The sequence below is a fragment of the Artibeus jamaicensis genome, unplaced genomic scaffold (genome assembly GCF_021234435.1).
Source record: "Artibeus jamaicensis isolate MK-2021 breed Jamaican fruit bat unplaced genomic scaffold, CSHL_Jam_final contig_233, whole genome shotgun sequence".
Taxonomy (NCBI): domain Eukaryota; kingdom Metazoa; phylum Chordata; class Mammalia; order Chiroptera; family Phyllostomidae; genus Artibeus; species Artibeus jamaicensis.
The window spans coordinates 62,056,428-63,209,860 of NW_026521486.1; the positions used below are offsets into that span (position 1 = coordinate 62,056,428).

General features: G+C 40.3%; 6 protein-coding genes, 4 long non-coding RNA genes, 2 other non-coding genes and 3 pseudogenes across 24 annotated transcripts; 9 read left to right on the top strand and 6 right to left on the bottom strand.

The window, feature by feature from the left end:
* Positions 1 to 61,474: 61,474 nt before the first annotated feature.
* On the bottom strand, positions 61,475 to 67,760 carry LLPH (LLP homolog, long-term synaptic facilitation factor). Its single transcript, XM_053661443.1, has 3 exons — positions 67,439 to 67,760; positions 66,029 to 66,234; positions 61,475 to 61,841 (listed from the first exon to the last, which is right to left on the bottom strand). The coding sequence occupies exons 2-3, from the start codon at positions 66,225 to 66,227 to the stop codon at positions 61,663 to 61,665; spliced, it is 378 nt and encodes a 125-aa protein (XP_053517418.1). The 5' UTR covers positions 66,228 to 66,234; positions 67,439 to 67,760; the 3' UTR covers positions 61,475 to 61,662.
* Positions 67,761 to 67,868: 108 nt separating this feature from the next.
* LOC119042291 (uncharacterized) lies at positions 67,869 to 70,822 on the top strand. Its single transcript, XR_005081201.2, has 2 exons — positions 67,869 to 68,125; positions 69,565 to 70,822. It is a non-coding gene; the product is annotated as an uncharacterized LOC119042291 (long non-coding RNA).
* An 89-nt stretch (positions 70,823 to 70,911) lies between these two features.
* TMBIM4 (transmembrane BAX inhibitor motif containing 4) lies at positions 70,912 to 97,374 on the bottom strand. 2 transcript variants are annotated; one of them, XM_037136020.2, is made up of 7 exons: positions 97,174 to 97,373; positions 86,252 to 86,360; positions 84,707 to 84,812; positions 82,476 to 82,509; positions 80,202 to 80,319; positions 74,988 to 75,033; positions 70,912 to 74,450 (listed from the first exon to the last, which is right to left on the bottom strand). In XM_037136020.2, the coding sequence occupies exons 1-7, from the start codon at positions 97,268 to 97,270 to the stop codon at positions 74,244 to 74,246; spliced, it is 717 nt and encodes a 238-aa protein (XP_036991915.1). In that variant the 5' UTR covers positions 97,271 to 97,373; the 3' UTR covers positions 70,912 to 74,243. The 2 variants fall into 2 exon arrangements, with proteins under 2 accessions (XP_036991915.1, XP_036991916.1); XM_037136021.2 differs by lacking the exons at positions 70,912 to 74,450; positions 74,988 to 75,033 and adding an exon at positions 76,207 to 76,342 and having other exon boundaries at positions 97,174 to 97,374.
* Positions 97,375 to 108,328: 10,954 nt separating this feature from the next.
* IRAK3 (interleukin 1 receptor associated kinase 3) lies at positions 108,329 to 167,320 on the top strand. The gene is made up of 12 exons (XM_037136019.2): positions 108,329 to 108,663; positions 121,599 to 121,781; positions 131,512 to 131,576; positions 132,211 to 132,265; positions 133,695 to 133,846; positions 137,563 to 137,627; positions 142,388 to 142,502; positions 143,307 to 143,425; positions 158,082 to 158,280; positions 158,556 to 158,618; positions 158,698 to 158,862; positions 160,641 to 167,320. Exons 1-12 carry the CDS (start codon positions 108,516 to 108,518, stop codon positions 161,154 to 161,156), a joined length of 1,845 nt encoding a protein of 614 aa, XP_036991914.2. The 5' UTR covers positions 108,329 to 108,515; the 3' UTR covers positions 161,157 to 167,320.
* Positions 167,321 to 201,153: 33,833 nt separating this feature from the next.
* On the top strand, positions 201,154 to 240,262 carry HELB (DNA helicase B). Of its 5 annotated transcripts, XM_053661609.1 has the most exons (14): positions 201,154 to 201,438; positions 202,810 to 203,220; positions 204,102 to 204,271; positions 206,098 to 206,976; positions 210,056 to 210,230; positions 211,174 to 211,315; positions 213,707 to 213,861; positions 220,579 to 220,660; positions 221,051 to 221,110; positions 222,257 to 222,485; positions 223,492 to 223,635; positions 230,407 to 230,883; positions 233,291 to 233,391; positions 237,343 to 240,262. In XM_053661609.1, exons 1-14 carry the CDS (start codon positions 201,255 to 201,257, stop codon positions 237,386 to 237,388), a joined length of 3,255 nt encoding a protein of 1,084 aa, XP_053517584.1. In that variant the 5' UTR covers positions 201,154 to 201,254; the 3' UTR covers positions 237,389 to 240,262. The 5 variants fall into 5 exon arrangements, with proteins under 5 accessions (XP_053517584.1, XP_053517585.1, XP_053517586.1 ...); XM_053661610.1 differs by lacking the exon at positions 233,291 to 233,391; XM_053661611.1 differs by lacking the exon at positions 221,051 to 221,110.
* LOC119042293 (transcription factor BTF3-like) lies at positions 217,811 to 218,397 on the bottom strand (annotated as a pseudogene).
* On the bottom strand, positions 218,894 to 219,022 carry LOC119042316 (small nucleolar RNA SNORA30/SNORA37 family). The gene has a single exon (XR_005081207.2). It is a non-coding gene; the product is annotated as a small nucleolar RNA SNORA30/SNORA37 family (small nucleolar RNA).
* GRIP1 (glutamate receptor interacting protein 1) lies at positions 240,222 to 902,055 on the bottom strand. 7 transcript variants are annotated; one of them, XM_037136009.2, is made up of 25 exons: positions 638,085 to 638,219; positions 430,558 to 430,638; positions 398,190 to 398,325; positions 395,701 to 395,846; positions 386,227 to 386,310; positions 381,810 to 381,885; positions 379,621 to 379,766; positions 344,933 to 345,080; positions 342,336 to 342,505; positions 335,261 to 335,416; positions 334,448 to 334,603; positions 323,549 to 323,735; positions 322,823 to 322,968; positions 310,424 to 310,504; positions 294,194 to 294,263; positions 293,375 to 293,520; positions 283,597 to 283,741; positions 280,773 to 280,912; positions 280,197 to 280,391; positions 268,014 to 268,170; positions 267,049 to 267,160; positions 266,889 to 266,933; positions 262,299 to 262,532; positions 243,735 to 243,881; positions 240,222 to 241,824 (listed from the first exon to the last, which is right to left on the bottom strand). In XM_037136009.2, the coding sequence occupies exons 1-25, from the start codon at positions 638,215 to 638,217 to the stop codon at positions 241,600 to 241,602; spliced, it is 3,462 nt and encodes a 1,153-aa protein (XP_036991904.2). In that variant the 5' UTR covers positions 638,218 to 638,219; the 3' UTR covers positions 240,222 to 241,599. The 7 variants fall into 7 exon arrangements, with proteins under 7 accessions (XP_036991904.2, XP_036991905.2, XP_036991906.2 ...); XM_037136010.2 differs by lacking the exons at positions 266,889 to 266,933; positions 638,085 to 638,219 and adding an exon at positions 901,889 to 902,055; XM_037136011.2 differs by lacking the exon at positions 335,261 to 335,416.
* Positions 612,713 to 647,314, top strand: LOC128626830 (uncharacterized). 2 transcript variants are annotated; one of them, XR_008390906.1, is made up of 4 exons: positions 612,713 to 612,787; positions 638,178 to 638,362; positions 641,929 to 642,012; positions 647,022 to 647,314. It is a non-coding gene; the product is annotated as an uncharacterized LOC128626830 (long non-coding RNA). The 2 variants fall into 2 exon arrangements; XR_008390907.1 differs by lacking the exon at positions 612,713 to 612,787 and adding an exon at positions 614,732 to 614,814.
* On the top strand, positions 697,971 to 699,366 carry LOC119042308 (E3 ubiquitin-protein ligase makorin-1-like; annotated as a pseudogene).
* A 71,662-nt stretch (positions 902,056 to 973,717) lies between the features above and the next one.
* Positions 973,718 to 973,850, top strand: LOC119042321 (small nucleolar RNA SNORA41). The gene has a single exon (XR_005081210.2). It is a non-coding gene; the product is annotated as a small nucleolar RNA SNORA41 (small nucleolar RNA).
* Positions 973,851 to 1,001,667: 27,817 nt separating this feature from the next.
* On the top strand, positions 1,001,668 to 1,098,681 carry LOC128626827 (uncharacterized). Its single transcript, XR_008390890.1, has 2 exons — positions 1,001,668 to 1,001,768; positions 1,098,525 to 1,098,681. It is a non-coding gene; the product is annotated as an uncharacterized LOC128626827 (long non-coding RNA).
* Positions 1,086,507 to 1,099,982, bottom strand: LOC128626828 (uncharacterized). Its single transcript, XR_008390891.1, has 3 exons — positions 1,099,959 to 1,099,982; positions 1,089,353 to 1,089,457; positions 1,086,507 to 1,086,764 (listed from the first exon to the last, which is right to left on the bottom strand). It is a non-coding gene; the product is annotated as an uncharacterized LOC128626828 (long non-coding RNA).
* Positions 1,099,983 to 1,100,832: 850 nt separating this feature from the next.
* CAND1 (cullin associated and neddylation dissociated 1) lies at positions 1,100,833 to 1,145,872 on the top strand. The gene is made up of 15 exons (XM_037136003.2): positions 1,100,833 to 1,100,915; positions 1,112,389 to 1,112,532; positions 1,122,403 to 1,122,557; positions 1,124,273 to 1,124,396; positions 1,125,887 to 1,126,143; positions 1,126,231 to 1,126,336; positions 1,130,769 to 1,130,914; positions 1,134,699 to 1,134,991; positions 1,136,949 to 1,137,090; positions 1,137,424 to 1,138,917; positions 1,139,880 to 1,139,975; positions 1,142,375 to 1,142,544; positions 1,142,625 to 1,142,789; positions 1,144,431 to 1,144,538; positions 1,145,302 to 1,145,872. The coding sequence occupies exons 1-15, from the start codon at positions 1,100,848 to 1,100,850 to the stop codon at positions 1,145,524 to 1,145,526; spliced, it is 3,693 nt and encodes a 1,230-aa protein (XP_036991898.1). The 5' UTR covers positions 1,100,833 to 1,100,847; the 3' UTR covers positions 1,145,527 to 1,145,872.
* LOC119042317 (uncharacterized) lies at positions 1,115,150 to 1,115,251 on the top strand (annotated as a pseudogene).
* Positions 1,145,873 to 1,153,433: the final 7,561 nt, after the last annotated feature.

Consider the following 1,153,433-nt stretch of genomic DNA (forward strand, 5'->3'; position numbering starts at 1 on the left):
GGGAGAACATGTTTGCCAATGATGTATTTAATAAGGGGTTAATTTCCAAAATGTATGAAGAACTTACAAAACTCACCACCAAAAAAACAAACAATTCAATTAAAAAATGGGCAAGGGACCTGAATAAACACTTCTAGAAGACATACAGATGGCCAACAGACACATGAAAAGATGCTCATTATCACTAATTATCAGAGAAATGCAAATTAAAACCACAACGAGATATCACCTCACATCTGTCAAAATGGCCATCATCCATAACTCAACAAACAACAAGTATTGGCAAGGACACGGAGAAAGGGGAACCCCCAGGCACTGTCGATGGGAACAAGACTGGTGCAACCACCCTGGAAAGCAGTATGGAGTTACCTAAAAAAATTAAAAGTGCAACTGCTTTATGACCCAGGGATGTCACTTCTAGAAATATACCAAAGAACCCCAAAATAGTAATTCAAAAGAATGTGTTCACTGCACATTCTTTCTCTATGTTCACTGCAGCATTATTTACAATAGCTAAGATTTGGAAGCAGCCCAAGTGCCCATCAGTAAATGACTGGATAAAAAAGCTGTGGTACATTTGCACAATGGAATACTACTCAGCAGTAGAACAAAAAGAAATCTTACCTTTTGTGACAGCAAGGATTGACCTGAAGAATATCATGCTAAATGAAATATGTCACTCAGATAAAGCAACATATGATTTCACTTATATATGGAATCTAATGAACAAAACTAACAAAAGAGAAACAGACTCATGGATACAGAGCACAGAATAACAGCTGTCAGAGGAGAGGGAGATTGAGGGGGTTGGTTAAAAACTGAAGAGATTAAGCAAGGAAAGAAAAAAATACTTCATACACAGACAACAGTATGGTGATTACCAGAAAGAAAAGGGGTGGAGAGAGATAGAAGAGGGTAAGGGGGGGAAATTGTGGTGGGAAGAGACTTGACCTGGGGTGGTGAACACACGCTAGTGTACAGATGATGTGTTACGGAATTGTACACCTCACACCTATATAATTTTATTCACCAATGTGACCCCAGTCAGTTCAATTAAAAATGTATGAAATTCGTTTCAAGTTTGCCCTGACCAGTGTGGCTCAGTTGGTCGGGCCTCATCCCACAAGGAAAATGCCGCCAGTTCTATTCCGCGTGAGGGCACACCCCCGTGAGGGGTGCTGGTTCAGTCCCCATTTGGGACACATGAGAGGCAACCGATCAATGTGTCTCTCTCACATTGATGTTTCTCTCTTTCTCCCTCTCTTCACCCCTCTAAAAAACTAAATAATGAAAATCTTTTTTAAAAAATTAAAATACTTTTCAACTAAAAGAAAACTCTTTTCTTGGGAGGTATGGCTTGAAACCTGTTTACAAGAGTCGTGAAAGCACTGTGGTGTGGGGACCAAGATCCCAGGATCTGGAATCAGAGATGCTATTACCACAACTTACTGGAAGGAAGACCCAGTCCAAGTTGTTTAATCTCTCTGAGCCTCAGGAGGCCCACTAATAAAATTAAGATGTGCTAATCTCACTGAATTATTGAGTGGATCAATGAGATCCCCTACTGTTCCTTGTGAAAAGTGCTGAACACAAGAAATAAGCAAAGATTATTATATATATTATTATATAACAATCGAATCATTATTATGATTATTACATCTGGAAAACTGATTCATCCATTGGAGAAACCTCCTGGTTTTCTCTTCTGTTGAACATTAGCACACCCTCCTCATATGGGTTTTGTTGTGCATCTTTTAGCCTGTTAGAAGAGAATTCAAGGCTAAAGAGGAAGTGACCTCTGTTGGTGAAAGAAGAACCTGTGTACTCTATCTTTTCTTCTATGGACTTACATAAATCTTTAAACAAGTAGTATCTTCTAATATGTGTTCTACACTAGGTTTTCAAAGTCTGGTGTGCATAAATGTCACCTGGATTTCTGAGGCTCATACTTAGATATTCTTTCAGCAGACCTGGGAGGGGCCCAGGAATTTGCATATTAATCAGTGCCCAGGTGCATCTGACCTAAGTGGTCTCTGCACCACTCTTTCAGAAACACAGACCCTCTGAGTCTCAGGACTTAAGAGATTATAAAAAGAGCATCTGTTGACACAGAGGAATGTTCACTGATTCAATTTTCTAGGCTGAGCAGATAGTATTTACAGTTGACACTTTCCAAACATTAAAGGAATTTTTTAAGGAATTCTCCAAACATGTGGGTTGCTGGCCTTCATTTCAGTTAGATTGTTTGCATGTTGATAAAAGTCCTAAGCAGAAGTGAGATGCTAATGAAATTGGTTGAGTCAAATCAATGCAAAGTTAAATTTCATAAAAGCAAAAATAAGATTTCTCCAAATGTATAAATGTAAATTTCTCTCATTATGGTTTTCTATTTCTTGAGCATTTTCTCTATTTTTTTGGCATTTTCTGTTCCTCTTATTTCTTCCTAAAATGGGCTTATAAGCACCAGAGCCCAAGACAATTTTGTAGAAAATTTCATCTGTACATATGCACTTAGAGACATCTATTTATATATCTTGAGGTAAGTAGAATGCTTTGTTGGAAAATAATTCTTTCTAACCTTTATGCCCAGTCTTTTTTTCTTGTCATTAGCATCACCTTATTCAGCACACAGTAAATTATGCCCACTTTCTTAAAAGACATATCCCTTAACTAAGTTCAGTTATAGGTCTTTCATGAAAACAATTTGATATTCTTTTTTATTTTATTTTTTACTTTTTAAATTTTATTGATTATGCCATTACAGTTGTTCTATTCCCCCCTTCATTCCCTCCACCCTGCACACCCCTCCCCCACCACTTCCCCCTTTAGTTATGATCACGTGTCACAAGTTCTTTAGAGTCTGCATTTCCCCTACTATTCTTGCCCTCCCCGAATCTATTTTCTACCTACCATCTATGCTACTTATTTTCTGTACCTTCTCCCCCTTCTCCTCCTCCCACTCCCCTGTTGCTAACCCTCCATGAGATCTTCATTTCTATGGTTCTGCTCCTGATCTAGCTGTCCTCTTAGTTTGCTTTTGTTTTAGATGTGGTTGTTAATAACTGTGAGTTTGCTGTCCTTTCACTGTTCATCTTTTTTATCTTCTTTTTCTTAGGTAAGTCCCTTTAACATTTCATATAATAAGGGCTTGGTGATGATGAACTCCTTGAATTTGATCTTATCTGAGAAGCACTTTATCTGTCCTTCCATTCTAAATGAAAGCTTTGCTGGATAGAGCAATCTTGGGTGTAGGTCTTTGGATTTCATGACTTGGAATACCTCTTTCCAGCCTCTTCTTGCCTGTAGGGTCTCTCGAGAAATCAGCTGACAGTCTGATGGGAACTCCTTTGTAGGTGACTGTCCCCTTATCTCTTGCTGCTTCTAGGATTCTCTCCTTCATTTTAATCTTGGCTAATGTAATTATGATGTGCCTTAGTGTGTTCCTTCTTGGGTCCAACTTCTTTGGGACTCTCTGAGCTTCCTGGACTTCCTGGAAGTCTATTTCCTTTGCCAAATTGGGGAAATTCTCCTTTATTATTTGTTCAAAAAGTTTTCCACTCGTGGCTGTTCCTCTTCCCCTTCTGGTACCCCTATAATTCGGTTGTTGGAGTGTTTAAAGATGCCCTGGAAGTTCCTAAGCCTCTCTTTATTTTTTTGAACTCTTGTTTCTTCATTCTTTTCTGTTTGGTCAACTTTTTCTTCTTTCTGGTCCACTCCTTTGATTTGAGTTCCAGTTTCCTTTCCATCACTATTGCTTTCCTGTGCATTTCCCTTCATTTCAATTAGTTTAGCCTTCATATGTTCCTCTAATTTGTGACTAAAATCAACCAGTTCTGTGAGGATCCTGATAACCAGTGTTTTGAACTGTGCATCTGAAAGTTTGGCTATTTCTTTATTGCTTACATTTATCAGCTCTGAGGCTTTGAGTTGTTCTTGCACCATGTTTTGATCTGTTCACGCCGGTCATGTATGAGGATCAGAGCCACGGGTGTTCACCAAGGCGGGGCTGCCCAGGTCGCTGGCTTGTGACGCTGTGTGTGGGGTGGGGTCAGAGAGGGGCAGTAGTGCTTCCCTCTTTGGCTTCCTGTGCTGGGGCCTGCAAGGTCTGTCTCAGTGCTCACTCCTTTGCTGGTTTATCTGCGCGCAAATGTGTGACTGAGGTCAGCCTGCCACCTTGCGCCATCACTGGGTCTGCCCATCACAACCCCATGCCCAGGATCCGCCACCACCTGTGCGCACCTGAGTTGGTCTGACCAAGTTTTTCTGTGCAACCGCACTCCGCCAGTAGCTGGTTCTGCCCCTCTTACCAGTCTGGCAGAAGGGTTCGTTGTTGTCAGTCTTCAGTGTAGTACAATTTTCTGTGTTTTGGCTGCGTTTTTTGTTACTAAAATTTTGTTTTCTTTAAACTTGATTGTGTGAAAAGGCACAGTGTTTCCACCTTGGTGGAAGTCACAATTTGATATTCTTAAGTGAGATTCCAGTTCAGATTATAAGTTTTCTTTAACTGCCCTCAATAAGCATTTATATAGGACCTGCTATGTTCCCATTTCCATTAGGCTGGGCTGATTGTTTTCACAAGTTGACGAGAGAATACTGACCACATTGTAGTGGAACATAACTGGAACAAGGACAAAGCACCAGTTCTCTCCACCAAAGAAGAGCTCACAGCACATCTTAGTAGCAGATAGATCATACAGCCCCAATATGTTTGAATTTACTTTTATGGGATAGATAATTTCCATTTTCCTTCCTAGACATCCCACCTACAAATTCCTGCCCAGAGAGCACAATTGTTGGAAACTCTTCCCTTATATAGTTTTGGTCTGCCCAACCCTGTCCCATGGTCTGACATTGTCAAATTTGCCAGCTTTTCTAAGAGGTCCTGAGCCAATTTGTTTCTAAGAAAGCACCTGCTAAGTGAGAAAAAAGCTTTGGGACTGGATAAAAGTATGCCAATATCAGTGCATGTCTTAAAGAGAAGTAGGGTTAATTAAGAGTGATTTTTTAATATTATCCAAACTTTCCATAATTGAAGTGCTATTTTCATAACTGGGAAAAGTAACTTAGAAAAAGACTAAGAAAACGTACATCTTAAATTGGGGTACCCTACCACCAGAAAATAGGGTATAGAGCCATTGTAATTGATGCTATTATCAGACATTCTTAAATTTAAATGCACACTAAGTTCAAAATGTATAGTTGTTTTGAAAAAGAACTCTTAATAGAATACACAATTGCTTTTTCTTGGATGTCAAGATTTCAGGCATGAGTAAGAAGACCAAAGATGGTTTAGTTTTCTTTTTGCTCCTCAAATTTTCTAAAATAAGCGCAAATAACTTCTATAATCAGAAGCATACCAATTAATATTATTTGGAAGGAGGATTTTAGACTCATGTAAGCCTATAGGTAATTAGGCTTCAATCAAATTTATCTCTGTACTACATGAATTTGCCTAAACATTTTGAGTGTGGTTGTCAATTTCTTCAAATAACATTCACTGAAGTTTATTTGCTTTAATGATTTTAATAATTCAGTATCTTGGAAACATTCTTGATTTCTAAGTCTATCTGGTTTTGGTATAAATTGAATCCAGGAAACTGTACAATTAACAAAATTCCATCTTTTGGGGGTATGGCTTTTTAAATAAGCAAGTTTCGGATTTAAAATGTGGGACTTGTGAAAATGTCTCGTTACCTAGGATTATCATAATCCTGGAAATGACAAACTTAAAAATTTGTAGATTCATTTTAAGACCACAAAGAAGGCTGAAAGAAGGAGTCTATATTTATTGTGACCAGGTGTTCCTGGCCACTATCTTTAATAGCTGAGACCACATTGTTCTATCCCCAGAGCTCTTTTCAGGAAGACATAAAAGGTATGAACGTCTAAGAGGGCCTGGTAAACTCTTCATTCTAACTACTCAAAGTGCACCTCGTTCTTGGGATAGAACTTAGCAGCTTCCAGCTAAAGGTGAGAAGTGCTAAGATTTATGAAAACAGATGCTAAAGTCAGTAAACTCAGTCTGTGTCTAACACACGAACCCACTGGACCAAATAGGAGTATAAGAAATTAAGTTCCTTCCATCAAACAAACATGAGAAGACAAACAAACATGAAAAAACAAATGATACAGTTGGCTAATTCTAGGCTCAGCCTGAATGAACTCATCATAGAAATCATTTTATTCTTATATTTTCTCACTTAATTTTGAAAACAAAATTTAAGACATATAATGCTTTTAAATGATACAATCAGAAAAACTCTAATACACATATCTATATGGTTTAACATGCAAGGTTCATATTTGTAAGCCAAAAAGAGATTACATGTTTATAATATAACTACGGATAATTTTCTTCAATTGAACCATTTCTGAAAAGAAAGCTTTTCTGTTTTGTCTGTTAACAACTTTTGTCATGAAGATTGAATTGATTTTTAAAGTTAGAGTTTTGTACTTTAAGCAACAAAGCAATGAATGACCTCTAGTGAAGGGAATATGAGCAGGTAGCTGTTCAGCACTGAGACTCAGAGGATACTGGTTCCCTTGCATGTTCCTCCAATAACTTGCACAGTCTTTGGGTGTGGGCTAGATAGGCCCTCTCTGTGGTTTACTTTGCATAGACTAGGTTGGAATGACAATGGAGAATAGTAGTTACTGGCTGGAGCTAAACAGCTTGGGTTCAAATTCCAGTTGCCCGACTTTCAGCCCAGATGGAGGCCTATGAGTTGTAGGCTATACTTTGCCAACTCACACAACCAAAAGAAGGACAACAATAAATTTAAAAAAACAAACAACCAGAACTGCCAGAAAATCAAACTGTATGGAAGCCCTACAACCAAGGAGTTAAAGAAACATTCATTCAGGCTGGTAGGAAGTATGGAGCTGAGCAGCTGGGGCAGAGAGGATGTGTGGTAGCTGAAGGACCAGGCAGGCAAGATGGCAGCTGGTGGTCCCACATTTGCATGTGGATAAACTGGGAGGAACAACTGGGGAACAAGACAGAACACACAACCCAGGGTGCCAGTGTGGGGAAATAAAGCCTCAAGACCTCTGGCTGTAAAAACCTGTGGGGGTGTGGTGATGGAAGAAACTCCCAACCTCATAGGAGAGTACATTAGAAAGACCCACAGAGTCCTAGAACGTACACAAACTGACGCACCTGGGAATCAGCACCAATAGGGTCCAATTTGCTTGTGAGTAGTGGGAAAAGTGACTGAAAGCTGATGAGAGCCGAGCAAGCAGCATTGTTCTCCTTTTGACCCTTCCCCCACATACAGTGCCACAACACAGTAACATAGGTTGTTGTTTCCTGGCCATTACCTAAGGTTCCACCCCTTACAATGTAACAGGTGAACCAAGGCAAAGAAATATGACCCAAATGAAAGAATAAACCAAAGCTCCAAAAATATGACTAATCAATGAAGAGATAGCCAACCTATCAGATGCAGAGTTCAAAACACTGGTAATCAGGATGCCCACAGAAATGGTTGATATGGTCACAAAATAGAGGAAAAAGTGAAGGCTATGCAAAATGAAAATATATATAACAGTGAAGGGAAGGAAATCAGGACTCAAACCAATAAGTTGGAACACAAGGAAGAAATAAACATTCGACCAGAAAAGAATGAAGAAACAAGAATTCAAAAAAATGAGGAGAGGCTTAGGAATCTCTAGGACAACTTTAAACATTCCAACATCCAAATCATAGGGGTGCCAGAGGGAGAAGAGGAAGAGCAAGAAATGGAAAACTTATTTGAAAAAATAATGAAGAAGAGCTTCCCCAATCTGACAAAGGAAATAGACTTCTAGGAAGTCCAGGAAGTTCAGAGAGTCCTGAAGAAGTTGGACTCAAGGAAGCAGACACCAAGACACATCATCATCAAGCTACCCAAGATTAAAGATAAATTGTGAATCTCAAAAGCAGCAAGAGAAAAGGAGACAGTTACCTACGAAGGATTTCCCATAAGACTCTCAGCTGATTTCTCAAAAGAAACCTTACAGGCAAGAAGGGACTAGAAAAAAGTATTCAAAGTCATAAAAGGCAAAGACCTACATCCAAGATTACTCTATCCGGCAAAGCTATCATTTAGAATGGGAGGGCAGATAAAGTGCTTCTCAGATAAGGTCAAGTTAAAGGAGTTCATCATCACCAAGCCCTTATTATATGAAATACTAGAGGGACTTCCTTAAGAAAAAGAAGAAGATCAAAACTATGAACACTAAAATGACAACAAATTCACAACTATCAACAACTGAACCTAAAAAAGAAAAATGAAAACAAACTAAGCAAAAAACTAGAACAGGAAGAGAATCACAGAAATGGAGATCACATAGAGGTTTATCAATGGGGAGAGGGAGGAGGGAGAATGGAGAAAAAGGTACAGGAAATAAGAAGCATAATTGGTAGGCACAAAGAAATAGTATAGGAAGCGGAGAAGCTGAAGAGCTTACATGTACAACCCATGGACATGAACTAAGGGGCAAGAAATCCTGGTAGAATGGGGAGTACAGGGCAGAGTGGAATAAAGAGAAGAAAAAATGGGACAACTGTAGTAGCATAATCAATAAAATATACTTAAAAAAGTAAAATGTTCATTAAAAAACACAAATTCCATCTCCCTTATTTACTAGCTTGTGACATTAGGTGATTTATATTAGTTGTTTCTGCTTCTGTTTCCTTGCCTGCAGATAAAGATAATAATACTACTCTATCCTAAGTTTGTTATAAAGTATTAATAAAGTTAACCCAGGCAAAGTTCTTAGAGTAATATCTATACACAGTAGATAGATAGTTTTAACTGTATTCATAAACACAGTGAATGTACAAAGGAAAGAAATCAAAAAGGAAGAAAGAACAATTGCCAGACAGTATTGTGGAAATTGTTTTAGAAAAACTGGAAATCATATGTAATGCATTCATAGTCATAGTTAAGCAATTTTGGAGTTTTCTTTTCTTGCCCTTTTTTTCCTATTATATCTGGGTGAAAGTCTCTAGGAACTTGGAGTGGAGATTTCTATATTGTCATCATAACTTTGCCATAAACATCAACCAATCTCCCACAAGGCTGAGATGGTGTTTTTAAAGAAACAGCAGTAATTTGTGGCACATTTCCACCTATAAAAGTAATGGCCAAAATGTGTTCTCAGTTTCACTTAGAATCCATTGTGTTAAGAAGCAAATCTTTTGGGGACTGGATATCAATCACATTCCTGTGTAAAAAGTATTTTTTAATCACATTCTGCTGGTGGGAAGTGGTACAAAAGAAGAAAGGCTACCTAATGAATGGGAAGCACAATGATGAGTTTAATTCATCAAATTTCTCAACAGATTTCTTAGAGCAGTCAAATGAGGAGGAAGGTAAAGCGAATTATTATCTTTCACTCAACACTTCTCCCTCTGCCAAGAATTTTAAAAATGTCACAAAAACATAATTCACATGCTTCATGGATTGTGAACAATTTTCTCTGAACCTTCCACTATGTATCCAGCAGCACCCAAACTCAGTGTAATCCAAGCAGGACAGCAAATGCCCAGTACACCCTCTGTCCTGCTACTCAAATGCCCCAGGGAGTGGAGGAGAGGACCCCATGCCGCACTCACCCACAGAGAAGGAAAACCAAATGCTGCTGGGAGTGGTGTGCTGTGAACATCCTGCAGCTCTGCCAAAACTTGGGAAAAGCTGGAAGTCATCACACAGAGTAAATGCAATGAGAAGCTCCCACTGATGGTCATTGTACCAACGTGGTTGGTTGCAAAGAGGAAAAGACACTCTCAAGCCCTGCAGTGCCAACCACTTGCAAGCCATGAAAAGGATTGCCTCTTTTCAATCTTTGGATAACCAGAATTTAATGCAGTCCCTGATGCATGAAAACAGTAATTACCACTAACATCGTTGAAAGCTTACTATATGCCAGGCACTGTGCTAAAAACTTGACTACAAATATCTTGTTTAATCCTAAGAACCTTATTTTACATTTAGGGAACCTGAAGCACACAGAGATTAAGTATTTTACCCAATGTCACCCATTGGCAATTGTGACTCACATAATCAGTATTTAATATGTGTTTGAATGAAAAAGTGAAGTGAATGCATTTCAAAGTAGAGTATAGTTTTCTAACACACAAACTCACTAAGTATGCACATATTACTAGCACCGAAGGGAAAAGACACCAAAAAGAGACTGAGTGATTTGAAAATGACTAGACTCAAAGTCTTTACAGTAATTGTATTATGGGAAAAAATCTTTGAGGTAGGTCATTATTGTTAATCTCATGTTTATGTTGTAACCCTGAGATTCAGAACCTTGTATCTGGTTTTGGAAAGGTATTTCTGACAGAAGGAGTTACAGGTAATGATGCTCTCCATGACATGGAAGTATCGAGGCTCTCCAGTGTCAGAAAAACTTATGAGTGTTGTAAGAAGTAAGTAATTTTCCTCCTCTAATTTGAGCAGCTCATGCAAAGAAATACAAATAGCCAATAAACATACAAACATATCTTCAACCTCAACAGCAAAATTCAAATTGCATCAATTAAAAAAAAAATTACCAGGATTGCTTAACAGATGGGAAGCATTGTCGTATACTACAGAAGAATATAGTGATAATCACCCTCCCTCTTCCTCATTATCTCTTTTTTAATTGAATTTTCCATGAGTATTAAGCTTAAACTAGCTTTAAATATTCTGAATAAGCATCATCATTACTGTTGGGTTGGGGGGGCAGTTTGAGCTAACAGTTTATTGGTCTCCAAGAAATAGTAGCAACCCCTTTTTTCTTCTATCTAGTAGTAATCCAAGCACTCATTTGTTCATTTATATTCATCCTACAAATCTTCCCAGAGCATCTATTACATGTCACGCTCTGGGGACACAGTGGCAAACTAGATATAGTCCTACTGTCAGCATCTTACAATCCAGCAGGAAATCTAGTGGTAAACAAGTAATTGCCCAAATAGTTAACAAATCGTAATGACGGGACATGCTACCAGTCAGAGATATACCATGCAGGAGGGAAGCAGCGATGACACGTGCCAGCCTGGAAAAGTCAAGGAAGAGTTCACTGATATGTTTAAGCTGACACCTGAATAGAAAATATGGAAAACAAATGGAAGTTGACTTGGGTGGGGGGTGGGAAGATACTAAGTAAAAAATGTTCCAAACAAAGAACAGCCTGTGACAGCAGGTATAAGGACCATGAGGCAGAAAGAAACTGGATGTGGTATGCGTATTTTTCCAATTATTAAAAATTAACACTCCATTGGTTATCAATAGAGCAGTATTTTCAAGAAACTGTCATGAAACAAAGCCCTAGAAAATAGGATACTACAAGACAGACCAAGAAAAGTATTCAAACCCTAAACAATCACATCATTGACCTTAGTATAAAAAATTGTTAGGAAATATTTGCTCAAGGAGCAACCTCTGGGAAGTTCGTAAGTCTACTAAGATTCTTCTGCCTCTCTGAGGCTCTGAGGCTCTCTTGCTCCACCTCTTACCATGCAGAGAGAGAGAGAAACCTACGCAAGAACCTCTTCCAAAACATTCAGGTCTCCCAGCCAAACAGGGTGGCAGCTAGCTGGCCCCATTGCCTTTTCATTTTGTTCCCCCCACACTTCCTTCCCTGAAGGCCTCCACCTACCTTTAACTTAGACTTATGCATCTGCCAAAGTAAGCAGAGATGCCTTAAAAAAAAAAAAAGAATAAGAAGAGGGAAAAGGGGGAAATGAAGAAAGTAAATCCCCTCAGGACGCCTTGCACTTGGGGATTCACACAGCAAAACTATCTGAATGCCAACCTGACTCCTGTAGCTTTTGAAAACACACAACAACCGGGTCACTCAGCTTAAGTGGCGTAAAAAGCAGACCTACTGACTGATTGCATTCACAGTGTGTGGTCCAGAAAATTAATCCATTTGGAGAACAAAGCCCACACCTCTTCTTTGCAAGTTCATTCAGTTTCCTCACTTATTGTTTCCCCCAGGTAATGCCTGCAACCTAAGTAGGATCAGTAAAGTAAGTAGCTCTTGATAAAGTGCAGGAAACATGGGTGGAGGGGGAGGGGGTGGGCAGGGGGAGGTGTGGAGGTGGGGCAGGAGAGCCTCCATTATCCTGGGACCGGAGGAAACTCTTAAGGTATGGATAGTGTAGTAGAAAGGTCTAAGTTACTAAAATTTTACTTATAAATGAATGTAAAGCTCAACCACAGATTATTCAGCATTTTTCTAATTTGGAATCCCTAGAGGCCACTCTGACTAAAAGAGTCCCAACACGGCATGGATGTAGGGTGCCTCCCAGCTCACCTGGGCTTTTCCACAGTCTCAAACCTTCTGTAAGAGTCCAGACAGGGATTCAGTCTTTCCCACCTCTCCACGTAGTCACTCACAGTTTATAAGAGGCTTTTAAAAGTAAGTGCTGAACACATTGTGTATTATTTAAGTTTATCCTTAGTTCTGTTTAGGTTTGTCCTTAGTTCTGTTTTGAGTCTTAAAGCAGTCTCATTGTTCTAAATAAACAAACAAAACAGTTTTGAATTGAGCACAGTAAATGTTACCTACATATTCTCTCTTCTTTTTTCAGATCGCCTCTCTATCAATAGTTCTTAAAGCAGGAAAAATCAGAACCTCAAGGGCAGTGTTCTCATTTTTATTCTGTCTTCCCCTCGTTTCCACAGGACATATGCTGAGCTCCTATGTTGTCCAACTGCAGGGAGCACCATGTTCTTGCAAACCATATTATGAGTGGTACAAGCTGGAAGAACTGTTTCACATGTATACCAAGGTTAGGGGCTGCAGAAAATTCTAGAACATCAGCCAGATGTACATCAACCCCTACATGTACACAGTGCTTTCCCCAAACACCCTCCAAAATGAGTCTTCCTTCTGTCACAAATGTCCTGTGCAGTGGTGGTGGCACAGAGTTGGGAGGTAAAGAGGACTGTGGAAAACAGGGCCAAGGAAGAAACAAGTTCCTTAGAAACACATTCAGTCATCCTGCTAAGCCACGAAGAAGCCTAAAATCCATTCCTTTTTGTGCATCTTCTTAAAATGAAGTATTTTCAGCGAGTGCTGTATCAGCAGCCCTCCCCGTGAGCATGACGCACAGCTCTCAGAGCGCGTGACCATAGTACAATTCACAGTTGAGCCCTGGAGCTACTCACCACTCTTGGTGTCCTATTTCCCCTAAGTTTTTGCTCTTCTAAGAGGCACGTCTCTGGGCAGAAGCACCAGTTTTACTGATAAAGTTAAATTGACCCCGTCGAAACAGGGCAATTGGAACTAACAGAGAATTCAGACGAAGCAGGATAAGGAACCGTGTTTGGGAACTAATGGCCTGGCGTTTGAATGCTCAGTTCCCAGGCTGTGGTCCAGGGAGTATCAGACTTCGAGGACACTCAATATGCTGTGTCTCAATATGCTGGTGGAGGTACACCGGCTCAGCAATGCGCTGCTTACTGGACAGGGAACCAGAGGGAAACGATTTTCTCCGGAAGCGTTGGGGGATGCACAGATACATTTAATAATAATATTTGATGGGGGTGGAGAGAGAGTTTTTTTCAAGGAGGACTTTCTCCGGCACCACAAAATTAAAGGATTTTCTAACTCGATCTTCTTTTCGTCCTTCCCAGAGGAGGAAATTGTAAAGGCCAGCCCCTGAAAAATAATATAGTAAAACCTAACTTTATTCCCCTAATCTCTTAATAATGCTGCAGCTGGCCATGATCTATTTAGCATAACAAAAAAATAATGTATTTGTACCAAGCAGATTTGAAATGCTTTAAAATAGTGAAAGCTATTTACTTGATTGATTAAGTTAAAGTGTTTACATAAAAGTGTCGTATTTTGACATCAGTCATACAACACCACATCTGGTACTTTTAATTAAATTGTGTGAAAAAGACTACATTTTATATTCAGTCACAACAATATGGCTAACGGGAAGTACAAATGTATTCGTCATGCCCAGGGCCTGGGATCTGCAGTTAAGGCATGTGGCTGCTAAAATCCCCAGACTTGGAGTTTGCCGGGCTTTCATAGCCTCCAACACATGTTTTGCCTGAACAAAGATGAGGAAACTGGGCCCCACCTCTGTGAGTCAATGGTTATTATTTTTCCCATTTTGATTTAAACCTCTCCAAGCGCCATCAGTGAACTAAACTGTAATGAGAATTAGAATAAAGTTATCTTAAGGAATTGGTGCTCAGAGCCCAGGTAAGGCATTTTGTTTTTTTAAACTTTATTCCTGCAGATTAGGAAATAAACTCAAGAAACTTTAATGGAGGAACAGGGGAGTGAAGCCCTATTATTCATTCATAGAAGGAGCTCATTTGTATCTTTGAAGGGTGGAACTCACACATACCTTAAACATGGCCAGCTCCTACTGAGGCTCTTGATTTAAACCACTGGTCTTTTTTTTTTTTTCTTCCAAAATTAAGATGAAATATTTTAAATATAACAAAGGACAAAATGGCTTGGCCTGTTAAGGCATGCTTACTTCACTTTTAATATAGACAAATAATACTTCAAAATCCTCTTTCTGTTTTTTTTTTTTAAGTTAAATTATGTCTACCCCATGTGCAAATTCAATTTACTGACTAAGTACACAACCAAGTCCAGCCTCCCTGGGAACCATCCATTTGCCTAAGAAGGTAGAGGAGACACTGCTATATTTTCTTAAAGAGATTCTTGGCATTTTTTTCCTCCTTCATTTCAACTTAAAGACTACCTTGAGAAATGTTGCCCAGCAGTAAAAGGAAAATGAGTTCAAGCTTCAAAATCAGGAAATTTGGGTAGTAAAAATGTAAGTTATAAAGTCAATGCTGATCGGAAAATAAATTGAGCTCTTTTAAATGGTGGGCTAAGTGTCAGCCCTGAGAAGTAAAGACCATCCAACTTCCTACAGAATTATTCATCCTTCCTCAGGCAAGCGCTGCCTCCGAAAGGCTCTTAAGCTGAAAAAGGATATGTTGGCCCAAGATGGTAAAGTATTTGAAGACACATATGGGGTATGTATGCACTTATTTACCATGTACTATGTTCAACTTAAAGAAAATAAACGTGAAGGCAGGAACCATGAACAAATAGAGGGCACGGGTTTTCATAATTGCAAGGAAGCTTAGGTAATGCTCTATGCGGTGTTTGATTTAAAATGTTAAAATATTAACAGAAGTTTTCTGTAGCAGAGTGTTCCTATCACAGTGAAATGACTCATAAGAATGCTAAATTCAAACCAGATGGGCACAAACATTAACTGAAAAAAAAAATTCAGATTTTAGGGGTCAGCATGGGTCTTCATAAAAATGAAGACCTTGTCTGAGCTAGTGAAAAATGAACTTTCAGTGATAAAAAAAATAAAACAAGAGAAAATATTAGTGACTTTATTTTAATTATACAAGCCACCGTCAATTAGAAGAACTAACATTTACAAAACTTTACATTGCCATTTTAATTTGAAAAAGATGACTATGGTTATCTTGAGACTTCAGATAAATAGGGACTTCAGTGCCTCCTGTGCAGCCCGAGTCAGGGACACATGGGTTCAGCTGCGTGCCATGCTGAGATTCTACAAGAGTCCCTTTGCTTCCCACCGAGCAGTTGCCCGCATTGAAGATCTGTGTGGTACAGAAACCTCCAACCGTCAGCCCGCGGCATCAGGCCAGCCTCTGCTCCTCTTTCAACAGACCACAGAGGAAAATTCTCACTGCTGGGTCAGATACCCAACCAAATCTCCTCTGCTCTCTTGTTAAAAATATGTTCCCTTGCATTTCTTCCTTTTTGGTTTTTCCCTCCAGAACTTTTTACCATTTGCAGATTGTCTACAACATGTGCTGTGTTTAAATGTGTACATACCCTACAAGAAGAAAAATATGTGGGCTCAGAATTAATATTGTTTTTGACTTATAGGGAAATTCCAGTTGTGTTTAACTTGGACTGTGGTATCCAGGAACTTTACAGAGAAGAGAAACGAATGTGTTTTGAGCAAAAATGTGTATGGGGAGTTCCCTACTGTTTTGTTGCTGGAATCTTGGACAACACGAGGGGAAATGACAAGCACATAATTTAGTCTGGCAACCATACCACTTTGTGCTGTGAGCCTGTCAGTTCTTACTAGCTAAGTAAGGGCTGGCCTGCTTTGGTGCGAGGATGAGAGACCTCCCAGGAACAAGTAGGTACTTCAGGAAATGGCGTTTCTCTTTCAGTAGGTGGCCTCTCCTCTTTGGGTCCGTGTGAATCAACACCCCGCGTGGTGTTGGGGGCACTGTGCTGTTTACCTTTTGTATGAAACCTAAAACCACAGACCTAACCATTTGTGGTCACCAGACGTCTTATGGCAGACTTTCTAAGAGCAGTTGTGTTAACTCAGGAATCCTGGCCCAAGTCCAACTAAAGTAATTACATTCTGCCTTCCTAAAATTCCCCCTGCAGTTTCAATTGAATACGATAGTCTCAACCCTCCAACTCACAGCGTTGCTAGGCATGGTGGTTAGCATTCCGTGGAGGTGCAGCCTGTAATTCCATGCTGGAAGAAGTGATTCCCTATTCCTCACCAAGGTGTGGTGATGCTTAATTAATTCGTGTTCGTAAAAGCATGTGGAGAACCTCAGTGTAAAAGTGCTCAGAGTTGGAAAAGGGGCAAGAATGTACACATGTTCATTTGCCCATTAAAGCCAGCGACCAATGTGCTATGTGACTGTTTTAATAGAAGTACAAATTCAGGACAAGAAAGGTAGAGTTAGAGCCCCACTGCCCTCTGACCTGGAAATGTAACAGTTGGGATAGTGTGTTCAATTCTGGAGATGCATTTTTTAAAAGCGTCAGTTAAAACAGCATGTCTTCAGAGGCCACCAGAATGATGAAGGGTCTAGAAATGATGTCATATGAGAGCCATGCTTAAAGGAACTGGGGGTGCTTAACCAAAAAGTAAAGGAAGGAGGAGAGAAAAGAAGGGAAGAAGGAAACTGCAATTTGAAGAGCAAATATACTTTGTAGCCCCACAGAACAGAACCAGGACCAGTGGTTGGAAGTTAAAAGAGGGAAGAGCACTTCTTCCCAGCTTAACCAGGAACAGGCCCTGGGGCTAAAGACTCGGGGAAGAGGGAGGGTTGAAGAAAAGGGAGATTGGTTTCACAGAACTTCAACAAGTCTTCCAGAGGGATATAAAACAAGATCATTACGTTGGAATCGACATTTTTTTTCAAAATAAAAATAAAGAAATAAGGGAAAGTGCCTGTTTTATGGGAAAATAATTAATTTGTTTTTCACATGTTGAGTTTGGGAACCTGTGCGGAATCCAGGTGAAGACTCTAGCATGTGATACTGGTCCCCAGGGTAAAGGACACAGTGATGTACCTACTGCCTCCATTGACATGGGGAGGGGCCAAGGGACAGAGCATATGAGAAAGAAGAATTCTCAAAAAAGGGAGGCAGTCAGCCAGACCCCCTCCTGTGCAGATTGCAGACATGATAAAATGACATATGACTTGATGATTAGGTCACAGGTTACCTTCAAGAGTAGATTTCAGTAGAAAATTGAATGTGCAACATCTAAGAAAGTAGAAATTTGAGCAAACATAAATATTTGAATTCTAAATTTCGAAAACCTGTCATAAAGTACATGATAAGAACAGAATCAACAAGAGATGGATTTTAAAATGTTGAATAATAGGGAATGACTATGGGAAATTATCATAAAGATATTGTGTACACCAAAATAAAATAAAAATACAAGCAATAAACACTGACTTATGGTTTTTCTTAGTAGTACACTGCATCTTGGGAGTGCATTGACCAGACAATACGTAAGGATTGATCTGGACGGGGATTTGATCATTAGAGAAACAGGGAGTACAAGTTGATAGCAAGTGCAATATGAAATGGACTATCTAGGATGGAATTGAATGAGGCTGGAGGTAAGCCTGGTTCATGATCTGATTAAAGTTGACATAAGAAAGCAGGAGTGCCCTGGCTAGTGTGGCCCAGTTGGTTTGAGCATCATCCCTTAAACTGAGGGGTCACAGATTCAATTCCTGGTCAGGACACAAGCCTAGGCTGCCGGTTTGGTCCCTGGTCAGGGCAGGTAAGAGGCAACCAATCAATGTTTTTCTCTCCCTGTTGCATCAATGTTTCTCTGCCTCTCTCTCTCCAAAATCAATAAGCATATCCTTGGATGAGGATGGGAAGGAAGAAGGAAGGAAGGAAGGAAGGAAGGAAGGAAGGAAGGAAGGAAGGAAGGAAGGAAGGAAGGAAGGAAGGAAGAGGGATGGAGAGAGGAAGGAAGGAAAAAAGCAAAAGGAAAGCAGGAGTGGTAGACACATTCCATGACACCTGCCCAGCATCATGGGAGGTGCTAGGGGTGAAGGAGATGCATGTATCTATGAGGGAGTATTTAAAGAGCACAAGTGGGAAACATTTGCATTGATGATGAGGTGCAGGTATGATGATCAAATCCAGCCTACACCACTTCCTAGCTATATTATCCAAAGCAACTACTTAACCTCTAAGCTTCAGTTCCCTAATCTGTAAAACTGGAGTGGCAAACTACCTCACATAGTTGTTATGAGAATTAAATCAAATAACCCATGCACTTGGTTCAAAGTAATGACCTAATGAATTTCCCCAGCTTACCACATATTCTTCAACCTACTCTATTCTATTCCTTTTTCCCTGTTATAGATGATGTCATGTTGTATGACCATTCCTGACCTCCTATGAGTTGCTTGCTGTGATTACTGTCCTGCTACACCTCTCCTTTACCCTGCCCCCACTATCCTGCCACACACACACCCATGACAGACTGTGTAGTATATTCAGGGGTGTAGGTTAAGGGTAATGAGCTCAACCCTACTATATCTTGATGAATTTTCCAGCCCTTTATCTCTCTGTACCCATATCCCACAGCAGAAGCTTAGATTATTAGCCGAGAGACCCAAATAGAAATTGGGTGTGTATTAGGGGAAAATGAATCCTATCTTTAATTGTTGGGCCTGGCTCCAAGATTTCTATTTCTTTAGTGGAGCACCTTAGCTATGAGTCATTCTGCAGAAACATTTCCTCAGGGTATCTGGTGAGGAAAGAACTTGAGTAGCAAGCCCCATAGAGACAGCTATAGCCTAAGAACAAAGAAGAAGGAAGAAAGTATATGGTGGGAGATCCCAACCCCTCCACTCTGTGACTCCTTGGGCTCAGAGATTTTTCCTTTGCAAACAGTGCTGTCTATATATCAGGTGGGCGAGAACTTAGCTCTTTACTGCAATTTGAGGAGACCAGAGTGCATTTTGTCTTAAAATTAGGCCCAACATTTTTACCATCTTCACAGACTTTATAGTTTACTTCCAACACCAAGATTAAAATAAAGAATAAAATATTGTTTTTAATTCTATTTTATTGATTACGCTATTACAGTTGTCCCAATTTTTCTCCCTTTGCCTCTCTCCACCCAGCACCCCCACTCCCTCAGGCAATCTCCACACTATTGTTCATGTCCATGGGTCACGTATAGGTTCTTTGGCTACTCCATTTCCTGTATTATATTTTACATCCCCATGGCTATTCTGTAACTACCTATTTGTACTTCTTAATTCCCTCACCTCTTCACCAATTTCCCCATATCCCCCTCCCCATTTGGCGACCATCCAAATGTTCTCTTCCATGATTCTGTCTCTGTTCTTCTTGTTTGCTTAGTTTATTTTTTAGATTCAATCATTGACAGATATGCATTAGTTTCCATTTAATTGTTTAAAGTTTTTATCTTCGTTTCCTTAAATAATTCCCTTCAAAATTTCATATAATAATGTTTTGGCAATGATAAACCCCTTTATTTTTCTCTTGTCTAGGAAGCTCTTTATATGCCCTTCAATTCTAAATAGTAGTTTGCTGGACAGAGCAATCTTGGCTGTAGGTCTCTGCTTTTCATGACTGAATATTTCTTATCAATCCTTTCTAACCTGCAAAGTTCCTTCTGAGAAATCAGCTGACACTATGGGAATTCCACTGTCAGGAACTAACTGCTTTTCTTTTGTGGTTTTTAAGATTCTCTCTTTATCTTTAACCTTTAGTATTTTAATTATAATGTGTCTCAGAGTGAATCTCTGCATCCATCTTGATTGGAACTCTCTGTACTTCCTGGCCTTGCATGTTTATTTCCTTCACCAAATTAAGGATGTTTTCTTTCAAATAGAGTTCCAATTTCTTGCTCTTTTTTTCTCCTTCTGGCATCCCTATTATGCAAATGTTAGACTTCTTGAAGTTGTCCCAGAGGCTACTTACACTATCCTCATTTTGTTGGATTCCTTTTTCTTCTTGTGGTATGATTGCTTGTTTTTTGCTTCCTTATGTTCCAAATCACTGATTTGATTCTCAGCTTTATCCACTCTACTGTTCTTTCCCTGTAAATTGTTTTTTATTTTAATTAGAGCATCCTTTGTTTCTTACTAAATTTTTAATGTGGCTGAGGTCCTCATTAAGTTTCTTGAGCATTGTTATAACCCGTGTTTTGATTTCTGCATCTGATAGATTGCTTATCATCATTTTATTTAGTTCTGTTATAGGAGTTTTGATCTGTCTTTTCATTTGAGCCATATTTCTTTGTCTTCTCTTTTTGGTAGCCTCCCTGTGTTAGGTTCTATGTATTAGGTAGAGCTGCTATAACTCCTTGTCTTGGTGTCATGGCCTAGTGTAGTAGGTGTCCTGTAGGGTCCAGTGGAACAGCCTCCCCTATCACCCACGCTGGGTACTCGAGGTGTGCCCTCCATGTGAGCTGAGTACATGCTCCTCTTGTGGTTGAGCCTTGGTTACTGTTGGCAGATCAATGGGAGGGATTTACCCAGGCAAGTCAGCTGCAAAGATTGGCTGTGACCATTGACCCCGAACTTCTGCCCTCATGGAGGTTCAGCTGTTCAGGACAGGCTGGCTGTGCTCCAAAGTGGTCTATCGTTGTCCACTGGGTGTGAAGGCCCTGGAGTTTCTTGGGTGGTGCAGGCCAACATCAATCCTCATGTGTGTTTTGCCTGAAGCTGCCCTCCCTGACCTATAAAGCGACCTATAAAGATGGCTGCTACTTGTGCTGGGCTTGGAGATTCCCAACAAAACCAAGCTCTGAATCCAGACTGGTTGCTGCTAGTGCCTGGCCTGGGGCCCCTTAGCAAGAAGTATGAGGGATGTGGCCTCACTGAGGCTAGCTGTTACTTATTTGAGAGGATTTAGGAAGTTATGAAGCATCAGCCAAAAACAGCCATTTATGTGGAAAAGCAGTTTGGGTGGGCCCATAAGTTGGGTGAGACAGAGTCTCTGAGGATCCCCAGGGTGTGGCAAACAGAGTTAGCCAGGTTGATGGAGTCTCGGATATGGCATGAGCCTGCCAGCTCTGTGATTCCACACCGGGGCAGGTTCAGAAAAGTGGCAATTACCTACCTTTCTGTCTGGGAGAAGTCTGTCCCCCAGCTCTCATCTTGATGCCAAACACTTCAGATTCTCCTGGTATGCCAAGGTGCCTTTCAAGCTGTTACCCTGGTACTAGAGTTTAGAGGGAGTGAGTCTGAGTAAGTGAGTCCTTGTGTGGGTTCTTTAAGAGGAACTGCTTGGGACTCCAGTAGTTTCTTTCACTGACTTGATCCCAGCTGGTTTTTGCAGCCAGAAGTTGTGGGGATTTATCTTGTTGGCGCTGGAATCCTGGCTGGGGTGCCTTATGTGGAGCTTGGACTTCTTGCTCCCAAGATAGCCCTCGTGAATGTTTATCCACCACACATGGATGTGAGACTAGCCCATTCTGCATCTCCACCCCTCCTACCAGTGTGGAAGGATGTGTTGTTTTCTTTAATTCCATAATTGTCAGACTTCCATTCAACTCAATTTCTGACCATCCTTAGTGATGGTTGTTTTGTATTTTAGTTGTAATTTTGATGTGGTTGTGTGAGGAGGTGAGCCGTGTTTACCTATGCCTCCATCTTGACTGGAAGTCAAAGGTGTGTTAAAAAATATCATTTTAAATTGAATGAAATTGACGTTTTTCTAATTTTTTTTGGCATAAATTGTGACCTATTCCTTTGGCAACTTACTAGCTCTATGTGCTAGGAATATGTTTTTGCAGCTCCCCTGTTTTCAGATTTTAGATAATCCAAAGATACCCTCTTATAAATGTTTTATTAAGAAAAAAGAGGGTGTGCCATATAGAATATGAGTCCTTCAAATGCAGTGCAAGACCAGGAGAAAAAAATAACTCAAACCTGTGATGCACCTTGTACCAGAATTCACACATGACCTTCAGTAAGGTGCCTCTTAGAGAGTCACAGGTGGGCTACAAGGTCTGCTTATACCAATGCCTTCAATTTACAGATGAGTAACATTAAAACTGTAAGAGAAATTTTCTTAACCCCATCATAAGAAATAAATTATATACAAGACAACTTTTATAGTCCAAAGGGTTGGTTCTTTGAACCTGCTTTTTGATCTACAAACTACAGATTCTAATTCAAAAGGCATCAGTGCATAAAAATCCATTCTTTCAAGGGAACAATGGTAATTAAAAGGAAGATATTAGGATTTATGTATTTCACACTGTCGTTGGTTCGCAGGCCAGCACTCAGTCCACTGAGACACATCAGCCAGGGCTTAATGCACACTGTTTTATCTCATGTCAGGCTCTTAGCATCCTTGTGAGGATGGCATTATCACCTTGCTGTAAGATGAGAAAACCTATTTGCCTAAAATCATACAACTTACAAAATGTGAAAGTGACTGATATTTGGCTTCCAAGCCCAATTGTCTTTGTTGTCTTTAGTTACAACACATTTTTTTCTGTGTTGATTTCCCATCAGTCCTGGGTTTACATGTTAAAATTCCATTTGTAATTCCCTTTTAGAAATAGCACACACCTTGAACCATGTGAGGGTCTTCACACAGTTTATCCTCAAGTAGCCTTAAGAATTACTTTTAATTATTCTTATCTCTTTCCATCTTGGTACCATCTTGGTACCAGTAAACCATCCCCTAAAAACAGAGATCCAACAAGCCAGATCCAGGGATGAGAAAAAGGTGGATAGAAGCAAATCCATTCAATTCCACCTTTCCTACTAAAGTATGACTCTTCCTTCACTTATTAACCATGTCAAAGATTACTTTGCCCTAGTTGAAAATGAAGGTGCAACGACATTTTATTCAGAAAAAGTAACTAGTGCCTCTTCTGGTATATTTGAAAAAGAAGTTCAACTCAAAGTTCTAAAAGTTTTGCTGCACTTGATCATGGCAGAGCTATCTTTCTTTTTAATTGAAGCAATGACAAGAAATATTTTCTGAGAGGTGATACAGATTGTTTTTCATGAAAAGACACATTGCAGTGCACTCTGTAATGAATATATCTATTTATTCTTTTAACAAATACTTTTGAGTACTGATTATGGATTAGACACTATCAAACTTGCAATTTAGCTTCATAATTGAGATTTTAAATAAATAATAGTTTAGAAACCCTAACTAGAAATAGAATCTTAGCATTAAGATTTCTATCTCGTAATACAAGTCATTAGTTAGTCTTTTCATAAAAAAGAAAAAAGGGACAAATTCTATTATGGAAATGACTTGTTGATACTAGTTGCAAGAAAGAACAACACAAAACTTCTGAACTTGATAATAATGCTCCAAGCATTTCTTGCTTCCCACACAAATATGTATCTGGCCACAAACATAAACACAATCCTCCCACATAGTCCTGGCACTGCCAAGAGAAGGAGGCATGAAAGAAGAATTTCTTATCTCATAGCCTCTTTGTTTCCCAGCTAACATATGGCAAGAGGATCCTTTCTGATTTACTTTATTGAAAGCACAATAGACTACTCTTAAATAATATACACTTTTACAATATAATATATGGAAAATATTTTCATAATACTTCAAATTTGGTCCTCTAGAAAGAAAATGGATCTCGATGCTTATACTCTATTGTAATTACCATGTTGGATATAAATAAACTTTTTATTAGAAAAAAATCAAGAGGGTTTCTGACAGAGAAAGTGAAATTCAGATTACTTAATTAATTGATCTCGTCACACTGATGGTTACTGAAGGACAAAAGTAAAAATCATACCCTGTTGTTGGAATAGCTACAACTATTCTGAGACACAGTTTCACTCTCAGGACTCAGGTATGCTCATTCAGTGTGTAGAGTACACATACAAGGGTGTTTATTGGTGTCAGATAAACTAGAAATGAGAAACCGAGTGTCATTCAACAGAGGGTTGAATAAATTACGATGTACCCACAAAATAGACAATCAAAAGTTGTTTAAAAAATGATTTAGGTCAATATGAGCTAGTAAGGAATGACCATAACATATAAGGTCTTTGAACTCCAAGTTCAGTGCTCAGTATACAGTGTTGCCCATTTCAGTCAGGGTTGAATCAGGAAAACAGAAGCCACTCTGTGTATTCTCGGCTGGGAGGGTTGTATTAGAGGGAGGTAGAAGCTTAGGCAACTGTTGGCAGGACTGGGAAACAAAGGTCGAGAAGGGCATCACCGATGATCTCAGTCCGCAGTACTGTGTTGGTGTTTCTCAGGAGCTCCTCCAGAGACCTTCCTGACCACCCAGCCTGCATGCACTAAAGGAAATGACTTTCGCAAAGCCACTGCTAACTACATCCACCATTTAGAGTGATTAACCATTTGACTCAAATACAGGGCAAGTTCCATGAGAACCAAAACTATTAGCAACCTAATAAGCCTTGGTTCCAGGAAAACTTTGAGAGTTCTGAGAGATCTCTCATAGGTTAACAGCTATGCTAAGAATCACTCCAGGTCATTTCAGGTGAGTTTACAATAGACCAGAATGACAGGCTAAGTAAGCCTTAGAAATATCACTTCGGCCCTTGGATGCTAAATACCCTAGTCACAGCATGACCTTCAAACCACTCTAGAATCTGGCCCCAATATCCTATCCCTTTCCAAACTTGTGTTTACCTCCTAACCTCAAACCTAGACTCCACTCTTCTTCACTTCCTCCTCCTGTGTTTCCCTCTTCCTAAAAGGAAATGTGATGAATAACTGCATAAATCTCTTAAATGCAAAAGGCAGAAACTCACTGAAAATAATTTAAGGAAAAGTAAAAACATTTAATTATCTCATGAAAGCGAGATTATTGTATCACCAAACACAGCTGGGTCCAGGAACTCTGATGATACCATTAGGATTTGTTCTATCTTTTGACTCTTATTTTCCTCAGCGTTATCTCCAGTCTCATGCGAACTCTGCCCTCACTGAGAGCAAAACAGCTGCCAGTACTCAAAGCAAATGACCCTTCTTCTCTACAACCTCAGTAAAAAAGATTTTCTCTTAAAGTCGCTTTGGCCAACATTCTGAATTTAGGGGTTACAGATCTAATTGGGTTCTGTATTTCCATCCACAGCATTTACTCTGACCCGAGTTATACAGTGCTCTGGTGGTTAGGCCTGGGCCACTGGGCCATCTCTGGAGCCAGGAGTCGAGTCCACTCCTTACAGTCTGCATGGAGGAAGAATGGAGATAGGAAATCAGGGTTCTGTTATCAGGAAAAAGGAGAATAGATGTTGAATGAAGGAAACAAAAACATGTGTCCACTGCAAAGATGGGATTCTTCTTATTCCAGAAGGCAAAATTCTTTTGAGGGAGATATGCTCATACATGTGAAGAGATAATTGACAATCTTGTGAAATTCTGCAGTTCTTAATATTTCTCAAAGTATATCTGTGCGATAATTGTTACAAAGAGTTTATTTTACTTCACTGCTATTTTTATAAATTATTGCTATTTGAAGCAGGATAACTAAACTTCATTTTCTTTGTGTAGAAATTAATAACAAGAAATTGTTTTAATTTGGGGAAAAATACACATAATCCTATGCCTGAAAACTGTTTTCTTTTTCTGTAACTTTATGTCCTTGTTTGTCTGCATTCATATATTTTCATAGTTAAAATCCTGGTGGTAGCCCTGGCTGATGTGGCTCTGTGGATTGAGTGCCAGCCTGCCAACCAAAGCATCACTGGTTGGATTCCCAGTCAGAGCACATGCCCGTGTTGCGGGGCCAGGTCCCTGGTGGGGGTGGTGTGCAAGAGGCAACCACACATTGATGTTTCTCTCCCTCTTTTTCCTTTCCTTTCTTTCTCTAAAAATAAATAAATAACACCTTAAAAATATCTTGCTGGTAAACAATGTTTTTCATTCAATCATTTAAAAGTTATATGATTATAGACATATTTCTGTATTTTTACATAAAAAACTAATAATCTGGTTCAGTAATTGTATAGTATTCCATTGAACAAATTTCTTACGGTTCCCTTAACCATTCTATTGGTAGAAAAATAGGGGGCTTCCAAATATTTATTATTATACAATCTACTACAATAAACATCTGTGTATACATAATTATTTTTTAAAGACTTTCTTTCTTAGGTTACATTTCCTAGAGCAAAATTACTGGGACACAAAGTTAAAGACACAATCAGGGTTAAAACACAGAATCTGAAATCAGATATCCCTGAGTTCAAATCCCAGCTCTATTACCTAGTATGCAACATGTAACCTGAGACATGTCACCTGGCCTTTCTGAATTTCTGCTCTTTACCTATAAAATGGGGGTGAAGATATCTATTGCTATGGTTGTTGAGAGGATCACATGGAATGATTATATATTTAGCACAGTGTCTGACTCTTAGCAAACATCTCCAAAATTATAATAAATATTGAGATTGTTTTCCTATGGCTTTAATAATATAGTGTCATGCCATTTCCTAAAATGTTACTAATCTGCACAGAAATCTACTTAGTTTTATTACATTTGTAAAAAATTTTTTTCAAATTTTATAGTTTACCAATTTAGAATGATACTACGAGACTATTTAAGCTGGAAGTTTTCTCATTGCTGAAGTAAATAAAACTTTCCTCATGCGTTTTAAGACCAAGCAGTTCTGAACTCAAAGGACATCATCCTCTCAAACCTCAATAAGTGAGTCATTTGGAATCAGTGGTTGCCAAAAGTTTTCTAGCCTAAAATACCTGAGAGATACAATGTACCTGGTTAATAACGGTGACATTTTATGGCAGTTTTTCTGCCTGAAGACCACATCCCTTGGATGTTATACTAGAATTGGGTGATTTACCTCATTCAATTAAGAATTACATATATATGTGTATGTATGTATGTATATATATATGTGTGTGTGTGTAATTCTTAATGTATGTGATATATTTATTATATATAATATATTCATTTATATATTAGTATATTATATATATATATATTTAGTTGTTTTAAAGGTTTAAAATACCAGTACTCACAAATGTGATCAGCCTTGTTTTTCTACATGTGAATGTGAGATCGCATAGTCCATAAGATTGGGGGATGGAGAAACAGACCATAGAGATGGGTATGTGCAGAGCAGATCCCACTCAAATGGGACCTCAACAATATACTTGCTCTACTTATCATTGAGATAGAGGCTTAATTCTACCCCCTACCTGCATCGCTGCAGTGAAAGCCAGCAAGTGATTAGGTACGAGAGTGATGAAGAGGATGGTGAAGTGCAGTAAGAGACAAAAGGCTCATTAACAGTTGGAGACAGAATGAGTTATTTTCCCACCTTTTTCTTGATCCAGTGTAAGAAATGAGCTACAACCACCCAGGACCATGATGGCTTCAACCTCAAAGAGCCTTTCTTCACACAGAGTCAGTGTTTGGGGTCCAGACCAGACACATGGGAGGATTCAGTAAGTAAAAACTCTAGTGGAATGAGCAAGAAATTGGAAAAGAGAATCCCACAGGAAGAGAGATACTGAGGACTTTCAAGCAGAATAAAACAATATAAATTATTAAGGAAAAATACATAGTATTAGCATCTTCTTTGCTCATCACGATCCCAGAATGAGAACTCAACGTTGAGTTTCTAAGTTAATCAGCTGTACTCATAATACTGACCCCCAACACTACAACCAGTAGTCCTCACTCAAGATGGGGAATAAGTCATAGTTTCTGCAGTTTGTGCTCACTGAAGATTAAAGTGCATTGCCCTTGAGCTAAAGATGGTAGAGTTTGAGTTTCGTGAGACTAGGAAATAGATGCAGGACAAGTGGCCAAGGTAGCATCCCTTTACATAGAAGGGTGGCTACAGGAAGCTGAGTCTGTGAGCAAGGGAGGATGACTGGCAGAAGCATCTCTAAGCCTGGTCAGAGCATCACATTGAAGAGACAGAGACTAGTAAAGACAATTGCATTGGGCAACAAACAGTGTGACAGTAAAAGTGACATGCTCACAGATTGAGGTCTGTGCCCATTTTTTGTGTCTACTTAAAACCAAGATTCTTGTCTGATAAGACAACATTAAAAATGAAGCCTCCTAAGTAACTGAATACAAATTTATGGCTGAACATGTTATGAGCTGAAGTAGAATAAACTTCGTCTATAAAAGTAAAGTAGATGTCTGGTTAAGGATGGTAATTCCCTCTGTTGTCTCCCAAAACCAATTTGAAACAATAATAAAGAAAACAATTGTCAAGTATATACCCACAAGTATAAAGGGGATAAGAGACAAAATAACAACCTTTTGGAAGCTAGAAAGCTAATGGAAAAATGGCAATGCATTTAGTAGATTTAAGAGTTAAATTATAAGCTAACAACTAAGAATGCTGATAAGCAACCTGAATTACACTGGGTACCCAGAAAAGGTTCAAACATTAGTGGCATAACATCTATGGAAGCAGGGATGAGGATGGATCTAAAAACAGAAGACTCTGTTGGAGAAGTGTGTTTGAGAATAGACTTCACTCCTCACCAGATCCCTCTACCCCACTCCATGCAGTTGGCCAATTGCCCTTCTTCCCCAAGCAGAAGACAGGAAGCTCAATTTCTATAGAGAGTAAGATGGAGAGTCTAGACTAAAGGCAAAGATATCATGTTGAAAACATAATAATTAAGTGAGAAATGACATTCTTTATGTGGAGACACCCAGCCTTCTTCTTCTGTTGAACTTCCAGAATCCCAATATTCAGGCAGGAGATTGAAAGTCTTCTCTAGATGATGTGATTAGCCCAACATGAGTCTTCAATCAAGTGGCTCAGCCAGCCAGCAGTCTACATACACCAAGCCCCTACCACGTATACAAAGTTCTAATCAGCTTTTTTCAAGGCCCAAATATTAAACATGAGCAGATAATCAAATGAGCAGAAATGTGAAGAAATCCTCTGACAAACCAACCAACCAACAAACAAAAACAATGTAGAGGAAATGACTACGTCAAAAATTGCCACTGAGAGCCTAAGTATGATAAAGCATTTTCAATGTAAGAATAAGAATCTACTTTTTAAAAAGAAGAATGTTCATAGTATTTAAAAGTATGCCTTGTGTATTAATATATAATCAGAAATAAAAACTGAATTGAAAGAATTACATTTTAAAAATTTTTTCAACATTATTAAGATCATATTTGCTATTTGCCATGTCTATTAGGATATGGAATATTTTGAAAATGTTTATTAAATGATTACCTAGCCATGGTCATTTTGAGATATTTATTAGCAAATAAATATCTTTTCTGTATCCACTCCTATTTGCTAATATCAAAGAACTTATGGGAACAAGTTCATTGAATTTCACATTCATTAAAAGCATGGTTTTATATCACCAAATCTGAACCAAATACTTACTAATTTTTCATCATCTGAGATACCTCATAGCATCTGACAGTTAATTGAAACACCCACTTATGGCAGATTATTTTACAGATTCCCTCCCGACTAATGTTGGTGTTGGACATGGGTTTGCTTTTGACAGTGGAATGCAGGCTGAAAAGGACATAAATTTTTAACGTAGGCCTTCAAAGTTATCACCTGTATCCACTCGCCTCTCTGGGAGCTTCTGGCTTCTGCCATGGGGGAAACATGCCCCAGTAAACTGCTGCTCCTCCAGTCTGGATGCCTAGAATAAGAAAGGATGAACGGACCTGAATTCCACTGCACTCAGGTTAACACATAGACACGTGCAAGAGTTACATGCTTATCACTGTAAGCCACTGATGGATTGTGGTTTGTTATTTCACAGCAAAACTAATACACTTAAAAAATGCTTCCATATTCTGTTTTTTTAAAAAAGCCCCTACAATTCCCCACCAATGAGGAGCTAGAAGAAGGGAAAGAATCAGACTTCACACTTCCTGTGGTGACACTCATATTAATCATCCTGTGTATTTAGTTTGGATTTTACAGATACCATTTTCTGAAATGAGCACATATTCACACCCACTTTGGAATCCCACTATTTATAAACCAGAGCATTAGCAATCCTCCAGACATGGCAGAACTAAGCCATTTCAACCAATGTTACCATGAAAGAGAAAGAACAGAAGTAAAATAGTTCTTTACAAAATAGTGAAGGTTCCTGGGCCAAAAATCAGGTGAAGGTCCCATAGAGATAAGCTCAGTATTCAACGCAGCTCTGCCCTAAGGACATTTGCTGATGCATTGGAAATAGTTTTGAAACAAAGCTATGCTTTGAATGGACTTCAAAGGATCAAGAGGATAAAAGTAAATGCCAGGAGTGTGCCAAAGACAAAGACTATAATAAAGTCTCTCTTATTTAATATCAGCATAAGGATGCCTAGAAGCAGCCCAGTCTTCTCATGGCTTTCTGGCTAGCATCTACCTGGGTTGCCTGGGAAACTTGAAGCCTTCAAAGCAGATTATGATGCCCCCAGATTGGGAGTGTTCCCAGGCTCCTGGTTGAAGCACAATAATACGTTCTACAGGAAAAAAGATGTTTAGGCCTCAAAGCAATCCTAAATGTGGTGTCCAGCACATAGACAAAAATAATCAAACACAAAGAAAGCAAGAATTTCAATTGACAACTGGAAGAAACAATAGCTAACAGACCCATAAACATTTGACATATTAAAATTATCAGATAGAGACCATAAAAAATTATGCTTACATTTTACAAAGATATAAAAGCTAAGCCTGGAAATTTTACTGGGAAACAGGAAACCAAAAAATGTGAAATAGCAGATTTGAAAAAGAATCAAATAGAAATTCTACAAACTCACAATGCCAACAGTAAAAATATACCAAATCAAGATTTTATTTTTTAATATATTTTATTGATTATGCTATTACAGTTGTCCCATTTTCTCCCTTCATTCCCTTCCACCCTGTATATCCTCTCCCACCCACATTCCCCCCTTTAGTTCATGTCCAGGTGTCGTAAGTTCTTTAGCTTCTACATTTTCCACACTACTCTTGCCTTCCCCTGTCTATTTTCTACCTACCATTGTGCTGCTTATTTTATGTACCTTTTCCCCTTCTCTCCTCCTCCCACTCCCCTGTTGATAACCCTCCATGTGATCTCCATTTCTGTGGTTCTGTTCCTGTTCTAGTTGTTTGCTTAGTTTGCTTTTGTTTTAGGTGTGATTGTTAATAATTGTGAGTATGCCATCATTTTACTATACATGTTTTTTATCTTCTTTTTCTTAGATAAGTCCCTTTAACTTTTCATATAATAAGGGTTTGGTGATGATGAACTCCTTGAATTTGACCTTATCTGAGAAGCACTTTATCTGCCCTTCCATTCTAAATGAAAGCTTTGCTGGATAGAGCAATCTTGGGTGTAGGTCCTTGCATTTCATGACTTGGAATACTTCTTCCCAACCCCTTTTTGCCTGCAAGGTCTCTTTTGAGAAATCACTGACAGTCTGTTGGGAACTCCTTTATAGGTGACTGTCTCCTTATCTCTTGCTACTTCTAGGATCCTCTCCTTCATTTTAATCTTGGTTAATGTACATATGATGTGCTTTGGTGTATTCCTCCTTGGGTCCAACTTCTTTGGGACTCTCTGAACTTTCTGGACTTCCTAGAAGTCTATTTCCTTTGCTAGATGGGGGAAGTTGTCCTTTATTATTTATTCAAATAAGTTTTCCACTTCTTGTTCTTCCCCTTCCCCTTCTGGTACCCCTATAATTCGGATGTTGGAATTTTTAAAGATGTCCTGGAGGTTCCTAAGCCTCTCCTCATTTTTTTGAATTCTTGTTTGTTCATTCGTTTCTGACTGGTTGTTTCTTTCTTCCTTCTGGTCCACTCCATTGATTTGAGCCCCAGTTTTCTTTCCATCATTATTGGTTCCCTGTGCATTTTCCTTCATTTCACTTAGTGTAGCCTTCATTTTTTCATCTAATGTGTGACCAAGTTCAACCAATTCTGTGAGCATCCTGATCACCAGTGCTTTGAACTGTATATCTGATAGGTTGGCTATCTCTTAGTCACTTGGTTGTATTTGCTCTGGAGCTTTGATCTATTCTTTCGTTGGGCCATTTTTTTCTTGTCACGCCTATTACATACAAGGGGTGAGCCTTAGGTGTTCATCAGCGTGGGGCAACCCAGTTGCTGGGTTGTGATCCTGTATGTGGGAGTGGGGTCCGAGAGGGAACAATGGCGCTTGCTCCACTCTCTGTTGGATTTCAGTCCCTCCCACAACTTTCCCCCAAAAAACTGGGCCTTTCTGATGCTGATTCCATGTGGGTGGGTCTGTGTACATTCTAGAACCCTGTGAGATTCTCCTATGAACTCTCCTGTGAGACTGGGAGTCTCTCCTGCTGCCTCAACCCCCACAGGTGTTTTCAATTGGTGTTTTGAGGCTTTATTTCTCCAGGCTGGGACCTTGGGTTGAGCGGTCTGTTTCATTCACCAGTTTCACCTGGTTTATCAGCACATGAATGTGGTATCCTTGGGTCAGCCAGCCGCCTTGTGCGCTGTGCCCAGCTTCACAGTTGCTGCCTCTGCTGGGTCTGCTTGTTGCCTCCTCGCTCCCAGGGTCTGCCCACTGCCTACTTGGGAGCCCAGGATTTATCAGCTGCTGCCTTGCACACCTGGTGCCACCGCTTTTTTGTGCCTCCACCCCTCTCCACCTGGCCGCCCGACTCTGCCCCTCCTACTGGTCTAAATGAATGTGTCTATTTTAACTCCTTAGTTGTCATACTTCCATACAGTGCAATTTTCTGTCAGTTCTGGCTGTTATTTTGTTTCTAAATTGTTGTTGTCCTTATTTTGGTTGTGTGAGGAGGCACAATGTGTCTACCTATGTCTCCATCTTGGCTGGAAGTCCCAAAATCAAGATTTTAGACAAACATAAGGAACTATCTGTATCAGGTGCAGGACAGACTGTGGCACTACCCTTCCTCCAAGTTCACATATTTCTTCTTTTTAACATTTTTTGTTGTTGTTCAAGTACAGTTTTCTGCCTTTCCCCCCATCCTTCCCCACCACCACAGCCCTCCTGACCTCCCTCCCCTGTTTCCACCCCACCCCTTTTTATTGTCCATGTGTCCTTTATAATTGTTCTTGCAAACCCTTCAACCTTTTCCCCTGTAACCCCTTCACTCTCCCCTCTGGTCACTGTCACCCTGTTCTCAATTTCAGTGTCTTTGGTTACAAGTTCATGTTTCCACAGTAATAACTCTTGCAGTCAAGATAATTCATTTAATTTTTTTAGCTATTACTGCTTGTGCACAGCCTAGGCCAGATGACAGAAATGTGCTATGTTGCATAGTAGCATTTAACTTTACTCTAAATTCTTACTCCCCACCTCCAACTGAATTGTTTCTGTTGATTAGAGTAGAAAGCCAAGTCCATACCATTGATCTATTCTGTAAGTAGAACCTCCAAATACACAGTCATTTTAAGGAGCAGTTCTAATATAAGATGTTGGGATAAAGTCCCCAGTAATTAGTTGTTTCTGTGCAACATTTAATTTCAGAATATAACAGAAGGAGGTACAGGAGAAAATTGAGAAAGAATAACAATAAAAACACACAAGGTAAATCCAACAATCTCTCTCTCTCTCTTTCTCTCTCTCTCTTTAAAATAGTAATAATCCTTTCCTGCCCCATGTTTTCACTGAGGAAAGAATAAGCTCTGTCTTCAGAGGAGCTTGCAAATCAGCTCTTGCACATTAGCTTTCTCAGTTTTGGGGGGAAAACAGCTTCTCCCCCATGAACCAGCATCTAGGGCATAAATAATAATAAAGAAAATTTTCAATTAAAAAAATGTAATTGATGAGCTGTGTTTAGAATATAGTAGGCATTCCATACATATTTTTTCATGAATGGTAATATGCATTCATTTCTAATGTGCTTATATTCAATCTTTGAGGTAGATATTACTGTCAAACAAAAGCTCAGAGAAGTTATGCAATTTGCTGAAAATCACACAGTATGTGTTGAATCATCAACTCAAAACCAGATCTGACACCAAAGCTAGAACCACACAGTGATATTTCATTGCAGAATAAACTTAATAAACTCCCCAATGTCCAAACATCCCTAGCTCCCCGATGAAATGGAGAGAATCAGACTTAGCTTGTTTTTGCCATTTAGAAGCAATTAGGTGTATTTTCTCTCTGCCCTTTCTTCTCTTGAAAGTCTTAAACATTCTCGTGGACACTAAAGCAATATTGTTCTCATGATTAACTGTTTGCTGGAATAACAGTCTAGTCCCTTTTCATGTGTTTCAGGCAATTTAACAGTCTTCATATTATTTTTTTATGGTTTGCCATATGAAATATCTGCTTGGAGGACTAAGAATAAAACTGCTTTTTCCACAGACTAGTTTCTGTTTCCATTTGGTAAACTCTAATATTTCTTTCTCCTTGTATTTCGAATTCGAGTGAAGTCAACATGCCTTTGCTCTTAGCCCCCCTTTTACTATTTTCATTCATGTGCACCAAGGCCTCTGAGCCCATGAAAACATGCCTGCCTCAGGGAAGGGTGGTACAAAGACTCCTAAGGCCAACCACCTTTGAGTCTCTTCCAAATTCCACATGCAAAAGCATTTTTCCCCAATAGACCAGTGCTCCTGGTGACACTTGAGACCTCCATCACTGCTATCACCATGCCGTGGGCATGCGTGCCTTTCACTAGGCCTTCTCTCCTCCAGTCCTGCCTGCCTTCCTCTCCCTCTTCACTTCCTGAGGGATTTCCCCAAACCAACTTCCAAAATGATTGAAATTCCCACTGAAACCCAACACCGGCTCACCCTCTCTGGACATCCCCATGGTTCCTCCTCCCCTTTGAAACTAGGATACCTCAAAAACAGATGATTTTATTTTCTATTAAAAATAACTTTCATCAAAGCTAAAAATTAAATACACTCTGAATTTATTATTTAATCAGTGTTTGTGATTAACAAGAGATCAGCAAATACTTATAAAGAAGGAGGAGGGGGAGGGGGGATGAGAACAAGAAGAACAAGAAGGGCAGAGAGGCATCCTTGAATGTAGATCTTGCATCTCCAAAGGGAATAAAATTACCAGAATGTTCATCCCAGGAAGCTAATCTCATGCCTCTTCTCACAAGTTCTAGTCACAAGTTCTGCGGGCACCTCTGTCTTGAGTCCTGAATGTTCCATGGTTTCTCCTCCTTCATGTGCCTTTGGCACTTTGGTGTCTCTCACGGATACCCTTCTGATAGTTGGCCCCTGACTTTGCTTTTGTTCTAAGTACAGCTTTGGCATTTGGCTTCAGTCTTCAACCCTGCCATCTGCCCTATAGTATTTGTTTGCACTTCACCACATCTTGTTGGACTGCTTACCCGGCAACTAGTAGACCAGCAAAGAGATAGTTGGTTTCGTTCCCACTTCCACCCAAGGTCATGGCTTGTTTAGTTAAGGGATAGCTTCCTTTCCAAATGTTATTGCCACAACCAAATTCTCAAAGTCACATCCTACTCTAACACCTTAAGGTTCGGGGGTGGAGTGAAGTCTGAAATGGGGGTGGGATTCTGATACTAAATTATATCCATATATTCGTTCATCTTGATCAAGAATTGTATGTGCTTGTGTGCATATCTCCATACAGATGTATTAATTAGAATAAAAACATTTATTTATATTGTCTTTTAAAAACACACACACACGATGTGGTGCGCTGCATTTCTGCTTCCTATTATAAGAATGAGTTTCCTTTACAAGGATACTTAGATCAGGAAAAATATTCTCCTGAGTCTCACTGAGCAATAGTATGACACATAACCACTAAATCCCATATTAAGAAAAAAATTAGCTAAATAAGAAATTGAAAATTTTGTTCTTAAATAATACTGTAAAAGTTTACAGTCTGTTCTATCAAGGATACTTTCCATAACTTTAGGGTTTGATAGTAAAATATATACACACACATACGCATGTTTCTCATAACAAAGCACCAAAGTAAAATAAACCTGCTTGTCCAAATACGGTTGCATTTCAGTCAAAGTTTCGCTTAATATTTTGAGAAGAGCTTTGAGAAGATAAATATTCTCAGCCTGGGATCTGACATCAGATGCTTATGGTGCCATCTACCGGCCGTTGTGAGATGAGCCTTGATGGAGAAACACTGATTTGGAAAGTTGTTTCAGTACAAAGCAAACTCCCTGTTGCCAGGAATCCACAGATTGCACAGTGGCCCAATTTTAAGATGCCAGGTAAGTTGATGGGCCATCCAAATTGTTGAGCTCCAGTGAGATTATACATCTCATTTCTGAATAAGGATGTTCGTAATAATACAACGCCTAGGCTACATTCTGCACCAGGAGCCATACATAGACTACTTCCTAACTGTAGTGAGATGCCTTGCTCTGTCTGAGCATCAGAAGAAGGGGAAGCAGACCTGGTCAACAGTGTCTAACACTATCTCCGGAGCACAGAATCATCCCAGTAGAGTTAAGCTGCTGAGGCAGGAGGGAAAGTGTTGAGTGTTGCTGCTAAAACGATCATCTCTCTGTAAAGATAGCAGTTGGCAGGATTCCTGCCACCCCTGCAGAAGTCATGAGCTTAACGAAGGCTGCAGGAGGTGGCTCACCTTCACCGGGGACCTTCTGAGCCAGTTCTCTGTTTTGATCCAGTCTTTGAGAGCGCATCTTTCTTCCTCTGTCATCCCCACACTGAGTGCAAGCTCTTTTCCTGGCATTTTCTACTTTCATTTGTCTTTCAGAAACTAAATTTGTTCTCCCCTTTAAAGTTTTCTTTGTCTCAGGTGCAAGAGAACTTTGTGTGTATTCCACACCTCACTAACGAGTCCATTTATCATCCTGCCTGGCCCCCTGAGGAGCTCCTCTGGGTTTGGAGCTCCCAAGGGCCTGGCCTATTTCGAATGTAAGCCCGCCGCAGCCGCAGCAGGAGGGCTTCAGAGCCGTCCCAGCTGTCGGTTAGGGTGGGACTGAGCAGCTGTGGTCCTCTTTCACAAGGTCTGTGCTCAGATCAACACACTGTTCTGCAGGTCGCTGCGTGGAGACTACCTGGTCACATCAGACTTTGGATCCCTTTTTAATTTAAAAATCAATGAAAAAATTATTTTAAAAAACTACATTAAATTCCAACCCTGATGTATATTTTGAGGCTGGAATCCAAGCTTCTGAGAAGAGCATAGGGGCCCTCCTGAACCAATGTCAATGAAATACTATGACTATCTAAGGTCTCTAAAAGAAATTGTGTGAAAAAATTGGTAGAAATTAAGAATCAAGGACAGTTCTTTCACCTCTTCACATAAACACAGGTCTATTTGTATTAAAATAACAGTATGACTCAGGCAACAGTATGGATGCACTTTGATGATTTTAGCAATCAGTCTCTCCTTCTGAAAAACAAAAAATGGAAACATTGAAAGGATCTAAGTGTTTGTTTACAAGAGCATGCAATATAAAGTCCCAGACCACAACAAGAATTTTAAGCAGCAGGTTCTGTAAGGATGAGTGATTTTAAAAATAAAGGTTGTACCCAAACATTGTTTTACTTTAAAAAGGCTGGTCTCACTTCAGTTAACAAAGAAAAGGGTGCTAGGGGGAAAAGATGGTTATTTCCTGAAAGATCGCACAACCTTAAAGATTCTCTGCTGAAATCCATCTGATGCCCGTGTGTCTGTAGGTAAAAGGAGGATTCACTACCCAAAACAAAACAGTAGTTTTTCTGCCTAGCATGTGCAAGCTATAGAAGAAGCCTTTTAAAATAGGGTAAGTCTTCAATAATTTAAAGAAAAATGAAGAGACGCAAAATAGATTTGCGTGGGACAGGGAAAGAGTTTAAGTTAATACTGACCTCATCGACTCTGCCCATTCAGAGCCCAAATCTAGCTGATAGAATTTGTGAATTTTCAACTTCATATACTAACAGAGGTATAGGTTTTACCGTGGGTTTTCTGAGGATTAGTGTTTGTTTCAAGTTTTTAAAATAAAACTACAGATTTGTAAGTGCTATTTTTACTACAGCAAGGAGCTCAGATTATCCTAGAGGGGCACTCAGAATGTGGCGCCCCCCAAAACGTCATTCCTATTGAATTTGAACCTCAGTGGGATCTGCCATGGCAGCCCTGCACAGAGAAGCTAGGAGAATGTATTTTCAGTGCCCCAACTTCTATCTATTCCAAATGTTCATTTCTCTGTTTTGAAATCAATAGACTACCCAACTGAATGTTCGTTGATCAATCCTTCTGTTCTCTCCATGGATCTGATCTTGTGTAAACAGTGTAGCGAAGGAAAAATAAGGCGTGCAGAGTTCAGTGAAAGAAGGAAAAAGAAGTGGATGGGGAAAAGAGGGAGAGAAGAGAGAAACAACATTAAGAGAGAATAGAGATACAAAAAAGAGTGAGGGAAAGGGAGAGACAGAGAAAAGGGAGGATGAGGGGATGAGGGCAAGTGAGTGAAAGGCGTAAAGAAAGGATATCAGGAAGGAGAAGGAGAGAAGGGAGGGAGGGAGGGAGGGAGGGAGGGAAGAAAACACCAGAAGGGTGAGAAAGGGAAAACGGGGGTGGGGGGAGCCAGACAGAAAAAAAAGTTTTAAAAGACAGAAAGGGAGAGAAAAATGACAAAGGTGAGTGAAAGAGTCAAAGAACAGTAGGGGTGTTGATGGGGGCAGATTTCTGGAGAGACCAAGGAACAGAGATGATAAAATAGCCATTTAGAAATTCAGCAGGTGGAGCCAGAAGGAACAGGATAGAACATCTCCTCCAAGCCTTCAGAGCACAGGTTCAGTAAGAGAGGACTAGTGAAGTGAATAACTAAAGGAGCCTTGACTGGTGGGGCTCCGTGGGTTGGGTGTGGCCAGGTCGATTCCCGGTCAGGGCACTTGCCTGGGTTACAGGCCAGGTCTCCAGCTGGGGGTCTCCAGCTGATCACATCAATCGATGCTCAATCGATGTTTCTCTCCCTCTCTTCCTCTCTCTCTAAAAATAAATACATAAAATCTTAAAAATAAAAACTAAACGAAACTCACCCAGTCAGATATCATTGTTGGAAAAAAGGCATAAGAACAAAACAAACAGGCCCTGAAAGCAGCTTTTCGGTAATGAGATGCTGTACCTTCTCTGAGAAACGGGACCCTCCGTAAGGTAGTCAGAGGCGGTGGGTAACCAGGGACCAGGCAGAAACAATCGGATTCAGCGTCTTCTGATGTCATTCCCCGGCTCGAAGCCAATTCCCAGTGCAGCCGACAGCTCCATAATCAAATAGAAGTATCAAAAACAAAAGAGCAGTAATAACAAAACTCTAATCCCTCTGGTATTTAGAGGCGGATAGAGCTTGCACTCCCGGGTCAGGCTGCCTCCGTGCGAATCCTCCCCGAGCCACTGCCTGCTGACCTTGCTAAAGCCCTTTCTCTACCTGCTTCCCAGTCCGTAAATTGAGATGACAATAGTATTTACCACCCAATATTGTTGTGAAAATTAAATAAAAGAATCCATGTAGTGTGATGACCGCCGTGGCCGGAAACAAGAGGCTCTTGGATCCCTTGCTGGACTATTTGAGCTTCTGCACCACCCGGCTGTGTTGAAAGCACTGGTCTGACTGTATTTCATTTTTGTACAGCACTTGATTATGAAATGCCTTTGGCACTTATTATGAATGAATGAGAAGGGATAGTACTAGGCTGTCGACCACACGGCGAGACTTTCCGATCTCTGTTTAGCTACTTTTCGAGAGCCTTAATGTCTCACGTCACCAGTCTTAGTTATGAAGAACAAACTTATTTTGGCATTTGACTTGCTTGGCTGCAGACCGACTGCGTACTAATTGCTTTGAAACGAAAACGGAAAATTTAAACTAAAGCAGGACTTACAAACTTACAAACAGTAAATGCTGATCCGTTGCTTTTACTATTGAAATAGCTTTGTGTCTACTTCAGCCGAGGTGCTGATCCCTCGTGACCACCTCGGAGCGGTTCACATCACTTCTGAGTGCTCTTTAATTACAGGAAGCGAAGTAAATCAGTGGGGAAGCTGATTAAAATCCCCGTTAGAGGCAAGTGGATAAAAATGAGATTAGGGAATGTGAGTGCATCTCTAAATCACTGCACTTGACCAAACCAATTACATGTAAGTGTGCTTTTGCCTCGGTCCAGGGGAGGAAGAAGTGGTCCAGTGGAAAGGAGGCTCCAACTCGCAGACGGGTAAGCCGTAGTCATTGACGGACGACGCGCGCACACGCACGCACAATTTTTCTCACGCAAAGCGGTAATCTCCCTCCGTAAAACTTCTCCAGATGTCCTTAAGTCTTCTCTGCGATAACAATACTTCTTATTTATGGAGTACATTCTAAGTGCCAGGCATTGGGCTGGGAGTCTTACATACGTAAACTTCATTTAATCTTCACAAATATCTGTCCCTGCATAGTATGGCTCTTACAAGGATGAGGAAATGGAAGGGCAGAGAAAAATAGTTACATTCTTAAATACTAATCTCTGCTACATGGTTTTATATATGCTACTTCATCTAATCTTTTTAATGGTTCTGTGAGATGGATTTGTGTCCCCATTAAAGGTGAGAATAGTGTGGCTCATAATTATTTATAGAGGCTACCATTTATTGCATACTAATTGTGAACCAGGCACTTGTCATATCTCTTAAATACCGCACATTATCTCCTATAATTCTTACGACCTATAAAATAAATCTTAATTCCACTTTACAAGTAAGTAAATGAGAACACAGCGAGACCTACAACTGGCCCAATATCGGTCAACTTAGATAAGACCAAGCCCGGATTTTAGCGAAGACTTTGGTGATTTCAACGCCCGAGTGCTTAACCCATGCCTTGTAAATAGAGATATAATAAAAGAAATGATAGATCTACAAGACATGGATTCAAAACCAATTTGAAGGAGCTCACACTGTCCAAATCTGAAACAATTTGAACATCCAAATAAATAATGCAGTAATGGATTACAATCCATGTGGTGAGAAGAAATTCATAAGCCCACACTGATATGAATAAATGAAAAAAATGAATGAAAAGAAGAAAAAGCTCACCCTTAAAGTAGAAAGCCAGACAGTAAGTACAGAAAAAATAATAGAATTGGGAAGCCACCATAAGGGCCACCACTGTAGTAATAATTAACTCTTGAAAGAAACATCAGTGGATGAATGCGGGGTGAGGAAGGAGATTTTATACAGTCTCAAGGTATCTCTCCACAAAATAGTTATTAACAACAATGAGGAAAATGACTTTGCAGTAGAGAGTTATAAGGCAGACACCACAAACTTAACCAAACTTAACCGAGAGTAATATTACCCAAGAGGCCAACATTAATGCCACCAGTACCAAGACAAATAGACACCGCATGTCTCTCAATAAAATGCAGTGAAAAGAACACAGCATTAAAAAGTGCTCAGGTCTAATCACAAGAAAACATCAGAAAAACACAAATTGAAGGACATCTTACGAAATAGCAGTTGTATGACCTTCAAAGATATCCAGGTCATGAAGTGACCGAGGACCATTCCAGAATGAAGAGATGAGAGACAAGCGATGGAGTGCAATGCGTGTCCTTGAATGAGATTCTTTGCTATGAAGGGCATTACTGAGGAAATCTGCAAAATTGGAATGGGGTCTCCGGGTAAAAAGTATAAATTTGTTCACACCATTCTTGCAATGTTTAAATTTGGAATTTTTCAAATATAAATATTTTTAAAAAGCCAACCGCCTTCTTTCTATGTGACCTTGGGCAAGTCATTGAACCTCCCTGAGTTTGTTTTTTGCTCTGTGAAGGTAGAGAAATAATTCAGTAATTCCACTGGGACAGTAAATGAGATGGGGCATACGAAAACACCTGGCATTTATTAGGTAATAAATAAATACTGGTTTCCTTTTTCTTTTCAACCTGCTTATCTAATACTTTGAACTTGATCTACAGGAGATTGGGAGGAGATGGATAGCATGACTTACACTTGTTTTACAAGGTGCTCAAGTAATGAAACATCCCAGGAACTTCAAGTTCAGTGCTCAGTGCTTCAGCTGGCCTTCTAATCTGCTTAGACACAAACATTCCACGGAGCAGTCCAAAATCAGGGTTCCTAGATGTATTCTGGGAGATCCAGAGAGTTTTCTAGAGCAGTTTTTGTCTTTTCATTTAAATTGAAATAAAATGCATCTTCTTTTATCTGCATGATTGTATTTAATTAAGAAGTAGCTATGTCCATGCTTGCAATTGCTTTTGAAATTTCAGTGCCCGCACTTATAATTGTGTTTAAAATTCTTTGGAAACCAGATAGTCCTACTTTTCTCTTCATGGATAATGAGAAAAATAAATCTGTTCTATCATATAAGTGATTTATATATTTGCACCAAGTGAAGGTTACTGCTAGCAAGTAGAGAACCTTGAATAAATACAAAAACATCCACCTTCCTCAAGACATCTTACCTCCCACCTGTCAAATTGTCATACAATAAACAATAAGCAGAATAAATGAGTAAATTATATGTTGTTAGAAGGTCATAAGAAGTGTTATAGAAAAAGAAAAATTAGAGCAGGTTAAGGGAATCAGAAATGCTGGATCCTGATTTTCCCAAGGTCTCAGGTTCAGTATGAGATAGATTGGCCAGAGTGGGTCCCTTTGAGAAGGTAACACTTGAACTGAGACTAGGTAGAGGAGAGGGAGCTGTCTGGAGCAGATGTCTGAGAGAAGCACATGTGTTGAGGAAGAGGATTTGAGAAGGAGAAAGCCAATTCACTAAGGCACAAGTATACCTGGTATGCTTAAAGAACAGCAAGGAGGCCAGCAAGGCCAGAGCAGATTAAGGGGGGAAGGGAATGCAAGGAGATGACTGTCAGAAAAGTAAGGGTGGGGAATTGGTGATATGCAGTGTTGCAGGACACACTCTGGGCTTTTAGCTCGGGTGAAATGGGGTTTTGAGCAGAAGAGTAGCTCCAGGTAAGTTACAGTTCAAAAGGATCACTCTGAAGTGACTGGATCACTTCTTCAAAAGTAGAAGCCGGGAGACCAGTTAGGAGACTGTCTTAGTGTTCTAGGTGAGAGACGACAACGGCCGAGAAGGTGGTGAGGACTGGTAAGATTCTGGTTCTAGTGTGCAGGTTGAGCCAACTGGATTTGCCTAGAGATCGGATAGGATAAGGGTGTGCAAGGGAAAGCTCAGTAAGGACTCCAAGATTGTTGGCCTGAATAACTGAAGACAGATTTTCCAATGACCGAAAACAGAGAAAGTTAGAGCAGTTTTGGAAGGGACATACTAAGTCTGAGATGTTTATTAGGCATCCAAGAGACCACATGCATCTGGGGCTCAGAACTGGCTGGAGATGGAAATGCGGGTGTCCTTGGTATTTACAGTCACAGACTACAGTGTGGTGACAAGGGGATGCAAGCTGATGGAGAATTTGAAACAATGAGCCTTGGCATCTTCCATGTTGAACGTTTGGAGAGAGAAGGATCCAAAAAAGAAACTTAGAAGAAATAACCAGTGAGGCAGGCAGAAAACAATGAGTAAAACATCTTGGAAGGCAAATCAAGATAAGGCTTTTTGGTCCACTTCTTCGCTCATGTGTAACAGGGCTCTCCATCCACATTAGGTGCCCCGTAACTTTGCAGTGCCCCGCACCCCACACTATTCGTGAGATTGGGCACGTGACCTATGCTGGTGGGTGTGTACGAAGCAGAGGCTTGAAGTGGACTTGCATAGTTTGTTTTGTCTCTTGCATCTCTGTCATTTTCCATAAGAACATGTTCTGGTTTCCTTCAACAAGCTGCTGGTTGATGGAAAATGGAAGACCTGAACCCAACCTGTAGCCTAAGCAGATCTGCCCCATCTACCTCACAGACCAGGCAGCAGAAGCCACAAATTTATTGTTAGAAGCCACTGAGGTGGTGATACGACATCATTGCAGCAATAGCTGGCTATTGTAACCAGGCAAAAGTTTCGGGAACACTTATATGACCCTAAGAGAAGTCCTCTACCTTGATTTCGATAAATGATGTGATGTTTCTTGCACCTACATGATGTGGTGTAAATTCATTCCTGCTAGTGTGTGTGCACGTGTATGTGTTTTAATATTTCTCAGTTGATGTTCATGGCCAGGCTCAGAAACCACTAGATTAGATGGCCCCTGAGGTTTCTTCCCAAACTAAAACTTCACGATTCTATACAACCAGCTCACATGATTTGTTCACCCTGTCACATGTAGCTGCTCTATTCTGGCAGCTTCTGCTTTAAGTCAGGTGGAGGTCACTCTCTCTCTCTATGTGTGTTAGCATCATTACTCTTGAGGTCCTTTGCAACAAGCAAATTCAAGAGGCCCCCACCTTCCCAGAGGCTTATAGCACAGCTTTTTGATAAGGGAGAAGGAGACGAGTGGGAGATGGAGTGGAATGGGACATGGTATGAGTTACTGCGTGGCGTGGGAGGAGCGGGAAGACAGCGGTGGCGCAGGCCAGCCCCTTGCCCCTGGACTTCCGCATCAGACATCTACTGGCAACAGATCAGGAGGGGGTCTGGAAATAGGGCAAAATGTCACTAATAGCACAAATATGGAAGTAAAAGTACCATGCTGGAACTATTGGATAAATGTTAATACTTAATAGATTTGCTATTTGAATAGAAAACCCATGCTAATTAGATAAAAAATAAACCTATGTGAAATATTTGAAAGTCTCATCATTACAGATGTTCCACTGATAACCCTAGAAATTCCCAGACAGGGTCTGACCTTAAATGTAGGTGGATATTGGAAAAAATAACTTCTCTCTGTCTCAACGAGCTCCCTGGAACTTCTGGGGAGCACACAAAGTTAATGGGATATAAATTCCACATTTGGGGGAACTCTGAAAGCTTTTAAAGTTCTAATTTATCTCCATAAGGCATTAACATAGAAAGCAGAGCAGTATTCTCATCAACTCTGAAAGGATTCCTTCTATCCAAAGAGACTGAAGTTTACTGGATTAGAAAGGAATTTCCCTCTTTATCTTTAGAAACTATACACTCCTTCCTTTGTTATTATTTCCTTCTGTTTTCCTCCTGGAAGGCCGATCTAGTCCTATTTTTTTTCTTACTGATCCATCTCATCCTACTTCAAAGAAAGAGAGTTGAGGTTTACACAGACCATAGACTATGTTTCATTGTTTAACCATTATAGCCTGGGCTGTGTAGCTCAGCTGGTTAGAGCATTGTCCTCCTACCCAAGGTTTTAGGTTCAGTCCTTGGTCAGGGCACATATAAGACATAAGCAACGAATGCATAAATAAGTAGAACAATAAGTCTCTCTCCCTTTTATTCTCTAAAATCAATCAATAAATACTTTTTAAAGAAAGGATTATTTTTAATTATAAAAGAGGCATGAGGGTCTTCTATCTATTGCTAAATTTTCTTTAACATCTTTAGACATTGGTATCTTTCTTTAGGAACCTTTAATTTTTAAATGGTGTCTGTGTGAAGGCACACATGTTAGAGGTGATAATATATTTTTAAAGCACAAGACAACTTTCTTCAAAAATGTACCTGTTCTTCAGTCATTCTGGGAGGCTCTGTGCTTATTCCAGTTTTGAGACATCGAGAAGCTTCTAAGGCTGGCTACCCCGACAGGAATATCATTATGTGACAATATAATCTCTACTAAGTTCATCAATCTCAGTTAAATATGCATATCAGTTCAATACATCAATTTCAGCTAAATAAAATTATGGTACATAACATACAATACAAGGTATTCCCAACCCGCAGCTGTTAAAAACAATCACTTAACTCACCTCCAAAATACATTATTAAGTGAAAAAAGACGCAACAGTATGTGTGGTGTGCCATCATTTGCATGATGGAGAGAAAAGAATATGTGTGTACAAATTTATAAAAGCACCACGTATTAATGAAAGTGTATACACAGGAAACATTATCTGTGGTCACCAGTGAGAGTGTGGCAGGGTGGGGAGAAGATGTTGAAGGGCAGAAACCTACTCTGACTTTATATATGAATCTGTCATGCCTGTGTTTTACCTAATCAAAAAATAATAAGGAGAAAGACGTCTCTCCGTCCCATTTTTTTAATTGCCCCGTTGTAGAACACTCTCCTGACATCAGGTTGGGCTTCAGGGTCAGGCAGGTTAAGATCTGAATCCACATGCTAACTGAGAGACTAGCTTTGGGTCCCTTAACTTTCCCGCACATTCATCCTCTTCTATGGAAAGTGGGAGAAATAGTAACGACCTTAAGTGTGCTGCTCGGGGAATTAAGGAACACAATGAGTGGAAAAACAGTAGGCGCGCAGAAAACCGCAGCCCGATTCCCTCCCTGCGTGCAAGAGGGACCTACTTGGGTTATGTGATGTCCTTAATAATTTTTAAACAGTTAATTGATTGCAGCTTGTTCTTTTTCCTCCTCTGTCACCTGTAAAGGTTGTAAACAAACCTTTGAAAAGAAACCTCTCCCTGTGCCACAGGGAGCAGAGCTTGGTGCTTCAAAACCACACTCCTGGTTAAGGCTTTGCCATAGGAAGAGGGCGGGAAGGTGGGTTTAAAGAAAAAAGAGGGAAAGAAAGTTTTACTGCTTGTCTTAGGACATGAAATTATGCCATTAAATTTCTCTCTTTTACATCTTGATGGCTAGTAAATCCCTAGCAGCCTTAGTATAAATGATATTTAAACCTCATCTGCTAACACTTTGCAGGGAATTAGTTTAAGCAATTAAAATCTTTCCCTTCCCTAAACACCACCACCCATAAAACAGAGGACATTGAAAGGGGAGGCCAACCAGTCTCTAGTCCAAATTGCAACTTAATGTGATTTTAGAACTCTCTCCTCAAGACTCTTTACTGCCATCTGCTGGAAAATTACAGGTATCAAGTGCACAGCTCCCCCAGTCCTACAAAACAATGGCACCCTGTAATTGTGCAACGCAAAGCTCACACAACTGTGAGCAGTGTCCCCAAACAAGCTTCCCAGCCTTGCCAAGGACTGGCACTACTCTTGCAGCACAGGCACCACTGACAGGTAGCTGTCACTTTCTGATGTGTGTCCCTCTTGCCTGTTGGCCCGCAGGAGCTTTCCTGGCCCATCCACGGTAATGGACCGAGTGCTTTTTTGCTCCCTTTCCCCAGAGCCGCTAGGACGGAATATCTGCAAGGCCCCTTCAAACTATTTCAAAGACCCCATCAGGGGTTTATGACCTCCCCAGGTGAAATAGTTGTTAAGCAGTGTGAATTCATCTTTCCCCCATTGCCTGAGGCAGCGCCATAGGTTGTGACTGTCGGGGGGAGGTGGGATGATGGAATGCGGCGTTGCAGGCCAGCTCTGCGGCTGGGAAACGGATCCGACGAGATGCCATTGAAACAAGGCAACTGGCCGTCGGAAACGGCTGAGGCCTGGGGTGCTGCTGGGGGGCAGGGAGAGGAGGGGGTGGGGTGGGGCAGTGCAGCTAAGAAGTCCCCAGGGGCTCACGCAGCCAGGCAGCTCCTCATCCCAAAGACAGAAATTAGGTTTGGCCTCATTTTTGTTCAACCCACTGATTGCTTTATTTCAAATTGCCCTAACTACTTAGCATGGTAAATTAAGTTGAAACCTCCAAAAGTTTGTAGAGGATGTCATCTAATCTGATTAAAAGGAATATTCCCGTCGCAAGTGAGGGAGGAAATGGAAATTACTCTGAGTGCACTGCTATTAAATAATTTGCATAGACTTGCATATGCTATACATCAGAAAAGCATGTGCTGTTTAGATTTAATGAAATAATTTCCCTGCACTAAGGACTGCTATAGCCTCTGTCCTCCTCTGTCCTTCTCTTTTCCCATCTGTCTCTTTTGGAATGTTAAAACTATTTGATGGGAAGGGTACACAGCGGTGCACAAGTTACATGAAATATGCTAATAATCCTCCTGCCGGCAGGGCCGGGAGGTCCTCAGACTGCGCCCTGCCCACGTGCCCCCCTGCCTTGTCTGTCTCACATAATTAAAGGCTCCCTTTAACAGCCCTCAGAAGGTTCGACTTGATTCATTTGGGGCTTCCATGGATGGGGGGGAGGGTGGTTTTAACCTTTGGCTCTGCTTCCCAAGTGATGTTTTCCTAACCCTAAGGAACAGCATCTAAATCAAAGTGAAAATGAAAGGACAAATCTCCACCGGGCTCATGTCATCCGTATCGCTGGAGTCCGCGACACCGCCATTGTGCTCGCACGTGCGCACTAATCACCCTTGAAAGATTGTTGTGCCTGCTCCACGTCTCAAGGTTCCAGAACTTGGACAAATGTTGGCTGCTGTGACAGCCTCACCCCCATTTTTATCAATGGAGACAAGGAAGCCCCGATAGATGGACATGATGTGTGAGCGGCAGGGGAGTGGGAGGGGGGATGAAATCTATCTATTTTTGTATTCTCTATGGATAGTCACTAGTTTTGGGTAATATTTTAGCAGATCTCATGTTTAGTTGTAATGTAGCCAACAGAGGAATTCTAGTGAATTCCCCAACAAAATTACATTAGGATCAAATGTGATCGTTATAAACACTAACCAGATGTTGGGGATGGACTGGATATAACTCTTTAAGCCCCAAATTACAGTATAATAAATGCAAGCATGGGGATCTGCCAATGCATCTGAACTTCATGTCGGAAACCAGGTCTGACCTTGATTTAACTCTATAAGGAACCGAGAGTTCCCCCACTTGTACAGTTAGGATGCATCCCCAAGCCCCCAGTGCTATGTTGTCACGAGTTTTATCACTTCCTTGAGAAATGACATTATCAGGTTCTGGAGTAAAGCCAACCTTAATGCAAGCATTTTATTAACACGTTTGAAAGGAAACAGAATCGCAGATACACAGGACTATTGAGTTTATGAAACAAACCTGTGAAATAAAATACAATACAATATGAAGATCACATTTGTCCTGGTAAATCTCAGCGAGCTGAGCTACTATAATCAGCACTAAGAGAGTTTGCTACACAAACCTGCAAACTAGCGCAGGGCCACAGAAGCAGAAGATAGATTCGGCATGGAAAACTTTCAGTCTCTGCCCCTGAAATTTATTTTCTGTCTGCAGGGCTAATATGAACTGAACATTTGTATTACAGCTCCAGATCAGTACTGAATGTATCCTAAGTAGCATGTCTGTGGTTATAAGGGAAGGTGACTATTTCGAACGTCCTATTGTCCAGGAAAAGAAAAGAAAGGAGGTGCTTTGGAAAAGCTGGAATCAATCGACTAAGCAATTTGTTAGGCGGTAAACTATAGCGAGCCTACTATCTGCATGACAGTGTGTTGGATGTTGCTGGATGAAACAGAGTAAAGGGAAACATTTAAAGGAGTGCCAAATATGCATCAAATCCTTTAAGAAATGTATGTTTTTTATCTAGATATACCAAAGCATAGAATGGTCTCCCTGGAGAAATGTAAAATAAAGTGCCAAAGACATGAGCTATAAAAACCCCCCAAATACTAAAGTTAAATCACCAAATAAAATAATAGGTGTCACAAGTCAGCGTAAGTACAGCATTGAGGGGCTCTGTGTATCTCCCACCGCCAACGGTCCAGATAAGAAAAAGTTATTTTTAGCAGGTAAAAAGTATTGGGGGGGAAAACCCACAAGAACTCAGTTAGCAAAAAAATATGAAACCTACAAGATGATTATAAATTGTTAACCAAGACTATTTTTAAAATCATACGTTTGTTGCAAAGAGAATAAAAATCTCACTATCGCATTCATATCTTCTGTGTACTCCCCCTCTGCTCTTTGCCCACCGCTTCCCCAGTGTTTTCCTCACTTAACCTATGACTTCAAGGCAGACAAAGGGCACAGACGAGGGGGTTCCCGGAGGGGAAGGTCATCCGAGGAGGGAGGACTTGGATGAGCCAGCATCGTGGACCTACTCTGGAACAGCCCAAACCGTCCATTGATAGATAAACGAAATGCAATATATCTATACAGTAGAATATTATTCAGCCATCAAAAGGAATAGAGTTCTGACACATGCTACAACATGGAGAAACCTTGAAGAAGAGCTCAGTGAAAGAGGCCAGACGCAGAACCAATACTGTCCGACTCCACCGTCGAGAGGCATGCTTCAACCGGCAAATTCACAGAGAGGGGAAGTAGACCCGTGGCTGCTGGGGGCTGCAGGGAGCAGGGAATGCAGAGTCACTGCTTAGGGGGTACACAGTTCCTGGGCGAAACAGTCGGGAGTGGACAGGGTGGGCGCTGGCAGCACAAGATCGTGAATGCACCTAATCCCACCGAACTGTGCCCGTAACAATGGTTAAGATGTTAAATTTTATGTTATGTGTATTTCACCATAATGAAAAATACCAAAAAGAGAGATTCTTCATATTCTTAGGGGCAAAGTCGGAGGAATCCAAGACCACAGGGGAGAGGTTAGGGAGCGTGGTAGAGCGGGTTTGCTGAAGGCAGATTTTCTTCCGGGGTCAGTCAGGGGACTGCGCATGAAACAATAGGGAGTATGGATTACAGTGAGAACTGAGAAGGCCTGATCCACCTTAAGGCAATAATACCTCAATCAGAGAGCAAAGCAAACACTGTACAAGGTATCTTCAGGGAAAGGGCACCATTTTTTCACTCCTCACAGCAGACATCAAAGCAATGTTACCCGACAACAAAATGCTTATTTGGCGGCTTCTGCTTGTAAGCCTATTTTACCAGAAACTGAAAGTGGAACTTGTAGAGTGGGATAAGATGTGTAACAATGAAACAACCACCCTTTACGGTGAGCTACCATGAGCTAGGTAGGCACTGAAAGTGTTTTACTTGTGCTTTCTTATTTAATCTTCACGACCACCTATGAGGTAACAACTCCAGTCATCCTCATGTTATAGGTGCAGAAACAGTGGTGCAGAGAGGTTAAGTCTCTCCCCGGGAGGTAAGTGGAAGAGCCATCTGGTTCTAGTCTAGAGTCTCTGCCCTCAAGGCATAAGAAAAGGTAAGCACCAATGATCCCCAAACTGGAAACCTTTCAAACACAGAGTGTTAAAGAGACATATTATTTAAAGCCATGAGAGCAAACCACATTGGCAAAGGTAAGCATATACCAAAAGGAGGTAATAACACCCAGTTAGAGGAATTGAAGTTTTCAAGAATTTCGATGACATCGCATGCTACAAAGGACGAACCGAGACTAGGCTCATACCATTGGGTGAGAGTGCAGTAATAAACACCCCCCAAACCTGGTAGCTTTAGAAAAGCAAAGTCTAATCCTTGCTCAACATACGTGTCCCTCCCTGGTTGGTCAGGGATCTTCTCCACACTGATGTTCTTTTTGCAGAATCCTGGCTCACCGAGCAACCCCTGCAGCACCTCCATGGAGGCAGAGAGGATGGGAGAGTGGTTGACTGAGGCCTAGCCCTTAAAAGACATCCTACTTAACTACTCATGTCACCTCGTATCCCATTGGCCAACATCAGTCATGCAGCCACATCCAAATGAAGGGATGGGGACTCAAAATACTCCCAGGAGCCTAAAGGGAATCAAATGCATGATTGGCAGCACTGATAAGAACCACACTTCGAGTAGTTGCAACAGCAATGTACCCCTAATATTTAGACAATGCTCTGCAGATGAAAAACATTTTGACATATATTATCTCACAGGAGCCCCACAAAGCAAGGTCTGTTTTCTCATTTCCTTGTTAAAGCTTTGGAAACAGGCTCAAAGAAATTAAGCTACTTGCCCAAGGTCACATACTACTAAGTGGTGAGGCTGGGATTTGAACTCTGGTCTCATGACACTTATTCCATCCAGGGCTGTTTCTTCGATGCCTCCAGGCAGACAGATGGGGACCGATGCCAGATTGCTGTGGCTGAGGACTCAGTTGGAAGTGAAGCATTGGGAGAGTGTACACTGAGAAGCTTAGACTTGATCTTGCAGCCATGGGAAGTTTCCTAGCTGGAGAGTGACATTTCGGAGGGAATGTTGTAAAAGGCTTAATTTACAGCCCTTCAAGTGGGCCCCAGACAGGCATCAAGGCAGCCACACACTCCTGGAAGGATTAATAGTTTCGGCCTTTGGGGAAAGCGGTTTGGCAATATGGATCAGGAGTGTTTTAAAGAAAAGTTCATACTCTTCTGGAATTCTTCTACAAGAATATAACCAGATAAGGATTTACATGTATGGTCATTAATATCACAAGAAAATATTTTAATAGCAAAAATATTGGGAAAAAGTCTAAATGTCCAAAAATGGGCAAATAAGAAAATTTATAGTTTACGCGCAAGACAGAATAAGAGGGAACTTATCAAACAACACTTTCAAAGAATTTTCAGAGGCATGGGAAAAATCTTCACGATACAAAACTGTGGGGGGAAAAATGATCTAAAATGATACAGTGCTAAGATAATCATGAAAATATACGTATGTGTACATAATCTCTGGTGGTCGGATTAGGAATGATTGCATTCCATTTAAACTTTCCTAGATTTGCTAATTTGCTACTGAACCCATGTGTTACTTTTATAAAAGAAAAAGTCACAAAAATAAAAAAGAAATGGACAACTACACAGGTGAATTAGAGCCCCGACAAGGAAAAAACAATCAGGAAAAGGGGGCTTGTTGTTTTGTTTGAGTTAAAAGATGTCACATCACTTCTGAGGCGAACTACCAGTTCGCCTCAGCTGAGGCACAGCTACCAGTGCAAAATATCTGGCTATTAACCACAGCAGACACAGACCTGGAGAAAAGACCCCCAGTCATACACAATCATTTCATTTAGCAGCCCTTTTGTTAGAGAAAGAAAAAGAATAGAATGAATCCTGACATTTGGCAGAATGTTACTGTTTTGTGTGACTCATTGGGACCGCGTAATGGTTTAGGAAGAGATTGGTCTGAGAGTCGAGACCTGGGCTCCTGGGCTATGTTCTGAACTCCTAATATCTGGCGAAAACTGGGACCTCAATTTCCTCATCTGTTAAAAAACACAGGGTTAAAATAGGTGATCTCTAAAACATGTTTCAGCCTTAAATCCTATACTATTTTTGTCCGTATTAATTTCATGTTAATGAAACCAACCTGTAAGTGTATTTGGGTAAAACATTTTCAGCTAGACCACCCACCAAATCAAACTAAGCTGGAATGCTTTCATACGTGCCAGTATTCTAGGTGCCATATTAAATTAAAACAGAGTCCTTTCCTTAGCATCTAACATTTCCAAAAATGGTTCATAGACTTAAAGGAAAAGTTAGCTATGAGACTTTTGAAAAGCTTTACAATGGAATGATTTTTTGGAGTGGGGGTGGGGGGAGTCCAAGGACTAAAAGAAGCTCATTTAGAGGTGGAAGGTGGGGAACACCTCTACACACACACACACACACACACACACACACACACACACACCTCGAAAACCCTCTCATGTCTCCCACTTTGCTTTGATACTTAGTGAGGATCAAAGGGTGAGTTTGATTATCTTTTTCTTTTGGACACAACTGCTTCCAAGTAAGAAATTTGGGGGCTGGGGGGACTTGCAAATATAAAATGCAACTGAATTTCTTTAACTAAGGATGGGAGCATGAAACAGATCCAACTCACCTGAATTTCCAAATAAGAACAAAAGTATTCATTTTATAAGCACTGTAAATGTTTAAAGCAGGAGGCAGCCAACTTTTTCTTAAAAGGACAGACAGTAAATATTTTAGGCTGTGCAGGCCAGAGAAGGGTCTCTTGTCATAACTACTGTGCCTTCGTAGCACAAAAGCAGCCATGAACAAGCAGGCATGACTCTCTTCCTATAAAACTTTATTTACAAAAACAGATGCTCAGCTCCTCTGCCTGCCCCTATTGCAAAGCATAATTTTTATTCAGGCACCCAGTTAACGTTAGGAGATGAAGGTGAAAAGGAAGAGGAAGAAAAATATAATGAGTGGAAAGACTGAGATAAAAAGGGAAGAGCCAAGTAGGGAAGTGATTTGAGACCAAGAAAAAAAGATTAAAGTAATGCCGACACAGAAGAATGGGGGAGAGAGAGGGAAACAAAGAGGAAGAAAGACAAAGTGATTAAGAGAAACAGCATAGAAGCAAGAAATCTATTTCTACTATTGTCCGTGAGTCACAAAGAAAAATGTGGGTGTGTTTTATAAACAAAATCCACTTACAACTAAACATGGTGGGATTTTTTTCCCCTACAAAGTAAGTTAAAAATGTTTGGCTCATAGTTTTAAGTTTTTACTTAAAAATTTTAAAAGTAATATGCAAGAAAAACAGACTGAAGAAGAAAGACTAAAAGTAAAGGGATACACAGAAAAGGGAGATTCACTAGAGTGTCCCAAATGGGGACCAGGGCAGGGCAGTGACAGGCAGAAGGGAAGAAGAATGTGTCAACCCTCGCTGTCCTTTCAGTGTCCGCCCTCTGGAATTCGAAGTGCCAAGTGTGACCTGCGACCCTGTGTTCTCACCCGAGATTTCCTGGTCAAAATCTTCAGCTGGCACATGCCCAGCAGTAACATGGCCATCCCTGTTCCCTAGCCCTGCAACCCATCCCAAGTCCAAGTGGTCTCAGCCTACACTTGCCTTTCCAGAAACTGCTCAATGTCAAATTCCTCCCTGGCACTGTGAGCTCAGTGTGTACTCTAGTCTTTAATGACAAGGGTGGAAAATTAACCATGGGTCAATTTCCTCATCCATTGGTCACACCTTAGCATTTCCTTTCAATTAAGAGTTACGCCAAAAGGACCTCGAGACCTATGGGGTCCTCTGCCACTTCCGTTCTAACCGCTAAACTATGCTCTTCGGTTCTGACCTTTTAAACCTTGTAACCTGAGATGTGAGTGTGAGAAAAGAGCATAAAGGATTTATAACCGTCAGGCAGAATTAAATTTTAACCATCTTAATTATGTGGGGCTCTCCCCCTCTCCACTCCCTTCCATTTCTTTCTGTTTTTATTTCATCTTTATTGTATTTTTTCCATTACCGTTTAGTACCCTTACACCTCCCTCCCCACAGCAGTCACCACACTGTTGTCCACATCCATGAGTTCTTTTTCACTTTTGCTCAATAGCATTCTGTCTCCTCCAGAGATAATTCAACAGCCTCTTTTCAACCTATACCTGGCTTTAAATAACACTCACATTCAGGAAGTTCTTCTTTACATTTAACCCAAATCCCTTCTGCTACAGTTAAAACCCATTTCCTCAGTGGAGATTTGGAACAGCTGGTTTCCATTCTCTTTATGGCAACTCTTCTTAAAGATTCATAGGCTTAGAAAAGTGGTCCATACCAACTTCACCTATAGCTTCCTTTTCTTAAGCATTTTCCAAGAATATTTTCCTATACATTTATCAATAACCAATTGCCTAGTCTGTGGAGAGTTGACTCATTGAGCAAATTTCTACAGCTGAAGAAAAACAATAGCCCCTATCCAAGTACTCAAGGGATTACCTGAATTATTAAATACCTGTGCTTTTTCTAAAACACTTAGTTGGAAGTTTGGGACAGAACAGAAACTGAAACAAGAGCACAATACTTGCTTATGTCTGAACAGGGAAGCATGTGGGAATGGCCAGTCTTTGGCCAACTGCCTACAGCTCTGCTCAGGCACATCACCTCTCTATGTGAGCAAGGCAAGGCATCTTAGAATTTTGACAAATAGCATCCAATGTTCGTCTCTCACTCAAATTTGTAATGTCTTCTCCCCATCACATATCTCAAACTATTTCTTCTCTAAAGCATTAAAAAAAAAATCCTGGAACAATACAAAAGATCTTCAGCTGACTTTTAGGAGCAAACAACATATGTTCTCGAACATCTGTGCTTTTCCCAAGCTATTTTTTTCCCCATTATTGTCAAGAGAAAAAAAGTTTAGTGGAATGTTTCTCCACAGAGGCACAAGTCTATAATACTCCCTGTTGATTACATATGAGACACAAAATATTAGTTTATTAAAAGCAGCTTCAACCACTGCTGTACAAAGCAGTTCTCTGATGGAATAGATTTATGAAGTAACAGCTGAAAGGTATGCAGATCACAAGATACATGACAAATGTACTTTATTACATGGATCAGAAATACCATATGTACTAGCAGTTACCCAACTAAGACTCTTTAAAGGTTTTGCTGATATTGAAAACTATAAAGACACAATGTGAGAACGCGAAAGTGTTTCATAAGATAGTGCAATGACAAGATAAGTCATCGCTTTAGGAAATTAAATACATTCTGCATATTATAAGCTTAGTGTATTATAAAACTATGCCATTCTTTAAATCAAAATGCAGGGGACTTTACCCCAATCATTGTTTAAAGCAGATGTTTATAACATTTTTCCAAAGTTTAAAGTGGAACTTAGTGGAATGAATGCCAGACTTAACATTCACAAATTTAAGAAGGTTTCAAATTTTGTTATTTCCACAAGAAGATACTAAAGCCTGCAATCATGTAGTGCCAAAAGACTATAGAGAGAGAGAGCAAAGCAAGCACAATACATGTCAGATGTGACAACTTCCTGCAAAGCATTTCTTGACTGGAAAGGACTTCAGCAGCTTTCAACCCAAATTCCATGTACGGTAGTCTCCCCTTATCTGAGGTTTCACTTCTGTAGTTCAGTTACCTGTGGTTGACTGTGGTTTGAAAATATTAAATGGAAAAATCCAGAAATAAACAATTCACGCCGTTCTGAGTCGCGTGATGAAACCTGAGCTGTCCAGCCTCCCTCCTGCCGAAGACAGGAATCTCCCTTCGTCTCATGCATCCACACTGTACACACAGTCCAGGAAGATATTTGAGAGAGACCACATTCACGTAACTTTTATTACAGTGTACACTTGAGCCTTGAACAATGCAGAGGTTAGGGGCACCAAACCCACCTCCCACACAGTTGAAAAATGTTGTATAACTTGGACTCTCCAAAAACTTAAATACAGTTGTTCTTTGGCATCTGAGGGAAATGGTTCCGTGACCCCTCCCCGCCGCTCCCCCCCTCACAAATCTGCTATGCTGAATTCCTGTATATGGAGTAGTGTGGACCAGCACATTCAGTTGGCCTTCTGCATCCCTGGATTGCCCACTGCAGATCAAAACCAGTTTTTTCAATCTGTGGTTGGTTGAATCTGCAAATTCGAAACCCAGGGACAAGGAGGGCTGACTGTGTATTTATTGTAAAGAAAAAAAAAAAACCTGCCTGTAAGTGGACTTTCACAGGTTAGAATCGTGTTGTCCAGGGCCAGCTGTATTGTTACAAAGTTTCTATTTTGTTATTAGTTGTTGTTCATCTCTTACTGTGCTTAATATATAAATTAAGTTTACCATAGTTTCAGTATAGACAGGGAAAAGCATAGTATATACAGGGCTCAATACTCTCTGCAGTTTCAGGTACCCACTGGGGATCTTGGACTGTATCCCCTGCAGGTAAGGGGGGATTGCTATACATCATCTGAATCCATTCTGCTACCTTCCCACCAGGTGGCTCTCCAGCCATAGCTGCACAGGGCAGTCAGTGCTCCTAAGGCTGCCTGTTCCACCGCCCAACATCTTGGTTAAGTTCTTCTTAGGTTCAATCAGTCTGTCTCTGAAGCTTCTTGTCACATGCATTCATTTGGGCTCCATTCTGAAGCAGTCCTGCTCACTAGTTAATGGTGGCATGAACTTGGGCAAGTTTACTCATCTCTTCAAAACTGTTTCCTCATCTGAAAAGAGGAAGAAGAAAAGTATTGATCCCACAGCACTGTTTTAAAGGGTTAAATGAAATAACATAGGTAAAGTGTTTAACACAGGATGCTGTCTCTAAATGTTGGTTATTATTATTAATCTACCAAATGAGTCTTTTTTCTTTTTAATTTATTTTATTGATTATGCCATTACAGTTGTCCCATTTCCCCCCTTCATTCCCCTCCACCCTGCATACCCCCTCCCCCACCATTCCCCCCTCTTTAGTTTATGTCCATGTGTCACAAGTTCTTTAGATTCTATACTTCCCCTACTATTCTTGCCCTCCCCCGTCTATTTTCTACCTACTGTCTATACTCCTTATTCTCTGTACCAAATGAGTCTTATATGTCATCACATTCTGTTTTTCTCCTGCTCTAAAACAGGTGGAGAAGACCCTTGGCATTGAACTGTAGAAAATGTAGGGTTTTCGTAGGCAGGCACAAATATGGCCCCGGCTTTCCTGCTACATTATGGGGTCCTGAGCACAGCAGGGGCCGCTGACCTGGTGTGAGTACTTAACAGCTCCCATTCCCCTCCAAACCCTTCCTTGTAAAATTGGTATGCATCTGTTGCAATGGTATTTCTATATGCTGGCAAATACAGGGCAACAGAATTCCATCTTATGCCTAACACGATGCCAGGTGGCATCAGAAGTCAGTCACTTAAATAGTAAGCTTAGTCAACAGGCCAAACATCTGCATTTCAGTAGAAGTATTTATAAATTTAGCAATTCCTTGAAGCCTCTTTGTACTTCTCCCATTTATCTTATTTTGTGGCTAACACTTCACTGGTCTAAACCACACATCACTACCCCTTCCCATCATTATCCAGTTCATTTCAGATATTTAAATCAAGTCATTATTAGCCAGTTTTTTTATCCTCCAACTCCTAAAAATCATATCCCAGCTAAAATTCAAATTTTGAAAACATCCAAACTCTCTAATAAGTGAATATACTCTGCTACACATTTATGATAGACAGCATGTGAACTAGTAGAGGAAAAGGAACGTACATCAATGTGACATTAGAAAAAAAAAAGAAGGGATCAAAATTGTTATTTTATTCTACCTTAGAGTTTTAACTGCAGTTCCTATTTCTTCTTTGATTAGTAGTAGCTCAAGCACTACTAATCTTGGACTTCATCTTTGGGGTTGGGTCAGCTCATTCTAGGGGAGTGCTACCTGGGGAACTCTGGTCCCGTTTAGGCCCAGAGATTTCAGAAGGGGTCTATAAATCATTTCTCTCCTAAAATGTGCTCTTTGTCTGGTCCTAAGCTTGCATCATGGATTGAATCAATAATAGGTACTCCCTCCTAAAACTACCTTTCTTTCTTAGAAAATCTGCACATTCTTTGTGGGCAAAGTAGCATTGTAAGATTATAGGCTTTGGAGCCTGTCTGTATTTGAGTCCCACCTCTCCCAGTTTTAACTGTGGGGACTGTGTGCCTCAGTTTCCCCATGTGTAATAGAAATAGTATTGGTAGCCAACTCACTGATTGCTGGATAGTTAATAATTTTAATTGAACAGTTTAGGATTAAATAATTTACACTAAGGCCGGACATATGAAGCAACTGATCAAATGAAAGCAATTTTGATTATCCTTAAATATTTTAATTTCTTTAAAAAACAAAAATAAAATGTTACGTCTATTCAGAATGTGATTTAGCACACTCAGTCTAATTCCAAAAATGATTTGGTGCTTCGCTTGAGCTCCACCTGCTGGTTCTACAGCAATTCCCTGGAAACCATGAGTCAAATAGAAAGATGATTAACTGTCAAAAAAAAGAAATTTTACTGCCTTAAAAGATAAAAGGACGTTGCTATATTTCTTCATTTATATCTTTAGGAATAAAGCAGCACCAGTGATCATATGTACCCCTGCACCCAACTTTGAATGCCTGTCTAAACGCCCTCCTTTGGAGGAAAATCTGGCCAGCAGTGCAACCCAACTCGGAGCAAGACAGTTGCCAGAGGCTATAGGACACTTAGAACACATTTCCCAAGTCAGTTTTTTGATAGTGGTGTTCTGATTTTCAATTTTGTCCATTTGAAGTTAAATCCTGACTGGACAAACTTCACAACATTTAAGTGACACATGTGAGATACATTTAAGTGAACATACCTACATCATTAGGAGGCCCTGGATGAAAGCTCAAAGCAACTACCGTTAGAGTCCAGTTAGAGGTTTTCCACAACAGAAAACATGTACATACATATCCTGGGCAGTGACCTCTGACCTTAACTAAGGAAAATACAGTTAAAAATACTGGACAATATTGCCAAAATATAAGTAAGCACTAAGCGTGTAACAGTGCTGATATAGACAATTCCCAATAGGGAAAAAAAAGTAAATAATTTAGTTAGTATACTTAGGCTTAGTCAGTGGCTAAATTAGATAACGTTACCAACTTTACTTCATATTTACTTACTTTTTCCTCACAAACTCCATTTATTGTTCATCAATATACTAAAAGGCAAAAAAGGCCATGAATGACATTTATTTTCCAACTCACACCTTCTATTTACTTGAGAAAACTTACTGTTTAAAAATTATCCACTAACTTTTCAGTGAAGTAACCACTGAGTAAATTGAGAAAAGTCTATTATATAAAATAATTTTTAAGATTTTACTGGCATTAAGTTTTATAGATTCAAAACGCCTAAAAGATTTGAGTCAGGTCCTATTTATCTGTAAATTGTGCCCCAGCCTTGCAGTTTGGCACATTTGTATCCTGACCACTGACTGACTTTACTGTAACAGACCTCACTCTCAACCCCGTTTTCCTCTGATGTCAACAGCCTCTTCTGAGCTGATGCCCGGTGAGGCTCCCTGGGCCCCAGCACCTGGGAAAGTCCCCGGCACACAACAGGACTCAAAGTAAGTATCTGTTGTTCCAATGAATGTAAAGTGATGGTTAATGTGATTACAGTGAAATTTCAGAGGAAATGTGAAGTTCAAAATACTTTACCAACATTTCCAATAGTGTTCTATTCCACTGAATAGTTCTATTCCACTGAATACTAGTTTCAAAGTTAAACAAGTTTCCTTATTGCTAGATCTCTATAATCCAACACTAAGTAAATACTGCTTGTGTATCTTCAAGTATGTAGCATTTTGCCAAAATAATGTGACCATGAGATGTATTTTCTTACCAATCTGGAAAAACTGATTTTGAGAAATCCTGCATTATATTAGGCGACATAATATAAAGACTGATAAACATCAAACCTGGCCCCAAGCTGTCTAATCTCCTTAAAAGATGGATCATACTAACTTGTGAATGTTAATATTCTACCTAAAGATTTAAAAGAACAATCTAGTCATCACTACTATAATACCTTAAGGCCAAATGAAAGAAAAGATATTCAAGATCTAAACAAAATACCTTTTATTATAAATTATACAAAATCAAAACTCAAAGAAGTACTACTTGTAAAATCCACTGATACTGTATTTTTAAATAATGCTATATAGTTTTCTTTAAATCTGGGTTAGTGTATCATTTATCTTTATTAATACCAAAACAGCCACAACTGCATTAGTACTTGGTAGAATTTTGATGTCTGATAATCCTCACATACCAATGGCATACAATTAAAATATCAATATAGATTTCACTCATCAAAGAAAATATTTTATTTATGTCTCCAAAACAAATTTAAGGAGTTATGTTGAGTTTGAACTGAAGAAAAAGGCCCAGTTACAATATGGAAACAACGTTTTCATTTGGTAGAAGCTGAAATCAGTGTACACATTCTAATCAAAGATGCCCCACGTGCCGCGTTTCACTTTTTAAAAGTCTACCAGGCCAACCCCTTAGCCGCCTTCACTGCTTTCGCTTTTCTTTTCCCCTTCCCTTTCTCTCGCTTTGCCTTCAGCCTTTTTCTCTGCCTCTGGTTCATCCATATGGGGTACTGTCCATGCTGGTCTAGAAGACTCTTCTTGTTTCTCTTAACATCAGTCTCCATTTTCATGTCATCTGAATTTTTTAAAAAAAGTAAAAACTATTATTAATACTCCTGAATGAAAAAACCACCCTGTAAAAAAGTATATTAATGCAACAAGAATATCAGAAGTGAAAGCGGCTGGAAACTACAAAAGAAAAACATCTCTTGTTTGTGTATAGCACCTGGACTATACACTGAAAACCCCTTACGACACATTCAATGAAATCACACACATGCCGCGCTGTGTGTGCCTACAACCTGCTATAGCTGTGTCTACAAAAAGTATTTGTGAGAAAAGAGATGCCATATATTTAGCCACTAAGAAACCTGCTAAAGATCCCTGTCACAAGTGTCCTTCTTTGGAATAATAAAGGTTAAATAGGGACCATTTAGGATGTGTGAATTTGAGTTACTGCATTAGGGATAAGTACATAGTTCTGAGCAAATGTGAATTACAATTCTTAAATTAACTGCATTCTTGAGCTACATAAGATAGTTGAGCCAATAAGAAAAGTACCCACATTTCTAATGGACAGGTCTTAGAAGTAAATGAGGTAACCTGGAATGAATGGCCACTTCTAATGACGTGAACTTGGAAGAGGTGGAGTACCAGAAAGTAGAGGCTTTATATGACAGAGATGGACGGAACACAGAGAAGAACTGGATACATCCTACCACATTTTTCTATCCAGATAACACACAGAGATCCAGCTCTCCTAGAGACTCAGCTCTACTAACAAGAGACGTGGCAGGAAGCTCAGAGCAACCATACCACAGCACATCCATCACCAATCTTATTTATGGTGAAGGACATGCCCAGAGTGACCCTCCCTGGGAACTGACCAGGGTACAGAAGGTCTTCCATGATCTCTGCCAACTGACATTATATTAATTCATTTATCTGGTTTATTTCTCTCTGCTCTAAAGCAATGTAAATTCCACTAGAATGAAAGTCATTTCTCTGATGTTCATCACTGCTTCCACAGTACCTGGAATAGTGCCTGGTATATATTAGCTATTTAATAACTCATTACTCAATGATTATTCTGGGTGCTATTCTAGGTTCTAGGGATATAGTGGTCCAAATATCCTCCCTGCTCTCATGAGGTTTACAATAGTCTGTTGAGGAGAATAACAAAGCAAACTTCAGCCTATGGTATGCAGATTTTTAAAGAGTGGTTCTGGCCCTAGCTGGTATGGCTTGGTGGATTGAGTGCCAGCCTGCGAACCAAAGGGTTTCTGGTTTGATTCCCAGTCAGGGCACATGCCTGGGTTGAAGACCAGGTTCCCACTGCGGGGCATGTGAGAGGCAACCACACATTGATATTTCTCTCCCTCTCTTTTCCCCTCCCTTCCCCTCTCTCTAAAAATAAGAAAATAAAATCTTAAAAAAAAAAAAGAAAAAAAGTGGTTCTGTATCTCTCTGCACCAGAATCAGATTAAGTAGGACATGGTAGACTCTGCTAAGCACATGAAAAGACAATGCAGTATTTTAAGCACAATAATGATAAAATTTGATCTAGATTCTAAAAAAGGTCACAATGATTGATAGGCCGAAATGAATCAGAAGAAAACGAGAACTCAGAAGCAAAAAGGCTATCGTAGTTCAGCCAAGAGATAGATGATGATTACAGTGAAAGCATAAATGAGAAAAATGGATAGATTTCAGATGCTTTTTGGAAATACTCAGGATGTGCTAATGGTTTAGATGTCAGAGATAAAGGAAAGAGGAATCAAAGGTAACTACAAGGTCTGTGGCTTAACAAATTAAGTGGGTAGTTGAAAGAGTAGAAGGGGAAACATAAATTTGAGGGCAGAGATGAGGAACCATGTTGAAAACAGGCAGATTACTAAATGCGGAGACCTGCCCCCCAACCTCAGCTCCATCCCATTCAGTGTTTGAAATACTTCAAACTCGAGGGCAGCCAGACATTCCCCCAGGCAGGAGATGACAGAAAAGACCTATAGGTTTTAAAAGAGATCTCCCACAGCGGAACTTTCCAGGGCCAATCCGGTCACTCTGCAAGTCCAGCAGGTGATAAGCCCTACTTCACACCTTGCCCCCTGCCCACAAGTTTCCACCCAACAGACATTTTAGTGTATCACTTTCAGATATAAACAAGTGCTGATCACCAGACATTGGAGAAAAGCCTCCAATAAGAAAGAGACAAGAATAAAGAAATGGAAGGGAGAAGGAGAACCCAAAAGGAAGATAAACAATGCATAGAAAAGATCAAAATTTGTAAAAGAAACCGTAATTAATACCCTCAGTGATATCAGAGAATAGATCTATAAAGAACCTCAGCCTACTAAAAAAAAAACATTTTTAGAAATTAAAAATATACAAAACCAAGTAATTCAACACAAGAACCAGATGATAAAGTTCAAAAAAATTACAAAGTATAACAAAGGAAACAGGAGAGAAAATAAAATTAAAGGATAAATCCAAGAGACTCAGGAGTGAATGGGCAACTAGTATGCAGAATATATAATTTAAACTACATATATATAATATTAAACATGTTTTAATTAACCCACTGCAATAAAATCAATTTGAAACTTGTAAAAAAAAACTACAACTCAACAGCAAAAAGGCAAATAATCCAATTAAAAAAGGGACAAAGAACTTGAATAGAACTGGAACCCTTGTAGATAGCTGGTAGGAATGTAAAATGGTGTGACTGAGAGAAAAAGCAGTAAACCCAGAAGTATCACATGACCCAGCAACTCCACGCATAATTATATATCCCAAAGAACTAAAAACAGGTATACAAACAAAAACTTCTCCAGAAATATTCACAGTAGCACTATACAAAAGAGCCAGAGGTGGAAACAACCTAAATGTCCACGATCAAATGAATGAAAAAATAGAATGTGGTACATACATTAAATGGGCTAAAATTCAGCTTTAAAAAGGATGTACTGATACACAGTAGTATCTGGATGAACCTCAAAGAATTATGCTAGATGAAAAAAGTCAGACATGAAGGGTCACATATCATATGGTACCACTTATATGAAATACCCAGAATAGGTAAATCCAAAGGGACAGGAAGCACATAAGTGTTTGCCACAGGCTGGGAAGACAGAAAATAGAGACAGACTGCTTCATGGGTATAAAGTTTCCTTTTAGGATCATGAAAACATCTTGGAAATAAGGATGATGGTTGAACAACATCATCAATGTACTAAATCCCTCCTTCTCTCTCTCTCGGTGTAACATTCCAGAATACCTTCAAGCTGTTGTGAATAACCTAGCAGAAAAGAGATACTGCTAAGTAGGATGCATGAGCACAGTCCAAGAATGGAGAGGATTCAGAACAAAGGTGGAGATACTGCCTTGAGAGAGTATTAATGAAAGAGGAAAAACAGACCACACATTCAAATTCTTATAGACTTGGACAGTGGGAAGATGAGGGTTTCTCTGTTGAATGTTCCTACTTTTCAAAGTTGAAGTAAAAAGCTTTTTGTAATTTTCATTCATGGGGGTGGGATGTGAAGAAAAAATATGAAACCACCATTGTGAAAAATGGGAAAGGCAATTTCTAAGATTGGAAGGTTAAGGAATGCTACTTTTTCCCTTAATCACTGGATACCACATAAATACACTCGCATTTTAAGACCCTAGGTATTGTGAGTACTTAATTTATTTTGCTGTCAAAGTGGTGTATTAACCATGTTAAAACCAGAGAGTCCTCTCCTGTATTGAAACTATTATATTCAGCCTCCAACTTTAGACTATAATTAAAATATAGAGGTCCCTAAAAGCTGTCAAAATCAAATACAAGGAAATGCTGATTTTCGGGATAACAATATAAAGGCACAGGACTCTTAGAAAGGGAACTATTTTTTTGCAAGGGGTAAAATGAAGAAAGACCTACTTTTATCCTGCCTAGTCTTTGACTGAGTTGTGCACCTTCCAATGATGGCATCCAAGTTTGTGTACTACTGAAGCACTGTCTATTTTTGAGACATTTAGGCTATTGGGTAAGCATCAAAGGCCCACTCTGCTTATGAAATCATACCTGTTGACACAAACTGGCTATAAAATAGTTTAATGTAAAATCTCTAGTAGCACTATAAGCCTTCAAAGAATAATGTGGACATAGCAGGAGGTTTGTAAGGAAGCATGTGTGGGAATGAATCAAAGACAGGGTAAAAGGAAGAAAGAAAAGTCACAAGGAACAATTTTTTTTTTAAAGGAAGCATATAAACTCACCTTTTTCATCTTTCACCACACACTGGACTTCAGAATGTTTGGGCACCACCACAGTTGCTATCTCTTGAACATCTTTCATTAACACATCAGTGTCTACTTTAAGAATACTCTTTAGTCTGCTAAGTTCCTTTGGGGCATTCTTTTTTCTCTTTTCAGCACGCATCTTCCTCTTCCACTTACTCCGTAAGCTTTTAGCCATGTTTTATCTGGAAAGTTAACAAAGATACATATTTAAAAGCAAGTATTTACTATAAAAAAGGGGCAGATGCTTGGAAAACCAGATCAAAAGGTATCTCTACAAAACATGAACAAAGAGAAGGTAAGACTCTTTACTGTTCATGATTTATGATGGCTTACTGTGCAACTCATGTGAGGATCAACATGGCTATACACAGCCATTAAAGAATTAAGAACACCAAATCAAACTACCATTGGTCACTGGCTGTAAGTGAAGCCAATTCTGAAAGTTTCTGGGATTTCCATACAAGGTACGAAAATTTAATTCCCCCCCCCCCCAAATCCTGATTTCACTCTACAGGACACCCACCTAAGTCATCATTATCCACCACCTCAAGTCAATTTAACTATTCTAAACTTGACTGTTTCCACTCTTGCTTTCTCTCCATCCCTTATTCCCAGCCCCAAATACTCCACAAGGTGGTTACTGTGACCTTTTAAAAATTTAGAGCACACAATTGCCTTTCTTTGATGACTTCCCACCTCCTACCAATATGTTCAAGATCTAGTTATTTGTGACCTGACCCCCTACCCTCCTTCAACTATCTCACCTTATGCTCCATTCTCACCCCCAGGAGCCAATTACATCAGAAAAAAGTCCAACTGATGACAATGCTGGGAGAGTGGGGATGTGATGAGGGGTGGGAAGGAAGGGATTACAGGGATTAAACAGAATTTAGAAGGAAACTTTTAAGTGCTTTATAATTTCATCTTGTGTTGATAGATTTATGGTTGTGAAGTGTATTGTGTTAATTATACATCAATAATGACGTTATATATAAATCATTAAGACATGACTGGGAAGGGGTTGGCTGGGGGGGAGGAGTCCAAAGTGTCCACTTCAGTAACTTAAATTTGTTTTCCTGTGCCTGACAACTGATCTTTTCAAGCCTTGCTCCTTTGATAGGTCAGAAAGGCCTTCTCTGACCCTGTAAGCTCCCCTCCTTTTATTCTCCATGCTTTCATCCTCTTCCTTCCTTTTGAATACATGCTACAGTCTGAAATTATTTATTTTCTGTCATCTCCGGTGGAGTGTGAGCTCCATTAGGTCTTTCGCCTTTAGATCTCCCAATACATAACTCTTTGGATATATACAGCAAAAGCTAAATAAAAATCTGTTGAATTAGTGACTATTGAAGTAATATTTCTTTTTGGGCGCCAGCAATAACAAACTGTCTTCTTGTGTACAGCAACTCATGCCCCGTACGCGGCGGGATTAGAAGCGTTTCGTTAAGCAACCTTCAGGGTAGAGGTTAACCTGAGCGAGAAGGAAGACCGAGGTAGAACTTCAGTTCGTAGAGAGCACGGAGAAGCCCAAGGACAGCACCAAGGCCACGAGATACCCTCGCCCTCAAAAGAGGCTTGTCTCTCTGGGCCGGGCTCAAGCTTGTCCCGCGATGGACCAGGTTTCTCCACAAGTTTCTCTCCGAGATGCTACAATCAGCCGCAAGACCCACGTTCCACTGGGTACCAACTCACCTGAACAGGTCCACCACTCACAGTCCACACACTCACGGCGGCCGGAAGTGGCCTCACTTCCGCCTTCCGGCCTTCCCTGCCCACTTGCTCCCGCCCCCCACTCCTGCGCATTGCACGCCGGGACCCAAAAATCCCGGGACGCCTAGGGGTCGGGCTTTCTGGAGTTCCCTGTTGACGCGATTCCTGCCTTTGGAGCGTGTGCAGATTTAGGAGTCTGCCTCTTCCCAAAGGCGTTGCTAAATTGAATTTGAAGAATGCGGAAGAGAATCCCAGCGGAGAATGAGAGCCAACCCGGCGGGCTTCCTGAGCGTGGCCGGGGTAGTCCTGAGATTTTAACTCTAACTCAAGGAGTGACTTTGGCCAGCTGATCCAGCCTGTCAGGTAGGGAGCTGAGAGCCGACCTTCAGCTCTCAGGTTCAGATTTCCTTAGACCGAGAGGCCGAATTGAGATCGTCTTTATTGAATCCCTTAATTACGTTTTCCCATTCTGGGTGATGGTCTCATGGATCTGTGCATCTGTCACAACTTACCAAATTGTACAATTTAAGTATGTGTAATTTATTGTTGTCAGTTATACTTCATAGAAGAGGTATATATAACCAAAACAAAAAAAGGCTTTCCCATCCAAAAGACAAGTTCGAAGGGTAAAATGATAAAACTAATTCGGTTTAACCAATGTTTACCTTGCTAATATGTATGCCAGACAGTGCTAAACTGAGGACAGCTGTCGTAGGTGATGGTCACATCGGTCACACCAGTGCTTTTAATTATTTTACATATGCTCCTAATATGTAACCAGACAGGTCTGTGATGTATTTTTGACTCCAATACTTCCTTGTGATATTAGTGAGTAATTAATGTCTCAGAGCCTGGATAATCCTTGTCCATTGAAAGAAGCTAATACAACCTAATTGATCCCTAGATAGGTGATATGAGCTCAATTTTTGGTAACTCATTCTTTTTACATTACAGTTCAAACAAAGCACAATACTATTTGTCAGTGATGTTTTTTTAGAGACTTAAAACATAAAAAAAAAGTAAATGAATCATCTTTCATGATAGCCTAGTTAATTCCTGCCTGGTTGCTATAGAGTTCTTACTAAGACAATTTGTGGGTACCTTTTTTTCTGTAAATCGGTGTCCTTTTGGAAACCTTGCATCACATGGAAATTAGTAAACTCAATGTACTGAATTTTTCTTGACAGCTGAAAAGAGCTACCAATATGTATATAAAAAAGCATGCCAGAGACACCTACTGTCTTTAAAAAGATTAAATTCTTATAGAGCAAGTGAGTTCCTATTTTAACCTAAGTTAACCATATATTAGTACTTAGCCACTTCTTCCAAAAATAAATGTTCACACTGCATTTTAAATTTGAGCAAGCTCACTTTTAGCTAATCCAAGTCGACTGCACCTTGCTTAATATACCAGGCCAAAGTTTTTGAATAGACATTTGGCACCAGAAAAGAGAAAAAAAGACTTATGATAATGTCTTGGTGTTAAATATATGCCATAATTCAGCATTACTAATGCTTTAAAAAACTGAATTTTAGACTGCATTATTGAAAAAACCATTTTATCCTAAGTTCTTCAGCAGTTTGTATAAAAGCTGTTCTAACAGAATAAATGGCCTTGGTATATTTAAAAATCCTTAATTCATTCCCTGGGTCAAACAGCTGGGTGTGTGCTCTGTGACAGGCACTGTGCTGGGTATACAAAGATGAAGGAAACCAAACCACAGTCTTCAGGAAACTTTAACCCCTAATGGAGGGACAAACTTTAACCCCTAAATTGGACATTGCTTCTTTCTCCCTCACAGAGCTGGATGGAGCCTCAGTTGGGTACCTGACAAGAAATGGGCTGCTTCTCCATTTAAATGGAACACTAACACTATGGACACCAGCCAGTGGGGCCCCTGCAGTCAGGTCTCTTCCATGGAAGCCCTGATCTGCGTAATCACTGAATAAAAACCAGGAAGACTTCCGGGGTTCAGAGGGTGACTCCATGTTACCCAGGCCCTAAATGATGGGATCTTCAAGACAAAGCTCTGCCAAGGGGTGTCCAACTTTTTGGCGTCTCTGGGCCACACTGGAAGAAGTTTTCTTAGGCCGCACATTAATTACATTGCAAAATGTAATCACAAAAACATCTCATGTTTTAAGTAAATTTACAGTTTTGTGTTGGGCTGCATTCACAGCCATCCTGAGCTGCACGCAGCCCGGGGGCCACAGGTTGGACACTCCTGTATGAAGAGAACAAGCCAAAAGAACCTAAGTTCCCAGCTACTCCAAAAGGTCCACAGCTGGCTGTTGACACCACTAATGCCCAATGCATCAAGTGGATCAAGGCCAGGTGTGAGAAGAAACGAAGTCAGGTAGACAGGGTCTGCTGCACCTCTTCCCCCCAATTCCACTCAATGAAAACAGTTCTCTAATACTGCCTTTTCCTAGTTTTCTTCCCATCTCTCTGACTACATTTTGTACCTTGCATCAGAGTTGCCTATCATTCTAAGTCCTAATTCCACTTTTTTTAGTATGTCTGGAGTCTGCATATTTTCACCTTCACTTGATGTAAAAAATTGAAGTTGCACATGCTCTTTTATCCAGTAATTCTGCTTACAGGTATGTTTCTTTCCTGGGCAAACTCTCTCATTTGTGCATACTGGTACACATTACGGGTACGTACGGAGCAGGACTGAGTATGATGGTAAAAGGAGGAACCATATAAAATTCTAAGAACTACTGTTCATTTATAAAATAGAATGCTCTACAGCAGTGTTTTTTTTCTCTTTATTAACTTTATTTAAGTGCCACTAGTGAACAAAGTTATACAGGTTTCAGGTACACAATTGTGCAGTACATCATCTGTACACTGTATTATGTATTCACCATTCCACGTTTATACCAGAAGTTTCCAAACTTCTGGTCTTTTGATCTCTTTGCACTCTTAGAAATTACAGTATTTGTCCTACCAAAAGTTAAAGTAATTTTTTGAAAATTTGTCATTTTAAAAAGATGTAATTACATGTCTACATTTTTATTTTAAAAAAATGTATTTCCCAGCCCTGGCTGGTGTAGCTCAGTGGATTGAGCGCGGGCCTGCAAACCAAGGGATTGCGGTTCAATTCCCAGTCAGGGCACATGCCTGGGTTGCAGGTCAGTTCCTAGCAGGGGATCCATGAGAAGCAACCGTACATTGATATTTCTCTCCCTCTCTCCTTCCCTTCCCCTCTAAAAATAAATAAAAAATTTAAAAAAATGTATTTCCCAAACCAAAAAAAAAAAAAAATGTACTGAGAACAGTGGCACTGTTTTACAATTTTTAAATGTCAAATCTGCTTTTGCTTATTTAATATCTTTACTGCCAATTCAGTACATTCTGCCTTTGAACTGAAAAAAAAATTTTTTTAAAGATTGTATTTATTTATCTTTAGAGGGGAAGGGAAGGAGAGAGGGAGAGAAATATCAATGTGTGGTTGCCCCTCTTGCATCCCCTGCTGGGAACTGGCCTGCAACCCAAGCATGTGCCCTGACTGGGAACCAAACCACGGTTGTCTGGTTTGCAGGTCCGCAGGTCCGCAGGTCCGCACTCAATCCACTGAGCTACACTAGCCAGGGCTGAACTGAAAAAATTATTAATAATAGCAGCTGACATTAACTAAGCTCTTAGTTTATATGCTATAACTATCTCATTTAATTCATGTGTCAGCCACTAAGGTAGGTACTATTACACTCATTATAAAGGTGATGCATAAGACGTAAGTATGGAAAGATAAATAACTTGGCAAAGGCCACATGAGTAAATTGCATAGCAATGATTCTGATCTAGATGCTCTTACCCACTATGCTGTGTTAAACGTAAGTATAGCATTAATACAATTATGTATTCAATGACTAGTTAATTGATAATGATCGTCAAATTTACATCTAAAATTCACTAGAAGCTAATTACACACTACCAAATTTTTTCTAAGTTTTTTTAATCCTCACTGGAGGATATGTTTATTGGTTTTAGAGATAGAGGAAGAGTAGGGGATGGGGAGAGAGAGAGAGAAAAGAAAGAAAAGGAGGAAGGAGAGAATGGAGGCAGGAAAGAAGGATGCAAGGAAGGAGACATTGATTAGAGACATTGATTAGTTGCCTCTGTACATGCCCCAAGTGGGGACTGAACGTGCGACCTTCTGGTGCATGGATGATGCTTCAAGCAACTAAGCCACCCCGCTGGAGCACCATATTACTGATTTATTTCAACTTGACAGCTGGAAAAAAATCACGCTTAGCGAGTATTATGGGCTGAGTTGTGCCCTTCTCCCCCGATTCATAAAATGAAGTCTATCTTAGTCTATTAGGGCTGCCATAACAAAATAGTAGAGACTGGGTAATTATAAATTACCTGTTTATAAAACAACAGGAATTTATTTCTCACAATTCTGGAGGTAGGAAAGATCAAGATCAAGGTGCCAGCAGATTTGATCTCTGGTAACAGCCCTCTTCCTGGTTCAGACACTACAGTCATCCCTCGCTATACCACGGTTCACTTATTGCGGCTTCACTGTATCTCAGGATCCGCTATATACAGTGAAGCCGCAATAAGTGAACTGTGATATAGCGAGGGATGATGACTGTACTTTACTGTAACCTCACACGGGGTAAGGAGTAAGAGATCTCTACAGGGTCTCTTTTTTTACTAATTTCATTCATGAAAGCTCAACTTTCCTGACCTAATCACATCCCAAAGCTGTACCTCCTGAAACCATCACACTGGGCATTAGCGTTCAATATATGAATTTTGTGGGACACAAACATTCAGATCAGACCACTGCAAAGTACTAACCCCTAGTACCTCACAATGTGACTGTATTTGGAGATAGGTTCCTACATCGGTAATTAAGGCAAAATGCGGTCACTAGGGAGCCCTAATCCAATGATGGTGTGTCCCTCTAAGAAGAAATCTGGACACAGACAAGTACAGTGAGAAGACCATGTGAAGGCACAAGGAGAGTATGACTATCTATCTACACACCAAGAGAGAGGCCTCAGAGAAACCAGCCCTGCCAACACTTTGATTTTGGACTTCCAGCCTTCAGAATGGAGAAAATAAATTTCTGATTAAGCCACCCAGTCTGTAGAACTTTGTTGGGGTAGCCCTAACAAACTAATACAGTGAGGGAATTTGCCAAAGTTTCACTGGCCCTTAGTTCACTGCTATAATCTTAAAATGAAACCTGTGCTTAAGAAAATAATGTCAAAATATCTGACTTTCAAGCAGGCTTCTTATTGTTAATACATTTTATAATGAAATATCATTAACATTTTAATATAACTAAATAATTCTCTTGAATTTATCTTTTATAATATTTCTTTTCTAAATAAGATTAAAATCCTGTAAAAGGAGATTTATAATTTATGTTCATAAGGACACAAGTACTTTAAAATCAAAGTCCAATCTACTGTTACTTAAAGGAAAATTTAGATAAAATCATTAGACAAAGATAAATTGATATTTGTAATCTAATCTACTCATGAAATTATTTTTTAATTTCAGATGAACAATCTATGTATGGCAAATTCAGCATTGAAAAATTTATTTAAAGATTTCAGATATCCCTTATACCTGAAATTCTAAATCAAGGATTTAGAAATGAGATGCCATAAAGGATAATAAGATTTATATTACTATTATATAACCTAGTAATTATATATTTAATATTTTATTATATTTTACATGTAATGACTGTCATATAATAGTAATACAGTTGTAATGTTATGTTACATATATTACATTATACATCATATTATATCACATTATATATATTATTATCTACATTATATATTATATATAATTATTCTTATACAGTAAGTCCTCATTTAATGTCATCAATAGGTTCTTGGAAACTGCAACTTTAAGCAAAACAATATATTTAACAAAACCAGTTTTACCATAGGCATAGTTCTGGTCACAAAAGCATACCAAACTTTTTAATAAAGACCCAAAACACTTGTAATATTAAACATTGAAATAAATGTGAGTTACAAATTTAAGAAAGATCAATAAAAACAAGTAAGATCATCCTTTTCCAACCCACTTCTCTAGTTTAGAGTGGCAGGTAGCAGAGCCTCCTCAGCGGCTCAGGAAGCACATTCATACCCCCTCACTCAGACGGGGACGACTGAGATGTGCCAGTTCACCAAACATGTTCATCTTTGGGACATGGAAGGAATCCAGGGTACCCAGAGAAAGCTCATGCAGACATGGGGAGAATTTTCAAACGTCATGCCAACAGTGGCCCTGACTGGGAATCGATTTTTTTCTCATCAATATTGAAATGACATTGAATGAAATGACATTATCCAAGGACCTACTGTATTACAGTAATAGCCCTGAAGTACAGAGCATACAATAAATTAATAAAAGTATTTAATAGTTATGCCTCTAACTTTATCACTGAATCAGTAATAAAGTATTATTAATGAGTCAGTTTCTGTATCCTACTTTCAGTCACTTTTTATTAACTGCTTCCAAAAACTTCAAGAGGTGCAGGAATAGATTGATGATATCCAAGTAAAGGCTGATAGAGGCTAATATATACTCTTCAGGTGACAGCCTATGCATCAGTGAGTGTGTGTCATAGATGATGAATCCGCAGAAAAGAAGGGCTCCTACAGCAGCCACGACCAACTCCACTGTCTCACTATAAAGAAATAACTGTGGGCAAGAGATTAAAATAGTACATTTGTATTAAAGAACCCTATTAAACACTTGTTACTTGCTCTTAAGTTACATATGCTCCACATATATTTAATAATGCCATACAACTTTGAATACAAATGTTAAAAGCAGAGAAAGGCAAAGCAGGTCCACTCTGGCTTCCGTTGGATGAAAGAATGGATGAATCAATGGATAATCCCCTATTAAATTACCCACTTGACTTTGATCAGTAGCATCACAAATATTAAAATTTTTTTTCATAATTACATGTGCCACTTGGAGGTTATCAATTACAAATGAGGGCCTCTTTCTGTGTAATTTAATTCATTTGTTCATCTTTTTTTCCAATCAACGATGTTAACATAAGACCTTAATTTTTCAAAAGATAATTTTATAATCACCCTATATACAAATATTTCAGATAATTACAACCAAGTGTCCTATCATAAGAATATACCTTATATAGCTTTTTGAGTTTATTTATAGTGGCATGGCCAGAATTATATTTTAAGTTTCTATTCTAAAACAACTCACCCTCAAGATTCCTGACAAACAAAGAATCCACAAAACAGCGAACAGTCTATAAAAACAAAATATTAATAATTTAAAATATTGTTCTTTACAAAAAAACTTTGTAAACCCATTCAATATTTTCTCAAGAAATGAATGCATCCTGATATTTGTCAAAGAATAATTTAAATGTAAGAACTCATAAACATATAATGAATACTGTGGAATACCCAGAATTCAAAGAACAGCTGTCTATTCAACATTTGTTTAAATGGTATACAAAACTAGTCAAGAGTGTCAATATTTAAAGGTTTCAAGTGAAATGGAAAGAAAATATTGATTTAAGTAGAAATACACTAGAAGTATTTTAAGTTAACAGAAATCTATACAACTTCTAGAAAATATATACATGAACAAATAAAAAGTAATTGCATTTTAAACCAAATAAATTATACTGTGAATATGCATATCCATTAAAGTTCCCAAATTATTCTCTATTTTATTCTAATGTATTATAGACATTATTAACATAAATTTGCCACTGCTAAAATTGTATGATACCATTTATATATACATACATAAATGTAGACACTAAAAAACAGAAACAAGTTTAGAAGTGACACAAAAATAGAATTAATAGGCAGTGACATTAAAAATATATTCCATATGTTCAAGGACATAGAGAAAAGCATCATCATGAGAGAAATGAAAGAAATACAGTTAAAAAATAGAAATTGAACTGAATTTCCACCGACTAAAAAATACAGTATATCAAATGAGAAATACTCTGACTGGGATTAATAACGGATTAGACACTGAGGAAGAAAAGATTATTGAACTTGATTACAGCTGCAGAAACTAACCAAAATAAATCGCAGAGAGAAAACGACTAGAGAAAAATGAACAAAGCATCAGTGAACTGTGGAACAACCTTAAGAAGTTTAACATATTGTCATTGGAGTCTCAACAGAAAGGAAAAAAAAGGAACATAGAACTATTTGAAGAAATAATGGCCAAAAATGTTCCAAAGTTGATGAAAAGTTTAAACTGATATATCCTAGAAGCAGGAAAAAAATACCAGGAATATCCTAATCAAATTACTGAAAATATTAATCAAATGACTAAGAAAATCTTAAAGGTAGCTAGGAAATGTTTTTTAAAAAACATGTACAAAGGAATAAAGATAAGAAAAATGACAGACTTCTTGTCTGAAACTACACAAGTCAGAATGCAGAGTGGATAAATAAATAAATAACTTTCAAAAACAAAGGTAAAATAAAGATTTTTTCAAACATATAAAAACAGACCAGACCAGCACCGTAAGATGTGTTAAAAGGAAATCCCACAGGCAGAAGGAAAACATCCGATGGAAATTAGGTCTACACAAAGAAATGGAGAACAGCAGTGGTAAATATGTGGATGAACATAAAAGTCATCTATTTTTCATATCTTTTTAAAAGATAATGTTTAAAGCAAAATTAATAACAATGTATTATGAGGTTTATAATATGTAGAACAAAAAGTTATGGTACAAATGTAGGGGAGAACAGCAATAAGTATATTATACATGAAACGGTATGTTGTTTGAAGGTAGACTGTGATAATGTAAACGTGTTCACTATAAAACCTAAAGCAGCTTCTATTTAAAAGAGCTATAGCTATTAACCATAAAGTAGATAAATAGAATCAAACAACCCAAAAGAATAGAAGAAAAGAGGAAAAAAGGATCAAGGAACAGATAGGACAAACAAAAAGATTTACCATGCGAACACAATCAAAAGAAAGCCAGGGTAGCTACATTAACACAGTAAATTTTAGGGCAAGGATATTACCAGAGACAGCCCCTTCATAATGATGAAGGAGTCTTTACAGGAAAAACAAACTGACAGTGGCTGGGGGCAGTGGGGAAGACGAGAGGTGGAAAATGGGGGAAGAGAAGGGGAAGGGTCACGTCAAGAAACATGTATAATAAGGACTCAGGGACAAAGATAAAACTAGGGGGAGGATTAATGTATGAGGGGACAGTGGGCTGGGCAGGGCAGGGGAGAGTAATGAGGGAAAATGGGGACAACTATAATTGAACAATAATAAAAAAATTTTTTAAACTGTGGACTTAGTTAAAATTAAACTTGGCTGATGTTTCTTTGCATTGACACTGTGCAGGGGTTATGCCCATGGGAGCCCAGTGTTAGGTTACTTAATAAGCATTAACATCTGTGAAATGCTAAGACACATATACAAAAAGGACATAACAGTCCTAAATGTTTATGCATCTAAAAAGAGAGAGCATCAAACAACATGAAGTAAAGTCATAGAAAATAACCGGTCCACACCTGCAGGTGGGGAATTCAGTACCACTTTTACATTGATAGAATAAGTGGGCAGAAAATAAGTGAGCATACAGAACACTTGAACAATACTACCAAGCAGTTTGACCTATTTGACATTTTTCAGTCATTCAACAGCAAAATATACGTCTTCTAGTACACAAGAGATATTAACCCAGATACTATAAAATGAGTCTCAGTAAATGCAAAAGGACTAAAATCATATAAAATGTTCTTTAACAACAGAACTAAATAAATTAAATATATGTATTATAATTCAGTGTAGTGAACTGAGGGTATGGTGAGATTCCAGTCCTCAGCTCTCTTGGTGAAATGGCCACAAAACTTGTCAGGATACATCTGGCACACCTAAGTTAGAATGAAGTATCTTACCACCTCATAGCATAGATCCTTCAAGATTGAAAGGGAATCAGGACTTGCTTTTCATACTTAAATCCTGGGGAAACTCCAAAGCTTCTGCACCAAGAAGTATGGGAAAGTGAGATGAAGAACTACTGAGATTTTACCTTAGAAGCTGATGAGTTAGCCTGGCTCAATTTCATGGATGCTAATAGAACACATGAGACTCCTAGGTCTGAAATGAAGGACAGTTTATTATGACAATAAAAGTAGCTGAAGAACAGGCACCATAGAATGGTGTTGTGGAAATAAATGAGAGAGCTAGAAGGATAGAAGGCTGAAGAAAGAAAGTGGGACACTGGCATTTAAGATTTCACCAACGGAACAATCCCTAGTGATGGCAAGGTCCACAAAGTGGTGATGGCAGGGAAATGGAAGTTGCTGCAGTAGAAGAGGTCCAGAGATACTGAGAGGCAAAGCTGATGGATGGGCCTAACATGTAGTTTGATGCTAAGGTCTTTAAAAAAAAAAGGAGGCTTGACCAAAAAGGGGGTCAATGACAGTAATGAAGAAGGGCAGAAAGTGTATCACCAGAAAGCATTAGCCTTAAAGTAATGAATTTCTATTATGCTGAAGGAATAATGAAAAGTGGCACCAGGGACAGAAGCAGTTTTCAACACTAACCCCCATCACCGAGTTAGAGAATGAACAGCTAGAGAATAGTTCTCAGAGAGGAATCAAGTTTCATCTGAGATAAGGAAGAAGAAAGAATATATTATGAAGAGACTGAAATATAGGGGAGATTATTTCTTGGGTTGGCCAAAAAATTCTACCGAACTATGGACTCTCCATCTTACGGAAAAATGTGTTGTTTTTTTTCCCCCATAAGATGGCTGTAGTAATGCTTAGTTGTCTTTAACTTCACTAGAACAATTTTGTTAGATTCTACTGTGACAGCTGTCATATCAGCATGCATTTAAAAAAATATCAAAACTGGTGAATTTTTATGTAGCCATTTTAATATTGAAAATGGGAGAAAATATGTAACTTTTTGGTATATTATGCTTTATTATTTCAATAAAGTTATATTGCATATAACTGAAATGCAAAAAAAGATTTATGCAGTATATGGAAAACATGCTGTGACTGACCAAATGTGTCAAAAGTGGTTTGTGAAGTTTTATACTGGAGATTTTTTGTTGGACAAAGCTCCACGGTGGTTGGTAGACCAGTTGAAGTTGGTAGCAGTCAAATCAAGACATCAGTTGAGAACAATCAACATTATACCTTGTGAGAGATAACTGACATAGTCAAAATATCCAAATCAATGAAGTTATCGGTGAAAATGAAAAATGTCTTTTATTTTTTAATTTTACTTTTTTTATTATTTTTTTATTTTTAAATGTGTCTTTTAATTTATAGAAAAAAAATGGATTTTTTGGCCAACCCAATACCAGAAAGGAGTTCTAGACTATAGTTGAATGGATGGGGAAGAAGCGGGGCAGTTAGAGACTGGGATAGGAAGAAGCAAAGAGCAAATCTTTCATCATATAGAGCCACAAATATGTATGAAACACACCCCCCAAAATAAGAGTTAAAAAATGCTACCTGCCCCTAAATCAAACTCCATTTTAATAAAACTATATGCATCTTGCACAACTATCAATGTTGCCTAATCAACTGTATTTTATCCCAGCAGAGATTTCTGGTAATCTGGATGACCAGGAAAAAAGGGGGAGAAAAGAAAGTTTTGCAAGACTACACTTTTGTAAATTTTTAGTGTTGTAACAGGAAAAAGAAGAGAAAGTGGTTGCCTGATTATGTGTCAACAGGAAGTCAGGGTGAGCTTAAAGAGTATTCATTCTTAACAAGTATGTTTGTTTGTACTTGTTAAGAGGGCAACAAAGTACATTATCGTAATATAAAAAGGATCATTCCATGTATCTATTAGTTCTAAGAAAGATACAGGTTAATCAAATGGATCAAAAGACTTTAAGGTTCGTGAAGACACCTCTAAACTCTTGCTTTTACCACAAAGATGTGGATGGTTTTGGTGACATTTATGTTAAGACAAAGATCTAAATAATATAGGTGAATTCCATACCATTCATAAAGAACACAAGCCTAGACTCTCTGGAAACCTGATTTTTTTTGGGGGGGGGCATTTACTTCCCTTTCAAGATAGAGGGGAAGGAAATGATTCAAAGCCACTTTTCATGTCCTTGGATGTTCTGGGAGAGTAGGGCCAGGTCCTAGAACTCAAAGAGATTACCTTTCATTACGTTCCACTTTAAAAGACAGTATTCAACCCCGTCTGGTGTAGCTCAGTAGATTGAGTGCGGGCCTGCGAACCAAAGGATCATGGTTCGATTCCCAGTCAGGGCACATGCCTGGGTTGCAGGCCAGTTCCCAGCAAGAGACACACAAGAAGCAACCATACATTGACATTAAAGAAAAAAAGACAGTATTCAAAGCTAACAGTATAGCACTTCTCTCAAAACTATCTATAATATTAAAGATATCTTATATCAGCCATGAATATGTAACTTACCCTGCTCCAAATTTGCTGAAATCTTTCTTGGATTGTAGAGTATACATAGTCAAACCAAGAAACACTGCAGTAGTCAGTACAAAACCTTGCAGAACAATATACACATCATACAAAGTAACTGTAAAATTGAAAAATACTGATTAAACATTCATATAAACATAATGTAAAACAGCTTTTTCTGGGACTTAATTAAAATGCTTTTAACTGCACTAGTTGGCAATAAAAACAATTATGAAAAGATTCCTTATTCAGCCTTGAATATTGATTGGCACAGTAAAACCACACCCATAATGCAATAAATAGGCTCCAAAATATTCATTAATACAAAAGAAGGAGGTCACATTATTTTGAAATCAAAGAAATGACCAGAGATTATACAGCTAGCCAGTTAGGAGTTTAGGGATAAGGTGGAATGTATTCTCACCCAATCCCTGTTCCAGCTGCAGTTTATCTGTGGTGATTGTCCATTATGGCTTAGATATCAATAGGGATGATTCTGGGTACTGAGGCTGCCTGGGAGATCCTGGATAGCATACAGCAGTTCTAGCTATCACCTGGTTAATTGCACCAAGTTCATCAGCCCAAATCAAGGAAATTGGGCAAGAAAAATATTGGGGATATTTGGCATTGTCTGCCTTTCACCAACCCTGCAGAGAACAGAACCCAACCACTATTTGCTTTATATCCAAATCTGCAGTATCTCAGAGTACACTGTATACCAAATTTACTTCCATAATTTTAGAATGATCTTCTGGATTTACTGTGGTGAAAGCAATGCAACTGCTTATCATGTTAAGAGAATGATAAATTATAACCTCTTTAAAGGAAGTTAAGTGCTTTGAACCCAAATCATTTAAGTTATTTTTAACTTGTCAGGGATTAATTATCCAAGTTCTTTCTATTCTAAGTGCTACATTATTAGAATTCTTCTAATTATGCCATTACGAAGGTGAATGCAGAAAGATAAAACATGAAATCACTCTTGCTGCTTGTCAGTAATTTCAGTATATGATTATGTGGAAAGATATTATAATAATGAGGAAAATGATGTTCTCAGATTATCCCAACTATGTATTTCTACCCCAGTTCTAATAACCATGAAATAAATATCTTTTCTACATCCCTTACAAATGGTGGGAGCCAGGGAGGGCAGCACTAGGCTTGATAATAACACTAATAATACATAATAGATAATAATGCTAACAATAAGTAAATATTAATAATACTTCCTGTGGTATGAAATTTCAATCCTATTTATTTTAGTAGTTATTATTTTCTTATATTCTGATTCACTTATAAAAAGAGGTGGAACATAAAGATTCAATAAACTGGCATAGATTTAAAAAGTACTGATAAAACAGATACCTATGTTAACCATAAGGATTAACAATTCACTGATAGTAAAAGTTAATGCTGACCCTTTTGATTCTCCAGATTAATCAGCATATTTTAAATTGTTAACAAATCATGAAATATTTCACTTGAGGCATTACATAGGGTACATCAAGTAATTATAACAGACACTTCCTTTCAAACACATATTTAACACCAAATACAAAAAAGAAATTCCTAGCTTTTTGGGTTCTGATAAAATAAGAGGATATAATATAAAGCATACTTTGATGCAGGCAATTTAAGAGTCTGAGCTGTGATGAAAGTACATGACTCAACACATTATCAGCTCCTCTGAGATCCCTTTAAATTAGGGAAAAGATTAGCTATGGGTGTCTTATTTTTATAAATGGATAAACACAATTGAATACTGTTTTCCATTCCTATTGTCTTTCTAATTCTTTTCCACTTCCTATAAGCTTAGCTGAACTATGGAAAGTTTAAACACTTAATTTCTGCTTATATTTTGGAAATTCTTTATTCTATGCCATATTTTTGAAATATAATACTACATAATATTAAGATTTTGCCCCAAATATCTTTTTACCCAAAATATTTATCTACATTAAAAAGTAAGAGTAGCCCTGGTTGGTGTGGCTCAGTGGATTGAGTGCTGGCCTGCAAACCAAAGGGTTGCCAATTCGATTCCCAGTCAGGGCACATGCCTGGGTTGCAGGTCAGTTCCCCAGCAGGGGGTGCAAAAGAGGCAACCACACATTGATGTATCTCTCCCTTTCTTTCTCCCTACCTTCCCCCCTCTCTAAAAATAAATACCATAAATACAGTCTTTAAGAAATAAATTTTAAAAATTAAAAATAAAATAAAGTTCACAAAATTTTTTAAAAAGTAAGTGTAACATACAAAAGCACAATTATGGCTTACCAACAAAGGCCACAGTCAAGGCTTCCAACAGTGTCTAAGAAAAAAAATGAAATTACATCAGTTCATGCAAAATATATACTATGTCATGTACATGGTTCCAATTTATAGTTCAATGTGATTCCATATGCATGATCTCATTTTAGCTTCAGAGCAATCTTTTGAGGTATATGGGACAGATAAGCTCACCATAACGAAAATGAGACCTCAATATATTGAGTAAGAATATTTTAGATTCTAATTGTGATCCCATTATTCCTTAAACTCTAACTAGATTTTTTCATATCTATAAGAGAAGGGTTATAGAAGTAACACAAAAAATTCTATTTTCTCTGTGTAATATAAATAAAAATGAAATTGTAAATTATGTGGACATTTATAAAAACAGTATAAACAGGAGAAAAGGTAAAACTAGGAAGATATACCATCACAAAATAATGCCCCTTTTCAAATGTGCATATACACACATTCATATACACATACACACATACGTGCCTCCTAAGGCAAAGTGAGATCCATCTCCTTCCTATTTTGGTGGAGCAGGACAAAATAACCTAGCATCAGAGGTCTCTGAGTAATCAGAAATGAATTCTACATAGTTCCTTATTTGTTAAACCATTTTTAGCTAGCTGTAGCTAAATGATCAATAGTTGTAGCAGTAAGTGACCATATCTTGCCCATAGCATTTGGCTTATACTTTTCTAGTGGGTCCTCTACCTGCTGGGCAAATGCTGGCCCATACTGTTGTCCCATATAGAAATCAATTAAGAGTCTTTCTGAAAGCAGATTGTCTATATGTAGAGTTGAAGAGGAACTCTACATGATGTTGTTTCTTTTTTTACTTCCTCTTTGTGTTTTAGGACCGCTGACTGGGACAGGCGTTGGCATCTAACCCAGGCGATGTCAATTCATATTAGCTATGACCTGGGCCATTAATTAGCTGTACCAATCAGATTCTTTCTCACTTAGAAATCTAAACTCAGAGAATGGTAGCAGGAACTAAAGCTAAAATGTTCATGAATCATATGAGAGCCACAATAAGCCATATTAAAACCAAAGAGAGCAGACGGGAAAACTGTAAAAACAGCTGCACGATAGAGAAGAAATGTAACGGAAGAAGGGAGAGGAGACCACAAACTCTTGCTGTTGAATATCCTACAACAGCATCATTTCTAGAACCTCCCTTCTAGTTCCTTTTCTCCTTGAGGCCTTATGGGGTGGGTTGGTAGGTTCCCAAGATCTTACTTATATCCTTAAAATCTACTCCCTGCTACTAGCAGTAATGTAAGTTAGAGTATTGATAACTGGCAAACAGAAGAGCCTAAGATTTAAATGAATAACCTTTCTTATAACTGAAATTTCCAAAGCTTTTATTTCATCGTATTAACAAAAAACTGACCAGAATTCATAAACTTTATTTCAAGGCAGTTTAATCTAATAAACAGCATTTTCAATCTTATTTGACAATAAATATTCTTAACATTAGTTTGGAATGTTTTGATGTAAATTTTTAAGTCAGAACCCAAGTCACACTGGATATGAGAATGGGAAAAATAATTTTAAAAATATATAACTTGAGCCTTACCAACTCATTCTGGTCATATTCTAAGGCTGAGTTTTTATAAGTAGTAGTTGGGATTTTAATTTTCACAAGAATCTCAGCAAACATGACTTAAACTTGAGTTCCCCCAACAATGATTTTGAAAAAAGTTAGTAAAACACATCAATTGAATAAAATGGTTCTTTAAAAGAACAGCATAATAAGATAAAAGTAATATTGAAGGAGTTGGGCATAAAGATTTCGATTTAAGGCCTATGAAATGAAAGCCACAATATAATTTTTTTCCAAGAAAATCACAGAATATTAGGAGTAGAAAGTATTACAGGGATAATCTGCTTTAATATTTTCATGTTACATATGAGAAAACTTAGGTACATGCCCTGTCATATGTTACATAACCAGATAGTGGCAAACATTCTAGATATTTGGCCGTCATGATTCCAATTACTTATTTTTTCCACTACACCATAACAGAAAAAACTTTTGAAACTGACAAAGTTTACAAAATTTTACAGACTAAGAGATTACAGGAAATTTCCTAAAATATTCAAATAATTTAAAAACTCATTAATTTTGTTCTGCTACTATTATACGTATACACATTCAATTAAGTACATAAATTTAAAACTCAGTAATAAATGTTAGAATGACAGATAATTGTCAAAGTACTCACAAATCCAAAAAGCAGGTACAGGTTAAGGGGATGTTTATATCTGTTTAAAATCAGTGCAAAAATCAAACCCAAAGATCCAATGGCAAACACCAAAATTAAGGCAGGACTGAAAGACAAAATGAAAAGTAGTTTCAAGTTTAAAAATTAGCATAAATAGTATTATCAAATTTAATAACATATGTCTGTTTTATGTGTTTGTGAAAGTACAAAAAAATCTGGAAGGATCCACATCAAATGGTAAAACAATTATTTTTCCATCTGGAAATTTGAGGCGTATGAGATGGGGAGGAGCAGCCGACAAAGGAAAGAGCCCACAATGCAAAGGGAAAAATTCTCCTCTTTACTTCATGAATTTCTATCATATTTGAATAATTTTTACAACTAGCATACTGTACTTTAACTAAAAGACAAAGAAAAGCTATTAAAGAACAAACATATTTTATACCTAACTACTTTTTTAGGGTATTTGCTATGTAGCTACAATTTAAATTAAAGAATTTTCCCCAAATCACAAACTAACCATTCAAGACTCTCCTGTAGGGGAAGGGAGGATAGAAATTGTGTACTCCTAAGAAAATATTCATTCCTTATTTTACCTCTCCTGTAATAAAGAATCTATTTTAACCTTGAAAATAATTACTTTGGAGGTCAAATCTTAAACAACTTTGGGATAAATCATATGGAGCTCCTTTGAAAACTTTTCAGTGAAATTATCCTAGTAATGGGCCAACACTAAGATAAATTAAATACACATTTATTAAATACTTTTATTTTTCAAGCATTTTATTAGGCTTTGGGGACAAGGCATATGTCTAATAAAAGCACATAAAATTAAGTCTTGAAAACTGCAAACTGTAAAAATTCTGAATACTATTCCAGGAGATAAGGGTTTAACCCTACAAAACCATAAGCTAAAAGTTCAGAAGTAAACACCATGTTGTAGAATAGCCTGGTACTGGTATAAGAACACACAGAGACCAATGGAACAGAATAGAGAGCCCCAAATAAACCCAAGTCTCCATGGTCAATTAATATTCAACAAAGGTGGCAGAAGCATAAAATGGAGTAAAAATATCCTCTTCAACAAATGGTGTTAGGAGAGCTGGACAGCTATATGCAAAAAAATGAAACTCAATCATCAAGTTACACCATGAAATAAATTCAAGGTGGATAAAAGGCTTAAATATAAGTTGTGATACCATAAAAGTCCTAGAGGAGAACATAAGCAGAAAAATCTCAGATATTCTATGCAGCACTATTTTAACTGATACGTCCCCTAGAGCAAGGGACAGAAAGGAAAAAATAAACAAATGGGATCTCATCAAAATAAAAAGCTTCTGCACAGCTAAAGAAAACAGCATTAAAATGAAAAGAGAACTAACCATTTGGGAAAACATATTTGCCAAAACAAAACTAATCTTATTTACAAGAGTCAACAATGAACCTTTTTTACATTCAAACATAAAAAGTTAATAGAAAAAAAGAACTTTGTTTATGCCCTTTTGATCATATGCAGTGGCTGAAAGTGATTTAGAATCATCTTACCTTTCATGTACGAATGTCCGTATAGACTCAAAGTATAAAAATAATGCAGATGTCATGGTAGTTAAGAGAACTTGCAGAGAAAGGATGGTGTACACTTTTCTTAGAAAGGCTAAAAAAAAAATTTACACATGATTATTTTCTTAAGCATTTAGCATAAAATAGCAAGATCAAATTTCTTCTCATACATAGTAAATTTTAATATGTATTCTTTCTTAAGTCTTAATCCAAATAATATAATCTGTAACTAAAACTTAAAAGAAAATGCTTCCAAAGAAAAACAATTTTAATGGTAACTATCCTCTGACAAGCATGAACTTAAAACATTTATGGGCCAGAACATAAGTGTTTTCATCAAAATAAAAAGATAGTACTAAATGCATATTTGTAAACAGCACCATACAACAAAACAAAAGATTAAAAACACAGTATTTTTAAAGGATTCTATCTTGAAACTGAAATGCAGGAGTAGAAAGCATATAGTTACATATAAATTTAAACAGCAATTTTAATTTCCAGGCAGTACAAATGTTTCCCTAAAACGAGACTTCTCCTTAAAAGGCAAATAATATATAATCTTACTTTCACACACTTATTTTTATTTCTCACTTATAGTACCTATGCCTCTAATTTCTATACAATAAGAAATTCTTACTTTCAGAGTACTTTATCAATATCCATGAATGACTCCAAGGCCTAATGATTTAAAAATACTTATTAAAGTCTTCTGCTATAGAGATAGTATAAATAATACACTGAACACCCAAATCACCACCAGCTTCAGAAACAAAATATTAACAGTTCCCACCTCCTCTATGTAAGTATAGTGATAATAACATATTTCTTCCCCTCATTCTCTTAGCTAACTGCTAATCACCTTCCAAGATTCAGCCTGACACATTCCCCCAGTCTAAATTAAATGTTCTTCTTTTTTTTTTTACTTTTATTTTTATTTTATTTATTTATTTATCTTTTAAAGGGGAAAGGAAGGAGAGAGGGAGAGAAATATCAATGTATGGTTGCCTCTCATGCATCCCCTGCTGGGAACTAGCCTGCAACCCAGGCATGTGCCCTGACTGGGAATCGAACCTCGATCGTCTGGTTCGCAGGCCCACGCTCCATCCACTGAGCTACACCAGCCAGGGCTTAAATGTTCTTCTTCATGTTCCCAAGGGACCCTAAACATACTTCTAATCATTTTACTTTATAATTGATAAGTCCTACTTGTCTTTCACTCCCACTAGACTATTAAGACTATAGTCTCCCTAATAATGTGGAGAATGTCTTACTCATATTCATAACACTAGCACTCAGCCAAATAAATTTATGTGGAATTAATGAATGGCTAATATTGACAGGGGAAAGACAATGGAAGAATACACACCAGGGTGTTAATAATAGTTTTCTTTGGGTAGTATGACTAAGGATGATTTTCATGTTCAGTTCTTTGCTAAGCTGTTTTTTACGTATCACTAATAAATGTGTATTACTTTTGTAATTAAAAAACATTTTGCAGAAACCTGTGCTTAGCCAAAATAATCCTTATGTAGATATTCCAGATCACATCTTTTTCTGTACTCTTTAAAAATGGGATCTTGCCTTGACTGCTGTGGTCCAGTTGGTTGGAGTGTGTTCCTATAAACCAAAAGGTCATAAGTTCGATTCCTGGTCAGGCATGGCACATACCTAGGTTGTGAGTTCACTACCCAGGAAGGGTACATAGGGGAGGCAACCTATAGATGTTTCTCTCTCACTTTTGTCTATCTTTCTCTCTCTCTCTCCTTTTCTCTCCCTTCCTTCCTCTCTCTTTGGAATCAATAGGTATATCCCCAGGTGAGGATTAAAAAAAAGGGGGTGGGGGGGAGACCTTAAATCAAATGCAAGGAAAAAGCAACATTTGATATCCATTTTGAATAGTATAAAAAGTGGCAAAGGATATGCACACACAGATCACAAGGAAAAATAAAAGATTCAGTATGAAAAGACAAGCCCAACAGCAATATCTTGTATTTCTATTTTGAGTCCTGATTTCTCTCCTTCTAACATCTCAAACTTAACACAGCCAAAACAATAACTTCATTTCTACTTAATTCTGTCCTTCTCCCAGTCTTCTCTTCAGTGACCAGCACCAACACCCATGAAGAGGAAAATGTAGGGGTCATCTGATTCCCCTCCCTCTTCCCAGCCCATTTCCAACTACTACTGCTTCCAACTGCAATGTAGAACACGTCCACCTCTTGGTTTCTTCTGCTACCTCTCTAGTCAAAGTCTGTATGACCTTGGACTTGGACTAGTGGAGTAGCCCAATCGGTCTCCATGCTTTCACTCTAGTCCCACCTAATTTGTGCTCCACACAGTTGTAAGAGCGATCGTTTTTTGTAAAATAAACCATATCCTGTGATTCCCTGCTTTAATACTTTTAATGGTTTCTCATATACTTACAACAAAATTTAGAAGCTTTTATGGGCACTATAAGGCCAGGTGTGGTATATAGAACCTATCCAACCTCACCTCACACCACTCTTCCTTTTCCTCATATGCTTTACCCCCATTAGCCACCTTTCTATTCCCCAAACAGGCCAAAGTCTTCCTTCTGGGCCTTTGCCCTGGCTGTTTCTTCTGCCTAGAATGCCCTTATCTTCTTGACATGGAATGGTAGTTTAAAATATGTCCACAATTTTTGATATTTGCTTTAAGTGACTCACTTCTAACAAAAAGAATAAGGCAGAAGTAGCAGTTTATGTTTTATCTAATGGAATGAATGTTAATAAGCACAGGATACCTTCAAAGTTTACTGAATAATTTTATTGGCAAAAACTCACCAAACTATGCCTGTCCTAACTTTGGATGCTGGGTATATGGGTACAAATATTGTCTCCTTAATGCCAAACTATTCAAGAGGGTCTTGGCTTGCATGTGGAAGAAATACATAGTTTGTGGCCAGAGGAAAAACTGGTGGTTTCAAGTATTCCTAAAAATTGTTTGACACTACCTTCAAAAGATGAAGCCTAAATCCCCTCCCACTGAGTGCTGACTGAACTTAGTGACCTGCTTCTAATGGATAAAATAATGGAGATGTGACAATGTGCATAATTACCATGACAAGGTCATAAAAAGCTCTACAGCTTCCTCATTACTCTTAAGGATCACCTGCTCTGGGGGAAGCCAGCCACCACCATGTTAAGGACACTCAAGCAGCCCATGGAGTGGGTCAGGCAGCAAGGAAATGAGCTCTTCTGTGAACAGCCACATTATTAGATTTCCAGGTAGCTGATCCTCCAGCTCAGACAAGCCTTTAACCAATGCAGCCCCAGCCTACATCTTGATCAGAATCTCATGAGAGACCCTGAGCCAGACAGACTGTCTAGCCAAATCCGTCACAGATTCCCAATTCTCAGAAGCTGCGTGAGATAATAACTATTTATTGTTTTAAGGTACTACATTTTGAGGTAATAGTCTATAAGGCAATAGATAGCTAATACACCCGACTAGCTCCTTCTCACACAACTGTCACCTCCTTTCCCTGAACATTCTTTAAAAGAGCTGCCACTATAAACCCTGAGGGTCTATTCCATCCCTATTTATTTTCTTCAGAGAACTTATCATAGCTACTGTTCTGTTTAGTTGCTTACCCATCCCCAATCAAATAATACCACTGAAGACTGAAATATTATCTGATCACTGCTATATCCCTAATATCACTACAGAGTCCAATAAAGTTTTATAAATGAAGGAAAATATTCCCCTTCACTCACATGGCTAAATAAATGCAAATTAAAACTAGATAGCATTTTTCCTGCTGCAAGAGTTAGCAAATTATGGCCCACTGACCAAATCCAGCCCACCACTTGATTTTGTAAGTAGTTTTATTGGCTACCACCACATTCACTCATTTACGTTTCCCCCTACAGCTGCTCTTGCACTATAATCACAGAGCTGACTAGTTGCAATAGACACCTTATGGCCCCATAAAGCTGAAAATATTTACTGTTTAGGCCTTTGTGGAAAGTGTTCATCAACTCCTGATCTACCAGATTGGCAAATATTAAAAAGTTTAGATGTAGGCAGTTTAGTGACCATCCTAATTATCAGAGCTCCTAAGTTAATAAAATGCTCTTGCAGAATTTAAATATTCATGAATGAACAAATGTTTATTGAGTTCCTGGTATTTAGTTCAGAATTGTTATAGTGATATGAGACATATAGAAGTAAATCAAGTATAAGGCTAATTTTTTGTTTAAAAATAGTCTACATATGGAGACAGATAGAAAGCATTCATCTAGGGCCAGGGTGTCGAACTCATTTTCACAGGGGGCCACACATCAACCTCACAGTTGCCTTCCAAGGGCTGAATGTAATTTTAGGACTGTGTAAGTGTAACTACTCCTTAACTAGGAGCAAGGAGCTCTACATTTAGCCCTTGGAAGGCAACCTCAAGGCTAATGCGGCCCCCTGTGAAAGTGAGTTTGACACCCCTAATCTAGGGATTATGAAATCTGGTTTCCAGTCCCCTAGCCTCACTGCAAAGAATCATGTTATTTTAGAGAAGTGTTCTGAACCTTAGTTTCCTATAAAGCCTGGGTGTACATTATTTCAGGGATTGTAATTCTAGGCCAAATGACAATACTGTTACTAGGAAATTTTTGAGCATTCACATATCTAAACCCAGCCCTCCAATGGGATTCTACTTCCTTTTGAAGCTTTCCTAGATTATTCCAGTTCACAAGCTTTTCTAATTTTTATTTATTTTTTATTTTTCTATTTTTTTAAAGATTTTATTTATTTATCTTTAGAGGGGAAAGGAAGGAGAGAGGGAGAGGAATATCAATGTATGGTTGCCTCTCATGCGTCCCCTGCTGGGAACTGGCCTGCAACTCAGGCGTGTGTCCTAACTGGGAATCGAACCATGGTGGTTTGGTTCACAGGCCCATGCTCAATCTACTGAGCTACACCAGCAAGGGTACAAGCTTTTCTATTTTTTATTTTTTTGCTTAAAAGTTATTTATTAGGTCACAACCTTTAGGTTAGTTGGGTGGGTCTTCTCTGGGCTGGCCCTACTGGGGCTGGATAGTCAAGGATGGCCTCACTGCCTGGCACGTCAGCTCAATGGCTGAAATAGCTCCCCATACAGTCTTTCTTTGCCAGAGAGTTAGCCTGAGATTACTCACAGTGGGCAGAAAGTTTCCCATAATGGGAAACGGTGAACTCCAAAGTTCAAGTACCTCTCAAGAAGTTCCTTATGTCACATTTTTTTTTCTTTTAAGATTTTATTCACCTATTCTTAGAGAGAAGGGAAGGAGAGGGAGAGAATCATCAGTGTGTGATTGCCTCTGGTGTACCCCGCACTGGGGACCCGGCCCACAACCCAGCCATGTACCCTGGCTGGGAATCAAACCAATGACACCTTGGTTCACAGGCTGATGCTCAATTCACTGAGCCACACCAACCAGGGCTTATGTCACATTTATTAATGACTCATTGACCAAAGCAAGTTACATGGCCAAGCCCATGTTCCAGGGATTGGAAAATAGATTTCACTTCCCAGTGGAAGAACAAGGTTGCACTGTGAAATGGAATGTATATAAGAATAAAAGGGATTATTGCCCTCATTTTGTGAATAATCTACACCTACAAAGTTAGGCTAGCTTTGAGTGTTCAAGTAACACTGTTAGTAATTTCTCTCCATGTTTCAGTGCTCTTAGTTCCTTCCCTAAATTCCATCTGGACTTGGTACTTTAGAATTTAATTAAGTTGCTACTGGCCTACCTAATACCTTTAGGACAGCAACTGTATCTTCCAAACCTTTAACTTCCTTACTGCCTTTACATATAGTAAAAACGGGGCTGCTTATTAAAAATGTAGCTTATTTATTAAATATATACTGATAGTACCTTGACTCAACAAGATCACTCTAACTGAATGCCTTCTATTCACACACAGATTCCACCTCTACAGAAATTTAATTTCATGAAATGGCTTCAATTTTTTATTCCTGTCTTTCTTTGAAGGGACTCATTCTCTTTCTTTATCACTTCTGGAATTAGGATAAACTTTCATTCTGCTGCTGGCATCCATGAGATAGCCAGGAATTCTTATCCACTCCCTGGACTTCCATACCAGTTCTTAATTACTCTAATGTGTCACACTGTCAATGTCAACTTTATGATTGGTTAGCACCTGAGAATGTCTTATTGGTTTAAAAAATATAAACTAAAAAACTGAGTTTTAACACCAATCCTCCTACAACTCTTCCAAAAAAACTGAAGAGGAGGGAACATTTCTGAATTCATTCTGAGACAGCATTACTAATCCCAATACAAAAGCCAAAGACAGTACAGGAAAACTACAGACCAATGTTCTTGATGAATATTTATGAAAAATTCTCATCAAAGTACTAGCAAACAAAATTCACAGCAGATTAAAAGAATTACACACCATGGCCCAGTGGGATTTAATCCTGGAATACAAGGATGGTTCAACATACAGAAACTAATTAACATGATATTCCAAATTAACATAATGGTGAGGGAAAAGCATATGCTCATCTCAATCGATGCAAAAAATTCAATAAACTGAGAATAGAAGGAAACTACCTAAACATAATAAAGGACATACTCAACAGTAAAGAATTGAAAGCTTTTCCTCTAAAATCAGGAACAAGACAAGGACGCCTGCATTTGCCACTTCTATTCAACACAGTACTGTAAGTCCTCGCAAGAGCAATTGGGCAAGAAAAAGAAATGAAATGATCTAAATTGGAAAGAAGCCAATCTGAAAAGGTTACACATACTTCATGATTCCTACTACATGGCATTCTGAAAAAGGCAAAACTATGGAGACAGTAAGAAGATCAGTTGGTTGCTAAGGGTTGGCAGGAAGGAGGGACAAACAGGAACAGCACAGCGGATTTTTAAGAGAGTGGAATTATTTGTATGATACTGTAATGGTGGGTATGTTAACATATATTTGTCAAAACCAAAAAATACCAAGAATGAACCCTAATGTAAACTCAGGACTTCAGATGATAATGATGTGTCAGTGCAGGTTCATGCACTGTAACAAATATACTACTCTGGTGCAGGCTGTTGATAGTGGGGGAGTCTCTGAGTGTGTAGGGTCAGGGGTGTTACAGGGACCCCTGTGGGTTCTATTACTCTATAGTTCTTTTTGCCTGCTGCCAGTGTGACCAACTCCCAATGCCAGAGTCTTATGAAAAAAGAACTATTTATTCAAAAGCTATACAGCTTTGAGTAATGGCAGAATGTCGCCGTTAAATCCCAAAGTCCCTTTAAAATATACACCCGTGCATGCGCGCGCGCGCGCACACACACACACACACACACACACGAGTCCTGCCTCCCCTTGCTAAACTAGGCCAGTCAGGGTAGCGTATCTCAGGAAAAGAAACAGAAGTCGGGAGCTTGGCTAGGCTCCCATTCTTAATTCAAAACTGCATCCTCATGGTGGGCCAGGGAATCCTTCTGCATTCTTCTGAACCATAGGGACAAGACGAGGCACTGCTAATGCATCACGGAGAGGCTTTACCTTCCCCAGCTTCATGGTCAGCAGCGAGTGAGAAAGAGAAAGCCTCACAGTTCTATTCTCCTTCCCCCATGGTGTAGAACTTAAGCATGGCTGCGAGAGAAAGTGCGTGGCTAAATGACAGAGCTTCTTCTCAGCTCCCAAACCGCTTGGTTAAGCCCCAGCGTGCCGTCACGCCTGGGTAAATCCCCAGCTTCAGATCTCCGTCGGTAACCCCTTATCTAACTCTTCCCACACTGGGTGGGTTACACTTGCCAGCACGCTGGTTTCTTCAGCGTTTCTTGTGCTTTTCTCCGTCTGGGCAAGCATGGCTAGGATTCACAGGCACAGGAAGCCCCTCCAGCTACATGCATGCATCTTGGGTTACAGTCACTCCCATCTCCCCTGCTCCAAGCAAACATTGCTTTTAATATTACTAAAACACTGGCCAAGTTCTCCAAATATGCAAAGTAGCTCTCAATGGCCGTGTTCCACTTCCTGAATACCTCAAGTGATAGCTGTGGGGATTTTGGGATTTGGGAGGATCTCTAGCTCAGTACCCCATTATAGGGGTATACAGGAACTCTCTGTACTTTCCACACTTAATTTTTCTGTGAACCTAAAACCACTTTAAAAAATAAAGTCTATAAAAAACAAAATAGGCAAAGGAATTGAAAAACATTTCTTCAAAGATATACAAATGGCCCATACACGTATATGACACCCATACAAGATGGTCAACATCACTAATTATTAGGGAAATGCAAATCAAAACCACAATGAGATATTTCATACCCATTTGGATGGCTACTTGGAAAAAAAGTGTTGGTGAGGATGTGGAAAAATTGGACTCTTGCACAATGTTCGTGAAAATATAAAATGGTGTAGCCACTGTCAAACAGTGTGGTTGTTTCTAGGAAAATTAAAAATAGAATTACCATATTATTAAAAAATGGAAAATATATCTTGGTGTCTGTTGCTGGTTCCTGACACAGAGCTCCTGAAACCCTTATAATTTCCTAAGTGATAAAAGCACTAAATGCATCTTTTGTTCTAATATTTGATTTTTGACCCCTATTCCTAAAACGGCTGGTCCCTTGTAATGTCTTGGGTGATAGGAGTGTCTTTGTTCTATTGAGTGGCTCTTGGTTTGGCTTCTGGATGGCTCCTGGACAAGGGCTGGTCACCAAACAACAAGCCATGATTAGAAGTTGGAATTTTCAGCCCAATCCCCCTTTTTTTTCTTTTTGAGAAGAAAGGATGAAAATAGACTTAAGGTCAATCATGGCTCCATAAAGAAGCCTACATAAAATCCCAACAGTCTAGGGTTAAGAGAGCTTCTTGGTTGGTGAACACATCCAGCACATTGGCAGGATGACACATCCCAACTCCATGGGGACAGAAGCTCCTGCTCTTGGGACCATCCCAAGAGACCTTGACCTATGTATTCTTCATCTAGCTGTTGATCTCTATCCTTTGATAAACTGGAAAATAAAAGGGTTTCCCTGAGTTCTATGAGCCACTCTAGCATATTATCAAATCTGAGGATGGGGTCATGGGAATCTCCAATATATGGCCAAATCAGACAAAAGCAGTGGGTAACCTGGGGACCTACTACTTGTGACTGGCATCTGAAGTGGAGTGGGAGCAGCCTTGTGGAACCGAGCCCTTAACCTGTGGGATTTGATACTGTCTCCTGGTAAGTAGTGTCAGCATTGAGTTAAATTGTAGGACACCTAGATAGTGTCACAAAGAATTGCTTGGTATGGGGAGGAAAAAAAAAAACCCACACATTTAGTGACCAGAAATGTCAGAGGTGTTTTGTGTGAAAAGTAAAGGAGAGATACAGGAAGAAGAAATGGGATTTTCTGATGGAAAAATAAGAGTTTTCTACCAAAACATTTTTGATGTAGCAATTCTACTTTTGAATATATATCCAAAACAATTGAAAGTGGGGTCCCCAAAAGATATTTTTATACCTATATTTATAGCTGTATTATTCATAATGAGGTAGAAGAAACCCAAATGTCCACCAACAGATGAATTTGTTTCATACATAAAATAGAATATTATTCAGCCTTAAAAAGGAAGGAAATTCTGCAACAGGGATGCACTGTGGAAACATGCCAATTTAAACAAGACAGTCACAAAAAGATAAATACTGTATGATTCCACTTATCTGAAGTCTCTAGAATGGTCAAATTCAGAGAAACAAAAGATAGAAAGGTACTTCAAGGGCTAGGAAGGGGGGTAAATGGGCAGTTCTTTGATGAGTGTACAGTTTTGCAAGATGAAAAAGTCCTGGAGGTTGGTTGCACAACAATGTGAATATACTTAACACTACTGAATCTTACTGCCCTTAAAATGGTTAAGACGGTTAGTTTTTAATGTTATTTATATTTTACCACAATTCCAAAAATGTTTAATTAAAAAAAAAACTGAGCTCACTTGCCAAAATAATTCCAAAATTAAATTTCAAAAATATAGGTACTAGAAATCAAGATTTTAGTGCATCAGAGCTTCATAATTAGTTTTCCAGAACAAAGTCCGACTGTTCCCACACGATGAAAATCTGGGGCAGCTCCTGAAATCAGCTGGCTGAAATGCAGCAGGCAATGAATTCCCCTTAAATGAAACTGAGCATTTTAAATTCAGAATAATTTCTGCCCGTTGGATACTGCATATTAACTTAAAACTAGCATGGTATTTTGACTGACTTAGAAAGCATCCATTTCCAACAACTGCCCCAGTAATACTCAACCCTATGTTCAGTTCTAGGTCCTGCAGAGGGAAAATAGTGAACAAAAATAAATAAGATCCCTCACAGATCTTACAATCCAGCAAAGGAGACAAACAGAAAATTAAAATGTATTCACACGCCCTAACACACAAACAGTCCAGCAGTGTCAGTGTGCTTCAAAATGATCACACGATAAACTTATTTTCACCAAAAAAATAACCATAGTTTCTTTTAATTTAAAGATGCCAAGGTAAGGCTACTTAAGTTTTCGTCTGCCCCTTTCTACGCCGAAGAGCACAGGATTCAAGTAGTGGGGTCCAGTTTCGATCCATAGGCACACAGCTAGTTGGCCTGAGGCCCAGGGGCGGGGAGGGCGCTCTCTCCCGGAACCAGAAGGGAGGGGGGGAGACGGGGGAAGGAGAGGGGGAGGGGGCGGGGGAGGAGGCGGGGGGGGGGGGGAGGAGGCGGGGGAGGGGGGGCGGGGGAGGGGGAGGCGGAGGCGGGGTGGAGGCGGAGGCGGAGCGAAGCCCGGGAGACCTGTGCTTTCCTCTGCCTCGGAGACTGGCCGGGGAGGGCGCTGTCCCGAAGGGAAACCGCCTCCTGAGACTGCGTAGCAGGACCGACAAGGCCGAGGGTGGAAGGGCAGAAAGAGGAGAGGACGTACCCATTCGGATGTGCACGCTGGCAGAGGCCACGCAGCTGCCATAGTTGAAGTCGTCCTCTATCGAGGAGCAGGGATAGCGAGGGTCAGAGCTGGCCATATTGGGAGAAGCCCCAGCTACCGTTCGGAACGAGGAAGACGACACAAACCTCTACTGTCGCTGGTCACGTCCGGATGAAGAAACGCAGGCAGAACGAGCCAAACGGCTTCTGCGGAGAGAAACCTTAGCCAATCCTCGCTCTTCTCTCAGAAACCAGTTGAAACAGTGCCTCAGGTTGGCGCTCGAGAGAAGATTCGTCACATTTTCAGCGTCTTCTGAAGTGAAAGCTGTTTTAGATTGGTCTCGACGAGCTTTTTTAAAAAATCTTCTGGTGTAGAGAGTTGCTAAAAGCGTCGGAAGCGAAGTCCTACCAGTCCTTCCGTTCAACAGATACTTGGTGTACTCCTTCAATAATCACACTGGGAATGCATTTTTTTTTAATTTTCAGATTAAAAGTGTACTTGGTTCTTTTTCAAATTTTATTTATTTTTATTTAAAGTGCACATTCTTTTTCACTTTATGTTTCAGGTGTACAGTATAGTGGTTAGGCAATCATCTACTTTATAAAGTGTTCCCCTCATATTTGTAGTACCCACTTGGCACCATACATAGTTATTACAGTATTATTGACTATATTCTCTCTTTTTTAAAAAAATATTTTACTTATTTAGTTTTAGAGGAAGGGAAGAAGAAAGAGAAACAGCAATGTGTGGTTACCTCTTGAGCTCCCCCTCCTGGGGACCTGGCCTGCAACCCAGGCATGTGTCGGGACTGGGAATCAAAATGGTGGCCCTTTCGTTCGCAGGCCTGTGCTCAATCCACTGAGCCATACCAGCCAGGCATTGACTATATTCTCTCTTGTATATTATATCCACATGACTATTTTGTAACCTGTACTTCTTAATCCCTTCACCTTTTTCACTCAGTTCTCCAACTCTCCTCCCTTCTGGAATCATCTGTCTATTCTCTGTGTCTATGAGTCTTTTATTTTGTTTGTTATTTTGTTCATTAGAGTCCATATATAAGTGGAATCATATTGTATTTGTCTTTCTCTGACTGGCTCATTTCAACTACCTTAATAATACCCTGTAGGTCCATCCATGCTGCTGTAAATGTAAGATTTCATTCTTTTTTTATGGCTAACATTCCATTGTATATGTACCACCACTTTATCATCCGTTCATCTATGGATGGACATTTGGGCTGCTTCCATATCTTGTCCATTGTAAATAATGCTGCAATGCAATGTAAGTTGCATTGTAAATGATGCAATAAGGGTACATATAGTCTTTATAATTAATGCTTTGGGTTTCTTTGGATATATAACCAGAAGCAGAATCACTGGTTCATAAGGCAGTTCCATTTTTTAATTTTTTGAGGAACATCCAAGCCATTTTCCATAGTGGCTGCACAAGTTTGCATTCTTAAAAACAGTGCATGAGGGTTCCTTTTTCTCAACATCTTCACCAACACTTCTTTATTGATTTAGTGTTGATAGCCACTTTAATAGTTGTGAGATGATATCGATGTGTAATAGATGTGAGTAATAGATGTGAGGTTATGATTTTAATTTGCACTTCTCTGAAGACAATGAGCATTTTTCATACGTCTATTGGCAATCTGTACATCCCCTTTGGAGAAGTGTCTTATTCATGGGGACACATTTTTAATTATATTATTTTAACAATAATATTAATCTCTAATGAGCACTTCCTATAAATCAGTCTTTTTAAATGAGATAATGCTAAATCCTGGAAGACAAGTAGGTAGATTCTCAAGGGACTGACATCTGCAAAAGAGGAAGAAGGGCAAAGCCCAGTGGGAGTAGGGTACAGAAGGCAAAGAATGGGCTGGATAAACAAAGGCCAGACTGCTGTATGCTATACCAAATGTAGAACACATTGGAGAGTGTCCAGACCAAAACCAGGAAATAAAGTATATTGTATTAATTTAAAAGAAATGATGGTAACAAATTCAGTGAATCAGTGAATATTTGTGCTTTGTTATCATTCCTGTACAAAGATGAGGTGTAGACATACCCAGAATAATGTCATCCCAGGATCCCTGGGAGGTTTTTTGATGAGTTTACATTTTTAAAAAGATTTTATTTATTTTACTTTTAGAGAGAGGGGAAGGGAGGGAGAAACAGAAGCAGAGAAACATCAGTGTGTGCTTGCCTCTTGTGTGCCCGCTACTGGGGGCCTGGCCCACAGCCCATGCATGTGCCCTGACTGGGAATTGAACCAGCGACCATTTGGCTCCAGGCCAGCACTCAGTCCACTGAGCTACACTAGCCAGGGCTGATGAATTTACATTTGCCCAGTCTCTACTCTAACCACCATACTCAAAAGACTTAGTAAGTGGAACTGAGAATAGCTGTGGAACTGTCTATTCTGGAACTAAATTCTTAAACTGTATAATATCAGAAGCTTTTGTCAAAAGCAATAACCTCACTTCCATAAAAGTAAGCCAAGAAACACCTTATATTTTATGACTTTACAGTTTATAAGCATATTACTCATTTTAATATAAAATCATAAAAATAGGATTTATTGTATAAAACAAATTGGAGTTGAACTAGCAATCGATCTTTTTACTGACTAAAAATTTCATTGCATTAGCAAAGTTTGATCCCATACCTCTTACCAATTACAAAAAGTAAATTCCAAATAGATGGTGGATTTAAATGTGAAAGACAAAACAATAAAACTTTTGAGATGATGGTATAGTACCTTGCATGATGATTGGCATAAAGAAGGCTATGACTCCCCACTATGCCCCAACCCTCACAAAGCTTCCAGGGAAATACAACAACAAAGAGTACTGAGCGTTATGGAGCCGAGAAAGAAATTATTAATTTGGCAGATATTATATATAGCTTCGCAAACTATTTTAGTTTGCTGGGGCTGCCATAACAAATTGCTATGAACTGGATGGCCTAAAACAACAGAAATGTCTTCTCTCACAGGTCTGGAGGTCTAAAATCAAGGTGTCGGCAGGGCTAGCTTCTTCTAGAGGCTAGGATAACCTGTTGTATGCCTCTTCTGTAGCTTCTAGAAGTTGCCAGCAATTCTTGAATTTCCTTAACTTGTGGCTGCATCACTCCATGTCTGCCTTTATCATCACTAGGCCTTCTTCCTTTTGTGTCTCTGTGTCCAAATTTTCCCTCTTTTTATACGGACACTAGTCATAGAATTAGGACCCACCGTAATTCATTGTGACCTCATCTTAACTTGATTGCATCTGCAAACTCTTAATATCCAATCTAGGTCACAGAGATTAGGACTTAAACATGTATTTGGGGGTGTATAGAAGTCTACTCATAACACCAGTGATGACTTTTCACTTTTGTCTTAAATGATAATTATAGGTTCACTAGACAGAAGATATTTTAAAAAATACAAACATAAAATAACTAGAAGATAAATTGGAAAAGACCCAGACACATACTCTAAACATTACAGAAGAGTAAGATTTGGCAACTAGCACAATGTCTACCACAGTAGGTGCTCAGTAAATTCTTCTGGGTATATCAGTCAATCAGTCAAAATTACTAAGAGTCCCCTTGGTCTATGTGGCCAGAAACAAGGAATTTGATTTTACAGGCAATGATCATTTTGGGGAATGTTGATTTGAGATGAAAACAAGAAACAGAAATAAAATTCAATAAATCCTGAGCTAGAAGTTAAGAAAAGAATGTATAGGGCAGATTAAGGCGGAGGACACAAATAAGAAAGTGGTCCATGTAGAGATAATAGATGAAAAGTGACATCATTTGAGATCTCCAGGATCTGGAACAAAAAGGTAAAAGAACTCAACGTGTAGGTACATAGTTCAAGTCAGAAGAAGAGTCAGCTAACAAAACACAATAATCAAGAATGTAGGAAGAACATACTAAATATCATCACAGAGGACAAATAAGTAAAATTTCAAGGAAGACTGAGTGATGAGGGACTAATGCTATGGGACTGTCAGGATGATCCCTGAGGAAAGGCTATTTGATCTGAAAAATTACTAATATATTCAGACTCAAATATGCTGAATATTTTCATATGTAAACTTGTTGAATTTACCAACATTAAAATCTGGGCTTTATTTTTTTCTTTCAAGAGTTCAGAACAATGAAATAAATTCAGTACAAGAAGAATGAGAGGAACCATGACCACTACGAAAGGCCAGAAAACATCAATAATTAATTACCAAGTGCTTTTAGGATGTCCACCCTGAAACCAGGAGGTATGACATCATTTCTTGAACTTAGGTACAGAGGGTTTCTTATGATCTGAATGCTTGTTTCCCTCCCCAAATTTGTGTGTTGAAGCTCTAATCTCAGTTTGGCTGTTTTTGGAGAAGGGGCTTCTGAGGAAGGAGTTAAGGTTAAATGAGGTCATAAGGGTAGGGCCCTGATCAGACAGGATTAGTGCCCTTGTTAGAAGAGACACAGGAGTACATTCTCTTTCCTCTTTCTTTCTCTCTCTCTCTCCCTTCCTCTGTTGTGTACCATCCAAGGAAAGGCCATAAGCTAGAGAGCTCGCACCAGAAATTGAGCCCTGCTGGTACTTTGATTTTGGACTTACAGCCTCCAAAACTGTGAAAAAATACATTTCTGTTATTGAAGCCACACAGTCTGTGGTGTTTTATGTCAGCCTGAACCAATTAACAAAGGATTTATTTGGGAGATTTATTTAATAGCAAGGGAAAAAAAGTCAAATCATTGAGAAGGAATATACAAAATTTGTGCTTGTAATATGAGACGACAATGAGATTTGCTTTTGTAAGCACTTTTTAGGTATTTTTTCAACAAACATTGCATCCAGAGTTCTTATGGACATTAACAGTTTTGTCATCCGTAAAATGCAGGAATTGGACTAAGCTCTCTGAGACCTTTCCTCATCTCAAATTGCAGACAATCTCAGTAAATATTTTACTGCAAAGGAAGAAATTTTGCCATATTCTCAGATTCCTTCACATGTTTGGGGTCCTTTTAGGGGTAAATAAATGTTGGCTTCAAAAAATTAAAAGCTTAGGTAATATTGAAATTAGCATGAAAGCCCTTGACTTAAAATGATTTGATTAGAAAAATCAGACTTCAAAAGTCAATGATGAGTAGGGAAAAGTTATTATAGCAACACATTATGACATGCAAAGGGCCATAAAAACGTTTTTAACATTAAAAAATGCCATATTCTTTATTGTTGTTCAATTACAGTTGTCCCCATTTCCCCCCATAACTCTCCCCACCCTACCCACCTCCACCTACCACATTCAACAGCCCCTACCATTGTCTTTGTCCATGGGTTCTTTATACATGTTCCTTGATGACCTTTTCCCATCTTTCCCCCATTATCCCCTCCTCCCTCCTATCTGGTCAGTGTCAGTTTGTTCTTTATTTCCATGTCTCTGGTTCTATTTTTCTCACTTGTTTTGTTGATTAGGTTCCACATATAAGTGAGATCATATGGTATCTCTCACCGCCTAGCTTACTTCACTTAGCATAATGTTCTCCAGATCCATCCATGCTGTCACGAAGAGTAGGAGCTCCTTCTTTCTTTCTGCTGCATAGTATTCCATTGTGTAAATGTACCACAGCTTTTTGATCCACTCCTTTACTGATGGGCACTTAGGCTGTTTCCAGCACTTGGCTATTGTAAATTGCACTGCTATGAACCTTGAGGTACATCCATAAAAATGATTTAAAAAGAAAATAGTCAAATGGGCTCAACCATGAAAGTGTTGGAAGAAATTAGTTTCTATACTTCAGTTTTCTAATCATAGAAACAATACAATTTAACTTGAAAATTTTCAGAAAACACAAGGTAAGAAATAAAGTCACCCATAATCTTTTTCATTAATTCTAAAAGGAAAATTATTAAGATTTTATTATATAACATGTTGTGAAATAATAGATTTTTAGAAAAATGTTTTGATGTCTCAAAGGGGAAATAGTTGAGTTACAAGACAATGGAATCCTAATTAGTTATATATATAGAAATTATATATATAATTAAGGTTAAATGAGGTTTGGGGTATAAATGTATATACATAGAGAGAGAACTGGAGGAATAATTATTACATGTTATTTTCATGAGGTCATTTTGGTGAAAGTCTAAGAAACCATTTAGTTTTACTTTTTAAAGATACCAAGTAATGTGCACTACAGATGTTCTCATCCCATTACTGATTTTTCCCTCTCCCTGAACCCCGAGACACCTATGACCTGCTATGGAAAGGCTCAGGGATTGGCAAGGCTCAAAGATGGGATAGGATGGTGATCTCTGTTTTGAAAATTACGTTCAAAACCAGAAACTCTACATCCCACATGTCTGGGTGTCCTTTGAACATTCGTCCTTAGGAATGCTGGCTAAATAGCTGGCACCAAGATGCTTGTCTAATATATACTAAGAGCTGTTATCTGACTCACCTGTTTTCAGATTTCTGAGGCTTTGATACCTGTGCCTTGCTGGGGCTTGGCCACTAGTAATACTGTACATCTGTGCCATTGTCACCAAGACCTTCAGGGTTTCCTCAGCATCCCCATTTGTTAATATTTGCTGTTCATTACACTCTTCTCTCCAGCTGGGAACTCTTCTTCTAGTATCCAACATTGGGGGCGGGTGCAGTGGGACAGGATTCCATGGCAAAGGGTTAGGTTACATAGTAAAATAGTTTTGAGATTTAAGCATAGACCTTTCCTTGCCAGAAAGCATGCATGCGGGAGGGTGGTACAGTGCAGGGTCTGGGTCTGCATGGATTCTAGTGCAGTCTCCGGTGAACCTAGAACTTCACACTGCTTCTGACCACACTGTCGGAATCATTCTCCACTGACATTTATTCCCTTAGGGTCGCAGTTGCCTCTCGCTGCAATCCAGTTTCCGTGCCTATCTCACATCCCACAGATGTAGTTGTATATGTTTGAACTCTAGTTTTCAACACTTTCACTTCCTTCCCAGAGCTTTTACAGGCCCTCAACAAATCAGGGAGTATTTATTACCAAATGTCTGTTCAGTGTATCAGTTAGGATGTGGTTGGATGAATGTAACAGGATTCCTGGCTTAAAAACTGGCTTAATAAAGTAATTTATGTCATATAAGTCCACCAGCAGGACAGTCTCCAGGCACAGATGAGTGAGCCACTTAATGATGTTATCACAAATCAGGTTTTTTTCTCCCATCAGACTGTCCCCTGGGCTCATTTCATGCTAACACTGATGATCTTCATGTGGTCGTAAAAGGGTTCCAGAGGTGGCCAGAACTTCCACATGCTCCTGTGCAGACCCAGAGAAAGACTGAGAGGTCTGAATGAGACTCCGTCCCCCAAAGCCATATATCATTGCCAACTTCATTCACACGCCAGCCTGAATCTCAGTGCATAGACCACTGCAGTTTTAAAGCTGGAGGTTAGGATAGACCTCTTGTCATGTGGAAAGAGTATACCAGGCAACCTAATAGCATGCAAAAGGCTCTAATGTGGGAATTGACCTGGTGTGTTCAAGGACCAGCAAGGAGACAGTGTGGCTAAAGCAGAATAAGCAAAGAAACAATATCAGAGTAGAGCAGAGGGGGTGGGTCGGAGAGAGAATTCAGACAAAGAGTTTGACTTTTATGGTGACTAAAATTAGAAGCCACTGTTAGCTTTTGAGCAGAGGAGAAACATAATCAAACTTGATTTAAAAGGATGCAGTGAATGCAGTGTTGAGGAAAGCTTCAGGGAGCAATAGTGAAAGCTGCTTTTCGTTAGGGGACAACTGTAGTAATCAGACAAGATGTAATGATGCCTCACACCTGAGGTGGCAGCAGTGGAGGTGGGGAAAAGTGTCAGGTTTTAGACAGAGTCTGAATAGAATGAGTAGGATTTGTTGGTGGGATTGAATGTGGGCTATGAAGAGTGACTACAGTTTTTGGTTTGAGCAACTGGAAGAATGGAGTAATGTAGAGGGGGAAATGTGAGTAAAATTAGATTTGGGAAGCATGATTAAGAGTTCAAGTTTGGACGTGAGTCTGGAGTTCAGAAGAAAGGTCTGGGTTAAGCATACACAGTAGTCCTCAGTAGATAAACATTATTTAAAGCCTCAACACTGGTTGAGATCACCAAGGAAGTGGGCATAAATAGAGAGGAGAACCACGGACTGCAGCACTACAACCTTAAGAGTTAAGGGAGAAGAGGAGGGGCCACAAAGAAAGATGAAGAGTGACTAATGAAGTAAGTGAAAATATTTGAGAATGTGAAAGACAAATGAAGAAAGTGTTTAAGAAGGAGGTCATGATCAATTGTGTCAAAAATTACTGATAAGTCAAGTAAGATGAAGACTAAAAACTATTATATTTAGCAATGATGTGGACATAGATGACCCCGAAGAGAGCAACTTCAGTGGAGTAAGGTGGGCAGGGGGTCTAATTAGAGTGGGTTTAGTCAACATCCATACCACCCTGAACACACCTGATGTCGTCTAATTAGAGTGGGTTTAAGAGAAGAAGAGAAAAATTGGAGATAGCAAAAATATTCAATACTTTACTACAAAAGGGAGCAGAGAAACGGGGTCATTGGTAGAAGAGGAAAGTGGTATCAAAGAAGCATCTCTTTTTCTTAAAGTGAGAAGAAATAACATTATATTTGTATGCTGATGAGATTGATCAGTGAAGAATGAGAAATTGACCATATGGCAGAGAGTGAGAACTGCTGTCCTTGATGTCTTGGAGTAGGACAGAGGAGATAGGACCTAGTGTGCAAGTGAAGGGGTTAGACTTAGATAGGAGCCTAGGGTAATTCAACTGTGGAAAACCCGGGAGGGTGTAAGTTGGTAAAAATGCTGCCAGGTAGGTAGATGTGGTAGTGAGATTCTGTGGAAGTTTTTTCCCGATGCATCAGTATTCTCAAGAAATATTCTCAAGATCATCATTAGCAGAGCATGAAGATTAGGGAGAAGATGATGGTAATTGAGAAAAGAGAAAGCATTAAACAGTTGTGGAGGAGACCAGAAGAGAAAATGGACTAAAGGCACATAGTGTAACTGCCTGGCAGCATAATGACCCACTTGAGAGTCATGGCTTTGATTTTAAACTAAATCCAGTTAACAAGGTCCCCTCTCCTTCCCCACCAGCTACACTTAGGTGCATGCGTGCGAACCCAAATCTTGGAAGAGTAGATTTAATTAGGATGGTGGATTTGCCAAGCGAGTTCAGCAAAGTGACAGAGGAGCAAGAAAATGGAGAGCATATGCAAAGAAGCGATGATAACGAATGAGTGTAAAGTTAGGGATAAGGAGAAAAATGAGGACCTCAAGAGGATGGGACCAGAGTTTGGATTGATATTCATTCTGGTAAGAAGGAAGGGTTGAGGTCAGAGTACTAAAGGGAATGCACTACAAGGCCAGGTGGTGTGGTCAGAGGGTGGATTCATACAGAAAGCATGGATGGGATCAATTACTGATACTGACAAGGGCTAGGGGATGGGTGTTCATACAAGTGGCTGAAATAGGGTGGAGGACAAGATCATTGGAGGAGAGGAGTCAAGGAACTCAGTGCAGGATATTGGAAAGATCATAATCCTACATATATTTTAAATCATCAAGAATTAAGATAGAATTAGTACTGAAGAGAATTACAATAACGAGGAGCTATATAGTCTACAAATGAGGAGACAAAATGAGGTGGGAGCACAGACGATGACAGCAACAGTGAAGAGGAGCGAGTAATACAATCTGATGATACAGAATTCAAAATTCAGAGGCAATTCTAGGGAATGGGGGGAGGGGAGCACAGTCAGTACTAACTATCCACCATGACAATACAAGATTTCACATACATACCCTATATAGATGTCACATATGACTAATCTGGCTTTCCCCTAAAATTCTTTCTTTTTTGTAACTCAGAAAATCTGGCAAAGTAGGCCTTGCTGACTGCTTCTCTAACCCACAGTGACCTCCTGGCTCCTCTGTGTGTCTGGGTGTGGCTGCCCTGTTCTCCCAATTCAAGAGCTACCAAATACATAATGGCACCCTGCCTCCGCTGCTCACCTCATTCATGTAGTCCCTTTGAGAGATGCAGAGGGTTTCTTAAGCATGTACAGATTGGCAATAAAATCTTAGCCATTTGAACAAAGGGCTATAGAAACTCTTGCTCAAACGGTATCGCCTTTACTAATTTTCAAAAAATCTGTTGTGTAATACTTGAGCTGAGAGCAACTTGAAAAATTCAGGAAATACTAAATGATAATGTGTTATCACTGTTGATTTCTAGGGGGCGCCATTCCCGAACGCTGCAAATCTGAAAGGTTTCAAGTAGGTGTTGATATTTTTTCAGTTAATGGTCGTTGTCCACTCTTATGGTCATTATGGCTGGGACTTTTCTCATCACTTTCGAAGCACCTCCTTTATTTGTCAGTAGCATTTGTATCATGCCTGCTGGGGAGTGTTACAGCACAAGCAGTAGAAGATTTCAAAACAATAGTCAATTTTACTTCAACTCCATGTTGAAAACAAAAGGGAGGTACTGTGAAGCGCTTTGAGGAAGGCCAAAGTAGTCAAACGATGTTTCATCAGGAAAGCCCTGAGAGCAGAGAACATAGAAAAAACAAATACAGTATGGAGAAAGGGGCAGCGTCGTGAAGAAAATTACTACAATTTTATTCTACTTTGTTCTCTCGTTTTTCTGTTCTTGGCATTTGTGTACATCTTTTCAAATAATCAGTTCATATACACACACACACTGACCTGTTTAAATTCAGTGAAAGCTGGGAGGAAAAGGTGCCCAAACCTTTAGAGTGATTGTTGGTTACCATCAGCTGAGTAGGGCTATGAGTGGTTATTTTCTTCTTTCCATTTTTTTCTGGGACTTCCAAGTGTTCCGCAATGTATCGGTTTTGTGACAGGATAAAAAGAAATGCACTTTTAAAATAAGTAATGATGGGTCTCAGATCCATCCACGCCAGGCTAGTCCGACCCTCCATTAGTTCTGCAGTTCCGGTCTTCCTCCAGCTTTCACTGTTTGCTTTGTCTCTTCGGCCACGTGCCAATTGCAGAGGGAATGAAAAAAACTACAAACCTTGAACCGACAATAAGGAATCAGCAGAGAGAGGGAGACCCCGCGGCCCAGCCGGGTGTCCCCGGGGACATCTGTGGGGAGCGGCACTTTGCGTCACGTGGGGCCCGCCCCTTCCAGGGCCTGGGCTCGGTATGTTCTGCCGTCTCGGGCGACGTCGTGGAAGCAAGATTTCCGCGGTTGTGTAACGGCACCTCGCGGGCTTGTAGAGAGACCTGAGCTCGGCCGCATCCCTTCTCCTGGCCCCTGGTGTCCGGCAGCCTAACATGGCCTGGGCGGCGGCGCCCGGGGGCTGCGGAGCCCGTGGCGCGCTCTCGGTGCACACGCTCCTGTTTGACCTGCCGCCCACGCTGCTGGGCGAGCTCTGTGCGGTCCTGGACAGCTGCGACGGAGCGATGGGCTGGCGCGGCCTGGGTGAGTGCGGCCTGCGGGGGCAGACGCGGCCGCGGAGGGGCGGCGGGGCCTCTGCGCGCACGCTCAGTCGGACCCGCCGCTCGCACAGCGCACCCGGCTTCTGCAGCCTACGCGTGGTTTTCAAGGTGCTGCTGCACTTTCCTCGTCTCGGAAGGCACACTCCCGAGACACTCCCAAAAGCTTCCCTTTCTCTTTAAAAGAAGCTTTGGATACCGCTGCAAGATTAAATGAGTGGAGGCTTGGGAAAAACAGCTACCCGCGTGAAACCACTTGATGTTATCAACCATTCCTGCCTTAACTTGGTTCAGAATATTATAAATTAGAATGTCTGTGTGATGCCTTCTTATCATTGCTGTTACTCTAGACTGGGGTTTTCAGTGCACTCTTAAGTGACCACCTGTGAGATGCTAAAGTAAAATGCTATTTGTAATTCATGTGGCTCTCTACTTTCCTAATTATCTCATTTACCCAATTTGATGGAATGAAGGTTCATTGCTAGAGAATCAGGGTTTTTTTTTTTTTTTTTTTTTTTTTTATCTAGAAAGTTGGCTTCAAAACTCCATTTTATACAGTCATTGGAAAGTTGAGCAACTGCCTGTTTGGAAGTGTTGAGTGTGCTCGCCAGAAATGATTCAGACAAAGAACTTTGTTTTTTTTAAGCACAGGAATTTTTGGTTAGTTTTAATACTCCATGATGTCGCATTTAATTTTAATTGAAAATAAACACAATTAATTAGCCTTGAGTCTCTGAAATAGCTGTTTTTCTTACCAAGAATAGCAGAAGGCCTATGAGGGAAAAAAATGTTATTGTTGTTGATGAATATAGTCACACTTTCTGGAATGTGGCATTGGGCTTCTAATTATATAAAAATTGTTTATATATTAAAAGTTCTATAATTTTAAATTATGATTTTTAATTCCTCAGAAAATGTTACTTGGGTGTTTGGTTTCTGAAAAGCACAGACCTTTCCAGCATGCATTTGAGGGATGAGATCCCTTCCCCGCAGATCTTTTGAAAATGGATGATAGCATTGGCAGTTTTCGCTCCCGTTGTTTTCCTTGGGTCGTGTACTTTGTGAGAGAAAAATGTTTTCAGTCCAGTCCACAGGTAACATGAGGCCAGGTAGGGATTCATTGGTGGAGGCTTTGAAAATGGGAGAGCGTTTGTCTCATTTAAAAGGGACAGTTAATAACCAGCCTCGGGCCACTGCTGCTTTTCAGTAAGTTCAGCCCAGTGTTTCTGGATCCCTCCTTCTCTCTCTCCACTGAAATGCAGAAACTCAAATTTTACATAGATTGTATCATATAACCTTTACAATTGCCCTGTGAGACAGGTGCGCATGTCAATCACCAATGTTTCAATAGGTGAGGAAACTGTGGTACAAATTAGTTCAGTAACTTGCCAAACTGACCCAGCTAGGAAGTGGTAGAACCAGGACTTGAACCATGGCAGGCCCGTGCCCTTACCCGCAGCCACACTATACTTCCCAACCATGGCGTCCTCAAAGTCATGGTACTACTGTGCTCTCTCTGCTACACCGTACAGCCTCCCTAAGGTGCAGGCACTTCTGCTATGAAAGAACAATTCAGTGAGCCATTTCAAACATGCAGCCCCTTTTTTCTAGTGGCGGGAATAAATGAAGACCACCAAAATGAGAACAGCAAAGGCTGTTTATTCAAAGCAAGGAAACCGGCCACCATTGCTTCATTTGACAGAGACACTGAGGCAGGCAGAGTAGAAAACCTTTATAGAGGAAAAAAGAGAAGCCTTCATGTGTGCCCTGACTGGAGGCTGCTGGCGTAAGGAAGCTGTAGACAAGCTAACTAGCAGTGGGGTGTCCTATATGACTGTTTATGGGGCGCATGCTTGGCTTTCTCTATTTGGCTCTCAGTTGGAAGCAGAGTCAAAAATTAGGAAAGTTGTCAGTGATTAATCAAGTCCTGATCATTTGGGCCCAATTGCTACAGGCGTTATTGTTTGGCTTCCTGGACTAGTGGCTACAGATACCAATTTGACTTCCTAGACTGGTTCCTGTAGATGGTCAATTGACTTCCTAGGCTGGATGACACATGTTGTGAGTCAAGCATCCATTTTTACATATAGTCTGACAATTGTTCCTTTGTATATTTGTTCTGTCATAGGGGAAGGGTCTAAAATGTCTATCTACCTTGATTCTCCAGCTACCGTTCATTGTGCAAGGCAGTTGTGCCTAGTGACAGCCCACACCTCATAGCTCTGAAAAGAGACCTGGAGCGCACCAGCTGGTTTATGAATCGTTGGCTCATTGAGACAGGAAGACTGGCTCACTCAGTTCATGGTAGTTGAGTGCAACTGCCTGTGTTAAATATGATGTTTCTCTATTGGCCACTAAAAGAGAAAGAGGGGAGGAGGAGCAGGGAAGGAAAACTTGACCTTAGAAGGAGAATAAGAGATTTTTGGGGAACTGAATTGAGGAGACAGTTCCTTTTATGCCTAGGACAGCTGACAGCCTGAAAAGACAGTGTCCCGAAATTCCACAGAGAAAACAACTAGAATAGTAACAGGTAAGACAATCTTGAGCCGATAATGACTCTTGGTGGTGGTGAACATCAGGCTGTATTTACAGAGGCAGCTCTGACACTGGTAAATTGTATGGCAGCTTATATGATATGATCAGGGTATACACAATAATACAAATGCCCAAGCTCCAGCCCTAGAGCTGTTGAGAGAATAATAAGTCTGCATAGAGGGTCTGGCATCTTTCTGTTTTTCTTGCCAAGCACTGTAGGTGAGTCTAATGCCCAGCTCGGTTTGGGAGCCACTGCTTAGGCAAAATTCTCTTCTTTAATAGCCTCAAATGTAACAGTTATTTTACCCTTCATTCTTTTTACCTTTAAACAAATTCTACATATTAATCTTCAAATCATTTATATCAAGTATTATTATTTAAAGGAGTGTAATCACAAGGTAATATATTCTCTGGTTAGACATTGAAACAAAGCACAAACTGACAGTAACCAGAGGGGAATGGGGAGGATATATCGGGGGAAAGAAGGGGGTCATCACGGAACATGTATAAAGAACCCATGGACAAAGCCGAGGGGGGTGGGATCAAGGGTGGGAGGTGGGGACGGATGGGGAGGGGTGGAGTGGTGGGGGGAAATTGAGACAACTGTACTTGAACAACAATAAAAAAATAAAAATATATATTCTCTGGTTGATGTTGATGCTTCTATGGCTGTACAATGAAAGTAGAACTCTAATTGGAAAATGTTATTTATCATACACTACCTTAGAGACATGATGACATATGTACAGAGCCTCTGGTGACACCTCATTTCACTCCATTTGCAGCTGAGTGGAATTCGAATTAAATTGTTTGGAGCCCTTCGGTGATGCACTGAGAAGGAAACCTTTTTACATAGACTGGGTTCTATTCAACTTTCTTCCTCTCAAAAAAAGAGATAAATTATAGAAATTATTAACACTTTAAACAAATTAGGTGTAAAATCACATTAAACATGTACCTGAATATTCAGTACAGAGTTTAAATAGTAATGAGAATAATAGCCGCCATCTACTGAGTGTTTACTATTTGCCATACATAGCGTGCTAAGCACTTTATATGGATTATCTCACTTATTTATCACAGAAATTCTATGAGGTTGGTACTCTTCCTGTTTCCATTTTATAGACAGGGTAACTGACTGTCAGAAAATTTAAGTAATTTACCTCAAGCCATAGCCCGGTAAGTCACAGATTAGGATTCTAACTAGATGGTCAGACTCCGTAGGCTATGCTCTTAAAAAAAAGTTTAGACTATCATTTAAAACAGTTTTAAATTTACAGAAAAATTTAGAAGATAGGCTGGAGAATGGACTCTATATCCTTCCCATACACTCTTCACCCGGTTTCCCTTAGTATTAACATCTCACAGCAGTGTGACACATTTGTTACAGTATTGGTACATTATTATTAAAGGCCACACTTTATTCCAGTTTCCTTCATTTTTAGCAGACATCCCCTCTGTCCTCCAGGATCCCATCCAGGACTCCACATTACATTTAGTTGTCATGGACCCTCCAGCTCTTCTTGCTGTGCTAGTTTCTCAGACTTTTCTAGTTTGGGGTAACTTTGACAGTGTTGAGGAGTACCGGTCAGTATTGATCTACTATTTTACACACAAAAATGTCCGATGGCTGAAATTTGTGTGATATTTTCTCCAGATTACACTGAGGCTATGGACTTTGGCGAGGCAGACCACAGAGGTGAGGTACTGCTTTCAGGACATCACATCAGAGGTGCGCAAGTAGCTAGACTTCCCACTGCCAATGTTAACTATGGCTGAGGGCGTGTCTATCAGGTTTCTACACTTTAAATTACTGCTCTCCTCTTCCATATTAGACTCTAGAAGGAAGTCACTATGTGCAGCCCACACTTAAGGAAGAGAGAGTTATGTTTTCCTTCTCTGAGTGGAGAAGAACCTATGTTCTTTCGACCGCCATGTTTTTTCTCCCATCTTAAATGTTCTGTTTAGATCTCATTTCTACTCTAAGTTATGGCCTGCTTTTCTGTTCCCCTTTATGATAAAATTCCTAAAAAGGGCCACTTACACTCTAGTTCCTCCATTCTCCCCTGAATCTGCTCTAGTCAGATTGGCACCCATACTGCTCCATTGAAACTCCTCTATTCCAAGGTCACTGTGGCTAAATCCAGTGGTCAGTTCTTCATCTTATTTGACACAGTGGATCATTTCTTCCTCCTTGAGACATGTTCTTTACCTCTAGAACATTACACTGTACTTATTTTCCTCTTTTTTTTTTACAGGTTCCTCTTTACCTCTCTGATCTCTCAGAGTGCTCTGGGGATCAGTCCATGGACCTCTTCTATTTATCTACTATACCCACTATCTTGTCAATTCCCCTTTTGTGATAATAACTCTCAAAATTTCTAGCTTGGGTCTCTCTCTTGAACATCAGTACCATCCATCTACTTGCCAATTTAACAGACAACTCCTACTTAACAGTCCAGAGATGCTCCCCTCCTCTGAAGTTTTTCCTCCATATCAGTTAATAGGCAATTCCATTCTTCATTTGTTCAAGCCAAAAATATTAGTCTTTTGTGACTTCTTGCTTTCTCTTACAAACCACTTCCTGTCTCTCAGGAAATTCTGTTGGCTGTGCCTTCAGGATCAAGCTAATAATCTGACCACTTCTTACCACTGCCACCCCAGCCACCCTGGCCCAAACAACCGTCAGATCCCACCTGGACAATTTCAGCAGCCTCCTAACTGGGCTTCCTGCTCCTGCCCTTGCCCTCCTTAGTGTCTTTTCAATTGACAGGAACCAGTGAGTAAAGTATACGTGTAAAGTATCTTAGGTCATTATCCTATTCAGAACCTTTCAGCAACTTCCCATCTCTCAGTAAACACCAAAGTCCAACATTGCTTTTCTCACTTCCTTCTTTTTTTTATCAACTCTAGCTTCTTTGGCCTCCTTGAACACGCAGGGAGTATTTTCCCTGTAGGTAACTTAGCTGAGGCTTACCTGCTCACTTCCTTCAGGCTTTTGATTAACTATTGCCTGCCCTGACCACTCTTTCAAAACGGCCACTGCCACATACCCCATATCCCTTTCCTGCTTCATTTTCCCCCAAGTCACTTGTCCTTCTCCACATACTTTATCTGTCTTTGTTTATTTGTTTATTGTCCATTTAAAAATTAAGCTTCATGAAGGCAGGGGATTTTTGTTTGCTTTGTTTTCTGCTTACTCTAGTATCTAAAATTGTACCTGGTACAGAGTAGGCATTAGGTGAATGAATTAATGAACAGATGTCTGTTAAACATCCATAACCTTCTGGATATATATTATACACACACACACATATGGTCTCCAGAGATATTGAAATTAAGAACAAACCAACTGTAACCAGAGGGGTGGTGGGAGGGGATAATTGGAGGGAAGGGGGAAGGGTTGTCAAGGAACATATATAAGGGACACATGGACAAAACCAAAGGGGGTTAAGATCGAGAGCGGGAGGTGGGTATGGCTGGGGTTGGGGGGAGGGGTGGGGGAAAACAGAGACAACTGTACTTGAAAAAAAGAGAATTAGCAGGATAAAAAAATATATTAAAAAATAAAATAAATTTTGTTTGTCATCTTAAAAAAAACTTCTTGGGTGGAATCTTAGACAAAGCATTGTACCACATCATGGTCTCTGCTTCTGAGGATTTTCCAACTTAATGAAGGCAACAGATCTATACAGATGCTATACAAAAGTTAACAAGGGAAGGTAGTGGGGGTACTGATCACTACCTGAGTATGGATTCTGAGTTCCAGACATGGGTGTTGAGGGTGAACTGTTCTTAAATTCTTTCCCAGAGGTAATGTTAGATCCTTACCTGGGTCTTGGATTAAGAGAGCAGGGGCGATGGGGGATACCTGAAAAATCATGTACAGCACTTCCCAGTTACTAAGTTCTGAGTCCTATTCAGGTATTGGGGGAACAAGTACACATAAGCTTAAGTATGGATTAGTAGTAATCTTATGAAATCTCTTAGCTAGTGGGTATTGATGCTATGGTGTGGAAAAAGGAGCTGAATTAACTTACACTTAAAAATTTTTTTTACTCTTTTTGGAATTAAAAATATCTTCGATCTTAAATGTTCTTTAAAAAAACCAGCCTAATTTTCTGTGTGTTTTGTAGGAAGAAGGGAGTCATCTTTTCTTTTTCCCATTATGTTATCTCAAAACAAATTTTGTGAGACTGCAGTCTTTATTTCCTAGGGGTTTTAGCACGTGGTGAAATGCAAATAAAAAAGACCTAAATAGGGGTGTGTTGCGTTATTCTAAAAAACCCCTTCAGACACATATTTGCATATGGGGCGTGATTTCTGCAGCTGAATTCCCCAGCGGTTAGCACCACCTAGACCCTCCTGTCTCTCCCCAAACAGAGCCTTTGAGTACCTTGGAGCACTGAGTGATTATTACGCAACCAGTATCTTCAGATAAATTAATCTCTGAAATTCTCTAGTCAACTTTTGGGCTTAGATTATGGCAAGATGCTTTTCAAACATAAGATTTGCCTTCCAAAATGTGGTTTTAAACAATGTTTCACTACAGCACATTTTTTAAAATTTATCTTTTCGTGTAGAATGCTGTTAATTTTAACAATACAATCATAAAAAAGTTTATTCTTTTTCCTATTAAAATTATTTATTTTTATTACTCAAATTTACTGTATTCTCCCATTACCATTTAGTCCCCTTATATTTTTTATTTGTTTAGTTTTGTGAATAAACAAAGTGCTATGTCCTGGGAGGGGACAAATACCAAAGGATAGGAGGAAAGTAGGAATATTGAGGAATATAATTAAGGTCAAGAATTTGCATCCTTTTGCATCAAACTGAAGGTATTGCTTTAGAGAATTCAACCTAAATGAATTATACATTTTATGGATGCTAATAATGCTCTATAGTGGTGTTTATATTCAGAATACATCATCATTGGACAAAACCTATTAAGGTTGCACTGTAAATCAGTAGTTAGAGGAAGAGAAAGTACATTTCATTTCTAGTCCTGGAAGCAACCCGTGCATGCAGAATCCATCTTGACTGAAAAATAGTTCAGTTTCACACTATCAACTATTCTTATTAGAAAAATGCCTTTGCCTCATCTAGTTTTCTTTAGACTTAGTGCAAACTCAGAACCCTTTGCCCCTGGTCAGTGTTAGGGAACTAAAAACCCCAGCACTTTTGGCATCTGTTCATTTACCCACCAGCTAAATCTCAGAAATGTGCTTAAGGAAGAGCATTTTACATTAGCAGTTTTTCAGCCAAGACACAAGATGGGAGAGCACAGACTCATGGTCTGTTGCACTTCTAAAGGGAAAAATTGGAACTTTTTTTTAAAAAAGGAAAAACGGGGGCATGGAATTAGATGGGAAATCTGACATCCCTGAGACTTCAAAAGTTAACTCCGTTCTTTCCTTCTAAAACATTATACTCTATTTATTTTCTTCTCTTTTCTCTTACTAGTTATAAATCGTTTCTTTCCTCCCATGAGAAAACGTTTACACCTTTTTATGTGCAAATCTTGTATATGAGCCTCCTGTTACTGTTGCTGCCAGATGAACCTTCCAAAAAGTAAAGCTTCATCTCTGCATCAGAAATCTTAGATTGCACCCTGGCTGTTGTGACTCAGTGGATTGAGCACAGGCCTGCAAACCAAAGGATTGCAGTTTGATTCCCAGTCAGGGCACATGCCTGGGTTGCAGGCCAGTTCCCAGCAGGGGATGCATGAGAGGCAACCATACATTGATATTTGTCTCCCTCTCTCCTTCCCTTCCCCTCTAAAGATAAATAAATAAAATCCTTAAAAAAAGAAATTTTAGATTGGCCCATCTACTTTCAGGATAAAGTTTAACTTGTGCTAACACTTAGAGACCCTCTCTGTCATTCAGCAAATATGTATTGAACATCTACTGTGTGCTGAGCACATTCTCACAAAGGTAACTTAGGGACTTCATGAGGTTTGCTCACCTTTTCTTTAACAAAGATCCTCTCCTGTAAGCAGCACTGGTCTCCCCTGCCCTCTCATGACCTCTTCTTCATTTCTGGCACAATTTCCCGTTTGACAGGCTCTTTCCTCACTCAGACTATTTAAACTTTACCCCCAATCCACCCAGTGAAGCAGCTGAGGTCCCATCACCCTCAGCCTCCCTCCCTGACTGGAAGCCCCTGAGGTCATCTTCTTTGTTCACCCCCATTAAATGATGTGCATGCCTTATCCCAAAGATTCAAAGTGTAGAGGGAACTATTTTATCTAAAAAAGAGAGAAAAAGAGTCCTGTTATATGCTATATAAATATTATTAATGTATATGATACATTATGCCTTGTACCCTCTAAATATTACCCAAATAATTACCAATAGAAAAAGCAGAAACCTAAATTTTCCCTGTACTGAAATTTGATATTTAGCATTACCTGGTTGGAATGTTAATTTTGAGACTAGTAAGCATTTTAAAGACTGGGGATATGGGTTTTAACGTCGGTGCTCATGTAATGAGCGGGCCAAGGAAGGGCAGAATAATTTACTGTATATTTTGGGAGGGATCACTTCAAAAGGCGTTTACTAACGAGAAGTTTGAGATTGCTCAGTGAGGCTGTGACTTGTCTGGAATTGCGCAGTAGGTCAATGGCAGAGCCACCACTAAACCAACATGTCCCTACATATTTTCAGGAGGCCGGCAATGCTGTCTTGACTAGCAGCTTTTTCTTTAGAAGATAGTATAGTCCATGAGGCTCAGTTCATTCTTTTGTCTTTTTTCAAGCTGACACTCTAGTGATTTTTTTCCTCCCAGGATAGTGTACCCTATTCAATAATTTCTTTTAAAAATTGGCCTCTCTTTAGAAGTACTCACAGTTTTAAACTAGGCGAAGGCTCTAGAAACCACTCCTCTAGGAAGCCTTCCATGATGCCCCCACCTTTAGTTAGGGACCCCTTTTCTTGCTCCACTCACACTTGGTGCATGCAATTACTACAGTGATTTGCAGTATTTCCTCCAAGAAATTGTAGAAATAGGTAGTGTTTATGAAAAATGTGCCTCAACCAAATAGGTAGATTATGTCATTGAAAAGAAATTCATGAGAGTTACCACATTTTTGCTCTGAAGGCCCCCTTCTATTTTTTAATGATAAGCTAGCTATTAAAATATATATTAGCATTTGGATACTCCTTGCCTCTTCATATAACACATCAACTCTTCAAAGAGATGAAGAATGAATATAGTCTTGCTAGAAGTTAAAATATGGAATAAGGGCACACGCATTCCAACTTAATGATTCACACATTTTATTGTAGCTGTTTCTGCCTCTACAGCTTTAAGCACACTTTCAAACTGAATGTCTCTACTTCATCTTCCCTTGTTTGATATTACTCACAAAAGCTGCCACTCCCTTTCACTCTCTTCTGCTACAAAATGAAGCTGAAATAACAGAAAATTCAAGATAAAATTCATGTGTATTAGTCAGGATAAACTAAGTTATGCTGCAGTAACAAACCCCACAATAATCTCAATGGTTAACATGACAAGGTTTACCTTTCACTCATGGGAAGAGCCCTGAGAGTCCAGGACAGCTGCCCTCCGTGTGGTGATCCAGCATTCCAGGCTGCTTCAGTCTCCCAGCACCCCTGTCTCAACACATGCTTCTACCATGGCTGTGGTGGGGATGGGAGCCCGGAGAACTGTACCTTGGCTTTTCAATGTTCCTGGCTGGACTTCTTGGAAAAGTAATTAATAACAGGGTTGGGGCAGGAGAATACAAAATTGGCCTAGAGCCTCTTATAGGCCAGAAAATAAGGCAGTATTGCAAAAATGACAGGGCTTGTCAAAAGAACACAGGAGCCAACCTGAATGGACAAAGCTGGAACAATTTTAGCAACAAAACAAATAATGATAGCATTGGATTTTGACCTACAGAATAAATATTTGTGCATCCACAATGAAATAAATAAATAAATTAGTTAAACAAGTGGGGGAGAAGAGACAGCACTTTCTTTTTTAATATATTTTATTGATTATGTCATTACAGTTCTATTTCCCCCCTTCATTCCCCTCCACCCTGCACACCCCGCCCCCACCATTCCCCCCTTTAGTTTATGACCACGTGTCTCAAGTTCTTTAGATTCTATATTTCCCATACTATTCTTGCCCTCCCTCCTATCTATTTTCTACCTACCATCTATGCTACTTATTTTCTATACCTTCTCCCTCCTTCTCCTTCTCCCACTCCCCTGTTGCTAACCCTCCATGTGATCTTCATTTCTATGGTTTTGCTCCTGATCTAGCTGTCCTCTTTGTTTTTGTTTTAGGTGTGGTTCTTAGTAACTGTGAGTTTGCTGTCCTTTCACTGTTCATCTTTTTTATCTTCTTTTTCTTAGGTAAGTCCCTTTAACATTTCATATAATAAGGGCTGGGTGATGATGAACTCCTTGAACTTGACCTTATCTGAGAAGCACTTTATCTGTCCTTCCATTCTAAATGAAAGCTTTGCTGGATAGAGCAATCTTGGATGTAGGTCTTTGGATTTCATGACTTGGAATACCTCTTTCCAGCCCCTTCTTGCCTGTAAGGTCTCTTTTGAGAAATCAGCTGACAGTCTGATGGGAACTCCTTTGTAAGTGACTGTCCCCTTATCTCTTGCTGCTTCTAGAATTCTCTCCATTTTAATTTTGGCTAATGTAATGATGATGTGCCTTAGTGTGTTCCTTCTTGGGTCCAACTTCTTTGGGACTCTCTGAGCTTCCTGGATTTCCTGAAAGTCTATTTCCTTTGCCAGATTGGGGAAATTCTCCTTTATTATTTGTTCAAATAAGTTTTCCACTCATGGGTGTTCCTCTTCCCCTTCTGGTACCCCTATAATTCAGATGTTGGAATGTTTAAAGATGTCCTGGAGGTTCCTAAGCCTCTCCTCATTGTTTTGAATTCTTGTTTCTTTATCCTTTTCTATTTGGTCATTTTTTCCCTCTTTCTGGTCCACTCCTTTGATTTGAGTCCCAATTTCATTTTCATGACTATTGGTTTCCTGTGCATTTCCATTCATTTCAATTAGTTTAACCTTCATATGTTCCTCTAATTTGTGACTATAATCAACCAGTTCTGTGAGCATCCTGATCACCAGTGTTTTGAACTGTGCATCTGAAAGTTTGGCTATTTCTTTATCGCTTAGATTTATTGGCTCTGGGGCTCTGAGTTGTTCTTGAGCCATGTTTTGATCTGTTTGTGCTTGTTATGTACAAGGAGGTGTTCACCAGGACAAGGCCACCCAGGTCGCTGGTCTGTGATACTGTATGTGGGGGCGGGGTCAGAGCGCCACTAGGGTCTGCATGGTCTTTCTCACTGCTTCGCTCCTTCACCAGTTTATCTGAGCTCAACTGTGTGACTTTGGTCAGCCCTCAATGAGTCCACTGACTTGCTCCCTCAGTGGGTCCGCCCGCTACTCTACACCTGGGATCCGCCTATAGCTGCCTGTGGGCCTGGGTTGCACACCCCGGTCAGTCTGGTGGATCTTTCCTGCCCGACCCTGCTCTGCTGCTGGCTCTATTCCTCTTACCGGTTTGGCTGAAGGGTTCGTTGTTGTCAGACTTCCGTGTAGTTCAATTTTCTGTTGTTTGGCCGTGTTTTTGTTGCTAAAACTTTATTGTTTTTAAATTTGGTTGTGTGGGAAGGCGCAGTGCTGCCACCTACACCTCCATCTTGGTGGAAGTCCTCGAGACAGCACTTTCTTACAGGAGAATTTCAGTTAAGGTACATGGAAGGAAAAAAGAAAATAAAAAATCACCATTAAGCAAATACCAGAGTAATAATCATGGTAAACAAGATCCACTAATAGATGCAAACATTTATGGGCAAAATCTGAGGAGAAATAGGGTATTTCTATAGACTTGAAGTATTTCTTCCAGCATGGTTATTAATTACAAATGGGAAGATAATTTTACAGTACAGATTCCACTGTACCTGAGTGATCCAGATAAACATCCCCAGTGTATAAGACATCAACATCATGAGCCTCTTGATATTATGCACAAAAAAAGACAGAATTTTCCTGTCCTGAGAGATAAGGAAAACCCAAGAAACATCAGATTGGAAAAGATTAAGAAGTAACAATTAATTGCAATGTGGGGAACTGGATAGGATTTTAGAAGAGAAAAGGGACAGTGGAAAAACTGGTGAAATTAGAATAAGGTCTGTAATTTAGTCATCATTGGTTCTAATCATTAGATTGTGGTTATGTAAGATGTTACCATTAGGGGAAACTGGGTGAGGAATTAAAGTTAGTTCAAAATAAAACAAAAAAAACTATAAAGAGTTGAATAAAACACATAAGGCACACCAAAACAAGTATTCTGATAACGTGAACTATTCTTCGGTTCTTCCTATTGCAATTGCCTGCAGCGGAGAGACTTTCAAGGAGCTGGCTGGATGTTCGTCACATTGAAAAATATGTCGACCAAGGTAAAAGTGGAACGAGAGAACTACTTTGGTCCTGGGCACAGAAAAACAAGACCATTGGTGACCTTCTACAGATTCTTCAGGAGATGGGACATCATCGAGCTATCCATTTAATTGCAAATTATGGTAAACACTGACTTTTATTATATGGCTCTTGGTCCATTTTGTAGGAATTGTACTTTGTAAATGTACATACTGCATTTTATCCAAAACAATGACTGATCATGCTATATGTTACTGATTTCTTACCAGAGGCATTTATCTGAAGTGGGACTTACAGCTTCATAGTTTTTTTAGTGACAGTTCCTCCTCTTACTACCTAATTTATGCAACACATTCCTTTCTACCACTTTGTAGTTTGAGGTTTTTTAAAATTCTTTCTTACTTACAAACTACACTTTTTGAAATGTTATATTCTTAGCAATGCAGATTAACTCTCTGCCCCAAACTCTAAAACTCTTTGAATCATAAACATAATTAGAATTGCGATATGAATACAATATAGATAATGCTAGAATTTGTTTCATCATACAATTAGAAGTTAAAAATATAATTGGGTTTCTACCCCCATATTTTAGTGCAATTGATATACCTCCAGAATATCTCTGGGATTTATTTTATCTGCCCTGTTCTTTTTATGCCATGGCCTCTAACTCCACCTTGACCTTTTTACTGTTCATGTCACAGTAAAAGGTCTTCTTTCTGTCTTGTCTGTTTTCTCATGCTGTGTCACACTTTACATTTAGAGTAACGTGATAGGTAAAGTGCATGTCAATAAAATAATCTCCTAATGTCACCTGCTTTGTTTACTCCACTTCAGATTTATTCACTTCAACAATGATCTTGAGTGATTTGGGGTCTTACAGACTCCTAAGTTGGAAACTTTTGAATCAGTGTTCTTATTATTTGTTTTTTTCATTCAGGAATAATTTTCTTTCCATATATTTGCACATATACTCTTTGATAATATGCTTCATGCACTTGAGCCTCTGTCTTATCACTCAAAGAAATTTTGTGCACACAAAGAGAAAATCCTGAGAGATTTGTACCAGAAAACTGTAGCTTTAGACTGACTTTATGTTGTAGGTTTTCCATGTTGATGGGATATTAGACGGGTCCCAATAGGCTTCCATCATTATATTATCTATATAACTTGGCTAACCCCTGTTTGTCTTTTGTACACTATTTCTTCACTTAGTTTCATAAAGCAGAGTGCTTCACTATGAAGCTGACTGATAAATTAAAATGCAGTGAGTCCCTGCATTTCAAACTTTTGAATTTCAACTGAAATTCAAAGCTGTATCATTATTTGAGCCTTTTCCAGCCAATGAAACCACCCACACAACTTGCTGTTCACAGTATAAACTCATGCCATTTTGATAGGACACTTGGGTATGTTTTATATGTCAGTGTTCTGAAATACATTTCAAGGTATTTTTCACTGTCTATGTTGTTTATTTATGCAGCAGATCATGTTGACTGTGAGTAGACAATAATTTAATATTGTCAGTTGACTCCTAGTCTGTTGCACATGCAATATCTATCGATTTTATTTTTTTAAATGGGAGATTAGCTGATTGGTGGAAAGACAATTATTTACTGTCCTAGTACCAGAAGATAGGTAAATCTGAGGTGAAGTGTAGGATAGCACCTTGCTTGGAGTCCTTTACTGAGGAACATAGGACTAGTTAACTGCAATTTATTGAATAGATTCTTTGAATTATCTTTAAAAACATTAATTGTATATAGTTTGTTAAAAGCAGCAATGCGATGATTCACTGGAAATGTTAAGTGTAGCCTGATGAACAGATGTCTCCTATGATAGCTACTCACCAACCTAGGAATTAAGACCAAAGATTTAGTCTTTCTTTGTTGCTACTATGCACAAAGTTATCAGTTATGCAAATAACTCATTATCCATCTAGATATCCATTTTTGTCTACCTTAAAATTGTTCAGTTTGGTGAGCTGATTTTCATTTTAGAGAAATTTCTTACCTTTTATTTGCTAACCTCCGGACATCACTTTATAGACTTGGATTTTCTTATGAGTTCTACTGAGAAAGGCCTTGTATTTCTTGCTAATCATCATCATTCCTGCAATTCAGCTGGCTCATGGGTGTTTTCTTCACATCCATAAAAAATTCCCTCAAATCTCAGGACATAACCAAGTCATTCAAGAAACTAAAATCTTTACTTGCTGCCATTATATTTCTAGCATGCATGTCTTTACATATCACATTTCACATTTGTATTTCAGTGATCAGCAACTGTGTTTTAGTTTTGACATGAAATCTGCAGCTTTCTGCTGGCTTCATTTCGAGTCTGCCATTTTATATGACAATGAAGTATTCCCTCTCTTTTTTGAGCAACAAAAGAACAAATGACTTTAGTGCCCTTACAACCCTCAAAAACTTCAAATTTTGTTCCACGTAACAAGACTTGTTTAGGATTTTTTTCATGCCTAATTGCACTGATTAGAATCTCTAGTATATTGCTGAATAGAGGTGACAAGACCAGACATCCGTTACTTGTTCTGATCTACAAGGGAAAAATATTCAGTCTTTTACAGTTATGTGTGATGTTATCTCTAGGCTTTTCACAGATGTTCTTTATCAAGTGAAGGAAATTCTCTTTTATTCCTATGGTTTTTATTCTGGTAGGTTATTTGATTTTACAGATTTTGTTTTTTCATTCTATTAATGTGGTATATTTCACTGCTTGATTTTTACATATTAAGTCAATATTGGATTTCTGGGATGAATCCCACTTTGCCGTTGTATATAACCCTTCTTATGTGTTTCTGGATTTAGTTTGCTAATATTTTTAAGGATTTTTGCAATTTTATATATATATATAAAGGATATCGATCTTTAGTTTTCTTGTCATTTTTTTCTGGCATTGGTATTAAAAATATTGGCCTCAGAATGATTTGGGAGTTGTTACCTTTTCTTCTGTATTGGAAGAAGTTGTGAAGGACTGATGTTAAATCTTTTTAAATTATAGGTAGTATTCACTTGTGAATTCATCTGTATCTGGACTTTGTGGGAAGTCTTGAAATATTAATTCAATCTTTCTTTGTTATAGGCTCATTTTTCAGTGTGATATTTATTTCTTCTTGAGTTAGTTTTAGTAATTTGTGTTTTTCTAAAAATCTGTTTCTATCATCTAAGTAATCTAGTTTTTTACATATAGTCCTTTTTAATTGAATTAGTTGGAGTCATACTGGTTAACAAAATATACAGGCTTTGGGTACACAATTCCACAACCCCTCATCTGTACACTATATTATGTGTTCACCAGCCCAAGTCAAGTCTCCTTCCATCAGCATTTACCCCCACTAAAAACTCCTCCATATTCCTCAGTCCCCCACTTCTTAGGAATCACCACACTGTTGTTCATGTCCATGAGTTTTTTTCTCTCTTTTTTTGTTTTTGCTCAGTCTCCCACCCTCCTCCGCCCAGGCCCCTACCCCTACTCCCCAACAGCTGTCAGTCTGCTCTCTATGAGTCTGTCTCTTATTTTGCATGTTAGTTCATGTTATTCATTAGATTCCACATATGAGTGAGATCATACAGTATTTGTTTTTCTCTGACTGGCTTATTTCACTTGGCATAATGCTCTCCAGTTACTTACAGTTGTTCTATATTCCATTATAATTCTTTTTATTTCTGGAAGGTTGGTAGTTAGGGTTCCTTTTTGTTTTTGCTTTGGTTTTGATTTTAGTAATTTTAGTCTTTCCTCTTTCTGGATGAATTAAATAAGGGGTTGCCAATTTTGTGATCTTTTCAAAGAAAATACTTTAGTTTCATTGATTTGTCTTTTTTCTATTCTTTATTTCATTAATTCCACTTTAATCTTAATTCTTTCCTTCTGCTTCCTTCAGTTTAGTTTACTCTTCTTTTTCTCGCTTCTTAAAGTGTAAGTTTTGGTTACGTCAGACATTTCTTCTTTTATTAATGTAGGCATGTACAGCTATAAATTTCACTTTAAGCATAGCTTGCACTAGATTAAGTTTTGATATGTTTTCATTTTCTTTTTTAAAAGAATTTATTTATTTGTTTTTAGAGAGAGGGGAAGGGGAGGAGAAGGAGAGGGAGGAAAACATCCATTGGTTGCCTCATGTGGGTGTCCCCATTTGGGGACCAAACCTACAGCCAGGAATCCAAGTGGTGACCTTGCACGTTTCAGAGCTATGCTCAGCCGTCTGAGATACATCAGTAGGGGTGTTTTCATTTTCATTCATTTTCAAAGTGTCCTCTAATTTCCCTGGGATTTTTTAACTTATTTTTTATTTATGAGTTTGTTTACATGTATTGTCAATATGCTAATTTCCCTAAGTTTTCTTTTATTACTGATTTCTACTTTAATTCCATTGTGGTCAGAGAATAGGCTTTGTATGATTTTAACCCCTCTAAATTTATTGAGGCTCATTTTATTGCCTAACATATGGTCTATTCTGGAGAATATTCAATGTGCACTTGTGAAGTATGTGCATATTCTGTTTGTGGATTTAATGTTCTATAGATGTCTGTTAGGTCTATAATGTTTGGTTTATAGTATTGTTCAAAGACATTTGTTAAAAATTTATTGTGTTTCATTGCCAGTCTTATAAGCAAATAATTTAAGAAACACTATAACACAATCTAAGAAAAATTTGAAGATGGAATTAAAATTTTCTAAAGTCTGAATGAAAATGTGACAAATGACTACAAAATACTGAAGGGTTTTCATCTTTTGTAGCAAGCCATGTAGACTACCTTAGTTCAGCAGAACTGTAATAGAGAGAAGTTAAATTCTAAAATTGGTGAGTGGGAAGGAGAAACAAGGAGCTTCCTGGGCAAGAAAAAGCTAAAAGAATTTGTTAACATCAAACCAATATGGCAGCAAATATGAAAGGGCTTGCTTTAAGAAGAAGAGAAAGAGGAAAAAACCAGAGGAAAACAGTCTAACAATAAAATGGCACTACATATATATCTATCAATAATCACCTCAAATGTAAATGGCTTAAATGCTCCAACCAAAGACATAGGATAGCCAAATGGATAAGAAAACAAGACCCATATATATGCTGCCTTCAAAGAGACCCATCTCAGGTTGAAAGATACACATAGACTAAAAGACTAAAAGGAATGGAAAAAGTCATTTCATGCAAATGTAAAAGAAAAAAGCTGGGATAGCAGAACTTATATCTGACAAAATAGAATTTATTTATTTATTTTATTTTTAAAAAGATTTTATTCATTTATCTTTAGAGGGGAAGGTAAGGAGAGAGGGAGAGAAATATCAATGTATGGTTGCCTGTCATGTGTCCCCTGCTGGGAACTGGCCTGCAACCCAGGCATGTGCCCTGACTGGGAATCTAACCGTATCATCTGGTTCGAAGGCCTGCACTCCATCCACTGAGCTACACGAGCCAGGACAAAACAGATTTTAAAACCAAGGCTATATGTAGTAAAACACAAAGAAGAACTCTACATAATGATAAAGGGAACTATCCAAAAAATATATAACCTTAGTAAACATGTACAGACCCAACATAGGAGCACCTAAATATGTAAAGCAAATCTTGATGGACATAACATGAAGGACTGACAGAAATATACTCATAGTCAAGGGTTTTAACACACCATTGACTTCAATGGATAGATCTTCCAGGCAGAAAATCAACAAGGAGATAGCAACCTTAAATGTCACACTAGATCAAAAAGTTTAGATTAATTGATAGCAACCTTAAATGTCACACTAGAGTAATTGATATCTTCAGAGGATTTCACCCCAAAACAGCAGAATATACATATGTTTCAAGTACACATGGACCATTTTCTAGGATTGACCACATGTTAAAACATAAGTCTCAATAAATTTAAGAAGATTGAAATCATACAAGCATCTTCTCTGATCACAATGCTATGAAACTAGAAATCAATCACAAGAATACTGAAAAACACATAAAGACATGAAAACTAAATAACACATTATTAAACAATAAATGGGTCAACAATGAGGTTAAGAAAGAAATCAAAAGATACATTGAAAGAAATGAAAATGAGGACACAACAATCCAAAATTTGTGGGATGCAATGAGTGAACCCTGAGAGGGAGATTCATAGCATTTGAGGCCTATCTCAAAAAAAAAGAAAGAAAATGGTCAAATAAACAATATAATTTCAAACTTAAAGGAACTTGAAAAAGAAAACAAAGCCCAAAGTAAGTAGAAGAAAGGCAATAATAAAGAGCAGAGTAGAAATGAATGAAATAGAGCCTGAAAAAATAACACAATAGATCAATGAATCCAAGAGCTGGCTCTTTGAAAAGATAGACAAGACTGACAAACCTTTACCCAGACCCATCAAGAAAAAAAGAGAAAGGATCCAAATAAATAAAATCAGAAATGAAAGAGAAAAAATAATAACACCACCAAGGAAATACATAAGATTGTAAGAAAATATTATGAAGAACTATCTACCAACAAACTAAAGATCCTGGATGAAATGGATAAATTCCTAGAAACATTTAATCTTCTAAAACTAAGTCAGGAAGAATCAAAGATTCTGAATAGACAGATTACACCTACAGAAATTGAAGCAGTAATCAAAAAACTCTGAACAAACGAAAGCCCTGGGCCGGATGGCTTTACAGGAGAATTTCATCAAACATTCTGAGAAGAACTAACACCTCTGTTCCTCAAACTATTTCTTAAAATTCAAGAGCAAGGAAGGCCCCCAAGCTTATTTTGTGAGGCCAGAGTTATCCTAATTGTAAAACCAGATAAAGACACTACAAAGAAAGAAAATTATAAACAAATATCCCTGATGAACATAGATGCTAAAATCCTCAACAAAGTATTAGCAAACCAAATACAGCAATGCATCAAAAAGATCACACACCACAATCAAGTGGGATTTATTCCATGGATAGAAGTTTGGTACAACATTTACAAATCAATAAATGTGATTCGCCACATAAAAAAATGAAGGCTAAAAACCACACGATCATATCAATAGAGCAGAACAGGCATTTTGATAAAATCCAGCATCCATTTATGATAAAAACTCTCAGCAAAGTGGGATTATAGGGAACATACCTAAATATAATAAAGGCCACATATGACACACCCACTGCCAGCATCAATGGATAAAAACTACGAGTTTTCCCCTTAAGACTGGGAACAAGACAGAGAATTCCACTTTCACCTCTCTTATGCAACATAGCATTAGAAGTCCTAGCCACAGCAATCAGATAAGAAGGAGAAATAAAAGGCATCCATATTTGAAAGGATGTAGTAAAACTGTCTTTATTTGCAGGTGACATGATTCTGTACATTGAAAACGCCAAGGATTCCACCATGAAACTCCTATAACTGATCATTGAATTCATCAAATTAGCAGGATACAAAATTAATATAGAGAAGTCAGTTGCATGTTTATATGCCAATAATAAACTAATAGAAATGGAAATCAAGAAAACAATCCCCTTCACAATAGCTTCAAAGAGAATAAAATTCCTAGAAATAAACTTAACAAAGAATGTAAAGGACTGGTACTCAGAAAATTATAAGACACTGAAGAAAGAAATTGAACTCAGTCAGGGCACATGCCTGGGTTGCAGGCCAGTTCCCAGCAGGGGACACACGAGAGGCAACCATACACTGATATTTCTCTTCCTCTCTCCTTCCCTTCCCCTCTAAAGATAAATAAATAAAATATTAAAAAAAACAAAAATTGAAGAAGATACAAATAAGTGGAAGGAAGTACATACTGTGCTCCTGGATAAGAAAAATTAACATCTTTAAAATATGCATACTACCCAAAGCGATCTGTAGATTCGATACAATTCCTATGAAGATTCCACTGACATATTTCACAGAACTGGAACAAATATTTCAAAAATTTGTATGGAACCACAAAGGCCCTGCATAGCAACAGCAATCCTGAGAAAGAAGAACATTGTTGAAGGAATCATGCTACCTATTATCAAATTATACTATAAGGCCATAGTATTCAAAACAGTCTGGTACTGGCATAAAAACAGACACATAGATCAATAGAACAGAATAGAGAGCCCAAAAATAAACCCACACCTTCATAGGCAATTAATATTTGACAGAGGAAGCAAGCACATGCAGTGAGCTAAAGATATTTTATTTAATAAATGGTGTTGGGAAAATTGGACAGATGTACATAAAAATGAAACTAGACCACCTTCTTACACCACACACAAGAATAAATTTTAAATGTATCAAATGTTACATTAAATGTTAGACCTGAAACCATAAAAATCCTAGAAGAAAACATAGGCAGCAAAATCTCAGACATTTTTAATGGATATATCTCCCCATGCAAGAGAAACAAAAGAAAAATAAATGGGACTACATCAAACTAAGAAGTACTGTACAGCAAAGGAAATTGTCAAAACAAAATAAAAAGACAACCCACAGAATGGGAGAACATATTTGCTAATACATCTGCTAAGGGGTTAATATCCAAAATTTACAAAGTACTTACAAAACTCAACAGCAAAAAAGCAAACAAACCAATTACAAAATTGGCAAAGCACCTGCATAGACACTTCTCCAAAGAGATCATACAGATGGCTAATAGACATATGAAAAGATACTCAACATTACTAATCATCAAAGAAATGCAAATCAAAACCACAGTGAGATACCATCTCACACCTGTTAGGATGGCCAACATCAATAAATCAACAAACAACAGGTGCTGGTGAGGAGGATGCGTAAAAAAAGGAACCTAGTGCACTGTTGGCGGGAATGCAAACTGGTACAGCCACTGTGGCAAGCAGTACAGAGATACCTCATAAAATTGAAATGGGACTTCATTTGACTCAGCAAAACCACTTCTTGGAATATATCCAAAGGAACCTGAAACACTAATTCAAAATAATATAAGCACCCCTATCTATCTTCATTGCAGTATTATTTACAATCACCAAGAAATGGAAGTAGCCTAAGTGTCCATCAGTAGATGAATGGATAAAACAACAATGGGACATTTACACAATGGAATACTACTCGGCCATGAAGAAGAAGAAACTTTTACTCTTTGCAACAGTATGGATGGACCTGGAGAATATTATGCTAAGTGAAATAAGCCAGTCAGAGAAAGACAAGTACCATGTGATTTCACGCCTATGTGGAATATAGTGAACAAACTGTGCTAACAAGGAAAATGAGGACAGACTCCTAGATGAAGAGCAGATGACAGCTAGCGGGAGGGGTGGGGAAGTTAGTGGATGGAGGGATTTAGCAAAATGGAAAAGGACTCATGGAGATCAACAGCAGTGTGGTTGATTGCTGCTGGTAGGAAGGAGATGTAACAGACAAAAATGTAATGTAAAAAATATACAATAAAGATTAAATTAAAAATAAATAAAATGAAATTGGGCAGTGCTGGTAGATGTTTAGTGGTTAACTTACACACAAATATGCACACACATACACACCTCTAACACCTTGTAGCACAAGGTAGGATATAAAATAAACTAACTCAAGGAAATACAACTCCATTATTGAAAAAAAATTTTAAATATATGCAAAAGATAACAATGTTCCTTTTTCCTTTCAATTTTTTACTTTATACTATAGTATCTTTAATAATGTCTAACAATAAGGTAGATATTTATGTTTTAAGTGAACCAAAGTATGTTTGTATAATATTTGATCATTAGAATGCTATTCAGACACAAATTTGTAAGTATTCAATGGGAATAAAACTGAGCTTTAGAAATGAACATTACTATCAAAGTGTTTATATACACAGTCTAAGAAAGGACCAAAGCCAAGTTTATTAGAAACATAATTTTGTTGTTTTATCTAGCACCCCTTCTTTCTTTCAGGAGCAGTTTTGAATCCCTCAGAACCGAGACATCAGGGAGATGGATTTCCAAACATGTTCTCCAAGGTAGAGTGTGTATGCACAGATAATGGCCCTTGAACTCTGTTGCATATGTAATTGAGCATAGCAATGAAATTATCAGACATAAAAATGCTGGACTTACCAGGTGCTAATTTAAAAACAGAAAAACCTTAGCTCTCTTGCCATCTATTCTTTGCTCATTTGAGGGTTCAGAAAATTAGAGATTCATAAATGTTTGAAGAGTTAAGAGCTTTCTGCTCCCAGTGATCTGTTAGAGATGAGACTTAGAACTAGTAAGGGTACTGTGAGTTATGCATTTGTCTTAACTCAGCTTTTCATTTTCCTGTTCTAACTGGTGTTTTGCATATTGCTGTTAGTTTTTATTAAAGCAAATGAGCAGTGATCATTTTTATAATAAAGAAGTCACTTAAAATTGACTATCACTGACTATAACATTGATACTTGAGCTTTCACAGTTGGCCTGGAAGCCTTAAATATAGATATGGCAATGAATACTGTTGAATAAAGTAAAATAATTTTGCTTCCTATTAGTTTTCCTCTAAGTTAGATTTCACTTTGTTGAACTGTATAGTCCAGGGGGAGCTTTAGATTCTGTTGAGGTTCTATTCTACCTACACTCATGAAACTAAATTTCCGTAACATATATTTTTTCTCTTAGGAAACAGCCAATGTCATGGTGGATAATGTTCTTATTCCTGAAGATAATAACAAAGGTAAAACAAAAAAACCCCAAACACCCCAATGTCTTTCTTTTTCTTTTTAAATATTTTATTTATTTATTTTTAGAGAGAGGGAAGGGAAGGAAAAAGGAGAGAAACATCAATGTATGGTTGCCTCTCGCCCGCTCCTTACCAGGGACCTGGCCTGGATTCCAGGCATGTGCCTGGGAATCAAACCTGCAGCCCAATTTTCAGGCCAGTGCTTAATGCACTGGGCCACACCAGTCAGGGCCCCAATTTCTTTTAAATCATGCTTTCAATTAAGTCAATTGACATGGGGAAATATCTAATAAATATGTTAACTGTTCATTATATAGATTCAGGATAAATTTTTATAGATATCAAAATATTTGTAATTTTGACTGAACCAGTTCTGATGAATGGTATATTATTGTGATATTAAAAATCTATTGTCAGTAAATAAATAAATAAATAAAATAAAAATCTATTGGCCGATTGAGGTCTCAGGGGGATTTCTTATTTTCTGTTAATGAAATTTGCTATTTTCATGTATTACAGGAAAGCATTTTAAAATTATGTTGGGTTTTATATAGTTTTAGAAATTTGCATAGCATTTGCAGAGATTTTTAGAGATGTTCACAGAGCAATTTGGAAAGTCACTATGAAAATCCAGTTATTTTGTACATCAACTTTCCTACTTTATTAGCAAAAAGAATAATTTTGTTCTACCTAGCAATCATTTTGATAAACTTTAATGGCTATCTAAGGCTCCCTTGTCTAAAGTTTGCTATTAGATCTGATGCTTCTTTGGTTCAAAAGAGATTTAGAAAAATTTGGTCCTTTAAGAGTTAGCAATAAGGTCTAAATCAGATACTAAATGTGGAAATAAAGCCAAAATTGGGTTCTGAAGGATTTAGCCAAGCTTTTGCCTTTGAATTTGTATTTGATTATCTTTTCCGTGTTTCCTCCCCATCTCTGCTTTAGTGTCTTCCTAATTTACTCTGAGTAACTTAGGCATTTAGAATATTTGGCTTATGAAATATGTTTCCATCAGTCATTCTTAGAGAATATTGTTCAGTCACACATACCAAGATTTCCACTAATATCGGTGCATGTGTGTGTGTGTGTGTGTGTGTGTGTACTGGTTTTAGGTTTTTAGTTCTAATGACAAAGAAACAGCATCTTGGAAAAGTTCCCCCAGTGATAGTTTTTAGCTGATCTTTTAGGAAAGGTGATAGAATCACTGTGCTGTTATGGAAATATCTAAAAGGCCATTTGCTCTGCAATGTGGGGAGCAGAGAGCACATGGTGGGCCTCAGTTTGGTTCCTGGGCCTCAGCCAGTTGACTCTCCACTCGGCTCTGATGTGTTTCTAGTGTGGAAATCTTGGTTCTTTATAATGGTGGCACTGACTCTCAAGAAAAGAAAAGGTAACTGATCTTCTCCCTACTTTCCTTTCTAAGGAATGTTGCTTAAATCTTCTATCAGCTTTCAAAACATCATAGAAGGAAGCAACAACTTCCACAAAGACTTCCTAATTGGAGAAGGGGAGATTTTTGAGGTGTACAGAGTGGAGATCCAAAACCAAACCTATGCCATTAAGTTATTTAAACAGGTATGGAAAGAATTAATGTCACAAGATATTAATTCTATTTATTTGCTAATATTTCATATTAGAATGTATTATGTTTTCATCAAGATTGAGAATATGTGTGTTTGAAAATGAAATTTGAAATATGTGTGTTCATAAATAAAATAAGATATGTGACCTCTGGTGACTGGAGAAATGACTGAGAAATGAATACCTATCTTGCAGGAATGTGGAAGTTAAATCCTTCCCTTCCCCAGATATACTGCATGAGAAAGACTTTTCTGAAAAGCCTTGCATTGCCTTTGGGACTTTGCTTCAGATGGTCAGATTGTGCCTAACACTCCAGTGTTCACGTTTGTTTTTTTAGAGTCAGAAGTATCTCTTCTGGACAGCCTCACAGGCCAAGCCACAGGCTCACGTCCTGTGTTACCTTATAAATTCTCTTCTATCCCAGTTCAGAAGTGCGGGAAAGGGGAGGCTTCAAGCAGGAGCAGCAAGGCAATGATCAGAGCAGGAGACTGGGAGACAGCTGAGTGATGGCAGCCAGTAGAGCAGAAAGGGTGTGGAGGAATCCAACTCAGGAGCCAGGAAGAGATAAGTACACAGCACACGCCCAAGAGAGCTGTTCTTCCTGTCCTTCGCTGTCGGGCAACAATTAATAAACATTTTCTAAACTCCTGTATGGATTGAGTACTGAGCATGCAGAGATGAATAAGGCAGATCCTCAAGTTGCTCACAGCCTTACAGGTGGAAACAGCTGGATTAAAAAAAATTAAACTGTAGTGTGAGAAGTACTTTAGCAGAGATTTGCCCAAAAGATCCTGGGAGCCCATAAAATATAACCAGAGGGGGGTGCATCCAGCACCCAGAAGAGAGCCTGGCACCGAGTAACCACTCAGTAAACAGTTCTGCAGTTAACAAATGGGAAAGTGGATGAAAGGAAGCAACCTTTCAGCTGGATTTTGAAGGGTGAGTAGGATTTTGGCAGGCAGTGAGGGAGGGGGAGTATTTTTGCAGTGGAATAAATAGCAGGTGCAAAGGCCTGGAGGTGCAGGCATGAAAGCAGACATCTTACTCATGAATAACAGATCCTTCAGTGGAGTAGAGGTTAGTGTGGGGGTGGGAAGGTAGTGGCAGAAGATGATACTGGAAAGACAGGTTAAGTTCATGGATGATTTTTAAGAGGGAGAGTGAAAAGACTGGATTTGAGTTTTTTAAATAGAGCCTGGGTTACAGGTTAGAGGATGAGCTGGAAGTTGGCAGGAGCATTGGAGTAAAGGGGACAAGAGCTTTGACTGGAGGTGCAAAGACCTGGTAGAGGGATATTTCAGATGTGTAAGTTAAGAAATGGATAGGCCTTAAACCAACATTCTCAATCCCAATATTAGAATCACATTGGGAGCTTTTAAAAACTGAGCCCCTGAGTGTCTGGTTAGGTCAGGGAAATGGCAGTGGTGGCAGGCATCAGTATTTTTAAAGAGCTTCACAGGTGGTATATAGGTAGCCCGTGTTCAGAACCCATGCTGTGAGGTGGGGCATGGTGAGGAGAAGGTATATCTGAGAGGTGATATGAAATAGACCCAAAATAGTGATCTGGTAGATAGGGTTGGGGAAAGAAGGGAGAAGGAGGGAGGACCTAAAGTGAATCCTACTTTGCAGCTGAGATTACAGGGACTTAAAAAATATATATTAGCCTGATTTCTCCATTTCCTCAAATTGCATGTTGCTCGCTAATTCTAGACATCTCAAAACATTTGCTAAGATGAAACATCTAATAAAGAAATGGAACCATCTACTGGTAAAACCACTTAACAAAGAGAATGTGTCTACTCCTGAGGTAGCCTAACCAAAGCCTGCTTCTTGGGGCCATTGCATCTCTGGCCCCATTAGTACATTCTCTTTCCGTTGCGCCCCAGGCCACTTCCCCAAAGGCTCCATCCATGACCTTCCTCTTCTGCAGCTGCCACCAACTTACACTTTCTTTGGGGAGTTTTCTTTCCAGGACTCTGGCTTCAGGATGAGATGTCTTTGCCTCTAGACGTCCTTCCCTTCCTGACGCAGAGACAATTATTTCTTTGATTGCCTCTGCTCCCTCCAGTATGGTTTTGCTGACCCTCCTATGTGCAGTCACAGCACCATAGCATTATATCATGGTATTGATTTCCTCATCCTTGTTTCCCAATAGACTAGAGGGTTTTCTTTAAAGGGTTCTTACTTAACTTTGTATCCAGTGCCTCATTACAGAGGCTGATCCGTAGTAATTACTCAGTAAATATTTGTTGAACAATGAAATGAACGACAAACGACTTTTTAATGAATTTAGCTGCTGAGCTCTAGGAGTAAACAGACAGGAGGCGACAGAGGTACCAAGAACCAGAGACTGTGCGGTGTTACACACACTCATACAAACACGCCCCCACACACATTTATCAGAAAGATGAGATAATCCAGTGAAGCTTGAGCCACAGAGCATTTGAGTCTTTTTAAAAAGGAACATGGTTCTGTAAAATTGGACATTAACTTTAATAACCTTTTGTAGAGGGACTGAAGCAGGAAATGTACTAGATGTGTTGTTAAACAGGCTCCTCCAGCACCTGTTTGGTGCATCTGGGTGGGGATCCGAAATCGGGCATTTCTCACCAGCTCTGGGTGAAGCTTACATCCCTCGTGCACACACCACACTTTGAACGGCAGGAATGCCAGCCTAGCATGCACACAGAAATGAACCCCTTCATTTTTCAGATTAAGAAAACTATGACACTGAGGTTAAGGAACAAAAAGTCAACAAATAGTGAGTTGTAGAAGTAGGCCTGGGACCCAAACCACTTGGATCACACCACAATGTTTTTTAATATAAATTCTCATTAAAGTGTCTTTGAATATAATTTGTCAGCCTAGTTTATTGTTTCTGACTTCCTGAATTAACTTGGAAATTAGCTTCCAGAATTATTGGATTTCTCCCTCTATATTCCTGAGGACAGAGAGCTCTGAAAACTCTGCCCTGTCTAGCATTTGCAAATGATAGAAACTTACAGCTGATGGGACCTAGGAGCGCACTTAATTTAACTCTTTTATGTAAAAGTTAGGAACCTGAAATTCAGACATGCAGTGACATGGCTGTATGGTCACTGACAACAGTGTCAGGTACAGAGTATGCTCAGTATAATGTTATTGAATTCATTAATTTATTCAATAAATATTTGCCAGGCACAGGGCTAGCTTCTGAAGCATCTTTGAAATAAGAAGTTATATTTTTATTTGCTTCATAAGTCCATCTCTTCAAAATCAATACTGAGGTAAACTTGAACCATCATAATTCAAACAACCCAAGTCACAAATGCCAAACTAGTGAAATCAGTTCTAAGCAGAATACAGCAATCACAGACTGGGTTCTTTATGAGATCAAGGGGGGAGATTTCTAAATGTCATGAGATTTTCTCTGAATACATGTATTGTTAAATTTATGAAAAAGGTGAAAGAGTTTAAATATAAAATATGGCAACATAATACATTGCATGAAAAACTTTTAATTTAATAGCTTGGTTCTTAATCCATTTGGGGTTCATAGATGTTTGAAAATCTGATTAAATCTAAGGATCCTTTTCTCAGAAAAATGTGCATTTGCATTTATGCCAAAAAGCTCATCTGATTTTAGAAAGACTGTAGGACTTAGGCTAAGAATTCTAGAGCTAGAGATCCTTTCCTTGATTTTTTTTCTTGTTTGTCTGTGTGATATTTAGGAAAAACAAATGCAGTGTAAGAAACAATGGAAGAGGTTTTTATCTGAGCTCGAAGTTCTACTACTGTAAGTATATTTTGCCTGGAATTTTTTCCCTTTGTGCCTGGTCTTCATCTTTTTGTTCATCTTTGATTCTACAGCACAAAGCTTGGCATGGTTGACATTTAATAAATGTGATATTAGAACTTTGGGTAAATATCTGACATTTATTTTAGTATATTTCTTAGAATACATTTTAAAATAGGCCATTTACATAATTCACTTGAATATTTTAACAAGAAACTGTCAAGAGGAAGTAGGTTAAATCATGTGTGACTAACATGGTTGAGTATAAAATAATTCTTAGAACTTTAGAATTGTATATATTTTACCATTTCCTCCTTCCTTAGAGACTTTCCAGTCAAGAAACTGTTTTGTCCACATAACCACCCTCAAGAGAAGAGTTCTAGACAAAGAAATCGAGCGTTTGATGCACATATTGTTTTCTGGGAATTTGTTTGTGAGCCTGAGAGTCCTCGGGGACAAACTAAAACTACTTCATTTTCATACATATTCATATATGCAGCTGTGCAGCCTGCCTCACCCAAGGCCCCTAACCCTAAAGAGTTCACTCATCACCCTTCACAAAGAGAGAATGTTCTTTTCCAATGTTTTCTAAACCAATATGTGACTGGGGGGAGGGGTACCAATCCTTCTGCTTTTATATCCAGGCCCAGAAGTCAAAATGTTAGAGGCTAATTCTAAAAACATAATATATATCATTTAGTCAATGGAAAACTGAAACCAAAATTGCAATAAAGTTTTTATATTTAAGCTGTATTTATTTGCTTATGAATAAGTTGAAACATTTCAGAATTCCAAAAGTGCAAAAGGATAAACAAGAAAATAATTTCTTCCACTATTATCATCCAGCCGCCCAGCTAATTTTCCCAAAGGCAATCGCGTTGTTAGAGTCGCGTACACCTTTCCGGAGAGAGTTTCTGTGTAAGCGTTCGTGTATTTAGTCTTATGTTTTCCCTCTTCTCCCACAAGAGGTCGCACACTTGGCTCATTTTGCTCGTTTTAGTATTCCATTGTGTGCTCCGCTGTAATTTAATTAAACATTCCTTTACTGATAGGGTTTTATTTTATTTTTTATTAAAAAATATGGTGCAACAAAAAACAGCATATGAAATATGCTATTTCATACCTGTTTGAATATATCTAAGATAAATTTACATAAATAAAATTATAGGATCAAATGGTGATATGTATGACATATTACCAAATTGTCCTTCACTAGAAGTTATACCAATTTATACTTATGCCAGTCATATGTAAGAGTGCCTGGTTCCCCATTCTTGCCAACATAGCATTTATTCTCTTTTGAAAATTTTTTTTATTTATTTACTCTTAGAGAGAGGGGAAGGGAGGGAGAAAGAGAGGGAGAGGAATATCAATGTGTAGTTGTCTCCAGTGAGCCCCCCACTGGGGACCTGGCCCACAACCCAGGCATGTGCCCTGACTGGGAATCATACTGGCAACCCTTTGGTTCACAGGCCAGTGCTCAATCCACCAAGCCACACCAGCCAGGGCATAGCATTTATTCTTAACTTCTAATTTTTGCCAGTGTGCTAGGTGGAAATAGTTTCTCAGAGTAGTTTAAATTTCTTTTTATATTATGAGTGAATCTTTTTGTATGTTAAGAGATATGAAATATAATCTTTTTCTCCATTTTTTATTGGACTGTTGTGTACTTTTCTTAATGGTTTATAAGAGCATTTTATATATTAGAGAAAATTACTCCTGTTTTATGTTATGAGATACAAGTAATTTTATGTCATATGTCTTTGCTTATTCTAGTTTTTGCCATGAGGAAATGGTTTTCATGTAGTTCAATTTAATATTTTCGACTATATTTTCTTTTATAAACTCTGGGTTTTATATCAAAGTTTAAAAGGCCTCCCCCACTGATAGTTATAAAATAATATTACCATTTTTTCAAGTACTTTAATGATTTCATTTTTTACATTCATGTATCTGATTCATTTGAATTTATTCTGGTAAGGTATTTATACATTAATTTAGAGAGAATTAACAACTCTATGATGTTGAATATTCCTCATGTGCCATCATTATTATTTATATTGCTAATATTTATTCACCAAGAACTTTACATGAATTAATTCTTTAATCCTATGTGGAAATCATAGGATTACCTATGTGGTAATGAATTTACCTATGAGGTAAGTACTGCTATTATCCCTATTTTACAGATGAAGAAATAGAGATAGATCCTATCTTTTTTTTTTTTTTACAAGATCCAACTTATTTCCTAAATCATCTTCAATCTCTCTGGTCTCGGAGATTTACTTATAAATAAGTCAGATGCAGCTTTCACCTTTCAGAACACAGTATGTGAGATGTTTGGAGTGGGATTAGCAGAGAATCGCATAAATAAATGGGCAGTTTCAGTAAGTGAAGCGCAGAACCCTGAAGAAACAGGAAATGGCACCTTGGGGGTGGGGATGAGCCACAGAGTAAGCTTCTTGGAAAAAGTAACATCTAAACTGAGACCTGAGGATGAGTTTTTTGGTTTTTATTTGTTTAATATCAAGGGAACTGCTTAATCCTTGTGCCTTGAATAGAGTTGGAAGCATCTAAGAATTTGGCTTCTGATTCTTTTTTTCCCTTCTTCTTCAAGAAAAGAGAAAAGACCTAATCATTTCCAAGGATTTGGCTAAAGGTTTAAACTTTAACTTAATTTTTCTAAGAATCTCAGGAAGTAGGTGTTTTACCCACTTCCATAGATTGGCTGGCTTAAACAACAGAAATTTGCTTCTCACAGTTCTGGAGTCTGAGATGGCCAAGATCAAGGCAGATTTGATTCCTGTGAGGACTCTTCCTGGCTTGCAGAGGACTGCCTTCTTGTTTGGTCCTCAAGTGGTGAAGAGAGGGAGCAAACTCTTTGCTGTTTCTCCTCGTAAAGGCACCAATTCCATTATGAAGACTCCGCCCTCATGGCCTCATCTAACCCTAATTACCTCCCAAAGGCCTTATTATGAAACATTATCCCACTGGGGGCTATGCTGTCAACATATGGATGGGGCGGGGCATAATTCAAATCGTAGAGACCAGGTAACTTGTTCAAGTTTACACAGCCGATAAAAGGAAAACCAGAGACTCAGACCCAGGATTGTTTGTTGTTCGAGTCTGTCTGCTCCGTCACAATGTGCCAGGTTGCATCATGTTTTATCTGCAGGGGCACTCAAAAATATTTATTGAATTTATTTCAAAAGGTATCTGACCTGCTCATCTTCAGAGCTATATAATCCAAAATCCCATCAACTTAAAACTTTTTAGTGAAAGGATGGGTGAGATGGATCCACAGAATTCAAAACAGCAATCATTTCCTATAACATTTCCGTGTTCCATGCTTTGATAACTTCCAAAGTAATCATTTTTCTGGTAGATCAGTAATCATTAAAAATAGGCAAATGGTCATTCCTGCTCTGTGAGGGAGAGAGCAGAGCCTTGTCTGTGTCTACACAAGGTCTTCTATCAACTGCTTATCAAAAGATTTCCAGTTCAGTAAATTATTTTAAACTGCCAGAGAATCAGCCAACTAGTGGCATAGATCAGCTGTTTAAGCAGCTAAATATACCCACTGGGGTCCTTTTCAGTCCATTGCTTTGCATTTTATGGATACGGTCAGTATCATAGTAAGTGCAGTGATCTCGTGTCACAGTTTTTCACATATTTAACAATAAAAGTTTCTCTGTGTGTTTGTGTTTGTGTGTATGTTTGCGTTCACATACACACACACACCCTTTCCTGAGGAAGGAGGAATAGGACTACAAGGGAGATTAGATTAGATGATAGATAGATATCTCCCTATAGATAGATATCTATATATGTGTGTGATTTATACCAAAGTTTTGCTATTGAAGAAACAAATAATAGGTCTTTATAAATAGAACCATTTTTTAAAAAACAGCTTTATTTATTTGAATATCTCCAAGCATGCCTACAACACAGTATACATATTCACCAATAACTGATGAATCGAACTGAATTCACAGTATGCGTGAATTTCACATGTTTTGTGTTTCATCATTGTTACCTGGGTTCCATTGGTTTTCACAGTTATGACACATGCATTCAAGAAATACAGCCATTAAGGAAAGGAGCCTGAGGCATGTATGTTACACTGACACAGAATTCCATGATTCGAAAGCCAGTGATACGGTTTTCATCCTCTGACTTTACTAGTCACATGGATTTTAGATAACAATACAATCTTTGTGAAGACTTTGGTTATCTCTTTTACCTGCGTGACCGATGCCTGGTACAGTACCTACATACGAGCTCTCAACAAATGTGAATGAAAACAAGTCTTTTGTATTCTTCTATTTTGGTGACTTACATGTATTTACCTGAAGCAATGACATGGATAGTTTCAGTTACATTATCTTTATTTAATAAATAAGTTATATTAGGTTTATGCTGCTAAAAATAAGTTAATATGGAATATTGTTGTCTATTTGTTGTAAAATTCCCAGCACCCCAAATCTTAAGAACGCTTCACTTTCTTAAATTTTCTCTCCTATATTTGGATATTTTCTATGTATTTGCATGGTCACAGTTAATCACAGAGGGGCCCACATTTGTTAGAACACTTTTGACCAATTTGGAAAGCAAATCTGTGCCATATATTCAATGAAATTATTCTTCCCTTGGCCAAATTTATGTTCTGCTTAGACCTACCCCCCATCCCCAAACCAGAGTGTTGTTTATTTCCTATTTGAATAAGCAATTTGATGGATTTAAATATCTTTTGTTTCAAGATATCAACATCCAAACATCCTGGAATTGGCTGCATATTTTACGGAGAATGAGAAGTTCTGCCTGGTTTATCCATATATGAGAAACGGATCACTTTTTGACAGATTACACTGTGTAGTAAGTAATTTCTATTACTATGCTTGCTACTTTGATTCCTTGAAGCCCGTGGGGAGCTAGCTGCTGAAACCTTCCTTCCGCCAGAGCTGGGAGGTCAGTGTGCGTGTTCAGATGAGGGGACAGCCCACGATGGGTCTCCTGAAGAGGCAGAGGACTTCTCCATGAATTAATTTCTTACTCTTAGAAGGTAGAATAAATACCTGAGTTACTGTGCGTTGTGCAATATGGTGGCCAAAGAATTTATTGGGTCCTTACTCCTTATTGATTCTATATCTCAAATGGATGTACATCAACTACCCTTATTTCTCAGATAATTTTTGTGTCACTACCAAGGTTCCACCCTTCAATACAAAGAATAGACATAAAAATGATACAGACTCCTTAAAGAGAAGGAGGCTGAACAAATGCCACGATTTCTCATATGATGTTTTTGAAATGTAAATTTAAAAATTGTTTCAAATTGGTTAAGTTTCATTTAAGATGTGAATAAAACCAGGTAATTCTCAATTCCCCACACTATTATTATGCCACAAATATTTTATTTAATGAACTTTTAAACATAATTACTTTATTATCCATATTTCAAGTAAGCTAAAATTAACATTATGAGGTATTTTCATTGGTTACAAAGGCCTAGAGCCACCACCGGGAGTGGAGGAAAGACTGTCTTGAATTAAAAATGTGTCATGGTAACCACAGCACCCTTCACCATCAGCTTCTACTCCGACAGACTTCTGTGTAAGGAAATTGCACACAGTTTTTACTCAGAAAATCCAACTAAACCAACCACTGTCATCTTTTTAGGGTAACACAGCCCCACTCTCTTGGCACACTCGAATCAGTGTATTAATAGGAACAGCCAAGGCCATTCAGTACCTGCACAACGCTCACCCGTGCTCGGTCATCTGTGGCAGTGTATCAAGGTAAAGTGCCCGGAGCTTTGGGTTTCACCCGAAAGCCCCTCCCGTCACTGCATGTGGGTCAGACTTCATGCTAGTTTCTGTCTATAGTCCCTGGCATGTATGTGTTTATTAAAAATCCTCATCTAGGTATTTCAAATCTTACCTTTTTATTCATGAAAACGTATCTACCAAATTAAAAGCTACTTTTATGCTGCCTAAGGGAGAGTTTATATTACCTTTGAGAATTATTAATGAAATATGTAAGACAGTTTCATGCACTCTATTAATTATATGGGATAGCAAACTAAGAACTGAACCTGTATTAATCTCACTTTAAAAAATGAGGTCAAAGGAAGGGTTAAGTGACTTACTTATACAGGGACTCCAAGCAAGATGTTAATGACAACTAAAATTCTTTGTGCTTGAGTCTGCTGTGTCTTGCTGATTCCACTGAGCTGGCCACCTCGTAGCTGCATGTATTCATATGTGACAAGCTGAGCAGCAACTCCCGTCTTCTTTTTAAGATGTGAGAAAATTAGGAGCAATACTTTCCATCTTTCTCCTTCTTCAGTGGACATAGGTATCATTCAGAGAGTAGACAGCCTGACCAAAACCTCCTTGGTGAGTTTTTCCTATGTGCCCTTCATCTTGAACTTGTCCAAAATAGCTAAATATGCCACTGCTGGACAGCAGGGAAGACTCCATTTAAAAGGCTGCTCCCTCTTCTGAACCATCTCCTAGTACCTTAAAAAAAAACTTGGCATGCTTTTGAGTTGACAAAAGAGGGATGGATTGCTTACTTCTTTGATTTGCTAGTGAAATGAACTCCATGTGAAAAGACTAGATTTTCATTTAGTCCTAGAGGATTCGGAGTTACCACCCACAGATGTCTGCTCCTGTAGCAACGTGGTAATTCATCCACTGCTAATGACCCCATAAATCAGCCTAAAGTTGGTTGCACCCTCACTGGCACCTGAGACATGGACAGACAGTGGAGGTCTCAGAGGTCGGTGATGTTGGTTATTAGGTTTGGTTCCAAAGGGCTGAGGTGGCCACCCTCAACCTAAAACCACCCTCTTTCTACCCAGGTCTCACCAGCTCTGCCCAGCAGGCGCTCAAATATGTTTAACTGAGTAAATAAGTAAAAAAATTAAATATTTAGAATTTTTCTGTACATATTCTTCCCTTGGCTTCAGCTTAAAGTGAACATGAGTTTATTTTCAATCTCAAGCAGCAATACATGAATTTAATTAATTTTTTTAGCCTAATGTGGCTAAGTTGATCAAATTCTGTCCTGAAAGCACAGCTTGATAGGAAAAACGGGTGAGAAGAAAAATAGTGTCAGAACATCGGAGCGGAGGGATACACATCCAGACTCCTTCCAAGCTACAAGGTTTCCCAACACTGACGCTGAGTGAGGAGACTTGGATGTGCCCCTCCAGCATCTCACTCCTGGTTTAGGTTAGAGCACGGACCGTGGACCCCAATTTCTGCTTTCCCGCTAATGTTTGGTGCCTTCAGGCAGGTTCCCAGGAAACAGGCTCAGAGGCAGAGATTTGCGTGCAGGAGATTTTTTAAGGGTGTGCTCTCAGCAACAGCAAATGTCAGGGAGGAAAGGAGCAAGGCCCAATTGTGCTGTTTGAGAAGCTGGGCTGGGAGACTATCATAGAGGCCTTGGCCGATGCCATGGACCTTCTGTCATTGCGGTGACCCTTGAAAAATATTCTAAAGTGAGGCAAGGCACTCAGGTTTTAGTACCCCTTTATCTGATTGGCCCTGAGAGGGGCTGTAACTTGGCCAAGATGGCTGCCAGGTGAGGGCTTCTCTGTGAGCCATCAGCAGCCCCCATCCCTGATTGGGGAGCGACTGCCTCCCTGGATTTTGAAGGAGGAACCTGGGCCACCCCACTGCAGCCACCAGTTTTGCAGGAAGGATCGACCAGACACTGCTCTGCAAAATGGGACCCAGTGATTCTTTCTCATGCACTTTCCTTCCCGCCTCTTTTCATCTTTCCTGGTAGTTCAGTAGAAGATGACTTTCTGCTTAAAATGCGATTCTGAGCAAAGTGCTTAACTTATCTAAACCTCAGGTTTTTTTCTTCTGCAAAATGCTAATAAGGATAATGGCTTCTATCTTAGGGTAAAATGACAAGGTATGAATGGCACCTGGCAAAGAGTACACACTCATCAAATGGAAGCTCCTGTTACAATTGGTCAAGAAGTGGTAGGAACAGCAGTGGAAGAGGCTGACAGATGTGATAGCTAATCAGCCCTTTTACTTCTCCGTTTTTTACTCACTGGCTTCATTCAGGATTCTATAGCCAAAATACTATAAAGTGGGTGGCTAATAAACAACACGCATTTGTTTCTCACAGTTCTCAAGGCTGGGAGGTCCAGTGTCATGATGCTGGCCTGCTCCTTGTCTGTGAGGTCTCACTTTCTGTTCACAGCCAGCCAGCCATCTTTTCCCTGTGTCTTCACCTGGGTGAAGGGGCAAGGGATCTCTCTGTGGCCTCTTTTTAAGGCACAAATCTCTTCTCCGATGGCTCTACTCTCACAACCTAATCAATTCCCAAAGGCCTGCCTCCTAATTCATACAGTGTCAACATATGAATTTGGGAGACACATCCAGTTCATAGCACTTTCCCTCCATCGTAAATTTATTGTGTTTGAAAGTGAACCCACAAACTAAGATCTATTTTAAGAAAAATCACTTCCATGCTAACTGACATATTGAACATTTTTTAAAAATAGGCATTTTATTTTTAATTTTATTTACTGATTTGAGAAAGAGAGACAATTTGTTGTTCCACTTATTTAGGCATTCATTGGTTGATTCTTGTATGTGCCCTGGCCAGAGATAAAATCCATAACCTTGGGACATCAGGACAACACTCTAACCAACTGAGCTACCCAGTCAAGTCATACATTTATTTCAGCTCACAAATATTTGTGGAATATCTGTTGCATGCAGACCATTGTATTAGATCACAGAGGGGAAGACAGTGATCATAGTCTTGTCTTTGAAGGTTCGACCTGGTGATCAGAGAGATAACACAAACACAATATACAAAATGCAACACTACATCCAATGCCTCATTGGTCTGAAAAGGCTTTTCTTCTTTTTTAAAAAATATATTTTAATGTACATATGATGTGCTTTGGTGTGTTCCTCCTTCGGTCCAACTTCTTTTGTACTCTCTGAGCTTCCTGGACTTCCTGGAAGTCTATTTTCTTTGCTAGATGGGGGAAGTTGTCCTTTATTACTTGTTCAAATAAGTTTTTCACTTGTTGCTCTTCCTCTTCCCCTTCTGGTACCCCTATAATTTGGATGTTGGAACATTTAAAGATGTCCTGGAGGTTCCTAAGTCTCTCCTCATTTTTTTGAATTTTTGTTTCTTCATTTTTTTTCTGTGCGGTTTCTTCATTCTTTTCTTCTGGTCCACTCCATTGATCTGAGTTCCAGTTTCCTTCCCATCCCTATTGGTTCCCTGTGCATTTCTCTTCATTTCACTTAGTGTAGCCTTCATTTTTTCATCTAATTTGCAACCAAAATCAGCCAGTTCTGTGAGCATCCTGATCACCAGTGTTTTGAACTGTGCATCTGATAGGTTGGCTATCTCTTGGTTGCTTAATTGTATTATTTCTGGAGCTTTGATCTGTTCTTCCATTTGGGCCATTTTTTTGTCTTGTTGTGCCTCTTACGTATGAAGGGCGGAGCCTTAGGTGTTCACCAGGGCAGGGCAACCCAGTTGCTGAGCTGTGACATTATATGTGGGGGCAGGGTCTGAGAGGGAACAGTGGCACTTGCTCTGCTCTCTGTAGGATCTCAGTCCCCTCTGCCACTTCCCCCAAGCAAACTGGGCCTTTCTGGGCTGATTCTCATGTGGGTGGGCTTGTATACATTCTAGGACCCTGTGGGTCTCTCCAAATGAACTCTCCTGTGAGGCTGGGAGTTTCTCCCTGCACCTCAACTCCCACAGGTGTTTTCAATCAGCGTTTTAAGGCTTTATTTCCATGTGCTGGGACCCTGGGTTGCATGATCTGTCTCACTCCCCAGTTTCTCCTGGTTTATCTGCACACGAATGTGGGACCGCCCAGTCAGGCACCTTGTGCACAGTGCCTCGCTTTACAATTGCCACCTCACTGGGTCTGCCCATTGCCACCTTGTGCCTGGGGTCTGCCAGCTGCCACCTGCATACCTGGGGTGCCTTTTGCACATGTTACCACTGCTTTTTGTGCTGCAACCCCTCTCTGTCCCGCTGCCCAACTGTGCCCTGCTTCCCAGTCTGGATGAATGTATCTATTTTATCTTCTTGGTTGTCCAACTTCTATACAGTTCAATTTTCTGTGAGTTCTGGTTGTTATTTTGTTTCTAAATTGTTGTTGTCAAAGGGGGGAGAAGGTACAGAAAATAAGTAGCATAGATGGTAGGTAGAAAATAGATAGGGTGGAGGGCAGGAATAGTAGGGGAAATATAGAATCTAAAGAACTTGAGACACGTCGTCATAAACTAAAGGGGGAGAATGGTGGGGGAGGGGGTGTGCAGGGTGGAGGGGAATGAAGGGGGAAATAGAACAACTAAAATATAATCAATAAAATCTATATTTAAAATGCGAAACAAAAGTAAATAAATAAATAAATTGTTGTTGTCCTTATTTTGGTTATGCGAAGAGGCACAGTGTGTCTACCAACACCTCCATCTTGTCCGGAAGTCTCCCAGTAGAGCTACTTTTCTTCTAATTAGGTAGTTGCAAGCCAAGTCTTTGAGGAGATAGGTCATGGCAGTGGATTAATTGAAAGAATGGAAGAGAATATTCCTGATAGAAGTAATATGTTCAAGGGAACAGAGTGAAGAATTGCCAAGCATATAATGATAGCAAGACATATTGATTGACTGGAATGGAAAGGGTAAGTTCGGAATAAAGAAAGATAAGACTAGAGAGAGGAGTAAGAAGTGTGGTCAGGGTTTGGATAGAGGCTTGAGTATTAATGAGGCTGAGGACTTAGATTTGATGAGCACGGCTCTCTCTGAAGGGACTCAGAGGCTTCTCTGAGGTATAGGTGGCAACAGAAAGGCTCTGGAATCTTAGGTGATACCATGATTTTAAAGGAGGACATTTATTCCAGGCCAGTATCCCAGGTACATGATCAGATGTGCTGAACTGCAAGATCATCTGAATAACACTGCTAGATGTGTGCCCAATGGGCAATAGGGGTATCGAGTACCGAAAGACATCTGATCAGATGGGAAATCTCATGGAAGAGGCAGGGTTTAAACTGGAAATGCAGCTGGCAATGTATTTTATTTTCCTAGTTGGTGAAGGGTCTGCCAGTTGTTGCCTTTCTGGGGTTTCCAAAAGGCTCAAAGACTCAACGTAACCATCTACAGACTGTGCCCATCCAGGCATGGGTCAGGGGGTGGAGTTCTGGGGCTGTGGGCATTTATTGAGAATTGTGGCTTCACAAGTGCTCATCGGTGTGTTCCTCTCTGTTCCAGAGCACATCAGTCTCTTTCACAGCCACTGAACTCTTGAACTTTCTGCTGAGCCTGCCAGCAAATATGAGAATTAGTGCCAACTCTAGCAGTATATTTCCACCTTCCTTGGGTGATGGGCACACCTGTTCTCTAGGAACTGGAATGAGACCAACTGATTTCTCTGGGGGCGCTGAGCATCTGTCAGATGGTAATGGCCGAGAGTCTTGGCCAAACGTGAATTGGCTGACCCGGGTACTCTCCTGAATCTCTTTTAAATGAACCCCTCACTTTGCTCTGAATGTGGGCCTCCCTAATTCTTGGTTCCTCTACTCATATGTACAGCCTCGTGTTTTCAGGAAGGCCTGCGATCCTACTCTTCTGCCTTTGTCATATTAATTTTTAATTCTTTGTAAGGAAAGGCAGCTTCTAGGAGATATGGCATTTTATCATACCATGCTGATAACTGACTGGGAAAAAAAGGATATTTTAAAAAGTGTTAAATAGTGATCTTTTGAGGAGCAAGTCAGGTCCCTGTGTTTGTCGGAGTGAGAAATGGGAGCTGTGCTTCCCTTTATTGTCTTCTCTGCATCTGGGCCTCAGGCTGATGAATCACAGAAGAGTTGATTGTACCTCATTTGACATTATTAAATAATGTTTTAATAGCATGAAATAACATGGAACAATGTGCATAAAGTGAGATTAAGTGAAAAAACAAGTTGAAGTAGTATAGAGTACTACACATTTATGATTGACAATAGATTAAAAGTAAAACAGGAACATAAATAAGGCTTTATTGAGACAGAGAAATACAGCTTTTTACTGAATGGCTTAGTTTTTCTTTTCTATTATGTTTTTAAATTTTTTCTGTAAGGATGATGTGCTATTCTTATAATAAAAATAATATTTATTAGAAAAATATAATTTGGCATCAGGCCTTTCGATGTCAAACTGAGGAAGCAGAAGAAATATCAGTGGTGAGTCTCTAGTTACTAAAGGATATCCAAAAGTTTCATTTCATTCATTCTCCATAATTAATTCCATCTGCAGAGAAGCTTGGTAATCTTACACCTTTGTGGTTTGGAAAATAGTTTAAGAAATGAAGATTGTAAGGTCATTACTGAGCAGCCTGGAGCCTGGAGTGTGAGCAACGCCTGTGTTTAAGCACAAGGAAACGGTGTCTGCACTGTCACTGGAGGTGACGGGGACAGAGCACAGGAAATCTGCCTTCAAGCCCAGTCCTGCCTCACACTCTTGGCTCCCGGTTTTCTTCTCATGTTGTACGTCCAGAGCAAGCTGGGTGATCTGAAGTTGGATCTCTTCTTCCTTTCAAATTCTGTGACGTTGCACCTGACTATTTTTGCATCGTACTCTATTTCTAAACGTAAGGACTGTGACAGGAGAAGGATGTGATTCTACACTTTTAAAACCCTAGTCAAGCTTTATCCTTATCAGCTTCGGAGTGAGGATGAGGAGTGCAGCTATGTTCGGGAGGTGCCTCCGGAGACCTGCTCGCCCTTGGCAGGTTAGGCAAAGTCCTGACTTTCCTGTTTCCCAGAAACACCTTCCCCAGAATCTTTTCTCTCTTCTTCCCCCTTTTCAACAACCAACCCAACACAATGACAACCAGTGATGTCATTGCCTCTATCTCTAAGTGTACCTCCTTTGAGTCAGGAAGATCTCAACTCAAATCCCTGCTCTACTACTTTCTAGCAGTGTGACCTTTGGTCTCATCTGGAACTGAGTAGACTCCACTCCTCCCAGATTGTGGGAATGGAGCGAGATAATATGTATAAAGCACCACCCAGAGTTTAGCAATAAGCTGCAATTTCTCCCACCCAATGGAGACTGCCTCTTTCACCTCCCAAGTGACTCACCCAGCAGCCCTGGGCCCGTGCACAGTACGTGGTCAGAGCTCCATTCTGGTGCAGATCTAATGATTAGAGCTTTCTGTATATTGAGCTAAAATCTGTGACTTGTTCAGTCACTGTTTGGCACTGGAATTAACTACGTGCACCTAAAAAAAGAGGGGGGATATTTCACTTAAATTCTGCTTTGTAATCAACAGCTACTTATTTTTTTTATGAGTAGCTGAATAAACAGATTTATTTTCAGTTAACTGTAGTAAATCCAAAGAGCACTGAACACAGGAGAAGGAAGGCTAAGCCTAGGTCCTGGCTCTGCCATTAAAAAGCTGTTTTGCACAGAATAAGTTATTTCAACCACGTAGGCCTCATTCACCTCATCTGAAAAAGAGCAACTTCACTATAGCAGCAATGACAAATCAATTTCATCTCACACTGATTGATTGGCAATGATTTATCATGTGCAGTATTGAAAGAGAATCTGGGTTGTGTACATTTTGCACTCAATTAATGATGTCTGCTGAAAATATGGGAGGATGTTTTGGCAACATTTGGGCCACGTATTTGCCATATAAAGAATGGTCTAACTTATTCATGGGTTTAAGTTCTCTTAATGGACTAACTGATTAGATGAACAAGTGGTTCCTTGCCATCAACTATAGACTCAGCATTATGCTTATGGAAACAAGTGGGAATTGGAGAAAGAAGGAGGAGCACTAGAATTCAGAGAAGTCGAGTGAAAACCTCACGGAGGAAGCGAATCTCAGGCTGCATAGAGGCCTGGATAAAAGTGAGGAAGAAGGAGTCCTATGCAGGTGAGGGGAACAGTGTTAGGAAAGGGGATCAGAAGTATGATGGCAGATGGAAACTGAACTTCTGGTGGTGAGCATGCTACGGTGCATACAGGCATCAAATTACAATGTTGTGCGCCGAAACTTATGTAATGTTAGTTGCCAATGTTACGTCAATAAACAGTTTAAACTTTTAAAGAAAGGACAGAAAGGCTTTAAACGTCAAGCAGAGCAGTCTGCCCTGACTGCATTAGTAAGTGCTGATACCTCAGGGCAGCTCATGGGCTGCAGACAGAGCAGGGAGCTCAGGGGAAGCCGGACGACTTCAGACTTGGCCGAACTGCCCACCGAATCGTTTATCAACCTTGCCAACAACCCTGAGTTTAGGTGTCACTGGTCTTATCTCAATTTGACAGAAGAGAAAGCCCAGACTTCCAAAAATCAGTATGCTGCTTCTGTCACACATCTGTGGATGGGGCAAGGAGGTGGGGTTCCACATTTGTGTGGGGACTCGTGAGAGCACGGTGGCCTCATTAAGCAGAGACAGGGAATTCAGGCCGGGAAGGAGAGCATAATGAATACATGCAAATTTGGAAATGTTGACTCTGGCCTCCTTGTGAGAATGGCAGTGGGGGGAGGCTGAGGTGGCGATTCCGCCTGCAGTGTGCACGCAGAACCTCCGTCCCGTTCGGACAGCGGGCGTGAACGGCCTTCTTAGTGGACACTCTGTCAAGGACACAGTGGCAGGACATGAAGAAAGACGCCAAGTTTTGAAAATACATTTCAAAGGTATTTTCAAGAAGTCTGGCAGTTTAGTTCGTCCAAAAATGTCTTCACAATTTGAACTCTTCAAAGAGAATGTTACAAAAACAAAAATTTATTTCCAGATGGTGGAATCCGAGGAGGAAAAGATTTAAAGAAAACAATCTTAAAGAACCAAAGTCTCTGTTCGTGACCAAAAACCCTCACATTTTTATTTGGGGAACGAAGATGTTTTTGAGTTACAGGATCACATAAAAGCATCTGAAAGCAGTAAACCTTCTTGCTATTTCCATCCTATCCCTTGGTGAGCTTAATTGTTTTCACATTTATGAACGATCTTCAATTCAAATGCATTTTATGCTGGACACCCCCCCCACACACACACACACATTCATCCCCGCTAGTTTCCAAAGCCAGGAGACAATCTGGGTGAACATTTCCAATGTCTCCTACACGCCTCCATTCGCTCATCCCTGCGTATTGCCAGTTGTCTCCTGCGGGTGAGGGAGCCTCTCCTGCATGGGAGGGGCTCTAGGAAAGAAAGAGAAGAAGCCATTGGTTTAAAAACAAGTTTTAAAAATGGACATTGGTCAGAGGTATACGGCTGTAGTAGGTACATAGAGAATTTCCTTGGTGAGGGGCTAGAAAGGCTGAGTGGTTGGAAAGAAGGGCAGGAAGCCACAGATGGGCCCCTTCCCACAGCAGGCCCCCTGCCCGAGGGCCCATGCCCCTCTTCACTCCCAGAGCTGATGGGTGTGGCGGGACTGGGCTCCCACTCAGTGTTCAGTGAGAATGGCAAAGCCTGCGGGAAGTGCAGAACGCCTTTGTTTGACTGACTGTGTCATTAACCAGTCTCCTCTCTCTCCCTCTCCCCCTGTGAAAATCTACATTTGCTTTTCAGAAACATTTTAGATATAAACAACTTCTTTCCCTCAGACTGTCCTATTTTCCCCTCAGCGCCTCTTTTCTTCTAAGATATCGAAATATCTTAGAAGATATCATTTTCCTCCTAAGAGATGCCAAAAGAGTGAAATATTACATAAGTTAAAATTTCCCCTCTTCTATTTACCATTACTGACTCTAAACACCAACACCATTGATACATGAATACACCATGATACATTGATACACCAACATTCATTAATACACCTGGATACATATATGTGTGCACACACATGTACAAACTAATAGCTATATATTTTTACTTTCCATGGTCTTAAAATGCCTGGAAATGTTAATTTAGTCAAGTTCTTCCAGAATTTTTCTGGAACTATTTTGTAACACAGCCACTGCCTTGAAGCTAGTTAACCCAAGGGCCATTTGGAGCTCCAGGGTCAGCCTGCAACACCCTTACCTTTGTTATTTCAAATTGCTGCCCTTGAACTCCTAGTGATAGCCAGCCAAATTCCCTGGGACTTGGAGGTAAGGTGTCCTGTGTGGAACGGACAATGGCTGCATCCTTCAAAGCACATTTCTAGGCCTTCCCTGTATATCAGGCACTCTGCGTATGTTTTCTCACTTAATCCCTGTAACAGCCACGTGAGTTAAGCATTGCCAGTTCCGTTTATTGACAGGGAAACTGAGGCTTAGGGAAGTTGTGCTAGTTTGGTTGGAGATGAAATTTTACAAGTACAGGAGGAGTGCCCTGTACTGACTGGGCCCTGACACAGAGAGCCCAGTACTCATAAGGTAGCCATTAAAGCAAAACAAGCTTTAGTACTGTCTCTGAGTCTTGCCTGGGTGCAATAGGAGAGAGAAAGCTGCACCACCCAAGGCGGGAGTAAGGTTTCTCAGGCTCATACCGTTTTAGACCAGATGCCCACATTCTGCAGTGGGGGAGTGGGTGCCTGTCCTTTCCCAATAATCTGCAGGTTCCCAGAGAAGCTGGGCCTTGCCTCATCTGGTGAGGGGGATCTTGGTGTTGCAACAGCAGTAACACAGGCAGCAAGAAGTCCTGTTGCCTCAGGCTGTCCATAAGAGGCCTCTACAGTCCTATGTATCTCTGGGGCCAGTTGGGTGGAGCCTGGACTTCTCCTGAGAGTTGCCAGGCACTCAGGGCCTGGGCTACTGGGCGCCAATAACTCCCCATAAAACCCTATAAAAATAAACATATCTGCAAAAACCAATCATGCACTTCCATGTCAAACATGGTATGCGCACTTAAGTTTAAGTCCTGCATCATAGTCTAGGTATATCATCTTGCTTTATATTTAAGACCCACAGACTTCAATTCAACTAAATTAGGAGACAAATTGGCAAGCAAAGAAAGCAATTCTTGTAGCCTTTGGGGGATTCAGTTCCCTCAAAAGAATTGTCTTAGGATCCTCACCAAAGGGGAGACTTAACACAATAAATTTTCAGGCAGGATAAGATCACCAGCTTGTGCAGGATCTTCCCTGTCCCATTAGTGACCTGCCACTGATCCTTCTGCTAGAAGAATTATCTAGAGAGGTCTCTCTGCTACAGTAAGTAGTCTTATGGGAAAAACTAGAAAAATAGGGTGTATGCTCTGGTTGGTGTGGCTCAGCAATTGAACTCTGGCTTGCAAGCCAAAAGGTCGCCAGTTCGATTCTCAGGGCACGTGCCTGGGTTGCTGGCCAGGTTTCCGCCAGTGGGCAAGAGACAACCACACACTGATGTTTCTCTCTCTTTCTTCCTCCCTTCCCCTGCCTGAAAATAAATAAAATCTTGCAAAAAATAAAATAAAATTAGAAACATTTTAAAAAAGAAATAGGATGTAGAAACTCTAAATTAGGTGTGTGGGCCATCGGGTCCTTCTCGTCCGTGTCCTTGGTAACCACCATAGCCAGCTAACAAGCCGCCCTCTTATTGCATTATATTGTGACATGATTTTAGCTATCTGTGTTGTGTTCATTTTGGTAATCTGTTTTCAGCCCTATACAATAAACATATTCAGTTCACCTACATGGTAGCTGAACGCACTTTATGTTAGAACGTTCTATTTAAGGTTGAAGCAGGGGGATTATGTTAGAACGTTCTATTTAAGGTTGAAGCAGGGGGAAGAATTAGGACAGAATTGATTGTTGAAGGGCCTTTTGCAATTCCCACTGTCCTGAAACACAACATCCTTCTTCCTTGGCTACCATTAACCTTTATTTCGAACAGAGTAAATCACTGGACTCAAAATTTATGTTACACACTAACATCAGCTGGTAAACAACTTGTCTTTTCACCAAATGTCATTATTCAAAGTGTGAAAGCAGTGCCCTAGAACAATTTCGCATTCTTATTGATGACCTCTCGCGGACCCAAAGTCCTTTGTTGGGTTTTATTGTGTAACACATTGTGGTCACAGCTCAACTCTTGCAGTAATGTGATTCACCAATTGCTGGAAGCTTCCTGCCAGTTTTGCTGAGGGTCAAATAAATAGATTATGGTTGTTGTTGCTGCTGCTTTTTTCCTTTTCTGCTTAGAAAAGACCTATACTTCAGGGAGTCTAAGTATTCCACAGATTCAAGTTTTTGCATTCTCCTCATTCTGGCATTTTAAGTTGGGATTTTTATACCTTCTTTAGAGCTGGGATGGGGGAAGGAGAGGGCCAGATGTTTGACAATGCAAATCTGGCAGTCCTGGCTTTGCTTCCTCCTCCAGGCTGAAGTGCAGTGGGGCAGCGTGCAGGAGAGAGCCAGGCTCTGTGTGGGGCTGAGGCTGGAGGGGCGGAGGGTTGGTCCTGGCAATGAGAGTTCATGAACCTCTCTGCCCACCTCATCTCCTGGCACACCTGGCAAACTTCTGCATTAAATACCCTGGCAGTCAGAAGTGATCAGGGCATCTCCAGAAGCCCTCCTCTTGATCTGAACTAGTGAAGTGTACATGTATGGAAGAATTATGGGCTAAATGTCTGTTCTCACCAAGAGCTAGAGAGAAGGTATGATCTGGCTCTAGTATATTCCTCATCTTCAGAAGCATGTCAGGGCAGTCGATACTGTTTCCAAGTGAGGAAAACAAAGAATGGGTGAGGAGTGACATAGATGTGTGGGACCCAGGCTGGTCTTAGAAGCTGCCAGGTTTGAAGTAATCTGGGGTGAAAAGACAAGGAGAAAAATGAGGACTGTGCTTATGATGCAAGTCTCATCCCTGACTTTCTCCTCATAAATTCAAGGATCACACAACAGGTCAGGGCTTTGGGGCTTGTGCAGAAGATGGGTTCTTTGGATTTTGCGATTCTGCTAGTTTAAGGCATATCTTTCTGATCCTGGAAACCCCATCATTTTGTCTGTTGTCAGCTCAGTCCTGGACAAAGTCTGTATTAGAATTCTTGAGGCCTTAGTTTTACACCCTCTAAAAAGGACCAGGACTCTGGATATTCTGAATCATAATAACGCCTACAATTCATACCTGCAGAGCTGGGGTGTGCCTATCAGTCTACTTACACAGGGACAGAAAGGACTCCTGGAATTTTCATAAGGAATGTTCCTATGAAAACATCCTTATTCTTATTCTTAATGGAATGTTCAGGATTAAGAATCTCTTACTTTCATCCTTCACCTTTTAACACTTTTAATAAGAGCCTGTAGTAGTCCAAATGTCCCATATGGTGTTTTGAGTGGGCAGGTCTTTTATTAGTAGCGTTGGCTGCAGGGGACAAAAAACAAGCTCCAAATAGCCCTAAACAAAGCTGAAAAGTAGGTAACTTTCTTTTAGCCCACCCACCTCTCTTTATCCATATCCATCTTCTCTCTCGTGAGCAATTGCTAACCTTCATCTTAGCTTCCATTTACTGAGCATATGCCAAACAGCAGGCTGTTTATATGCCCCATGTGCCTTCTGTGAGTTTTGCCGTTTTCCTCATTTCACCTGTGAGAAAAGACAATACTGAGGTTTGCAGGGTGAAGTAACCCACCTGCGGTGCCAGAGCCAGGTGTGGGCCAAATGAAACGTGCCTCCCCCTTGGCTTATCTTTCCTATCCTGGCTATGGCAGCCCTTCACCAGTCAAGTAAGCTAATGCTTACTCTCAGCCAAGATGTTAAGTGATTATTAGGGTTTTTATGTGACTGGTGAACAGCTAAAAAATGACTCCTAGCACTTGGCCTTTGCCTCTGCCTCTATAGATGGGTATATTTTAAAATAGGACTCAAACACAAGGCCCTGGCCAGGTAGTTCATTCGGTTAGAATGTCGTCCTGACACGCTAAGGTTGTGGGTCCAATCCCCAGTCAGGGCATATACAAGAAGCAACCAATGATGCATAAATAAGTGGAACAGCATATTGATGTTTCTCTTTTTCTTTTCCTTCCTCTGTCTCTAAAATTAATTTAAAAAAAGACTCAACACAAAAAAAGCCATGGATAATGGGACAATGGATTAGGGTTATCCCTAAGGCAGGAGCTGCTAAAGATTCCTCACACGTCACGGGAGAGTGGCTCCAGGCAGAGCTCCGTGCATGTCACAGACCATTGTTATCTGGTTAAAATCCAGGTAATATTCTCATCACACAAGCAGAGCACAAGGAAAGCTGCTCCGGTTCACTTCAGTGTCTGCTGTTGACAAAGCATCAGCTTTATCCACCAGCTCCACACACGTAGCTATAAATTCATAATGCCCACTGTTCCTAGGTGAGGATTTTGCTTTAGGTTCTATATAACACTTGGATTTCTACTTGAAGAAAATTGAGCACATGTCCTCTATTTCATGGAAAAGTATGGATTGTTTTAATTTGTCCATCTTTGTAATTAACTAGATAAAGGTGAGCTTGTCATGTTATTTTTCACCAAAATGTCTTTTTAATGTCTTTGCCTTGTTTGTCCTTGCTCATAATTTTAGTGCAAACATACTTTTAGACGATCAGTTTCAACCCAGACTGACGGGCTTTGCCATGGCTCACTTCCGGCCCCGCCTGGAGCACCAGAGCGCCGCGACGAGCAGGACCAGCAGCAGCGGCAAACACCTCTGGTACATGCCGGAGGAGTGTATCAGACAAGGCAAACTCTCCACCAAAACCGATGTCTACAGCTTTGGAATCGTGAGTGCCGGGGAGGCTCTGAATTGAGTTGTACCCTTGAAATCCACGTAGTTTTATTAACCAGTGGCCACCCTGACAAATTCAATTTTTGAAAAAGGCATTCACTTTCAGATTTATGATTTCCTGTTACTCCTTGTTTTATACATTCATTTTGTGTAGTCAGTCAGCAATAAAATAAAACTTTATTAATTGGAATGAACACTATACTCATTGCCAAGGTTAATGGTCGTGACTAATTGTGTATATATATTTAACTTTCTGTATATTCTTTGTAGGTGATAATGGAAGTTCTGACAGGTTGTAAAGTGGTGTTAGATGACCCAAAGCATATTCAGCTGGTAAGAATCGTCTTCCTCGCCGCACCTTGGTCTTTTTTCTGATAGAGTTCTAAGTGGGGTTGTCTCCTCCTTTTCCTAGAGGGACCTCCTTATGGAATTGATGGAAAAGAGAGGACTCGATTCGTGCCTCTCACTTCTAGATAAGAAAGTGTTTCCCTGTCCTCGGAACTTTTCTGCCAAGCTCTTCTCTCTGGCAGCCCAGTGCGCTGCAACGCGGGCAAAACTGCGACCATCGATGGACGAGGTACGTACACACACACACGGTTTCATTACAAACTAAGGCCGTGGAACCCTGGAAAGTCTAAATGGGAGAAATTGTGTATCTAAGTTAATTCTTGGTCAATGAGACAAATCTAGCCCTGAAAGAGAATTCTAATTGAGTACATAGCTTTTCCAGGTCAAAGAGTCATATCACTTGGTACTCTGTAGAGGTCGTTATTGGGTGGAACCAGGACCCTGCAAAAATTTTAATTAAAAGACATAGTGAGTACTTTGGAGAGAATATTTTATTTAAACTTTCTTAAGACATCTTCCCATTAAAGATTCAGTATGTATTTTTCTCTTTTTTATGTACTCATCTGCCCAACTGATTTAATTATGCATTCATTTAGTATTTGTTTATAATAAACAATTTATTTGGCACCTAATTTGCATGTGCCAGACTGGGTGCTGGGTGCTGGGGATCCAATAGTGATCAAGCTATGGTTGCTGCCCTCAGGCTCACGGTCCATCAGTAAATGTGGACCTCCAGTACAGAAAGATAAGCGGAATGCTGCATGGGAGAACAGCTGAAATACAGTCTAGCAGAGGGAAGTCAAGGTTGAAGAGGGAGGCTTCTTCATGGAGCTGAGCTATGACCTGAAAAGCAGGGTGGGTTTAGGTAGCCTTCAATGGAAGGACTTCCCCGGCAGAGAGAACACACACCTGCAAAGGCTCAGAGCGGGTGGATTTCATGTTGCTGAGACCACAGGTAGTTCTGGGTAGTTCATGGAAATGGGATGGCAAAGGAAAAGCTGCAGTGGTTATAATTGAAGGTTCCAGGAGGTAGAGGGACATGAACTCTATTCTAGGAGTTCAAGTTTTATCCTGAGTCTATCGTAGAGTAATGGAAGGGTTTAATCAGGGAGCTGACATCATCAGAATATAGAAAGCCCTGGGCTGGGAGTCAGGAGAACTGTATTCTAAGCCTGCCAGCACCAGGAAGGGCTGTGGGACCTGGAGTCTTTGGCCTGAGAAGGAGCTGTGAGGTCTGTAGTGGAGGGAACATGGAATTGGGAGCCAGAGACCTGGGGTCAGGCAGCAGCAGGCCTGCTCCTTTCTGACTAGTGATATTGATTGATTCCCTCTTTTGAGACTCAGCATTGTTATCTATAAAGTGCAAATGATAGGGTTGCTTGTGCAGGTTAAGTGGAATAATGTGTGTAAAGTACTTTGGAAATTGTAAAGCTCTCTATCTATATTTTTTAATTACATATGTGTGAGAAGGTTTGTTGTGTGTTATTTTATATCAGGTCAGTGGTTCTGAATTTGGGCTGCACATCCAAATAAACTGAGAAGCATTAAAAATACAGATTCCTGGGCTCCCATCTCTGAATTTTTTGAATGGCAGCCTTTAGGGCAGGGATAAGGGATCTGTATTTTAAGAATGCTCCTCTAGGTGAGAACTATAGATAGGGTTCACCGTACCCCCAAACCCTTCCAATTCTCCACATATTAAGGTTGAAGTAAAAAAATGCTAAGAAATTCACCCAAGGTCACAAAGTAGTGGTAGCAAATCTAGGCCTTCGGTCAAGTCTCTTGACACTCAATTTACTGCAGGTTTTTTTAAATGCTTTACTTCAAGTCACTTAACTTAGTTATAACAATAAAGGATTTAGCTAATCTCTAATACCTTCTCATTCAAAATTCTATAGTAGAACTGATTTCATGAAAAGAAGCTCACGTTCCTTAATGGGTAGACAGAAAAAAGGTAAAAGGAAAGGTTATTCAACTTAACTGGATGTTTACTTCTTGGCTAATTAGGTTCTAACTACTCTGGAAAGTACTCAAGCCTGCTTATATTTTGCTGAAGATCCTCCCACGTCACTCAAGTCCTTCAGGTGTCCTTCTCCACTCTTCCTGGACAATGTACCAAGTATTCCAGTGGAAGATGATGAAAGACAGAGTCATCATTCACCGCTTCATGACAAACATTTGAGAGAAAAGAGAATGACTCAGAAAATTCCCTTTGAATGCAGCCAGTCTGAGGTTACATATCTGGGCTTTGAGAGAAAGGTGGGGAGTAGGAGAAATGAGGACGCTTGTAATATGCCCAGTTCTTCTTGTGAAGGATGTTGGCTTCCACAGCATGCAGCTCCGCCCCAGGACTCAGAGGCCTCTAGTATGAATGTGGACCTTTCTGCAGAAGCTCCAGGCCACTCTTACAGGAGCAGGCCTATGGAGATCAGCTGTTCCTCTGAATTCCTCTGGGACGAATGTGAACAGCTCCAAAAGGAATCCGTTTTACCAGAAGATAAAGAAGAAGGCAAGTGTGACTGAGGCCTGTGAGTACGGATAGCATCCTGGAAAGACATTGCCTTCCCAAGTCATGCCGAGAGGGTGACTGATGGTGATGTTGGTAATAATACAGACCAACAATCTGGACAGTCCCATTATTACTTCCCAACTTGTAAAACGGTGTGCCTTAAAAATGTGTTTTATAGGGTAATTGCCTCACGAGTAAACTTAGGCTAAATTAGAGCCATTCAAGAATATTTGAGATCATGGGCTCTAACTTCAGACCAACAAAACGACCAAAAGCTACCAAAAAGAGACTGGGTTCCAATGTCTTCTTCATCAGTGTGAGTCTTCAGGACCTTGTCTGCTAGGTTTGTTCCGTTCAGCTGGATTCCATTGTTTAGTTTAGCTTGCGTACAAAGGTTGTAGGAAGTGCCTAATTTGTAAATATTAGTAGATGCCCTTTAAAGAGTTGCCCTTTTGTTTGCTTTTATTGATGCTTTGTTCTTTTTTCTGTTCATCTGGACCCAGCCTGCTGTCTGACAATGAGCCAGGTTCACCCTTGGCTATGACACGTTCGATGCACAGAAGGGGTTCTTGCCCAAGATCCGTATTCTGTATTTAAATTCTTCAGGTAGCTTATCACATATAATATAGTGATTTACTGTTATTATAAGTTTTTTTAAATATATGTACTTAGAGACCTACTATATCCTGAGTAGCATGTGTGAAATTCTAATCAAATAATTTTTATTTCTGGGAAAGTGGCTGGTCACAAGAACTAAGCAGATTTATATTCTGTAGCTCCCAACTCTGCGCCCTGACTCCTGCACTTTCCTGGATCTCTGCCTTTGAATCTTCCCCAATCCTTCAGGGCCCAGCAGAACCACCGTCCTTCTGGCGACCTCCCTAGTCTCTCCAGCCAGAAGTACTTTATCAGCATTTTCATAGCAATTATTTGTGTTTCTCTTTTATGCCAGTCACTTCCTGAGTTGTACCAAAGTTGTTCTGCCATCTTCTCTCTTGGACTAGGCCTGTAAACTCCCTGTAGTAGTTTTCTATTGTTGCTGAAACAAATCATCACAAACTTAGTGGGCTAAAACAACATTAATTATTTTGTGGTTCTGGGAGTCAGAAGTCCTTGACATTCCTTCTGGAGGCTGTAGGAGGAGATTCATTTTCTTACCTCTTCAAGCTTCTAGAGGCCACCTGCCTTCCTTGGCTCGTGGCTTCTTCCTCCATCCTCAAAGCCAGCGATGTAGCACCTTTGACTCTAGATCCCCCTCTTTCTCTCTGACTTCTTTTTTACTGTCTCCTTCTCATACCTTGGCCTTCCTGCCTCTCTCTTACAGCGGTCCCTGTGATTGCATTGGGCCCACATAGGTAACCCAAGAAAATCTCTGTATCCCAAGATCTTTAGTTTAATCACATCTGCAAATATCCCTTTTCACTCGTAAAGTAATATAGTCACAGTTTTCTGGGAATAGGACATGGACATCTTTAGGGGCCGTAACTCTATCACATTTCCCGAGTGTGTAGGGGCCACCTCTTCAAGGCCTAGCATGTTATCCTATACACAGCAAGTGTTTCCTTGTAAGTTGAAGTAAAGTATCTCCATGAAGTCATGTAATCAAAAACTCAGCGACAGTAAACATTGCTGATTAAGTGAACAAAGTGAGAATGATGATTGTGTGTATGATGGTGGTTGAAATACCGTAAGAAAACCATTTCCAGAGGATTTACAGAATATCCCTTTTCAGGGCATTCACAATACAAGGATAGACCTCTAGCTGTCTGCATCAGAGAAATAGACACAAACCGTGTGTGTGTGTGTGTGTGCATGTGAGAGATGGGGTTCATCCTAGTCCCATTGGAGGCTGCATTCAAGGACAACTGATCAAAGAAAGAAGTCATCAGGAATTAGGGTCAGGTTAGCAGACCAAGGTCAGACACATGGAACTATATACAATTCTGGGGGAAAATGACCTCATGGCAGAAAGTGAGGTTCAAAACACAGTAAGCCTTAGTCTGACTGACAGGCCCCAGAAAGGCCCCAGGTAAGCGGTTAGGAGAGGCCACGGCCACAGGCGGGTATGCAGGGGGCCTGGCTGTGGAGTACTGTCTTCCCCACCTGAGCAGGATGGTACGTCTTCACAGTGCTCCCAAATGGCCCCTGTGCTAAGACTAGTAGGGGAAGAGGTCTGGACTTGACTTCATAGGATTTTAATTCTCGTGACCTGTCCTAGTTGGCAACTCTTGATTATTCACGTTAATGAAAGGAAGCAGTAAAAACCTTTGGCATTTGGCTTTATATATTACAAACCATTCTGAGGCTGATTTAGCTTGTTTTATAAGTATTGTCGGGAAGTACCTTCAGTGAGAGGTCACTAACAAAGCTCTGATTAACACCAGGCCTGCACCATCACTGAGCACACGTGCGATCTGTTGATTTGAATTCACTTATTTGACTCAAAGCATTGTTCTTTAAACTTTAATGTGCATCAGAATGAAGTGGAAGTCTTGTTAAAAGCCCAGATTGCTGGGCCCACCCAGCTTCTGATGAAGTAGTTCTGGGGTTAGAAACTGGGCTTTGTAACAAGTTCGCAGGTAATGCTGAGGCCACTCTGAGAACCATTGCCCTAAAGTGTTCTCAGATTGTTCCGGCTCAGAAGATACTACCCTTCTAACTAGGCTGCATATTTTTTGAAAGAAGCATCAGTTCTTTATATTCCAACAATGTGGTTAACCTGTGATCTTTTTTATTAGATCGCCTTGCTGGTGGGTGGGGTGAGTATTTTGGACATCTGAAGAGCCAAATCAGATTAACTGGTAATACGCTGACTAATGATATGGGAAGCAGATGCCACCATGGCTGGAAATTACCAATTTTCTACTGAGTGAGATTGCCAATTTTCTAGTGAGTGATCCAGTCCTCCTGACTAGATTTGCCTTCTAGTGGGTGTATTAAAAAATGTTGATTATGGTTATTATGTCTGGCATTCTGTGATGGGCAGTGAGGGATACCGTACAGCTTCGTGATGTGCAGAATAAGAAACCAAGGATGAGCCTCCAAGTAAGTTTCCCCTCTGATCAGCAAACATGAATTAGTTGTTAAGAATTCCACTCATCTTCATCCTTATAATGCACCGCGAGCAATCCTCCAGGCAGGCTCTGTTAGAGGTTTTGTCACATTTCATGATGCCCCAAAATAGTTCATTGTGTTTGAAAATAGGTATGAGATTTCTGACATAACCAATTTTATTGACTTGTTGAGAACTCTTATAGTGATCCATGACTCGCCGCATGAGTAGTTTAATGCAGTGGTACATCGGCCCGTGTAAAACAACTTTTGCGACCTGACTATGGTGAGTACAGAAGTGAGGGTTGGTTACCCTGAGTAGTATTTACTAAGCATCTGCCAGAACCAAGGCACTGTAGCGATTACCTGGATACCAAGTAAGGGAGAAAAGACATCAACTCCAGTAAATTGTTGGGTGACATCTGTTATTTGAACCATCAACCAATGGGACTTAGGGAGGAGGGCAGAGATTACCTTGCACTTTTGAAAGGCTAAAGGTGGCCTCTTAGAGAAGCTTGCTGGAACACAGACGGGAATAAGAGAAATAGAACTGAGTGCCCAGGAAGCGCTCCAAGAAGGCTCTCCAGAGAATGGGGGGCCCACGGCTCCACAGGGCTGTGCACACCACCACCGCTGGGGTTGGGAGAATGGGGTGAGGACAAAGGGAACTGGGTCCAGAGCTTTGCGTTTTTTCCCTGTTCAACCATCACAACTACCAGAAGGTATGAATCCCATTTTATAGATGACAAAAATGACTCAGGGAGGTTAAGGAACTTACCTGAGGTCCCCCCAGATCTGGAAGATCCAGGAATTGAACCCACAACTGCCTGACTTCAAAGCCCAATGTTCTTTTCCTACGAAAAGGCATGGATGTGAAGTCATTTGCTGACCACACAAATTCTCAGCAAGCCTCGCCATATCTCCTGCCTTTATCACTATCCTGCTTGTCCGCCGCAGTTCCATGCCAATGCAGCCATTTGATGTAAAAAATATGAATTCATCCATCCATTCACTCACTGAGCAAACATTTTCTAACAGCCCCCTTTGCATCAGGCACTGTTCTAGGAGCTGGGGAGATGATGAAGATCAAACCCCACAAAACACCCTGCCCTCATGGCTTGTACACTTGACTGACGGAATGAATGAATGAGTGGGTGAACAGGAAACACTGGGAGAGCTGTAATCACAGTTCTAACTTTAACTGGCAGCTCTCCACGAGCCGCCGTCTCAGAGCGTCATCTGGATGCAGATCCTGGCTCCTCCGCCAGCTCTCATATGGCGGTTCCGGAGGTTTTCTCCTTGTCCTGCTGGGTAGCTGATCTCTCTGTGGCAGCCCTTCACTTTGCTATTTGTGCACAAAGCAGTCTATGACATGCTTTGTGGCAGATATGACAGATCTGTTCTTCCAATGAGCAGTCATTTTTTTCAGAGCATTTGCTTGCTACGGGTGGCATCTTCAGCAGGCTTCTTCTCAGTCATCCAACACACCCGCGCATGCCTCACCTTACTGTCTCCCCATCATGGAGCTGCCGTTCGCTTCTTTCCTCTCCTCCACACTATTGAAGCTTCCCTGGGGACACAGGATGTATCCCGCTCATTTTTGTGTCCCTACTAGCTAATATAGTGCTTGGTGCATAATTGACCCAACAATATTTATAAAATGAATGGATCAAATAGTCCTTTGAAGCATCTTCAAAATCTTTGGTATCTAGTGTATCATTGCTAACTTCTAATTCTACCCAAAGTTTGTCTTCTTGATACCCATGCTATCATCAATCATTTTGCTTAAATAGTTCCCGTTCATCATTCTTGGATAAAAGTTATTAACGTCAAACATTAACATATGAGATATATTTTAAAAGAGGAATTGGGCATTGTGTACATTGCTCGTCAGTGTTTTCATGGTAAGAAATATCCCCACATGGTTTATCAGGTCTAAGCAATGATAAACCAACATTTTGACAGGTGATAAACCAATGTTTGCTGTATTTTGTTTCCATCTATCTGTCCCAAATCATCGATATTTGATGGTCTATTGGATTTGACATGTGAGTATTTTCTTGGGAGGCATTTTCATGTCAAAAGATCAACATTACCTACCAAACCTTAACATATGAGCCTTCCAATTGATGTCATCTGCCTCACTCATGGTCATCTGTATAAACAGCAACACTTCTATAAATATTCTCATCGTTTTTCATTTGCTTAATTTTAAATTTTCTTATAGATCAACATTTGATTGGAATGGGGGTAAGAAGGTAGAAATAGCTTCCCTGCCACATTGGCAGGTGCACGCACGTATTTAAGCTTTAAGTACCTGTTGAGCTGGATGCTGCCACCATAGATCAAGGAAAATGATCTCAAAGAACTTGACTCTTTTCCTGAGTCGCACTGATGCTGGAATGGGCACCACACTGAACACTGGTTATTCCATGGCAGGAAATATCTGCTCTGAAATTTGTAACTTAAAAATTGAAAGTATCTTCTATTTGAAAATTTAAAAATGGCTGATAATATGTGTGTTCATTATTTTATTAATGTTAATTTTACCCTCCCAGATTGGCAGATATTGAAACAGTTGACAAGAATATAGGAAAATAGACATTCTTGTTCACCATGGCTGGTGTCAAAATTGGTACTTTTCTAAGAGAGCAGCATGCATCAAATTCGGCAACATGTATCAAAAATTTAAATGATACACTTTTACCCAGAAATTTGTTTAAGTCTTTATCCTAATAAATAAAAATTACATTCCTGTGTAAACAAGATGGCAAAGATGTACTTTATGATGTTTACAATATTAAAAATTGGAAACAGCCTAAATATCTTTCAACTAAAAATGGGTTACATAAATTATAGTACATATATAACACCGACTTATATGCAACTGTCATGAATGATTATTTAGATCATTATTGCTATGGAAATTTGTCCCTGAAATATTATTGAATGAAAAATCAGATTCCAGAATAGCATGTTTAATATGGGCTCATTTATAACACTGGATACTTTATAATAATATAAGTTTCATAGAACTTTGCCAAAAGGTTAATGATATTTTTTCTGGGCTATGGTATTTGGGTGATCTTTACGTTCCTTAGAATTTTATGTATTTGAAATTATTATAATGAGCATTATCATTTTTATTATCTGAAAATAATAAAGATATTTTTATTTTGGGAAAAATATTTTGTACATGTCTGTATTTGCCTGCCTCTCTGCTTAGTCGTGGCTTTGGTAAGAACTGGCAACTAGTAGCAATACTTCTATCCCACTGCCCCTTGTTCTGTCTGTGCTCAAAGCCAGGTGTCTGAAGCTCCCAGAGACCTGTCTGATGTCCCCTGAGTAATGAGTTTTGAGGGAGCTTATGCAAAAGCCATCCAAAATGCAAAACCAGAAAAATTGCAGTATAAGAATGGACAATGGATTACAATACACACCTGAAACTGCTTTGTAATTAAGTATTAGAATGTAATTATGGTAAATTACCAATTTGCCAATTTACCAATTTCGGTAAAATCTTTTAAAATTGTCCTTAGTAGCTAAACTTACAAATCAGTATTTCAGCAAGTAAACTAGTTAAATGTAAAAACCTTTGGGGAGGTAAAAATTTCATCATAAAATACCCATTCCCCAGACTTGTGGCCCACCATTCTTTTTAGCCTACATAAAAATTATAACTTGCTGAATTTAGTAGACTCTGAGCTGTGGTTAGCAGTTGAAAATAAAACTTGCAATAGTGCAGAGAAATTGTGACTAAATACAGTGGTTTTCTGTAGCAGGTAGCGATGGAGTCGCCGTAACAGCACTAAGGGGATTCACAATGATGCATTAATTATAAAGGAAAACGGCAAACCACACTCCAGGGCAAAATACCAGTTCTAATTAATTCTGTCTGGAGGGACTGTTTTGTGGACATAACTAAGTTACAGAGGGTGTAAATATGATAAGAAACGCTTCCCTAGCCAACCCAGCTAACAGGTAAATTAGTGTTGGCTCCTTCACAGCCTAGTACAGCACAACTTCTGTTCTTCTGGTACCAAATTAATGTGTTGGTGCCGTTCGTGCTTCTGGAAGGGAAATACCAGGTAATACCAAGTGCACTGCCGCTGCAAAGATTTCAGCAAATGAGAAGTCAAGAAAGCTAATAAATAAACAGACTGTAAAACAGTAATTCGGACAGCAACTTGGGGTAGGGTATAAATAGCTCCTTAATCTCCTCAACCTCATTATTCACTAAGGACAGTTCCACAGCATTCTGAAAGGGTATACGCTAATCACACTGCACTGACGGAACCATTAAACTCCGGCCTCGTGATATTTCCTTTTTTTGTGTGTTTGCAGCACAGGGTTTTTTGAAAAGAGCTGCAATGACGTCAGCCAAGGGCAAACGCGGTTTTTATCTGATATGCCTTAGAGAGGAGTGCACGAGTCCAGTGTGCTCACAGAGGCAAACGCGCGTGGTTATACTAACTTGCCGCCCGCAGTTCGAAGGCGATTGCCTGAGACTGGAGGCCGAGCAACCCCTGACGTTTTCATCAAACACGTGTCGGCAGTTAGAAGAAGGGGAAATAATTCATGTCATTACAAGTGCCCTGTCTTAGCCATTAACATGTACTTCTCTAATAAAAATATTACCTTGTTTTAGAAGGCAGCCTGCCGTGTCCTCATCTCCCTCCCTGTCTCATAGCCCGGCTTCGTCGCTCCTTATTTCAAGTCATTTGAGTGAACCCGGTGGCACCATCGCATTCCAGTTAAAGGATCCCGTCAATTCCAAAACGTGTCACTTCCCTTGAGCAGCTGCTTCCAAGTCCATACTCAGGACCCTGAAGTTGTTAACATCAGAAACCATAGCCTGCTGTCCCTGACATCTTGTATGATTTCTCCATTTTGTTTCTGGCCAATCAGTGATTATTTTCTTCCTTCTCCATCCATATGTCTTTTGCACAGGCTGGGCCATGGGTTCTCGGCATCAATGGTTGTCCTCATGGAGAAATAGGACCCCACTAGGTATTTCAAACAGATGGAATTTAATACTGGGAACTGATTACCAAATGCTGGAAAAGAGGGGGAGAAATGAAAATGTGCCCTGGCTGGTGTGGCTCAGTGGATTGAAGGCCGGCCTGCAAATGGAGAGGTCACTGGTTCAGTTCCCAGTCACAGCACATGCCTGGGTTGCAGGCCAGGTCCTAGGTCGGGGGTGTTTGAAAGGCAGCCAATCAATGTATCCCTCACATACCAATGTTTCTCTCTCTTTCTCCCTCCCTTCCCCTCTCTCTAAAAATAAATGAATAAATGAATAAATATTTTTAAGTGAAAATGTAAAGTTAGAGATTAATAACTAAGGAAAGCCATTCTCACTTTTATGGATGAAGGAGCCAAAAGAGGAAAAGTGTAACTGAGAGCCCACGACCCCTGCCCTGCTGAGGCGGCTGAGAAGCTGCAGCTGACGTTCTGCACGGTGCTGCCCAGGAGGCGGCAGCAACGTGGACAGCACCACCTCTGTGGCCACGTCTGTTAGTGCTGGGGCCCAGTGGGAAGCAGAGAAAGATAGAGCTTCTCCAATGCTTCCACACTCCATGGCGAGGAGTTAGCCTCCAGGAACGACTAGGAAACGCAGGGTTCTCAGAATACAGACTAAGGCACAGGAGGGCAAGAAGGGAGCTTACTCTGAGCCAACAGACAAAACCCACTCTTTGTCTATTCAGCATTTATTCTCACCCTGTAGTCTGTATTGAAACTTCCAGACACAGTAACAATATCACACAAATACCCTTTAAATAATTGAAGATGCTGTCACTCTCCCAAAAGAGAGGCGCACGTTCTCATCAATCATCATTTCCGTCTCTAAGTGATCTTAATATTTCTTCCGTTTGAGTTTTCTAAGAATAAAAGTAATCATCACTAGTATTTCTTACATGATATAGGAGAGAAGAGAGGTGAAAATAAATCATTGGTTAATACACACAGATACAAGCAAAGCAGAGAACTATGCATGGCTGCTATAGTCTTTGTTTCTGTAATTTCTCACAAGGCTGCAGTTTATACTCACGTGGTGCTTCTTCCATTCTTTTTCCATGTTCTCTTTGCCCTCGGCCAGCATATGGGTCACACAGGATCCCTACCCTGATGGTGTGCGCCAAATCTTCCCTCCCAGAGCGCGCTAATCCTCAGGGTCCCGCCTTCGTCAGGGTGCTACAATCGCACCAGTGAAACTGCAGCAGTACTGCTGGGGATTCCCTGCTCTGCAACCTGAGACCTTGCTGCCCCCACCGTGCTCCCGGACTTGAGCTCCCCTTGATCATGGCAGTCAGTACCCAGAGCTGCATGACAACTTGCTTCTTTCTTCTTGGTTCAGTGGCCTGAAGAGCCAAAAATGAGTCTTTCGACTTCCAGGTCAGTGGAACCATTGTTGAGTCTGCGTGGGACCATCTCTCACCTGAGAGCCAAGGCCTTTACATTAGCAGAGCTTGAAACTTGAAGGGATGGAAAGCCAAAAAAAAGAAAAGTGTCCTTATCACTGAATAATGGGAAAAATGTTAACTTATCAACAGCGCTCTTAGAATTTATCATACCGAATCAAATGTAATACTTTAAATATGGGAAGTAATAAGAGTATTAGTTTATTCTGTTATTTAATTTGTGTGTTTGTTAACTTAGTCTAAGGTTGTGTTAAGTGCGGCCACGCACACACATGTGTGTGTGTATCTGTGTGTACATAAGTGTATGTGTGGCGTTGTGTGTATGTCTTAAAGTCATCACTTCACACCAGCTCTTACTGAGCTTCTGGACCAAGTCCTTGAGGCCTTTGTTTACATAAACTGCTGATAGCACATTTTTCCTTCATCTTCTCCTGTGTCAACCCTGTTTAACGATAACAAGACTACAACAGCTGAGTGACTAGTCAAGCTCTTCGGAATTATTGGTGGGAGAGGAAGAAACTCAGCACTGGTCCTGATGCTCTAATCTAGTATGCTTTCTCTTGTACTTTGTGAAAATACCTGTAGTCATCCAAGTAGACTGGTTCTTATCCTTTGCTACCTGATAAACTTGTTTTTTCAAAAGGCTTGAAAACATACACAACTTTGAAACATTAATAACATTTCTATGAGTCTATCCTATGGAAATAATCATGGAGGTGCAAACAATTATAGCCAGAGAGATGTCCATTGATACATCATTTATAATAGTAAATAGCTGGAAAGAACCTAACTGTGCAACAATCGGAAATTTGTGAAATAAATTATAACTTGGGGTCGTCATTAACTTAATATTATGCAAGAGTGTTTGTCCTGCATTGTTGAATGGTAAAAGACAGATTACTAAACACTATATAAAGTGGGATCTTATTTTTTTTGCAAAAAGAAAGTATATAAATACACAATTATATAAAAAGGACTAGAAGAAAATAAAAATATCTGAAAGAAACTGGGTGTTACAATTATAGTGATGTGCAGCTTTTTCATTTATCTGTATTTTCAAACTTGTCGTCAATGAATTATGTATCACTTCAATCTTTTAAATGATTGCCATTATTAGAACAGTTACAAATTAATTTTTGTAATAATGTGATGGAATTTGAATACTAAATAAAAATTATATGCAACAATGCATCAGTATTTTCATTACATAGCTTTTTGTGTAAGAAAGCTGCTTTTGCCTTTCCACTTCACGTGTTATTAATTTCTTGTACTGCTATTCCACTATAGCAGCTCTTTAAACGTATTAACTGCCAGCATTTCTATTTGTATAAATGCAGACAGGGCTTTTGTTGTTGTTCTTGGGGAGAGAGAGGCTATTTTATTATAAGATAGAACAGATAACAACCACCAAGCAAATATGCAAGGGACTAAGCTTAATCTGTCCGAGTACTGCAGCGATGCGACAACAAGGATGGATTTGCTCCCAGTGTGGGAGAGCGGGCCGTCCACCGAACCGCAGGGTGTGCGGCCTCACAGCCGCCCTCTGCAAATGTTGAGCTGGGTACCGGGAACCCACCAGAGGACACGGGGCGGTCAGCACGGGATTCCTCCGCCGGTCAGTCAGGAACCCCAGGCTTCTGCGGGCAGTGTGGCAGCAGTTGGATCAAGGAATGTTCATATGCAACTGTACTTCAATTAAAATTTAATTTAATTTCTAAATCCAAGGAGGTTAAAGCCAGCCTCATTAAAAGTAATGACAGTAAAGTCGTCCGGTACATATTCTTTCTCACGTTCTCACCCTCACGCACTCTCTTCCCTCCAGGGCTGGCTCCCTCCCGGCCGACCCCCCCTCCCAGGCGCTGCTGGTCTGCCCGGTGGGATGTTCATTTGCTTGCAAAGAAACTTCTCTTCATTCTTAACCTGCTCAAAGACGTTTTCACCCTCCCCGTTGTCTTAACAAAACTTAGTTCTCATCAGGAACACCACCCTTCTTTCTCCCTTTACAATTTTGTCCAGCGAGGGGTGCTCGTTCTTCCATGAACCTGGCCCCTCTAGGTCTGGGGGGAGGAGGTCTGATTCTTCCAGCTCCACTCTGCGGCGCCTACACCGCTGACCGACCGCCCAGGGCCGGCCTCACGGGCAGGGTCTAGACCTGTGGCACAGGGCCCCACGCACCCAAGTGCCCCAGGCTTGGGGTTTCATGCTCTCGAGTTAATCTTGAAACTCGACAACTGTTATGAGGTGAATTGTGCAACCCCATCTATCTGTTGAACTCCTAACCTTCTGTACCTCAGAATGTGACTGTATTTAATATTTTACTTTAGAGAGAGGGGGGAGGGAAGAAGACACAGTGGAAGAGAAACATCAGTGGCTGTTCCTCCAAAAGCCTCCCGACCTGAAACCCAGGCCTGCGCCCTGACCAGGATTCGAGCCAGCCACCTCTCAGTTTGTGGGACAGGGTCCAACCCACTGAGCCACGCCAGCCAGGGCTGACTGTGTCTGTGTGTAAAAATAGGGTCCTTTAAAGACCCTTTCATTAAGGTGAAACGATATCGTTTGGGCGGGTCCTAATCCAATAGGATTGGTAAGAAGAGGAGATTCCTGAAGTTATAAAATTCCTTACGGGAAAAGGAGGTTAGGACGGAGGCACGAAAGGAAAGTGATGGAAGCACAGAGGGAGAAGGTGCCTTTTCACAAGCAAAGAGAAAGGCCGCTAGACAAACCGAACCTGCCAAAACCTTGATCTCAGACTTCTAACCTTCAGAACTGTGACGACATAAATTTGTTGTTTAAGCCACCCAGGTTCTTTGTTACAGCAGCCCCAGCAAGTTAACGTAACAAATGCACCTAATTTGTGTCTTGAGGGGAATCTGTTGGGACCAGTGGCACATACTCTGGGGTCTGGAGCCTTGGCCGGCGCCCGGTCCCACCTGCTGCTGCCTCCCTGCCTTTCCTGGCCGGGTTCGTGGCCTCCCCACACCCCTTCCCGCCCCCGAAACGCTGGGTCCTGCCCAGCCCGTCTCCTCCCAGGCAGGGACTGGCTCACCTCAGAGAATCAAGCCCACCTGTGCCCCACCATTGCCCTCTGGCTCTGGGCGGGGCGCTGCGGGGGCGGGGGGGGGGCTGGATGCAGGTGCAGGTAGTGCTGAGATGGGGAGACATCACCTCCGGCATCTTCCTCGAGGGCACTGCGGCCCCATCTCTGCTCGAGGCTGGCAGGGCTCAGTCTGCCGGGTGGGCTCTGGGCTGGGGCGAGCCTATCGCCTACTCTGATCCAGGCACCACGTGTGTCCTCCGGGGTATCATTCCTCGGTAGCCACCCTTCCGCTCTGGTCCGCTGCGGCGTGCCGTGGGAAGGGAAGACTGGTTTCCTCACCTTCAGCAGGGGTGCCGCATGTCAGGGGAGCTAGAAATCCAATGCCCGGGGGGCCACCCAAACAACGCCCCCATGGGCACCTGTCGGGGTCTGCACTCCCTCTGCAAGTGTCCCCATGTCCAAGGGACCGCAGCGTGTAATGGTAAATGAAAACCCGACGACAGGTTAAGAGAGAGTGGGTGCAGCATAAAGGAAAGGAATGGCTTTTTTCCTTAAGGTTTTAGTATCTTTAACAGCATTATGTTTGAACAAGGCCCCCACATGTTCATGTTGCACTGGGCTCTACACACTGTACAGCCAGCCGCGCCAACCCCCCATGTAAAATGTCACCACTTCCAGGGCTCAGACGACCCGCCTGCTTCTCCCTCTCTCCCCATACTCTTGCATTCCTACAATTTACTCCCTCGGCCGGTCTCTTTATCCTGGCTCGCAGCCCCTGCTGGTGTGTCAGGCCCAGCGCAGCCCGGCGTCTCTCCCACCGACCTTCAAACCCCGACCTTCAAACCCGGCCTCAGAGCGGCTCAGTCCTGCGGCCCACCCTGCAACGTTAGCCGACTGCTCCCCCTCTCACGCTCAGCGCGGATTTAACGCCCAAGCTTTGGGGCCAATTGACCCGCTGGGAGACACTGCCCGAGTGAGCTCTGGATTGGTGTCCTCACTGGTTGTAAGGTTTAGTAAAAATAATACACGGTTTAGCATGGTGCCTGGAACATATGTTTCCCCTTGGATCACAACTTCCTGCCCCCCTGTCCCTCACCTTGTTTCTCCCACCGAGCTCGTGCCCAACCCCAAGATCTCTGGACTCTCAGCTTCTCTCCCTTCTATCATGACAATCCTACGCCCACCCCTAACCTTCACTTCCTTTTTTTTTAAATTTCAGAAGTATCCTCAGTATTTTTTTCTGCCATATCTAACCTGCAAAATATCTGATCTGCAAAAAATGTTCTGGTTCTCTTCCCTGCAATGTGCTTTCTGTGACGTCGCGAGTACTGAGACGTCACGAGTACTGAGACGTCACTACTATGCTGACTACGACCTGCACATTGTGGTCTCCACTTCCATCCATTCGTCAGGGCTGCTTAGCTGTCCCGCTGGTCTCGTGTCATCCGTTGCCTGCATACCCCACCATAGTCACTAGGTTTCTCCTCAACCCCCTTCCTTTTCTGCGCTCTGACTCTGAGCCCTTGTGTCTGATTTCTACTTCAGAGGGAAAAAAAGCAGATGTTGGGCTTGACTCTCCACTCCCTTCCTGCTTCTGGACAGACCCACCGATCGCCCGGTCTTCCCTCCGGCCCGGTCTTCCCTCCGGCCCGCACCTCCTCCATCCGTCTTGCGGGCCTTTCCCTCTCTGCTCTGGATCCTTCTCCTCTCCTTTACTCAGTTGTCCTTTCTACTTTGTCTTCAACCTCTCATTTCCCACGTCTGCTTCTCCTCAAGATAGAAACCGATTTTTAAAGATTTTATTTTATTTATTTTTAGAGGGTAAGAGAGGGAGAGAAACATCAATGTGTGGTTGCCTCTCACACACCCCCTACTGGGGACCTGGCCCACGACCCAGGCATGTGCCCTGACTGGGAATTGAACCAGTGGACTCTTTGGTTTGCAGGCTGGCACTCTATCCACTGAGCCAGACCAGGCAGGGCACAGCTAGGCTCTTTGATAAAGCAGTTTGTACTGGCTCACATCCTTCTTTCACTTCCCATTTGTTCCTCAGGGTTTGCCCTCCGTCCCACTAAAATTTCTCTCTCTGAGACAATCAGTGGTCTCCTAATAGCAAACCCTAGTGGTCCACATCCATACTTTACCACCCTGGCTTCTCTGCAGCATCTGACACTGCTGACCTCTGCTTTCCATCGTGCCCTTGGGCCCACAGCCCAGCACAGCGCCTGGCACACCACAGACCCTCGGGATTGACTAGATAAATGGAAAACACTGCAGAAATAAGTGCTGCACCGGAATTCCACTAGGGGGCACTTTCTCTACATTTAGGAAGACACTGGGCAGGCAGTTAGGAAATCAATTCTTTATGAAAAATTCAGCTTTGTGTTTAATTTTTAAAGTCATTTGTTGTTTATTTAATGGAAACTGAAATTCTGCCATGTTGTACAAGCCTTGGAGCACTGTACGACTGCCAACTCTTTCTGGTTCTCATGGATAATGTCAATATTCAAGTTTGTGTAAAAACCAAAATTGAACATGGCATTTAATTTTGCATGTTATGAATTCAGATCACTGAATTTATGTGAAAATTTCTTTAGTATTTTTCAGTTAATATCCTTAGATGAGGCTGCTATTGAATTAGTTCATTGCAAATAGGTTTATAGATTATTCCAAAGGCTTGTTTTCTAAACCTTTATTTCTTTATCACACTTTCTCTTATTTAACCGTAACTGCAAAATTAATGCTGTATTCCTACTGATCATCTTGATCTGCCACAGAGATTTTAATAGGGGGAATGAAAAGGGAGAAACTGATTTTACTAGCAATGAATAGCTACTTAAATGCAGTAGAAATGCACTTTGCATAGAGACAACGCTTAACTATTTTGATGACTCCCTTCAGTACAATATTCCTGACTTCTACAAAGCAACTACGGTATCAAGATTCTGTTTTTAAGGGACAACCTTGTTCTCAGCAACACTGAAAGCATAATAGCACAGCTAATGGTCAAACACCAGGATTATACTCGCTGTCAACCTTCTAGGAAACATAGAGACATCAACAAATGACAAAATACAATCAGGTAAGTGCATCAGCAGACCACACAATAAGAGCTCTGGGACCACAAAGGAGGACTTAGTTAAAGGACGATTGCTTGATGGTCCTTGATGGAGCTGCAAGGAATATGTTGTCAGCTTTGGGGAGGGCCATGAACTGTCTTCCCCTCTAAAAACTGCACACGGATGTCGGTTATTTCTCCACAGTGTGTCAGGGAGACGCTATCTATGTTACATAAACATAATGTGTGTGTGTGTGTGTGTGTGTGTGTATAGATTACTTAGAGGTTTTCATAGGAGGGATACCCACACCACTTTGGACCATCCTCAGCATTCACTGAACTGGGAAAAGGCCTTGCTGCATCAGCTTGGCTTTTGCCCACCCCTGAGCCAATTCTGGAAAGCATTTTGGAGTAATTTGGTTTGCACAACCCTTCTCACCAGCTCGACTCTAAATCCTGAAGAAATGTATTTATCATCAAAGATAAAGTGATTTCCATCCTCTGCCTGGAGCATTCTACCTGCCCATGGTGACGTGAACCCTGCTCCATCCTCTCAACATTAATAGAAGGGGATGCCAGGTTTGGCTCAATCCTTTCCTCAGAGACAACTTTCCCTGACCTCATGGATTACCTTGAATGCCCTTTAGAAGTTTTCTTTTAGCTGTAAATATTCCTCTTCTGGAGCACTTCTCACTACTGTGATTTTACATTGCTTTTCTGGTGTTAAAAGGTAAACTGAGGCATGTGTAAAATTTAAGAGTTTATTTGAGCAAAAATCAGTTGGCATCAGGCAGTGCCAAACTGGCAGTGATTAGGAGGGCTTCACTTATACAACCTGGGGAGAGACTTTCATAGAGAAAAACTGGAAGCAAAGCAAGGAAGGTATTCATTGGCTATACCTGAAAGGGTAGATAGCTGTTTGTGATTGCTTGTCCGTAGGTTTCAATTTATAACCTTGGGGAATTTATAGGCTTAGATTCGGGTTTGCTTATGGAGGCTGCCACAGCATTAGCGTCACCTTAGTCTAAAGGCCTCCTGGTTTAATTACTTTAACACTGGTAATTATTTAATTACTACTGACTCCCAGGCTTAGTTGAAAGTTCTGGGAGGCCTCCAGGTATGTCATTTGCTCACCATTACCTAGAGGAATATCTGGCACAAAATAAGCATTCGGTAAGTGTTTGTTGAACACATGAATGCATGATCATTCCAAAGGATGAGTAAATAGTTTTGTTAAACTGTAACACTGATGGGTTGCTCTGGAAAAGAGAATAAATGTACACTGGTTTTTCTCCTCAGAGAGACTTGCGGTGAGGAGATAAGCAAAAGTCCTCTGACTCTGAGTCCTGCTTAGAAAAAAACTCTATCTCCAAAGCTTCTGTCAGTCCTTTTAAAGGCAGAACTCCTGACTTAGAGTTGAGGTCCATCACTTCAGAAACTTTTGGAGATGTCACTAGTTGCATGAACTAGTGAAGAAGCGCCAGGTATGATACACATGACAGGAAGTTTCTCTGGGATCCCAGCAGTTGACGTGTTCACCCATTTCTCTGTGCTCCTTCAGTCTGTCATTCTTCTCTTTCTGTGGGAACACATCTTAGAATCCCGGACTGCGAGGGCTGCACAGGGTTGCACCCATTAGCAGCAACCTCATTTTATGTGAGCCACAGAAGGCACACGATTCTATCTCCAGTCCCTGTGCTGTGTAGCTGCAGGAGCTGCAGTCACCCCCAGCTCTCCGTGGCTGTGCCCAGGAGGATGAGCAGGTGGCCGCTCGCAGCTGCAACCGCCAGTGCCCACCTGCTCCTACACTCCTGCCCGTCAGGAGCACCTGACGTTCCAGCTCTTTCAGAACCACTCCATTCTCATCTGGCCACGCAGCCCCAACCTCACGCGCCCAACGTGGTTGTCTGTAACACGCTTTATAAAAGGCTGGAAGGAAACAGAGTGGAATTGCTGCGTGAAATAAGAAACTTTTGACTCAGGGGTCAGACTTTACCTCACTCCTGCTGGTCTTCCTTGGCCTAGTCAGACGCCGTGTTGCCAGAAGTGCTCTTGTTTACAAAACGTTTCTTCACCTCTCTCCCCTAATTCTCTGTTCTTGACACCACCCTCGCCCAGCGGGCCCAATTCAGTTATCCAAAGAAGGCCACCAAAGACAATGCCCTTTTCGCATTTTTATCTACAACAATTTCCTTTACTTAAGTTTGCTTCTTCTTATTCTTGTCAGACTCTGAGTCTTGGTTTTGCATAGCCAAGAGTTTCTCCAGAGCTGTTATCTCTCCGAAATGGACGTGGCTGCACTTTCAAATAGTTGTTTTCCCCACAGGAGTCCCTAAGTCCTAGTGACTTCAAAGTTGCAGAGCTTGACCGTAATAGACTTTAGGCCAGAACCTTTCTTTCCTGAGACTTCTCATTCCCAATCCAGTACAATTTCTCTATAAATCTCTCTAATCTTCTCGCCTCGGTGCTCCTGGCAGGCATAGAATAGTTATCCAGCTCAGCACAGTGCTTCATCCACATTCCCTCAAACATTCTCCAAGACCCAAGCTCTCAAGCCTTTCCCTCGGGCGCCAGTGACCAACTGTGGCCAGTAGAGGGCAGCAGAGGAGCAAAAGCGCTGGCCCTGGAGGGGATTGGGACTGAGTGTTGCAACCCAGTAAGAGCCAGAAACATGGAAAACAGAAATATCATGGAATGCAAAGTGCAGGGTTGTCAAATTTAGCAGGTAAAAATACAGGACACTCTGGGACATGCTTATATTAAAAGTTATTGGTTGTTTTTCTGAAATCCAAATTAACGAGGCACCCTGTATTTTACCTGGCAACTCTAACACATGCGGTCACACAGGAACCTGAGGCTCAGGAAGTGGCCTTGCTCCTTGTCAGAAACCTGTTGGAAGGGACTGGACAGCAGGGTGCATGGTGAGCTTACCAAAATCGGGTGGTAACCGTTGAAAGGGGATTGAGGCATCTCAATATGTGGGCAGCTCATATCTCCACCAGGGGCCCTCGGCACAGTGGGCAGGGCCAGGCCCGCTGAGAAGGCCACGCTGAGTGCCGACTCAAAGATGGGGAGGGAGTTAGTCACACAGACCCTCGGGCAGGAGGACCACTCCCGACGGAGGGAACGGACAGTGCCAGGGGGTAAAGGGGGCCTGAGGCTGAGGCAGAGTGAGCAAAGGGGAGCGTGCGGGTGGGGTGGGGGGAGTTGGTGAGCCGAGAGAAGAGCAGAGCAGGGAGGCGCCTGAGCGCTTTTGCTTTCACCATAAATGTGATGTGGAGCCATTTCAGGGTTTTGAGCAAAGGAGTAAAACTTGAAGACCTGTTTTATTTTATTTTTAAATTTTAAATTTTTTAAGAATACATTTATTGATTTTAGAAGGAGAGGAAGGGAAAGCTAGAGAAAGAGAGAAAGAGAAAGAGACCCGGACGTGAGAAACATCAGTCAGTTGCCTCCCACATCTGCCGGAGCGGAGAACCTGCACCCCAGGTGTGTGCCCTGCCCGGGACGAACCTGCAGTGTTCTAGTGTATGGGACTAGGACGCTCCAACCAACTGAGCCATGCCAGCCAGGGCCGAAGAACCATTTTTAAAGGATCCCTACGGCTGCTGTGTTGAGGAAAGGCTATCGCGAGAAAAACTGGAGACAGGAGACCCTGTGGTGGGCTGCTGCTCGCAGGAGGAGGAAGGCAGAGCCGAGACCCAGGTGGGAGCGGTGCAGACGGTCAGAGGCGAGGAACTCTGGGTGTATTTCGAAAGTGGAGTCAACAAGATTTGATGCTGGATTGGCTATGGGATCTGGGAGACAGAGAGAAGTCAGGGATGAGTCCAAAGAGTTTGGCAAGAAGGGAGAATTGCTGAGGCGGTGTTCCTGAGTAGATGAGAGGGGACTGGGTGGCTAGACCACATCTAAATGAGGGCTACAACTAAGGCGTTCAGATTTTATAAAACCAACGAGAAGGAACACGGTCCAAAGTAAGACAGTACAATATCGATAATATGTTTGCATTCTGAGGACAATGGATACAAAAGGAGAGCGGACAAGGCCAACCAGGGAGAAGTTAGGCGAGGTGAGTACAGATTGAGGTGTTGGGGTGACTTTCAGACCTGAGTAATCCGGTGTCCTCCTAACAAGGGCCCCAGGCATCAGGGGGTCTCACTCTTGGAAGTGATGTCCTCAATTCGGTGGCCCTCCCCAGTACCTGGGACCAGATGAGATTGGATCGGCCTCCATCTGGGTGGGGCATTCCAAGCTAGGACTGGGGCCCGGTGGGCTCAGTCCCGATTTCTCTGTGTTGGGCTGCTCTCCTACCATCCACCTAATGAGCCCAGTTGACCAGATGTCCTGACTTGCCCCATGATTCATGCCTATTCAGTCAGTCATCTTGGGCTGTGGCCGAGTCCTGGTTCTGGAAGAGTGACATGGAAAGCCAATCACGCCCCTGGGCAAGGCAGTTTGTCTGTTTCTTTAAGAATTGCGTGAGGTGGGGCTGCTAAAACGACCCCGGCATGCCGGTTCCGGATGGCTTAGATTGTTGCCATAGAGTGGGGCCTTGCAAAAGGAAAAACGTGTTTGAGGGGCCCTGCGCACCCTAAGGAGGGCTCTGCGTGTCCCTGCCTTGCAGGGACAAAGAGATACCGTATGTTAAAGGAGAAGGAAGAATAGACACAACTTGGGGGCGGCTACTGGAGGTGATGATATCTGTATGTCATCTTCTTGGGTGAATCCCCCCCTAGAGAAACACCTCCCACCGTGTGCTCACCCACTTCGTTCAGTAATGACATGATTTAGCAAAGAGATACCAGGTGGAGCTTTTTGAAGAGCAGAGTGGGAGCTGTAAGGAAGTAGTTTTTCCTCAAAATATAAAGTCATGGTCAAATATTATGGGCAAGGTGTCAGCCAACAATAATCTCTCCGAAACAGAGCCAGCCAGGAAAGAGGTGAAGAGCGTTCATCTCTCCCACATGCACTGTTAATCTTGGACCCCTCGCGTGTAGAGTTCTTACGGATCGATCCAGCAGCCACATGAAGAATAAGCAACTCCCACGCAGTTTGCGTTATTTATCAGTTATATGTGACACCGTATTGTGGGTACCTCTTAAAGCCACTCTAAGACCTCCAAGACATCTATGTCTGTTTTACAAGTCTCAAGCCAGCGAGAGAGGCAACAACAACTCAGGGGGATTTATTCTGCTACAGAACGAGTCCCCGCACGAGGCGGCGTGTCCCGGGTGCGTGCACGGGAGCTGGGAGTCCGCCGGCTGCGCCAGACAGCGCAGCAGCCGAGGGGCAGGCCTGCCTCCCTGGGGTCCAGCCCCGCGCAGCCCCTTCCAGCCTCCAGTCGTCTGACTTCTCAGCAGCACTTCTGTCGTAAGTAAAACAAACATTTTAATGGTATCTACCGCATGGGTCCGTCGTGAAGAGTAAATGAATTCATTCATAAAAAGACACTTCATGGCTGACTCCCCGCGAACACTCCAAAGGAGCCATTATTACTGTTTATATCTAAGGGAAGGAGATAAAATATACAAATGTTCTATGTCCTGGATGTGAAAATATCTTCCCTGCACGCTGCAAATTCTGTTTACTTCCATCAAAAAAAAAAAAAAGAAAGAAAGAAAAGAAAGAAAGAAAGGAACTTTCCAGATTTTCTATGACTCGTGAAATATGCCATTGGGTAATATGAGTTGTTATCAGTGTTACAGCATTTTTTAAGAAAACTTTTTAAAAAATTACTCACACCTGGGGACGTGCTTATTGATTTTACAGAGCGTGGAAGGAAAGGAGAGGAAGAGGAGAGGCAGCGATCAGTTGCTTCCCTCCCCCATATATAGTGCAGGCCCCAACCTGGGATGGAACCTGTAACCTGGGCATGTGCCCTGACCAGGAACCAAAAAGGCATCCCTCCGGTGCGCAGCCTGGCACCCCAGCCAACTGAGCCCCACGGCCAGGGCCAAACTTCAGATTCTTTTCTCTGCTGTTCTGCACCTGCTTCCTTGCTCCTCAGTGGAATTCTTTCTGCGTGCTACTTCTTGTCTCTCAGTCATCCCTTCTTTTTTTTGCTCATTATCAGTTCAACCTATTCCTTATATTTTCCTTTTGTCCAGTGCTTCATAAGCTAGGTGGGCTATTTCACCCCTTGACCAGAAATAGATGTTATATGTGGAATCTTCCCGCAAGCGAAGGGACCTCTCCAAACATTTGGAACCAATCCAGGAGAACACACCTGCTAATCTGAAGGCAGGTTGATTTCTGTCTGCATCAAGGCTGGTCCTGTGGAAGTCAAATACATTTCTATTGCACAAAGGTTGTCTTCATCTGTGGCTGATTGTGGATTGCACGTGCATCGCCCTTTCCACTTGTTCTCCAATTTGCACTCCTTCTGTTCGGTAATTCACCCCTCAGCCAACAGAGCCCACTGCCTCATCCATGTCAGTGTAGTAATATTTCTGCCTGCTTCTTCTATCGCCATATCGGAAACAGTAAATCTCCAATCCAGTCACTCTCTGTCCCCTTAATTGCTTTCATTTTGGTTCTTAGTTCTTGTTGTCATTTGATATTTATATTTAGTTGCTCTTTGACTGTCTCCTCACTGGAAATTTCAGGGACTTGGATTGTTTTGTTCACTGTTCTCCTGATATGGGAAACTTTGAAAAACCTCTGTTTAACCTTTATTTGCCCAGGCCCCAGGCGCCCTAGAGAGAATGATGGGGCTGTCTAGGATAAGTAAACAACAGTGCATTAGGTGGGACTGAGAGTAACACCCCTGCTGTTAAAAACTGACCTTCGAATTTAGCCTTTGTCCTCTGCTTCTGCCCCGTAGCTAGAACTAACTTCCGCATTCCACTTCTGTATCCCGCTTTGCTACGTAGACAAGAAGACCCCGTAGACTATATAAACCCCAAGAATCCTTTGTTCGGGGCTCAGAATTTGGAAATGACTCCTCTGGGCCCGTGCACGTTAAACAATAAACCTCGTATTCCAGAAACCCTCGGTGTCTGGTCGCTTCATTTTCCTGCAACACTCCAGTACCCAGAACAGTTACTGTCCTTAAAGATATATTGACTAAAAATGAGTTATAATCTTTTGCTGCTTCTTACTAATATTTTCTAAATGTTTGCTGCTGTTTTTCCTTATTGTATAAAATAAGATCAATAATTTTCATAAAATGCCTAAAAATTAAGACCAATATCCCTCTCTGAGGGTGGCAGAGGCAATGTGTTAGGGGTTTGGTGTCGCCTTGGTCACGGCATGTTTGTTAGGAAAGTAGCTTATAGAAACCATGTTTAAGGAGGAGGCAGTAGTTTTTTATCAACATATTCTCCTAGAACTTAAAAAGTCAAACATGTGTGTATATAACAGAAATATAAAGGCATAAATTTAGCCCCACAAATATTTTAGCTTGAGGAAAACGTTAGGTGATAATGTGATGTAGGTACATTGCATTGCAGTCGAGGTGATTGGGGCCATTTCTCTGCAATATTTAGAGACAAGGGCTTAACATCAAGGTCCACAAATTACATTAACATTTTGATTGAAGCACCCAGATAGCAAAGAAGAGGGCATGAAGTTTTATCTTTTACCTTAAAAGTTCGTGTCAAGTTTTAATTCTGTATAATCCTTACTTTTGAAATGTCAGAACAATGTATTAAACATTATGAGTCAACTTAACACTCCAAAGGCCCTTTATCTTGAGTCTGTCTGTCTCTTTCTGGTACTTCACCACCTGGAACAAGATGTCAGCTCTCTGCAGTCAGGCTGGCCACTCCCCTACGTCTCATGGCGCGGCACAGCGCCATCCCAGGGTTCCACCATTCAGAGCTCTTCTGCATCAGGCCCCCAGCTGTCCTGCCCTTGGTCCCGTTGACTCCCAATCTACATACTCTGATTAAATTGTAGAAACATTTTCGGCAAGGGATATTATTGTTTTCTTACATCTCTCACCAAACCCGCCAGATACAACCATCTAGGACATGATCAGCATTGTCAGGAAGGCTACCCTATGCTTTGCTGACAAACACAAAACAACAAAGAAAAAAATCGGCCACTCTACAATCTTAGCGTGGAGTAATAAATCTGAACACAACAAAGATTTATTCTCATTTATTCCAGGTCCACATGACTCTGCAGGACACCTGTGTTACAGAGAGGCCATTGCTGCACCTCACACTCCCACAATCACCACGGAACAGTCAGCGGCGGGGAGTTGAGAGGTGCACTTAAATGTGCCCCCCCAGTGACATGTTGCTCTCATTTTATTGGCCACAGCAAGTCAGAGACCATAACTTCAAATATGTGGCGAATTACAGTCCTATCGTGCACCTAGATGGAGAGGGACACCAGACAAGATGGACAGTAGTACTACCTGTCACATGTCTGTCTGTCTGTAGATCGAACACAATTTAACACATTTTTGTCATTTCTGCTCCATGTACACTTGCTGATCTCTATGGTAATTCTATTATTTAACTCACTTCCTGCTTTAATTCTACCATTCTCCTTTGGATTCTGTTTTAACAAACAAAAAAGAGAAAATGCACATTTAAATATTCATCAAGATAAATTAATTTAAAGTGTTTTCTCATAACTGTGAAACCATCATTATCATAACTCCACCTTAATTGCATGCTTTACCTCATCACATTAACAGGTCACTAAACCTTATTCCCGTCCCACTCACCCAATAACATGTTTAGATTTTGCTAGTGATAACTTCACAGCGCGTTCCTGCCTTGATAACACCCAGGTGCTCTAAAGCAAATGTATTTTAAATATAACCAGAAAACACATTAGAGGTAACTTAGGAAAAACTTCTGTGTGCGAAGCAGTACGAATGATACTAAAATTTTTTGTCTCATAATTCAGGTCAGTTGATTTGTTTAATAAGCATTTCCTAGGAGAGATTTCAAGGGGATATGGAAATGAGAGCTTAGTTTCTGCTGGATGAATAACCTCGTTTTTATGGTTAAGCTTCTGTTTGCAGCCTTTGGTGGCTGCTCACTGACGGTGCTGTGGTCTCCCGAAGTGAGGGAGGTTGCGGCTCCAGCCCCTCGCTCCAGCCTCCTCCCGGGCCCACTCCCCGTCCACTTGACTTCAGCTGCCGGCCTCTCTGTCAGCTCCCAAATCCCTCTCGTTCTTTCCCACCTTTTCCCCCAGGACATTGACTCTTTGGAAAATCCAGGCCAGCTGTCTTGTAGCATGACCACATACTGGATTAGGTATGGGCAATTGTAGCCTGTTTTGTACAGCCCTGGAGGTAGGAACACTTCCACAGTTTTAAAGGGTAGCAATAAAGAAGAGAAAGAAGGAAGAGGATGAGAATTGTGTGAAGACCATATGCACTGCAAAGCCTCAAATATTTACTAACTGGTCCTTTATTAAAAAAGGTTTTTTGATCTTTTTTTTCCAAATCGTTATGTTTCTTTGTGATATTATTTACTTTGTGCCTCAGTTCCTTGGATTTTGGACGAAATAGCAATTGGATCTAGAGCCGTGCTGCCGGTGCAGTAGTCAGACCCACACGCGGCTGCTGGGCCCTCGAAAAGCCGCCAGTTCACTTTAAGGAGGGTGTGAGGGTGCCATGCAACCGGATTTCAAAGACCCAGGACGAAAACAGTGGAAAATATTTTATTAATGATTTTTATATTGATTACCACGTTGGAATACTATTTTGCATATATTAAATTAAATTGATCATTAAAATTAAGGTCACCTATTGCTTTTTTCAATATGGCTACATTATAAACTTTTAAATTATATACATGGTTCACATTTTATTTCCATTGGACAATGTGGATCTGGAGCCATGATCACAACCAGGTTAAATGTTTCCAGCAAGAATATTCCATAGTTGGTCTCATGTACATCACTACTGCATCACGCATGAGACACATTAGTTTGTTCCATTTTCAGTGATAACTTGTTTGTTATCATTAAACTAAGTTTGATAATTTGTTTAAGGAGTGACTGACAGGTGCATATTTCCATTGTACATGCACATTTTCCTCTTCATAATTTGTAACCCAGTGTAGCCATGAGACTATCAATTTCCCACAGATTTTTCACTTCATGCTTTTAGTGTCCTTTGGTGATTCTTGCTTGAATCAGTTATTTCCCTAGAGATTGCAGAATGGTGTTTAATATCTTTAAAATTTCTTTTTGTTGTTGTTGTTTTCTGTATCACAATGGAGACACCAAGTTTTTATTTACTCCATGCATTGCAATCAAGCGCAGTCGTTAATCTTTTTGACACTTAAATCTCCCTAATCTTGCCCACTGGGAGGCCCCTCAGGTTGCTGCCTGCACCCTTTATCACAGCTCTGTCAGTTTCTGAGTGCTTCCTCGCCTACCCCCACAAAAAGACCCGGCCCGCCTTGTACTTTCCCTGTCCCAGAGTGGAACGGTCAATTCCTGTTTAGACATCTCTTAAGGAACTTCCATTCCCAAACCGAACGAGACTGGGCTGGCGGACATGATCGCAGTTACTGGGCGCACTGCCTTCAGTCCTGCCAGTGAACAGAGCTGGAAAATATATTTAAAATGTAAGAAATCAAAAACTCGTATTTATATTTCTAATTCAAGTTTAATATTGTAGTCATTTTTCTTCTTCTATTTTAGGTTCGTATTTTTTATGTACATTAAAAACCTTCACTTAGTAAAACATGAAGACATTTTCTTATTTGCTTTATCCTGTAATATATCATTTCAAAATTATAATAACAATATTAATCAACATTAACCACAGTGTGTGGTGAAATTTAACATTTCCTTGTGGATCTTTTGTCCTCAGAACGTAATCCACTAAGGGGCTACAGTCATGTTACCAAACAGACCTGGGGGTGGATGATAGACTATTACCGAATGGAACCCCCTTCTCCTGGGTACCCCCGTACTAGGTCTGCCTTGTCCACCGCCAGGGAATCGTATATCTCAATGTCAGAGATTGGTGTAAAGGGAAGGAATTATTTATGCAGAAAGTTATACAGACTTCAGAGTAATGACTTAATGTCTTCATTAAGATCCCAATGTCCCTTAAAACACCCATAAACAGGCACAGTCCTTTCTCCTCCCTTTGCCCAGGCAGAGTTACCACATCTCAGGAAAAGAAATAGAAGTCTGTGGCTCAGGCAGCCCCTGTTCTTCCCAGTAACCTGTGCTTGGGTGGCAGGCCTTCCTTGGTTCTTAGCACCACCAGCTGTGTCACTGGGATCTCCAGATTTTAATCCAGACTCACGTGGCACCTTCTCCTGGCCCACCAGCAAGAGTCCTTCCACCCCTTTCCTTCCCGCGGCGCCTCTCCTGCATTCTTCCAAACTGCTAAGAGAGAGCTCTGCATCGCTGCTACATCTTGCTTTCTGGCTTTTTAAGCTGCATGGCAAAGGGAGCCCCCAAGGCCACATGGTTCTCCCTCTCTTGCCAAAGCTGTGTGGTCCTTCTTCTTGCAAAAGCCATGTGGTACCCTCCCTAGCATGGCTGCTGGGCCTCAGTTTAAATCCCAGCACCCAATCTTCCTCTGCAGCTCTATTTCTGACCCCTCCCACAATCAGCAATGTCTGCCAGCATTCCTGTATTTTTCCAGATTTCTGGGGTGCCCTGGAAAGTCTGGGTAGGCGTGGCCCTGGAATGAATCATCTCCAAGCTCTCATGCAGGAGCTGTAACGGGATGGGGGTGGGGGGTTTGCCTCCCAATTACATCCTGGGTGGAAGTGGAAGTCACCCCCTTCTCCCTGGCTCAAAGCATGGCCACAGCTATTTAACATATCTATGAAATCAATTAAAGGTTATAGATATGTTAAATGACCGTTCCAGAGGTTAGCTGCAAAACTGTTGCTGTGCAAAACAGCTCTCAATGGCCCTGCTCTATGTGTCCCATCCCCCAGCTCAGACTGGTGGGGGTGAGGACATTTCGTATTTTTAATATTTCCTGGACACCCTGAGTTCTAGACCCCGTTACAAATCCCTCTTTGGGGGGCTCCCGGCTGCACCCTATTACAGTCAGAGTAACTTAAAACATTTATTCAAAGTACTCCACAGTAACTTGAGGCAATTATTTTCCCTAAGAGGTTATGTTATCCATTTGACAGACAGTTTCATTTATTTCTGTTTGTGTTCACTTTTAGGTTTTGCTTTCTGTTCATTTTTGAATGCATGAAACATTTACATGGCTCAGAAGTCAAAACCACTACAAAAAGTTTAACTCAGAGATCTTTTCCCACTCCTGTCTCTTTTATTATCTTTTTTCCACTCGATCTGTAACTTATCTATTTTCATTAATTTCTGGTTTATCTTGTCTGTATTTCCCCCCAAAAAACAAGCATAACATATACATAAATAAAACTACACGCATTGTTTATATTTCTCTTTTTTATTCAACATCTCAGAAAACATTCCCTATCCAGTTCACAAAGATCTTCCTTATTCTTTTTTTTTAAACAAATTCCTGAAAAGCCACTTCCGGCTAAGATGGAGGTGTAGATAGACCCACTGTGCCTCCTCATACGACCAAAATAAAGACAACAACAATTTAGAAACAAAATAACAACCAGAACTGACAGAACATTGAACTGTATGGAGGTGAGACAGCCAAGCAGCTGAAATAGACACATTCATCCAGACTGGTAGGCAGGGCCCAGTCGGGTAGCAGAGTGGAGACAGGTTGTGGCACAAGAAATGGTGACACTGGGTGTGCAAGACACCCCAGACACATAAGATGGCACCGGGCAGACCCTGGGCACCCAGGTGGCGGCTGGCAGACCCCAGGCATGGGGTGGCAACGGGCAGACCCAGTGAGGTGGCGATTGAGAAGCAGGGCACCGTGTGCAAGGTGGCTGGCTGACCAGGCAGCAGTCCCACATTCGTGCTCAGATAACTGGAGAGTGAAACAGATCGCACAACCCAGGGTCCTAGCACTAGGAAATAAAGCCTCAAACACCGACTGAAAACACCTGTGGAGGTTGAGGCTCAGGGGGAGACTCCCAGTCTCACAGGAGAGTTCATTGGAGAGACCCACAGGGTCCTAGAATGCACACAAGCCCACCCACACAGGAATTAGCACCAGAAGGGCCCAACTTGCTTGGGGGGAGCAGCAGAAGAGACTGAGGTCCAACAGAGAACGGACCAAGCACCATTGTTCCCTCTGGGACCCCGCCCCACATAGAGCATCACAAGCCAGCAACTGAGTTGCCCTGCCCCAGTGAACACGTAAGGCTCTGCCCCTCATATGTAATAGGTGTGACAAGACAAAAAATGGCTGAGAAGGAAGAACAGATCAAAGCTCCAGAAATAATACAAGTAAGAGACCAAGAGATAGCCAACCTATCAGATGCACAGTTCAAAACACTGGTGATCAGAATGCTCATAGAACTGGTTGATTTTGGTCACAAATTACATGAAAAAATGAAGGCTACACTAAGTGAAATGAAGAGAAATGCACAGGGAACCAATAGTGATGGAAAGAAAACTGGGACTCAAATCAATGGAGTGGACCAGAAGGAAGAAAGAAACAACCAAACAGAAACGAATGAAGAAGCAAGAATTCAAAAAAAATGAGGAGAGCCTTAGGAACCTCCAGGACATTTTTAAATATTCCAACATCCAAATTATAGGGGTACCAGAAGGGGAAGGGGAAGAGCAACAAGTGGAAAACTTATGTGAACAAATAATAAAGGAGAACTTCCCCAATTTGACGAAGGAAATAGACTTCCAGGAAGTCTAGGAAGCTCAGAGAGTCCCAAAGAAGTTGGACCCAAGGAGGAACACATCAAGGCACGTCATAATTACATTACCCAAGATTAAAATGAAGGAGAGAATCCTAGAAGCAGCAACAGATAAGGAGATAGTTACCTACAAAGGAGTTCCCACCAGACTGTCAGCTGATTTCTCAAAAGAGACCCTCCGGGCAAGAAGGGGCTGGAAAGAAGTATTCCAAGTCATGAAATCCAAAGACCTACATCCAAGATTGCTCTATCCAGCAAAGCTTTCATTTAGAATGGAAGGGCAGATAAAGCTTTTCTCAGATAAGGTCAAGTTAAAGGAGTTGATCATCACCAAGTGCTTATTATATGAAATGTTAAAGGCACTTATCTAAGAAAAAGATAAAAAGCATGTACAGTACAATGACAGCAAACTCACAATTATTAACAACCACACCTAAATCAAAAGCAAAAGCAAACAACTAGAACAGGAACAGAACCACAGAAATGGAGGTGACATGGAGGGTTAGCAACAAGGGAGTGGGAACAAAAGAGGGGAGAAAGGGTACAGAGAATAAGTAGCATAGATGGTAGGTAGAAAATAGATAGGGGGGAGGGCAAGAGTACTATGGGAAATGTAGAAGCTAAAGAACTTATGACACATGGACATGAACTAAAGGGGGAATGTGGTTGGCAGAGGGTGTGCAGGGTGGAGGGGAATGAAAGGAGAAAAATGGAACAACTGTCATAGCATCAATAAAATATATTTTAAAAAAAGAAAAATCAGGGAAAAAATGCTGAAGAGAACCACACAGTGTAGACACACTAGTTTATCAGGAAGTCTTGTTCTGATGCACATTTCTACTGTTCCCAGTCATCTGCTACAATAAATATTGCACAATGAACAACCTTTGGTCTATGTTGTTTTGTGTTTCTGGAAATGTGCTTCAGAAAAGATCCAGGGATCTCATTTTTAGAAACACCCCGATGTTTTTGATGTTGCTTACTGTGTATGGCAAAAATAGTACCCAGGAACCTAGAATTGTTCACATTTAAAAAAAAATGATGGATTGGGGAAAAATGAGGAAGCAACTGGTAGAGAAGCAAGGTTCTCATCACTTTGAATCCTCACCTACACTATCTGGTAGAATGCCATTGAGTTATTACAATCCTTTTGAAACTGGAAAAGACACCCACATCAGGGCTGCCTGTCACTACCAAACCCAAAAAGCAGAGACAGGGATTGCATCTTTATGGACACTTTATTCGGATGGCTGGTGATCTGAGAAGATGGTGGGTTCATACCCTAACAGGCCTTCTTACATTTTCTTTCCAAGCTAACATTTTTATAACACAAACCAGAGTACAGTGAGGGGGGTTGAAATTCAGGGAAAATTAGATTAAAAACTGCAGTATTCTCGCCCTGGGCAGTTAGTTAGCTGTTCCCCAGGGTGGGTGGTGGTCTGTCTCTCCCTGGAACACAAAGGCCCGGATGCCTCCACCTGTCCCCAGGTGGTCATCTCTAGCAGTGCCCCAGGAGGTCAGCTGTCTCTCCCAAGAGCCAGGATGGGTCTTATCTATAGGATCTGAAACAAAAGCTTTAACATATGCATTACTTTCTAGGCTTATAACTATTTACCTTAAACTAAAATTTCCCACTCTTGAGTCCCCTATCATTCCCCACCATTAGTGTTAAACTATCTCATTTCTATGAGATCAGCTTCATGTGGACGTATTCATTTTGTTGTTGGGCATGTGACTTAGCATTGGACTGTCCATTTAGGGGTTTAGAAATGCCCCTCGTTGCAGACCCACATGAGGAGGCACACTGTGTGCAACAACAAGCTACGATACTGAAGAAAGTGACAAGGATGAAAACAATACACGCCTCTCGGAGACCGGTGATACTTGGCAGCCAGGAGGTCCGTGTAGGCAAGTCAATACCAAAGAAGCCCTCTCTCTGTTTTATACTGGACACCACATCATTTACTTGCTTTACTTTATTCTCTGTGAGCTGTGAACTATCAGTTGAGTTAAAACAGCAGAGTTGTTGAAATTCTTCACATCCATGGTTATGCCTTAAAAGAAGGCAGTCGGTTCCTGCATGATTCTCCAATACTGCTTCGCTGACTCATCCTAGTTCTTGACTAATGGCCCTGATGGCTTGTGAGGCGGCATTCAAAGCTTTTGCCATAGCTCAGGCTAATCTGCTTATTTCTACATTCAAATAGGTTACCATGGCTGGCATTGCAATTACGGGTAAAGACACATACGCAGCAAGGAGTAAAAAAAAGGTGTAAATCACTGTTATAATTGGGTGTAAGGGAGAGATCCCGTGGAGCCTGGGTCAGGTGGGGCTTCTGAGGCATAAACACCGTCGGTCTTCCCAGAGAGCATTGTCCCCCAGGACTGTTCACTGGAACATAGCAATAGACAGTCATCCCACATATCAGAAACCATCCTGTTTGCAGTTTAACATGAGCATAAGCATAAGATATGTCCCTGGTGGTGGTGCAATTCATCTTCACACCTGCTGAGAGCACAAGACAGTCTTCAGTGTAGTTGACAGAATTTGCGCACCCTCTAGCTGGGGCCACATTAGTGACTTTCAATGAAAACATTTCCCTGTCCTTCGGGGTAACTATAAAGGACAGGGAAATTTAAAATATCAGAGTAGGTCCTTTCCTGTTCGATAAGATAAAACACAGTATAATTTCTAAAGCTGTCCAAAGGATTATAAACACCTATAACACATGAAGTGAAAGTTTGTTCAACCTAAGTTCCTCCTGCAAGACAAAAGTCAGAAATATTCAGAACATTTCTTGCTAAATGCACCCCAATATTTTCATCTTGTTTGAAAGGAACATGCTGCCCATAACAAGGGGTTGAACAGGAGGGGAACGAAGACAGCGTGAGTCGCTGCCTTCCAGGTGACTTTCAGGTCTTCCCGAGCTTCAGCGGTCCCTTGTTCCTCCTGTGCTTTCTTTCTCCTGGTGTGATGAACTCAAGGTTTTATTCTTGCCAACTTCTCCACAGTTGGGGGGGTGAGGAGTACGTCCCAAGGTCCAGCCCACTTCTCTTCTGGTTGGCTCTCTGGGGATCTTGTCCTCCAGGTCTTCAGTGGCACCTTATCCCCTGGCTTGAACGAGCGCAGTGAACCTATGAGGGAGAAGTCTCTAATACAGGCAAAGTCATAAGTTACTGCTAAAGTCTGACTTAAATGTTGCACATATTTCTTTACCTTTATTTCTTGATCTATATACATATCTCCCACCCCAATCATGGCTTGAAATGGCCACCTGCACACAATTTCACATGGATTCAGTTGAATCCCCCTTCAGGAGCCACTCTTATCCTGGTCAAGGCAACAGGCAAAGCTTGATGCCAATGGAGATGAGTTCTTGACACGGCTTGGCCATGTTTTTCTTCAAGGTGTGATTCATCTTCTCTACCTTCCCAGAAGCCTGAGGTCTCCATGCCATGTGGAGTCTCCACCGGATTTCTAAAATTTACTAACATTCCGTGTAATTTATGAAACAAAAGCAGGTCCATTATCAATCTGGATGCTTCGTGGAAGGCCAAAGTGAGGGTTATTTCTTTCAGTGAAGCTTTCACTGCCTCCAAGAATTTCTCCATTCTAGTAGGATAAGCTTCTATCCATCCTGAAAAAGGTGTCGACAAAGACTAACAAATATTTCCATTCTCAGACCCTCAGCATCTGAGTAAAGTCTATTTGCCAGCCCTGAAGTGGACAGTGTCCTCGGTATTGCTTTCTTTCTCCCCTTTGTTGGGGATCTGTCTTGGGGTTGTTTTTCTGGCACACAACACATCTAGCAATTACTTTTCTTATGGCTCTAGAAATTCCAGCACCTGTGAGCCACGGTTCAACACAGGTGGTTAATGAGCCTCTTCCATAGTGTGTGGCCTCAGGCAAATGCTTCATGACTGGCTCTACTAAATGTTCAGGAAAACAGTATAGCTCCTTTCTCATTCTTTTTCCATCCGCTATCAGGACCTTCTTCATCAAAACCCCAACCCTGGCCTGGCTGGTGTGGCTCAGTGGACTGAGTGCCGGACTGAAAAGCAGAGGGTTGCTGGTTCGATTCCCAGTCAGGGTGCACGCCTGGTTTGCCCGCCAGGTTCCCAGCAGGTCCATAATAGGCAACCACACACTGATGCTCCTCTCCCTTTCTTTCTCTCTCCCTTCCCCTCTGTCTAAAAATAAATAAATAAAATCTCTTTAAAAATAAATTTAAAAAACCCCAAACCTTAGCTTTCTCTAAGTCTGAAATCTAATATTCAGGAGCAATTTTGACAAGTGCAGAACAGGTACCAAAGGCATTATAAACATTCCTTTAGCAGCCTCTTTTGCTGCCCATTCAGCCAGACTGCTTCCTCTAGCCACTTTAGTGTCCTCTTTCTGATGCCCCGGGCAGGGCATAACTGCTACCTGTAAAGGTACCTGAACAGACTCTAATAGTTTTAAAATTTCTGCTGCATGCTTAACCTCCTTTTTATTCGGGGGGTTAACAGTTCCTTTTCTCCCAGATGAAACCATGTGCATGCAAAATCAGGAAAGCTTCATCGATACACACATTCACTCTCTTTTCATGCAACAATTCCAGTACCCTGGTCAATGCAATCAGTTCAGCTTTCTGAGCAGAGGTTCCTGGCAGCAAGGCCTTGGCCTCCACTACTTCAAGAGTCACAACTGCATACCCAGCCTTTCTGCTTCCTTTGTCCACATAACTGCTTCCATCTGTATCGAGAGTCCAGTCTGCTTCTTCTAAAGGATGGTCCTGTAAGTCGATTCTGCTAGAATACTCTCCACTCTTAAGCAGGCTGGCCGCCACTCTCCAGCAGGCTGGCCACCCCTGGACAGTGTGATCTAATTTCCTTGACAATTATGCAGTGGGCTTCAAATGTCTGTAAGCATCTGGGTGAGGAATTCTAGGGCAATGCTCTCTCACACACATATTATTTTGAAAGGGCTTCAGTAGGTTTGGAAGCCCCAAGGCCAGTGCAGAAGCCAGGTGAGCCTTCAGGGACTCAAAGCCTGGGTGCACTCCTTCGTCCACTCTAAAGGGCTATATTCCAGTCCCTTCAGAGCTGTATGCAGTGGTTAGCAATGAGCCCCAAGTTTGGAATCCAAATGCAGCAGTTGCTTGCCATCCCCAGGAATCTCCTTACCTGTTTCCTGGTGTTGGGAGGGGTCCTCTGTGGACTTTTGTTGCACCACCTGCACCATACTCAGACTTTTCTGCTCAGGGATGCCTTTCCCTCCCTCAAAGAGGCATCTCTTTGAATGCTCTAAGAGAGGAAGGCCCTCCCCATCAGGGTCCCAGTTGGACTTGGTGTTGTCCTGGGAGGGCCCAGAACCCCGTCTGGATTTTCTTGGTGCAACCTCCGATCCTCTTCATTTGCCTTATTCAGTACCAGCCTCTGCTCATCCTCCATAAGCAAGATATTTAATAAGATTTGTATGTCCACCCAGTTGGGGTTGTAACCCCAAAAGACACTGGCATTCCGGCTGCCTGTCACTACCAAACCTAATAAGCAATGGCAATGATTGAATCTTTATCGAAGCTTTATTCAGATGGCTGGCAATCTGAGAAGATGGTGGGTTCATACCTTAGCAGAACACCTCATCTTTTCTTTCCAGGCCAGACCTTTTATAAGAGGCAAGGAGGACAAACAAGGTACGGCGGGGGCTTTGAGATTCAGAAGCTGCAACATTCCTGTCCTGGGAACAGTTAGCTGTTCCCAGAGGAGGGTGGTCCTCTGCTCTCCCTGGAACACAGAGGCCTGGATGCCTCCAGTTTGTCCCCAAGTGGTCGGTCATCTCTACCAGTGCCCCAGGAGGTCAGGAGCCAGGCTTTTTCCAGGAGCCAGGACAGGCCTTATCTGTAGTTTCTGAAACAAAAGCTTTAACATACGTATTACTTGCTAGATGTAACTTTTTACCTTAAGCTAAAATTTTCCAAGTCTTGAGTCCCCTACCAGGATGATGGGTGGCAAAAACTGATGCAACCAAATCAGTCATTTTTAGCAAGATCAACTCTATAAGAAGGGCATGAGCTTTCCCAGTTTAACAGATCTGATGTAGAAAACAGAGTATGTGCCCAGTAATATCCAGCAGGCTGGCCCTCTGGCCCTACTCCCACTGGACGTCTCCACAAAGCATATTGTGCTGCGCCGGTAGGGGCCCTTTCTCCACCGAATTTAGTTCCCTGACCAGTTCAAGACGGTGGTGACAGTTCAGGCCCGCTTTCCCAGTTCGCTCAGCTGAGTAGATTCCTTAGGGCTGTGGGAACTCTGACCAGCTCGCATAGGTAACAATATCTACATCTTCCTGGTCCCTCTCCTAGATCTGAGCTTCTGTCTTTCACATGCAAATTTCCTTTTCTCTGAGCCATTAACTTGGTTTTTCTTTTTTTTAAATTCTGCACCTTTATCATGTAAACTCAAAAAAAAAACCCACACAAACTTCTAGGTAAGGATTTTGTCCCACTTTCCTGATTTTTAATAAAACAACTCTAGTTACAGTATAATACAGTAATTTAAAGACCCAGTCAGTGACCAGCGCTCTCCTGAATCTAAATTACACAATACATAAGCCAAACAGTATTACAATAACACCAGATTTTCCCTAGTTATATGTTTATAAGTCAATGAATTAGACAGAACTCGCCCCAATGGGCTGTTTCCTGGAAGGGAGGTTCCCCCTCCATTCTACCAGATGGAGCTCCAAACAGCAGGTGACCAAACCAGATAAAAAGACATCCTTTTCCAAACAGCTCCTTCAGACGCAGGGTGCCCAAACCAGATCAGATGACATTTTTTCAAACTGAATTCTGTAACCCAGAAAGGTACCTGTACCAGTCAACCTAAGTTGTGACCCCAGATTTTAACCTGAACCAGAAAGCGCAACAATCCAATGTGATAAACAACAAGAGGTACAAGAATGAGGGGGAGAATCCCCAAGTGAAATCACTTGGCAGCTGCTTGTGATTCTCCAAATCCAAACCCCTGGGGGCCTCTCAGCCCAGGCAGCCAATGGGACTCCCCGCCAAATACTCAGACTTACCAGAGAGTACCAAAGTCTGTCCTGGAATGGAGTTGCCAAGATATGAAACTGGAAAAGACACTGGAGTTCAGGCTGCCTGTTACTACCAAACCCAATAAGCAGAGACAGAGATTGAATCTTTATGGACACTTTATTCAGATGGCTGGTGATCTGAGAAGATGGTGGGTTCATACCCTAACAGACCATCTTGCTTTTTCTTTCCAAGCCAGTGTTTTTATAACAGAGAACAAAGTGTGGTGAGGGGGTTTGAAATTCAGGGAAATCGGATTAAAAAACTGCAGTATTCTCACCCTGGGCAGTTAGCTGTTCCCCAGGACTGGTGGTCATCTGTCTCTCCCTGGAACACAAAGGCCTGGATGCCTCCACATGTCCCCAGGCGGTAATCTTTAGTTATACCCCCGGAGGCCGGCTGTTTTCCCCAGAGCCAGGATGTGTATTATCTCTAGGATCTGAAACAAAAGCTTTAACCTATGCATTACTTTCTAGGCTTATAAGTATTGACCTTAAAGTAAAATTATCCAACTCTTAAGTCCCCTATGACTCCTATGATCAGAACCCGAACTTTTGGAGTGCTGTCCCCAAATCATCATGCTGGTAACAAGGATATCCTATGCATACACACATAAGTGACCCAGATTTGGGCAGCGAACAGCTTTTGGTTTGGATGTGGCTAAGGGGCATCCAATAATGGCATCTAATTGGTAGTTGTTTGCACAGGTTTAGAGATCAGATTAGGAGTGTTGGCTGTAAACAAAACTAAGTATTCTCTCACTGAAAAGGATTTATTCAGGAGAAAGAAAGGGTTGTTACCCAGTTTGTGCATACATGGTGAGCCAGAAGCTGAAGAAGATGGAGAAGAAGCATTAAACCCCATTTTACACAGGGGAAGAGCAAGTTAGGGGGAGGGGCTGTTGCAACCACAGAGGTCTGTGGTGAACACAGAGGTCTCCCTGCAGGGCTTTAGTGACGGACACTCATGAGAGCTCCTAACACAGGCCTGCCTCACCCTGCCCCTCAGTAGCACGTAGCTGCCTGAATACGTGAAAGATAATTGAAGGAAGGACTAGAGTGAGAAGGTGCTTAGGATGGAATCCTAGGGGGTCCCAGAACTTCAGAGGCCAGTGGGGGAGCCTCAGGAAAGTATACATAGCCAGAGGCAGGAGGGAGACCTGAGAAGACAAATCATAAAAGCCCAGAGACCTGAGTATTACAAGAAGAAAACTGTTACCTGTGTCAGAAACTGTTGACAGACGGGGTAAGACAATAGCTAAAAAGTAGCCACTGATTTTAGCAACAAAGACACCAGTAGTGTGACTTGTAACCCAGCAGATTCAATGTTGTAGTGGAAACAGTAGCCACTGTGAGTGTTAAGGAAGGGATTCAACCTCATATAGATGATTCTTGGACACCCTGGTGGTTCGTCAGCTGCAGCAGGGCACTTTTCTTCTCAAAGCAACAAATGGGGACATTTATACCTAAAGGACACACACACACAAAAATCCCCCAAAACAATTTTACTAGTATTTTCTCACAAACCTTTTATTTTTCTTAAACCTTTGGAGCTGGCTCTTGTTTATATTAGAATCCATCATAAGATACTTTTAGATTTAGCAAACAGTGTAGGCTTAGTTATTTTAGGTGTATTATTGTTACAGAACAGACGAGGGGGTCAATGTCCCCTCCAACTAGGGTTGCATTGTCCACCACCAGATAGGAAAGACATCTCTCAAGGCCAGAGATTTGTGAAAAGGAAAGGAAATGTTTATTTAATGCTATACAGACTTAAAGTAGTAACCTAATGTCTTCATTAAAGTATCAAAGTCCTTTAGGGTACCCACAGACACCCACAGTCCTTTCTTCTTCCCCTGCCCTAATTTGGGGTATGTTACTTAGGAAAAGAAGTAGGCATCCATGATTCAGGTTGCTGGCAGTATCAGCTGTGTCACTGTCCAGGAAGGATCTCTAATTAATCTAAAGCCATGTGGCACCTTCTCATGGCCTACTGGCAAGAGTTCTTTCACACTTCTTCCAGGCAAAGTCTCTCCTGCTTCCTAGGCCATGTGGCCAAAGGGAGCACCCCAAAGTCGCATGGTCCTCTTCTACCAAAGCCACAGGGGTCCCCACTCTGCCAGAAGCGTGACTCTGCACTGCCACAGCCATGTGGTCCTCTCCCCTACCACAGCTGCCTGAGGCTCTCTCTCTTCTCACATGGCTGTGGGGGTCCCCACTCTGCCAGAAGTGCGTGGCCCTCTCTCACATGGCTGCCGAGACCAGGTTTAAATCCTCACACCAGTTCCCATTTCTGACTCCTCCTACAATCGGCTACACTTGCCAGCACTCTCATACACTGCCAGCTTTACTGGGCTGCCACAGTGGGCCTGGGCAGGCATGGCCCCATGGTGAGGAGCCAGTCATCTCCAAGCTCTCACACAGGCTCCATCACATGGGGGACATGCCCCCCAGTTACATCTTGGGTGGAAAGTCACTTCCATCCCCCTGGCTCAAAGCATGGCCACAGCTATTTAACATATCTATGAAGCCAGTTAAAGGTTATAGATATGTTAAATGACTATGCCAGAGGTTAGCTGCAAAGCTGTTGCTGTACAAAACAGCTTTCAATGGCCCTGATCCATTTGTCCCTTCCCCCAACTCACACCTGTGCACAGAAGGTGTGAGGACATCTTATATGTCTTTCTAATGTTTCCTGTACACCTTGAGTTCTGGACACCATTCCAAACCCCTTTTTGGGGACCCCTCTTCGCTGCACCCTCTTACATTATTGATAGAATAATTTCATAATAAGTAGTATCAAAATAGTAATTGTAGTAATATATCTTAGGTGTTCCTCAAAGAGTATTTTCAAACAATATTCTATCAAGTATGAGAATCATGGCACCAGAATAACTTTCTAAACCACTGTCCTTTCTCTTCTGCTTTGCATCCCCCATCCCCATCTGTACTGTGGGTTAAGAGTGGATGGATTCCCCCACCTCCCCACCCACTGTAAGCAGGTAGCAGCTTAAAGAAATTTGGGAGCTCAAGGTGTACTCACTGAAAAAAAAGATGAAAAGGACTTTGAATGTCACCCAATTCAGTGGCTTCCAAACCTGGCTAAGCATCAAAATAAATAACCTGCGTACCCTTAAAAGATAAAGCCCTGGCTCCCTGCCCTAGATCCAGATACAATGGGTGGAATGAAGACTAGAGATCTGCACTTTGAGTAAGTGGCTTTGAATTGATGTTAGAAATTCAGCTCCTTATGGAAACGGAGGCCCAAAGCAGTCACGACTAGCCAGAAGGGTCTCAGGGCTGGAGATTCGCGGTTCGGTGCTTTGGCTGATGGGCAGCCGGTCTGAAGGGCACCTGGCATTTTGTTTGGGGATTTGGAGGAGGGCTTGGTTTTCCGGACTCTCTATGCTCACTGGACGTGGCCTTTCCCGCAATTCTCTCTCTTTAGGAGACGTTGTAGGCTAGCGGTTCAGCAGGTGCGACACCTGCCGCTGCCCGGGGCTGATTTCGTCCAGGCCTCTGCTGGACACTCAAATTTGGTTACTCCGAGCAGCAGAAGAGCGCCACCCCCTCTCTGCCCGACACGCAGCCCTCCCTGCGCTTGGGGGAGGAGCTTCGCTGCAGCCCCGCCCCTGCACGCACGCGCCGGCGTTCCGGGAACTGGCCGGTCTCGCAGTCGCGGACCTGATTGGCTGATCGTGGCGGTGTGCCAGCCCCGGTTTCCCCGAGTTTGGGTCGACTTTCAGGGAACTGAGTTATGGCCACTTTGATTCCGCAGCTGCGGGAACTCTGCGGACCCCTGCTCCCATCCAAGGCTCAGGTGGAGGAGAGCGATGAGTGCCTGATGGAAGACGTGGAGGACGACGATCCGGCGTTTGTCGACGCCGAGGAGCTCTGCAGTGGGGGCGTAAAGGCAGGCAGCCTCCCCGGGTGCCTGCGAGGTGAGGCAGCGCCCGGCCCTGGAGGATGTAACGGGAGATAAACAAACTGCTTTCGAGTGTGGCCCTGTCCTCAGTGGGGCGCCCCATCGGGGTTAACAGGCTTCCCCTGGGACGGCCTAGGTATTTTGTCCAACTTAGCGTAAAATAATATTAAAGTAATAGCAGTGACTTGAGCAAATACTGTGTGTTAAGCTGGTGCTGACTTGTATTACCTCATTTAAGGTTCACAACCCTTTGAAGTAGTTTTATAATCGAGGATGTTTACAACAGTGGGTGTTGCGCCTGATTCATACCCAGAATCGGGGCCTGAAGTCAAATATGGGATTATTTTTCAGCTGCTTAGAAAACACACACACCGGAGAGACACCTTAAAGGCGTTATTGATTCATTAACCTTGTGTTAATAAAATCGATGTGTTTACCTTGTAATTTCCTGTGCTATAAATTATACTTATGACTGCTATTTAAGAATATTTTAATGTATAGACTAGTGCTGCCCTGTGGAATTTTCTATATAATGGTCTTGTTTTATATTTGCGCTGTCTAGTACAATAGCCACTAGCTACCTGTGGCTGTTGAGATCTTGAAATGCAGCTAGTGCAACAGGGGACGTGAACTTTAAACAGTCACATGTCAGTGGACAACATAGGGTTAGACAGTTTTCAAGTATCTGTGGAGGGTTTAGTCATTTATTGTAAAAGTATTAGTGACTGGCTACCATGTTCCAAGCAAGGTGTTTGCTGCTGGGAGATAAGATGATGAGGTTACTGTCCTAATGGAGCTTACTGTCTAATGAATGAAACAGACATTCTTTAATCACAGAAGTAACTTTAATATTACTCAGTGCTTAGAAGAAATATTAAGGAGTGCTATGAGAGGTTACATTCATGAGATTCAGGGAAGGCTTTCCTGAGGAAGTGACAGTTAAGCCAAGGTGTGTGGTAAACAGGATAAACAGTAAGGAGAAGGACATTTAAGGCGGATGGAACAGCTTCTGCAAAGGTCCTATGGTTGGAGGGGCCATGGCATTTATTTAGAAACTGCAAAAAGGTCAGTATAGGCTGAAGTCAGAGTAGCAGAGAAAGGACTACTTTTAGAAGCTGAACAGCAGAATTTTGCCATGCACCATGCTTACCTCTTGGAGTACAAACACTATGAAGTGTGGTCGTTTTTTAGAGGGCTTCCGGTGCAGTAGAGGGAGAAGATAAACAAGCGAGTGGAATATAGACACTCTAATAGATATCTGTACAGGGTACTGTGCGTGGGTGTGTGTATGGGGGTGTGGAGAGTTAAAGGAAATAGTGGATTTGATGTAAAAAAACATTGGGAGAGAGGTTTTAAAATATACTAAATTAACTTTTTTTTTTTTAAGTTGTAATTGCTGATGAAAACACTCAAGAGCAGTGTGAAGTGTTTGGACGTTTTCCATTAACGGGTCCTTGGTGGCGAGTGAAGGTGCGAGTGAAGCCCGTGGGATCCCAGAACTATCACGTTCAAGGATTTCCGTCGTACTTTTTACAGTCTGATATGTCACCACCAGATCAAAAAAGTATCTGTTCCCTCTTTCTTAAAGACTGTGAGGTCTCCAGTGACACTAGAAATAAATTTTTAGCATGGGTAAATAACACATTAGGCTATAAAAACCTCAACTTTGAAAATCTTAGGGAAACATTAAGAGCGTTCGACAAAGAACGTGGGAGGAATGGTCAAAAACAGTCTACACGGACTGAACAGGAGGAGTCCCCACCAAATCAGGAGAGGCGCCTTGCTGTGGAAAACACAAGTAGGTGTGATTTTTATCATCGAGTTTTAGTGTAATTGCGATACTTAATGACTTATTTATTGTGTTTTAAAATATTGCCACTATGCCATCTTGGCATAGTATTCTTTTTAAATTGGTTTGATGAAAATGTGTTTATATTGCTTTTGGCGTATATTGATATTCCTGGTTCTTCATCTTTGCGGTGAAGAGATTGGATGAGATGGTCTTTAAGCTCCTTTCCATTCCTTTTCAGCTCTAAAACTATGGTTTTCTCTCTCTAACTTTTGTGTACATAAAATTACTTTGGAGCGTTAAGAAAAAGTTAAGTTGTCAATTCTATTTAAGAAGGCAGAAGAGAAAGGCAAGAATATTAGTAATCCATTTTGGAAAAGTTTCAGTCCAAAATGGTTTAAAATAGTTTTTAATATGGTTTGTGATTTGGACATTCATATATATGGAGTATTTCAGTTGTTAGTTATTTCAAATAAATCTGGCAGGACATCATCAGATGACTTTAATGGTGAAAGGATCATGATTACAGTAAAAAAGTGATTAAAAGGTTATTGTGTACATTGTTTTTATGTTTAATTTTGAATTTATCTTTGTATCATTGAATCAAGAATTTTATTCTTATTATTTGCAAGCAAAATGAAGCAAAGGCTAAGAAGTGGTTACCTAGGCATTTAAAACACATAAATTTTGGTGTTAAATACAATGAAAACCGTCTCAGTACTAAAGAAATCGTTGCAATGCCAATTTCCTTGCTAGTTAAAGTAAACTTGTTAATTTATCTTTGATTTGGATATCTCGAACTGGTTGTAGTAAATGAGAAAATCCACCAAACCAGTTATCCTCCTAGCTCATTGGTATGTTTGCATTTGTTCTTTTCTGATACCCTGCAGTTCCATTTGTAAGTGTAATGACAGCATTGCAGTTTCCGAAGACAATGGAATTCCTTCCGGTTCTTCTGCCTCGACACTTTAAACAGCTTGTAAGCTCAGATTCTGAAGATGTGTTGGGAAAGATAGAAGAGATTTTAGGTACGCATCCATGGAAACTCGGATTTGGTAAAGTAAGTAGAACATTTGCTTAGCATTTGGTGATCTTATTATATAAGGCAAGATTTCTCAAACCTCACAATTTCTGCATCTCTTTTCGAGGAAAAAATTTGTGCGCACCTCAGTGTTGATCAATTTTTCTTTGAGTGTTACAACTAAATATAAATTTTTATGCCTCTAGGTGTTATGCAGTAAGTTTATAAAGGAAGACTAAATAACGAAATAAGTGTCATTCAGATTATTAGTAACTTAGTTATATAATATGACAAAAGTTTTTGGTAACTTAATTGCCATTTGCCACTTGAGCATAGATCTCATTGAAGACATGTTCTTATGAATTTGGCAAATTCATTCTGCTCTGCAACTCAGTCCCCCACTTTCCTGTTGGGACTTTTGAAAACTTTCCCTGTTCATGTGGTATAGCATGATATCATTTGATTTTTTAATTTGGTATGATAATATCATTTACGAACATCTCCACTTCTGTCACTGTAGACCAAGTAAAGTGACACTGTGAGGTTCCAATGGCATTGGAAACTAAATGTGGCACTTAAACATGTCATTCAATTTCATTGGGCAGTTTTCCAAATGAAAATACAATTAAAAAATTCTAACGTAATTTTTGTATCTTCCAAAATGTTTACAGACACTGCTCCCCACCTAGTTTGAGAAATACTATAATAATAAATTTGTTCCCTACATCAAATGACTATGATTTCTATTTTCTTTGAAAAATAAGTTGCTGGAACATTGGATTATTTATATATATAATTATTCAGTGGAGAAGAGAGAGCAGTGAGCATTCTGGAACACAAGTGGGAAAAGGGGGCTTGAGGTTCCATTGTTCACCATCCAAAATAAAGACTGTTACTGAGGTATTATATTAATTCACTAGGACCGCTGTAATTAATACAGACTGGGTAGCTTATATAACAGAAATTTATTTTATTACAGTTCTGGAGGCTGCAAGTCCAAAAATCAAGGTGTCAGCAAGGCTGGGTTTTTCAGAGGCCTCTCTCTCCTTGGCTTATAGGCTTCTTGCTGTGTTTTCACGTGCCCATCTCTCTGTCTCTGTTGGCCGGCTTCTAACCTTCTCATAAGTCATATCAGATTAGGGCCCACCCCAGTGACCTCATTTTAACTTAATTACCTCTTTAAAGACCCTGTCTCCAAATATGGTCACATTGTGAGGTTCTAGGGGTTAAGATTTCAATATACAAAATTACGGGGGTTCCGGGGCAGGGGGACACAATTCAACCTATATAAATATGTGTGGAGGACTCCAAGAAGGATGTCTCCATGGAAAAAAAATGGAGCTGGTGGATGACTGCTAGCATTTGGGCAGAATTATTGCACGCATAGACAGCTAAAGAAGCCAAAAAAATGAGGCAGTCACAACACACACACAGTTTAACATACAGTTCATGTAATTATGGTAGATTGTGTTGCTTATCTGAATCCTGTTTATACTGATTTAGTGAAAATCGGTGAACCCAATGTGTACTGTAACTTTTTTTAAAGATGGGAAGGGGAGAAGCATATGTGGAAGTGATGGTATCACAGAGAGAGACCTTCTATAAAGACTTTCCATAGTGGGGATTAATACGGAGGGTGGGGGAGGTAGTGAAAGTAAAGGGGGTGATAAGGAGACTTGACTTCAGCAGGTGAACACACAATACAATATACAGATATATTTTATAGGATTTGATTGCAATACGAGTCCATGTCTTCTAGGACTTAAAAAATCATTAATAACTAACATCGTTTTTACTGTAATTTTAATAATACTCATTAACATTGAAGGTTTTTATAAAGCCGCTTGACCTTTGTTTTCTTAAAGATAACCTACAGAGAATTGAAGCTTTTGCGATGTGAGGCAAGTTGGACAGCGTTTTGTCAGTGCGAGTCCCTTCTCCAGTTGATGACTGATCTAGAGAAGAATGGATTGATAATATATTCTAAACTGAAGCAGATATGTAGAGAGCATGGGCACACATATGTAGAAGAAGCTGACTTGACTTCCCAGTTGTCGAACTGCATGTCTTTTCATGATGTTTGGCAGTCTCTGCAGTTTCTGAAGGATATCGGTGTGGTGACGAATAAGAAGACCTGTATCTTTCCTTATGACCTTTACCGGGCTGAGAGAGACATTGCCTCTTTAATAGGTGACCTGATGACGAGGCCTCCTTGGCGTTTGCACGTCGATGTCAAAAAGGTGCTTGCGTCTCTTCATACCAAAAAACCTGAGGATTCAAGAGGTGATGATGCATTGAACGAAAATAAACCTGATGAAATAAGATTAGAAACTTGGGAGGGCATTCTGAACCCACAGAGCAGTGGTGACGGTATCTGGGATAATGGTGGAAATGAAGAGAATGCAGAAATAAGTCAAGGGCAACTGGACCAGGATCAGGTGACTGCTCTGGAAATGATCTGCTCCAATGCCGTGACAGTCATAAGTGGGAAGGGCGGTTCTGGGAAGACCACAATTGTGAGCCGTCTTTTTAAGCATGTAGAGCTCTTGGAAGAAAGCGAAGTAAAAAAAGCTTGTGAGGACTTTGAACAAGACCAGGATGTCCCGGCAGAGTGGACTACGTTCAGCCAGCTGAGTCTACCGAAGTCAGACAAAGCTATCGAAGTTTTGCTTACTGCACCTACAGGGAAAGCAGCTGGTCTGCTGAGAGAAAAGACTGGTTTTAGTGCGTACACACTGTGTCAGGTAAAGCCTTTTACATTTGCTTCCTCAAGAGAAAAATATTTGCCTTAAAGACAAACTTTACTTAATTATTTTTCATTTCTTCTTGACAGCAGTCAGTAGGTATTTATGGAAAGTCCTTTGGATCCCTGCCTTGTAGTAGCGAATCATTAACGATTGGTGCCTCTCAAAACAACCCATCTGTACATGGTTGCTGGTTGGCAGTGAGGTAGGAGCTAGTGCCAGGAAGTTAGCAGTGTACTGCTTCTTCCCTGGAGAAAGTCTTATGGAAGAATAGGCAGCCGAACTCAAGTGTATGCCCAATGGTGTAGTCTTGTTAAATGCCGGCACAAGCTCTGTTCTCATCTGGGCTGGTTCCGTGCGTGTCGTAGTTCTCAGACCCTGTTTTGAAAAGCACTGGAGTTGGGAAGAAAAGGTTTGTATTTTGTAGAGTTAAAGCTCCATGCAAGTGAGAACTTTGATCATCTGGTTTAGTTTTTCACTTTCATCTCCAGCAGTACCTGGCAAATAGTAGCACATAATACAATTTTCAAGTGAATTAATATGCATGAAAAAAATAGTTGGGGCTGTAATTAAGAGTCATGAAGTTTTAAACTTGTGAAGCATGGTAGAGGTTCCCCCAGCCCCGACCTCCATTCTGCAGATCAGGGAACTTCATCATTGGAAGATGTCTGAAGGAAATAATATGTAGAGGGAAGACCATTCCAAAGGTGTAATGTGCATAGAGGTTTTGAAGTGACTGCATTGATTGGAATGAAGTCTGTGTATTGCAAAATAATGGAAATTAAATTTGGTTTAGACAGGATATTTAAGCTTTAAACTTTGTAAACTATTTTGACATCTCATTAAATCCTTGATAAACCAGTGAGGGGTCAATGGTGCTACCTCCGTTTAACAGAACTGCCTATTGAACTTCAGGGGTGTTACAAGATTCGCTCAAGATCTTCCCCAGGTGCAGAACTAGCACTTGAATTTTGGTTTCTGACTTTCCAGCTTGTTCTTTCCATGGTGACATATTTTTCTCATATATTACAGACCTTGAAACTTCACAAAGAAGCTTGATTGGTCTTGGTTTACAGGGGAGCCATTTAGGTTACTGAGCAAGGGAGTGAAATGAAAGCAGCTTTAAGGAAGATTACGCAGAATTACAGAGCCACACGCCACCTCAGAAATGACTTTGCTCATTACCTTAATTTGCCACATGAGTGAGCACAGACCTGTAGCAGTTCAGTGCAGATCATTGTGGAATGGCCTTCTGATCAGTTTATGATTTTTCTCTATTACACTTTCACATCTGATTAGTGGGAAGGGTTGGATTAGGAAAGGCCAGAGAGGGCTCATTACTGAACTTCATCTTATGTTCCACCTCTGCTCAACTGGTAGTGTCTAAACATCTGCTCGGGACGCCGGGAGAACATTTCTGAAGTCACCTTTAGGCTCAGGAGAGAGTAAGGGCAGGGCTGGCACTTGTGCCGCTGAGTACCGTCCTTGGGCTAGGGTCACCAGACTTAGCACCCAAAAATACAAATAATCTCGAAGTATAAATAACCACCAAACATTGCACTGAACACACTTAACTAAAAGCCATGTGTTATTTATCTGAAGTTCAACTTCAGTAGGGTGGCCTGTGTTTTGTCTGGCAGTCCCGTCTTGTGTTGGCGTGTTGGGGACACGGCTGTAGGTTAGTAGAGGAACCTAGTTGCTTGTAGATGCAGCCCGTGTTGAGTTGGTGGCCCTAGAGATACCAGGGAAATTGTCAACTAGTCATTCTAACTAATACAACATGTAAAATAAAAGAAAGGAAACACTTAGCAGTGATTCAGGTATTCTGTTGTGAGACAGGTTTTTTATTTTTTCCAAGGGAATTGATACATTTGGGTGGGAAATATGAATGCTTTTACTTCATAAACGTGTTAAATCTAGTCACGGTAGAAAACTTAAATAAATTGGTAGTCACAACATAGTCACAGGAATGTAAAATATAGCATCGGGAATGTAGTCAATAATAGTGTAAGAACTGTGTACGGTGCCAGATGGGTACTTGAAATATTGGGACGATCACTTTGTAAAGTACGTGATTGTCTAATCACTATGCTGTGTACCTGAAACTGATACAAAATAATATTGAATGTAAACTGTAATTGAAAAATAAAATTGAAAAAGATATGTTACCATTGAAAAAATATACATATATGCCTATTTATAATAAAGACATATTTCTGGAATGATAGAGATGTAAATATTTAACATGATCTGGCTGTAATTTTACACATTTTTGAAAGATTTTATTTATTTGTTTCTAGAGAGAGGGGAAAGGAAGGAGAATAAGAGGGAGAGAAACATCAATGTATGGTTGCCTCTTGCATGTAACCCAGGCCCCCTGGGGAGCTGGCCCACAACCCAGGCATGTGCCCAGACTGGAATCCAACTGGCCACCCTTGAGTGTGCAGGCGGGCACAGCGCTCAATCCACTGAGGCACACCAGCCAGGGCCCTCATCTATGTTTTTAAAATAGGAAATATTACTTATGTAATATATTCTTTTTGAATTGTTGATGTTGGTGGTAGGTTTTTTAAATACTGGGAAGTTAGGGAGTTTAGACTATTAGAAGAAAAAGATAATACTTTCATAGTCAGGATGGGCAGGCAGCACACTTCAGTTCCAGGGTGGAGAATTATAGTTGGGAAACGAGGGAGGCTTAAGTGGTCGGGCGATAGTTCAGAAGGACAAAGTTTACTTGGGAATGGAGAAGACTAGGAACCGTCTCTGGTCAAAAGTAGTAAGGGAGGGGCTGAAATTTTTGCTGTTAAATAGTGATATTTGCAAAGCTTGTTAAACACACTAAGCAGTCATTAGAAAGTGCTTTTTAATATTTGATTTTTTTGGATGTATTGATCTTTTCTGTATATTCCTCTCTAACATTTGTGTTCTCTTTCTTTAGCCCTTCCCCCACTCTACTTTATACTCCCTTTCTCCAATTTAAGAGTTGTTTTAAAATAACATGTTGTAAATGGTTTGTTTGGGTTTTTTTTTTTGGTAAATTTTATAACCTGAACTTAGAAATGCAATACTTTACTTACAGGTCAATTATAGCTTCTATACATGGAAGAAAAAAATGAACATGAGCAGTCCCTGGAAATTTTCTTCCGTGAGAGTTCTAGTTGTGGATGAAGGGAGTTTGGTATCTGTGGGAATCTTCAAATCCGTTTTAAATTTATTGCTTGAGCACTCCGACCTTTCTAAGCTTATTATTCTCGGTAAGCTAAAATATTGTTGGAATTCTAATTGTTACGTTCAAAGCATTGTGGTTAAGTGACTGTTTATTCAATTTCACTACTTAATACCCACGTTTTACAGGTGGGAAGTCATTTGTCAGAGCCCGAGCTAAGACCACCCTGAGTTCAATTTAACCACTCTCTTGGGCAGTTCCGGTGGTTCTTTGTTTCCACCGGGACGCTGGCAGGCTGGGTGTGAACCGAGTGGTCCCTAGGGGTGACTGCTGACCACCTAAGTGAGGACAATCAAAATGGTAAAAGTGTCACAGATTCAGAGTAAATCAAGATACAGATTAATTTGGAAGTAATAAAATATCTGAATTAGAAACCTCTTTAAAGTATTTTTATGATTTTGAGCTAATAACTCAAATTAGGCCTCACTGGTCTCAAGTCTTTTTCAATTCTTGTGAGATTCAGTTAGATTCTGTTGGGTATACTATTCTGTAGACTATCTGATTTCATGGAGGAAAGAAAATAGAATTGTAGTGTGAGAATCAAATTGTAACATCTTAAGATATTTGAGAATATTTTATAATTAATTGATTCTGGCTTTCTTTCCCTTCAATATGTGGGGAGAGAAACTTCAATATGTGGTTGCCTGTCACACACCCCCTTACTAGGGACCTGGCCCGCAACGCAGGCATGTGCCCTGACTGGGAATCGAACTACTGGCCCTTTGCTTCACAGTCTGGTGCTCAGTCCACTGAGCCACACCAGCCAGGGCTGAATGGTACTTTTTGTTCAATATTTTTAAAGACAATGTTCTCAAGTCATTTTAAACAAAGATTTTTGGGGCCTTTTTTTCCTTAGAGTAAGTAAGTTTTTATAATTATAGCATATATCAGTAGGAAGAAATAAAAATAATTCCTAAATTTTAGGACTCCAGTTACCTAAAACCTGCAGTATCTATTTTTCCCCCTTTCAGGTGATATTAGACAGTTACCCAGCATTGAACCCGGTAACTTGCTGCAAGATCTTTTCGACACTCTTAAGTCAAGAAAGTGTGCTATTGAACTAAAGACCAACCACAGAGCAGAATCTGAGCTAATTGTGGACAATGCTACAAGGTAAAAATATAAAATTGTGTACTTTCTCTCTGTATTAGAAATAAAAGTTTAAAAATACATATCAGTTTTTGAGTCAGGGTGATTGAGTGCGGAACATTTACTATGCCCTTTTAACAAACCTCTTCCATCCTTTAGATACATATACACACACACATTTTGTTCTACAATTAAAAAACTGAAGTTAGTATCTTTTATTACTGTCCCGGTAATGCATTTAAGAATAAATATGTTTTCCTGATTTAAAAAGTGTACGTGTGAATTAAAGTTGCACCAGGCATAGAGACTAAAATAAGCCCAAGGGGGACAGAGACTTAGAAACGAGTTCAGTAGAGTTCAAAGGAGAATTGAGGGAAAAGATTACCTATAATTTTTGTAAGAGAGCCCAAAGCAAAATAAATGAGTATGACATTTTCCTTCTTGATGAATTTTGGTGGCATCCATGACACATTAGTCTCCTTTAAATACTGAAGAGCACTTCTCCCTTAGCCTTTGCCCGAGTCTTCAGAGTGGTCTCTTCTGTAATAGATGCCATGGGATCTGAGAGTGCTAAGAGACTGTTTTATTCATTGAACAAAATTTATCTTTGTGTTTGACTCTCAATTTTACAAGATATTTTTGTTGCTTGAACATTTCCTTGGTTGGATATTGGCAGAAACTAGAACATTAAAACTTGTTTTCTCTATGTCCTTGTCTACCCTGGATAGGACAGGGGTGCTGGAGAAAGAATTGATAGCAATAGGGTAGATGACATAGGTTTATATTAAAACATGGAGAGAAAGAATGCATCTGGATGTATAATGTTCTTTTCCTGTAACACTTCTGCTGATTTTGGAGATGTTGGTAGATGTTTGGTCATTTTCAAGTCTAAAAGTCTTCGGAGAATCTAAAGCACTCTTCAATCTAAAGAGTTCTTACAGCTCAGTTTTATCTGAAATTTAGGAATGCCTTTTAGTAACCTTTTCGATACCATTTGGGCTGAGCTGTGCTCCTTCCATCATTTCTTCTTAATCACCATCACCAAATATTCAATGACAAGAAGGATCCCAGTGATACCAGGGAAAATATGAGATGGAAATATGTTACATGTCCCGGGTCAGAAATAGGCAATTTGTGGTGATTCGCAAAGAAATACAATCGGGGATATTTCCAGCAGGGACAGCCTTCCCTCTCCTTTCCTGCCTTTCACCTGCACCGGGAAGGGTTGCAGACGCAGGGGAGGGAACAACTACCTTTGATATCCAGGCTACTATTTGGTCTCCGGGGAGTCAGTTGTTTCATCCACCAACGCGAGAGACAAATTGTCAGAAACTTTTAGGATTCAGCGATGTTATTTTATTGGCCAAAGTTTTAACCTGCGCAGGGGCGGACCCTCAGAGTGTCCGGAGACATGCTCATAAGAGCTGCAAACAAGAGCCGCCCTAAGCGCTTACAGCTATGTCTTTTTATAGACGCGAGCAAGCAAGCATTGTATAGAAGCAAATGTGGCTGTTAGCTACTGGCTACTCGGGTGGCGCAAGCATGACCTAAGCTTTCTGGGTTTTGAGTAATGGAGAAATTTTAATCTAGACACTTGAACAGGTGGTCCTCTACTTGTTCAGCCCCATTGGTTTTGTAGTTCCGCCTTCTCTCCACTCCCTATGTTCTTTCTTAATTTCCTTGTGGTTTCTGCCTCCAGGCCAAATCTCTTTAAGGCAGTCCCTAATTTATTCTCTATTTTTCTGGTTTCAACATCAGTCATCTTCCAAATAACCAGGGGAGACTCTATTATGTCAAGGCACCTTCCCCTTACTCTGTTTTCTGATATAATTTGTTAATCTTGGGAAATACGAGAACTAATTAAGGATGCGGAAGAAACAGAAGCAATGGAAAGATGTGGGCATTGGTTCAACTGGGAAAATGAGGCCATATGTATGATATACACAGAACAGAGGGGGAAAAGGAAGAGTAAACAAACATATGGATAGGGCTCCAGAGAGTCCAAACTAATTTAAATAGAAAAGGATCTGGAGCCAAATGGGCCCAGATTGATGCCTAGTTCCCCTGCTTCCTACCTCTGTGGCCTTGGGCAACCCACTGCAGTTGACTAAGTCTCATGTTGCTCACTTGTGAAATGAGGTTATTACCTTGTATAGCTCTTTTGTCACTTGGAGAAAAGTAGGTCAGGTTTTCACAATGGTGCTTGCTAAATTCTCTGACAGTTTTTTCTAATGCTTTTAATTTGCTAATTCTGTTTTAAAACTCAGTTTCTACTTATGTGTATATGGGTGGCCTGTTTGCCCTGTTTATCTAATAACAGATATTAATTATTGTAATGATATTATCTTTGATCATATTATGAAGACACATTTTTGGATATTAAGGTTCTTGGTGTCTGATTTTATCTTTTTTAAGAATCTCAAAACGCCAATTTCCAAAATTCGATGCAGAGCTGAATATCTCTGATGACCCAACATTCCCTGTCTCAGTACAAGATAAAACATTTATTTTTGTGAGACTCCCAGAAGAGGATGCTAGTTCTCAGTTGTCAAATAATAATCATCAATCTCGTAAGTATAAACTTCTGTGTTATATAGGGTTAAGTATTTCAGTTTTGTAATATAGTTATTAAATGACTGTTTATACTTTTATTTGATGGTAGAGATATGTATTGCTAGTGAAAAATTAGGCACTGAAAATAATTTATTAATCATCACAAGCACATTACTCTCTAATTTTGTAAAAATTAAGCTCTTGTCACATGCATACTAAAGGCTCAATAAATATTCATAGAGCGAATAAATTAACAGAGATGATTAGTGTAAAATAAAGCAAAGCTCTAGTAATCCCAGTTCATTTAGGGGAATGCATGTCATAATGAAGGTTTTCTTTCATAGAAGTTGGAAAAAGTAAATGCATGTGCTATTTTGAATATATTTGTGAAAGAAAATTAATGGCTGTCACCTGTTGCTCAGTTGAGCCCTAATATTTCCGTCCTATTTCTTATTAAGTGGACAGGCGTCATTTCTAACTAAGGGTGTTAGGGTGACACCATGGCAGGGTTGGGAAACAGCATGGGACAGGAAGTCTTCCCCCTTATGTGTCCAGTCCAGGTCCCATCACTCAACCATCTGTAGAAGGGGGGGTCACGGGGCAGCGCCTCTGGAGCTGTTGTGAGGGTTAAGGGCATTCGTCAGTTTTGAGGAATTATATAAATGTTAGTTTTTGACAAATAATAGATATTAAATTATCTATTGCAAATGAGCCTAAATAGATTGAACCTTTTGATTTTTATTATAAGTGTACTTAGCAAGCATTTAAAAATAGTGTAATGGTTTACTCAGAATGGAATTAGTGGAAATTTGAATGATTGTTACTGAGAATTCATTGCAGTTGCCACAGTTCTTTTTTTTCTATAATTTCTATTGTATTTTATTGATTTTGCTATTACAGTAGTCCTACTTTTTCCCCTTTTACTCCCCTCTACCCAGCAAACCCGACCACGTCCCCCATCCCTCAGGCAGTCTCTCCACCATTGTTCATGTCTGCAAGTCTTGCGTATAAGTTCTTTGGTCACTCCACTTCCTTACTGTACTTTACATCCTCATGGCTATTCTGTAATTTCCAAATTGTACTTTAATCCCCTCACCTCCACCCATTTTCCCTCTCCCCCCTCCCATCCGGAAACCATCAAACACTCTCTGTACCCATGTTTCGGTTTCTGTTCTTCTTGTTTGCTTAGCTTGTTTTTTAGAATCAGTTGTTGACGGGTGTGTATTGCCATTTTATTGTTCATAATTTTGATCTTTTTCTTAAATTTAAGTCCCTTTAACATTTCATATAATAATGGTTTGGTGATGATGAACTCCAGTTTTTTTTTCTGTCTGGGAAATTCTTTATTTGCCCTTTATTCTAAATGATAGCTTTTGCTGGTTAGAGCAATCTTGGCTGTAGGTCCCTGCTTTTTATGACTTTGAATATTTCTTATCAGTCCCTTCTAGCATGCAAAGTTTCTTTTGAGAAATCAGCCGACAGTTTTATGGGAACTCCCCCATATGTAACTAACTGCTTTTCTCTTGCTGCTTTAAAGGTTCTCTCTTTATCTTTAACCTTTGGCATTTTAATTATGATGTGTCTTGGACTGGGCCTCTTTGCATCCAGCTTATATGGGACTCTGTGCTTCCTGGACTTGGCGAGTCCATTTCCTTCACCAAATTAGGGAAGTTGTCTTTCATTATTTTTTCAAGTAGATTTCCAATTTCTTGCTCCTTCTCTTCTCCTTCTGGTACCCCTAAGATGAGAATGTTGGACCTCTTTGAGTTTTCCCAGAGGCTGTTCATACGATCCTCACTTTTTGGATCTTTTTTCTTCTTGTTCTTCTGATTAGTTGTTTTTTGCTTCTTTGTGTTCCAAATCATTAATTTGATTCTTAGCTTCATCCACTCTACTATTTTTTCCATGTAAATTGTTCTTGATTTCAATTAGTGAATCCTTCATTTCTGACTGAATCTTTTTTATGCTGTTGAAGTCCTCACTAAATACCTTGAGCAACCTTTTAACCAGTGTTTTGAACTCTGCATCTGATAGATTGCTTATCTCCATTTTGTTTAGTTCTTTTTCTGAAGTTTTGATCTGTTTTTTCATTTGGGCCACGTTTCTTTGTCTCTTCATTTGGCAGCCTCCTTGTGTTTGTATCTGTATTACGTAGAGCTGCTTTGACTCCCTGTCTTGGTAGCGTGGCCTAACGTCTTAGGTGTCCTGTAGGGTCTCTTGGCATAGTCTCCCTTATCACCCAAGCTGGGTACTTGAGGTGTTCTCTTCATGGGGCCTGAGTAACCCTCCTCTTATAGTTGAGCCTTGGTCGCTGTTGGCATGTCAATGGGAAGGGTTTACCTAGGCCAGTTAGGGGCAAGGATTGGCTGTGACCACTGACCACCAACCTGTGCCATCTGTGGACGATCAGTTGTGCAGGGGCAGGGTGGTGGTGCTCTGACATGGTCACTAGCTGTCCACTGCGTGTGCAGGTCCTGGGGTTTCCCGGGTGGTGCAGACCAAGGTCAGCCCCCACCTGTATTTTTCCCCTGGGCTACCCTGCCTGAGCTATAAAGCAATCTGAGATGGCTGCTACTTGTGCTGGGCTTGTAGATTCCCAGGCAAAGCCAAGTTGTGAAAAAGGCTGGCTACTGAGAGTGCCAAGCCTGGGGCCACTTAGCAAGCGGTATGGGGATTGGGGACTCACTGAGGCCAGTTGTTGCTTGTTTGAAAGGATTTAGGAAGTTGTCAAGCAAGAGCTAAGGCAATTTGTTTTATGGAAAATCTTCTGTTAACAGCTATAAGTTGGGTGGGACATGGCCTCAGGGAATTACCAGGGCAGGGCAAATAGTGTTAGCCAGGTTGATGGAGTTTCAGATATAATACCTGCTTGCCAGCTCTATGGCTCTTCCCGTTTTTCTGTCTGGGAGGAAGCTATCCCTCAGTTCTTGCCTTTATGCCAGAAACTTCATTTCCTTCCTGTGTGCCACTGGTGCCCTCCACACTGTTACCCTGGTGCTGGAGCCCAGAGTGAGTCTGAGTAAGCTCATGTGGAAGTTCTCCAGTGCAGGGATAGCAAACTCATTTTCACTGGGGGCACATCAGCCTCGCAGTTGCCTTCAAAGGGCCAAATGTAATTTTGGGACTGTATAAATGTAACTACTCCTTAACAGTTAAGCGAGAGCTTGGCACTGCCGCTGGGTAGAAACAAGGTGCCGGGCCGGATAAAACAAGGTGGAGGGCTGATTTGGCCCGCGAGCCTTGTGTTTGCCACCTGTGCTCTAATGGGAATGCTTGGGGCTCCAGGTGGTTGGGTTTTTTCCACCAACTCAATCCCTGCTGGGTTTGTAGCCAGAAGGTGTGGGGACTTATCTTCCTGGCACTGGAACCCTGGGCACTGGGTCCTGGTGTGGGGCTGGGACTCTGCTCCTGAGATCTCCCTCCCAAACTTTTGATCCACTACACATGGGTGTGGGACCAACCTGTCTGTGTCACTCCCCCTCCTACCAGTCTGATCGATGTGGTTTCTTTAATTCTGTAGTTGTCAGACTTCCATTCAACCCAATGTTCGTCAGTTCTGAGTGATGGCTGTTTTATATTTTAGTTGTAATTTTGATGTTGTTGTGCAAGGAGGTGAACCATGTCTGCCCATGCTGTCATCTTGACTGGAAGTCCTAGTTGCCACAGGTTTTCAAGGTATATCGTTTCTACTTTGCTTTCACTCTGTGTGTGAAATTTAGTGACATCATTGAACTTTATCTTTAAGCCTTTCTTTTTTCTGTATGTCACTAATCTCAGTTCCCTTGGGTCAGCATTCATCCACATGTTACAATATCCCCCCCCCCCCCCTTTTTTTTTTAAGCCTTGGTTTCAAACTTTATTCTCAGGCTTCTTTAGCTTAATTAGTTGCAGAGAATGATTGGTGTATAAGCAAAAACTGAAAAGAGCTGCAGTGTCCAAGGGGATAGGTTTAAAAATATGAGAGATCTATATTTTATCAGATCCACAAACAAACTTTGAAAAAGCAGTTATAACGTGATAGCAGCTCCCAGTAATGTCTTCAAGTTTATCTTCTTTGGAAGTTGACTCAGTTTGGTTTGCTTCATTCTTGGAAGTCTCATCAAAATTCTCCACAAGATCTGGAACTTCATCATCGTCAGTCTCTTTTGTGGCAAGCGGTGCTTTCCCACCCACAGATTGTTTGGGCAGGGCTTCAGCGAGTCCCCTTAAAGCAGTCAGACTGTCTGCAGCAAGCTGACTCAAGACACTGGGCAGCATTGCTGGCAGCTGCGTTGCCTTGGCCTGGCCTGTGATGGTGAACGTGTTTGCGGCCGGAGGTGCCTGGACTTCAGGGTTGTGAAAGTGGATCACTCTTGTTCCGTGAGCATCTTGACCTCTTCAACACCAGAGATATGTTTGCCCCTAACTTCTTGAAGTAGAACTGAAGTTTTTGTCATCTGCTGTAGCTGTTCTGTGAGCCACCTTCTTCTTGGTATGGGCAGTGCCTTTCCCACCACTGCGCACTTGGCCTGCAGTTTGGCAAGTTCCTCTTGGTTCAAGGTAGTTTCTTTCATCTTGTTGGAGACAGAGCAGGGCTGCGTGGGGGGCTAGGGTTGGCACTCGGGGTCTTCGGCAGACCAGCCGAGAATAAGCATCCCTTTTTCTCTTTAATACATAATCTTCTATAAATGCCTTCTGGTGTTTTTGGTTATAGAAATAACTTATATTCCATAAAAAAGTCAAATGATACAGAAGTGCTTGAAGTAAAAATTAATATTTCCCTGTAATCTTCCTTTTGCCTCTCAAGACAACACTATAAAGGTCAGATACATAGTAAGGGGCTTGGTGTTTTACATGGATTAGATTATAGGCTGCATACTGTTTTGTGATTTTTTAATTAAATACGTTGTAAATAATGAATAGATATTCATTGTCACAGCTTAGTTGATAGTAGGTGCCAGTACAGATGAAGAAAATGAGACTTAGATGGTTAAGGAACTTGGCCTCTTTGCCACTCCATTTAGATTTGCCTAAAATTTTGTTTGTTTATTTCTATTCATTTTTCTCTCCCTCTGTGCCTGTGAGTGACAGCTGCCCTGGCACAGTCCCAGAGCCAGGATGCACCCAAGGGTTTTTCTTTCAGCACCAGCTACCAAAGCCTGGCCCCGCTGCCTGGGGGAGGACCTGTGAAAGTGCTTACTGACACTGTTCTTTACACTGATGCAAATATACTTTAAAATTTTTCTCTTTCAGAATGGTAGCAGAGATTAACTGATGCTGTTTTCCTTTCCTAATTACAAATTTTACCTGGAAAATTAGTCTCTTCTTCAAGAACATGGAATAAATATACATTAGAGAGGCATATAGTAGTTTTCATTAATAATTAATTAAGTTGTTGAGTAAATTATTCCCAGTATTGTGGAATACAAAGACAGGCTTCATAGCTGGGTTAGCATTTTAGAGATGTTAAAACATGAGAAAATTGTGACTCATAGAATTGGTGAAATCCAAGGTCCATGTTGAGGTACTGCACCTACTACCAGTGAGACGCAGAGCCGAGAGAGTGAAAACATCAAGGACCAGAACAGTGGGACCCTGTCCACATGGAAGAAAACAGTCTTCTATGGAACCTTTGGAAATTCCTGTTCCGGAAGACTGGGGTTGCCTGGGGGCGAGCCGAGCATTGGCCATTTTTTAGTGATAATCCCTCTTCATCTGAAAAATGAAGTGCGCAGCTGGCAACAGCTCAGCCTTCCCCAAACAGGGCATCACGGGGCCTGGGCTGTTTCATTCTCCCATGGTTCACCTGCTGGGAGGGAAAGGCACACGAGCCTGGAACGTTCTCACTTTTTATGTCTCCTCTCTTTCCTGAGACATGTTTTCTGTTTTGTAAATTGCTGAGAGAGATGAGAGGAAGCCCACTCCCGTGCTCTGAGAAAGGACGAGCTGTGAGTGGCTGTCAGCACCGTTAGGGATCCGAGCTCTGGAAGAGGAGTCCAGCCTCCCCACTCCATTTGGAAAGTTATTTTTGCTTCCAAAAGCCTCAGTTTTACATTCGTAACAAGGGTGTAGTGGTGACAGTCAAACTATTTACTGGCTGGCAGGGTGTAGTCACTCTGGGGCGGATGTTCCTGCTGCGCCAGGGTCAACCTTTTAGCTCCTGAGTCCTGGAGAGGCCTGTGGGTTCCGAGGGAGGGAAAGACCACTGGAGTGGGAGTGGGCCGCGTGTTTGGGGAGTAACTGTCTTCCAGCTGTTATATAAATATCTCAGTACTTTATTTTATACTGGTGTGCAGCTACTAAATAATTCATGTCTCACATGAGTGTTGTGCAGATGAAATTAAATGAAATAACATAGGCAGAGCAGTTCTCCAATTATAACTCACTACGTCTAGTGTCACCAGAACTTAAAACAGAAAGACGTCTTGCATTAGTAATTCTGTTACGTATTTTAGCCTCTTGTTCATGGTTTAAATTCTGCATTCACAAGCCCTCAGTGAATTTACAGTGACTGTAGTACAAATTAGAAGCTGTCCTGCCTGTGGCTGAACTCTGTTGAGGACGGGGCATCTGGAACTCTTGTCTTCATTTTCTTGTCTGTCTGGCTGATGTAGGGGATGCAGCTGCTGTTCCCGGGGTGAACTTGTATGAGGCGTTTTTCTGCGCCCATCAGTGGGGATGCAGAAGTTTCTCCACAGAAACGGTGTTGTAATTTGATGCTTTTCCATGTTAATTTTTTTCTCTTGAATTGTCAGATTTATATTCTGCTGTGAGCACTTTACTTAAAGAAAAAGACCTACAGTGTGCAGAGACATCACAATTTATTGCATTTAGAAGGTAAAGCATTTGCAATATTTTAATTTTTTTGAACTAGCTTTTAAATCTTATTGCTTATTAATATTGATACCGTCTGAATAAGAGTCTCTTCTAGTTCATCACTGTTAACGTTCTCTCTTATTTTGAGGTATTTCTTTGTTAGACATGCAGAGGGCAATTTCTAAACAGGGCTCTTTGTACAAAACAGTGCATTTGGAATAGTGCGTTTGGAAACTCACAGGAAATCGGAGTGGAACAAACATGTATGTTAAGATCAAATGTACAAAATACTTCTTCCTGGAGAAAGTCCTGGAGACTTTGTATAGAATCCAGTATGTCCTAGTTGTTGATAACAGAAATACACACTGAACAGTCACCATTGTATGACCCTTGCATTTTTCCGTGTTTCAGGCAGGACTGCGATGTCATCAATGTGTGCTGTGGCAAGTACTACACAGGCCACCTGATCAAGTGAGCGCTGGCGAACTGAAACTCTGGGGACGGTCCTTCCTTGATTCACTGTTTTTTGTTTGTTTTGACTTTTATCACTGTAGCCGCATATTTAAAAGTCATTTCTTTCTCATTGGTGAAGATGATCTAGTCAATTAAATATAATATATATTCTTAGGAATCGAATTTTTGGTAAGAAAAATAGGGTTGTGGTTTCCAGGTTGGCAAACTCCAGCTTGTCCAAGATGAGTGTGGGGCATTCGGAAATATTTTCAAATTACGATTTGTGTGTAGTGTGTCCAAGAACCTGAGCAACCGGATGCCCACAGAGAACACCATAGTGAACATCAGTCAGAGAAATACGGGTATAGAAAAGCTCTCTATTTACACATAGGGTAGATTAACTTACATCTGTAGCATTTATCAGCACCTACTATTTATTAAGTGCAGAGAACCCAGAGATATGTTAGTTAAGGGAAGACACAGTCACAGATGTTAGGTAGCCTAACACAGGGTTAAAAAGCACAAGATCGGGGCCATGCAATCTGGGTCTCAGTGCCTATGAACTTGGGCAGGTAATTTTACCTTTCCATGTATGTAAAGGAGGATACTTTTACAGAATTTCCTCATAGAGTTGTAGTTAAGGATGAAATGAAATAATATGCCTCTGTGCTTATTGCAGCAACTGGTATATTGCCAGCATTTATTTAATTTGCTGTTATTTTAATATGTTATAATTATTATAATAGAAATATGTGTAAGTGCTGTAAGACTCAAAATTGGGTAGTGATAGGAGTGATTGGGGAGGAGAGGATAACTTTAAAAGGTAGAATCAGTAGATGCTTGAAATCAGTAGATTCCTAAAAATTATCAAGGTTTTTGGTAATTTTTAGAATGTAGAGGGAAAGAGGTGTCACCATATATGCTGAGACTTCTAATAAACAGTTTGGCTAGGCCATGGTCTTGAGTTTGAGGTGGTGCTGAGTGTGGGGGATTACACCGGTGGGAGCCTGATTTCTTGTGGAAGTTTGGAGAACAAAAAATGGAGCAAAGAAAGTGTAGAAATTATTTTGAGCATTGGATTGGGTCTGAGTGGAAGTTATTGCTTAAACAAAATGAAATTAAGGTTCTCACAACCTAATCATTTATTATCCCTTTTTGACCCAGAGACCATCAGAAGAGACTTATATTTGGAGTTGGTGATAAAATCTGTTGTACCAAGAATGCGTATCTCTCGGATTTACTGCCTGAAAATACCTCCAACAGTCAGCAAAATAATGAACTCGGGGCCAGTGGTGAGGACTTTCACTGGACTCCTCGTGATGTTGCTAAAAATAAACACGACATTGAGAGTGGTATTCGACTCTGCAATGGAGAAATATTTTTCATAACAAATGTGAGTGATAACAGAGAGTGCCTTTTCACCTGTTAGAGAGAGGTTTCCTTTCTAAAAGTTGCCCTAGGCATGATTCAGAATCCAGACACAGCAGAACTGCCATTCATCTTCTGTAATATTTTGCTCAGGACTTTGCATCTGTGTGTGAGGGGTATGTGTCTGCACTTCTCTAGTGATGTCTTGTCTGATTTTGGCGTCAGAGTGGTGCTGGCTTCATAAAATGAGTTTCTAGACGACTTTGTGAAAAAGCATTTTTAAGAAGTTTGAAGTGTGTGAGTAACAAGAACAAGAAACTAGGGGCACATGATATTTTACAAAGCATCATTTCCGTGGTGGCTGCATGCATATAGAAACTGTACAAGTGGTCACCTTGAATTTGTTCTAATTGTGTAAACACCCTCTTAGATTTATAAGCTTATTCTTTAAAAGCAGCGAGGAGAGGTAGTTTTTGCAAAGAGTTATATGCCGACTTACATTGTCAGTACAAGAAATAAAATGTATAGATTTCAAAATAAGAAAGGCAACAATGAACTGTTTTCCAGATAGTCAAATTTGGTTAAGTTTCAAGGACCAAAAACTTCCATTTATGTTTATTAAAATGTTTGTGTGTATGTATATTTGGTTGGTGCTTCAGCATAGATTTTCAGCCTTTTGAAATTCTGAACAATTATAGTGAATATGCATGCTACCATATATTTCAGACCATAAGACGCACCTAGGTTTTAGAGGAGGAACATAGGAAAAAAATTTTTGAAGCAAAAAGTGTAAAATATTTACTATCATAAATAACACAATACTTCACCAATGTAAATGTAAGCAGAACTCAATAGCAGCATTAACAACCATTATTCCTCCCAAATTTGAGGGGGGCGTGGTGTGTCTTAGAGTCCAAAAATACAGTGTTTTATTTACAAGGTACTCCCATTTTATGTTCAGTGCAACTGTAGATGTCTTCACAGTGTGCATTTTTGAAACCATACAGAATAGTTCTTTGTTGTGGTGACAGGATAAAATGGACATAACTGCTGGAAAGAAAAGATCTTTGACCATTAATAATATGGCCGGCTTGGAAGTAACGGTGGATTTTGGGAAACTGATGAAACATTGTCGCATAAGACACGCATGGGCAAGAACTATTCACACTTTTCAGGTGAGCCTAGAGGTTTGTGAAGCTGTTCAGATAGCTGGCCACGCCATAGAGTACCTTGTATTATTTTCTTCCTAATTTTTATTGCTTTTATTATTTATTTTAAATTAGGAAACACACTGCACCAAAGTACAGAAAATTCTGTACAGCCATCAACCCTTTTTTTAAAGTATATTTTTTATTTTATTGATTATGCCATTACAGTTGTTCTATTACCCTCCTCCATTCCCCTCCACCCTGCACACCCCTCCCCCACCATCCCCCCTTTAGTTCATGAACAGGCATCTCAAGTTCTTTAGATTCTATATTTCCCCTACTATTCTTACCCTCCCCCCTATCTATTTTCTATCTACTGTCTTTGCTACTTATTTTCTGTACCTTCTCCCCCCTTCTCCTTCTCCCACTCCCCTGTTGCTCATCCTCCATGTGATCTTCATTTCTATGGTTCACTCCTGATCTAGCTGTCCTCTTAGTTTGCTTTTGTTTTAGGTGTGGTTGTTAATAACTGTGAGTTTGCTGTCCTTTCACTGTTCATCTTTTTTATCTTCTTTTTCTTAGGTAAGTCCCTTTAACATTTCATATAATAAACACTTGGTGATGATGAACTCCTTGAATTTGATCTTATCTGAGAAGCACTTTATCTGTCCTTCCATTCTAAATGAAAACTTTGCTGGATAGAGCAATCTTGGTTGTAGGTCTTTGGTTTTCATGACTTGGAATAGTTCTTCCCAGCCCCTTCTTGTCTGCAAGGTCTCTTTTGAGAAATCAGCTGACAGTGTGATGGGAACTCCTTTGTAGGTGACTGTCCCCTTATCTCTTGCTGCTTCTAGGATTCTCTCCTTCATTTTAATCTTGGCTAATGTAATGATGATGTGCCTTGGTGTGTTTCTTCTTGGGTCCAACTTCTTTGGTACTCTCTGAGCTTCCTGGATTTCCTGGAAGTCTGTTTCCTTTGCCAGATTGGGGAAGTTCTCTTTTATTATTTGTTCAAATAAGGTTTCCACTCGTGACTGTTCCTCTTCCCCTTCTGATACCACTATAATTCGGATGTTGAAGCGTTTAAAGATGTCCTGGAGGTTCCCAAGGTTCCTCATTTTTTTGAATTCTTGCTTCTTCATTCGTTTCTGTTTGGTTGTTTCTTTCTTCCTTCTGGTCCACTCCATTGATTTGAATCCCAGTTTTCTTTCAATCACTATTGGGTCCCTGTGCATTTTCCTTCATTTCACTTAGTGTAGCCTTCATTTTTTCATCTAATTTACAACCAAAATCAACCAGTTCTGTGAGCATCCCGATCACTAGTGTTTTGAACTGTGCATCTGAAAGTTCGGCTATTTCTTCATCGCTTAGATTTATTGGCTCTGGGGCTCTGAGTTGTTCTTAACTCATGTTTTGATCAGTTTTGATCAGGTTTTGATCAGTTTGTGCCTGTTACGTATGAGGAGAGGCGCCTTAGTTGTTCACCAGGGCGGGGCCACCCTGGTCGCTGGTTTGTGACGTTGTATGTGGGGGCGGGGTCAGAGATGAAGCCATGGCGGTCCTCTCCGCTCGCCTGGTTCGCCTCACCACTCGCCCCCGTCTGTTTATCTGAGCGCAAATGAGCAAGCCTGCCACTCTGTGCCTCCGGGGCCTTGTGCGATCTGTCTCAATGCTCGCCTCTTCACTGGTTTATCTGCGTGCAAATGCTCGACTGACCGCAGACAGCCAGCCGCGCCTCTTCCCTGTGTCGGCCCGTGGCTGGCCCGTGGCTAGCCCGCACCTGGGATCCGCGCCCTCAGCCGCCTGAGCACCGCCTCCTCGGGGGATCTTTTTTGCTCGACCCACTCCGCTGCTGGCTTCGCCCCTCTCACCGGTTTAGCTGAGCGGTTGGTTGTTTTTGGACTTCGTATTGTTCGATTTTCTGTGTGGTTTGGTTGCGTTTATTGTTGTTAAAACTTTGTTGTTTTTAGATTTGGCTGTGTGAGGATGCAAAGTGTTTCCACCTACGCCTCCATCTTGGCGGAAATCCCCAGCCATCAACCTTTTACTCTTGTTGACTTTAGAGCCCTCTTTATTCAGGGACTAAGACACCACAGTTAAAGCCTCATTCCTTGGGCTGCACCTCCCACCAGGGAGAGAAGCGTCAGGACCACAGAACAAAGTTTGTCTCTTCCTTCGGTCTCCTGTGTTGCTGGGCTTGGCACTGTTATTGCTCTTGTCTTTATTTAAAATTTTGATATTGTGTTCATCGTGGATCTTTTGGGGTTTAAATTTTGACTTTGAAAACTATTTTATTCAAATATTATTTATCTAGATGGCTGAGTTTCTTGGCATCGTCTTAAATTTTGCATCCTAAGCAAGTGCCCCACTTATCCCGCCCAGGTCTGGTGCCTTCCCACCCTCCTCAGAAGTGGCTTCCGCTCCGCATTTGTCCGTCCACAGGGAAGCAAGGTTACCAAGGTTTACACAAATGGTACTGTGATGCCTGGAGGTTTTTGTGACTCACTTATTTTTTAATTTAATCACCTATTATCGAGGTATAATTTGCATACATATTTTAATTATAAAGCTGCATGAGCTTTGAGAGATGTATCCCCTTTTGCCACCATTGTGAGGCAACCACCTTTTATGTGGGAGTAAATTCAGGTTGACAGAAGAGTCGGGGAGGTGGCACCCAGAGCTCCGTACACCCTTCGCCCAGCTTTCCCTCATGTCAGTGTCTTACATCATTCTGGCACGTGTCAAAAAAGAAGTTGCTCTTGGTACAATGCTATTGAGTAAACTATATACTTTATCTGGATTTCAGCAGTTTTATCACTGTGCCTTTTTGTTGTTGTTTGAGGATCTAATCTTGGACTACAGTGCATTTAGCACAACTTAGTTTTAAGCTCTATTTTAATACTCTTGAATTATCATAAGTTATTTGGGGCTCTGTTACGTATCTCATTGTTTTTGAGCTCCCCTCTCTGATGTTGGAATGTCGTTTTAATGAAGAAGCTGCATCGACCTCCATTTTCATGCACAAAAATTTTGCAGGTTGACCTATGTCCTCTACTAGTAGGTGGACATTAATTAGTGTAGGTTTTTTAATGTTTAAGTGGATGGTGTTGTACTGTCTCGGTTCCAAAAAGCATTTGAAACGGCTACAAAAATGTGCACAATTTAACATGGTTTTTAAACAGATAAAGAAATGATACCAAGTGGGAAATAAAGGTAAGGGTGGTACAGGGTTCCTGCCAGGAGCGGGTTGGCACCGGCCACAGGCACCGGCCTGTGTGCTTGCTGGCGTAGGCAGGCTGCACGTTTGGCTTTACGTTCCGAGAGGAAGAGAGAAACAGTGGGGTAATTGTGTCTGTATGGATAAAAATACAGCAAGATGTGAAGATGTGTGGTATTTCTGGCTGTGAGATCCTAGAGAAATTTCCCTTGTGGTTCCTATAATTCATAGGAACCTGAATTATGAATTCATAGGAACCTCAACTGAATGAAAACTCATATCATTCAGTTCTGGGAAATTTTCTTGAATAATTTCATTAAGACTTCTTGTCCCGAGTGTTCTCTGTTTTGTCTTTCTAGAACCTTTATTAGTTTGAACTTCCAGAAGTGATTATCTCTATTTCTTATCTACCTCTTTTGTTTTCCATCATGTTGTCATTTCACTATATTTTCTGAGAGATTCCCTCAAAATTATAATCCAGTCTTTCATTATAATCCAGGCAAATGAAGAGTGAAGGGGTCTTTGTGATTGCTGGGTTGAGGCTGGAGTAAATATCTCTAAGTGTTCCTTTTACTAAATCTGGTTCTTATTTCATGGCTGAAATAGCATCTTTTACCTCCAAGGACATTCATCATTATCTTATATCAGCATAGTTTGTTTCTTCCAAGTTCAGTTCAGTTCAACAAGTATTTATTCAGTCAAACTCTGTTCTGGGTGCTTGGTATAGGTCAGCCCATGAAGCAAAGGTACCTGCCGCTGTGAGGGTCACGTTTGGTGGAGAAGAGGATAGAGACACACACAACTGTAAACAAATATGTAAACTACACGTGATGTTAGAAGGTGGTAAATGCTAGGGAAAAGAAGTGGGGGCGGGGTGCAGTTGTCATTTTAAATAGATGGTCAGCATAGGTCTCATTGGGAAGGTGGCTTTTGGGCATGGACTTGAAAGAGGTAAAGAAGTTAACCATGTGGGTATCTGGGAGAAAAGCATTCTAGGTAGAGGGAAGAGCCAAAGTCAAGGTTCTTAGGTGGGATCCTGTCTGGCATATTTGAAGAACAGGAACAGCAAGGAGGCCACTGTGGGAGTGACTGTCGAGGAGGTCAAAAAAGTAATGTGGGGTCAGGAGGGCAAGAGGATAGGGGACCAGGTCACCTCCTAGGGTCTTGTGGGACTAACTATTCTCTCGTACAGTAGTCAGATCCGGCTCATCACCTGTTTTTGTAAATGAATTTTATTGGTACAGTCACATTCATTTACATACTGGCCATGACTGCCTTGCACCACACAGAAGGAGGTGGGTAGTAGCTGTAGAGACCACCTGGCCTGCGAAGCCTAAACTTTTATTCGTTGACCCTTTATAGAAAAAAGTTTTGGGACTCTATTCTAAAGTCCATACGGACTTTCAGATTCTTAATCTGTAAAATCATGAAGGGTATTAATCATTTGTGTTTGTTCACCCAAGTTGTAATTTTAGAACAAATTTAGAGAGTAGTTATACAGGCAATCAACGGTAAATGTACAGCCCCGACCAGGTGGCTCAGCTGGGTGGAGCGCCGTCCTGTGCACCAAAAGGTTGCGGGTTTGATCCCTCACGGGGCGCCTGCGGGAGGCAACCAGTCTGTGTTTCTCTCTCACATTGATGTTTCTCTCTCTCTCCCTCCCCCTCACTCTAAAATCAATAAACATACTTTTGGGTGAGGATTTTTAAAAAGAAGTAAATATATAAAATGTGCCTCTTTAAGAAGTTTGATAGTGTTAACGATTGAAGGAAGATTTAAAGAAATGGATACACGGTTTATAGCAGGTCATTGAGGAGAAGTCAGGAGTCTGTGTCCTTCTTTCCACGCATACCTTTGGCACGGTGTTTTACTTTTGATCATCATTCATTCAGCACGACACCGAATAAAAAGCAGTGAACAAAATAGATGTGGTCCTGCCTTCACAGAGCTTACAGTCCATTGAGGAATACAGTCAGGAAGTGACATTCTGGTCTGATAAAAATTCTGTCACGGAGGAAGTGTAGGCTGCTGGAGCACACCGGGTCGGGGGCGTGGCCTAGAAGCCGCCAGGTGGGGGCTGTGGCCTGGGGGGCACTGGCTGGACCACAGGGAGGCTCGCTGTGCTCACGGGGAGGAAAGGGGGGGGGGGCCGGGCTGAGGCTGGCTCCTGCAGGGCCATGTGAGAAGATAGGACCGTGAGAGCCTGGGAGCCATGAAGGGGCTTTAAGCAGAGTCGGGTGTGATCGAATTTACACTTTACAAATGTCACCGTAGTTTACTATGAGGACCGTGGATTGTAGCAAGTGTGAATACAAGGAAACTGATTATGAGGTTATTGAATTTTTCTCAGTGTTACTTAATCGATAAGTAAGAATTCAGTTAACTAAGTTTAGGTAGACGCGTACTTGTTTAGGAACACGCAGTGTAAAGTCCAAGGGAGAAATGGCGCCGTGTTTCTGTTGAACGTATTCCTGTAATCAAGTATCACGTGAGTCAGTTTCTGAGACTCAGCAGTATTGGGAGGAAGTGTCTGTCATCCTTTTACCACCTGAAGAGCTGGGTCAGATCCTCTGTGTTTAGGGAGGTAGACATGCTTGCTGTGTGAAAGGTTGTTGCTTGTTTTAACTGTGGGGCTGTATTTTCTCAGTACCTGTCTTGTCACTTGTCTCCCCACAGTTGTTCTTTCGTCAGGTTAACGTGGAAATCATAGGACAGAGGATGGTTAAAACCACTTCTCAGTTTATGTTGGCACAGAAAAGACAGCAACCAAGGACAGCTATCAAACTCGAAACTTTTCTCACAGTTACGTGGTGACTCTGGGCATTTTTCTTGTCTAGAAAATTCTTGGTTTGCTAAATTTAAAAAGCAAAGGTCCATTGTTCTCCTCTGCTTATCTTGAAAAAGTAATTGGTTTAATAATGGAAAAATACAGAAAAGTAAAGGGGAAAAAAATTATCCATGGGCCCTTCATTTTGGAGACAGTCTAGTTATAATTTTGATATAATTGCCTTCTATTTTGTGATTTATTTTGTTTTGTCATATAGTTATGTTTATTTTGTAGGTACTTTTTGGAACAGAGTGATTTTGTGTTACATAGTTATGATACGCACACACACAGACCCAGTTTTTAAAATTTTGTTATTTTTAAAGCATCTTTGATGTTTGCAAAATAGTATACCAAATATCTGTATGTGGATACTTGATATAAATGTATGCAAATATATATATTCTCCTGTCATTGGATATTTCAGGTGTCTGTTTTTATAATATGAAGTAACAGTGGGATCCTACCTTTACCCACAAAGCACACACAACCATTTTAAATTATTTTATTACTTGGCACTGCGCATAGACTTTACAGTTTGTCTTTGGGTTTTGCAAGCCAGTTGCGGATCTGTGCGGCCTGAGCTCAGCCGCATAATTAGAAAACACTGGAGCATGAGTTCTCAGATGGTGACGAAAATGGGCGCCATGAGTACGAGCGGTCCGGCCAGGGAGTGGGTGCGAGGGAGGCCTTGCCCCTTGTCCGCCTCTGTGGACGAGGCGGTTTTAATTCTCCCCGCTGCCTTCTTCCCTCGCAGGGGTCTGAGGAGCAGACCGTGGTCTACGTGGTCGGGCGGGCGGGCCGCCAGCACTGGCAGCACGTCTACACCGCGGTCACCAGGGGCCGCAGCAGAGTGTACGTCATCGCGGAGGAGTCTCACCTGCGGAACGCGATTTCGAAGAAGAGTGTCCGCAGGAAAACCCGCTTGAAACAGTTTTTGCAAAATGAGCTCTCCATGAGCTGTGCATCTCCAGCAGATGGTGCGTCTCCGTCGCAGAGCTCCAGAACACAGCCCTCGGCGTCGCCGCTCCCGATGGGCACAGCTGACGCTGGGACAAAGGGTGTCCCCAGAAGCCAGGCCTCTGCGGCCGATGACCAGATGCCTGCCTTTGCTGGAAGATGGAAAGTTTCTTCCCCTGATGAAGCAGATACAGACGAAGATCCATCCAAATCTCGAGGGTTCAAAAGAACTTGTGTCATGAATGAAGATGAAAGTCCAAACAAAATTCTTATGGTAGGGGTGACGTTCTTGTGGACTGGAGCTTTATTTAAATATCGCTGGCTTCAGTGTGCTTATCTGTACGAAAGTGCTGCGTGTTTCTATTAGTGCTGCTTTGCGCTGCAGGATGTAAAGACCAGTGTTTTCCTCTCCGCCACACCCAGCTGGTCCTGGTTCTGTTTCTCACTCTGCCAAGGCTGGCACTCCAGGCAGCCGCAGTCGGTGGGCTTGTCAGGGGGAACCTTCTGTCTACGCGTCATTCTTACCAGCCTCACCCTCCCCCCGCCCATTTTTAGGCCCTAATCTCACTTACACCAGAACTCCACTGGTACAAGTGGTAGAAGTGGCTGGTTCCAGTCCTCTTGTCAACCTGAGAGGCCTTTCCTTATGTCTTGTTCTTGACGTTTTCCCCTGACATTCCTAGTAGTTTTAAATGCTGCTACCACTTCAACGTTTCCTTCCTTGATTGCACCAGTACCTTATCGCCCTCCCTCCCACCTCCCGGCCTCATTTCCCCTCATGTCTTCACTCCCCATCTTCCCGTTCTCTGACTGGAGACATTGCCTGGAGGACCCATTCCTCTGTTCTTTGAGGATTGTTTCCCGAAGTTTCAGCTGTCACCTTTGCAATGATGATTTGTTCAACTGGTAGTTTTCAGTTGCCTGCTCTGCTCTGGGAATTCAGCAGTAGGCGCCAGTTCCCACTCTTGCTCTGATGGCCCGTGGAGGGGACAGAAGGAATGCGCAAGTAACTTGGTGCTTCACTAAGTGTTCTGGGCACTAGAGAGGAGATAATGAACCAGCTCCCCAGTCCGCATCTCTGATCCTAGAAATGGACTTGCTGAAACCACAGCCCAATATCTGTTTTTTCTTTTCTTTTTTCCTGATTTCTCCATTTCAGGCAACACTCACCCAGTTATAGAAGCTTAGAATTTTGGAGTCACCTTTGGCTTCCCTCACTTTCACCCTCCACCTCTACTTGCTAGATTTGTCACAAAATGTATCAGGAATTTCTTTTATTCCGTTTAGCCTGGGCAGTTTTAGATCCTCATCTCCTCGGATGACTGGATGACTGGATGACTGGATGACTGCTCACCCGGCTCCCTTCCCCTCGCGCTGCCCTGCACGTCCTCACCAAATTAGCCTGCCTTACGGGCTCTGTTTGCTCCTGTGTTTAAAGGCCTTCAGTGGCTCTCTCGTGCTTACAACATAAACTTAGACTATCCAGCTTGGCATTTGAGACCTTTCGTAGTTTGATCCCAGCATCGTTTTATTTCTGCCTCTTCTTTTTCTGCTTCAGTCAAACTGGTCTCTTCATTCACTAAAATGAGCCACACTTACTCTCCCTTTTTCCCTTTGGCTTTTATTATGCAACTTGGTTTGGATTCCTCATTCTTTCTGCCTCTCCTCATTTAGCATTTTAAAAAATTTAGATCCTCTTGTCACTGGTCTAAATGCTAGAGGGAGGAAAACAGACCAGTCTGGCTTTCTTGACATTACAATCTGCCAAGGGGTCATAGGCAGTAAATACAAGAGAAATAAATGTTCGGGTCAAGATAGATCCTATGACAAAAATAAAGGTAGTGAAGTGGGGGATGGTGGGGATGGGGGAGTGGGCAGGAGGTGCTATGTGGTGGTCAGGTAAGGCCTCCCTGAGGAGATGACCCACAGCTGAACAATGAGCAGCCAGGTGAGGCTCAGAGGACCTGCCTCCCAGGCTGAGGAGCTAGCGATGCAAAGCCTGGAAGGGACTGACTTTATTGGAAGGGGGAGGCAGGTCAGTGTGGCCAGGGAATGAGGAAGAGAGGGTGTGTAGGTGTTGGTGGTGGAGAGAGAGCAGGGCTGTGAGGGGCAGGGGGGCTGGGGTTTCATGCTGTTTGCAGTGGGAATGCTTTGGAGAGCTGTGAGCAGAGGGTGGTATCATCTAAAGTGCAGCTGTCTGAGCCTGACTCAGAATAAGCCCTCAGAGTTCTCCGAATGTTATCTATTGCTTGATCATTTACAATGAGCTTTACCTATACACCCTGTGTTCCTATGCAGATGAACCCAATAAAAGCCCACTGAGGAAAAGGCTTCTGGCCCTTCTCCATTAAGAGATGGGCCACCTTTCCTCCCCAAGCAGATCATGTCTTGGTAGACTTATTCTCATCCATGGGGGACAGGGGAACCTGTGGGTGGAGCCCCCCCCCAAGTGAGATGGGAAAACCCAGGAGTGTAAGTAAAGGTGCTGCCTTTAGGTACACGCGGGGGCAGGGGCTCTGCTTCCACTACAATCAGGTGGGAGCAGGTGCCCTGTGTTGCTGGGTTTAGGGATGGAAGGTGAAGCTGTTCTCAGCTAATTACCTCCTCCCATCTTACCTGTCTTCATAGTAGAATCCAGCTGAGTTTCTGTTTTGTTCATGAAACCCTCCCTGTCTTTGAAGGAACACGTCACTCCCCCACGCAGCACTTGTATCCAGTTTGACTCTGTGCACAAAGCTTCGGGAGGACCGCGTGCTGATTACATAGTAACCAAATATACTCAGTGAGTAAATCATGAGTTGTGAATACGTGGCATTCCATCCTTAAAAACAATTGGACCCTTATTGTCCTTACATGTTGGGTTCAAAGTCATACTTATTTTGTAGTGTCCTTCTTGCTTTGAGAATTCCTATGAAAATCACTTTTAGAGGCATATGAATGTTTATAAGGGAAGCGAACTTCTACTGAGACCTATTTTGGTTTTTAGACATACTCCAAAGTCATTCGTTTCATAGTTTTATGAATTGGATTATCCAACTTGGGTAATATCATTTTGTGATTTTTAAAATTTTAATCTATTTTTATTTTTAACTTATATTTTATTGATTACGCTATTACAGTTGTCATGATTTTTCCCCCTTTGCCCCTCTTCTACCCAGCAGCCCCCAAATCCCTCAGGCAGTCCCTACCCCATTGTTCCTGTCCATGGGCCATGCATGTAAGTTCTTTGTCTACTCCATTTCTTATGCTGTACTTTACATCCCCAGGGCTATTCTGTAACTACCCATTTGTACTTCTTAATTCCCTCACCTCTTCACCCATTTCTCCATACCCCCCTCCCATTTGGAAACCATCAAAACGCTTTGTGTATCGATAATTCTGTCTCTGTTCTTCTTGCTTAGTTTGTTTTTTAGACTCATGTTGACAGGTATGTATTTATTGCCATTTTATTCATCCTTTTGATCTTTTAAAATAAACCCCTTTAACATTTCATATAATAATGGTTTGGTGATGGTGAGCTCCTGTAGTTTCGTCTTGTCTGGGAAGCTCTTTATCTGCCCTTCAATTCTAAGTGACAGCTGTGCTGGGTAGAGCAATCTTGGCTGTGGGTCCCTTTTTTTTATGACTTTGAATATTTCTTACCAATCGCTTCCAGCCTGCAAAGTTTCTTTTGGGAATATATCCGACAGTCTTATGGGGACTTCCTTGTAGGTAACTGCTTTTCTCTTTATCTTTAACCTTCAGCATTTTAATTATGATGTATTTTGGACTGGGCCCTTTGCATCTGTCTTGTTTGGGACCCTCTGTGCCTCCTGGACTTGCATGTCTATTTCCTTCACCAAATTAGGGAAGTTTTCCTTCGTTATTTTTTCAAAGAGATTTCCAATTTCTTGCTCTTTTCTCCTTCTGGCACCCCTATGATGTGGATGTTGGGCATCTTGAAGCTGTCTCAGAGGCTGCTTACACTGTCCTCATTTTTTGGATTCTCTTTCCTTTTTGTTGTTCTGATTGGTTGTTTTTTTTGCTTCCTTATGTTCCAGATCATTAATTTGATCCTTGACTTCATCCATTCTACTGTTTCTCTGTAAATTGTTCTTTATTTCAATGAGTGTATCCTTTGTTTCTGACTGGATCCTTTTTATGTTGTTGAGGTCCTCACTAAGTTTCTTGAGCATTGTGATTTTTGAAAAAACAGGTTGGATTATAAATTATTTCCAAAGGTCCCCCAGAAGCTTAAGAGTTGCTTTACGTGCCGACAGCAGCCTTGTTGCAGTGAGCCTCGGTTTCCCAGACTGTGTAGTAAAGATGAGATGGTGCAGGTCACTGGGGGCCCGTTGGACAAAACCTACCTGTCCCGGGGTTCAGCCCTCAAGGGAGAAATAATGTATATTCTGACCCCAAATGGATGTGAGATGGTTAGGAAGAGCTCTGAGAATGTGCCGACAGTGTGTGAAGTGCTGGCACGTTAGTAGGCCACCAGCAGGGAACAGTGTGGCCCGAGCACAGCGGGCCCGAAGCGGGCTGGGCGGAGGAACCAGGGAAGAGACGGCAGCTCTTCGAAGACACCGTGCTCCTGCAGCTGTGGAGAGCACTAGAAACGTTTAAAGAGCTCTGGGGATTGAAATTTATGAAGGCGACGCTGGCAGGACTTTAACAGATGATGGTTGGGCAGACACGGAGAGGGGGCCCGTGAGTTCCCAAAACAAAGAGATTATTTTCGTAGCTTACTCCGAATGATTATGCTCTGAACTCAGGTAGTAGCATTTGGGGTGGAGAAGAGAGGCGAAGGGGTGTCGTTGGTGGCACGCACTTGTCACTCACTTATACAGGTAGGGTTGGACCTGAAGATGATTCCCAGGCTTCTGGCTTGGGCTTCCAGGGGGGTCCAGGTACCATTCATCCGGATTTGGGAAAAGAGGCCGGGGGACAGGTTTTGTGGGAAAAGTGCTAAAACTGGACATCGTGGGGAAGAAGTTCGTTCTTCCCGGAAGTGCAAGGACCACTGCCGCTTCATTCCGTGCTCTGGCTCAGCTCTAGGGTGATGAATTTGTCTCAGCAAAGCATTTTCTTTTTCTGAAATTAAATGTATTGACTCTTACAAAGACCATGGGATAAATAAGGCTTTGACAGAAAAGTGAGGCAATTCCATAGAAAGAGTCTTTCTAAAAGTTTCTGGCTTTGCATTTCTTACTATTAACGTGGGCTGGGGGTTAGGGTTATGCAGCAGTGTCTGGAGGAAGCAGCACCACCCACCTTCAGGCCTGCGCCTGCCACAACTGTCCCGCTCTGGCTGAGGCCAGCGTCACAGATCTGTGAGCACAGAGTGACTGTGGGGGTGTCCAGTGCCTACCGATGTCACAGTGTAACAGCAGCAGCACGAGCCAAATTCTCTAACTGAAGGGGATACACTTTCTTACAAGGTCTGCTGGAAGTATGTGGCATTTACAAGAATCCCTAGAAATGAGGACCAGAATTCAAAGCTTCAGGGCTGACACATGAAGAACTTCTGTGCTTTCATGATTCTAGACTTTCAGGTGCCTTGAGGTGTGTCATTCTTAAAAGATGAAATTCATTGACAAGGGCTGCCCACGTTCCCCCCTTTTTTATGTTCACACTGACGAAAGCCAAATTGGCTTTTAAGTTCTACAGACACTAAGGCTGGTCTCGTCCAAAATGGCAGCTTTTGCTTTTCCATGGGTTCATAGCTTTGGCTTTGGAAACGTGTTCCAAAAGTAAATATTGGCCTGGTTTTTCTCTTTCCCTGGCCTGCCCCCATCAAAAAAAGAGGGAAAACAAAAATCTCCCTTTAAATAAAAACATGTGTAAACATTCTAAAATTGATCACATAAAGCAGTGATTTCCAGAACTTTTTATGGAAAATGACATTTTAACATAAAAAAATTAGGAAAGACATAATTACATAATCCCTGAAGAGAGTCCTTGTATTAGTCAGGGTTCTCTAGAGAGAGAATCAGTAGGATATGTCTGTCTGTCTGTCAGCCTGCCTGCCCGTCTGTATCTGTCTCTCTGGGTTTATTTGAAGGAATTGGCTCTTGTCCTCGTGGAGGCTGAAAGTCTGAAATCGACCGGTAGGTTGGTGGATCCAGGGGAGAATTCCTCCTTCCTGGGGTGAGGTCGGTCTTCTTTTTAAGGTCTTCAGTCAATGGGAGGCCCGCCTGCATTATGGGGGTTAATCTGCAGTACTACTAGTCTACTGATTTATAGTAGAGGTTAATCTCCTCTAAAGGGTACCTTCACAGAAACATCCAGAACTGTGTTCGACAAATAAATATCTGGGCAGCATGGCTTAGCCAAGTGGACACAAAAGTAACCATCACAGTCACCTAAGTGGAACAGATGTTGCGTTGTGAAACACCGAGTCGTGCCTGTGTTTCTCATCTCCCTGTGGGGGTAGCACTCCCCCATGACCACACCGGTCCACTGGCCTTTGCATGGGAATCACTGCTAGTGTCGAGAAGATGCTGGTGGCCCAGCCGTGTTTTCACCGGACCACACTCGCTGTACTGTTCTGCAGGAGCCGTCTTGAAATTCTTAATTTCTGAACAGAGGGCTTTCATTTTAATTTTGTACTGGGTCACCAAATTATGTAGTGGACCCTGTCCACAACTGTGGGAATTCAATTTATATACCCATTCAGCAAACAGTCACGTCTACAGGGTAGACTGACTACATTGTTACAAAATTAACCACATTTTTATTGTTTTCCTAACAGGTGGAAGAATCATCTCCACAAGTGTCTTCCAAGCTTCAGAACTTGAGACTAAATAGTTTGACCCCCAGGCAACTTTTCAAACCCCCAAGTAATCAAGAAACTTAATTTTCCTTCCGATTATTCAAAATAATTGTCTATTTTTTCATTCAATGATAAGCGAACATCATAACTTCAAAGTATCAGGGTCTAAGAGGATGTCTGTAACTGGAGTTTTATTTTAAGGTGTTTGTATTATGGATGTTTTAAACTCATATGATCAAAGAAAACCTTACGGATTTCAATGTCTGTCATGAGAACAGGTAGCACTGGACATAAATGAGAGAAAAGTGTCATATCTGTACTTTATATCTTTATAAAGTTTTATTTTTAGGGTAATGCCTTATTAACTTCCGTGATCACTGAGTGATCTTCGCCAAAGGGGTGAAGCTATGGCAGTGAGAAACTAACTGCATCTCTTACTGACACCAGTGCTGGGGCGTCATTGTCTTCTGCGAAGGGATCGCCCCCGAGGCTGCCACTGCTCCCTCGATACTGCCAGGCTCTACCTCATCTGGGGCTTTTCCCAGAGACTCCTGAGTCAGGAGCACAGCATTTTCTGTTTTCTGAACTTGAGATGTAATCGACATGTCACATTGTCTGAGTTGCAGGAGTATGAAACTTACATCTCGAATTATGTTACCACTGTCGCATTAGCTTGTTAACACCTCCATCACGTCACATGATTGTCGGGGGGGGGGTGCACAGTGCTTTGAAGATACTCTATTTTGGAAAAGTTTTTTCTCAGAGTGACTTCTATTTTTTTAAAGTTTTACTTACTGTTAAATGGTAGACAAAATAGTTAAGAGGGAAGATTTACCCGATACTCCAATGTTTTAAAAATAGCACTATGGAGAGAGAATTCACATACAATTCACCCATTTACACAGCTGAGTAGTTTTTAGTGTATTCATAGTTGTAATACCAATACCACAATCAATTTTAGAAAATATTTATATGATCGCCCAAAGAACTGTTTCACCTTTCAGCTCTAATACCCTCCTCCCCTCTAGCCCTGGGCAACTGGTAATCTTTGTCTCTGCAATATGCCCTTTATTAGGACGTCTTTGATTTAGCATGATATTTTCAGATTTCATCCATGTTGTAGCGTGTATCTACTAGTGCATCTCTCTTTAAAAAAAAAAAGATTAAAAGCAATCACGTGCAATAGAGCTAGCATTGTTTCTTTTACTGGGTAGATGTCTTGGATAATCCATTCAAGGAAGATCACTCAGTCCACCTTGATGAAGCCGGTGCCCTCTGTGTACTGACGGAAAAACTGGCCGCATAGATTGAGGTGGTATTTCTATATCAGACCGTGTGCGTTTGAGCTGATGTGACAAGATCAGGAACCCGGCTGAGTTTTTGCAGGTGGCCCACCTTGCTTTCAGTGGTTCCTCGAAGCAAAGGGCCTTTATCTATTTTTCTTTCCAAATAATGTTTTGTTGCAAGGATATGGCACATGGAATTTATCCATTCATCAGCTAATGGACATGTGGGGTATTTCCACTTTTTAGATATTACAGCCGATGCTGCTGTGAGCTTCTGCGTGTAAGTTTTTGTGTGAACATTTATTTTCATTTCTTTAAGGTAGAGATAGACCTGGGAGTGGAGTTGCTGGGTCACATTATGACTCTGTTTAAAGCTTCAAGGACCTGACAGGCTGTTTTCCAAGTAGCTGCACCGTTTTATATTTATGCCAGCAGTGTGTGAGGGTTCCCGTTCCTCGTATTTTCTTCGGCACTTGCTGTCGTCTGACCTTCTGATTACAGCCACACAATGGGTATAAATGAAATTTCACTGTGGCTTCCATTTGTATTTGCCTGTGGTAATGATGTGGGCTTTCTTTTCATGTGCTTATCGCCATTCGTGTTCTTTCTCTTAGGAGAAATGTCTATTCAGGTCTTTTGCCAATTTATAAATTGGGTTATTTTTCTTTTTATTATTGAGATAGGAGTTCATATATTCTGCAAAGAAGTCTTTTATTAGAAACACTAGTTGCAAAATTTTGTTTTTGCATTTTGTGGATTTGCAAAATCCACAAATTTTCACTTTCGCAAATTTTTCTATCTTCAACTAGAGAACATTTTACTTCTTCCTTTCATATCTGAGTGCTATTTATTTCCTTTTCTTGCCTTACTGCCCTGGCTAGAACTCTAGAAACTGTTACATAGAAGTGGTGAGGATGGGCATCCTAGTGTTATTCCTGTGAGTTTTCAGGGTCTGCAAGGCCATCTGCAGACACGTGTTGGGACCGCAGGTGCAGTCTGTGCACAGTTTGTGTGAACTTAGTTCCTAGAATACACGTGGTGTTCCCTGAGGGCAGACGTGTCACCTAAAACAAATGTGCCATTAGTCTGGGGTGTGTTCCTGTCTGCAGGCTGTTTCAGCACTTTAACATGTTTCACATCTTGTCCTCACAACAGACCTGGAGTGCGGATGCGACCTTCAGTGTTACAGGTGGGAAACAGACTCCCGGTCAGTCTCATACCACCAGTGAGCTAGAATTCAAACCCAGGTCTGCTTTCGAAACCTATGCTCTTCCCACTCTTCCATGCTGCTTTGCAAGGTTATGGCAAAACCTTCCCCCCTTTAAAAAATTATGTGGCAATTAACATTGTGTAGGGCTCAGTCTCTAGAGCATGTAAATTCATTCAAAGTTTCGAAAAAGTGCATGTCATATTTTTTTGGCTTTTTAAAATCACTGTTTATTCCATTTTGGTAGAGGACTTTTTTTTTTCCATACAAATATTTGCAACAATTTTGAATCCCCCCAAACCATACATAGACGATAAATACCATGCTATTAAAGTATTAAATTTGTACAAAAATACTTTACAGTTTAATACTTGTTTGTTACAAATAAAAATACATATTTAAGTGACTCATGATCTTTTTTTTCTTAACGTGATTCTGCTTTATACTTTCTTGCCCTGGCGATCCTGAAATGTGATTGAAATAATATATTTCTTTGCACACAAAGAAAGGTGAACGTTTTCCTTAAACGAAGGACACAGTGTTCAAGTGCTTCATCTAAGCGGTTGGTTGAGTTCCTGACTGAAATGGAAATGTTTGGAAAATAACTGTTTCAATATGGAGGTTCTATAGTCAATATACAGATCTATTTTTTATATTCACCAAATAACAGTTATTAGTGTAACTATTCAAAATATCTGGACAGATGAAAAACAGTTGCTGACAGACATTAACTGCAGCTGTCACAATTTATTGCTTTGAGGGATGGCGATCATTGGCAACGCATTCTGTGGACAATGTATTTACAGTTACGGGAGTGGCGTGGCTCAGGACTAACCGCGGTCCAGTGTCATGTTCAAGTGCAAGTGCTGTACACCCCTCAGTAGAACCAGTTTTTAAAACATGTCGAGCAAGATGAGTTTGATTTGCCTATCATTAAGATAAACCTTTTAATAGACTTAATTCTTAAATTCTTAGTCCTGAATTTTAAAAATAACTAACTCTCAGTGTTACTAAACACTCTAATTCATTATCAGAGGTTTTCAGCTATTAGAAATGTGTCCTTAAAAAAAAAAAAGCAACAGGTCACAAGACATATCCTGTTTGATAATTTGTTGCATAGGGAATAATAGCATACATCTTAGTTAAAATCATTCCTATACTTGGGCAAAACAGTTACCACCACCTATTAGGATCTCCTGCGTGCATCCTTGCTGAAACATTTTAAGATAATTCTATCCCTGTACCCCTTCCCTAGCAGCAGCCAGTCCCAGCAGTTACCCACCTAGTCCCTCCAGCAGAGCCAGCTTTACGAAAAGCCTTGTTGGTCAAGTTCTTACATTAATGACTTCATAGTAAGAAACTGATTTCAAAGTGAATTAAGGAAACTGTCATAGAGAATATTTTTAAACAGACATTTTTTTTCAAAAAGTGATAGGAAGATGAACTTGTACAAAAGTTCCTCCGATGTTCCTTGTGGAGGGGTGGCCTACCTATTTATTTTTTTCTCTGCCATTGGGCTTGGCAGGGAACCGTCTGCCAGACACCATTGTGGTCACCGAAAAAGTAACCTCTTCTACTGGAAAAGGGAAGTGGACATGAGCCGTGAGAGATTTAAAAGACCCCTGTGCTTGCAGTTAATGCCACATGATTATCTGTGCTTCAAATGTCACAGAAATCTTAAAGGGATTTTTTTTTTAGCACCATGTAGATACTGTCTTTTGTCCTGCTTTATAAAAAGCATTGCTATAAGGTGTTAGTGGGTTCTCGGATCTCCAGATTACTACCATGGCTGGGCTGTTGGAAAAAAGCACTGTTCTGTTCACTCCATTCTCCCGGCAGAGTCTGTTCTATAGACTTCTGTGAAGCCAGTGGGTTTCTGCTAATAACCAGGTCCAGCTTATTACCGGATTCTGCGATGAGGGGCACAACGAGGCAGCAGTCAAAGTCTCTCGTTCGGACGTGATTAACCTACGAGGTCAAGAAGAGCCATTTTGCATTATTGTTCTAGCCATAAAGTAACTCTCCAGACCCAGGCTGCCGGTCAGGCGTAACACATTGCCCTGAGGGGACTGAAACCAGCCCCTCTCCAGGGAGGTCCAGCCTTGTGCTGACCATAATGAGCTCACTGGCTTCACAGTCTCTGCTAATACGTTTTAATGCTCCTGAGTGCAGGGGAGAAGGACACATCCCAGCAGCCCCGTGGCAAACAGATTGCCTCGCTCACAGCAGGGGCTCCAAGAGCTGACTCTTGTTTCCAATGTACAGATGAGGAACGCGAGGTGCAGAGCAGTTAAGAGATTTGCCTTCAAGAAGCAGTTGGTAAGTGGTCAAGCTAAGATGGGATCCCAGGCAGTCTGGTTGATTCCAAAGCCTGTGCTCTTGACCATGATGCTGAACTACCCCTCCCAAGTGGCCCGCCCCGTCTTCAGCGTATACACGCACTCATCTGCTATCATCTCTCCTTATTCACAATCAGAAGTTTTCACAGTCGACATGCTGCTTTCATTCCTTGACGTTCCGTTCTCTCCCCTGCGGACCTGACACTCATGTTGCACAAATGACCCCACCGTCCAATACAGGACTCAGGTTTTGGGCTACGAGACCTTGGGCTACAAGACCTTCCTTTTGGCCTTCAGCTTTGGCTGCTCTTAACTCCTATCCCTCCTTAAAACTCTCTCAGCTCCTAGAACACTACTTCGAATTGATCCTGTTATCATTTTAACAGCTTGCTTTCAGTCCTTTGCTGTCTTTATTTCTTTCTGTCCTTTAAATGTTGGTTTTTTTTAGAATTTTATGCTTGGTTCTCCTCTCTTCATGACCGTCAGTCCACCACGAGCAACTTTACCCAAACCCATGCCTGCAGCACCCTAAACCTTTAGCGTTAGCTCTAACATCTCTCCTGAGCACAAAGCCAAGCCGCCTCTCCGAGGGCTCGGCCAGGATGCACTGAAGGTGCTGAAGACTCCGGTGAGATGCGGCGCCTCACCCGTCCCTGCCTAGGCTCCTGTCCTGTAACCTTCCCCTTCTCTGCGTACCCCAGTGCCTCAGTAGTACCACTGTGTTCTTTCTAGATGATGCATGAAGTCATTCTGCTTAAGAAATGAATATGCCTCCAGAATAAAGTTCAAGAGCCTTATCATGACATTTAAAGTTCTCCACAGTCTGAATCCACTCTACTTTTAAGGGCTCAATTTGCACCTAAGTAGGTATAGCTCCAATATAGGGATTAGAAAGACACTCTCAGAGAGTTAGTAACTTGTCCATAGCTATTCAGCAACTGTAAAAGTATCCATGGAAAATAAAAGTGCCCATACATCTAGGACAAGACCAACTGTTCTACTGCCATGGCAAAACTAACCACCAGAATTGGTTTTAAAACCATCTGGTGGACCACTGACCATTTGCTTTGGTGAGCGCACCTCAGAGCAACCTCACGCTGTGAAGGTCAGCTGTCTGGCGGCAGACTCCCGCCAGTGGAACGCAGGTTTAAGACGGCTGCCAATGCTCTCCTCCTCCTGCAACATGTTCTCTTCCTGAGAACCGTACGAGAACTTGCTCTGCTCAGTGAAACCACACCTGACCACAACAGGACTCCATTCAACAAACACGGTTCAGATCTGTGGTTTCAGATACTGTGTCAGTTACCAAGATACCAAGCACTGTACAACGGCCAATGGGAGAATAAGGTGCTGGCCTCATCCTCAGGGAGTGGGTAATCTGCTGAAGAATACGTACAGGGAAATGGGCAATGTCAATGACCGGTAAATTCTACCAAAGGAAAGCTTCTAATCTAGGTTTGAGACAAAGGAGGATGGATGGGCTTTGGTCAAGGAAGACTTAGAAGAGTTAAATTAATTGAATTCCACCTGCAGTCTTACCTGTAAGAGCCTGTCGTAGGGCTTTAAGCCACCAAGGTCTCCTGGTCCGGCTGGGCGAATATTTTTGACATACACTCCTTTCTCCAGCAGGCCGTCTGCTACACTGAACCCAAAGTCCTCCATGTCCGAGCTTTTGTACAAGGTCACCTGGCAAGTGAGAAGGGGACATTTAGCTAGGTTGGAGACTCTGGCCTCTGAATCTTCTTCACGATCTTCTCGATCTTACTTCAATAACATAATGGACTTGTAATATATTAGGCAGCTCCCTCAGCCCTGCAGCCCCAGCCCCCCAAACCCAAGAATATCCTTGGAATTTATAAACTTCCACCCAGAACAGACAAGTAGGAGGAGAAAAGCTGGAGAGTCCTGGTGGGGTTTTGTTGCTGTTGTTTTTAAACTTCTCAGGCATACGAAAGTGAGGCTTTCACTCACTAGCACAAGCTGACTTCTCTGTCCTCCTGGACATCTCAGTGTTGGGAGCAGCTGGGGCAGCCCCTCCACCTGATGGGCACCAGAACCAAGCCAAGGACCCTTCCTTCCTGCCCACCCCTGCCTGGGGCTGTGCTGGGTGCAGAGCTCGGCATTTCCTCTCCCTCGAAGCCCATGGAGCGCCTCATTTTATTTGCTGTGGTACCCTAGTTGGGACTTCAGTAGCATTGGTTAAAAAGAACCGGAAGGTGCTCCCGTAACAAACGCCTTGCCCTGGGTCTGGCCCCAACAGCGCCCTCAGTTCGTGTCCAGGGTCAAGTTGAGCAGCTCACAGCCTTCGACCTTCTCAGCTCTGGGCCACAGCTGGTTCTCTCAGCACCTACGACCAGCTGCCACCAATTAAAGCTTCCCCCAGCGCTCGTTCCTCCGCCTGCCCATCTGCACGAGTCAGTCTGAGGTCCACTCACTCATCAAATCATTCATGCCTTCAGCCAGTGTGGACTGAGTCCCCACCGTGTTCTACGCACAGTTCTGGGTGCGGGGAAGCAGCAGTGAATGAGAGGAGAGCCCGCCTTCCAGAGGCAAACGCATTAACAATGTGTTACGTTCACCGAGCCCAGTGCCGGACACTGCCAGGTGGCACGTTCGGCACTTCACACTCAGTTTTTAATCCTCACCTGAGGATATGCTTATTTTAGAGGGAAAGAGAGGGAGAAAAACTTCGATGTGAGAGAGAAACATTGATCAGCTGCTTCTTGTATGTGCCCATCACCTAGGCATGTGCCTGGACCAGGAATCAAACCCATGACCTTTCGGTTTACAGATGACACTCCAACCAACGGAGCCATGTGGGCCAGGGTGAGCCACACTCATTTAGGGTGCCCGCTGCTTTTTCTAAGATTTGTCAAATGCCCTCCACAAAACCTTATGCATACTTCAAACAGTGATTGGGGCTTATTTTTTATCCTCTGGATTTAGAAGTATACAGTTTATTCTACTTTTACACAAATAGTACACAGACACATTATTGTAAAAAAAAAAATAAATAGTTTAGGGGACTTCCGCCAAGATGGAGGCCTAGTGGAGACGCCGTACCTTCTCACACAACCAAGTTTAGAGACAACTAAATATTAGCAACAGAAAACACAGCCAGCACACAGAAAATTGAACTTTTCGGAAGTCTGATAACAACAAATTCTTCAGCCTGACCTGTAAGAGGGGTGAAATCAGCAGCTGGCAGAGCGGGGTTGCACAGGAAAACTCGGTCAGACGGACTCAGGCCCGCAGAATCCAGGCGCAAGGTTGGACCTGGTGGGCAACCCAGCCAGCGACCACGGGGAAACAGCGAGGGAGCAGGGCTGCGGGTTGACTGTGGTGCACAGATAGACCAGCGAGGGAGTGGGCGATTGGACCGGGACCCAGCGGGCAGCGGAGGGCGCCGCCATTTCCCCGCTCTGACCCCACCTCCACATGCAGCGTCATAACCCAGCGACTCTGAGTGGCCCGGCCCAGGTGAACCACATAAGGCGCTGCTCCTCACCCAGCTGTGAGAAACAGCAGAGGGGCCGCCATTTCCCCGCTCTGACCACGCCCCCACATACAGCGTCACAGCCCAGCGACCTGGGAGTCCAAGGCGCCGCTCCTCACACTTAACAGGCGCAAACAGACCAAAAATGGCTCAAGAAGAACTCAAAGCCCCAGAGCCTATAAATCTAAGCAATGAAGAAATAGCAAAACTCTCAGATGCACAGTTTAAAACACTGGTGGTCAGGATCCTCACAGAACTGGTTGATTATAGCTACAAATTAGAGAAACATATGAAGGCGAAACTAATTGAAATGAATGGAATTGCACAGGAAACCAATAGCGATGAAAAGGAAACTGGGACTCAAATCAATGGAGCGGACCAGCAGAAAGCAACTAATGGCCAAACAGAAAAGAGTGAAGAAGTAAGAATTCAAAAAAATGAGGAGAGTCTTAGGAACCTCCAGGACATCTTTAAACGCTCCAACATCCAAATTATAGGGGTACCATAAAGGGGAAAGGCACAGCCACCAGTGGAAAACTTATTTGAACAAATAATAAAGGAAAATTTCCCCAACCTGGCAAAGGCAATAAATAGACTTCCAGGAAATCCAGGAAGCTCAGAGAGTCCCAAAGAAGTTGGACCCAAGGAGGAACACACCAAGGCACATCATAATTACATTAGCCAAGATTAAAATGAAGGAGAGAATCCTAGAAGCAGCAAGAGCTAAGGGGACAGTCACCTACAAAGGAGTTCCCATCAGACTGTCAGCAGATTTCTCAAAAGAGACCTTACAGGCAAGAAGGGGCTGGAAAGAGGTATTCCAAGTCATGAAATCTAAAGACCTACAACCAAGATTAGTCTATCCAGCAAAACTTTCATTTAGAATGGAAGGACAGATAAAGTGCTTCTCAGATAAGATCAAATTCAAGGAGTTCATCACCACCAAGCCCTTATTATATGAAATGTTAAAGGGACTTACCTAAGAAAAAGAAGTTAAAAAAACATGAACAGTGAAAGGACAGCAAACTCACAGTTATTAACAACCACACCTAAAACAAAAGCAAACTAAAAGGACAGCTAGATAAGGAGTGGAAACATAGAAATGAAGATGTCAAGGCGGGTTAGCAACAGGGGAGTGGGAGGAGGAGAAGGGGGAGAAGGTACAGAAAATAAGTAGCATAGACAGTAGATAGAAAATAGATGGGGGACAAGAATAGTATGGGAAATATAGAATCTAAAGAACTTGAGACATATGGTCATAAACTAAAGGGAGGGTAATGGTGGGGACGGGGAGTAGGGTAAAGGAGAATGAAGGGGGGAATAGAACAACTGTAATGGCATAATCAATAAAAAATTAAATTAAAAAATAAACAAATAGTTTAGAGCTATGCAGGGCAAAATGTGAAGATGAAAACTTTCAGAGCAGGATAATTCTTTTATACCCAGTTATTTTACTTCAGGGAGGTATGGAATGTGGAAGGAAATGAAAGCTGGTCAGCTTGTGGATTTTTTATTTTACTGGACAGACAGACAGACAGACAGGTACATCACCAGGCTGGCTGGGTCAGCACTGGTCACCCCTGAGGCAGCCCCTGTGGTTGCTGCCCTGCTGGAGGTGGGAAAATCCAGTGTCGGGGGGTTTGATAACCTTCCCAAGATCAGAGAGGTACTGCCGGTGCGTCTGTGTCCGTCTGGCTGCCTGTAACCAATACCGCATGTGTCTCAACGAGCCTTGTTTCACAGACGCTAAGGTACTCTCCATTTTCTGTACTTCAAAATCTCTGAAATCAGACTATGTTTTATAATCAGTGGCACTTTAGCGCCCATGAAATCAGGTGTCACCATACAGCACCCGGCCTGTGAGGGGGGCTCTGACCGCAGCAGGACAGCGCTCTGTGAGGGGCGGAGTCTCAGGCCCTGCCCCAGGCCCGCTGAATGGGCGCCTCAGACGGCCAGCGACCTGGGGGCACACGGAGGCTTTCTCTGCACAAAACACCCCAGCCCTGTGCTGCTACGTGTTCTGACAAAGGAAGCCAGGAAACTAATGTTTACGAGACGCCATTCTTTGCAGGCTCATTCCATGACTGTGTGTGAATGTGTGTGTGTGCACATGCATGTACGCTCATGCACACACTCACACTGGCCCCTGCCATGTGCCAGCACTGGTTTAAGGACTGAAGATATAGCAGTGAGAAAATAAAAGACAGCCGTGAATAAAATACAACCTTCATCAGCTTGGAGTCCTGTGAAGACATCTAATTTAATCTTCCTAACAATCCTGCCAGATGAGCAGGAGTCTTGGTTTTAAGTCAGGTAGTAAAGTTTTCATCTGAATGACCAGATTTCTGTGGGAGGATCGATTTTACAGCATTCAGTTAAACGGAAGAGTAAGCCCCATTCTGCCACGGGAGGCACGAGCGTGCCTATGCTCAGGTGCAGTTTAGAAGGTGCAGGCCCGTGAGGGTCAGGCTGTGTAAATGAGGCAGCCTTCTTCCCGCCCGCACCACCCCCACCCACCCTGCAGGAGAGGAGGAGACGCCTTTCTTGGTAACTTGGGCTCAGGTAAAGCAGGGGAGTATGTGGAAAATGCCCCTCTCCAAATCCCTAATCCGGTGCCTGCCACATAGTAGGGTTATTACTTTTGAGTAAATGAAAAGATTGGTTCTGACATGGGTGAGTTTGGAAGCAGTTAGAACTGGCCACCAGACTTCCGCCAAGATGGAGGCATAGGTGGAGACGCCGTGCCTTCTCACACAACCAAGTTTAGAGACAACTAAATATTAGCAACAGAAAACACAGCCAGCACACAGAAAATTGAACTTTTCGGAAGTCTGATAACAACAAATTCTTCAGCCTGACCTGTAAGAGGGGCGAAATCAGCAGCTGGCAGAGCAGGGTTGCACAGGAAAACTCGGTCAGACGGACTCAGGTGTGTGGAATCCAGGCGCAGGGTTGGACCTGGTGGGCAACCCAGCGAGCGACCACGGGGAACCAGCGAGGGAGCAGGGCCGAGATTTGACTGTGGTCGCACATTCGTGTGCAGATAGACCAGCGAGGGAGTGGGCGGTGAGACAGGACAGAGCGGGTCCCAGCAGCGAGCGGCAGCAGAGGGCACTGCCATTTCCCACTCTGACCCCGCCTCCACATGCAGCGTCATAACCCAGCGACTCTGAGTGGCCCAGCCCAGGTGAACCACATGAGGCTCTGCTCCTCACCCAGCTGTGAGAAACAGCAGACGGGGCCGCCATTTCCCCGCTCTGACCACACCCCCACATACAGCCTCACAACCCAGCGACCTGGGAGTCCAAGGCTCCGCTCCTCACACTTAACGGGTGCAAACAGACCAAAAATGGCTCAAGAAGAACTCAAAGCCCCAGAGCCTATAAATCTAAGCAATGAAGAAATAGCAAAACTCTCAGACGCACAGTTTAAAACATTGGTGATCAAGATCCTCACAGAACTGGTTGATTATAGCCACAAATTAGAGAAACATATGAAGGCGAAACTAATTGAAATGAATGGAATTACACAGGAAACCAATAGCGATGAAAAGGAAACTGGGACTCAAATCAATGGAGAGGACCAGAAGAAAGCAACTAATGGCCAAACAGAAAAGAGTGAAGAAGCAAGAATTCAAAAAAATGAGGAGAGACTTAGGAACCTCCAGGACATCTTTTAATGCTCCAACATCCGAATTATAGGGGTACCAGAAGGGGGAAAGGCACAGCCACCAGTGGAAAACTTATTTGAACAAATAATAAAGGAGAATTTCCCCAATCTGGCAAAGGCAATAAATAGACTTCCAGGAAATCCAGGAAGCTCAGAGTCCCAAAGAAGTTGGACCCAAGAAGGAACACACCAAGGCACATCATAATTACATTAGCCAAGATTAAAATGAAGGAGAGAATCCTAGAAGCAGCAAGAGATAAGCGGACAGTCACCTACAAAGGAGTTCCCATCAGACTGTCAGCTGATTTCTCAAAAGAGACCTTACAGGCAAGAAGGGGCTGGAAAGAGGTATTCCAAGTCATGAAATCTAAAGACCTACAACCAAGATTAGTCTATCCAGCAAAGCTTTCATTTAGAATGGAAGGGCAGATAAAGTGCTTCTCAGATAAGATCAAATTCAAGGAGTTCATCACCACCAAGCCCTTATTATATGAAATGTTAAAGGGACTTACCTAAGAAAAAGAAGTTAAAAAAACATGAACAGTGAAAGGACAGCAAACTCACAGTTATTAACAACCACACCTAAAACAAAAGCAAACTAAGAGGACAGCTAGATCAGGAGCAGAACCATAGAAATGAAGATCTCATGGAGGGTTAGCAACAGGGGAGTGGGAGGAGGAGAAGGGGGGAGAAGGTACAGAAAATAAGTAGCATAGATGGTAGGCAGAAAATAGACGGGGGGAGGGCAAGAATAGTATGGGAAATATAGAGTCTAAAGAACTTGAGACACATGGTCATAAACTAAAGGGGGGGTAATGGTGGGGATGGGGGGTAGGGTGGAGGGGAATGAAGGGGGGGGAATAGAACAACTGTAATGGCATAATCAATAAAAAAATTTTAAAAAAAGAACTGGCCACCATATGTTGTGAATGTGTATAAGAGGGATTTAATTTTGAGGTTCAAGCCATCTGCCCACCCCATTCAACCCTTCCTAGGAAGGGCTGGAAATGAGCAAAGCTGCATCCACACCTGCAGTGGGGTGGGTAGGGCTGGTCCCCATGCAGATCCAGTGGCGACACCTTGTGGCCACAAGAGGTGAGAGCACTTCTGACATTGGAGTCGGGCCTGCCCCACCGAAGTGCAGGAGAGGCCCCCTTTTCCCGAGGACAGGAAGAGAGGTGAGATGGAAGGTCTTCCAGCTCGAGATGTTGGACTTCTTGCTAACATGGTCTGTGGGACTTGAGCGAGCAGATTAAAAAGCAAACAGAATGCCGCTGTCTCTACCAGTTTGGGAAGCAGATCACACAGACAGAGAAATGAAAGCTCAGGGAGGGTTAGAAAGTTGCCAGAGCTACACAGATTACAAGAGACAGAGGTGCTTCTGACTGAGGCCTGCAGATCTTCCCATAGCACACTGCCTTAATAAGTACTCATTTCAAAGGAGGATTTTCCTGTCCCTTCATAGTTACAATTTTGCCATGGGCCACAGGACAGGAGAGTTCTGTCCCTCTTTCCTAAGGTGGGCCTGGGATAACAGGGAGGTTCCTCATCGCTCAGTTGGCCAGTGGATCTCGGGCACCTGCCCCACAGCCAGAGCCCGGGAAGGGCAGACAGATGAGTGGCACCAAGTGATGCCAACACTGGTCAGTGGTTACACATCAGACAAAACATTACTGGTGGGTGGTAAGCAGAGAAAGTTAGCAGATGAAGGTCACGCCTGTTGACCGAAAGCCTTTGTTGTCCTGGGCCTTAGACTTGGTGTACGTCTATGGTAAACTCTTCAGAATCAGAGGCTCATGATTTAAATTCAAAAGTAATCTGTTTCTCTAGAAAGATTTCCTGAGGTTAGAAGAGATTGAATTTTAATAGCCAAGTGTATTGTTCTCCTAGAAACAGCACACAACAACAATGAAATTATTTTTAAATGACACAAAGATAAGATTCCAGAAATCAATAATTCACAAAACTGGGCAGCACAGCTGCCTGCTCTCGAAGCAGCAATAATAAATTGTGCCACATGGCTGCTGCCCTCTTGTTCCACTGGAGATTGGTAGCACTTACTTCTGATTTATTTTCTGTCCAAAAATAATTCTAAGGATTCTGAGGTTTGGATCATATATTTGTTTTAAAAAGCTTCTTCTGCACAGAGGCATCCCTGACCAGGCACTTTCCTACGTGAGATTGCTTTTGGTCTCCCAGCAGCTCTGTGCAGCAGAATCACTCCCTTCCTGCCAAGGGGGATGCTGACTCTCAAAGAAGTGGATGGACAGACTTGTCCAGGTAGAATGTATAAGCTCTAGAACTCACTACCAAAATATCTGACCTTGTTAGCTGTATCTGTCATGATTCTTTTTTCCTGGACACAATCTCCTAGCTGGTCGGGCAGCCTTCACCTGTTTCCAACTGCCCCGTCAACTGAAGATGAAAACTGTTTAGAGACAGCTGCATTTCCTGAGCCCTTCGAGGCTTTTCGCAGACGGCCACCGGCAAGCCTGCTCACGGCCCCCACAGCTCTGCGTGGTCCACCTCAGCCCACCTGAATCAAGACTTTTCTTGTAGGGTTTCTATTCTGTGCAGACCAAAGGATGCTTCCAGGGAACCCGGACTAGATTTTTTTCTGTTCTAAAAGGGCCAATGAACATAACAATTGGAATGTAACACTCTGGGAAAGGATACGGCGTTAAAAAGCTCAGTTCCACTTTAACTGTCAGCACAGGCTGTGGTTGCTTCTAACCCTCCTGAGAGCGGAGCTTTGGCGGGAGGGAGAAGGGTTCACTGTGATTCAAGCTGAGCCTTGCTTTATACTGCTGGGCACATGTCTGAACAATGTGCTTGAGGTAAAGATCAGAAACTTAGTGCTTGCGTTTTCAGCTTTGATATGTGTGGAATGCTGCAGGGCCAGTTCGAGGCAGAGCCAATTTCCTCCCTGGATGTTAAGGGCAGTTGTGCCTGCTACCTTCAGCAACTTACTTGGAGTGACAGCCATCCCCAGAAGCAGTCCCTGTTCAGAGGCAGCCTCCCTGTGGCTCAACCTCGTGTCCAGTGGCCTTAAGGACCAACTGACACCTACTTCAGAGATGGCACTGGTTTTCCCATAAACCACCAGGCATGTGGGTTTATTCTTGCAGACGCTGCTTGGGGTAGCCTCTTTCCTTTAACCCTGACAATGCAGTGATGTCAGTTTCGCGAACAATCCCACACTACCTGTGGGGCTGAAAGGAAAAACGAAGTATGGCCCTCCCAGCTGCGTTCTTCCAACACAGGAGAAGCGATGTCAGTTTATGCCACTCCAGCTCACGGCCTGCAAGACGAGCGGGGTCAGAGGAGGCAGCTGCTGCCCTCCTGTCTGGGGAGTCTCCTTGGCAGGGGAGAAGAAGAGACAGCTGCTTCACACGGTGCCCAGGCGTGACAGAGTCAGTTCAAATATGAGCACGTCAGGGGCTGACTTGGCCCTTGGAGAACGTGTCCCAGCTGAGGGAGCTTCAGGGTTTCTCCATTCCTCCAGAGCATCTTCATGGCTATCATTTCACATCAGATCAAAGAGGAAGGAATGAGGTCATTCTCCCAGGTCTTCAGGCAATCAAACCAAGCCACAGGCAGCTGACAGACACCTAGTGATTGTCAGCTCAGTCCCTGGCCCTTCCCATTTGCCCCGGCCACCATCAAGTCAGGCAGCGGTGGCTGCCTCTGTTCCGGCAGCTTTGCTCAGGACCGCCTGCCCGGTACTTGCAGCAGCTGCCCCCTGGCTTTTGCCTCGGCTCTCCGCTGCCAGGTTGGCCCTGGGCTGGCTCTCCTCCAGCTGTTGACCCTTCCCGATTCCCTCTGCAATGTACTGACCTCCATTCCCTGCCGGTATGTGGGTAAAAATGTCCCAATCACCACTCCAACATGTGTGTGTGTAAGGGCAAGAAACATTTCCCACCACCACCAGCTGGGTGTCCTACACTTCAGCTCGATTCTGGCACGATCGACAGGAAGGCAGTATCGGGTCCCACCGGTTCAGGGCTCAGTCTAACAAGACTGCCCCCAACCCCTTCCGAAGCCAATTGCAGGCCTAGGTTATCACCTAGGCTTCTGACCAACTGGCTTAGATCAGAGGTTCCAGCAACCCCCTCCTTGCCAGAGCAGCTCACAGAACTCAGAAAAGCACTTTACTTACTAAAATGCCAGTTTAAAACAACAGGATATAACTCAGGGACAGCCAGCGGGAAGAGATGAAGAGGGCAAGGTCTGGGGAAGGGCCTGGAGCTCCGAGCCCCTGTGGGGGCACCACTCTCCCCTCGTCCCCACCTGCTCGCCAGCACGGAAGTTCTCCAGACTCTCCTTCCAGGCTTCCGTGGACAATGGGGGCTTCACACTGAGGCTGACTGAGCGAATCCCTGGCCATTTGCGATTGAGCTCAACTTCCAAGCCCTCTCCCCTCCCCCTCAGCCTTCGGGACTGTCTGAAGGTCAGTTGTCAGTCACGTAGTCAGTAATAGCATGACAAAAGACACCATTACCCTCTCAACACTTAGGGAATTCCAGTGGTTTTAGGAGCTCTGTGCCAGCAAGGACGAAGACCAAGCATGTATTTTTCATTATGAATCACAACATCCCCAAGGGCTTCTGTGCTCTAGGGGCCACCTGCACCTCTGGGTGGGAGACCTGCCTTCCACCCACCCTCCGGGCTGGTGGGGATTCAGGGCCCGGACCGCTGCCATTCAGGAAGGATGGCAAGTTACAACTGGCCACATGACCACTGCCCAGAGCACGAACCTCCTGATTTCACTTCCACATTCCAGGGGTAGCTGGGGCCAGACAGAGTTCAAACCAGGGAGGAGCTCTGTACCCCACCCCCCAGGGAAGAAGGAGACACGAGCTGGCTGGACGGGATCGGTGTCCTACCCTAGCTCTGCTGGACGATAGGGCAGGACGACTCAGGGGTCGATGTCCAGCAGGCTGCTCTCCAGGGACCCCACAGGCGGGAGACGGGGTGACCCTCAGGGAGCAGCTTGTAAGTGAACATCTTATGAGTGACAGGATTACAACCTGTAAACATATTCGATCACAACAGAGACACATGAAGACATCACAGACGGATAATGGATCCCCGGGCCAGAGGGAGACTTTAGGGACACGATGAAAGTTTCTGGGGAGGAGGGTGGTGGACCCGTGACAAAGCGATGAGCCATGTGATCCGACGGCAAGGCACAGGCACACTAGAACACCGTTCGACGAGCCTGCCTAGGGGTTGTTGGTGTCTGGGGGCCGCAACTCTGACTTACCTGGCCCATTGGTCAGAGCGGAGCTCAGACTCAAATGATAAGATGCAAATTGACTTCTGGCTGGTCAAAATGCAAATGATTTTTTTGACTTAAAAATATATATATATTTTATTGATTATGCCATTACAGTTGTCCCATTTCCCCCTTCATTTCCCTCCACCCTGCACACCCCCTTCCACTCACATTCCCCCACTTTTAGTTCATGTCCATGTGTCATAAGTTCATTAGCTTCTATATTTCCCATACTATTCTTGCCCTCCCCCTGTCTATTTTCTACCTACCATCTATGCTACTTATTCTCTGTACCTTCTCCCCCTTCTCCTCCTCCCACTCCCCTGTTGCTAACCCTCCATGTGATCTTCATTTCTATGGCTCCGCTCCTGATCTAGCTGTCCAATTAGTTTGCTTGTTTTAGGTGTGGTTGTTAATAACTGTAAGTTTGCTGTCCTTTCACTGTTCATATTTTTTATCTTCTTTTTCTTAGATAAGTCTCTTTGACATTTCATATAATAAGGGCTTGGTGATGATGAACTCCTTGAATTTGATCTTATCTGAGAAGCAGTTTATCTGCCCTTCCATTCTAAATGAAAGTTTTGCTGGATAGAGCAATCTTGGGTGTAGGTCTTTGGATTTCATGACTTGGAATACTTCTTTCCAGCCCCTTCTTGTCTGCAAGGTCTCTTTTGAGAAATCAGCTGACAGTCTGATGGGAACTCCTTTGTAGGTGACTGTCCCCTTATCTCTTGCTGCTTCTAGGATTCTCTCCTTCATTTTAATCTTGGCTAATGTAATTAAGATGTGCCTTGGTGTGTTCCTCCTTGGGTCCAACTTCTTTGGGACTCTCTGAGCTTCCTGGATTTTCTAGAAGTCTATTTCCTTTGCCAGATTGGGGAAGTTCTCTTTTATTATTTGTTCAAATAAGGTTTCCACTCGTGACTGTTCCTCTTCCCCTTCTGGTACCCCTATAATTCGGATGTTGAAGCGTTTAAAGATGTCCTGGAGGTTCCCAAGGTTCCTCATTTTTTTTTTGAATTCTTGCTTCTTCATTTGTTTCTGTTTGGTTGTTTCTTTCTTCCTTCTGGTCCACTCCATTGATTTGAATCCCAGTTTTCTTTCAATCACTATTGGGTCCCTGTGCATTTTCCTTCATTCCGCTTAGTGTAGCCTTCATTTTTTCATCTAATTTACAACCAAAATCAACCAGTTCTGTGAGCATCCTGGTCACCAGTGTTTTGAACTGTGCATCTGATAGGCTGGCTATCTCTTGGTTGCTTAAAAGTATTGGCTCTGGGGCTTTGATCTGTTCTGTTAGGTATGAGGGATGGAGCCCTAGGTGTTCACCAGGGCAGGGCACCCCAGTCAGTGGGTTGTGACACCAAATGTGGGGGGTGGGGTCTGAGAGGGAACAATGGCACTTGCTCCGCTCTCTGTTGGATTTCAGTCCCTTCCATGCTTCCCACAAGCAAATTGGGCCCTTCTGGTGCTGATTCATGTGTGTGTGGTTTGTGTACATTTAGGACCCTGTGTTTCTCTCCAACAAACTCTCCTGTGAGGCTGGGAGTCTCTTCCAGCACCTCAACCCCCACAAGTATTTTCAATTGGTGCTGTTAGGCTTTATTTCCTGTCGCTGGGGCCTTGGTTTGTGCTGCCTGTCTGCCTGGTTTATCTGCGCGCAAATATGTGACCACAGTCAGCGGACTGCCTTGCGTGCCTCACTGGGTCTGCTCGTTTCCTCCCCGAGCCCAGGGCCTGCCTTTTCCTGCCAGGACCCCTCTCCGCCAGCCGCCGACTCCGCCCCTCTTACTGGTCTGGATGAAAGGTTGTCAGACTTCCGCACAGTTCAATTTTCTGTCTGTTCTGGTTGTATTTTTGTTTCTAAATCTTTGTTGTCCTTAATTTTGGTTGTGGGAGGAAGTACAGTGTTTCCACCTACGCCTCCATCTTGGCCAGAAGTTCACATCCAAATGATTTTTTTCTACTGGAAAAGATAACCTCGAAGGCTTTCATTTTATTTCCCTACTGTCATCAAGAAGCTTTATCATAACTAGAAAATCTTACTGTCATTCTTCCTTCTTTATCCATGGACTGAAAAAATTATATATATATACATCCATCCATATATATATATATGTGTGTGTGTGTGTGTATACAAAAAGCCCCAAACTCATTTGCATACAAATTACATTTTTTTACATTTTGTAACATTGTTTTAGCAGTATCAATGACAAGGGGAAGTGATGGAAATGATACATTTTGAGGACTGCCAGGGCGGGATACCATTAGTCATATAAAAGGTACAACTTAAACTCCACCCCCTATTCCACTGTTCTGTGGTCCCTCACCACGTTCGGCCGCCCTGTTTCATGGGGAGAGAACATGCTGCTCCACTGATGCAGTGATGAGTAACCAGACACATACGCGACTGTATTTGTAAATAGATTCTCACTCTGGTTGACACTCTGTCTCTGCAGACTCTGAGGCAGCTGGCTGGGCCTCCTTTTAGTCTGGGCTCCCAAGGAGACCTCATTTTCTGGGTTTCTGACAACATACCGCTTAGGTGAGACTCTGACTGATGGTGACTTCCTCAGGGAAAATGGTGTTTGTGAAGTCTCTTCTCCTGATACTGCTCCTGACCCTTCTTTGCTAAGGGAGCAAACGCAGGTTGTGGGAAGTGACAGGGCTAATGACCGTCATGCTGGGACCCAGCCTTGGCCTGTCGGGCAGTGAAGCCTGTGCTCTCTCTCCCTTACCATTCCTCGCCGGAGAAAGAGAAGCTGGGTCCACACTGGGGGCCAAAGAGCCAGTGCCACTGGAGCTCCGTGACCTGCACAGGGAGATAGCTCCACACTAGCCGTGTGCAGGGGCCAGCTGTGCGGCCGCATTTGGTCTGGAGTAGCAACTCCGAATATCTGGTGAAGAAAGAGGCATGTGCCTGGAAAACATATGCATTTCCATTTTATATTTCCTCCTAGGGCCGAGCCTGTTCCTGAGTCAGGGACAGTATTGGAAAAGAAGCTCCCATTAAACACCCCAAATGGCACCCCTTCCGTGGAATAACCCCCCTTGGACACCATGGGGAGGAGCAAAGGTCCCCTCTCCAGGTGCTCAGACAGACGGCCCGTGCAGAGGGCACCTGGCTGCGTCGGGAACGCCCATGGCAGCAAACGCAGCCCTGGGAAATAAACGGGGCTCTGGGCGACTCCAATGCCACCTGAGTCATAAACAAAAGTAGATGCTGGAAGCATCTACTTTATTTTAAAGACATTTCTGGAAAAAGATAAATAAAAATAGCTGCACATGAATTAGGCATACAATTTACCTGAAAATGCACATAAGAGAGCCCAGGAAATGTCAGTGTGGTTTTTTTTTAAGTCCAAATGCTCTGAATGTGTGGAACTTTCTACTCTGCTAAATTTATTTTCTTTTTTTTTTTCATAAACTCTGCAAAGAAGTGAAGTTAGACTTCATCTCAGAACTAGATGAAGTGGACCCCACAGGACATTTAAGCTTCAGCAGGGAAAGAAAGGCTATCAGGAACCTGTAGCTAAGATCACAGACTCCTTATTTGCAAAGAGAAAGAATTTGTGATAAGTTATAGGACAAACCAGACTTCATTCTAAAGATGAAACTCAGAAGTTCTAGAGCGAAAGATGCTACCTCATTTTTTTTTACCTTGTTCCCAGGCATTGCCTATGAAACAGAATAATCACCTCTAGTTAGCAAAACCTAAGGGAATGATACTTGATCTTTAGGGTGCAAAGGAATCCATTGAATAGGTTGATAAAATGCAGATTGTCAGCCCAAAGTCCCAGAAAATGCTGGCCAGGTAAGTCTGGGTCGGGTTTAGGAACGTGCATTTTAACAAGCACTCCGTGTGATCACGGTCAAGGTCATCAGAGGTTCATATGCCAAACTACTCTGTAAGGCTGCAGGCCACCAGCTTTCGGCTGAGACCCATTAAAAAGCCTTGAAATCAGCTTACTGTAATCATGTGTTAAAAAGAAACCGAAAATAGAAAATCTCAGTGTACAATGTTTGGATTCATTCATATGTGAGTGTGGATGCACGCATGTACCGACATGTGAGATAAGACACATTTCATACTCTGACTCAGCCAGGAAAGTCTGACAAGCAGCGTTTTAAGGGGACATGAGTACCACTTCCCTGTGGCGTTCTCCGTCCCCCACCCCCCCAACTAGGCACTAGACCATCAGTCAGCTCCAGCTTCCTCCCCCATCCACACCGCCAAAAGGGGAAGTGACGCTTCGTTTGTTTGTTCTCAAGGCTCAGGAAGGACAGCCAGCTTTTGGGGGTTCAGGAATGAATATGGACCCTGAAACCACGTGAAGGAAGACCTGCCAGGACCTGGTGGAGCCTGAGGACAACAGATGATGTAACACAAACAGCAACCCCTCAGACTCTGACCTGCGCTCGGGATTCCAAAGGCCTAAAGGAAGGGCAGGAATGGCGAGGAGGACTGGGTGGAAAATGGGGGGCAAACAACGGAGAGTAAGTTGAAACCCAAGAAACTGCAAGATAAGCCCACACTTTATTCTTTCTGTATAAAGATGTTAGTAATCCATCATCAGGAGATGGAGGAGCTGTTGCTTTTTTTCTCTCTCCAGGAATGGAGATGGATGCTAGCTAGCTTCTAGCAATAGTGAGAGATTGTAGGTGCTGGCCTGGACCCGAACAGGTGCGTAGCTTGTTCTCATGGAGACGGCTTTCACCAAGGGGTCGAGGGCGGCCAGAAAGTAGGACTGGAAGAGCATGTTCAGAAGAGCATGCTGTTCACCACACCCAGCCTCTCCACTCCGGACCTTCCAGCCCCTTGGGCATTCGTCCACTGGGTTCATTTAGGAAAGTCCACCCAGGGGACCCAGAGAACTGAAAACCAGCCCCCATTCCATGTGTGACGCTGTGCACACCACCTTGGGGTATTCTTCTGCTAGAGGAAGGGGTGTTTTCTAATTTCCTGGCCTCTTCTCCACACCGCCACACAGAAGAGCACCTTTTCCTCATTCTTACAAAGATTTTGTACAGGTTGGCAATGCCTTGATGGAGGGGTCACTCAAATCTACCAACAGTTAGTCACTGTGCTTGTTCGTGGTGTCAGGTAATGGCCCAGAGTTCAAAACACACCTACAGGCAAAGGTCTTTACTCTGAGCTGAGCGACTTCTCTGAGTAGTGTTTCTCCTCTCAAGCACTTCAGAGTTGAAGAGCATTTTTAGCAACACACATGTGGATGGCCCGTCTGAGTAACCAAAGTTACTTACAAAGAAAAGAAACCTGAGATGTGGGCAACGACCACTCCCAAGAATCCGGTCTCACCAGGCCACGACACCCGGCACCCCATCGACTTAGGAGACTCTTTTTTTTTTGTTTGGGATCAATTCGGAAGGCGGGGCTACATGGGAAAGGCACTGAAGCGAAGGGAACAAGCGGTGTCCCACTGAGTAGGGCCAGTCGGCCCGCCCGTGGCTGTGACCAGGAGGCCTCCCACAGCACACGCGGGCACACGTTCCCAGCCGGTCCGCCCCAGCCACTCACTGAGCTGCTGAGCGGATGATGCATTTTCAACAAATTTTAATGGGATCTATTTTCAGCCCAGGTACTTTTTAAACCTCAGCCATAATAATTTGCACATCCAATTCACCATCATTATCTGCGCTAAATGCTTTCGGTGCAGGAGAGGAGGGGAGACAGCTCTTTTGCATTGCTGGGCTACTGGTAATTTTCCCTGGAAGAGACTGCTTTACTCCAGAAGGAAGAATGACTCTGTTTTAGACGTGCTATTTCCCTGTCCTGCAGGTGGGGTTCGTAAACATCCGCTATGGAGGGCTATCGTGAGGGGGATAAATCGATAAATTATAGCGCACAGTAGGCTCTCCATACATGTTGGTGACTTTCCCTTTGGTGCTGAAGGTGGGAGGGCTATTAAGCACGCTCCTCTTTGCCTGGGACAGTGGAATTTTACAGAATCGGATGAGACAGTGCTCCTACATTCCTGAGGGAATTAGGGAAATGCAGCCCTCTTTCTGGCACAACAGAATTAGCGTGGACTGTGCAGCTTCTGCAACTGAAGACCCAGGTGAGTCCTGCCGACCTCCTCACAGTGTTTGTCAGTTAGCCCGTTAGGTCCTGTGAGAGGGGGTGAAGGCTGGTGTTTGCTAGACATATCAGTTCAGGGTAACTGGGTAAACCACCTAATTTGCAGCATGGGGCTAAATCTGGATCACCACACAAACACGTCGGAAGCTCCTTTGTCTTTATGTAAAGTTCTATAATTCCTCATATTGCACAAGGCTCCAATTCAAGGCTCTGGTCACGTTGGAATATTCCCATTCCCTCAGCACACCACAATTTCTGACATCCCTTTATACACGGCTCATTTTGTGCTTGGCCTGCCTCCCCATTCCCCACCTTCCTGCGGAGCGAACACTTGCTTCTAGGAAGCCCTTTCTGTTCCTGCATAGTGGGCAGGGTCTACCCTCTGTCCCCCAAGGCAGCTTCGTCTTTCCTCTATGGTTATACCTTCTTCCCACTGTTTCCCAGTCTGGCCCCATCAGACCATGGGCTCCCTGGGGCCCCCCACCCACTCTTTCAGTGAAGGAATGCACATACATGTATCAAATGAATGAACGAACGAGTGGTGAGAGAATGAACCCAGAAATAGAATACCAAGTTCAGAACCCAACTTCCCACACTGCCCCTTCTTTCACCATACCCTTTGTCAGCTATAAAATATATTTCTAGTGTTCATAGGTGGTTCGGGAAAGTGAAGTCTTTAGAGGAAGAAAAGGAGTAGCTGGCATGTCACCTCCTTTCAATCTGACACTTATTTGCTCTTCTGGGTGAGACAAACAACGAATTGCCAGTCAATAAATTATGAACTACAGAGCAGTCTTGGCTCTCAGGAAAAATTGAGAGACTGTGAGTATCCTTATGTATTAACAAAAGCGAAGCATTGGGTCTGCAGAAGAAAACCAGAGACGCCTCTGCTGCTGCTGTGCTTGGCCCAGGACTCCACTGTTACACATACACGCCCTGTTTAAACACTGCCAGGAGCTCGGATTCACCCCGGTCGGCCATCGTGGGCTTTCCTCTGTGAAGTAAAGTAGGGCAACTATCGTAGCGGAAATGGAGCATCACCGGGGCTCACCCCGCCCTGACCCAAGACATCTAAATTGTCTTGAGGAGAGCTCCATGTCCCCTGGCTAATGTAATGACCTGCTGGTGTCTGTAATTAAGGATTAAGCCCCCCCATGGCATGCCTGAACCCTCTTTTCAGCGAAGCTATGAGTGTCTACATTCAGGAAAATTGTTTCCCACCTTCCAGTGAAGTTGGACTGACAGACCAATCATCAAAGCTCTACGTGACACTGGAGCCTCAGACTTTTGCAAGAAGATTCTGGCCACAAACACATTTTTTTTGGATTAATTCATTGCTTGAAATCCAATTATCTCTGTTTTACAGAATAATGTCGCAAAGGTCCCATTGGGGGAACAATTGAATTCTCTGCTGATCAGCCAGAGATCTCTGCTGATCTCTGGCTTCCTTCCTTGGCTGAGCCCAAGTACAATGTCATTGTCACACTTGCATCTGGCGCTCAGGCTATGCACAATGGCTAGTAAACGGGACCCTAAGGAAAGAGAAGAGGGTTTCCTGACCTTGTGCAGCTCCACAGGAGTTGGGGACACGACCTCCTTTATTTCTTGTTTCATTTTTCTCAGGGGGACGGACTTCCTGCCCACCTCCGAGGGCAGAGTGTTGCTCCGCGTTGTCTGGCTGTAGTGTGGCCGAGGGCTGCTCCGTTCCTGGAAGCTGGCCTGCCGCCCCAGCTGACTGCGAGGTGTTGGGGCCTCGTGATTCAAACTCATCGTGCTCCCCGACATGATTGTTGCCTGCGGCATTGACAATTTTCAGAAACAATTAAGCCAGGGACAAAGAAAAGGATTGGGTTGCTCAACATTAAGCACATTTCTGCTTCTGCCCAGTCAAAATACAGTCTCTTCAGGGCATAACCAAAGGCTGGAGAATGGATGTACTCATCGAAGTATGAAAGTCCGGAAAAATGCTTTGCAAGTGCCATTTACAATGCGCATCTCAAATCCAATTTAAGTGCTTAAGCTGTGGAGTTTATTTAATCAAATACCACCCCTGGCCATTCAGAGGCAAATTGAAAAGCTCTGATATTTTGCTTACTGTAAACTATGGTTTCAGCATTAACTTTCCACTGAGTCAGCTCTAGAGATGGGGTTCATGAGGCAACCTTCAATCCACCTGACAGAAATGAAGTCAGAACTTCCCAGTAGAGGTCAGGCTGCCTCTACTTGCGATGCCGCCTCCAGTCCCACCTGGAGAAAACAGTGGGCTGACATGCAGCTGTTGACACAGAGACAAGAGCTGCTACCCAAGCCTCCCTGTCTTTGGTCTTTCCTTTGGCCCGTGGCCATGGCCCAGAGGCTTGCAGACCAGTCAGGTCTCTGTGGCATCTGGCATGGCCTTTGTTTAAGAAGGTCCTGAGAGTGGTAAAAGAATCGCCATTTATTATGCTGCTTGGATTCAGCCCTTTGAACAAAAAATGGGGGTACCCATTCCCCAATGAGTGTCTTAGAAGGCAACAAAAGAGCATTTGAAACCAGAGTCGTGTTGGGGGTACCCATTTCTCACGGTGAGAGGATGCGGAAGTCCCGAAACTATGCCTGTGCTCCTCAGTAGGACGGTTCTGTGAAGGGAAACCACCAGCGGTGAATCCGCTGCGGATCCTGGGACCAGAAAACAAGTTCCACACACTGCGTTACCAACCACAAGGTGAAGCGATGGTTTACAGTGATACTGATGCTAAAGGTACTGGCAAGAGAGTGTAATCTGTTAAGTGCTTGGGATATATCCATCCATTTAAGACTCAGAACAACTTTATGAAATAAGCACTATTATTCCTCCCAATTTACAGGTGAGGAAACTGAGGCACAATGAGGCTGACTTACGCAAGCTCACACAGGTAGTGAGCCAAGGGTACTGCCTAAAATTATAGATCAGGAGGAAACACTGCAACGTGAGTGGAATTTTCACTTGTTATCTAAGGTTTTGTAATTCCAACTTCACCTGGTGTACAGCTATAAATATACCAAGAACAAGATCTTTGAGTGACAGGCAAGTTTTAGCACACTTGTACACGTATCTGTATCTCTGTTGACAAAAGAAATAAGGCAAGTAAACTCATTAAGATCCTAACTAGATCGGTTTTTTAATGATAATTTTGAAAAAGTAAATTGTGAATAATATCTTCCTAGTCATTGAGCATTATCAACACACGCTAAGTACCATTTATATGTGTGTGTGTAGAATATCGTTTAACAATGTTGTGTGGGAGGTATTCTAATGATCACATCTCCCCATTTCGGTTAACGTAAGGGATGCCCGAGAAAGTTAAGCAACTCCTCCGAGCGTCTGGGAAGGCAGCCTGAGTGATCCAACTCCAGAACCCTGTATACGAGCAGGCTCTGTGCTTCTCAGTTAAATATTAGGTTAGAACAGATGAAAAGAACTTTGTGGCAGATTAAATCCCTAATATTTAAACCAGTATGAATCATCCATATTTTGGTTTGTGTCAGATACATCCCCTTCTACAAACAAAACCTTTGAATTACTAGGTTTGTTGGTATCACGGGGTGGCACCTAACGCAAGGCACACAGATCGTTTCTGTGCTTACCCTGCGCTGATGGACAGCACCCAGCGACTGCTCTTCTGCTGTGCGACCATCCGACCATCCGCCTACTGCTGTTTCCTGCTTAGACTAGATATTTACTTTGTTAACATCTATTTTGTTTTGTACTCACTTTTCACCGGACTGGCAGGAAACACACTGGAGGTAAAATACTTAATCACTACAACCGGGAGACACTAGTTTGCTTTGGTAAGGCTTAGTCAACACAGAAGGTTCAAAACGAAATGGCCTGGGAAGGGTTGTGAAGGAAGCAACAACATATTGTCCAAAGGCCTCCAGTTCCAGTGCTCAACAGGTGGCTGGACTGTCTTGTTGAAAATGAACTTCAGTTGAATTAGTGACCTCTTATGGAGGCCTATAAAAGTTAAAATGCAAATATGTAAACAATGAAAAGTTAAAAGGTATTTTAAACTATCTAGGATTTGTTTGGGCTCTCAGTTATCTATTTCCTGGTTTTATTTTACATGACTCATAATTTACAGTTATAATTTCCTTTTTCTAAATTATCAGGGCGAGAACTGATATATACAAACGACTTACAAGAGATATGTTCAAGAGTTCTCTCACTGACATTTAAACCTTCTTCCTATATTAAACAAAAAATCGTTCAGGCAGGTTCACTAATCAGACAAATGGCAAAACATAATAATTCATTTCTATTGAACATTTTTTAAGTGCCATATAAACATTAGTTCATTATAAAACTATTTTAAAGAAGGAGATATAGCTGACAAGACATATTAAGTAACTTGTCCAACGTCTTAGTTAGAATGTTTCTCATTTGTTAAAATTATACATTTTTCAGTGCTTAAGTTGAAATTATTGCTAACAATGGGGAAAATGACTAGTATAATTTTCATGTTCATTTCAATTGTAGTCATTTTTATTTTAGTCAATTTTCTACATTTGCTACAGTTACAGTACACTTTAACTTTTAATACTGGGTGTAATTTCATAGGCAGGAATCTAGCTCAAATATATATATACATATATATATATTTTTGCAAGGGATTAGAGTTCACTTAAACTAGTAAATGAATGTATTTTGTGATAAAAGTGTAAATAAGACCCTAATTTATGGTTTGTCAATCATTCTTTCTAGTTGAGGACTTTAATTTCTCTTTGGCTTATACATTCAACCCATTTCCTTTTTGGATTTCTAATTTCAAGGACCACACCTGCCTGAAGCTAGGCTATAGAAGATTTATATATAGGCTGTTGCAACATTTTCACTGAATAACTCAATTTCTGGATGAAAAACACAACCTCATATTATTTTTATATCATCTGCATTTTTACCTGATATAAAACTAGCTATTAGAAGAACAGATGCATGCGTCTTCAAAAAAGCATCAAAATGCAAAATGAAAAAGGCATGTGAGCCAAAACACACTTTCAAAAGCAGGTGTATGTTCAAGGCTTGCGACTTGAGCTCATTACCCAGTTTGGGCCCCTTGGTTGATCACTCTACACACAGGAAGTGGTAAAAGTTTAAATAGGCCCGCTGATGCTTAAGCATCCTATACTTTTTGAAAGTTGGGTTAAAAAGGCATCAATTGCTACCATTTAATGTATGCAAGTTTTACAGGATTATCCATCTCCAGGTCCTTTAGCCACGCTTTGAAGCTAAAATTCATGCCAGGTAATACCATGATGTTTATAAATTCAAATCAATTACTTTTCTCTATAATTCTCTTTGCAGATTCACAAACGTCAAAGTCACACAAAATATTCACACATGCAATTTCGAAGCAAAATAATATAAAGATGAGTAATCATTTTAGAATTGCAAGAGTTCCACCCAGTTATGCCATTCACATTCCTTATGGTGACTTGGGGACCTCGTATGACATCAAAATAAAAATGAAACTTTTGCCACTTTAAATTTTTACAGCTTAGAAAATTTAAAAGAACATAAAAGGAAATAGTCCAGGACTTCCCAGACCAAAGTGTGAATACCGTCAGCAAATTCACGGCTTTGATTAAAGAACTCAGCAGGAGTTCAGCTGTAACACTCTCTCTCACCCAGACTCCTCAAGTTCACACTAAGTTAATATGGAATCAGGATTTGCAATCAACAGCAAAGTACTGTGTAACACTTTGGCTGCTTAAGCCACAGACTGGCCTTTTGCACCAGCTGCACCGTCATCTATTTCAAAGGGCAAAACACAATAAACTAACATTTCCTCTTATGTTCCTCTTCACGATCAAATTAATTTCTATACCAGGTACAAATGAAAACATGCCAAAGAAACCTTTCTAAAGCAACTAAGGGAATGAGATGCGCCACTGCTGGGAGACGGAGCTGGCTCCTTAGCGATTCGGTGGAAGACAGGTACAATCAGGGTTAGCAGGGAGCAATGGCAGAAGCCACAAGTCAGTCAGCTCGGGGTGGGGGTGGGAGGGTATGTGAAAATGGGGAAATAAATACTTTTAACTGCATCGTATCAAATCAAATTGCTGTCCGGAAGGCAAAGGGGCAGGGGAGGCAGCTGCACAAGCAAAAATATAAACATAAAGGGTAGCTACCAAGAGATTCATGTTTCTCAAAGACACACGCCTGTCAGCTTTCTCCTGTGGAAAGGGGTTAAAGCTTTTAAATGAACTGGTGTGATCAATGCAAACTCAAAAGGACCAAAAAAAAAATGAATGTAGAAACAATGGAAGTAAGGAGCAGGACTGGGGCTACCTCGAGCTCTCTCAGAATCCCTGACTGTCCACAGGTCTCCAGATCTTCCAGCGCCTGGGACCAGAAGTTTTCCTCTTGCTCGGCCTCGGCACTGTCGGGCGCCCCTGCAAAACTGTCACCAAAAAGTACGGTTTTAGTTAAGAAGTTGCTGGACACCTTTTTTTGTGTGTGTTGAGAATCTCTTTCCTTCTATCTCACACATGAGATAGAGTGATTTTGGATTTGCCTTTCTTCCAACAGTGGCCTCCAGCTAGGGCCGGCTATGACGTAAGGATGCTTTAGGAACCGTGAAATGTGTGGAAGAACGAAAGGAAGGACTGTGGTCTTACTGACTGCGTTTCAGAGTACTCACGGCTACTGCTGAGCGAGCCGCATTAACATGGAGTGTGTGTGGGAATACCCTTCAGCTACCACAGCTGCAGGGAAAGAGAAATCAGACTTTTCTCTAGCAGAGAAGAATGTGTTTTCCCCACCCTGAGGTAACCATCATTATGGATGGTTATCAGTGCTATCACTTTTTATGAATTTCCTTAATATATTTTGGTAAGGGACAAAATGCTAAAATAGGTCTCTGAGTTAAAAATATGGAACCCTGGATGGACCTTTTCCCCCTCTTTTTTTCATGTAAATTAATGTGAGACTACCTTTTAAATGAAAAATAAATGAGAGGGAATGAGTCACAGGCTGGGGACACAGTTCTCAGAAGTAGATTTTCCCCACAGGCTGCTGCGAGGGCTGTCTTCAGGGCACGCCCAGCTCTCACCCTGCTGCGTGGCGGGGCCCAGGCTCCCACTGCAGGAGGAGGTTCCGGCTCCTGCCGCCCGCGAGGCCAGCATGGATGCCTACGGCAGCAGCCTCAGGAAGCCAGAGCCAGAAATCTGTGCCGCTGGACGCAGAGACACTCACTTCTGGCCCAGGAGAACTCGGAGCAGCCTGGTCAGGGCCACAGTTGACGGGAACCTTACCCGCTGACTGTGGACCGGTCCCAGTCTTCATTACTCAGCCCCACATCTGGGTACGTCTGGCTGCGAGGCTTAGTGACTGGGGACAAGCTACCTCTCGGCTTGGAACTCCTCCAGTCGTAGGTGTTGAAGTTGTATCCGGAGGCCTGGAAGCCAGTGCCTGAAACAATAAAACAGGCGTTTTATTCTGTGTCTGAGAGCCTCAAGGGAAGTGTGTTGACTAACACGGCTTTTTCTGTGTTTTCCATTGGTTTCTTCAAGGGATTGACTTGAATGGAATTTGGAATCACAAAGGCCATCAAGATATCACTGAAATTCTATATTCAAAACACACCCGCACATATTATCCCAATTGATTTTAACAACATCCCAGAGGTGAGACCTTTAGACCCCAGCAGGAGGGGCCATGGAGCTGGGCACGTGCTTTATATGATTCCTGCCCTACGCTGTCTGGGCAAAAAACCGATTGGGCCACAGGATGTGCCCAGCAGATTTCTATCCAACCTTTTTTACAGCAAGTTCCAGAAAGTCAGAATCCTGAATTTTCTACCCAAAAGGCCCTGTGTCCACTTCTGAGCAGTGAGAGGGCTTCTTACCCAAGTGGGACCTTTGGAGAATGGACTTTGCCACCAGGTGTGGCTTCCAGACCCAAGAAGTGGCCAAGGGGCTGCTGGTTGCAGGGGTGTGGACAGAGCCTGGATATCAGGCTGCAGCCCCAAGTGTTAGGGTTGGGCACGGGAATTACTTAATCAGAGGAGATCGGCCGCGTGCAGAGTGGTACAGCCGCAGATGGAATTACTTAATTCAATGAGAAATGACATTGTTAGCAAGTAGAGGGGCCAAATAACAACAGCAGCAATGACAACAGCAAACACATGCTGCCCACTTACTCTGCACCCAGAACTTCATTAAATGCTTTCTTTGAATAGCCTTACATATTCTTCACAACCGTTTTTGAAAGTAGGGACTGTCATTATTTGCATTTTACAGGTGAGGATATTGAAGACTCAGAGCCGTGGTTCAAGTACTAGGGCTACTTGCATACTTTCTTAGGGGATCCAGTCACCAATTTTGGAGACTTAGTTCTCAGGTCCTCAAGTTCCACGGGCACGTCTCCCCAACACAGACCTGGCTGAGCAGCTGCCAGGATGTGAAGTCGGCCAGTTCCCCCCTCACCTCCACTCTTACAACTGTTTTCTGCCTCTTTACCAATGACTGACATTTCTCATCCAACTGAAGCATTTGAAGGAAGGTGGCCGCGGGACATACAGACTCTAAGATGCCAAGTCAAGAGATAATTTGGGAAAGGCCTGCTCCCGAGGGAAGGTCTCGGAGGAGCAGTGCTGTATTTCTACCAGGTACAGACTCTCAGCCCGGCTCCGACCTTCTCCCCGCCACAGATCTCTCTGCACCTCGGAGTTAGAATTCAGAAGTACCGGGAGGTGGGCACCTTATGGTGGTTATTTGAATTGCAAAACTGAAGACTGAACTCCCCTCGACAGGGAGTTAAATCTGATTAGCTTGATGCGTGAGACAGTGGGGGATGTTTTTGACAATCAGCTTATATAATGGATGTTGTCTATGAATTTGAGCTAAACCCTTGGCTCTGTATTTTGACAAAAATACATTTAAAGCATATTTACAACAAATTGGAAACTTTAGTCTTTGCAAGTGTTTAAATTTCAGGAGAAACACCTTTAAATGACAACTGTAAATGTGTGATGGGGTATGCAGTTTTTCGAAATTCTTTTGGGGGCCCAGCAAGAGCGCCAGGGCTTGCTGCAGGCCCGACTCTCGGGCCTGGGCTGCAGCCACCGTCACGGCTCCACCTGCCACTTCAGGGTGTGACCCACTGCGTATATGTGTTTACATGTGTACGCCAGGTTGCAATGTAACCCGTGTTTCTTCCTGTGTTTAAAAACACTTAGTGTAGCAAATAGGCCTGGGCCCCTGTTCTCACACACGATGAAATGACCGGATCATGGGTCTTTCTCATTCATGTTCCTTCCTCTTGTTGGATCCTACAGTGCCATCCTCACTGTTGATTACATGCAGCCCAGAGAAAGCAGGATGTCCTCTGACCAAAAGGACTTGATCTCGAGCATGCAGGAGAATGCCCACCTGGCCACACCATGGGCCTGCTCCACGCACCTTTTGTTTTAGGAGACCAAGGCTTAGAAGTCCTTGGTGCAGAGGAAATACGCACAGTTCAGTATCTCAGTTTCTCTCCCAGATAACCACAGGAATGTGGCCAGCCATGTGGGAAGAAATCTTGCATGACGAATGTGTAGTTTTCCATCCAAAGTGGCGAATGCAGGGCACACAGGTGCCCCCTGTAAGGGAGTGATGGGGTGACCCTCGTCCCTCAGGGCTCCCCTGACAGGGATCCATTTTCTCCTTCGGAACCAAAACAACCACCTAACCACGAGAAGTCACACTTTTCGTGACACAACGAGCCAGGGGGAGCCTGCTCCTCACCTTCCTCAACTGGCCTTACTACGCCTGCCGACAGCCAAATGCTGGTGGTGTCCTCCTGGGGGTAGCCTTTTCTGATAAGCACTAGCCCACGGAACCGTTCAGTTCCCTGGGGAAATTCCAGCCTGTTTGAAACCGGGCCGATTAACGTCCTTGTTTTCCCTCCAGCTGTTGTTCGTAAGTGGTTCTCGGTGACTAGGGCAGGACCAGCCGGAGCAGCTGTGCAGCGTCAGTCACCACTGGGCAAACGCCACCCTTGGTAGGCACATCTATCACTACCAAGACCGCTGTGTCTTAGTCAGGGCTATTAAATGATTATCACAGTACAACAAAGCAGGACATGAAAAGGAAATAAAATTCAAGTATCTTCAGGTCGGGCAGAGGCTCAGAAGACCTGGGCCTGGTTCACACCATGCTGGCATGGAACTGAAGTAAGAAAAGTCCTGGGTTCAAATCCCAGCATTGCCACTTCCTCACCCCGAAGCCTTGACCAATTTGCCTCCGGAACAATGCCACACGCCTCATCAGGCTGGTACCGGAATTCAGAAGAACGCACACGAACACTTATGGAAGTGCCTAGAACACAATGAGGTTTAACGAACATAGATGTCCATTACTTTCACTATTTACTGAGCCATTCAACTTCTCAAGATCTCAGTTTCCTTGTTATAAAATAGGAAGGGGACGACCTCGGCGTTACGCATTCAAGTACATGCTGGATGGCCTCCTAAGTGGCTGGTCCTGTCGGAGGGGCTGAAAGGCAGACAACCGAGAAGCAGCACGGCTCGGGATATGTCTGGGAGCGAGAGAAGGAGAAACTGTCGTGGAAGGGAGGAGTTCCAGTAGCACAGAAGCATACTATCCCTTTAGTCTGAACACAGGGAAATGGAAGTATGGAGAGACCTGTTTGGAGTGGGAACGTGGGCCATGAGAGGCACCATAGGAAGGTGATGTAGCAGCTTGGAGTTGGAGGATACGTTGGCCCTTACGGTGGAGGTACTGGGTCAGAGTGTACGCTTAGCAGGAGGGGCTGGGAGAGCCCGCTTCCCGCTCTCACGTCCCATCAGTGTGTTTCCGCTTTGCTCCTAAGGAGGGAGCAGCACTCCAGGACTATTCCGAGGCTCCCCCTTACCGCCTGTACTTACTCCTCCCCACAGGAGGGGCTGTGATTTACCTAACTGTCGAGTTTTGGAAAAGAGCACTGGGCATGTACACTTGGCCCCTTCATGGCTTTCTCTGGATCTATTCCCTCCATGGCTGCTGCTCTGTGAAAAAAGCAAAACTGGGTCCCCTGTTTGGGCAATGCACACTCAAAGGGGGATGGGAGACCAGGACCCTGCAGTTGGCTGACTGTAGCTCATCAGAACAGCATTTTTTTTCTTTATTCTTAGTACTGGAATACCACTGTTGGGAGTGGACATTACTGCTCAGGATAAGACTACTGCTCCTAGCCTTTCTTAAAGTTGTGTTAACTACATAAAAAGTTCTGGGCAGTGATATTGAAATGGAACTCCTGGAAGCCTCATTACAGCCCTCTTTCCTGCTGCCTAGAACGTAGATGCAATAGGTGAAGCCCTGGTAACCACCTTGGACCCTGTGATGGAAGACACACGCTAAGCACAGTAGAGAATAAATATTCAAGAGCACGGGTCCCTCACGATACTGGGAGTGTTATACCAGCTCTGAAATGCCTACTTCTTTAGCGCTTAAGATGCTAGTATTAGGATTTTAAGTTCTATTCAGCTGCACCAAATTCAGCTGATGTACTGGCTTACAGCTTGCTTTGTGGACCTGACACCCCCTCATTTAAGTCTCAATGTATAGATGTGGGTTGGGGGTAGGGACGTAACAATCTTAACTCTGTACAGTCGATTCAGCTTTCCCAGCAAAAACAAAACACAGAAGTTGTTATTTTAATTTATAGCTGACCCCAATTCCAATTTTTCAACTATTTTAGAATTGATAAAGCAAGAGGTGGGTCGATGTATCAAAACACCTGGCGCTATCAAGGTCCCCAAGCTGCTTGGAGAACAGCGAGGGGCTGGGGAGGTGTGGAGTGGGAGGCTCTGCCGCGGGTGTCAGGAGACAAAGTTGGTAAGTAGTTGAAGAGCCCTGTGCTTTAAACAAAGGACCTTGGACTTCATCCTAAAATAATAAAGAACCATCAGGGGAGTTTTTCTTAAAGGGAATAGCAAAATCAGACTTTGTTTTCTGAGGATCATCAAGGTAAGGAGACGAGTGAGTTAGTAAATATTTCAGGCCTAATGGAGATGTGTAACAAAAGCAGCGGTGATGGAAAGACGTAACTGATGTTACGTTAGTAGGAAGTAGGAAGACGCCTGGGTGCTGAGGATCCCATGGGCCACCTGCCTCCTCCAGGCCCCGACCGCAGAGGGAGGAAAATAACCCTGTGTCTTGCGTGAACACCAATATTTGGGGTTTTTATACATGTAGGTGAATGTGACCCCTAATGGATGCAGGTGGATAATGCTACAGTGATTTAAAATAGGTGGAAATTAAGTTCTGGTACAGGCATGCTGATTGCCGTATTAGGTGAGAAACAGTTACCAGACCCCAAGGAATATCCCCTTACTCCCTTTGAGTAGTAGTTCAACTCAAGAGCCACGGAAGGAATGGAATAGATGAAGCAACCCAGGTGTGAGGCAAGTCAGCTGCCGGAAATATGAACTTTGCTTTTACTAAATTATGGTTTAAGTACATAAAATTCAAATGCAAGTATGATATTGGAAACTAGGGCTTAACTTCAAAACTGATAAAGGCAGCAAATTGAAAGATGAAGTAGTTTCTAAATTTTCATTTCCTAAGTGATTATTCTTTGTATGTAAAACCTCTCTTTATTTTTTCTTTCCTTCCTCTCCTCTTCTTGTTTCCTTTCTCTCCCCTCCCCTCCTCTCCCCTTCCCTTCCTTTCCTTCCTTTCTCCTCTAGATTTCTTATCTGGTCTTCCACTTTGTATCGTAACGTTAGGTGTGCTATGGACTATTGTATCCCCTCTGAAACTCACATGTCGAAGCTCTCACCTCATTGTGACTATACTCAGAGACAAGGCCTTTACAGAGGTCAGTTAGATGAGGACCTGACTGGTGTCCTTACAAGAACGGCAGACAGGCAGGCCCTGCAGCACAGGGATGCAGGCACTCAGAGCAGAGGCCATGAGAGGACCCAATGAGAAGAGGCCATCTGCCACCCAAGAAGAGAGGCTTCAGGAGAAACCGAATCTACTGACATCTTTATCCTGAATGTTTAGCCTCCAGAATGGTGGAAAGAATTTCTGTTGTTTAAAGCCACATGGTCTGTGGTGTTCTGGGATAGCAGCCCAAGCATACTGATACAAGATGAAAGACTCAGCCTGGATTCCTTTCACGGAGAGTAAGGTTAAGTTTTACTCCTTTGCAGAATGGAAAATGGGCCTTCTCCCATGAAGGCCCTTCTGAAAGCTGAAGGAGGCTTGATAATGGTTTTCATTTTTAGGATAACCGCCCCTCAGATATTTGTAAAATTCTGATACTACAATACTATACTATTTGTTTTTCAGTATCACAACATTATGCAGGTTAAGACCTTTTATTTAGCTCTTAATTCACACTCAGTTTTAACCTAGAAAAGTGAACTAAGGGAAGTTTCACATTCATAAGGTTTGAAATCCAAGAATGGCTTTGGAATTCAACTTCAGCTCTATAAGTTTGGGACTTGCTCTCATCTTTGAATGCCAATTTCAGGCTAGAAAAATGAGTCAGATAATTCCCTGCCAGATTTGTTTCCTAAAGACCCAATTTTGTTAAAAGTGAGAAGAATCAAATCATATGTTTGCCTATTTGTAATTGTTCTTGACATGAAACGTCGAAGGTGTTCAGATGAGACTGGTTTGCAAATGGCAGAGTAGTCCTCCCTTCTCTCAGAAATCACCTCAAATCAAAAAGAACGACAAGTAATAAATAGAACGTGAACTCTATCTCTAGCAAAACTAGAATCTCAAAGCATACATACCAGAAAAGCTACCAAATTCTCTGAGAGTCAAACCTGGCATGGGGGGTTCTGCTAAGAAGCCAAGAAGACATACCCACAGCCAAAGCTTTCAGAAAGGGCCCCATCCTCCAAACCAGGAGCTGTGGGGTGAAGCAAGACAATGAAGATTTGTCTGGATCACTATGGAGATCACTGTGTCTGGATCACAGACTGGTGGCGGGAAGTGCCATGAGCTCAGTTCCGAACTAGGGCAAAGGCAGGGAGGTGGGCTGAACGACAGCACCTACAGACGTGCCATGGACTGCAGGCAGCAATCTGTTAGCAAGGCAGGCTGCAGCCCGGGTTTCTGCGTTGCCTGCAGTCTGCAGTTGCTGATCTCTGCTGGCTGAGGGCACTCAATCACGGATACTGGGAACAGGGTAGGGTTGGCTAGCCTGGAACGCAGCCTGGGCTCTTCTGTCTCAGAACCTCTTGCAAACTTCCAAATCGGGAGGAAGTCTTCTCATTCAAAGATGAGTCATAATTTAAGAAACTGGTATACCAACTTAATAGCAGAGAGAGAGAGAGAGAGAGAGAGAGAGAGAGAGAGAGAAGGGGGAAGAAAGAGAGAGAAGAGGAGAGAAAGAGAGGGAAGGGACAAAAATACCAGGGAGCAAATGATAACTATAAGCAAATATTGATACTTTATCTCAAAACTTACACACTGAAACCATCATCTCTATAAGAGATCAAAGAACTCAAGGAAAATTGGGCAAGGCAAGACAATAGAGGAGATGACACCTAAGTGGGTAGAGATCAGAAAAGCACAGGAAAGGGGAACAAAGCCCCCCTGCGTGGGGGGCGTACTGCTGAGCTCTTGCTCAGTGCTGCGCCCTGCTCGCCCACGCTGTTCCCCAACCACAGGGGAGGGCGGTGGGGCTCTCTGGCTGTACTGTCGGTGTCTGTTGTCAGTCATCGCCGTCTTTATAAGGAAGCATAGAAACAAATGATGCATCCTGTTCAAGTCAGAAACAGAGACAAATCTAAGAACAACATAAAGTTAGTCAAATTAAAAGAAAAACTTCATTTTGAAAAGCCAGCGTGGAACTAATAAGTAAACGCTAGAGTCAGTTCTTTGGAAAAAATACTAAGTAAAAAAGAAACCCTTGCCAATATAATCACAGGAAAAAATAAAATCACAAATGCACCAAGTACAGAACAATATTGGGGATATAATTATAGAAATGTAGAAAATAAAAAAACAGGATATTACTTAATTGTAGGCAAATACAAAAGAAAACTTGGATGAAGTAATTTTTTTGCTGAGAGAATACAAATGATAAAAAATGACATGTAGCCCTGGCTGGTGTAGCTCAGTGGATTGAATGTAGGTCTGCAAACCAAAGGGTTGCTGGTTCAATTCCCAGTCTAGGACACATGCCTGAGTCGCAGGCCAGGTCCCCAGTGGGGGGCACGTGAGAGGCAACCACACACTGATGTTTCCCTCCCTCTTTTCATCCTTCCCTTCCCATCTTTCTAAAAATAAATAAATTTTTTAAAAAATGACCTCTAAAAGGATCTAGCAGTCGTACTTCTGAGTATAGATCCGAAAGAAATAAAATTGGTATTTTGAAGAGACGTATTCACTCCTGTGTCACTGTAGCATTGTACCATGTAACAACAGCTAAGATAGGGAAAAACCTAAGTATCAGATGAATGGATAAAAAGTGTGTTTTATATATATATATATATGTATATACATATATCATATTACATATGAAAATTATTTAGCCATAAATAAAAAGGAAGTCCTGCTATTTGCAAGAACATGAATGAAACTAGAGGACATTACACTAAGTAAAAGAAGCCGGAGAGAGAAAGACAAATAATGTCTGAGCTCACTTATATGTGGAACATAGAGGAAGAGAGGGAAGAAGAAGGAAGAAGAAGAAAAAGAAGAAGAACAACAGCAGCAGCAGCATCAAAAAGAACAAGAAAAAGAACCAGAGGAACAAGAACGAGAACGAGGACTCACAGGAACAGAGAGTAGAATGTGGTTGTCGGGAGTGGGGGAAGTAGAAAGATGCTGATCTAGGGAGGCAAACTTTCATTCATAAGATGAATATGTTCTGGGAATCTCATGTGCAGAACAGCAATTATAGTTACTAACACTGTTTCGTATACTTGAAATTTGCTAAGAAAGCAGAACTTGAGTGTTGTCACCACACACACGGTGATGGACATGTCAGCCAACTTCGTAGTGGCAATCATTTCACATATATATGTGTGTGTACAATCATCACATTATGTACTTTAAATGTATACAATTGTATTTGTCAATTATACATCAGTGAAGCTTAATAAAATAAGCTCAAAAGAGAGAAATATCTAAAGATGATGGGATAAGAAGACAGAAATGTAAATACCTGAGTTGAGAGTCGAGAATTATGGACATCACAAGACACTGTCTATGAGAAGGACAGACTCCAGGTACCAACAGTTTGTTCATGTTTTTCCTGTATTAACTGACCTTTGCTAGGTCCAAGGAAAATAATCAGAAGGCTTTCTCAGAGTTAGAAGGAGGAATAAATAAGACAAGGGAGCCCAAAGCATATGATTTTGACAAGGCAGAAGGGCACAAATATAGAGAAAGGGGACAGGAAGAAGCTGACTCGGAGGCAGACTTCCTAGAGCCACAGTCTTGAATTGAGTCATCCCACTGCGAGACTTCTTTGAACACAGTCCTTCTTTCCTACCAGCTGTGATTACCCCACCCCCTTCTCCTTTTCAGTGACGGAGTACTGCTTTGCACCACTGGTTAACTGGCCCTTCAGCAGGGTAACCTCTCTCATGAGAACAGGACCACATCTCTCTGTCCAACATCACGTGCTCATTGTGTGCTAACCTTACCCTGTGCCAGCCACTACTTGTTTGCTGAATGAATGACTGGGCGAGCTTGACATTTTGGACAAGAAGCAGAGAACAATAAGGAACGTGGCTGTGGAGACATCAGTTTCTGGCTCAAGAAGGAATCACAGAGGTGAAACATCCTCTTAAGAATGGGGCAACTACTTTAGACTGAAAGATACAGTGAGAATATGCAGCCTTCCTGGGAAACGGTCGAGTCTGCGGAGAGGCTGGAGGGACAGGTTGGAGAGGCCATCTGCGTTTTACAACGTGATCATTACACACATGAAAGGAAGTATGGTTCTATGCCTTGCTTTTAAAAAGTTGACTTCAGCCTGGCTGGTGTAGCTCAGTGGATTGAGCATGGGCCTGCAAACCAAAGAATCAGGGTTCGATTCCCAGTCAGGGCACATGCCTGGGTTGCAGGCCAGTTCCCAGCAAGGGATGTATGAGAGGCAACCATACATTGATATGTCTCTCTTTCTCTCCTTCCCTTCCTCTCTAAAGATAAATAAATAAAATCTAAAAAAAAGAGTTGACTTTACAAGCACATCTGGGGAGATCTGGATTAACCCAGTATCCCAAGTAAAGAAAAAAAACAACCAGACTTTGAGTTCTTGGTAAACAGTGAGCTCAAGATGAGTGACAGATAAGATGTGACCATCTAAATCGAGGGAGGCTGCATTGGTAAGTTTTATAATCTTCAGTGATGAAGGTGACAGGCTTGAATTGCTCTGGGCTGTCAGACTATTGTGACTTCCATTTCTGAGTACTATACTTTAATAAGTATAGCATTAAATTTGAGCATATTCAGAAGAGAAGCCCCCAGGATGATGAAGATATTGAAGAGCAGGTTAGCAAGGAACAGTTGGAGGAACTGTGGCCATTTTGCTTAGGGAAGGAGACTGAAAAGAGGCATGAGATCTGGCTTGGAGAATCTGAAGGGCTGTCCAGGGGAAGAGCCATTAGTCCTGCACCACTCGACCTGAGGGCGGAACGCACGCTGACAGGCAGGAGCTCCAGGCAGACAGGCTTCTGCTCAGTGCAACCGAGGAGTCGAGACAGAGCTACATTCTTGGAGGAGGGAGAGCTGCCTGAGCAGCTGGGGAGCAACGGTCACGGGGTGTCCAGCCCAGGCAGTGTGACTGTGTGAAGCATGGCTGGACACGGCCCCAAGGGCTACACTGACTTTTAAATTCTCTCCCAGCCCCAAAACCCTGTGATCCACAGGCCTTTTGACTTCTGTGTTCATTGTGAAGATCATTTGAGATTGATTTTGTGAAAGCGCTTTGTAAACACTAGTGTTTTACAAATATGAGATATTGTTACTACCTTCTCATCACCTTGGAAGACCTCTGTTCTGTCCAGATTGCCATTTTCTCTACTTATCTCTAATTTCTCTTCAACTTCATGCAGACTTTTGATTTATAAACACCAAATTTAATAGTATTATGACCACCCCCTATCTAGAATTTCAAATGTCCAAAATGCTTCATAAATAATAAATGGTTCTTCATTTTTCACTAATGAGGCAAAGGGCCTCTATTTGGCATGCTGGTCACGGTTCTGGTTCCATGGCAGAAAGGGACTGGGTGGAGGGGACAGAATGCATCAGGTCAATGGCATCCTCACAAAAATCTGTGCAGCAAAAAGTCTCCACAATAATAAACAAACACATGAATAAATTAACCTCAGAGTCTATGCTGATACAATCTGACTTCTGTATCCAGAGTGACCTCTGGTGGCCCATCACCTCCCAGGCAATGAGAGTATCTATTATTTGATGGCATAGCTTACTTGGTACCAAGTATTACAACCTAGAAAAGTGCCAGATAAATAACGTTCCCATTCTGTTTTCAGGGTGTTCAAAATATTTTCTCCATCAAACCCTAATATCATCTCTAACCAGTAACAGCTTGATACTTTTGAAATGTTTTTCATTTTTCTGCCCCCTTCAGGAGATATAAAAAAAGAGCAAACTGGGTGTAGACTCTCCTAAAAAGCAGTTAACTACTAAGCTACAAACCAACCCTAAAACCCAGGCATGTGTTCTCAAAACTGTTTATTTTATTCTCTGAGTTAAATTCAGGTCAGAAAGGGGATTCGGAGGCTTAAATTTCTCCAAGGCAATAGATGAAAAGGACACCTCAGATAAGGAGAAATACAAAGACTCTTTGGATACACTTCTCTCTTGATGCGACGTGTCGTTAGGAAGGAAACAGTTTTAAAGGAACCTTTTACTTTTCCCTCTGTATTCTAACACATTCTGCGTTTACTTCCTGTTAATGAGGTTTAACTTATAATGCAGGCTATGCTGGTCCCCATGAAGGTGATTGATGTCTGTGAAATCTATCAAATACTTTTATATATTGTGGTTATAATTCTCTAATAATGAGTATTCTGGCAAACCCCCCCCCCCCCACAGGGTTTTAAAAGTAAGGAGGAGGCAGGAATAAATAAATCATTGACTAACCTCTTACGCTTACTGTTGGTATCCCCAATCCATCTTCGCCTGAAAAGGTAAGACAACGGGGCCTGACTTCAGTGGGCCACCTCATCGCATGGTTACCCTCAGATTAATCCGTGCTGGAAGGACAGCTCCAGATTAAACACTTGACCTCTGGTAGGTCTAAGGGGGGCCTATTGGTGTTCGGTAGATGTTCGTGATCTATCAGCATTAGGAAGGGGGAATGCAGAACCACTACAGTAATGCATTTTGTATGTTACATCAACGTGGACACAAGTAAAGTATATTCTTTTCGTGGAGCAGAGGGTGAATCTTTGAGGAACCCGGGCTCCAACAACAACAAATCCGCTGTTCCTTGGGGCTAGGACACACCTTGACTCCCGTAGCTGGCGTCGATCCCAGAGCCGTCCCACGAGTCCACAGCGCTGTCCACACTGGGCACGGTGGAGGGGTACACGTCCGGGAGTTTGCCTGGCTTCTGTGAGGGGGAGGGGTCCTCCTCCGCATCTCCCAGGTCACTCAGGTGGCTGGGGACGGGGAATTTCTTGGGACTTGATGCTGACTGAGCTTTAAAGACAGGAAAGCAGTTTGAGTATCAGAATAAATCCAAATAAAAAAGATATTAACTCTGGCTGGTGTAGCTCAGTGGATTGAGCGAGGGCCTGAGAACCAAAGGATCGAGGTTTGATTCCCAGTCAGGGTACATGCCTGGGTTGCAGGCCAGTTCCCAGCAGGGGATGCACAAGAGGCAGCCATACATGATATTTCTTTCCCTCTGTCCTTCTCTTCCCCTCTAAAGATAAATAAATAAAATCTTTAAAAAAAAAGATATCAAACACTCCCTAGCTAGAGCCATTTTCCTAGAAATACACACACAGACATTTGCACATGCTTTCTGGGACGTAAAAGGCACAGGAAATTCTTAATTGTGGCTCTCGGCCCACTCACCATCTGTCTGTTTCTTAATTTTCAAGGTGACAGTCTCTCCTGCCATCTGTAACAAATGGATGGCTTCGCTCAAAGGCTTCCCTTTCAGGCTGCTGCTGTTGATGGCTAGGATTCGGTCTCCGATGTGGATGGCGCCAGTTCTGAAAGACCAAGCAGGAGTGGGAACAGTAGAAATAGTCCCTGTGTGCTACTGAGTATCAGTTCCCAGCCAGACTTTATATATTCATAATGGTAAAGACTTGGCAAGAGTCTCTAGAAGCCACTCCTAGCTGTCTCCTGGGCAATGTTACAAGACAACTGCATCTGTTGTGAATTACTTTTTAGTTTCAAATAAAAGTAGAAAAATTGTTTTAATTAGTATTTAAAGTGGACTTGCGTGCTTGTTCAATTCCAAGAAAGCTGAGTCATTTGGTAACTCTCTTAAAAATCCCAAGGAAACAAACAATGGTGGACCATAAACGCAGTGATGTTTAGCATGGGGCATTTCTTTCTTGTTCGGGCCTAAACGTTGAGCATAATCATCGTCCCAGCTCACCGGAAGTGATGTTCAGAGACAGGGAGTACCCCAGACCCCGGTGTAGCAGGGCCCCCTGCTGGTGGTTCCAAGGATCAAAAAAGGCTGATCTCGGGAGTCAATGACAGTTATGCACTGCATAACAATGGAAATAGGTTCTGAAAAATGTGTCATTAGGCGATTTCATTGTCTTGTGAACATCATAGACTGCACTTACACAAACCTAGGCGGTATGGTATAGGAGGAGGAAGTGCTCCTAAGCCCGAAGCCTGTACAGCATGTTACTGTACAAAACAACATGAAATCAAACGGAGCACAAGAGAAAGTGTTCACGGAGCATCAAGAGACTCCATGAACTCTCAACGTATGAGGCTGCTGCCAGCATAACACAATGTGGTGTTGTACAGCAAATGTTTTTATAAGTAGAAAGAATACACTCTGAAATAACAATAAAGAGCACAGTATACTAACTACATAAACCAGTAACATAGTCATCAGTGACCAATGATTAGGTACTGTATGTAACTGTATGTATGTGCTGTGCTTTTACATGACAGCAGCACAGGAGGTGTGTTTACACAGCATCACCACACACACGGGACACCACGTTGGGACTGCTGTGAGTCACTAGGTGGCAGGAATTTTTTTATGGAACCACTGTGGTATAGGTGGTGGCCGCTATGTGGCGCATGACTGTAGTGACGGGTTTGAATCCAACTCTGCCACATGCCAGCTGTGGGACCTGGGGACCTTATTTTAACCCCTCAGGGTGTCAGTTTCCTTATCACTACAATGGGGGGTAATCATCTTACAGGGCAGACCTGAAGATTAAATAGGAAAACATATGTAAGGGGGCTGGTAGGTTATTTGACATGTGAAAAATAAATAAATTGACTGATCAATAAACTAATAAACCTTTGGCCGTTCTCCTCCTCTTCCCATCCTCACCCAATTCTGAGCTAGCAGACTGGAATTTATAACTCTGGTGTTCAGCATATGTACCTTAGTTTGGAAGCACTGGGTGTGGCGGGAGTAGATCGCAGCAGCCAATGCAGGGATGGTGAAAGAGTCAGAGCTCTTTCTCTGAAGGCTGCAGAGTGGGAGTCCCATGTGCCAGCCTCCTATGCACTGCTCACTAACTACACGAAGTGAAGGGATCAGCCTAGCCCACAGGGCTGCTTGTGACTGACAGCTGGGGCTGCGGGCAGCTGTGCAGGGCACCAGAAGCAGCTCTGGGTCATGCAGCTTACAAGCAGCTGCTTAACAAGTCCACCAATGCATCAACTCTCAAATAATTTTTTTCCCTGAAAAAAAAAATCACTTCGTTCTCTCACAAACAATCTCCGGTTTATGAAAGACCTATGTTGGAAGCCATACAACACTTGACCAGGTAGCTTGCCAAATCAGATAATATTAATCTTTTCTTGTTTTCTCCCTAAGAGAGATCCCTGGGACAAAAAGATGCCCAAAGAATACCATATGGTAGGTGTCTTTGTTAATATTGCAATATGAAATTCCTACAGGACCACCTCTTTGAGTGGCCTCAGGGCCCTCATCTGGCAGATGAAGATGTCGAATGAGATGATTTCTAAGGCACCTTGCAGCTCCAAACCTCTGCAATGCTACACCTCTATTTTGAAAATGCTGGTCCTCGCATGAGAGCATGAATGACATGTGTGTGTGTTCCTGAGTGAGGTTACTGGAGTGTGGATCTGGCCGCGACGTGTGGAGTACCCGCCCCACACTGTACATCAGGGAGATGCAGTTTAACCCGAGGATGGGGTTGCATGCTAATGAAAACAATCTGCCAAAGGAGTAGGCGGGCATTCCAAACTGCGAGATATCACTAGAGTATTACACTTTGTTTCCCGAAATATTTGAAGATGAAGGCTGTGTCATCCTTTCCTGAAAACACGGCAGCTAAGGCCAGTGCCTGTCAGGCAACAGGCTCAGTAAACATTTGCTGAATTGGAGTGGACAAGCCTGTTAACCTCCCTGAACTTCAGCCTCCTTATTTCAAAGTGGACACAATATAAATCTACCTCCAGTCAATTGTGGTCCGTTTATACATTTCTAGAGACTAATATCAATGCTAAGCCTACAGCACCTGTCACTGCCAGTAAGATGTCCCTCAAAGTCCCGCTGGGGTGATGGCTGAGAGTGCTTAAGCTCTAAAGTCACTCTTTTGTGCAGATTTGAAAAAGTCAACAAATAAACAGAGCAGGAGAGGAGAGCCCGTCTTTATGTGGCTGTGAGGAAGGAAACCCATGTCAGACACAGGTCACTGTAACAGTTCCTTCAAGTTTTTACCTTTCAGCTAATCCCCCTTTAGTGAGGCTTGAAATGATGATAGGATCAAATGGCTCTTCAGTTCCTGAAATGGTGATGCCGAGGGGCCCCCCATAGCGCTTAAGCTCCACAGTGTAAATAATTGCTCCGGAACTTTCTTGTTCGTCTGCAATAAATGCCAAGGAGTCATAATTGGTTTCTTTGGAAAAAACAAAGCAATGAGACGCATATATTCAGACATAAAATAAGAAATTCAGATCATCATCATCAGAGCGTTATGTCTCAGGAAATAACTATTTTGTGAAGTAGCGCTTCCTTAATAGGATATTACATGCTAGCGGGGAGACAGTAGTCGGCTCCCTGCCTAACGACTTACAGTGTAAATCTGAGAGTGGTCTGCCCGGCTGGCACTGCAGGCCCTTTGCACAGTGCCCACGCCCAGCACCGTGCGTGCCCAGCATTTGGTAAGTGTGCCATCAATACCTGTGAAACAAACCCAGGGCCGACAGGGCCATGTGGGGGAGAGAGTCGTGCAGTGATGACGAGGTCGGGCCACACAACTCCTGTTCTCAGGCCTCACGAGGAAGCTTTCAGTACAGAAAAGGGGGTCTTACTCGGGGTCGGAGCACACTCTAACACAGATGTGGTTAAATGGAACGGGGAGGTCGGGCTGGAAATCTGGAACCCCTCACATACCATTCCACCAACTGTGTCTTAGAATGCAAATCCTACTGATGAATGCATGAATGTTAAAACAGAAGGTTGCATGATTCTCTCTTCTATTCCTGAGAGTAAAAGCCCTGTAACTTAGGTTTCTATAGCACATACCAGGCTACCCCACCATCATAACTTAATTTTCGCTAATTTTTTAATTCCTTTTCAACTTTATTTTCATTGTTGACACTATTGCAGGTGTCCCCATTTCCCCCTTTTTGCCACCCAGACCCCACTCCCCCTCTCCTCTGGCCATCACCACACTGTTGTCTGTGTCTGTGGGTTTTTCGGCTAATCTTCATTTTCTTTTTGCTATTTAACATCAGCATGAGGAAGTGTAAGTGCGGTCTGCCCAAAGCATTGGTCTGAGAGATGTCATGCGATGCCTTCAATGAGGGTGGGTGTTTTGACTGTGTCCAGGTTGCAGATATGAGGTCTCAGGGTCTTATTTGCTAATGGCATGCTGAAGGATTTCGGGCATTTCTCGTTTTATTCCTCGGGCCTGGGAGCTACAAATGATTAAGGAGCTTTTTCATTCCCATACCTAAGGATGCAATGAAATGGTCTAGGAGCTACTTTAACAAAAGAGCCAGCATTTACGGTCAGACTGTACCACAGTGAAGCATGAACACAGTCCCATTTCTGCAATCACCCCCCTGCTCATGTGATATGAGATCCTAAAATAAGGATGGGAAAAAACAGCTTGAGTTAACAATTCGAGTATCTGTGTGTGCAGTGAAAAATCACAATGAAAAGGAAACGAGAGGTTTATGGTGACGTTGGAAGGCATGTGTCCTCTCCTACCAGCACTTCACCCCGGCCGCGCGTGGGGGTTCTGACACGCGTGCATCGCCTGCACCTCCTCAGTGCTCTGCTCTCAACAGGCTCCCTACACGCAGAGTTGGAGACCAACCGCCACCCACTGCAGTGTTTAGATCAACATCTAATGTGTAAAAATCTCCCACATTTGACTCAATTTATATTGGCAGTGGAGAATCCTCGCTATCAGCAATTTTCAACCCGTGTGCCTCAGCACGCAGGTGTGCCGCAGGAATTTTAAAAGCATGCGATACCCGACTACTCAGGCAGGGGCACTGACCTCTCTTCCCTTAGACTGTCAAATTAAAAAGTGACAACAGCCCCCACAACAATAGCTGTTTGGTGTGCATGAATCAAAATCATACCTATTTTTTTTGTCATATCGGCAAAAGATAGAACACTTATTGGTGTGCTGCAGAATTTTAGCAATTACTTTGTGTGTGCCATGAGATGAAAAAGGTTGAGAATTGCTGCTCTGTATCAAGCCCCCAACGGCTCTGCGGACCGGTTCACAAGCTCCTCCCAGCTTTCTACCTCCGCTGCCGCCAACAGGACGGGGATGGTTTGCTAAGGAGCTACTGAGACGGATCATAAGTTAACGACTGTTAATGCTAAGTGATGTATGGTGCTTCACTATACCATTTTTCTCTATATTTAAATATTTAAAGTTTTTATAATAACAATGAAAGGTTTTAATAAAATATTATTTTATTAAATAATACTTCATTTAATACATTTACAGTATTTAATTTAGTAAATTTATAATGTCTATGACCATGCATATTTCACTTAATAATATTTAATTTAATAACAACTTTGATTCTTTCAGAAAACTCTATCCTGATGCCTTGGGTAAACGGATATTTGATTAGCCTGGCTTCCTCCTGGTCCTAGACGGCGGTGCTGGCGGCCGCCTGCCTGCACACTGTCTCGCCCAGACCATTTTGTCCATTTGCCACCCAGGCAAGGTCCCAGAGCATCTACCGCCACCTGCTGGGAAGGAGGCCCCATCTCAGCCCTGCCCGGTTTTCTGAACAATGGTTTCTTCCAAATTGTTTTTCCGGGTAGGGATCCAGCCTTTGCCCCTCTCCCTCCCATTCATTTCACCAGTGCTGCCAACATGTAATTCCTTTTCTTTTCTCCCTAGGCCATTTAAAAGGCATAAATCTGAATACGTTACTCTCTTACTCGATGCTCTTCACTGGCCCCCCCAGTTCTTTAAGAATAAAATACAACCCCTTTCTCTGCATCAGTGAAGCTGGGGCCTCTATGGATTCCCGAGGGTCACACCATCTTCCCATTCCAATCCAATCTTCTAAATTCTTCCTCACTGCAGTTTCTTTAAAAGTACTTTCCTGACATCTTTAACCTTGCACAGGTTAGTCCTTGTGCAGAAACATCTTTCTTGCCCCGGAGAATGTCTACTGCAACTTTGAAACATGGCTCAGAGGTCTTGTCTTTCAGGAAGGTCTCCAGCTCCCTGGCCGGAGACAGAGGCCTCTGAGCTCCCAGAGCTCCTACGCATTCTTCTAGAGTTCTCACCTTTTTTTTTCAATTCTTGCTTCTGCCCCAACAAGGAGAAAAAAATAAATTAAATTTCTTCCGGACAATGGGAACGTGAAGGAATAAGATTCACTCAGGTAGGGGTGAGCTTTGGAGGACCACTCACCATTATAATGTAATACCTAAGATTCCTTACTCTCTGAGAACTGGCTTTTGTCCCCATCGAGAAGGCATGTTCTAGCATGTTCTTTTCACTAGATGTTTTAATTATCTCTCTACTTGTCTCCTCCATTAGAATAAGATCACCTGGAAAACAAACATGTTTTTCTTCACATCCCCAGTGCCTGGAACTACGCCTGGCACCAAGGACACTTCCGCAGATAGTGAATAAAGGGCGGATGGTGAATAAAGGGCGGATGGTGAATAAAGGGCGGATGGTGAATAAAGGGCAGATGATAGTGAATAAAGGGCAGAGAGTGAATAAAGGGCGGATAGTGAATAAAGGGCGGATAGTGAATAAAGGGAGGATAGTGAATAAAGGGCGGATAGTGAATAAAGGGCGGATGATAGTGAATAAAGGGCGGATAGTGAATAAAGGGAGGATAGTGAATAAAGGGCGGATAGTGAATAAAGGGCGGATAGTGAATAAAGGGCGCGGGACTGACTGTGGGAGTGGGGCCCCTCAGTCAATGGGGTAGGGGTGGGCAATGGGGAAGAAGGTGGGGCGACTGTAGCTAAACAATAAATTTAAAAAAAACTAACGCTGTCTCTACCTTTGACTGTCTACTAACATTCTCATGGATAGAAATAACTGGAATATTAACTTCCAGTGGATTCTCCATCCTATACTCTACCATGCAACTAAGCCTAAATAAAAGGTTTTACACCAAAAAAATATAAATAAAATAAAAAGGATGCATAAATGTTAATGTTAGCATTCAGTCACTGGTTCTGAGACAGGAGAATTGCCTAGAAAAATTTCTGGGCAACCGAATGGGGAAACCGAGACAAGAAAATTAAACAAGGCCAAACAGTTTGAGCAACTTACAGCCAGCTGGTGAATCACCAGACCTTATCTCCCCTGACCAAGGACACTTGAGAGCAAATGGTTTATACCTCTCCTCCCTAACCAGAGAATGCGTAGCCTGCTGGGCCATAAGCAGCAAGCCTCTGGGGAAGAGAGGAATGCTAATGCAAACGGAGAGAGAACCCCTGAACAATCGTAGTGAGTTTTCGAGGAAGCTACACAGCTCCCCTTCAGGCTCCCTCTCCCCCTAGTCCCAAAGGAAAGGGGAGTCTGAGCTCCCCTAGGACTTTCCCCCTCCCCGACTCCCACGTTTCTGCTATACACACCTGCTTCTGAAGGCCCAAGGGGCAGGTGGATGTTAGGGTTTCTACCCACCACCTTCTCAGAGTGCTGGCCTCTGGTATCAATAAAAGTGTAATCGCAATCCAATCCCCATTTCTGCTCTCTGGCTGAGTGCTGACAGGCAGCACAACAGGAGCTGTGGACTTAACTCGGTGGCCCTCCGGTTTCAGGTCCAAGGGAAGAGCTCTCTGAGAGAGCTTTGTGTCATCCTCCCTGCTATGCCAAGGTCTAGTTATCCTCTCAAAAGTGAGGCAAACCCAATGCGGCTCATTCAAAGATTGAGAATGAGACCTGGGCTGCCACTGTGGGAACCAGCACACATAGAATATCCTCCTTTCCCAGTCCCAAGAGTGGCTGAGCCAGCTTTGGGCTGCACTTCCAGTTCCAGCTGCCTTCTAGGGCTTTAGCTCAACTGGCATGCACACTGAAAGGTCCTGCCGTTCAGCAGCAGGGTGATAACTGCCCATGCGGCCCTGGCGATTTTAGAGGTGGAAGCACTCCAAGACACCCCCTCTCCTTGGGGCTGCTCCAGCTTAGAAAGCAGCAATTGGAATGTTTAACCAGAACAGAAACTTTCTGAAAAGGAAAAATGCAGGATCACCAGTAAGATGCAAAATGAGTCTAACCAGATGGTAATGATATTATAAACAGCTTTTATATTACAACAGAAGGTTTACAACTATTAGTGAACGTCATGAGAGGGGGCCCGCCTACTTGTTTGTTCTGCTTAGCTCTAGTTAAGAAAATGAATGGGACCACGGAACAGATGCAAAATGGCAGCGTTACTTATGGGCAACGTTATTTTCAGGCTTCTTGAGCGCCGCCTGTTTAACAGAATGAGCACTATCTGGCTTGAATCCATAACGGCAGCTGCTTCTGCGGCCGAATAGGAGGCTTGCATTTGCAAGAGAGCCTTCGGAAAGCATAAATGTACAGGTCAATCAAAGTTCATTTCAATGGAAAGTGATGGAATGCATTTCAGAGTATAACTACATTTTGTGCAGGGGGACAGGCCTGCGTAAACACACCGCTTAGAACAGCTTCCTTAACTGTTGTGTGATCTAAGCAGAACCTCAGAAGTTACCAGTATTCGGGATAGATTTGGAAGCCTCCATCTTTCTCTTCCTACAATTCCTCCAAATTCTCTACTGTTTTTGCTTCAGGGTTCATTTTCAGATCTCCAAGCTCTTCCTTCTGCATTTACATTGGACTTAGGTACAATCAAGGCAAAACAACAGATGCTATTTCAAGAGGGTTATTTGATCTTTGCAGGGCTTGGGATTGGGGAATAGCCGTTGTTTTGGAGCCTGGGATCCAGGCAGGAACCCTTTGGCTGTAATTAATTTTTTTGTGGTAATGCAAGATAGAAAATGCAAAGGCTCCTGAAGGCAGCATGGTCTCTTGATTACAGAGGGAGGGAAATCACTACAATCAAGTGTTCCGAAAGATCTGGCCACTGTGAAATACAGCTAAAATTAGCTTTAATAACACCACAATAATGACTACTGATCATTAGTATTCATTGGGCCTTATTAGGTGCCACACATTATTGCTGAGCGCTTCAATTCATTACCTCCTTTGGTCTGAAAACAGCTAGAGAAAGCAGGCATTAAATGGACATTTATACATGAGAAAGCTGATGCTCAGAGAAGTTCATTTTCCTAAGTTTCCCAGCATGTCAGTTGTGAAGCCCGTCTAGCGCTCTTACTCATTTTATTCTCCTGCTTCCCCAGACTGGACTAGAAACAGTGGATTCAGACACTCTCAAATGTCTCATTCAATGCTTTGGTAAATGGTTGCGACCTGTGTTCCCTGACCAGCTACAATGGCCTCACTCGCCTGCTATAAGTCCTCCCCACTGACTTCTAGGGGATAAGTTCAAATGTCTTAACAGTGTTTAGAAGGATCATAATAATCTGGCTTCAGCAGTTCTTTACTCTCCTGCTTTGAGTCCTTACACATAGTTGTTGCTTCAGCTACATCTGCTACTACGATGTGCCATACTCTCTGGCCTCCTGCTTGGTTCACGCCCCTCCTATGACTAATTCCAGCGATACCTCCCAGATAATTTCAAGACCAAGGTTGTTAGAAGTATTCTTTGAGTTCTCCAGGCATCAGTGGTGGCCCCCACATTCTCTTAGCATTTTGTGCATACCCCTAGAACATCCACAGTGCTGCTAAATTATTGACTGTCTTCTGTTTTCTTTATAAAGGTGGTGACTGATTTACGGGCAGGCAGGGACTATGTCCCTTTTAATCTAAGAGCGAGCAGTCCTTAGCACAGTCCCTTGCACCTCACAGACACTAAATGAACACTGACAGCATGAATGAATGAAAAAACAAAGACTAAACAACATCTGAAAACGATGCTTCCACTGCACTTTCTTTTGGGGATTTCTTTCAAAAGTGAGATAAAGCCTCCGGCACCACTCTGGGTTCTGTGCTAGGGAAGAGGCGAAGCCCTGTGGAGACCCCCATTTTGCATGATTTACCAAGCTGAGCAGATCTCAGCTACCTTCCTAGCAGAGTGAGAAGGCCAAGCCAGGGGTGAGGTCCAAGGCAGAGCAATGAAACCAATGATGCTGAACGATATGCTTAATATGCATATTATGATTACCATAATCTTAGACACAGGGATTGTAGGGGAAAGGACTAAATGGGAAAAAGTGAGCCGAAGGAAAGCAACAACTGAAAGTAGGATCTGGCTCTTCCTGTGCTCAGTTGTTACTGAAACTCCTCCCAGTGCGTGTGCTCAGCCTGGCTTTGGAACTGCAGCCACCGCCACCCATGAGCTCCAAACATATTCACCCCTGGCTTGGCTCTTTCACTCTGCAAGGAAGGTAGCTGAGATCTGTTCAGCCCGGCAAATCATGCAAAATGGGGCTCTCCACAGTGCTTTGCCTCTTCCCTAGCACAGAACCCAGAGTGATCCTGGAGACCTTACCCCGCTTTTGAAAGAAACTCCCAAAAGAAAGTGCAGTCGAAGCCTCTGCTTGTACGGAGGGGGATGCAAATGTTGGCAACATAAAGTCAGTTGCTTGGGAAATAACAATGAGTAGAAACCTGTGCATAGTTTAAAATGTTGGTTATATATTTGGACAGAATCATCCTTCCTGGCTGTACAGTTGGATGTAACTATCGATTTGTTTCGACTTTGATTAGGAATCGTGAACACCTTGCCTGACATAACCATGAACTCTAGGTATAGGTAGTTTGATCACAGGTGATTCCAGAACATGGACAATGACTCATTATTGGTTTGCATGAATTATAAACAGCAGAAGCTCTCTAAACCAAGCTCCAGTTCACCAATTCACCAGATTAATTGTGGCTCTCCATCCTCTGTGAATTACATTGGCTGATGACAGGAAATGCTCCAGATTAATCAGTTTCTCTCTAGCACCCCTGTGAATGTCTGCTCTTGCTACCTCTTGAGTTGTAAACATAAAAATTTAGAGTTAATTACATTTATTCCCAAGCCTGTTTTGTCCCAGTTTTACTTGTTATTGTAACTATGTAATTCAATGAATCTTACATAACCTATGAAATATAAGTATAGTGTTTCTATGAAAATAAAATCAAATGCTTGGAAAGATTCAGTAAGTGGGGGGGGGTGGTCATTAAGCAAGCATCTGCTATTAACTATGCAGAGGAAAAACCCAACAGCATTGAAGAAAATAAAAATCTAGATGGGGTAAGCACTCTGATTGCTTTGATTTTTTAAAATTCTCACTATTAAAACAAAGAATAACTCCTACAAATAGAAATCATAAACCGTGTGTTATAGCTATGGTTTAGGCAAACAAGTAAAGAGACTTGTAACTATAATCAGAATATTTTTATGAAAAGCCTTGGCTTCACCCATAAGACTGGCAAAATTTTAAATTAAACATTTATATTGCGGATATAAATATACTTCCTGTAATTCCCCACATCAGCTGACTCTTTCAATCAATGGCCTTTTTCTAATTAGCTCTGGTCTTATCACTGTCAGATAAAAGGGTTTCTACTGCAGGCCCCTCAGAGTGCGGTCCTTGGACCAGAGAAGCATCCATTCTGAGGAAGTCTGTTAGAAATGCAGAATCTCACGCCCCATTTGCAAACAGGACCCAAGAACTGTGTTTTTTTTAAAAAAATAATGTTTAGTGTTTTAATTATAGTTGATGTACAATATTAGATTAGTTTCAGGTGTACAACACAGTGACCAGACATTTATGTACCTTACGAGGCAATCACTCCTATAATTCTAGTACCGTCTGGCACCACACATAGTTGTCACAGTATCACCGATTACATTCCCTGTGCTGTACTTTATATCCCCAAGACTATTTTGTTACTACCAATCTGTATTTCTTTTTAAATATTTTATTTATTTATTTTTAGAGATTGGGGATGGGAAGGAGAAAGTGGGAGAGAAACATCAATGTGTGGTTGCCTCTCTTGTGTCTACTACTGGGGACCTGGCCTGCAACCTGGGCATGTGCCCTGACTGGGAATCGAACCAGTGACCCTTTGCTTCACAGGCCCAATCTGTATTTCTTAATCCTTCCCCCATTTCCCTGCATGCCCCCAACCTCTTTCCCCTCTGCTAACCACCGAAATGTTCTCTGTATTTATGGGTTTGTTTCTGTTTTGTGTGTTCATTTTTTTGTTTGTTTTTTAACAAGCTCTTCGGGACATTTGGAGGACCACTGAAGTCTGAGCAGCACGGCTCCAGTGGATGCCCACGTTGCTGGAAGCACTAAAAATGGATACAGCCCTTTTAGACTGAAACGTGCTACAAGACTCTTCCTGGAGAGATGTCCATTTCAATCTGACCCAGCAAACTTACTTCTAGGAATATTTTCTAATGAAATAATTCAAAAGAGGAAAAGTTGAAGAAAGATATCTATACATGAAGACATCCATGATTGTACTATCCATAAAAATAAATAATTAAAAGTGATTTAAGGAAGAAGAGAAGAATGGTAAATTACAGTCAGTAAGTAAAAATGACATGTATTGAGGGTTATAAAATTGTACTGTGTTTACAAAATTAAGTGAAAATGTAGCATGCACTATGATTATAAATATGTAATATAACCATCAACTTGAAAATGACTCGTTCTGTTGTACTAGGGTGGTACTGGGTGCTAATTTCATTTTCATCTTTAAAAGTTATTTAAATCCCAGTTGTACTAATGGTTATATAATGACCCTGTTTTAATTATATCATTTAAAGGCCCCATTACTTAAATACTACACTTTCAACGCACAGTTTAAAGGCCCTTTTAACTATGTAAAACTCTGCCGCAGTGTCGCCAGCCAGCTGCTGTTGGCAAAACAAGATCTACTATCTTTTGTGACAGATGGGCAGTTAGAGAAATCAGTTTCAACTAAGGAGGCTATGAATACCTGAGTTATCCTCATCTTTGCGGATTTTGAGCTTCACCAAGTCTTCACACTGCTGCAGGATCTGAACCGCATCTTCCATGGAACAGTTGTCCAGCCGAATGTTATCTATTGCAAGTAATTTATCCCCGAGTTCCAGGGTTCCAGTTCTGTTAATAAATGCAAAGCAACACATGAGTAACGATGAGCACTTCACCAGGCCATTGACGAGGCGTTAAGCGTGACGTAGCATTATGGTAGTCTGTAGAGGAAAAGAGGTTCTTCAACTGTTTAAACTGAATTTTATTTGACAACCACCCCCCCTTTTTTCCAGTCTTATTTTGGATGGCTGCCATGACATTAAATTACAGGGCATTAAAAACAGTTTTTTTTTTCCTTGTACTGTCTTCTATTAGAACAGAATAACACTGTAAGTTTCCTAGGAAGGAAGGTAATGTCTCGGGTGTATAGGCAGATCCCTTAAGCTTCCCCACATTGTGTGCTACTCTTTTGATCCTTGGCAGCCTAGATATGAGGAGAGGGTTGAGGGAGTGAGGAAGGCCAAGGTGGGATGCACTTAGTGGAGGTCTGAGATGTGGTGCCTCTGCCGTTCCCACCTGCACGGGGAAACTCAGTGTGGCTGCAGTAGGAAGAAGACCCATCTGGAGTGGGGTGTAGACCACTGCAGGCCTATGGAAGATTTTCCTATCATGAAATGAGAAAAAATACGAATGCATATGTGTTCGTATGTGCATATACTGTATGTGCATTTGCTATATGTGGATTGTGTCTGCTTTAATTTAGAACTGCCTTGGAATGAACCAGAAAATCCATTTTGCTTACCTGTGCGCCACACTGCCTTTTTTGATATCTGAAATGACAAGGGGGTCTCCTGGTTTTCTACTGGACGGTGCTATAAAAATGAAGGTAGAATAGTCACATCCTTATATCCACGATTCACCTACTACTATACATTTCCTGTTTTATAACGACTGTTAATGCAAGCATAGTTTGTATGTAAAGCAGAGATGATCAAGAAATGAGTTAGAAATGTGCCCCATACATCTTCTTGATGTAAAAATACCTTTACATTTTACGTTAAATGTCTTTTGCAATAAGGTAAAAATATCTTAAAGTATTCATAAACTTACAAACTAAAGTCAAGTTATTTTAAGTTTGTAATTGCAAAAAGCAACTGAAGAGTTGCCCATCAGATTTAAATCTATTTTAATCTGTGATGAGAGAGAGAGAGAGAGAGAGAGAGAGAGAGAGAGAGATGAAGGGTGGATGCTGTACTAAGAGAATATTACAAGCCGCTGGGGGCTCCAGTCAGGCTCCATTCCCCCTGCCTCTCTCAGCCCCTTTCAAGGCAGGGAGACACTGTCATTCACGGAAATGCACTGTTTTACTTAAGTGTCCTGGGGTGGGGGGAGTGGATGACAAGCATTGATTTTAAGTTGTTTCTTTTCCCCCAGATGAAAATCTTTTGCTAGATATAGTATAAATCTTTAAAAATCTGTTTAATTTAAAAATCTTTAAATTTGTTTACAAATTCACACCTAGAATGTCCTAAAATGTTTTGGAATATGACTATTTTATTGGATTGACAGTGGTAAATATTTGGTGTTACTTGATCATATTTTATGCATATTCATAAAATAATCATGTACACATAACTTTTCTTGAGTTTACAGATAAAACTATTATCGGGCACAGTGGTCAGTTTTGAACTTCATACATTTTCTTAGAAATATTTCTATTTGATGAGAATGAAAACAAATCAGTAAGGAGTCTACTTGGAACTAATCTGAAAAATGAACTATAGTCCAAGTAAGTATGAAAATATCATCTTAATTTAAGAATTTAAAAATATCATTTAATTTAGGCTGATACTGAAAATGAACCACACCAACATTTGTAAAAAACAATTTGCTTCCAGGAGGAGATGTTTTGCCAACCTAAGTCTGTAGTGATCATTAAGAGGCCCCTAAAGTAAGATTTTCTTATAAACACTCCAATCACCCCATAATAATCATAGAACCATATCATAGCCCATAATCCCATCTGAATCCAGGAAAATGTTTATACACAAGAACAGATGGTTTAATATCTCAACACAACATGGAAAGGAAAAGCAAACACATAGACCAATACCTTACCCACTACGTAAATTAGTCCACAGGAAGTGTTAATGGGGCTTTGTTCAATCGTTATTTTTGGCTTCTAGCAAAGAATGTGAAACATTCTATTCACTACAATTAATTCATAATTTACATCTCTACTCAATGATTTGAAATAATTTCTCTAGAGAAATATAAACATGTAGCATTTTTACTCATGTCATAATTCAGCACAGAGAATTGTTCTGGGCATGGGCACAAAAATAAAAACTTTGTTATTAGCAGCATGTAAGCCTTTCCTAGCATCTGCCAATGAATCTACACATTCACATTTACAAAAATGAACATTTTGCCAAGCAGAAGTAACCATCACAGAACCCTCAATATTTCCCTTGGTTGAAAAGAAAATTCCTGTTCCATCAAAATGGTCTGAAACAAAACAGTAGTAGAGGCAAGAAAATACATTAAACCCATCTGTGTCTTCTTTGCAATAGGAAAAGAGCATGGTGAGTGAGCTCTTGGACAAGCTCACACCAATTTGCAGAAAGGTTCGAAACTTCCTATGGTCTACAGAGCAGTGTGGTGGCCATTCTCACATTTGCTAGATCCTTTTCTTTCTCCTTTAACCAAGTCCACACCTGAGGTTTGAAAGGTTCATCAGGGTAGATGCCCACTGGAGTGACAAAGCTGAACCCATAAGAGGGTCCACATCTCTGTGAGTTCCTGACAGTGTCACCACCGAGCCCACCAGGCACGTTAAATGCAGCGACGCATGCTTTGGGGACTTGGTCATGGTTTGTACACCCTGGGAAGATGTCTCACACCAGCATGCTTTACTTGGATTGTGGTGCTTAAAAAAATGAAATTAGTTGCCAGCATGTCAAAACTGCAGGTTTCATATAAATGTATACCTTCTTTAAAATAAATTGGAGGACAGTGTGGATGGTACAGTGGTTAGTGGGGCTTTGCAGTTGGAATGCTTGGGTTAAAACCCTGGCACCGCTTATGAGCCATGTGTGGCCTGAGCATGCAGTCTTTAGCTCCGCAGTTTCCTTCTCTGCAAAACGCTGAGGAAGACAATAATGGTGCTTATCTCGTGGAGTTTCTGCTGTAAGGTGTTTGTACATGCAAAGCGATTGAACCAGTGCATGCAGAATGCATTATGTAAGTGTTACTGTTTATCCAGCCACCCTGGGCTCACGTTCCCACTTCCCCCTTTGGATGGAGCTTTCTATCTTCCTTTTGTTCTCTTTTTAAAATGATTTTCAAATGTAGTTTACATTCAATATTATTTTGTATTAGTTTCAGGTGTACAGCATAGTGGTTAGACAATCATATATTTTACAAAGTGTTCCATTCAATATTTCCAGTGCCCACCAGGCACCATGCATAGTTATTACAATATTATTGACTGTTTTTCCTATGCTGGACTTTACATTCCTGCGGCTACTTTGTAACTACCAACCTGTACTTCTCAATCTCTTCACTTTTTACCTGGCCCCACAACGCACACCTTCCTCTGGAATCCATCAGTTTGTCACTGTTCTAATCAGAAGGATCTCACGCACTAACTTGTCTCACTCCTGAGGGCTTCTGAGTTTGTATTTGAAATGCTAGCACTCAGTGGTTTGAATTTGATCAGAGTTCTCCACAGAATTATTCCTTTAACATGTAGTTATTGAAAAAGAACTACAACCTAAGCACTTCTGCTTCGGGCACTGGCTATGAAACCCCAGAAAAGTTGGATAAAAAGGAGAGGCTGGGCTGGCTAGGGAAGAAATAGTTTTCTCTCTTCTGAGAAGTGATTCCCACTGGGAAGGCCGTACATACATGCCACATGGGGAGGAGGTTACACTAAATGTGGAAAGAGTGCGGCTTAGAAAAGAAGGGCAATGAAAGGTTGTTAAGTTCTGAAAAAGAACGAAAATACAATCGTAGCCTTTTGAGATCCTGACGTAAGTTGGGTCAACATACAGAATTAAAAGGCTGACAAAAGAGCAAAATCCCATGTTATAGGATATATATAAAATTCAAAATACAGCCTTTTCCCCACTCATAGTTCATTATATAACTCTAATTCAAACTCTTCACTTGTATCACCAATGTCAGTTTCTATCATTACTAGAGATGCATGTTTCAAGTCATCTACATGCTTTTTCAAAGCTCATTGTCATGTCTTTGGCAGCTTGTGTGCTATCCCAGATCACAGCTACCCATTTGTGCAGCACTGTATGTCTCTCATGCTGCCCGTACGTACACTTTCTTGATCCTCACAAGGAAATGGCCTACTATATTATTTTTTTAATTTACTTTTTATTTATATAAAAATTACACATGCATACAATTTAAAGAGTTAAAAGTCTAAAAGAGCAGCCCTTATTTTTTGCTTATCCAGATGCAGTCTTTCTATATGGATACATACCAGATGCTGCTTATGTATTGCTAAATAGCATACAACTACTAACACTTATTTCCAGTGTTTTTACTTTCTTTTATGAAAAACGAGGAGTTAGTTTTCTTCTACCTCTATACCACCATCACATTCACCCATGTTTCTATTTTTATGAAATGTCTTTTGATCTAAAGTGAGTCTCTTGTAGTCAGCAAGTGTAAGGGTCTTGTTTTGTTATCTATTTGGGCTCCATTTGTCTATTAATTGAAACATTTAACCATTTGCATTTAAAATAATTGTTGATAGATATGAATTTATCAGCATTTTATTATGGATTATTTTGATCTTGTTTTCTTTTTCGTAGAGAAGACCCTTTAACGTTTCCTGTAATACTGGTTAGGCGGTGATGAACTCCTGTAGCTTTTTTTTTGTCTGGGAGCCGATCATCTGTCCTTAGATTCTAAATGAGAGCGTTGCTGGATGGAGTAATCTCTGTTGTAGGTCTTTGCTTTTCATCACTTTGAGTATTTCTTGCCAATCCCTTCTGGCCTGCAAAGTTTCTGTTAAGAAATCAGCTGACAGACTTATGGGAGTTCCCATGTAGATAATTCACTGATTTCTCTTGCTGTTTTTAAGGTTCTCTTTTTGTCTTTAACCTCTGGCATTTTAATGATGATGAGTCTAGGCCTCTCTGGGTCCATCTAGTTTGGGATTCTCACCCCCATGATGGAACGTTGGCATGCCTGAAGTTGTCCCAGAGGCTCTTTATATTGAACACTATGCTCACTTTTTGATCCTTTTTTTCTTTTAGCCATTCTGATTAGGTGATTTCTACTTCCTTAACTTTCAAATCTCTGATTTGATCCTCTGCTTCATCTACTCCACTGTTGACGCCCTGTAATGTATTCTTCACTTCAGTTAGTGCATTCTTCCATTGCTTTCTAAATTATGGAGTTGCTGTTGAGAAGTCTGATGCCATTCTGATTATTAAATTACTATTTGTATTCTGGTACATTGTATAAAAAACTCCCTCCTTCCTTCTGCCATTGGAAGTCTGTACATTTGCTTTTTTTGTCTTAGTGTTTTTATTTTTTATTTTGTTTTTATTTATTTTTAATTTAATTATTTTTCAAGTACAGTTTTCTGTCTATGTCTTAGTGTTTTTAAAACTCATGATGATGTGCCTTGTTGTAGGTCTCTTTTTATCCATGGCTCAAAGCACCCATGAATTTGGAAACTGATATCCATTAATTCTAGGAAATTTTCTAAAATTATTTGGTACTTTACTTTCTTCTTTCTTCCTGTAAGGCTATTATTTGGACTCATCTTGTATAATTCCTATCTATTCTAGATTTCTTATTTTTATTCTAGTTTTTTCTAAAAATTTCTAGAAATTTTCCTCAAATTTATTTACTCATATTTTATTGAATTTTTCATTTCTGTCAGATTATTAAGCTTCAAGAGCTCTTTGTTCTTTTCTGTATGTTATTTAGCAATTGTAATCATTTCCTCCCTCCTGTGGGTATAATGTCTTATGTTGCTAATGCTGTTAAAGACAGTTTTTTCCTTTCTTCTTCCTGCATGTGCTGTTTTTATGGTTTTTTTCTCTATTTTTGGTGATAGTCTTGCATGTTAGATTCTTTCTTCAAGTGCCTGCTTTTTTTCTTAGCTCTCTGTTCGCATTAGAGTGTGGCCCTAAAAAGCCAAAACTTTGTGTATCTGAGTGGAGCTTGTGGACTTTGGTCTTCATTGTCTATCTAGTTCAGGCCAGGCTGTTTCTTTGGGTCAGGTGACCCTGATTCTCTTGTTTGGAGAGTAGTAAGCCTGGCCACCTGGATTCTTTGAGCAGTCTCAACATTCATCACGCAAACTTCCACCTACTCTGCTTTTAGAGCAGCCCCGCTGTACTCAGTGGTGCCCTCCCAGTCCAGGGACCTTCTGTGTCATGCTTCCCAGAGAGTAAAGCTAGGCTTCTACCAGGAAGGGAAGGACTGCCTAGCTGTGCTAAGTGGGAGAAGGCATCAGAGGGACTAATTCATTCTTCATAAACTTTCAACCAACCCTCTCGTCTTAGTTCTACCATGACTCTCACTTAGAAGTTCCCGATTTCACCAATTCCTGGGCCTGTTGGGAGTTTAGGATATAAGTCAGGTTCATTGTCAACTTTCCCTCTTTCTCCATCTTCTTTGCCACTTCCAAATTTTGCTGCTGTGTCTATTTTCCCTTTTGTATGTTTCTTTTCCCTTTGAAAAGTCTATACTGTAATTTCAAAATGAGGTGTGGGGTGGGCAACAGAGCTAAATGCATGAGTTCAAGCTATCACCTTTGACTCCTGAAGTTTTAAAAATACTAGTTAGTCCCTTGCTATCAGAAACTTCTCTTAGGTGAATATGGATTCTTTTCCTTTCATATAGTTGTTGGAAGAGGTAGAAAATGACAGTATGTATCCTTTGCTTTAAAAAGTTTGCATTAGAAGACAGGTGAAATCTTCTGAATTTTGTAATGAGTTAAATATGAATCAAAAAGTATTCCAGGAACATTCTATAATATCTAGCCATTCATAGAACATACTCTGCTAGTCAAAGCACTTTGCTCAAAGGGCCTGATAAGTGTCCAAATGTCATTGGAGTAAAACACACACACACACACACACACACACACACACACACACACACACACACAATCATTCAGTTTTACTTTAATTTCAACCATATACATATTACTTGAGAAGTAACACAAGTTATTTGATTTGAAGTGGAGCAGGGAGTAGACTTTATAGCAAAGTTGGCAAAAGACTTTAGGGGAAATGACAGACTCATTGTGCTTGTCATGAATACTGCTTAATGATTTTATGCATTTATAAAAAGCAAGCCTTTGTTCTTGCAAATAATCCAGTCACAACTAAAAAGGAAAGCCAACAAATTAACTGCACTCACAAAATGCTGTCTTACGCTTTTCTACTATAGTATCTGGGAAGGGTCATCAATCAGATACAGAAGGGGATGAGTGGTAACGTGACAGCAAAGCCAATGTTAAGTCAGACAGATGGGTCTGAATCCCTGTTTAGCCTTTATAGCTCTGGGTTTTGGGTGGGTTATCCACTTAGCCTTACTTTCCTCTCTGTAAATGGGCAGAGATGTCACAGAGCCACTGTGAAGATTAAATGGGAAAATACATAAATTGCTTAGAGCCATGCTGGGAACAAAGTAGATACAAATTCATTTGATAAAACCAAAAAAAGAAAACATCAATATCAGAAGGATATTACTGACAACTGCACATGGCAACCAGGATTCTTTGGCCTGAACGTCAGGTGGGCTGCACTCTCTGACCTCTGATTGGGTGGGGGGTCAGAACTTCACGATGCTACTTCCAGTCCCAAACCACGCCCTTCTGCTAGGTCAGTCCCCTTTGGTTGTTATGATAAATTACTCCATATTACAGCAAAAACATCAGTAAAATTAATGCCTGATGCTAATGTGCTGTGAATGTCTTATCAAGAACTTAAGAAAATTAGTCTAAAACTGTCACCACCTCCATATTCAGAGGGACTCATTTCTCAGTCAATTAAGTATAAAGAATGAGTTTTTAGCCAAATGTGAAAGGCTCTGATGGTATCACTCAGAGATGAAGGCCCATCTCTTACCACTCAGAATTTTCACAAGGTGAAGAAGATAAAAGTTTGTATAAGAAGAGTTTGTATAAGGAGAATGAGAAACATCCATGAACCTTGGCCATACCTTGGTTTCACTAAGAGTACCGGTGTATGTTTGAGAAAAGCGTCCCTTGATTTCTTAATTTTAGCATAGTTACATTTGGCACTAAATTTGGTGGGGTAGAGCTTTGCTTTAAATATTTCCCAGGGCTGTATGTTTAAAGTAAATAATAATCATCATAATGACTATCATTTGTTAGGGTTGCAGTTATATATAAATATAAATATAAATATATAGTTATATATTAATTGTATAAGGTATGTGAGGCACTTTACATATACAAACCCTTTTAGTATTCTGGACCATGCTACAAAGAAGCAATAAGCACACCGTTTTATAAACACGAAAACTGATTATAGAGAGATTAAGAGAGTCAGGGAGAGGGGCAGTCAGGGCTCTGAGGCCCCCCTCTCATTCATTTTCCAAGGCAATGCTTCTTCACACGACAGCTTTTACACAAACATCTACATTCGTCATCTTCTTCAGAATCTCATTTCCTAAAGTGCACAATGGTTAGTGGACTCCTTATTCATTCACTCAATAAATACAATTTTTAAAATTTAGTCTTTAATGTATTTTTCCATTACGATTTAGTCCCCTTATACACCCCTTCCTCCAGCAATAACCACACTGTTGTCCAATCCATGAGCCCTTTTTCCTTTTTGCTCAATCCCTCCACTGCTAACCACCCCCCTGCACTAGCTGTCATCCTGTTCTCCATCTCTGAGTCTGTTCCCATTTTCTTTGTTAGATCAGTTTGTTCATTAGATTCCACATCTGAGTGAAATTATATAGTATTTGCCTTTCTCTAACTGGGTTATTTCACTTAGCATAATAATCTCCAGTTCCATCCATACTGTTTCAAAGGGTAAAACTTCCTTCTGTTTTTATGGCTGAGTAGTATTCCATTGTGTAAATGTCACTACTTGTTTTATCCACTCATCTGCTGATGGACACTTGGGCTGCTTCCATGTCTTGGTGATTGTAAATAACACTGCAATGAACATGTGGGTGCTGATGTTCTTTCCAATTAGTGTTTTGGGTTCCTTTGAAGATATTTCCAGGAGTGAGATTGCTGGGTCATAAGGCAGTTCCATTTCAATTTTTTGAGGTACCTCCATACTGCCTTCCACAATAGCTGCATCGATCTGCATTCCCACCAACAGTGCAAAAGGTTCCCCTTTCTCTACATCCTCACCAGCACTTGTTGTTTATTGATTTATTGTTTGTTTGCTGATAGCCATTCTGACAGGTGTGAGATGGTATCTCATTGTGGTTTTAATTTATGCTTCTCTGATGATTAGTGATGTTTAGCATCTTTTCATATGTCTGTTGGCCATCTGTAAGTCCTCCTTAGAGAAGTGTCTCTTCAGGTTCTTTGTCCACTTTTAACTTGGGCTCTTGGTAGTTCTAGTGTTGAGTTTTGTAAGTACTTTATAAATTTTGGATATTAACTCCTTATCAGATGTATTGGTGAACATGTTCTCCCATTCTGTGGGTTATCTTTTTATTTTGTTGATGATTTACTTTGTTGTACAAAACGTTTTTAACTTAATACAATTCCATTTGTTATTTTTTCTTTTATTTCCTTTGCTTGGGAGGGTATATCCTATAAAATACTGCTACAAGCAATGTCCACGATTTTGCTGCCTCTCTTTTCTTCTAGAATTTTTGTGGTTTTGGGTCTAACATTTAAGTCTTTGATCCATCTTCAGTTTATTTTTGTGTGGTGTAAGGTGGTCTGGTTTCACTTTTCTGCTCGGATCTATTTAATTTTTCCAACACCATTCATTGAATAAACTATGTTTAGCTCATTGTATATGCTTGCTTCTTCTGTCAAATAGTAATTGTCAGTAACTAGGGGTTACTGTCCAATAATGGAGGGGAGGGGGGAAGGGTTTTCAGGAACAACTATGAAGGATACATGGACAAAACCAAGGGGCCGGGGCGTGGAAGCAAGGGAGGGAGGCGGGTTTGGCTGGGGTGGGGAGGGAGTGGTGGGGGGTAAACGCAGACAACTGTATGGGCTAACTGAACAACAATAAAATAATTAAAAATGTGTTAATTGACTATAAAGTGTGGGTTTATTTCTGGTGTCTATTCTGTTCCACTGATCTGTGTGTCTATTGTTATACCAGTATCAGGATGTCTTGATCACTACTATAGCCTTATAGAATAATTTTACATTAGATAGTGTGATTCCTCTAACTTTGTTCTTCTTTCTCAGGATTGCCATTGGTTTGCGGGACCTTTTGTGGTTCCACATAAATTTTTGGAACATTTGTCCTAGTTCTGTGAAATATGTCATTGGAATCTTGAGAGGAATTTCTTTGAATCTACAGACTGTTTTGGGTAGTATGCACATTTAATGATGTTAATTCTTCCTATCTATGTATACAGTATGTGTTTCCAATTATTTGTATCTTCTTCAATGTTTTTCTTCAGTGTCTTATAATTTTCTGAATACTGGCCTTTTCTCTCCTTGGTTAGAGTTTTCCTAGGAATTTTATTCTTTTTGAAACTATTGTGAATGGGATTGTTTTCTTTTATTTCCTTTTTTGTTAGTTCATTGCTGGCACATAAAAATGCAACTGATTTCTGGATATTAAATTTGCATCCTGCTACTTTGCTGAATTCATCTACCAGTTCAAGTAGTTTCTTGGTGGAATCTTTGGCATTGGCTAAGTACAGTATCATATTATCTGCAAATAAAGACACTTTTACTTCTTCCTTTCCAATTAGGATGCTTTTTATTTCTTCTTTTTGTCTCATTGCTATGGCTAGGACTTCCAGTACTATGTTGAATAACAGAGGTCAAAGCAGATATCCCTGTCTTGTTCCCAATCTTAAGGGGAATGCTTGTAGCTTTTGCCCATTGAGTATGATGCTGGCAATGGGATTGTCACATATGGCCTTTATTATGTTTAAGTATGATCTCTCCGTTCCTACTTTGCTGAGAGTTTTTATCATAAATGGTGCTGGATTTTATCAAATGTTTTTTCTGCATGTATTGATATGACCATGTGGTTTTTATCCTTGACTTTGTTTATGTGGTGAATCACATTTATTGATTTACAAATGCTGTACCAACCTTGCATTCATGGAGTAAATCCCACTTGATCATGGTGTATGTTTTTTTGGATGAATTGCTGTATTTGGTTTGCTAATGTTTTGTTGAGGATTTTAGCATGTATGTTTATCAGTGATATTGGCCTGTAATTTTTATCTGGTTTTTAGAATAAGGATAATGCTGGCCTCATAAAATGAGTATGGGAGCCTTCCCTCCTCTTGAATTTTATGAAGTAGTTTGAGAAGGGGAGGTGTAAGTTCTTCTTGGAATGTTTGGTAAAATTCACTTATGAAGTGATCGGGTTCAGGGCTTTTGTCTGTTGAGAGGTTCTTGATTACTGCTCTAATTTCACTAGGTGTAATCTGTCTATTCAGATTCTCTGATTCCTCCTTATTTAGTTTTGGAAGACTTTATGTTTCTAGGAAGTTATTCACTTCATCCAGGTTGTCCAAGTTGGTTGGCCTATAGTTGTTCACAATATTTTCTTACAATTTTTATATTTGTTTGGTGTCAGTTGTTATTTTTCCCCTTTAATTTCTGATCTTATTTATTTAGGTTCTTTCTCTTTTTTTCTGATGAGTCTGTTTAAAGGTTTGTCACTTTCATGTATCTTTTCAAAGAACCAGCTCTTGGACTCATTGATCCTTTGTATTATTTCTTTAGACTCTATTTTGTTTATTTGTGCTCTGATCTTTATTATTTCCTTCCATCTACTCACTTTCAGCATTGTTGTTCTTTTTCAAGTACATTGAAGTGTAAAGTTAGATTATTTATTTGAACTTTTCCTTGTTTTTGTGAGATAGGCCTGCAATGCCATGCATTTCCCTCTTAGGATTGCTTCCTGTGTCCCATGAATTTTCTGATTGTGTCCTCATTTTCATGTGTTTCAAGGTATATTTTGATTTCTTCCTTGACCTCGTTGTTGACCCATTAATGCATTGTCTAACAACATGTTATTTGGCTATCATGTCTTTTTGTGTTTTTCAGTATCCTTCTTCTGATTGCTAGTTTCATAGTATTATGGTCAGTGAAAATGCTTAATAATGATTTCAGATGTCTTAAATTTATGAAGACTTGTTTTGTGTCCTAACATGTACTCTATCCTAGAAAACATTCCATGTGCACTTGAAAAGTAGGTATATTCTGCTGTTTTGTGGTGAAACAGTTTGAAGAATCAATTGAGTCCATTTGCTCTAGTGTGTCATTTAAGACTGCTGTTTCCTTGTTGATTTTCTGTCTGGAAGATCTATCCATGGAAGTCAATGGTTTGTTCAAATCCGCAACTATAAATGTATTTCTGTTGGTTTCTCCCCTTGTGTTTATCAAAATATACTTTACATATTTAGTTGCTCCTATGTTGGGTGCATAAATGTTTACTAAGGTTAAATCATCCTGTTGGATATGTCCTTCTATCATTATCTAGTGTCCTTCTGTCTCTTACTATAGTCTTGGTTTTAAAGTCTATTTTGTCAGACATAAGTACTGCTGCCCCAGCTTTATTTTCATTTCTATTTGCAGGAAATATCTTTTTCTATCCCTTTATTTTAATGTGTGCATATCTTTCCATCTGAGATTGGTCTCATGGAGGCATATAAATGGATGGGTCTTGTTTTCTTATCCATTCAGCTACCTATGTCTTTTGGTTGGAGAATTTAAGCCATTTACATCTACGGTGATTGTAGATACACACATAGTGCCACTTTGTTGTTAGACTGTTTTCCTCTGTTTTTCTTCTTTCTCTCCTCCTGCTCCTCCCCCCTCCTTAAAGTGAGCCCTTTAACATTTGTTTAAGTACTGGCTTGCTGTTAACAAACACCTTTATCCTTGGTGTTAACAAACTCCTTCAGCTTTTTCTTGTCTGGGAAGCTCCTTATATCTCCAATTTTAAATGAGAGCCTTGCTAGGTAAAGTAGCCTTGGTTGTAGATCCCTGCTTTTCATCACTTTGAATATTTAACGCCACTCTGTGGAGTAATCAAATGACAGTCTTATGGGCGCTCCATTGTAGGTAAGTACCTGCTTTTCTCTTGCAGCTTTTAGGATTGTTTTTAAGCCTTGTCATTTTAATTATGATAGGTCTCAGTCAGGCCTCTCTGGGTCCAACCTGTTTGGGACTCTCTGAGCCTCCTCAGAGAGTTCCCCCCAAAAAAGACACACAAAGAGGTCTTTTTCCTTCACCAGATCAGGGAAGCTTCCAGTCGTTATTTCTTCAGAGAGAGTCTTGATCCCTTGCTCGTTCTCTTCTATTCTCATGATGCAGATGTTGTTATGCTTCATGTTGTCCAAAATGTTTCTTAAGCCCTCCTCGTTTTGTAATATTCTTTTTTCTTTTTGCTAATTGTTTTTTTTTTAATCTAATCTTCCAAATCACTGATTTGATCCTTGGCTTCATCTAACCTACTGTTTATTTCTTCCAGTGTATTATTTATTTCAGATATTACATTTTTTATATGTGATTGGTCCTTTTTTACGGTTTCCAGGTCTCTTTTTCATGCTGCTAAGTATCCTTATAATCATTACTCTAAACTCTCTATCCAAGAAATTGATTGCCTCCATTTCATGTAGTTCTTCTTCTGGAGAATTCTCTTGTTCTTTCATTTTGGAAGTGTTCTTTGTCTTCACATTTTGGCTGCCTCTTTGTATTTCCTGCCTAGTAGTTAAACTAATCAGTTGGTAAAATGATCTCGGATGTTAAACCTACCTAGCCTGTTATCGGCAGCCTGGCTTAAGCTCCACTGGGTGGAGCAGAGTAATTCTTGTGGGTGGGGCTACTGCTTCCCCTCAGGCTGCAGTCAGGTGGAGAGGAGTCTGCCTGAGAAAGATGGATTCTGCTGGATGGAGAACGACTCAGCACAGGGATCCTGGCCACTGTTCCTTTATTTCTCTTCCCAGAGTCACCACCCCCGGACTCTCCTCCAGCCTCTCTAGTCCATTCTGCCCTCCCTCTGCTGGAGCCCAGGGTAAGTGGCTGCAAATGAAATTTTGTGCATTGGTCCTTTTAGAGGCTCTCAGCCATCTCTCCCTGGCAGACAGAAACCCCACCGCTTTTCACAGCTGGATGTTATCTGGGTTCCTTTCCAACTCTGATGCTGTAGGCTCAGGAGCCCAGGTTGGGGGTTACACTTCTCAGGGGGAACCATCCAGCTGCTGAAATACCCCAGCAGAACTTCAGCTACTGCCCAAGGGAGCCCAGGCACCCCTCTCATACCTCTTCCACACTCCCTACCAGTCTTGTTATGGCGAAGTGGTTTCTTCTGTGTGTCCTTGACTATAAGGCTTCTCTCCAGCTAGTGTTCATTTGGTTATTTAGGATGATTTCGCTACAATTTAGTTGTAATTCCAAATTGGTCTTGGGGGAGGTTCGTGTAACTTCCACTTACTCCTCCACCATCTTGGATGATCCAATAAATACAAATTAAATGAGCACCTTGTATGTGACAGGACCTGTGGTAGGCACCAAAAGTTCACATTTCATAACAATGAAAATGGATTCTGGCTTTTTTTTTTCTTTTAGCAAATTCTGTTTTTGCAACTGGCAAAAATACAGACATTTTCCATAAGGAGATACAAACTCTGTATGGTGATGATTAGTTGTGTAAATGGCACTACAGCTCTAGAAGGGCTGACAAACACGTGAGACAAGCTTCTTTTCTCTTTCCCAGAAGAGCATCGCACCTGTCGCTTCCACGCGTTACTTTAGCTCATTGCTGGCTAAATTAAGGCCATTCTTGTGGTGAGTGGGTTGGGTAGTTTCCATTATTGGTGTTAAAATCAGTTTTAAAAATAATACTTAATGCATATATATATATCACTATTATATGATTTTAAGTAGTTCTTTATGTGAATAAAATATTTCGTAGTACACATAATTATACCTTAAACACACCGAACATACAAATGTCAACTTAAGCAATAATATATGACAGGATTAGCTTTCAAGTGAATATTTTCTTCTCTAGTTAAATTATATTTTAAATACATCCATTTTAAGAATAAAACCACAAAAAGACCTTCTCCCTAATTAAAATTTGAGAGTAAATAACTCGCAAAATGTGTAGCAACAGAAACTTCTGAAGAAGCGTCCCCGGTGTGTGCACCAGCAGGAAGCATTTCCCAGGCAGGCGGGCTGCTCTCCAACACGAGCACAGGGCCTGGGCGTGGTGGGCACTCACAATGTAGTTATTTAATAGAGACAAAAGGAAGAAAGAATGGAGCGGAAGGATGGCAGGGCCTCTACGTGCAGCCAGCAGGAGTGCACTACGCAACTCCAAGAGGTACCAGTATCACAGCCAATTCTGATGAAATAAATGAATAGAATGGAAGAGATAGAATAAATCATAGCAGGCTTAAAGTTACATGGAGGTTGCAGAATCTATCTTTAATTCCAAATATTTTTAAAACAGTAAGTTCTAATGTGTTCTTTCTTAATTTCAGTAACCAACGCTGTTGAGAGAATAATGGCATACCACCTTTGCTTCCTAATGAGCAAATTGAGAGCTTAAGTGAATCAGCCAAAGGCACCAGTGACTTTTGTAGCACCTAGAATATGTCTGGAGTCCCCAAAATCTCATTTCTTCTTCCTACTACTGTATAGAGGTACATCAGACACTTCAGGCACTTCAGACACCCTACTTTCCTCCTGGTAAGTCACCGGGGTTTGGGAGGGAGTGACATACAGGCTTTCTCTCTTACATGTGGCTTCTCGTTCTTAACATTTATTTTGTACTGTAGTTTCACTGCTTTTAGTGTTGTACTAGTGTATGTGATTTATTAGTCCTAAATCAAGTTTCATTTTCAGTGTGAAATTTATATGGTCAGTGTCGAACTGGACAGCCTCTATTTCATACTGCCCAGTTGAGATCTCTTAATTTTTGCCATAACTGCTCTGCAACAGAGTGTAGTGAGGCATGTTTATGGAGCCTCGTCACTCTTTCTGGAAGGGACCACCCCTTGGTTACACGCATTGCCTCCATGCCTGCTCTGGTCTTTAGGCATTAATCATCTGCTTCATTTTCTGGGGGGCATTTACGGGTAAACTTAGGTTATGGATATTAAAAGCAAAAACCCTCAATTTCCATTCTATACAACTCCATTGGGGCTGAAATTTTCAAAGTTCTTTTACCCAGAGCAGTTCTAAATCTAGAGCCTGGTGAAAGGAGTGAATTAAACACATTTATATGTTTTGCTGCTTTTTTTTTTCGGTTTGGTTACCCAGACAAGATGTACCATCAAGGAATTCGGGAAGTTGCTAAAGGACGGACATTGTTTTAGTCTTGCAAGATAGATTTTAGATGCATGGTGGCCAGATGGCAAAATGGTTTTAACTGTAAATAAATATACTTTTTGTTAGTTAAATATATTATTGTGAAAACTTAATCCATAATATGTTGAAATCTACAGAATCTATATGCATTTACGTGCTCATCTAATTATTCACGGAGGGTGGCAAGAGACACATTTATTGAGCACTTACCTATTACTTGCCAAGGAATACGCTAGATATGTAAATATGTTTTTTAATATAACCCTATCTTTTGTAGACATCACTTCCATATTACTAATGAAGAAACATAAGAATAGAGAGCATTTAAGTAACTTACTGCATTCACACAGCTGGTAATTGCTAGAGACGTGATTGGCTTCGCATTCTTTTATCATTACATAGAAATTTGGCAATGACACTGAAAACATTTGCCACACCTGCAAACCGTTTGTCAGTACAATTTTCTCATAGACCTTAAAATACTACATTTTAAAAGAAATCACTTCTACTTACAACTTATGGTTATTCCAAGTTCCACATTGTGCTTTTTAGGGAGCTTTACATGAAATGTTCCACTACTTGGGATGACAGACTCTGTAATTTCAAAACAAAAAAGAACGTGTTCATAGAAGATTAGGAAGAATGGAGCACCCACCCATGACAATGCATCATCTGCAGGTAAAGCTGCAGAACTGAAGTTAGGTGAATGAACACCCGTAAAATCCTGGTAAACCAAGCTCCCGGTGAAAAATACACATCCTATCTACAGCAATTGTGCATAGTTCACGGCCACAGTGGAGTTCACTATTCCTGAAGTGCCATTAGGGGACGTGCACCACATTTACCTGGGATGTAAGTCAAAAATACGGGTTCCTGAATCACCCCAGGTCTATAGGATTGGAATCTCTGAAGATGAAGCCTTGAAATCTGCCTTTGAAACATATTCTTCAGATGATTCTTAGCCACAGTAAAGTTTAGGAATCACAGGCCTGATTTTATTATTTTTCCCCCCAACTATATTTTCTAAGAGTTTGCTTTTGGCACTTCTTTTTTTTTTAATCCTTGTATGAAGGTACTAGGGGGAGTAGATTCTAGGAAAGATTTCAATTTGGTGTAATGGTTGATTTGGGAGGAGAGAGGAGGGAGGTGCCTTCATTTGTAATGTAAACACTGAAAAGTACATTTAAAGAGCAGAAGTAGGAGTGATATTTGAAACATTTTGCAACAACAATGGTACTGCCCGTAACCAGCCAGGTTGGATACTGACCACAGTTGGGAATGCAGGGGCCAGGAGACCCCCAGTGCACCAATGGTGACCCTTTAGTTTCTGGGTCATGGGTGCTACAGATGGTCCCAGAGGGAGGCATAAGGAAAGGTGACACTGGAACAGGAGGATATTGCCCAACTGGTATAGAAGTGAGCTAACACTGTAGTAACACAGACAGAACCAGTATGCAGTGGCTGAATGACAACCTGGGATAAAAGTAAGTTGATTTTAGCAGAGCCTGACTAGTATTTTAGAAAGGAAAAAATTGCTACATATTCTTTTTTTTTCAATTTCCCTTTCTGAGAACATACCCTTTGCCTTTTCTTTTTTAAATTATATTTTATTGATTATGCTGTTATAGTTGTCCTGATTTTTCCCCCTTTGCCCTCCCCCCACCCAGCACCCCACACTCCCTCAGGCCATACTCCCACTGTTGCTCACGTCCTGTCCACGAGCCATGGGTATAAGTTCTTTGGCTACTCCATTTCCTATACAGTACTGCATGTCCCCATGGCTGTTCTGTAACTATCTATTTGTAATTTTTTTAATTTTTATTTTATTGATTATGCCATTACAGTTGTTCTATTCCCCCCTTCATTCCCCTCCACCCTGAACCTTCCCACCCCCACCATTCCCCCCCTTTAGTTTATGACCATGTGTCTCAAGTTCTTTAGATTCTATATTTCCCATACTATTCTTGCCTTCCCCCTATCTATTTCTACCTACCATCTATGCTACTTATTTTCTGTACCTTCTCCCCCCTTCTCCTTCTCCAACTCCCCTGTTGCTAACCCTCCATGAGATCTTCATTTCTATGTTTCCGCTCCTGAATCTCACCTCTTCACCCATCCTCCTCCCCTACAATCTGGCAAACATCAAAATGTTCTCCATATCCATGATTCTACTCTGTTCTTCCTGTTTGCTTAGTTTGTTTTTTAGATTGAATTGTTGATAGATATGTATTTATTTCATACAATAATGGTTTGGTGATGATGAACTCCTTTAGTTTTTTCTTGAATGGGAAGCTCTTTATCTGCCTTTTGATTCTAAATGATAGCTTTGCTGGGTAGAGCAATCTTGGCTGTAGGTCCATGCTTTTCATGACTTTGAGTATTTATCACCAATCCCTTCTAGCCTGCAAAGTTTCTTTGAGAAATAAGCCAGCAGTGTTATAGGAACTCCCCTGTAGGTAACTAACTTCTTTCCTCTTGCTGCTTTTAAGATTCTCTCTTTATCTTTAACCTTTGGCACTTTAATTATGATGTATCTTAGACTGGGCCTCTTTTGTCCATCTTGTTTGGAACTCTCTGTGCTTCCTGGTTTTGCATGTCTATTTCCTTCACCAAATTAGGTAAGTTTTCTTTCACTGTTTTTTTCAAATAGATTTCCAATTTCTTGCTTTTTTCTCTTCTCCTTCTGGCACCCCTATCATGCAAAGGTTGGACCTCTTGAAGTTGTCCCAGAGGCTGCTTATACTATCCTCATTTTTTAAATTATTTTTTCTTCTTGTTCTGATTGGTTATTTTTTGCTTCCTTATGTTCCAAATCATTTATTTAATCTTAGCTTCATCCATTCTACTGTTGTTCCCCTCTAAATTGTTCTTTATTTCCATTAGCATATCCTTCATTTCTGACTGGATCTTTTTTATGCTGTTGATGTCCTCATGAAGTTCCTTGAGCATCCTTATCAGCAGTGTTTTGAACTCTGCATCTGATAGATTGCTTATCTCCATTTTGTTTAGTGCTTACTCTGGAGTTTTGATTTGTTCTTTCATTTGGGCCATGTTTCTTTCTCTCCTCATTCTATCAGTTTCCCTGTGTTTGTTTCTATGATTAGGTAGAGCTGCTTTGGGAGTTCTGTGTCTTTGCAGTAGTGTGGCCTAATGCAGTAGGCATCCTGTTGGACCCAGTGGCACAGCCTCCCTTATCACCCAAGCTGGGTACTCGAGGTACACCCTTCATGTGGCCTGAGTACCTCTTCTTGAAGTTGAGTTGTGGTCGCTGTTGGCAGATCAGTGGGAGGGATTTACCCAGGTCAGTCAGCTGCAAGGATTGGCTGTGACCACTGACTACCAACCTCTGCCCTCTGTGGAAGATCAACTATGCAGGAGCAGCTGGTGGTGCTCCTACATGGGCTCTAGCTGTCCACTGGGTGTGCTGGCCCTGAGGTTTTCTGGGTGGTGCAGGGCAAGGTCAGCCCCCACCTGTTTGCCCAGGGCTCCCTGCCTGAGCTATAAAGCAATCTGAGATGTCTGCTACTCATGCTGGGCTTGGAGATTCCTAGGCAAAACCAAGCTGTGAATCTAAGCTGCTGCTGCTAGTGGCAGGCCTGTGGCTCACTGAGGGCAGCTGTTGCTTGTTTGATAGGATATAAGAAGTCATAATGCAGGAGCCAAGACCAGCCATTCATATGGAAAAGCAGCTTGGATAGGCCCATAAATTGGGTGGGGCAGAGTCTCTGGGGATCTCCAAGGCAGGTCAAACAGTGTTAGCCAGGTTGATGGAGTCTCAGATATGGCACCAGTTTACCAGCTCTGCGGGGGGTGGGGAGGGCTTAGAAAAGGGACTATTGCCTCTGCTCACCTCGATGCCAGACTTCAGTTTCTCCCTGTGTGCCACTGGTGCCTTTCAAGCTGCTACCCTAGTGCTGGAGCCCAGAGGGAGCGAGTCTGAGTAGGTGAGTCCATGTGTGGGTTCTTTAAGGGGAACTGCTTGGGGTTCCAAGTTTCTTCCACTGACTTAATCCCCACTGCTTTTTGAAGCCAGAAGTTGTGGTGACTTATCCTCCTGACACTAGTACCTTGGACAAAGGGCCTGGTGTGGGGCTGGGTCTCCTCACTCTGAGATGTCCCTCCCAAATTTTTATCCACCACATGTGGGTGTGGGACCAACCAGTTCCAAGTCTATGCTCCTCCTACCAGTCTGGATGGATGTGTTTTTTTTTATTCTGTAGTTGTCAGACGTCGATTCCACTAGATTTCTGATGGTTGAGTCATAGTTGTTCTCTATTTTAGTTGTAACTTGGATGTGGTTGTGAAAAGGTGAGCCATATCTGCCTATGCCACCGTCTTGACCAGAAGCCCCCACTATACATTCTTAACTATACTCACTCTTCTTAAGATCCCTTTCAGTCTGCAAAACCTTTAACTAGAGATAAGGTTGAAATAGAAATATCCTTTGAAGAGATAACATCTATTCACCCTAAATTGCTAATCACTATAATTGTTTCTTGAACGTTTTGGGAAGGGTTGGAAAGGAGTTGCCAGAAACAAGAGAAACTTTAGCATAAAGGGGTTATGTAGGATGAGTGAGCTGAACTGGCTTTTACTGTTTGATTTCACTCAAGGCCAGCCCCACAATCTGCCCAAAGGAATTAACAACAGTGGATGATGTGAGGTGAGACCTATTAGGCTCAGTCCTCTGGTCCAACTTGTTAATCACATATTTGCTACTTTGAGTCCCTGCAAAGCAGGGTGAAAGTTGGGATGGCCTCAAAGAAATAGAGTTAGAAAACTCCTTTCCTTGTTCTGCCTTTCCTTGTTCTTCCTGGTCTTTTGCACTTTTCCATGAGAAATTTGGGCAGTAAACCTTTTATAAGACCTGAATCTGATCTTCCAACTCAGAAGATTCTCCACTGACTATTCAACTGGGGGACATGATAAAAGTTTGATTTTGTTGGGCCCTCCACCTGTAACGCTACCTATAAAAAATTCCTAAGACCCCCTAGGCTAGGCTCCACTTCCAGTTTTTACTCTGATGGAGTGAGGGCATCTGTTGCCTTCATCAACTTCCTCCCACTCTTCTGAATTCTCCAGTCCTGGCAGCTGAGGTCCAGTGAGGGTCATAGACAGTGAGATGACAACTTTGGCTTTGCTACTGTCCTCAGCTAACACTCTGATGCGCCAAGAAGGATATTTATTTCTTTGTTCGGTTGTTTATTTCTTTAGAATGTGTACCCTCCTCAATTCCCAATAGGATTTGTGCTAGATAAATTATTTATATCCCCCAGTAGATTTTAAAAAGCCTGGCTAATGTTGATGTATTGGAGTAGGAAGAGAAAAATGAGGCAAGTAAAAAACACAGAGGTGTGCTTTTCTTTCTTAGTTCGGGTGCTGCAAGTATCATAAATATTCACTTCCAAAAGAGTTCTCAATTCCATGCCTTCCCTCCACCTCTTTCCTGAGACCTCTCCATTCCCTATTCCAGGAATGGAAAGTTAACTGTCACCTTCTTCCCACTTTCAAAAGGACAGTTTAAGATTTTTCAATGAGCACGCAGACTGGGGGCAGAGAAGGCATCAGGAAGTGGCCCCATTTTCCCCAATAGCCAGTGTGCACAGAGAGGGGAGAAAGAAACAAGTACAGATGAGGAGAGAGCAGAAGGCGCTGGAGAGAACCTGTACGCAGCTGGACAGTCTCTGAAGTTCTAGCACTTCCTGGGGTTCCCTGCTCGAGTGCTTGAAACACCTGTGTGTTTCTGGTCAAGGCCTCTTTTCCATCTAAACTAGCTTCAGTACATTTCTGTTGCTTGAAATTGAAAGATCTCTGAAGAACCATTAATCAAGTAAAGGAAACAGAATGGGTTAAACAGGTCCCACACAAGTGTTCACGGGCGTAGCAGGAATAAATTACTTGATTACTTGGATAAAGCATGCAAGTGTTTCTAAGTAAATGCATAAGAAGCTACAGAGGACCCAATGGCTTTCCTATTTATGGAGCTCATTTCATGTATGTTAGTTTTACCTGTTTTAAGAAAACGTTCTCTGTGAAAAGGGAGGGGAGCCCACTGTGTGCTGGTGTATGTATATATGTATCCATGTAAGTATATAACATCTTGCTCAAATACTATGCTTATACAAGTGAGGTCCTGAATCCTAAGGGCTAGGAAACACTGATATGGAGTAGTTACTATAGCAACATTTTGCCTTTATAAATTTTTGATGAAAGGAACTTTGACCAAGATTAACATTGTTAATGACACTGGAGGAGATATTATCACTTGCTGGTAAACAGTAATGGATCACTTTTGACTATATAAGATTTGAAATATTCATAATGATGAACAAATATCAACAAATAAATCTCTTTGATCAATCTGTGTGTTCATTTTAATCTTTATATGCCAAAATGATTTATTTTATATTTGGTATTTTTTCTCTACAATTACTTGGTGGTTAAAGGCACATTTAATTTTTTTTTTTTTTTAAGAAATACCAGTAAAGAGAAAAAAGATCCAATATTTGGAGAAACAATAGGTTTAGAATAAGTAAACAGAACATTTATTTCCTTGGATTCCCATGTGATTATTTTGCGCTTCCCTGGCTTTGGTTTATTTTTGCTAATACTATAATTAAAAACACATTCGGGTAACCAAAGATTTCCTTCCTTCCAGTTGGTCTGCTTTTTCTGCCTGAGGCATTCATTGTTGGCATAGTAAAATAATCATAATTCATCAACCTGGATGCCCTTGTGAGATCTGAAAAAAAATAACGATTCTCAGGTGGATGAATGTAAATGCTCAGCTCCCGTCCACTCAGAGGAAAGCACTGGGGACACCAGTCAGGACAGCAAACAGCGTTCAACAGGATGTCTTTGCAGAACAAAGCTATGGTTTTTCCAACAAAATAACTTCGGAGTTAAAGTACAAATGACAAGTATTCACGATATTGTAGATTGGTATTTTATTATATTTTATTTTATTTTTCAACGTGACATAATTTTTTGTCATTCTATATTTTTTTAAAAAATATTTTATTGCTTATACTATTAAGTTGTCCCATTTCCCCCCCTCATTCCCCTCCACCCTACACACCCCCTCCCACCCACATTCCCCCCCTTTAGTTCATGTCCATGTGTCATAAGTTCATTAGCTTCTACATTTCCCACACTATTCTTGCCCTCCCTGTCTATTTTCTACCTACCATCTATGCTACTTATTCTCTGTAGCTTTTCCCCCCTTCTCCTTCTCCCACTTCCCTGTTACTAACCCTCCATGTGATCTCCATTTCTGTGGTTCTGTTCCTGTTCTAGTTGTTTGCTTAGTTTGCTTTTGTTTTAGGTGTGGTTGTTAATAACTGTGAGTTTGCCGTCTTTTTACTGTTTATATTTTTTATCTTCTTTTTCTTAGATAACATTTCTTTATCTAAGAAACACTGTCTTTAACATTTCATATATTAAGCGCTTGGTGATGATAAACTCTTTTAACTTGACCTTATCTGAGAAAAGCTTTATCTGTCCTTCCATTCTAAATGAAAGCTTTGCTGGATAGAGCAGTCTTGGATGTAGGTCCTTGCCTTTCATGACTTGGAACACTTCTTTCCAGCCCCTTCTTGCCTGTAAGGTCTCTTTTGAGAAATCAGCTGACAGTCTGAGTCCCATCAACTCCTTTGTAGGTGACTGTCCCCTTATTTCTTGCTGCTTCTAGGATTTTCTCCTTCATTTTAATCTTGGGTAATGTAATTATGATGTGCCTTGGTGTGTTCCTCCTTGGGTCCAACTTCTTTGGGACTCTCTGAGCTTCCTGGATTTCCTGGAAGTCTATTTCCTTTGTCAAATTGGGAAAGTTCTCCTTCATTATGTTTTCAAATATGTTTTTAATTTGTTTCTTCACCACTTATGAAGAAGGTCAGATTGTGTTGGCCTTTTCACTGTTGGAACATACTAAGTAAACGCTGCTCAGTGTCCTATGGCGCACAGGATAGCTACCTATTGACACTACCTCCCACAGATAGTGTCAATAGGGCAAGATTCAGAAAGCTAGCTGTTTCATGCTGGAAACTCTAACATCTCTGTGAAGAGGCAGTGGAATATGTTATGGAAAAGAGGGTACAATTCAACAGACCTGGGACCTACTACTCACTTTGCTGTATGACCTTGAGTTCCCCCACCTAAACCCCAGTTCCCTCACTCACAAGTCAATGAAGGTACTGGATTATGAGTCCTTTCGCCATTAATGCTCTGTGATTGTTGTGAGGACATTCTGAGGATGGTGGACAGCCTTCTTTGAAAACCATGGCTGCACCACCATTTGACTGATCCTTATAAGGTCCTTCTACTAGATTCTTGCTTGGCCACAGCTAACAAAAAGGTGAGGGTATCAAATCTAAGTGGATCCAATGAGATTCTTTCTCTTGGAAATTAGAAATCAGACCTGGCTGCTGCTCTCTGGATATTTTACCAAAAATGAAACAGTTATGTACAATGAAAAGTCAGAAAGTTTGCACAGAAACAAATGGAGCAGATGAGCAGAAACAAGCCGCACCAAAAGACCAGGAGTCCCAGAGAAACAGTGGATATGCAATTAGTTCTTCATGCAAATTGAAATTCCTGATGTGAATCCTTCAGGAGTGCCAACTGAACATCATTCACTTATTCATTTATTCATGCATGCACACATGCATTCATCAACTACTGGCAGAGAGCCTCTTGTATTCCACATACTATTTTGAAGTACATTCATGAACAAAAGGCATAACGTCCCTGACATCATACATTTTTCTAATGGAGAAGAGAAGACAATAGACAAATAAATGTACCACATAACAGAGCTTCAGAAGGGTTAAGAACCATAAATCTGGGCAAGGGGATAGAGAGTGATAGATGGTTAGGGAAGGTTTCTCTTAGTAAGCCACATTTGAGCAAATCCCTGAATGAAGTGAGCAAGCCATTCGAACATGTTGGGGAAGCGTTCCCCAGGAAGAGGAAACCCCAAATGTGGACATTCTTTGATGGGGTTGTGTTTGGCATGACAAGAGCAGCTAGTTTTTATCCCCTTCCTCATTCCAAGTCCTGCCCTCCTGAGAGATTTCACTGTGTGGATGGGCTTTCCATCACACTGCTTTTCCAATTCCCAGACCTCTGGTTGAATAAGATTTGCTTCAGCAACTCACTACCCTTGCTCGACCTTCTCTGAAATCCTAAACTCTAATACACTACTTTGACCTCAATATCAACTTTCTCTTGCTATACACATTTTTCTTCTTGAAGACTCCCAGTTATGTAAGCACTCTCTTTCCAGTCTAGACTTCTGCAAACACAGGCAGTGTGTGTAGTAGTTAGAGGGTGGTCTTGGAGCCAGACTGCCTGGGTTAAAATCCCAGCCCCACCTTTAACTACATGGCCTCCTGTTTCTGGGGATGTAAGGATAGTATCCTTCTCCATTGTTGTTATAGGGCTTCGCCATTATAGTCCTGTTATAGGACTACGGGAGCTAATGACACACAATACTTAGACATGGCATAGTGTAAGCTATTGGTAAATATTACCAGGATCATTTTGATGCTATTACCACAATTATTCACCTGTTCTTCCTGCAACAATCTGAACCTCTGTGACTTAAGTTCTCCTTCTGTTCAATCTTTTCTGGAAATCTCAATCTTTGTCTCAAACTAATCATCTACCATCTCTGCTTTTATTCCTCAACAACTGAAGTCTCCTGACAAAACAACAACCATCAAACAAAACCCAACTTGACCATGCAGGTTGGAGTTTCTGAACTCTGCTAGGTTAACCCTACAGCTTGAAAAATCCCTCCACATGAGTCTGGTTGGTTTTCTCCCTGATCTCCCCATTAGCTATGCTAAACCATTGCCATTCTTTTCAACTTCCCAACATGATGACCCTCTCACTCTTGCCTGATAGTCCTTACAAGGAGTTCCCAATCACAGCTAAAAATGTGTTTATATTCTCACATTTTTCTCTTCAAATTCATTGGAAGAGGTCTTCTACTTTCTGTCTTAGACTAGTTTTCTACCCATGTTCTACATAACTTACCCTCTCATCCTTTTGGGGACCCAATTTCACCAAATATCTCTCTTTCCCATTCATTTTAAGCCCAAACATGTTCAAATCTCTCCAAACGTAACAAAGCAACAAAACAAATTAACGCCCCTCTGACCTTTGGATCCCCCTCTATCTGTTGTTCCATTTTCTTTCATCTACAGCTAAATTTTTTGACTCTGCCAAATGTGCCCTGTGACAAGCCCGATTCTTGGCTGACAACCACTGATAAAAAGACAAGGCAATAGAAAATGGACCTCTGAGTATGTAACTAAATGCTGTGAAGCTCTAAAACGAGGAGCCTATAGTGTCTTCCAGTCCCTTCTATCCATTCACTGCATTTTTCCTGCCAAACCCTCTTCCTAACACCAGTTCCTTGGCAGACAGCATGCACAGTGTGTCTGTATTCCACTCTTCCCTCAATCACTACAATCTGACATCTGTCCTCCAGTTCTCTGAAACTACTCTATAATGTTGGTTTTCCTAATTGCCAAACCCAGTAGACACTTCCTGCCTTATATTATTTGAATTCTTTACAGCACCTTTACGCTACTGACCATGACTTTTGCCTTGACACTCTTGTTTTGGCTTCCAAAATGCCACCTTCTTTGGTTCTGCTTCCATTTTTTATAGTAGATTTTCATTGTCTCCTTTGTTAGTATCCTTTCCCTTTAAATCTTACTACTCCTTAGGCAGAATCCTTTCTGTCTGAGACTTTCCCTAGTGGTCTCCTTATTACAATGACTTTAACAATCCCTGATTTGGTGGTCCCTCCTCAGTCCTGCTCTCCAGCCCAGGACTGATCCTGGCTCCAGAAGGTACTACCTGCAGTCTCCTGGGAACTTCCTTTTGCATTTCAGTGGCAACACATATTCAGTATGTCTGTTCTTACCTTTCAGTAGTTCTTGCTCTTGTCAATTGACTATGAGGTCCTGGAAGATATTGATCCTTTTTATTTCCTCTTTTAATGGTCCAAATATAGGACAGAGCCTAGCACTTAGTAACCTGTGTTTGATAGTTGTCTTTTGAATTAAGGAATGAGTGTGCTTGTCCTTTTTTCCTAGCCCCAAATTCCCACTCTTCAAGTCTTCCTCTCAGTTTGACATCAGCATTTACTCAGCTGCAGACGCTTATGCCTCACTTCCATGATCTTCCCTCTTCTCATCTCCCCTAATATCTAATAGATGATCAGGTTCTGTTAGCCATGGTCCAATTTTTGCTATTTGTCACCATTTCTAGCATTAATTACCACCTTGTCCAAGCCACCACTATTCCTCACCTGTCCAACTGCCCCCACCTTCTCACTGGCTTTTCTGCTCCTACTCTCTCTTCTCATTCCAGAGGGCTATCTCTAAAACACTAATCAGGCTATCTTGTTCCCCTCCATTAAATGCTCCTTGACTTCACTGCACTTGGAATAGAATCTAAATTCTTCACCAAGGCCCTTCATTACCGAGCCCTTTTCAACCTCTCCCACACCAACTCTACAACCGAATCTGGCTCTCAGCCTCTACTCCCTTATGTCCCTAGCAGGAACCCTTTCTGCTGTTTCTCAAACGCACCAAGCTCATTATTCTGGCTCCCATCTTTTACTCTGGCTGTTCCCTCCACCTGTAATACTCTCCTCCCAGGTTCTCACGTGGCTGGTGACTTCTCAAGCTTCAAATTTCTGCTCAAATGCCACTCCCTTAGAGAACCATCCTATGAAAATAGCTCTCGCACAGTCATTCCTAACCCCCATTCTGCTTTATTTTCTATTATTGTCTTAATTTATATTTGTTAATTTCAAAATTAACTTTCTGTACAGCTATAATATAATCTTTATTATGACAGGAATTTTTTTTCTCTCCCGGCTACTGTTGCACCTCCACTGTATGGAAAAGACATTGGCCCACAGTAATTACTCAGCAAGTACTTGTAGGAATAATGCACTCTCTGTGTCCAAAGGCATATCTGTACTGACTGGTAAAGGTTATTGGCTCTGTGAGGTACTATTTCACTGTGTGAAGACAACTTTCTTAAATGGGAACTGGCACCAACCTTTAAAAGCTGCACAAATGTTAGCTACCAACGAAGACTCCCATCAGGACCAAACTCAGGCTCCTCTGGCCCTCTGCTTGACTAGGACTTGTCCTTGTCCCACTCCTTAGCCTGCTGACCATTCTAGCAAGTCTTGTACTAACTCAATTTATCAAGTATACCTCCATCCTTGAATTAAATTCCTTATTCCCCCTCTGTTGCTATCAAGCTCCTTTTAGTAATTCCCATCCAATAACTCCCTTAGCCTCACCTTGCCTGCTAGCTATAAATTCCTGGCTGTCTTTGCTGTTTTTGGAGTGGATTCAATCTCTTTTCCCTATTTCAAGGCTCGATCTCTCTTGCAATAGTCTTGAATTAAGTTTTCCTTCTTTTTAACAAGTGTCTGGTATATTTTCTCTTTAGTACCAGAGACCAAATAGTTTCCTACTGGGCTTGTATAAATCCACTTAGTGAATTTTCATTGTTACCATCCAAATTCTTTGCAGTGGGAAGGGTTAAAGAGAGGCTTTTCTCTTCTGTATGACTGAAGAATATGGTTTCTCTAGCATATAGGAGAAAGTCAGGAAGAATAAAGGCCACATGATTTTTTAATCAACTTTATAGTGGCTATTACTTACTTATTTTGTCACATTTATTCTCAACTGTTCTTGTGGTGACATTTTAATGAATAATATGACAACAATGCTCACTTCAAAATGACACCCCAAATCTCCTAAACAGAAGCATGTTAGTATATAAAAAATAGCTCCCTCTCTGTCACATAATCCATATAATTCCCATGCAGTCCTCTCCCGACTCTGCAGCTGCCTTGCGATTATATGATCATACCTGCAACATCAAACTCGATTTCCAGTGTGACCTTGCTCGTGATTGAAGAGTCTCGGAGGAGCTGATTGGCTTCCTCGAAGGTGCTGTCTTCAGTTGGGATTCCATTAATGGCCATCACTCTGTCTCCAATCTGCAGTACCCCACATCTGAATTTAGAGACACATGTTCGAGGTTGTAGATCAGGTAAATAATTATTAGCTGAAATTGCCAAATCTGCTTTGTTTGATCCTTGCAAAATGCCATGACCATTGTGTCTTGTTTATTCAATGATGTGGGAATCACGTTAGGTCAACTGGAATGTGTTACACTCTTGTATCTCACAGCTACACATGTGAGCAAGGGAATCTTGAATCATCACAGCAGAGTAATTAATAATTCATGGCATTGTTCTAATCTGATCTGAACCAATATACAGTAATGATGAATGTACATTCCCCCATGGCAGAGAAATTATTAAAGTTCAAATGAAGAGATTTTTTAATAGATTTTTCCCTTTTAATTAATATGGCCTCGAATCCCCAATGGACAAAAATCTGCTAGATAAAGGCATCCATGCTCATTATTCTTCTCAAAACTGATCAAGAACATAAAATTGTATTGTCAGAACAGAGAGTTCATTCCATCTTGCACTTCCTGCATTGAGCACTGTCCCATAATTCATTAGCTGTCCAAAGTAGCCAGCTCAGAAATGCAGAGCAGGAAAAGGTGCGGTGGAAGGTGTCTCACCTCTCTGCTGGGCTGTCGGCTTCAATATAGGATATCAGAGGTGGAGAGGAGAGCGTCTCGGTGGCAAACACGCTGCCCTGCAGTTGGATCCCAAACCCTGTCACAGGGTCTGCTGTCAGCACAACCTCTGTGGTTTCTGTGTGGACCACCTGCCCAGCCAAGCCCACGGTGCTGGAGGCTAAAGACACTAGAGGAACAAACACAGGAAAGAATGACTTCAGGTTGACGCATGCACCAGAAACACCAGCATTTCTGAAACAGATCAAGTCTCTGAAAAACAGCTCACTGGCAGGTTATGTTTTGACCTTTGAGCAAATAGTGTAGCCAGAGCTGAACAAGATGCATGAATCTCCCAGTACTGGTCACATTTCGGTCACAATGCCAGTGTAGCCTCCTCCCCTTACACACCTCCATGTTAGGGACAGTTGTGGGAACTGTAGGAAGAGGACAGCCCCAGGGTTAGGGCCAAGGTACCTGGGTTCTGCTCCTGGCTCTGCCTCTGAGCAACCAGTGGTAGATGAGTCATTTCTCTTCCCTATCTAGAAAAAGGGGGGTTAGGCTAACTGGTCTAATGCCTTTTTCCACTCTAGCCATCTGTGTCTAAGCTTTAAGCTTTTTGCAAATAGTCTGTCCTCCAGCTTTGAAGACATTGTCTAAGTCTGACTCCCAGAGTGACGGGGAAGTGCTGGTCATCGACCCTAACCGAGCATTAGGCTGGCACGATGGAGTGGTTTAAACACGACATTCCTCTTACTCTCAAATTTGGTCTCTTCAGTCCTTGTTTCTTTTCACTGGGTTTCCAACCTACTTTGTAATCTCCCATTTCATTTGTTCCTCTGACAAGCTTCTAAGCCCCCAGGCACACATTCTGTCTCGTTCCCATCCCCAGCCCCCATCATGAGCATGGCTCCACTCCTGAATGCCTTCCTCTCAGTGCAGCCCACTGGGATCTCTGCCTCCTCTGTTCTCTGTGAGCAAGAGCTCTGTCTGCAGGGCTCTCTGCTGGACTGTCACTTCCCCCAGAAAAGGCCTTCTGGCCCTTTAACTGAAACATGATGACACCATGTACCTCAAAACACTCTCCACCCAGAAGGTACATGGGGCAGAGAGAGAAGGGTTTCCAATACTCCTTGCTTTCCACGTGCAGTGCTTTTTTAAAAATCTCAAACCACTCCTATTTATAGCTCCATATTCTGTAGTCGTTTCTGCTCTGTCACGTCTTCAAAACCATTTTTCTACGTTTACAAAGTCACCCCTTCCCCATTTCTTCACTTTCTTCAGTACTTGGCTCTTCATCTCTCTCCTCTGATCTATAGCTTTTCCTTGTCCCAAGCAGCTTTGACACCATGGTCATATCTTCTAATGGGCTGGATTTATGGTTCTCCAGCTCTCCCAATGCTGGCAGGTCCACCCTATGCCAGCTCTCTCCCACCAGAGATTTGTGCTGCACCCCATCTCCCTACAAAACGGGTAGAGCTCCAAGATCTCAATATCTGAATTCTCTTGTTGATCACATAATCTTATTAGCCATCTCTCCCAGGCCCTATGATCTAGTTTTCTGCTCTTTATTACTTCCAGTCCCATTTCCTTTCAACTGTCTCCAAGTATAGTGGTTTGCAAACAGTATTTTTAGCAAGTTTTCCCCTTTTCAAATGAAAGCATATAAGAGATGCCTTTATTGTCCAGATACAAAACAGAGCTAGTGCCCTTGTAGGAATGAGGACCCCTGGGCTTCCTTTTCCCTCATGAGGGAATCTGGAGAATGCAGCTTGAAGGCTGTACAGTCTTTCATCATTGCCTTTTACAGTATCATTTCCCTCCCTACTCCAGCTGGACCCCTAGTGGCCACTTCAATGATGCATCTGCTAGTATCAGAGATTCTGAAACCTCACGTGATTTTTCTATTCTCTGTCCCCTATGGTAGTGCCCAGGTAACTCCACCGCTGTTACTAAGTTGCTTAAGGGTGTGTCACTTGACAGATTCTCATTACCATAGGAGGCCCAGGAATCTCTCACTTTGTGATGTTTTGGCACCTTATTAGATTCCTTACAGGATGTGGCAAACATTTCTACCCTCCCCAGGATCAAACTTGACTCTACTTCATTTCCTACGAGACTAAAAAGATACAGCCATTTGACAGGAGTTCTGTAAACAACATTGTTTCCACCTTAATTTCTCTGTATCAGTGATTTTCACCCTTTTTCATTTCATGGCACACATAAAACAATTACTACAATTCTGTGGCATACCAAAAAGTGTACTAGGATTATTATTTTTTGCTCATCTGACAAAAATAGGTATAATTTTGATTCATTCACACCAGGTAGCTATGGTTGTGCTGGCTGCTGTTATTTTTTTATTTGACAATCTAAGGGAAAACAGGCCAGTGTCCCTGACTCTAGCCAGGTAATACATAGTTTAAAAGTTCTTGTGGGGCAGCAGACGCCACAGCAGTGCCACCGCATGCCATTTGAGAAATGCTGCTCTGTATCATCATCTGTCCTTTCTCCTTCATTTCCCTGCTTCAGGAGGATGCATCGTTCTCTCCATTTCCAGGCTAACGCTTAAGTACTTCTGACACTATTCCTTTCCACTCCTGTGATTCTGTGCCATAAAATCTTTCTTGCTACCTTTTCCAACTTTCCTACTCACCACGCTCACTTTCGACTTCTCTCTCCAATTTGTACGGATGCTAAATGGCTTCAAGTTTGGCTTCTGCCTTCACCCTTTCCTGAAACGACTCTCGCGGATGGCTTCCTAATTGCTGAAATCGATGGCCCCGTCTGCCCCAGCCACTCTGCAGCAGCTGGCTTCGGGAACTGTCATTTTCTTTCTGAAATTGCCCTCTTGTTTTCGATGAAGACTGGTTCTTTGTTCCTTTTTAGAATTTTTTTTTTGAATTTTACACATTTAAGGTTCTTTGTTTTTTATGAAATCATTTTTATTGTTATCCTATGATGGTTATCCCAATTTTCCCCCTTTGCCCTCCTCTGCCATCCACACCCCCACCAGGGTCTTTCCTTTTCTCTCTTTTTTTTTTTTATTGTTGTTCAGGAATAGTGCCACAGCGTGGGTGGAACTGGAGAGCATTGTGCTAAGGGAAATACACCAGGCGGTGAGGCACGAGTACCATAGGATCTCACCTGTAAGCGGAACCCACCCATTCTTTTGGCTTTCTCTGCACTCCAAACACAGCATTGTCTGTGGTTCTGTCCTAAGCCTTTTTAACTCACATTCTTTCCCTTATTTACTTCCAATAAAACGTGACCTCTGCCTGTGTCTTCTCACACTTACCTCTCCAGTAATGAACTTCCTGACTGGATGGATGTCAACCACAATGAGGTCACGTGGATTCCTCAAACTCAACATTTTCAGAATGAAGTTAATCACCTTCTCTTTTTCATGGCCACTAATACATTTATAGTCCTTCAGGCTTGAAATCTGAGTAGCCTTTGACCCACAACTCCCCATTGTTTTCAAACTGAATCAGTTTTGTTTAAGTCTCCTTTTCCCTTCTTACTGTCAATGCCTTAATCCAGGCTTTCGTTCCTTTTTACTTCAATTACTCTAATATACATGTTTCTGGGTTCTCTCATGCCCAATGCTGTCTGCATATTATTGCCAGATTAACCTTCTCTTCATAACAAGGCCCCAGTGCATCTACTTCTCTGCAGGAGCGCCTCAGCAGTGCTCACGTAGAAGACGAGGATTTCAGCAAGTACCCCTGCCTCTCGGCTTAGGCCAACAGCCCACAAATTGCTGCCGAAGTGGCGTTTCTATAAAGGCCACCCCCCAGTTTAGAATCTTTCAGTGTTTCCCTTTTTCTATAGAACAACATATTCAAATTAGAATAGAGCACACAGAACGCTTCCGAGTTCCTTTTTTCCTGCCCATCTTGCCTCATATTCTTCTAAGCTCCTTTCATGTGCCATTTGTCTTCAGCCCTGTGTTCGTACCTCTGTGTCATTATATCCATACTGTGCCCCTGCCCCTGGAGCCCCTACCCTGTATTTTCAATGTCCCTTTCCTAGCCTTATCCAGGCAGAATTAGGTATTTACTTTTCTACATTTCCAGATGCTAATACATTGTCCTGTTTTAGCATTTATCAGGTTTATACTTCCCTGCCTATCTCTCAACTTGACCTTCAGTTCTTTAAAGATTTGGGACCAGATCTTTTCATCTCTGAAGCCCAGTGCCTCTAACATTCAGTGAATGCTAAATAAATAAATAAACAAATAAGGATCACTTTTTGTGACATTTGCATTTTCCACTTTGGAACCAACATGTCATGTAGATTCTGCTGAGAAATTATAGGTCATTCTTTTGGGACCCAAACTTCTCTATGATGTAGATCATTCCAGCACTGCAGCTGATGTGGCAGAGGATGATGAGGCGGATCATTCCAGAAGGAATAAGGAAAACTACTTCTAAAGAAGCACCATCACTGTTCTGTCTCAGCAGGACTAACGTTAATGAGATTAACACAGCCTGCGGTGGGGAGTGAAAGTAGCCTCCAACCCTAAGCTTTTCCAGGTGGTAGCCCACAGTTTCCAATGCTAAATAAATAAGGAATGATTCACATTTTGTGATAGCTGCATTTTCCATCGGACTACCATATATTTTAATTGAATTTATTGGGGTGACATTGGCTAATACAATTATATAGGGTTCAGGGGTACAATTCTATACTACATCATCTGCATAATGTATTGTGTGTTCACCACCGCACATCAAATCTCCTACCGGTCACCATTTACCCGCCCTTTACCCTCTTCCAGCTCCTCCCACCCCTTTCCCCCTGGTAATTGCCACACTGCTGTGTGTCTCTATGAGTTTTGTGGGGATTTTTACTTAATCCCTTCACCTTTTTCACTAAGCCCCCCAGCCTCCCTCCTTTCTGACAGCTGTCAGTCTCTTCTCTGTATCTGTGAGACTGTTTCTGTTTGGTTTGTCAGTGTGTTTTATTCATTAGACTATCTCATTTTCCAGGGTGCCTTTGTTGATGTCAACTGTACTTTTATTTCCATCCAGATCACTCATTGTTGGTTTTTTTTTTTTAATGGTGGCACAAAATCAATAGAAGACACCATTTCCTGTCAGTAAACAGCTGGAAAGTTGCATTTTTTCCAGTCAGTACTCATAGGAAGCAGGAATGTAATATATATTAGAGCATCATCTAATTGGCAGATTACTTCCACTTCTAGGTGAAGCTTCTTTTTTTTTTTAGACTTCATCAGAGATACTTTCTGTAGGTTCACATTAATATTTTTAAGATCTCAATTTGGTATAGATTTTTAGACTACTTAATTGAAGTTAAAAACTGTTTTTGAACTTTTAATTCAACTGATTACCACCTCCAATGAGAAAGAATAAAAAAGAAATGGTTGATTTAATAATAATGAGGGACATTAGGGTAGATGTAATGAGTACCTTTTCAAAGGAGAGACTTGCTATATTTTTTCAAATAGAGAAGATAAAAAATTTCATTCTGTAGAAGGTTTGATCCAGAAATAATACTAATTCATTGTGAGTATCATTACATTTATAAGCACTAGCTAGAGGCAAGCTGAGGTGATAGAAATCATTAGGAACTTTAATTTAGAATTAAAATGTATTAAACATTGGTTTTATAATCATATGAGGATATAATTTATTTAATACATATAGGATTATATTAAATCTAGGAATTTACAATTAACTCTGAAAGCCCTCTGATGCATTGGAATCCATTCTTTGAAACAGTAAAATTTCATTTGAAATTGTGTATATTGATTATTCGTAGGCATTAAAGTCTTAAAAATTACTATCAGATATGAAAAAGATAAATTGTAGATTTAAAGATGATGAGCCAGAGGGAAAAACAATCAATATTACTTGGAAGAGAAAAAGATGAGTTTGATCATCCTGTTTCATTAATGTGGTCAAACCAGCAGAAGAAAATAAAGGTGGCCTATGAATGATTATGCTATAACTTAAAGTTTCGTATGATGAGTTCTCTCTGCAGTAGCAAATGCTGTTACAAGGCAGTAGCTCTGGCCTGAGAAGCGCCCACTTCTGCTTGCAGGTGAAGACGGAAATAACCGCACTGCCGACATGCCGGGTCCCAGTACTGCTAACGGGGCTGTGCCAAGGCTATGGCCAGTCACATGTGCCCTGTCCTGCCCAGTCCACTTTTGGAGGGTTCTGTTCACAACCCTTCATGTTTGTGGCAAATGACCCCATGTTTTGGTCAATTCTTGTCTTTCCTAGTGTAAGGAAGAGAGAAAAACCAAAGACAGCTTTTTAACTCCTAAAGTTTAAAAATCAGCCAACTGTCTCTTTAATTTAGAAGCCTGTGAGGTTTACTGTCAGCTACAAAAAGCATTTTAAAAGTACAGAGAGCAAAGGACCTCAAAGATTTGTTAATAACACAGTGTTTGCCATGATTTGACCCTGTGATTTAAACAGCTCACCTAGGTGTTCCACATTTAGGATGACCTGCTGAGGACACAACACACTGCGTATCCTGTGATCCAGTTACGGAGCGTGGGGGCTGGTGTGGGGGGAGGTCTTAGGCTATCAGCTGCCAGCCTGGGAGCATGGTCACTTATAAAAGCTTACCGTTAGCTGCCTTTGCCTTCCATTCTCTTTTCAAGGGTCGGTGAAAGGGATAAAAGTGGTTGGGTTTTTTCATTCTCTTCCTTTCAGCTCTTTGCCATGCTGCCCTCGTAGTAAGTGATGGTGACAAAAGAAGCAAAGACCATTCTGGGCTTTGTGTTCTCACTTGTACTCTTTGCTGCAACTCAGGCTGACCAGGAACAGGCAGAGTCTCTACATGGGCCCCGTGTAAAGGGGCGGGAGGCAGAAAGCCAGGGAACTAGCCAGGGCTGCCTCTCTGACATGCCACTGTCACAAGTGGGGGATGGGGCTTCTGGAAGGAGCCTTGGCCTCCACAATAGAGAAAGGGGCAGCCCCGGTTGCAGGGGAAAGGTCAGCACCCCTCCAGCAGAGGTGACGAGAGGGTACCCTCTGTGACACGGCTCTGCAACCCTCCCAAGCTTTGTGACACTCCTCAAAGCCTAGTGCTGGGCTGACTCATCACTGTCCCTGTGAGGCAGACACAGAACTTTCCTGTTTTAATCCTTGGAACATGTTGTCACAAATTTCCTGTACTTCCTCCTCTGGTTGATGGTACAGAAAGTTTTAATATGTATGTGAGAGACTATAATTTTCTGGCCACGTCCTTCCTTTGTACTAGAAACAGATGTGACAGTTCTTTTTGTTTTCTAGGTTCTGGCCCCAACTCATCACCAATAGAGCAAAGGGACTTTTTATCCTTTTTGTGACTTTGCTATCATTCACCATTTGTACAAATAGTATGGCTGCTATAGAAAGAAGCATGTGAATGAGAAAGGGGGTGGTCAAAGGTGGCATAGAACAAAGGATTAAATTAAGCAGTGGAAAAAACAATGGTACAGTGACAGTGGAAATAAAACTTTTATTATCAGTTATTTGGAATAACCTTTACATCTGAAGTGATCATTCCAAGCTTAAGAAAAAAAAAAGAATAGAACTTAATCCTCATTTTTGTGTGTGTGATTTTAGAACACTATCTTCTTTCTTTTTTTTTTTAGGTGTTTTTGAGGCTGGAATAAAAATTTATAGCCTTTGCACCTTATGATTTGATTAGAATATAAAACACATGCTCACCTGAGCCACGTTTATCAACACGCTGGTAGGTATCGTACGTGCTGCTATAGTGGCTAATGTCTACAGCAAACACAAACAGCTAGAAATTTCTTCAACCAGTTTTGTGTTTATATATCGACTATGGGAGAATAATGTGCTGATTCAAGAGAATTTATGAGTGGGCTACGGACATCAGAGACAGTGTGGCCTCAGCTTTGTTTTCTGCTACAGAATTCAAGATGTGTAAATACCACCTGAGAGAGCCAAACACATCATCATTCACTTGTAGTCTCTCACGTCCTTGGTCAACACAGTAAGTCTTAACTAACACAAATGTTGAGTCATTGAAGCAGAAGTACAAACATTATGAATTTGTTTAAGTTGCTCTTCCCTGCTGAGGGCTGTTAGCCTGTTTGTATCAGTGAGGAGAGCTGTATGTGAAGCTATCATATGGAAAAATATTCATACACAAATAGCCACTATACCCTAAGGCGGGAGATTCAACACCTATGAGTCTGGCTCTGTGACCACTGTGAAAGATGCACCCATTGAGAGGAATGTCAACAGAGTCTCCCGCATGACAGCTCAGATTCAGGCAGAGCAATGGCTAGCATTTAAACTATTCAAAAAGAACTAACAATTAAGTAGTGCTTACCATTTACCAGGTGTTTTCTAGCATATACATAATTATAGTACTAATTTCATAATCTCGTCTTGAGAGTATATTTCTTGCCTTTCTAGTGATGAGGATATATATACTCACATAATTGTCACAATTACCCAATGAAATCACTACTATAATTATCCCCACTTTGTAGCTAAGGAAAATAAGTCTTGGAAAACTTAAGGCCCTCCAGCCAGAGACTAAGGGTGCTGGGACGGGAGCACAGGCAGCCTAGTTCCCAGGCCTACGCTTGTATCCACTCCCCTAGGCGGTGATCCCTCCCCTATCACGGAGTTACGTTCCAGAGACGCCTGCGATAGGTGAAAATCCGTGAAGTAGCAGCGTTATATTTATTATTTATATATATTTTAAGGCTTTATAAACCCTTCCCACACTCCTATAAACCTTTCCCACTCTCTTATTAACCTTTCCCACACTCTTATAAACACTTCATATGCTCTTAAACACTTTCTACACTCTCAAACCTATAATTAAAAAAAATTTTTAAAGGTTTTATCCATTTATCTTTAGAGGGGAAGGGAAGGAGAGGAGGAGAGAAATATCAATGTATGGTTGCCTCTTGTGAGTCCCCTGCTGGGAACTGGCCTACAACCCAGGCATGTGCCCTGACTGGGAATTGAACTGCAATACTCTGATTCGCAGGCCTGTGCTCAATCCACTGAGCTACCAGCCAGGGCCTCAAACCTATGTAATTTTAACAACATATAAATTCTGTACAGTCGTTCCTTGCTATATCATGGTTCACTTATTGCAACTTTTTAAAAAACCCGAGATACAGTGGAGCTGCAATAAGTGAACCGCAATATAGCGAGGGACAACTGTACTGCTTTCAACTATGTAGTTTCTTCTGCGAGTAAATATTTTACTCAAGTGTCAGGTAAGAAACATGAGATTCTATAAGCTCTTTCTTCTAATTTTGACTAGACTCAGTTTCCTATTTTTCCTGATTTCAAATTTACTTTAGTACATGGACATGTACATGTCCATGTATGAAAGGTGACAAGTCTCATGTATGAAAGGACACGCATGTCAAATCACGAGTGCACCACAGAGGCGGCCCTGTCTTTGGCAGCAGTTTTCTTTGCGCTTCTGTAACGTGAAGAGACCACTGCCTGGGTGGTTGGTGGTTAGTCTCCTACCCTGACGGTGGCTCTGGTGGCACTGGCAGAAGACCCGCCTGCCCAGCTCAATTAATCACTGGCAGATAAGCTGAGGGGCCAAAGGTTCAACCACTCTTCTTACAAAACCATTCTCTCTGCACTACCAGCTTTGCGGTATCTGGGTTTGGCTTTATTCCAGTAGCTTAAAGACGTTCCTTATTTTATCCTCAAGGTAAATGCAGCAAGAGACCCCATCTTCTTTGAGCTCCTTACAGGACTCACAATCATGGCCACGAGAAGAAGGGACGTAACAGGACAGAAAACACACTGCGGACTATGATTAGATTTGGTTGGAAAGACAGGCGTTTCCCTCTAAAACTTAAATGTGCTGATGTCGGGATTATGATCTTCCCCCACAACAACAAAAATCAGGAGCCTTGTGTTTCTTCCCTGTTAATGCATTCATTTACCCCTTTTCTCTTTGCCTGTACAACCAGCTACCCCAAAGCAAGTAGCCAACCACATCTTCCTAGTCTCGCTAGTCTATAGTGTGCTTGGCTGTCCCAGGGGATCATATTTCCAAGAATTATATTTGAAATTCCTAGACTTTAAGTTGCTCATTGTAAAGATGAGCATCCTTCTAATCTTCCTAAGGCTGTAGCAAACAACAGAAATGCATGTATATGTTAGAGAAGTTATTCTCAGTGTGGTAGTTTGAAAAGGCAACTTACTACTTTTTAGAGGGAGAAGGGTCATGAAATATAATTTAATATGAAACTTATAAATAACATTAAAAATGCATGACATTATTATATTTAACAAAAAGAGGACACAGTTTTCAAAAAATTACAGTGATAAGAAACTAAGAACAAAGGTCATCTCCAAAGCTACCCAGAACATAAGGACTTTTAAAGGAAAAAAATCACACCTTTGGTTATTTTATGAGATCAAAGGAGCAAGAAAAAGTTTCAAATAAAAAGTCAGAGGCAGCCCTGGATGGCATAGCTCAGTGGATTGAGCACAGGCTGCGAACCAAAGGGTCCCTGGTTGAATTCCCAGTCAGGGCACATGCCTGGGTTGCGGGCCAGGTCCCCAGTGGGGGGCCATGTGAGAGGCAACCACACATTGATGTTTCTTTCTCTCTTTTCCTCCCTCCCTTCCCATCTCCAAAAATAAAAATAAAAAAAATCTTAAAAAAAAGTCAGGGGCAAAGGTAGCATGAACTGACAAATTCAGTCTGAAATTCTATTCCCTGTAATCATTATCATAGAGGTAATGCCTATCATCTTACTGGTCATTGGCACAGAGCTGGGGCTCCTTGGCATCTATCTACCCGATGGTGTAAGCTCTGTAAACTCTTCCCATAGACTTCTGTGTATCAAAGACTCAAACCTGCCCGCTTGTTTCCTCCAGGCCAGACAACGCTGGCCACCATTCCACTTACGTGAGCTTTTGAAGTCTTTCTTTTTCAGTCTCCTCCGCATCATGGTTCCACGTGGACTAGTGGAGTAGAGGCTGCGAGGTAAAGTCCCCATGTTTAGGGAGCTCAGGCTGTATGCACTCATGGAGGTAGGAGAGAAGGATGAAGACACCAAAGCTGCTGTAAGAGAGTGAAGACTTGGCACACAGCATTCTTGGGCAGGGGGCGGGTGAGCCTACCACACTTGCCAACCAGTAAGTAACATGTCCAGAAAGACAGCCATGGCAAGCCAGCACCTCGACCAGACCGAGCCCAGGTCTCGGGAGCCACCGAGGCAGTGCTCTAGAAGCTGAGTTACAAGAGCCCACAGACACCTGAGGAGCAGTGCGCACAGTGGGACACAGAGCTCTATGAGTGTTGCTTTAGACACCCCCCCAAACATTAAGACAAGTTTCTCCACAAACAACACAATGCACCAGGTACATAATCTCATTTTCATAGCTCCTTTCTGACATGAATTTCCAAGTAAAAAAATTCCACATATACAAAGAAGACCTGCGCACATCGTATGCTATACCATAATCTGAGTTGTCTCCTGACCACATATAAAGCATTCTGAACATTTTCATCCTTTCCTAATGACAGATGCTTTCTGACAGAAAAGAAAAAGACTCAGGAGATGTCAGAAATGATTAAGTTGCTATTACAAAAAAAAAGAAAATGAAAGCACACAACACCCGTGAAGCCAAATACAATATGAATCAGATGAGCAAGGAGGGAGAAGAATACTCATATAATTTAAATGCAAGACCAGGAGGAGAAAGCCTGGAACATTACGAGGGCTGTTTGGAGGAGGCGCTTTCGGGAATGTCAGGGCCGGCACTCGGCAATGGTCGGGGTGGTGCGTGTTATGGTGATGGTTGGTGTGGAGGCTGCAGTGGTTGCTGGCCCAGGAATCCCAGGTGAGTTGCCTGTCGCTCCTCTGAATTTTCACTGCCCACATGAAGTGATGATGGGAAATAAGAAAAACAAACAAAGAACCAAAAAAGAGGAAAAGTAACTGAATTGCACAAATAAAAAGTGTAATAAAAATGAAAGCCTCTTGCTAAAAAACAAAAAAGAAACAAAATGGGTATCTGCTGTCTGTCTACTGGCTTAGCCCTTTCCTTCGTGGTCAGCAAAACAGATGATTAACATCAGTACGGAAACTTTCATCTTCCCAAGAATAATGCATGTCTTACCCGGCCCATTTTTTCCTCTTTTAAAGATGTCTCTTGAATCAATTTCTAATATCCCCCAGCGCTTTACAGCAGAGATTAAAAACATTTTTTAAACTTAAAAGTCAAGCCCATAATGATTTATGGCACATGATTAGTAATTGAAGATTTGCAAATCTTGGCTAGTTAGCAGCACTTGTTTTGAGAAAGAAAAAAGAAGAAACAATAAATCAAATGGACTCATGATTCAAGTGGTTTACTGGTCACATCACAATCTATTGCTCTGGCATTTTAATTTCACTATGATCCATCACTTGGACTTAATTTTTCTAGACAATAAACCATTCTAATCATCTATCAACATCAGAATCGCATCTCTATCCTAATAAGGAGAAGATAAAAGTCTCAACCTATTTAGTCTTTTTTAGTTTTTGAAAGATGACTACATCTGAAAGCAATAATTAATTCTTAAAATAATTCACATGTTCTTATATTTCCTGGAGATGCTATACAATTTTAATAAAGTTTATTTAAAAATTTTGGCATCCTCTTTATTTTAAAAAATGTATATTGTATTTCCATTCTAATTTCAGTATTGCTTAAATTTCATTTTCTATCCATTGTTCTAAAGTATGACCAACATTACGTTTGTTACTACGTCTCATAGGAATTTTTTCATTTAACAATCTTAAAGAATTAAAAATAACATATGAACCTATATCTTCTTTTACTGTCATGATTCTAATGCTAGATGCCTTATGTGTGAATAATTTAACAGTATTTAATCATGCAGAAAGGTCAAATCCTCTGCAAGTATTTCAAGGAGGGTCATTTAGCTAAAAGCTTGTTTTACCATCTGTGGTACCAGCTTCCCCCGACACTCTGTAGGCTTTGCAGAGTGAGGCGGCCTGTGCGATGAAAGCCCAGCAGCATAGACAGATCACTGAGGGCTGAGGCCACCTGCGTTTCCGCTCTGTTCCAGTCCTTCCTCTTTACGTGACCTTGGCCAGAGACCCAGCCTCTCTCAGACTCAGTTTCCTCGTATGGCAAACAGAGATCCTGAAGACATCTACCTCACAGAACTGTGCAAACTATGTATATAGGTACTAACATGGTGCTGGTATACACAAAAACAATTGAGCTGTTATTAATAATATTAATTCTGCCTACTTTCTATTGACTTCCCCCAAAATGAAGTATCTTTTAAAGGAAACAGATGTATCTCTCACTCAACAAATTTCACACACTGAACACTTAAGTTTAGAGAATACCTCTGAAATGTGCAGCCAGCATAATTTTGCAGCTCCAGACCTTCTGGCCCTCACCTTCTACCCCAATGCTCTTTCTGGTTTGGGGTCCATGTCCTTCACCACTATTCTCATTCCAAGCCAACATCTGCTTCACCTAGACCACTGCCCCACTTTCACACTTGACCCGTGATTCATCCCCTACATACCTACCTTCGGGTATCCACCACACAGCGTGATTTTTAACATTCACAGGTTAGATTATGTCACTTCCATTTAATCCACTTCGATGGGTTACAATTACCCAGAGATTCACATGTGACCCCTGCTTGTCTCTCCAGCTTCATGCCCTATCACCGCCCCCATCGCTGACTGTTTCAGCCACACAGGTCTTATGTTTGTTTCTGACACAAGCCAGGCTCCTTGCTGCCTCAGGGCATTTACTATTCTTTCTGTCTCCAATATTCTTGCCCCAGTGGTTTGCATGGCTGGCTCCTTCTCATCATTGAGGTCTCAGCTCAGGTGCCAACCCTCAGAGAAGCTGTGGCTTACCTCCAAGGCGACAGCAGCTGCCCTCTCCCACACTGTTCCCTTAGAGTTTCATAGCACTTACTACTGTCTGCAATAGCTTCACTGATTTAATATATTTTCAGTGTTTGAAACTAGAAGTCCATGAGAATAACACTCTACTTTGCTGTCTTGCTCACTAGATGTATCACAGCAACTTTAACAGTGCTTAGTACATAATGACTGATGAATGAATGGAGTAACCGAATGCATGAGGAATAGGAATATCAGCAAGAGTGTCCATGTCTACACTGCAGCAAAATTTTCCTTGTGATAAAGAGTGTTGCAAGGGAAGGCTCTAAGGGACTCTTCCACCCTTCCTGCTCCCCTGTGTGGTGCACACAAAGCATTTGCATAGCACTGTGCAGTTGTCGCTGGGTGGGGCTGATCAACACCCGCAGGCACCCTGTTTTCTCTGTACCAAGTACTGTCTGAGTTTCGAGTGAAGTACAGTGAGTGGACTTCAGAATCCTAAACTTAATTTTTAATCCAGTTCTTCACGGAGTGCTTTGAAAACGACTGGGCATTTTTGGGTATGGTAAGGCCCAATTAATAAATCGATAAGGAAGGTCATATTAACCACCTATGGTGTGCCTAGCACTGTGCTCGTTATTGCAGGCAGGTTAAATGTAGGTCATCCTCTTTACTTTAACTTTGAAATATCATTGGGGACTAATGCTTCATGCATATGAAATAACTGAGGCAGAAATGATATGAAATAATGCACAACAGTGCATGCCACATATAATGAATACAAAAAGTACTCAACCAATAATGCAGGCCACAGAAGACGGCTACTGCCTATTTTGAATGTTCACAGCAAATTTATTTTCTTTTATGGTGTGTACTTGATAGTCATATATTAGGTAAGTATTTCAGGAGTTTAAAAATAAAATGTTACATTTTTGGCACACTATTTCATTTTGCAAACAAGCATTCTCTCATTTAATGATCCCAATAATAGCAGAAGACTTTACTGAGTACTTGCTATACGAGGAGAGACCCCTGCAAATCTCAGAATTATCTTCTGGAGGGTGGGCCCCTTGTAGTACAGGCTTCCCCCACTAGGTGAGTGTTCTAGGAACCCAGCTGTGTCCAGTGTACCAGCTGGCGTTTTGGTGAGAGGCTGCATTTGGCTTCAGCAAATTTTTTTGAACACTCAGCACGTTTGCCCATTTCACAATGGGTCATTTACAAAAACACCTGCCCACACTGCACTGAATGTTCGGCAGTTTTTGACCCCAAATGGCATAACCCACCTCCCCCTACCTTGTACCCCACCCTCCTCCATATTCACCGGATATTGCCCGGAGTGACTTTTGTTTGTTTGTTTCTCCTGATGTAAAAAGTCCTCAAAAGGAAATGGTTTGCCAATGTGGAAGAGGTGAAACAAAAATCAGCAGAAGCACTAAAAGGCATCAAAATCCACGAGTTCATAAACTGTTTTGAGCAGTGGAAAAAAAGTTTTGCTAAATATATTGCATCAAATGGCAAGTACTTTGAAGGTGTCTGAAGTTTAAACATGCAAGAATCAATACACAATTTTTTATCAGTAAACTCAGGGTTTTGGGGGCCCTTCCTCATATACCAGATACTGGGCTAAGTACTTTCTCATAGATTATCTCATAGTGTTCTCCATGTAACACCCATTTTACAAAGAAAAAACAAGTATAGAAAAGCTGGACAACTTGCTTTAGGTCCCAAATGGTAGGGCCATAAATAACCTTTGAAAGTCTGACTCCACAGTCTCTTCCCCCAAGTACCGCACTGCACTTCTTCACCCTATGGGTGTTCCTAAATCCTTTGTTAGAGATTCGTAAATACTTAAAATACAATGCTCTTCCCAGCATGCTCTGGTGACATCATCACTGAAGTCTTAAGAGGTATCTGGCATGAAGTTGTTTATTTGCCTCTCCAACGGTGCCCTCTTGTGCCCTTGGGACCTTTGAGGGCACAGAGGTCCCTGGGGGCGACCCCGGGAGCTCCCTGATGGACCTTCTCTCAGTACAGAATGTATCAAAGGTCATGACTCTGCTCACATTTTTTTCCCTCAAAGTCTCACTTTCCTTCAATTATGATCATGTCTCCCAAGGACCTGCACTGGGAGCAATTTCTAACCTAACTGCCAGCAAAAAGCACAGTTAATCTCTGATTCTTAGTCGATGCGCCCCATTCTAAATTTCACGAGAACACTGTGCTGAACGCTTTGTTGCTAAGCCAAACCTGGAACATGTGGTGTCCCCATCCATCTACGGGATGAGAGACATGCTACTCTGGCATCAGAGGTCTTGAAAAATAACTAGAACTTTCTTGTGGAAAAAGTCCACTGTATATGAAAACAGAAGTTTGAAAATTATAAATAGCATAGGGATTTTTTGGTATTTTTTCTCTTCACAACTGTGATTTAATTATGTTTAAGAGACAATATTGATTTCCTTTAGGAAGTGCAAGTCTGATTTTAATGTAAAATGTAGGGAGTTGCTTATAGGCCAGATAAGGAAGATGATGAACAGTTTTCAGCAGAAGTGCATGATGTGGTCAGAAATTAGAATTACTTCAATTACCAGTTCCCTGAGTAATTGTAAGTAATATCATGTTTTTTACAGTGAAGAAGAAAAAATTGTTCTTAGTCTCTATACATTTTACTGTATAAATTGATTTTATAAAATTGTCTTGGCAGGTAAAAATATTTACTATTTCACAAATTGGAAACTCTTTGAATTATTTATGATTTGCATACAGGGCAAATAAAAAGGAGAAAAATGAGGTTGCTAAGGACAATGACATTTTGAAAAGAGCCTGTTAAACGATTCTGATTCACTGACGCCTGAATCTACCAAGCAAAGTCTCTTGCTGAGAAAGCACTACATAGCGTGCATTCTTCTACCTGCTGTGCTTCAAATCCAAGGACGACTTCAGATTAATCTGGAAGGAACTTACAGTTCTAGAAGTCTCTCAGCCAGTGTGCAGGCCAGAAGGCCCATGGGGCCTCCCGACAGCACTGTCCTGCATGGGGGGGGGGGGGTGCTGCACCCCCCGGAGTGCCTCCCGATTGCTGTTCAAATAAAGCAGGATTTCTTTGCATAACCTGCCTATGCTGCATCATTTCTCTACTCCAGTGTGTAAAATGAAAATCTGATAAAGGTACTGCTGTACGAGAGATTTTCATTAGCTCCAGGGCCATCTAAGCTTCATTTAATTAAAAAACATTGCATCCAGCTGACTCATTCAGTATGAAAATTATCTGGTCCCTCTTTTTTTCTTTTTTTCCAAACTGTGGAAAGTGCAGTGTGTTCTAGAAGGAGGGAGATAGGTAATACAAATGACCTTATCATGGGCAAAATTACAGTTCCCGAGGAAACTGTTCTCTTTCTCTAAACATACAGAAATGAGTTCTTCACCTCTAGGGCACCCTGAAGACACTAGTGAGTCTTCAAGGATTGATTTCAAAGACTAAAAAGAAGGATACTTGGCTTAAGGACAAGGATGGTGGAGGGGTTGGAACAAAGACCCCACGTGTGAATCTTTCTTCATTTGATTTTGGGTTCAAAGTACTTTCTCACACCGGGTTTTGTTAAAAGACACCTAAGCTGGAGTGGGGCAAAGGTGGGGTTATAACTGTGAGTATGTGGAACACAGAGTTTATTCTTATATTGTTATTTGTTAATTATTGTATTATTTTCTTTTTTTCTTTTTTTAAAGATTTTATTTATTTATCTTTAGAAGGGAAGGGAAGGAGAGAGGGAGAGAAACATCAATTATTCTTTCACACCCCCCAAACAGTATTATTTTCCATAAGAACAACTGTAAACCTACTTTTGTCCCACCCTATAAATACTCAGCAAACATATCTGTGATCTTCAGGATGGTAACAATGTAGATTACAATGTAGATTCCCTCAGCTGACACTTGCTATTGAATAAATGTAGTCAAATATTATGATTCTGCCCTGGCTGGTGTGGTTCAGCTGACTGAATGCTGGCCTGTGAACCAAAGGGTCGCTGGTTTGGTTCCCAGACAGAGCACATGCCTGGGTTGCAGGCCAGGTGAACAGTGGGGGACACAGGAGAGGCAACCACACACTGATGTTTCTCTCCCTCTCTTTCTCCCTCCCTTCCCCTCTGTCTAAAAATAAACAAATAAAATCTTTTTTAAAAACCTAAAATACATGTATAAAGGGCACATGGACAGAGCCAAAGGCAGGGAGGATCGAGGGTGGGAGGTGGGGATGGCTGGGGAGGGTGAGTGGTGGTGGGGGAAATGGAGACAGTTATACTTGAACAACAATAAAAAGAAGAGAGAAAAAAACCCCAACCTAAAATATAAAAAGAAAACACTATGATTCTCTCTGGAAAGATGTTTAGTCAGAAAGGTTGTTCTCTATTCTAAGAAATACACTACTCTGGCAAACAGGCAAAATACATAAAAAGTCAACTATTCATACAACTATTTTCCCCCCAAATGTCTGAAGAGTCTGCTATTAATACCCACTTTATAACTATTTTGAAAACGAGAGTTTTACTGTTTGCCTTCATTATCCTTCAAACAGAGTGGAAATTCAATATAACAGGATGCCAAATTACTTCACTTCTCTCCACACTCAATTTGCACCGAAGGCTTAAAAAAAAATAAAGCAAATATGACTAGCCTGAAAATTCTTTAAAACATTCTTGAACAATGCTTCTTTCCTCCATTTGGGGTTTCTGAGTAAATGCCATGCAGTGTGGCAAAAAAGATTTGGAGGAGAAAGACCAGTAAACAAAGATAATCTATTGTTTTGAAAAGATGTGAGAAATTCAGTATCTCTCTAACTCTGCTGGAGGAAGCAAGCAATAATCACACCTCGAAGATAAAGAGGTTAACCCAGACAGATCCTCTCACCATGGTCAGGTCCCTTCAGAGCCAGGCGGGTCTGATGATGGGGAAGGATCTCCAGCTTGACCTGGTCGGTAGTGTTTGCCAGGAACTGGGTAGCTTCCGCCAGCGTGCAGTACTCCATGCTGGTTCCATCGATGGACAGGATGTGGTCCCCCACGTGCAGTGCACCGCATCTACGGAAGGGAGACATGCTCAGTGCTCTTCCTCTTATAATATGACTTTCGTGTCCTTTGTAGTGAAATCTTCACAGTGTCCCTTTACTCACAGAAAGGAAAGTTGGAGTGTTACAGGAGACACTACCTGTGAGCTGTTAAGTACCTATGAATGGGAATGTAAAACCCTGTAAAAATTCAGAAAAACTCAGGGCAATGTTTTTCTGTTGCCCTTAGAAAGCGATTATTTTGGGGCAATGGTGCCAAAAGTTGACAGGGAGTGAGCAGGAAGAGAGGGGAAGATAGAAAAAAATGTTTCCCTTAACTTTTTCTATGATTTTTTTCTTTCTAGGATTTTCCATTTATAAATAGGAGTTGGTAAATATTCAGAATGTCAAGACATGACTTGCACAGTTGGGACAGGGTTGTTGACAAGTATTTTATGTCTGAAGGGAAAATAATCTGGGGCGAGTTCAGCTAAGGTGTTCTCAGAATCCTTGCACACAAGCTGCCAGAGGACCAGGTGTTTATTATTGTTTTATTTTGTTATTCTAAAGTTACACTTTTATTAGTGCCAAGGTTCTTGAAGACGATGGAAATTAATTCAGGCAGCAACAAAAACAAGCCGGTGTGGCGAGAGAAGGGGAAAGCTGGGGGTGGGGAGGGGCTGGCTGCCGCTACATCTTTTTTTTTTAAAATTATTTACTTATTTTTATTGATTATGCCATTACAGTTGTTCTATTCCCCCCTTCATTCCCCTCCACCCTACCCCCCCATCCCCACCATTCCCCCCCTTCAGTTTATGACCACATATCTCAAGTTCTTTAGATTCTGTATTTCCCATACTATTCTTGCCCCACCATCTATTTTCTATCTACCGTCTATGCTACTTATTTTCTGTACCTTCTCTCCCCTTCTCCTCCTCCCACTCCCCTGTTGCTAACCCTCCTTGAGATCTTCATTTCTATGTTTCCACTCCTGATCTAGCTGTCCTTTTAGTTTGCTTTTGTTTTAGGTGTAGTTGTTAATAACTGTGAGTTTGCTGTCCTTTCACTGTTCATGTTTTTTTAACTTCTTTTTCTTAGATAAGTCCCTTTAGCATTTCATATAATAAGGGCTTGGTGATGATGAACTCCTTGAATTTGATCTTATCTGAGAAGCACTTTATCTGTCCTTCCATTCTAAATGAAAGTTACATCTTGCTGAACTCAAGAGACTGGCTGCTGGATAAGTAGAGAAAAGCAAACAGCAGTCAGCATCCCAATGTGCCAGTCAAGTAGACAGCTCCTTGCAGTGGTTACCACTGTGGAGTGGGAGAAAACAGAGGGAGAAAATGAAAGCATCCTGCACCACTGAACCGGAGGACACCCCTGGATCAATCGCTGTCAGAGTTAAAGGACTGAATGTCGGGTAAGACCTCTGCGACCTGCAGACTGACCACCACAGGGGTTGCTGCAGGTCACGGTTTCACCGTCATAGCTCCACCGGGCATGCCCACGGCATATGGGGAAGGGGGCTGAAGACATGCACGGGAGACTGGGCATCTGAGGATATCTAAACATCGCCACAGGGAGAATAGTCTACTTCTGAAGACAAAAGCCTTTCAAGTCACCCCTTCTGTCTAAAAGTAGAATTCCACATGGATGTACCTGGAGCACCTCACCTATGGGAGGTGCGGTTTTTCTTACCAGGAGCTGTGAAATAATTTATTAGGTGGTAAAGTCATCCTTTTTATCCATCTTCTAACATGTAAGTCTAAAATATTAATTAGAAAAATGAATTCAGGAAAAAGAACTTCCTATTTTTACTGTCGTAGGAATGAATGATGTTTTCAGGGAACCTCGAAGATTGTGAAACTTTAAGATTGACATACTGTAACGGTTGGTCCTTTCTTTAAAGACTGTAATTAAAAAAATCATTTCATTTATTTAAGAAAAAAGGAATAAGATTTTATGGTGGCAGGATCTAACTGATAACAATTCAGGATAAGCCGTGGCTTTTATGTGTGGGGCGTAATTAAGTTCTGCTTAGCTCCCCTCTAGGACACAGTAGGAAAACTCACTCAGCTGCTTATCTTTTTTCTTTTCCATTTTTAAAGGCCATACCAAATATTTGGATGAGGCGACATTACATCGTGGGGTGGCTGATAAAGTAGGCAAGTTTTTAAGCCCTAGAACAGTAACTTGTTTTTTAATTGAAACTTGTGTAAGTTGGCAGGACAGCTGTATTTTACTGTATGTATGTGTGTGTGTGCCTGTGTGTATATATATATGTGTATGTATATGTATTATATGTGTGTCTATATAAACATATATATATACATACATATATATATGCAAAAGGTTTACCATTGTCAACTGTAAACCTATTTGCCCACCTCTGTTTATGTGTGTGTGTGTTCTAACCCACATGCAGTTTTGGAAAGGTGGCCCCTGCTACCACACTCACCTGTCTGCAATGCTCGCAGATTTAATTTTGTCTATGACAATGACCTGTTTGTTACAGCACATCGAGGTAGTAAGGGCAACCCCAAGGCTGGCACCAGGTGTTTTGGCAACTTCAACTAGTAAAGGCCCGGATGCTGTTGCCACAGAATCTATAAAAGAACAAATTTCAGAAAACAAAACAAAACAAATAAGTAAACAGACACACACCCCAAAATGGAGAATGTTCAGTCTGATACTGGTCTGAAACTTACATTTGCCTCCAAATAATACCCCCACAGTCAGTGGTGACTTCTTAGGGTATCTCTTAGGGTACCTGTTCTACCCAGCTCGTATTCAGTAATATTTACACAACTTTATCTCGTCAGTTAAATTTTAAGCTTCACGTCATTTGGGATAAGGTCTGTGTACCTTTATGCTCTCTATTTCACTTGGTACACACAGTGCCTAGCATATACTACATCACTCAGTAAATATTTTTGTTAATTAATTCAATAAACACCTTAGCATGTACTATAAATGGGTGGAAGGAAGGAAGGAAGGAAGGAAGGAAGGAAGGAAGGAAGGAAGGAAGGAAGGGAAAGAGAGAGGGAGGGAAGTGGGATGGACGGAAGGATGGATGGATGGGTGGATAAATGGATGGTGTTGCTAATTAGCCACTTAGTAGGAATGCATACACTAAATTGAATTTGTGCATCCATTGGGTCTTTCCTTATTCTAGACCTGATATAAGGTCACCTCTCTCTCAGGAGTCACTTGCCACATGCTTTATTTTTGCTTTGGAACACTCTTCATTCCTTCAGTTCCCACTTACTCCTGGGAATTGTGTAAACATCAACTCCTCTGGGAAGCCTCTCCTGATCTATGGTTTGGAGAGACGCCTTTCTTTTGTGCATCCACAGCCTGCTATACTCCTGCTGTTGTAGCAGACACCTCACTGCTCCATAATACCCGGTGTGGATTATACTCCTCTGTCCTTCGGCAGCCTGTAGGCTTGCTGTAAAGGCTGAGACTATGCCTTGTCAAACTCGGCATCCTCAGTTCCTGGGATAATGATAAGTACACAGGAGGTGTGTCATAAATAGTTGTTGAATGAATGTTGAACAAATGAGAAAACTCATGAAATTGTTTAAAGCTCAGAAGAAGCAGGGGTTGTATAGGGAAAAGGCTCAAACATAGGGTTAAACATCTGCATTTAATTCTTTTCAAAATACTTTGGTCATGATACTTTAGACAAGTTACCAAAGCCTTCTAACTCCACTTGCTTACCTATAAAATGATATCTGTCCCTCAGGGTTTATTACAATGAAATCAAACTGTAGTTAAACATTTTGTAATTTGCAAAGTGCTATATAGAATATTATTACTACTGATATATGTGGACCTCAAGCCTTGAGTCATCTCATTTCTCAAGATTGTATATTACTCTGTAATGTTTTTTTCTGATTTTCCACTGCTCTGGTGTTTGAGACTTCATTTACAGAACTTTGCTTTTTCTGCAAGCACATCTTGATCACCAAGGCGCCACTCAGATCCAGAGAGCTAGGGAGTCTGCACTCCTATTGCTGAAGCCCAGGTGGTACGCACTGACCCATGAAGCCACAAGCTCCACGCGAAGAGCCATTTTCAGTTTGAGGTGAAATAGCATTTCTTAAATGAGGTAAAGACAGCATATTCATGCCAGCAACATTCATATTCAGTGCTAAGGATTCTTGTACGTGCTATGTTTCTTAAATGATTGCTAATATTGAAATAATTTAGTCCTAAAAATAATTTGTGGAAATTGCATGTGGAAAGTGACTCCTGAGGGAGAGGTGACCCTATATCAGGTCTAGAATAAGGAAAGACCCAATGGATGTACAAATTCAATGTACAAAAAATGGCTGAGAGACGTTCCATCAGGGCCTCTATCTTTTTCTGTCAAACTAGGGCAGTCTCATTACTAATGGCTGGTAGAAACCAAAGGTCTTGGTCTACTAAGAGGACTTTTTGATTCTGCAGTTTCATGGCTATAATTTTCCCATTATATCATTACTAGCTCCCAGAGTTTGTTCTCAGCCTATCCCTACACTGGCTGCTACTCTCTGGTCTTGCTCACCTTGCTGTGTTAATTTTCCTCACCTAGGAGTTTATACAGAGTGGTTCCTGTGGGTATATGCAACAGTGGTTAGCTCCACATCTGCCTCAGTTGGCACTCCCTGGAAAGAATTCTGGTCAATCGCTTCAGCACCTGTTTTGGTTATCCTTCCATCATGCAAACAGGTAGTCAATTCTGCCCACCTCTCAACTCTAATAGCCAAAGTTCTGCTGCTAACCCAATGCACATGACCTGATGTCTCTAGTTCCACCCCAGAAGCTTGTTGGCCTTCTCTTCCTGCTCAGGTCGAACCTCACAGGAGCTCTGGCTTATCAGTAATGTTTTCTACATTATCTTCATAGAGCTTTAGAAATACCAATTTCCCAAATGACTTCCAATGGGCCTACTGAATTTTAATAGATAGGTTTGTGAGGTGACAATCACATGTTCTTTCACTTCGTTTTTTCATGTCTAAAGATAAACTTATTTACACAGATGAAAGTAATAAAATTTCTCTGTTATTTATTAACTTAATCTCATACAAATGACAGAAACTGACAGTTGTTCCTTGGTATCCTATCTTCCCTTCTTTCATCAGTAATAAGGTTCCTAAGTTTTAGCTGGACAAATGGCTGCCCAACTAAGAACAACATTTCCCAGACTCCTTTGTACTGAGGTACAGCCACGTGATTAAGTTCCAGCCAATGGGAAGTGAATGGAAGTGAGATGTGAACCATTTTAGATGTACTCTTAAAAAATGGCTGTACCCTCCTCTGCCTCATTTCCAACTCCTTGCTGTTACAATGTGTGCCCAGAACTGTGAGCCATCTGCAGCCATGCAGACAAGTGCACGGAGACGCATCACAGAGGAAGCATATGTCCCTGAAACCATATCTCCAGAGATTGCTTAATCTCCCCCAAAATACACAAAGATCCTGCACCTTAAAACCATGAAAATACATGAATACTCTGGGTGCCTGGGGGAGGGTACTGTCTGGCCCCAAAAGAATCTGCCAGACTGGCTTAACTACAGAGGACTCTAAGCAAACGATGATTACTGACAGCTGAACAGAACCAGGAAGTAGAAGGTGCTTACATAAGTTTTAGCATGAAACAGATGGTATACTCAAATTAGGATAATTCGAGGGGAGTATAATAAAGGGACTATTTAGAAAGGTTATAGGGAAATCACAAGGGATAATACAGTACTCTAGGGCTAGAGGCAATGGGGCACCATGTCCCATTAGGCCAGAAGAAGCAAAGTATAGAGCTGTTGTGGAGCCAGGATTCAGAACCAGGATTGTATAGACAGGGCTACCTGACAGCAGCTGGGGCCTTCAGTCAAAGGATGCAGCCGGCCCCAGTGAATCCACAGGGAGGAAGCCAGGGAATAGCATCCTATGTCATGGTCCTCCCTCCTGTGATCTCCTGCAATGATTCTCAATTAGCTAAACCCAGAAGGAGCCAGAAGGCATGAGTACATCATGTAGGCCAATAAGTCATGGCACAGAGTACATGAGAAGGGTAGTTGAGTGGGTCTGGGATTATAAAGAAGGATATACTTATTTGTATATGTCTCCACTCAACTTCTCTGCATGAAAGTCTGGAGGCTACTTGCTTTACACAAAATACATAATATAAGAAAATAATAAGGAAGAAGAAAAGTTGTAGTTGACTACCACTGCCTTGCCCACAAGGGTTAATAGAGAATTACACAATGACTCTGAGCTACAGGTAGATCCACAGAGCAAACAGCTCACAAACGGCTGGGGTTTGGGGACAGAGTGATTGCTTCAGTTTCGGAACTACACAGAGGTGATGGCCACATCACATTGTGAATGTATGAAATGCTACCTTCATACACTTTACACTTTGAACTGGTTAACTATGCATTATGTGCATTTTGCTTTAATGAAAAAATGTTGACTCAACTTCTGGAAACCAGGACAATCAAGGAAACATGGTTAACTATGCAGTTACCACTGCTGGAAAGGAGAAAGTCTGCCCTTACCATGGAAATAAAGATTGTTCAAGCAGAAAGCACTAAAAGATATCTCTCCCCTGGGTTTTATATGAGTAAATGCTGCTACCTGGTAAATGAGTAATATCCTTAACACATTTTTTAATAATAGGGTGCAATAGGTTTCCAATGGCTATTCCTTCAACAAAGTTGAGACATAAGATTAAAGAGCAAATCAGTGATGTTGTCTCTATAATGGGACAAGCTCATGTGATGGTCAACTTGATATAAAGACCAATCCTGGGGTAGACAGACCATATGTCTGTCTGGAAATCTTTCCTGGATATCAGTAGTTTTCCTCACTTAGGTTTACAACAGAAGCTGCGTGTTAGAAGCTGTGATGAGACCGTGGTATGCTGGCATTTTATATACATGACTGAGACCACATCCAAAACCTTTGGATATCAGATAAATAAGAAGGATGATTTGGATATCTGATTTGGATATCAGATAAATTAATGTACTATCAGGAGGCTGGGGAAGCCTAACTATATTCTTGCAAGATTAGAAGGTCACCCACCTCAAGCACCCACAGAGTGGGGACTTCTAAGTCTGCAGGCTAAGTCATCATTTATGCAACAACATGACTTTAAAGTATGCCTTTATGGGGTGCTAACTATATACCAGGAATACCAGAAGGTGCTGGAGACTCATAGATGAAACTGTATTATCCCTTCCTTCTAGTAACCCCTTGGGGTTCCTTTTTGCAGAGCAAGTGGGGGAGCAGGTAAACTCCTGGATCTCCTGGTGGAAATTTATTCTGTTGAACCTCATGAAATTTCTAGGTATTTTTAACTGCAGGACACCAAATGTTTTCAATTCCCCTCCATTCCCTGCCCCGATGAAACCTTTAATCTACTAGGGTCAACATACTTATAAAACAATAGTGGGTTATCTAATAGAATGTGATTTCCAGGTTTCTCAGAAAATTCCGCAAGCATGGCCAAAGATCCACAGAAGGTGGCCGAGGCTCCCTGTCCATAAGGGCTGCCTACAGAACAGCAATTGCTATTGCCAAATACCTACAGTGTGACAAGGGGATGGGAGTGACAGTGAGACTATGGGGATCTGAGTAGACTGAGCATGGTGAACTGGGATAGTTGGGATGAGTATATTAGATGAGATAGGATTTGATCTGAAATCAAAAGGCAGCTAAATCCTCAGCTGCCTTTATGTGAATGGGTTCTAGGAAAACAACAAAACTATTTTAATGAGTACTGCTTTTCAGCATTAGCCACGTGGCAGTTACTTTCCACATCACAGAAGGGGATCTAGAAGTGTTAACATTCAATTATCATTAGCCTTTTCTGGAAATTGCTTCTCATTATACATGTTTCCCTACAACATCAAGAAGCTCATACTGCCTTGTGGTGTTAAGCCCATTTCCCTGGCTGCCACCCAATTTCATCCTCAGAGGGTCTCATGAAAAGTAGGGGTCCAAACACCCTGGCTTTATCCCAAGATGTCTAATAAGAGGCATATGAAAGGGAAAAGCAAGCACACAGGGGGGATGAATGGGGTACTCTTATTTAAGGCTGTGCAAGAGGAAAAAAATGGAGTGTGTCAAAATGAGAAAAAATAAACAGAAGAAAAATCGGGAAGAAATAATCAAGAACCCATCCCCTGACAGATGATTAGTTTATCCTGCTGAAGTGAAGCATGGTGGAGGAAAATGGATCTTGCAGATATAAATTATTCATGGTTAAAGATACCTTAGTCATTAAGATATTTGCACCACAGCTGAAGCCCTTGCATGCTGTGTTGATTTATAGGCTACATAATTATGTAAGATATGGTGATGATTGTTTGCATGGGAAGCACACTGGATTTTTTATTTTGTTAATCAGTTTTCCCACTCTGAGCCCTGCAGTTCAATCAGAGTACAAGGCTTGATTAGAACCTCCCAGGGGGGTGGCAGGAAAACTGTGTGTGGTCATAGTAGCTTTGCGGGCCTTATATTTCTTCAAATAAAAAGTACCTTTGGGAGGCTTTTCATCTTACCCATTCGTTAAAAGGATTTGTACTAGTGATAGTCTATTCACACAATGCTACTAGTAATGTCAATTCTTTTCAGGTGAGCTAAACTGTAATAGAAATTTTTGTTAACTTAAAAAAAAACACGCCAGTTTATTTTTGTCTATTGAAATATAGTACTTGGACAATATTCTGATATAACAAAAAGTAGACTTTCCATGTTCAAGTGAACTTTATCTTAAATCCTAAGTTTTTCCTGGGGAGTTAAAGAAGACAACTTGAACAGTTACTGTATTATAAGAGGGGTCCAAAGCAAGTTAAATACAAGTAATGTCAACTTGGCTTTGGCTAAAGTGCAATTGGTGATTAACTTTTATTCTCTGTTGCAGGCTGGCCCTACTCACTTGGTTAATTTTGGAATATCTTCGATCCCTCCACCCCCCATTTTACATGACAGATTTTTTTTGGGTGCCTGTCTGGGTTATAGTGTGTTTTAAAAAAATTACTGAAGTAAAAGGAATGTACAGAGAAATACATAAATCATAAGGTTGCAGTTGCTAAATTTTCATAAGCTGAACACATCTGTGGAACCACACCCTGACCTAGAAATAAAACATCACCAGCATCCAAGAGTCCACCACTGTCTACTCCTCTAAATCATTCCCCTGTCCCTCAGGTAACTACTATCTTGACCTTTAACAGCACAGGTTAGTATTGTTTCACCTTATGCTTTTTCGAAAGTAGGTTTAGTTTACATTCTTCTGAATCTGGCTTCTTTTGCTCAATGTTATGCTTGTGAGATCACACATAAGGTTGGGGGTCGTTTTAGATCATCCATTCTCCTCACTATCTAATATTCCACCAGGAGAATGTGTCATCATTTATCCATCTTATGCATGAGGCATTTTCTGGTTTCTGGCTAATACAAGTATTGTTGCTGTGCACATTTTAGGCTGTCCTTTTGTGAACACGGGTAAGCGGTGCTGTGGGAGTCACGGCCGGGAGTGACACGATCGGGCTGTAGGGGGTGAATATGCTCAGATGAAGTAAATACTGTCAAAGACCAGCAGGAAACGAACATTTCAGTTGCTGTATGCATTTGTCATCTCTTTCGGTCTTTTCTGTTGCAGCATTCAGGGGAGGACGTAGTGGTTTCCCACTGAGGTTCCAGTTTGCAATCTTTCATGGCTTAATGGACATTTGGATATCTTCTATTAGGTTATTGGGCTTATTGATTTGTGGGAATTAAAGAACAATTTGATATGCATCCCTTATTGGGTATGTAGTTTGCAAATACATTTTCAAGCCCCTGTGTGCTTTACCATTCCAGATTCTTAATGGTATCTTTTGAAAAAAGAGCTCTTAGTTATTATTTTTTTTGTGGTTAGTAGGTTATGTGTTCTGTTTAAGAAACCTTGGCTTGCTAAAAGTCATGATGATGTTCTCCTATGTTTTTTTCAACAGGCCTTGTTATTTAATTTTCACATTTATATTAGTAGTCTAGCTGAGTTGATTTCTATGTCTGGTATGGGGTAAGGTTACTATATATTTTATCAACATGGATATAACTGACCCATCATCATTTTTTGAAAAGAGCATTCTTTCCTCACTCCATTTTATTATCCCGGTCATCAACTGATAACTGTATGTACATGGTTCTGTTTCTGGACACTTTCTCTGTTCTGTTCTGTGGTCAGTCTGTCTGTTGTTCTTACAACACTACTACACTATCCTAAGCACTTAGTGTGCATTTTCTGGTTTTGTTGTTCTTCAAGACTGCCTTGGCTTTTCCTGGCCCTTTGCAGAGAAATGCTTCATTATCTAATTAAGAAAAAAGTAGAACTTAGTAACTAAATAAGTGAATGTGTTTAGGCTCCAGCTAAAGAAATAATGATATATAAAATAACTGTGTTAGGATTTACATGGCAGGTTTCAGTGTTAAAGTTGATAGATTGCAGTAGTATTTATAGCTATTTAAACATGTCTTGTAGAATGCTAATCAAAGTCTCCCAATTTACATTTCTAGGGCTCTTATTCTGTCCCATGTAAATAAATGATAAAGAGTTTTTAAACTTTTAAAAGAGAAAATAAAAAAGTTAGTTCACAAAATTTCTTAAAGGAGGTTTGGAACTCAGATATGGTGACCTGAGATGTATTCTGTGGACGACCCAACATCCCTCATTACAGAAGCTCTGAAAGCGTCAATTTTCATTGTCAGTTCTGTGTGAACATTTGTTTTTCAAAAGGGCACAATTCTCTACCAGGAGAAAGCTTTCAGAAAGCTCAAACAATTTATGTCCTATTTGCTTTAGAAAGTATAAACAACAACATGAATCTGGCATTTAAGTGATATCAACTGGAAATTAGAAATGTTGGCCAGAAAGGGAAAAATCCTTTGCCCTGACTACTCAAAAGATTTGGCACATACACAGGGCTATGCCTAATCACCATATTCCATATTATCACCCTCCAGAAAGCCTGATTCCTCCTCCTGACTCTAAAAATAGTCTGTGTCAGGTTTTTCTGAGCTGGATAAGGGATTCACACAGAAAACAGAATGAATCTCCACCAGGTTCTGCTGAGGCAGAGAAACTACTTAAGTAGGAGTACGTGTCTGCCAGCCTGAAAAAGAATTCTTACTGCTCGGGATTCTTCACCTCCCAAGTCTGGGAGGAACAGTCGGGATGAGTTAATGACTCAATAGCGAATGCAGACTCGCTCTGGAATCCTGTGCTAAATTTGGCTTTACATTAAAAAAAAAGAAGTATCCTAGTTCTCTAGGAACCAGCTCTGAAATATGACAAATAACAACCCTGTAGACATCCTAAGAGCCACTGTACTTGTAAGTTATCAAAAAATATACTTAGAAATATGTAAAGCATCAACGTTTCTGCCTTGGGTTTCCACAGGAGGTAAACACAATATTAAAAAAAGCAAAACAAAACATTGGGCAAATGTAGACTAGAGATATGGCTAGATAAAAAAAGGAAAAACTATTTGACCACTAGGTATTAAAACTGCCAATGCCTTGTCAACACTGAAGCAAAGAAAGTCTGACCAGAGCCAATGCACTAAGGGACCCTCTGTCTCCCTCCTCTTGGGGCCAACATGACCACTGACCACCGCATAGGAATAATAAGCACATAGTCCAGTGTCTTGAATCCTATGGGTCCTGAATAAAAACTCATATTAATCATAAAATAAGTACATTTATAATTGAAAGTTTTGACATGTAGGTGGAAGGGATAGAAAAATAAATTGGATGGTTGTCAAAATCAGGATCTAAAAAAGTTTTGACAGGTTGCAGCGATGGGAGAATATTTAGAAATTATTATTTAACAGGGTAAGTGATGATATTCTTTACATTCTTACTGTGAGTTACACTACAACCCTCTGGGATGGGCCTGGGCATATTTCAAATGCTCTCCACATGACTCCACTGTGCAGTGAGGCTGGGGGCTCCTGCTTTATGCTGCAGGCCTTGGATATCCAGAAACTATTATTAGAGGTGTTCAAACAGAGCTTGGTAAAGAATGTTAGGGGAATCTAACCTTTTGGCATCTCTGGGCCACACTGGAAGAAAAAGAGTTGTCTTGGACCACACATTAAATACATTGTGACAAGTAATTACAAAAAAAAAATCTCATAATGTCTTAAGTAAGTTTGTGATTTTGTGTTGGGCCGCATTCACAGCCATCCTGACCTATTTGCAGCCCATGGGCCACAGGTTGGAACCCCTGAATTTCACTCATATGTAGAATCTAATGAACAAACTGAACTAACATGCAAAACAGAGACAGACTCATAGACAGAGAGCAGATGACAGCTAAGGGGGAAAGGGTGGGGGTGGAGGGAGTGAGCAAAAAGGAAAGAGGTCTCATGGACATGGGCAACAGTGTCATGATTATGGAGGGGGGAGAGAGTTGTAAGGGAACTAAAGGGTAATGGGAAAATACAATATAAATTATTAAAAATTAATTAATGAACACTAAAAATTAAAAAAATAATAAAAGTAAAATATTAGATATAAAAACATAAAAAGAATGTCCTGAAGGGATCCCAGCATTGGACAGTGACACAGGTAAATAACGCTGAGACTGTTATTGGGGTGTGTTACCAACTTCGGAGAAGCCTGTTCTGAACATCCTAGTTTTACCTGTTTGGTCAGATAGGTCTTCTCTAGGCATTTATTTCTTGACCAGGTTTTAGACAGGGAGGGTATCTAAAAGTGAAAAATAGCACTTTACGCCACTAAAGATAAACTACCACTATTATAAATGAAAACGGCTGAAATGCTTCAAGAGACCAAAGCAGAAAACTTCCCTAAACTAGTACACACAGCAGAAGAAGAGCCGACTAGATATGTGGGGATCTTGAGAATCTCTGGTGTCCAAGTCCATTTTGCACATTTGTAGAAGTAAGAAAGGCAAGCACCTTTGCCAAAGGGCACAAAGTGAATGGACCATTCCATTTAGAACCCTTCATTTATGAAACTGTGATTTTGATGCTGCTGCTACAGTACCACCCATGAGATCTGTACGATGTTAAGAAGTGAACAGAGACCCAAGTTTAGGGGTACAGTTAGGGGTACACTTGTGGTCTTCCGGGCTATTTAGTTCTCTCTTCTCTTGGGAGACAAGCTACATTCTAACCCTTCTCATGTATTACAGAAATCTGGGCTGCAAGTGCTGTGCCCAGGATACTGCAACCCTGTCTCTGGGTATGGAAAAAGAAATCCTTGCAAGAAGGATTCCTTGAAAATTATGCCTCACTCCCTTAGCTTTACTATAATTTGAATCAATAAAAATGCCTGAATGATTAAACACCAGTAGATAATTAATGTAGTGTCTTACTTTCTTCCCTCTTACTCAGAACTTACTTAGGGTACTTAATGTTACATATTTGACGCTCTGGGATTTTTTTCCTTGCTCAGTAATGCACTTAGGCCTAAAACAATTATAATTTAAATGATTAGATTTTACTTTTATTTTTAAATACTCCCTGTAAGACTTTTCTTTTTAAAAGAGTCTTCCATTTCAATTTCAGACTCTTAATTATAGAACATATAAAGATGTATTCCATTATCTTTTCTGCTTTCAAAACTTTCATCCACATTTAAAACACTTAACGTGTCATAGATTGGCTATAACTGCTCTCAATCTTCTGTGAGTATAGTATCGGATTTGTGAGGTCAATCTGGGGTTAATCCCAGGTTGAACACAGTATGATGTGCGTGACATTGGGCAATTTATGTGACCTCTTCAAGACAATCTCTGCATCTAGGAAAAATAAGGATAACCATATATATGCCAGAGGGTTGCTATTACAATTAGAGTTAATGAAATGCATAAAGTACTTTGCACAGTGCTTGGCAGCGATTAACCACACAAATTGTTATTTCTCTTCTTCTCTACTGTTTTTTTTGGGGGGGTTAAACTCAGGGTATGTTGATGCTGCTCAAATAATTTCCTAGTTAATGTGAAAAATGACTTTTTTTACTTGGCCAGAGAAAGTTAGAGGAGACTCAAGTCAAAAAAATTAAATTATTAAGTTAATGTTTGCCTCTATGTAAGATTCAGTGATGTTGTCCTTAAGAAAAAAGTTATGAAGAGAGAAAGTGGGGCAGGAAGGGCGGAAGCCAGACAGTGTTCTAGTGCATCATTAGTTAGATTTTCATGTGTCGTTTCACTTACTTAACTTGAAGTGTTGTAAATGATTTCGATATTACTCTCTCCGCAATTTCAAATGATCTACACTGCCATGGATAGAGTTTTATTATCTACACCTAGTGAATCCACATCTTGGGCAAAATACTCAAAACACAATGCATGCAGCCTCTGAACTACACAAATTATGAAAATTAAATTAAATTTTTTCACAGGTAGGATATTTAATATTCCTGCCAAATGATATCTTCAGCTTGACTGACCAAGCTAAATCCTATCTCAGGCCCCTGATAGGCCCTCCCGAGGGTGAAAAATCCACTAGAAATGCTGCCAAGCTTTTGCCATAATTCTGCTTGGATAGTAACATTCAAGGGAAGCAGATTCTGGAAGACGAATGCACCACTCAGCAAAAACCTGACTTTAAAGGAACTCAACAGATATGTTCAAGGGAAGGAAATCACCTCTAGAAGAGGAACAGATATGTTCAGTGAAGAAAATCACCTCTCAGAAGAGGCTCCAGAGCACTCAAGGATGTCCCACAGGGTGAGACACCTCAGTAGACTCTGTAACAAAACTTCAAAGGAGTCCCAAGAAGCAGGCAACCAAGAGCTGTGAACCCAAGTGCATGAGATGAAAAGACCAGTGGGATTCTACATGAGTGCAGCTGAAATATTACTTGAGAGTTTCACCCAATTCTTGTAAGTTAATGATAATCACTCCTTCCTAATCTCTAAGGGAGAAAGTGTGTGTAGCTTAGTAGCTACAAACTGAAACATCCCAGAATGAACAGTCTCCAGTGGGTCTAAATATCAAGTGTCGATACTCTGCTTGCTCGAACACACATCTGAACCCACATCTAGGAGTGGCTAATCCAATCTTCCTTTTACCTGTGCCTACAAGGCTCAGGCCTCTGTGGAAGGTATGGAGCATGACAGTGTTTGGATGAGTATCGATGACGCAGTACATTTACATTTCTCATTAGCTGCTATTGCTGAAACTAAAGAGAAGCTGGGGCTCCTCAAATGGACTGCAGAACACAAAGCTTTCAAACAGCCAGGCTATCACAGCTGGGCACCTTTCAAAAGCCCCATTACTATGGACTTACATCATGAAGACTCATAGGTGCTGCTTTGTTAAAACAAGGTTCTAATGTAAGATGGCTGGATACAGGGTGACGCGGGCTACTTTACACTATGATCCCAGTACTTCCCAGTCTTGAGAGAACTGGAGAGAAATAATTTGTTGCCTGTATATCTCCTTTGGGGAGTCTAAGCAACTTTTTTCAACGTCTTGGTCTCTAGGCTAACATTTACTGGTAGAATTTGGAGCTATGATGTTTAACGAACATTTGGGTAAGAAATCAATAGTGGGTGTGGACCAATGAGTCAGGGAAAACCCTTCCAAGTAGTTCTCTAGGATTCAGGCACCATGAGGCTTTTATTTGTAACCTGGATAAAATGCTTTTTGAAGGGAAAGAGAGGAAAGAGAGAAGTAAAGGAAAAGAAAGGGAAAGAAAGGAGAGGGAAGGGAAGAATGAACAAAAATATCTGAAGATTAATACATATTGGTTACATAAGGCTTTATTACATCTTTTACTACTATTTTTGGAGTTCTTTAGAGAGGAGGAAATATTTCCCCTCAACTTAGCAAAACACAGTGGACACAATGCTTTTAAACTGTCTGCATTTCATTCATTCAACAAATATTTGATGTATACGCAAATACTTTCCCCCTACATCAGATATATGAGGTCTGTCCAGAAGGTATGCAGCCATGTATTGTGAAAAATAGAGACATTTATTGAAGAAGATACAAGAAACATTGTACATAGAACAATGACACCTCAGTCTCCTTCAAAATAGGCATATTAGGACCTCACACAGGTCTCTAAATTGTCATTAGCAGTCCCATTGAATTTTTCTGAATCTTATTGGCCCGAAAGGAAGAGATGGCCTGAAATCTCTTCCTTTTCAAAGGTGATTTTAGTTTTGGGAAAAGCCAGCAATCACTGAGTGCCAAATCTGGGCTGTAGGGGGCTGAGACACCTGGGCGATTTGATGTTTCACCAAAAAACTCTGCATGAGACATGATGCATGAGTAGGGGCATTGTGATGCTGCTGCCAATCATCACAGTTGCCCATAGCTGCAGCCTTCTGAATAATCCAAATAGTTTCAGTGGAGGAATGTTCAAGCTTTATGCAAAATTCGATGCAGATTCGTTTCTCTTCTTGCTCAGTCATTTTGAATGCGACAGCCACACAGTGCACATGCTCACTCAACGGCATCTACCACCCCCACTGACTAGTACAGTGAAGTTGTCACTGTTCACACATGCACATTCCAGTCCACTCTCCTGGCTGCTGAGTTACATCTATGCTGCTGCAAACCATTTTCATTATGTTTACAATGGACTTTTTCCAGACAGACCTCATATACTATGCACACGGCAGTGAAAAAAAAAACCATATAATATCTTTATTCTTATTGTGGATAAGGACATTATGTGTTGGGTCCTTAAGGTGGATCCCTAAGGTGGATGCTTATGGTATCCTTAGCCTTACAGTTTAATGAATAAGATGAGAAGATTATTTCACCAACAAATTAGCATTATAATGATGATAGTTATTGTGAAAGACAAGTAAAGGTTTCCTAGGCAATTAAAACAGAAAGAGCTAATTTAGAAAGGGTGTTGGGGAATTTGAGGAAGTGACATGTAGGCTGAGACATTAGAGGATATACACAAAATAGCTGGGTAAGATGTATGTGTTTGTACATGTGCAGGGGTTGGAGAATCACTTCTGAGGAAGAGGGAAGGGAATTTGCAAAGTCCCTGAGGATAGGAGCCTACTTTGGGGGATGTACTTACAAAAGAGCCTTGCGGCTCAAAGAGAAGTAAACAACAGAGAAGCTGAAAAGTTGAAGTAGGGAAGGCCACTCTAGAGACTGAGCATGCAAGGACTCATAAGCATGACACAGAGTTTAATTTTATTCAAAATTTAGTGGATGACATTAAATGAGAGGACATAGTTCAATGCATGCTATGTGAAAGTCTCTTGGCTTTTGTGTGAGCCTGGATGTGAATGGAAGTGGGTATAAGAGTGCAAATAGACCTCAGCTGGGAGGTGCCTGCAGTTCCTGGGGAGACTGGGGTGGTGTCTGTGAGATGCAAGGACATGTGTGTGGAAAGCTAAAATAGAGACAAGCAGGATGACTGGAGAGAGGAGAGTCGGGACTCTGTGTAAGGGGGGCTAGGAGGAATAAAGGATGGCCCAGACTTTTAACTTGAGAACTGCTTGGATGAAGGCACTAGAACCTGAGATGGAGAAGACAGGAAGGATCAGGGTAAGGAGAGAATTGGTGTTCATTTCTAAACTTTTAGTTTGAAGAATTATCATGTAAGTGTTACACTAAGACTCCTCTGCTGGTTAAACTGCTTTTAAGGAAAGGTCTTGGAATTGAACACAACAGTTTGAATTCTGGCTCTGCTATTCTTTACGTTTGCAAGTTATTTATTTTCTCTGATTCTTCAAATGGGAATACCTAGCTCTCTCCCTCTCTTAGGTAAGACTACAGTAAGATAATGTTTCTAAAAGGCCTTGAACACAAAAGGTACTTAATAAATCAAGGTTACTATTACTATAAGTTGCTAATAGCAGTATATTATTTTAGAGAAAAGACTGAGTTTTGACATTGACATTTATAAACTGTGTCATCCAAACAAGTCATTTACCTTGATTTTTTAATTTTTAAAACAGCCTAATATCTTCCTTTTCTATTTTACAAGGTATATAACAACAATAATTGATTTCACCATTTTTGATTTAGCCTTGAACCTACAGATCCCATTGATGGGTCTTGGAATGAAAATTCTTTTTTTGAGGCAATCCTCATGCAGATTTGTGTAACCGTTATAGGAAACAGTATGGAGTATCCTCAAAAAGTTAAAAATGGAACTGCCTTGTGACCAAGCAATTCCACTTCTGGAGATTTAACCAAAGAAACCAAAAATACTAATTTGAAAGAATACATGCACCCTTACATTCATTGCAGCACTGTTTACAATAGCTAGGATGTGGAAGCAACCCGAGTGCCCATCAACAGGAGAGTGGATAAAAAAAATGGTGGTACATGTACACAACAGAATATTAATGATAAAAAAGAATAAAATCCTATCATTTGAGACAGTGTGAATAGTCCTAGAGGGTATTATGCTGAGTGAAATAAGTCAGAGAAAGACAAATAGCATATTATTTCACTTATATGTGGAATCTAAAGAACAAAATAAATAAACAAAATAGAAACAAAGGAATTAGGTGAAAAAGGTGAAGGGATTAAGAAGTAGTAATTGGTAGTTACAAAAGAGTCATAGGGATGTAAAGTACAGCATAAGGAATATAGTCAATAATATTGTAATAACTATGTATGGTGCCAGGTAGATACTGAAAATATAGGAGGAATCAATTTGTAAAGTATTTGATTGTCTAACCACCATGCTGTACACCTGAAACCAGTACAAAATGATATTCAATGTAAGCTGTGATTAAAAAATAAAGAATAATTTTAAAAAGGAAGATTCTTCTCTTTGTACCACAAAAACGAGAAGATTAGGAATGTCTACAGTCTGTGACCCCAGAACACCCGTGGAAACAGCTCTGTGAGAAGAACAGCAGGTTGCAGTAAAGGTCTTTCCTGAGGTCAGTCTCATGTACGTTCTCGGAGAAGGAACAAAAACCTCCCTAAAATATTCAAATGTGAACTCCAAAGTTCTTACATAATATTCTAGAAATGTAACCTTCAACATTAAATGTTATTGTGCAATGACCATAAAGCCTGTAAAATCCCGTATGTCTTCCAAGAATATGTTTTATTTAGGAAATGGGATTTGGCCACTTTGTTCACTTAAGTTGCAAGTGAATTCACTGAGCCTTGTGGGAAATGGCCTATTGCAGAAGTCATGTGCGTTCTTGTATTTAGCAGAAAGTGCCAGCGTTCCATGATCAGCATAATCCTTTCACGCTTTCTCAAAAAAAAAAAAAAAAAAAGGAAGTTTGGTTTGATTTGACAGTACTTAAATCCTTAAATAGATGGTCAAGAACTGACCTTATGATCAACAAAAGTGCTTGTCTGATATTCCTTTAAAAAATATAAGTGAATGCAATTCTTGTGTACCTAAGACATGTACATAACCTCAGAGAAACTTACCATGCCAAGAGAGATTTCCCCTGACAAAGTTCAGTCAGCTTTTCATTTTTCTAAAATACACTAAGATTAAAAGGCTAATTTTCCCCTTAAGGGGTATGTTTAATTTTAGAGGCATAATATTCGATCTGAGGAAATTTTAGTCATTTTGTTAATTTATTAAATGTTTCAGAACACCACCATCTATGACTTCACAGCAGCGTGTTGGCCTAATGCTTAAAACAAGAATGCTGGGAAATAATCCTTGGGACATCTATTGCTGTTAATGGGATTTCTGGGTTCCTTGTGATTAATAAGGGAAATGACCAACTTTCCTTTTTAGATAATGGCTTTAGCTGGAACCATTTTAATTCAGGTTGAACTACAGTTAAATATTATATTTAAAATATTTTTATTTACAGTATTTTACTTTGGAGTTATGTTAATGAAAAAAGAAGTGATGATAACTCAGATCATTTGTGAGGAGTTACTAAATTCAAAGAGTCACAGAATATTAGAGCTAGAAGCTCCATTGAGATGATGCAGTCTAGTCCCCTCATGTCACAAGTGAGGTATGGAGGTAAAAAAAGATTTAAAGGATCCTTCCGATTCTATCACAATGGTTGTCACTTAAAATATAGTAAAATGGGCCTTTAGGGAAAAGGTCAGTATTAAATTACAAATGCATGTTTCTCCTACTCTGAAACCATACTCATTATCTTAGCACCTAATATAATACTACAACTCTAGAAGGAATGAGATTCTAAGTGATATTCTACAGTATTTTTTAAAATATATTTTATTCTCAGCTGGTATAGCTCAGTGGATTGACCACGGGCCTGTTAACCAAAGGGTCACAGGTTTGATTCTCAGTCGGGGCACATGCTTGGGTTGTGGGCCAGGTCCCCAGTAGGGGATGTGCAAGAGGCAACCACACATTCATGTTTCTCTTCCTCTCTTTCTCTCCCCTTCCCCCTCTCTCTATAAATAAATAAATGAAATCTTAAATAAATAAAATCTTAAAAAAGACAACCTTAAAATTTTATGTATTTTATTGATTATGCTATTACATTTGTCCCATTTTTTTCTCCTCTTTATTCCCTTCTGCACTGCACCCCTGCCCTCCCCCCAACCCCTCAGCTCATGTCCATGTGTCATACATGTAAGTTCTTTGGCTTCTCCATTTCCTATACAGTTCTTAACCTCCCCCTGTACCTACCATTAATGCTTCTTATTCACTGTACCTGTTCCCCCATTTTCTCTCCTCCCTCTCTCCACTGATAACCCTCCATGTACTCCATTTTTGTGATTCTATTTCTGTTCTAGTTGTTTGCTCAGGTTTTTTTTTTTTTAGGTTCAGTAGTTGATAGTTGTGAGTTTGCTGTCATTTTACTGTTCATATTTTTTATTATCTTTTTTTCTTAGATAAATCCCTTTAATGTTTCATATAATAAGGGCTTGGTGATGATGAACTCATTTAACTTGACCTTATCTGGGAAGCACTTGATCTGCCCTTCCATTCTAAATGAAAGCTTTGCTGGATAGAGTAATCTTGGATGTAGATCCTTTCCTTTCAGGACTTGGGATACTTCTTTCCAGCACCTTCTTGCCTGTAAGGTTTCTTTTAAGAAATCAGCTGAGAGTCTATGGAAACTCCTTTGTAAGTAACTGTCTCCTTTTCTCTTGCTGCTTTTAAGATTCTCTCCTTATCTTTAATCTTGACTAATGTAATTATGATGTGCCTTGGCATGGTCCTCCTTGGGTCCAAGTTCTTTGGGACTCTCTTCGCTTCCTGGACTTCTGGAAGTCTATTTCTTTGCCAGATTATAGAAGTTCTCCTTCATTGTTTTTTTCAAGTAAGTTTCCAATTTCTTGCTCTTCCTCTTCTCCTTCTGGCACCCCTATGATTTAGGTGTTGGAACATTTAAAGTTGTCCTAGAGGTTCCTAAGCTTCTCTTCATTTTTCTAAATTCTTGTTTTTTCATTCTGCTCTGGTTGAATGTTTATTTCTTCCTTCTGGTACAAATTGTTGATTTAAGTCCTGGTTTCCTTCCCACCACTGTTGGTTCCCTGTGCATTTTCCTTTATTTCATTTGCATAGCCTTCATTTTTCCTCTATTTTGTGACCATACTCAGCCATTTCTGTGAGCATCCTGATTACCATTGTTTTGAACTTTGCATCTGATAGGTTGGCTATCTCTTCATCGCTTAGTTCTGTTTTTGGAGCTTTGATCAGTTCTTTCATTTGGGCCATATTTCTTTGCCGTGGTTCACCTATTACATTGTAAGGGGTGGAGCCTTAGGTACTGGCCTAGGCACAACAACCCATGTTGCTGTGTTGTTCTGCTGTATGTGGGGGAGGGGTTCAGACAGGGAATAATGCCACTTGCTCAGTTCCTGGCTGGTTTTCAGACACTTCCCCCGCTATCCACAAGCAAAGTGGGCCTTTTTTGGTGCAGATTCTTAGGTGGGTGGGCTCATGCACTTTCCAGGACCCCATGGGTCTCTCCAGTGAATTCTTTTGTGAGACGGAGTTTCTGCCACCAATGCAACCCCCACAGGTTTTACAGTCAGAGGTTTTGAGGCTTTCTTTTACTGTGCTGGAGCCCTGGGTTGTGTGGTCTGTCTCACTCCCCAGTTGTTCCTCCCGGTTTATCCACACGCAAATGTGGGACTGCTCAGTTTGCCAGCCGATGCCTTGCCCCCCTTGTCTGCCAGCTGCTGCCTTATCCTGTCCTCCAGCTGCCACTCCGCCATGTCCTCTCCACCCTGGCTGCCCATCTCCATCCTTCCTACCAGTCTGAATGAATGTTCCTTCTTTAACTTCTTGGTTGTTGTACTTCCATACAGTTCAATTTTATGGCAGTTCTGGTTATTTTTTGTTTTTAAATTTGCTGTTGTCCTTCTTTTGGTTGTGTGAAGAGGCAAAGTGTATCTATTTATGCTTCCATCTTGGCCAGAAGTTCTACAGTATTTTTTATATTGTTACCTTACTGTTATTTAGGTATTTTAAAATGTTAATGTGCAACTTTTAAAAGGCAAAGACTTAGGTGATATGAAGAGAAACCAGAGTATAATGGGTGCCTCTTATATTAAAATCAGACTATCCAAATCACTTCAGAGACCTAGAAACAAATCACTAACTTATTAGGGATGAACCTTCAAGTACATGTTTGTCCCCAAGCCCAAGGAGACAATCAGGCAGGCAGGCGTACTAGGCAGGCAGAAGCTGGCCTAGAAGGGCTGAAAATGGGACCGACAGTGGATCACAAGAGAGGGACAGAGAAAGTGGGCTGTGCCAATGAGTTAGGTTGAGTATCTCAGCTCTCAATTCTATTTTTCCAAAAATCTTCACATTCCTTTGAGCAGCCCTCACATACCAATTTTGGGAAATAAGAGATTAGATAGAGAAGAATGTCAAATAAGGCAACAGGAATTTCCAGTAGGGTCTTTCTTTCTGAAAGACAATACAAATTACTGTCTTGGAGCTGGGCTGGTGAAACAGAAAGATCATGGTCATAGATCAAGGATAGGATCACAACCCCAAATGCCTGCAGGATATAAGCATGATATGGACTTGCTGCAAGGCATTTGTGTCAGGGAAACAATTTGGACCAAATGAAGTGAAGATTCCAAAGAGGCAGCTTAAGACTCAACTCAAGCCAATGGTTATATGCAGGAGGGCTGGCCCAGTGTTATCAAATTGTTAAGCACAGCTAGATATTTAGATTGTTTTAAAAAAAAAAAAGTCCTTGTTTTTAAATGTTAGAAACTAATCCCAACTTTTTAAAACCACTATGCAGACCAAAAACAAACAAACAAAAACCCCAAAACAAAAAAACCATGTTCCATTCCATGCCCTCCAGGTTGCTGTCCCTCCTTCAAGGGAGTATAAAAAGTGTGGATTAACCATACCCAAAATCCAGTTGTTATAAAACCAATAAACCTATATTTTTTATTGCAAGGGAGTTAATAATCATCACTTATAAAGACTTACTGTATTTTGGACTATAAGATGCACCCCCCCATTTGGGAGAAATAATGATTGTTAATGCTGCTGTTGAGTTCTATTTACATTCGCATTGGTGAAATATTATGTTATTTATGTTATTAAATATTTTGCCACATTTTTTGCTTCAAAAATTTTTCCTATTTTCCTCTAAAATCTAGGTGTGTCTTACAGTACAAAAAATATGGTATCACATTTAGATCCATCTCTGATAAAACAATTACTTGAACATTACTTATTTATGCTTGCTTAGGATTAATTATAAATCAGGACTATCCCTCCACGTAGCTGGGCAAAAGTGGAAAACACGGGTATTTCTAAGGAAAGGGTAACATTTTTCTCAGTATCCTTGGCTTGCATGCTGGCTTATTTCAGGTGAGTAAAAGAAAAGGTATGAAGCCGAGCAGAAAAAGTAATAGTTAAAAGTAGAGTCATAGACTCAGAGGAATTCAGAAAAACACTATCAATAAAGAGGTTTTGGACTTCCGCCAAGATGGAGGTTTAGGTGGATGTGCCGCGCCTCCTCACACAACCAAGTTTAGGGACAACTAAATATTAGCATCAGAAAACATAACCAGAACACGGAAAACTGAACTTTTTGGAAGTCCGCTAACAACAAATTCTTCAGCCCGACCGGTAAGGGGCGAAACCGGCATCTGGTGAGGAGTTGCAAAGGAGGGCTCGGTCGACCCGGGCGCGGAATCCAGATACGCGAATCCAGACGCACGGGTTCCAAACCCAGGATTGGACCTAGTGAGCGACCGAGCAACCCACTGGGTGAGCGGGTGAGCGACTGCAGAGGAGACAGTGGGGAGGCGGTGCAGCGAGTTGACTGCGATTGCCTAATTGCGCGCGAGCAAGGGAGTGGGCGGTTGGACCGGCCGCGGCGGCGATAGAGGGCGCCACCATTTCCCCGCTCTGACCACGCCCCCACATACAGCGTCACAACCCAGCGACCTGGGAGTACAAGGCGCAGTTTCTCACATTTAAAGGGCCAGAACAGACCAAAAATGTCGCAGGGAGACCTCAAAGCCCCAGAGATAAATCTAAGCGACGAAGAAATAGCGAAACTCTCAGACGCACAGTTTAAAACACTGGTCATCAGCTTCCTCACAGATCTGGTTGATTATAGCCACAAATTAGACAAACATATGAAGGCTAAATTAAGGGAAATGAATGGAATTCCACAGGAAACCCATAGAGATGAAAAGGAAACTGGGACTCAAATCAATGGAGTGGACCAGAAGAAACCAAATAATGGCCAAACAGAAAAGAGTCAAGGAGCAAGAATTCAAAGAAATGAGGAGAGTCTTAGGAACCTCCAGGACATCTTTAAACGCTCCAATATCCGAATTATAGGGGTACCAGAAGGGGGAAAGACACAACCACCAGTGGAAAAACTATTTGAACAAATAATAAAAGAAAATTTCCCCAATCTGGCAAAGGAAATAGACTTCCAAGAAATCCAAGAAGCCCAGAGAGTACCAAAAAAGTTGGACTCAAGAAGAAACACACCAAGGCATATCATAATTACATTAGCCAAAATTAAAATGAAGGAGAGAATCCTGGAAGCAGAAAGAGCTAAGGGGACAATCACCTACAAAGGAGTCCCCATCAGACTATCAGCAGATTTCTCAAAAGAGACCTTACAGGCAAGAAGGGGCTGGAAAGAAATATTCCAAGTCATGAAATCTAAAGACCTACAACCAAGATTGCTCTATCCAGCAAAACTTTCATTTAGAATGGAAGGACAGATAAAGTGCTTCTCAGATAAGACCAAATTCAAGGAGTTCATCATCACCAAGCCCTTATTATATGAAATGTTAAAGGGACTTATCTAAGAAAAAGAAGTTAAAGAAACATGAACAGTGAAAGAACAACAAGCTCACAGTTATTAACAACCACACCTAAAACGAAAGCAAACTAAAAGAACAGCTAGATCAGGAGTGGAAATATAGAAATGAAGATCTCAAGGAGGGTTAGCAACAGGGGAGTGGGAGGAGGAGATGGGGGGAGAAGGTACAGAAAACAAGTAGCATAGACAGTAGATAGAAAATAGATGGGGGGCAAGAATAGCATGGGAAATATAGAACCTAAAGGACTTGATACACATGGACATAAACTAAAGGGGGGTAATGGTGGGGTTGGGGGGGCAGGGTGGAGGGGAATGAAGGGGGGAATAGAACAACTGTAACAGCATAATCAATTTAAAAAAATAAATTAAAAAAAAAGAGGTTTTATGATTCAAAGGTTCAGAATGTCATTCAACGTAATATGGTATCATAAAGTAAATTCATTTAAAAATTTAAATGTTATTTTTATTGCTTATGCTATTACAGTTGGTCCAATTTTCCCCTTTGCCCACCTCTACCCAGCACCCCCACTTCCTCAGATGATTAATCCCCACAGTGCTGTCCATGTCAACAGGTCATGCTTATATGTTCTTTGTCTACTCCCTTCCCCTTTTAAACCTATAAAATAAACATTGATGATTTGCTGTATTCTAAACACACCCACTTGATGATGATTAGTCATAAGAACATCTAATCTCTGGGTGAATGCATTGTTAAATCCACAATTATCATCAAGAGCCTCCTATGTGTATGTCTGAAGACTCTTGTGTGATTGATGCAGTAGAAATAAGGGAAAAAGATAATTCAATTAGTGTCCCAGGGAGTCTAAGGAAGCTAGTGATACAACCAAAAGATACATAGATAACTAAGTCAGGCAAAATGTAAACACCCTCAAGGGTTGCCAAGAGGTTCAAAAGGGAGAGAAAATGAGAGACTGAGTGAGCCAAATAAAAGCAGGATCAGGAGGGAGATGGATTTGACTTAGATATTCATGTAGTACATTTTTGAAAGGAATATTAAATATTGGGCATAACAGTGGGCAAATTCAGGATATTCGGGAGAAAGATTTTAGTTATCTTTCCATCTTTATTATCAAGCAAAATAGTTTGTTACATTTGACATCTATGAAAATGACTATTACGTTTCTTAGTAAGAAAGCTTATTTATATTACACTTCAGTGAGCCTTGTGTTACACAGCCAACAACAAGTCCATATTAAATGACAGCCATCCATAGCTTTTCCCATGGGGTACAGGGGAAAACTATAAAATAAGTAATGATTAGGAAATCTTATAATTTTTTAAATCCAGAGTAAGCTATAAGTCAGTACAGATTGGGGACAATCTTCTATACCTCTTGGCTCTGTTATACTGGCCTTGGAACTGATATTCAAAACACTATCCATGAGATAATAGTGTGCTCTTTTTTGTAGCAAAGAGTGAAGTATCTTTAACTTAATATACATTCCCAGAAACATATTTTAGAAATATTTTCAGCAAAAGTTTAAGTAAAATAAGTATTTTGATGAATTTTAGAAAATGAAGTGATTCATAGCTTCTCGGCCGTTTGGCTAAGATCAAGTATAGAAAATGAAGTGATCCAGAACACATCATTTACCAAATATTCTTTCTACCAAGGACTTGATGTTGTCACATTAAAGCTCCATCTGCCTCTTAACCCAGGGTAATGGGAGAACTGGAGTTCATTTTAGGGAGGTGGACCATGGAATTACTAGTTATGATAGGCACTTTCTGTATAGTCTCTAGTCATTCACTTAATTTCCTTATCAATCCTTCAAAAAGGTACTATTATCATCCCTACTATAGAGATTGGGAAGCTGAACCTTAAAGAGGCTAAATAACTTGTCCAAGGTCAACAGAGAGCCAAGATTCAAAACCAAGTTCATCTGACTTCAAAAGACACTAAATTTTACTGAAGTCATTGTTTTCAGAACTTCTGCCCTTTCAGATAGATTTAATGTGACTTGATTTTCAACACAAGGGCTCTCATACCTAATTATTTAGTAATACATTTCACCAATAATAGAGTTTTTAAACCTATAAACATTTAAAATAATTAGTTATATTTATTGAATACATATTATATGCCAAACTCTACATATGCATTAACTCTTTTTCCCTTCACAGCAACTTGTGTGTGCAGTAGTATAACTACAACCAATTTATAAAGAAAAAGCTCTGGCCTCTGTTACTCCACACTCTGCCTTGGTTCTCCATCTCCATCATTGAATACCTCTTCGCAACTTATTTTCCAGGTTCCTCTTCACCTTCCTGACTTATCACTATTGGAGGGTCACAGAGCTCAGCTCTTGGGCCTCTATCATCTTCATTCAAGCTTACTCTCTTAAGATGCCTCATGCTTTTAAGGTTCATCTCTGTGCTGATCATGCAAAAATTTATATCTCCTGTCATAACCTCTTCTTAAATACTAAACTGTCTATTCCACACTTCCATTTGGATGATGGATAGACATCTCAAACATAACATATCCAAAACTGAACTTTTAATTTTCTCCCAAAACTATTCCTGCCACAGTCTTCTTTATCTCAATAAATGTTCCTTAAAATTTTAACGCAGTCTAAATTCTACTTTAGTTAATAAAATTAATAGTTTCAACAGTGTTCCTAAATAGAGTACTGAATTTGCTAAAATTTATGATCTGATATTTACAAGAAAATATATCTGTGTCTAGGATCAAGATATCAATATCTGTGGTTGTACATGTATATACACAAACAAAGAAATATAGTAGTTTGTGTACTTTTAATAGTATATAAATAAAATCAATATTCATATCTATGATTGCAGACATACAGTTCCTAAGATATATTGTGCCATTAATTTAATGGTTTGTAAACAAATGAAAGCATTAAAAGTAAAATCAGTGCAAGAAGTATGTTCTCCCAGCAAATTAAAAGGTGCTCCACATGCTTATTCATCCAGGAAACATACATTAAACTTATAAGAGGACACCACTACACACCCTCAGTATGGTTAGCCTGAAACAGCAGACTGAAAAGAGCAAGTGCTGGTAAGGATGTAAAGCAGGGGAAACTCCCATACACTGCTACTGGGAATGTAATGTTTAACTTTTAATTGTGTTTTTAAATGGGCATAGTGAACTACAAGTGAGAAAAGAAGAAATTGAAAGAGAGAAAGAGAGTAAGCAAGTAATCACAAGAGTGGTGAAAAAAAGGAAAGAGAGAAAAAGGAACTTGAAAGAAATAAAAAATTCAAATCAAAGTTTGGTCATTTGCTTAATAAAGTTAACAAGGCTTAAAATAATACAATAAGAGAGACCAAAGATGGGAAGACAGAAGTAGACTTCAAATGAAAAAAGAAATCCAAAAGAAGAGCTGGGTGAAATGGTGGCAAGCAATTTATCAGATAGTTTAGAGTAATAATGATAAGGATAGTCAACAGCATGAAAAAAGGCATAGAAACCATAAAAAAAGAACCAGTCATAAATAAAGAATGCAATATCTGAAATAAAAAACATACTGGAGGGAATAAACAGTAGGTCAGACGAAGCAAAGGACTGAACCAGTGATTTGGAAGACAAGGTAGAGAAAAAAACCCAGGCAGAGCAGCAAAAAGAGAAAAGTATTTTAAAAAATGAAGAGAGCTTCAGAAACACTGTAGACAACGTGAAGTGTAACAACATCCACATCATGGGACTAGCAGAAGAAGAAGAGAGCAAACAAGGGATCAATAACCTATTTGAGGAAATAATGACTGAAAACTTTCCTAATCTGGTGAAGGAAAAAGACATACAAGTCCAGAAAGCTCAGAGAGTACCTAACAAGTTGGACACAAAGAGGCCTACACTGAGACACATCATAAGTAAAATGGCAAGGCTTAAAGAAAAGGAGAAAATACTGTAAACTGCAAGAGAAAAGCAAGTAGTTACATACAAGGGAGCGCCAATTAGACTGTCACCTGATTTCTCAACAGAAACATTTCAAGGCAGAAAGAAACGGTGTGGAACATTCAAAGTGATGAACAACAGGGCCTATAACTAAGTCTACTTTACCCAGCAAGCCTATCATTTAAAATTGAAGGAGAAATAAGGAGCTTCCCAAACAAGAAAAAGCTAAAGGAGTTTGTTAACTACCAAACCAGTACTGCAAAGAATGTTAAAGGAGGGCTTGCTTTAAGAAGAAAAAGAAAAGAAAAAAGAAAACAGAGAAAAATAGTCTAACAATAAAATGGCAGTAAATATGTATCTATCAATAATCACCTTAAATGTAAATGCCTTAAATGTTCCAACCAAAAGAAACAGGATAGCTGAATGGATAAGAAAACAAGACCTATATACATGCTGCCCAAGAGACACATGGAAGATTGAAAGATATACACACACTAAAAAAAAAAAGGGATGGAAAAAGATGTTTCATGCAAATGGAAAGGAAAACATCCTGGGGTAGCAATTCTTATATTCACCAAGGCTATACAGTAGGAGACAACAAAGAATCCTACATAATGATAAAGGAAACATCCAACAAGAGGATAGAACCCCAGTAAACATTTATGCACCCAACACAGGATCACCTAAATACGTAAAGCAAATCTTGATGGACAGAAAAGGAGAGATCCACAGAAATACAGTCATCATCAGGGATTTTAAGGACTCATTCACTTCAATGGATAAGTATTCCAAACAGAAAATCAGCAAGGAATCAGCAGACGTAAACAACACACCGGATCAAATGGATTCAATTGATATCTTCAGAGCATTTCACTCCCAAACAGCAGAATATACATTTGTTTCAAGTGCACATGGACCATTAACTAGGATAGACCACATATTAGGACACAAAACAAGTCTCAGTAAATTTAGGAAGATTGACATCATATCAAGCATCTTCTCTGACCACAACATTATGAAACTAGAAATCAATCACAAGAAGAACACAGAAAAACACACAAAGACATGGAAGGTAAATAACATGTTATTACACAATGAATGGGTCAACAATGAGATCTATGATGAAATAAAAAATACCTTGAAGCAAATAAAAATGAGAGCAATCTGAAATTTGTGAAAAAAAGGAAAGAAATCTTAAGAAGGAAATTCAAACAACAAAAAAGCTCAAATAAACAGTTTAACTTCACACTTAAAGGAACTTGAAAAAGAACAAGAAACAAAGCCCAAAGTCAGTAGAAAGGAGATAATAAAGATCACAGCAGAAATATATGACATAGAGTCTAAAAAAGATACAAAAGATCAATGAATCTAAGAGCTGCTTCTTTGATAAGATAAACAAGATCGACAAATCTTTAACCGGACTCATTAAGATAGAGAGAGAGAGGGCCCAAATAAATAAAATCAGAAATGAAAGAGGAGAAATAACAACTGACACATAAGAAATACAAAGGACTAGAAGAAAATATTTTGAAAAACTATATTCCAAAAAACTGGACAACCTGGACTAAAGAGATAAATTCCTAGAAACACATAATCTTCCAAAATTAATCAGGAACAATCAGAGAATCTGAATAGATATATTACCTAGTGAAACTGAAGCAGTAATAGAAAAACTCCCAACAGACAAAAGCCCTGGACCAGATAGCTTCTGAGGTGAATTAACCAAACACCCAGGAAGAACTAACACCTCTCTTTCTTAAACTATTTCAAAAAATTCAGAGGAGAGATGTTTGAGGCCAAGCTCATTTTATGAGGCCAGCATTATCCTAATTCCAAAACCAGATAAAAACATTACAAAGAAAGAAAACTGTAGGACAATATCCATGATGAACACAGATGTAATATCCTCAACAAAATATTAGCAAACCAAATACAGCAATGCATCAAAAAGATCACAAACCATGATCACACACCAAGTGTGATTTATTCTATGAATATAAGGTCGGTGCAATTTCAAATCAATAAATGTGATTTACCACATAAACAATGTGAAGGACAAAAACCACATGGTCATATCAAAACACACAGAAACAACATTTGATAAAATCCAGCACCCCTTTATGATAAAATCTCAGCAAAGTGGGAATAGAGGGATCATACCGAAACATAAAAAAGGCCATCTATGACAAACCCACTGCCAGCATCATACTCAACAGGCAAAAACCATAAGTGTTTCCCTTAAGATCAGGAACAAGACAGGGATGTCTGCTTTCACCTCTCTTATTCAGCAGAGTACTGGAAGTCTTAGCCACAGGAATCAGACATGAAGAAATAAAAGACATGAATTGGAAAGAATGAAGTAAAAGTGCCTTTATTTGTAGATGACACGATATTGTACATAGAGAACACCAAACATTCCACCAAGAAACTATTAGAACTCAAATAAATTCGGCAATGTAGCAGGTACAAAATTAATATCCAGAAATCAGTGCATTTTTATATGGCAATAATGAACTAGAGAAGAGAACTACAAAGAGAAAGAACTAGAGAAGAGAAAGAACTAGAAAGAGAAACTAAGAAAACAAACCCATTCACAATTGCTTCAAAAAGAATAAAATACCTAGAAATAAACCTAACCAAGGATGTAAAAGACCTGTACTCAGAAGTTATAAGACACTGAAGAAATTTTAGAAGACAGAAATAAGTGGAAGCACATGCTGAGTTCATAAATAGGAAGAATTAACATCATTAACACGTCCATACTACCCAAAGCAATCTATAAATTTAATGCAATTCCTATCAAGATCCCAAAGATGTATTTCACAGACCTAGAACAAATATTTTTAAAATTTATATGGAACCACAGAAGGCCGCACATACCAACAGTGATCCCGAGAGAGAACAAAGTTGGAGGAATCATGCCACTTAATATCAAATTATAATATAAGGCCATAGTAATCAAAATAGCCTGGTGTTGACATAAAAATGGACACATAGATCAGTGGAACAGACAAAAAGCCCAGAAATAAACCCACATCTTTACAGTCAATTAATATTTGACAGAGGAAGCAAGTACATACAATGGGCTAAAAATAGTTTATTCAATAACTGGTATTGGAAAATTGAACAGATACATGCAGGATGATGAATCTAGATCACCTTCTTTACACTACACACAAGAATAAATTAAAAACAGATTACAGACTTAAATGTTAGACCCAAAACCATAAAAATCCTAGAAGAAGACATAGGCAGCAAAATCTCGGACACTGTTTATAGAAAATTTATATGGGATATATCTCCCCAGACAAGGGAAACAAAATAAAAAGCAAACAAAGGTAACTACATCAAACTAAAAAGTTTTGCACAGGAAAGGAAAACATCAGCAAAATAAAAAGACAACCCACAGAATGGGAGAACAGTACACGTGTATCCAGCAGTACACGTGTTAATATCATGTACTGGTGGATATGTTCTCCCATTACCCTGGCGGATATGTACAGGATAATATCTAAAATTTATAAAGAACTTACAAAACTCAATATTAAAAAACAAACGAACAGCCCTATTAAAAATTGGGCAAAGGACCTAAATAGACACTTCTCCAAAGAGGACATACAGATGGTCAATAGACATATGAAATGATGCTCAATGTCACTAATCATCAGAGAGATGCTAATTAAAACCACAATGAGATTTCATCTCACACTTGTCAGAAATGCTATCATCAGTAAGTCAACAAACAAGTGCTGGTGAGGATGTGGAGATAGGGAACCCTGTTGCACCATTGCTGGGAATGCAGACTGGTGCAGCCACTATGGAGAGCAGTATGGAGATACTTCAAAAAAGTTAAAAATAGTTCTGCCCTTTGACCCAGTGTTCCCACTTCTGGGAATATAACTGAAAGACCCCAAAACACTAATTCCGAAGAACATAAGCACCCCTATGTTCATTGCAGTGTTATTTATAATCACCAGGACATGGTAGCAGCTCAAGTGTCCATCAGTAGATGAGTGGGTAAAACGACTCAGGGACATTTAAACAATGGAATTCTACTTAGCCACAATAAAAGAAGAAAGTTTTACCCTTTGTGACAAGACGGATGGGTCTGGAGAACATTATGCTAAGTGAAATAAGCCAGTCAGAGACAGACAAATACCATTTGATTTCGCTCATATGTGGAATCTAATGAACAAACGGAACTAACAATGACAATAGAGACAGAGCAGGTAGAATGACAGCTCAGGGGTCGGGAGAGGTTAGGGGTGCAGGGATTGAGCAAAAAGGAAAAAGGACTCATGGACGTGGACTACAGTGTGCTGGTCGAGGAGGGGAACAGGGTAGAAGGGGACTAAATGGTAATAAAAAAACAATAAAAAATAAAAGTAAAAAATTAAAAAGTAAAGAATACTACTACAATAAATGTAGTATGCAATAAATAATTTAAAAAGTAAATGTGTGAGCCCTGGCTGTTGTACTCCGTGGATTGAGCGCAGACCTGCAAACCAGAGGATCGCAGTTTGATTCCCAGTCAGGGCACATGCCTGGGTTGTGGGCCAGTTCCCAGCAGGGGACACATGAGGGGCAACCATACACTGATATTTCTCTCCCTCTCTCCTTCCCTTCCCCTCTAAAGATAAATGAATAAAATCTTTTAAAAAAGAAAATATTTCTTAAAAAAAAAGTAAATGTGTGTCCTTTCATGGCACTTGGCGCCCTTATGCTAAGACTTTAATTGGAAATTCCTGCCCTGAATGTTGGTGTGAAACCAGATGTGGACATTAGAACAACCATCCCCCATCAAGAGTCTGGTGTATTGAAAAACTTAGTGTGTGATTAAAAAAGTCACAAATCAGTGGGGGATGGGGTAGATTCTTTTTTAATGGATCCAGGTGTATTGGTAAGTAGAAAAACATTATTTATATCCTAAGAAAAATCCTAGATCCCAAAATAAAAACCAAAACCAAAAGAAAATAAACTTCAGTATAACAAAAAGAGCAAACAGACTACCAAGAAAAGTTTTTACAAGAAACTAATGTCTTTAATATATGAATAGTTTATGCAAACAAATTTAAAAAAGAATAAGGGCCCCTCCAATAGGTAAATGAAGAGAGGACATAAGCAGAGAGCAGAGAAGGAAAATGGCTAGTGTTCACGTGAAAGAGTGTTCCCTTGCATGAGCAGTCTGTTCCAAGCACACTGAAACACAAACGCACCTTCCATTCCACACCGGTACAATGAAAAGCCCTCACAGTCAGTGCTGCCGAGCTCCAGTGACAGGCGCACTTAAACCCTGCTGCGGCCGTGAACTGCAGGGTGGTGACGGACGCGAAAGGCAGTTTGCGGCAGTGCGTGAGTGAAACCTGGAGTTTATCCTTGTATTACTATTTATTAATTTTTGTATTATTTTCCATACCAACAACTGAAAACCTCCTTTTGCCTCAGCGTGTAGTATAACCTTTGTGGGGAATAATTTGAAATGACATTGTCAGATATTTTAAAAAGAAATATACTCTTTGGCTGAATGAAACCAGAAATACGGACAAAGATTTGGGTAAAAGGATATTCATTCCGGTTATTTATAATACCAGCCTATTGGGAAATGGCTACATAAATACAGGATGTATTTGGGGGTGTGATGTGAAGTAGGAATTTAATTGACTTTTTCTCATGTGGCTAATGGACTCAGCACCGTTTACGGACTAGTTAGTTCGACTTGTGCCCGGGGACGTGAGACCACGCCTCTGTCTCTCGCTCCTGCACTGGTCAGTCTCTAGCCATTCCATTCTCTTCTGCTGGTCTCTTGGCCCCGCATTACTATTACACACACTTAGTGGCACGGTTTTACAAGAAGTCTTGACGTTTTTCAGAACAAGTTTCTCTGCTTTCACATTGTTTTGAAAACATTTTGCTGTTTCCCCTCCCACTTTTCCTACCCTACATACAGTTTAGAAACAGCTTATTAAGATCCCCCACCCTCAAGATTCTTTTAAGATTTCAAATAAAATTAATTTATGGATATATTTTAGAGAAGTGACATCTTTTAGATATTAAGACTTCCTATCTAAAAACAAGATAGAGGTCTTCATTTATTTCTGTATTCTTTGTGTGTGTGTATATATATATGCGTATATATATATAGACATATGTATAAACACACACACATCTTAATGGCTCATACAACTTCTGTTATATTTATTTCTTACAGGAGCCTTATTATTTTATTTCTCTTATAAATGGTCTCTTAAAATTTTAACTTTCTGTTTTTGGCTGGTATTATACAAATAATTATACAAATACAAATTATTATACAAATGCTTTGTATAATAATCTCCTATCTAGCAACTTAGAAGAATTGTTAATGTGTTCCCTTCCTGATGGCCTCCTTTCCCCTATATTAGGGGCATATCGGGCAATTCTGGAGTGTGACAACTGTCAGGCATCATTCCAAATTTGAGTGTGAGTTGGGGAGAAGGCAGACAAGTGGGTGACCCTGCCCGCTCCTTACTGACCTTAACAAGACAGGGAAAAATCTCTGAAGTGCTGTCCATCCCCAGGGGCAGCCCTTGTCTCTCTGAGGTAGACTGTGGGCCTTACAGACTATTATGTTGCCCTCAGTTTGGAAGCTGGTTCTCTCTAAACCTTTGGGTTTTAGCTTCATTGTTACCTCTTCAATGATTACCCTATTTTTGGCACCTGCCAACACTCACCTTGCCTGCCCTGATTCCCTATCACAGAATCCCACCCTTGCCCTTCATGGTAGGCAGTGATCACACTTTATGACTGTTTGTTTGGTAAAGTCTGGTTTACTGTCTGTTCTCCCCATGAACTGCGAGCTTCGTAACGCCAGGGACCAGGTTTGTTATTCTGTTCTCCTGGTACTAGCCACTAAGCTCAATAAATACTTTTAGACTGAATGAATGAGTTAGATATGTCCAATATCTGTTTCAATTTTCAATGTTAATAAACCTTTGTATCAACATTTAAAATATATTTACTTGTATGATTTTATTTTAGCTTCATCACTGTCTTTTAAAACAGGCATTACTAGTGCCCATTTGACAAATGAGGTAACAACAGAAAAAAAAAATGGAAAAAAAAAAGGAGGAAAAAAACAAAAAACAAAAAAAAAAAAAAGGACTGCTCCCCCCAAAAACCCCCGGACGGGAAACAACCCCTGCATGAATCATATAGAGCGGGAAATAAAGGAATCTGTAGTTAGAGAATACATCTCGTTTTCTGTGCTGCATTGCACAAGCATAAAATTGTTGGCAAAGTCAGGTCACATAATCAACTCTGGTAATTGTAAGGAGTACTTACAATATAGATTTAAGTTTCAATTTCAGGTTCCAATTCATTTTCCCATAAATTTTCTACTTTAGTCAACATGTCACAAATCTTTGGCCTCTCTTAATGTTTAAAAGCCACATGAGACTACTGTCCCAGTTTTACTAGAGTTGTAAGAGTAGAAATAAAATTACTTTCTACTGGAATCATTATTGAAAGAAAGAATGATGCATCCAACTTCTGATTTTTAATCAATGATATTACATGTCTGTTTCCTTTCTTTGTCCCCAAGTCTGATGATAAAATGGTCATTTCCATTAATTCTGATTATCTGGCTTCCTATTATGAAGTTACAAAAAGGAAAGGACTCCCCTACTGTTCCTAGTCTCTGTAGTTAAAGAACAAATATCCCTTACGTTAATAACACTATTTTTGTGCTTTGGAAGGCAGAGATACTTTCCTGCCAGAGGGTGGTAATCCACTTATAACTGCTGACTGCTAGGTGAAACACTGAGAGAATGAGACCTTCTTATAGAGCATATTGACAAAAGAACTCTAAACTGCTGAAAAGTACCACTCACCTCTTCCTGAACCCAAACAGAGTAATGATATGGTGTTGATGAAATTCTGCCTGCCTCAGGAGGACCTGACAGTTAATTCTCAATACAAAGTGGTTGGTCAGGGATGGAGGGTGGCAAGTCCTAAAGCTTAGAGGTCACGACTGCAGGACGCGGACATACCCATTACTGAGACATCGTATTCTATCAGCAGCGTTGCTTCTTGTCCACACTGTTTAAGGATACTCATGGCTTCAGCATGCGTGGTCCCAAGAAGGCGAATTCCATCCACACTGAGCAACCTATCGCCGGGCTTGATTGTGCCCTCTCTGAAGGGAGAACAAAGGGACAGTCTCTATTAATTTTGCATAATGGGGCTTAGCATTAACAGTCACTTAGCCAAAGTGGTTCTTTCACACATGTTCTGCCATCCGCCTCATTTATATTTCCTTTTAAGCATCAGGTGTGACGGTATGAGAGTACAGAGCTAACCCTGAACAGAAGATCGCTGCAATATGAGTCAGGAATAAGAAAATAACCACATATTCGCAAATATCTAAAGCTACTCACAATGAACTCTTGGGGTACAAAAGTAATAAAAGTACATTTCTCTCTTCTAGAGTTTGGCCTACATGTCTAAAATTGATTTATTAGAGTCCAGGAAATAGCATCCACCTATTTTCCTAAAGTCAGGTGAGCAGAAAAGCCTGCTGCTTCCTTCCATTCGATTTATTACCAGTGAACCCGAGCGGGATAAGGAACACTCGTGAAAAATCCCCTAGTCTGTAAAATTTCTTACTGATTTATAAGGCCATTTGGTGATCATTAAATTGATTCAGTCTCACACTGACTGGAAAAGTCAGGCAAATACAGTTCTCCCTGCTGTGACCACAGACACTGAAGGGCCGGGCACTGGGAGAAGACCCTCTGGGGACCTTAATGAGGCCACTGGGGTCTAACTTCCAGATCATAACCACCCTGCCTCAGGGAGGGACAAATGGCAGGATTATAAATTTAGAATTTGGGAAGAATAAAAACAATCTCTTAAATACCTTTTAGCTAGATAACTATCTACATGTTTGACTCTAAATTTTTAAATTCTTAGATTTCCTTCAGTTGCACATTAATATAGTACCACGTTGCTCACAAACCAGTAGCTTGCTTCTGATTTTCTGTCAACTCCAACTCTAAATGTTAATAAGAAATGAAAAGGCATGAGAAGGGGAAAAAGGCAATATTTCCCTGGAAAGTTTGACTTCATATTATCCTCTGGAAAGGCAAATATGCTTTAGTACAAGTGAGAAAACAGTGTCTTCATATTCTTTTATTTTATATTAAATATTAATTTTTAAAAAGTGTGAGTTCATAGTATGAGCTTTGAAGGAAAATAAGCCTGAATTTCTACTCTAGTTCTTCGATGTGCTAGCTGGCAAGTCGTTAGCCATAATGGGCCTCGGTTTTGTCATCTGTAAATGTAGATAAAAATACTTTATTTCATGGGTGGTTGGGAGGATAAAATAAGATAATGTCTGCCAAGCACTTTGCACAGTTTCTGGCACATAGTAAGTGCTCGATAAGTAGTATTTATTGTTATTGCCATTTCTGTTGCTTAAGAAGGGTTTTAAACGTTTATCCTGGTCTGAACATAGTGTAGTCAGGGGTGATCAGTGCATTTTTTTTCACTCTTCCACAAGATAATGGTTCCCCCAGCCATACTGTGTTCCCCTACCACTGTGCGGTCAACTTTTGCTGTGGAAATTAATATAAAGATAAGTACTTCCAGAGATATTTAAGTTGTGAGTTTACTTAGGACATCCCTACTGAGGTTTATAATATTCAAACTAACCAGGAAAAGACAGCTCTAGAGACCAACGATATTCCTCCCATTTTATTAAAAGTTACTTCCATTCTGACATACATAGGCATCATCAAAAGGTAATCATAATACTGACAAGGATGTTGATAACAGTAAGAATCAGACCACCACCTGTCTTTCCAGGTTAGGAGATGAGTAATTGGAACTGACGCATTTCAAGTGCCTGCCTTAAAAATGCCAGCTGCCTTTCATGACGTATCTATAGGATGATAAGTCCCCTGCAAGGTATCACATCTCTCCAGTCTTTGACAAAGCTTGAAAGATAGCTATCATTCATATTTTACAGTGACAAAAATGGAGCTCAGGACTCTTAAGTCACTTGCCAAAGACTAGTGTGAAGCCTTTCTTTTGATTCCGCAGCTAAAACTATTTCAGTTTTCACATTCTAAAATATGTAGTTAACATCTATCTTATACTAGGAAATTTATAACTCACCGAGTTCTATGCCAAAGTCCTTAAGTCTATTTGGATAATGACGCAGAAAGATGAAGTTTACCTGTCAGCAGGCCCGCCGGGACGAACACATGTTATCACAACGGGACGAGATTTATTTCTATCGTCATGCGCTCCCCCTAGCAAAGAGAAGAAATACAGCTTCTTTCACTAAAAACTTCACTCACAAAAATGCCAGCTGAGAAACTCAAGTACATTTTGCTGATGTGTGGAGGAAAACATGCACATTTTTTTCCTTCTGGCATATAATAGCCTCAAAAATCTTCTTCCTTTTATATGGAATATATTTTTGAAATCATTTCACCTCTTACTAAATATATATCTGTAATCACAGGTAGTATATAAGATATTGAACTACTAGTGTGACAAGAGCATCAGCTAACTGTAACAGGTATGAGCCCATTTAGAACAGGGGCGAGTAATTAAGTGCCGGTGGGGATACCTGGCGCTAGTTAACCTGGGCTATAATCCAGGTGAGTAGGTCTACAGCCTGACATACAGGGAGAAGAAACGAAAGTAAAAGGAAAAATCCAAGTAATAAAAAAGGAAAGAGAAAATAAAACTGAAGTGGCTTAAGTGGCCTCCATTAAATTGTTATGTACAAAACTTGGGGCCAAACTTGGCAGATTACGTCAAGCCAATTAGAAGGCCTAGATGGGAATTTTAATTTGGTATAAAAAATTTCTCCTTAAGAATGTTTGAAACTGAGAAGCTTTGAGATAGAAGGTAATTTATTATAGCTCTTCTTTTTCATCTAGGATCCTCTTGTACAGCTCATTTAACCTGGCTCCCCCAGTGTCCACCTGAGAGGCACCCGTTCTACCTATTAGCTTGGAAGCAGCTCATTGCGCAGTGGACGGACACTTAGAATGTTCTTCCTAACATTCAACTCACATCTATCTTTTTTCAACTTTCATCCACTCGTCCTTGTTCTGTTATCTAGAGCCGTAAAATAAAAAATGTATACTTTCTTCTACAAGGACTGTTTTCCAAGGGTTGAAAACATATTCCACTTCCAAGGGTTGATTGTAGACCTGTGAAGTCTCATCTTAAGGCTGAACACTTCCAGTTTCTTCACTGCTCTCCACGAGACCTGACTCCCTCAGATCTCACCATCCTGGCTGCCCACCATGTGGGTGGTCTCCAGTTTGCCAGCACCTGCCTGGTAGGACAGGCTGACATTCCCCAAACTTGGCACAGATAGGGAGGTCAACTTAAAAAACCCAGCCTAAGAGAAAAATACTATTATGTAACTTCTCATTTGCAAGGTGACCATAAAAAGGCACATTTGCTTTCCCCCAAAGGGGTACTGATTTAGAAAAGACAGCAAGAAACCTTCCTATAATTCTGATTTGGACATCTAAATGTAAATATATAACAGTGAATGATGCTAAAGTGTGAGAGAGCTCTAAATTTCATGACATATGATATTTTTATCAGTGTTTAAAATAATGAACCAAATTTCATGGTGTTCTTAGATTGCAGAAGTTTGGTGATGCAAAGCCAAGTGTAAAACCACTCAGAGTCCAGTGGTATTCTCAATCCTGACTGTGTCAATTACCTGGGATGTTTTTGTAAAAATATCAGTGCCAGGGAGGGCCACAGTGCAAACCAAACCTGAATATCAGGCTCCGTCTGTTAGATGAGTGCATCTACCTACAATTTTAGAGTTGAGAATAACTAGATACAGAATAAGTAGGTAGTTGTCAACTGTGTCCAAAGTGAAACGTAACTCACAGCAAGCAGAGTGATTTTCCTATTCACCCAAACAAACTCCCATAGTGTGGTAGTAAGGGAATTACCTGAAATTTAACTCTGCAAGATTTAGGCCACAACATCATTTTTCATTGTATGGATGCAAGCAAGCTTCTATTGTTTGGTGAGTCAAGGTTTGAGAACCTGGGACGTATCATTGGAAATTTAATTCCACTCAGTAGCTAAAGCCGATGTTATTGTTCTAAGACCCATTCTAATTGGTTAAGAAAAAAAATTCTCCAGGACTAAATGAATATGTTTCATCTGCAAAACCTTCCCCTTCCTCTCCGAATGCCCTGGTGGTCTCCATAGGACGAAGTTTAGCTCAGTACCTATGTTGCTGTAATGCATTCCCTGCCACAATAACATGTATCCATGCTACTTTTTTACTCTGCAATTCTTTTTGCGATTAACCAATGATTCTTAAGAGATGGATGGTGGCCACCTTTTGAGCCAGAAAGACCTTTCAGATACATCTCAAACTGATCTAAAAATATGAGTTCTGTATTTGACTCTCATTGAAAAATTATGCAAAATTCCACAAACTTTTATGTTCAACCAATGTACTGAGGGGGTTATTAAAGCCTACAAAAATGTGTTACTCATATACTAAAGTTCATTAGTCCTGAGGTTTCAGAATCAGTATAATACTAAGGAGTCTGATGTGCACACAAATCTAGGCAACATTCAATTATTTATTCATTCATTTATTAAGTACTGAAAATGGGCCAGGTAGTACCTCAGGCTCATATTAAAAGACTCTTACTATGCATGCGCATACAGGTATTTGAAAGTCCTGAGAACTGTGGGAAGAACATTTTGTTAACATTATATCATCAGTTGTCTTGAGGTGGTTGTGGATTTCAACTACCTTTTTTTAGTTAATGCTAAATTACTGTTGGTTTAGCTTTTTCATTAGCAATTTGATTGGTTATTGATTAACCATGCAGCAACTAGTGATGAATATTTGAACCAGCAGTACTTTTACTGCAGCTTTCCAATAATTAGTCCTGCAGGCATGCAGTTCAAGTGCCCCTCTTTCACACCTCTATTGCAAAAACAGATCTTTATACAGCACTCTGGGGCTAAAATTACTAGTACACTGACTTTTCATTATATCCATCTAGTTCTTTTACATGGAAATGTGGAAACAGTGAAGGTAAATTATTAGGGTACATTAGGGCCTGGTTAGCAAAATGTAATAACTACTGGTCTAAACCACTCAGTGAGTTCCTTGTTGCCCATTTTTCCTCCCGCTCACTTGAGCACTTTATCAACTTACGTCTTAAATTCACTGGAGTGTAATTTACTGTAGATAGGGGTCCTGTTTTACGACTCTAGAGCACTTGGCACTGTGCTGACTGTGGACGTATCCTTAATAAATGTTTGATTGATTGATTTGCGAAAGGACTGATGCAGAATGAAATCTAACACTTAAAGCTCAGTCATTTAAGACAAGTTTATATGAATGAACGCATCTCCTTTACTCCTTGATGTTTGTATATGTATTAAGATACTTAGTTAATTTTAATTAATGTTTCAATAATTTGGGTAGAATTTTGACTGTCATGAAATACAACGTCTAACAGACAAAAACAAAAAAATCAAGACATGTGAAATCCTAAAAAAATCCTTGTTGCCTATATAGTTCCCTATTGAACCTGACTTTCTCACTAGAAATTATTATAAGTTGTCAATATCTGCATAGTCTTTAAGAGAGAAAACTGCTAATGAGAAAAAATAGAATATTAAAAGCCAAAATTACGGCTCAGAATTAATGGTTTTACAGACAAGCTGGAGTCACCTGAAATCTTTATTATTAATGTCATCTCATCCCCACATTAAGATGAGTTGCAGTGATATACATAGGTCCCCAGGGGATTGAATTATCTTCAAACCACTTTAGAAAACTGCAATACCAAAACATATCAGAATAAAAAGTTGCTTAATCCTAATGTACTAAATCAAATCAAGCCATACTCAACATTATTTTTCCAAAGCACACAATAATCTTGATTGAGATCATGAACTCAGGGATTTATGGCAATAATGACTTTAAAAAAATTTTTGTTTTTCTCTTAAAAAAATTAAATTAAAGTATATTATATTAGCATACAATATTATATTAGTTTCAGGTGTACGATATAGTTATTCAACATTTATATACCTAACCAATTGATCACCAAGATAAAGTCCAGTAATGGTCTTTTCCTGTACCAAGTTATTACAATATTATTGGCTATATTCCCTATGCTGCACATTCCACCCCTGTGACTTATTGTTTTATAATTAGAAATTTGTTCTTATCTCACTCATTTTTTGCTCATTCCCCATTCCCTCCTGTCTGATAAGCTTCACTGATCACCGTTTTTGGCTCAGTGATATGGAAGAGCATAAGGAAAAAGACGCGTGGAGAAGTGGCAAATAAGTAAGATGACTGTGGATAGACAAGGTCTACAGATAGTGACTTCTTGCTCCGCACTGACTGACTGAAAATAAAGCTAGGACATTTGCATTCCACTTTTGATTCCCACCCATCACTCATCTTCTTCAAAAAAGAGTGGGTGCAAATATTATCAGGTGACTTCATGTGCTGGAAACAAACACCAGTGTCTTTGAGAATGGCTCTCTAGTTCACTTCCAATATTTCACTGGTGAATTCTCCAAGAATATCGGATGGTTGATATTTTCTAACCATCACCTACCTCGTATTACAAAACCAAAGGTATTGCCTTCTTTATGTAATGTGACCTCCACTGTTCGGAAAATAACACTCGATCCTTGGACAGCTGAATGCAGAAAAGAGAGAAGGAAACACACAAGTCTTAATTCACAATAACATCTGTAAATTTTTTGATGTGGCATAAAATACAGAAGATTCCTGTTGCAAATAATTCTTGTTTTGAGTAATAAAACAGCAGTGATTTATTTTCAAAGAAAATATTAGAAAAAAATAATTGGAATGACATACAAACAGCACAAAAATTATCTGCATAATGACTTATATGGGTTCCAGTGGAATCAAAGTCACAAGCATTTCCTTTTTGCTTGTGTAGTCAGGTTCTAGGTAGATGATAAAGTTCTGTAGAACAAGAAAGATGCTCTTCACATGATAAACAGAACTGTTTTTCCTTTGTAAAATGCAAAAACAGTATATGATTTTTGTAAAACTTATTGAACAATTAATGTATTTATTTTTATTTTTGCAGCTAGCAAAGGAAGAAAAAGCATTCTCAAATTGTCATTCAGAGATTAGGCTTACACAAATAGATTTTCAGTACGATGCAAAGCAGTTAAACAAAGATATCAGCAATGCAAAGGAAACTTGGAGGACAGGAGGAATCCTAAGTACGTTCAAAATATTACTATTGACTAATAAAATAAGGGTCTACTTAATTTTACTTGATATCATCATGCTTATGTTGTTTTTGCCTGCTTATTGCTCTCATTTCACAAAATAAAATTACACTGCCAGGTTGCAATCTCTAACTATAGTACACACAGTATGAAGGTATAAGTTGTATAAGGTATAGTCACTAAACTCTTCTGTACAACTGTTTTCATGAAATTGGCAAATAATTCCGTCATATAGTAAGCTTGCTGAATTAAAAAAAAAAATTTCCACAAATTAATGTTTTATCATTATGCATACAAATGTTTTTATTCACGAAGACAGAAAAATTTGTAAACTATACAATTGGATGGTCTTAGGTCTTTTACTGAATTTGTATAATGATATCGAATCATCTAATGCTATTTTCAGCAAATGTCAATGACACATTTTTACATTGTTACTAGATCTTGAAGGCAAATATATAAAACTATCAACAAGAAATACACAGACATGATTTAAGGCATTTTAAGAAAGAGCACTTCTTTCCATTTCAGTAATAGGAGGTAATTTTAGTTAAGCATTAATTATAATCATTTTTATTAGAAATTCTGAATCTTCAAAGGAGAAAACATGAGTATGAGAAGTACACAGCTAAATACACAGGCCTTCACTCATCCAGCTGGGGCATAAAGTATGATAAGAACTTGGATCTGCTGAAAAATGACGTAAACCTACAGCCGACCAAATGTTTGGTATACTGCTGGTTTAATTAAATGTCACATTCTTGTGCTCAGGGGAATTTCAGTTTATTCTAATCAGCCAGGAATAGTACATACAATGCGCTGAAACTATTGAGATACAGATTTTAAGTAAATACAAATTGAATGTTAAGCCAAATGTTTTATTTCTATGATCCAACAAGCCACTTGAAGAAATTGGTGAAGAGCATGATCTTTTTGTTCTACTGGTAAGACAGGAAAGGAAAAGATATAGGGAGAAGTAATTAATGAGCATCTACTGTGTGCCAGGAACTCTGCAAAGTAGTTTACAAATATTATTTTACTTAATCATTAAGTCAACATTCAATTATATACAACCAAACCTAATTCTGGGCCACCTGTCCTTGTTGGCTTAGTGTCTGCTCTGGCAACGCAACATACTGTATGTAATTTTAATTTTTCTGAGCTAAATCTTGCTGACAGTCAAATCTGAAGTCAATATAAAGACTTTTAGGATTATCTACAGGTTTAGATTGTCCTCACTACTGATGTTCATTATTGACAAAGATAAATGTCAATGTTGACTATATTTTAGTAGACTTAAAGAAACAGATTTGGTCTTCCTAATTTTTATTTGTATGACTGTCTCTTGGTGACTATGTTTTTATATTTAGAACTGAGATACCCTATATTGCCAAGTGAATTTTACTCACTATGTCATCTGTGTGTGTGGGCATAAAGATCCAATTAAAGGGTTTCCCCCCAAACCAAATCTGATACATGGAAGGGCTAGGTAGAACCAATTTCACGATGAAGAAATACTGGTCCTTAGAATGTTTAGTGTACTGGTGTCCTTTGTTCCCATATGTGAACATGCATATGTATATTCATATTCTTATTATTTTCCTATAGTAGATTAGATTTTCCTAAATGACATGCTACTTCCCTGCCTCCTCCACTCCTCCCTCAATAGGAGAATAGGAGTTGTGTTCTTTTCCACCTCATTTCATCGGGCTTGCCCATGTGACATTTTTTGGCCAATGGGATGTTAGGAGATGTAAGCAGTGGTTGGAGGTGTTTTCCCTCTGCCACTGCTGCAGGAAATGCTTTCCCCAGCTAGCTGCTGCTCCTTCAGACTGAACCCCAGAATGAACCAGGTGGAAGAGATCTGAGACATCGTCAGCGTCATCGTCATCATTATGGCCATCTCTCTTAGAATTAGAACTGAGAAGAAAGGCTGTCACAGAGGCATGCTCTAACACATTTACTTGGATTAAAGAAGGACTCCTGACAGAAAGCTAGTCTGATGTAGCTGACGGTCTAACAGTGAGGGCTGCCTCTGCCAATCCGCCGTGGTATTTTCCATAAAACAAAACATATTTCATTAAATATATAGCTCCAAGGTTTGAAGAAAAACAGTATTCAAAGATGTATAAAGTAAACATCATGCCAGAAATCACACCCTTTCCAACTATGTAAACTTACAGACAGAGAATTTTAGGTGTTAACTATAACAATGGGTGAAGATTATATAATATTTCAAAATTCTTTAGGGATGTATGTGAAGGCACTGCTATACACTTTAACACATAAATGCGATACTCTTTGGCAATATTCTTCTTAAACGGTTTCAAACCATCACATAATTTTAAAGTCAAAAAAGACTTTAAAGCTCATGTAGATCAACCACTTCATTTTCATAAAGAAAGTGAATCTTAAAAGGGTAGGTGGTTTGCCCAAGATCAAGATTCCACGTTCCATCTGCAGACCACGCACATGCACACACGCACATGCATGTGCACACACACACACATCCTTCCTCCACTGTCTTCTGGTCTGTAAGGTTGGCTGGGTCTCAGATTGCTGTGTTTCTCGAGAGTTACTAGTCTCAGTCTCCGGGGACCTGTCCTCAGCAGTCAGCTCTCTTCCCGCGGCTCTGCTGGCAGCCTGAACTCAGCGAAGGGGAGGCTTATTAATCCCTTCAACCTTCCTGAATACAAAGATCTTATTAATTTACCCAAACATAATAGAAAATGACAAAGATAATCCTTGGAGAATAGACCTCCTCCATCTGCTATCTACTCTAAAATTCACGCTTTTGTATTTAAAAATATTTTCCCTTTTCCCATTAGGTCTATTGCACGAAGAAGAAACACCTATATAATCACCAAGTCATGACAGGTTTTAACCTCTGAATACATCTGCTATCTACCCCCTTCCCTTTAACCCTACTAATGCTCTGTTTATTCAGGCCATGGCCTCTTTTTTGAAAACTGTAATAGCCTTTGGTTTATAGCTTCTGATCTATTTTCCATTTGGCTTCTTAAAATGGTATGCCTAAAAACTCAGATATGGTGATGTCCGTTCCTTTGCTCCAAAGGCTTTTAAAGGCTCTTTACCGCCCACTTGACACCATCCAATATCCACCAACATGGCTTAGCTTACATGGCCCCCACTGCTTGGCTCCTGTGTATGTTGTTGGCCTCACCCCTGCTCAGGCCTCTCCGTCTTTGCCTGCAGGCTCCAGCAACTCCACCCTGCAGTTCAACCCGTGCACTGGGCTATGTTCTGACCTCCTTGCTATATCTGCCTGGGAAGTTCCTCTTCCCACTGGATCTGCATAACCTCTTTCAGATCTTCCCAGAAACCCCCAGCTCTGGATCACCCCAAACCTCTCGAATCTCCTCTATTGTCCTTACCCCTGGAAAGCTATCCTAAGAGTTCCTTTTAGGAAGATGCTGTGTTTTATTGCTATTCATATCCCCAGTGGAATGAAAATGCTAAATCAAGGAACATTACTAGTTCTAGATGTCTGGCTTCTCTTAACTTCTGGGCAATAGCTTGAGGTAGTGATTTCAAAACAGACTCTTTTGAAGTTCAAGAAAACATGGCACTTTCAGTATAATAATAAAAATGGTAGTAATAGCTAATATACTATGGCTTACTGAGTATATGGTAATGATCTAAATACTTTATATGATTATAGCCTTGAATTCTTACAAAAATTCCACATCTATCATATAGATGAGAAACCCAAGGCTCAGAGAATTTAAATAACACGTTTAAGGTCATGAATAGCAAGGGGTGAAACCAACATGTAACTAGTGACACAGTACAAGTGCTCAACATCGGATTTTACTGCCTACACGTGCTGAAAATGAAAAGTGGTGAAGCAAGGTTTTGAGCACAAACTTCAATTGATTTTGTTATAAAATCACATTAGATTCACTGTAAGTATAAGAGCTCATGATTGATTATGGACACTCACTCCCCCCGTGCTGTCACCTTGTCCCAAAGCTTCCAACACCACTTTCATTCTCATGACTCTCAGATTTACATTGCCAGTCCAGAGCTTCCTCCCAAACTGCAGGCCAGATCTCCAGCTCCTGACATTTGTTCTTTGCATGACCAACAGGCACCTCCCGTGGAGCATTTCAAACAATAAACTCCTGTTCTCCCCTCACAGATCAACTCTGCCCACATTCTTAGCCACCCATTCACTGCAACTCCATCCTTCCGGCGGCTCAGGCTCGACGCCCAGGGGGGTCCTCGACTCCTCTATTTCTGCACATCCCACAGCACACCTGTCAGAAGGTTCTGTTGACTTTGCCTTCAAAACAGATCAAGAACGTGATGTCTTTTTGCTGTCTCCACCGCCACCTCTCACCAGAATCACTGCAACAGTCTCCTGCCACCGGTCTCTCAGCATCTGTCCTCGCCACAGCAGTCTATCCTAACACAGCAGCCAGAGGGAGCCTTCCAAAATATAAATCAGATCACATCCCTCCTCAGCCCCTATAGCATTCAGAGCAAAATTTAAGGTCTTTCAAGTGGTCTACAAAAATACTTCATCCTTTACCTCTCTGATCTCCCCTCCTACTGATACAGGGTGCAGCCAAGGGGGGGGGGGTGCCAAAAAAAAGATTTGGAATGGTGTCCAGAATTCAAAGTGTATAGGAATATTGGAGAGACATATAAGATGTCCTCACCGGCCCCCCCCCCCCACCCAGGGGGAAGGGATGAATAGAGCCAGAGCCATTGACAGCTATTTTGCATAGCAACGGTTTTGCAGCTAACCTCTGGAATGATTATTTAACATATCTATAACCTTTAACTGGTTTCATAGATATGTTAAATAGCGGTAGCCAAGTTTTGAGCCGAGGAGAAGGGAGTACCTTGGACTCAGGATGGAACTAGGGGCTGTGCCCCTGAGTGAGAGGTCTGTGTGAGAGCTTGGAAAAGACCGGCTCTGGGACATGAGGGGATAACTGCCCAGGTGAAAGGGAAAACCACGCAGCTTTGCCAGAATGGAGATCCTGCAGCCAGGTGAAGAAGAAAGCCACATGCTTTTGGTGGAGTGCGAACACCTGCAGCTTTGGTAGAAGAGGACCACGCGGCTTTTGGGTGCCCAATTTGGCCGTGTGGCCTGGAAAGCAGGAGAGACTTTCTTGCCAGTGGACCGTGAGAAGGTGTCACATAATTGGATTAATGAGAGATCCTGCCTACACAGTGACATAGCTGACGGTGCCAGCGGCCTGCAACACCGACGTGTGCTCTTTTCCTGATTTACGGTACCCGGAGTTGGGACAGTGGGAGAAGGGAGAGCTGTGTGGGTGTAGGTGTATACCCTAAAGGACTTTGCTATTTTAGTGGTGTTAGGCCTAAATAGCATTAAATAAACATTTTGTTTCCTTTTCACAAATCTCTGGCATTGAGAGATGTCTTTCCAATTGGCGGCGGACAGAAGAGCCCAGTAGATTTTAGTATTCCATCCTTGGGAGTGATATGGGGAAACTTTGAAAAACCTCTGTTTAACCTTTATTTGCCCAGGCCCCAGGCGCTCTAGAGAGAATGATGGGGCCGTCTGGGAGGGTGGGTGGCCGGATAGTGAGGACTGGAACTGGCACTGATAGGAGAAGCCCTGGGAGACCTTTGCTCACCCAAGACCCCAGGCGCCATAGGAGAACGATAAGGCCGTCTGGGAAGAGCAAATAAAGCAAATAGCCGGATAGTCACTAGGACTAGGGCTAGCACCCCCGCAGATAGAACCAATTTTCACATTTAGCCTTTGAACTCTGCTTCTGCCTCGTAGATAGAACTAATTACCGCATTCTGCTTCTGTATCCTGCTGTATCCTGCTTTGCCACATAGATAGGAAGACCCCTAATCTATATATTCCCCAAGAATCCTTTGTTCGGGGCTCAGAATTTGGAGACTGACTCCTCTGGGCCCGTGCACGTAAAAGGAATAAACCTCGTACTCCAGAATCCCTCGGTGTCTGGTTGCTTCATTTCCTGCAACAGGGAGGGGCCCCTGTTGTTCTGCAGCAGTTTTTGGCATCCCTAGGTGGGCCAAATATTGCATCGCCCCTCCCTCGGACCTCTTGTTCGGTAACACTACTTCGCTTCATGCTCATTCTGCTGCAGCCACACTGCCCTTCCTAGTGTTTCTAGAACAACTCCAATATGTTCCCACTTTTTTAAATCTTGGCTCTCGCTGTTCCATCTTTCTGCAATTCTCTTCCCCCTGCAATCCACCTGATACAGGGTGCAGCCAGGGGGGCCCCCCAAAAAAAGATTTAGAAAGGTGTCCAGAATTCAAAGTGTACAGAAATATTGGAGAGACATATAAGATGTCCTCACCGCCCCTCCCCCAGGGGGAAGGGATGAATGGAGCCAGGCCATTGGGAGCTATTTTGCATAGCAACAGTTTTGGAGCTAACCTCTGGAGGAATGGTTATTTAACATATCTATAACCTTTAACTGGTTTCATAGATATGTTAAATAGGAGTGGCCAAGTTTGGGGCCGAGGAAGAAGGGAGAAGGAAGAAGGTAGTGGATGGGGACTCAAGATGGAACTAGCAGGGACTGAGGATGGAACTAGGGGACTCAAGATGGGAACTAAGGGCTGCTCTCCGGAGTGAGAAGGCCTGTGTGGGAGCTTGGAAAAGACTGGCTCCAGGACACGAAGGGTCTCCGCTTGGCCAGATGAGAGAGAGAGCCACGCGGTTTCAGCAGAGTGAGGACCCCCTGTTGGTGAGGTGAAAGAGGGCCATGCGGTTTCAGCAGAGTGAGGACCCCCTCTTGGTGAGGTGAAAGAGGGAGCCACATGGTTTTGGCAGGGTGTGGACCCCCTCTTTCCCAGGTGAAAGGGAAAAACCACGCAGCTTTGCCAGAATGGAGATCCCTGCAGCCAGGTGAAGAAGAAAGCCACATGCTTTTGGTAGAGTGCGGACTCCTGCAACTTTGGTAGAAGAGGCCCACGCGGCTTTGGGGTGCCCCCTTTGGCCACGGGGCCTGAAAAGCAACAGAGACTTTGACTGGAACTGGGCACAAAGGACTCTTGCCAGTGGACCGTGAGAGGGTACCACAGTACTTTGGATTAACTCGAGATCCTGCACAGTGACACAGCTGATGGTGCCAGCGGTCTGCAACACAGACATGTGCTCTTTTCCTGATTTACGGTACCCGGAGTTGGGACAGTGGGAGAGGGAGCGCTGTGTGGGTGTAGGTGTATATATAAAGGACTTTGATATTTTAGTAGTGGCGTTAGGCCTGAATAGCATTAAATAAACATTTTGTTTCCTTTTCACAAATCTCTGGCTTTAAGAGATGTCTTTCCAATTGGCGGCGGACAGAAGGGCCCAGTAGATTTTAGTATTTTGTTTTCGGGAGGGGCCCCTGTTGTAGAGCAGTTTTGGGCATCCCTAGATGGGCCAAATATTGTATTGCCTCTACCTCCTTCTCCTCTTGTTCGGTAACACACCCAGCCAGCTTTCCCACCTCCTTCACGCCACTGGTTATGCCACTTTCCCAATGAAGCGTCCCTAACTACACTATTCAAAACTGCAGTCCCCAGCACTCCCACCTGCTCTCCTTGCTCTTCCTTTTTCCCATGGCATTCATGGGATATAACTAACTTATTTATAGTGGTTTTATTTTGTTTCCTGTCTTCCCCAGTTAAAATGGAAACTCTATTGATATACACAGTGGGGGTGAGAACCTAGTCAATGCTCAACAAATCATTGCTAAACAAATAAGCTGCTATTGATGATTAATATTCAATCTGAGCTCCCACCAATACAGAAAAGCAAAATTTCTCAGGGCAGCATCCACATTAATAGCTTAATAATCAGAGAGGTGGTTCTAGAAGAGCATAGCTTGCATGTAGGACAACAGTCACACGTAGCACAAGGTGTGCCTTACAGTGAAGAAGCACATGGACTTTAGAGTCAGGGAGCCAGAGTTCACATACTGACTTTGCTGCTTACTAATCTGGGGAAGATATTTAAGCCTCTGTAAAATGAGAATAATAATGATGATAATAGTGCCTATCTTGAGTGTTGGTTGATTAGCATATTTATTATTCATCAAAAATATTTATAGAGGCAAGCACTGTTCTAAGTGCTTTACAAATACTCATTTAATCCTTACAACAGATCTCTGACCAGGAACTAATCTTATGCGCATTTTCCAGATGTGGAAACTGAGACTCAGAAAGCTTAAGTAATTTTCTCAAAGGTACATAGTAAAAGAAGGAGCTGGGGTTTGAACGTGGCTATTGACACCAAAGCTCCACTCCGCTGCACTAACTGTCCTTGTGGTGAGGAATGAGCGTATCAATGCAAGTCAGGATTGGTATAATGTCAGACATTTAGGTCTCAAAATGTGTTGGCTGCTCTTGTTACATAATAATAATAAATTGATAATAACATGTTCTGAATTCATCTTCATGCTTCAGAAATTAACACAACTATGAAGAATCCATATAAAACACTTTAAACGTGCTTTTTCTAAACCTAGTCACTAAGTACAAAGCCTGGATGGAACTTAAGCACAGAACTTACAAAGACATTTACTGTTTCTTAAAATAGCTTCACTGGCAAATACAGTGTCCACAGATCCCCTTAATGGAACATGAGTCTTATATAATGCATTGTTCACTACCCTCTTTTTAATTCTTCCTGGGCAGGTTATATGTTTGTCAATTCAAACACATTTTAAATATTAGGCAACTATGCTCTGCCACTCCTATAATGAGACAATGATGGCAAAAGGGAAGAATGAAAAACAATTATTTTAGGCAAAACCGTGGTGCAGCCCTCTGCCTTGGGCTGTGATACTTACAGACTGGGGGCAGCTCATATTCCACTTCAAGAACCACTCTTTCCCCAACGTTCTTCAGCAAACTGATGATCTCATCGTGCCGGAATTTGGCCAGGTTGATCCCATTCACGGCTTTGATGTAGTCACCTACATCCAGCTGATCACTCCTGCAAAATAGGGAATGTCCTGTCAGTGGACACCTCCTCGCCACAGGCCCGGCAGACTCAATTTTCTGCTTTCCTTTCATGGTTATTCCTGCAGGGGCCATGTAGCAGAACTCCCTGCGCCCTGGGGTCTGGTTGGCTCCTGACGGTGGGAATACCGTCCTGGCGAATGAGAGCTTCAACAGATCCCTTCTATGCATGCTACTGTTGACCTTTAGAAGTCCTGTGCTGAGCCCTAAACTGAAAGGTTGGGGGTTTGATTCTCAGTCAGGGCATCTGCCTATGTCATGGGTTCATCTCTGGTTGGGGTGCATATGACAGGCAACCAATCAATGTTTATCTTTTGCATTGATGTTTTTCTCCCTCTCTCCCTACCTTCCCCTCTCTGTAAACCTGTCCTCGGGTGAGGAAGAAAAAAAAGTCCTGCTCTGGGTCTGCTGCTGCCTCGGATTTTCCCCCTAATCCTTTGTCTCTTCTATTTTTAAAGGGCACCATGAAACAAAATACAGAGAATTGTTTTCCATTGCTTTGCCCATAAAGTTTGGTTCTCTGGGAGGTAATTATCCAGCTCCTGGACCCAGCAGGACTTTTCTCTTTCTTCCCATTCTCTCTCGCTTCTGCCATCTGTCTTTTGAACATGTCTTTCAATATCTTCACTGAGAATTTGCTAAGAGCATCGGCTTATTTTGCTTTTTATTGCTTACAACATGAGCGATAAAGGAGAATATTGGTGAGGAAGAAGTTATACTAGCAATACCGGGTTTCAGTGACCTTCTTGTCTCGCTTCACCACAACAGAACCCTAGGTACTTTTGGGCTTTCAGTCTAACTCTACTTCTAAGCCAAGAGCGAGCAGCAAGACAAATGACAGAACTTAAAATCTGTGTCACTGATAAGGACCTTCAGTACTGTTTTCTCCCCAAACAGCAATGCCTAATTCACTTATTTTACACGAGTCCAGCTCCGATCATTCCTTTTTCGGCGAGCCTTCCTAATCCACCACAGCCTGCAGTACATCCTGTCACTGTTGCCTTGGGTTTCCTGATGCTCGCTGGGCAACTTGACTGCCTACCACTCTGTGACTACTCTTATGCAGTCGCTTTTCGCTATTATGCAATGCTATTATTGCTCCCACGCTCTTCATGTTTTTTACTCCACATTTCCCTTAATAGGCTATAAGCCCCCATTGAGTGGCGATCTTATTTATAATCACTTTGGTTTATTACCTATAAAATGTCAGTGCCTTAAACAATGAATATTTGGTGATTGATAACACTCAATGTAATTGGCCCAGCACTACTTTTAATTACAGCATTAGTACAACTGCAAATGGCAGTTCCTCCCTACTCCCACCTGCTTCATGGGCGGAGGCCCTGGAGACACATGCGGCCCAAGCATCACGGAGGGGCCATGACTCCTATAAAAGAAAGGAGGCTGTGGGTGTGGAAAGACGTCTCTCAGAATTGCCTGAAGAAAGGAAATTAAGCTGCTCGTGTTGACATCAGCTTGTTTTATAAGTACCTCGAATCATGGAGCAATCTTTTGGATTAAGCTTATAAATTAATTGTACAAACTGGTTCGCCATAGGTAGTAATCATCATTTCAAATGATGATTTATAAGGCAAGAACTCTGAAGCTTAATTTGTGACTGTGTGGGCAAGAGCACGGGTATCCAGGATTTAAGGTACATCAACCTTACTTTTAATGAGACCTGGCCAGCCTGTCCCTGGTTTCTAAGGTGAGTTTGGAACCTGTCTGCAAAGCAGGCCCACCCTGCCCAGCATCTAAGACACGCTGCCTGTGGTGACGACACGCACAATTTGCAGCTCATTGGAACAGGCACAAATGAAACCTCTTCATCTAAGCCTTCTGTTCTTTGGAAAATCACTTCTTTGTCTTGATGAAAAGGGAAATCTCACAAGTAGGAGAGTAGAGAAGATGCTAGGAAAGCAAAACTGCTACTTAGAGGTTCGGCACTGGGCCCAGTCAGGCCCTCGATGATGGTTCCAGATGTACGTGTTATATGGGTCGTCTGTTCTGCAGGTACATGATCAGTGTCTCTTCCTACCGCAGCCCTTCTGTGTTCAGTGGCACGTTTGGGGACTAGAGCCATACAGGTGTTTTAAGATTAAAATCTTATGAGGGTCTGGCTGTTCCTGAGATGGTCTTCCTGGTGACTTCGGCACAGGCCGGAAAAACTGTATTTCTGACACATGCCCCAACTGTGCTTCTGGCCAGCAGGGGCAACTGTCATTTATTTACTAGTGACCTCTTCTGACGGAGCTTTGATTTCTGGATTCATTACCCTCAGTGGCCCCCTTTCCACACTCCCCCAAGAAGTGGTTACCTAGCAGCGATTCCTCCTTGTCGCAGATTAGATACTCTTGGCTTGCCATCCTTGTCAACTCCTCCTGACACCGTCAGGCCGAGAGTGGTGCCTTCCTTCTTCATCAGCTCAACGACGGTGGAGCCTTTGAATTCCTCTGTTTAAAAAAAAGAAAAGCATTTGCCTCATGAAATAAGATCAGAAGCACAAGGTGTTGGGGAACTGACGCCTCCCCGTGAACTCTTCCTACTTTTTCTTTTACGTGAAAAGATCTGTGACCTCTTTTCATTGCAATTTGCAGAGTATCTCATAAAGATTGCATGCAGATATTCCATTATAGATTATTAAAATGGGTACCAGTGGGACAGTTCATTCTAATTTCACAATACAGAGTCAGACATAGCTTACATACAAATGATAATACTTGCCCTTTATTTCCTGCCATTCTGAAGTGACTTTTTCTGGTTTCTCTCCTTGTAACTCCGAAGAGAACAAGGGAGAGCTGTAAAAGCAGGGGCTAGCACATTTAAAAATAATAGTACAAGTGAATATAGTATAGCAGTAGGGTCCAAGTTCATGTTACATTTCACCCAATGGAGAGAGCTTTGTACAGGTTTGAGAAAAACAGTATTGATTCTCTACTTCTCCCAACCCATCCTTTGGAAAACAAGGTACAATGGCTCCACGTAACGACTAGCACGACTTCTTACAAAATGTGACACAAAGCAGGTTTGGTCCTCAGAAACCTGGTAATTGCTGCGAAGTCCTCATTCTCTGCACATAAAAAATTTTAAGTCTTACAGATCCTGTGGGGATAATGTCTACATACTAAGAGGGAACCCAAATCCCATTGTTTGATTCCAGGCACAACTGGAGGTAAGAAGACTTTAAGAAATCCTTCCTTTCAGAAATAAAAATGAGTCATGTCAATATTCACGAGTCCAGGGGCTGGTTACGACAAACACTGCGTCACCACCCTCTGTGATGTTATCCCCTCCTCTGCACACGCACTTTCTGGGTAGGGATGGGGAGAGTGAACCGCGTTCCACCTCTTCCTAAATCAGGTTGTGATTTTCAGCTGTCATGCACTTCTAGGACATGAAAAACACTATTCAAATGGCAAGAACAGACTTTCTTTTTCAAGGTCAAAAAGCCCAAACAGATTGTTTGCACACCTCTGCTCCTTCCTTAATTACATATAACACAGTTAATTATTTAAAAAATCTCTATGAATGCTTATTATAAGGATTTTAAAGTTGTTGTTGCTGGTATACTATTCCATCTGCCAATGAAAAGAAATCGAATTATGCTGGGGAAGGAAATAATCTCTCATCTGATCAGATAATAAGAACAGAGTATCGTGGATGGGAAAGGAGGCAAGTGGGGGCAGGAACAGGTCACTGACTGCCTCGGTGACATTCGGAATGTCATTCCAGGCAGGGCTTTTGAGAAGGCCAGGTCCTGCGACCTCAGCACCCAGCACACGTCTTTTCATGGCAGTTTCGTGACACTGCATCTGTGAGCTGCCATTGCCCTTTAAAGCAGAAGCCAAGGAGGAGTTTATGAGTGTGAGTGTTGTCAGCTTCATTTACTACACTTTGTGTGAGAACACATAATGGTCGAAATTCAATAATCAAAATTCTTGTCAAGTATGCAGAGCACAGAGACTTTTATATCATTTGCCAGATGCATTTGTAACAAAGTCCATTGGGTGTGCATTTTACCCGTCCCCTTAAAACACAGCGAAATACCCCCCCCCCATACATCCCATAAAAACATACATAGGCCCAACTGATGTTTGCAGAGATCAACTTAACAACTCCCCCTATAAATCCTTCTTGGCAGAAGACTAGGTATAAACCACTTAAGAAAATAAAGCTGATAATTAAAGTAATGGAAATTACATAATAGATGATAACTATTCACAGTACAGAGACATAATGGGCCCCACAATTTTGTCCAACAAAAGATTTTTTAAAAAATTTTATTTATTTATCTTTAAAAGGGAAGGGAAGGAGAGAAGGAGAGAAATATCAATGTATGGTTGCTTCTGGTGCATCCCCTGCTGGGAACTGGCCTGCAACCCAAGCATGTGCCCTGACTGGGAATCGAACCGCAATTGTCTGGTTCACAGGCCCACGCTCAATCCACTGAGCTACACCAGCCAGCGCCGAACAAAAGAATTCTTTGCATTTTCTTAAAATATGTAGTCTGATCCTGTATATTAAAACATTTGATAATAGACCTTAACTAGAAAGGTTGGAAGCATAGTTTTTTTTAAACATTTTATTTATTTATTTTTAGAGGGGAAGGGAAGGAGAGAGGGAGAGAAATATCAATGTGTGGTTGCCTCTCATGCATCCCCTGCTGGGAACTGGCCTGCAACCCAGGCGTGTGCCCCGACTGGGAATTGAACCACCATCCTCTGATTCGCAGGCCCGTGCTCAATCCACTGAGCTACACCAGCCAGGGCAGAAGCATAGTTTTTAACAGCCCGTCTTAGAGGTCAGTCAGAAATGTGCCAAAAGCAACTATGAAATAACAATACTCATGAAGGGAGAAGTTTCAATTCATAAGAACTCCATTCCATTCAGGTTTTCAAAAATATGTTTCTTGCATGAAATGAGAACCATTATATAGGTGCGGTCTCATATGGTATAGACAACAGAGTTTTCTTCAGAAGGAACCCAGGTCACTCTCAGGCTTCTGGCTGAACCCTAAAAATCTAGAAAAGCTCCATTTCGTTAGTTGAATTTGGTCTCTGTTCAAATATGAATCCCCCTGAACTTTTTAAACTGGTAATAGTCAACTACTCTCCTATTTAAAAATATTTCTAATCTTTCCCCAAGAGCTAGTTTTAATAACATAAAAGATAGAAAATATTCATGCACCAGTTAATTGAGTTATTTGTGCGTTCATTGATTTAAGCATTTACTGAGTGCCGACTGTGAGCTCGACGATCACACCCAAAGATGAAAGAATTCTGAGATGCTTACAACCTATTCACAGAGGCAAATGATTCAGAAACCAGCAGGCCACAGTGTGGGTTGTGAAGGGCCCAGAGGAGAGGGTCCCGGCAACAATGTACGCTGAAGGCTTACTCTTCCAAGTGCAACATTCCTGTCACAACTGTGTCTTCTGTTTAATCTGTCTGCCCTTACAGATCAGGATTAGCAAAGCAAAACAGACCAAAGGAGAAATCTACATCAGGCAAAACTCAAGAGTAAAGATAAAATATTGTTGCAAAGAAATGCACTGAATCACATGAATGTTAACTGCCAATAAAGCAGCTCTAGTCTCTGAAGGATTGACTAAATTTTTTATGGGAATTTCTGAAGGGGGTAGGAGAAAAGAAGCAGTTTGCAGAGGCAGGAACATGCTTGTGGAGTTTGTTTTCAGCTAACCTGCAGTCTCTACTAGATTAATCAATCATTTTATATCTTTTGTGGTGTTTAATATTTGCATAATGATTTAATGGCAGAGAGAAATGAAGACAGATGCATTCATTTGCATGAGTTCCATTTCACATCAAGTCCTACTAAACCAAGTTCTGCAGCAAAACAGTGGAACTTGGGCAAGTCGATACATAGGGGAATTTCTTGTTTGTGATTTAAATTGCAAACATTGCTTTCTGAATCAAGAGCACCATGTAGCAAAGACTGTGGACTCTCCAAATTAGCAAGCAACACAGAGGTCAGTTGATGCTTGGCTGGCAAGGACTAAGATGGTTCTGGATTTGATGGTTTCCTCAGTCACTATATTTAGTTATCTCAGGAAAATTTTACAGGCTTACATCTGTACGGGTACTCACTCAGCATAATCGACAAGAAGCTCACTGACAGAAGGGGATGTAGGTGTTTGCTGTTTTTCTTTGAGTGTGTAATTCAATACTCTAATTGCTAAACTCCAGCAAGTTTTAGGAAAAATAAGAATAATGCCTGTTGAAAGCAAGAGAATCCTGAAAAAAATCTTGCAGACAAATAAAACAATTTAATAACATATTAATAGATGGTTACAAAATTAATATGCAAAAAATCATAGACTTTATATAAACATATCACAGCCAGTTAGAAGTTATCATAGAAGGAAAAAACATCTATAATACCCCAAAAGTTAAATCTCTGAGAAAAAAATTGATGAAAAATGTATAAGATTTATATGAATAAAACTTTAAAACGAGTCTAAGGGATATACGATCAGAATAAATGGAAAGGCACCCATTCCTTCATTCAATAAAAATGGAGCACTTGCTACAGACATTGTTCTAGGCTTTGGAGACACAGGCCTGCACAAAATGGAGAAAAAGCCTTCATCTAAAAACTAATATTCCAGTGGCTAGCATAACCCAACACCAGCAGGACAATCCACCTTAAATGAATCCATAAACTTCACAATATCGATAACAATATTCATAGGATTTTTGGTGGGCACAAGCTATATTTTACAGTAGTACAAAAGCGGAACATGAACCCTTGCAGACATTCTGTGAACAGTGTTCCCTGAGCACGGCAGCTTGCTGTTTAATGTTGCTCTGAAAAAATATGGACAGCCTACGCGTGAAGCCTACCTGAATCAGGTAATGGAGTTATGACTAAACTATCAATTGTAACGCCCTCAAGAGAGATTATAAAAAGATCCACACATCACGGAAGCAGGAGCCTGGGGTGGGGAGGCAAAACCTCTGCCCCCAAACACTGGTCAGAGTCTACAACTGTTTAGCTGTACAAAAAATAATAATAATAAAGAAAAACAGAGAAGCATAGTGCACTCAAAACCCATATTAGACCATTTTAGTGTTTTGTAATACTGTTTTACACGAAATAAAGGTACGGCATGATAATCATAGTTTGTTCTGTGAAACTCTCAGTGTGTGAAGATTCTTACCTCATTGCTTATTTTAAAAGTATAATTAGCCTTAGACCAGAAAATGGGAGTTACCTCTAAGTTTCGAAGTTCCCTTGAATTCAGGGGCTACATGCGTAAGGAATGACAAAGTGGACACTTGTAAAAACAGTTCTGACAGTGGAGAGACAGACAATAAATGATGATTACAACCAAGAGTGATAAGGGCTATGACAGAGTCAGTAGACAGAGGCCTGTCATGTTCCAAGCTGGGAGGATCCCCCATTGGGCAGGGTAAGTAGGGGGTGCTGGACAGTTCCCTGGAGGAGTTATCATGGAGCGCAGCCTTGAAGACAGACTCGCTCAGCAAATGTGGGGGTGGGGGGCAGTGTTAAAGGCCGAGGAACAACACAGGCCATTTACTGCACAGGTTCTGCCAAGTGCAAGTCCATTCTTTTTTTAGAAAATATTTTATTTATCCATTTTTAGAGAGAGAGGAAGGGAGGGAGAAAGAGAGAAAGAGAAACATCAATGTGTGGTTGCCTCTTGCATGCCCCCTGCTGGGGACCTGTCCACAACCCAGGTATGTGCCCTGACTGGGAATTGAACTGGTGACTCTTTTGTTTGCTGACCAGCGCTCAATCCACTGAGCCACACCAGCCAGGGCTGCAAGTCCATTCTTGATCTTAGGGGAAAACCATTCAGTGTTTCATCATTAAACCTGTTAGTGTTCAGGTTTTTGTAGATACTCTTTATCAAGTTGAGGAAGTTCTCCTCTATTCCTGTTTTTCTGAAAGTTTTTAAAATCATGAATGAGTTTGAATTTTCTCAAATATTTTTGAGAAAATATTGATTGATACAATCATGTTACTTTTTTTATTAGTCAGACAATATAGAGGATTGCATTGATTAATTTTCTAATATTAAACCGATCTTGCATTTCTCAAGTAATCTTCACTTGTTCATGGTATATAATTCTTTTTATATATAACTGAATTCTATTTGCTAATATTTTGTTAAGGATTTTTTTTTGCATCTACATTCATGAGGGACATAACTTGCAGCTTTCTTCTTGTACTGTCTTTGGTTTTGGTGTCAGGCTAATAATACCAGCTTCAGGCTAATAATACCAGCTAATAAGATAAAATGGGAAATGCATTTCTTCCTCTTCTATTTTATGGAAGAGAGTGTGTAGAATTGGTGTTTATTCTCTTTAAACATTTGGTATAATCTTTCAATGAAAAATTTTATTTCTTCTTTGTTTAAATGTGCAATTGAGAACATTTCTTTAATAGTTCCAGAGCTATTCAATATCTATTTCATGTTGCATAAGTTCTGGCAGATTGTGCTCTTCAAGGAATTGGCCCATTGCAATTGGATGAAAATCCTTGCAGGTAAGAGACTGGGTATTGGTATACCTTTAAAGCACCCATGTGACCCTAACACATGGTCAGGATTGAGAGACACTGACTTAGGGTTTGCTGCAGAAGCAAAGACAGGTGGAGAAGAGTCTGGGAAGCAAACCAAGAAGTACTCAGATTGAGTTTTAGGAAAAGCTTAGCCTGTTACTAGTGTAGTGGATTTGGTGATGATGATAAGAAGTTTCGGAGAGAAAGGCATTAGATTTGGGCCGAGGTGAACCTTTAATAAGGCCACTGCAGTACTATAGTGTGTTAATTAAGTTTCGCTAGGTTGTGTCAACACAGCCAAAAGTGAACAATGGCTCAACCACAACAGAAGTGGATTCTGCTCATGTGCAAGTCTGAGCTGGTGCTCCTGAGCAGCAGCCAGCTGACCTCCACACAGGGGTCCAGGGATCTACTGCCTTTTCCATGCATGACTCTGTTGTCACGTAGAGTTCTGGTTTGCAAACTGTGCCCTAAGGTGCCTCAGGGCTCCATAGTGACCTCACCACACCACCACGGACCATTCAAAATTTCTGAGGGAAATACAGCTGTACTCAGTACTTGGTAACTGTTGGACATAACACCACTGACTAGCTGGAAGCAATTTCTTTTAAACCCCATCTTTGCAAAGCTGGATTTTGGGTGGTTGCTGTGATAAGATAAAAAACAAAATCCGTGTGGAACAGAAAATGAAGTTGTAATATTTAATTTGATTTGAAGGTTTGAGACATTGTGCAATGCCCAACAAATACACACATACCATCACCGAATGTTTTCATATGTAATTGAAATGATTAATTCATATGTATTTTTCAAGTGGTTACTAAGTGGTTAGGATATAATTATGCACTATAGTGTTTAGACCTAACTACTAACTGAATAGAACTGTTGACATTTCACTTGGCCTAGAAGTACTGTGCAAAGATTACTGACATACCTAAGGGCTCCTCGAACTGCGAAAGTTTGGAGACTTCTGCTCAGCACGTCATTCTTAGCAGAAGTCTGCTCATCTGCATTCAGCTGGTGAGAAGAGAAGAGAGCTCTCTTACACAACACCACTCGCCTCCTTCTGTTCCCATCCCAAGGACAGGAACTTGCTGCCTGTCCACACCTAACCGCAAGGGAGGCTAAGAATTGGACGGTAGACAGATGTTGCGGCAATAGGCTAGGGAGGATTTCTGGGGGACCAGCAGACAACCCATGAGAGACTGAAATGTGCCAGTGGCTATTAGGATGCCATGGGCTCCATAGTGCGGGGGTCCCCAACCTCCAGGCTGTGGACCTGTACCAGACGGGGCCTGTTAGGAACCAGGCCACCCTGCAGGAGGTGAGCTTGAATGTGATGTGCCTGAATCACCCTGAACCCATCCCCCGACTCCAGTCCATGGAGAAGTTGTCTTCCATGAAACTGGTCCCTGGTGCCAAAAAGGCTGGGAATCACTGCCATATTGTATAGGAAGGCCTGCCCTGAGTTACAGACCAATCAGTGTGTGTGTGTGTGTGTGTGAGGGGGGTAGGGTGAAGGGCTATGAAAAACAAGAGGACCTGAAGATGTCTGGATTGTTTGTTTGGGGGATATTGACATCAGTCACTAAGAAAAGGAATCTGAAAAATGAGAGAAAGTTTGTGTTGTTGAGACGCATTGGAGGGGAGCAGTTGCGTCATATGCTGTCATATAGGGAGAAACTGAATGAGATTTAAGTATCAGGGGAAAGCCTAGTCTTAGCATAGTTTCATCACACCCCAAACAAAGTGAGGGGTCTGTAAAATCCTCACCCCATGGCTATAACATAAAAGAGAAAATGCATTTTAAAGCCACTACCATAGGCATACTCAGCAAAATAGTCATTGGTGAAACTCTACTTTAAAAATAAATTCTCACCTGAGGATATATTTATTGATTTTAGAGAGAGAAGAAGGTAGGGAATGAGAGAGAGACATTATTTGTTTGCTTCCCTCATGTGCCATGACTGAGGATGAAACCTGCAACCTAGGTACCGTATTTTTAGGACTATAAGACACACCTAGGTTTTAGAGAAAAATAGAAAAAAAATTTTGAAGCAAAAAATGTGATAAAATATTTAATGACATAAGTAACACAATATTTTATCAATAATGCAAACTACATTGGACTATAAGATGTACCCCCTTTCCTCCCAAACTTGGGGGGTGAGTCCCATAGCCTGAAAAATATGGTATGTGCCCTGATGGATATTGTGCCCATGACATTTTGGTGAACAGGATGATACTCCAACTAACTGAGCCACCTGGCCAGGGAGAAGCTCTTGATTTCTTGATGTTTCATTAACTACATAGACTTTAAAAAAATCATAAACAGTGAAGTAGAAATATTATTGATAAAAACTTGACACAGTAAGCCACAAATTTAAAATGCTAGGGACAGAGATAGTGCTTTGGTCCCTCTGTACCTGCAGTGCCTAGAATTGTGCGCAGCAGAGTCGCGGGTGCTTCCTTTAACTGCTGAGAAACGAGCCATCGGTCTCAACACAGGGAACTATGACTGGGCAGTAGGCATTGACTTGTGGCAAACAGAGTTATTGCTGGATGGTGCAGCAGCAAAATGATAAAGCAGCAGAATTTGAACAGGAGCAGACCTATGCCCCTAAGCTTCTTTGGCTGATTATGTTTTACCATTGCCTTGGTAAGTGGGATTGAGGCTCACATCAGAATCCTTTAGCTATGTCTGGGTATGACTTCTGGAGAGAATATAATTGCTCACACTACAATTTTATCTGTGTATGGCTGTTAGTTGGTGCCACTGGAAAGTTTATGCCCCTCAGGAAATGAACGGATGCTTTTTCCAATACTCATTTCAAATTCCTCCTAACATCCTCTGGTTCAGCAAAGCTGCAGGGCACAAGGCTGCATTCTGGTGATGAACGGCTGCCCCTGCAGTCTCCCACGCTAGCGGAGGAAGGTCTTCTGGCACTCTCCAGCTTTACGTGGAGACGCGAGAGACCTACCAGAATCTCACTCGTCCCCAGGGAATCTGAGCATAAGTCAGACTAGTGGAAGGGCTTTATAACAGGTAAATATTACCTGGCACAAATGGCCGTGGGAAACAAAATTATGATCAGTATTTATCTCACACAGTGATGGGGAGGACTGGATTAATAGCTGTGCGATTCTTAGAGCACCTTAAGAGAAGGAGGATATACAAATATGCAGTAGCAAATATAAAAATTTGAGACCCTTGAGAGTATGTAATATATAGAGCAGGACTTTTATTTTTAAATATTTCATTTATTCCTTTTTAGGGAGAGGGGAAGGGGCAGAGAGAAGGAGAGAAACGTATATGTGTAGCTGCTTCTTGCACACTCTTCACTGGGGACCTGGCCCACAACCCAAGCATGGGCCCTGACCGGGAATCATACTGGTGACCCTTTGGTTCACAGGCTGTGTGCTCAACCCACTGAGCCACACCCGCCAGGCTTATAGAGCAGGATTTTTAAAAGTATAACAAAGATACAGACTCTTGGTGTAACTGATTCAGATACCATAGGTCTCCTAAAGCATCAAGAGAAAAAGTCACTCCTTTTAAAATATGGTAATACTAGAATTCCTTCAGTTTTCTGCTTCTCAAAAAAATGATTTAATTGTCAAAATAATTAAGCTTCCAGTGTCACAATATAGTAACAAGTTTTTAAAGTTTTTCTGGTCTTAATTTCCTTATCTCTAAAATAGGCAAATAACAGTACCTACCCTTAGAGTATCGCAAAGATTAACTGATAAAATTCTTACAAGGAACTTACTGTAGTACTAGTCACATAGCGAATGTTCAATGTTATACATTAGCCGTGGTATTATTATTATCATTTGAATATTGGAAAATTCCAGGTATTTAGATTGCCAATATTTTACTGCATTTTGATACATATAGAAGATAAAACAATTAGCAGTGGTGTTTAATGATTTTTAAAATCATACACTCCTTTAAGAATCTAATGAATCCCTGGGCCTTCTCCCTGGGAAAATTTTTGTACAATGCTTATGGGGAATTCACGGACACCCCGAGGGCCTTGAATCAGATTGGGTCTGAGCACACTGAAAATCAAAGCACAGCCTCCGTCAGGCCGACATCTATGATGTGTATGTCGGGTGGGGATCACAGAGGAGCAAACAGTGCCTACGGCTGTCAGTCACGTGTTCCCGCATAGTCACCTGAAGTGGAAGTAGAACCGTGGTCAGGAAACAGGAACCAGCTCACCTCGGAGAAACTTCCCTCCCTGAGCAGGACAGTGGTGGGTATTTCCATCTGACTCCATAAGGACCAGCAACTACTGGGGGTCCAGCCCTTGTACTCGCTTCAAGAGCCCCAGGCAATTTTCTTTTGGGCAAACCCTCCACCTGTGATTTTTTTACTTATAGGTGGTTGTAATCACATTTTCAATGTTGTTGATATGATTGAAACCTGGATTCTTCAAGTTAAACTTCAGCAATTGGCACAGCTAACTTGAAATTACTCTGTTCTCCTTGAGAACACTGAAATTCAGTGTTCTCCTTGAGAAATTAACTGCATTCCTATAGCTAGTTGTGAACCTGTTTGGTCCAAAAATATTTTTGAGCATGTTCAGACTCTGTGCTAGTAAACTGCTGAGCAAATTAATGAGACATTGTGGGCAGGATTTTTTTGGATGTCTTTTTTTATATTGTTTTGGCCAGTATCTCATGTTGACTAACTACACATGAAAAATTAGAGTAGTGGTGCTAGGGTTAGAATAATAGGAGGGTCTGGTCTGGGAGTCCAGCTGAATGAGGGATGAGAGAGAGGTATGTCTTGTCCAGTTGGTGGGTGAGAAGAAAGGAACATTCCAGAAGTGAAGGAAGACCCCCTACAAGACAGACAGATGATAGGTGGGATCGCTCCTGCAGCTAGTAAGAGCTAGTCATCAGTGAGTTAGGTAGCTAAGCTAGTGCCCAAGTTAGGGGAGCTAAATATCACTTAGGGGCTGCTGCTTCTTCAAAGATAACTGAAAAGACAAAGGCTGGGATCCCGTTTGGCCTGTAGAGGAACGTGATGGAGTGACACCAACAGGTAGCTTGTCTGGACTGCAGCGAGCAGGCTGAAGGCAGGGAATAAGGGCCACACGGATGAAGGGAGGTAGGCCATGGGGATGGAGCCTGGAAGCCACTTCTGCACCATGCGCCACAATACCTTCACCAACCACCCAGAGCCCTGGGGAGGACATGAGTTGTGCTTCTGATTTGCCCAGGTAACCAAGCATGTACCTTGTGGACGCTCTGCCTGCCATGCATAAGTCCTGCTCCTGGCTGCTGATGCCCCATCCCTCCCCCTGATGGGCACTACCTGAGAGGCCATGTGGGGTTTCCAGGGTCCCTTTACTTAGGTTTTTGGTTCAGTTGCTCTCTGCCAGTGGGCCCTGAGAATGGGCAACTCACTTCATACAGGGACTAGGGCATGGGGGCGCCGTAGGGCTAATGGAGTGCTATGGGAATCTTCCCTGTCCCCCGACGGCTTGGGCCCAAGACAGCAACAGGAGGGCTGTCCCATACCTGAAACTAATATCAACCCAGGGGAACCAAGAAACTTGGTCTCTGGCTCGTTGCTCACTGCCTGAGACCTGCACTCGAATGGTGCACTGGCTTGCCTTCTCCATGGGCCACGTGACCTTAGCAGTCCTTAGAAGCTACATGGCCAATGGCGGAACCAGCTCCACCTGTAGCCTCCAGAAGAGAGCTTGAAGCCAGACAGCATCAGGAATGAACTAAGCCACCTGGATGACCACTCAGTAGTGCCTCAGGCTCCGGAGGATGGTACTTTAAAATGGAGCAGGAACCCTGGGCACTGCCTTTGGTTCTGGTCTTGCTGAGGATGGCCGGGTTTTGTCTGGGTTTTGTGGAAGAGATGAGCTTTGAGACGGGCAGTCTCCCCTTCTTCCAGCTCATTCAGCATCTGAACAAAAATGTCTTTCCTTTCCCACCAGCATCTACCTCTAGAGCTTCTTTTGGTGGCAGCGGGCAGCTGAACCACCTCTTGGTCTGGTAACAGGAGGATGAACTTCAACAAGAATTAGACTGAAATAATCAGAGCAAAACGGGATTTATGGCTGTACTTGCTGTGCCTCCTCCTTCCACGGACACCCAAGTACTGGGGAGTCTGGCATGAGTTGGAGAACCTGCCTGAATAGGGAAATTAAAACGAAGAAGTCCCCGCTATGTTTTAAGATTACACATCATTTTAAAAGCAGTTAATACTTTTAAAAATATTCTCACATCCATTACTGAATTCAACCTTCAGGACAATCCTGTGGAGAAGATATTACTCCCATTCTGTGGATCAGGAAACTAAGGTTGCAGATTTGCTAAGCAGAACTTTCTGTCTGTTTTAAGTACATGAAATTGCCTCCTCGTATAACTGAACGTTATCAGTTTTCAGAGTCATCATAAAGTAATTGCTCAACAATGGGCACATAAATGTGTAGATGCAATACTACTGAGAAAAGAGCTGAAAAATGAGTCCAGCCTCAGGCAGACTCCCAAGCCTCTAGGGTAACAGTAAATCAGTAAATCTGTCCTCATTTTGTTACAGGTGTCAGGGGCACTTATTTGACTTTCTCTTATTTTTACGAGACTTGATCCATTACTAATAAAGGAACAGATGGAAAAGTAATAGTGCAGTCACTGCAGATAACCAAGAGGCGAGGTGTCGGGGGAGCCCCAGGGACTCTCTCCGGAGAAGCTGGGCAGCCTGCTGCTGTGAGTGTGAGTTTTAACAGAGCCTCACGGAGGCCCTGCTGGAATTCAGAACTGGAGGGGGCTGTGCAGCCCACATCGGAGACAGCTCTCATGCCCCACTCCCAGCTTCCTCCACCCTGACAAGGGGGTGACCTTCTCTTGTGGCCTCTCTCCTGGCCAGCTCTTTTCTTCTGCTCCCCATAAGAAACAAGTTTGTCCTTGTCCCCAGGGAAAGACTCCCCACCAGGGTGAGCAGCGATAGAACTGGCAGACAAGTCAGTCATTACTATTTCCTCTCTGCTCAGTCCTTTATTTCAGTATCCCAATCACCGTATATAACATGACCTTACCCAATTGTCTTGCAGCCTCACTCTTGGAATGAAATGCATTAGTCCTTTCCATCCAGCCATCCATTCATCCATCCATCCTTCCATTGAATCTCTATTGATTATTTGCTAAATGCTAGGTTCCCTGATATCTAGCAATAAACAAAACAGAATTAGTTCCTCCCCTCAAGTAATTTGTATTCTAGTAAGAAATACAGATTTTAAGCATTTAAAAATCATAGCAAGTATGGGTTAGCAAAACAAAGCGTAAGGGATCTAGTCTGGGGCTAAGAAACAACTGCTTGAAAAGTATTTGTGACTGTTTCATTCTGTCCTGGAAAAACCAGCCATGCTGCCTTGGGCAAATCACTAACCCCTCTCTGGGTTAAAAGTACCCAGAGAACTAACTGGCTAAAAGTACGGTATTTCATTGAGTTCAAGTTGCCATCGCTTAAAAGGCATACCAATATTTTACTTAGCACTAAGATATGTTGCCAAGTATGTTACAACATAATGCTTCCTTATCACTAAGTTTAAAAAATGTTTTTCCTTATAAAATCACTCCAAGCACATACGTGGAGAGGAAAACTTAACTAAATGGGTTAAGGAAATCCCACATCCTCTTCACAACCACTTTCTGAACCAGTGCCACGGATGTCCATGTTCCTCTGCGTGGAGAGAACAGTGGCGGGGCAGGCTTCTTAGGGAATGCCCTGTTGCTGTCTCTTGGCCTTTCTTCCAAGCCGCTGAGACCTGTGGGGCAAGTTTTGATGCTTGTGTCTCTTTGATGTTGTGTGAAAGTGTCAACAGAATGTTTTAGACAACAATGCGTGCTCCTTCCGCAAGTGGTCCTTCAATGACTTATTGTCTGAAATTACTAGGAGTTCCAATTATCCAATCACATCGCCAGGAATTACAACCAAGTAAGGGCATGCACAGGCAGGAAAAGATGGCATCACAAACACTGCAGGTTCAAGAAAAACATATGATGAATTCTGGTTTCATGGTTGTTAAAATGCGGGGGGGGGGGGGCAATGGGTCTTTGAATAAATGAAGTACAGGATGTGCCTCCCAACTGAAGTTCTTAAGTACACAAGGGCAGGGGAGGCCAAGTGGGAGTAGCTCTAAGACCCTTGTCCCACCTTCAGCTACTCTTGTCTGTTCTCTTTAGTTCCTCTATGTAAGATTTTGTTTGCAAAGAGGTTCTTACTGTAAAAACAAACAAACAAAGTAAACCCCATGAGATGGCAGATTCGGCCAGTCCCAGCTCTGGCATTTGGTAAGCTTGTAATAATGAACAGGAGAAACTACTGACTCTTAAATTTCCAGGAATTTCACAACTATTGGCTTCTTTCAAAGCCTTGAGCGGGATCCTAACCATGTGTTCACAGGGCCACATGGTTTTTAAAATTTGAAAAATATTTTTTTGTGGTTTTAAAGAGCTGCCTCCTGTCACACTGTACAAGCTTAGGTGCCACAAAACCTAGCTCTTCCTTTGATAGCACCGTTCTACTTCTGTGTAGCACTGAACGTGTGGCTGACTAGCCGCATACATTTTTCCCACTTGATTCCCACAGAAACCAGGATCTTAAACATGAGAAGTCTGAATGAAGCCTTTCCAGGTTAGATGATTTGCTTAAAGACACCACAGCAGCCAAGTCATTTTGCTAGAACTTGAAATCAGGCCCTCTAACTCTAAATTCAATCTTTCTACTGTAGCATTCCAGTTAACCATGGGTTGTTGTGGCTTGAGAGTTGCTAAAGTGACTCTTCTCAAAAATTTTTCCATATTCTAATCAAAAGTTTTAACACTATTTTCTTTGACTTCTTGAGTGTAAGTACGAAACATTACAACAAATTGTGGTTCAAGTGGATTGTGAAAGTCACTTTCATACAACGGGCAAAAGAATATTTACTGGTTTGAATTGAGTTATTGACCTGCCAAACTCTCCTTTGGAAGGCCACACCAGGTCCAGAAAGTAACAGTTTTGTGTTGGAATTTGGGAGAAAGATGCCCTGCTGAACATCTAAAGAAAAGGCTTGCTTTTTTTGTTTGTTTAATCTTTGTTTAACCCAGTGATATGTGGACCCATAGGAACATATTTTTGTCATATCTGGAATATATATATATATATATATATATATAATTTCCTGAAAATATTACCTCTCTTTTTTCTATTGCCTATTTTCATTTAACAGATTCATCATGTGGCCTGAATACAATATCTACCCTTGTTGTCAAGCATGAACAGAGCAGCGAACAATTCCTTTTTAAAAGCACGATGCCCTACCAATGCCTTTATAAAATCCATTAAAGAATATCTCACCAAGCCCATGAGAGCATTACAATAATTGCTTCTCTTACCCAGGTGAGAAAAAAACATATCTGTCAACTAAAGAAGTGCAGAAGCAATTAACACCTCAACATTCTACTGGGAAATTGCTCCAATTAAAGAAATAGCAGGGATGCTTCATGGTTATTGTATTGCTAATATTTAGTTACTAGCATGGCTGCAGAATGCCTCAGTCATTCTCATCTACCCTCCCCAGTGCAGCAGGGCCAGTAGTTAATCAGGGTGTATTTGTGTACTGGCATGTGTGGCACATGTAGTTCTTTGGTCACATTTTTCGGAAGCTGAACGCACACATAGGGCTGGTATATACACAGATGAAATCAACATGGTAGGTAGGCCCTGGCTGGTGTGGCTCAGTGGACTGAGTGTTGGCCTTTGAACCAAAGGGTCGCCGGTTCGATTCCCAGTCAGGGCACATGCCTGGATTGTGGGCCAGGTCCCCAGTAGGGGGCGCACAAGAGGCAACCACACATTGGCATTTCTCTTCCTCTCTCCTTCCCCTCTGTCTAAAAATAAATAAATAAAATCTGAAAAAAAAAACATATGCACAGATGAATCAGCATGCAAGGCTACATGTACCTTACATCAGTAACTACTCAGGTACTAAAAGCACAACTGGAGTGTCTGCAACCACAATGAAACTGCCTTATCTGTCCTCTTCAAAGGCTGGGCCACTAAACAGAAAGTTTATATTTACCAAGCCTCTGTACAACCAGTGCAGGCACATGACTGAGCTGGGCAGTGAACACAGACAGATAAAAACCCTTGTTTATCAGCAGCAAGATCTAGATCTCTCTAGAAGTCCAATCCATCATCTTTGCCGCTTCAGGGAGACAACCAGTAATGTTATATACAGACTTTACTGAGTGCGGGCTGGGTATACAAACCAGATTAGGGTTTTGAGACACACAGAAGCTGAAAGTAGGGCCTGGGCTCCTGACAATCTTAGTAAAGTTGAATGTATTCCTTTTCTTCCTCCCCAATCCCACCCCCACCCTAGCACCAAAGCTTGGTTATCAAAAGGACCAATGTCACTCCTAGAATTCCTGGAGGAAATCATGTAGGAAAGACTAGTGCTCATTTTTCCACAGATGAAGTCAGGTAAAAGTGAAAAAGCGTGCATGAGGAAAAGCAGCCATGAAACTGAAAGATGCTGGAAAAGACTTTCAAGGAGGAGGGCAGCTGGTCCAGCTGGGCTGGTGACTGAATTAAATCACAGATGATCTTAAAGGTCACATGGCTGAAGACTTACCTCCATTTAGTTTTTATTATGTGCCTTTGGTCATCATCCAGTGCTGTCTGAATACTCCCAGTGTGCTCTTAGAAAGCTGTCTGTGTCTTCTTCAGAGAGTTTCAATGAATAGTAACTACATTTATTATGCACTTTATGTGTACCAGGCATCACTTAGTATGCTGTGTGGGACATACTCTAAGTGGTTCATCCTTCTTTCTAACTCCTCATCATAAGCCCTTGTACTGTCCCCTTTTCTTGAGCATGGATGTGACTTGCACTTACATCTAATCAGCAGAACATAGCAAAGGTGTTGGGGATGCGTGTGATCTTGTGAATGTCATGGCACACCTAAGACTGCAGTATCTATCTTGCTGGAGACTTCACCGTCTCTGTGGGCTTGGAGGGAGCAGGCAGCCATGCTGTGGCCTCTGGCTGACAGCCAGCAAAAGAGTGAAGCTATGAAATGAGCTCTGCCAGCCACCTGAGTGAGCAGGAAATCAGAGCCTTCCTCAGCCAAGTGTCAGATGAGACCACTGCCCCAGCTGACACCTAGACTGCAGCTTTGTGAGACCCTGAAGGCAGGACCAGATAGTCATGCCTAGGCTTCTGACCCACAGAAGCTATGAGATAATAAATGTGTGTTGCTTTTAAGCTGCTAAGCTTTGGTAATGTTGTTACATGCCAACAGATAACTAATATTCAGTGGCTCATCTGTGTCCACAGGATAAGTTCCAAGATCACCCCAGCAAATGCCTGAACCCTCAGGTAGAACTGAACCCTATATATACTGTTTTTTCCTATACATACCTTCAATAAAGTTTAATTTATAAATCAGGTGCAGGAAAATATTAACAATGAATAATTAAATAAAACAATTATAACAATATCCTGTAACAAAAGTTATGTAAATGTAGTCTGTATATATGTCTGCCAGTCTATCTATCTCCCTACTGACTTGTCTATGTAATGTCTTTCAAAATATCTTGCTCATATTTTCACTTAAAGGAATTACCTTGTGGGTCCTTTTTGGCATATTTGAATTACCAGCATCACTGGTAATTTTGCACTTTGGGGCTGTTATTAAATAAAATAAGTGTTACTTGAACACAAACATGGTGATAGCATGACAGCTGATTTGCTGACCGAGGTGGATACTGAGTGACTAATGGGTGGGTAGTGCACACAGTGTGGACGCTCTGGGCAAAGGGATGATGAGTCACACCCTGGGCAGGCCTGAGCAGCACGTCATGAGACCACATCACACTACTCGGAATGGTGTCCAATTTAAAACATATGAGTTGTTTATTTCTGGAATTTCCCATTTGATATTTTTGGACTATGGTTGACAGTGAGTAACTGAAACTGCAAAAAGCCAAACCATGGATGGGGGGGTGCTGCTATACATGCTTTCTATGCATTAACTCATTTAGTCCTCATTTCTCTCTCACTTCATACAATGGGAAAATTGATACATGAAGCATGAAATTAAGCATAAAATTAAGCAACGAGTCTAAGTCCACGTAGCAGTAGGTGGCAGGGCTGGAATTCAAACAGACAGGCTTACTCCAGAGCCTGTGTTCCTATCTGGGGAGGTTTGCTCCCATTCTCCATGTCTTAGACGTTCTTCCTAATCTCACTCCCTATAACTTAGCCTTACGGCATGGATCAAAAATGCAGGTGTTAATCAGATGCATTAAATAACTAAGAAAACTGTAACCTGAGCAGTAGGGTGTGGACATGAAATAGAGTGAAGAGGAACAGATGCTGCCTCGAGGTATTTGCTGGCCCAATAACACGTCTGCAGGCTGCCCTCAGCCAGTAAAATGACACTGGTTGGTGACTGACATACGAGCTCTAGTTACGCCCTTGAGGTCACAGAGAGCACGCTGACTCCTCTTCCATGCCACTTGAAATACTGAAATCCAGCTGTCATGTTTGTTTCAAATCTTCTCTTTTCTCCTATTTATATGAAAGGCAAGATCCTCACATTTGTGCTCTTTCTTGCAGATGGTCTTCCTGACACATGTATAAATATTGATGAGGTTTTGGCTCTGAGTGGTAACAGCCATCAGAGATGTCTCCTTCTCTCCTTCTCCATCTGCTGGGGTGGGTCTGAGAGGCCCACAAAGATACAGTTCTGATGGTAGTAGCTCTAACCCACTAATAGCTCTCTTGTCATTATAATATTTTTAAAGAAATTCCCAAAGTATTACCCAAACATGTTTTAGTGCAAGATTCAAATGATACATGAGCATATGGAGCAAAGCCACACACCCCTCTACTCTCATCTCAGAGAAAACCACCACTGGTGTTCGCGTCCCACCTGTCATTCTCTGTCGAGACACTAACATTTCATCTAAATTGTATTAAACAATGCAACGGTACTTTCAATCTAACAATATGTCTTGGAAATCTTCTAATGACATGACCTATATAAACATCGACCTCATACTTTTTTTCCAAAGAGTTTTATATTAGAATGGCTGCATCATAATTTGTTTGAAGAATTCCTTCAATATTATCCTAGAAATATTAGGTTTTTCCAATAGTTTACTAACAAGCAATGCTTCAATGAACATCTGTGTAGGTACTGACTTGCTGGTACATTTTATTCCTAGTTCTACCCATTTTCATGGTCAATTATACTCCCCCTGCCCACTCATGATGGATTGAAAGGACCCTCATATCCCACTTTGTAACGAGAAACCTGGTTGGGAGAGGACCCTTTGTATTGCCACAGCCACCCTCCTCCAGAGTCAATGATGCTCGCCTCAGAGATAGTGAATGATGGTGAAAGTGGTCATTGGGGGCTACTTACATTTTTTTCAAAGCATTTCTTTATCAGATTGGGATAATTCTTAAAAATCACCACATCTCATAAGTAGACAAATATGGTTACATCTTTGTGCACAGATATGAGGATTACTGTAGGATATATTCCCAGAAATGTTTAGAAAAGTGCATATATTTTTAAACATCTTGATTGATGTTACCAAAGTGTCTTCCAAAAATAGGTATTCTTACCAACAATCTATAAATGTTATTATTTTTCTGTGTCCTCAATAGCATTGACCATAATCATCATTTTTAATATTTGCCGTTTTATTTTTTGCAAACTCCTAGTATTTTTTCTCTTTATTCCTGGTGCCTGGAGAACAAAAGAGGAATTGCTGTCATCATAATTACTACCACCTTACTCTGTCTTCCTAGAAAGAATAGCTATTAAAATATGTTTTATTAGAATATGGGCAACTTTGTCATGTGATAACTACAGGTAACAGGAGGTGTTAGGAGCAACTGGAAGAATTTTTCCGAGTTCTCTAGGGCAAGACAAGAAGAACATGGGGAAGAAATTTGCTGTTAGAAGCTGGTATAAAGTTACTTTTAGCATGGTGAGATGCTGAGCTATTTGATTCCCATGATGCATCTCCAGTAGCCCCCTAAGGGGAACAATATTAAACTAGAAAAAACATGAAACTAGAATTTAACATGAAAGCAGGAAGAAAATTATGCTTGAGGTAGGTAAATTGACATTAAAAGAGTACCTTACCAGTTTAAAATATATTTGAGTTTCTAGAGTCACATAAATTACCTCCCAGAGAATGTGCAGATGTGATCATGAAACAAAGATAAAGATAAAAAATATGCTAGCGGGCTGGGAATGAGTGAGCATCTCAATTTCTACAACGAGGGGCTCTGAAAATCCTAGCTCTCTGGGGCTGATGGCATGTTCTGGCCAAATTTTTAAAAGAATTATTATATCACCGAAGAACAAGGTATGCAAACCAACATTATGTATAAAGATAACATAATGTGGATGTAGTATTTGAGTATTTCCGTGGGCTTTCAGGGACATCTGTCATAATAACCTGTGGGCAGAACAGAAAGTCTATGAAGTTCATTAGGATGCAAATTAGTGTTAATGAGGGAAGATCATAGTTTCTGGCGGGGATGCTGCAGAGCGCTGTCCTTGGTACTGCAATGCTCAAAATTCTTCACACTCTTAGGTGCTTATCAAACTTGTGGTCAATTTGTTGCTAAGAAATGTAGTAAATATATATGGTGACCAGGAATTAAGAATATTTCAACCATGTTGAAAGGTGGCTTGAATCATTCGAGAGCTGGGTACAGAGCTGAAAGATTAAGGTAATTCTAAACTCAACAACAGCTCTGTTGTTGGATAAACGGTCTTGTTACATAAACATCTGCGAACCTTAACTTCTTCCTCCATAAAAATGGGATAATTAACTATTTATTTTGAATAATAAGACTGATACGTGACAGATGCCCAACAATTTTAAGTACCCTCCATCCCCTCTTCTCAAATTTAAATAGCTTAATATAATAGAAATAAATGTGCCAACAACTGAATGAAGGGCATGGAAATTGGCCAGCCCTTCCTTTCAGTTAAGAGAAAGCCTAACTCTTAACAGAAATTCATAGGAACAAAACCTGTAAGTTTTAATTGACTGAAAATTCAATAGTAGTAAACATCATTATTTTATGTCAAATATAATCTTAATCTGCATGAATTGAGTAAAGCATCCTTGGAAGGTAATGATTTTCCTGTACTCTGTTACCTTTTGACCACAGCTGGTGAAAGGGTTCAGTTTGGGCTATCACATGCTAAGAAGCATGGAAAAACTGCAAAAAGACTATCAGGTTGAGGAAAACATGCCACAGAAAGCAAGGTGGAAGGAAGAAACATGCTTTACATGGTTAAACAACAATGACTCAGGGAAGAGATAACAGGTGCATTAAACTACCTGAAAAACTTACTTTGGGGAAGTTCAAAATAATCAGAAGAGCCAACGGGTGGAGGTACAGGGTGGGGAACTTCAGCCCATCAGCATGTGGGATACTTTTAAATAGGCAGACATATAAAAGATGGGGGTTACCTTCTAAGAGAGTGTTTCCTGTCTTTGAAAATATTTTAGAAATATTTTTATTTATTTTTAGAAAGAGGGGAAGGAGAAAGAGAGGGAGAGAAACATAAAGGTGTGGTTGCCTCTCACGCACCCCCCACCCCTACTGGAGACTTGGCTTGCAACCCAGGCATGTGCCCTGATTGGGAATCAAACCAGTGATCCATTGGTTGACAGACTGGCACTCAATCCACTGAGTCACATCAGCTAGGGCCTGTCTCTGAAAATATTGAAGCAAAAAAAAGTTAGTTGTGGTTTTTCTCCTGTATTCAAGGAGAAAAATAGAGGGAAAGATGTGTGTGTATGCATGGGAGTGTGTGGTAAGAATGACAAGAGTATTAATAAGCTATACTTCTTACTTCCTGGAAGGGTTGTGAAGAAGAAATGAAATGATATTTATGAAAATGCTTAGTCCAATACTTGGAACATAGAGGGAAGTGAATGGCAACTTGCTGTTCTGTAACTATCTCCAGCTTCTCTCACTGGTTTTGTAGATTTGGTTACTCTGGTGATCATCACATTCTTGTTATTCCCTCGGCTCTGGGTTAATATTGTTTAACAGCTGTTCTCTCTTTTAATATTTCTTTTAATTTTATAGCAAAAGCTCTGCATACTTTTCATCCCCATTCAAATGGTCCATTTATGAACTATAAAGCAACAACTACTTATCAATACACTGACAAAGTATATAGCACAGGGATTCTCAAAGTCATTTCTTCTGAGAAGAATCTTATCCCAAGCCAGTGTTGGCAAAGTATAGTGCATATAAACATTGGGGCATGTATTTGATGGGGGCATATAAACCTTTAAAATTTTTTCAGGGTTAAAAAAATTAAATTTATATGGAAAAATATAATAAGCATATCAAATAACATAATAAAGGTTAGGATAAAACTAAGTAAAATAAAAGAGTGAACCAACTTAAAGTTAGCTAAAATCACATTAATTACAGTACAGGTGGAAGACAGACATAACAGACACTATGAAGATGACATGTGAGTGACTGGCATTTGGGAAGCTGTTCTAAGTCACGCAAGCCCAATGGATACGACAGGAGTACTAATGGGCTCAACTGCTCTGTTCTACAGGAAACTGCGCAAGATGGTTCTCCACTTTCCCCAGTGCCCATCAATGCAACTTGCACCCTGACTGATTTTGTAAGGTCACTTCATTAAAAAAAAATAAAAAGCCTGGATTGAAGGTCTCCCTAATCCACAGAATGGGAGAATGAATTTTTCTTTAGTGCAGAGTAAGAGGAAAAAGACTTTTTCTTGGTAGCTCTTGAACACATATCCTTGAGTCTCTTGTAAAACGTTCCTCAGACACTGAAAGGCTGTGGTGGCCATTTGTCAGTGTCTCTCAGTCTGATTACTGTGTGTACCCAGACCATGGCACCGACCAAATGCCACCACTCCTGTAACACAGGGGGCCTTGGAAATATCAAGGCACAGTACCAATTCACTACAAATAATTTGCCCTAAGTTGCATTTTGGGAAAATTATTGTTTAAAATCATTTGCTGTACATGTACCAATTTATTATATTTCACCCATGTTTACTAAGGTGTGAGAGAAGTTCAAACATAATAGACTGTCATTTCTCAGAATCACTAATGAAAGCTGCAGCACAGAACACACAAATCAAGCAGCTTGCACTGCCCAACGCTATGGAGAACTCACTATGTACAACCAGCCATAGAGAAGGTGGATCAGTTCTCAGGGGCAAATCCCTAATGTGTAGCTGCCATAATAAGTAATAAGTTCTCCTTTGCATCACTCTATTTACAGACTCCGGCTATTTTTGCAATTTTTCAGCCTTTTTCCGTAGCTGAGCACTTGAATAAATCATTTTCATCCTGTCAATTTTATTGTTAAGTTGTACTCAGACTTTCTCCTAAGGTATGACAGGACTGCACAGACATTTTCCTGCTCAAACAGAAACAGATGAGGCTGGGGGGAAACTGCTGGCCTTTAAAATTCTCTATCTTCTGGCTGACCTATATTTCATCCATTAGTGTTGGGCAGCAGGCGATTTCCTTAGAAATGTCATATTTGGTGCAGCCTCAAGGCTAACGTGCATGACATATGAGTCAGAAAACATAAGGTAACAGACTGTGTTGCACTTTTCTGTAGGAAAGTAGACTAGTCATAAGGTAACAGAGTCTTCACGAGAAAGCCTGCCTGCTGACCTCCGCCTTGATCATTCATTCCACAGCTAGTGGTTGAATAGCTACCATTTGATACACACTGTTCTATGCACTGGAGATACAAAAGAAAACAAGACATATACAGTACCTGTCTTTGGGGAGCTTACATTTTAATGAGGGAATGAGAAAAACAATCTGTTTCTTTCAGATAATGATAAATGCTATGGAAAACACAAATAAATAAACAAAATGCAGAATCTCACACAAATCTTCAGTGTTACGAAGAGTTAAAACTTTATGATCTTAGAAAGGTCTCTCTAAAGAAATAATATAGTATTGCCAATTTCTTTCTTTTTTTTAAGAATAAATACATAATCTTTATTATATTTTTCCATTATTATTTAGGCCCCTTACAACCTCTCCCCCAAGCAATCACCACCCTGTGGTCCATGTCCATGACTCCTTTTTTATTTTTGCTCAATCACGCCACCCCCTAACCTCTCCGTTGTCCCCCCACCAACTAGCTGTCATCTGCTCTCCATCTATGAGTCTATCTCTGTTTTGCCTGTCATCTCAGTTTGTTCATGGGATTCCACATACAACCAAAATTAAATGGTATTTGTCTTTCTCTGACTGGCTCATTTTTACTTAGCATAATGTTGTCCAGGTCCATCCATACTGTCGCAAAGGGTAAAACTTTCTTTTTTATGGTGAAGTAGAATTCCATTGTGTAAATGTCACATAGTTGTTTTATCCACTCATCTACTGATGGACACTTGGGCTGCATACATATCTTGGCGATTGTAAATAACACTGCAATGTACATACTGGTGCTTATGTTCTAATGAATTAGTGTTTTGGGTTCCTTTGGATATATTCCCAGAAGTGAGATTGCTGAGGAAAAGGTAGACCCATTTGTAAACATTTTTGAGTTACCTCCACACTGCTTTCCACAATGGCTGTACCAATCTGCATTTCCACCAATAGTGCAAAAGGTTTTCCATTTCTCCACATCCTCACCAGCACTTGTTTGTTGATTTATTGATGATTGCCACTCTGACAGGTGTGAGATGGAATCTCATTGTGATTTTTAGTTGCACTTCTCTGACGATTAGTGACATTGAGCATCTTTTCATATGTATACTGGCCATCTGTATGTCTTCTTTGGAGAACTGTCTATTCAGGTCCTTTCCCTGTTTTTTTAAATTGGGTTCTTTGAGTTTTTAAGTACTTTATAAGTTTTGGATATTAACCCCTATCAGATGTATCAGCATATATGTTCTCCCATTCTGTGGCTTGTATTCTATTTTGTTGATGATTTCCTTTGCTGTGTAAAAACATTTTAGTTTGATGAAGTTCCATTTGTTTATTTTCTTGTTTCCCTTGCCTGGGGAGATATATCCAATAAAAAATTACTACAAGCAAAGTCCAAGATTTTGCTGCCTATGTTTTCTTCTATAATTTTTATGGTTTTGGGTCTAACATTTAAGTCTTTGATCCATTTTAAATTTATTCTTATGTATGTTGTAAGATGATGATTTAACTTCATTTTTCTGCACGTACCTGTCCAATTTTCCCAACACCACATAATGGGCTAAAATATCTTTAGCCCATTGTATGTGCTTGGTTCCTTTATTGAATATTGACTATAAAAGTGTGGGTTTACTTTTGGGCTCTGAATTCTGTTCCACTGATCTATGTGTCTGTTTTTATGCCAATTCCAGGCCATTTTGATGCCTATGGCCTTATAGTTTCATATTAGCTGGCATGATTCGTCCAGTTTTGTTCTTCTTTCTCAAAGTCACTGTTGCTATGTGGGGCCTTTTGTGGTTCCATATAAATTTTTGAAATACACGTTCTAGATCTGTGAAATATGTCATTGGAATCTTGATAGGTACTGTGTGAAGCTATATATTTCTTTGGGTAGTATGAACATTTTAATGATGTTAATTGTTCCTATCCATGAACATGGTATGTGCTTCCACTTATTTGCATCTTCTTTAATTAATTTCTTCAGAGATTTACAATTTGCTGAGTATACGTCTTTTACATTCTTGGTTAGGTTTATTTCTAGGTATTTTATTCTTTTTGAAGCAGTTGTGAATGAGCTTGTTTTCTTAATTTCTCTTTCTGTTAATTCATTATTCGCATACACAAATCTAACTGATTTCTGAATATTAGTTTTGTATACTGCTACACTGCAGATTTCATTTACCAGTTCTAGTAGTTTTCTTGGTGGAATCTTCTGGGTTCTCTATGTACAGTATTATGTCATGTTCAAGTAAAGGCAGTTTTACTTTGTATTTTGCAATTTGAATGCCCTTTATTTCTCCTTCTTGTCTGATTGCTCTCACTGGGACTTCCAGTACTATGCTGAATAAGAGAGGTGAAAATGGACATCTCTGTCCTGTTCCCAATCTTAAGTGGAATGTTTGTAGTTTCTGCCCATTGAGTATGATGCTGGCAGTGCATCTGTCATATATGGGCTTTTTTATGTTTAGGTATGTTCCCTCTATTCCCACCTTGTTGAGGTTTTTAAAATCATAAATGTTATAAACATTTATGTGTTTATAAATACAAACATGTGATTACATGTCACAATGTATTTAATGTGTAGCTCCAGAAAACTATTCTTCTTTCAGTGTGGCCCAGAGAAGCCAAAAGATTGGACACCCCTTGTATATTCCTTCCAGTGTATTATTTATCACAGATATTGCATTCTTTATTTCTGACTGATTCTTTTTTATGATTTCTATGTCTTTTTTCAAGGTGTTGAATATCCTTATAATCATTACTGTAAACTCTGTATGTGATAAATTTCTTACTTACATTTCATCTAGTTCTCTGGAAAATTTTTTTGCTTTTTCATTTGGGGTCTATTTCATTGTCTTCCCATTTTGGCTGCTTCTTTGTATTTTCCACCTTAGATATTAAACTAATCGACCATCCATCTGATCAGGTGTTAATCTAATCTACCCATAGTCAGCTGTCAGGTGCAAGCACCACAGTGTGGGGCAGAGAAATTCCTGCAGGCAGGGATATTGCTTCCCTTCAGGCTGATGCCACTGAGAGAGGAGTGCTCTACCTGAAAAAGATGACTTTTTCATCCCCCCTGCAGTATGGGGGATGACTCAGCACAGGGGTCAGCCGCTCTGATGGTGGCTGTTCTCTCAGTTCTCTCTCCAGAGCCATCAACCCCAGACTCTTCTCAAATGTCTCTAGTTCAGTCTGCCCTCCTTTTCCCAGCACCCAGGGTATTGGCTTCAAATGAAAGTTTGTGCTTTGGTCCTTTCAGAGGCTCTCTCCATCCCCAGCCATCTCTCCCTGGCCAATAAAACCCCTGCTGATTTTTACAACTGGATTATATCTGGGCTCCATTTTGGCTCTGGTGCTATAGGCTGGTGAGCCCATCTTGGGGTTTAGATCCCACGCTTCTCAGGGGGAAACCCCTGGCCACTGAAATATCCCTTAAGCACTTCAACAGCTGCCTGTGGGATAGCACAGGCCTCTTCTGCACTCCCCACCAATCATGTTGTGCTGAAGTGTTTTCTTCTGTCTGTCCATGGTTGTAAGGCTTCTCTCCAGCTAGTGTTTGGTTAGTTATTTAAGATGATTTCTCTATAATTTAGTAGTAATTCCAGATTGGTCCTGGGAGGAGGTTAGTGTAGGTTTCAGTTATTCCTCTGCCATCCTAGATCTCTCCATCTTAAATATTCAGTAATCCTAACACATGTAAACATCAGTATTTTGGATTTTTAATGCTGACTTTGAGGCTCTTCTGGGGTACACCCTAGACCTTAGGTCCCTGATGTACTTGCCCTGGCCCACTGGGTGCTTTTGAGGATGTAGGGACAGCCTGACTGTGTAGCAAAGGTCCTTGTCCCTTGGTATTTTCCTATGTGGGTCACTCTCTCACTTATAGTAGAATTTGACTTGAGAAATTTGGGTACATCATGTTTTTTTTAATTACTTTGAAATAATTGGAAAATTATGAGTTTCAGGAACACTGTGAAGCACTTCTTCATCCACATACAAAGACATTTATTTTTTTCTAAATCATTTGAGAGTGTGTTGCAAATACAATGGCCCTTTATTACTTATTTTTCTAGCTTTATTAAGGTGAAACTAAAAAAAGAGGTAAGATAATTAAAGTGTACAATGTGATAATTTTCTATAATATGCATTGCCCAGCACTACTCTTTGTATGGCATTTCACCCTTGCTTGATTCAACTGACTTTGGTTTCCTATCTGTGAAATTCACCCATTGTCTTGGAGGGCTCAATGGTGGCACTAAACAGAGGAAGCAGAACCAGGCATGAAAATCAGAGTAACTGATCTTTATACACCCAAACACTGCTATAGCTATAAAATCTTACTGCAAATGCCACACTATATACTTGCTCTAATAATGAAAATTTAGACCAATGAACCATCAAATTGCGTGCTAACAAAGAGAGGCAAATGCTGAAAAGAGAGGGCAGCACCTTCAAAATCACTGCCCTTTCACCTTAATTCAAGGTGGTCAGCTTCTCCATGGTGCCAAGGGTGCTGTATTATTTTCCAGACATTGATTTTTCGACAGGTGTTGATGATCCTGGATGTTCATAGTTTTACCCCCCTTCAAACACCCAAATGTGAACAAAAAAGGCTTTATTTGTATGAACTCTATTCTATAGGATGAAATTGGTCTGTATTTTCCTATATCTTCTGGAAGGGAAAAAAATCTCACCATAATTTGTGGTTTCATTCTGGCTACACAGTTAAGATATTGTTTTCTGGGAAACCAAAGTTTGCAAATGCAATAGATGTGAGTGCTTGATACCATCTTGTGTTTGTGAATTGCCCAGAATTCTTTGTCAAGACTAGCCTCAGAAAGAAAGCTACCCTACCCAGAAAGGAAAAGCAAGTCAAATAATACATAAACTCTAGTCTTTGAGATCTAGTGTAGTATCCTGTCTTCCCTTCACTAACTGCCTCATCTTCAACTGGGTAAATCCACAAATTATTGCAAACTGTCAAACCAAGAGTCTGTACAGATTTCCTCTAATAATTTGGACAAACCATTCAAGTGGTCAAACTTTAATACACCAGTAATTTGTCAAATAGAAAAGAATCAAATCAATAGATTCTTTTTAATAAACATACATGTGTTTAGTTAAAAATACCTTTGTACTTGAAATTTATCTCTCTGGAAAAAAATGGGTGTAAATGAGATTAAAAATATTCATCCTTAATATTTTATTACCAAAAAGTTAAGTCTTTAAATTTAAACTCCAATATCATAAGGACACTCATCATTTTTTGTTACTATCATTATTATTAAAATTTTTCAAAAACATAAAATTAAAAATCTTCTTCTTACACATTTTATGCCAAATGAGACACGATTAAAATGATGAGTTTCCAAATAACATGAATAATACATTTACCCTTTATCCAAAGCAAATGTATTTTGTTCTTAAGAGATGTTTAATCCATTCTCCCTCTCTCTCTTTTTTTTTTTTTTTTGAGTAGAGCAAAGGAGGGCAATGAGGGATTTACACTTAGAATTGTTATTTAATGTTGGCATATATTTGACTTGTGATTATAAAATAACGGTTGTAGTAATTCTGAGCTTAGATGGGGTAGTAAAGTTTTTGGGGGGTAGTAAATTTTGATATGACTGAAAAGCAAATTATATTTCTGTTAATATTCAAGGTTACCTTTTTGAGACAGAATAATTAAAAGGTTCTTTTTTATGCTATGAAAAATATGGAGCCCATATTAAGAATTTTTTTCCTATTTATATATATATATAAAAAATTGCTCCAGAGGTAACAGGTCTGTATTTGTAGAATAAATTTCAAAGAACAGCCTAAGCTTTCATAAAACTTGGATGGAGAAGCTTAAAATCCTTTCACTACCCTACACTCCCCACCCTCTTCCATTAGAAAAAGTGCTCAACAGTTGAGGTTGAATTCAATCACTATCTTAGGATCACTGGGAGTGGAAGAAAAGACATTGCCCCTTTAAGATTTCCTTTATAGCTTCCTGGTGTTTGCTTACACCCTAGTCACTGGGGCAGCAATGGCCTGGGGCTGCCTCTGCACTGAGCGGTGCCTTTGAACTGGGAAGATTCCAGGGCTGGTAAATGAGTGGAGCTCTCCTTTATGGCTTCCTTCACTTCCTCAGTGTACTTTTCTCCAGACACATCTCTTCTTGCTACCAAGGTAGTAATAATTAATACCTTTGAATAAAGAAAAATTAGATGGTAAACACAGGGGAAAGGCTCAAAGGCTGTGAATTTGCATTTTAATCTTATAGCTCCATGTGGTCCAACTTAGTTCATCAGGAGAACACTGAGATTTTTCAGCTGAAGTTCCAGCAAATAATAAAGAGCGTGCTTTCCCCCGGCTTTTTCTTCTTTCCATTTTCCCCTTGTGGACTTAGTAGGGGTAAAGGTAGACATGGCAGGTCACTGGTTATGATCCCTCTTTGTCTTAAGTGACTTCCTGGCCATTGATCAGGGAAGACTCCCTTCCTTTTGTCAGAACCAGAATTGGTACTTTTAAGACTACAGTAAGGGTTTGGAAGGAACTCCAAGTGTCAGAGGTCAGTTAGGAAGCATCCAAGAAGTTCTTTGATTTTTCTCCTTAAAGATAATAGTAAATATTGTAATAATCAGCTATTAACCACTTTGCTTTCTCAGCTCTGTTTGCTTGGACTGTTCTAAATAATGAAGAAGACTTTGAAGAACTTTGACCCTTTTGGCCACTACCTTATGAGAGAGGAACAAAACACTTTGTCCATGTTCAAATTCCAGGAAAATAACCTATGAAGCCTACAAAAAAAGAACTCACGATTCCAGTGACTTAAACTGTCATAAGGAGGAACAGAAGGGAAAATTCTATAATGAAGAATCAGTTAAGTATCATGAGCTAAGGATTATGATGAACAACTTCTCTATACCTAACATGTAATTTTAAAAATGACTCAGTGACTTTAAGGAAAAGTTGGGCCCTCAAACACATGTTACAATTTAGTTTATGACATTGGAGAACCCATGAAAGGAAAACATGATGATCAGGAGTACTTTTGTTTCATTTCACTTAAAGTGCTTATGACATTGGGAATTCTTTTCACTCTTTCCTACAGAAGAATACTGAATATCAGCTAATGTAGAGAAGACAAGAAGGGATCGATGGCACTCTTGAACTTCAAACTTTGGGTGCTTCCTTAATGCAGAGAAAGAGAAAGCTGAGAACACAGCCCATAGCTGACTTCAATACTTTTTCTAAATGTGACCAGCACTAAGACCAATGTTTTATAGGATGGAACTGAAGAAATCTTAGGACTGGGTGATGCCATCTAATTATTAAGTTCAAATTACTCTAGAATCTTAAAAGCTCATTCACAACATGCCTCTTCCTAAGCTATGTATTTTCATAATGAATGTAAGCCTCTAGAATAATAATAAAAATAACCACATATAGTTCTTATACACATAAATAATAATCATAAACAGGGCTGCTCAGAACTGAACTCGTCTTGCTCCTTATTCAAGTGGAAAATTTCCCTTTTCACTGACAGATTTGCCAAACCTCTCAATTTAATGTTGAGAACACTGCTTTGTTTCTCCTGAATTGCTAAATTGACTATACTCTAAAACTCTCTGGGATATAGCTGTACTCAATTTACTTGTATAAAATATATGAAGACATTATTTTTGATAAATTTCTAAATGTATTACTGCTTTTAACCCTTCTTTTAAGTATAGTTGCCTGCATTAGAAGTTTTCCATGTATTACCTAGTTCAGATAAAGTTTAAATAACATTTTAAATTTCATTCCTCCTTTAATTTAAGAAGGTATTCATTATCAAATTCAAAGCCTTAAAATATTGAAGTTTTGGGGTAAAGACCTTTAAAGATATCGCTGGAGAATATTTTGTTGAAGAAAACAGGTATCACTTAAAGTATTACAAGAATCCTGATCACAGTTTCCTAGGGAAAGAAAGTTCCAGAATTTTACAAGAGTTGTCCAGTGGAAGTAAATCCAGGTTCAAAGAGATAAGAAGAAAGGAATAATTTTTATTCAGCACATGCATGATTTGCTATAGCAATTTTGAACCCCTTTGTTCTGCCGGTTGTGACTCAGAAAAGAAATAGATGCTTCTGTGAAACTCATCCCCTGAAAACAGAGATGAGAGCAAGTAAATGAGTGAGAGATAATTGAAATTCAAGTCACTTCACAAAGAATTTTCACACAAGATGAATTCTCACAAGTTTGCAAGCTTTTCCAAAGTCTAGCTTTCATGAATATTGTTTGAACAAGTTGTATGGAATGCAGTTTGTGCCCTATGGAATAGCATATTTTTATTACCAAGGCGGGATTATTTAGGATCACCAAATAACAGGGTTCAAAAGTAAAACAGCTGAAAAATCCAACAATCTGGTCTAACCTGGGATGCTCTGTCTCCTCACAGCCAATGCTCCATCAGGCGGCTTTGTCTGGCTGGCGGATTTAGTGTAGGGACTCTCATCTGCAAAGGTACAATGAAGGGTTTGGTTAATTTCCATCCAGTTTCTAATGCAGTGAAGATTTTTAGAGGATTGCAGTCCTTCTGCCAGAGAGAGGTGATATGGTATGGTACAGTAGAAAGAGTCGGTAGACCTAAGGACTAACCTCAGCTTAGCTGTGGGACAAGTTGTTGAAAATGCCCTAAACATTGGTTTCTTCTCCTACAAAAGAGGGATATATATTCTTATCAACCTCTTAGGATTGTTGGGATCAAGCCATAGTGCACATAAAGGCAAAAATGGTAAGAAGTATGCAAATATAAAATGCAAATTATTTTCCTGTGGGCTACTTTCATTGACAAATAAGTATCAGTGAATATCAGTAACAGGAAGGCAAAGAAGGAATAAAATGGCTCAGTGGGCACAAAGAATAATTAGGTAGACGAACAAAGGAAATGAAAGGAAGTGTTATATTTCAGATAAGCAGATGACAGATCATTAGTATTGCAGGGAAATAAAGAAACACAGAGTTAGTGGGTTCTAGAAAGTGTGAACTGGCATTCAGTGCCCAATGGAGGGAACAGGGACATTTAGAGTAAGGCCAGAGGAGGGAGGTTAAGAACAGGAAAGGAATGATGGTTTGACAAAAGAAGAGGTACACTGCAATGAACTGATTTGCCTTTTAGAAAGAGAAGAAAATAATCTGCAGAATCATAAAAAACAACTGAAAAGACAGAAGCTCAGTATATCTGTGAGAGGGAGGCAAGAAGCTCAGTAGGTGTCAAGATGTTAGAGAGGATGGATTCATCAAATTTGAGTAAAATAATTCGGTTAAATCTAGAAAAGAATTTAATCTGGCTTGGAACATAGGAGTACTGATCTAAGATGGCAAATACTAGGGTTAAAATAGAAAAGAAGAATTCTTCCTAGTTTGCATATGGACATTCATTTAAAAGAGATGTCTAAGTAAAGATGAGGATGTATGTGGTCTCAGTAAACACATTATCTAGCACATCTAGTCAGGCCAGATGACCCAAATGTTACTTCTGGACACACTATAAGGTTGCTTTGTTGTTGTTAAAATAAGAAATCATCAAATGATTGAGAAGAACCACATTGTGCTTGGCAAACTACTACATGTAACAAGGATTTAATTCAGCAACAAGGCTTTGTCATGGGAAAACATTAATTCTCCCAACTAAGTGGTCTGTGTTTTAAAACACAAATTGAGGAACTTGATTTCTCTGTAGAACGTGCTTCTTGGAGTGATTCATGATTTCTTCATAAAACTAACAAGGTCTTTCTAAGCAATGACAAAACAGAAAGATTAACACGGCTGTAAACTGCAATTAACTTAAAAAATGGAAGTCACACTGCTTTATGTTTACATTCTATTTGTCACACACTTCTTCATATTTTTGCAACCGTAAACTACCAACTCTCAGATACCAATCCAATCAACAGCACCACTTTTGCTTATGCAGCGGTAACCTAGACCTTTGACTGTTTACTTTGCAAATGCAATTTGGAGTATAATCACAAAGCGCAAAACAGAAGTCTCCATTCGCCCCACCATTCTTACCTGAGCATTCGAGTGCTTCCCACAGTGCTGACTTAACAACCAGGCAATGTGCTTTATGTACATACAGCATCTACTAAAACACATTTACTATGTGTTAAAATCTGGCTTCTTTATAAAGCTGATTGAAATATATTTTCTTTTATTATCCCCAAAGTTTGGGACAGTATATTTACAAGTACAGAGCACCGGGCCGGGGATACAGATCATAACAACCAGTTTTAGGGATAGCATCCTGGAAGCCTAAAGGTTTTCTTCAGTTTTCAACTTGTCAAGAGTCCAGCCAATTAAAATCTTGGTTTGAATCCAGTGTTAAGATTTCTTAAAAGGCAGTAAGAGATTTTCCCAGGAGATGCTGATTTTTTTTTTTTACTTGATACTCTATTTTAAGAAGCCATTTAAAAAAATTACTCATTTTGCATTACATAGAAGTAGAAATAGTCAACCCTGGTGAAATTCTTTTCTCATTTACAAGTATACTGCATTTGAAAATAGAGCTGAGACAGTCTAGCTGTGCACATCCCGCAAAGGCTGAAACTGAATTATGGATGGCCACCTGGCCAGCTTCCACTCCCAGCTCCCATCCTCATTCTCATCATTCAGTGTCCTCACCGAGACAGGCGAAAGCAGACAATCATCTAGAAGCCAAATGTTGTATTGGTCAAAGAACCAGACTGCAATAAGTTCTATATTATCTAAAAATAGCTTGCCAAAGTCCATCAGGGTGAAAGCAATAATTCCTAATACGAGGGAGGCAGAATCTTGGCAACATTTATCACGAGAGTAAAAGGACAGCACAGCAATGGAGCAGCAGGGCAGCACTTCACATTGGTTCTAAAGAACCTTTCCTGAGGATACCTCTTTATTTTAAATCCATAAGCGGCATTATGAGCCTTTTATAGAAAGCAACCTATCACACAACAAACACAATGACTCTTGTGATTTACTCAACGTCAACCCTTGATTCAAACTTTGTTTGAAAGTAGAAGTGGAGGGAAGATACTGAATGATCTGGTGGCAGATGGTCCCATAATAGGATACTAAAGGACAGGAATGCCTGGGGTGTATTTTTAACCCCTGAGCATAAAGTCATGGAGAGCTATGGAATCCTCTGTCAGAGTTTTTCATGTGTCCTTTCATGGGCATTTGTAGATGTATAACTAGCATTTCATGATTGTAAGAGGTGATCTGGATCACTCTTCCATTTTGTAGTTAGAGCTTGAGGCCCAGACAAGTAAATTTATAGGACATTCCTAGAGTATGTTTAGACTGCATTTGTTTTATTTTTATTCCCAAGCTCTTTTCTCTTTATGCATTTCCTTTTGGATGGACAATGAGATTTGCTAGGTTAACAGGTGTACATTTCTGTATCACACAGGCAAGTGAATGGACCCAACACTCCAGCTGAGACCTTGCATAATGCAAGTTAATGCCTATGAAAATGAGCGATCATAGCTGTGTGTATACATCATATATGTATATAAACCCACTCCCCTCTCTTCCAAATATTTGTTTGCCTAAAATGGACTACACTTAAATTGTACTACAGAACCAATTTATACTTGTCATTTCACTTTTTTTGCAAACAAAATAATAAAGTGCTAATACAGTTCACTGTTCCTTAGTAAGGGCCTCAAAATTGCATTGAATTATGAGGTCTACGTTAACACTTCTTTACCAGTAAGGCACTAACTAAATCTTCAAGTTTCATCCACTTACATGTGAATTAAAAACTGACCAAATAACAAGGAATCGATCAGTAGATAATATTTCTAGAACAGTACCAGACACAGAGTGCACGTTCAGTAAATATTTGCTGATAGATGAATGAATTATATTCACGTTTTCAAACTACAGCATTTATCGTAAGTAAGCAATCTGAAGCAAGTCAAACATTTGTTATAAGCTGTCCTCCTCCTACCTCTGACTTGTTTCCGAGGCAAACAGCCTATGCCATTTAAAGTAATGACATCATCCAAGAGATACTGAGTATTGATTTATAGCATGTTAAGAATCTGTGACTCTTTATAAAATGGATATTAAAATATTTCCTTTAATTTTCACTCAGACTACAGAAGGATTGATTGGACAATCTTTAAAATAATGCCTTCAAGCAAAAGAATTTTGACTTTCATGCCAGGCTCCCAGTCATGACTTTAATGGTGGGTCATCTTAGCAAGAAATCCTTGTGGGAATTCACTATAGGAGCAAAGCAGGTGTTCAGCTGGTGAGCTAGTGCTCACTGACGTCAATGTTGCAGGTCATCATTATGCCCATCTTGGTACAGAACTGTCAGTCTTTTCTAATGACATCTTAGCAGAGACATAATCACTGTCACACATGACAGCTACCCACTGTCAAAGGGGCTGCATAGTGGTCATAACAAGGAAGAGCATGGGTACGCTTTCCAGTGTTACCCATGAGGCGAGACAAAATCCCCTCCATTAAGTGAAAAATCGATATTGTAACAGAGGAACAGAAAAGGCTTAGTCCTGCATATATTTAAAACAGAGTTGAACAATGGGGTCAGGGGCAAGAAGCATCTGTCCTGGTCATTCCCTCCATTTCTGCCAGTCTCTTCAAGTGCCAAACACAGGAGAGGCAAACACAGACTTTGTTTTGATTACATGTTTGATCAAACATTTGATTACAAGTGAAGCTGGTGTTATAAACTCAGGAAGCAAGCAGCAGGCAGCTAAGGGGCCATGCTTCATTCTGCATCACAACCAAAGCCCACGTCGGAGCTGAATCACATCTTGCAGGATGGACTCAGGTCCCCTCAGGTCATGACCTCGAATGGTTGCCTGCATCAAATAGCTCCCATGTGTAATCGCTCTGGTTCTTGTCTCCCCATCTCCTGCCTCTCCCACTCCCAGGGTCTGGGCTTCCCAGACAAACCGGATATGACTGTGGTTTCAAAAATCTCTAGCTGTGTTCAGGGCTTTGTTGAAGAAAAAAAATTTAATTTCCTTTGGCTGAGACTAATCAGCCTATGCTAAACAATTCCTAGCAACTAATTATGCACACTTGAGGCACCTGCTAAGCCAGCAGATCCCTTAACTTCTCGATGAGAAAAAAAAATAAAAAAAGGCACTTTGTGCAATTAAACATTATGACCATTTCCTAGCAGTGGGGAGACAGGCGGCTCATGCAACAGTGTTTGTGCACACCATTACAAACTTGGAAGAAAATTCTGTTTCCGTGAATGAACAAAATAAAATCCATTGTGAAGGAAGTAATCTGCCCCTTGAAGTCAATTACATTCCACAAATTTTAGTGCCTACTATGTGCAAATTAAGAATCAATTGGATAAAAGATAATAAAACTTTAAGTAGAATGGTGACTGAGGAATCCTTATTACTTCACAGGTTTGAGACAGAACCATGTGCTTCAGTAGCGGAGGGGGAAATGAGCATGGACTTGGGATGCTGGCAGGGGTGGGGAGTGGAAGGGGAAAGAGTCACTGCAATGAATTATCAAGACTTTGCAACCAGAAAAACCAAGAAATAGGACCTTTTCATTTTCAGCTAACAGGTTTTGTGTAATGTGGGACCATCATCTTCTCAGTCCTCGGGGCCCGTGAACATTTCATCTCAGCTCAGCACGAGCACCTTGCATGCTGGTTGTTTCTTGCAGACACTGGATCCCCAGTTCTGTTGGCCGCCTCGGTGGTTTGATGGCACACTAAAATTTAAGCAAGATTGCCTGAAGGGTAGCTGTCAAAGGGTTTTGATAACAAGATTTATACAATTATGTCTTTCTCTTCTTGTTAAAATAATGTACAGCTCTAAGCACAGTGTCTTGCATAATTTAAAGAAACACAAACTCAACAATTTGGTCAAAGACTCCACTTCAACCTTAACTAGTTGTTAATTCCGGGTTAAAATAACACTGTTTTTCTAGGGTCCTACAACAACTACACCCCCAATCGTTCCTCGAGTCAGAGGTTTCTGGGTCCTGCACAGTCTCAGCTCTGTTGGGGTGGCACATTGAGGCTATGGCGGACAGCTGCTTTCAACTGATCTCATTGACAATGAGTTTTCAACTCGTTCCTTAATGGGATGCAGTGGTCCACACAGCCCATCTCAAACCAGAAGGGAGAACGATCTGAGCTTGACGGCAGGAGGCAGAGGAGGCGGGCTGCTCTACTGTGGTCTCTTTCCTGTTAAGAGATGGTTTCCTCCGCCCACCCAGCAGTCCACTTTCCCTCCTGTGTTTTGTTATTTGTCTTGCCTTAGCATGGCATTGACGTCTGTCCTTGACTCTGCATGGCTTCTCAGAGTTTTATAATCTAGACCCAAATGTGCTTTATATTATTAAAGGGGATCAGGTCTTTTGCTTTTGAACATTAAAAAAAATCATCCAAACAGAGCACAAATTTCTTTTAAAACACATGTCCAGTGGTTTCTTCACAATGATAGAATGCCCTCAGAATTATATTAAACACAATCAGACGAGCATTTCAGGGATTAAATACCACAGCTAAAACACTGCCTCTCGTCCGTATTTCTGTGGAAAGAACAGCCAGGTCTAGCGCTCTCCTGTTGCTCTGACAGTCACAGTGATGCCATTTTACAGTTCAGGCAACCTTCAAATGTGGTTCTGTGGCTCAGTATTTTTCCTTTTCTTTTTCTTTGTTAACAAAGTTTGTGTGAACTGAAACAAATGTCAACTGCTAGCAAGTTAATTTATACAAATCGATGATCAGAGAGTTACTGGTGCTGATAAATTTCTAAATGAAAATAAAAGTGTTACCACCACCATTTGACTCAGTTTCTAATACACAAGCTGAAAGTCTGTTTCTCCACCTTGCATCCCAGTGTTACAGAAAGGGAAGTGAATAGAGCACCTTTGTAACCTTGAGTAACATGCTGGAGCTAGGAGAACAGACGACTCTCTGAGGGCCACGGAGGGGACTGAGGCTCAAGGACCACATGTGACTGCCTCTGTGCACCAAGACCCCCTGGGTGACTCCCAACACCCTCCTTCATGTTGATGGGTGTGGTAGCCTTAGAAACAAAGCTCCAAAAGATGTTTCCAATATGTTGAGGAAAAGTGAGCTTTTTCCAGGAGTCTATTTTAACAAATAATCCAAACAGTAAGCTACAGGTGAGACTTTGTGATAATGAAGAAAATGGATTTAGCCAGAGGGAAGGAAAAGCAAACCTCAGGTTGAAGCCCCTGGTTGTATGTAAGGGATGTAAATTATATGAAGAAATGTTAGGGTTTTATTGTAATCTTATAACATGTAGATGTTTCTTTCATTATACACCAACACCAGTGGTTTCCTCTGCAAGTAATCCAAATAATTTCTTATAGGCCCTTTCTTTATTTCCGAATTTGTGCATCATTCAATAAGTAGTTCAAACAGACTTGTGTCAACCAGAAGACTTTTAAAAATGTCAGTGATACCAATAATGCTAAAACAATCACAGCCAACACTCATTGAGCACTCATTAAATGCCAGCATGAGTCTAAGCACTTTAGATGTACAACCTTATTTCTTCTCATGATAATTTAATAAAATTAAAATAACAGGGAAAGATAGGTTCACTTTACCAAAGGAGTCCTGGTTTTAAGGAAGAACTTGCCTTGTTTATCCTAGATAGTAGATTCCAGGGGGACTTTTAAATGAAACTGCGATTATGCTATAATGAGGACTAGAGCAGAGTGGATGCACTCCATGCTTGGCACTGTGCTTAGTACCTCCTGTATAAACTGTCAATACTTGCAACAATGTAACTGTACAGGTACACTTATACTGCTTGAAATATGAGGATACAGAGGTTTATAGAGATGAAATGATGTTCCTGAATGTTCAGAAGAAGAAAAGTGCAGACACAAAGCTTTAACTTACGTGTCTTTATGGAGTCTGCTCTTGGCCACAAGGATACACTATTTATCAAGATTTGATTCACATATTTTTTGAAGTGTGTGTGGGGGTGTTGTAGGTGTAGTGTGTCTGGGTTTATCCTGCGTGACTATATGTCACTGATGGTGGGACTGGAGGCTGCACTTGAAGATGTCCTGGAATTTCAGGTTAGAAAAGAAAATATTTCTCCCAGTTTACAGATCTCACTTCTTTGTCATGATTTTTTGGTTTAATTTATAATATAACATTCAAGGTTTTTCCCGGCACATTAACAAATCATCTGAAAGAATGCCTTTTAGCCAATAAGCTCCAAGCGTTTTAGGAGATGAAGTCCGGCTGCATTTATCTAACTTCTCCACTCCGGGCCGACCATTCTCTACTGATAGGACATTTATGAACTGGGTCCTCCTACACGTGGTTTATCATCTTAAAATGAATAAGTAGTGGGGCACTGTATTTTCTCTCTCAGTATTCCAGGTAACGTGTTCATAGCCTGCTGCTTACAATCTCTCAAACCTTTCATTAGTGTCATGCTGCTGGAGGGAGAAGATAAATCTCGGACCAGGGGACATCTAGGAACACAGTGAAGAAAACGGTGGTGTGACCTGTGCGTCTGGCAAATGAGACCCTCGAGTCTCTTTGCCCTGGCTCTGGCTCTCAGGCCCTTGTCTTGGAACAGCCAGGCTCTGGAGGAGGGGAGCTGCACCCTCAGTGCTCAGGCTCAGGAGCGCCTTCTTGGCAGCTGGGTCACCGGGCACACGGGTGTGAGCTTTTCGCTAGACTGGGGAATTTCACAGGGAGCCTTTCAAACCCAGGTGACTAACACACGCGTTAGCCATTCCTCCCAAGACTGTTACCTCTTCCGGCCTTGGCTTATATCAGGACTTATCTTAGAGCTCACTTGTTTATAGTGTTGAAAATTTCCAGATTTAACCCAATTTGTAAGTGTGAGCCAGTCTCCTCACGTACCATTTTAGAAGCCACTCTTGGCAGGGAACCTTCCTGCCACGAGGGTGGGAGGTGGGGATCACATGTGGATCCCTTGGGAATAATGTATTTCATACATTTGCCTTGGGCTTTCACATATTTTGCTTTATTAATTCATTGCTAGGTCAAGTGATAGCGGATGACTGATTATCAAACAGATGACATGTGCTTTTAGTGCATGATTAAAGTGGGATTTATCATGTCTGTCAGAATCCAGGGAGTCTGTGATTACTGTTATTTAAAGCTGTATTCTGGATATTCTCTGGTTTTACAGTGAGAGGCAGCGATTACACAAACTAAACCTTACAAGGGTGTTAGACCAGAAGTGATTTTTTTATGGCAAACACTAGACCCATTTTTAAAGCACCGAAACTTTACTTTATCTGATGGGTGAGGGAGCTGAGTGATAGATAAGAGCCAGCAGGGGTGCCACAGTGGCAACCTCATGTTTCCATGGTAGCGCTTCCTCTACCACCTTGTAACTATCACCCTGCTTATCTCCATGGTATGAACTCCTTTGAGAGAAGATTTACTTTCATAGTCATAGATATTATTATCCCCATTTTTGCAGGTGAGAAAACTCAATCCCAGGGAAGTTAAAAATCTGTCTAAGGCTAAGCAGCTAATAAGTGGCAGAGACGTGATGCTAACCCATGCCAAAGGCCGTTCTTTTCTCAGTATCTCTGCACTGCCTCCGTGAGGCGTTTGCACAACGAAACAGCCAAAGAACCCTTAGTGGGAGGACAGTTTGTTCTCTGACCATTGTAAAGATATCCGGGTGTTGCCTAAACCTGTATCCCACTTTCTATTGTTAAAAGGAGGTGGATATGTGACATATGTTTTTTTCAAGGCTAAAGGCTACCATTTGCTGAGCTTTTAATTGGAGAAATTCACTGATATTAAATGGTCTATTATGAGTCAATTTGTCAAGGGCAAAAGAAAAATTAAAACTCAGGTACCTAGATTTAATAGTCCAAAGATTATCAAATTATCTTCATTTGCTTCTGAGACAAATCATTCAGACATACAACTTTCTTATGAATTACGTGCTTGTCTAACTCTCCTCGGGTTCTGTCTACTTCATCAACTTTACTTCTTCTCCCCATAAATCTTGCTTGAACAAAGATTCAGCTTTTATAGTTAATTAGGGCAAACAAGGAAAATGCAGTTCAACTCCACAAAATGTGAATGTTTAATTTTGAATGATTTTGCAGCATTATACTCAATAGGACTCTTGCAATTTTCCAATTAACACGTTACCGACATTTACAAACACCTCACACAATAGACACCTTTTCCTTCTATGACTGTTTTTTAGTTTGTTAGTTCATTACTGAATTTTGGGTTGGCTTTCAGGACACTCAGTCATGAAAGTAATCATGAAATTATTGGATTAATAATTTCATAATCTTAGAGTTTCATTTATAATAAATGAAACTTTCTCAGATTTATTCTCAACAGCCATGCAATTTGCCTGGAGGCATTTTAAAATCACATCATCAAAGCTTTAGAAGGAAGAGTAGTCTTACACATTTAACTCTGAGCTGCAGTATATTTTATAACAGATTTTTATGAAATATACTACTGACAGAGCACAACGCAGCTCACTATTTTTCAATGTAAACATTGTTTAAAATTTCTAGGTAAGTCCGTCAATACCATATGAGACAATCAGAAAGGTATACATCCACAAATACATGCACACATACATATAATGTCTGACCTGAAAAAGTCTAGTCACTGTTAATATAATGAGAACAGTTGGCATGACGTCTATGTAACCTGGCAGCCAAGGAGAGTGGGCTGGAAGGCGCATGCATGAACAATGATGACTTCACTGTACTAGTCAGTGGGACTGGTGGACACCTTTGAGTGAGCATGTGTTCTGTGTGGCCATTACATTCAAAATGACTGAGTGAGTAGAGTAACAAACCTGCACCAAATTTTGTGTTAAGCTTGAACATTCCTCCATGGAAACTATTTGGATGATTCAGAAGGCCGCAGCTGTGGGCAACTGGTGATTGGCAGCTTCATTATGACAATGTGCCCGTTCATGCAGCATGTCTCGTGCAGAGTTTTCTAGCAAAACATCAAACTACCCAGGTGACTCAGCCCTCCTACAGCCCAGATTGGGTGCCAGGTGACTTCTGGCTTTTCCCAAAACTAAAATCACCTTTAAAAGGGAAGGGATTTCAGACTGCTGATGAGATTCAGGAAAAGATGATGGGGTAGCTGATAGTGATTGGAAGAACTGTGTGAGGTCCCAAGATGGGACTGAGGGGAACTATGAAGGGGACTGAGGTGTCACTGTCATATGTACAATGCTTTTGTATCTTCTATCTTCAATAAATGTCTCTATTTTTCATACTACATGGCTGGATACCTCTGGACAGACCTCGGATATTTCATAGATGTAGCCATCCGTATATATATGTATCTGTTTATGAGCACTGTTAGGAAAAAGTACACATATGAACAGAGGAACTCAAAAGACTCCTTACCTTTAAGATATCCCTTCTATCCTTCAGGGCAAAATTTAATAGGTGGATTTGGGGACCACAGCTTTATCCTAGTGACTTCTTATTGAGCCCTGCAGTAGAATGACCAAGAGCTCAGGGCTAATGGCAAGACCTATGATGGCACAGAGCTTCTGTAATGTTCCAGAAATTTCAACTTTTACAAACCATATGCAAATTTATGCACTAATTTATATAGCTCATAGACTTTGGAATTCTCCATTTAGGATTGCCACATTCGATCAAAAGATGCTATAAGAGAAATTGTAATTTAGCTTGGAGACAGCCTACAAATATGTAATGCAGGTAGAAATACAGAACAGTTATGGGAGAAATTTGTTCATCTCAGTGGTCCAAAGTAAACAATTCAAGCACAACACAGCAGACACTGTTGAGGCGGGCATGACTACCATTTGACAAGTACTGTCTACATATCCACTGCATAAAAAGGTAGCTTAGAAATATTATGTGTGTGCCATAGATCTACTGAACAATCTGGGTACTGATTTTAAGTGTAGCTTGCCTTCACATTTCCCCACAGTAGTAAAACTGCAGCCTTTATTGACTTCTATTTTGTTTAAGACAAGCTTAACAAAACACTTGATATTTATTGTGGTAGAAAGAGTAAACAACACATAATGGTTATTCTGGGTACAATAAAGCTCAGATATTTGCTTCTTTGACAATTAGGGGTGTACTGCTTGAAATAAGTAGAAGCATTTGTACATGATCTGAAAAATGTCACATTTATGTAAACAGAGACCATAAAGCTGAAATATGCAAGTATCGCTGGTGCTACTCTTGTCAGCGTCTTCTCTCTGTGAAATGATGTCAAGGGCTACTGTCTTTATTCCAATGATGAAAGGTTTTAGCTAAAAACCTATTAGGTCAAAAATTCTGTGTTAAACCATGTGTAAAGCTTTGCTACCTTTGTTAAGTATCTACAAGCTTAATTGAAAAAAAATGTTTCATTTGGTGAAGAAATACCAGAAAGCCCCAAGCAACTTGCATAATTAGACCATCTTTTTTCATTTCCTTTAATCCTCTTTTCCTTCAGAGCCCAGAACTTCCTTTTTGCACTGCATATTTGTGTGTAACTGGGATATAGTTTGATGTAAAGGCTGAACTCATTCTAAGAGCCCTCAGAAACATTTGAAAGCTAGCTGTTCAATGAATATCTGTCAAACTTAAGGACTGGATATATACCCACTAAATTACCTCTTGTCATTTAGACTAAATCCTGTAGGCCTATGACAAATTTTAAAAATATAGAAGTGGCAGACATTGACCACATTTGCTGTTTTCTGCAAAGACAAGACAATTGGATACAGGTGAGAGAAGGCGATTCCTTATTTTTCCTCTTGAACTTCTCTTCTTAGGTTTACAGCAACAGAGTGCATGTGCATACTATCCTTATAGCGTTACAGGCATGCAATGACTACTGTTACTCGGCTACATGAGTGCAACCTATTTGAACATAAGGATGTTGTAGAGTTAACTATTTGAACACTAGGATGTTGTAGTGGTAATGTGGAAAGCACACAGGCTCTATATTCATAAAATGTTTGAACTTTGGTTTCTCTTTTTTCTTTGGGCAAGTTACATAAATCCTTTAAGCCTTGATTTTCTCATCAAGGCTTAAAGGGAATAACAATAGTTATTTTTCCCACTTGAGAGAATTAGTTGGGAAAGTCCATGTAAAGACCCTGGTAGATGGTACATGCTCCACAGTAATGGCTTCTTCGTGCGATTCTGCCCAGTATGATTTCAGGGAACCCTCAGGCCTTGACACATGTCAATTGATCATATGTAGTGGAAATAAAAATAATGCCAATGGTGACTTTTAAAAGGCTAGAATTTGTCTTATTAATTTGTTTTTATTATACGATGAGGGAAACACAGGTTCCAAACAACAGAACAAAACCTGCTGTTTACACATAACGGAATCAATCAGAGATGAGTTCTGAGAGAGCGAAACATGACTCCTCAAAGATGTAGTTAATCCCCAAATTATACATGAAACCTATTAGGGCTAAAACATAGCTTTAAAATGTAATAGAGCAGCCCTGGCTGGTGTAGCTCAGTGGATTGAGTGCCAGACTGCTAACCAAAGAATTGCTGGTTTGATTCCCAGTCAGGGCACATACCTGGGTTACAGGCCAGGTCCCAAGTAAGGGGTGCATGAGAAGCAACCACAGGTTGATGTTTCTCTTCCTCTCTTTCTCTCCCCCTGCCCCTCTCTCTAAAAGGAAATAAACACAATCTTTAAAAAATATATAATAGAGCAAACCCCCCCAGAGCTATAACTTAATCCCCTACACTAGACACATAAGGTGGGCAAATGCATTTTTTTATGGTACTAGGATACTATTTATTAATTTACCACTTTTTTGGTGCCCCGGTGGCCCTAGAACTACTGCTCCTTGTAAAGATTTAAATTAGAATGAGGGAGATGATTTGCTCTTCTGATGCTTTATACGTATGTATCACTAATCGCACAAATATGGCTCGTATTTGATCCATTAACTATCTCCAGTGATATCGCTTTGTACACGCCCCAACTCTGAGATGCACACGGTGTCTACATATAGCAAGTTTCCCACATGTTACAGTTAGGTTCAGAATTTTAATGAAATAATGTGAGGAACAATTGGTTAACAAGGCAGCCGCCCCTTTTAAATAATGTGTATGCACTATTCTCCTCGTTTTACATGATAAATGACAACAAAGGAGAAGGTAATATCATTCCCAAGTTTTGGAAACAACTATGAAAGGGAAGAACTTTTAAATTTCTTTCCATAAAATTTTATTTTCAGAGTAAAATACCACAAAAGGCAAGTACTCTTTGGCATTATAAATTATCTCCCAGATAGGAAGAGCAATCTGTTGGAAGGCTGCCCAGGGCACACTGATTTGTTCTCTTTTCATGAACCACTATTAGGGTGTAATTATCCGTACTTTGTCATTTACAATGTGCACTTTAATGCCCCAATTTTTGAGGGGAAAATAAGGATGCATATTATACATGGATAGTGTCTGAAATACCTTGTATCTGGTCTTGTGTTTTGTAATTATTTGTTACATAAAATTTCTTGTACCATAATATGTTAAAAAATAAATGCTAAAATTTCTTTATAATATGGAAAACAAGTATCTAAATATAAATAAATAAAACTTGAATTAAAAAATTAAAACAAAAGATTTTTTTTCTCCAAGTTTGGGCCCCAAAATGGGTGTGCATTATACAAGGCAAAATACAGTACTTCTCATTGAATTTAGGTTTCTTCTGTGCAATGTTAAAAATATTCGTCTGCATCCTAGAGTTAAAAACTATAAAAACAATACACACTTAAAATGTAGTATAAGTAGTCTCCATCTGGTCAGAAGATTTTTTAGAAATATGTCTTAAGACACATAAACTTCAAAAAGCTTTCAGTAAAATTCAGCACCATTTTATGATAAAAACTTTCAGCAAAGTGGGAGTAGAGGGAACATATTTAAACATAATAAAGGCTAGATATGACAAACCCACTGCCAGCATCATATTCAACAGGCAAAAACTATAAGTGTTCCCCTTAAGATTGGGAACAAGACAGAGATGTCTGCTTTTACCTCTCTTATTCAACATAGTACTGGAAGTCCTAGCCACAGTAATTAGACAAGAAGGAAAAATAAAAGGCATCTAAATAGGAAATGAAGAAGTAAAACTGTCTTTATTTACATGTGACATGAAACTCTACATAGAGAACCCTAAAGAGTCCACCAAAAAACTACTAGAACTGATAAATGAAATCAGCAATGAGGCAGGATACAAAACTAATATTCAAACATCAGTTGCATTTTTATATGCCAATAATGAACTAACAGAAAGAGAAATTAAGAAAACAAGGCCATTCACAACTGCTTTAAAAGAATAAAATACCTAGGAATAAACCTAACCAAGGATGTAAAAGACCTGTACTCAGAAAATTATAAATCTCTGAAGAAATAAATTGAAGAGGACACAATAAGTGGAAGCATATACCATGTTCATGGATAGAAAGAATTAACATCATTTGGGTAGTATACTGTCCATACTACATCATTAAAATGTCCATACTACTGAAAGCAATCTACAGATTCAATGCAATTCCTATCAAGAGTCCAGACATATTTCACAGTAGAACAAATATTTCAAAAATTTACATGGAACCACAAAAGGCCCAGCCTCGCAACAGTGATCCTGAGAAAGAAGAACAGAGTTAGAGGAGTCACGCTAACTAATACCAAACTATACTGCAAGGCCATCGTAAGCAAAAGAGTTGGGTACTGGCATAAAAACAGACACATAGATCAATGGAGGAGAACAGAGAGCCCAGGAATAAACCCACACCTTTACAGTCCACTAACATTTGACAGTGGAAGCAAGTGCAGATAGTGGGCTAACGATAGTCTATTCAATAAATGGTGTTGGGAAAACTGGACAGATACATGCAGAAAAATGAAACTAGACTTCCTTCTTATACCACACATAAGAATAAATTAAAAATGGATCAAAGGCTTAAATGTTAGACCCCAAACCATAAAAATCCTAGAAGAAAACACAGGCAGCAAAATCTTGGATATTGCTTGCAGAAATTTTTTATAAGATACAACTCCCTAGGCGAAGGAAACAAACAAACAAATAAACAAACTGGACTTGATCAAAGTAAAAATATTTTGCACAGTAAAGAAAAACATCAACAAAATAAAAACCCACAGAATGGGAGAACATCTTCCCTGATACATCTGATAAGAGGTTAATCAAAATTTACAAAGTATTTAAAAAAACTGAACTCAAAAAAAAAAAGAAAAGAAAAGAAAAAACCCAAAACCTATCAACACAATTTTTAAAAATGGGAAAAGGACCTGAATAGCCACTCCTCCAAAAAGGATATACAGATGGCCAATAGACATATGAAAAGATGCCCATTGTCACTAATCATTAGAGAAATGCAAATAAAAACCACAACGAGATACCATCTCACCACTGTCAGAATGGCCATCATCAATAGATCAACAAACAACAAATGCTGGTGAGGATGTGGAACCCTTTGTACTGTTGGTGGGAATGCAGACTGGTGCAGCTGCTGTGGCAAGCAGTACAGAGATAGCTAAAAAAAAATTAAAAATGGATCTGCTTTTTGACCCAGCAATCTCACTTCTGGGAATGTTACTAAAGGAACCCAAAACACTCATTTAAAATACATAAACACCCTTTTGTTCATTGCAGTGTTAATTAAAATTGCCAAGATATGGAAGCAGCCCAAGTATCCATCAATAGATGAGTGGATAAAACAACTATGGGCCACTTACACAATGGAATTCTGCTCAGCTCTAAAAAAGAAGAAAGTTTTACACTTTGTAACATTCTAGATGGACCTGGAGAACATTATGCTAAGTGAATAAGCCTGTCAGAGAAAGACAAATACCACAGAATTTCACTCAGATGTGGAATCTAATGAACAAACTGAACTAATAACAAAACACAGATACACTCATAGATGGAGAACAGATGACAGCTACTGGGTGGGGGAAAGTTAGGGGGTGGAGAGACTGAGAAAAAGGAAAAAGGACTCATGGACGTGGAGAACAGTGTGGTGATTGCTACAGGGAAGGCAATATAAGGGCACTAAATGGTAATAGAAAAAATATAATAAAGATTAAATTAAAAAGAAACCACATCAACTAATATTATGTTAAAATTTTCCCTCTTCTCTTTATTCTAGACATTTGAGCAGCATTGCCAGAGTCAATCCTTCAGCCCCCTTGGCTCTGGATATACCAGATGGTCCTGCATCCCACCTAAGTCACCAACCTCACCGTCTCAGCCTCTGTTGGTGCCACCCTCCCACCTCCCCCTCCCTCTTTCAGACCTGTAAATACTAATGTGCCCCTCCTGTTATCTATATCCCCCTCCTTATAGCATTTATTTCCACACCTTTAAATGCTAATGACTCTCCATATTTAAATCTGTAGCCATGACCTCTCCTTCAGCTCTAGACTCAGGGTCTCTATCAGGCATCTCTTCTTGAATATCATCACATGTCCAATGGTTGATTGGACATAGTTGATTCCTCCATAACTTCAACCTCATGGCATCCCCATTCAACCAGTTATTCAGGCCAAAACCTCTCAAGTTTTCTTGGATCTTCTCTTGCCCTTACATCCTACCTTGAATCAGTAAGCAAGCTCTACTGGCTCACTCTTAGACTATCTCCAGTCCATTTGCTTCTCACCACCCTAATTTAAGCCATCATCATCTTTCTGCACTCTTGAAACAACTTCAGAACTTGACCACCTACTGCCCACGTGGCTTCCAAAGCTGTATTATAAACACCATCCCACACAAAAAAAATCATATTACTCTTTAGTTTAAAGTTCTCCAGAGGCTCTCAGATATCCTTAGAGTAATACCCAGACAGCTGACCATGGTGTCCAGTGTAATTTGGCCCCAACCCAGCTTTCTAGCCTTGTTTTGTATCTTTCTCCTCTGTTCACTCCCCTCCAGCCACACTGGTCTTCCTTCTGGTCCATCACCATGCTCCGGCCATGCTCACCTTAGAGCCTCTACTCTTGCTATTCCTTCTACCTGGAACATTATTCCGCAGGTCTTTCCACAACCAACCTCCTCTTATTCTAATCTTGATTATGTCGCCTCTTCATCTTTGAGAATCCTTTCCCATTTTGGCCCTCTCTTCCCGAGTCACTCTCTATCCATTAATTTACTTTATTTCCTTCCCAATACCTAAAATTAAGTATCTGAAATGTCTACACATTTACTTGCCTAGTATCTGTCTCTCCTACTAGAATATGAACTCCATAAGAACAGGGGCCAGACATGTATTGTCTATGTGTCTTAGCCCATACTAGGTATTCAATAAGTATTTGTTGCGTGAATATTTTAAGTGCATTCCTGAGCAACACATATATGTGAAGATGCATAGACATACCATATAATAAAGGCAAACATAACAACTTAAATCCTTTATAATAACTTAAAATAATGAAGTCATGCTCCTGGTCATAGAGTTCAAGGGCTGAGGTCCTTAGAAAGCATAGTGCAATTTCTCAGAGAGAGGCAGAGAGCCACTAACAGTTCACAGATCAAGAGAGGCAGAGTCAAGCTTCGTCAGATCCCCAGTGCAGCATGAACCAGAGCTCCTCATTATACACTACACAGGGGTGACTGTGTGGAACTCATTGACCACACAAAGAAATCTAAACTCAGCACTGAAGTACATACCCACTGTGCATAGCAAGTAAAAATAGGATCTTGCAGCACAAATCTGATCTATCTTCAGTGAATATGCAAGTGTTCATAATACATGGCAATCTTTTAATTAACAGCAGGCTTGCATTAGAATTTAGAATGTTTTCAGGTACCACAAAATGACACATATCTTTTAAAGATATGAGCAGAAAAGTTTTAACTGACAGTTTCTCTCCACAAATGTTCATCAACATCACTTCCAAATATCTTCAGAGCTGCACCTCATTATCTGGGTGGCTTTGGTTAAGAGACATAATGATGCGTGTAATGCAGCCCTCTTGAATGCCCAGGGGTCTCTGGGAGTTGAGAGAGGCTTAGGCAACTTTAAATTTAAAAACAATTGGTATTGTTTAGAATAAAGATATATTGAAATGGGATTATCAAAATTATGGGATGTTTTAAATAATACATTGAACAAATCAACTTAATTCCCCAAAGAGTGCCCATGGTTATAAGATTTATTTTAAAAATCGATTTTTCATGCACAAGAGATTCTTTGATCTACTGGGAAAACACAGATTGTAAAACTGTAAGAGGAGCACCTTCTCCTTGCAGTGAGGGCCATGAATCTCTGGGGCATGTACATGCAAACAATGATAAGAGCCTAAGTGTGGGGCTCTCCATGAAGGTGAGACCTGGCCCAAGTGGCCCTCCTAGCATGCAGACAAGCCTTGTGTATCTGATCTGCTTTGCTTTCAACCTTCCCCAACTGCAATTAAGTGATGTGGGAAGAGGATGGTGGGGGATGGGAGGGACATTTGTCCCAAAAGGCAGTGGAAACCAAGCGTACAAAAAGTGAGCGAGCAAAAAGGAAAAAAGACTCATGGACGTGGGTAACAGTATGGTGATTGCTGGGGGCGGGGGGTATAAGGGGACTAAATGGTAATGGAAAAAATACAATGAAGATTAAATTAAAAACAAAAAACAAAAAAATGAGGGAGGGACAGAACCTTTCGAGTCCTAGAACTTGAAAACCAACAACCAAACAAATTAAAATAACTGATGTAACTCTCTTCATCTCTTACAACCCACTACCTTTCTGATTCTTGGGGTAAAATGAGTAGCTGTTTGGGATTTACAGTAACTGTGGCCAAATCTCCAGTGAGGACAATCTGCACTGGCCATGGCCAAATCCTGACATGCACATTACAGGCATGGCTTGAAATGAAAGCAAAATACCCATTTACTAGAAGAAAGCCAAAGGCCTTACTGGAGATGCAGGTGTGTGTTCTGAAAGGTCGACGGAGTCCTGAAAGGTAAGGTAACTCACAGGAGAAAGGAAACCAACCACATTTCCTCAAAAGCTAGGGAGCAATGGGAAGCAATAGATGGACAGTGTGTGCATGTGTGTGTGGGGAGGTGGAGAGATGCACAGCCTAAGGTGCCCCTCGGCTTCAGAAAATCAGTTCTCTGGTGGGAATGAGAAATAACTCAGCTTTAACTAACCAGAGATCCCATCTCAGGGCTGCCTCTTTCCCCCACACAGACAAAGTGGGGGGGGAAAGAGAGAAGCCTGTAAATTATGCATTGGTGGTCCCATTCATGTTTTTTTGTGACTATTCATACAGTTAAGTTGTAGTTCTTCATTGTTTTCCAAGACTGATGCTAAATCAAGGCTAATGATATCAGGCTACTTGAATCACCATAGAAATTAATTCAGCAATATGAATGCTTCGTCCCATTCTCTTTTTATTTCTGTCAAGATCATTTCCCCCAAATAATGGAAGTCACAGGGATCACCTGGATATCCCATTTTTCTACCCCAAGTGGGCATATTCCAAGAGCCTGAAAGGCTACAGAAAGACTAGTTTTAAAAATCAGTTTCTAAGATTTGCCCAAATATGGGATATTTACATATATGTACTTGGTTTTAATATACCATAACCAAAACCCAGTAGAAAAAAATGGGCCTGTGATATTAAAGGGAATTCACACAGAAGGAAATACAGTGCCTCTTAAAAGTAAAAAAGATGCTCATAAACCTAGTCATAGGAGACATCAATTAAAACGATAAGAAATCTCTCTCTTTTTTTACTTCTCAGATGAGCAAAATCCTGTAAGTTGGATAACATGTATTTTGGAGAGGCTGTGGGGAAGCAGGTGCTGTCGTGTGCTGTAGGTTGGCATCTAACCTTCAACAAGGGCAATCTGGCAACATTGGATAGAAACTGCTGGAAAAAGTATAGCACCACCTTCACCTATAGCAAAAGACAAAAACTGGGATGTTCGGTAGCTATCACATACCATCTTGGCAAGATAAACAAAGGAGCTGTTTATTTTATTTTTAAAGGTTTCTAATATTGGGAAGTTAAAGCTTTTATTACTCTAAAAATTGATGTTCAGGCAGATATGAACATCGTATTAAAACATCCATATACAAATATAAAGGGCGTTTTCTCCCATTTCATTGTTATTGCAGTTATTTGAGGTCTAACCTGGATAACTGAAAATAAAAAACCCCAAGGTATCAATATCAAGATATAAGACAGAATAAGCTAAAGTAACAGGTACATGTTAAATTCCAAGGACACAGTGAATAGAGAAATACTTCAGGAGTCACACATACAGCAAGCAGGACTAGGATGTGAATTCCTTTCTGTTTTCAAAGGCAACCAAAAACTTACATAAAGTATTATTAGATGGACATATTGTGTTCAGGATTCACAATTTTAAAATGACACATTGAGAAGTAGGTACTAGATCCCAGGGTCCGAGGGGCATTGTGGAGTAGGATAAAGTGGACATAAAGAGAGAGAGCCATTATGGGTGGTTTGCCTTGGTCTCCCTAAATCAACAGTACACGTAGGGAATTTTTGCTTTATTCCTAGTAGCAGCTTTGACAAAAATGTGCTCTAGGTCCATTGCAAGAAAAACAAATCAGTAAGCTTCTAGCATTTGCCACATATCAGGTACAAGAAGGAAAAGCAACACATAAACCCTGGTGGTGAAATCAATAAAGACTATAAAATGGCCAGAACATTAAATTTTTTTTTGTTTTTATATGCCTTGCACAAGAAAACCACAAGGAGAAAGAAAAAAAAGATTTAAGGGTAATTATGAAGTAACAACCTCAGAATGGTTGCAAAAAGCAGGTGCACAGATATTGTCCATCTAAGTTTATCTTCTCGTGAAAGAGCAAACGCCTGAAGAGAATTCTACGTGTAGGGAGGGTAAAGGAGAATGAGATTTTAAAAATACGGGTTGACCACTGCATGGTTTTGATTGTTAAAAGGAGGAGTAAAAGTAATTGATTGGGGGGGGGTTGAAATTACTGCCTCTTAGAAACCTCGAATAGAAACAACTCTTATTTAGAAAGCGCTTTACAATTTCAGTACAACCTTACACCCATTCTTTCATTTGGAGAGCTGATATACCATCTCCGTAATACAGATACATAGAGACCAAAGCTCAGATGCATTCAACTACCTGCTTAAGGCTGCACACGTAGAAAGGACTGAAGCAGAGATTCCAACCCAGTTCACGACTCTGAAGTTTCTGTGCTCCACAGATATTCAAGAATACATGTAAATAATTGTACCTAGCTATCTTTAAAAAATGAGGCATTCAGTTCTCCTTCAGAGTATCCAGTCAGGAAATAAAGGTACTTTGAGAGTATGTGCCAATGGGGTGCTGAGGGAGCTCTCAAAAATAGGTCCAGTGTTAGTTCTAAAGACACGCTGATGCATTGCTACCATCCAGGACTTTCAATTCCCTGCACCCAAAGAGGCAATAAAATTTTGAGTTATCAATTGAGCAAGGAATTGATTTTCCCTCGATTCAAATTCCTGAGTACTCTACTCTAAAAACCCAGGGAAGCTTTGCTCTCACCTTCTGGACATCCCACTTCAATATGAGACAGATGTTAACAATTAGAGATGCTCAAAGACAGATAAACAATTAAGGAGCTGGCAGGATTGATCTTATACTCCAGGTAATAGCTCTCTGAGGATATTGTGCCTTTCTTGAGAGTGAGAGTAAAAATAAGGTCTTTATGAAGCTGCAGACCAGTGCTTTTAAAAAAACCTTGGTCTTCCCTTGATCTGCATCCACCTTCCCCTCCTTCCTCCCACCACCCATCAAAAGCTTCTTTTGCTCAAATGGGAAGAGTAGTTAAGGGGCTTCTTCCTCATCAAAGATGAGGAGTTGGGTTGTAGGCATTCTTTTGAATCTGGAAGCTAGAGAATGTGAGGATTCACTTAGAACACCTCTTCCTGCCCAAGCCTCTCTGATCAGCTCAAATTCACACACCCACAAAATTACAAAGGCAGAAGCAGATAACAAGTGAATTAAAATTTCAAGGAGATTATTATATTTAGAAAAGCTTTTGCTTAACTTTAGGAAAGTATTTTATAAATTTCAGAGCACAGTGATTCTTTTACATTATTTTTTTGAATTGTGTTATAATATATGTAACATAAAATTTACCATTTTATTATACCATTTAGTGGTGTTAAGTACATTTATAATGTTGTACAACTTACACTGCTAACTGTTGAGGTCCAAAACAGATGTTGAAAAGGGACAATCCTGAACGAGCCCCGGATAAAGTTAGGCTGACCAGGAACAGGGAAATTTTTACTTCCTAAAAGGGCTAACTGCCAACTACACAAAGAGCCTTTTGAATTTCCCTAATAAGCCAATAGCAATCAGCTGTTTAGAGCTAGCCAATAGCTAACAGCCACATCTGCTTCTGTTCAAAGCTTGCTTGCATACCCCTATATAAGGACACAGCTGTAAGTGCCGGGGCGCGGCTTTCATCTGCAGCTCTCCTGAGCATAGTGTCCTCGGACACTCAAGAGAGCTCATCCCTGCGCAGGTAAAACTTGGCCAATAAAGTAACATCTTGAAAATTCTGAAAGTCTCCGAACCTCTGTTTCTCGTGACGGCGGATGCAACACTAACCATCTCCACAACTCTGATCACCTTGTATAGCTTAAACTCTATACCCATTCAATATTACCCTCCCTTCAGCCCCTGGTAATCTCTATTCTACTTTCTGTCTGTGAATTTGCCTGCTCTAGGTACCTCAGATAAATGAAATAGTACAATATTTGTCCCTTTGTGTCTGGCTTATTTCACTTAGCATAATGCCTTCAAGGTTCATCCATGTTGTAGCATAATATCAGGATTTCATTCCCTTTTATGGCTGAATAATATTTCATTATATATATACATACACACACACACACATACATATATATATATATACCACATTTTGTTTATCCATTTATCTGTCGATGGACAACTGGGTGGAGTCCATCTTTGGTGACTCTGAATAATGCTGCTATAAACATTGGTGTACAAGTATCATTCCAAGTCCCCATTTTTAATTCTTTTTGTTATTTACCTAGAAGTAGGGTTGTTGGATCATATGGCAAGCCTATGGTTAACTATATGAGGAATCCACAAAAATTTTCCACTGTGGCCATACCATTTTATATTCCCACTAGTAATGCACAAAGTTTCCAATTTTTCCACATTCTTGACAATATTTGAAACTTGTTGTTTTCCATTATTTTCTCTTTGTTTTTGAATGATAGTCATCCTAATGGGCATAAAGTGATGTCTCACTGTGGTTATAATTGCATTTCCCTAGTGATGTTGAGTATCTTTTCTCGTGGTTATAGGCCATTTCTGTAACTTCTTTGGAGAAATGTCTATTCAAGCCCTTTGCTTATTTCCTAACTGAATTTTTAATTATTGTTGTTGTTGGTATGGTTGTTGAGTTATAAGAGCTCTTTATATATTTTTGAATATATTAATTCCTTGTCAAATATATAATTTGCAAGTATTTTTTCTCATTTTGTGGTTACCTTATTACTCAACAGTGTCCTTTGATGCACAAGAATTTTTATAAAGTTTAAATTATCTATTTTTTTTATGCTTATACTTTTGATGTCCTGTCCAAGACATCACTGTAGAGATTCCATTTTGAATAACATCTGGTACCGTCGTTTAGCAGTGTTCTTGCTTAACTCTACAAATCAATCGCCTTGGCCCCAAATAAATCCCAAATGAATATAATTGATAGGCTAATGAGCAAAAGATGCATGGGTGACTTCATACTGGCCTCCCATTGTCCTTAAGTACAAAAATAGGTAACAAGGTAATTTAAAACTTTAAGTCAAAGTGTAAAATAGGTAGCTCTAGTTATAAGTTAATACCTCTAAAGAGAGAAAAAATTAGTAAAATTTTAAGGATGAGTATATTAAAAATTTACCATTGGATAGATTACAAAAGCTCTCTTGCATCTAGATAATATATAATTTATTGATTCTCTCTTAATGTATTAAAGAATTAAAGCATGGAAACTAATCATTTATGCTAAGAACCTACAGTAAATAATCAAAATTATTCTCTGCCACAATCACCAGGCTGATGGTTAATAGCACATACATTCATCTTCATACCTCTTTCCCTTCTTAATACATCTTAAAAAAAGACAGTGGTTATTATTCAGTATTCCCCATGTGAAATTTCTCATATAATGCAGTAAGTCTTAAAAAGTCATTTGAGAAGTTCATTTTGCTGTCAGGACTCTCATTCACAGTTAAGAATGCTTGTGGCTATATTTCATTGAGCCTGGACAACATTTCCAAATTAACTTGTTCCAGAGACTGTAACATTTGCAGCTAATTTCCAATATAACATTTAGAGATAGCTCAAAGTGAAAACTCACTACTGGCTCTTTTTTGCCGTGTTTAAAAGCCAAATGCAAATGAAAACCAAAGCAAGACTATATTTTATTTTTAGAGCATGTATTTCAGTTCCTTTTCCAGGAAAATGGGTACGGTTTAGGTGGTAAGCTTGTCATGTCATTCTTTGTACACAGGGCAGAAAGGTCTCAGAGAGGAGAGGACACATGTTAACATCTGCCATGACCCTATACTTAGAAATCTGCCATTTAATCACAGGCCTTCATATGACCAGATGGGTGGTTGTGTTCTCTAAGTCACTTATATTAGCTTCATTTTTTTGTTAAACAATATAGCTCAGATCATGTCTTTTAGGTTCTATAAGCTTTTCATTATGGATGGCTTTCGCTATGCTTTTTCCAAACTAAAATGACTCTGTGATTTGGCCCATGCATCTTACTCGCAAATGGACAGATTTTCACACATGTACCTTCCCATATGAATGGATGATCAGTAGGTCTTAGGACATTCTTTTCTGAGTGTTTATCATGTTACAAATTACTACATTAATTTTCAAAGGGAGCACTGAAGGGTGGGCTGGGATGGGAGTAAAAGACAGAAAACTGTACTTGAACAACAATTAAATTTAAAAAATAAATAAATATTTAAAAATAATAATTACTTAGAATCATGAAATATTTAGTCACTGTTCAAACTGCAGTTGTGTTGAATACACCATATTGTTACAGTTTGTGTCTTTGAGACAAAATAAAAATAAGATCCATGCAAAAAAATTTTTTTCAAAGGGACTCAATAAATAAAATATTTACAAATTCAGAATGAAATATAGTCATTTATATCATTAAACATGAAAAACCATAGTTGGTACTGGTGATTATTAATAAATTTATGCAAACATAAATTTTAGGTGCAGTTTACAAAAAGGAATAATTATAAGGTCACTAGCCCCCATCCCACGATCACCACACCATTGTCCAAGTCCATGAGTCCTTTTTCTTTTTGCTCAATCCCTCAGCCTCCTAGCCTCCCCAAACCTTAGCTGTTACTTTGCTCTCTATCTATGAATCTGTCTCTATTTTGCTTGTTAGTTCAGTTTGTCCATTAGATTCCACATATGAGTGAAATCGTATTTGTTTTTCTCTGACCAGCTTATTTACTTAGCATAATGTTTCCCAGGTCCATCCATACTGTTGCAGAGGATAAAAGTTTCTTCTTTTTTATGGCTGAGTAGTATTCCATTGGGTAAATGTCCCATAATTATTTTGTCCATTTATCTACTGATGGACACTTGGGCTGCTTCCATATCTTAGCAATTGTAAATAACACTGCAATGAACATAGGGGTGCTTATGTTCTTTCCAATTAGTATTTTGGGTTCCTTTGGATATATTCCCAGAAGTGGGGTACGTGGGCAGAAAGACAAATCCATTTTTAATTTTTTGAGGCATCTCCACACTGCTTTCCACAGTGGCTGCACCAGTCTGCATTCCCACCAACAGTGCAGAAGGCTTCCCTTTCTCTACATCCTTGCCGGCTCTTGTTGTTTGTTGATTTATTGATGATGGCCATTCTGACACATGTGAGATGGTATCTCGTTGTGGTTTTTATTTGTACTTTTCTGATGATTACTGATATTGAGCATCTTTTCACATGTGTAATTGAGCATCTTTTCATATGCCTATTGGCTATCGGTATGTCCTCTTTGGGAAAATGTCTATTCAGGTCCTTTCCCCATTTTTTAATTGTGTTGTTGCCCTTTTGGTGTTGAGTTTTCTAAGTTCTTTACAAATTTTGGATATTACCCATTATCAGATATATCAGAAAATATGGCCCCCCATTCTATGGGTTGTCTTTTATTTTGTTGCTATTTTCCTTTGCTGTGCAAAAATCTTTTAGTTTGCTGCAGTCACCTTTGTTTATTTTTTATTATGTTTCCCTTGCCTGGGGAGATAAAGCTGATAAAATATGGCTATGAGCAATGTCCAAGATTTTGCTGCCCCTGTTTTCTTCTATAATGGTTTCTTTTTGTGGTTTGGGGTCTAACACTTAAGTCTTTGATCCACTTTGAATTTATTCTTGGTGTGGTATAAGAAGGTGGTCTAGTTTCATTTTTCGTATGTATCTGTCCAACTTTCCCAACACCATTTATTTAATAAGCTATCTTTAGCCCATTGTATGTACTTGCTTCCACTGTTGGATATTAACTGACTATAAAGTTGTGAGTTATTTGAAGGCTCTCTATTCTTTTCCGGTGATTTGAAAGTTTTGAATATAAGCAGCAGAAGCTGGGAGTAGCTGGATAGCTTATATTCTGAAAACATCTGCTTACGTTTGCCCTCATAAATCCACATGGTCCTTATCTCTCTTGGCCTCTCCTTCTGCCAGTGTCTCATATCCTGTCCCCATCTCCCACCAAGCTACAGAAGGTGAGAAGGCCTTACTGTCTCAATTAAAAAGAGATACAGTCACCAAATGTGCAGAGTACCCTGATGAGAGCTAGGCCTGCTTCCTTCTACACAGGTGACTCTGCGGGTGGGGAAAGGAAAGGGCACTGAGATGGGACACCCTGGGACTTGGCATGGATGCCATTTTGCCAGGATTCATGCTCTTTTGTTGTGTGACCATCTCTGCCTGGTCCAAACAATTTATTTGCACGGACATTAAGTTCCAAATGTCAGTGCACACTGTGCTTTCCCATTTTCTAACCACAGGACTTACAGATCAGGCTTTTGTTCAGCCTGCCAGTAGCTGCTGAGCCATTAGCTGGTAGGACAGTGGCTCTGTTCTACAGAGCACCAGGACAGCTGCACTCTTTCCTTTGATGAAGAATACTCAGGTGCTCTTCCTTATCACTCGAGACAGCTCAACACAGAAGACTCTCTTACTACTGGCTTTGCATCAAATGGTTTCTTTGTGAAAGAGATCAGTGTCTGACCTTAGGATGCTATGTTTCTGTACTAGGAAGGAGACTGAAACCTTTAAATTCAACACAATGATTGAGTCTAGCAAATCTTTTTGTCAGAATACCGGACTCCCAACTGGTTTCCCTGACTATTCTCCTTCAATTATCAGAGCGCTGTATGTTAAACAAAATGAAAATATCAGTTCATTTACCCATTTACTCAGTAACTCAACAGATAACTACAGTATTTATTGAATGTTGTCCACGTGTCAAGCACATGCCCCTGCAAGTGTCACTGTGACTGCAGCAAGGCACACAATGCAGTCAGGGAGGGACTAATCACATAGGCACTGTGGTGGGCAAGTGATGTTTTTCACTAATTAGCAGCCGTTTTCCCCTTTTTCTCAACAGTGCTTGGATTTACCTGTGGAAACATCTTTCCTTCACCTCCATGCTATTTAGGTGGAGCTATTTGTACCAAGAGATTTGCAGAGGGGGTGCCAAGACCTAGTGCTAGCCAACCACAGCACTGTGTCTTCTGGGGCACACAGAAGTTCAGGGATCACTCACGCTTTGGGTTGGAGCTGTTAGGAAGAAAGAGCTTTTGCTTCTGGAGGTGGGGCTGAGAGGGTGTAAGGCTGCTGAGGGAAGAGGCCAGCCTGTCTTGGGGTTGGAAAATGAGAAGGGTAGAGGGAGGGAGGGAGGGAGGGAGGCTGAGGTGGAGCCTGAGAGCAGGCTGGAGGGACAGAGGGAGGGACAGTGGGGCACACATACATAGAGACATGTGGACTAGATCAATATAGATATATACATATATTGATATATATTTATATAGGTATATACTTATATTCACATAGATATATGCCTATATTCTATCATCTATCTATCTATCTATCAATCATCTGCCTATATGAGAAATGCTAGTTCCAACCTTCAAGCATTTACATCCAGTTGTGTGCCAAAGCTCTCAGGGAGATAATGATAATGCTGATAAACCAGGATATGAGCACCATGAGGAGGAAGCCACCTACTCTGCTTAGAGCAGCTGGGTCCACCTGACAGCTGCCTATCAAATGCTATCTTTTTGGGGAAAACTTTCTTTTCCCCCTTCCCCCCAACCCTAAAAGAATTCCAAGCTTCCTATACTATGTTCTCAATAGACTACGAGTTCGCAGGTACCAAAGAGCATGGCTTGGTCATACGTGTATCTCCCAGGGCTTAGCACTGTGCTTGTTAGATTGGATATATATTATGCCTCTGATGAAAATTCCTGGGGTACCTTTATGTTCCTAGCCCCGAAGTGAATGCAAGGGGTTCAAACAGCAGCAGAACACTGGTTCTGCCCTTGAAGAATTTACTAGGATAACTAACATGTACAGACAACCAGACTTAACCTTAAATAACTCATTCTTTTTCTTATTTTTCCCTTCTTCTCTCCATGACCTGTTCCACTTCCTCAGGCCCTGTAGACTAATACTTAACCCCCACCAGAGCTTAACACAAGTATTACCATGTCAGTTATCAGAGTCTTGACAATTTAGGTCCAGTTTTCCTGTTACAGGTTCTCAAAACAGCTTGTATTTCTCCTTCACACAAATCAGTGCTTCTCCACCAGGGATGATGTTACTCCCCCTTCTCCAGGACATTTGATAACATCTAAAGATATTTCTGATCGTCACAATTGGGAGGGGGGTTACAGTGGGTAAAGGACAGAGACGCTGCTAAATACCCGGTGATGTACAGGACAGCTGCATACAACAGAGTCACCTGGCCCAAAATGTCAGCAACGTTCAGGCTGAGAAACTCTTATACAAATCATCACAGCTCAGAACTACTGATCAACTTTTGTCGATATTCGATTAATGTATTTTCCCCCACCAAACTCTAATTTCCAAAAGGGAAGGGACTAAGTCTGTTTTGCATCATTATATTCCCAAAGACTCACCAATAGCAGGGCCCCAACAACAATTTGTTGAACACTGTCTTTAAAGAAATGTTACATCTGCTCTCTGAAACAAACACAGTATTGAAGTCATTGCTCCTTCTTTCCTGCAAGTATTAGATTAGCAGGCAAAATTTAATTCTCTGTCCTCATTAATCATTTTCTGGACACAAACATTGTTGTTTGCGTGGCTGTGTTTTGGTTTAATTGAGGCAGCTTCAATTCATTTTCATTTGAAAAGATAAGTTTTAACACATTAAGAAATTCTGGGCAAGTTGACAAGACCTGTAAACACGTAGCCAGAGCAGCAATCCCTCATCTAGAATTGCAAGCCTCAAGGACACAAATAACAGGAAACCTAACATGTGTGATGACTAGCATGTCACAGAGTTATCACAGGGGCATCATAAAAACATCCTTGAAATAAACGATAGTGGAGCCTCCTATACTTCATATCTGCTACCTAATAACAATCAGTTTGGATTCTATTTAGCAGTGTCTTCAATGAGCAATAACTCTAAAGCCTCTAATTATAACCTTGAGTCATAATATTTGCTTTCAAGCTTTGCCTCAAGTGTGATTCAAATGTGATGTTTCTATAGAAGTCAATTTCCGGAAGAGCTGCAATGTAAAGACACTGGGAAAAGATGTGGTTAATTATTAAACTGAATCTAAAACAATGTACTAAAATATACTACTTTATAAAAATAAAGCAATGAGTGTATAGAAGAGACCATCCTTAAAAGCATGTTGCAAATGCACACTGGACAGATATTTGCCAAGAGCTATTTACCTTCTCCAGGAGGTAGTGAATTATTTAAATACACACAGAATGTTCATTTGAAAGCATGCTAAAACTATTCATCTTTTTCACTTCCCCATTGAAATTTTGTATGAAAAATGCCTCAAGATTCTAGTTTCAATTGATACAAGCTTCATTTTCACTTAAATAAAAAGATTTGCTCCCCCCCTCCCATTCCCCTCTACCCCTGGGAAAATCCTTAAGCCTCTGGCTCTGACTCTGTCCAACACAGGTCAAGTCCTTGGCAAACTTTAGGCACCTTTTGCGTGTATGTTTGCTAGGTACTTAACATTAAATCCTAAAAATTTGGAATCCTTGTCCTCAAATTCCAACTCATCATCTCCCTGTGCTTTTTTTCTCAGCTTTCTGCCCTCGAGATGCTTAAACTCTTATGAGGCAGAAAAATGAAGAATATAGGGCTCAATTTGTGCAAAAAAATATTGAGTGAAAAAACAGATCTCATTTGAAAAGTGAGAAAAGTAAGGCTTAGAGAAGTTAGATGAAAGCATCTTAAAACAGAGGATATCTTTAAGGGCTTTTAAAGGGCATATATTCAGGACAATTTTTCTACCATTACGAGACTGCAAAGTCCAGAACGTCCGGTTACACTGTCAGGAATCCTGGAGCAGTAGCGCTTCTCCCTCTCATTGCACGTACAGAGCAGTAACAGATGCTCTCCTGTAGATGAAAGTCACTATGAGGGATAAATGTCAGTTCCTAGGATTTTATTAGAAATGCTTTATATAGACAAAAAAATCTCGAAAAATATTCCTGCTAAGCCAAGTTTCCACCTATGTTGGCTGAATTTAATGTGATACTTTGGGAAGAGTAGATGAAGAAGATAAAGCTCCCTATTCCTGTAATGCTAGTAAGATAACTGGGAAAGGCCGTGTTTCCTTGGAGCTGGCTGCTTGTGATTCATTGGGGCTGAGACGATCTGTGAATCATTTTTATTCCTTACACAATAACTTGCACCATATAGGTGCTTATTAACTGTTTGTTCCTTGACTTTGTTTACTGCTCAGTGCTTTGTTTACTAAAGGTGCTATTCAAATAGAACATGAAAATTTGTTAACAAGAAAAATAAACACTACCTATGCTCGATTTTTTAATCACCATAACAGCAATACTACAGATAAACATAGTGTATAGTTTTTATTTTACTTTATTTTAGTAAGCACTGGAAAGAGGCAAGATTTTTTTCCTCTCTTGTCATATAATGCCATCTACGGTGGCCATCTAACTTTTCATGGAGCAAAGGGAAAAGCACAGATGATTAATATCCTTGTCCTTATTACAGGCGGTTGGTGACAAACTGCGGCGTGGTGCTTCCATGCTCACATCAACCATATGAGCTGGTTGACACAGAAATTTCTGTCTAAGCAGAAGACTGTCACAAGATGAGTGTTTCTGAAGTAACAGAACTTGAGTAAAAATGGAATGAATATGTATTAACATGTATATGTGACAAGGAAGACCCAGTAGTCTTTGGTAGTTTAACATATATTTTTCTATTTAACTCTTTTTAAAAAAATTCCTCACCTGAGGATATTTTTTCTATTGCTTTCAGAGAGAGAGAGAGAGAGAGAGAGAGAGAGAGAGAGAGAGAGAGAGAGGAAGGGAGAAAGAGAAACACTGATGTGAAAGAGAAACATCAATTGGTTGCCTTCTTAGACACACCCCAGCTGGAAATCGAACTTGCAACCTGGGTGTGTGTCCTGACCAGGAATCAAACCTGAGACCCTTCTGTCTACAGGATGATGCTCCAACCAGCTGAGCCACACCAGCCAGAGCACTCTACTTCATTCTTGTATAACCTTATGAGGTAGGATTCTTTCTGACAGAAGTTCAGCATGGAAATGACTAGGGAGTACTGTGAAGAGGCAGTGAGGACACTGAGAGTGTCTCAGTGAACACGCCAAGGGCATTCATCTCCTCAGTGAGTCTCATTCAGGCCCTTTGCCTTGTGGGACTCAAGACTCTTAGCACACCCAGAGTGGCCCCATTTCTCAGAGGTAAGAATTGTATTACCAAATTGAGGCGACTAATACATCTTGAGACTGATGTCTAATTAGAAATTTGCTGTCCTACATACCAGAATACTCGCTACAAGCAGAACTATGTGACTAACAAAATATAATCAGAAGGTTGCTGGGTTAGTGGGGAATGAAAAGGAGCTATATCTGAAGGGATGGCAATGCCATTGTAGTAGGAACTCTTTACAACAAAAACAACTCAACAACACCTCCTCTCTGGGGTAGAGGTGATGTAGATGTTGGGCTTGGGATCCTTGAAGCCCCTTAGCTAAGACTTCCACCCTTCCCTGGATGGTGTCAGTCAGTATTTACTTCTGTGACCTCCTTTCACTACACTTCCAGGGAGGACCAAATCCTGTTCAGATGAGCACTTTCCTTATGGTCTCATATTAACACATCTTGTCAGGTTATAGTTGTCTTGCTTTTTAAGAGGTTGTTTGGTCTCATTTGGAGGAAGGGGTTCTTAACCATTTTTGAATCATAAACTTCTTCAAGTTTTGCAAGGGAAGAATTTTAAAAAGGCACATAAACAAGTATAAAAACACAATATTTCCCAAATTCTAGAAATCCATACTAGAATCCAAGATTTAAGGCCATTGCTTAACATAAATATGCATATCCCTGCTATGATCTATTATATATTCATAAAGTGTAACAGAGTCTGAGGAGGACTTAGGATCCTTATGAACTGATGTCATTTCAATTTTATAACTAAGAAAAATCAGGCTCAGGGAGAGCAAGTAACTTTCTCAAGGGCCAATAAGGGGCAGAATAAGCTATTAATATGCTATTAATCTCAATAGCATATATAAAGAACATCTGTAATTTTTAAGATGCCTCCTTATAAATAAAAATTTCACCCCAAATTGAGAAAATCAAACAGAAAGGAGTTAAGAAAGAAGGAAATGGGTGTTTTATGACGTCTGAATACCTAAATATGGCCACGACTTTTTCCTTTCAATCAGTAAAGATGTGGCTTAAGTCACCTCTATCCTCATTTTACCAAAGGGCAGAAATTACCTGAGGTCATACAGCTTGCTTGAGTTTTGTTAGCTGTAAGGGACAGAACTAGAATTTGAACAAGGAAGTTGTGTTCCAAAGACTGTGCATTCACCCACTCTGCTGTGTGACATGCGGCCACAGACTAGGCAATTTCTGGCTTCATCCATCTCTATTGGCAAAGTCTTCAACTGAAGTTGCCAATGGCAGTCAAATAATATACTCTAAGTACTCCTGAAAGAACTCTGGATCTTTAGATCCAAGGCAGTCAAATTCCAGGAAAACCCTCAGAGAGATGGGAAGAATGAGATTCATATGCTTTCATTCAGTTTGCAAAAAAAGAGATGGTTTATATTTGGGTTAAAACATGGTCTGTCTTTGCATTTTCCTTTTGTGTTGTGTTACATTTCATTAAGCAACAAAGGCTTCTCTTCTTCCTCTCTTGGTAATAAATAGTGATTAATCACGATCACCTGTCATGGTTAATTTAGCATTCATTTCATGAAAAGGTTTTCCAGCCACTCCAAGGTGAAATTTACATTTTAATGTCCATAGATAAAAAAGTATAGCAGTATGTATTACATTTTTTTCTACTATGAAAACCATTTCCAAGAATTTAGAATGTTAAATAATCATTCTTTTTATGAGACTAGCTCTAAAGATACATATAAATTTTGAAATCTATAGTATTACTTAGCAATTTTAGTGCTTTACTTTTTGCAGCCAATCATGGAAGAGCTGCTTTTATAGCTTTCTCTGCAGAGTCATCTTAATTATAGGGAAATCCCTCTACAAATGGCTCTCCATTTACAGTGCTTCGGCAGGAATGTAACGCTGGTTTTATTGGAAATGATAAAAAATTACTCTTCCCAGGATATAGTATCATGAATAAGAATTGGAAGTGAACTACAGTCTTGCAGCTTTAGTACAATTCAAACTTACATATTATTTCTTTCTAAACAGTTTATCCCAGGGAGGTTCAATAAAGCAAAAACACTTTAGAGTTTCAGAACCCTAGAAAAATTTTCAAGATGAAAGGACTCATACATGTTATTGGACTCAATCCACGCATTTAATCGACAAATGAGTTTCACTCAATATACAGAAACAGTGATAGAGCTGGGACTGGAAGCTCTATGGACTTTCAGTCCCATAGACTGGGACTGGTCGTCCCTGTCAGTCACACTCCGCTCCAAAGGTGCCAGCCGTTCTTGTGCTTTTCACAAAGCTCACGTGGATGGAGGGTTCCCTGGCCCTAACGATGGAACTTTCTTCTAGTCTTTCTTCACAGCACTTACAACGACTTGGCATCATGTCTTATATTTATTTGCCTATTATTGCCTTTTTTCTCAAAGCATGTTAAGTCTCATAAGGGCCAAAAATTTGTCACTTCTAACAGTGTCTGGCCCAAGACAGTCATCGTGGAGCAATGTGACCGCCTAAGCTGCTGATGGGACTGCAGATGGGGGCGGTCTGGCCTGGTCTAGCAGAGCGGGAGCCACGCACACTCACAGTCCAGCAACTGCACTGCACAGCGGACCCTCCTGAGAAACTCTAGCATGTATATCACACGAGATAAACACATGGAAGTTGAATGGGACAGCTTTTGTGGAAATTACCAAAATGAATGCTGAGAGGACAATAGAAACAATGAACAAAACAGGCAAATATGAAAAACACAGGGTGGTATTATGTCTGGGGAGAAAAAAAAATGCTTGAGGAGAGTACATGGGCTTCACATGATCATCAATATTCTATATTTTATGCTGGGTGGTAGGCATGTCGATGTCATATTATTATTTAAAACCTATATGTGCATTCTGTATATTCTTATTTCACATATGTAGACTATTTATTAGCAATTAAATAAATAAAATAAATGACAATCAGCAATGCCCACAGCATGAGTAAATAGAATATAAAACTTCAGGTTGTAGGGCATAACTGGGATAGATAACAAAGCAAGCACAGTTCCGATATAATAAATTACTTGAGCTGCTTCAAAGAGTTGGCTATATAAATCACACTTTTACCAGAAGTGCCGCAAAATCCATGCTGGCTAAAAAACGCCCTATGAACAGTAAAACATCCTTTGCATGCTGTCAACAGAGGCTCCACATCATGCACGTTAAGTCGTAAAGCCATTTAGATGTACACACTATCGTCAAGAGCAACATGTTTCCATTGGGGGGAGAGTGTAGTTGTCTATGTGAAAACATTTAGTACATTTTGTATGGCTGGATGGTGAGATGTTAGAGTGAGAGCAAAGAGTTAATGAAGGAACACCGAACCCACTGAGAAATGCCATATTTTACATTTTATTCCCCCAGGGTAAGCAGATTATTCTGGGGCACTGACGGTGTGACACATAACTGTTTTAGGTGCACTCCCGTTTATCATTTTATTTAATCTCCAATACATCACTCTTGATAGGTATCACTTTTCTCATTTTATATGGGAAAAGGGAGAGCGGGAGAGATCAAATAACCTGTGCAGTGTTACCATGCAGGTGAGCGTGGGCATTCAAACCTAGACCTCACTGGAAGCCCAGCACTTTGGCCATCATTGTTTCCTTACGACTGCCTTAAAAATAGTTTCTTTCTTTTTTTTCTGTAAATGACAGCAAAGATCATTAACAAGTCAAGAGTTAATCATCCAGGCTCTTTGCTTCTCCCCCCAACTGAAGAGCTTTTCCTATATCTTTGGCTATATTCCTGCTCATTATTTATTTCTTAATAGGATGAACCAAGAAAATAAAATATGGAATCAAGTCTGTCAATTTGGGTTCTTGAAAACTAAGATCACCATGTCTAAGATGTGCCTTAGGATTTATTATTTTTTTTTCCATTTGTTCTTAGCCCCTATAACCTGTAACATACACAAAGTGCATGTGGTATAGAGCTGGCCCACAGTGAGAGCTTTGGAGTGTCAATTCCTTCATAAGAATCCAGAGGCAATACTCAGAGCTCTGTGCTCTTGGGCATTTTACACAACCTCTCTGTGACTTAGTTTTGTAAGACAGGGATAATATCTCATAGTGTGGTTGTCAAGATTAAATGATATAGTGCATGTAAAGCATTTAATAGTGCTTGATACAGAATAAGAGTCTAATAAGTATTGGGCATTATTATTAGTAGCAAGTATACATATGCATATTTCTTATACATAATAAATTGTAGGGATTATGATTACAATTAGGTATACTTGGGTGCCATTGGTGCGGTTGGGGGAGAAGACTGAAGCACAGGGGTAAGGCATCTCAGCAGAAAAGGATTAAAATGACCTTCTAGAAGAGGCTGATCTTGAGCTGGGTTTTGAAGGGTGAGGAGTTAGATATATGAAGAAGATGTATGTTTGGGTAGTAGGAGGGAATGGGGGAGAGAGGAAACTTCAGGCAAGAGAAAATGGCATTAATGAAATCTCCCAGCATGAAATGGCACGATGTATAGGGCAGATTGGCAGGGCAGGTCATAAGCATCAAGGGACCAATTACAGTGCAGTAGTTGGCGTGAAGATCAAATTGAGGTGGGCCCATAAGAGACTGGGTAGCAAGCGGAAAAAGACTCTTTCAGGGAGGCAGACTGTGAAGAGATTGTCATTGTTCTGAGTTAGGAAGAACCAAAGAAAAGACTGATAAATGATCCAGCAAAATAATGTCCACTTGAACTGTGAACAAAGTCTTATTTAATTGTTGTACTTTCTAGTATGAAAGTCTAAAATTTCAGAGATAAAAGTTGTAGAAAACACCTGCACAAAATATCCTTATTGCCATTTTTTCTATTATAAATCACCACACATGAAAATGAGTAAAATTGGTTTTCTCATAACATATATGAGGAACTGGATGAATTTGGTACAAGCATAGATATGCCAGTAGGATTAAATTTGAAGTTAAGACAAACTCTAAGGAAATAGAATTCAATAACATTATTCTTCTTCCTGTGCACCCTGAACTACCAATAACCTGTTGAATATATAATGAGCCTGACCACATACCCACAGCTCACTCCTCTCTTTGGCTTTCGAAATTAAGTTGAAGGGTTATTTTCTTCAGGAACCTTCTCCAATCCTCTAACATGCTTCAGGTGCATGTTCTCTCACTCTCAGACCCCAGACAGGCTTCCGTCCGTCTTACCATTAATTGCAGTGTAGTATAATTGTTGGTGTTACACTAATTTGGTTGACCAATAAACAAGGTCCTTAAATGCAGGGACCATGGTTATTCAGAATAGATACCATGCTTGACCCTCTATCCCTAATTCCAAGCATATCACTTAGCACATATTTGGCACTAATTAAATTCATGCAGTTTGATGATTACACATCAGACAAGTACAGATTGAAAAATAAGTGTATCCTTAGAGTAACAAGATAACTTGAAAACAGATTCCTTATTTTTCTACCTCAAAACTACAAGTAGATTGTATGGCAAAATGTCCCAGAGATACCCAAAGCAGGACAGAAATGTCAGACAAAGTCTCACCAGGTTGTTTGGAGGAATGGTATAAGATTTTTTTTTCTTTCTTTGTCCACTGAAACTCTCATTTGGTTTCCAGTTCAGTCCACCTTCAAATCAATAGTTACAATTTTTCATTGTTATAAAAGAAGAACAAATCTCTCATCCACAAAATAGGCTGTTAGTGCATGCGTTGCTGGATCATTTTCTCCATATATGAGCATAAAAACGAAAAGGGGAATATTTAAGGGATTAACGTTTCAAGTAAAACCATGCACGGTTTGCCACGATTTTTCAAGAGAAACGTCTCTCTGGTTCTTCCAAAGCACATTTTCGCACCAAGGAAAAATCACTTGACTTTCAAGGCAAAAACAGACAAAATATTGCCTAGAAATAGTTTGTATACCCTTTTGGGGGCAAAAAGTTCGTTATAACAACAAGAGCAGAAGAACATTACAATGAATCAGACAACAACAATGCAACAAAAAGTATGTCAATCCCCCCAATTTCTACATGACACCTAAGACATGACTGAGTTGGCTGAGTATAAGCAGGCCTAGTAGATACAGGCACATTTCCTTCATACTTCAGACAAATACAGTTTTATCTGACACATCGAGGTAGTAATCCTCTAGGGTAACTTGTCAGTTTGTTCAGTTCACTTAACTATGCCAGACCCTGTAATAATCGAGACAGCACTGATGCCTCACTGAACTCACAGAAACAGACATACGCTGTCAAGTGCAAAGATCTGCACAGGTGCCACCACAGCTCCAGAGCAACAGCGAGTGGGGGCTCTGAGAAAACTTCGTAGTACGCGAGGTGAGTCCTACATGCATAATATAGGAGGTAAGTCTTAACTGTGTCATACTTGAGGTGCTAAGTCTTACCTGAGTAACACCTGAGGTGAGTCTTACAGGATGAGCCTAAACAAAGGAGTCAACCAGGGTGGGTGTGGACCTCTCAGAAGTTGACCCCGAAACATTATCAGTTGAGAGTTTCATAAAGAACTGAAAAGATTCCCAAGGTTGTTATATTATGGGTAATCTTTCTCCCTCACTTTAGACCTATCAACCCCTGGCATTGTGCACATCATGTTCGTATTGCTCTGATGAGAAAGGGAAATAAATGTCATCACCCTTTATTCTTAGTAAATAGTAAATTATATTGACAAGGAAAAATGTGGGGAAGGGCCATAGCTTCTATACCAACCATATCATCAATAGAAAGAAAATAAGAAAAAAGATCATGGTGTCCTGGATGTATGCAATATGGCCATAGCAGCACTGTTTTATTCATAGCTTCATTCATCAAGAAAAACTGACTGTGCACCCTCAGTGCCAAATTGCAAGGTGGATTATAATGGTGAACAATAATGGTGAACAAGACACAGAGCTTAGATGGCCTTATCAATTCAGTGGGAGAGATAAGCCAGTGAACAGGTTCTTAAAATACAGAGTTAAATGCCATCCTAGGGAAGCATTACAAGATGCTAAGGGAAGACATAATAAGAGCAACTAAACTTCACTTTGCAGGGAGAGGGAGGAGAGTGACATCTAAATCCAGGCCAGAAAGAAGAGTTTACCGAGGAAGGGGAGGATGGGGAGGAGAGAGGAGTTAGAGGAAACATCTGCATCTCGTGGGCTGGGGCAGCTCGGGAAGACTGGGACAAGGAGCGCAGTGAGTGTGGGTGGTGGGGGGCTGTGGACATTAGAAACTGAAGCTGCATTACTAAAAATTAGGAGTCAGATCGGCAATGGCCTTGAGATCAATTTAAGCAGTTCTAACCTATTTCCAGGACAGCGAGGAGCCGCTGCTGTACCTGCAACACAATAACAAACAGATCTGTTTTAGGAAGATCCCTTTAGGTCTAGAGTGAAGAACTGTCTGGAAGGGCTCAGACAGGACCCAGCTAAACGGTTAAGAATCCAGTGCAAGTAATCCAAAGGCCAGCATTTGGAAATTATAAGGAATGCTTTTATTTTTTTAAAGATTTTATTTATTTATTTTTAGAAAGAGGGGAAGGAAAGGAGAAAGAGAGGGAGAGAAATATTAATGTGTGGTTGCCTCTCACACACCTCCTACTGGGGACCTGGCCTGCAACCCAGGCACGTGCCCTGACTGGAAATCGAACCTCTGACCCTTTACTTCGCAGGCTAAGGCTCAATCCACTGAGCCACACCAGCCAGGGCCTGCGGAATGCTTTTAAAGTCCACTTGGAAGAAGGAATGAATGAGAGTAGACAGGAATCCTTCTATGCCCTTCACCTTCTGTCCTAGTCAAGACAATAAATTGATTTTAAAACTACGATAATTAAAAGACAGTAATAATGGTGCAGAAATGGTACTGGCAGATAAGTGGGAAAAAATAAATAAGCTTAAGTGTATATGGAGATTTAGGTGGTGATAAAAATGGCAAGTGAAATTATTTAAAAATATAATTCAGCTTTCGCCATGCCTAACAACAAAATTAACTCTAGATAAAAAAAAATTTCATGTACAAAAGCAGCTAAAAACCACGACTAGGTTACTACAAAAGAAGAAAAAAATGCTCAATAAACATAGATACCAATTTTTACCCAGAAGATTGGCAAGCATGAAAAAAGTTCATAATGTTCATGGGCACTGAGATTAGAGGGAAATAGGGATTGATCCTTCTCCATTGGTGGAAAAGTATAAAATTGGTATGTCCTTTCTGGAGGAATATAAATCCAGCCCTTGAAACTGTGCATGAAGTTGACCCAGAAACTCCATTCTTAGGAATTTATCCTAAGGGTATATGAAGGGGGACCCTGCAAAAATGGAATTTATTTATTTAAAAAATTGTATATTTACTCTTACATGTTTAAACTTCAGTCACCTTCAAAGTACTCTCCATTTGATGCAATACACCTATTGAGATATTTCTTTTACTGCTCAAAACAGTTTTTAAACAATATATTGTATTTATTTATTTTTAGAGAGAGGGGAAGGGAAGGAGAAAGAGTGAAAGAAAAACATCAATGTGTGGTTGCCTTTCACACTTCCCCTACTGGGACCTGGCCTGCAACCCAGGCATGTGCCCTGACTGGGAATTGAACTGGTGACCCTTTGCTTCACAGGCCTGTGCTCAATCCACCAAGCTACACCAGCCAGGGCTCAAAACAGTTTTTGAACTCATCGAGTTTGATGCCTCTTAGTGCTTCTGCCGTCTTTTGTTTCACTTCTTCACACGCTAAGTGAATCAATAAAGTTATTGAACTGTGGATATTATAACTCTATTATATATTATGTATATATGTGTTTGAAGAGGAAAAAAGGAGAAATTTATATAGAACTATTAACAGTCATGTTTTCTGATGTCTAGATTATGGTCGATTTCTGCTTTCTGAAATTTCCTTGCCACCAGTACATATTGCTCTTACAATCATAAGAAAGTAAAAACTCTTGTCCCTTTACGAAGAAGTGTCAGGAACAATGGCAATGGTGGGGTTAATAACTCAAGAGAATGCAGGAAAGAGCAAATGTCTGTGTCACATTCCAAGTCACTGACAAGTGCCAGCTCTACACTCTCTTCTCTGTGGATTCAAGAAAGAAACCAAAACTGACATGGAAACCTCTTTCTACCACCAACCCTAGAAAAAAATGAAAACCCTTGTCAGGAGAACCAGCAGTACTACTGAGCGAATCACAATATATTTTGCACTTCAGTGGTATGGATAATATAGACACAAGCCACACTTTCACACTCCATCCCCACATCATGCCTGCCTATTTATCAAAATGTGTCAAATTCTACAGTCAGTACAACTTAGTTTAAAGAAACATGGTTTTCTCTTGTGCATGACATGGCACATTTGCACAAATCCCCACGTCACGCTGTGCTGTTTCACTTATAAAACAATAAAAAGCTGTTGCCGGTATCTACCTTTGCATATCAAATACAGCATGCAATAATATGGTAAACGTTGTTTTCATAATAATCTAAACTGAACAACAATAAGTGCCACCTTACTTTTATAATGTATCATTTTCTAATATTCTTTTGTGTACACTCACATATACTCTTAAAAAGACCATGTTTAGTGGAAGAGCAGGCATTTTTATTATTATTATTATTCCTGCTTACATAGATTAGAGAAGTTACTATCAGAGGAGTTCCATTTCCCTAAGGGTTTCATGGTCAATTGGACACAAACTCAGATTCACATTTTGCTTTCATCATGGTATTTTTTCAGCTTCTAACAATGACACCATTTTAATGAGAAACTCTGGAGTTGACCAATTTCATTTTTCTGCCATCTATATAATATAGAATTTTGAAATTATGAAGCTCATAAAGTTCATTCTCCTTGCCTTCTTGAGAAAGAAACTAACGCCCAGGAAGAGGAGGTGACTCTTCTCAACTGTCATCAGCAGAACGGGAGCCGGACCTCAGGTTCCCTACGTCTATTCGAGGGTTCATTGTGCAACGGAGCACCTGAGGACGCTACAGCCATAAGGCTTTATAGAGCGTTTCACATACATTTATTTCATTCTCACCATAGCCCTGTGAGGTATTATATTTATCTCATTTTATAAAAGCTAATTGTTACTTAGAGAATTGACTCGGTGACACTTTCAGTTACAGAGCCCAGGGCTTTTATTCCTGAGGCCAGAGCTTTCCCGCCCTGAAATCAAGGCTGGGGTGTGTTTTCTGTAAGTCCCTCTCAATTCAAAGGTACTCACTGCTGAAGAAGTTTTAGAAACTTAAATTACATAACAATCTGATGAAAACATTCACAAATTATATGACACTTATTTTCCAAAAAATCTTTCAGATTGTATCACTTCTCGAAGCATTAGCATGCTACAGATAATTAAAAATTGAACTCAGAATAATGAAAGCTTACCACTGTTCAGTTTAGCAAGAAATGCAAGAGGGCTCTGATCCAGGCTAACCTTTGTATCATTGGTATCAGGAAGCTCACAGCTTAAATGAAAATCATCAATGTAAGCATCCAGGGCTTCAGAGGCAGAGGAATATGGCTTTTCTTTATATTGGATGGAACCGTCAGTATTAAAGGCGATGCAGTTGAGGGCTGGAAGAGATGGTTCAGAAGTGCTAAAGGGATGTTTCTTATCTGACTTTGCCATGCCTTTCACAAAATGGGCTGCAAACTATAAACATACACAAAAAGGTATACAAGATATTAGTAAAGTACGAATGAATGAAAATACAGAATCCTTGCTAATCACTGCATATTTACTTTTTACAAATAAAACTACTCTTTATCCCCCTTTATGAGCTATATATACTGAGCTCTCAAACAATGTGTATTGACTGGCAGTTTCACCGACACGGCCATCAGTGTAGATTGTACGTTAGGCACGTATTAGGCAGCTAACAATATAAGCCTTGCAAGCCAAGGTGTAAAATAGAAGGGTTGCTTTCTTTTGACTTAAGTTTTTTCTCAGTTAAATGAGTAGTTCTGGAATCTAGAGATATTTTTATTTGCTACATTAAAAAAGGATAAGCCTCCAGAATCATGTCATCATTTTAAATTCCTACACCTGGTTTTATCTCACTGATGGGATAGGGAAAATCATGTGTGAAGACAAGGCAGTAATGGGGACCCTGGCACAAAAGTGATGGCAAAGAGAGACTAGGTAGTAGGATGAGGTTGATGCTAAAAACATTAGAATTTAGTGGGGGATGTTGGGTCCTCTGATCTGCTGCTTTGACCTTGGTGCAATAAAAATTTAGCAGCTTGCCCTGGCTGGTGTGGCTCAGTGGACTGAGTGCTGGCCTGCAAACCAAAGGGTCACTAGTTCAATTCCCAGTCAGGGCACATGCCTGGGTTGTGGGCCAGGTTCCCAGTAGGGGGCACTCCAGAGGCAATCACATATTGATATTTCCCTCTTCCCCCTGCCCCTCTCTAAAAATGAATAAATAAAATCTTTTTTTAAAAGAATTCAGCAACTGTAGACCTTGCTAGTCCCATCTTGCACCCACCACTTACTCTTTACAGTAATTATAAAAGGTAGGTAGTACTAGTACCCAAATTTTCACAGTGAGAATATGGTGGCTGAGGTTAAATAATTTGTTAAAAGCTACAGAGCAGGGAAACAGCCAAGGTTGAGCCTCAGTGATTGGATCCTGAGCTTAAACTTAATTGCTTCCACTAGACCACCAGACCATTGCCTCATGTGCTGGAACTGCCATTTGAACCATGATCGCTAAATATTGGCCACAGCTAGTGTGCCAGAAATGCCTGCCAGGGCTGAGTGCCTAGGTGCTGTGGTGTCTCATTTCTCTGAGAATATTCATAGGTATGTACAGGAAAAGTGGCACTTATTTCATATGAATATATACTTAAGTGACAAAGAAACAGTACTCACTTTTTCAGGCCTTTGAAATTCAAATGCATATGTTGTAGGTTCAGAATGTTATATTATATGACATCATAATATCTAACATTTTTGTCTGTGGGATAGTCTTTAGAGTCTTCTAGTGTAATGGAGTTATACAGAAGAGCCTTTGAAAACTGTAAGAAAATTATGGATCATCTTCCCACAAAAATGTAGACTGAGAGTCACAAATACAATGGTTCCTAGGGTTCTGGAGGCTCATTCATGCCCACCTCCCTGCACCTGGACCCCAGGTTCAAGATTTTTGTGGGAAGAAAGGAAGGGGAAGAAGGGTAGCTAGGAAAAGAATGAAATGAAGATCCTTGATAGAGATGGAACAAACTAACCTGATATCACAAATTCTTGGATCTATAACAAAATACCTTTTGACTTTCAAGGACTAGATCACAAAACACTTTATCTGTACATCATGAGCATGATCTTCTTCCTCCTCCTCTTCCTTTTCCAGCTTGACAGTACAAATCTGTCATTATTGTAGAAATGGGCTTTAGAATGAGGGAGATGTGGCTTAGTCCTGGTTCTGTCTTTTACTAGCTGTGTGTCTCAATCCCTCCCTCATATGTGATTTACTCACTTTTAATTCTATTTAATAATACTGAGCTCCTGGGGTGGATGTGTTTGATTTCCTGCTCCTTTGCATCAGGATGGCCATGCCAGGGCTAGGACATTGAAATACTTTCAAAACAGGTGGAAAAAGCTGCTGCCCCTCATGTGCTTCCACCTTCCCCCACAACACACCAGTGCGTTCTTGTGACCCCAGCCCTGACCCACTTCACCCAGAAGCCCTGAGACTTCCTCCCAATCCAACAATTTAATAGACTCTGTCTGGCTCTGTCAGGCTCTTTTCCAGGCCATCGTCAATGTCCATTCTGTCTGGTGAGTGTCTGACTTTTCAGATTATTAAATATTTTGAATATGATGCCTGAGAGGATATGGTATACAATGTCAATATTTTTCCTTTCCTTATCCTTAGATGCTTTGACTCTCCCTACTCATTTTTATCATGGTTTGACTATGTAAAAGCTGGGTACATGTCTTTTTCCCTCTGTAAGTGTAAACAACAGAAGGAATGGATGTGTATTCCCCCTGGTTTTCCAGCCCATTGTAATTGCTCAATAAGTGTTTGTTGAATTGAATTTCAGCCAAAATGTTCCTTTCAATATGAAGCATTTCTGTATGACTATTGCAGTCATGAAAATGTTTTGAAAAATCAAATCCTGAGAAACTATGAAACGGGAGGATGGAACAATGTGTTCATGTCCAGGATTTATGAGAGAAAGACTGAAGTCACAGAGAGCAAGAAGATGATGAGAGAAATCAGCGAGATTATCCTCCATGATGGAATATTTTTGAGGTTCACTTAAGGCAAATCTTTATCACCAAACTGTTTAATATGTAGCCATCACTTACAGTCTAGTTTTACGTGAATATTTAGAGGCATTTTCTGTATTACTTAATTGTATGACTACCATTTTAAAGGAAGCTTGATAATTAAATATTCCTAGAACAACACAGAGGGGAAAATCAATGTATATGATGTGTCAATGATACTAATAAAACAATCAATTTTATTTTGTGCCTTTCATTTTATTATATACATGGTAATGTGCAAATTCATCACCTTGGTTTTCCACCATGTGGACTTATAGGGATGGGCTAGGGAAAGAAGAAAATGAACACTTGTGTCATTTAAAAAGCAAGGAGACCATATGCTATAACTAAGAAAGAAAAAAGAATTCATACATTTCCTAATCGTAAATCAAATACAATGCAGATCATTTGGATATTCCCCCCTGGCAATTTCATGTTTGCAGTTGGTCTCTCTCAGTTCTCCCTGACAGTATTTTAAAAAATGAATTCAATCTATAAAATCCTCAGAGTGGATCCATCTATCAGGAGGCAACTGATTCCTCAATAATATAGACAATTACAAGCGGGAGGACCAGGGAAAGTCATTAGCTCTGTCTCCCTCACTACCTTAGATTAAACCAGGCTCAGTCACAGAAGCTGAGTCCCTCAAGCCTGAGCAGAGAGAAAGGTTCTGAGATTTACACAAAGTTTGGTTTCCCTCTCTCATTCAATTCAATTAAACACACAAGTATTGACCACCAATGTGCAAGGAACCATGCTAAGAACTGAACAGGGATACAGTGATGGACAAGACATTGATTCCTTTCCAAGGAACTTGTAGTCCAGTAGGAAAAGTAAAAGCAGCATATAAATGAATATAAACCAAGGAAGGACATGTAAATACCGTCCAGCACCCCAAGAGTGGCTGGAACACAGGGAGGAGATTAAAGTATTGTGCTTCTTTAGTTTGGTGGAACTGGGGAAAGTTTAACTTTATACATGGTGTTTAAACTAAGACTTACATAAGAGGGAGGTTTTAGACACATGGAAATGAAGAAAAGGGGTATGCTAGAAAGAAGGGACAACATAATCAAAGACACTGAAATAGAAAAACTACATGCATCTATAGATGGAGGAATATATCTGACCTGCTTGGGTTGTCAGGTGGAGAGAAGATGCTGAAACACTGTATTCCATACTACACAGGCCAAAGTGCTGAGTTTTGGGGCTAGGTATTGCATTTATTTTACAGAAAAAGAAAATTAAGCCTCAGAAAGCTTTTAGATTTGGGAATTAAAGATTCAAAGCTCATATATTTTTCCACCATGCCCCAGTGTCTACTCTCTGCCATCTTTCCCCAACAGCTGAGTGAAGGAAGCTCAGGGTCTCCCGGTGACTCCTGTATATGGAAGGTGGTGGGCCTCAAATCCAAGTAAGTATATCCCACCCACTGCGCCGCTCCTAGAACTCCAAGCCCCAATTTAAATCACTGATAGAATAATGCTTTTAAAAGGCTACTTGGGTCATCTGGCCAATGGGATACCTTGCTGGCCAAAGTCCACCTATCCCAGCTCTATACATCTCAGAATGCGTGACGGAGATGAGGGAGCACCAGGACAGATTTCTTCCTTAATCTTGAGGGCTTTGTCCAAGAAACTTAGTAAGCAAATAAAGCACGTTTTCCTAGAGAGATAATATCCTATTTGTTGTCAGTATGACTCAGAGGAAATTTCGAGCTCTTAAATCGACATATGAACATGCTTTGTTTTGGAATTTAAATTTTAGTAGGATACAGTCAGCGAGATGCAACATGTGTTTTTATCAGTAGCAAGGACCTAGTAGAAAACATTTCACACATTGTCTCAATCACCAGACACTAGAATAAGTAATACATTCTTTAAAAGAGAGCTTACACATACTGGTCGCCATTAACTATTTAGTTTAGACCACAGGCTGATCTTAATTAACAAGAAAGAATTAGAGAGGAAACCAGTATCTGAAACACACAGGATGTCTGAGAAATCAAAGAGAGTCTCTTCAGATTTCTGTGCTAGTAATTTGGTACATGGCGTGCCACGGGCATGAACATACATAGGTGCTGCCCTTCTATTTTGTAGTCTGGGTCCGTAAATACTTGAGATTAACAGAATATTGCAGTGTTGTGTGATGCTCTTCTACAAATTCAGCTGGCACTCCCTACATGCTTGAGGATGGAACATGAAGTACTTCCCTCAAACTACAACCCCTCATTTATTCAAAGATTATTTCTTGTAACTATAGAAAGGTAGTACAGGAGTCTGCCTGTGACCTCTACACTGACCAGTTTCAAATCCCACAGCATGACGTTGGGCAAAGGACTTAACTTCTCTGTCCCCAAACTTCCTCACATCTAAAATGGGCATGGTAATAAGACCCACTTCATAGCACTGGTGTAAGAATTAAAGGGGATATTATGGGTGACACTTAGAACAATGCCTATTGTACATGAAAAGTGTTCAGTAGATGTAGTGAGCAGTTATTACTATTACTGCCTAGTATATGTTATTATTACTGCTTTGTGTGTGTTAGTATTTGTTACCTATACATCCTCTTGTTAGAACATTCATTTTCCATTGGCACATACATGCCTTACGGTATTAGGAAATTCTACTATGGGGAAACAGCGTGTAGCAACTCTGGAATATTAAGCATCCAAATAAGAAACCTAGAATTTCCGTCATTGAATCTATTAATCTCCTTAATTTCACATTCCCTAGATGAAAGGATTATCCTAAAGCCAGATCGATACTTGATTCATTCCACATCCTAGAATCTTCTCTAGAGTCCAGGACAGCCTGAGGCTTGAGGGAAGGCATCAGCAAAATTTAAATTATTTCTGAAATCTTAAGCTTTAAGGGCTATTGTGCTCTGCTCTAGGGAATGCTTCCTCACTATGTCATTTAGGTTTTTTTCCCCTCCACCACTTTCAATTTCTCTTTATTTCCAAATCAGAATACACGCAATTATTGCTTTTTTTAAAATGTGGATGTAAGTGCTTCAGCAAAAATAGCTGCCAAAACACTTTAAAATTTTTTATTCACTTTAACACACCATGACTAATTGGGGGAAAAGAGCAAACAAGCATATTAGGATTATATCTGTAGGCTTGTAACCATTCACTGGCATGCTGGCAACATGTTAAGTAGAATTTGACAATATTGGATAATGAGGAAAAATATTCTTTTGCTTGGTAGAAATCTCTATGGACAGAATTTTAAGGGGCAGGGGAAGAGTGGTGCTTTTATGCATTCTTTCTAAACTAAATAACATCATCCATCACTTCTGAATCCATTGTTTTTATTAAGAAAAAGAAAAACCAAAAACTAGAATCAGAAAATGGGACTACCAGACCCTTTTCCTACTCTAATGCATACCATGTTTTAAGAGTCTTCTCAACAGACGTTGTGGCATCTCAAAATTATTGTGAGAAAAATTAAAATACTAAGAAGCAAAAGGGGTTCAGGTAGCATGTTTAAATTCAGTGGAAGAGAAGTATTAGACCTTTTGGGAAAGGTGAAAATTTTTCCTAATGAAAAAAAATCAAATAATGTGAAACAAATTCTTGTTCTGCTACTCCTGTATGCAAATCCCACAGTGGCAGCTATGGAGGAAAACTAGAAAATAGAGGAGATAGTGGTTTACCTTTACGGAGAGAATATGTGTTTGAACTTGGCACTCTGGGCAGTTAGTGTTAGGGTGTCAATGAGCAGAGTCAATAACAAGTAGGGCCCCTGCGTAGAGGGTGCTGAGGAAAGCATCTCAGCGGTGAGCTGATGGGCCAGGGACTGTTCTTCCCATGTGCCTCTCCCTTCTGGGAACAAACCTGATTTGACTAATGAGCAGGCCAGCCTTTCCTCTTAGAATCTGATAAAAGATTTCCACTGCAGCCACTCTTGCTTGGACTATTACTTTGGGGCCCATGTATACCTCCCAAATGGCAGAGAGGCAGAGATGGGGATTTTGAAACAGGCTTATAGCTTTCCATTTTTAGTGTGTCTGATCTACAAAGGAGTGCCAGTTGCTTTACTTGAAAGATTCCAGAGGTAAAGAAGGCTATTTAAAAAAAAATCTCCAACCCTAAAGTGTTTTAATTTGGTTGTTCTGGGTAAAATTCTATTGTGCCCACAATTATACTGGAGCAGAGAAGTTGTGGCTGGTGCATGTGCTGGGGCTTTGCCTCTCTTGGGGAGAGCTGAACCCTTGGATTCCTTGACAGACTCCTAGATCACAGGCATTCAGTCTCCATGTACAATTTTCACTGGGTTTCTAAATTTAAAAGGACTTAAAAAGACAAATCTCTTTCTCACAAGTATTAATATGTAATCAATTGAATTATTACCTTACTATAATTTTAAAAACATCTGTTTGGGGGAAAAACACCAAGTAACTACAAACAGACTGTTTATAAACTTTAGAGGCCCCTGTAAGCTGCTGAACAGCTCACCTTTTCCCAGAATGCCTAGTAATTTTTTTACTAACCCTCCTATCTCCTGAAAATATCACCTAGAGTGTCCTAGTTTGGGAAATAGAACCAGTAAACCACCGAACATCTCTGAATCAGCAGTTCCTCTACTTATCAATCTGCTGCACTAAAATAGAAGCTTCACCCCAGCGCTGCCTTGTTTCGGCTTCTTACAAACCTCAATCTAACATGTCAGCATTTATGTCACTGAGAAGATATTGAACTCAGGAAATTGTTGATCCACACTAGACCTAAAGAAAGAAACTATTTGCTATACGACTTCAGCATAGAAAGTAAGGGCTGGCTGTTTAAAAAGAAAAAAGGTTGACAAACTTTTATTAGACTCACCAAAAAAATAAAAGAGACAGAGAAACAGAGTAGACTCAATATCAGAGGAGGAGATACTACAACTGACAGCACAGAAATACAAAGGGTCGTAAGAGACTGCTGTGAACAATTATATACCAACAAACAAATTGGACGGCCTAGAACAAATGAGTAAATTCCTAAAAAGACACAAACTCTTGAGAATGAATCATGAGAAACAGAAGATCTGAACAAACCAATTACTAGTAAGGAGATTAAATCAATCATCAAAAATCATGTAGCAAACAAAAGTCCAGGACCAGATGACTTCACTGCTAAATTCTACCAAATATTCAAAACAAAGAATACCAATCTTTTTCAAAAATATTCCCCCAAAAATGGAAGAGGAGGAAACTATTCCATTACTCTAATTCAAAAACCAGACAAGGACACACCCCCCCCTCACCCTGCACCCCCAAAAAAGAAAAGAAAAACAACAAAGCCAATTGCAGACCAATATCCCTGATGAATATAGATGCAAAAATCCTCAACAAAATACTAGCAAACCAAACATAACAATACATTAAAAGGATCATATACCATGATCAAATGGGATTTATTCCAGGATGCAAAGCTGGTTCAACATTCACAGATTACACAACAAGATACACCACATTAATAATATGAAAGTTAGAAATAATCAGATCATCTCACTAGAGGCAGAAAAGCATTTGACAAAATTCTATATCCATTTATGATGGATACAAACTCCCAACAAAGTGAGTATGGAGGAAATGTACCTCAATGTAATAAAGGCCATATATGAAAAACCTACACTTACCATAACAACCAATAGCAAAAAGCTAAAAACAATTGTTCTTTTTTTTTTAAACAATTGTTCTAAGATCAGAAACAAGAGAAGGATGCCAAGTTTCATCCCTTTTGTACAACATACTAGAAGTCCTATACAAGTAATTAGGCAAGAAAAAAATAAATAAAAGGCATCCAAATTGAACAGGAAGAAGTAAAACCATCACTATTTACTAATTACATTCTGTTATATATAGAAAACCCTAAAACTCACCAAACTACCATTAGAACTAACAAATGAATGTTGTAATGTTATAGGATACAAAATCAATTTTCAAAAATTGTTTCTATACACTAACAGTGAGCTAACAGAGAACAAAAATAGTAAAATACCTAGAAATAAATTTAGCCAAGAAGGTGAAGGACTGTATTCTAAAAACTGTAACACATTAAGAAAAGAAAATTTTTTAAAAGCCCACAAATAAATGAAAAGATATTCTGTGCTCACATTTAGAAGAAGTATTTATGATTAAAATGTCCAAACTACCCAAAGCAATACAGAGCCAATGCAATCCTTAAAATTCCAATGACATTTTTCACAAAAATAGAGAAAACAATCCTAAAATTTGTATGAAACCACAAAAGACCCTGAATAGAAATAGCAACAGAACAAAGGTGGGAGACTCATGCTCCCTGATTTCAAACTCTAATACAAAGTTGTAGTCATTATAAACAATATGGCATTGGCGTAAAAACACATAAGTCAATGTATGGCTATGACAGACTAGAGATCTTAGAAGTAAATCTATGTATATGTGCTTAATTAATTTATCACAAGGAAGGCAAGAATATACAATGAGATAAGAACACCACTCTCTTCATTAACTGGTGTTAGAAAACCTGGAAAATCACATGCAAAAGAATGAAGCTCAACCACTATCTTACACCAAACACAAAAATGAACTCAAAATGAATTAAGACTTGAGTGTGGAAAATCAATTGTAGGATGGCGACATAGGCAGACATGGCTCAAATCTTCACACAACCACATCAAAATTACAATTAAATAGAGAAAAACTTTCACTCAAGAACATCAGGAATCAAGCTGAATGAAGTCTGACAACTACAGAATTAAAGAGACCACATCCATACAGACTGGTAGGAGGGGTGCAGATGCAGAACAGGCTGGTTTCACACCCATGTGTGGTAAATAAAAATTCGGGAGGGATATCTTGGGACTGAGGAGTCCCAGACCCACACAAGGCACCTCAGCCCAGGATTCCAGTGTCAGGAAGATAAGTCCCCACAACTTCTGCTGCAAAAATCAGTGGGGATTGAGTTGGTGGAAGAAACTACTAGAGCGCCAAGTAGTTCCCTTTGAAGAACCCACACACACACTCACCTACTCAGACTCATTCTCACTGAGCTCCTGGACCAGAGTAGCAGCTTAAAGGCATCAGTGGTATACAGAGAGAAACTGAAGTGCCTGGCATCAAGGCAAGCAGAGGCCATTGTCCCTTTGCTAAATCTTTCTCGAATAGAGCTGGCAAGCTGGTGTGGTATCTGAGACTCCATCAACCTGGCTAACACTGTTTAATCTGCCTTGGACATCCCCAGAGACCCTGTCCCACCCAACATACAGGCCCACCCAAGCTGCTTTTCCATAAGAATGGCTGGTGTTGGCTCCTAATTCCTATCAAAAAGCAACATCTGAGTTCAGAGACCTAGCCAGATTAGATACAGTCAGATTAGATTCACAGTTTGGCTTTACTTGGAAATCTCTAAGCCTAGCACAGCCATCTCAGATTGCTTTCCAGCTCAGGCTTGGTAGCCCCGGGCAAAACACAGGTAGGGGTTGGCTGACCTTGGCCTGCACAATCCAGGAAACTCCAGGGCCAATCCACCCAGTGGACAGCCACAGACCACAGTAGAGCACTGTCATCCTGCCACTACACAGCTAATCGTCCACAGATGGCAGAGGTTGGTGGTCAGTGGTCACAGCCAATCCTTGCAGCTGACTAGCCTGGGTAAATCCCTCCCATTGTTCTGCCAACAGCAACCAAGGCTCAACTACAAGAGGAGGGTGTACTCAGTCCACATGAAGGGTGCCCCTCAAGCACCCAACTTGGGTGATAGAGGAGGCTGTGCCACTAGACCCTACAGGACACCTACTACATTAGACCACACTACCAAGACATGGAGTCAAAGCAGCTCTACCTAATACATAGGAACAAACACAAAAAGGCTGTCAAAATGAGGAGAGAAAGAAACATGGTCCAAATGAAAGATCAGATTAAAACTCCAGAAAAAGAGCTAAATGAAATAGAGATAAGCAATCTATCAGATGCAGAGTTCAAAACACTGGTTATAAGGATGCCCAAGGAACTTAATGAGGACTGCAGCAGCATAAAAACGACTCAATCAGAAGCAAAGGATACTCTAATTGAAGTAAAGAACAATTTACAGGGAAACAACAGTAGAGTAGATGAAGCTGAGAATCAAATCAATGATTTGGAACATAAAGAAGCAAAAATGACCAATCAGAACAAGAAGAAAAAAGAGTCTAAAAATCTAAGGGTAGAAAAGCAGCCTCTGGGACCACTTCAAAAGGTCCAACATTTGCATGATAGGGGTGCCAGAAGATGAAGAGAAAGAGCAAGAAATTGGAAATCTATTTGAAAAATTAGTGAAAGAAAACTTCCCTAATTTGGTGAAGGAAACAGACATGCAAGTCCAGGAAGCACAGAGAGTCCCAATTATGATGAATGCAAAGAGGTCCCTGCCAGGCATGACACATCATAATTAAAAGGCCTAAGGTTAAAGACAAAGAGAGAATCTTACATTCATCAAGAGAAAAGAAGTTAGTTACCAGCAGGTTGCCAGATGGTGGGGGGGCAGATAGAGAATGGGTGAAGAAGTAAGAGGATTAAGAAGTACAAATAAGTAGTTACAGAATAGCCATGGGGATGTAAGGTACAGGATAGAAAATGGAGTAGCCAAATAACTTACATGCGTGACCCATGGACGTGAACAATGGTGGGGGATTGCCTGAGAGGGTAGGAGGCACCGGGTGGAGGGAGACAAAGGGGGAAAAATCAGCTGTAATAGCATAATCAATCAAATATAATTAAAAGACCTGAATGTAAGACCTCAGTCCATAAAACTTCTATAAGAAAACATAGAAGACAGTAAGCTCTTTCATATAGGCATTGGTGATTTTTTAATCTGACACCAGAAGTAAAAGCAATAAAAGCAAAAATAAACAAGTGGAATGACATCCGACTAAAAAGCTTCTGCCCACAAAGAAAAGCATCAACAAAATAAAAAGCCAACCTACTGAATGGGCAAAAATATTTGCAAATCATATATCCAATAAACGGTTAATAAAAAAATATATATAAAGTACTTGTACATTTAATAGCAAAAACTAAAACATTCAATTAAAAAATGAACAGAAGATTTGAATAGACATTCTCCAAAGAAGATACATAGATGGCCAACAAGCACATGAAATGATGCTCAACATCATTAATCATTAGTGAATGCAAATCAAAGCCACAATGAGATATGACCCCACATCTCTCAGGACAGCTATCATCAAAAAGACAAGAAACAACCTGTTGGTAAGGATGTGGGGGAAAAGGAACCCTTGTGCACTGTTGATGGGAATGTAAATTGATGCAAATACTATGGAAAATATTATAGAGGTACCTCAAAAATTTAAAAACATAACCATCAAGTGATCTTGCATTTCCACTTTTGGGTATTTATCAAAGAGCAAGCAAGCAAGAAAGAAAACACTAAGTTGAAAAAAATATGTGCACCCTTATGTTCATTGCAGCATTATTTACAATAACCAATATATGGAAACAACCTCCATCCTCCATGTACCAAGTGGATAAATGGATAAAGAAATTTATATATTGTGTGTATATATGCATATACACACATATATATGTCTGTGTATGTGTACATACACACACATATATATATATTACTCAGCCATATAAATAAAATATTGCCATTTATGACAACATAGATGGACTTCGAGGGCATTATGCTAAGTGATATAAGTCGGAGAAAGACAAAAATGTAAGACCTGTCTTATATGTGGAATCTCAAAAAAAGAAACAAAAAAGCAAGCTCATAGACACAGAGGAAAGATGGGTAGTTGCCAGAGGCAGGGGGTGGGAGAAATGGGTGAAGAAGGTCAAAAAGTATCAGGAAATAAATAAACACATGTGGTCAGCTCTACCATACACCTCAGCTAAGATGACCGCCTGCCTGAGACACCACTGCAATGCAGCGGACTGTGGCATGAGCACACAGGGACTGCCTCCTGCTCACGCCAAACCTGTAGCAATGAAAAGTTAAAATAAAATGAAGGGAGCATAGGCACACTTAAAAACAGGAGACTAATCTGTGGACCAAACTTTAAACTGAAAAGGTACATCACTGGGTGCAGTTTGGAATGGCATACCAGGCTCAGGACTGAACACAGACTCTGGTGACTTGAGGGACACAGGCTCAGAGAGAGCAGGACTAAGAGCCCTTCACATGCAGAAGTCCATGGATGGAAGGTCACTGCATAAATGAGGGAGCTTGAGTGGGTATTCATGCCAGTGAGAAGCTGTTGAAAATACTGTGATCACTGCCCAGGGCTGTGGTCCCTGCTTAATTGAGGTACCAGGATGAGTAGAGCTACCAGGCACCAAACCTGGGGTTTTAGAATTAAACTACCTGAGACAAAGTCATATGAAGATCTGCTTGTCAACAGGTGATTCCCAGAGGACAGAAGGAGACAACCACAAAAATCCTGAATAAGCAAAGGTGATCTTAAGAAAAAAAAATTCAAAGATTAAAATAATTGGGAAAAGCAACGACAAAAACAACCAAACCAAAATTTCTACCTAAGATAAACTTGCAAACAAAAAGCTTAGTATAGTACCAAAGTGAATACAACTGCCAAAAATATAATGACAGCAAATATAAGTGAAGTCCTGTAGAGGTGGTAGAACTTGAACCAGACTTGTAGGAAGAAGTTTTGAAAAAGTAGAAAAGGAGGGGGCATTCTGTGAAAGAGAAACATCTTATGGAAAATACTGAGAGTTGAAAGTGGAGCAGTGCTTGGTTTTTCGAAGGCACTGGAGGAGTATGGAGAAGGTAAAGGACAGTGGGAGGGGGAGATGTGCTTTATAAACTGGGGGGGGGCGCGAAATGAGGGGGGATGTCTAAGGGCCAGGAAGAGAAGCTCAACTTGATTTTCAAACAATGCCCGATAGGCCAGGACAAAGATGTGATGAGTGAGATAACAGTACTGCACAGGGCAGAGTGGAGGGGAAGTGGAGGTCCTCAGACATTCTGAGACGTAATGACAGTGGGTAAGATGTTAAAGGATGACGTCTGCGCCATAATGATGTAATAAAAATAGAAAGAGCTGTTTGGAAGGCAGACTTCATAAGTAACAGATTGGGTTAGCCACTGGGGACAAGCAAGAGAGAAAATGTAAATATCTCCAGTCTGGGAGGCAAGTGCCATTAACACAATGGTGACGATGAGAGAAGGCATTCCCTTAGAAATAATGAAAAAATCTAATTTAGTCACGCTGTTTTTCACATTCTTATTTTGTTTTTATTATCTATTTTAAATATGGTACGCAGGAAGATGGAGAAAACACAGGCTACCTAAGGACCTGTCATCAAGATTTAACAAATGTTTACATTTTGTCAGTTACATCAGATATTTTTAAAGAAATAAAGTATTATATGTACAATTACAGACCAACATCTCTATCTCATTTCCCTCCTGCTTCCCCCAGAGGCAACCACTGTCCTCAAGTGGTTATTGTTGTCCTTGGGCTGTAAACACTTTCATACATTTTCTACAGATGGATGTTCCTACAATATACAGCATTGTTTTGTGTGCCTTGAACATTCACATGAAATCACTCTGCATGTTTTTGCAAGTTTTTCATTTTTCCCTCATTATTATGCTTTGAACATGTATTCACGTTGATACAGGCAGACCTATTTTACTGATATATCATATTTGAAGGAAATTAGATTCACTGAAGGTCAAGCGAGGGATTGGAACCGTACATGTTGACTAGAGGCCTGTAAGCATAGAGGAAGGAACCGAACTGTGGGTACGGATTTGTCTCGTAGACGAGGGTGAGGCACCCACAAGATTCAGTTTTTTTCATGCAGTGACTTTTATTGTTGCCCCATGGCACCAATGGTGATTGTGACCGATACTCAATAAATGTTTTGTTGAATGAATAAACAAATAAATGGATCAATAAACACCTCCCCCTACCCAGCGTGGGGTATGTAAGGCACAGCGAGGAAACCGGCAACCACAGGCAAACTTTGAACTAAAAGTGAATTTGGTTAGCCAACACAGTACGCTTAAAATAGAATCAACATTTTAAAATTGGAAGATTTCCCATTTAAAGACTGTATTCTTGGCTTTTATTCTAGGCTCCAATGATCTAACAAAAGCCTGTACTGGCTGGCCAACAGTCGCAGTGGGTAGCTGCAAGCACCTTTCAACAGGCCACACATTTTCCAAGTGACCCCTCCACTTCCCACTGCCCTTCCCACACAAAGGCCAATTATCAGCACAGATTATTGCTCGGCTGTTGTTTTTCCTATAGTAGGAAATACTGCATTGTGTCCTAGCCTCTAAGAACGAGGGGACGAATGGAACTAGAGGGCCCAGTGTGCGATGCATAATTGGAGAGGACATATTCCCTTGCAGAAGTGAAAACTGTACCCTTAGGTGTTTAACATGCAAACTGTGTCCAGGTCAGACGGTCCAGGTCATGGGGAATGGCAGTTATTTATTTATTAAATAAATATCAAATGACTGGCTTCTGAACTATTTCTGTCTTTGGGAGTCACATCATTGCCCAATCCTCATACCAGGACAGAATGGAGCATCAAAAAAGGTGAGGGGGACAGGCAGGCCCAATGGTTTTCAGTGGGGTGTCCCGGTGGCCAAAAATGATTCTCTTGAGTTTTACTTCGATCCTGTGCTCCAACAAAATAGTCCTTGCAGTTCCATTACATCAACAGATTATTTTTTATTAAGAAAAATGGTCTTTGATGAGAAAGTAAATGTTTTCCAGCCTTAGCAGAGTAGGGGAGAAGCAGCATCTAACAGCTGCACCATCCCGCACCTCGTGTTTACAGGGGTATGAGTGGGTTTATTTCCAGTGACAGCAGGTTTCCTTTCCACTGCATTTGAAAGATATCCCTCACATTTGGCACGTTCCAAATTGCCATAAAAATTAATAAAACCTCTGTACACGGCTAAGGAACAACAATATCCAAAGCGTCATAGCCACTTTTCCAAAGAACAGGAGAGACTCTACTTTAGGTGAATTTATTTTATTTGAAAAGATTTGTTTATAGTGGTATTTTAGGTGATTTTAAAGTCAACTCTTAAATATTTGTCAAGGTCATTTGTTCTGAGGATTTAACTTAAATTTGGTTTGTACAGAAACATGAAAGGCATTTAACATTTTGTAAGTGAAGAGTTTAGTCTTTTCTCACCCTAGGAATGTAATCCCTTCCTGATAAGCCCCAAGGGAAGGCAAATCCTCAGGTTTAAAATATACTTACTAGTGAAATCAATGGCACATAATTATCTCAAGAGTTAGCAAACAATACCTACAATGAATAATGTTTATTCAATTGATATATTAATGCAAAAAACCCAGAAAAGACAAAAGAAATCAATAATAATAATAGAAATAATGCACAAGATTATTGCTACCATTAATTAGCTAATTACTTTGAGAACTTAAAGTGGCTGGTGCTGACTGCGGATCTGGCTGAGAACTGGGCAACCAGAAAAGGTCCTTGTGAATGTGAAGAAATGCCTCATAAGTAAAGTACAATACTAAATAACTTGTGGTCTTGCTTTCTTGTAATCCCTGCCTTTATGGAGCATGTCTGGGGCATGACTGCAAGTGGGTATTGTAAATAACCAACTGAAAATCCCTCATTTAAAAAGCAAGTGCCGAACTCTTCGCCTTGCTTACTCTGCTCTAACGATATTGTCCCCTTGGTGAGCCTCACCTGCCAAGCTCATTCCTACCTCAGCGCCTTTGCCCTTGCTGTTCCCCTTGTGTAGAACATTCTTCCCGCACTGCAGATACTCTCGATGTGGTTTTCATGTCTCGGCTCCATGTCCTCTCATCAGAGAGGCCATCCTTGACTATACCATCTCGAATACTGTCGTCCCTCTCAGTTTCTGACACATCCTCCTGTAACTCTATGCATAACACTGAGAGTGTGCACTTATTCGTAGATTTGTGGACTGTCTGACTCTACCAGTAGTCATGCTCCACAGATGGAGAGACGACACTTGTTTTGTTCATACCCATGTGAACCCTCGCCACCCAGAGCTTCACCTCACATTCAGGAGGTGCTCAGTAACAGTTATAAATGAACAAATGAATGAAGCTGTCATTGTACACTCCTTTTTGAAAATAACTTGGCTTTATTTCCTTCAAAATAGAATTTTTTGTGTGTGATTCTTCTATAGCAATTATTTTCAAAACAATGTGTTTCAAAGCTCCATTTCTGCATGTACGTAGTACAGTATTACATGATTCTTGTGGATGTGAATGCTAATGTTCTATCCATTTTACAAGCTTCTAAGAAAGAATATAAGCACCAGTCTCTGTGTAGGTTCTAACTTAACATACACTGTATGGGCACACTGAACTCAGCGTAATAGAACAATTCTTTTTCCTTTCAAATGGTTGCTCATTCTCACAGTGTATCCAGTATGTTCTCTAAACATGGACATTTAAAAGATATATTTCTTGAAGGACCCAGTTTTGCAGCACATACCCACTGGAGGCTCAATAACTGTTACCTCTTGGTGAAATGTTGCCATGCAATTCTCCTGTAAACTCTCTCTAGTGGAAAAGAAAAAGAAGTTCTACCTTGCTTTTGGACCAGAAAAATGGTTTTATGCAGTACAAATATATCTCCAGTTAACACAGTTTCTACAGGCAAAATAAACAAAGGATTGTTTTCCTATTAAAATCATTCTGTTTGATGTATAAAGATGGCCATCAAAAATAAATCAGTGTTTCTGCTTCTCTAGAGAGAAAAACTATAGACTATTGTTTTCATGATTGTCACACTGGTGCCTAAACTGTGTAAGATTCGCTGGACTCAGCCCCACTATTCCATAGTGAGCAGCTGGCCATCTTTGAGGCTAAGGAATCAATATTGTGTCCTCATGAGAATTGCCTTCATTTATCTTCAAATCTTTATTTTGCTATTAAAATGATCTCTAGCATTCATAGCCTAAAATAATAGCTAAATATTAAATATTAAAATCAATATGATAACACTTACTACAATGATGAGCCTACATATTCAAGTGAATGGCACTATCTTAGTATCAGAACATTCATCAAGTTGTTACTGTGTCAGAGCTAAACATTTAATCCTATTTGAGGCAAGAAGGAAAATGATTTAATTCATGAATTATCCTCATTAATATTTTCACTGAAGCATCTATTCATCAGCTAATGATCTAGTACCAATTGATTATTATTAATCCAGGGTCGGTTACTGAAACTTTATTTACACTGTACCATTACAACATTTCAAATGTTTATATTTTATGGGAATATGATACAACCTGATATTTATATACAATTTCACAAAGAACTTTCACATCCATTTCTTATAAACCATTTCAGTCTACTATTTCTTACAGTGACATATACTAGCAAATTTCTAGTTTGGGGCAAGATGTGTGAAGAGAAGTCTAAGTGATTAATTTTATTATCAATTCAATTTATTTATATATTTACATGTATCGATTGCCCCATATATTTTCGGCATTCTGCTAGGTGCTGGGGGTACTGAAGAAAGTAAGGTATGGGCCACCCATGCCCATTGCATTAGTGGCTATTTAGGTATGGGAAAAATGTATTTCTGTGGAGCACCCAATAAATTTGTGTGCATTTGATACATCTACATGTGAGTTATATACCCATATATTACATATATAAATATATATTGTAGATTATACATACATATATTATCTGATCTCTCTAAGTCACTAGTTATATACTCTGAGCACATAAATATTGAAGTTGAAATGGGTGTTATAACTTTTAAGAAAATAAAAGCTTAATATGCAGGTATATGGTGGCTTTCCTAGAAACATCAGAAATATGCTGAAGTTTTCAGACTCAAGATTCATGGCATTACAGAGACTGAGTTATACTGCAGAGAAATATGACTTCCATACCGTGCTCTGAAAGCAGGACTGTCCTTACGTGCAGGTAGCAGCCTCTGCTGCCGCTTTAACTCCCTGTGCTGAGTGTCAGCTGCCCCGAGAGTCACAGTTCTGCTCCTGGAGATTGGAGTCTTGAGCAGATCTTGCTCATCCAGAATTCCCACCCCCCAAAAAGATAAACCAAAGTCCTAGAAGTTTATTTCTCAAAGAAGAGATTGTTTTCTCCAAAATAAAAAACAAACAAAACAAAACCAGCTCTGAGAACAAGGTTTTGTGGAAATAAAACACTGGTTAGATTCTATAAAAACCAGGGAGATGAGAAAGAGACCAAAGCAAACCATACCCATTATTATTTTCAATTTGGCTTGAGGGCAGCTTTGTCTACAGGATTTAATATAATATTTATTAAAATATATCAGAGGGGATTCATTTAAACATTAGACTCTATACAACCTACATTTACACTCCGTATTGTCTAAAATTTGACCGAAATGATGGAAAAAAATGAAAAAAAGTATTCTTTTTTCCAAATTAGTATTTCTTCTCTGCCCTCCTTTAGTTTTACTTTAAGCATTACTGAAGTACTTTCACAAGTCTTTACAATGGCTACAGTCCTATTTATACAATTAACAACCTATTTTTCTTTCCATTTATACCCATAAGATATTTTAAATAAAATGATTAATTCATCCTAAAATACTCTTTAGCACTTCATATTTCTCCATGTGTTTCCGTTGAATAGTGAAATTTCAGCCAGGCAAGATTTAGATAAAGTAAGAATCTCTTCCCTCCCATAAATAGTGCTGCAACCTTTCTTATGCTGGGTTCAATGAGAGAATTAAGCCCCAATATTCTAAGCTATCTATACTCCTGTGCGTGATAGAATGACACTAATTGTGCATCATCCTTGGGAGAAGAAAGAAAATAGTCTCTCAAACGTTTTCAGTGTTCTGTGTTTCAAATGAGGCACCAAAGAGAGGAAGATCCAGATTTACTCCACTCAAAATGACCTTCTAGGGAGGTTTTCATTCTAGGCATGGCTAATACCTATTCATCCTCATGGCCCCTACGGTATTTCACAAGTTCATTGCTCTGGGCAAGAATCCTGCCTCCTCCCTCCCCAGCCTCCTTTCCAGATTCCCTATTTTCCCAGTCAGCCCTCCAAATAAAAATCTGTCCAAGTTAAACATAGCATGGAGGAAATCATGCATAAATGATTGAACTTCAGATCTTTTCAAAATAACACATTCCTTTGGGAGGGAGAGAGTTCTAAGGAATTTCTGAGCACGACTCCTGACAAGAGTTGAGATTCGTGTGCACTGCCACCTCAGGTATACGGTCTCTGGGAGGACGAGTACAAGCACATGTACCTTCAGGTGATTAGGGGAATTATTTCATGATGCTTTTCAAAGTTATTGGTCACAGACATGTCTCCTCCTCCTAGGATTGGGTTAAAACAAGACCAAAAAAGAAAATCACCTCTTTAAGTACTTCTGTCACTTACCTCAATGTTGAAAAAGAACTCAGGAATAAAGCTCTTCCTTCCCCCAGAATTATTAAGATTCTGTCCCATGTGACTGCCTTCTCTGCTGGGTCACTTAACTATAATGACTTTTGGGGGGCATAATTCCTTCATGGTGGACTCTCCTTTGAAAGTGTGAAGCCACCTTACATTGCAGAACTATGAGTCATTTTCCCCATAAAAACAAAAAATGGTTAAGCCTGAGTCCCTCAATCTATTATTTTGCATTAAGATGCCAGTTTTCCACTGTTGATTACTGTTCTACCCTTGCTTTATCACACCAAGATGAGGTAAGATGTTTTGTGGTGTTCGCTGAACATTTTTGCCTTTGATTCCATAAACAGGAACTATGTATGAGTCAAGCTGCAGTCTTGGATTAAAGCCCAGGCTATTAGCTTTTTCAAAGGGTCTGCAATAATACTACCATCAGCATCAGTGTAGGTAAGAATGTTTGTTTGACAGATCAAATTCTACTCAGTGTAGCATTCTCCTCCTTGTTAATCTTTATCAAGATAACTTGATAATGTTCTGTTCAATGGAAATTATGCCCACAGGTTTTACCAAATTGAAATATATGCCCCCATTTTCTTACTAGGGTGTATTGATTATTGCCGTCAAGAATTTAGCACAAGATACACTCATGACATATACTGTTTATATTTGACAAATATTCTGACAAATATAATTGACAAATGACAAACTGAACCTCCCCGAGAAGCCTACTTATTCAACTATCAGGAGGAAAGGACAGAAATCTTTATTGCTAGACTCCTCAGGAAGTGGTTGTATTTAGAAACTAGACCATGTTTGAAGGTCATCTGCCTCTTTTGTCATCTGGTTGGCCGACTGGTTATAGTTGCCTTTTAAATGTTATGAATTCAAATCATCTCGTTCATGTTTCATGTCACAGAGTGTGGTGGTTTCACAGAATTGATTTGACATAATAAAAAGGCAGACATCTCAGCCCTTTGGAAGTATGTGGGGTGGGGGGGGTGTCTAATCGAGCTGCAGACATGCCTGCAGTTTATTTCTGTGTGGAAAAGTGGGAGGAGCATGTCTAAAAAAAAGAATTTGTCAGACAAGTTTTTGTAGCAGGACACAAATCCTCAGCTCTAAAGCCCGTGGGTCTAATTTTATAAACAATACCATAGAACACTGCACTTGAGAAAATTCTCAGAAGATTCAACTGCTAATTTTTCATCTCCCAGTACTTGTCAAGAGTGCCTTTAAAACAACTAGTTATGAAAGCTACTGTCGAAGAATCTACTAATGACTGGTGCTCTGATTGCTTGCTATACTCCTATCTATGTTTAACATTTCTTTAAATCTGTTTTCAGCAGTGCTACTGTTACTTTAAAAAAAGTCCCATCATCAAATAAATTGAGAAATTACTGGATTATTTCAAACTAATTCACTTTAATTCCTATTGAACCTCTAATGGATTTAATATGCTAATATAGTTTTTGAATCTACAGAAAATAGATAACAGTTTGATAATTTAACTTGAACTCATTTCCAATAGAGTAACTATTAATATATAGCATAATTAGTTTTCTAAAGAACAAAGGTTGGGAAATGTTCCAGATATCAATATGTCCAAACTCAACTATCTGAATTTCCTGAAGAAATGACTTCCCTGCATTATATTTTTTAATTTAAGTATATATTTTTTATTATGCTGTCACAGTTATCATGATTTTTCCCCATTGCCCTCTTCACCTAGTACCCACTTTCACTCTAGTAATCCCCCGCCTCCCTTAGTTCATGTCCATGGGTCGTGCCTGTAAGTTTTTTAGCTTCTCCTTTTCCTATACTATTTTTAACATACCCCTGTCTATTTTGTTCCTACCAATTATGTTTCTTGATCTATGCAGCATTTTCCCCACTCTCCTCCTTCCGCCTTCTAGCTGATAACCCTTTAAATGATCCCCATATCTATGATTCTATTCTCGTTCTGGTTGTTTGCTTAGCTTGTTTTTGTTTCTATATTTTAGATTCAATTGTTGACAGTTGTGAGTTCACTGTAATTTCAATGTTCATAGTTTTGATCTTCTTTTTCTTAAATAAGTCCCTTTAACATTTCATGTAATAATGGCTTGGTGATGATAAATTCCGTTAGCTTTACCTTATCTGGGAAGCACTTATCTGCCCTTCCATTCTAAATGATAGCTCTGCTGGGTAGAGTAATCTGGATTTTAGGTCCTTGCTTTTTATTACTTTGAACACTTCTTGCCAGCCTCTTCTTGCCTACAAACTTTCTTTTAAGAAATTCAGCTGACAGTGTTATGGGAACTCTTTTGTAGGCAGCTCTTTGCTTTTCTCTTGATGAATGTAAAATTCTCTCTTTATCTTTAACCTTTGGCATGTTAATTATAATGTGCCTTGGTGTGGTCCACTTTGGGTCCAACTTGATAGGGACTCTTCCTGGACTTTCATGTCTATGTCATTCACCAAATTAGGGAAGTTTTCTTTCACTGTTTTTTCAAATAAATTTCCAATTTCTTGCTCTTTCTCTTCTCCTCCTGGCACCCCTATCATGCAAATGTTGGACCTTTTGAAATTGTCCCAGAGGCTGCTTTTCTACCCTTAGAGTTTTAGATTTTTTTTCTTCTTTTTGTTCTGATTGTATTTTTTTCCTTATGTTCCAAATCATAGATTTGATTCTCAGCTTCATCCACTCTACTGTTGTTCCCTTGTAATGGTTCTTCATTTCAATTAGTGTATCCTTCATTTCTGACTGGACTTTTTTTATGCTGTTGATGTCCTCACCAAGTTCCTTGAGCATCCTTATAACCAGTGTTTTGAACTAACTCTGCATCTGGTAGATTGATCATCTCCATTTCATTTAGCTCTTTTTCTGGAGTTTTGATCTGATCTTCCATTTGGGCCATGTTTCTTTCTCTCCTCATTTTGACAGCCTCTTTGTGTTTGTTCCTATGTATTAGGTAGAGCTGCTTTGACTCTGTGTCTCAGTAGTGTGGCCTAATGTAGTAGGTGTCCTGTAGGGTCTAGTGGCACAGCCTCCTCTATCACCCAAGTTGGGTACTCGAGGTGCACCCTTCATGTGGGCTGAGTACACCCTCCTCTTGTAGTTGAGCCTTGGTTGCTGTTGGCAGAACAATGGGAGGGATTTACCCAGGCCAGACAGCTGCAAGGATTGGCTGTGACCACTGACCACCAACCTCTGTCATCTGTGGAGGATCAGCTGTGTAGGGGCAGGATGACAGTGCTCCAATGTGGCCTGTGGCTGCCCACTGGGTGGATTGGCCCTGGAGTTTCCTGGGTTGTGCAGGCCAAGGTCAGCCTCCACCTGTGTTTTGCCTAGGGCACTCTGCCTGAGCTGGAAAGCAATCTGAGATGGCTGCTACTTGTCCTAGGCTTGAAGATTCCAGAGGGAAGCCAAGCTATGAAACTACTCTGGCTGCTGCTAGTGACTGGCCTGGAGAACACTGAGGCCAGCTGTTGATTGTTTAATAGGATTTAGGAAGTTGTGAAACATGAGCCAAGACCAGCCATTCACGCAGAAAAGCAGTTTGGGTGGGCCAGCAGTTAGGTTTGGAGGGGCAGTCTCTGGGGATTTCCAAGGCAGGTCAAACAGTATTAGCCAGGTTGATGGAGTCTCAAATATGGCTCCAGCCTATCAGTTCTGTGGCTGCATTAGGTGAGAGCTCAGAAAAGGGACAATGGCCTTAGCTTACCCCAATACCGGATATCCTAGTGTCTCCCCTTATACCACGGGTGACCTTCAAGCTGCCACACCAGCACTGGAGCTCAGAGGGAATGAGTCTAAGTAGGAGTGTCTATGTGTGGGTTTTTTAAGAGGAACTGCTTCAGGCTCCAGAAGTTTCTTTCACTGACTTAATCCCTGCTGGTTTTTGCAGCCAGAAATTGTGGGGACTTATCTACCTGGAACTGGAACTCTGGGCTGGGGTTCCTGATGTAGGGCTGGGCCTGCTGGCTCCTGAGATAGCTCTCCCAATTTTTTATCCACCAATATGGGTGAGGGGCCAGCCCACTGTACATCTGCATCCCTCCTACCAGTTGTGATAGATGAGGTTTATTTAATTCTATGGTTGTCAGACTTCCTTTCAGCTCGATTTCTGAATGTTCTGAGTGATGGCTGTTCTATATTTTAGTTGTAATTTTGATGTGCTTGTGTGAAGACAAGAGCCATGTCTGCCTATGCCACCATGTTGATTGGAAGCCCCTATGATATGATATTCTTGCCTTTTTATAGTGAGAGAGATTTAAAATAACTTTTATTTTTACTATAACATAATTATAGCATCTAACACACATTAGATAAACATATCATACATTCCTTCTAGAATTTACTGTCAGTTACAGATTATCTCTCCAGGTTTTTATTTTTTTTAATGGGCATTGAGATTTATAAAGACAGTAAGAGCTTATTTTTCCCCTTTGACTGCTAGGGGACTCAATCTCAAATGTGCTTTTATATAATAACAAACACGTTCTGGGATGTGGAGAATTTTTCTTTCTAAATAATGTTTTATGTTTTCTGTACTATAATTGGGTATCTTGATGCTTAGCTTTTATCATTACAACTGGGTTAATAAATTCTATGCGAATAAATGTGGTAAAGTATACAAAGTGTGAAGATTTAATTCAGATCAGTTATACAGACTATATACTTCAGTGTCTCAGAAGTAGCAGCATGAAATATTAATGTTAATATTAATTCTCTTTTTAATGTGAATAGTGCAGAGTGGAAAATATAAAAAGTTTCCCTCCTCCATTGTTTCTTGTTCTTCTATTCCTCAACAACAAACTTTTTTTTTTTTACTGTTTCTCTGTTTCAGTTGCCAAACCTCTGGAAATATCAAAATAAATGTAACCATTCCTTCATTTATCAATTTTAAAAAGTATTTGTCAACATTGTAAAAAACAATTTTATGTCACTTACATGGTCCTCTCTTTTCTTCTTCCTCTTCTCTATTTTGACAGTTGTCATTAGTTCTTCCATTAGTTATATTTATGAAATATACAACAAGGTACTTAAAAGTTCCATCTAAAAAATCTTTTATTGAAATACGGCATACACATGGAAAGTGCACGAATCAAAAGTGAACAGCTAGATAAGTTTTCACAAAGCAAACACAGCTCAGATGAACACAGAGTATAGTACCAGCATCCCTCAAGTCCTATGCCTGTCTCCACTCTTTTGATTTCTATCCTCGTACATTGATTTCCAGTGTTTTTAAACTTTAAAAATTATTTTATTTATTCTTAGATGGAGGGGAAAGGAGGGAGAAAGAGACAGAAAGAAACACTGGTGTGAGAGAGAAACATTGATCAGCTGCTACTCCACACCCTCAGTCAGGAACAAGGCCCTCATGCCAGGCATGCACCCTGAATAGAATTGAACTGGTGGCCTTTTACCTCACAGAATGGCACTCAACCAACTGAGCCATGACTGTCAGGGCATGTTTTTTAGACTTTTCAATGAAGAAATCATATACTTTTCATTTTTAGCTTCTTTCAGTCAACATTATGCTTGTGAGATTTGCCCATTTTATTGCATGCAGCAGTAGTGCTTTCTTTTAAATTAATAGAGTATGGCATTAAATACCATAGTACATTTATTCATTCTGCTGTTAAGGAATATCTGAGTTGTGCCAAGTGTCATGCTAGTATATACAGTGCTGTGATTGTCATCCTTGTGCAAGTGTCTTGGGTCAAATATTACAAATATTTGTTGCGCATAAAACTAGGAGTGAAATTGCTAGGTCATACGTAGATACTGCTAAACAGTTTTCCAAAAGTGGCTTACCAAATTATACTTTCAACATTTGATAATTTCATCTTTTTAAGTGTAATCTTTTTTTCAATAGTCAACATCACATAGTATCTTGTATATATTCTACAGAAATTGAGATTAGCAGCCCTCCACGTTCCTCAATAAACCTCCATGCTTATTGGCTATATAATTATCTTTATATTATAAAAGTTTATAACGTTTGTCTATTTTCTCTAATTATAATTTAATTTTGTGCTTTCTCTGTACAGATAAGCTATAAAAATAAAAATCTAGGGGAGAGAGAAACATTGATTGGTTGGCAGCCATTCACGCCATGACCAGGACTGCAACCCAGAAAATTGCAGAAGAGCCAAGATGGCAGAGAAATGAAAGCTACACTAACCTCCTCCCAGGACTAATCTGAATTACAACTAAATTGTAGAGAAATCATCCTGAATACCCAACTGAACACAACCTGGAGAGAAGCCTTATAACCAAGGATAGACAGAAGAAACCACTTGACCACTTTGGACCACTTTGGAGGAGGTCCAAAAGGGCTGGCTGGGCTCCCATGGACAACTGAAGTTCTGGAATGATATTTCAGTGGCTGCAGGGGGATTCCCCCCAAGAAAGGAGGTCTAAACCCCAAGCTGGACTCCCCAGCCTAAAATACAAGAACTGGGAAAGAAACCCAGATAACATATAGCTGTGAAAAGCCTGAGGGTTTCTGTCTATCGGGAAGAGATGGGTGAAGATGAAGAGAGCCTCTTAAAGGGCCAATGCACAAAATTTAATTTGTAGCGACTAACTCTGGGCTCTGGCAGAGGGAGGGCAGAGTGGACTAGAGATGCTTGAGGAGAGTCTGGAGCTGCTGGCTTTAGGGAGAGAACTGAAGGAACAGCTACCTGGATCCCAGTGCTGAGTCATTTCCCACACTGCAGAAGCCATCTTTCTCAGGCAGAGCACTCCCCCCCAAATGGTGTCAGTCTGAGTGGAAGCAATGGTCCTTTCCACAGGAATTACTCTGCCCCACTGTCTGGTGCTTCAGCCTGCTGCTGATTACAGCGTGATTAGATTAACATCTGACCATCCTAACAGTTGATTAGTTTAAAAGTTAAGGTGGGAAATACAAAGAGGCGGCCAAAATTGGAAGACAGAGAAATGGACCCCAAATGAAAGAACCAGAGAATTCTCCAGAAGAACTAGATGAAATGGAGGGAAGCCATTTATCATATAAAGAAGTTAGAGTAATGACTATAAGGTATTCAACAGCATTGAAAAACACATAGAAATCCTAAAAAGAACTAGTCAGAAATTAAAAAATGCAATCTGAAATAAATAATACACAAGAAGGAATAAACAGTAAGTTAGATGAAGCAGAGGACAGATTCAGTGTTTTGGAAGACAATGTAAAAAAAAAACACCCAGGTAGAGCAGCCAAAGAGAAAAGAATTTAAACAAATGTGGATGCTTAAGAAACATTTTGGACAAAATGAAGCATAATGACATTTATATCATGGGAATACCAGAAGGAGAAGAGAGCAAGCAAGGGATTGAAAACCTATTTGCAGAAATAACGACCAAAACTTTCGCTAATGTAGTGAAGGAAAAAGTCACACAAGTCCAGAAATCTCAGAGAGTCCAAAACAAGTTGGACACAAAGAGGCCTACACTGAGACATATCATGACTAAAAAATGACAAGGCTTAAAGACAAGGAAGAGAATCCTAAAAGCTGCAAGAGAAAAGCAGGTAGTTACTTACAAGGGAACATCAATTAGACTGGCATCTGAATACTCATCAGAAACATTTCAGGCCAAAAGAGAGTGGTGTGTACTGAAGATAATGAAAAGCAAGGACCAACAACCAAGGCTATTTCACCCAGCAAGGCTATCATTTAAAACCAAAGGAGAAAAAAGAAGCTTCTCACACAAGTGAAAGCTAAAGAAGATTGTTAACACTATACCAGTACTGCAACAAATGTTAAATGATTTATTTTAAGAGGAAGAAGAAAAAGAGAAAAAATAACAAAGAAAAGCAGTCTAACAAGAAAATGGCACTATATAAGTATCTATCAATGGTCACCTTAAGAACCAACCTTATGGGAAAATATATTTGCCAAAGTGGAACCCAGGGAATGAAACAAACAAGCAAGCAAAAAGGAACCAGAGAGATGGAAATAAAGAACAAACTGACAGTGACCAGAGGGATGCAGAGAGGGGGATAACAGGGGAAAGAGTGGGAAGGGTTGTCAAGGAACATGTATAAAGGACCCATGGACAAAGACAGTGGGAAGTGGGGTGAGGAAAACTGAATGTGGGAGGTAGACATAGGTTGGGCAGGGGAGAGGAATGGGGGTAAAGTGGGGACACCTACAACTGAACAACAATAAAAAATAACCATCTTAAATGTAAACAGTTTAAATGCTCTGACAAAAAGACATAGGGTAGATGAATGGATAAGAAAACAAGACCCATATATATGCTGCCTCCAAGAGACCCATCTCAGGCTAAATGATCTACACAGACTAAAAGTAAAGGGGTGGAAAAAGATGTTTCATGCAAATAGAAAAGAAAAATAGCTGGGGTAGCAGTGCTGTATCTGACAAAATAGACTTTAAAATCAAGGCTTTAGTAAGAGACAAAGAAGGACACAACACAATGATAATGGGAACGATCCAACAAGAGGATATAACCCTACTAAACATTTATGCATGCACTATAGGAGCAACTAAATATGTAAAGCAAGTTTTGAGGGATATAAAAGAAGAGATCCACGGGAATACAGTTTCCTATCTTCTTCCGCCTGATCTCCCGAACCAACACAGGTTAGAGCCTGTCTGTGGCTCCATTGCCAGGAAGCATCATACCCCTTGCACCTTTCCCACACTCTCTCTGCACTGTAATGTCTGCTTTGGTTTGTCCTCTTCCCATCTTTCGAAAATTTCTGAAAATCTCTGTTGTCTTAAAATTTGCTCCCCACATTTTTAGAGCTGCCTTTTTTTCTATATTCATGATGCCATTTGGGTTGTAACCAAGGAAAAAGTTTTTGGATAGTGTGCCCCTAATCTTTATACAGATTTTAACATTTTGAGGGCACATATTTAAAATAAATAAATGTTATATATATTAAAATATCACTAGGAATTAATATCCTTGGAAACTGTCTAGATTTGAGACTTTATAAATGAATCCTCACAGCATATGTACCAAATTTACCAACGAACCATTTAAAAAACAAAGGCAAAAAAATACATTTATTTTTGATACACAGTAGGTCACTTAGAATGGGAAAGACTCAAAGCAATTTAATCAAAAACTCTGTGGAGTCCTAGGCTTTCCCCAGATTGAATTTAATTAGGAATTTTGTCATGCAGAATTTAACAAGTTTGTCCTTCAGCCTCCAAGCTACTGGCACTGTTCCTGGCTGCCTGCCAGGGTCTTCCCCCAGACTGCTCTGAGCAGGCTTCCAGAGGAGGAGGGGAAGGAGGAGGGCATGGAACGCCCCTCTTGTTAAACGGGAAAGTGGGAAATTAGCAGGTGTTAGGGATGCTGAAGCTCCCTGAACATGTCCTAGGACTTCATCACGTGATATGAAAACCTGGAAGAATATTTTCAAAAATCAAGAGCTCTGGTAAAAGGAAAGGAGTTACCCAAAACATTCAAAATCCACAGGGAACATGTGAGATTGATTAATCCAGAAGATCTTCAGAAATTAACACTACCCATTCAACATGGTATTTTCTTTGCACCAAAGAAATTCTGTGTACTTGCTGGTGACATAATAATAAGTAAGAGATGCATACTAACTTCCAGGAATTCATGGTCTCACGGTTGCATATAGATAAGCAGAGAGTCACCAGGTCATTTAGAAAGCATAATGAAAAACATCTGCACAGGGTTCATGACTGAATAGAGCAGAGGTACCTCTTCAGTGGTATGTTTGTGAAAGATTAACAACTGACTTTCAGAGGCTTAGGGGGAAGCCCTGATTTACAGCATTTGCCAATTCCCATGGTGTAAATACTCACACCATAGCCCATTTCAAGCTATAACATGATGTCACTGAATGTAGAATTGCTGAGAGAGGTGCAGTAGCACACCATTATACAGTGTTTATATAATACTGATACACCAGACCTCAGCAGTATAGATAATCAAGTGGAGTAAAGTAATAATGGATAATTAGGAAATAAGGAACTTTGAGTATTACCTTTGTTTTAACAGTTTATTTAATTGTAAATTTACAATTTACAATTGTAAATTTAATTATAAATTTATAATTGTTAATTATAGTGTTTAATAATATATGTGTTTAACAACTGGCTCACAAAACTCTTAAAAATTTAACTCTTGGCTCTTTTAAGCCAGTACAAGTTGGCTCCAGCATGCAACTACCCCTAATTGGGAGCTGGGGTGGCAGATTTCCTATAGGATACAAAGGCGGTTGGAATCTGGTACCTTAAGTCAGTCTATTCCAGGTCGAATTGGGATGGGAAAGGTAACAAAAGAAGGAAGCCGGGAGTGAGGAGAAGAGCTGATGGTGCCCAGAGAAACTGTGAGTTCTGCTCAGCTCAAGCAGCACAACTCTATAATCCTGCTTTTTAACTATGCTCTCTTTAATTATTTTTTAAATCCTCACTCAAGGACATTTTTTCCTTACTTTTTAGAGAAAGAGAAAGGGAGCAAGAAAAACATTGATGTGAGAGAGAAGCATCTATTGGCTGCCTCCCATAGGGCCTGAACTGGGGACTGAACCACCACCTAGGTAGGTGCCCCAACTGGGAATTGAACCTACAACCTTTTGGTTATCAGATGATGCTCCAACTAGCTAAGCTACACCAGCCAGGATTGACCATGCTTTCTTTAAACAAGCACCTTCTGCTTAGGCAGGAGGGGATGGGAAGAGCCCTTAGCTCCTGGAATACTAAGGACAAGAAATAAAATCACATGAAAATAACACATTCCATCCCTGTCTCGATATTCCTTCTAGTTTATACTGATGTGGACGGCCAAGAGGACCAGGGTGGAGAGAAGTAGATCAGTGGTCCACTAAACAAAACGACCCAACAGAAATTCTATATTAGCAGTGTGTTCATAACACAGAGTTGGGGGACTGAGGTTAGCTGGGGCAGTTCTGGCGTTCATGCAATGCGAGTGGCTCACGAGTCCCAAGTGGTTCAGTAAGTTGACATTTTTAAACTCTATCTTACAAACTCATCAAAATGTGGAAACTCAAATGTGTTATAACCTGTTTCTGGCTTTGCTTGATTGCAATTAACAGAGAACCTGGCCTTAATTAGTTTAGTTGTTGGGGGAAATGACTAGCTACTCTAACTGAAGAAGTCTAGGGGTAGAGCCCAGAACCCCACTTAAGGCAGTTCTTGTCCAGAGGCTCAAGTGGTGGTACCAGAACCTGGTGTCTCTTTCTTCTGGTTCCATTTTCATTTTCAGATGGGATCTGCCTTCAAAGTCACAAGAAGGCTCATCCACTCAATTTCTCCCTCCCAGCAGTTGAATAAAATTCCTGGGCTTGTCTCTGGTTGAAACAAGTGCTAAGGTCCAGTGTGGCATCTCTATGAAACTCCCAAATACATCTATCTACACAGTAGAATCACCTGGGGAATTTTTCAAATTTCCAAAGTATAGTCAAGAGCTCTGGGATTGACACAGGTTATCATTATTTTCTTCAACTCCCAAGATGATTCCAATACGGAGACAATTCAGAGGCCCCTGGATTAGGAAGGAGCTCATAAGAATGAGTTTTAGAATCTCCTTCTAGTTTACTAATGAAGTCAAGTTGAGTTAATTTCCATAATGTCTACCTCAAAGTCTTTCTCCCTAAGCTTCCCTGCCTGTGTGACAGGAGCCTCCCTCTTGCTGGTCCAGGTTGCATCCCTCTATAGCCTCCCTCCAGTGTGTCCTCACCCCTGTCACCCTGCCCTGCATCGCTCTAGGAATCATCCCCTCCTCTGGCATGCACCTTCCAGTCACTTCTCTGCTGGCTCCTTCCTCAAGGCCTAAAAAATAATGCTCGGATCTCTCTTTTCCCATAATACCCTTCCCTATTTCCTGTGGCCCACTCTCCACCCAACCAGAGCCTACGAGCCAGCTGTAGCCTTGCCTTCGCTGTCCACCTTGGAAGAGTGGGCTGCACTCACGGCCTCTGGGCATGTCTAAAACCCTTCTAATCTGGTTGTGGACATCGCTACCCTGCTAGAACTGTTCTCTCAAAGGTCAGCAAGGATCCGCTTACAAAACCAAGTGGCTGTTTCTTTCTCACTCTGTTTCTTACCGAAGGCTGTTCTCTCCCCCATGGTTGAAATACCATCTTTGCTTTGCTTTCTGGATATTGGGGACTCCAAAGCTGCTTCCCTCATGACATTTCTTTCTGTCACCTTTGTTAGTTTAGGAAAGCCTTTGAGAACGTGTATGGGATATGCATCCTAAACACAGCTCAGGAAATATGCATCAGGACGCTACCATTTAAAACCCCAAAGCATTATTTAAGATATTCAAAACTTACACTTTATCAGAGCAAAAATTTGGAAACAAGCCAGGTGGATATTGGTGACTATGGTAACCCACACAATGGGATACTAGAGAGATGGTAACATTTCCTGTGACCAATGTATTGTGCTGACATGCGCAAATGGGTATAATTTTAAGGAGAAGATGTAGAGCAACATATGTATTGTGTATGTAGTCTAACTTCAACTCTAATTAGACAGCACGTGTAATAAGTTGTAAATCAACTTGCTCCCCTCCTCCTCCACACGATGCTTGCCATTAGGATCCTGGCAATATATCTTTAGTGACATTAGGTTTTAACTTTTCTCCTGATTGATCTTTGTTTTAAAATTGCACAGAAACTTTCTTAGTACAAATTTTAATTATCGTGCTTTGTCATATACTCATCTATTTAAATAATGTAATATGAATTAGTAATAAGGAGCTTTACCCCATTTTCTAATAGCCTAAGAAGTTTTGTCTGAATTTAGGCGGTTACCAATGACTAAGAAATATGAAACCATTTTGATTTTATTGCTTTTGCAAAGGCAGGGTCAGAGTTCCTCTCCACATTTGAAAGCTGAAGTAACATCCTTCAAGAAGGTAAATGTAATGAACATCTGAGGCAGTTTTTGGATATATGTGGCATTGAAACTTGAATAATGCAATTAGAAAATAAGTTTTGCTCCAAATATTTTCTTCTGTAGGTTTAATAAGGCAAAGATTATTAATTTTTACTTTTAAATATAATTCTCAGGTATACGAGCAAAATAATGCCAAGAGACTACATAAAAAAGAGAAAATGAGAATGAAGGACCTGTACATTGGCTGTTCCCTTAGACTCCTAGAAATTACCAGGATGCCATATTTCACTGTCTCTTACATAGTGAGAAAACTACCAAAAATATATTTCTGCCAGAATAAAGTGACTTTACTAAAATAAAAAAATTCAAATCAAACTCAGTAGAAAATTAAAATTAAACTATCTTCTTATAGCTAACATGAGCATAAAACCATGTGTCTTCACAAATGATTTTTAAATTATAAATGAGGAACCTGAGATTCAGTGAGGAGGTGCAGTTCTTTTTTTTCTGCCACACAGGTAAAAGCAGAAGAGCTGAGACAGGATCAGACATCTCATTTCCAAGTCAGTTCTACTCCCCCCCCCCAAAATCATACAGAATGCCAAGGGATTAGTAGTGATTACATTGGTTGACTTCTCTAATATTCTAGGCGGGCAGGTCTATGGTTCCCATCCCCCTCTCCTACTCTAGAAAAAGTGGTGGCAAAAAATGAAACATTGGGTATCATTTTTTTCAAAGTGTACAGGTTAATACATTAGAATGCCTGTCCTGGATTGGCCTCTCTTTCCCCAGTAATAAACCACCTTTTCTTTCTTGATCAGCCACCATCATATCAGAAGCATATGACTTCATGTTCATAGAAGGTTGGTTATATGAGGGATAGCCAAATATTCCATCAGAAAGATGGGTTATTCTTGGAAGGAGGTAAAGTATTTCTAACATGCAATTTCAACCCAGAAGACGGGGGAGAAATAACCCTGCAACTATATAAGTCTAGCCAATTTTACAAAAGAAAAGCTTCAGACCACTAGGAGTAATATGGTCCCAGCCACTATTCGGTGTGTTACCCGCCCCCCCCCCCCCCAGCCCGAGAGCCTGGACTAGGAGCACAGCAAGAAATCCATCTCAGTGACCATCAACACTTGTGGGAGAACACCAAGACCTGCCTGGGATCCAGTCACAAAATCCACCTATTCGAGCGGGTCTCTCTGTTTGTGACACAAATATGGCCTGTGCCCTAGCAACAGATCAAACTCCAACAAAAGAAGACAATATTATTCTGTGAAGCAACTTTTAAGTGCCTGGTATTTTTAAAAGCTTATAGGCTGGAATGATAAATAAACTAGCTTTGATGGGATGAAATTAAGAGGTAAAAAGGCAACAGAGAAAGAATATGTTTTCAGGTAAGATCTGAAAAGGGACGGAAAGTTAATGAGGTGGAGAGACAGTCAAGCTGTTCAGATGGCAGCATCTGACAGAGGAGGCCAGCAGGGTTAGCAGAAGAAATGAGGATGGGGAGACGGGAGGAATGAGGTCCAGCTTAGAGGAAGCATTCTCAACCCAGATGATAATCAATTCTGAATCATATCACGGAGCGGATGAGGAGCCATTAGAGCAGAATGCTGCAGGAGCTGTGCGACTAGACACAGACAGATGGTCACATGCAGAGGGACCTGAGCAGAAAGTCCAAGGTTACCAGAAGAGGAGCAATCATGTTCGGAATCATTGAGTTCAATGCCTGACACAAAATTTGTTGAATTAGAAGAATGTTGCAGGAGGGAAGGGATAGGAAATACCTTTCCTCTTCCATTAAGACAAAAAAATTCCAATGCAATCTTGAAGTTGATTGAGACTACACACAGAGAGTGAATTTCTGAATAGAAAAAATTTTAAACATGAGATGAGCATCAAAGTGTAAAGGGATTCAGAGGTCACTTGAACAATCCTTTGAAAGGTTATCAGACACATTGTGAGGTTTTTCCATGTTAGAGAGAATTAAGATTAAGATTGCTGGCTGCCTAAAATGGTCGACTTTCGGTTCTCTCGGGAGACAAATACTAATGTCTGACCTTCCCTTTCAAGCAAGCATGCTGATTCCATGATTGGGAAAAGTGTACAGAGCAAAGACTGTGAGGAAGGGCATGTGGATGTCATCAGAACAAAGCCCTTTAAACCTGCTCAGCGCCAGTGGACAAGCAATTTCCCTGAATGTCCAGGCAGCAGAAAAGAAGGAAGGATGTAAAGGTTGGGAGGAGAGATCCAGGAGAAAGAGAGGCAGAGAGAAAGAAGGAAGGCGGAAGAAAGCTGTTGGATTCCTGCCATCAGGGCTTGCTCAGATACCCCTTTGGGATGCAGGTCAACAGGGCTGCCAGCAGGAAGCTGATGGAAGTGGGCAGGGAGAGTTAATGCTATTCTAGGTCATATGTGTGTTTTGAAAGAGACAGGAAGAGAAGGCAAGTAGAAAATAAAATGATGACTAGGTCAATTATAATGAACAACTTTGAAATCCACACTAAGATGAAGACAGAAAGACAAAGTGAATGGAGATAAAACCCAAAAGGTTACTAGAGCGTGGTCCCTGTGGAATGTGAGTAAATATTTATTGGCCGGTGTTGACTTTGGCAGACAGAATAAAGCTTGTGGGAGGAAAATGCCACTGCCAGTGGGGCATGAAAGTTCTGACCTTTGAACTAAAAACAGCAGCACCTGAGGAAAAAGTAGAGTAACACCTGTAATTGCTGCAGAAAATGATTCTTTGCATATGAAGCCAACCGATCTCGAGGAGAAAGAGATGACACCATTTTGACAAGAGAAAGAGACCAAAGCCTATAAAAACCAAGGGAATATATTCACTTCTCGTAGAACACAGTCACTTCTCCTGAGGCCCTGGAGCCCCTCTCCCAGTTAAGCCTCTGTGAACGTAGGTGCCAAAGAGCCTGGCTTTACTTGCTCAAGAAAAATTCCTTTGTCAGATGTCGCTGGAGAGCTGAGAAAACGTTACTTTTGCATTTGGCACCAAGGCTAGGTAATCAGTAGACAGCCTCGTTCTGGGGGAAGGGGAGGAGGAGCAGAGGCCGAAGGCAGCGCCTCTTCCCTAGACGTCCACATCAGAAGTAAAAGAACACTTCTGACAGTCCGGGTCAGTCGGTGGCCCAAAGTTCCTGTCCTAATGGCAGGGACAGGCCTTTTGGGTAAAGGTGATTTTCTGGTTCTTGTTTGACCTTGGTAGGGCGCTGGGCAGGAAGACATATAGAAACAGTTGATGGAAAACTTAATAAGAAAAAAGACTCACTTCCCAACTCTGAGAAGTTCACCTAAAATATGTCCTGCCATATTACTAAGGGCGATATTTCCATGTGGGGTGATCAGAGGATTTGTCTATAAAATATAAATTTTACAGATCTTTTACAATTACTTCCCAAATAATAATTTATTTATTTATTAAAAATATACTGATTTTGAAATGCCGAATACCCCTGTAAAATGTCCCAGGCCGAGATTCTAGTACTCAATAGATATTTGTTAAATGGACAGTAGATGAATAAAGAAACCCCCAAAACAAGTAAAATACTAAGAATGTGTGTAGAAAACAGTTTCCCTTTAATTACACCCTTTTTCCTTAAGAGAATTAAAAGGATATTGTAACTACCATACTGCTTTTTCTGATAAGTGACATCAGCCACAAATAGCAAGGTAGTCTCAGAATCATGAAGCAAGTCTTTCCCCACTTCTAAGACCTTGGAAAGTTTCTAGCCACAAGGGGTCTCATAAAGCATTGACTAAGAGCTCACAGAAAATTCAAGTCCTATCACTTTCAACAATGCCAATCCAACACATGTCAATAGTTACTAAGCACCTACTATGTGCAGGGCACTGGGGCAAATGTCTGGAGGAGGTGTATTAGGTGCAGTTCTCATGAGTATAAAGAAGTACGTGTGCCTGGGGGTGAGGGTGTGGGTGAGGGTGCTGGAAGAGTGTGAGTAGGGAAGATGGGGCGGACATTTAACCTAAGTGCGTATCCACACTACCGGCTCTCCAAACCCCCCAAAGGGGGCATTTAAGATTGTGATTATTTCAGGTACATTTTTGGTTTCAGTATTACAGCCTAAGAAAAATAGCTCCATAGGTAGGGGTGAGGTGCAGGAAGTCATGAATCCATTTTAGAACAACAGGTAGCATCGGTGGGACTTGAACTTTGTTGGACAGGGGTTGGCAAGGTAAGGTGTTCTATTACTCAGGCACATTCCTGGCCAACATTTGACTATCCAGTCAAGCACTCAAAGGAGCCAAATTACAGCAAATTGATTCCATATAGAGATTTTATTTTAGTCATCAACTGGCAGTCTTCAGCCAAATACTAAATAGAAAAGAGCAGATACAAAGATTATGGGAAAAAATGAAATACCAACTACAAAGAAGGTATTGATACTTTCCTCATTGATCTATTATGTTTTTAACAACTATCTTAGTAACCATTTAAATCTTTCACTGCATGAGATCAATGCTTCCATAAGACTCAGAAAACTGGAAAAAGCTTTAAATTATTTTTAAGGACTAAAAATTGCTTGGGTTCATGCTTATTCTAATATGTAGGATTTATAAAAGAATTTCTGATATTCATGAATAGAAAATATAGATTGTTTCATGATTATAATGTAAGACAAGGATCGACTTCTCAACATCAAGATAAGTAAATGCTACAATCAGATAAGAACTTTTTTAGAACGAGAGAGCTTTAAAAGTCTTAGCCAAAACCATCCCATAAAGAATAGTCTTTTAATAGCAATTAAAAAAGAAATTATGCATTTGTACCACCTGCAGAGGATAAAGTCAAAACAATATTTACTACCCAATGCTGACAGCCTAAATTTAAAACAGATTATTCTTCGTACGTTCCCCCACAAAACACCTTCTAAAGGACTTGATCTGCTATCCAAGCAACTTGCGAATGCATTCAGTAAGTTGGGCTGTAGTATTTATTCTCCTTCCTGTTATTGACTCAAGATCTATTTCTCAGTATTTGCTTTGTGTTTTTCTTCTGCCAAATAAAATATTAATTGCATTTTTAGCTGCACTGCTGGTGATCAGAGAACTCTGATATGTCAAGCTAAACTGATAGAAACAGTGCCCATTAACATATTTATAGGTTCAGAGCTTCTAGCGCATAATTACACCCATTAATTACTTGACAGTGCTGTATATTACAGGCTAAAAAAAAGGGCATTTTCAGCTACACACTTTTACCCGGAATAGCTTTTTTTTAAATAATAAATTCTCTCTATAGAAAATTTTATCTAAAGGAAATAAGGCAAGAGGGCTCACATATCTATACGTACCTAAGGCAAGCTTTTTAAAGCAACCGTTCAGTAACTTTGGAGTAGAATGCACACAAAGTAAATGAAATGGCATAGAGAGAGTGATTTCCAAGAAAAAAATACCTCAAACATTAGACAGATTTAATGAATATTTTAGAGTTCTAAGACAGGCAGTCTCAAACAAGTAATTCTTGATGATAAGACACAGAACTATAATTTTTACTTTCAGATAAACTTCAAATATCACGGAGGACCAAAGCATTTCAAATTACCTATATTTCTGAATGTGGAATTCTAACACATAAAAAAAACCACAAAAAACTGAAGCTGTCCTGGGAGGAAGCCCACAAGATGTTGGACATTAGCAGGATAAACATTAATGCCGTGGGTCCCCAGCTGCACGGAATGCGTGCATCACGACAAGAACAGTGACATACTTGCCACCTCTTGACCGGTTAATCAGTGAGCAAAATGATGGTTTCCCGTAAGAACTTCAGCACTGGACCCAAACACATTTTCTTTTCAGCAGTGAAGTAAGTCATTAAGAAAAACAACCATCACCACAAAACAAAACAAAACAAAACATACAAGCCGGGTTCATGATTTCAGCATGAACACAACCAGGACGTGAGGATGGAAAGCAAAGCCGAGTCTACCTGTACATCTGTATCTGTACAGATTTCACTGAGTTCTTTGTTGCCTGATAGTATATTGAAAAGAGAGTCATATTTGAAAGTAAAAACCATCAAAGTGTGTTTCTAGGCTACCGCAACAGACTCGGTGAGGGAAGAAGAAGAAAAGCACAGTACCTTTAGTAAGTCGCCTCAGAATTTGACAACGGCATTTAAAAGAGACAGCTATCATGCTTGCTCACTGCCTTCTGTGGCAAAGTGTACTCAGGGCTCTGCTCTGGTGGCTGCAGCAGCGGCATATGAATTCCTTGTGCACATACCAGGAGAAAGGTAGTCCCAGTGGGGAGTGACAAAGCTTAATTCCTCTTGGCTGATGCAGAGGTCTGCCACATGTCATCTGGCAGAGCTGTGTCATTCACTACTACTACCACCCCTGCCCGCCACAGCCTCCTCCCCCTGCACAATCACAATGGCTTAGAAAGTAAGGCTGTCTCGATAGCAACAAAGCACCAAATTGGAGAAAGCAGGGACAACGCTGGGAAAGGAGCCATTCCATAAATCCAAGACTAAGCACTGAGGGACGCATTCAGGTTTAGGCAAAGGGCTATGTTTTCCAGCCACCCCCACCCCCTTCTGCTCAGCATCAAGTCGGTCTGTGTGCTTTATGAGTCTCATTTAACTGGAAATGCAAGTGAAATGCTTGCCCTCTTACTTTATGAAGAAATGTGTGTATCACATACTGTGTTCTTTTAATAACCAAAAAGGAAGGCAAAGGAAGAAGGCAGTTTATTTTTGGGATTCAGTAGAGAATACTATGTTTACCTATATGAAGGGAGAAGCCTTATGATGGTGTCAGAGAGGCAGATGCCTGTGGCACTTTACAAATCTAGGAGGGTCAAGGCAGCCTCTGTTTGGAGATGAAAGGGAAAGGGCTCAGGCAAGGCAGCTCGCGGAGCAGAAGGAGTCCTGGCCCTTTAATCACCCTTTCCAAAAAAGGACTTAGCTGGGAAGCAACGTGGTCAAGACTGTTTCTGAAGATGCTGGGAATAACAGTGAACAAGACCAAGTATTTCTATTTTTAATATAACTCATTATTCGATTTCCCAAACAACCCTCCCCCAAACCATTCTTCTCATTATGCAAATAGAAGTCTTGCAACACAGCAAATGTTTGTGAGTACCTGCTCCAGTGTAGAGCAAATTAACAAACCCTTCACAATCCATTCACAAACTGACAAGAAGGTGGAGCGCAGCTCTTGATCTGCCAGTACCTGCCTACTCACACAATCCAGTCAATACTAACTAACACTGGGTATGGAATTTTAATCAAACCCTGAGAGTCTCTCACAGGAATTTACACAAACATTCAGAAAACCAAACAAAAAAATACAATGGGTCGGGAACCTCAAAAATAATCAATTAGTCAAAAAAGAAAAGCCATACCACTGTCTAAACTACTTGATTAATATTTCTAGGACTATATGAATTATTCACACAGTCTTACCCTCTACCTTGAGGCTGTACAAAAACCTTTCAAGCTGGCTTCTAAAATAATTTCCGATGTTCCAAATTTAGTGATAGATCTTTCTCCTTCTCATTCATAAATTCCACAATAAGTCAAACTATTTCAATCCACTGGTATTGAAATGCATATGCATTCTATTTTGGGTGTAATAGAAAAGTAATTTCGGTGTGAAAAATAGCCAAGTATCATGAGCATCCACTTTAAAGGTTTTTGAAAGGAATAGAATTCCCTTACCAAGGATGGTCTCGCGAAAGCAGTCAGCCATCACTAATCAATAGAAAAGTAAATTAAATGAATTGTATTGCAGAATCAAATTTTTATAATTGTTCCAATTAGCCTTAATCTGTTTTAAATTTCAATCCATCCCATTTTCGTTCCTATTAGGTCATCCCTGTAATATTTTAGTCCCCTTGATATTTTATGCTTTAAAAGAAAATGCACCTTACTGTTAGAGAAGTGGTTTATTAGATAAAGTAAAATAAATATTTATAGTTAGCTCTTTAAAGGATCTTTTCCGCAATTTAACATCTTTCTTCAAATCCAGGCACTCAGAACATGCAGCTGTCAAATAGCATTAGTAAAATCGTACCCGTGAAACATCACCACTCCAGCCCATTATATTAATGTCTATTCAAATAAAACTCAAAATCATGCAGAAATCTTTTGCCCCTATGCTATTATGCCTACTCAGATCTAATTTGCTTCTTCCTTAAGGCTAAAATGATAAAATATTTCCCATTTGACTAGAACACTCAATTTTTTAAGGATCGTCACCTGGTCCTAAGAAAGATTTCAGAGCTACTGAAAATGTCCTGTATTTCTGGCAGGAGAAAAAAAAAACCAACTCATCCCAGAGCCCTTTGAAAGGTTCCTGGGGGCTCGAATTAAGGGATTTTTTTTTTCTCTTTGGATACTGTGGCTGCCAATCCATACATATCCTGTTAGCCAGTTCAGGCTCAGCTCCCGGAATCTTCTAGAAATGGAGCTGTCCCAAAGTAGCCCTTTTCCAGGAAGTGGGGGCATCTGCCATGTGTTCCCACTGTCCCTCATTTTTGGCCTCAGAGACTTCCCTGGGAGTGATTCCCAGCTCAGTTCTCACCCTCAGCCCTTCCTCCTGCCTTCACCTAATTCGACCCTAGCCTCAGATGCTGGCAAAATGCTTTCTAGAAGAGCAAGGCTTTCTATCTCAAAACTTACTAACCTGTATGTAGGATAAAGGTCCCAACTGGCCAAGGTAACTGGTAGAACTGGACCAGAGTCCCTTAACATAAGCCACCACTGGGCAGAGGGATCTTCATTTCTCAGCCACCAGATTGCTATAAGGAAGTGTCCTGGGCCCCTAAAATCAACCGTGTTAAGTATGGTGGCTCAGCCGCGTGGGCAACTCAAACCTCACAACACGCTGTTTGAGAGTCACCAAGTGGAGACTACGGAAACATAAAGCAGTCAAGATGCTACAAAATATATATCTGATTAAAATATATAACTGATCTGGAGAAAAGCTAGTTCACTGGGTTTATTTTCTTTCATTTTTTTAAAAACTCAATACATGAATACATGAACTTGCTGGATTCAGGGCTGATTATTCTCTTAAAATGATATTTCACATTTTAGGACTTCTTTAAATAATAGTTTTCTGAAGGTATAACACAAATATATTATGTTTCTATAGAATTTAATGAATTACAAAGCACTTTCACACATAATGTATCATTGGGGACACTCTGTTATAGGTTTTTGTTCAGATAAGGACTCTGGTTCTAGAGAAAGCATCTTCCATCCAAGTCACTCAGCTACTGAAAGGTAAAGAACAGGAAAGAATCCAAGGCTTCTCACCCTGAATAAATAGTCTTTCTACTCTTTGCTTTTTTCACTCTGTCCCTTTCCCATCCAGATTACATACACACACAAAAAAATTCGACTAACCATGAACTTTTAAAAGTGCAGGTACATGCCCTTCTGAAGCACAGCTAATGTGCTCAGAACCACGGAAACCATAAAGAACCAGGAACAGGAGGCATTTAAGACAGGCACCGCCAGGTACCGGACTTTTACGTACCAAGTTTTTACCACAGCGGTCCATTCTGAACGGACAGCTTATCCATCCTGACCAGCCGGTGTCTCCGTCATGCTTGTTTTAAATACTTCCAGTATCACTGTCAGTGACACTATGATAGTAACTTCATCACAGGATGGAGGCTGGGAACGTAGATAAAAAATCTCTTCCGAATGGCTCAATGATTCCAATATACTTGCAAAACGATTCCACAGCACCACTAGTGGGTGGGAACGACCCTCTTCCAAACACACAGAAATGAGCCTATTTTGCTACTTTTTCTCATGTCTTAATTCTCCTCCACACCCCCCAAATAAACACTGCTGTTTGCAGACTCTGCTGGTTCTTCACTGGAAAGAATGATCATAACCACAAGTTTCCTGCCATAGACCTACACCTGGGGAATTTCTTTTAAAAAAGTAATTTAAAAACTACTTCTGCATTAAATACTCCACTATTTTATACCATCAGAACCCATCTGATTAAAGTACTAAAACAATGTGTACCTTCATGCTCATCTCAACTGGTTTTGTAAATCTGTTACAATATACACTTGACATGCCCCATTGTTTGATTTTTAAAAATTTAAATATTACCTTTCTTTTTCTTTGAAAACAGTTGATTCTAAATGCTTAACACGTTTAGGTCATTATTTAAACAGCACAAGACATCCTGAATAGTATTAAATGTACCAATCTTCCCCTCAGAGTTAATAACTGCTAGGCATATCCCAAGCAAGTTTTGGGTGTATTTTAGAACACAACATTCATGGAGATCTTAAAATGTGACCAGCACTCCTTTTCGACCTTTTATGGACAATTTCATTGACTTATCTATCCTTAGATTCAAATAATCGGACAATTAGGTGTCCGTTTGAAAGATGCTGAAAACAACTATGAGCTCAAACATGTTAAATGCTTGTGGCCCCTGGCTGCCACTTAATTCATGGAGTGTGTCACCATCAGGATCGGGCTCCAAACAGAACCCGTCACCGCCAAGTTGCAGCGGAGGGCCCCTGGGAGAAGCAGGAAGTGCAAGACCTAATTTCCTAACAGAAGTTCTCAGGGTGTGGAGATTTGGTGTAATTGTCCAAGACAGGATTTATTAGGCATTTTCTACAAAGATTTTATGTGAAAACATTTTTGTAGATATAATGATGCCCTTTAGGGAGTGTCATTAGGACATATGCTTACAAATCTGGGGTGATTAAAAGCACTTTAGTGGCACTGGGTTCTGGGGGGCAGGGCCTGGAAAGGGTGGGGGTGATGCACACTCCATGCACACTGGCTTGGTTTACCCGGTAGAGGCCTCATGCCCTTCACGGAGCCCAGGGAAGAAGGTTGTCTCCACTTCACACCAGAAAGCCAGGAAAACTCCTACGAAGGTAAGGACCTTAGGAATTTCTCAGCTAAGAGCATCTGCTGGGAAATGTTAAGGAATGGGACACATAGCAAATGACAAATGCAGTACGAGAAGAGGCCTTCCAGAAAACATCCCCCTAAATTAAGCCTGGGTTAAATCCAACTATTTAATGAGGCATACTGTACAGAATAGAGAGTGTCATGGCCAAAAGCCCAGGCTTCAGATTCAAGTTGATTGACTATGAATCCTGTTTTTACCACTAAAAGGCTGTGTGCCCTTGAGCAGGTTTGTTAACATCTCTGTTCATCATTTGCAAAATGGTGGAAATCATTTCCAGGCTTGTTTTAATGATTAAACTGAGTTATTTTGTGTAAAATGCCTAAAACAGCAAATTTGCAGTCACTACGTATTTTGTAGGGAGCAAAATCGTATAATCTGGCACTAGGAAACAGCGCCCCCTCTCAAGGAGACGGTTGGGATTAACAACTAGAATGATCCTGTTTCCATAAAGTCTCTCCTCACCGCAACGGCAGGAGGTGATGGCTCCCCCTCAACTCCTACACGTGTTCCTGCTCCCGTGCCTCTCCTTCCTCCTGCTCCTAAATGACTGGATGCCCCCAATTCCTGCCACAGCGTCCTGGCCTCCTCTGACAGCATGTTGTCTACTCACGGGACTCTAGCAATCACCTCCTTGCTAAGACTCTCGAACCTCAATCTCCAATCCAATTTTGCTCTCATTCTAAACCACCTTCTCTGATCCTTGATTCCCATATTTTGGGGCACCCTTCATGACCATCTCAAATTAGCCTTGAACCAAATCTCTTCCAGCTCCTCCTTTTATCCCCAACAGGAGGCCTGTTGCTCCTCTGTGAACTCGCTGACATCCTTACCCTCTTCCTCATCAGTTCCTTCCTTTCAAGACCCCTGTAATGCAAGTTAAATGCAATTTAAAACCACAATGAGATACCATCTCATGCCTGACAGAATGGCTATCAACAATAAATCAACAAACAACAAGTGCTGGTGAGGATGTGGAGAAAGGGAAAACCTTTGGAACTGTTGGTGGGAATGCAGACTGGGGCAGCCACTGTGGAAAGCAGTACAGAGATGCCTTCACACTGCTTAAAAAATTAAAAAATGGGCCTTGGCTGGTGTGGCTCAGTGGACTGAGTTCCAGCTTGTGAACCAAAGGGTGGCAAATCTGATTCCCAGTCAGGGCACATGCCTTGGTTGCGGGCCAGGTCCCCAGGGGAGGGAGCACAAGATACGTTGATGTTTCTCTTTTCTCCCTCTCTTCTCTTCTCTCTAAAAATAAATAAATGAAATCTTTAAAAAAATTGTTTTAAATGAATCTGCCTTTTGACCCAGCGATTCCACTTCTGGAAATACATTCAAAGGAACCCAAAACACTAATTTGAAAGAACAGAAGCACCCCTATGGTCATTGCAGCGTTATTTACAGTTGCCAAGATTGGAATCAGCCCGTGTCCATCAATAGATGAGTGGATAAAACAACTATAGGACATTTACATGATGGAATTCTACTTGGCCATAAAAATGAAAATTTTACCCTTTGTGACAGCATGGATGGACCCAGAGAACATTATGCTAAGTGAGATAAGCCAGTCAGAGAAAGACAAGTACCATGTGATTTCACTCATATGTGGAATCTAACGAACAAACCAAACTGACAAGGAGAGCCGATGACAGCTCTGGGGGTGGAGGTTGAGGGGTGGAGGGGTCAAGTGAAAAGAAAAAAAGGACTCATGGACATGAACAACAGGGTGGTGAGTGCAGGGGGAGAGGGCCACCAGGGGATAAATGGTATGGGAAAATATAATAACAATAATTAAGAATAAGTACATGATAATTTTTTTAAAAAAACCTCTCGACACTCCCATTCTGACCATCACTGTCCTAGTCTGAACCTGCATGGTCACTGCACACAGGACTTTTTTCTAACAAACATTTCTTAGTTTGTTCTAGGCACTGAGGCCCCTGCTGGGTACACCAGCTAACTCATTCCAGATTCAGTGGCCAATACTTTAAAAGAACCATTTATCAATATCTGAGTAGTTTCATGAGGGCAGCATTACACTTTAATTTTTAGTGTAAGTCAAAGTTTGTTCTTTTTTAGGGCTAACTGAAAAGAGACAATACTTTTATGTAAATAATACGATGCATTACTAGTATAACATGCAGCCCCCATTATGTCAAATACTTGTGACCAACAATTTGCAGACAAGTACATTATTTGAGGAATTAAGAAAAGTGGACAATCCAATAGGAGAGGTTCTACAGTTCCTAACATAAAAAGACTACCCGTAGAAGCACAGACTAAAGCTGACTTAAAGGGGTGTTAATTTTCCACAACCCGGGTTGCGTCCCGGGGCCTATGAGCCACTGAGAAGGCAAGAAATGCACCTCGTTCAACAGCCCAGCCATAGGCAGCGTGGCGTGCACACAGAAACCAGGTTCGACTCGGGGAAGCAACGAGACTTCTAAAAGACAGTTGTATGAAGTGGCTACTTCCAGTGTCCCGTCCATTCCCATCCCATTGCCTTTTTCTGCTTTATTTTTTCCTAGATCTCTTAGCACACTATTTTAGTTGTTTATTTTCTGCTCCCCCCATCTCCTGGAACATTTTTTTTAAGTGAGGACAAAATGGACAAGATTTTTTGTCTTTTTTTTTTTTTTTTTACTGCCTAGAACTACATCTAGCACATGTGCATATTTTTTTGTTGAATAAATGACTTTTTGGGTGTTTCCTTCCAGTGGACTACCTTTATAAGCAATACTGTTTCTAAAGCTCTTTTACAAAAATGAACTTAGCAAATTACTGTTTTAAAAAAAGAAGCTCTGCCACTTTAAGAGCAAATTCCTCCAAATAACATGTTTCTCCGCCTGTTTGTGGAGAGGGGAGAGGGAGAGAGAGATGTGACATGTGCCCTCCTTCCCAGAGCACACCTCAGATTTATTCCTGGTGCTTCTGACAAGATGATTCATAAGGACCCTGTTGTTCTCCAAATAATATGAAGAAACACACAGCCAAGCTAGTTTTTCATTTTTCATGGAAGTCAAAGGCAGCAAGGGCGACAAAGGAAAACACCAAGTAAAAGATGCAGAAATTAAAAGGAATTCTCTCTTTGACTTGGCTCTGTGAATGGAGAACGTAGTAGATACATATTCATCCTGATAATCCCATACACTCATCCTGTTAGCTGCATTCTGATCTAACACACATAATTATAGCATAATCCTGACGAGGATATAATAAGGTACGTATCTCTGAAGTAACAGCTGGATCTGTCTGTTTTTAAAAGTTTCTGTATCCTGTAACCAACGGCTAAAAAATTGTGTAATTCCATCTTCAATAGGGCTTTACACTGCAACAATTAACCTCCAACCTGACCTTGTTACTGCTTCAGCTGCTATTTTGACAGCCTTCATTTTGTGGATGTAGGAGTTAAGCTTTTCGTAGTAAGAATGCATGCGTTAAAAACACGCAAACCACAACAACACAGCCTCCTCAACTCTGAGACACCTTACCTGCTCAAATAAAAGTGAACTGACAATATTTGAAGATGTTCTGAGGATAGGTAAAAATCTAAAGAATTTAAATAAAATGAGGGAGAAGTCTTGATATAATTATTATGCCTGATACAATGAAATGGACAAGCTCCCCTTCTTCAAGCAATGTGAAACACACACACAGTTGGGTGGCAAGTGCCCCCACCCACTATAATATTTCAATCAAATGTCCCTGAAATGATGGCGGAAAGTACAGAAAAAGGAAAACTACATGTGGGAAATAGGGTGGTGGAGTTGAAAGATGTCCTAAGGAGATAGAAGCCTCGGGTGAAAGCTCAGAGGCAGTTACTTCCAGGCTGGCTGTTTGACTTTGGGTAACAGTTCCCGAGGACCTCCTTGACGCCTGACCCACAACGGGCTGGAAGAGCAAGGTGAAAAAGATTCAGTCTCTCTCTCTCTTTCTTTAGATTTTATTTATTTGAGGGGAAGGGAAGGAGAGAGGGAGAAAAACATCCATCAGTTGCCTCTTACACACCCCCAACTAGGTAGGGATCTGGTCTGCAACCCAGGCATGTACTCTGACCAAGGTTCGAACCTGCAACCTTCTAATTCACAAACCGGAGCTCAATCCACTGAACCACATCAGCTAGGGCAGATCCAATCACTTTGTAGGAAAAGTATATTAGTGGGGGAAGTTCCAACTCAGAACACTATACACATAATCCAGAATTCCAACCAACAAACTATGGAATTGCTCTGCACAAAATGCTGTATAACTTCATGAGTTGGTTATACCTATGAAACACCAAGGCCCCCTTCCCATTAAAAAATAATAACAGACTAATAACACCTTGGTTTTGTTTTGAAGACCCACTCTCCACCCGTGTGGTGTGGGTGCAGCGGGGGCCCCTTCCAGCTGCCCCTTCTGGGCAGGCATTCGGTCAGGACAAGTGGAGCACACCATCCCTTCAGCCACATGTACTGGTCCAGAAAGAGGCAGTCACACAAGCTAGCCAGATGAGATGCAATCCCAGGATTTTTGTCAGAATGTCTGCAAAGTAGATACCATTGTTCCACCAGCAATGGTAGGTTATGAGCCTGGACCTGCCACCCTATTACCACTTTGGGAGAAGTTGCCTTTAAAGCATGCCAAGACTGAGGAAAAGAGAGTCAAGAGATGGAGAGTGACAGATCCCTGCACATACTGTTGGAACACCTGGATCCATCCCTTCCTGAAGCCATAACACCCTGGACTTTTCTGTTATATTTGTCAATACTGTCCCCATTGTACTTGTGCATTCTGAACTGGGTTTCTGCCAATTGGAATCAGAAGAGTCTTTACTAATATTCTTTCTAAGCTTCAGATTCTTGGTCTGTGAAATAAGGAGGTTGTCTCTCTAAAATCCTTTACGGTTCAGCTATTCTACCAGAACACTGAATGTACCAATCTTACAGGGCTGCTGTGGTGAACAAGTGAGATAATGAACAGAAAAGCACTTTGTCAAATTTAAACTGCCCTACAAACATATAGGGATTTATGAAAATGATGATATTCAAATATACACATATGTATATATGTACGTATATAAGTATATACGTACATACACACACATATATGTCCAAGTATGTGTGTATGTGTGTACTAAAAAATATTGGGAGCCCCAGAGTCAGCCCCACTAGTAATACAATTCTATAAGTACAGACTCAGAAAACAAGGAGGAGAAAGGTCTCACTCCTTCTGTATTGCTCTCATTTTCTCAAATGTCACACGTTTCTACTAACTGTGTCTTATCTTCCTAAGCTCATTACCACACCCCAGAAGGGCCCTTCTCTCTCACGTAAGAAAAAAGCATCCACTGTTTCTCATTTCTTTCCTATAAAAGTTACATTAGAGGGCTCCTTGGGGATGTTTAGCAAAACAAACACTTTTAATCACTGGACTCTGAAAAATAAAGTCAAGGTGTTCCTTTTATTTTCCTCTAACACAGAAAACAAAATTAGTGCCTACAGGGGAAAAGGGCTCTGCAGAGTGAAGGGAGTGCCGAGACGAGCGGGGAAAGAGGAGAACCCAGGGCAGAGAGACGTTCTAAACCAGTTCCTCTCTCACCAGGCATCTTCTGAAGATCCAATACATGTGCACTGGGCTGCGCATATCTACTAGAGGGCAGCAAAGGAGCGGAAATGGGAGTGCAGGGCCGGCTGGCTGAACTGACCAGGGCACCAAACAGGCCTGGGGCCTGGAGAAGACCTTGGTCCTGCTTCCCATAATAGGACAGAGAAGATGAATTTGCAGGGGGCCCCTTGAAGTTCTTATACGCCCTATGAAAAAGCCTGTGTTGATAGCCAGGCAAGGCCTTTACCTGAGCATCCAGCAGCGGGAGCACCGGGGGAGTCACTAAAAAACCAGGGTGTTGGGGAAGGAGGAGCTGAAGTCAAGGAGAGGGGCAGAGGCTAGGAAAAGCTGTGTTCTGGCTAGAATATGGGGGGGGGGCATTAGGTCGACTGGTTACGGTGACTGCTGTCATCTTTTCTATCATCACTGTCATCATCATCATCAATAACACAGCCAGTACTTACATGGAGCTGGGTGCAGGTCTGGGCCTCATTAAATCCTCACAAAAACCTAGGCAGGAGGAACTATTACTATCCCATTTTTCAGCTGAGGGAGTTCCTTCCCCTATTTGCCCACCACATGCTGGAGTAATGCTGGCCAAGCCCCAGGGGCCTGAAAGCTTCTGGAGGACACAGGCAGTCTTTTCATTTTGAGGTCTCAGGACCCAGAACTTGGAGAACACTAGGTTCTTAATCATTTTTTTTCTTGAATGAAAGAACGAATGAATGAATGGGGTATAAGACAAAAGGACTAGAAGAACCACGTACTATTTCCAAGTGAATAGTCAGGATATAAGGGGCCAAGGGCTAATCACAAAGAGCTGCAGCTCTCAGATGCGGGTGCCCAGGAGGAGGCCCAGGGACCGAGGCCTGGCAGCAGCCTCCCACTCAGGGGGTCTTCAGTACTTCTGCACCTTTCCTGTTCTAGTCCCTTTCCTGTAATACTAGAAATGCCGAACAAAAAGACACTTTAGAAAGCATCAGATTAACCAAAGGCTGGGGCTTTCAAGTGTGAGGTTGCCTGAATGGTCAGGATGCCTCGGGACTGTCTGGAGGACCTTGGCTATGAGAGCTCTAGTGAGCAGGGTCAAGTCCAGAGCCAGGCTCCCAGTTCTGGTCCTCTCTGTGCTCCCCGAGACTTCCTTTTGCCTTCTGCCCCTTCCCAGGTACACATCTTGGATGTCTGATCCCAGTCTCTTGGGACTTTTCTTAGAAAATTTTAGAAATACCTTGGCTTCTGAAAATGCAGCAGAAGCACTTCAATAGCCAGCTGATTCCAAATATACTCAGACCAGTTCAGACACAGAGAGCCCTTTAAAATATTCCGAGGGCCAACAAGAAATAAGCTTCACACACGAGGGAGATTTTCCTTCCAATAAAGGAAGAAAAAAAGTCAACACATTTAATTAAAAATAAAATGGGAAGAAGGTTACTTTCAACATTCTACAGAATATTAATAAAATGCATATACTTTCAAAAGGTAGCTGGAACCATCAACTTTCACCTTTCTGTTGCGTAAATCTCTAAATGGTATTTAATGGTCAGCTATATTATCAGGCCTGGAATTCTACAATGTCCTCAGAGTGGCCTTGCTCACTAATTCTTCCATATTTTTGGTCACGAGTCCCAGTAGTCAACAGAGCATTCTCTTTACTGGCTTTTTTATTTAATTCCAAAGCTATCTTTCTTTAAGCTTCATATCTAATGTTTTATTTTCTGGACTGCCATTAAAAACGAGTCCCCAGGAAGAGAGGTCTTCCACAGATCCTCTGTCTGCACTTGTCTGGGGAGGGATAATCGATCAAAAGGGAGTCATAGGGGGATGAACTCTTTTGCAGAAGCCTAGGGTAACGGCTGTGCACCAGCCACAAAGACCCCCACTTACAGAGAGCACACAAGCTGGGCGGGGAGCTGATGGAGATGTACAGCTGCAAAGTCACAGCCGACTCTACTTTTTCTTCCCCACTCAGGAGCATCTTCTAAGTAAGAAATTAGAGACCCATTTGATATGATTCATGGCCTACAGCAGCTCTGGAGGAAATTCATGCCCTGTCCTTCCCCTCCCTCCCTCTTTCCGTTTTCCATTATCAATCTCTCGGCAGGGGTTGGATTTCAGCATTGGCACCAATAGACAGAACTGTAAGCAAGTGCATTCCCGAAACCACACGGGCTCCCGCGTTGCCATTCCATCCTCGTTCCTCAGACACAGATGCCACGTTGCTGCTGCAGGTTAAGTCAATTCTCAGTCATTACAACTGTAATTTCTCACTTATGTCAGGAGCTTATTTTGTGCAAACCTTTAGGAAGCCTCACTCATTTTCAGAAGGTTCAGATGAAACAGAAATTTGAGCAGAGCACTAAGCTGTCATTTTCTTTTTTGACACGGCTGTCTTATTCTAACATACCTTTTTTTGTTTTTTTGACTTTGCCTGCCATGATGACAGTCGGGGCCAAACTTGTTGAGAGACAAAATAGAAGGCCATTGATCACCATTATTTGGAAACCTCATGTAGCAAAGGATTTATGATCTGCTCATTTCAGAGGAGAGCAAAAAAACCAAAAGTGAATAAAGTATCTCTGGTGATGCATGGCAATGAGATGGATTTCACAGAAGACCTGTGGCTGACTGCAGCCTGTCAGAAGTGCCACAGCATGCCAGCTTGTGTGGGACCGCTGAGAGGTATTTGAAGAGCGGCCAGTGCGCAAAGACAATCAGAACAGCACAGCAGTTAACAGCGCAGGCTCTGGAGCTGTGAACTGTGGTAGGGGCTAGGGAAAGTTACTAAATACCTTGGTGCCCCAGTTTCCCTAGCTACTCAGAGGATGGTTTCAAGGATTAAAAGAGTTCAGATGTGTGCCTGGAGCCTCGAGAACAGTACCTGAAATACAGTAAATGCCACAAAGGTGTTTGCAAAACCAAGTTGTTGAGATGGTTAAGGAGTTACTGTGACTAAAGTATGTAGAATATAGTCCAGGGCATGCAGTAGGTGCCAGAGTGTCATGACAGTGACCATGACTGTTGTTATGACAATAACAACAGTGGCAGTGCTATCATTCCCTAACGGGGTCCGTCTGCCCGCTCTGAGGGGACAGGTCTCTCGCTTACTCATCCTGGGCTGACCTCTGAACTCAGGCCGTCAGACTGGCAGTGCCTGTGTCACATGTGACTTGTAGGTTTGTTTGTTTTGCCTCAGCTGTTCAGAAATGTTATGAATTAGTTGTACACATCTCAATATTCTGCAGCTTCTCTTTTAAAATTATGTATTGTGGCTTCTCTTTAAAAAATCCACAGGTCACCCCACACCAGGCCAGCTCTCCTGCGTGGCTACTCTCAGAGAGACCGAGTAAAAACTGCCTCTTTTGATATTTGGGGTGTATTGCAGCTCACCTCAGTCCCCACCAGGTTTACTTCATTCACTCTGTTATCTGCCTGGCCTTTGTAGGCACATGTTGACCCCCCGCCCCGGCCTTTAAATTATTCTAGGCCTCTTTGGCTGACTTGCCTTCAGACAGAATGTGTTTTTTATGGCTCTGATCCCATCTGACACCTGGGAACTCCCCCCAATAAATGCACACAAATACCTATGTTCACAGCATATGATAATTCCAGGGGGGTCATGGACGCCCTAAAGCCCGCTCATGGAAGAACTCTCAGCATTAAGGGCTTATTCATGAACAAGTAAATTCCAGTAATCCTCAATCTTCCTTAGATTACTGTTATATCCACATCGTTGCAAGGGGAGAGCATGATTAAAATAAGTTCTGCAGAGGCTAAACTGAAGGACTACACTCAGGAAGATTCAGTGCATTGAGCTGATGAGAAATTTAGTGGTTGATTTGGTTGCAGTCAAATTTGCCATCTTTAAAATAAAACTATCACGTGGGCTTTGCTATCTCATTTCGCCTCCTAAACACTCCTGAACTCTGGCCCCTCTGCTCCACGCCTCACAGGCAGGCTTGCTCTGCAAGCCGAGATGGTACAGTTGTGAACACTAGACACAGGCATCCCATAGCGGCAGTGAACAGCGGATGGTCGCCAGGGAGGAGGGCGAAGGAGGTGAAAGAACTGAAGAGTGCAGACTGGCAGTTACAAAACAGCCACGGGGGTGTAGAGTACGGCACAGGCAACACAGTCGGTAATACTGTACAGTCCCAGGCGGGTACTTGAAATATTGGGCGGAGCACTTTTAAAGCATACGGTTGTCTAAGCACTATTCTGTGCACCTGAAACTAATACGAAATAATACCAAACGTAAACTGCGCTTGAAAAGTGAAATTTTAAGAGTTTTTTTTTCTAGAGAAAAGTAAAGGGAAAAGAAACAGGCCTCCCTTCCTCAAAACATTTTACTGCCATCTGCTGGGCGAGAAGCGCCACACCCGCTACATGTACTCAGTCATCACATCCGAGGTGAGAGTGGCGGCCCCTCCGCACCGCGGCCGTGGGCCCTGCTGAGCTGCGCAGGGCTCCCAGCCTGACGGAGCTGCCAGCACCCCGACACGGACGCACCCTTACGACCGAAGCCCGTTATCCAGACACCGCAGTGGACAGCGCTGCTTATGTGCTTTGTTGTCCGAGGTGGTTGTTGTTTTTTTTAAAAATAACTACCTACTTCCTTTTTATTTTTATTTATTTTATTTTAATCCTCACCTGAGGGCATTTTTTCATTGCTTTGAGAGAGAGAGAAAGAGAGAGAGAAATATCAGTGTGAGAGAGAAGCATTTATTGGTTCTCTTCTTGTATGTGCCCCAGCCAGGGATCAAACCTGCAACCTACGTATGTGCCCAGGCTGGAATTGAACCCACGACCTCTCAGTCTATAGGACAATGCTCCAGCCAACTGAGTCACACTGGCCAGGGCTGTGTTGAATTTGCAAAGAACTTCCTGTGCTGAACTACTTTTAGATTTAATGAGAAGCTGGGAAAAAACGGTTTCCACATACCCTTTACCCAGGCTCCTCCAAAAATTTTTGATTTTGTAGCCACAAAAATCAGGGTTTATATCAAGATTCTGACAAGGTCTTGGCAGATGGACGCAGTGCCAACATACTGTAAATTATATGATATTATCATCATCCACTAGCATCGGTTTCCTTAACTGTAAATGAAGATTAAAATATCTACTATTAAGGATGATATTAAATTATATGTAAAGTATTTATCACAGTGCTTGACACAGAGTAATTAATTGTAGTTTATATTGGCAGTGACAATAACTCATTATTTTGGTGGTCTAATGTTCTACAACTATACTACGCTGTCATGCCAGTTCGCTAGGTATAAACTCCTAAGTATCACTGCCGATGAGATGCTTCCATATCCTAGGAGGGAGAGGCCAATTCCTGGACGACCACGCTGGGCATTCCAGTGACCAGGAAATACTCATAAGCTGAGGGCAGAACCCACCCCAAGTTGAAGGTATGAGTGACTAATAGGAACTTTCTACTTTGTGTCTTATCTGACCCCTCTCTGGGTTGCTGCTGTTGCTTTAATTTCATAAAAGAAAAGCAACTTTTTAAAAAATAAGGAAAGACTCCCCTTCTAACTTCTAAATCATCTGTCCCTAGCAAGTCATAAGGACCACCAGGCTCCCAGTGCAGGTGTGTTAGACTTCCAACAAGAGAAATGAGCTGTATAAAGGACCATGGCTCCTATAATAGGCTCTGACTTTCAGGGTTATGAAAGGGTCAGGCAATTTGTGAAGAGAAGACTTGCTCTTAGAAGGGCAGACACTTTGCTCAAAGCCCTCCTAGACTGCTGGCACAGCATGCAACCCAAGATTTTTCTTTACAGCATCTGTTTATACAAATTCTGACCAGGTGGCACACCCTCTGCTCTCAGCAACAGCATGCAGGACAGAGAACACCTGTTCTAAAAACGGACTGATTAGCCCAAAGTTGGCACATAGCACGGGCTTGGGGCCACACGTTGGGAGATCCTGCCTTCTGGTCAGCGGTTGGCTCTACTCCTCCTCTTGGCTCTAGTCCACGTCCACTGCTAATGGGATTGATCCGTGCGCATACATCTGAAAGACTCTGCTAGGGACATGGGTTATTCTGCCTCCAGACTGCTACTATGTGCTGTAACTAGTTTAACAGCAAATGTTTCAAACTCTGGGTAGGGTGATAAAGGTACCAAATGAGCATGATGGTCCTTGCTTTAGGGAGCTTCCTGGGGAGGGAGTTACTAAAGACAATAGAATGAGTTGCAAATATCATTTACTGAATGCCTTTTCTGCAACATGATTTATATACACAGGATCACTTTGAACAAGTAACAGTAATTGAGCGGGACTTGTGTTATATTGGTACCATCAACAGAATGTTGTAGAAGCAAAAAGAATGAAACAAATTAGTGAGGGGAATGGAAAAGCGAGGGGGTGAGAAACCCTGGGAAAGTTTCTCGGAAGAGGTGATTCCGGTTCTGGATCTTGAAGGGGAAGTAGTTTGTCTGTGGGGCAGGGAAGAGGGAGGAGGGAGGAAGAACTAGGTGAAGAGCAAACCAAACTACAATTTAGCTTAATGCATTTTGGGGACGCTAGCAACAAGCCAAGTTACTGTTATTTCAAAACTTTGTTTTCTTATGAGAACAATACATCACAACACTTCCCATCTACGGGGCTCTTTATAATTTTTGGATACTTTCATGTCTGAGGAATGGTCCCTCGACCCAGTGGACATAAAGAAATGCAAGTCCACTTAGCACTCCAAATCTATAGAAAATGGTAACTCTGCACACTCCTTGCCATTTTAAAATTTCTTTTCTCATGAGGAAGATGCCAACCTTAAGTAGAATAGTCATCTAAACATTATTATGGATGGAGTAACAAACAAGACATTCTAATAGTTCTTTATTACATTAGTCATTCAGATCAGAGGCCAGAAAGAATATAAGTTAGAAAATGGTAGAATAAAACCAAGATGAAAAAGAAAAATAAATAAATTTTATATTTTGATCACAGTTTACATTCAATGTAATTTCATATTAGTTTCAGGTGTACAACACAGTGGTTAGACAATCACATACTTCACCAAGTGATCCCCCCCCATATTTCCAGTACCCACCTGGCACCGTACACAGTTATCACAATATTACTGACTGTATGGCCTATGCTGTACTTTACATCCCATGACTGCTCGCTAACTACCAACCTGTGCTACTCATTCCCTTCACCTCTTTCCCCCAGCCCCCTAACATCCTCCTGTCTGGCAACCACCGGTCTGTTTTCTGAGTCTATAAGTCTTCAATGTTGTTTGCTCATTTATTTTATTCTTTGATTCCACATATAAGTGAAATCACATGCTATTTGTTTTTCTCTGACTGAGTTATTTCACTCAGCATAATACCCTCTAGGTCCATCCATGCTGTTGCAAATGGGAAAAATTCATTCTTTTTTATGGTGGAGTAATACCCCTTTCCATGTATGTACCTTCTATCCATTTGTCTACTGAGGGGCACTGGGTTGCTTCCGTGCCTTGGCTATTGTAAAGGATGCCGTAATAAACGTAAGGGGTACATGTATTCTTTAGCATTAGTGTTTTGGAAGTTTTCAGATATACACCCAAAAGTGGAATTGCTGGGGCACAAGGCAGTTCCATTTCTAATTTTGTGAGGACTCTCCATTCTGTGGAAAAAGAAATTAAAAAAAAATGTAGTTATAGAAGTTTAGATCTAGGAGGGCTGTTAGGCAACCTGCACCTACTAGGACATTGCAGATGCTCAAGAAAATACTGAGTGGCTGACTGAGTAGTTGTTCTACTTCAGTGGTTCAAAAGCTGCCTCCTGGAGGGGTCTCTGGGTTCTGACAGCCCCGATGTCATTTTTGTACGACAATGAAGGTTTCAACGGCTGTGCAGACAAGCTTGGCCTCTGCCTGGTGTGAACCAGCGCTTTATAAATCCTGATAGTGAATAAATGAAGAAAAAAAGCAAATGTATGAATAAATGGAAGATTGGAATGGTCTGAATTTTATTAATCAAGAAATAAGAGAGTAAATTAAAGGGAAGAAGATAAAGACTGAATTTCATTCTCTAATCACATCTCAGATTTCACCTTTGCCATATCTTACCTTCCTTGGATCAAGAGAAGCATAAAAATGACCTTTTCCTCATTTTGGATGGATGTGAGGAGGGTAAATATGCTAATGTGCCCCTTGGAGAGAGCCTCTGCAGGTGCTGATTTCATCATTATAAGCTTCTTATGAAAACACAGCTGTCACAATTTTAAACAAACCATTTTTGAAGATATCTCAAGTATCTTTAACTAGAACAGGGAATTGGCTAGGTGGCAATAGGGGAAACTGCCAACAAAACAGCCCACCTGTCCTCAGCCTGAGACTCACGTGGGGCTCAGTTTTGGGGCAATCGCAAACTTCAGGCTTGACTTTAGGTTGTGCAGGAAAGGACTGGGAAGTGTGCGCCGGCCTCACTGAGCTGTGTGGGGACAGGAAGAGACATATTCATCTTTCTCTATCTATTGAGAGCACTGATTTTGAACTAAATTCCAGGAGAAAGGGTATAAAGAAGATGAAAGGCAATGATTTGGAAGGCATTTTAAGTGGGCTATTCTCTTTGTAAGAAGTACTGACCTTATTCAAACTTCATTTCTCATGTCAACATTGCAGACAAATTGCTCTAATCAGCAAATGCAAATCAAGATCCCTCCAGTAAAAGGAAGTGGAGTAAGAATAAAAGCTTATCGATCTATTTATTATTGATCTGGACCATACATCTAGATTTACTTGGATCCTAAAACTGGAATAAAAATCTCCAATGTATAGAATTAATAGAGAAAATTATATCAAAAGCAATGATTTCTATGATATTTACACATACAGATGAGTGAAATGCAAAAATGTGTAGTAAGTTAGTACTTGTGAGCCTTGAGCAATTCAGTAACTAACCATTGTTTTTCTCCCATCCAAGGTCAGAAATGAGAGATACGCAATGGAGTCAGCAGGGAGAAAGAAGAAAAGCATCTCCTTGTAACTAAAAACCCAATCTGGAGAGCATGGCTTAGTGTGAGAATGCCAAGGGCTGACTAGCTTGTCCTGAGTCAGGTGGACTTACACTGTCAATGCCACTAGCAGTGCTGAACAACCACACCCCCGGCAGGAGGCCAGTGTCCACAGAATGTGAGGCAGAAAGGCCTCAGGGGAGAGCTGGCTCCCAAACAAAAGAGGGAGGAGCCGAGGAGAGAACGTTCAACTCTGTTCCCAAACTAACTCATCCATCAGCCCACCTCCCGTGGGGGAGCAAGTCAGGGGGAGAGTCCTGCAGCAGGCATCTTCCCTCCTCCTGCCCAAGAAATATTAGAAACATGAACAGCCTATTGTAGAGGCAACAGAAATGAGGACATAACCCAGCTGTGGTGGGGCGTGTGGAACACCAGAGAAAAACTCCTGGAAAGGGTTCAAAGACTAAGGCAAAGAAAGAAAGAGAGAGGAGGGAAAGCTGTTCCAGACAGAGAGAAGAACATCAGTGAAGACATGGATCTGAGGAGTGGCGTGGTGTGTGCTGGGACAACAGAGAGTCTGGCATCGCTGGAGTTTAACTTTGTTTTGGGAGCGTCAAGGTGTGAGGTTCGGTAGGTAGGCGAGAAAGGACAAGCCTGGCAGAGCCTTGTGTAGCATGGTAAGGGGATGGACTTCATCAGTGCTTACAGGAGCCTTTGAAGGCTCTTCCTCAGGGTGTGCTATAACCAGATGTGTGTTTTAGACAGACTGGGCATTGCGGATGGACGGGATGGTGAAACATCAAGTCAGTTAGGGGAATTCTCAAGCACTTCCAGAAACTTGAACTACAATACTGGTGTCAAGGACCAAAAGGGGAGGATGGACTTAAAAAATATCCTGGAGAGCATACCTGGCAGAAACTAGGAAATGCTCTACTGCTGTCTGAGTCTTCTGGCGTTTAAGCCATCCTTTTCCAAACCGTTCTGAATGCTCTACAGGCTGCCTAAGACCCTGCCACATGCCAGGCACCATGCTACGTGCTTGATCTTCATGTTCATCCTCAGAATAACCTCATGAGCACTCGTAAGTTCTGCCTGGCAAAAGAGGAAATTGAGGTTCAGAGAGGTTAAGTCTAAAAAACCAGAGAGTAGATGATGGAGTTGGAATTTATATCTCAGCAGTCTGACTCCAAAACCTCTGCAACTCACCAGAACAGACTCTCTCTCTTTCTGCCCACACTCACTGCTCTTCTACTGTTATTCCCTGATGCCACCCAGGTGCCCAAGTGGTCTCCCTGGTCCCCTCGGCCACACCCCACCCTTTCTCCATCTGCATAGTTGCCTCTTGGCCATTGCTTACTCTGACGCTTTTCCACTGAGTAGTTCCTTGAGCAGCTCCTTGAGCTACTCACTTTAATTATACAACAACACAAGTTCTTTTGTGAGTATAAAATTCCCAAGGTAAAACATCCAAACAATCTAATTGGGAACACAGTAAAAAGCAAGTTCTCCCACAAATCCTTTCTCCATAAGCAACTATTGTTATCAATTAATAGAATGCTTCGGCAAAGATATACAAGACATAAATAAGCACAGATGGGTAACACCCTTCGGGCTGTCCGCAGGAAGGTTTCTCTAAGTGCTGTCTTCACTGCTGTCTTTCTGCTCTGGGTTCCTCCTACTACCCACAGAGCAGAGCTCCAGAGCCAAGCACACAATTAATTTCAGGTTGTTTCATAAATATTAGCCTTGTCTCCTTGAGGGCAATGGCTGTTACAGACACATCAGAGTGTTAGACACACAGTAGGTGTTCAATAAATACCTGCTGATTAATTAAACCTCCTTGAATTAACTTCACGCTCACTTAGATGCTGTATTTTATGCAAACTTTTCACAGGACTTAGTCACATGGCATTTCTACATAGTTACTTTTGTAATAGCTATCTACTTAATTGGTCATCAATCTCTTTTTAGAACGATAACTGTACAAGTAGTTGAAAAAAACTATATAAATGCTGACATATAGTGAATGTAGTCATTCAAAAATAGAAATCTCGAGACACCCAGGTATCATGGGACTGCTCACACAACACCAATTCCAACTCCATTTCGAAGAGTCTGGGTAGTAAATAACGGCAAAAAGTAATTCAGATCCTCTTGCAGTACCCTGGCAAGGGCATTGTTTCCGCCATTTCTACCTATTTACACTAGGCTGTACACTCAGCTGGGCTCAACTTGAAATGTTTGCTCTATTATATTCATGATATTCCATTAAAAGGAGACCACCAGGCTCATTTAATTTACTCTTCAAGGGCTTGAGTCTCAGGCAATCTGGGAGAGAAAGGTGAAATGCTTCATTTTACTGTGATTCAATGGCGTTTTCATTACAGAACGCTCTAGAATTACACTTTACTCCCTTAATTTGGAATCCCTCCTGCTAAATTCACTTTATTGGTTCTCTTGACATTTTCAGTCATGGTTTAAATGCCTCGAGTTCTGCTTTTAGGGTAGTAATTTTTGATCCTTATTCTTACGACAGCAAAAGTGCTATAGTAAGGCTCATGTGTATGGCTTGCTCTGTGCATTTTACAAGCCCAGAGAAAATTACATTTGAGGGAAAGTATATTCTAATTACTAGGAAAAGAGTTACAACAAAGTGGCCATAAGAGGCAGTTAAGAAAGACAACCTGAATTAAAAGTCACCGTGACAAAGAAAAAAAAAAGAGACAAAATGCAATGCACACTAATAGCTTATTGAGAAGTTAAATACAGAGTGGGTAGAAGAAAATAGGAAGTTTCTTTCATGTACAAATTAATGACTCATTCCATTTTACAAGAGGTTTATAGGAAAGGGTAAGTGTCTCTTCTGTAGTGGAGTAGATGGATGTTACACTCACTGCACCCCTGCAGGACCAAACTGGAATTACAACTAAAATACAGAGCAATGAACATGAATAACCAATTGAAGATTAGCTGAAGAGAAGTCTTATAACCAAGGATTTACAGAAGAAGCCACAGCGAGACTGGTAGGCAGGATGGAGATGCAGAAAGGGCTGGTACTGCTTCTTTGGGCAGCAGCTGAAGTTCCAGAGAGATATCTCAGCTGCGGGGTGGGAGGAGAGTCCCCTGAGAAGAGTAGGGTCTCAAGTGCACATGGAACACTTTCTAAGATAGACCATATGATTATATCAATAGATGCTTTTGACAAAATCCAGCATCCATTTATGGTAAAAATTCTCGGCACAGTGGGAATAGAGGCAACATACCTCAACATAATAATGACCATATATGACAAACCCACAGCCAACATCATACTCAGTGGGTGAAAACAAAAAGCAGTTCCCCTTAGATCAGTAACAAGACAGGGATGTCTTCTTTCACCACTCTTATTCAATATAATACCGGTTGTCGGAGCCACAGCAATCAGATGAGAAGGAGAAATAAAAAGTATCCACATTGGAAAGGGAGAAGTCGAACTATCACGATTTGCAAATGACATGATATTAATACTATATATATAGAACCTTAAAGATTCCACAAAAAAACTACTAGAACTGATAAATTTATATTATTCAAAAAGTAGCAAGATACAAAAAAAAGACCCAGAAATCAGTTGTATTTTTATACACTAATAATGAACTATCAGAAAGGGAAACTAAGAACACAACCTCATTTATAACTGCATCAAAATGAAATAAAATATCTAGGAATAAATTCAACCAAGGATGTAAAAGACCTCTATTTAGAAAATCCTAAGACACTGAAGAAAGAAATGGAAGAAGATACAAATAAGTGGAAGCATATAACATGTTCATGGACAGGAAAAATTAATACCGTTAAAATGTCCATACTACCAAAAGCAATCTGTAGATTCAGTGCAATTCCTACCAATGATGCATTTCACAGATCTGGAACAAATATTTCAAAAATTTATATAAAACCACAAAAGACACAATAGCCATATCCATCTTGAGAAAGAAGAACAAATTTGGATGACTCATGCTATCTGATATAAAACTATACTACAAGGCCATAGTAAACAAAGCAGCATGGTACTGGCATGAAAACAGACATACAGACCAATAGAGCAGAATAGAGAGCCCAAAAATTAACCTACTTTTTATAAATTGATTTTAGAGAGAGAGGAAGAGATAGAAAAAAGAAAGAAACATCAATATTAAGACGGAAACATGGATTGGTTGCCTCCCATATGCACCCCGACCAGGGATCGAACCTACAAGTTAGGTATGTGCCCTGACTGGGAATCCAACCTGTACCCTTTTGGGGTATGGGACGATGCTCCCACCAACTGAGTCACTCGGGAAGGGCAAACACACTCCTTTATGGTCAATTAATATTTGACAAAGGAGGCAAAACCATACAGTGGGGTAAAGATAGTCTATTCAATAAATGATGCTGGGAAAACTGGACATATACATACAGAAAAAAATTACAGTAGACCACCTTCTTACACTACACACAAGAATAAACTCAAAATGGATTAAAAACTTGAACGTCAAACCCAAAACCATAAAAATCCTGGAAGAAAACATAGGCAGTGAATTCTTGATATTTCTTCCTACCAATATTTTTTTCCAATGTGTCTCCTTGGGCAAGGGAAACAAAAGAAAAAAATGGGACTACATCAATCTAAAAAGTTTTGCACAGTAAAGGAAACCATCAACAAAATGAAAAGACAACCCAATGAATGGCAAAACATATTTGCCAATGATACACCTGACAAAGGGTTAATATCCAAAATTTATAAAGAACTTATACAATGCAACACCAGAAAAACAAATAATCCAATTAAAAATGAGCAAAGGACCTAAATTGACACTTCTCCAAAGAGGACACACAGATTGCCAATAAATATAAAAAGATGCTTAATGTCACTAATTATGAGAGAAATGCAAATTAAAACCACAATGAGATATCATTTCACACCTGTCAGAATGGCCATCATCAATAAATCAACAAACAACAAGTGCTGGTGAGGATGTGGAGAAAGGGGAACCCTTCTGCACTATTGGTACCAATGCGGATTGGTGCAGCCGCTGTGGAAAGCAGTATGGAGTTACCTCAAAAACTACACATGGAAGTACCTTATGACCCAATGATTCCATTTCTGGGAACATATCAGAAAGAAACTCAAAACATTAATTAGAAAGAATATATGCACCCCTATGTTTATTGCAGCATTATTTACAACAGCCAAGATTTAAAAGTAGCCCAAGTTCCCATTAATAGATCAATGGCTACATCCCAATAACTTCAATAAAAAATAGGAAGTAGCAGTTGGAATCCAAGGAAAACAACCTACTAACAGTAGCCTTGTGAAAAATTATTTCAGACAATATTTGTTAACTTCAATCAGTTTTAAACGAATACCATGAAATGAATGAAGTGCAAGTGAGCAGAAGCATGCAAACCTGACTCTGGTGGTATATGTATTTATTGTGCTGTAAACTGTGCTGATGAAAGATGAAGGTCCTACCTGGAACCTCTGGGGACTAGACCATTACATGGAGCTGTGACTTCCAGGGTAGGGCAGAAGCTCAGTGGGAGACCTAACAGCCTGAGGTTGTGGTAGGAATGGAGAGGGAAGAACAGAGAAAGAGAAGCCAGTGAGGTTTCAGGAATTGGCAAAGATGTGGAGCCTTCCTGGAGTGTGAATGCAACTCAGTGAGGCTTCAGCTTCCTGCCTGTGTGAGTGTGTGTGTGTGTGTGTGTGTGTGTATGTGTGCGTGCGCGCGCACAAAGAGGGGAGGTGTGGATTCTAAGGCCCTGACAAAAAATCTGAACTTTATCCTGAAAGTCGTGGCCTTCAGGAAGACTCAAAGCCAGATTAGTGGCATGATTATGTTTGTGTTAAGAAGACAAAGTGGTCTTCTTGGTGTATTTCACAGATATGGAACAAATATTTGTTCCAGGTGGTCCCAGCATGGAGAATGGATGGGAGAGGGCAAAGGGAGAGAAACCAGATCTGCCAGGCAATAATCCCTGTGGCAGGTGAGAAGGACCTGAGCAAGGGCAAGGTGGAGAGGAAGGAGATCTGAGGAATGTGAACAGGACAAGTAACTGAGGAGAGAGGAACAAGGAGAACCAAGGTCATTCCCAGGCATCAGGCCTGGGTGACTGCTGGAGAGTAAAGCCACTCAGAGGATAGAGGATAAACCAGGAGAAGCATTTCAAACAACTCTACACATATGTAAAAGTATGGATATCAAAGAAAAGCCACAGGCTGGGTGATATTATGCCTATCAGACATTAAAATATTACACAAAACTACAATAAAATCATGTCGGGGAGAGGGGAAAGGAGGAGTTGTTGTATAATAGTTACTTAGTTTCTGTGGGATGATTAAAAAATTGTCAGTGAACAGTGGTTAATGACTACACCACACTGTGAATGAATTTAATGCTGCTGAATTGTACACTTTAAAAATGGTTAAAATGATACATTACAATAGCAAATAAAAATGGGCAAAATGAGTAAAACAAAAGTTATTTGAGAAAGGGATGAGAAGTCCACACCAGAAGCACATGCAGTATGAGGACCACGGTAGGTCATGAAGGACAATCAATAGCAAAGAGTCAGCGGTAAAACCAGCTAAGTCCTCCAAAGAAGGCAATTCAGACACGGTACAAACACCAAAACACACTCCAGTTCAATGAAAAGAACTTTCAAAGCATACATGCAATGAAAGAAATTACAGAGAAAATGATGAACACATTTTCATGTTTAGCCAATGGGAATGTTAAAAAATTAAAAGGTAAATCAGAATTATAAAGAGTTTACACAACATGAGAAAGGTTAACATTATTCATGAAGAATATACAGGGATCAATGAAAAATTCACTCGGACCCACAGAGAAAAATGGACAAAAGGTGTGAAGAAACAGTACAGAAAAAAGCAAATACAGATATACAACAAATCTATAAAAAAACTCTTCAGCATCACAAATAATCACACAACAGCAAAGCAAAACAACGAGGTGTGACTTCCATGTATTAAATTAAGTGTTCTCCAGTGCTCAAAAGCCCTCTGAGGACAACTGAGTACCATGTTTTCAGAGAACTCCCTGATGACTTGTGTGTAGTGAGAGCCTTAAAAATGTTCCCATCCTTTGATCCACTAGTTGTACTGCAGAGATATACTCTAAGGAAATATTTAGAAGTACAGCCAAGATTCTCGCATATTATCACAGTCTTTTTTTCCTACTTGGACTTGCAGCCCTCTTTGCCTGTAACATTTTTTCCTCATCATTCCTTTAGATAATTCCTTCTTTCCCACCAGGTCTCAGCCAGTTTCTGAATGCTGACCACATTGCTATCCCTGCCGTACACTGTCACAGCATCCTGCAGTCCCCTTTATGATGGTCACTGTGTCAACACTGGCTGCTTCCCTCTTGTCTAGATGTCTCATCTAAGCGGTAAGCTCCATGATGTCTTCTTTTCTCTGTTATATGTCCATCACCTAATAGAGCCCTTTATACAAATCACTTGTTGAATGAATGTGTGCATGAATGACTGATTGCTAAGAAACAAAACTACAATCATTTTTACTTTCTTCTTCCTTTTTTCCTAGGAGTCTTTACAGATGATCTTATGTGACTTTGCTGTTCAGGATAAGTACAACAAAATCTATTAAAACAACATGCTTTCATACCATTCACCTTCTACATTAAAGGTCAATATTCTATAAACTATGAAATGCTTACTTTGTAGGCCATACACTAATAAAAATATCCCTTTCATATGTGTTTTCATTTTTTCTGTAGAAGAAAAATGAAAACAAAGTGAACCACCTTTTCCACTTGCAGGCTGGCTCCCTGTGCACAAAGCTGTGTAAATTATGTCCACTCTTGTGATTGTCCATCTGTCCCTAGTGCCCACATGTTCCTGGAGATGCCCAACATTAGAGCCTTCATGTCGCAGTTTCTATGCTGTAGCTGTTCTGAGATCTCCCCAGGTGTGACCCTTAGATGGTAAGATATAAGGAATATGTATTATTACTCTTGCAGATATCTGCACTTACGTCGACAGGTAAAAACATGCCATTAAATAAGCAACATGGAGAAACTCTTGCTTACTTACACTCAGTCTCCTAAAGTCGCATTAAAAAGAGTAAACGCGATCTTTCTTCTCCAAGTAGCAGCAATAGGCCTTTTGTTGCCTGCGCCAAACACAGTATTAAAAGGAAAAAGAAAACCGGGTTAACACTTGGGCTGGCCCAGTCAGAGGCACGGGCCCTCTCTGTGTACCACAAGTAATACTTCTTCTAGAAAGAGGTAGAATTTTGTGTGTGTGAGTGGGAGAAGAGAGGGTGGCGTCCTCCTCCTTCCTGCTTATTCCCCCTTTACAAACTTGGAACCTGGTGAATGTCCCCGTAATTCCACCACTTCTAAAGCTCCTTTCAGTGCCCTGTAACACTACGAACTGAAAATCCATGAAGTTTTACTGAAACATTCCTCCATCAGTTTTCACAGGGTCCTAATTACTGCTCTCCTACAGCATAAAAAAGAAATTAGTACTTTAATTAAAAGTGCATTTGAAATAGTATACTATGCTAGGTTCTAAAAAATAAGGCAGGTCTATTCTAATTATGTCTAATTCTGAGTATTAACTGAGAGTCCATTTTGCCTGGGAGAGGTTATTAACAATTTTTACAAAGAAACACAGGGAAGCACTGGGTATTTGTAAAGCAGTTCCTATTCTAAGAATGCTATTAATAGTCTCAAAGGGCGTAATTGCAGGATCCCCTGTTACCGCCTTGTGACTATTTAAGACGACATGGTCCATCAAATCTCTGAAGGCCCCAGCAGCACCGGGGTGTGTGTTGGGACACAGAGCCCATACAGCACACGCACCCCCAACAGGGAGAATGCTGTGATAGTGTTCCTGGTGCTTTTGTACACCAGCGCTGAGTAACAACAGTCTTAAACAGAGCTCCCTGCAGAATCAAAGGTGGCAAATTAAACATAATTTTTTTAAAAAAACAAGAGGGAAAAATATAACTCCCATCTAAAACGTTATTTGTTTAAATTTTAGGTATCTGTAATGAAAGAAGTATCTTTTAAGGTTATTTATTCGAGGCCATGCTGCAGATTTACACCAGCATACGCTCTGTTAGTTTTAAGTTCTATCAGGAAGTTTAAATTTGCAGTGCTTATTTTCTTCGTTCAGACTCAGGTGGACAACGTTCATCTAGTGCTTCCATGTGATGATCAAATACGGTATTTTTAGAAAAGAATGAAAGATAAAATCAACCCCTCAGTGATTCTCTCAGCAAACTTCTCAGTCTTCTTTTTCTTCCCAGAAGTAAACAATAGCAAGCACAATAGAAACAGCACATCGGGAAGAACAGTAGCCTGGGGTTAGGTGCGCTGAAGAGTAGAAAGCAACAGCAGGCACTGGAACATAGTTATCAGTGGTATTTACATGGTACAATCCTATGGAGGTAGACAGATTTTTGACACCGAATCAGAATGTCCCTACACCTTCCTGAGCACCAGATTCACTAATGAAATGGCTGCATCTGCTTCCCCGTCAATACAGCAAAGTAAGGGGAACTAACCCTCAGGAGCACTGTGATGTAATGATAAGGGATAGGTAGGGTGGAGGGGCCTTTCTCACTGATGAGGTGAAGGGGCAGGTGCTTGCTGGAGCAGCCCCTGGTTACCACACGTGAGCTACGATGGACCCATGACTGGTTTCTATGGAAACTGAAAACAGTACAATTCTGCACCTTAAGATTTTTATAGCAGTTTTAAAAGTTCCTTTGAGAATGATAAATCATAGGTTCAAAGACACGATTTGAGTTATATTTTAGGGCTACGATATTTTTACTTCTTTAGAGTATTAAGAGAAATTAGTTTTTATGCAGCTCTCAAACATAAACATGTGTTTTGTGTGTTCATGTAATATTCATATCCTTTTTATACTTCATATTAAAAGATAATTAAAACAGTATGTCAGGTAGAAGAACAGAAGAATATAGCTCAATATTTATGAAAATGAAAAATCAAATAAGCTTGGGGTCTGTCTGCAATGAAAATACATGAAGTTAGGTTATATTAAGTTTTGATTGAGTACATACTTAAAATTATATGCTTATATATTTTAAAATCCACAAATTCTTTTTCTTTGAATGTCTTAAACTAGATTTAGTTGTAGTTGACTCCCATCTACTGGCTAAAAATGATATTTTTTGTGAAACCATTTTTTGTCAAGATTTGGACACAAACACAACTTGTAAAATCTGATAAATTAATAACATTACTATGCAATGTGATTTTCATAATGAGCATACATAATGAATATAAAGGATAATATACCACTATGAGTTAGAGTCACATGAAAAATAAGAAAAAAGGCTCCCAGGGCAGTGTCTACATAGCAAAGAAAAAATTCAAAACAATAAAAAGCATTTTAAAACAAATTTGAGGGCTCATCCAAGTATCTGGTAATCATATTAAATGACAAATAACTTTTTAAAATGATTGAGAAACAAAACGTCTCAGAATCTGTGAGATCTGCCAGATCTATGAGAAGAAAATGTTTCTGCTCACTGTTTTTAAATCATTGACTTGAAAGATTTTCAAAGCATATTTATAAAAACAGTTGATGACTCAGAAAGAGGAGGGGACACCCATGTACTGCGTGAACCAACTCAGGACTCAACCTGATAGCAAGGGGGGGCTCATGGGTTGACAAAAGTTAACCCCTTAGCTGCAGTTCCCAAACAAGGAGCACCAAAAACTGAAAGTTGTTTTTAACCCTTTCGGTGGCAAGACCTGACCTGAGTTAACAAGAGTTAAGTATTTATCCCGCTTAGTGTGAATATCCAGACCTTTCACTGCAGCAAGATCAGCATGTTTGACAGCAGGAGCTGTTCCTGGATAGTCCGGGCAGGCGGTATACATAGCAGGTCACGTAAGGCTCACTGTGTTACCCTCTAAAGGCTGATATTTCAAAGGGCATCTGCCTTACAGACTCCTGATAAGGGACTGTGAGTACGTAACAGAAGTAAACTGAAAGGAGTAAATGTCCACACACACCGGGAACCAGACATTCAACGGCACAAATGCAGGAGAGAGACTGAGTTTCCCAGCAGCATATTTAATAAAAGGAGATGGGTTAGTTTACAGTGAGCTGCTATTTTTATTTATTTATTTAAAAGATTTTATTTATTTATCTTTAGAGAGGAAGGGAAAGAGAGAAATATCAATGTGTGGTTGCCTCTCATGCGTCCCCTGCTGGGAACTGGCCTGCAACCCAGGCATGTGCCCTAACTGGGAATTGAACCTCGATCGTCTGGTTCACAGGCCCACGTTCAATCCACTGAGCCACGCCAGCCAGGGCTACAGTGAGCTGCTATTTTTAGAACACCTCTTTGCCCAGACCCTTGCCAGGCATTTTACATACAGTAGCTCTATTTTGCAATAATTGTGCAAAGTAAAAATAACACTCTCATTTTATAGATGAGACAACAGAGGCTGTGTGTGGCCGAGCCATCCACGCAAAGATCACACACAGCTCTCGCACGCAGACCCTGGGTTTGAGCCCAGTGCTTTCTGACTTTTACTGGAGGACCTTGAAAACTACACTGCCTTCCGAAACAGGATAGGGAAGGGCCTGGAATCTAAGTCGTGCAGAGAACATCGGAAGGAACTGGGGAAGTGCTGCCAGAAAACAGTATTTGGGGGGACTGGGTGGGGAATGGGGTGGGATCCAGAGGCACGACAGCTCTCCTCCAGTGTCAGACTGTTATGTGGAAAATAATAAACATTTGGTTTCTAGTGGGAACTACAGAGATCCAGGTTTCGGCTCGAGATAAGAGGGCGTGTGTAATTTTCAGAGACTTGGAGCTTCACAAGGGCAGGGGTGTTGGTCTGTTACTGTTCACTGATGTGCCTAAGTGAGTAGAACACCGCCTATCCAGTAGCAGTTACTCAGTAAAGTATTTGTGGGATGAATGAATGAGCTGACAGGAAAAGAGCAACGGGAGTCTGTTGTGGGTGCTGGTCCCTCCAAAGCTCCCGATAGCCGCCTTGCTTATCGTCCAGACCAAGCTGTACATAACTGTTCCCTCTGTCCCCCATCACCAGGTGAGCTTTGTGAGCCAGGGATCCCCTTCTCCTTTCATCCTCAGCCTCTAAGCCAATGCTAACACAGAGAATGTGTTAGCCAGTTGAGGTTATGACTATGTAAATAAATAGTAGATAATGGTTACCCAGACTCGCTGTATAGCGGACTGCAAGATTGCATTTGAATAAAAAAAAATCTTGGCCTAAAACGTGCACATAGCCCCATGTATCTGTGTACAACAGAAAGGCTAAAACCTGAGACCACACTCTAGTTAGAACTGAGCCCTACGCTTTTACCCCTCAGTCTAGAAATATAAACATGTATAATCTGGGGCTCAGAAATGAGAGCACCGCCATTTGTTAATGATGATGCTGGTCGTACCACAGAGTACTAACTCTCAACAGCTAGAGCTCAACACGGCTCTCTAAAAAGGAGAGAAAAATCTAGTAGACCCTATACAGATGTGATTCCTCTGGTTATATAGTGGTTATAATGTATATGATTGAGATACACAACTTTCTAGAGCTTTTGCATAAAATTTTAATTTAAGAATAGCTTTAGGTTTATAAAAAGTTAATGAAGACAGCACAGAGGGGTCCAATCTACTCCACACCTCATTTTCCCTTTAAAAAAAGGGGAGGTTGGTGCAGTACATTTGTCCCAATTAAGGAACAAATATTCATCACTATTATTAACTAAAGTATGTATTTTACTCAGATTCCCTTAGTTTATACCCACTGTTCATTAGTTAGCTTGTTTTCTTCAGTTTGAGGATCCAGGATAACACACTGCATTTAGTTGTCACGGCACCTTAGGCTCCTCGTGGCTGATGGTTTCTCAGACTTCCCCTGGTTTTGATGAACTGGAGAGTTTTGAGGAGCACTGGTCAGGTATCTTATGAAATGTCCCCTAACTGGGATTTGTCTGGCGTTTTTTCTCATGATTAGGCTGGGGTTGTGCATTACTGGGAAGAAGACCAAAGAGGTAAAGTGCCCTTCTCAGCATGTCGCAGCACGACTGGTCTCTGCTGGCCGTCACCTGGCGGAGGTGGTGGCTGGCAGGCTTCTCTGCTAGAAAGTCACTCTTTTTTCCACTTTCCACACTGTGATCTTTGGAAGGGAGTCACAATGTGCAGACCATACTTAAAAAGGGGGGAGATATGTCTCACCTCTCCAGAGTGTTTTGACAACTAGAAGAGAATTATGTCTTAGAGAGAAAAGAAATAGTTTGATAAGATAAAATTCACGCTACCTTTTGGGAGATTATACACTAGGTGTGGGAACACTTAGAATAATAGTCTCAAAATATAACTGGCGCTTTACTCTCTACCACATTTCCAACTGAGAAGTACTCTATGGTTTTCCTCTTTATTGGAAACAAGCTACTCCCTTCATTATGCTTTTTCCACCTTTCGTAAATCTGCCTTATTCTTGAAGGAAGTGGGTATCTGCTTGTTGAAACATATAAATGTGGTACATGGGTGTGATATTTCCAAACCTGATTAATTTGTTTCCAAATCTTTAGATGAAGTTGCTCACATATAAACAAAAGGCAGAGAAACGAAATGCAACTTGAGAATTTACTGTTGCTATAACCCCCGAGTTAATGACCCAAAATCCAAAGAAGAAACTCAGCCCACTCTCCTGTCATCCCCTTTGCAAGGCCTTATGATTAAAGAGGATCTTAACATAAATAATGCATGGTAAATAACACAGTACACCAAATTGCACTTAAAATATTCATGCAATTCTTTAAAAAAATAAAACTACCAAGTGCAATTCAGGCTGAGGCTTCAGAAGGGACACAATATATGAATGATTCTGAGTATCTCTGAAATGAACTTACTGAAGAATCTTCTACAGGTCTCTGTTCTTCTGGGTCTCTTTAGCATCGTTTCTGAAAATACTACATAATGTGCTACGTTTGGCTCAGGCATGGTGGATCTGTCTTTGAGCAGCCTGTTGTGACTTTAGAGAGGATATCTTTTCCTTCCTTCTGCAAACACAGAGACATAACTTTCCAGACCATATAGAAAGAGCTGTGGACATGATCTGGAGCTGAGTCAACTGTTTTGGAGATTGTTAGGTCTGATTTCTGCTTTAAGGCAAAGTGTTTTCTACATGTTTGGTTAGAAGTGTAGTTAGCAGGAAAATAACAAGAACATGGGATTTTAATAAAGGGTATTCCTAAAAGTTCCCATGTAAAAATGAAAAGCAAACTCCCTTAAAATAGATTCAAAGCTGATGCATCTCAGTTGTCATTAATAAATACATGTCCCTGAGAAATAAAATTTTGTAAATACTCATGCCAAAAAAATCTAGAGATTTAAAACATTTTATGAGCATAATTAAATCAAGAAAGTTTTCTGAGTACTGTAAATCAAAAAAATAAAGTGCTGATCTTACCACAGATGAACAAAACGTTTTGACATCAAAAAAAATAAATTTTGCTTAAACCTATAAATAAATTAACAAAACAAAATTCACTGTGCTCTTAGATATCAAAAAGCCTAAACTATGAAAGTTGTAGCACATATTTATATTCATCACTGAGATTTTTTTAGTACAATAATCAAGTTCACACTGATCTACACCATAGTAAACTTTAATGTCTTATAAACTAAATGACTGTAAATCCAAGGGATTTACATGAATACACAGCTAATGGATAAACTAAAAATTCACGTACCAAAACATCTTTTGGGAACTCAGAATTGGCCTGTTTGGTCTGCCACAATGAGTTATACATGACAAAGCATGACTAATAACATTGCTAGTTAACAGCCTGAGTTTGAGGACACCCAAACAGTTGTTTGCCAAGTTGCACAGAACACTCTGAGTCACTGATCCTAAATGGGTAAATCAAATCTGGACCATTAATTGGTATGAGCAGAAAGAATACTAAATGGTTCAGGACTAGTATCATTTTAAAAAACAAGCATTCATGTAAACTTATCACATTAGTGAAAAATTAAATGAACTCAACTACCCACAAACTCTAGTTTGCTTTTTATGTTACAGACAATTTTTTAAGTAATGGGTATTTTTTAAATTAGGGTGCTTTCAAACCTTGAAGTTTAATACATCATTTGCTCAATATGCAATTCAATGTACTGTTTCCAAGCTATCTGACTTCTGACCAGTATTTATGATTTCATATTTTTGTTAACCTTGGTACTTACCACTTGGAAAATATTTTACATAATAAAATCAATATGGTGCATTTCATTAAAGGAACTGGATACTATTTAAGGATTAAACCTGCTAATAGTCTTAAGATTAAGTAAGAATTAGAAAAATGTCAGAGTCTTAATTTTCAGCGGAAAATAAGTTAGGATTCTACACATAGGGTCATTGAAGGGTTTGTTAGGTCAGACAGCATGTGGACATCCTACAGGCATTCTTGGGATAGCTTTCAATTTTTAACATAAATTTTGAGGGAACTTAAGATGCCAGTGTATCTCACATAAACAACTAAATCATATTTTATGACTGTTTGGTCATGAACAGATAAAGGCAACATAAGTACAGTACACTGATGGACATATGCAATGAGTAATAATCATGTGTTTTACAGACATTGAGTTCAAATTAATTTTCACTCCTTGCTATAATGTGAGCTGGGGTGAATCACCTAACTCCTCAGACATAGTTTCATCTGTAAATATATGTTTTATAGGTTCTTAGGATTAAATCACAGGGTAACAAGTGGAAAAGGCTGGACCCAGTGTTTGGCACCTATTCTGCAGTCCTAGGCTTACCACTGTGAGGTGATTACCTTTTGCTTGTCTGTCTTTACCTGTAGGTGGGGTGTTCATTGAAGTCAGTCTCTTCTCTATATTCCTAGGACTGTATCTGCAGATTATTAAGTCCTAAAATTAGTGGCTAAAGCATGATAAGTGAACTCTGCAAATTCCAAAAGTTCAAAGTACTTTCTTAGACCACTTCTCTCATAGCTTTAAGATTTGGAGGCAGAAAAGACAGGAAATAAACCAGCAGCCTTCCACTAAAATAACCTAATGCTCTTCCATCAGAAATTTGCTTTCCTAGTTTTTGTCTTTCTGACAGTCAACTCCCCTACTTTCTTCAAGTAGAATGGGCAGTAATAAACTCATCTACTCACAGTCACAGCAGAAAGTACCTAAGAAATTGAGCAGGAATTATCTCCTATGAGTCAACTGTCTAGCAAGTGGTCTCGTCCCTCAATACATTCACTAATCATCTATTATGTGCCAGGTATTGCTACAGTGACAAGTAAAACAATCTCTACTCAGGATGTTTAAAATTTAAGAATGTATGTATTAAGCTAGACTGTAGTGTGCCTAAAAATTAACTGGGGAACTTGTTAAAAACGCAGGTTCTTGGGTCCCCCCTCAGAAGACAAGAACTGAAATTTCCAGCTCTTGGTCCCAGGAGTTTGTCCAGCTTGTCTCCTGAAGCCCCCATTTAAGTGCCGTTGTTTATGCTCTGCTGCTCATCTGAAGAAATAGCCTCCACTCGCCAGCACCCTCCCCACTCACCCCCCTCGACTCTGCTGCAACGCTACCTCCTCTGGCAACTTTCTGATTGTCCCATGTGCCCCACAGAGTTAATTCCTGCTTTCTCTGATGTTCTGTTTCCCTTGTACCCATTCCCATTGATGACAACCTTCCCTGCTGTGTGATGTATTGGTTTACATATCTGCTCCCAGAAAATGGGTCCCATTCCTCTCTGCAACCAGGTCCCTACTGGGTCAGGACACATTTACAAAATTATACACCCACCTAGGAAAAGCTGTAAAGCTCCCCAATAAAGCTGGGGGTGTCCGTAGGCAAGAGGGAAAAAAGCCATTTAAATTCATCCAGGTGCCAGCACATCGACCCCACACAGTCGAAAACCCCAAACTGCAGAGTTCTGACAAACCATTGAATTGTATGGTCATTTAAAAATGATCTACAAGATCATTTTCCTACAAGATGTCTTCAGTTGCAATTTGTAAGTTCTAAAGCAATGTAAAAAAAACTTTACTCTCTAAATCTACCTATCAGATCTGTTCAGTCTGATTTGATCTAATAGAGACGTTTTTTGGAAACTAAAATTGGAATCCAATTTATATCACTTAAGGATATGGTATCTTCAGGACACCACGCATTTGAAGTAAACATTTTCTGTTCACACCATAGTTCATTGAAAATAATAATTGAACTCCTTGGATGATGTGTGTATGAGATGGTAATAATGAAAGAAAAGACAGAAGCACAGAGGATCAGTAAAGAATGTGAACTGAGCCCTGGCTGGTGTAGCTCAGTGGACTGAGCAGGGGCCTGCAAACCAAAGGATTCCCAGTCAGAGCACATGCCTGGGTTGCAGGCCAGTTCCCAGCAGGGGACACAAGAGAGGCAACCATACATTAATATCTCTCTCCCTCTCTTCTTCCCTTCCTCTCTAAAAATAAATAAATAAAATATTAAAAAAAGAAACATTAAAAAAATAAAGAATGTGAACTGGCCAAATTATCACTTTATTGCCAGCTGTGTCTGTGTCCTCTACCTTTCATCTCCTGTTCTGTTACAAGAAAAGTTTGTGCCAGGATATATCTAAAATAAATATATCACACAATTTTAATGTTTCTGTAATTGTACTAAAATAACCTCTTTAGAGGATATCAATCAAAAATGTTTACTTTTTATAGTTTTGAATGTAAAGATAATTATTAAATAATTGCTGTATTTTTCATGCACAATTTACAATGAACGTTACCTTATTCAGTATGCTACAAAAAAAGAACTTGCATGCCATTAAGTCGTATTTGAGGAGCACTGGTTGACATACCTTCTTCAAACGTGTTTCCCCTTCTAGATGCTTGGTGAATGTTGTTCCCAGTCTTCCGGGTGGTCAAGCCAAAAAATGGGGAGTCAGCCCAGTTTCTCCCTTCACCACCCATCCAGTCCACCCATTCATACAACCATCCATCCGTCCAAATCCAGGTCTCATGTCTCTGCCCCCCTCTCCTCTCTCCTCGGCCCAGGTACGCTGCTCTCGATCGGAGCATCACGTCTGCCCGTTCTCCTCCCTCCTCAGCTGTGGCCAATGATCTTTCTAACTTCCCATGTGAAAAGCCTTCCATTATTTTCTACTGCCAAGGGCATAAAAAGCTGTAGTCTTCAGCAAGGTACACAAGATCTTTTGTGAACTGCTTCCCTGGCCAAATAAAAATTTGGCTGTGACCCCTCTGACAATACTCACTGTACTACCTGCACTTTCTGAAACGTGACACAACTTCTCCCTCCTCCTCAGACTCTCTCCAAACTACCCTAGTCCCTAGAACCTTCTTTTCCCTTACTGACCTGATACACCCCTATTTTATCCATTAGATCTGGGCGTAAGCATAATTCCCCCACAGCAACCATCTAATTGTAGTTTAACTTCCGTCCGTTTGTTTTTGTGTTTGTCTTCCCTGTAAATGAAAGACACTGTGGGCACGTCTTTCTCTCTACGTTCCCCCATGTCAAGAGAAGTGCCTCACAAGAGGAAGACAGACAGTAATATGGGTTGAATAAATGAATAATTGTCTACTTAGCCCACGCCTAAGACTGGTCCTGCTCAGAGCTGTGCCAGAAACTCTAAAAACATTGAAGTGCACAGTAAGTGGGAACACATGCAGAGTTGTAACGGTCATCTCTGTCCTTCTCTCCTGTTCTCACTGATTCTGCAGTGGGAGCTTTGATGAAGACACATTAGATCTAGGAGTTTAAGGGAAGAAACCATGACTATCGGGAATAACCTAAGAGGGTTTGCCCACACAGGACATTCAATGAGGCTCTGTCAGTCCCCAGGGACCCCTTTGACCAAAAGCGGCATTGCTCACCTGGCATGAATATTTCACTCACTGGTCTATGTTTCCTCTCACTAATGATGCTTTTTGAGTTTTATTTATACCCCTCTGTGCTATGGGGGATTCGCCATCGCTGATATATAAGGTCAGTTTCTTTATCTAAAAAATTATAATCACTTTTCTTTTTTCCCTGTTATAAAGTTCACATGTGATAATGTGAAACTACTTTGAGAACTATAAAAACATGAAACAAATCTAATTAATTCTTATTAGATTATGTGAATTCATTTATTTTCTATTTGTTTCTTAATTGAGCTTAGCTGATTTGATGAAGCTGGGTTTTCGATTAGAAGAAAAGAGATTCAGGTGTTCTGGTTACTGGTTCCCTGATCTGGTTGGTCACTAGATTCCCAGGCCCACCTCTGATGTGGGAAGCCTGGGGCCCAGGAGAGAAGCCTGAGAATCTGTATTTTATGAAGCTTCCACGGGGACTCCAATAATCAGCTAGGTTGAAAATCGCTGTTTTAGGTTTATATCCTTTGAGAAGGTGTTCTTCAAAGTGGAAGCATGTGTTACAAACACACATCTCGGCCATGGACACACTGAACTGAAATCTAGATGCTGAACATGCCTCCACTACCCTTCTTTTTTTTTTTTTTTAATTTATTTATTTATCTTTAGAGGGGAAGGGAAGGAGAAAGGGAGAGAAACATCAATGTATGGTTGCCCTTTGCGCATCCCCTGCTGGGAACTGGCCTGCAGGCAACCGGCCTGCAACCCAGGCAGGTGCCCTGACTGGGAATCGAACCGCGATTGTCTGGTTCGCAGGCCCGAGCTCAATCCATTGAGCTACACCAGCCAGGGCTCCACTACCCTTCTTGACTCTGTAATTATGGGAGCTTAACTGCGAGAGATGCCACAGGTAAGGGGCGTTTAAGAGGAGAAAAAAGTGACAGCTTCTTAAACTCCACAGTCCCACCTCTAGGGACGGGAACCTCGGGCTTGCCCTGAGTGTTCCTGTAATTCGGCTATTCTAATGGTCTCCTCTCCTGACCCTTCTTACGGTCACACAGCCCAGGCAGGAAACTGCTAAAGTTGCTGAGAACCTGATCACTGTTTATATAACTGTTTTTATGACGGAATATATTCTAAGTTCCAAAAGCTTTCATCAAGCGTGATTTTTAGAAACACAGCTTATTCTTTGATCAGGAACTGTATGTTACCCTAAGGGAAAAAAAAACACCCAGTAAGTTACAAAACACAAAAGTTTCTTTTCCTGAATTTTGTAGACAGGGGGCAGCATGCACAAGCCAACTATACAAGCAGAAGCCTGGGTGCCGATTTTACAGAAAATTCTCCTCTCAAGAAGTCTTTGTGCAATAGCCTTTTGAAACTAAAAAATACTGTTTAGTTATTTACAACGGGCTGGCATTAGGCTCGCTGTGAAAAATAAAAGCAAAAACCAAAAATCCCATCACATGACCCAGGAAGCTGTCTGTTTCTTTCTTTGGTTCAGAAAACGTATGCATGTCATATGTCACCACGGTCTCAGAAAGGGTATACACACACCAGGGATGACATGAATCAGACCAGAAAACTCAGTCGTTAAAAATGATCACTGAGCCCTCACTGGTGTGGCTCAGTGGGTTGGGCGTCATCCTGCAAACTGCATCAGGGCACGTGCCTGGGTTGCAGGCTGGCTCCCCCCATTTAAAGGTGTGAGAGAAGCAGCCCAAACATCGATGTTTCTGTCTCTCTCTTTCTCCCTCCCTTCTCCTCTTTCTAAAAATAAATAAATAAAATCTTAAAAAATAAAAATGGTCATGGATCTTCTTGTGCTCTGTCATTATGCAAATTCAAGAAATGTACTGCCAAAGTGATTTATGTTAGTGCAGTTGAAAGACAATTAAAAATTTAATCTTCAGCAGATCATTTAAAAATTGACCCTCTATGGCTGCCAATGCCTTATAATGGTGATGCATATTGAACAGTAATATGTTGGTCTCCTTTTATTAGAAATGATATCGCACTTAAATCCAGTGTACCCAATTGCCAAACAAAATTAAAATGGACTTTTAAAGATACTGGTTTTAAAACTTATTTGGTGTTCTAAAGAAGTCTCTTTCCCATTGTTGTGTCTGGGTTAACACAGCTGCTCTTGGACTAGAGGGTACCAAATCTGGAGTTCTCTTATGAAGGGATAATGGCTAGATGGCACCCTGTTTCCAGGGAAGACGTGCTCCTATGGATGGGAGTGCTGACCGAATCAGTGCTAGCGTGGTCATTACAACACAGTTTCCATGGTGATCTGATATCATACTTTGGTAACTGCTCTTCAAATCTCCCAATTGGTTTCCAGCTGTAGAACCTTCCAGCTACACTACCATCCACAGTATAGCTGGTCGGCCCTCCAGGCTGCAGTGAGAGCCTTCATTAACGCCCGAAGATTCTACCACCATAATGTCCTGCTGATTCTAAGCTACCATGAGTTTCCAGCCCTGGAAGAAGAAAATGAGGATGGTTCTTTTAAGATGGTTGCCAGGGTTTTTTCCAACTTGTTGAGCCTAAGAGCCTACTCTAACTCTCTTATTTTACAGACAGAAAATAGGAACCAGTGTGGTTAACATTCAGGGTGATTTTTCTAGCAATTTGGGAAAAAATTAAAATAATTGGAATTAAAATTAAAATTCACCTAAGCTATTTTTCTAAAAGAGAGAATGCTAAACTGTTGAGGGGGTTAGGGGAACGCTAGGTATTTCCACAATTACATTTGAGAAACAAACAACATAAAGCAAATTTCCTTCCTATAGATATTTTCACTCATTTCTTTGAGAATCTGTGGAAACAGTGATGGTAAATAAAAATGTTTCCTAAACAATGTTTCTCTTTTCTCACAGAGCACTCAAGATCTAGAAATCTGCAGAATAAATTTGGCAGACACTATTATAGACGCATGGAGTGACTATATAATTTATTACCCAATTAAAAAATTTTGAGAGTGAAAGAAGATGCTATTAATATTTACGCTGAGAGAACAGGCATAAAGTGGGACTGACCTAGATGGGAGGTATGGTCACCACACAGAGGCATAAAACAACAATAATAACAGCAATACATTCTGCAAGCTAAGGATAACAGAAAGGTACTCATAATTCTGATCCCCAACTTGAAGGTTAAAATGTGTAAGAATAATGAGCACTATTCTGTGTTACTCTAGAAAGCAATAATAATAATGGCAACAATAATAGAAGGAGGAAGGGGAAATTACAGGAAGGAAGTTATTTATACAGTGTACAAAGGAACTTTCTAGCAATTATATGCATCCAAAAAGGAAATGAATTCTGTTGGGAAGATGTAGCTTCTCCCTCCCTCCCAAGAGCTATTCAAACAGTGGCTAGATGCTAACTTGTGAGGGATGCTCCATGAATTAGGAGTACATGAGATCTAAGAATCAACTAATATTTTTATGATGCTATGATTTCAGTAATAGGAAATTATTGTCAAGTCCTGAAACATTACTACAATTCAGTGCAAATAAACATGCTTATTGTAACAAAGGACTCAAAATGTCTTATAATCTAACATTTTGCTATCAACTATTTGCCCAAAGGCATATGATGAACACACTATTGAACAAATGAAACATCATCAAACATGGCCTGGTAGCTCAGTGGGTTAGAGCATCACCCTGATACACCGAGGTTGTGGGTTCAATCGCTGGTCAGAGCACAGACCAATGAATACGTAAACAAGTGGAACAACTATTCAGTGTTTCTCTCTCTATATATAAAATCAGTAATTAAAAAACATTAAACCACATTGCACACTTTGCCATGAGGCTTTGTTCCCAGAGAGTCCATTTTATCTATTAGTAAAAACTAATGTTCTCAAAATTCCCAGGGGCAGTGATGTTAAAATTAAAAATTGGGAGCTTCAGACTTAGGTACAATTTATAGATGAGCCAGAAGTAAAGTGGAAGGAACTTTGTAGGTCATTCTAATTCAGTTTGTTTATATCCATTTAAGGAGACTGGCCTAGGGATATAAAGCATCTTGACCGGTAACACATACCTAATGATAAAGTCATAATTAGGTATGAATGTGAATAGGACATGTACAAAATGTTAAAAAATATTTTACCTATTTTCCAATAAGAAAATAGAATATATTAACAAATTAAGGTTTAAGCTATCTAATTTTGTCAAAATAGGTAGTCGTATGTGTGCTTTTTGGAGTAAGTCTCTAATCCTTCTAGTTCCTAGAAATGAAAATTTAAAGTAAAGGTAATAACAGAAATAAGCAATTGTGTCAGCTTTAATGTTCTTCAGGAATGATACATAATGACGTAGAACCAAAATCTCACATTTTGCAGTTGAGAAGGTAAATGGATGAATGTCAAACAGCTAGAATGAGAAGCAGAATTTGAACCCCAGTCACATACATCACTTGAGATAAGTGTAGTAGTATTTTCATTATGTTCACCTGTCCCCATGTTTGTTTTGCTAAAGGTATTTTTGATTTTTTATTGTATTGAAGGAGCCCTTTGATCCAATCAATACAGAAAGCAGAACAGAAAACCCTACATTCACAGGATCCATCTGTCCTCAGGCCTTTGCTAACCCTGCATCAGGCCACTAGAGCCACAGGCTCAGAGAGGGGCCCTCGGGCAGCACTGAGTAGGTATCTTTTGGAAAACAAATGAACAAAGGAAAGAACATAATCAGGTGAATTTCTACACATGGGAATCATCCATCAAGTAAGAGTTTCTCATCTTCTTTTTGGCTTCAGCATGCAAACAGGGAGTTTGCACATACACCTGGCTTCACCATGGAGTTGTCTGGAGCAACACGGAGCCACACCACAGCAAGATGCCCACGTGCAAAGCGATCTGAGACAACTTCAGCCAAGAAAAGGTAGGTGAAAACAGGATTAGAAATTAGGTGAGACAGCTTCACACAAAGAATTCAAGCAATTCGCACACAGCTACCCATTTGGGGGTCATTTTGCAAACACATCTCATGAATAAAATGCAGTGGTTCAATGAAATGAGCATTTCTTTCATTACGTCAGTGGGTTATAGATTAGGCAGTGAAGTGGCGGGGGAGAGATGGGTCGAGAAACAGAAACAAAGGAAAACACAGACACGGTCCCTTGTAGAAATGGTGGGGCAGGAAAGCATCGAGCGCTCAGTCCCTGACACCTTATCCTGCCTCCAGTTCCAGAGCAGTACGTGATTACTTCTAGGAGGCTGGGAGCTCACGCCTGAGTAGTGAGAGACAATGGCTGTACATGGATGGCTGTGCTGAACTGGAAATAGCTTTTTGGTGACGATCGTTTTGCTCTCCACAGTGAGAAGTTCCTGACATATCTGAACAGAATACGTGCAGTCCCCCCTTTACACATATCAGCACTTTTTAGCAAATTGCCTCTGTGATACTTTTCCTGAGAGAAGAACTGATGGGGTGCCAATGACTCCATAGGAACTGACCGCTCATGTGACCTCTTTTCAGTCAGACTTGAGCAGAGGGGCTGGAGGTGCTGGGCTGTGCTGAGCACCCGGTGGCCTGTTTTGCATAACTGAGGCAGAGGAGACTTTGCTGCATCCAGCTTTGTATTTGCTAACTGTCCAACATCACACCTATCATTTAAGCATAGAGCATCATTTCGGTAAGAAGTCAGCCAGCCTTCAGCTGTCTGGCCTTACAAACTGATAATCCTATTTCAGCCAGAGGGCATCTGATGTCCAAAATGGACTCCAGAAACGATGCTTAAGGCCAGGGAGGCTCACAGGCTTGGACAAATGTTCGTCTGGTATTCTGTACTCTAGAGCCCTTCCTTTACAAGTAATTTCGTGTGCCAATGCCCATTGGTAATGCGCAGATAAACAGAGCTACTGCCACCCTGGTTTCCCACATCACCATTTGCTGCTCCAAGAAACAAATGGGAGACTTCAAAGAACCTTTACGTCCAGAAGTAAAAGGGACATTATCAAAGCAGAGTCCACAAAAGAGCTGACCCTGTGTCGGAGCTGTGGTGGTATGACGGCGGATGTGCCCCAGCCCCTGACTGCAGCAGGCTCTCCCCCACACTGCACACCTTCCTTCTCGCCATTTGGTTACCCTACAAAGTCCCTTCCACTTTACTTTTGGCTCATCTATAAATTGTACCTAAGTTTGAACCCTCGACTTTAATTTTAACATCACTACCCCTGGGAATGAAAAGCCCACCAATTAGAGATTCCTTTTACAACAACAGAAGCTTTTTAAGGCACATTTTTAAAAAACAGAATATATGAATATTACATAATGTAAAGGCAAACTAACAGAAAACATTTAAATCTCATTCAGAGCTAATCTTAGTATTACTTTTTATAGTTGTTTCTACTGTACATATAAAAACACACACATTTTGTATGATATATGCCATACAAAATATATATTTCATTGCTTTTAAGAAATGGAATGCTTTTCACTTAGTACATTATAAGATCTTTTAAAATCACTAAATCAAGTGTGTAAAACTCACAGATTCACAGAATATCAGCGCTGGAAAAGCTGTAACAGACCAGCTATTCAAACTCTGACCACACTTGTACTACACATTTTACGTGGCAACTTAGTACATGTATTCATATTAGTTATACACATACAAAAAACAGAAATAAAGGTTTCATGTTACACTTGCCCTCACTATATAAGAAGCACTGTGATGATTTCTCTTTTAATTTTATTATATTAGAAAAGTGCCACTGACAACACCAAATGCTTGCAAGAATGTGGAGCAACAGAAGTCTCATTCATTGCTGGTGGGAAAGCAAAACGGCGCACCCACTCGGGAAGATAGTTTGGTGGTGTCTTACAAAACTAAATGTAGTCTTGCCATGCGATCCAGCACTCCAGCTGCGTCCAGCACTCCTTAGTGTTTACCCAAAGGAGCCGAGAACTTACGTCCACGTACACAGATGTTTATAGCAGCTTTCTTTATAATTGCCAAAATATGGAAGCAACTAAGATGTCCTTCAGTAGGTGGGTGGATAAATAAACTGTGGTACACAGTAGAATACTAATCAGCACTAAAAAGAATTAAGCTATCAAACCATGAAGAGACATGGATGTTACTAAGTGAAAGAAGCCAACCTAACAGGGCTACCTACAGCATGAATCCAACTATACGGTGTCCTGGAAGAGGCGAAGCTATGGAGACAGTAAAAAGATCAGTGGTTGCTGGGGGTGGGGGGGTGGGATGAAAAGGTAGAGTGCAGAGATCTTCAGGGTAGTGAAAATACTTTGTATGATACCATAATGATGTATATATATCATTATGTGTTTGTCCAAACCCACAGAATATACATCAAGAGTGATGAGCCCTAATGCAAACTATGGATCTTGGATGATTAAGATGTGTTGATGTAGGTTCATCAATTCTCGCAAACGTCTGACTCCAGTGGGGGAAGTTGATCACGGGGTGATCCTGTATGTGTGGGTGAGGGTTGTATTTGATAAATTTCTGCACTTTCCTTTTAATTTTGCTGTGAACCTAAAACTGCTCTACAAAAGAAATCCTTTTAAAAAGTGCTAGTAGAGATTTTCTGTAAATTTATAACTCACTACAGGGTTGTGAACCACAGTTCGGGAAAAAAATCTAATTCAACCCCTTCTTTTAAGAAGATGAAAACAGACTCAGAGAAATTGTGATTAAGTGATTTCTTAAGATCACACAGTGACTGAATGGCATTGTCACAGATGGGACCAGACCATCTTGTTCCTGCCCTACACTGTCTCCAAACCTCCTGGCAACTCTGAATCACCAGCCATGGAAGGGAGAGAGAGAGAGAGAGAGAGAGAGAGAGAGAGAGAGAGAGTGTGTGTGTGTGTGTGTGTGTGTGTGTGTGTGTGTAGGTGATGACAAGGGAGCTCACAGTACCCAAAAATATATAGGAAAGTGCTCAACATGTTTCATGAGAAAAATAAATTAATATCTCACACTATTTTATAATTTTCTTGGGCAGCTGGTCCAGTCAATTTTCACAAGTAAACAAAGACCAAACTAGCATCTGTGCCAGGAATTAGAATAATTTTAAGCTACAGCATTGTAGACTATGTGAGATTATCATTCAGTGGTTTGGCAATATATCTTGACTTTTTGAAGTTCAGTTCTTTTCTATACCTGCAAAATGAAAGTGACTGCCCTTCACATCTAAAAGAATGTAGGACATAACTAAAGAAAGAGCACCTATATTTCCTGCTTTGTACACCCCAGAGCAGGCTGAGTGACAATCCCGGGCAGCTGTGTTCTGTGTGGGAGCCCCAAGACCCCAGCTGCCTCAGTCTTGCTGCATCACCACCTCCACCATTTCCACCTGGCGTCCAGGTCAGCACAGCAGGAGAAAAAGAGCTGGAGGGTGGCAAGCTGGCTCTTAAATGCACTGGCCCTGCAGCATCCTAGTAATGTCTACTCACAGCTCAATACCTAGATACAGTAACTGGCCCTACCCAGCTGCAAGAGAGCCAGAAAATGTAGGGGTGCAGAAGCCATAGAAGTAAATATCTCTCTCTCCCCTCAGGGAATGATGCCAAAATTGTTAGAAACCCAGTGTAACGAGCTACATTAGTGCCTACTGCTAAGCTTCACCAGTCCAAAACTGTAGTACCTAACGCACCATCACGTTTAGTGTTTCTGTTTTTCAAACTATGATCTGAGGGCATGAACGGCACATTTGTAAAAGTTTAAGCACCTATTTATAATTGCCTTGACCTCTAATAACCAATGAAGCGGTCTGCCACAGAGCTATAATATGTCATGTCCACAGAGGCCCCAAAGTATATTGCAATCATGTGTAGAGACTTCACTTTGTTGAGCAGGATATTTTTAGCAAAGTTCTCAAAGCATCACTGAGCTGGAGGAATTCTAGGCAGTCAAGTTAGCCACTATATTTTGTCTGTTAAGTAAAATCAGCTGGATTCTAAAATCAACTGACACCGATCATTATAATCAAATGTGAATTTCTTCTAGAAACCCAACGTGACACTGACCCTCCAAGACACTGGCTGAGAGCTTTGGCCATTAGAATGATCTAAACACATACTGTACATAGTTCTGTTAACTGGCCAACCCACTTACATTGTGATATTGGAAAATGTAAAACCTCTCTTTCTGGAGACTATAAAATAAAGAATTCTCCAATACACAGCTCAAACCTCCCGAATGGTATGGTAGAATGCAGCATGGCTCCAACTTTTTCAGTTTCTATGGTAGGATGATAGAGCAGCACCCTTCACAGAACGGGTGGAATAGACCTCCCTGCCTCACTGACCTTGGCCCACAGATGTCGCAGAAGTGAAAGAATGGTTGTTCCCAGGTGAGGCCTTAAGAGACTCATTCCTCTTGGTCTCCTACTATCTGCCAGTACTTCATGAATGGGTAGCCACTAGTTGTGAATGAAAGACAAATGGAGCAGATCAGAGCCCAGTTTGCATCAGAAGCAAAGCTTCCCAGCCAGTCAGTCCACAGACCCAACAGAGGAAAATACAAATGGAGGTTGTTGTAACCACTGAAATTTTGGGTTTGTATATTATGCTATGTTAATGGAGAAAAACCTAACGGACACAAATGAGGAAAACATAAAAACAGAGCCATTTTCTTTCACTTATTTCCAAGACTACTTCTACAAATTTTCCACCCTTTAATTATATAGCCTCTTAAAAGAAGGTAGACAAAGAAGAGAAATGGCATGGAAATTAAGGATATTGTTTTATGAGGAAAAATGTAGATACTGAAACAGATAATATGGGTATAGAAATATGCATATTCTTTCTGAGGAGCTGCTAGTGTACTCAAAGAAGTCTGGACAAATTCTGTATAAAGAAAAGGGTTTTAGCTTGCCTAAGACCATAAACAAGAAAAATCTCAAAAAATTTTTTTAGTAGTACTGTCCTTGATAATGTTAAATCTTGACCTAGGTTAAGTCCTCAAACTCAGAATTTGATTGGTTAATACTGGGTGGATTAATACTCAGAGATGTTATGACTTTATAGAAGAGACTAGGCGCACTAGCAGAAAACACCACAACACACACCCTGCCAAGACAAAAGATTGGCCTTGGGGGCTGATGTGTTATGGAAATGAAATGGAAGACAATTCAGATTTTAAAGTAGTTTATATTCTACAACCCATAAAAATTTCCTTAGGTTACTTTTAATTTTTAGGATTGGTTTGGCTATGAATGACAAATAATCCAAATAAATAGTGGCTTAAACACAGAAGGATTTCTTCTTTCACAAAAAAAGTACAGAAACTTTCAGTTCAGGACCACAGTGGCTCACTGCAATGCCACACAGGCCCAGGGTCTGTTTGCTGCTCCGCCATTCACGGGACATGGCTCCCTATTTAAGCTCTATGATTGCTTCCTGACCTTCAGCCAGCACATCCACATTCACAAAGAACAGAGGACAAAATAAAGAAGATCAAGTCCTTTCACTTCACAGACGTTCCATGTTACATTTTAGCTTATGTGATATTAGCCAGAACTTAGATTCACAGGTAACTTTAAAGGAATTGCACCCATGCCCTGGTCAGGTAGTTTAGTGGTTGGAGTGTCATCCTGTACACCAAAAGGTTGCAGGTTCAATCCCCAGTCAGGGTGTGTGAGGGAGGCAACCGATCAATGTTTCTCTCTCACATTGATTTTCTTTCCCTGCCCCTCTCTCTGTCTGTCATATATCCTTGGGTGAGGATTAAAAATATACTTTGTGAAAAAAATAAATGTATTGCACACAGGTTTTAAAAAATGAGTTACTATTATAAAAGAAGAATAGGATAGATTTAGGGGATAAGTAGCCTCTGCTACAATTTTTATTGTGTCAACCATGCAAGTTACAGATAAGAAACCAGCAGCCCTGTGACAGCCTGCCCGAAAACATTATGGAGACCCAAGACGAGAACTGTGCAGAAATTAAACAACGGTGCTGCACTGTGAAGTCTAAACAAGACATCAACATTAACTCACAGAATCCCAGCAGGCATAAAACACAAACATAAAATCACACATCAAAAAAGATGACATCCGTCAACTTTCCTTCCTCTCCCCCTTCCTTACTTCTATTCCTCGGTGCTGATTAAAATCTACAACCTGGTCATCTTTAACAGAATCCGAAACATCTTATCAGTGAGATTGGAAAGGGGTGGTGGATTAATTGGATTGAGAAAAAGCTTTCAACGTGAGGATTAAATGTAAAATATTGTACTATGGCTGGTAACACTGTATTATATAATTGAAATTTGCTAAGAGCAGAACTTAAATGTTTTCCCTGAAAAATAAATAATTTTGTGAAATGATGGGTTTGTTAACTAGATGGAAAAAAATCCTTTCACTTTATATTCCTTGCTCTAGGGGACATATTGGTAAAAATGTTGCTGCGTGGAATATCTGAGATTTTCGTGCCAATGTTCTCCTCTAGGACTTTAATGGTGTCACGGCTTATATTTAAGTCTTTTATCCACCTTGAATTTATTTTGGTGTATGGTGTAAGTTTGTGCTCAAGTTTCATTTTTTTTGCACGTAGCTGTCCAGTTCTCCCAACACCATTTGTTGAAGAGGCTATCTTTACTCCATTTTATGTTACTGCCCCCTTTGTGGAATATTAATTGACTGTAGAGAGGATGGCTATCATAAACAAAGCAACAAACAACAAATGTTGGAGAGGGTGTGGGGAAAAGGGGTCCTTAGTTCACTGTTGGTGGGATTGCAGACTGGTACAACCATTATGGAAAACAGTATGGAATTTTCTCAGAAAAATAAAAATTGACCTGCCTTTTGACCCAGCAATTCCACTGCTAGGATTATATCCTAAGAATCCTAAAACATCAATATCAAAGAACCTATGCACCACAATGTTCATAGCAGCACAATTTACAATAGCCAAGAGTTGGAAGCAACCTAGGTGCCCATCAGTAAATGAATGGATCAAAAAATTGTGGTACAGATACACAATGGAATTCTATGCAGCAGAGAGAAAGAAGGAGCTCCTACCCTTTGCAACAACATGGATGGAACTGGAAAGCATTATGCTGAATGAAATAGGCCAGGCGTTAAAAGACAAATACCATATGATCTCACCTTTAACAGGAAGCTAAATAACAACACAAACAAGCAAGCAGAATAAAAACCAAGACACTTAAAATTGAGAACAAGGGGACAGTGACCAGAGGGGAGAAGGAAGGGAATTTAAGTGGGAAAAAGGGGAGGGATTTGGAGGAACAAGCATGAAGGACACAGGGACGAGGACTGGAGGGGAGGAAATGGGAGGGAGGTGGGGAACATGGGGCGGGGGGCTGGGATGGGAGAAATAGACAAAAAACTGTACTTGAAAAATAACTAAATAAAAATTTAAAAAATCCTTTCACAATGAATACATATATAAAATCATCTCAATGCACACTTTAAATACTGTACAATGTTATATGTTCATTATATCTCAATTAAGCTGGAAAAAAAGAAAGCTCTGTTTTAGACAAAACAGGTTAATCTTGATCACTAATATGAATGGCCTAAATCTGATGAAAAAGGCACATATTATCTTTTGCCTTTTGATATTTAAGTATTCCTGAGGATTTTGTTTAATATGCAGATAAACCAGGTTGGCATTAATATTTTCCTGCACATAGAATATTTACTTTGAATGTACATAATTATTTATGTACAGCATGGAGCAAAAGTAGGCTTACAGTTGTCAGTATGCAAAACCAGGTTTATTTTTGTCTTATTATTTATTAATTATTGTATTATTTTCCATATGAACAACTATAAACTTACTTTTGCTCCACCCTGTATATTCTATGTAGGGGTTTTTCCCCAATAAGTAGTATATGGCTTCATTGTAATGACACACTACTATAAGAGAAATAGTGAGCATATAGGGAATACTTCCTGTTTGCCAGGCACCATGCTATGCATCTGACATTGCTATTTCATTTAATTCCCTTTTCAAAAATAAGCCTAGAAGGAGAGACTCTTCTAATTTACAGAATAGAAACTCAAAATGGGTAAGTAATCAGCTCCTAGTCACATGTTACTCGATACAAATTGAAGTCTTCTCTGGCTATGGGGCTCAATCAACTTAACTGGTGCTTTATATACAGTATGTATCATAAGGAAAATGGCAAGCAGTTTGGAGAAAGCAAGAAAATTAAATATTTACCCTTGTCTTTATACTTCCTCTTTCTTTATCATCATCTTTTAGTTAAATGAATACTCACAGAACTCTCTCCGTCATCCATCATGCAACCAATGACCAGCAAAGTGACTCATATATGATGGCCACTCAGTAGTTGCAGAATGATTGGCTGAAATGTGAATCATTACACTAACTAGTAGTTTTACTTTTAGTTCTTTTCATATATTTTATGATATACATTATATATTTCATATGTTTTAATACATAATACTTATACCACACTAATAGTCTTCTTTTACAATAACGCTTAAAATTATGAACATTTCCCAACATCTTATACGATTCCACCACTCTGATTTTCTATTACAAAATATCATCTATCATTAATGCCTACTAGTGATGTTTAAATTGTTTAAAGAACTAGGTCATAATTAAAGAAAAATACAATGGGGAGTTTCACAACAATGTGAACAGACTTAATGCCACTGAACTGCTATTTGAAGATGGTTAAAATGGCAGATTTTGTTATGTGTATTTTAAACTGTTTCATAAATAGCTATAACTTTAAAGGTATTAATACTTGAACTACGTGTATATAGTTTACTGAAACATTTTGGAAGCAGGAACAGTGATTGAAAAATGCATTATTTATTGCTTGCAATCATATTTACAATGTCTGTGAGTAACGTAAAGATAAATTGCATTCTCCTGATTGTACAACAGTTATAATTACCTGTCCAAAAACAGCTCCAATATCAAATATCTATGTAAATTGTGCATCCTTTTCCCAAAAAATAGGTCACTCAAATAAGACACAAATCATCAACTTAAAATACGCTTGTTCTTAGCAAGGCCCAGGCCCTAATTGGATGCTGGACCAAGAATAAGATGCCAGGAGGGCCTCCACATTGAAGAGACCAACGTTGGATGTGGCACTTCCCACCCCACTGGGCAAGGGGAAGGTGCAAGAGCACAGCACTAAGCTGGTGCACAGAGGGCCACTTCTTACATCACGTTATTAAAAAATTTTATATAACCTCTCTCTTCACATACTATGGGTTGCTCTACCTGTCACTAAAACTTACTTTTGGGAAGAATAGGCATTAAGGAAACAGGGAAAACATGATTATATCTGTTAAAATTAGAGTCGTTTTGATCCTTGTTGGTTAAATAACAATGGGAGATGGTAAGCCCACTCTTCTAGCTCTGGACTCATCAAGTGCCCATGAGGTCTTCTACCCACGTAACGATGTTTTCCTAGGGAGATCTCATTAGATATTTTCTCTGTTGGGGGGTTTCATTATCTTAAAGAGAGCCACTGGATTGCCAAAGAAGAGAAGAATAGATTCTATAGATTAAATCGAAACAGAATGAAACAGAATGTAAAAGGAAAGAGGCTGTTGTTATAATTGTCATTTAAAAAAAGATTTAAAATGGGAAATGTTGGACTCTTATTAAGCTAGTATTGTAACACATTGGACTTAGAAGAGATTTTAAATGATTCATGTCATAAAAATGATCTTAGCAATTTGGAGTTTCACACACCTTAAATTTTGTTTTAGAAATTGTGGGGTGAAGGTGCTGTAACTGCATAAAAGCACCTGTGCACTGTATTAGGGAAGGAAGGTCACTGTTAAGTAGCATTGTTCAATTAGACCTATTGGTGGCCATTTACAAAACACATCTGCCTTATTTAATCAATGGAACCCCCCCAAAATGATGGGAACGTGGCTATTTGTCGCCTAAAAAATCATAAGTATGAGCAAACATCAATGAAACATTACTTTGTGCCGGAGCCTGGTAGACAAGTAAAAAATTAGGTCACAATGAAAGAAAAATGCACTGGGGAGTTTCACAACAATGTGAACAGACTTAATGCCACTGAACTGCATGTTTTAAAATAGTTAAAATGGCAGATTTTGTTATGTATATTCGAGCACAGTAAAAAATTTCTTGAAGAAGAAAATCCTATCTCTTGTGATAGCATGGATGGAACTGGAGACTACTAGGCTATAACAACAAGCCAGTTAGTGAAAGACAAATACCATATGACCTCACTTATGACGGGAATCTAATGAAAAAAAGTATGTTAATGAGAAAAATAGAACCAGAAACATGGAACAGACTGACAGCTGTAGGAGGGGAAGAGTGGACAGAGAATGGTGGAAGGAAGGGGAAGGGACTAGTCAAAGCACATGTATGAATAATTCATGGACATGGACATTGGAGAGAGGATGGGCTGTGGGCAAGAGGGGTGATCTGGGTGGAGGAGACAAAAGGGAAAAAAAGAAATTGGGACAACTGTAATAGAATGAACAGTAAAAAATTAAAAATTTAAAAATTTTAAAAAGTAGACCACAACAGTAAAAAAAAATTCTTGAGAGAATTCTTCATGACAGTGTAGAATGGACTAATAATAAATATACAGGGCCTGTTCACATTAGTGAATAAAATATATCAGGGACTTGACTTTAAGCTTGTTAAACGTATATGTACTGGATTTTTGGTTTATAAGACATTTGCTTTAACTCAAAAGACTAAGAAATGCAATGGTGAGAATTAAACATTCTTTTTCGCTCATCCTCAAAGTGTCACACCTCAATGGTCCACTATCAAATAATTGAAAACATTAAAGTAACAAGAAAATGGCACAGAAAAAAAAATAGAGTATTTGATGATCCAGAAAAGTCATTAAGAATTGTGCTGGGTCTAATTTGCGAAGAAGAGTAATTTTGCTATCGACAGAAAAAATACAGCTCTTTGATTATAAATATTCTGAATAAGTAAGTATTTACTGTGGAAAAACAATACAGCTGCAGAGAGGGCAACCTGCTCTTCACATTAGTTAATATACAGTGGCAGCGTGGCCAAGACTGCTAATTGCCAAACCAATACCCCTTCTCTCCTTCCTTCGCACTGGTTTTTGGAGAGATGGCAATACATTCAGACAATGAACTCAATGATGTATTTTCCAGGTGACTAAGTTCTAGTCAATAAGAAGTGAGTGGAAGGTTTAAGACGGGACCTCTGGGGGAAACGCCTTTAAATACAGGGATGGTTTACATGGGATGTCGCCTTTCTCTTTACCTTCTTCCTTTCTGGGACTTGGAAGAGATGGCTGAGACTCTAGCAGCTGTTTTGGGGTCTGCAGGCAACAACCGCATGATAGGAATGTCCAAGTGGGAAAAACGGAAGCTTCTGGGATCTCTCGGGAGGCTGTGGCATTGTCCCATGTGGGCTGCCATCCTCTAAAATTCTCACCACAGAAGAAAAAGAATCAACTAATTTTTTAAAGCCACTATCTTTGGGTGTTTATAACTAGCAGCTGTATATCATTTCTATGATACATCATAACTAGTGATCAAGTAAAACAGGAGTAAAATTGGTATGATAGCCCCCTGAAAGAAGAGAGCCCTCTTCAAATTTTAACCAAAATGTCAGGAGGATTTTAACCTCACTGCACAATATGCAAACATTTTATTCCAGGGGAAATCAAAGGACAAAGAGTAGTTCCTTTTATGACATTTCAGAGTTAAGTGTTCGGCACCATCCCTGCAGGGCACCATTCTGAACACAAAGCCAATTGCTGTCGGCCGGGAGACAGGTGGTTTCCACGTAGCCTGTAACCTGCAGAGGCACAAAGCTAGCATGCAGCCCCCACAGCAAAGACAGCGGGAATCAGAGTTGCTTGCTCTGTAAATCTGCAGATCTGAATGGTATGTACACTGGGCCCTCAGAGGTCTAGTATAATAAAGTTCCTATTTTAATTACAGCAGCATACTTAAAGTGCTACCATTAAGGCTGTGTCAGCAATTAGTTTTTTATAACCTTATTTTCCAGAGAATAATGAAAGTGTGTGGGACTGATACCTTGGCCTGGAAAGAGGCATTTGGCTCTCCACGCACATGCCTTTTCTTGGTTCTGACAAATTAGAAGCACAGCCTGAGCCGTTCTCTGTGGATATTGTGAAATAGAACATTCTAAACTGACAGGCCTCCAGATGACTTTGCCTTTGAATTTGTCTGAAATTCAGGTCTGTGCACCGTCAGGGGTGATCACTGTTGCCACAGTTCAGGACGACACCCACCCTTTCTATGAGAACAAAGGATCATGATGATTAATGCTTACACATTAAAATCACCTCTCTGAACTGTGCCTTAAAGAAGGAAACCAGAGTCAGGATATAGAAGTGTTAACTGTCTTGATACTTAGATCTCTTATAGAATAATTTGTGTCAAACAAAATAGGCAAGAGACTCAAATCAGTGCAAGAAAAATATTACAGAAACAGAACTCTCCAGAGATGGGTGGGATTAAACACCTAACTTCTGTGAATGGTGGGAAGAGAGTTATGAAAACACAGCAAAAAAGGAAGCATTAGGAGATTTGTTATTCAAAGTATCACTAGAACTGAGGCTTAAAGAAGAGTGAAATCTCTTTGTAAGACTGCTGATATATCAAAGGCCATACATTAAGTCAAGAATCAATTATAATATTAAGTATAATTAATATAATAACTACCATCTGTTTAGCAGTCATTGAGGACGGGCCTTTCGATAACATTTTACATGTAGGAACTCCCATAGCACTAAGGACAATCCTGTGAGGCAGGTGCTCCTCTTCCTCCCGTTTCACAGACGTGAACACTGAAGCAAAGGAGCACTTGTCCTCAGAGCGGTGATGGGCACTTAAAGGGGCCTCCTGCATTCTGTTCTTCACACTATTTAAAGGCACATGAATGCCCTGGGTGGTGCACAAATCTATTGAATAGTAAGCTTTACTACAACAGACTTCAATGGTTTTATGAAAGAAGGCTACGCAGGTTTTAAGATACTCATGCAGAAATTAAGAGCCATATGTTTGTAATGTTGATATGACTGTAAGAATTTTCCAAGGGACAGAGAAAACATGAGGATTCTGGACCAAACTAAAGTTACAGAAACCGAGTTACTAAAAGAGACCACAGTGTCAACAATAAAAACTCTCGGGAGCCCGGTGACGGTGGTGGCAGGAGAGCCTGGCAGGATAACAAGCCAGCATCTGCCCATAAATTTCTGACTCACTCCATATTGCCTGTAGCCATTCTAAGACTTTTTTATGACAGAAGGGAAAATCTGATCAAACTCGACAGGAAGATAAGAAGTTTAAGTTGCAGCAATTGGGGGGCGGGTGGACATGGAGGTGACCAGAGAGGAGAAAAATCTGAGAACAAAGGTGTCAAGAAGGGGGAACGTCAGGTGTCAGGGGGAAAACCATCAAGATTAGTCTGAGGAAATGAGCCAAATAAAGGAGGGCTGCCGGAAGAGAGAGGCAGTTGATCAACTGATCATAAAGTGGCAGGACTTTCTGATACCCAAGCTGCCATTACTAAGACAAATCTTTTCATAACCCCGTTTCTTACAACTTCAGCATGAATCCATTCCTCCGGGAACGCGTTTCAGCCTTAAACAGTAACTACAGGCTCTCCTCTCCCCGCTTACCAATAAGCTAAGACACCCCTTAGGATATGACACAGTTAAATAAGAAGAGGAATCTGGAGACAGACAGGCAATGCAGCAGCCAGGAAAAGGATGGTGAAGGTGAACACAGAGTCTAAGTACTTGAACTGATACTTATCCACCGCTAAAAATCTCCGGGGGAGCAAAAGCTGTATGAAAATTTAAACAGATATTGGGAAAGAGGTTTGCTAGGTAGATGAACTGGTGTCATAAAGATGCATCAAAATTGGACAAGATTCATTAGGGCACTTCTGGGAGAGAAGTCTTTGAATTGAATAGACACCAGCGCTTGCCTTGACCTTCAGTGGCTTTGTAAGTCTTTCTGTCGTGGTTATTAAAACACTGACATGCACAAATTCAAATAGCTTTGCAGACTGACAATTATTCAACAAGAATTTCCAGGCACAGCTGGGAAGTGGCAAGGAAGGCTAATATTTGAGAAGTTGACCATGATCGGGTGTGCATCTGGGTCAGTGAAATAAAGCACAGAGCTGAACAACGGCCAGCTTCCCTCCCTTTGGCACCAGAAGGTTACTAAGTCATTACCCTGCTGCACAAGGTGCTTGTCTGCTTAGGCTGCAGTTCCCAGTGACGGACTGCCTGTCCCCCCCCCCCCATTCCACGAATTGTCCTCTATTTCACCTCTAGTGTTCCCAGGATACCCTCTGTCTCTTTTACACACTCTCACCTCATAAAACCACCTCATTACTCCTTATCTCTGTGGTCTTTCCACCATAACTCCTATCTCCCTCTTCCTTTCCTTTCAACCTAGTGGAGATTATTTTAAACCGTTTGGAGATTATTTTGAAAAGCTAACAATATTGCCACATCTCTGTGCTTCATCTTGGACCTATTTCTTTATTCTCTTGTCCATCCTTTAACTAATATTTAATCATCCCCTACCATGTGCCAGATGCCATGTTAGGCATTCAGGATATAACCTAAGAAACGAGGCAGACTGACTTCACATCCTCATGATGTTCAAATTCTAGTTGAGAAGGCAGAAACCAAGCAGGCAATTATTTCATAACGTTGTGATGATGAGCCACAAAGAGGAAGTGCAGAGTGCAAAGATGGCACTTAACAATGGGCGCTGACCCGGTCAAAGCAATCAAGGAGGGCATCGCTGGGGGAGGGAGGAAGAGAAACAGAGAGAGAAAAACCCATTCCCGGGACCCAGAACCCCTTGGCTAGAAGGTCTCAATGCAGGCAGAAGCCCAGAGGTTTGAGGGCTGGAGAGAAGTACAGAGATGGACGGAGGGGGAGTAGAGCAGAAGAGCTGGTGAGGCAGGCGGGTCGGAATGTGAAAGCTTCGTTCGTTAAAGATTTAATTTCTTTGTGATAAGAGCAATGTGAAGCCACTGAAGGGCTTCAAGCAGGAAGGAGAGGATGTTTTCTAGGTTTTGGGAAAGATCATTCCTGAACATGCCAAAGAGGGATCTCAAGAAGATAAAAGCAGGCCAGCCAGGAAGCCACGGTGGTAGGCCAGAAAACAGGTAATAGGTGCTCGCAGCGGGATTGAATGGAAATGGGTGGAAGGAAGCAAAATTAACTATGGAGAATAAATATGGTTAATAAATGCCCTCAGCATTTCTCTTATTGCAATGACATGAAGGTGTTAAACTGGATAGAAGTTTAGTTTCTCATGTTGCCGCTTCACTCCTGCCAGAAACCCATTTGCCCAATTTCTCCATGACATATGCTGTGTTCTCTTGTTCTTTATTTTGTTCAGAAGTTCCTCACAACTTTGACCCATGACCAAGAGAGCCTAAGATATTTGTTTACAGACTGATATATTTAGTATGCCTGTATTTTTTCCCAGGGACTACAAAATATGCTTGGGTAATGATACACTTCTGAGCTCAAAGGGTCATGATACTGAAGTGTCCAAACCAGCACACTGTCTACTGTTAACACTGGCCAATAGGATCATTAAGATGAGGGAGTAGATAATAATAATCATGATTAACATCTACTGAGTACTGAGAGCTATGGCCGGTATTCTGGGTTGGTTATCTAAACCTCACAGAACTCCTATGAGGTGGGTCCTGTCATTTATCTCCATTTTACAGATGAACAGACTGAGGCTCAGGAAAGCACGTGGTTTGCACAAAGGCACAGAGAGGGAATGATGGAGTCAGCAGTGTGACTCTGAGACTAACTGCACGAGGAGAGGCTTTGCCTTCTCAAGGTGGCTTTGGCTTCCAGTCCCATATATGAAGGAAAAGTATTACTGAGATTTCTCATGTGCTGATACCCATAGCTGTCAAACTAACTATTTGGATGATTATAACTCGACTACTTCTCTGTATTAGTTCTCTTCATGGGCAGAGAATCATTCAACAGTCTCCTACATGATCTTCTATTTCCACTCTGCAAACCCAGCCTCATCTCGGGTTCTGGAACTCAGGCAAGCGAAACTTAAGGAAAATGTTGGATCAGATTTGTTCTTTAAAGAAAAATCAGCATCAATCTAATCTTCCTATAAGTCTGTTGAAGATCGGTCCTCAGAACTAGCCTCTACCTGTTACTGGGGTCCCCATGTTCTTTATACATGAATTCTAGTAAACAGGTTCCTTCCTGCACCTCAACCCTAGCAGCAAGCCTTGTATTTCTATCTTTTTTCACTCTCGTATGCAAAAATGAGCCCTGGCATTTTTACCTAGGCTTTTCTAACTGATGCCCCAGATGTGAATTCAGCAGATTGTTAAATATAGCCAGTGTCAAGAAGTCTGGTGGCTGGGCATGGTCTGGTGGTCAGGTGCTCCAATTATGATGGCCTGTGTACTGGACCCTCGATGATGAGTACAAGTCCATCTTGTAGTCATAATCCCTGATTTGTGTTCCACCTTCACCCTACAGCTGGACAGACATGCCTGAGGTCACATTTCTCTCGCTTTGCTCTAGCCATCTGAGTTTCACAGGGTCACACGTGGCCCTGCCGGAGCCTGTGAGGCACACATGCTACAAATGGCAGTGTCAGGATTAGTGTAAGGTTCCTGACTTTGGTGAAGTGACGTTAGGATGAGAGTCACCCCAGCTTCTCTCCCAGAATCTGAACTGTGGCCAGCAATAATATTTAGATTCTGGCCCAGGGCATAGAAGGGTTGATGCTTGAGGTCTAATGCCAAGAGTGCTTTTAACTCATTAAAGAGGTTGGATAAATCACTTAGTCTTCCATTGATTCATCCCATTAGAAGAATACAGAGCCAAAATACGAGAAAGTAAATGAAGACTATGTTTGCACTATCAAAGCTATAAGACCAGTTAATATTTATTCAGTGTGCCAGACATTGTGCTAAATGCTTTGGATAATTATCTCATTTAATTCTCAGAACCATCCAATAAGTAGTTATATAATTATCTTGATGTTACATTTGAAAAAATTAGGCTCAGAGTGATGAATAACGTGCCTACGATCAAAAGCTAAGCCATGGGAGTTAGCAGCCAGCTCCAGACACCTTCTGGACCGGGGAGGGAAGGGTTTAGATTTCTTCTTAGCAAAGCCACATGCACCGAAGAAATGGATATGGACACATATGTTTAAAGTGCACGCAAATTTAAATTTCAAAGTTAGAAATGTAATTAAAGAAAAGCTTGCCCAATTTGACCAAGCTGCTGGAATCAATGAGAGAGAGGCTTGGGGGGATGAAGCATGACATTCAGAAAAACAGCCCCCCTCCCTAACAGCCCCCCCTCTCTAACAGTCCCCCCTCTAACAGCTGCCCACAGCTCTCTTCTTCAAAGAAGATGGGACATCTATTCCTCCAGTAGGAATAAAAGAGAATTATCCAAATCAGTTTATTCTCTTAGGTGTTTTTTGCATAGTACATCTATCAATAATAAAAATTTGACAAGACTTTTAACTTAAGAAGTACTTAAAAACCCTTTTATTTTGAGGCCTGTCTCCAGAGCCTGCCCATAAGGATAATTCTCCAATTACGCTGTTCGTGCTCTTTATTCACATCTACCTTCTCCTTTAAAAATAAAATTCCCAGACCAGATAAAACAACTACATTTAAACATTTAACAAATTCACAGGGAAAATGTGAGGAGGAAGCAAAATCAGCCACACGAGAAAGTTAACTACGGTTAAAATGCCAAAGATATAAGGTAGTTATACTAACGTGGTATGTGGCTAGACCAGCACAGTCCAAAAGAAATATAATGTGAGCCACGTATGGAATTTAAAATTTTCTGTAGTCATCTTTAAAATGTAAAAAAGTGAGTAAACTTAATTTTAGTGATTCAATAGATTAAAAAGTTATTTCAACATGTTCTCAATCTAGAGGATATTTCATATCTTAGCAGGACTTATTAAATTATACACATACGCATAAATATGCTGAAACTTGGAATCTGGTATGTATTTTTCACACACAGCACGTCTCAGTCTGGACTAACCATGTTTCAAGTACTCCGTAGCCACCGTGACCAGCGGCCACAGTCCTGTACGGCACAGAGCTGGGCTGTCACAAACCCGAATGTTCGTCAAGGGTCTGGAACACCGTGGCCTCCCCTCTCAGAGGGCAGCCAGCTCTTTCCTCACCCTCTTCTTCTGTAGCACTTTTCCTGACATTGTTTCCCACCCTCTCTACCAATTCTTCACCAAATTCAGATGAGAAAAAACAACTTTGTGTCAACAGATCACAACAGAAGAAATCACGCGCCACCGTACCTATCTCCCTTGGTTTTATAGGGTACCCAGGTTATTCCCCTGCCCTTATGTCACTTTATTTTCATATAACTCACCTCTGATTTGTAAGGGCTGCCATACGATTACAACTGAAAACCCTATAAAGAGTTTCCTGTGCGAGAGGTCTGATCTTTCTTTCTGACATTAACTGTCCTGTTCCATTTGCATTTTTACTGGAAGCCACCTGAACACATCTTTTCTTTCAGGGAAGTCGGGACATTTGTTGCCAATGAACTACTAATAAAATAGTTTCCCTATGAAAAACTGAAGCAGTGGGAGGCAGAGACGGAGCGAGAACACAGCCCAAAGTAAACCACCGACAGCAGGCAGCACTGTTCGCTCCCGGGCATAACCGAGGAGCCGATAAGAAGTTGGGTAAGGGACGTGTGCTACCCAAAGTGAAGTGGGCCCTGGCGCAACCACCAACCCCCTCTGGAAGTCGAATATATCGTGACAGGAAAATAATTAGGACATCAAGAAAAATCACCATGACATTTCCAAGATTATCCCGAAGCAAGGTGAACTGGACATGAGGTGATAAATGCATGTACACTATTTGGTCACGTCTGGTGTATCACACCACACACATTTTACCCAGAAAAAGTATCAAAACCATTGCACTGTGAAGTTGCTTCAAGCACGGGGTGGGACGGGGACTAGGAAACAACACCAACAGTGCAAACGGCTGCTTCTTCCCCAGGTGATAATATGAAGCTGCAAGAAGAAAAGGGCACATGAAACATGAGGAGGCCATGAAAAAATAGAGAATGTCAGTCCAATTTACTCTATTTTGGCAATTAACAATAATCGTTAATTCAAGGCAGCCAGTAACTAGCAAAAGCAGGAGGGAGAACAGTCATGTTTAAAGACCAGTGCACACCTTTCTGTGAACAAACAGTTAATGTTCAGATGAGGCTGTCAACATACCGCAGTGCTGGCGCCTTTCTCAGTCGGGCTTTGCAAACGAATAAGTAGGCCAGGAGGAGACGTCAACTCCTCGAGGCGAACCAGCAGCCCTGGACACCCGCTGTAACCATGACAGCTCACATGAGAAAGAACTGGAACGGGAACTGGTCTGAAGCTAGAATGCAGGCCCTGCATTTCCTTCACCTACCGTTCGCCCCTGGGCTTCGAATAATGCCTGGCACACAGCAGGTACTCATTAAATGTTTGTTGCAAATATTTTTCAGCAACGGCTATAGCTGCAGGTTAGTAGGAGGTATATTTCTATTCCCCAAATAGGTTGTTGTATAAATAAAGTGTTGAGAACCACTGGGCTAGTGACACTCTCCCTAAAAGTAGAAAGGCTAAGACTGAGTGGCAATGAGAGCCCTGCTATTACCTGAGCTGGCAGAGTGCCCAAAAGGATGTTTATCATGACTCCCAATCAGAGCAGGGGTCATGAGGAAGGTTCCTACCAGACGCCAGGGTATGGCTGATCCAACCAGATCCACAGATCAGGAGTCTGGGACCTGGGAGAAGTCAAGGTATCAGTTGGTACAGAACAGTGGCCATGCCCTCTGTGGGGCAACTTGAAAAATAAATAATTGCCATAATGTATGGGGATGTTTTTTGTAACCAGGCACTTGACCTTTAACAGGACATAGAAGGAGCATGTCCTGGAGTGTCCTGGATAGCAAGCATGTCCCCTAATAGCAAGGAAGTGAAAATTAACATTCCATAGTGAAACCAGACAAAGTTAATGGCAGCAAGATTAGTATGCCAACAAATTCGTTTATCTTCTATTCGAAATCATTGGTTCCCAATGGATTACTACAGGGCCTCAAATATGGAAAGATTGAAATCTTTGTGGGGGCCTATTCTCCTCTCCACTGCATATTTAAGTGGAAGGTAGAAAATCCCCATTAACAGTAGGCTTCTTACCTTTCAGTTAAAAATACAGACACTATAGCTGCATAGACTTCCTTGCTCCTATCTATGATAATAATTATTTCTTTTTAAAAATTTATTTGACAGGGTTGGTGAGAAAGAAGGAGGGAGAGAGGAGGAGAGGGAGGGGGAGGAGAGAGAGAGAGACCGACCAGATAGACAGGCATTGATTTTTTTTTTTTTTTGCTTCACACATTCATGCATTTATTTGTCGATTCTTGTATGAGCCCCAACTGGGGATCAAACCCACAATCCTGGTGCATCAGGACAAAGCCCCACCCAACTGAGCTACCTGGCCAAGGCAACAGTCATTTCTCTCTCAGGTGCTTTTCCATTGCTTCCTGGGTCATAATAAAAATATTATCTTCATTCCATGAGCATGATCCCTAGAGATTCACCTAGCTCCTGTTCTTCCAGGTGGTGGCAGCAGGAAGTTACCAAAGTAAGCAGCATAGTAAATTAATCTATGAGCAAAGAAATACATAAAACACTACAAAGGAAAGAAAGTAAACATTTCTTAATGCTACTCTTACTTCATGTCCCTCTTGCCCTTTTATTTCTTACCATTTGACAAGATGATCCTTTATTACTGAAGACACAAAAAGTCCATCCCTGTAAGAACAGCCTTCCCCTTCACTTCTCCAATTATTCCATTCTTTCTACAATACACAGTCTACCCCTTTTGAGGGATTGGTGCCTGAGAGACAGTCAAAAGCAGAGGTCCCCATTTTTCCTAGGCAAATTGTTTTTTCCTGAGTTTCTGGTTTCTCTTGCTCCTAGACTGCTTACGGGATTCTCGCTGGGTTATCCGTCTCCCTGGATTTGGGTCCTACTGTGCACTTTGACCTCTGAGATGTGTCAGAGCGGGGGTCCTGGTTGTGAAGTGGTCTGCTCTGGACTGTTAAACTCAGCGTGGATCTTGAGGCCAACCGTCCACTCCCAGCCCCTTGGAGGCCTGGCCCAGACCCTGGTGCTTCAGTGTCAGCACCTCACTCTGTGTAGACAACTCAGGATCACCAGGCTCTGACATCACAGACAGGTTATGTTCCCTCATCCTTTGAGTTTCCTACAAGAAATCCCACCAAAATATATTTAAAACAGTTCTATTAGTACTACTGACAACTGCTAAATTCATAGCACTGTATGGCTATGTTCTATATCATCAGCGGAAGATTAACGAATTGGACTTCCAGCTATAATGAAGCCATTTGGTCCTATAAAAGGCACAAGTAGAAAGCATTGTGGCTGTGGCCACATGAATGTCAGGGACAAAGTGTGTCATGCATTGCCTGACAGCTACAACTGAAAGGGTTGCTCCACCACCTGAGGTCCGTAGATAGTGAGGAACAGCAAAGGCTTCTATCACTCCCCGGTGGCAGAGCTGCCAAATTACCTCACAGGAAGTCTCACCACAACATATGTAAAGCAGTCAGTAAAAAGGAATGCAGTTTCACAGAATCAGCATTCAGGAAGAGTCAGTAAAACCCAGCAGAAAATATACAAACGACTTGTAGTAATTTATACAGAGAACAGAAAGACCTCATCGGTTTGGCCAAGATTATAGATAAATCAAAGCTGAGGAAAGGCAATTTATGGGAGTAAATGATAAGCTGGGAATCATACAGAGTAAATGATAAGGAAAACCAGGCTGATCAATAAATATGCTCATTCATTCAACATTTATTATGTACCTAGTAGGTTCCATATATTGTGATAGGAGTTATAGAAGTAAAATGAACAAGATACCGTTTTTGTTCTTGAGAAGCTCACATTCTAGTACAAAGACAAACACATAAATAAAACACTGTTATAGATGGTAAGGGCTATGGTAGAATTATGTAAAACCCTTTACAGAGCAGAGGCAAGTGACTAACTGCATGGAGCAAGTGAAAATAACCTCTGAATCACCTTAAAATGGAGAAAGATTTGACAAGCAGGGAGAGGTATAGAGACAACTGAAAGTGTAAGAAAGGTTGGAAACACCAGAGGAAGAAGGTGAAGGTCATTTACTGGAAAGGATCCATTAGGAAGGAGCAAGGCACAGCCCAGGGGCATCCCAGAAGTCATGAGAGGACAGGGATGTTCAATGATCACAGTGTAGGTCGTAGGACCAGAAGCAGTGAAGCTGGGCTGGTGAGAGGCAGGCATCACCCAACCACACCCAATCAGAGACATGTGGGGCAGGCTGCTGGAGAGCGTATGAGGTCTGTCCAGAAGGTATCCAGCCAGGTAATATGAAAAATAGAGACATTTATTGAAGAATATACAAGAACAAGAAACACTATACATAGGACAATGATATCTCAGTCCCCTTCAAAGTAGGCACTTTGGGACCTGACACACTTCTCCCAATTGCCATCAATGGCCCCATTGTATTCTCCTGAATCTCATTGACAGCCTGATATGTTTTTTCTTTCAAAGGTAATTTTAGATTTGAGAAAAGCCAAGAGTTTCAGGGCGCCAAATCTGGGCTGTAGAGGGGCTGAGTCACTTGGATGATTTGGTGTTTCACCAAAAAACTCTGCATAAGACATGATGCATGAGTGGGCACATTGTCATGATGAAGCTGCCTATCACCAGCTGCCCACACCTATGGCCTGCTGAGTCAACCAAATACTATCCACAGAGGAATGTTCAAGTTCAACACAAAATTGGATGCAGATACATTACTCTGCTCGCTTAGTCATTTTGAATGCAATAGTCACACAGCACACATGCTCACTCAGTGGCATCCACTGCCCCCACTGACTAGTATGATGAAGTTGTCATTGTTCATGCATGAGCACTCCAGTCCACTGCCCTTGGCTTCCAGGTTACATCAATGTTGCTGCAAACCATTCTTGTTATGTTAACAATAGCTGAACTTTTTCCGGACATACTTTGTATTGAGAACTTAAAATTAAAGAAGGGTAAATTTATTCACTTGAAGTTAGATCTCAAAAGTATAAGCCTAGGATATTTCACAAAATTAGCATCATACGAAGGACCATCCAGCCATAAGAAAAGACAAATTTTGCTCTTGCGGCATTTGCTGGTTGTCATGTCTACTGAATTAAAGAGAGAGGGAGAAAGAGAGAGAGAGAGAGAAGGAAAAGAAACATCGGAAATCTTGTTGCTTCAAGGAGATAGTGAACCTATCTGATGCAGAATTCAAAACACTGGTAATCAGTATACCCACAGAATTGATTGAGCTTGGTTGCAAAATGAAGAAAGAAATGAAGGCTACACAGAGTGAAATAAAGGAACATATAAGGGAACCAATAGTGAAGAGAAGGAAACCAGGACTCAGATCAATGATTTGAAACAAAAGGAAGAAATAAACATCCAACAGGAATAGAATGAAGAACAAGAATTCTAAAAAATGAGGAGAGGCTTAGAAACCTCCAGGACAATTTTAAGCACTCCAACATCTGATCTTAGGGGTGCCAGAAAAAGTAAAAGAAGAGCAAGAAATTGAAAACTTATTTGAACAAATAATGTAGGAAAACTTTCCCAATCTGGTGAAGGAAATACACTTCCAGGAAGTCCAGGAAGGCCAGAGTCCCAAAGAAATTGAACCCAAGGAGGAACACACCAAGGCACATCATAATTACATTACACAAAATGAAAAATAAGGAGAGAGTCTTAAAAGCAGCAAGAGAAAAGGAGACGGTTACCTACAAAGGGGTTCCCATAAGGCTATCAGCTGATTTCTCAAAAGAACCTTACAGGCAAGAGGGAGATGGAAAGAAGTAATCGAAGTCATGAAAGGCAAGGTCCTTACATCCAAAATTACTCTATCCAGCAAAGCTATCATTTAGAATGGAAGGGCAGAAAAAGTGCTTCCCAGATAAGGTCAAGTTAAAGGAGTTCATCATTACTAACCCCTTATTACATGAAATGTTAAAGGGGCTTATCTAAGAAATAGAAGAAGATAAAAAACTATGAACAATAAAATAACAAACTCTTAACTATCAACAACTGAACCTAAAAAACAAACACACAAAAAATAGACTAAGCAAACAACTAGAACAGGAACAGAATCACAGAACTGGAGATCACATGGAGGGTTATCAGTGGGATGGAGGAGGGGGAAATGGGAGAAAAGTTACAGGGAATAAGAAGCATAATTGGTAGGCACAAAATAGACAAGGGGAGGTTATGAATAGTATAGGAAATAGAGAAGCCAAAGAACTTACACGTACAACCTATGGACCTGAACTAAAAGTGGTGGGGAATGCTGGAGGGTGGAGAGGTACATGGCGGGGGGGGCGGGATAAGGGGGAGAAAGAAATTGGGACAGCCATAATAGCATAATCAATAAAATATAGTTAATAAACAAAAAAGATACTTCAAAAATACAATACTGCTGCTGAGAGAACTTAGAAGAAAAACGAATCTCTGTAAGAAGAGCTAGAAGAAAATTCAGAAATGAAAGAATATACAAAAGAGTCAAATGGAAGAGCATCCATTCCATAACTTTCCATGGACACTGGGTATTTTATAGTCTTGCTACTCCAATTGTGGTTCTCAGGCCAGCAGCCTCAGCCTTGGTGGGGAACTTGTCAGAGATGCAGCATCTTGGGCACTGCAGCCTACACTTGTTGAATCAGAATATGCAGTTTATTAAGAGCAGTTTATGTGAATCACATACAGATTCAGGCTTGAGAAGCACTGTTTTTGAGAACCGAGGAAATGGTTCATGCTACAAGAGGGCATGGAAACTATTACTAAGGCACTAAGAAGAAACTCACCTTTCCCACCTCTGGTCCTCAGCGCCCTCCTGTGTTTCTCAGTTGGAAATTCTGCAGCTCTCAGACACTTCCTGGAATATCTAAAAATACGTACATTAAATATGCCTGCATCCCTGTGACTGGGTTTAATTAGGTACCAAGAGAATAAGAATATGATTATCTCATTAAAGTAGTATCTCATATACTAAGGTGTGAAAGGCCGACTGAAATGACATTCTCAGCAATGATTGACATTTTAAGGGTATTTGTTAATGCAAATAAGTTTCTAACTGGTTGTCTACAGGAAAGAGTTACATGTGAAATGGGAAGGCCCAAGTATGTGTTGTCTCTGCCTACCAAAGGCTACTGCTGGCAGACAACAAATTATTAGAACCCACTTATGGGCCAAATAGTGTTATAATAAATTAAACCATCTTCGTCTGAGTTATGGAAACGATGATGATGACAGGCTAAGCAGACTTGCTAAGATTAAATTATGAATGATTTTGAAAAAGAGCATGGATAGATAGTACATTGGATTCAGGATTAGAAAAACTGAAAGAATACACTTAGTTGGATGTTGAAAAGAAGTGAGCTGAGAAGGAAATGAACAAATTATATATTCTCTACTACAAAAAGCTTAAAAGATGATTACTAGAAAGAATATAAGGGATAAAAATATAGTTATACCCAGACTATTGGGCTGTATAAGCTATTTAAAAATTGAAGCTGGAACAAAAAGAGGGGGGCAGTATAAAGGGAAGGCCCAGAGGCAGCTGCCCACAGGAACAGAATGCTTTTCAGTAAAAGCTTCTAAAATCAAGCAAGTTGTATGTTCTCGGCAGGGGTCCAAAGTTTAAATTGTCTATGGTAAACATGAATCAAAAGACGCATTTCTTTCTATGCTTTCTATGCTCAAGAAGAAAAATAAAATAGTTTTAAAAGGAATTTTCTACTTGAACAGCAGTGGATGGAGATTGCGTGGGAGAGTAAACACAGTAAGAAAAACTATGCAGGTAAAGTTTGTCTAGATGTCAGTAAAAGCTTTCATACGCTGCAAGAGCCAAGTTAATGTTCGTAAGATTTGATCTCCCAACCGGATGGGCTGGTTTAACTGTAGCTGCTTCGGTTTTTTTAGGGTTGTCTTGAGGACTTGGTGAAGTGTAGTGTCATTCAGTAACACTCAATAAATATTTGACATTTTATTTAATTTCAAAAAGAAGGAAATAGGGGTTATAATAATATTTTGAATATAGTGAGATGTTATTTATATTCAATAAAAGTTTTAAAATTATAAAAAAGAGGAGGGAGCCCTGCCCCAATAGCTCAGGAGTATTATACTGATACTCCAAGGTTGCAGGTTCAATCCCCTATACGGGTCCTTCAAGAATCAACCAATGAATGTATAACTAAGTAAAACAACAAAAGTTGATGTTTCTCTCTCTCTCTCTCTCTCTCTCTCTCTCCCTCAAATTAATAAAAATCTTTTAAAATGAGGAAAGATATCTATTTATATGTATGTGTATATATCCATTTCAAATGTATATATGTGTGTGTGTATATATATGTATGTATGTAATTCCTGTATTCTTATTCCACAACTTCACAGCTCTAAGCCATCAATATTAACTACTCATGTAAGGACTCTAGAGCCAGATTGATGGGGTGAAAATCCTGGCATCACCATTTAAAACTGTACAATCTTCGAAGGCATATTTAACTCTCCGTGGCTCAGTTTCCTCGTCTGTAAAATAAAGGTAACAGTAACCCCTGCATCGCACGTGTCTCTGTGGCACTTGTTCTCATCTGTCTGCCCTTTTACTTAGCTGGCAGCAGCACGCTCCTCCCCTCCCAGTCGTTCACGGCATGTTTCCCAGAGTTCCATCAGTGACCAACCACAAGTTGTATGGACAACGCTGCTTCATGCCTAGCAGCCTTCGGATCCAGAGAGATGGCCGGTTCAGTTCCATCTGTACTGTGCAGCAGATTAAAGTCTCTCGCTTCACAGTGCCCAGTGCCCAGCCCTGAGCCACGAACGGCCCTGCTGCATCTCGGCTGTGTGGACTCCCCTTGTGGTTTTTCCCATCCTGATGCTCCTGGGTTTTTTGATATTATTCTTCTGATTTGATCGCTACTATCATTTAAAAGTAATTTTTACAAAGTATGTGGATAAGACCTACGTTGTAGGAAACATTGGTACTGTAGATAAGTGTATCCAATCCACTTTTATATGTATAACCCCAGACTTGTTGCTATGCATACATGGTGGTTAGATAGATGGATGACTAGTATAAGCCTGAAGCAGACACTTAATAAACATTTGTTGCATAAATTAATTACTATGCCAACTGTATCAGAGACTGCTAGTTGCCTATCAGTATCCATTCTTTTCATTCTCTCCTTCTTTTATAGAATTCCCCCAATTTTATCTGGGTATATCCAGGATAATACTTTAATTACATGTTTGTCTCCCTCGTTACAACACAAGCTACTCAAAAACAAACAAAAAACTATGTCTTCTTTAATCTCATTGTCTTAATTCCTAGCACAGTATCTGGCACCTACTAGGTATGGAGTAAATGTTGGATGAACACCCCAGTTACTGGTCCACTTGTTTTTCAGCATTGTTTCATCAGCAGACTTTCCAAAAGAAACTCAGTCCCCAATGGTTTTTACCTTGCCAGTCACCCAGGATTATTTGCCTTTTCTGTCATTTATTAGGCAACGGATTACCTATGGGAAGACTGGTGGACTATTGCTGTCCTCTGAGTTTTCTGTAAGTCATTTGTATATTTTCTGCTGTGTTTTACTGATGCTACCTAGATACCAATTTTATAAAAGTATAATCCTTTTCACTGACTACTATATAGCAGTCAGATTTCCTGTGGAGGCAATTTGGCAATTTTGCCACCTGGGGTAAGTGGGGATGACTTGTTTCCCAGCCTCCCCTGCAGCAAATCATATGACAGATTCGATGTGTACATCTTCCGGATGTCCCTGTGTCCTTCCTGCTGGCTGAAATGCAGAGAATGTGGTGGTGAGACTTCCTGGGGGAACACAATGCCCCAGGGATGAGAAAGCAGCAGGGCAGAAGGGTCCTGGGTCCCTGTCACCATGGACTGCTTCTGTCCAGATGGGTATATGAGAGAGAAACTTCTACCTTAGTTAATGTATTAGCTAGAACAAAAGCAGATTTTCTCACGAGTGTTACCTTTCTCATACGCCTCTCATTTTTCAGGCAGACAACCAAGCACCAGGACAGGTATCCTTTTTGGATTCCATCACCTCCACAAAGCACACCCTAACAACGCAGAGACAGCACACTTGACTTGCAGGTCTCTTGACTATACCACAGACTACGCGCCCACCTTTTCCTCCTCTAACATGCGATTATATCAGCTTACTTTCTTCTGCCCAGTACTGTCATTCCAGGTGCATTCCACCTGTCGAGAACAAGGATTTGGCGAAAATTCTACAGCATTACATAGCATGAACGTAGGAACAAATTTTATTTTCCTAATAAAGGGGACCCTTGACACTTTCATCATCCCACAGAAAAGCATCCTGGGGCACAGTTTGAGACTGTGTTCCAGTGGGAAAATGTTGCTCCCCCCATGCCTTCATTTTATAGAGCAAGCATGGGAAGCAGCCTTGTTAGCACTCAATGCCAGGCAGCCACAAAGCAGGGTGACAGATCTTTATATGAACAATCAGGAAAGCCAAGCATCTGGACACTCATACCACCCATCAAGGGGAGCAAGCCACAGGGCTTGCAGAGTGCTGCACCTGGGTGTAACCTCAGTGGGTACGACCCACTGGGAGAAGGAGGCAGCCCCTCCTCATGCACTTGTACCAGCTGGCTTTTTCCCTATCAACCCACAACCCACCCAGGATGGACACTCCCTGTACAGTTCTGGGGACATAAACCTGCTTTTGAGTAACAACTTTAAACAAGTCTGCTAAATCAGATCACAGTGCCAAAATACCTAGAGATGGTCAAAAAAATTCGATCCTAGAGTCAGTCTTGAATGATACACACTAACAGCCATCAAGTTTCCTGGAATCAGCAGAAGACTGGTGAAAAGGGAGTTAAGTCACCAAACTACAGATACCAGAGAGAATTTAAAATAAATTCTTTAGATGTGACCATTAAAGAGCATAGGCAATGAACTATAAGTCATCTCCTAAAGTAATAGGGGGACTGATTTAAATCAATAAAGACTTAAATATCCTAAGCTTGCTGTAACTTTATTCTCTCTCATCTTCAGATATTCATTATAGTAGTCTGCTTTGTGGGGGTAGCATTCATTAAAAATGTTTTAAGTTAAAATAAAGATACTATCTACATGAGGAACAGAGAAAGAATTCCAGGTGCAGCTTCAGGAATCCTCCCGTGTTCTTGTTACTAGACTTCAACACGGGGCTATCAGAGTGGTTGCCCCCAACTATACTGTGTGTTCAGTGAAGGAATGATTTTATCTCTATCAGCTCTAACTATAATGAAAAGGAGAACGGGAAAACAAAAGACCAAGAGAACTAAAGCACCTAAGGAGAGTAGGGAAACTAGGAGAGATGTGACTGTTTAGGGGTACATGAAGGTACGGACAGAAGAACTGACCAGCATACCTGAGAAAACTATTCTTCCCATAGTTTGCATTCTCTACCCACCCAAACCTCAACCTGGTCCATACACTTCACAAATTAAAGGTAAAGCTGTATTTAGGATCTTTTCTCCATAGGGTGTGTGCAGCCTGTGGAGCAACTACTGAGTGTTGGGTTTGCTTATTTCCATTTTAATCTGGCTCAAAAGTCACCTCTTCTGGGATGTCCTCCATCCCTACAGGGCAAGAGTCTCGGGGGGAGGAGCTATCGATTCTTGATGTTCTTGACTGGTGCTTAGGCAGTTGCTCCACAGATGGAATAATATCAGACTATAGGTCGAGACTGGTGCTTTCATTAACCCCGATGAGAAACAGTTCAGTTTGTTTAGTAAAAATGAATAGAAATGGATTTTGCATCAAATTTACCTCACTTATAAACCTGACAAATTTGCTTCTGAGTTCTACATATAATTTGAAAGAGCTGACAACACATGCCACCAGCTTAAGATCTACGTTATGATCCAATGGTGGGAAATCTAAAGTTATTTAAATAATCCTGCTGCAATTACAAATAGAGAGCCCCAATGAGGAACTATAGGTAAGGTAAGCATGTCACAAATCCAAGGGACCCAATGTCATAGGCATGGAGAGAACACTAGATTGTTATTCTCACTGGCAGGCCCTCAATTTTTCAACAAGTCACCAGTGAAAATGCTTCTTGTATAGAAGAAGTATTTATCCACATTACAAATGATAACAAAGCTTGACATAACCATTTATTATGGTTAGAAGCTTCCAATAAAGAGACACTGAGACTAAGCTTATGGACCATGGCAGGGAACGAACAAAGTGAACTGGCTGGAGTGTTGAATGTTTCTATCAAACACCTGCCCATCCTTCATCTGAGAGTTCCATTAGTTTGCCATGTTCAGAAAGATGAAACTCCCAGGTCTATTTTAAATGTTTTCTAATTTGAAGCAAAATGACATTTTGTAAACCAAACATGTTGTGATACAGGACAAAAGAGAATACTCTCAAAAACGTCACAGAGATTTTCAAGGACAGTCGTACCTTTTGAAAAAAATGTGACATCTTAAATACCTAGAAAACAAAGACTCTTTCTCACTGTTATGTCCCAACTCAAAGCCTTATACACATGGGCAATTAACATATTTAATTTAATGATACAACAGTGATGCCCCTCAGTTGCTAGTCAGGATAAACTCCCAAATTATTCAGATACAGTACCATGGGAGAGTAACATTACTTTCCTATACCTCTTAATTAAAATCAAGTCTTGTAAAGTTATTATTAATCTATCACTAACTAATGAAACACTGACAGAATACTTTTGTACCTCAGTCATTTAGAAAAACTATAGGGAAATACATGAAGTGTAAATGTAGCTGTGACCTTCAAAAGGTTATAATCTTACTGAAAAAAACAGAGCTTAAAACTTAAAAACTAAACTATCAAAATAATGACTCAGATGTGAATTCATACATTTAATATCTATTTCAAAAATAAATTTCAGTCCTGCAAATCAACTAATATTTAATTATAATGTAAAAACAACAATGGAGAACTATAGCTCCTTCATTTCCTCAGTTACTTCTGACCTTTTGTAGTCCGCTGTATTATTTCTAGTACTACTTCCCACCGCCCCACCCCTCCCCACCAGCCTATGCGCTGAGCCAAAACAGCGTACTGCTCCCTCCTCCTCCAACTAATGTCGCTGTGTGTGCTTCATGCTCTGCTTTACTGACTATGTAGCTGCCCACCTTACCTCTTCTTCTTTTTTTAATCCTCATCTGAGGATATGTGTGTATTATTTTTTAGAGAGAGGGGAAGGAAGAGAGAGAAACATCAGTGTGAGAGGGAAATATCGATTGGTTGCCTGCCGTACGAACCCACACTGGGGATTGAACCCCCAACCTAGGTATGTGCTCTGACTGGGGGTCAAACCCACAAACTTTTGGTGTACTGGGCTACACCCCAAGCACCTGAGCCACCTGGCCAGGGCCCAATCTTACTTCTTAACATAAATAAATAAACAAACAAACAAACAAACAAACCCCTCACTGCACCAAGACTGCTAGCATTTACTAATATCTGTGCGTTTCCTCTACTGTTTGCACGTATGCTAAAACACATTTCCGGCTCCCTTGCACTTGGATGCAGCCGTGTGTCTGAGTCTCAGTAAACAGAATGTGAATACAAGGGCTGCAGGCCACTTCTTAGTCTGGCCCATAAGAACTTCCACCTGCAGACCTCTTATTCCAAGGATCTGGAAGAAGGTGAGATGACAAGTGGGAGGGACCCCAAATTAGTCTGTAGAGCAGAGGGCCACCTTCCACCATTGCTGATCGGCTTTGGCCTGTTAGCCTGACCCGAGTGAGAAAAAAACCAAAACCAGACTTCCTCTCGCATTAAGCCACTGCACTTGGGGAGTTTACCTGTCAAACTAGCTAGCACTATTTTACCTTAATGATTACACCTACTTATCTTTTAATCATAGATCAAAGATTCCCCCACGAAGTCTTTTCCACCCCCTCAGGCAGAATTAATCACCTTTTCACTGTCTTCCCAGAGCATATATTATGTATATTTATAATTTAATGCTATCTAATTTATCAACTAGCTTCTGTACTACCTGAAGGTGGATACTGTTTATTCACCTGGGAATCCTTAACCAAGACCGAGGTAGGTTAACTGATGTAACTCTGTGATGTTTACTGAAAGTTCTTTGAGTGATCCATGGTTTATGAACTTTGTGTTAATTTACTAGAGTACCATAAATGAATTTGATTTAGAACACAAAAGAAAACAAGTTTTTTTCCAGTGGGTGAAAAAATACTATGGATAGAGGGATGTATTCAACTTACATTTGAATGTCATGCTTAAACAATAACGTTTCTTTGGATAACATAGTTTATTTATTCTTTTATGATGCTTAGCAATGTGAATCATCAAATGCAAGTAGGATAAATGCATTTCCTCTTCCTGACTCTGAATAGCCCCTGAGGGTTTCAGTGACAACCTGCTGGTAGGTAATTATGATCTGTTGCAACTTTTGGGAATAGTTTTATTGTTTTTTTTTTGACAAAGGAAAACAGACTGTTGGAGGGATACCTCTGGTGTACACTCAAGAATAATTTAGCCAGAAATCACTTGAAAGAGTCTGCAGAGCATGTGTTAACATAAAAGTGAAAATATGCAAAGGTTCCATTTATAGTCCATAATACCAGAAAGAGAGACAAAACCAGCACATGGCTGGGTTCATAGGTATCACGTGCCTGCTTCTCTCCCTCCCCAGGCCACACAGCCACACTGCAGGGCTTCTTGGGCAGTGCAGATGGGATGGAGAACCACAGTAGTGCACTCACACACATGCACACACAGAATACAACCGGATTAAGTCCCTGGTTGCATGAACAAAAGAGACCAAGTATTATATCCCCACACAGCTTCTACTGGCCCTGAGTCCTCTTAGCAAGGGCCGGGCCTACACTGCCCACTCCAGGTGGGGTCTCATTAGCTCTAAGAGCACAATTCTTCCTAAACCGCAGTCACTTATTTATTTATCCTCACCCAAGGATATGTTTTATTGATTTCAGAAAGAAAGGGAGAGAGAAAAACATCGTTGTGAGGGGAAAACATCAGTCGTTGTTTGTCTGTGCCCACCCAGGGATCAAACCCACAGCCACCAGATGCCGCTGCTCCCGGCGGAGTCGCCTGACCTGGGCAACTACTGCCCTTTCAAACTCAGGGCTCAGACTACTATTCCAGAAGAAGGAAGACTAATATGCAGTTCTCCTGACTCTCAGGCCAACACCAGCCTGGGGGAAGCAAGCCCCTTCTCTGCACTGCAGGAGTGGGGGATGGAGGTCAGGGAGCACTGGACGGTGGCAAGCACAGAGGCCCAGAGAAGAACTCCACACTCCCGCATCTGGGGAAGCCCATCTCCCCGAGTCCCTCTGCTTCATTCCAACATCCTTTTATCAATTGGCAGTCATACGAGCTTGGACTGAGGGCTATAATCAAAAATCCATTTCCCGACACACACAGCTATCCTGCCATTTACCAAGAAGCAAACAAGTACAATTTTCACATTTTCTAAATGTAACACTACTTACAGCATGAAATACTTTCACGTCTTCTCAAATGCCACTACATTTAATTTTTTTCTAGGATATACTAAGACTTCCCAAACATAGTGTTGGTTCTGTTAAAACAAAAGAAAGTTGAGCCAAAATAAAACGTAAGTGGGTACATGTGAGATGCATCAGGAATTTCCCTATGGAAAAAAAAAGCCCAGAGTGGGAATTGTGGACACAATTGCTACAGTGATGCTTGCTGATACTTAGAGGATTGAAAAATGAGGAACTTTAACATTTTTAGAAATATGAAATATCTTGAAAAATGCTCTCATTGCATTATGTGATAAATAAGTAGTTAGGGTAAGTAACTAGGACTCAAAGGCAAAAAGGGCAAAGAGTGTAGGGAGCAATCTTAAAATCATGCAGCCAAGTGATAATGATGCACTGACTTCTAATAGAAGACATACTGAGTAACAGCAAGGCTCTTATGTGATTAAAAAAGAAGAAAGAAAAACAAAGGCAGAGTGCTGTGGCAATCACTTCATCACCACAAAAAGGGACACCACTGCCATGGTCACATTCCCTTGGCCACGTGTGCTCCTACATGGGTAGCTCAGTTTTCACCATCAGCACCCCTTGTCCTGGGAGCGTTGAATGTTCCCTTTTGGCTGCCACTAAGTGCTGGATCCACCAGTCACCCACCTGGAGTTTCTGGCTTCTCCTGCTCCTTACAGATGTGGGAGCTGGCATCCCACACAACAGCTGGAGAGACTGAGTGCTGCCCAGAAACGTGAGGGATTTACCTTCCCAAGGGTCACACTCTGACCTATGGGAGGTGGGAGGCACCTGGGTGGGGATGGGTGGATAACAGCCCTCTCCTCCCTCTTATCCACTGTTCTGAGCCCCGGGGCTCTCTCCCAGGGGTCCAGGAAAGTCCCACAAGTCAAGCAGGTGGAGCTACCAAGTGGCAGGCTGTGTGCCCATTGGTGGCCTTGTGAAGGAGTAACCAGCCCAAGAACTTGCTGCTTTGCATTGCTGCAAGTCCTCCCTCGCCTCCTTCCCTCTCCCCTTTTTTAAAATTGTAGGAAAAAAACACGTGACACAAAATTTACCACCTTAACCACCTTTAGGTGTACAATCCAGCAGTGTTAAGTATATCTACATTGTCATGCAGCGGATCTCAGGGACTTTTTCATCCTGCCAAACTGAAACTCCACACCTATTTCCTTCCCCCCAGGGCCCTGGCAGTCAGCACTCACACTATTTCTCCCAGTGTGACTGCTTTAGATACCGCACTTGTCTTTTTGTGACTCCTTCCCGTTTTCTTCACCACACTGACCTGGATTTGTGCACTCTAAATCAAATATTAACATTTCAATCCTTGCCTCAGGTAAGTCTCTGGAAAACTGAACTAACAAGGAAAATGAGGACAGGCTCGTAGATGACTTAGCTGGAGGGAGGGTAAGGGGCGGAGGGACTGAGCAAAAAGGAAAAAGGGCATGGACACCGGTGTGGGGATTAGGGAGGTGGGGGAGGGGGGCATAAAGGAACTAAATGGTAATGGGAAAAATACAACAAAAATATATAAAAAAGAAAAGTCTTTCTAGAAGACAATATTCTGAGTAACTGAGAGTGAATTTATTGCAGCAGTGAATCTGTCTCTTGAATAAAGATCCTTGATCTGGACATCAGAACTAGTCTAGAAAATGATGCCATATAATACCATTTCATTTCATAAGCACTCTCTTTTTAAGCACCTAATTTTTATCATAATTTTTTACTGTCAATATTACACCAGCCGTAAGAGCTCCAGTAAGGGTGGTGATAGGGTGTCAGCGATGGGGAAGGTGGTTAGTTCAGCAGCGTGATGATGGAAGAGACGGTTAACCATCACCAAGCACTATGCATCATCAACTCACGTAATCCCACCTGCAGTGAGGTAGGTCCCATCAACACCATATGACAGCTGAAGGACTGAGATTACCCAAATGAACTGAGAGCTTGTATTCAGTGAGCGGCAGAACTGGGGTGTGAACCAATGCCTTTCTGCCCCTGAGCTGGGTCCTTAACCGTGTATGCTATAGATCTGCCTCTCTTTCGGTCAAGTCGTCTGAGTCCTTCTACAAGCTGGAAGTTTGCTGATGCTGCACACATCTTTTTGTTGTTGCTAAATCCCCGAACCGATTCTATAAAATAAAAAAAGCTCACTGGGGCATAAAACCCTCTCTACTATTTATCCCAAAACAAATCTAGAACAAAATAAAACTTCCCCATATATTTTATTATAAAATAAAACAGAAAATCTATAGAATTTGTGAAAAATAGCACATACTTACAAAATGTAGTTTAGAAAAATAAAAAGTAAGAAGTATCTCTGAAAACAGAGGAGCACTGTGAAATTAACCTGGGACAAGAACACGCACAACAGCGGAGATTACGCACTACCAAAATTTTAAACATCCTTTACCAATCCTTCAGAGTCTGTCTCCAGCATTTCAGGCTCCACAAAAGATGCCTTATGTCCTCTCCCTAAATGGGACCCCTTCTTTTCTGTGATCCCCACCAGAGGGGGCCTTTCCTGTGATCTGGGACTGGTTTCAACGTTAGTGCCTCATGCTTGCTAGCAAGCATTCTGTTTTGGCTCCCCTGCAGTAGTCCCAGTAGTCGGGGTCCCTTTGTCTGTCCTGTGGCGTGACTCCAGCAGGGTGCCTGAGAGGCAGCACAATTCAGTGAGAGCTTTCAGGGCTGCACAACCCTCAAAGTTTCCAACCAGGGAAGGATGCCCTGAGCTGCTTCAGATCAGTCCGCACCTTTCAGCTGACTTAGCAAAACGGTCTATGCCTTCTTGCCATTATACTTCATAAGTGCAATTCCACTATTTCATCCCATTCCCTCAGTTGTCTCCCCAGTCCCTTCCTGCTGGACACCATTGTGACGGACCCTGATTTACAACCTACCATTCCTTCACCCTAAGCATCACTACAGATAAGTGTTTTCAAAGCACAAGTCATTTCTCTATGAAAAAATGTCCATGGATTCTTCTTTTTTAGTACTAAATTCTTCCAAATTTAGTACCAGCAGTGTTTCCTGTCACCCAAGGCCACACCTGTCACCATTTCCGGTCAGAGCTGGGGGCCCACTCTTCCTCTCCACATTCTGCTCTGCCTGGTTCCGCAGCCCTGCGTACCTTCACACCTGCAACGAAGCCCTTGCAGCCTCACCCCTCAGCCTTTACCAACTCTTCAGAGTCTGCCTCCAACGCTGCAGGCCCCACAAGGGAGCCTTACATCTCCTCCTCCACTAAATGGGAGTCCTACTTTCCTCTGACCCCACCACATGGCGCCTCTGCTATGACACCCTGCTGACTCTGCCTCATACTCCCTACTTAGTAGAAAGCTTCTTAAGGACAGGGACGTCATGTTTGTCACTTTCCCTTTGGAGTCTAGCACACAGCAAGGCTTAGTAAATATGTTTTTTAATAAAATAGGAGTTTGACCTCAGTCTCAAGGGCTTTTTGGTGTTTATAAGCTGAATTTTGAAGGAATCCTAGAGCTATAAGATTCAAACCCTAGCTTCCTCAAGCCTTGGTGCTTAATTAGACAGTTAAACAAGACAGGCAACATAGTTTAACAGGGAAGAGCACAGATTCTGTAGCCAGGCTGCCTGGGGTTGAGGGCTCGCTCTTCCACATACTGGTGATAATGTGACTTGAACGGGTTATTTAACTTCTCTCTGCCTCTGTTTCCTCATCCGTAAAATAAGAATTGCCTACCTTAGAGGGTTATTAAAAAATAAATAAGCTAATATTTGTATAGTACTTAGCTCAGTGACTGACAAATAATAAATTACTACAATATTAAAACTGAGTCTCCATGTTTTTGCTCTTTCCCAAATAATCACCTCCTATTTTGAGATAATGGTTTCGTGAACTTGGAGAAACTTTCTGGCAATTTGTATTTACCTAGTATGAGCTTTACTTAACATTAAACATCAGGGCGTTTTTGTCAACAAGGAGATACTAGACTGCTGGCGATTTTCCTGGCCTAGGAAATGCTTCCCTGCCACACACCTGTGTGGATAGTTTCATTTCCCCTGGTCAGAGGGGACTGTGAGGGGAAGGCCAAGTCCTTGGGTCAGAGCTGCTGACAGTGAAGGGTAAGGGGCTGGGGCTGGGAGCAGGTCTGCAGTCTTCCTTTCCGAGGTTCATTTTCCCATTACCTGTTGTTCATACCCCTTCCTTTACTTCTATTTCACAGTGTGTGCTGTACACCTCAGAATTTGTAGCTCAAATCTGCTTGAATTCTTCAGCAAATAGATGCAATATTTGGTTCGCTCCAGTTCCCCCCACCCCACCAGCCCCCTTCAGTGCTAGACGCTGTGCTTATGCTGGGAAATCGGAGAGAAATGAGCCACGGTCCTGCCCACCAGGTACTCCCATTCGTCTGAAGGTGACAGACAGAAAAACACCACTGTAGGGTGACATGTCACATGACTTAATAGGAGAACAGACAATCCGCAGGGGTTACACAGATGGATTCTGCCCTGGGGACTGGCTTTATTAAAACACCTAACAAATTAATAAACAATACTGTTCGATTTCATTTCATCATTCCCTGTGTTTAATGTGTTTTTGTCTAGGAGGCTGTTGCCAGGGGCTATTGAGCTGAAGTACTGAAGACGGTCACTATCATGTTCTTGAACATTCTGTTTACGGAAGCCATGCCCACATAGTTTGTTCTGTTACTGCAAGATGCAAATAATAGTGATACATGATACTTAAGAAATTGTAGCTTTAAAATAGGATCATTAGCTTTCTACTGTTAAACTAATCCTTGCTGCCTTCAAAACAGGCCCCGGTGCGTCCGCTTCCCTTTGTGCTTCCATCACCAGATTTCCACATGGGCCCCTCAACTCCAAAGGCCACTGACGGCAACTGCCGCTATGGGTGGGCTCTCCAAGCCAGCCACCCCGGGGATCCACTCCTTTTTCTCCCAAGCTTCCCTCAAATCAGCTATTCATTTGCAGGCTTGAATTCATGGCCCCCGTAGCCTACCTCTGTGCAAGCTCTCTGGTCTTTAGAAACAAGCTCCTCCTCAGTAATGTGTTCCGACACAAAATTACAAACAACTATCGGTCTCTCCACAGTCAGTGATAATTCCCCAGGACTCAGCTTGACAAGGAAAAAAAGCAACTGGAAAAAAGCCAGACGCTTGCCAGCAGGACTGTTAAATGTCACCTATTTTGGAGTTTATCCCCACACGAGATAGTTCTTTCGTACTGTGGGGATGATCACTGAAAAAACATGACAACATAATAAAGCCACAGAAGACAAACCCATCATTACTGCTGCAGGAAATAAAACACAGATTAACGTCGCCGCAGCACATGTCAGGAAGGATAATGATGATGTACACAAATGAAGCTTCTCATCCTGGACAAAGGGCTTAAGTATCACCTAAAAGTGAGTAATAATTGTAGACAAATCACCAATGACAATGCTATCTGCTCGGCACCTATTATGTTCTCACATTTTCAAACAGTTTGTTTTATATATTTCTCTGAAAATTCTTTCAAAGTCTTCCCACAAATTACAAGAGGCACAAATTACAAAGTCTTCCCACAAATTCAAGAGGCACACATTACTAAGCAGTGCAGCAAGCACTTATGCTGCTCAACACAGCAAGTGCAGCCTGCCCTGGACAGCGAGGGGCCAGCATGCTTCCCCAGGCCACCCAGTGGGCCGGGGGGACTGCAGCTGTGGACAGAAAAGGTAAGAGTGACGTGGACCATGCAGAGAGGCCATGTGGCCATCCAAACCAAAACTGGATATAAACAATCATTTGGAAAATAGGTTCCATTTGTGCTCCTGGACACAGAAAAATGGGGGCAGAGAGTAAAAAGAATAAATGGGAAAGAATCAGAGGGTAAAAGCTGACCAATATAAGGAATGCAGTGTCTAGTTTGAGGATTAAAGACAAAAGGAGCTAGAATTCTTTTATCTTGGTCCTTGGCTATAGTCACCTCACTACCAATTAGTAGTCTTAACGTGGTTGGTTAGAGCATCACGGTACTCATACTAGCCTTTGCAACCTCAAGGTATGCCTTAGGAAAACAATAAATGACAAAACCATTTTGCTAAGAGTTATTACTTCATTTATACTGCAATCCTTGGGCAAAATTTAATGGAAGCTTAACTTTTCAGGGTTGTGCTTTATTTCACAACAAGAAGTCCTCTTACACTTGGGAGCAAACGAATGGGTTATAATTATTGCAGCCCCATCTAGTCATAGGTAAGTTCTAGAAAGCTTAAATTTATTATATTTATTAAAGCCTATGAACATTTAGTTATTTGAAAGGATGGGGGGAGAAGATTGTTTTTTCTCTTTTCTTTGTATTTTTCCCTGTTGGGATAAAGTGTAGCCAGACACAAAGATCGCCATCACTTGCCCTTGAGCGATTCCTATATCCCTGGTCCACAGAGCCATTGGTCTGTAGAGCCACCACTGTGCCTGCTACCTACGAGAAGGAGACCAGCTTGAGTAGACTGAAAAGTATAACAATAACAATATTGTCAATGACCCTAATACTTATTCAGGGCTTCCTACATTCCAGACACTGTTCTAAGCAATTTACATGAAGTAACACATCTAATTCTTACAAAACTTTAGGAGGTAGGCTGTACTATACTGTTTATTTGAAAGAAAAGGAATTGAAGTATATATATGTATATTTTTTCTCATAAAGAAGTTACCCTCCTACAACTTCAACAGAGTACATGACTAGAAAGGTGATGAATTTTCTTATCTTCCTAAATGTACACTATTCACTGAAGGTACATTTGGTCTCCCCTCCTGAGGGAACAGGCCCTTGGTCACAGCCTGTTCATCTGATCTGGTAATAGTATGTCATGGATTCAAACCCCTCCCTCCTTCCCTTCCTTCCTTATTATAGTATACTTGACATGCAATATTGTATTTGCTTCAAATGCACAACATAGCGATTTGACACTTCTATACTTCACAGTGCGATCATCCCAAGTTGAAAAAGACCTTGGAGTAATCCATGGAGTTCTGCAATGTTCAACCCACCGCAGGAACCATCCTTTTTGAACAGACTTCCAGCAGTCGTCTGAACGCCTCAAGCCTATCTTGTCAACGCAGAGCCCTGGCTGCCAAGGTCCTCCTGCTGGTTCATGCTCATGACACGTCTTTGAGATGGCTCTTTGTTAGTCACCCAAGAACTTCTTCCTTGGCAGTGTTATTCTATGCAAGTGAAACAGTCAGGAGTAATGCCATAGTTTATTTTCTTTAAAAAAAAATAGAAATTGGGTAAAATGAAGAGGGTGATACTACAGGTTTTAGTAGGTGGCTGTTCCCCATCTGTGGGCTGGGAGCTCTCATCCTCGTTCCCGGTGGTCATACTCCTCCCCTCATCTGGCTTCTCTGCTGCACGTGAGAACATTCCTTCACATTGCCTTAGTGACAACACACTAGAAATGAATAATATGTATGTTTTATATTGAGTAGGAAGCTCCTGATACGTGAAGCTGAGGCAGTTTTTAATTTTATAAATGGTATGAAAACTCACCCACAGTCAGTTTCAGAGAAAGAATTATGCATTGGATTTGAGAGAAGAGACAGGCAGAGAGAAAAGGGGAGGTGGGGGGAGTGGAGGAGAAAACTGAGCAAGGAGGAGAAATGACTGCGGGGTTAGGACAGCCCCAAGAAAGAAGCGTATGAGCATCATCCCCTTCAGGACTCCGACCGCCCAAGAATGTTCGCATGTACCACTGTCCACCTTCCTGAGCCCCTCTCCATTCCCCTCCAGGACTCACTACACTGAGGCTCTGGTTTTTCCCTTGAACTATGAAAATATACTCAGAAAAAAACTCCTGAAGCTCATCCACACGGAGATGTAAATGACTGATGAAATATCCACACCATCAAAAGTATCTTTTTATGAAATGAAAACCTTGTACTACAGGGCCAAAGCTCCACGTCTTGAATAGAGTATCTCAACCAGCAAGCAGCAGAGACACTTGGGGGGTCAGTGGCAGTGGCCCTCTCCAAGACCAGCCTCAGTTCCCCGGGGCTCCCTTTGGACTTTGTATAAGAGCTCAACAAGGTTTTTCAGATTTCTGCACACGGCATCTCTTCCCAGAAGGTGGCCAGCATTCCAGGCAGAGCTGACTACCCCCGTCTTTGAACTTTTACTAGCACATGCAACATACCCCTGCATTAGAGCTTTTACCCTGATGTGCTTTGACTCTGAGTTTGCATCTCTGCCCCCTGCACCAGACTGTGAGCTCCTTGGGGGCAGATGCTGTATCTTGGCCACTTTACTATTCCCAGCACTTGTATCACGCCATCTACAAATCTAATCTTCTTGAACTCAGCTACCAATCTAATCATCTTCCAATCTCAGACAGCCATTGTACAGCTTTTGACTATAAATGCTTTAGTTCGATTTGCTTCAAAAATTCAGTTTAAAACACTTTTATTGTCACAAAGAGGCATCTTTCAATTCCAAATTGCATGTACATTGAAAGTACTTCACATCAACCAGGTATCTCTAAAAACACTCTGACTCAGAAGAGGCCAATCACCTGGGGGATAGAAGTGAGAAGGAATCCTCAGAAGCAGCATCTAAAGATAAGAGACTTAGAAAGAGGAAAAAAAATCAGACAAAATTACTTTCATTATTTATCTCTTCTATGCTTAGATGTTTAAAGAATTCTGTCAACTGAAAGGTGTGCAATAGGATTAAAGGCATTAGAGTTTTCTGATATATCTAATCCATCAGTAGATGTGAAGAAGAATGCTATATACCATAATTTTTGCCCTTCCAGCAAGCATCAGTCTCTACATTTAAAAGTGTGTGTATATACATACATATATATATAAATATAATCTTTAAGCAGTGTAACTGATCTTTGGCAGGATTAATAGGCTACTAGGCATGATTTCTCATGGTAGGCTGAAAAATTGCAACTATCACGAGTGAAAATTATTTAATCATTGAAGCAAAAGACAAGCACATAAAGTGATACATGAGTCAACTGAGATGAGCAGCCCTGCCAGGATGTCGGCTTGCCTCTCCTCAGCTTCAGCCACCAGAGTTGTAACACACGAGCCCTGGTGCCATGGCGAGGGAATGTCTTATAGCAGGATGACAGCCTTGAGTTTCTCTCCTTTGGAAACATGTTGAGGCCCGATGACGCACTGGTGACGTGCCTCGTTAAAACCACCACAGGCTTTGTGAAAGGAAGGTTCAGAATCAACACAATTCCTGTCAGGTGTTTGTATCTTGCAAGCTTATGAAAGGAAGAATCAATTTGCTTCAGCAATGAGTAATAACTTCTACGTCCTTGAAGAGGCACTTTGAGAAATGCTGGCGTCACAGAACTATACATGCAGTGACATTGATTAAATGCTCTATTTGCTATATATTTTACTGAAGGGGGAGGTGGGGCGGCACACTGATACTGCCTACTCATTCTTGGAGGAGCCGCACTGAGAAAACTAGGAAAGGCCGTCTTCCGTTGGGGAAAGCCATTTGCAAAGTGCTGGCACTTCTTCTGATGAACTTCACTGAAATGAATAGTTGATACAACCTCAGTGTAGCAGGCACCCACTCCCCCAAACTACAGTTTTTATTATCACCAATCATTGAAGCCTACAAATGCACACTCACACACAGCCACATGCAGCTGGGAATGTTGTAGAGCTCGTTGGTTGGGGCTTGCAACCTCGCCAACTGCTTCCATGGTAATAAAGATGAGAATCTGACAGCACAGGGGATAATGCACCCGAGGGAACTGAGAAAGTTAGTAATACAGGATTTGTGTGGCCCAGTGGACCCAGACCCAGAAGGCTGAGGGAATGAAGGCAGGTACAATTTGTTCTCATTTCACTGTCACCTCTGGTTTTCCCCATGGCTTGGAGGAAGTTATTTATCTTTCCCATGCTCAGGTTCTAGTGTAAGGGTATATTATGGAAAATAAATATGTCAGCTAGATACTGTTGATACATACTCACACTTGGCCTTTTTAATATATTTTTTTTGATACAATGGTGTTTTATTATTGGTGACTGGGGACAAAGACAATGCTTGTATTAAAGAGTCTTCACATTTAAGAGTGAGAAAAAAATAAAAACTCAGGTAACCAGAGTGAGAGGTACATGGTTCTTAAACTTTACTGCATGTTAACGCAGCCTGTGTACCTTTGGACAAATCCCAGTACCCAGTCGACATCCCAGTCCAAATCATTTGAATCTCTGGGCAAAACAAATGTGTGTCTGTGTCTGAGAACCAATCGTGTGGGATTCTGCAACAGCACCTGGCTTCCCTGAATCCAGTGCTCTTGCTCTTGAGTGTGCCTGAGAACTCCCTGGAACCCGTGCTAAAACACACATTGCTGGCCCCCACTCCCAGACTTTCTCACTGGGTCTGAACTGGCATTCCTGACAAGTGCCCAGGTGACACTGCCGTCCTGGGACCACACTGTGAGGACCACTGCCTCGATTAAATGTATTCAGCAGCATGAATGGTCCGCTGACTAGACATATTCTTTTACCTTAGCCTTTCCACTGCCATCAGAATCCCTGATGTGCCTACTGAAAATGCAGATTCCTAGGCCCTGCTCCGGGTGTGCTAGACCGGACCTGAACTACAGAAGAGGCCTCCTAAACTTTACTTTACAACCCCTCCCTTGTGATAATGTTCAATGAAGTATGAGAACCACTTCTTCACTTCCTCTTTCTGTGTGCGTAAGAAACAGTTCACCCCTAGTGACCAAGGTGACTGGGAAATGAAGGGCCGCCAGGCCCCAATCTGAGAAGTGGCAGCAAGTAAATTCCCTGTGGTGAGGCTTCCTCATTGCATTTTTCTGTGGAGCAGAAGTCAAAGTCACAGGTGCCATTCTCAAGACACAGTGTCTAAGAATTCAGCTCCGTCATAGAGAAAAGGCTTTAGTGTACCGAGCATGTACTTTCCATTATCTTTCTTATTGCTGCAATTCCTCTGAATGTAAGATTTTTAAAAAGCTCTCGTTCTGCCAAGTTCACTATAACAACCAGTGGTACTTTTTTGTAATATCTCATTAAATCTTCCTGGCTGCACCCATTCCTATCTCTGCGACCACTCCTGAGATCACAAATAATAACAGGGTATTAGGAAAGGAGGATACTTCCTTTCCCATCCCACCTTGCAGACACTTAGTTTTAACTGATGAGGAACATGGGTGTTGGATAATAGTTTAATTGTTTATAATGGAAAATGATTCTAGTAATTTCATTGAAAGATGGGTCTTGGAGCTGTGATGGAACTGTATTCCAAATCTGCCACTCACAAGCTGGTGACCTTGGGGATGCTTCCATCTCCTTGCCTATGACATGGAGGTAATAATAATGGCTAACGTGTGGGACTGCTGAAATGAACTAAAGCACATAAAGCACTTAGCCCAGTGCCCAGCACCCAGTAAGTGTTTGATAAATGTGAGCTTTGGTTTTTATTATGACACATTGCACACTCAGCAAATGCTGAGTAAAGAATGGAATAAATGAATAAACAAACGACTAACCAAATGAACAACAGGAAAAGCAGTCCTTTAGGTCCGTCACACTTCACATTCAGACTGTTATTGCTCAGGGCATCTCAAATTTAAGAGTACACAGATGAAGAGTTTGATTTGGTATGAAGTTCATTAACAGAAGTACTATAAAATTTATTTTTTATAGCTGGGTCAGGTCCAAGTTTATTCTGTGAAAGTTATGTTTCCCAAAGAGAAGAAGGGAGGGAGGGAGGGAGGGAGGGAGGGAGGGAGGGAAGGAGGGAAGAAGGGAGGGGACTTAGGCTTTACATTTGATGAAGCAACCAGTTAGCCAGACTAGAAAGGCAAATAGCCTGCTGGTGGTAAAGTCCTGAGGCTGAGTCCCAATCCCGCCCCTGGGGAGCCGAGGCAAGGTGACGGAAGATGACCAGAGGAGAGAAGGGACTGAGGGCTGTGTGGGCCACAGAGCTCCACAGATGAGCTGATGGGTCAGGGGTCTGCTTTAACTTTATTATGGATTTTCTCCCTTTATATTTACATATATAACAAGCCATATTCCCCATCTCATGGTACCAGCAGCCCCAACTTAAACATTATCAGTTTAACCCCTAATAAAAACAGCAGCCGGCCTATGTTCTGTGGTTTATTATTCAGAGACATGCCAAAGACTTAACACCACAGGCCATTTCATCTGATGGAATTCTAATCTTCCATTCAATTCAGAAAACGCTTATTTAAAGAAAATTCCTTTTTAATGATGATACTTTTATTCTCATTATTACATTTTTCTGACCTGATACGCAAATGTAATACAACGCCCCATTAAGTTTCAACTTATTTAAATGTATATGTTGGGCCACACGCACATGAGATCTTGCACATACAGACACAGCCACTCCTACCCCGACCATAGAGTACATTAGAAAGTAGGCCTGCTCATCTGTCGCTACAGATCTGTGGAGTATACATTAAAGCTGAATTAAACTTGGGGTTCATTTTGGTCTAAAGAGCTTTTGTACACGGCCAATCCCAGGTGAGACTGGCCCCAAAGAACAGATTAATTCTGAGACTCACTCAAATTTGTTTTGAGGGTCACACAACTGGCCTGGCATTTACAGGGGCTACTGTGCACAACAGTCATCCCAAGGCCTGAGAACTGCCTATTGGTTTGGGGGAAAAGTAAGTCTGTTAAGCCTGCAGCAAACAAGCAAAATTACTTCACTAGCTCAGGAAAAGCCCAAGTGCTCAGGGTTTGGGCCGCACAGCCAAGTCTTGGAGCTACTACAGAGGCCAGTCCACGGAGGCACACTGCAAGTGCCACGCTGAAAGAAGGGTCTTCAGCTTATTAAAACAGGACCCACACATATAAGTGACACATAAAATAAATAAGAAATTAATACAGCATGGAAGAATTGGGACACAATCAAGGAAGAATACTAAAGGGTGACCCTAGAGTAGATAGAGTATAGGGAGCTGAATCCCCGAATAAGCCAAACCCTTTGGAACATTACTGAAAATGACACAAAGGACATTTTATTGATGGGGTCCAAGATCAAAAGCATAAATCCTGGTGGCTCCACGCTTCCATCACAGCTGTGCGGTCTGAAGGGCTAATGGGGTATGTCTTTAAGACGGGAGTGAGAAACCACCAGGGGAATAATACATTCTAAGAGAAAAGCCTGCTGCCACAAGAAGGATAATGGCATCAGGTTGGAGCAGAGCCTGATTCTGAGTCATTAGTGGGTGTCACCTCTACCCCATAGGCTCGTGACAGATCTCTGGGGACTGGAGATAGAAAACCACGGCTTTTTGAAAGATCTTTCAGCTTTGGGGAGCACAGACAAGGTCCATGTAACAAAGCACCATATTCTGCCGTGAATAATGCGCACCACCTCTTTGGCCCAAACTTTCAGGAAAAAAATCTCTCATTTTATTTTTTAACCCAGTTTTTTATTTATTTACATTTAGAACAAAACCAATTACTATATTCCAGGATATTATTTTGTATATGTATGCTGTCATTGCTTTGTAGAGTTACACTGTTAATGCATAGGCATAAATAAGAGAATTAAAAAGATTTATATAGATACAGATTAGTACTACCCATGTACAATGTGCATCCTTATTTTTTCCTCAAAAACTTGGGCAAAAAGTGCACATTATACATGGCAAAATAGCATAAATGGGAGGAAAAGAGCTTTTCCCATTTTGGTGGCCTCTTGAAGCCCACTGTAGCAAAGTGGGCTTCAAGATCTGTAGCGAAGACTCAGGTGGGGTCAGCACACAGACTGGCAGCCACAGCTTTGAGCATGAGGACTGGGAGGGGACCCAGAAAGCCACAGGACACAAGACTCCCCAACACATGCAGCTGGGAAAACAGAACTTTGAGACCAAGTGAACAAAGACTTCCAGGAAGAGTTGGAGAGCTGGTACACTGAGATTTAAGAGAAGGAACGCCTGCAGTTCCCTTGAGGGGTGTGTGTGTGTGTGTGTGTGTGTTTATGTAAAACCAGTATATTTAACAATAAATTCAGTGCAATGTTGTCGTGTAGTAGAAAAAGGACAAAACTAGATGCACTGAGTGTGGTTCAAAGTCATTGTTTACTCACATTGTTGCTTCTATTTTGTCATCCATCAAAACGGAGACTATGATGATCATTAGCTCATCCCAAATTTGAGGGATGCTCCACAGAGATCATGTTTTCTAATGAAAAGGCTGGGAACACTGAAACTGGTGAAGGTGCCATGCCCTGCATTTACATGCACCATTTGTATAAAGGCACAGAAACTCAATCAAACCAATACAAAGTGACATGACTGAGTTAAAACTAAGGTAGTGAATGAGGACTAAATGAAGATTCATAAAGTGCTCTGCTTGCATGAATAATGAGACAAACTCAAATGAGATGGAATGTAACAGGGATATAACTTTCACCAACATAAAACATTTGAACTGCACAGGTATAAAAAGTGGGGAGCTGCAGCCTTAACCTTAGAGCATTGGATGCAGAAAACACCTTGGAGGTTTCACTTTACCACAAGCTGAACATTAGTCACCGATGAGATCTGGATACTATCGGGGAATGCAACCATCTGCTGCGTTATTGGAAGTACCGCCCCAGCAGAACAGAGTGGGACTGTTATTTCTCTTCCACCGGAAGTACATCTGTACCATTGTAATCTCTATGAATTAACTATTTGTAGCACAGTTTAGATATGCTCCGGGTTGACGGGCTTTAAAGGGATGATCTGGAATCATAACCATGAACAACATTTTTCAGTAGGAGGGAAAGGAGAGTGTTCAAAGTTCCAAAGAGTCAATTTACTAATATACTTGGGAACACAACTCATTCACAAAGCAGGGTGGAGGTGCTGGCACTCTCTCTCAGAGAAGATCCGAGAAGACAGAGGTAAATTTACATATTGATTTCCCAGCACTCTAAAGGCCAGAAGCAGCACGCACTGGGTCATGTTTCAAATGATGGAACACAAAATTAAATTAAAGGATGCATCTGTGCTCAGCCCTAATTGCCAGCCCAGTGGATGTTTTTAAGGAGCACAGAGAGGGAAGAGAGAGAAACGAGATGAGAAAGAAGCAAGGGGAGTGCATCAGAGATGCCTGAAAACAAGCCATAACAAAAGCAGGGGAGGAGCCCTTCATTTCTATGCACAGGGTAAAGTTCTCAGTGCCTGCTAAGGAAAATCTCAATAATTGAAAATCCTCGCAAGAGCATCTTTGACAATACAAATAGAAGATTTAGAAGCGTTCCCTCCGACAACATTTCAGGCATCTGAAAATGTTATTTAGGTAGGGGAAACTGCTATCTAGTCTTATTTTTTAAAACCATCACTTTATACATCAATTTTTAGGCTTAAACCTGTGTTTAAATTTCCAGGTTAGCTTTAATGCTTCTAATTAGTCCTAGGGTATAGTCTATTAAAAAAAACAGACCTCTAGATTAAAATGTTTAATTCCTCTGTGGCCTCTTCCTGTGGTCAATGGGCTACAAACCAGCCCATACCAGATATCAACTCTTCATTTAAGGGATGCATGCTAGGAACTTGATATATACAGGGGTGGTCAAAGCTGGGCTTATAGTTGTTCATATGGAAAAACATGCAGGGCCCTAGCTGGTGTGGCTCAGTAGACTGAGTATCGGCCTGCAAACCAAAGGGTCGCCAGTTTGATTCCCAGTCAGAGCATGTGCCTGGGTTGTGGGCCAGGTCCCCAGTAGGGGGCGCATGAGAGGCAACCACATATTCATGTTTCTCTCCCTCTCTTTCTCCCTCCCTGACCCTCTGTCTAAAAGTAAATAAGTAAAATCTTAAAAAAATACCTATTAAAAAAAAAGAAAAAGACATGCAGGTTATGACCACTACAACAGCTTTCCTAACATTCTTAACTGTGTTTCATGTGCTCACTACTGTAAACCTACTTTTGCCAATCCCATATATAATTACATATATATACAATAATTATTTATAAATGTAAATAATTGCCTCTACTAGTACAAAATAAAAACAGAGAAAAACAATTGATCTTGTTTTTTCCAAATCTACTCTGTGGAAAACTGGTGTCCTATGATATATTGATAGTTATTACTAGGAAAAAAATAGTTTTCTGTGGTCAGATGAATTTGGCAAACACTGAGATAAGGAGTTTTCTTTAGCACAGGATTTCTCAGAACCCTTAGTACACTTATGTGCATGGAGGAGGGAGATTCAGTATAGCATTTCCAACACAGGGCATTTGTTGATGTCTCCAGGGACCCAACTGTACAGGGAAACCCAGTCGGGGCAAAGCTGCTCATCTTCCTGACCCAACTCACACTCCTTTGTCCAAATCCATTTTCTAATCAGATTTTCAAGAGTCTCAAAATGAAGTGATTGCATAGCCATTGGCCTAATGACCTCAGCAGCCAGACGCCCACAGCCACAGACCAGAAACTGCTGCCCAGTTTCGAGAGGGTGAACCAGATAGAAGCAGGCAGAGCTACAGGAATCTGGCTGAACTGTACGTACTATCACCTACATAGGCATCCAATTCAGCCCTACTCAGGTTTTGTATATTTAAAGAGATGCTTACTTTAGGGATGAGAAATAAGATAACAAATGGACTATTTCCATTCTGAATACTGCAGACAGAATACATTCCTGTTCAAAAACATGTAATCCAATAAAGCAAAGAGTTCCACTGACAGATATTGCTGTCATGTTAATTGTTAAATCGATAACACAATTATATAGCATAGTTCAAACAGAATTGCGTCATTCATGCATTCATCACCAAAGGCACGGTAACAGCTCACTGTGCATTTAGCAGAATTATCGTTGGGGGAGGGTATCAAAAGTGAGAGGTCAGCCATGCTTTTGAGAAGAAACAATTAGAATACAGAGCAGTATTTGTTAAAATGGATATAAAGTGTGGAGCACTTTGGAGGCCTGGAGAAGGCAAAAAAGTAGAACAAAATCTACTTTATTATTTTATTTAGACAGAAAGAGGGCATTTTGGAAAATTATGCTAATACAAGAACACTTTTACTTATAGAATTGTCAAAGAAAAAATTACTGATTAACTGTTCTAATAATAGGAAAACAAACACTGTCATATATTGGGGACGAGAGTCTAAATTTGTACAACCTTTTGAGAGAACCATTTGGCAACATCTAGGAAATTAAAAATTAGCATTCTTATAATTATTCCATTGCTGAAAATTTAGTCTGCATGTAAATTCACACACATAAGCAAAAACATGTAGCTTCAAGGATATATATTGTGTCATTTAGAATATAAAACAGGTCAGAACAACTTAAGTGTCTCTCTGAATGGGAGACTGGTAAATAAATCATGATACATCCATATATTGGAATGCTTTGTGGCCGCTAATGACAATGTGACAGAACTCCTTATGCTCAGGGCAAGTGACCCAGTGGTCACGGCAGCCTGGCCACAAAGCTAACATGACCCACCATCCTCTCCAATCTGACCGCACGCACTCCTACGCTCCCCTCTCACTTCACTCCAGACACACTGGCCTCCTCATGGCTCCTCAGACGTGCCAAGCACCTCCCACCTTGGGCTTCTGCCCTGCACTCCCCCTGTTTAGAACACCCCACACCCAGGTGTAGCCTGCGGCCTCCTTCAATGCATTGAGCGTGTCTCACCGTCTCAGTGAGGTCTACCCTGGGCACTCTATTTCAAATGGAAACTCCTGTTCCCCTAAACAATTCCTCCTTTTTCAAAACAGTGCTTATGACCTTCTAACACACTATATAATGTGTTCTAAATACTATATAATGTATTTACTTTGGTATTTACTATCTACCTTTCTCCTGTAAAATGTAAAATCCAAAGGTAGGGGCATTTTCTCAGTTTCATTCACTGATACAATTCAAGTAGCTAGCAAAGTGTGTGGCATTGACTAGGTTGTTGATAAATATTTATTGATCTAATTGAACACAACCGTATACACATGTAACACACAAACAAAATGCACACATGCATGCATACATACACACACACTTCCATTAAACTAAAGAATGACCTCCAAGATATAGTCTTAAGCAAAAAAAAAATAAAGCACTAAAACACAAAAGGATTATAATGTGCCTCTATTTGTATTTTTAAATTAAGAAAAATATGCCAGATGAATAAAATAACTCTGAAAAGTACATAAAAAACTCCGTCTGACCCTGAGAATAAAGACTGAGAAGCTGAGGATTAGAAGTGTGGGGAGTCTATTTCACACCTTTCTTGTATATTTTACTTTCCTTTCCCCTCTTCCCTTCTGTACAACAGAGGGCAGAAACCCCCAGCCACTATTAGCTAATGAGCACTTGAAAAATGGCTACTCCACATCAAAGCCTATTGTAAGTATAAAATACAAGCTGGATTTTGAAGAATTGTACAAAACACAGAGTGTAAAATAGCTCATTAACAAATTTCATATTGACTGTATATTGAAATGATACTACTTCAGATATACTGGTTTAATGAAATGTATCATTCAATTTAGTTTCACCTATTTCTTCTGACTCTCAGAAATGTGAGGCTATAATAAATAAAAAATAAGATACGTGACTTTTGGTTGTGGCTCATATTATATTTCTATTAGACAGTGCTGCACTCTGTCCAAAAAACTTGATAGATATTCACACACACATGCATTTATTACCAAGAATAGTAAAGAGACTGAACTAGACAGACAGACTTGGAGTAACAACTGACTTTGCTTTCCCTTAACTCCTCTGAGCCTTAGTTTCCTTTGCTGGTGAAGTAGGGATATGATCAGGACTATGGTGGAAATCAAATGAGATAAAGGTGCTTGGTATACAAAGGTGTACTATAAAATAACGAATGCTGGAATTGTTTTTGAGAGAAAATAGTTCATAAGGCTGCTATGAAACCATGTGCCCTATTGCCAAGCTATGGAACAGTATCATTTTTGTGCATGCTTATGCAGATTGTATTACTTATGGAGAAAGAGAAGAAAGACACCCAATAAAAAAGGCAAACATAAGCAAAATAACATAGGCAGAGGATAAATGATGGAACAAAGGGTTGCATTTTAAGTGCAGGGTAGGGACCATATTTCTCATGTAGTTTCGTAGTATTCAGTAGGAGCCATTTCATTGCTCCACAGTGAAAATTTCAGTAGAGACAAAGGAAATAAAAAATGATGGAAAGCGACTTTCGGCCAAGATAGAGGCGTAGGTAGATACACTGCGCCTCCTCACACAACCAAAATTAAGGACAACAAAAATTTAGAACTAAAAAAGCAACCAGATCTGACAGAAAATTGAACTGTATGGAAGTCCGACAACCATTCTTCCAGACTGGTAAGAAGGGCAGAGTCAGCAGCCTCTGGAGAGGGATCCTGGCAGGAAAAAGTGGTGGCTGGCAGGCCCCACACAGGGCGGCAAAGGACAGATGCAGTGGGGCGAGCAAGGCCACTGGCTGACAACAGTCACACATTCGTGTGCAGATAAACCAGGCAAAAATGGGCAGTGAGACAGACTGCACAACCCAGGGCCCCAGTGCTGGGAAATAAAGCCTAAAAGCACCAATTAAAAACACTAGTCGGGGTTGAGGTGCTGGGAGAGACTCCCAGCCTCATAGAAGAATTTGTTGGAGAGCCACAGAGTCCTAGAACATACACAAGCCCACCCACCCAGGAACCAACACCAGAAGGGCCCAATTTGCTTGTGGAAAGCAGCAGAGGGGACTGAAATCCAAGAGAAAGCAGAGCAAGAGCCATTCTTCCCTCTCTGACCCCGCCCCCACATACAGCATCACAACCAAGCAACTGGGTTGCCCCACCCTGGTGAACATCTAAGGCTCCGCCCCTCACTAGGTAACAGTTGTGACAAGACCCCCCCCCCCAAAAAAATGGCTCAAACGAAAGAATAGATCAAAGCCCCCGAGCCAATACATCTAAGCCACCTACAGCCAACCTATCAAATGCACAGTTCAAAACACTGGTGATCAGGATGCTCACAGAACTGGTTGATTTTGGTCACAAATTACATGAAAAAAATGAAGGTTACACTAAGTGAAATAAAGGAAAATGCACAGGGAACCAATAGTGATGAAAAGGGAACTGGGACTCAAATCAATGGAGTGGACCAGAAGGAAGAAAGAAACAACTAAACAGAAAAGAATGAACAAAAAAGAATTCAAAAAGATGAGGAGAGGCTTAGGAACCTCCAGGACATCTTTAACTGTTCCAACGTCCGAATTATAGTGCACCAGAAGGGGAAGAAGAAGAGCAACAAGTGGAAAACTTATTTGAACAAATAATAAAGTAAACTTCCCCAATCTGGCAAAGGTAACAGACTTCTAGTAAGTCCAGGAAGCTCTGAGAGTCCCAAAGAAGGTGGACCCAAGGAGGAACACACCAAGGCACATCATGATTACATTAGCCAAGGTTAAAATGAAGGAGAGAATTCTAGAAGCAGCAGGAGATAAGGGGACAGTCATCTACAAAGGAGTTCCCATCAGACTGTCAGCTGATTTCTCAAAAGAGACCTGGCAGTCAAGAAGGGGCTAAAAAGAAGTATTCCAAGTCATGAAATGCAAGGACCTACATCCAAGATTGCCCTATTCAGCAAAGTTTTCATTTAGAATGGAAGGGCAGATAAAGTGCTTCTCAGATCAGGTCAAATTCAAGGAGTTCATCATCACCAAGCCCTTATTATATGAAATGTTAAAGAGACTTATCTAAGAAAAAGAAGATAAAAAACATGTATAGTAAAATGACAGCGTACTCACAATTATTAACAACCACACACACCTAAAACAAAAGTAAACTAGGTAAACAACTAGAAGAGGAACAGAATCACAGAAATGGAGATCACATGGAGGGTTAGCAACAGGGGAGTGGGAGGAGGAGAGAGGGGGAAAAGGTACAGAGAATAAGCAGCATAATGGTAGGTAGAAAATAGACAGGGGGAGGGCAAGAATAGTATGGGAAATGTAGAAGCTAAAGAACTTGAGACACATGGACATGAACTAAAGGGGGGGAATGTGGGTGGGAGGGGGTGTGCAGGGTAGAGAGGAATGAAGGGGGAAATGGGGCAACTGTAATAGCATAATCAATAACATATATTAAATACACACACACATACATACACACACACACACATAATGATGGAAAGGTGTGGACTGTGTACCAAAGCAGTCCGAGACATGCAGGCAGGATCTGAACTGACCTCACAACTAATGGGCATCGGTTTGGGAACATGAAACAGAGCTCTACTGAAAGTGATGTTGAGAGGAGAGCAGGTGACCATGTGGCTCTGCAGCCACATCTCCCAAAACGAAGGAATTCATAGAAAAGAGGAGGAAGAAACCAGAACACCTGTCCATGAGGACGAAGTACTATGCTTGAAGAAAATGCCTTTGTTAACATAAAATGGGTTGGCCAAAAAGTCCATTTACCAGTAGTTTTTCAGTAAAATAAAGGACACATTTTTCATTTTCACCAATAACTTTATTGATTTGGATATTTTGAGTACGCTGGCTGTCTCCCACTGTTGGCTTCCAGTGGGTAGAGGCCAGGGGTGCTGCTAAACATCTTCCCATGCATAAGACAGCCCCACAGCAAAGACTTATTTGGCTAAAACGTCAATAGTACCAAAAAACTTCACAAACCACTTTTGACACATTTGATCAATCACAGCACCTTCTCCATACACTGCACAAATCTTTTTTTTTGCATTTTACCTTTCTTGAAATATTAAAGCACAATAAGCCAAAAATGTAGTATATTTTCTTTCATCCTAAATATTAAAATGGCTGCACAGAAATTCACCACTTTTGATACTTTTTTTTTGTAAATGCACACTGTTGTGACAGCTGTCACAATACAGTCTAACAAAATTGTTCCATATGAAGTTAAAGACAACCACTACTAGAGCCATCTTACAGAAAAAAAAAACCTAAATGAACTTTTTGGCCAGCCCAACAATTTCAAGGAGAGTGTGTTACCAGATTTAAGGAGCCTGAGAACAGTCGTCTTTCTTACTCCAGGTCAATATGGCAGGTTTTCAAATTAACTGGACTTCACAATTTGACAAACCATAGAGCATCAAAGGGAATAATAAGAACCTCTGGAAAATAAAAAGCTTGTGCAATGTAGTGTAGCATTTATTTTAGTGGCTGAATTTATTTTAATGGCTTTAGAAATGACTTTAGTTCTGTATTCAAAGAAACATTAAGAGGTCATTTAGATTTTTCAGTTACACTTTACTGCATTTTATGGAGGAAATTCTGTTAAGTATTTGTGAACCGGTGGAAACAAAAAGCACCCCCACTCAAGGCATATTCCTCATGGACTTCACAGGTCTACCTTATCAAAGACTATTAGAAATGAGAAGGCTTTTCAGTAACCTGAGGACCACAGGAAAAAGCAGCTCAGAGATCAGAATGATAGTATCATATAATCGGGAACCCTGGAGTGCCATTCATTCCTTCCTTTTCCCCCTCCCTGCTTCCCTCCCTTCTTCCCTCCCTCCATCCATCCTGCCCTTCCTTCCTTTCCTTCTTTCTTTGTTCTCTCTCTTTCCTCCCTTCCCCTCCCCCTCTCTTCTTCAGCCTACCAACATTTATTAAGCACATACTGTGTGCCAGGCACTGGGAATGCAGTGTTTAGTGAGACTGACAGGATTTCTCGCATTACAGTGGCTGTCACGGGGGACACCCAACAAACACAGAAATGATGTCACCGAGTGCTGTGGTGAAAATAATAGAGAACAATGTGGTGCAGAATGCCTGGGAAGCAACTGCAAACTGGAAGGTCAAATCTGTTTGAAGAATGACATTTAAACAGATATCTGTGCAGCAAGAAGCAGTCGACCATGTGACTACATTCCGAAAGCACATGCCAGGCCAGCTGGAAGGCCCTAGAGCAAACTAGTCAAGGAACAGAAAGAAGAGTCGTGTGGCAGGAGCACAGGCTCTCATATAGGAGGAGTGGCAGATGGGGCAGGAAAGGGCGTGAAATCCTGATGCGCTGACTGCACAAGGTAAGATGTTTGCATTTTATTCGGGATGTCGCTGGAGGGGTTTAATCAGCAATAGCATGGTCTGATTGACATTTTTAAAAGACCACTCTGAGTAAATTCTGGTAAATGGTGGTGGTAGTGGCAACGCAACTGTTTCTTCCCAAATTCCTCCCTAAAAACAGGGTGACTAGATAGTCAAAACCCTAGGGACAACATTTACACAAAACTAGGAGACAACATAGCTCACAAACTCCAAATTTCAAGTTGGTGTATCAATGTCTGTGGAGGAAAAAACCAGAGAGAAGCAAAGAGGTGTCTGATAGACATGAGAGGAGGGAACCCGATAGTCTTCTCACCAGGGAGCGGCTGAAACTGCCCAGTGCAAAAGCCAGTGGGGGCCAGAGGCAGGCGGCCAGGCCTGAATGCCCCTGTGCAGTTTTCTGTGTGACCTGGCCAGGGCTCCTTTCCACATTGAGGACCCCACACAAAGGAGAAAGTACTGGAGGTGGAATCAAAATCGAGCAGGATGAAAACAATAGGGGTGAAGGAAAGAGACGACCCAGGTAAAAGGGGAGGCACATTTTCCAAAGCTGGACCCCACCTCACCTCCCATTCTACATGTTCTTACTACACTGTGACCTCGACACCCCTCCCATGCAGTGATTGGGTCTACGTTCCCGCCCCTTAAATCGGGGCAGACTTTAATCAATAGAGGGTAGCAAAAGTGACTATGTGACTTCGGACGCTAGATCATACAATGCCATGCCATGCACTTTATCTTGTCCTCTGGGGATGCTTCCTTTTGGAACCCAGCTGCCATACTGTGAGGAAGCCCAAACTAGCCCACAGGGAGAAGCCCTGTACAGTACTCTAGTCGACAGCTGAGCTGAGGTCTCAGCCAATGACAAGCTAAAGGCCCAGAAACTATGGAGCAGGCAAGTTAGCTCTGCTGTGCTGTATCTGAATCCCTGACCCGAAGAATCCAAGAGCATGATGATACGGTCATGTTCACCACTGAGGTCTCAGGTGGTTTGTTACCTAGCAACAGTAACAGAGATACCATAGTTTTAATTAAAAATTTTAATCTCATGGCAACATTTATAAGGCATGCTTATTTTAAAAGTCTTTATTTTCTTTTTTAATTTAAATATTGTATTGTTTATGCTATAACAGTTGTCCCATTTTTTTCTCCTTTTGCCCCCCTCCATCCAGCCTATCCTCTTCCACCAGTCAATCCCCACACCATTGTCCAAGTCCATAGGTCATTCATATATGCTCTTTGACTAGTCCCTTCACCTTCTTTCAACTAGTCCCCATCTGTTCCCTCCCCTCTTATAGCTGTCAATCTGTTCCATGTTCCTATGCCTCTGGTTCTATTTTGCTCATTAGTTTATTTTGTTCACTAGATTCTACTTATAGGTGAGATCATATGGTATTTGTTGTCCAATGACTGGCTTATTTTACTTAGCATACTAGTCTCCAGTTCCATCCATATTGTCGCAAAAGGTAAGAATCCCTTCTTTTTTAGTGCTGTGTAGTGTTCCATTGTGGAAATGTACCACAGCTTTTTTATCCAGTCTTCTACTGATGGGCACTTAGGTTGTTTCTAAGTCTTGGCTATTATAAACAGCACTGCTATTAACATTGGGGTGCATAGGTTCTTTTGAATTGTTTTTTTAGGATTCTTAGGATATATTCCCAACAGTGGAACCCCTGGGTCAAAAGGCAGTTCCATTTTTAAATTTCTGAGAAAGTTCCATACTCTTTTCCATAGTGGCTGCTCCAGTCTGCATTTCCACCAACAGTGTACTAGGGTTCCCCTTTCTTCACATCTTTGCCAGCACTTGTTTATTTATTAATGATGGCCACTTTGGCAGGTATGAGGTGATATCTCATTGTAGTTTTCATTTATACCGTTCTGATGGCTAGTGACGTTGAGCATTTTTCATATGTTTAGGGGCCATCTGTATGTTCTCCTTGAAGAAATGTCTATCAGTGCCTTTGCCCAATTTTTGATTGGATCGTTTGTCTTCCTGGTATTGAGTCATGTAAGTTATTTATATATTTTGGAGACTAAATCCTTGTCTGATGTATCATTATTTTCAATAAATTATAAAATAAACTCAATGTGTGTAGAAGGGATCCCCTTTGAAAAGAGTAGTTTAATGGATTGGTGTAGCATAATCAATTTTTTTTTTTTTTTTTTGCTTTGGATAGTAACTCTTGCTAGCAAATACTTCAAATACCATGCCAGGAAGGTTTGTTTTTTTCCCAAATAAATCAGCCATATTTTTCCCAAATGAATCAGCCATATCCCAAAAAAATCAATCAGATTTTTTTTCTTTCTACCTTCTTTTGAAACTCATTTGTGAATGGTAGAAATAGGATAAAGCATGATGACCACATAATTTATCATCTAAGCTAGGATAATTTTTCAAAACAGTTTTATTGAAACTCTAGTGCACTGTTGGTGGGATTGCAGACTGGCACAACCACTATGGAAAACAGTATAGAATTTTCTCAGAAAACTAAAAATGAATCTGCTTTTTGACCCAGCAATTCCACTGCTGGAATTATACCCTACGTATCCTGAAACACCAATCCAAAAGAACCTATACACCCCAATGTTCATAGCAGCACAATTTACAATAGCCAAGTGGTGGAAGCAACCTAGGTGCCCATTAGTAAATGAGTGGGTCAAAAAACTATGGTACATTTACACAATGGAATTCTATGCAGCAGAAAGAAGGAAGGAGCTCCTACCCTTTGCAACAGCATGGATGGAACTGGAAAGCATTATGCTGAGTGAGATAAGCCAGGTGTTGAAAGACAAATACCATGTGATCTCACATTTAACAGGAACTTAAACAACAAGACAAACAAGCAAGCAAAATATAACCAAAGACACTGAAATAGAGAACAGGCTGTCAGGGACCAGAGGGGAGAGGGGAGGGAATTTCAGGGGTAAAGGGGAAGGGTTTACAGGAACTAGTATAAAGGACACATGGACAAAAACTAAGGGGGGTGGAAATGGGAGGGAGGTGGGGAGCACTGGGGCGGGGGTGCTGGGCTGGGAGTAAAAGACAGAAACTGTACTTGAACAACAATTAAAATAAAATTAAAAAATAAAATAACAGTTTTTTTAGGTATAATTCATATACTATAAAATTTGCCTATATAATTTAATGTTTTAAAGAGTTCTGCAACCACTAGTATAATCTAACTCTAAAGCAGTTCCATTCACCCTAACCTAGGAAAATTTGAAAGTGAAATAAATATAAATAATAATTATGCAAAAACAACAAGTATATACTTGGTATATTCAAGGTCTTTCCAGGGAAAACAAGACTGCATCATCTGAAGCAGAGGGTCCAGGTAATGGGGAGAAATCTGTAAAACCTAATTCAAAATAGCAGCCTGCTTTTTAAATATTGGTTCGAAGTAGATAATCAAAAATGGAACCATCATTCCTGGCTGGGGCTCGGGGGAAGGGTGTATAAAGTGGTAGAACCATTTTTGAAAACGGACGCTATCAATGGAAGCTGAACATATGCATACATGATACCTACAAATTTCACTCCAAGTATAGTAAACAAAATGACTACTTGCTATATAATTGCATTCACATTGATTTAAAAAATGTGCAAAAGCAATCTATCATCGTACAGATCAGGATGGTGGTTAACCTTGGACAGGAGGTGGTGACTAGAAAGGGGCCTGAGGGAGATTCGGGGGTGCTGGTTGTGTTCTGTTCCTTGATCTTGGTGCTGGCTACATTGGTGTGTTCATATCATAAATATTCAGCAAGTTCTACATTTTAATCTGTGTACTTTCCTATATAAAAGTGTTAGACATCACTAAAAAGCTCACTATAAAATAGATGGATTATGTTTGCTACAGGAATATTAAGAATCTAGATGGAGATGGGATTTGCAAACCCATTAACTGAAGCTATCTTAAGGAGAGCAATTAAGAGCAGTTAGTGTTCACACAGTAACAACAAGGTGTTCATTTTCTCCTTAACACCTTTCTCTTAACTAGAGGCAATAAAATTCCTAGGGAAATAGAGGTGGTGAAAAACACACAGTCCTTCCCTCACAAAAGGAATGTGTAAGTAAAGATTGGAATAATTGTCTACTACTTAGGAATGGTGGAAGCTTTTTAAGAGTTTTTAAATGCTTTTGCTAATGGGCTAGTGTTTAAGCATCAGAAGTAATATTCAAGATCATGTAATCAATTTATTTCACTTCATAGTTAAGGAAACTAAGGTCGAGAGAACTGATAGGATTTGCCCCAAATTCACAGCTAGTTACTGTAAAGGTTGAGTCCAGAATCCAGGACTCCTGACTCATTAGCTACTTTTCCTATTACCACCGGAAGTCGCTCTGTGGCTTACCATGCAAAAAACTCTGTGATAACATCATTCCTATTGATCTAATTTAATCTCCACAAAAGACAACAGGTAAAACAATTATCCCCATTTTACAGGGAGAAAACCAGCCATGCTTAGAAAAGTTTATACACTTTGACAAGGCTAAAATCAATGAAATAGAGGAGTCAGGATTCCAATTAGTTCTCACTCAAGAGTTTGAGATTTAACCAGAGAGCAATACTATTTTCTTGAATTAATAGTACATCACTACCTTTCTAAGGTGAAGAGTCAGTAAGTATGTAGATGCGTTGTTTCTTGATCTTTGTGTCATGGGGTAAAAAAGTGAGTAATTTATTTCTATGTTATAATCCAGTTCTTCTCACTTAATCACTTTTGGGGAAAATACATCCATTGGGCCCAGGAGAACTTCAGTAGGCAGTAGCACTTTCCTGTTGGCAGCCATCTCTAAGCGAAGTGGCTGTGCCTAGCTTTCTAGGAGTCATTCAACACCCAGAGAGATGACCTTGCATTGCAAGGTCATTAAAAGTACCTCTTTTAATGACACACTTCATTTCCTTAAGCAATGTTCTGGACAATATACAGTAGGCAGTGTTGAAGTACTTAAGTATCCATGGATATTTAAGATAAGGTCTTCCAGGAAGAGTCTAAGTAACTGTTCATATCCTGAAGTGCTATAAAACCCTCTTTTGAGTTTAATACAAATATAAGAGAATTTTATTCGGATAAAATATGGTTGATCTGGCAAAAGACAGCTTGCCGTAGGATTTGATTTTCCTCACGTCCTTTCTAAATGCCTAATCTGTAGAACTAGGACATCTAAGACACACAGGCTCATTCATTACGTATTGCAGAGTGTCCTTCCCTCCCATTCATTCACGTTGTGAGACTCGCAAGGTTAATAGAACAGAACGAAAAAATGTATTTTCCTTCATATGGTTGTCATCATTTTAAACTTATGATATACAAGTAGAGATGGAGAAAAGAAAGGAAATATCCTTTGGAGAAGGATCACAATCTAAGCCAAGGCTCCCTCTAATTTATTTTTTGCATTGTAAGTAAATGACAATGTAACATAAAAAATAAAATATAAGAACCGAGTATAAATAATTATTTTATTCGGTTATATTCCAAAGATCATAAATATATGCCTCCCTTCTTCCACTTCCATGGAGACACCAGTAGCTGATCAGGGCTGGGTACTCCACCTGGTGTGACCTCCCAATCTTTCTTTTTCTGACTCATAATCTTTCTCAATACTAACATTTTTCACTTATTATATGGAAGGCACTGTACTAACTGCTTTACATGTATTATCTACTTTCAGAGCCTCACAATATTCCTAGTGATATTGGTACTATTACTCCCCTTTTAGAGATGTGGATGCTGAGAATCAGAGGTTGTTACCCAGTTGGAAGGTGCTGAACTAGCATTCAATGTCAGGTTCATTTTACTCCAATGTGCATACTCAGAATGACTACACTGTCACGGCCAGCTTTCACCAACTGACTGGGTAATACATAATGCAGAGGCTATTTGTTATCCTGGTTCTCTGTGCATACATTCCTTCTACAGCGCTGCTAATAGTAGTCACAGGAAAGATTCAGTTTTGTTTTATGAAAAAAATAAACTTTCCTGAAAGCTACTCAGTGTTTCAGCCTTGTTTTTAAAGGTCACACAAAGCAAAATCTTGGGTTGCACATGGTAGCACTGCTGTACCTCCAACCTCCTCTCTGCTTTTTTCTGCCAGGGCTCCTCTTTACCAAGGTAAACATCTTCAGTTCTTTCAGCCAGTCCACATATCTAGTCATTGCTCTGTGGCAGTGCTTCAGTCTGCCCAAATCCCCCTGAAGCAAACAGGATGTTTCTAGTGAGGTCTGAGCAGCCCACAGCACAGTAGGGCGATTCTGCTCACCATGTTCCAGCTCTGTTTATTATCACATCTGAAGACTGGTTTCCCAACCAGTTTCATAGCTCTGTTGACTCATGCTGACTACTTTAATATTCTACTAAGTCAACATAGGCCTCAAACTCCAGAGAAGAAAAAGTTGGCTGGGAGAAAGGGAAAGTAGAAGAAAGTTAGGAACTGATGAAAGGAAGAAGGTTGAGGAAATGAAACCATTTCTGACGAGAGAGACTGGGAATTCCCCCATCAAGGTTTCCTCATGTCTAAACTGAATATGCTCAGAAACAAAATTTAGTAAAGCAATAAGCAATCCAGTCCAAAATGCCCCCTCTCCTACTTGGCCTAAAATACCATTATTTAAAGATTTATTAGTGTTAATGAGCAAAAACAAACAACAAAACAAAACAATAACTTCATCTGTAATAATATGGGTTATACACTTTGTTTTAAAAAATAAGTTGGTTTGGTGAACTAAGTTTTGGTCTTGAGATGGTAGCTTTCCGGCTGGGATAAAGTTTGGGGGAAAGTAAAGAAGGCTGGGAGTGTGGGGATGGGGAAGGGAAGGCTAAAGAGCCAAAATTCATTCTGTAGCATAGATACGATGACTGTGTTTTACAAAATAAAAATCAGTACTCACGGATTAAGAGAGGGCCAAGAATTCTGAACTGGCAGAGTGGTCACACACCTGAGACACAAGGAAGGCAAAAAGCACTCTTGGTGGGGAGGCCTGCAAAGAACATCACCACGTGAGCCACGCGCTAAAAGCAGGAAGCAGGAGCACTGTGGATGGTTTCTGGAGACAAGCTGACCTTCACGGCCATTCAGCCAAGGACCAACTAAGCTGCAGCTTTCTTCTTCCCCCAGCCCAAGCACACATGTCACGTACCTCTCAGACACAACATCTAGTTAGACGCCCTCAAGGAAGTATTTTGCCAAAACAGTCCTCTGCACCAAATGTCTGGCCCAGTGAGGCTGTCGCTGGAAGGAGAGTGGGAAGAGCCTTGTTTGGCTGGCTCTCCAGGAGGTGCTGACTCTCAGGGGTACTCACTAGGCAGAGAAGGAGCCCACAGTTGCCTTCATGCCAAACAGGGCCCTGCTGACATGGAACCACAGGGTGGAAACTGCACCCAGGTCTGACAAACTCTGGTTTTGCTGTCATTCTCATAAAATTTAAATTAATCAGGGTTGCAGTCTAATAATTCTAAGAAAGAGCCATGGCTGATCCCTCAGTTCTAATCTTTTACATACCTGAAAGTAGGAAAGGAAAATCCAAAATGAAAACAACAGCTTGCTGTAAAGCTGTGATTACCATTTATTAGGTTGAATTTTACACACCAGTGACCTTGGATACCTAGTATTTGACCTCTAAATGGCCCTAGCTGAACCCAATTACTATGTAGCAACACACACACACCTGTATTTCCTGTAAGTCAACACATTAATAAAGCTTTGTGTTCATGCTGTAACTCCAGGTAGATGAACTAGATTCAGTCCTGAGGATGTGGGTAATCCACTAAATGTTAAAGTTTACACAGAAAGGGTTAGGAAATGTTTTGCTTCCAATGGATGCATTGGCACTGTGAAACTGTGGATTACCTTTGTTGTTGACTTTAAACAATTATTGTAGCATGAATTCTTTCATTCAGGAGGCTACTTCTCATTCCTGCCTCCAAAACATATGTCATCCTAAACATCTTTAGGTCCACCAAAAACATAGTAAACAACATGAATTAGAGCAAATAGGGACCTAAGGGGTACAGATGGGCGCAGCCGGCAATAGTGACTCGCCTGCCCATTAGCCAGTACCTCTGACTGGTAACAGCACCTCATTTTTCTTTCCCTGCTCTCGGTTTGCATGATCTAGATTTCTGGCCCTGTCATTCTTCCCCAGGTTCCAGGTGTAGGTAGGTGACCCAGGACTGGCCAACTGGGGAGTCCCATTCCCCCTGGCCATAAGGATGGGCACAAAGCACAAGACAGATCAACAGAATCCATCCAGAACTATTTAAGAAAAGGGAAGTTGAATGTTGAAGGGAGAAAAGAACAGAATCAAGGCCACCCTGAGACTTTTTTTTTTAATAAAAAAAATAAATTACTTTTCCTAATAAAGACAGTTTGAATTGAGTCTCTGTAACTTTTTCCTTAAAAAGTCTGGACAAGGTAGAGAAAGGTTAGTCTGCTGGAATTTCATTTCTTCTGATTTACTGTATTTGAACAATACCATTTAATTTGGATATGCTACACAAACTTAAGATGGTCCCAACAATTTTGGCCTTTTAGTATTCATAATCTGATATAATCTCCTCCTCTTGAGTGTGGGTTAACCCAGTGAATGGAAGGCAGAGTGATGGGTTTTCTGTTCTACGATGAACTTACAAAGGGACAGTGACTTTTGTTTTGAATGCCTTTCTCTCTCTCTTAACTTGCTCTGAAGGAAACTCAACCCGCAGAAATTATGGCATAATAAAATGTTTCGGGGTTTTTTAGGATGCCATATTTTGTGGTAATGTGTCATGCAGCAATAAATAACAAATAGAATGAAATTAACCCCAAATAGGTAAACAATAAAATCCTCATCCTTTGTCTCTTTGTTATATTTTCCATGACAACCCTCAATTTATATAAAGCACATTATTTACAGGACTTTACAAATGCAGTTTCAATATTTTCAAGGGAATAGCATAATTCTATTATATTGATCAATATCATATTTAAGTAGAAAGATTCTTTGAAAGATTCACAACTGAAGTTTCATTCTACTGTAGATTAGTCTATTCAACAAATACACTTTTGTACCTGCTGTGTTCCAGGTACAGGAGAATAAGTAGGGCAGGTCAGAGAGCTCGAAGTCCATCCATGAAAGAAGAAAAGCTCATACGATTGGGAAACAGAAGAATCAAGACTAGTGCCACTACTCACTAAGTACGCAACCCTAGACAAGCCGTTCTATTTTTCAGTGTTTTGATCCCTTATATATAAAATGGGAAAGCAACAATAAATATAGCTGATTTATTAACTTATAAGATTATGGGAAAGACCACAGAGGGAAAATGTATATAAAAGCATTTTAAAATTCTAAAGTGAAATTAAACTATAACAAGCCGTGTGGTACATATATACAATGGGATATTACACAGCCATAAAAAAGAAGGAACTTACCTTTTCATAATTCATAATTAAGTTGTTATTTACTGGGACGTGATTTTCTTTTTCTACGAAGTATTTAAATATGTTCTTACATTTGAAATTTCAAAACTGAAAAATCCCAAAGCTTTTCAGTGTTAAGCACTTCTTTAAAAACTATGCAACGTGAATTACTTCTCTCCTGAATTTAAACCTCTCATATTGTCATTTTAATTTAGTTTCTGTGAGCAAAAAGTTACAATAATTGTTTAAAAAACTGATTAAAATTTGCAAAGAACATAAAAATTTTAATAATTTTGGTCAATTAATAACTTTTGCAAAAATGTTTCTGTCCTACAAAAAAAAAAAAAGAAAAAACTTTCTTTCTTGTTAAATTTAACCAATGTTAAGAGCTACCATTTAAAATGAATTAAACATTTTCATTATTTCCATTCTCTTCCTCCCCATGCTTCCTCTGATATACTTTATGATTTGATCAGATCAACACAAAACACTTTTACTTCTCATATTTTCATTAGGCGACTATACTTAAATTCATTATTCTCATCCAAATAACAGGTCCATTAGTAAAAATGCAAAGGCAAGAGTAATTGATTCCATTTTAGGAAGATATCAACAATAAACTGCTTTGGACTGAACAATCAATGGTTATTAAATTTTAGACTCCAAGCTAACATTTCCAGCTACACAGGTCCTTGAGACTCAAGTTGCCCACTTTGCTTTTAATGAACAAGGTCATAATCATGAATTGAAATACTAGGACACTAATAGAAAAATTTTATCCTGAAGGCATCATAAACTACCAAGTATCTTTCTACTAGGCCTAAATATTCATATACACATTGCAGTTGAAGACAGATATGTCCCTTTGAATCCACTATTCTTGTCCACAGTTTGGTGTGAAATAAAATAAAAGTAACCATTTATTAACCTCTAACTATGGGCTAGCCTAAGTGCAGAGGGAATACAGGATGAAGTAAACAGCAGATGAAGTAGATAAAATACAACTGAAAAACCTTGGAGAAAGTGGGGTGAGAAATGATTTGAGGTTCCTAGTTTGGACAAAGTGTTAGAGGACAAAGGCCTTTAAGAGAGAGAAAGGAGGTGGGGCGAGCATGTTGGGAGAGCGAGACAGGTACTGAGCTCAGTCTGGGGAATGCTGGAATCTGAGGTGACTGAGCACCCAGACAACAGCTGGCAATATAAATCTGGAGCTCATTCGTGACATCTAAACTACAAAAAAGGAAGGAGAGGTTGCCCAGGAAGAGTGTACAGACAGAGCAGGCAAAAGGACTAAACTCTGGGGAATTCCAAAGTTAATGGGGAGCAGAAGGAAGAGGGTATCAGAAAAGGAAAGAAGAGCCAGGCAAAATATGGGCCACAAAACCAAGAGAGGAAAAACCCAAAAGACCAAAATGGGACCAACTGTCAAATGCTACAGAAAATCCAACCAAGCTAAGGAAGTCTTAAAAGCAAGGGGAGCCACATTCAGGAGGACCCTGTGACCTTTGCTGGATCACTTCTGGGGGAGTTGCAGGTGTGCAGTCCAGAAGGCTGTGAAGCATGGCTCCATCAGTCTTGCACAGAAATTTTCAACCCATGTGCCACACAAATTTTTAAAACATGTGGTACCTAATTGTTTAGTCAGGGACACCAGCCCCTTTTCCCTTAGACTGTCAAATTAAAAATGACAACAGTCAACACAATAGCTCTCTGGTATGAATGAATCAAAATTATACCTATTTTTTGTCAGAGCTGCAAAAAAAAATTGTGTGTGTGTGTATCATAAAATTTTAGTAATTTGAGTGTGCCATGAGCTGAAAAAGGTTGAAAGTTGCCAGTCTAACATTAACTAGACACCTTCTTTTTGCTTTGGAGATGGATTTTTTTAAATAAAGAAAAGATATCCTCTTCTGGGGGAGGGGATGTGGGAAGTAGAGTCAGAAGAACTTAGAAGTTCTTCATGTCTTCAGATGGGAGTGAGTTCAGATGGGAGGAGCAGGCTCAGATATCAAAGAGAGGCTCAATTTGGGAATAACTGCTGAGGGAAGGGAAAAGAGTGGCTGAAGATAAGGACAAAGATGAATGACTAATATTGAAAGCCCAGCTGAGGCTGGGATGCATAAATTTGTAATGCAGTCAACCTCCAGAGTTGGGCAGTCTTTCATCCAGTCCTGTCACAGCCTGGAAGCAGGAGGAAAGGCCACAGATAGTCTGCGGGCACAAAGGCCAAGCACTGGCAGGCTCATGAGGCCCAAGTGCAGGGAAGACCAACAATTGAGGGCCTTGTGCTTTCCATAAGCAGGGAACTTGTGGCAAATAAAATAGTGAGAAGACAGTAACAGTTTGAAAGGTGGAAAGAACTGATAGGGACTCAGGGGCCTGGTGCGTTTTACATTCAGGTTTGAGGGGGAGGGAGAGATTTAAAATATGATATTATAAGAGTTTTGAGGTGACAAGGATATAAAAGTGGAGAGAAAAAATCTGCTAAAATTGAAAGTCACCAAATGTCTTAACAAAAGCAAGAGAAGTGATTCTACATTTTTAAAAATGATACACACTTTACTCTACCCCTTCTTTATACAACTTAAAATTTATACCTTGCTCTCAATATTACATAATTCCAAGTAATACCAGGGCATTTCTGAGGCTTGCTATTACATTTCAAAGTAGGAGATTCCTGTAAGTTAATAAAGTATTGCAATTTTGATTATTTGGGAAACTTTTAAATTCAAGAAGGAAAAACTTTAAAAAGTAAAAAAAAACCATGCCTTCCAAATGAAAAGAATAAACAGCTAATTGCTTGAGACAATTACAGAACCCCAAGGAAGACACTCTGACAAAGCCATACTCAGGCTGCACAATGGTGACATAACCTGATGGCAAGACTGCCTGAACCACTGTTGGCAACAGTGAGAGTAATGTTCACTCTTCAGCTTTACATCTCAAAGCAAATGATCTCACTCTCTTTGAGAAATATTCCCATAACCAAAACTGATATGTGAGCATTTAGTTTTTGGGGTGATGTGATTCATGTGTGATTTATAAATAGAGAATATAAATAAAGAAAACTAGTTCTGCTATCATTTTCCAAGGCTTACAAATTCCAGGATTTATTCGGAGCCCTTAAGAGAACTCTTTATTTTTATGACAGCTTTATACCCATACTGACATTTTTGTTTCTACAAATGCATTTGTGCTGTGTAACTTTTAACGATCAAAGACACTGCATGCATTCATAGTCAGATATTCAGACGAGCAGATGTGTTGTAGCCCTCCTGCTCTTCCTTCTACACTGCTGAGGGGTTATGAGCAAGGCTTGGTCAAGGTCTCCACCCTACACTGGATTCGTTTGCTGCCTTGGTGGTAGTAAGTTTTCCCCCAGTCCAAATGCACTGTGACTTACATACATCAGTTACGAATTTCAGATTCAGTGGGAAAACATACACACAAAGTTACACCAGAAACTAAGGCAAATGTCATGGTCAAGGCACAATTGCATTAAAAATATTTTAATATGAACTGAGAAGAAAATTTATCTCATTACAAAAATGGTTAGTCATAACAGCAATTGCCTTTGGGGCCTCTTCTACCATTAGAGGCATGGAATTATAACCAAGATGACTAAGCAGTTTATCACCCTGTCGAGAAGTTTGAGGTTCCCATGATGACAGTATCCTTGGACAGCAACATGGGGGAGGATGACACACAACACTGCAGTTGCAAGATGTGACACACTTGGCCCAGCTGGCATAGCACAGAGTAAGTGCTTAATAAATATTCAGTAATAAGTTTTAACAGCTCAGATAATTGTATGACATTCGGACAGTTAATTAAGCTTTTTCAGCCCAGTTTTATGGACAATAAGGATAATAGCTGTCTCAGGGAGTTTCAAGAACTAAATGAGATAATTCACATAAAGTGCTTAGCATAGGGCCAGCATGCACTCATCTCCGAAGACCAAGCATTAAGAACTGTGTATCAAGGGTGCATTGAAAAAGAGAAGGCAAGCCTATAAAATATTATAAAACATAAACATTTCCTTTCTCCTTCTATTTTCTTTTCATTTAAAGTCTGTAAAAATCTGTTGAAAGGTTGTGGGTTTCTTGTTACTGGAGTTGTAGGGAAGGAGCATGACCAGAATTATGGATATTGCAAACTCAAATTGTTTTCTAAACATTTCAGATATTTGAATGAGATTATAAAGCAATGACAAAGGTTTCTGCAGGTTCTTCAGAGGAATCAGTCTCTAAAAGATTTTCAAGCAAGAAATATCTATGGATGACCCAGAGTGGGGCAAGGCAGTCAGGGTACTGTCCTGGGTGCTGAAATGTAAAGCTGAGGAAGTAGCATTTACAGGAAAGACATTCTTACAGATAATCACAAAACAATGGAGTGAGTGAGGCAGCATCATTTCTGTGCTTTGTGCACAGGTGCCTCAGATCTACCGTTTGGGGCTGAGGTAAGTGGGGAGCTTCCTGGTGAAGCAGTCTTCATAGTAAGGGGGAGGGTTTGGGGGAAAACAAGATGAAAATATATCAAGTTCAGCAATTAAATACTATGTCAGTTCCATTCTTGGCTGACTCTGCAGTCCTGAGTTAGATATTCTCTCTCTCTTTAAACCTTAAAAACAATTACTGACTGAGCAAATTACTATGTTGTTATAAAAGTCGTATATAAAATCAGAGGGCTGGATTGGAAGATACCAATAGTTTTTCTTAGCTTTAAGATTCCTTGTATGCCTGATCATCTTCCAAATGATTCTAAAAACACCATTACACAAGAGCTTTGGGATTTTTAAAAATGGAATAGATGCTTGTCCCTACAAATCTTGAGAACTTGGTAGTGGTAGATAAAACCGGCCATAAACAATACTTCAGTGTTGGGAATTCCCCAACTCTACTTCAATAATGAAAGACCACTGTAAATCCATAAAGTAGAAATTTACAACTGACTGCTGAGCACCTGTATTTTTCACCCTAAATTTTGACAGCTGCTCCCTTAAAAGTGATCATGATTCTAGTCAGGATGAAATGTACTGAGCAAAGTATTTTCAAAGTGTAAGTTCCTATTCACATCATCAAAATGCTTACAGAAATTAGTTTTCCCACATCCCAATTACAACTTAAAAAACATGTGTTAACCCCAACTGTAATCACTTCTAAACTCTCCCCTGTAGTGATTTGTTGACCTACATCTAATTTTTAGACTCAGCAAGATGCTGCTGTTGGCTTCACAGCCTTTACTGGTTACTTCTGACATGTGCCTAGTTTTATCTAAAAAATGGGGCTTCATAAATCAAACGTTATTTTCTGCACCTACAAATTCATGAGTCACACATGACCAGCAGCAGAAAAATAACATGAAAACATAAGACCAGCTCAGTAGTAATTAGAACCCCTGTTTTCACAAAATGCAGTCCATTGTACTAAAATGCAGCATAATTTTTAAATATGTCTAATACTTAGGCAGATACATCTCCTAAAAGAAATTTGGACTGTCATCAGAAAACAAATATTTTTTTAAATCTTACACTAGATTTTTATAAATATAAAAGATTAATCCTCAGAATCATACCTAACAAACAGTAACTAATCTAGAAAACAACTTCATATTCCAACAAGCAATATAAAATTCCCTGGTTATCTATTGCTAGTAAAATAATAAGCATTTCTCCATAAGCACAGCAATGCAGCAGTTGTAACCCAAGAGATCCTGTACAAATTTGCTCACTCTCTGGAAAAAATTTCTCTGGCATACAATCTTTCTTATAAAATGCACAAGCCATTAAGAATCTCTACAATATGGTGATTTTCAAAGACTAGGAAAAAGCATAATATATTTGTGTCCTAGAAAAAAAACAGACAAGAAACTATAAAACAATCATACATTTTAGGATTTTTTGATTACATGGTAAGCACACTTTTAACTAGCCATATTTATGAACTGTGCTCAATGGAAGCTTTAGAATCCAAGTCTAAAAAAGATCATGACACACTTATACTAATCTAAAGGTAGAATGAACTATTTTTTCACTACCCTCCAAACCATTGCCACTTTGAGCAACACTTAACCTGGCAGATAAAGACTACTATATATATGAAGGGCAACCAGAGCCCCCTCTTTTTCACAGCAAAGTAAAGGATTTCCTGCAATAACTATTCCTCTTTTTGGCCACAGCCACACTTTACCAATTAGTGAAATTTGGCAAATGCATTTATGGTCAGACTGGGCTTGAAATCCACATTTTCTAGAAGAAATGCATTCAGAATTCCAAACAACTGATTTTACAGATGGACTTTAAGGAAACAGCCCAATGAGAAGAAGTCAACACAAATATTGTATTAGAATGAGTAATTACATTTCTAACTCCTAGGGTTTGATGCCCTGGCCACCTATGCAAATCTTCACACAGTGCCTCTGTCTTCTCAGTCAGGGTCAGCTCGAACATCTATCTCTCAAAGAAGGATCACCTTAGCCAAAACACCCCTTTCTCCACCTCTGACACCATGTCCTATAACTTTGATCTGACTTTCTCAGTTGCACTTTCCACTGCTTTTTAATTTTGTGCTTCCCTGTTACATCCCTGGTTCCAGTGGGGCAAAGAGCTTCTCCATCTTGTCTACCACTCTATCTCCGGCACCTAGAATGAAACCTGACACATGGTGGGTAGTGGATAAAAATGGTGGGATGCTTACCATAAATTGAGTCTTTCTATTCTTCACAGTGTAGGGAATTAAAGAAGAAAGTGTGAGCTTTATACTCTATCATATATTTTAAATATTATTAATTATAAAGAATTGGTTTAGCCACACACATAATATTTGGAGTCAGTTCAGTTTCTAGAACAGAGATCTTAGTGTAGTAACTGAAGTGCAATTTAATTTACACACATCCATAGACCTAAACTGGTGATATTTAGTTTAAACCCATGGATGCAAAGAACTCAGTTCTATATGGTTCAATGCTTCAGAAAAGCATTTTGGCTCTAAGCTTATGATACAGTTAAGGAGATATTGGGGTATAATTCTAACCCTTCAAATTAAAAAAACCATAAAATCAATTTTATTATATATTTTAAAATACCACTGGGAGTATCCCCCTCTGACATCGTGGTGAATCATTCTGTATTCCACACTTTATTAAGACTTCTTTTTTCTGAGTCAGTACTTAATAAGTACTTCTTGACTAAGTGAATTCTTAGGGCATTCCACAGTGGAGACAAAAACCTGAGTGCCCACTTGGGAGCTGCTACACATACATACACACATACATACATACATACATACATACAAGAAAAAACAAACAGACAAAACTTTGCACATAGTCAGTCATTTGACTGCCTATCCCTCCACCTTAAAAAAAAACAATTTATTGATATTTAAGGTCAGTTTACAGAGTTGTGATGAAACTATCACCACAGTCAGACTTTCAGAGCCTTTTCACTGTCCCATAAAGAAACCTTGTGCTTACTGGCATCAATGGAGGGCCTCTGAGTCTAGCTTTTCTTCACTTAGTATATTTTTGAGGTTGTTCCATGTTATTATAGCATGCACTAGTCCCTCTTTTTCTAAACTCATTTAGAAGTGGCTTTATCTCTAGGACACCACAAGTGAATGTACAACATGACTAAAAACCCAACTTTTAAATCTTAACACCTATTTGAGTTGCATTACCCTTTGCATAATCAACCTGCATTTAATCTGCTGTATCATCATTATAAGAAATTAATCAAAGGAACAATCAATTGAGTACTCATTACAAATCCCCTCATTAAGATATTCACCAAGTCGATTTCTCTATCTGCTGAAATTCTGTTACATCATGGGAGTTGGATGCTTTATCCATTTTCCTGGTTTGGCTCTAGCACTGGACGGAGTAGGAAGTCCCCCTCACCAAGTTCATCTAGTCCCATGACTCATCCCTCAAATCTGTACACATGTCTTGCAAATCTCATGAGTCCAATACCCTCACCATAATTCCAGCTTCTACCTTTAAAGCTGCCTCCTAACAATTCTCCTTGGACATCTTCTTGGCAACTCAAACTCAGTACGTTGAATATATTCCTTCTGTTCATACCTGTGTTTTCCTACAACTGCCATATCTGCTCTATTATTTATGTTTTCCCCTCTAATCCCTTTTATACACCAATCCCACACTAATCTTTCTAAAGTACAGCTCTTTTTCCTGGTTATACTCCTACTAAAAAAACCTACAAGAGTGCTTTGGTGCCTCAACAAAGAATTTGACCTCCTCTGCCTGCCATTCATAACTGTCCAATATGCTTACTCAATACCTTTACAAATAAGGCGTTCTTCTATCAACATTTGCTAAGTGCTCATTGTGTGTCAAGCACCAAATGCTGTATTATGACATTTAGTTCACAAAACCTTGGTAAGGTGTTTAGTTACTGACCCAATTTCACAGATAAAGAAACTGAGACACAGACAAATCTATTTGTCCAGGTCACATATCTATTCAAGGAGACAGCCAGGATTCCAATTCAGGTAACCTCATTCAGGCCCCACTTCCATAACCAGCATAACACAATGGCCACTGGGAGAAATTAATGCCAACTTACGAGAAAGAATGGGTGTTGTTTTTTACCTCACAAATATCTACATAAACGCAGTGTGTGTGTGCATGTGCTCATGCTTGCCACACATATCCTTTTAGGCGTCTCACTGTCCTGTACATGTATTTCAAAACACCTAGTTTTGGGGCACAAGCTGATTGGAAAGAATTGTCTTGTATGTCTCCAAATCTTCTTTCATGCAGCTGTAGATACTAGTGGCAGAACTCTGGGGAGATGTGGGAGAGGAGTTGCAAGGCCCCCTCTAAAACAAGATACAACTATGAAGGCAAAGAACATTAAATACACAGCAGTTGTGCTAAGAGAAAACTGCTCAAATTTGCCCACTGGCTATCTCCTTCCTCCGCCTGCTTCTGGCTGTACGCTGTCCTGACAGACAGAGCTCTCTGGCTCAACCGATTATTGGTTCCTCTCTCAGGGTCTTTATCATCCTGCACTAGAATAGAGGGCCCTAATTTTATGAACAAGAAACTGAAGAAGCATAGAGATCCAAGTGAGCCATCTAAAGTAACATAGTTCCTTAGTCTCAGACAACAGTATGGGGATTGACTGTGGGAGTGGCAGGGGGTGAGCTGGGGGGGGGGCGAAGGAGGGGGGAAATGGGATGACTGTAATAAAATAACAATGAAGTGTTTTTTATCCAAAAAAAAAGCAAATTACATTTTTGGAGGGTAGAAAAATATCTAGTTTCCATCTCTGGCACTTATTTCTTCTATCAAATGAAAATAAATCCCCACTTATCATATTTCCCAAATTTTAAAAAAATTACCCATAAAATCAAACTAGAAACTAGCCCACCTGAGTTTCAGTCCCAGTTCTGGTTCTTTCCAGCTAGGTGAACTTCAGTTTGGGTGGCCCTGGAGACCTCAAGGATGACCCCTTGGGACTGTGACTACAAAACTGTGGGAGGTCTCCTGTCTTTCATCTCATCTCTTTTCTGTGCTGACTGGATTCTCCCCCATTCTAGACTTTCTTTTTCTCCATTCAGTAGAGGGCATTGAATTGAATTTGCAAATTCTCAGAGAAGCACTTGACTGACCCATCTTGGTTTATGTGTCCACTGCCAGATCAACCACCACAGCCAAGGAAATGGTGTAATATAATTGTATTAGTTTTGATCAATCAGTGGACCAAACTGGAGTGGACACAGGGGCATTTTAAATATAAGACTGCCCTTCCCAAGGAAAAATTAGTTTTGGGGCAGACATGTAGATGTTCACCACATCACACAAACAGAAAGCATTATGTGTTTTTCATTAAATAAGTGGAAAGTTTGGTAACTTCTTAGAAATAAGAATTTTTAAGGAAAAAAATTATCACATGGATGTGGGCCCAATAGAGAGCTCTTCTGGGTTTGTGTAGTTAGAACAAAAATAGCACTGAAGGAATTACTCACCTCCACATACCATATGTTCCATTGGTGAAAAAAATAATGTGAATAGAGCAGAGGCATGGCATCTTATTTCACACTAAATTTAATAGAGTCTATATTTATTTGGGCCTAGATAAAATTCTGAGAATATATTATACTTGTTGAAATATGCAAACAAATGGACCTACAATTTAAACACTTTTGAGGAGATGTAGGTTTGTGCAGTGGCTGGCCTGGTCTGGAAGTGAATATGATCGTATTGGGCAACGCCAGCGAAAGCGGGATAACCATTATCAGAGACATTGCAGAAGAACTTCCTTCACTCAGCAGCAGGCCTTCCTGAATGAACTAGAAGACTCTTCTTAATTCTAAGATTCTCTGATAGAACTATGCCACCCCAAGTCCCCTGAAGGGATAGGCATCGACCAAGAGGCTGTATTCGCTAATCCCAGGGCAAATGGGAGGTGACACAAAAAATACTGGTAGCTGGTTTTTTTGGGTCACTGGCAAGCACCATCATTATCATTGTCGATAAATAAGACATCACGTTCATTGGACTTGGAACATTATATTAGAAGTTAGCTTTTCTTCAAGAGTTTAGTTTAAGATGACCTGCTGCTCTAAAGAATAAAGCCTCCTAGGAGGGAGATGAACAGTTACATTCATACGTCGATGGCTGTAGTCCTTGAATAGTGGAAGCAGGATTAGACAACTAAAGTTAAAAGGTGAGCGTGGAATAAGGGATGGAGGCCCAGGCTCCAGCAGGAGGCTTGCCTTCTGTGAGGATCGGTGGGGGCTTGCCTAAGTCACTACATGTGCTTGTATCCGAGTTTATTTACTAAAAAAAATTAGGTTGGAATCTGAGGTCACTCTCAACTTGACTGTTGCTTTAAATTATTCCAAGCAGAAAAAAATAAGCTTGAAATAATAACACTGATGGCACCACATACCCCAGAAAAATGGAGCATGTTAGCCAATCAATTTTCACCAAAGCAGCTATACTACAGGGGAAAGCAATTCTTGGGAAAGAAAAATAAGCAGTATAGTCATAAAACAAGCAAGTTTTCTTCACTTCTACATAATTGATATGTCTTCTAATTCGTTTGGGGTTTCTTGAGTCAAACTAAGTACAAGTAAGGTATAAACCATCCAAAGTCTCACATTCAAGACCTGTCAGTTCGATGACCACTGTTTTTAACACAGAAATAAATGGCTTTTATGCTTGTAAACCTTTGAGGGAAAGAATAACCTATAAAAGGTGCTACCCCCTCTTCCTCCATTTCTCCCATTCCTCTCCCAACCCTCTTCCCTTATCACCACCCCACCCCTGCAACTATGGGCTGAGGAAGGCAACATCCCCTTCGACTGGGTGTGTTTGCCTTTTGCAGACCTGGGAGCAGGGATCAGCCATCTTTCCAAAGTCCATGTAAAAGTTCTCACTCTGTCCTTGGCATCCTTATCAAGAGAGAGGATCCTAATTAGATGTCGATTCAGGAAGGGAAAAGGATGTGATTATATGAAATCCCCCCCCCAAAAATCTGTTAAAGGAACTAGTGAGAAGAAATACTTGAACTAGTTACCCACACCAATTCCAAAAAATTCTCACACTACACACACCTATTACCAAAAATGTGTTTTGACCAGGAGGAAAAATGCAGGACATTTTCCAATGCAGTGAAAGAAAGTGAGCAGCCCTCTTAAGATGCAGCTTCAACATCTCAGGCAGGTTAGACTGTTTAACAAAGTAACTTAGCCAATGATGTTTTTATACAGCTGAACACCTATTCGAACAGGCAAACAACAAAGAAAAACAACACGTTAATTTGGAAGCACAAAGGACCCTTTTTCAAAGATCCAAACCATATTCCCTGAAAGGACTGCAGTAGAAAAGGTGAACAGGTGGGGTCGCTAATGACAGCCCTGAGAAGCTTTCCTGCACCGCCTTCTCTCACCTGGGTGAGGCCTGCAGAAAACTGAGAAGGGCAGTTACCGTGGAGGAACTCCATGCCTTATTCAGCGCCACTCCGCATGTGCCCAAGGTGCCAGGGCCGTAAGTGAAATTGGCTCACAGACTCCTACTCATTAGAGATAAATTCCTCCTTTTAATGGAATTCCATAACCTGCCCTGTATGGACCACTGCAGGTGAGAATTTTAATATGAATATGAACAGTGCTGAGAGAGGGCTTATAAAATATATATTACCTGCTTTATAATTCAAATATTATTAAATATGGCTAGATAAATATATATAGTGAGAGGGTTTATTTTTTTTGTATCACAAATTAATCAAAATGTTATCTTCTGGAGCTGTTAAAAAGCCATTGCTCTAACACAGTATTTATTGAAAAACAAATAAAAGCACCAAACATAATAAAAGTGAATATTGAGATCCTTTTCTAGCTCTTTGTTACATTCAAGTTTATGAATCAGTTTTACTGGTATTTATGAATACTGGTAATCAGTACCAGTATTTTTTAAGGAAAAATACCAAACATCATCTATGTGAGAATTTCAGAGTAAATGCTGCTTCTTGACACATAAGATTAAAGATGAGGTCTAGAATTTACCAACATGTTCAGAATGTCGTAGGTTCACAAATGTTCTCTGAAATTCCTTAATATTCAATGATAGATTGTTATCTCAAAGGAACAGCAATCTTCCTACCCACGATTCCTACCAGGAAAACAATCCCCTCCAGACATCTAGGTGAACTTTTTTGGTGGAAATCCCAGTTAAATATTCTTTAGCCAATATGTTTATCTGAACTGTTTTAGAATAAAATAAAAAACTATAAAGATTATGTACTTCCAAAACTTGAAAAATCATAAGCAATAATTCCATCTCCTGTCACATTTTTAGGAAATAAAAACACAGAAAAGTTTGGGGATTTGCCCAAAACATTTTTCTAGAAGCTCTAACTCTGGAATTATAAAAGGATAGATGAGTGACGAAAGCAGATTTTTAAAAATCAAATATAGTCACCCCTTGAACAATGACATATATCATGTCACTATAAGAAACCAGGGAAGATTTAAAATCAGTCTGCCCTCCTCATCATCACCATCATCATCACTAAAGCTCAATTCTGATGGAGTTACAGAAAAATCATCTATTTTCAGATTAACCTCTCTTTCAAAGGTTCAGGTTCTTCTGACCTTTTAACTCAGGCTTTTGCAGGTCATGAGATTATAAACTGCATTGTCTTTAAGATGAAAAAAGGATGGTGAAATTCTAAGTCAGAACCCACCGCAGACATTAGTTAGGGATAAAGTTAGATATCAGCAAGCACTTGAGAATACTCTAAAGCAAGAGCATACTTATTGGAGAATTATGGGGGAGGGTCTTTCTGGCTCGATCTTTCACTGTTGTATGTGTAAGCTCTTGTGGTTAGCTGAGCCACTAGATAAGCTGACAAGACAGAGCTGTAAGTTTCTCTCAACAAACAATATAGGAGGAGAAATAAGAGCAACAACTTCTGGTCTATCAATAGTACCATTAACTAAGATGCGCATGCCATCAGTAAATTCCAAGTTTTAGCCTTAAAATAAAAGTTTTCCTAAGCCATCTAGAGAAATGCAAGACACAAACTTTCAAATTATACCAAAAGACTAATTAAAAGAGATACACTGCAGATATAATTGAATTAAACCATATTACCCATTGGAGAGCACTGGTTTCACAGATCAGTCTCACCCTTTAATACTTTTCTACAGCTGTAAAATGTAAGGGGATGTCTCCTGTACCCAGTTCAGAGATGCCCAGAAACTGAAACCAAAAGACACACTGAGAGGTCATTATGTCATATGACGTGTCTTCAGAAGCCCTGGCCACTTAACTTCTAGTGAAATGTCAAATCCCAAATGCCTGCATCCGCTGTGACATTCTGTTTACCACACAGCAGGTTTGAAGTTGGCAACTCAACACGCATCTAACTCCACACAGCTATATGTTACATAATGGGTGCTTTCTAATAAATCACAGGGGAGCGTGTCAATTTTGCATCCAAAGCAAATAACTTTTGATGGTTAGCATCTAATTCTTAGCAAGGCCGTGGCAGATCAAGCAAGTTAAGACTCGATTCCCCTTGAGTGACTGCCTTCGATGGATAAAAACTGCTCTGATAAAGAGAAGGATGTGGCCTTCTCCCAACTCTGGTGTGAGGTTATTTTATAACCACTTCCACAAACATTTCTCTCTCCTAAGAGGAAATTTGGTGAACTTATAAAGTATCTTTGTTGTTTGTAAGTTCTTACCTAAACTAGTAGGATGCAGGCATTTGAAAGAGATTGTTTTTCTATTTGTACAAATACATCACAATACAAACTCAAGAAGGTATAAATTTGATTCATTATACAGGGTCCAGCACAAATAACACCCCCTTTTTTTGTAATAAATTTTTTTATTATAAAATCATAAGCATGTCATTCTGTAACGTAACACGATCACACTCAAGCACACATGTGACATTTTGGGTGAAATGTTCACACTGCTGCCCATCTGGTGGGAGATGCTCAGGTGCCCTACCAACCACACTCAAGCAAGCGTACATTGGTTGTAAGAAATTTGTACAATGCATACAATGTAATTAAAGGTTCCTGTTTCTTTTTTTATCTCCAAGTTTTCAGAATTATGCATGCCAGCTGATAGCAATTCTTGATGTGACACAAATCTTAAATTCTTGAATATATTATGAAAACTAAATTTAGGAAACATAGATTATCACTACACAAGAGCAGATTACTCATGTGAAAGCATTACAGAGGAGAAACATCTCCAAAACGCAGAGACTACTCTGTAAAAGCCACATAGCCATATTATCAAAACAAATGTCAAAGAATTATAATTTTGCATTATTGTGATGTTGCCACCCCATGAATTCTCAACTCTCAGCTATCATCAATCACAACAGAATTTCTGGCAAGTAGACCAGATTCTCATGGATTTTTATACCACAGAAATGGATTCTAAATTATTTATTGGTCAACCCTCAGAGGTTGTAGATGGGATATATTACAATAGACAGCAAAAGGCCAGGGAGAATTAGACTTGAAATACAAGTTTATAAAAATCCTTCTTCAAGAAGATAAAAATAATTCTTAATTTTGTAAATGTAGATCATTTATAACTATCAGTTCTATCCATTTAGAGCACCTGATAAACTCAGTGACCTCTGCATGCAGCTGCTCCCTCCCTGCACCCTGAGGCATCGCTGGGCATTTTAAATCTATTGGATAAGTCTAACCCTCACCAGGAACTTAAAGGACTGCTAAGGACAAGAAAAACTAGTTCCCTGCTATTTATAAGCTAATTTATAAAAGTCTTAATATAGATATATTATTTATTCAAGTCCCACGGCCTCTAGTAGACAACAAATAAGAGTTCCCTTAATTTAAGAACAAAATTATAAACATGCATCAAAGAAAAGCATGTGAACTTCCTTACACAAACACCTCAGATTCATCACAGAAAACTGACGGGAAGTCTGTATCGAGAGCATTAATCATCACCCTCAACTTGAACAGGAACAATTATTTCTTCCAAATGATCTAGCCTTCCCTGTTCTAAAAGGAAACACAGTTATTTTTAAGGAACGCTAATGGAACACAATTTAACCATCTACTACACTGGCTTGCAAGATAATTTTTGAACGGTTCGTTCAAAATGATAACATCATCAATTCACTACACCTAAAATATTAATCATGTGTATAGACCTGGGCAAGTCACATTGTCTGGATGCTGATGCTTATTCTCGCAACAAATCAAGCACTATGTAGCACTTCAGCACTTACAGACTGCTCACCTAGAATACCATCTGGGAAACCCTTCGCACGGAAGATTAAAGCATCACACAAGGGGTATTGTTACCCCAGGCATGCGAGAAGGAACAAGGGGGTGGAAGGAAGTGCTTACTTCGAAAATGCTCTGAAGCGTAATAATAGACATCCTCATAGCCCTCGTGGTAATCCTCTTCTGGCCGGTACTTTTTCCCCTTTCTTCTCCTAGATCTCCTTATTTGCTTGACGAAACCCAGGAAGCGGTCCATCTCTCCCTCTCCGCGCAGCCGACTCAGCCAGCGGCGGAGCTGAGACAGCCCAGCTGCCCGGGGAGCTGGTGGAGCATGAATGCCCCGCACGGACCCTGCCGCGCTACCCTTCCATCTGCCTCTGTGCTACCCCGTCCACGCTCAGGTTTTAGCCACGGGAGGGAAAAATAACAGCGATAGGGGTTTGCCTTGACAAGGTTTCTTACTTTTCCAGGTCAACTGTCAAATGTGCAGTTTAAAAAGAAAAAAAGAAAAAGAGGGAGAAAGTAAAATGATAAAGACGACGAAAGAGGAAAAAAATACGGTGAAGCTTTGGGCTTCATAGAGCTTTAAAACAAAAGAGAAGAAAGTTCAACAAGAGATTCAGCTGAGGGGAGTCCCCGCACTTGAATTTCACTATCCTGTATCTCCATCATCAGGGGCGGGAGGAGGAGAGGGGCGGGGAAACAGGACAGTCAATGGACCGAACCAAAGCTACACACAAACCAACTTTCTCTCACCTGCTAAACCCACCCCCTAATCTAACACCCTTTCTAGCAAACCTCAGGGCTTGGGAAACTTCTTGGAAAGCTCCCTTTTGCAATGGGCAGACTGATTAACCCTTTGTGCACTCTTGCATATCGTACTAATGAGCAGCAAAGTGGTTTCATCCATATGCACTGCCTCTTGCTGACAAAAGTGTGCTGTATGTGTTAATTGGAGCAGCAGGGAGAAGGCTCGGCAGCTGCTTTCAAATGACACATTTACCCACCGGGCATTAATGCAGTCCAGTTGCTATTTGATCTAAATATTAAAATGCACTTCACAGAGAGCCTTCTCATAAGCATTGTAATAGGATACAATAATCAGCATTTTTTTTTAACTGCATGGCTTGGGGGGAAAATACAAATAATCCAACTCTGCTTGCAAATTTAAATGAGTTGTTATGTTTTTAAAATATGAAAACAAATAGGCTAAGGAGCAAATAAAATTTCGTTTTTGCTGAAGATGGAGAGAGATTTTCGAAACATGCTCACACCCTGTTCAGCCTTTGTCTCCAAAATCACAACTTATTTTTTAAGCACCGCAATCAGAAACACTTCAGACCAGATGCGAGAGGTACTCGGGAGTCTAGAGAGGTCAGCGTTCATCATGGATAATATTTTTCTCTCTAGCTTCCTTCTTCAGGTCTTTAAATAAATGAAAAATTTTAAAATCAGGACAAATTTGATTTGTTTACAACATAATTAATTAAACATGTCATCCCATTACTTACTAAACAAATAATATACTGCAACTTCATGTTCCCAGAAATGTAATTGTTAAAAAAGCTTCTTACTGTATAAGAGTTGTTCAATATCTATACAATATCAAGTTGGTAGGACCATTCCACACAGAAGTGACTGCACTTAGCACTATTTGTTGTTGGATTCACAGGTAATTTGCCTCTCTTCTGGATTGAAATAGCTGAGATGTGTAAAGTTAGATTCAGTGTATTCCCACTATTCTCACGGGTTCCCCCACCCTCTTTTCTTTAATGCCTTACAAGTAAGGTTGTGAAGAGAAACACACACTTAATCATGGGGACAAAAGGATACTATAAAATGTTTTACGAACATCTTTATACAAAAATTCACTTGCCCTTAGTTGCCAAATCTTTTCTTTATTATTCTGAATCCCTTGACCAAATAAATTAGAATAGTTAAAAACAGTGAAATTTGAAGATCTGAATCTAGACCTTGAATAGGTCAAGAAACGAATGATGATAATAATATATAACCTTTTAATTTGATTCTCTTAACAACCTTTATAATGAGATGTTGCCTCTACAAATGAGGAAAAAAGGTTCAATGAAGCTCTAGTGGTTTGTCCAAGATCACAAAACTAACATTGCCAAATACTACCTACCACAGGTATTTTTCCATACAAATTACAGATGTCTTGTCTAAGAATTATCTGCATTTGGTGATCCATTATTTTCTATGAGTTTGTTATGGAGATGGAGTTTTCAGATCATTGCTGGCTTTCATTTTTAATTGGGCTAAACATATATCCTGATTTAAGTAATTAATTTGTCAAGTACACATACTCCCAGAGATTACGCAGGCAACAGAATTTACCCAACTACCTCTAAATCATTATAACTCCTAAATTAGTAGAGTCCACATAACTTGTTTTATAGTTTTAACCTCCCAGTTTAATCTAAAAAGATTGACATTATGGAAGATGGTGCTTCCCAAGAGTGAAGATCCTTTTTTGTATGGACCGACTTCAAACATTCCATCTCAGTTTGCTGACTTTTAATTGCACTATTCCAAGAGCCTCAGAGTTTCTCAAACAGAGGTAAGCAAACATTTAAAAATGCAAAATAAAAATTATCTACATACCAAACTGTTTTCAGAAATTATGCTTTAAAGTACCTTTCTATTATTTTCCTAGTTTTGAAGATTTTTATTTGGGAAGTTAGCATTTCAATATCTGACTATAAGAAAAAAGTATACAAAAGGAAGTTTGATGATGTTAGGGAAGGGTGTAGAGTTCAGCCATGTGCCTGGAGGGATACGGTGGTGGAGGAAGTAACAGCCCTCTTAAAACCATCAGCAGATACTGGGGAAGCAGAAATAGGGACCCTGCCCTTTAGTGGACGTTTACCTGAGTCACATGTGAGGGCAGGGTGGGAGGGAGCATGCATTAATGTGTCACAATCCAAAAGATAGGAGGCAAGACACTTGCCACTCTGCCTAAAGGGCAGTGCAGGTGGACTGGCTCTTTTAATCAAACTTCCTGGGTCTGCACCCCTGAATTTTCCCCATCTTCTACCTTAAATCCTCCATGATTAATGATGGAGGACCAAACTACAATAAAATCTAAAAAAAAAACTTGAGGTTATGCAGCAGTTAGCTAACACTCCCATGATAATTGGCAAACGAGTAGAGTGAAGTGCAAGTCCCATTCAGCAGGTTTACTACAATTTCTGAGAGAATCACCCTTTCTTCCCATAGCACAAATACTGGTAAGTGGTGTTATTCATCAGTTATTGCACTCTACAGTCGAAACAAATGGGGTAGTTTAAAAGCTGCAAATGGCCTTTCACAGAACAAGTATCTCCCATAAATGTGCTTTGTTAGGCTCACTTAAGTGTTGCTTTGTTTGTTTGTTTTAAACTGGGCCAACATCTAAGAGTCAGGAATTTCACAAATAAATGAAATATTTGATTTTTTTCTTGAAAAATCAAAAGATCTGGCAACTCTGGGCCCAACTCCAATGTGGCGACTATTAATTAAAGCTGGGTGCTGGCTGCCACCCATGGATAAATACATGCTTTCCACTGAGCAACAGCCCCTTCCACTGGGCCCGATTCTCTCGTTCAGCTACCACCTGGCCCCTGCAGGCATTTATGCCTCTGCATCCGTGGTGCGGGTACTATCCTGACTAGCCAGTTCTAAAACACTAATTTCTTCAAGAGAAATTTCAGTCCCCCCCTATATTTTCATGTAAAGAAAGGAGATTATTATGACAAAATGGTTTTAGTTGAGCTACATGTTCACTAAACTATAAAATTAAATTTCTTAGAAAAAAATTGTTCATATGAGAACATTTAAAAATGTGCTTCAATACAATGAGCAAATATATATTAGCAAATACATTTTTAGAAAGCTAATTCTTTTCTTTCTGAGAAGTAGTCAATTGCCTCAACAGCATTTACATGGTTTCTGTACTCTTCTGACTTAGATTCTCCAGCCCCTTGGAGGAAAAGAGGAATAGAACCACTACTGAGATTAAATCTCCAACTGACAACCTTCCCTAGATCTCTCAGTAAGTTGTACTCTTTTATGTATATTTAGATCGAGCAATAGTCACAGTATTTTTTGAATAACTGTATGGGACATACAGTTTATTATGAGAATCTTGAGAGATTAATACTAGTTGACCCTTTTTAGATACTGTTGTATTTGCGCATGATGCCAAGAACTGCGGCAGACTCCCCGTGACCTTAGGGGACACAGTCTGACCCACTGAGGATGGCAGAGTAGAAGGGAAAACACTCCGGTCCACGGCAATGACAGTGTTCTCCCCCCCGTTAGACCCAACACCACTTCACTGTAGTAAGTAATTTGTACTATCCCACTTTGCTAGACTACATAAAATTCATATATCATGGGGCCATGCATACATAATTTAAAAATAAAATACCTTTTAAACAATATATTTAAATATATATTTAGTAATATATATTTAAATTAGTAAATCTTAGGACACTACCACGCTAGTAGATGCAGTTAGATCCCTGCACCTACTTCTGAGAAGTAATTTCAAATTTAAGACATGATCAGAAGCCACTCCACACAACATAGAGAAAATAAAATAGTATTGTTATAGGTAGACAACACAATAAAAATTAGTATAATTACTTATATTAAAACTGTGAAGAACATCTCACGTCAACAGAATCAAAAGAGAAGTCACTAACTGGGAGAAAATGTTTGCAAGAGAAACATCTAATGAATGACTGTTGAACAAAATATACAAAGAACAAAATATAGAAATACAAAAGGAACTCTTAAAACTTAATAGTAAGTAAAACTACCTGATAAAAAAGGGATCAAAGGCTTTAACAGACGCCTCACCAAAGAAAATAGACAGATGGCAAATAAAAGATGCTCCACGTCACACGTCATCAGGGAAATGCAAATTATAGCAATAACGTGATACCAGCACATGCCCATTAGAATTGCCAAATCCACAATGCTCACACCCTGAAATGCAGATGAAGATGCGGACAAACAGGGACCTTCCTTTACTCCTAGTGAGAATGCAAAATGGTACTGCAACTTTGGGTGATAGTCGGTTTCTTACAAAACTAAACATATTATTACCATACAGTTCATCAATTGCACTTCTTGATATTTACTCAAAGGATATGAGAACTTATGTCCACATGAAAATCTGCATTTGGATGTTTATGGCATCTTTACTCATAACTGCCAAAACCTGGAAGCAACCAAAATATCCTGTAGTAGGTGAGTGAGTGGATAAACTGTGATTTTTTTAGATAATGAGATATTATTCAATGCCAAAGGGAAATGAGCTATCCAGCCCTGAAAAGACATGGAGTAAACTTAATGCGTATTACTAAGTGAAAGAAGGTAAAATGAAAAGGTCACATACGATATGATTCCAACTATATAACATTCTGGAAAGGACAAAACTACGGAGGCAGTAAACAGATGAGTGGTTACCAGGAGTCGGGGAGAGGGAAGCATGATTAGGCAGAGCACATGCAGTTTTCAATGCAGTGAAAAGCACTCTTTATAATACTGTAGTAGTGGACACATGTCATGATGCACTTGTCCATACTCACGTAATACACAACAGCAAGAATGAACTCTGAGTAAGCTACAGACTTGGTGTAGAAATGATGTGCCCCTGTAGGCTCATGGTTTGTAGCAAATGTGCCCCTCTCGTGGAGATGTTGATAATGAGGGAGCATATGCATCTGTGAGGAGGGAGGAGCCGAGACACCTCTGCCACGTTCCATTTTGCTATGAACATAATGCTCTAAAAAATAAAATCCATTTAAGAAAAAAACAATACCTTACACCTCTGGATTTAACAGTATTAGCTTCTAGGCTCAAATAATTATAAGTAAGTTTTCACTTACTTCCTCATTTCAGTACTTCTAGCACCCCAGACGCCCGTCCACAGAATACTGACGGCCCCCCTTTCACTCCCACCTTGCCCAGCATTGGGACAACCAAAATGCCCATATAAACTTGTAACAGGTGGCATGTAGGGTTTCTTTGGCTGACAATCACAAAACTAATTTAACCAATCAAATGCTGCCTTACCTCTGGGATTCTTCCTATACATTGTAATAATTCCCCACCCCTTTGTGTTAGTCTTGCTTAAGATACTTTGAATTGTGAAGACTAATTTTATCACTCAGCTATTTCAACAGTAGCTATAGAAAGATAGGTAAAGGTCTAAGAAGTCTGAATGGTATAATTCTAATATTTTATGTTCTTTCTCTTCATGAAGTTGTACATAATTTAAGAGAAATTAAGTTTCAAAACAAATGCTTCAAATTAAAAATAAGTGTTTCAGCCCTGGCTGGTATGGCTCAGTGGATTGAGTGCTGGTCTGGAAACCAAAAGGTCACCAGTTCAATTCCCCGTCAGGGCACATGCCCAGGTTGCAGGCCAGATTTTCCAGTACTGGGTATGTGTGAGGCAACCATATGTTGATATTTCTCTCCCTGTCTTTCTCCCTCCTTTCCCCTCTCTAAAATAAATAAATAAAATCTTTTTTTTTTAAAATAGCATTTCACACCAAGACCAAGACATTTAAATGATTACTCTGCCAGTAAGAACACTTAGATTTCTTAGACGGAAAACACTGTTGACACTAAAACGAGGTCATTCTCAAAAAGTCACCAGAGCCCTGCAATCAACAAACACTCCAATTCTTACATTTCTTTCAGTAGCACTTGTTCTCACTGTTTAAAAAAATTTTACTCATGGTAATAATCCAAACATGGCTCATCACAGCCTGAAATAAAATGTTTTTAATGTAAAAAAGTAATTTAATACAAAATTTCTGTGGCATACATATCTGTGGCTAAGTAGACACATCTACAAAGACATAGACATTCACTGTTCCTGGCAGATAGTAGGCGCTCGATAAATCTTTTTGTTGCATTCATATGATAGCAATGTCAACATACCTTAGTTAACAAAAGAGAAAAAAGTGTAATGACATAAAGATTTTATAAGAATTTTGGATTCACAAAATACTGAGTTAGGAAAGATTTCAGAGACCCTTCCCAGCCTCTCTAGTCCCCTCTTCCCACCAATATTCCAGCCCTAGATTCCCACCAGATCCACACTAGAAATGGTTCAAGACCCAGTCCTGAAGCTCTCTCCTTTTGAGGTGCCCCTGACTCTACTCTGGGGCAGAAGAGTGGACTTCTCCTGTGCACTCCAACAGTACTTGGCTTCTGCCTCTTTTAAAGTAATGTCTTCCTCCCCCAGTGCACCGTAACTCAGAAATCTAGTTAGTTGGCGTACAGCAGCAGTTAGTACTAATTTGAGATATGGACAATGCTATACACATTTTCATTTCATATGCTATCTTTGTTTTATTTCGGGGAAAATTATAAGTATATATTTAATTTATTTAGGACTTTAACTCTGTTATTTTTTTCTTATAAGGCTATTTTCAGTAAATTAACCAACAAAATATAATGACAACAACAATATCAAATTTAAATATTTCTTGCCATGAGCCAGTATCTAAGAGTTTCATCCTCTGTAATTATTTAATCCTCCCAACAATCTTATAATGTTGCTACAATAATTTATCCTCACTTGTAGACAAAGAAAAGAGATACAGGAAAGTTAAGCAACTTGCTTGTAGCCACACCACTAAGATGGTACATTTACTAGTCTGAAATAAAATTCATAGATTATGTAACCCTCACATACATAATTTTTAATTAAAAAATTTTTCAATTATAGTTGACCCACAATAATTATGTTAGTTTCAGGTGTACAACAGTGATTAGACATCTACATAATTTACAAAGTGCTCACCCCACTAAGTCTAGGGCCCATTTGATACCATACATAGTTATTATAATATTATTCACATCTATTATTTAAAATATATATATATACACTATAATAATAAATCAGGAAGTTTAGCATTTATGCCCTTAAAGATCATATGCTGCCTTTCAAGAGTTATTCTACTTTGACAGTATTTTTAAATTATTAAAACAAATTGCTGTGGTGTTTAAATGTCACTGGATACTCAAATGAGTGATCTAATGGGTTTATTTAAAGTTGACAATATGATAGAAATGATGTCTTCTGCAAATATATAAATGATGAAATAAGCCAGTTGGTGAAAGATAAATATCAGGTGATCTTACCTATAAGAGGGATCTAATCAACAAAATGATGAACAAAACAGAACCACAGGCATGGAAACGTGGAAGAGACTGACAGTGACCAGAGGTGGGGGGAGGGGTATAATGGTAGAAAGAAGGGGAAGGACTAGTCAAAGAACATGTATGAATGACCCAAGGACATGGACCACAGGGTGGGGACTGACTGTGGGGGGGGAATGGGATGGGCAGAGGAGGGCAAAGTGGGACAAACTGGGACAACTGTAATAGGATAACAATAAAAAATGATTTTAAAAAAGGTAGGGTGAAAACTTTATTTTTATCTTATTTTCCAATTATAATTTATAGTCAATATTATTTTAATTAGTTTCAGGTGGATAGCCTAGTGGTTAGAATATCATGTACGTTATAAAGTGGTCCCCTATATTTCAAGTACCCACCTGACACCAAACACAGTTATTAAAATGTCATCAACTATATTTCCTACACTGCACATTACATCCCCAGGACTGTTTTGTAACTGCCAATTTGTACCTCTTAATCCCTTCACCTTTTTAACCCAGTCCCCCAACCCTCCTCCCCTGCATCTATGAGTCTGTTTCTATTTTGCTTGTTCATTTATTTTCTTCTTTAGATTCCACATTTAAGTTAAATCATAAGGTATTTGTCCTTGTCTGTCTGACTTATTTCATTCAGCATAATACCTTCTAGGTCCAGCCATGCTGTTGCAATAGTTAAGACTTCATTCTTTTTATGGCCAAGCTCTATTTCACTGTATACATGACCACCCATTTTAATCCACTCATCTTACTGATGGCACTTGGGCTGTGTCCATAGCTCAGCTATTATAAATAGTGCTGCAATGATCATTAGGAGTGCATATATTCTTTCCAATTAGTATTTTGGTTTTTTTCAGATATATAATGCAGAAGTGGAACTGCTGGGTCATACGGCGGTTCATCGTTCCCTTTTACAATGAAAAATTTTAGATGTGAAGTTGAAAATCTGCAAAGAGAATGTATTTGTTTTTCAAATACCCTCAGTGCAAAAAAGTTTGAAATCACTGCCTAAATATAGTGGTGGTTCCTTTTCGCCTTTGCATCCTTAGCTGGGAGAGCACGTTGCTGTATGTACAATGTCCGATGAGCGGAAAGATGGAATGAAGAGTGAATAATGGATGAATAAATAATTGATAGAGCCATGACTGAAGAGACAAGATTTGCCTAAGACTGCTCCCCGAGAGTGGGAGAGCGTTTATACAGTGGAACGTAGCTGTGCCCTGTCACACCGGGCTGGGCCATGGAGGAGACAGGGTGAGGCCACCCCAGATCCCCGACTATAAAAGAGCCCCCACACTTTCCATCATATCATCCTGTCCCTTCTCACTGTCAGAAACTACGATGAATATATGCTTTCTTTTTATTCATTAATTTTTTAATTTTAATTGTTGCTCAAGTACAGTTTTCTTTTACTCCCATCCCAGCCCTCCCACCCAGGCCTCCCCACCTCCCTCCCATTTCCACCCCCCTTGTTTTTGTCCATGTGTCTTTTATACTTGTTCCTGTAAACCCTTCCCCTTTTCCCATGAAATTCCCTCCCCTCTCCCCTCTGGTCACTGTCAGCCTGTTCTCTATTTCAGTGTCATTGGTTATATTTTGCTTGCTTGTTTGTTTTGTTGTTTAGCTTCCTGTTAAAGGTAAGATCATATGGTATTTGTCTTTCACCACCTGGCTTATTTCACTTAGCATAATGCTTTCCAGTTCCATCCATGCTGTTACAAAGGGTAGGAGCTGCTTCTTTCTTTCTGCTGCATAGAATTCCATTGTGTAAATGTACCATAGTTTTTCATCCATTCATTTACTGATGGGCACTTAGGTTGTTTCCAGCACTTGGCTATTGTAAATTGTACTGCTATGAACATTGGGATGCATAGGTTCTTTTGGATTGGTGTTTCAGGGTTCTTAGGATATAATCCTAGCAGTGGAATTGCCAGGTCAAAAGTCAGATCCATTTTTAGTTTTCTGAGATAATTCCATACTGTTTTCCATAGTGGTTGTACCGGACTGCAATCCCAGCAACAGTGCAATATGTGCTTTCTTGTATGTTATGTGTTTCTTCCAAGGCACGAACTCCATGAGAGTAGGAACATTCACCCTCATGGGCACTGCCATGTCTATAAGCTGTGAACAGTGCCTGGTAATATAGATGAACAATAATTGTATCTTGAATGAGTGAATAAACAAATGAATGAATCAGATTTAATGTGAGATAAGGCCATACTGTTCATGCTTCATGGACATATTCTATTTAAGTTATACCAGGACCTTTAAAGTTCCCTTCCTGAAAAGTATATTAAACACCAAAATCACCTAGCAAAGATATGAAATAGGGCCAACCTTAAAGGTAGCTCAAAGCTGGCATGGATTAAGTACCTAGCACGTCACAGGTGTAAATACATTTGATAGAGTCAGTAAATGAATCTCAAGCCCTGGCTGGTGTGGCTCAGTGGTGGAGTGCTGGTGGTTGAGTCAAATCAAAGGATCGCTGGTTCTATTCCCAGTCAGGGCACATGCCTGGGCTGTGGGCTAGGTCCCCAGTGCGGGCCCACGAGAGGCAACCACACATTGACATTTCTCTCCCTCTTTTTTCTCGCCATTCCCCTCTTTAAAAAATAAAATAGATAATAAAATGTTTTAAAAAATGAATCTTGAAAACTACAGACATTCTAAAAGGCCTTTTAAGCTCACAGTTTTAAACTTATAACTAATATACTCTAAACTGGTAACTAATATAATGCCAAGTGGAAAGATGGCTGCAAATACCCCCCTCTTTCCTGTTATGCACTCACAGCATATTAAATATGGATTGTACCATATGTATGTAGGTAAGGTCTACATGAGCAAGTAAATGCACAAAAGGTTTAATAATAAAAGTTAAAGGCTCAATAATAAAAGTTAAAAAGAGAGGCATGAACATAGGTTAATGCAAATTGCATAAACAGCTTTGACAAAATCAACAGCAGGCCAGGCAAGTGAGCCTGCTAACGGCAACTAGAATTGGGGTCTAAGAAAAAGCTCCAAGTGAAAAGGGTCAAAGCGGTAAGATGAATCATATGGCAAAGCACTTAGAGAAAGAAAAAGGAGAGAAATTTAAATTAGATTAGTCATCACAAGTGGAAAGTCAGTCTGTAGAAAACTATTTTAAATACCAAGAAAATGTTCCTGTAGCCAAATGAATCAATTAAAAAGAAATCTAAGCTTTTGGAAATGGAATGCTTTGGTAAGTAAATCAACCAACCAAGGAAACATAAATAAACAAATAAATGTGTGCCATTTAAAAATAGATTTTTCTTGTTCTCTAGTAAGCCTGGAAGGACAGTGAGAGAGAGAGAGAGAGATAAAGATAGAGGGAGGAAGGAAGTGTGAATGAATTCTCAGGCAATAGAAACCATTAGGTAATATATTGTTCCGAACCATCAATATGGAGCTTAAATAGATCCTGTGAAGTCTCACAATTACCTAAAGAACTTCATAATCAGCACTATTTTTTTCCATCACTTGAAAGCACCTAGCTGCATAAAAATAATGGCATCTTACAGCTATCAGAGACTTTTTAGACTAAATCTTTCTATCTATGCTACATTACATATTCAGAAAAAATGTCAATTCAGTACTTTGTTCATTTTCAAATCCCTATACTATTCAGATGGCACATTTAGCAAATTTGGGGATTATTTTTTAAGTTTTAATCATCAATTTTCTTATGCTCATTCCACACTTTGTTATTGGTTGACTATATTGATTAATTGTATATAGTGGAAAAAATTGAAGAAAATTTTCAAAGATTGAAACCATAATCTCAGTTATGCAAGCCCTTTGAAGTCTAATACAGTTGGAATCTCAGAACGACTGCTTGACATTTCATTTTGCAGGAAGTCTAAACAACCACAATAAATTTACAAATGCAGACATGCCACAGTTAAATTTCATTTCACGCTTAGTAAGCAAACATTATCAAACTATAAGCACTGTCCGCCACCGTCTTTCTAACTCAAAATCTTGTAACCAATGGATGGTCGACCTTGAAATATTCCACAGATGGATGAATTGGCTTAGTTTATTCATCATTTTGCACATTAGCAAACTTAGGCTGTATGTACTACATAGAGCAGGTGGTTCTATGCTTTATTTAATAAACAACACAAATAATTAGTGATTAGACAGAAGCAAATTAGAGACCCAATTAGGAATTGTTCAGGGGGAAATTCTTCTAAGAATAATGAGTATTTCTTTCTGCATTCAAATTTCTTTAGAAACATGCTTCCACTTTCATTTCTTAATGGCAAATTTCTTTAAACAGTTTGCATCAATCTCAATGAAAGCAAAAGAAACACTTTCATTGAAGAAATCATCAGATTATACAGGGCTTTGTGAAGCTATATGAGGAATCAGTGCAATAGAGAACCAGGTAACTACTGTACAGTATTTATCAGGATCTGCCTGCATGTGTTAATATGTAAAGAGGCAGCTTGCTTTACTTAAACATGTTTGGTTTTATAATACTGCCAATTCATTTTGTTGTTCTGCATGCATCAGCTACATGGTAAATGTAATAAAGATACAATATTAAAACACAAAGGAAAAACATTCATAGCATACTTTATATTCTTGATGCCAAAATCCCACTTAGCATGTGAGAGCCTTCTGTTCAACTTTTATTACTCAGTTTAAAAACTGTTACATGGCCTGGCTGGTGTAGCTCAGTGGATTGAGCACGGGCCTGCAAACCAAACAACCTCGGTTGGATTCCCAGTCAGGGCACATGCCTGGGTTGCAGGCCAGTTCCCAGCAGGGGACGCACAAGAAGCAATCATACATTGATATTTCTCTCCCTCTCTCCTTCCCTTCCCCTCTAAAGATAAATAAATAAAATCTTTAAAAAATTGATACATGGTATCAACTTTCAAATACAAATGATTAAAAAGACAAATTATTGATGCCAATTTTATATCAGGAAAATTTTTTTAGACCAATCAAATATTAAAACTGACAGGAACTAAAGACATGTCTTTAAATTGCAATACACACTACTGACCAATTGGGAAGCTTAATCTTACAGAACCCAAGATGTGAATTTTAGTCATGATTTGCTGCTACTGCTGGTGGGCAATGCAAGTCAGTTATCTGTATCCATGCTGACTTTTTCTGTCATATCACTGGGACATCACTGAGTAAGTTTCTTTCTATAAGCTGTACCCTACTGACTTCAAACTCTTGAAGAAGTGATGTCATTCTCTCCGCCCTCCGGGGGCCTGTGGAGGCTTTCCTGCGAACAGGACTTCTGTAACAATGAACATGTCTGGAAGGCAGCGGTCCAAGGCCACTTTTGCTTGCTGTAAGCAGGGTCTCAGAACCAGAGGGAACACACACACAGCTCTCCTTAAAATTGAAGGTGTCTATGCTTGAGACAAAATTGAACTGTATCTTGGCAAGAGATGTGCTTATGTGTATAAAGCAGAGAACAACACAGTGACTCCTGGCGGCAAACCGAACAAAACCAGAGTCATGTGGGGAAAGGTAACTCGTGCTCACGGAAAGTTTCTCAGTGCCCATAGAAAAGTGGCACAGTGTGAGCTAAATTCCAGAGAAACCTCCCTGCTAAGGTCACTGGACACAGAATCTGTGTAATGCTGTACCCCTCAAGGATTTAAACTTATTGAAAAGTAAATAAGTAAAATGGATTTGTTCTCTTGTGAAAAATAAAAAGAAGTGATGTCATTATTTTAGTGATGTAGTTAAAACTGAACTATTCAAAACCCACCTGTGAACATATTTGAGGACTCATTTCATAATGCATTATTAAAGAAATAAAATTCATTTATTTTTATGCAGTAATGACTTTGTAGAATCTATAAAACGTAACTTGTAGAATATGTTCATTAACCTATCAGAGCTGCTTTTTACCCCAGCTTTGAAACACCAGCTTATCTAGCTGTGAGGTCCAGGGCACCACTGTCCTTTCCATGGTTGTAGGCTGAATGTCGGAGCATGTATGTTTCCCTGTATTCAACAGTTCTTTCAAAAAAGAATTTACTGAGTGCTACTCTCTGACCAGCTGCACTGAGCTGAGAATTTAGTAATGCCATACTAAACAAAAGCAGACAATGGCCATATAATTTTTTAAAGACAGTCAACAAAATGAACAAATGAGCAAAAAAGAACCAGAAACAAGGAAACAAAGAACAAACTGACAGTGACCGGAAGGGAGAGGTGAGGGGGATAACTGGGGAAGGAAGGGGAACAGGTACAAAAGAGCCATGAAGGGCAGTGGGGTGGGGATTGTCTTTGGGAGTTGGGGTGGGGCAGGGAAGGGCAGGGCAATGGCGGGGGGTGCGGAGAACAGGGACAACGGTAACTGAACAACAATAAAAGAAAATAAAGTCAAAAAACTAAAAAATAGTGGAAAAGATATTTTTGTTATTCCGTTACAGTTGTCCCAGTTTCCCCCTTTGCCCTCCTCTGCTCATCCCACCCTCCTGCTCCCACAGTCAGTCCCCACCCTGTCGTCCATGTCCATGGGTCGTTCATACGTGTCCTATGACTAGTCCCTTCCAGTCTTTCCACCATTACTGCCCTCCCCCTTCCTCAGGACAGCAGATTGACAGTTTATAGAAAAGATTTTTATTTTTAAAAAAGAAAGAAAATCTGTAAGAAGGAGTTACCTTGGATATTTCTATCCTTGACTTATAAGTATATAATAAGTGTTCCACACAAATAATTTTAAAGAGTGAAAGAATTACTAAATTTGATCTTCCACTAGAATCTTACTAACAAGAAAGTAAACCAGACCGGGAGTTTTTCCAACTCAAAATGACCCTTCAAAACCCAGGTCAGGTGTTTCCTCCTCTAGAAAGGCTTGTTTGTGTTATGCTCACCCTCTCCCATCTCCTCCAAGGGGTCTAGGCTGGGGAGTCACAGCATCCGGAGCCTACTCTGTGAGCTAGGACCCTGGGTCGGGTGCTTTAACAAGGAAGCCAGGGTGCGTAAACAAGACCGATGGCTTATTTCTCTCTCATATTAAGGTCTGAGCTGGTAGGTGGCAGCCAGGGGTTGGGAGAGAGTAGGTGGCACTGATATCTATAAAATCACCCAAGGATCTGCGTTATACGTCTATCTGAAATGTCACACCTTGAAATGCTGTCCTTATGCCCCTAAATGTGACTCACCACTGCCATGGCCAGGTGCCAGCCCAAAGGAAGAGGAAAATAGATAGTAAAGTTCCTTCTAAGAACAGAACCACTAAGTTGCACATATTACTCTCAAGGCCACTGTATGGACACACCTCATTGCAATTGAGGAAGGAAGGAATATGCGGTTTTTCGGGCTGGATGGCCAGATGCCTAGCTAGAATGAGAGAGTTTCTATTAATAAAGAATCAGGGGAAAAAGTACTAGAGGATAACCAATTTCCCTCCCCACCCTTAGTTTATTCCACATTATTATTCTCTGTTGTAACTGACACCTGTTTGGTCTTCCCTAGGGCTGATCTCGAAGTGTGTTCAGCACAGAGGCAGTGTTCTGTTTATCGGTTCTATTTATCCACACTTCCCTGGAACCTGGCATAGAACTTGGCCTCTAGTGGGCACTCAATCCCTGTGTATTGACTGTACTATGGGCTCTGTCGAAATTTCATTTTCTCTGAACAACAACCTAGCAAGGTAGGTGCAATAATCTCATTGACTGTATATGTGCTGATATTTATAAACTTAAGCTTTAAAGACAAAAAAATGATAGATTCAGTATTTGAAACCAATCTTGTATGATTCCTCAAATCCCTTGCTTTTACAACAAACCATGCTGGTACATTTTAAGTAAACAACAAAACTTGGGGCTGCTACTTTAAAATAGAGCCTCAAAACCTTACATTAGAGATATTAGAATTATCAGATGATTATAATAACATTAGCAGCCTTATTTTTATCCTATGCCAATGCATATTTTATGAATGACAAGAAATAAGAATTCTAATGGTAAAGACTGAACATTTATGGAATCTTGAAAACATTCAGAATAAAACAAAAATTACATCCTCAGCCACCTGTGCTCATTAAATATTGTTACATTGTTTGCCCTCCTGATTAGGGCTGTCAGCTTTTATAGAATGAACTTGAGAGCTGTGATATTTATAATAACGTTTCATTTTTATTTTACTGCGGTAAACACATTTAGCATGCAATCTACCCTCTTGACAGATTTTTAAATTTACCATACAATATTGTTAACTGTAGGCACAATATTGTACAGCGCATCTTCACAACTTATTTATCTTACATAACTGAAACTTGTCAGAGGAAATGCACACTGCTGCTGCCCTTATGGAAACCAGTATGGAGATTCCTCAGAAAGTAAAAAACAAACCCACCACATGATCCAGCAAGTCTGTGCCTCTATCCAAAAGGGGTGAACTCAGAGAGACAGTAGCACCCTCATGTTCACTACAGCACTAGTCACAATAGCCATGGTGAAGAAACTATTTAAATGTCCTTAAACACGTGAATGGAAAAAGAAAATGTCATGTCTACATACAATGAAATATTGTTCAGCCTTAAAAAAAGACAGTAGTTGGCCCTGGCTGGCATAGCTCAGTGGATTGAGCGTGGGCCTGCAAACCAGAGTATCAAGGTTCAATTCCCAGTCAGGGCACATGCCTGGGTTGCAGGCCAGTTCCCAGCAAGGGACACATGAGAGGCAACCTCTCTCCCACTCTTTCTCCTTCCCTTCCCCTCTCTCGAAAAATAAATAAATAAAATATAAAAAAAGACAGTAGTTGAATTTCTTACTTTCTTGTTTGCAATGTGGAATCTGAAACTATATCGAAACATTTTTGGACTCTCGTTAAAATTAATTGGTCTAGCTTACATTGTAAATAAATTTTTATACATAATTTTGTACTATTGTGCACTGTCCTTTGGAAAATAACTGGTTCATGACTCATGTAGGTCTTCTAAATGTTGATATGTTTCATTATTCCATATGAAAACATCATGTTCATCATTACCGCCGATCTCCTCGGAACAGTTGGTAAGTATCAGGGAGCTGTCAAGCTCAAGATGGTGAATACAAATGTCCCAAACTTCAAATTTTAACTTTAAACCTTGAATTTTATCTTTAGAAGCAACTACTATCTGTTGTTATCTTTGAAGTGATAGGTTCATTTCATTCATTTTCAAGAAAATACCTGCCAAATGCCCAAGTTTGACTAACCGTAGTTTATCCCATGAGAAAAGTAGCCACTTTTCATTCCCAATTCAGTCACACGACTGCTTTTTCCTGACACTGCACACTACTTCTGTGTGCCACAGGGCAGCTTTAAGAGGACTTTCGAAACAAACAAGCAAAATGTAACCAAAGACCCTGAAATAGAGAACAGGGGGACAGTGACCAGAGAGAGGGGAGGAAATTTCAGGGGAAAAGGGGGAGGGATTCACAGGAACTAGTATAAAGGACACATGGACAAAAACTAAGGGGGGTGGAAATGGGAGGGAGGTGGGGGACGGGGGCAGTGGGCTGGGATGGGAGTAAAAGACAGAAAACTGTACTTGAACAATTAAACAAATATTTTTTAAAAAGAGTACTTTCCTATTTCATAATATAGATCATTAAAACTATGTGTAAAATCTCATTAAGAACACTCTTAAGTGAAATCTAACTTTTGCTTTTAATTGCAAGTGGATGGTGGTGAAGACTGTAATAGCTATGTGTATTTATTTTTGCCATTGTCTCGGTGCTCAATCTCCAAAGGGTGACAGGGTAACAGCAGATAATAGGGACCCCTGGGGTCCGTGAACTACACTTTGAGAACCCTGTGACACGGATCCACTTCTGGGTGAGAAGACGTGAGTACCTTAGTTTCTGTTATTTGCTCCAAGTTCTTAAAAAAGGTTTCTCAAAAATCTTAGTGCAGTTTAAAGCCTTAATAATTCCAGATATATAAATGCTAACAACTTAATGTCTTTTACATATATTTAGTTTAGAAAGAATAAACTTTTTATGTAAAATTTTTGTCTATGACTGTTTCTAAATCAATTGGTAGAGGAAGACCTTTCCTTGGCCACCCAGCTCAGTCGCTGGACTTGCTTCTACTGGTATTTTGTTGTTGTTTCGGGTTTTTGTAGATAATCTCCAAATGATTACACATGTATGAAAACCTTGTTCACTCGGTGATTTTAAAGCAAAGATCACAAATGCAATCCTTTCAGCTAATAAACTCAGCTGGTGAAAATTTTATAAAATTTAAAAATCAACTAGACCAATACATAACATAAAGTGGTAGCTGTATTGAATTGTAATAAAAAACATCAACATTTGAAAACATTAAGGAACCAGCTTTTCAAATCTTACTTTTGGTAATAATTATGCTAGATTATTCTTAGCTTACCTGTCTCACAGAGACAATATGATAAAAAATATGAATTAAACCATTCACAGTCAACAATTAATAAATATTTATTCAGTAACTATTTTATGACAGGAATTAGGCTGAAGGTTGCAACATATTTAGTAGAGGAGGCTTTAATATAATAGACATTGCTATATTGAATCTATTTTTTATAATGCCAGTACAAAGTAATTTCTGAGATTTTTGTTAAAAATGTCAAGCTAAAGTGATAATTTTTAACATTCACTTAATTCAATCCTATTCTAGCATTTATAGTAAAATTATAAACTTGGTGGAAAAAGTACTTTAATGTGAACTTTTGCTTGATACTGTTTTTAAAATTTATCATAAGATAATGAGTACTACAAAAATGTTGCTAAAGATTTTGTATCTCAACAAAATGATAGAAAGTTATAAGGGAATAACGGTTAATAATTTTTTTCCTTTACAGATGCCATGAGTACTCAATTCAGAACCACTATGGTATAAATAATTGTGTTTTTTCCCAAACTTTACGCTTTCTGACATAAGAAATAAGAATATTTCTTTAGATTCTATCTGCTAATTACTTACTTGATGAAAGCATGGGAAGAAAGAGAGTAAGTACCAGGGCTACAGTGTGAAACAAATGTCAACCTACAGAAACAAAAACATTAACCTTGTCAATACAACTTAATCAAAGCTATGTTTTAGTTTTTAGTGGTGCTTACTAGTCTCCCTAGGCAAATTAAATCAATAGTAATTAGACATCTCACTTAGTCTTCAGACTCGTTCTTCTGGGTTTTGGTAAAAAAAAATAATAAACCACTGAGATCATCGGCAATATGCCTCTTCTGAAGCAGAGTCATGCGCCCCTTTACAAGGGGCACATGTTCTAAGAAACGTGTCATTAGGTGATGTTGCCGTCGTGTGAACGTCATAGGAAGCACTTACACAGACCGGAGGACTCAGCCTGCTGCACACAGCTCCACGGGGCAGCCTACCGGTCCTCGGCTACAAACCTGCACAGCATGTTCCTGCACTGAATACTGCAGGAACTGTAACACAATGGCAAGTATTTGTGTATCTAAACACAGGAAAGTTACAGTAGAAATATGGTATAAAAGATTTTTTTAAATGGCACACCTTTTAATGGCACATCTTTTGTTAAAAAATAAAGATTTTAAAGCCCTAGCTGGTGCGGCTCAGTAGACTGAGTGCAGGCTGCAAATCGAAGGGTCACCCAGGTCAATACCCAGTCAGGACACATTTCTGGGTTGCAGGCCAGGTCCCCAGTATGGACCACTCAAGAGGCAACCACACATTGAAGTTTCTCTCCCTCTCTTTCTCCTTCCCTTCTGCTCTCTCTAAAAATGAATAAATAAAATCTTTAAAAAAGATTTTAAAAATAGAGCACTATTTTACTATAAATGGAGCTGGCAGGACTGGAAGTTGCTGGGGGTGAGTCACTGAGCGAGTGAATGGTGGGTGACTGTGAAGACCGAGGAAATTACTACACATCACTGTATATAAATGCCACGCACTTAGGCTACACTAAGTTTATAAAAAATGTTTTCTTTCTTCAATGACAAATTAACCTTAGCTGCCTGTAAATCTTTATAAATTTTTGTTTTTAACTTTTTGACCCTTCTGTAATAGTACTTTAGCTTAAAATAAGTACAGCTGTATAAAAATGTTTTCTCTCTTTCTACCCTTAGTCTATAAGCTGTTTTCTATTATACATTATTTTTTACTTTTAAATCTTATTTTGTTAAAAACTAAGACACAAACACACTCCTCGGCCTAGGCCTACACAGGGTCAAGGTCATGCACTCTGCCATCTCCTCCCTGCATATCTCCTCCCACCTGAAGGCCTTCTGGGGCAACCAGGCACAGGGAGCGCCATCCCCCACGGCAACAATGCCTTCTGCCAGAATTGCCTCCTGAAGGGCCCCCTGAGGCTCATTGTGAGGAGGCGACACACTTTTCAGAATCAGGCTCAAGGTGGTTTGCTTGGTTCATTTCCTTTTTTCATCAAAGATTTGCTTGTAAACAGATAATGAACCATTAATGAATCGTCCTCGCCATTAATGAAATCCTTTTTGGTTTTGGATTAATATTAATATATCATGTATTTTTATTCTAATAGTTCCCTTTTGTTATTTTTTCCATTACTATTTAGCTCCCTTATGCCCTCTTCTACTGCCGCCCAACTCCCTCCCCACAATCACCAACGGCCATACCTGTGTATGCTAAGGTGCATCTGTGGGCCAGACACTTCTTTTCTATGACACAGGAAATATCCAGACTGCTTAGAACTGGCTGCCTTTTAATAAGCCTCACACTTTTACTATGACGTGTACTGCAGTATGGAGTGCATGGAAGACAAAAGCTCTGTCTCATGTAAATAAAGTTAAGTTCTCTTCTTAAAAAGGAAAAAGAAACAAAGAAAAGAAAAACAAAATGTTTAAAAGAGCTTGATGAAGTCTGCCAAGTTCTGCTAACCCCTTCACTGTGAATTTTCTGAGGGAGTTTTTTCACCTGCAGTTTCCCGTTCTCTTGCCTCTCCTTGAACTAGGTGTTCCTAGTCCAGTTCCAACAGCTGCTCCTTAGTCATTTCCTCGGGAACCCTGGAGCTCTTCAGTGTCATCCCCATCCACCCCACAGCCTTGCTGATCTGCAGCCTCTAAGGAAACCCTTTGAAGTCATGGGGAGCTTCTTGTGTGTTCTCTTCCAGATGCCATCCATACACTCCTTGGTGACATCACCCCAAGCCAAGCCCATCTCTGGTTGCAGTCACAGGTGTTACGTGGGCTCCTTTCAGAACTGCATCAGTGTCTTGCTCAGATGCTTAAGTAAGTCCAGGCAAAGGTCCTCCTCGGGCAGTGGGCCTTAAAAGCCACTGCAACTCCTTGAGCCATTGGTTAAATCAAAGAGGTGGTATTTGGAGGGGAAACACCCCTCTAACATTGGAACAAAGATCATCCATCAAAGAAGCATGTCTGGAAGCATTATCAACAATAAGCAAAATCTTGAAAGGTATGTTATTCCCTTAACATAGCAATTCAGGAGCGCATCTTAAAAGAGGAGCTGGGTCACTCGTGACTTCTTATTGCTCCTGATGTACACAGGCAGAGTGTGCTCATTGATATGCTTGAAGGCCCTGTGGTTCTCACTGTGCCAGGTCACAAGGGGTTTCAATTTGTAGCCTGCAACATGGCTCCCAATTAAGACTGTTTTCCTGCTTATAAGAGCCTTGAAACCTGGCATTAATTAGCCTCCTTATGAATAAAAGCCCTTTCAGGTATCCACTTCCAGAATAGGGATGCTTTATCCACTACTTAATATTTGCTTTGGCAAGTAGTTTTCCTCCACAACCAGCCTATCTAGAGTTTCCAAAAATTCTTCTGCCTTCACATCAGCACTCAGAAACTTACTACTCACATGCACATTATGTAATGAATAACGGTTCTTGAACCGTTTCAGCCACCCAGAGCTAGCAGTGAACTCAGCATCATGGTCAGGCCCAGCTTTTTCTTCCAACACGGCACAGAAGCAATCTGCTTTGGTTGTGAGCGTCCCGGTGCTGAGAGGGATGCGCTTCTGCGTCAGGTCTGCAAATCTGGGTCATTAGGAGTGTCTCCATGTCTGACAAAGGCCCTTCTCAAATCTTTGTTAGCCTTGTTCCCTTCCGTAAAGCAGACATTTTCACAGCTTCCATCATTTTGTTCTTGTTCTTCAAGAAGGCAACTATGATGGAATGGGACGTGCCTAACCAGTGGGCAATAACCATCACCGATCTTCCAACTTCACAGTCCTTAGTCACTTTTCGTTTCATTTCCAGGTCAATCTCTCAATGAGGCCTCTTATTGGCAACATTAAGAGTGGAGCAGATTTTTTAGGCTGAGTGGCCATAAAGAAGCAAATGAGATTAATCAAGAGATGTGGTAAATACAAGATGTCTGAGGCTACTGTTAGTGTAACACAGCACACCATTTTACAGAAAACTTTTTATACAGAAGTAGGTAGAGTACACTCTCTACATACAGTGAGTACATAAACCAGTAACATAGTTGTTTACTTTCACTACCAAGTATTATGTGCTGCACCTAATACTATGTGCTATACTTGCATGTATGCAGCACAGTAGGGTTCTTTATTCCAGCATGACCACAGACGCGGGAGTAATGTGTTGTGCTAAGACAGTATAATGGCTACGACCTCACTGAGCGATCGGAATTTTTCATCTTATGAGACCATCATCGTACTTGTGGTCCATCATTGACTGAAATGTCACTATGTGACACACGAGTATAGTCTTCTCGAAGCAGGTGGCTTCTCATGGAAAGGGGGGGACTTTCTGTGTACATCTCATCAAGCAACAAAAAGTAGAGGCTTGGCTGCACTCAGTTTGGGACCGAGGTTGCACTCCAGGTTGTGAGCCAATCACATTCACCCCAGGAAGAAAACCAAATGATGAGCATTTTTTACATTGGACCAGAGACAGCATAGGGGCTGAGTGATGGTGCCATGTCTATCTTTTATACGTATGTGTGTGCACAGCATCCAAATAAACGTGCCTCCTTTTCTTTTCAAATACTTGGTATTCGCAAAGCATTCTGCTGTTGGAAGATGTAGGTGGGCTAGGAAGAAATTAATTAGACTGACTGTAAGTGACTTAACAAATCCCAGAAGCCATACTGCACCATACACAGAAGCAGATATGCCTGGCAGAAGGTGGCTTCATCATTCTGTTTCCTTATTTTCACCTGTAATTCTTCCTGGCTAACAAAACGATACGGTTTCTCAGCATACCTGTGAAAGGCTCTGAAATTCAGTATGCCGTGCCATTTAAAAAGTCCAAGCTGGTGATGCAAATCTAGGTCTCTGGCCAAAACCAGACCTGGTTACTGGTTTCTGCAGAGCCTGCTAACTCACTGCATGACCTTGAGCCAATGACTTTCCCTCTCTAGGATAATTTCCTCAACTGTAAAATTACACGAGATGATAGCTTCTGTGTTTGGCACTTCTAAAACTCTACAACTAAGTGATTAAAAGTCCACGGACATAGAAACAACTTGAACATCAAAATTTCCTAGGAAATTAAGCTAGTGTGGCGAAGAATTTTTTTTTACAGTTATGTGCTACTTGGTGCATGCTTGTAATGTCTCTCAGGTTGTTGCCTTTGTATTTGTTTGGGGAGATTAAAATTCCTTGAGCATGGAGATCTCAACATTTCTATATGGTTAATTACCCAATAATGTCTAGTCAAGTGCTTTGCACATTAACATTTTCATGATAAAAATGATTAGTGATCACTTAAACCTTCTACTGCTAAAGTATTGGTTTATAAAAAAATTATACCTCCATTAAGACTCATTGTTTCCCTTCATCAGTATTTACTACATACTGTGGTATCTAACAACCATATGCATCTATCTCTACAAAGTAGAATTTTGTACTTTAGAAAACCTAGAAAATTTAATAGAAGCAAGACTTGAAATGAAGCATTTCCTCAGTAAACAGCACCTGTAATTCCAGGGAATCATTTCTTTGTACAAATGCCTTCTTAGACCTGAGAACAGTGGCACTAACTTAAAACACTTGTGAGGTACTGGTTCCAAGGAAATACTTCTGAATGAATTTCAGGCAGACAGCACGAACCTCCCTCCCTCCCAGGACCCAAACACCAATGCATATCCATGTGCTTTCACCACCACGAGTGAACTGTATTTCTTATTAGTCGGACAATGTTTAGAAAAGTAAATGCAATGCCAGGCACAACTCTAAAACAGGGAGCTGATGGTTCCCAAGTGTAACCAGTTCTAGTTCTGCAAACAGCTCTGTCCTTTCCAGAAGAGTACATGGAAATGGGCTCCAGCTGTCACAGAGTCTAACATTTCACTTTCTGTACAAGTCTGACAAATTTTCAGTTGTTAATGCCATTAGCAATGCTTTCCATAAGCAACCATGGCAGAGGTGCTCTGAGTATGCCAGGAGTTTCTAAAAGGTGGGTGGAACAAAATCCTCAAACACTAAGAGGTTCAAGCATATGGCATTTTAACCATCAAATGAAAAATCTGAAACACACACACACACACACGGGGGTGAGTGAAGAAGCAAGAGTTACTGGTTGAAAGGCACTTTTGGAGAAGTTGTTTGGGGTTGCTAAAGGTGATGCTAGACAAAGAAAAGAAAGATGAATGCAGATGCAGCATATGCTGTTGAAGCTCTGGCTCAGGTGAGACCCCTGCACCGGGACTGCCTCCCGTGACTAGACATTCCTTGAATGGCACTGTGCAGTTTCACTTTCTGATCTGACACAGCTCAAAGGATTTCACAGGGCTTTGGCACTGCGTGCGGCCTCGGAGGTCTTGATGTCCAAACACCGCCTTCTCTCCATCAGGCTAACTCCCTCTGCAAAATCTGGACAAGAGGTTGTTCCATTTCTCCTATTTGTCCAATGATGTCAGAGTTCAATAAGCTACAGGAAGCACAGAGGGGCCCATTATTCAAGGATAATTGGTACCATGAAAAGGCAACTGAAAGTGAAACCACTTAAAACAGACGTTAATTTCATAGTATAGAGCAGAAACAAGAAGGCTGGAAAAGTGAAACAAAAAAAATCAAGTATTAACTTTTAATATTTTTAGAGAGGGAATAATTTATAAAATTACGCTGGAAATTTATACAGTAGAACAAAATTGTATGATAGCAAAAATTAACTTTATGCTGGACTCCATATTGGACTTTCATAGCCCAATCTAAAAAAAAAGTTATCACTTTTGTAAACATTTTCAAAGGTTTTGTTAACTTTCCCAAAGACCCTTCTTAATCTCTTGATACACATATCAGACACTTTAGAAATGCCTGTATTACCACCAGTCTTGGTGGTCTATTTTTCATCTTCAATTTTTAACTAGTCCTACTGCATCTTTAGATTTGAAACATTTGTCCACATCTTCTTATCAATCTCACAAAAACTCTTAATCTTTGGTGACATTTTAAATTTATACTATTCTTCATGGTCAGGAAGAGTAATCAGACATCTATATTTAGGGTATCTCTTAAAAAGGAAGAGAGACTGATTGAAAAGAATGAAAGACCAAGGTAGATAATAAATACATGGAATGTAAGGACACATTCCAAAGAACACATCTTTCTCAATTACTACCACTGAGACAGGTCAGGCACTGCCCTCCTTTATTCCATAGTTTCTCATCTATAAAATGGGCATAATGAGAGCATCACTGGCTGCTTGTGAGGACTATGCAAGTAAGCAGCACACAATAAATGTCAGCTCCTACCCTCCTGCTGCTAACGATGTAATGAAATGATGGGGATGCCCTCTGGGTGACTAATAACAAAGCTTATTTTTTTCATTTTTCAAGGAAAAATTATATTTAAGATTGTTAAAAAGCATCTTCTGTCTGTGGAATAAAAAGTTTTGATTAAGATTAAGGAGCTAAATCATCAAATAATAGTCAGAGTTTTTATTATCCCAAAGTACTTCTAAAGAATTAGGCAAATTGAACTAAAAAGTTAGTAAAATGTTATTTTTATGATAATTGAATCTAAGCCCTCTGCTCTGTTATTACGAGTGCTACCAGAGGTACAGATTTAAATTATCATCTAGCAAAATCTCTGCCCTACAAATATCAGATGAAACTAAAGTCTCTAAAATGAAAAAATATATAACAACATATTAAGTTCTATTTAATAAAAAAAATAACTTAAAACAGAAAGAAATGATTTTCCTCCAAAGCGCAAAATTTTAAATAATGTTAATCTGAATTAAAATTGGGGTGAGAGCTTCCAGTCAAGATGGCAGCATTGGTAAACACAGCCTGTCTCCTCACACAACCACATCAAAATTATAACTAAAATACAGAAACACCATCACTCAGAACCATCAGAAACTGAGTTTAAAGGAAGGGTAAAAATTTGAGAGAGATATCTCAGGAGCAAGGAGTCCCCCAGCCCACACCAGGTCCTCCAGCCCAGGGCTTCAGTGCCAAGAAGATAAGTTCCCATAACTACTAGCTGCAAAAAACAGTGGTGAAATAGTCGGTGGAAGAAACTTCTGGAATCCCAGGCATTTCCTCTTAAACAACCCACACATGACTTAATCAGACTCATTCCCTTTGAGCTCCAGCACCAGGGTAGCAGCTTGAAAGGCACCAGTGGCACACAGGGAGCAAATGAAGACTCCACCTTCAGGGCAAGAGCTGGGGGACAGCTTTCTCCTAGACAGAAAGGCAGACAAAGGCCATTGTCCCTTTTCTGAACCCTCCCTCCATAGAGCCAGCAGGTGGGTGCCATTTCTGAGACTCCATCAACCTGGCTAACACTGTTTTTCCCACCCTGGAGATCCTCTGAGGCTCGGTTTCACTCAACTGAGGGCCCCACTCAAACTGTTAACAGTGGCTTTTCCATATAACTAGCTGGTCTTGGCTCATGATTAACAACTTCCTAAATCCTATCAAACAAACAACAGCCAGTTTCAGTGAGCCCCTAGCCCCACATACATCTTGCTAAGGGTACCCAGATCTGGCACTAGCAACAACCAGCCTAGATTCACAGCTTAGCTTCTCCTGGGAATCACCAAGCCTCGTGCAAGTAGCAGCCATCTCAGACTGCTTTACAGCTCACTCAGGGTGGCCTCAGGCAGAACATAGGTGGGGGCTGACCTTGGCTTGCACCAGCTGGGAAACCTCGGAGCCTATGCACCCAGTGGACAGCTGCAGACCACACTGGAGCAGCACCACCCTGCCCCTGCACAGCTGATCCTCCATAGATGGTGGAAATTGGTGGTCACTGGTCACAGCCAATTCTTGCATCTGACTGGCCTGGGTAAATCACTCCTATTGATCTGCCAACTACAACCAAGATTCAACTACAAGAGGAGGGTGTACTTAGCTTATACAAAGGGCAAACCTTGAGTACCCACCTTGGGTGATAGGGGAGGCTGTGCCACTGGACCCTATAGGACATCTACTACATTAGGCCACATTACCAAAACAGGAAGTTAAGGCAGCTATACCTAATACATAGAAACAAACACAGGGAAGCTGTCAAAATGAGCAGGCAAATAAACATGGCCCAAATGAAAGAACAGATCAAAATTCCAGAAAAAGAACTAAACAAAAGGCAGGTAAGCAATCTATCAGAAGCAGAGTTCAAAACACTGGTTATAGAAGTGCTCAAGGAACTTAGTAAGGACCTCAACAGCATAAAAAAGGATCCAGTCAGAAACAAAGGCTACACTAATTGAGATAAAGAATAATTCACAGGGAAACAACAGTAGAGTGGATGAAGCTGAATATTAAATCAATGATTTGGAACATTAGGAAGCAAGAAATAACCACACAGAACCAGAAGAAGAAAAAAAATCCAAAAAAACAAGGATGGTATAAGCAGCCTCTGGGACAACTTCAAGCATTCCAACATTTGCATCATAGAGGTGCCAAAAAGGAAAAGAGAAAGAGCAAGAAATTAAAAATCTATTTTAAAAAATAATGAAAGAAAACTTCCCTAATTTGCTGAAGAAAATAATCATGCAAGTCTAGGAAGCATAGAGAGTCCCAGACAAGATGGATGTGCAAAAAGGCTCACTCCAAGACACATCATAATTAAAACCCAAAAGGTTAAAGATAAAGAGAGAATTTTAAATGCAGCAAGAAAAAAGCAGTTAGCTACCTATAGGGGAGTTCCCATAAGACTGTGAGCTGGTTTCTCAAAAGGAACTTTGCAAGTAAGGATTGGCAAGACGTATTCAAAGTCATGAAAAGCAGGGACCATCTACAGCCAAGATTGACTACCCAGTAATTCTACTGTTTAGAACTGAAGGGCAGAGAAAATGTTTCCCCAGCAAGAAAAAAGAAAAAAATAAAGGAGTTCATCATCACTAAACCATTAGTATATGAAATGTTAAAAGGACTTATTTAAGAAAAGAAGACCAAAACTATGAACAATAAAATGGCAATCCATACATATCTATCAACGATTGAATCTAAAAAACATACTAACCAAACAAGGAGAACAGAGACAGAATCATGGATACAGAGAGCATTTGGATGGTTGCCAGATGGGAGGGGGGTGTGGGGAAATGAGTGAAGAGGTGAGGAGATTAAGAAGTTCAAATAGGTAGTTACAGAATAGCCATGGAGATGTAAAGTACAGGAAATGGAGTAGCCAAAGAACTTATAGACATGACCCCACCGTGGACATGAACAATGGTCGGAGGAATGCCTGAGGGAGTAGGGGATGCTGGGTGGAGGGGAGTAAAGGGAGAAAAATTGGGACAATTGTAAAAGCATAATAAATGAAATATAATAAAACAATTAAAATTGGGGTGAAGGTGGGAAGAATTCTCAAGCTCTGAATATATCATTAGCTTAACTCTTCATTTCAAAATATTCAGTAGGTATACCCAATTTTTTTTAAATGTATAAAGGAGACTATGGGAATACAGGTAGAGGGAAATCAATGTATAAACAATATACATCCTGAGTATATTTTATATTTTCCAAAATGATGACGAGCTTGTTTAAGCCATACTTATCTATCACTCTTCCCTGAGGTAAACTTTTGGATGTAGAGGGAAAAAATCCAAATTCATTTTATCATACTATCTGTCATTACATAATAATATTACCCAAACTTTGTAGCTCAAAACAACACCCACTTATTGTCTCAGTTTCTGTGGGTCAGGAGTTTTGGCAGTCCTCAGGTGGGTCTTCTGCTCGGGGTCTCACAAGGCTGCTATCAACATGCCTTAGTTCTCACCTGAAACTCAACTGGGGAAGGATGCGCTTTCACACTTACTCGGGTATTTTGAATTAAGTTTCTTGCAATTGCTGGCTGTGAGCTGGAGACTGCCCTCAGTTTATAGAGGCTGCTCGTGGTCCCTTGGTACACAGTGCTCCTCAACGTGGCTTCTGGTCAAAACCAGCAGTGAGGGAGGGAGGAAGAGGAGACGGAGACAGGGAAGGGGACAGTAGAGAGAGAGACCAACATGACAGGTACTACACTCTTATGTAACATAAACACATAATTACGTACATGTAATCACTATATCCCATCACTTTGCCATGTTCCATTGGTTGGAAGCATGTCACAGGTCCTGTCCACACTCAAATGGAAGGGATCTCACAAGGGCATGAGGACCAGGAAGCAGGGGACATGGAGGCCACCTCAAGAATTTGTCTGCTACAATCCTCTATTTTAATAGTTGCCAGATTTATTTTTAGTGAAAGAAAATAATGACAACATCGATTTTTAAATAAAAAAAGTCTCCATTCCACTCCCCACAACCCACCCATTAATTGAGTACTGGTTCTTTTGATGTATTACTAAATGATTGTGAGGACTAGATAAACATTTGCCTATGATTCAAACTTAAAAATAGATTCCTTTTCATAAAAATAGACTTTGCTAAATAAGCCTCATACATGATAAGTATGTCTTGTCTGGTTCTGGTTTTCTCCATGGTTGCTTACTGGCTGCAGGCTGCAGGGAAGAAAGTATGGTGCTGTGTTTTGACTCATCTTTCCCTGGGAAACACCTCAGCCACTACCAGGAAACAGGGACATCTGTCACACATTGTGCCTCAGGATACAGAATGGACCAAATACTAGTCCCAAGATGACATGCTTTCCAGCACTGGGGGCGGGGAGGGAAGACAATTATTTCACCTTAGCTTAACAACCATGCATCACCACCCCTTCTACAGACTATAATAAATCCAAACCAGTCCTTGTGAATTTTAGATGACATGATCACAATTACGGATAATGCCATATGTGACAGTACAAGGTTAAAGACACAGCCAAAGTCTATACTAAAAAGAACTAATAGATAGACCTGATACTTGCAGTTTTGACATTGAGCTTACCCTTCAAAACGTAAGGTCACACCATCCATTTTCTAATGTAGTGATGTGCAGTACTTAAATGATCTGATTTGGAGATTACTGGCATTATCGATAATCAATACCTCCCAGCCCCATAGCTTTTACATTTTTCAAAACATACTCAGAACTCTTACCTCAGTTTGGATAAGTAAAAATGGAATCAAGCATGATTTACCCCTACAGCTTTTTCATCTGACTTTTATTATATGTAGTGAGTTTTATCTCTCTTTTGCAATGAAAATTATATTATGACCTTTTCTTCAAAGCACCGCTCCAACTCTCCCTCAGGTGAGAAAGCCTGAGAGGGCCTCCTGCACTGGGCTGGCGCATCCGCCCCCTTCACACGCCCTCTGCAGGAAACATCTGTTATTGCGTCTCATTCAGAGACTTTGGTTGTTTTCTACTTCACTTGCTAGATGGAAACCTCATGAAGGGGAGGAATTTTATATGTTTGTATTTTCCTTTGGGGTTGCCTCACCCCTGTAATGCCTCGTAAAAGTGCTCTTGCTCATAGAAACATTCAGAATGGGTATCAATGATCTGACATTCGGCTGCTGATTGAAGCATCTTCACCATTTCTGGGTGTTTCCCCTACTTTTCCTGCGCCGTGTAGTAGGCTGAAAAAAAAAAAAACAACTGCCTTCTTTTGCCACGGGTTACTAGCACGCATCTTACAAAGCTATTTGAAGAACTTTATTCATTCTCTAAAGTGATACAGCCCAGTGTATTTTTTTGAAGCATGACTTTTAAACTTTAAAAAAATCACAGAATTTGTTTTTCAAAATCTTACAGGGAATTCTCAACATATATAAGACATCAAAGTCATCTGGCTCTGATGGAAGATGGGGGCAGTGGAAGGTGGGAGCGGGAGCAGAGCTAGCCGGCCTTCCCATCTGCCCTCCACCCCCAGCCCAGGACCCCGTTTCAGCCGTCTCGGGAACCAAAGGAAACTCTCTCTCCAAGGCAGTAACTTCTGAATCTCATTCCCGCCAACTACAGTCCCTGGGAGATGGCCACAGAGCCAGGATCAAATGTGCCCGGGAAGCTGCTGTTCTTTTCTCCAAGGTGACACTTGGGTCTGTTTCTCTAGGAATGATAATTAGTTCATGTTGATTTACTCACATTAGCATTATGTTAATGTTATCAGTATTTTCAAGGACTGTGAGATATCTTACATTAGCAGTTTCTCTCAAGAATGATGAGAGAAAGAATGAGTTGACTTGGCCACCCCAAGTTTAAAGGTAGGACTAATCAAGCTCCTTTCAAAATGTCACATGCTGACCCACCCAGGTTCCCTGGACACATTTCAAAATTATAATGGCTGAGAACAATGCTCTGTGTGTGTCCTCACAAACAACACTTCAAAAGAAGTATTTCACCCTCTACTTACAGTTTTTAAAAACTGAGACTAGGAACTAGCCACACTGGCCTCTTGTGCCCACGTCAGTCTGTCTCCAAGACATACTCTCTTTCCAGAAGTCGGTCTGTAGAGACATGTGTTGCCTTTGGGAAGGAGCCGAGTTTCCTCTTTTCTTGACAAATTACTTAACCTGTCGCAGCCTCAGTTCTCACCTATCACATAGGCCACAGTGAAAACTAAATGAGTTAACACGTGTATGGTGCTTGGCAAAGTCTCTGGAATACAGTAAGGTGTCCAGTACATATTTTTCACCATTATTATGACTTATTAATAAATTCGAATTTTAAGTCAGACCTTCCTTAATCATTCTTCATTGCTCCTTGGTTTACCCGGAGTTATAAAAGGGGAAATTTTAGCTTCTGTCAAAGATCAGGATGACTTGTGAATCAAAACAAGCTATCTCGGAGTCTCTCTTTGTGTACACTTAAGACCTGCACCTTCCTACTAAATTAGTTTCATGCTTAGGAAATATCAAGAGGTTGTTGAGTTCATCTTCAAGCAGTGGCCTGGTCCCTACTGAATTAATCTGCATTGGTTTAAAATACCTCCAGAGAAAGAGATTTTATAGCTTCCTGTGGTAATTGATTCAAATGTCACACTTGGGTAGACCCAGAGCCATGAGCTTGCAGGTCAATGTTTCGTTTCTGGCATGAGGTCTGGAATACGTAAGACGTAATCTACGATCTTCCTATAGAGACCCGGACTATTTTACAAAGGGGCTTTTTGAGCTTCAGCGGACATCCTTCCTTCTACATCAATGTTTAATCCATTCATCCTCCCGTTCTTCCTTGGAACTAATAAATATCTCAATTTACAAACTGCACTGTTTATGGAAGAAAATCATTCTCCTTTAGAACTGCAGAACTTGGGAAGGAGTGATTTACTGCAAACTAAGCCCACTTAACGGGGCAAATCTGGGGTGAGGAAAGCACAGGGAGTGATTAACTTGTTGTAGTGAGTGAGGTATTAGGAAAATCTCTAGACTGGAAGGAAGAAGAAACAGATTTCACACCAGGCATCTTCACTGACTGATTATCTGGCTTTAGGCAAACCCATACACAAGGTGTGATGACAACTACCCCATTTATTGCACAGGCATGTTGTGACAATCAAGTGAGACCACAGTAAGTAAAGTGCATCACTGACTAAAACAGTGAGTAACAGGTGGCTCCCCAGGGAGAGATCTCTGCTGCCACCAAAGGTAAAGTCTGACCTACAATCCTCACAGCATGACACAGGCACCCCAACTTCCGAGCTCCTTCTACCCCTGCAGGACAGGGACTGCATTGAGATCTGTTCCTCCCGGTGGTTGAGCGAGTGCCTGGAGTGCTGAGACACGGATATGGAACCCACCCGCCCAAGTTGGGGACAGAATGTGACTGTGGAATTCCCAACTGCATGAAGCCAGTTTTCTTCTTAAAACTGAGGTCCACTGCTGTGAGATGCCACCAACTTTCCCCACCGCTGCCACAGCACTGGAACTAAGGGAGATGCTTGAGTCAGTCTAGAATTGGGTGAAAGCTGTCTATTTGATGGGGTTCCTGGCAAGAGCTTCGAGGCAGGGTGTGCGCCCCAAGGCAGCCTTTCTGGAATATTCAACTCTTATCACCCTCTTTATTCTGGCACAGGAGTGAAGCTTCTTTTGCTTTCCTTTAGAAGCATCACCGTATTGTTATCCTGGGCCCCATTTGAGACCCACAACACCCCCACTTTTTCCTCATAGGGACCCAAGGTGTCCTCATCACTCACAGATTCTGCCGTCTGGTCTCCCTTTGTCCAGGGGAAATGGGCCGTTCTCTTAGGCCACTGGGACCTGGCTTCTCCCATCTCCTCTCTCCTCCTCCTCCCTCATCACCCTTCTCGCCTAGTTCATGCATGACCTGCAGACCTGAACCCCCACCCCAACTCACAGCAGACCCTTACTACCAGCTTTAAACTGTGAATTGTTATTATGACACTTGTAATCATTATTATTGCAATTTAAAAATCATCCTGAAGTTGGACAATGTTTTTGGCTGAGTAAAACAAGTCACAACATTATTTTTCTGTCTCCTATATTTTTTTAAAAAGGGGTAAGTTCAAGAATTAAGAGTAGAGAGGAAAGCCTTAGTAAATAATAGCAAACAACATTTTTAAACGATATCTCATTTAATCCTCCATACAAACCAATGACTTGGGTGTCACTCTTATTAGCTCCATTTAACAAATGATTATTCTGAGGCTTTGAGTTGTTATATTACCCCATGTTACACAGTTAATAGGCAGCAGAACCAGGATGCAAACTTTTATACTGCACTGCCAGTTTAGTATATGCATGAAAAAACAGTGATTCTGAATACAAGATAAAGCAAGATAAGGGTTTAAAATCCCAAATCAAAACATCTTCCTTAGGATCAAGGAAAAACTAAAGTTTAGTTAAATAGCAATTAGTAACAGTCAAATTAGCAGCCAGTATGTTAGCATTTCTATTACCTTAAATGCACATTAAAGTGTTTACCCTAAATACACATTAAAGTATTTGTATTCTGTGGATGATTTATGTCATTTCGGCAAAGCACACAATTGGCTGGACTGTGTGTATGGGTAAAATGAGCCCTTTTATATAAGCTTGCTGCTGTTATTGGTAAGGAAGAAGGCTCTAATGAAATAACAAGTATGATAGGATTATTTCATCAGAGATGATGATGAAATATACAGAGATGTATATGAGATCTCTGCACCCACCTAAGGTATAGTGAGTGACAACACCACGAAAAACTCAACATTTCTAAATACTTGGACAAGAGCTCAGGCTTGGAAGCCCCAGGACCCCATCCTCTCCCAGAAGATGCCTGCCTCCCCCCACGCCTCCTCCGGTCCAGACTTGCTGGGTCTTTATCCACGGCCCTTTTATATAAGCCTGCTACCAGTTAATGAAAGCTTTCAGGCAGTGACAAAGTGGCAATTACATCAGCATGTTCTTCAATACAGCCTTTAAAATAGGCCACAGCTCTTGGAGTGGAAATGTCGTCAGAAGGATCCCCACAACCACCCTCCCCAAAATTGATTTCACTAAATTTAGAAAGAAAATACAGCAAGTATAAGTTTTTTTCTGCCCATGAATCTCTATTTGTAAACACATATGTCTTTTAACTTGTAACCATGAACTAATGAGAACCCCTTCACTGGTAGGGTAAGAGACTGGCGTCGATAAAAATGGCTCCATTAATAACATGGATTAACAGTCAGCAGGAGGACTTGGGGTCCTCCTTCCCTTGCAGACTTGAAATAAGCATATCATTAATAGGGCCGCATTTGCGGGCTGGCAGCAGGTTGCCCGCCAATAGTCTGAGTGACGACTGGTTCATTTGAAGAGGAGGATGTTTATTGCTCACAGTTGGGAAACTTGACCATCAAAGCAGCACACAAGCAGCACACAGCCCTTTCAAAGAAAGAAAGGGTACGCTCATGTTGTTTTGTTCTTCAAAGCCCATCTTTCCGGTGGGGGTTACAGAGGAGGAAATGCACACTTTTATCCAAATGATAATTGCTGTCACACAATCAAGTAGGAAATCATTTCCACTGTGCCCTGAATCATCAGAATCTGTCACTTCCACTTATTTCCCTAGACTTACATCCCTCATAGCTTTTCTCTTCCCAACAGTTAGTAATGCCTTTATTCTCATTCAAATTAATTTAACACATATTTCCTGAATGCCTACTACTGAGCATACCAGGCCAGATGTAAGTAAAAGATTGTTCCAGTCTTCAAAATCTCACACAAGAATAAGGGAAAGAGAGATTTAGAGAGGAGTTGCATTAACAAAGTTGTGGAAAACATACAGAGAAAGCATAGAGAATCAAGTGATTGATCCTAGTTGGATGGGTCAAGGAAGGCACCCTTCACACACAGGGAAAGAGATGTATGAGCCAACCACTGATGGGCACTTTGGTATACCTTCCGAAAAGAAGAGCATCCCTGCAGGAACAGGCACCAATGCCCAGAGACCTACTGTGATCAGTTCGGTGTGCTAAGTGTGCAGACAAAGTGAAACGAGGATGGAGACGTTGGCAAAGGCAGAATAATGGAAGTGCATACGAAGGAGTTAATATTTGATGTTGCAAGCAATGCACAGCCAACCACAAACCAACTTCAGTTTTAGAAAAACCACTCATGTTGCAGTATGCAGAATGGACTGAAGAAGGGTATTATAGAGACAGTTAGAAACATATTACGATAGTCCAGGCATAGGGGGCGAGGATGTGAAGCAAGGCAGTCATGGAGGGATAAAGGAGAAAGGTCAAATGTTCAAGGCTTAGAGGCAGAATAAAGAAGCAAGCATCAGGGATAAAAATCCAGTCTTAAGCTTGGGCTCTTTGAGAAGGGGGACGTAGAATCCAGCAGGAAGACAATCTGGGGGGAGGGCAATGAGTTCATTCTTTCCAGAATAGCAACAGATGAGGTATAAGAAATATTCTTCATTCATTAATCTATTACCAGGTACCATTTAACCTTCCATGTTTTTTTTTAGAGTACTAATTCTAAAATTTTTTTTAAAAGCAATTCAAGTGTTTCACAGTAAGAAAGCTTAGTGGGCAGTGGGTAAATTGTTAACAGAGAAAGACAGATGAGGCTGGAACACCAGGGTTACACTAATAAGAAGGGACTCTGGGAGCCTAGAGCGAACACAGGAGAGGCAAAGCTCTGACCAGGCCGGAATCCTGCCGGAAGCAGAGGCGTGACACACTCACTCATGCATGGGGACAATCCACTTAGACATAATAAAGCCAAGGGATTTGATTAGAACTGTTTGGGATCAGTGACTGGGTTAAACTAACAGGAAAGGAAAGCACAAGGACAGAACATCCCCTGAGAAGGCGGCACGTACTTTGGTTGGAACTGATAAAAATAGGTGAGTGAGTCAGATAATTCTTTCTGCTCTGGTAATGGCAGTGATTGGGCAAGTGAGAAAACGGGAGAGGTTAAAAAAAGAAAAGCTCACTGAATAAGGAAGAAAGACAGAAGAGGCATAAGGATAACAGGATTGTCAGAGCAAAACACCGGGGTCATCGATAAAGGCAGCTTCCCATGGAGACAGGCCAAGTTTAAACTTAGCAGTGAATAACACATCTTAAAGGGCAAGTCAGAGTGGGGACAAAATGATTAGCTGCCCGGTCACAAATACTACAAGAACTCTAGCGTAGACTTGCACATTTTGTAGCAAACAGCAGTGGAGTCAAGACACCAGGTGCTGGCAGCACAATAATGAAACTTGCTGTGACAGCAAATTAGACTAACTTAAATTTCATTCCCAATATGAGTTGTCATATGTGTGGTTGAATATAAAATGGAACAGAGAAAAATGAAAAAACAATTACTGAATAAAAAGAACACTTCCATTCACTGTTGGTAGATAATGGACCGGTAGAAGGATTTAGTGGGCCAAATCGCTGAATCAGAGATTCTAGAATCCCCAGTGACCCTATGAGAGACCCTGTGGGCAAGTAACAGATACAGGCCCTAACTGCTCTTTCCGATGTTATCTGCTGATGAGGTCAAGCTAATAGATACAATTCTAGGGATAAGGATTTCGAAAGGATTTAATTCTGCAAGTCAATTGCATGTACTATTTATCTGTAAGTTTATTTTGAATATACATTTGCATACACATGCTAATGCCTCAGTCTATGCATATATGTATGAGACTATATGAAGATTTATGGTCATATGAGAAACATCTGAAAAATTCAACTCGGTCAACTCAGTCTCAGCAGCTGTGCAGAGTGAGCAACAACACGGGGATATATCCGCACAGGGACAAGCTTGGGCTTCAAAGGCCAAACAAGACCAAAGCACTCATGGTACAGTGGATTCCCAAAACAGCCTTAAGGAATGACAGTCTGCTAAATGACAGCTCTCCTAGAAGAGTCGGTGTCCCACCTGGTCCGACTGAGAGCAGGACAAAGAGTTCAGAAGGTCAACAGTGTTCATTTCACACTTACTCTGTGCAAGGCTCTCTGCCAAGTGTTCTGTGTTCACAGAGAGCCACGCGTTGGCCCCCGTACCAGTCTCCTCTCTTATCTCGGTATTATCACCACTTAACATTTGACGACGTGTTCAGTACTCTAGCTAGCAAATATAATCCATAAGGCTGCAAATTCAATACAACTGAATCCAGGACCAAACTGGGAAATGAGTGTAAATACTGGTATTTACTGATTCTGGTCCCGCACTGCCGTGTTGTAGTTTATGCACACAATTTCTCTCCCACTCAAGCCCGTAAATGCCTCCAGCTGCTGCGACCCCAAGCACAAGAATAAAGCAGCTCCTCCATGTGTAATTAAAAGGAAAAAAATGGGAGTCTACTTGGGAGTTTAAAGTAATAATAGTAATAATAATAGGCTTCTGGTACAGATTGCCAACTAAAGCAAACTTGAGGAGCTTTTAATCTCCATGGCTAAGCAGTGAAGGTTATTTTAATCAAGGACCCATAATGAGCTACACGTTTGAGGTGGTGGCTTTTAACCGCTAATGAAAATGGTGAAAACTCAACATTTTCCTAATGTTAATCTGTAGGGAAATGACTAGAAAACAATGTAAGAGGCAGCTGTAAAGGAAGAATATTTGTCCCAGACAAGAGCAGGGAAGGAACAAGATGATTAGACAATTACAGGAAGGGCCGCACTGTTAATGAGGCGTATGGGAAAATTGTCCTAGCTGATTGGCTGACATTTTTCTTGCCAGCGATGTTATTACTCACCTTGTAAAGGGAAGTCATTTTCCAACATTAGGGCACAGTATTAACTCTGCAATACCCAAGACATTTCACACTACTGAAGAATCCCTTGTTGACACTGAAACCTACTGAATTCCTACTATGTGCTAGATTTGACAGACAGGAGTCCCCGGGCCTCTAACTGGCCGTCTGGGCTGCCTGAGAGGCATCAGAGGTGGTAGTTGTGTTGGCCTCTCCCACGCGGGACCCACGGTTTTGGTACTACAGTGAAATGTGTGCACACAGGCTGAGTCTTCTTCACTTTAACTGTCTGGGCTTTCAACTACTTTTTCCCAATGGGCTAAAATGTTTTAAAATCCTTTCAAAAGTTAAAAGACTTGTCAGGTAAAATACAGGATGCCCATTTAAATTTGAACTCCATGTAGTGATGAATGTTTTTTAGTGTAAGTATATCCCAAACACTGCATGGGATATCCTTCGATGAAAAATAAGTTAGTTGCTGTTTTTCTGAAACTCAAGTTTCATGGGGCACCCTGGCAAAACCTGGCATAGCTGAGCTTTGCCAGAAAATCCTCAGGGTGGGGTGGGGGGGGGGCAGAAGGAACTGAGACTGAGGATCTGAGTAACTGGAGTACAGGGGATGCCTCCCCTGGGTTCATTCCTTCTTCCTTTCCTCTTCCTCTTTCTCTTGCCCCTTGCTAGGCCTTAACGGAACACCAAAAAATTTATGACCTCTCCTCAGTCAGCACACTCCTAATAAAACAAAAACAGCAGTATAACAGCAACAAAAAATATGACACGTGCTAGTGACAAAGAGGAGGCTGGGGGCAACCTCTTACAGAAAGAGAGAGCAAAACACGGATCCTTCTATAATCAGCAAACAGCCTTCAAAATACTTCTAAAACACAAAGACACGAGAAGAAGCAGGTCACCATCACGTGGGGCTTTTTCTCCGTTGGTCACATTTGTCCACACATAGGCTGAGGCTTACCCTTCAATTCTCTAAATTATTTTCTATAGGTACCAGCTCAGTGTTATGCCTCTGTAAGTTTGGCTCAAATCTCAAGTCTCAGCTGAGATTTTATGATGTATGTCCTTGAAGGTGACCACAGTTAAGGGATCTAGCAACACAACCAGCCCGGAGAGCCCAGGGAGCTGCGCCAGCAGCGCCAGGGAGCTGCTTCTGGGGCACACACTGGGGTAAACACCCTCCTTTCACAAGCGCCAAGCCCCAGGCTTCTATCTCCCTGTCTGCAAGTGACATTTACAAAGACAGAAGTAGACAAAATCACTATAAATACACACACGCGTTCAAAATATAGATCTTATTTTTAAAGTATGTACGGGACAAGAATTTTCTGTAACCTTCCTAGGCCTGACTGTTTCTTTGCTTGCCCCTCTGTCACTCCCAACATGCAGAGTCATTGCACGTGCGCTGACATTGTTTCCCTCATCAAGAAGAGGAATATTTAAAAATTATTTTTCTTAAAATAGCCCTGGCTGGTGTAGCTCAGTGGATCGAGCGCAGGTCTGCGAACCAGAGGATCGAGGTTCGATTCCCCGTCAGGGCACATGCCTGGGTTACAAGCCAGTTCCCTGCAGGCCAGTTCCCAGCAGGGGATGGACTAGAGGCAACCACACACTGATGTTTCTCTCCCTCTCTCCTTTCCTTCCTATCTAAAGATAAATAAATAAATAAGTAAATATTTAAAAAATAATTTAAAAAACTATTTTTCTTAAAATAAAAGCATAAGCCTATTTTAGAAAAAACAATTTTAATGAACAAATGAATTACCCTCCCCCAAATACCCCGAACATCTAGAATATTTGCTGATGGTGTATACCCACATGTTTCCAATTAGTTTCATACACATATATACGAAGCTAATATATATATGAAACTAATAGGAAATTACTTATCTAATCTTACACATAAGATTATATATGTACTCTTAAGCAGGTGAGATCTTATTATACATATAACCTTTTATATTAGATTTTTGTACACGCATATGATTTCACATTAAACATACCCCATGATTTGATTCATCACTTGTCTTTTGCTGCCAGAGATGCCTCTGGGGCAGGGCTGCCTGTGTTGGATCCCGGCCCCCCGCTCACCATCGTGTGGCCATTGGTGCTCACCGTCTGGGTTTCCTCTGGATGTTGCCGAGTCATCAATGAGTTAGTAATGAGTATGTAGTGCCTGACACATTATGGATGCTCAATGATGTTAGCTATTAGTATTTTTATAGTTGTGGTCATTATTTTGTACATCTTTTGGGAGTAAAAAGCTAGAAAAATCAGAACAAGGCTATAGGTAAAACTTCATAGGACTGATAAAAATTTCTCTGATACTATCAGAAATGAAATTTTGTATAGATTTCCAATATTTGGCACATAAAGGGTATTCAGTTGATGCTGTTGAATAAATTGATCAATGAATTATTAAACAATGGCTTTCAGCCTAAGGGCACAGGTCACATTTTTATTTGTTTCCATGTATAAGATTGTCCCTCTGGAAACTAAAAAAATAAAATATAATAGAAAGTCATCAATTTGTTAGGCCCTTGAGATCAAGGAAAAGGTTCAGCCTATAGGACCACTTGATATAATAGGAAGAAGGTTGTTAAAGTTAAAATATCACATAAATGTGTATTTGGGAAGAGATTTGTGCATTTGATTGAAAAGAGCTTCAAACTAGAATTATCCAAAAAGAAATCATGATAAAACCCCTAGAAAACACCAAATAAAGATGAAGAGAAAGAAAACAGCAAAACAGCCTGGTTTGGGGGATGAAACTTCACTTCCTAAACTTAAAATGTAAGAAACAACTTCTTAATTAATGACAAAAAATTTAAGGACAAAAAAGATTCCATTTACAATAGCATCGGAAAGAATAAAATACTTAGAAATAAACTTAAGGAGACAAAAGACTTGTATACACTAAAAACTAAAAAACATTGCTGAAAGAAATTAAAGACCCAAACAAGTAGAAAGATGCCTACTTTCATGGATTAAAAGACTTAATACTGTTAAAATGTCTACCCAAAATGATCTTCAGATTCAATGTAATCCTTATCAAAATCCCAATGATGTTTTGTGCAAAAATAGAAAAATCCATCCTAAAATTCATATGGAATCTCAAAAGATCCCAAATAGCCAAAACAATCTTGAAGAAAAAAGAACAAAGTAGAGGTTTCAAGTTTCCTGATTTCAAAACTTATTACAAAGCTATAGTAATCAAAACAGAGTGATACTGGCATAAAGACAGGCAAAGAAACTAATGGAATAGAATAGAGAGCTCAGGGTGGATGGGGTGAATGGAAGAATCAGAATACAGAGATCAGAAAAACAAACAAACATGCTCATGCATATATGATCACCTATATGATCTTTGAAGAAGGGTACAAATACAGTTCAATGGGGAAAGAACCATCTTTCCAACAAATGATGCTGGCAAATTTGGATATGCACATGTAAAAGAATGAAGGTGGACCCTTACGTAATACCATATACAAAAATTAACTCAAGATGGATCAAAGACCTAAGCAAAATAAGGGCTAAATCTTTTTTAGAAAACATAGAGGAAAATATTCATGGCAAGGAATTTGAGAATGGTTTCTTGAATGTGCCACCAAAAGCACAAGTAACAAAAACAAAAATAAGTAACTTGGACTGTTTCAGAATTTAAAATTTCTGTGCAGGAAAGGACACAATCAACAAAGTGAAGAGAATTTACAAAATGGGAGAAAAAACTAGCAAAGCACATATCTGATAAAAGGCTAGTATCCACAAAAAATATCTATATCTATATCTATATCTACATACAGATAGATATAGATATATATACCCCTATGATTCAACAACAAAAACAAACAATATGTTTTAAAAAATGGGCAAAGGGTTTAAATACACATTTCATCAAAAAAGATAACGAATGCCAATAAGCACTTGAAAAGATACTCAATATCACTAATCATTAGGAAAATGCTAATCAAAAATCACAATAAAATACCACTTCATGCCCAGGAAGTTGACAGCTATTTTGAAAAATGTCTTGCTGAGGATGTGAAGAAATTAGGACCCTCATGCACTGTTGGTGGAAGTGTAAAATGGTGCGATCACTATGGAAAACAGTAGGATGGTCCTCAAAAAATTAAAAATCAAAATACCACATGATCCAGCAACTCCACTTCTGGAACAATGCCAAGAGAAATAAAAGAATCTTGAAGAGACATCTTTATGTCCATTTCATAGTAGCATTATTCACAGTAGCCAAGTGAGCGGAGCAACCCAAGTGTCCATTGATAGAGCAATGGATAAAGAAAATGTGGTGTAGGCATACAATGGAATGTTACTCAGCCCTAAGAAAGAAAAAATCCTGACACATGCTACAACCTGAATAAACGCTGAGGACCTTTATGCTAAGTACAATAAGCCAATCACAAAATGATACTCATGAATTCTGTATAATTCTGCTCAAATGAGGTACCTAGAGTGGTCAAATTCAGAGACAGAAAGCAGAAGGGTGGTGGCAGGAGCTGGGCAGGGAGAGGACATTGGGGAGCTGTGGTTGAATGTTTTGGTTTTGCAAAACAAAAGAGGCCCTGGAGATTGGCTGCACAACAGTGTGAAGGTCATTAACATGAGTGAGATGTGCGCTTAAGACAGGTTAAGATGGAAAAACTCATGTTATGTGTGTTTTACCACAATTAAAAAGAAATACACAGTAAGAATCTTTAAGGACAAATACAGAGATGTGCCAAGACATACTCTTGCTGTCATTAATTTTCAGGTTCCACATTTCCTTTTTTAAATCTCTGTGTAAGTCTATCTCCCATACAAAACTGTAATTTCCATGGAATCATGGGCTGGGTCCTATGATTTGGTCACACAGTAGACATAATAAATCTTTGATGGTTGACAGAAATAACCATCAACGTGATAATGTTTGGTGAATCTTCTCGAGCCTGAAACATTAATACTCTCTACACTAGCTGAGCTGAAGGAGAATCTCTGTCCTGCAGGAACATCTATTCTAAAGACAGAAACGCCCAAACAAGAAACACTTGATTTAATTATCTTAATGAAGTGCCAGGGGACCACTTCCTGCCTTCCTGGCCCATAAGGGCAGGGCCATCGGATATCTATCTGGGCAGTGCTCCACACCTTTGCTCCCACAGCTGCCCACACAAACTGCCTGCTTTCATTAAGCTGGACTATTCCTTGTTGTCCAAATTTGCAACACACATTTTGCTTCTGGACCTTTGTTCACATTATTCACGTCTCCTGCTATTCACGTCTCTTGCCTCAACCTCACAGCTCTCAGGACTGACCCCCTGCCAGACGTATCCCTCTCAAAAAGCCTTTGGCACCTGCCATTTTGGTGATTGCCACCGTTCTGTATAATTCTCGCTCACTGGGACTTTTTAAAGTCTGTCATTCAAATGTCCTTCTTTCTCAACAGATCTAGTCGCCAGCCCTAAACTGTACAGCTGTCTCCTTGACATTTCCACCTGAATACCTCAATCACTTTAATACCGGCATGCCCCGAACTGAACTCAAGACTTCAGGCCACAGCACAGGCCCCTTCCACTTTTCTCAGTCGTGAGGAATGGCCCCCGTTAAACAAGCCAGGAATCTGGGTGTCATCTTCATCATCTACGTTTCTCTCATTCGCAGTCTACACCTCTCGGGGAATTCTGCTGGTGTCATCTCCTAAATACCTCCGCCCTCACCAGCTGCTTGCGGCTGCCACCACCGGCTTCGTCCTGTGTTGTCTGAATGGGGAGGTTACTGCCATTGAAAAGAGTTCTCTCTACTCACAGGTCCTGAGAGACGGAGAACGTGCCACATCTCAGGGGCCACACAGGGACTCTCTGGGGCGGTGGGAAAGGGAGGGACTATGGGCAGGGGCCTTGACGGTGGCTTCCACAGGAAGGAGTGGGTGAGACCAAGTAAACCAGCTTAGGAGTGGCCAGTTTAATAATTTCCATGGGCTCTGGGACCCAGGAGGTGATCAGAAGCAGGTGAGTGGTGGCCCAGAGTATGACAGCCCAATAAAGGAGGTGGTGGTGGTGGGGACTTAATCGGCTGCTTCAGAGGGAAATTGACCAGCTTCTAGCCAAGGCCTCTGACCAGGGTCAAGACAGCACTTAAACAGCTTTATTATAGACATAGCATCCTGGGCTGTTTACTTCAATAGCCTCCTTTTAAAGGTCTTCCATAAGTTGCCCTCTTCCATCTCTAACGCCTTCTCCATCCTCCCCTAAAACCCTTCAGAGGTTTTCTATTTCCTTAGAGTGAGGACAGAATCCTCTAGCATGGTTTATAACCCCTTCCTTCTCCCAGCACAGCTGCATCCTGCTTCCTCTAACTGTATACACTCAGTTCTTCACTGTCGTATATATAAGTTGTTATTGGCTGCACAGACAGAAAGGTACTTCCTGCCGAGAAGTTGCAGGAACTCTGAGGAACCTCTTAAATCAACTCCAGCTGTATGATTTATTTCCATTTGGCAAATTAAGTAACTTTAACTTTAATTAATCAGATGGTGCTGTTCATTATACATACTTATCTGCATCATTAATATGAATACCAAAAGTAAAATGCCTTAATTTTTCCATGTAAAGAATAGGTCTCAAGCCAACATCTTAAATTAGATTATTGAATCTTAGGATAAATCATGTTCTGTTCAGAAAAATCCGTGTTTCTAGGAACTTTATGAGCTAATATAGCCACAGATACTGCTTTAGAATGTGCCCGACAATTCCATCAGGCTCATAAACATCCTCAAGATCCGACAGTAGCCCGTGAAAAACTCATTTCATGATGAAATTTTTCCCACAGCATTTAAATTGTAGACATAAGATAGGAGAATGTGTTTTAATTTCCTTTTTATTGGTGCATTATCATCATTTTAAAGAAAACATTTATTTAACAGATAGCAAGTAAGTTTATTTGATCCTTGGATTTGTTGTAATTCCCTCTACTAACTTGAAATTTTGTATCCATTTTTCTGAGAGGCAGAACCAGTCATAAGCAATGTGATTTGCATCATCTATAGCTTCCAGAGGCCATTACACCAACACCATATTAAATCAATATTAATGGTCTTTGTGGAAAGACACATTAAAAGCCTACTTGAAAAGAAAATTCTTTTATAATAACCCTAAATTAGTTATTTTATTTCTAAATCTTTAATCATTTTTCCTTCCTTCCTCTCTCCTTTCATCCCTCCTTCTCTCTCAGTCTCTCTCCACTCACCTCCACCCTCCCCTCTCTCCTAATATGAATTTATTCTTATTCTCATCTGTCAAATGATGAAGCTTTACTATAAGACTAAGTGAAATGTCACTCTACTGTATTTGCAGTTGGCAAAGTTATAAAATTGTTTTTGGTTGTTCATGGTTGTTTTAATGCTTTGTAAGCATGGATTTCAAACTTTGCATCTTAGAATCACGGAGCTTAACAGCGCAGAAACAAAACACTTTCAGTGAAATCGTGGGGTACTCTTAGGACACACTAGAGGGGTCTCTTGGATGCCTAGGGCTTCAGGGACACCCCTGCAAGTTACTGAATAGTTAGCAGACAAAGAAATTCAGAGCAAGTTTTCTTAAAATTATATCTTTCTCATATGAAAAATATGTACATGTTATTTCCAGATAGGTAGCAGTGGGCCTGTAACCATATCCGTTCATTCCGCCTCTATCTCCTTCTCTCTCCCTCCCTCCTTCTAAGCCTTTTAATGCTCTTTTTAGTAACGAGGAAAGAAATATACGACCTCTCTCCTAGTGATGTCTCTCTTTTGGGGCTTCTTGGGTATTTCATTTCTCTCCCTGACTTACTGAACATCTCTGAGCCTTTATTAATTCAGCAATTAATAATGCAGGTAAAGTATCAAGCATGGTATCCACAAGTGCTTATTGATTTATTTATGTATACTGAACTCATTCCAAAAGCAATTTGAGGCAAATAAATAGTAGGTGCTGAATAAATGTTAGTTTTCTTCCCTTCCTTCCTCTATATATTTTTTTAGCACCTACAAAGTTGGTGACATTGTTTTTATTGACACTCTTACAGATGTCCCCATTTCCCCCTCTGATGCCTCCACCCAGCCCCAGCCCCCTCCAGCCTTCACCGCATGGTTCTCTGTGTCCATGGGCCGTGCATGTGTGCACATAGGTTCCTTGCCTAATCTCTTCCAGTCCCCTTCCGCCCTCCCCTTTTGAGATCTGCCAGTCTGTTCCTTGTAACCATGCCTTTGGTTTTCTTTTGTTCTTCAGTTTATTCGCTCGTTTGATTCCACACATGAGTGAGATCATATGGTATTTGTCTTTATCTGACTGGCTTACTTTGGTTAGCATACTATTCTCCAGGTCCATCCACACCACCACAAAGGGTAAGAGTTCCTTCTATTTTACAGTCACATAGTATTCCATTATGTAAAGGTACCAGTCTTTTTTATCCACTCATCTACTGATGGATACTTGGGCGTTTCCAGATACTGGTAATTGTAAATAATGCTGCTATGAACAGAGAAGTACATATATTCTTTCTAATTGATGTTTTAGGATTCTGAGGATATATTGTCAGAAGTGGGGTCACTGGGCCATACAGCAGTTCTATTTTTAGTATTTTGAGGTATCTCCATACTGTTTTCCACAGTGCCTCTACCAGTCTGCATTCCCGCCAGCAGTGCACAAAGGTTCCCTTTTCTCCACATCCTGACAGCACTTTTTGTTTGTTGATTTATTGATGATGGCCATCCTGACAGATGTGAGAAGATACCTCAAAGTTGGAGGGATCACAATGCTAAATATCAAACTAAAGTGCAAAGCCACTATGTTCAAAACAGCCTGGTATTGGCACAAGAACAGGCATACAGATCGATAAAACAGAACAGACAGCCCAGAAATCAACCTCCTTTCTCTATTTAAATTACCCTGAGTTTCTTAAAAAGGAACAATAAACTAAAAACTAAGAGGAATGTGAGAGTAGAGGCTATGGAGGTAAAATATTGGTAAGTGATATGGCTGATCCTTTTCAAAAGCTTCCCCATCTGAAAGAACGACACTCTTGCACAAGACTCCAGACATCTGGGAATGGAAACAAGACGCTGCACTCGAGAAACAGGAACACGGGCGAGTGCCTGGCAGGCAGGACCATGCTCTCCAGGCTGGAGCTGTCCATCCGAGAGCTCAGCAGCCCAAAGCCAAAATACAGAGTTCTATTACAATTACATTAGAAGTCTACATGGCCTTCTTATGGTTCAAACAGCTAAGCAAACCTCCATCACGCAGGCCTCACAGCCGGCCAGTAAGATTTTGCCAGCTGGGCCATTCTAGAAGTGAATTCTAGAAGTGAATTCTAGAAGTGAATACAATGCAAAGAAATCAGAACGTGAGGCTGAAGTGTGCCTACTTCCCCTCTCTGGACTTAGTTTCTCCATGTGTAAAATGGGCTAATTTAAGTTCCCTTTCAGCAATAAAATCCCACAATTTCACCTTTCTAAACATAGAAACTGGGTGACTCCATTCTCTGAATTTTAAGATTTTTCTTCTTTATATTAAATAAGCACAGTGTTAAAAGAGTAAGCATTCTTTTTTTTAATCCAAAGTCATTTGCAGTTTTTAAGTTGGCTCTGTCTCTACAGACATAGATTTGTAACGCTTTATCAAAAACCAGCCTTTCCTAACAGTTCGCAACATGAACAATTCAGACCTCATCATGACTGGCATTTCTTTTCCTCTTCACATCATCAAGAATTAGAGTTACAGTCTACACATAGAAGGGACAGAATTTCAAACTGAAAAACTCAGCTGCATTGAGGGGTAAAGGCTTCCACGAGCAGAGCCAGTACTTTAGTTGGGAAGGACTGAGTAAAGACTGTAAGAAGAGTTGTCTATAAAAACACAAGTTCACCTTTCATATTTGAAAACCTTTTAAAAATCGGAACTCACATCAGCTGGGCCAGGGTATTATCTTTAAGTAAAGTTGATGCCGTTCCAAAATTGCACGTGATTTGCTGTAAGACAGGAAAGAGGCCAAGATTTGCCCACTTTAAGTTAGCAGCTCTCCCAAGAAGTTAAATTTGAAGTCAAATAAAAAGCAACGTAATTTAGAATGAGACCACAGTAGGAGACAATCTCTTACTACCCCATGAGTTAAATCAGGATTTTCAGTTCAAGCAGGATTTTCCCCAGACAAGAAACAAAAAATGCTGCCTTGGCTGCCAGGACTCAGTAGGCTGGGCATCGTCCTGTGCAGGCAAAGGTCACCAGTTTAATTCCTTGTAGGTGCCCAGGCCTGGGTTGCTGGTCAGGGCCCCAGTTGGGGGCCTGTGAGAGGCAACCAACTGAAGTTTCTCTCACACATCGATGTTTCTCTCCATCTCTCTCTCCTTCCCTTCCCCACTCTTTGAAAATAAATAAGAAAATCTTTTTAAAAATATTTTTAATGCTTACAAACAAGGATAAACATAACTAACTTAGTATATATGTACTCGTAAAACTATTCTGTCCATTAAAATACATTTGGATATTTTTTCGAATCAGTATAAATTTGTATAAATTATATATATATATATATATATATATATATATATGATTTATTTATTTATTTATTTAGAAAGGGAAAGGGGGAGAGAAACACCAATGTGTGGTTGCCTCTCATGCACCCCATACTGGGGCCCTGGCCTACAACCCAGGCACGTGCCCTGACTGGGAATCAAACTACAACCCTTTGGTTCACAGTCCAGCACTCAATCCACTGAGCTATGGCCAGCCAGGGAGATAAATATATTTTTTGAAAAATAAAGTGTACTTTCCAAATACCAATAAAACATAGATATCAACTCTAATGATTTTGAAACATTTGCTTGGCACATTATTAATGGGAAATCTGGGCTAATTCCCATGTATTCCAACTAATGCCAAAAGATGTAAAATGGTTCCATTTATAATTCAAAGCTTGGAGTCACTGCAAGTAAAAGAGTTTTACTGTTAATACTGCAAATCACTAGTGCTATCAGTCTATGTGTCTTTGGAGAGTAGACATTCTAACACAGACCAACCTCCATTTATTGCAAGAATAAAAGTGTGCAGAACACGCCAAGCTGGTAAAATGCACCTAACCCTCCCAAACAACTACTCTCCTTATTAAAGTTCCACCTAATAAACATGAAAAGCATCGACCAACAAGATGCTATTTAGCTTAGAGTTCATGTCTACCTCATGGATCAGAGAGGCTTTTTCTCCTAATGGGTGAATTTTCAAGTAACCATGAGCGATGTCTAAACATGAACAACAGGAAAAGAAGACTTTAAATCTCTCAGCTACTGTGAAGCTCATGCACTTTAAGATACTCAAACACTTCTGTAAATATTCCCAAATCTTTCCTAAGTGAGGCAGGTTTTATTATTTTTTTTCTTTCTAAAGACTTTATTATTACCTGTCAGCCGCGAGTGACGCATTTGCTACTTGGCTTCCTTCCTAGACCAAATGTAAAAGTCGTCCCCAAAATGAATTATAGAGTAACCGGCAGTGCACACTGTTTGACTGAACTTCATTTCTGAAATTTATCTTTTTTCTCCCTTACATAAGCAAAAACTCAAGCATCTGAGGGAGCCATTTTAACAATTCTGCTCTTAAGTAACAACAGAAGCTCCTGCTACCCAGGAGTTTTGCATCTTTACAAACCGTGGGCCTAGTTCAAACGGGTCTGGGCTGCTTTCCGGCAGCTCTGACGACACATCCGGGAAGAGGTGAAATTCTGAGATGTGTTTTTGCCACGTAGACACTTATCAATCATGGGCCAGAGTTAACAGCCAAATCAAGTGTGCACCTTTTATTGATTCCTGAACCAACAATCAGGGCATGCAAAGCTAGTAACAAACAGAACTCCTCCCAAATCACATGATGTTGAGCCTGAAGGAAGATTTAAATATCTAAAGTTCAATTACTCTTAATTCTTTCAGGAAAGAACTTTTTTTTTGTTTTTTTAGTCTCCTCATTTTACTTTTTGTTTCTTTAATTGTTATTCAAGTACAGTTGTCTCCATTTTCATAAATATGACTGGTTCCTGTTTATGGAGTTTTTTTAACATACAAAAACCTATTTTATTTTTCTGAATAGATACTGAAAGTAGTAAGTTATTTTTTATACAAAAATATTGTCAAGATATGTCTGTCTCTATTAGGATTAATTAGTAATGATGAACCTTTTCATTCTCTTTGGGTTGACAGGCATAAGGGAAAAGTAAGGTGAGGGAGAATCCATGAAGCAAAGATTTATTGAGCACTTGCTGTATGCCAGAGAGTGTACCCTGGGGATACAAATGTAAAAACGTACAGGCAGTACCCTTAATGTGAAATCTTGTGAGGGAACAGATGAACAGACTGAATTAAAACAAAAAATGGCAATGACATAGCGCAGAAGAGAGACTCTCACGCTAGGTGGCAGAGCAGGGACGGACAGAAAGACCTCAGGAGGAAAGGAAGTGCCTGACAAGACAAGCGAAGGCCCAATGGTCACAGGGGAGCTGAGATGTTCAGGATGACTGGTCCCAACATGTGAGGAAGAGAAGGATGGGAAATGGGGCTAGAAATAAGGTCGCTCATGAAGGGCCTTTAATGACTCAATGAAATTTTGGTTTGATCCTGAGAGCACTGGGAGCCACTGAAGGATTTTTAAAAGAATAATTCAGATAAATATTTTATATTAGTTACTCGAACAGGTGTGGTATGATGGAGGGCTTTATGGGACTAGAATTTATTACACAGCTATTATAGCCCTGGCTAGTGTGGCTCAGTGGATTGAGCATGGGCCTGCAAACCAAAGGGTTGCCGGTTTGATTCCCAGTCAGGGCATGTGTCTGGGTTGCAGGCCAGGTCCCTGGTGGGGGGTGCACAAGAGGCAACCACACATTGATGTTTCTCTCTCTCTTCTCCCTCCCTTCACCTGTCTAAAAATAAATAAATAAAATATTTTTAAAAACCAGCTATTGTACATCAATCTCTTATATTACCTTCCTGAATCCTCACAACAATCCTACGTATCATCTCCAGTTCACAGCTGAGAAAGGGGACTAGGAGAAAATTAAATGGTTGAGCAAGATCACACAGGTGGTAAGTGGTGAGGCTGGAATTAAAATACTGCCTGATATATGCAATCCCTCATTTTTTCAACTACATCAACATGTTGCACAACATGCAAAATGCAACATGAACAGTGTATGTGCAACCTGTTTCTTGACCACGATGCTGCTCCGAATTAAAACCTAAGTCACAGTGTTGATGCAAGAGGGGATCTGTGGAATGGGGCTGAGGACCGGGGCATTGCTGTCACGCTACCCAAGAAGGCAGATAATATGGAGAAACCCCAAATGCTTTCGATACGGACTTTATGTGCCATGGCCCTTTGTTAAAAGAAATTATTTATTCTCAAATTACAGAATCGATCTTTGTCAACATCATCACCATGTCAAGTTATGTTAACAGGCAATTTTCTCCCATCTGCTTTTTTTGGTGTGTGTGAGGGTGGGAGTGGGGAGGAAGGCTGAGGTCTGGGGAGACCTCAGACCCACTGTGGTTCTGAGTGGACATCAAATGTCTTACTATGTTACTAAGTCATCAAGCTCAAGTTGGGCCCTGGATAGTGTGGCTCAGTGGACCAGAGCATCATCTCATACCAGGGGTGTCCAACCTGCAGCCCACGGGCCATGTGCAACCAAGGATGACTGTGAGTGTGGCCCAGCACAAAACTATATATACATTTGCTTAAAACATCATGAGATCTTTTTGTGATTATGTGTCACAATGTAGTTCATGGGTGGCCCAAGGCAACTCCTCTTCTTCCAGTGTGGAGCAGAGACTCCAAAAGATCAGATACCTCTTCCAGGTGTACACTGAAATTTTGGGGGTTCCATCCCCAGTCAGGGCACATGCCCAGGTTTGCAGTTCGATCCCTGGTCAGGTGCATGAGGGAGACAACCAATCAATGTTCTTCTCTCACATTAATGTCTCTGTCTTCCCATCGCTCTATCTCTCTCTCACTCTCCACCCCCTCTCCCTCCTTATCTTTCTCTCTAAAATCAATAAACATATTTTCTTAAAAAAAAGAGAGATTGAGTTATTGAGTTGGGCCCTAGTCAGGTAGACTTAGTTGGTTAGAGCGTAGTCCTGATAAGCCAAGATGGCACATACAAGAATCAACCAATAAATGCATAAATAAGTGGAACGACAAACAGATCTCTCTCTCTCCCCTCCCTCCCTCCCTCTCTCCCCGTTCTTCACTCTCTCTAAAATCAGTAACAAAAAATAAACAAAGCAATAGTAGGCTTTACCAGCTGGTACCGTGCACACAAGGCACATTACTGGATGCTGTTAGATGCTGGTCAGATGCTGTCAGTCACTTCCAAGCACATTCCATCTTTTGAAAAAGAAGCTACTCTCTAAGTAAGCTGATTAAAAAAAAACCTTAAGAGTGCTGTATCTGAAATCAAGCAGAGCAAAATCATATCTTTGCATTGTTTGCTTCTTCCATCCCATGTTGCCACTTCAGGGACTCAACATCCCCACTTTATAGATGAGAAAAAACAGGGCCATGAAGAGAAATAACAAGAACACTTCCCCAAGCTGATGAACGTCAAACTCTGGGTCTTCAAATTTAAGCCTGTTGACTCATATCACTTAATGCTTTATCTTCAAGCTTCAGAAAGGAAAACTAATAATACATTTTCAAAGTTCAAAGCATTTACAAATCAACAAGAGGTTACGAGAGGCCCTCAGCCCCACACTTTCCTACAAGGATATTGCAGATTACATCATTCTAAATTAGCACAAAAAAAGGCCCTGGTTCTCATTACCCCAACACTAGTAACCACATATAAATACATGAGTAAAACAGCATGCTGAAGACGTGAACGGAGCTACCTAGAATGTGCTAGGGCAGTGCTCCCCAAGGTGGGTTCTGAAGGACACTGGTCTCATAAAACACTCTGTTGTACCAATAAATCTGTGAAACACTGAATACTTTATTCTTATCATGCAGATTTCTAATGCCCTTTGGCATACAAAGGATTTGATAACATAAAGAAACCTGTCTGACTTTAACTCAGTGTTTCAAAATGATAAGAGCGGAGCAGCAGAGGTGGCTGAGTCTCAGTGACTGACACACCAGAACATCGTACCAGTGTTAACACTTGTAAAAGGAGCTCCATCAGAACATGGGAAGCAGGAGTCACACCAAACCATGGATTTCATGTCATTTCCACTTAATATTGGTTTCTGCATACAAATAATAATGGTTGACTCCTATGAGCCAGGTGTTCTGCTAGACCAATGGTGACAAGGAAGTTGAAACTAGTGTGCCAATCACAGTGAATCTGCGGGAAGCAGCTTACTGATGTGTGGTATGCGGAAATACTATGGGGCTATGCCTAGTCTCTAAGAGAAAAGGTGCCGTGATTGATTTGTAATAACTAGTATCTGCCACAGACGCAGACCACAAGATCTTGTGCCACATATTTTCCATCCATCAGCTGGGCACTGAGGATACGTAAATGAATTAAATGTAGCTCCTGGCTTCAAGGAGCTCATTTGAGGGATGGGGGCAGAGAGGCATATCATCATGTAATTCCAGCACACTGAGACAGGAACAAGAACACGAGGCCCTAATACAAAGACGAGAAGAGTGACCAGCTAGCTTCAAGGATTAGAGGATACCTGAGCTGAGTCTTGAAGGCTACGTGCAAGTTCATCACGGGTGCGGTGGGTGGGGCATCAAAGTCAGTACTATGGGCCGAGGCAACACGGACGCAGAGGGTGGGAGGGCGACAGGTTCACCAGCCCTCACTAACTCGTCCGGGCTGGACGCAGGCGTAGTGGAGAGAACACCTCCACCTCTTCTCTGATGTATTCTCCAAGGCAACCCTCCCGACAAACGTGTGGTTTTTGTCTGCAGGTTTTTTAATTTACTTTTTTGTTCATGTTTGGTATTGTGAAGTTATTCAGTGTTGTAAAGAGAGAGCTGTTCTGTTTAATGAAATAATATGCTTAGAGGATTAGTGTATATGCATGAGATCATTTTTAGTCTCATTTTCAAAACGATCCATATGCTCTTAACTAAAACAAAGCTCAACATACTTTACAATGTGGCACTCCTCCTCCTTCTTCGTGATCATTCATTTCACGACCGTGACGAGCTGCATGGCTCTGAGCTTTACATGTTTAAAAAAGTACAATGAATATGCATCAACTTGACGATATACTCCAGAACTACTCTTAAAAATATAAGTCACTCAAAAATCACTCAGATTGACTTGTTTTTTTCCTGGCATTCCTGCCCTTTTGCAGACTGTAGACTATAGCTTGCCTATGCATGGATGGCATAATAGCTAATAACTTGACTGTCTTCCTGGGAAATAGTTCGTTTTCTTATGGAGAAAGGTAAGGGTGACATGCAATGGTCAAAAGCACATTTTTAAAGAGCACTCAGACAGTAACCAGTGGCAGCTCACCACAGACTTCCCTCAGAGGAGCTGTCATCCCACTGCCACCCTCTTTACATTTGGAACAAAACCCTCTACACTCCAGCCATTTTCAACTGGTGTGCCACAAGAATTTTTAAAGCACTCGCTGCCTGACTATTTAGTCAGGACACTGACCGCTTTTCCCTTTGACTGTCAAATAAAAATAATAAAAACTGCCAACACAACACTGGCCGTCCAGACGGAACACCTTGTCTTCAACCATAAATGTATAAGTCATATAACAGTTGCTCCTTTACTGGTCACTTCACATAATACGGTTCTGTCTGGTTAATTCTTGGTACCAGAAATCCTTATCTACAAGTATAGGCTCTTAATTTTTTAAAAAGCCACGTTGGAGCAAAAAGGGTAGGTCATTACTATTATTTTTGTATTAATCAATCAACATTATGCCTATTTTTTTGGTGCGCCACAGAATTTTAGTCATTAGTTCATGTGTGCCCTGAGGTGAAAAGGCTGGAAATCACTGTACTACTCCAAGTAGAAATGAATTGGGAGCAAAGTTAAGAATGAAAAATGAGTTAGTGGTAGAGAGGGGTACAAGAGGCAAACACTAATTGAAACAGAGGAAAACATGAGCCCTGACAAAAAGATCCAGTACTTCAGAGTTAATCCACTGTCTTTATTACTGATGTTGGCTCTGGGGAAATTTGGTGTATCAGAGCTACTCCTTTAAAGAGTAAGACAGTGCTGCCCTGGCTGGTGTGGCTCAGTGGACTGAGTGCCGGTCTGCAAACCAAAGGGGGGGCCAGTTCTGTTCCCAGTCAGGGCACATGCTTGGGTTGTGGGCCAGGTCCCCACTGGGGGGCGTTCAAGAGGCAACCATACATTAATATTTCTCTCCCTTTCTCTCTCTAAAAATAAACATATAAAAATTTTTTAAAAGACTAAGGTAGTGCTGATTGACAAATTACACCATGCCCTACAAGACTGACCACGTTGACCTAATTTTCCTACCTATTACCCGGTCCCTGTGATTTTGTACAGTTATTTCTCCCTAACAATTTCTACTACCCCTTACACATAGCACTTCGTATATTTAGTAATATGAGCCACGTTTGGAATGTGTATTCACCACTGATATCAGGCAAACCAGAAGCAAAACCATTTTTGATTCTAGGATATTAAATGTAAGAAACTGCCTGGAAATAACAGAATGAAGCTTAAATATTCCGTGCCTTTTCTGAAGAATACCGATGTTAGCCATCAAAGACCATGGCCCTTTAGTTCCTTTAACATTACTGTGTATGATCCACAGTGACCTCCCAGAAGCAGCAGTTTTATTTTTGCCAACTATGTATGATTCTGCTGCTAAACCATTATCCAAATTTACTACTCAGTTTGGCTCACAAGCATGCACAATACAGGAATTAATAAATGCTAACACAAAAAGAAAAAAGACTGAATGAAATTACTTTCTTGAACTGCACAGCAATCTTCCTACATACAGTAACAAAAAAAAAAAAGTAACTTCCTTATCTTACTGGGATATCTAGTTCCACCCTCTGTGGGAGACTCATCAAGGAACCTAGATAAAATGACCACTCTCATATAAGTGTAGGTAAGTACAGCACTATTAACCCCTGAACATGACTTTGAATGAATCAGTGTCAATCTGGGCGATTCCTAAAAATAGTGGCTCTGTGGGTTACTCAACATCCTGGTGGATGCTGACTTTGCAGGGGGCACCTGATTGGATTTTGGACAAAATATCTGGATTCTTAGTTCTCCTGAGCTCATCATTAATCAAATCCTATTCTGTTACAAACCCCTGTTGCCACCCACCTGCAGACAGTCTCCACCTCCTCAGAACGGCAGGCATCCATCAGGTCCCCATGCACCCTGATGTCCAAACTGAGAGGAACCAAGGCCAGGTACGAATGATCAAGGCCCTCATTTGGGAAGTCACTCTTAACCGCTTAACTTACAAACTTTCCAACATTTACATTTTATTTATTTTTTAAATATGTTTTGTTGATTATGCCATTACAGTTGTCCCATTTCCCTTCTTTCATTCCCTTCCACCCTGTCCACCCACTCCCCCATTCCCCCCTTTAGTTCATGTCCATGTGTCACAAGTTCTTTAGATTCTGTATTTCCTATACTATTCTTGTCCTCCCCCCTGTCTATTTTTTACCTACTGTCCATGCTACTTATTCTTTGTACCTTTTCCCCCCTTCTCCTTCTCCCACTCCCCTGTTGCTAACCCTCCATGTGATCTCCATTTCTATGGTTCCACTCCTGATATAGCTGTTCACTTAGTTTGCTTTTGTTTTAGGTGTGGTTGTTAATAACTGTGAGTTTGCTGTCCTTTCACTGCTCATCTTTTTTATCTTCTCTCTCTTAGATAAGTCCTTTTAACATTTCATATAATAAGAAATTGGTGATGATGAACTCCTTGAACTTGACCTTATCTGGGAAGCACTTTATCTGCCCTTCCATTCTAAATGAAAGCTTTGCTGGATAGAGCAATCTTGGATATAGGTCTTTGGATTTCCTGACTTGGAATACTTCTTTCCAGCCCCTTCTTGCCTGTCAGGTCTCTTTTGAGAAATCTGCTCACAGTCTGATGGGAACTCCTTTGTAGGTGACTGTCCCCTTATCTCTTGCTGCTTTTAGGATTCTCTCCTTCATTTTAATCTTGGCTAATGTAATTATGATGTGCCTTGCACAAATTAGATGAAAAAAATGAAGGCTTCACTAAATGAAATGAAGCAAAATGCACAGGAAACCAATAGTGATGGGAAGGAAACTGGGACTTAAATCAAACAAGTGGACCAGAAGGAAGAAAAAAACAACCAAACAGAAATTGATGAAGAAACAATAATTCAAAAAAATGAGGAGAGGCTTAGGAACCCCCAGTACATCTTTAAACATCCCAACATCCGAATCATAGGGGTACCAGAAGGGGAAGAGAAACAGCCACAAGTGGAAAACTTATTTGAACAAATACTAAAGGAGAACTTCCCCAATCTGGCAAAGGAAATAGACTTCCAGGAAGTCCAGGAAGCTCAGAGAGTCCCAAAGAAGTTGGACCCAAGAAAGAACAGAACATTCACATTTTAATGTAAGGTACTCAACTCCTTGGTCTGGAAGGCAACCCTGTCTTTTGTTATCTATAACAGGTTAGAAGGACAGAAAGATTACTGTAACACCTGGGCTTTGGAGCCTGACGGAGCTGGCTTAAGCTTTAATCCATCTCTGACCAGCTGGTGAATGACTTCACACAGTTTGCTCTTCTGAGACAGTATCTTCTATTTCTGAGTTAATACAAAGATGAAACGTGAATCTCAGCCCTGTGCCTACCAAACACACCTTGTACCTAGCACATCCCTGGCTTGGCACCTGCATCGCCGAATTGGTAGCTTGGTTTTATGCCCTTCCATCCCCTGACCATGGACTCCCCGATGGCCAGCATCCTGACGTGGCCATTTCTGCAACTCAAGGCCAGGGTACACTGTTTGACACATAGCAGACTCTCAACATCTGCTTTACATTAAAGGAAGAGGAGGCACTTAATAGTTAGTGTTTCTCAAACTTTAATGTTTACATCTGAGAATCTTGTTTAAAAAAGCATATTTTGATTTATTTAGTCTAGGGGGGCCCAAGATATCTATTTCTGACAAGCACCCAGGTAGACCCATGCTTCCGAACTACACTTTGAATTACTGGGTGCTAGTATCCCTTCCTCCCTCCCTCCCTCCCTCCCTCCTGGCCACCACAGTAACCCACAAAGTGACAACAGAGCTGTTTGTGGGTAGCTCTCTAAGGAACTGCGTCCAATCCATGACGCAAACACAGGGGGCAGGGACACCCAGGATAATATTAGTGTGGAAATTATATGCTGATATATCTCTACCCTAATAGAACAAGCTATTAAGTGAACTCCATTGCTAATCGTCAGAAAAATAAAAAGCTCTTTAAGGAATGAGAACAGGTTCACTATACTTCTAGAGGGCAAGACTACAGAATAATGTGCCTGTATAAGACATAAACTTGTAAATAAGTGACATTTAATACCTTGTATTTCACAAAAGTGTCATATCCTCTACTGTAATGTTAACAGAATGAGTATTTATAATACATGCCAGAAATGCACGCAGCCACACTTGGGAAAGGAAGCTGTCCTCTGGTTACCACACAGTGCCATCTGCTGGACAGCTGCTGATATGCAGCAGAAAAAAAAATACAAGATACCCACTGGGAATGAAAGAAAAATTTCCGCAGCATCTAAAAGAGATTCATGCAAACTAAAGCAACTTCCCACAAATCTGCACTGTTTTATTTGAGAGAATATTGCACAGTATCTGTGCTCTTTTTCTTAGAAAAGTAGAACGGCTTTATAAAGATATGTATATTGCTGCAGGGCCAAAGGCTGAAGATACACAAATCCCATATGGCCATATGGGAAAAAAAAAACAAAACACAAAAAACATGTTTCTTTTCTATAAAAAAAATAAAAAATAAAACACTTTGATTTTATAGGCATATTTGGAGTTACCAATTCTTAGCCAATAAAATATCGGTGCAGACTTTGCAGCACCCTTCTTAAAGAACAGATAAGAAAAGTACAAAATTCAAATCCCTGCTCTTGTTCAGTTATGAGCACAGATTCCCCCTGAACCCTAAAAGTGCTCAAATTCTTTAGCACAAATGGCAAGAAAAGAATAAGAAGGAAAGATATAAGGCTTACATAAGTCTTTTCCATTGACACCTTTCCAGGAAAATGCAACCTGCTCTGTCATAACTTTGAAATGATTTTAAATTTTCCTGTGAATATGCTCTAAGTCTAGTTGCTAGAGCTGACCCATCACCCTGACCTGTCCAAAAACCTTTAGCAGACTTCCACATGGCACAGAGGATACCCACGTCACCTCACCTCCTCCCAAGACCAGCCTTGTGTGTATTTATACATGGGGTGTGTAAGGAAGGAGATAACTGCCGCTACTCACACAACTTCTCTGGCAGTCCACACGGTGCAGTGTGCAAGTGAGGGCACTGTATTTACAGAGACTGCTGCAGATGTGGACACAGCAAACCACAGAAACAGGGAGAAGTGACTGCCACAGATCGAACTGCAGAAGCATCCCTTGCTGCTTCCTCAAGTCTCTCATCAATAGTTGGACAAATTGTCAAAATGAACACAGGTGAGGCTGATGCAAGACATTCAAACTTTGCAACTGTGGAAGCAGATTCAGAAGACTGGGTGAACGCCATTGAGTTTGCTCCCGGGCAGCCCCACGGTGGCCCTATGGCCAACTCTTGCACTGAAGCACCACTGCAGGGCTCAGTGACCAAGGAAGACTCAGAGAAGGAGCAGCTGAGCAGCTTCCACTCAGAGCAGCTGACAGTGGAAGCAAAGCAGCAGCTTTGTCCCTAGGAGCAGTTGCAGAGTGCCACTGTGGGGACAACTGTGTGTAGAGAGCCTCCATGGAGGCTCCTGCAATCTGTGTAGGCTGCAGGTCCTCCATCCCACAGATGCTGCCCAGAGATCACAATACATAAGATCTTGCACTGAGGCCCATGAGACGGACAAGGAGCTCTCATTTGCATCCAGCACAGGAAGGACAAGGTGTGTGGGATGGGCATGGAGGTGCCCTACGAGAAAGCCAACCCCAGCAGGAGCAGCTTCAGGATCTTCTCCAACTGCCATCACACCTACTGTCCCAAGTGTATTCACAAGTGGAGGAGGGCTCAGCAATTTGAGGGCAACATCATAAAGTCCTGCCCCGAATGTCAGAGCACGTCTAACTTTGTCATTCCAAGTGCGTACTGGATGGAGGAGAAAGCAGAGAAGCAGAAACTCGCTCAGAAATACAAGGACACAAGGAATAATAATGCCTGTAGGTAATTTGATGAAGGACATGGGAGCTACCCACTTGGAGGGAACTCTTTTTACAAGCATGTGTGCCCTGATGGCCGTAGAGAGGAGCCACAGAGACAGAAAGTGGGAACATCAAGCACATACCGGGCCCGATGAAGGAACCACTTCTGTGAGCTCAGTGAGGAAAGAGAACAGAAACCCAACCCCCTTTGACCAGGATGAAGAAGAGATTGTCACCTTTGAGCTGGGCGAGAGGTTGCCTGTGCTTTTGGTTGCAGGTGGGGACAAGGACCTGACAGACTCTGAAAACTAGTTGGACTTGTTTCAGGATGAGCTGGAAGACGTTCACAACTCAGACCTACACCAGTTGCACAGGGTGTGTGGACGGGCCTGTCGAGGCTCAGACGGGGGCAGCTCCTGAGCGGCGGGGCAGGGCCGTGCTCCTCTTCCAGGCAGGCCTGGCCCTTCCAGGCACTATTGGAACAACTTCTCCTGTCTTCCTGATCCCTCACCTTTCCCCAAGGAGTATGGTGTTTTCTCTGGTTAAAAAAGTTACAAAAATAAATCTTTAAGTCAGTTTTTTCATAACATGAATTTAACTGTCAGACAGTAAATACAGGTGTATTGCATCATCTGTTTTCAACTGGATTCACAGAGTTGGAGGGTACTGTTTACGGACTTGCCCGCACTCATTTGAGGACCCTGGATTCAAAAGTCACACCATTGGCCCTGCTTTGGTGTCCAAAAATAGGGATCTGGCTGAGGGGTCTGGCCTGTGGTGAGTGGCCTCCTGCCACAGACGTGAGGTTTCTGGAGACATCTGTACATCCGTGTTTTGTATCTATTCGCACCCTGCAGTCTTCACCCTGCACACTTGTTCTGTGGTTGGGTCTCTTGTTTAATTGCACACAAGTAATAAACTACCGGGTAACCATAAAAAAAAAGCTAATCACTTACATCTTAGGCCATCTTTGATTTTAAAGAATTAAGCAGATGTGCTAAAAATAACGGACATATCAAAAATAATGATTAGTTCTATAAAATACCTACTCTGGGATGTAAGAAAAAAAGATATGTAATTAGGTCCTTGTAGGCAATTTTCTATGGAGGATCTCAAAGGGCATTTACTCAGTAACCCTCAGAATGGCTTTATGAAGGCTTCCTAAAATTCAGAAGTGGAATGTATAAACAAAATTTGGATCAAGAAAGTATCTCAATAGGTACTTTAGAGGAACATTACGTGAATTGCCTGAGGTCGCAGAGCCCTAACAGTGAGGGCGAAGAGAACCTGGAACGCCTAGACCCTGGTTTAAAACACCCGAGGCACCTTCCCCCACGGAGAAAAGGGCTTTCTTGCTACCCAGAAGTGGAACGGGTTTCCCCTTAGTGAGACCAGGAGCACTGAAAGGCCCCTGGAAGGTAACACCAGATGTGCCAAGAGGGCTGGGGACACGGTGGGACACAGAGTTCTCACCTGGCTGTCTGGTCTCACCCTGTGGACTGTCCTCAGTAGCCTGGGAAAGCTGACCTTTCTTCCAACTGTCAGGCCTCATCCCCACCCTCTCCAGGCCTTCATCACCCTTAGAGGGCCCAGCTGTACGGGCAAGGAGCTGGCATCCCAACTCACATCTACCGATGGTTAAGGCAGCACTGCTCTTCCCTTCCCACATTCATAAGAATTTCAAATACGCTGCATGTACGGAGCAACAGCAGAGCGGACTTTCCAAACACTTGGCAATCCAATATGGAGTCCCTGTCAGCCATGAGAGTTATGTCAAGTGCTCTGTCAAGACTGAGCCAATGGAGTGTAACAGGAATGCTCTTAGGAGGGGCCAAGAATGCCCCAAACCACGAGGCTGGACCCTTAAATAAGGAGTCCATCTGGACACCAGTATGAGTGGGACCTCCACCCCTCGCGGGCTCGGAGAACTCAGAGCTTCCACTCCACCAGACTGTGCCGCCACTGCAGGTACAGGGCTTCATATGAGACCAGCGTCCACCTCTCCATTTGCAGACGCCAGTGACCAGGGCTTCACACCTGATGCTTGCTCTGCTCGCTTCTATTGGCAGTAAACTCCCCTTGCATGAGACTCTGCTGGCTCAGTCCCCGTAACAAAGCCGGCAGTGTGGGAAAACGCCAACATGTGAGTGCCTCCTTTCGGACGCTCTCTTGCTCACGACACTGTACTTTCCATGAAGCCGAACCAGTTCTGTGAGCAAACTCTCACGTGGCATGATGATGAAAATTTAAATATGAAACATGGTACTAAGACTGAAATATCAACACAAAGCAAGCACATTAAAGTTGGTTAGGAAACAGATCCCTGACAGCCAGATGGCACATGGTAAGGCTCAGAAAAAGGAGAACGTTCTTTTGTTATATGTCCTGAAGTCTAGAACCAAAATATGACTTTATCCCCTTGAATTGAAACTGGAGCTGAGTGAAACTTCATTTCTTATATTCCCTTTTCTAGCCAAATTAAAATCTCTACTGTTCCCTAAAGCACCTCTACATTTTCAAGCAGCACTGCCATTGCTCCTGTCCTTCACTCACTTACCCATTCACGCACTGGACAAACATTTACACGGCCAACTATGTCTCAAGCACCGTCCCAGGTGTTGAGAATATAGCAGCATATGGGATGACCAAGTCCCTGTTCTGTGGAGTTGCCTTCTGAGGGGTAAGTCAGACAATCAATACATAAACCAATAAGCATATACCAGGGATTACTAACTTAAAGGAAGAAACATAAAGCAAGGTAAGGGGACAGAGTGACGAGGGACTGTATCAGAGTCATCAGAGACAGCATTTCTGTAAGGTGACAATTAAGCCTTATCAGAACAACTGAAGAGGTCGGAGGAGGAGGACAGGAAGGTCTGGTTACAGGGAGGAAGCACACTCCGAGCAGAGGGAAAAGCAAAGGTGAGAAGGGGTCTGGTTGGCACATTCGAGGAAGAGCTAGGAGGCGCACAGATGCACCAGTGAGGAGAGGCTGATGAGGAAAGGAGAGGAGGTAGAAGACACTGTGGGCAGACCACATGAGGCAGCACTCCACGAGTGCTCTGTGGGCAAGGACACTGGTCTGTTTTTTCCAATCCACTGCAGACTAGTTATTTTACAAAATACAATGAAAGTAACACAGCAATATCTACTGCCATAGAAGTTTCTGCGTCTATTTCTGCAGACCCCCAGCAGTTCTCAGACCAGTAGAGATCCCGGGCCTGGAGGCGGAGTTTGGGAGGTCAAGTTTGGAATTTATTCTGAGGGACCTGCATCATCACCTCTAGAAGGTTTTGACCAGTGAGACCCCTGCTCCTTCAGACCAAATGCCCTTCCCCCACCAGCACCTGTCAAGGTCTCAATGACACGAACTGTGTCCACCGCTCACAGAGAGCGGGTTCAGCCAGGAGCACTTCATGTTCACGGATCCCAATCTGACCTCATGGCTTCTCCTCCACCCCCACCAAAAGGAATCGTTTTCAGAGAGAATTTTTCTTCTTTTGTGGTATACTCTTCATAGCATTCATCTCCACTATATTAGACATTTAGTATGTGCCACATCTCACCAAAAAGTCTACAAATTTCTGGATATCAGAGACGGTTTTATAAATCTTGTACTTATTATGTTAACTTGACAGCCACTACATGCTCTTGAATTGACTTGTAAACTAGATCTACAAAATTCAGTCATCAATAATATGATGTGACTACATAAAACAAATTTTAAAGGCCCGTTTTCAGCATTTCTGGAAGAAGTGCCAACATTTTTCAGGCTCCCTGTTACTTTACAGATCAAATCCAGAAAATTATTACTGGCTCGAAACTTCTGTAGTTCTATTCTCTCATCTATGGCATATTTCTTGAAGTCCATGGCCCATGGCTAGAACTTGTTACCATCTTAGTGGTGTAGAGACCTCTTTGCTGGTGAAGTGTGTTGCAATACAATTTGACCTGGAAAGATGTAGAATTTAAATGCTCTGTTAAAAAGGCAGTGACCAAGAAACAGCATTGTTTGTCTATGTCCCAGACCTATAGTTCATTCTCAAATGAGAAGTAATGGCCTGCTATGTTAAATGAGTGGGAGAAAATTAAGCACCTAAATTAGGAGCCCAGCAGCAAGTTGAAAATGTAACTTTCAATATTTTAGCCCAAAGAAGCATGACAAGAAGTTTACTGCTCTAAAATCCAATATGGAAAAGTTCACAGTGATTCTAACTGTATTTTTACTAGCAGAAACAGTTGGTTGTGCAATCTTGAGTGTTTGTCTTTGGACTGAATCACTGTTTATTGTGATGACATTCCTAATTTTTCCCTCAAAATTACAACTTTCTCCTTTACAAAAGAGGAAAAATCTCTCTAGAGTGGGAAAGAAGGCAGTGAGGACTACCTAGGTACAGCAGATTTTGCTATAACAAAATACTATACACTGGGTGGATTCTAAACAATATAAATTTATTTCTTACAGTTCTGGAGGCTGGGAAGTTCAAGATCAAGGCACAGGCAGATTCGGTGTCTTATAAGAGCCTACTTCTTTGTTTACAGATGGCACCTTTTTGTTGTGTCTTCACATGGTGGAACGGATGAGGGATCTCGCTGGGATCTCACTTATAACAGCACTAATTCCATTCATGGGGGTTCTATGCTCATAACCTGATCGTAGGCCCCACCTCCTCCTACCATCCCTCTTGGAGGTTAGGGCTTCAGCGCATGAACACGAAAGCTATAGCATCAGCAACACGTTTTACTCACCACTACATCGTCCATTCATCCAGACACCCACATCACCCACATACATACCTCTCTCTTTAAGTAAGAACATTATACATGTTTTCTTTCTCAAAATCACAAGATTTAAAACAGAGCCCTGGGCATATCTTTACACTTATCTTCCTGTATTCCTAGATGATCACCTTTCTTCAGTAACTTCCCTATTTCTGCCTTTTCCACCAACCCACTTTTCTTCTTTCCCTAAATTTAATCTTATTATTGTATATCTAACATTCCATTTCTTTCTGCCAACCTCATAGCATTTGCTCACAGGGTCTGTGTAAAGCAAGAGAAGGACAAGGACCGAAGGCCTTCCCTTGCTGGGCCTTCTCGCTGGTCCCTTCCTGCAGCTGTGACTTTAACTGACACCCCAACAGACGTTTCACTTGGTGGCTTCTGTGGCAGCAGTTTGCCCAGAGAAAACCTGTGGAAAACCTATGACCATATGATAAAACCTGTAAGACAAAGAGAAAGACCTGCTCCTAAATGATTTTTTAAAACAGTTATTTCACACTGTACATTTTAAAACCCATGACCAAAATCTGACCTTCTAGACAGATAATGGTGCCCCTTGACTGAAATGCTGTAATACCAGACCATCTTGAAACACCGAGTTAGCTTCCTTGCTTCCATTACAAATTCAAAAATAGAAAGTGTAAGCATTTGGAGGTTCTGTCTGGGCAGGGCTGGAGTAGGCAAAGGGTAGACGAGGATTGTCTTAGTCCATTCATGCCACTGTCACAAAATGACAAAGGCTGGATGGCTTATAAACAGCAGAAACTTATTTCTCACAATTCTGAAGGCTGGAAGTCCAAGACCGGGATGCCAGCATGGGCGGGTCCTGGGGAAGACCCTTTTGTGGGTTGCCATCTGCTGACTCCTCCGTGTCCTCACATGGTAGGCGGGCCCACGGAGCCCTGTGAGGCCTCTGTTTTGAAGGCACTAATGTCATTCATGAAGGTCCCACACTTCCTCACTTAAGCACCTCCTACCGGCCCTACTTCCTGATATCATCACCTTTGGGGGTGTCAGGATATCAATATGATTTGGGAGAAGGACACACTCAGACCATAGCAATGGTAAACTATGGAATTAGTTAAAATGTACAGGAAGCAAACTTACCAGAACACAAGAAGAAAAAAATGTGTGCTGTTGATCAAAACGAGCAGAGGGAGACGAGGAAATCTGTGCTAGGAAACAGTAAAGAGGCAGCAGCCACTGCTCAGCAAGAAAAGGGGAAAGGATTCCCTGTAGAAACATTATCTGAGTGAGGAAGAGAAACGTCGGGCACTGAAATGCTGAGGAGTTTTGGCAAGGAGTTTATGTCATCTCAACTAATCTCGCAAGCGTTATATGTAAAAAATATGATATGTAGATGTTATCCTTTCTGTGTGGACAAAGAAGTAGTAGTTCCATGAAGTTAGAAAAGTTACCCAAAGTTATAAGCAGGGGTTTTAAATCCAGATATATTTGATTCCAAGGCCTATGATTTTTGTTCCATGTCACCCTAAGAATAAACATATCTACAAAATAAAGTTGGTGTTGAGGGAAAAGAGGGCAGTCATCTACTCAACACATGGTAAAACTAAAGGATACAGAAGTTAGTTTTTTATTTGAGTAGCTACTGCAGCACTTATTAGGCAGGTCTGAAAGCTGAAGTCATCTTGGAAACAGAGGTCAAATTAATGTTAAGAATGCCTGATGTTCTGGGCCTAACCGACAGACTGGACATACATAAGTCACCAGGAGTGGTTGTAATACAATTTAAAAGTCTCCAGGAACTTCAGAAGGGAACGGTATGACACTGGGCCAAAATGTACAATTTGTCTTTTATAAAGTTATCCTGACTCAAGGAGTCTGGAAGGCTGCCGGCCTGATTCTGATGCAGAACACGGGTTCCGGAGGCTTGGATTGGGAACTTGAACTTGTGTGCATGCCTGGCAGGCAGGCTCTACAACTATGATGCTTCGGGCATACCATGGGAACTCTGCACCTCTCATATACATATCGCTTTCCAGAGTATATTAGAGTTATTTATGGAGATATCTCTCCGCCCCTAACTGGGATTTAAGCTGTTTAGCAAGCGCTATTTCCTACTCGTCCTATGTTCCCTGACAGCCTGCCACACTGATCTGTATCCAACACCTGCTCAATATCTAGCTGAGTGAACCCCTGACCACATCGGTAAGAGCAGCTGCTGGGTGGAAAGCCAACTGTGGTTTCTGCGTGGGAAACCCTATCTCACTGATCACCAGAATTCTTTACAGACTGGCATCCGTTTGTGGCCATGAGGAACCTGTGGACATACTTTTCCAACTGAACTGCATGGTGATTGGGAACATGTTTTTCAGGGGAAGAAAACTGGTTCAAAACTATAAACGAGAAGGAAGGATAAATGTATAATTTCTCTAAATGAAAGGAGTTAATGTCAAAGTCTGTTGCAGCTGACCTTAATTAACATTTTTCAAATATAAATTACCTGGCTGATGAAACCATAAAGTGTTCCAGATTGCAGATAAGAAGTCAAGCTGATGAGCATAAATGACAAAAAAAAATAAATAAAGGCAAACAGTTGAATGGAATGAAATGTGACAGATGCGCCTCATCGAAGACAACAACAAACTAATGATTAAAATACTAAAGTATCAAAGAAGATGATGGACTCGGAATGATTAGTAATAATTTAGGGAAGCAATGAATGTCCTAAGCACAGGCATTTCAACTTTTCTTCCTAGTTAATATGTGAGTTTTGTATTCCCAGCATTCACTCAGACAAGGGGAAAAGCACAATCACCAAGACAGTTCGCAAAATCCCTCCCAGTGCTTCAGAAAGCGCATCTAGAATCAGACCAATTGGGTCAAAATGCCAGCACTTCTGCTTATTAGCTACGTGGATGCCTCCGTTTCTTCATCTGTAAAGTCGGGTCAATAGTATTAGCTATGTGGTAGGGTAGTTGTAAGCATTTAAAATAATTAACCTATAAAGTGCTTCCCATAGTGCCCAACACACAGTAAACAGTAAGTGCTGGGATAATCATCGCCATCATCACCACCATTTATTCTCAAGGTCACATGATGCCAAAAGACAAGAACTGATGAGCATGGAGCCCCAGGCTGAGTGTAAAGTATAAAGACTGCAGAGTTAAGCTGACTTATTTTACCTCTTTTGATATTTCCCTTCATCTCCATTTTATTCTGGGTAGGGTTTCGCTAAGAAAGATTGAAATTAAAATTAAATTGAGCAATGTCTTGCTAAGGCAAGGGATTTTTCTTGACTTGTGTACATTGATACAAAACCAAACACCCTGGCCTGCAGGTAGACCTGAGTATTTCATCAGCTAGCTGTCTCTAGTGTTTGCTTTTAGAATAATCTGCAGAGCTGTGGCCAGCCAAAAATCTGTCTGTCTTTAATGTATTTCCTCTTGTGCATAACTGTCTTCTTAGTAAGCTACCCAGCACCTTTCAAACACCCTAACTATGTTTGGGAAATCTGCAGCCTTATGGATCTTGCTTTATCAGGGCAGCATCCAGAAAACTCAAGACCGAGGCTCCTTTGCAACTGGGATACAGGCAGCTGGACTAGACATTGCCGGTTGGTCAAATGCTCATGAATCTTTGGTTTGTAAACAGAGACCCAAGGAAACAAGCCTGGGGGGAGTCCATGTTGGTGGCCTGGTGGCAGCAGAGGCATCCAACAACTAAGGGCAGCCAGCCTGGGAGTTTCCCTGGTGTTCATGGGCAACAGCCACAGTTTCAATTTCCTCATCAGGCCAGTTTGGATTCGCTATTTGGGATGGTTCCTGTATGTTTAGACTCCTCCCCACAGTCCTCTGAGCTCCCTAATTTGCTTATAATAAAATCCTTTTCTAATTATTCAGCCATAGTGGGTTTATGTTGCTTCCAGCTAAAAATCTGGATGGAAAGAGCTAACATCTATTAGTAAAGGAAGTACAGGCACCAACCAGTGCTAGTAATATATACATAAAATACCTGGTGTTTAAAAATGGCAGTTGATATAACTAAGTCTACCCTAAATGTGCAAATTCTCCAAATTTTCCATCCATACTGCTTCCATAGAGAAGAAAAGACTTCGTTCAGGCCTTTGCAGTTGACAATAATGCTTTGCCATTATAATGTCAAGTTTACCTTATCCATTTTTCTAGTTAACTATATTATGAAATAAATTACCCCATAAACAGTGACTTAAAACAACCAAAGTTTTATGCTGCTCACAGATACAGGGGTCAGAAATTTGGATAGGGCACAGAGAAGATGTTTTCTTTCTGCTCCAAGATCTCGGCCTCAGGCTTCTCAGCTTCCCCAAAATATGGTAGCCTCAGGGTCATTGGACTTGGTACTGTCAGCTCAAATATCTCAATGAACCAGAGGGAAGGTGCATTGCCTTTCACACCCACCTTGGAGCCCAGGCAGTGTTAATTGCAGCACACCCTACTGACCAAACCAGCCAGGAGTCCGCCCATATTCAAAATGAGAGTAATTAGACTCTACTTCCTGATGGGGAAGTGACCAAGTCACGTTGTTAAAGTGTATATGGGATGAGAAGTGTTGTTGGATACATCTTTGCCACAGTGACAGGCAAGCTGGATTTAGAATCCAAATGTTAATTCTAAAGATGTCTGGGATTAATAGTCAGATATTTAGACTGCTGGGGTACTTCAAGGCTCAATACAGGCATATCTCAGAGATACTGTGGTTTGGCTCCAGATCACCAGGATAAAGCAAGTTTGACAACACAGTGAGTCATACTCTTACCAATGGAGGGTCATATCTTCAATTTGTGTAAAAAAACACACCTTCTGTGAAGCACAATAAAGAGATGTATGTATATACCATCATAATACTCTGCATCCAGCAGAGGTCCCAAAAGCATAAGCTAACTTTCCAAATTTCGCTTTCTATTTTTCATTCATCAATACATTATTGGACTATGGAATGACCATCCAGACGGCCAAGGTGACTACTTAACCTCTGAATACTAAAATCTCTCAGTAATAGCCCAAATTAATGTATAATTTTTATCTTCTTCCAGCTTTTCATAAATCCCTGATGCTATGATTCCTCTGCAAGAGAGTTAAAGATCTCTTGAAAAATCTTGTGTTTGCTTTCAGAGCGATGTCATGAATATAAAATCCTTTTGGAGATAAAAGGGTTTTTTATGATGCCCATGTATTTCCTCTAGTTTTACAGCTAGAAGATGGTGTTGATAATGGCAGGATACTTTATATCATGCGCACTGAGCAGATCATTGCAGCTGAGTTTTCCATGGAAAACTGCAATTACATTTCTCCACACTTTAACACGACTGCTGAAAGATGCATGGAAATCTTTCCTGACTCCCTTCTGGGCAAAAGAGGATCTGCTACGAAGGTCCTCTTAAGATTCTTGAAGGACATTTCTCCTCGTCAGTATGTAATATGCTGCAGAAGATGTATGCTGTTTCAAGATACAGGCTCATCTGTTATTCTCTTGGTAAATTCAAGAACTTTGACTACCTGATTGGCAAAGGTAAAACCTGAGAGCTATTATTTTTAGGGGACCAATCCTTTCCAGAAGAATATATAGCCAGCATCTTTTTTAATGGAATGTGCATTTGTTCCTCAAGGTCAAGGCTTGGGTCTGATTCACTGATGCCCAGTCCAGTACATTTACGTAGGAGTTGTTAAAAAATGTCCACTGATGAGACTCTCATGATTACATGTTACTTCCACGAATATATAATTCATGTGCCACAATGCTGACTCCTTTATATGTGGCAAGTATTTTAGATTTGAAACTTCCGGTAGCTTACACTCCATTAGATGGTCATTACATTCACATCCTAAGTTATATTACACTTCACGTATATTTACTTTGTCTGTAGGCTACAAAGTCAAATCCCTTCAGAACTGGTAACAATATGCACGAGGGTAGGAACCACGTCTATCTTACATATTTCCTGCACTTAGCAGTGTGTCATACAGAGTAGTTTTCAATAAACACTAATAAAATCATGCAGTCATTGATTAGATAAATGAAAGAATGATGATACGTTTGGGTCTTAAGTCACCTTCTCTTGTTCATTCATTATCTCATACATGAGTCTCAACCTCAAAACAAAGTTGGTAATACCCACATTGTTACAAAGTGGGGCCTCAGCATTTTAGGAAATAGTTGGCTCACGTGCTGTAATGTCACCATCAGAAAGGATTTAATTTCCGTCAGCACCATATGCGAAGATTCCCAGGCAGGATTCTTGATTGGACTGGACAACTGGACGTCCTGCTCCTGTTAAGCGAATGGAAGTGACCCGGATGCAGTTACCTAGCTTCAGAACTTCACTTTCAGGCACGCTTCTCTGGGGTTGTCAGGGCTTGCCATGCCACAGGCTGCTTTGTAAACCCTGCACATCCACCATAAAAATAAAACCCCAGAATCAGTGCTAGTTACTAATTAAATTCCATGCACATTCAGAATTTTGCTAGTATGTACATTTTAATAATGAGGTTGTCTTAAAGGCTGTCAAAAAGTAGTGGAAGTCTTCATTGCTTAACCCAAGTCTGCCACTTAGCACTTCACTTTGCAGTTTTACTAGGATAAACCATCCATCATATTGTGGTGTTTTAACTGGTTACAAATTAAACAGGAAAAGTAATAAGAATAGAAAACCAATTTTCCTAGACTACCCTAATCTTGCCAAGCATAAAAATGCACTTAACAGAGAAAACTGCTGAGAGATTCATATAGAATTTGTGTGCTACTAAAGAAATCATTATAACAGCTAATTTCTGGGAATAGAGTTTCTGCAAAAGTGAATGGAGATATCTTTTCCAAAAATAGCATTGCAGTAAAATGTAGATATTTATTCTCTACTAATTTAAAAAGGATGGTATTAGTATAACCTCATGTAAAGTCATATATGCAAATCTTCAGTGTGTCAGTGACAAAAAGATTTCAACTGTTAGGTAGTTTAAAGTATTAGCTAAAAGAAAAAGTGTGAGCATTTAACTTAAAACAAGGAAATCTGTAAGAGTAATAATAAGATCAAACTGGAATGAAAATTAGGCCACCTAGCTGCTTAAAGAAAAAAATCTTAGCCCTGGCCGGTGTAGCTCAGTGGACTGAGCATGGGCCTGTGAAACAAAGGATCGAGGTTCGATTCCCAGTCAGGGCACATGCCTGGGTTGCAGGCCAGTTCCCAGCAAGGCACCCACGAGAGGTAACCATACATTGATATTTCTCTCCTTATCTCCTTCTCTTCCCCTCTAAAGATAAATAAATAAAATCTTTTAAAAAAATTCTAGTTAAGTTAGAAAGAAAATCTAAACCAAGTAACTTGAATTCTATCTTAAGTATAGTCATCACTGTCACTGTCATCATCATTATAAACATCATCGTCACTGCTGTCACTACCCTTTACCGAATATTTTACACTATGACAAGCACTTCACCCACATTTTCTAATTTAACCTTCAAAAACACTTCTGGGACCTACATTCTATTATTACTTATGGTTACGAGTAAAGAAATGGAAGCTAAAACAAGCAGGTTGAGTAGCACAAATTATTTGCCTAAACTTTTAAGTGGTAGGTTCAAATTCCAGGCAGTCCGAAGCCACATTTCCTCATAATTGTCATTCATCTAGAGGTGCTTCTGACAATGGGTCCGAGGGACACAGCAGCCACAGACATAACGAAGCTGTTGAGCAGCTCACAAGCTCCCTGAAGCATGACTGGGTATGTGACTAGTTTCAGGTCACTGAAACTTTCTGGTTCTCAAATTACTAAAGCAGGTGGTAGCACCAGGCTGGAGATTCACACCTGGCTGGCGCCAACTGCTAGGGAGCAATCTAAACATTTATGAGGGACATGTATCAGGCCTTTCACGTATACAGTGTCTTGGACTGGACGTGCCACCGCACCAAGGGCTCACCTGCCCTGGCCATCATCTTCCACCATACATGGCAAAATCAACTGAACCCTCCATCATTTGCCAACAACACGCTCCCCATGTTATATATCTGAATATTCTTCTTTGAAATAGGGATGGCCCTGTTATCACTGAGTAACTAGTTTGATTACTGCCTTGTGCTTGCACTCAATATTCATTTACACATTCATTTACTCAACAAACTGTAATTGAGAACCTCATAGGGATGATTGTGGACCAGTCTTATAGGCATTTGGTGAACAAGGGTCGGTCACACAGGTTATAATGAATGGGACAACCCCACTATGTTCTATGTTCTTCATGATTTTCCAAATGTTCCACCAGACATTCAGATACCAGAAAAACACTTTTTATAATTATCTGAGCCTACATATGAACCCCTTTTTCACATGTAAACACAAGAATGTTTTGTTTTGTGTGATTTTCATACACGCTGATTTTTCCAGGCATGCAGCTACAATGTGTGTGTGTGTGGGGGGGGAGAATGAAACTGTTTCATTTCAAATGTTCACCACCTGGGAAAATCATCCCATTGACATAAGGCCATTTACAGTATTTCAGTTGCCAGCACGACATACCTGTATCTGACAGAATTTGTGGCTGTTCCATTCGTGATGATGCTACAAATGGGTGCAAGCATCTTATCATTTCCACATGTCTCCAGGAGTCATGCTCAAGCATTTATATGTAGATGCTGCTGCAGGGGCATGGGCATATGTAATTTTTACACATTATGAATACAATTTACAAATTGTATATAGTTTTATCTATGTATACATGTATTCACCTCTATTATACATCATTTTCTTTTTCTATTTCAGCCCGGGTGTTACATTAATTTTTTTAAAATCCCTGCATGTCGATTGTATCATTCATGACATTTCTTTGAAGCCACTGAATTGCCGTTACTAAATATATGTCGAAGAAAGGTGCACTGGTCCTGACGGAATAAAGACATTCTGGGCTAAATACTATCTGAGGTCTTGTTCAGCTTTAAAATTCCACTCCATCCTATTAAATAAAGCCATAACTGGTGATTTTCTCTACAAAAGTGGCTCTAGCCAAAACCAAAAATAAATTACACACTCCCACTGATTTTGCATTACTGCTCATAGAACACACATTTCTGGAAATTCTCTAATTTGCACATTTTTTTTTATAATGAGAAATGCCTTTCCTCGTCCATGAGGCAGAAAATGGCATTCCGCATACACCTACATATATTCATTCTTTCCTCTTGTCCTACACATAAAGCATACCTGGCAGAAAGTCAGTTGGATTAGAAAATGAAATGAGGCTATGCTTATAAATTAATTTTAAATGAAAAACTGTTTTGAAATTGAGTGAAAGGAGGAACAACAGAAACAATGGATGGCAAGTGAGAGGAATGACGTGGAATTAAAGTAATTTGATTACTCTGCACTAGGGGCCAACGGCATGGCAATATTCAGAGAATCAGAGTGAAGTGCCACAATTTTAACAAAAGAAGAGCTTAAAGTCTCCTCGGTGCTTTGCCATCTAAAGGGGCCCCTCAGTCATACAATCATTGAGCAAGAGTTCAGAACTCTTGTGAAAGGGATTGGAATGGCCTTTCTGAAGTGCCTCCTCACACTCGGATTCAGTTAATTAGACAAAGATTTACCGAGCACCCACTGAACAGATGGGCAGAGCACTGTGCTTGGTGCTATGAAGTTCAGTGGAAATGATGAGATTCCTATACTCTATATTGCTGCAGGACACACATATATAAATAAATCTGAAATAAGGAAGACTATAAAGCAAGCTATAAGAGAGATACAAAGTGCTAAAGCAACCTGAGAGATGGAAAGATTCATTTCAACTGGAGAAATCTGAGCGGGCTTCTTGGAGGAGGTAGGATTTGACCTAAACTTGAAAAAGAAGAAGAAAAGCTTTGATAAGCAGAGATGAATGGAAGAGGGAGGTAGACCAGACACAGAAAACGACTTGAACCAAAGCCCAGAAGAGGGTAAGATGTAGGGAAACTGGAGTGATGGTATCAGGGTGCAGAAGTAACACTGGACAGGGCCAAAATACACCTGAAATCCAGGCTGAGAAGTTGGGACTATATGCTATACATTCAGCAATCATTAGATATTACAGAGCACCTACTATGTATCCAATTCTACTGTAGGTAATAAGGCTATATCAGGAAACAGGCAGACAAAAATCCATGGACCTTGTTATTTAGTTGGTGGAATATACAAAAATATAAATAAGAAAGAATATATAGTGTGTCATACAGTAAGAAGTATGGGGGAAAAAATGGAGGAACAAAGGTGTTGCCACTTTGGAATGTCCAGGAAAGGCCCTGCTGAGAAGGTGGCATTCGAACAGCAGCTCACAGGAGCTGAGAATATAGTGTGTAATGGGATTCAGAGGTAGATTGTGACCACTACCTGCCTATGAGAAGAGCCTAGAATTGGGAAACTGACAACACTAAATGCTAGTGAGGAGGTGGAGCAACAGGAACTCACACACACTGCTGGTGGGAATGCGCAACAGAACAGCTACTTTCGGAGAGAGTCTGGTGGTTCTCAAAACTAAATGTATCTTACCACCCACTTCAGCCATTGTGCTCCTTGGTAATTACCCAAAAGAGTCAAAAACTTATGTCCACACAAAAACCTGCACACGGATGTTTACATCAGTTTTATGCATAATTGCCAAAACTTTAAAGCAACCAAAATGCCCTTCACTAGGTGAGTAGAAGAATAAACTGTGATAAACCAGATCATGGAATATTATCCTGCATTAAAACAAAATGATCTATTAAGCTATGAAAAGACATGGAGGTGCCTTAAATGTACATTGTTAAGGATAGAAGCCAATTATAAAAGGCTACATACTATACAATCCCAACCACATAACTTTTTGGAAATGGCAAAACTATAAAGAAAAAAAATCAGTGATTACTGGTGGTGGGTGTGGAGAACAGAGATGAATAAGCAGAGCACAGAGGAATTTTAGGACAGTGAAAATACTCCATGCTGATGAGTTCAATGTGGATTTATCCTTGATAGGAAAGAAGGAAGGACAGAAGAGAGGGAGGGACAGAAGGAGGAAAGAAAGGGAAGGGAAAGGAAGGAAAAGAAAAAAGTAAAAGAATATACAGTCTGGCGAATGATGTGGATAATGAGAGAGGATATGCATTTGCCAGAACAGCAGGTATATGGGAAATCTCTACACTTTGTTCTCAGTTTCGCTGTAAACTAAAATTGCTACAAAAGACAAAGTTTTTTTTTTCTTAAAGAAGAAACTGTGCACAATTTACAGAATCAGATTTGTGTTTTTAGGTTATAACTCTAGAAACGATGCGAATTACTGATTTGAGGGGTGCATGGCAGGGGTAACCAAAAGTAGGCAGAATAAGAAGCAGCACAATGCATTGCACACCATGTAGCATTCATGATTCCCAGCTACGTAGTCAGTGTGTAAAAAGATACACAGATAAATGAGAAATGGCAAACGTCGATCAGTGGTTATCTTTAAGATGAAAAGAAGGAGAAGGGAAAGAAGAAGGAAAAGGTGACACAGGAAAGGGTCCTCAGGTGGCTTTTTCTATCTTCGTTACTGTCCTTCTTAAGCTGCTAGTGGTCACGTAGATATTTGATATATTAATCTCCATTACTATTTGTCTGAAATAGTACACAAAAATAAAAAAAATTACAAAAATAAAAGCTGGAAATAATTAAAATGGTTCATTTACTACGTACCAGGCACCTAGTATTACTCTGGAACTACCTCAATTAATCCATTCAACAGTCCTGTGAAAGGGGGTACTATTATCATTATCTTTCATTTATTTAAAAACATGAGACACAGAGGCTAGGTAATTTGGACAAGATCACACAGCTAGCAAACCGAGTCACACAGTTTCCAAACCAAGGCAGCCATGCTCCAAAGACACTACTTGAAACTGAGGCAGGGAGACAATTAGAAATGAGTAAGACCAAAAGGCATCTCACCAAACACAAAATATGCTAAAGAAAGCTAAGCCAAACACCCTCAGCCAGACAGGCTGAGCTCCTGAAATAGTTACTTCACTCCCCACAAGTAGCTGGACTTGAGGTAGGAGACTTGGAGACAGTACATAAAATAATGAAGAGGAAGTCCTGGGAGGCTGACATCAAAGTAAGTAGCTGACATGACACCAACATCCTGAATTCTGAAAATAGTCTCGTAATAGCATGGTAATACTTAAAACCACAGCCGGGCCTGCACACTTTGATCCTGAACCACGTATGGTCCACCTTAGCATCATTAAAATCTGATTGTAATAAATCAGCATTGTGGTTTCCACCCCCCCGAGTGGGCAACCAGGGAGAACTATGGGTAATCTCATGTGCTGTAGGAAAAAAATGATCTAACTCCTAACACAAGCACAGTAGAAAGTAAATTAAGAATAGGGAAGTAAAAAGCCTTATAAAAGTATAACCCCTCAGGCAACAGGGGGCCTTTCTCCATTCACGGATCAGCCAGTTCCCATATCCTGTGGAGCGTACCATCCTTAACAAAGCTTGCTTGCTTCGCTTTACTCAGTTTGTGTGACTCGTTCAATTCTTTGTTCATGATCACCAAGAACCTGGTTACCTGTGCTTACCTTTGACAAAACCACTGAAGAAACTGCCTTTCCAAAAATAAATAAATGCCTGGGTTGGAGAAAACTGAACAGTGAAAGAGGGTTGAAAAGATAGCAACAGAGTTAAGAGACACTGTCAAGGGAGAATGGATTGAATGGGGAACAGTTATACAACTCATGCATTCATTCATTTTTTTATTATTCAACTTTCAACACATTTTTTGAAGCTTATATAGCAGGCAATAGTCCAGATGCAGCAAAGTAAGAATAGCTAAGATGTTTTATGGAGAATCGGAATACAGCATGATCGGTGCGACAATAAAGACAGGCATGGAGGGTAAGGGAGTCTGTGGGTGGCATACCTAAAACCCAGACTTTAAAGCCACATTCAAATGACAAAGAGTAAAATCAGTTCAGCAAAGGTGGAGGTGTTTGTTCATGGTGGGTGGAGGTGTTCATACCGGAGTGTGCTTGAAGAAATGAAAATGGTTAACATGGCGGGGATGGTGAGTATTTGCAAAAAATGAAGATGCGGCAGTAAGCAAAGCCCGGCTCCTGAGGGGCAGAGGTAGAATGGTCAGACATGCAAAGGTGCAAAGGAGCTAAGGATGGACGTATGAAGAGCAACTTTTAGTGCAAGGGAAGGAGAAGATGAGGAGTGAAAACCTTGCATTTTCTAGAACTATAAGTGGTAAGATCTTCTGCTAAGAGAAAGGAAGGTCGGGGAGGAAGCTTTAGAATAGAGGAGATCAAAAATAGCCATGTTAATTAAACTGACAAGAAATTAACTGGGGACTGGAAAATAAATGCTTCATGACAAAACGGAGGATGTAGTGATGGTAAAGCACCTTGACGCCGAGTTCATGGGTCAGTGCACACACATCAGTCAACACCGCAGTTGGGAGATCCCTGTCCATTCTCAACCATCTGGGAACAGGAGCAGAAAGTGTGCAGAAATAACCAGGAAATAAAGACAATCAGGGTGGGCGTGACACGTTCTTGGACTAATTTTTAAATTATTTATAAGGTTTCAATGGCTAACAAAAAGACACAGACTATGCACCTTGCGTCCAACCCAAAGAGTTTATAATATAATTGGAATAGAGCAAAGGCAATAGGAAAAAAATGCCAGCCGAGGGGGGAAAGCTGTGGGAACATGACAGAATATGTATAACCAATTCATAGGAGCCAAGGATTAACCAAAAGAATTTCAAAAGAATGTAGAACTGATTAACTGACCAGCACCATTACATAGGAAAGCCCTTAAAAGTTGAAGTTTTGTTATTTTTTTTAAGGTTTCCTCCAATAAGTAGTGAGGTGAATCAGAAAAACATCTCCCCTGTGGCCCAACAACAGAAGTTAAGTTTTTAAGCAGAATTTTGGTTAGTCTTCTGTTCTATCCCTTTCTTGCAAATAACACGTGTCCCGCTTAAATGGAACAAAGGGAATTTTCACTTCTTTTCCCTCCATTTATTAATTCCTGCAGATAGAGGTTGCTTTAAATGGGCTATACGATGACTGGAACAAAGAGTTATTTCAAAGAAAAAGGCCCCCACAAGTAGAAAAAGAAGCCGCTTCTGAGTGTAGTAGGTAGCAGGGGAAGGGGCAGCAGTGGAGAGAACTTCCTTTTTTCTAACACTAATTCCAGAGGTTAGTTTTAAGCATTAGTCCATGGCAGTGATTTTCAACTTTTTCCATCTTGTGTCATGCACAAAGTAAGTACTAAAATCTGTGGCACACCAAAAATATATTTTTTGCTGATCTGACCAAAAAGTAGGTATAATTTTGGTTCATTCACACTAGAGGGCTATTGTTGTGTTGGTTGTTGTCATTTTTGTACTCGACAATCTAAGGGAAAAGAGGTCAGTGCCCCTGACTTACTAGTCAGGTACTGCATGTTCTAAAAATTCTTGAAGCACACCAGCATGCCGCAGCACACTGGTTTAACAATCGCGGGTCTGTGGAAATGTGATCTGGGATCACAAGGGAAGTAAAGGGTAAAAGACTGAAGGCATCACTGAAGAAGCTGAAGCTACTAATTGGCACTAATGATCTGAATGCAAATTAATAAATCTCTGTGCTAAAAATGACATGCATATATAATCGAGACTTTTATAAGTTAAGAGCTCTATTTAATCCATTATTCATATTTTTCCTTCGTGGGACCTGGTAGGGATGGAGTAGTTTTTTTTACTACCTTTCCTGCACCATCCATCCATCACATGCATCACTGAGCTTCAAGCTTTTGAAGGCCTTGTTAAAAAAAATCCAAGGATTGCAAAAATGAAATCCACAGACAGTGTTACAAAGGAGGGAAAAAAGATCACGCACAAAGCTGTGGGAGGCTGAGGGGCTTGAAAATTCCCAGCAAAGTTGTCTACTGAAGAAGCCTTGGACCCAACAAGGAGAAAAACTTGAAATCGCAATGTGTGGCTGAGGGCTATCAGAAATAATAGGCATATAACAACTCAGCTATAACCAAATGGTCAGACTGCATTTCTTCCACAGTGACTGGAGTCATCAGGATTAACAGGTAATTTATATGAAAAGGCCTAACAGAGCATCTGGTACAGCAGGTACCAAAAATGCCGTCCTTTCATTCATTCATCTAATCAGTCAGACAAACAATATCTAATTCCTATTCTACTTCCTATTTTTTTCCCTTGACTTCCTCCCCATATTTTTCTCTTTGCCCTCTTTTCTTTCTTTTTCTCCCTTCTTCCCCCTCTTATTCTTTCCATCACATGCATAGGGACCATCTAGCTCCTCTGGGGACACAGGGACTGGACCTCATTGTCCAACACTCCACAGAGGCCTACATCCTTGGGCCTCATGGCCAGCGCCCCCTGTGGAAACATACCTCATCTGCCATCATGTAAAAGCCCACTCTTATCAACACAGGTGTTAAAGCACCTGAGCCAACAGAGTGCTAACAGTACGTTGAAAAGGGACCACGCCTGGAACAGCGGCAGCCAGGACAGTGGTTTACACAAGTGGAAACTTTCAAGACCACCACAGAAAACCCAGATGCAAACAACTGGCTGTTTTGTACTTGAGATCTATATAGTTACAGAAGATAAGATAGGAGGAGTTAGTCGACCTACTCCACACCCTGTTTTAGGCCCCTACACAGCTGTGGCCCTGAATAATCACCTAACTTCTCTGTGCCTCATTTCTTTATCTGTAAAATAGTTATTATGAAAATTAAATTATTCAATACATCTAAAGCACTGAAAACAGTATGGGAAATGTATTAAGTGCCAAATAAAATATCAACTCTATTACCACCACCCTCATCATCATCATTTTAAGATATGACCAGAACGAATAATATAATCATTAACATTAAAGGCAATAATAGTATTCTGCTTGTTTTATACTTTGCTTTTTGGGTTTAAAAGCCCCTTCCTTATGCTTTCCTTCTGGCCTCACAGCAGCACTGGGGGCCAGGAGGCTTACTCCCTCTCTTTCTCAGATGAGGAAACTGAGCTGCCTTCCATATTCACTCTGCTGTGCCATTCTCTGCAAGGCCACAGCCAAAGAGCACCCCCTGGATTCTGGTTCCAGAAACACGGGAGACAAACGCAGAAGCAGGGTGAGAAGCCAAAACTGGGAGGAAGGTCCTTCCCTCTTGCCCCTCACATGCCATTAATCACCAAGTTATGTGTGTTCTATACCATCTCCTTTTTTTTTCAGTATGTGGAGCTGCTTTTATTTGTATCATTTTATTTTCAAACGTTTTTATTGTTGTCTCCACTTTCCCCTCTCTTTCATTCATCTCCCTTCTTTCCTTCCCAACCTCACTGTCCTGACCTTTATCATCTGTCACTTGAGTAAGTGAAACCACCACTAACTGTCCACCCTGTCTGCCAGGCCTCTGCCCCTCACGGCCACTCTCCACGTAGAACCTGTCTGGGCACTCGCTCCTTCCCCTGACCGACTCCTCCGGGCATGGTCCCATTGTGTCTGTGTGCCCCCTCCTCCCCCTGAAAGCTCTGTTCACCTATTCTGTAACTATTGGCTCTTGTCTCCATACTGGATTATACGTTCCTTAAAAGCACAGACCATATCTTCATTTTCCCAGCACCCACTGAAATACCCAAACTCATGGTGAGTGCTCAACAAAAATATGTTGAGTAAACAAGCCGAAACTCTACTGTACAAATAGAGAGGGGTGGGGTACAATCTGGACCCTGTTTACACAGTATTGCATTAGTAGACACATTGCTGGAAAATTGCTTCCTTTAAATAAAAATTTAATCTGATTAGAGACTTCGGACTTTCTGGCCTTGGGGAAAGGATATTAGAAAGAACCCCACAGCTTTCCTTCACTGTCTCCACGACTGTAAGCTCCAAACCAAGAGGACCCTATAGGTCGGGTAAACACATACCCTGTTCTGCAGGGAAAAGCTCTGGTTTATAACTGTCACCCCAGTGTATGCAGTTACACTACACGGTGTAAGAATGGGCAGACTGCATTTGAGTTCTGTAACCTTTCAGCTCTGTAACCTTGGTCAACTTCTCTTAATTCCTGGTCCTCCATTTGCAAAATGGTATCTGCTTCACGGTTATTAAGACTAAATGAGTAACGCCTGCAAAGTGGTCAGCACAGTGCCTGGCACATTGTCACAGCTCCGACTATGACCACTGGGTCAGAGAAGGTGGCCACGCCCGTGCGCCTACACGCGCACACAGAAGAACTGCAGTGGCTACGTGTCAGCTCTCCAACACATTTTGGCAACAAATTGATCCGAGTTTTAACTCAAACCAGGTGTGAGTGCCTTTTCTGCAACCTTACAAAGGCACTTTTAAGAGCAGAGAAATGGGGAAAAGCAGGGCAAAAGGCTGCATGCTTGACTGGTGTATTTTGTTAATAATTTAAGTGAGAACATTCAGTGCTTTCACCTACAGCAGGGAGCACAGAGCCGCAGCTCCCACTGCTGCATCAGAACTCCTGTCAGCACAAGGGAGCAGTGCACTGTTTGAGAAATTGCCTCTCTCCAGCCTCTAATAACTATAGAAAGCACACCACTGAGGACCTATAACTAGTAGAGAAGGCTAAGACTACAAAATGTGATTATTGCTCTCTAGAAATGCCTTATCATAAATGACAGATTTCTGTTAGGGAAATGAGAATCAAAATATAGAAGTAAAGTTAATGCAGCTTAAAATATTACCATTCAGCAGAGTTGGTACCAATCTGAAAAGGAAGAATGGTGAAATGCAGAAGTTATACAAAACAAAAGCTCTGAGAGACAAAAATTGTAAATTGATTATGAAAACAGAAGTTACAAATTTCACATAGATAAAGCTTAATCCTGAACACAAGACCTGCCCAGTGAATACCTAATGTACAAAGCAAAAAGTAACTGAATGCAAAACATAATATAAAAGAACAAAAAGTAAAATACAACTTGTGTAGGTACCGGAATAGTATTTTGAAGTTACATGTAAAATATGTATTGCTCCTGGAAATTCCTTTTCCCTTCAAGTTCCCCACTCTTTGAAGCCAAGGCATCCATGGCTGAAAGCAGAAGTCAGGGCCAGGCAGTAAAAAGAAGCCACCACCCACCTCGGACTTTACAGTAGACTTGTTCTAAAACAGTGCATGAACACCCACTTTTCTCTTGTAAGAGCTGAGCACTTAGAAAGAGGTTGTCCCTGGACTCCAAATATATGCTTTAAATATCAAGACTGGCTTGAAGAACTGGGTATAAAATTCTGTGATGAACCTGGTGGGTATTACCCACTGAGATCAAAGCCTCAGAAGGGTATACAGGCACTCTTCAGGGAGACTTCGCAGAGGAGAGCAGAGGGCACTCACGGTCCCTTTTCCAGTGAAGACTCTTAATGATGCCAACGCCACTCAAGAAGGTTGCAACAGAGTAGAAATGCCAATGAGCAGATTTCGACAGAGAGGACAAGTCATTCCTACTTTCCTCCATACCAATTCCCGTTGGACCTGGAAAATTCCCATGGGCCTTTCAGAGGGGCAAAGGGGGCAGCTATGTGTGCCCGCCACTGTGCTATGCTATTGGGGTGGTCTGAGACCATGAGAACCTATAGCAAAAGCTGCGGGGAGACCAAAGCCAGGGTTTTATGTGGGTGTGGCTGAGTCTCTGTAAGAAAATAGCACCAGGAAAAAAGTCAAAGTGATAAGTCAGCAGAGGAAGACCTCCAGGTACTGACTGTGCTGAGATCACGGACGCTTCAGTAGCAGACGCAGTGAGGGCAGGGGCTGTGCCCAACGACCCGGGGGGATGAGACAACTCAGAGAAGACAACCTAGAGCTGACATTGTAACCTTGAATGAACTGTACATCATGAGGAAATGGAGAAACGAAGACAAACGCAACAGAGGAGAATAAAGTTATGGTATGTGGCTCTAAATTAAAAACCCTCCAATACATTGTATGTCCAACCTGTGGGAAATTAAAGTGGTGGCATCTTTGTTACCAAAGTTAATACTGGAAAGATCATTGGAGATCTAACACAAAGGAAAATTTAGTTTGCCCTGTCTCCCTAGGAAAACCCTCCATTTAAAGTAAGAAATTACAAGAAAGATCGCAGACAGAACACTGTGGATCGGGGGTGGGAGGCGGTGTAGTTACAATGTACAGAAGGTACCTTGTACACCTGTGGTAACCAATACAATCTTCATTCAATCCTCACCACAGCCTGATGACATGACATGGCATGAGCACCCCTATTTTATGAGGGAGCCCAAGGGTCACAGAGGTGAGTGGCCTTGTACAGAAAGCCACACAGCTGACAGGTGGCAAAATCAGGATTCAAACCCAGCTTCCCCTGCCTCCCCAAAGTCCAGGACCTCTTTCTGTTGAAAGCGGAATCAAACTTAATGATGTCAGCACCTGAAAACTAAACTAAAGGTTCGCCTTTAGTTTAGCTGAGGAACAGAATTCCAGTGTGTCCTTTGCAGTGTGTACTAAGACTGTATCTGACACCAATCTTTACCTCATAATACCAGAAAACTCAACGTTCCAAATCATAATGAAGCTTATATTGGAAAGGAGATTATTTTTATTTGCAATGTTTAGACCTTGTTTGCTACCTTCTTGAAGTTTGTATAAGTGCACCACAATGTTTTATTAATATTTTAGCATGGACTCATGCAAACGCAAGCAAAAATATGCACTTAAATTACTAAACTGGGAGTTAATTTTATAACTGAATATGGGAGTTGATATAGAATGATTTTTGAAAGAAAGGAGGTTATCCTTAAATTATATGTAATAAGAGACTTTTAAGATAAAAATGCTCATAACAAATAGTTTAAAACACTTAAAACTGCCTTGGTCTAATAAATTACCAATAATCTATATATACTGGATGGCTTCAAGCTTTCAATTTCTGCTTATTTCTCATGTCCAGTTACAACTTCACCCCTGTATCTTCTCTCACTTCAGTCAAATGCTCTTTTTTGAAAACAAATCTAAGAGATTTCCCTGCTGAACATACTTTCGTGTTCCCAAGTTTTAAAAAGCTTAACATCTCCCAATGATCTTACAAGAGTGGACCCTTGAGTTTGGCTCCTGTCTCCAGCACTCATTCATTCTACCCTCCATCCACTCTAAAAGGGCAAAACCACTTTCAGTTTGTGGTAATAATAAACAACACTAGTAAGGTAATAAAAGTGACAACAATAGTAACATAACAACACAAAAGAAAACAAGTATCGTAGGTCATCACATAGCCAGAAACATTTGATCGTGACAATACTGCAAAGCAGCTATGGCAGATGTTGTTGTTCATTGCTGCCATGACCACTGTTCCATCCATGTCACAGCACAGAGCACACGCGGTCTCAGCAGATGCAGGCCATTTTGCAAGATCATACCCCTACGTGAGAGCTGGAACTGGAAGTCAGAGTCTCCCTGTGCTCCTTCCCCTCCCATCCCTAACTCCCCATATCACTTCTTACATATTAAATGAATTTCAAATCTTAAATGTTGGGGAATTGAGAAAACAAAGCAATTAATATTGTGGTGTATCAACCACTTGATCTTACCCTTTGTTTTTCTGGCTTTAATTATGTCTGCATAGGAGGGTCAGCTGCTTTGAAGACTTTGCCTTCTGGCGTTGCCTAAGGAGTAAAACATTTTTAATACAGGTTGGCATTCCAAACACTACTGGTACTTGGAAATAATAAGGACTACCAAGCTATAAAAATTTTGCAGAAAGAAGGCTTAGAATGACAGTATTTCAATAATATTTACAGCCATCACCAGGTATTCATAGGGGATTAGTTCCAGGACCCCCGCAAATACCAAAATCCACAAATGCTCAAGTCCCTCCTATAAAATGGTGTCATATTTGCATGTAAACTACTGTAAATAACCCCCAGATTATTCACAATACCTAATACAATGCGACGCTATGCAAGCAGTTGCTATCCTGTACTGTTTAGGGAATAAGGACAAGAAAACATGTATCTACAAGTTCAGTACAGACCCAACCATGGCTGGCCAAACTAGCAACACACAGTACACATCAGGAATGAGATAAGGTCTTTGTTTCTGAATATTTTTCATCCATGTTTGGCTGAGTCTACAGATGCAAACGCTGAGGATATGGTGAGCTGACTGATAATGTAAACTTGCTCAGTATCCTCACGGGTAAATGGGACAATACGGTACCTACTTCATGGATCCGGGTAAGCGTTACATGAGGCCGTGCCCTATGGTGCTCAGAATGTTGCCTGGCGCACCAGGAGCCCGTTAATGTCAGCAGGGCCGCCGTGGCCAATGACAAAGTAATGAACCATAGACACCTTCATCAGTCAGTGTTTTTTGTTTTCCTTTTCTGGTTACAAGGGTATTTACATCTGATATTTAGTTGCTGTTTAACTAATTTGAAAATTCTATATACGTTGTTATAGACCAAATGTTTGTGTTTCCCCAAAATTCGTATGTTGAGATCCTCCCCCAAATATAATATGGAACTAGGAGGCGGGGCCTTGGGGGGTGATTAGGTCAGGAAGCTGGAGCACCCATGCAGAGACTCTGGGGAGAGGACACAGCGAGAAGACAGCCATCTGTGGAAAAGGGGTGCTCACCGAGACACCAAATCGGCTGGCTGACTTTCTGGCCTCCAGAGCTGTTAAGAAATAAATTTCTGCTGTTTTAAACCCCTTGAACTACCGTGTATTTGCTATGGCCATCCAAATGGACCAGGACGTATGTTTTGACAGTGTGCTTGGGTGATCATGTTTTATGTATTGCTATTCTAAGCTGCAAATCTCTTCCAGAACTGACCATTAAACTGTGATTATGATAATTTCAAACATTTCTTTATAAACTTTAGAGTTCACTTTACTAAAAGAAACAGAGGGGTGATTCCCATGTTAAAGTGCTCCCGACCCAAAGAAAATTTTTACCAATAAGAGGGTGTGATGGTATTTACTCCCAGATGTCACCCTATGGAAAGAAAAAAAAACTAATTAAATGTAAATTTAATTTAGATAAGGATCGGCCTACATCAGCAGCACTCTGTCCTCCATGAGCACCAGAACCACCGGGGCTCTGCAGTGCCCTCAATGTGCGCAGAGCCCGGGTCCTACCCCTGGGGACCCGGATTCAACCGGCCAGGGTGGGGCCCAAGTGCTAAAAAATGTTAGTCTACTCACGTCATAGTAACCTGCACTCAGGGCCGAAAACCAGGGTCCCAAATTAGATTTCCTAGCTCCTATCTTGCTAATAGGATTTGTGAGTCTGTGATTTTTTTTTTACTGAACACAATTGTCATTACCAGACTTCAGAAGCCACATTTAAATAAATTAAGTGATGTTTTGATCTGAGGAACAGTAGCCTAAAATATGGGAAGACTACATTTACATAAACAATCTTGTCTTATACAAGCACGATGGGATGTTAATAAAGAATTAATACCAGAAAACACAGTTAGTCTGTGGAAAAGCAAAGCTCTACGGAACGTGATTTGTCCAGGGGAATAAAGGCACCTGCAAACTCCAGTACCGAACCCATTAGTTCTTCTCCTGTAAATCTGCTTGTTTGTATCACACAAGAGTTCTTTGGTTTTTTAAAGATGTTATTTATTTACTTGTAAAGAGAGGGGATGGGAGGGAGGAAGAGAAGGACAGAAACATCACTGTGAGAGAGAAACATCCATCGGTTGCCCCTTGCCCCTGCCTGCACCGGGGACCAAACCTGCAACCCAGGCATGTGCCCTGCCCTGGAATCAAACTGGTGACCTTTCACTTAGCAGAACAACAACCAAGCAATGGAGCCACACAGGTCAGGGCAAGAATTCTTTCCTTATTTTCTTATTTAGTGTCAAAGATTTTGACAAACTGTGACCCAATTATGTATGTTGAATATTTTTAAATGTCTATAAAAGTCAGTTAGCTAAATAGACAATGATATAAGCCTGAGTATGTCCTTTGCTTCTGATCAGAATAGATATAGTTAATACTATATGTAAAAAATTTTCTTTGGGTCAGGAGCACATTAATAAAAAGTAATACTAATTTTCTTCAGTTTAATTTCATACCACTCATATAATATTTCAAAGCATAACGTGTGATGTTTCTTAGGTCTGAGCTGTGTCCCTGGGCGGGGAATGGGTAAGTGCCACCATGGTCTACAATGTGCCAACCTACCACGTTCCACATCGTCAGTCTGGGACTGCATTTGTAAAAAACAACAACAGTATTATTGTAGCAACAGTAACTGCCATGTATTGAGTGCTTACTAGATAGTAGGCATTGTAGGAAGTGTTGCCCATACACTTTAGTGTTTTTATTGCAGTGTCACAGACAGGTAAACTGAGGCTTAGAGAAGTTAAGGTGCACATGAGCCTGGCCATTTGGCGGCGGCAAAATGAGGATTCCAGTCCAGGTCTGTTTTGTTTCCAAGTCAATGCTCGAGCTACAAATTCACACTTCCTTAAAATAATCACTCTGACCATTCGAAGTTCAATTATTTAAAACATAAAATCAGATTCAGATTTTTGGATGAAATTTAAGTATAATTTAGGTTGAAAACCACGGTTTGAGAAAATACTGATGATGCTGAAGGTTCACCCTGATAAAACCTGAATGGAAGACTGTGAAGATTCTCTTTGTCGGTCTGAGTGACAGAGAAAGATGACACAGGACTCAGAAGTGATGCACCTGTAAGTCCTATTCTCTGCTCTGCACCTGAGAATGAGCACCTGGGAGTATAAAATTAGAAAAACAGGCAGAGAGGAAAAAAATTTAAATGCAAATAATTCGGTGATCGTTAACTAGAACACAAATGATTTTATTATACATGTTAATGGGTCAATCATCTTTACATCTAAAAAATAAATGATCTAACAGAAGAAACTTTTAGCAGAAAGGCAGAGTGTGTAACAGAGTAGCAGATGTTCTATGTCTAGAAAGAATTACAGGAACTGAGACTAAGGCTGTGGACCTTTTCACCTCGCGGACCGCGTGTGGAGGCTCAATGACATGATGATGTGTTTCTTAGAGACTTAAATAACCTATGGATTGCAGGGGCGGCGAGGGAGAACAAGCATAGTGTTCCTATATTTTAATGTCAATCTTAAAATTATATGGTCGGGTTTCTAGCAGCAGTTTCAGGATTGTTATAAGATGTCTAGAAGTCACACATGCTTAGATTTTTAAAAAGTTGTCTTAATGGAAGGAGAGTGGAAGGAGCTCAGAACAATCTAAAGCTCTTACATTTCTGCTTAAAGGCTGAGTCTGTGTTTGCAAGGCAACAGGCAGAAGTCCCACCACTTTTGTGAAATAATACCAATGACGACTGAAAACTCATACAAGGCTTCTCGTAACCTTACTAAGAAACGTGCCACAGTTGTGCTCAGGGCTCCAGAACTGCTTAGACTTCACGTAAATTGTGTGTATCAAGGAGCTGGCAGGGCTGCCAGCCCCAGAAAAGAGTAGTCTGAGTGTCCACCTAGGCACCAGCACGTGCTTCTGGGAGGATGGGAGATGCAGGGCCTGGCTGCAGCCAGGAAGCGGAGAGGAAGGGTTTATCTCCCACCAGAAGGGCGCGGGCCAGTGTTACTGACGCCCGAAGCACAAGCCTGGCAGCCGCATCCTCCACGTCACTAGGGATGGGAGCTGGGATGACTGAGCGTCTGTCTGGTCCTTCCCCACAGATCCCTGACCCCTGTCCTGCTGAGAGAGCATGAGGATACGCACCATGACCCTGGGCCAGTAGGAAGGAAAATGCTTTGACACTGAGATTCTCCTTCCTTCGCTCAGGTGGGCATGTGTCTTGAGAAAGTGTTGAGAGATAAGGAGACTGCAATGGAAAATATGCCAAAGATGAACTCTTCCTCTGTGGATGTGGAAGAGGGATTTGAGGCCTCCTGAGAGGATCCCAGCATCTCTCCTGAGAAAGCAGGAGTGAGAAGAACAGAATACATGATATGCCTCCAGTGGGAAGCTGCGAGCAACTCCAGTTCAAACTGCACAGGGCCAGAGCCGGTCTCCTTTCCAGCGGAGGGACAGGGGAAATACAGCTCAGACAGCAGAAGCCCAGGACCTGCGGAGGGTCAGGCAACCGTGGCACAAAGAAGCGGGAATCCGTGCCATTGTGAGTGTGGAGGCACCCACCCTGGCTGTGTGGCTCAAATGGCAGCACAGCGAGAGACGGAATTCGGAGATGTGGCAGACACGGCAGAGGCGAGTGGCAGACTGGGCGTCTGGCTCTTCTGAAAGTCGCCCCACTGCAGAGCCCAGAAGGGACAGGCAGGAGCCCCACCACCAAACCCACCCTGGTCGCAGGCACTGGCCTCCCACCCAAAGTGGTGTCCTTGCTTCCCCGCTTCCCCTTCAGCCTTGACTCAACATAACTGCCGGGGAGACCCTGTTTAAACTTTTTTATTCAAAAATAATTTAGGCTTACAAGGAAGTTGCAAAAATAATAAGGAGTCTGTGTACTTTCCACCCAGTTCCCCAGTAATGACACATCACGTACCCATAGCCTGCTATCAAAGAAGGAAAACTGACCCTGGCACATTACAATGAACTCAAGTACAGGTCTTATTAGGATTTCACTACATTTTCCATGCACTTGTTTTTACTGTATAGTTCCAGGAAATGTTACCACATGTACAGACCTGTGCAGCAGCAGCACGATGAGGACACAGAACTGTCCCCTCACCACAAAGGAACGCCCTGCGCTGTGCCTTCCTGTCACACCCTCCCCAGCCCTCCCCCCACCCCCGGAACCTTTGACCTGCCCGCCATCACTCGGATTTTGCCATTCTGAGTATGCTATATAAATGGAATTATACAGTACTCAACCTTTTGAGGTTAGCTTTTCTTTTTTTGGTCAGCATACTGTCCTGGAGACCCATCGCAGTTGTCACATGTATTTAATAGCCCTGTCTTTTTAATCCTTGAGTAGTAGTATTTCATTGTCTGGATGTACCAGAGTTTGTTCTTCCTTTTGCTCTTTGAGCACAGAGGGACATTTGGGTTGTTTCTGGTCTCTGGCTTTCAGCTGCTATATGCCGTAAGGTACAGGATTTTGTGCAAACACAAGCTCCCATTTCTCTGAGTTAAATACCCAGCAGTGTGATTGCAGGGTTACAGGGTGAGTGCATGTTGAACGTTATTGGGAACTGCCAGACTATCTTCAAGACCATTTTAAAGCAAAGGGCATGTCATGTCACTTTCTGTTCAAAACCCTCCAGCGGCCTCTCATCTTACTCCAATAAAAGCCAAAGTGCTCTAGTCCTTTTGACCTTACACAGCTTGTACACACACAGCCCCCACTACCTCTCACCCCATCTCTTATCACCCCATTCCTTGCTTCTTCTGCTCTGGCCAGCCTCTCACCGACCTAACCTCTGCTAACTCAGGGCCTGGCCACGGACTGCTCGGCCCTCAGAAGGACATGTGTCTTGTTCCCTTGTCTTCAATGCCCAGTCTTTAAAACTACAGCACCTCCCTTTCCTGCTTTATTTCATTCAAAGAGGGAATTTGCAAAAGTCCTTCTCCAATCTCTTCTGTGAGTGCCCACTGGGGTTCACGGAGAAAAACCCCAAAGAGAGGGTGTACGGCCCCCAATTTCTGCCACCCCTCGAGGCCTCCACATTCTCTGCTAGTCCACACAGAACCACCACCGGCGTCGCACTAGGCCCACTGCAGCTAAGCTGGTGTCTGCACCTTGTCTGTTTTTGCAGGTACTGTCTCTCCTTAGATTTGGGGTCAGCTATAGTCCTGCAACCAAGTCTCCAATGAGTTTGAGAAAATACATAAACTTGCAGTTTGATGTGCTTTTTAACTTTTTCACTGTAAGGAGAACGATGCTGTCTCCAGCTGTGTACACAGCAGGAAGAAAGCCAGGTTCCTCCCTGCTCCCCGGTGTGTGCTGACCATAGTGCTCTGGGATCACCGGCCTGGCCCCGCTGCCCTGCCTCCCCATTTCCGCACAGACCCGAGCACGCCCTGGTTCCTGAGCTAATCAGGCAAGCGGCAGGAATTCGATCAGAAGACAGAGACTGCCACCCAGGCACAGACCTGGGAACTGAACTGTGCTCTCACTCACCACATCAGTGGATAAGCAGGAGGCATTTATAAGGCCTCCCCGTGGCAATTTTTCTAGCCACCGTGTTAGACAATTTTTTTTCCACGAGCTTCTGGATATACCAACCAAAAACTTAGGCTTCTTACAGAACTGGACCAACTGCTGGGCTTACATATTTTTTTAAAGATGTTATTTATTTATCTTTAGAGGGGAAGGGAAGGAGAGAGGGAGAGAAATACCACTGTATGGCTGCCTCTCATGTGTCCCCTGCTGAGAACTGGCCTGCAACCCAGGCATGTGCTCTGACTGGGAATCGAACTGCGATCCTTTGGTTTGCAGGCCTGTGGGCTCACATCTTGTACCTTACTTACAGGATCCTTACTTCAGGATCCTGTCATCCTCCAACCGACAGCTGTAATTCTGCCGTGAAGGAACAGGGTCTTCTGATGTGTCTCAGCTGTGCCTGACTTTGCCCTCTCTGCTCCACCCGGAGCCCCCAGTGGACCTCTGGGACCGTGGGCCGCATCAGTGCACCCATCTCTTGGACACCTCTTTGGGTTACTCAGGTGCTCTTTCGGCACAGCCAGTCCTCACCGCCCCACATGGTCTGATTCTCCTCTCTCCCCTTGTTTCTGCCTGAGCCCTGGTGTCTCAAGTCCACTGCATACTCTCCCGAGCACCACCATTAATAAGCCAAAACAAGGTATGATTACGGTTCATCGCCTTATGCAAGGATTTGTCCTTAAAAGTAAAAGTAGCTCCAAACCTGCCATTATCTCCTGTGGTTAATGTAAGTGTGCCGCTGCGTTACTTTCATGTTGATGTTCATTATCAGAAGGGAGAGAAGGTATACACATCGTATTGTTCCCTGTGGTTCCTATTATGTGTCTTAATTACAGTGTTAATATTCCTTTATTCCCAGGTTATCCTGAAGAACAAATGTATTTAAAGCTCAAACTGACTGTAGCCATTTCCACCACACAGCAGGAAAGTCAATATTCATGTCACTGAGAAAAAAATGTTTTCTCTGTTCTTTTCTACTTCGGGACGTGAGCAGAGGTGAGGAAATGGGACGGGTAGAGGTGACGAGATGGGAGATGGAAAAGACAAGCACGAAACTCCAAAGTCACTGGCGGTTCTGCTACATTGACAAAGACTAAATGGCCACCATATAATATCTATATCTCTCTATATCACCTCTTCTTTAACCATTCATCTATCAATGGACACCTAGATTGCTTCCAAATATTGGCTATTGTAAATAGTGCTGCAATGAACATAGGGATGCATGCTTTTTTTTTTTTGAATTAGCGTTTTAGATTCCTTCAGATAAATATTCAGACATGGGATCACTGGGTTATATGGTAGTTCTAGTTCTAATTTTTTGAGGAACCCTTATATTGTTTTTTTTTCTAATGGAATATTACATGGCCATAAAAATGAAACCTTACCATTTTCAACAATACGGATGGACCTAGTGGGTATTATGCTGAGTGATATAAGTCAGACAGGGAAAGACAAGTACCGTATTACTTCACTTATATGTGGAATCTAAAAAAACCAAAGAAATAAACAAATAAAACGGGAACAGATTTACCGACAGAGGAAGCGGACAGCTGTCTGCCAGCTGGGAGGGGCATTGGGGGCTAGGTGAAAAAGGTGACAGGATTAAGGAGTGCAAATTGGTAGTTTAAAAAGTGTCACTGGATATAAAGTACAGCAAAGGGCAAATATGGTCAATAATATTTTAGTAACTATGCATGGTGTCAAACAGGTTCTAGACTCATCGGGGGGAACACTTTGTAAAGAATGATGGTCTAACCACTATACTGTACACCTGAAACAAATATAACATTGAACATCAACTGAAGTAGGAAAAAAATTAAAGAATGAATGACTATTTTGTTTTGCAAGGTATTAGTGAATTCATACACAGAAAAAGTCAGGCATGAAACCAAAGAGGGGGTTGTATCTAGACACTTCTGCATAAAAAGTAAGAAAAGTTGAATATGAAGTATAGAGAGAACTGGAGGGGGGAGGTTGAGCAAGAGCCCAGAGCCTATTATGGGGGTAGCTTGTAGCTTGTGAGGAAAATTCTCTGTGATAGAGAGCCATTTAGCAAGAGAAGTGTCTCCACAGTCAATTCTAGGCTTTTTGTGTTGTACTAATGTCATTGCTAACTGACCCTCTTACCCCAAACATCTATAAAAGTCTGTTATACCCCAATAGGCTTTGTATGACTAATCTGCAGGAAAATCTAGGGGTGAATAGGCAGGTATAGATCAAATTGGAGCAGAGGGAGGAAAGGAACAAGGAAGATCAGGACTTCGGTGAGAACTAAAACTCAATTCCAGAAGTGATCATAAAAATATTACATCTCAGGAGCTGGGGTGGGGTCTTTGGGGGCCCGAGATTCCACTTGGGATGTAGAAGAGAGAGCCTAAGTCAGTGAATTCCTAAGCTGTCACCTGCGACATGCTTTTGCATGTGAATGCACACCTGTCCTCAAAGGGGTGGCTGTGCTAATGGATGAAGTCCTGGTGACATGAAGAAAGACGCAAAGGGGTTAAAAGACGGTGCAAAGAAGGCTTCAGCAGACTGAAAAATACGTCTTCAAGCTGTTTTTAGAACAAGAGAGAGTTCAAGCTAAGTAGCCATACTAAATTCTGTATTTTAAGTATTATGAAACAAGAATTAGAAAGATAGCCTGGTCGTTTCCTGGTTGCAGAATTTCAAAAACATTCCCACGATAAAAGAAACAAATAACTAGAACGTGTCAAGTCAGTTTCCGGCCACCCCTCGAAAGTCCTGCTTCAGCAGCAGTGGGAAGCTGCTCAGACGGAGAGGCGGCGGCAGGACGGGTAAGTGTGTGGGCCCAGGAGCTGGGCTGCAGGAATCCAAACGCTAGCTCAGCCACTTGCCACTGCGGATTCTCAGCATTACATTCTCTGTCTCCATTTTCTTATCTATAAAATCCGAACAACAGTAAATAGCGCCAAATATACAGTGCCTCGAGGAAGGTGACATGAATTAATACATGTAAACCACTTAGATTGGCAGCAGGTGCCCAGAAAGCACCTGATAGGCGTTTGCTCTCTTTACTGAATGAAGGGAACAGCTTATTACTAAAAGCACTCTGAACCCTAACTCGAGAGCCAGGAATCACATTCTCCCAAGGGACCTGCCTTCCCTGGGAGCCTTCCACGGAGCTGATGCTCAAGACAGAACAACTTGGAGAGTTTCTGCCCCTTCTTTATTAGCATCTGGCAATACAGAAAACTGACACCACTGAACATCTGCACGCACTTAAATGCCATTTAGGTAAGAAGGATACACTCTGTTTTAATGATGGAAGACCCTGAGACTGCAGCCAAGGCAAGCAAACAGCAACTTGAGCACACGTGCTTGGAAGACCAACTTACAAATGAATGGGAAGGAGCCGATGATGGTGGCATCTGACAGAGCAGTATTTCCTCTATATGGAGATTTCCACAAAGCGCTGGCAAAGTGATGATGTGAACAGACCCAGTGATGGCAAAATGGGGGACATTGAAATACTGTGACTGCATCATAGAGTGTTTAGACCAGGGATTTCTTTATAATATGAGTCTTCTTGGCTTTGTTTTTGAAATTCCTTTTTTATATTGCTTCATTCCTGGTGTAAGCTTGAATCCAAACACATACGCACATCAGTTATGGTTTTATAGAGCCAAGTAATAATAACCCCCTGTCACAAAATGCTAGGATCTATTTTTCTACAAAAGCCGAATCCTTGAAAAACGAAGAAAAATAAGCAATCCTGACAAGAATATATTGCCTAACTTTGGTGCTAGAAAAATCTCAAACAAATAATAGTTCAGCTGTTAAGGGGAAAAATACTGTTTATTTATCACCTTTATTACCTAAATGCCTTCCAAATCCTATGTCCCTAAATCCCCCAAATCCTACAAAGTGGAGGAACTTTAAAGACCACTCTCCTGATGTCAGCTGCAGCGAGAGCTGAGGCTCAAAGCCAGTTCTGGGTGCCAGGCCCACCACCCCGACACCCTGAGACCCAGACTGCAGACCTGTCTCAATCACCGGTTGTAGTCTGTGACACTGTTTTCCTTGGAAGATGCTCGTTCTCAAGGAATGCTTCCCAAAACTCAGCCTAAATCCTTCTCTTCTCCTCTACTTTAAACAATTCCTTTGTTTTATGTCTTCTATGGGGGCAGAGAATGTGGGCAGTGACCTCCTTAATAGCAGTGATTGAGCAATTACTATACCACTGCTACTTCTAACTAAATGTATCCCACGCCTTTAATCTTTCATTAAAGGTCCAATTTTCCAACCTACCGAGAACTACATTTGCTCTTCTCTGGACTGCTGCCAGACTCTTGATGTCACCCTCAAACTCTGTATACAGAGTGAGAAGAATTATTTGTATTACAACTGTAATATAAATAATGATGAATACACAATAATATACAAATAAACTGTTCCTGCATATTCCTAACTGTAAACCTACTTTGCCCAGCCCTGCATATGGCATATTTATATTGCTCTAAAAACGAAGAACCTGTGCCAACTAAGTCTGGAATAATCCCTCCCATTCCTTCATCTGGGAAAGGGGGAGGAAGAGGGAGAGAGGGGGTGGAGTTACTCATTTGTAACTTTAATAAAAGCTTGACCTTATTAGAATATTTACTATCAACTTACAATCCATTATCTCACAACTTTCTTTTTATGACACACTCCCCTACCACAGCGTATGCCCAGGGTGGCGTGTTCATTATCAACCATTACAATCTGCCTAAAGATTACTCTCCACCGCAGGCCGAGTGCTCTGGTGCCTGGTGGGGGAGTAGCCAGTGCTGGTGGGGGCTGGGTTGCTAAGGAGAAGCATTTGTGGAAGGTCTCGATTCCGAGCATCCTGACGGTGGCGGGGGGGGGGGGGGGGGGCGGTCAGCAATGTGGCACACAGCACGCAGGTGACCGCCTCACCCCTTCCAGCAGGAGCACGGGGATGGGGTTTCCTTGTTTCTCTTTGTTGTACACCGCACCTCTCTTGGGGCTGTGCCTCAGTAACTCGCTCCACCTTCCCAATTTAGGTCCCTATTGCTTATTAAAGCTTTCATATTTTCACTGCACCACTCCTTTAATGTGTCCCAGGCTGAACGTGATCTATCTTGTTTGAGGTGAGCAATCCCACAGGAAGTTGTAGGGAGGCACAGATCAGCAAGGGCTTAAAGGGAGCTCTCTCACTCAGTAGTCCATGAAACACTCTCCCAGTGAGGTGCTGCTGGTAGCGCAGGATCGAATTCCTAGTAGATATCATTGGAAAGAAACTATGTTCCTGCCCCCCCCCCAAGACTCCAGCCCTGCCCAATGCGTCTTCTGCTACAGTGTGGATTCTAGACTTCAACAGCGAACAATGGCCCTGTCCTGCCTACCCCACCCCACAACTGCTGCAGTGAGTGCTGTGCTGAAAAGGCTCTGAGCCTCTTTGAAAAACTCTGTGTTCTTAGAGAACAAAGGAACAGCAGAAATAGCCGTGAATATATTCTCCGGGAAGACCAGTCTGCATATGTGATTTTCAAGCAGGCATTTCCTGTCTGAAAATGTCCTTTTGAGTGCTAGTAATAAATAGAAAAGGATGGGATGGGAGTTGGGAGAAGCGTGGAGACTGGTGAAGTAGAAATAGATGTTTCTGCATTGCAGTCATGAGAAAGCTACAGAAAACAGCATCAGGTATGATTAGGTTGGTCTGCATAGAGCAGAAACCCACATATGTGACTTAACCAACACAGAAGCTTATTTCCCATTCAGATAAAGGAAGTAGCAATGTAGAGAGTATATATATATATATAGTATATATAGTATATATAGTATATATAGTATATATAGTATATAGAGAGAGTGTATATATATATACACACACACACATATATGTGTATATATATATATGTATATGTACACATACACACATACACATATATACACATACTGCCATGTCAGCTCCAAAATCTTCAGAACTCTGGATCCTATCTTTCTCCACGGCTTTCAGTGCTGAGGCCCGAGGTGGCCATGGAACACTTGACACGGCATGTCAGGCAGAAGGAGGAAGGTGGGAAGGGCCCAAAAGATGCGCCTCTCAGCTGCGCCAGTCTGCTTTACAAGGCCTTCCTGAAAGCCTGCCTAACACCTTCAGCTTCATCTCATTGCCCACCCAAGGGGAGCTGGGCATATTGCCAGATTTTTAAAGAAAAATCAGGTTTCCGTGTGTGAATGTATGGGTACTGGGTATACATCTAGCAGCTTCTACACTAAAAGCTAAGACCAACAAAACACTTTGGCTCTTTGTTCTTAAACCCTGCATGTCTTCTGAAAGCAAGGAGGACATGTGCCACCACCTCCCCAGCATCTACACCCTCCCGGCCGGTGGGAGGGCACAGGGACGAGAACAGACCAGGGTGTTCCATTTGGTTGCATGGAAATTTATCACTCGCATCATTCGGATTATTTTTAACCTAAAAATGAAAAGAGATCTTAATCTGATTATATATGAGTAGAATAATAGAACTTTATCGTAACAGAGGCAGCCATTGAAACAGAAATGTAGAGCTTGGTTTTCAAAACAAAAAACATCCATTGGAGGGGGAGTTAGTTCAACAAAAGAAAGAATGAAGCCAGTACATATCTGCAATTTCACATGACAAGGGAAAAAAGATATAAAGCTCAGTTATTTTAAGCAATAGACAAAAAAAGTAAAAGCGGAGTGGAGCCTAAGACTTGTCACTCAGAGACAAGGGATGGCTTCGCTGTCCGTGAGTCTATTTCACTTCTTTGTCCTTATGCTTCCTGAGCCCCTGTAGTAAGCAAAACCTCTCAATGAAAAAATAAGGTTATATATGGTTCGACGGGATTCTTTTCTTTTGTGCCAAGGTATGGAATGGCCTCACAGGTAAGATAAGACTCTGTTCAAGAGATTGCTTTCATGGCAAAGAATAAAAGTGCTTGAAGGCAGGGCTAGCTCAAGGAAGCTGGCATGTGTGCTGGATGTAATAAACCAGATCTGACCTTTACAATCGGAAACTGAGATTCTTTACCGGGAGTTTCCATTGCCCTGCAGATAACCCCAGGCCCACGTCTTCCTGCCGACCTGAGGAAAGCCCGGTATCAGACAAGGGCCAGGGAGTATCAGCAGGGTGAAGACCTGCTCTTCTTTTTCCCTGGCTACCTTATTACTTCAGTAATGCACCAAAGTTCCACATACTGTTCCAGAATTGTGTTGTAATATTTGGGGAGCACAGCCATATACAAAGCCTTCTTGAAGTTGTGGTACACTCAGCAACAACAAAAGTAAGTATTTCTTCCTGAGACACCTTCCTGTGCAGTGCATATGTAGAGGAAAATGACCTTTGGAGCTAGATACCTTGTTGGCAATCCAAAGTCTGTGCTTCACTGGGCTAGGGTAATGCTGAGAAAGCAATGAACAATTTTCACATGCAAAAGTAGGAAACCAGTTCCTTGCTTCCTTACAACAATGCTGCAGTGATTCAATAACACACATCAGGTACCTGACAGTAAGTACTCAAAAAACATTAGAACCTCTCCCTCTCTCCCACCACCCTACCCCATCCCATATTAAGCCCAATTTGATCATGTGAATGCATTGTGAGGTTAAATAAGGACGTCAATGCAATAGCACAGCCATGGATAAACCCTTCTGCTCCTTCACAGGGTGGCATGAGGCACAGATCTCCAAGAAACAGTTAACTGGGGCGATGCTTTTGGCAAGCACTGTAACAAGGTACAGAGATACAAGAACACCAGCTTCAAAGCTCAGGTCACCCGAGCAAGCCCACAGACGTCAGCTGGTGGTCTTCATCCCATGCCCAACAGTCCTTGGCTTTAGGTAACAGCTTGTGAAAACTGCCAGTTCTGTCTATCAGCTCAGAGCTGAAGTCACCAGGTGAGGCCATTTTAGAATGCTGCCTAAGAAACACAGGGGGCGAGTTAGCATGAACAGGAGCTTTCAGCACCAATGGCCTCATGCCGGAAGCAGTGGCGGTTTTCTGGGGAAATTCATTTAGAAATCATGTAAGGTATTTGGATTCTCACACAGAAACAATGAGGTGATTCTAAGAGCTCAGGTGTTAAGATGAAAGATAATGACCCTAAATGCATAGTTTTTTGTTGCTTTTGTAACATTTAGTAGTAAAGATACACGTCCTGTCTGAATTGCTCATTTCTTCAATGCTCAGAATCAAGCACTAGGAAAAGCTTCATGTCTATGTGAAAAAGTAATTGCTAAACTTTATTTTTCAAACCAGTAATTCTCATCCATTTACCATCAAACACTTGTTATTTATACAAATAACTAAGATACTTTTTAAAAAGCAAATGCAAGAGAAGAGTATAGAATTAAATAACAGGCTAAAATCTGAAATGAGACCAAAATACCCCTTAACAGTTTTTCTTGTTAATTCACATTTAATGGCTAGGAAATTCTTGCCTAGTACCGTGCTACAGAAATCAATAAACAACTACAAAGCATAAGAAACATTGTAAGCACTGTGCCATAATCCATAGGTATCACTTATTGTGACTACTCCAGTTGTATTTTAATTGTTTACTATAGTACTTTTTGGCCGAGTATAAATGTGCTAAAGTACATTTTTTAAAGTTAAAAAGCCTATATACTACAAAGCTCAGGAGCACTTTTCCCTATCAACTGTTTTTCTATACCCAGGAAAGACACTGCTTCTTAGAAAACTTTCAAGGTTATTTTGTGACAGAGTATAATAAATTATGTTCCACTGTTTACCTACTTCTACAATCTATAGATTTTAAAGATAAACAATGCTTTACTTTTCTAAAAATCTCTGAAGGAAATATATATTGTGAGCCTCCCTTAATAAAATTCTTGGGTTGAAGTTTTAGGTTTTCAAGCTTTCTTCTTGAAGGGGAAGTGGGAAGAAAATCACAGATAACAAGTAATCAAAGAAAGGTTCTAGCAAAGACTAAACTTTCTCTTTAAAGTCTACTTATTGAACGTACATCAGCAGAGACAAGAAGTCTTAAACCTATTGATTGTTCTTACCCCAAAATAATATGAAGGGAGAGAAGGTGTGTAACAGATGATAATGAGTTAGGGATCAATGATAATTAGAGAACACCATGGATACCTGTCTTTGCCACCCTCAAGGACAGAGTGAACCCACTGCTGCTTTTCTAAGAAGCCTAAAACAAAGGTAAGAAGGGGAGTTCTCTGCTTTTACCCCATCCAGCAAACAGCTCCAACGCTACAAACCCTAAGAGACAGGAGCGCTGTGTTTCTGCACCTGTGAACACACAGGGCACTGGGTCCCAAGAAGGGACTGGCTGCTCACAAGCGAGGTGATGACGTCTGCTGTAAGAAAAAGCACTTCAGGGAGCATTTAATAGCAGGTTAGTTCCCTTTAGATAGCAGATCTATTCATCCTGCCTACAGCTGAAAGTTTGTTGCTCCATAATGTGCCTCCAGAAGTGAACGGCGGAAAGGGGAAGCATTTTTCTCCCTGCTATGCAGGCTAGAGGGCACTGTTGTATAATCTTAGTAGATACGTGGTCAACCTTTCAGTAACCCAGACTTTTGCACACCAGTTACCGAACAAATACAGGGTGGAGCAGAAGTAGGTTTACAGCTGTGAGTATATGAAACAGAGGTTATTCTTGTATTGTTATTTATAGTGTTATTTTCCATATGAACTGTGAACTACTGTTGCCCCACCCTACATTGTGAGGGAACTAACTAGTCTGGGGTAAAGAGAAAGAGAAAATAGAGGAGAGGCTAAAGAGAAAGGAAAGGAGCCAAAGGTGGTTTGGAAGAAGGACGTACTAAACCCTGTTCACGCCCACCCTGCACGGCCTCTGTAGCAGTGTTCACGAGTAACTACCTGGGTGACCAGATGAATGCACTCAGTTGGCACTCAGCGAACCCTATTTGGGTTCAAGCAGGAAAGAAGTAAGAGCAGAGTGTGCAGATACAACTGACTACTGACGACAAGACTGGGGATGAAAAGCAGTCTTAAATTGACCATGTGAGCTGACGATGAAACATCCCCGTTGAAATGTTCTGTAAACAGGCTCTAGATTACAACTGGGTTTGCATATGGAACGATTTTCAAATTCCTTATCAGTACTGAACAGGTAAGTAACCTATTTGTCTGAACAATGCTGGGTTTCACATTCACTGCAGCTGTGTGCTCCACATCATCTCTCAGCAGATGACCTTTTCCTAGATACCATAGCAAATATTGGAAGGGTATAGTGGCTGGTGTTAGAGAAGCCATGTAAGGCAGAGGTGAGAGAAGTAGCAAAAGCTTGTGTCACTGGGGGCTCACAACATATTAACAGGGCAAAGTAGTAAAACAAAGAATAACCAGGACAGGAGAAAGGAATCAGTTAAAAAAGATTAAACACGCTGATAACAAGAAAAAATAATGCCACTTTTTAAAAAGATTTTTATTTATTTACTTTTAGAGAGGGGGGATGGGAGGCGTAGAGGGAGAGAAACATCAATGTGTGGTTGACTCTCACACGCAGGCCAGCACTCAATCCACTGAGCCATACCAGCCAGGGCAAGAAAAAAATTTTTAAATGAGTCAGTGAACAGTATCAGCAAAACAATAGAAGACAGAAAATAGCAAAACATAGAGGAATGTGCTAAAAAGAAAGAAAGATGTTTAGTGCTGTGCTAAGTTAGCACCAGTGAAGTGTCTGAGGCAGTCTCAGCTAGCACTGGCCACTTCTCTTGGGTTGGCTTAAATCTGGGGTTTGATTTTTAGAAGAGAAGTTCAAGGTGGTCAGTGTAGGGGCAAACATCTTACTCCATCCACTTCTCTCAGAACTGCAAGAAAGACATTTTCAGGGCTGTAAATCACTGCAGCTCTCTCCACTGGAGGACCCCTGGCAGGGGTGCAGAGCTCTTTCCACGAGACCTCTCCCACTCACTCTTCTGTGGTCCAGAAACATAATGTGCTCCATCAAAATACCTCCTCCACCTTGTATTCAATGCATTCTTCTCTCCTTTGCCTCAACAACACTCTCTGAAAGACAGTTTTCAGTACAAGGCACTGTTTCTTCAAATAACACTCTTTCAACTTGTTTTAAAACAGCATGAACGCCATGACAAAGGTCCCGCAGACAGACAGCTAACCTAAGCGCCAGATTACAGGAATCATTTCAACGCTCTTCCTGCTCCACCTGTCTGGGAAAAGGGTGTTTCCTTGAAATTTTCTGCTTCTCTGATTTCTGTGACAAGTTTTCCCCGGACTTTTCATTGTTCTCTGGCTAGGCCTGCTTCATATCTTCTGTGGCTTCCGGTGGGCCACTTTTAACAGGGCGTGGCCAAGAGGGGGGTCCCAAATAGGAATCTGTAATGGGATCCAGAACTCAAGGTGTCCAGGAGACATTACATATATTACATATATATTATATGATGTTCTCACCCCTACAAGTCTGAGCTGGGGGATGGGACACATGGAGCAGGGCCATTCAGAGCTGTGTGGTATAGCAACAGCTTTGCAGATAACCTCTAGAAAGGTCATTTAACATATCTATAACCTTTAACTGGTTGCATAGATATGGTAAATAGCTGTGGCCATACTTTGAGCCAGGGGGATGGAAGTGATGTCCTCCCAAGACACAACTGGGGGCAGGTCCCCCTGGTTACAGCACCCGTGTGAGAGTTTGGAGATGATTGGCTCCACGCCATGGGGCCATGCCTGCCCAGTAAAACTAGAAGAATAGGAATGCTGGCAGGTGTAACTGATTGTAGGAGGAGTCAGAAATAGGGGTACAGAGGAAGATTGGCGCAGGGATTTAAACCCAAGAGCGCCAGCCGTTCAAGGAACCATGCAGCTTTGGGGTGCTCCCTTTGGCCACATGACTTAGGAAGCAGGAGAGACTTTGGCTGGAAGAAAGGGGTGAAAGGACTCTTGCTGGTCGGTCATCAGAAGGTGCCACATGGCTTTGGATTAACTGGAGATTGTGGCAGCAACACAGCTGATGGTGATAGAAGCCTGAATCACACACTTCTACTTCTTTTCCTGAGATACAGTGCCCTAGACCAGGGCAGAGGGAGAAGGAAGGACTGTGTGTGTCTGTGGGTATTCTAAAGGACTTTAGTATTTTAATGAAGATATTAAGTCACTACTCTAAGTCTGTATAGCTTTTAAATAAATAGTTCCTTTCCTTTTTACAAATCTCTGGCATTGAGAGATGTCTTCCTTCTGGCGGCAGGCATAGCAAACCTAGTGGGGGGGACCCCTGGAGAAAAAGGGGGGGTCCTTTTGGTAATAGTATATAATTTACCCCCCAGGTCTGTTCTGTAACACACTCACACACCCTTCCTATCAGCCTGTGGCTGCCCTCCTGCTAGGCCGTGTTCCACTCTCTTATTCGTCTCTCATCATGTGACTTTTGATACTGAGTGTCATTAAAATCTACATTTTGTAGCCAAGGCCAGGACACTTATAATTTCAGGGTTTATTTTGACATATAATTTACCTGAAATTATATTTACTACATGATGTAACTCAAAATAAAAATCCTGCTGAGCCATTAAAATGTAAGTTTAAGGAAGTGAAACAAAGTTCTTACCATTTCCAAGATTCTGATGCCTTTTGGGGAAAATAATAAACCTCTTTATTTTTCAAAAGTCGTGTTCTTACTTTGGGTACTGAAATTTTGCTGGTGCTCTAATCCTTGTCCCTTGAAGGGTAGTCCATCATGCTGATCCTGGGGCATCTCTTGACTGTTGGCATATGTCATTTTCACAGTCGATTTTGCGTCATCATGACCTTTCCCCCTTCTCTTTGCTCCAGCCACCCTCTCTCCCCAAGAAGCTCAGCAAATGAATGGAACTTGTTGTCACCCAGTTGATGGAGAACCGCAATCTGTTTTACTTTTCTACCCACGTTTTCAGGTATTTCTTCGTTCTTCTTTCATGTTTCTCATCTTCTGTGCAAGACGGCCGTTCCTCCTTTGCAAGCTCATTTACTCTACCTTATTCACACCGCCTCCCCCCATCAGGTTTCAGTGACGCAGCACTTGAACGAAGTTAGACTGTGACAGGGGCTCCTTGCACTCGCAGATGCCGTTCCCACCTTCCGGACCACTCTGGTCTTCTCCTCACCCGACTAAACGGCTGGAGCTCAGCCTGCTGCCACTCTTCAGGGAATCTCCCCTCACCCATTAGATGAGGCGAAGTCCACTTGCTGGATGTTACCCAAGCCTCCTCACCTCCTCTTCTCAGTTCTCAGTACATGTATTGTGACTTGTTTCATGCCCCATAAAATCTGTAAGAGCAAAGACCACTTCTGTCTTCTTCGAGGCTATGTTCACAGTGCCTAATGTTCTCCCCATCACTATAAATACATGCTGGATTGAACAGACGAGATGGAAGTCATAAAATGGCAATCTCCTGTTTTATTTTTCCAGGCCCAGTTCGAATGTCTTTTTACCCCCAGGCAAAAACACAGTTCCCTCACAGAATTTAGACATTTCATTGCCATTGTTCAGAAGTCAACTAGCCAAAATGTCAAGGCCATGAAAGACAAGATGAGACGGAGGGCATATCTCAGCATGGAGGAGATTAAAGGCAATGTGGGATCCCGCAGTGGACATTAGTGGAAACAACGATGAAACACAAAGTGCGTTAGGTTTGTTAACAGTACGGTACCAAGGTCAGTTTCTTAGTTTTGATAACTGATATGAAGATGATGTAGGATTTATTAATATCAGGTAAAAGGCATGTGGAAACCTTTCATACAATTTTTAGGGCTTTTCTCAAAGTCTAAAATATTTAGATTCCTTAGACCCTAATAGGGCCCAGCATAGTAGGTGCTCAATAAATACCAAAGGCTTTTACCCTTGCTTGCCCCCACTTTGGTTATTTGCAGTCTATGTTGTCATCTTGCCCTTCCTCCCTCACCTAGCAACAGCTGGGCACCTTCTGGGAGGACTGGTCCCAGAGTGCATGTGCTTGAGAGGCCAACATCCTGCCTTTTGGTGACAATGACACTACAGTACATTCAACACATCCTGCTTTCATTGGGACCAAAGATAATAAAGAAGAGTTGTGCCAGGGAAAAACAAAATATAAATGGGGAGCCTGGTCTCTGTATATCTTGATTATAAATTGTCTGTATTTCTTTTTGGATTTGAAATTTATTTTATTCTTTGAATGCCAAGATAGTCTAGATTCCCCATTGACCATCTTTTCTTTATGATTTTAATATACTTTTATTTTATTTCACACATTGAGGACTGATCACCTTTCCACTAATAGCATCTCGTGTCAAATTTTATGAAGAACATGTTTCTCTAAAATGCCTTAAACATATAAAAGGACAGCTTTTATCCTAATGCATTGTGACAGAAATACAAAACAATATGGCTTTTAAGACAACTTATAAAGGTTGAAAAATAAGTTTAAAACCTCAGAAATCTTTGTAAAAAGCATCCCTGAGCAGTTCTAAGAGCATTCTAAATTTAGTTAATCAGTTTAAATGACTATATAATAGTACGTGTAATTAATAAGAGCTATAAAACATTCTAATTAGCTGGAAATTTAAGAAGGATTTCCTAAAAGGTTGAATCCTTTATAGAAGTTTAGGGTCAGTGTGTAGTCATTTTCCTCTTTCTCATAAAAACTTTGAATGCAATTGTTTCAAATTGAAAACACACGATACTCTATTTCAACCATAACTCAACTGTTGTTTGCTCTCATAAACCATGCTCAACTCCAAAGTCAAGGCTGTCTTAGCAAAGGAGAAGCCCCTCCTGCCTGTTTCTCAGCCTCCCTGCTGGGGCTTCTGCTTTGCACGGCTACCTACCCCTGCACCTCTGAGGCATCCAACCTCTCTGTGTCCAAGTGCCCACACCTCACACACACAAACAGCCGCAGATGGAGAGTGTGAGGCTTGTGGCAGAGGCTTCCCACAGCAACCGCTTCACAGCGCAACAAGGAACTTGCCACACTCTTGTTCCTGTAGCATAAAATATGGGTAACTACAGAGGGTGGGCAATGTCTACTAGAATGTAAAAGATGAAGATGAAAACGCAGAGAGGCCCCAGTTTTCAAACTGCTTTGAAAACATTCCCTGAACACTGGATGCTTCCTGCTCTGTGAGGTTCCACAAACCCTCCTGCAGGGTAAGCACGTGGAGAGGCTCAACGGCACTGGCCGTGTCTGAGGGCCATGACGGTGAAATCGCCTGCTGAGTGAGTGCCCTGCAGAGGTGGCCCAGCTTCCAAACTCTCTTGCTTTTCCATTAAAAAGATCAACAAAAGTAATCTTACATTTTAACAAGCTTTCTATATTTAAGGGGAAGGCTTCCATACACAAAGAACTAAATATATGATGAAATCCCTCATTAGATATGCATATATCTAAAATACCATCTGTAGTGAGCTGACCAAACACAATAAAATGGTTCCAAGTTATTTCCATGATAGTGTCCAATCTCCTAAAAATCGATCTAAGACCTTCAACTGACTGATAGCGTCCAAAACAGCTCATCCCCACACCTTCAGTCCCTCACCTCCTCTAAGCAAATCATAACCAAGCACAGTATTCTCTCCTCTGGTCAGAGCATTTAATCAAAGTTTTCTTTAATGGTCTCTTAAGGTTGAAAAGCACTGGTCAGTCTGCTGACAGACTTCACTGATAGCATTCATTCACAGTTTCCATCCTCTCTATGCCTAAGCGAAAATGAGGAAACAGGGCTGAGGGTCTTACCTATTTCCATCTTCAAGGTTGGGCCTCCCCTTTCCTCTCTCCTCCTGAGTTCTGTAAGATGTAATTTCACATTCGGGTGATGACCATGGGCTTAACAAAGCTCCTAGTTAATCCACAGTCAGAGCCAGGAGCCAGAATGTGGAGGGCCTGATGTTACCACCCAAAATGTATTGAAACCAAAAGCCCATAGCAAAAGTGTTTGAGTACTAAGGGGTATGTCAGACAGCCTTTCTGGTTTAAGAGCATATAAACTTGGGTCTAGGGAGGTATACTGGCACGGGCCTCTCCTACTTAGCATCTGCCTCCCAACCTCAAAAAACATCTTGAGGACAAAGAAAAGAAAGAGTAAGTTTGAAAATGCAGCGCACACACACACACACACACACAAAAAAAAAACCCGCAAAATAAATATATTACAAACCAAAGAACTAGAGGTCAAAAACAAAACCAAAGACGTCTTCTAAGTTCAACTTTGCAGATCAGTGGTTCTCGAACAGTGTCCCTAGAGGTTCTTCAGAGCAGTTTAAACCCTGAAATTTCACTTAATCGGAGAAGTTCCATTTGTATCTCTTTTATATACTAGGCCTCCAGGTCAGACTTCAATTTGAAGAACAGATTCTGCAGCTTGAAAAAACAAGCTTAGAAAGCATCACTTCAAAGCATAGCCTTTCATGCACTCATCCCTTCAACAAACATTTATTAAGCATCTGCTATGTGCCAGGCACTGTGTTAAGGAATGGAGATACAAAACTAAGGAGTACATGGTTGCTGCCTACAGCGGATCTTCCTGGAGACGGAGAGAGAGAGAGACAAATGATGCAAAACTTGGAGTTGAATGTAATCAGGTGCTATGATGGGGGAAGAACGGGGAGCTCTGAGCTTCCATAAAACAGATGCTTTAACATCTGGAAACTGGCTTTGAAATTCCACTAAACACTAAACATATCCAGTGGTGGGTAATTTTATAAGGAAGATAATTCTATCTTTAACATTTGTAATTATGAGAAAATTTTCTCTTTAGAGCTGAAATCTATGTTCTTGTGGCTTTTATACATCAGCTCTGGTTCTGTCTCCAAGTCTACACAGACCGGGTCCATTAACCTTTTCCACAAGATTGCCTTTTAAGACTAGATTTTGGTCATCACTCCTTCCTCTTGCCTTTCTACTCTCTAGGCACACAGACTTTATTTAAATCAATTATTTTATGGTTTCCTGTAACCAAGACCAAAAGGGGGAGAATTCTAGGAGAACAGAGGCTTGAAAAAAAATGGCTCCTTCTATGAGAACTTTGTTTTTGGAGGGATAATTCTAAGAGCAGTTTTGGCGCTCTCCTGGAATTAGGGAATAATTATACATCATAAAATGTGACTATAGATCTTTAAAGCTCATTTTTCTTCATAACCTTCAGAATTAATGGAAATCTAGAGATGGCCAAAAGCATACAAGAACATATACATAAGAGTGGTTCACTGATGTTACCTTACAATACATGCTATGTGCCATTGCCAACCTTTATTAAAATGACATTCCAATACACTGTTCAAAACTAAATGAGCACCGTGTACTGTTCCCATCATCACCTGCACAGCCATCGGAGATGACTACTTCTCTAATTAGCATACTCTCAAAGTAATCAAGGGGGATCAATCTATCAAACAAATGTTACCTATGTTTGTGGAGTTCATGGTCAGTACCTAGTTCTCTTTCAATTTTACTGTTTCACTTTTTAATTACTTTTAATTATTGAAAACTTTAGAAAATTATCATGATTAAGTAATATTCCAAAATGTTTTACATATGTGATTTTATAAAGCATTTCAGCGTCTTTTAGCTGTAATTTCTATACATAGGAATTTCACTATATCATGAATTAAGGAGCTCTGAAGGCCAGCATGAAATCTAACACACATATAACTTTATTTCTATGAAAAGAAATCAGTTAAAATGTTTTTAAGATGAATTTCCTGAACACAGGCTTTGCAAAGGAAGTATGTTTCACTATTATAAAATGTACATACCACCTGCTCCCAAGGGAACTGAAGTAATAGATAAGACTTTTTAAAAAAAGTATGTGTAGATATTACCATAGTGAGTATTGAATTTGACTTTGATCTTCCTGGCAGCCTAGACAAAAAGCAAAACATGAAAGAACACTTAATTATACTTGATGCATCTGATAAGGTAAAATATTCAGGGGGGTGTTAGGAATAAAAACATTTTTACTTCTAAGTTTCAAACAAAATTTATCAAGAGGTATGAATCAAGGGAATTTAAACAAGCGGTATTTAGTAATGCCATGTCTTCAACAAAAATAGGTTAGTGGTGACTGGAAAATAATCCCAAAATTGTTATGTATTATATAGGTCTTCTATAAAATTTGAGGGCACAGTTTTAATGCCATTTAATGAGACTGAGTTTCTTTTAAATTTTTTATTTATTTATTTTTAGAGAGAGGAGAAGGCAGGGAGAAGGAGAGAGAGAGAGAGAAACATCAATGTGTGGTTGCTTCTTGTACCCCTACTGGGGACCTGGCCCACAACCCAGGCATGTGCCCTGACTGGGAATCAAACCAGCAACCCTTTGCTTCACCAGCACTCAATCCACTGAGCCACACGAGCCAGGGCTAATAAGGGTGTTTTGATGAAGAATTATCTTGAAGAAACCAGCAAGTATAGCTACCACATTTTGCTGTGTATAATACGCACCCACATTTTAGTGCACATTATACATGGGATTATTATACCCATTATTATATCCATGACATGTAATCATTATATTAATGTACAATGTGCATCCTTATTTTTCCCTCAAAAATTGGGGCAAAAAAGTGTGCATTACACACAGCAAAATATGGTATCTCATGAACTGTGATCATTAATTCGTGAGTGTAACTGAACAGCAAAGAGATGACTATTATTTTATTTCTCTTTCTCCACTGTTAGTGTTACAGAATATAGATGGCAGTTACCTCAAGTTTAAAACTCTACAGAAAAGGCCTGTAGGGCAGATACCTGTGTTCATGCCCAAAAGAAGAACTTAGGGTGCCAAATATAAAAGTGCAAAGTTAACATTCCGTTACAGAAGTTGAAAAACCGTTTGTAATTCTTGTCTGGGTAAGGGGTCCCCTGACCTGCACACAAGTCAGCCACGGCAGCACCTAGGGCCAAAACCGGCCTCAAGCTTTGGACTCACTCAAGTTCCTGAAAAAGGTGCTTGTTCGTAATTCCAAAATATCATACTAAAGAATACTGTTTCTCCAAATATTCCTTTACCCCAAGACATCTCAGAGCTTTTAACGAGCTAGCATGCACTGTGGACCTCCCAAAGTGCGACAGGATGGGCAGTTAGCTTATCTGACCATGATGCTCTCATTTTACAGAGCATCTTGCAAGACTAATGTCCTATGGAACACAGTTTGGGAAATATCACCAGGTATGCCATAAGCCATACTTTAGAAAACAGATGTCACCACCTCAAAAAAACAAACAGCGACCAAAAAAACAGGCAGTGCTGTTCCAGTAAAATGGTTTTCAAAGGTCTTCCATACAAAATTAACCTTGGATCACCCCCAAGCAACTGAACCAATCAGGTCTCAGGAAGGCACTGCTTACCACTCACTGTTGGAGAAGTAGTAACTTAGTAACAATAACTTCATTTATATAAAGCCGCTCCTTGTGACAATATTGTGACAAGATGACCAGCTGCTTACTAGAGCTAGAGATGGGAGGTCAATGTCTTTAGGCTAAATGTTTTCCTATTCAAGTATGACAGGACGTTCTTCAATAAGAAATCTGAAACCCATAATAGTAAGAGAAACTGAAAGGATATTTATTATACGGTTTATACCATTTGATATTGAAGTCTAGCCTTAAATTGGTAGATAATTCCTTTTCATTCCTGTCATCAAAATAGTATTTAAATATTGGTTTTGAAGAATCATCATCAACTCAACAATGGCCTGGGCACACTAGGCTCAAAAAATGATAACGGTCAATGCTTGTTAGGCTGCAAGCCATCAAATTCTTAGAATCATTCTGCAGGCATGGTCTGTGGACTACGGAAGGAGGCTGTTAGAAATAAGGCGATCTTTTCTCACTGTGCAAACAGCATATCCTGGGATCATAACTCCTTTACTTTAACCTACAATATCTATCTCAGAGATGGTGGGAGGCAAGTAATCAACCATGCTGACCCCAGTAATGATAAGAGACATTCTTCCAGGTTTCTACCTGACCCTTTGGGTTTGTTTTGTTTTGTTTTGTTTTGTTTTGTTTTGCTTGTTTTTAAACAATATTGGTAAAGGTTAGAAATACTCTTGAACAGGCATTTTCCTTTTGATTTATTCAGGTTGTTATCTCTTGAACTGTACTTTTTGACCTTTATTTTCTGCACAATACATTTGACAGACAAGATTGACACACTCATATTCGCAAACCCAACCTGTTTCTGACAAAATCTAACCATAGTGAAGTAAACTGAGAGTGAGAGAATCTGGGCTGTAGTACTGATAAGTGTGCTTCACCAGCTCACGGGGTAGGAAGCCACAGTTTAAAATACCTCAAAATGTAGGTTAAAAAATAAATAAATACAGTTATTTTTATGTCCAATCATTTTAATGTGAGTCTCTTTTCCCAAAGGCTATTCCATAGGTAAAGTTAATTAAGCAAAAGACATACATTATTGAAGAATAAGCATAAGGATACATTACTTTATTGTTTCAAATGATAGTACACAGAATTTACAGATTTTTTAATTGTAATGAGTGTGATGATACTATTGCAAATTTTACTTGTATCATCATCTTTTCTGCCGTTTCACTAGTAACTATGATGTAGATAGTATAATTCGCAATTATCAAAATTTGTACTGGCACATCAGCAATTACCACAGAAACTGGCAATTCTGGTGTGATAGTTTCAATTCTAATCCCTTCTCTTCCACCTAAGAAGAGATTTCATAAAGCAATGAGCAGTATGATGGGGATAAATTAGAATCTACTTTAGACTATGTAAAAATGGAAATCATTACAAAATCTTGGAATTTGTTAGGATATCCAGTACCCCACAGAAATGATGGACTCATACATCATTTCATAGTATGTAAGAACTGCATATATTAAAAACTGCCATTGGGAAAGGCCTGCCTGGCCCAAATTCTCTGTGATGAGAGGTTTGGCAGGTCACAGAATGCACAGAAATCATGACCCCAAAACCCGGAAACCAAAGAACCTGCAAGAACTGTGACGGGGGAAAACAAATATGAAGACACAGCAGATGGGTTCATCAGAAAGCTGAATTAAAATCAGAGTAGAGCTGGGGAAAAAGAAAACAAGATTTCCTATTTTATGAGACATAAAACAAGCCTCTGGATGACCCAGTTTTGTGTCTCCCAATTCATCTGATTTTGAGGGAATTCATTTCCTAAACTCCAGGCCCCCGGTGCCAGACAAATGACAAAGTTTCACAGGAACCTGAGCGGACCAGAAAGTTGCAGGTGACGTGCCCATCCTGACATGCTCCAAGCAAAGAGTCTTAATCACTGAAAGGAATACACACCCCCAGCAATTCAGAAAGTGAGGGAAATACTGTCATTTTCTCTTTGGCAAAGGCTTACTTATTTGGCAAATGCCTACTAACTAGAGTAACACCACGCCAGTTAGACTAGCTCCACTGCCAAGGCTTCCTGGGGGAGGAGTTCTTGGTAGTGAGAGAGTCTATGGGCTTCGCAGATAAGCCATCTGGAGATGGAAGAGGGGGTTGTCTAGACGAGGAGACAACTAGCTTCAGAAAAGAAAAGCACACTGGGACAAAGGAGAGTGAGGCAGAAAGAGGGTGAGAATCACGCGGAGTCTGTGTTCTCAGCAGGCACTAGACGTGGGTGGGCATCAGGCAGGATGACGGAACAGAAACTCCTATCCGTCTCCAGGCTCCTGCATCCACCGGGCAGGTTCCAGACAGGGCACAGATCTCCCAGCGGTGAGGCTGCTCCTGCGGGGGTTCCCATTAATGAGAAAGCTACTAAATGGGCGCGTAAGGGAGGGGCCGACATCTCATACGCTGGGTTGGTTTTGAACGCGCCAGGTTTCAACAAGCCTGACTTCTCCTCAGGACTGTTTCCTGCTGCTCACTAAACAGGTCTAACAAGCCAGGAGCATAGGCAAGACACGGGGCCAGGCACTGACTGGGGATGAGATGAAGAAAAAAACATAGTTCTCCCTTCCAGTGGCTCTGCACCTATTAACACTCAATCGAAACTGGAAACAAAATGAGAGGAAGCCTTCAGAACACTCTTCTCACAGGAGCCCTTGGTGAGAAGGCACCTGACAAACTCTGTAGGGGGCCAGGGTGGGTGGGCTAGGGACCTCCTGAACTTTGTCCAAACACGATGCTACCTCGGCACGTGCACGCACACATGGGTGGGTGTGCGTGCACATGTGTGCACACCCAAAACAGTGCACAGTGGGGTGCCCATGAGCCTTAGGCATGTCCACCTCTGTCCGACATACAGAATGATTATATAAGAAAATCCATAAAAAGGAAAAGAGTCAATAAAATTATTTTTTAATTCAAAATTCAAAAACAAAGTGTCCAACATGATATTTCAGGCTGTGGCTGCTCCAAGCAATGAGATCTCTGTTAACTCTGCCCTCTCCGGCTGGGGTCCACAGCAGGGGGCTCCACGGGGCTCACAGGTTCCCATTTGGAGAATCCCAGAGCCAGAGAGAAGCAGCCTTGTGTTCTGGCTGCCCTCCACCCACACACAGTTTATAACTGATCAGGTTTAGGCAGGTAGAGCTCAACTCCCCTGGGGAGGCTTGATTTTGTGCAGACAACAGGCTCGGCACCTCACCTCCCAGCAACCCCTTTAGAAGCCGCCAGTGTGCCATAAAGTGCCTTTCATGTTAAAAAAAAAAACTGCAAATAAAAAGTATTAGAAGCATTACATGTTTTTAAAGAAGCAAAACACACATACTTCAAAATCTTACATTCCAACAAGTTGCTTAGAGGATAAAAGAATATTTAAATCTTTTTTTTTTCTTTTTGCACAAATGTTAAGGGAAACACCATCAGGAAAAACAGCCAAGAAAAATCTAGGGACTGAATATTTTGTTCAGAAAAAAATATCTTAACGTGAAATAATTGTACTTTCTTATACTATGCCCCTTTGCCTAGGATCAAAAGATATTTACTTTTTCTGGAGGCCTGATATTCTAAAGAAATCACTTGTGCTTCTGGTACTGTGTTAAAATTAACTTTGTTCAATACAAGATAGATATTGCGTAGCACCAGAAATAATATATCTTCATAAAATAAATCATATTGGACTTTTGTTGGTAAGGGTTCAAAACTGCGTATGTTCAGATAATACAATTAAAGTATGACATTACTTGAAAAACAAGAGGTAAAGACAATTTTCCTTTGTCACATGCCAAATGCAACACTTCATCTGTATCATTATTCATCCAAGACCTAAAATATGCCAAAGGGGAAATTGACTGCATTCATTTCAACCACTAGACATTTTAGAGAACGTCATGAACCAATTCTTAAACATTATTTCAATTTCTCTTGTTTTCTCAGCATCATTCTTTTTTAAATCAGATATTCTAGAAAACATTAAACTGGACCAATTAAGTCATTTTATACAATGTTCCCTCTGGTATTTATAAATTTTAAAATAATGACTCATGTCTCTTTTTATCTCTCTGAATCAAAGCTCCTTAGTCAACTGCATTAGTCAGGGTTCACCAGAGAATCAGAACCAGTAAGTTATGGACAGATAAATAGAGAAGTAGACAGGCATCTCTATGTACAGAAAAAGCTTTACTGTAAGTAGCTGGCACACACAATTATGGAGGCAGACAAGTGTTCAGATCTGCCCCCATGAGTCAACAAGCTGGAGACCAGGAGAGCTGATGGTGTGGTCCCAGTCGGAGCCCGAAAGCCTAAGAACCAGGGGAACCAATGTAGGAAGAGCAAGTTTCCATTTACAACCAAGGGCAGGGAAAAGGAAAAACAATAACAACAACAAAAGCCAACGTTCCACTTGAAACGCGGTCAGGCCGGAGGAATTCTCTCTTACTGGGCGGCAGGTCAGTCTTTTTGTCCCCTCGGGTCTTCAGCTGATTTGATGGGGCCCACACACATCTGGGAGGGCAAACTGCTTTACTCCACAAACTTCAATGTTAATCTCGCTCCTGTTAAACACCCTCACAGAATCATCTGCACTGACATTTGGCCAAATATCTGGGCACCCTGTACCCCAATCAACTCAACTGACACATAAAATTAAACATCATACCAACCAATGATATTCCTGATTGAACTTTTTTTGTTTTGTACTTTCCTCTCAGTTCCCCAAATTTCAGAGTCTTAGAAGATTAAAATGTTTCTAAAGAACAATTAGTCTGAATTAGTCAGAAAAACCTTATCAATAGCAATGTTCTCTTCTCAAGTAGAAAAATGGTTCTTTTCTTCTCATATTTATAAGAGTTTGATATTATCTATGTTAGTTCTCATAATAACATAGTGATAGCATCAAGATAAACTAAAAGAAAATGTCAAGCCCAAATTCAAATACCAATCTTCATTTGGCAACTTCTCCCAAAACTCCCTGAATACCATTAATGCTACAAGGTAGAGACATTTGATAAAAATATACAATGAAAAGTAAGAATGCATGAATAAATTAATACAAATGTCACAGAATCTTATTAAAGTTTTCTTTGGAGCCTTGGAATAACCTTAAAATGCATGCGGAAAAATAATTCACAAATACCTAACTTCTATCATGAATGGTTCAGAAGTGGGTGAAAACCAGAGAATCCTCAGCTGCAGGCCCCCGGCGAGCTCCACCCTCATCATCATTGTGATTCAGTGGCTGACTTTGTGGCAGTTCAGAAAGCATTGTAGTTGGGTTCCCCCAGGCTATGACAAGTCTCATGGAATGGATGCACAATCATCTAGTAAAGAAGAAACCTACTTATACCCAAATCATCAATAATTTAAGGGTAAGATTTTGTTTGACCCAGGAACTACACCTACAGGGAACAGATGTTTCGTAGTCCTTCCTGGGGCTGGGGGAGGAGAGGGTGCTCACCAGAAAGCGAAGCTAACTAGCACCAGGCAGCTGGCTTGGTGAAGAACAGAAGAGAGCGTGACTGTGACCCTCCTGAGGGAACTGGAACAGTGTAACCTGATCAACCACCCTTCTCTATCTACCCTGCAGATACTTTTGTGTAAAGAGCGGGATGACTCATTGATAATCCAAACACCTGCCCTGTGGGTAGCACTGAGAAAAACTGAAAATTCTTTCTCTGCAACTCCCTTTTCTTTTCTAGACTACACAAGAATCTTTTTTGCACTTATTATATCATTCTCCTTTATTTTAGTTTACATAACAGACTGTTGTCTGTTTCCTAATGATGTAATTAATGGGGGGCACCTCCATGACACCAGTGAAATAAAGCAAGAATTTGGTTTAGAACTCGATTTCACCCCCAAACAATTACCTCAATTATCTAATTCCAACAAAAGGGACAAGGAAATGAAATAAGCACCCCCCCCCAAAATGTGTCACAGTGTATAATGTTGACTCACCTGTCCACCAAAGTAGGATAGAGTAGATAGTCAAATAAAGATAAGGGCTGTAGATGTGATAAGAAAAAAATTGTAGATTTCTTTTTTGTCTTACAAACAGAATCACCTTAAGTAACTTTTTACCTTGGTGAAGCCAAAGTATTTTTAGGTGGGAATATTTATTGGTACATTGAGTATGATATATAGTTCACTTAAGAAATGCAGATTAATGAGAAACATTAGAAAAGCAAAATTTTTCAATAATAGAAATCCAATGGAGATAATATTTTGTAGACATATCAAGAAAATTTATATAAAAACAGGCTGCTTGTTGATACATTTAATTTTGGGAATTATAAACCAATATAAATAATAAAACCCATAAGGATTATCAGTAATTTGGGTGAGGCAAGAAAAAAATTAAACTATTTAAATGTGTCAGATTATTGTGAACTTTTATTAAATATCAAAACCTCGGTCGTCCCACAGTGTAGAGGAATGCTCTCTTCTACCTGTATCCATGCAGCACGGTGCCAGTTTGCACCCGCCTCCGTCATGTCTTCACTAGTCCTCTGGCTCGGCTTCGCGTTTCATGGCCCCCCTCTGTAATCACTCCTTTGCACTCATCCCTGGTCCTTCTCCCTCAAGAGTATGATCACTCGACGACACCCAAACAGGCGCCTTCTCTCTATCTCCCTGAAGCAACTGAAATGTAGCTAGAAAAAACCCCACAACTGCAATGACGAGGCACCCGTTATCTTGAGAGCACTAGGCTAAGCGGAATAAGTCAGATGGAAAAGGGCAAGAACCATATGATTTCACTTACACGTAGAATATAAAACAGAAAGCAATGAATGAACAAACAAACTCACAGACACGGACAACAGAATGGTGGTTGGGGGTGAGGGGAGCAGAGGAGCAAAGAGGGTCGAGGGGGCCAAATACATGGTGATGGAAGGAACAGACTTCGGGTACTGAGCACACAACGAGTATACAGACACTGTATTATAGAGCATATGCCTGAAATTTGTGTACTGTTATTAACCAATATCGCCTCAATAAATTGAATTTTAAAAGAAAAAAATAAGCTCGAAAGAGCACTTATCCCCACCCAGTGACTCTCAGAGTCACCAAGAAGAGCTGTCCAAGAAGAGCTGTCCAGAGTGAAAAGCAGCATCTGGGGAATGTTAGAAGAAACTCAAGGACTAACAAGATCTTTCGCTCTCTGGTTCAGAATCGCCTCACTACCATTTATCACTCTTTGTCAATATTCTCAAGATTCTGGGGAAAAAATTATATACTTTGGTTACTGGTGGGCACGAACATCTTTAAGCAGGCCCAGATCCCAAAAGGCTTTCCTTAACATTTCATAACCTTGGGGAATCCCTATTCAGCTTCTTCCTCATCTTTTCTTATTTGAGCATTAACTTCTGGGCATTCTGATCCTATCACCTGTTTTCACACCTGATCAGGGCCCACAAAGACCATATCTCCTGCCCTGCTGAGTCTTTCTCTTATTTTGAGTGTAACAGTCTCTAACTCCCTAGTGCTCCTATTCAGCCACCGAATGACGGGAATGCAACAGTGGGATCCATTCGCTCAGAGTGAGGCATACAAGGGCCCTCCCGAGTACCTTCTAGCAAACTGTAACATGAGGCAAGCGTGCTTCCTGTCCCTCCCTGTCCTCTGGGATGGCACAACCCAGCCCCTGAACACAGACATCTAGATGGCAGGAAATTAAAGTCACACTACTAGGAAATGAGATGCCCTGATGTTCCCACTAAAGGCAGGTGATATGTGAGCCTTTGTTACCAATCACGAGACATCACTTCCCACCCAGAGGGGAATAATAGATGAGTTCAGAAGCCTTTCGGCTCAAAGAACTGTTTACAGCAGCAAAGAAAATGCTATGATATCCTCCGACCTGATATGTTGTTCTGGGAGACAGATGAAATACCCAAGAAAACCGTGTTCCATAAATCCAAGACGTGTCAACCGCCTAAAGCTCCGAGCAAGATGCCACAGGAAATACTGAGGGAGGGGATTGCTTCTGAACACCGACATATTAATATACAAGAATAAAAAACCCATCTGGATCATTTGAAAGTGTCTGGGCTGCCTTCCAGCCAGGCTCCTGCGCAATTCCTGTGCTTTGTTCTTTGTTTAATTCCCAGCTTAGCATACCTTTCCACCCCCTGGCCCTGTGTGCACTGATTTCTCCCGATTTTGCAAATGCCTGAGTCCAGCACACTTCCCGCCACACCGCTGGCCACAGCCAGTCACTCATTTGTGCCCTTAGGACAGACATAATACTAAGTCAAACATCAATCAGCAAAGAACCAGGGCTGAAAACACAAATTGGAAGTAACAGTTTCATCTGCATCTGCTTAAAACCATCCAGAAAAACTGCCAGCTGCATCAGGAGGCACTTAAATGCCTGCAGAATCCGTTTTACACAGTTAAGGGTGTTTTTTTCTTGACTCTGAATGTTCCTCTTTTACAGATCCTTATAATATCAGGCCATCTTTAATTTCTTCTCATTGTCACTAAAAAGCAGCTACAGAAGCTGGTGTTAATTTCCCTACTTACTGGCCATCTATCTGAAAGGAAAGGGGATTAGAAAAAAATGACCACTGCCCCCAAGAACAGAAACGCAGAAAATTATCAACATCAAACAAACTGTGTTTCTTTCAAAAGTGTTTGCTTTACCTTAAATTTTTATAAAGGAAATAGCTGGTTTATAGTTCACGCACAAGCCAACTGTTTATAAGAAGAATCAACAACTGTGAAACTCTCTTTGAGAAAGAATGAAGAAAACCAATTAATAAATACACAGAACAATCAGCAGCAAACACTTGTTTAATATATCCAGGTCCCCTGCCTCTAGAACACATCGGTAACCCCCAAACAGTTTACACGGTCCGAGGCCTGCCCCGGGGAGCTGGGGAGGGTTGGGGAGAGGAAGTATCATTCTCCATCTCTTTTCTCCCCTCTGTGAGATCATGGCTCCACTGTGTCATCTTAAAGGAGAAAGCAACAGCAGCTAATTTACATTCTAACCTTGTGAGAGAACTTCATAATGTATCTATCCGGCGTCTAATTTTCATCTAAGGTTTCCAAATGTTGGGTACACAGCAGAAGATTTGGGAACAGAAAAGTGTTGCAGAAACTGCTGTTGTTTTCATCCAGTTCTCTCTCTTTAAAAGCAGGTTTACTGTTGTAGGTGGCAATGTGTCTGGGTTAAAAAATAAACAAACAAACCATAATTCTCAAACTCCCCTGTATTTAAGAATATCTAAACACTTTGCAAAACTCAATGATGGGTTTCTGGGAAAATGCTACAAAAGGAGATGTCTCAGGTGACAGCCTTTGCCCTTCCTCCTTTTCCCTATCCTCCTATCTGGAATGTAGACATGATGGTAGAACTCCAGCAATGATTTTGTAAATATGAGGTAACCTTGAGGATGGAGAGTCTGGCCTAAGAAGAACAGAGCAAATTGACAGAAACAGCTAAGCCACTGATGACTGCATAAATATCACAGACGCCCTCAACTACCTACCTGGCTTAAGATTTCTTTTGCATGAGAGGAAAATGAACCTGTATCTTAAGTTACTAGCAACTGGAGTTTACTGGGTGCTGAAACTAATCTCAATAGATAGTTGTTAGGTTGCTCAACTCCCATTTTAAAAACTCTGTTTTGCAACACTGTACTTTATCTGGCAGATTGATACCACCACGAAGTCACAGTCCACTGCGTCAACTGATTCCCCCAGAAGTGTCTGCACTCTCAGCTGCCATTATTATTTCATTCTAACTGAGCAAGAGTTCTTCCATGTCTCTCCACCTTTCAAACCTCTATCCTCTTTTTAATCCCACTCAACTCTCTGCAGATCTCATCTTCCACTTAGGAAAAAAAAGGGTAGAAACCATTAGATAAGAGCAACATAGCTTCCCTGACCAAATCCACAAATCTCCTGGTGTGTGTGAGCCGGCAGGAATCACAGGCCCAGACTTTGGATTCAGAAAGACAGGGTTGGTACCTCACCCACTAGCTGAGAAATCTCGGGAAGCTCCCTTACCCTCAATTTCAATTCCTCATCTATAAAGTGACAATAAATGATGTAGTTGCACTTTGTGAGCTATTGAAAGGAGCATATGAGGTACATATTTAGCAAACGTGAATGCAGCACCTAAAACGCAGGAAGCACTGTGTCTGTCACAATCACCCCCGTGCAAAGAGCCTGACACTCTGGAGGCATGTGACAAACATTTGCTGAATGAACTATACATTAAATAAATTCCACTTAAAACCTACGGAAAATCCCTGGGAAAAAAAAGACTTATCTATGATCAAGCCCATGTTGCAGGTGGAGATGTGTTTGTATAACATCTGGGGTTGCACCATCAGCTGACAGAGATGATCATATTCTCTAAATTCTTTTGTCTTCTCTAAGAAAAACTAAAACACCTGATACAGAAATCTGCTTGGCTAGTTTTCACAGCGATCTCGTAGCGGACTGGCTGAGAGAACACTGAGAGCTGCCACAAAACAAGTGATGCCTAGCTCCTAAGAGAAGCCAGATAAAGGTTAACATAGCAAGATAAAAATTTTTATTGAAAATACAAATGAATTATATCATTAGTGACAAATCATTTTAAATGCTATGATGGGATTCACTTTTCTAACAGATTTTGGACACTTGGGAAGATAAGATTCATAGGAAAAGGGTTAAGTAAATAAGGACATAGGACTCTCTGAGTTGAAGAAACGATGCCAAAAAGAATTTTTAAATCACCTTCTATACACAGAGTCACAGAGATTTTTTTTTAACTGGGTGAAGATCTACACATACACAGTGACATGGGAGGTGAGACTACCAACAAATCACGTCAGGGCCGGCTGCCAAGGAGCAGGAAAACCAGCCGAACCTTCCATGAGTCCAGTGGCAACAACACACTGGACAATAATCAGTATTCTGAAAAAGAATTTTCAAGTATGAAAACATTTTCAAGTATGAATGGCCTATGAGAAGTATAATATAATATCCCTCTTATATTTATAATATAGAAGAGTGAAGGAATATACATTCAGTTTTTAGGCTGAGTCACATAAGAGAAGATGCCTGCAGGATAGCCTAAAAACCATATTTGTTAGAATCCAACCTGTTTAAGAAAATTTCTGAACAGCCCTGGCCAGGCAGCTCAGTTGGTTGGAACGTTGTCCCTATGCCAAAAGGTTATAGGTTCAATCCTGGGTCAGAGAGTATATAGGAGACAGCCGACAGACGTTTCTCTCTCACATCATTATCGCTCTCTCTACACCACCCCCCGCACCACTTCCTCTCTCTCTAAAATCAATAAATATATCCTCAAGTGAGGACTGAAAAAAAAGAAACAAAATTGCTGAATGGTAAAGAGAAGTATGAAAGTACGAATTATAAATTAATGAATCGACTAATTGTATCAGACATTTTAATACAGAAATAATAATAATAGGTTATCCTAAGAGGTAGGTCAATAGACACTCATCACGGGCAACTGAAGAGCCTTCTCAAATGAAAGCTTCCTCCTCAATGTGAGCAAAGTCATTATCCCACAATGCACTTCAGAAGGAGTCACCCAGGAGTTATTTCAAATTCTCAGGGTTTTACAGCCAACGTTACCAGTCTCTCAGACAAAGCTTCAGTCTTTTATGAGTAGGAACATTCTTCACCACCTAACAGGATGGTTACTTTCATTTTTTCCTCCTTACTCCAAATGGCCCATTAACAAAATGAAGGTCTGTTCAGGACTAGCAAGACCCCCAAGGCTCAGAGCATAAAATCAAACTTTAAAAATAAGCTGCTGCTAATTATCCTTTATTTCCTCACCCAGCTGAAGAACTGCCGTTCACTGAGCAACGTTCAGTGAATGTGAGTTCTGCCCCTACCACTTAACCAGCACTGGAACAACTGGCCATCGCCTGATTGTCTGATTGTGGTTCCATCTACAAAATGGGAGGGTTAGATTAGATGGACTTTCAAGCCTTTCCAAATGTGCCACCAAATTATTTGAAGTGATTTTTGACATTAATTGGCATATTTGGTCAGTAGATCCTGGGGTTATTTGCTTTCAAAGACTAAGAAGGCAATTTTGTCAGGTGCAAAATTTATGCCTGTGTGCCCCAAATAAGCAGCCATTTTTTGGACATGAAATACTGAGTCAAAGCACATTTCACTGGGCTACATTTTTCCATTAGAAATACAGCTCTCCATTAAAATAGCAAAGCACTAATATTATCACAAATCACACCCCTAAAAGGAGAGAAAAAAGTAAATGCATGAAGGCGCAGTTGGATATGAACTATTTGAGCTAATCATAATATTCTCCCAGATCTAATTAGAAAGCTCACCATTCATTTGTTCATTCATTCATCATTTTTTACTGGACGTGTACTACGTGTTAGGTACTCTGCTAAATATTCTTATCAAGTAAAAAGCCTTCTAAGGCATAGATATCACCCCAACTTGTTACATTATGACAAGGTCTCAGAGCTTTTCCAACATCAGACGTCCTTCGTTACATGCTTCCATCCTCCAAGTGAGAAAGAATTAATCTCCTCCAACATCATACCTTACAGAAGCTTCCATTTACGCAAGCCTGTCACTGAGCTGCTGTTGTACATGCCTCTATCATTCCATTATTCTTTCAGAAGTCATTGATTCTCACTCCAATAAGCATTAATTGAATAAATATGTGGGGCATGCTCAGTACGTGTCAGGCAATGGGTTACGAGCTAGAGATGGATGGTCAACAAAGCAGTAGAAAGTCCCTACCCCCACAGAGCATATCACTGAGCAGATATTGATTAAAGGTGAATAGGCTCGGTAAGACTTGTCCAAATGCTCTTGGCCATTCCCCTCACTGTTCTTATCATTTGCTTATGTGACTACTCTGTGACTTTCAGTTCTTGCAACACAGTAGAAACACAGCAAATATTTCCTAAATAGAAATTGTTAGTCCTTCTCTGTGCTCACAAGAAGGGAACTGCTGCTTCACAGAACTCGGCTGCCACCAGTAAAGAACAAATTAAAACTCATTATTAACACATCTTTAGTCATTTCTGTAGACCCCTGCCTTAGAGGAATGAACATCACTTAATATCCCTCTTTCCCCTTCCTCCTTACAAATGGAGGCATGATTTAGCTTAGGTTTTCCCCCTGAGAAGCCCGTAGTTCTTAAGAGAAGTAGAGCCTATTCCCAAAGGGTGACTCCGGGTAGCCGGCTCTACCAGGACTGGCCTTCAAGTTACTGGTTCAGGGATGAGCACGTGACCTAAGTGAGCCAATCAGACTGACAGAAAGGAGAACAAGCCCTCTCTTCCACTGCAACTGGGGACAATTGCTGCAAGTGGTGACAATTATCTTGTGAAAACCAGTTTGGGGGTGGGGGGAAGTAACACAGAGAAGAGATGGAAAAATGGAGTCTGACCTCTGGCTTCCAATATTGTATAATAATATATCTGCTCACTTTTTATGCCAGTTTAAGTGGGGTTTTCTGTCACTTACAGTTACAGCTAGCTTGATATAATCCTCTGGAACTACTGGTTGATCTCCAAATTCAGACAGAAGAAAATGTGCTTTAGAATAGATACATATATTTTTAAATGTAAATTCTGACCAAAAGGATAGCATATCTTCTCTGAGACCCAGTTGGAGAGTGAAGCATCTGTTATTACAGTTTTGAAGTAAAAACAGGATTTACTACAAATAGTTCATAAGGTTTCTTTTCCCTTTCTAAATATGGTGTTCAATACCCTTCAGAACACTTACAGGTACTTTAGTTTTAAAGTCTTCTTTGAATTGGAAAGAAGTTCTTTTAAATTAAAAGCAACATAAATGATCTACACTGGATAATTCACTTGTTCATAGAGGAAAAAAGGTTAACAATAAATAATCCAGAATAAAGAACCTTTAAAAGAATCATGGATCATAAAATCACAGCTGGAAAAACCAGAGAGTAGCTAAATAATGCTTTTCAAACTTGTCCACTGAAATGCATGAGAAAAGCTTTGATGTGTATGGAAATAGTGCCAACAGTGTCCCACTAAACACAGTAAATATCTCTTTAATCTTAAAATGACTTTTCAATCTTAAAAATGGAAGGGAACTTTGTATCTGGAGCAGAATATTGTTTCCATAGGATTTTCCCCAAACTAGTAGTGGAACTGACAGCCCGGAAGTTGCACAGTGCGTGTACTGTGGCTCGAAACGACCTCAGGGGCACACCACTGTGTATCCTCAGGAGCACATGATATGTTTACCCAAGTTCAAGTGTACAGCTATAGACCATTACCCTCACGCCACACATCACAGAAGTGAGGCCAAGAGAGATTTTTTTAATGTGCCCAAAATTCTGAAGTGAGTTATCAGCAGATCTGAGAACAGAATCAAATTCATTCTAACTTCCAAGATCAGTACTCTCTCCAAACGCTTTTTTCGATCATTGTATGAAAATAACCCAAATGAAAAGGTCAGCTATAGCTCTAATCAAATCCACAAGTCTGTGGGTCATATACTGAACGTGCTCTGCCTCAGTACCTTTGCACTGGCTGTGCCTGTTCTCTACACAGCTTCTCTGACTCTGCACAGCAAGCTGGCTTCATCCCATCAGTCCTGTCTCAGCAAATGTTACCACATTGCAGACAAGCCTTCCCTGACCACCCTATATAAAGTTGTCCGCCCCAGGCCCCAGTCACATTCAGCCATATCAGTCTCACTTGGTTCCTTCCTAGGACATAGCACAGTAAGAAATGACCTTATTTATGTATTTGTTCCCTTGTATATTGTCTGGTTTCCTCCATCTTCAATATAAGCTCAACAGAGGAACAGTTTTTTTCTGTCTCATTCACTGCTTGCCCCCAAATAGGGGTTCACACATAGAAGATGCTTGAAAAGTATTTTTAATAAGTAAGTAATTATTTATTCCTACACTCTCCTACATTCTCCTATCTCTCTATCTTTTTCCAAGCTGTTAGTCCCCTAGAGCACCTTTCCTTCTTCACATCTGCTGCTCAAGTATTAACCCATTCTAAGGATAACTTAAATTTTACATCTTTTAGGAAACCCCGCCTAGATCTACTTACCAACTGGCTTATGAGAACATTGAGAACACAAAACTTGCCTTATTCATGTTTATATTCCCAGATCCTAACCTAAGGAAAACCTTTGATCCCTGCCTTTCACTTCCATCACTTGCTCATTGCCTTTCTCATCTCAGTGCACTTCTCTGTGTTCTAAAAGACCAATGTAAATGAGTGTATAAAAAAACAACCATGGTACATTTACACGATGGAATACTATGCAGCAGAAAGAAAGAACTCCTACCCTTTAGGACAGCATGGATGGAACTGGAGAGCATTATGCTAAGTGAAACAAGTCAGGTGGTAAAAGAAAAATACCATATGATCTCACCTATAAGTGGAATCTAAACAGCAAAATATAACCCGAGATGTAGAAATAAAGAACAAACTGATAGTGACCAGAAGGGAGGGAGGAGGGGATAATGGAGGAAAGAAGGGGAAGGGTCATCAAGGAAGATGTATAAAGGACCCACGGACAAAGACAATGGGAGTGGGGAGTAAGGCGGAGCATAGGTAGGGCGGTGGGAGTATAAGGGGGAGAAAATGGGACAACTGTAATTGAACAACAATAAAAAGAAAAGACCATTGTCAGGTTATCCCACTTGTGACTGTATTTTCCATTATGCCAGTTCTGTCCCTTAAACACTCCAGTGCAAATTTTAATGCGGCCATTTCATTCCCTGCCTTGCAATCTTTTCCTAATGTCTCTGTCACTGTCTTTGTCTCTGTCTCTCTCCCCTGCCCCCCCCCCCCCCCGCACACACACACTATTTCAAAGCAACATTTCTTTTGGACTTTAAATCCTTTCATTGAGATTCTGCCTCTTTGTAGTTGATGTAGGATGCCTACATTATTTGAAGTAACATACTATTTCCTGTAACAAATTACACTCAGAAGTAATCTCTTCCTCTGATCGTCTATCTTGTGATATCTTTCCCATAACTTGTATTGTTCTTGTAGGAGCCCCAAACTTAAGACATTCCTCTGTTTTCATCTTAGAAGAAAGGAGTCCTACCCAGACTCGTGTGTTGAGCAAACAGGTGATTCAGAGAACTCTTAGTCCTATTCACTGTCTGCCAGGGAACAGGCCAACCCCACATGTAAAGCAAAGGGATGACCGATGTGCTGGTCAATCCTGCCTCCAGGAGTCTGGTCTAACTCAGAGCAGCTCTAACAGACCCACGTGGGATCTTCTCTGAACTCGTGGAATGATGGACTTCAGTAGTATAGGAGAAACCAGCATGCACAGGGCAAATGATTTCTCCTAAGACACAATGCATTCCGCCCTCAACCCCTCTATACTTTGTTCTGCCCTAATGTTTCTCCATGTATTGCCTTCAAATGGACATTGAAAGTAAAAGAACAAAATTAAAGTATCTTCACAGAAAATAGAGTAAAAGAAAAAAAGCAAGGTCCAGAAACTGAATCCTAAAAATTGCTACATTAAAGAACTAGAAAAAGAAGGAGCAGTCCAATGTTAAATAATAATCATGTCCTGTCACCAAAATGACGTCGGGCTAAGGGAGGGTTGAAATACTGCAAAATGATGATCATCGGTGGCAATGATTTCATCAAGGACAAAGAATGAATGCTGCGTGATTAGGAGGTCCCTGACGTCCTTGGAATTTTCAGAAGAATAAAAAAAGAGTATTGGTCTGGAATGTGATTATGCAATGAGTAGAATGATGAAGAAAAGGAAACCAGGACCTACTTGTTGAGGGAGATTGACAGTGAAATACAAAGAAGAAATAGGTAGTAATATTTTAGGAGAGATGTTAAAATCTGCAAGTACCATTTAAATTTCAACATAAAAAATAATAGGCATAATCTCCTTTCTTGTGTTTGGGAAGACTATCTCAGGTTTAAAAGATGTTAAGGGTAAACACTATGTATATACTTTTTAAAACAAAAAGGCACAAGTGAGATGCGGAGAGAGGAATTAAACCCCAGAAATCTGAGAATATTAGATAAAATACTGATGAGGAAAGGCTCTGTGATTCTGCTAACACTGCATCCAAAAATTTCTTCCTTAATTCTGCTAACTCACCATGAAATTTTTGGACTTCCCTTTTTTATGTTTTGTTAAATTATTATATGGCTGCAATATCAACTATAAGTTATATGCCAATTTTGAAGACTTCTTACAACTAAATAAAACAGCAACTATGTATGGTTTGATGGCTACACATTATAACACTTTCTGAATAAGAAGATGATAGCAGAACAACAGTGAATTCTTTTGAATGGTGTTAAAGATATGTATATGTTTATAGGTAAGGAAAAGTCATTAATTATTTTCTTTCATATCTTATATTCTGAGAGTATCAAAGATCTAACTATTCTTTTCAGCCACAACCCAGCAAGACAAAGTTATTACACAAAGGCTCCCAGCCTCCAGCAAACTCAGTAAAGGCAATGGAACGCAAGAATGAGAAGTGCCATGCACCTCAGTTTTAATCTATAGCCCCAAAGATGGCCTCACAAGGATTCCATCCATTCGGGAGCACACAACCACAGACTATCTAGTACTACTTAAGTGTTTTCATTAGTCATTTTACTTCATTAGTCACTTAAAAAAGGCAACGAATTGGAAACTCTTTCACTCTAAGGACTAATTCCTGCCCTAGAAAAAAAATCATCAGGATCATCCACCAACTGTTTAGTTTAAATATTTTGTTTTATAAAGGGATTCACTCAAACAAGTATTTATGGAGGACTCCTATATACCAGGCTCTGGGGTTTAAGCAAATAAGTCACTCAGACATGGACACTGAACTGAGACCCTTAGTCAAGTAAGCGGAAGGACAAAGACTATGACTACTATTGGAACAATACCCAAGGCATTAGGTTTAACAGGCTAAAGTCAGAGGCAAAAAAGACTCACAGATTATTATCAGTGTACTTTATTGGCGGAGACCTTAGCACAAGATGACATATTCCTATAGTTAGCAACTTCATTTTATTTACAATCTTTCCTTTGTGTGACATCTTTTAGCCATTAGTCTAATTGTTCTTCTGGATACTGGACTTCCTGGCTGAGCATAAATTCCTAAAGCAAACAGGTTTTAATGATCTGGCCTAAACTTTTTCTTGAGTACAGTCAACACACATCGAGACTGGCACTACTTTTCCAAATCTTATGCCGATATAAAGGCATAACTGTGATTGTACCTCTTCCCCAAGTAGCTGCACCAGGGCTCGGGATCATCAACATGTTAATTCTCCAGAGAAATTTACGATAAAAGATGAGATCACTTGTGTGTAATTAAACTAAAAATAAATTCTGTCTTCTGTGGAAATGACTGCTGACATTTTCCCCAAACATAACTCCAGTCTTAGAGAAAAATCAGCTTAGCATTCTGTTGATTTTCAAACTCAATTAACATACCACATGCATAAATTTATTACTGAACTTCTTCTACACAGTTCAAACAGGGTGTGCATCTTAGTTTCTGCATATTTGGTTCATGCAACAAAAATTCACTGAGGGCCTACTGTGTACCCACCAGCGTTACAGGCTCTGACGACATCATAATAAAATGAAATGAAATGAAGAGGCACCTCTGCCCTCCATGGAACATTTCAGTGGGTCCATGTGTACATATACCATATACACACACAGTACAGTAATACCCACTCATCAAAGTGAAATAGGGTTCCTTTCTTAAACTTGGAAATACTTACATAGTGTCAGATGCCTAAACAAGTCACTAGGCAACTTTTATGCTGCACAGTCTTAAACGATAGCCCAGGTTTAAACCTCGGCGGACTCACATACTGGCTGGTGGCCTTTCTCCCCCTAGAGCAGGTTGTTCTCCCTGGCAGAAGTTGCCTTTAGAAGAAGTATTCTTCTTCCATTCTTAGCCCCACAGCCTCCCTGAGCAGTATTACTCATTCTCCCAAAGTGAACTGACAATGTGCTCATGCAGTTCGTCTTCTCATATGAGAGCACCTTGTTTTGAATGGTACTTTCTTGCCCTTCATCTCACCTTTTAAAAGATTTCCAAGATCTACTTAATACGACAAGCAATGTGATCACTTATCTTTTCAGGTCATTTCTTACAACTCACTTCTTAGTCCACAGACCTGCCTTTGGTCCTCAGTCATCGCGAGCTCCCTCTCCCCTGCAGGCCTTGGCTCCCACTTCGCACCTCGCCTACAACAGGCTTTGCCCACACTCTTTCCCAGGCAAAATGCTTATTCACCCTTTAATCCTTAGTTCAGACATTGTCTTTTCCAAGACACTTTCTCTTACCCTTGTATCTCTGCTTCCTGGGGGTACTTTTAAGTTCTCCTCCTCTGTGCTTGCACAAAACATAAGCAAGAACCGCGGTAACTGGACTTATCACACTGTCTTGTAATCATCGCAGCAGCAGATGTGAAAGAGGAGATGAAGTCCTCGTGTTTGTGGACCACTGTCTCGTACAGTGCTCTCCACATAGCAGACACCAGAAAGCATGTCTGCTGAGTAAATAATTGAATGAATTTTAAAAACATACTTCATTAGATGTCTAACAGTGACTACAACCTGTGGAATTATCAAGGTCCCTAAACCACTTAAGACTATTTCTTTGCCTGCTGACATCCAATATCTTCCTTATTCTTCAATACAAGATATCTATTAATGTAGCTTTTTGTTTTAACTAGATAGTAAACACAAGTCAGTGCTTGTTTAAACTTGAAAAATCCTATGGGGATCGTGGAAGTTGATGGAGGAGACATAGTAAGCGCCTAAACAAATATCTGTTTTGAGATTTACCCTGGGCCCTGGAGACACCAGAAAGAACTTCATTAGCAAAGACCTTCCTTCACCTATGAGATAATGAAAGGGGAATTGCCAAAGCCCTCAAGGCAAGGAGTGGGTGACATCAACTTTATCCAGAGCAATTTAAATCTGCAATGCCACATCCTCTAAATGAGGTCTAGATTTTTTTTTAAAAAAAGGAGTTCAGCATGTTTCCAGTCACTGTTCTTTTCTACCCTTGGCAGCTACCCCTCTCACAAAGAGATGAACATGCATGTTGATTGTGACTATTCCCTTCACAGTCTGGAATTTTTTTGTCTCAGTTGCTACTTTCATATCTCTGAATCAGCTATCTTTGTAGTAAAGTTCATAAGCTTTATAGTTTTGAATTTCTGTTGCATAATAAAGTATGTATCTAGCTTTTGTCCTGTATTCCTGGAAGGGAGCTTCTAAACTCAGAATTGCGCAAGTGATAGGAATGTGTTTGTTATCCACAGTAGGTCCTGGCACCTGAATTTATGCAAATGAAGTGACTTCTGATGGGTCCTTAGACAGTTTCACCAGGGGCCGGGCACTGGCAATGCTGGAAACACCGACCATGTGATTCAAGGGGTGGGACTTTGAATCACATGATATCAGCTCAACCTCCAGGGAGGAAAGTGAGGCTAAGGATTGAGTGCAATCATATGGCCAATGATTCAATAAATCATGTTTATACAACAAAATCCCAATAAAAACTCTGGGAACTAAGGTGCTGGTGAAATTCCCAGTAGGCAGACAAAAAAAGTCTGGAAGGTAATGTATCCTGATTATAAGAAGAAAATACACAAAAGCTCTGAGTTCAAGACCCTTCCAGACCTAGGCCTATATGGCTCTTTATCTGGCTGGCTCTGATTTTATACTTTATACTAAAAATGTAGCTGTAAGCATAGTACTTTCCTCAGTCCTGCAGATTATTCTAGTAAGTTATAAAACCTCAGGAGGTTGGATAAACCCATGAATTTATAGCCAATTGGATAGAAGTGCAGTGCAAACTTGTGGCTGGCATCTAATGTAAAGGTAGTCTTGTTGGGGATTCTGCCCTTTAACCTCTCCCTTAACTGCAGGAAGTGGTTAGCATCAGAACTGTATCGCAGTATTATACTGTTCTACCATGGTAACCACACAATTACCATATTTATTCAGCATGAATAAAATGTCAGGCCTCGAGTCTGGGGACCTGAGTTCAGGGTCAAACCTGCCATTTAAGAGCTCTGTGATCTTGGGCAAGCCACACAATTCTTCTGAATTTTCTCATCAGTAAATGGGAGGGGAGAGAGGAGCTGGACTCAGTGGCTGCCATTTCCCATCTTTATACTGCTCCCACTGGGCTTCAATTCAGAGGGAAGCTAATGATGGCTTTTCCTCTGGATTATTTTCTTTTATAGCAGGGTGTCAAATTTATTTTCACCAGGGGCCATATCAGCCTCTCAGTTGCCTTCAAAGGGCCCAGTGTAATTTTAGGACTGTGTAAATGTAACTACTCCTTAAGTAGGGCAAGGAGCTCAGCACTGCCCCTGGGTAGAAACAAAGTACCGGTCCGGATAAAACAAGATGGAGAGGCGGATTCGGCCCCTGGGCCTTGTGTTTGCCACCTGTGTATAGGCTTCTCTGATTAGCAATGACTGGCAGATAGGTCTGAGGCTTTTGCACTTGCTGTTCCCTCTACCTGGAACACTCCTCCCCCAGGTAACTGTGTGGCTACCGCACAACTTCCTCCAAGGTTTTTCTGCACAAATGCCACTGTTCTGCTGATCCTCGCTGGCCATATTATCTACAATTTCAACCCCATCCCTGACAATTCACCATCTCCTTCTCTGCTTTATTTTACTCCATGACATTTATTATTAATTAGCATGCTATACATGACAATAGTTTGTTTCTCATCTATTTCCCTCCTAAGCTCTGTGAAGGCAAGGATCTTTATATTTTTTTTGCTGAATGACAAATAAATAGTATGTGCTTAGTAAGTATCTCACAAATGGATCAATGATTAGTTTTCCTGAGATCTCCTAGACAGAGCAGCTTATTAGTTAGGTAAATCCACATGCTCGTATCTGAAATAACTATAAAGATGATTCTGCCCACAACTCAAAGGACTAGAAGAAAAAGTATAAGAGATAATAAAAGAATTCTAGTAATTGTAGTCAAAGTAAGAAATTATGCAGGCTAAGAGATTTGGGGGTGATAAAAAGAACCAAAGAACAGAGATGACGGCAATGAGGAAAATGGTTGAGACAGCATGGGGAGAGACAGTGGGACCACAGATCTCAGAACGTTCAAAGATGAAGGGAGGCAAAGGGGTAACGGAAAAACTTTATAGCTGTGGATGATACTACAGTTCTGCAAAGTAAAAAATGACTTCATTAGTCATGGCAAAGATTATGAAAAACAGGTGGCATGAGACCGAGACTCAGAAATATTGAGAAACTGCAGGGGAACAACAGCTTCAAGCTGCTGTCCGATACAGAGGCTGTTAGACACAGGAACTATTAAACTTTTGAAATGTGGCTGCTCTGAATTGAGATGTGTTGGAAAAGTATAAAATAAATGCCAGATCTCAAAGATTTACTACAAATTAAAATGTAACACTTATCATTTAAAATGTTTCTGTTAGTAAAAGGCAGAAAACTGTACTTGACCAACAATTAAAATAAAGAAACATATAAAATGTTTGTATTAGTTACAAATTAAAATAATAATTAGGCTATATTAGACTAGATAAAATATATAATTAATACTAATTTCAGCTCTTTCTTTTTACTGTTTTGATGTGGCTAACTGAACATTTTAAATTATATATGGCTAGCATTGTGTTCCTATCAGAAACACTAGCCTAGAAGGTGCATGGAGAATTCTGCAGGTTTAACATCAACCCCGATGAATTTGGAGAAATGAATGGAGACGTGGTCTCCATCAGAGAAGTCTGCTATGCAAGCAGTGTCTTCAAGGGAAAGCAGAGTTTCAACATCAGGAAGGAAGTGAAATGGTTACTACACTTGGAAAAAAAGGTATAGTTGTCTACAATGTCTCTGATGGTCAGAGACAGGGTGGCAGACAACTCACAGGGGAGGCAGACACTTTGAAGTTTATCTCCCCCATGCTGGTCCTAAATCCGGGAGCATTTCCTTTACTCAAGAGCAACTTCTTTTTGGGAGACGAATGGATGAATAAGTCATCCAATTATAATATTGTCAACCAATAATATTTATTAAGACCTTCATACAACCTAGGCTGTAGGGACCTAAAAAAGAATGAGTTCCCCCCCAGGAATTATTCTCAGGCTAGTAGAAGGGACAGGTATATAAAAATAGATAAATTCCAATATATGTCCTGGAATATACAGTAATTACGTGCAAACTGGGCCCTAAGGTCAGGGCCGAAAGTGAGATCTAGACAATTTAAGGCCTGTGTGCTATTTCAACTGAGGCGTGGGCTATAGAAATAGTCGACTTAGCACAATTTCATCTCCAGCTACAAAAGGGTCATGTATTCTTTTACTTAAAAACATTAAAGCTTTTGTCTGGGAAAAAACCTATTTCCCATAAGACTTCTGTAGATATAAAGAGAAACAGCAACCATTTACAAACATCCTTTACTCTCTCTCATTAAGCTACATTTCATTCAAAAACTTTAACAATACCAGCTTATTATCTGCCATATTATTTTTAGATGTCTTTATATAAAACAGAATGTATCCACAAATGCTACCTGCTTTTACTATTTTAAGATGCTAGATGGTTACAAAAGAAAACACTCTTTCTTTCATTTTCCTGATTTCTTTCAAAAATATAATATTCTTGGTATATTTACTTTCTAAAAGATACAATATGAAGCAGCAAAATCTCATTAGTAGAAACAAATCAGCCTGCGTCTGCCCTTTTGCTTCCTTTCCTCATTTCTTCAAAGGCACCACAGTAAAGGAGAAGACAACTGCTAATATCAATGGGGGGCGGCATGTGCGTGTTTGCGGTAAAAACCGACAGTCGCTGGGGCTCAGCGGTGTTCAAACAGGCCTGTGGCAGGATGAGAGGCATTGGGCATCAGTCTCAGAGAGACCTAGATCCAAATCTCACCTTTATAGCTTATTAAACTGAGAACCTTCTGAATGTTCATCAACGATCATCACCAAGATAATGGAGCTCATGTGGAGCACACACACTGCACTGTTGAAAACAAGATGATCGTTCTGGCAAATGGCAGGTGCTCAGTAAGTGTTAGTTCTCCGACCCTTTTCCTTTCCTCCCAGCCCCACTGCCCCTCCCACTGGCCATGGCCACATACCCCAAGCCCCAAATAACAAAATTACATTAATCAGCGCAGCAGGAATTGTTCTCCTAAGGGCATCAGTGCATCAGTAAAGGCAGTAGACCATATCCTGTGTATTAAAGTGAAAGAACTGATTTCAGAATTAAAATGTCATTAATCTCTATTAAAAATGAACTACTTGAGGATTTTCTAGCAAAATTAATCCAAGCTAATGGAATAGCCCTGAAGAGCAGGAAAACCATCAGGGCCATTGTAGACAATTGATTCAGTTCCTACAAAGTTGAAAAGCAAACTGTAGAGAGTTGTTATGACAATCTTCTCCTTATCAGCATGAATAAGAGCTCAGAAGCTTCATCCAAAATTCAACAGCAGAATGGTACCTTAACAATAGCACCAAGAGGGCATGTTTTCATCGTACAAATAACTTGCCTTCAATCCTCTGTGGAAAGACATAAGGTATAAATTTAATTTTTTATTCAGTAAAACTTCCCATTTTAGATATCAAAGTCTCCTCTTTTAATTGAACAAGAATAATTTCCACAGAAAAGTTCCTAAGAAAAACAATAACGCATCTGACTGAAGTAAACCACAGTGCTGAGCACAGTCTCCAGTGAATTTAAGCACTTAATAAAGATCCAGGAAATGGCAAAGGAGCAGTAAAAGCAAGTAGGCCTTAACAATATGCTACAACCACACATTAACTCAAGTGTTTTTTTAAAAATCCATTCAAGACAGGTACATATTTTTACGCCATTGGTGTGGGTGGGGAGGCTCAGAGAGGGTGACTTACCTGAGGTCACACTTCCTAACTGCACTGGAGCCCCAATCAGCTGATTCATTTGTGGGCCTTTAAAATCTTCGTGTTGGAACGCCCTATCAATAACACTCCTGATATGTGGTTATTTGGTCTCTAATAATTCCCATGACTCACTCCTCTTATAAGGTCACTATTGCCATTTCCGAAATGTCTGTTTCACAATGAACCTAAATCTCCTCCCCAGTTATTTTTATCCTCCCATCCTGACTACACAGCACAAATCCAATGCCCCTTCCTTAGAAGAGCTGGTCCCATAAAGCTCTTTGCACTTCGAAGCAAAAAACATTCCTTCCACCAATATGTGAGTCGTTGCTATGGGTAACATCAAGGTACCATCTCCAAAAACCCTTGCTCATTTCCACCTTCCCATTTCTTCCCACCTTTTGATTTTTATTTCATATCCCCCCTGAGATATTTAAAACAGAATCATAAATAGACTGATAAATAAAAGAATGTTCGGTTAAATGACAACCAGTCAAACAACCATGATCCTCCTGAAACACCTGGCACTGTGCAGTGCAGGGTTATTTATAATCTACATGTGTGAGAATCGACGGAGTTATCAAGTCTCTTCATCTTTTACATTCCAATACAAAATTAATCAATTGTGTGCACAACAAGGATTTATCTGAACACCAACATCATGCCACATCCTGTGCTAGGCTTTGGTCAAGCACTACCCACATAGAGGAATCGGTAAGACAAAGTGTCTACGCTGAAAAGAAATAATAATATTACTATCAAAAACACCTTTCACTGAGTATTTACAATGTGTATTTAAGTGCTTCACATGCACTAAATCACTGAGTCCTCACAATGACCATATGCAGGTGTTACTGTAATTACTGTAATGACTATTTTGTGATGGGAAAACTGAGTCCCAGAGAGGTTGGGGGATTCTTTAGCCTCTCTTTCTTTTCCCACCCTGCTTTTCATTTTTTCTCTTTCAATTTCTGTGGTTCTTACTGGCTGCCCAATGTCCTTGCTAACGTTAAGTCTGCAAGGTTTTCTTCGTTCACTGATTTACATATGCAGATGAGGACCAGGCTTCTGGCCTTCCTACTTTCTTGACCCACTTCCCCTCCAATGCACAAACATGACCAAGGTTGGCAGTTGGGCACGCCCACTCTGACTCGATGCTTGAACTGAACAATGAGATATATTTTAAAGAGTTTGGGGAGTACATAATATTTCGGACCCTGTTACTCATCACATTTCATGCAACACCTGTAGTAGGTAAGAAGGGCAGATCAGAATAAGTAGTGTGTGCTATGACATGGAAGACTCCATTTGTAGATGGTGCTCTATGACACGTGCTTTAGGGAAGAGGAGCAGGAGAGTAAACACTCAAGGATTCCTTTGTTGGCAATTTTATCTTCCAATCTTAGGCAGAATCTTTCCATCTTCCTTGTTGACACATCCAACAGGAGCTAATCTTGGCTTCCTCTACACAATGCCTCGTCTGAAGGACACACAGGGGTTAGCCTAGAGAGGGGGTGGGCAGAGTGCAAGGGACCTTTATAGCAGGGGCTGAGCATGTGCTCAGGCCCCTGATGAGGAGGTTTGGGGGATTCCAGGAACAAGTGCTGACTTGGAAGGGAGGAGGAGGGAGCATCGTCAAAGAAGAACTTTCTTTACTATTTCTTTTTTTAAAGATTTTATTTATTTATCTTTAGAGGGGAAGGAGAGAGGGAGAGAAACATCAATGTATGGTTGCCTCTCATGTATCCCCTGCTGGGAACTGGCCTGCAACCCAGGCATGTGCCCTGACTGGGTATCGAACTGTGATCCTCTGGTTCTCAGGCCTGTGCTCAATCCACTGAGCCATACCAGCCAGGGCAGAACTTTCTAATGAGAGTATTATTTGAATGTTGTGAGGAACCACAATATACATACCAATATAACTGATATTCATACATTGATTTTCCCTATTTAAGTGTTATAAGCATAAAAGACATCTTTATTTAAAAGATAGCATTACAAAGAGTTTAATGTCATCTATATTTCTCTTTTCTGAAAAATGTCTTCAGTTCATAACAAATGCAAAAGGCAACAGAGGCAGCAAGCATGTCTCTAATTAAATTTTTAAAAGGGAAGCAGCACCACAGCAAATGCATTTACAGATTATTCGCCTGTGAAATTCCATTTGACAGATATCATAATCCTCTTTTTAGTCTTTGGGCCAAAGGACGTTTAGATTCTTGATTTGTGTGTTTTGTTTTTTAAATTAAAAATTGACCTTAAAAACACAATTTAACTAAAAATCTACTAAAACAACAGAAGAATTTAATTGGACATGCATATTCTTAGTTTTTAAGTTCCCTTTGCATGCATTTGAAGCAGGCAGCTGGGCCTTATTTAATTGTCTCCCAGGTTAAGTATTTTTGTAAAGGTTTCACCTCGACCCAGGTAATCTGAAAGAAAAAATGAATAAATCTACCACCTCCAATACCAGTCTGATACCCTGAGATGATCAATAATTCCAACTCTCAGGCTTTGCAGGGGTTAATGTTATATTACCACGGATTCTTCCAAGTAGAACTTCAGTGGGAGGGGTGATCTGCTATCTTTCTGTAGTTGTGGGCGGAAGGACCTTGAGAGGCTGCTGTGCAGTGAAACAGCATTCAGTCTTCAGCTGGGCAACTCATTTACCCTTCGGGGTTTTGATCTACCACATAAAAGGGTTAAATTCCATAATGTCAAAGGCCCTCCCCCTCCCATAGCTGTGAATTGTGGATGACTTGGTTTCCTCCTTTACAGAGCTGGAACATAACAGATAGTCTGACCCTAAGGCTATTATAAGAAGTCTATCTTTCTACAGCAAAAGGCTATGCCCTTTTAAGCAAATTGACATACAGTTGGAAATTCATGTTGATAAAGTGGAGTACTGATTCATTTAAGTTAGAGTGCTTACATTTTTGATGGAATCCTCCACTGAGACACAGGCCAGTGTATCCATTCTAAGCATCCCAGAAAAAGAAGAGGTGCAACTCTTCTTTTTGGAGAATTCCAAGACATGTGAGAAAGTTCTGGGGCTTGATGAGCTGATGGGGACGGGGATGGCAGAAGAGGAACACAGAGGGTCAAGAAGGGAAAGGTAACTGATGTCTCCATTGCTGCATGGCCCAACACGTCACTCAGAAGGCCCACACTGAGCCATTTTTTAATTTTTTTATTTATTTCTTTTTAAGAGAAAGAGGGAGGAAAGGAGAGAGGAAGAGAAACATCAATGGGTTGCCTCTCCTACATGCTTCATACTGGGACTGGACCCACAACCCAGGCATGTGCCCGGACTGGGACTTGAAATGATGTTTCACTTTGCAGGACCAACCAACTGAGCAACACCGGCCAGGCCACACTGAGCCACTTTGTATTTTTTCCTCATCAAGATTTTTAAAGTTAAATTATGCAGGAGGTTTTGAATACAGAGTCTATCCATTCTCTTTCACAAAATAACAAGATTCACCATGAAAACATGCACCAACTATAATAAAAATGGAACACAAATGTCATCTCAACCACAATCCAAAAACATTTGGCTCAAATATCCGTCAGACTGATCCATCAAATCAGTGGATTAATTAATCTGTCAATAATCCATCACATTATTCTTGATTATTCTATGAAATAATCCCATGCCCTCCTCCACATTTCAGCCACCTCTGAAGACTTACATGCGCTGGCTCTGATTTTTCAATTTCTGCTGAATTCTTATCCACTGCTTTGCACCCCTTAGCACCCTGAACCTCTGCTCTGCACAGACCCAAAGGTGGAATTCCCTTGATCCCACCCTTCTTTCCACTCTGTAGTTATTCACCGCTCTTATACTTAGGAGAACAGTGAGAGAAAGATGCTGTGTCAGGGGTAGGGTTCAATTCAACTCAACCTTTGCCTGAAAGACCTCTGTCTACTTCCATTCCTCCGAGAATTCTCATGGGGTCATTCTACTTGGGTCCCTCACTATTTACTTGCTCCTCTCTCCCTCTCTACTCCCCACAATGCCCAAGAGAATTCTACATAATCTATTATTTAGAGCAATTCAATTCTCTCTAGGCCTGTCTTAGAAACCAAAATTCTGGACCTGCTTTGAATAATCTGAACCTTTTAAAGAGAGCATGAGATTATAGTCTTTTCTTAAAAATGATTGGTAATACTTAGGTAGTACTGTGTTTTTAAATAATGATATTTTCCATTTAAAATATATTCAACTATGTACTAAACCAGTGATATTCAACCTTTTTCTTCTCATGGCACACATAAAGTAATTACCAAAATTCTGCAACATATGTATCTACCTATCTATATTTTTTGCCAATCTGACAAAAATAGGTAAAAGTTTGATTGATTTACAAAAAAATAGTAATTACCTACCCTTTTTACTCCAAAGCGACTTTTTAAAAAGTCAGCTACCTACACTTGTATATAAAGATTTCTGGTACCAAGAATTAACCAATCAAATACAACCTTATGCTATGTGACCAATAAGATACAATTCTATTATATGACCTATATATTATTATTCAAGACAGGGCATTCATACCAGAGGACTACTGTTGTGTTGGCTGTTATCATTTTCTATTCGGCACTCTAAGAGAAAAGAGGTCAGTGCTCCTGACTAAACAGTCAGGTATTGAATGTTTTAAAAATTCTTGCAACACACAGGTTGAAAAATCACTGCCCTAAAAGATGAGCATGAAGAAGAGTTAGCCCAAATGTATTACATGGCTTCCAAAAGTGGCATCCAGAGTGTATTATTCTTTATATTTTAATAGTTATTCTCAAACATTAGCAAGTACCCAATCAACCAGAGCGTGTGGTACAACACAGATTGCTGGGCCCATCTCCAGAGCTCTGGTTTCAGTAGACTTGGAAATTTGTGCTTCAAACACATTCTGAGCCTTGCTATTTATTGCTCTGTCCCTTGAAGAACCACTGCTTTAACAGAAGTCCTCATTCCTTCCACCTGAGAAGGACAGGAAGCGCAGTCAAGTGCCCTTAAATAACATAATGGCTGGAGCTTTCTGCTGAAGGTGTAGGTAGCAAATACTTCCACTTGTCCCCTCTCAGCCCACATACAGTGATGAATCATTCTGTTCCCACAGATTCTATTCTATTTCCTTAAGTTCCACAGAGCAAGAGTTGGTGTGGTCTGCATATTAATCATTCCTCGCAGACCCCATCATCATGGCACTTCTAAGGATATGCTCAGGTCTTACATGATAAATGTGAAATGGTTTAGAAAATGATGCTCATTCTCCATCCCTATCATTTCCCTTTAATCATCATGATTGTTGCTGATTACTCCCCCAGTGCTGGCAGGGAGAATGTGGAAAGAGTGAGAAGTTTGAAGGAGACAGAAGCAGTTGATATAGTACACAATCTTTTGTATGTTTAACATTGAGATGTGACAATAATTTTTGTACTCTCTGAGCAAGTGACAGATGGGTGACTTCTGGCAGAGAAACAATTGATGCCGATTTGATGGCTGCCCCCACAGCATCGACAAGGCATTGTAAATGAGAACCGTACCCAAAATTTTAGCTACTGTTCAGCATCAACTGTTGAGCATCTTTTCACCAGTCAGATTTCTCCCGAGACAGGCTATTTCTGCAGGAATCCTTAAATTGAGCAACCTAATCAATAGCCAAGCATAAGACACAAAGCCACACACTTAGTGGCAGGCTCTGTAAGCAACATCTGCAGCTGACATTAAGGAACCACCTTCACGGTTCAGCATAGAAAGGGAAGTTGCTCCTGTACTATCTTTTCCTGCCACCTCTGTCACATATTTGGTTATTTTCAGAGACATCTACCTCTAAGGGTTCAGGACCTTAATGTTCATAAAAGAATGGCCAGTAATACCCCTTTATAAAGGGGGTTCACCGTAGAATGTCAGATCACATCAAGCTATGCAAGCCACTCCCACTGTACCAGAGAAAGCATGAGAATAAAACTCAAATGTTTTCATTCCCAAGGCCAGGGTTTAAAGGTTTACATTAAAAGACTGATTTATAAAACTGATGGTTCCTATGTACTGGAACTATTTTATTCTTTTAAGTTTCCATTATATATCCTTCTGGGGGCAAGTGGACTTTCGGGCTCTGTCTTCAGATAGTATTTAGTCAATTTCTCACACACTGGGCTTGGTAGGTATCTATTTGGCTCTTTAAGAAAATGATTTGAAGACATAACAATAAGCATCTTATACCATAATTTAAAATTATTATTAATAAGAAAGCTGTTAAAAAGTATGTATATTAACTCAGTTGCAGCACCTGGTTCCTAGCAAAAAAAAAAATTCTTAAGAGTTTTCTATAAAGGGAAAAAGAAAACTAAACCACCAAGTAGAAACAATCTTCTGGTTGAAGGAAAGAATCACAAAGCCACTTTCCTCCAGTTTTACTCTGAGCAACTAGACTGAAAAGTCAAATGAGAGGTCTGCATACAATTAACCCTGATGCCTACATGATGTGAATGCAAATTTATGGCTAAGAGGGGATGTCACAAGCCTAATACACTAATGGTCACAGTAAGCCAATAAGGGATAAATTAAAGATGACTAGAAAACATATTTCTTTTAAAACTTTTTCTAAGAGAATGATTGCCTCATTAAAGTTACACTGTCTTAACTGTACAAGTTGAACTTGTACATTTCATTCTACAAAGGTAACATGCGTTCTAAAGACACACCCTTGACTGGCCATGGCAAACCACGACCCTGGTGTTCTAAGCCTTCCTCAAAAGTTGGCTCTACAAAGCCAAGGTCATGAACTGATAACAGACGTATGACTTTCAATTTCCTTTACATCTTCCTTCTCTCATGTTTGTCTCTATCCAAAACCTCATCAAAACATATCAAAACCTTCCTGACCCTTCTAATTTATGGACTCAAAACCAATTTAATGTCTATATTGCACTACATGAATTTAGATGCAAAAAATAAAAGAAATTCTAAAATAGCCAATAGTTCTCATAATTAATATTTTTAAATGCTAGCTGAAAAACAATTTACATGCCTAAAAACAATATTAAACATGCCTATATTTTAAATGAGATACTAGTTTCGAGACCCTCAAAGACATTTTCCTTTCTTTAGTCAAAATAATTTTCTTGATTTGCCATAAAGTTTGCCATATATCCCATCCTAATTAATTAATTATATATATATATATACAAACACACACACATATAAAGCCACAACTTTAAAAAAGATATTTTCTCAAAAAATATTTTCCAAGTATTAAATCAGTTCAAAGTACAAGGGAAAGGATAAAAATTAATAAAACATACTGCATGTAGCAACTGAAATACTGATTACTGAAGTTTTAGAGTTTTACTTCAGTTGCATGTGTGTACGTGTGTCCATACTAGACTGTGAGATAAACTGGGTCACGGTCAAAATATTTGGAATAATACTGTTCTAAACCATGCTGACATTTACTTTTATTACATTTATTTTAAAAAGCAATGGCCCGGACCGGTATGGCTAGTTGGTTGGGCATCATCCAGAGAAGAAGAAGGTCACTGGTTCGATTCCTGGTCAGGGGCACATGCTTGTGCTGTAGGTTGGACCCCCAGTCAGGGGATGTTCAAGGGGCTACTGATTGATGCTTCTCACATTGATGCTGATCTCCCTCTCTTCCTCCCTCCCTTCCCCTCTTTCTAAAATAAATGAATAAATAAAATCTTCTAAAAGAAAAAGTAATGAATATGGATGAGTAGATAATCGTTCGTTTCTGTAGCTTAGAAACTGCATACAATGTGTAGGCCGGCTGCCATGCTCATCCTGCCAGATGAAAGAATTTGCTTCTGAAGAAATTGTTTATAATATGTTGAAGCTAAAGATTGAGCAGCCCAACATCTGGTGCCTGGAACGTCAATTTATAAGAATCTGAGTCACTTTGGCTTTCATTCAACCATGTGACCTGCATTTATCAAGACTAGTTTACACAGACACCATGACAGGCACAGGAAGAGAAACAGTGAACAAAAAAGTCATGATCCCTGTGATCCCTGCTATCATGAGGCTTACAGTCCAGCAGATATTAATCAAATGAGTACACAAATACAAAATAATTATAGCTGTTACATGCTACAAAGTATAATAAAAAAGGTAACGAGGAATCCTCACCTGCTTGAGAAAATAATAATTATTAATATCATTAATAATCATATACAACATCTTATTCTCAAGTAATATTTTATTGATATGAACAATGTTTAGGTGGTATTAGCTTCCTGGAGAAAATGACATCTGAACTGAGAGCTTAAGGATGAGAAGTAGTTCCCCACGTGAAGCAGTGTGCAGTGAGGGCTGGGGGATGAGAACATCCCAGGCAGAGGACACAGCAGACAGAAAGTTCCTGTGGCAGTGCGCCAGCACACTCCCAGGGACAGAAAGAATGACAGTTGTCTCAGCCTGCCCCAGAGATCACATGGGGAAAGCATCTTGTCACATGACCTTATAGGGGTCAGGGGGTGTCAGAACATGCAGGAACATGCGGCCTTGTTAAAGATTTTGATCTTAACAAGGGGGGAAGCATATAATCAAATTTCTCTCTTGAAAAGATTACTCTGGTTGCAATGTGGATAAGGTTAAGGGAAGAACAAGAATCGATGTGAGAGAACCACTCTGGAGATTATTCTAGTTTGTAACAGTAATCCCTAGTGTAGTCCGTGTGAAAGGTTCTGCCAGCTTAGCCTCGAGGGTTTTGCCAGGTGCACTCAGGATAAAAAGAAGCTATCGAGGGGTGAAATAAGTAGGTGACTGAGTAGGCTTGAAAGAGTAAGTAAGAGAAGTACTTTCAGGATATTTCCTAGGCCTCATGTTCATAGACCTGGATAGACAGTGGTGATGTGGAAGAGGGTTTTCCATTACTGATCTTACCCTCTTGCCCTCAACTATGGTAAAGTAGAATTTATATATATATGAATGGCAGATAAACACTTTTTCATTTTAATACAAAGCAATGGATATATGCCAAAAAGGGAAGATATTTGGATAAGCAGGTGTATGGTATTCAGAAAAAAGATACGGGCTGAAGATTTTAACTTTAGAATTAACAGCACACAGTAGGAAATTGACGATAGATGGGATTGTTTAGGAAAAAACAGATAAAGTGTGAGGAGATGAGGGGGGAGGGGGGCAGAGGGGACAGGAGGGAAAGGGGAGAAGGAGAAGCACTGGGAGTGACTGAGCCTGGAGGAACTGCTCGGTGCGTGGCTGGGTGGCTCAGAGGAGGAGCACAGAGAAAGGCTGAAGAAAACCATGTGCCCAAGTCAAAGGAAGAGACAGTTTCATGGAGGAAGAAGTGACTGCTGAGACATTAAACAGGATGAGGACTGAGAAGTATTACTTGGCTCTTGAACACTGAAGGCATCAAAGAGCCCAGTGGTCAAGAAAGATTATATTATTAGAAGCACGGACTGAGTTTCTGTTATACAAGTGTTGATCATTTTAAAGCTCAATCATGAGTGAAAATCATATATAGTATTATTATCAATGGCCTATTATTAGGACCCAATGAAAAGGCAAAAACATCTCCTTTTATAACAATAGCATAAACAAAATTTTTTCATTTTTTCCATGATTGATCATATCTTCTTGCCCTTAACTATGGTAAAGTAGAATTTACATATTATGAATGGCAGAGAAGCATTTATTTTTTCATTTTAATATAAAACATAATGGTTCATCTCAATAGAGTTCAAGTTTCCCTGACTCAATACATTCAATATCCTTCACAATCACAATTCAATCTGAAACGACACCTCATTAAAAACATTCTCTCTGTGCTGCTGGATGAATGGTTTCATAAATTGCATACAAAACCCAGGCCCTAGAATACTGAATGGAAGAGGATTTTGATGAGTAAACATCTGCCATTTTTAGTTCCTTTTCATTGTGCACACTTGCAAGCTGATTCAAGTTTCTGATTAGAGTTACATGATGACTTTTATAAACATTCTGTAAAGCTTGACCACAGAAATTTAGTCAAGACATAGAAATTTAAATTTCAAAGTTGGCTGAGCATGGCTGCAGCTCAAATCAGAAAAGGAACTGTTACACTGCGGTACATTTTCAAAGCCCAGAAATTGTACCACAATTTCTAAAGAAAGCATTCAGCCAGCAACAAATGGAAAGTTACATTTTTAGAATGTTTTTAGTCTTTAAAAAACCTAAAACAATGACGCATTCATTGATTCATGTTCATATTTATTGTCAACCATTCGTTGAGTACTAAGCCGCAGGTCTGAATGGACAGCATGCTCCACGTGACAGGAAACCGACCATCAGGCCAAGGCTGTGAAGGAAAAGACTCCCAAAGGGCGCGGGTGTATCTGACTCAGTCGGGGGCTAGAGGACGACCGGGGGGATGCCAGCAGCTGCCATTCACCTGGCACTTACTACTGCGCCCAGCTCTGAGGGACCACCCCCTGGGCTGTCTCAGTTGATCCTGGAAGCAATTCTCTGAATTGGGTAGTAATGTCATTATTCCCATTTCAAGATAAGAAAACTAAAATAAAAAAAAACGTTTCTATTTTGTTGGTTTGTTTTTATCATAAATCACAATGCTTAGAGTGGTTATCCTTGAGACATCAACAAAACCTAAACTCTGCTCAGCAAAATATTGATAATAGAGGAGGCAGGCTTTTAGAAATGTCATCACTAAGAAACATGGTTGTGATTCAGTTACTGTGTTGGTGCTTACGGGCACCAGTTGTTTCTTGGGAAGACTCTCCCTTCTCCCCAAGGATGACAGATTAAGGAGGCAGTAGTGTACATGATTGAAAAAAAAAGCAAAAAATAAGTAGCAAAGCAAGAATAAAAGGAGACAAAAACTGAGTAACACTGGGTAATGCTGTATCAGCCACTAAATGGCAAACCAGAGCGTGAGAGCAACACACACACTTGCATATGCCATCTACAACGGAGGACCGGGCCTCTCCCTACTTTTGTAGTAAACCTTCACGCTCAAAATCAGGCCTCCAGCTCAGTAGATTACAGTTCTTCTTTCTGACCCCCAAATCTGTTTTTAAAAATACTGTCAGCCCTGGATGGTATAGCTCAGTGGATTGAGCGCAGGCCTGTGAACCAAAGGGTCACTGGCTCAATTCCCAGTCAGGGCATGTGTCTGGGTTGCAGGACAAGTCTCCAGTAGGGGGCACATGAGAGGCAACCACATATAGATGTTTGTCTCCCTCTCTTTCTCTCTCCCTTCTTCTAAAGATGAATAAATAAATAAAATTAAAAAAATAAAAATGAAAATGAAAATGGTGTCAAACCCATCTCGTTTGCAGCTGTAACAGAGCACTTCTCTCAGATCTCTCCGCTGATTCTCCTGCACAGAGCTCTCATTTCTCTTACTTAGCTCCTAGACCTCCTTCATACATGGAGGCTTTTGCCTGTGTCACCTCTCCTGCTTTATTTACCACCACCTCAGCCTCTGCCTGGTCCACCTGAATCCCCTGCCTCATCTCTTCCCTTCTTCTAATTCCTTCCTCATGACAGCTCTACTCAGTTTCTTCTGCCAGAACAACTTTGTAACTCTTAACTGACACTCTCACCAATAAAAAATTGGTATGGAGTTCAGCAACATTTGGGAAAATAAACTCATTCGAACTTAATGGCATAAAGAAGTGAGTTCCAAACTCTTTTGGCTACATAGTCCTTTTGTCAGTGAAATTTCTCCCAGGATCCAGACACTCAGGACTAGAGCCTGAGAGGATGGGTAGGTGTCTGGGGCAGCCCAGTGAACTGGGTGGGACCCCACTGTGGCCCCAAGCCCAGCAGTTCTCTGAGTGGCTTCAGGGTGTGGAAACAAACCATCAACCAATGCCAAAAGCACAGCCTATTATGGAAGCTTTCTGGAAGTCAAATCAAACATTCAGAATACCTAAAGTACCAGAAAAACACTTGGAAACCCACTTCTGTAAAATAATATCAACTATGAAACAAATATTAAAGTGCCTACTATGTGCTGGGCACTAATTTGAGCACTTAGGCTCCATCAGTGAAAACCAATGTCCCCTGCCCTTTAGTCAAAATCTAGGAGGAGGAGAAAGACACCTACGAATGCACATAATACATATACAAATGATACAATTTACTAGAAGGGGATGGGTGTTGTTGGAGGAAGGGGGCAGAAGGGGAATAAGAAGGAGACCAGGAGTTCCAGACAGTGGGACAAGAGGGGGAGACATGTTGCAACTATAAAGAGGTCAATCAAAAAAAGTCTCCTGAGTAGAGTACCATTCAGCAAAGGCCTAAAGAGGTGAGGAAGTTAGCCAGGAAGATGCTTGAGGGATGAGGCAGCGATATCTGGCTTTAATTGGTACTTTTTCCTGAACCACTTACAGTGGGCCAGGCAAATTGCTATTAAGTTAGAACAAGTTAACTCACAGAAGAGTTGTGAAGGCAGTAGAAAGAACTGCCATATAATGTTCAAGCAGCTTCCCTAATGATAAGGTCTTTAATAACATTTATCAAAACTGAGAACTTAACACTGGTGCAATACTATTTATTAACTAACTTCCTGACTTTATTCAGATTTCAGAGTTTTCCACTAATGTTCTTTTCCAGTCCAGGATAGAATACTGCATTTAGTCAGCATGCCTGTTTATCTTCCTCTGGTGTGTGACGGTTTCTTAGCCATTCCTAATTTTTCAAGACCATGACACTTTGAAGCAAACTGATCAGGTATTTTGTAGAATGTCCTTCGAGATGAATCTTTTTCCTGTTTTTTTTAAGGAATGAATGGGGGTTACAGATATGCGGGAAGAATGTAAAGTGCCCTTCTCATTTCATCCTATCATTGGTACATGATATTAATAGGACTTACCACTGGTGAGAATGAACTTGATCACTTAGATGATGGTTGATGTATGCCAGGTTTCTTCATAGTAAAATTTCTATTTTTCTCTTCTGTAATTTTTTAAAGATTTTATATATTTATTTTTAGAGACAGGGAAAGGGAGGGAAAAAAAGATAGAGAGAAACATCGATCAGTTGTCTCTCCCATAGCCCCAACTGGGGACCTGGCCTGCAACCGGACATGTGCCCTACTCAGGAATTGAACCCACTTAGCATACCAGGCAGGGCTCTTTTTCCATAATTTTAAAAGGTGAGTCTCTATATCCACACTTAAAGAGAACTGAACTACACCTCTTGGAGGGGGGCATATAAGACAGTTTGTGTACTTAGGTTAAAACCACCACAGTAATTAATACATCTCTGAGATGAGGAAGACAGTTTGAGTCTGTGTACATGTCCTATTTCACCTTCTCCAAGCCTAATATTCCCTGCCCCAGTCCTAGAATCAGCCCTTTCCCCTTTTAACAGAGGACTGTGTTCAGAAACTGTCTGGGGGCTAGGGAAGCCTGCTGCTACTGAAATGTCACTGCTTCTAGGACCCCTCGGCAATGTGCACACACAGACCTCTATTTATTTCTATATCTATGTGTGTATATACTTAACACTTAAGGTGTGGGGATGCACACTCCACCTCCTTGAGCGTGGAGTGCTCCATGAACTATTTAGAATTTTTCTGCATAGGAGATTTGTCTCCTGTTCGCCATTTATTTGTGTTAGTATACACTCATGAATCTTCATTTCACACTTGGGATTATAATCCAATACTTTATTTTGTTGCTCCAACTGGACCAACCCTGGTACTAGCCCTGGCCATTGGGAGCTTTTTCAGCTGGTTCCTGTCTCCCTTTGACATGTCCTGTCATTGTGGGTTTTTTCTTTAACACTTCCTCACTTTCTGGCACCAGGCTCATTTGGTACATTGCCTGACCCAGTCCTAGAATCAGCTATTTCTCCAAGGATTCCTGGTTTCCTTTATTGGAGAATGGTATTAGGAACTCAGATCAGGGTGCTGGGTCTGCCCTACATTTTTGAGCTAATAATTTATCATAAATATTTTTCAATGTGAGTATACAAGTTAAATTATTGCATTTTAAATTATATAATATTCCACTGTGTAGATACACCACAGTATCATCTACTGATGGATATTTTTACTGTTTCTAAATGTTCTGATATTATAAACAATGCTGGGATAAACTTTCTGTATTAAAGCCATTACTCTCATGACTAATTATTTCCTCAAGATAAATTCCTAGAATTATAAATAGTGAGTTTAGGACTTTAAATGTGTGTTATGACAAAGTCTTCCTGAGTCCCACCTACAGAAAATGACTACCCATTGCTCCACATACTCTCTAACATTAGTTACACCATTATTCTTATCATTTCTTATTTAATAGATAAACCTTTCTGTAGTTGTAATTGATTACTAAGATGAACAATGTTTTTTCATATATAATCTTTATTATATTTTTCCCATTACCATTTGGTCCCCTTAAGCCTCCCCCCAGCAATCAATACACTGTTGTCCACGTCCATGAGTCCTTTTTCATTTTTGCTCAATCCCCCGACCTGCTAACCTCCCCCACCCACTAACTGTCCTCTGTTCCTCATCTATGAGTCTGTCTCTATTTTGCTTGTTAGTTCACTTTGTTCATTAGATTACATATATGAGTGAAACCATATGGTATTTCTCTTTCTATGACTGGTTTACTTTACTTAGCATAGTGTGCTCCAGGTCCATCCAGACCGTTGCAAAAGGTATAATTTTCTTCTTTTATAAGGCCAAGTAGAATTCCATTGTGTAAATGTCCCATAGTTGTTATATCCACTCATCTACTGATGGACACTTAGGCTGCCTCCATATCTTGGAAATAATGCTGAAATGAACACAGGAGTGCTTATGTTCTTTTGAATTAGTGTTTTGGGTTCCCTCAGATATATTCCAGGAAGTGGGATTGCTAGGTCAAAAGGCAGATCCATGTTTAATTTTTTGAGGTATCTCCATACAGCTTCCACAGTGGCTGCACCAGTCTGCATTCCCACCAACAGTGCAAAAGGGGTTCCCCTTCCTACACATCCTCATCAGCACTTGTTTTTGGATTTATCATAACCATTTCGGCAGGTGTGAGATGGTATCTCATTGTGGTCTTAATTTGCATTTCTCTGATGATTAGTGATGTTGAGCATCTTTTCATACGTCTATGGACCATCTGTATGTCTTCTTTGCAGAAGTGTCTATTCAGGTCCTTTGACCATTTTTTAATTGGGTTGTGGTTTTTTTTGGTGTTGAGTTTTATAAGTACATTATAAATTTTGGATATTCACCCTTTATCATATGTACCAGCATATATGTTCTTCCACTCTGTGGGCTGTCTTTTTGTTAAGATGAATAATGTTTTAAATATTTATTTGCCACTTAAATGCCCTTAAAAACTTTTTTTTTCTATTCAAGTATTTTGACCACTTTTCTACTGGTAGACTTTTCTTAAAAGATTTTATTCATTTATTTCTAGAGAGAGGGGAAAGGCGGAAGAAAAACAGGGACAGAAACACCAATGTGAGAGAGAAACATCGATGGTTGCCTCTCACAGGCCCAGACCAGGGACCGAACAAGCAACCCAGGCATGTACCCTGCCTGGGAATCAAACCAACGCTGTTTTGCTTTGCAGAGAACAACACCCAACCAACTAACTTACACCAGTCAGGGCAGTAAACTTTTTATTAATTGATATGTACAGTCCCTGTATATTAAAGAAATTAACCCTTTGACTGTTACAAACATATTTTACCACCTTCCACCCATTCATCACTTGTCTTCTAATTTGGTCTATGGCCTAGTCTATTTTTTTTAAACAATAACTTTCTGAATACCAAATTCTATAAATTTAAACTAATTTATAGGTTTTTTTGCCTAAGCAACATGTGCATTTTACAATTTTTCTCATGGACTAAAAAATGTGTTTACTGTTACATTTTTGCATTATGTGGCAAATCTAAAGAAGAGCTGATGATGTATTATTGATTCTGACACAGTCATCAAAGCACAGATTATGCTACTATTAAAACTTATATTTTGTGACAGGCTTGTCAGGTTTAATTTATGACTCATACACATTTCTGGCTCAGTATCCATAAGTTATCTTTTTTTGAATCTTTACGATACAGTACATTTTCTTGCCAGAGTATTTTTTCAAGCATCTTGATACATCTAATAAAAAAAATACACACCAAAAATTGATAAATAGAAAATATCATTTTAAAAGCAATTTCAAATATATATGTTTATATATATGTCAATGTCTACTAATTTCTTATGCTAGTTTCATATTTTATAAATATACTTTTCTAATTTTTAGAAAATAATATGACATGAAAATCATGTTGTCACATTTCTCTAATTTTCTGAAAATAAGAAACAAGTACAACACAAAATGGAACTGATGAAACCACATTCTTTAGTGTAGCAGTGACATTTCAAATGAAGAGAAAAGAGTGTGTGTGTGTGTGTGTGTGTGTGTCCTAGAAATACCTAGGATGGTAGGTTGGAGGAAGAGCTGTCTGAGAACATTCTAGTCCTGTGCAGACATGGCAGTGGGAAGACATATGGTCCATTCAGTAAACAGAAGTACGGTAGGCAGGGCCAGGCAACATGGGCCATCGAGTCTTGTTGACTAAGGATTTGAGTCCTTAGCCTAAAAGCAGATGGAAGCACATATAAGTGACTTGTTTAAATTTATTGTTTTTACAAGATTTCTGAGTAATATAGAGAATGGATGAAAGGAAAGTAAAAATTCCTGAAGACCAGGATTAAGGCATGTCAGTGGTCTTGGCTACAGATGATGGTGGCCTCACTCCCTGGCAGCGGTGGGCTGGAAATGTGGAGAGAAGGGAATGGGTCCAGGGTAGAGCTGGCATGCAAAATCCACAGCACTTAGCGATTTGATTGAAAGCAGGGAATGAGGGCAATGGGTGAACAGCAATGCCTAATCACAAGATGGGAAAAAGTAAGAGAGAAGTGTGGTAGGAAGGTTAGCATGTTTTATTTTGAGCTGTGCAGTCTCTTAGAAATAACCAAGAAAATATGACGTTACCGGAGCTCAAAAACAAAGTCTGAACTGAGGCTCTATAATGAGCGTAGCTATCATGTAGATTCATAATTGAATCCAAGAGTGTAGTGGGGCTGCTTAGGGCAAGAGTCTAAAGCAGTGGTTCTCAACCAGGGGCAGGGAAGACATTCTGCCTTTGGGGGATTTTTGAAAATGGCTGAAAACATGTTTGGCTGAAAACATCAGTTGCTGTCACAACTGAGGGCGTCTAGGGAAGAGAGGCCAGTATTTATACATTCCTATGGCTAAATATCCTACAATGCACAAGAGAGGCCCCTACAGTGAGACCTACCTAGACCGAATGTCGATAGTGCGAAGGCTGAGAAGACCATGACGGTCCAGGAGTGGAGAGTAGGGAAAAACAACCGCAGGACTTGGAGGGACGCCAGGGGTGTCTGGTGCTGGAAACTCAAAGGAAGAGAGTTTTCAAAGAAGACAAGGGCAGCAAACACTGCCAAATGTCGCTGCTGCAGATGAAGTATTGCATATACTGGTTCAGAGTCTAATTAATACAGAAATTGGTTTTTATCATTTCCCCTAAAATACTTCCAAAACTGTTATTTTTCAACAGGCCACAACATAGGTACGCATTTTTAGAAAAAAATGGAATTTTGCATTGCTGCTTATAAATTCCAACTTTGGTCACTTTTCTAAATTTCTCCATTTCTCAGATGCTTACCTCACAGAGGAGGGAGCTTATTTTGTGCAGAAGAGGTAAGAGTCAGGGGGGAAGAAAGAAGCAGGGAGTTTGGGTAGGAGAAAAAAGACAGCCTTTACATGGAAAAGAGCAAAGTCCACTTACAAATACGAGGACTCAACATGAACCTTCAAAGTTTGTTATTTGGAAGTCTGTGTGCATCTTCCCACAGAGACAACGCTGTAAGAAGTAACTAAATTTAAGGAAAAACTACTCAGCTGGCTTTACCTGTAATACCTTTTGACACTGCTGACAGCCCAAGTTGTAGAGGATCCTAGTTTCAGGAGGTTCAGGGGCATTTCGAACAGTTCAAGTGCCTTCCCCTCTTTTGGGAACACCCTTGATCCCAATTTCGTCAAAGCTCATCTGTTCCTCAAACACTTAACTGAGAACCAACATCGCTGCTTGTGTAGTACCTGCGTCCCCCACTAGGGGCCAAGCTCCGTGGAGAGAGCACCGTGCCCACTGGATGTACTGCTAAACAATAAGAAACTACCATTACTGCCTGGCATTCAAAAAACAAAAAATGATTAATGAATGCAGGAGTGACGAGCAAATGAATTAATATATTTCTGTTTTTAAAAATAATGTCTGCAGACCCTAATATATTTCAAAAGAGTGAGTTATTATGCAGAATTGCCAAATAAACTTTTAAGAATAGGCTAGAAGTATGAAGAATGCTACTTTGAGGCAGAAGGTCACCCATAATTAGGCCAGTCCTATCTGAGAGCCCACCTTGGGGTCAGGCTCCTTCAAATGGCATATGCGCATTTATAGTTATATTTTTATTCCTCCCTTTCAGATATTAAAACATCGATTTCTGCCATGGCTGTGGTAGTGGTGATGTGAGTGAACTGTGAGTTAACAAACAGTTTTTAAATTTAGGGAGAAAACATCCTGCCTGATAATAAAAGAAAATCTTCAGGAGAGGCAAGTGTTTGAAATGTATGGAAGCCCACTAACAGGATTACTGTATTATCGTAAACCATTTTATGCAAAGAAACTTCCACATTGGACTTCAAAAGGGAATGGAATTAAGACAGAAAAAGTGGGTCAGGTGGAAAAGACTTTTCTTATTAGGAAAAAATCGTCATCAGGGAGCATTTTATAGTGAACTCAAGCATGAGGCCCTGGGAAGGCTCTTTTCTTAGAGCTAAACAGTGCCATTTAGACCAAGGCATATTAGAGAATGAAAGCATCTTCTCAACAGCAAACAGGCAGGGGGCAGCAAGAACAGGGCAATCCGGAGAAAGTCGTGCCATCGAGCTGTCAATTAAAAACACAGCAAAAAAAAAAAATGCAGATGCACTTTAATGAGCCAGTAAATGTGTAGGAGTCTAGGACTTTTAGATGTTAAGTACAAAAGTAGGTTTAGAGTTGTTCATGTGTAAAATACTACAATAATTAATAAATAATAATACAAGAATAAGCTGTTTCATGTAATTACAACTAGAAACCTACTTCTGCCCCACCCTGTAAAAAGGTCTGAAAACAAACTAACAAAAAAAAAAAAAAGACAGAAAGACCATGATTAAATAATATTGAATGAAGTTTAGTCAGTAATTTTATTCTGGAGTGTATTTTATTAAAGGTTGCCTCGAGTTTAATATCCTTTGGTTTATAGTGTATAATTAGTAATTGGTAGGAATTCTGTGCATTTTAATAACTATTCCCATATATACATCACAAATATAAGACAAAGGAGCACTTCATCACACTCAGCAATCCACACCCAGAGTAATCTTCTGTGGTTAATACTTAGAAGCTACAAGCACCAATGTTCCAAACTATAAACACAGTGATGTAATTTTAAATGATATTGATGAGAGCTAACAATTACTGTGTGCACATTAGGTGCTAGAGGCTTTACATACATTTCATCTACTCTTCACAACAAACCCATGAGAGTGGCATCAGAATTGGACCCATATTCTAAACGAAGAACAATAAGGAATAAAGTAGTTAAGTAACTACCAAGATTCCAGCTCAAGGCTAGAATTTGAAGCACACATTCCTCTAAAAGCTCTATAAAGCAATACCATACGTAACAACAAGGTTTCCACAGGACATTTGGAAGGCGCACTCAATATCTCGGTGCATGCTTAGAGTTCTTGTTTCCATTTCACCCTCAAAACTCCTTGTTCTTCAGTGTCTGCACACTCTTCTGGATTAACTGCATCCATTTCCATGGCTTCCATTTCACCTCAAAGTTGAAGATTCCCAGCTCTTGGTCCAACCCGAACAGCGCTCCTCTACAGGCACTGTCAACAGACATTGTGACTTGGACGGCATTCTGCTACTTAAAGCTAGACAGGACAAAAACTGAACTCAGTGTCTCCAACCCATCCCCCCAATCAACTTTTCTTGCCTCAGAAAATATCTATCTTTCTTTCAATACTTAAGCCAGGAAATGGGGAGTGAGCCTGGATCCCCCTCTTCTCCCTCAAACCCTATATCCACACAAACCACAAGTTCTTTTGATTCCGTCTCCTGATTAACTCTCCCATCAGTGTAGTCAGTGTGTCCATCCGAACTTCCCATGAACTTCAGTAGAACCACTACGACAACCTCCTAAATGATATTCCTGCTTGGGACCACATTCCAAACATTTTCCATAGTGCTGCCAAAGTATGTGTTTGTTTGTTTTTTAAAAATCATGATATTTATTCATTCATTCATTTATAAATTTGTTAGCCACACACCATTCCAGCCAATGAAAATACAACACTGAATATAAGGTACCATGGAGCTGCATCCTTGTGGGGAGAGACTGACATTACAGAAGATGTGTGTGTGTGTGTGTGTGTGTGTGTGTGTGTGTGTGTGTGTGTGTGTGTGAGAGAGAGAGAGAGAGAGAGAGAGAGAGAGAGAGAGAGACAGTGATAAAAGCTTACTACTCCCTCATGTACACACACCCTGGACTTCATCCTTATTAAGCTACTTTTAATTTCCCCAACATGCCATGCTCCCATATCCAGGCCTCTGCACGTGATGTTTCTTGTACTTAAAATTCTCTTTCCCCTGCCCTTTTCACCAAGCTAACTCCTACCTACTTTCAGCAGGTCTTCCCTGATCCTTCTGGTTCTAATTTTGTTATCCATCGTGGGGTTCCCAAAGCAACTTAACCTGACCCTTTACAGACTCTAATTGCAAAATGACTCATCTGTAGTCCCTTCTAATCTAAAAATGCCCAGAGATCAAGAACATGTGCCCTGATGACATGATAAATATCTGTATTACTTTGGTGAGGCTACCTTAACAAAATACCAGAGTCTGGGTGGCTTACACAAGAGAAATTCATTTTCTTACAGCTCTGGAAGCTAGAAGTTCAAGACCAAGATGTTGGCTGATTTGGCTTCTTCTGAGGCCTCTGTCTTTGGCTTGTAGATGGGTGTCTTCTTGCTATGCCCTTGTATGGTCCTTCCCCCTGTGAGCACGTCCCTGGTGTACCTTGGCGTGTTCAAACGACCTCTTCTCATAAGAACACCAATCAGATTAATTTAGGGCCACACTAATGGCCTCACTTGAACTGAATCACTACTTCGAAGGCCCTGCCTCCAAATGCGGTGACATTGTGAGGGGCTGGGGGTTAGGGCTTCAACATTTGGGGGGGGCATAATTCAGCCCATAGCAGTGGTCTGTAATCAACTCACAGCCCCACCGCTTCCCTACTCCCATGGCACTTTGAAGCAAATAGAAGACATGTCCCTTAATCAGCAAATATTCTTCCAACATCTTTGGATAAAGACAATATATTTTGCTCTCTGGGATAAAAGAGATAAGTCCTACTTCATTCTCTCATTATTTGCTAACATCTTGTCTGGTTTTTAGAAGCAATGATATTGCAACAAAAGATTTCTTTTCTTTTGAAAATATTTCCCTTTATAACAATCACCTACAAAATAAATTTTTCAAATCTTCAGTATGGTAGCTCTTCAGTCTCCACTCTAAATATGGGAAAGGAAGTATCTATGCATGGTTTTAGTTAAGGTTTAGTTTTTCTACATCTGCTTACGTGACTGACCATGAATTATGTATCTATCTGTGTGTGTGTCTATAACGTATTATGCCTAAAATGAAGCTAACAAATTTCAAAGTGCATTCTGAGAACCTATGCATGCGATTCCATGCATCACCAGTAAGATCCAAGAAGCTAGGCTATTTTCTCTTTTCATTATGGATGCTCTTTGCAGTACCCCTCTCTCCTAACAGCTGTCATGGCAACATCCTCCTCCATCAGGACGAGAAAGTGGCAAGGCTCATCCTCTTAATGCAGGAAAGAACTGGGGAGAGGGGAGAATCCAAATTACAGGCCTCCCCAGAGTTTGGATGACATCACTGCAAAATGCAGTTTCTGCCAGGCAGCCTGCTTTCAAAGATGCCGTCTCTACTCTGGCTCTTCATACATGGATAAAATAAGGGGCAGATGAAAGAGACCAACTTTATTTTTCATTTGAAACCCTACATATTTTGTCCCTAAACAGAAAATTGTAAAATAACAGTGGATACCATAAGCACTAAAAAATATATGGAGGACATAGGATTTTAACAACTAAAAGATAATTTTGTCCTTGCAAATGTTTGTAAGAGAATATAAAAGAATGGTTGTATCCCAGAAATAAACTAAGTATCATAAATACCAAAAGTTTTATTCAGCAGAAATTCATGAAACTGGAACAAATAGCCTTGGGTAAGAGTTCTACAAATGAAAAATATAGGTACACTCATTGATTTTTTTAATAAAATGTATTTTTAGTACAGTTTTATATTTACCAAAAAAAAAACGGCAAAGATAGTAAGTTCCTACAACTCCAGAGAGGTTCCCATTATTATTAACATCCCATGTACCCATTTCTACAATTAATGAACCAATACGGATGCATTATCATTCACTAAAGCCCCTACTTCATTCATGTTTTCTTCATGTCTCCCTCATAGTGTTTTCTGTTCAGGATTCCATTCAAGATAACACATTCCATTCAGTTGCCAAGTCTCCTCAGCCTTCTCTTGGTTCTGACAACTGCTTAGACTTCCCTTGTTTTTCGGGGTACTCATTTTTTTGTAGAATGTCCTTCAGTCGAGACTCATCTGATGATTGACTAAGGCTGTCGGTTTGGGGGAGGACGACCGTGGAGGTCAGGTACCACTTCCTTCACGCCATATCAAGAGCACATAACGTCAGCACCACTTGTCACGGCTGCTGTTGATCCTGACCATTCGGCTGAGGTGTGTTTGTAACTACTGCAACCACTACGAAGTTACAGTTTTTCCTCTTTTCTATCCTGTGCTCTTTGGAACAAAATCACTATGCACACCACTGTTAAGGACCGGTGAGTTGTGTTCTACCTTCTTGGAGGTGAAGTATCTGCATAAATTATTTGCTATTCTGCAGAGGAGACAATCTCTTCCCGCCACCCCACCATTTACTTAGTTTTTGTACAGCTGTGCCACAGTTTGTTTAGCCATTTACCAGCTGAAACAGATCTTTGTTGCTTCGTCATTTCTTTTCTAACATGTGCATTTAATGCCTTAAAATTTTTCCTCTAAGCACTGCTTTCACTGCATCCCACAATTTTTGATAAACTGTGCTTTCAATTTCATTTTGTTCAAAGTATTCTGACATCTTTGATCCACAAGTTATTTAAAAGTGTTGTTTAATCTTCAACACTTTTTTTTGTTTGAGGATTTTCTGAGTATCTGTTATTGATTTCCTCTATTACAGGCTCATTACATACGTTGTATGGTCTCTACTCTTTTAAATTTGTTAAGATGTGTTTTATATCCCAGAATATGGTTTATCGTGGTGAATGTTCCACGCAAGCTTAAGAGGAATGTGCCTCCTGCTGTTGTTGGTTGGATGGAATATTCTATAATCGACCATTAGATTAAGTTGATTGATGGGTCAACTATATCCTCACTGGCTTTTGATCACTGCCTGCTTGACGTATCAATTACTGAAAAAGGGGGTGTTGAAGTCTGCAACTACAATAGTGGATCATCTGTTTCTCTCTGCAGGTCCATTAGGTTTTGCCTCATGTATTTTGATGCTCTGGTATTAGGTGCATATGCATTCAGGGTTGTTATGTGCTGCTGGTGAAACTGCCCTGTTTATCGTTCTTGAATGTCTGTCTTTGCCCCTGATCATTTTCCTTGTCCTGAAGTCTTCTCTCTCTGAAATTAAGATAGGGACTCCAGCTTTCTTCCGATTACTGTTAACACGGTATATCTTCCTCCAGCCCTTTACTTTTCACCTGAGGCTCTATATTCAAAGGGGGTTTCTTCTAGGCAATATAGAGGGGGGTCTATTTTTTAACCTGCTGTGATAATGTCCCTCTTCATTGGTTAATTGGTATATGTAGGCCATTCTCATTTTAAATGGTTATATATATAGTTGGATTAATATCTACCCTTTTTATAACTGGTTTCTATTATGTGATTTCCTCCTTGTTTCTTTCTCTCCTCTTATCCTGACTTCTATTATATTAATTGAGCATTTCATATGATACTATTTTATCTCCATGCTGGGCATATCAATTATACCTCTTTTGAAAAAAATTAGTAGTTGCCATAGAATTTGCAGAATGAATTTTAAACTAATCCAAGTTCATCTTCAAGTAATACTCTGCCACGTCATGTGTAGTGCATTATAACTGAATGTCATCAGTGCCTTCCTCCCACCTCTCAGGACCCTGTTGTCATTCATTTCACCTACGCTGTAATCATCTATCACACATTATTACCAGTACTAGTCTAAGCAAATACTTTCTTTTAGATTAATAAAAACAAAAAAGATTTAATTTTACCTCTCATATTCCTTCTACGATACACTTCTTTTCACTAAGTAGACCCAAGTTTCTGAACCTTTTAATTTTCTGGTGAAGAATTTCTTCTAACGTTTCATGCAAAGCCAGTGTGCTGATAATGAATTCCCCTGTATTTTGCTTGCCTGAGTAAATCTTTATTTCTCTTTTACTTTTTAAGGATAATTTCTCTGGACATACAATTCAAAGTTACTGGGAATACTTTTTCTTTCATTATTTTAAATACTTCATTGCATTTGCATGGTTTCTGATGAGAAGTCCACTGTCACTTTTATTCTTGTTCCTCTGTAAAGGGTCCCCTCACCCCACCCCATCTTATGGCTTCTTTCAAAATCTCCCCTTTATCTTCGGTATTCTGCAATTTGGATATCATATACCAGGTCTGGATTTTTTCCATTTACATACTATTTGGTGATCTCTGAGCTTCCCAGATCTGAGGTTAGGTGTCTGTCCTCAATTTTGGAAAACTATTAATAGTTGTTACTTTAAATATGTCTTTTGTTTTATTGTCTCTTTTTTCCCTCCTTATGACATTTCAATTACACATACCAGTATACAAGTGTGTTTCACCTTCTGAAGTTGTGCCACAGCTGTGGACTGTTCTCCCCCCCCCCCATTCTCTTTTAACCTCGCATTTCAGTTGGGAGGTTTTTCTCTACCTCTTGTCGAGCTCACTGAGACTAGCCTCAGCCACGTCTTGCCCACTGATGAGCCCATCAGAGATATTTTCCATGTGTATTACTATGCTTCTGATTTCTAGCATTTCCTCTTGATTCTTATGTTTTCCATCTCTTTGCTTACATTTCACACTTGTTCTTGCATGTTGTCTATTTTTACTCTTAGAGTCCTTAACATACAAATCATAGTTATTTTAAGTATATTTTGTTATTACAGTTGTCCCAATTTTTCCTGCTTTGCCTGCCTCTTCCCAATACCTCCCTCCCTTCCAGCAATCCCCCTCTTAGTTCATGTCCATGGGTCATATATATATAAGTTCTTTGGCTTCTCCATTTCCTATACGATTCTTACCCTTCCCCTGTCTATTATGTAGCTACCAATTATGTCTTTTAATTTCTGTACCTTTCCCTCCTTATCCCCTTTCAAATGATCTCCATACATATTATTCTATTCCTGTTCTGGTTGCTCACTTAGTCTGTTTGGGTTTTGTGTGTGTGTATGTTTTAAGATTCAGTTGTTGATAGTTGTTGATAGTTGCTTTTTAATATTCATAGTTTTGATCTTATTCTTTTCTTTAAATAAATCCCTTAAATATTTCATGTAATAATGGCTTGGTGATGATGAAGTCCTTTAGCTCTACCTTGTCTGGGGAGCACTTTATCAGTCCTGCAATTCTAAATGATGGCTTTGCTGGGTAGAGTGATCTACATTATAGGTCCTTGCTTTTCATCACTTTCAATACATCTTGCCTACAAAGTTTCTTTTGAGAAATCAACTGATAGTGTTATAGGTAACTATCTGCTTTTCTCCTGTTGCTTTTAAGATTCTTTCTTTATCTTTAACCTTTGGCACTTTAATTATGATGTGTCTTAGTGCGGTCCTCTTTGGATTCAACTTGTTTGGGACTCTCTGTGCTTCCTAGACTTGTATGTCTATTTCCCTCATCAAACTAGGAAAGTTTCCTTTCAATAGTTTTTTTAATGAGTTTTCAATTTCTTGCTCTTCCTCTTCTCATTCTGGCATCCCCATAAATAGGATGTTGGCACATTTGGAGATGTCCCAGAGTCTTCATACACTATCATCGGTTTTTTTTATTCCTGTTTCTTCTTTTTGTTCTGATTGAACAGAAAGAAGTTTATTTCTTCCTTATGCTCAAAATCATTAATCTGAATCTCAGCTTCCTTCTCTTCTCAGTTGGTTCCTTGTAGATTTTTCTTTATTTCACTAAGTGTAACCTTCATTTCTTCCTTTACCATGTTGCCATACTCAGTGAGTTCTCTGAGCATCCTGATCACCAGTGTTTGGAACTCTGCATCTGATAGGCAGGCTATCGCCATCCAATTTAGGTTTTTTTTCTGGAGTTTTGTTCTGCTCTTTCATTTAGGCCATATTTCTTTTTCTTCTCAGTTGGACAGCCTCCCTGTGTTTGTTTCTGTGTATTAGGTAGCGCTGCTTTGACTCCCTGTAAAATGCCCCTGTAAATTGAGTGGGGTAGAGCCTTAGCTAATAGCCAGAGTGGGGAAACCCACTCCACCACTTTGTAGCTCTGTGTGGGGTGAGCGCTCGGAGAGTGGACTGTGTCACTGTGTGGATTCTGTGGATCTGTCTGGCACTTGCCTCATTTCCAGTTACTTTACCCATTTTATGTATGTGACTGGTACTCTTCCAGCTGTTGGCCTCGTGTTTGAATCCCACAGTAGCTGGGTTTGCATACGTTTTAAGACCATGCAAGCCCTTTAAGTGAAGTTTCTTGAAAATCCTGCAGTTTCTTCTACTGTCCCAGCCCCCCATTGGTTTTTACAGCCAGAAGTTATAGGGATTTATCTTCCCAGTGCTGGAACCCTGGGCTGTGTGGTCTGACCTGGGGTTGCTCACTCCCAAAGCACCCCTCCCAATTTTCATCCACCACACATGAAGGTGAGACCACCCATGCCCATTCCACTGCCTTTCCACACCACACCGTGTCTCCTCATTTCCTCCCCATCTCCTCACCTCCTACCCATCTAGATGAATGTGGCTTCTTCAAATCCTTAGTTGTCAGACTTCCATACAGTTCAATTTTCTGACAGCTCTGGATGCTATTTGTTTTGAGATTTAGTTGTAATTCTTTTCTGTGCTTGCATGAGGAGGCAAAACATGTCTACCTATGCCTCCATCCTGACTGGAAGTAAGTCATAGTTCTTTTTAAATCCCTATCTCATCATTCCAAAATGTATGTGATACCTGAGTCTGTCTGGTTATGACACTTGCTTCATCTCTTCATACTGTGTTTTTCCTTGCCTGTGAGCATGTCTTGTAATTTTTTCTTGAAAGCCAATCATGATCTAAAAGATGACAGGAACTTAGTTGAACAGGACTTGAGTGTGAGGTTTTCTGTTAACCTGGCTAGGAGCTGGGTTGTGCTGAATGTCTGCTGTAGATGTAGGTGCCAGAGCTTCAAGTTTCTCTTGTGTCCTTGTTCCGCCTCCCCTGTTACCTTTGGGTATAGCTGCATCCTGCAGCTTCTTCAGGTAAAATCTAATGTTATTACAGGGGAGCCTGATGGTGTGGTGATAAGGAGGTGGAAGTGGACGCATTCTATAATCTTATGATTAAATCTCAAGTCTGTTGGTGGGCTTGTGGTGTCATGCTGTGACCTTTACCTATGTTTCTTAGATTTTTTTTTCCTCCCTCTTAGGTAATACAAAAAAGTTAGAGAGAGCTTGAATCAAAGAAATGTCCTTCCTTCAGGAAGTATAAGACTCTGCTAAAATCGTCTCCCCTAGAGAGTTCATCTTTATTATAGAGAATGCTCTGGGAATTATTTCATAATTCCCTTCCCCTTAGCAGAGCCACTGGGAGATCCTGGTGGGCTTCCTAGAGCCAAAAGCCCAGTAAGTGTGAGGCCACCTGTAAAACTGTTGTGCTCAGGAATCTCTCACTGTCCAGTTAGACAGACCATATTCAGCCTCTAGCAATTCATCAAAATTTCTACTTAAGTGATCTCACCAGTTCAGGCCCCAACTGCTCAGCTGCAGGGAAGCACATCTTAGCTATGACTGGCTGGATTCACCTGTTTATCCAGATCTTGGGGTGGTGTTTGCCCTGGAACTGATGGTGGGTCCAAGAGAAGTCAATGAATTTCAGGGTTTTTTCTGTTTTTTGTAATTGTAAGAATGAGAGTGAGGACTTCAAGCTCTTTATATGGTGGAGTACCTGACATTGTCTTCTCATACTGAGATTTTAAATAATTATTTTCATAGAAAACAGAAATGTTTACCTGCAAAGTTTTTATTGAGAAACTTAGCTTAGTACCAGGTACTTTGGAAGATAAAAATTCATTCATTGGAAAAATATTTATTAAACACCTATTATAATGTTAGGCCATGTGCTGTACAGCAGGGAATGGTGATGTAGAAGACAGCCATGGTCCCTGCCCTTGTAGAACTTATACTCTAGTGTGGGAGACAGAGAAAGAAAATCCACATGAAAATAGTAACTTCAGCCTTTAAGCTAATCAGAGTGACCAAACAAAATGTAATAGTCATAAAAAGTACGTATGTTTGAATACATTGTAAAAGGTAGTTCAGCAAAGAAAAGGACTGCTGTGAGTTGAAGTGTTCTGGGGCTTTGGTAGAAGTTAGAATCGAGGCTGTGAAGAAATGTCACTTTGATAAAGGGCACAGCAATGGCACAGACCTGGAGGCGGTAATGAGATTATATGTTCCAGTACAGCCAGTACAATACAATAACTTGTTCCAACACAGCTTCACTGCAGTGCAGTTTTCAACGCAGTAACACAAAAAAGAACAGCAGAAAAGGCAGTTAAGGCCAAGAAATCTGTTCAGCAAGAACCACGAGGACCTTGCTATTAAAACATCAGACAGTGAGTGGACTGGGAAAAAACCTCCGTGCCAGGATTTATGAAGACAACTAGCCCCTGACGCTAACCAGTCAGGGGCCCTTGGGGGAAAATCACTTGGCTTTCAGACTTCGTCTTCCACCTTTGGTAAATAAAACACTGAATCACTGAATCCTCTTTCCATTTAAATACTCTATGGCTCTGTGTGGGAATCTCTTGTACATCATTCCCAACAGGTAGGAATCTAGTCTTTGTGGGAGTCCATGGAATGACAGTAAGCTCACGCCTCTTTGAGGCGCCCCCGTTCAAAAGAAGAGGCACGGACAGTTAAATTGATAGAATGCTTTTGTTCACAGCAAGCTGAAATCTGCCTTTGCATAATACACTCTGTTTAAAGTTTAAAACTCTAGAGTAGCTCTGTCCAACAGATCTTTCTGCAATGATAAAATATTCTTTCTATACCTGTGCTGCTCAATTCAGTAACTGAGGGTTTTTTAAAATTTCATTTCATTTTATTTTATTTTAACTTAAATGGCTGCACGTGGCTAGTAGCTACAGTGTTGGAACGTCTGGCTGTAAACAACCCAGAATAAACTTATTTCTACCATGTGGCAGCTCCTCACATATGTGTGATAGTTCATTACTGGCATGTCTCCCAAGCTTTTCTTTTTCTATCCCTCTAACCACACTAAGAGTCTCTAACCATTGTTCCCATGACACACTTTGTAGCCCCATACTTTTACTGAAACATGCTAATTGACTCACAGTCAGTTGAGGTCCACAGATGGTTTCCGGAGACTACGAAATACCGTTGAATTTACATGGAAATCTGTTGTGCGTATACGTGCATATTTGATGGGACAGCTTCCATGGCTGCCTTCAGATTCTCGAAGGCACCCCTGACCCCCAAAGGAGGGTCAGGGTAACAGGGGAAGATCAAAGAAAATGGGACACAGTAGCTAGTAACGCTGGTTCTGAAACATCACATACAGCCCAGAGGCTGAGACGGAAGCAGACCATGGGCCCCTAGGGCCCAGAATCACCTCTATTTCCACACCACCAGTGCATTTTCACACGAGGGTTGCCTCAACATCTTTCTAAAACACAGCCCCTCATTCTTTTGCTATAAACATGGTAACGTGTAATTTTTATAAATCTATATGTCATATAAAAAACTATGTTATTTTCAGGAGAACTATGGTTGAAAGTATTTTTTTAGAAGTATTCTTTAACACAAGGAAAGAAAAAATACCCTATGTAGCTCATTCAGAGTCCTTGGATACTTATTTTTAATTTTTTTCTGACTGACATGACTTTTTAAAAAAGGAAAATGCACTTCAAAATCCTTTTTGTGGGCTGTTAAAGGCATCTGTAATTCCCTTGGTTCAGACCCTGCTGCCTCTGTATCGAAGGGTGTCTTCTGAAGAGATTTTTGAATTCTGAATAGATTCATCACACTAAGTCAGAACTTACAGTCTGTCAAGTAATCTAACCTCCATTGGCCTAAATCAAAACATCACAGCCATGGCAGTGCTCATCCTGTTTTTAAAGAACTCCAGGAACGATCTCTCTGTTACCCCTTAAATAGCAATTCATTCCAGTGCCATTCAGTAAAAGACCTGGTGTAACATAACACTAAAATAATTTTGTAGATAGCATATTGCCTTTTTCAAGGGTATTTATCAAGTAGAAGTACATCATCTATTCGGACAGTTGTAGCTTCTCTTTCTATCATCCTAATTTAATGCAGGCATTAAAATTGCATAAGACCCTTTGGCATATTGAATATTCAAGTCTACAGTTTTCCTAGATTCCAGGGTTTGAAGGCATTATTTCTTTTCTTCTCCATTTCTTTTCCTCTGTTTTTAAAATATTAAACAAGCAACTGCAGTGGCTGCAATATAAAAATTCTAAATAAACAAACCAAAAAAGAATACCTCAACCTGACAGTAACCCATACCTGCAAGGTTACTTTTCCATAACAACTGACTACAAGAGACAATATGAAAACTTTCTAGCTATCTTTTTTGCAATTAGGTCTTCATGTACATATTTTAGAACATCTACTTTTGTATCTCCAGTTCTAAAGAAAAAAATCACAGATGTGAACAAAAGTCTCTCTAAATAAATCATCTTGAGTGGCAGAACCTGGAGTCAGTCTGACCGCAGCAGTCTGAAGTTTGCTCTTAGGAACAAACTATGCTGTGAATGAATGCCTAGGAACTGCCCCTCCCCGCCCCCACACACATGCAAACACACACTCAGATGTCTACCTGACTGTTAAAGACCAGACTCAGACTCTGGCCCCATCTTACCGCCTACAACACCGCCTCCCTGTTCCACATCCCCTCGACTCCCACATCAGACCACTAGAATTTCTGCCAACTCATCTCTGTATTCCATCTTCGACCTCTTCTATTCTCAACCCAGCAGACAGGAAGATACTTTTAAAAAAAGTTAGTCAGGTTCATGTTATGCCTCAGCATGTCCCAAATGCTTCCCATATCACTCAAAGAGAAAGCTAAAATCCTTACATGCCCCGCAGAACTGGTCTGCACTCAAATTACGTCACCTGCTCCACAAAGTGATTCATTTAAATCTCAAACCCCACTCCCAACAGACACGCATTTCTTACCTCCTTGCCTACTACACTGCTTTTCCTTAGTACTTAAATCTAACATATTTCTTCGGACTTCACTTTTTATCTTATTTGTTGACTTATTTATCTAGTATCTCCCCCGTCTAGAATGTAAGCTTCATGAAGGCAGGAATTTGAACATCTAGAATGCTGCCTAGCATTCCATAACTAAGTAGTTGGTGAATATATTTAATGAAAAGGTTACTATGCAGGGCAAGGTAAAAATTTAAAGTAAAAATAACCATAATTTAAACACTGTCTAAATTCAACTCTTCACTTAAACACTGGTATTACTCTCTGAATTTTTTTAAACAGAATTAAGTTTTTGTGTTATAAAGTAATCAAAATGTTCATTTAAAATGTCAAAGTTTTAGCAGGGTGTCTAGTACAGGGTAAACAGTCAACAAATGTTTGTTATTACTGATTTTTTATTGCACACTCTCCTTCGAATAAATTCTTTGAAATGCAATCGCTGGTCATAGAGAGAGGCGTATACATTAAGTGCCTAATAAAGTTTTATCTTCAGGGCTCCTCACTTGCTGCAGCCTTTTCCAAGACATGTAAAGGGGCCTCAAAATATATTCACATGCCCACGTGTTTTTTGTAAAATAAGATGTTTTGACTGCATCTGTTACGCGACCACTGGTGCCTTCCACTCCAGCTGTCCTCTCACCAGGCTAACCCTCTGACTGAGTGGCTATGGAGCAGCCACGGGCACTCTGGAATCCAGGAAGGGTACATCGAGTCGAGAATTATATTTTAGTTTAGTGTAATGGGATTCATAAATGGACTTTGGGGTCAGTTCCAGACATAGTTAGTGATAGCTATTCAAAATTGAAATGGCCGGGAACACCCCCATGGTCCATCACTTCAACTCACCCTCCAGGGACCAAAGGTCGTATCACAGTGAGAATGCCTCTCGCCAAACCTGGCACCAGAAGCAAGTGGGTGGTGGGAGAGAAACCAGATTTGGTGTTTACAGAGCCAGGAGCTCATCTGTAGAAAATTATTCCAATCATCAGGTGTCTAAAGTTGTAAACAAAAAATTCAATTCCATTTTCATCAGTGCCTAGACTAAATAGAAGTAATCTTCTGTCAGGATTATATGCAATAATGCAGTGCATTCAATTATAAACACAACAACCTGGTAACAGCACAGCAACCAGCAAATACATGTGCATGCGAACTTTCAAGTTTTATGCATCCTATTAATGACAAAAAGAAATTTCCATCTACCATGTACAGGACTTAATTACCTTTCCTGTGCCTTTGTAGCAAATAATACAAAATCATTGTCATATGAAAAGACAATTGGAAAATGACCAAAATAATATAAGAAACAAAATATTATAGATGAGTATCAGGAGGTTAATTGCTAAAGATGTTCATAAACATAACATGTGCATTCCAGTCAAAGGCAAAACCCAGAGACCTATCAGGACAGCAGGCTATTCCAACAACCCAGGAGAGACAAGGTGGATGGAGGTCTAGGGCAGGGCACCAGTAGCAGAGGTGAAGAGAAATTGCAAATGTATTTTGGTCTCTAATAGTCAAAAGACATGTGAAGATGCCTTCTGAGACAGTTACAGCACAGGTCTTATGAACCAAGCCATGGAGCCTATCTCATTCAAGTTTGCCACTTAGAGGTGGATTCTGTGATGTTCTGTTTGTATTTACCAATATCATAAAAATTGATTACTAATTTTTTCTCATTAAAGCAATATATTTACTTTCATATCCAATTTTGTATAAGAATCTTTTTTAAAAGACCTCCCGTGCAAAAATGCTTAGTAAGTCTCAGGCTTCACAAGCCCTGTATCTGCCCCTGGTGATAAAATAGATATGTTTTAAGTTTTGATCCAGAGTGCTCAGTTTCCAGTGGGAAAGATTATATCAACTGATACTCCTAATTTCTTTAGACTTCAATCAATAATATCATTTTTCTAAATTTGGCCAATCTGATAAATGAAATTTTAATTTGTGAATCGTGAATGCTAAAGATGCTGAACATATTTCCTTAAATACACTGCTCATTTGAAAATCTTTCTTATAGTCTACCTAGCCTAGTCATTTGCCATTTTTCTATTAGAAATGTGGTCTTTGTCACTTGACAGGCACACAAATAAATGCTTACTGAACATCAAATATTGGCATTTGGTGTGTATTTATACATATATTTCATTTAAACCTTTTACCTCTGAATGCCATGTTTCTTCAACTAGAAAATAAATTAAACAGGCAGAAGAAGCTATTGGTGGGCAGCCATATTATGCTATATCATATATTTACTTAATATTTCTTATCCATCACCAAGCACAGAACAACAGTATTTTAAATAAGCGATATTTGAAACAGAATCTAAACTGCTGAACCCAATACCATCACCACCACCATTGGTTGAATGGCTTTGCTGTTCAGACTAGGAACAGCAAAGCCAGTCAATCAATAGGAGTTAAATACAAATGTGTCACATGCCCTGCCAAGAGAACAGTCCATTGTCTTGCTTTCAATGAATACCAGAAGACTTGTCTTCATTATTTCTACTTAACTCCACTCTTCTTGAACTCTTCTATATTTCCTCAATAATTTCTAAGTTTTTCTTTTTTGTCTGGCCCTCAGATTCCTAGAACTCTCATACACACCTACATATACATTCAAGTTGGTGAACCATAAAGCTAATGGAAATTTGAGAAACAAACTCTGTTTTTTGAACTGAATATAAATTTTAGTTAATCCTAAACCCCACTCAGGCCTTTAAACACACTTATATGATTAAAAATACAATGTCGAAACAGATGAAAATTGCTATTTTTAAGGAATATCAATGAACAGCTCACAGAAAAAGTCCTCAACTTTGGTTCAATTATGAAAAAAAAACCAAAATATAAATATTAGCATTCCCAAATATGCCAAGTTCAAGATCATAACAGGTTTTTATCAATGTCCATCAGCAAACCTACCAAATCTTAACTCCTTCAGGATTAAGAAAAGTTCTGGCTGTTCTTTAAATCCTATACCATATTTTTAAACTTTTCCTAATGTAACAGAAAAATGCATAAATAATTAAGTATATAGCTTGGTGAATTTTCACAAAATGATCACTTCCAAGTCATCAGCCCCCATTTATGAAACAGCACTACCAGAGGCTGGGAAGCCCCATCATGCCAACCCCAATCACCATTTCTCCCCAAAATGCACCAGTATCCTGACTTTCAACACCACGGATTAATTTTGCCTATAACTGAATTTACATAAATGGGAATAATCCAACATACACTTTTTTATGTGGGTCTTTTCTCTCATAATTATGTCTTTTCAGGCAACAATATTAGCCTAAAGACTCAAGGATTTTTTAAAATACATCACTACAGAACGCTTTCCTTCAGTAACTACAATTAGTTCCAAAGTTGGGGATCTTCTTTTAATACAGTTTTATATTTTACTCTTTTAACCCAAATCCAGAAATTATCTCAACAATAGTTAATACACAGATTCTACCCAAGAGAGTACGAATTTTTTTTGATAGAATAAAGTACAAATTTACACATACAAAAAGGAAACTACCTTTTTATTGAACCACAAAAGTAATAATGAAGCACTAGGTGCTGAAATTTTTGAAAGTTTACCTTAAAAGCACTTCTACAGAAATAAATGTTTTGAGTTATAGATCAAATCGATGCATATATAGCAAAATCACACAATTTTGAGTTACCCATTTTTGACTGTGTAATTTGAAATAGCCACTCTCCCCCTCCCCCATCAGCCTGTGCCAGTACAGCTCATCTTTTGCATGTACAGCACCAGTCTTCCCGAGACTGGCCCTGTGTCTCCCAAGGAGGCAACGCTGCTGTGTGAATGGCAGCGCTGCACTACAGCACTCCATTCTTTCATCTGTCCCAGACCAGCTGTCTTCTATTTTTTCCAAAGCATTAAATGTTACTAAAGCCCCCAAAAACTTCTATATTTGCCTCAAAAGCTAAGATAAAAGGTAAAAATAACTAAGGAAAAACTTAAAAACTCTATTTTAAAAAGACTGCATTTCCATGAGATTGTTCACTTTTCTCTTGTGCAATGACATTTCCATTTTCCTGTACTTGATCTGACTTCCAATCAAGTTCATTCTAAAATTACAGGCCACTAAGCCTTTGAAACTTTTAGCTGCAGCATTCAGGTTCCACGGGGACAAATGGCAAAGTGGTAGACCGTGACAGGGCCACAGCTCGAGCCCACAGAAGCCGGCCAAGCTCTATGCCCCCGGGTGGTGAACCTCAATCCTCTGTGCTAGGTCAGTAACTTTACACCATCTGGGTTCTGCTCCAGGATATATGATTTACTAAACCCACTGTGATCCCATGTGTGACTCTTCCCAAAGAATTTAATAGAAAATACACTGCTTTCCTAAACAACAATAAAGTCTAAACATTTTGATGCCCATGACCCTACTTTAGGATTCACACAATACCCACAACACCACAAAGCTTCTCTTCTATTTAAAAAAACAAAACAAAACAAACCACAACAACAATAACAAAAACAAGCAAACACAGAACACCCTGTGATCTTTCAGGCACCATTAGATAATTCTAGAATTACTTTCATATGAATTAACACATTTTTGGCAGAAATGTGTTAATTCATACAAGGTAGAAGGTAGAAAGAAATTCAATGAGTGGACTCAAGAGTAAAAGAGACTGGCTAACCTGGTTTATATAGCAACAGTCCATATTCAGCAACACTATAAAGTTAGAGCTCTATAGCTCCTGTTGCTATGAATTCATCAAAACTTCTCCCAATGCCTTCTACGGCTCCAAATCTCAATTTTGGATGTGGGCTAAATTTCGGCTAGGGAATGAATTATGTCTTCCTAAAAGATATGTACCTATACCTGTAAGTGCGAGTGTGTTCTTACTTGGAATGTGACCTTATTGGGAAATTGGCTGTCTGAAGATGCAATCAAATTAAGATGAAGTCATTATGGCAAACCCTAATCTGATATGAATGGTGTCCTATAAGAGGATAACGCCAAGTGATAACAGAGGCAAAGACTAGACTAATTCAGCTGCAAGCCAAGGAACACCAGGGATTGTCAGCCAACATCAGAAACTAGAAGAGGGCAAGAACGGATTCTACCCAGAATCTGAGAGAGAGGATGATCCTGTTGTTACCTTGATTTTGAACTTTTGGCCCCCAGAACTGTGAGCAAATAAACTTAGTTTGTTTTATGCCCCCCCCCCCCCAGTTTGTAGTGCCTCATGAGGCAGCCCTAGGAAATGAATACACACCATGATGAGCACAGGAGGTAGAGTGCCAGCTAGCCTTCTCTAGCTCTCCTTCTCGTCCAGAGCCCCAGGCTGCCAAATCAGAACACTCACAATCCAATAGCATTCATTACATTTGCTCAATTCTCAGTTCTCTGTGATGAGATGAAACACAGAAACAGTGCATCAATTTGCTTCTGAGAAAGTATTTTGTACTTCTATCTGAAAGTGAGTGAGTGGCATTCTAGAAATACACACTTTGAACAACAACAGCTGATATACACTGAGTGCTTACCATGGGCCAGATGCTCTTCTAAGAATTCATATGCATTAACTCATTTAATTAGTACCACAACCCTAAGAAACTTATAACCCTTATTATATGCAGTAAATAAGAAAATTGAGAGAAGAAAAAATTTACTTGCCCAAGGTCACAGAGGTAGAAAGCAGTGGAGCCATCCATCATCTGATGCTCCAGGCAGCCTGACTCAAGAGCGTCTGTTCACTAGGATGCAATAGTGTCTCTACCGCTAGATGAAATTTTGACCATTCAGCTTATCCATGTTACTGTGTCTACTCAATGTCGTTCATCTTCCTCCATTCTTCCCGCCTTGTTCTCCATTACTCATTTTGGGCATGAGCCAAATTACCACTAGACAACTGTAAAGGACCCATGCAGAGCAGAGCTGAGTTCTTTGTGCAAATGTGCCATTTCCTACTTTTCCTAGGGCAGAGAGGTTAAGTATTTTGATTTAAAAGGCCTTCTATTTCCATTGAATTATAGTAAACAAGGCTCCTATTTATGTCAACCAAGCACTTAAGCAGAAGGGGCAACAATGTCAGCAAGCCTTCCTTTCACACACTTAATGCGCATAGTCTTTAATCAGGAGTTGGCCATGCACTCGAGTGGTTTTCCCAATGATCCACAAGTGGAAGTGGTCTCTTCCTCTGTCTGAATCCCCTTAACATTTAGTGCTTCTCATGATGTTTGTCAGAAACCACCTTCTACTGTAATTATTTGTCTTCACGTGTTACTTCCCTTTTTGCATTGTAAATTCCAGATGTCACAACTATATTGTATGTCTGTTTCCCTGCATCAACTTCCTTGGTGCTTGCATAAAGCAAGCCCTCAAAATACATTCAATATGGTCAACAAATAACTGCATAAGTATATAATAATCATAACATTATGCAAGTGCCTCTACTCTAATAATATGCTAAATTCTACACAGACTGGTTATTCAATCCACTGAAAGCAACATAAAGAAAATTCACCTAAAAAAAATCAGTTCCTATCTGTTACCAAAGTCTAAATTAAATTTAACATTGAAAAGTAGAAAAGAACAACACTTACCTGGGCAGTAAGGTCCTGAGCCACCTTTAACCAAAGACAGGTTAAGAAATAAACCAAAACCTGTAATTTTGCAAAGGTGAAGGAAGCCCACACTTTGCTGCAGGTATTTTAGCAGCATATTTGCAGAAAGGATTCCACTCTGCTGCACACAGGTCCTTTACACTTTCCTGGATGGTGAGGTGGCTTACTCAAAAGGGGGCAATTTCTAAACAAGTGTAATGCCTAGATTTGGGGCTTCCTAACTCTCAGACTTAACATTCATATATCTGGGCTGCATTTTGTTATTTTGGGGGAAATTGCTTTCTTTTGCCTTTAGAACTGGATTCTAGTTCTAGCTCCTCTTCACAGTAATAGAGAAGAACTACCATGAAGAATTTACAAAGCACAGTTTTATGTTGTATTATTTCATTGTAGGTAAAAACCCTGTGACTTGTTGAGAAAATAGAGGGTCAAGGATTTAGTTCATTCATTTAATAGGTAGCAGCTGTAGGACTCAAATCCAGTTTTTTCTATCTCCAAACTCTGTGCTGTTTCTCTGTCCTTTGTAGTACCAATGGCTATCTGCCTACTTAATATCCATTCTCCTTCCTGATTTTGCACTTCACCTCTAAGATGGCCCTCAATGACTCCCACCTTGTTGAGTTTATATAAACCTCTCCTGCTGAGTGTGTGTTGGGTCTAGTGACACTTGTAACAAACAGAATAGAGCAAAAGTGATGTGATGTCACTTCCAAAATTAAGTTAAAAAAAAGACTGGGCCCATCTTGGACCTCCCTTTCCCACTCCTTTGTTTACTGAAGGAAGCCACCTACCATGCTGTAACCTGACCCGTGAAGAGGTTCTCATGACAAGGAACAGAGAAACTCTGGCCACCTGCTAGGAAGGAACTGAGACCACCAGTCCCACAGCCCATTAGGGCCTGGTACCTGCCAACAATCACATGAGTGAGCTTAGAGGTGGTTTCGCTCCCAGTCAAGTCTTCACATGAAGCCACAGCCCCAGAGGACACCTTGATTGTAGCCTTGTGAGAGGCTTTAAGACAGGGGCACCCAGCTAAGCTTCTGTCCTGACCCACAGAAACTGAGATAATACATGTGGTTTCAACTTCTACGGTAGGACAATTTGTTACACAACAACAGATAACTAACAGCATTCCTCTGAAGGTGGGGGTGCTCCATGACCTATGGGATGTAAGCAGAAGTCCAATGAATGGGCCGACTGGAAAAACTACTGCTTGCCGAATAAAAAGGGGTAATTGCAGCTGCCATGAGCTTTTGGCACTTTGCTCTTCCCATCCTTCCTTCCAAAGATGCAGGTTTGATGCTTGAGGTTGAGGCCATCACCTCATAACCATGACCGCAAAACCTGCACGCTAAGGAAGGCAGACAAAAAGGGAAGAAAGAACCCGAATCCCTGATGGCACCGTGGAGCTGCCATCCCAACTCTGGGCTGCCTTCCTGTGACAGTTTGTTACAACAGAAAAAGAAACCTTCTTTGAGTCTTGTTATTTAGACTTAAGTGCAAATACTAACTAATTTACTCCTTTTTCAGCTTTGGCTGTGTGTTCAGTTTTTTCTGTGAAACTGGAGGTTAATAACATCCTCCCTTTTTACCCAGAACAGGTATGTTGAAGTGCTCTATTCTCATATAATGCAATATTACCCAGAACAGGTGTGTTGGAGTGCTCTATTCTCATATAATGCAATATAAATATAAGGCACTATTGCTGTTTTATTTTAAGAACTCAAAATATTATTAACATTTAATGACAAGATCAGGCATATTACTGACAATGAATACATATGCATAAATAATTTTAACTCTTAGCAATATTTTTTAAAAGCAGCTTACTAACAACTTTTTGAAAACTAAGATAAATTATTTATAGGTGATTATTTTAATAATTACATCATAATAAAGTTTTTTATTTACATACCTCAAAGATAAAACCAATATAGACTTTTAAATCTACCTTGTGCTATACATATATGGATTTGATGAAGTTCTATCTATGTTTTCAAAATAATTCACAAAAAATCTGAAACACAAGCCCAGTAAGTAGCAAATTAAACTCAAGTCATGCACTTCGTTAGCCAGCGTCATCAATGTCACGTACAGGGTACAGTGCATGGAGGGAGTGCACTGTATGCCCTTGGCTGCTGCTATCACGGACATACTGAAGCATGTTACCAGGGAGTATCATGGTGGCTATGTTTTTGAACAATGGAGCAGGAAGCACATCTTCCACCAAGGGAGATTTGAAACCCACCTCCTATCTTTGCAACACACAGAAGGCACTGATTACAGCAAAGAAAACCCAGATGGGGATGGTCAGGTTAGAGATATGTGACCACAGGCAGCAATTTGCAGAACAAACTCAAGAGAAGCAAAGCCACACTTAAAAATCCACAGATAAATCAAGCCTCTGGTCTACCCTTAGGACTATATTTCAAGAGCATAAGTGGAGAGGAAGACACAGTTATGAGCCTACAACAGAAAGTAGACATCTCTGCAGATGCAAAAGCTTAGGGAGGTTCTAGTCTGGACCCAAATTATTCCCATGTCCCTGCTGGTTAAAGACTCTCACTGGGGCTCTTTACTGAGAAGTGCACGACTAATATGAAAAACCATTATATGACATAATCAATTTATCATATATAAGAACACACAGAAAAGTATGGGACAGTCATAATCAGTCGTGGGTTTAAATGCTCTCAACAAATCCTTGAATTGTCTTCATGAAGCATCAGAATTAGAATGATGCTAATAATATCTAATACTTATTGAATATTTACTATGTGCTAAGTTTTGTTCTAAGTCCTTTTTGTGTACGAACTCTTTCAATCTCACAACAACTCTGAGTTAAGGGTATTAGTATCATCCCTAATTTCCAGATCAAGAAACTAAGTAACTTGCCCATAAAGTAGGAGGTGAAATAGCTGTGGAGATAGCCTCACTCTCAACTACTACATTAAAAATACATCCAGATGTTATCTGTTGACTAGAACAAGGACTCTACCTGCCTATTAGAGTCAAGCTATTATTCTCTAGTAAGCAGCCCCAGGTATAGAAGTTTAATTAAAGACATTAAAATCTGAGTATGTCAGCCATGTGTTCTGGGTATCTACTGCTGTGAAATAAACTATCTCAGACTATTCCAAACTTAGGCATTTAAAACTACAGCAATACATTTTATTTTGCCTATAAACTTGCAGTCCAGGTAGGGTGTGTCTTTGCTCCACACAATGTCAATCAGGGTGCCTGAAAGGCTTGTTGGGGCAAAGAGTGACTCTGTGCTTGTAGACTGTACCCATCTGAATCTCAATCACTTGCACAGTTAGCAGCTGGCTGTCGGGAAGAGGGGGTCAGCTCGGGTGGTCAGCAAGCACACCTACCTGCACGTTTCCCCACGGTGTGCTGAATGGATTCTGAGAGTAAGTATCCCAAATAATGAGGTAGAAAGATGTGGCATTTTTATGACTTAGCTTTAATTGTCACATGGTATCACTATTGATCAAGGCAGTCAAGCCAGCTAAGGTTTAAAGAAGACAGACCCCACCACTCAATGGAAAGAGTGCCAGTGTCGTACAGCAATACAGCTCGCAGTAGGAGACACGTGGTGGCAAATCTAATCTGTCAGAACAAAGCAATTACAGCTTTACAAAAGCTAAGTATAACAGACAGATACAATAAAAAAATTAAAGTGATGTCAACAACATCCTAATTAAAATGTTTAATTATGAGTTATTTTAAAAATAAAATTTTCACTGCTTAAATTTCCTTCTATTATAGAGCTCTAAGACATTTCAATTTACAACTTAATTGTATGTGATCCAATTTCAACTTCCTGGGGACCAAATCTGAGGTTAAATCACCCTTCCAGTGGGAATAGTTAGGGAAACAAGGACTGATATTATGAAACATCAGAATTTTTCTATCATTGGTTTAACTGGAAAAATAAGAATTGCCACTCAGGCTTTCAAAGATAAATGTGTCATTTTCAGTAACATCTACTACCTCTGAAACATTTCATCTTGCCAAAAACAGCACTGGAAATCAGAATCTCAGTTTGCATGACCCAAGAGGTCATGTCATTGGTAGACCCTTCACTGAGGACACTAGAAAACAACTCCACCACCATAATTCATGCGCCTGTGGTCGATGATCAGCACTAGTTACTGACTTCATCCTGATTACAAGTGATACAGGGTGCAGACAGGGGGGCCCCCCAAAAAGATTTAGAAAAGTGTCCAGAATTCAAAGTGTATAGGAATATTGGAGAGACATATAGGATGTCCTCACCCCCCCCCCCCACAGGGGGAAGAAAGAATGGAGCCAGGCCATTGAGAGCTATTTTGCATAGCAACAGTTTTGGAGCTAACCTCTGGAGGAATGGTTATTTAACATATCTATAACCTTTAACTGGTTTCATAGATATGTTAAATAGCAGTGGCCAAGTTGGGAGCCAGAGAGAAGTTGGTAGCAGGGACTGAGAAGGTAGTAGCTGGGACTCAAGATGGGAACTAGGGGCTGCTCTCCTGAGTGAGAAGGGCTTGGACTCAGAATGTAACAAGGGGCTGCGCTCCTGAGCGAGAAGGCCTGGGTGGGAGCTTGGAAAAGACTGGCTCCGAGACATGAAGGGTCCCCGCTTGGAGAGAGAGAGAGAGCCACGCGGTTTCAGCAGAGTGAGGACCCCCTGTTGGTGAGGTGAAAGAGGGAGCCACGTGGTTTTGGCGGAGTGTGGACCCCCTCTTTCCCAGGTGAAAGGGAAAAACCACGCAGTTTGGCCAGAATGGAGATCCCTGCAGCCAGGTGAAGAAGACAGCCACATGCTTTTGGTGGAGTGCGGACCCCTGCAGCTTTGGTAGAAGAGGCCCACACGGCTTTGGGGTGCCCCCTTTGGCCGCGGGGCCTGAAAAGCAACAGAGATTTTGACTGGAACTGGATACAAAGGACTCTTGCCAGTGGACCATGAGAGGGTACCACAGTACTTTGGATTAACTCGAGATCCTGCCTGCACAGTGACACAGCTGACGGTGCCAGCGGCCTGCAACACAGACGTGTGCTCTTTTCCTGATTTACGGTACCCGGAGTTGGGACAGAGGGAAGGGAGCGCTGTGTGGGTGTAGGTGTATAACCTAAAGGACTTTGATATTTTAGTGGTGGCATTAGGCCTAAATAGCATTAAATAAACATTTTGTTTCCTTTTCACAAATCTCTGGCATTAAGAGATGTGTTTCCAATTGGCGGCGGACAGAAGGGCCCAGTAGATTTCAGTATTTTGGTTTTTGGGAGGGGCCCCTGTTGTACAGCAGTTTTGGGCATCCCTAGGTGGGCCAAATATTGTATAGCCCCTCCCTCGGACCTCCTCTTGTTCGGTAACACAAGGGGTCAGTATTTTTTGTGACTAATATTCAGGGCAAAGTTTTAAATGTTCTATGTACTTTTCTCTTCACCACCACTTTCACCCCTGAGAGATATGGCCTTCCCCCAAATCCCTTCCCCCAAAATGGCCTAAATCCTATCCATTACTTCACTCAATCAGAGATCCTGGTTTCTGTACTCCCTCCAAGTGCACATCTACAATCCACACAAAGATACACTTGTGTTAGCAAAGTTCTTATCTGAAAATGATTTGGAGCCATATGGAAATTCTAAAAAGCTCAGAGACACAGACGCCGTGTAAGACACTGTGTAAATGGAAAGAGATAATACACGAGCACTCGGTCTGTCTTGGGTCTGTTTGGCAAGAGTATTTGAGCCTTCGGACTTAACAAAGGGCAAAAGCTTAAAAGGGGTCAGAAGAAGGTGAAATGAATTGGAATAGAGCCGAAGATCTGGAGGTTTCTAGGAAAGAATAGGGAATAAGGATCTAGGAGGCAAGAAAGATATAAAGGTGGGCTGGTGGGGGCGGGGGAGAAATATTCTTCCCTGTCTCCCCTACCAGGCTCGGTTCTGGGACAACAAGGGTAGCTATCAATGTCTTCACTGTAATGCCTCCAGCACCTAGAACAGTACCTGACAGGTGGCAAATATGCAACCAGTACTTGGTGAATAAATGAACACTATTTATAGAGAGTAGTAATCCTCCAGATAAAACACAATGAGAGGTGGGAATCCGTGAGATTACTCTTCTGAGAGTAGACCGTGTGCTTTGGACCTTTGCCCTCCAATCAACCTACTCGCTCTCTCTCCCTCCTCACAAGTCTCGGCCAGAAGAGGATGCTAACCTTCTCCCTGACCTGGAGACGCAGAGTGCAGAGTTGTGTCTCCCCATCACAGATGTAAAGGAGTATGTGCCAAAATCTGCCCACTGAGCACAACAGGTCATCTTTGCAGTCCAACTGCAAGCATCCCCACCTTCTGGAAAGAAACAGTACCAGGAGCCTGGGCTTATTAATAGCATGCTAAGCTGACTTTTACTTGCAGGGTCAAAAGCCACAGCACGGTCACCAAAGAGCGGCACTTACACATCTCCCACTCTCACTGGAGTCCACTTCTGAAAAAGGGGAAAGAAAGAGGTTTTTTCTTCACTTAAAGATTTCTTCTCAGAAAATGTCTTATTTCAGCTCCCCTTTTCTCTGCCCATCTTTGACAACCATGGATGTTCTCAGGAATGCACCATCATTAGCCCATATGAGCACAAGGTTGTGGGATGGCTTTTATCTCTTCTTGATGCTCTCGGTGAATCTGCCTTATTTCCAAGCCTGCCTCAGTCACTAAGGCCAAGTTACTTAACCCCAGGGCTCAGCTCCTTCATTTATAAAACTAGAGGCTAGGAATAAATAAACGTAAGTCTCTTCTAGTCACAAATTCTTGAAATCAATAAGGAATGAAGAAAGGAGTCCAAACAATAATCTTTCTGACAGTGTAAAGAAACAACGGTGCTAGTTAATCCTTTTCTGTAATCCAATCATGCCACTTATTTCTTTGACCAATAATTAACCAAATGCTTACTGTGTACTCACTCTATGCATAGCACTGTGCTCCTTCTCTGATGTTCCTGAACTTGTATTTAGGAATAGTATCTGCTTGAATGTTCACCCATGTTTTGGGAATTTCAGGTTCTTATTCCAAATTGTGATAAATTATATGATTTGTTCATTTACCAGTTATCTAAGAGACTTAAAAAGCTAAAGACATAAGACACATTGATAAACTCTCAATAAAGAAAGACTGATTTGGCTACTTTATAACGGAAGATGTTCAGAGTTTGATATTTGCTTAACTTTGTGAACTAGAGTAATAGACAAGCTAACTAGTAATCAGAACTTTCACCTACAAATGTTTCCAGACACTAAAAGCCATCATAACTACCCATTTGCGGAGTACTTCCCAAGGACCAGCATTTTGTATTCTATCTTCAAAACAGCCCTCTAAGAATGGTATTTAGTCCCACAGAATGCAGGACAAAAGAGGTACCAGGCTGTAAAGACTGTACAGTGAGTCACAACTTCCTGGCTCAAAAGCTGTGATTCCCAAAGGTCACGGGCAATTTTCTACCAACATTCTAATTTCCTAAATTTCTGTCCAACAGCTTCATAATTAAAATGTAAACTTATTCAACAGACAGTCTGTTCTTGGTTTATACTCTGGTTCCTGCACAGTATGGGAAGTTTTTACTGAATGAATGTAGTTTTTGCCTTGTTGGTAGTATCAAATTTGAGAGTTGTCACAGTGAAGATCAGTGTGTCCTTGGGAGAGAGCCATGGCCATAGAAATCATCTTCCCCAAGCAATTAAAGGGGTGTCTGTCTGGTCTGTTCGCCTTCAGGGTTCAGAGTGAGACCCATCTGTTCTGCCCTTATGCAAATGGCCTGATAGCAAAATTACCCTCAGTTCCTCAAATGAATACATCTAAGTAGGTTACTAATCATCATTAAACAGAAAATCTTTATCTCACACTTAGAAACCTCTTTTAAAGGCCTAATAAGGTCAGTTTATACTACAATGTTTCTGAAGTTAAGCTTCAAATAGGCTTTGGAACAACAATAAACACTGTCACTAGGACAAGAAAGAAAAATCCCAGAAGACATTATTTGTTGGTGGGAGATGGAAGGCCCGGCTCCAACGCAACCTGGCTGACGGCACCGAAACCTTTAACGGAATTTTAGTTACAACTAGAGAAATAAATACAATCAGCTCTATCGATTGCTGCAATGTGGGAGTCAGGGAAGAAAAGTACAAATGACCAAAAGGGACTTACAAATTTCAAGGAAAAAATGCTAAAACTGCAAATACACAGTTAGATGTTGTCTGGGGCAACTTCACAGAATGACAATAAATGGAAGCATTACCACTGGTTCCAAGACCATTATAGCACCTGTGCCAGATCAGCAATATATCAACCTAGAGGGTGGGGCAAAAGTATGTCTACAGTTGTTCATATGCAAAGTAACACAATAATTATTAAATAATAATACAAGCAGCCCCGGCTGGTGTGGTTCCGTGGACTGAGTGTGGGCCTGCAAGCGGAAAGGCTGCCAGTTTCGCCACTTGATTCCCAGTCTGGGTACAAGACTGGGTTGCGGGCCAGGACCCCAGCTGGGGGCGTGCAAAAGGCAACTGATGGATGTATCTCTCACACATCCATGTTTCTCTCCCTCTCCTTCTCTCTCCCACCCCCTCTCTCTAAAACTAAATAAATTAAATCTTTTAAATAAAAAACAAAGAATAGCTTTGTGTTTTGCACACTCACAAATGTAAACCTATTTTTGCCCCACACTGTATTTCATTAAAAGGCATGGCCCATTTCAAGGATGAAGTAAATTCTGCCTCAAATTCTAAAAAGTCAGAAACCTAAGAAAATGAGATTTGTCTTGAATATCTGGGGGAAAGATTGTTAAAGCTGTAAAAAATAATGTATTTAACACTTACTAGGTTTTAGTCGGGGCCAGATTTGAAAACAGAGGTAATCAATGAAACCTACTAGCAGGAAGGACTCATCTGCCCCTGGAAAGGGCAGGAAGAAAAGGAAGCTGAGTGAACGTTGAGTGTCCTGTACACCAAGCATTGTACTAGCAGCTCTGCAGCCAAGAGTTCATTTTACACAACAACCTAAGCAACAGTTATGCTTAGGCTACATTATTTCCTCAGTATTTTTTTATAATATATACTTTTTATTTTATTTATTTATTTATTTTTAGAGAGGAAGGGAAGGAGAGAAGGAGAGAAACATCAATGTGTGGTTGCCTCTCGTGAGTCCCCTGCTGGGAACTGGCCTGCAACCCAGGCATGTGCCCTGACTGGGAATCGAACCACAATGGTGCAGGTCACAGGCCCGTGCTCAATCCACTGAGCTACACCAGCCAGGGCTTGGTATTTTTTTTTTAATAAAAGAAAGCTTATTTAGAAGGTCACAGAGAGAGAAGAAGTGAGTCATAAAAGAAATAGGCTCAGGAAACCAGTAACAGAGGCACAAGAAGGGCCCTTGGAGCGTAAAAAAAAGAGAGAGAAAGGGAAAGGTAACACACCTGGGAAGGAGGAAGAGGAGGAGACGGGAAACATGCAGGTATTTTCCCGGCATCACTCGCATTTAACAGAGAGTTCACTAAAGCTCAGGAAAAAAAATGAGTATCTTGCCTAGGATCACACTGTAATGTGGCTAAACTGGGACTTGAAACCATTAGCCCTGTTCTTCCCACTACAAACAAATGTCTAGAACAACACGCAGCAGGCCGGAAGGCAAGCGTTGCCTAAAAGACAAACTACATTCCTGAATAATCAGCTGTTCACTTATGTGGCCTGTACAAGAAATCTGCCATAGAAAAAAAAACTGATGAGTAATCATTGGAGATACGGCTTCTATTCGAAATTAGGAAGAAAAAGGCATTGTCACAACTGAGAGGGGAAGAAAAAAATTCTCCCACAACGTAAGTGAGGGGAAAAGAAGAAATTATATACAATAACACCAAGGGTCAAAGCAAAATATGGAATTACTGGTCAAAATGCTTTATTAAGTAATTATTATTTTTGAATGAACAAGTACAGAAAAGCGTGAAGACAATTTGGGCACAACCACCTTTTTCAATAATGAGCAACATACTCACAAATTCATATTGTGAGGGCCAGATGACTTATTAATAGCAATGTTGAAATACAGCCAGTTAGATATTAATGGTAATATAAAAGCTGTACAAAAAATTTTAACTCAACCCCAAAATATACTTAGTGATAATAAGCATATTTGAATCAATATTAATGATGTCAATGAGAACACTGGTGTTTGTCAACCTGAACAACTGTTTAACTCTCTAGAAAAGAGAAACAGCCCATCTCAATTTGATTCCAGATTAAAGGCACTAACGAGAACTCTCTGCCTCAATTCCAGCTGCTTCGTGAAAGAGAAAGTGCTTTCGCAGAACAGGATACATTTCAAACACCTCTCAAAATATGACTTAAATAGACAGAAATTTTGTGGTACTTTTAACCATCTTCAAATTTCCGAGAATGCTGTGGACATGTTTTATTTCATAGGCATAAATTGCACTCAGTTGACTCGTGAATCCTACCCATGACTAAGCACTGTGGTTTGCTAATGCAGACATTCAGGGACAACTGCAAAATCACTCGTGTTGCTCAAAATCTGTACATCTCCTCTAAAACAGCATTTATTCTCACTGTGCTGCATGATTCTTAAAGAAGCAATAATTCCATTGATTGTCAGACAATTCGGCACTAGAACATGTAAAATAAGCAGGCTGCATTCGGCAACCGCATTCCTCCCTGGAAGCTTAATACCTGCACCCTGAGCAATCCATTTTAAGGTGTCTAAAAATGAAGTTTTGTTCCTGGTGAGCTTTTTACTGTAAGTTCAATTTCAGTCTGTCACTTTAGAGAGAAGGGCAACCAAGCAGGCAGTTGACTCAGAGACCTTTAAATACCAACATGTCCTGATTAAAATGACTTGGTAAATGTATTCAGCAAATGCTTAAGATAAGACATGTGCTATAAGTAACTAACTAGCCCTGCCACGCATCTATGGAACACTCCACCTAACGATAACAGAACACACCTTCTTCTCTCGTGCCTACAGGACATTGTCCCAGACAGGCCACATGTCAGGCCATAAAGCAAGCCTACAAATATATTAAAAAGGACTGAAATCATGCAAAGTATGTTTTTTGGCCACAGTAAAATGGAGCTAAAAAATCAATAACAAAGGCATTTAGAAAAATCACAAATATGCAGAAATTTTTAAAAACGCACTTCTAAATAACCAGTAGGTCAAAAAAGCAATGACAAGGGAAACAAGAAAACACATTGAAATAAATCAAAGTTAAAATACAAGCCCGAACTTACAAGATGCAGCAATATCAGTACTTCGAGGAATATTTATATCCGACCATAACTCCATCAAAAAGAAGAAACACCTCTAGTCAGGAACCTGACCTCCCACTAGAAGACCCTGGAAAAAGAAAAGCAAACTATACCTACGGCAAGCTGAAGGCAGCAAATAAAGATTAGAACAAAAATCAATAAAATAAAAAGTAGTAAAAATAAAATAGAGAAAATCAACAAAATCAAAGGTGGGTGTTTAAAAAGATCAACAAAATTTACAAACTTTTGCTAGATTGACCAAGGGGGAAAAAAACCCTCAAATTACTAAAACTCAGGAATGAAAGGGAGGGCATTACTTCCAGCCTTATAGAAATAAAAAGGGTTATAAAGACATACTATAAAAAACTATATGCCAACAAGATAGATAATCTAGATGAAATGAATAAATTATTAGAAATATACAAACTACCAAAACTGATTAACAAGAAATAAAAGCCAGGTGGTAAAAGACAAGTACCATAGGATCTCACCTCTAAGTATAACCTCATCAACCAAATAAAAAGCAAGGAAAATAGAACCAGAGACATTGAAATAAAGAGCAATCTGACAGTAACCAGAGGGGAGGAGTGAGCGGGATAATGGGGGAAAGAAGGGGAAGGGTCGTCAAGGAACATGTATAAAGGACCCATGGACAAGGTCCAAGGGGAGCAGGACTGAGGGTTGGAGGTGGGGGGGGGGGGGGGGGGGGGGAAGCGGTAGCGGGAAAATGGAGAAAACTGTACTTGAATAAAAAAAGAACAATAATACTTTGAAAAAAATCTGAATAGACCTAAAACAAGTACAAAGATTGTATCAGTGATTTTAAAACCTCCCACAAAGAAAAACCCAGGCCCAAATGGCTTCACTAGTGAATTGTATCACACATTTAAAAAAAGAGTTAATACCAATTCTTCACAAACTCTTGCCAAAAGTTGAAAAGGAGAGAAGACTTCCTAATACATTTAATCATCAGTGTGACACCAAAGCCAGACAAGTTAAAAATTGAAAACTATGGTCCAATATCCCTTATGAATACACAATAGATGCAAAACCCTCAAGAGAACATTAGCAAACAGGATCTAGGAGCACATGAAAAAGACTGTATACCATGACCAAAGTGCGATTATCCCAGGAGAGCAATGTTGATACAATATCTAAAAACCAATTAATGTAAACATACCATTTAATAGAAAAACAAAGGACAAAACCACATGATGATCTCAAGAGATGCCAAAAAGTATGTAATAAAATAAAATACCCTTCACAATAAAAAGACTGAACAAACTAGGAACAGAGAGAAATTTCTCATCTACAAAATGAAGCACATCTAAAAAACCCCATAGCTACCGACAGACACAGTGATGAAAGGCAGGACGCTTTCACCCAAAGATCAGAAGCAAGACAAGACTCGTGCACTCATGAATTTCATTCAGGATTCTACTAGCGTTCGAGCAGGGCAGTTAGGCAAGAAAATGAGATCGACGTCATCCAGCCTGGAAAGGAAAAAGGAAACTCTATCTGTAGATAACACAGTCTTGTACACGGAAAACCCTAAGAAATCCACCTAAAAAACTATTAGAACTAATAAGTGAATTCAGCAAGGTGACAGGGTACAAGATAAAACACAAGTTCAATTGCATTTCTATGCACTTGCAGTGAACGATCTGAAAATGAAATTAAGAAGACAAACTCCATTTATAATAACATCAAAAATAAATTGCTGAGAAGTAAATTTAATAAAAACCGTATAAAATGTATACTTCAAAACTAGAGAACGCTGTTGAAAAAGGGAAAGAAATCTAAATAAATGGAAAGTCTGTTCATGAATCAGAAGATTTAATAGCCTTAAGATGGCAATACTCTCAAAATTTATGTCTTACTAATATGTCTAACCAATAATTACTAAGCCTCCCCCGCATTCTTTAAGAATGTCTCCCTTTCGGAGAGACGTCAATCAGCTACGGACAGGCCTCTGAACTCTGTTCTCCTGTAAATTCCACGACAGCTTTGCACATGCACAGATTGCTCTGCCGCTTCACCCTCAGCAGTTCAGTAAAGGTTATTTTAAAATTTAGAAGGACACTTCAACATCAGACAATCAGTCCAAACACTGTTGAGAGAATCTGTTACAACTCTTCTGACTTGTAAATTTTGGCTATTCTGGCCTAGACTTTGAGTGTGGCCTAGGCTCTTAGTATAGCGTTGCCAGACTTAGCAAATACAAACAGTACAAAACCAAGATGGCAGGTTGCATTTTAATTTTAGACAAATACCAAGTAATACATTAGTATTAGAATGTTCCATGCACTATTTGAGGTGCATTTGTCATTTTTTAATAATGCACGGGGCATCCTTATCCTAACACATCATGTGTAATGCACCTGAAATTCAGATGTAACTGGACGTCCTGTATGTATGTCATCTGTCAACTTGGCCCTGGAGGACAGAAATCAGACCTCCCACTCCTGATGTCACATTGCCTAAACTGCATTTGTGTAGAAATGCCTCCTGGCTAATGCAATCTATTCCTCTCTTACTCTACTTGCTTATCCTAGCTCTGTTCCAGCTACAGACTTTTGAAATGAGTTCTGATTACCTCTTCAGATTTTGCTGTAGCTCAGCTCTTTGCTTTAAAAGAGCCAAGTCTCTGCCAGTGGTTCACAACATAAACTATTTGAGGCCTCCTGCGCTATCTAAATTCTCTTCCACAGGCTCCAGGAGTAAAATAGAAGGAAAAAATAGTAATCAAAATACATCTGCAGTCGTGGAATGAGAGAGATGCGGCAGATGCAAGGCAATAAATATTTTCTGTAAGACACTGGCGCTGGAGAACACAGTTCAGTACATTCAATCCATGCCTCCCGGGGGTCGCAAGCTCCCAGACCCAGATGCGCTTTATTTGGCCACACAGTATAATCGTCTTACAGTGTTTTGTTGTTTTTTTTTTAAGAATTTTCAATTAATTGAAACTTAATCATCGGGATACTACCTTAAAGCTCTCTCTGTGGTTTTCTTGAAAAATAAGACTCAGCAACTCTGGGCCTGCATTCCTATCTGATAAGCAGAGGCTGGAGCTGAAGGCCCTCCCAGAACCCCAAAGACCCTACCACTCACCACGGTCTCACCTGCATCCCGCTATACATACAGATGCCCTGGAGTCTGCGACTCTCTTGTGTAAACCCTACACTTTCACAAGTCCATTGCCTGGTTCCTACTCCCCATCTGCAGAAGCTTCGAGAGCTAATCAGGCATGTCACACCCAGCAGATCCCTACCTCCCACTGTCCCTACGAGTCATTTGTACAATGTCCTACCTGGTCCGAAGACACATTCACACAGCTGTAAAATAAAGCTGACCTCCACAAAAGATTTAGAGTGTTGCCCATGAGATCAGAACAAAATGCCCTGAGGAACATGTGTACCAACTTATAAGTCAAGAGGGAAATGGGAGGTTTAGAAGCCTGTAAGTACAGCATACTAAATGAACAGTGCTACAGTGCAAACACAATGGAACAAACACAGTGCTCTCGCTGTGACTGGAGCAATGATAAATGCAACCATTGCTCCGTACTCAAAAGAACTGTAGCCCAGCTACTTTTTTCCTGCTCAAAATATAGTGTCTGTCAATTGTACATCTGTCAAAAATTGAAGACCACCAGAAGTACCGCATTTAAATCAGCAAATCTTCATGTTGAAGGTTCCTGACCTGAATATCACAAAGAATGTGAGACACTACCTCCAACAATACCAACGCTGCACACCAGGAACAGAGCAGACTGGAATACGACTCCTAGCGCACACAGTATATTGTCTCACAGTTACTCAGCAAACTCCCTACGCTTGCAACTTGGCAAAAGTACTGTTATCCCAGGAGCTTAGTTGAAGATGATACTGCCCTTTTCCACAAATCAATTCATACAACAAAGTAAATAAAATTCTCTGATAGGTTTAAATAAATAATTATTTGTGTAATTATAACAGCCATATATGATTAATTGGGTTCATGATTCGGGACATTGTACGTGCATTCATTTTCTCTTCCCATTTATAGAAAGGCAATGGAATCATTTGTAAGAGAATCTGGACACACCCTTTTCCTGTAAAATGGTACCAGAATCATGGTTTTCTACTTTTCTTTAGTAATTTCTTTTGCCTTTCCCTTTTTCCTGTCCTCTCCTCTCAATATTTAACTTCAGAGGCTTTTCTAAAGCAAAAGGTCCTTTGTTCCTATCAGGGTTAAATCAAAGTTACAGACGGCCTTTGCCACCACGGAGGGATATCTGAGGGAGGGGAGTCAGTCACCACTCGTGCTTCCACCCTGCTCGTCAGCACCTTGACTTCTCCCCACCATTCGCTTTCTGCCCTCCCTGGCTGAGTCTGGTAGGCGCTCGGTCCCTCTGCAAGCTACGCCCTAGTGTGGATGCAGCGTTGGTCTGCAAAGGGAGCCCCTGCTTCCTTTCACCCTTAAGCAAAGCTGTTCAAATCCTCCATGTGCAACCTCAAGTAAAATTCTCAGTGACAACACCATCTTTCAGTAACTTAGTGTATCATCTCACCCTGTTTCCTCCCTGCCCCAACCTCAACAGTAGCGATTTGCTTAACCGTGTTGCATTCTATTCTAAGTGGCAAGCCACTGCTAAAGAAAAACATAAATACACCGCACTTAGTATATGTTTTGTCATTTACAGTAGTGCTGTTTCAGTTAGCTTCCTACATATGTAATTTTCTACTACTAATTCTGTAAAGACTGAAATCTCAAAAATAACAATTCCTATCATTTTTTCCCCTCTTTTCCTCATCTAGTTGAGAATGAAAACATCAAGAGAGAGAAGATGTTCATTAGTTTCCTGAAGCTGCTATAACAAATTACCACAAACTTGGCAGCCTAAACCAACAGAAATTCATTCTCTCACAGTCTGGCTCCAGAAGGTTGGAGCGGGGCAGAGCCGCATTCCTTCCCTCCGGGGCCCTGGCATCGCTGGGCTTGGGGCTGCACCATTCTAATAGCTTCCTCCGTCCTCACATCACCTTCCTCTCTGCGTGTGCGGCTTCCCTCTGCGCTCTCTTACATGGATGGCAAATAGGGCTCGCCTGGCTAATCCAGGGTAGTCTCCCCAACTCAAGATCCTTAATTTCATTACATCAACAAAGGCCTTTTCTCTGAATAGAGTAACGTTTACAAATTACTGGAATTAGGACTTGGTATCCTTGGGTGGCCATTATTTTATCCTGCTATGAGTAAAGTACTACATGTAAAATGTCTCAATTGGCTGAAAAGCACTAGGCAGACACAGGCTACCTTTCGATTAAAGAGCATATTGCAGATTCTACATTCTTATGAACATAAACGAGCACCAGTTGTAACAGTCACCCTCAGGGTTTAGGAGCTGAAAAAATTCCAAATACTTAAACTGCAAAATCACCTGGATGGCAAAGTATTGGACTAAATTATGAAAAAAATTCAATGGGTAAAACTATACCTCTCAATAACATGATGAGGACCTGGTTTGGAAGGCACTTCACGAACAGGATAAAGTTCTATTGTTACAAAACCAACAAGCCTGGTTTTGGAGAGGAGAATATAACCTGTTGAAATATGATCCACCTATAACACTCCAGTTGGATGGAAATAAAAGAAAAAGAGAGGTAACAAAATATTCTGTCTGGGACACCACACGAAAACCCATGAGTTAAATGTTGAGCACTGCATGACAGCAAAAACTACTACAATATATTTTTTAAGCTGAAGGGAAGAAATAAGAGTGTTATGGAGTTGGGAATGGAATTCATTTTGGAGAAAATTGAGGAATATATAGTATATGACTAATTTGGTTAAGCCTTATCTAAGATGGGACAAAATCAAAAACATTTGAAACATGTGCATTCCAGAAAGAGAGAGGAATTCAATGAATTATCAAAGGATTAACAGCAATGGAAAAAAGTTCTTTTCAAGTGAAACCATGAGAGCATTTCTGAAAGGTCATAAACTAGCTTTGTTGCATTAACTTTAAAAGAAGACAATAAAATACTGATTTCTTTTCATCACTATGGGCAGAAAATTTGAAAGTAAGAAGTTTTACTCTTTGTATGAAGATGTGATCAAAGCAGTCCTATCATAAGTCCGAGATGCAGAGATAGTCTTTGGCCCATAACAACTTGCTGCTTAATACCATTCATAAAATTCAAATACTTCAGGAAACACACTCAAATGTTTCATTAAGTGTCCAGCCCTTCTTTTACATCTAATCTGAACGTGCAGCCTAGAGAGGAAGCAGTCTGGTGATAACATCTTCCAGCCGTCATGGACACAATGTTGACAATTGGAAACTATGATTTGAAAAGTCCTGAAACAGAATGACAGTTAAGAGAATTATCAGGAATTCCCTACAATGATAAGATTACCTGTCATTCATTGAATGCTTACTATCAGGCACTGTGCTAATAAGCACTTAACTGATTTAAGTTCTCACAAAAACCTTAAGAGGAAGCTACTACTTTCATGGAAGTTTTGCAGCAAAGGAAAATGAAGGGAAGATCCCAAGACTGGCAGTAGCTGAGCCCGGATGCAAGCACAGGGAGCTGGCGTCTGTCACTGCTGCTGAGCACCTCATGCTCACTGTGTGCCAGGCACTGCCCGAGGGACCTCTTCCCAACCTCCCTGGGAGGAAGTTCCATTGTTAAACCCAGCTAAGAAAATTGACACACAAGAAGATAATGTAACTTACCCCTGGTCACACCGTAAGTAAATGGTAGACCAGCATGTCAACACAGCAAAGCAAATTCTAAAGGCAGCATGCCTGACAAGTATGTCAACAGTCAAGGCCAGTGACTCATGCCATATTTAATAAGACTTCCTCCAAACGAGCACAGAAGAGGAACCCAGCCATCTAATCGCCTATTGAAGGATGACTACCTGAAACTTCCATGTCCCTTCACTTCTAAGCACAACACCCCTATGCCAGTTACCCAGCTTTTCAAAGAAGAGGATTAGATAGCATGGTCACGTTTAATATATTTTCATGGGGAAAATAGTGCCATGTTTCCTAATGGCCCACTGCTCTAAAGGTAAGTATACATAAGAAAAAAACTAGACAGAAGCACCCCTTAACAAGTCAGAAATAATACAAGCACCAAAAGGAAGTCCAAAATAACTTTCCCACTGCTTCCTGTATTCAGTCAGGTAGGTAACACCAAGGAAGGAAGGAAGGAAGGGAGGGAGGGAGGGAGGGAGGGAGGGAGGGAGGGAGGGAGGAAGGAAGGAAGGAAGGAAGGAAGGAAGGAAGGAAGGAAGGAAGGAAGGAAGGAAGGAAGGAAGGAAGGAAAACCACTCTGCCATCCTTCATCTGAGGGGACTTCCAGGTGCATCTAAGAGGCTGTTGGCTGGCACACACCTAAGACAGAAGAGAGCAGACTCCAAAGAGAAGAAAGAGGAAACAGTTTGGTCCAAAGCAGAGATAAGCACCAAGTAAACCAAAAAAAGGCATGTGTATGTTTGAGGGTATATGTTCTTTTCCTGTTTACCCTGAGGAAGTTCATAAAGGTGATCTATTGTTTGGATTTGTAGAGTCAAGTGTACCCACAATGAATGTTTTCTCTCGTTCTTATGAATTGAAGCAGGATCAAGTTCAGACAACCACTGCTCACCTTTTCAGGTTCCCTTTAGTGCCTAGAATGGGAAACAGAACCCTGGTAGGGAGAGCCCAGTGGTGACGGGTGGGGAAGGTCAAAAAGTGCCTTACATTACTAACTAGAAACTATTACAATTTTCTTTCTGTTGTCACACACACACAAACACACAAAACGTACAAAGGGATACTCTGTGCCACTGTGCAATGCAATTATCTGCCAAATGACAGGGTAACAAGATTCATAAGGGAGAAGAAAAGGAATCTACTCGGCATTTACTCAGAAAAGTAATATCCAAAATATGTGTGACCAATAGATACAACCCACCTTCCTGTTTTATAATTTTCAATAATCCATTGTATTTCTTATAAGTGCAGAAAACAACTTAAGGAGTTACCCCTCCCCAACCCTGCAAAAAATAGAAGAGTGAAGCAAATGAAGAAAGGAGTGAAGGGCAAATATGACATTGCTGTCCAGACTTAGAAATGCAGCTGTTTTAATAAATATACAAGGTTTAAAACACAGGTAAGTCCACTCCACAGCCCATGTTCCACTTGTTGATTTCACTCATCTCATCTTTCATTTCCAATGCCATTCCCACTGACATTCCTGCCACCACAGGAAAATTAGGGTCATGGTACGAGAGCATTCTTGCCACTACATCAGAGGTGGAATTTTCTGGCCCCATCAATGCCTTTGGTATCTACACTATAAACTCACAAGGACTCAACTACAGTCAACAATCACTAAGCTCTGCAAACCGCTGTGTTCTAACCCTCCACTGTGCATCAACGTCTCAGAAACAACACGGCCTGGAGGAGGATGAATTTAACAACAAAAAAATTCATGGCATATTCAGCTGAGGAAAATGAGATAGAAACCCACAGAGTTTTTGCAAAAATAACAATTCATGAATAAAACATCGGCACAGTATATTATTGCCTCAGAAGGAATCAATCATAATAAAGGTTTCTATGACATAGGACAATATGCATGTATTTAAACTTTTCTTTTTGACAAATGACAGATCATCATCAAAATCCCTCCACATTCGTTGAAAAGACATTGCCAGTCTAAATGCTGACAACACCCGCTGCCTCTCTTATGTGTGGTGGGGACGCCGCCCCATTCATGCTCAGAGTATAGTTGTAAACACACACAAAACAAAATTTAAAAAAAGTCAATCTGCAGAAATAGCAAACTCTCTGGGGGGGGTGGGGAGTGGAGTTTGTATAAGCATATCTCAAGTTCATTCAGCATATTGCATATAAAGATTTATCTTAAAAGTTTCCAAAAATAAGGCTATGGAATCAAATTAACAGAAGGCCACTCAATATATTATTTACATTCTGCTGACTTTCAAAAAAGAATTTGATTTCATGTACAATAAAAGACACATCAAATCAGAGCTGATAAAAGCGCAGTTTTGTGCAGTGGTTATAAGCCCCGACTTTGGAGATGGGATGGGTTCTGAACTTCATGTGCACGAGCTTTGGGAGCTTGAGAAAGTTATTTCACATCCCTAATCCTCAATGTCCTTGCCTATAAAATTTAAATGCTAATACACAGCTCTTAGAGGATTGTGAGAAATAACATAGAAAACAAACAGAAAGTGCCAGCCTAGCGCTAAAATAGTAAAAGCTCAGGAGAGCCCAGATGTGTGGTAGAGTAAGTGGATGGTACATTTATCTCCTCTCAGTACCAAACTAGAATTATAACTTAATTATAGAAAAATCATCCTGAATAACCAACTGGACACTAGCTGGAGAGAAGCCTGATAACTAAGGACAGACAGAAGAAACTTCTTCATCACGGCACGACTGGTAAGAAGTGCGGATGCACAACAAGGCTGGCTGGGCTCCCACAGGTGGCATCTGAAGTTTCAGAGGATAGATCAGTGGCGGGAGGTTTCCCCTGAGAAGTGTGGAGTCCAAACCCCAAGCTGGCCTTCCCAGGCTAGAACATCAAAAGCGAAAAAAAGTGCCCACCTAAATCTGGCTGTGAAAAGCAACAGGGTTTCTGTCTGTCCGGGAGGGACAACTAGAGACACAGAGAGTCTCTTAAAGAACCAACACACAAAATTCCATTTGCAGTCACTTACCCTGGGCTCTGGTAGAGGGAGGTCAGAGCCGACTAGAGCTGCATGATGAGAGTCTGGGGTTGGTGGCTCCAGGGAGAGAACTGAAGGAACAGCCACCAGGAGCTCTGTGCTGAGTCACTCTTCACACTGCAGGAGCCATCTTTTTCGGGCAGAGCACTCCCCTCCAAGTGGCATCAGCTGTGGGGAAGCAGTAGACCCACCTGTAGGAATCCCTCTTGCTCTACCTGTGGAGCTTAAGCCCTGCTGAGTACAGCCAGAGGCTCTTGCAGAGGCAGCCTTCGGGCAGAAACGGATCTCATTGTTCTTGAGACTTTAGCTGACCCTCCCTCACTCGAGGTGCTGGCAAAAGCCAGCCTTAGTGCACATTTTGGTCCTTTCTACATGCACCCAGGCCCAACAAGGGAGCCACATGCTACGGATCACTGATAGCTCCAAACAGGTTGCCCAGAGCCAGTCACAGGCAGCATCTAACATAGGTTTGAAGCAAAGGCTTTGCAGATTTACCTAATACAGAGAAACAAACACAAAGAGGCAGCCAAAGCAGGAAGACAAAGAAACAGACCCCAAATGAAAGGACAAGAGAATTTTCCAGAAGAAGAGGTAAATGAAATGGAGGCAAGCAAGTTATCAAATACATAAGTCAAAGTAATGATTATAAGGATGTTCAATGGCATGAAAAAATACATGAAAACCATAAAAAGGGCCAGTCAGAAATAAAGAATGCAATATCTGAAATAAATAATACACTGGATGGAATAACCAGTAGGTTAGATGAAGTAGAGGACTGAATCAGTGAGCCAAAATACAAGTATAGGGTAAACGGAGGCAGTCTGGCTTCCTCACCCAGATATCTGGGCAGCTAAGGGAAGCAGTTCCCTATAACCTTGAGAATGGGCCTAATAAGTAGTGTTCTCATAGCCTTGAGACTGGGTCTGAAAAAGTGTTCCCATAACATGAAATGGGCTCACAGGTGTAGTATGAAGCTCTGTTACATAATATCTGTTGGCACCCTGCCAGCTTTCCCTGTGTTCTAGTATTTAAGCGGGTAGAGTGTCATGACAGGTACCATACTGGGGGACAAGGGCCAGTCTGGGTGCCATGCAGAGGGGACAGGTGACATGCAGAGACATAGAGACATGGAGGGGGACACACAGCTTGTGGTGTGCATGGCTCTCCCACCCTTGTATAAAGGCACGTCAGATATCCCAACAGCTCCATGAATTTTCTTCTATCTTCCCGAATACCAAACACCTGTCTGACCTTGAACAATCGCAACCCAACAAGGAAGAAAAAAAATCCAATCAGAGTGGCAAAAAAATAAAAGATTTTTTTAAAAAATGAGAATAGTTTAAGGGACCTTTGGGGTAACATGAAGTGTAACAACATCTGCATCACAGGGATACCAAAAGGAGAAGAGAGAACAAGGGATCAAGAACGTGTTTGAAGAAACAATGACTGCAAACTTGCCTAACCTGGTGGAAGAAAAAGACACACAAGTCCAGGAAGCACAGAGTCCCAGCCAAGATGGGAGGCCCACTCTAAGACACATCATAATTGAAATGGCAAAGCTTAAAAACAAGGAGAGAATTTCAAAAGCTGCAACATGAAATTAGGTAGCCACAAAGGAGCTCCTATAAGACTGTCATATGATTTCTCAACAGAAACATTTCAGGCCAGAAGGGATTGGAATGAAATATTCAAAATGATGATAAGCAAGGACCTACAAATAAGGCTATTTTACTCAGCAAGGCTATCATTTAATATTAAAGAAGAAATAAAAAGCTTCCCAGCCAAGAAAAAGCTAACAGAGTTTGTTAACACCAAACCAGTATTGCAAGAAATGTTGAAGAGCTTGCTTTAAGAAGAAGAAAAAAAACCCAGAGAAGATAGTTAAAAATTAAATAGCAATAAATACGTATCTATAAATAATAACTTTAAATGTAAATGGTTTAAATGTTCCAACCAAAAGACACAGGGTAGCTGAATGGATAAGAAAACAAGACCCATAAATATGCTGACTTCAAGAGAAAATAAACTTTAAAAAAAAAATAGTAAGAGCTCAAGAAACTACAGGGCTGTTATTTTGTAACTAATGGTATTTTTTAAAATCTACAACTCTCCAAATTGCCAGGTTGTCCTTATTAACCACTTAAAAAAGAAAAAAACCCATATGCTTTCACTAACAAATATGTGCATGACATACAGTTATAAAATTCAAGAACCTCACCCCTTCTCTTCTGCAGAAAAAAGTCATTTCACTTTGATACAAAAGTGGCCTCTAAGAAAGCCTGCAAACATTGAAGAAAAACTGGTTCAAGAATTAATTTTACATTTGTTTCAAGGACCTAAGCAATTGAGGCAGTAGAGTTTTATATCATGAAATAAATAGCAATGACTTTGATTCGAAATATTTTAATCGCAGGAACTACCAGCTGGCTACTTTAATCACGATTTCTATTTTTAAAAACTGCATCTTCTTGTGTCCCCGGACTGAATGAGCCACAAATTGTTTCCCCTGAGGATCATGAAAAAAAGTAATTTATTTGATATTATATACATATAATTGCTGAAGATTTTGACAGGAGATTACTGAGCTTTCTTTTTGAGAGTAATTAGGCACTGCATTCACCTGCCTTGATTACAATATGGAGGAAGCTGCTTATCTTTCAATTGACTTTGACAGAAGGGCACATGTACAGCTCATCTAAGAGCTAAGTAAACTTATTTGGTGCAGTTAAAAGTCAAGACAAGTAGAAGACAGTACTGTTTGATATTTTTGAGGATTAGAATTTGATCTACAAAGAATATGTGCTTATCCACTACCATCCACAGAATGGCTTTATATGACATAAATTCTTCACAAGCATTAACAGCTTGTGATTGACGCTGAATTACAGCTGACCCTAAAATGGTTCTGCTTGTGGATTGGAGACTAACCACATATGGATTGTTCAATGCTGTGAAAGTCCTTCATTGCTCCTGAACATCTTACTGAAAGAGACTACAGCTTGTTGATCCTCATACAGGACAGATTATAGGATTCAGTGAAGGCTGCTGATAAAGTCACACATTTTGAATGCACATCTACCAAAACAATAGATCTGTAATCAGGGAAAACCAAAAGCCATCCTTTCCAAAAATAGTTTGGTCTAAAGGTTGAGTCCATACAAAAGAAATTGTAGTTAGTTTAGGGACAAATATCAGTTGCATCTCTTGGGAAGGATTTTGACTGTTCTCATGATACCTCCAGGCAGTACAACGGTCACTTCTTTTTTGACCTTCAAATAACATCTACACACTGATTTTTTTACTAACAGGACAGGTGTGATGAATACAAGAAGGTATTTCTAGGCAGATGAGCCACTCCTCACAGTGCACTTCTTAATGGTCTGGTGTCAACCGAGATAAATTTCCATGGGTATGCAACAGGACTGTTTCCAAACCTTCCTTCTCCATAGTGTTCATCATTGATTCAGACAGACAGACAGAGTCAAACTTCTGGGGTAGTGGAAAGCCAAGAGTACAGGTGATATAAAGGAAAAAATACTGGAACGGTGACAAACAGATTAGATGAATGAGCCAAAACATAGCAGACTAAGTTTAAGTCCCCATTCCTAAGTTCCAAATACTGACTGTACAAGTATAGGATTTGACTTAATAGAAATTTGTGTGTACAAAGAAAAAGAAAAGAAGATATAGGTGTTTTAGTTGCCTTCCAAGCTATAAATATGAGTCAAAAGTGTTATAGCTGCCCCCCTCAAAAAAACCTAAAAATCTGAAACTAGCCCTGTGTGGTGTAGCTCAGTGGATTGAGTGCAGGCCTGCAAACCAGAGTATCATGGTTTGATTCCCAGTGAGGGCTCATGCCTGGGTGGCAGGCCAGTTCCCAGCAGGGGATGCATGAGAGGCAACCATACATTGATATTTCTCTCCCTGTCTCCTTCCCTTCCCCTCTAAAGATAAATAAATAAACTTAAAAACACTGAAACTACATTAAAAGAGAAAAGTGCCTAAAGCAAGAAAATGCAATAGTTCTTTTGTACAAACTGCTATGACCACACCAGGAATTAATGAGTTTAGTGTTGGGTGACACATTCCAGGAAGGTATTGACAAGCTGGAATACATGTGGGGAAGGTGACAAGAACATTAAGGAGTTTAAAAACCAAGTATGAGAAAGGACAGAGGGAATTCGGATATTGGTTGGAAGGAAAACCTTTGGAAGACTGGGCCAGTGGCGGCGGGTTCACATCCCACTGCAGCTGACCCGAGGGGCCATTAACGAGAGCTGAGGGCAGGAATGGGGCAGGCAGAACTGCCACCGCCCCCCCCCCGCCACACACACACCTCAACTCCTGAGCCTTTGGTCCAGGCCACAGCGGAATTATGGTATGTCCCGGGGCCCACCCGCTTTTAGGGAAACTTCAAAGCTAAACCCACCAGGATGCCTGACACTCGTTGCTTTCCTTGGCTACCTCCTAAGTGCAGGCTTCTGTTCCCCAATGTCACTTAAGTCCTCTGTTGCTGCTAACAAACCACCCCAGAACTTAGGGGCTAAAACTATCTTTCCCATCTCACGACTGTGCAATTTGGGCTAAGCTTAGCTGGGCAGTTCTTCTGTTGACCTTGCTGGTGGTCACTGAGAGGCTGCATTCAGCTGGCAGACTGGGGGCTGGGCTCAGCTAAGATGACTTGGGTGCTCCCTCTCTCTCTCTCTGTCTCTCTATGTAGTGTTAGGGGTTCTCCCTCTTCACATGGCCTCTCCATGTAGTCTCTCCAGCCAGGAAGCCAGACCTCTTTAATGGCATGTAAGGGCTTGTAAGGGACTAAACGCTTAGTCCTGAAATTGCCACCCCTTCACTATTGGCATATTCTATTGATTAAAGCAAGTCATAGATTCAGACCAAATTCAAGGGAAGAACACGACACAAGGAGACATGGTCTCCTGGGGTCACTCATAGTACAAGCCACCACAGCTATAGTCTCTTCAGCCACTGAACTGATGTTCTCTGCTCCTCCAGTAACCACTTATCCCACCTCCGATGCCCTCAGTGGTGGCCTGGAACCCCGGAGTTCAGGGAATCCCCCATAGGTTCAGCCTCATTTCTGAACAGTGATTTTCACTGCCTTGCCTTCCTTCCTGTCCCTACCTTAACTGATACCTGGCTACCCAAGAGGACTCAGGTCTGCTACCGCTGTCTAGTCTCTGACACCTGCGCACTCCAGGGCCTGTACAGAGAGAGTCTCATCTCCCAAGGCTTCCTCCAGACCACTGTCCTGTTCCGCTAAGGTGCACATTCACTTTCCCCTCTCATTTTTGTATCAATTCCCCTTATTCACTGAAAATTTAAGGACTCTTTTCAGTCTCTTCTTACCACAGATCTTTCTATTGTCCTATGTGAGCCAATACACTGGTATCGCAATTCTTTAACTTCTTCACCTTCGGTAACCATCCCCTGAGCACAGTTACCCACCCACTCTGCTGTGACATTTTGGACCTCACCATCACTAAAACCTAAGCCACTGATCCAAACATCTCACTCTCCGCCCACAGTCTACTACTCTTCCAGGTTGGTAGCTCAAGTAGTGCCACAGTGTGTGTGTATAATGTATATTACATTGTGTGTGTGTGTGTGTGTGTGTGTGTGTGTCAGAGGCATTTTCAATTTGCTGACTCCTTTATCCCTGTCTATAAGTCCACTCATGAAGTCGTTATCACCCTTAGCCAGTAACCCTCTTTGAGACACCATAAAATGGCTTGTCCCTTGCCCCTCCATCTCATCCTCTGCCTAACCTACCCATTTGCTTTTCAGTCCATGAATTCAAGTATCTGAGCTCTCTTGCAAAAAATTACAAAACCAGAGATTAGTTTATAATAAAGTTATAACCATCACCCTCAACCCACTAGCCATCCTACTTTCTTTCTCTGATTAACATGCGGTCCTCTCAGTAAACAACTATGTCACACAGTACCCCACTTTCTTATTTTCTTCCTGATACCTGCCACCTCCCACTTTTAGCAGGTGAACTTGTTTCATATTTCACAGAAAAAACAGAAGGCACCCATAGCCACAGACCTTCCCGCAACATCTGGCAAACCTACCTGCAACTGCAATCATTTGCTCTCCTTCCAGTTACAGTGGAGGAAGTGTCCTTTCTCCTGTGACAGTTCAGGACCCCCTAATTAGTAATATCAGAGGCTTCATCTATTATCCTTGAACTCTGCTGCCTCATCACTTCTCTCACCCTACTATTTGCTTTCTGTGTTGACCCAAACATACTAAAAACAAAGAAAACCTCTGTAGAACTCCTTTTCTTCTCTAGCTGCCACTTCTGTGCCCTATCCTTTGCAACCTATCTGGGGGAACAAAGTCTCTATATCCTCACTTCCTGCTCATATACCTCCCAACCTACTCTAATCTGGCTCCTGCCCTCACCACTTGGCTGAATCTGTTCTTGCTACGGTTACTGTTGTGCTTCATGTTTCCAACCGAACAGGCCACAGTCTTTGCCTTCCATCAGCAGCAGCGTAGGACATAAGAAACCAAGCCTTCTCCTTAAAACATTCTCTCTGCTAAGCATAAGGAAACCAATTCTCCCATGTTCCTTCCTACTCCCCTGGTTGTTCTGCCGAGTCTCATTTGGTGGCTCCCTCTCCTCCTCCACCCAAACTACAAATGTACCTATCTCCCCAGGCAATCTGGCCCACCAGCATGGCTTCAAAGAACCATAAATACCAATGATGTCCAAATTATAACTACCACCTATATCTTTCCTTTAAGCTCCACATTTGTACATCCAACCATCTTCTGGACATTTCTACTTAGATATCTCACTGACATCTCATGCTAAACACCTCCAAAACTCAGATCATCATCGTCTCTCACTACCTGTGGGTCTCCTTCAAGGTTCTCTGTCTCCTAAAAGGCAACTTCATCCAGCTGCTTAAACAAGATAGCTGGGATCCATCCCAGATTCGTTGCTCCCCCTTACTCACCCATCAACGCAACTGGTCTACCAAATACAGTTGAGCCTTGAACAACAAAAACTTGAACTGTGTGGGTCCACTTGTATGCAGATTTTTTCAATGACTATATTGAAAAGATTTTTGGAGATCTGTCAGAATTTGAAAAAACCCACTGATGAACAAAGTTTATAATGATGAATAAGTTTGGTTTGTCATGAACGCATAAAATATATGTAGATGCTACTCTATTTTTTCATTTACTACCATAAAGTATACACAAATTATAAAAAGTTGAAGTTTATTAAAACTTGCAAACACAGACCACACATGGTGCCATTTGCAGTCAAGAGAAATGCAAACCCATGTAAAGATATAGTATTAGATCACAGCTGCGTAAAGTTAACTGTAGTGCCACATACTGTACTGCCGTAATTTCATAGCCACTTCACAGACACTCGCTGCTACTGCAGTGAGCTCAAGTGTTGCAAGCATCCTCTTGAAATGCTATGTAATACTCATCATCACACGAGCGGTACATATCTGCAGTTCTCCCGTATTTTTTATTGTTTTGTGCAAGGCTGTAAATCCTGAATGACATCATGGCACCCATATCAAGTGTCACTAGTGATGCTGAAAGTGCTCCCAAGAAGCCGAAAAAAGTCATGACATTATAAGAAAAAGCTGAATTGCTTGATACGTCCTGTGAATTGAGATCTGCAGCTCTGGTTGCCCACCATTTCAGGACAAATGAATCCAGCCCAAGGACCATTATAAAAAAAGAAAAGAAATTCATGAAGCCATCACTGCAGTTACTCCAACAAGCATGAAAAACTCGCACTTTTTGCAAAATACCTTTTTTATCTCATATTGAAAATGCAGCTTTTACGTGGATGCAGGATTGCCATGAGAAAGGCATAGCAATGAACTCCAATATGATTCGAGAAAAAGTAAAGTCATTACATGGCAACTTAAAGCATAATAAATGTGAAGGCTCTAATGCTGGAAAATTAATGCCAGCAAAGGATGATTTCATAACTTTAAAAAGAGGCTTGGCTTTTTAAAAATTTCTAGATAACAGGAGAAACAGTTTCTCCCAATCAATAGGCAGCAGATGAGTTCCCAAGCACGATTATGAAAATCACAGAAAAGAAAAGATATCTGCCCAAATACATTTTTACTGCAGACACAAATAACCTATTTTGGAAAAAAAATGCCATATCAGACATTTATTAGTAAGGCAGAGAAGCAAGTACCTCAATTCAAGGCAGGAAGGGACAGGGACATGCAAACTCCACTGCTTTCTGCAAATGCACTCAGATTTATGACCAAAACTTATCTTATCTATAAAGATGCCAAGCCCAAAATCTTGCAGGGAAAAGTAAAACACCAGCTCCCAGGCTTTTGGTTATACAACATGGTCTGGACAAGGAGACTCTTTTTTCTAGATTGGTTCCATCAACACTTTGTCCCTGAAGTCGGGAATTACTGGGCTTCCTAGAAAGTTCTTTTGGTTTTTCTCCATAAGATGGCTCTAGTAGTATCTAATTGTCTTTAATTTCAAACAATTTGGTTAGATTGTATTGTGACAGCTGTCATATCAGCATGCATTAAAAAGCACTTACCAAAATTGGTAAATTGTTGTGTAGCCATTCTAATATTGAAGATGGAAGAAAATAAGCAACATTCCCACATATTATGCTTTATTATTTCAAGAAAGGTAAAAACACAACTGAAACACACACAAAAAGATTTGTGCAGTGTACGCAGAAGGCGCTGTAAATGATCGTATGTGTCAAAATTGGTTTGCTAATTTTGTGCTGGAGATTTCTCACTGGAAGTTGCTCCACTGTTGGGTAGACCAGCTGAAGTTGACAGTTATCAAATTGAGACATTAACTGAGAACGATCAACATTACATCATGCAGGAGATAATCTGTCTACACCAGACTAACTCAAAATATACAAATCAATAAGCTTATTGGTGAAAATTAAAATGTGCCTTTTATTTTATGGAAAAAAACCATATGGACTCTTTGGGCAACCCGATATCTTGCCAGTGAAAGACTGCCTTTTAAAGTTCATGTGGACGGTGCCCTTGGCCACCCAGAAACCCATGAGTTCAACAGCAAAGGCATCAAAAGGTCTCCTTGCCCCCAAACACAAAGTCTCTAATTCAGCCTGTAGTTCAGGGGTCATAAGGACCTTTAAGGCTCATTAGACATGGTACTCTGTGAAAAGGATTATAAATGTTACGGCAGAGAACCCCAACAGAGAGAACAACGTGAAAGTCTGGGAGAATCACACCACTTAAATTGCTAGTGTTGCTACAGATAAAGCCACAAAAGCCAAATTCCCAGTGAAAAAAAACCATGACCAGATGTTGTACACGACTTCAAAGGATTTACAACAGAGCCAATCAAGGCAATCATGAAAGACAATGTGTAGATGGCATATAAGGGGGGAAAGAAGAGGTGAAGGGTTCTAAGATATATGGGTCTTAGAGAAATTCAAGAGTTAACGGACACATTAGAGGGATTAACAGAAGACGACTGGTTGGAGACCCGTGCTTTCGAGCCCGTGCCAGGCAGTAAGGAAGCAGACCTAACGGGAGCAGGGCCAGAAACAGACTGGCGTTAAACAGCCTGGAAGAACCGTTCCCAATATTCAGGACGGCTTCTGACTTCCTTTCAGACACGGACCCTTCTATGACACAGGCACGGAAACTAAGCAAAGGGTTGGTACCGTAGAGAAATATTTTTACAGAAACAGAGGCAAACCAAGTACACAAATCATGATGTATTTCTGCAGTTACACCGTGTTTCTGCCCCTTCTGCCCCCCCTTCCACCTCCTCCACGTCTTCCTCCTCATTAACCCCGACACACCAAGACCAACTCCTCTCCACCTCCTCCTCCTCAGCCTACTCAACAGGAAGATGATGAGAGTGAAGCCTTTATCAGGACCCACTTCTACTTAATGAATAGTAAATAATCATCACACTATACAGTTAATAAACTTCTCTGCTGTGTATGTGTGCATCTTTGTGTGAAAATCTAGTAAGTGTAGGGCAAAAACCCTGTGAGACTTTTTGTATAATTAGCATCGTCACTGCCTAAGTGTTCATTGTGTAGAACGTTACATGCAAGACATGTATGGAAGATCACCTATACTTCTGAAGGCATAAGCTGAGTGATATTTAATGCAAAGTTGATAATGTGTTAGTTTACTTTTTAATACTGTTTTATACCTTTGTTTTCAGACAATTATACTACAGTACAGCATGCCTCTCTCTCTCTCTCTCTCTCTCTCTCTCTCGTAATTGGAGAAACTGTGTATTAGCCAATCATCACAGGTAAGCAGTTTTTTAAAAATGTAACAATGTTTCCAGTAGTGTACTATGGATATGACTGTAATACTATAAGCCATAAAAATTTCACAATGACTCGTTCATTAGTGTACAAGCTAAGCTATTGTGAAGCAATCGTATCTATTACACTAGGCTCCCATAAAGCAATCCTACGGCTGCTTTGTTATCAGTTCATGTGGGCGCTGACAGAAGGTTCATCTTGTGAACAGATGAGGCATATTTACAGTATTGACAAATGCACTGCAGTACTGTAGATGTATTTCCTCTTCCTCATGACTTTCTTAATAACATTTCCTTTTACTTTATTTTATAAATACAGTATATAGCCTTGGTTGGCATGGCTCAGTTGGTCAGGCATCATGCTGCAAAGTGAAAGGTCGCTGGTTTGATTCCCAGTCAGGGCACCTGCCTGAGTTGTGGGTCAGACCCCAGTTGGGGCACGATTAAATTTTTTAAAATACAGTATATAATAAATGTATAACAACATACAACATATATGTTAATCTACTGTTTATGTTTTCCCAGAGTCTTCTGATGGACAGTAATCTATTGGCAGTTAAGTTTTGAAGATGTGAAAAATTATACATGGATTTTCCACTGTATGGGGGTTGGCACACTAACTCATGTTATTCAGAGATCAACTGCAGCCAATCAATTGCTTCTCTGTCTCCAAGTAAATGCTTAGATACACAAACCTACTGAAAACCATCAGTAATGTCTCAGTTCCCTTATGGAAAAAACAGTATTTTTAAGAATGCCCGGCCAGATCCCGCCCCTGCCTACCTCTCTAGCTGAAGCTCAAACCGCTTACCTTCCCTCCTCACTCAGCTCCAGCCACCCTGTCCACCTTCTGGTTCTTTAAACATGCCAAGTTCTTTTCCTTCGGTAGGACTTCAAACACACTGCCCCTCTGCCTTATTTGCTCCCCAACCCCTCACAATTCGCTCTCCCCCTCTCTCTGTTTCCCTCTCCCCTCCTCCCTCCCCCCTTTCCCTCTCTCATCTGTCAGGGCCCAGCTTACATGTCACTGTCTCGGGGAGACCCTCCTTACTGCCCAACCTAAATTTGCTTCTCCCTGTTATCTCGTTCCTAGCACCTGGCACTACGGAAATTTGAATTAACATGTTCACTGATGTATTCAAGAATTGAATATCGACTTCATCCCACCAGGCCAGGGATCAGCATAATTTTTTCTGAAAATAGAAAATAAATATTTTGGACTTTACAGGCCACAGGGTCTCAGTCGCACCCATCATTTGCCACTGTTACACAAAAGCATCCATAGACAATATGTAAAAAAATGACATGGCTGTGTTCTAATAAAACTTCATTCACAAGAACAGGCAGTGGGCTGGATTTGAACTAAAAGCCCTCATTTGCGGACCCCAGCTCTAGAGTGTCACCTCCAGGGAGGCAGGGGCAAGACTGTCTCATGCTCGCCACTGCGTCTCTGTTACCCAGTAAGTGCCCGGCATAGAGCAGTCGCATGGCCGGCACCGAACGGACACAGCCTGGAAGAACGTCACAATAACATGCACTCCACGTAGCTCTCAGAGCAATGAGTACAAGCTATAGGAGAGCAGATATGAGTTCAACATAAGGAAAGACTTCCTACATGTTCCGCCAACTTTACAGAATTACCATATAGTTTAGCTAAAATAACAGATGTGAAAAATGTTCTCTAAACTACAAACAAAACACATGTTGTTATCAGTAAGAACTGATAGTTCTACAGCTGACCAAAGACATGGGAAGGTTACGCCCTGAGGCAGTGGGGTCCCTCAGTTACTTAACCATGATTGGGTCGGCCAGTGCGCCAAGACAGACTTTCGCATTGGTGGGTCAGAGGCTGGACCGGAAGACCTTCGCAATGCCTTCCAACCTGAAGTTTCTCCATCACTTAGGACCTTCCCATTATGAGCAATAATGCACTTACTAGGTCCTTACCTTGTAAAAAGAACTTTATGTGCCATGACTTATTTAATTCTCGAAACAACCCTTCAAGTTTAAATGGCATTATGCTCATTTTGCAGACAGGACGCTGAGAGTCAGAGATGTTACAGTGAAGGGGTTACAGATGCAGGGCCAGGAGCCAGACAGACCGTGACTGTGCTCTTCCCCCACACGCCACAACCTCCCCGGCCACACGGCCCCTTCGCAGGTATCACACCCAGACCCCCGAATGCAGACCTGCAATCCCTAACATGTCCCAATACTTAGGACTGAAAGATTAGCCCCTCGAAAAGCAGTGTGCACCACATTCAGTACAGGGGCTCTGGTGGAATGATGAAGAAATGTGGGTTTTCCACAGTCATTTTTTAAAACAATTTTCCATTGAAATATGCTAAATAAATGTAACAGTTTGCATATAGAAAATAATTTATGTCTAAGAAACATTTTCACCTTTGTGAGAAAACCTATTATTTTTCTATCTATATTTCATAGAAGAGAAAATAGGAAGCTAAAGTATTAGGTAATATTATAAATTATTACATCACATAATTTGGGTAACATTTGTTGGGGAAAGAAAATACCAGCTATGGCACAGAATAAGTATTGCTTTTTCTGGTTTTCAAAGAGAGAGTAGACTTTCTGCTTGCATATGCAAATGCTTATACAAAAATGGCAATTTTTATTTCAGAAGGAGGCCAAAAACTAATCTGATGTTTAAGTCAGAGCAATGGGATTATAAATGCTCTCAATTATCTTCAAATTGGTCATCTATCTTTTCTACATGTTTAATGATATGTATTACTTGTGTAATAAAATGGTCAAAACAATCTGATTAGGGTATGTGTTTCTTAATATTTTCTCAGTAATTTATTGACCAAATCCTCTTTAATTACTCCATCTATCTACTGTTCAGTTATCTGGCCTCATCTCCTAGAACACAACTGAAAATTGTGAAGGAAGCAAAAGAAGCCTCTGAGCAGCCCAAATATATGTGATAAATCTAGTATTCACACACATTCATCAGAGGAGGGCTTTCTGAGACCTTTTTTATCATTTCACAGCAAGTTCTCATAAACTGAGATAGTTGGTTGCCAAATCCTTACAGAGCTGGGGGACCAACCACAAGGGGATACACTGCAGACAACACAGTTATCCCCCCAGTGTGTCACAGCCACTCAGTCTGGGTGGGACTGCTTCCCACCCCCAGGGACATTCTCTCATAACCACAGTGATATCCGAATCGTCCCACCTCCTCTGCATAGTCATCGCTGCATCATATCCAAACCAATAAGCACTCAGAATTCCGTGGCAATTGGTTCAGGAGTTTGTCCAGTCAGCACAAAGCTCAGGATTCCTACTAACGATATGGGCAGAGATGCTCTTCTGATAGCAAACTCTGCAAGATGGAAAACCCAAAATTCCTGCGATGATTTTTCACCATGACGCAGAGCAGCCCAAGGATGCAGACCTGCAATCCCTAACATGTCCATGTGGAGCCAGGTAAATGAAGTCAGTTCTCTGATCAAGCCACCAAAGAAGCCAACATAGCCTCAGAGATTTTCCGTTACTTGAACCACTATAAAACTTCTGCATTGTTTAATTAAGTTTGTTTCTATTGGATACTGTGTTAGCCATAAAAATCTTGGTTTTCCCTGGAGAGCCACAATTTACAGCTACTGTCCCAGTATAACGATTAACAGAGTTCCCTTTCACTTCCAGAAGTTATCTGGTTTGAACGGCCAATTATATGGGCACCCAAATCGTAACTCATGTGGGCAAAAAGGAGGGTAATGGGCAGTTAGAAAAGGCCAGAGCACTCACAGTGACACGTGAAAACATATATGAAGGACCCATGGACAAAGACAGAGGGGGCCGGGGGGAGGACTGAATGCAGGAGGAGGAGGTGGGTAGTGTGGAGGAGAGTAATGGGGAGAAAATGGGGACAACGGTAATTGAATAACAATAAGAAAAGAAGGAAGAAAAAGAATGCACAGAAAATGTATTTTAAAGGGAGATATAAAATTCAGCAGTAGTCTGGGGTCCTGTGAAGTACAAGCAAATTGTCCCATATATACTGATAGCCCTAGAGACCACCACACTGGAGCAGCATTTTCTCCAAATGCTCTAAAGATGTTCTTCAAACTATAACTAATGCAACACAAAGGGGGGTTTCTGGCCCAATATATTTGAGAAAAGCTTCAGTCTACGACTCCCCTTGGAGACATAAAATACACACGAACACAGTAAAGGCTCTGAGTAATCCTGAAAAGAAAAATTACTTAATTTTGTTTACCCAGTATTTACCCAATTTAGTTGATCACAGAACATTGTTTTTCTAAGATACCTATTAATATGCTGCAGATAACTCTTCGGCTGACGCCAATTTGGGGAAAGCTGTAGTCAGGAATTAATGACTCGGACTGATAAAAAATCAAATTATATTTAGCGTTTTGATTTACAGTGTTGAGAAATATTTAATATATTCTAGGAAAATTTTCTTACAAAATGCCTAACATATATTTTTCAATTACAGTTGTCCCAATTCTACCACCCCCCATTGCTCTCTCCTGCCCCATCTACTCTACCCGCCCCCTGCCTTCCACAGTCAGTCCTCATCCGGTTGTCCTTGTCCTTGGGTCCTTTATACATGTTTCTTGTTCTGACCCTTCTTTCCCCCACTATCCCCCGTTCCCCGATCCCCTCTGGTCACTGTCAGTTTGCTCTTTATTTCAATGTCTTTGGTTCTATTTGGTTCATTTGTCTGTTTTGTTGATTAGCTTTCACTTACAGGTGAGATCATATGGCATTTGTCTTTGGCTGATTAGCTTATTTCACTTAGCATAACACTCTCCAGTTCCATCCAAGCTGTCATGAAGGGTAGGAGCTCCTTCTTTCTTTCTGCTGCATAGTATTTTATTGTGTAAATGTACCAGTTTTTTGATCCACTCATTTACTGATGGGCACTGAAGCTGTTTCCAGCACTTGGATATTGTAAACAATGCTGTTATGAACACTGGGGTGCATAGATTCTTTTGAATTGGTGACTCAGGGTTCTTAGGGTATAATCCCAGCAGTGGAATCGCTGCATCAAAAGGCAGGTCCATTTTTAGTTTTCTGAGGAAATTCCATACTGTTTTCCACAGTGGCTGCACCAGTCTGCATTCCCACCAACAGTGCACTAGGGTCTCATTTCTCCACAACCTCTCCAACACTTTTTGTTTGTTGATTTGTTAATGATGGCCATTCTGACTGGTGTGAAGTGGTATCTCATTGTGGTTTTAATTTACATATCTCTGATGGCTAGTGATGTCAAAATGCTCAACATTTTTAAGTGTGAAATAATTAAATAAAAGAAAAAATAAAACCTCACCTCTCTTGGTGATTACTTAAGAATGGTGAATAACAGAATTTCAATTATATAACTAAAATAGCACCCACCTTCTAAGGTGGGATGGCTTTTTGTAGGATACAGGTCTTTACTATCCGGGAGAGAGGAAAAGCTATGAAAAGAAGCACATACACACATCAGTAATTAAGTCTAAATAGAGTTCTACACTGATGAAGAAATGTGTAACCTGATATTCTGCAGCACTTTAAGATGCATATCATTCCAGAGATCAAGTCAACCTTAATGACTTTAGAAGGGACTTAAGAAATGTCGATCTGTGCTAGATAAATTCTCAGCAAGCTTGGGGGGCTCTTTCATGCTGAAATATAAACACCTGCTGGGGAGAAATGTGCCACAGTATATACTTCACTGTCCCCGAGAGGGGCTCTCTGACTCTGAGCAGAATAAAGCAAGAAGCGTCAGAGATGCACCAAAATAAATCCTGCCTACAGCGCACAGACGGGCATCTTCATTACAGCCTACGCCTGTTGAATCCTTATCATTCAGGAAGTCCTCGGAGCTTTCAGGAACCACTCTGAACAGACTCTGACAGGTACCCCAGCTAGGGTCTGAAACTGAGGAAGGAGAGAGAATGCGGGCTTGACTAGGGCATCAAACAGGTAAAGTCTTTCAAGGAAAGAAAAAAATAATCCTCCACGGATACCGAGTATAAACAATCTGGCTTCAGGGCTGCAACCGTGTTGTGGCGGTGAGAGAGCAATTTCCCCTCAATTCCTGCAGGAGGAGGGGTGCGTGCTGCAGGGGCTTCTTAGCAGCCAACAAAGGAAGTTGGCATAAAATAAGAAAACGTCGTTGGGGGCAGGTACTTAGAAACAACATCACCCCCATATGAGAGAGGCAATAACAAAGTGGCATTAGATTAGAGCGTGAGGTGGAAACGACCCTGACGGTTGACAACAGTGAGTCCCGGGCACTGGGGATCCCAGTTCGTTCACTTGTGAGGACCTCTCAGGAGGCTAGAATAAGGATTTAAGGGGGCAGTAACACCTCACTTAAACTGGCAATCATGTAACTCTGGGTTATGAGAAGGAGGAGCAGGGTCTAAGGTCCTTCCTGCCCAGATAAATCACAGTTTTAATTACCTATATATTTGTTTAAGATGCACATGATACTATCTCTTGAAAGAGAAAACATCACTTTGCTTCATAGTTCATGTTTGTGTAAATGTAAGAAATCAGGTTAAAATGATTCCTTTCTCCAAAGAAGACAGAACAAATTACAAACACTTGAGAAATTAAAGCATGAAGAAACTAAACAATTCCAAATATCTGATAACTGCAAATTCACATATACACAGGCAAGGACAGGTATGTAGGTAGGTAGATGTATAGAATGACAGATAACCAAGCGTAAGGCAGGAAGCCACAGTACAAAGGGGTAATCTGAAATACTCACTAGTTTCGTGACCCTTTGCACTTATTTCAGGAGGATTTTCACATGCATTTAATCTGAGCCTTGGACAGAGTAGTGTTATTCCACTTTAACGCAATGGAAACAGACTCAGTGAAGCTAAATGCTTCGCTTGCATGCTCCACAGTAGATGGGAATGGTGGGGCTGAGATTTGTATCTGATTATTCCTGACCAGCTGTCCCCTTCATCTTATTTTAAACAGATTTAAGAATGTGGGAGAAAGGAATTCATGTCTGAACTTCCACTGAAAAAGACAACTGATGAGGAGGTTATCTGGGCCACTCAACTGGAAAAAAATTTAACAAACTGGCACAATAATATTGCCTTGTATCTGTAGAGACCCTTTCACATATAACAGTTCAAAGTGATTTGGTTACATCTTTTCCTTTGCCTTTAGCTCAGGTATACTTTCCCCCATGTTTGACATGAAGAAATTCAGACACCTAGATACTGAATCGCTTCCTCGGGGTCATGGCAAAGGTGAGTGAAGGGGGTAGAAGTACTAGAACGTAGGCCTGATGGTGGTTACTCAATCCCACAGGACGATTTTACTAACCTAAGAACATCGGTGTTGGTGTTTTTCTGTCTTCCACTCTCGCCTCTTCTATTCACAACAGAGGACTTACTATATGCACAGCCCCACGCCCTGTGCTCTGGGGAAGGCAGGTGAGTAGGACAGTGAATCTTCTTTCTAAGAATGTATAGTTTCAGGGAGGACGGACAACTGTTGGCACTCGAAATATCACCGAGAGTGAAATGTGTCCCGTTTTAGATACAAACAAATCCAAAAGAAGGGAAAGACCATCCATGAATAGCAACATCAGGGAGAGGTTTGTGAATGGTTGCTACAGGTCCCAGTCCACCAGGAACACCCAGTTCATGACGGTTGAGCTCACGCAGCTTCTCCCTCTCTCAAACTATCTGTATAAATTGCAGGATCAGCTTTTCAAGAAGGGAGTGAAGTTATGGTTGGGCTTTGTTGACTGGGGTATATTTTAATGGCTGAAGATTTGAGAAAAATATTAGTAAAAAGGAAAAAACAAGTAGAACAACAATAAAATATTTCAATTTTTAAAAGAGGGGGAACAAGAAAGCCAAAGACAGAGGCAAGAGGGGGAAACTCGGCCACTCTGGTGTGACGGATAACCCATGAACGGCGTTGGCAGCCATCAGCTTTTCCTCCATGTCACAGCTGACTCCTGAACAACAAGGACTTGAACTTGAATGGAGCGGGTCTATTTACACATGGAGTTTTTCAATAAATATATATAGTACCATAAATGTATTTTCTCTTTCTTATGATTTTCTTAGTATCATTTTATTTCCTCTCATTCACTTTACTGTAAGAACATGAGACATAATATATATACAAAATATGGCTGTGTTAATCAACTCTTTGTATTATCTGTAAGGCTTCTGGTCAGCAGTAGGCTATTAGTAGTTAAGGTTTCAGAGAGTCAAAAGTTATACTCAGATTTCCAATGGCACAGGATGGGGTGGTCAGTGTCCCAAACCCCTGTGCTGTTCAAGGGTCCACTGTATGTGTAAGGGTCCACTGTTCTACCCACCTACCAATGGAATCTCACGCTACCCAGGTGGCTCAGTTGGTTAGAGCACTGCCCCATACACCAAAAAAATGTGGGTTCGATCCCCTGTCAGGGCACATACTCAGGTTCTGGGTTCAATTCCCAGTTGCAGCATGCACGGGAGGCAACCAACTGACATCTCTCTGTCTCATCAATAAATAAAACCTCAGGAAAGGACTAAAGAGAGAGAGAGATCTAGGCTGGCCCCTAAACCTGCCATGACCAGAAAGCACTGGAAGTATTGCAGAACCAGCTCCGGTCTAGCCTTTAAGAAGCTGAGCACCTTCTGCATTTTGCTCTTGAAAAGAGCAACCAAGAAAGCTGAAGACAGAGGCAGGGACAAGAGCATGTCAAATCAGCCTGAGGCTGTCCCAGCCAACCCCACTGAGGTGCCAGTTTATGAATGGAGATGCAGTTAAGGCCATTTCAGCACCCACAGACACCACACGGAGCAGAACAACTGTTCCACTCGCCTGGGTTACAGATTTCTGAGACAGATAATAAAATGCCTAGGTGTTACGCCATTAAATTCTAAGCTGGCTATAACTGCAATAAATACCTGGAACACTGAGCGAGTAGAACATGAGAATTTACGCTTAGCAAGTGTGCGTTTGGTGAGGTGGGTATTCTCTGTGGTCCTATCAGCCTCAATCTTAGGAAGGCCTTGCGTCCCTACGTCTCAGAGGTTCTGCCCCTCCGGTCTGGGACCAAGACCATTTCCTCTCCTCACCCACGCCTGCATCACCCAGAGAGACTTTACCAGTCACCTGCCCAGCCCTCAGTCTTTCTTAGGAGCCCCCAGGGAAGCCTGTGGAGAGAGCCTTCCACGGAGTGCACATTCCCCTCGTATCTGCCACCCACACGGGTTCTATTCTCTCCCGCTATCTCACTTAGCCTTTAGGGATCTTTCAACAATTTTAGCTGAACTCAGGTTATCTGCTTCTATGGCCGGCCGGCCTTCCTCCCTCCCAAATTGCAACAAATAAGCCAAGGCCGCATTCACTCTCTCCTTGCAGGTGTCTGTTTGCCCTCGGATTTTTAGCGCAGTTGTTGCCCTGCCCCCTCAGCTCTGTGATGGGTTCCAGAAAAGTTTCGATTTGGGCTATTACAATACCTCTGGGATCAGGTTTCCGCATACCAGGTGGAAGCCAGAAGTGCAGAGCTGCTTTTTCGACTGCCACCGGGGAACTCTAGGAGGCCCAGAGGGGCATCCAGGCAGCCCCAGGGTGGTGGGGGGGCGTGAATAAGTGGGCCTCCCAACTCTTCGCTACTGTCTCAGTCAGTCAGCTGCATTTTTAAAAACCAAGTTTACCAGAGCTTCAGCAGAAAGGGACGTGTGACTGAAAACAGCTGGAAAACCACTGACCCGCAGCAGGATTTCGGAGGAACCAGGCAACCAGTCAGTCCCATCCCCAGGCCTGGTCCTCCCCACTGGTTCCCCAAAGCCCGAACCCCCTCTACGGAGAGAACAGCTGGCGCACCACACTCAAGAGGGCAAGTCTGAAAGGCAAATACTTCACGGGGAAGTTGACTTAAATTCACATGAAATGGAGCTGATAACAGAAAAGGTTTCCCCTAAAAACAGGTTTTCATAAGCAGAACAGTGCACAACAGCCAAGTCTGAAAAGAAGTAAAATGGGGCTCTGGGTTGGGGACAGAGAAATGATTTCAGAAACGAGGGTTCAGGCACAACAAGCAAACTTCTGACTTCACAATCCGCCTGCAGTTGGCACAGAGACACACACGCACACAGACACACATGCACTGACATACGCACAAACACACACGTGCACACAGACACGTGCACATCTCCAGGAGAAGCCGGCGGCCCGGGAACCTGCTCTGCAGTTGCACAGGGCCAGCAGCCTTGGTTAGCACCGCAGGGAGCCCTGAGTGATGGCAGGATGTAAATATACTTTCTCCTCAACCAGCTGGCCTGGGAGCCAGCGACACACACCGCAGCTCGCGCCTCCTCTGGCCCCGAAGATCCAGAGCGGTAACACTCAGGGATGAAATATGGAGGAAGGGAGGGAAATATGTTAAAGACGTGCACCATGAAAAACGGCCACTGGAAAGCCACTCGAAGTAAGAGCAGTAGGAAAGGAGAGTGCTTCCCCAGCAAGGGCCCTCAGTGTCTAAGCACCGCATGAATCATCTCAGGAAAAAAGTCTTCCCAGCTGGAGAGGTAACGTCTAGAAAAAATGCTAATATTACTGAATGTTACCGCTATCATTTCAAGTGAGGGTGACTAGGCCAGCAACAACATTTGCGATTTTCAAATCGGGCCTTGGGGAAAGTGTGAAAAAGGGGAACAAATGCAGAATTAAATCCTCTTCTAATTGTTGGACATAACGACTAAAATAAAGGCAGGTGGCTCATGATAAATCATATACAAATGAAAGATGAATGTAAAGGCCCCGAAACATTAACAAGTGCCATTGTTTTCTGCAGAAGACATTTGGATCTCGAAATCGATGCCTGCAAAAGGTAAGTATTATGGGAAACAAATGTCAACCTCACTGACAGGCTGCCTTTGATGTTACTGAATTATGTACATGAATCTCATCTCGGCAACTGAAACATGAATCCTTTTAGAGGTCAGTTCTTTCTTGTGACTACTTTTCTTTCATGTTATGTATAAAATGAACAAACAGTACTTGACAAAAGAAATACATAAGAAACTAATAAACATGGAAGGCAGCTTTCAACCCGAGTACAAGGCATGATATTACACTGTACTCTTCGTAACGGTGTGTGGGGAACGTTTTGACTTAATAAATCATTAATCTTGCTTCATTTCACAGTATCACTCATGAAATGTTGAACCTTCGGTGGCTGTGCTAGTTTAAGCTTGTACACAACATTTAATGTCTAAAAATATTTAAATATCACTAATGCTAAAGGAATGATCAACTTCAACTGTCAGGAAGTGTGAACCTAAGAGCAGATAGCTAACGCCCATTGAAACCACTGGGGTGGGTTAAACGTGAGGCAGTTTATTTTTCTTTCCCCTACAACGTCATTAAACTGCAAGTGACATGCAATAAATGACATGTATTTAAAATACACAGGTCAGTAAGTGTTGACTTCTGTATACATCCAAGAAATCACTGCTGCCATCATGATAACAAACAGATCCACGACCCCCAAGACTTCCTTCCTGACCTCTGTCAGCGCCTTCCTCCCCGCACACCCCATCTTCCATCCCTCCCCGGTCCTGTCCTTAGACAAACAGTGATCTCTTTGCATTCTTTCAAGTTTTCTTTCAAGATCTTACAGCATGCATTCTTTCGGGAGGGTTGGAGGTGTCGGGCTTCTTTTACTCAACCCAATTAGTTTCAAGGCTTATCCATGCTGTAGCATGCATGTATCAATAGTGCATCTCTTTTTTATTTTTTTTGCTTAATAGTGCTTGTTTATGGATATGCCACAGTTTATTATTGATCCATTACCGGGTAATAGGCATTTGGGTTGCTTGCAGTCTTGATTTAACAAATAAAACTGATATGAACATTCACGTACAAGTCTTCAAATGTGCACGTGTTTTTATCTCTCTTGCACAAACACCTGGGAGTGGATTGGCTTGATGGTTTGGTAGGTAAAATTTTAGCTTTCTAAGAAACCGCCAAACCCTTTTCTTCAGTGGTTGTACCATTTTACATCCCCACCAGCACTGCATGAGAGTTCCAATTCCTCCCCCTCCTTTCCAACACCTGGTATGGTCAATCTTTTTAACTTTAACAATTCTAATAGGTGCGTACAGGTACCTCATTGTGGGTTTAATTTGCATTTCTTCAGGGACTAGTTGTGTTGAGCAGCTTCTCATGCAATTAGTTACCATCCATGTATCTTCTTTGCTTAAATGTCTCTTCAAATCTTTTGCCCATTAAAAAAAAAGATTCTCTGTTTACTTGTTACTGACTGTTGAAAGTTCTGTATAATATTCTGAATAGAAGATCAGATATAGGCCTTACAATACTTCTGCCAAGTCTGTAGCTTGTCTCTTCATTTATTAACAATGTCTTTCATAAAGCAGACATTTTTAATTTTGATAAAATCTAACTTATCAATTTGTTTTTGAATTGGGATTCTGGTAATACATTTGAGAAATTTTTACTTTACCCAAGGTCACAAAGGATCTCTCCTATGTTTCTGTTACAGAAGTATTATCTTAGGTTTTACTTTTTGATCTATGACACACTTTGAGATTTTCTTAAAAATATGGCATAAGGTATGGACTGAAGTACGTATTTGACATTGAATATTGAACTGTTCCAGCACCATCCGTCAAAGACTATCCCTTCTCCACTGAAGTGTCTTTACATCTTCATAGAAAAGAAGCTGTCTCTGGGGGGGGGGGGGTCTATTTCTGGATTTTCCGTTCTGTTCCATTGATTTATTCACCTATCTCAGTACCAATACCACTGCACTGCCTTGATTTCTATAGCTTTATAATTATGCTTAAATCAGCTAACTAGCCATCCAGCTTCATTCTTTTTTAATTTTTTCCAGTTGTTTCGGCTAATATTCTAAGTCCTTTGCATTTCCATAGGAATTTTAGAATCAATCTGTCAATTTCTACAAAATATGTCTACTGGGAATTTGGTTGAGGTTGTACGAAATCTACAGATCAGTTGGGGACACATAATCGAAGGCAGGAATCAGAACTTCCACTCCCGCCCTTTCCTCCCTCCCGTCAGCCTCACACCAGTGGGGGACTGAGGACTAGAGGCTGGAAACCTGAGATCAGACAAAAAAGTAAGATGTCTCCTGACAGTGGGTCTCTAAGGGGACCCCAGGCTCGTTCCTTCTCTCACCTTTTCTTTCCTTTATCTATGCTTTCTTTTCTGTGCTATTTCCTCTCTTCTCCCCTCCTTCTTCTCATGCATATTACAGACTAGTTCTCCCGCTTTCCCTTAACACCAGCACCCTCCAGCCAGGATTGGAAACCAAAGTTTAAGAGCCATTTCTCCACTCTCAGGTCCCTGACACAAGCAAAAGGCCCTCTTGGGAGAGAACACACATTTGGCCAGCTTTGGGTCCTATCTGAGCAAGTCATCAAAAATAGCAATGTTTGCTCTCTGTCTATACTTCCCACACCTCTAGAGAAAGATAAAACGCAGACAAAGGATTAAAACCACGAGGGCCCAAGGGAATGAGGATTCCTGTGTATTTCCATTTCCGAGGAGGATGCTGCCTCGAAGGAGTTCTGGCTGGGGCCGCACAGGGGACAGCATGGGGAAAGGCAGACCTGCAGCCACAGAAAGGGGGCACAAGACCACTGGGAAGAAAGGAGAGAGTAGTGAGCAATGGAAGGGAAGTGAAGAAAAAAGGGGAGAAAATCCTGGCAGAGGCAGCATATCGGAAAGAGGACTTTCCGCTACACTGTTCCTAAAGGCCCTTTGGCTATTCACAGGACCTTGCTGTAAGCCCAGGGCTGCCTCTGTAATAAGACAACTGTTAAAAACATTCTCACCCTGGCTGGTGTGGCTCGGTGGGTTGAGTGCCAGCCTGCGAACTAAAGGGTCACAGGTTGGACTCCCAGTCAGGGCACATGCCGGGGCTGTGTGCCAGGTCCTCAGTAGGGGACTCATGAGAGGAAACCACACACTGATGTTTCTCTCCCTTTCTTTCTCCCAATCTTCCCCTGTGTGTAGACAAATAAATAAAATATATATTTTTAAAATTACCATCTTATTTATCTTGTGTTCTATGTGCAGAGTTTAACTTATAAATTATAGAGAGGAGAGGTGTCATGACCCTGACCACTACCTGAAATTTTTTAAATCTCTGTATCTCTTAGAACTTACAAATAATCAGAAATACAAATGGCTACTCTTCTGTATTTAATTTTACTTAATTTCTGGTAAAATCAAAGGAAGAAAATGATTGGTACATATGTGTTTTAATCAAAAGATCTTTACAATAACACAGTTGTCATAATTATTCCTAGTCCGTGGTTCTCCCACCAGCAGTATCCATAAACTTATTCCAATCTGAAAAAATTATGAGTGCCATTTTCTCTGATCTGGTCCCAGGGGCTCTTCCAAAAGATGTGGTCAAGAACCTATGCCAATTTCTGAAAGAACTCATCTCCACTTGACTATTTGAACACACAAAATCCTTTCTCTAAGAATAAGCAAAGGGAACAATCACATAGCTTGTGAAAAAAATTCTTCAAAACACAAAATGCTATTATTCAAAACTAAGAAAATAGGGAATTTTAAATTTCATATCCACTGATTTATAATTATTTCCTCTTTTAAGCAAGCTAATACTTTAGCCTCTTCTTACCATAGAAATACCAGGTACGAGAGATAAATGTACAGTAGAAAGACAATCCTAGCACTTTCAAATGTTCACTACCTTTAGTATCACCTCATAGACTTGAACTTCTAAGGGTAGACCATCACAGGTTTATTTCTCCCAGGGTTCTAACTTGTAATTTCTACACCTGCCACCAGGTGGCATCTTGGGTCACAATGATAAGGGTCAGTCAGCTAGGCTTATACCTCCAGATGCAGATAAATGAAAGAATACATAATGTAGAATACATAAGTATGCACACTCTATTAAAATTAATGCATAAATAAATAACTTACACTGTAAGCATAAATTATTAAGTAGCTCCTAATTATCATGTATAACAAGTGCTTTCTCAGCACTCTAATCTGAGTTTCTCAAAATAGCCTTAACTAACCAGTGCTGTTCTTTTCCCTTGTTGTTGTTGCTTTTTGCTTTTTTCAGCTGGAACAGTGTACAGTCACAGAGCTTCTTCAGCAGTATGAATCTCTCTGGTCTATTTTCCCAATTAGGAGGTTAACTTCCTCTTTGGGCTGCTTCCCACTTGTCTAAATCCCTAAACACCACCTCTAATGCAATTTCATTGTCACTGAATTACTTAAGATTATTTATTGAATACCTTAGATAGTTTCTGCTAATTGTGCTTTTTGTTAAAAGGACAGTGTGGCCCTGGCTGGTGTGGCTCAGTGGATTGAGCATGGACCTGTGAAGCAAGGGGTCACAGGTTTGATTCCCAGTCAGGGCACATGCCTGGGTTGCAGGCCAGGTCCCCAGTGGGGTCACGTGAGGAGCAGCCACATATTGATGTTTCTCTTCCACTTTCTCTCCTTCCCTTCTCCTCTCTCTAAAAATAAATAAATAAAATACTTTTTAAAAAAGACAGTGTCTTTTTAAAAGTTCCTGTTTAAAAATATCAAAAAGTACAAAGAAGAAAATAAAAAACCATCCCTAAACTCACCACCCAACGATATCACCATCGAAAGGTGCTACAGGTTTTTTTCCATAGTTCTCTTTATTATCCTTCTTCCTCTGTCTGATTTTTTTTCCGTCAGATTTCTACTTCACTACTTGTGGTATTTCTCAGTGCTCTGTTTCTCTTGACTTCTCTGCACAGGTTTCCTGCATGGCATTAATAACTAGGTCCCTCAAAGGCTTGTTATGAAGATTAAATGAGGTAAGATAGGTAGGCCTTCAGCCCTGGCTGCTGTGGCTCAGTGGACTGAGTGCCAGCCTGCGAACCAAGGATTTGCCAGTTCGATTCCCAGTCAAGGCACATGCCTGGGTTGTGGGCCAGGTCCCCATCGCAGGGCGCCCGAGAGGCAACCACACGCTGATGTTTCTCTCCCACTCTGCTTCACTCGCTCCCCCTCTCTCTGAAAACAAATCAACTCTTTTTTAATAAAAATACATAGGCCTTTAGAACAATGCCTGGCCCCTAGTAAGTACTCAGTACACGCCAGCTCTTGTCATTATTTCTATACAGGTTGGCTTTCACATTTTCAACTCTGTGTAATTTTTCCTCTTCTTCCTTTTTCTGATGACCTTCTTAGCTGGCTATCGTTTCACATATGCAACATTCCCTCAAGTGTTGTTGAAAGCAGTGAAACACATTTTCTAACATCGTCTCATATCTCATGATCAATCGGTTACAGAAAACAATTCCTCTGAACCCTTAGGAAAATGCTGATCCCTTTCTTTGGAATAACAGAATCTTTGAATAGAAATCCACAAGAGAGCCTTATTTTCCAAAACAAAATAATCTCTTGAGTTGAACTGCTTTCTGGCAGAATTTGCTGTGGATTGCAAATCTTTCTTAGACACGCATCCCTACCTGGACTGAAGAGAAAATGGTCTGGAGTTGGGGAAGAGAAGAAGGAGGGCAGTGGTTTATCAGTAAGGACAGCCAGCAGCCCCTGGGGGCAGTAAAGGGACCAGAATGAGCGTCTCTGGACCTCCCCTGTGGATCCCGTTCCTTGGAAAGTGACCCATTTTCCCAAACCACTGTCTGATGTGGCAGCCACACCAAAAGCAACCTGAAGAGCTTTTCCACCACCAAGCCTGGTGCTTTGCTTGTGGTAGTCAACCATGTAGGAAGCAAAGGCCAAGGGTCCCCTACGTAGCCATTGAATTACAAATGCTGGAACTACCAATGCATCCAGCCATTCAGTCCATAAATAGTTATTGAGTAATACGTGCCAAGTACTGTGCTGAATGCTAGGGATACAGTGTGGTACAGCACCAGGTACCATCCTCCCCTCTGGTGCTCAAAGTCTAACGTGAGAGATAAATATCAAGTAAGTGATCATTAAAATGACTGTACAATTAAAATCACAGACTGCCGTAACAGCATAGAGCTCCAATGATCCTTCAGGAATTAAGAAGCTGCTCAGGCAGTGGAACTAGTTCAAGGCCAATACAAAGCCCCAAGGCCGGTGGTGCCCATGAGGTCTGTATGCCTGCAACAGAGAAGCTACCGTGGACACAGGGCTGGAAGGCAGGAGAGGTTGGTGTTCTGGATGTCTGCCTTGATATAAAAACAGTCAAAACCCCCCAAACATTAAGGCAGAGATCACATGGCAGACCTGCCTCTTAAAGGGACCATGGAAGTCTAGTGAGGAGAAGGAGTTGGAAGAGGGCAAGACGGATGTAGGAAGACACACAGAGCAACTTAAATCTCAATATGCCATGATCACATGTTCACTGGCCACCCTTCAACCCGCCTGACTTTCAAACACTGTGTCACTCAGGTCACCAGGTCACTGTCTGGCCCTGAGGGGAAGGGCCTCCAGGACATCCTTGAATCTGGATCATCTGAGGAAGTACCAGCAAAAACCCCCAACACTTTCTGCTGCAGGGACTGTATCCTTCGCTGCTTTCTCCTGTCAATGCTGATTTCCCCTATTTCTGTATCCCTTCAACCATTCCACTAGGAGTTTGAGGAGTACTGGGGGCTTGGCTTCCACCAACCCCCAAATCCAGCAGTGTCAAAAACTGCCTTCTGAAAACTGAACATTCAAATCAAAGAACCACATCTGAACAGAACCACATTTAAACAGGTGTATTTTTAGTAACCACTTCACAAGCATATTACGGATAGTCGCAATTATATCAGCAATTTTCAGCATCCACATAAGTAGAAATTGTTGTGAAAAGATTGCTAAAAAAGGAAACATCTCCCATACCCCTATTATTTCCTATAATGCAGAATACAGCTTAGTGTGGCAAACAGGCAATTATGAGTCATTTTAAGAACTTTTTAGTCAATAGTTCCCACTGCCTCAATATTTTTTACTAATAAGATGAAATGTTCTAGCTCCTTCCCTCTCCCTCTTCTCCACACCATGGTTTCAATGTGACGAGGAATCTGCCCCCCGCCCCGGCAGACCGCAAGGAGCGCTCTGAGGAACCCCCAGGACCTGTCCGCCGCAGTCCCAGAAAACACACGATTTCATTTTACAGGACCAGTGCTCCACCAATGAACTTTTAAATCAGTCAATATACCACCTGTGGAAAACACTGGTTAGAGAACTTCTCAATACTTTTACGACTGTCATTTATTGGAGCACCTATGATATAGCACCATAGTCTTAATCACTGGGAAACATAATGAGATTCGGGGGTGTTCTCATTTTATTAACATGGAATCTTGGGCTCACATGTTTACTAGGTTTCCATAACATTTAATCAAGGTCAAAAAAAAAACCTTTGGCAAACCTGAAAGTAAAACTGATATATTTTGATTACCACGTCAAAATTCTGGCAACCACATGACATTGCTTTGACTTTTCCCATCTATTTTTACAACAAAAGTCCCTTTAAAGCAGTAACTGACACGTGCCAGTCAGGTTTACTGAAACTGACTATACTGCTGATGGCACCATTTCTGGCAACCATGTGTTTATTTTTGTGTTTTTCTGTACTTTTGTATTTTAAAACATTGAAGTTCTTCACATGTAAATTGCTCACGTGTTTTCTTGTTTCCAATAACAATAATATAGAAAAAAATCAAAATCAGTCCAGAATCTGACTGCAAACTTTCCCTGAGACACCAGGCAATAACATGGTCGTGGGGAAGTAAAAGCTGTCATAGTAACCACACGCGCAGGGATGCGAACCTCAAGGTGACGTATAAGCCACCCCACGCCCAGCACACACTGAGAAACACCCATCTCTTCTTTTTATTTTATTTTATTTTATTGATTATGCCATTACAGTTGTTCTATGAACAGTGAAAGGACAGCAAACACACCCATCTCTTCTTAGGAACATATCTCGGGCAGTATAGTACCTATAAAAAAACAAAAACAAAACTAGCCATTTGTCCTATTTTTTATACTCAAATGGGAAAAGGTTTCCAATTTGGACCTGTACTTTTAAAGTATTATTTATCTCTCTTGGCTTCATAAATATCTGTTCAGCTATTTCCCATATCCCCTCAGTAATAACAAGTAACAAAATGAGGCAGTGGGGTCTCCATTTTCACCAAACCTTCTGAAAACAGCAGATACAATTAAAAATTAAAATTACGCCTAACTATGAAAAAGTGATTGGTGCTACAGTGAGTTTATTTATTTAACTTTTAACACTCCCCCGTCAATCATTTCTATTCAATTTTTTTTCACCAGAAGTAGTCTTTCTCCTTAGCCCAAGATGCATAAGGTTAAGTTGGGTTAGACACAGTTCCTTGTTCAGAATGTCAACTCTAAAAACTTTCAGAGCTTTGACAGAAAAGAAATACAGACAACTACAAAAGTTCTAGGATTTAGGAACCTAATTACTAAAAAGTTTCCTTCTGCTTCTTTTTTTCCCATCAATGGCCTTATTAGCTCTGTTTTTTTGAGCCCAAATGTGGAGGTGACAGAGATAACATCTTGGTTTTCTTTATATGCCTCTAATTACCCCTCCCACCGTAGGTGAAATAATTAATAAATGTTTGCCTAATAAAGATCTGTTGAGGGAATGAGTGACCCAAGAGAAAAAATGTCACAACACGAGCATGCGCCTATTTCTTCCACAGAGGCCCCGGGACCAGCTGTGACCCCAGACGCGGTGGGCCCACTCCCCTCCTTGTCCCCCACTGTCCACCTTCCACCCCGTACTAGAAGGCTGCCCGCCGCCTTCCCAGGGGAAACCCAAGTCCATTGGAAACCTCTCCACTTTCACCAGGCTAAATTACAGAAAACCTTCTGCTACATCTTTTCTTTCCTCGACTGACTTCTCTATGTCATCACCCAAACACAGTCACACCGTAAGGGCATGGCTAGCCTTCTCAATGGACCTCCAGTAAGCTTACTCATTCTCAAAACTTCCATGATAATTTCATAGACATGGTTCCAAAATCTCTATTTCTGGTCCTTATTACTCTCAAGGCCTCCACATCTGATTCCCTGGGGCTTCCTTGATCTCTCCACCATCTAGATAACTTACTGTTGCCTCACATTCAACAAGGCAATTCTGAGCTCACGGTCCTGCCATTCTCGCCAAACCAACCCACATTCCTGCCCTCCATTCCAATTGATGGTCCCAGACACCCAAACTTATGCCCCAGGATCATCTCTGATCCCTTCCCCTCCTTTACCTTTCTATCCAGGCAAGTGCCTAGTCCCTTGCACTTTGCCTCTATTTGCCTCTCTAGTCTCTCCTTTGTTTCACGTAGCCAATGTACTGTACATGACCTCTGTTTTCTTTCTTTTTGTTTACTATTCCATTGTGTGGGGCTTTCATGTCTTAGTCTCATTTTCAACTGCTTCCCACTGAGATTCTAAGTCCACTTGACTATTAACTATCCCCCAAACACACCCTACATCTTTCTTCCTCATCGCCTTGGGTCATGCCTTCCCACCACCTCCATGGGTTGCCATCCTGCCCAGTGGTGGCACGTTTCAGGTAGGGTCCTCTCGTGAAGCTGTACCTGATTTCCCTAACCAAACATGGTTTGTCTCCCGCCGAAATCCATAGTTTGTTGTTGTTGTTTTTCCCACCATCTCTCTTCGGGCATCACAGGCTACTTACAAGGACAAACTACTTCTCACGCTGGCCCCTACTAGCCAGTAGGCTTTCTGAAGGCGGGAGTCATATTTTATACCTTTATTTTCCACATAGAAGCCTTGCATACAAACCAAACTCAATCTTTGTATTTGTTTGTATGTATGTATTTATTCTTCCCTCAACAAATATTTGTTGAAATAACAAAACCAGCTGCTTTTACATTTATACCCCTAACCACCTGCAATTCCTTATTCTTTCCTACAATAATAATCCTCCTTTAATGTTACTAAATACTCATGCTTTCTAATATTTCAAATAAAATTAATCTAAAAGCAGTTTTAGTCCCCAGTGTTTGTTCTCTACTTCTCCCCTCTGAAACATCTACACCAGGAATTCTTAGCCTCAGCACCACTGACACTTTGGACCAGATCATTCTTTCCTGGAGAGGGGGAGAAGGGTCTGTCCTATTTCAACCAGTACTATCAGACAGAAATATAATTCAAGTTACAAATGCAAGCTACAAGTATGATTTTAAATACCCTAGAAGCCACATTTAAAAATAAAGACACAGATGAAATTATTAATAACCTATTTTCTTTATGTTGGGTTAAAACATACTCAAAATAGTATCATTTCAACAAGTCATCAATATATGAAAGTTAGTAATGAAACATTTACTGTTCTTCTTTCTTACTGACAGTCTTTGAAATCCAGTGCGTATTGTACATTTACAGCACAGAGTCGTTCAGACTGTTCACACCCCATTTACTTCCCAGCCACAGGTGGCTAGTGACTACTGTGTTGGGCGGTTCAGATACAGTCTTCCGAGGATGGGAAATCATTTTCCAAGAGGAGAACAGAAATCTTCTCATTTCTTCCCCCCAAGTCATTCATAGCTATAAGCAGATACAGCACAGTTCAAATCAGTCACAAATTAAGTAAATTTCCAAGGAGATTCATGATAGGGGATCTAGGATTTTTTTAAAAGTAGGTATAAAAAAGATGGAAAAATCAAGAAATGGCTGTAAGATTCTGTTTCATTAGCTTAGTGCCATTGGTCATTAGGTCATATAGAGATGTCCTCCACAATCAAAACTCCCAACCCAGAAATGATACATATAGTACAACATAACATATATCTCTGTACCCGACACAAGGTGTTCTCACAGTATGCACAAAACCTTAAATACGGATCTCTTTCAAGTTTCCACTGAGTCATATGTTACAGAGGTGGGAGAGAAACTTACTCCAAATCTCATTCCAACCCCTTCACTCTACAAATAGAGAAACTAGAATCAAAATAGGACTAGAAGTTGGCCTGACATCTCAGAGCTCAGGCATGGGAGTCTAAGCCCGAATTCAAGTTCAGAGTTCTGGTTCCAAGCCCTCTTCCCACCCCTTCCTTCCTCACTGTGTATTTTTCAATGAGTAACATCACCTCTTGTACCATTGGTTTCTTTATATTTACAACAAAAACAATGATATCTACTTTGCATATTCTTTGTGAGAATTACTCCCAATAAATTAATACGTATGCAAATGCAAAGCACAGCGCTTCTGCGATCCTACATGTTTGCTGAATCCGAAAAGGACAGACATAATAGAATCAAAAGGTAAGGAGTAACTTGGAGATTTATTTTAATCCATTCTTACATCTCAGGAGTATTATGCCTAATCGATTAAGGCTGTGAACATTTAAATTGTTACTTAAAAGCTTTAAGGAAATACAGGGTATGGCACAAATAATGCCCCTTTTACATGACAAACTCTTTTATTACAAAATCATATGCATGTAACTCTATCACATAACAATATCACACTCAAGCACACTATATGACAATTTAGGTAAAATATTCAAGTTAAAACTATAAATTATTACACTCATATTATGACCCTACCAACCACACTCAAACAGGCGTTACTTCTGCTGGACCCTATATTATAAGACCTCTCTCAACGATACATTCCGATAAGGAACAACTCTTATAATCGGTAAGTTTTCCTACATGTCTACATTTTTCAGTCAATGTTTCAAGAACCAGAAAAAAAAACAGGTTTAATCATTAGCTTCAATCCACCTGGGCAAACAAAAGCTGCCAGAGGACCCTGGACCAGAGGAAGAAGCCCCTACTCCTTAAGTAGATTAGGGTCATAGCCTGCTTCCTGCACTAAACCTTACCCTCAAGGAAGGACCAATTTCTATTTCCTAAATATTCCATCTTTCCTGGTTTGGCTAATAGGAAGGCTCACTGTGCCAGTAAGATAAAACCAATTTTGCCAAATTTCTTCCTTCTCAACAGAAGCATAAACTCAGTCACTCATGGAAAATAGAGCTTGCCATATTTCCATGAGATAACAGCATGACTCTTTCAGATATCGGAAAAACACTATTAAGATATCCCTTAGAGCTTCTTTACTCAGAAATTTTTTAAAGGTTTTATTAATTTATTTTTCGAGAGAGGAGGACAGAAGGAGAAAGAGAGGAAGAGAAATGTCAATGTGTGGTTGACTCTCACACGCCCCCCACAGGGGACCTGGCCCAAAACCCAGGCACATGCCCTGACCAGGAATGGAACCTGTGACCCTTAGGTTTGCAGGCCTGTGCTCAATCCACTGAGCCACACCAGCCAGGGCTCTTGCCTCAGAAATTTTAATATTGACTTTCCGGGTTCTATAGAAATGTGCGCACTTTAATATCACCTTGTACCAATATTCTGTTGTATTTTGGTCCAATTTGAATGTAGTTGCAATCATCCTCTGGGTATTATGAAAGAAAAGTGCTTTTTCTCCCCCTTGTAGTTCTATAAAGGTCTGGTTTCACGCAGGCTCTTTTATCTAAGGACATCCCTTTGAATAGATGCTTCCTGCCTCAGCCTTCCCTCAGTAGGGTGTTCATGGAGGAGGGTTTGCACTTTAGAATTCAGGCCCTTGAGTTGGAGAACAAAGTCTGAATCCGCCTGTGTCCAGGATACAATGAAGCAGCCAGCTGTTTGCTTAGACATTTGTCTGAGTAGTAGTTTATTAAGCTATTATTAGTTTTAATGTTGTAATTAGATGTGCAAATGTACCCCGAGGTATGTTTGGATAGGAACATCATACAAATCAGAATCGACAATGATGAACACAGCTGCATTTCTGACAATGATTAGGCATTTAAATAAGTGCTGGTGGTGTGTTTGCTGGAAAATGTGATCCCGTGGGTGGAGAGGTTAGCGTTGACAAGAGGCTGACAACGGGACATCAAAAATATCACAAAAACCGAAGAAAGCAAATGCACTGGCTTCCGACTGGAGACTGGAAGTAATCTCCCTGACCACCCTGTCTAAAACAGCACACTGCTCTCACCCTGACATATCGAACATACAAGCAGGTTTTTGAACTTGTGCCTGTCGTGCCTCCCTTCCCAACAGAAGTTCTAAGAGAGCAGGGATAATGTTACACCCTCAACACTGAAGAGTACTTAGTCTCTCCACATGCTAGATTCTCAAAAAAATATTCCCAAATAAATAAATGGATAAAACAGAATTGCAACATACACTGAGGAGACTTGGTGTGAATGACTTACTTCTCTTCATCTACAATTTTCATAAAACCATTTACTATTTGCAGCTGGATGGTACCAAGTTCGGCCTCATCTTTTCACCACTGGACCTGGGTTGGCTTAGTGACTTGTCGGAAGGCCTGTAATTAATTAGCCTGGACTCGGACAAAACACTTGGTAGCCAAGTTTACACTTCATTATACTTTTTTGTCTGTGACCATAACCATCAGAGGAATATATTAGTGCTCTTTCCTACTCATCTCATATTCCACTAAATGAGCACAATCATAATAGAGAATAAAGACGTCAGCACTTTTCGTCCCTTCACAGCACTCTCAGTTGTGCCTCGTAATTAAATCTCTTTCATAAACTGCTGGCTTCTAGAATCCTCCCTTGTATAGTTCCAAATTACTAACCCTTCCAACCCAGGGCTTTCCAAGACCTTGCGTACTCACCACTTCAAGTCCCAAAGCTTTGACTTCTTGACAAGGTTTCCAAGAGGTCTACCCACCCAGTCATTTTCCCTATACTTCTTCCAAACTTTACAAAAATGAGTCCAAAAACACAAGCACAAGAAATAAGCATTATATTTCTGGAAACATGAAAACCCTGCAGAATCTTTGACAAGTGTTTAAGCCAATGTGGTTTGAAGGATATGAGTATTGTTAAATAATGGACCGATGCTGTAAGAATAAGAACAAAACACTCTAATGCTGATGCTATACCAACATAATGTAATCTTTTTTAGAAATTCAGAAGCCAATTCTTGGAGTGCCTGCAGGACATTATTACAAATATTGATTCTCTCTACGTATTGCTATAGAAATAAAATATAATTACTTAAGTCCTTGGATTCTTAATTAATGAAACTTCATAGCATTTTGACAAAGAGGACTTACAATACTCTTCTATGAAACAAAAGCAGACAAAGAAAATGAGTTACATTTCAAACAAAAACAGCTAAATTAAATATCATTTTTTACCTGTAAAAGACTGCATCTAGTTCCTAAATCATTAAATATAATTGCATTTTTCATGGGTCACAACCAGAAGAGTTTACTCAACCTTTTGTTCTCAAGCAAAATGTTAAAGTTATGAATTTTCTCTTATATTATATTTTGGTCTATCATTGGGATATTAACCTAGACTGTAGCATATTTGATCTAGATTGCTAAATATTAGGTCTTCTATAGCTTCACATGTTTCTTCTTTCAATAACTTTTCAACAGAGGAAGATTCAGTATGACTGAAGCTACTTTAAATTAGGCACCATCCTGAAATATACTGAAATGGGCAAAAGCTGTTTATCAACTTTAAATATTCAAGCTCATAATAAACATAAACTCATCAACACAATTCCCATTGGCCATCTTGTATCTATCCCCATTGTCTGACTAATCAATGACTTCTAAAAGCTTCCTATATCGGTATTTAAAGCAGAAGGGCTTCCAAGGAGAAACCAAGCAGAGGCACCAAGAGAAGCAGAAACAAGGACGGTGGGGGGGATCCCGAAAGTTTCCTCAAACCTTCCTTGCGACCTAGCTGCTCCATTCCCACCTTCACATTCTGTGAGATGTCTCTGCATCCTCATAATACATCATCTCTCTCTTTTAAGCGTAATTCCAATTGGTGTCTGTGGCTTGGAATAAACGTCTTTCACTATTAAACTGAAACAAAACTGCCTCCTTAGAGTTTCACAACACACATGAATATAAAAAGCTCCAGAGAACGCCCTCAGTATTTTTGAAACAGCAAACCAGTAGAACTTTTTTCATAACATTGACCCCAAAGACCTTTTTGAAAAACAATGATAGATACATTCATATAAACTTATACAATGTGTTTTCTCAACCAAGGCATCTGAAAATATGGTTGTAAAAGGGAAGGTTTGAGGAAGAAGATACAGAGGTATCGGCCTGTTCTATCTTAGCAAAGGCAGAAATTCTGTACAAATCAAAAGGTCATTTTCCTCCTCAGAATTAATTCAGTTGCCACAAATACACATTTTTACCTTAGATGGTGCACTACTGACACTTAAAAACATGGCCAATCAATACTTTAATGCACTATGAATCTATACTACACACGTTCTGAAGTCCCAGGCAAGGCCTTAAAACACACCATGGCCACGAGACCAAATGCACGTCCCAACTGCTGTAAACATGTAACAAGAAAAAGCCACAAACCACATGTACACACAAAAGCTCTCAGCACTTATTCCTAAAACAATTTTGAATGAAAAAGAGAGGCCCTGGAAACTTAAAGTTATAATACCGTCTTACTGAAAATCAGGAGTTAGACAAGACTTACATTTGGGTCGGGTGGAATATTGTATTTTTAACTCTCTGGGAAGTTCCCCAAAAGCGTAACTGGTAAATGCACCATTGGAATTCAGTGGCTGCTTAAACACCAGGCTTATTCTCAGCCATCTGAACAAGTTTACATAAAAGGAAACAGCCCCTGGATCTTTTTTACATGCCACGTTCTATCAGACATGGGCAATAAATAAATTCTAAATAGTGACTCTTCTGTTGTAAGTGTATAAAATGAAAATAAATTTGTTTCAGACAGGATAAAAGGCAATCGGGTTAGCTGCAGAGTCAGAAGGAATTTGAGCTTCAACGTTGGAAGTGATTCTGCACAGCTGGGCTCTCTAAATCTATTTCAACTACAGTCAACATGGGCGCTAGTCAAAAGCCAATTATGGCCCACAGCTCCATTTCCAAAAGATGCTGCTACACCAATTCTCTACCAGTAGGAGGAATGGGGAAGAGTGTCATAGTAATGATGGTCATTTCCTAAAGATAGCTGCATGGAGAACTTTAGGAACGTGAAACACTGGAGCAAGTCACTTCTCGATCACTGAAAGCTTATTACTTTAAGCACTAAAAACATCTTACCAATTTTCCAAGGATCCTTCTAGAATATACTACACACCTCTAGGCTGTCTAAACTAGAATGCTCAAAACTTGATTGTCAGTGAGCCCTGGGGATCGTTATGAATGAACATCACTATATTGTGTCCAGTGATCTTTGATATGAAACGATGTTTTAGTATCTGCTACATGGACCCTGGCTGTGGTATATTTTAGGCTTATGTTGGCTTTATTAAGCTTTTCTCTTCTGCCGGTTTAGCCAACCAGCTCTTATTTCTTACGATTTTCAAGCTGTTTGCCCATTGAGAAGCCTCTCTCCTCTCGCCCCTTCTCATTGACAACTTCTCACACTGCTGTAACCTTAGAAATCAATGGTTTGGATGAGAGCAAACAGGCTGACTCGAGGCCTACGTCACAGTCTGTGACTTCTGTGGCATCCATGGGCCTTTGTCACATCCTCTCTGGACACGTTCCAGGTAACCACAGGTTAATCAGAGCCCATGCAGATTCCACCCCACACGCTGCCCCTCCCCAGGAAGTTGTGCGGAGCTCCAGTCATGTGTGTCCAGTCCCCACTCAGCAAGTTGAAATAATCTTTGACTCAATACAACCTCAGACACAAACTATATCCTTTTAATAAATGTATATTTTCTACTCTGTCAATAACGTTTTCAGGAGATCTTTCCGAGCCTTGTCCTGAAATCCTTCCCACAAAGACATGAATCCTATTGAGATCATATCATGGAAAAGGGTCACAGTCTCAGTAAATGAATAAATAATGGACCCACAGAGCGTTCTCTGGAACTCAACTTAGCTGTCCCCTCATGGGACTCCAGACAGTTCACGGTGTATCTGTCGTTGTCACGTTTAAATAGAAAGGTAAGAAATAGGAATTCGGGCACAACCACTTCCTTCCTCTATGACCTTCAGCAGGTAACTTATCCACTTCATCCCTGGGTTTGCTGGGTGGTGAGCAGTCTTCAACTGAGCAAAGAAGACTCCCAACTGACGGAGTTAAAAAGAAAACTGAATGAGATATTTGCAAAGAACTTAACACAGGCCCTGGTACTCTGAATATGCTCAAAAGAGTTTAGTTACTGTGACAGTTAATTGTATGTGTCAACTTGTCTAGGCCACAGTGCCCAGATATTTGGTCGAACATTATTCCAGATGTTTCTATGAACCTGTTTTCTGCCTAAGAAAACATTTAAGTAAACTCTGAGTAAAGCAGATTACCCTCCATAATGTGAGTGGGCCTCATCCGATCAGTTGAAGGCCTGACCAGAAGGAAGACTGACTTCCCCCCAAGCAAGAGGAAATTCTGCCAGCAGACTGCCTGTGGATAGAATTGCAGCTCTTCCCTGGGTCGTTAGCCTGCTGGCCTACACCATCCAATTTTAGACTCACCAAGCCTCCATAATCATGAGGAGGCCTCTCCCTCTCGATCTCGATCTCCCTCCCTCCCTACCTTTCCTCTCTCCCCCTCTCTCTGCATATATATACAGAGAACCCTGACTAGTACAGTTACTATTATAATCATTTATAATTATTACCATTACGCCACTGAACCAAAGCTACTGGTCATCCTCTCATTTCAAGTGCCAAAGAGATAGGTAAAAAACCATAATTTCCTCAAACTTCTTCAAACAAAAAGAGGACTGGATGATCCTCAGCAAAGCCAGATGGTAATGTCCCAAGGTTATTTAGCTAGCATGCAAGAATATCTTGGTATCAAAATGTCACTTCCCCATTCCTAGGTCTCGCAAATAAATTGAATAATTTTAATATTTCTGTCTTTTTTATAAGAAATTTTAAGGAAGAAAAGATACAGCAAAAGAAGACCTGCAATTAGTAAATTAATTGCTTTATGTGTTTTCACTGCTGTATTTGTTACACTATCAGCTCCTCAACAGCAAATGTGATGCTTGAATCTTTCAAGCAAACCTACAGTAATGTCAGCAACATGATTACACATTTATTGCCTACTGAGTTAGTAAGCATTTGCTTCAAAGACTTGGGTTTTGCTTATAAAACTATCATAAAATGAAACCCCTTTTTCTATGAAAGGTAATAAATCGGCTTCATGTCTTTGAAGTATGGAATTTTTCACAATCTCTTTTCATATTTTTCTTTAGCAGAGGGTCAAAAGATATCCCAAAACCTCATAACTTTATTCTATTTTCAATTCACAGGATATAAATACCTTTATTTCTCTGCCAAACATTTTATTTCTTTCCTTGTTCATGTCTCATAGCTGGTGCATCCTAAATTTCCAGTCTCCTACCTGGTGTTTGGCTTTCAGTATGTTCTTGAATCACCAGAAACACAAACTCGTGGTCAGGATGCACATGGTCAGAAGGTCAGGCCTGAGGCCAGGTTATGGGTAGGACCGACTAAGATGGCTCAAGGGCTGAAGGCACAGTTCTGATGGGCAGGGTGTACAATGCCTATGAGTTGTGAGTTAGACCAAAGTCAGGGGCTGCTGGGATAGAGGAAAACACAAAGGTCAGACTCGAAGCATGAGTGAGAAGGAAAGGGTCAGTGTCCAGGGGACCTATCTGGACAGGAGCAGGATACATCTTTGGGACAAGGTGCAAGGCAACAGAGAGAAGAGCCTCACATAAAACAAATGGACTAGTCCACAATGACAGCACAATTTGGAATGACAAAGAATTCCAGGGCAGTGCCATCTGCCTGCTGTCTAGGCTTTAAACGGCTTGGCTAGAGTGGGTAGAAAAAGGCTAGCAGGTGTGAGCTGTGCACTGACAGACAGAGGCCAAGGCTGGCTCTGCAGGGGCCAATGACCGCAGCAGAGAGGGAGGCCAAGGGAGCCCTTGGGTCCTGTTCCATCGTTGAAACTGACATGGCATACACTCTTGCTTTGCTTTTCACCCTCTTAACGGCCATGAATTAAAGTATTCATCTTTCTCACACAGACTTATCTTCTGGAGCCTGTTAACAGGAGGAATGATTAAACTCTGGAAAAAGCCTAACGTCTGCTCGGAGAACTTGGGAAGGATCCAAAAATATTCCCACTTTCACGAAAACTGTAACTGTTCAGTCCCCCAAATCTTCTTCCTGTCAGAGAACAGGAAAGTGATCCTGTTAATTGAAAGCAAACTGTATCAACCCCTATTAAAGATAAAACTACAAGTACTGAGGCATAAGCGAGAGGGTTTTTACTCTGTTCATTTCTCAAAGATCAAAAAAGAAGGCTTAGCCGAGAGCAAAAAGGAAAAGCAGACACCCAGCTTTTCTTTTATATACCCCCCATTTTCACAGTTGGGGCAACACCTTCTTACATTCCCACCCCTTCTTCCAACAACCCAAAATCAGGATGCTTTCTCCGTACTCAGTACTATTTAAGACCAAACAGAAACCCCGTAATCCAGAAAACAGTTTATTAACTCATTAACATGTTACTGTAAGGCTTAGTCATGCCTGTGTTGCTTGCATTTGCAGAAGATAGGAAACTTGAAGTTTTTTTAAAAAAAAGGAGAATTTCTAATGTGGAATTTCAAACAGTAAGTAGATAAAGAAGCTATTTGAAGGGAACTCAAAGGCATTTCTCAACTGCTGTATTGAAACAAGTTATCTTGCGGCCCACTCCACCCACAAGTTAACACTGACCCAGAGAGGATATTTTATAATAGAGGGATGAGTTTTAATCTTAAGATATTTGCCTATGAATTCTGAATATTCAACTCCGAAAGAACTGGAAAAACACACTTATGCCTGGAGAAAGCTAAGGGTGCTTCCAATTTCACCTAAGAGCTACATCTGCCAGTCTTCCTTCGGGGACAGGAGGGGTGCGGTACTGGGGGCATTTCTCCCACTGGTTAAATAATATCTTTGCAGAAAGCAACCTAGTTACATTCTGTTAAGGAATTTAACCAAAAGAATGTTTTTCCCTCAGATTACACATGCAAAATCACTCTGGTCTTAAGAGAACAAGGATTTGTAAATGCTAAAGAAATAAATAAGAAATTAAGCTGCTTGGACTCACCACTTATCAACACGGTATTATTTTCTGGGGAAACCACTCAACTTTCTTGCTCAAACTTACCTCCTATAGGATATTAAAGTGATTAATTTTTTATACAGATTTTTTGAAGTGGCTGTACATTTCCCTAGAAAAATCTTAGAAATGAAAAAGCTACTGTGAAAATCCAGTACAACTGCTGTCACGACCATAATTACTGTAAAACTCCCTCCGACTCCCAGAATGTGTTATGCATCACAGTCGCTCTTCACCCCATTCTGCTGTGTTCGAGCAGACACCAGCTATTCCTAACTCTCCAGTGACTGTCACAACATTTCTGTTTGAGAAGTTAAACAGGTTCTAATCCAGAGTTTTCCTGTTCTATGTAAAAAAAAAAAAAAAAAGATCAGAAACTTCTACAACAAAATCTGTGCTCTGAAGACATTTTTTAAAAGACTTTTTGTGTTGTACTCATTCCGAAGGAAACACTGAGTTGACCGGGAGCAGAGTAATTCTTTCTGAGTACTTACTGTGCACTGAATTTTATGTACATTAGTCCCTTTAATCCTCATAATAAGATGAGGAAGGTGTGGCAATTATCTCTCCATTTTAACCCCTGGCCAACTGAGGCACAGAGGCCTCAGTAAGACTTGCCGAAGGTCATCTGGCTAATAAACAGCAGTCAGGATTTGAATGAAAGCAGTCAGCTCTGCCGATGAAGAACATGAACACAGAGGTGGGATTTAAAATCACGTCATTTACGGGGGAAAAAATCAAGATATGTCTAACTATACTGGAAAGAGTGGGCCATTCATTCTCAGATTTTGTTTCCTGAAGCTAATTAGCAAGCAAAATACTGATAATTTTGTGTCGGAGGACAGCAAGAGAGGGATGGAGGCAAAAAGAAGAATAGGGAGGGAAAGAGAAGACGGAGCAACAGAAAGAGATGCTATACATCACCTTTTGTGTGGTTTTAAGGAAGCAGAGAAATCCTCATCACTCTACTGCTTAGAGCCCAAATAAGTTAACAGGAAACACATACTACTTAGAAAAAATTTCTTTCTGCTGTGTTGCCCTTTCCAAGCCCAAAGCATGTCTGTTACAGGACGCAGCTTTCCTGGAAAAGCCATTACGGACACAGTGTCCTTTTATTTTCATTCCCTGAAGGGAAAGGGAGTCAGTCACCTGCACACGGGGTCTAGGAGGGCAGACACTACCCTGGAGTAAAATCTGAGTAAGCCAACATGGGGTCTAATGGAATTTTGGCACACTAAGGAATTCGTCTCAAGTTTCAGCTCCCAGCTGTAGCTGGGTTAAGACAGTAAAATGACGCCGGGGCGCCTGTAGCGGCAGTGGGGCGGTCCAGACCACTCTGCTTGGAGGCTGGGCTTGCAAGAGCTAAACCTCCCGCTGGTTGTCCAGGATCACCCAATGCCAGTTGAATGCTGGTGACTGACGGCCTTGGGGTGTGGCCACAGCCAAGGCAGTGAGCAGACCTGCATCAATTAGAGGGAGAGGCTGCACTGACCCTGGCCAGGCCTGAACAGAGGGACTCCTGGAAGGAGAACAACCACCTGAGGTGTCTTCAGTTGACCTCCATTTCCCAACTGAGTTCAGTCAGTCTCAAGTCAAAGATGAAAACCTCACCTCCAGAAAGGCACAGAAATGAGTGTGCTGTATAGTGCAAAGAACAGTAGCTGTGGACACAAGAGCTCCATCCTCAGCTCTCTCCTCCCCCTCTGCCACTTGACCTCAGGAAAATCAGAGGATTTCTGTGATGGAGGCTCCCGTGAAACAGCAATTCTGACAGTATCCAATTTTCAAGGATTCTACCCAACATCCTCGACATTGTTTTCTGTGCCTTAGCTAGAAGGCTTTTTGCTTACTACTAATTCTAACGTGACTGAATTGCATGCTAACTTTTAAAATGTTGAGCCCTAAATTTTAAATCTTATGGAACATTTTATAAAGGATATAGTAAATTCTGATACTACCAAAATACAGAACTACCTGACCTATGTTCAACATTTTAAGATGCTACGGAACACTTTTGTAATTTTAAATTAAATTTTAAATACCATTATTTTTAATTAAAACCAATTTCCAAACACAAAGTATAAAAACAATTCCAAAACATAAGGGAATCTATCTAAAATGTTTCAAAACACAAACCAATTACACAAAATAAATTTCTATTAAGTATGGAACATAATTAAAATGTACTTGGAATCATAGTAGTGGGATCCTTCGCTATAGGAAATAATGCTTGAGTGGAAATTTAAATTCCCTCACCCCACTGTAAAAGTTGAAAAGGAAAAAAAAAACACCATTATCCTAAATAGCCATTTTCAGAAGTTTAATTATATTATTGTACTCTTTATGGCATGTAAAATAAGAAGACTAAAGAATTACTAGGCTGTTAAATTTTCATTTACCTAATCAAGTTGACATACTGTTACACTTTTTGATCTGTTAAATGTAAGTTTTTATTTGTTCAATACAAAATTACCATTTACTACATAAGTGTTTTAATGAAAGTAGCATCCTAAAGGCTTTTAAACATATCAGTAAAAACTAAAGATGTTTTAAGAGTGCTATAAAATCACAAATTCTGGTAGTTTTATCTATTAAATTCCCATCATTACTTGAACATAAGTTCCTATTTTCCTATTTAAAGTGAATACTACACACTTGTAATAGATAATGGCAACTGAGTTTTATGTTTATTCTTCTAACTTAAAAAAGCAATATATTTTTATTGTAAAAAATTTGGGACACAGCAGAAAATATCAAGAAAAAATTCATTTACAATCCAATTGTAAGATAACTTAATATTTTCATGCACTTCCGTTCCAGCTTTTTTATGCTTATTTTTCACACAGTGGAGGTCAACATACATATCATTTAATATTCTTTTTATACCTAACATTTTAAAAATCAACATTTCCCATGTTATGCAAATCCTCTTTTAAAAATTCATTTGAGGAAGAGATTTTGTTTGCTGCTATTTCCCAGCTCTGAAGCAATGCCTGGTTCAGTGCAGGCAATCAATGGATATTTGTTGAATAAATTAGTGAATAAATTATTTATCCTGTCATTTATTACCCCATGATCATAATGCTGCATATGTAGGTTGTTTTTAACTTTTCACTGTTATTGGTAATGCCACATATTATGGTATACAACAATTTTTCAGTATTTAGGATTATTTATATTGTAATACATTCCAGAAGTTGAACTACTGGATCAAGGTCTGTATGAACAATTTAAGACTTCTAAGACTTATCATCAAATTGCTTTCTCCCAAACAGTAGCTTTGTAGTACCTACTTCAGCAATCTTTCTGAGAAAGCTTTTCTGATTTCATAGGTGACAGTTACCTCGGGATGATTTTACTTGTAAAACTTCAATTACCAACACTGACTATTTCCCCAAATATGCATTAGCGATCTGTATTTCCTACCCTCCGAGTTGTCTAGTCAGAGCACTCACGGTTTTCCTCACCCGCTGCCCATTCCCCACGGCAGCGGCACATGCCCTGTGTGCCTGGTCGTGCTTCCTCTTTATTCTTCTTTTGGGGAAGAGAGTTGGTCCTGTTACCTCTTTCACATAACATTCAAAATATTTTGTCATTTTCACACACAGACACAAACACACAGATACACACATATTTATGAGATTTTAAAATATTTTTGCTTATATCAATATATATATATATATCATATAAAAATTGAAAGCACGAGTAAGCAGAAAATAAAAGTCATGAATGAGTACCATTCATGTTTTTGTATATATCTTTCCAAAGTTTGCTCAGTGCTATACTATTGCAAAAGAATTTATGTGGGATCATATGTGCATACTGTTTTGCAATTTCATTTTATGTAATTCTATTTCATAAACAACTTGCCATATCATCAAATACTCTTCAGGACACTTCGTCAATGTTAACAGAACACAACAGTAGATAAGAGTGTAGAATTTAGAGGCACAGGTGTATGAGCTCAAATCTCACCCACAAAATCCTAACTATAACAGCTTCTTTAAACCCTTTGCTCATTGATAAAATGAAGACAATGACATTAATCTCAGATGGATTGTTGTTTAAATTAAATGAAATAATATAATTTTAAGGCAATTTAACAGTGTGGTGATAAGAGGTGCTTACTAGCACTTATGAAACTATTGAAGGACAGATGAAAAAGCTTTTTGTTTTAATTTGCCTTTCTTTGCTTTTTTGTATATTTGGATTTGTACATCTGTGCGTGAGTGGCTTGGGCTATGCCAGCTCTTCAATTCAGATCTTTCTTTTTCTATTGGGATAATTTTAACCCTTACCCCTTTAAATTTACTCATTCACTCATTCAGCAATGACTTATAAAAAGCAACTATGAAGAGGTTACTGAGAGATGAAGATGGAAGCCTGGAGATACTTGAGAGAGCCCGCCTGTGAATCAAGCTAACACAGGAAATAAGTGGACCAGAGATGCATCGTGCCTGGATCCAGCCATGCCTGAACATTTCACTGGTGGCAACATCACGAGTCATACAAGTTCTAGCAAGCGCGACGAATCCCAAGCAAGCACAGAGTGCTGAAACACTTTTTTCTCATCAAAATACGACAAGTACTTTGATGAGAAATCAAAGGAAGCCACAAAAGATGAAGGATGAGGCAGAGGTCCAAGTAAACTGCTAGTTGGTGCACCCATGGAAACCAAGGAGCAGAAATAAGGGAAGCCCGAGGCCAGGGACGCTGGTACGAATGGCTGGGCTGCATGCCTGTCTGGAACTTTTCATGGATCCAGAATATTCATCGCCATCTTATCACCACGACCCCCTTTGAGAGACCCCACCTTGCTTGCACAAAAACCATCCCTGTTGGTCCTTTGCTCTGGACCTGTGACATCCTGCATGTCTGTTCTGTTCCAAGTTGTGGCTGAATGTAACATGCACAATAAGTCATCTCTTTTACTGTCTTAGCTGTGGGGGGCGGGGGGGAGACTCATTCTCTTTTCTGCAAAAAAAAAAAAAAGAGAAAGAAAGAAAGAAACTATGTGCTCATCTCCTTATAGATAGTAAACTTCTGTCTTTTAAGTTACAAATGTTCTTCCTAGTTTACTACTTGCCTTTTAATTTTGTTTGTGGTAGGTATGAGGTATAAAAACATTAAATATTCATATAACTTATTCTATTTTCAGGTTTTTGTAACACGCTCAGAAATTCCTTCTCTGCTTTAAGGGGATTCTTTACGATTTGGGGTGGAAAGAGAATAAGGCCCTGTTTTAAAAATAAAATAAAAAACCGTCACTCTGGCCAGGTGGCTCAGTTGCTTGGAGTGTTGTCGCGCACAGCAAAAGGCTGCAGTCTGATCCCCAATCAAAGGGCACATACCTCGGTAGTGGGTTCAATCCCCAGCTGGGGCATCTATCAAAGCAGCCAACTGATATTTCTCTTTCACATCAATGTCTCTCTCCCCTCCCTCCTTCCTCTCTCTTTAAAATCAATTAACATATCTTCAGGTGAGGATTAAAAAACAAAAATCTCAGGCCAGAAATGGAGAAAAAATAACCGGCTTGATACAGAACCAGCTTTACAAAATGTTCACTTTACACTGTAACTCACTTCTGAAGGGCAGGCTAGCTCATTCACGTTTCTGGCAACCACCATAGCATGTGACATGTAGTAGGTTCTCAGTAAATGCTAAAGTAAATGCTAAATTTGCTGAACAGAAAAAAAAAGCAATCAGGAAGGGCAAAGTCAGTAACCAAGTATCAGAATTGAAAGACTTTTTTTTTAATCCTTGCCCCGGGATACATTTGTTGGCTTTAGAGAGAGAAAGAAACATCGATGTGAGAGAGAAACATTGGTTGGTCACCTCCAGTACACCAGGGACCAAACTGCCACCTAGGTATGTGCCCTGACCAACGATCAAACCTGCAACCTTTCAGTGAATGGGAGGACCCTCCAACCAACTGAGCCACACCAGCCAGTGCCAGAAGATTTTCATTAGAGTGACGTTAGTACAGAGAAAACTTGAGAAAGTTCAAAATCATACACTGTCTACAGGACTCACGTTCTTCAGTGTTTAAAGGGATAACACCTGCAGTAACATTTTTCCAAGCCCCCAATATCTCAACATCTCTATTTGGCAGCATTTCTCCGGGTGAGTTCTGAACTGTACTATCTACCAAGATGCTCCAACAGCAAGTCCTACGAGATCTGCCTGGAAAAGGTCCAGCCACTGTTAATATGACGGGAATAGTTTGTGAGACATTGATGTAACCTCGCAGTCAAGGAGAGCAGACTATAATATGTGAGTGTGAACAATGACAACTTCACTGTCCTAGTCAGTGGGGGTGGTAGACACCTTTGAGTGAGCATGTGTACTGTGTGGCTGTTGCATTCAAAATGACTGAGTGAGTACAGCAATGACTCTGCATCAAGTTTTGCATTAAACTAGAACATTCCTCCAAGAAACTATTAGGATGATTCAGAAGGCTGCAGCTATGGGCAACTGGTGACTGGCAGCTTCATCACGACAATGTGCCACTTATACATCACATCACATACAGAGACTTTTGGCAAAACATCAAATCACCCAGCTGGCTCAGCCCTCCCCCTAGGGCCCAGATTTGGCACACTGCAACTTCCAGCCTTTCCCAAAATTAAATTAAAATCACCTTTGAAAGGAAAAGAGTTCATAACATTGATGAGGTTCAGGAAAATAGGACAGGGCAGCTGATGGCGATTGAGAGAACTGTGTGAGGTCCCAAGGTGCCTACTTTGAAGGGGACTGAGGCATCATTGTCCTATGTACAATGTTTCCTGTATTTTGGATCTTCTTCAATAAATGTCTCTAGTTTTCACAGTACATGGCTGGGTACCTTCTGGACAACCTTGTACGATCAAATGAATGCAACCACTGCATATCGCTTTACCCCTTCTCTTCAACTCACCCACACGCCAAAGGCACAATGAACTTTCATCTAAATAAATGCTCTGAGAAATTCTTCACGTTCCAATTTTCAAAGGAGACAGAGGAAACACCTAAGGCCAGAGTTTATCTGAGGTGTCCGGACAGAAGGGAGGGAACCAGGGAAATGCTGGATCCTAATAAAAAGTAAAATCAGTGTCCTGGAATTTGGGAAAACACTAGAAAAAGCACACACTTGGGACACGGGAAGAGACAAATGACTAGAGAAGACACAGACCGGGAAGAAGGCATTCAAGGATGTTGGCAGGACTCAGACGATGTGGTGGTATGATGAAGAAATAAACATCAGCATCCTGGAACCAGGAACCAAGAATAGGAGCAGGGACCCAGGCAGACCCTAAAGGTCAAATGGAGGGACTTGGCAATAATGTCTACCCCAAGCACCAAGAGCTGGGCTGGACCACGACAGGTAGAGGGACCCCTACACACACCAGTCATGAACGTTCCAGACAGGCCAGTTTTTCAATGTTCATTTACCAGGGGCAAGACCAACGCACTCTGCAGAGAGATTATTTTAAATTTTGCTTAACAGTCTATCCACTATGGTAGGAGGGTTACCGGTGAAGGTTTGAATTAACTAACACCATGTTCCTGAGTTCCTGAGTATTCCTGTGATACCTACCATCTGTTTAGACTGGTACCTAGCAGCAGAACCCTTAATTCCACTGTGATTGGGACTGAGTACCAAGGGAAAGGGAACAGCAATGCTAACCTCAGTAACAAATGGAGTTCTCCTAGGCAGAGGTCTCCCTGGGAGACACTCAACTGGGCCACACAATGAACCCAGGGGGTCCAGGAAGTGCATCTCACGGTTAGTAGAGTGGGAAGCCAGGCAGCTTTAGTTGGCTGTAAATATTGCAAAGTCCACTGGCAGAAAGGGGTCTGGGCTGGCAACTGAGTCCCCTCAGATGCCAGGTTAGGTTTTCCACAACCTCAAGTTACAGAGCACTCCACTGTTTTGGCTTTGTTTGGTTTCGTTTTGTATTTTTCTGTAATTGAAGTATTGATGAAATCTAAATCGTCACATCGTTACAGGTTCTGTACACTGAAAGATGATACACTGTTTGGTGTGTCTTGGTTTAACACATATTAAAAACCTCACACTGAACAAAACTACTCTTCAAATGAAGTCACTGACAGGAGAATCTGGAAACTCTGATCCAGGAGCTTGATGTCGGGCTGAATCTCATACCAGCAACAAAATAAACAGTCGTGGTTTTATAATCAATCCTTTTACCCAGGTAAACATAATTCTACAGTGAGTTTGGGGCCTTTATATATGACACTAATTAGCTTCAATGAATCTCTAGGTTATGTGCATAATTATTCTTTCAACCATTTTACCCAATTGTCACTGTGCTACCAAATATTTAGTTTAGCATGAGAAATTTGTGAACACCACTCTTACTTCTCATGAAATACAGGGCTCTTTAAAATGTCCTGGAATCCAGCTCCTAAAGCAATCCTCAGATAATTGCACCACTCACAAGAACGTGAAAACCTGGACTTCCTCTTGTATATGATCTTGCAATTAGCACACTCATCTAGATTTCAGCTCTATATATAGCTACCATTATGAGGGCCTACCACTAACAGCGACTTTTATGGATACTCTTAAAATTGATTACAACCCTGCAGAGCAGGTGTCGTTAAGGTCCGTTTACAAAGGAAGAAACTGAGAAGTCAAATAGTTTGTCCAAAGCCACAGAGCCACGTAGTGCAGGAGTCAGTATTCACATCCAACTCTGACTCCAAAAGCTCAAATCTCTAACTAGCCTGCAGTAAAGTCAAGTTTCCTAAATTGTTAGGAATTAAAATTGATAATTAAAAGTAAAATTGTGATCACTGACAATTTTCCCCTCATCTGTTGCACACTGACATGATGACGAGTCCAGGAGGGCCTCTGGTTCACTCCGGAGTCTTCCTTGGGTTAAACAGCCCACAGGAGGAGTCGGGGTTCACATCAGTCAATCAACTAGCATTTGTTGAATGCATGAGATTTTGGGTCAGGCATTACAAAAAGTTATAGTGAAGTAGTAGAACTGATTGTTATTCTGACATCCTAATGTTCGGGGGCAGGAGGAGAAACCAAGAAAATACTTTGGGAATTTAGAAAGAAATAGAATAGAGATCCTTTAAGATTAAAGAACAACTGAATCTTGTGACTGAATCACAAGAAATGACAGTTTACATGCAATAGGAGTCTGGGAAAATCAGTTGTTAAAGAGGTGCTTTGGGGGCAAAAACTATTGCATTAAACCAACTGCCTTAATCTAAGTATGACTCATGATTATGCCGAGATTTGAGATTATTCACCATGCTAGATTCACTGTATCTAAAAAAAATGATGCACTTAAGAGTCCATGATGCAGCCTTGGAAGAAAGAATGATGCTACATAATAACATTACAAATGTTTCTCTAAAAAATATATGAACATCCCCTAATAGGCTCACCATATACTACGCAGCCCCTTGGTTTCAGTAATAAGCAAGGAAATTGATTAAGTACTACTTCCTGTGTTTGATATTAAGAAACAACAAATGGCATAATAAATTATTCAATTAAAGACCGTTTTTTATTTCACTCCATTAGAGTACAATGAATTGGGTTAGAAAAATTAGGGCAAAATATACTAATCTTCATTTTACTGGCATGTTATTATACACTAGTAAAACCTATTAGGTTTATGTAGAGACAAAAGAAGGCCATTAGAAAGATATTGCCTTCAGTTCTTTCCTAAGAATCACAAATTTAAAAAATATATATATAGAGAGAGAGATAAGAAAATATGTAAACTATCCAGACTTGTTCCTTCTTAAAAAATACCTTGTACTTAGAAAACCTTTTTCAAACGCCACATATAACAAAAATGAAAATTACTTTTCACTTAAAACAATTGCATGATGTAATTCAGTGACATGTCCTGGTACTGGGTGGTAATGTATTATTGGCTTTTACGTAGCTTTTGAGTGGAGAGAGAGAGAGAGAGAGAGAGAGCACAAGATTGGCCTAACCTTTTCCCAGCATAATTTTTCATAGTACCAACTCATTTTGTCTCATGTATTCATTCATTTAAGAAGTATTAACTATCTACATCAAGCCTGGCATCGTGGCGGGCAGGGTGGACACAAAAAAGGAAACTATGGCACAGCTCCCAACTGACAGAGCCATCATGTCTTAGAATATCAAGAAAAAGATTTTTCCTGTAAAACACCCTCCTATCATTTTAATGCTTTAAAACATCAACTATATCTTCCACAGAGGATAATTAAAACATTTATAGCTTTAGCCATGAAAGAACATCTTCAGGAGCCAGTCTACAGATCGCCACCGGTAGACGAGAATCTCCCCACTCGACTGCCATCCTCCTCTCTTGGAGTAAGAGTAGGCCATTTAGGTCCCTGACTCTTCTTCAACCCCAAAGGATAGGCCCAAAATAATATGGTACTGAACTTTTTCCTGGTTCTTTGCCCCTGGTATCGAGATGCTCAAACATAAACTTGGAAAGTTATGGAAAACCTAAATGTGAACATAACTACTCCATCATCTGGAGTAGTAACACTGACTCTCTTAGTAACACTGCCTTAAAGCCTCCCATCATCAGGTATTTCCTGAGCAGCTCCTATGAACAAAATCCTCCTCTGTGTGCTGGGAATAGAACAGTAACAAAATAGATGAAAATCCCTGCCCTCACAGAGCTTGCACTAACAATAGGTACACAGAGTGTACAAATAAATAAGTAAATAGTATACAAATAAGTAAATAAAATAAACGTGGAAAAATTAAGGCGAGAAAGAGGAGAAATGGTAGGGAGGTTGCAATTTCAATGAAGATAGTGAGGGAAGGCCTCACTAGTAAAGCTACATCCGTGCAGACTTGAAGAAGGTCAGAGAGGGAGTCGTACCGGCAAATGGGTAAGTGCACAGAAAGACCCTGAGATGTGAGCAAATGTGCTGCTCCTGTGGCCAGTGTGACGGAAGTAGAGTAAGTGGGGGGTGAGTACGGGGAATAAGGACAAGTGGGTGACAAGAAGCCTGGTAATGTAGGGCATTATACTTCAGCTTTCACTCTGAGGGAGCCAGGAAGCCATGAACCAGTTTGGAGCAGATCTGAGATATTTTTAAGGGATTACTGTGGCTCTTCTGCAGAAAATAGTTGTGAGAATAGAAGACAAGGGGACAAATGGAAAAGCCAGTTAGGGGGAGAATACAATAATCTAGGTACAAATAGCTGATGGTAGACTGAACTGAGTTGAACATGGTAGAGGCAGGTGATAATAAGCAGATCCTAGATATGTTTTAAAGGTGGAGTCAATGGGATTTCCTGACATTCTGGATGTGGAATGTGAGGGACATAGAGGATCCCAGAGAGATACCAAGGGCTTTGACATGAACAAGGGTAGGATGGATTTGCCATTTACCAAGATGGGGTACACGAGAGAGGAGCAGGTTTGAGGGAGAAAATCAGCAGTGTGATTACAGATATGTGATATGAGATGCTTGTCTGTTAGACATGCAAATGGAGAGGCTGAAAGGTGAGTTGGGAAGCCTGGAGTTCAGGAGAAGGACTAGGCTGGAGATACAAATTTGGGGAAGTCAGCATATTGATGAGACCGGGTAAGAGCATGAAAGAAGAGGAGGCACGAAGACCAAACCCTGGTGTCCTGGTATTTAGACGGCAGGGACCTGAGGGGAACCACCAGATGAGATGGAGGAGCAGGAGAACGCAATGTGACGGCTCGGAGGCCAAGTGAACAGAGTTCAACCATGCAAACAAGAATGACGACGGGGTTACATGAGCGCAGATTCAAGCAGGAGTTCTCTTCTAATTGCTTCTATTTTACAAGGGAAATAAGAAGCAGAGGCTTTAGCTGAGGGAGAGAATGGAAGAGGAGGTGTTGGGGATTTGAGGAAGAGCCTTGACTGGTATGGCTCAGTGGGCCGGGTGCCAACTTTCATACCAAAAAGTCGCCAGTTTGATTCCTGACTAGGTCACATGCCTGGGTTGCAGGCCAGGTCCCTGGTTGAGGGCGTGTGAGAGGCAATGATTCCCTTGCACATTGACATGTCCCTCCCTCCATTTCTCCTGTCCTTCCCTCCCCCTCTCTCTAAAAATAAGTAAAATCTTTTTAAAAAAAAAAAGATTTGAGGGAAGAGGAGAGAGTGGGAAGTATTCAACCTCTAGGAAGGGAGAGGTCATGAATGAATTGACCAAGGAAATGTGGCTGGAAGACCCAGCAGCACTGAAGGCCCATCTGAGGTTAGTGATCATGAAATTAAAGTGAAACCAGTCAGCTTGGCTGAGTGTGTCTCTCCGACCACAGAAAAGCACACAGGCACAAACTAGAGCAGCAGTGTTGGGTTTAACCAGGTATTCCAGATGAATCCTACAAAGTGAGAGAGGGAAGAGGACATCAAGAGCACACCCAACAGACTGATGGTGAGACACATGAAGGAGCTGAAGTTCGGAAGAAGGGAAATGAGGATGTGAGAGGGGTGCAGAATCGCACAAAAGGGAGTACAGTCTGTGGATTTTAGGTCCCAGCGGGACTGAAGGATTGCTGGAGTCAGGAGGACAGAGACTGAGTTAGAAAGAGAGGGAATGACTGGACAGCAGGGCACTTAAAGATGAAACAAAGGCGGGCTGCCGTCACCGTGACGGCAAAGTTGAACCAGTGGTTCTCAAACACGCGGGTCTCAGGTGGCTTTACGACATCCTTAAAAATCAGCATGGACTCCAAAAAACTTTTGGTTATGTGGGTTATACCCAGTAATATTTATCATACTAAAGTTAAGAGAGAAAAAGTTAAATACAAGAATATTCAACTACACATGCCATTAGCTGCCACAGTGAAGATGTTCATCCCATATCACATAGTCCCTGGAAAACTACATCATGCACTCTCAAGTAAATGCACGTTCAGAAGGCAAATGATGTTTATTATTATTATTATTATTATTATTATTATTATTATTATTATTATCATCATTATTGAAACGGTTTTTAATCTAAGAGAATCCCCGAGAAGTGCCTTAGGGACCCACAGAGGCCACTGGACCTCACTGAGAAGGCCTGGTCTGAGTGCGGCTGTGGAAATGAGCCGCTGAGGCACAGTGGTGGACATAACAACGGAAAGAGAGGAGGACAGAGGACTGAGAAACCCAGGAACGGGGGAGACAGTTTATGTGAATAATGAAGTCACCGAGAATTATGACAGAAGTAGTACGGGAACAGGCGGTAGTGAGCCAGGAGTTACAATGGCCATAGACTGAAGTGACCTGGACAAGGAGAAACAGTGTGATGTTACAAGACTCAGAATTAGGGATTTTTGGAAAGGAGGAAAGAATAGTGTGGAAGTAGCAGAGAAGAACAGAAGGACCTTCTGCCTCGCCTCCAGGGGTCTGTGGAAGAAAACTGCCCCCACCTGAGAGGCCGCAGAGGAAGCAATGCCCTAAGGGTGAGTCAGTTTCAATGAGAGCAAGGTGAAGGGGAAGTTAATGCAGGAGACCGAAGACAGGGTGTCCAAACCAAGACCCAGGATGGCTATGAATGCGGCCCAACACAAAATCATCTATTTATTTAAACTTTTTTTTTGCTCATCAGTTTTCATGAGTGTGTGTGTATTTAATGTGTGGCCCAAGACAATTCTTCTTCCAGTGTGGCCCAGAGATTCCAAAAGATTAGACACCCCTGAAATGATGTTGCTGGTGACAAACAATGAGTTCCAGAGAATGCAGCAGAATGACAGAGAAGGAACAGCTAGGAAACAAATTACCCCCAAACCTAGCTGCCTTTTAAAGACCATTTCAATATGCTAATCGATTCTGTGGCTCAGGAATTCGGACAGGACACAATAAGAATGGCTCGTATCTATCTATTCTCTGTTATCTAGGGCCTCAGCTGTGAAAACTCAATAGTTTTGTGGATAACCCCAACAACTTGGGGCTGAAATCATCTAAAGGCTCATCTACTCACACGTCTGGTGTCTGGGCTGGGAAGACTGAAGACCAAGCTTGCCAACCATAGCACCTACACCCGGCCACTCCAGGCAAACCAGCTTCCTCAGATAGAGGCCTCAGGGTAGTCAGAAGCAGTAGAGCCATTTAGTGGCTCAGGAATCTAAATACAACTGTTCCAGCTAATAAGGGGGAAGCTGCATGTTTTTTGCATCCTGCGCACAGAATTCACAGAGTATCACTTCCAGCATGCCCAGTAATTAAAGTCCAGATTCAAATGGAAGGGACACAGATACTCAATGGAAAAACTGTCAAAAAAAATTGGATCCATAATGTGAAAAGCAGCGCATCATCTTTTGCCCAGAAGGAGCAGTTTCCAGACATTTAAAGATGAAATTTATAGGAACATTATAGAAGCCATTGATTAATCTTCTGTTCCTGTCTGTTATGGACCGAATATTGTACTCCCCCAAAATTCGTACATCGAAGCCCTTAGAGTGTGGCTGTATTTGGAGATGAGGCCTCCAAAAAGCAGGTAAGGTTAAATGAGGTCATAAAGGTGGAGCCCTGTTCCCACGGAATTAGTGTCCTTATAAGAAGAGAGAGTAGAGAGCTTTCTCCATCCCCCCACCTCACAGACGCTCCAAGGAAAGGCCGTGTAAGCTCACCGAGTGCAAAGGCAGCCACTGGCAACCAGAAACGAGAGCTCTCGCCAGAAGCTGACCATGCTGACCCCTTGACCTAAGACTTCTGGCCTCCAGAACTGTGAAAAATAAATTTCGGTCATTTAAACCTACCAATCCGTGGTATTTTGTTACTGAAACCTGAGCTGAGCTGACAAATACCTTGCCCTCCCTCCTTTATCAGCAGTACAATCAATAGAGGCTGAGAGGACAGGTAAATGCAGTCACTGAATGTAGAGTCAAAATCATACTCAGTAATTTACGCAACTGTTGGAAGGAAAAAAAAACCCAGGGCTGCACTTCAGTGGTAGGGCTTTTATATATATGTACATGTGTGTGCACACACATACACACATATGCACATATTAGCATTTAAGATCACTAACGAAGCCAGACGAGGTGCTAGCTCAGCAGATGGAGCACTACAGGTGTCTGATTCTGGCCTGGCAAATTTTCATTCTAATAACTAAAATTGTAGGAGGAATAAAATGAAATAGCAACAAAGAAACTAAATTTACATTGCCTCGTTCAAGGTTTTCATTTAATGAAAAATGTGCTCTGCATTTACTAGAAAATTATACATTTAAAAAGAAACATTTGAATTCATCTGAAAAATCTAATTTTAAATGCCACTCTCTTTTAGTGGAGAATCCTGACACTTGCAAAGAGGGCAACACAGAAATCCTGTGACCAAGTTTGACTTCATGAAGACATCAGCGCACTTCTCCCAGTCTCAGTCAATGGAATTGCTGAATATCAGTAACAAGAGATACAAACACTTGACGTTAAAAGATATCAAGGGGGAAAACTATTCACAGATTATATGTCAGAAAAATAGACAAATAAATATGTACTGCATTATCATCTGAATGTTTACCTATGTTATTCTCTACTGTTTTGTTGTTGTTTTTTAATGTACCAGCAGGTGAAAACTATATTAACTTTTTCTCAAATGATGAGCAATTTTCTTAAAAAGACATAAACTCTAGTAATTTATCCCATCAAACTCTCTTTCAAATTGTCATTCTGTCTGCTATATTTAACAACTGTGAAACTAAAAGAAATGAACACTTCAACAGTAAAAAAACAAATTACTAATTTTTTTTAAAGATTTTATTTATCTATTTTTAGAGACGGGGAAAGGAGGAAGAAAGAGAGGGAGAGAAACATCAATGTGTGGTTGCCTCTCGCAAGAATCCTTACTGGGGACCTGATCTACAACCCAGGCATGTGCCCTGACTGGGAATTGAACTAGTGACCCTTTGGCTCACAGATTGGCACTCACACTAAGCCACATCAGCCAGGGCCAAATTATTATTGCAATATCAATTCATATGCAAAGTCTTTCATATGTCTAGTGTCTATATGTCTTTATTCAAAATACAAAGAAAACCTTCAAAATACATCAATATCTAATAGATAATGCACCTTGTAGTTACACCACCAATCCTGAGAATATGTCAGTTCTCATGTTCACACATCTGCCAATGACATACAAAGGGCATATTTTAAATAGACTATTAAGGGAGAAAGGGTTGTATACAAGGTAGAACTGTGGAAGGTATTGGTTGAAATTACTTGTCAGCTTCAAGCTACGTCATCTTGGAGCTATTTGACAGCTTTTCTCTATTTCTTTCTTCCCTGATGTTCAGATCTTCAGGAGAGGTGCCCACCTAACGATGAGAACAGGACTCACCCCTGTATCACTCATTTACCCTTCTGACTCCTGTCCCCTCCAGTTTGAAGGTTTGAAGTCACATAAGCCACTCCACATTATCTGGTACAACAGGGAACGGGGAAAGGGAGGAAGAGCGGAGGGAGACAAAAGGTCAAAGGTAAGCGTCCCATATCCGACAAGAATTCAGAACTCCTTGACAAGCGCCAAAGGATGGAAAAACTAACACCTGTGTAGCTTTAAGAGCACTAGTGAGTATTTTGACCAATAACACTCATCATCATGAGGGTCCTTCCTTACACAGGCAGCCACTGGAGCAGTGCCTTCCTTACACGGCACTGGAGCAATGAGGTGGTGACATCTGCAGAAGGTGCCACCACACACTATGGCGAGGGACAGCTACCAAGGTGACAAGACCAAACGGGAACAGTCTCCCTTCGCTGGAAAACCAGGGCACAATGCCCAGGCACAGTGTGTGCCAAGTCCAGAGCAGTGAACTCAGTGAGGGCCACACAGTGAATAAAGCGCCCTTCACCCGGCGCTGAGAGAATAATGAGCGTTCCCCTTCACCCAAATGCCATCGTGCAAATGAGAGAAGAGGCAATCCTTGAGAAGCAAGAGAACCAACCAAAGAGTTTTCAAACTGGAGACTAATATGCTGGGTTGTTTGCCTTCTTCTTTTTATAGAATTTTGGGGGATGACACTGGTTAATTAAATTATATAGATTTTTTTGCTTTCTTCTTTTGAATTTTGGGGGATGACACTGGTTAATTAAATTATATAGGTTTTTTTGCTTTCTTCTTTTGAATTTTGGGGGATGACACTGGTTAATAAAACTATATAGCTTGCAGGTACACAATTCTATTACACCATTTGTATATCACAGAGTGTGCTCACCACCCCAAGTCAAGCCTCCTTCCATCACCATTTATCCCCCGTGACTCTCCTCCACCTCCCCAACCTCCATTCCTCTGGGAACCATCATACTGTCCTCTCTGTCTCTGAGGTTTTGTTTGTTTTGTTTTGTTTTTTGCTTAATCTCTTCAGCTTTTTCACTCAGTTCCCAACCCCTTCCCCTCTGACAGCTGTCAGTCTGTTCTCTGACTGAGTCTGTTTCTGTTTTGTTTGTTGGTTTATTTTGTTCATCAGAGTCTACGTATGAATGAAATCATATGATACTTGTCTTTCTCTGACAGACTCATTTCACTCAGCATAACGCCTTCCGGGTCCATCATCAGATGTTTTCCATCTTCGGTGGGAATGAGATCTTGAAGGTAAGATGAAAGCAGCTATAGGAAATAAATTGTGTACTTCTTAAAAGTACTGTACACATTTATACACACACACACATCCTTCTAAACTCTCTTCCCCAACCCCAGCTACATGAACATATTCTAATCCAGTACTACTCAACCCATGACCTGGAGCAATTCCAGATGTCCAGTCAATATGGTGGCATCAGTAAACACAGATTGCCTTCTCACACAACCACATCACAATTACAACTGAAACATAGAACAGCCATCGCTCAGACCTGTCAGAAATTGAGTTGAATGGAAGTGTGACAACTACAGAATTAAAGAAACCACATCCATCCAGGCTGGTAGGAGGGACAGAGATGCAGAACGAACTGGTCCCACATCCAGCCCGTGTGGTGGATAAAAATTCAGGAGGGATATCTCGGCAGCTGGGAGTCCCAGCCCCACACTGGGCCTCCCAGCCCAGGGTCCCAGTGCCAGGAAGATAAGCCCCCATAATTTCTGGCTGCAAAAACCGGTAGGGATTGAACTGGTGGAGGAAACTTCTGGAGTCCCAGGCAGTTCCTCTTAAAGAACTCACACATAGACTTAATCAGAGTCACTCCCTCTGAGCTCCAGCACCAGGATAGCAGCTCAAAAGGTATCAGTGGTTTACAGGGAGGAATGGAAGTGTCTGGCATCAAGGCTAGAGCTGGGAGACAGCCTTCTTCAAGATCGAGAGGTGGGCCAAAGTCCCATTTCTGAACCGTCCCTCCACAGAGCCAGTGAGCTGACAGGCTGGTGCCATGACTAGTACTCCATCAACTGGGCTAACACTGTTTACTGCACCCTGGAGATCCCCACAGTCTCATTCCCACCCAACTTACAGGCCCACCCAAACTGGTTTTCCATATTAATGGCTGGTCTTGGTTCATGCTGGTCTTCAACTTACTAAAGCCTACCAAACAAGCACCAGCCAGCCACAGTAACCCCCCAAACCCCCACAGCCCTTGCTAAGGGGCCCCAGACCTGGCACTAGCAAGGACCAGCCTAGATTCACAGCTTGAAATAGCTGTGAATCTTGAAATAGTGTCACAAAAGACAGTATTTCTTTCCATAGGAGCAAGTACCATAGTCACCCTGCAAGAGGGAATTTAGTCTCCAGCAAACAATATCAAGTTACACAAAATAAATGTTAACTAAAGTCATTGATTTTTTGGTACTTCTGCTTGTATTTCCTTTGTAAAATCTGTTTTGGTTTTGTGGTTGGGTGAAAACTATAACCTTTAGGAGTTTAGTCCTAGTTTTATGTTAGGAAATATTTAAATAGAGTCATAATTTTTTAAAGTCGGCAGTAGGGGACCTCCCTTAGGATGACTCCATCCATGATTTGGATCAGAGAAGCAAGGCTCTCTTGGGTGCTGGGTTGGAGTCAGAATGGATGGAGGGAAGCAGGAATGGAGGACAGAGGGTAAAGGCAAGCTCCGCCCAGCATCTGAGCTGGACTTTTCCAGGCACAGCCAAGAAAGAGGAACTGTGAGGCTATGTATTATAATTTGCATCATTTGAGGTATTTTATTATAAATGGAAGCCTATGGGGGAAACATAACATAGTTGAACTTCATTTTGGAAAACTAAGAATTAAGAATTTTAATGAAAATTTCCAGTTTATGAAACAAGTTATGCAGATAACGCCTCCATCCAGAAAGCACCAACTCGTAGACAAAAGTACTTTAAGAATCTCAGTCTTTCAACAACTTCTTCCCTTTGCAATGTCACCGTGTAATGATGGTAGCTTTCACCAGCAACAGAACCCCAGGCAGTTAGTATACCAAGAATCATCCCTACTTGACAGATGAGATAAGGGCAGTTCAGACAAGCAGTTTGTGCCTTGATCAAATAATCAGGAACATGGCTAAGAGAAAACTTTAATTCTGGTTTTCCAGTCTTGAGTCCAGTATAAAAAGTATTTAAAACTTTATTAATATTTTTTCAATCCACCAAATTCTATTACTAGGGAAGACATTTCTATTAAATAATTACTACTTTTCTCTTTTCCAGTTTAAAAAATCACTTAAAATTCCAAAGTAGTTTTAGGACATAAATGCACAGAATAATAATTATTTTTCCTTTAGGATTAGAGACCATATGGATTTTATATAATTAAAACAAAAAACTAATGTATATTAAGCTAGACCCAGTGTGGTACCCAACCACTTTGGTGGTCCTCTATTTTTACATTATTCTACCAGATCATGTTTACATGTTCTGCCTACATAGATTTGGGAGGAGAGGGAAAAGAAAGGCAATATGCAGTAGAGAGAATACCAGGCTTTGTAACAAGGCCCTCGGTCTCCAGACACAACTGTGACTCTAATCACCACCTAAACCACAGACCTCCACCTCCACCTTCCCTACATCCACCTGCTCACCAAGTTGCCTCCTGAGTATCCCTGCAAGGCCTGAACAGGGCAGCAGCCTCTTACCTAATCCCCACCCTCCCTCCATCCCTCCCTTTTCCCCTTGCTGCCAAGGCAAACCTAAGATGCAAATCTGATCCCTTCACTTCTTTCTTGGAAGTCCCTTTAACGCTTCATCACCTGCTGGATACTATCAGAACTCTTCAATCTGGCCTACAAGGCCCGCCCAAAGCTGGCTGGAAAGTCTCATCTTCCTCCCACCCACTTTCCCCACTTCATGGGGAAATGCATAATCATATTCAACAGTCAATATATATGTGCATATTTTATATTTCAGCCCCTTAAGAAACAAGTAGTAGCTCCTGGAATACTAGTTTCCACAGAACTTGGGAGCACACCATGCCCCTTGTCTGAAATATCCCTCATCACATTCCCCCCTAAACTCCTCCCCTTCCTTCAAATCCTTTAACACTTCCTCTGTCCCACCTCCTCTGAGAACTGTCCCCAAGATGTTCCTTCTTCCCTCCTGCCCTCTGCACAGTCCACCCTCTTCGCGGCTCCCTCAGCATTCCTCTGCACCAGGGAAGATCTGTCCTATCACTGACTCTCCTCAAAAATGACAGCCACGATTTCTTCATCTCTAGTATCCACCAAGGCAGTTAGTGGCCAATAAATGTTTCCTTAATGCACACAGTGTTGCCTTGGATACATTTCCCTCTGCACTGGAGTTTCTTCTTTTTCATGAGAGTCAGACTAGAACATATCAAAGACCTTGGCCTTTTAAAGTTCTGTGTTTCAGTGTAGCTTTTCATAAAACACTGGCCCCTTTTTTTTTTTTAACTAAATGAAGTCTTTAAAGAATAAAAATTATCATTTCCTCATCTGGACACGTTGAAGTGCTGAGTTTACAGATCTATGTCAAGATACAAAATTAATGGCAATTCCCTGAACTGTGCAAGTTACTGCCATAAATTCCCCCACACTTGTTAATTTCATGTAACCCTCCCTTGGGGGAGACGGTACTTGTCCTCATCTGGAAGAGGAGAATACAGTGGATCTGCACAGTCAAAAGAGCTAGGAGTGCTGAAGTGGATTTAAACACACTGCTATTCAACTTCCAGTATCTTGTGCCCCACCCCCTGCTGGGTGTGGGGAAGGAATCTGCCTTGAGAACAGCCACAGGTTCACATGCTATTCAACACCTGATTTGGTGCTTAAAGTCTAATCACTGCTGAAATGGAAGGCAGTAAGAAAGTCAATTGAGTGCATTTTAATTGGTAGATAGATTTAAAGAATGTTAACTTTGCCATAAAACTGACAGCCCCGTTTGGCCACTGATATGCCTAAACATGCAGTTCTCTTGAATAAGGAAAAGCCTATTTACACCATTTTAATATTTAGGAAACCTTAGAATTTAAGAAGAAATCCACTTCAATGAAAGATGAAACGAGACATCAAAAACCAGGGTTTGCTTTAGCATTTGAATAGCTTTCTCTGTTAGATGTGTTACTTTACATTACTATTACTTCTGCACTTTGTATTACTAAACTATTATAATTTAACTGAAAAATAAATTGATCAAATCCTAAATGCCTTCCACCATCAGCCATCACCAGCATTTAACATAACAGTGTTAGAACTCATGACATTCAATGTTCAACAGCCTTTACCAATTACCACTGATACCACTTTTCGATCAGGCTGCTGCCGAAGGAGGCGGCATCTCAAGTCCCCTTGGCCACTGGGCCTTCTGAGAGATGGGCAGGCTGAGAGTTTAGACGCACGGCTTTAACTAAATAAAATGTTGGCAAGAGAGCAAATGCACAATACAGTCGTTTCCCAGTTTGTTGCACTGTGGAAGAATACCTAATTCTTGTTAATTCTTGCCTTCAAGACAAATACTTTTTGAAAAGAAGGAAAACTATGTAATTATGTCAAATCTTTGGTGGCAAAACCACTCACTTAAATGAGTTAGGTTTAGTCAAATAATTCTACTTAAAGATATGTTAGTGTTTCAATGCTTATGGTTAGAGTTAATAAAACTATGTAGCAAAGTCACTTTGTCAAAAGCCTAAAATATACTCTGGAAGCCTCTTCCAAATATATGTAACTGAAAAACTCTCCTAATGAAAAATTTGGTGCAGTTTATTAAAATTCTGTTTAAAAAAAAACCCATAAGATGTTACAATGAAATATAATTAAAAACTTCATCTTAGAAAATTTAACTTTTTTGAATTATCTCTTCAGAAACTGGAGCTCTAACTCTCAGTTTTGCAACTTTAGTTAAATATTATTCCTTCTCTGAAGATCAGTTTCTTCATCTGTCAGGGTAAATAATAATAATACCCACCTTACAGGTAAGGTTGCACCAAACAATGCATGAGAAATATCGAGCACAGTGCCTGACACGCAAGCAGACACTCCACGCGTGTACTTTCCGCTCTTTTCCCCATGGCATTCCCAGGTCAAAACTCAACCTTCAAACTGGACTTTTCGTTAAGCAGGTTGTGTGTGGCAGAGTCACTAGATTGTCTCATGAGGTGGAAAATGAAACAGACCAACGCAGTAATAAAGGCACGCTACTTAGGCCCACTGTACTTCCTCGTAAGTATTTTATAAAAGCTAATTCTTTATAGCTAAGAGATCCAAATAGTCTCACTCAACAAAACAGAAGCAAAATCTCAGACACAGTAATTCCTGCAGAAGTCTACAGAGAAGTTCTTGAGTTCACCTGCAAGCCTCCAAAACTTAGGAGAAGAGCAGAAAGGCGAGAGGAAGAGGAGCTACACAAAATGCCTACACTTTCCCCTGGTGGACTACACAGGGTCGGGCAGAAATAACACCTGTGTGAGTGAGGTTGGTAGGGCAATAATATGGGTGTAGTAATCGATAGTTTTAATTTGAACATTTCACCTAAAATGTGATATGGTGTGCTTGAGTGCAGTATTGTTATGTTACAGAACTATAGGCTTATGATTTTGTAATGAAAGGTTTTGTGAGTAAGAGGGGCGTTATTTGTGCAGGACTCTGTGTACAAGTTTGTATGCATACAAGGTAGAGGGAAGGCACCATTCATTACTGAGGGATCTATCCCTTTACACTGAGATTTTCCTTAACAACTATATCCCTATTATATACGATCGGCTAATAAGAAGATTAAACAACTAATAAATTACTTAATTTAATTTGATTGCAAGTGATGTGAAATAGAACAGTTTTCAGAATCATCTTACTTGTCCCAAAACACTCACCCAAAACTGTATTAGGTGATTTTAAGTGAATCAGGTTTATCAGCTCAGGCAGAAAGCTGGGGGGAGAGCAGAGAAACGCGTCCTGGATTTTACTAGTGTGTCGCTGTACATGAGTGAATCTTAACATTTCATTTTGGAAGCGACCGCATTTGCTGCACTGACCACAAGTTACAAATGCTGTGTTGCTGTGTTTATACAGATTGGCCAAACCTCTCTGTGTCTGTGCCAGTATCAGGAAAGTGAGTTTCTGAAATCTTTGAGTTGAGATTAGTACTTTAAAAAAAAAAAAAAAGGATAATACTGAGAAATACTTGTCCAAATATGTGGTCCTTAAAGAAGCTAGCAGCCTGTATTACTTTGCATTAAGTTTCAGAAAGAGATTTAGCTCAGTAAAATCTGCATTAAAAAAGTCACGTCAAGAGTAGTCTCCATAATGGGTTTTAGAATATTTCAAAGTACGTTGAGTGTAGAGAACGTGGAAAGAGCAAGGGTTACATGAATACAACAAACCTTAGAATTTAATGGTGACATATTAGAAATTGACTTTTTGGTCAATGTTACGCCCAGACAAAATTCAAAATGTGTTTGTCCCCCAGCCTGATAGTTTAATCTTTACATTTATATTTAACAAGAACTTGGTTCAATACTATCTGAATCAATTAAATTAAGAAGTTCCAAAGAAAAAAGTTAAATACAATCTGACTTCAAATACAAATAGAAAACAGTGTTCATTACTTTACAATAAAATTCTTTCAAAAAGATAAGCCAGTCTCAAGCAGTGTGCCCTGACACATGCATTAAAAATCAGTTCATTTAAATATCTTTATGTATTCACACAATTGAAACACAAAGTAGGAGATTTTGAAACACACGTATTTATGCATTCCCATTGACACAGAAGCTCAAAAAGAAGTATCATAAACAAACAAAAACAATACCAATTAGAAAAGCATCACATAATATAAGCAAAAAGTAAGAAAGTTTTCAAGTGAAAAAGGATATAAACTAACAAAGGTTCCCTTTTTTCTCCCAGGGGGGACGATATGGTAGAACACACAACTTCTGACTCATTTTTACCTTCTGGAGAAAATTCACCCTTATCTCCACCAAACAGATTAGCTGATTGCCTTTGAAAGTTACCATATACTTCTGAAGGATACATTTTGTCACAATCCAAAAATCGACTCATTTCAGCATTCCCATTAAATGTGCTGGCAGCACTGCGGTGTTTTCTGTAGCAAATAGATACATTTAACCAAGTGCACTGTGACGTTGACTCCATGCTTGACAGCACGCTTGCGTTCAGTGCTTTTACCTTGTTATAAATTGGCACCGCTATTTGCAACTTTCAAGATACAGTTAACTAAAGGGAAAAGTATTTCTAAGGCAGGGGTGCATTTTGAGTAGCTAAACGTCAAGTCGCTCATCAGACAATGTGCTGCAAATGTACACACATTTCTATTAAGGAAATGGTTTAATAGGGATGAATTCCCTGAGTCATTAAACAGGATATAAGCCAGACAGGTTGTGCCACCTAGAGAAAAAACTGGAAACCGTGCCTCGGCTCTTCAGTAGGAGGTATTATTTCCAAAGCCCGAAACTTCTGGCATGCTCAATAACCAAGCCACCCTCCATACCAAATCATGAAGCTGCTGGAGTAAGCTTCCCTGACAACTATGCCTTCAAACACTAGACTTGGCCTTCTGCTTTCCTCACCCGGCAGGACCCTTTAACCTCAGCGCCCACCTTAGCCAGAGCCCACGGGAAGCCAGCATCCTGAAACCCGTTCAAGTGTACATCATTTTCCTGGAAGCCAGGGCAGGCAGGCCGGGGTGGGAGGAGCAGGGAAACAACGCTGGTGGACCTTGCCACCCAGGGTCCCTCCGGATGCTGGCAGAGCCACGGCGCACACCTCGCCAGCCCCTTGGGGCCTGTATTGGAAATTCTGGTGCACTCGGCATGTCATATCCAGGTTACCGAGCTGAACTCCCTGGCCAACCTCGGCACAAACCAAACACCATGAAATGACCTCAACAGCACTAAGCCTTTAAGGTGCAAAAGGCCTTCAACTTTCCTCTCCGTAAGTCACTTAAAAACAATAAGCCCAGCACTGTGGTCAAGCACAAAAGATCTACAAGTAACCCGGCACGGAGAGCCACCTTTTCAAAGAAAATAGACAGTAACTGTGAAAAGCCCGCAGTCCTGCGGTATTAACTTGACAGCCGGGACTACGCTCGGGCATAACTCATCTCTGAGGCGTCGCTCCCAGTCCCAGACCCTCAGCCTAGCGACAGCCTTCCACCTCCCCCCACTCCCTCGGGAGACCTGCGGCAGCGCCCACTTCCCGCCCCCGCGCTCTTCCTCCACCTCCTCCTCTTCCTCCAACCAGAATCTCCGGCAACTTTGGGCTTGGCAGCACCATCGGAGCTCACCCAGCGACGGGGACACCGCAAAGGCGGCCGCAGGAGGAGAAGGAAAGTTTGAAAAGTCACTTAACGAACTGCAACCCGCCCCCCTCTCCCGCCAACCCTGACCTCCAGCACCCACCTCGCACACAGCAGCTCCAGGCTGCACGTGTGAGCCGGCCCCAGAAATATCTTTCTTTAATTAAGCGAGAAGTTGGCCGCTGCACCACTATCCCTTTTCCCCCTCTCCCCCACCACCCCCCACCAAAAAAAAAAAAGAAATCTGAGTTCGCACGCCACTGCCCGGCTTCGCCCGCCGCACCAGTGGGCGCGGCGCCCCTCCCCCGTCGGCCCGCGAACACTTCGGGAGGGAACCGGGGAGAGGGAGGCACCGGGGGCGGCCCGGCCCGGACCCCAGTCCCCCGCCGCCCCGGCGCTGCGCCGCACTCACCTCTCTCCTGCTCTTCCGCCTGCAAGCAGATGGGGATATTCTTCTTCCACCCCGGCATGGTGCCTGCTCTCTGCGCTCGCTCTCGGGCTCGCTCTTTCTCGCTCGCTGGCTCGATCCCTCTCTCCGCGGCTCGCCGCGCCTGGCTCGCGCCCTCTCCCGCCCGCCGCTGCGCGTTCGGGGCTCTTCAGCGGGGCTGGGGCGCCGAGGCGGCTCCCGTGCACATCCAGGCGGCGCCGCGCGCCCCGCGCTCGCCTCAAACTCGCCGGCGGCCCCGGGTGGCGGCGGCCGGGCCGGCCGGGCCGGGCTAAAGGGGCTGCGGCGGCGGCTGCCGCGGTGAGGACGCGAGGCCGGGCCGGGGGCCGGGGGCGGGGGGCGCTTGCAGGCCGAGAGCCGGGACCGCGGAGCCCCCGGGAGGTGGGCGCCGGTGGGAGGAGTGGGCTCGCGCCACCGCCTCTTTCCCCTCCTCCTCCTGCTTCTTCCCCTTCCTTGTCTCCCTGCCGCCAGCAGGTGGGACTCGGAGCCGCCGCACAAAGCTCCGCCGGCGGGTGGACTGAGGCTGCGGGTTCCTCGACCGCCTCTCGGCGGAGCCTCTCCCGAGACGCGCGCGAAGCGGAGCGGGCACGGAGGGGGCGCGCGCGCTCACACCCTCCGCGCCCCGGGCGGCAGGCCTGCGAAGGGCCCGCCAGGTACGGAGCCTGGCACCCGGCCGCGGGTGCGGAACCCACGCCGCTCCCCAGCAGCTACCACCCCTCCCTCGCCAAACCCAGCCGGCCGCTCCGCCGGCTCGGGCGACGACCTCGAAGGAGTGGAGGGCAGTGTCCTTCCCTCTAGTCCCTCCTCCTCGCCGCTCTCCCCCGCCCTGCCTGTCGCCCCCTCCCCCAAGTCCAGACTTTGCAGCTATGGATTCTCTGAGTTCACCCCTCAACTAAGGAGAAAGTAACTTTCGGAATGACCAGCAATAATAGTTCCAGGAATACATTTTTCTGTTGGCATGGGCAAGGTGTGAGTAGAGAACCTCTTTTGTTTTAAATGAAGCAAGGAGACCTTGACTGAGTGAATATTTCATTGCGTCTTAAAGAATAAGAAAGGCTTTATGATCAGGTTTTATGATTAGTTGCTTCCCATTGTCATAGGCTCATTGGATATCGGTGGAAGAATGGATAGGGCGGTGAGGGGGCGGGGGGGTGGGTGGAGAGACAGACTAACAGTAGAGCCTGAAAGATTCTGCCCAGACAAGAGGGTACTTGCTTGTGATTTCAAAAGGAGAAGACTAGGAGGGGCTCCTGACAGTCTTCCAAATGACGCTTGGCAACTGCAAGTCCTGCAGACTTATGGCATCCATCGTCCTCAAGGCAGGGGTCCTGGCTAGATAATGCCTCTGTGTTCGCCTCCTGAGTGTCTGATGTGGGCCGAGGGATTTCGGACCTTGAGGCTACAACTGCTGGTGCGTAAGTTGTTAGAGACCAACCACTGCACTGTTGTAACTCTCTCTGACCTGCGTTTATTTTGGCCTCCGAAGGTGCTGCAGTTTGCTCTCCCAACGTAAGGACATTAGCTCTTGCCAGGCTTCTTGATCTCTTCTCTTGGGGACATAATAATACAGCCAGAGAATTTAATAACTACAAAAGACAAAATAGAATTTTTTTCTCTGACATTGCATAAGCAATCATCAAGCTGGGATGTTTGCTCCCGCTGCTGCCTTTTGGCTGGGCGGCTGACCCAGTCATTACAGAAACGCCCAGATGCCAAAGACAAGGGGCCATCTCTCCTAAGCATTAGAGAGGCCCAGGTCCAGAAGCTTCGAAAGTGAGAGAACTGAAGGGCTAAATGAAGGGCAGAGTCAAACCATCTCAGGGTGTTATCAGTGGAAATCTGGTGTGCGCTGCTCACCTCTTCTTTCCAGTCTTCTTTCCAATCGCTGCTTTCCAAGCGCTGCTCCAATCTTCTTTCCAGATTCTTTGAGAAATAAAATCCAGAAAATCAATATGAACATCACACCTGTGACCCTTAAGTGATCCACCCTCTGACCTGAAATAGTCCTGGCCTAATCTCGTTTCAAGATCTAGTCCCGCTGTCCTTTATGTGGAGAAAGGCACGTGTCACTGATTCCCCAAAAAGGACAGAGAAACCCAGGCGTGCTGGTGTATGCGTGCTGGCAAAGACCCAGGGGTTTAGCATTGGTCACGTTTGTTTTTGTTCTAATAGTATCATATAGAATTTTATATGCTTGTGGTTGTTTCAACAAGCATAATTCTAGAAAACCTACACACTAAGGTATGGATTGAACCGTACTCTTGTGGTTACATTCAGTGGTGCACCTGTCCTGCCAAGGTGAGTGACAAATTCCAGCTGATAGGGAATTCCAGCTGACAACTGTTAAAATATTTATCTGAGAGAGAGAGAAACATTGGTTGGCTGCCTCATATTCATGCCCTGACTGCGGATTAAACCTGCAGCCTAGGCTTGTGCCCTGACTGGGGATCGAACCCGCAACCTTCGGTCCTCCAAACCAAAGTAAGCTACACCACAAGGGCACAACTGTTAAAATAACAGTATTTTAACTCAGGTAAGTAAAATTCTTATTATGTGTTAAACTCTGTGCTAAAAACCTGGGATCCGAATTACAATTAAATAGTCAAAGATCAAATTAATACCTCCTGTTACGTGTTAGGGTCAGACATGATTTTACAGATTATGCAACCGAGACTGGTAAAGAAACTGAAGAATAGATTCCTATCTTCCCCAACCTCAGAGTACTCATTATCCGAACTCGCCTTCAAAATACCCAACCTTCCATCATCTTTGTATGTATATCTAAGTCACCAATGAGGCTCTGAGTTCGCTTGGGTGGGAATGTGGCTCATGTCTTTGCGTCCTCGGAGCCAGGGACAGCGAACATTCAGTGACAGTTCATGATGATGGGATTTAACCTCACCTGGGCTACCCCTAGACTGTCACCTCGGGGAAATAGGCCCTTAGTGAATCCTTTTCACAACATTCCTGTCTATCACTGGATAATATCAAACCAGAGACAAAAGAGATAACTAAATCATTGAAAACTTAGGCATGTATTTGTCTACTGTTGAAGTCATCTCATATTCAAGGCATCATATATGAAGATGTATTCTGAGGAAATTTAATGCTAGGGACCTTTATGAGGAAGATACCCATCTGCCGGCAGGGTAAAAATAAGGTATATTATTTTTTTTCCTTTACTAAATTTGAAATTCAGTCTTCTTTAAAGGCTTTAACTGAAATTGCAGCTGCAGTGTCTGTTTCTAGACATCAGCTCACTTATACAATATTAAAAATTTGTGCTCCTTTTTTAAAAGATTTTATTTATTTATTTTTAGAGAGAGGGGAAGGGAGAGAGAAAGAGAGGTAGAGAAATATCAATTGGTTGCCTCTTGCAGCCAAACAGGGCCCTGGCCTGCAACCCAGACATGTTCCCTGACCTGGAATCAAACCAGTGACCTTTCGCTTTTCAGGACAACACTTAACCACCTGAGCTGAGCTGGTCAGAGCTTGTGCTCCTGTTCTGAACATAAATTTTTGCAAGTTATTTGTCCCATTTAAATGGCCTTATACTATGGGTTTACAAAACTGAAAGTTTAACTTAAATTAATTATTTTACCTTAACCCAAATATACAGTTGGTTGCACAGGCCATAGAACATAGTCCTAAGTGTGGCCTCGCTTGATTTCCTTTTCTACTTAAAAATTTTTTAATAAAGTGAAGAAGAAACCTGTTCCCTTCCTGCTAGTGCGTCTGTCATCTGGTAGAAAAACAAACAAACAAAAAAACCTTAAAAAATTTTAATTTATCACTTGATCTGCTTTTCAAACTTATGTGGATGCACCCACTTAAAAAATTGAAAATGTATCTGATAGAAAGAGCAGCCTCCCTTTCAGCCCCTTTGTATTCTCACACCTGAGCTTCCAGGTTCCTGCTCACAGGGCTTTCATTCTAACAGAGTCTGATGATGACTTCCTGGGACTGAATTTCATGAATCCGAGGAGTCCCCTGGGAGACATAAAATCCCAGCTGTTATTTTGGGCAGGCTCCAGGGCCTAAAAACATCCACAATATTTTTTTAATCGTGCATTGACTTTTCTGAATACACGCACTGCATACTTAGCAGCCGCCTAAAACTTGCAACACAGCTACGAAAGCATGCCCTTTTTTCCCGTGGCATGCAGTGAACTTGAAAACTCTTTTAACACTTGACATGCACTCCTAGTGGGTACGTGCAGATTCTTTTAGATGCCTCACTTTTGATGCAAAACCCTGAAGCTTCCTTGAATAGTTTGTCTTCTTGGAGGGGAAAGAAAGAGAACAGAAAGGAAACAAAGTGAATGAAACAGTTTTCACTTTAAAATCTTCGGTGAGGAGAATATAACTGGGGAAAGGGGGAACATGAAAGAGAAGAACTCTTAACAAGATTCATTCAAGTAAGGTGTGTGTGAACGCAGACTCAAAGTTCGTCTAAGAAAAACAGTCGAGTGTACTTTAAAATGGCAGCACAGGGCACAGCGGTTGGAGTCGGGGAGACTGCCGTGGTTCATTTTATGTGTCACCTGGACTACGATCAGGGGGAGCTGTATGAGGTGCCCAGATTTTTGGTCATACGTTATTCAGGAGGGTGTTTTGGATGAGATTAACGTTTAAGTCAGGGGACTGAATAAAGCAGATTGCCCTCCCTAATGCAGGTGGGTCTATTTCAATCAGCTGAAGGCCAGAAGAGAACAAAAGATCTGACCCTCCCCCAAGAAAGAAAGAATTCCTTCTGCCTGACTGCCTGTGAAGAGGGAGGTCGGCCTTTGGCTGCCTTTGAACTGAAACATCACCTCTCCTTGGGTGTTGAGTCTGCTGGCCTAACTGTGCAACTCTGGGCAATTTCTTTAACCCAACTCCGAGTTCCCCTATGTTTTAAATGTAGTACCTATATAACAGTGCCATGGTGATCACTAAGTGAGCTATTATAGGTAAGGCAATTAGCACACCACTGATGTGTCATTAATTATAGTTGGGAATAGATATTAATGCATTGGTTAAAAAAGAAGTTATACAGGACAGTCTTTGGGGATTCGTTGGCTAGGCTTCAAACACTCCCTAAAATGGTATGCAAATTTCTGTATGTATGTTTATAATTCCCCTCTCCAAATACATACATGCTTTTGGATACAAGAAAGTCTCTAATTTTCATCAAGTTCTCAAAGGGATGCCTGATCCAAAAAAAAGAATAAAGGTCCCTGAGAAGAATGAGAAGATTCCATAATATATAATTAACATCGGTTTTGCTAAAGAAAAGAAAGTGTTAATCCAAAAAGAGATTTACCTTCCTATATTAACATTAGGATTACTGACATTCAAACTCCCTTTGCAGTCAGACTTTTCAAAAAAGTAATCTATTCTGCTGACACCCAAGTTTTCAACACTGATTCACTCCTAAACTAACTGCAATTTCTCTCTGCAAAAGGCATTATCATCATTTTGGGCCCCTGGGGCGAAAATTGGAGGAATATTTGATTCAGTCCCAAATCCCCAACCGGTTACCAAGTTCTTTCAAATCTACTCTTGAAATAATTCTGGTGTCTCTCTCCTTCTTCCCCATGAACACGGTCTTGTTGTTGTTTCCCTTTTAATAAAACCACAAGTTATCTCTCTGCTCTTGCAAGTCTTCCAATAATTCATACGTATTTCAACTTGTCTTTAGCCACCACTGCTCCCCACATATACCTCCTCCCTTCCTCCTCCCTTCTTTCCTTGAAATGCCCCAATACCCCCTGAAAAACCCTCTACCTTGTATTGCTTCTATTCCCTAAACATATAATATGCTTTTCAACTTATATATCTTTGCTCATTAGAATTTAAATAGGTTGAGTGCCTGAGGCTAAAAGAAGTCCCCTTACAACTGCTGGAGTCAGAATTGGAGCCCAGGGGTGTTGGGCTTTCGAATTAATCTTTCTACCCCACATTAAATTATCCACTTTCATTTCTACCTACTGTCATCTCTACCCGACACAAAATCGTTTCTATCTTTCAAGGCCAATTCATATTCTACCTCTTCTTTAGATCTTAACTTCTCTCATTTTCCCACCCCCCTGAACTACTATATCTTCATGTATATGGTATTTTATTACAGCCTATGTATAAGTCTGATCTATCCTACTGTACTATAAGTTTTTATAGGGAAGTATGTGTCAAGCAGATTCTGAAGTACAGTAGTCTGGCTTCAAATTCATGTGTATAATCCTGGGCAATTACTTGCTTTTCTCTGCCTTTGTTTCCTTATCTATAAAATAGAGATGATAATAATAAGGCCAATCTCATATCTTTGTTGGGTGGGTTCAGCGAGTTAGTGTGTCAGGCACTTAGACCTGTGCCGGGCACACAGGGAGAATCCACTAAATTTCACTTGTTACTATTATTATCATAGGGCCAGGAATGTGCCTTATGCTCCTTGGCATTGCCATGGGCATGGAGCATTGCGTCTCATAGTGTGTGCCCCTTGGAAGCTTGCTGAAAGGATGAATGTTAAGAACAGTTGTTGTTTCCTAAGTAAATCTCCAATGATCATGAAGACTCGGCCCGTAAACATACTAGTGGTGGGAATTTTGCTTATTTCAGTACAGCTTGACAATATTTTGAAAGAAACCTTTTAGGTCAGAATGGAGAACAATGATTTTTTAAAAAATTATTATGATGATAAATAAGAGCAAAATGACTAATGGAATGGATGACTAGACATAAATAAGCATTTCATCAGGAAAATTAAATAGATGGTTCCTACATTCATGACAAAAAGCTTCTAATAATGAATTCAGGTTTGGCCCCTGGAGTATCTAAAAAATTAGAGCAATGAAGTGATTAAGAAAACTGACTTCAGAGGGAAAATTAAGGTAGCTAGCTACATCTAGTATAGATTGACAATGCAATCACTAAGAACTTTCTTAGCTGAAATTCATAGGATCAGTAGAAAAGTAAATGCCAAAAAGGGGAAGGAATTCTTTATCATGGTGACAGGTGATAAATAAAAATAAAGGAACGGGTAGGTTGGTCAAGAGGCAAGATCTAATTAGTACATACTATTGGTAATAGTGAAAAACACTGGTTATAAGACAGTGCGCCCACTTATTCTACTAGTTAGGATACAGACTCATATAGTCATTTTGGAAAGCACTTTGGCAATATGTAAGAAATAAAAACTGCATATCATTTTACATATTGTGCTATTTTTGGAACTGTCTCTTAAGAAAAGTATCAAAGATCTATGCTCAGAGATGTTTATCACATTTTTATTTATAATGGCAAAAAGTGGAAAGGTCCTAAATGTTCAGTAATAGGGAATTGTTTACAAAAATTGTATTAACTCTCATAAAACACTTAAATGTCATAAATTTAAAATATAGTAAATTTGTCCTGGCTGGTATGGCTCAGTGTATTGAGTGCCAGCCTGAGAACTGAAGGGTAGCTGGGTGGATTCCCAGTCAGGGCACATGCCTGGGTTGCAGGACAGGTCCCCAGTAGGGGGCACTTAAGAGACAACCACACACTGATGTTTCTCTCCCTCTCTTCCTCCTACCCTTCCCCCACTCTAAAAATAAAGAAATAAAATCCTTTTTAAAAAGATAGTAAATTCTCATGATATAAAGTTCAGTGGAAAATGGAAAACAGGGAGTTGCACATATACTATATTTCATGGGTTCTAAGATACATAGTTTTTTATGTTTTTACATACTTAAAATTATAATACTTGTAGTGTCAGTGCCTGTGCATGTGTATTAAAACTTGCAGATGGGGGACATCAGCTAAAGTCAAATTCTGGAGACAATAGCAAAATATTTTCAAGAAATACTACAGCACCGAGACCCTGGTGGAGGGAGAAGATAATTGTGCAGAAAAACACAAACATCAAAAAGTGAACCACAGTGCGAATCATGAGTTGAAGTTGAATATAATAAAATCTTAGAAATACTTTACCAGTTAATTTCACTTATTTTTATTTATGTATGCTCAAAATATTTGATAAAAACTGTATCTCAAGGATTTTTTCCACAAGTCTAAGTATTGTGACCTATTATTTGCGTTTTTTCCCCTTGATTCCTAATAGTGCATGAAATTATAGTAGGTGCTAATATAGATGATCTGCATCTACAGATTAATGAAAGACAATATGTACTCATTATATATTATGAATCCAATTATTTTGTAGTGGGGGAAGAGATACATCAAAACATGTTCTCTCTGGGTGTTAGCATTATCTGTGAATTTTAACCTGTTTTCATATATTTTTATATTTTTCTAAAAAGCAGTATTACATTTTAATAGAGAAGAAATCTTAGTAAATATTGTTTTTCAAAACGCTAGTGAAAACAAGTGGTTGAAGACTTGTGATTTTTTTCCAATTACTCTGTAGTTAGGATATCTAGGAGGAATTCTGAAGTCAATAGGCTAAGAAATTGAATTTGAGACGTCTGGTTTTATTCTTGCATCTGCTAGACTAGTCACTTATAAATAATTTGAGTTTTCTGGAGTGTTTCTATTCCCCTTTGCAGGCAATATTCAATAATGTTCACTCACCTCCTTCAAAGTAACAGTAAGTGAACATCTGGAATGAAACAAGTAGATTATATCATAATTGCAGCAGAGTCCCAGCAAAGAGCATGAATAAAACATTTTGTAAAGTCAAATCTACCTCCCATTTAACTTAACACTAAGTAGCATTTATTTCCTCACTAGCTCTGGAGCCCAAACCAGCCAATCCAGCGAAATGCCCAGGAATATTAACTCAGAGCAGTTTCGGTATGATATACCAAAAGGTTCAAAGAAAAAAAAAAGGTCCCTTAGGGATTTGTAAGCTTATTTATTTTTACAACCTGAAAACTTCAGTCTCAGCATTGACGGTGCAGTGCCTAACACATATGTATTATGCACATATGAGCATTTCTTTATATTCTCTTTGACTTTTAAAAATCTGCTCAATGAGCCTTTTTATTCTATACTTATTATATGTGATGTTTCATTAAGATCCATGGATAGAGTTACTCCTAATTTATATTTACATTATTTAAGCACTACCAGTGATATTTGCTACTGATTATGTAAATGGAGAGTAGCGCAAGATTTATGGCATGATTTTCCTTCTTGCACTTGGTGACTCTGTTGCCTCCTCATTTTTATCTATGCCTTGAATAATAATCAAGTCTCTTCCATTTGCCCACCCCTTTGCCCAAGCTTTAAGAAGCCATGTGGCTGGAAGTGAAGGTGGAGGGAGAAATAACCGCTCTTGGTTCAGAATGATAATAGTGAGCGCCTCCTAGAAACCATGAAGCAGGTCAGCTTCCAAGGAGAAATGCCAGTCCACTTTCTATAAGTGCAGAGGCAGGAAGCTTCAGGGCTTGACTCGGAGGTTCTCCTAGCACCGCACTTTACAGTCAGCCCCAGGGAGACCAGAAAGGACCTGTATTAGGGAAATGCCTGTGGAAGATTAACAGGAAGGTAGAGAAATGCCTCCAAAATTTTAATGAACAATAACAGACCAGATGAGCACCAAGAAGTGTGACCATTTATAGCCACCCTGAAAGGCTAGACTGCAAATTGGTCTGTTTAATGATTGCGTGTATGAGAAAATGCCTCTCCTTGTGAAGGAACTGTGATAAACCCAGTCTTGTGAAAAGGGAAAATCATAAACAAGTTAAAGATACTTCAAAGCAACTTTCTTAAATTTACTAATTTATTAAATGAGTTTTACATTATAACCCAAGTGAAACAAACAAACCAGAAGAAAAAAATCTAGCAGACCCAAACTAAATGCCTCGGTGGCACCGTATCAGGATCACAGTGGATTTTCCAGGGCCCACAACAAATTGAATTTCATCAAGCAAGCAACTCACTGAACTTCATTCAGCAAAAGGCACTGCATATTCTGCTAATGAAATGGACTAGGAGCTCCTATCTGCCTGAAATTTATTTCTATTTTAACTCATTTCACTATTCCAATTACTATTGTAGTGTTTTATTCTTCTTAGTCGTATTCAGAGCAGCCTGGAAGGAATTTTACTTTGAGGCTGCCCTCAGCCTTTTCAAATTCTGACCCTTCTCAGCAATCTCTTTGCCATCACTACTGTTTGTTCTCTCTCCCTGGAGCCTTCCTTTTGCCACTTCAGGATGCAGACCTTCTCACCTCCTCTCCACTCTCTCCAAAGTGCACCTTCCCCATGGCAATCTTTGCTTTCTACGTGACAGTTAACTAGTCTGATGAACTAATCTGTTAATTTGCTATTGCCCATTATTGTGCTCGGGAGAGCATGTTCAGTTCCCCAGCCTGTTTTCCCTTCCAGGAAGTTTTACTGCTGGCTTTTGAAAACTGTCTTACTTGTAAAAGGTGCTATTAACTGTGGGAATTTTATTTTATTTTTTCATGTTCAATTTAAATATTTTCTTGTTTATGCTATTATAGCTGTCCCAATTTTTCTCCTTGGCCCGCCTCTACCCACCCCGCCCTCCAATCCCACAGTCAATCCCACAGCGTTGTCATGTCCCTGGGTCATCATACATGTTCTTTGACTAATCCCTTCCCTTTCTTTCAACCAGTAGCCACCTCTCCCCTCCCCTCTTGCCACTGTCAGTCTATTCCATGTTTCTATGCCTCTGGTTCTATTTTGCTTGGTAGTATATTTTGTTCATTAGAGTCCACTTATAAGCGAGTTTATATATTATTTTTCTTTTGTCAACTGACTTATTTCACTTCGTATAATAGTCTCCAGTTCCATCCATGCTGTCACAAAAGGTAAAAATCCCTTCTTTCTCTTTGCTGGGTAGTATTCCATTGTGTAAATGTACCATACTTTTTTATCCACTCACCTACTGATGGGCACCTAGGTTGCTTCCAGCGCTTGGCTGTTGTAAATTGCACTGCTATGAACATAGGGGTGCATAGGTTCTTTCGAATTGGTGTTTCAGGGTTCTTAGGATATATTCCCTATAGTGGAGTCGCTGAGTCAGAAGGAATAAGATCGGCCCTATGGGGGAAATGGGACAGCCCTTTTTGTTACCCTTCAAATCACAACACAGAGGAACAGTGTCATGTGGGTAGTAGCTGATGCATTTCACGGTTGTAGATGGTTCTACACCAGTTCTGTTCAAAGCTGCTGTGAACTTGGCATTCAGTTAAACCCTAGAAGAATGCCATGTAAAGCAACTTGCATGTTCATGCATAGAACAAAGTTTAAAACATTTGAACTCTCTACTTAATTGGTATATATTTAAACTTTTCTTTCAATGGTAGTAGAAAAGCTTTTGGCATTAAACTGCTGCTGTGTAGATCCTAAATGTCTGAAAATTCATTAAAATAGCACTTTAATTTTGACAGAGTTGAACTACTGGGAAAATTAATTGATTGTTTCTCACTTGAGCTTTGGAGAAATCATTAAGGTTTTCATGGTTTATGGAAAATTGAGAACTGAAGTACACTGAAATCAATATGTTATCTGATGTACAGAGAAAATGGCACTTCAGATGAAAGAAAGCATAAACAGCTCTTCTGAGCTTTTTCTTTCATTCTCTTGATTCAACAAGCATATTTCTATGGAGCTTCTATATTTACTTGTATTCAAAATCCTTAGTCAGTCATTTCATTGTGATGCACATTGTGAGGACAGAATAATGAGGTCTAAGAGATGAACCACTGCATTTTAGAATCCGTTTTTTTCTGTTAGTGTCAAAAATATAAAGGACGTGATACAAAATACTAGGATGACAAATCTGGCAGTTACGTTTTGCATATTTATTGCTGCCTCCAAGTACCTTCAATCTCGGACTGACCCTGTACCTCTTTGGGCAGCTAAAATCACTTCCAATTCACCATCCTCCTGTACAGTGACAGCCACAGCAGCCCACGGAGAGATCAAATATGGTGGGAGAGCAGTAAGAATGTGTTGGCAATACAGTATGTGCTAGTATAAGCCCTTATCTCGGAAGGGCTGAGTAAAGTAAGCCTGTAGCTAGCAGACTGGTTATCTTGGTTATCACTGGAGACTTGAAAACCAGAATGGTTTGTCTAGTAAGAATTTATCCCGGTCCAGGTACTCTGAGATATCTAGCAGGTGCATAGCCAAACAAGAAAGTGCTCATTAAGTTTGTATTTGGTACTTAACATGTTCAGTATTCGCTTGTCTTTAGTTTCAAACTTTATCCAACTGAGTTATCCATGGTTTTCTCTATTGGGAAATTAATAATCTGTAAGGAATACAGCATGAATAAACTCTTTAAGTCTCCTTTTAAAATCGTATTCCAAACTTCCTTATTTTGTACTTTTATTAGCAAAGTCTGTGGACGACTCAAGAAATAAGTGCCCAGCCAAAGCAGGGGTGAAAGCCAGTTCATCCTGTGGTTGTCAGCCTGGCACGCAGCCCTTCACTGGTCTTCATGCTGCCAGCCTGTGAGTGACTAATCTCGGCCTTCCTCTCCCACAGTCACTTTATCCTGTTATATATTCCTGTGATAGGCATCTCTGGACGTGTTCTAACAGCTTGTTCAGAGGACGGCTTTCAGGTGAAATGGAAGACTAGAAATTTTTACTGCTTCAGTAGTTCCTCGTAAGAATATAAGTTATTCAGCTATATCTACAAAACCACAAGCAAGAATTTCTTGTTCATGATTGTGAGACACCAAAATGAAGAAAACTCAAGAGATTCACTATAGCATGTATTCATTAAAAATTTTTTTTATTTTTACCTGAGGACATTTTTGCATTGCTTTTCTTTTTCTCTTTTAGAGAGAGAGAGAGAGAGAGAGAGAGAGAGAGAGGAAGTGAGAGAAAGAAACATCAATGTGACAGGCATAGATTGGTTGCCTCCTTTATGTGCCTGGACCAGGGATCAAACCCACAACCCAGATATGTGTCCTGACCAGAATTCAAACCCACAACTTCTCAGTTATGGGATGATGCTCTAACAAACTGAGCCGCACCAGCTGGGCTAGCATGTATTCGTTAAAGGAGGTAAACTGGTAACCAAAGCATAGACTGGCGTCAGGCGATTTGAGTGTTATTACTGTTTTCCTTTTTTTACCTGATCTGTTCAGTGATCCTAATCACTGGACATAAGCGCTAAACTGTGTTCTTTTCTGAGCAATGATTCTTTTTTTTTTCCTACCTCTAGGTTTAATCCTACAGGCTTTGAGACAGCTGTGGAATTATTCTTTCTTCTACTACTGAGATTACATGTTCCAATCCTACAAAAAGAATCTTTGAGGGAAAGCACAGTGTCCGTGAAGTTCACATTAAAATATACCTGGGTCGTGTAACACATTAACTTATTCATGTCCATAATGACATAATCAGAGACGGATTTATTGCATGTTAACCAATCAGTGGCCAACTTGGTAGGAAAAATTGACAGGAGACTAAAGAGACAGCAGAAGTCAGACATGAAGTTTTTCTTCAGGAGACAGACTTACAATGAGGGGAGAGAAAAGGTCCCTGGGCCAGCAACAGGAAGATACTGCCCAACTAGAGAATGGGGGATCAGCTAATACCGAAGGGACTCCCAGAGACTAACCCCACTGCTCACAATTCTTTTGTGGCTGTTGTTTTCCAACCAGTTCTTTAAATAAAATATCCAAAGGCTGCAGCAAAGAGGACAAAATATTACCAGTTACAATATTACATTTCTAAGTTTTTCTTTTTCAGCTCTATTTTCAACTTTGGAATTGCATTTAATTCTGATAGCAGTAGCAATAGACTGTCTGACTTCTAGTCTGATAAAATGATTTGTACTTACTGAGACCCATATCATTCTTTTTTTAAATTGGAGAAACTTAAAGTACAGAAGGCTCCCATCAAATGTGTAAATATGGGAGAAAGAATAACATGGTGGTTATCAGCATAGCATACAACAGAACTGCATTGGAGTCCCAGTACCACTGCTTACTATCTATGAAAACTTGAGCACCCTAGTAAGCCTCAGTTTTCCCACGTGTAAAGTGGGAATAATAACAGTACTTATTTCATGAAATATAAGTACCCCATAACTTAGCTGTTATTAATTTTTTGTTAAATACTATTCTACTAGAATTTACTTCTGTGATTTAAAGGTTTTATAATATTACAGAGGCAGCTACCATTGAGTATTTGAGACAATCAGTAATCAAGGAACCATATATCTGCAGGTTAATCTAGTGCCAACACACGTGCTTTATGAACAGGGAAGAAATATAAACCCAGTCTTGTCCTTTAAGTTACATATGTCATAGTCAGAGAGACAAGACTAATTTATGCATATGTAATCATCAGTGAACATATGCAGTATTAGTAAATAAAACTGTGGTATTTGTTTAAAAGTTGTTTTGGTACAGATGTTATAAAATCACCTGTAAAATGGTCATGCAACATAGTCCTTAGTCTTGCAAAACCTCAAAACGATTATTGTGTATATAATAATGAAGTAGAGCAATCAATGAAAATAAAGTCAAAGGTTGCTGTGAAGGATCAGCCCACTCAATGTTGCAGTTCCTCATTTTACTTTCTTCATTGCAGGGGCTGATAGTGCACCATTTTCACCTCTATAGTGGGTAACATGCAGGGCTGTCCCTCTGGTACAGCGAATCCAGATCGAAAGAAATGGGCTCATTTCCACACCTCGTTTATTACCTAAATCCTCACTGCTGGACAGAGACCCAATAAACATAGCCCAGTTTGGAGAAGGTGATTCTGCTAGTCAGTCAGGACCCAAATGTGCAACTGGACCAAACCTCATGCTCCACCCCTACATGGTAGGCTGCAGAAACACAAGTCCTCGGGCCCTTTTTCTTACACGTCCCTCAAACTAAACATGGCTATGTGATGATTCCCAGTATCTATTTAGAGGTGATTATTACTACATGGAAACAGCTGCAACAAGCATTGGAAAGGAGGTTTTCTAGACTTTACTGGCCTCTCAGAACTACCCTGGATACCATGCTACTCCTGAGGTGAAGAGGGGAAAAAGGTTATAGAACCGAGGTGCCAAAACAGGCTTGCTTTGATGGAAACATTTTCTTCTTTCCCAAAGTGAAGACTAGAATTGCCTGACTCTGGGAAGTACCGCCTGGGAGTTGTTTCATGGTTCAAAAAGTTTGTTTACTGAGCTTTTGTTCTGATAATGATCTGAAAGTCAGTTTTACTCTGGAATGAATGGCAAGTCTAACTTGAATTTTTTTTTTATTTGAGCTGTGCTACAAGAGGTCAAAAATGACCATAACGCCGCTCCATGGAGAAACCCAGAGTTATTTCCTGTAAAGTAGCTAACTCTTCTCTGGCTTAAAGTAAACTTTCAGGAACACACACATGCATGCGCACCTCTTATTCTGTCTGCCAATTTTCCCTCACCTCATAACGGAGGGGCCAGCAGTTTGAAACAATCCATAATTCTTATATAAATCAGGTCATTCATTTTTGCCACACCTTTTTTACTTTGACAAAAATGTACCAATCATTCCCAAGAGTAAACTATTTCTAATGAAAGCTCCCTCCTTTGGGTCCCACAGTGGTACAGAGTGGGAGGTACAGAGTGGTTAGAGTCACTCGGGTCTTCAGAAGAAGTGTGACCACAATAATAAGACATGTTTTCCAGGCTGGCTAATGAAATTCATCTATTTGGTTGTCACATTTTTATAGGTGTGTCATATCTTACTTATGATATTTCATATCTATATAAATAATATTATTTAAGATACTGCATATTTGTCACAAAGGGTTTGCAACAGCATAGGTGGAACTAGAGAGTATTATGCTAAGTGAAATAAGCCAGACAGTGAAAGACAAATACCATATGACCTCACCTATAAGTGGAACTTAATAAACCAAATGAGCAAAAAAGAACCAGAGAAGTAGAAATAAAGAACAAACTGACAGTGACCAGAGGGGTGTGGGAGGGGGATAATGGAGTAAAGAAAAGGAAGGGTCAAGTCAAGCTCTAGGTACAAAGGACCCATGGTCAAGGACAGTGGGGGGGGATTGTCTTTGGGACCAGGTATTGGATGGGTGGGGGTGAGCAAAGGCAGGGAAAATGAGGACAACTGTAACTGAACAACAATAAAAAAAATCATCCTGATAAAAATAATTTCAACAAAATTAAAATGAAAATAAAGAAGCTTGGAAATATATATATATATATATATATATATATATATATATATATATATATATAAATGGTATTGGTTCTGCTTGGTGTTGCTCAATGGATTGAGCACAGGCCTGTGAACCAAACAGTCGCCAGTTGTATTCCCAGTCAGGGCACATGCCTGGGTTGCAGGCCAAGTCCCCAGTATGGGTCACATAAGAGGCAACCACACATTGATGTTTCTCTCCCTCTCTTTCTCCCTCCCTCTCCTCTCTCTAAAAATAAATAAATAAAATCTTTAAAAAATAAAATTTAAAAAGGTATTGCACATTTCAATAATTCATATTTTATTTAGATTGGAAAACAACTTCAAAATTATTGGCTATTGAGGTTTAATATTCCCAAGAAATAATTAAAATATATTATGATTTCTGTTAAAAATAAGAACAGTGATGCATTCAGAATCTGTCTCATTACTGTTCAAATAAAACATTCAATGTTGTGGCTTAGTCTTCTGACACACAATGCAAGGACAGCATTTTGTACATATAAGCTCATGTGTCTCTATAAAGTAGTTAAATTATATTTTAAAACTGTCATAGGGGAGCCCTGGCCAGTGTAGCTCAGTGGATTGAGCATGGGCCCACGAAACAAGGGGTCGCTGGTTCAATTCCCAGTCAGGGCACATGCCTGGATTTTGGGCCAGGTCCCCAGTAGGGGGCATGTGAAAGGCAACCACCACTGATGTTTCCCTCTCTCTCTTTTTTCTACCTTTCCCCTCTCTCTGAAAATAGATAAAATCTTTATTTAAAAAACTGTCATAGGGGAGGAAAGGGGAACTATACATTTTGTGGAGACTGATTACAGAATTCTTCATTTACATTTTTAAAAGAATACCCCATAATACTTTGGTCATTATTCTGGCATCCTCTGGGAACACACACACACACACACACACACACAATTTTAAGGGGTAACGCTGCCCTAGAAGATACCCATTAAAGTGATTGTACCAAATACATTCTTTTGAATAATATATAAGTGCTTACTTTTAGATTCATATATGTTTCTATTGATGCTATCTAGCCTTTCTTTAAAGAACAATAGATCACATATTTAGGGAGAAATATTGATCAAGAGTGAGCTCCAACTTCATGTGTGAACTTGCCCTAAAACACTAGATGTGAATAATACAGATTTACCTTGTTAAGAAAGTGAAAATACTTTCAAGAGTAAAGTTATGCTTCCCACTATTAAATGTGACTTTTTTGAAGGCAATTTTGGGAAAAGTTGATTAGCAGCTAAAAAATGGGAAAATCAGGCTGAAATCAAGACTATAACCTTTCTATCATGATACAATATTTTAAGGGAAAATAGGCTGTGTCTGGTCAGCGTTCTGTTTCTCAATAGTCTTAATACTGTATTTCAAATAAAAGGAACAATAGAAAAAGGCCAAAAATAAGCATCTTTAAAAAAATAAAATTTCTCTCTGGTTAAGGTCAGAAATTGCAGCTATGTTTATTGAAAAGAAAAATAGCGAGGAAATATAATCTTATCCAATCCACATGTCTGATTTTCTATTTCAGTTCAAAATACTTACGTCTTTATGCTACCTCCTGGTCTCGATGTTAATCTTTTGCAGATTGGACTGACACTACTAGTTCTAGAAGGGAAATCAAGAAGACAATCTATAATTTCATAGACTATGACAATACCTCTTGCAAGAAAAATTTACAATGGTTAGGAGTTTTGTTTGTTTTTCCTGTTACTTTTCATTATGAACACTCTTTCATAAAGCTGTTACTTCTTTTGTGCCTAGGAGGCAAAAGGGCTGGGCCCTCTGTTGACTTAGTTCATCTAAATGTCAACTCTTTTTTTAATGAAATGAGAATTGTGTCCTAGTATTTTCATCTAGGACTACGATGACGTGACCTTTAAGATTCTTTCCTACACTATGATCTCTGATGATTTTATTATACCTTTCCTTAAAATTAATAGTAAAAAGCATTGTCATAATTGTTAGTTAACATTCAATGTTATGTTACGTTACCGCAGAATAGGAAAATATTTAGGTGAGCTATGGCTTTCTGTTGGGATAATACAGAACCTAGGCAATCTCCAGAGAATTTTCCTAGTGCCTAAAACAGAGGAAGCATTGAAAGATTTCTCCTCCAAAGATGATTATATTTTTCAACCAAAAGCTTTTCTTTCCTCCTGTGCCCTCTGTGTGTTGCCCCCCTGTGTGTGATATTGTATCCCTGAAGTGTGATATTGACCTATGCCTGCTAGAACCACACAAACAACAGAATTTAGCACAACTTAGCTCCCATGTGACAAGCAGTCAATCAATGCACAGACGTAACCCAGGGTGTTGTAATTTAACTCCTTACTCTGATGCAAATGCTGTCTCTCAAGGTTCCCTGGTAGGTTTGCTGGCCTCATTCCTCCCTGTGATCTCTGGCTCACTCAAGCCCTCCTCACTGGCTCCCTGCTCCCGCTCTTTAATTCCAGGTGAGAAGTGCTCTGACTGCAGTGGCCCCAGTGCTGACAGGGGCTCTGCCTTCCCCTCCAGTCTGCCCTTCCCGCATCAGACTTCCACTGCCCCCTGAGCCGGGGCCCTTGCTTTCAGGGCCTGCAGCCTTGTCCAGTTCTATACAGACCGTTCTGTCTCACTTCCGGTCATTTAGGGGCTTTGTTGTTGTTAACCACTTTATGTAGCCTGATCACATTTCTGCCAACTGACCATTTTGTACTTGCAGAATGTCCTGGTTTCGGTTAGCATACTGCCCTTGCCTTTCCATTGTCTGTAATTGCATATCCATGCCAGTAGTCTAAAGAATGTTATCTACATAGAATTATTAACATTCAGTGTAATGAAATACATTAAACATGTTCAGAAGTACATGAATTTACATTGATACTTAGAAATACTACTCATTAGTCATGTTTGGGAACTGGTAATAGAAGAAGCAGGGGCAGAGACAGAATTGAGCATTTATCACACTTTTCCCATAAGAACCATATCTCACAGTAACCAAAGAGTTGATGAGGGCAATTTTGGTTTGTTTGTTTTAATGAACTGCAGCTAATAAATGGAGAAGGGATAATTTTTTAAATGTCACCATTTTGCAATCCTAATGAAATAAAGAATCCAAACAATGACCATCAATTGCTTCTAACTTAATAAAGAATGCATCAAGCTGACAATACCAAACCCACCAATCAAGTTTAACATTGCAGAAAGGGAGACAACCATGCACTCAGTGCTTCCTTGCATGATGCAAAAGAAAATATACAACACATTGTGAAATATTCCTTTTTAAGATTTTATTTACTTTTAGAGAAAGGGGAAAGGGAGAGAGAAAGAGGAGAAAACAGCAATGTGTGGTAGGTACCTGGATCAGTTGCCTCTTGCATGCTCCCAACTAAGGACCTGTCTCGAAATCCAGGCACCTACCCTGACCAGGAATCAAACAGGGGACCTTTCGGTTCACAGGCCGGCACTCAATCCACTGAGCCATACCAGCCAGGGCAAAATATTCTTGAAAATAATTGAATGGGATTTTAATCAAGGCCTCAATATCTAACTACCAATTTCATAGGAAATCCAGAAGATGGAGGGTATCACAGGAAAGCAATTAGCAAAATCCCAAATATGAGAAATTCTACAGGGCAAATTATCTGCTATCTTCAACAAATCACAATAAAAAAGGAAAAGATACATATATGTTTCAGCAAACTATAGGGACATATCATATACATTGTATGCATTTTGTCTCCTGATTTGAACCAAGCACTTGTAAACAAATGATCTCTTAGGAAACAATCAGAGAAATCTGAAGACTGGGTATTTGATAATATTAAGGATTTTTAACTTTTTGGTATGATAATGGTATTGTGGTTATTTTTAGAAAGAATTCCTAACTTTAAAAGACATAAAATATTCAGACAGAAAGTGATATAAATTCTTAGATTTGTATAAAAGTAACCCAGAAGATGGAAGATGTACATGGGATATAAATGAAAGAAGACTGGCCATGAATTGACAATTATGGAAGCTGGCAATAGCTACATGGTAGTTCATTGTACTACTTTGTACACTTCTGCATATGTTTAAATTTTTCATAATAGGGGACTTCCACCAAGATGGAGGCGTAGGTGGAAGCACTGTACCTCCTCACACAACCAAGTTTAAAGACAACAAAGTTTTAGCAACAAAAACGCAGCCAAAACCACAGAAAATTGAACAATACGAAAGTCTGACAACAAGGAACCCTTCAATCAAGCCAGTAAGAGGGGCAGAGCCAGCAGCAGAGTGGGGTCGAGCAGGAGAGATCCACCGGACTGACCCAGACACGTGACTCAGGCGCGCCGGCAGCCGTAGGCAGATCCCAGGTGTGGAGAAGCGGGCGGACCCACTGAGGGCTGACCACGGTCACACATTCACCTGCAGATAAACCGGTGAAGGAGTGAGCGGTGAGACAGACCATGCAGGCCCCAGTGGCGGGAAGCGGCAGAGGGGACCGCCATTGTCCCTCTCTGACCCCGCCCTCACATACAGCATCACAAACCAGTGACCTGGGTGGCCCCACCCTGGTGAACATCTAAGGCTTCGCTCCTCATACATAACAGGCACAAACAGATAAAAACATGGCTCAAGAAGAACTTAGAGCCCCAGAGCAGATAAATCTAAGCAATGAAGAAATAGCCAAACTTTCAGATGCACAGTTCAAAACACTGGTGATCAGAATGCTCATAGAACTGGTTGATTTTAGTCACAAATTAGAGGAACATATGAAGGCTAAACTAATTGAAATTAATGAAAATGCACAGGAAACCAATAGTAATGGAAAGGAAACTGGGACTCAAATCAAAGGAGTGGACCAGAAAAAGGAAAAAAATGATCAAACAGAAAAGAATGAAGACACAAAAATTCAAAAAAATGAGGAGAGGCGTAGGAACCTCCAGGATATCTTTAAATGCTCCAACATCCAAATTCTAGGGGTACCGGAAGGGGAAGAGGAACAGTCACGAGTGGAAACCTTATTTGAACAAATAATAAAGGAGAATTTCCCCAATCTGGCAAAGGAAATAGACTTCCAGGAAATCCAGGAAGCTCAGAGAGTCCCAAAGAAGTTGGACCCAAGAAGGAACATACTAAGGCACATCATCTTTACATTAGCCAAGATTAAAATGAAGGAGAGAATCCTAGAAGCAGCAAGAGATAAGGGGACAGTCACCTACAAAGGAGTGCCCATCAGACTGCCAGTAGATTTCTCCAAAGAGACCTTACAGGCAAGAAGGGGCTGGAAAGCAGTATTCCAAGTCATGAAAACCAAAGACCTACAACCAAGATTGCTCTATCCAGCAAAGCTTTCATTTAGAATGGAAGGACAGATAAAGTGCTTCTCAGATAAGACCAAATTCAAGGAGTTCATCATCACCAAGCCCTTATTATATGGAATGTTAAAGGACTTACCTAAGAAAAAGAAGATAAAAAATATGAACAGTGAAAGGACAGCAAACTCACAGTTATTAACAACCACATCTAAAACAAAAGCAAACTAAGAGGATAGCTAGATCAGGAGCAGAACCATAGAAATGAAGATCACATGGAGGGTTAGCAACAGGGGAGTGAGAGAAGGAGAAGCAGGGAGAAGGTACAGAAAATAAGTTAGAAAATAGATAGAGGGGAGGGCAAGAATAGTAGGGGAAATGTAGAATCTAAAGAACTTCAGACACATGGTCATAAATTAAAGGGGGGGAACACTGGGGGAGGGGTGTGCAGGGTGGAGGGGAATGAAGGGGGTGGAATAGAACAACTGTAATGGCATAATCAATAAAATATATTTTTAAAAAATTTTCATAATAAAAAAGTTTTAAAAGATTCAGTAGCTAATACATTTCTCCGCAGTAGTAATAGGAACTCGAATGTCAAGAGAAAAGCTTATTCTAGAAATTATAGTCTACCAAACAGAAGCTATTCTGTGGGAGTGTAGTGATTTTCTCAACCCACTTTCTTTTCTCCTTTTCCTCCAAAAACCTTCGGAAAATATGATACTGTCTGTTACAATGTGGATAGTGAATGACTTGGGGAGGGGTGGAAAGAAAGGTGTTCACTAGGAAAGTAGCAGGTGTATCTGTGGGCTTAGGCTAACCCCTGCTTTGTCCTCACCACTGTGGAGAAGAATGTGGTGATTCAAGCTAGAGGTGTAAACCTCAGGTAAGGGGGTAAGTCCCCCTAAATGCCCGGCACTGCTCTCCAAGTATCCCAGGGCCACCTGTGAAACAATCTGGGGAGCCACAGCCCTGTATCTTGCTGGCAGTTTGTTGCTGGGCCCAGAGTGGGGGTGGCTGGGTAAGCTGCTGTTCAAGGAGAAGGGTTAAAGGAGACTGAGAACAAAGGGGCTGGGAGATTCCTTGGGAGGAATCCACAGTCCAAATCAGGGAGTTCAGGCCACGGCAAATCCAATGATAATCCTGACTAAAAATTAAAGGATGAACATAAAGGGTTAAGATGCCACCCCAGTGACTTGTCAGGCTTGGCAGGACTGGGGCAGAAGGGTCCGAGCCCACCTAGTGTGGAGAGGCTCAGCCTTAAGACTGATTAGAGTGGAGACCAAGAGTCAAGAGCACACACTTTCAAGGGCTAAAGAGATGCAGTGGATTTAGTTGAAAGGCACTGTGGCCCATTGATTACAGGATCTACGAGTCTGATGCTACATGCAACCACACTAACTCCAGGCGGTGGACACCATTCAGCTATGGTGGAGGGGAAATTGGAACCCTGGTCTGAGTTCAAATTCTGTGTTTTTCCCCTTGTACATGCTGCCTCCCAGGTCACTGAACTGACGGGGCATGTGGCAGAGTCTTCTCACACGCAGCTCTGCTCTGTGCACTTGGTATTGTTCTTGTCTGGCATTCCTCCCAACCTCTTGTTAAGTGCCAGTCCTTTGCTTAGGCAACAGTAGAGGAGAGCCAGCATTGGCACAAAAGGGAGAAGAGGGAAAACTCAGTGGGAAAGCGTGGGAGGCAAACTCACCTGGGTGAATGCTGGTTTAGCTCTCCCCAGCTCACTAGCTTCTGGTAAGCTTCTTGTCCTTTAGGGGTGTCTTATCATTTGTAAAATGAGCAGAGTATTATCTATCCAAAAGGATTGCTATAGAAATGAAATTTAAATAAAACATAAAAATAATGTTAAAATAACCAGGAGCCCTTCTGCCCCTTTTAAAACTGTTTTTGACCATTTGGGGTCCTGAGATAAATGCCAACAGACTGCTATTTGGGGGACAGCAGAATCCTGCAGAGTTTTATTCTCATGTGGCTTCCCCACACCAAAAAGTCAAGTACTCAACCTGTCCAAACCTGACCAGGAAAGAGTTGTTTTTATTAAAAATTTATGAGTCAAAATATTGCAATACCTTGCCTGGTCTCTTCCCGGGAGTAGCCAGCCCATCCCATCACCACAGAAGTCAGGGAGCGGGAAGGGAGGTTCCTGCTGATCCAATCTTATCCGAAGGACATTTTTATTTGTCTGTTCCATGGTTCTCAACACCCCCAGTAGATCAGGCATCAGATTTGCAAACGCAAGTAGCCTAAGTAATTATGTATCAAAAAGGTTGATCCCTTTGGGCTGGGGCAAAGATGTTATTCTAAAGCAATTAGCTGGAGCACTGTGTCAGGTAAAGTCTAACATGCTTGTTCAAAGAGATCCAGAACTACGGAGGATTAAAGAATAATGTGATGTAAGAGGAGTTTGTTTCCTTCCCACATTATAATCCTTAGGTGAGCTGTCCAGGCTGAGGGATGGTCCTGCTCTGCGTGGGCTATGGTATGTGAAAAGAGTGGCAGGTAATGGGGAAAGACGACAGTTGTAAAATCCTTTGCCTATCTATCAAGGTCTTTATGTTTTTAATTATTACTTCTGCATATATATAGCTATCCCTCATTAAATATGATCACCTTTCTTCTTTTTTCTATCATTCTATATCAATTATATTGGGGAGGGCCAACTTATTTGCCAATAATTGTATGAAATATATAAAAAATTAAATTTGCAAGTAAGGTTTTGCTTCACCACTGTTTAAAAAGTAGCCTTGGCCTGGCCAGTGCGGCTCAGTTGGTTGGGCGTGGTGCCACAAACTGAAAGGTCAAGGGCTCGATTCCTGGTCACGGCACACACCTGAGGTGTGGGTTTGGTCCCCAGTCCTGGTCTGTGCAAGAGGCAACAGACCGATTTTTCCCTCTCACATTGATGTTTATCTCCCTCTCTTCCTCCCTCCCTTTCCCTCCCTCTAAAATCAGTGAGTATGTCCTTGGTCGAGGATTTTAAAAAATAGCCTTACTTTTTCACTAGAACAGTCTCTTCAATTGTTATTGACTCTAAGTCATGGGTTTTTATGTTTGTCTTTTTAAAGGATCACCTGACCAATGTTCAATAGTGAGGAACTTTATTACTGAATTTAATTTTAAGTGTCTTACTGGGTTAGCTGCTGACAACTCTAAATTTTGGCTGATTATTTTTTTAAAAAATCACTAAGAGTAAGAATGCAGAATTTAAGGAACAGGGAAAATAGGTGTTCAACCTAGTTCTCCTTTATCACTTTCTCAGGACTGTCTTTGATCAATAGCCATCCTATCAAGAACGAATCTTGAGATGAATGCTGTAATTTTGTTCATTTCAAGCTAAGTTGCTGAAGACATTTCTACTGTATTTGTCGTCTCTGCTTTATAAATACTCTGGGTTGCCAAAAGATCATTATGGAACTTCCCTAACATTAATCTTTTAAAGCCAGTCTCTGACATGAATAATGGGAACTTTCCTTTGTCGAGACTCATTGGACTTACTTTGCATCAACTAAACAACTTTTATTATGGTTATTTTGCATGGGTTCATACTGTTTTTCTTTAACAGGTGATACATCCTTATGGAACATAGATATTTCCACTGTTCATGTGACCCCCAAATAACCAGATGAATAAAGAAATGTATCAATTATTTGAGCCTTTTGTTTTCTCAGCACAAAACACTAGGTAGAGACCATCATCAGGAACACTAATTTTGTCCTCATCTGTTACATAGTAGTTTGTGTCTGCACAGAGCTTTAGTCAAAAGATGGAATGAAAAGCCAGACTAGATGGATCACGCTAGTTTTCTTGAGTTCTGGGCAATATCCCAAAATTAAAAGGAATTGTTCTCAGAGCTGTGGGGAGTGGATATCTGAAATCACTCCTTTACAAGCTGTAGGAAGCGTGGGAGTATGAACCAGCACAATGTCAACTTGAAGGAAATTGAAGGTTTCAAATCCATGAGCTTAACCTTAGAGAAAAGATTGGTCCTTGAGAAGCCACAGTGAAAGAACCAGAGTTACAGTGGACCTATGCAGAGATTTTTCTAAAGCACAAAGCCTCAGAGGTCCCCAAACCAGCAGAACTCTGAAATAAAAAAGAAGCAGGACAGAGACTTCCAGCCAAAATGGAGGCATAGGTAGACACACTGTGTGTCTCCTCGCACAACCAAAAATAAGGACAACAGTTTAGAAACAAAATAACAATCAGAAATGATAGAAAATTGAACTTTATGGAAGTCTGACAACCAAGGAGTTGAAATAGACACATTCATCCAGACTGGTAGGAGGGGCAGAGTTGGGAGGCTGGGCGGAGGGGGGTCGTGGCAAAAAAAAGCAGTGGCCATTCAAGGCAGCAGCTGACAAACCCCAGGTGCACAAGAGAGCAATGGGCAGACCCTAGGCACAGGGTGGCAATGGGCAGACCCAGCAAAGCAGCAATTGTGAAGCAGAGCATGGCACCCAAGGTGACTGGCTAACCCAGTGATCCCACATTCTCATGCAGATAAACCAGGTGAAACTAAAGAGTGAGACAGACTGCACAACCTGGGGTCCCACCACTGGGAAATAAAGCCACAAAACACCAATTGAAAACACCTGTGAAGGTTCAGGTGCTGAAAGAGACTCCCAGCCTCACAGGAGAGTTCATTGGAGAGACCCACAGGGTCCTACACAAGCCCACCTACATGGGAATCGGCACCAGAAAGGCCCAGTTTGCTTGGGGGAGGTGGTGGGAGGGACTGAAATCTTACTGAAAGCAGAGCAAGCGACATTGTTCCCTCTCAGACCCCTCCCCCACAAACAGCATCATAACCCAGCAATTGGGTTGACCTGCCCTAGTGAACACCTGAGGCTCCACCCCTCACTACATAACAGGCATGACAAGAACAAAAAAAAAAAATGGCCCAAATGGAAAAAGAGATCAAAGCTCCACAGCAAATACAACTAAGCAATGAACAGATAGCCAACCTATCAGATGCACAGTCCAAAGCACTGGTGATCAGGGTGCTCACAGAATTGGTTGAATTTGGTCTCAAATTAGATGAACAAATGAAGGCTATGCTAAGTGAAATAAAGGAAAATGTACAGGGAACCAATAGTGATGGGAGGGAAACTGGGACTCAAATCAATGGAGTGGACCAGAAGGAAGAAAGAAACAACCAAACAGAAAAGAAGGAAGAAACAAGGGTTCAAAAAAAATGAGGAGAGGCTTAGGAACCTCCAGGACATCTTTAAATGTTCCAACATCCAAATTACAGAGATACCAGAAGGGGAAGAGGAAGAGCAACAAGTGGAAAACTTATTTGAACAAATAATAAAGGAGAACTTCCCCAAGCTGGCAAAGGAAATAGACTTTCAGGAAGCCCAGGGAGCTCAAAGAGTCCTAAAGAAGTTAGACCCAAGAAGGAACACACCAAGGCACATCATCATTACATTACCCAAGATTAAAATGAAGGAGAGAATCCTAGAAGCAGCAAGAGTTACGGAGACAATAACCTACAAAGGAGTTCCCATCAGACTGTCAGCTGATTTCTCAAAAGAGAACTTACAGGCAAGAAGGGGCTGGAAAGAGGTATTCCAAGTCATGAAAACCAAAGACCTACATCCAAGATTGCTCTATCCAGCAAAGCTTTCATTTAAAATGGAAGGGCAGATAAAGTGCTTCTCAGATAAGGTCAAATTCAAGAAGTTCATCATCACCAAGCCATTATTATATGAAATGTTAAAGGAACTTATCTAAGAAAAAGAAGATAAAAACATGTATAGTAAAATGATAGCAAACTCACAATTATTAACAACCACACCTAAAACAAAAACAAAAACAAACTAAGCAAACTAGAACAGGAACAGAAACATAGAAATGGAGATCACATGGAGAGTTAGCAACAGGAAAGTGGGAGGAGGAGAAGGGGGGAGAAGGTACAGAGAATAAGTAACATAGTGGTAAATAGATGGGGAAGGCAAGAATAGTATGGGAAATGTAGAAGCTAAAGAACTTATGACAATGGACATGAACTAAAGGGGAGAATATGGGTGGGAGAGGGTGTGCAGGGTGGGGGGAATGAAAGGGGAAAATGGGACAACTGTAATAGCATAATCAATAAAATATATTTAAAAAAAGAAAAAATAGAATACTGAAACACCAATTCAAAAGCACCTATGCACCCCAATGTTCATAGCAGCACGATTTACAATAGCCAAGTGCTGGAAACAGCCGAAGTGCCCGTCAGTAAATGAGTGGATCAAAAAACTGTGGTGCATTTACACAATGGAATACTATGTAGCAGAAAGAAAAAAGAAACTCCTACCCTTCAAGACAGCATGGATGGAACTGGAGAGCATTTTGCTAAGTGAAATAAGCCAGGCAGTGAAAGACAAATACCATGTGATCTCACCTATAAGTGAAACCTAATCAACAAAACAAACAAGCAAGCAAAATATAACCAGAGACATAGAAATAAAGAACAAACTGACAGTGACCAGAAGTGTGTGTGGGGGATAACAGGGCAAAGAAGGGGAAGGGTCAGCAAGGAACATGTATGTAAAGAACCCATGGACAAAGACAACAGGGCAGCGGGGAAGGATTGAAAATGGAAGGTGGGGAGTGGGTAGGGCAGGAGAGAGTAATCCGGGGAAAATGGGGACAACTGTAATTGAACAATAACAAAATAAATTTTTTAAAAGAAGAAGCAGGACAGAAAGATTTTTGTTCCAGTGCTACTCGTTGTTGGCCACTTACGTTCTCTAAAACCCACTGAGCCAATATAGTGGAGTGGTTTTGCATGTGAGCCTTGGAGCCAGACTGTAAGGGCTATTCAGTCACTTACCACTTGTAAACTTGGGAATCTCAAATGCCTTAAGCCTCATCTGTAAAATGGGACCAATAATAGAACCTAACTCTCAGGATTGTGTGAAGAGTCAGTGAGTGAGTTATATGCCCACTGGGCACACAGTGAATGCTTAGTCATGGAGCTCCTGTTATTATTACCCCCGTGAGCTGCTCTGGGGAACATCTGAGATAAAAGATATGAAATCCTGTGATGAGTACACATGGCCATGCAAATTCAAGGAATTGTTAGTTTAGTTCTCTAGTTCTCGACTAGACCTACCTTAGCAGCTCATCGGAGGTGTGGATGAAATCTCAAAGCCTAATGGGGATGAACACTTTTCCTGTATTCTGATAGGTCCCTACAACTTGTTTTTCAGGAATTTAGAAGACATGTTTGTTCTTTGTGTGGACCTGGTCAAGCAGAGTCCTAACGCTGCTGGCAGCCACGCGCCTTACCTGAATGATTGCCTGTTAGCTCAGTAAAGCACAGATTCCTTGCCCTTGGAACTGAGAAATGCTGAGAAATGCTGAAAAAGAGGTGGGAATAAAAAAGTCATATTCCTTCATTCTTTCTTATCCTACCTTAGACTCCACTCTTGTTAGGTTTTCTGGCCAGTAGATTAGCTATACTTGGAATTGGTCCATAGGCTCACAGCCTCCCTTCTTACATAAGGACTGCCTTAGTCAGGAGCTGCAAAGACCAGCTTTCTGCCTCTGCAGAGACTGAATTTAGTGTATGGGGAATTGGGACATTCACTGGGGTAAGTTAACTTGAAATGATGTGGTTTCTACTACTTGAGAAATATTTTTGAAAGAAAAAAAAACACCTAAATGTTGCTATTTAGAGGTTGCTATGGGAGTATAGAACAGAATGAGAGAAGGGGCTTAAAATTGTGAAGATGCTTTAAATCCCTTAATCAAGAGTCTGTTATCAGAATCCAAGAACTTCTGCTACTTGATAGTAGTCCTGTCAGAAATCTAACTTTTCCCTAAGGCCTGATGGTATCATCGACTTAGAGCTCACAGAGTATTAGATATGTTTTGTGGATGAAATGACACCTGGAGTTACATATATTTAAGAAAATACACAGTATTTTAAAAAATATCCCTGAAACCAAGCTCCAGCTTCAGAGGAAAGGAAATCAATAAGCAATAAGATTCTGTGACAGAAATTCTGAAAATTTCTCTTTTCTCTTAAAATGGATGACTCTGCATATTTATGCTACGATTGACATCTTTCACAGTTATCAAGTGACTATTCAGACCACAAAATAAAGTTCACTCCCCGTATCCTTGCAAAACACCCATCTTCTTGCAGCCCTTGGGGTAATCTTAGCGAAGGGGCATTTCGATCAGCCTAATCCTCAAAAGAAAATCTGAAGGCACCTTCATGGCCTTTCTTGCCACAAGTAAAACGCTGTCTGGCAGTACATACCCGCCTTAGCCCATTGACCAAATCACAGCAAAAACTCCTCTTCCTCCAACCTTCCATCTCCTGTCAGACATCCCTGCATCCTGCTTCTTTATTATCCCCACACCCCCAGCACCATGTCATAGGTGAGGATGGGGAGGTGGATAAAACCTCTTGATTAAAACATATTTGTACCTGTTTGCAAAGCACTGAGAAAAGTACATTTGATTATGAATTGCAGTAATTCATAGCAAGTGACTAATAAACAATAATTAGTTAATGTTACTGCTCATCCAGGCAGAGGTCAACACTTGTTGCAGACCCTGACCAGCAGAGTCCGCCTGTTGTGGTATATGACGAGAACCAATGCACAGGCGACAACCCTGTGTGGAAAAAGGGAACAGGCACGACTACTCTCTCAAGGGGAGAGTGCCTATGGTGCCTCAGCCACTCCCTCAAGAGGGGAGTGCCCTGACCCTTGCCTAGACAGGCTTTTATTGTTTTCCTGGGGTCTTACATCAAAGAAAGATTTATTATCTATCACACAGAGCATTATTGTCTATATTCTAGGTACAATCAAGGAAATAAAAATAGCATGCAGAGGGGGATGGCAATGAGCTCATTAGCTCTGTCCTTGGGAGAGCTCACACAGGTTTTGGGAGTTACCTTGAGGATAAACAATATACATCTGTTGCTTTAGATCAGGGTGAGGGGGTTTTAGCAAGAGCAAGCCATAACAGTCTGTAAGTATTTTCTAGGCCTGATTCCCACGGGAAAACTCGGTTTGAAGATCTGGCTCCTGCCCACCACATCACATCTGTAGGTTTTCCATACAGAGCTGAGTCACATTGGCCAGGACAAGACAAACCGGTCCCCTACAAACACTGCCTCATGAATGAGTGACTCAGCATCACAGAAGTGCGAGGTGTTTCCTCGGCAGTCCAATTCAGCCCTCTCTGCACTAATCAAAACAAAGTGCTCACCAGGAAAGCAAGGCTGGAGAATCCTTTGGCAGTATATCATAATGATTATTATTACTTTATAATATTTGCTGTGGAAACTACTCACTGTTGACAAAAATCCACTCTCCCCTGTTTCTGGGCATTGTCTTCATCCTACAACAAGACTGCATTTTCTTGTTTCCTTTGAGAGAAACTGTGGCCACGAGGACTACATTCTCTCTCTCTCTCTCAAATCAATAAACAAAAGTAAAAAAATAAAATGAGTGGAAGTTATGAGTCTAACATCCTGCATCATTTGTTTAAGATGAAATTGGTGCTCTGGACCTGTTCTCTCTCACACTTGCTAACGAGCCCAGAACCTGTCTCTGACCAGGCACAGGAGCAGCCGGCTCCCTCTGGGGGGGTTGCCAGAGTTACCAAATGGGAGAAACATGAATGCCTGTGCAGAGCAAAGCCACCCCGCGCTGCTCACTCCAGGACTCCGGTGTGTGAGGAAACAAACTCCTTTGTTCTCTAATCTTCTGTATTTGGGGATCTTTTTGAAAAAGCATCTTAGACTTTACCCTGGCTCAATAAATTATGCAACATATCCTTTCATGAAAATACAATAATAAGATATATACAGATATATACAGTTGACCCTTGAACAACATGGTGGATAGGAGTGCCAGCTTCCTCATGCAGATGAAAATCCACAGGAAACTCCGGACTCCTCCAAAATGTAACTACTACTGTTGACCAGAAGCCTAAATAATAGCATTAATAGTTGATCAACACTTTTTTTTGTATCTGTGTTATACACTATGTTCTTTTAATAAAGTAAGAGAAAAGAAAATGTTTTTAAGGAAATTATAAGGAAAAGAAAATACATTTACAGTACTGTACATATTTATTGAAAACAATCTGCGTGCAATGGACCTGCATGCTCAAACCATGTTCTAGAGCCAACTATAACTGTATTCATTTTCTATGTCTTTAGTGCCTCAAAGCAAGGGAAGTTTTTTATCTCACAGACCTGTGGGTCACACTTAGGCGGGTTCTCTGCTCAGGGTCTCTCCAGGCTGAGATCAAGGCGTTGGCTGTGGCAGCCATTTCATCTAAGGTTCAGGGTCCACTTCCCACTCAGGTGCTGCTGACAGAAAGGTTTCCTTACTGCTGTAGAGTGAGGACCCTGTTCACTTGCTGGCTGTAAGTGAGTGACAACTGCCACCAGTTCCTCGAGGCTGTCTGCAGTTCCTCGTCTCGTGGCCCTCATCGGTAGTTCACAGCAGATTGTTTTCTCGTTTCAGACCATCAGAAGCATATCTCTGACTTCCTTCTCAGATGCTCACAATCTGGAGAAAACTCTGCTTTGAAAGGGCTTGCCCAACTACGTCAGACCTACCCTGATAATCTTCCTTTTTTCATATTAAAGAATATAATCACAGGAGCAATAACTATCAAATTCATAAGTTCTGTCCATGCTCAGGGGAGGGGTTTATATAGTGCTGGTACATCAGGGAGTGGGAATCTTGGGTGGAATTTTAAAATTCTTCTTACCACAATCACCTTTAATATGTGCATGTAATACAACATATATGTGATATATATGCTCGATATAATAATTATTACTTAATTATTATGTTTCTATGAGCCAGGAACTTATAAACTGTCTTTTGTGCATTTTATTGTTGAATCCTCACAACAAGCCTGTGAGAGATTATATTATATTCTTCATTTCACAGATTAAAGAAATAACCAGGCTTATAGAGGTTAAGTAATTTGCACAAAATTATGCAGCCAGTAAGTGGCAGAATCTGGATTACACCCGGCTCTATTCCCAGACATCGTAGACTTTGGAATTGGACAGACCCCTTATACATGCTCCTGGTACCCTGTAATGTGCCTCTACAGCCTTTGTCACAGTGCCAAGCAAACAGTTTCTATAAAATAAATTATTTCTGTCTCCCCAGATAGACCAATAACTTCATCAAGTCAGTTATATCCATTGGAGTGTATTCAGCTACAAGTTACAGAAAACCTGACTAACAGTGAGTTAAATTAATAGGGACTTACTCTTTTCATTTAAAAAAAAGAGAGACGTGCAGAGGTAGAGGGTGCTGGTAATGTTTCAGAGGCTCCACAGGATCACGCTGCCTCTTTGACTCTTTGGGTCTTTACTTCATGGGTTCAAGATGGCTTCTGCAGCTCCAGCCATCACATCCAAATCAAGACTTGAAGAAGAGAAGTGATGAAGGTAGTTGTACCTGTCTCATTTCAGTGACAAATCAAACTTTCCATTCTTGAGCTTGTGCATACTGGATTGCTTACAACTCCGAGTTGAAATGGGGGGCTGGGAGAGTGAGATTTTTCACAGTTCTAAATTGAGGAATAAAGGTGCAGTAGATATTTGGTAAGTAAAATTAGTGTTTGCCATAGGCAGGGATTGTACCTGTCTCACTCGTCATTTATTTCCTGCACCCAGTTCAATGATTTGCACATAGGAAGCCCTTAATCACTGTTGAATGAATGTTCGCTAAATAATGCATGCAAAATGCTTGGCATACACTAGGCAGTTGATGAACTGAAATCACTGTTGCTAACTACTGTGTTTAGAGCCCCCACACGTGCACCTGTGTGCCCATGAGTGTCTGAGCTATGCTTTCCGACACTACAGGCACACCACAGAGCTACTGCAGATTCCGTTCCAGACCACCGTAATAAAACATGTATCACAATAAAGTGCTAATCTTTTTGTTTGTGTAGGGTCTTGTCTTCTGTTTGTAAAAGAAAAACAAAATACAACACCTGTGAAGTGCAATGGCGTGAAGAGCAATAAAGTGAGGTGTACCTGTACTCGAGTTGATTCCGGATAAGCACCAACAGCTGATGGGTCTGCTGGGCACGTTAGCCACAGAAGGGCCGGGAATGGAGTGGGCTCCGGGGTGGGAAAATGGGAAGTGATCCATCTGCTTTTAGCTCCCCCCAGGTCCTTGCAGGCTGGTGGATGGGGACAGTCAGTAGTGATTGTTCCCCTGCTGCTGGTGAAGCTCAGTTTACACAGTAGTAAAAGAATGAACACTTAAAACTTTCTTTTGGTAAAGAGGAAAAAAGGAAAAACCTGTCTGGACATGGCAGGACTTTGTCTGCAGCTGACGTGGAAGAACCTTCCTGACCTCTGTGCCACTGACTTCTTCCTGGCAACATTCCAACAAGCTCGCTGGTCTTCACCTTCTCTCCCCCACCCCTGGCCAGGTGGCCAGGCATGTCTAGATTGCCAGGTGAGAGAGAGGCTGGTCTGAGAGGTGCAGGTCCACTTGCACATGGGTTTTCTTGAGTTATTAACACTGTAAATGTATTTTCCCTTCCTTATGATTTTCTTTTTTCTTTTTTAAAAATATATTTTATTGATTATGCCATTACAGTTCTATTCCCCCCTCATTCCCCTCCACCCTGCACCCCCTCCCCCACCATTCCCCCCTTTAGTTTATGACCATGTATCTGAAGTTCTTTAGATTCTACATTTCTCATGCTATTCTTGCCATCCCCCTATCTATTTTCTACGTACCATCTATGCTACTTATTTTCTGTACCTTCTCCGCCCTCTCCTTCTCCTTCTCCCACTCCCCTGTTGCTAACCCTCCATGTGATCTTCATTTCTATGCTTCTGCTCCTGATCCAGCTGTCCTCTTAGTTTGCTTTTGTTTTAGGTGTGGTTCTTAATAACTGTGAGTTTGCTGTCCTTTCACTGTTCATCTTTTTTATCTTCTTTTTCTTAGGTAAGTCCCTTTAACATTCCATATAATAAGGGCTTGGTGATGATGAACTCCTTGAATTTGATCTTATCTGAGAAGCACTTTATCTGTCCTTCCATTCTAAATGAGAAGCTTTGCTGGATAGAGCAATCTTGGTTTTTAGATTTCATGACTTGGAATACCTCTTTTCAGCCCCTTCTTGCCTGCAAGGTCTCTTTTGAGAAATCAGCTGACAGTCTGATGGAAACTCCTTTGTAGGTGACTGTCTCCTTATCTCTTGCTGCTTCTAGGATTCTCTCCTTCATTTTAATCTTGGCTAATGTAATGATGATGTGCCTTGGTGTGTTCCTCCTTGGGTCCAACTTCTTTAGGACTCTCTGAGCTTCCTGGATTTCTTGGAAGTCTATTTCCTTTGCCAGATTGGGGAAATTCTCCTTTATTATTTGTTCACATAAGTTTTCCACTGGTGGCTGTTCCTTTCCCCCTTCTGATACCCCTGTAATTCGGATGTTGGAGCATTTAAAGATGTCCTGGAGGTTCCTAAGCCTCTCCTCATTTTTTCAAATTCTTGTTTCCTCATCCTTTTCTGTTTGGTCATTTTTTTCCTCTTTCTGGTCCACTCCTTTGATTTGAGTCCCAGTTTCCTTTCCATTACTATTGGTTTCCTGTGCATTTTCATTAATTTCAATTAGTTTAGCCTTCGTATGTTCCTCTAATTTGTGACTATAATCAACCAGCTCTGTGAGCATCCTGATCACCAGTGTTTTAAACTGTGCATCTGAAAGTTTGGCTATTTCTTCATTGCTTAGATTTATCTGCTCTGGGGCTCTGAGTTGTTCTTGAGCCATGTTTTGATTTGTTCATGCCTGTTACGTAGGAGGAGGTGTTCACCAGGGCGGGGCCACCCAGGTCACTGGTTTGTGACACTGTATGTGGGGGTGGGGTCAGAGAGGGACAATGGCGGTCCCCTCAGCCACTTTCCGCCACTGGAGCCTGCACGGTCTGTCTCACTGCTTCGCTCCTTCACCAGTTTGTCTGCACTCAACTGTGTGACTTTGGTCAGCCCTCGGTGAGTCCACTGCCTTGCACCCTCAGTGGGTCCGCCCGCTACTCCACACCTGGGACCCGCCTACGGCTGCCAGCGTGCCTGGGTTGCATGCCCCAGTTGGTCCGGTGGACCTTTCCTGCCTGACCCAGGTCTGTTGCTGGCTCTGCCCCTCTTACCGGTTTGGCTGAAGGGTTCATTGTTGTCAGACTTCTGTGTAGTTCAATTTTCTGTGGTTTGGCTGTGTTTTTGTTGCTAAAACTTTGTTGTTTTTAAACTTGGTTGTGTTAGGAGGCACAGTGCTTCCACCTATGCCTCCATCTTGGCGGAAGTCTTCCTAATGATTTTCTTAGTAATGTTCTTTTCTCTAGATTATTATAAGAATACAGTATATAAGACATGTAACATGCTAAATTTGTGTTAATCGACTCTGTTATCAGTAAGGCCCCTGGTCAACAGCAGGCTATAAGTAGTTCAATTTGGGGGGAGTCAAAAGTTATATGTGGATATTTGACTGTGTGGGGGCATCAGTGCCCCTAACCCCAACGTTGTTCAAGGGTCAACTGTACACTTTAGACTCTGCTCACCCTCTCAGACTGTCTGGGGGGGGTCAGTGCCCCTAACCCCCTCATTGTCAGACTGCTGACTGAGCAACAATGCTGAGAATTCCTATACGCTGTTTCCCTTTTTTCTAAGTCAACACTGCATGACTTGGGTGATTATAGTAGTTCCTTAGGGTTGCTGTAACAAAAGACCACACACTGGTCGCTTAAACAACAGGATATTAGAATCCCATGATTCTGGAGGCTGAAGGTCCAGCAGGGTTGGTTTCTTCTAAGGGCAAAGGATCTGTTCCAGGCTTCTCCCCAGCTCCTGGCATTTTGCTGGCAATATCTGGTGTTCCTCAGCTTGTCTTACTTCCTTGGCTTAGAGAAGCATCACCCCAATCTCTGCCTTCATCTTCACATGGTGTTCTCCCTTTGTGCCTCTGTCTCTGAGTTCACATTTCCTCCTTTTATAAGGACACAGTCATATTGAATGAGTCCTATTCTAATGACCTCATCTTAACTTGATTGTCTACAGTCTCTATTTCCAAACAAGATCACATTCAGAGGTATAGGGGTTTAGGACCCCAAAATCTTGGGGGGATACACAATTCAACACATAACAATGAGGAACTGGTATGTGTATATTTCCACTTTTCTTCTTTTTAATTAAAGATTTTATTTATTTATTTTCAGAGAGTGAGGAAGGGTGGGAGAAAGAGAGGGAGAAAAAACTTGATGTGTGAGAGATATATCTATTGGTTGCCTCTTGCACATTCCCCCAACTGGGGACCTGGCCTGCAACCCAGGTGTGTACCCTGACTGGGAATCAGTGACCTTTTGGTTCACAGGCCAGTGCTCAATCCACTGAGCCACACCAACCAGGGCCTGACCTGTATTTTTAGGATAACACTGATTCCATGTAATATTTTTAAATAGAAGCAATTTATTGATCATAATTGTAAGAGACTTATGTTTTATGCCTTTATGAAATTTCTCAGGTTAGTAAATGGTCAAGTCAGGAAAATTAATGATTATGAGTACAGTTGCTATATATGGTACATAACTTCCACATGCCAGACACTGTATCTGGAGTTTAACCATAATAATACTACAAAGTGGGTGTTAATAGGCTCATGTCATGGATGAAGAAACTGAGTCTCAGTATAGTCAGAGGACATCCCTAAAGTCAGGCCCCGCCTAGGAGGGCTGAATCTAGAATATTAATCAATACACAGGTATGGGCAAAAGTAGGTTTACAGTTCTTTGTATGGAAAAATATACAAGAATAAATAATAAAAGGATAAACTGTTTTGCATACTCACAACTATAAACCTACTACTGCAAATCCCTGTATGTTTGATTTCCAAAACTGTTACAAGCATGCTGCCTGTTTTTGTCTCAGAAAATATGGCTGCCATGCATTTGGGGTTCAGATCAGCTGTACAAATTACAATGACTGAACAGGAAAAAAATTAGTCTCTGAGCAAATTAAACTTTTTTTTTAACTTTTTTTTATTGATTATGCCATTACATTTGCTCTATTCCCCCCCATTCCCCTCCACCCTGCATACCCCTCCCCCACCATTTCCCCTTTTAGTTTATGAACACGTGTCTCAAATTCTTTAGATTCTGTATTTCCCCTACTATTCTTACCCTCCCCCCTATGTATTTTCTATCTACTGTCTATGCTACTTATTTTCTGTACCTTCCCCCCCCTTCTCCTCCTCCCACTCCCCTGTTGCTAACCCTCCATGAGATCTTCATTTCTATGCTTCTGCTCCTGATCCAGCTGTCCTCTTAGTTTGCTTTTGTTTTAGGTGTGGTTCTTAATAACTGTGAGTTTGCTGTCCTTTCACTGTTCATCTTTTTTATCTTCTTTTTCTTAGGTAAGTCCCTTTAACATTTCATATAATAAGGGCTTGGTGATGATGAACTCCTTGAATTTGGTCTTATCTGAGAAGCACTTTATCTGTCCTTCCATTCTAAATGAAAACTTTGCTGGGTAGAGCAATCTTGGTTGTAGATCTTTGGATTTCATGACTTGGAATACCTCTTTCCAGCCCCTTCTTGCCTGTAAGGTCTCTTTTGAGAAATCAGCTGACAGTCTGATGGGAACTCCTTTGTAGGTGACTGTCCCCTTAGCTCTTGCTGCTTCTAGGATTCTCTCCTTCATTTTCATCTTGGCTAATATAATGATGATGTGCCTTGGTGTGTTCCTTCTTGGGTCCAACTTCTTTGGGACTCTCTGAGCTTCCTGGATTTCCTGGAAGTCTATTTCCTTTGCCAGATTGGGGAAATTCTCCTTTATTATTTGTTCACATAAGTTTTCCACTGCTGGCTGTTCCTTTCCCCCTTCTGGTACCCCTATGATTCGGATGTTGGAGCGTTTAAAGATGTCCTGGAGGTTCCTAAGCTTCTCCTCATTTTTCTGAATTCTTATTTCTTCATTCTTTTCTGTTTGATCAATTTTTTTTGCCTTCTGGTCCACTCCCTTGATTTGAGTCCCAATTTTCTTTCCATTACTATTGGTTTCCTTTATATTACCATTCATTTCAATTAGTTTAGCTTCCATATGTTTCTCTAATTTGTGACTAAAATCAACCAGTTCTGTAAGGATCCTGATAACCAGTGTTTTGAACTGTGCATCTGAGAGACTGGCTATTTCTTCATCGCTTAGATCTATCGGTTCTGGGGCTCTGAGTTGTCCTAGAGCCATTTTTGGTCTATTCGTGCTGTTAAGTAAGCAGAGCGAAGCCTTAGTTGTTTACCAGGACCGGGGCGACCCAGGTCGCTGGTTTGTGACGCTGTGTGTGGGGGCGTGGTCAGAGAGGGAGCAACGGCGGTCCTCTCTGCTAGCCCAGCCCGTCCAGTCACACCACACGCCTCGGGCTTGTTTATCCAATCGGAATTGTGCGAGCCTGCTGCCCCGTGCAGGCTTCCCTTCTCACTGGTTTCTCCCGCAGCGCAGATGCGCGACCGACCGCCGGGCCTCTTCCCTGTGCGCTCCAGTAGCTAGCTCGCGATCAGCCGTGCGCACCGCGCACTACCCGGGAATTTTTTCTTGCTAACCTGCTCCGCTGCTGGCTTCGCTCCTCGTACCGGTTTAGCTGAGTATTTAGTTGTCCTTTGGACTTCGTATTGTCGATTTTCTGTGTGGCTTGGTTGTGATTGTTGTTAAAAATAGTTGTTCTTAGATTTGGTTGTGCACAGAGGCAAGGTGGTTCCTCCACCTACGTCTCCATCTTGGCGGAAGTCCCCCAAATTAAACTTTTGAACAAAAAGAGAAAAATGTGACTCAGAGCGCTGATGTGACCCTTCATTGACTTACTAATATGAATTCCATCAAGTATATGAGGTCTGTCCAGAAAATTTTTCATGTTGTTTGTCCAGCCACACAACATGAAAAATAGAGACATTTACTGAAGAAGATACAAGATACAAGAAACTTTGTATATAGGGCAATGATGCCTCAGTCCCCCTCAAACTAGGCACCTTGGGACCTCATGTAGTTCTCCCACTCACCATCAGCTGCCCTGTCATATTTTCCTGAATCTCATCAACAGCCTGAAATCTCTTCCTTTTCAAAGATAATTTTAGTTTTGGGAAAAGTCAAGTCCCAGGGCACCAAATCTGGGCTGTAGGGGGGCTGAGTCACCTGAGTGACTTGATGTTTCCAAAAAAAAATCCAGCATGAGACATGATGCATGAATGGGGATGTTGTCATGAAGAAGCTGCCAGTCACCAGCTGCCCATAACTGCAGCCTTCTGAATCATCCTAATAGTTTCCACAGAGGAATGTTCCAGCTTAGCACAAAATTTGATGCAGATTCATTGTTCTGCTCACTCAGTCATTTTGAATGTGATGGCCACACAGGGCACATGCTCACTGGATGGTGCCTACCACCGCTGCTGACTGGTACAGTGAAGTTGTCATCGTTCATGCAGGGGCATTCCAGGCCACCCTCCTTGGCTAACAGGTCACACTGATGTCTCACAATCAGCTCTCATTATATTAACAGTGGTTGGAGTTTTTCTGGACAGACCCAAGTACCATGATTATACCAAAAGCAGGCAGTGGTATGTTTCAAATGTTGTTTAAAAATTTGTGGACTGGTTGTTTTAAATAACTTTTCAAACCTTTAAAATATTATGTTTACCCTTTGGGGGCACCTGCAAGTAAAAATTAAGGAGGCAAAAGTTCAAGTCTTGCCCACATCACTAAAAACATTTCAGGAAGAGACAGGCATTATTGAGAGTTTGATAATAGAGTTTTTAAAAAGTCGTTTGTTTCAAATTACTTTTGTGGTCTAGAAAAATGTAGATTCCTCATCAAACTATTTAATTGAAGTCTTAATACCCAGGTTAAGTTGCATCAAAGAGTAGATAAAGAATCTCTTTAAATCACTTTGCTGTGATAGGATTTTGTGGATAAGAACCTAATTTAAAACAAATGGGCCACTGGCTAGATTTAGGCATTTCCGTCATATAAATTTTGGCTCTGAATCTATTTGTAGTAATGGATTTTGCTCTATGGTGGAAATGGTGAATTGTTTTGGACACTGTACCTTTCTTAATGTGCAGGTGATAACTGATGAGCTACCTTTGGAAGTTTTGCTAATTACAACTGTCCTGTGTTTATGATGATAAACTGAAAGAATTTAGCACAGATGTAAGACCTGCTTTATGACTGTAACTACCCATATAAAATATTTCTGCCCAAGGAATTCAGATGCAGAAAGATCCCATATTCATTCAGTATATTCATTAAATGTCTACTGTGGACCAGGCACTGTTCTAGGTCAATGAGATGTATCAGTGAACACACATAAAGATCCCTGTGTCATGGAGTTTACTTCTATCAGGGGGAGACAGGCAACAAATAATAAAATAAGAAAAACAGTCAGAGGTATCAGAATAAAAGAGTAAGAAGGTGATTGTGCCATGAGAAAAAGAAAAAAAAAGACAGCAAGAGGCATTGGGAATGTTGACAAATTATGCCATCATTTTAAAAAGCTGGGTCAGGGCAAGCTCACTGCGAAGGCAACACCAAAGTCTCAAACTGTGGAAGCTGGAATCAGGGTTTCCACTAGATGAAGTGGAGCAGGACTCAGAATAGATAGTGCATGTGTATTGGAAACAATGGCCCAGGTTTGGATGCTGTGGCAGAGCAAATGCCTGACAGAGGAGAGTTCTGGGCACAAATTACATTTCAATCCTCCCTCCCTCCCTCCTTCCCTCCCACTTAACCTTACATGGTGGTACCTTGGTACTAGTCACCAATTTGTTCCAGAACTTGCGACAAGTGATGAAACCAATGACTACCAAGCAAGCGACCGGCGATGAAGCATTTTCTCTTGTGGTACGGTGTCGTGACTCACAGAAGTTCTAGCAAGTGTGACGCATCCCAAACAAGCACCTAGTGATGAAATGTTCTTTTCTCATCAAAATGCAACGAGTACTGGGTTTGACAAGTCCTGAAGCCAAGGAGTACCGAGGTATGACTGCATTTTAAAGCAAATTTGTGTCAAACAGAAATCACTGGCTTTTTCTTAAAGGTGATGGGGACAGAGATGGAGGTAAATGGTAGTGAGATGATTGTATGTTAGAACAAAAAATTACTCAGAGATGGCATTCTAAAGTCAGCTCAAGACTAAATGGAGATACTGAAATTTATCCTTAAAAATTTCTCCGGAAAGTGTCCATTGCAGACTAGCAGACATCTCTTATGAACTCAGGATGGCCAGGGTTTGATTTTGGTGTTTTGGAATTGTGATTTCTGCTTCTTTAGTTGAGTAGCGGATGAAATAATTGATTTGCATTGTAGGGTCACATTGAATGCTTGAATACAGGGTTGGGTAAAAAGTAGGTTTACAGTTGTATGTGAAGCACAGAGTTTTTTTTCTTGTATCATTATTTACTAATTATTGTGTGATTTTTCCATACAAACAACTGTAAACCTGCTTTTGCCCTAGTCTGTATGGTGAGAGGTTCACAAGGCACCTGAGATAGACTTAGGTCACAGGAGCAGATTCATGTCTTCTGTCTCTGGGGAAGAAGATCATTGAGAAGGATGGTAGGAAAATGCTATTTTAACCTCTCTCTCTTCTTCTCCCAGGCAAGCATAGTTAAATTTGCATAAATTATTTAAAATAATCATTTAATGACCCTGTACCTAGCAAGCCTCCAGCCTTGTGTGGATCAGCTGCTTCCATCTCTCTTCCTGCCTCTCTGAGATACTGCCTGACCTCTGCTCACCTGTTTTCTGCTGCTATACAAAGCCACCAGTGTTTGGGGCCCTGTGCCGTCTGCCCTTTTTTCACTGTTCAATAGAGTTATTTCTCCAAAGCTATAAAAACACCTGTGTGTTTTTCTCTTGGTCTCATTCATTTAGTGCAATAACAATGAGTGAAGTAAGTAAAAAAAGCTTATACAAAATATCACGATTGGCTTCTATACATACTTCACATACTTCACACTTCTCCAAATTAGTAGAACTGCTGAGGGCAGTTAGAGAATTGAAGACAAGTTCACAATATCATGAAACTTGAAGACCCTTAGTTTAACTTTTAGTAGGGATTATTCTGATTACACCTGCATAAACTTCTCCCTGGGGATAAGAAATAAGAAGATTAAGTTGTCTTTCTTCCAAGCAACACATTACAAGCTTAACTAAGATTAGCCACATTATAATATACAACTAAGATTATACATTTAAGATTCCAGTTACTTAACTGAAATATTTCAAACATTGAAGCAAGCTCCTCAAAATGACCAAACTAAAAGAAAAAAAGAAGGAAAGTGGGGTGGAGGCAGAGGTTTGTGTGTATGTGATAGTTTTGTGTATTGTGATTGTGCTTAATCAATTAAGTACAATACTAAACATTTCTCTCTCTCTCTCTCTGGTGGGAAGAGACATAAAAGTTATAGAGTGCTTCCATATCTTGGCAGTTGTAAATAATGCTGAAATGAACATAGGGGTGCTTACATTCTTTTGAATTAGTGTTTTGGGTTTCTTTGGATATAATCCCAGAAGCAAGATCACTGGGTCAAAAGGCAGATCCATTTTTTAATTTTTTGAGGTGTCTCCATACCACTTTCCACAGTGGCTACACCAGTCTGCATTTTTGCACCAACAGTGCAAAAGTGTTCTCCTTTCTCCACATCTTCACCAGCACTTGTTTATTGATTTATTGATGATAGCTATTCTGACAGGTGGGAGCTGGTATCTCACTGTAATTTTAATTTGCATTTCTCTGATAATTAGTGATGTTGAACATGTTTTTATATGTCTGTTGGCTATTTGTATGTCCTCTTTGGAGAAGTGTCTATTCAGGTCCTTTGCCCATGTTTTAATTGGGTTGTTGGGCTTTTTGGTGTTGAGTTATATAAGTTCTTTGTAAATGTTGGATACTAACCCCTTATCAGACATATCAGCAAATAAGGTCTCCCATTCTGTGGGTTGTTGATGTTTTCCTTTGCTGTGAAAAAACAGTAGATGAGTGGATAAATCAACTATGGGACATTTAAACTATGGAATACTACTCAGCTATAACAAAGAAGAACATTTTACCCTTTGCAACAGTATAGATGGACCTGGAGAACATTATGCTAAGTGAAATAAGCCAGTCAAAAAGACAGATACCAAATGATTTCACTCATATGTGGAATCTAATTAACAAATTGAATTAACAAGCAAGAAACAGACTTATAGATGGAGAGCAGGATGACAGCTAAGGTGGGGGAAGGTAGGAGGAGTTAGGGGGTGGAGGGTTTGAGCAAAAAGGAAAAAGGACTCCTGGACATGGACAACAGTGTGGTGATTTTTTTTTCAGGGGAGGAGGTTATAAGGGGACTAAATGGTAGTTGAAGAAGTGCAATACTTTTTTTAAGGTTATAGGGGAAGCAATTGAAAGTTTAGTTTTTCTCTTGGTAGCATTTCTAAAGTGAAGAAATTTTCAAAATTCTCAAAGATAATTGTGTCTCCTAAGTTTTTATTTTGGGTTCAATGAGAAAGTTTCCTTAGGTGTATTTCTGAGAAATCAGTACAGTTTAGAAATGGGTGAATGGCCTTTATTCCAAAAAATAAAAAATAAAAGACTTATAATGTACTGCTTCATCATGGCTGACTGTCAAGTTTCCCGTTTTCAACAACTTTTTTTTTGATGATTTTATTTATACATTTTTAGAGAGATGGGAAGGGAGTGAGGAAGAGAGGGAGAGAAACATCAGTGTGTGGTTGCCTCTCATGTGCCCCGCACTGGGGCCCTGGCCTACAACTGAGGCATGTGCCCTGACTGGGAATTGAACTGGTGACCCTTTGGTTCTCAGGCAGGTGCTCAATCCACTGAGCCATACCAGCCAATTCTCAACAACTTTTTAATAGATGAAACAACTCTTACTAATATCTAATTTTACATGTATTTAGGATAAAATGGTTAAGCCAGTCTGATGGATTTAATATCAAGGACTAGTTGTTTAAGTAATTTAAGGATTACTTTTTAAAATGAAAATTTAGGAATGAAGTTGCTTTCTAAAGAGAAGTCCTGTGATGGTATAACCTGTGAAAATTCCGAACACACCTGCAATATAGGTGAGAGAGTGGAGAGTGACTTTTGACAGGGAAGCATTCCTGGGCACCCAAATTCTTTAGAATTCACTGTTCAAAATGACCAAAGGGATCTGCTGTCTAGGAGAGTTCTACAGTGAGACCTAGGGTGTGGGAAGTCACCGTAAATCCTGATACCCCACAGACATGTCTGGAGGATCAGCAGGGCAGTTTGCCTGCCAGGGAGTTACTTGCAAAAGGAACTACAGAGCCTGGTGGGAAGGAATCCACCCCAAAAAGATTGAGGTTTGTGGAGAGCAGGACCAATAAATTGACACTAGTCTGGTCAAAATAGCATAAAGTATATAAAACGAAGTGGAGTCACGCACGTCAACCAAGATGGCTGCCAATCAGCTATGACATTTGGGTTCAAGAGAGAAACTACCTAAGTCAGAGTAAACACATCTGGCAAGAAGACATACCCGAGATATCTGTATATGGGATCAGAACAGCCATGTCTGCAGAGTGGGACCAGCCACAGGTAGGCTCCTGGGGAAATTCCCCATGTGGCATCAGGGGTGCCAAAACATTTATCAAAAAGACCCAGAAGAGTGGAGTACATCACTTCTGAGGTATAACTGAGGCAGGTTCCAGACCACTGCTGAGACAGCTGAGCTCCACACACCAGAGTGCTGCTCCACGTCACGCTGATCTCCCTTGGCATCGGCTGCCGGAAGCTCTGCCCTGCTGGACCGAGGACTTCATCTGCCCTGCTGCCCACCTGGCTCTGGAGAACCTTCTTTGCAAGACGCTGACAACTCCCTTGCCCAACACACTGTCTCTGGACCTGCAGCCGAGACTCCAGGACTCAGGTTCGTTATCCCCCATTGATTCCTGTCAGTGTGTTATATTTCTCTTAGATTGTTAAGAGTATGAGTAGGATATTAGTGGATGTTGATATTGTACTTTGAGTGAACTGCATTCAATAAAAGCTAGGTGACTAGCATAGTCACCTTGTGTAATGCTTGTCTATTCCTTGGTGCTGGGCCGCTGGGCTGCTGGGCTGCTGCAGGCAGGTAGCCGAGCAGCTCCCCGGCTGACTTATAGGAAAAACTCTATCATGAACATATGCTCATGACAAGGTGTGCCAGCTAGGCCCAAGGACAATGGGTCATTATCCGAGGGGAGGGACACTCTGAGGTCAGAAAAGTTCATGTTGCTCAGGTTTCTCTAGGGCCCTAGTATGGAGAGGCAAGTCCCCAAATCCGGGAGGAAGAGTGTGCAATAAGAAGCCGATCAGCATCATCGTTTTAACACACAGGTTGGGCAGCGTGACACTGTGACCTGTAACAGAATACAACCCAAGAGAGGGGCAGGGTAAATTCCTCAGTTCAGCCTGAAGGCAGTTGAAATGCCTTGCAGCAATTACAAGCTGAAAATGCCATTCAGATCAGCCATCTGGGATCCCTTGGCCATGTTATATGGGAGAAAGAGCAACAGCCATAGCCACCTGTTCGCTGGCTATCGCTATAACCTGACACCCAAGTCAGGGCTACTGGAGCAAAGGGGCAAAGGCTCCCTTGTTGCAGCCAGGAGGGTTAAATCCAGGAACCCACGGAGTAGCACACCCTCTGAGGATTTCCTTAGCTACTGCAGGAGGCCTAAGACCAGGATAGAGCTTCCCAAGATTCATCGGAGTGACCAGACCAGACAGACATTCTTTTGTTTAAAATCTCTTGATTCTGTTGCCTCACCCAAAGCTGTGTGACCTCAGGAAATACAGGTTAGGCATGTAAGTGCCCTTTATTCAAAAAGCCCAGCTTCTCTCACTGCTTACTCCTCTCCCTCCCCCACCCTGCTCCCAATATGTGCACAGTGCCTTAAAGGTGATAACGATGAGCATCTATAGCATTCAGTGAAGATTCTACAAAACTGAAACATGGCTTTTACTTTACAGTTGTTTAAACTACTTTGGGAGTCATCATAGGTTTAAAAAATGAAGCAGAATGAAAGAAGCAGAACAAATGAAGATAAACATTCTGCATAGCCATTGTGTTAGGATGAACAACCTGGTGGGTTCATTCAGGAGAGGAATAGTGCTGTTTGGATTTGTGATTGTAAAATCCCAGTCCCTTCTGTGCAATGTTAGTTCAAGCAGTAACACATGCACACACACACACTCAGAGGGAGTTATCTGAAGTAAAGCAAGGTCATTGAACAGCACTTCCAGCAATTCCCCGCAGTACAATTCACAGTTCTATTGCCCTCCTCAAGAGATGACAAAGTAAGTAATAGGCATGAAAACTTTAAGTGCCCATATTTGAATCTCTTGGGCACTGTGAAGAGGGAAGCAGGCCCAGAATTCATTCAAAATTCATGCCATAAAAGCCAAGCACCTCCAAAGTGGGAGCTGGAAGCAACCTGGCTGTGTGAGTTAGACACCCAGGTAGAAATCCAAGTTCTCTCCTGTGTGATCATGGGGAAGGTATTTACTTATTTCCTTTCTGAAGTTGGGTCCCTCATCTGTAAAATGGGAATAACACATACCTTCAAGAGTTGTAAGGATGGAATATATGTATATAAAATCTAGTAAAGCATCTGGCACATGGAAAGCATTGGGATTAGGCATTCTGCACATGGTATCAGATGTCTCCTCAAGTACAAAACTGGGGAAAGGCAGTGCTGTGTGGTGACAGGAAATGTGAGAATTCAGTGAAACCAATAGTTCTTGACTGTGTCTAGAAGAACCATTCTGGACTCTGCCTACCTTTCTGTGCCACAACCCTAGACCCTCTGTTTCCTTCTGAATCAAGGGGTAGGTCATTGGCTTCACCTGCAGCTACCCAGTGCCAATGTCAAGGTCATGCTCGCTGCATGAAGTGCTGAGGGCTGAGAATCTGAAGAATGCTGTTGTGTTTTCAGAATCTTTACTTCTTGGGTGCTGTCACACTGATGTAGCTCTGGGGCTGGGAGTAGTTATCACTGCTTCTTTCTCTTTAATGCCACTGTCAGCCAGAGTCATTGTCAAGTGCTAACCATTACTGCTAGCTCTGGGTCTGAGGCCTGTTGCTGGGAAGGGTTTGGAAGGAACAGGGAAGTGTTTCTCCACCGTGTTGGGCTGACCTCTTTTGGTGCTCAGCTGGGATCTCTCATTGGGACCATGTTTCTTTGATGCTGCTCAGTAGCCTGAGCCCTTTTATTTCCTTGAAGGGGAAAAAGTGTGTTTCCAATTAAAATAGAGAGAAATCTGGGATGTCAGCTTGCCTTAATCTTACCTTCCTTGATCTACCATTTAATGATTCACTGAAAAGTGTATTGTTTAATACAAACAACAGCACTAGAATATGGGTAGTATTCCCCTTATTTTATGCATGACAAAACTGCAGACCTGACAGGTGAACCCTTTCATAGGTAGTTGGAGGAAGAGCCAGGAAACAAACTCAACTTTTCTAGCTCCAAAGCCCCTCAGATCCAAAATCATTACATTTGCTCTTCCCCCCCTTCCCCTCCACCATACCCCCCCACAACCCCCCAATCAAATCACCCCCCCCACTCCCCCCCCCCCCCCCCCCCTCCAATCATTTCTATTCCCATAACTCTTAATGGGCAAAGATCTAGTTCTATGAGTTATTTCCCCAATATCTCAATAGTAATCCCCATGAGATCCTCAATTATAATTTGTTCAATAAATGAATGCATGAATAAATATTCAGTGCAAGCACGAGGCAATAATCAAACTACTCCATGATAATAGGGCTGTCTCCATCTCAAAGAACAGTATTCAGGTATATAACATGGGGAGGGTTCAGTTAATTTGCAGTGCACAGTGGAAGATGATGGACAAGTCATTGGTGTGGTAACACATCCGGTCTAAGACACTATATACATTAAAGACCGGAGCAAAGACAGGTATGGTTTGTGCAAGTCTGCTTGGACATGAACCAATGATGAGAACAAACAGGAAGAGCAATAGCAGGCAGGCCTGACAAGTGACTTTTTGCAACTAAGCACATTAATATTAAGCAGTGCAAGAAAGTTAATATGTAGAGAAAGAAAATGTTAGGGAGGAAATAAAACAGAACGTGGAGGAATGGAAGAGGCAGGACAAGAAGCTCACTGTGTATGGGGCAAAAGAAGATAACTGACTGCTGTATAGATGAGGAGAGGGAAAGAGATTCTTTCCAGCAGCTTCTGTTCCTCTGTCCAAAGAAAGGAGAAGTTCCCCTGAGCATTGTGGACACAGCGCTCTCTTTTTTTCCCCTCTAATAACTTACTTGTTTGTAAAAGATACCTTAACAACAGGCTTAGAAAATAAAGGTGTTTTTCCACCAACAGAAGACCTGCCATACAAGTTGGATCACACACCCAAAAAAGCTCAGGAAAAGACACAGAAATCTAAGTAACAAAATAAAAAGGAAAACACCATACTATCTCTTGTTATTGGCAACTGCATGTCTTAAAATTTCACCCTATTGTGTGACACTACAGCTCATTTATAGATTTGCTGGTCACCCAGTATTGACTAAATCTTCCTGAGTAACAGGGACAAGGCTGGGAGCTGGGGACAATGCCACACTGTCCTGCCTTCAAAGAGCTCCCATAATTAGGGGGTATGATTATGTATCTTCTTACCGATAAGATATAAATGAGTCTCTGAAAACACTCTGCCTGGGAGATGGGTAGGAAATGTTTCACAGAGAAGGCTGCCTGTGCGTTACATCGTGAGAGATAAGTAACAAAAGAGGGTTGGCGGCAGGTCCAGGCACCAGGAACAGGGGGAGTGCCGACTTGGGAGCCTGTTCAAACCCTGTGAACTCTGTTAGGGGCAAGTCCAGACTATGCAGGGCCTGGAGAGTATACTTGTGAGGATCCTCTTTCTTTCATAAAAATAATAAAGATGAGGAATATAAAAATGAAACATTAAAGTGAAGATTTATTTAGAATGAGAAAGTAGATGACAACTTATGTAAAAGCCCACAAATATTACTATTTTCACAAAATCCAGAAAAATAAAATAACATGGAATTAATTGACTGCCTAAAATATAACTCTACAATACTTTTCCCCGACATTTGTGGAGCTTACACTCCCCGATGGCCTCTTTGTATGGCAACAGTTTTATCATAGAGTATGCATGGAATAAAAGGAAGACAACTTCTTAATTTTTCTATGATGATTGACAAAATTGAATTTTATTATTACCAGTTTAGAAAAAATATATTTCAATTTTACAATTCTTTGTTGTTCATGTCATGTTAAATCATTAAAAATATTATCAAATTTGAGGAAACATTATCATTTCTTTTATACATGAGCTCTAAGATTTCAGGGGGCTTCAGTTTATTTTTTTTGGTGGAGATTAATCCTCAGTTCTCTTTGAATTAATGATAATACCACACTGTTATCATTAATGTTTTTTAATTCTGGTGGCATAGCACAACTTTTGTTTTATCTTTTTTGATGTCAGTTATTTTGTGTCAAATAAGAAAAAATAATATTTTCTAAGCATATTTACATGCTTCACTTCATTAATTGCATTATTAAACAATATCCATGAGCTCTTTTATTACTTTTATGCTAAACTATCTCTTCCTATGAATGACTTTTCAGCAGCATAAACATATCTATAGATTTTATTAAATATCTATACATTTTATTATTATTTTATAGATTTTATCTATAGATTTTATTTTATTTTTATCACATTTCACATTTAATTGATTTTATCTGAGGGTTTTTTTTACTTTTCTTTAATAAACTTAAATATAATAGAAGGAGGTACCCTTCATATCCATTCAAGTCAGGAATCTGTCATTTTTTGCTTGTTCTATGGAAATGTTTATGAAATGGCTGCCAAATTACAGTTGAATGGTATTTTTTGAGTCTTATAAACTTAAATATCCTATTATATCTTGTGGTCACGTTGCAAGTCTGGAACAGCTTTGTAATGGGCAGATCAAAGGTGACATCCAGACTGAAAAACAAAATCCAGATTGGTTGTGGATTTAAATACTCTATCTAGGAGATGAGCCAGAAAATACATAGTATTTCGTTTTTACCAAATACTAGAGTAATCAACATGCTCAGGAGCTATGGGGCCAGTTTTCTCTGCAGCAGGATGGAGGAATGGGCTGCACACGGCACACACTCCGAGAATGTAATGAAGATCACCAATGAGATCTTTGTCCTTACCTTTTGTAACACCTGTGCTGTCACAGTATTTGAATGTGAATGTTGTTTAGTGGTGGGTTGCAAGTGAACAGATCTGTTTCACTTTGTTACTGGGTTGGCCCAAAAGTTCATTTGTTTTTTTTCCCACAAGATGGCTCTAATAGCACTTAGTTGTCTAGAACTCATTTGAAATAATTTTGTTAGATAGTATCATGACAGCTACCATATCTGTGCATTAAAATACTTATTAAAATTGGTGAATTTTTATAGCCATTTTAATATTGAAGATGGAAGAAAATGTGCAACATTTTGGGCATATTATGCTTTATTATTTCAAGAAATATTAAAATACAACTGAAACACAAAAGATTTGTGCACTGTATGGAGAAGTTGCTGTGATGGACTTAACATTGTGAAAGTGGTTTGCGAAGTTTCATGCTGGAGATTTCTCACTGGATGATGCTCCATGGTTGGGCAGACCAGTTGAAGTTAATAGTGATCAAATTGAGACATTAATTGAGTGCAATCAATGTTATATACCATGTAGAAGATAGCTGACGTACACTAAATATCTAAATCAATAAAGTTATTGGTAAAAATGGAAAATATGTCTTTTATTTTACAGAAAAGAACATATGGACTTTTTGCTCAGCCCAATGAATATAGTCACACATAAATTTTTTTCAGGTGGCAAAATAAAGTTAAATATACATTTATGACATTTACCCAACATAAATATATTCCACTACAGTCAAACTAAATGTAATTCCCAAGTCCACTTCTCCTCAGCTGGATGCCCACAATGCCTTTGTCCGCTCCAGTGCCACTCAACACTAGGAGGCATGTGATGGAAGAAAAGCTATGGTAGGAAGAGTGTTTTTAACTGATAGTGTTTAAAAATGTCTTAATTTTCCTAATTTATGAAAACATAAATACCCTTTTTAATAAAAGTATAAAAGTTCTTTCTCCCTCCCACCCTTCTTCTCTAAACAATTTAGTTCAGGAGTGCTAGTGGTGCTGGTGGTGGCAGCATGAGCTATCAAAGCCCAAACGGGGTGGAGGAAGAGGGCCTTTGAGTGAGGGAGGCCAGGGAAACAGGTAGATGTGGGCCGTCAGAGCCCAAGTGGAAGGAAGAGGTTGTCCATGAGGCCCAACGCAGGACATCGGAGTCCAACAGTACTAAGTAGAAAATCTGAGCTCTGGGTGGGGTGAAACTGGGGTGGTGGTAGGAGCAGCCCAGAGAGGGGTGTCAGAGTCTGAATCAAATGAGGAGGAAGCCAATGCATGGTTGGGTGGTGTCTGGCACAGGGTAGTGGGGGACATCCATGTGGCAGGGATGAGGGAGAAAATTGGTTACATAAAAGGGGAATTGATCCAACAGGTAAATAAATTGAGGGTTTGGTAGTCGGGTCTCTCCCTGTCAGAGAATGGACTTACAAATATGCTATGGAGACAACAAAAATGAATTTTGTGGTATTGGGTTGCATAACGAGGTATTAGGAGAAGTCATAAACAGAAAGATACGCAAATATAGATGTAAACATGTGTATGTCTATGTTCCTTAGTTTCTCCACTTAAAAGGCTTGGAAACAGCAACGCCTCCAAAGCAGTGAGCACCCCTAGTGCCCAAAACAAGCATCTTGTTTTGTCAATACTATTCCAGGTTTGGAGTAGGGAAATTACAATATAAACTTGGAAATATTATTTTAGAAAACAAGAGGTACTCAAAGAATAATGAGGACATCTCTAAATTTACAGAAGCCAGCTTGAAAGGACTCCCACTGGCCAAATCTGGGCCAATTTGAGATCAAAATAAAGTATGATAACAGATTATTTCTCATTGAATAAAATAATAATTATTCACACTAATGCACATAAATAAATTAATAATAAATGGGGAGAAGAAAAAGCTTTTACTGACAGTAGAATACCAACTAATAAATGTAGAAAGAATGAGGGAATTAGAAAATCATCTTTTGGCAACCATTACATTAACAATTCAAGTCATTAATGAATGCTAAGACTAGTGGGTGAAAGAAGAGGAAGTTCACAGTCTTCTACAGTATCACAGTATCTCCTACAACATGTTAATCACAAAGCGGAAAAGAGTAACATTAGACTAGAAACCCAGCCAAAGCCAACTCAGTCATGATTGAACTTAGCACCACCCGTAGTAGGACAAATGGAAATCATGTACTTTTTGAGAAGATGCAACAAGAAGAACCAGCACTTCTTCTGTGATGCTCCTGCTAAAGACGTATGAGCTGGTTCTAATAATGAGGAAACATCAGATGAGCCTGAACAGAGACGTATTTTACAAAACATCTAGTCTATCATTTTCAAAAGCACCAAGGTTATGAAAGTCAAGAAAAGACTAAGAAACTGTTCCAGACTGAAAGAGACCTAAAAGTAAATGCAATACATAACCCTAAATTGGATCACCTTGCTCTCAAAAGCACACTATTGAGACAATCAACAAAACTCAAACTGAGTCCCTGGATAGTAATGATGTTACCTATTTTTGCATTTTTTCTGTCACCTTTAAATTATGAAAAAGTACCTATACATCTACCTGGACATATAGCTATGGCCCTGTCATAAACCCTGGAAGGGATCCTTAAGCTTTATTAGTTTCATGGTAAGTCTGCTTTTGCCTGAAAGTACATGAAGATGGGATGCATTCCTAGAAATAAAAGCACTGATGAAATCAATAAATATGGGTTGTTATAATGTACATTTGGGAAAGTATTTTTTGAGTATCATCCCCTGGCTATTTCTCTTTATTTGTCTTCAAATACCTGGAGTCATGACATGTCTCCAATCCAAGCATCTCCCAACTCAAATAATGCATGGTTAATCCTCTGGTCTGCAGTAGTATTTTTTCTTTTGTACTAATATTTATAGTGCCTCTCTAATGTCAAAAGCTTTTCACCAATTTCTAATTATTGCTAATCCCCTTTTCCATTATTCATCTCTTTAAGGTTCCTTGGGCATCCTTGGAACCTGAATTTCATACTGAATAACTTCACTTATATGTGGAATCTTAAGCAACTGAACTCATAGAAACAGAGAGTAGAATGTTGGCTGCCAGGGGCCAGAGGGTGGGGAAATGAGCTGTTGGATGAAGGGCAAAGACTTCCCATTGTGAGAGGTATCAGATATGAGGACTTAATGCACAGCATGGTGACTACAGTGAACAACACTGTGTTGCATGTTTGGAAGTTGCTGAGAGAGTAGATCTAAAATGTTCTCACCTTAACAGCAACGTGTTGCATGTTTGGAAGCTGCTGAGAGAGTAGATCTAAAATGTTCTCACCTTAACAGCAACAAAAATATACAGTCAACCCTTGAATGATGGGTTTGAACTGTGTGGGTTCACTGATACATGGATGTTTTTCAGTAAATACTGCAAATGTATTTTTTCTTCCTTATGATTTTCTCAATAACATTTTCTTTTTGCTAGCTTACTTTAACATAAGAATGCAGTATACATATAATACATATGACATACAAAGTATGGGTTGATTGACTGTTTATGTTACCAGTAAGACTTCCAGTTAACAGTAGGATATTAGCAGTTAAGTTTTGGGGAGCATCTGAAAGTTTACCTGGGTTTTGGCTGTTTACAGGGCTCAGTGTCCCTAACCTTTGCATTGCTTAAGGGTCAACTCTAGTAGTTATGTCAAGTTTCCAATGTGTTAACTGACCTTATTGTGGTCATCATTTCACAATATACCACATTGTATACCTTTAAAAATACTGTGTTAGATACTTTAAATTTAAAAAAAAGTAGATTTTATGTGTTTCATCACACACAGAAATTGTAACTATGTAAGGTGAGAGATACGCTGAATGTGGTAATCATTTCTCAGTGATTAAAACATCATGTTGTACACCTTTTATTATGTAATTTTCATTTGTCTAGTATACCTCAATAAAGATGGAAAACAACAACAACAACAACAACAAATATAACCTGCATTTTAAGTCCAGGTTGTTGTTTTTCCTTTACTTCATCATGATTAGTTCAAAATATAACCTGTATACTTTTAGTTAGTCGTCATTGATCCAAACTTTTTGCCAGATCAGAAAAATAAATGACAGAGAAGCCATTGAAGAATAAACCACAAAAAGCTGCAGGATTAGATATAACTTGGGAGCGCTCATTGGGATCTCATTGGCTGAAGGTATTTGGCAGCCTTTGAAGCAAAAGGAAAAGTATGTATTAACAGCATAATGTAATATGTTAGCAAACAAAAATAGCTAGACAAATCAGTGTTACTTGTGTGGCTGTAAAAGGGTGTGTTCTGGTGTGACTAGTGGAGAGAGACAGGAACATTGATGTGAGAGAGAAGCATTGACTGGTTGCCTTCCATACACATCTGGACCAGGGATCATACACACCTGGACTGGAGATCAAACCTGCAACCTTTCAGTTGCAGGATGACACTCCAACCAACTGAACCATGCCAGCCAGGGCTCAGTTACAGTGCATATTCAATATTATTTTGTATGCGTTTCAGGGGTACAGTGTAATTGTCAATCATATATCCTACAAAGTGCCCCCCCCCATTTCCAGTACTTACCTGGCACCATGCATAGTTATTACAGTATTATTGACTCCTCTTTGGCAACCATCACTCTGTTCCACAGTATTGAGTTTTTATTGGCATACTAAGCTGTTTAATTTTGTTCAATAAACAATAGAGTGGTATTGTAGTTATTTCAGTACATTAGAATTGTGTTTGAGAAAGAATCTGAAGGAAATTTGGGGAATAGACTGAACATAAGAAGTGTGGATACAGAGAGGACTGGAAGGAAGCAATTATAAGAGCCCAGGCATCATAAAATTCTGATCTAAGGCAGGGGCAGTGGGAATTGAGATAGAAAGTTTTGTTAAATCTGTTGCAGACAACCACTGGGCTCAGTGTCCTAAAGCATATGTAAAGTGATAAAAAACAATTAAGGAAGATGCTTGGTTTCAAGCCTGGATAGGTTGGGGGAATGGATAGTGGGAGTAGCAGACACCACTGTCGGCATGCCTGTATGACCATCCACCACATAGCAGGGATGTTGGTTGCCTCCCAGTAGACCTTATTCTTTGGTAACAACACCCTTGTCAATGAGTCAAGCTGAAAATTACATTTACCAGCCTTCTTTTTCAATATAGGAAGAAATCTTGCCTAGGATATTCAGGAAGTCTCTTTAAAAGAGAGAGATTGAGTCCTTCACTCTCATTTCCAGAGCTCTACTACCTAGAATGGGGATACTGGGTGGACTGTGAAATGGAAGCCTCATACAGAAGAGCTAAAAGTCTGGAGGAAGCCTGGATCCCTCATCACTTCATGGAGATCATGAACTGCCCAGGATTTTCTGTTTCTATATTCCTTTATACACTTAAACCAACATTGAGTTGGGTCTTTGTTAGTACCAGTCAAACCTAATCCTAACTAATTTGACTACCTGATAGTTCTGATAGAATACTGACTCTGTTCAGATACCCACACCATAAAGCAAAACATATAAGACAAGATAGGTGATCTTTCCACCCTGGCCCACCCTTCTGCTTTACAGTAGATAATTTTAAAAGTGCATGTGACACAGTTTGGCCAATGGAATGAGAGGAGAAGTCTTCTAGAAGGGTCTTGGGAAAGATTTTCTTTGCTTTTATGAAGTCAAACAGGAAAAGAACTATCCCTATTTTCCTCCAATGCACTGCTCTGCCTTGATGATTGATGCCTGGAACCACAGCAGTCATCTCAAGAGAGGCCAGCTTGGGGACAGTAAGCCAATGGGCTTGATGTCATTTAGCCCCTGAGTTAACCAGTCAAGGGACTGGCCTATCTTCAAAAGTTTCACCATGTGAAGTAATATTATCATTATATGGAATAATTTTCCTTATCATTCCAACCAATTGAGTCTAGGTTTTCTGTTCAAGTTGAAAGCATCCTCACTGATAGCTTATGAACTCAAAAATGGAGAAACAGATTGGAAGGATCTATAGAGAGGATCTACTTTTTAAATGTTGACTTTAATGATTCATTATGACCATAGGAAGCTTGAAGTAGAGGTGGAGCAGAACACAGGTACTGGGGATCATAGGTATACAGGGGGTTGTGGGAGCCATGATTTACAAGAACTCCTCAGAGAGCATGTATAGATCGAGGACAGTCATGGATGAATGGAAATTTCATACAAAGCATGAGCAAAGGAAGAGTCATAGAAAGAGAAGTTAAAAGTAAGGAGGTAAATCACCAAAAGGTAGTGATTTCAAAAAACAAAGAGGGGTAAGTGCTGCAGAAAAGAGACTGGAATTTTAGTGGTGGGGTGTTCATTGATGCCCTTTGTGATACAACTTGAGTAAAGAAGTGGGGCAGGAGCTAACTTACAGGGGATGCAGGAGCCTGGAAGATTGGCCACTTCAGTGCTTCTCAAATCATAGAGCAGCTTTGTTTTGACAGAAGAAAAAATGATTACCACACAGCTTTTGATTCTGTTCTGAAGTTGGAGCCTAGGAAGCTGCATTTTAAACCAGGACTTGGATGACTGGTGTGAGTTGTCCATGAAGAACAATTTAAGGAGCACTGGGCTATTTTCCCCATGAATTATTCATGACAGAAAGGAGAAAGGTGGCAATTTGAGGCCAGGCAGGGTTGATGGAAGGCATTTATGATGGGGAAGACTCAAGCATTGTTTAAAGGGTATAGAGGAAACAGAGAAAGGGAAGATAGAGAGGTGATATCTGGCAGCATGAGGTCCCGAGAAGGACATGGTTGGTGAAGGACTGATTATCCGAGACAGAAAAGAAACAGATGAGGAGGAATAAAGCTCTCTACCCCAAACCATTTGCAGGTAGTTTTTCTGTGCTTTTCCACATCTCCTCTTTCTGCTTTCTCTGTCCACCTGGATGTGTTCATTCCACCCTCTCTTGCTGTAAATCCTTAGAGTTACCCTTAAAGATTCTGCCCAGTTGTCCCCTCTTCAATAAACAAATGAATTAATTAAATGCCATGATTAGGAATTTTCTGTTAGGGGGTTTTGATTCATAAAAATTATTTTAATCAATTAGATCATTTAAAATGAAATGAGCTACCTCCAGAAGAAGTGGATTTCTCATTTTGGGAGATCACCAGCAGAGGTGGGAAACTGTCTTGACAAATGTAGGCAGCATTGATACTCAGGATTGATGCCCCAGACAAGCTGGAGTGCTTTTCCAGCTCTGAGACTCTGCGACTCTTGGCACAGAAGAACCTCCATAGGGATGAGAAAAGAGCCAACAGGGTATAGCTGGGAAGAAATTGGAAAGTAAGGGCAGCATGTGAATACTGGAATACTTTTAGTCCTAAAAATAGAAGGCAGGAGGGCAGAATTTAAACTAGGTTTTACCTTCCTTATGATTTTTGTGTTAAGTTGGCTTAATATTTCCCTAACCTCCAGCTAAGTGCTGGTGCCAATGTTTGATGTAAATTTCAAGTCAAAACTTGAAATGGCCGTAGGCTATGTCTATGACTCAGTCTCATACTGAAGAGAATTTTTAGACCATAAGTGAGGCCAATCCTAATGTTTCAAGGTGAGTGAATTTTTGCATTAGGCATTTAAAAAGATAATCAAATGCTGCTGGCTTTTAGACTTTCAGCTTTTTATGAGCAGAAATGGCAAGAACCATTATCAACAGGCACTGTATTAAAGCAAGGCAGAGAGCAGTGATTGTTTGGGGTGTGGGTAGTATTTTTTCCTCAAAAATAAACTTATTTAATGGCTGTTAATAATGCATGTGTTGACTTTTTCATTGGTGAGGTATGTATAGTCAATTACTGCTAAGTAAGAAGCTAAATGCAAATAAGAAAAAAAGGCAAAAAGAGGTGCTGTGCTCATTGTGAAAGACAAAGTTGAGTACTACTAATTATATTAATTAATTGGCTTGAATAAAGCCTCAAGAAGACAGGCTGATTAGTATCAGTAGTGATGAACTTAAATTATATAACAATCTTGTCAAAGCATCCCATGCATTTCACAGATGTTCTTTTAGACAGGTACCTCCCTCAAGCCTTCAATTCCTAGTTTATCACAGAAAAGCAGGTGTGAGTGGGCAGGTGTCTTGTAATAGTTATGCAGAAAATGGCAAGCAGAACCCAAGCTAAGAACCAAGTTCAACCACTGTCCTTTCTAATCCTTCGAATGCAATTTGTGTTTTAAACTCCTTTCAGAAAGGCTCATTCTAGTGAAAGAATAGCAAACATTTGGCTGCAATAGGAGCAATGGAAATACTAGAAATGACTTCACAATGCCTGACTGACTGGAGGAAATGATTTCCTGGTGGAATAGTTTGTTGAAGTAGTCCTGAAAACAGGTGGTTTAATTTCTCACCTCCATTAATGGTGTGAAGCCCAAGCATATAATGGGCACAGTTGGACTCAATCTGTTTTATGCACCCATGCCTGACATTACAACAAGGGATTTAGATGCTATTATGAAAACATGTTTCAAAGTCTCCAACATACTTCTCTATCTCAATGGATTTTAAACATCCCCAGAATCTTTGTGGGGCCATTGATGAACTTGCCTGGAGCAAATCATTGTACCCTAGAACAACATGTCCAATACGTTTCTTTGTAGATCATAGACTGCTGTGCTGTAGTAGCTGAACAACAGGGTCTGAAATCGATTTAAAGGAGAAAAACCAGTTATGAAATCAGCCCAGAAAAATATGGCACTAAAACTTTGTTGCTAGGCTAGAATGAAAAGCTTCTAGTGTCTGAAATATTGCTTTAAAATACCTATGGCTCAGCAATGGGAAGGAGAGAAGGATTCCAAGATATGTATCTTTCTAATCTAGAAGAGGACAGTGGTTTTATGGCAGTGTAGAATGTATTCAGCACAGAATGGATAATCAATTCTGGTTGGAGAGTGGGGCCTGCAGGGGGTAGTAATACATATACAGTAAAAAAAATGCAGGTGGGATTTACCCACATAGCAAATTTTTGCCAATATATCTTCTAGGGCAAAAGAAATAAGGGAAAAATAAACAAATGAGACTACATCAAATTAAAAACCTTCAACATGGCTAAAGAAACCATTGTCAAAATGAAAGGACAACTGACTATGTGGGAGGACATATTTGCCAATGATACATCAGACAAGGGTTTGATCTCCAAAATCTATAAAGAACTCATAGAACTCAATGACAGGAAGACAAACAATTCAATTGTAAAATGGGCACAGGACCTGAAATAGACACTTCTCCAAGGAGGACATACAGATGGCCTGTGGACATACAAAAAAGTACTCAACGTCACTAACCATGAAAGACATGCAAACTAAAAACAAAATGAGATATCACCTCACACCTGCCAAAATGACTATCATTAATAAATCAATAAACAAGTGCTGATGAGGAAGTGGAGAAAATTAAACCCTAATACACTGTTGGTGGAAATGCAGACTGGTGCAGCCACTGTGGAAAGCAGTATGGAATTTCCTCAAAAAACTAAAAATGGAACTGCCTTTTGACTCAGCAATTCCACTGTTGGGAATGTACCCTAAGAATCCTGAAACACCAATTCAAAAGAACCTATGCACCCCAATGTTCATAGCAGCACAATTTATAATTGCCAAGTGCTGGAAACAGCCTCAGTGCCCACCAGTACATGAGTGGATCAAAACACTGTGGTACATTTACATAGTGGAACACCACACCACAGAAAGAAACCTCCTACCTTTTGTGACAGCATGGATGGAACTGGAGAGCATTATGTTAAGTGAAATAAGCCAGTTTCTGAAGGACAAATGCCATATAATCTCACCTATAAGAGGAATCTAATGAACAAAATAAACTAATAAGTAATATGGAACCAGAGGCATGAAAATATGGAGCAGACTGACAGGGGCCACAAGGGTGAGGGGAGGAGCATAAGGAGGGGAAAAAAGGAAGAGATTAGTCAAAGAACATGTATGAATGACCCCTGTACATGGACAGTGGTGTGGAGAATGACTATGGGAGTGGAGGTGAGGACAAAGGGGGAAAATTTGGGACAACTCTAATAGAATAAACAAGCATAAATTTTAAAAAGCAAAAAAAAAATTTCAGAGGAAAATATAAAAATCAGCTATGATTGTAATATTCATATTTACTTTTTGGTGTATTTTCATCTAGTCACTGTTTTCTATGGAGCTATAGGGACCAGTAGTTGTCACTTTGCCTAAGAGTATGTGACTGTGACACTTCTGGCCAAGATGGAAGTGTAGGTAGAAATGCTTTGCTTTCTTGCACCAAAAGAAGGACAACAAATTTTAAAACATAAAGCAACAAGAACTGCTGGAAAAATCACAGTGTATGAAAGTCCAACAACTATTAAAGAAGAAACATTCATCTGGACTGGTAGTAGGGCCAGAGAGGACACAAGACGAGGCAGCAACAGTCAACAACAGGCAAGGTGGCAGCAGGAGGACCAAGCAATCCCATATTTGCATGCAGAACAAGTGGGGAGTGAGACAGACTGCGCAACTCAGGGCTCCAGCACACGGAAATAAAGCCTCAGAAACTTTGGCTGTAAAAATCTGTGGAAGTTGTGGCAGCAGGAGAAACTACCAGTCTCACAGGAGTGTTCATTGGAGAGACCCACAGGGTCCTAGCACATGCACAAAACCACCCAACTGGAAATCAGCACCAGAAGGGCCCAATTTGCTTGTGGGTAGTGGGGGAATGACTGAAAGTGGGACAAGAGCTGAGCAAGTGGCACTGTTCCCTCTGTGACCTCTCTCCAACATAGAGTGAAGTGGTTTGCCCCACAATGGTGAATGCCTAAGGCTCTTCCCCTTTACAACATATCAGGTTCTTCCCCTTACAACATATCAGGTGTGCCAAGACAAAGAAACATGACCCAAATGAAAAAACAGATCAAAGCTCCAGAAAAGGAACTAAGCAATGAGGAGATAGTCAACCTATCAGATGCATAGGTCAAAACACTGGTAATCAGGATGCTCACAGAAATTATTGAGAATGGTCACAAAATAGAGGAAGAAGTGAAGGCTACGCAAAGCTAAATAAAGGAACATATACAAGGAACCAACAGTGAAGGGAAGGAAACGGGGACTCATATCAATGATTTGGAGCAGAAGAAAGGAATAAACATTTAACCAGAACAGGATAAAGAAAGGAGAATATTTAAAAAATGAGAAGAGGCTTAGGAACCTCTGGGACAACTTTAAACATTCCAACATCCAAATCATAGGGGTGTCAGAAGAACAAGAGGAAGAATAAGAAATTGAAAACTTATTTGAAAAAATAATGAAGAAAAGCTTCCCCAATCTGGTGAAAGAAATAGACTTCCAGGAAGCCCGGGAAGCTCAAAGAGTCACAAAGAAACTGGACCCAAGGAAGCACACACCAAGGCACATCATAATTACATTACTCAAGATTAAAGATAAGGAAAGAATCTTAAAAGCAGCAAGAGAAAAGGAGACAGTTACCTGAAAAGGAGTTCCCATAAGGCTACCAGCTGATTTCTCAAAAGAAACCTTACAGGCAAGAAAGGGTTGAAAAGAAGTTTTCAAAGTCATGAGAGGCAAGGACCTACATCCAAGATTACTCTATCCAACAAAGCTATCGTTTAGAATGGAAGGGCAGAGAAAGTGCTTCTCAGATAAGGTCAAGTTAAAGGAGTTCATCATCACCAAGCCCTTATTACATGAAATGTTAGAGGGATTTATCTAAGAAAAGGAAGATCAAAACTATGGACAGTAAAATGATAACAAGCTCACAGCTATCAACAACTGAATGTAAAACAAAAACTAAAACTAGAACAAACTAAGCAAACAAGTAGAACAGGAATAGAATCACAGAAATGGAGATTACATGGAGGGTTATCAGCAGCAAGTGAGAGAGGGGAGAATGGGGGGAAAAGTAAAGGGAATAGGAAGCATAACTAGTAGGTACAAAATAGACAGGAGGAGGTTAATAATAGTATAGGAAATGGTGAAGCCAAAGAACTTATATGTATGACCCATGGACATGAACTAAGAGAGGGCAATGCTGGTGGGCGGGGGAGTATGGTGAGGAGGGGTTAAAGGTGAGGCAAAAAATGGGACAAGTAATAGCATTATCAATAAAATATACTTTAAAAAAGAGTGTGTGACTATAAAAATGACCATGCACATTAAAACCACACAAAGTCATTTTACTTTCCCCAAAGTCAATGGGGAAAATTCAATTGTTCTATGGCCTTTAAAGTTTTTGTTGAAACATGAAAAAGTCTCTTACTGTTGGTTATAAATATGTAGGGAAACAGGAAATAGTAAAATTAATATTTAGCACTCGGTAATTTAAAATATTAAATTTAAATTTGAAAGTATTTTCAAAAAATGCAGGTGGGATTTGAACATAGACTTTGGAAGAAAAGAAGTTTGCACTTCATTTCCTCTGGCAATTTTTCTCTGATCTTTCCAGACCAAATGTATCTATTAAGTGCTCACATAATATCTTTTATCAAACACATATCACATTTCTTTGCTATTGCTTCTTAAATTGTGCGACTTTCTCACTACATTCAAAGGCTGGGAGGACACCTTCTTCTCCCTAAACACCCAGCAAAGACTCTGGCACATGTAAGTGTTTGATACATATTTGCTCAGTAAATGAGTAAATGAACGTGGGAAGTCACTGATAGCAGTTGGGAAGGCACGTGATTTAGAAGAGTCAGAGGGTGGTGAAATGTCACACACTTGGACAATACGGTTGGGGAGTCTCCTACCCCCTGACAAGCTGCTGGGCTCACCTGGGTTCCACCCTCTGCTAATTGTGTTGTCACCTAGGAGAGTGGGCTCTGAGGGAGCAGGAGAAAGCTGCAAGACATGCTACTTCCATCCCTTCCACTGCTGGGGACCTTTGTCATTTTCCTACCATTGCTTAGTCTTTGAATCAGAGGAGAAAACTGAGTCAGAGGAGTTAGTAGGATTTTTGTGAGGTCACGGACAGGAACAGGGCTCAGACTAGTTCTCAAATTCCTAAAATCCTATCCAAAAATGGGGAAAATTCAATTGTTCTGTGACCTTCCTGTTATGCCTTTCTACAACTCTTCAGAAAGATTCATCTTCTGGCATTATTTAGGATGGATCTAAGGAGATACCGTAAACAAGGAGGGGTTATCTTCAGATATGACATGCTGGGGCATCCCTGTAAAGGTAATTGTAGTGTGAATGAAAAGAAAGACATGGCTCTGAGAGATTTTACAAAAAACGAGTGTCTTGTTTTGACATCAGGTTACATCTAGTCGAACAATGTCAGGAGTAAAATGACTGAAAATACTAATTCATGAGCATGGTCATAAATATGAGTCAAGAAGACAGTGCTTTCACCCAATAGTCTTACATAACAATAATAAATACAGAGGACTCTGTTAACACAGGGCTTAGGCTGGAGACTGCACCAGAAGAAGGGAAAGGACAGGAGAGAAATGGGAGGTCATGGGGTGAAGAGCAAGGGGTCAGCAAGGGTGGTAGAGAAAACTATTTGTTGCTACATAATTAACTCTCCTTTTTTTTTTTTTTTTGGAATGGCATTCTGAGTTTTAGCTGAACTACACAACTAAAAATTGCATTCCCAGGCTCCCTTATAGAATATGTGGACATGTTTTAAGTAATGAGATTTGTCATAGGCAGCTTGTCAAATGGTCCCCAGTGATTGTCCCTCTTGCCTCACCTCTTCTTGAGTGTGAGTTGGACCTTCCAATGAATGGAATATAACAAGACTAAGGGGATGTCACTTTCCAGATTAGGTTACAAAGAGATGTTGAGCTGTCTTCTCTGAGTCTTTCACTGTGAAGGAAGCCAGTTGCCATGTTGTGATCCGCTCAATGGAGAGACCTGTATGGCAATAAACTGATGCTTCCAGATCCAGCCAGCAAGAACCTGAGGCAGGCCGAGGGCTTCGTGAGCACTCTCAGAAATACCACCCACAGGTGAGCTTTCTGATGACTCTGGCCCAGCCAACACTTTGATTTGAAAGAACTTGTTACAAATTAATGATAGTCAAAATGTATCATAAATGTTTCAAATTTTACTCTAAAACTTGACCTTAAAATTCAATTTATAATGTTGTCTCCTACATAAGATTTAAAATTTTAGGTGGTATCTCAATATTTCCCCCAATTGTTTCTTAATTTGTTGTTACATTCAGAAAGCGTCTGCTGAGTTCAGGCAAGTGTTTCATTCTATTTTTGAACAAATGTAAAACACTTTCTTTTAAGAATTGGATTTATATTTTAGCTATATGAGTCTCACATATATTGAAGTATATAACCTGGAAATTAACTCATACACAACAGCCTAGATGAGAATATTGCGTTAATTTGTTATGACCTCATAGTACCTTGGTAGGGTTGGTAAAACATAGCCAGGATTATTTTGTTGTCTGGAGACTAGTTGCATTCACCTCTTACATGTGTCTCTGAGAGACAATATGGCACATCCCTGGGAGGATTGCTAACTCCGTGTGGTTTCGAGTGATGATGACAGTGAGTGACAGGCCATTCTCTTCAGCAGACTCTCTTGCTTTATCTACTGGGACAGCCATGAGAGGAAGTATGTAATTCCTGCTCCTCACAAGAATTATGATATTTCTGTTGTCAGGATCTTTTCATTCTTTCAGCTATTATCCTAACAGTTTCATGTATGATATATTTAGCATCATTAGAAACCACAAGGCACCTACTTCTCCTGGGTGGAGTTCTGCTCAGCATTGTTGATGTGGTAGGTGCCAGCGAGTGGGGCGTGCTGGGAGCTGGGCTATGCTGCCGTGACCAGGGGAAACTGATGTGATAAGCAATCAAGCTTTCTGAAATTTATTATTTTAATACATCTGGAATTTATTTTGGTGTATAGTGCAAAACAGAAATCTAATCTTGTGCTAATAATCTTAACAGGTAATGATTTATTTCCTTCATTTTTTAAAATGCTACTGCTTTCATGCATAAATTTATATATTTATGTAAGCACACACATGTCTACATACACATGTATATGTGCACATATATGTGGAACCTCAGTTCTCAAACTGAATTCATTCAGGAAGACTGTTTGAGAAGCAATGTTTTTGAAAGCCGAATCACACCTCAGAGACACGTGACTGATCAGACAGGCGTTGGCATGAAAGGGCTGTCAAGTTGAGAACCAAAGTTTTGTTTGACAACCTAGACATTTTTTCCATAAACAACTTGGTCAAGAACTGAGTTGTTTCAGCGTCACAAACCAGCGACCTGGGTCGCCCCGTCCTGGTAAACAACTAAGGCTTCGCTCCGCTCACTTAATAGCACGAATAGACCAAAAATGGCTCTAGGACAACTCAGAGCCCCAGAACTGATAGACCTAAGTGATGAAGAAATAGCCAGTCTTTCAGATGCACAGTTCAAAACACTGGTTATAAAGATCCTTACAGAACTGGTGGATTTTATTCACAAATTAGAGAAACATATGGAAGCTAAATTAATTGAAATGAATGCTGATACAAAAGATACCAATAGTAATGGAAAGAAAATTGGGATTCAAATCAAGGGAGAGGACCAGACGGAAGAAAAAAATGATCAAACAGAAAGGAATGAAGAAATAAGAATTCAGAAAAATGAGGAGAAGCTTAGGAACCTCCAGGACATCTTTAAACGTTCCAACATCCAAATTATAGGGGTACCAGAAGGGGGAAAGGCACAACCACCAGTTGAAAAATTATTTGAACAAATAATAAAGGAGAATTTCCCCAAGATGGCAAAGGAAATAGACTTCCGAGAAATCCAGGAAGCTCAGAGAGTCCCAAAGAAGTTGGACACAAGAAGGAACACACCAAGGCACATCATCATTACATTAGCCAAGATTCAAATGAAGGAGAGAATCCTAGAAGCAGCAAGAGCTAAGGGGACAGTCACCTACAAAGGAGTTCCCATCAGACTGTCAGCTGATTTCTCAAAAGAGACCTTACAGGCAAGAAGGGGCTGGACAGAGGTATTCCAAGTCATGAAAACCAAAGATCTACAACCAAGATTGCTCTACCCAGCAAAGTTTTCATTTAGAATGGAAGGACAGATAAAGTGCTTCTCAGATAAGACCAAATTCAAGGAGTTCATCATCACCAAGCCCTTACTATATGAAATGTTAAAGGGACTTATCTAAGAAAAAGAAGATAAAAAATATGAACAGTGAAAGGACAGCAAACTCACAGATATTAAGAACCACACCTAAAACAAAAGCAAACTAAGAGGATAGCTAGATCAGGAGCAGAACCATAGAAATGAAGATCTCATGGAGGGTTAGCAACAGGGGAGTGGGAGGAGGGGAAGGGGGGAGAAGGTACAGAAAATAAGTAGTATAGACAGTAGATAGAAAATAGATAGGGGGAGGGTAAGAATAGTAGGAGAAATACAGAATCTAAAGAATTTGAGACACATGTTCATGAACTAAAGGGGGAAATGGTGGGGGAGGGGTATGCAGGGTGGAGGGGAAAGGAGGGGGGAATAGAGCAAATGTAATGGCATAATCAATAAAAAAAAAAGAACTGAGTTGTTTGAGATGGGGGATGGCTGAGAACTGAGGTTTGATTGTATGTCTATTTCTCAAATTTTCATTCCCTTTTCTTCTATTGGTCAGCTTCTTTAGCCTTGTGCCATTCTCATATTGTTTTCAGTATGCCAGTTCTAAAGCATATTTTAATAGTAAATACTGGAAATATAAATCACCTTCTCTGCCAGTAATCAAGTTATTGCTTCTCAGCTCCAAATTCACCCTTCATTGAATGCTCCGGGATCATGGAGCTGGGTCCCTTAAATATTTCCCTTTGCCATCCGGCATGATAATCTCTGTCAGTAGAGGGCACGAAAGAGACAGAGCAAGAGGAAGGGGCCTTACCTCTCGGTTTGAAAGAGCTTGCTGGGAAGACTTCCGCCAAGATGGAGGCATAGGTGGATGTGCGGTGCCTTCTCACACAACCAAGTTTAGAGACAACTCAATATTAGCAACAGAAAACACAGCCAGAACACGGAAAATTGAACTTTTCGGAAGTCCGTTAACAACAAATTCTTCAGCCTGACCGGTAAGGGGCAAAACCAGCGGCTGGTGAAGCGGGATTGCACAGGAGGTCTCGGTCAGCCGACTCAGGTGTGGAATCCAGACGCGCGGAATCCAGGCGCAGGGTTGGACCTAGTGAGCGACCAAGGGGCAGACAGCGGGGGAGCGGTGCTGCGTGTTGACCGTGGTCGCGCATTTGTGCGCGGGCGGACAGGCGAGGGAGTGGGCGGTTGGACCGGGGCGGCGGGTCCCCGTGGCAAGTGGCAGTGGAGGGCGCCGCCATTTCCCCACTCTGATCCCACCTCCACATACAGCGTCATAACCCAGCGACTCTGAGTGGCCCGGCCCAGGCGAACCACCTAAGACGCTAATCCTCACCCAGCTGTGAGAAACAGCAGAGGGGGTCGCCATTTCCCCGCTCTGACCACGCCCCCACATACAGCGTCACAACCCAGCGACCTGGGAGTCCAAGGCGCAGCTTCTCACACTTAAAGGGCCAGAACAGACCAAAAATGTCGCAAATTCTCAAAATCCCTGAGCCCATACACCTAAGCGATGAAGAAATAGCAAAACTCTCAGACGCACAGTTTAAAACACTGGTGATCAGGATCCTCACAGAACTGGTTGATTATACCGACAAATTAGACAAATATATGAAGGCGAAACTCATTGAAATGAATGGAATTGCACAGGACACCAATAGCAATGAAAAGGAAACTGGGACTCAAATCAATGGAGTGGACCAGAAGAAAGCAAATAATGGCCAAACAAAAAAGAGTCAAGAAGCAAGAATTCAAAGAAATGAGGAGAGTCTTAGGAACCTCCAGGACATCTTTAAATGCTCCAACATCCGAATTATAGGGGTACCAGAAGGGGGGAAAGGCACAGCCACCAGTGGAAAACTTATTTGAACAAATAATAAAGGAGAATTTCCCCAAGCTGGCAAAGGAAATAGACTTCCAGGAAATCCAGGAAGCTCAGAGAGTCCCAAAGAAGTTGGACCCAAGAAGGAACACACCAAGGCACATCATCATTACATTAGCCAAGATTCAAATGAAGGAGAGAATCCTAGAAGCAGCAAGAGCTAAGGGGACAGTCACTTACAAAGGAGTCCCCATCAGACTGTCAGCGGATTTCTCAAAAGAGACCTTACAGGCAAGAAAGGGCTGAAAAGAAGTATTCCAAGTCATGAAATCCAAAGACCTACAACCAAAGATTGCTCTATCCAGCAAAACTTTCATTTAGAATGGAAGGACAGATAAGGTGCTTCTCAGATAAGATCAAATTCAAGGAGTTCATCATCACCAAGCCCTTATTATATGAAATGTTAAAGGGACTTATCTAAGAAAAAGAAGTTAAAGAAACATGAACAGTGAAAGGACAACAAACTCACAGTTATTAACAACCACACCTAAAACGAAAGCAAACTAAAAGGACAGCTAGATCAGGAGTGGAAACATAGAAATGAAGATCTCAAGGAGGGTTAGCAACAGGGGAGTGGGAGGAGGAGAAGAGGGGAGAAGGTACAAAAAATAAGTAGCATAGACAGTAGATTGAAAATAGATGGGGGGGCAAGAATAGCATGGGAAATATAGAATCTAAAGGAATTGAGACACATGGTCATAAACTAAAGGGGGGGTAATGGTGGGGATGGGGGGTAGGGTGGAGGGGAATGAAGGGGGGAATAGAACAACTGTAACAGCATAATCAATAAAAAATTTAAAAAAAAAGAAAAAAACAAAAAAAGAAATTAAATATTAAATAATGTAAATTAAACAGGAAAAAAAAAAGAAAAGAAAAAAAGAGCTTGCTCGGCAATCTCTGCAGCAGACGTGGGCTCTCTAGCAACTAGTCCTGCAGTGCACATTCGTCTGAAGTACCCACCAGCCAACAGATTTCCCCTTTGGGCAGTTTTGTAAAATGTTTCTAGTGAGACACCTGCCAGTGAACAGCTTTCCTCAGCACTCCAGGATGCAAATTTCCAGCAAGTTCTACTGGTGCAGACCACAGTTATTTTTGCCATTCAGTGAGCCACAGCTGTGCCTTCAACAAGGTCTAGATCTCGGTTGTTGAGAGAGGCTCTTCCCTAGCTCTGGAATTCATGACTCCTTAGTATGTTATCCCCATATCCTTTAGCTCTCTTTACTTCTTACTACCTAACCCTTCATTATTCATTCTAATCCCCTTCTATAGTTAATAAGTTTTAGTATTGAACATTCTCTGAACTAGTGTTTTATTTCTGTCTCCTAATTTTTCCAGTTGAGCTTTTAAAATATGTAAAATTCAAGGAAAAAAACCTTTTAGGTCTTCCATTAGAATTAATTACATTAAGTGCATGAAATATAGTTATATGGGATTATATTAATCTTATACATTAATTATGAATATTACTATAATTTCAATATTGAATGTTTCCTTCTAGAAAAAACAGTTCACCTTTATGTTCTTTAGAAAAATAATTCATTTTTTTCTGGCCTACAAACTTCTTGTTAACTTCTAGATATTTTGTTGGCTGTCACTGTGAGTGCGATCTCTTCCCACTATATTTTCTACCTGGCTCAGAGGTAATGGTTAACTAACTGACCTCCTGCAATTTGGCTCCCAGTAAACTGGCCTTCTGCAGAACTCTGTGGAACTTGGGAAAAGCCAGATGTGAAAACAATCAATTCTGCCATAATAGTGAGGTGGTGGATTAAGCTACTGGTCATATAAGCTGTAAGATCTGAGTTCTTATCTTCGCTTTAGTTACTATGATTGCATAACAAATTATCCCAACATTTACTGACATAAAACAATCATTTATTACACTCACAGATCAGGAATTTGAACAGGACTCAGTGTGTGCAGCTTCTCTCTGCTCCTTGATGGCTGGGGCTCAGCTGGAAGATGGGAAGGTTGGACACAAATCACCTGGTGGCTTGTTCACTCACCTGTCTGGCAGCTGATGTTTGCCGTTGGCTGGGAGGCCTCAGTTTCTCTCCACCTTGACCTCTCCATGTGGTCCCTCCATGTAGGCTAGTGTGTGTTTCCTCATAGCATAGTGGCTGGTTTCCTCAGCCTGAGCCTCCCCCAGAGAAAGCACCACTTGGAAACTGGGGTCCTGTTGTTGAACTAGCTTTGAAAGTCACATAAAATCACTTTCTCCATATTCTATTGGTCAGAGAAGTCACAGGTGCACTTGAGTTTCAGGAGGGACTAAATGGACCCTACTGTTGATGGAACATTTATTTTCTATTTTCCAAAATTATTTAAGAGAGGTTTTTTTTTGAGAAAAAAATTAGTATTGCCTGGGCTGCTGTGATGCAGTGAATTGAGCATCAGCCTGTGAACCAAAATGTTGCTGGTTTGATTCCCAGTACGGGCACATGCCTGGGTTGTCGGCCGGGTCCCCAGTTGGGGACATGAGAGAGGCAACCAGTAGATGTTTCTCTCACACATCAATATTTCTTTCCCTCTCTCTCCTCTCTCTAAAAATAAATAAATAAAATCTTAAAAGAATTATTTTACTATTTCCAAGAAGTCAAGATTTCTTTGAAATTGTTATTATAACAAAGAGTTATTAAAGAAAAGTATGTTTGTAGACACATATACTATTTTAATGTGCTAGTCAGCTTAGTTTATGTTTACTGAATTAACAATTAACTCCCAGATCTCCGTGGTTTTATGCAACAAATGTTTATTCTTGGTCAAACTATATGCCGAATGGCAGATTGGTAGGGAGCCAAGACCTACAGTCGCCCTGGATTGCTGCCCTGGGATCATTTCCAGACTGCAGCTCGAGGTTAAGGAACCTCAGTCAGGTTTGAGTTGAGGGACAGAGGTAAGGATTCAGGAGACTTCAGGTGGCTAGAGCTCTTAAGACAGAGTGACAGAGAGGAGAAATCTGCACGGAGGTTGACTCCAGAAGTCTTCAGAGGGCCCTCCCTTAGTATTCAGCAGAGTACCGATCAGCACACACCTCTGGGGCAACTCTGTCAGGCTGAGGAAAAAACTGCTCAGAAGGATTGGAGGTAATGGTGCCCCACACCAACACAAGTCTAGGAATAGTGCCTGTTCCCCCAGCCGGACTGGAAAACCTCATCATTCATTCCACAGCTACTGGTCTGCCGCTGTTCTGATGGTGGCAGTTGTGGCACTCCTCTGTGGGAAAGGGATTGCTAAACAGTTAAACATCTCTTTCTTAGCAAAGCAGAACGTGGGCATGTGTGTGACAAACACAGGAAAAAAACCCAAAACACCTCATCATTCGTGGGGCATCGGTAGAGTACTGAGTCATTCGTCTCCATAGAAATAATTAGGCCTAGACAGAACGCTGCTCTGGTGTTGTCCAAGAAATCTTAAAAATAAGACCCAAAGCGTTAAACTCTTTTCAAGTAACTTAACCGCATCCCAGAACAAAGCTTGAGAATATTGGTAGTGATACACAAATAGCCAGCTCCCAACAAGGTAAAATTTGCGACGTCTGGCAACCAATAAATATCTAGTAGCCATGAAAACGCAGAACATGTTTCCCATGATGAGAAAAATCAGTGAATTGAAACTGACCCAGAACTGATGCAGATGTTAGAATTAGCACACAAGAACATTTAAAACGTTATTTTAGTTGTATTTGATGAGTTTGAAAAGTGGAGAAATTACTTTTAAAAAGGCCCAAATAAAATTTTTAGAGATAAAAACTATCAAGTCTAAGATGAAAAAATATACTGGATGGTACTAATGGTAGATAAGACATGAATAGGAGGGTTCCTGGGTATCTGGAAATTGGTAAATGTGGCACTGAGTTGCACAAAAGGGAAAAAAGCTAAAATCTGCATGGTATCCTTGTGATAAAGGAGTTATGCAGAGTCCCATGTGATTAAATGGGTGGCCCCAAATGCTGGTCTCTGGTGCTACAAGACTCTGTCTTCCATTTATCCTATTCAGAGTATGGATTACAAGCTAACATAATGAAATTTCATGAGAACATATATGCTAATGGAAATAGGCCATCTAAATTTTATAAATAATTTATGTACAAGATTAGGGATAGACATGTAAACTACAGTATGCTCTAGAAAAATTTGTTTCTTATTCAATTTTGCTCAAGCCTGATATGGTTTATGTAAAAAGATTATGTAAAGAGCAAGAAAAATTATTTTAAAATCTATCCTAGAGCTACAGATAAACAATTTCACTTTAGAACGGGAAAGGGACTTCAAGATTATTTCATCTGAGCCTTCATTTTGCAGTTGTCATAAGGACGTCGAGAGGTAAAGTACCTTTTCCAGCCTGCCAACGAGTCAGCGGTATAATTTAATCCTGCGTCATCTGTCACTTGTGTTCTCTCTCTCTCTCTCGATTACAGTTTCTCATGATCCACTTTTCGGGGAAAGGATGACGTTTCCTCTGCTGAACATAATGGGTCTTCTCAGAGGAAAAGTACTGTGAATGCCTTAGACTGAGACATGGATTTTCAACTCTGGATTTCCATTTAGATTTAGGATTTCTGTAAGAGACTGAAGTCAACGATTGGCCCAGCCAGTCTAACAGCTAGTGTCCCTCGGGCCCACACTTGTGACACATTTGGCTCTTCCCAAGTAGAAAGAACCCTGTCCTGTGAGCATCATTTCCGCCTCGTGCAGAAAAGGCGTTCTCCTGTCCAGACGGACTCCCCAGTTGGCCGCCTCACTGCTCTGGCCTCAGGCTCAATGACTCTGCCATCACTCACCCCGCTGCAATGTCCGGCATTCGTTCTCCTTCTCCAACACACAGAGCCACTTGAGAGAACCTTTCTTTACACGTGCTGCTTGCTGTTCTGAAAGCTCTAACACCAGATCTTGATAAGTCTGGCCAGAAGGCTCAGTGTAGCTGTGACCTCCTCAGGGAAGCCTTCTTGATGATTCATTCAGAAGTAACCGCTAACATTCTTGGCTGCTTTTCATCCATTTTCTTTTTTATTTTTTTTCATAGCATTTATAACCATTTGAAATTTAATTTTTTCTTTAATATCTTAATATGTTTATTGTTTGCCTCTCCACACATTCCACTAATATGGAAGCTTCACCAGAGCAGGGTTCTGACCAGTCTCATTTGCTGCTGGATACACAGTGCCTGGAATAGTAGCTGGCTCATGGAAGGGTCTCAATAAATATTTAATAAATGAATGAAGTCCCCACTTAGACTTCCAGTCCCACTTTCAAAGTGGAAATCATCTTCATTTGGGTCTCATATTTCTGTGCATACAGGCATAATCAGAGTCAGGCAGAATAAAGGGATTCCTCTTATTAAATGAGTTACTGTTAAACTGGTATACCTTTGTATTTGAAATAAAAGCCAGAGTTTCAGAGCTTGAAGAACTTCAAGGGTGATGATAGTAGATAGATAGATAGATAGATAGATAGATAGATAGATAGATAGATAGATAGATAGATAGATGATAGATAGATAGATAATAGATAATAGATAATAGATAATAGATAGATGACTGAAACTCACAGAAGTAAAGGCACACCAATATTTCCAGGTAAAATGGAGATGTAGTCCAGGTTTCCTGACTCCTAATTCCATGTTTTTTCTATTGACTTACATTCCCTCAATAAACTCTAAGACTACATATGAAATAAAAATGGAGGAGTGTGTTTGGAAAGGATAATGAATAGTAAGAGAAAGCTAAGAACAAAATGATTGATTAGGAATGCTTGTCACAGCTACAGAATCAGGAAGTGGTGATACACACCACTGCTGGTCTAAAGGAGTTCGGGGGGTGGTGAAGCATGTCTAATGGCTCATGATGTCTTAAACCAGGAAACCCTAACAGGACAACAACTAATTCAATCATAAAGGTTATGAGTTGCATGCTTTCTTCCCCAGAGGAGAGCCATAAACCTCCAATAAGCAAAGCTACTCTGCATAAGGAGCTCTGAGAGGTTTTATGATTGCCCCATTATTTAGGTAAATCAAATCAATTTTCTATGCTCATGGAAGATCTCCTCTTAGGAGAAATGTAATGCAAATGTAAGAAGCCATGATTTCTCACAACTGTCACATAAAACTCTATCTTTTGTATATGTGTCAGAGCTATAAAACTAGAGATAAATGTGGATATAGAACTGCATTTACTCAACATGACTTGTGGAGAGAGAGTGATATTAGATAAGATAGACATATGTACTCCCTATAATATCACTATGTTATTAATATTGTTTGCAAACATTTAAGACTATGCTCAAGAAGAAATATTCTCATAACTTGCATTTTTGGTAGGGCTTTCTTAACTTCATAAATGATTAAACATGGAATCTCTCTGATAAAAGTTTGTAAAGATGCAGGTTGTCTGCATTTCCGCTTGTGCTATATTTTTATTAACTCTAGAATACTTTGGCTGTATTCAAAATAGTGAATGTCAATGTATTGTTTCACTGCCACATTATTTTGGACAGAAACTAAGGAGGAGAAACCATATTACTCAATATAAACTTAGAAATAAAAGTTTTTTCTGTCATATACCACATGTGTAGGTGTGGGTTAAGCAGATAATTTGATGGGAAAACAGATGTGAAGGGAACTCCTGACTTACCTCTATATTACCTGTACTGAGAGAAGTGTCTAGCCAAGTTCAAGAACCAAAGCACTTTCCTTTGTGGAAAGTCAAGAGCAATGTAAACAATGGTAGACTTGAGACTTTAGGCCCTTATTAGCCATATGATCCTGAAATAGTGACTTAACTGTTAAGAGTTTTAGTTTCCTCATCTGTAAGTTAATGATAAGGATTTTACCCAGCCTCTTTGAAAGGGTTCTTATGAGCATCAAAGGAGATAATGTCCAGGAAAGTGCTTCATAAACTATGAAGTATTATATAATTGCATTTATGTATGGTGGGAAGACCTGACTGGGTATACAAGGGGCAAGGTTAGGAATTCAGAAATAGAGAGGCAATAGAACTAATAGGAAGCCCTGTTTGTTTAGTTAATTATGCTCTCACCTCCAGGTATTTAAGAAATATATATACTGGTATATATGGATATGTGTGTATATACATATATATATATATATACATGTATACACACACATATATATGTATGTATATGTATATATATATACACACATCTCTGTTTCTCCAAAGGGCTAAACATAAGGCACCCCTATAACAATGACCACACCCAGGATGACCCAAATTTTGGTTTCTGGTATAATTTTCCACTAAATGCAACCAGGGTACTTTGGAGAAAGGCTGATTCCAGAACGAGGGCAGGGAAAACCCTGTGAGCCTAGTGTTTCTTGTGTGAGAAGGTAAGAAAGTACTCAAAAATTATGGGTCACGGCAAAATACACAGAGACAGCTTGAAGAGACTTTCATTGGCCAATTCTGGGGAAATTTAGCATCAAAATAATAATGCATAATTAATCATTGAAAAATCATGAGTTTATACTGATAATAAATAAACTTGGAAGAAGGAAGGAAATGCTATAAAGCTCATTACTGGGAAAATTAATAAATTTAGAATATGGACTGCAGACTAAGTGAAATTATTGTTAAATTATTGTTAAACTAAGTGTTCATGTTAAATTTCTAGAATTTGATAATATACTGTGGTTTATATAAAAATATGTTTTCTAAGAGAAACACACTGGAGTATTGAGGGATAAGAGGGCATGCTGTATATAACACTCTAATAGTTCATAAGTATGTATATAAAATTATATATAAATCTATATACATATACATGTATATATATGAGCCTGAATGAAGTTTTTTTATTAGATAAACATGGAACAGGAATTTGCTTTCCTGTTTTATCTTATATTAGCTGTCTTAATTTTTTAAAATATATTTTATTGATTATGCCATTACAGTTGTCCCATTTTTTCCCCCTTCATTCCCCTCCTCCCTGCATACCACCTCCCCCCACTCCCCCCCTTTAGTTCATGTCCATGTGTCACAAGTACTTTAGCTCCTACATTTCCCATATTATTCTTGCCCTCCCCCCTATCTACTTTCTACCTACTATCTAGGCTATTTATTCTCTGTACCTTCTCCCCCTCTCTCTTCCCACTCCCCTGTTGTTAACCCTCCATGTGATCTTCATTTCTATGTTTCCACTCCTGATCTAGTTGTCTGCTTAGTTTGCTTTGGTTTTAGGTGTGGTTGTTAATAACTGTGAGTTTGCTGTCCTTTCACTGTTCATATTTTTTATCTTCTTTTTCTTAGATAAGTCCTTTTAACATCTCATATAATAAGGGCTCGGTGATGATGAACTCCTTGAACTTGACCTTATCTGAGAAGCGCTTTATCTGCCCTTCCATTCTAAATGAAAGCTTTGCTGGATAGAGCAATCTTGGATGTAGGTCTTTGGATTTCATGACTTGGAATACTTTTTTTCAGGCCCTTCTTGCCTGTAAGGTCTCTTTTGAGAAATCCGCTGACAGTCTGATGGGAACTCCTTTGTAGGTGATTGTGTTCTTATCTCTTGCTGCTTCTAGAATTCTCTCCTTCATTTTAATCTTGGCTAATGTAATGATGATGTGCCTTGGTGTGTTTCTCCTTGGGTCCAACTTCTTTGGGACTCTCTGAGCTTCCTGGATTTGCTGGAAGTCTATTACCTTTGCCAGATTGGGGAAGTTCTCCTTTATTATCTGTATGTGGGGGCAGAGTCAGAGAGGGGCAATGGCATTTGTTCTGCTCTCTCTCAGATTTTGGTCCCCTCTGCTGATTCCCACAAGCAAATTGGGTCCTTCTGGTGCTGGTTCCTGGGTGGGTGGGCTTGTGTTCATTCTAGGACCCTGTGGGTCTCCCCAACAAACTCTCCTGTGGGCCTAGGAGCCTCTCCCCGCACCTCAGCCCCCGAAAGTTTTTCCAATTGGTGCTTTTAGGCTTTATTTTCTGTCACCAGGGCCCTGGGTTGCATGGTCTGTCTTACTGTTTTTAAACTTGTCTGGTTTCTCTGCACGCAAATGTGTGTCCACAGTCAGCCAGCCACCTTGGGAGCCTCACTGGGTTTCTGTCTGCACCTGTGTCACCAATCTCCGCCTCCTCCTGCCAGGACCCCTCTCCACCAGCCACCAACTCTGCCCCTCTTACTGATCTGGATGAACCGTTCCTTGCTGTCAGACTTCAGTAAGTTTACTTTTCTGTCTGTTTGGTTGTGTTTTTGTTTCTAAATCTTTGTTGCCCTTAAATTTGGTTGTGTGAGGAGGCATAGTATTTCCACCTATGCCTCCATCTTGGCCAGAAGTCTGTCTTAATGTTTTATCTTGCTCTTTCTTTAGCACTCAAAGCACAGAGAGACAGATGAAATAGAAGAATAAGAGGTATAAAGGGGCCATAGAGAGGAAATATTTAGTAAACCTTTTATTTAGAGTAAATGCACTTTCCTGTGTGGAAAGCATTCATAGAGAAAAGCACATCAGTAATAAGCGTACAGCTTGATGAATTACCACAAAGTGAACACTGTGTATCGAGGCATCCATATCAGGAAATAGACCGTCGCGTTGCTAGTCCCAGCTCCCCTCTCATGTTCCCTTGTAGTCGTTCCCTCCACCGGAATAATCAGTCACTGGGCTCACCTCTAAGAGCATAGCTTAGTGCTGTCTGTTATTGAATTTCGTATAAACCACCAGCTTCTTTCTCACCACATTATGTTTGCAAATTTCATGTTGTGTATATAGTAGTTCATTTATTTTCATTGCTATGTAGCATTTTATTTATGAATAAACCACAAGTTATTCTTTCCTTTTCCAAGGTGGATATCCAAGGTGATGGGTATTTGGGTTGTTTCCAGTTTGGGACTATGGTAAAGAGTGTGACTAAGGACATTCTAAGAGATGTGTTTTGGTAAATAGGTACATATTTATTTTAGTCATGAAATTTTTATTTTTTAGGAGTGAAATCACTGTATCATAGGGTATACATGTACATATATAAATGTTCGTGTACATTTATGTGCTTGTGTGTACACACATATATTCAGTTTTTCAGTTTTAGTAAATGCTGCCAAACAGCTTTCCAAAGTGGGTGAACCAATTTACACTCTCCAGTATCGTCTGAGAATTCCAGTTGTTTTATGGCTTTGCCAATACTTGGTATTTCCTGTGTTTGTTTTCTAAAAAATCCTCACCAAGGATATTTTTATTGATTTTTAGAAAGAGAGGAAGGGGAAGAGAGGGAGAGAGAAACATTGATGTGAGATAGAAACACCTATTGGTTGCCTCCTGCACACACCGTAACTGGGGATTGAACCTGCAGCCTTTTGGTATATAGGACAATGCTCCCACCAACTGGGCCACATGACCAGGCTTTGGTTCATTGTTCATTTTGCCATTTTAATGGGTGTATTGGTCTTCTATATCTGCATAATGAAGTATCACAAACTTAGCAGCTTAAGACAATGCAAATTTATTATATCACAGTTTCCATGCATTAGGAGTACAGTTTAAGTGCAGCCTCTGCTCAGAGTCTCACAGGTTGCAGTCAAGATGTTGGTGTGCTAAACTCTCATCTAGAGGCTTGACTGGGCCAGAATCCATTTCCAAGCTCCTTTGGGTTGTTGGCAGAATTCATGTTCTCCCCATTGTAGGACTGAGAGCCCAAACTTTGTACTGGCTGTTGGCTGGAGGCTGCTCCAGGTCCTAGAAGTTGTCCACAGTTCTTAGATGCCATCTTCAGTTTCTTGCTATATAGATTTCTCTACCTGGACAGTTTATTTCATCAAGCTCACAACATTGTCTCTAGTATGCTTATATAGACTCTGATGTACCATGATGTAATGACAGGAGTGATATCTCACCATCTTTGCCACATTCCACCAGAAAGACATTGCCAGCTCTTGCCTGTAGTAAAGGAGAAGGGATAACACAAAGTCGTAAACTTGAGGAGGTGGGAGGTGGGAATCTTTGGGGTTTCATTGTACAGGCTCCCACAGTGGGTATATTATGGGATTGCACTATAACCTCAGTTTATATTGGGAGACTATTGTTTTCAGAACTAATAGATTAACAAAATAATGTTTACTTAAGAAATTTGTTCAGAAATATTCCCAAGTATTATTCTTTTTCTCCATCTTGTAAATTAAATTCTCCATCTTTCTTTGCCTGTCTAGATACGGGCTCAAAGTATATAGACTTCAGCTTTTGTGTCCTAGATAAAGCCTCGTGTACATGTGGGTTTGCCATTCTACCAGGTCAAGGATCCATGCTATTCCAACTGGACACAAAGGACAGAGACCCATGTCTTAGCTCCAGAGATTTTAGATACGTTGATGAAATACAAGAAATTCTTAGTCAGTTGCCTGGAAACATGAGGTGGCCTCTTCTTTCCTCCTTACTTCCTCTCAATGGTATGAAAGATCACTCTGCACTGTTAAGCAATGGTAATGTGGCCTGAGGGGAGTAAGCATTTCAGGAATGAATGTTGTGATCTCTGAATTTGTTTGTCACTTCTATTAACTTCATGGAGCGGTTGGAACCTTACCCAGGAGGAAGGTACTGAGTAACTATCAAAACATCATTCTGGTTAATATGTTTGCTGAATCACATGTTATATTGGAATCAATCTCACTGACCACAAACAAAAACGTAATCATCCAAGCTGTTGCAAAGGGTAGGAGCTCCTTCTTTCTTTCTGCTGCATAGAATTCCACTCCTACCCTTTGCAACAGCTTGAATAGAACTGGAAAGCATTATGCTGAGTGAAATAAGCCAGGTGGTGAAAGACAAATACCATATGATCTCACCTTTAACAGGAAGCTAAACAACAAAACAAACAAGCAAGCAAAATAAAAACAATGACACTGAAATCGAGAACAGGGGGACAGCAACTGGAGAGGAGAGGGGTGGGAATTTCAGGGGAAAAAGGGGAGGGATTTACAGGAACTAGTATAAAGGACACATGGACAACAACTAAGGGGGGTGGAAATGGGAGGGAGGTGGGGAGTACAGGGGGTGGGCTGGGATGGGAGTAAAAGACAGACTACTGTAGTTGAAAAATAACTTTAAAAATAATTTTTAAATAAATAAATTAATTAATTTTAAAAAATATGGGTGAATTTTATGTATGTAAATCTTACCTGAAAGTTGATTAGAACTCACATGGAGAATGATGATCTACCTACAGGTCTGTTCATCAGAAGATGAAACAATATCAAATTTGATTTCTTCATTTATAGGAAACATACCTACACACACAGAGTTGAGAATGAAAAGAAAGCATCTAGAATAAAATATTTTAAATTATTTTGCATAGGTGGAGGATTTTGACTATTTTATTTTCTGTTAAAATTTTATTTTTATGTTTTCTATAATAAATGATGTCATTTTCATAAAAAAAGTAATCATTACTCTTTCAAAATTAAGAAGTCATAAAGTGGCCCAGCTAGATAAGAACTGCATTTTAAAATGTTTCCTTCACTGTAGAGAACACTGTCACATATAAAATAATGTAACCAACTGCAATAATATATAACAGAGTAAGAGATTTTGAATGAAAGTGTATTAAGGAGATATGAGAAAATGATTGCTTGAGTGAACTTAAGGACTCAGTACTTTCCTAAACCCAGAAAACACAAAAGCTCATCTAACATAGAGATTTCTTTTACCCCTAATGATCTTGTAATCTTTTGGAAACTTATTAACAGAAATGTATAGAAGGAAATTAACATCATGGAAATAAACCCCCAAAGTAGTGATTGCATCTAACACAGAAAATGGTACAGTGATAACTCCACCTGGAGCTGTCTTTGAATCACCTTTATAATAAAACTAAAGAGCAATCCATTCAGATTCGAATTCCCTGACAAGGAAGTGGAAAATGCATTTCAAACTATTCAGAACTGTGAAAGAAACACCTGAAAATTATTTATAATGAGTGAAGCTCAACTATCATAAGGAGTGAGCTTGAATTTCTATTGAGTAGGAAAATGTTTAGCCCTTAAATCTGATTTTATAAGTAAAAGTTGCAGTAACTATTTACCCATGAAGCAAACTGCAGGGATGGCATGAGTCATGATCAAGTTCTATTATATATATTATAAAATTTCAGTAGCCGATCCATCCTAGATTACACGTATTTCTCATTTTACTTTTTTTTTTTGCTTTTTTGAGAAAAGTTCTTTGAAAATAATTTTTCAAATGCATTTATTCCATTCTGTTGGATATACCAACAGCAAAGAATTTCTTTTGAAATAACACTCTTAAGCAAGACTGTAATTGTAGAGCAAACAATTTTGAATTAACTGGAAGAAAGTCGTATCGTTGGGGAATAAGATGAATACCAAATAACTAAATTTAAATCTCTCCTTTATTTTATTTTATTTTTGAAATTTATTTATTTAATTGTTGTTCAAGTACAGTTCTCTGTCTTTTACTCCCATCCTAGCCCACCCCCCCATGCTCCCCACCTCCCTCCCATTTTCACACCTCCTAGTTTTTGTCCATGTGTCCTTTATACTTGTTCCTGTAAATCCTTCCCCTTTTCCCCTGAAATTCCCTCCCCTCTCCCCTCTGGTCACTGTCAGCCTGTTCTGTATTTCAGTGTCTTTGGTTATATTTTGCTTGCTTGTTTGTTTTGTTGTTTAGGTTCTTGTTAAAGGTGAGAAAAATCTCTCTTTTAAAATAATGACAATATAATAGGACAAAGGTGGGAAGGAATGTCAAGGAACATGTATGAAGGACCCATGGACAAAGCCAACTGGGTGGGGAGGACTGAATGTGGGAGGTGGGGGTGGGTGGGGTGGGGGAGAGTAATGGGGGAAAATGGGGACAACTGTAATTGAACAACAATAAAATAAATACATTTTGTACTAAAAATAATAGAGTAATGACAATTCTTACTGACCCGGTATTGTATACTACGAGTTCTGCAACCACACTGCAGTGTCAGAAAGTGGGGCCTGGGAATTCAAGTCCTCTTGCTTCCGAGCTGAAAGCAAATTAATGTTGTAGACCACTCCATCTGCTAGGACTATATATCTTCATTATATTTTTACATGTGTTTATATACATATTTACATATATATAATTTATATTATATACTATAATATAACTATATATGGGGTGGCATAAGTAGGTTTATGGTTGTTCATATGGAAAATAATACTATAATTAATAAACAACATAAGAACAAACTCTGTTTCACATACAACTATAAACCTATTTTTGCCCACCCCTGTATTATGCTATATATTATTTACTTATGTATTATATATAAATAGTATATGTATTTTAATATATTTATGTTATATATATTCTCATCTAATCCTCTCAAATATTTTGCAAGGTAAATAGTATCTTTATTTGCTAGGTGGAGAAACCAGAGCTTGCAAATTTCCACAGTCACACGACCAGTTGGTGACAAAGCTGCATGTAGTTCTAAAGCACATTGCGTTCTGCTGCTCAGGAAGCCCTTTTTCTGTTGGGTGCATCAGGTGAGGTTTCTTTGGAGGTAATCTTCCCCCTGACTCTGTGGCCCATTATCTTATTACAAGAAGCCTCTACGATTGATTTAAATGGTTAAGTGTAAATTCCAACATTGTTACCAAGCTGAATTTAGGGTAAGCTCGTGTTCTCAAGGCCCTTGAGGTTGGACTATGCAGAAGACGTTTGCTAACCTGGCTTTGAGAGTGCTCTTCCACTCAGTCTCAACTTCTCTTACCCCTGTTTAAACACGGTGGATACAAGGTAAGGGGTTATAGAAACTATACACATTGAACTCAGCCCCCAGCTCCTGGCACAGAACTCCCAAAACCTGTGTTATTTCCTAAGTAATAGGAATACTAGGAGCATCTTTTGTTCCAATATTCAGTTTGATCCTGGTTCCTGACTCAGTTGCTCGGAAAGCCTTCTAATTTCCTGGGTAACAAAAGTGTCTCTTGTTCTAACGAGGCCACTCTGTGTGGGCTCCAGGAGGAGGGCTGGTCACTGGAAATAATAAGCCATGATTAGAAGCTTGACATTTTCAGCCTTGTCCCCACTCTCCCCAGAAGGGAGAAGAGCTGAAAATGACATTAATGATTCATTAGGCCTGTGTGAGGAAGCTTCCTGGAAATCCCCAAAGCCTGGGGTTTGAGAGCTTTCTGGTGGGTGAACACCTGCATGCCAGGAGGGTGACGAACCCCAAGTCCATGGGGACAGAAGTTCCTGAGCTTGTGTTTCTCCAGAACCTGGCTGTAGGTATTTCTTCATTTGGCTGTTCATCTGTATTTTTCTTTTAATTATATCCTTTAATAACTGGTAAATGTGTTTCCCTGAGATCTGGGAGCTGCTCTAGAAAGTAAATTGAACTTGAGGTGGGGGTCACTGGAATTTCCAATTTATACCCAGAAGCACAGGCAATAATCTGAGCTGCAATGGGTTTCTGAAGTGAGGATTAAGAGGCAGTCTTGTGGGACTGAGCCCTAAGTTTGTGGGATCTAATGCGGTCTCCAGACAGACAATGTTGGAATTCAGTTAAATTGTAGGACACCCAGTTCATATGGGAGACTTGCTTCTTTGTTGTGAGGGGAAAAAAATCTATCCATTTGGTGACAGGAGGTGTCTGCAGTGAAGTGTTCTGTGTGAAAAGTAAAAGAGACACACAGGACAAAAACATAGAGAAGACTTGGTTTTTCTCTACAGAGGAGGCGGAAAACCAGGTTTTTCCTTTACACCAAGTCTGCCACGGACTCTAAGAAGAATGTTATCACTTGGTTCAGCCACTCCCAACACTTTCTCTTTTCCCTTCTATACTTGAACCAATGTGCAAAATCCAGGTAACAGAGATTCCTAAATTTTTAATTATTTTTGTCTCTTTGGTTTTTACCAGTTTGATTATGATGCACCAAGATGTATTTTTTGTGGCTTTGGATTCACAGATTCTTGAGTCTGTGGATCAATATATTTTTTACCAGTTTCAGAGAGCGCACAGTTATTGCTTCAAATACTGCTACTGCCCCATTCACTCTCTTTCCTCCTTGTGGGACTCCAAACATGTGAATTCTAGGTCTGCTGGCCTAGTCTCACTTATCTCCTATACTTTCCTTTTACCTTTTTCTTAAAAAATGCTCTCTGTGCTTTATTTTGGATATGTTCAATTGATCTGCCTTTTCTAGTTTACTAACTTTGTCTGTTGTTGTATAAAATATGCTTTAAAAAGAAACCCAAACAGCTTATTGTGATATAACTTACATGCCAGAAATTCAGTCATTTAAACTGAGTTCAGGGATGTACAGTACATCACAGGGAACACAGTCAACAATATTGTAATAACTATGCACGGTGCCAGGTGCTACTGGAAATATCAGGGAAACACTTTGTAAAGTATAGGATTGTTTAACCACTATTCTCTACACCTGAAACTAATACAAAATAATTTTGAATGTAAACTGTAACTGAAGAAAAAAGCGACATCAGGTAGAAAGAGTACGTACAGGCATACCTCATTTTATCACACCTCTCTTTATTGTGCTTCACAGGTGTTGTGTTTTTTTTGCAAACTGAAGACAAGACCCTCCACCTGCACAAAGATTACAACTGGCTCTGTTGCCAGAATTGCTCCATCAAGGTGGTATGGAACCGAACCCGCAACATCCCTGAGGTATGCCTGTATTTTGAGAAGAGGGTGAAGGGCCAAGCCATGTTCACAGGCGTAACTGGAAAGACTGGGGTGAGTCATGCCCTGTGGCCCATCCCTGCTGCCATGTGCAGAGCCCACGTGTTTCTTGTGCCTCTTTAGTCCATTTACGTTTCTGATCCACCAGACCTGCTTCTCCTTCCCAGGCAATGCTTGTTGTGCACTGTAAATCTATTCCTACTTCTGCCTGTTACATCAACAAAAGATACTTCTCTTTAGCTCCCTCTCTGCTGAGGAGCTTGAAAGACTAGCAAAACTGATAATTGATTCACATTAATGTATAATATGTTACCCAGCTCTATGGTGTTTAGAACTCAGTAGGAGATTTCTAGAGATAAAAGGACACAATCTCCATTTCCTCAAAGAGAGATTCCCAACTATCTTCATTAGGAGTGCATGTAAAAATGCAAATCTCTGGCCCTCATTCTGGACCTACCTTTACTTTCATAAGCTCTCCCAGCTGTTTCTTATGGACCCTAGAGTTTGAAAATAAACCCTTTAATCCAGCAGTATAAATCTCAAGTAGCCATTGGTGGGACTTCCAGCCAGGGATGCAAGGCAATTGCAGAGATCTACAAGGGTCTCAGCTGAGCCTTTCCAGCTACACTACAGTGATGTCAGCTTCAAGGAAATGAACCTAGTTTTACATAAATAAATATTTATATAGTACGCCCACAAAATCCAACTTTATATGAACTCCCGGGTGAGAGATGTGAAAGCAAATGAAGATAGTCACTTTTATTTGAGTGGCAGAAAGAATCTGCAATGCCAGACTTCTATTCTGGGCCAAAATAGATATGGAAAGAAGGTTGGAAATGATTAATTTAAAATGACACAGCCTATTTCAAGCCTCAGCCGAGGGCACTGATGCGTTGGCTAGAGGACATCGTGCCGACCAGGAGCAGGGCCAGAGCAAGGCTGTTGGCAGTGCTGGGCTTCCAAAGATTTGTTTGTGCTGCTCCTTCATGCTGTTCTTAACCTTTTCAACCTAGAATTCCCTTGGGGGAAATTAAAATGAGTCTTAGCATGACAGAAGCACTATCTCCAAAATTGCTGACCAACTTGACAGTTGTCAGATAGATATCTCTAAAACCTGGGTGAGGTGTGTTTGAATGTGATTGGAAGGGCTTTAAAAAGGTAAGATAATGTGTTTAGTAGATTCTTTAGTAAAGACCCTAAAAAAACTACTCTCTCACTGGCTTTTATTATCAGTCCTTCCTGATAGTCTGCCTCCTTGCTTCCTGTGTCTGAGCAAAAGGGCTCTGTAGTTTCTGAACAAACAATTCTGCTGTGTTTGGTGTTGGTAAGCTAGCAGCCGAGAAATAATGAAAAGTTCCTATTGCTATAACCTTTTTCATAATTTATTTTTTCAAAATCATGGCCTATGTAGTATAAATCCTGAAGTGTAAAAAAAGAATGCTTTCAACCTCTTAGAAAAAATAGGATGATATATTTATGACCTCAGGATAGGAAAGAGTTTCAATGAGGCACAAAAAGCCTAACTGATAAAAGAAAAGCCTAATAAATTGGAAGCATCAAAATTTAAAACTTCAGCATAAAAGACACTATAAACAAAGTTAAAGGCAAGTGACAGGCTGGGAGAAGATATTTGCAATACATAAGCAAAGGTTTAGTATCCAGAATTTGTAAAGACAGCGTATAATTTAATAAGAAAAAAAAAGCACCCAACAGAAAATGCACAAGGGCTACTAATGTGCAATTCACAGAAGATAAAATTCAAATGGCCAAAGAACATAAAAAAATACTAAGATTCACTATCATTGAGAAAAATGCAATAAAATCTGTAAGATACCATTGCTTTTTTACAATTATTTTTATTTATTATACTATTACAGTTGTTCCAATGTTCCTCCTCTTGCCCCCCTCCACCCAGCATGCCTCACTCCCTAAGGCCATTCCTATACTATTGTTCATGTCCATGGCTCATGCATGTAAGTTCTTTTGCTACTCCATTTTTATACTGTACTTTATATTTCATGGCTATTCTTCCTTTTCTTTTAAGATTATTTATTTATTTATTTTTAGAGAGAGGGGAAGGGAAGGAGAAAGAGAGGGAGAGGCCTGCAACCCAGGCATGTGCCCTGACTGGGAATCAAACTGGCAACCCTTTGGTTCGCAGGCCCAAACTCAATCCACTGAGCTACCCCAGTGAGGGCTCATGGCTGTTCTATAACTACCTATTTGTATTTCTTAATCTCCTCTCCTCTTCTCCCATTCCCCCAAACTCCTCTCATTTGACAAACATCAAAATGCTCCTTGCGTCCATGATTCTGTCTCTGTTCTTCTTGTTTGCTTAGTTTGTTTTTTAGATTCAATTGTTGATGAGTATGTACTTTTTGCCATTTTTTGGTTCATAGTTTTGATATTCATTCTCTTAAATAAGTCCCTTTAACATTTCATTTAATAATGGTTTGGTGATGATGAACTCCTCTAGTTTTTTATTGTCTGGAAAGCTACTATCTGCCCTTCGATTCTAAATGATAGTTTTTCTGCTTAAAGCAATCTAGGTTGTATGTCCCTGCTTTTCATGACTTTGAATATTTCTTGCCAATACCTTCTTACCTGCAAAGTTTCTTTTGAGAAATCAGCCGACAGTCTTAAGGGGATGCCTCTGTAAGTAACTAATTACTTTTCTCTTGCTGCATTAAGATTCTCTCTTTATCTCTAACCCTTGGTGTTTTAATTACCACGTGTCTTGGAGTGGGCTTCTTTGCATCCATCTCGTTGAGGACACTGTGCTTCTTGGACTTGCATGTCTATTTCCTTCACCAAATTAGGGAAGTTTTCTTCATCGTTTTTTCAAACAGATTTCCAATTTCTTGCTCTTTCTCTATTCCTTCTGGTACCCCTATGATGTGAATGTTGGATCCCTTGAAGTTATCCCAGAGGCTGCTCACACTATCCTCATTTTGGGGGATTCTTTTTTCTTCTTGTTATTCTGATTGGTTGTTTTTTACTTCTTTATGTTCCAAAGTATTGATTTGATTCTCAGCTTCATCCACTCTACTGTTGTTTCCCTGTAAATAGTTATTTATTTCAGTTAGTGTATCCTTCATTTTTGACTGGATCTTTTTAATGCTGTTGAGGCCCTCACTAATTTCCTTGGTCATCCTTATAATCAGTGTTTTGAGCTATGCATCTGATAGATTGCTTTATCTTCATTTTGTTCAGCTCCTTTTCTGAAGTTTTGATCTGTTCTTCCATTTGAGCCATGTTTCTTCGTCTGCTCATTTTGACAGCCCCCCTGTATTTATTTCTATGTATTAGGTAGAGCTGCTATGACTCCCTGCCATGGTAGCATGGCCTAATGCAGTAGGTGTCCTGCAGAGTCTAGTGGCATGGCTTCCCCTATCATGCAAGCTGGGGACTTGAGGTACACCCTCTGTGTCAACTGAGTACACCCTTCTTTTGTAGTTGAGCCTTGGTTCCTGTTGGCAGGTCAGTAAGAGGCATTTACCCTGGCCAGTCAGCTGCAAGGACTGGCTATGACCACTGACCACCAACCTTCTCCCTCTGGAGAGGATTAGTTGTCCAGGGGCAAGGTGATGGTGCTCTGACATGGTCTATAGCTTCCCACTGGGTGTGCCAGCTCTGGGATTTCCCAGGTTGAAGAAGGCCAAGGTCAGCTCCCGCCTATGTTCTACCTGGGGCTACCCTGCATGAACTAAAGCAGTCTGAGATATCTGCTAATTGTGCTGGGCTTAGAGATTCCCAGATGCAGCTACACTGTGAATCTAGGCTGGTTGCTTCTTGTGCCATGCCTGCAGACACTTAGCAAGGGGTACTGGGGCTGGGGGCTCAGTGATACTGGCTGTTGCTAGTTTGATAGGATTTAGTAAGTTGTAAAGCATGAGCCAAGACCAACCATTCATATGGAGAAGTCATGGTTAACAGTTTGAGTGGGTCCATAAATTGGGTGGGATAGAGTCTCAGGGGTTCTGAGACTTTCCTGAGTGTTAGTTGATGGAGTCTCAGATATGGCACCTTCCTGCTGGTTCTGTGGCTCTGTGAGGAAAGGGCTCAGAAAGAGACAGTGGCCTAGACCCACCTTTCTATCTGTGAGAAACCTGTCCCTCAGCTCTCACCTTGATGGCAGACAATTCAGTTCCTCCCTATATGCCACTAGTGCCTTTGAAGCTTTTATTCCAGTTCTGGAGCTCAGAGGAAGTGATTCTGATTAAGTCTCATTAAAGTCAGTTCCTTAAAGGCACTACTTGGGACTCCAGAACTTTCTTCCACGGACTTAATCTCCGCTGGTGTTTGCAGCCCGAAGTTATTGGGGCTTATCTACTGGCACTGGAATCCTGGGCTGGTGGGCCTGGACTGGGGTAGGGACTCCTCATTCCCAAGACATCCCTCCCAAATTTTTGTTCACCACATGTGGGTGTGGGACCAGCCCATTCTGTTTCTTCACCCCTCCTTCCAGTCTGGGTGGATGTGGTTTCTTTAATTCTGTAGTTGTCAGACTTCCATTCAACTCAATTTCTGATGGTTCTGATTGATGGTTGTTCTGTGTTTTAGTTGTAATTTTGACGTGGTTGTATGAGGGAGCAAGCTGTGTTTACCTAACACAATTTCTCATCCATCAAATTAGACAAAAACATCTGAATAGATCAGACATGGTTCTGTAGTTGCAAACTGCAGAAACCAACTACAAGTAGTTTAAGAAGGAAAAGAATGGATTAAATTATAGTAGCTAACATTTACTGATTGCTCGCCATGTTCCCAGCACAGTTTTAAATGGTTTATATGTATTTTATCATTTAATCCTCACATCTACCCTCTAAGATAGATTCAATTATTTCTCATGTTATAAAAGAGGAAATGTAGACTGAAATGTTAGTCTGCTATTGGTAACATAGCTAATTTGTCAAGAAACAATGGCTTTTAACATAAGCAGCCTCTTTCCAGCATCCACCCTTTTTAGAACTGCATTCAATTGCCTATTAGAAAACCCACAGAGTCTACGGGAGGACCAGGAGTCATGCCCCAAATCACACTACTTCAGTGCATCAAAACTCCATGACCCTGCAGAAATCCTAAATACTGACCACTGTTTGTGTGTCACCAGTACCAGCCCAGAATATTTCTTCTTGAACCTTTGTTTCTGAGGCCTCCGAGAATGAATGTAGCTGCTGCCCACACTAGTGGGTTCCAAGGAGCCCCTGTTTCCTGTGAGGCCACTAGCTTCCCATTTTTGATCCAGTATGGGTGAGTCTGATAGGCAGTCTCAGGAAGGTGGGAAAGAGACTACTGATGTTTACAGAGGGAGGTGGAGACTCATAATGGGAGATTCTCTAAATATGGGGAGGATCAGGGTTCCGGGTAGGCAAAAAGAATGACAAATGGTCTCTACACTGACAATACCACATGCTGAAGATGGAGAGCATCAAGAACTTTGGAATGAAGCTGTAATTGGTACAAGTTACAGTATTTTGGTGTTTGTATCTACCCACCGATGTATATTTCTAGAGAAACTCCTACACATGTGCACAAAAAGGCATGTAAAAGATGTCAAATGCAACAGTGTCAAGTAGGAAACTAATAGAAACAAACTTTTTATTAGTAAATAAATGAGTTGTGTTATGAAATGAAATACCATCACCAATTAAAGAATAGCCTTAGATCTATACTAACCAGCATTGATGGGTCTCAATGACAGGATAAAATGTTTTAGAAATGATAAATACCATGTGAGTGCATTTATGTAAGTTGAAAACAAATAAAAAAAGCACAAGAATGTAGTAGGTATAAAGAAAGACAAGGAATAAAGAATATATATCACATTCATAATCAGTGAGTAGAAATTGCTTCTGGGAAGGAAAAGACTGGAACTGGCACAGGAGGGGCTGGGGGAGATAAAGAAATTTTTAATATCATTTTAAGTATTTTATTTTCTTTATTAAATTTTAAAAACCAAAGCAAAAATGTGTTAATATGTTAACAGCATTTATTAACTTTGGGGGATAGTACCTAAAAGTTAGTTAATTTTTTCTGTATTTTAATAATTTTGAAAAAAGGGGGAGATCATAGTCATTTATTTAACTGTATTATTTGAGTTTTGTGGCCCTGTTAAGTTAAAACATTTGTTCCAAATTTTAAAAGTCTGTTTAGTAATCTGTTTAGATAAATAAAGGGCACAACTTGATTATTAATATGGCAGCTATATAATTCATTTGGTGGCATTTTATTTTGATAACTATAGAAATTTGTACTTATTTTAGGCTTTGTAATATTAAAGGTTCAGATACAATTTTTAAGGGTATAAACTATATTTAACTCCTTGTTCTTTGTATAATCTGCCAAAAGTGATTTCTCTGTTGTTTTCTGGCTAATGAAGACAGAATCCATTTGGTAACAGAGATTCAAACCATTTTTCTTAATATAAAAAAATACTTTAAGTTAGTTTTTTTTTCAATGACAACAATATCTAAATCAAATGTCACTTCATTGAAGAGTATTCTAAACATCAGAAAGTTAAAGTTAAGTATATTTTCTCCTAAAATGTACATTCAGAATATCTTTGAAGCCACGGTGTAAAGACAGATCTGTAGCTTCTTATCACCTCCCTATGTATTGTATTTTGTTGATCAAATGTTTTGAAGAATTTGAGATTTCCGTAAAACCCACCATCCCTAAATATGGGGAAATTTAGTCAAGTCCTACTAGTTTGGGAACAGACTCTGTATTATGTGTGCAATCCCTTAATGCTTCTCAGGAAAGCTCACATAGATATCAGCTACATTCAGCTTGAAGATTAAACTATTAATAGACTTCTAGGACTACAGAGATATGGGGGAAGATTTAATCTTTCCAAGAGAGGCTCAGACCACCAAAGTACTATTACCTCTGATAACAGGGAATGATTACAATTTTCCTGGCTTAAACTTCCTCAAAAGAAAATACAAAGTCGTCATATGTAGTACTTACCCAGCTTGATGAAGAAATTCTTGCATGGGTCCCTGGCTGGTGTGGCTCAGTGGATTGAGCATGGGCCTGTGAAGCAAAGGATCGCAGTTTGATTCCCAGTCACGGCACATGCCTGGGTTGCAGGCCAGTTCCCAGTGGGGGACACATGAGAGGCACCCACACACTGATGTTTCTCTCCCTCTCTTTCTCCTTCCCTTCCCCTCTCTCTGAAAATAAATAAATATTTTTTTAAAAGAAATTCTTGCATGGAAGATTTAAAATATGTCTTCAAATATTTGAAGGATATTTGAAAGGATATGAAAGGATTACAGCAGAAGATGGGAACCAAGTGTTCTCCATTTCTGTTGTTGTGAGCTCTAGATTTAATTGCCTTAACTGATAATTGTAAGAATTTAAGATAAACATTTTTTTGAATCATTGGGAAGAATAATAATAAGCTAAAACAAAGATTAGGAGCTACTATTTATACTAACTTTTCTGGAAGTTTTATGAAAACAAAATTGAAATCTGACTTGTGTGGCTCAGTTGGTTAGGCATCATCCTGCAAACTGAGAGGCTGCCAGTTTGATTCTCAGTCAGGACTTGTGCCTGGTTTGCCGGCTCGGTCCCTAGTTGGGGCACATACGAGAGGCAGCCAGTCAATGTTTCCCTCTCACATCACTGTTTCTCTACTTCTCTCTTCCTCCCCCTCTCTCTAAAATAAATAAATAAGATCTCAAAAAATAAAACCAAGATTAATAGTTATCAGTTTGAGATGGCATGGACAGCACAAGGAATAATTAAAAATAATCTCAACTTTCAGTCACGATGGAGGCATAGGTAGATACACTCTACCTCCTCTCACAACCAAAAGAAGGACAACTACAAATTTAAAAACAAAAAAATAACCATAACTGCCAGAAAATCTGACACCCAAGGAATTAAAGAAGAAACGTTCATCCAAACTGGTAGGAGGGGTGGGGACAGGCAGCCCAGGTAGAGAGGACATGTGGCAAGGTGGTGGCTGGAGGGCCAGATGGGTGAGGGAGTGGCTGATGGACCAGGGGGTCCCACATTCATGTGAAGGTAAACCAGGAGGAACGACTGGGGAGCAAGAAATACTGCACAACCCAGGGTTCCAGTATGGGGCAAATAAAGCCTCAAAACCTCTGGTTGTAAAAACTTGTGGGAATAGTGGTAGTGGGAGAAACTACCAGCCTCATAGGAGAGTTCGTTGGAGAGACCCACAGGGTCCACACAAACCTACCTACCTTGGAATCAGAACCAAAAGGGCCCAATTTGCTTGTGGATAGTGGGGGAAGGGACTAAAAGCCAGAGAAGAGCTAAATAAGCAGTACTGTTCCCTCTCAGACCTTTCCCCCAGATATAGCACCACAACACAGTGACATGAATTGCCCCACCCTGGCATATACCTAAATCTCTGCCTCTTACAAGGTAAGACAAAAAAAAAAAAAGTATGGCCCTAATGAAAGAACAGATCAAAGTTCCAAAAATAGAACTAAGCAACAAGGAGATAGCCAACCTATCAGATGCAGAGTTCAAAACACTGGTAATCAGGATGCTTACAAAAAATGGTTGAGTATGGTCACAAAATGGAGGAAAAAGTGATGTCCATGCAAAGTGAAATGAAGAGAAATGTATGGGGAGCCAACAGTGAAGGGAAGGAAACTGGGACTCAGGTCAACAATTTGGAACAGAAGGAAGAAATAAGCATTCAACCAGAACAGAATGAAGAAACAAGAAATCAAAAAAATGAGGAGGGGCTTAGGAACCTCTGAGACAATTTTAAATGTTCCAACATCTGAATCATAGGGGTGCCATAAGGAGAAGAGGAAGAGCAAGATATTGAAAACTTGTTTGAAAAAGTAATGAAGGTGAACATCCCCAATGTGGCAAAGGAAATACACTTCCAGAAAGTCCAGGAAGCTCAGAGAGTTCCAAAGAAGGTGGACCCAAGGAAGCACACACCAAGACACATCATAATTACATTAACCAATATGAAAGATAAGGAGAGAATCTTAAAAGCAGCAAGAGAAAAGGAGACACTTGCCTACAAAGGAGTGCCCTTAAGACTGTAGCAGCTGATTTCTCAAAAGAAACCCTACAGGCAATAAGGGGCTGGAAAGCAGTATTCAAACTCATGAAAGGCAAGAACCTACATCCAATATTACTCTATCCAACAAAGCTATCATTTAGAATGGAAGGGCAGAGAAAGTGCTTCCCAGATAAGGTAGAGTTAGAGGTCATCATCACAAAGTCCTTATTATATGAAATGTTAAAAGGACTTATCTAAGAAAAAGGAGAGATCAAAACTATGAACAGTAAATGACAACAAAATCACAACTATCAACAACCAAACCTAATAAAAACAGAAACAAATTAAGCAAACAACTAGAACAGGAATAGAATCACAGAAATGGAGATCACACGCAGGGTTATCAATGGTGAGGGGGAGAAGAGAGAATGGAGGAAAAGTTACAGGGAACAGGGAGGATAAATGATAGGTACAAAATAGACAGGGGGAGATTAAGAATAGCATAGAAAATGGAGAAGCCAAAAAACTTGTACATGTGACCCACGGACATGATCTAAAGGCGGGGAATGCTGGTCAGAGGGAGGTGCAAGGTAGAGGGAAATAAAGGGGAGAAAATGGGACAAGTATAATAGCATAATCACTAAAATATATTTTTAGAGTAATCTGGTGGTATAAAAATATATTGGAATGGTAAACAGTGAATATCATTTTATAATACTGGTGATATCCTCTGGAGGAGAAGGGAAGGCTGAATGGAAGGTTATATAAGAGCCTTCACCTACTTGATAATATTTTGACTAATTTTGGTAATAGGTACATTGTTGTCCTAATAATCTTTCTGCATTTTGTTTGCTGGAATATTTTATAATTGTGTATAAGTGAAAGAACTGTTTTGAAGTCCTAGATCATGCACTATTCTGGATGCCATACTTCAGAAAATATTTAAACAAATTAGAGACTATTTAGAAGAAAGATTTAGAAGATAATGACCTAAACAGTAATGAGACTGGAGACCCTGATACAAGGTTGAATGGGCTGGGGAGGGTTAGCCAGATAGAAAGAGGGATGAGAGGAGATCATTTGGCACAGCAAGGTACATGACAGATTATGAAAATATTTGAGCAATAGTACTATGCAAAAAGGAATAGATTTGTTGTGTATGACCACAAGGGAGAGATTTAGTAAGAGCTATCCAGAGATAAAATGGCCCACATATCTATACTGGTTCTTCCAAGTTTATCTTGAAGGACTGCTTAACATGATTGTCTCCAAGGAATATAAGTGAATTTGAATAACTCCAGAGTTTTCCAGTACAATTAATGGGCTTAAAAAAAAGTGGTAAACTGTATAACACTTTCAGCTGGTCAGCACCTTCCCTCATATGGAGCTTGTTCAAGGTGTTCTCCAGGCTGGTCGTTCCCGTAGCACTGTGGGTCTGGAGATGTGACTTACCCATCAGCATAATGCTAAGTGCCTGAGGACAAATGCCAAGATCTGAAGGAAAATGCTGATCCAGCATTTTAGATCACAGTAGATCATTAAGAGGGGTTGTCAGATGTTATAGAATCAAAGTCTAGAAAACAAAATAAGTCAAGTTGTTGATTTTAATGACTAACATAAGACCGAGTCTAATATAGCTAAATCTAATATGGCTAAGTCCAGCCACATAAGACAATGGGCTCTTCTTGCCAGTCTAATGCTTAGTTACACAGCTAACTTGAGCTTGTGTGAAGGGCTCATAGTTAGCAATATTTAGTGTTATGTTAAGTGGGGGAAGTAATGCAGAAAAGGAAATGTGTCATTTTTGCTGAGAGCGTGTCCCACCTAAAAGACAGAGCTATAGTATGGAAAAAAATACTGAGGCTGGAAATGAAGGGAGATGTTGTTGCAGGGGCATTTGAGTTTGTGAGCAAGTGCAGTGGTCCTGTGACTCATGGCAGAGATGGCAGGGAGGGACGTGCTGAGGATTTCAAATCAAATAAGAGACCAGCAAAAATCCTGATGGGCTGCATTATGAAGTTTAAATAGTTCTATGCTTTAGCTATATTTGGTCTGGTTGTAGTAGTTCACCAACACCCCATGGGTGAAGGAACATCCCAGTATAGAACTGGCTTTCTGCCAGGCACTGCTGCCCAGACACATTATCTTTACTAACTATACTATTGTCAAAGGATTTCCTAGGATTAGGTCTTTTATTCTGTCTCCTGACATTCTGGCTTGCAGAGTAAAGTCAGACACTTTTGCCCAGCATGTAATGCACATATTAGCATGAAGTGGTCCATTTCAAATGGCATGACCTGAGTCCATCCATGGTTGTCTAGGTATATCATGCATGTCCTTTAGGAGAAGGCCCAAATGTTTCAAATGTGACTGTGATCCCACTTGTTTCTGCACAGAATTGGCCTAGGCTGGGATTAACTTCTAGAAGAATCATAGAGCAGAGATTTGAAAACTTAGATGTGCTTCTGAAAGTGGTTTTCTCTAGTGATGTTTGAGGTTATTATCAAAGTTAATGGAGAACTAGGCTGGGTTTGAGTAGGTAAGGTTTTGAGCTGAGATGAATCAGGTTTTCAATGACTGTGAGGCCACAGTCACGTGTAGCTACCAGTAATTCCCTTTTCTCCACATAAAGAATTCCCAAAGTCAAGTCAGGTTAGATCAGTCTGTGGCTGTCGAACTTGAGCACGCATCAGATTCATCTGGAGGGCTTGTTAAACACAGATTTCTGGGTCCTGTCCACAAGAGCTTCTGATTAAATAAGTCTGAACTGGAGCCTGAGAATGTGAATTTCTAACAGGTTTTAGATGATGATGCTTAGTGTAGAGAATACACTTGGGGAATCACTGAGATAAAGAAATAAGAAAAAAAACCCAACCAGAAAACCATAGATATCACTGGTAGCCAGGAAAAAAAACCTTAGAATAACCTGGAGTTCTTTATTTTGTCAGGCATTTTTATATTAAAATTACAGTCAGTTTCTCTGACATCACTGGATCATCTAATTTGGACAAAACATGTTGACCCAGCTACAATACTGCACCAAGAGTTCACTGAAAAGTCATATGTGTAAAGAAATCTTTCCATCCAGAAATCCAGGGAGTATACCCTGGAAGACTCATTGGAAGGTGAGATGTTGGGCCAGGTGAACAGTATCACCCAATACATAAACCACTTGAGATGTTTATACAAAGAATAAGTGATGTCATCACTTATTCTTTGTTCTGTTTTGACCAAAGCTGTAGATTCTATGAAATTCTTATTTAGTCAAGCCCAGTGTTTTATAGAACTAATCAGTAGTATGAATTAGTAAATATTTTTAGGCACTAGTAATCCTAAAAATTTCCAGTGTCCTTGGTAGAGTTGGCCTAAGGTACTGCCAGTTTAGTTAGTGCCTTTGCACTTGCAGAAAGCCTTGGTTTTGAGCAATGAGAGTGACTGTGTCTGCTTTGCTGGAGCTCAGATACTAGATCTAATGTTCAGTGGCACACTTGCTCTAATTACACAGAAGCAGGTCTCTTGCCTCTTTGTTTTTTTGCAAAGTTAGATAACTTTTAGATAACGAGGAAGAGGTGAAGTGGAGACTTAATGAAGTTATAATTAGTGCTGGTGGTAAAATTTCAAGGTATAGAAAAGGATATGGGGGCGTGGGTCTTAAGTCATTATTGATGAATGCCTTATTTCAGTTATTTATGTATGTGCTAAGTTCTCTTCTAGGAACAGAGAACACAGCAGCAAACAAGCCAAAGCCATGTCCTCAAATGGCTAACATCTTTAAGCAGAAGCAGATAAAGATAAGGGGGAGTTTTGATAATGGATAAAGGAACCCATTCACTTTTTTTTTTTTATATATCTTGACAGGCTTTCCAACATGCAGCTCAATGGGCACGGGACTTTGGGGTAAGAGTTATTAATTTTCACAAGTGAGTTTAGTCAAATGTGCCTCTTAGTTTCCTGTACAGGAGCATGGTCCGTGAAGCTACATAATGTCCTTAAATCCCTCTGTCTTCAACTAAATGGAGGAGGGGATCCCTTTTAAATCCATGAGCACAAAGCCTCCTTTTCCAGAAGGCTTCAGTACAGACATGGGGATTGGGCTGGATTGTTGGACAAAGCCAGAAAGTGCATGGGAACAGAGGGCAAATCTCATCACTGTCCAGTAGGTATAATCTTTCATAGCTAGTATGAAAGATTAGGAGTCGACATAAAAATCAAGAGTGGGGAATAAAGTGCTCAGTGGAAATTGTAAAGTGAGGGAAAAATGACTATAAAGATTTATGCCCAAGAATGAATACAATAGGATATATTCTGGATGAATTCCAGAGACAAAAGTAGATATTCAAGGCTAGCTTTTATAAGCTTTTAGTGCATTCTTATTTGGGCAGGGAAGATCCTTTTAAGGAAGCCAGAATGAAGCAAATATACTAGGAATAAAAGCAAGCAAAAGTAGAGTAGCAGAAAAGAAAATAGGACTTAATTGATGCACTGAGAAATAGAATGGGTGTATATTTACTGAACGATTAATACATGTGCATTAGGGTTCTCCAGAGAAACAGGACCAACAGATTTTTATATATATAAATAGAGAGAGAGAGATTTACTATAAGAAATTCTTTCATATTCCACTACCCAAAGTCTGATATCCATCAGGTAGGGAGTATATTACTCCCTCACAAAGGCATTGCAAGTTCTAAAGCAGTGAGCAGAGCTATAGAACATTTCTTAGAAGGAGGGAACAATAAGACCATCTATCAGGTCCTCCAGAAACATGGCATGCTTCGATGTTTCCTATAGCCCTGGACCAGAAGTGCTACACAGAACTTGAACTTACATTGCAGATTCATATGGCATCATCTAGATGCAGGTGGGGCTGAGAAAGGCTGTCTGTGGCTGTGCAGCCACTTTTGCACTTGCCAACAACAACTCTATGTTATGCAAAGGGGAGTAAGAATTTTGGTAGACAGCTGGCCATCTCTGGCATAAAAGTCATCTCTTATCCTTAATCTTACGAATTAAAAAAAAAAAACATCAGGCTGCTAAAAGTTAGTAACTTGCCTAAAAATGACCTAACATCTGTTTGGAGGTATTATATCAAAATCATCAAAAATTCAGTCTCTAGAATCATAGAGACTGCATTTGGAGAGTAAATGTTCAATAAATAATGTATTCTCGCCTCCATAATATTGTAGAACTCTTGCTAGACAGCTAAAAATTTACCTTATCATCTGCAGCTCAAAAGTTGCAAAACACTGGCCTACAGGTTCTTTAAGTTTCCTTTCAATGCACAAATTCTTTTTTCATTCCATTTATTTTGCTTGAACTCTACTGTGTACCTGAAACTGTGTGAGGCAGTGGAGGGACAGAGATGAAAGAGCAATGGTCTAGCTCTTGAGGAGTTGAAGTCTAAACAGCAAAACAGAGATGATATCAGCATCTATTTTTGATACCTAGGAGTAGAAACACTGAACCAGAAATGTCCACAGTGCTGAGAGGCTTGACGATTCCTCCCTGTGGGACGGCGTTCACACTGAACCCCTAAGCACCTAGACCCTGCTGGGGTGACCTGTTAAATTCCTGGTAAGTTGGGTCTTTCCCTTGGAATATATTCTTGGTCATTAGCTCTTGACTTCCTCTTTGTTTTTAGCCTGCCCTAGGAAGCTGTCTTTTCCCCCATTTCTTTTTCATACCCCTACCACCTCAAATTTTTTAATTTAAAAATGATTGATAATTGGTGCTTTATTCTAGAAAGTTTGTGACTTACTTTTCTATTTCATTGGTCTTCTTCCTTTCACCATGTCTTAGCCAGAGTTTTGAAAACTAGTCTTTGGAACTCTGGAAGGGTTTGGTATGTTCTGTGGAATCTCAGTTTTTGGCAGAAGCTTTTTTTACTCAATGTCTTTAATTCACTGATAAATTTTAAAATTAATATGTTTTATCAAAACAACTACCTTCTAACTGATGGATGCCTTACAATCCCAGCGCCAGAGCCTGTGTTTGTATTCGTGATTGGTTTACCTCTAAGGGCATTATGGAATGCTCACTGGCCAAACGTTTCAAAGTTATAAAAGTATAAGAATGGAGGAAAGTGGTGGGAGAATTGGCTCACTGCACAGACTATGATGTTGTAAATGTGAAGAATTAAAAAAGAAGAGAACAACCTATATATAGCACAGTGCTGGTGTTCTGCTTATTATACAAGTACAGGTATATCATTCAGATATTAACTAGGAAAACTCACTAACAATCAATATGCTATAAGGAATTTGCTATCTTAATAATTGGATTAAATACTAACACAAAGATTTTATAAATGCCACAATGTTAAACTTATCTTAAAGAATTTATAGTACTGAAATTTCATGAATATTGTTCCAGGACCATTCATTTCTGGGAAAATTTTGATCCCACAGAAGACTGTTTATCCTAAGCTAGGAAACAAAATCATACAGAGGAGGATATATATTTTTTCTTGTACTGTTATTGTTGAAGTCAAAATATAAAAATGGATTATGTATAGCGCCTGACTTGAGGTTACATCCTTGCATATTAAAGCCTATGTCAGCAATATAGTTCCAGTAAAACAACATTATTTATTGTTTTAAATTTGTGCTATTAATTTGAATTATAATGATTTTGTTAGTATTTTGTCAATTTACTTTTGTTTTTTAGTTGAATAGGAGTTGTGAGCCCATATTTCTTTTACATTCATATAAAATATGTGCATTTAAAAATATATAATAAAATAATGTAAGGCAACAAGGAGAGGAGTCTCTGTGAACACAGCTTTCCCCTTACAAGGAGAACGTACCTTATTCAAGCTGTGGAAACACTGCATTAAGCCATCAAAGTTCTCAGAGTTCAGAAGTTTCAGTCTTTAAATCAACACAGACTGAGAATGAAGGTCTGAAGACACTGAGGCAAAATAAGGACAATGTGTTAAGATTTGAATCATACTTAGAAATACTGCATTTAAAGGAATGTCCATTAGGAGATGGTCCTACTTTTTTTGAGGATTAAAATGGTCCTGTAAAATGTTGGTGACAACATATGTCGGGCCTACTTAATGCTTTTACTTGACAAAATGTTACCAGTTAATCATGTCCCACAGCTGTGAACTCCAGCTTGTCTCGGTGCTCTGCAGCCCGCTGGCATCTGTGATCTGTCTCTGGTGTTCTGGCACTTGTACCACTCAATTCAGAACCTTTGACTTTAGACGGCTGCCTCATCCATACAAGAGATTGCAAATCAATCATCACAAGATGGTAGAGCCCTTTACTGTAATTGGGACCAGTAGTTGGTTGGGTAACAGAAACAAAATAGATTAAAACAAGAATACTTAAGGTATGATACTCCTGTTCCATAATTATTTTTCTCACTTAATACAAATAAATATATGTTAATTAACCAATATTTTGATGTGGAGCCACAGAATTATGGGTGTATCGCTGGGTATATAAGTTACATCCAATTTCAAATTCTTTAAAGTGGAGCAGGAATTTAAAGGCAGTTGCCACCCTGGCTGGTGTGGCTCCATGGATTGAGTGCCGGCCTGCAAACTGAAAGGTCGCCAGTTCAGTTCCTGGTCAGGGCACATACCTGGGTTGCGGGTTGGGTCCCAGGTTGGGGCATGTGAGAGGCTCACACATCAATGTTTCTCTCCCTCTCTTTCTACCTCCCTCCCCCTCTCTCTAAAAATAAATAAACAAAATCTTTAAAAAGGACAATGTTTAAACAAACAAACAAATAAAGACACTTACTGCCACCCTGAGTACAGATTCATTTCAAATTCCTTTATCCACTTTTTAATAGTTGTGTCATGTATATCTATTTCAACAGGATTTTTTTGGCTTAGCTTTATTAAGTTTTTAAATCATTCATTGTCTTTCATAGAAACAGCTCCTTTTATATCTATACTTTATTAGTATATTTAATATCTTAAATATACAATTGTAAAAAAATAACAATCCATAATTGTGGCCCTAGCTGGGTCTCAGTTGGTTGGAGCATCATCCCATACAGCTGCGAGTTCGATCCCCTGTCAAGCCTACAGCAAGCCTCTTGGCAGAGGACCAAACCTCTCAGGTCTCTTTTCTGTTCACAGCATCTTTACATCACAGGTACAAATAATTGCTTGTTCAGTTGAACTGAAACAACTGACAGACTACCAGAAAAAAGAGTAGAAATATATTTAATAAAGTGACCAGATTCTTCTGATCAATTACTAAATATTTATTCTATAGTAAGTATTTTGAAGGATGGATGGTATAAACCTTCAGTCTTAGTCACAATGAAATAAACTATGAGTACTGGGAGTACTGGAGGCAACCAATAGATGTTTCTCTCTCACGTCAATGTCTCTGTCTCTTTCTCTTTCTCTCTGCCTCTTCCTCTCTTTCTAAAACCAATAAACATACCCTTGGGTGAGAATTTTTTACAAACCCATAATTGCTGTAACTAGTACAGTTGGATGAAAGGGCTTTGGGAACCAGCCCAATTGACTCATGTAAACAAACAGATCAGTTGGTGAGCAGGATGAGGGCAGAGTGAAGAGTAGAATCATTAAGCCTAAGTGTTGTGAGCATCAGTCTGCATGTTTTATAGAGAAGAGCATCATCTACTTTGGCAACCTGATTAAATGGAAGTCAGTCAAAAAAATTGCGCACAATATAACTTGTGTGGAAAAAGATTTAAGTACCAAATGGAAGGCCAAAAAAGAGAGGAACTGACTGCCTGTGATTCTAGACCTCTTTAATCCTTGATTAAACAACAAAGGAAACCAAAAATAACTTAAAGTTTTTATTTCCGCATCTTCACTAATTAAAATATTAGTAAATTATTCCAATACAGATGAGATCAGGCACATTCAGGGTAGTATGGCTGTAGACTAATTATTCCAATACAAAGTTGATCAGGATTTATACTTTTCCCTTAAATTTGGAAGAAAATATATATTATATTTGCTCTTATTTTTTCTGAGTTATCAGTAATTCAGATGTCAGATGTTGTTTTTAATTATATGATGTCCTGTTTGTGTAGAGTTAGCACTTCCAGCAAAAGATTTTTCATCCCTGCAGAAAGGGCAACTTCTGCACTCTGACTACACAGGTTTCATTGTGAATGTTTTCTCCTGCTGATAATGTTTTCTCCAATTACCTCTTTTTCTTTACCCATTCTTGGCACCAGTCAAGTATCTTCACCTTATTCTTCCCTCCTGGCTCCAATTATTGCTGTTTTCCCTCCTTATCAGAACTCTTGAGCACTGTGACATTTAAGGATACCCTATCTTGGATCATTCACTGCCCATTTTATGTGTTTATGTCCTGGGTCTCAAAAGCCTACAGCAAGCCTCTTGGCAGAGGACCAAATCTCTCAGGTCTCTTTTCTGTTCACAGCATCTCTACATCACAGGTACAAATAATTGCTTGTTGAGTTGAACTGAAACAACTAACATACTACCAGAAAAAAAAAGTAGAAGTATATTTAATAAAGTGACCAGATTCTTCTGATCAATTACTAAATATTTATTCTGTAGTATTTTGAAGGATGGATGGTATAAACCTTCAGTCTTAGTCACAATGAAATAAACTATTTCCTCAATAGGAGCACAGAGAAGTTAGTCTATTTTAAGGCAGACTTACTGAAATAGAAATTCAGATGGTTCATTTATCTTCCTAGGTTAAGTGCTGAAAAAATTTGCATACTACTACTGCATAAACAAATGTAAGGAAGGCTGTGGCATGCTTCCTTTTATTTGGTTAGAGTAATGCCTGACACATAAAACAAGTTCATTATCATTGTCCTCTTCATCCCCACTGCAACCAAAACAAGAGCATTAGAACATGAGTTGATTGCTTTTACTCAACAGTGAGAATAGTTGAGCTTAGATTTGGGATTCTCAACAATAAAAGCCTAAATAAAATTTTTTTTATATTGAAGAATGTTCTTTACAAGTTCTTCCTCCATCTGTTTCACTTGTTTGCTAAAATTAAAAGGATTTTCCTCTGCTTCCTCTTCTTTCAGAGCAATTTTCTCCTAATAGGAACAGAATGTAATGTAGCCTAATATATCTTCAATGCAAACTCCAGGACTCGATTGAAACTTCTGATAGAAAAACTCATTTCTTCCCCTCTCTCTGTGACTCTAAAGACTTCCTATTTCTTGAGTCACTTTTAAGATTACTCTCTTTTTAATATTTAGGTATTCTGGCTCAAGGTCACAAGGCATGCTAATACACAAGGGAGCCATTTTACATGCTGTTTTCCTTGTTCCATGTGGTAGTAGTAAAACCAGAATGACAATTGTATTTCCTATTTCAGTTCAAATCTATGCATTTTGTTCTTCTGGGTAGGAGGAGTACTTCTGGGGAAAACATTAGCGTTAGCCTTTGGAGCAAGTGTGCCATTGATCTCGTGATAAGATGACTGGAAGAGACTGATATGTTAATATAGAAGACGTGGATTTTCCTTCCTTCGAGTCCCTCTCATGCCACCACTATTGAGAACCCTTCTTTGGTAGGGAGAACTTACTAATGACTTGTGCAATTGGAAGGGGGTACCTACAGGTGAGCACAGAGGATGCTCCCCACTGTAACCAGAAACATAGCTAAGAAGGCTCCCACACACAAGAGAGAAGAGAGAAGAGAGGATCATTTGAAGATAAAAGGAGTGGTTTAAAGGCTTTTAACTTCTTCATCAGACCTCATGGTGCTAACTCACAGGTGCTTAAGCATCTATGGAAGTTGACTTCTGAAATACTTTGATTTATATGAAAAATAAATACTTTGGTTATTTAGATAACCAAAATATATTTTCAGATGTATTTGGTCTTTGGAACACATTTCCTAAAACTCTTGGAATTTCCTATGATAAAAGTGATTGTTTCTTTTGTCATGTAAATGATGACTTTCGGAAAGGCCCTGGGGGGATAAGAGCTGAAGATTGTGTTCAACTGCCAATGGCCAATGATTTAGTCAGTCATGCCTATGTAATGAAGCTTCCGTAAACCCCCAAAAGGACAGGTTTCGGAGAGCTTCCTGGTTGGTAACCACCTGGTAAATGAAGAAGAGTGGGGCACCTGGACAGGGCATGGAAACTCCTCACTCATTCCCCATACCTCGTCCTGTGTATCTCTTCCACCTGGTTTATCCTAAGTTACATCCTTCTATGATAAATTTGTAACCCTGTAAGTGTTAGGGTGGGCGGGGTAGGATAAACCGTAGGGTGGACTACAATCAAAATGGCACCTGGACTACAATCAAAATGGTGCCTGGAAAAGACGGCTGACATCAAACCAGAGAGCCGGAAGGGTGGGCTTTGTCAAAATGGATATCTGCGTAGCAACCAGAGTCCAAGGAAGAAACCACCAATGCTGGATTGCCGCTTTGTTCAAAGGGGACCAATCCCCAGCTCCCATGAAGAGAGCCAAGGAAAATAAACCCTCTCCCCACATTCCCTGCTGGGCACGACTTCCCCAGCCCTACTCTGTGGTCCGGGGAACCTTGCCCGGGTGCACAAACCCCAAAACAGCTCTATACTGCCTAACTTTGTGGCTGATTGGCATTTCTTCCTTGGTGGAGCCTAAGAAAACCTTTCAGTAAGTAAAATATTTCTCTGAGTTCTGTGAGCTCTGTTAGCAAGTTATTCAAACTCAAGGAGGGATCCTGGGAACCTCTGATTTTACATCTAGTCGGTGAGAAATATAGGTAACAACAGGGATTCGAGACTGGCAGCTGAAGTCCAAAGAGGAGGCTGTGGGACCTTCTAACCTATAGCTGGTTAGTCAGAAGCACAGGTAACAACCTGGGCTTTCCACTAGTGCCTGAAGTTGGGGTTAGGGCAGGGACAGTAGGACTGAACCCTTAACCTGTGAAATCTGATGTTATCTCTGGGTAGTGTGGACAAAGAAGGGGCCACACACAAAACCTGGGACAAGCTCAGGGGAGCTTGCATGGCAGTGGCAGCCTTACACACTCAGGCACTAGAAGTAATCACACAGGATGGTCTGAAATTAAAACTTTCTAACTAAAAGTGAGTCATGGCAAGTAGTCCTGTTTTAGTGTAATCAAGTAAAATGGGGCCAGTCCACCTGTCACCTTGATGTATGACCCAGCAGTTAGTGTTGAAGGCAACAGTTTTATATTTACATGCAATTCCCCTTCTATTTTACTACAGACCACATGGCTGCTGCTTCTCTTTCAGCCACCCTGATTTTAAATGCTGACCCAGAGCTTCCTATGTGATCTTATATCTGGCCCCTCCTACAATGCGCTATTTTTGCCAGTTCTCCCATATTTTTTACCTTCTTTTGGCTGCCATTTTTAGTCAGGGCAAGAGTACCCTATGACATAGGAAACTCTGCTTTTCTGCCTTTTGTTCAGGTGCTGTATAAGCTTCCCTTGATATGTCATGAGTCACTGTCATTCTGAAAGTCATGTAGATGTTTTACCTGGCGCAGCTATTAATTTGCCTTTTTTTCTGCAAAGTGTTTTAACCACTATATTATTTACTTCCCCCACATCCCAACCATGGGCTATGGGGAATTTCTCCTAGATTTGGGGGACCCCCACTTTGCACCTTGTTTCACTGGGCTGGCATCTTCATTAACAAAGGTCAATCTTTATCTTAATTGAGCCTATCTATTGTCTTTTTTCATCTACAATAACAGGTCTTTGGAATGTCAGAGTAATCCCCTTTTTTCCAGTCCCCTCAGGATACAATCTCTGACTAGAGCACAAGAACATGGAACTCCTCATTGTTATCCTACTGCCCAAATATTATGTGCTGTAAATGTTAATTCTTAACTATCCTATACCCAGCAATACAAAAGAAGTATTTGTCTCTTCATTTTGATCTTTATCCAATCTCAGATTTCCAGCTTTGCTTTCTCCAGCATCTCTAATCTACCACCAATGGATGTCATGTAACCTTCCTTATGCCTCCTCCTTTGATTGTAATGTGTAAAATAAACTGCAAAACTGCCGTCTTCTTCAGAGCATTTTCTCAGTCCATTGAGATTTTCCTTCCTGGCAATTGTCAGTTTGACCCAAACTTATAAAAATTCTCTACAGGTTTGGATGTTTCTTTTGTCAGCAGTAGATAGTGTCAGACTTAAGTTGAGTTCTTCAACATCCTGCTGGTGTCTCAGAATTGCTTGGTGTTGTGTAGGAAGCCTCGCTATACACACACATACACACTCACTCACTCTCTCTCTGGAATTGGTACCAGAACCTATTTAACTTGGATTAGATACCAAAACTGAGTTAGTGTGCAGAATATTTTTTTGCTGTGACCTTTTGGGATGCATACTTGTGGCAAAGAGGAAAGGAGGTGGGATTTGGGCAGAAAGAGAAGTTAAGCTGAGATGCGGCCTGAGGACAGCCTTGGCTGATGCCCTGCGGAACTTGAGATCTGGAAAAGCTGGTGGTAGTGGTCTTGTGCTGGGCAAAACTGGGCCAGTCCTTTATACTCCCACTATTATCAGCCATTGAATGTAGGCCATCTCACAAAGGTAGGTGAGGCAATTCTCTGCAGCTGGGCAATCCCTGAAGCTTCTCTGCCAACAGTACTCCCAGCTGCTGGGGCAACAAGTCCATACCTGGACTTGGATGCAGCCCATGCCAACCCCAATAGTTAGAAATTAAATGCTATGTTTTATTCCCCTTAGGACTTCTCTTTTGATTCTCAAAGACCTTTTTTTAAAGGTTAGAAGAAAAAAATAGACATTTGTAATCTTTCTTTCTATACTCATGCCACAACAAAAATTTTTTCAAGGTAGTATAAACATCTCTTAAAAAACAGGGAAAAAAAGGTCTATATATGGATGCACTTAAAAAGGCAAAAATTGATCAAAGGTCAGTATTCAAGACAGAATAGAGAAACATGCTTTTTTATAGTCAAAATGATTTGACTTAATTTGACTCCAGATTTGTTTTTTTTTTACTTTGTTTACTTGCTGCTTTTCTATTTCCAAGGCTCTGAGTTGACTTAATTTTCATTCTAAACTATGAAAGAGTCCAGGTTTATATCAGTTTGCCCTGAAGTTTATGATAGAGCTGAGAGTAATGGTAAAATTATCCCCATTCTAGATAAAAATCTAATCTCTCCAAACAAGAACTTCAGATCCTCAGTTTAAAAAGTGTTCCCTAACCCCAGTGCCAGACCTGCCCTGGTTCCTGAGCAGACTCAGAGCAGATTTCAATCCCAGATGTCCTGTGTGGTAGCAAAAAGAAGACATCAGCCAGTTAAATTACATTTAATATTTTCTATTCATACTGAGTACTTGGGGTCTAATAGCAGATCATAAAAGCCCGACTCAGCTGAAATATGAACTACCATTTGTTATTATCAGTGCTGTGTGTCATCATTACCAGCCTCATATTTCAAGAGGACAGCTGGTACTTGCAAGGTCAATGACAGTTTTATCTAAAAACCCTAAAGGAAAGTACCACAGAAATCAAAGATTTGGGACAATCATGTAAAGACTGCCATATGCTAACTCATCCATTCCAAAAACTGGGTGTTAATTTTTGGTACCTAGAATGGAGAAGTCAGAGGAAATTGAAAAGGATGATATAGTAAAAACTATCAACATGAGATGGGACTCCCCAATGTAAGCCAAACATTCCATAAGAATAGTGGCTAAAGAGAACTACACCCAGATAATTGTCACTGCTGAATGCCCACTCCCTGTTGGTGAATTCATTTTGAGAAAGCTTGATGCTACAGAATGATTCGATTATACAGCGGGATAGTAATGATCTCTCAGACTAATGAAAAGAAATCAAGATCAGCTTAGGGGTACCAAGGAATAGATATGAACATGCTGTGTCTGTGTGCTAGGCTTTCAATGACCTTGGTGTTTTTACATTAATGGGAGAGGAATACCAAATTTTCACAGCTTTTTGATTTCCAGAACTAAACAGGAAGCAGAATTATGAAATCTGTGACTGGTGTGTCTCACCTTTTCTCCAGAGGAATAGTAGAATTATTATGAGAAATTATCCAAATCCAGGGCAATTCAGCCCAGATGATGGCAGCATCTGCTTCAAAGTTCTTGATCCTGCCCAGGGATGAAATAAAATGATGCAGACACCTGATGTTCCCAATTATTTCAGCTTTCCATGCTGCCCATCCTACATATTGACCTTCATTGTGAAGTCATGAGTTAAAGCTGTTTGGAGAATACTGTGGGAGGGTAAGAGTGACTAGGCTGGGAAAATGGGGACTATTGCCAGGACCTAGGAAAAACCCATAGTGAACAAAGTTGTAAGCCTTTGAACTTTCTCTTCAGAATATTTTCTTGCCTCTGTACTACTTGGTCTCTCCTTTCAGGCTTCATCAGTATTTGCATTCATTCTTTGGACCCTCATCCTTTTTTGTTTTCAAACCATATGCTCTAGTTTGCTAGAAAATTGGAGGGACACACTCACAAAGGTCTAATTTATTGACAAAAGCAACAGTTTACTCAAAACATTGAATAAGAGGGTTGAAAATGGATTATTCCTCACTCATGTCAGAGAGTCAGCAGTCCCAAACCCACCTGAGCATATTCTGGGATATGGCTACTTTATTCCTGAGATGATGAGTATTTTGGTCACACATTATCACACCAAGATATGGGAGTTTATGGCGGAAAGTAAGTCAGTTCTCCCGGGTATGCACCAGTGGGCAGAATGCCTCTTATTACTGTAAGCTCCTCCCACCTCAGCAATGTCGTCCCCACAGCTCCATTTTACAGCCTCATTTCAAATGACTTTACAGTGAACTTGGATGCCCTGCTTCAGCATCTAACGGAATCTCAGCCCCAGCACATACACCACTCATTTCCAGCGATGGGATAGACACTTATTTGCCAAGTCTCTAAATATTGTAAGTTAAGTTGAATAATCTTTTGTTTTCTTTTTTTTAACCCTTTGTTTTCTATAGTCTCCTCTATACATCCCCGTCCACTGCTGACAGCAATGGCAGAAGTCAGTTCTTACCTGTCTCCTTCCTTGCCCTACCTTGCCCTGCCATCCAACACCTTCTCCAAAACTCTGTAAATCTTAGGATGGCCTGACTTATCCTAGACCCACCACATCATCTGTGAATGAATGACAATGTATGTGTGTGTTTACTGACCACAAATATATGCTCCTCTGTTGTTTTTCTCCTCAGCATTGATCACTGTTTAATACACTGCTTACAAGATTGTTCCACAAGGTATCCGGCCATGTACTATGAATAATAGAGACATTTATTGAAGAAGATACAGGATACAAGAAACAAGGACAATGATGTAGTCCCCTTCAAAGTAGGCACTTTGGAACCTCACACAGTTTTCCCAATTGCCATCAGCTGCCCCATTGTATTCTCCTGAATCTCACTGATGGTCTGAAATCTCTTCCCTCTGAAAAGTGATTTTAGTTTTGGGAAAAGCCAGAAGTCACATAGCGCCAAATTTAGGCTGTAATGGGTTTGAGTCACCTGGGTGATTTGAAGTGTTGCCAAAATCCTCTGCATGAGATATGATGAGTGAGTGGGTGCAATGTCGTGAGGAAGCTGCCAATCACCAGTTGTCCATAGCTGTGGCCTACTGAATCATCCAAATAATTTTCACAAAGAAATGTTTGAGCTTAATGCAAAATTTGATGCAGATTTGTTGCTCTACTTGCTCAGACATTTTGAATGTAACAGTCAACAGCACACATGCTCACCCAGTGGTGTTTACTGTCCCCACTGACTAGTACAGTGAATTTGTTGTTCGTGCATGTGTGTTCCAGCCCACTCTCCTTGGCTGTGAGGTTATATCGATGTCTAGCAAACAACTATTAACATAACATTTGTAACAAACAATTGTTAACATAACAACACTGTTTTTGTTATGTTAACAATGGCTGGACTTTTTCCAGACAGACCTTGTATATTTTACCTATTTATCTATATTATCTATTCCTCTACTAAAATATATTCTAATAGGCCAGTAGTAGTACATAGTAGAATGAATTATTTATATAAATACTGCACTTTCATATGTGCTTTTGTCAGTTATACATATTTAGTTACATTTTCCTATGCTATGCTCAACTTTTCATTGTTTCTATGGTAAGCTTGGTGAACAGAACTTATTAATTTTAATATAATTGCATTTAATTATTTTGTTTTATGATTATTGCTACTTATATATAGTTAAATAATCTCTCTCCTCTTCCAAAGCTATGAAGATATTTTTCTCTGTTATTCTTTAGTATTGTTGTTGCTGTTTTTTCCAACTATAGGTCTCTAATTTTGTGTATGATATGTATGTTATATCAGCAACAACCCTGGTAAGCTCTAGGATTATTTCTAATAATTTATAAGTAGATAGTTTGGCATATCCTTTGTATACAGTCATACCTATTTCTCCCCGTAGATGGACTTGCCGCCTGTGCTGTTGAGGCATGTGAAATCACCACCCTGGCACATAAATCCTAGAATAATTCTGTGAAAGCAGGAGCCTTTTATAATCAAATCCTTTCTCCCCAGTACTCAGAGCATGAAAGTTTTCTGCTGTCTTTGGAACTTTGTTTGCAAACAGCTCGAAGGCCCAAAGGCTTGCCGTTGGCAGCGATGTCGAAGAACACGGTGGGGTTGACCATTGCTGGACGTGGAAAGGTCCGAGGTGGCGGTGGCGTCTGCAAGGCCAGATTATATTTTTATATATCGCTGGACTGGTATGCATTCATTTCCCTGAGTGAAACTGGTCTATAATTTTTTCTTATATTATCCTTTTACATTCTGGTATCAAGCTTTTCCTGATATTATAAAATGAGAATGTTTCCTCTCTTTGTATGTTATGTAGGAGTTTACAGAAGATTAGACTACTTCTTTCTGGAACATTTGTGACAACTCACCAATAACACCATTTGGCCTGATATTTTCTTTGCGGGAAATGTTGGCTATGAATTTTATTTATTTAATATGACTACTTAGGATGTCTATATCTTTTTCTCTTCAGCTTTATTAAGATATAATTGAAATATAACATTGTGTAAGTTTAAGATGTACAATGTGATGGTTTGATAAATGTATATTGCGAAATGATTACCCCAATGAAGTTAGTTAACACATCCATCACCTCACATAGTTATTACAGTTTTCAGTGTGTGAATGAGAACATTTAAGATCTACTTTCTTAGCAATTTGGAAGTGTATATCACAGTATTGTCAACTATAGTTACATACATTATATTCTCAAAACTAACTTATCTTATAACTAAAAGTTTATACCCTTTGACCAACATCTCCCCAGTTCCTACACCTCCAACCCCCTAGAATCCACCATTCTATTTTGTTTCTGTATGTTTGACTTGTTTAGATCCCACATATATGTAAGATTATTGCATATTTTTCTTTCTCTGACCTATTTCATTTAGCATAATACCTTCAAATTCCACTCACATTGTTACAAATGTGGCATTTTCTTCTTTACATAGCTGAATAATATTCCTGTGGGGGGAGTAATATTTTCTCTATCTATTTCTCCATTGATGGACACAAGTTTATTTTCATGTGGTGGCTACTGTGAATAATAGTGCAATGAATGTGGGGATGCAGATATCTCTTCAATGTCCTCTTTTCATTTCATTTGGATTTATACCCAGAAGAAGGATTGCTGGATTATACAATAGTGTTATGCTTAATTTTTTGAAGAATCTTCATGCTCTTTTTCATAGTGACTGTAAAATATGCATTCTCGCCAACAACGTATCAGTATAAAGTTCCCTATTCTCCACATCTTTGCCAATACTTACCTCTTGTCTTTTTTTATAATAGTTATTCTAACAGGTGTGAGATGATATCTTATTGTAGTTTTGATTTGTATTTTCTTGATAATTAGTTGAGCACTTTTTCATGTATCTGTTGGCCATTCCTATGTCTTCTTTGGAAAATTCCCTGTTCAGGTTCTCTACCCATTTTTAAAAATTGTATTATTTGTTTTCTTGCTATTGAGTTATATGAGTTTTCATATTTTTTGGATATTAGCTCCTTATCAAATATATAATTTGCAAACACTTTCTCCCATTCAGCAGGTTGCCTTTTCACTCAGCTGATGGTTTCCTTTGCTGTACAAAAAAAAAGCTTCTGCTCTTTAGTTTGATTTAGTCCCACTTGTTTATTCTTGCTTTTGTTGCTTGTGCTTTTGGCATCATATCAAAAAAAATTGCTGACACTAATGTTAAGGAGCTTTTCCCTATGTTTCTTCTATGAATTTTATGACTTTGGGCCTTATATTTAAATTTTTAATCCATGTTGAGTTAGTTTCTGTATATGGTGTAAGATAGGAGTCCAGTTTCATTCTTTTGCATGTGAAAATCCAGTTTTCTCAATACCATTTATTGATGACTTTCCCCATTGAATAATCTTGACTCTCCTATGAAATGTTAGTTGACCATATGTGTGTGGGTTTATTTCTGGGCTCTTTGTTCCATTGATCTGTGTGTCTTTTTTTAGGTGCATACCATGTTATTTTTATTACTGTAGACTTGTAATATACTTTGAAATCAGAAAATATAAAGTCTTCAGCTTTTTTCTTTTTTTTAAAAAAATATTTATATTTATTTATCTTTAGAGGAGAAGGAGAGAGGGAGAGAAACATCAATGTATGGTTGCCTCTAGTGCATCCCCTGCTGGGAACTAGCCTGCAGGGAACTGGCTTGCAACCCAGGCATGTGCCCTGACTGGGAATTGAACCGCGATCCTCTGGTTCGCAGACCTGCGCTCAATCCACTGAGCTACACCAGCCAGGTCTTTTTTCTTAAGGTTTTTTTTTTTTGGTTACCACAAAAAGACTTGGAGTCTTTTTTTTTTTTTCTGTAAGAATTTAAGACTGAGGTCCCAGCTGGTGTAGCTCAGTGGATTGAGCACAGGGTTGTGAATCAAAGCACCACTGGTTTGATTCCCAGTCAGAGCACATGACCAGGTTGCAGGCCAGGTCCCCAGTATGGGGTGTGCTAGAGGCAACCATACGCATTGATGTTTCACTTCCTTTCTTTCTCCCTCCCTTCCCTATCTCTCTAAAATAAATAAATAAAATCTTTTAAAAAAAGAATTTAAGATTGTTTATTCTGTTTATGTAAAAAATGCTATTGGAGTTTGATAAGGATTGCATTAACTATATAGATGGCTTTGAATAGTTTGAAAATTTTCACAATATTAATTCTTCCAACCCATGAATATAAGATATCTATTTATTTGTGTGTTCTTCTGTGGGGGCGACTTTGCCTGCAAGTCCCCCCGTCTGCCATGGATGAAAGTAAACACTACCAAGACAGGATCTGCTGGGGAGGAAAGGTGGCCAATCCCTCAAAGGGGAAGGGCCAGGAGCCCCTTCCTCCAGGGGCTTTTATTGGGTTGTAGTACACAGGAATACAGGGTGGCAAGGATCAAACAGTAGATAATATTTCAAAGAAATCTGAGGGCTTAGTCTGAGTCAGTGTCTGTCAGGAAAGGAGGCTGCAGAAACTTTGGGAGACATACGCATTTCCTGCTTGGACCCCTATTATATGAATGAAAGCACTCTTAGCAAAGAAGGTTTCACAGGACTTTTAGGAATTCTTTCTTATGCCTGATTACCCCGGGGGACCCGCCATTCCCAGCACAAGGCTGCACTACCCTCTGTCATTGTTTTCAGGCTTAACTCAGGCTTCATCAAAGCTGAGGGGTGAGGGTCCATCACCCCCTTTCTCCATAGCTCCCCAAGTCCTTCCCTGGGGACTCCAGGTGATCATGCCTGTCTTAGGTGGTTCCCCCCTTGGGGAATCTTACCTGTCATTGGCTAACTGATCAAGCATTGGGGGCCAGTTATGGAAAAAGGAGCAGAAGCTGCACTCCTGCCAGGGAGATAAGCTTTGTCTCCTTAGTGGCTTATAGTTTGAAGGTTGCTCACTCAGCATTAGCCATGGGGGTTTCAGCTCCCGAAACCAGGCAGGGTGGTCCCCAACATTCTTTAATTCATTTAATCACTGTCTTATAATTTTCAGTGTACAGAGCTTTTGCCTCCTTGGCTGTATTTATTCCTAAGTATTTTATTGGTTTTGTTGCTATTATAAGCAGGATTATTTTCTTTTTCTCAGATAGGTCATTGCTAATGTTAGAAACACAACTGATTATCTGAGCCTTCTTGGGTGACTTGTATCTGTTTGTCTCGTGATCTGTTTTGGTGAGTTTTATTTTAACCTGGTAATCTATCAGTTTTGCCATAAACGTATTTACTAAATATATTGTAATGTAATGTAATGTAATGTAATGTAATGTGTTGTATTGTAAGTGTCTGAGGTATCTGTAGTCATGCTTACCCTCTTACTTTTGATGTTAGTATTTTATCGATTATGCCATTACATTTGTTCTATTTCCCCCCTTCATTCAGCTCTGGGGCTATAAGTTCTTCTTGAGCCATGTTTTGATCTGTTCATGCCTGTTAGGTATGAGGAGCAGAACCTTAGTTGTTCACCAAGGCGGGGCCACCCAGGTTGCTGGTTTGTGATGCTTCCCGCCACTGGGGTCTGCATGGTCTGTCTCACCACTCACTCCTTCACCAGTTCATCTGCACGCGAATGTGTGACTGCAGTCAGCCCTCAGTGGGTCCACCTGCTTCTCCACACCTGGGATCCGCCTACGGCTGCCGGCACACCTGAGTCACGTGCCCAGGTGAGTCCGGTGGATCTTTCCTGCCCGACCCTGCTCTGCTGCTGGCTCTGCCCCTCTTACCGGTTTGGCTGAAGGGTTCCTTGTTGTCAAACTTCTGTGAAGTTCAATCTCCTGTGGTTTTGGCTGTGTTTTTGTTGCTAAAACTTTGTTGTTTTTAAACTTGGTTGTGGGAGGAGGCACAGTGCTTCCCCCTACGCCTCCATCTTGGCGGAAGTAGATTGGCAATTTCTTGATCACTTAGATTTATTGGCTCTGGGCCTCTGAGTTCTTCTTGAGCCATGTTTTGATCTGTTTGGACTGTTATGTTTGAGGAGAGGCACCTTAGGTGTTCACCAGGGCGGGGCCCCCCAGGTCGCTGGTTTGTGATGCTGTGTGTGGGGGCGTGGTCAGAGAGGGAGCAATGGTGATCCTCACCGCTCACCCCCACCCCCGACTGTTTATCTGGGAGCAAATGTGCAACTGCTGCCCTGCGCAGGGGCCTGCGAGGTCTGTCTGAATGCTTATCTCTTCACTGGTTTATCTGTTTGCAAATGCGCAACTGCAGTCGGTCAGCCACCCCGTGCCTTCCCTGGGTCTGCCCAGGTGGAACCCTGCACCTGGGATCCACGCCCTCGGCTGCCCGCGCACCTGCTGGGTCAGGCGATCTTTTTTGCTTGACCCGCTCGGCTGCTGGCTCCGCCCCTCTCACCGGTTTAGTTGAGTGTTTCGTTATTTTCGGACTCCGTATTGTTTGATTTTCTGTGGCTTGGCTGCATTTATTATTGTTAAAACTTTGTTGTTTTTAGATTTGGTTGTGCAAGGAGGCAAAGTGTTTCCACCTATGCCTCCATCTTGGCAGAAGTCCTCTGTAATGTAATAGTTATTATATAAAAATCAATTTTGGCTTTGTTAATGCTCTCTTTTGTATGTCGCAATCTCATAAATTTATGCTCTTCGTTTCATTCTTGCTTTCTTTTTTCTTTGGGTTTATTTTTTTTTTACTTCATATGTGTGCTTAGTTCATTATCAGCCTATATTACTTGCTAATATTTTCATGTAAGGCTATGAACTTCCCTCTTATACATCTCACAATTTTAAATATATACTATTTCATTATTTAGTTAGAAATATTTTATAATTTCCATTAGGATTTTCTTTCAAATATGGTTGTTTTAGAAACATGTTTTTTTGTTTGTTTGTTTTCAAACATGGAGGTACCCTCTTCTTTGTTTCTAGCTGAACTACAATGTGGTTAAAGAATATGCACTGTATATCTTCAGTCATTTGAAACTGGATGGGTCAGTAACCAATGTCATTAATTTTATGTGCCTCTAAGAAGGATATATATGCAGCAAATGTTGATGCTATTTATGTGTGCCCATGAGGTCAAATGAATTTTAAAAATTATGATGTTTAAATTGTCTATTTCTGTGCTAAACTCTGTCTCTTTGTGAATAAATAACTAAAAGAAGTACACTTGAAAGTTCCTACTATGATCATTTATTTATGTTTTTATTGCAGATATATCAATTTTTGACTTATGAATTTAGGCATATCAGTTTTTGATTTTTGAATTTTTACATATACTTTTCATACAAATTTGAGAAAGCAGTATTTTAATCTCTAACAATATTTTGTCTTGAAATCCATTTTTTGTAATATTAATTGTTAGTCCAGCTTTTATTTTTTTTGTGGAGAGAGGAGCATTAGTATTTATATGGTATATATTTTTTCAATTCTTTTACTTTTAATCTTTCTGGGTCCTTGTAGTTCAGACATATCCCTAGTAAAGAGTATACATCTGGAATGTTTTCCAGCTATCTTATCTTTTATTTAGAGCACTTATTGATAAATTTAGTTTTTATTTTATTATATATGTAATACTTAAGGGGTCAGTCCAACAAAAGGATATAATCCTAGTTAACATATATGCACCCAATACAGAAACAGCTAAATATATAAAGGAAACCTAGGAGTATTTTTTAGGAGAGCAACAGCAATACAGTCATTATGGGGAATTTTAACACTCCACTGTTAACAATGGACAGACATTCCAGACAAAAAATTAACAAGCACATAGCAGCATTATATGACATACTAGATTAAATAAATTTAATTGATATTTACAGAAAATTTTACCCCAAAGAAGCAGAATATACATTCTTTTCAAATGCACACAGAACATTCTCAAAAATAGACCACATGGTTGGACACAAAATATGCCTTAACCAATTCAAGAAAATTGAAGTCATATTAAGCTTTTTCTCAGATCACAATGGTTTGAAACATAAAATTAACCTCACGAAAATAACCCCAAAACATTCAAATACATGTAGGCTAAGGAACATTATTAAATAATGAGTGGGTTAACAATAAGACCAAGGGAGAAATAAAAAAGTACCTGGAAAGAAATGAAAACAAACACACAACAACCAAAAACCTATAGGACACAGCAAAAGCAGTTCTGAGAGGGAAGTTCACAGCATTACAGGCCTACCTAAAGAAGACAGAAAAATCTCAAAAACAAACAAACAAACAAAAAACAATCTAAACTTACACATAAAAGAACTAGAAAAAATAACAAACAAAGCCTAGAGTGAGTAGAAAGAAGGAAATGATCAAGATCAGAGCAGAAATGAATGACACAGAGACTGAAAAAACAATTCAAATGATCAATGAGTCCAGGAGCTGGTTCTTTGAAAAGATAAACAAACTTGACAAACTTTTAACCAGACTCATCAAGAAAAAAGGGAAAGAGCCCAAATAAATAAAATTTAAAATGGAAGAGAAGTAATACTGGATACCACAGAAATACAAAGGATTATAAGAAATTACTATGAACAACTATATGCCAAGAAATTGGACAACCTGAAAAAAATGGATAAATTTCAATAAATATACAATCTTCCAAAACAGGAAGAAGCAGAAAACCTGAATGGATTGATATCAACTAGTGAAATCAAAGCACTAATCAAAAACTCCCAACATACAATTGTCCTAAACCAGATGACTTCACGGGTAAATTTTACCAATCATTCAAAGAAGAATTAATACCTATCATTCTTTTTTAAAATATATTTTATTGATTATTCCATTACAGTTCTATTCCCCCCTTCATTCCCCTCCACCCTGCACACCCCTCCCCCACCATTCCCCCCTTTAGTTTATGACCATGTGTCTCAAGTTCTTTAGATTCTATATTTCCCATACTAATCTTGCCCCCCCCATCTATTTTCTACCTACCATCTATGCTACTTATTATCTAAACCTTCTCCCCCCTTCTCCTTCTCCCACTCCCCTGTTGCTAACCCTCCATGTGATCTTCATTTCTATGGTTCTGCTCCTGATCTAGCTGTCCTCTTTGTTTTTGTTTTAGGTGTGGTTTTCAGTAACTGTGAGTTTGCTGTCCTTTCACTGTTCATCTTTTTTATCTTCTTTTTCTTAGATAAGTCCCTTTAACATTTCATATAATAAGGGGCTTGGTGATGATGAACTCCTTGACTTTGATCTTATCTGAGAAGCATTTTATCTGCCCTTCCATTCTAAATGAAAGCTTTGCTGGATAGAGCAATCTTGGTTGTAGGTCTTTGGATTTCATGACTTGGAATACTTCTTTCCAGCCCCTTCTTTCCTGTAAGGTCTCTCATGAGAAATCAGCTGACAGTCTGATGGGAACTCCTTTGTAGGTGACTGTTTTCTTATTTCTTGCTGCTTCTAGAATTCTCTCTTTCATTTTAATCTTGGGTAATGTAATGATGATGTGCCTTGGTGTGTTTCTTCTTGGGTCCAACTTCTTTGTGACCCTCTGAGCTTCCTGGATTTCCTGGAAGTCTATTTCCTTTGCCAGATTGGGGAAATTCTCCTTTGTTATTTGTTCAAATAAGTTTTCCACTCATGGCTGTTCCTTTTCCCCTTCTGATACCCCTATAATTTAGATGTTGGAATGTTTAAAGATGTCCTGGAGGTTCCTAAGCCTCTCCTCATTATTTCAAATTCTTGTTTCCTCATCCTTTTCTGTTTGGTTATTTTTTTCCTCTTTCTGGTCCAGTCCTTTGATTTGAGTTCCAGTTTCCTTTCCATTACTATTGGTTTCCTGTGCATTTCCCTTCATTTCAATTAGTTTAGCCTTCGTATGTTCCTCTAATTTGTGACTAAAATCAACCAGTTCTGTGAGCATCCTGATTACCAGTGTTTTGAACTGTGCATCTGAAAGTTTGGCTATTTTTTCATCGCTTAGATTTATGGGCTCTGGAGCTCTGAGTTGTTCTTGAGCCATGTTTTGATCTGTTCCTGCCTGGTATGTACGAGGAGGTGTTCACCAGGGTAGAGCCACCCAGGTTGCTGGTTTGTGACGCTGTATGTGGGGGTGGGTCAGAGAGAGGCCACCCAGGTCACTGGTTTGTGACACTGTATGTGGGGGTGGGGTCAGAGTGGGACAATGGCAGTCCCCCGTGCCACTTTCCGCCACTGGGGCCTGCACAGTCTGTCTCACTGCTTCTCTTATTCACCGGTTTATCTGCACTCAAATGTGTGACTGTGGTCAGCCCTCAGTGGGTCCACCGCCTTGCACCCTCAGTGAGTGTACCTATCATTCTTAAACTAATCCAAAAAATTCAAGAAGCGGGAAGATTTCCAAATTCTCTCTATGAAGCTAATAATATCCTAATTCCAAAACCCAGTCAAAACACAACAAAGAAAGAAAATTACAGGACGAACATAGGTGCTAAATCTATTGCTAACTCTGTTCTGAATTTTGGAAAATTTCTTCTGGCCTATTTTCTAGTTCACTAGTTCTCTCTTCAGCTATATCTGATCCACTGATAAAGGAAACTACTTTTTTTTTAGATCTGCTACATAACTTTTTATGATTATCTGTTTCTTTGCCAATATTTTCAAGCTTATTTTTCATTTCTGTAAATGTAGGGAACACAGTTATTTGATAATCTTTTGTGATTTAAATTTATTTTGTGTGTAGCAGTTTGGGATCCAAGTTTTACAGAGGTTTGGATAGTTTCTAGGTGCCCATCTGCTTTTTCCTGTGCCATCCAGGCAGTCAAAGCTACAGTTAATTTTCTTCTGCTTCAGGAAATGCCCTCAACACTAAAGGGGACTTTCTCCTTGATTTGCCATTATAAGTTATTTCTTATACTTAAATTTTCATCTGATAATTATTTATATCTTTTTCATGAATTTTAGTTGGTGTTTTTAAGAAAAGAACTGGCATGAATAACCCAGTTCTATGTGTTACCAGAATACATACACGTGTAAAACAGGCTCATTGAGGACTTGCAACTTACTGAAAACTAAATGTATGTGCGGTGCTCCTTCAGTGAAATCTTGACTATGTTCCATAACCTTTCAATATCTTTAAGTTTCTAGGAAAATATTATCTATGTGTTTAAGATGTAGTATTCAATTCTTAAATGAAAGCTTGACCTCTCCCCTTCTCCCTTGGGGGCTTAGAGAGGGAAGTGCAGTGTATGGTAGTATATGGTTGAATCCTAAAACATCTCCTTCCCTTTCCTCTTTCACATACTAACTCCTCCAGCCTTGATGATACAGAAGAAAGATTGGGCAGAGCCTCCTTACCTCAATGTTAACTAGACCCTGTCTTTGCTCTGGCTCCATCTGGTTTGATCTGTTATAGGGACCCTATTGATGTGAAAAGCTCCTCACTGGCAGTGAGTGTGACTTTTGGGGGGTGTGTTTTGTCTTTAGCTGTATACATTCTGTTGAGCAAGAGTCTCCTCCAGCATGCAGGAATGTTTCCCATTGGCCCCCTTCTGTGTGCATTCCCAGTGTTCTCTCAAAGTTGAAAACCTCATTACTCAACTCTCAAAATACACATTTGGGAAGCCTCAAGACTCCTAACTCATTTGCCCATGCACATCTATGTGGGACCAGAAAAATTACCAGGGTCTTTCAAAGGGTACCTAGAAAATAGAAATGGGGCAAAAGTTGGACCACTCTTCTTTCCAAGTACACTACACCCAAGCAATGCTGATATGGTGTTTCAAAAAGCCTCTACTTCCAGAACTCTCCAAAATCAAGTGCACCTCCAAACCTCAACAAACATGTAGCAAGCAAACTCTCTTTTCTTCATCGATGAAAAGAATTGCTAAAATTATGCTACCATATTCCTAGATTCTCAGTGTCCCAAATGCCTTCCCAAAAACTCTCTTACCGTATTCTGCTCCTGTAGATAGGATGCATGTATAGTCTGTCTGGAGCCAGCATCCAGCTGGAAAATAATATGCCAGTGCCCCACTTTACAATCACCTCTAATATTTAGGGATTTTTTTTTGGCGTTCCCCTTGCTGAGCTTCAGGGAGGAAAAAACAACCTCAAACCTCCTCATCTCCATGTGAAAGAGGAAGAAGGATCCTCTTGCCTTCCTCTTTATCTTACTTTGAACTGTGAGTGGGGAGGGAGTGACAGTGGGCTGGGTGCTGTACTGGTACTTACTGGCAAGGCAAAAGGCAGAAGGCTGGCCCCAGAGGCTGGTGGTTAGAATGTTAAGTAATGATTGCCTTTCATCCTCAGATGGCCTTAGCCTCTGTTGTGGGAGAACAGGAAGAATCTGACTCATCATCTTAAAAAAAAAAAAAAATATATATATATATATATATATATATATATATATATATATATATATATATATATATGTAAAATGTGCATACTCCCAGATGTAAACAGTTCTTCTGTTCTAGAGTGGTGGGCTCTTAAATGATGTAAAAAGATTTCTTCACTTTTTTCTTTTTCTTCGTCTATATTTTCTAATTTTTCCCTAATGAGCACACATTCATTGTAGGTGAGAATAAGGAAGGTTCTCTGCATGCTCCACCTTTATTAATCACTGCAAGACCCCTTTAAAAATATTCATTGAATCATTACTAGTTACATTTTTGTTTACTAGCAACTTGCTTTAATTCTCAGATGTGGAAATAAATTCCTTGCATTCTGACTCTTTTTTTTTTTTAAAGCACACTTGAACTTCAAACTATGCCACCACATTTTGTTTTGACTCTCAACTCATATTTTAATAAAAGTAATTTTTGTTTCAAAGCTGTAAGGGAAACGAAAAACTGAAAATTTAATTAAAGGTTATATTTAATCTCCGACTTAGCATAAAAATACCTACTCCAAAGAGAGAATGGTGGAAATAATTGTTTTGACAGAAAAAATTAGACATTCCAAGAGGAAATTTAAAATACGCACGTACAAACTTCTGCAATGGCAAGCTCAGCCTTTGCCTCTACCAGGTAGAAAGAAATTCACTGCCATTCCACTAAAGTACCTCTTGATTAGATTCAATAAATTTTTTGGTCAGTGAAGGAAACAGAGAACTCAGAAATGGTTCTTGACCGGCCTGGTATTTTTCCATTTTGTTTCTGGCTGGCGATGTACTCTTTTCAATTGCACTTGTTTGCCCCAGTAATACATCAAGTTCATTGGGCCAGGACTTTGAGTTTCCAGTTCACCTTGAATTCATTTGAATGTTTTTCATTCTGGCATCATGACCTAAACAAAGGCAGAGCTTTCAGTTTCATTAAACATGTATTTATTAATCATCTTCTCTGTGCCAAGTGCTGTGCTAGACACTAAGAGAGACTGGGAGAGGAGAGAAGCAGCCCTGAGTTGTGCAGCAACAGAAAGATATCCTTGTGTGTGTCACGTTCATTGATCTCATTTGGACATTCCCTACAGAATGTCTCTTCTTTCCTTAGGAAGTAACAGTTTAGTGCAGAGGATACGAATTTCACATACTAATCAACTAAAAGCAATATACGAGGAAATTATTCAATACTGAATAGTTTGATGTAGTTGGTTAATAGAGGAGCTCAGGGATGGAATAATCTGTGAGCAGCACTGATGGAGAGTGATTACTGTGGACTCAGGACATCGGATGAGCTTGAAGAATGAATGGGCACTGGGGAGGCAGAGTCGGGCAAGGACTTTCTGTGTGTGGAAAGTTACACGAAAAAAATGTACGGAGTCAGGAAATAGTGAGTCCGCAGTCTGATCAGAACAGAGGGGCAGTTGATAGGTAGAAGAGGACAGTTTGCAATCATTCATGATAGGTATATGTCATGAAGTAAAAATATTTTAAAGTATTTTTGTAGGCAAACCACCGCCCACCCCTACTTTTGAATAAAAATTGGCCCTGGCTGGTCTGGCTCAGTGGATTGAGCACCAGCCTGTGAATCAAAGGGTAGCCAGTTAAATTCCCAGTCAGGGCACATGCCTGGGTTGTGGGCCAGGTCTCCAGTGTGGGGAGCTCAAGAAGCAAACACATATTGATGTACCTCTCCCTTTCTTTCTCCTTCCATCCCCCCCTCTCTAAAAATAAATAAAATCTTAAAAAAAATTGATGTGCCAAATGTTAATTATTTACCCCACAATTAAATCTTTTAGGAGTGATATAAAGAAGAGATAATGGCACAGTTTTGGATTCTTTATATGTAGTCTCATTTAATTTATGCAACAGTTCTGTGAAGAAAAATTGCATTTGCTTACTGGTACAAAAAAAGACAAAAAAATAGCAATTAAAACAAGAAAAGGACTTATTTTGTCTTACATTAAAAAACTCCAAAGATAGCCCTGGCTGGTATGGCTCAGTGGATTGAGTACCGGCCTGTGAACCGAAGGGTCACTAGTTCGATTCCCAGTCAGAGCACATGCCTGGGTTGCAGGTCAGGCCCCCAGTGGGCTGCACATAAGAGGCAACCACACATTGATATTTCTCTCCCTCTCTATCTCCTTTTCTTCACCTGAGTCTAAAAATAAATAAAATATTTAAAAAAATTTTTAAACCTTTAAAAATCTCCAAAGATAGTTCCGATCTAGTGCCATGACCATCAAAGACCCAGGATTCTTTCACCTCTGTTCATCAGGCTTAGTGAATGGCTTCTAGTCTCATGATTGCCTCATGGTTACAAAATGGCCACTACAGTTCCAATCATGGCATCCATGTTCCAGGTGGGAGGAATAAGCAAGGAAGCTAAAATGCAGAGCAGCACAGCTCCTAGCTGAGTTAGTTCTCTTTAAAGAGATTATCAAAAAGCCCCATTCAGTGACTTCTGAACTATAATCTCACCCCTATCTGTGAGAAATTATCAGAAATATACTATTAGCTGAATTTCCAATAATACAGAATTTCTACTAGTAAAGAAGAGGTGGGTAGTGTATATTAGCTAGGCTAGTAGCAGTCTCTGTCAGAGTAATCTCACTGCCATTTGACAGATGAGGAACCCAAACCTCTGAAGTGTTGAATAAACTACCTCAGTCACACAGCCATGTCCTAAGCCCCGCTCTTTCTACCCTCCATGCAGTGCTTGTGCCTGAAATTCTAGGCTCAGTTTCCCTAGTGCTTATTTCAGACTTTCTCATGTGCATATTAAACGATTATTCTCCTCTCAGGATTTATCACTTTCCAGCCACAAGGAGATGCTTCAGTATCATTAGGAGGATAGGGAACTTAGACAAACAATTTGTTACATGTAAGTATTGGGATCACTTCCTGCAGGTGAGATTTGTGTAGGTGCAGTTTGTGGAAGTCTTGGGAACAAAGCTTCTATACAGATACCATGCCTGCTACCATGTATGTTTCCTGTTAGCTCTGCAGATCTGGTCTCTCCCTGCATCTTTCCCATTTAACATTTATCTGTGTGTCATTTTTATTCAGACATCCACATTTCTGCCTTTTTCAGAACTGACACCAGTTACTAATTGCATTCTCAAGAAAAATTGTGAGGAAAAACATGAATATGGAAGCATTTTACTCAGCCTCAATCTTCAATCTATGAGTTATTTTTGAACATTTACTCTACAAATCATGGTGCCAGTTCCTATAGGGTTTATTATGAAACGTAAGGTACAATCATGCTTGAACTGAAGCAGTGAACAATCTAGTTGGAGAAATGAAATGCATAAACATAAAATGACAGCTAATAGGGCAAGGCAGTCTGTAAAGTGCAGGGCAAATGAGAGAGAGAGAGAAAGAGAGAGATGGATGTTCTAAGCATTGAGAGGAAGGAAAAATCCCTTTTGGCTCAGGAGAGAAAATTGATTTGGTCCCTATGGAACTTATGGAATTAGAAAGAAGAAGGGTATTTAGAGGCGTCTTTAGGTGGGGAAAGGGCAAGATCAAAGAAAGTCACAGCAATGGAGACAGTGGATGTGTTCAAGAGACAGGCGTGCCTGTGTTTGGCTAAAATAGTCGATTAGTATGAGAAAGGATAAAGCAGTGGACCTAGAGAACTAGTTTGTGACCATAATATGGACAGCCTCCAGTTCCAGGGGTGTCGATTGGAAATGCATTTGGATTTTATCTAAATTGCCTATGGGATTTAGAGCAGTACTTAATGAGAGTCCTGATTTGAAAGGACGAATTCCAAGCCAACATAAACTGTGTTCTGTACAAACAACTTGTCCCACCCTAGGGTTCCTCTTCTGATCTGAATTTACCCAGGGCAAGTGCCATAGCCCCTCTTCCTTCTCCTGCAGCCTGTGTCTCATTTGTGTTGCTCCTTTCACCAGCTCTTTGAAAAGAATGAGAGAAAGCAGAATTGAGAGCAGCTCATTTCATAAATTAGGTTTTGTCAGTCTTACTAAAAGTTTTAGGAAAAAAGTCTGAGGGCAGCCTTTTGAATATGGTCTTAGATTATTAAATGATCTTGCTTAGAGAGACAAAGAAGCAGTGACTAGGAGCAATGTAGGTAGAGGCTGTCTACTCTTTGGAACTCGGGGAGATGCTGTAGCTCTTCTGTGCCTGACTTCCTGTTACTGGCGTTTGCAAATGAGGTAGCGTGCAAAATAGTAGTGGTAGTTTTCCGTTCTATCAAGTCCCAGGAGGAAAATTAGCTGAGAAAATTTGTAGCCGTTTCTCTTCCAAATAGGCAAAATCCTTTAAGCAATGTAATAACATTATCTTATTTGGAGTTATTGAGGATATTCTGGGGTCACGAGTAACAGACAACCCAAATAAGCTTAGGCAGGAAAGGAATTTACTGGTTCACAAAAAGGAAAGGAGTATGCAGGGGTTCCAGTGGACAAAATATTTGGGCCCCCCACCCCTGTCCCACCCACCCCTCATGCCACCCCAGATTTACATGTTGAAAGCCTCCAATGTGATAGCATTAGGAGGCGAGGCCTATGGGAGGAAATTAGGTCATGAGGGTGGAGCCCTTATGAATGGGATTAGGGCCCTTGCAAAAGAGACCCCAGAGAACTATTTTTCACTAACATGAAGATACAATGAGCAACCTGTAACAATGAAGAGGACCCTTATCAGGACCTGAGTGAGCTGCCCTTTTGATCTCAGACTCCCAGCCTCCAGAATGGGATCAATACATTTCTGTTATGTGTAAGCTACCCAGTCCATGGTACTTTGTTAGAGCAGCGTGAAGTAAGACAGGGGCATTCACAGTTTCAGTGTGTCTAAATCCAGGGACCAAAGCAATGCCATCGGAACACTGATTGTCCATCTCTCCACTCTGTTTTCAACAACACTGTATTATTTTTTTATACTCCCTTGCTAGGTAAATGGCTATCAGCAGCTACAAGTTTCAAGATTCAAGTCCAGTGGAAAAGAACACAGACTTCCTTTCAACACTTGCAAAGCAAACCCTTCTGGATCCTACCTCATCAAATCTGCTGGGATATTTAATTTTCCAAACCCGAGTCTCATGTGCCTCCCTGTGGAGTTAGGTGTTCAGTTGACTACATTCAAAGTGCATAGACAGAGAATGAGAAATAGTGACTCTATCACAGGAAGAAGGCAGATGGGTACTGTAGGTGGAACGGATACTGGCTGCAACTATTTCATTCTACAACGTGTATCTTTTATTCATACATTGCACAATTCCCTCATCCTTTTCAAGTTTCCAGTACCATTGCCTTATGGCATTTGTAAGAAGAGAATACCTGAATATATATAGCCCAAAGTACCCAGTGTGAGAGCCTAGGCTATGTATTTATTTTAGACTAATTCCTGAGAGTATGGAGATCTAGATTTTATGGAGCAAATGTTCCATGTCAGAACATTTATTTTCACTATAATAGTTCATCTTCACAACAGCCTTTTGAAACAGGCATATTCTCTGACTTTTTAGATAAAGGAACTTCAGTGCAAAGAGGTTAAGCAACTCTCCCAGTGTACTGTAACTAAGAGACCTGCCATTGGTACTAGCAGTCAGGTCTTTCTGGCTTAAAAGCCAAACGCTTCCACTGTCTCATGCTGCCCCTAACTCTGATTTCATTCCTAGAGACCACTCTCTTTCCACGGTCAAAAAATTATGCTGTGAGTGATCACAGTGTTTTTTTTTCTCATTACATTCCAACCCCCTGCCTGTTTGTGAACATAAATAGTTTGAGATGTGCCCTGACTGGTGTGGCTCAGTGGACTCAGTGCCAGTCTTAGAACCAAAGGGTCACTGGTTTGATTCCCCATCAGGGCACATGCCCAGGGCACATGCCTGGGGCCAGGTCCCCAGTAGGGGGTGCGTGAGAGGCAACCACACATTGATGTTTCTCTCCCTCTCTGTCTCCCTCCCCTCCCCTCTCTCTAAAAAATAAATAAATAAAATCTTTTTAAAAAAGAACCTGAGGTGTCAGAGCTGAAAGGGACTTTAGATATTATTCTAGTTCAAAACTACAAATTCTGCCTCAAAAGATAAGGAGACTGAGGCACAGAGGATCATAGGTTGTTTAAGGTCTTACAGGCAGACAGCAGCCCTGATTCAGGCATCTGATTTCAGGTTGAAATCCTGGCTCCTCCACTTTCTTTCCTTGCCTGAATATAACCTAGGGAAAGTTACCTTAACCTCTCTGGCTTTAGTTTGGTCCTCTGCAAAATAAGGGCCAGTACATTATGAACTTCACTGATTCCCAAGGACACTTTATTTCACATTGTAAAACCTAAATGTGACTTAAATGGAGAGCAAATCATAGTTTAATTGTATTCACTTTCTTAACAGTACATAAATAAAGTAATGGCATGCTTCACAGTCAGTGATGTCATTGATTCTATGAAATATGGAAGTACAACCTTTATGGGGTTGTTGCAGAAATGCAATGAAGTAATAAAGGCATATCATTTACAATAGTGCCTGGCACATAGTAAATGCTCAGTGAAAGTTAGCTGGTGTGGTGGTGGTGGTGATGGTTATACTTCGTATAAATAAGACCATGTGTATGACTTGGCCCATTCACATATCTTTTTAGGAGGTAAAACTATCCCTGGGATTTGTCTTCATTTACAGCTTTGTCTCTTTGGCTCATGGGACACAGAGTGAATTTCCTTTCTAATTCTTCATTACTGAGCATTGTAGCCTGAAGCTGAACGACAGCTCCCAAATCCATTTGAACTAATTATCCAGATTTGTTTTTTCCCTTTGTTCAAATCATGTGGCAAAGCGACAACTTGCCACTCATATTTGTATTATATAGATACAAAGTAGAGCTTGTACTCTCTCTCTTTGATTTTTACAATCAATTGAGAAAGGTGGTTTTTATGAATAGTTTCACCCAAAATTCTCAGCCTCATCATTTCATGACACAAAAATGCATCACAGCAGGTGAATTGGCATGAGATATTTTGGGGGTAGAGATTGATCTTTGCTTAGACTAGTAACCATGGCTTTCTCTATTAAGAAGGAAAACTGATAGAATTCAGGTATACGTTTACATTATCACAATAACAAACTGAGTCAAGTTTTACTGATTTCTGGGACAAATTTCTGTGTGTTTTTTTCATTGTATTTCAAGGCACAATATTCTTTAAAATATAGGGCATTAATGGAAGGACATTGTGTTTCTTTTCTCCAGTTTCCAAAATTTCACTGCTTATAGATTGGAGATCAAAATAGGCAATATCTTAACTGTTCTCATTATTCAGAATTCACAGCTCTTTGTATTATTCTTCTATTCATCATTTCCTCACTTGTCTTTCAGACTGTCTATAAAATGATGGGTTATTATTTCCACTACTTCAGTTAGTATTGATGCCAGCAGGGGGAACATTATTTTTTTTTTTTTTTAGAATAAGAGCTATTTCTTGAACCAAGAAATTGAACTTGCTATTTTAGAGAAATAAGTCAAAGATATCCTTCTTATCACTCTCTCCTGATTTCCTCTAGGGAGCCTTGCCCATTCCCTAAAATAGCCCCTACATGAGTGAGAAGGCCTTCCACGTCATATACTGTGCAAATCTCTACTTATTGCTATGTGACACCATAATAGGTGTTTCTGGTTTCTCTCTAGACAGCGTGCTCCTGGGGACAGGGACTGTGGCCCTTTCATTGATGTGTGCACTTACCCTCAAGCACTAGACAAAAAAATCTATGTTAAGTGAAGGAAAGTCTAACCTGACATCGCTCTTAGAGCTCTAAGAATATCTGTGTATTTAGTTTTAACACTGATGTTTTCCACTGGGTAGTAAGACTCATCACCAAAGTAGATGCTGGTTTCTCAGAGCTGCACCTGCACAGTTGCCTGCAGCCCTTAAGGGAATAATCTGCTAGAGACACTTATAGACACATATTTACTTAATATTAAGCTGGGCCAGAAAAGAAACCAATTTCAAATTGCTTCCTCAGCTGGAAGCTCTATGCTCACAATAAAGTTTAATTTCAGCAGCTGTAGTTCTCAAATCAATAGACTGCAAAGAGGGTGGCAGAATTTCAGTTTTTGGTTTTGAATACTAAGCAGGTCAGAAGTTGCATTATTTAAGAATAAATTTACTGGGTTTTAAAAGCAGCTTTTGGGAAATTAGCCATGGGGATTGATATTATTTCCAATAAAAATTTAAATCTCCAGAATAAAAAAAAATGTAGTGTCCCACCAGAAACTGTCACATTCTTACATAAATGTGAGGGTTTTTAAGATGACTTCAAGAAAAAGATTTGTGGATGCATTGAGATATTAAATCACATTAAACCACTGGATATTCTTACGTGACAATGAGTTTAAGGACATTTTCTTAGGTCTCTCAAGTGCTTTATCTTAAACAAACAAACAAACAAACCAAAAAATGTTGTAGTAACACCTTCTGGGCACTAGACTGTGCAGTGCTAGTATCTGACTGTTTTCCCCTTACAGTAGTATTAATATTTGCACTAGAGAACATGTGTTGATGACTGGTGACCTTGGCTATATTGGCCTTTAAACATTGACCTTGCTTCCATGAGTGTGTTGTTTCACTTCATTTTTTAATAACTAATTATGCTGGTAGTCACTGGGGAACAAGAGTATCAAATCATGAATATTTTTATAACCAAGCAGTCCTACTTGGAAAATAACTTTTAAAATATAAATAAATTAATTTGTCCTTAGGGAAAAAAGCGAAGGGCCTTAAATCTCACCAGGTTCATCAGAGAATGTACTTGTAGCAAATAGAGGGTTCCAGGTCCCTATCCTGGATGTTCAGAAGTTGAGGATGAGAAAAAGCCACGTCTACCAAGATATTCTAAGGTCAGCTTGTACAGGAAGGTCTCGAAGTGTTCTGAAGTAGTTGGCAACAGCTGTCAGCATTTCTGAAGAGGTGTTAAAGGTCAAGCTGATTAGTATTTAAAACTAAAACGTAGAGATAGGTCCCTGGCTGGTGTGGCTCAGTGGATTGAACGCTGGCCTGTGGACTGAATGGTCACCCATTCCATCCAGCACATGCCTGGGTTGAAGGCAATGGAAAGGCAACTGATTCTCTCTCACATAACAGTGCTGTTCTGCCTCTGTGTCTCTTTCTCTTCCCCTCTGTCTAAAAACCAATAAATAAAAATCTTTAAAAATTAAAAATAAAACATAGAGGTAGGGATGGAGACAAAGGCCAGAGATGGTGCTGAGTGGGGTGTGGAAACTGGACAGCTCTGCTAATCTTGATCTGCTGGACTTTTCTTCCTGTCAGCTCTTGGAAACATGGAGCCATCTCACTCATAGGCTTTGATTCTGGCTGAGCTGAGGAATTGTAATATTGTGGCCTTGATATTTATGCTGTTTTTATTGAAGGGGGAATAAAGAATGAACTATATCTACCTTTCCTGTCCACTGTGGGTTTCTGGCCTGACTGAGGCTTCAGCAACATGGAGGGTAACTGTGGGGTAAAGTGGAGATGAGGCTGTAGGGTACCACAGTACCCTATCATATTTTTTCACCAGGCATTTTTTTCCTCCTCAAAGGCAGAGACTGATATGATTAGAGCCCAAGACTATAAAAGAAAAGATGTTCCCAACGCAGTTTGTGGAAGACAGTGAAGGTGTCCAGTTAAGTACTTGTTTTTTTGTCTCATTGAAAGAAATAAAAACACAAGTTTTTCCTTCAATACCTGTGTTTAATTACACTTCAAGCTGTTAAATATAATGCATACTGACAAATTCTCCATGGAATCTTTGAGAAGAAAAGTACAGCTGTTCAATTCATGAATTTATTTTGCAGTACCTTAATAGAATATTTTCCTCAAAAAAATCTTATTCTTTAGATGGCCCAAATGACTTTTTGCATTTTATCCTCTCACTTGTGCTATTTTGTCCTGATTCTTGACTGAGATTACTTGTTAGCTGCACTAAGTTTTATTTCTTGGGTCAGGTCAGTTATTTCTGTGACCTACAGGCTCATATTGAAAATTCACTATTTTATTTCATCCTCCTCTGTGCCAAAGACTGTACTTGCTGAAGGAACCTTTAAGCTCAGTGAGGTTAACAGAGATTTCATTAAGCATGTAATGTCTGATTAACCATCTTCTTAACTTAGATGCTTTACAGGTTAAGTTATAATATTGGTTCATGAACTACTCAACAAGATATTTTCTGATTTAAAATATAGCTAGAGACTTCCAGTCAAGACAGTGGCGTGGGCAGGCATGGCTCACCTCTTTGCACAACCACATTAAAATTACACCTAAAATACAGAACAATCATCACTCAGACCCATCAGAAATCTAGTTGAGTGGAAGTCTGACAAGTATGGAATTAAAAACACCGCAGCCATCAGACTGACAGGAGGGGCACAGATGTAGAATAGGCTGGTCCTTCACCCACGTGTGATAGATAAAAGCCCAATTTACAGGTCCACCAAAGCTGTTTTTCCACATGAATGACTGATCTTGGCTCACACTTCACAACTTCCTAAATCACATCAAACAAGCAAACAGCTGGCCTCATTGAGCTCCAGGCTCAGCACTAGCAGTAGCCAGGTTAGAATCACAGCTTGGCTTTGCCTGGGATGTCCAAGCCCAACACAAGTAGCAGCCATCTCATATTGCTTTATAGCTCAGGCAGGTGCCCAGGGCAAACACGGGTGGGAACTGACCTCGGGGAAACTGACCGCTGGGGAAACCCCAGGGCCAGTGCACCCAGTGGACAACTACAGACCATGTCAGAGTACCACCATCCTGCCCCTGCACAGCTAGTCTTCCTCAGAGGGCAAAAGTCAGTAGTCCTAGGCAGTTCTTGCAGTTCACTGCCCTGGGTAAATCCCTCCCATTGATCTGCCAACAGCAACCAAAGCTCAACTACAAGAGGAGGGTGTACTCAGCCCTCATGAAAGACACAACTCAAGTACCCAGCATGCATGATAGGGGAGGGTGTGCCAATGGACCCTGCAGAACACTTACTACATTAGGCCACACTACCAATTTATGGAGTCAAGGTAGCTCTACCTAATACATATAAACAAACACAAAGAGGCTGCCAAAACAAGGAGACAAAGAAATAGTGCCTAAATGAAAGAACAGATCAAAACAAAAAAGAGCTAAATAAAATGGAGTAAGCAATCTATCAGATGCAGAGTTCAAAACACTGGTTATAAGGATGCTCAGGGAACTTGGGGAGGACCTTAATAGCATAAAAAAGATACAGTCAGAAGTGAAGAATACACCACATGATATAAAGAATAATTTATAGGAAAACAACAGTAGAGTGCATGAAGCTGAGAATCAAATCAAGGATATGGAACCTAGAAAGCAAAAAACAACCAATCAGAACAAGAAGAAAAAACAATCCAAAAAATGAGGATAGTATAAGCAGCCTCTGGAACAAGTTCAAGAGTTCCAACATTCATATCATAGGGCTGAGAGAAGAATAGAAAGAGCAAGAAATTGGAAATCTACTTGAAAAAATAATGAAAGAAAACTTCCCTAATTTGGTGAGGGAAATAGACATGCAAGTTCAGGAAGCACAGAAAGGCCCAAACAAGATGGTTGTGTAAAGAGGCTCACTTCAAGCCATGTCATAATTAAAGCCTGAAAGGTTAAAGATAAATAGAGAATCTCAAATGGAGCAGGAGAAAAGAAGTTAGTTACCCACAGGGGACTTCCATAAAAATGTCAGCTGATTTCTCAAAAGGAACTTTGCAGGCTAGAAAAGATTTGCAGTAAATATTCAAGGTCATGAAAAGTAGGGACCTAATGATATGCTGTACCCAACAAAGATATCACTTAGAACAAAAGGGTAGGCAAAGAGCTTCCCATTCAAGAAAGAACTATAGGAGTTCATCATCATCAAACCACTATTATATGAAATGTTAAAAGGACTTATTTAAGAAAAAGGAGATTGTTCAGTCCTCCCTTCCTTATTGTCATTGTCCACAGGTCCTTGATACATATTCTTTGATGACCCTCCCCCTTCTTTGCCCTGTAATGTGGGAGGTAGGGATGGGTAGGTCTGGGGATAGTAATGGTCAGAAAATGGGGACAACTATAATTGAACAACAATAAAAAGTTAAAGAAAGAAAATTTAATGCACATAATTTCAACTGTTTTTTAAATTCTTACTCTTTTTTTCAATTTTTTAGATTCCTTTAAATTTCATTTCTAAATGCTAAAATAATACTTTTATCATTTTAATAAACTGTTGTAAGCTTGAAAAAAGGTCAAAACTATGAATAATAAAATGGCAAAAAATATAAATCTATCAATAGTCGAATCTAAAAAACAAACTAAGCAAACAAGAACAGAGACAGAATCATGGATACAAAGAGCATTTTGAGGTAGCCATATGGGAGGAGGGTGTGGGGGAATGAGAGAGGAGGTGAGGGGATAACTACCTGTAACTACAAACAGGTAGTTACAGAATAGTTGTCTGGGGATGTAAAGTACAGTAGTGAAATAGCTGAAGAACTTATACTTATGACCCATGGATATGAACAATGGTGGGTGGTTGCCTGAGGGAGTGGGGGGTGCAGCATGAAGGAGGAGGCAAAGGGGGAAAAATTGGGACCACTATAGCAGCATAGTAAATAAAAAATATAATGAAAAATAAAAATATAGCTAAAGGCAGGGGAAAATTAGGTAATACATTTAATCTGAATCTATATGGAGAAATTGTCCCACACTCATTCAATATTTGACTAGCATAAACTAGGTCACATTGACAATTAAGAAAGAGATTTTTCAAGAATGTACCAAACAGTTCTGGCCAAAATAGAGGCATAGGTAGAAACCCTTCCCATACAACCAAAAATAGGATAACAACCAATCTAAAAACAATGAACAACCAGAGGTGCCAGAAAATCAAAGTGCAAGAAACTCTGACAACCAAGGAATTAAAGGAACAGTCAACCAGACTAGTTGGAGAGAGGTGGGCAGACGGGTGGACAGAGAGAACCTGGGGCAAGGTGGCAGACCACACAGACAGGGCTGGCTGAATGGCAAACTCAGACTCAGAGCTGACTGTTGACTATGGCAGGAGTTGTCAGGTGGGAGAAACTCCCAATCTCACAAGAGAGTTTGTGGGAAAATGGTGCTAGAGCCCAGCAAGCGAGCTGCATTGTTCCCTCTCTGACCCCTCCCCCACAGGCAGCACCACAACATAGCAAAGAGGGTTGCCCTGCCCTGGAGAATACCGAAAGCCCTTCCCCTTTACAACTTCACAGGTGCTCTGAGACAAAGCAATATGGCCCCAAAGAATGAGCAAAACTCCATAGAAAGAGCTAAGCAATGAGGACATAGCCCACCTATCTGATGTGGAATTCAAAATATTGGTAATCAAAATGCTCACAGAACTGATTGAGTTTGGTTGAAAAATGAAAGAACAAATGAAGGATATCCAAGTGAAATAAAGCAAAATATTCAGGGAACCAACAGTGACAGGAAGGAAACCAGGACTCAAAGCAACAATTTGGAACAAAAGAAAGAAATAAACGTCCAACTGGAATAGAATGAAGAAATTCAGAAAATGAAGAGAAGCTTAGGAACCTCTGAGACAACTTGAAAAATCTCTATATCCAAATTGTAGGGGTGCTAGAAGGAGAAAAACAAGAGCAAGAAATTAAAAACTTATTTGAACAAATAATGAAGGAGAACTTTTCCTAATCTAGTGAAGAAAATAGACTTCCAGGAATCCCAGGAAGGCCAGAGAGTGTCAAAGAAGTTGGACCCAAAGAGGAACACCAAGGCACATCATCATTAAATTACCCAAGATTAAAGATAAAGAGAGAATTTTAAAAGCAGCAAGAGAAAAGAAGACAAGTTACCTACAAAGGAGTGCCCATAAGGCTATCAGCTGATTTCTCAAAAGAAACCTTGCAGGCAAGAAGGGGCTAGAAACAAGTATTTAAAATCATGAAAGGCAAGGACCCACATCCAAGATTACTCTATCCAGCAAAGCTATTATTTATAATAGAAGGGGAGAAAAGTTGTTCTTCCCAGATAAGGTCAAATTCTAGGAGTTCATCATCACCAAGCTCTTATTATATGAAATGTTAAAGGGATTTATCCAAGAAAAGGAAGGTCAAAATATGAATAGTAAAATGACAACAAACTGATGACTATCAACAAATGAACCTAAAAGAAATAAAAGAAAGAAAACAACAAAAACTAAGCAAACAACTAGAACAGGAACAGAATCAGAAAAATGGAGATCACATGGAGGGTTGTCAGTGGGGAGTGGAAGGGGAAGATGGTGGGAAAGGTGCAGGGAATAAGAAGCATAATTGGTAGGCATAAAATAGATGGGGAGAGGTTAAGAATGGTATAGGAAACAGAGAAGTAAAAAAAACTTATATGTACAACCCATGAATATGAACTAAGGGGGGGAAATGCTGTAGGGTTGGGGGTGCAGGATGGAGGGGGGATAAAAAGGGAAAATTGGGAAAACTGCAATCAATAAAAATATACTTAAAAAAAGAATGACCAAACAACATTGGATTGAGTTGAATTCCCTGAGGTTTTGAAGTTTTTCTCTCATTTCTCACTTAACCTTCAACTGCTCAGTCATCTCATTCTCAATCAAGAGTTCATTCTGACCACTTTCTACACCAGTCCCCTGTACACCTTGAAAAGGGACATAGGAAAGGAAAAGTGAGAGGAGTGAAATGATGGCAGAAAATGGAAATGGAAGAGGGAGACTACACTGAAACAGGGTTACTATGTGGTCTTCATTATAGTCTATGTAATTTCCCTTAGTAGCTCTGTTTGGATTATCACAAAAAAATATGCTTGGGAAAATTCGGAGCATCAAAAAAAAAAAAAAAATCCCTAACGAGATAGTATCTCACTTTACCAAATATTTTCTTAGAAAATAAATTTTGTTATTGTTCTTTAATTGTCCACATTTTCCCCATTACTCTCTTCTGCCCTACCCACCTCCCACCTCTCATATTCATTCCTCCCCCTACCCCATGGTCTTTGTCCATGGGTCTTTTGTACATGTTCCTTGACTTGACCCTTCCCCTTATTTTCCCCATTATCTCCCTCTCCCCTCCCCTCTGCTCACTGTCAGTTTGTTCTTTATTTCAATGCGTCTGGTCTATTTTGCTCACTTGGTTGTTTTGTTGATTATGTTCCATTTATGCGTGAGATCATGTGGCACATCTCTTTTACTGTTTGACTTATTTCACTTAGCATAATGCTCTTCAGTTTCATCCATGTTGTTGTGAAGGGTAGGAGTTCCTTCTTGCTTTTTGCTGTGTAGTATTCCATTGTGTAAATGGAATACTACACAGTTTTTTTATACACTCATTTACTGATGGGCACTTAGGTTGTTTCCAGCACTTGGCCATTGTAAATAACACTGCTATGAACACTGGGGTGAATAGGCTCTTTTGAATCAGTGTTTCAGGATTCTTAGAGTATAATCCCAGCAATGGAATTGCCAGGACAAAAGGCAGTTCCATTTTTAGTTTTTTGAGGAAACTCCATGCTGTTTTCCACAGTGGCTGCACTAGTCTGCAATTCCACCAACAGTGCACTAGGATTCCCTTTTCTACACATCTCACCAGCACTTGTTGTTGGTGGATTTATGATGGCCATTCTGACTGGTGTGAAGGGCTATCTCATAGTTGTTTTAATTTGCATCTCCCTGATGGCTAGTGATGGCTAGTGATGCATCCTTTCACATGTCTCTGGACCCTCTGTATGTCCTGCTTGGAGAAGTGTCTGTTCAGGTCCTTTGCCCAATTTTCAGTTGGTTTGTTTCTCTTCCTGGAGTGGAGTAAAGTGAGTTCTTTATATGTTTTGGAGATCAAACCTTTGTCCAAGGTATCACTGGCAAATATATCTTCCCATTGATAAAAGTTGGTTCCCTTTTCATCAACTTTTAAAATAAATGTCTCCCTTCTTATGGCTGATCAGTCCTAGTAGTTGAGTTCAGCTGATAAAGACAAATGGAGAGAGCTCAAGCACTTTTTCAGAAGTCTAAGAATGTGCTATCAAGATTCCTTTGCTTAAAAAAAAACCCACAACCATAATGCCATGTTTTGCTAAGCTCTGATGAAAGAAATTGTTCCTTGCCATTTATAGATGACTGTCATTCAGGGATATTTCAAATGAAACTTTTTGTATTAATCACTAGGAAAGGGAATGTCCAAAGGATAAACAAAAGTATTCACTATTCAAAGGGTAAAGCACAAAGAATGGGCATCAAAGATTCTAGAAATAGATCTTTAAATAGAAAATATTTACACTTTTGTCAGTTTAAGAGATTAATTTTATTTTTAATCCTACATCATTGACTTAGAAGCAACTTGGGCTCACAACAGCAATTAACCATCTGAGCTTTTTCCTGACCTCTTCTCTCTTTTGTTTGATTCTCTCTTCCTCAACCTTCTTTTTCTAATTTTTTAAAATATATTTTATTAATCATGTTATTACAGTTGTCCCATTTTCCCCCTTTGACTCCCCTCCACTCTGCACACCCTCTCCCACCCATATTCCCCCTCTTTAGTTCATGTCCATGTGTCATACTTATAAGTTCTTGTCTTCTACATTTCCCACACTACTCTTGCCCTGTCTATTTCTACCTACCATCTATGCTACTTATTCTCTGTACCTTTTTCCCCTCTCTCCTCCTCCCACTCCCCTGTTGCTAACCCTCCATGTGATCTCCATTTCTGTGGTTCTCTTTTTGTTCTAGTTGTTTGCTTAGCTTGTTTTTGTTTTAGGTGTGGTTGTTAATGATTGTGAGTTTGCTGCCATTTTACTGTGCATGTTTTTTATGTTCTTTTACTTAGATAAATTCCTTTAATATTTCATAAAATAAGGGCTTGGTAATGATGAACTCCTTTAACTTGACCTTATCTGAGAAGCACTTTTTCTGCCCTTCCATTCTAAATGAAAGCTTTGCTGGATAGAGAAAGCTTAGATGCAGGTTCTTGCCTTTCATGACTTGGAATACTTCTTTCCAGCCCCTTCTTGTCTGTAAGGTCTCTTTTGAGAAATCAGCTGACAGTCTGATGGGCACTCCTTTGTAGGTAACTGTCTCCTTATCTCTTGTTGCTTCTAGGATTCTCTCCTTCATTTTAATCTTGGCTAATATAATTATGATGTGCCTTGGTGTGTTCCTCCTTGGGTCCAACTTCTTTGGGACTCTCTGAGCTTCCTGGACTTCCTGGAAGTCTATTTCCTTTGCCAGATTGGGAAAGTTCTCCTTTATTATTTGTTCAAATAGCTTTTCCACTTGTTGCTCTTTCTCTTCCCCTTCTGGTACCCCTATAATTTGTATGTTGGAACATTAAAGATGTTCTGGAGGTTCCTAAGCCTCTCCTCATTTTTTAAAAATTCTTGTTTCTTCATTCTTTTCTGTTTAGTTCTTTCTTTCTTCCTTCTGGTCCACTCCATTGATCTGGGTCCCAGTCATAAAGTGACTTCTGCTCTCTACCTATTTTCCACCACCGAGATCTAATTAGGATAGCAATTTTTATCCCGTAGCTCATTGTAGTCCTCAAGTTTCCCTTTTCCAAAAAGTATGTGTCCTTAAGTCTCACCTCTTTTTTGAAATGAGATTTTTTCTCTGTTAACAGAACTTAAAACATTTAAAATTTAGGCATCAGCCAATGTACCTATTTGTGGGGGTGATATTTGAGAAATAAACATGCCTTCTTGGACTGCTGAGATGATAGAACATACATTGTACTTTTTCTTGAGTAAGAAAGGTAGTAAGGTCACCCTTTTATATTTTTAAGTCACCTAGTATTTTTTTAAGTCTTTTCTTCTTACTAGGGTCAGAATAAACTGACAGTGTAATAGTAACAATGATGAAGATGGAAGTAACAATAATAATTATCCTAACTGCTGTGAGTATCATCAGTTATATAACTCTGAAGTTCATTTTCTTTCAGAAAAGTATTCACATAAAAATATTTTTTGTCTAGGCAGATAGGACAGTATTTAAATGGAGAAAGATGATCAGAAACCCATTAGGAAGAGAGGATTGGAATCTTGCCAGTACATTATTGACAATTTTTCAAACAGAAAGGATGACAAGGGGAAGAGGTAGCATAGTAATGTACGATAGGCAGACTTAGGCTTCACTGAGACTGTAGGCAAGTCACTTCCCCTCTGTAAGGCTCCATGTCCTCACCTGGAAATGGCAATAATAAGTCCTATCCTACAAAAGTGTGGTGGGACTAAGGCCTTGAGCTCAGTGAATTTTATTTCCCTATTTTTCCCCTGGGAAGGAAAAAAAACCCAAACCCTAAGCCTGAATACAATATACAGAATGAAACCCTCGGTGACCATAGGTAGAAAACTATTGCATATTATATATTAATGAGTCCAAAGTTTCAGAAATAGGATATATTGCTATTACAAAATAGCCACAGCTTTGAAACTTATGGTGAAACACATAAAACACAAGATGAGAATTCACAGCAATCCCACAGAGCTCTTTAGAAATGGAAGCACTTTCTGCCTCTCCATTTCACCTGTGAGAGGCTATTCTACCAAGCCAAGTTTTCCCCTCTTATAAAACCTTGGCTGGATCCTGTATTTAAGCTTTTCACTAATAATTATACAGAATGTGACTCAGACCATTTTAATTCTTCCGTGTATGCATTCTTATGTAAATTATGCTTACATCATAATTTCCATGTTCTCATGTTTCAATCATGTTTTTCCATATATTTGTTATGTCAGTTCCCTGCCAATCCCAAGTAAATTTTAAGAAACTTGACAGCCAGGTCATGGCTGTATTAGTTGCTAAATACGATGTGCTTCTTTCAGCCCTTATTTACTTAACCAATCAGAAGTGTCTCTGATGAATTCCTATTTGAAACACTGTCCCTGACCTCTGAGATAGTGTACAGCTAGATCTCTTATCTCATGTTTTATTTATTTTTAAAAAGATTTTATTTATTAATTTTTTTAGAGAGGGGGAAGGGAGGGAAAAAGAGAGGGAGAGAAACATCAATGTGTGGTTGCCTCTCATGTACCTCATTCTGGGGACCTGACCCACAACCCAGGCATGTGTCCTGACTAGGAATTGAACCGGTGAACCTGTGGTTCACAGGCTGACATTCCATCCACTGAATCATACCAGCCAGGGCTCCTATTTCAAGTTTTACAGTCTCAAATTCCTTCATGCATTTTTTTGTGACATTTTAGAATTTGATGTTTCTTAGGGATCTGTCCCCTTAATACCTTCTCTTTTCATTCTATAGATGCTTTCTATATGATTTTACCTGCTCTAGGGGCTCCAAATGTCATTCATACATACTGATAACTCTCGTATCTGGAGATCAGTGCATTCTCTCTTCAGACTTCCAGGTACCTGGAAATAGTAAACTATTTTCTAGTTTACTAGACAACTACATGTACATCTCCCACAGGCACTGCAGACTCAGAGTCTCCAAAACATATCATCTTTGTCTTCCCCCCATGAATTTTCCCTCCATTCCTTTATTCTCCATCTACATCACTGCCCAAGACAGACACCAAGGAGTCCTTAATTCGGTCTGTCTGTTGTCCCATAATCAAACTGTTACCCATTCAAGCTTCACATGCTCAATGCTGCTCCGGCCCGCGGAGCAATCAACTGGGGCTCGACCACCTACCTAGAACAAATGAGTTGGGGGGACAAGAGGCGCGAAGAATGGCAGCAAGACAAAAGATTCTGATCAAGCTGCAAACTTTATTTTTCCGAACTGGGTATATATATAGGGGGGGAGGGAGAGGAAGGAGATTAGGTTGCTTGCTATTGGCTAGCTTGAGACAAAGAAGGGCCCGCTTATTGATTACTTGGGTGCAACTGGTACTCGTGGACACCTCATGTGCCTGTAGCCGATTGGCTTGGGGAGCGCATGCACACCTCATGTACCTGTAGCCGATTGGCTTTGTGGAGTGCACAGGTTCCTGTAATCAATGCAAAGTTTTTAGCTAGAAGCCAGGTGTAAGGTTCCCAACACAATGCTTCAAAGATCAATATTCAATATGTTAGAGTTTAAAGTAAGGAAAGTTTATTGATCAAAAAGGTCCTAGCTCTAGAAGATGGAGGACTTAGAGGATTGTCAGATACATCTTAAGAGAGCCCAGAAGTCAGGGCTCTTTTACGTCAAGGGAAGAAAGGAGGAGTGGGGCAAGAGGTGGTTGGGGAGCATAGCCAGCTAGGTGCAGACAGGGATCCAAGGAAGAGTTTAAAATCTCTAAATCTTTCTCTGGCCAGTGTGACTCAGTTGGTTGGAACATGGTCCCACAGCCCCTAAAGTCACAGGTTTGATTTCTGATCAGGGTACATACCCAGGTTGTGGATTCAGTCTCAGGTCAGTCAGGCAACCAATAGATGTCTGTCTGTCTCTTTCTCTGTCTCCCTCCCTCTCTTTAAAGCAATGAAACAAATGTGGTCAGGTGAGGATTTTAAAAAAATCTAAATCTCTTCTTTCTCGGGTGGGTCTTTTGACTACAGCAAACTTGAGTCTTGTCTGGAGGCTCTGGTATATCTTGGATAAAGTCATTATTTTGTTTATATTTCCTTACCTCTTCTGGAAAGGGTCCTTCTGACGAGGGGCTGTTCTAGCAAAAACTCAAGCCCCAAACAGAATTCCTCTAATTAACTAGCATTTCTACAGCAGGAGCTATTATCCTGTGGGCCAGGGGAGAACACAGGCTAAAATTAACATAAAGCCAGAGAGGGCAAGCATTTCACTCTGTTACAAAATTGGGCTGCATTTCCTCTGAGTTCTCCCTCCTAACTAGCTCTTGATTTTCTTCACTTCTTTGTGTCATCACTGCTACTAGGTCAATCACTACCAAATTTTTGCTGAATTACTGATATAATTTTCTGTTCTTTTCTGGTTTCTTTACTATGATGCTGGCTTGTTCAGAAGTACCCCATTTTTCATATTGGAGTGAAAGTGATGTGTCCAAATTGTAGATCTAATTCAAGACACTCACCTGCTTAACACACATAAATGGCCTTCATAATCCTCAGGATAAAATTCCATTGTCCACCCTGGCTAGTGTGGCTCAATGGATTGAGTGCCAGCCTATGAACCAAAGGGTAACTGGTTTAATTCCCAGTCAGGGCACAGGCCTGGGTTGTAGGCCAGGTCACTGGATGGAGGTGTATGAGAGGCAACCAGTCAATGTATCTCTCACACATCAATGTTTTTTTCCCTCTCTTTCTCCCTCTGTTCCCATCTCTCTATAAATAAATTAAATTAAAATTCCATTTTCCTTAGCAAGGCAACAAGCTCTTCATGATTGCCTCTCTTCCAGTCCAGCCTCATCTTACTTGCTCACCATCCCCATTTGAACTAGTTGAAATTTTCAAAATGTGACATTTGTTCTCCTCTCTGGCCTCTGTGAGTTTGTTTCCTTTGTTAAAAGAAACTCCCCTCTCCCCACCCTTAACTAAGTTACATAGAGTATCATTTACATGATGCAGTTGCACGCAACTTCCCCCATTCCAAAGTTGAGTAATCACCTTGGAAAAGGTGAGTTTTGATAGACGAGGGCCAATACATTGTTTCCTTGCCCTCTAACCATGTTGACTTTGGTAGAAATCACAGAAAGCTATGAACACAAATACCATCTTCCCTCGGCCCGCACCCCCCCCCAGCTTTATTGAGGTCATGTGATGATTTGAGATACCTAAACTTGGGAAAGGATTGCCCATGCTGAGTTAATTAACACACGTACGACTGGCACAGATAGATCTGTATCAAACCTGGCCAGGCCATGGGACAGAGGTGGGGCGGAGGGAGGGAGGGGTCAAAGGAAATACATAGGTGGCAGGGGTGAAGCTATGCTGTTAGTGAAGTGCAGGAGTACGGACTTCCTCACCCTCAGGCAGAAACTCGGTAGAGGAGGCCCTGAATAAGTCTGCTTGTGGCTGGCAAGGGTGACTGATGGAGGGAAAAGACCTCCTATTCCCTCCGGGAGCATGATGGCAGGGGAGATGCAGACCTGCCAGGCTAGCAAGATTGGCTGGGAAGTTGGACCGTTCCGGAGTGCATGGAATTTGGGGCCGGGAGATTTAAACGGAGCAAAGGGGGAAACGCGGGCCTTTTCCTTCCCGCTGTTTACACTGTCAGGGGCTGGAGCGCTCCTGGACTGGCAAGCTCTGGCCCCCATGGACACAGCTCCTGCACAGCTGGCTGCAGCGGTGGGAACTGGCCACGCCCCGGCACAGGAAGCAAGTGCGGAGTGGTGGTGGCAGCACCAGACCTGTGCATGCGCACTCCAGAGAGGGAGCCCGAAGCTGGATTGTGGTCCACCTAGAAGCCTCTGGCTCTGAATGACGGATAAGGAGGGAGTGGGATTTCTGGGTATGGTTTTGGGTTTCAGCCTTTTTGGGTTTTCTGTGATTTGCGGAAGAGAGGATCCTGGACACAGGGAGTCCTTCCTTCCCCCAAATAGTGAAATATTTTAATAAAGACCTTTTTCCTTCCTTACCAACCTTTGTTTTATGCCTGTGTTTGATGGCAGGCACCTGAACCCCGTTTTTGCTCAGTAACAGCACTTCACATATTTACCCCCCCCCCTTTTTTTTTCTTTCGGTGAGAACATTTACATTCTACTCTCTTAGCAAAGTTAAGTTGTATACTAAATGCTGTCAACTACAGTCACCAGGTTATAAATTAAGTGCTCAGACCTATTCACTTTACAACTGAGTTTACACCTTTTACCAATCTCTTCCTTTCCTCCTCTCTCATCCCCCAACCCACTTCACTTCTTTGTTTCTATGAATTTGACTTTAAAAAAAAGACTTCATATACAAGGAGGGATACCGAAACAACAGAATTTATTAAGAATTGTGTATTTATTCCTACACGTTTAAACTTCAGTCACCTTCAAAGTACTCTCCATTTCATGCAATACACCTGTTGAGATACTTTTTCCACTGCTCAAAACAGTTTTTGAACTCACTGATTTTGATGTGTTTTAGTGCTTCTGCCATTTTTCGTTTCACTCTTCCAAGTCAGCAAAAACATTTCCCTTTGAGGACTTCTCTCATCTGAGAAAACAAACAAACAAAAATAAGTCTATTGCAGTGAGATCTGGCAAATATGGAGGGTAGGGTCATGGGGGTCATGCTGCTTTTGGTCAAAAAACTGCTGAACACTCAGTGTGGTGGGGGCAGGTGTACACGTAAATCACCCATCATAAAACGGGTAAATGCATTAAAAGAGTCTTCCAAAAATATTTTTGAAGCTGAATGTAGTGTGTCACAACAATGCCAATGGGTACACTGATACAGATGGGTTCCTAAAACACTCACCTACTGGGGGAGGCTTGTACGACAAGGGGCCCACCCTCCAGAAGATAATCCCATTTTTTAAGGCCCCTCTAAGTGGAAACATGTAGTATCTGTCTGTCTTCTGTCTAGTTTATTTCACTTAGTATAATGCCCCCCCCCCCCAGGTTAATTCATGTTTCCCTGGTCTCCAGGAAGGATTCAGATAGCCCTCAAATAGATGCTAAATTAGAAGCCTGACCCTCAGGCAGCAGCTTTCAAAATATGCAGATGAACCCCTTTCAGGGAAAAACTGGGAGATGAGTGATTGTGCCAGTTGCCTCTGAGCTGGACCCTGGAAAGATAACTGTAGCAAGTGCTGCGTACCAATTAATAGCTACTTCTGTGTTTGTTACAGTTTGTGGGAATTTTCTTTGCTGCTACTGGCTGGGACCAAGCCTGCTTGTCCTTCTAAATGTGCTCAAAAGAAGATGGTTGTATAACATTGAATTACTTTCCAAATACCTCTGAGTCACCTTAACTTGTCCTCAGTTCTCTTCCTGGATGACCCAGGTCATAAGAAACAAACAGTGGGCACACCTGAAGCCAGTAACTCTCAACCATTGTCGTGGCATATTTTACCCTTCTCCCAACCTGAAGGAAATGTTCAGGTCTAGAAATAAGAAATTGAACATACCATCTTTTATTAGAACCAGGGTACTGATTTTGACAAACATTTGGACATACATTATTTTATGTAATACATAAGTGGAATTCCTCACACATACTGAAAGAGATCGGCTTTCAAGAGATCACCTAGTCAATAGGTTCTGTATATCTGTGCTCCATATTCTGTGTCTGTTCTGTATCTTATCTCTTTGATATTCCCATTTGTTTTCCAACATAATACGCAAGTGAATATTATTTATTTTGTGTCCATGATATCGGAAGTCATATCTGAAGGCCTAAGCAGGACGCTAAAAGGTTGACTTCATTTCCATCAGAATGTTACTAAATATTTCTTGAAGAGGACATTTGATTATGAGGCAGTTCTCCACCTGTACTTTGCAATTGGATTTTCATAAGCTCATTTTTTGTCACTAAATTCTTCTTCATATGTTATTTAATATTTTTCCCGTGAATATTTAGTTCTTGGTAGGTGGGTTAAGGACTCAAGGACACATTATGAGAATTAATGTGACATAAAAGTGACCAAGAACATAAACCAGAAGCATTAATTACATGAAAACCTGGCTGCTGGAACTATGTATAATGACCCAGACATCATATGATTATTGCGATGTGGAATGAAATCTGTGCCACACTGGTCTCGGACACCACGCTTCTCATGATGCTGGAGAGTCGTACAACATGTGCCCTCAGCTCATACCAAACTTTCAGTCAACAAAATCTAACAGCCTTTCTTCACGACCAGTTGTTAAATTACTTCTCCCACATTCTGCACTTCTACCATTGATTTTTTAAAACCTACACTTTACAATTTCTCCCCAGTACATTTTGTCTTATCAGTTTTAAGCACTTTTTCAGGCCTGTGTGTCTTTGATGGCTTCACTAAGAAAACGTATCATCACACGTTGATTCAAACCTCCTTCAGAATATTTCACTGTAGGATGTTCCCATCAGGCTAAATTAGGGCGTTCGGAACTGATGTTGTGCTAAATGCCTTTAACTGCTCGGCAATCAATTCCTAGGAATGGAGTGGAGATGGGGACAAGGGAAGAGTTAGAGGGTAAGAGATAAGAATAAGGCTTTGGAAGATAAGTGGATTCTTTTGACACTGGAATCAAGAAATTCATGATAAAGATGAAAAACACAGCTGTATCTGGCATAGAGAGTGATTCAGACTTCCGTCCTGGCAGTCTTTTAACATTGGCAGCAAGAACTGGGCCTGAAAGATTTCCGCCGCTTTGAGTTCTGATGTTCCTTTAGTCTTAACAGCAAGAAAAATCATCCCGAAGCAATGAGCATGCTGATTCTGTTAATTCCCTCAAATATGGCCCTGTTTAAATCGCTGCTGATTGAACATTCTTGACATCTTTCCTTTCTCAATGTGCCATGACTCCTCAGGTGATCACAGTGGAAAGGAAGAGCTAAATCTGTTTATTTAAAATGTTTACTGGAGGTGAGCAGTGGAAAAACAATAGGAGCTCAAATGATGAATGGCTTTGATAGGCCGTGTGTCTTTGACTTGTTGATAATCTTCAAGAAGTGATATATTAGCTATAAGGAAACATCCCCAGATCTTAATCAGCCCAAAGATTTGAACTCCTGCAAGCCTGAGATTCTGCTGTCAAAGAAGCATCTTCCAAGTGGGGTTGACCTCTCTTCTGCTACTGAAGGTCATTCAGAGACAGTAGTTTTAGCTGTGATCGTGGATTTTCTCTTTGCCTTATCAGAGGTGGTATTCAAATTCACTCCATTATTTGATGCTCTAGCTCCTAACAGTCTGAATTTTAAGATTATAAAATTACATGCCATAAAGAAAACAGGTATGTGTAGAATATTAAGTGAAAGTTCATTTATACTATGCTACTTTAACATAACAAAAGTTAGACATTCTATTCCACTTACGGCAGTAACAGGAAGAAGATGACTGCTACAGCAAATTACTCACTCCCACCTACCTAATAACCCGTCAGACTCTGTCAGTTGTTAAGGGAGGAACTCATCATATTCAGTGCAATACAATAGAAGGAGCACCGCTCCGGAAGTTCGGAGATCAGGTTTTCTGTTTCTGGCTCTGCCCAGAAGTTGTGTGGCCTTGGGTAAGTCATTTAAACTCTCTATTACGTTGAGCTCTTTAATTTTTCATCTGTGTAGACATTAGACTAGAGTAATGTCTGGGGTTTTACATTTCATTCCATGACTTGCTGCATCCTAACAAGAATTATCTTTCTGGAATTTTATATGTGTACCTTACTCACAGTAGTCATGGACATTAGTTTAATTACCATTTGGAAAAAATCTGAGGAAAGGGTCAGCAAAAATATCATTCATTTTTCTTTTTTAAAAAAGACCCTATTTTGGGGGGGTTAGCTTTATGGACTTCCGGGGTCATTTTCAAAAATCTATTTAGGTCGAATGATACATTGGTCTTATGTGCAGGACGGCTGTCTCAGGATTGGGGGATGGGAAGGGTTTAAGTGCTGTGAGCTTCATTCTAAGGTCTGTCACTGACCCCTCTCTGGGATTCAGGCCAGTCGTACTACTTCTCCATCTCTGAATGGCTTATTTCTATCTGGAGTTATTCAGTTATTTAAACTGGCCTCAAGACATTGTGGCAAACGCAAGTAACAATTTGGGAGCACAGTGTCCATGAGAGAATGTAAAAAGAATGTTAACATTTTAAAAGTAGGTGAAAACACTACAAGTTGCTTCCTTTAGGCTCTGTTATTGACAGTGTAAGTGCCTGATAATTTAGAGAACTCTAATAGCATCTGTAGGTTGTCAAGACAATAGCTATTGCTACCACCAGCCTACCTGGAAGGATCTGAACACCAAGTAATAATAATTCAGAAGTCTTTCTCCTGGCTGTGACAAGTGAAATGGCAAGTATTTTCCTCCTCTGGTCTATGTGTCTTTCCGGTTTCTCACTTTTTCCTGCATCAAATGTCATTTCTTGCTGCGATTCTCTTTTGCAGAGCTATACCATTCCACTGGCCAGTTGTCTGGGATGATGCTTTTTTTCTTCCTTAGCAGATACAAGAAGGGATATGAACTGCAGGGGAAATAGAGTTTTATTTGGAAACTCCTTGCTTGTGGGGAATTAGATGGATTCCCATCTAATGCTCTTTTTCTTGTGAAAGGAAACTTATTTAATTAAAAAAAGATGACAACTATGAACAATAAATGGCAAAAATACATATCTATCAACAATTGAATCTAAAAAACACACTAAGCAAACAAGAATAGAGAGAGAATCATGGATATAGAGAACATTTGATGTTTGCCAAATGGTAGGGGGTGTGGGGGAAAGGGTGAAGAGGTGAGGGGGTTAAGAAGTACAAATAGGTAGTTACAGAATAGCCATGGGGATGTGAAGTACAGTAGAGAAAATGGAGTAGCCAAAGGACCTGTACATGACCCATGGACATGAACAATGGTGTGGGGATTGCCTGAGGGAGTGTGGGGTGCTGAGTGGAGGGGGCAAAGGAGGAAATAATGGGACAACTATAACAGCATAATCAAGAAAATATAATTTTAAAAAAGAGTAGATTGAAGTGACCTATGGGATTAGTCTCATGTAACTCAATAATAACTGTTAGAGTACTTATCTAAAATTTAGACTTCTTATTCTATGGCAGAGAAAGAAATGCTGACTGGGTGGTTACATAAGTTTAGCACACTTCTATTATCATGTATCCATTGTTTTATTTTCTCTTTTTAATAAGTCCTGTTGGCTTTCAGGTCAGGATGGCAAATGGAACCAATGCTAAAACTCCCATCTTTGGTTCCAATATACACCTAAATTACAGGTAAATATGTTTTATAGATTGAAAAGCACAAGGCAACACTCGAAAACATGAAGGGGAAAATATTTATGGTCTAGAAATGAAGACACTGCCATAAAAATGGCAAAACAAACAAGGTCAGAAAAATGCATTTGCCAGTAGCTGAAGCTGCAGGATTGGCAGATCTGACGGGGAGGTCCCAAAGGGGATCACGGGAACCAGGTGCAGTAGCTAACGCCTGGCATCTCTCAGAACCAAAGACAAAGTTCTCAGACTACTGGATCCCACCATGTGTCGAATGGGGTAAATATACTTTAAACATTCACCCCTAAGTACATTATAGTAATGTAGAAGATTAAGATAAAGAAAAAATCCTACATAATAAGTATCAGATGAACCATATACTATTCTCAGTAAAAATAGATGCCTAAGGAAGTAGACTGATATCAATAGGGTTTTCCAAGGAAAAATAACTGTGCTATAATTTTAGAGCTAGTCAAGTTATAATTTATGAGGATATTTTAAAGGTACTTACACTCCTAAAATAAAATCTACTGTTAAAATAACATTGAAAGTCTATTTCAACTAAATAAATTTATACAATTAGAAGGAACTAGTGATGTGTAAGAATCAAAAGTGAACAAAAATCAGGAAACCATATTGAAAATAAAAATGAATGTTGTTTATAAACAAAAACAACATGATTTTTTTTGTTTGGTAACAAGATATGTCTAAAACTTTATGCAAAGATTACATGTAAATTGGGAAAATGTTTAAAGACAACTAAAGTATAGTAAGGTTATTCTTTTCTTCAGAAGGAGGAGAAAAATACTAACTTTGGATTTTGTAAAAAAAAAGACATGTATTAGTGTTAAAAATCACAAGAGTCAACAATAAAAATAAAGAAAAAAAAGAAAGAAACAGCATACATAATTTCCAAATGAGTAGAGGAGAAAGGAAAACAAACCCTTGATCAGTTGAGAAAAAACAGGAAAAGAAAACAAGGAATAATAAGCACAGTATAAATGATAAAAACACAAAAGAAATATGGCAGTTACAAGAACAAATATATCAGTAATCATAAAATATATGAAGCATCAAACTTATCTTCTAAAAGACACTCTCATACTTCACAAAAATAAATCCTTCTATGTGCTTTTCCCAGAATCACTGCAGAAAAAGGAAAAATGGATAAAATGCTTTAAAGAATATATACTATGATAAATATCGACATAGAGAAACTGATATAGCAATATGCAAATCATATTTAGCATGGTGAACAACTTGAAAAGGGTAAAAGAAAAAAAACTTAATACTAATAAAAGGAACAATTCCCCTCTAAAAACAAAAATATGTTCCAGAATGTATTCTCCCACCTATCCACACTGTGATCCCAAACTTAATTATGTAATTTAATTTGTCTAATCTTTGGTCTTTATTTTTTAATTATATTTTATTGATTATGCTATTATAGTTGCCCCAGTTTTTCCCCCTTTGCCCTCCTCTCCCTGGTAACCCGCTTAGGGGAGACGTGAACTCCCCTCTTAGTTCATTTCTATAGGTTATGGGTGTAAGTTCTCTGGCTTCTCCATTTCCTCCTGTGCTATTTTTAACTTCCCCTTCTCTGCTTTGTTCCTACCAATTATGCTTCTTAATCTCTGCACCATTTCCTTATTCTCCCCCTTTCTCCTCCCAGCTGATAACCCTCAAAATGATCTCCATATCCATGGTTCTGTTCTTGTCCTGGTTGTTTGTTTAGTTTTTTGTTTGTTTTCTGATTCAGTTGTTGATAGTTGTGAATTCATTGCTATCTATCTATCATCTGTCTATCTATTTATTTAGAGAGGGGAAGGGAGTGAGAAACAGTGGGAGAGAAATATTGATGTGAAAGAAACATCAATGGGTTGCCTCTCGAACAGAACACCCCTAGCCAGGGACCTGGCCTGCAACTCAGCCCTGGTGGAAATTGAACTGGTGATCTTTCAGTTTGCAGGTTGGCACTCAGTCCACTGAGCAACACCAGCCAGAGTGAACTTGTTGCATTTTTAATGTTCATAGTGTTGATCTCTTCTTTTTCTTAAGTAACACTCTTTAACGTTTCTTGTAATAATGGCTTGATGTTGATGAACTCCTTTGGCTTCACCTTGTCTGGGAAGCACTTTATCTGCCCTTCCATTCTAAATGAAAGCTTTGCTGGTTAGAGTAATCTAGGTTGTACATCCTTTTGTTTCATGACTTTGAATACTTCTTGCCAGACTCTTCTTGCCTGCAAAGTTTCTTTTAAAAAATCTCCTTATAGTCTTATGGGAACTCATTTGTAGGTAACTCTCTGCTTTTCCCTTGCTGCTTCTAAGATTCTCTCTTTATCTTTAACCTTTGGTGTTTTAATTATGATATATCTTGGAATGGTCCTCTTTGGGTCTAAATTGTTTGGGACTCTGTGCTTTTTGGACTTGTGTGTCTATTTCCTTCAACAAACTAGGGAAGTTTTCTATCATTATTTTTTTCAAATTAGTTTTCCATTTCTTGTTCCTCTTTTACTTCGGGCATCACCATAATTTGGATGTTGGCACATATGGAGATGTCCCAGAGGCTCCTTAAGCTTTTCCTCATTATTTTGAACTATTGTTTCTTCCTTTTGTTCTGGTTGAATATTTAATTCTTCTTTGTGTTCTAACTCATTGGTTTGAATCCCAGCTTCCTTCCCTTCTTTGTTCATTTCCTATGGGTTATTCTTTATTTCACTTAGTGTAACTTTCATTTCTTCTCTCTCTCTCTCTCTTTTTTTTCCATGATCAAAGGGTTCTCTGAGCATCCTTATGACCAGTGTTTTGAACTCTGCATCTGATAGGTTGACTATCTCCATTTTGCTTAGTTCTTCTTCTGGGGTTTTATTCTGTTCTTTAATTTGGGCCATATTTCTTTGACTCCCCAATTTAGCAGCTGCCCTGTGTTTGTTTCTGTGTGTTTGGTAGAGCTGCTTTTACTCCATGTCTTAGTAGCGTGGTCTATGTCAAACAAACACATGTCAATTGTGGGGGGTGGAGCCATAGGTAATTGCCAGGGCAGCACACCTGCTTCACTGCTTTGTGACTATGTGTGGAGGGCTTGGAGAGGGGACGATGCCACTGCCTGGCTTCTGGCAGTTCCCTTGGCACTCGTCCAATTCCCAGTCACTTCACCTCCTTCCTGTGTGTGACTAACACCCTTCCAGCTGCTGCCCCAGTGGTGAATCCAGGAATACATGGGTTTGGGTATGTTCTAAGACTGTGCTGGCCCTTTAAGTGGTGAAAATTCAGAAGTTTTTTCTACTACCTCAACCCCCCTAGTTTGAACAGCCAGAGGTAACACGGACCTATATTCCAAGTGCTGGAACCCTGGGCTGTGTGGTCTGGCCTGGGGCTGGGATTGCTCACTTTGAAGCTATCCCTCCTACCCATTCTGCCACCTTTCCACACCACACCACATTTCCACCCACCTGGGTGACTCTGCCCCTTTTATCCATCTGGATAATGTGTCTTCTTTGAATCCTTGGTTGTCAGACTTCCAGACAGCTCAGTTTTCTGATGGTTCTGGGTGTTATTCATTTTGAAATCTGGTTGTAGTTCTTTCTATGGTTGCATGAGAAGGTGAAGCATGTCTACCTATGCCTCCATCTTGATTGGAAGTTCTGGTATTTAATTTTTTAATTACATTTTGAGAATAATAATGCTTAGTTTTAACAATGACAATAAAAATATATATCTTGTTTTTCAATTTGCAATAATCATGCCTGAGATAAACCACATTGGCTATGATACTGCCACTAAACAAAATTATATATCTCATTTTTAATACAATGTCCATAGTTATTAAGGAAATTAGGCAGAAAAAGCATTACTTGAGAAACTCTTCACATTTGAAAACCTTTGATCACATTCTCTTCAGAATTTGCATTTCTGATTCTTTGTAATCCCATTGAATTATGTATGTTATAAGTAAATGTTAGGAATGTTTTTCTTGCTTGCATAATACTAAAATATAAGTATTTAAACAGTATGTCAGTGTGTTGGTCCAAAAGTGGCTCTACTTTTATATGTAGACATCTCCTGCCCTTAATTTTGTTTGTCTCTTAACCCCTATAGGAAGACATTTGAGTCTTCTTAAGGATGAAATATTATATTTTGTTTATTAATACCTATATATAATTAATAAATTACTTCTAAATAGAATTATTTTCTAATTATTATATTTGAAAGTATCAATAACATTCAAGATCATTCTTCAAGAATTTACTTTTTCCTCTGTAATTAGAATACAGGGAAAAATCAAGGTGATACATAATAAGAAATAGCAAAAAACTGAAAAATTTAAGACAAATTAAATTGTTTATATCATTTGGATAATTTTAAAAGCACATTGGATGTCAGAGTAATTATTGATTGAAATGTCCTGTTAACTAATTTTTTTGTTATTTGTCTTTTATTGTGATTACATAGGAATCATAACTAGGACTAGAAAGAAAACAATGAAATATCCCTTGTGGAACACATGTATGATAAGAAATTAGTGATCATTTGGAGTCAGTCTATGGTTTTGGATTAAATATTGTTTTACTACTATTATGGTCCTAGGTAAGTTAGTGGATTAGGAGAATAGATTTTTCTTGATTGTATGTCCACCTCTATTAATCAATGCATCCAATCGTCTGAGATTAATGTTGTACAGCAAAAATTTACTTTATAGCTTAACACAAAGCAGAAGAATGCTGATTGATTTGCATTCTTCTTGTTATTCCCTAAAAATATTGTTATTCCCTTAACTCCTGGCATAAAGAACAACAAATATGCTTCACCAAAGCCTGTTTCTTGCTAACAGACACAGTTTATTCTTTGAGAGGCAGATGCACACATCTTTTGGCTGAAAACATGGAGAGTGATTTTACACCAAACACATCAAGAGGGAAATTGGGAACAGTTGCAACACTATTGCTCAGCATCGGAAACCCTTTTATAGTACTGGACAAACACTGGCCTTATTCCAGCACCCAAAATTCCTCCATTGGAGTGTAATCTCTTAAGAGAGTTTTCATTATTGTCTTTCTGCTTAGATCAACAATAGGCACATTGAGTTGAAAATGGCCCTTCAAATCCATTTTTAATCTTTTAAACAAGCAAATTAGTTGTGAATTATTTATCAAGAATATCCCAGTGGACACTAATACAGTCAAATCAACTTTCTTCATTCTTGAAACCTAGAGTTGTTGAGTCTTGGAAATACTGCTGTAACTACTGTTTCTTTTCTTTTATCAATTTTCAGTTTGCTTTTAAAATAATTTGATAGGTTATCAGAGTACTGAAAAGTGTTTGCTTCTTCATCCAAGTGACATAGTCAAATCACTGGGAAAAAAATCAAATAGTACCTGGACAAACAAATGTTTAGGATTCATAAAGAAATGCAAAGAGGGAATTGGGTAACAAAAGGTTAAAGTAAGAAAGAAACTTTTTAAAAAGAGAAGTCTGTCTGTAAAAGTCCAGCCATTGTTAATATAATGAGAATGGTTTACATGACATTGATGTAACCTAGCAGCCAAGAAGAGTGGACTGAAATGTGCATGCGTGAACAATGACCACTTCACTGTACTAGTCAGTGGGGGCAGTAGATGCCCCTGAGTGAGCATGTGTGCTGTGTGGACATCTCATTCAAAATGATTTAGTGAGTAGGCAATGAATCTGCATCAAATTTGCATTAAGCTTGAACATTCCTTCAAAGAAACTATTCGGATGATTCAGGGATGATGCAATGAGTGGAGCACAAATAAAAATGTGGCACAAATGCTTCAAAGATGGTTGAGAATCTGTTGAAAGTGATCCATGTTCTGGAAGGCCTGCAACAAGCAGAACACCTGAAATGTTGAAAATGTATGGGCTGTAATCAACAAAGATCAGTGGCAGTGTGAGAACTAGAAGCTGATCTAGGGATTCCAAAAACTACTGTGTCTGAGATATTGATTCAAGATCATGGCATGAGATGTGTTGTGGCCAAATACATTCCATGGCTTCTGATACCAGAGCAGAAGGAACATTGTGCTGCAGTTGCTAGTAACTTGATTGAAATTGCTCCCAATGAACCAGATTTTCCTCAAAGAGGTCATAATGGGAGACAAATCATGGGTCTATGGCTATGATCCAGAAATAAAGGCCCAGTCATTCCAATGCCTGGTTCTCCACACCTGAATAAGGTGTGACAGTGTTTCAGCGAGATGAAGACCATGTTCACTGAGCTTTTTGATTGGGAAGATGTTGTCCTTCATGAGTACTATACCCCTCTAGGCCAAACAATTAATAAGAAGTACTAACTCAATGTTCTTCTTTGGTTGAGAGATACAGGATGACAAAAACAGCTGCAGCTATGGGCAACTGGTGATTGGCAGCTTCATCACAACAACATGCCCACTCATGCATCATATCTCCTGCAGAGTTTTCTGTGAAACATAAATTACCCAGGTGATTCAGCCCCCGTACAGCCCAGCTTTGTCACCCTACCACTACTGGCTTTTCCCCAAAATAAAATCACCTTTGAAAGGGAAGAGATTTCAGACTTTGATGAGATTCAGGAAAATATGACAGGGCAGCTGATGGTGATAAGGAGAACTGTGTGAGGTCCCAAGGTGCCTGCTTTGAAGAAGACTGAGGCATCATTGTCCTATGTACAATGTTTCTTGTATCTTCTATCTTCTTCAGTAAGTGTCTCTATTTTTCGTAGCACATGGCTGGAAACTTTCTGGACAGACCTCAGTACTTTTGTGGGGCTAGGTAAGGGGAATGTAGAGTGAATATTGTACCAATCTTACCACACAAGTCAGTGAATTAGTTATAAGGAAAGAACAAGCCCACTATAGTTCTTTGATTTGCAACTTTATAAAGTCAACATGAATTTTCTCTTTTCATTGCTGACCTAAATCTTTAGTCAATCCAAATATCATCAGCTTTTTTTTATGCTATACAGGCTTGTAGACAATATGAAACCTTATATTTCTCTTATTTCTAATATGCGGGCAAAACTGGCTGCTTCCTAACCAGAAGGTTATAATATGTAGGACAAAATTATAGAATAAACTCAAGCAAAACTGAGGCATGCTTGGAAAAAGACAAGCAGAGAATATTAACAATTAGAGTAATATAATTCGTGTAGTTACAAATATTATGATGCTGTTAACAAACAAGACAATAGACAGACAACAGTATGATGATTACCAGAGAGAAATGGGGGGGCGGGGTTTGAGGGTAAAAGGGGTATTAATGGTGATAGGAGGATACTTGACTTGGAGTATAAATACACAATACAATATACAGATGATGTATTATAAAATTGTACCTCTGAAATCTATAATTTATAATCAATGTCACTCCAATAAATTCAATTTAGAAAAAGATGGCCCTCACTGAATAGCTCAGGTAGTTTGAGCATGGACCAAATATGCCAAGCTTGGGGGTTTGGCCCCCAGTCAGAGCACACATAAGAGTCAACCAATGAAGGCATAAGTAAGTGGAACAATAAATCAATGTTCCTCTTCCTCTCTCTGTCAAAAAATCAATAGATAAAAAAATTTAAGAGGTGGACATAAATTTAAAGTTTTTGTGAGTTTTATAAGTTTAAAAAAGTTGCAAAAGTGAACTCTTAGTGAACACTTATTGTAAACCACATTAATTCTCATTAAAATCCAAAGGGCAAAGAGCTACTAATGTACTCATTAATTGATGAAGAAACTGACATATAGAAAGACTGAATAGCTTGTCCAAAGTTCCATAGCTAACAAGTAGGGCTGGGGTAGAATTTAAATACAAACTCTGCTTTCAGAACCTATCATTTTAATTACTTGGCATATGGCCTCTTTTCCATTCACTATACCAAATATCACTAAAACTATTATTGTTAAACCTTGGAGTGACCCTTTATCAAAATAACAAAAATGCTTTTACAGTGTCTTGCACAAAATTTACATAAAACACTAAACTATTTGCAACTCTGATGGACACAAATCTGATGACTATGCTCTTCTTAGAGTATTCCTTTTCGCCATGTGTGCTGTCTGCTCAAGCTGGTGTTAACTAACATTACTTTGGGGTGGGGAATATGCCAAAAGTAGAAGATGGAGCATAAATCAGTGGGGAATAAGGGAGAATTGTGTGCATTTTGAGTCTAGCAAAGAAAAACAACCTTAAACTTAAAATAGTTTTAAAAAGTAAAACAAAAACAAAAAAAACTTAGGCACCAATGATGTGCTGCATACTCTCTCACATAAAATTCATTTAAAGCTAGTAATTCCTCTGTGATGTAAGTATTACTACCTAATTAAATGAGCAACCTGAAGTGAACCAGTGCAGAGACAAAATTCAAACCCAGGTCTTCTCTTGAGAAGTCCTTTGCTCTACTATTTGCTCTGTTACTCTATGATGATGAAATGCAATGGTGACAGCCAATTCTGAAGTCAGTCCAAATCTTTGCTTTTCACATAATAATGAATATGAGACACTCCTACAAATTAAAATGATGATGTGATGCTGATAATTAAAAAGACTGCCTGACTATATCAAGTGTTGGCAAAGATGTAGAATTCTCACATATTCACGGTGGGGATGAAAAATGGTGCACCCCTACTTATTACTTGTGTAACCATGAGCAAATTAGTTAACCTTTCTGTAGCTTGATTTGTTTATTTGTAAAATGGGAATGATAATGACACATAAGAGTTGTTGTGGGGGCTAACGACCTGATACATGGAGAGTACATAGAAGAATGTCTGCTGGCATATTTTTAAGGTTCAATAAAATTGTGAAAAAAATAACTGTTGTTCTTTTTCATTATTAGAAGCCATTTCTACATCTGTGTCCTTGGAACAAGGCAAGTGTGTCCGATTTCACCACTTCTATTCAATATTGTATTGGAGGTCTTAGCCGATGCTATAAAATAAGATAAATAAATGTCAGTCAACCCTGGCTGGTGTAACTCAGTGGATTGAGCACAGGCCTGTGAAGCAAAGTATCGCGGTTCGATTCCCAGTCAGGGCACATGCCTGGGTTGCAGGCCAGTTCCCAGTGGGGGACATATAAGAGGCAACCACACATTGATGTAACTCTCCCTCCCTTCTCCTTCCCTTCCCCTCTCTCTGAAAATAAGTAAATAAAATATTTTTTAAAAAAAGAAATGTCACTCAGATTGGATATAAAGAAGTATAATTATTTTTTAGAATTATATTTTATTGATTATGGTATTACAGTTATCCCCATTTCTCCCCTTGGTATCTCTCCACCCAGTGCCCCCCACAACCTCAGGCAATCCCCACACCATTGTTCACGCCCATGGGTCATACATATAAGTTGTTTGGCTACTTCATTTCCTATACTGTACTTTACATCTCCATGGCTACTCTGTAATCACTTATTTGTACTTCTTAATCCCCTTACCTCTATACCCCCCTCCCATCTGTCAAACAAAAAAAGCACCTTGGCCTGCACCACCCAGGAAATCCCACAACCTGCAAAACTAGTGGACAGCTACAGATCACATCAGAGCACCACCACCCTGCCCCTGTACAGCTTATCCTCCACAGAGGGCAGAGGTTGGTGGTCAGTGGTCACAGCCAATCCTTGCAGCTGACTGGTCTGGGTAAATCCCTCCCATTGACCTGCCAACAGCAATCAAGTCTCAACTATAAGAGAAGGGACACCTCAGCTCACACAAAGGGTACAACTCGAGTACACAACTTGCATGATATGGGAGGCTATACAAATGGGCCCTATAGGACACCTACTACATTAGGCCACACTACCCAGACAGGGAGTTATGGCAGCTCTCTCTAATACATGGAAACAAACACAGAGGCTACCAAAATGAGGAGATAAATAAACATGCCCAAAGGAAAGAACCGTACAAAACTCAGACAAACAACTAAACAAAATGAAGATAAGCAATCTATCAGATGTAGAGTTCAAAGCACTGATTATAGGAATGCTCGAGGATGCTCAAGGAACTTAATGAGGACCTCAGCAGCATAAAAATCTAGTCAGAAATGAAGGATACACAAGTTAAAATGCAGAACAATTTACAGGGAAACAACAGTAAAGTGGATGAAACTGAGAACCAAGTCAATGATTTGGAACATAAGGAAACAAACAAACAAAAATCAGGACCACAGGAAGAAAAAAGAATAAAAAATAAACCAAGAATAATCCCTGGCTGGCATGACTCAGTGGATTGAGCACCAGACTGAGAACCAAAGGATCGCTGGCTCGATTCCCAGTCAGGGCACATGCCTGGGTTGTGGGCCAGGCCCCCAGTTGGGGGCACTTGAGAGGAAACCACACATTGATATTTCTTTCCCTCTCTTTCTCCCTCCCTTCCCCTCTCTAAAAATAAATAAACAAAATGTTTAAAAAAAAACAAGGGTAGCGTAAGCAGCCTCTGGGACAACTTCAAGCATTCCAACATTTTCATCATAAAGGTGTGAGAAGAAGAGAAAGAGAAAGAAATTGGGAATCTATTTGAAAAAAATAATGAAGGAAAATTTCCCTAATTTGGTGAAGGAAATAGATGTGCAAGTCCAGGAAGCACAGAGGGTCTCAAACAAGATGGATGCAAAGAGGCCTATTCTAAGACACATAATAATGAAAATGCCAAGGGTCAAAGCTAAAGAGAGAATTTTAAAAGCAGCAAGAAAAGAGAAGATAGTTACCTACAGGGGAGTTCCCATAAGACTGTCAACTGATTTCTCAAAAGAAACTTTGCAGACTAGAAGGGACTGACAAGAAATATTCAAAGTCATGAAGAGCAGGGACCTGCAGCCAAGATCGCTCTGCCCAGCAAAGCTATCATGGAATTGAAGGTCTGATAAAAATCTTCCCAGACAGAAAAACACTATAGGAGTTCATTATCACCAAACCATTTATATATGAAATATTAAAGATACTTGTTGAAGAAAAAGATCAAAACTATGAACAATAAAATGGCAACAAATACATATCTATCAATAATTGAATCTAAAAACCAACTAAACAAATAAGAACAGAGTCAGAATCATGGATATGGAGAGCATTTTGATGGTTGCCAGATGAGAGGAAGATGTGGGAGAATGGGTGAAGAGGTGATGGGATTAAGTAGTACAAATAGGTAGTTACAGAACAAAATTGGGGATATAAAGTACCATATAGGAAATGGAGTAGCCAAAGAACTTGTATATATGACCTATGAACATGAACAATGGTAAGGAGATTGTCTGAGGGAGTGGGCGTTGCTGGGTGGAGAGGGGCAAAGGGGAGAAATGGGGTCAACTATAATAGCATAATCAATAAAATATAATTTAAAAATAAATAAAGCATTTAGAAAAGTTAAAGTAAAATCATCCCTGGGAAAAAATTTCATGGACACTTGGCCAGCTTATTGAAAGAATATTAAGGTTTAGCCTAATCTTAAGCTACATAACAAAATAAATTCCAGGAGTAGCAGAGTGAAATGTTTTATATATAATATAATTTTTTAAAACAGAAGCAAATATAGATAAATAATTATCTGACCATCTAGATACAGAGGACATTTAAGCTTGAAATTAATAGAAAAATAGTAAGAATAAAACACTTAAATATCTTAAAACTGACTATTGTTTCTTTAAAATACTATAAACCATATTTAATATTAAGTAAAATTTTTAAAACCTGACATATATGGCCAAAAGTTTGATATTTAACATATGAAATACTCTTAGAAATAGCTAAGGAAAACCAAGATCCATTTGCATAAATGTACAAAAGATAGTAATATCTAATGCAAATAAATTTTTTGAAATGTGAATTTGTACAAAAGCAAGACACTTTTTTGTCCTTCAAATTAGCAAACATTTTTAAAGATTATAGTAATATTAGTGAGATTAGCAAACATTTAAAATATTGTAGTTATATTAGTGAGGTCAAAGTAAATTCTGTAATTTTACATTCCACAGGTGGTAGAGCAAGTTATGTACTTTGGAAGAATTAAAAACATCTAGCCCTGACTGGTGTAGCTCAGTGGATTGAGCGCGGGCCTGTGAACCAGAGTATCAAGGTTCGATTCCCAGTCAGGGCACATGCCTGGGTTGCTGGCCAGTTCCCAGCAGGGGATGCATAAGAGGCAACCATACATTGATATTTCTCTCCCTCTCTTTCTCCTTCCCTTCCTCTCTCTTGAAAAATAAATAAATAAAATATTTTTTAAAAAAACATCTAAATATCTAATATTAAGGGAATAGTTATATTGATTATGATACATTACACTGTGGAATATTATATAGTTAAATAAATATTATATTTATGTGTAATATAATGCAGAGTTGTAATCATGGCAATAATTTTCATGAGGTTTTTTTTTAATTACAGAAGAGTGACGTTGGACCAAGTTATATCACACAATATTAAATATATGTGATCTTATCTATGGAAACAGAAAAATACAGAGTTAAATTAGTTGAAAGAAACATGTCAATATGTTAAAGTAATGATTACCTTGAGTGGTAGTAATCAGGTAGGATTATGGAATTTTTTTTCTTTGCTTATATGCCTTTCAAATTCTTTATTATGGGCAGATAAACAAGAAAATTAATTTAAACCTCTTTAAACCTTACCATATGGATTGAGTTAGATCAGTGATTATCAGCCTAGCACAGTACTGTCCCCAGGAACATTTGGCAATGTCTAGAAAAATCTGTAGTTGTCACAACTCAGGGAAAAGGTGCTACCAATGGGCATCTTGGTGTAGAAATCATGGATGCTGCCAAACATCCTACAAGATACAGGATTGGCCCCTGTAACAAAGACTTATGTGGCTCAAAACATCAGTGGGGCTGAGGTTTAGAAACCCTGAGTTAAGTGATCCATTTTTATGCTTTCAAAACATCCTACACATACCCCTGTAAGATTCATTATATTGTTGATATTTACTGTTTACAAGTCTGTCTTACCTACAAGACTTTGTATAAATTTGGGGCTTTTAGCTAGGTGATACCTGGCACATAGTTAGGATCTTGCTCTGTGTTCACTCATACAAATTATGCAACTACCTTTTACTGAGACTAACCCAAATACCAGACTCCTTGCTAACCGCAGATTACAGAGATGAACAAGATTATTTAAAAATCCCTATCCTTGTAATGTTCAATTTGGGGGAAGATAGATATTAAATAAGTAGAAATGTAAATAAACAAGATCTTAACAGACTGTGATAAATTTTATAATGGAAATAAAACAGGTAAGGAGATAAACAGTAAAGGGATAAAGAGCTACTATAGATAGGTTAGCAAGGGAAGTTCTTTCTAAGTAGGTGGGCTTCAAGCTCATAACTGAAGGATGAGAATGAACTAGCTATGCAAAGACCTTGAAGATTATTCTGGAAAGAAAAAAGAGCAAGTGCACTTGACAAATGTATGTTTCATAGATGAGTTAATAGTATACATTAACAATATTTTGATAATAATGTACTTCGCAACTTCATTACAATTTTTGATAGCTCCCTTTCACATGTTGTTTCCCACTTAGCAAGCAAGCGAGAACATAAAATTTGAAGTGCACTTTCCTTCTTTAAGAAATTGTGTTATGTATCTGTCATTTGTACACATAAATTCAGGCAAGCATTCCTTGGCAATCCTACTAAATTGTATACATGAGTTATGAATGAGTTTGTTTACAAGATCCAAGAATTACACATATCCCCACAGCTAAGAACTTCTCGGGGAGTCTCTGCCAACTCCACAAAATTATAGTCTTACATAAATCCCACAAGGAGGGGAAAGAAATAATCTTTTCATCCCTGTAATTTTTTTCTAGCATATAGTAAACAATTGCTGTTAGAGCAGAGAAAAAGAAATTTGATAAAAATAATATTCATACTTTATAGATCTTTTTTCCTGCTCATAAGCTCAGAGAACTATATTCAAAATAAAAATGTAGAGATGATATTGAGAAATTAGATAAATAAAAGAATTCAGAGGCTTGTAAATGAAAGACATACTAGGTAACACCTGTTTCTCTTCCTGCTGTGATTGGTTACATGTAAATGGTTCAACAGGACACGGATGTCTGGTGAACTAAGTCTATTTCCTGCAACATATCAGCTTCTCAAAGCAGACTAGAGAGAAGGAGAAACTGTGATCATGATATGTGTCCAAATTATATAGTTTTGGAGAAGAGCTTGAATGAAAATGAAAAGTAAATAGTGGGCTTTCCCCTAGATATTACTCTTTAGTTTGGAATTCAAGATGGAGGCATGTTGATGAGCCATATATTTGCATATTGCCTGTCTAAGGCATGTGTAAAAAAATCTACTCATTAGCTGAATCTATCTATCCACCTTTCTCACTTGAGTGCAGGCTCCTATACAGATAAAATTTCAAGAGCCACCCCATCCCCCCAAAGAAAAACCCTGGTAATTTTTTTAACTGTCTCTCTACTTACTACACAAAACACTATTAGAACTTGATTTCTCTAGACAAAAGCACTGATCTCTCTTTACATGAAAATAACCCTAATAAATGAATTTTGGCTTTTTCCTTGAAAGCAGATTTTTATAATGGAGAGAACTAGAGTATAAAAACACTGAGCATACAAGAACCATATAATGGATGGTAGAGAAAAGACACCAAACGGTGAGCCTGAATCACCACAAGTACATTTCCCCTACCTCAAAATTTTCTTTTTACAAGTTGTCTCTTGGTGTTAGTTTAGGTTCCTAGCTATTTGACAAACTAGATGTATGAGATACAACACCTCAGTTTGCAAAAAGCAAACTTATAAATGACAGCTGCTTTAGAAACAATGAAGTTAGCTCTGGCTGGTGTGGCTCAGTGGATTGAGTGCCAGCCTGCAACCCAAAAGGTCAAAGTCACTGGTTTGACTCCTGGTCAAGGCCCATGCCCGTGTAGTGGGGGCAGGTCCCTGGTTGCATATGTGAGGGAGGCAACTGATTGATATTTCTCTCACACATCAGTGGTTTTCTCCCTTCCTCCCTCCCTTCCCCTAACTCAAAAAATAAATAAATTCTTTTTAAAAACCAATGAAATTAAACTTTTATAAAATAAGAATTTCATACTCAGGTTGCTGTGATGGCTCTTCAGAAACATCAGGAACCAGGTCATTTACAGTTTTCTAATCAGTCATTAAAGAAAATACAAATACCAAAGTGGCCACAAGTACTCCAGTCATTCTAAGCATCAAGATTGGGGAAAGCAGTAAGCCAAGGAACATCTCAGAGGTTCAGCACATTACTGTCTACAACCGAATGAGCAGCACTAGTCAAATATGCCACCTGGGTATCACCAGAGAATGAGAACTGTGTCTTTCAGCCAGGTGTGTCTTCAGTGTTCCACTACTGAGAAGGAGAGGGAATTGGGGTGTTGGGGAAGGCAACTAGCAGAGGCTGCCACTTTAGAGAATATGAAAATCCTTACACTACAAAACACTTCTAAATTTCAGACAAAATATAACAAATGTACTCTTAAAATTCATTTCCGAGACTTCCATTTCTTGCCAAGATGGAGTAACAAGAACCAGATTTACCCTTCCACCCAAACAACCAAAAAAAACCCTCTGGAATAATATATATACTAATGGTTTCATGGCCATTAAGCAGTGAAAGACAGCAAAGCCTGAGAGACAATAAAAATGAGGTGAGCCCTATGTTTGCTCCTTCTTATTGCCCTGAGTTTCCATTCATAGCACCAGGCCGGGAACCTGTGGCAAGTCCAGGTGCACATGTTGAGTTGAGGGGCTGAAGTGAGAGTCTGAATAGATCAAGACAGCTAGAGATTGCCGACAATAAAGAGTCACAGAGCGAGAACATCTGCAGAATTCCCATCAAGTGTTTAGCCCAGTAGTCACTGGTTCATCGATATGAAGAAATCATCCAAGTTTAGGAATAAAAAACAAATGCATTAGCGAGTAGTGCTGGGCACGCACAAAGTGACTGTTCCCATCAGGCAGAATGGAAAAACCATAACTCACAGGGTAATAATACATAATAACCTCAGGAAGTTGCCTCAGTAATTAACAATTACATTGAGCACTACTCTGAACCTGTGAAACAAATCATAAAAGGATAAGATTTGTTTGTATTCTTCCATCTAAATTCATTGGGTCCCAGGACAAATCTCAAAATTATGTATAGGAATACAAAAATATACATCTACCAATGTAAAATTTCAATATCTGGCATCCAATCAGCTGAGTGAGTTTCACAAGTTTGCAGAGTATAAAATAATATCTGAAAATAAATTATATTTTTAAAAGAATTTTTTTCTAGAGAGAAGAGCAAAAGAGGGAGAGAAGTGAAGCATCGATATTTGAGAAAAGATCTATTACCTGGCCCAGCGACATTTTGGTTCACAGGCCAGAGCTCAAACCACTGAACCACACCAGCCAAGGCTGAAAAATAAGTTATATATCTATATATCAGTAGTGTATAACCAGAAGTTGAGCTAAAAATGCCACATTAACATAAAAAATGCAAAGCATGCAGGCAAAAATCTGTAAAAAACGTACGAAGGACTTGTGTACTGAAAACTGTAAATGACTGGTTCATGTGGTGTGAGCCACACCAATGCCTTGCATTCTCTCCTGGACCTATTTATTGCAGAGCCTTCTCTCATGCTAGATCTCTTAGAAAATGGAAGCCTTCCAAATCATCCAGTAAGTGGGTCAAAGCAATATACTATATTACAGTTTGTTCTGCAAACTCCAGAGGGCCATCAAGCAGTGTTTTTTTCTTGTGGTAAGAAATATGAAGTGTAACAATATATTCTTCATCTTAGCTAGGGATATCTCAGTATTTCCTAGTCCAGATAACTTTATGAAATGGCCAGCTCCTGAATCTCAATGGGGCTTGTCTTTCACTTTCTAGTACTAGGAAATTGTTTAGGGTTCTTGGCACTTCTTACTCACAAGATTCAGTTAGCATGTTGTCATCCATCTGGTGGATCGGTGATAGTCCACAAAATATCAAGATGACTAGAAGTATGTGGACATATTATGACAGAGAGCAAGAAAGTTGACACAGATCTTGGTCAAGACAATAAGTTTGTCTTTGCCATGTAAAAGCAAACTGCTTTTTTCTTTCTACTGATTGAGATTGAGCAAACACAGTTTCAGAATCAATAGTTGGCCCACAAACTGAAAGGTCGATGGTTCAATTCCTGGTCAGGGCACATGCCTGGGTTGCGAGTCAGGTCCCTAATTGGGAGTGTGCAAGCGGGAGCTAGTAGATGTTTGTCTCACATATTGATGTTTCTCTCCCTCCCCTCCCCTCTCTCTAAAAATAAATAAATAAAATCTTTAAGAAAATCAATAGTCGGATACTGAATAGCATCTGTTCCAATAAAACTATCATATTTGTCATGTCAGCTGCAATTGAGACTACCACCTGTTCACATTTAAGGTATTCCAATGTTATCCTCCGTTATCTTGTGTTTTTTACAGAACCAAGAATGAAACCTTGACCTGGTGGGAAACACTATCCTTGCATCCTTTCAGTCTATTGTAGTGGCACTAATCTCTGAAGCTCCTCCTGGATGGTATTGCTTCTGATTTATTCTCTTTGCCAAGGGAGAGTGGCAGTTTTGGGAACTTGCACTTGGGTCTTACTAGCATTACAGTTCTTACTTCACAAGTCTTTGGTCAAATGTAAAAGTTCAGTTTGTGCCAAGAATATTTTTTTCCAATTATATATTCAGGACCAGGAAAATGACCACAAGATGGATCTGTGGTCTCACTGGGTCCACTGTACAAGTGACTTGGGCCAGGACTCCATTTATCAATTAGCCTGCATAAATTATACTTTATCGCTGGCACTCAAAAAGTCTGGATATTCTCCTTTCTCTAGTGTAAAGTTAGCCTGGAAAAAAATTACAGGACTCCCTGGGGAAGGCTTGGAAAAATATGTACGTGTGATGACATTGCAGGGTATGTCCTCAAGGGCGAACATCCTCTCCTTCAATCAGTTGGCGCTGGGTCTGGGCACTGGCTTAGGTTTGGAAAATCAATGAGAAATTGTCATTTCCTCTTATAACAGCTGACATCAGCCTGCTACTCACTACCTCTCATTTTTAAAAATTGCATTTGTTGTTTTTCTACCAATCAGGTTACACCCTCATCCACTGTCTATTTTGACCCTAGAAACATTATGATCTCACAGCCATCAGCCTAGATCCTCACTGATTGAGGCACCCTGATTGTCACTCCACTGTTTCTGCCCATTACTAGGGTGACCAAATATGCATTGTCAAAACCAGGGCATTTTCGAGAGTGAAATCTGGCACTATTCATAATTATACTTGGATAACAGGCAACAACTGTCCTGGGCAAACTGTCGTATGCTGTTGACCTTACTCATTATGGTAATTAGATCCACCTTGCCTCTGATGAGCCAGTGCTGCCACCTGGCTTCTGCCATTTTTCATCCCTCATCTCTCTCAATTCTAAGGATCACACTTCAGTGCCGCAGCTCACACTATCAGCTCCAGCCTACGTGAGGCAGCGACCATGAAACTTCTCAAAGACATTGGTGATTCCTCCACAGGTACAATCTGTTGAAGGGAGGTGTCCTTTAGCGCCCCTCTTGGGCTGTTAGGTGATAGGTCCCCGGGTGTTACATGGTAAACTCATCTAACATTCACATATCCTTGAGCCCTCTGAACACTTCCCAATCTCATGCCAAAGAAATTCTGGCATCTCTGTTTAGTTTAACATAGACTATTGCTATATCCAAACTTCAAAAAATCATGCCAGCTGACTGGGAGGGCTGGGTTCAGGTGTCTTTCCCAAAACACTGAGTCCCAAGTCATAGAAAAAAAGCCTCCGTATTTATAAATTACCCCTTAGATATACCTGTATTTTACACTCCTTCCCAGTCCCATGTTCTAAAGATCTGGTCCCCAACATGTTGCTCAGGTTCAGGCCTGTATATATGATCCACATTATTGAACCGCCTCAACATGCAAGCTATTTCTTACTGGGAGTTATTTCTTCATTCAACCTGTGCTGAAATCTGACCCTAGTTTTCAGCCTCGGGTAACGGGGTGGTGTTGTGTGTATTAATAATTGGCACCATTTTATGAGATACCTGCTATAGGTGAGGCCATTGCACAGTCTCCAGGTACCAGAGCAAGTGGAAGGGTCTGCTTTTGCCAATTTAGAGAGATTAGAAGAATTTGGGCATTGGGGGATTCTCAGGCTCACCTAGCTAAACGCCTCAATTCCAGATCTCAGGATCCCATTGCTGTCCCATCAAGGTCCTGCATTTCATGTGGGAAACCTATCAAGTTTGCCGCCAGCCTCCTCTGCAGAACTGCCACCCTTAAAATGAGACCCAGGGCCCGCTTTTCATCACAGTCTACCTTGTGGCTGCAAGAGATGAGCATTTTCTGCTAAACCGCTCCAGAAACTTATCAGTCAAGGTTGGAGTATTTCCTTTCCCTTAGGGCAGGGATGTCAAACTCATTTTCACCGGGGGCCGCATCAGCCTCTCGGTTGCCTTCAAAGGGCCAAATGTAATTTTAGGACTGTGTAAATGTAACTGCTCCTTAACAGTTAAGCGAGAGCTTGGCGCTGCCACGGGGTAGAAACAAGGTACTGGCAGGATAAAACAAGGTGGGGGGCCAGATTCGACCCTCAAGCCTTGTGTTTGCCACCTGTGCCTTAGGGCACAGTCATGATGATAAACGGCTGCCAGGTCTCTGAGGAAAACTTAGAGGAAAATTTCCAGCATATGCTGTTGAGCAGTTGTAGGGCCCTTTCTCAAGCGACCACCCTGCTCTTCAGTCTAAGGGCTTTGCGTTTGTGGACTGACTGAGGTCTGCAGCTGGGGGAGAGGCATTATCTCTCCACTGTGGTGACTCAAGTCAGTATTCTCGAGATGCAACAAGACTTTTTTTTCATCTTATAAAGATCAAGTAACCTTTTATCAGAATGTCTATATCATTAATGTGGTGGGTGGCCAAACATTCTGATTATCTCATGATCTGTGATGCTTATGTGTTCCCATGGTCTGTTGGTGGTAAGTGCTGTCACTGCACTCTGCTTTGTTGGGAATCCCAGCATCCCCATGGAAATCGGGGGACCCACGGCAATGGCGGCACCGCACACCGCCCTGCCTGGCTTGCAGAGCCTAAGGACAACTGAGCTTTTCTGTGATACTGATGGTTGTCTCAGCAAGGTGTTACTTCATGTCCTGGTGAAGGAAGGGTCCTTTGAGGCATCTGGGATGAGACAATCACAGTGGGTGGGGGCTTAGTGTACAAGTGTCTTATGATAAATCCACTCCAACATCCCCATCCTCTGAAACCTCTAAAGTCCCTCCTCTGCTTTATGTGGGGGAAGTTCTGCATCGCCTTCTCAATGAATGCATGTCACCATTGAACCCAAGTTTTATCAAGCAACCAAGTTAACTATTAGAGCTGCTTCCAGATGTGCAAGAGGACACATTAAATTCCTAATCTCTGGAAAGAACAACCCTTTCCATTTATTTGACTCAATCCAATTGTAAAATAGAGACAGTGTATTGTAAAGAATTAAATACTAAAAGACTGAAAAGGCAAAATGATAATATTGAGATAACACAGAAATAATAGCATAGATAGAAGCTGCCATTCCAAGAGCTGGGCAACAAGAAAGAGTTTGGGTGTATTAAAACTTAGAAGCTTAAAGAGCCTCCTTGAAGCAGGAATGCAGGCCTCTGAGAACAGGTGCAGATGGTATTTCTGAATGGGGTGATGTTCACAGGCTCTTAACACAGAACAGGAAGGTGCTGGCTGGTTATTTCTCCTCATCAGTCTCCCTCTAGTGTTCTTTTTTGGAAAAAAAACTAACAGGGAACCAGCTGCTAGGCCAGCTGTTCATAGAATATCACAAAGCAAAGTATAGAAAGTGGGGTTAAAATGGAAAAATAACAGTTTAATAACCAGAAAGGTGCCTCCTGGACTATCTGGGTTGCCCAAGGCCATGAACATGACCCAGTCTCCTCCATAATCCTTATGCTTATCATTGTTCTCACATCCCCTGGGACATTCAATGCGCTATAGCCAGCTACACCACAGGCCAGAGCCTCAGTTGCCCCCCTACTTCATCCCAGTTCCCCTAGGTGAATGCCTCAGTGATTCTATTGCTAATGCCATCAAGAGTTATGGCCGTCACTTGCCACCAACAGCAGGTTCCCTACTGGCATCACATTGGAGAGAAGCCCAACTCCAAATTCTGTCCTGAGGGCTCTGTTTTTGAGGGTTATTTCTGTTCCCAGATGTCTTAGCCTGGCTGCTCTAGAGTATACAGCCTGAGGTGAATGCTTCTATGTTGCTGCTTTACCTGAGAATGCAAGCCCAGAAGTGAAGGAAAGAGGAAAGAGTCAGGGAAGTAGGGAGAACCAACACAAGGCATATCACTGAGCAGAATACCACCTGGTTTCCAACAAACTCACTCCTGATCTTGCAGGATCCTGAGAGTCTGTGAACTACTGTGTTTCAGGACAGTCTGTGGGACAGAGGGAAGAATGAAGGGCGGATCGTTTTTCTGCTGGCTCCCATTTCCCTTTGTTCTAAGCCTTAATCTCTGTGATTTTCTTTAAGATTCACTTTCCTGCAATTCTGGCATGAATGTATGGGTGCTAAGCATGCCCCAGGTCATCTGTGCAGATACACATTCTGCAGCTGTTAAAAAGTTAGAGAGAATTTTATGTACTGTTATGGAAAACCTATAAACTATATTGTTAAATATAAAAGAAAGTTACAGGTGAGCATTTATAATCTGCAATTTTTATCATCTGTCTCCCCATTCATTAAAAAGTAGGGAAATGAGACTCTACTTAGTACTATACTTAGTACTAGTATATGCATAAAGAAACTCTGAAGTAACACGTGTGAAACCAAGAATGATACAACAGAACCATGGTAAGAATTGAACATATGGGGACAAGTACAAGAGGTCAGGTTTCCACTATACAGTGTGTCAGGATGGGCAGGATAGGACAAAATGGCAGCTGGACTACAATCCAAAATGGTGGCCGACATCAAACCAGAGAGCTGAAAGGGTGGGCTTTGCCAAAGTGGATATCTGCAGAGAAACTTGAGCCCGAGGAAAAACACAAATGATGTATTGCCGCTTTGTTCAAAGGGGACTAATACCCAGCTCCCACGAAGAGCCAATGAAAATAAAACCCCACCACATTCCCTGCTTGGGTGACTTCTCTGGACCTGCGCTTTGTGGACCATAGAATCTTGCCCGGGTGCACAAACCCCAACTAAGCTCTTTATTGCCAGACTTTGTGGCTGATTGGCATTTCTTTCTCAGCAGAGCCTGAGAAAACCTTTCACAGTGTTTTATACTTTTGGGCTTTGGGGCCATGAGAATATATCACTAAGGTTCATTATAAAAGGTTGGGCTGTGGGGAGCATTAGAGAACACCTAGAAAAACAAAAAGTAAGGAAATACTACTTATATTCTCATATACATAAAACTCTGAAGTAGACAAGATAACAATGATAATAAAAATTACTGAAGATTAAAAAAAAAAACCCAGACCTTGTTCTTCAAAAAGTTTAATAAGATATTCACAGAAGACAAAGAATATAAAAATAAATAAAATATAGAATAAAAATGCAGACCCAATAACATAAACAGCTGAATGGAGGTGGGCAAAGGGTGGGGAAATGGGGACATCTGTAATAGTATCAACAATAAAAATAAAGTAAAAAAATCCATGTGAAAATAATAATAGAAATGAGTATATGCTAACAAACTTGAAAACTTAGATGAAGTGGAATAATTCAAAGAAGATAGATGCTAAAATTAAAAAATGAGAATTTGAAGAAAATATTAAGAACTTTAAAAATCAAAACCCCATCTCCAAATTATCCCAGGCCTGAATGGCTTTGCAGTGAGTTCCACCAATTTTTCATAGAAAGGTTAGTTCCTATTTAATACAAGTTGTTCAAAAAGCGGAAGAAAAGCTGCCCAGATCATTTTATGAAGCTAATGAATCTTGATTCCAAAAATATAAGGACAAGTCAAAAAAAGAAAATTAGAGCCATTTCTCTTATAACAAAATACAAGCAAATTCTGACCTCTTATTACTTCCTCAACAAGGCAAGCCACCATCATCTCTCATCTGGACATTTTGCAACAGAGTAGCTCATTGCCATCTATTCTCCACAGCGGCAAGATTGTGTGTCCGTGTGTATGTGTGTGTGTGCGCACGCATGCGTTAATGTCCGACATCACTCTCTCATGTCTTTTAGATATCTGCTCAAATATCTCTTGATAAAAGAGGACTTTATCTTTTTCCACATTCCCATCACTCTTTATTACTTATCATGTTTTATTTTGTTCTACTTTTTCTATCAGGCATATTATATATTGTCTTGTTTATACTTGTCTATCTCTCCACTCCAGAATTAAATTTCATGAGAGCAGGGATTTTATTATGTTGCTACTGTTTTCCTTGCACTTAAAAAAATGGTTGGCACAGAGTAGGTACTCAAATATTTGCTGAGGAATAGTATTTACATAAGTATGATTGTGTGAAAAATAATACTGTGTACTGTTTTATATATATAAACTGTTTTATATATATATAACAGTTTACACATAAAGTGTTATATATATATATATGTGTGTGTGTGTATATATATATAAACTTAAAGACATGCATACATACAAATGATAGACACCAGATGCCGGAAAATGTGGTCAGTACATGGAGCACTGTTTTGTTTCTTATGATGAGTAATAGTTATATGGGTATTTATTATTTTTTTTTACTCTTTTAAGGTACCCAAAGAGTCAATATATTAATGATCAAGAATGTAAACTCAAGAGCTGCTTACAACTGAGTTTGAAGTTTGTATCTGCCATTTTGAAACTGTATGACTTAACCAGTTGCACTTAATGCCTCTGGGATTCATTGTCTTTCTCTGTTATGTGAGGATAATAACGCCCATCTTATCGCTGAATATATGTAAATGTATTGGCGCAGTCAGTACTAGGTAAGGTACTTCCTTGCTTCCTATTATTGGTTCAAATCCAACAGAGAATTCTATTTTAAGCAGCAAAATAACAACAGACCCCTTGGCATGATCCATCCTTGTATCTTAATGAGCACAGAACAGAGGAAAGAGATGTGTCTATGTTTAAATTTTGACTGCATCACTTACTGGTCATGCGACCTTCAGCAAGTTATTTTTTCTTTTGTGATCCTCAGTTATTGATACTTCTCCTGAAAAAGATGGGAATAATTATAGACTATATTATCAACAAACATTGCCAAAACATCTACTATATTCAAACACATGAGACCATGTCTAAAATATAGGCTAGCAACTATTGTTGTTGCCCAGAACAGTGCTAAGCACTGAGGAATAGACATAACAAATACATAGAGCCTATTCTCAAGTAACTGTTATCTTAGTGGTGGAGACAGTCTGATACCTAGGTAAATTATAATGCAATGTGAGAAGTTCAACCCTAGAAACAGCATAGATAAGAGAGTGGTTAAAATATGAGACAGTTTAGTGAGGTGCTCCAAAAACAGAACTCACTGGGAAGCCTCCTTCTCGGTGACAGACGGAGCTGTCCAAGGAGGTATTCCAAGTGCTTTGTCTTCTCCAACCTTCTTCTTTGTCTCCAGTGGCCTCCACTGATGAAGCTCAACATCATGCCAGTTGTCAAGGAAGAAATGTTCTAATATGACAAGCATGACAGTGTAGAGTGAATTTGGAGCAGAGAGGCAATAGATTGAAAATGGTATGAACTAATGAAAGCACAATTATATTACATGCAAGTAAACTAAATTATCCAATTAAAAGGCCAAGAGATTTTCAAGCAATTACAACTGGTGCTATTTACATAAAACACATTTAAGAAATCAGGACATAGAGGATATAAAAACAAAAGTTTATGTTTCTATTACTAGAAATAGAGTAGGTTTTTTCATTATGGTAAAAAGTTGAATTCACAAGAAATTAAAACAAATTAAATTGTGTGCATGCAATAACTTAGCCTCAAAATATATAAAGCAAAAATTGATAGTTGCAAAGTGAAATGGACAAATTTACTATCATTGAAAAATTGCAGACAGCATGGATGAATCTGGAGAGCATTATGCTAAGTGAAATAGGCCAGGCAGTGAAAGAGAAATACTATGTGATCTCACCTGTAAGTGGAACCTAATTAACAAAACAAACAAGCAAGCAAAATACAACCAGACATATTGAATGAAACAAAGAACAAACTGAGAAATTGCAACATACATTTTTCAGTAACTGATTAAATAAGTAGATAAAAATTAGTAACGATATAGGGAGTCTGTAGGATTACTGCAGTAATAGACCTGTAGATCAATGGAACCATAAACAGAGCCCACAAAGAGACCTACGCATAAACGGACTCTCAATTTATCACAGAGATAGCAAGTACAGTGAGTGCTACAGTGAGTAGTAGGAGTGCAGTGAGGGGCAAATCCTTTCAGAAAACATTGTTGGGGTGAAGAAAAGCACGTGAAATAAAGAAAAAGATCAATACAATGGACTGATTTAAAACTATGAACTGTCTAACAAAAGGCATCAATAAGAGATGAAAAGACAAGGTATAGACTGGGAGAAGTCATTTGCATAACATTTATATTATATGTACTAACCAAGAGATCCTATCCAGAGTATTAAGAAAAGGCAGACAGTGCAAAGGAAAATAAGCAGGAGGGATGTCAAAACTTTAAATAGGCATTTTACATAAGAGAAAACCCAAATAGCTGATAGAGTTTCTGAATCTTATTAGTAATCAGGATGTGAAGTTTAAGCTAGAATGACATTTATATACTCAATGGAATAGTTAAATTAAAAGTCTGACAATACCAAGAGTTGGTAAGTAGTGGTGCAATAGCAACCCACTGCTGATTAGAGTGTAAACTGATAAGCAGACAATACCTAGCTACCTTTAGAGGGGGGTGGGGCTCTGACTGGGTGAAGCAAGTAGCAATTTCTGGGGTAATAGGTATATGTGTTCTGTTTCTACATCTGGGTGACAGTTGTATGAGTGTTTGCTTTTCAATAATCCATTTAGATGAACATACATGTTTTTGCACTTTTCTAAATGTGAGTTATGTTTCACAATAAATGGCTTCCAATACGGAAAAGAAACAAATAAATAATCCTAACTCAGGTGGAACATGCAACCTAGGCATGTGCCCTGACCAGGGATGGAACCTGCAACCTTTGGTGTAGAGGATGACGTTCCAACCCACTGAGTCACTCGGCCAGGGCTTGTTCTGTCGTTCAATTCTCTGAGAACAGTAGTAGAGTATTATCATGTTCATTTTAAGGGTATACATTATATTTTAGTATCTTTGTCTTCCAAAATCTACTACCATACTTGGCATATGATACACACTCTGTACGTTCACTAACCTGGAGCTCAGAGAAGTGAAATGATTTTTTTTCCAAGGCAGCATAATTCTCAAAGAGTGGAACCTGCAAAGCCCGGTTTTCTGAGTCCATGCTTCGTCAGACTGCCACATCTGCCTCTCCACATTTCTGCTGTGGCAGACAGAAGCTCTTCCAATTCTGGTCACTAACTGCACACACAGCTATGTAAAAAAAAAAACCTATTTCCAACCATGGACTGCAAATAGATTTCAAGATTAAAGGCATCTAGAAAATGAGAGGAGAAAAAGTCTTGTCTGTCCACGATAGGACGAAGTGGGAATTACACACCTTCGATTGCTATGTGACATTGACATCAGACAAGTCATCAGCATCCCTTTCTCCAGGCCAGAGGCTCTGTCCTATTACCCTAAGCAAAATATTTGCAAGTATCATTCAGGAAGCAGGAGAGATAATGTTACATTTTTTATTTTAAAGTACTTGGAATTTTCCCTTTTCCCCCTCATAACTCACAGTATGTTTAATGAGTTCATCAGAATGTAGTCAAGAAGCATTGATTTAAAAAATTATTTGAATACAGATATGTAGACTTCAGGCCTAAGTGTCTGGACACATTCACTATTGTAAAGGTAACAAAAACCTGCTTCCTATTGGTTTCTGACAGGAAGTATATAAATGTTTAGCAGAACAAAAAGTTTCACCCTGTGTACTAACAGTGACAAGCTCAGCAGATTCTCAGCAAGAGAAGCAGCAAGTCCTAGGGACTCTGTTGAGACAGGGAGTTTTTCAATTTCAGGTCACAATTCATTAGTGGTTCCCAACCCTTTAGGGAAAAAATGAAATAATCAGAAATCATTGGAGTGCATTGCCTACATACAGTAAGACTAAATTCTGTTTCATGAATCCTTTGTTTCACATTATCTGGGTGTGTGGGAATCCATGGTCTTTTTGCGTTCCTGGGCCCAATTCCAACATGTGGTCGAGGGAGGAGGGAAGGCGGGGGCTGGGGCTTCCTCACACCACCAAGTAATTCTTAGCACACCAGCTGCGTGTCCTACAATTTAACTCAATTTTGACACTGCTACCAGGGAGTGTTAGATCCCACAGGAAAGTCCTACATTCCCCACCCCCCACCACCCAAACCCAACTCTTTAGACATCGTTGCAAGTGCAGGTTATACCACCTGTGTTTCTGCCCAATCAGCTATAGATCAGAGCTTCCCATAACCATCCACAGGTTTGATTAATTTGCTAGACTTGTTCACAGAACTCAAAGACACATTTTAGTTACTGGATCACAGGTTTATTACAAATGGATATACTCAGGAAGAGCCAGATGAAAGATAGGCATAGGGCAAGGTGTGCAGAAAGGACAAGAAGGTTCCATGCCCTTACCAGGTGTGACACTCTCCCCAGATCTCCATTTGTTCACCCTCCCCTTTGGGATTTGCTGTGGCATCATTACACAGGCATGAATGATGAACTCATGGGCTGTTGGTGATGGATTCGGCCTCCAGACCCTTTCCCTTCCTTGGTTGGCAATCAGCTCTCATCCATAGTTGCTTTCCAAAAGTCACCTCATTAACATGACAAATGTTACCTTTGTTGCTCTCATTACTTGGGGAAACCCCAAGAGTTTAAGGAGCTCTATTCCAGAAATGGAGATGAAGACCACATATGGACTTCTTATTATAAATCATAATGTCACCTATGTGTGCGTGTGGGTATATACCTACAAATTTACATATACTGAGTTGTGATATAAAATGTTTTTCTTAATGCATACCATGGTAAAAATATGGCTGAAAACCTGTCTTTCAGATGATAATTTTCTTCTATCTCTATAAGATTCATGTTAAAGGCCTATAATTTTTGCTATGTGTTCATTTTTATGATTGATTAAAAATTTCAAATTGAAAAGAAGGAATACTGGTATGTCATAGCCTACGACCTAATTCATCTGAATCGGTAACTCAACGATGGGTGAGAAACAAATGAGCTGGAAAAATCTGTGATGTCATTAAGCTCAAAGAAAGAGAAATTCTGCAGTTATTTTAACCTGGTTCAAAGGCAACATAGAGAAGCACAGCTGAGTGCCAGATCTACACCAAAGCATGCCAAAGACTAATCTTCTAACTACCACCAGACTCTAGAACTAACCAAGTTACAGATGTTGACTGAAAAGTCAAATGAGAAAGCAGAAACTTTCTTATTCCTTCTACATAAATAAACTTCATCACCAAAAGGTTTTCTTAGACTCCGCTGAGGAAGAAATGCCAATCAACCACAAAGTTAGGCAGTATGGAGTTTTATTTGGGTTTGTGTACCCTGACAATGTTCTCTGGTCCACAGAGTGGGACCGGGGAAGTCACTGCCCAAGCAGAGAATATGGCAAGGCTTTATTTTTGTCGGCTCTCTGTGGGAGCCAAGGATTGGTCCCCTTTGAAGAAAGTGGCAATATATCATTGGTGGTTCTCCTCGGGCTCAGGTTGCTATGTGGATATCAGTTTTGGCAAAGCCCGCCCTTTTGGCTCTCTGGTTTGACATCAGTGGCCTTTTCTGGGTTGTAGTTCAGCTGCCATTTTGTCCTTCCCCGCCCATCCTGATAATCATTTCTTCTTATTTACAACAAATCTTCTTGTTTTAGTAGTTTCTCATTATCTTTGTCCCTAATAAGGCAGGAGCTCATTGCTTTTCATATATGAAAGGAATTGTAAGTGCCTCAACACAGACTATTACTCTTTTTGGCATAATGTTCTTATTTATGTATTGAATTGTTTGGGGTATGTGAAAAGAGAAACATTTTAATATTATTAAAACAAATAAACATATGGATCCAGGAGTATCCAGAGGTAAATCTTTCCTAACAGATTACACGGGGAAAAAATTGGCAAATTGGATTATTTTCCCATTGCTTCATTGCTCAAGAGCCCCTGACATTTTAGCTTCAGGCTTCTCTGGAAGTCCTTTGTTTTCTTCAAGAAGCTAATGATAAAGAAATTCTGTTATGAATAACCACTCCACAAGCTGTCTATTTCATACATTTAAGTTTTCTTTTATTGTGGTTGCTGAAAATTATGATGAAACTATATTCAATTACTACATTTGTGGTAAGAACTTCTTGTTTATTGGCCCAAAGCTATACTACAAGCACAAAAGAATATATACAAGAAGATTTGTGAATGATTTGTTAGAAATTAGTAGGAATAAAGACATTCTATTTGGAAACATAAATGGGGTATGGATCTTTGTAATTTCTTAGGAGTCATGCCAGAACAAGCAATGGCCTGACTGAGTCCTGGACATGTGAGAAAGAGACAGACATAGATTAAAGAGCAGTGAACGCTGAATTTTTTTTTATCTGATTCTAACATAATCGATTACCCTTGATCAGCACAACTGCTTCTCCTCACAAGTTTCCATGGGACATTAATAAAACGTTTTAACTTCTGAGAATAGCTTGCTCCCTTTCTGAACGATGGAGCTGAAAACTGCTGATGAGAGGAGAATAAACCTTTGGAAGGGAGATTTTCCAAAATACAAACACTGTAGCACTTCTGAAACAGGGTGCAGAGCAAGGGGTCCCCAAAGTCCCCACAGCCCATGGTTGGGAGATAAGGAGAGAAAGAGGGGACCATACAGTGTTTAAGATACTTTGCATTACAGTGGCAAGTGGGCAGCCCTTATCTTTCCTGAAGGAAAGCTGGTGCTACCACCCCAGGCGAAAGGTGACTCTGAGAGCGTTCAGTGACACGTGACAGAGCCAGGGGAGATGAAAGGCCTCCCTGGAAGCCCCTGTGTCACAGGAACTCTTGCCCTGGCTAAAGACGGCAGCTGAGAGAAGGTAGAAGATACGGAAAACTGGCAAATGGAGCTTAGTAGGAGGGGCTGGAATAAGGTCATATGGGAAGCTCCAGGTCATAATTTAAAATAAGGGCAGGCAGAGAGAGAGGAGGGCTGGTCCACCATGAGGGCTGAGAGAGGAGGGGGCAGCCATATCACTCTGTAGTGAAGTGGGCAGCCATGTGAGAGAGATTCAGCCATGTTGCCTATAGTGAGGGGGGAGCTGTGTCTGCTTCTCTGAACAGAGAGCCGTGAGGAAGGAGCCACGAGGTATTTGGCCATGAGGTTAGAGAGAGAAAGCAGCAAGCAGCTATGCAGTTTGTAGTCAGGTTTCCACCGTGCAGTCTGGTGTAGTAAGGAAGGAGCTGGAGTAAGGAAGAGGAGACCTGTTGGGAAACCTGCCTGGAGAACAGGGCGGCACGGCTGATGGTGCTGGGAATTGCAAGGACCTGCCCAACAAAACATGGATTCGTGGGGGAAGCCCGGAGTGCTGAACTGTGGCTGGGAACGCTGAGACTGTAGACTTCTACTTCTCTGAAGGATGCGTGGAGAAGCCACTGTCTTAGGATGTGTGCCTTCCTGGACTTCACCATGATCCTGTGTAACGCAGCACATGTTTTCCTGAAGCAATACATGGAGGCTGACAACAGCGCACCCCAGATCCTGAAGGGGTGAGCTGCTGTGAGAGGATGGGAACTCTGAAACCCACAAGCGTACTTCCCAGAGGAGATGGAGATCTGTTTGTGCAGCTGGCTTAAGAACAGATAAGGAGATGGGGAACTACTGGGCTTGTTTTTGGCTTATAGCCTGAAGAGGAGCAAGGGCAGTGCTGGCTCTTGTGCGAGAGCAGGGCTCTGAGCTGAAGGGGTTCCAGTCTCACTGAGGTTGGGACTGTGTAAATAAAAACCTGTTTTCCTTAACACTAGTTGTTAGGTCATGTGCCAGGGCTCCAAGTGGACAGGGTCCTGCTTTTCTCAGTTACAGTCCCTCTTATCCATGGTTTCACTGTCTGTGGTTTCGGTTACCTGTGATCAACTCTGGTCTGAAAATATTAAAGAGAAAATTTCAGAAATAAACAATTGATAAGCTGTTCTGAGTAGTGTGATTAAGTCTCTCACCTTTCTGCTGCGTCTCTCCTGGGATGGGAATCATCCCTATGTCCACTGCATCCACGTTGTAGCTTGTCCCTGCCCAGTAGTCACTTAGTTGCCTCCTCAGTTAGCAGATTGAACATTGTGATATCTCGATGTTCAAGTAACCCTATTCCACTTTAATAATGGCCCCAAAGCCCAGGACTAGAAATGTTGGGGATTCAGATAAGCCAAAGAAAAGCTATAAAGTACTTCCTCTAAGTGAAAAGGTGTGTATGTAGAGGAAAAAGCATAGTGTATACATAGGGTTTGGTTCTGTCCTTGGTTTCAGGCATCCACTAGGGGTCTTGGAAAGTATCCCCCCGAGGATAAGGGTGATGTATTGCTTATTTCTCACAATCTCTCTCACTCTCCAGCAAGAGTGTACAGTCCTGTTTGAAAAACTCAGATTAGCACAGCATCACTGTTAAGACCCTTCTCCAACAGAAGACTTATTTACGTGCCAGATGCTGGGGAACATTTTGAATCGTCATATTTCCATTTTGTCTTCACATACAAAAACTCTCAATGTTCTGGAGGTTGTTTCTTGTTAAACAAGACTAGTTAAACTCTGGATGCGGTTCTCTAACTCATGCATTTCTACCCAACTCCAGAGCCTTGTCACTGCCACGTGCTGCGGTGTGACAGCATTTTACTTCTATGGCTTCAGATGCTCTCTGCTACCAGCGAACAATTAGGGAACTTCAAGTAACATAAGATGATATTTATATCCCAAAGCATGAAATGCTTCCATTTAATTATGCATTTGTTGGAAGGCCATCTTGTACACATGGCTATTATTCAGAAGCTATACAAATCAGTTCAGTATTTTATATTATTTCTCAACATTTTTATTAAGCACCTCATCTTCTAAAAATTTGTCATACTGGTGCCCACTCTTGAAAAAAAATTAGGGGGTTTTTCTATGCTTGAATTTTGCTTATTCATCAAGAAATAATTTTAGGAGAGACTAGTGTTTGACAACACCCCAATAATGCCATAACCTATATATCAATGACATCACTCAAGTTCACCTTTTAAGGTAGAGACGCTTCTCTCTGAAAAGACTGAAAGCGGTGTCATGACTCACCACCAAGGACCCAACAGAAACTGCACTGTGCGCTTTGTGCCTTCTAGGCTGAATGATAAAAGCCCTTTATCTCTGAGATTTTACTTGTACTCAGGCAGTGGACTCCCCGTGTAAAACAAACTTGGTAGAGTGTGTTGGGAGGAATTGGAAACCAATAAGAAAATTAGTTTTTTTTAATACCTAGGATTTCAAAATGTTTATGGATGTAAGATGTTTCTCTCTGTTATTATACTAAAGAATTGCTACCCCTTCTGATGAAAAGATTATGAGAAATAGTCTCAAAGATCTCAGTGCTAAATTTTCACCAAAAAAAAAAATGCAACAGAAAACAGCATTAGAAAGAGCATTAAATGTTTTATTAGGCTAAATGTTTGATTCTCCCAAGATTTTTTTTTTTAAGGCCGAGCACTCAAAGAAATGTTTAAAGTAACATTAGACATAATAGGATGTTAAGACATGCTCCTCCCCGCCACCCCGCATGCACACACACAATTGGCCGGAGCCCTCAACTTAATCAAAATAGTCTCACAGTGACATGTTTTCAGAGAATGGGGTAGAGGATAAGGACGGGAGGTCAACTTCAGTATTTTGTGAAAAACATCCCCAAATGTCAGGTGTTTTATTGAAGCCAGTACGTACTGTTCTCCTATTGCTATGCTTCTAGAAGTTGAAAGTTACTATAAAGAATGGTGATCATGAGTCCTTACAAAATAATTTATCAGAAAAAAGAGCGATCTAATATCTTTATTATAATGAAATACACCATAACATCCTGAAGTCATTTTTCAGACAAGCACTGTTTGAAAGCATTTTTTTTAGATTAACCAAAATTTACTCAGGAAAAAAGCATCTTTCATTCCCCTAACTGTGAGGATATCTCTTTAAGAGGCTGTATATTTTTTGCAGGGAGCACAGTGGGAATGGTAAGGGTGGTGGTATTGTTTCAGCATCCCCCCACATGTATTCTTAATTGCATTCCTCTGACATTTAAAAATGAGTATATCTTCTCAATGTATGTAGATATATTTATTTACTAATTGTATATAGACATTATTATTCTAATAAAGCTTGCATATAAAACTTACATAGTCTTAAAAAATAAAATATGGAAACAACTATTCTCAGACTTCTTGGCTTTATCCCAGGGGGTTGTTTTGTGTGATTGCTGGTGTGTCCACATGTCCCCTCCCCGCACTGAGCGCACCGCTGGTGTAAGCAGGACAAGCACAGGCCGTCCTTGTGTTCCCTGATTAGCAACTCTCTTATTGAATTTGATTTTTAGGAACAAGGTTAAGAAATACTTGAAAAAATATCACCACATTTATTCATCAATGCCATTTCTAGAGAGATTGTGAGCAATGGTAAAAAAGAACTTCCCTAGTGTCTAAGCTGTTTGTCCTATCGTGATGCATTCTGCTTGGAACAGAGTTAGACCAGCCAGTGGGAGAAGCCAGCCAGTAAGATGGACTTAAGGCTGTACAAGACTTTAACACAAGTTTAGTAAAAAGAATTTACTGGCTAAAAGTAGCATAATGTGTAGAATTTCTCAATTATTTACTTTAAAAGGCATTTTAGTTAGTTATATATAATAATGAGTTTAAAATGTATATACTTTGGGTTATATAAGATCATAATATTTTCACAACATATTCATTTAGATATTTCATAAAATACAAACAACCAAATGGCACATTTACATAGTCATAAAAACATTTATATTAGCTAAATGTTTAAGCAAAATAATAAGACATAAATACTTTTAAACTTTGGTTATTTTATTTATAAACCAAGAAATAGATTTTTTTCTTCTGATCCTGGACTAGTTCCACCTTTGTCAGCCCCACCCTTGTTTCAAGATTTCTAATTCCATTTCTTTGTCAAATATTTCGAAATCCAGTCTCACTACGGTCCTAACTAGTCCCTTCCTTCCAATCCACATGCTGCACGTTGGTGTCACTTTCATCATCGGTTTGTAAATGGCAGCCCTAACAAGAGCTCAGATCTGTCTGAATTCAAGTCCATGCGCCGCTCCTGTCCTGCATCTTGTGCGTTGTAATAACTAGACAGAGTCCCCAAAGGACTGGGGGGGTATTGCAGCATCTAGTACAAAATGGGAAATCACAAATGTTTGGTAATTTGAATCAATAAATGCAAAACAACTACTTCGAATATGTGTATTCAAGTTATATATGAACCTATAATTTAAAAAGTAATTCAAAGCCTTTTAAAATTCATATTGCCCTTTAGATATATTTTTAAGGAAAAGAATATGGAAAGGAATATGGGGAGAAACCAGTGGACTACAATAATGTACTATTCTAAAGAAAAGTATTAGAAAATAAGACAGTACAATTTAGGTAGAAATATACTGAAAAGGAAATAAATTCATTACTCAAGGTTGATTTTATTATCTACACCTAAAATTTTTGTTCTTCTTCGACTGGTTCTTATTCACAGTAGATGGTTAATGATGTACATTAAAAATATAGAAGGATTCCACAAAGGAAATTCACCGCCACATTGTAGTATTTTCATGCCTTTCTCAAGAATTCTAGGACGTCAGAATAGGCCATTGGAAATCCTGTTTTCTCCAGATCCTGAGAATGCTGGTGGAGGGGATTGCAGGATACTAGCAGATGCCTGAGAGAGTCAGGAGATTGCCTCCTGAAACAGAAGAAAGTCAGCATGGAAGATGAATCTGGCCTTGGGAGTCTGCCCAGCCTGGTTAGAAAAGGGCCCTCATGAGAGTGACTCACTGGGGTGGGGGTGGGGGGGCGGTTCCCAGCATCTTCCAGGGAAGCTCTTGGGAAATTGTTCTATATTTCCTGTAGAGAAGCTTTTAAATCTGAATAAGTAAGGTTATTCTTTGGGGCCCAAAATAGCTGTATCATCATTTAAAATGAATTCAAGTTTGCCCTGGCTAGTGTGGCTCAGTGGATTGAGTGCCAGCCTGTGAATCAAAGGGTCCCTGGTTCAATTCCCAGTCAGGGCACATGCCTGGGATGTGGGCCAGGTCCCCAGTAGGGGGCACATGAGAGGCAACCACACATTGATGTTTCTCTCCCTTTCTCACTCCCTTCCTTTCTCTCTAAAAATAATTAAATAAAATCTTTAAAAAAATAATTCGAGTATGTGAAAATCAAATACTTTTTTAAAATAAAATAAAATCAATTCAAATTTTTCTAAAAGAAATTTAAAAAACAATTCTTTAACAATTTCTTAAAAGCCACAAAGCTCCACAGGTTAGGGAATAAAATCAAAAAAGGACATTCTGGCAATAAAATCGTGAATGAATCTGATATAGAAGATTACTCTTGAAATATCACCTGGCATATTTTCTTTCCTCAACAATTTACCTTTACCCTCTGTAGTCCTTCTGTCAAGAGGAGCTGGTCACAATAGGAGGCACACGGCCTCTGGGAAAAGAAGACAAGAGCCTCGACAGAAAAAGTCATCGCTCTGCCCGGAGTCCCAGATTTGGCTTTTAAGAATTCATAAGGAGACAAGAGTCTCAAAACACAGCTTTTACAAGAGAATAAAGGATTTCTATCATCATCCTTGAAGTCTGGACTTCTTTGTAGAACCAAAGCTTGAAGAGTGTATCTTCAAAAGTGAACATACAGCAGAAACAATAAGAATGTGGTACAGAAAATTCTTGCAACACTGAGGGCTGAAAGCAAGAGAGAGTGGCTTTCTCCACCCCATACCTAGAAATGAGTTTCACTACCTAGATGTGAGTTTCTGAGGAGGACACATAAACAGAAACACCCAGATATGGTTAGGAAAATGCCAGGTCATAAGGCTGTTGCTGACACCCTCATATACAGGCTGGAAACACGTCCAATGCCTCTCAGAGAAAAAAGCCATGGTTAAAGTAGCACAGACTTTAGGCTAGAGGAGCGGAAGAGTCACAGTCACTGAGGGAGGGGCCTAGGTTGGTGGGCCTGAGGGCAGTCTCTCCGGGTCCTGCACAGTCCAGCTTAGTACAGAGAAAGTAAGTGATTGAGAGACCCTGGGCCCATGCAAGAAGATAGGTGGATAGAGAAGAGACAATGATAGTATGGATAAAGAAGGCCTCATTTCTGGAATAAGGAGTTCAGAATAGGAGTCAGGAGAAAGGTCATGGTTATCAGCAATAGGTGCCAGCATGATGACCCAAAGCTGCAGGTAAGACCAACTGAACCTCAGTCAATGCTAGCAAAGACACCCAGAAATGAGAAGACTAAACTGTACCATAGAGAATGCAATGAGATTGAACACCAGGGCCCAGAGTCCAAGTACATTAAGAAATTTCAAATGATGTCAAACATAGGCTATAGAAGAACAGACACTCCTTCCTAATGACATATATGAAAGTCTTCCTCATGGCCAGAGGCCATTTTGGGAAGTGGGAGAAGACAGAAGAGGGAAAATCCCTGAGGGAATAAACAACTATCCAGAAGATACCATTACATACCTCGAAAAGACTGATGACATCATTTGCAAGGCAAACTGTTTTCTGTCTCTGTATTAGTTTCCTAGGGATGCTGTAACAGAGCACAACCAACCAGGTGGCGCAAAATAACATTCTCCCACGGTTCTGGGGGCTACAAGTCTGACATCAGGGTGTCGGTAGTGCCATGCTCTCTCTGAAGGCTCTGTGGGAAAATCTGTTCTATGCCTTGCTCTTAGCTTCTGGGCTTACTTACCAGTTGTCCTTGGAATTTCTTGAGAAGAGTATGCAAATACTGTGTGGCAGTGAATTTCCTCTATAGGATTCTTCTGCTTCATTAACCCACTTCTTCATTAATCTACTGTGAATTGAAGAAAGTCAAAGAAGAGCAAAAATTTTAGATGTAAAATATAAAATAAGCTTGTTTTTGTCAAGTAATACATTTATTTTCTTTTCAGTATTTTCCACTGAAATTGTATTCTATTATTTTTGATATTTTTCTTTAGAATGGGACATTATTGTAGTCTACTGGTTTTCTCCCCCTATTCTTTTCCATAAAGGAATAACAAAAAAATACTTAAAGAACAATATAAATTTCATGACCAATGAAATGACATTAAATTCTATGAGTATATATAATTTGAAGACAAATATTCAAAGTAACTGTTTTTCATTTGTCAACTCAAATTAGCAATCTTTTTGATTCCATATTTTGTGCAAGGTGCTAACCTAGGTGTGACAATACCATGCCAGTCCTTTGGGGACCCCAATACAGCCATTACATTTCATAGGTACCAGACATTGTACCTGTTGTGCTTAATATTTTTTGAGGGGACATAATTCAACCCACAATAGATCCCAGTGAAAACGTGGGTTTAAGAGCTAGTTCAGCTCATTTACATGATAATTTTTATTAGCATCATTTTTTCCTGCTGATTATAGTGTGTACTGTACATTCTGAGCCCTCTCTGGCAGGGCCGACAAACCACAGACTACGTGTGAATTACATCCAACCACTTTTTTGGTTTTACCAAGGCACATGCATCAGCTATAAATGATTTTAAAAATATTTTTAAATGGTCTAGAATCAGTCAAAGAAGAATATTTTATAACATGTAAGATGTATGTAACCCCCCAGACAGGTATCCACATATGTTGGTGTATCAGAACACAGTGACAGTCATTTGCGTGTGTGTTTCTAGGCCTGCTGCTGTGCTACGGCGGCAGAGTAGATACAGTGGAGATGGCAGGCCTACGAAGCCCCAAGTTTTTACCATCTGTCTCTTTACAGAATCAGTTTGCCAATCTCTGATCTATGGTGATGAGGGCAAAAGGGGGAGAAATATAAAGTGATGAATATGAATGAATGGATAAATCTTCAGAGAGTTCACCTTTAAAAGACTTGAAAAAAACGAAGACAGAAATATGAGGGGAAAGCTCATGAAGAAGGAGGAGAAAGAGGAGGAGGAGAAGAAATATTTGGCAAGTAGCAAGGGTTATATAGAAATGATGTGAGAAAAATAACTTATTTGTGAGTAAGAAAACACGAATGGTGTGTGAGGCCACCATTTGGGGTGAATGGCACAATGCTGCTGAATTACTTTGAAATAACTTTAACATTACTAACTCTTTAACTATATATCTTTCCATCTTTTCTGTGAAGATTTATCATTACTTGGAATGAACAAAATGAATAGTAATAAAAAGAAAAGATCAAGAGAGTAAATTAGTAAAAACATATGTATCTGCCCTAGTTCATTTCCAGGCCTAGGTGAACAATAATATCTCAGGTTACCAAAAGGATACCATCACCTCAATCTATCAAAAAGCTGTTGGCTATTAATTACTAAGTGGCTGCTGATAATCTTCAGAAGTTTGGAGGAAACTGAAAAGGTGCTTGAAATAAAGTTAGTAAAAGTTAGTAATACAGAGTTAGTAAAATAAAGCTTCAAATAAAAAAAAATACTGCAAACTGCACAACTGAGAACTTGCTATGACTACGAGTAAGGCTCTGAAATGAATGGTTGAGTCTTTAGGAACTGGGAAAGGAAACTTGTGATCAGGTTTACTAAAAAATCCTGCCAGGTAAACCTCATAATATTTTGATGGATTATAACATATCTTGATTTTAGAAACTCCTTTGACAGCTTCTCTCATAATAGTCTTTATAGAAGATTTGGAAGAAATGATGTTTGCAGATTAAGAAGTATAATCAGTGCAGTTATGTGGATTTGTAACTGGAGTACTTGATTAATGATACTCTCCAAAGGGCTAATTAATGAGTTAAAACCAAGTCATGAAGAATTTTCTAGGGGTATATTACTGTCTTATTCCCTCTCTTTTTTTATACAAATAATTTAGTTAAGAATATCACTGACACGATGCCTAAATTTGCAGAAACTCATCAACGGTAAGGGGTAGCTAGCATGTCTCATGGTAAAATCAAGATTCAAAAATATCTTCAGATACTGAAGCAAAATTCTGCAAATAGATGCCCCCTTGAAAAGAAAAGCAAAACATGAGCAACAAAACCCAAGCCAACAACAAGAAGAAGATGAAAACAGAACAAAACAAAATGTGGTTCTCAATGCTAGTTACACAGTCGAATTACCTGGGGAGATTTTTATTTAATTGTTCTGGGTGCAGCCTGGGCATCAGTACTTTTTGGAGGCATCCCAGTGGATTCTAAGCTCAGCTGGAGCTGAAAATCACTTGCAGTGCACTAACAAAGAACTTAGAGGAGGGGATGGTAAGTGGAACAACCAGCCCGGTGTAATAATGGAAATGTTTAGAAGATTCTGTGGACCAAAAGATCAATGAAGCAACAGCGAGATGTGACAGCTGAAAAAGCTAAAGTGATCTTAAATTGTAAATATTGAACTGATAATTAGGAAATGGTAAAAGTAGCTCCCATTTGTCAGGCAATTACTCTTGTATCAGGCACAGTAAAAAGGATTTTTCATGCATTATACAGTTTAATCCTCACCTTAAGTCTATGAGATAGATGTTATTATCCCAAAATTGTGGTGGAGAACACTGAAGCTTAGTAAGGTTAACCAATTTCCCTAAATGGCTTAGATATAGTGGCGCAAGAGTATGCTGAATTACTCTCTGAGCAATGAATTGAAGAAGGCCTAGAGAGACTCACTGTATTGGGACTGTATTAGAAAGGAAAAATGTAAGTGATATTTTAATAAAGAATTGTGTTGAAATGAATATAGATAATGAAGGAAAGGCAAAATTCAAGTATTTTCCCAAGATCTCTAGTACTTATGGAAAGAAATGCAAATAGGGCAGAGGATTAAGTTTTTGGAGAAAAATAATTTTGGTTTTTAATAATAGTAGGTAATCTTTTTAAAGTACCTCGTACTGAGTATTTTAAATTCATCTCACTTAAGCCTCATTTAATTCAAGGGATTATCAGTATCATTTTTGTTTTAGAGCAGTTGCCCAATACAGAATAGGGGGTACAGTGGGCATCTGAACCCAGCTCTCTGTGAGTAGGAGCCTGCGCTCTGAATCACCAGGCTACACATGATCACATACTGAGTTTAGGTGACGGCACAGCGGTGCAGTAACTAAGCAGAAACATGCCAGTGCAGCTGGAAATATGGGAGTACAGCACAAGCAAAACAATTTTATATGCTCACGTAATTATTTATAACTATGCCTACTAATTAATTTTAAATGGAGTGTTAGCACATAGACACTTTTATGTGTTCTAAATATATCACTAGCTCCTAAAAATTGCTATCAAGACTGTAGACATATATGAGAAATATATACTCTCTTTTACACAATTCCTGGTTCCTCCTTTCTAGTTACTATCTCTTGCTTTCCAACAATGAGAGTTCTGAGTTATTCTTTTTATGCCTTAAATCAAGTCCTCTCTTTTGGAGAAAATCCATGAAAGAAAACTGAAAGTTACTTTGACTCTTGTATTTTAACTAAATGTACTTGGTTTTGACTAATTGTAGTCTTAGAATTATTATTTTGGCATCTTTACTGAGGTGTAATTGATATTTGATAAAGAACACATTTAAAGTGTTCACAGTCATGGATTGTAACATATGTATACACCTGCAAAACCATTACAATTACAATTATGACTATTTCCATCAATTCCAAAACTGTCTGGGGGCCTGCATAACCTGTCCCTCTCTCCACCCTCATCCTTCTGCAACCACTCATCTGCTTTGTGTCTCTACAGATTAATTGGCAATTTCTAAAATTATGTATCAACAGACTCACAGATTTTGTATTTTTCCTTTTCTTTTCACTTATATAATGATCTTTACATTCATTCATGCTGGGGTGTATATCTATGATTCTATCCTCTTTACCTTGGGAAGTATTCCATTGTATGGATACATCACAATTTGTTTAACTGCTCACCTGTTAGTGGACTCTTGGGTTGTTTCCAATTTGGTACTACTACAGATAAATCCAGTATGAACATTTATGATCTTTGCCTTTGTATAAATATATGCTTTCATTTCTTTGGGGTAGATACCTAGAACTGGAATAGCTGGGGTATGTGGTAGATGTCTGTTCAGCTTTTTTGGACTGTTTTCTACCAGCAACGTAAGTGAATTCCAGTTGTTCCACACCCTCGTCAACACCTACTGTGATCAGCCCTTCTGACTTTAATTCTTCCAGTAAATCTGTAGTGTCGTCTCATTGTGCTTTAGTTTGTCTTTCCCTGATACTGACGATACTGAACACCTTTTCGTGCGTTGGCCATCCTGGAGCTTCTTTTGCGAAGTGTTTGGTCAAATCTTCTACCCATTTTAGAGTAAGAAATTCTGCCTTATTATTGAGTTTTATGAGTTCTGAATACAATTTCTTTGTCAAATACATGTTCTGCAAGTATTTTCTCCCATTTTAAGCCTTGGTTGTACTGTTAAAAGTTATAGTTTGCTCCAATCAGTAAATATTTTCTGCTAAACCAATTCTACATTATGACACATTTTAATTGTTAATGCCTACATCTATTATAATAAAGTGCTCACAATTGTTAGGAATTAATGCAAATTTTTATTGTATAAACCATAAAATACAAAGAAAGTTTACTTAATTTTTTTACTTAGATTACATAGAAATGTTTGTATTATTAAGGTGATATAAGTACAGTACGAACATATTTCATATAACAGGCAATTTTTTTAGAATGTTTTTACTGCTTCACCTATTAGTATAAGTAACAACAATGCACTGATTGCATAGCATGAACACCCATTGCTGAAAGTGTCTCTGCACCATTTTATTAAATTTATTTTTACTAAAATTACTATCTTTCCTGCCTTATTTTACTGTATTTTTTAAAATCTCTGATCTTGAAAAAAATCCCTGATTCTATGGGCTCAAGTCTTTAACTACTCTTTCACACCTTTTCTCACAAATGAAAACTTGCACCTGGTAGCAAGCAGATACCCTTTTAAATGATGGGACAAGATATCATCAGCACAACATCTGTATTTAAAGCAAAATGCAGCATCTGCTGAATGCTGGTACTTTCTTCCTCATCCTTCTGATAACCAGTTTTTACACTTATAAAGTTATATTTTTAGTTGCCTGAAAATCCTGGACAATGATCTTATAAATTTATATCAGAAAATGTTATTATTTTTAAATGCCAGGTGACGGTTAATATTTGATATGTAAAAAATATTAAATGCCAAATATTTGTCATTTGTCAAAAGCAAGAATGCAATGGCAGATATTCTAAAGGCAATATCTTGCGACATAAATAATCTTTGTAATTTTCTCTAATATGCTGCAAATGTGTTTCTAACTCTAAAAGAAAAATCCCTTCATAGAATAACAATAAAGTTTGATTTAGAGTGCCACTAAAAATTAACAAACAGCTTCTAGCAGTTGCTTAGAAGAGAGTAGATCATTGGAAAAACTCTAGCTATTGCACTGTTTCCAATCAGTTGGAAATAAATCTTAAGATTAGTCACATGCAGCATTTACTTCCTTTTGCATCAAAGTTGAATTCAGTATTGACAAATGATCTGTAATAGGAAGCATTTTGTGTCTGTTTATTTGCGCACAAAGCTGTCTACTGAGACACAAATCACAACTGTCCGCTTCCTCCTCTATTAACATATCAATTCAACAAAGAATTATATTTCAGAAAGAATGACTACTTGAATAAATACAGCCCTATTTTCTTTAACTCAATTGACAACAAATATATGAATTAAGCAAAGTCCACATTTACCTGGCAGAAGACTGTTTTAAAATAAATGTCAAATAAACTCATTTGCTATCAAGTCTACTTCTTCCCCTCACCCACTGAAAATTCAATTCAGAAAAAAATAACCAATGGAATAATGATATCCAAATTATGTTTCATGGTATTGTACTGTGATCTTTTGAGATGGTAGTAGAACTTTAGAAAGTTTCAAATGTGTCAAGTAGCTGTACAGGAAAGGAGGCGGAAACAAAACAAAATTCAGTTCTTAGGGATTCTGTATATTCTTCTTCAGGACTCACAAGACATTATTAGCATAGGAAATGTTCTGAGATGTTCTGCAGTTAAGAAAAACTGTTTTGCCCTGGCCGGGTAGCTCAGCTGGTTAGAGCGTTGTCCTGAAACACCAAGGTGGCAGGTTCCATCTACAGTCAGGGCACATGCAACAACCAAGCAATGGATGCATAGATGGGTGGAAAAACAAATCTGTGTTATTCTCTCTCTCTCCCTTCCCCTCTATCTCTAAAGAAATGGGGAGAAGTGGCAGGACAAAGGTATTGCAGCGCAGGGGCCTGCACACCCTTTATTTGGTGTGGCAGAGGTGCATGAATTTCCAGCTGGCCAACAAAACACTCCCTCTGAAATAACATGGGCTTGAGCCTTTTTGAAGCACCTCATCAACGAGTACTACTTGCCACCTAGAGGGCTAAGGAGAGCTCAGACACGCTAGGTCATGGAAGTGTGCAGAGGAAAGGCCTCTGAAGGACATCTTAAATAAGTCGCAACCATGACCCTAACAAGAGAATATGTGGGTGTCTGCTAGATACCACCTACAGTCAGGAGAGAAGTACAACAATAACAACTGAATAAAGAAAACTTGCTTTTAAACTCTGGTTTCTCTTCAGATCGTATAAATCTTTCATCTTTTAAGAAGGAAAATTTGCTTCTTTCCCCTCAGCTTCTCTTTTGCCATCCTCCTTAGCTGTATGAGATGTAGTACCACTAGTGGTATCAGGATGGACAGTGGACTAAACTGGATTGGACTTCTAAGTCTTCAAAGGGAAAGCTGTGGGGTCTGTGCAACATGCCATTATGGGTCATGGAAGATATCTGACAGGGTATCTTTGAAAAACAAAACAAAGTAACATTTTATGCTGGTACCCCAACAACTTTGTATAATTCAATAAATCAGTGCTGTACTGTTTCATTGTTCCCCCTTGATTGATATTTACCTCTAAATATCAAATATTTAATTCACCTCAGCCTTACCATATTTAAACATTTTAAAGACAATGTCAGGATTGATTCCTCATTACAAAGATGAAATATAAATATAAATTTATTTTAATTCTATACTTATGGTAAGCAATTTTCTCAATTTTGCCTAAAAAACAAAGAATTAATATAAAATTTGAGATTCGGTCAATATGAATGTTCTTCAAGATTAAGGAACATATCTTGCCTATCTTTGCATCCCCAGTATGTAGTACCTGGCATAGTACAGACACAAAATACATATTTGTGAATTAAGCTGAAGTATTGGTTGGTATTTAAAGAAACTCCCAATCGCTCGAAGGACATTTTTTTCTTCGTATCTCAAATTCCTTGTCTCAGTTTTCCATTATGACCATTGACTAGAAAGAAACCTTGTAGAGCATAGTTTTTTCTGGGCTTATTTCCTTTTGTACTTATATTCATCTAGCATTTACAGATCCTAAAAGGAAAGCATTTTCCCACTGTTTAGTAACAAGCTAAATTCAGTGATACACAAATAAAATCTCTAAGTGGTCAAGAAGACAAAGTAAAATTAAGTATTATTGAGTGCCTCTTATGAATTTGGACCAGGCTAATTGAAAGAATCATAAGTGGTTTAAAGTTGGTGATATATGCCCTTGAGGAATTTATACTCTCATTGGAGGCTAGTTTATAAACACTACGATTGGTTCAAGATCCTTGGAAAGGGGGGTGGGGGATGGGAAAGGCATCCCAGGCAGGGAGAAGCATTCCAGCAGAGGTTTGGAATACAGGTTCCAAAGCTACTTGCTTAACCTCTCTGTGCCTCTCATACTTAACATACAGGTTAAATGAGTTAATGTAGCTCCTGACCTTTAAGTAAGTGCTTATGATGATGATGTACAAAAACTTGGAGTTAGATTTTTGAGGGACTCAACAATAAAATTGACAGGAGCAATTCCTGTATTAGAATAGTAGGGAAAAGGTCAGAAAGAAAGGCATAGTGACAGATGGAACCCACTGATGTCAAAACATTTGGATTTTGTTTGGTAATAGTCACTGAACTTTTAAAATGGGTAAGTAACACTACAAAAACAATGTTTTGGAAAACTGGCTATGTAGAATTGTTTGAGATAGGGACAAGTAAAAGACTGAGGAAATAATAAAAACAGCCAAATTCTATTAGATGCTTACTAAGACCTTTGTAAGTGTGCAATGTGCAAGATTAGTTATAAACATTATTATGTTCCAGACAATGTGCTAAGTCCCGTATTTTGCTGTATATAGTGCACACCTTTTTTACCCAAGTTTTTGAGCGAAAAATAAGGATGTTCGTTACATATGGGTAGTACCTGAAAAACTTTGCATCTGTTCATGTGTTTTGTAATTATTTGTTACATAAAATTTGTTGTACCATAATATGTTTAAAAATAAATACTTAAATCCCTTTACAATACAAAAAACAAGCAACTAAATATAAATAAAAAATTAAATTTAAAAATTAAAACAAAATTTTTTTCTGAAAGTTTGGGCCAAAAATGTGATTGTGCATTATACACAGCAGAATATGGTATTTTATCATGTTGCGAACTGAATTACGTTCCCCCCCAAATTCACAAGTTGAAGCCCTAACTTCCAATGTGAAAGTATTTGAAGATAGGGCCTTTAAAGTGGTAATTGAGGTTAAATGAGAACACAAGGTTACATGAGGTTAAAGGGGGGCGGCAGTTAATCCAATAGGACTGGTTTCCTTATACAAAGCAAGATACTAGAGGTGAGAACACATAGAGTAAAGACTGTGTGAGGACACAACGAGAGGGCTGTCACCTGCAAGCCAAGGCCTTAGGTGAAATCAACTTTGCAGACATATTGATCGCTGGACTTCCAGCGTCCAGACTGTGAAAAAATACATGCTGTTGTCTAAGCCACTCCATCGGTGGTATTTTGTTATGGTGGCCCAGGAAGACCAAGCTCATTTGACTCTCTCATTTTTTAGAGATAGAAGAAAGCTGGAGGGAGAGAGAGGAAGAGAAACAATGATGTGAGAGGGAACCAGTGATTGGTTGCCTCTGAGTATGCACTCCTACCAGGATCAAATCTGCCACATTTTGGTGTACAAGATGGCGCTCCAAACCATTGAAGGACTTAGCCAGGTCAGCTCTTTTGACTCTTAAAACAGCCTCATGGGGTGATACTCTGTTAACCAGATCATCTGGTAACCAGGAAGAAACTCAGGCTCGGGGAGCTAAATTGCCTAAGACGGCTAGGAAGAGGCAGTAAACAAGATTTATACTTAAGCTGTCTAACTACAAATATTATAGTTCAGTTGGAAACTGACAGATGAAAGGATTTACACGGTTTGGATGCAGGCTAAAAGAAAGGGTTATCCACCAGATGGCAGATTTTAAGCCTTGGGGTCCACACAATATAAATGACTGCATTATTTGTGTGTGATGTGTATGTGTATAGTTTATATTAACTATTGTGGAAAGGTTCAGAGCAGAAAGGAATTTATTGTGGCTGAAGATCTCAGAAAACCTCACGATGGATGATAGGTAAAATGAAGGCAGAGATGTGGTACTACTGGGGAGAAAAACAGTATTAAAGTAAAAGGATATATGGAGGTACACAAGAATAATGAGGGAAATTTTGGGTATGGATTAAGAGGTCAGATCCCAGTCATCTGTTTTAACTGGTATTGCCTATAACGACACCTTGCTTTTAGAAGACATTGAACAATGTTTGATGGCTAAAGAAGGATAAAGTCAAATTTAATATTTGGAAGAAAGTAGTTAAAGGTTTTTTTCTTTTTTATAATAGGAGCAGTAATAGATTGAGATTGAATTTTCCTCTTGTCTTGACTGAGATTTCTTTTTTCTTTTAGAAAAATGCCCGAAGCTAGCGCCAACTAAGCAGATTAAAAAAAAAAAAAGCATGGATACTAAAACGAGCAATTTAATATCTAATCGATGATTGCTGTCTATGTGTATGTCTCTGGGCAGAATAAAACACACTGCCGTTGGATAATCGAGTCCACAGACACTGACACCAAAGAGTACTCATTTAGCTATTCTGAATAAAACAAGCAGGCCCTGAATATAATCATCAGTAGTTGGCTCATTAATCTTATCATGGTCCCTTTTTTTGAGGCGGTCCCTCCTCACCCTGGCTCTTCGACGTGCGGAGGGAATGTGCCCAGCAGAGGAACAGCTGCTTTTAGAGAGGGCTCTACCATCACTATCAAGGATTACTGTTAGAAAGTCGCTACTAGGCCTTTGCCAAGGACAACTGATCCGCAATGCGCCTGCCCAAACCGCAGCAATCTAGCTCCGCATACATCCCACAGCAGCAAAAGCTGAGAAAACCCCTACCAGCTGCAAAAACCCGGTGCGCTGTGATCTAAAGCTTCTTTCCATCGTAGCTGCCTTACCAGACTGCAAATCCCAGAATTCATTCCTCCAAGGGAGCCAATAAAAGTTCCTTCGGTCAATCACGCCCTAATCTACTGTAACCAACCTCCAACTGAATTCTGGGATTTGTGGTTTTCACGTGGCAACATTATACCATCGCGGTTAAGGCAATGTAGGCCACGCATTTCCTTCGAAAGATCCTTTTAGTATTCTTCTGTTGGTTTCCAGTTTAACCCCTTATTAGCACTACTCCCCGTCCTTATACTCCTTAAAAGCTGTAAATGATGTCTCTATCATACAGAAAAAAAGTACCAAATTATTTCTAGGTTGGGCACCGTTGCCCACTCGCTCCCCCACGCTTTAACCGTCGCTTTTGAGTCTCGCGAGAAGAGCCCTTTTCGGTCGTGGTCTTTCCTCCTGAAAGGCGGTCCAAGTGAAGACTGACACAAGCCTCAGCCAACAGGATTACCTTTTAAGTAGCGTCTCTACGGCGTGCGCTGGAGACCTCCGTGAACTCTGACCTCAGCTTTTCTTGGCGTCCCGCGTATACTGCCTCCTCCCCTGGAGCGAAGGAGGCGGGTTTTGGCCTCTATTCCTAGGGAGAGAGTGCGGAGGGAGTGGGAGCAAGACGAGCTGCACTGGAAGTGTCTGGCTCCTGGGAGAGGCCCTGCTATACTCCTTGCTTCCCATGAGCTCGTTCTCCGGCGAGCACCGCCGTCGTTAGGCCTCGTAGCCTCTGCTTTCCCCGAGCCAGGCCCACGCTTCGTCGGGGAGGGGGCAACCCGTCGAGGCGCCTCTGTAGTCGGCGTCGTGCTGCGACCCTGGAAGCGGCACCGTCGCGAGTGAGAGGAACAGCAGCGGCAGCGGGCAGCGGCTTCGGCGCCGGCGGGCGGGATCGAGGCCGTCAACATGGCGAGCGCCTCGTACCACATTTCCAATCTGCTGGAAAAAATGACATCCAGTGACAAGGACTTCAGGTAAGGCCGAAATCCGAATCTAAACCCACCTCGGGTCCCTTGTCCGCGGCCCTGGCTCTCACACAGGCCTTGCCCCACCCCTTCGGCCGTAGCCGGTTCCTCCGCTTCCCGAAGTCCCCAGCCCACCAGTGCGATCCCAGATCTCGGCAGTCCCCTTTCCTCTCCCACCGTGTAACTCCTTGCCCCGTTCCTTTCTCTAGGTTGTTGCCCGTTGGAGGTCCTAGGCTCCTTCTGCATCCCCACCGCATTCTCTGCTACCTTTCCTCCTACTCCCCGACGTAATTTTTAGTCCCGGGTAGGGAAAACGGGCGAAATCACCCACCGTTTTGGGGAAGGAGTTGCTGTAGTCTTGGAGATCGCGAGGCCAGGCCTACCCGCCGGGGGCGCTAGGCCGCCCTGCTCTCTGGCCGAGTGGCTGCCCACTCGGGGACCTAGCCTTCTCCTCCTTTCCCACAGTTGTGAGGGCACCTAGGTGCATTCATCATGAACGATTTGCTTTTTTTGAGCTCTTCTCGGATTAGATTATAAACTTTTTCTTAGGGTTATTTCATTCGTGTAAGGGCGAAGAAGGGGGAGGGCAGCCAGGATGGAGGAAACTTGACTCGTAGGGTTTTCCCGCCAGCATCTCTGTCCTTTTCCCTTGTCAGGTAAAAACCCAAGTAGGAACTCGGGGTTTCAGTTTTATATTTTTACATCCAAAATTTACTGTCAGAAAGCTGAATTTGCTGAACCTTAAACAGAAAAGTAAACCAAGCAAATGGATCTTATCGGAAGGAGTTTTTTTTTGTAATATGGGGATGGTAAATATGTACACTTTTATTCCTGGGGACTTATATTGTCGGTTCCAAACCTTGGTAACATGCATATTGAAGACTGTTCTATTTTCACGGATTTTCTTAGTTTCTCTCTCTCTTTTTTTGTTTTGCACCACGATTACTTACATTTTTTTCTTCCCGCCTCCTATCTCAAGCTCTCGATCTTAGTGGTTGTATTTTTATGTGCATTTTGAAAGAAAGAACACACAGTCTTCTATTAAGATTGTGGCTGAAAAGCTTTTTATTTAATTACTTTGTGAACTGTACGATTTAACACCTGAGAACTTGTCCAGACCTTTCCTACCAGTAAGAAATTTTCTGATTTGTGAAGCAAGAACTGTAAAAAATGTAGAGTAGGAAAAATGTTCCTACTTAAAGTGATGTATTGGCATATTAAAATGGCCAATGAAATAGTCTAAGTTTTGTGACTTCAAAGACAAGTAATTTTTACCAAGTTTGCTACCTGGGGAATTTTTTAGTATTGCATTTGAAACTTCGTTGGTACTAAGGATTTTAGTGTTGTGACTTTCTGGAAGGGACATGTCTGTTTTGGGTATTTTAGTATTTTAGATTTGTGTAGTTCTAGGGCCAAAATTATTGGGGAAAATAAAAGTTTCAGGTGGTTTTTTAAAAGGATTAGAGTGTTCTTTACTTGTACTTGAAGCTTTGCTTGCTCCCAGCACAAGCCTTTGAAGTTTAAATAAACATTTGAACCAAACATACATATGAGTAACTAGTAGAGTGTATGGTGTGATTCCCCTCTTCCCATTTCTGTCAGTCAATTTGGCTTATTCTGTAAAAATACTGAAATTCATTTTGATTGTGATCAATTTCAGTCTAAAGATAGCACTTTCCATATAATAGTATAATTTTGTTCACTTAGACTTGTGCATGGGTAATATGTTTAGAATAAAGAAATTAAATCTTATGATATGTGATTATTGACTGAAGCTTGGCAAAAATATACACGTGGTTGGGTTTTTGTTTTTTAAACTATATGAGTATGGAAGAAATGCTGCTGTGATGTTTAAGTTGTAGCCGTTGGACTTAATCATAAGTTGGGGCTGGAATAAATCAAAACATTGCTTGGAAGATTATTCTAAAAGTATAGCATTGAAATATTTCTAATAGTTGGTGGGTATTACAGAAGATACTTTTGGGTAGAAGATACGTTTAGGAACAATAGGTGACTTCCCAGTAACTTGGCATCATTGAGAATTTTTATTTACTCTATTTCAAAGACTTGTGGTATGCCCAAGCCATCTAGTTAACAGACAAGTCTTCGGAACTAAAGCACTGTGTATGTGAAATTACAGACATTTAGAGATTAATTAAAATAGTGAGCATTTGAAGTCAAGTATTTTGAAGATTTTTCTGTATATTTTTAGTACAGGCATTTACTTGAATACACGTCTTCTATTTTAAAGTGATACTTTCTAATTTCTCATTAGAAATTTACTTGTTTATGTATTTTGATATAAATATCATATTGTTTTTTTTTTTTCTGCTACATGTTTTAAAATACCTAGTGCCAGAAGGATGTTGAGGACAAAGCTAATTAACATATAGTATCTAACATGCAAACCACTCTCTACCTAATGCCAAGGGAAGAAGAAAAAAAATACATCTAAAAGTAAGAAAAAAGACTTCTTCTCATGGTAGATTCTAAACAGAAAATCTACTAGTCTCAAGATCTGGGTTCTAGTCATGTAGGATTTTTTGTTGTGAAATATCTGTGAGATCTTGGGCAAGCTGCTTAATTTGGTGTTAAATTTTCACTGGAGAGACTTAAACATGGGTGATTACAAAAGGTCCCTTACTGGCTCGAAATTTCAGGTCTCTGGATAACTCCATTGTCTATTAATGCAAGGAAGGTAAAGAAGTGGGTGAGTGTTTCAAAGTTTTGAAAAGTCAGCATTTTGAAAGAATTGTTTGATAGGATTTAAATCACAGACTCAATTTATTGGAGGGGGGAAACGAATGCTCTTTTTCTTCCATGTTTTATATTCTGTATTCTTTGAAGGTGGGACATATTCAATTTGTTAAATTTAGTGCCAGCAGATAGGTGATTCTCTGGGTACCAGAATGAAAAGGTCAGTGTGTGTGAATCATGTGAATGCTTCACTCGTGAATTGAAGACTCAGTGGGTTGCAGTAACACAGTTCTGCTTTTACTTTTTATACCTCATCACCAACTGAAGTATTCCAAGGAATCAAGAGCTAAAGAGGAAAAAATTACCATTCTTTTATTTCTCTGTACATAATAGTTAATGGTTAGTGTGGACTTTAAAACACTTGATCCTATTTTAAGTGGTACTACCAATCTCCAGTACAGCTGAGGAAACTGAAATGGCGATGTTAAGTATTGAATACTTGTCTAATGTCAGTCTGACAGGAGATCTGGGCTTTCCAGATCCCCTCAGGGCATGAACTCTTTAACTACCACAGTGTGCTACTTCTCCAGGGTTTTTTGACTAGGGACATTAAGAGGAGGATCTTAGTTTCAGTTCCTTCGATTTACGGAATATTTTGTGCTGGAAGATGCATTTAATTCTCTAAGAGGGACTACAAAAAAAATTGAAGATCTAGTGCTTGCCCTCAGCAATGTCTACTTGCTTGTTGAATGGTTAAGACACTACTGTAAAAAGATAAGCAACCTATGCAATACATAGTTGTCCCGCTGAAGTGGCAGAGAAGATGAAAGCAAGGAGATTAATGTCTGTGGAGTATCTGAACTAGGTTCTTTAAATTTTAGGCAGAGAAGCAATGTGATAACACACTCTATAAAATGTCATTGGGGGAGAGGGAGTAGATAATCCTGATTGTAACTGGGTGAGAGTATTGTTCTGGAAACTCTTTGAGGGTAGGAACCTTGTCTTACTGAACTGAATCCTTCACTCTGTTTAGTGCCTTGAACATATGGGATCTCAATAGATGCTTGTTTTGGATTTTAGTTGAATTGGATTTTAGTTCCAGAGTTAAGAAAAAAAAGCATGTAAGGATTTGGGAAGTTTCTCCCATAAGCCAGTGTAAAATCTACCAATCTATTTTTTTAAATATCATTTGATACAGACTAAAATAATTCACTGCTTATAGGATTTCCTTGTTTGATACTGGTTTGTGTTACCCAGCTTATATATTTTGGATATTGGAAGTCATTTTCTCTTCAAAGCTGCTTAAAATGCTAATAAAAACCTCAGTCCTGTTAAAGGGAATAGTGTGTTTTCAGAGCCGGAAGGGACATTAGAGGTCCTATAACATAGCTGAAAGCACTGTGGGGGCGTTTACACTAATGTAGCAGTAAATACCAAGTGAAGTTATCCGGTCCGCTTGTGCTTGGAAAAAACTAGGTTTACTCAAAAGAAGTAGATTTGTAGAGATGAAGAAGGTAATTTTTGGACATTTTAAAGTACTTTGCAGGTTGATGAAAGTAAGTTCCTTAGTTTCATTTAAGTGATTTCTCTTGATTCAGGTATACTGGCAACACTGATTATTGTTAATGATACAGTTCACCACTGAAAAAGAGGAGAAAGGGACCTCATGAGGAACTGGAAAGGAGAAAGATGACTAAAAATTAGTTTTGTGTACATGAACAATAGTAAGACTGTCCCAAGTTAATTTTATAACTCTAAGGGAATAAATGAGAAAAAGTGAGATAGCCATGGTTTATGCATAAGATCTTTAAAAGATAAGTCATTCACTGGGTGATGTAGTTGGCCCATATCATTTAGAAACAAAGGTAAAATGTGTTTATGAGGGGAAGGTGGTGAGAGTTACTCATTGTGCAGAATAGTATATTTATTTCTACCATTATTTATGCTTCTCTGCATAGGATTTACTAAAGGTGAATGAGTTTTCCCCTTAAGGAAATTTCAGTCCTGTAGAATAAGCCAGGTGTGTAAGTTATACACTATAACTGTCTTGTTCATAACTGTATTTGCAGAGTCTGGCACAGTTCCTAATAATAGTAACCCAAAATATATGTTCAACTAATGAACGAGTGGCACTGTCTCTAAGTTATATCTACTTGGGACTCCTATAGGATTCTGAAAGTTAGTATCTTACGTTCCCCTTCTTCCACCTTAAGAATTAAACCTTTTTTAATTCTTATTTTATCTTGTTACAGTACCATCCACCAGAAAGCCCAGTTGGAATACCTTGATGTCACCCTTTTACTTACTTTTCTTCTCTTCTTTGGTCCCATAAGTATTTCTCAAATTAGTCTCACCATCTCAGGCCTCTTTGTAATCCAGTCTGTTGGTAACTCTTCCATTAGAATTTTCTTCCTCAGTGTCACCGTTGATCCTTGCTTTCCCCACTAATTTCCACTGACTACAAGAAACTTCAAACTTCTTAGCTGTTACCCTCCTAAACTCACTGAAATTACTCTCCCCCAAATCCCTAACAATCTTAACTTAAATGTAACTAATTTAGTGGGTGTTTGTCTATTTGATACATAAGTAGCTTTACCACTTTTTCCTTCTTGAAATTTTCTTATAAGGTATTCCTGACCCAGCTTGGGTTCACTGCTATTACAGTGAGGTAGAACACATGATATGAGGTGTCTCAGCAAGAGGGTTGGGACCTTTTTATTTGGGTAATTTGGGGAAAAGTCTAAGGAAATGGTGATTTGGATATTGTCTGAAATGGGGAAATTCTATCATTTGACATCTTAATGTTACAGATAGGGTAATTGTAGAGGGAGTCTGAAAGTGGTAAAGGAAGTAACAGTCACTCAGAGAGAGAGGAAGTTCGGTATTTTATGTTGTTAAGTGAACTTGGCTGATACGGTTGTTCTGTGTGGTTGTTTATGTCTAGGAAACAATATGCTTTAGTTGTAAACATCAGATCAGTTTGGAATAATATTTTGGTTTAGCTATGAGCTTCAGATCAGTTCCTGGACTTCAGGGACTGCTGTTTTTTTTCTTTCTCTGTGTTCACTTTTGGCCAAAGGCAGATGAATTGGGCTGTAGGACATTAATTCATGATGTTCAGATCTTTACTGTTGCTGGTATGTTGTTTAAAGTCAGAGGAGTGGCCATTCAATGTGCTTTGTAGTGGAACATGGCTTATTAATCTTTTCTCCTTTTGTAAGATAGTGGTTGGACCATCTGATGTCAGAGTGGTTGTTCAATAACATTAAGACTGGACAGGATACATACTCATCTCTAACGTCTGAGTCCTATGGTTTTCCTCCTACTTCTTTGTCCGTTTCCTAACTCATCTCTTACCATTCCCGTATCTAATGGATTTCAAAGACCTATTAATTTTACATTGTAAATCTCTGAGTTGATTCTCAAAGTTGCCAAGAAAATCAAGTTAGTGATGCTAAACCATTAGGGTTAGGTTCCTATGGGCAAGTTGTAGAGTTTTCATCAGTTACTCAGTTTGTAAATTTATTTTCTGTGTTTTTATGTTTTAAAACTGCCTATCTAATAATATGTTTATTCATTAACTTTGGACTGAAGGCCAATAGCAGTGTAACTCATGCTGAAAAAATATTATCTGACACGTGTTTTTTTGTTTGTTTTTTGGAAGACACATCACAGTTTTCTTGTACTTAGGAACACTAGACAGCACATTTGCACTGCACCTAGGGGTCATTTTAAATAGCAAAATTACCACAAAAAAACACAGATGTATATAAAGTGTGGCACTAAGTAGACTGCGGGGAAGATACAGTGGTGCCTCTTTATCCGTGGTTTCACTTTCTGTACTTTCACTTACCCATAGTCAACTATGGTCCGAAAGTATTAAATGGAAAATTTCAGAAATAAGTAGTTAATAAGTTTTAAATTGAGCACTGTGTTGAACTCTCCTGCCATCCCATTCTGTCCCACCTGAGACGTGAATCGTCTCTGTTCAGTGTACCCACGCCTCCTTCTTGGTTATCAGATTGACTTGCCACTGAACTGCTCCTCAGTCTTACTCTGAGGTACTGGAACCCTCACCATCACCACTCACACAAAAATAAACAATTAAAAATTTCAAACCAGCTTTCCCAGTTCAAACCCCTATTAATCCCTTGAGACCCAAGCTAAGCATCAGTTCTTTGGTGTGATCATTGCCAAATACCCTTGAGTATTGTTTTTAAAAATTTGTAAGATTGAGGTTTGTCCATTTGTCTGCCATAGTAGATGAAAAAGTTAAAAGAAAGGGACTAAGTCTGTGTTTATCATCTCAGCCATTACGCACCATATCTAAAGAGTAAATGCTCAAGAGATAGTTTACCAGTTTTTTGAATCTGCCATGGACAGCTTTCAAAATGATCAATTTCCTCATAAGAAGATTTATAGTGCAATTTTTTATATTAAAATAACAGAAGGAGGAAATTCTCAGACTTTCTGGTTTTTAGGATCCTTAAAAAGTAACAATTTAATTTTTTAAATGTTTATTGTATTTTTTTACATTACTATTTAGTCCCCTTAAACCCCTCTCCCCTAATGCTATATCAGTCTAGTTTTCCTGGATTGCTAATCTTGCTGGTGCTCATTTTAATTAAAAAAATTTTTTAACCATTAATTGATTTTTGAAAATCAGTAGACTTACTAGAAAATAAGTTCTCTGAGGTCAGGAACCAAAGTTTATCTTTTGTCTATTCTTTGCCTGTAGGCATGTGATCATAATAGTCAGTGAGTGAGTGAATGAATCTGTGTGCTAGTACTGTAGAATCATAAAACAATAATTTTTTACATTGGGATTATCTGCCTTTTTACTGAAATTTTTGTTTTTCTTTACGAGATGATTAGCATTTTAGGGATTCTTAGAGATGCTAACTACTGTGGTTATTGAATTTTTCTAAGTAAAATGGTTTAATGTTTTATGTGTAGAAGTGCCTACATTCATGCACTAACTTAGTTTTATTTTACTTTCCAGAATATTGTGTGGTTTTAATTTACTTTTGTTACGTAAAATGGGGAGAACGATGTCATTTTTAAAAAGTACATGCTTAATTTACCTTGTATTATCCCAATTTGAACGTAAGTTTCTTTATAAGCAGTTTTACAAAGTTTGGTGAGAATTTTGTTTGCGTGTAGTTTAAAACTTCTGTGAAATTGGTATTAAATGAATACACTAAACACCGGAATTCTTAAAATATGCCTATAAGTAACAAGTTGTTAATAAGTTATTTGCCAAATCCTTGCCACATACTTTATGGCCTACATTGCCAGACTGTCTGTATAGCTGTTTATCATTTCAGCCCTAATAGTTGTATTTTAAGTTGATTTAAACACGGATGTTGACATTACTGCACGTAACATAAAATATTGAATTTTTGCTCAAACTGGACCTCGTTCAAATAAAAGAAAAAGGCATTACTGTTACTTTGCTGTGTACGATGCACATGTTTTGGGCTCAAACTTTCAGGGAAAAAATCTTTGTTTTAATTTTTAAAAAATATATTTTATTGATTATGCCATTACAGTTGTTCTATTTCCCCCCTTCATTCCCTGCCACCCTGCACACCCCCTCCCCCACCATTCCCCCTTTAGTTTATGACCACGTGTCTCAAGTTCTTTAGATTCTATATTTCCCATACTATTCTTGCCCTCCCCCCTATCTATTTTCTACCTACCATCTATGCTACTTATTTTCCGTACCTTCTCCCCCCTTCTCCTTCTCCTACTCCCCTGTTGCTAACCCTCCATGTGATCTTCATTTCTATGGTTCTGCTCCTGTTCTAGCCGTCCTCTTAGTTTGCTTTTGTTTTAGGTGTGGTTCTTAATAACTGTGAGTGCTGTCCTTTCACTGTTCATCTTTATTATCTTCTTTTTCTTAGGCAAGTCCCTTTAACATTTCATATAATAAGGGCTTGGTGATGATGAACTACTTGAATTTGATCTTATCTGAGAAGCACTTTATCTGTCCTTCCATTCTAAATGAATAAAAGAAAAAGGCATTACTGTTATTTTGCTGTGTATAATGCACATCCATGTTTTGGGCTCAAACTTTCAGGGGAAAAAAATCTTTGTTTTAATTTTTAACTCAACTTTTTATTTACTTATATTTAGAAACAAAACTGATTGTCACATTCCAGGGTATTGTTTTGCATACAGATATCATTATTGCTTTCTGGAGTTACACTTTTAACACATAAGCATAAATAAAAGAATTAAAAACATTTATATAGATACAGAATTAGTACTGCCCAGTATAATGCACATCCTTATTTTTCCCTCAAAAATTTGGGCAAAAAATACGTATAATACAGTGTAAAATACGATAAATTGTTATTTCAGTTAGGTTATTGTGACAGGTAGAGGATAGCCAGGAATGATGGGAAAATTTTATTTGGCCTTTGAATAGATTTAGGGGCTTTATTTCAGTGTGACTATCTAATATTCTGAGAAATTATTTTTAAAACAACAAATTGTCTGGTGAGGTACAAAGAAAAGTCTGCAAGTCTATTTTTATTTTCTGTTCAAGCTTTTATTTAAAATCCAGGTTAGAGAGACAATCACTTTGGGCAGTGAGTGGTTCTTAAGGGGAAGGGTTTGAATGTCACATGGAACAACTTTCTAGAATCACCTCATTGTCATTTTGAAAAGACAGTTGATTTCTAGTAGTGGGAGTTTGGATGGAGGTGAGAATTTGTATTTTGGGAATTTCCTAGTAATTTGTGATATGTGACCTCAGCCCAACACAGTATTATTTAAGAAGATATTTGTAATGTTTATAGTTAAGGGCTTCTTAGGTAAAATTCAAAGAAAAAGTTAAGAGGAGCTTTTCATCCCCTAAGTGCAATGATGCAATTAATTAGAGTGAAAGATCAGATACGCTGTAGGTCCTGTCATTAAATATGAAATCAAGACGAATCTGACTTCCACCAAGATGGAGGCGTAGGTGGAAACACTTTACCTTCTCGCACAACCAAGTTTAAAAACAACCAAGTTTTAGCAACAAAAACGCAGCCAAACCACAGAAAATCAAACTATATGGAAGTCTGACAACAACCAACCCTTCAGCCAAACCAGTAAGAGGGACAGAGCCAATGGCAGAGCGGGGTCGGGCAGGAAAGACCCACCAGACCCACCGGGCGCGCGACCCAGATACATCAGCAGCCATGGGTGGATCCCAGGTGTGGAGTAGCGGGTGGACCCAGTGAGAGCGCAAGGCAGCAGACCCACTGAGGGCTGACCGTGGTTACACATTCGAGGGCAGATTAACTGTAAACTGGTGAAGGAGCCAGCAGTAAGTCGGACCACGCAGGCCCCAGCGGCGGAAAGCGGCACAGGGGACCACTATTGTCCCTCTCTGACCTGCCCCAAATACAGTGTCACAAACCAGCGACTTGGGTGGCCCTGCCCTGGTGAACACCTAAGGCTCCGCTCCTCATAGGTAACAGTCACAAACAGATCAAAACATGGGTCAAGAACAACTCAGAGCCCCAGAGCCAATAAGTAAATCTGAGTGATGAAGAAATAGCCAAACTATCAGATGCACAGTTCAAAACACTGGTGATCAGGATGCTCACAGAACTGGTTGATTTTAGTCACAAATTAGAGGAACATATGAAGGCTAAACTAATTGAAATGAATGGAAATGCACAGGAAACCAATGGTGATGGAAAGGAAACTGGGACTCAAATCAAAGGAGTGGACCAGAAGGAAGAAAAAAATGACCAAACAGAAAAGGATGAAGAAACAAGAATTTGAAAAAATGAGGAGAGGCTTAGGAACCTTCAGGACATCTTTAAACGTTCCAACATCTGAATTATAGGGGTACCAGAAGAGGAAGAGGAACAGTCATGAGTGGAAAACTGATTTGAACAAATAATAAAGGAGAACTTCCCCAATCTGGCAAAGGTAATAGACTTCCAGCAAATCCAGGAAGCTCAGAGAGTCCCAAAGAAGTTGGACCCAAGAAGGAACACACCAAGGCACATCATAATTATATTAGCCAAGATTAAAATGAAGGAGAGAATCCTAGAAGCAGCAAGAGATAAGGAAGGAGTTCCCATCAGACTGTCAGCTGATTTCTCAAAAGAGACCTTATAGGCAAGAAGGGGCTGGAAAGAGGTATTCCAAGTCATGAAATCCAAAGACCTACATCCAAGATTGCTCTATCCAGCAAAGCTTTCATTTAGAATGGAAGGGCAGATAAAGTGCTTCTCAGATGAAATCAAATTCAAGGAGTTCATCATCTCCAAGCCCTTATTATATGAAATGTTAAAGGGACTTATCTAAGAAAAAGAAGATAAAAAAGATGAACAGTGAAAGGACAGCAAACTCACAGTTATTAAGAACCACACCTAAAACAAAAGCAAACTAAGAGGACAGCTGGATCAGGAGCAGAAGCATAGAAATGAAGATCTCATGGAGGGTTAGCAACAGGGGAGTGGGAGAAGGAGAAGGGGGGGAAGGTACGGAAAATAAGTAGCATAGACAGTAGATAGAAAATACATAGGGGGGAGGGTAAGAATAGTATGGGAAATATAGAATCTAAAGAACTTGAGACACGTGGTCATAAACTAAAGGGGGGAAATGGTGGGGGAGGGGTATGCAGGGTGGAGGGAAATGAAGGGGGGAAATAGAACAACTGTAATGGCATAATCAATAAAATATATTTTTTAAAAAAAATATCAAGACAAATCTGGGGAACGTAATTTTGGGTAATAAGATCTTATTTAAATTATTAACAAATTTTGATTTTCGATAGGTTTATGGCTACAAATGATTTGATGACAGAACTGCAGAAAGACTCCATCAAGTTGGATGATGATAGTGAAAGGAAAGTAGTGAAAATGATTTTGAAATTACTGGAAGATAAAAATGGAGAGGTACAGAATTTAGCTGTCAAATGGTAAGTCATTTTTTGTTTTTTAGGGTTTTTTTTTACTTCTTTACTACGCCCTCTACCATATTTTTAAAATACTGCAATAACTGGTAAGTTGTCTTAGTCTTGTACTGTGTCTTTCTGGAGTAGGTGATTGGTGAAAGTTTAGTGTTTTTACTTTGTACATATATTTCTTTATACTTGCTATATTGACTAAATGTAGCCTTTTATGTATTTTACTTCTTAAGAAATACATATAGGAAACTCCAGAAAGTGTGGTTCTCTCACTTCCTTGACATGATATTTTAGCTTATTTAAAAGGCCTACCTGGCTCTGTCAATTCCTATATTCCACTGTGGGGGAAATTTAAGAACCAGTGATCAAGGGAAGTAAAAACAAAAATACTAAGACTTAGAGAATAGCAGCAGTTAAACCATACTTAACACAAATCAACACTAATGATAAAATAGTTATAAAGAACCTTAAAAATTGTGGGGGCATGATGGAAGCCTCAAGGAAAAAAGAATGTGGGAATTCCAATTGTTTGTGTATGGTACCTTAGGAGCATCTTGTTAGGCAGGATACTAACTAACAAGAAAACTTGAAAGTTGGACTTACTCTTGTTAATACATCTATTTAATTTATACTTGCCAAATATTGGAAATCCTTAACAGTTTATGCAGTAAGTTATTAGTAAGTATAATGTTTAGTTTCATATAAAAATTAAATTATGGAATTTTATGTCAATTTGGATGTTATATTTGATACAATTTAAATAAAGCATTGCCTCATTACTTCTTTATTGGATTTTCTTATAAAGGTTTTACATTTGTTTTGAGCTAAACCTTTACGTACTTTCTGTAAGGACAGACAAAAAGTGAGAAGTTGATCAGTAAAGAATTCCTAGACATGCAGTACAACTTTATTTTGTATCGATACATGTTTAACTTGGGATATTTGCAAGCCTAAAATAAACTGGGTCTTTAAAAATGATGAGTTGCAGAATAATAGAAATAAGCTTGTAATTTTACTTTGTTATTTTTCATCTTTTAATTATTTTGCCATGTGTTTACTAAACAAAATTTTGTTCAAAATATATGCTGGACATTTATTTATCAGCCTTTACGTACAATGAGAAAAAGTCTTTATGTTCCAGATTGAGAGTTGGGAGGTATGTAGGTCTTAATCACATGAGTATGAATCTGAACTCATAGGAACCTGACCTTTTGAACTTTTGATGATCTTTTATACTTAAAATTAATGGGTTGAGGAGAAATGACATGTTCAAGAAAGTAAAAATTTGGAAATAAACAAAAGTAATAAATTAGGAGAGGAAACTCAAGAGGAGAGAAAATCCCAATAGAGAGTTAAAAAGTAGCCTTATCAGGGAATTCGGAAAATTGTCAAAGAACTGATTATCCTAAAGAAACTCAGGCCCAGATATGTTTCACACACTCTTGGAAACTGAAATATGTAATTCCAGTACGCATAGTTCTAGTACTATTCTAGAATATGAAGTATGAAAACCTTCTAGTCTTTTATTTAAACTAAGTACTGATAAATCCTTACTAAAGATAACACTGTAAAAGAAAATTACAGACCAGTTTCATTTAAAGTTCAAAATAAAACTAAACAATATCTTAAGTGTAATATGCCATGATAAGCGACATCCATCCTAAGAATATAGGGCAGTTCAGTATTTTGTGCTGTATTAGTACATTTATTTCATCGTGTTAATAGGTCAGAGGAAGGAAAAAATTGTCTGGTTAGTTGATAAGTCACTGTAAGATTCTATTTTGATTTTGATTAAACAAACAAAAAAACCCAATACTTAGGCTGCTTTGGATAATTAGAGTGAAGAAAGCACCTTCCAAAGACCAGAATCACATATTTAATGTGTCATGACTGGGAAGAACAGGTGAGGGATGCTTTATCTTACTACAGAGAATATATCGCTGGTTCGAAGTAAAACATTTAATAATGTGGAGTGGATAGTACCTTTTTAACATTAAAGTTCGTAACCGCGCATATTCATACCACGACTCAAATATCAATAAATTACCACACAAAAGTCAGGAACAAGGCAAAGATGTATCTCTGTGCCTACTACATTTAAGATAAGGGAGAAAAATTAGACAGAAAAGAATTAAGGAACGTGGGAAAAATCAGGAAAAATTTAAATGATAAGAATTCAGTGAGGTGACAGGATATAAAAAATAATGAAGGAAAACCAGTAGCTTTCATATAAGCAAATAATAACTCCCAAGCAAATAATTGGGAGATATCCATTTTTTACAGCAATTGGGAAGATAAAATGCCTAGGGATAAGTTTAACAGAAAATGTTACAATGGTGACCTTGATTGAGTGATGGTATTGTATAATACAAGAGAAACTTACAATTTTATCTTTTTCAAAACTTACATGAAGGAAAAAAAATGCTTGCAAGGGATAACAAAAATGTACTTAGAACAAATGGAAAGACATTCCATGTTCTTGGATTAGGATATAACTCAATTTCTCCAGGTTAATTTAGTGCTGACCTAATTACATAACTTAGTAATTTTTTCCCTACAAGCTTAAGTAATTTTGGTGGGATGGATAAGGGGGCAGTAGGTTTTAAAGTGTAACAGTTTGCCTTTTCCTGTGCAGTTTAAAGGTTGATGCAGTGCCTGAAGAGGCCAGCACAGAAGGGAAGAGTAAGTCTCTATAAAACGCCTTCTTTGGATGCTGTCTGGAGTCACAGCTAAAAAAAAAAAAAAGAAAGTATAACAGTTGCTGCAGTTGAGGGTGAGAGTAGAGGTGTTGATTAGTCTTACTAGATAGGAAAACATACTCTGTGTGTCTGTAATCAAAACAGTGAGATAGTGAGGCATTAAATTAATAGACCAGAGGAGTAAAATAGAATGGAAAGTACATGAGGACGGTGGCATCACTGGTGAAAAGTTTCACCTTTTTTCCTAAAGACTGGATAACCATTTTTAAAAGATAAAATCATATTCTTACCTCATGTACAATATCCCTACTTGAGGTCACCATTGTTTTGTTTATCTTAAATTAGTTTTGCTTGTTGCAGAACTTCATTTAAATGGAGTCATATAGTATGTGCACATTTGTGTCTGGCTTTTTTCACTCTCATAACATCTGTGAGATTTATCCATATTGGGTCTATTAGTGTATATACCCATCATGAGTCTATTACTCATTAATAGTTCATTGATAACATAGTCTGTTACATACTTGGTTTCTTGCTCGGGTTTGGCTGTTGTTAATGAAGATAAAAATGTTACTGTATGAGTACTTTTTAATTAGTATGTGTGTCTTTATTTCTTATGGGTAACTACTAAGAATGAAATTGCTATTGTCCAGTTAGATTTATTAAGAGACTGCCACATTGTTTCCCAAAATATTTGTACCATTTTACCTAAAAGTACCAGTTGCTCCACATTTTCGTCAACACTTGGTTGTGTGTCACTCTTTAATTTTAGCTATTCTAGTAGGTGTGCAGTTATAGTTTTAAATATTTGCCTAATAATTAATGATGGCCAGTGCTATTTTGTGTTACTGGCCATTTGTTTATTTTTTGTGGACTCTTCCCAGTTTTTAAACATGAAGTTTTCTTTATTATCAGACCGTAAGTATTTTTCACACTGGCTGGTGTGGCTCTGGATTGAGCGCCAGCCTGTGAACCAGAGTTGCCAGTTCAATTCCCAGTCAGGGCACATGCCTGGACTGCAGGCCGGGTCCCCAGTTGGGGGTGCACAAGAGGCAACCACACAGTGATGTTTCTCTCCATCTCTTTCTCTCTCCCTTCCCTTCTGTCTAGAAATAAATAAATAAAATATTTTTTAAAATTGTAAGTATTTTTCATATATTCTGGGTATAAGTCCTTTGATAGTTTTATGTTTTGTAAATATTTTCTCCCAGTTTCATGAACTTAAGGTTTTAATATTAGTTTTAAATTTAGTTTAAGGTGAATTTTAACTTTTTTTTTAAGCTTTTGTTTTTAGAGAGGGAGAGAAACATCAATGTGTGGTTGCCTCTTGCACACCCCTTCCTGGGGACCTGGCCCGCAGCCCAGGCACATGCCCTAGACTGTGAATCGAACCACTGACCCTTTGGTTCACAAGCCTGGCTCAGTGCACTGAGCTACACCAGCCAGGGACGTTTTCACCTTTCTTAATGCACTGAAGATGTTAAGTAATTTCTTCCATCTTCAGTATTAAAATGGCTGCACAAAAAATCTTCAATTTTGTTGGTTTTTTTTTTTTTTGATGCACACTGATGGCAGCTGTCACAACAATACAGTTCGAACAAGATTGTTTCAAATGAAGTTAAAAACAACTAAGCACTAGTAGAGCCATCATAAAAAACTAAATGTATTTTTTGGCTAACCCAATATTTCTAGACTGTATTCTGTTCCATTGATCTATTTATCTATTCTAATGCCAGTACAACACTGTTTTATTAGTGTAGCTGAGGCTTCTTCAGCCTTGACCTATTAACTTTTGGGCCAGATAATTCTTTGTTGTTAAGAATTTTCTTGTGTATTCTGTATATTTTAGGATATTTAGCAGCAATTTGGCCTTTAACCCACTACTTGCCATCAGCATTCCATCTTCCCTCAGTAGTTAGTGTTGACAACCAAAATTGTCTCTAGTCCTGGCCAGTGTGGCTCTGTGGGTTGGAGCGTCATCCCATAAACCAAAAGGTCACTGGTTTGATTCCTGGTCAGGGTACACGGCCTGGGTTGCAGGTTCAGTTCCTGGTTGGGGTGTATACAGGAGGCAATTTATCAATGTTTCTCTCAACTCCCTTCCTCTCTCTCTGGAATCAAAATAATAATAATAATAACAATAATGAATGTCTCTAGACATTACCAAATGGCTGTCTACTGGAGGGTAAAAATTGCTCTTGGTTGAGAAAGGCTTGAGTAGATCTATGGAAGTAAGGTAGTATAAGTTTCCCAGCTTCGTTCTTTTCTTTCCCAAGAATTTTTTTGATTTTTTAGATTCTTTGTATTTCCATGTAAATTGTAGAACCAATTTGTCAGTTTCAATTTTTTTATAAATAAGCTTGCTCAAATTTTTATTGGGACTGTGTTGAAGCTATGGAAATACTTGAAGATGATCTCCATCTTAGCAAGAATGAGTCCTTTAATGCAGTATCTCATACTTTTTTGTTGAGTTTTCAGGATTATGTACCTAAATAATTGTCATCAGTGAATAGTCCCCTCTTTTAATCTTAATTTTGGTAAGTGGTGTTTTCTCATTTTCCCCCTTTATTCTGCTAATTAAGGATTTACCAACTTGACTACTCTTATCAAAGAACAGATTTTATGGTTTGTTAATTTTTCTCTATTATTTGTTGCTTATTTCATGATTTCTCCTTATTACTACTTTCCTTCTACTCACCTTTCTAAATCTCAGACTTTAAAGGCATATTTTCTCTCTAAGTAATTCTTGAGGAATTTTATTATTATTCAGTTTGAAATGTTTTTACCTCCATTGTGATTTTTCTTTGATCCATGGATTCTTCAGAAACAAATTTTTTTAATTTTATATTTTTTAAGACTTACTTATTTTTAGAGAAAGGGGAAGGGAGGGAGAGAGAAACATCAATTTGTGGTATCCTCTCCCAGGCCCCCAAATGGAGACCTGGCCTGTGCAACCCAGGCATGCGCCCTGACTGAGAATCAAACCGGCGACCCTTTGGTTTGCAGGGTGGTACTCAATCCACTGAGCCACACAAGCCAAGGCCAGAAACAGTTTTTAAATGTTGAGGTTATCTAGGTGTTTACTTTTATTTTTACTGGTTTTTAGTTTAATTCCATTATGGACAGAGAACAATACTGTTTCCGATTTCGGGTGGTTTTGTTTGTTTTTTGGCTTGTTTTGTCTGCTTACTGAGATTTGTTTTATGGTTCACCATATGGTAGGTCTTGGTCAGTGTTCTGTGCACACTGGGGAAAAAAGTGTACTCTGCAGTAGTTTAGTACAGTGCTTTAGAAATGTCAGTTACCCATACTTTTTGGACTATAAGACACACCTAGGCTTTAGAGGAGAAAAACAGGAAAAACTTTTTTGAAGCAAAAAATGTGGTAAAAAATTTAATAACATAAATAACATAATATTTCACCAATGTAAATGTAAACAGAACTCAACAGCAGCATTAATGACCATTATTCCTCCCAAATTGGGGGGGGTGGGACAAGGTTGGGTCCTATAGTCCGAAAAATACAGTATGTCAAGCTATTTGATAGTGTTCTTCAGATTTATATCCTTAGTGAGTTTTTCTTTTGTTGATATTAAATACCAAAAGGACTGTTAAAATGTCTAGTTACAATTTTTAATTTATCTATTTTTCTTTTTAATGTTGATTTTGTTCATGTACTTTAAAGCTGTATAACTGGGTATGTACACCTTTATAATGATCTTTCTTTTAAAAAAGATTTTATTTATTTAGTTTTAGAGAGAGGGGAAGGGAGGAAGAAAGAGAAGGAGAGAAACATTGATCAGTTGCCACTTCCATGCCCCCAACTCAAACTGAGGACCTGGTCCTCAACCCAGGCATGCGCCCAAACTGGGAATTGAACTGGGACCTTTTGGTTTGCAGGACGATGCCCAGTTTACTGAGCCGTACCAGTCAGGGCTGTAATTATATGTCTTTCTGATGTTTGACCTTTTCGTGAATATAAAATATTTCTCTTTAAATACACCATATCTTGAAATATGTTTTTGCTTATGTTAATACAATCTCTCCAACATTTTTAAGATTAGTGTTTATTGTATCTCTTTATATTTTAACTTTCAATCTGTTTTTATTTTAAATTATTTTATTTTTATTTATTAATTTTTTTAGAGATGGGGGAGTGAGGGAGAAAGATAAGGGGGAAAACATCGATGTGAGAGAGAAGCATCTATCAGATGTCTCTCATACTTGCCCTGACCTGGAACTGAACCTGCTGCATAGGCATGTGCCCTGGTGTGCAACTGTGACCTTTCCATTTGCAGGATGACACCCAACCAACTGAGCCGCACCAATCAGGGTTATATGTTATTTTCTTTTGTTTTGTTTTTATATTTTTGTATTTACATTTATTTCTATTTTTATTTACTTTAATTGATTTTAGAGACAAAGAGGAAGAGTGAGGGAGAGAAACATTGACTTGTTGTTCCACTTATACATTCATTGGTTGGTTCTCATAGTGCCCTGGCAAGGGAACCAACATGCAACCTTGGTGTATCAGAACGACACTAACCAACTGAGCTACCGACCAGGGCTGTTTTTATTTTTAGATTATGTATCTTATATTAGTCAATTGATATTTATTGTAAATATTGATATAGTTGGATTAAGTGTGCCATTTTTCTTCTTGTTTTCTTTTTATTGTTGTTCCTAAGGTTTTTTTGTTGGTTTTTTTCCTCTGCCTTCTTTGGGTTAATCAAATATATTGTAGCAGGAATTCTGAAACTTTAATTTGGGGATGTCTAGGATATCACACAATCCTGAAAGTGTCAAAACTATCGTATAAATAATACTAAAGTTTTATTTTTCCTTCGACTCTCCTTTTCTCCTAAGTACACAGTACAATTTTCCAGGGGTCACACAATATGTGCTATAATAATAGATTGAATTCTGTTTTCTTTTAAGTCCAAAAGTTAATTTGCAAAAATGTAAAATGCTATTTTTAGAGAATATAGTTATTCTTCTTAAAAATGTTATTTATTTTAACATGTAATGGGTTTATTATTTTTACTTTTAATTTTTAATATGGTAAATATTGACAAATAAAGCCAACATAAAAAAAAGTTCTTCAGGTTCTTAATTGATTTTTGGAAGATTTTTATTTTTTATTGTACAAGTACAGTTGTCTCCATTTCCCCCCCATCCCCCTACCCCTGAACCCACCCCCACCTCCCACCCTAGATCTCACCCACCTTGGTTTTGTCCGTGTGTCCTTTAGATGTTCTTGAAAACCCTTCCCCCTTTTCCTCCCAGTATCCCTTCCCACCTCCCCTCTGGTTACTGTCAGTTTGTTCTTAATTTCAATGTCTCTAGTTATATTTTGCTTGCTTGTTTGTTTTGTTGAATAGGTTTGATTTTGGAAGTTTTAAAAGGGTTTCTGAAACCCAAAACATTGGGAATCACTGTATTACAATATTTAATTTTTATTTCCTTTGTTGACTTTTTAGATGTATTTGATTACATTTTTCAAATTGTCATTGTAGGCTAGGGATTATAAATTGCATCTTATATTTGTCACAGTCTATTAGAATTTAATGTGCCATGTGACATAAATTATGTAAACCTTGTAACATTTTTTCATTTTCTCCTTTGTTGTTTTTTAAAGTATATTTGGGTGTGTTTATGTTCATAAATGTAAAATTCGTAACACAGACACGGATATTTACTGTTTCTGGTGATGTATCTTTCTGTAAATTCAAGTTACTATCTGGTTTAATTTTCCTTTAGCCCAGAGACCTTTGGCAATTCTTGTTGTATAGGTTTGGTGGCAATATATTCTCAGCTTTTAACTGAAATTGGCTTAATTTATCTTTATTTTCAAAAGGTTATTTTACTGGATATGAAATCTAAGTAGTTTCTCTCTGGTTTTAGTTTCATCAGTATCTGGTATTTAAATTGTTGCTTTCTAAAATAGTTTTACAGGTCTTATAGTTATCTGTAGGAGGGTTAGTCCAACAAAGCTATTTTGTCATTAATGGAAGCTAGAGCACTTTAAATTTATTTTGGAATTCCTTTTGTTTTTAATCCCAATTTTCATTGTTTCACATTAGGTCTCACTACATATATGCCATGTGTTTGTTGTCACTGCCATCATTTTGGATTGGACTGTTCTTGGGTTTCTTTAACCTTTTTGTTTATTTTTCCTTCTTTCTCTTATTTCCTCAGATTTTTCTACCTACTACTTCTCTAGTCAAGCAATCAGCAGCATTTATTTATTGAAAATATATATGTGAAACATTGATCTAAGCATTGACCAAATTAAACTATTTTTATTGTCACTTGCTTGAGAAAATTCATTGACTCCAAATTGTACCACATCACATTTAAAATTATTGGTCTAACTTTAAAGGTTCTCTATACTGTCCCAGTGGCCTAAGTTTCCTATTATTGTTTTTTATCTGCCTTTTGTATTAGTTTTCTCATTTCTTTCAATATGCATTCCACTTATTCTAGTCTCTGATCTTTTTATATGATGTGCCTTTCTTTTTTTAACTGTATCCCATCAACACTCAGTACCTAAAAATCTCTTAGGTGCAATCTCCTGTAAATATTAACATTGAATTTAAAATTTTTTTAAACAAAAATTGTGCAGAATAGAGAATGTCTTTAATTCATTTGTAAAGTAGTTAGGTGAATTCCTTACCTCACCAACCACATGGTAAATTTTTTGTGAAAAGGGCTTTCTTTGGCTATTGAGTACAGTCCTGAATATAATGGCTCCTCCTCAGTGAGTATTCATGCACTTAGCATTACCTACTGTGTGTTAAATTCTACGGGAAGGACACCAAGGAATGACTTTTCTCTCTCCTCAGCCAGTGAGAGGACCTACATGCAGACCTTTAGCTGTATAAAATCCTACTATGAAAAGCATGTTAATACAGGATGCTTTGAGAGCACAAACTAGTACTATCTCAAGTTTCTTTATACTGTAATGGAAATCAGTGGGAAAGTAATTGGAAGCCAACTTCAAGGAGCTTATGAATCAAGAATTTCTTTTATACCCTTATAGGAACACTATTTATGATACAGGCATAGTGTGTTTAGTTGGTGTTGACAGGTGTAGGCAGGAAAGTTAACGTTTCTATTTGTTTATTTTTCTGTTTTCGTATTTGTCTAGGTGTAAAATTTTGTTTTTTTTCTTTATATTACAGCCTTGGCCCCTTAGTGAGTAAAGTGAAAGAATACCAAGTAGAGACCATTGTAGATACCCTCTGTACAAACATGCTTTCTGATAAAGAACAGCTTCGAGATATTTCAAGTATTGGCCTTAAAACAGTAATTGGAGAACTTCCTCCAGCTTCCAGTGGTAAGTAGGAAAGATAACGTTTTTCTTCCTGTTTAATTTGGAGGTATTTCTCCTCTACTCTTCTCTTTTTTCTTTCCCTCACTTCTGGCCAAGGAGGAAGAGAGGCATTTATCCTAAAAGACCTTTGGTAAGCATTCCTTTGAATAACTAAGGGGAAAAAAAGTCTGGAGTTTTATTTTTGCTTAAAAGTAAATTCAATTTTAAGTGAGTATTTTGATTGAATTTAAGTATCTCATAGGAATACCAATCCTGAAGAATTCTTATGTTGGAGTAAAGTTTAACATTATTGTATGTGCTATGACTATAGAATGGAGTTATGCCATTCTATACAATGAGGGAAAAGATAACCAAGATTATGAATTATTTCTATTAGCTCTTTATTCTCATTGTTAATTTTGCTTTGCATTAGATTTATGATATAAAACTTTTAACAGTGTTAAGACAGCTGTGAAATAGTTATGTTTCCTAATAATATCTTTAAGGTTGAGTGTCTTATAGCTACTTAGCAGTGTTTTAAAAAATTAAAAACAGAATTTGTCGATTAATTTAGCTTTTGACCTCTGACAGAAATGTTTAGATAATGTTTTAGAATTGGTCTTTAACTGCTGTCCTACTGGTTAAAGTTAGCAGGCTAAAAGTTTTTGTCTCATCTGCAAATGGAGTGAAATTGTCTCCTTATTTGGTGGAAAGATGTGGACTAGTAGTAATGTAGTCTGGGTATGTAGTTTTTACTCATCTACTTAGAAAACATTTATTAGCCATTCATTGTGCTAGCTATCATGTTGGATGGTGCATGTATATTATTTCACTGAGTCTAAATGTCAGCCATATGGAAGGCCTTAATATTCCTAGTTTGTGGATGAAGGAATTGAACATCAGGGAAATGATGTTAATTCTTCCAAAGTTTTTTATTACCTAGTTGGGTGAAGATTCAAATCCATTATCTTTTAATCCAGAACTGGTGCTTTTTCTAAAATATCATACCAATGTTACTTTAACCTAAATTTCAATAAAATATTTCACTAACTAAGGTATGTTATTTGTAATTGTGTTAGCTATATTGATATTTTCCTCATTTTTTCCTCCCATTGAAATGTTTGTTTTTTAGCTGGTTTCTGGTTGTTAACCATTTATATTCTTCCTTTAACAATTTTTTTGCTCACTTTTTATTAACACAAATCTGCTTTAAAATAGTAACCTTCATTTATGAGTTCTCTGGAGCAACATTTTTATTTTGTAGTGAAGTTATGGAAATCTTTGGACTGGATTGGATTTTATTAGAAGTTACAGTTACGTTTTTTCTTTTTTTTTTTTTAAAGAAAACTTATTGTTGGTTTTTAAGTCACTGAAATTTAAAAGCCTAGGTACTAGTGAAGAGGGACTCCCTTGCTTCTTACCAAGAACTTTACAGCTACTACTGACTCCATATTTGGCATTCATGCTATGCAAGGGGAATAGTTGTCCACTAGACCCTATTTCAGTCGATATTGTTTTCCCTAGATCATGTGCTCCTTCTGCAGTTATGTCTAACTTTTGTCTAATAAGTTATTTTATTGAGAAACAACCCATTTCGAAATACATGTTTTTGTGACATGGATCTCTTGAATCTGTCATAATCAAGTTTATAGTTGTTGAATTACTTGGCATCTTCTGTGAATATAAAGTGGAATTCAGTATACTTGCCTTGAAATTATCATTGGTTTTTATTCATGCAGGCTCCGCATTAGCTGCTAATGTATGTAAAAAGATTACTGGACGTCTTACCAGTGCAATAGCAAAGCAGGAAGATGTCTCTGTTCAACTAGAAGCCTTGGATATTATGGCTGATATGTTGAGCAGGTAAACATGCCTATAATTTGTAGTACTTTTAATATAAATATTATGTATGTTTGTTAAAACCCCCTTCTGATAAATATAATAAAACTTGGTCTAAAGTTATTCATGTTTAAATTGTGGCTATTTGTAAGTGTGTAGTTGGGAGTGAGGGGAAAGATAAGCTAGTTATATTTATCATGTAATATTGCCTAGCAAACATGTTTTATATGGTTTTGAGAAATAATTAATAAAATTTGTGATTTAAATATTTCAGCAAAGTGGTTTTTTTTTTTTTTACTCTTGTATATACTTGAATACAATGATCTACTTAGATAAGATGTACCTGTAGGCATGGCAAATGTTCCAGTTAATATAATGCTATTTGTAAACTTCAGTGACCATATTTATAGTGCATGTTTTTGTCTTTTTACATCTGTTACTTTTCTATTTTTCTTTGGAAGTCAGACTTTGGGAGATACAAAGATCTATCTAAACAACTCCAAAAGGAAAACACCTCAGACACCTGTCAATTTCAGTTTATTCTTGATTTGCATAATCATTATACGTTATCATTACTTGTGGCTAATGCACCTCAACTTAAAAATAAATAATCAAGTGCCTTCATATGGTACATAATGGACAGCAATACTTTACTGTAGGACTACAGATTAGAACACAAATGGCCATAAGACAAAATGAGAATAAATACTGATGGCAAGTATGTGTTTTAGGGTTTAAAATGGAAGGATCCAAGAAAGTTTGTATGGAAAGAGTAGCATTTGAATTTAATTTTGAAGAATGGATATAGCACAGGTGTATAGGCCCATGTATAGAATATATCAACAATTGTAATGGAGTTAGGGGAAATTGTATTCTAGTTTTCCAGAATATAGAATGAATAGTAGGAAGTCATTTTTGATAGAAGTCAGGGACATTTTGCGCTCTGTGCCTTAAATATTAGCTTTTTTTTGGCACATAGATATTTGGTTGCTGTTGACTCATTGAACTACACATGTGAAATGAGTTAGAAGAGAGGGTTAGACCAACAGGTTAAGTGAAATTTAGTACATAAATGTGTAGAGGAATGACAGTAGGGGGAGGGGGTAGTCAAGAGATGCTGATATTTTAAGTTTTGAACTGTGAAAGAACTGTAATGGAGGAAAAGCTATCTAATACAGAAAATTGAGAGATCTAGGAAGGGGAAAGTGACAAGATCATTGCTGTTCTTTTTATATGCTCACAAGAGTGTTGGTTGGATATTCTATAAATAAGAATATAGGTCAAGCTTCTAGAAGGTAATTTAGGGCTACAAATGTCAAAACTGCATTCACTTAGCTCACATTTTCAATTGAGTTGGTACGGATAGTAAGATTTAGTTTTTCTTTCATTCTGATTTTGGATTATGTCATATAGATTTTTAATCTTCAACTACAGTGAGTTCAGAGTCCAGACATTTCAGTAATGCTCAAATATCCTGAATTTATTTGTCATTTCTTTTTTTATTTTATTTTAAGGCAAGGAGGACTTCTTGTTAATTTCCATCCTTCAATTCTGACCTGTCTACTCCCCCAGTTGACCAGCCCTAGACTTGCAGTAAGGAAAAGAACCATTATTGCTCTTGGCCATCTGGTTATGAGCTGTGGAAATATAGTTTTTGTAGATCTTATTGAACACCTTTTGTCAGAGTTGTCCAAAAATGATTCCATGTCAACAACAAGAACCTACATACAATGTATTGCTGCTATTAGTAGGCAAGCTGGTCATAGAATAGGTAAGAAATGTTTAAATATTTTCAAGTTTTTTTTTAATTAAAAAAAGTATTAATGGATGTTTTTAAGAACCAATATGCTCTTCCTAGGTGAATACCTTGAGAAGATAATTCCTTTGGTGGTAAAATTTTGTAATGTAGATGATGATGAATTAAGAGAATACTGCATTCAAGCCTTTGAATCATTTGTGAGAAGGTAAGTTTTTAAGATACCTATTTTTAAATAAAAATTTTTCTTTTTAAAAGATTTGGTTTTAATTTTATTTTTAAATATGTTATTGATTTTACTACTACAGTTGTCCCCTTTCTTCCCCTTTATTCTCTTCCCCGTACCACTCTTCCCACCCGCATCCCCCACCCCCACCCCTTAGTTCATGTCTGTGGGTCGTACATATAAGTTCTTTGGCTTTTTTAACCTCCCTCAGTCTATTTTGTACTTACATTTATACTTCTTATTCCGTGTACTTAATTCCCCCCATTCCCTTCCCTTCTCCTGGCTGTTAATTCTCCATGTGATCTCCATTTCTGTGTTTCTGTTCTTGTTCTAGTTGTTTGCTTAGTTTGTTTTTGTTTTTTATTTTGTTTAGGTTCATTTGTTGATAGTTGTGAGTTTGTTGCCATTTTACTGTTCATGTTTTTTATCTTCTTCTTTTCCTTAGATAAATCCCTTTAACATTTCATATACTAAAAGCTTGGTGATGATGAACTCCTTTAATTTGACCTTATCTGGGAAGCACTTTTATCTGCTCTTTCATTCTGAAGGATAGCTTTGCTGGATAGAGTAATCTTGGACGTAGGTCCTTCTCTTTCATGACTTTGAATACTTCTTTCCAGTCCCTTTTTGCATACAAGGTTTCTTTTGAGAAATTAGCTGATAATCTTCTAGGAACTCCTTTGTAGGTAACTGTGTCCTTTTCTCTCGCTGCTTTTAAGATTCTCTCCTTATCTTTAATCTTGGGTAATGTAATTGTGATGTGCCTTGGTGTGTACTTCCTTGGGTCCAACTTCTTTGGGACTCTCTGAGCTTCCTGGACTTCCTAGAAGTCCACTTTCTTTGCCAGATTGGAGAAATTCTCTTTCATTATTTTTTCAAATAAGATTTCGATTTCTTGCTCTTTCTCTTCTCCTTCTGGCACCCTTATGATTTGACTACTGGAACATTTAAAGGTGCCCCAGAGATTCTTAAGCCTCTCCTCATTTTTGAATTCTTGTTTCTTCATTCTGTTCCGGTTGAATATTTATTTCTTCCATTTGTTCCAAATCATAGATTTGAGTCCTGGTTTTATTCCCTGTATTTATTTCACTTTGCATAGCCTTCACTTTTTCCTCTATTTTCAACAATACTCAACCATTTGTGAGCATCCAGATTACCGGTGTTTGAACTCTGCATCTGATAGGTTGTTTGTCTCTTTATCGCTTAATTCTGTTCTTGGAGCTTTGATCTGTTCTTTCATTTGGGCGGTATTTCTTTGTCTCAGTGGGACCTTAGGTATTCATCCGGGCAGGGCAACCCACATCACTGCATTGTGGCACTGTCTGTGGAGGAGGGGTCAGAGAAGGAACAAATGCTGCCAGCTTTCAGTCATTTCCCCCACTACTCATAAGCAAATTGGGCCCTTCTGGTGCCGTTTCCCCAGTGGATGGGTTTGCATTAGTTTTAGGACCCTGTGGGTCTTTCCAGTGAACTCTCTGGGAGGCTGGGAGTTTCTCCCACTGCCCACAGGTATTTACAGCCAGAGGCTTTGAGGCTTTATTTCCCAGGGCTGGAACCCTGGTTTGTAGTTGTTCCTCTGGGTTTCTCTGCATGCAGATGTGGGACTGCCTGCAAAGGATCCTTTGCTGCTGCAGTCCTGCATATCCTCTCCACCCTGGCTGCCTGTCTCAACCGCTCCTACCAGTCTCAATGAATGTTTCTTTTAACTCCTTTGTTGTTGGACTTCCATACAGTTTGATTTTGTGGCATTAAAAAAAATTTTGTTGTTCTTCTTTTGGTTGTTCAGGGAGGCAAAGTGTATCTAGTTATACCTTCATCTTGGCCAGAAGTCCCCTATTTATTTATTTTTAGAAAGGAGAAGGGAGGGAGAAAGGAAGGGAGAAAAATAGCAGTCTGTGGTTGTGTCCCCTACTGGGGACCGGACCTGCAGTTGGGCACGTGCCCTGACTGGAAATCGAACTGGTGAACCTTTTGCAGACCAGCACTCAGTCCACTGAGCCGCACAAGCCAGGGCAAAAATTTTTATTAAAAATAGAATAACAATTATGATCCAGATTAGGCGGATGGTGAGAAATAAGTTATTTTACTGATAGCCAGCAATCTGACCAGAAATGTATAAATGTATAGCAAATTTTGTAACTTTTCAACAATTTTTTGAGGTTTGTCATGTCCATTTTGCTAGAGCAGTGGTTCTTAATCTAATAAAATCTGCCAATGTACTATTAGGGGCCATGTAACATTCCCTCTTCCCCCCTTGAGCTAGTGTAGTAGCACAGTACAGTCTTGAGACTTCACTGGTGGTTATTTGCAGCAATCCCTTGCTACTCATGGTTTGAAGTTGCTTTATAATTGTATCGAATTGTTAAAATCAGAAATCGTGGGATTCATTTAATCAAGAAACAAGTTATTCCATTATTTCAGAGTGTGTATATGTATGTTTCTCTTGCTCTCTATATATACAGGTACATATAATATGTCTTCTTAACATATAACTAGAAAACCAAGCCTAGAAGAAGGTGCACTGGCATTTTCATGATAATACTAATTCTTAAAGATGAAGTCCATACAGGCTTTAGTCTTCTGGTCATATATTGAAAAGATACTGCATATAAGTCTCCCTTATTTGTGGTTTCTCTCTCTGAGATTTCAGTTGCCCACCGTCAGTTGCTCCAAAAATATTAAATGGAACATTCCAGAACTAAGCAATTCATAGGTTTTATTTTTTATTATTATATTTTTTATTGTATTTTTTCCATTACCACTTAGTTCCCTTATATCCCCACCTCCCAATCATCACTGTTGTCCATGAGTCCTTTTTCCTTTTTATTCTGTCCATCTACCCAATAACCTCCCCTTATCCCTTAGCTGTCATCTGCTCTCCATCTGTGAGTCTGTCTCTGTTTTGCTTATTAGTTCAGTTCATTAGATTCCACACATGAGTGAAATCATACAATGTTTGTCTTTCTTTGACTGGCTTATTTCACTTAGCATAGTGTTCTCTGAATCCATCCATACCGTCACAAAGGGTAAATTGCACCGTTTTGCGTAGCCTAATGAAATCTCACCATTCTGTGGGAGCATTAAAACATCGCTTTGTCCAGTGTGTCCATGCTCTATATGCTTGAGACCTTTAGCTGTCTCTCTTATCAGAGCCACTGCTGCATGTTATAGTATGTCTTTTACTTAATACAGTCATGTGCTGCTTCATGACAGGGATATATTCAGATATTTCTTATTAGGTGGTTTTTTTCTTATGCAAACATAGAGTGCATTTAAACACATCTTGATGGTATAGCCTACTGCCCTGTGTTGTATAGCCTATTGTCCTGTAAGGGAGCAAAAGTAATTTTCTCTCTACCCTTCTGAGTTCTTGGTTGAGACTGCTTGTACTAAGACTAATTAGCAAGAAGAAAACAAGTTTAATAATACGTATACCTCATGTCTACATGGCAGATGCTCGTGAAAACTAACTTGCCCAAATGGCTAAAGCCACCACTTAAATACCATCTTTAGTTGCAGAGAAAAGGTGGTGTTAGCAGTGGGGGGTGTGGGGGGAGTTGGTTATGGGAATTTACAATAAACAAGGGGAAATTGTTACATGGATTTGAATCCTTGCCTTCATTGATACAAATTTTTAGAGATAAGGTCATCTCCCTCTTTCTAGTACAGCCAAGAAGAAACCATCAGAAAGAGATTTTTCCTTAAAAATGTAAATGTCTTTTACACAGAGTAACTTATACTTGGTCTTCTGAGATTTTCTCATGTCTGCTGTTATATTAACCAGCCTAATGTAATCCTTATGCCAAAGAGACTTATTTTGGGGTGACAAATTCTGTTCCCCTATAAATTCCTAGGCTACAAGCCTATTCAGCATGTTACTGTACTGAATACTGTAAGCAACTGTATGACTGTAATGGCCCTCACATATAAGAGTAGTACAGCCGGCAGTTCTGATATGCCAAAGAGAAGACATAAAAGTTTATGTATATATAGGCAAAAACAATATATATAGGGTTTGCTACAGACCCAACAGTAGTACCTGGTTGATACTGTCTGCAGTACCAACCAAGGAACTGACGGATACATGAAACTGACGGATGAGGAGGAACTACTGTATACAGATATCTCTATGCTGTCCCCCTTACATACCCCAACATAACCATTGTTGTAAAAATCATTCCGACTTCAGAGATGCTAAAATGTGATGGTTAAAGTTCATGGTAAAATTGCTTAAATAAGTAATTTGATGGGAGAGAAAGATGTAGGGGCACTGGCATGGAGAAGGCTGAGAACCACTTTCCTATGCTGTGTTAAAGGGGAGGAAAAAAATCTGGTAACAGAGCAAAATGTGGCAGGGACTGAGTCAAGGAGAAAAATACAGTTACTGAAGACAGCTTTTGTTTTCTTTCTTCAGATGTCCTAAGGAAGTATATCCTCATGTTTCTACCATTATAAATATTTGTCTTAAATATCTCACCTATGACCCGAATTATAATTATGATGATGAAGATGAAGATGAAAATGCCATGGATGCTGATGGTGGTGATGATGATGACCAAGGTATTTCAAATTAAATAGAAGAAATTTGTTAAATTCTCATGAAAGACCACTGTTACATAGATGGAGTTAATTCTTACCCCAAATTGCACTAATAATTTATTTATTTATTTGTAATAGTGAAAATGGAAGTGACCTCAATATTCAACAATAGCAAATTGATTAAATAAATTATGGGGATCCATGTATTGAACTGATGTGCAATATTTTCTAAACATGTTCTAGAAAAATATTTATTAAAGCAGTTAATAAGTTGAGGGGAAAGTGGGTAACAGAAATTACTGTGTCTCAGTTTTCTTTTGTTAAAAAACAAAATTCGGCCCATTTAATTTGAAGATCTAATTGGCTTTAATTAAAGGATTTATGAATCAGACAGTATCCCATCTAGCAACGAGAAGGTCTCTCTGAGAGTTGTGCAAAATGAAGGATTTTTTATAGGAAGAAGGGTAGGACAAAGGAGTTACTAGAGAAAGGAAATAAAGGGTTATTTTGGGGCTTGGATGTCTTTTCTTAGGAAGAGGGTTTTATTTATATAGATTGTCTCTTTTTTCTGTGGAGGATGGAGAGAGCCGTATGTAAGAGATTATCTTACTGATGCTTGACCAGAATATTCCTAATATTTAAGATTATGTTTCCGAGAGAAGTTGAAATTGCAGTTAGATCAGGTATTAAATTTAGGTTTGGTATTATGAGCTCTTAGCACCAGTGATGCCATTTGGGGCCGGTGGGGTTTATTTTAACAATTAAAAAAAATATGCAGAAGAAATCTAACTAATACTTTTCTCATGGCTAGCAATTAAATGAATTTTGTTCTTCGTTGTTCTTCAAATTTCTACAAAGCATTTGTTAAGGAGGGAAATAAAGGTTAAGGTTAAGGAGGTTTTTTTAAAAAAATATTTTATTTATTTATCTTTAAAGGGGAAGGGAAGGAGAGGGGGAGAGAAATATCAATGTGTGGTTGCCTCTAGTGTGTCCCCTGCCGAGAACTGGCCTGCAACCCAGGCATGTGCCCTGACTGGAAATTGAACCGCGATACTCTGGTTCAAATCCAGTGAGCTACACCAGCCAGGGCGAAGGTTATTTTTATAACAACCTGTAGATAAACATATTCAGAGCAGTGTGGTTGGTTACTTGATGCGTAGGTACTTTCATGAAAAATTCTAATTGTTGTTTGAGGCTCCACTGAGCTTTAGATTATTCGTAATGAAGCTAAACTTTTCCGAGGCTCTTAAGATTGATGTCATGCTATGATTTATGATATTTACTCTGGAAAGGAGTAGCACTTCAAGGACACAGGGATTGCCCATGTTTTGTTGTTTGCTACTGTTAAAAGAATCATAATGGAGATGTCTAAGTGGGTAAGTAACTGCTAGGTATACGAGTTGGTGACTTTCCTCTCATTTTTTTTATCATTCTTTTTAGTTTGATTCTTTGAATGAATTAAATAATGACTTTAAGTCTGTAATTTTATTAATCTCTTAACAAAAAGAACAACTTAAAAAAACTCCTAAAGCCATGCTCTAGCCACTACTGCCCAGTTTCTTTCCTTTACAAAGAATGCTTTCCAGTCCCTTTCTTCCTTTTCTCTCTTGGATCTAGTTTTGCAGTGGACAGGATTGTCAGTGACCTCAAACGATTGATTCTCCCTGTTGCTCAGTCTCAGCAGCATTTCTTCATGTAACATTCAGGATACTCCACTCCTGGTTTTAGCCCTATCTTTGTGATTACTCCTTCTCAGTCTCCATACTGATTCCTCTTTATCACCCTGACCCCTAAACTTTGGAGAATTCCAGGGCTCACTCCTTGGACTTTTCTTTTATATGCTTATGTTCTTGTTGATTTCATCTAGTCTTCTGGCTTTAATGTCAGTGTGCTGAAAATCCAAATTTTATCTTATCCCAGCTCTTTCCTGCGAATTCCAGGTTTTTATATATAGCTATTTAATTGATTTACTGCATAGATGTCTAAAATATCTTCTCCTCACCCTTCTTCCATGCCCTGCCCAACCTGTTTCTTTAGCCTTTTCTGCCTCAGAATGGCACCTCCATTCTTTTTTTTAGTTTCTCAGGCCAAAAAATTTGGTGTTATATCTGATTACTTTTTCTCACTTTTCTTGCCTCTCCTGCCTCCCCCCATCCCCAGTCTCAGGGCTTTTCCCTTACTTTATATTTCAGCATTTTTATTTTGTTCATTACACTTAATCACTTTCTGGCATTTAATAATTATTTTCTACTTAGCAGGATATAAGCTTCATGAAGGCAGAAATATTTAATCTCTTTATTGACTGCTATATCTCAGTGCCTAGGATAGTGCTTGACACACAGTAGTCACTCAATAAATGTGTTGTATTAATGAAGGGAAATCTTAGATTCTAATATGCATATCCTTTGAAAAAAGCTGTAGCAATATATTTTCCAGGTTTTGATTGTTGGCTTTTAGTGTATTTAGATGAAAAATCAACTTCAGCTGCTGTATCAGTTACAGTGATTAGGATGTTTGAATTTTTATAACCTTTTTCAAATAAAGTATATTTCTGCAAAGTTACCCCACAGCTGAATTGTCATGAGAAAAACTTCGCTTATTTATTTGCTTTTAAATAGTCTATTTTGATAGTACCTTGTAATTTTTATTAAAATAGGTATTGGTAAATGAATCAAATGCCTTGGGTTTAGCAGTATTTGGTTGGGTTTTCCTATAATGTGCTAAGAGGAAATGAAGTAATGAGATTGGACAACTTTATTATATATCCTTGGATTTTCCTAAGGCATGGCTGGCTACCTTTCACTAGCTAATTGGGATATAAGTCAGTGAAGAGATGATATCTTTTTCCTCCACTGAGGAATCATGTCAGGCAGGGCTTTATTTACTCTTTTCTAAGAATAACAGAATTGTTGTTAGATAATTTTGGACTGCCCTGAGAACTGCTTTTTTTTGCCATCCATGTTACTCAACTGATTCATCCTGATGCTGTTAGAAGAAAATAATTTTCAGAGATTTCACACACACAAAAGTTATCAAGCATACATAAATGGGATGGAATTGTTAACATTTATGGTTGCAATATTGTTTTAAAGTTTAATAAGAGTTTGGAGAAGATGGTGCTCTGTTACATGGGCAGAATTTTCTTGTTATAATTGAGACAGTGTAATTTCTCTAAACTACATTAAGATAGTATCTTGAAAGGTTACAAATATGCACATTTGCTCTTAACAGCCCCCTCCCCCCATTAATAAGTTAAGTGAAAAGTCTTATAGTCACAAAGAAAGTTGATGTCAGAATTCTTTTTCTCCCCAGAAAATTATTTCTACTGAATGTCCTGAGATTGATAGCTGTTTTTATCACATCATCTATATCCACAAATCTGTTTTATGGGTTATCTTATAAACTCCCCAATTGTTTGTTTGATTTTTCAATAGTGTCAAGTGATTTCTTTGAAATGAACTTTTATTCATCTTGTTTAAGGGCTGGGGCATATATAATTTTGCAAGTATTCATGTTCTAAAGAAATTTACTGTTAATGATTTGAAAGGGTTAATAAGCAGCTCATTACACTATAAAAGAGAAGATGTTTAACAGTTTAAAAACACAATTATGATTTTTCTTCAGAGAGGTTATTATGTGTAAATTTATCAAAGTTAACTTCATCTGTTTTAGTTCTTCATAAACTTACCTACTGTTGTATATATTAGTGAAAAGTTAGAAAACTATTTTATTAATAATTCACTTACTATATTAAAAATAAACTTTTTCTGTGATTAATAGCCTAACAATTAAAACTTCTCTTTAGGGAGTGATGATGAATACAGTGATGATGACGACATGAGCTGGAAAGTGAGGCGTGCAGCTGCTAAATGCCTGGATGCTGTGGTTAGCACAAGGCATGAAATGCTTCCAGAATTCTACAAGACTGTCTCCCCTGCATTGATATCCAGATTTAAAGAGCGAGAAGAGAATGTAAAGGCAGATGTTTTTCATGCGTATCTTTCCCTTTTGAAGCAAACTCGTCCTGTGCAAAGTTGGCTCTGTGACCCTGATGCAATGGAACAGGGAGAGACGCCTTTGACAATGCTTCAGAGTCAGGTTGGTGTAAAGTATGGTTTTGAAAGTTATGGTAGTATATATCCTTTAAAATGGTATTTTTAATGTGGAAATGAGAATTCCAGAACATCTTTAGAGACACAACGTTCTGAGATATGTTTGCATAGTAGTTTGTTTGTTCATATAGCTCACTTGTATATAGTTTTATTTTGATTGAAGTTTTCTTAATTGTACTAAATAGTAGTAAAATTTATGGTTTAGTAAAGTAATTTTTATCTGTGATACTAATGGGGGGGTCTTAGAACTGTGGAGTCAGACTACTTACATTTGTAGCTGGCTTCACTTCTAATTTAGTTGTGTGAGCTTAGAGAGATTATTCATTTTATTAAACCTTTTTTCATTTGTAATAAGGGTATACTTAGAACTGTCTGCCCAAGGTAATGATAGAAGAGATGATCTGTGTAACATTAGATGTAGTGTCTTACTTAGTACTTCTAAAAAATGGCATCCCTTATTGTTAATAAAATACACATTTTCACTTTTAGGGCATCTTTTCTAAGATTGTAAACATTACATCTATATAGCTTCTGTTTGGCACACGCTTGGCATTTTCCTATCATACATGTAATCCTTGTGGTAGCCCAATGGAATGCATATTTGTTGTTTTTTATTTTTTTTTAAGATTTTATTTATTTTTAGAGAGAGGGGAAGGGAGGAAGAAAGAGAGGGAAACATCAATGTGTGGTTGCCTCTCACACATCCCCTACTGGGAACCTGGCCCACAACCCAGGCCTGTGCCCTGACTGGTAATGGAACTAGGGTCCTTTGATTCACAGGCCAGTGCTCAATCCACTGAGCCCCACCAGCCACGGCCATATTTGTAGTTTTTTAAATCCTTACCCAACGACATGCTCGTTAATTTTGGAGGGGTTTAGGGGAGAGAAACATCAGTTAGTCAGTTGCCTCTCATACAATCCCTGACTGGGAATTGAACCTGCATTTTAGGCATGTGCCTATGACCTTTCAGTTTATGGGATGATGCTCCAACCAACTGAGCCACACTGCCTATGGCTTTTATTTATTTTTTTAATCCCATTTGTCCATTTTTATAGATTACAAAACATGAGAGCCAGATTAAACAACTAAACCAAGGGAGAGAGATGTACATACCACATTTACCTTGTTTTCAAGTAGGACAAATTAAAAAAAATTGTAGTGAACTTAAAGGTGAACATTGAAGATTAATTATAGAAAGAAATAAGGTAAAGTATATGGGTATATAAGCAATTGAAAAAGTATACAGAAGTTAGGTAAAATCATAGGAAATTCTGTTGATACTGTGATGAATTAGATAGGCGTTTTGTCTGTACTTCTCAGATCATTGATTGATATATGTGGCTTTATCTTGGCATTCATAAAATTTATTAGTAGTAAATTTTTACTGTAGGTTTTACCAACAGAACATTAGACTAGATAGAAAGTAAAGAAGCATACATTTTTTAATCGTATCTCTGCTGCTTGCAGCTACATTTGAAGTGAGATTATTATAATGGCAAACTAAAAGCAGAAAAGACGGCTCATTTAGTGGTTTCTTTTTTATAATTTGTCTTATTTTTTTCCTTGAATATTTATCTGTGCTGTGTTCAGAAAAAAACATTTATAAATTATGCTCTGAAATTTTTAGTTGAAAACTTTATATTTGGTTAGATTTCTATTTAATCTTGTGCATTTCATAATTAAAAATTAATCAAGGAGACTAATTTGTTGTTTTTCAGAAAGCTAACAATTTCTGTCAAGTATTAAAGAAATACAGTTAGAAGAGAATGGAATTGATGCAACAAAGTTTGTATCTAACAATTTTGTTAGCAGTTAGAGGAATTAGAAATTTAACCAGAAAAAGATAAATTCTTCCCTTTCTTTTCATCCCTTGTAATTTGTGTTAAGTGTACTAAAGAAATACCAGTAGCTGAAACAGCTAATGAGTGTGTGGTAATTACAGGTTCCCAACATTGTTAAAGCTCTGCACAAACAGATGAAAGAAAAAAGCGTGAAGACCCGACAGTGTTGTTTTAACATGTTAACTGAACTGGTAAATGTATTACCTGGGGCCCTAACGCAGCACATCCCTGTTCTTGTACCAGGTATGAAAGAAGTAGCAAATCACTTTTGGAACTTAATATAGACTTTATTATAAAGACTAGATAAGCTTAAATGTTCCTTTAAGAGGATAATTTGTGACAACTTAATTTGTACATAGAACTAACTTTGTTGTAAAACAAACTTAAAGTTAGAAATTGGAAAGTAAAAAGTTATATCTTAATCCTAAAACCTTGGGCTCTCCTATAGATTGCACAGCTTCTACTTTAGTGATAATGTAATGAAGTAGAAACTAGTAATATTTTAGGGATTAGTTTTTAATTTTTCTTTTCATAAAACTATGCATAAAATTATTGGATTTTTTATTGGCTTTTTAGGAATCATTTTCTCATTGAATGATAAGTCAAGCTCATCAAATTTGAAGATCGATGCTTTGTCGTGTCTGTATGTAATCCTCTGTAACCACTCTCCTCAAGTCTTCCATCCTCATGTTCAGGCTCTGGTCCCTCCAGTGGTGGCTTGTGTTGGAGACCCATTTTACAAGATTACATCTGAAGCACTTCTTGTTACCCAACAGCTTGTCAAAGTAATTCGTCCCTTAGATCAGCCTTCCTCGTTTGACGCAACTCCTTACATCAAAGATCTATTTACCTGTACCATTAAGAGGTTAAAAGCAGCTGATATTGATCAGGAAGTCAAAGAAAGGGCTATTTCCTGTATGGGACAAATTATTTGCAACCTTGGAGACAATTTGGGTTCTGACTTGCCTAATACACTTCAGATTTTCTTGGAGAGACTGAAGAATGAAATTACAAGGTTAACTACAGTGAAGGCGTTGACACTGATTGCTGGGTCACCTTTGAAGATAGATTTGAGGCCTGTCCTGGGAGAAGGGGTTCCCATCCTTGCTTCATTTCTCAGGAAAAACCAGAGAGCTTTGAAACTGGGTACTCTTTCTGCCCTAGATATTCTCATTAAAAACTATAGTGACAGCTTGACAGCTGCCATGATTGATGCAGTTCTAGATGAGCTCCCACCTCTTATCAGTGAAAGTGATATGCATGTTTCACAGATGGCTATCAGCTTTCTTACCACGCTGGCAAAAGTGTATCCCTCCTCCCTTTCAAAGATAAGTGGATCCATTCTCAATGAACTCATTGGACTTGTGAGATCACCGTTATTGCAGGGGGGTGCTCTCAGCGCCATGCTAGACTTTTTCCAGGCTCTGGTTGTCACTGGAACAAATAACCTAGGATACATGGATTTGTTGCGCATGCTGACTGGTCCGGTTTATTCTCAGAGCACAGCTCTTACTCACAAGCAGTCTTATTATTCCATTGCCAAATGTGTAGCTGCCCTTACTCGAGCGTGTCCTAAAGAAGGACCAGCTGTAGTAGGTCAGTTTATTCAAGATGTCAAGAACTCAAGGTCTACAGATTCTATTCGTCTGTTAGCTCTGCTTTCTCTTGGAGAAGTTGGGCATCATATTGACTTAAGTGGGCAGCTGGAACTAAAATCTGTAATATTAGAAGCCTTCTCGTCTCCTAGTGAAGAAGTCAAATCAGCTGCATCTTATGCATTAGGCAGTATTAGTGTGGGCAACCTTCCTGAATATCTACCATTTGTCTTACAAGAAATAACCAGTCAACCCAAAAGGCAGTATCTTCTGCTTCATTCCTTGAAGGAAATTATTAGCTCTGCATCAGTGGTGGGCCTTAAACCATATGTTGAAAACATCTGGGCTTTACTGCTAAAGCACTGTGAGTGTGCAGAAGAAGGAACCAGAAATGTTGTTGCTGAATGTCTAGGCAAACTCACTCTAATTGATCCAGAAACTCTCCTTCCACGGCTTAAGGGGTACTTGATATCAGGTAAATACCTAGTTTTTTTATTTAAAAAAATTTCAGTTATTAGTAGTTGGTTGCCTTAAAAGATGCCGTATGTGCATTTAAAACATTTCTATGTCTTGTTAAATATAGGACCCATTGCCTTATGTTATAATATGAAGCTATTTTCAAGTGACATTTTGTATAAAAGAGTAAAGAGAGCATAATTAGATAATGGTTAAATGAGTCTGTTCTAGTGTTCATTATGTTCTAATGTTACTCTTTTGTCTTAAAATATGGTAAAGACAGGTATATCTGGAATTAATATATCCTGAGGAGCTTGCTAGTAAAAATTATAATGCTAAAATTAATGCATATAACTAGTTCAAATGAAAGATTCTAGAAGAGTTTTCAGATTAACCAGTGTGAATCCCGTTAGGCCAAGTAGAACGTAATAATAGCCATTTATTCTTAGAATTTGCTTTCTTTTTTTAATTAAAAACTAGAAGATGCTATAATAATTTATGGATGTTAATTAATTCCCTTTTGCAAGGGCTAGGCCCTCCACTGCTGCTCTGTAAGGCCTCCTCCTTCCCAGAAGAAAGTACATCTTTTGAAATACAGGGTCTGGCACAAATAACACCCCTTCATTATTACAAAATCATAAGCATGTAATTCTGTAACATAACAATATCATACTCCACCACACTATATGACATTTTAGGTGAAATGTTCAAGTTAAAACTATAAACTGTCCACCCATATTATTACCCTACCAACCACACTCAAGCAGGCTTTACTTCTGCTGGACTCTGTATGATGAGATTATGTTCACGAGTAAACTTTGCCTGCTGTTAGCACTCTGATAGCAATACCCCTCGTGGCCAAAGAGGATTTTTACAAATTGAAGGCTCTAGTGTTATGTGGAGTGGTTTGAAAGTTGATGAAGATGTCCATGGATTTTAGCGGACTTGCATACCAATAGGCTGAAATTTGTTTTTAATTAGGCTCATCATATGCCCGAAGCTCAGTGGTTACAGCTGTAAAGTTTACTATTTCTGATCATCCACAACCTATTGATCCACTACTAAAGAACTGTATAGGTAAGTGGAAACAAAGATAAACATACTGCTTATTTAGTGTTAATTGTCACAAAATGAATTGTTTCAATAACTAAAAATATCACCAGGGAATTCAAATACTTTTAACAGTCTGGTAATGGTTTCATTAGAAAGGTAATGCATGATCTTACATTCTGTCATCCCTTGGTTTTATACGGTTACCAGATAATTTTGCAAATAACTGAAATTAGTAAATAATATTAGGTGTCTTTAGAGTCAACTACACATTTGATAATCAAATTTTGGGGATGACCTAAAGTAACTAATGAATAACGGAAAAAAGTATTCGATATATCTAAATAGTCCTGAAGTTTCCACTTAGATAAATGAATCTTTTTTTTAAAATTTTATTGATTATGCTGTTACAGTTCTATTCCCCCTTTCATTCCCCTCCACCCTACCCCCCATCCCCACCATTACCCCCCCTTTAGTTTATGACCAAGTGTCTCAAGTCCTTTAGATTCTATATTTCCCATGCTATTCTTGCCCCCCCTTCTATTTTCTATCTACTGTCTATGCTATTTATTTTTTGTACCTTCTCCCCCTTTCTCCTCCTCCCACACTCCTGTTGCTAACCCTCCTTGAGATCTTCATTTCTATGTTTCCACTCCTGATCTAGCTGTCCTTTTAGTTTGCTTTTGTTTTAGGTGTGGTTGTTAATAACTGTGAGTTTGTTGCCCTTTCACTGTTCATGTTTCTTTAACCTCTTTTTCTTAGATAAGTCCCTTTAACATTTCATATAATAAGGGCTTGGTGATGATGAACTCCTTGAATTTGATCTTATCTGAGAAGCACCTTATCTATCCTTCCATTAATGAATCTTAACTTGTGCCGTTAGGACCCCAATTTTCTGTTACTATTTGTAACCCTTCAGTTCCTGAGAGGATCTGTTGAGACTTCCACATGTAAGGTGGGAACAGCCTGGAGTAAAAAAGATGATTACCAGAGAAACTAAGAGGAGATACCCCAGAGATGGCAGGGCTCTCTCTGTTTTCTGTGAGGACAAGAATCAGTGTTTAGGATTGTTTCTCCATGGCGTCATAACTTCTCTGTGTTGTTTTCACCATCAATTTTCCTAGAGTTGGGAGTAGTAGCTAAAAGCCCTCAGAATATGGTTTAGTTCAGTATTATTTGTGATTATAAGAACATCTTACAACCACTTCGGTAGCTTTTTAAAAACTGGAATTCCTAGACCAAGGACTTGGGCACCACTGATTTTAGTCCATGTCACCATTTGTCCCTAATAATAGCAGTATTTTAGATGGTTTACTGAAAGCATCTTTATTCTAATTAGTATTCTAATTTACCATCTTTGTAACTAAAAAACCGGGGTGAAGAGATTTAATCTGGTACATTTAAAATCTTTTTGAACTCAAGCTGTCTCCTAATCTTTTTGTGTAATCACAATTTTCCTTGAATGGTCAGCATTGAGTTTATCAGCCTGTGGTGTCTGACTTCCCCCCCTTTTTTCAAATTTCTGCTGTGGTACATTTAAGTCTTCTGGCACCTCTCTCTTTTGCCCTGTGTATTCTAAAAGATTGCCAATGGTAGGGTTGAGATTACATAATGGTAGCTCCATGTGAATACCAGATGCATACCAGACACGGTATTCAACAATATGTACATAGTATTGATTCTGCTCCGTAGCCTTAAAAGGTTTATAAACTGGGAAACAGACATTTGCCTAAGGTGACTTGCCAAAAGTCACAATTGACAAATGAAGCTGTTTGTATCATCATCTATATTACTCCAGAGATCTTTGCTTAATAATCTCCACATTTGTTAGAAAACCAGACTTGTATCTGTTTTCAAGTGCTTTAGCTTTTTGTTTTATGTCAGTTTTCATTTTCCTCCTTTAGCATTCTTACCCTCTCACTAATTCATTAAATTTAAATAATAGGGCTTTTAGAGGCACATTTCTCTTTGTCATCTGGTAAATTGTGTACTTGTTCACAGTATTCCATCTTTACCAAGCAGTGGATCTGTCCTCACCTTGTTTATCTTTGGTGTAGGACAGTCATTCAAATTATTAGGTCCTGTGCCTGCTAGCTCCCTTACTTCTCTTTGCAACCCACCATCTTATAAAATATCTGTAAAAGTATTTAGAGTACTTTTTGGACTCATACTATGTACCTTCTGCATTATAGGTGCTTGAGAGTTAGTTATCAATTAAATACACTCACATTGAGACCTGATAGTTTACTTGCTGCTGAAAGAAACTATATACTTCACTTAGCGTTTTTATCATGTTCTTCTCTGACCCACATTGAAGACATGGGAATAATACCAACAACCATAAATTATCAGTTTAGAAAGAATATGATGTGTGTTTTATTTTAAGCTTACCATAATTGTATGTTGCTCCTCCTACAACTTTTTAGGTGACTTCCTGAAAACATTGGAAGACCCAGATTTGAATGTTAGAAGAGTAGCCTTGGTCACATTCAATTCAGCAGCACATAATAAGCCATCCTTAATAAGGGATCTTCTAGATACTGTTCTTCCACATCTTTACAATGAAACAAAAGTTAGAAAGGAGCTTATAAGAGAGGTAAGCTACTTAGATTACACTTTTTCTAGGATCATCTTTTACTTTTAAGTATATGCACACATTCTTTTGTGTTTCAACAGGTAGAGATGGGGCCATTTAAGCATACAGTTGATGATGGCTTGGATATTCGAAAGGCAGCTTTCGAGTGTATGTACACACTTCTAGACAGTTGTCTTGATAGACTAGATATCTTTGAATTCCTAAATCATGTTGAAGATGGTTTGAAGGACCATTATGATATTAAGGTAAGATGTTTGTGCTTGTTTATAGAATGTTTTAGAAAATGTAGTAGCTATGGTGACTTTTACCTTTGTAATTTACTTTTGTTTATTGATAAAAAATTGGTTTGCTAGTCATGAACTATAATATGCAAAAGTAATAGTGGTACAATTGTAACATCAGTTAGCATACACAGGAAAAATCCAGAAACCATTTCCTTGGAGGAGGTAGTCAAGTCTAAGTGAATGGAAAATTCTAAGAAATTCCGTGCCACCTTGCTTAGCGTGTAATCCCTAGATACTTTCCCTCCTAGACACTTTTAAGAAGAGTGCAGGCTGGTTTTGCCATTCAAAGTGTAATCTGTGATCTCTCTGGCTTTTCTTAAAAGCATATTGCAGTTGCTACCCATGGAGGATTTTCTTAGTTTCCTATCACTACCTTGGCTAATTCTCTTTGGCTGTCTTTGGGATCATTCTACATGATGACCATATTATTTACCTAAATGAGGGATTTTTGTTTTTAGTCTACTGGGTTTAATATCAAGTGTTTTGTTAAAAGGGTGACATGGAATAACTTTTCAGATACCTAAAGCAATCTATGTAGAAGCAGGTAAAAAGAAACCATACCACTCTCTAGCTTTAGAGCAGGAACATTGCTCATAACTGCTCTTTGTTTTCTGATTTGCCATGTCCATCTTAAATGTGAACTATTAAAGGGTGAATTGAAAAATAGTAAGTACATTTCTCTTTTTTTTCCCCCATCAATGGCCTTTGATCAAACAGGCAAAAGTGGTAGTTGAGCAGTTAGTTATTCAGCCAGACTCAGAACTCCAACTTGCCTGTTTCCATGAGTGGTGGTAACTTGGCCCCTCCCACAAAATATTAAAAAGAGCCCCCAGGGGAGTGATAGCGTCTTCCTGTTTAATTGTACAGTTTATAGTCCAAGAGGAAAAAGATCATGGGTTACTAGGTTTTATATAGATAATCTGAATAACCCGCTTTTTCTTTTTAAAGGAAAATTTGCTAAGAAACTTAAGGAAGCTTTTCTCCTGGTTCAGTTATTTTCTTATTTAATGGTTTTCCATTTTGGTGTGCATGAGCTTTTTATTTTTTTCTTTTTTAAAGTTATAGATAGGGCCGGGGAGGGAGAGAGAGTGGGAGAGAAACATCAGTTGCCTCTCGTATGCACCCCGACTAGGAACTGAACGCACAACCTAGGCTTGTTCCCAGGGAATGGGTATTCCTAGGCATGTTCCTAGGCATGTGAATGGGAATTGAACCAGTGGCTTTTCCCTTTGCAGAAAAGATGTCCAACCACGTAAGCTACCTTGCAGGATGTACATGAGCTTTTTCAAAAATTCTAAATCTACGGCCCTCTCCTAACAGGTTACGTAAAAGTCTTTGGGAACAGGGTATGCCCTCAGTTCTAATGTGTGGTCGAGATTGAGAACCAGTTTTCTAGTTGTGTACTACACATTAGGACCACATTATAGGTGAGGTCTCTGTAGTACTTGTAACTAAAATGCTTCAGATAACATTTGTGACAACTCTTTGAAGTAGATTACATGAAAATGAAACTTTGTGGTGCATGCTAGTCATTTGTTAGAATTTGGAATTGCCCTTAGAAAATAAAGCAATGCCTAAGTTATCTTTTTTAATTTGTAATAGATGTTAACATTTTTAATGTTGGTGAGACTCTCCACGCTTTGTCCAAGTGCAGTACTGCAGAGGTTGGACCGGCTTGTTGAGCCATTACGTGCCACATGTACAACTAAGGTAATCATTGATGGGCATCAAGTTAGGCCAGACTTGGTATATTCAGGGTTCCTAGTTGATTTTATACTGTAATTTTCCTAATTCAACCATATGTACCAGTAGGTTTTAAAAGTTAACCTATTGAATGTGGGGTTTTGAAAAATTAACAGTTTAATGCTGTTCTTTAAAGTTTTTATGTATGTAAATAACAATGATATAAATTTTGAAGTACCGATATAGGATCAAGGGAGATGGGTCCACAAAAAAGAAAATGTAATTTTGGAGAGGAGGAGGTGGGATGTGGTAATAATAGAAGACTTTATATGAAAGTGATGACATTTCAAATGGATGTTAAAAAGTCAGATATACTTCTAAATTTAGAAGGTGAAACAGGACTTTTCATATAAAAATAATTCTATGAATTAAGGCACAGAGATGTCAGTATGTGGTGTGTTTGAAGAATAATGAATGCACAGAGGAGCAGTTTCTTGGTGGAAGCTGAAGTAGGACTTGCTGAGCAGGTAAAGCTGAGGTTCTCATTCTTTCAACCACCATGGCTCTGGCTTCTGTTTTCCTATTGGGCTTTGAATAAGATACTCCCTTAAAGGGAAGGGAGACAAACTGCTGCTAAAAAGTTCAAAAACAACTGTGCTTTGAATATAGTGTGACTTTGGGACCTATGAAAGAGCAACTTTATTTACCAGAAATTTCTAGGTGCTTAAGTTTTGTTCGTATAAGAGCTTGTCTTTTATGGCCTATAATACAAATTTACTCAATGTTACAGGTAAAGGCAAACTCAGTAAAGCAGGAGTTTGAAAAGCAAGATGAACTAAAGCGATCTGCCATGAGAGCAGTAGCAGCACTACTAACCATTCCAGAAGCAGAGAAGAGTCCACTGATGAGTGAATTCCAGTCACAGATCAGTTCTAACCCTGAGCTGGCAGCCATCTTTGAAAGTATCCAAAAAGATTCATCATCCACTAACTTGGAGTCAATGGACACTAGTTAGATGTTTGTTCAACACGGGGACCAGACATTGACCATGATGCACTGAATCAACAGGTTATTACTCATATGACGTGGAAAAGGAAGTGTTTAAAAGCTTCAAAATGTTCCACTTTTGTTTTCCTTCATGAAGACAGTTTGGCTTTCTTCCACTTTTGTTTTTGTAACATTTGTTTCAGAAATATGTATTTCCATAATCCAGAGGTTGTAAAACCACTAATGTTTTAGTGGTTAGGACAACATTTAAAATGGAAACTAAAAGTTAGGATTTATGGAATATGGAGATAGGGTCCAGGATCATTTGCCCTGTAATGTTTAGGATTAAAATGTTAAAATTTTGTGACCATGAATTTCTTTCTTTTATAAAACTTCTCATTTAAAAATCAACAATTCTGCAAGACAAAACCATGTTTCTTTCTCTTGTATAACTTTGTTTCAGCAACATAAATTTATTTTTAGCTGGCACATAAGATCTGTGTAAGATTTGTTCCATTTCAGAGGGTTTAGCAATTTAAAAAAGATAATAAGATATCATTTTTTTAAAGTGCAGGGATCACCATATCCCTGTTGCGCACACTAATTTTGCATGAGCAAGTTTACAAATAATGTATTGTCTGTAAAGCAGCATGTGCAGATTATTCATTATACAAAAGTTAAAATAAGTATTGTATTAGTGCAATTTGCAGATATTTTATTTTTGCACAGAAAACACATATTTGGAGAGAGGGTGAGGAGTAAATTTTTGAAATTTGGTTTTCTTAATGCCAGTGTGAATTTGCAGATGTTTTCAGCAAATCAAGTCACAATAACAATTTACCACTTTTTTTCTATTATAAATTTTCTTACACATTTAAAATTTGAATATTTAAGTACACAGTTTTTTTTCAGTTACCCATTTGTGTGTGTGTGTTGCCACTGAGAAATTATATTCTGAAGGCCAGTTTTTTATTCATTCCGTTTGGATCTCTACATCCCTTATTGAAGGATACAAAAACTGTATGCTTTTCAAATTTAGTTTTAGGAAAATTCTGAAGCCGGCTATCACGGGTTTGTTAGCTTATAAATAGTCTTTTCTTTTAGTCAGATTTTCCCCCTTCTCTTGTAGAGCTAATTTACATATTGTACTTGGTAAACATTGACTACTTTTCCTGATTAAGGGGGGGTCTCTGCTGGGGGAAACAAGGCTTTGCAGTACCGTATCATATTTAGTTTTAGTTGACATGCCCTTCAGTGAACTCATTTCACACTGTAGCCTCTTCCTTCAAATTTGTGGTGCTTCTGTAACAGTAAGAACTAACTTCTGAAATAAAGACATCTCCTGATGCTGTGCAAACATAGTTTACATGTATTGAAGGAGGCAGTTAAATTTAGTGACCAATTTTAAGCAATCATATTTGAAAACTGCACCCTTTATTTTTGAAACTGTGAATTAGAAATACTTTTCTGCTGTATTACCTGCTTTAACGTCCAAATATGCAGTGATTTGAATTGGTAATATACTGTGGTTATTAGATTAACAGCTTAAATTTAAATATTCAGATGATAATGCATAAGACATCATTACTGTAAGGATTTTGAGTAGTACATTGACTTGGAACATTATATGAAGTTGGTGCCATTTCAGAATGTGGCAGGTGGTAGTCTTATACCATAATTTGCATAAAATTGTAATAGAAATTTATTTTGAGATGTTAGTATATTATGTACTATACATTACCGTGGTATAGATGTTGTGGATATATTTAAATACTCGGTTACATGGTTTCGTAATAAATTACAATACTGCAGGCTCTAGGACCAAATAGGAGACTGACATGCATATGTTGTGTGAATATCTTAATTATCTAAAGTTAAATGCAAATACTTTTCATGTATTGGATTTTTTTTAACCTTCCAGGATATAATTTTTTTTAAAGTTTGCAAGATGGCTAATTTTTTTAATATAGCTGAAATTCTCTCTTTTAATACAAAAATAGATTCTGTTCTTTCTAGTAGTAGATATGGTTTACTACCATGTATAAAATTAGTAACAGAATAACACTCAGATTTTGAATGCCAAGTCATAATGGTTAACTGCATACTTCCATCGCTGATGCCCTAATACTGGTACTGCGGGTGTAGGGTGTGAGGCTCAGTCATGGTCCACCTCTCACACTGCTTCCTGGTCTTGTAAGATTTATTAACAAGTTCTGCGTAGCATCTCTACATACATAGTTTCTTCAGGAGATCTAAAAGTTAAGAAAACAGCTGTTGGCTGCTTTTCTTGGTGTTTAAATTGTTTAGATCTACCTGATTTCTTTTTAAAGAAAGTTCACTATGGGGTTGTGTTTTGAAGTTAGGTTATTTTATGAAACTTAGGCAGAAAGGAAATTTGGTATGACAAGACCTAAGCTAAATATTTATAAAATCAATAGCACTGAGTAAGTTTTAAAATAATGGTCATATATTCATTAATGATATCTAAAGCTTTTTAACCATTGGGTATTAGAATTCTTAAGAGGTTGGAGTACGATGACTAAGTCAAATGTTGACTATTTACATAATTTTTATGTAACCAATTAAAAAATTCAGTTAACTGATTAAGAGGCCTTATTGGCTGTAATTAACCACACGACAAAGTATACAGTAATATCTCAGTTACCCATTTGAACATTAAGCAGTTGAACATTTCTGCCCACTTTAATTTTACGCAAAATTTAAATCATTAAAGTTAACTGCCAATTTCTAGATATAATATGCTTAATAACTGTTTTGATATTAAAGAGCTTTAAAATTCACCAAATTTTGGATTCTAGCTCGATCTCAAATTGAATTCTAGCTTTTAAACAACTTCTACCCCAGATTCTTACGTTTTTGAAATCTTACTCTTGTGTGGAATGGAAAATGGACAATAATAGCATTCATTTTACTGTTTGGAAAAAGGATATTATGGATTTAACTGACTTTTCCAGTTGAATAAAACTCCTTTGCTACCTTTAGTTGCAGAAGTATTTGGTGGCAAGCTGCCATAATCACCAGTTAAGACCACTAAGGAATATGTATACTGAAATTACATATTTTCCCTTTGCAATACAGTAGCTTTATTTTCCTATCAATACTAGAAAAATAAGATTTGTGAACACTTGTACTGTAATGTAATGTAGGGCAAGATCTGTCAGCATAATTTTGCTCTTTGTAACTTCAAAAGTTAGCTTTAAATTCAAACTGGGATTTGTTTCTTATGCCATCATAAAAACCAGTCTGCCCCGGCCAGTTGGTTCAGTTGGTTGGAGCATCGTCCCATACACCAAAAGGTCGTGGGTTTGATTCCTGGTCAGGGCACATACGTAGGGAGCAGGTTTGTTCTCCAGTCAGTGTGCATATGGGAAGCAACTGATAGATGTTTCTCTCCTGTCCTCTCTCTCTAGAAATCAACAAAACATCCCCTGGTGGAGATAAAACAACAAAAAAACAAAACTTCAATGAAGGCTAAGGGGAGTATTGCGGATAATTTTACTTGTTAGATCCCATCCATGTGTGCCTGGTTTCAGAAGCTTTTGTAGAGAGACTTGTAATACCCTGACATCTTCACACCTTTTTATTCTGATCCTAAATGATTATCAGTGGTGATTCTGGCAAATTGTTTCTTTTAGGTTTTAGAAAGAAAAGGTTTTATTTTGTGAACTGAAATTCTTTCTGGATTAGGGAGTATTGGAATTGGTGTATGCAGCCATTATCAATAACTAATGGTCTGCACATTGAGTGATTTTATTCTAGAATGCTCTTTTCACACAGGAGTCTAAAGAATTGTACTCGAACTGGTAATGTATGATACTGTGATATCCTCATTTTTTTAATAGCCTGTAATCTATTCCTCTGCAGAGCTGTTTCACTTGTTTCACATACATTTCACTTTTAATACAAACCCACTGCTTACTTAGGTAAGGGCAACTTAATTAAATATGTGTGGTAGTAGCTTACTGTAATACTGGCATTTTTAAAAGACACAAATGTTTATCTTGCTTGAAATCCTTAACCATCCATGAACTAAGGCCTTCTAAAAGGTCTGGAAATAAACTCTTGGTTCCTTATTCTAGAAGTAAAAATCCATGCTTTCCTTCAGAATGTATACTTCAATAGAAAAACGCATGTTCTTTTTAGATCAGGATTTCTCAACCTTGGAACTGTTGACATTTTGGACTGCGTAATTCTGCGTCATGGGGTGCTGCTCTGTGCAGTGTAAGGTATTAGCTTTCCTGGCCCCTACCCACTTAGATACCACTCCTATCACCCCCCCCCCCACACTCCAGGACAACAAAAAGTGTCTCCAGCTATTGCCAAATGTCCCCAGAGGAGGGTCGGGTGGGGCCAGAATGGTCTCAGGTGAGAAGCACTGTTTTAGAGAAAGCTTTTTCTTGCTGGCAGGTATAGCCAGCTAAGATTGTATGCATGTAGAAGTTTTCAGACAGTTCTGAGCGTTCTAACCCAGTTTGAGTACTGCATCTAACTAACCTCTTTTCCTCCATTTATTCAGAACTGTCGTAATTTAGTGAAAATAGGTTTCTGCTCTATATACTATTACCTCCTCTTATATAAATGGATGGTTCTTATAAAATCCTTTAACATGCTCTTTTTCTGTGGGTGTAAAATGCTTTCTGCATACTTAAGAGAAATACACATATAAAGGGGCTCCGACTGTGGAGGGGAATATGAAGCATTTGGAGTGCTTTGGAATCAAAACACTGCATACAAAGTTTAGGATCAGTAGCCATAAGCAACTAGTGTTATTTTACTTGAATTCATACAAAGAGTAAATGGGTTTTCCAAATTACTCACTTCCATTCTCCTAAAGAAAAGTTTGCCCAATAATTTCTTGAACTATTACGGGTAATTCCCTATTTAGCTATAAAGGCATGCCAAAGAGTGATATTTTGTGTAGTTCCTAAACATATATTTGAACTCTTAAGGCAACTATTAAAGTTAAGCTGACTGTAGCAAATTTTTGCTATTTCCCTAGGATTAGTTGATGTTTGGAGACAATAAAACGCTTCTTTCTGACTTTTGATACCCACACATGGGATTTTAAAGACTGATGGTGAGGGCATATGGCGAAAAAGCTACCACAAATTGCCCATTTGAAACAGGCCCACTGAGTGAGAAGTAGTCCTTCAAGCATCTGAACCATTTCAGTCCCATTTGAGAAAATCAGCATAAGCAAAAATGTTGTTTTCCTTTTACATGGCGTTACTGAAATATTAACGGTGCTGATCAGTCAGCAGTTCAGAATGCTGAGTTTAGAAACCTTGAGAATTAGTTTTTAAAATCTACTTGTGTTAGCATCAACTGTACTCGAGTGCAATCAGCCCTTACCAGGTGGCCACAGGCGGCTGTGCGCACAGTGCTCCCTGTGTCTGCGTTGGCACAGCTGATTGTCGTGCCTCAGTCCCTGTAAATGGATCATCAAAGGCAAAGCTAATTACCTTTCCCCCCTTTGATTGGTGCCTCCTATTCTGTAGCACTATGTGCTTGACGTCAGGGACAGTGTCGCGGGAAAAACACTAGTTGGGTACTATTAAATAGTTCTGTGACGGGGAAGTACATGATTCTGTGATTTGTGGCACAGAGGTTCCTGGTCTGGGACTAAGGACACGCTGGAGCCAAGAAAGTCATGTACCCTGGAGTGGGAACAGAATTGGCAAAAGCTTAGAGACAAGGTCATGGTGTACTCAGAAGCCGAGTATGGCTGTAGTTTGGAATATAAGTAGTGAGAGCTAGGAAGGGTCGATGACTGGCGGCCTTGTAAACAGTTCAAATTTAATTCCAGGGATGATGGCAAGCCATAGAAAGACAAGAGCCAGGCAGCCATGTGATCAGATTTATATTTTTGAAAAGAATATCTGCAGTTTAGGTAGGAAGGAAGGCAGGTAAGACCTTTGCTGGTAAGTTAGGGTATTACTGGGATAACAGGTGAGAGAATGTTAAGCGGAACAAGTATGTTTTTAGAGTGAAGGTTGGGGTATTTCAGATAAAATCGACAGCACAGCAATTGATTGACTATGGCAGTTATATGCTATTCTGCAATACAAACAGTCCCCCAAATAGGTAATATAGAACAACTATATTGTGTGAAGTGAGGAGGTCTGCTTCCTATCTCTTGGACCAAGCTACCACTGGGAATGTTGTCAGTTGCAATGAGAGGGAATGGAGTAGGGAATCAGCTGTCTGCCTGTGCTTTGTCCCGACAGTGACCTTCACCACTTCTGACCACATTTTGGTGGGCAACAGAGTCATAGCGTCACACCTAACAGCTGAACACCATTCACAAGGCACTGGTGAGAATAGTAAGCTCACATGAGCTATGGAGTGATCGGAGTGACCACTTTTTTAGCAGTTGGAGAACAGAAGTGTTAATGTCACATTGCACACTGCAGCGTAAACAATGCAGAATTAGGTGTTGCTACCCATCCTACAATTGCTTTCAAGCACCCTGCCACGGTGTTTCTCTTCAGCTCTTCCTCCAGTCAGTGCCAGTGTGTGACTCCTCTCCCTCTGTGAGGAGGGCCACCCTCACCCCTTCCAGTCACAGATCGTGTTAACTGCTTGTTAAGCTGTGACATCCAGAGCCATGGGTATCTACCTCGAGCATTTTTCCAAACAAAAACAGCAGTCTCCCTAAGAGCGCCAATAGTTTAAATGTTTTCTGACCTGTACTTATGTAGATACTCTTACTTATTTAATATCCCAGCCCTGTGATTCTTGCTTTTATCAAACTTCATGTCTACCATTTCAACCAGCCGCTTGGAAGGCTACAGCTTGGACATTTGCATCCAGAGCTGTTAGAACTCAAGCCCTAATATCCTACTCTAACTACGGCCTGTCCATCAAGTTCCATCCTCACTGTAAACTGATCTTAGTCCTGTAGTCTGTATTTCCCACCATTTTCTCACAGTCTCTCCTAGCCTTCTGTCTTTACTTAATTGCGATCTCCTGATTGATTTTGAGTGGCTTATTCATAAGATTATTTGTTCTTTTATAGCATTTAGGGATGTTCCCTTTCTTGTCCCCTAAATCTTCCTTTAAGTGTAACACTTAACCCTTGCCTACATACCCAGCAGACTCGTTTCGTCAATATGGTTAAAGCCATTATTCCTGGCCTTCCCTCATATCCATTCCCACCCTTGTATCCATCCCAGGGACTTGCGTTGTCCTTTAGTCCAAGACCAACCTATCATCCGGGCTTCCGTTGAGTTGGTCCTTCATCTCTTTCCCTGTTCCATCTTCCACTGCTTCCATCTCTTCAGCATATATTTTCAAAATAATGCTGAGGTCTCATCTAAAATATTAAAATTTTTTTTGAATCTTCCACAAGTTGCCATCTATGTGCAGATAACTAAATTTGCTTTCCCAATTCCTTAACCTATTCCAGTCTGGCTTTCACCCCCTATCGGTGATCATGGCACAACCATTTCAGCGAAGTCTTAGGTGGCAAAATGATCTTCCCATCTTTCTTACTTGAACTCATTAATACTAACGTTGACTGCTCCCTTCATGAAACTAGCTGTTGTCTTAACCTCTCAGATACCACTATCTCTGGGGGTTTCCTTATATTTGTGAGGCCACTGCATCTTAGTTGCCCTTAAAGATTGCTCACTGGGGCCTTCACTCCACGTGTCTTCTCATACGAGTATATGATCCTCAGGATCCTCCCACTGCCAGCTGCCCACCCAGTCCTCACCCATTCTCACAGTTTACATGTTGCTCTCTAAGTCTGTGCACCTAGCCCATTCTTTGACCCTGTATTTCAGACTGTTGTATCTAATGCTGAATTCAGCATCTTCCCCTGGTTTTTCCTGGCTCTGTGTCTGCTGGTGGCACCCTCTTCACCCAACCCACTGATGCTGGAAAGCTCAGCACAAGTTTGAGGGCAGAATG

What these genes read in the sequence shown, in the direction of transcription:
- IRAK3 (XM_037136019.2), top strand. Translation starts at nt 108,516, where the DNA reads ATGGCCTGGGCGGCGGCGCCCGGGGGCTGCGGAGCCCGTGGCGCGCTC. An exon ending in GATGGGCTGGCGCGGCCTGG is followed by an intron (nt 108,664 to 121,598) that starts GTGAGTGCGGCC and finishes AATTGCCTGCAG; the next exon opens with CGGAGAGACTTTCAAGGAGC. An exon ending in TTCCAAACATGTTCTCCAAG is followed by an intron (nt 131,577 to 132,210) that starts GTAGAGTGTGTA and finishes TTTTTCTCTTAG; the next exon opens with GAAACAGCCAATGTCATGGT.
- TMBIM4 (XM_037136020.2), bottom strand. Translation starts at nt 97,270, where the DNA reads ATGGCCAGCTCTGACCCTCGCTATCCCTGCTCCTCGATAGAGGACGAC. An exon ending in CGGACATTCGTACATGAAAG is followed by an intron (nt 84,813 to 86,251) that starts GTAAGATGATTC and finishes TTTGTCTTTCAG; the next exon opens with TCCTGCCTTAATTTTGGTGT. An exon ending in TGTACCTGCTTTTTGGATTT is followed by an intron (nt 82,510 to 84,706) that starts GTGAGTACTTTG and finishes TTTTTTTCTTAG; the next exon opens with ACACTGTTGGAAGCCTTGAC.
- CAND1 (XM_037136003.2), top strand. Translation starts at nt 1,100,848, where the DNA reads ATGGCGAGCGCCTCGTACCACATTTCCAATCTGCTGGAAAAAATGACA. An exon ending in CAGAATTTAGCTGTCAAATG is followed by an intron (nt 1,112,533 to 1,122,402) that starts GTAAGTCATTTT and finishes TTTATATTACAG; the next exon opens with CCTTGGCCCCTTAGTGAGTA. An exon ending in GCAAGCTGGTCATAGAATAG is followed by an intron (nt 1,126,144 to 1,126,230) that starts GTAAGAAATGTT and finishes TGCTCTTCCTAG; the next exon opens with GTGAATACCTTGAGAAGATA.
- LLPH (XM_053661443.1), bottom strand. Translation starts at nt 66,227, where the DNA reads ATGGCTAAAAGCTTACGGAGTAAGTGGAAGAGGAAGATGCGTGCTGAA. An exon ending in TGTGGTGAAAGATGAAAAAG is followed by an intron (nt 61,842 to 66,028) that starts GTGAGTTTATAT and finishes TAAAAAATTCAG; the next exon opens with ATGACATGAAAATGGAGACT.
- HELB (XM_053661609.1), top strand. Translation starts at nt 201,255, where the DNA reads ATGGCCACTTTGATTCCGCAGCTGCGGGAACTCTGCGGACCCCTGCTC. An exon ending in ATTGTGGACAATGCTACAAG is followed by an intron (nt 211,316 to 213,706) that starts GTAAAAATATAA and finishes ATCTTTTTTAAG; the next exon opens with AATCTCAAAACGCCAATTTC. An exon ending in ATAGTAACCAAATATACTCA is followed by an intron (nt 233,392 to 237,342) that starts GTGAGTAAATCA and finishes TTTTCCTAACAG; the next exon opens with GTGGAAGAATCATCTCCACA.
- GRIP1 (XM_037136009.2), bottom strand. Translation starts at nt 638,217, where the DNA reads ATGGACCGCTTCCTGGGTTTCGTCAAGCAAATAAGGAGATCTAGGAGA. An exon ending in CAAGGAGGAATCGCTGCTAG is followed by an intron (nt 395,847 to 398,189) that starts GTAACCACTTCT and finishes CCTATTTTGCAG; the next exon opens with GAGTGATCAGCTGGATGTAG. An exon ending in GAAAGACTTCAAAAGCTCAC is followed by an intron (nt 323,736 to 334,447) that starts GTAAGTGGAATG and finishes TTGTTCCTCTAG; the next exon opens with TGTCTTTAGCCTCCAGCACC.